Source organism: Schistocerca cancellata, chromosome 3 (assembly GCF_023864275.1).
Source record: "Schistocerca cancellata isolate TAMUIC-IGC-003103 chromosome 3, iqSchCanc2.1, whole genome shotgun sequence".
Classification (NCBI taxonomy): Eukaryota; Metazoa; Arthropoda; class Insecta; order Orthoptera; family Acrididae; genus Schistocerca; species Schistocerca cancellata.
This window is the reverse complement of record NC_064628.1, coordinates 628841024-629878971: the sequence shown is the minus strand read 5'-3', so window position 1 is coordinate 629878971 and position 1037948 is coordinate 628841024. Positions and strand designations below refer to the sequence as shown.

The window sequence follows — 1037948 nt, the reverse complement described above, 5'->3', positions numbered from 1 at the left end:
CTACCCCGGCAAAACGAAACTACCTGTGCACACATACTCTGGCGTTTATAAAATTAATTTTAATGACTGTAGAACATTCTGTATAGGCGAAATTTCATAATTCCAATACAAGAACACACCAGAAACAGTGAGCCAAACCCATCCACAGTCTCCAGCCACATCCAAACAGCAAATCATATTGTAACCAGATCAAAAATGTGGTGAAAATTCTGCGCATAGCACCAAAGGGCCCAATAGTGAACTTTTTAGAAGAAATGGAAATATATGTATACACGAAAATACCCTGACAAGATTCTCAGCAAGTAGCCGATTTAAAATATAAAAATTATGTTGCCAGTTTTATTGAAATTGTATGAGTAGATCATAATAACGGATAAAACAAATTTACAGACAAAGACATCAGCGAACATTAACAAAGAATTTACTACTACCATGCACAACTCCACAGATTAATCGGCCAATTTTTTAGCCATGTAAAGTCGTCGACTTAGCTGTCAACTGAAGCTGTCAAACTAACGGAAATTATTAAGTAAGTGCTAGCGAATATTCCTCAGCAACAAATTCCACTGCTGTCTATAGTGTCGTCTCTGCTACACCAACGATACGCAGCAGTATACGATATTAGACAGCACCTCAAAACCAAGTCTACTCTACTATACCAAGATCTCAAAAGAAAAGTTGCAAAGTCATGAAATAAGATAACTACTGTACTACATTTCAATCAGTTACTTCACCAGTAAACTCAGAATAATACCAGCTGAATAAAAATCGTTCACGCATGGCTTACCATTCCCTATTGCCATAGTGCAAATATAGATACAAAAAAAAAGTCTACTTTCACTGTATTATCACCTTGTCAGACAATGCTTTGCAAATTCAAAGTACTTTTCTTCAGACAACACAAATCACAGATGGTCACTATTTATCAGAATTCCCTGTTAAGTAGATTGACAGTAAATTACACATTAATAGATACACAGATTAAGCGAAGAGTATAAAACAGTGCAGAAAGCTAAAGTAAGAAAATGCACTGCAACAGCTGGGGCATCTATACTCGCCTCTGCATACTTTTACCAAAGAACAATAAACCCCCTAGGGTACTATTCTTTGTACACTTTGATGTGTGATATGCGATGAAGACCTCGTGATTTATGTGTGCGTGTGGTTTCAAGATCCACAGTATTTGCATTTGCATGTAACTTCGCAGTCTTTGCATGTGCGATTCGAGTTTTGCTGATAGGGCATTCTTACACCAAGAAAAACTTGCTGCTTAAAGAATTTCCTTTATGAGATAAAAGATGCGATTTAAGCAACACTTCCTGACTTACCTGTAAGTTATCGGTGTTCACTCGAGGGTTCTGTAGCTTCTTCTTCTTCTCTGCGGCTTTCTTGGTGTTTCCTAATGCTAAATTCATTACTTCACCGTGTCTTAAACGTCTTTGTCTGGGGAAGGCTATTAACTGGAAATTGGAAATTTGTGGTAAGGTCTTATGGGACCAAACTGCAGAGATCATTTTTCCCTAAGCTTATGCTCTACTTAAACTATCTTACTCTAAGGACGACACACACACCCATGCCCAAGGGAGGACTCGAACCTCCGACGGGGGAAGCCACGCGAACCGTGACAAGGCGCTTCAGACCATTCGGCTATCCGCGCTGCCCTATTAACTGGTTTATACGATCTGACGATGGTTGTAAAACTAGAAGACATTACCTTCACACCATGAAATTTCTGTAGTAATTCATCTAGTTTTTGTGGTAGATCTGTTTCTGATTGTATTATATTGTTGATCTGTCTGGAATCGAGAACACCTCTAATAGAATAATCCTTTTTGACAACGTTTATCGGGTTGTTATATGAGCTCCGAGCATGGTCGATTATTTTATGGTCTAGCATTTATTGTATCTCATGTTTAACTTTCTCTCTATGTGTCAATGGAATAACATAAGGTGGTACAAAAAAAATTATTATGTTCCTTTACTCTGAATCCATAAAGTAAATTTCGCGAGAAAAACTTCAGAATGTGATTTTAAAATTTCGAATAGTTCATGTGTGTTTGCATCAGAATCTATTTCGTATCTGTGTACTTTCTTTTTAATTAACTGCACTGTACTAACAGATTGTTCAGATCCACAACTAAATGTTGTTATGTAGTTCATACAACCGTCAGACAAATTCAGTGAGTGTTGCGCCCCGAGCGGAAAGAGAAAATGCAAACAGTTCACGGCTTCATCTTCCTTTGCCAACCATGCTTGAAATTTTAACTTTACAGGTACATGATTTACTTGTAACATCACTTCAGCTTCGCAAAAATTCAACATCACTTTATGTTCACAAAGAAACTCTACACCCAAAATTGTTTCTGTTAACAAAAGAGGAACAATCTGAGAATTCACAGAAAACTTGTGTCCCTAATACTTGAAAACTAGCGAAGTCTGATTACGTGCATCTTAGACGCTTTCCTTGAATCACTCCTTTTAGTTTAGTTCTTCATGGTGGCAAAGTTGGACAAACGGATGACTGAACATATTTACTAAACACTGTACCACTAATCACATTAACGGGGCTACCAGAATCAAGTACAGCAGAAAGGGAAACGTTTCGTATGGAAATTTTTACAATAGGATGTACAAGTGTATTTTCACAGTCGTATTTTTTTTTGCAACAATGTGTCTCTAATGTCATCAAAACCTACAAAGTAAACACGGTTCGTATGCAGACTGTTCGTTGCTTGTCATTGTTGTGTCGGTTCGTTTTGACTGGAATTGTTGCGTGGATTGGGCGATCTGATTTCTATAGTTGCACCACGCTCAGAAATTGAATTCCTGCGATCAAGAAAAATTTGATTTGATGGCCGGCCGGTGTGGCCGTGCGGTTAAAGGCGCTTCAGTCTGGAACCGCGTGACCGCTACGGTCGCAGGTTCGAATCCTGCCTCGGGCATGGATGTGTGTGATGTCCTTAGGTTAGTTAGGTTTAATTAGTTCTAAGTTCTAGGTGACTGATGACCTCAGAAGTTAAGTCGCATAGTGCTCAGAGCCATTTCAACCATTTCATTTCATTTGATCTGTCATAATTATTTAGTCTTATATAACTGTTATTAGCGTTATTGCCACGTGGGCTATATGCTATGGTTTCTACAACCTGAGCACCACGTTCGGGATCAGAATTTGTGCGATAACGCCAATTTAGATTGACTCTGTCATTTTCATTACGTCTGAAATTGTCGTCGTTGCCATATTGTATATGTTCACCCGATCTGCGATTTCTGTTCCTGTGTTGGTACCTCCTAAAGTCACGTGAATCATTTCTCGAGCGTCTGTAAACTGTATTGTAGGGCTGATATGTTACATCATGCATGTCTTCGTAACGACCCTCACCATACCGTTCACGCGAATTCCATCTACGTTTTCGGTTACGCCGCGGATGGTAATTTTCACAGGACTGATAACTATTGTTTCTGTGAGTGTGACCACTACTGTCAAATTCAAGTTGTTGCAAAAGAGCTAGGAAGGCTTCCAAGTCATCCTTACAACGGCCTGCCAAAACTGTGTGGCCTAATCTGATAGGCCAAACTGATCTGATGGACAAACAAATACGGATTAATTAAATATCTGTTCAAGTGTATCATGTTTTCAAAGTACTACACAGGAGTTGAGAAATTAGAATGTTCTTAATACTGTATCATAATAATGTTATGTTTCACGCGATCTTGAGTTGTTTCAGACCAGTAACCGGACAAGAATGCGTGATGAAAATTACCGTACGTATAACATTCACGTGCTATCGCTCTCATTCTTGTCGCAGGTTCTCCTTCGAGATAACTGCTAATGAATTCAAATTTGTGGCCAACCGGCCACGTTGGTGGCGAAGAATAGTCAAATTGTTGAAACCACTCGCTTGGATGAATTTCATTGGTGGCATTGCGAAAATTTTTAAATTTCCTAGCTGTGAGAAAATGTTTGTAATCGAAACCATCGTTTTTCTATACGGTTGAGTTTTCTCTCAAACCGTAATTCGCATTCCAGTCATTGTGTCCTGTAAACATATCACGGTCACGAGAGAAGTGATCAGCTTTTCCAAAATTAGAGCGTTCATAGTGATTTCTAATGCTATAATTATTGAACCTTATTGTGACCGATCTTGTGTTCGATATTGGAAACCTGTTACTGTACCTTTACCACGTCACGTATATTTTGCTGAGTAATCGTTATCTCCCCTTGTTTAAAATGCTGCGGAGACTGAAAGTCTTCGGTATCAGCGACCTTTTATCTGAGTCATTGTTTGTTTACGTCACTCTCTCGGATAATTCTTCGACACGTTTGGCAACAGTTATCAACTGATTTTGCGCCTTTGAAACTTAAGTGTTAGTGTACAACTGTAATGACACGAACTTTTGTGCTAATTCCTGTATTTGTAATTTTTTTTGTGACATCTGTTGTCGAAACTCAACAACGTCAACAAGCTATACTTGGTCAAGTCTGCCGACCGCGGTGGCCACGCGGTTCTAGGCGCTGCAGTCCGGAACCGCGCGACTGCTACGGTCGCAGGTTCGAATCCTGCTTCGGGCATGGATGTGTGTGATGTTCTTAGGTTAGTTAGGTTTAAGTAGTTCTAAGTTCAAGGGGACTGATGACCTCAGATGTTAAGTCCCATAGTGCTCAGAGCCATTTGAGCCATGGTCAAGTCTGGACTCAAGATTATTAATATCAGATCTGAGATCCTCGCGTACTTGAGTATTCAGTCGCTCTCACATTCCCTCGAATATACGAATTAAAGTGTCATTAATCTCATCCCTTAATTCTTTGATTTCTCCGCGAAGTTCGTCATTGGATTTTTTAATCTTACCAAGTTGAGTTAGTATTAATTGTGTAATTGTTGCTGAAAGAGGGAAGACAAAATTACTTTTCTCAGTAGAAGTACAAGAATTCCTGAATCTCTCATAATAAAATCGGATTGTCAAAGTATTTTGCCCTTCCGAAATGCGTGTAATTCCCTCCAGTTCATCATACATGATTGGCAAATAACTGCCTACACTTTGATTATTGACCGTGTTGTTCGAAAGTTCCCTGATTTCATTGTCCTGAGAAGAATGTTCTACATTATGTCTCAAATTTTCCGAAATTTCCTTTAGAGTTACTTCTACGGAATTGTCCATTCCTGCCCATGTTCTAGATTTTATTGTTGTATCAATAAAGAAAATGACAAAAAAATACAAAACAAATATTTTAACAGAAAACTGTTAACCTTACTTTTGCAAAATAAATATACAAATTCTGAACCAGAAAACTGCTGAAATAAAATATTTTGAATTAATCTGGAGCATGAGCAAGGAACAAAAGTACTATGCAAAACTACGACCAACTACTATTGCATATAATTTTGCAAATGCAGTAGCAAGACGAAGTGAAATCATCCAACGAAACGAAATCATGGCAGACAGATCGACAGGTGACAGTTGTTTAGCAAAAATTGTATTAAAATTATTGTTAACCTGGTGAAAGATGTGCGGAAATGTGTAAAGCTCCATCTCTGACAATATTATCGTTTACTTTTCTCTAAAAATTTCAAACAAATCTAATGTAACTTTATTATCATTATCGTAAACTCTGATATGTAGGTGTACATTCTGAAAACCCTTATTCCGACATGTCAGTATTCAAACAGTTTCTGGAACCTCCTACTATCGGACGTGTCAGTATTGCGATGGAGAACGAAAATAGAAATTAATTTACTCTTTCTACAAATCATGAAAAATTAATTCTCTGGTATCTGATTGAGAATTTTAAAATATTCTCTAACGTATCCTGACAATTATACCGCAATGCTCCTGTACGCAACAGACAACTTAACTCGCCCTCCCACTGCAACTGCGTGACTAGCAACATGCTAAAATTATTCAAACGAAATACTGCGATACGCATAGAGTGCATTGCATGGTCACAACTACTGACGGAACTACTCCTTTGTTTTTTTTTATATGTGTATATAAATTGAAATATCAGGAGGCATTTGGTCAACAAGCCTTGAGCGGTGTAAAAATTAAAGAAATCAATAAAAATTTTTAATTTACTATATCCTTAAAATGAAGATTCATACATTGACAAGTTTCACTCAGACCTTTCTTTTCCTTGAACAGTTTGAAAACTTAAATTATTCCACAGTGTCTAAAATCAATAATCACCTATCTGGTCACGACAAAGGTACCATTGTTACTCTCAATGTACGTGTAGACAAATCTAACAAAATCCTCCCAGTGCTCAAGCAAGCAACAACTCCCGTAAGTGCAGCAAAAAAGAAAATTACCAAAATTTCTCAATTAATACCAAAATCTCCTCCGGCGCTACCAACACGGTCAGGGTAGGCGGCGACCTCCGCGCCAGGCTGCGTCCGACTACTCTCAACAACGGTTCACTCGCTACCTCTCGCGACAGTGATATCTCAGGTTCAGAGTTCATGTATGAACGCCACAGCAGAATCAGTGGCCAATTTGCCTTCGAACTGGCATTCTGTGAAGGACACCACTGAAAACTATAATTATTAATTTTTGTTTGAATTTTGTTTAATGTGGTTTTTAACTCTTGTATCACGACGGAGTTGACGCAGTTTTTAAAGACAGCCAGTTTAGACAATAGAGTAACTGGTGTTGACTCGCCTTATGAACCAGTCCTATATCTGTTATCGCTTCGGCTAGATTCTTTTTCATGAATTTTAGGTTGCGCGAACGTTTGCTGTGTTGCTTGTAAACTAGTGCGATGTTTGTTTGTTTGTTTTGTTTACAGATTACCACTACCAAGTCAAGTGGTTCCGTTCAAACTAATAAAGTTTTATCGTAACGAATCGGTGATTTTCAGATGGCGAATCCACAGATTCATAACCCTGTACCATGCAATCGACAATGTAAGAACAGGTATGTAGAATCTTTGTGCAGAATGACATACCTGCACAATTGTTGTCCGCCAGATATACAAGAGGGCGTACAAAAATATGGAAACACCAAAAGCACATTACCATGCCTGACACGTTGTAGAAAAACCGTTGGCATTCAGAACAGTATCAGTCGTCTAAGAAATGGATAAATACGAGTACAGGTCCTGTATAGTTATCAAGGAAATCTTATACAATTCTTACTGCAAACTAGTAGCAAGTTCAGGTAATGGTGATGGAGATGGATAGCGACCATGCACCCTTCTCTCCAAAGTAGACTACAAAGTCTCAATATGTTGTTGTTGTTGTGGTATTCAGTCCAGAGACTGGTTTGATGCAGCTCTCCATGCTACTCTATCCTGTGCAAGCTTCTTCATCTCCCGCTACTTACTGCAACCTACATCCTTCAGAATCTGCTTAGTGTATTCATCTCTTGGTCTCCCTCTACGATTTTTACCCTCCACGCTGTCCTCCAATGCTAAATTGGTGATCCCTCGATGCCTCAGAAAATATCCTACCAACCGGTTCCTTCTTCTTGTCAAGTTGTGCAACAAATTCCTCTTCTTCCCAATTCTATTCAATACCTCCTCATTAGTTATGTGATTTACCCATCTAATCTTCAGCATTCGTCTGTAACACCACATTTCGAAAGCTTCTATTCTCTTCATGTCCAAACTATTTAACGTCCATGTTTCACTTACATACATGGCTACACTCCATACAAATACTTTCAGAAACGATTTCCTGACACTTATATCTTTACTCGATGTTAACAAATTTCTCTTCTTCAGAAACGTTTTCCTTGCCATTGCCAGTCTACATTTTATAACCTCACTACTTCGACCATCATTAGTTATTTTGCTCCCCAAATAGCAAAACTCCTTTACTACTTTAAGTGTCTCATTCCCTAATCTAATTCCCTCAGCATCACCCGACTTAATTCGACTACGTTCCATTACCCTCGCCGGCCGCGGTGGTCTAGCGGTTCTGGCGCTGCAGTCCGGAACCGCGGGACTGCTACGGTCGCAGGTTCGAATCCTGCCTCGGGCATGGGTGTGTGTGACGTCCTTAGGTTAGTTAGGTTTAAGTAGTTCTAAGTTCTAGGGGACTTATGACCTAAGATGTTGAGTCCCATAGTGCTCAGAGCCATTTGAACCATCCATTACCCTCGTTTTGCTTTTGTTGATGTTCATCTTATATCCGCCTTTCAAGACACTGTCCATTCCATTCAACTGCCCTTCCAAGTCCTTTTCTGTCTCTGACGGAATTACAATGTCATCGGCGAACCTCAAAGTTTTTATTTCTTCTCCGTGAATTTTAATGCCTACTCCGAATTTTTCTTTTGTTTCGTTTACTGCTTGCTCAATATACAGATTGAATAAGATCGGGGACAGGCTACAACCCTGTCTCACTCCCTTCTCAACCACTGCTTCTCTTTCATGCCCCTCGACTCTTATAACTGCCATCTGGTTTCTGTACGAATTGTAAATAGCCTTTCGCTCCCTGTATTTTACCCCTGCCACCTTTAGAATTTCAAAGAGAGTATTCCAGTCAACATTGTCAAAAGCTTTCTCTAAGGCTACATATGCTAGAAACGTAGGTTTTCCTTTCCTTAATCTTTCTTCTGAGAAAAGTCGTAAGGTCAGTATGCCTCACATGTTCCAACATTTCTACGAAATCCAAACTGATCTTCCCCGAGGTCAGCTTCTACCAGTTTTTCCATTCGTCTGTGAAGAATTCGCGTTAGTATTTTGCAGCTATGAATTATTAAATTGATAGTTCGGTAATTTTCACATCTGTCAACACCTGATTTCTTTGGGATTGGAATTATTATATTCTTCTTGAAGTCCGAGGGTATTTCGCCTGTCTCATACATCTTGCTCACTAAATGGTAGAGTTTTGTTAGGACTGGCTCTCCCAAGGCTGTCAGTAGTTCTAATAGAATGTTGTATACTCCCAAGGCCTTGTTTCGACTTAGGTCTTTCAGTGCTCTGTCAAACTCTTCACACAGTATCATATCTCCTATTTCATCTTCGTGTGCATTCCCTTCCATTTCCATAAAATTGTCCTCAAGAACATCGCCCTTGTATAGACCCTCTATATACTCCTTTCACCTTTCACCTTTCTGCTTTCCCTTCTTTGCTTAGTATTGGGTTTCCACTGAGCTCTTGATATTCATACAAGTGGTTCTCTTTTCTCCAAAGGCCTCTTTAATTTTCCTGTAGGTAGTATCTACCATACCCCTACTGAGATAAGCCTCTACATCTTTGCATTTGTCCTCTAGCCATCCCTGCTTAGCCATTTTGCACTTCCTGTCGATCTCATTTTTGAGACGTTTGTATTCCTTTTTTCCTGCTTCATTTACTGCATTTTTATATTTTCTCCTTTCATCAATTAAATTCAATATTTCTTCTGTCACCCAAGATTTCTACTAGCCCTCGTCTTTTTACCTACTTGATCCTCTGCTGCCTTCACTACTTTATTCCTCAGAGCTACCCATTCTTCTTCTACTGTATTTCTTTCCCCCATTCCTGTCAATTGTTCCCTTATGCTCTCCCTGAAACTCAGTACAACCTCTTAGTCAGTTTATCCAGGTCCCATCTCCTTAAAGTCCCACATTTTGCAGTTTCTTCAGTTTTAATCTACTGTTCATAACCAATAGATAGTGGTCAGAGTTCACATCTGCCCCTGGAAATGTCTTACAATTTAAAACCTGGTTCCTAAATCTCTGTCTTACCATTATATAATCTATCTGATACCTTCTAGTATCTCCAGGATCCCTCCATGTATACAACCTTCTTTTATGATTCTTTAACCAAGTTTAGCTATGTTTAAGTTATGCTCTGTGCAAAATTCTACCAGGCGGCTTCCTCTTGCATTTCTTAGCCCCAATCCATATTCACCTACTACGTTTCCTTCTCTTCCTTTTCCTACTGTCGAATTCCAGTCACCCATGACTATTAAATTTTCGTCTCCCTTCACTACCGGAATTATTTCTTTTATCTCATCGCACATTTCATCAATTTCTTCGTCATCTGCACAGCTAGTTGGTATATAAACTTGTACTACTGTAGTAGGCGTGGGCTTCGTATCTATCTTGGCCACAATAATGCGTTCACTCTGCTGTTTGTAGTAGCTTACGCGCACTCCTATTTTTTTTATTCATTATTAAACCTACTCCTGCACTACCCCTACTTGATTTTGTATATATAATTCTGTATTCACCTGACCAAATGTCTTGCTCCTCCTGCCACCGAACTTCACTAATTCCCACTATATCTAACTTTAACCTATCCATTTCCCTTTTTAAATTTTCTAACCAACCTGCCCGATTAAGGGATCTGACATTCCACGCTCCGATCCGTGGAACACCAGTTTTCTTTCTCCTGATAACGACGTCCTCACGAGTAGTCCCCGCCCGGAGATCCGAATAGGGGACTATTTTACCTCCGGAATATTTTACCCAAGAGGACGCCATCATCATTCAACCATACAGTAAAGCTGCATGCCCTCGGTAAAATTTCCCTTGCTTTCAGTCGTTCGCAATACCAGCACAGCAAGGCCGTTTTGGTTAGTGTTACAGGGCCAGATCAGTCAATCATCCAGACTGTTGCCCCTGCAACTACTGAAAAGGCTGCTGCCCCTCTTCAGGAACCACACGTTTGTCTGGCCTCTCAACAGATACCCCTCCGTTGTGGTTGCACCTACGGTACGGCCATCTGTATCGCTGAGGCACGCAAGCCTCCCCGCCGACGGCGAGGTCCATGGTTCATGGGGGGAATTCTCAATAATATATTTAAAAAATGGAAATGATCGCTTGACATTGATACCCGGGAGACCCCTACCGGAAAAGTTCGGCCGGCGAGTAGCGAATGTTATTTCAGGTGACGCCACTTTGGGTGACTTGCATGTCGGTGATGATGGTTAGATGATGAAGACAACACAACACCCAGTCAATGAGAGGAAAAAATCTCCAACCCGACCGGGAATCTAACTGGCGCCGGCTGCATAGTAAGTAAACAAGTTACGATTCAGCTACGCAGGCTGACTCCATAATATAGAGATCTGGTGACTGTGTTAGGCAGGGCAGAAGCGAAAATTCATCCATGTGCTCACAAAAAGAACAATGCTGGACGATGCGATCTGTGTGAACTAGTGCCCTGTCGTCTTGGAGCACAGCATCACCATCGGGGAATAAACATTGTGCCACGGGATACACCTCATGAGTCAAAATGGTCACATAATTCTTGACAGTAGTGTGACCTTGCAGAGTAATCATGGGGCCCATGGAATATCACGATATGGTTGCCCAAATCATCACCGATCCCCCGCCATATTTCACTCTTGGGACGTAAGCGCGACCAGAAGTTGCAAACAAGACTCATCTGACGAAATGACATTCTTTCATTGATCCACAGTACAGTTTCTATGGCTTTGGTACCACGTTTACATATTACTTGTATTTGCATCACCACAAGGGAGCCTTGACACAGTTCCCCCGTCGCAGGTTCGAGTCCTCCCTCAGGCATGAGTGTGTGTGTGTGTGTGTGTGTGTGTTGCCATTAGCGTAAGTTACACTACTGGCCATTAAAATTGCTGCACCAAGAAGACATGCAGATGATAAACGGGTATTCATTGGACAAATACATTACACTATAACAGACATGTGATTACATTTTCACGCACTTTGGGTGAATAGATCCTGAGAAATCAGTACCCAGAACAACCATCACTAGCCGTAATAACGGCATTGACACGCCTGGGGCTTGAGCCACACAGAGCTTGGATGGCGTGTACAGGTACAGCTGCCCATGCAGCTTCAATACGATACCACAATTCATCAAGAGTAGTGACTGGCGTATTGTGACGAGCCAGTTGCTCAGCCACCATTGACCAGACGTTTTCAGTTGGCGAGAGATCCGGAGAATGTGCTGGTCAGGGCAGCAGTCGAACATTTTCTGTATCCAGAATGGCCCGTACAGGACCTGCAACATGCGGTCGTGCGTTATCCTGCTGAAACGTAGGGTTTCGCAGGGATCGAATGAAGGGTAGAGCCACGGGTCGTAACACATCTGAAATGTAACGTCCACTGTTCCAAGTGCCGTCAATGCGAACAAGAGGTGACCGAGACGTGTAACCAATGGCACCCCATACCATCACGCCGGGTAATACGCTAGTATGGCGATGACGAATACACGTTTCCAATGTGCTCTCACCGCGATGTCGCCAAACACGGATGCGACCATCACGATGCTGTAAACAGAACCGGGATTCATCCGAAAAAATGACGGTTTGGCATTCGTGCACCCAGGTTCATCGTTGAGTACACCATCGCATGCCCTCCTGTCTATGATGCAGCGTCAAGGGTAACCGCAGCCCCAGTCTCCGAGCTGATAGTCCATGCTGCTGCAAACGTCGTCGAACTGTTCGTGCAGATGGTTGTTGTCTTGCAAACGTCCCCATGTGCTTACTCAGGAATCGAGACGTGGCTGCACGATCCGTTACAGCCATGCGGATAAGATGCCTGTCATCTGGACTGCTAGTGATACGACGCCGTTGGAATCCAGCACGGCGTTCCGTATTACCCTCCTGAACCCACCGATTCCATATTCTGGTAACAGTCATTGGATGTCGACCAAAGCGAGCAGCAATGTCGCGATACGATAAACCGCAATCGCGATAGGCTACAATCCGACCTTTATCAAAGTCGGAAACGTGATGGTACGAATGTCTGCTCCTTACAGGAGGCATCACAACAACGTTTCACCAGGCAACGCCGGTCAACTGCTGTTTGTGTATGAGAAATCGGTTGGAAACTTCCCTCATGTCAGCACGTTGTAGGTGTCGCCACCGGCGCCAACCTTGTGTGAATGCTCTGAAAAGCTAATCATTTGCATATCACAGCATCTTCTTCCTGTCGGTTAAATTTCGCGTCTTTAGCACGTCATCTTCGTGGTGTAGCAATTTTAATGGCTAGTAGTGTAGTGTAAATTAGATTAAGTAGTGTGTAAGCCTAGGGACCGATGACCTCAGCAATTTTGACCCATAGGAACTAACCAAAAATTTCCACTTTTTCCATCACTGAATTGTTTTGGAATTTCAGCTCGATCTGCAATTTCCTTCGCACAGGAACTCCCTTCGTAATGTTTTGGTGTTGACTGTTCGCGAGTGCGACCTTCTAAGCTGTAGTCCTCTTATTTTTCGTCACAATCCTCTTCAACGACTGTCTGTCACGATCACTCAACATTCAATTTCGCCTGTATTATGACTCAGCGGATGATATTTTCGAGTTTTTCCTGTATGCGGTACAAATCTACGTAAGGGTGCCTCTTGAAACACAGAACACTTGGGCTTCCTTGGCTACGGAAGGACATACCAAACGAGCACCAACCATCTGCCCATATTAGAGTTCACTTAGCTCCCACCTATTGGACACATAGATACAAGGAGTACTGTTCTGACCACGACCGACACTTGCAACGTATTGAGGAAACTGCACAGCGCTGCTCGTGCTCAAATACAACAGCGGAACCAGCAGACTTCGCTACATCTGCATTTATGTTCAGCAAAGCATTTTTCATGATGTTTCTGTGGTGTCACCGCCAGACACCACACTTGCTAGGTGGTAGCCTTTAAATCGGCCGCGGTCCGTTAGTATAAATCGGACCCGCGTGTCGCCACTATCAGTGATTGCAGACCGAGCGCCACCACACGGCAGGTCTAGAGAGACTTCCTAGCACTCGCCCGTTGTACAACCGACTTTGCTAGCGATGGTTCACTGACAAAATTCACTCTCATTTGCCGAGACGATAGTTAGCATAGCCTTCAGCTACGTCATTTGCTACGACCTAGCAAGGCGCCATTACCAGTTACTATTGATGCTGTAAAACATGTACCGTCAAGAGCGACGTTCGTCATTAATGGATTAAAGTTAAGTATTCCACCAGCTACGTCCGTTTTTCTAAATTCTAATTTCCTTGTCCTGTTCCAGATCTCACGCCAGCCTGCGTGAGCTAAAACGCGTGCCTTTCGGCTTCCTCTAGTAACACGCTGTTGGCTCTCCTGCCAACCACAACAGTTTCCATATTTTTGTCCAACCTCTGTATTTCTAGATGTTTGTAAATACGTGCTCCAACTGGTCACAAACATCAGAGGGCGTCACAAGGTGTTCACTTGACACTTTATTGACCGATAAGAGCGTCAAGAAAGGTGAGTTTGTCTTATTTACGCCCTTCTTGGTTTAAAAAGTGGTTCAAATGGCTCTGAGCACTATGGGACTTAACATCTGAGGTCATCAGTCCCCTAGACTTTAGAACTACCTAAACCTAACTAACCTAAGGACGTCACACACATCCATGCCAGAGGCAGGATTCGAACCTGCGACCGTAGCGGTCGCGCGGTTCCAGACTGAAGCTGCTAGATTTCTTACTGGTAGGTTTGATCATCACGCGAGTGTTACGGAAATGCTTCAGCAACTCGGGTAGGAGTCTCTAGAGGAAAGGAGGGCTTCTTTTCGTGAATCGCTAGTGAGGAAATTCAGAGAACCAGCATTTGAGGCTGACTGCAATACAATTTTACTGCCGCCAACTTACATTTCGCGGAAAGACCAAAAAGATAAGATAAGAGAGATTAGGGCTCGTACAGAGGCATATAGGCAGTCATTTTTCCCTCGCTCTGTTTGGGAGTGGAACAGGGAGAGAAGATTCTACGCTACTGGCCATTAAAATTGCTACTCCAAGAAGAAATGCAGATGATAAACGGGTATACATTGGACAAATAAATTACACTAGAACTGACATTTGATTACATTTTCACGCAATTTGGGTGCATCGTTCTTGAGAAATAAGTACCCAGAACAACCACCTCTTGCCGTAATAACGGCCTTAATACGCCTGGGCATTGAGTCAAACAGAGCTTGGATGGCGTGTAAAGGTACAGCTGCCCATACAGCTTCAGCACGGTACCACAGTTCATCAAGAGTAGTGACTGGCGTATTGTGACGACCCAGTTGCTCAGCCACCATTGACCAGACGTTTTCAATTGGTGAGAGATCTGGAGAATGTGCTGCCCAGGGCAGCAGTCGAACATTTTCTGTATCCAGAAAGGCCCGTACAGGACCTGCAACATGCGGTAGTGCATTATCCTGCTGAAATGTAGGGTTTCGCAGGAATCGAATGAAGGGAGGAGCCACGGGCCGTAACACATCTGAACTGTAATGTCCACTGTTCAAAGTGCCGTCAATGCGAACAAGAGTGACCGAGACGTGTAATCAATGGCATCCCATACCATCACGCCGGGTGATACGCCAGTATGGCGATGACGAGTACACGCTTCCAATGTGTGTTCACGGCGATGTCGGCAAACACGGATGTGACCATCATGATGCTGTAAACAGGACCTGGATTCATCCGAAAAAATGACGGTTTGCCATTCGTGCACCCAGGTTCGTCGTTGAGTACACCATCGCATGCCCTCCTGTCTGTGATGCAGCGTCAGGGGTAACCGCAGCCATGGTGTCCGAGCTGATAGTCCATGCTGCTGCAAACGTCGTCGAACTGTTCGTGCAGATGATTGTTGTCTTGCAAACGTCCCCATGTGCTTACTCAGGAATCGAGACGTGGTTGCACGATCCGTTACAGCCATGCGGATAAGATGCCTGTCATCTCGACTGCTAGTGATACGACGCCGTTGGGATCCAGCACGGCGTTCCGTATTACCCTCCTGAACCCACCGGTTCCATATTCTGGTAACAGTCATTGGATCTCGACCAACGCGAGTAGCAATGTCGCGATACGATAAACCGCTACAATCCGACCTTTATCAAAGTCGGAAACGTGATGGTACGCATTTCTCCTCCTTACACGAGGCATCACAACAACGTTTCACGAGGCAACGCCGGTGACCTGCGGTTTGTGTATGAGAAATCGGTTGGAAACTTTCCTCATGTCAGCACGTTGTAGGCGTCGCCACCGGCGCCAACCTTGTGTGAATGCTCTGAAAAGCTAATCATTTGCATATCACAGCATTTTCTTCCTGTCGGTTAAATTTCGCGTCTGTAGCGCGTCATCTTCGTGGTGTAGCAATTTTAATGGCCAGTGGTGTAGTTGTGGTTCGAGGTACCCTCCGCCACGCACCGTATGGTCGATTGCGGAGTATGTATGTAGATGTAGATGTAGATGTAGATGTCGATGTAAATGGAGGGCCTAGAACCTCTCGGCCACCCCGGCCGTCTGACGCCCTTCTTCAGAATGTATATGGCTGAGTATAGAACTGACTCTGAGAAGTAAAGTGCATTCAGCTAGACAGTTAAGTTGTTTGTGGGTTAATGACGCCACGCCTACATGAAAAACTATTGTGCAACTACAACGAATGATACTGATGTCCGTAACAGACCAACAGAGGCATTGACAGCGATGTGTATTTCCCACAACTCGATTGCCCATAATGAAATTTTTCTTATGCAGATGTCAATTTGAGACGATCTCGACTCAAAATATATCGTGCATCCCTTATTACGATGCTAACTGTGCAATACGTGTTCGTAGCTGTATTTTTTTGGATTTGTAACGCAGAAAGGAAGATTAGGGTGCCATCGGCGACGAGATCATTAGAGACGATTCTGTGGAATGATAACGAGCCACGTGAAGGAGATGGGGAGATGTGACTGCACAAAGTGATACGAGAGCCTCAGCTGTAGACACTGCCTAGTGGAGCAGCCTACGTGCGTTCACTACAAACGGAAGTCTTTACGCCGGGATCTCAAAAATACACGTCCAACACAGATGTTTCAGCCTGAGAAACTTTCGTCCGTATAAAACTCTTTCACGTTACTAGTTATCGCAATTATCCATACGATGAATTTCACGTTGCAGTAGAATAACACGATGTAGAGCACACGCTGGTATCACTGAACAGCTGTCGGAAAAGAACGAGAAACTGGGAGCTGTCATCTCTTCTCTCGCCCTGGCCACACTCCGGCAGCAGGGTGCCACGTGCACCTTCAACCTTCCCGGGAGAAATTAATTCCGGGCTACTGTCTTAGGAAGGAAGATGATTAGGTCTGGGAATAAATGCTGCTCTCTGGGCCCTCTCGAGTTGGAAGGCACAAGATCGAGCTGCTACAGTGAGATTTTTCAAGACTGTGTCTCATTATATGAAATCCAAATAACTTACAGACTAGTGTCTCATCCAGAAAACTGTGTGTTTTCCTATCTTCCTTACGAACTAGCTTTGTTTCAGGAACTCCTTTTTGTCAAAGATAGAAATGATTATTCGTTGAAGCGTTCTTTTATCGTCCTCATTCACACGAACCTTAAGAAACGTTAAAATTAATTTTCTTACGAAAGAGATTCAAATTATATACAATGTCTACTCACATTAATGCGACCACCTGAGAAAAGTCTGAATAACCACCTACTGCAGCTCGTACCCCTGCGAGACGTGCAGAAAGAGAGTCAAGGAGGTTCTGAAAGATACCGAGAGGATGTGGAGCCACGCTGACTCCAGCGCAGCGGACAGCGCGCTAGGTTTCTCCGTTGAGGATCCATGACGCGAACACCCTGATCGAAGTGGTTCCTCAGATTCTCGACTGGGTTTAAATCAGGGAAGTTTGGTGGCCAGGGGAGTGCGCTAAACTCATCCTGGCGCTCTTATAACAACGAACGTACCCTGCAAGATGTGTGATGTGTTGCGTTGTCCTGCTGGTAGATGCCATTATGCCGAGGAAAAAAAACTGCATTAAGGGTGGACATGGTCCTCAAGAAGATATACATACTTGTGTTGATCTATCGTGCCTTTTAGAATGGCACATCACCCAGGGAACGCCACGAAAACTTTCCCCAGACCATTATGCTCCCTCCTATATCCTGGACCCTTCCGACTACTGTTCCATTGTGTTTGCTTTCAGACGTTTCACGACATACATTCCAAACGACATCTGTCCGTTGGAGCATAAAACGTAATTCATCTGAAACGGCCACATGTTGCCACTGAGTTGACATCCAGTTGCGACACTGGCGTACAAATTCCAGCCTTCGTCGCCGATGAACAGCAGTTTGCATGGGTGCATGAACCAGGAGCCTGCTGAGGAGGCACATACGCAGCAACGTTCGCTGAACGGGAGTTGAGGAGACGCTGTTGGTAGCCCTTTGATTCATCTGGGTGGTCGACTGCTCAATAGATGCACTTCTGTTCGCCCCTATACATCTCCACAGCCGTCGTTCACCCCATTCATCTACGATCGAGTTGATTCGACACCGGTTTTGGATATCTCGATTTTGCCATGCACGGTATACTACAACCATGGCGACACGCGAACGGTTTGCAAACTTAACCGTTTCGGAAATGCTTTCACCACTGGCCCGAAAGCAAATGGCGATGCCCTTTTGGACGTCAGGTAAATCGCTCCACTTCCGCATTACGACAAGGACGTCCCCCAGTCACGTTTGTATACTCTCCACTGCTAGTCTTGTCTCCTGCCGCCTGTTAGTGGTCATTGCATTGCACGTTGACATCGAACGTAGGTGATGGTCACATTAACCGATTGGCTTATACAGCCGGTTCACTACCGGTCGCAGGTTTCAGGTCGGTTATTGCATTACCAGCCGTGAGGTGGGACGAGCAGTAGCTATAGGTTCTTCTTAGTGTTTCTACTTCTCTGTTAATAGATGGCATGATATGTCATATAGCTTTGGAAAGTTGAGAAACTGTTCTATTTAGTGATGTACAACGCACTCGATTTCTTTCAATATTTTGCGAGTTGTAAGTAATCGTTTTCAGGTTTTGTTAGCTTTACCCCCAAATACCATCAAGAAAACACCCTCCACAATTTGTGTTGCGTGCAAAGTAAGGAAGAAGAAAAGTGATACACGATATGAGTGTGAGAAATGTCTAGCGATGTTCCACGTTTCTATGTTTTTACTGGTATACACTACGAACAAAAACTTCTAAAACAGTGTTATCTTCACTCCTCATCACTACAACACATAGTAAGGACACTTTTATAAATAATTCCTATCAAAAAATTATATAATTTTGAGATAAGTGTGTGAGACAAATATAATGATTTTCGTAAATTTAAGTAGTAAATATAGCGTCGACTCTGGGAAGAATATTAGTTAATCAATGGGTTAGTATGACTGGACCGTGTAAAAGCAAACAAGAACTTCCAAAGTCTCGCAGAAAAATTTACGCTCTCTCATATGTGAAGCTTGAAGCTGAATAGTCATTCCGTGCTTCACGACAATCACACTGGACAAAATATTAGTCTCACCCAGGAGATATTAAGCAAATATTGTGTTACACTGCCTCCAGAGTTGGTAATAGTGTCAGTTTGTAGAGGAAGAGAGTCCTCCAGTTTCTTCAAGTATGTAACATCCAGATCAAATTACCAGTGTATGACTAGATCCCCTAGAAGTATCACATTCCAGGGATACTGGGTGCTACGTGTGCCCCACTGTTCGGAATAGCCCCAGACATTTGCCTATGGGATTAAGATCAGGTGGTTTAGTGGACCAATTGAAATGGGTAGGGTGACTGAATGTTTGTCAAACCATTAACGTATGCGTGCAGCCCTGTGAAAACAGCTGTTGTCATCATCCAGGACAGTAGTGACTACAACTAGTTCATCACGAAGATGCAGAAAAAAGCGCAACACTTGGTCACCGAGACTGTTGAAATAAACACTGCGGATCATATTCACAGTAACCCGAATAGGAGGGCTCAAGTCATAGCACGAAACACACGGCAGAACCACATCTGGCCTACTACATCCTCAGCATACCGTGGGTTAAGCAACCCATTGAATCCTTGGTGAGCTCGACACCCTGCATTATTTCAAAAAAGGCAGCCGCAACTCGCCGAGGAAAACTATACAGCCCAGTCGCTGACTGTGCAGTTTCTGTGTCGTTTCGTCCTTTGAGGACGAAGGCTGAAAGCAGAGGTTGAGACGATTCTGTGACATTCTTGGGTGCGGGTTTCCCGACCTCCGCTATAGAGTGAAGAATTGTTCGACCCCCGCAAGACGCGTCTTCCAAGGTGCGGCCTCCATCTCCTCCCTGCGGCTTGGCTTGCCCGCCTTCTGTCGCTGCAGGTAGCCGACCGCCACCCGGCCGCAGGCGCCGCTGTTTCTCAAGGCGCCGCTCCAACCGCAACCGCAGCGGGCAGTAGGCAACGGGAGAAGCGAGGCCGAATTGGCTTTAACTCTAATCTGCTTAGATATTTTGGTGCAAGCGGCAGACGATGGCACGGTAATATTATTGTGGTTCTTAACAGCACGAAGAATAAGGAGATTAACAATACTGTTGTGGCACACGCTGGTGAAGGTCGTTATAAAATTTGATTCACATGAAGCTTCTAAATTACGCTACAAAATTCAGACGTTACTTTGATTAAATATCGATCAGCTTGCACATGTTTCGCAACGTGCTGAAAGTGATACATAGAAATAAACGTTCAACTGGTACAAGAAACCCATCAGCACAGCTGAAAAACTCGTGGCTAAAATTATTTAAAATAAAATTTTTCTTTTAGTCTTAGCTGTGGCGGTTTAACAACTCTATATTTTTACACATCATGCAACGTTAAATAATTCCTCATTTCTTATTAGGAGCGAATGTTTCCAGCTGATAATTGAGCGCTTTCGTGTTACATGCTGTTAAATTTCTCCTTTAAGGTAAGGACAGTGAAACATTTTGAAGATAGCTATTTCTTGACACCCCCGCTCCTTGTATGTTTTTCAGGTAATAACTTCTGCATAGTACTGAATCAGTGTGATGAAAGTCCTTATTTCCTCTCTACATAAATAGCTTTACAGCAAAAAAAAAAAAAAAAAAGAAAAGGAGAGAAAGAATTTCATAGTAACAGTATTCAATAAAATGCCAAGTCGTTTTTTTAAAAAAACTAACAAAATGGAGTAAAAACTAAAACAACACTTTAATTTATATTAAAACTAGAAACATCATGCCCTTACGATCATCAGTCTCAAATAATATCAGTCTGTTCTAACATATTCTTAAACTTCTCATCTTCGATTTATATATCCAAGACAAAATTACATATGCTTCTTTCTGTTTTGGCTGAACTGAAATAGAGGGGTGGGATGTCCTTATAGCCGTACTTGTCCTCGGTAAAAATAAATTTACATTCTCCTTGATTTCACAGTTGCCTCTAGGCATTTTATTTTGAATGCTGCGGATGTCTTCTCCCTTTCAAAAAATGGTTCAAATGGCTCTAAGAACTATGGGACTTAACATCTGAGGTCATTAGTCCCCTAGACTTAGAACTACTTAAACCTAACTAACCTAAGTACATCACACACATCCACGCCCGAGGCATGATTCGAACCTACGACCGTAGCAGGCACGCTGCTCTGGACTGAAGCGCCTAGAACCGCTCGGCCACAGTGGCCGGCTTATCTCCCTTTCAATCTTCAGTCTATAGCCGAGCGACCGCTAAGGTCACAGGTTCGAGTCCTGCCTCGGTCGTGGATGTGTGTGATGTCCTTAGGTTAGTTAGGTTTAATTAGTTCTAAGTTCTAGGCGACTGATGACCTCAGAAGTTAAGTCGTATAGTGCTCAGAGCCATTTGAACCATTTGAACCTCGCCCTCTTCCTCTTACGTAAATTTGAGCCGCTGGGTTCAACACCTTCGTTTATTCGCACAGGAGTTGTACGCTAAAACATTTGACGGAATATGCATCTCTCTCATCTCAGGCTCTTCCTGATTAAATGAATGGATTCATCTTCTGTACCTGCGGGAAAATGCGGCTTTCTGAGCACAAAGCGGGAGAATATGCTCTTGTTTAAAAGACTCTGACTCGAAAGTGGGGTGCCAGCTACATCATTCTGGCTTCCTCAGCACCTTTAAAATTTTTCCCAAAAATTTTGCGTTTCCTTCCATGAATTTACAGAAATTCATCATTAATTCGTTCATTTATTCATGGATATACCCGTCATCAATCAAATGGGTCAAATGGCTCTAAGCATTATGGAACTTAACATCTGAGGTCATCAGTCCCCTAGACTCAGAACTACTAAAACCTAACTAACCTAAGGACATCACACACATCCATGCCCAAGGCAGGATTCGAACCAGCGACCGTAGCAGCCGCGTGGGTCCGGACTGAAGCGCCTAGAACCGCTCGACTACAGCGGCCGGCTGTGTGATGGAATTCTTTCTCATCAAAATTACTTGTGCTGAGGAAATTGTCGTTGGCAGTCTTTTGTACTCCATTGCTAGTACGTATTATCCAGGATTGGGCCCCACTTACACCACGTCGTCTTGCTTAGCCGGCTGTTTATTTGGAGTGCATGCACTAAAGCTATCGATCTTTGGGTATACAAATGGTCCTTAACCCAAGGGCTAAAACATTGGACCATACCTTTTTGTCACCAATAAAACCAAGGAAACCCAGAAAATCCCGTTTTTATGCACAACGTTTTGGAACATACGGCAAGCGTGGTATCGCATGCATATCGATTATTCGCGAATCATTCACAGTGTTTAAAACAATATTGTGTTTTTTTCCGATTCAAAGGAATATTGGAAACAGAACTGGAACAAAATATTCCTTGTTGCAGTTCGCTACATGTATCAATAATAGGCCAAAATTATTATTCTGAATGGCAAAGAAGCGAAATATATTGGCAGATGAATGTAGTGTGCTCAACATCAACAAATTTGCGTATTTATTTTCGTGCTGAACTGTATTACGGAAAGTTAAGTGGTCATACAGAACTTATTAGTTTGATTTCGCTGAGAGAGTTTGTCCTTTTACAAGCTTCCCTGCTCTTCTGTTTAACCGAAATGTGTTCTTTCTTTTTGCCCATATAATCTTGAAAATTTCACTTACATTACATGAAATACAGGTTTGTTAAAAAGTATGTGAGAAACTAGGCGTTACCCAAGCATTTATTTATAGCTGTGTAGGAGATTTCGTACGCATGGAATTCTTTTTGACTTATAAAGCCTGTGATTCACAGCTGCTGATTGACAGTCACCAATAGAACCATTCTTTGTAAACGACGCTTCAAGTAGTGTTATTGGAACACGAATGAAAACCTTGTTTGCTTCACTAATACGGGAAAGAATCATTTAGAGCTGGCTGTGCGGAAAGCAAATAACACTAAGAGCCACACCCGCAGTAGTTAGCATCTGACCTTGTGCTTTGTTTGTAGTCATGGCATAATGTAAATTCGCCGAGGATTTTACACGTTTAAACCGAAATGATAAATTCTAAGGAATAAGCAGGATTTGGGTTATAAAAACTCGTTCGCCTGTGCCACTCGTTGTCAAAATTGCTTGTACGATATTATGTTGGAGAGTAGTAATATTAACCCTCTGTTAGCGAAGGTTTCTGAGGAGCGAGATAACGCATGGTACTCTTGATCGTAGTTACATCGCTCCTCCTTTTTGGGAGGAGTTTCCAAAGAATGAGTTAAAGCATGATGTTCTCGAGCTACTGCAAGTCCTGCCTGACGATCTTCTTTGGTTTCTTGCGACCGCATAGTTCTCTGTATTTTAGCCGTTGTGGTGTATTCAGAATAGAAAAGCGATGAGTGCCATCGTTTGATTCGACGGTGTATTACGAAATAAACAACGCCATCCATTGATTCTGTGGTGCACTACGGCGTGATGGTTAAATATTCGTTCTACTAAGCTGACCAAACGACTTTAGATAAAACTTTAAATCACGGTATGTTTTTCTCATTCTCCGATTTTGATGAAAAAACCAAGCTACGTTTAGGTTACCTGTGAATGTCGCGTGAAAATTCGTTTAGCCGTTTTGGAGATTAGGATCTTCAAACAGACAGACACAATCCTTTTAGATTAAACTTTAAATCAAGTTTTTTTTCGTGAGCCAATTTTGATAAAAGAAAGCCTATACGTTGCCCCAAGCTATGGTTCGAATGGCTCTGAGAAATATGGGACTTAACACCTGAGGTCATCAGTCCCCTAGAACTTAGAACTACTTCAACCTAACTAACCTAAGGACATCACACACATCCATGCCCGAGACAAGATTCGAACTTGCGACCGTAGCGGTCGCGCGGTTCCGGACTGAAGCGCCTAGAACCGTCCCAAGCTATGCTCGAGTCACTTGTGAAACCCCATGAAAACTCATCTCGTAGCTCTGAAGATTAGCATGTTCAAACAGACAAATGGCTAGAGACGACACTTTTAGGTAAAACTTTAAATCATGAAGTTTTTTTTTTTTTTGTCGTGATCTGATTTTGACATATACATTGTCCCAAGCTACGCTGAAGTTACGTGTGAAAACCCCATAAAAATTCGTTTAATTGTTTTGAAGATTAACGCCTTCAAACAGACAAACACGACGGTTTTACAGTTTTCTTATTAGTATACAGATAAAAGCATGATTTTTTTTCGCGTTCTTGGCAACAGGAGAATCTTACCCATCTCTAGAATTTTTCTTTCAAATCTGTATAGGGTACGTCAGTAGAATCGTGGAAGTTGTACTGTCCGCATTTGACTACAAATTTTCCATTTGTGAGTGAATTCCTTCAGCAGAAAAACTTCTGGAACAAGTAAGGAAATTTTATACCAGAAGGCAGTTTCGCAAGTGTAGCGGTGCTGGAACGAAATGGCCTCGTGCATATAGAGCTTTAAATCATACAGACACTGATGTTAAGAGACTAACTCGCAGAGTGGTACTCGCTGAGAATTTTCCATTTGAGTTTTCTTTGGATAGACGTTATGCGATATCACAACGTGGACGGCATAATATCACACGACTTCAGTCGCAGCACTGCTCATTGGTGCAGTACTGCGGTCCGCAGGTAGCACTGGACGCACGTGGCAGTGGAAACTCTAACTGTGCATTCATTACCAGGCAGCTCCTGTCGGTACAGGGTATTGAGTCGTAGCCGCAGGTCGCTATCGTACCTTGGACTACTCATCATTAATAGGTCAGGCGTGCACCACACGCCGGTAGCGATTGCTAGGGTAGCGGAGTTCGTGTGCCGTGCACATGTGGAATTTTTAGGATAGAGAAATCCCTCCACAGGCCCGACAAGATATAAACTGATTTCAGACACAGAAGAATTGCATCCCCTTTAATTAAAGAGAGCAGTATTGGGCGTGGCAGATCAAAATAAGAAAATGTTCTTATAGTGTTAGTTAACTGCAGAAGCATCGCATGGAAAGGTCCCAGAAGTAGTCTCATTTATAAAGGGTAACAACGCTACAGAAGTTTGGCTGAAACCAGATTTTAGTAGCAGTGAAATTCTAAATTGCAAATGGAATGTACACCGACTGACTTACAAAAAAATGGAGCACTAGAAGACACTAATGCCTGTCAACGAAACTTTGTAGACGTATACACCATCGGCGGGTATGTTAATGATTTAGAGTTGAAAATTCTCTGTGACAGGTAGACCAGCCATCGGAGTGTTGCAGTATTGTTCATATGTAATGTTGTTGCCAGGTCAGGTAGAGCATATATAGAGTGTTAACAGCGTCGGATGTCGAGTGATTATTGTGAGATGCCATGTAGTCGTGTGAGACGGAATAATCAGCACTCGACAGAATCTGAAATGGGCGTCATTGTGGGCTTCCATCTGGATGGCTAGTCGAATAGTGCAATATCCTGATTTTTGGGATATTCGACAGTGACGATGGCCCGATGTTATACTGCATGGGAACATGAGGACAGACATACTCATCGACAAGGTTTCGGTTGACCACGTCGGACCATCACAAGGGATGATCGCCATATTCTGTACCAAACACACAGTAAATCCTTCACATCTGCGCCTGACTTCGAGAACAGGTAATGGGCTCTCGCATAACTGATCGGAGGCTAGTAGTAGTGGGGTCCCGGGTTCAATTCCCGGCGGGATCAGTGAGTTTCATCTGCCTCGAGATGACTGGTTGTTTGTGTTGTCCTCATCATTTCATCATCACTCACGAATGTTGCGAGCTTGGACTGAACAAAGGTTGGGAAGTTGTACGGGCGCTGATAACCGAGCAGTTGAGCGCCCCACAAACCAAACAAAATCATCATCGTTATCATCATCACTAGCAGTAGCCGGAATTGAGAATTACTGCCCCCGAGTAGGCTGTCAGTACCGCGAAGCAAACAGCTGCGTTTTCAGTTCTGAGATTTCAACTTTCCAGTTATAGACTGGGCGGCTCAAGTGATTAAGATGGGTTGTAGTGACAGACAATCTGTGGATTTGTTCTAAATGTTTCACCAGAAAACTAATTTGAGCAGCTAAGAACCGACTCGTGAAGGCAACATGTTAGATTTCCTGGTAAAACAACAGGACCGAAATTTTCGAGTCAGGTAGCGTAGACCTGGGAATCAGTGATCATAAGGTCATCAAAGTATCACTGAATATGTATGTAAATGGGAATATCAAGAAAGGTAGAAAGATATTTCTGCTTAGCAAGAGCAACAAAAATAGATTTTAGGTTAGTTGTGCAGTCAACCAAGAAAATAATCCTCTTCTGCACAGAGACCGTTGAACATCATCGGTCAAATTTCAAGACTATTGTCGGATGCACATTAGACGGGTATGTGCTTAGTAAAGTTGTGAGAGTCGGGAAAAATACGCCGTGGCTCGACAGCCATGTTCCAAAGATAATACGAAAACAAAGACAGCTTCACCGCAAATTTACACGCAGCCAAAGCCTCACAGACAAAAAGTGAACGAAACCAAAATTAGTGTGAGGTAAGCCATGCGTGAAGCGTTCAACGAATTTAAAATTAAAATTCTGTCTACCGACTTGAGAGAAAATCCCAAGAAGTTTTGGTCTCATGGTAAATACGTAAACGGATGGAAGATATCTGTTAAAGCACCCTGTAGTCCTTTTTTTTTTTTTTTTGGTCATCAGTCTACTGACTGGTTTGATGCGGCCCGCCACGAATTCCTTTCCTGTGCTAACCTCTTCATCTCAGAGTAGCACTTGCAACCTACGTCCTCAATTATTTGCTTGACGTATTCCAATCTCTGTCTTCCTCTACAATTTTTGCCCTCTACAGTTTCCTCTAGTACCATGGAAGTCATTCCCATATGTCTTAGCAGATGTCCTATCATCCTGTCCCTTCTCCTTATCAGTGTTTTCCACATATTCCTTTCCTCTCCGATTCTGCGTAGAACCCATTCCTTACCTTATCAGTCCACCTAATTTTCAACATTCGTCTATAGCACCACATCTCAAATGCTTCGATTCTCTTCTGTTCCGGTTTTCCCACAGTCCATGTTTCACTACCATACAATGCTGTACTCCAGACGTACATCCTCAGAAATTTCTTCCTCAAATTAAGGCCGGTATTTGATATTAGTAGACTTCTCTTGGCCAGAAATGCCTTTTTTGCCATAGCGAGTCTGCTTTTGATGTCCTCTTTGCTCCGTCCGTCATTGGTTATTTTACTGCCTAGGTAGCAGAATACCTTAACTTCATTGACTTCGTGACCATCAATCCTGATGTTAAGTTTCTCGTTGTTCTCATTTCTACTACTTCTCATTACCTTCGTCTTTCTCTGATTTACTCTCAAACCATACTGTGTACTCATTAGACTGTTCATTCCGTTCAGCAGATCATTTAATTCTTCTTCACTTTCACTCAGGATAGCAATGTCATCAGCGAATCGTATCATTCATATCCTTTCACCTTGTATTTTAATTCCACTCCTGAACCTTTCTTTTATTTCCATCATTGCTTCCTCGATGTACAGATTGAAGAGTAGGAGCGAAAGTCTACAGCCTTGTCTTACACCCTTCTTAATACGAGCACTTCGTTCTTGATCGTCCACTCTTATTATTCCCTCTTGGTTGTTGTACATATTGTATATGACCCGTCTCTCCCTATAGCTTACTCCCACGTTTTTCAGAATCTCGAACAGCTTGCACCATTTTATATTGTCGAATGCTTTTTACAGGTCTTTATGGCATCGAAACGAAGTGTGACAGAGAGAAAACCGAAACACTACAAGTATTCCCAAAACTAGTTCACTGAGGAAGCTCGTACTGTGAATCTTTCTTTAAACAGTTGCATGAACGTCAGTATGGCAGACATCCAAATAAGTAAGAGGAAGGAAGATTAGTGCTTAATGTCTCGTCGACAACGAAATCATCAGAGACGTAGCACAGGTCTCATTGTTCTTTTTAAGGATGGGGAAGAAAATCGGCCGTACCCATTCAAAGGAATCATCCCAGAATATGCCTGGAGCGATTTAGGGAAATCACGGAAAACCTAAATCTGGATGGTCGGACGCGGATTTGAACGAAGTCCTCGCGAATGCGAGCCAGTGTCCTGACCTACTTACAGCCTCGTTCAGCTCGAAATAAGTGATCACGTGATAGAAAGCAAGTGAAATCGCTCAACAGGGGAAAGTTCACTGTACCTGGACGGTTCTGCAGGGGGCAGTCAAATAAAAACGAGACAAATGGAAAAAATTAAAAATCTTTACTATCTGAAAAGCAAGTGCCATAACTGTTAATAGATTTATCTCACTATCAGATAAGACAGTCAATGCGTTCATGGAAACATGTCTGCGGTTACATACGGAACAATGGTTGTACCCAGGCGTGCACCCCTTCGCCCAAAGTAAATCGACGGCCACGAATATTTTCCTTCAGCGCTCCAAAGTATTGTAAATCGCACGGGGAGAGATCGGGAATGTATGGAGAATGCGTAACGGTTTCCTAGTGAAATTTCTGCATCGTAATCGAAACAATCCTGACTACATGTGGGTGGGTCCCCAGGTGCTTCTTTTCTGGAGAGCATTCGGTCTTGAGTTTAGTATTATGGATGACAGTGTGTGACCTAAACAGCGCAGGTCGAGGAGCACTTGGAACGAAAAAGTATTCGGCTAAAGGATGGCCTATCCGTTCTCTCGACTTAAACCCAATCGAGCACATGTGGGCTGCGTTAGGGAGACGTACTGCAGAAAGTCCACATGCACCAAACCCCATCCAGCAGCTTTCAACGCCGCTGGTTGAGGAACAGAATGGCCTACCACAAAAACTCCTTACGAACCTTGTCGTCAGCATGATACCACGTTGCAAAACTTGCACAAGAACCATTTCCCGCCTTTGGTATTGTCCACGAGCTCATTATAAATCGCGACGACCGCGTTGAATTTCTGTTCGTCTCACTACATATTTCTTACCGTTACTTTATCAGGAGAAAGAAAACTGGCGTTCTACGGATCGGAGCGTGGAATGTCAGATCCCTTAATCGGGCACGTAGGTTAGAAAATTTAAAAAGGGAAATGGATAGGTTAAAGTTAGATATAGTGGGAATTAGCGAAGTTCGGTGGCAGGAGGAACAAGACTTTTGGTCAGGCGAATATAGGATTATAAATACAAAGTCGAATAGGAATAATGCAGGAGTAGGTTTAATAATGAATAAAAAAGTAGGAATGCGGGTAAGCTACTACAAACAGCATAGTGAACGCATTATTGTGGCCAAAATAGACACGAAGCCCACGCCTACTACAGTAATGCAAGTTTATATGCCAAATAGCTCTGCAGATGACGAAGAAATTGAAGAAATGTATGATGAAATAAAAGACGAAAATTTAATAGTCATGGGTGACTGGAATTCGGTAGTAGGAAAAGGGAGAGAAGGAAACGTAGTAGGTGTATATGGATTGCGGCTAAGAAATGAAAGAGGAAGCCGCCTGGTAGAATTTTGCACAGAGCACAACCTAATCATAGATAACACTTGGTTCAAGAATCATGAAAGAAGGTTGTATACATAGAAGAACCCTGGAGATACTAAAAGGTATCAGGTTATATAATGGTAAGACAGAGATTTAGAAATCAGGTTTTAAATTGTAAGACATTTCCAGGGGCAGATGTGGACTCTGACCACTATCTATTGGTTATGAACTGTAGATTAAAACTGAAGAAACTGCAAAAAGGTGGGAATTTAGGGGTATGGGACCTGGACAAACTGATTAAACCAGAGGTTGTACAGAGTTTTAGGGAGAACATAAGGGAACAATTGTCACAAATGGGGGAAAGAAATACAGTAGAAGAAGAATGGGTAGCTCTGAGGGATGAAGCAGTGAATGCAGCAGAGGATCAACTAGGTTAAAAGACGAGGGCTAGTAGAAATCCTTGAGTGACGGAAGAAATATTGAATTAAATTGATGAAAGGAGAAAATATAAAAATGCAGTAAATGAAGGAAGCAAAAAGGAATACAAACGTCTCAAAAATGAGATCGACAGTAAGTGCAAAATGGCTAAGCAGGGATAGCTAGAGGACAAATGTAAGGATGTAGAGGCTTATCTCACTAGGGGTAAGATAGATACTGCCTACAGGAAAATTAAAGAGACCTTTGGAGAAAAGAGAACCATTTGTATGAATATCAAGAGCTCAGATGGAAACCCAGTTCTAAGCAAGGAAGGGAAAGCAGAAAGGTGGAAGAAGTATATAGAGGGTCTATACAAGGGCGACGTACTTGAGGACAATATTCTGGAAATAGAAGAGAATGTAGATGAAGTCGAAATGGGAGATAGGATACTGCGTGAAGAGTTTGACAGAGCATTGAAAGACCTAAGACGAAACAAGGCCCCGGGAGTAGACAACATTCCATTAGAACAACTGACGGCCTTGGGAGAGCCAGTGTTGACAAAACTGTACCATCTGGTGAGCAAAATATATCAGACAGGCAAAATACCCTCAGACTTCAAAAAGAATATAATAATTCCAATCCCAAAAAAAGTAGGTGTTGACTGATCTGAAAATTTCCAACTATCAGTTTAATAAGTCACGGCTGCAAAATGCTAACCCGCATTCTTTACAGACGAATGGAAAAACTGGTAGAAGCTGACCTCGGGGAACATCAGTTTGGATTTCGTAGAAATGTTGGAACATGTGAGGCAATACTGACCTTACGACTTATCTTAGAAGAAAGATTAAGGAAAGGCAGATCTACGTTTCTAGCATATGTACGCTTAGAGAAAGCTTTTGACAATGTTGACTGGAATACTCTCTTTGAAATTCTAAAGGTGGCAGGGGTAAAATACAGGGAGCGAAAGGCTATTTACAATTTGTACAGAAACCAGATGGCTGTTATAAGAGTGGAGGGGCATGAAAGGGAAGCAGTGGTTGGGAAGGGAGTGAGACAGGGTTGTAGCCTCTCCCCGATGTTATTCAATCTGTATATTGAGCAAGCAGTAAAGGAAACAAAAGAATAATTCGGAGAAGGTATTAAAATCCATGGAGAAGAAATAAAAACTCTGAGGTTTGCCAATGACATTGTCATTCTGTCAGAGACAGCAAAGGACTTGGAAGAGCAGTTGAACGGAATGGATAGTGTCTAGAAGGGAGAATATAAGGTGAACATCAATAAAAGCAAAACGAGGATAATGGAATGTAGTCGAATTAAGTCGGGTGATATTGAGGGTATTAGATTAGGAAATGAGACACTTAAAGAAGTGAAGGAGTTTTGCTTTTTGGGGAGCAAAGTAACTGATGATGGTCGAAGTAGAGAGGATATAAAATGTAGTCTGGCAATGGGAAGTAAGCGTTTATGAAGAAGAGAAATTTGTTGACATCGAGTATAGATTTAAGTGTCAGGAAGTCGTTTCTGAAAGTATTTGTATGGAGTGTAGCCATGTGTGGAAGTGAAACATAGACGATGAATAGTTTAGACAAGAAGAGAATAGAAGCTTTCGAAATGTGGTGCTACAGAAGAATGCTGAAGATTAGATGGGTAGATCACATAACTAATGAGGAGGTGTTGAATAGAATTTGGGAGAAGAGAAGTTTGTGGTACAACTTGACTAGAAGAAGGGATCGGTTGTTAGGACGTGTGCTAAGGCATCAAGGGATCACCAATTTAGTATTGGAGGGCAGCGTGGAGGGTAAAAATCGTAGAGGGAGACCAAGAGATGAGTACACCAAGCAGATTCAGAAGGATGTAGGTTGCAGTAGGTACTGGGAGATGAAGAAGCTTCCGCAGGATAGAGTAGCATGGAGAGCTGCATCAAACCAGTCTCAGGACTGAAGACCGCAACAACAACTTTCTAAGTTTCATCGAGATATAGTAATTGTCGGTGACACATCATGCGAAAGTAATTTTGATCTTTAAGTTCTGGCACTACTATACTAGTGGTACAACTCGATTCTCTCTTAAATGTATTAGGCTGTCCCTTTGAACAGGTGAGTCTAGGTTGAATACACCTCCCGCTGAACGTACCTACTTGCCGGCCGGGGTGGCCGCGTGGTTCTAGGCGCTACAGTGTGGAACCGCGCGATCGCTACGGTACCTACTTAAGAATCACTTAATCACTATTTTTCATTTTCCAGCATACCGAATCAGAACGACAGTGTGACGTCTGCTGATATTTATATCTATCCATGCAAAAATTGAATCTACTAGAACTACACGTGCAGCAGCCGCTTCGCTTCTATTTATGCTTATAAACTCCTACACAGTTTGTAACACGCCTGTGGTATGTATTTCTACTAAAAAGGTAGTTGTTGCCTGGATCCCGCTTCAGATCCAGTTTTTTATTATGACAGTTAGCCCACAACGAAGACGTCACGTTATGAAGTCTTTATTGCTTATTTAGGCTTTCACAGTTTCTAGATACCATTTATCACGTAAGGTAGCTGTAGAGCCACTCTGATTAATGCAACATGCCGAGTGGATCGATAACATTGTGCATCGCGAGGGCACTTGTTAGATCCCCTGTCATGTTCGACCAAGCCCGAAATTCATGCTGAATTGTTCCTCTTCTTAATAGCCCCAGCACTGGACTAACGACAGGAAAAGACCAGAAATTTTCACGGGCTTATTACGAACTATTAATCGGGCATTGGATTCTATCTGATGGAACTGCCTGACCGAGTGCTGATGGACAGTAAAAGATATACATGCAAGAGCGGGTAACGGTCTACGAGATGCCTTCAAAGTTGTTAACCTCATGAAAGCATTTTGAGGTAATGAACGTTTCCTGTCAATAATCTGTAAAATAAAAAATAAACGTTAACATCTTCGGAAAACTCACACCACATACTGTTATTGAAAGAAGTAGTTGACGGATTTGAGAACTGCCTCATGATCCATTGCTTCGTACTATTAAGTCTTGAGTATAATACTATATAAAACAGGCGTAATAGTACACAGAATCATAGGAAAGATAAACTGTATCGTTATTGAACTTTTGTAACCTCGGTTTTAACAAAGTTTAAAGTATCCAGATCTTGGCAATAAAGGGAAAAATTAAGAGAAATAACGATACTTATACAGTATTAGTGGATGTAGTGGAAAAATCTGAAGGAGGAATGCCAATAAGACGGCAGGAATTGTAAGAAGGATGGTTACAGATGAGTAATTTTACAATATCTACAATAATAAAAGTAAACCAATTATGTTCTCTTTTCTTCCTTTGGATCATCTAAGGACTACGCACCAATTTCAATGCTTCCTTCTTTGTTGTTCTTCTTTTTCCTCCAGTATTCTTTCATCTTTTCATCATGTATCCTTTTTCTCTGTTCGAACCATTTTGATCCTGTCTTCTTCACCCTCCTGCCTTGGAATCCTCCAATTTTTAACACTGTCCTCTTGAAAATCGCTCTTTCTGTTGTATCTTTTTCACTTATATTGTTTCTTTCCAAATCTTTCCCATCTTCTTGAATCCAGGCTATTGTTGACTTCTTGTCCCAAAGATAATTAAAAATCTGTTTGGTTAACATGTTGCTGTTCAGTCTGTAAAAGTCTAAAAAAAAAAAGAAGTTCAAATGTGTGTAAATCTTATGGGATTTAACTGCTAAGGTCATCAGTCCTTAAGCTTACACACTACTTAACCTAAATTATCCTAAGGACAAACACACACACCCATGCCCAAGGTAGGAACCGAACCTCCGCCGGGACCAGCCACACAGTCCATGACTGCAGCACCTTAGACCGCTCGGTATAAGTCTCCTAAAAATAGCAGTCGCCTCTTTCGTAGTGTTTCATTTATGTTTTCTATGTTGTAATAAACTTCTTCATTGATTCTTAATTTCCATACATCGGTATTTTTTGGTGGCCTAAATAGTTTTCGAATGATTTTTCTTTCTAGGACTTCAAGTCTGTGTAATTTGTAGTTCAGTACTAAACATTCACTTACATAAAGACATTCTAGTTTTACTACTGTGTCGTAGTGCTGTATCTTCAAATTTTTAGACATACACCTTTTCTTGTGGACATTCCTAGTTATTCCATAAGATCTCTCCATTTTATGTAATCTTTCTTCTACATCGAATTTTTCTAAGCCCTTTTCTTGGATAATTTCTCCCAAACATTTAAATTCATTTACCCTTTTTACCTGGCCAATATCTGTTGCTAGGGATTCCGGAGAATTTTTTATATTTGCATAAATTTTGTTTTTCTAAGATATCCTTTCTTGGATATTTCTTCTAAGAGATTCATTTGTATTGCAGCATTTGTTAGGTTTTCAGAAAGAATGGCAAAATCATCCGCAAATGCTAAACAGAGAATTTCAATATCTTAGTTTTTAGTTCCCAGTCTGATTGGTGATAGCTTCTGTTCTTATAGTATTTGTTTCCATTCTCTTACTAATTTATCTAGTCCGCAGTTGAAGAGGAGTGGAGACAGGACATCACCTTGCGTTACACCTGTTTTCATGTTGAATGCCTTCGATATTTCACCCCGAAACTTACACTAGTTCAATGTCACACCATATTTTTAATACGTCTGTCGAAGACACAATCAGTGATTGAAAGAAAGTTCTATTGATAAAACGAAGACTTAGAACTATTAAAGCAATTCACAATACTTTACGTTGAAGTGAGATTAATCTATCCGAAAAGAAAACGCATATGATGGAGCTTTCAGTTGGGGGGAAAAACTACAAACCTAAAATAAAAACTGAGGAAAATGCAAAAGAAGGAATAAAATAGGCACACCATGGTTGGTGTATGATTCTAGTCCTCTCAAAAGCGATGGCGACCAGTGATCATGTGCTAATATGTTTCAGCACCCTGTAGACGTAGCACTAAAATTACGCCATTTCTCTTCAGATGTAAGCCGGAAGTCACAAAAATTATGCCATTTCTCTTCGAAAGAAAGCTGGTATGCAAATAAAACAGACGATAACATGTTTTATAGTGCTCTCTCCACGATAACCAGAAACTAGTGTAGAGTTCTGAAATGATTGTCAGCTGCACTACGACCAACTGAGAGAAGGAACGAAGCTGTCTGTTTTCGACTGGACGTGTCCTAATGCGAAATTATCTCTGCTGGCACTGAAGGTGCTATGTTGCTCACAGCGCCAGGTCAGTATTTTTATTGTGCGAACAACACAGTGAATTCTGTAGATGATGCCTAAAAAGGTTCTTTTACAGCAGTTCTTTGGAGTAAGTGAGAGTTAAAGGGTTAGGCAGACCTACTCCAAATTTAAATCTAAAAAGAGGCAGCATGTTGGACAGGAACTAGCGATTGTAGAATGAAGGCTTTCACGTCCGGGTGACGTGGCTGTTGATATACTTTCCGGGATGTGAGGTCGTGGTCCAAGAACTTTTCTGCTCCTTACGTTTCGTCCAGAACTGCGCTGGACTTCCTCAGAGGTGCTGCTCCGCTGAGTCTTGCCGACTGACTGGTCGGATGTCTGAGAGCGACTTATAAATTGTGAGAAAGGGGGGCGTGGTTCAGGTGACACGTGATGAGCAGTGATAATCCATAGCAAAGATAAGGTTGACTATCGATTACCACCTTGTCAAAGATAAAAATTGTTAGCAATTTTGTAGAGCCACTGTCCATATATCGCTAAGTTTCATAGACTCCTCTTTCCTATTAAAATTATCGTGATGTTTATAAATTTCGATAGCTTCTCTATATAGCCGTGGATAGTAATTTAACGTTGTAGATAAAACTTCGGTATCCGAAAACTTCACTTGGTGGTTGCCTGGTTGAAGAGCATGTTCCGCTACAGCTGACTTTTCTATTTTTCCAAGTCGACAAAGACTTTTATGCTTTTTCAGTCGCGTGTTTACGCTTCTTTTGATAGTACCAATGTAAACTTTACCACAGGTACATGGAATTTTATACACACCACATGTCGACAGGGGAGGGCGTTTATCCTTCACAGATCGTAGTACTTGACTTATTTTCTTTGTTGGTTTAAAGATCGGTTTTATGTCATGCTTTTCGTAAAATCTTACCGATCCGATCTGTTACTTTTTTAATAAAAGGGAGAACTACTGTATTTTTCTGCCGTTGTGGTTAATTCTTATCTTTTGGGTTTCTGTTCCTTGGACGCAAAATTCTATTTATCTCTTTTCTTGAGTAGCCGTTTTTTTTCAAAAGCCTGCTTCAGATGTTTCACTTCAGCATCCAAATGTTCAGGTGTACATATCCGTTCCGCTCGATCAACAAGATTTTTTATGACACCTCTTTTTTGTTAAGGATGATGATTAGAATTTTTATGTAAATATCTGTTAGTATGTGTTGCCTTCCGAAAAACTTTATATTCCAAGCTTCTATCGGACCGTCTCATAACTAAGACATCCAAGAAAGATATTCTGTTATCCTTTTCTATTTCCATGGTAAACTGTATTTTTGGGTGAATTTTACTTAGATAATCAAAGAAATGGTCCAAGGCCTTTCTGCCATGGGACCAAACCACAAATGTGTCATCTACATATCGATATCAACGAGATGGTTTGTTATTAGCTTTGTCTAGGGCTGATTGTTCAAATTTCTCCATATAAAGATTGGCAATCGCAGGGCCTAATGGATTACCCATTGCTACTCCATCAAGTTGTTCATAAAATTCATTATCCCACTGGAACTGACTTGATGTAAGACAATGTCTGAAAAGAACAGTCAAATCTTCTGGAAAAATATCCGCTATGAAAATCAAAACTTCGTTAACAGGAATCATTGTGAATAAGGACACAATGTCAAAACTTACAAGAATATCTTCAGGGGCCAGATGTCTGCGATAAATGGAACATCAGCTACCTTGGTTGGTTAATGTCTAGTGCGGCATCATGGGAGGAAGGATAATTGGCCCCCATTTTATCGATGGCAATCTAAATGGTGCAATGTATGCTGATTTCCTACGTAATGTTCTACCGATGTTACTACAAGATGTCTCACTGCGTGACAGAATGGCGATGTACTTCCAACATGATGGATGTCCGGCACATATATCACGTGCGGTTGAAGCGGTATTGAATAGCATATTTCGTGACAGGTGGATTGTTCGTCGAAGCACCATACCATGGCCCGAACGTTCACCAGATCTGACGTCCTCGGATTTTTTTCTGTGGGGAAAGCTGAAGGATATTTGCTACCGTGATCCACCGACAACGCCTGACAACATGCGTCAGCGCATTGTCAATGCATGTGCAAACATTACGGAAGGCGAACTCCTCGCTGTTGAGAGGAATGTCGTTACACGTATTGCCAAATGCATTGAGGTTGACGGACATCATTTTGAGAATTTATTGCATTAATGTGGTATTTACAGGTAATCACGCTGTAACAGCATGCGTTCTCAGAAATGATAAGTTCACAAAGGTACATGTATCACATTGGAACAACTGAAATAAAATGTCCAAACGTACCTACGTTCTGTATTTTAATTAAAAAAAACCTAGCTGTTACCAACTGTTCGTCTAAAATTGTGAGCCATTTGTTTGTGACTTTTACAGCGACATCTATGACAAAGCAAAAAAAGTGGTCCATTTAAAACATTTATATTTCTTTACGTACTACACGAATATGTAATAAAAATGGGGGTTCCTATTTAAAACAACGCAGTTGTATTCGTTTGACCTATGGCAGCGCTATCCAGCGAGCCAACCATAGCGCCATCTGGTTTCCTCCTTCAAGCTAGACAAATTTCGTTCTTTGTAGTTTTTTTCGTTTGACGCTTATTTCGTGAGATATTTGGCCGGTCACGAACAATGAACCACCCTGTATAGATATGGTGGACAATTGACATTAGAACTGAAGAGTGACTATCACACAGTCTGTCAAAAAGCACGCAATTTCTCATCCTGAGATAAGAGTTGGACTCATATAGTTAACTGGAGCGTGATACGCTGCATTCGGGTTGTCGTTTTCACTGCTTGCTGTCTATTGGTACCTCTAGCCACTAATCCAGCTGCGAGGTCAGGGCCATCATTCTCAGCTGACAAGGGGCCATAAAGCAATCGGATTTTTGCGATTTTTTAAATATTTATGAGACGTGAATCCAAGAGCTAAGATATTAATCCGACAAAGCAGTGTCCGCAGCTCGTGGTCGTGCGGTAGTGTTCTCGCCTCCCGCGCCCGGGTTCCCGGGTTCGATTCCCGGCGGGGTCAGGGATATTCTCTGCCTCGTGATGACTGGGTGTGGTGTGATGTCCTTAGGATAGTTAGGTTTAAGTAGTTCTAAGTTCTAGGGGACTGATGACCATAGATGTTAAGTCCTATAGTGCTCAGAGCCATTTGAACCAAACCATTTTGAACAAAGCAGTTCAATATGACTCTCAAAAATTCCCGAGAAAATCGAATTTGAAGTTCTGCTATCGACATTAATTCACTAAATATAGTGCAGTTTTCGGCAGGTCGTTGAACTCTATCGATAGAGTTCGAGAGTAGTAGAGAGTGGATAGTTTGCCTAAGTCTCGCTCTGGTCATTACTTTTTCTTATTTTTTTGTTCAATTCGAATACCGTAACAATTTAAAAACGAAACTCATAAAATATGTTTTAATTAGCGCATCACTAACTAACATTTTAATGAAAACATAATTAACGCTTGGTTTCTTACAGTTTTTTCGTGGAAAATTTTGTAGTATGTAATGGTATAAATCTCCTACGAGTAGCTTTGCTTCTTCGGTATTTACCACCAGTGGTGTTGATTTGATGAGATTATTTTCTGTGAGGGTTTGCTCGTAATACGCTAGGGCGTATTTCATGCATAATCTTGAAAACACATTGCGTCAGGAGTCTTCAACAATATCTTCTTGTGACGTCGAAGAGCCAGGCAAATCATCGTCTACATCCGATATAACAGGTTTATTTTCTTTTGTCGTATTAGATTTTCGCGCACAATGCCGCAAAACCCCATCTACTGCTTCGGCGATGAACGCTCAGTTGCTCCTATACAGCAACCTTGCAAAATACAGATATCAAAAAAACTTTTGGAACACCTCAATTCCGAGAGTTCCGGAACCTGCACAGGAAACTGGAATAGAGATCAACATAAACATCATTTCCGCCCTTTTTATTGTTCACGTACACCACACATTGCCTGTTGTAGAACCATACTGCAAGACTTTTAGAAGTGGTGGTCCAGATGTCTGTACACATCGGTACTTCTAATAACCAAGAGCACGTCCTCTTGCATTGATACATCCCTGGCATGCTATCCAAAAGTTCATCAAGGCGCAGTTGGTCCAGATTGTCCCACTCCTCAACGTCCTCTTGCGTTGATGCATCCCTGGCATACAATCCAAAAGTTCATAAAGGCACTGTTGGTGCAGATTGTCACACTACTCAACGGCGATTTGGCGTAGATACCTCGGAGTGGTTGGTGGGTTCAAATGGTTCAAATGGCTCTGAGCACTGTGGGACTTAACTTCTGAGTTCATCAGTCCCCTAGAACTTAGAACTACTTAAACCTAACTAACCTAAGGACATCACACAGATTCAAGCCCGAGGCAGGATTCGAACCTGCGACCGAAACGGTCGCGCGGTTTCAAACTGTAGCGCCTAGAACTGCTAGGGGTTGGTGGGTCACGTCGTCCATAAGCAGCCCTTTCCAGTCAATCCCAGGCATGTTCGATAGGGTTAATGTCTGGAGAAGCCACTCTAGTCGAGCGATGTCATTAATCTGAAGAAAGTTTTTCACAAGATGTGCACGATGGGGCCACGAATTGTCGTCATGAAGACGAATGCCTCACCAATATGCTGCCGATGTGGTTGCACTATCGGTTGGATGATGGCATTCACGTATCGCACAGCCGTTATGGCGCCTTCCATGACCGCCAGCGGCGTACTTCGGCCCCATATAATGCCACCCCAGGGAACCCTCACCTTGCTGCACTCGCTGGACAGTGTGTCTAAGACGTTCAGCCTGACCGGGTTGCCTCCAAACACGTCTCCAACGATTGTCTGGTTGAAGGCATATGCGACACTCATCGGTGAAGAGAATGTGATGCCATTCCTGAGCGGTCCATTCGGCGTGTTGCTGGACCCATCTGTACCGCGCTGCATGGTTTCTCGGTTGCAAAGATGTACCTCGCCAAGGACGTCGGGAGTGAAGTTGCGCTTCGTGCAGCCCATCGCGCACAGTTTGGGCCGTAACACGACATCCTGTGGCTGAACGAAAAGCATTATTCAACATGGAGGCGTTGCTGTCAGGGTTCCCCAGAGCCATAATCCGCAGGTAGCGGTCATCCACTGCAGTAGTAGCCCTTGGGCGGCCTGAGCGAGGCATGTCATCGACAATTCCTGTCTCTTTGTATCTCCTCCATGTCCGAACAACATCGCTTTGGTTCACTCGGCTGTACACTTACCTTGTTGAGAGGCCTTCCTGGTACAAAGTAACAAAGCGGACGCGACCGAGCCGCGGTAAAGACCGTCTAGGCATGGTTGAACTACAGACAACACTAGCCGTGCACCTCCTTCCTGGTGGAATGACTGGAACTGATCGGCTGTCGGACCCCCTCCGTCTAATAGGCGCTGCTCATGCAAAGTAGTTTACATCTTTGGGCGGGTTTAGTGACATCTCTGAACAGTCAAAGGCACTGCGTCTGTGGTACCATCAATATCCACAGTCAACGTCTATCTTCAGGAGTTCTGGGAACCCGGGTAATGCAAAACTTTTTTTGAAGTGTGTATGTCGTATCGCTTCAGAGCGTTGCGGAAACTGCTGAAATCTTTAGTCTTCAAGCAAGCGTGGCTTGATCCACAGGTAATTATATTATAGCGGCCATCATGAAAATAGGCACCTCAGGGTCGCCTCACTGTCTTACATCATTGCCAGTTAGTGGCAATTTCAAATGCTACTAAAAATTAAAAAAAACAGACGTCTCTATTTTTAGTCTAAGACAAGAAGAAGTTTTTACCAAACGTAAATTCTTGCCAGCTGCTAATGAAATAAATAAATAAGTATTTAAATAAAACCTTAAGTTGCAAGAAATTTTTAAGAGATATAATTTTTACTTCAAGCTGGTGATTAAACAGAACCACTTACCTATTCGGACAGAAAAATTAAATGAAGATTCTGACAGTTTATAGATTCATGATATACATATTGTATCATGAAAACATAAAAAAATAAAATACCGTAAAGTATGTGAAAATGTTCCACCTGTGCAACGAAAAATGTTGTCGCTGATGAATTTGCGTTGTGTTGAACCTTGTAGAAACTTCTAGCGACAAAGTTGTCAAGAAAATTATAAATTTAATTTTGCTGCCATCTGAGACGTATTTATTAAATCGTGTCACCTATGATTGCAGCTTATGTACGAGAAACTCCGTGCCGCCGCTATGATTTTTGTTCCGACGGCTCGCGTTAATACGACCGAGAATATTCCCTACCTCCCGAAAATTTATTTACTGCTCTTGGTGGCTCTTCGCCACTGCATCCATCACCCAGATCGTCGAAATACACTAGAAAAAAGTAAATGTAGATACTTTCAGGGCATTACTTCTGTAGAAGACAAGCAAATTATATTTGTGAGTATGGTTTTCTAAAACTCAAATTCTATCTAAGTCTATTACGAGAGAGCCCGCCCTCTTAGCTGTGCGGTCTAACGCACTGCTTTCCAGTCGGGAAGGCGTGCCGGTCCCCGGCACGAATCCGCCCGGAGGGTTAGTGTCGAGGTCCGGTGTGCCGGCCAGTCTGTGGGTGGTTTTTAAGGCGGTTTTCCATCTGCCTCGGCGAATGCGGGCTGGCTCCCCTTATTCCGCCTCAGTTACACTATGTAGGCAATTGCTGCGCACAGTCTCCACGTACGCGTATATCATAATTACTCTACCACGCAAACATTGGGATTACACTCGTCTGGTGTGAGACGTTCCCGGGGAAGTCCACTGTGGGCCAAACCGCACAATAACTTAGGATTCGGTGTGGGGCAGCGGTGGGGTGAGTGGATTGCTGTGGCCCGCTGTGGGGTTGTGAACCACTGAGGGGCACGGCGGGGACGAAGCCTTCCCGTAGTTTCTAGGTCCCTAGTTCCATACAATTACAAGAGTATTGTCATCAGCAGGCAATAAGTACATTATACACAATATTTCGTTCTTGATGCCGCATTGTCTCTGCATTCCATTAAAATTTTTTATCCTTGATAGCACTTAGGGAATTAAAAACCAAGTGAGCAGAGAAAACAAAGAATGGAGGTCTCTGAGCCAGAATAATTAATTGTTTCGCCGAGATCACCATATAATTTCTAGCCGTCGGAAACTCTCATTTGTCGTAGTATATAAGTACAGTACTACACACTAACTCTTTGTCAAAACTGTCAATTCTGTACATTCCTGTTTTCATGTTTATCTATTTCTTGGAGATTGAAAACAGACGCTCACATCTAGAGAGTCTGCTGATGTTACTGCACATGAACAGTAGATTCCGAAATACGCAAGGTAATGTAGTCATTTTATGAAGCTGCGCAAAATATGTATTATTCTTGGTTTCTTCGCTGTTAGCCAGATCAATAGAAACCTTCAGTACATTCGATACGAAACTTCTTACTGCTTTTCGCTCTTTACGCACGCGGACTGGAGAAGCACTACACGTAGGGTCTTGCTTCTGCATTTCGCTTACTTTTTTAATTACTATTTGCTGTTTTCTTTTAATCTTTTATCTATATAAAAGAACAGACCGAATGTTGCACACGAATTGGCATGAATGTGGTTCACAGTATTTCAACATAATTTCAAAAGCATTAGTAAAAACTGAGCATTATCTACATCTACATCCATACTCCACAAGCCAACTGACGGTGTGTGGTGGAGGGTGCTTTGAGTACCTCTATCGGTTCTCCCTTCTATTCCAGTCTCGTATTGTTCGTGGAAAGAAAGATTGTCGGTATGCCTCTGTGTGGGCTCTAATCGCTCTGATTTTATCCTCATGATCTCTTCGCGAGATATACGTAAGATGGAGCAATATACTGCTTGACTCCTCGGTGAAGGTGCGTTCTCGAAACTTCAACATAAGCCTGTACCGAGCTACTGAGCGTCTCTCCTGCAGAGTCTTCCACTGGAGTTTATCTATCATCTCCGTAACGCTTTCGCGATTACTAAATGATCCTGTAACGAAGCGCGCTGTTCTCCGTTGGATCTTCTCTATCTCTTCTATCAACCCTAACTGGTACGGATCCCACACTGGTGAGCAATATTCAAGCAGTGGGCGAACAAGTGTACTGTGACCTACTTCCGTTGTTTTCGGATTGCATTTCCTTAGGATTCTTCCAATGAATCTCATTCTGGCATGCGCTTTACCGACGATCAACTTTATATGATCATTATGCTACTTAACAGTGAAAAAAATAAAATTAGATTACCGCTTTTCGCTCACTACCAGGCACTCGTCACTGCATTGTTCCATGGAAGAACGAAACACCATGTGAACACACGATATTTGCACAGAAACATTGAACCTTCAGCTGGTGCTGCACTGTTAACAGTGTGGCAATAAAACTATGAGGCTGGCGAATCACAGCCTGTGAATTTCTGGCAGTGGATGTGACTTTGAGGTGTCTAAATCCTTGATGACCCCTTAGTGTAAGCGTCAGACCAGTGGCATTAGGTTTCGGTTTCGCCAACCAACGTCAACTAATAGTAACGCACTACTGCAAAATTTATGGAAACATGATAACAAGTACTGTTACCTCTGTACCTATAGAGGAGCTCTCTAGTACTGCGATTCTTCTCTTAAGAGCTAGATGTGAGACTCGATCATCAAAGAGGCAGTGGAGATACAGGTCCATGAGAATCTTTTCTTATGTGAAAGCAGCGAAGGCAGAGGATGTAATTGATAGGCAGGACCAGAATGCGACGCTAGGTCCCTCCAACAAGCCGGTAGTGCTCACCCCCCTCCCCCCCACTAACACGGGTCCCCTACAACCGACCACCCCCGACCACCCTCCCTACCGGCCACGACGTCCTTTATGGCGGCGCGCGATTGGCCAAACTGTTGCAGACGATGCAGAAAAGCTGGTAGTCCAGCATCTATAAAGAACTGGACATGAACCCTGACACTCTGCCTGAAGATGACGAACAGAAAAATTGTCGAAACTTTGCTGCAGAACGACGCTTGAGTCTGCTGAGAATCCGAGAATACTTCATCATCGAAACTCGCCGAGAAAGCCTACATTCCCGTGTAGATATGTGTTAATTATTGTATATTGGCTGATTACCCAGCGTTTCCTAGGTATGCATTTGTCACTAGCTTCTATTAGTCCATCTTCTCCTACCCCCCCCCCCCCTTTCTCTCTGTCCTCCTCCTGCCCTCTCTCTGCCTATCATCTCCTGCCCTTCCCTTCATACGTTTCCTCCTCCCCTCATGATGTGCATTTCCTCCTCCATCCTCCTGTCCCTCTCTCTGTCTTTCTCCTCTTCTCCTTCTTGTCCACTTGCTCCTCCCCCTTTGCCTGTCTATTTCCTCCTTCCTGTCCGTCGGTCCATCTCCTCTTCCCCATAGACGAAAGCAAAGGAGAGGGGGAGCGGTCAAGGGTCGTTAGCGCTCCTCCCCCCCCCCCCCCCAACTCCCTCCAGCAACAAAGGTTCCGACTTTGACCTGTTCAGTCTATTTGAACATAATGCTGACTTGACGAGCTGTTTCAGCCGAGACGATGAGTGAGAGGGAAGACTGGCATGGAAGAAGCATTCGACTAACTAAGCCTGGGCTACAACGGCGTACTCAGTATATAAGTTTTGCTGCCAGAAAATGGTTGGTTGGTTGTTTTTGGGGGGAGGAGACCAGACAGCGAGGTCATCGGTCTCATCGGATTAGGGAAGGAAGGGGAAGGAAGTCGGCCATGTCCTTTCGAAGGAACCATCCCGGAATTTGCCTGGAGCGATTTAGCGAAATCATGGAAAACCTAAATCAGGATGGCCGGACGCGGGATTTAACCGTCGTCCTCCCGAATGCGAGTCCAGTGTGCTAACCACTGCGCCACCTCGCTCAGTTCTAGAAAATGTGTTGTACTTCTAGGTTCCACTCGGCTGAACTCGGCCACAGTCGGCGAGGAATGCATTCGGTTACGTTCGGCAGTGATTTTACGTCATTCCCACAAGATTGAATTTTCTCACGTGCAGGTATAAAATGTGGATTCGTTATGACTAGGTAAAGAGACTCAGAGAGGTGAGATGGTTTTTACACCGGCATTAAGAAATGGATGCAATGGCTCGCTACAATGCATTTGGTCAGGAGTCGATAGCTGGGAAGAATATAACGTGTCGTTGTTGATTCATTGTGGACGTTGTGCAGCGCCTGGTCAAATACTTAGCAAAGAAATTCGCCAAACAGCCGTGCAGATTGATAAGTTATTTTATTTTGTTTCCGCTACCAGTTTTGGAAATTCAGTACGCCATCTTCAGGTTCATTTGCACCTCTAAAAATTATTGTACTGTGGCCATCTGTTTCTGCAAAGTCAAGTCTTCGAAGGAAGCACTTGCGAATTCACAACATACAGAAACAGATGGACACAGTACACCAATATCTATAATTTCTGAGAGGTGCAAATGGGCCTGAAAATGGCGTATTGAATTACCAGAACTGGTAGCGAAAACAAAATAAAATAATTTATCAATCTGCACGGCTGTTTAGCGAATTTCTTGGTTTGTATTAAATCGTGTGACACAGAACGCACTACGCGCGCGGCGCAAATGCGCGGCGCATCTCCGCGGGGTAAAGTTGACCAACTGGTTAGTTATGACGAGCCGTGTGGGGTCGCGCAGTTCTGTTGTCGCTCGTGGGGCGTAGCAAGTGTCGCGATACTGTACGTCATTCAAATCATAGCTCTTTCGTGGTGCGAAACCATTGTTTGTTTTCCAAACTGTTGTTAGAGGGGAAAAAAAGTTAATTGTATGTGTAAATGTATATCCAGAGTTATATGATATTCAAAATAAACATTACATACGAATAGTATCACAGAAAGCAACATTTGGAAAGAAATTGCAGAGGAAATGGGAGTAAACATAACGTACGAATACCAACAAATTCTATATTTTTTTAATTTTTTGGAACGGATTAGGTCTTCATTTTTATTGGCTACATGCTTATTATTACATTTTTTACTGATTATTTCTCTTCGACAGCATCCCCTCTCTACCACGTCGTTTCGATAGACCAAACTAGCTTGTGGGGAACTGAGATAATCCTTCGATCTATCCCGTTAATGGGCAGCATTATTTAGGAAATTGCTCCCCATATGAGGAAGGCCTCTTAATTATACATCTTCATTTTCAAACAACACTGTACCGTGCCAGAGAAAACCGTGGAAGACACAAATGGCAAGAATCACGTTCTCTACTAGGACTGTTGATATTTTTAAAAATATCGGGAATCCGACATATCGATATATAAGAAAGTATTTATATCGGCACTCTAAATATCGAATTAATTTTCCTAAAGTCGATGTATTGACGGAAGGAATGTACACGTTCCATTACACGTTCCGCGGTCCATTACTACATGTCGGACCCGCGTGTCGCCACTGTCAGTACTTGCAGACCTAGCGCCACCACATGGCAGGTCTAGAAAGACGGACTAGCACTCGCCCCAGTTGTACGACGACTTTGCTAGCGACTACACTGACGAAGCCTTTCTCTCTTTTGCCGAGAGACAGTTAGAATAGCCTTCAGCTAAGTCCATGTCTACGACCTAGCAAGGCGCCATTTGCCTTACAGTGATTGTAATTAACCGTATCTGGAGATAGTCTAATTTGTATCGTCAATAGCGATGTACCACAAGGATGCATTAAAGTTGAGTATTAACTTAGATACGTACTTTTCTTATTAGCATTCAATTACTTATCCTGTTCCAGAATTCACGCCCGTCTGCGTTAGATAGCGTGCATTTCGGCCTCCTGTATCTACAAGGTGTTGGCACATTTGCCAACACATCAAGTGGCACAATGAAAGGTGTCCGACGGGTTCAAAAAATGGCTCTGAGCACTATGGGACTTAACTTCTGAGGTCATCAGTCCCCTAGAACTTAGAACTACTTAAACCTAACCAACCTAAGGACATCACACAAATCCATGCCCGAGGCAGGATTCGAACCTGCGACCGTAGCGGTCGCGCGGTTCCAGAAAAAAATGGTTCAAATGGCTCTGAGCACTATGGGACTCAACATCTTAGGTCATAAGTCCCCTAGAACTGAGAACTACTTAAACCTAACTAACCTAAGGACATCACACACACCCATGCCCGAGGCAGGATTCGAACCTGCGACCGTAGCAGTCCCGCGGTTCCGGACTGCAGCGCCAGAACCGCTAGACCACCGCGGCCGGCTCGCGGTTCCAGACAGTAGCGCCTAGAGCCGCTCGGCCACTCCGGCCGGCTCCTTCCTCATTAGGTTTCATCACATATCGGATTTGTCTGAGACACTTCATGGCGACTTCCCTGTCTTTTTTCATTTCTGCAAACGCCAGCGACCTAGCAATTGTAGTGTCAAAATTGGGTGGTGAAGTTAAACACTGCAGTTCCCATAGCGCCGATTACGCTAGCATTTCCTTTAACAAGGCGCTACCCAATGCAAAGACCAATCTTGTCATTTAGATTTTTGTTCATCAGCTTCAGCAACAGTTTTTAAAGATGGCGATGTGAAGAAATAGCATACTAGTTGCGTTAAAAATTGCTTGTATGGATATGTTGTTATTCCATTTACACTGCGACCCCCCAGTACAATCGGTCTTCTTCTTTGTGGCATCTATACTTGCTTCACACAATCAAAGAGAAAGACTGGACGTGATGAAAGCTCAAAAAGTAGTACAATATTTTCTACATATTACATGTGCTGCTGCAGTTCAACTGTGGTATACTACAGGGTGTCCCACTCAAACCACCCTGATTTCAAGGATCCGGGAGAGAAAAACGACAGTAGATATTACTATGAAAAATGCACCACATTGTAGAGCATATCAAAGAATTTATAATTCCGCGTCAGAAGTGCTAAGCATTGTCGCCAGAGTGCAGCATGGTCGCATGAATTGAAAATGGCGACTCCATAGCAGCGCGCGCAAGCAGTAGTGTGGTTTACAGAAACAAATTCGCCGATTACTGTGCAAAGAAATTATCGTCGTCTGTATGACCGTGATCCACCTGATTTTAAAACAATTAAGGAATGGTATAGGATGTTTCTGGCAACAGGAAGTGTTCTGAAACATTCTGGTGGTGCACGTTACGGAGTTTCAGAAGAGACAGTGGGGGACATCAGACAAACGTTTCTCAGAAGCCCACGTAAGCCAATCCGTCAAGCATCTAGGCAACTTGGTGTACCTCGATCAACATTGCATCGTGTAGTTCACCAGCGTCATCGTATGTGTGCTTACAAAGTGCAATTTCTGCAATATCTACTGCTGAACGACTAACCACACCGACAAAAATTTGCTGCGGATATGGTGCAGCATATTGATATGGATGCCAGCTTCCTATAAGGATGTTTATTCTCAGATGAAGCAACCTTTCCTCTATCAGGAAGGGTTAATAGGCATAAAGTTCGGATTTGGGTTCGCAAAATCAGAACTTTGTCATTGAACATGTTTATGATAGCTCTAAAATAAACATTTGGTGCGGGCTAATGCACGACAGGATTGTTGGACCGTTCTTCTTTGCGGAACAAACAGTGAATGGGTCAGTGTATCTGGACATGTTGGAGCAGTTTGTGTACTCTCAGATACAAGACTTGCCACCCAACATCATTTTTCAACAATGTGGTGCTCTGCAGCATTGGTCAACGGTTGTTCGCAAGTTCCTGGATAGGAAATTTCCCCGTCGTTGGATCGGACGCGGAGGACCCATTGCCTGGCCACCACGTTCACCCGACATTACGCCGCTTGATTTCTTCGTGTGGGGATTCGTGAAGGACCGCGTGTATGCGACCAAAATGGACGATATTCCTACGTTGCTACATCATATCACTAATGTGATTGCAACGACAACAGAGGAAATGTTCCAAAGAATTTGGCAAGGAACTGAATATAGACTCGATATTCTTCGTGCTACAAATGGTTCACATGTAGAGGTGTATTGATGATAAATAAATAAATTCTTCGAGATACTCTAGAACGTGGCGCATTTTTCGTTGTCGTATTTACTGTGGGTTTTTCCCTGGGCCTTTGAAATCAGAGAGGTTTTGTAACGCTACCGCCCTGTCGGACGTGCGTTAGCTTTATAAAGCCTGTACTATAATAAGTTCACGGGCTTCACCTTGTAAACAAGGATTTTAGTACATAATTTGACCGCGTGTACCTAATGGAAGCAAGATCGAACCTATACTCAGTTAGTAACTACAGTGATGCGTCAAGCAAATGTAAAGTATAATTACGCGTTCGTATGGACAAGAAGTACACACAGTAGATACTACCAATGATTAATAATACGGTCGCCAGCCTAATTAGGCATTGAATGAGTTTTTCCTTGTACAAGTGTGTGCATGTACAAGCATAATAATACGTAGTAATGTTGCGTTTTATGGCAAAATTTGGAACCAGAAAGAATCTACTGAACTAAGGTTTTCTTCTTTTGTACTAATTTGTACGAGCTAAAATTACACAACAGCACACAGCAATGATTACTACGAGCTGCATTTTGTATATTGATCAGACTGAAATCGGGCATAGATTACCCTAGAATTAGCAATTTTGAAAGCACACATACAATGTCACTATTAAAATTGGAAAAAACACTAATACACTTAGGTTTGATATAGAAATTAACTTTACTGTTCAAATCTGATCAGTACACTTCAAGATGTGAAAGAATGGGCAAGAGAAGGGGGGGGGGGGTCCCTGAAACTGTTATGGTCGTTATACTGAAACTATTTAGTCCTGAAGGTAAATTAACACTCAAAATTATCAATCTATGGATAACTACTCTTTTCTCTTATTTCTGAATTATTTGACTGTCCCACATTAATTAAATAGCATTGCTAACTCATTTCAAAAAACTCTCTTTCAATATAGTCATACTTTTGTTCTTTATCAACATTTACAATAACACACATAAATTTTAACTTCTTTATAGCATAGCTTTGTCTACTGATAATTCTCGTTAATACTATCTTTAAACTTTCAGTTCGGGATACTCGGGTTGCACAATATGTGGTAAGGACCCTGTCTAGGTCAGTGATAAGGATAAGTAACGGCTAAGGCAATTCTGGTAAAAGTCACGTTATTATTGGACAGTTAGAAACAGTTCCGACACTGGTCCACACAGATACACTTCTAAAGAAGAAATAAATGTTTGACCTGTGCACGTCGGTGCGGCGGTTGGCGGGCAGCGAGGTAGCGGGCAGCACAGCACACATACAAGCACGGCTAAGGCTCTCACTGCATCGGCACTTTCCTTCTTCTTAGCGTCGTAATCTTTCCAATTTTGTGCCTAAGAATATAGCCATGCCAAGTAGTCGTCGGAATCGGCACATCCGAGGCTCAATGGAATTCACTTTTCCTGGATAGCCTCCTCGGTACGGCACATGTTCCTCTGACCGATGCCCAACTCCGACTGACTTACTGAGCCCGTTGTGCCGAACCGCGCCAGTGTGCGTTTACCCGCGCTCGCCTGCATCCACCTTTTCCCGCTCCCCTACAGGTAGGGTATTCACCACAGGTTTTCTACTACACATATCTTAATGCATTACCTACGTATGGACCAAGTGTATAAATTACAATTTTCACATCTTACAATAGTTTTAACATTAAATACACTCCCCTTTGATTATCAAATTGCTTGAAATCTAACCTAAATAATAACATTCATTTCAAAAGTTGCTCACAGTTTCTTTAACATGACACGAAAAGAAAAGAAATCCAAAACATTGCTTACATAAATTTACCTAAATTCAGAAAGAAAAAAATTATTATATATACAGTTGTCGTTACAGTTTGAATGGGACACCCTGTACATAGAGCCGCGTAGTGCCGCTCCGTTCTGCTGCAGTGCATTTCCGCTCTGCGCGGTCTCATCTTTAAACTACACCTGGTTTCTCGCTACTGACTTCAGCTGTTATTCCCACAGTATTTTGTAGTACAGCGCACTTTTTCTGACAGATCACGCAATGTTGTCGTAAAGTTAGATTGGGCGCCCTGTATACCTTGTGGCTACGAACTGCAATAATAAAAACTTTGTCGTCTTCTTAGAAAATACGTAACTAACTGTGATACTTTTAATGCGTCTTTATAAGGCACTTTCACGAAACCTCGTTATATCCGCGTGCCGATTTGAACAAATAGGTATGAAGCGGGAACCATGTATATGATGTTAGCTCGGAGAGAAGTGTGGGCAGCACTCTCTCAGTTCTCTCCTCACTGCGTGAGTCCGTGTGCTGCTTCCTCCGCTCCCCGAACTCCCGAGAGCAGAGGGTTAAACTAAGATACGACAAACTTTACCGGTTTCTGTACGGCAGCCGCGCGGCAGTGAGCGTTGTGAATGGCAGAATGTGCACAATGCTCAGTACTAAAATGTTCAACCCAAGAATGCGACGGTCATCATTAACGGACTGGAAGTTGTGAGAAAGGATCGTCACTAGGCCGACAGGTGTACTTGTCAGTCTGACAGGTAGTAACGGATATCGTCCCTGCGCCATTAACTGAACAAAGAGCTCGTAACAAGCCGCGCGGGATTAGCCGAGCGGTCTCAGGCGCTGCAGTCATGGACTGTGTGGCTGATCCCGGCGGAGGTTCGAGTCCTCCCTCGGGCATGGGTGTGTGTGTTTGTCCTTAGGATAATTTAGGTTAAGTAGTGTGTAAGCTTAGGGACTGATGATCTCAGCAGTTAAGTCCCATAACATTTCACACACATTTGAACTTTTCTTTTTCGAATCTTCTTCTTTAGTGCCCGATACCAACAGTGCAAAAAACAAGCACGCTCATGTAGTTTTTATTTCAGTCGAACATGCAAATGTGTTAGAATATTGTAGCTTCAGTGGATCAACACCTATGAACACCCAAGTTCGAGAGAAGTTGGTGAAATTTGAGCAGGTCAAGTCGCTTAATTCAAGTAGCAGTCTTAGTCTCAGTACAACAGACAGCCAAAGTTGTAACATAGCTCTTTTTATTACATGATGATCTGTAGTTTCGGGTTTTTATTCATCATCCATTCTCAACTCATCCTGTGCAACAGTAGGCTAAGTACATAAAGTGACAAACAGGCGATCCATGTCACAAAAGTGCAATGTCTAACGTATTAAAATACGTACCATACCGTCTGAATAAATGGTACTGTACATAGCAAAAATCATGACAAACATTATTCAAGTAGTACAGTGCAAGTGATCATGATACTGGATGTAAACAGAAACTGACGGCTTAACCTCTGACAGAATGAGGAAATTTTCCTCGCAAGTGGCGTCACTATCGGACGTTTAGGGAAGACTTTATTGTATACTATAATCATCATCAATACATCAAAATAATGGCTACAGGAGTGTGCAAATCATACTGCCAAGAAATTATACATAGACAGCTTCTTCAAGTGTTGCTTATATTATCAAGACTGTTCAGAATTATTTTATTTCAATTTGTGCACAGGAAATAGAGGAGAAGATTTTGAGAAGAATTAGCGAGAGCGACATCTACTCAATCGGGTCTGATGAAACTATAGACACCGCAGGAATTTCCCAACTCAGCCTAGTTTTATGCTGCCCTTATTGCTAAAAAGTGCTTGATGACTTTATAGAATTCGTCTGCGCATTTGACAGCCTTGAGGAACGTAAGAAAGACGACAACAGTTCTTACCCCTCCGATGAAGAGCAATATGAAGACGTTTGTTAAGAAGTTTCAAAAGAGAGGTCGGAGATAACTCATGATGGAGGCCAATCTAATCAGCTTGATTATGAGGTGAGCCTTACAGGAAAGGCTGTTGGTGGAATCGTCTTGAGGAAAATGTAGAAGACAGTGCTGCCAACAGATAAATGCATCGGCATCGCCACCGATAAATGCGCCGTCATGGTTTTAGAAGTACGAGGAGCAGTTAAGGAAATCCGTTTAGAGACCCCGAATGCAATGAGGCGTCGTGTTTCAATCGTAAGATGAACAATTCGCTGTCTTTTTCGAACAAGGCACCCCAAGTGAGAAATGCCGTTAGTACAATCAAAGATACAGGAGTCTGTTTTGGAAAACACCAAAAATACTGAATTTTACTGCTGTCAAAGTTTGGTGCTTCTCTGATGTGTTTGTGTAAACACATGTGGAGAGAGCGTCATGAAGCTGTGCAACAGTTTGCTGAAGACTTAAATGTTGTGTTGGAGTGTTAGATCAAACAGCGACGTGGGGAGACATAAAGACTGCTAGGAAAGCATTCTGTGCATCCTTAGCGTTAAAGGATATAATATTATTGTAAGCTCACTGTTCGTTATGGATGTAGTGTTATATTTGTCGCCCCCTCTAAGTACTTCGTTGCAAGGAATGTCAAAGGGCCGGCCGCGGTGGTCTAGTGGTTCTGGCGCTGCAGTCCGGAAACGCGGGATTGCTACGGTCGCAGGTTCGAATCCTGCCTCGGGCATGGGTGTGTGTGATGTCCTTAGGTTAGTTAGGTTTAAGTAGTTCTAAGTTCTAGGGGACTTATGACCTAACATGTTGAGTCCCAGCCAGAGCCATTTGAAGCAGCCTTCGAGTGCCGCGTCGTCTCTCAGCTCAGTTCTACCAACGTGAAAACATAGAAATGTCTTTCCAAAATGTCTGGAGTAGAGCAAATAGGGGGCCTCCTAGTCTCATAATTGTAATAACATCTGTAGAACATCTGTAGACATACCTGTCCCTGACAACATGCTGGCTCACACTGTGCACAGATTTCCACGTGTGGTTTTCCAAGTGTACAGCCTTCCGGCTCTTGTCCCAGATGCAGTCGTTGTATTATCGTAGAGCACCTACACCTCAACATTAAGGCACTCTGATTAAACTTTTCCAGTGATCTGGCACAGCGTTTCTTTCAGGCTGGAGCCACCATTTGGTGGCAGAAATGGACTGACTGGATGAAGAGTCACACCAGCAAGAAGCTTCCGTCTTCAGCAACTGATGAGCTGCCTTCTTCAGCGCTTCAGCTGAGTGGTCATTTTGTTCTCTTTGTAGGCTGAAGAGTTACATAAGGTCTAACGTGGGCCAAGATCAACTGATGGGCTTAGTTTTGCTCTAAAAAAAAAAAAAAAAAACCGGCGCATGCGGCATTAGCCTCTAAGACAATCTTTCAATCGCTGTCTAATTATTTAAGCCCGACGATAAATGTCCAGTGTTTGTATTCAATATTCCTTTATTCAAATTCTGAAGAATGACTTTATTTCTCAAATAAAAAAAATTATTACTAAAAATGATTTACTGTTCTACGATTTTGCCAACAGCCCTAAATGTCAAATCTAGTTTTTGGTAACGAAGAGCGCTATTAACAGTGTAATCGAGCTGACAAAAGTCATTGGATACCTCCTAATATCGTGTCGGACCTCCACTTGCCCGGCGTGGTGTAGCAACTCGAAGTGGCGTGGACTCCACAAGTCGTTGGAAGTCCCCAGGAGAAATATTGAGCCATGTTCCTCTAAAGTCGTCCATGATTGCGAAAGTGTTGTCGGTGCACAATTTTGTGTGCCAAATGACCTCTCGATTACGTCCCTTAATGTTGGATGGGATTCATGTTGAGCGCTCTGGGTGGCCAAATCATTCGATCGAACTGTCCAAACTCGGTCCTCAAATCAACCGCGAACAACTGCGGCCCGGTGACATGATGCATTGTAATCCGTAAAAATGAGGCCCATAAATGTCTGCAAACAGTCTCCTCCAAGTGGCCGGACGTAATCATTTCCACTCAATCATCGGATCAGTTGGACAAGAGGTCCCAGTCCACTCCATGTAAACACAGCTCACACCATTATGGAGCCGCCACCAGCTTGTACAGTGCGTTGTTGACAACTTGGGTCCATGGCTTCGAGTCGTCTGCGATACACTTAAACCCTAAGATTAGCTAATATCCAGTGAAATCGGGACTCATCTTCTACAGTCCAACCGATATGGTCACGACCCAGGACAGGCGCCGTCAAGCTGTTAGTTAACAAAGGCACTCACGTCGGTCGTCTGCAGGCATAGGTTATTAACGTCGTATTTCGTAGCACTATCCTAACGGTTAAGTTCGTCGTACGGCCCACACTGATCTCTGTTGTTATTTCACGTCGTGTTGTTTGTCTGTTAGCACAGACACCTCTAAGCAAACGCCGCTGCTCTTGTTCGTTCAGGCAAGGTCGTCGGTCACTATGTTATCCATGGTGAGAGGTAACACCTTAAATTTGGTATTCTCGGCACACTCTTGACACAGTGGATTTCGGAACATTGAATTCACTAATGATTTCTTAAATGAAATATCCCATTGCATAGCTCAAACTACCATTCCGAGTTCAAAGTCTGTTAATTCTCTGTATGTCCATCTTTTCATAGATGGTTACGGGACTCGGCTCTTCGTTACAGCACGTCAAATGAAACACCTTTCAGCCGTATAGTTTCCAAACTTATTTTATTTGGCTACCAGTTTCGGTGATTTACTACCAGTTTCGGTGATTTACTACACCATCTTCAGGCCCCTGATGGGTGTGTAGGAAGATTCCACGTCGGTTCTGGTCAAAACAGGGGCCATTAATACTGGTATTAGTAGATTTCTGCTTGCTGTAGCAATCACTTAAAAGTGGCGTAGCAAATCGCCGAAACGGGTAGCCAACTAAATAAGTTTGTAAACCAGACGACTGCCTGTTTATACCTTGTGTACGCGATACTACAACTATTTGTATATGTGCCATACCGTTATCCCATGACTTTCGTTACCTCTGTGTACAACAGCTTCAGATAATTGAAAAATTTTTTCACCTTCCCGTCCCCGCCGAAGCCCATCCCGGATCCACTTATGCTCTCCCTCCCCCCCCCCCCTCCACCTCCCTTCCCGTCTGACTGTACGATATCATCCCCACCTCAGTTGCTCAATAGAAGGTTGCTCGTTCTTACGCCCACAGTATTTCTCTTCGGATAATGAGTAATATGTGTGCCAAGTGTGCTATAAACCGGTCCAAGGGTTGAGGAGGAGCTTTTTACCCGCGCGTTTGCCCATGTAAGGAAATGTCACATATATTTAACATATTTCACACTTATTTGTACACATATTTTACCTGTATCTCTAGGGAATTTCGTTCTGCAATTTCGTTTTATCGCAGCTCAATGTTATGACGTCATATATCCTGACCAATGAATTGTTTAATGATGTAATTTTGCAGGTACATTCAGGGGATACGTGAATACTGTCTGCAAAATATGCTGCGAATAGAGTTAACAGTAAGAAAACAAGCTGAAGCATCATGGCTGATGTAGCAATTTTACTGCACGAACAGGGAAAAGGTAGTAAGCGATAAAATTTTTTCCTTTCATGATTCTGTGGTTGGTGTCAGTGCGAAAAAGTCTGAAATTATATGTAACGTTTGCCGCAGGTCACTAACTGCTCTCGTTCTCAAATACTGGACAAATATATTCCGGCAATTACGCTTCTATTTCAGCCCCACTCTCACCCTTTTGAAAGGTAGGTGGTTATTACCCACACAGTGGTTCTTTCCAGACAGTAAGTGATATGTCTACTAAGTTTGGTTGAAATTTTTGTGGCGGCGTTCGTAGCGACAAACACTTCGCTGTAGAAACGGCTTACGAAGTCACCGCCACACTTTTAATAGCGGGCCGACCGGTCCGCTGGAACAGTGAACAGAAAGATGAAAACCCAAACACTCTGATTAAATAAAAGTCGGTACTTATCTTTATTAACGAAGATACAGAAACACAGTAGTGAACTCCGTGTCTTCAGAAATCTGTCTAGTTCGAGTCGGAGCGGCTAGGTCAGCGTCGGCTGACGACAAACAACAACTCTGCTGCGATGAACACACAACTGACTAACAAGTACACAAATCGGTGGCGAGTATACAACTGAGCGGCGAATACAGAACTGTCTTAGCGCTCGCGACTCCAGCGCTTAAGAAGCCAGAAGCCAGCGGTGGCGCGCGCAGACTTGCGGCGATTTCCTGTCTCACTGGCGCTGCTTATGCGGACGGCGTCCGGACTTTGATGCTGCCAACCTTTTGGCAGCGGGCTCGGTTGGCATTACTGGCTAGGATATAACAGAAATCGATGCGGTGGTGTAGAAGGAGACACATATATACGCACGTACATACATACACTTTTATAACATGTATGGTTTTTGACGTATTCTACAATGGCGTGACGTAACTGAACAAAAAAAAATTATGATCGAAGTGACAGTCGAACCAGCAATCCAGCGATTATCACTGTCGAGCGCTAGGGAATTTTCTTCTGTTTTGGTTTCGTGGACCTCACATCTCCCCTTATAGCCCACACTGGCTCTCTCCAAAAATCCCCTCTAAGCTCAGCATCTCTCACTATAGTCTTCAATGCTTTTCTTCCTTTATTCTCATCTTCTTGTTATTTTTTTCCTTATTCTTGAGATTATATTATTTCATTTTTAAAATGGAAAAAAGAAAAAAATCCATTCTTTGTGATTAGGAAGTTCTTTCCGGACCAGTAACGACCATTATCACTCTAAATGTTTCGTCAGCCGTCGGTGAATTCAAAATTATATTCCTTGTCAAAGTACAGGAAGACAGATGATTATATACTTTTGGGACCGCTCAACGTATTTTCTGCATTTCAGACAGAGCCACGCGGCCCGTATAAAACGATCCTACCTAAAGGAAGCCGCTCGTATAAGTTCAAAGTGGATTTTCTCGAAGTTTTTAAGAACTGTATCGTATGCCAATTTTGTGGACTGCTGCACGACTTCAGTACTTTGCAGTTCGGTTGCCTTGTGGTCCCCTTGTACAGTCACACGGTGTCTTCTAAAAGTACTTTGTATCCGGTATCGGCAATCTTCTTACGAGGGGTGTAATTCAACACATTTTTTTCTCGGTCAATTGTGGCTGAAAAAATGCAAAATTTGTTGTAGGACATCGTGGAATATTCCTGCTTCAGCTCCTACAGCCTCATGAAGTGCCAATAGGTGGCGGAGCTTTACGTAGCCTGAAAATCGGCATCTGTGACGAAGGTGCGTTCCAGACAAAGAGCTGTCATTGAGCTTCTTTTGGCGGAAAATCGTTTCTTCGCAGATATTCGTAGGAGCTTACTTAGCTGTGAACAAAAGCGCGCCGAGTTGTTTGGCGAGACGTCTTGTATTATCGCAACAATGACGCGAAGAACTGTCCGATCTGCAGCGTGCTGGACGGCCAGACACATTGTGGCCTCGTACAGTGTAAAAGAAACCAACGTGTTCGCCACAAAAATGCAAACGGACTTTTTCTTCTCCATGACAACGCAAGGCATCATACAAATCCACGCATCCGAGACGAGTTCACAAAACTTCATTGGGCTGTTCTTCCCCACCCATTCTACAGCACTGGTTTTGTACCTTCCGACTTCTATCTGTTTGGCCCAATGAAGGATACACTCTGCTAGGAGCAGTACGTGGATAGTGGGAAGGTTACTGATCCAGCAAGACGTTGGCTCCGATGTCGACCAGTACAGTGGTACCATGCGGGCTTACAGGCCATCCCATTAATGTTTCTGGAAACATCCCCCAGGCTGTGGCTAAGCCGTGTCTCCGCTATATCCTTTCTTTCAGGAGTGCTAGTTCTGCAAGGTTCGCAGGAGAGCTTCTGTAAAGTTTGGAAGGTAGGAGACGAGATACTGGCAGAAGTAAATCTGTGAGACCGGGCGTGAGTCGTGCTTCGGTAGCTCAGATGGTAGAGCACTTGCCCGCGAAAGGCAAAGGTCCCGAGTTCGAGTCTCGGTCGGGCACACAGTTTTAATCTGCCAGGAAGTTTCAAATGTAAGCATATTTGTATGAGTTAAACAGATAATATATTGATTTAATCTTATTGTGCACTTTTAATTTGTAAGAGGTGATCGCGATTTCATGTCCGCCTTCCTTGAATTAACCTGCTTTCAAGTAATTTACAGTTCAACAATAGCAGCGGCCGATGCAGCGAACGACGCCATTACGCGGCGATATTAACTTATGAAAAATTAGCGGAAGCGAAATACTCGCCCGCTATTAACATAATATTAATTTTTCTTCACAGCCCCACGAAGTTGCAGAAATACGTAGCTTTAAGATTCTAATTTTCAGTACCATAGCCGACAGCCAGAGTCAGAACTCCGGCTACGTGGCAATGGTTAACGCAGATAAGAAAAAATACTCTCGCGCGTGTGTGGGCCGCAATTGTAATTAATAGCTAAAGATCTTTTGCTTTAAAGTGAGCTGACTAGCCGAGGAAATTAATATGAAAAGTTTATTACAGTCTTCAGCTTATGTGCTCATGTTTTAAGATTCAGCGAGTCTAACATTCATTAACGTAACAAATAATTTGAGATTAATATTGTTAAAAAGGAGAACTTCAGGAAAGCATTTAATCGTAAATCAAAATTAAATGAAATATCATTTTTAATTAAGGCCCACCACGTAAGTCGGCAACAATCAAAAAATAATAATAACAATAATAATATATTAAATTACGACGGCCGACGGACGCGAGAGCGTGTATCTATAAAACATCAAGTAAAATATCGTAATTCACCGAATAATGGTGCGAAATTAGATTTCGGTAAGAAGAAGGTAAGAATGACATCTCATCTTATTAGAAGAGAAATAACAGTTTGAAATGTGTGTTATAGCGGCTTAGTGTCTTACCTGGTCAATGTATCGAACAGAGAAGAGGAAAAATTCGGGAAGAGGATAAAGACGTACTACGGACTATAATCGATAATTTATCGATGATGATGGGTGGTACAGGTGTGTAATGATGAAGACAGTCTCAGTGTAGAACTTCTGTATGACACACTCATGCCACGGGAGTGACTAATGATCATAAAAAGTGTTTCGTACTGCCTCGTGTGGCACTGAATTTAATTATGTTTAGAGGCTGAAATTAATACTGTAAATTTGAACATCTGACGTAGCTTGGGGCAATTCCGTTAATATTTTATATTCTCATTTACGCACCACAACGGAAAAAATGTTAATTTCTCTCTCTGTCTCGCACTGCTTTTTTGTCTGTAGGAGCCAGACGAAATGGCTTTCGGAAATATATGTCATATTTGTAGCGGACCGTAATGTTACTACCATGCTTTATAACAACAAAATAAGAGTAATAATGCTTAATTAATGTGTTTATGATATTATTCAGTCCCTAATGTATTGGTAGAGGTTGTATAGTTTTATTTTGAAATTTATCGGTAGTTGCTGCAGTACATACTATATTGAAGTAGACCGTTGTCGTTTTCTCCTCGTAGAGTTTGTGACGTGATATGTGTGACCTACACACTCAAGCACAAGATGATAGCTCTTTTAGGTGTTGATCGGATGTAATTGCTGGTATGGCTGTGAAGTGAAATTTTTATGTTATGTAGAGTGAAATGTTTGAACTAGAGCTAATCTTTTTTAAAGTAGTGACACGCAATACATATCAAATGAACCATGATTTTTATGCAACTTGTGATACCACATTCTCCATGGGTGCTAACTATTATCACCACTACTGAGAGCTTTAATAATGGGTAACACAGGTCATTTTTCCCTCCAGTGTTGTAGGTATGCACAACACTGTTCGCTTCAATTTGAGATGCATTATTTATGACGAATTTCATTAGCGAAAATATGTACTGTGACGGCGCAGTCAAAATGCCTAGCTCCTTGAAGAGGTACCTACATGACGTCCGTGGGTAACATAACATATTATTTTTACTTCTCACTTTTGAGCAATCAGTACTTTCTTTCTAACTGATGAGCTACCCCAGAAACTTATTGTGTACGACGTTATTGAGTAGAAATGTGCAGAATACGTCAGAAGTTTGATACGTTTGCAAGATCAGCAATTACGCCAAGAGCAAAAGTAAATGATCTTAACTGTTTGAAAAACTCAGTAATATGCTTTTCCAGTTCAAGATTTCATCAATATATACACCCAAAAGTTTGGAGCAGTCTATCCTACTTAATGATTCCTGATCATGTGCTACATCAGTGTTAAACAGAACTGAATGTGGCAAGTTTTTTTCAAAATTTAGCAAGAGTCCATTTTCAGAGAACCATTTAAACATTCTTTGGAAAGTATCGTTTACTAACTTTTCTGTTGTTTTCTCTCTAACGGGACTTATTATAACACCAGAATCGTCTGCAAAAAGTATCAACATTGTTCGTTGAATGGTAAGTGGAAGTTCATTCTCATATATAATATGCTTTTCCAGTTCAAGATTTCATCAATATATACACCCAAAAGTTTGGAGCAGTCTATCCTACTTAATGATTCCTGCTCATGTGCTGCATCAGTGTTGAACAGAACTGAGTGTGGCATGTTTTTTTCAAAATTTAGTAAGAGTCCATTTTCAGAGAACCATTTAAACATTCTTTGGAAAGTATCGTTTACTAACTTTTCTGTTGTTTTCTCTCTAACGGGACTTATTATAACACCAGAATCGTGTGCAAAAAGTATCAACATTGTTCGTTGAACGGTAAGTGGAAGTTCATTCACATATATAAGGAATAGGAGTGGAGCCAAAATAACCCTGTGGGATTCCCTTACTAATTTTACAACAGTGACTCAAATTTTATACCTTTTCGGCCTCATCTGAATTATTCAGCACAACGTTTTCCACTCTGTTTGTCAAGTATGATTCAAGCCAGCTGTCTGTGAAGCCATAACTTGAGTTTTTCTACGGGAGTATTATTGTCGACACCATCAAAGGCCTTGGAGAGATCACGAAACATATCAACAGGCGATATATTGTCATTTAAGGCTTGTACTATTTAATGAGTAAATGTATAAATAGCATTCTCGGTCGAGCAACCTTTCTGGAATTCAAACTGTGATACACTAAGTATGTTGTTTCTTCTTAAATGTGTGACTACTCTTGTACACATTACTCTTTCGATTATTTTGGAAAATTAATTAGAGATTAACAAGCCTTTCAGGCTAGCGATTGTATTATTAATTAATCAAACTATAATTTGATTAGTGATTTTATGTGTATTGCAATGATGAACTATAGATACGAAATAGATAGTAATGAATGACCAGTTTAGCGGCACTGTCCATAACTTTTGCTGACCATAATTACAGTTAATTCAGGAATAAGTCATTTGCGCCAAGATGATTCTTTCCGTAAACCAAGATTGAACTGTCTCTCTCGGGTGAATACACCAGACAAACACCACAGAAACTATGGCAGCAGTCATTAGAAGAAGTCAGTGTCTGGCATCCTTACACAAGCAAGCGACGTGCCGATAACTGTACGTATGAGAACAGTTAGGATGGCTATGAAAAATAGTACCATCGATCATTCTCTTCGAAACCCAAGGTGCTAAACTACCCCCACAGCAAGTGCTCTGCCTCACTCGGTCCTGGTTTTGTCGTCTGCTCCAAGACGCGTTCCAGTGGCGACCAAATGGTTCTGTCTTTTGGGCGCTATGCTGAGACAGTGTAGCTGAGTGCTGTAGACACCAGAAAGGCCGATGATACACTGGGGTGACAATAAGTCATGAGATAGCGACATGTACACGTACAGATGGAGGTAGTATCGCATACACAAGGTATAAAAGGGCAATGCATTGACGGAGCTGTCATTTGTACTCAGGTGTTCATGTGACATGATGTCTGACGTGATTATGGCCGCACCACGGGAATTATCAGACTTCGGACGCGGAATGATAGATGGAACTAGAACTAAGGGATATTCCGTTTCGAAATCGTTAGGGAATTCAGTATTCCGAGCACCACAGTGACAAGGGTCTGCCGAAAATACAAAATTTCAGGCATTACCTCTCACCATGGACAATGCAGTGCTCGATCGTCTCCACTTGACGACCGAGAGCAGCAGCGTCTGCGTAGAGTTATCAGTGTTAACAGACAAGCATCACTGCATGAGATAACCGCAGAAATCATTGTGAGATGTACTACGAACAGTGCGGCGACATTTGGCACTAATGAGCTATGGCAGCAGACAACTGACAGAGTGCCTTTGCTAACAGCACATCACCCTGCAGTGCCTCTCCTGGTCTTGACGATATCGGTTGGATCCTAGACGACTGAAAAGTCGTGGCCTGGTCAGAGGAGTCCCGATTTGAGTTGGTAAGAACTGATGGAAGGGTTCGAACGTGAAGCAGACTCCTCACAGTTATGGATCCAAGTTGTCAACAAGGCACTGTGCAAGCTGGTGGTGGTTCCACAATGGTGTGGACTGTATTTACATGGAATGGGCTGGGATCTCTTGTCCACCTGAATCGATCGTTGACTAGAACAGGTTATGTTCAGCTAGTTGGAGACCATTTGTAACTATTTATGGACTCCTTGTTCCCAAACAAGGAAAGAATTTTATGGATGACAATATGCCATTTCACTGGGCCACAAATGTTCGCGATTGGTTTGAAGAATATTCTGGACAATTCGAGCAAATGACTTGGCCACACAGATCACCCGACGTGAATCCCATTGAACATTTATGGGATGGGACACAATCGAGAGGTCAGTTCGTGCACAAAATCCTGCATCGACAACACTTTCGCAATTGTGGACGGCTAAAGAGACAGCATGGCTCAATATTTCTGTAGGGGACTTCGAACAACTTGTTGAGTTCATGACACTTCCTGGTCATGCTGACAAAGTTTTATGAATTTATTTGTAAAAGTATAGACAGTGGAAAATAAAATGTCCTGTGGTGTCTCTCCCTCTCCAAGTCGGCCCGTTTGACTTCCTACCCTCCTTAATACATATGTCATTTCCGAAATATGGTAATCCAAAGACATTGCTCTCTGGGATTCGATGATAGCTCACAGTCAAATATTAGCTAAAATCTTAATACTCTGCCATCTCCGAAAAATGAAGTCATCCAAAGACATAAGACTGTCTCAGTAACCTGCAGAAATTAATACAGGGGGATGAAAAAAGAATACCGCAAATTTGAAAACCTTTAATCAAAGAAACATGATGAAACATTGGCTAATTAATCAATGTGAAGAGTAGGTAACAAAGTTTTTTTCCAGTAGGAAGCAAGTTCATAAATGTTCGATTTGACACCCTCCAGACACTCGAACGACATCAATCCGATACTCGAACTCGATCCGCAACCTCTGTAGCATCTCCGATGTAATAGTTTGGATAGCTACAGTTATTCCTTCTTTTAGTTGCTCAGTGCTAGCTGGTGGAGGTGGTCGAAGCACCATATCCTTAACATACCCCCATAGAAGAAAATCACAGGGGCTGACGTCAGGGTTTCTTGGTGGCCACTGATGAAGTGCTCTGTCATGAACTGCCTGGCGGCCGATCCTTTGCTGTGGGTACCTTTCTTTCAAATACGGGCGGACAAATAATTACCGGTGGGGTGGTGCCCCGTCCTGCTGGAATATGAATTAGCGTGCTTCTTCTTCAAGTTGAGGGAATAGCCAATTCTGCAGCATTTCCAGATAGTTTGCTAAGTTACAGTGCACCATAGAAGAAAAATGTACCAAAGACTTTTTATTACCTGTAGCTGAAATGTGAAAGCTTCTTGTTGATAGTTAAACTCGTGATTGTAAGGGTCTGGTTCGTCTCTGAAAGACTTGTAAAACTTACTTTGACACCGAAATATGTAAATCTTGTCGCAGGCCAACAGAACTGAGTTAAATTAAATTTTGAGTGGAAGTGTGTGAAGCTCACGCTACACCACGTGAAATCCAGTCCATCTGGTACATCAAACAATTCGTCTGCTTGAAAGTAATCCGTATCTAATGAGATTTACATAAGCCATCTGACTGCGAAACAAAATGATTCGGATTAAAAATGTTGACACCGAGTATGGCTAATCTTTATGTTAGTCTTTTAAACAATCACTGTACCAGAACTGTTATCGCAGTTACAGAGCAAATGAACATAAAAATTAATGCACCAGAAATTCTCATGGAACTGCTTGAAAATTCACAAAATAGCACTTTACTGAAATATTTTAGTGGTATTAAGAACGGGTACTGATATTTTCACAAATACTCTCTGACAATCACTGTGCTTTACAGTGGACATGAGCTTTGATGATTATTAAACGTATTGGCAGACATGTGCGCACAGAGCCCTCAGACGTTCAGCAAATAAGATAATGACAAGACTGTCAAAAATCAAATTTAATTTATTATACTTGGTATGTGCAATGCAAGACGGTAACTTTAATTTTCACAAAATGCTTCTGCAGCACACAGATCGAAATGAGCAATGCGTATATACACATTCATATAGGTAACGATTGTAAAATGAGAACTAAGCTTAACACCTGATAAATGGGAACAACGACTCCAATTATAACTACGCTTCATTAAGCCATAACAACGATACGCCCTTCTATAAAGTTCTCACTACGAGAAAAATATTTTTTAATTATTTTCCTGTGTACAATTACTTTATTTGTCTCTTGTTTCAATTGTAAGACAAAACCATACATTGTTTTATAATATTTTTACAGTAAACTTCAACTATACGCAAGGTTCCAGCAATAAGAAATTATACAAATATATATATAAAGTGAATTACCTTAAATTTCTGCTTTTAACGTTCTTATACCGGTACAATCTCGTTTTCTTTCCTCAAAATGTATTAACACAAAATCGTTCTCAAATAATGCTACCTCCACTACATGGCAGGCCAGCTTTCATCCTTTTTAAACCGAGTACATACCTAGATTGTCTAACACACACAGCCTGCTACTCTCTTCGAAAGAAGTAGCCTCTCTAATCAACATCTGTGGTCTAGGAGCAGACTTAGCAGACTTACAAATGATATGATTATATCGATACCATGGAGGCTGAGAATATTTCTAAAATTCACAACTTCATTCACATTTATGGCTTCACATTTATGGCTAAAACTTCTTGAAAAATGACATGGCAGATAAGATAGTACTCTTTCATCACGCCTCATCTATCAAACAAGAATTTTACATAGTGGTTTATGCTGATACAATAGCAGTAAGCACTCAAAAAAATTCTCTAAAAGAAAAAAATCTCAAATGCATGGAACAAAATGTGTGAATATAAATACCTGGAGTGGGTGACAATGAATACAAAATATCAGTGAACAGGTACAAAGTGATACAAATATGGAATATACGTAATTTGAAATACAAGTAACAGTTCATACATACAAACAAGTGTACAAAGCTTCCAGTAATAAGTCATTTTACATATTTTTCTTGATACAGTAGAAATGGCAAAACAAGATTCTTGCTGGGGTAGCTCAGTAATCTAGTTCAGCGGCATAAATACATACAGTTTTACAATAAGGTACACAGCATTATAAAGTCATTAAAATTAGCTGTACAAATGTTTAAGGGAAAGTAAGAATTCCTATCAATTCAAATGATGTAAAAATACACACATTTCATATGAAGTGGTACAAAACTATAGAATGCAGCTGCAACTGTTTGTACAAATGTTTAAGAATATCTTATGAAGACAAGTGAATATTCTTGTCAGTCCAAATAACGCACGAAGGATACCAACATTTACAGTATTGTACAAAAAGGCATAGAATTTTCTGTTCAAAATCACTGAGAAAACCTGTGAGGGCAACGTCATGCAATGGAAGGAAAAAAATATATCATGACAAAATGTCACATACATCACTGTTTTGGCACACACACACACCTATCACAGGTGCACCAACACGTTAGCATGAACACATTCCTGGGGCAGACTCAGGGGACATAGTACTTTGCCTTCAGTTTCTCTGCTGACATCTCTCAGGACTCAAAATAAACATTCTCTCCAGGCAGTCTCAGGGAAGATGTAGTGTCTTGTCACAACATCCAATGACAACCCAGAATTTGAAGAGAAACAGTCACTTCTAAGTGACATAATGAGCAGTGTTTTCTTTGGTCCATCTTTGATGAGTTGAGCTGTGGTGTGACACTCAACTTAGTACCACAGCAAAGTTTATTAAGTCGTCCAATATGATTACTACCATTAAGCTTAGTGTGTGCATATTAACCAAGATCATTTCCCATATGCATACAAACTACATGAAAGAAATTTACGAAGGAATTAGATAACTAATTACATCCATCTTAATACCATAACAAATTGTCCTGAGAAACATTTAATTCCTTGCACATGCGCCTCATTGAAAATCCATATATGATATATGCAACAGAAATGATTATCTTATAACCTGGGTGTCACATGAATTGTATATAAGTCCTGTCAGTAAAATTCTGATGGCATTTTAACTGCATTTCTTAAACAAGTATACAGTTGATCATCATTTTGATATCGATAGTCAATATTAGGTATTAATCTATGTTCTTAAAGTATATAACATAAATTGAAAGAGTCATATCCAGGTTCTTAAGTTACATAAATTTATCTATCTGGCCAGAACGGTAACTACCACACATCTCATGCTCACTAATGTCAGGAATAAATATGATGGCCATCAAAAATAGCTAATTATTGTATGCACACTATTAGAATAAAAAACCTTATTGCAGTACAATTAATGCATCATTCAACATCTTATACTATTGGGGCAAAATTCTTAGGTGTAACATCGTTTTATCTTTTGTCACATTCATTGGTATCACTGCAACTACAAAATGGTTGTCATTCCTGGCGACAAATCATTAACATATTAGTTAGATTTTCATTAACAAGTTGCAAGTTCCTGAAAATCGAAACATCAGACATCAACCACAAAATAGTTCTATTATCTGTTGAGTGAATTCTTATAAAGACATACACACAGAGCTCAGTTCTGAAAGAAAATATTCATGTTAACTGTATTTTGGTCCTTGCTTCCACTGCTACACAGTATATCTGTAGAGTCAATATTAAACCAGAAAAATATCATTATTGAGACAAAATTTTTCCTTTGGCTCTCGTTGTCTACTTGAAATAGTAATTCATAAAAAATCCACATACATTATCATTACTGAAATAACATCCTCTTCTACTCCTCATTGGCTCCCTGAAATACTTTTTTTTAATAAGCGTCTCTTTACCTAGATACACATCAAGATTCAGTATGTATTACTCGTTCGTTACTGCTCAGTGTAAGTACCATTTGCATTATTGAATAATAACAACATATTATTTCATCACACAAATACAGCTACATAATAAGCACATCAATTCTTATCTTTTTGTCTCAGTATTATTTAACATAAATGTAATATCTTATCCTTTCTCTATCACTCTCAACATTGTATCTAGTTTCTGACAACATATATATTCATCTGGAAGTAGCATTCATATCTCTGTATTGCCAGTAGTCATTAGCTGAGGATTGTTAGCGCCATGTAACTTTTTTCAAACATCTCAAATGTGACATCGATATAATAGGCTTCTGGAACATTATTCACATATGTCGAATAGTTCATAGCAAATTACGTTTTTCACCAGTTAGGAAAATAATTTCTCGTAGTGGAACGTCAACCACTCTCAAAACTTATCTCGCTATGCTTACACTAGGATAGTAGCAGAGTTATTTATACTTGTTACCGAAATAGAACAGTAGAAGAAATCGAGTGCACCATGAATTAAAAGGAGGAGCAGTAACACGCTGCTCGAAGAGACATCAGTCGCCAGCTGATGTACGCATTAGACGGATACTCTATCTACTCTGGGTCTCATTCTTTCCTCTTTCCCTGTGTACCAATTGAACAGCATAAGATGGAACAAGAAACCTCGTTTGTTACTTGACTTTAAATTCCCACTGGAAATTTTGTATGGTATCATGTGTGTTGACAAAGACATCAGAATATGAGTGTAAAATATCGAATAACTCTTGCCTACGTACTTCAGAAGCATCCTCTACACAATCTACTTTATCACTTATAATTTCAGAGATATCAGAAAACTGTTCCATCTCCTGACAAGTACTTGATTTATGACCAATAGCTTCAGTGGAAAACCGTGATTTTTGACGAACATTAAAATGTCAATCAGTTGATATCTTCTTTCTCCTAAGAAATCCAATCCTCGAATTGCAAATAGACTAACTTACCATCGACTCCAGCTTTCGCCTTAGCATCATTGAAGCTTACAATAGCCTTGTGTTCAGTGAAGACATCAATACCTATTATCATTTCTGTAGTAAGTTGGAGCACAACGGAGAAGTTGGCAGACCACTGATGACCTTGTCAAATAAAATCGAAACGTGTTTGGTTTCTGACCTCTGTAGTTTTACAATTAACAACACCCTTAATTTTGGTTTCTTGCAATGGAAATGTTGGAAAAACAGTAAATTCTGACATTTACTGAAATCTGCCTCACTGATAACCGAAATAGGAGTGCGTGAGGCCAGTACTCCTGATAAAGAAACTTTTCCAACAGAAACTGACACTACAGGGTGGATTAAAATGTTATGATTATCTACCTTGTCTTCCAACAAAGTATCCCTAATATCCTAGAGGACAAAATTTATTCGTCTGTCCTCCGGATCCAAGCCCAAAAATGTTTTTCCTAAGAAAGTGTTACCAAAATCCATTACTGTATCATCAGTTACGTTTCCTACTGCTTGTGGATGTACATCTGTTTCACATTCACTATCATCATCTGACGATGGTATATAATTAGTTACCCAGTCAAAAACATTGATTTCGCTTAATTTTAACGCCTGATCCTCAACAGTCTCTATATTGACAACATTTTGGTCGGTTTCACCTAACATCTGTTCCTCACTTTCATTTCTAATAGGCCCACACTGTTCATTTTGTTCATTAATGGATTCACAATGTATGATTTTTGTGGTATGAATGGATGAATTGTCTGCACCGACAAAGAAGTCCTTTGCTGCATGTGCCATCAGTCATCTCTTTGATGGCCCGTCGCGTCTAACATTGTCACTGAGGATGAAGTGTTCTAATCTCAACTACTTCACCACGTCGTTCAAGACTAAGATTTCCACGATCGCGTTTCTCCTGAGTGTTTCTTTAAAAATAACTGTTACGATCACGCGAACTACCTCGCATTTGGTTGTAATGGTGGCCATGTATCTGAAATCAGTGTTCTCAGTTTCTCAGTTTGAGTTAAAGTTTCGTCTTTCACTCCAATTACTGTTATTTCTTTCATTACACTGATTTCTGCTGGAATCACCGACATTGCTGTAATTTCCTTGATTCCTACGAGGATAATTCCAAAAGTAAGGTCTCCTATTTTTTTATAAGTACATAGACCTGTTTATTTCTACAATGGTTTACATCAGTTTACAGATTGAACATTTCGCTATTTTTCGACATACTCACCATTTCTCTCGATACTAGGTACCGACTTGACAGAAAATCCTAGGAAGTTCTGGTCTTACGTTAAATCAGTAAGTGGCTCGAAACAGCATGTCCAGACACTCCGGGATGATGATGGCATTGAAACAGAGGATGACAAGCGTAAAGCTGAAATACTAAACACCTTTTTCCAAAGCTGTTTCACAGAGGAAGACCGCACTGCAGTTCCTTCTCTAAATCCTCGCACAAACGAAAAAATGGCTGACATCGAAATAAGTGTCCAAGGAATAGAAAAGCAACTGGAATCACTCAACAGAGGAAAGTCCACTGGACCAGACGGGATACCAATTCGTTTCTACACAGAGTACGCGAAAGAACTTGCCCCCTTCTAACAGCCGTGTACCGCAAGTCTCTAGAGGAACGGAAGGTTCCAAATGATTGGAAAAGGGCACAGGTAGTCCCAGTCTTCAAGAAGGGTCGTCGAGCAGATGCGCAAAACTATAGACCTATATCTCTGACGTCGATCTGTTGTAGAATTTTAGAACATGTTTTTTGCTCGAGTATCATGTCGTTTTTGGAAACTCAGAATCTACTATGTAGGAATCAACATGGATTCCATAAACAGCGATCGTGTGAGACCCAACTCGCTCTATTTGTTCATGAGACCCAGAAAATATTAGATACAGGCTCCCAGGTAGATGCTATTTTTCTTGACTTCCGGAAGGCGTTCGATACAGTTCCGCACTGTCGCCTGATAAACAAAGTAAGAGCCTACGGAATATCAGACCAGCTGTGTGGCTGGATTGAAGAGTTTTTAGCAAACAGAACACAGCATGTTGTTATCAACGGAGAGACGTCTACAGACGTTAAAGTAACCTCTGGGGTGCCACAGGGGAGTGTTATGGGACCATTGCTTTTCACAATATATATAAATGACCTAGTAGATAGTGTCGGAAGTTCCATGCGGCTTTTCGCGGATGATGCTGTAGTATACAGAGAAGTTGCAGCATTAGAAAATTGTAGCGAAATGCAGGAAGATCTGCAGCGGATAGGCAATTGGTGCAGGGAGTGGCAACTGACCCTTAACATAGACAAATGTAATGTATTGAGAATACATAGAAAGAAGGATCCTTTATTGTATGATTATATGATAGCGGAATAAACACTGGTAGCAGTTACTTCTGTAAAATATCTGGGAGTATGCATGCGGAACGATTTGAAGTGGAATGATCATATAAAATTAATTGTTGGTAAGGCGGGTACCAGGTTGAAATTCATTGGGAGAGTCCTTAGAAAATGTAGTCCATCAACAAAGGAGGTGGCTTACAAAACACTCGTTCGACAGTATTGCTCATCAGTGTGGGATCTGCACCAGATCAGGTTGACGGAGGAGATAGAGAAGATCCAAAGAAGAGCGGCGCGTTTCGTCACAGGGTTATTTGGTAACCGTGATAGCGTTACGGAGATGTTTAACAAACTCAAGTGGCAGACTCTGCAAGAGAGGCGCTCTACATCGCGGTGTAGCTTGCTCGCCAGGTTTCGAGAGGGTGCGTTTCTGGATGAGGTATCGAATATATTGCTTCCCCCTACTTATACCTCCCGAGGAGATCACGAATGTAAAATTAGAGAGATTAGAGCGCGCACAGAGGCTTTCAGACAGTCGTTCTTCCCGCGAACCATACGCGACTGGAACAGGAAAGGGAGGTAATGACAGTGGCACGTAAAGTGCCCTCCGCCACACACCGGTGGGTGGCTTGCGGAGTATAAATGTAGATGTAGATGTAGATGCATTTTCGTAGTCGCTGTGGCAGTTTTTGTATGCCCATGTCATACCAGCTCGCCGCCACGCTGTTCAGAAAGTTATGAACCTCTTCTTTCACCTCGTCGTCGGAGCTGAATCGCTTTCCGGCCAAATGTTCTTTTAACCTAGGGAATAGGTGATAGTCACTGAGCGCTAAGTCAGGACTATAGGGTGGGTGGGTGATTATGCCCCTCTGAAACTGTTGCAGGAGAGCAACGGTTTACTGAGTGATGTGTGAGCGAGCGTTGTTATGGAGAATGTGTACGCCCTTGCTCACCATTCTTTTTTTACGGTTCTGAATTGCCCGTTTGAGTTTTTTCAGAGTCTCACAGTACCTGTCAGCGTTAATTGTGGTACCAGTGGGCATAAAGACGACCAACAATATCCGTTTCCGATCCCAAAAAGCGGTTGTCATGACTTTACCGGCAGACTGTGTTTGTTTGAATTTCCGCGCCTTTGGCGAAGAAGGATGCCACCACTGGCGTGATTGTTGCTTGGTCTCAGGTGTAAAGTGGTATGCCCAGGTTTCGTCACCCGTGACAATTGAGTCCAGAAAGTTGTCCTGATCGGCTGCAAGGCGGTGAAGAAATGCGCGGGGAAGCATCAACTCGTTGCCACATGTGGTCCTCAGTCAGCATGTGTGGTACCCATATTGCGCACACCTTCTGGTAGTTCAATGTTTCCGCTAAAATTCTGTGAGCGGTGCTTCGGCAAACCTCAGGAACCAACGTGCAGAGATCATCCAAGGTGATACGCCGATCTTCACGCATGCTTTGCTCAACCTTCAACACTCTCTCCTCAGAAATTGACGGTCTCCCGCTCCTTTGTTCGTCTTGTATTTCGATCCGACCAGCTGCAAACTCTCTACACAACTTACGAACATTTTTGACATCCACGCACGACTCACCATACACTTCCGTCAATTGGCGATGGTTTTCAATCGGCGCAGTGCCCTTTGCGTTCAAAAACAGAATAACTGCGCGCAATTCGCACTAGGCGGTAACATCCAACGGGATCCCCGTTCTCAACGGCTGCCTAGCCAAGACTGAGCGCCTCAGCGCGGCGTGCGCATGTTTACACACAGCGCGTGAAGCACTCTTTATAACAGTGTGACCAACTGTCACACAAACAGAGTTCTATACTTATAAAAAATAGGAGACCTCACTTTTGGGATTACCCTCGTTAAATCACTACCTCTGTTTCTACCTTTGAAATTGCCGCTATTCTTATACTGTTCTCTCGGATGCCAATGTATGAATAATTGTGATCACGGCTATTAGAAAATTAATTATGCTGCTCATAACTGTTGCTACGATTTGCAGAATGTTCTTCATCAGATCTGTTTCGTTGTGACTGGAAATTTTGTCTGTTGCCTTCTCTGTGTTTATTTTGCGAGTAAACTTCCTTGCAGGAAGTTTGGAAAAGCCTAAGTGTCGTCTTCCTAGCTTGAAAAAATAATATGTGGCAAACGTGTCGTTAGTTTAGTCAAACAAATTCTTATTAATTCAGAGGGACCTTACGGACTGGATAAGAAACGATTCTTGTTTATCATGTGCTGAAAATAGTCTGCCTGACTGGAAACGTCTGATTGTTCAAAATTCTTTAGCATAATAATATGGATTTTGACTCTGTCTTCTGTTGCTTCAGACCAGTATGCCGTCAAGAATGCGTGATAAAATTCAACTTCCGTTTAGCGTTCCTGTGCGATTCCTCTCATTCTTGTGTCTGGTTCAGATTCTAAACAGCCACCCATATATGCAAGTTTATGACCAATCAGCCTTGAAGACGGGAGACAATATTAAAGTTATTGCAGTCACTCTCTCGGGTGCGTGTCATCGGGAGAATTTCAAAAACCTTGAACTTTCGAACAGTGAGGAAATGTTTGCAATCAAATGACTCATTCTGGTGAAATCGTGAATTATTTTTCGTGCTATTTGAGGTCTGCGTAACGCTGGGCTTTCGCGTATCATTAGACATACGTGTCACGAATTAGAAATTTCGACAGAAGTATTTAAATACGAAGTATGACTGTTGGCATCATCATGCCCGTGACTGATTTTCCGTTCAACGCGCGATAATCGGTCATCAAATTTCTTTACATCAGATTTGTGCTTTTGGTTAGAGGTCATTTGTCCCCGCTTGAAGCGATGAAGAGAAAGATATTGTTCCGAATCTGCAAACGGAACAGGCTGTGTAACATCAGAACTGTTGTCTGTATTGCTAGACGGTTGGGTCACGGTTACAGAAAGATCGTATACGTGTCTGGTAACGTGTTAAACTGTTCTTGTTTAGCAAATTCTATCTCTTTAGCCTTGAGCGACGTACAGTGCTCTTCAAGACTTTGTATCTCGGTTTCAAACAGATTATTCTGTTGTTTTAACTGTGAAATTTCGGCCGTTTAAATGTGTTCATCTTCTCTCTTTATTTATTACAGGGTTGAACTCCTCAAGTAGGTCTTACTTAACTTGTTTAGTTTTCCCATTTAAATTGGCCAAAAGCTCCTCTTTAAATGTTTTTTTATTCTGTTCCAGATTGCTGATAATGCCTTCCGTCGCTTTCTTCAAATTTATAACCTGTTCTTCATTGTGCTCTGATAACACACCTTCTCAAATTTTCTATGTTGTTCTTTATTTTGCTCTAAGAATACTTTCAGAATACTTTGCAAAAATCATTGTTCTCATCTTTGGCATTACTACAGGGAGGGGTAGAGACTGGCTCAGCTTGGTCAACAGTTCTGGATGCAAAACCTCAATCGTTATCTGCAGAAAGTGACTGTTGTGACAAATTACATCGTACAGGCTCAGTTTCCGAAGCAGAATCCCTAACTGAACTGACTTGTTCCGTGTTTGATACCGAAAAATTACCGTTATCATACTGTCAACCATTGTCCTGTCTGTCTCACTTAAATCATTATTGTGAGAGGAGCCCAATTCAACTGTTCCTTTTCTGTCTACAGAATTACCAAAAGTTACATCAGCTGCGACTCTAGCATTTGACTTGGCTCTGGTAGCTTTTGACATTTTAATGCAAGTACAGTAATACAGAGAGCAAAAGGAGATATTGCATGCTGAAGACCAACACTACACAGTTAAATACTAAACATCGCTTTCTATAAATGTTAACGAAAACAGAAAAATATTTAAATTATCACTGACAGAATTCGCTGTATAAACGCAAATCTAAACTTCTGATAATATCAATGTGCAATATACAAAGTAGCATATACCACGGAAGAAATCACTGTCTAACCGCATAAAAGTCAAGGTTCAATAGACAAGAATAATTTTATCTGGGAGTATATAAATAGCAATAGCAAAGACCGACGGTAAAATCACTTGTTCTAAGCACAATGTAACACTGCACATGCATAAAACGTAAGTTCAGTTGCACCACATACTGTAAAATACTTGTCACAAATCGGTATTCAAAATTGCAGAAAATACACAAAAATCTATTCCTCCCCAAGCAAACGTTAATTATTCGCCAGAAAATTTCTCTTTGTTGTTCACTGGTAATAAATTATTGTTCACTGGTAATAAATATGCAAAACAAACTATGCTGTGTATAATCAGATCAATTATTGAGTCACAGATTGTGAAAGTAATTGCTAAGTCAAAGCCTATATTTGAAATTTCAGTTTGTGGTTGCAGAAAAATCTTTATCTGACTGAAAATATCAACACACTGCCATATAAATACGCATCCTGGTAGAAAAAGTCGACAGGTGAAAATTTCTTGTTAATACTTGTGTTTGTAAGTGTCCCGTTGGTATCTGAAGAATGTGACAACTTATTTTGACACAGAAATATGTAAATCTCAGTGCAGGACAACGGAACTGTGTTAAAATTAAATTTTGAACCGGAGTATGTGAAGCTTACGCTACTGTTGTCAGGACCAGTCCAGCCGGTATATCAAACAATACGTCTGCTGCAAAGTAATCCGTTTCCAATGAGATTTACATAAATCATCTGACTGCGAAACGAAATGATTCGGATTAAAACTGTGGAACCTGAATATGGTTAGTCTTTATCTTAGCCTTGTAAATAGTCACTGTACCAGAACATTTTATTGTAATTACAGAGCAAATGAACATAAAAATTAATGCATTTGACTTTCTGATCACACTGCTTGAAAATTGAGAAGATAGCACAATACTGAAATTTTTAAATGCTATTAAGACTCAAAACTGATACCGATATTTTCACAAATGCTCTCTGGCAGTCACTGTGTCTTACAATGAACGTGAGCTTTAAAGGTAAATAAATTTACTGGCGTACCTATGCACACAGAACGCTCTCTGTTCAGCAATCTTTTACTACTAAGATAATGATGAGACTGTCAGAAGTAAAATTTAATTTTCCGTACTTGCCAATGTGCCATACAAGACGGTATCTCAGCAACTTCCACAAAATGCTTCGGCAGCATACAGCTCACGATGTGCAATGCTAGTATACATCACTTTAATGTAGTTAAAGAATGAAAAATGAGGAACTAAACTTAACGACTGATAAATGAGAACAAAGACTCCAAGTATAACTATGCTTCATTAAGCCATAACAACAATACACCCTTACGTAAACTTCTCATAACTAGACTAGTTAGCAAAATGTTTCTTAATAATTTTTCTGTGAACAGTTACTTTCCTTGACACTTCCTTGACACTTGTATATATATATCAAATACGTAGCCAGACTGTCTAACACACACTGCCCCCTACTCTCCTCAAAAGCAGTAACCTCTCTGTCTGATACTATGGAGGTTGAGTACATTTATCAAATTCACAACTACATTCACATTTATGGCCAAAACTTCTTGAAGAACGACATGGCAAATAGGACAGTCCCCTTCCAAATGGCACACAAAACGTTCAGCTTAGGGCAATCACGTTCATGGTGAATTGTTTCCTGCAGATTCTCAGTCCCCCATGTACGGACTTTGTGCCAAATGGCTTTTCCTGTTGTGTGAAATGTTGTTCCATCGCTAAACACTAGCTTCGAAATGAACCGGTCATCTGTTTTCATTTCCTCAAGACAAACTCGCAGAACTCTATTTTTTTTCATGTTATCAGCTTCGGAAAGCGCTTGAACCAATTGCAGTCGGTTAGGCCATTTTCCTTAGGGCACTCCAAATGGTCGGCTGCGGAATTTGCAGTTGCTCGGCGGCTCGATTTTTCTGGACTGCGAGCAAATGCTTCCTGAATGTGGCCAATATTTTCTTCCCTCGTGCGCGGCCGTCCGGAACTTTTCTCTTTGCACAAACATCCTTTGTTTGTGAACTGCTTAAGGGAAGAAGGTGGCAGTCCTGCACTGATATTTTTGTAAATCCATATCTTTGCCATTTTTTGTTCAATCTCATTCAAATTTTGCACACTTATGTATAGAGAGCTAATACGATTTTTTTAAAAATTCATAATTTTTAATAACAATTTAATGCAGTGAGATAATTTTCAAGTTTTTATTGCATTATTATTTTAAGGTACAATTTTTCATAATTCGAGGCAAATTTGGCAAATTTTTTTAATGGTAAAATAATCTACACTAATAGGTGTACAATTAAGTGCAATAACTTTTTGGTAAATTAATGTTATTATTTTCTGTGATATTTTGGATTCGAACATTTTTTACAAGCAAACTTTTCAATATATTATCAACCACAAAACTGTATATAATATCTCGATTAAAATTTTGTTCCACTTAAATATTGCTTCAAAGTAAAAGAATAGGTGTGCCAAATTTCATTGCAATCCTTCCAGTAGTTTCTGATATATGTGTTCCTGAAAGCAGAAAATCTTAAGTTGCAGAAAAAGCATTTTAAAGTTTGTATGAAATGTAAAAGAAAAAATCTATCATACCTTAGCTAAAACTGCCCCTATCCATATTCCATTTCTTTCTCATCATCGTCTACAGCTCGTTTAGCTTCTCTGCTCCTTTGCCTAGCAATTTTTCGTATGTTCTGGACTGAAGTCTGCGCCTTCGCGATTCTTTGCTTATCAATGATCTGCAGTATCTGCTCAGTGAAGACTCCAGGTGTAAAGCCCAACTTGCTAAGGATGTGAAGTCTTGCCACATTCCCATCATTAAACACTGCTGCAGCTTTAAAAGCAGAAATCTTCACCACCAAATTGGAAACAAACAGTCTTTGGACATCTTTTCCAAATAAGAGAATTGAACCTTTCATTTGGGTTCTGTGTTTTCCCATGCAGACATTTTTCTAGCAGTTCTGATAAAGCCAGTGCTCTAAAAGTTGGTTTTATGGCCATTGAAACCTCATAAGGAAGATTATTTTTATGGGTACAAGCTTCCCCACTTTCCTTAATTTTCAAAAATTTGCGCCATTCATTAGAACAGAGGCCATGTTGAGGTGTAGTGTCTGTCGACTAGTAATGAAACCAAATGGCCCATACTGCTTTCCTCATACTGTCCAAGCTTGTGAGGTTACTTCTAATCGCAGCACCATAATAGACTTGTGGGCTGTCAATTCTCTTTTTTGTTAGTCTGATTTTACCTCCCAGTGGCTACCCATCCTCTAGTAGCTTGGCTTTATTGTATGCAACAAGTCTTCAGAGTCGTCCACCCATCCTCTTTTGAATATGGCCTAAGCTCTCCAGTTTCTCAATAGTGCAATCTTTTCGATAGGGCTGACTTTCAACTACATTCTTGAAAGTACTGGAGTCTCTATCTCCTAAATACTGTACGTATCTTACTCCATACTTTTGAAAAGATCTATGGAAAATGAATTTCATACCTGTAGCTTCCATCCCACCACTGGAGCCTGCTTAATTTCTGCTACAAACAGCTTTATGGGCTTCTTGCCATTGTGTTTCTTTACCTGCATCAATATGTTTCTTGTGCAAGGAACATGCAGAACAATATTTAGACATCACCTCTAAGTCTAATACTTTTCCAGTGTGCACACTAATGATCGTTGAAACTCCATGCTGTGAGGTATGCCCCCTCTTCATCCAGGAACTGTCACAGGAAACTGCTATATTGTTGCTATTAGTTGCTTCAATATTTTCTTGAATTGCCCCCAGGACTGCCATTTTCATGCTGTGTTCACTTACTTCTGCAAGTGCATTGAGGAGAGCAGTATTCATTGCAGAAAATTTTAGGGGAGGACCAGTTATGTTCATAATACCACATAAAGGTTTCCACCATGTCTTCCAATCCCTATATATCTTAGTCCATAAGCAAATCACATATTGGCTTCATAGATTCTATTACTGACCTTTGATGTCTTCAATGGTCTGTCAGCATCACAGTTTTGACACAAAATGTGCAATGTGCAAACCAAACCTTCTCTCTTTCCATCACCAACCAAATCCACATTTCCTCCACAAACAGATCACTTGCAGGCTTTTCTAAGTATTTCTGCCACCATTTTCAGATCCACAATTCTGAAACCTGTATCTCTGTAATGATTTGTTTTTTTCTGACACAATCCTTGTCCTAAGTTTTATTTTGATGCACTTGGAGATAAGCTAATGTTTTTATCTGCAGTCCCAACCGTAACCTCAATGTCAGTTTTTCGCTTTATATGGGAAATATGGGACTTACTATATTTTTTAAATACTTTACCAGGCCTAGGCATTGTAAAAAGGGATCAACAGATTGAACCTTGCACAAAGAATGGCACAATAAATCAAGCATCACTCGAATTCCACTGAACAGCACAAAACGTGTTTACAACACTCCACAGCCTTCTATACCACACTGATTGAACCAGAAAATGGCTCCACAGCCTTCTTTACAACACTGCTGTTATGTATACAAAATATCACATCCTTCTAAAGCTGTATTTTCTAGGTTCACAGGCCAAATTCTGCAATAAAATTTTTCCTCCATTTAGTACATTGAAAATCGGGCTTGGCACATTACACTGCTTAGGGTTTTAATTTTTTTATGCCGTTTGTAGTTCGAATTTCAAGAAAAAAATTTGAGATAATAAAAGAAAATAAATATAATTTGTAAATTTCTCATTATTTCTACCGCCGTCTCCGCTTAAACCAATGCACAATACACCACCTATCAGGAGGTTGAACACTATACTTGGTTGGAAATGTACGCTGAACATTTTTCATCGAACCACGTCTGCCCTACTTGATATCACGAAAAATTTTTTGTTGTGCAGTGGCCACCTTTGTACTGACAACATAAAAGAAGGTTACGTGGCCAACAACGCTCCTAGCGATCAAACGAGCAACCAAAGGAAATTTCGGAACTTCCTTTAATCGACGACAGAAAAAGCGTAGCCCTCGTTTTCTTCTCTGCAGAATTTTCGATTTTAGAAGTTGTATTCTTTTTGAATCACCCTCTATTTCACAGTAAATAAACATTTACACAGTGAAAGTCTGAATTAACAACTTTTAATCGCTTCCTGAGATTTCAGTGAACGTTATCTCAGGTGGTAGCATGGCACTATAGCTATCCCTGAAAGCTACGTACGTGTATCTACTTTATTTACTGATTTATGTCGTCTTATACATCTTTTTTAATATGCAAATGTTTGTTAGAATATCGTATTCTCCACATTTACACAGCAAATGTATGGAACATAAATACTTCATGAAACTTCCTGGCAGATTGAAACTGTGTGCCGGACCGAGACTCGAACTTGAGACCTCTGACTTTTGCGGGCAAGTGCTCTACCAAAGTGCGAAGTGAAAATTACATTCCGGAAACATAGTCAAGGCTGTGGCAAAGCCATGTCTCCGCAATATCCTTTCTTCCAGGAGTGCTAGTTCTGCTACGTTCGCAGGAGAGCTTGTCTGAAGTTCGGAAGGTAGGAGACGAGATACTGGCGGAGTTGGCGATGTGAGGGCAGGTCGTGAGTCGTGCTTGGGTAGCTCAGATAGTAGAGCACTTGTCCGCCAAAGGCAAAAGTCCCAAGTTCGAGTCTCGGTCCAGCACACAGTTTTAATCTGCCAGGAAGTTTCTTATCAGCGCACACTCCACTGCACAGTGAAAATTACATTCTAAAGACTTCATGTTTTCTCATACTTGTGTTTTTATTTGATGAACAGTTTACTATTGTGCCAGTAACTTTATTTAAATGTGATTGCAAGTGCTACTAAAAAACTGTGCTAATTTATATGTGGTCAGTCGCATGTATTAGCGGGCACCACAGCTGAAAAGAGAACCGAAAGACTCTTTTCTGAAGAAGACAGAAATAATCGTTTAAATAATATTTACGTTAATCTATAGTCATTTAACATGAACGCACTTGTGCAAGAATACTGGATTATTTATTTATGAACCAACTCTTACCTATGTATTTATTGTAAATGATCTGAATATTATAGAATGTTTATAAAATTCATTTTATGTAAATATTGTTGTAATATGTTTGGTGCGGAAAAATGGTCATGTTGAGTCAGATCATGTCTTTAGAGCTTTAAGAACGATGTAGTTTTCGTGGGGACCGCATTCAGCCAATGAGAGCTGGACAGTGGTGTAACGCATGTGGCCGAGCGGTTCTAGGCGCTACAGTTTGGAACCGCACGACCGCTACGGTCGCAGGTTCGAATCCTGCCTCGAGCATGGATGTGTGTGATGTCCTTAGGTTAGTTAGGTTTCAGTAGTTCTAAGTTCTAGGGGACTGATGACCATAGCAGTTATGTCCCATAGTGCACAGAGCCATTTGAACAATTTTTCTTAATATCTTGTGTACGCGGTAGTACCACCATCTGCATATGTGCCTATCACTATCCCATGACTTTTGTCACCTCAGAGTAATACTTTTTCTTCGAAACACGCTACACATTTATTTCAAAAACTTCCATTAAAAGAATACAACAATATTCAAATTTCATAATTTTAAGATAACATGGTTTGAAAGAATGAAATGAATATATCGACACATAATCCTCAGCGATTGCAAATTGTAATTACACTAATCTAAAAAAGGTACTGCAATAAACAAATTTAATTAAATAGATTTACAAATCCTCCATTATGCATGCATGGGAAATGCTGCCATGACATGAATGCGACTAACCCTCACTAAAGCAAAATATATTTTACATAGATAAACATTCATGAACAAAAATCGTTCAGTATTGCTCAGAGCTTCTCCTATGACTGAGCTCCGACGGCACACAGCAGTCAGCAAGACTGGAGCCACTACAAATGTTCGGCACAATGAATCTGTGGAACTCTGCTGCTTTCAGCTATTGTTTGTGGAACATTTCCACACATGCAGGCCAGGTTCTTGATGTTTGGATGCTACGAACGCATGTCAAGTTTGATGCGATGAGCAAGCAGCATTGCCTGAATGAACATCACCCAGGGAAGAAGTTCGGGTACATATTGTCGACAAGGGCCATTGAGAACCGTCTACTTGCAGCACGACTATGATCATGCGTGCCTCTGGCCAGTCAGCCACTGACACCACATCACAGCCAAATACGGCTACTCTCGTGTCTTGAAAGAGTTGACTAGAGAGTGGAATGGTGCTCTGTTCTCTTCAGTGATGAGAGAAGGTTCTGTTTCTATGAGAGTTATGGCACATACGTGTAAGTCACATATCTACTGAGTGACCGTCACAGATCTACTGAGTGACCAATTCCAGGGTGCATTCGCCCACTACACACTGTTCCCAGACCAGGCTTCATAGGGTAGGGAACCATCAGCTACAACTCGTGCTTTTGCACGGTAAAGTAATTGACTGGTATATAAACTTAAGATAGCCAACTTACCTTAAGACAGGCACACCAAGGATTTTCTTAATCACGACCAGAGCGTGGTGAGATAATAAATAAGCATGCAACGAGGTTCACTAGGGTTCACAACCCCGAACAGGCTACAACGGTTCACACCTCCGAACATGTGATCAGTGGCTCATTGGGTCACTTAATGGCAGACAAAGCCTTTCACAATGCAGAGCCTGAAAAACAATGATATCCAGGGCTCCAGGAAGGTGGACTCCGTCTATGGTTGTTACAAGCTCAAAGCTGATGGCGGAAGAGAACTCTGCTGTCTCTTCGCAGTTGTCGGCAGGCAGATTCTTTTAGTAACAGTAAGTGCTATCCCTTCAAAATATGGTTTAACCTGTGATATAGGATGAGTGCTATGAAAATTACACTCCTGGAAATTGAAATAAGAACACCGTGAATTCATTGTCCCAGGAAGGGGAAACTTTATTGACACATTCCTGGGGTCAGATACATCACAAGATCACACTGACAGAACCACAGGCACATAGACACAGGCAACAGAGCATGCACAATGTCGGCACTAGTACAGTGTATATCCACCTTTCGCAGCAATGCAGGCTGCTATTCTCCCATGGAGACGATCGTAGAGATGCTGGATGTAGTCCTGTGGAACGGCTTGCCATGCCATTTCCACCTGGCGCCTCAGTTGGACCAGCGTTCGTGCTGGACGTGCAGACCGCGTGAGACGACGCTTCATCCAGTCCCAAACATGCTCAATGGGGGACAGATCCGGAGATCTTGCTGGCCAGGGTAGTTGACTTACACCTTCTAGAGCACGTTGGGTGGCACGGGATACATGCGGACGTGCATTGTCCTGTTGGAACAGCAAGTTCCCTTGCCAGTCTAGGAATGGTAGAACGATGGGTTCGATGACGGTTTGGATGTACCGTGCACTATTCAGTGTCCCCTCGACGATCACCAGTGGTGTACGGCCAGTGTAGGAGATCGCTCCCCACACCATGATGCCGGGTGTTGGCCCTGTGTGCTTCGGTCGTATGCAGTCCTGATTGTGGCGCTCACCTGCACGGCGCCAAACACGCATACGACCATCATTGGCACCAAGGCAGAAGCGACTCTCATCGCTGAAGACGACACGTCTCCATTCGTCCCTCCATTCACGCCTGTCGCGACACCACTGGAGGCGGGCTGCACGATGTTGGGGCGTGAGCGGAAGACGGCCTAACGGTGTGCGGGACCGTAGCCCAGCTTCATGGAGACGGTTGCGAATGGTCCTCGCCGATACCCCAGGAGCAACAGTGTCCCTAATTTGCTGGGAAGTGGCGGTGCGGTCCCCTACGGCACTGCGAAGGATCCTACGGTCTTGGCGTGCATCCGTGCGTCGCTGCGGTCCGGTCCCAGGCCGACGGGCACGTGCACCTTCCGCCGACCACTGGCGACAACATCGATGTACTGTGGAGACCTCACGCCCCACGTGTTGAGCAATTCGGCGGTACGTCCACCCGGCCTCCCGCATGCCCACTATACGCCCTCGCTCAAAGTCCGTCAACTGCACATACGGTTCACGTCCACGCTGTCGCGGCATGCTACCAGTGTTAAAGACTGCGATGGAGCTCCGTATGCCACGGCAAACTGGCTGACACTGACGGCGGCGGTGCACAAATGCTGCGCAGCTAGCGCCATTCGACGGCCAACACCGCGGTTCCTGGTGTGTCCGCTGTGCCGTGCGTGTGATCATTGCTTGTACAGCCCTCTCGCAGTGTCCGGAGCAAGTATGGTGGGTCTGACACACCGGTGTCAATGTGTTCTTTTTTCCATTTCCAGGAGTGTATTTTAATTTGGGTGTTCCTTACCAACAACGTGACCAGGACTACAAAGCGTAGAATCTAAGCAGGTCCCAAAAATCTGGGCAAGAGCTTTCCCATGAAATTATCGGCACCGCGTCTAACCGCACCAAAACTGTTTCACCCAAGCCCGATCCCCTGGTTTTAGTGAGATTGGCCTATTCCCAGGAATATAATGCCATTCATTTGCTTCCAATTAGCGCAGATCGTTGCAGTGTCCATCTTATCCGGACCAGATCGTTTAGAGAAAGTAAATTGGCCAGCGGGGTTGCGTTTAAAGGCAGACATAAAACTATAAGGTATGGGAAATTAAAGCACGACAAGGTCCCAAAGTCCAAAAGATGCCTTTAAAACACTTGATTGACACTTGAGAGGTAACATTCCGAACAGGAATCAACCAGCAAAAGCATGCATATGTATCTCAGCAAACAAAGACATACCAGTTACCCTGAGGTCAAAGGTAGTGAAAAATATGGATCAACTCTTGTAAACTTAGGATGTTTTTCTGTTAGGATAGAAATGAGGCAAGCGAAAGGAAAATTCACAAATAGAATAAAACAATATGGGCAACGGGCGACGATGCTTCAGTTGACACATGTTGTCTCTGTACTTCCTGGATGCTGGACTCTGGTCTCTGAGTACTGAATTGTAGCGTGCCTGCATATTCCTCTCGTCTGCATCGTCCGACATGTTGCACGTAGGCATAAGGTTTCGGTTTAAGGCTACAAAAGTTACGGCATTCACTGTAACACTGAAACAGGTAATAGCAGAATGGTTCAAGACCAGTAAACCGTCGAATCTTTTTAAAGAATCGAACCCACATGTATGAGACAGCTTCTGATTTCAGATTACTTTACAAAGAAGTTAAAGTGTTAATGTTTGACGTTGAACGTGTAAGTGCGATAAAGTTAAGAGAAGGTCTGCAAATGTATTAAATGGGTTGGACATCGCTAAGTGTTCCCATGATGAAATGCTTGGTGAATATTATGTGGGTACGAAGTGCGCAGTCAGTTACACTGCTGACTAACACTTGCCTTATAGCGATAAACGTGTAACATACGATTGTACCTCTTAATGCGAGGATTGTGACAACATTTTAATTTTTGAAATTCGAACAGTTGTTATATGAAATACTGAACATCAAATCTTTGTTGCTCCTAGAAGCCGTCACACACGCAAACTGCTACTGGGGCGAGGCTACCGAGCTCCAGGTTATCGCTTAGATTGTGACACTGCATTAGAAGACACTCCTATAGCCATAACAATTCATTCCTTCACGTAAGTTACAAAATTTCGAATCGGTCTTGTGGATTTGTTCCTGCAGATGGTGTAACAGAAAATGCTCTCTTCCGTAAATATTTTGTGTGCATCGCCTCTTTTCTACATATGTCCTTCACGAATTGACAAGCAACACTATTTCCGAAATCCATTATCTGTCACTTTGACGCATACCTCGTCTGTCAAAAGAGATCACATGTGTAACCAATGGTTCGTGAATCTGTGCTGATAACTCGGTAATTAACGTTTTCTTGACAGAAATACATTCTGTCATTTGCTATACGTGCACTCAGGTTTGATAAGTCTGCTCAGTTTCCATAAAAGAATGCAACATTTTTGTTGTGCCTTCATGGCTGGTAAAATTGATTGTTCCAAGGATCGTATAGAGAATTTCAGCAATGTACAGCATGCAGTACATCATCGACAGCCGTCTGAATAGGTCAGTTTTTCGACCACGATTGAAAATGGAGAAAACAGAGTTTCGAAGTGTTGTTAAATATTTTAATTTTGAAGGGTTTGACTCCCACACAAATCAAAACAGAACTGAACGAAATTCTCGCGGACTCTACACCATCATTGAAAATCATTTATTTTTGGACTAATGAATTTAACCGTGGTCGGACAAGCACGGAAGATGAAGCGCGCTCGACCGCCTAGTTTGAGATCACCACAAAGGAAACCATTAACAGACGCCATGGTACGGTCATGCAAGACCGCCGAATAAAAGTTCATGAGATTTTTGAGACTGTAGGCATCTAATATGAGCGAGTGCATCATATCTTGCACGGGGAATAGGCTGTGAAGAAGCTGGAAGCGAGGCGGGTGCTACGATTGGTCACAGTTGAGCAAAAGTACATCCGGCACAACGTTTCAATACAATTTCTGGCGTTGTTTAATCGCAATCCGCACGAGTTTTTGCGCCGATTTGTGACTGTTGATGGAAACTAGATCCATCATTACACATCAGAATCAAAATGGCGGTCAAAACAATGGACAAGGACTGGTGAAATTGCACACAAGAAAATGATGATGGCCACTGTTTCTTGGGATTCCCAAGAAATGATCCTCATAGATTACTTGGGAAAAGGAAAAAATAATAAATGGACCCTATTAAGCTCAATTGTTGGATCGTTTGAAACTTGCGTTGGCTGAAAATTACCAGGGTAGGCACTCAAAGTAGTGGTCTTTGACCAGGATAATGCACCATTCCGTACATCAGCGATAACAGTGGCGAAAGTGCATGAATTGGACTTTAAATTGGTCCCTGATCCACCCTATTCACCAGACTTAGCCCCAGGGGACTTCTTCCTATTTCATAACTTAAAACTTTGGCTTAGCTGGGAAGAAATTTTCATTAAACGAGGAAACGATGGTTGCAGTCAGAGAGTATTTTGCAGAGTTTGACAAGATCTCTTTTTCCAATGGGATGAAATAGTTGAAGGATGGAGCAAGTGATATACTCGAAGGAGGCTATGTAGAGTGTGTTGCTTACGAAGCAAACATTTTTTCTTGCTTTTTACTCGACTTATCAAACCACCCTCGTATCTCTACGATACTGAGATGCAACATTAATGGTTGTAGATTGGGAAGCAGGTGCAAATTCTACAGTTTCCTCAAGCGGCATCTGTGTTGTTTACGATACTTCATTTTACGAATTACAGGAAGTGAAAGGTATGGGTAAAATAGTAACACATTTAATTCTTACTGCATTTCATTGTGCGAAAAGAGAATACGAGTAAACGGTAATCTAGATAAAGAAAATTAATATTCTTAACAGTCAGTCAATGTCCGATACACATAATACTTTTAGAGTAAGTGTCAGGTTTTTTAAACGGGTTCTTAAAAAAGTTCATTTTGTTCTTCACTAGAAATCTGAAACTTGCGATGAAATAGGCTCATGGGGCACAGAACCAGAAAGTATTTTCTTTCGCGTTATAGCACCACGTCGTGGACGCCCTGTTGTAGATAGATATTCGAGGATGTTTGACCGGCACGCTCTAACAGCTGCAGTTTGAAATACTGTTTAACACTCTCCTGACCGACTGGACTTGAAAGTCTCATTCGCTTACTACAGTCAGAAAACAAACAACAAAGAGCTGAAGTCATGCACTTGCGTCCTATCTACGCGCTTTGTTCTTCACTTATAGCACAGGACACTCTTTGGCTGTGATAGTTCAAATCTCTGACCACAGGGACATCAAACGACACTATCGTACTGCCCACTTTAGTGTGAGTGTTTTGATGTTTATAATCTGGTTTCGTATTATTTCAGATGATGTAAAATGATATTAATAAGTAAATAAACCAATCAAATACGACGGGAACCAGAAGTCCCACTAATTTTTGTACAATAATTTAAAAATGGAGAGTGATTCCGTAAAGATGTTACAAAGGTTAATGTACCAATATAAGGTAAGAGACACTTGTCCGGAAACGACCGGGTCGAAATGTATGTGCGAAAATCTTTCTGTTACCTCTGACCGCGGAATACATGTACCGCTACTGTTGTTGCTAAGGTCGTAGGATAGCCAAATTTCAGAGGTAGCAGTATGGCCAAAAACAAGAGGAAAATATCTATTAAACATGAGATCTAAAATGCATAAGTTAAAAACTATGGGCATTTGTTCATTATCGCTACTATGAAACACACCTCTTCTACTGAGCAATTGCCCAAGGCTTTTAAGGTGTGCATTTTAGAGTCCAGATCTACTGGAGATTTTGTTTGTTTTGGTCCATACGATCTCCTACAAAAGTATGGAGTGCTTGCAGTGGAAATGTGACTCACAGTATCGAAAATGAACAAGTGCTCATAATTCTTAAGGTACGCAGCTTAGAGCCAATGTTTACTAGATACTTTTTTCTTGTTTTGGTTTATACTACCATCTCAGAAAATTGCCTACCCCACAATCTTAGCAGCAACAGCACTGGTACATGTATTCCACCGTCAGTGGTATCAGAACGATTTTCGCTTATAACTTTTCGATTTGATCGTTTCAAGACCAGGGTCCCTTACCTCAGATTGATCCATTTACTCGTGTCCGTCATCCCTGAAAGTTTGTAACACCGCCAAAGAATCGCCCTGTTTCGGTGACCTCCCCTGTTTTTAGATGCTTTGGTAATATCGTTCCCAAATATTAAATCCTTTGGTACTGTTTTTCATAATTTGGTCAGGAAAAGGATCAGTAGAGGTCACTGGTTGGCGCGGCAGGAGGCGGCGTCTTCCAGAGGTTGTGTCCACCAGAGGCGGTGTGGCGCCGCCGTCAGCGAGGGACTGCTTGTGGTAGCAAAGAAATTTCCATCTCTTCCTGCACAACGTTCAAATTCTTTGATTTTGGCTGGAGCCCCAGATACATCTCACGTTTTTATCTACATATATACGTCGCAAGACTCTGAACACTGTATGACGTTGGGTATTTTGTTTCTGTATCGGTCATTCTCTGTCCCATTCACTCATGGAGTAGGAGGAGCCGTATGTTTCATTGCGTGCTATTTGCGTGATTCATACTCTAGGTATAAGATGAGGGCAGCAGGATTGTAGACGGCCTATGTCAAACATCGGTTCTCTAGATTTAACAATATGGTTTTGCGAGAACAAGGTTGCCACTCCTTCAAAAATTCCCACAGAAGAATCTTGTGTGTGTGTGTTAAAATTTTGTGTAAGTTGTACCGCACTTACAATCACCTCCAAAGTGTCACAGTAGTCTACGAATAGCTCCTGACGCCTAAGCAGATATGCTAGGTAAAAATAACTGGAAGTGGCACCTACGATGCTACTCACGACTCTGCAAAATTCTCGACCTCACACCACTGCCCTGTATGGGTATTGTTATAGAGTATTCAGGGTATATTAGTTGTGTTGTTGACAATGAAATACAAATTTCTTATATTCTTTCTTCTCATTGTTGGGCTCTGATGAGATGAGCAGAAAATATGACTTTTCGAAATAGAGGCGATTGATTATGTTATTTTGTGTGTATATTTTGAATGGTTTGCAACGCTTTTATCATAGATATCAAGCAAAGTAACTTGTGACATGAAAAATGCTTTTTTGAAGAAACAAAAGAACTTTTAAGACTTTTGCAGCTAAATATTTTGAGTAAATATGTCAAACACGACTTTTTTGCGTACCACAACTCAGCAAGAGTTTTTTTTATCGAATACCATTAGTTTCAAATGACCTTCATAAAAAAGAACCGCAATTCTCTTCTTGGCAGGGTGGAATTTGCAGTCTGTGACAGCAGTGCTGTAATGTTCAGGATGCCATTCACTTCTTGTTGGCCACCTGGAACAACGTTGTAACAAATTCAAATTTTATTACTTAACAGAATAAAAGAATGCTAATCACAATGCGAATTACACCCTTCGAAATCATTTCTTCCGTTTTCTTGCACCGTTCAAAACAAGTATTTCCTGCGTCAGGTCTTGAAGTGTCATTTTAAAACCTACCAATTTGTCATCTTTTTGTGTCTTCAGTCCTGTGACCGGTTTGATGAGGGCCGAAACAAATTCTTCCTTTGTGATAAGCTCGTCACCTCAGAGCAGCGCTTCCACACATAGCTCTGTTATTTATTGGATGTATTCCGCTCCCTGTCTTCCCTGACAGCTTTTAGCCTCTGCAGCTCACTACAGTACCATGGACGTTATTCGATGATGTCTTAACGCATGTGCTATCAACTTATCTCTATCACTTGTGTTTTTCATATGTTTATTTCCTTGCCGATATCGCGGAGCACCTCTTTATTTCTTATCTTATCTGTCCACCTGATTCTCAACGTTCCTCTGTTCTGTTTTTCCCACAGCCCATGATTCACTAGCATGCAGTGCTGTGCTTCAGTCGTAAATTATCGGAGATTTCTTCCTCAAGTCTTCTGTGTTAGCCTGTTTTTTATGACCTCCTTGCTTCGCCCGTCATGCGTTATTTTGCTTCCAAGGTGGCAGAATTCCTTAACTTCGTCTACTTCGTGGTCCCTAAATTTGATCTTAAGTTTCGCGATAAGCTCATTTGTACTATTCCTAGGTACTTTCATCTTTTTCCGATTTACTCTGAGTCGAAATTCTGTACGAATTAAACTTTTTTTATTCCATTCAACAGATCCTGTGTCTATTCTTCATTTTCACTGAGATTAATAATATGAACAGCAAATCTTATCAGTGTTATCCTTTCACCCCAGCTTTTAATCCCACTCTTGAATCTTTCTTTTATTTCCGTCATTGCACACAATGAACAATAGGGGTGAAAGGCAGCGTCCCTGTCTTACATCATTTCAATGATAGCACTTGTTTCCTGGTTGTCCATTCTCATTGTACGCTCTTGATTCTTGTGCATATTTTGTATCACACATCTTTCCCTATAGCTTACTCCCACTTTCTGAGAATTTCATACACGTTATACCGTTCTTCACTGTCGAGCTTTTTTCCACGTTAACAAATCCTACGAAAGTCTCTTGACTTTTCTTAAAGCTTGCTTCCTTTATAAATTGTACCGTGGGAATTGCCTTCCTGGTGTCTTTACCTTTCCGAAAGCCAGACTACCTCCGCGAAAGCCAAACTGATCGCCATCTAAAAGGTACTAAATTTTCTTTCCCATTTTTCTGTTTGTTGTTCCTGTGAGAAACTTTGTGTATGAGTCGTTAATGATTTTGGAAATTCCAAAGGAACCTTATCCATCCCTTATGTCGTTTTTGACGGCAAGTCTTTCAAACCTATCGAACTCTGACTCTAATTCTGTATCCTCTATGTCTTGAATATCGGCTCGCAGTTCTTTAATCACATCATCAGGCAGTTAATTCCCGTCGTAGAGGCCTTCAGTCTGCTCATCTTGTCCTTTCTCTAATCTAGCGATATTAGTGGAATTCGGCTGTATTCACCACATACGCTTGGTGTCAAACGTATCAAACGTAAACGTGATGCAGGATGAGAATCTCCCAGGACCGAAAGTAGTTGTTTTTATAAGGTCACTTGTTTGTACGCAGCAAGTATAGTTCCGCGTCAGAGGGCCAAATATGGTCTTGGCAGCATGTAAAACAAAATTATGGCAGCACAGATTAACAAGAGTTTTAAGTAATTTGTTTATGGAAAGTATACATCATGTAACTCGTGGATCAAGAGAATGTGTGGCAATGAGGCTCAAAATTCACTTGCACTGATCTAGTTATGAGCTCTGGTATATTCATGAATACAGCGAACGACAATTACGATCGCTTGTAGAACAGTTTGTCTGTTTTTGGCGGCGACTATTGACACGCAGATATTGACTGATGAATGTAGCCGCGTGCCAGCTTATATCTCCGTTCAGCGGATGGATATCCGCCTGGGAACTATTTTGGTGACCTAAGTTGGAAGCATAACGTAGACCACATTACGTGCGCCCTCTACACGTCTGCCCTGTGTTCCTCCTCTCTGGGCGCTGGCCTTACCGTGTGGAGCCCACTCTGTGTTTGACTGAGTACCGTATCTGAAACGTTATGGAGCTGGGTTCGTCAGTGATAAGGTGTTGGAACAAATAAAGTATTACAGTTTCAATTAATTTATTCAATAAAAAGACCAAACATCAAAAACAACAACAAGTTTTAGCTCTTTTGTGCCGGTGGACACTTTAGGAAACCAATTTACATTGTATTAACTTTTCCTATATGGCAAACACTAAGAACAATGAGGGCATAAGCAATAAAATATGAAAAATAATTGCAACTATTATCCGCCTTAAAATTCAAGAGAATAAAGAAACGCGTTAATTAACTAAGCCCTTTCACGTTGGCCAATGAGTTTGGATAAAACTTTAAAACAGTTATAATTAGTAGCTCGCCTTCGTTGGCAAACCAAGATATGCAAAATTTAAGAAATAGCTTTTGGCAATTAGCTGTGTCAGCAGTAAGGTGAAACTACGAAAACAAAGAACATAAAAAATTGACTATCTGCCTCGGGTGACCAATTACGTTTCAAATGAATTACCAGATCTTGAACAGAAACCTTCAGGAAAAATGTCCATTCACTGGGCTCTCTTTCAATATTTACAATTCCCAATAGCGTCAAGGCCCATAAACAGTAAGAGGCTGCCTCAACCACACCGAAAGTCTGTAAGCTTTTAAATATCACTTTAAGAATAACATATAATCAAACCAGAACATTAAATACACAAAGCAAATTAAATATTTGATCTACCAAAGAGAAATCTCTGAACGTCCACCATCGTGAGAGTCCACAAGAATCAAAATATACGAAGGCGGTTCAGAAAGTAACCTCCGATCGGTCACAGTGCGGGTTGTGGGGGGAGTAGCGACGCCATCTGTGCGTTCACGCACTCAACAGGTCAGTCGGCATCAAGCCGTGGTCGAGTGAACGTCGTACCTGCGCTAGTTTAGTTTTTGTGGCAGTTTGAAATGTGTGCTGCAATAGAAAACCCCGCCAAATGTGAAGTGCGTGCTGTCATAAGGTTTTTTTACAGCCAAAGGATATTCTGCAGCAGCTATTCATCGTGAGCTTGTGCCGTGTACGGACCGAGAGTTACGAGTGAAGGAGTTGTCCGTGAATGGGTACGTTTATTTAAAAGTGGACGAGAAAACGTTCGTGATGAAGAGAGGAGTGGTAGACCATCATTGGTGACTGACGAACTCGTTCAGACAGTTGATGCAAAAGTTCGTGAAAATCGACGTTTCTCAATGTCGGAGTTGTCTACTGGTTTTCCACAGATTTCTAAGACTCTCTTGTACGAGATAGTGACAGCAAGATTGGGTTACCGTAAGTTCTGTGCACGATCGGTGCCCAAAATTCTTACCGACCACCACAAAACTCAAAGAATGGCCTCTGCATTAGACTTTCTGTCACGTTATGAGGACGAAGGAGAACCATTGTTAAACAGAATCGTGACCGGTGACGAAACCTGGATTAAGTACGTGAACCCTGAGACAAAAGAACAATCAAAGATGTGGGCACATTCAAATTCGCCTACCAAACCAAGAAAAGCCTCGCAAGATTTTTCTGCCAGAAAACTGATGGCAACGGTGTTTTGGGATGCCAAAGGGGTGTTGTTGGTTGAATTCATGGAACGTGGTACGACCATTAATCAAGACGTGTACTGTGAAACAATAAAAAAGTTACGACGGGCTATACAGAACAAACGCCGTGGTATGCTGACTTCCGGTATCGTTTTTTTGCACGATAACGCCCGTCCTCACTCTGCTCGCAGAACAACGGCCCTTCTTGAGTCCTTCAAATGGGACGTTATCAACCATCCACCTTACAGCCCAGACCTGGCGCCAAGTGATTATCACCTCTTCATGCATTTGAAGAAATGGCTCGGGTCACAGCGGTTTGATGACGACGAAGAGCTCAAAGATGCGGTCACAGGCTGGCTCCAGGCACAAGCGGGTGATTTTTATGCAGAAGGAATTTCAAAGCTTGTGAAGAGATACGATAAGTGCCTCAATCGCTATGGAGACTATGTAGAAAAATAGTGCAAAGATGTAGTTGTAAGATGTATATATTAAAATATTTTTATTTAACTTGGTGTATTTTTTTAAAATCAACCGGAGGTTACTTTCTGAACGGCCCTCGTAAATATCGGTTAACATCGAAGTGGCACAAAGAACAAATCGAAAGCCAACGTCACGCTATTTTATAAACAGTTTAAACACAAACAGAAACGATTACAGTATCCGATCTCCAGCTACTGCTTCTACACTGGGGTGACGAACGTCGCGGGACACCTGCTAATATCGTGCCAGACCTTCTTTTGGCGACGTGGTGCAGCAACTTGACGTGGCATGGAGTCAACAAGTCTTTGAGAGTCCCTCTGCAGAAAAACTGAGCCATGCTGTCTCTACAGCCAACCATAATTGAAGAAAGTGTTGCCGGTGCAGGATGATGTAGGAGAACTGAGCTCTCGATTACGTCCCATAAACGTTTGACGGGATTCACGTCGGACTATCTGGATGGCCAAATCAATCGCTCGAATTGTCGAGAATGTTTTTCAAATCAATCGCTAACAATTGTGGCCCGAACCTAGAACTGGTCTCCAAGTAGCCGACAAGTCAATGACCAGTTCAGTTAAACCAAAAGACCGTGTCCATTACATGTTAACACAGCCCAAACTATTGTGGAGACACGACCAGCTTGCACAGTGCCTTGTTGACAACGGGTACATGGCGGCATGGAATCTGCGCCGTACAGGGAAACCTACCATCAGCTCTTACCAACTGAAATCGGGACTCGTCTGACCAGCCCACGGTTTTCAAGTTGTGTAGGATCCAACCGATATAGTCACGAGCGCAGGAGAGGGGCTGTTACCAAACGCACCCGCCCGTCTGCTGCCATAGCTCACTTCGCCGCACTGTCCTAACGAACACGTTCTTTGTACGCCCACACATTGATTTCTACGGTATTTTAAGACAGTCTTGCTTGTCTGTTAGCACTGACAACTCTACGCAAAGGCTGCTGCTCTCGGTCGCTAAGTGAAGGCCGTCGGCTACTGCGTTGTCCGTGGTAAGAGGTAATGCCTGAAATCTGGTATTCTCTGCACACTCTTGACACTGTGGATCTCGCAATATTGAATTCCCTAACTAAATCCGGAATGGAATGTCCCTTGCGTTTAGCTCCAACCACCATACGGCGTTCAAAGTCCGTTGAGCGGCTATAACCACGTCGGAAACCATTTCACATGAATCACCTGAGTACAAATGACAGTTCCGTCAACGCACTGCCCTTTTGTACCTTGTGTACGCTACACCAACGCCATCTGTATTTATGCATATCCCTTTCGCAACACTTGTCATCACGGTGTAAACTAAAAAGACAACCCCCCGCCAAATGTGAGGCCGAACAAATTTAACAAGAAGTAATACACCTGGTTTTTACAAGAACACAGCATAAGCAATGCGCCCACACAGGTCGGGGCCACACAATACTATAACACAGTCTGTTTTAATTACCAGGATGGTGGAACCTTAAGACAGAAGACAACGATTTTCCATAGTCCCCCCAACTCCTCCTCCCCCCCCCCCCCTGACGCCACCCCCCGCCCCGTCACCCGATGGCTGTAATGCAAATGCTTTATATGCATTCCACGTTGTTCCTGGATGAAATTAAAATCGCCGCAAGCCCTCTGTCCACCAGGGAAGGCAGCGTGTTCACCGATTCGAACTTCAACCCGCGACTTGCCGCTGCCCAAGCAGGAAGCAAACAGCCACTTCCAACAGCGCGGCAGCCCCTTCAACGGTCAACACGTCCGACTCGATATTCCAGGGAGACCCAAGTGCCGAAGCCAGTCCCTTGGATGTTTCATGAAGGCGTCAGTAAAGCGTCGCCCACAAGACGCTGCGCTGGAGCGGACGTTCAACCAACCACCTTACCGTAGCTCATGCACTAGCCTTTTTACCCGTGAAGCATTACTTCGCTGCCCTTTAGTGTGACATCTGAGCCACAGTTACCAGACAAGCGGCCAAAGATGTTACACTAGAGAGACAGGTATCGAAAAAGGCTATCGCATGGCTCAGTATTCTCTGGTTGACATAGCGAATTCATATTGTACTCTTAATGTTGACGCCCTTGCTTTTCATTCCACTGATGGTTATTTTTACTTTTATGTGTAGTACATCAGTCCTTCCAATGACCATTTCTTTTTCAATTTCTTCACATTTGTCAGTAACTGTTCAAATGTGTGTGAATTCATAAGGGACCAAACTGCTGACCCACGGGCCGGTGACTTACACACTAGGTAAACTAACTTATGCTACGAACAACACACATATCCATGCACGTGTCAGCAACAACTTCAAATATAGAGGAATTCTTTTGGAAACGTATGGTACAGAGGGATTCACACTTTTCTGAACTAGCTGTACTCACGGACGTACTCGAAGTAATACACAGCGTTAAGCAGGTGCCCCAGCGGATGTCGTTTCATGCAACCCCACTATATTACATCTGGCACTCAAAAACCACGTGCGATGTTTTCATATTCTCTCGTTCGGTACGCGAAAACTATTAGTTCTACAGTATAAAAAACAGCAGGGCTTTTTGTGGAAAATTTAATGAAGTTAAACTTTGTTCTAAAATACTTTTTTACTCGAGACCACGGTTTTCTATTCCAGAAAAACGTACAAAACTGACCATAAACGCACCTCGACCCCCACACTCATCCCTCAGAAGTCAGGATTTCTATTGAATTGTTCGTGGCACTCCTTCCTACCACTCTACGAAAATTTCCGACTACACCAGCTGTTCTACACACCCGACCTTCTTTGGTCTCTATTGAATGGGCTGTTAGGCCCGCAATATAGTCGGCTATTTCATTAACATTATCAATTGAAACGTCGCGCTGACGGTAATGGAAGAAAAAAGACTTTTGTGAATGTTACGCTAAAACTAATTACGTTGACAGTTCGATACAAAATTTACCCTTACAAGCACAGTAGTTTTGTAGTCGGAAGGCCAGAGGGATACAGCGACGTAATTGTTAATTTCATGCTGTTATAACTCACAAAATGGTTCAAATGGCTCTGAGCACTATGGGACTTAACTTCTGAGGTCATCAGTCCCCTAGAACTTAGAACTACTTAAACCTAACTAACCTAAGGACATCACATACACCCATGCCCGAGGCAGGATTCGAACCTGCGATCGTAGCGGACGCGCTGTTCCAGACTGTAGCGCCTAGAACCGCTCGGCCACGCCAGCCGGCTAACTCACAAAATTACTACGTAAAAATTTCGTGAAAGCCAGTTTTACAATTTGTAAGTGGTGTAATAAGGCCAGTCAGTGATGTCCAAAACATATGGGAAATAATTAATGCAGTCATAAATTTTTGTAGAGTGATAGGAGGGCATGCCATGAACAACATACCAGAAATACTGACGGATGGAGGCTTAGTAAGGGAGTGGGGATGAGTTCGAAGTTCACGTTTGTTCGCTTGTCTTGAATAACTCGAAAACTACGGCATCTAGCGAAAACGTATCACAGTACAAAATTTAACTACCTTCAATTTCGTACAAGAAGGTTGTGGGAACGCAGCTGGTAGCGTACTCACGGCGTATGTATGAGTGGTTTCCTAATGTACTGTCTGCAACGGAAATATCACACCTAGAAGTGAGTTAAGAACAGCCCTGCCATTTGCAACTTAGACCTATGTGAATATATCAGATGAGATATCTAGTCGTGATGATGTTCTACTCTACTTAATTAGGAGATCGATAAAGCTGAATAAATATCCTACTGGAATGAATACAACAAGATACCGTAAAATTATTTCTTTTCAGACAACAGAAAAATGTATAGAGACAGTGAAGGATGGCAAATCCTGTTTTTAAACTAGCTCTGAGATTGACAGAATATCTCCTACTTTCCTCAAATTCGCGTCCCCATTTATTAGTTGGCTGATTCTGATTAACGCCAAGAAACAGAAGACCTCCACCCTGACTGGCACTGACAATAAAGAGCTAAGAGAAGAGCCAAGAGAACAAGCAACTGGAGCTCAATACATTTACTGTGATTGTTACCCTATCTGCCGAGACGAGGTGTGTATACCGCCGATTACGATGCTTGGAGGAGTGGTACTGTAGCGACGATCCTCTCCGTGACGTTGGTCGCCGTGCAGGGGATGTACGTGGCGTACCTATAAATTTTGTCTACACATTGGACGCAATATACCGCCCACAAACTCCTAGAACTGAAACTACTTCATTACAACACAGATCAGTAGCCAAAATTTCTGTTTGCTCATAAACCATGAACAGAAGCTCAAGTACCCGTTTGTAAAGAAGCACTTCAGTATGCCTCAGACTCCATAGAGAAGCAAAGAAACGTTACTCGGGTTGCAGAGAAACTACTTAACTCGCTAATAGTGGTGCAATCGACACTTCACAAATTATAAGAGTAAGACTCTTACTGACATCCTCTCAGGAAAGTCTCTAAGTTGCTCTCCGTGCATTGCGTCCTTTTTCAGCAGCCACAGCAGAGCATCTTACACTCCATACTCCAGTTTCCAGCCAGGCTCACGGCATCTGTGTGTGTACTCTCTGCAATGAATCCCCACGCCCGTTACAAAAGCAATGGCTTCTACTACACGGGTCATGAAGCTGCCAGCCAATCACCTACAGTTCATACCCCATATAGAAACTTTTCTAGAATATTCAGATCTACCAATTAAATTCACCTCTCTGCGTTTTGGCGGGAAACGTGGCTCGCCATCAAGATCTGCGAAGTGTGAACTTGCGTCCGCTGCTTCTAACCCCGAGATTTCCTTTGTACTAAAATGATGCCTCATTCTCTTGTAAGATGGTACCAGACTACACCCCTTGCTTCCAGCACCTGGCTGTTTTCAATTATTTTTCAGTGGCAGGAGTGCGCCTAGCATCCGCTCACCAGCGTCACCACGGGGGGGAGACCGCCAAAGTGACTATAAGCCCGCTGCCTCCACTCTGTTCTCTTCAGGGCAGTAATAACATCCCTCCCAGTCGAACACAATTTAGTTTCTTTTCTGACCTCTCTTCTGGAGATGGCCGCTTTCACAGGAATGCGTAACCGTCACCACTCCCTGCTGTCATTGTCCAGCTCAAATTAATTTCCGGGCATGCAACACTACAGAAATCGTTAATACGTGGTACTACCCAGTATCAATCAAAGAACTGATCAATTATTCCGTGACCCACGGTCTCGTATCGAATAAAATATGCAAACGAACAGGTGTAATATAACATGTATGAAGGCAGGACATTGTTGTGTTAATTTTTTGTGTAGGGCTGATAATTTACACGTAGAGATCGAGTGAACATGAAAATCTCTCACGTGGTTTTTGAACGCCAGGTATTACATTACGGGTTGCATAAAATGACATTGGTAGGGGCAACTAGCTCTCCCTGTATATAAATATACGTTACAAATTTTCTTTACATGTTCAGTAAAATATGTCCAAAAATACTTAAGAGCACAAGGTAATAATTTTACACAGAAAATCTGTAATATATTTCTCGGGAAGAAGAACGCTCTGCTATGCTGATTTATCCCGCAATTCCTTACCTTCAGTTCTGGAAACACTCTGATATAATTTCGACTCAAGACGGAAGGGAAGTATTAGAAAAAAGGAAAAGGAATACAGCCATCAGTCAGAAACCCAATCTTTATTTTCATTGCAGATCTATATTTCAGCTATTGGACAGCTATCCTCAGTTTCTTTTAACCCGAATCATATACACCCGTCGCAAGTTTGACAGCACGTTACCATACGACTTTAACATGTAGGTAAACCGACTGAAATTGAGGATCTTGTTAATCTTGAACATGAGAAGTCTATATGACTCGGCTACGCTTAAAAGCACTGAGACAGCTAATCAATAGCTGAAATCTAGGTCTGCAGTAAAAATACAAAAATGGCTCCGAGCACTATGGGACTTAACTGCTGAGGTTATCAGTTCCCTATAACTTAGAAATACTTAAACCTAACTAATCTAAGGACATCACACACATCCATGTCCGAGGTAGGATTCGAACCTGCGACCGTAGCGGTTACGCGGTTCCAGACTAAAACGCCTAGAACCGCTCGGCCACACTGGCCGGCAATAAAAATATAGATTGTATTTGCGACTGACTACTGAATTGCTTTTAGTTTTCTGGAATATACCACAGTCACTGTGCACAACTGTTCCGATAGGAACAACCTTCGAATTACGAGAGCTGTCGAGTCGCCATAGAGGAGGCTCATCTGCGTGACACCAGTTGCTTTCTGTTCAACATGTACCCAACTCTAAATCTTTGAAAGTTTCTGTTTTCCTAGCAAAACTGATAGAAGTTTGATTTAAATTGATTTGTACATGATTTAAATGCATCAGTTACATGTCAGAAAAAATTGTCCGATAGAGAGCGTAAACGGCGAAAATTTGAGGGCGCAAGATCAAGTGAGTAAGATGAATAGGGAATGACTTCCCACACCAATCCCCGGACAGTGTTTTTCGTCAGTCTAGCAGAACGCGGGCTGACATTATCGTGGAGTAACATAGCTTCATGCAGTCTTCCTGGTCGTCCTATTTGGACCACGTGTGACAATAAATGCCAGCAGTGATGGTTACACCATGGAGAAGCAATTCGTAATACACCACATCGTCGTTGTACCACCAGATATATAGCATTATCTTTTGTGAACGATTTCTACAGGGGACTCCTACTTTGTTTGGGCTCAACCATTTTGTTTTTCTCTTATTAACACAACATACAGATATCATTTCTTGTCACCATTAACGATGTAGGATATTGTTCACGAGCCAACTGATGAAGAGGAAGCAGAGATGTACATATCGCCACCCGCTGATTTTTGTGATTTGGCTTAGAGCGTGCGGTACCTAAACACAAGCTTTTTTTAAGCTTCCCCATTGCATGCAAACGTCACACGATGATAGAATGGTCACATTACATCACATTAGCCAGTTCTCGAGTACACAGACGTGTATCACTGTGGTTAATGTCTTCAAACGATCTTCATCAAATCTCGAAGGTCTTCCTGGACGTAGAGAGTCACTATTGTCAAAACGATCGCCCTTAAAAACGAGGAAACCACTTTTTGCCGTGATCTGTCCAATGGCATTAACCTCACACACAGCCCAAATTTTTCTGACTGCCTTAACCGCTATCACCTCTCTGTTAAAATCAAACAGAAGAATATGTCGGATATGTTTCAACTTCTCCACTTCGCACTCCATTTTATAGCGGCCGTAGCTTGTGATGATTCAGTGTTTGGAGCGCTGTACCATCGATTTGTTCCCCCCACGTGACACATAGAATGAAACGTAGCTGTAGGTTTGTTATAATGTTCAGATATGGTAAAATGAATTTTATATTTTGTTGTTACAACTGTAATACTGGAAGAAATGTTTGTCTTTATTTCTGTTTCATGATACAAGCGGGGGTGTGAGAGTGGCGGAAGGAGAGATCTTCCTGTCGTCACACAGTCAGAGTGTTCGGCAATCAGAAACGTAACAATAACGGTCGAGTTCCAAAGAAGACGTCCCGAAGCGACTGGCCCAACCTCGCCGTTATAATGGAAAAAAGAAGGCTGTGAAAAACTGAAAAAGATTTTGTATGAAACTGATACTGTATAGATCGAGGGAGATCATGTTCAGCTGTAGTCACGAATTGGTGCAAACTTACTCACCCACGTTGTTAAGGTTTGATACGTGGCTATTTATAACTGTATGATTTCCCTGTAAAAAGTGGTTAAAAAGTGAAGTTATCAATTTTTAAGGGGTTAGGGAAAAAGTTTATAGCAACACAATTGTTACGAATTGGATCTGAGTGGAATAAATTGTGGATTAAGTGAAGCTGATTTTTAAAGTTGAAATGAGGCTGATGAAACCATAGAGTAAATGTCTTTGGAGTGAGCATTCACATGCGCAGAACAGATTTTGTGTTGTCAACATACATTGCCGGCCGGCGTGGTCACGTGTTCTCGGGACGTCGTGTGTTTGTCCGTATAGCGCCCTGTATATTTAGAATGCCACTACATCCCTAGTACAGACGGATTCTTTTCGAACGTGTCGTGGATTATTTATATATGCTGTGCATACATTTTAACAGTATCCATTTGATACCTGGAATAAACCAGCTACGTAACTTTTAAGGGCAAGTGATATTACATCCTGCTTCTTTGCGATAGGTGTCACAGTTCAGATGCACTCGATTTTTGGTAGTTTTCGGTATGATACGGCACTTTATAGTATTACAGAGCCTGACGTACATTTTTTCAGTGACAGTCTTGCAAAATGACTTGACAGTACGCTAGTACTTTTGCAAGTGTCCGAAAAACACCGAATTTGCCACACATTAGCGATTATATCCCTGCTAATTCGTCCTTTTCTTCTGCTATTTCTGCGTATTTATTTTCTCGTTTTTGCGACCTGAAGCACAATTTCTCTTGCTGGTGACACTTTGAAATATTTATTTAACGATTTTACGTACTTGCTCCCAGTTTATTAAATAAATAGTAGACTGCGTGATCTATGTACATAATCGACAAGTCACTGATAAATGCATGGAGGATAATATCTGCTGAAACAACTAACAATTCCCTTTCCTGTTCCACTAGCAAATTTACGAGAGGAAGCGATTGTTTGTAAGCTTTTGTACGAGCCGTAATATCTATTATATAGGGTGTCCAAGCTATCTTGTCCACCCAAAATATCTCTGGAACAATAACAGCTATTGGAAAACGACTTTCACCGGTATCAATGTAGGGCTGGGCCCCATGAATGTACATATTTGGAAACATTCTAAAACGAAAGCATATGTGTTTTTTAACACAAACTTATGTTATTTTAAATGGACCTCCTATATTTTTTCTTCGGCAATCCATAGCATGACAAAACACATACACAATAGCGTTGATTGCATCGCAATATTCCCATTACATCCCGAGATATTGAGACGCGAAGTTGACGCTTGAAACACCCGACATGCGCTGCTAGCGCACGTCCTGAGGCTCAGGCGTGAACCCCATGCTGCCCGTAATCGCGATGTGATTGACATGTGTAATCACACCTCCATACTTATCAAGAGGTCCGAAACGAATAATACGGTCTGCTGCCATCAACTCTCATAAGCACATAATGGTTTCCCTCTTGCACGTTTTATGTATCTACGTACACAATATGAACCAGTACCGATCGGTGTACACCGGTCAGGTTGTCTTATGTATCCTGCACACCCAAAATAAGGTTTATCTAATGCGTTATATGACCCATTGTGCCTGTCGCGCAGGGCCTGGCTCTATCTAGTCAAGTGTCCAACGTAGTTCCCACTACTGCCACAGTTACCACTTCGCCTTGTTTATGATTTGCGACCCATGCAAACTCCTGTACTCCACCACCCTCCGAGCATCCCATTTATTGTTGCTTTGGCGAGCAGTAAACCGCTTGCCAGTGTAGTCGTGCATCAGAGTAATCTAGTGACGGCAAGGAGGTAGTACACATTGTGAATAAACGTTGTGTTGTGGAACTTATACTGTACAGTATAATGTACACACATGAAGATATGGTAGAAATGCTGCTGATCTATGGAGAATGTACGTTGATGGGAAATACGTTATGAGATTGCTTGTTTGTTGATAGTACTGTTAGCGAACATTATGATTATTAAGTTAATATGTCTGTTTTCTACCCTACTCTCCATACCTGTACTGTACCCTGTTGTAGGTGGACGAAATGCTGTTCAGGCAGAACGACTGTACAGAAGACGATATCCTGACAAGCTATCGCCTTCGCGCCGGATGTTTGGTCGTCTCACATCTCGTCTATGTGAAACGGGAAGCTTAAATCCAAGACCTCGACATCGTCCTAGAACACGCACAGATGAACGTGCTGAAGTTGCTGTGCTCGCTACCATAGCTGTGAATCCTCAGATCAGCACACGTCAAATTGAACGTGAAGTTGGTGTGTCGAAATCAAGTGCACAACGTATTCTTAAACGTCATAAATTGCATCCTTACCATGTTCATTTACACCAGGATCTTCATGGAAATGACTTCCGCAATAGGGTAACATTTTGTCGGTGGGCTCTGCAAAAACTTCTAATCCAAATTTTTTTGCAGATATTCTCTTTACCGGCGAGACATCATTCTCCAACAAAGGAATTGTCAATATGAGGAATATACTTTATTGGTCCGCAGACAATCCAAAATGGCTCCGTCAGGTAGAGCATCAACGTCCGTGAAAAGTTAATGTTTGGTGTGGGATTATTGGAGATACCATTATCGGACCTTTCTTTATAAATGGAATCCAAAATGACAGACACTACTCCAGATTTATACGACACAATCTTCCTGTTCTCTTGGACACCGTACCTCTGAACCGGAGGTATCAGCATGACGGATGCCCTGCACATAACGCCTTACGAGCACGACGACTTCTGAACCGTAAGTTCCCTGGTAGGTGGATTGGACGAGCCCAGTTAGGTGGCCTGCCCGATCTCCGGACCTTACACCTCTGGATTATTTTCTTTGGGGAGCAGTGAAGGATGCTGTTTGCCAACATGAACCAACAACACCAGAGGACATGAAGCAACGCATTATTGATGCTTGTACAGCCATCAAAGAGGAAACAGTAGCACGAAGTAGGGCATCCTTCATCCGCAGAGTGACCTTATGTATGCAAGCCAATGGGCATCACTTCGAGCATGAGATGTGAACGCTATGTTTAGTATGTAGTGCTGGTATCACAGTGGAAGTTTCTACAAAGGGCCATATTACCCAGTGATGTTAAGAAACATTTGTTTGCAACAATTTGTCATTTAACGCATTAGATAAACATAACATTGATAATTATGTGATAATAAAACTAATTGGTTAAACATGTTTACATTCATCTTCTATGTCCTACCTGAAATCAAAACATTTTTACCTAAACAACGGTAAAACTTTTAGTCCACTTGCTCGTTTCACTAAAACCATCAACATAAATTTTACTATTACGAGTGAATGATTTACTGTCACTTGCGCTAGATCTACAGTAAAGTTTTGACGTTGAGCTGCATTACTTTTTTAGTAACGGATTAACGATAAGCGAAGTTAACTTTGTGACTAACGTTGCGGTACACAGAGATGTTACAGAACCGCATCACCCCTAGCCTATGGGATAAATACCTGCTGGAATGTACGACGTTAATGCAGGATGGCAGCAGAACGTATTATTCGTTTCGGACCTCTTGATAAGTATGGACGTGTGATTACGCATGTCAATCACATCGCGATTACGGGAAGCATGGGGTTCACGCCTGAGCCTCAGGACGTGCGCTAGCAGCGCATGTCGGGTGTTTCAAGCGTCAACTTCGCGTCTTAATATCTCGGGATGTAATGAGAATATTGCGATGCAATCAACGCCATTGTGTATGTGTTTTGTCATGCTATGGATTGCTGAAGAAAAAATATAGGAGGTCCATTTAAAATAACATAAGTTTGTGTTAAAAAACACATATACTTTCGTTTTAGAATGTTTCCAAATATGTACATTCATGGGCCCCAGCCCTACATTGATACCGGTGAAAGTCGTTTTCCAATAGCTGTTATTGTTCCAGAGATATTTTGGGTGGACAAGATAGCTGGGACACCCGGTATAGTTATGAAATCGTAGAAAAATAGGTCTACAGAATCAAGACTTAATTATAATGCGTCTCGAAATTTTTAAACATATACAGTGTCTCTTAATTATATGATAACTATAATTAGAGCTGCATGGTATGTACCCACGAAAAGTTTCTATCCCTCCTTTCACATATTTTTCTTTGCATCCATAGCTACAACAGTAATTCACCATCGCTATTACGCTATCAACCTACGGTGAAACACAACAAAAACTCTTGATATTATAAACTTCAAACGCTGCAGAAAGCACACACGCACAGCGAAGTCCGGAAAACACGTGACAATCCTGGTTTAATGTTGACAACATGCGCAGAACGCAGTGCTCATTCCAGAGATATTTACTCTATGGATGAAACGGGAGATCAAATTATACGGGATAATGTTATCTTTGGATTATTGAATGCACAGACGTGATATTTTATGGGCTATAACTCACGGCGATTAGTGCGCTGAGGTTCTCTTTAGCAGGCATACAAAAGTTAAACCTAAATTCATAACATTGCAGAAACGAAGGTTTATCAAATTACGGTCGAAATAAGTTTTCAAGTGACGGTCATAAATCAATAGACAAAGATCATGTTTGTACTTAAAGCGCATCTGCGGCCGACCACTATACTAAAGTGGCTGGATATTGTATGTTACGTTAGATGAAATTTTAAAGTGGAAAGTCATACTAATTATGGAAAAGTGTTTATTGGAACTAGTCCAAAAGCCAATTATTCTTTAAAAGCGGAACTTCGTGAGAGTGTGATTTTTTTTGTGAACAACATTAAATGTTATTAGGATCAAAGACCAACTGCTGTGGAAACTTGACAGAAAGTGAATATCTTTGGGGTTGATATGTCGAAAAAATAATAAACAAGACCGTGGTAAGGAAATTTTCTTAATCATTAATACTACTATAGGTCTGATACGGATGCGCTTACGCCATCGACAGTCGAGCGTTAAAACGAACCTGCACATTGATTATATCTTACGAACTGCTCAGTGTACGGCAGCTACAGTATGTGCTTTGCTTTATTGCAGTAGAATATCATAACTGACAGATCACCAAGCGAGAAAAGATTCCGTCCCATTGTAGGCTCCACTCACTATCTCCAAATGACGAAACGACAATTTGTAACCTCAAACAGCGATACTGAACTACATACAAAAACAACAGTCAATAAATAATTCCACAGCAACCGGAATACCTTCACGTAAAACAAAAACGCTACGAACTTATACACCAACCTAACACCTTTTTTTAAATCAACATGGATTTTAATGCTTTCCTATAGTCAAGAAAAGGGAGCGCAGAAAAAACCAAATTATAATGAAAACAACCACACTTCCAGACCCCAGCTAAGTCAGCCATTTGCAAGCAAAATTGAGATGAGAAGTCAGAATTATGTGTAAAAAAGCTGATTCGGTAGTACTGGTTGGCAGCGGGCTTTGTGTGTTTACCTATCTAAATAGACATTCTTTCATTTATTGTTACGTAAGATACAGAGAAAAACAATTTATGTGAATCTGCATGTATACCGTCTCTGCTGAAGGCAACCGTTGCAAAACAGAGGATAAGATTATGTTACTTTCTCCGTGTGCTTTTTGTGTCCCAGCAAATACTGTCGGTATTCGGTACTCTCGTTTTCACACATACTGTACACGGGCTACAGGTTGGAGGGAAGGCATGACCCGCGCTCGGCACACGGCCGTGGTCAGTGGCTGGAGTGCCAGCCGCAGTGGCCCCACGTTACTGGAGGCTCGTGCAACCAGTATCGACGGTAAAACGACCGCAGATGTGGATTGCAAACGAGGCCAGCGGGGAACACTCAATTTCCATACGTTGTTATTCACCGGGCCGGCGCCTCGGGGATTTTCCACTTGTCACCGTGCGCTTCAGTGACGGGCGGTCGAGGACATATTGATTTACTGTACTTGTTATTGCAACGAGTTGAGTTTCATAAAGGGCGCTTAACGATGCGATGCAAAATATATCTGACTCCACCGGCCAAATGGTGGATTACTTTGCAGTTATCCGTCTCGTAATACAATGCCAACACTCGTCCCGTTCTCACTGTGAACAGCTAAATGACGTCATCAGGATCAATTTGCATTCCCATGAATAACCTTTCGCACTGTGGTTACAGTCGTGAACAGCGTCTTGTAAATATCAGTTTCGAAAATCAGTTTATTTTTTCATCCTCCTTACTGAGTTTACATTGCTTCTTCATACCTTTGCCCGCTTTTAATAATCTGGCCGGCCGGTGTGACCGAGCGGTTCTAGGCGCTTCAATCTGGAACCGCACGACCGCTACGGTCGCAGGTTCGAATCCTGCCTCGGGCATGGATGTATGTGATGTCCTTAGGTTAGTTAGGTTTAAGTAGTTCTAAGTTCTAGGGGACTGATGACCCCAGATGTTAAGTCCCATAGTGCTCAGAGCCTTTAATAATCTGTTAATTATTGTAATATTTGTTCTCCTACAAACAGTGCCTCGTTTGGATATTCTGCCTCCCCAGGTGAATAATTTTCCCTCCCACGGCCTTCTTCAGTGGCTCATACAGTATTTTCTTCATTTTTTTGTATATTATACTTTATATATGGGTAACAAAGCATTTACGATGTGTTGTAATTTATTGTTGTCGGGCTAACTAGTAGAAGTATGAAGAAGAAGACGTGCAGAGTACTTACAAAATAACAAAATGCCTTAGTATATTTTTGTCAGGCGGCGTAGTTACGTAGAGCTTAGTGATTCGCAAACGGTAGATTGCTGCGGAGAGCTTCATGAGACCAGTTTTCCGACTGAGGGCTACAAGAACTGTATGAATCTCTCATTCTCAAACAGAAATTTGCATTGTTATTAAACATTCTGGTAGATTAAAAACGTGTACCGGACCGGTACTCAGAGACGAAACGTTTTCTTTGAGGTCCCGGCTTCGTGTGCTGGGTATGGCATACATTTTCAGTCCATCAGGGAGTTTCAGTATTCATTTGTTTTGATTTATGTCTCGAAAATCGTCCGGTTCCTATTATTAGTTGCTAGTTCAAGTTAACTTATTTAACAGTTACAATTATTATTTCTGTTATCATTGGGGAACGCCGATGGATAACTGACTTTTGCTTCTGCCTCTCCTTTACGAATTGATGAGCTCAAATCTCCTAGACGTCAAAGATTTTCCTGTCCACACTGAAAAATTCGCTACACCCGTGGTATGTTGCACCTCTAATTTACTTATTAGAAAGTTTATGTGCAATTTATGGTTCAAATTGATACTAGTGTCGTAGGAACGAAACTAAAAATGGGTAGGAATGTGACCACTGTCTCCTTAGTGTCTCTAAGCTGGTCGTAGGTTGTGTTCCAAAAATGAACAGCCTAGAGACAAAAGTGATGACACTTTCTGCAGGACCTGACCATCATTTTGCATGACAATGTTCAAGCACGTACAGTGCAAACTGTTATTTGTTTGACTGATGGGGCTGTTAAGTGCAATACCACCTACTGCACTTCCCTGACTTAAGCTGTCGTAAGTTCAGCTTGGTTTCTAAACTGAAGGAAACACTTCACGGCATTCGCTTCAGAACTGCTACAAATTTGTCAGGCAATAGACCACGCCGCTCCAACTATCAACACAACTGGCACTGTATCCTACGACTTCCACATCGCTGGCAACGGGTTATACACAATGCTGGTGACTACTTTGAAGGTCAGTAAAACTTTGAAACACGTATCTATTTTGTACGAGCTATAAATAAATAGTTGCCGCTATTAAAGTTCCAACCCTCGTACATGTGCGCTAAATAGAACAATACCTCGCAGTGGTGGCATGTAAGCACAAATTCGCAGTAACCTCACAAACGGCCTGTTAGCGGACCCGCATTTACTGGAAGTTTTCGCTTCTATTCCCGTATACTTTCACCAGTGTCAGTACAATTATGATGCACTCAGTGTAACTAATGTAGCTTTCCTCCTCCTCTTAGAAGCGCGATGTCGCTAAAGAACGTCCGTATCACCGTCTTTGCACCGTGGTCTCTCGTGAAACACGTGATCGCCCGCTCCGCCGTCTTTAGGGGAACAAAAACTAATTTCACCGACATATAATGAATGGAGGTAACGGGAATGAAATCTGGGAAGATGGAATGTCATGAAATGGTGTCACTGAAGTATCAGGAAGAAAAGCTGGACTCCAGTGCAGTGAACATTTGGTGACTAATGAAACTTTGTATCGGACTGCGAATCGAACCAGGCTTTGCTAGTTTCCTTTGTAGTCTCCTAAATTTATTTTTCGACCACTAGGCTATCTGAGCACACCTCTAGACGAACAAGACAGTTGGTTCTCATTTCAGAATGGAGCCACTGCAGAAACGGATATCATAGAAAAAGAGTTACTCTGCAACAAGGGATATAGTTCAATAGAAGGTGAATCTCACGGAAATGCGCATCTGGCTCAAATGGTCCTTAGTCACGACATGTTCGTTACATAGGTTCTGAAATTAATTTATATGATGAAATTAATTTATATGATTCGTACATGATGGACCAAAACTTTACGGTCCCTGCCCACTGAGGGACTGAATGCCGCCTGGAGTGTTGTGCTTAAGAACTCGGTAAATGAAGTAGATAAGAGGAGCTCAGACAAACGGTCTGTAATTCTAGCGAAGGATACGGTTCGCAAATGGGAAAATCCTACGATTTAAGAGATGTTGATTGTTACGTCACGAAATCTGGCAAAACGTCACAGAAAGAGCGAAGATTGTCGGCTGCTCATATCTTACTGTCGTGAGCATCTATGGAAATAGTTGAAAGGCGGTTCAAATGGCTCTGAGTACTATGGGACTTAACATCTGAGGTCATCAGTCCCCTAGAACTTAGAACTACTTAAACTTAACTAACCTAAGGACACCACACACATTCATGCCCGAGACAGGATTCGAACCTCTGACCGTAGCGATCGCGCGCTTCCAGGCTGAAGCGCCTAGAACCTCTCTGTCACAGCGGCCGCCTTGAAAGGCGGTGAAACCACGTGTAGACGACAAGTTGTTGGGTGTCTGCACCTCATCACAGAAAGCGGAGGACGGACACTTCCCCGCTCTGTAAATTCTGTAAAGCAAAGCAGACAGCTATCTGTGGCAGATGTGAGAACGACCTACAATACAGGTGCAGGGCCAACTGTTTCTGCACACACCGTTCAGCGCACGTTCTTGAACATGGGGCTACGAGTTCCCCATGTTGCCACAACGACATCGTCAATTACGACTGCAGTGCACACAGGATCATCGAGAGTGGATCATCCGTCAACGGAAAAATGTCGCTATGTGATGAATCACATTTATTGTTACACGCTGGCTATCCGCTACGTCTGTTATATTGGCAGTAGGCCGCCCTCTGAAAGTTAATCATTAAGCTATAATTCCTATATTGTGCAACATAATTAAGGAATCACTTTTTGAAAACCAAGTAACAGCCTTCCATTGCGACGCGTAAGTTTGAAATTTGGCTCAAAGGTGCGTACAACCTCCCTCTGTAACAGCGTAAAAGTGTGGCGTCCTTCGGTGTCACCCGTGGGGTCGACAGTGCTTCGAAAAAGATGTCAGCACATGCGAAAAAAGGTCACAGCTCAAGAGTTCATTTCACGTGTAAGGTGGGTTAATGATGTCACATTGGCATCTAATTTCACCATAATTCTGCCCAATGCCTGTGCGTCGGATGTCAGAATCGCGACGCCCAGCGTTGAAATCAGGCCGTTTTTCATTCCAGGCACACAGCCGCTCAGAATTGACACGAAGAGGACTCAGCGGCGGCATAAAGGGCGTCAGGGAAAGCACCCCTTTGCTTGGCGTTGAGTCTTACATATTTCGAAAACGCCATTTCACAGTTTGATGAGCACAAGGACGACATTTTTGACAACCTTGAACACTGCTGACACCCTCGGAAGTTTCAACCCTTTTCTATATACATTTTGGGGACCATTGAATGTGAACGCTCATCTTTGGAGGGCAGCACGACCGCAACGTTTGCTCTTGTGTACAGCTGGAAACGCTAGGGATCGTTCAAAATCATTCGACGAAATTTCAACATGATCCGAAGCAGCTAAAGATAATTATGCTTTTTACCCTATTTCATATCTTCCTGAGGCATGATCAGGGGGGAGGGGGGAGGAGGGGTGATGGGGGGCTGTGACATTGGCACATGCCTGAATGAAACGGCAAAGTCTCTCTCTAAGACGAGCAGTTCGGCAAAACGGTCGGTGGCAAGCGCTCATCTTTACTGAGAAAGAGTGGAAGCAATAATTTTCTCGCCCTATTGCCCACTCATAAACGTCGCATTTTAGTATTACGTGGTTGTTTTTAAGTTCATGTAGAAAAACCAGTTTGGCTTACATTCACAAAAATTTCTCTCTCATCGCACAATTTGGTATCAAACCACACGTAATGTATCAATTCAATATTTGCGAGAAGAGATGGAGGCCCTCAATGGAATATATTTTGTTGCATTCTTCCCGGGATGTGATTTCTTTTTCTCTCTCTTTCTAGATGGGAGCATTTTTGAATCTTTTTGACAAAATTCTTTATCTGACGATAAAAATAGTCATCGCACTAGCGGAGTGCATTTCGGAGGGGTTGTTGTTGTTGTGGTCTTCAGTCCTGAGACTGGTTTGATGCAGCTCTCCATGCTACTCTATCCTGTGCAAGCTTCTTCATCTCCCAGTACCTACTGCAACCTACATCCTTCTGAATCTGCTTAGTGTATTCATCTCTTGGTCTCCCTCTACGATTTTTACCCTCCACGCTGCCCTCCAATGCTAAATTTGTGATCCCTTGATGCCTCAAAACATGTCCTACCAGCCGATCCCTTCTTCTAGTCAAGTTGTGCCACAAACTCCTCTTCTCCCCAATCCTATTCAATACCTCCTCATTAGTTACGTGACCTACCCACCTTATCTTCAGCATTCTTCTGTAGCACCACATTTCGAAAGCTTCTATTCTCTTCTTGTCCATACTAGTTATCGTCCATATTTCACTTCCACACATGGCTACACTCCATACAAATACTTTCAGAAACGACTTCCTGACACTTAAATCTATACTCGATGTTAACAAATTTCTCTTCTTCAGAAACGATTTCCGTGCCATTGCCAGTTTACATTTTATATCCTCTCTACTTCGAGCATCATCAGTTATTTTACTCCCTAAATAGCAAAACTCCTTTACTACTTTAAGTGTCTCATTTCCTAATCTAATTCCCTCAGCATCACCCGACTTAATTCGACTACATTCCATTATCCTTGTTTTACTTTTGTTGATGTTCATCTTATATCCTCCTTTCAAGACACTGTCCATTCCATTCAACTGTTCTTCCAAGTCCTTTGCTGTCTCTGACAGAATTACAATGTCATCGGCGAACCTCAAAGTTTTTACTTCTTCTCCATGAATTTTAATACCGACTCCGAATTTTTCTTTTGTTTCCTTTACTGCTTGCTCAATATACAGATTGAATAACATCGGGGATAGGCTACAACCCTGTCTCACTCCTTTTCCAACCGCTGCTTCCCTTTCATGGCCCTCGACTCTTATAACTTCCATCTGGTTTCTGTACAAATTGTAAATAGTCTTTCGCTCCCTGTATTTTACCCTTGCCACCTTTAGAATGTGGAAGAGAGTATTCCAGTCAACATTGTCAAAAGCTTTCTCTAAGTCTACAAATGCTAGAAACGTAGGTTTGCCTTTTCTTAATCTTTCTTCTAAGATAAGTCGTAAGGTTAGTATTGCCTCACGTGTTCCAACATTTCTACGGAATCCAAACTGATCTTCCCCGAGGTCCGCTTCTACCAGTTTTTCCATTCGTCTGTAAAGAATTCGCGTTAGTATTTTGCAGCCGGGACTTATTAAACTGATAGTTCGGTAATTTTCATATCTGTCAACACCTGCTTTCTTTGGGATTGGAATTATTATATTCTTCTTGAAGTCTGAGGGTATTTCACCTGTCTCATACATCTTGCTCACCAGATGGTAGAGTTTTGTCAGGACTGGCTCTCCCAAGGCCGTCAGTAGTTCTAATGGAATGTTGTCTACTCCCGGGGCCTTGTTTCGACTCAGGTCTTTCAGTGCTCTGTCAAACTCTTCACGCAGTATCGTATCTCCCGTTTCATCTTCATCTACATCCTCTTCCATTTCCATAATATTGTCCTCAAGTACATCGCCCTTGTATAAACCCTCTATATACTCCTACCACCTTTCTGCCTTCCCTTCTTTGCGTAGAACTGGGTTGCCATCTGAGCTCTTGATATTCATACAAGTGGTTCACTTCTCTCCAAAGGTCTCTTTAATTTTCCTGTAGGCAGTATCTATCTTACCCCTAGTGAGACAAGCCTCTACATCCTTACATTTGTCCTCTAGCCATCCCTGCTTAGCCATTTTGCACTTCCTGTCGATCTCATTTTTGAGACGTTTGTATTCCTTTTTGCTTGCTTCATTTACTGCATTTTTATATTTTCTCCTTTCATCAATTAAATTCAATATTTCTTCTGTTACCCAAGGATTTCTATTAGCCCTCGTCTTTTTACCTACTTGATCGTCTGCTGCTTTCACTACTTCATCCCTCAGAGCTACCCATTCTTCTTCTACTGTATTTCTTCGGAGGGGGGCATAACTGTAATACTGCATCTGGCAATCTTTCTCCATCTTTAAAGTTCCAGGCTTTGAAGCGTACCCTTTGGAAAAATATGAATTACTGTGCTCGTAAACCTCTTACGTTATTTGATTTTTAAACAGCTGAGCAAAACTGAATGTACTCAGAGAGTTCTCTCTTTACTTATTCTGATCATCACTAAACTGACACACAATATTTTTAGAGCAACGCAATCTGACTTTCAATAATCCCCACAAAAAAAAAAAAAAAAAAAAAAAAGATCCTGACTAACAATAACCTATCCCTTTCATGAATCACTTATCTCACAAAAATCTTCGTTATTCGAACTACTGCAATACAGCGAGCGCCAATACTGCCAGCTAAATAAAAGATTCTAACTACTGAAGGCACCAACTACTGATAGGCATAGTTAGCAAATGAAAGATTTTGATAGAGAACAAACAACGTATTTACCTTAACAATGTTCAAAAGTCATCATATATATATATATATATATATATATATATATATATATATATATATATATATGACATCCATCCTTACAAATTTTCTTTTTCTGGCGGACACACGTCCAGGTCGTCCGCTTATAGTGACCTCTCAAAACTCTGGCATCTCTCTCTCCACATCCAGCATTGCTGGCGGCTCAGTTCCAACTGCCCAACGCTACGCGCTGTTCACATGTAACTGTCCAACATTACACAAGCGAGTATTCCAACAACGCCAACCAGCCACAGACTGCACACAGCACAGTCAGTGATTTTCATACAGAGCGCTACGTGGCGTTACCAACATAAGAACCTAAACAGCCTACGTACAGCTTAAAATTTTGGATTTCTTTGACCTCACCGCGAGTCAGTTAACTGAATAAATTCGTTCTCCAGCACGCAGTGCCTCACCACATCAGTAAAAATTCTTTGTATAAGACAGTCTTAGTTTGCCAGATTTTGATGAAGTAACGACAACATTCCCATATTCTACTGTGTACTCGCCCACCGTTTTTTGAATCCTCAGTCCAAATTTTGTCTCTGCCCTTCCTTCTCATGTCTTTTATGAAAATATTGATTTATGTAGTATAGTGAGAACTATTCAGATTTATCTGCAGTTAAGTAGCGTCAAATTTGAAAATAAAGCAAAACGTTTTCGTGTAGGGACTCGAACCCACGACCCTCCGATTGCCGTTCTGCACTCTTTCCACTACGCCAGGCATTGCTTGCAAACTACGATGATAAAAGTGAGTCACGCCTCGTCGAACCGCGCCAAAAATGCTTTTTTTTTCTAAACGTTTAGCAATCTGGATCTCCTACTTCCGTCACTTTCATTTCTGTCCAAGTCGTCAACATTACATGGATATGGAGGAAGTCGGTGACTAAGAATTGGCGCGGTACCCTTGTCTATCTACTTCCGGCAAGCGACGAAGCCGTTCCTACACGCTCATTGCTGAGGCAGGGCTTAATGCGATCCGCGGCCAGATACCTTAGTGTTAGGTTACAGACTGCGAGTACTGCAACCAGCAAATCAACTGTTAGCTCAATCATTAGGAACTGATAGTTGAACGATCAAAGTTTCGCAAGAGAGCATGATTTATCTGAAAACGACGTGGCTTACAAAATTAGAACCTGCATTTAAAAATAAAAGTAAAAATAAGAAAATAAAGAAAGTTGTGGGTTCAAAAATGGTTCAAATGGCTCTGAGCACTATGGGACTTAACATCTCAGGTCATCAGTCCCCTAGAACTTAGAACTACTTAAACCTAACTAACCTAAGGACATCACACACATCCATGCCCGAGGCAGGATTCGAACCTGCGACCGTAGCGGTCGCGCGGTTCCAGACTGAAGCGCCTAGAACCGCTCGGCCACCTGTGGCCGGCGAAAGTTGTGGGCTCCACGACCTTAGCGAGTTATGAGAATGGAAACATGGATCAAATAGAATGTAATATGTTTATTATCCACGCAATTAGCCAATTTCAAGCGTGGGTCATTTACAAGCATCCGTAATTGGTTCAAAAAGGGTGATGTTGGCTTACACATCAATTGCCTACGAGTTGTAGCTTATCCAGGTGCTTTATAACCCAATTCACTTACATATATTAAGCTGCATTTCACATTCTAATACATAGTTGGGATGTATGGAAAGGTATGCATCGTATTTCTGTGCATATGCGGCACAAAAACAATACAATAATGTACATGATTACGCCAATTAGCGGACACAAACAGTAAGCTTCCATACATAGGCGTAGCTGTTATGGTATGACCAAAGATATTTAGAATACTATCTGTGAGTGTCGTTAACATAAAGTAAGCTACTTGCGCAATATTAACTGGCATATTATGTCGTCAGTCTCACGTGTTCTAATTTTCTAAAAGTAGAGGATCGAAACTCATACATCATATGTCATATCAAAAATTACAGTGAAAAGTCCAAACTATAAAAGATCATGTCGGGCCTTTTAATGAGGTGTGCCAGTCAGTCTATAAAAAATAACACATTAGTGATTTAGTAGCAATACGTCACGTGGTACGTTAGGACCAGTAACAGATTACATACAGTGTGTAATTGCGTTCATACATTGTGTCCCAAAAAACATAGACAAAGCTTAGTATCTTGTGGGGCAAGCACACTGATCGGTTTTCCATGGAACTCATATCCGGAAACGTATGGCTTGGGCGCTGGAGAGCATCGAAGTCTGGGGTGAGTGAGAGCACGTCGCGCTGTCTATGTTACAAACGGACTTCGACTGCGTATCTCTTTAAAAAATGTTCAAATGTGTGTGAAATCTTATGGGACTTAACTGCTAAGGTCATTAGTCCCTAAGCTTACTCACTACTTAACCTAAATTATCCTAAGAACAAACACACACACACCAATGCCCTAGGGAGGACTCGAACCTCAGCCGGGACCAGCCGCACAGTCCATGACTGCAGCGCCTAAGACCGCTCGGCTAATCCCGCGAGGCGCGTATCTCTTACGTCAGTGCGGAACCTACATTGGCGGTGCTGAGCCTCACACATGAACCAATACGTGCTGTTGTCTTTGAAGTACTTCAATCGCACCGTGGATTCGCGAAGGTCCTCTTCTGACATTACGGCTGTGCTACACATCATACTCTTCGTACTCCCCCACAGAAAATAGTCGAGAGGTGTCAGATCTGGAGACCGTGCTGGCCATGTAGCTGGTCCACCCTTAACAATCCATCGATTGGGAAATGCGATGCTGAGGTGATTCTGCACATCAAAATCAAAGTGTTCTGGAGCTCCGTTGTGTAGCAAGCACATGTCCATCCGAACATGTAGTGCCACTACACCTGGTACGATAGGCAAAACATCTCTAAAAATGTGACGTAGATCAGTCCTATTAGTCTGTCTGGCAGTAGGTGTCGCCCAATGATGTGGTCACCAATTATCCGGGACCAGGTGTTATTACCGACCCTGTGTTGGTGTTTTTTAATCACCTGCGCACGCTGATTTTCGTCCGCCCAAACACACTTGTTTTGCAAGTTTAATTGACGTCTCTAACAAACGTGCATTCACCCGTGAGTAGCACCAAGCTCGGGAATTGTGGCTGAAGTATGCATTGTTGTAAATACCACGCTTGTTTTGCAAGTTTAATTGACGTCTCTAACAAACGTGCATTCACCCGTGAGTAGCACCAAGCTCGGGAATTGTGGCTGAAGTATGCATTGTTGTAAATACCACTGTGCTACCCACTACTGTACCCGTAGTGGGTAGCCCTCCTCTCGTAATGACTAGGCTTTCTGCAGATGCTGTGATCGGAGCCGGTGATGGACAACTCGCCACACGGCAGTTTTACCAGTGAGCAGCGCCTATGGCACCTGCCGAGTGCTGGTGGCTGAGTCATCTTCGAATACTGTCAGCATGTCCTCCTCCAAATTTAGTGTTCGAGCCATGCGTGGACGACCCACTTTAAGTTTCGGCACATACCAGAGGAGAAATAGTAGACTGAGATAGTATTCGCAAGTACCAACCACAAGGTACTACTGCTTTACTGTAGAGTGGCCACACCTCACAAGGGAACCTCCCCACCGCACCCCCCTCAGATTTAGTTATAAGTTGGCACAGTGGATAGGCCTCGAAAAACTGAACACAGATCAATCGAGAAAACAGGAAGAAGTTGTGTGGAACTATGAAAAAAATAAGCAAAATATACAAACTGAGTAGTCCATGAGCAACATAGGCAACATCAAAGATAGTCTGGGCTTAGTAGCGCAGTGGTCCCGTGGTTAGCGTGAGCAGCTGTGGGACGAGAGGTCTTCTGTCGAGTGAAAATTTTACTTTCTTTATTTTCGCAAAGTTAAGATCTGTCCGTTCGTATATTGACGTCTCTGTTCACTGTAATAAGTTTAGTGTCTGTGTTTTGCGACAGCACCGCAAAACCGTGCGATTAGTAGACGAAACGACGTGCCTCTCCAATGGGAACCGAAAACATTTGATCGCAAGGTCATAGGTCAACCGATTCCTCCACAGGAAAACACGTCTGATATATTCTATACGACACTGGTGACGGTATGTGCGTCACATGAGAGGAATATGTTGTCGACCCACCTAACTTGTACAATTGACGAATGGGTAAAAAGAATCTTCTACCTTGCCCGATTTAGTTTTTCTTGTAGATGTGATAATCACTCCCAAAAAAGTGATGAAAACATAAGAGTTTGTCACATAAACTGCAACAAATGAATGCAACAGTTTCACAGTCGCACAGTTTTCCCTGTGCTCTGTCAAAACATATGTTTTTAACGTTTTCAAATTTGTCCGTGTGTAGACCGTCAAATCCTGCATATGCCCAAGCAAATCTGAACATGTCCTGGAATTTTGGAGAGCGAAGTTGTTTATGTGTGAGCGCCTGAACTTTGATAATTGTCTGAAAAAAAAAATTAAAATCTTCACTCAACGGAAGACTTGAACCAAGGACCTCTCCTTCCGCAGCTGCTCACGCTAACCACGGAACCACGGCGCTTCTACGGTTAAACTCTCCTGGACGTTGCATATCTTGCCCATGGACTATTCAGTTTGTGTATTTTGCTAATTTTTTTCATAGTTTCACACAACTTCTTCTCGTTTTCTCGATTGATCTGAGTTCAGTTTTTCAAGGCCTATCCACTGTGCCAACTTATAACTAAATCTGAGGGGGGTGCGATGGGGAGGTTCCCTTGTCAGGTAGAAAGACCTACATGCAACTTTCCGGGTTGTCTGAGACGTCTGTCGATGGAGTTATGTGGGTTACTGTGTTTGAAAAACGTCCTGCACACGATCTTGCCGCCGCTCTACCACTCCAATCTGCTTGCCGTATGCAAGCACCAGGTAGGTCATTTCCGCAGCTGTGTACTGTTACATGCAGCACTGCAGTCAACAACATTACTGCACTGGCTGACCACACGAGGTCCGCGGTAGGATGCACCCAAGGGCTGTGTGAAGGAATGTAACGCACACGAGGTCCGCAGTAGGATGCACCCAAGGGCTGTGTGAAGGAATGTAACGCATTAGCAGGAATGTTACTAGGCTTAAGTCGTTCATCTGCAGTACACAGACTGCTAAAAGGTTTCACATATTCCGTATTCAGACACCAAACTGAATCGAAACAAACCATCACAATCGTTCGCTCTCAGACTTCGAAGCTCTCCAGCGTCCAATCTATGCGTTTCCGGATATGGATTGCTTCTTGAAAATCGAGCATTTGCTTTCCCGCTCAACATACTAAGCGTTGACGGGCTTATTTTGAACATCCTATATACACTAGGCCCAATTTCCCTTTGTCTTTTATACGGTGTTATAATAAAACCGAAAAACCAAACTTGCATTACGCCATGACAGTTCAGTTACTTCAACAATGTATTACAGCACAGATATTGGAACCTACATGTGTATAGTGAAGGAGAACGGACCAACTTTCGATTGTCTGTATAGGCCTTCTAAATTACTGTACAACTTCAAGTGAAATGGAAACAGTAGCTACAGTTTTGATGAAGTAACCTTCAAAATGGTTCAAATGGCTCTGAGCACTATGGGACTCAACATCTTAGGTCATAAGTCCCCTAGAACTTAGAACTACTTAAACCTAACTAACCTAAGGACATCACACACACCCATGCCCGAGGCAGGATTCGAACCTGCGACCGTAGCAGTCCCGCGGTGCCGGACTGCAGCGCCAGAACCGCTAGACCACCGCGGCCGGCTGATGAAGTAACCTCATTTCGAGGTCATTCATATGTCATAAGTCATGTGTCACGTTACACGTAAAAATTTAACATTCATTGTCATCTTAAAACCACTAAAAATGTGCCCGACTTACTCATGGGGCATGTTAGTCAGAGTAAACACTAAAATTTGCAGCCGCGCGGGATTAGCCGAGCGGTCTACGGCGCTGCAGTCATGGACTGTCCCGCTGATCCCGGCGGAGGTTCGATTCCTCCCTCGGGCATGGATGTGTGTGTGTGTGTGTGTGTGTGTTTCTCCTTAGGATAATTTAGTAGTGTGTGAGCTTAGGGACTGATGACCTTAGCAGTTAAGTCCCATAAGATTTCACACACATTTGAACATTATTTAAAAATTTCCATTAGTAAATTATTAACAGAACGAATAAAAAAATGGTTCAAATGGCTCTGAGCACTATGGGACTTAACATCTGAGGCCATCAGTCCCCTAGAACTTAGAATTAGTTAAACATAACTAACCTAAGAACATCACACACATCCATGCCCGAGGCAGGATTCGAACCTGCGACGCTGAAGTGCCTAGAAGTGCTCAGCCACTCCGGCCGGCTAGAACGAACAGAATATTTCAAATCAGCATAAACATTCACACATAATACACTAAGGCTGAAGCACTAATATACCGTAAATAACAAAATATCAAAATTCCGTTGGATTATGTATATGCGACAGCTTGTGGACAATTGATGTGTATACCGATATAAACATTTTTGATCGTATTACAGGTGCCCGAAAATGATCCGCGGTTGAAACTGGCCAAATGCAAGGATAATGAACAGATTACAGCCTACTGGGACGACGTTTTTATTCTTAGAACCAGGATATTTGTCTGTCAGCATAGACTGTTTAATGAGTTGGACTAGCAAAACAGGAAGACAAGATTCAGATACGCGTTTCGCTCTCTGTTACGTGTGTACTCCATTACCACAACAGTTCGCAAAATACGCAGTAAATTACACAAGAGAATCTTCAAGCTAAACATGACCCACGGAAAGTATTTAGACATAAAATTTCGAGAGCACACATTGCAAGACTTGCCTATAATCATATTGCTTCCTGCCACTTACATTCCGCTTAAGGCTGTACAATTACAGGATTTCCTCCTTGTTCAGACACATACCGCAGCCCTTATTTGCGCGCGTATACGCCAGAGAGCGAGTAAAATTATATTTCTTCACCACACACCTTACGGAGGCTTCTGAAGTGCAGAGGTACAGTACGTGCAGAGATTGTTCTGACCCCCGGTACAGCAGTATTGTTAACGGAGCTGAGATATTACCCGCGCGTTGCCGGCCTGTGTTACACTGTGGTGCACTGAATGCGCGCCCGTTATAAATTACGAAAACAGTAACCTGGAAACCACGCAGTATATTTTAGCCCTACCGCACAGATTTATGCTACCTTAGAGGAAACGAACAAAAGAGAGAGAAATAAACTTCCATTCTTGGCGCCTTGCTGTGCTTCCCAGAGATCGTTACACCGCTTTCTGGAAAACAATGCACCATATATGCTATCCATGTTTACAGACCTACTCTCGCTTCATGAGAACTCATACCTTTTTACAAATGTTAGAAATGTTTCGCCCTGATGGTAATGGCAGGAGAAGAATGGAAACGGTTACGGTTTCCCAAATAAATGTCGCCTGATTCCCTGAATGAAATTAGTAAATAATAGGGGGCATTTGACGGAATATTCGGTCTTAACCTTATTTTTTTCCCAAAGCTTGCCTCACCTGTAGAGGGGTCCACCAATGACGTGGTATTGTCTATTATTTTGTTTTATTTACTCTGCTTCCGGATGCGCCTATTGACACCAGAAACTTTAGCTACTGGAGGCAAAGAGAGTCGTATATGACATCTGTCTGTGATTCCTGTAAACTTCTTTCCATATTCGTATACTCAGGCTAACCAGTGGAAGGAATCATTGGTCACCATACACGTACGTGGATTCGGATCAGATGTGCTACAGCTCTCTCCTAGAACGCCAGGACGGTGCGCGCTAAGACGCACACTGAAGAGACAAAATCTCATGACTGAAAGGTGGTGAGAATAGCTGAGAGTGGAAGTGCCAGACGATAAAATAAACTCCATTTCAACAAAATAGCAAAATTTTATCCAATCAGGCCAGGACTGCATTAACTGAATTAAAGCACAAATAGCTGTCAAAAGGCGTAAATTGAAACAAAATGCGTTCAGAGGACCGGCAAAAGCTGTTACAATAAACCGGTAATGCACCCAAAGAGTAGTCGTCGCCGGCCACTAGCAGTGGATGTGCCGCCCTACACGATTCTAAGTTCCACTGGCAGTACTATAGAATTCAGAAAGGAATTCATCACACTAAATATAACAATCTTACATAACAGCAAGGGCAATTTCTTTAGCGGTTCTTAAATCCCAAACACTTATAAGAATTAATGTTGTTGTTGTTGTTTGGTCTTCAGTCTGAGACTCATTTGATGCAGCTCTCCGTGCTACTCTATCCTGTGCAAGCTTCCTCATCTCCCAGTACTTACTGCAACCTACATCCTTCTGAATCTGCTTAGTTTATCCATCTCTTGGTCTCCCTCTACGATTTTTACCCTCCACGCTGCCCTCCAATGCTAAATTTGTGATCCCTTTATGCCTCAGAACATGTCCTACCAACCGGTACCTTCTTCTTGTCAAGTTGTGCCACAAACTCCTCTTCTCCCCGATTCTATTCAATACTTCCTCATTAGTTATGTGATCTACCCATCTAATCTTCAGCATTCTTCTGTAGCACCACATTTCGAAAGCTTCTATTCTCTTCTTGTCTAAACTATTTATCGTCCATGTTTCACTTCCATACATTGCTACACTCCATACAAATACTTTCAGAAACGACTTCCTGACACTTAAATCTATACTCGATGTTAACAAATTTCTCTTCTTGAGAAACGCTTTCCATCCCATTGCCAGTCTACATTTTATACTCTCTCTCTACTTCGACCATCATCAGTTATTTTGCTCCCCAAATAGCAAAACTCCTTTACTACTTTAAGTATCTCATTTCCTAATCTAATTTCCGCAGCATCATCCGACTTCATTCTACTACATTACATTATCCTCGTTTTGCTTTTATTGATGTTCGTCTTATGTCCTCCTTTCAAGACACTGTCCATTGCGTTCAACTGCTCTTCCAAGTCCTTTGCTGTCTCTGACAGAATTACAATGTCATCGGCGAACCTCAAAGTTTCTATTTCTTCTCCATGGATTTTAATACCTACTCCGAATTTTTCTCTTTGTTTCCTTCACTGCTTGCTCAAAACAGATTGAATAACATTGGGGAGAGGCTACAACCCTGTCTCACTCTCTTCCCAACCACTGCTTCCCTTTCATACTCCTCGACTCTTATAACTGCCATCTGGTTTCTATAGAAAATTGTAAATAGCCTTTCGCTCCATGTATTTTACCCCTGCCACCTTCAGAATTTGAAAGAGAGTATTCCAGTCAACACTGTCAAAAACTTTCTCTACGTCTACAAATGCTAGAAATGTAGGTTTGCCTTTCCTTATTCTTTCTTCTAAGATAAGTCGTAAGGTCAGTATTGCCTCACGTGTTCCTATATTTCTACGGAATCCAAACTGATCTTCCCCAAGGTCGGCTTGTACCAGTTTTTCCATTCGTCTGTAAAGAACTCGTGTTAGTATTTTGCAGCTGTGGCTTATTAAACTGATTGTTCGGTAATTTTCACATCTGTTAACACCTGATTTCTTTGGGATTGTAATTATTATATTCTTCTTGAAGTCCGAGGGTATTTCGCCTGTCTCATACATCTTGCTCACTAAACGGTAGAGTTTTGTCAGGACTGGCTCTCCCAAGGCCGTCAGTAGTTCTAATGGAATGTTGTCTACTCCCGGGGCCTTGTTTCAGCTCAGGTCTTTCAACGCTCTGTCAAACTCTTCACGCAGTATCCTATCTCCCATTTCGACTTCATCTACATTCTCTTCTATTTCCAGAATATTGTCCTCAAGTACGTCGCTCTTGTATAGACCCTCTATATATTCCTCCCACCTTTCTGCTTTCACTTCTTTGCTTAGAACTGGGTTTCCATGTGAGCTCTTGATATTCGTACAAGTGGTTCTATTTTCTCCAAAGGTCTCTTTGATTTTCCTGTAGGCAGTATCTATCTTACCCCTAGTGAGATAAGCCTCTACATCCTTACATTTGTCCTCTAGCTATCCCTGCTTAGCCATTTTGCACTTCCTGTCGATCTCATTTTTGAGACGTTTGTATTCCTTTTTGCCTGCTTCATTTACTGCATTTTTATATTTTCTCCTTTTATCAATTAAATTCAATATTTCTTCTGTTATCCAAGGATTTCTACTAGCCCTCGTCTTTTTACCTATTTGATCCTCTGCTGCCTTCACTACTTCATCCCTCAGAGCTACCCATTCTTCTTCTACTGTATTTCTTTCCCCCATTTGTGACAATTGTTCCCTTATGCTCTCCCTGAAACTCTGTACAACCTCTGGTTTAATCAGTTTGTCCAGGTCCCATCCCCTTAAATTCCCACCTTTTTGCAGTTTCTTCATTTTTAATCTACAATTCATAACCAATAGATTGTGGTCAGAGTCCACATCTGCCCCTAGAAATGTCGTACAATTTAATACCTGGTTCGTATATCTCTCTCGTACCGTTATATAATCTATCTGTTACCTTCTAGTATTTCCAGGATTCTTCCATGTGTACAACCTTCTTTTATAATTCTTGAACCAAGTCTTAGCTATGATTAAGTTGTGCTCTGTGCAAAATTCTACCAGGCGGCTTCCTCTTTCATTTCTTAGCCCCAATCCATATTCACCTACTACGTTTCCTTCGCTCCCTTTTCCTACTCTCGAATTCCAGGCACCCATGGCTATTAAATTTTTGTCTCCCTTCACTACCTGAATAATTTCTTTTATCTCATCATACATTTCATCAATTTCTTCATCATCTGCAGAGCTAGTTGGCATATAAACTTGTACTACTGTAGTAGGTGTGGCCTTCGTGTCTATCTTAGCCACAATAATGCGTTCACTATGCTGTTTGTAGAAGCTTACCCGCACTCCTATTTTTTAATTCATTATTAAACCTATTCCTGCATTACCCCTATTTGATTTTGTATTTATAACCCTGTCTTCACCTGACCAAAACTTTTTTTCCTCCTGCCACCGAACTTCACTAATTCCCACCATGTATCTGACTTTAATCTATCCATTCCCCTTTTTAAGTTTTCTAACCTACCTGCCCTATTAAGGGATCTGACATTCCACGCTCCGATCCGTAGAACGCCAGTTTCTTTCTCCTGATAACGACGTCCTCCTCAGTAGTCCCCGCTCGGAGATCCGAATGGGGGACTATTTTACCTTAGGAATATTTTACCCAAGAGGACGCCATCATCATTTAACCATACAGTAAAGCTGCATGTCCTCGGGAAAAATTACGGCTGTAGTTTCCCCTTGCTTTCAGCCGTTCGCAGTACCAGCACAGCAAGGCCGTTTTGGTTAGTGTTACAAGGCCAGATCAGTCAATCATCCAGACTGTTGCCCCTGCAACTACTGAAAAGGCTGCTGCCCCTCTTCAGGAACCACACGTTTGTCTGGCCCCTCAACAGATACCCCTCCGTTGTGGTTGCACCTACGGTACGGCCATCTACATCGCTGAGGCACGCAAGCCTCCCCACCAACGGCAAGATCCATGGTTCATGGGGGGAGGAAGAATTAATAGACCGCCAGAAATACGGACAATACAAACGATTTTGCAGTATAATAAATGCACTAGTAGCAAAATAAATAACTCTCACTGATCACGTCAACGAAGAGGTAATCTGAAGTTTAAGTACCAGACAAACTAATTTCCTTGTAGGGGTCAAAGAATCCGGGCAACTCTCTTAAAGCCTTTAGGAAGCTCAAGTTAAAATTCGAATAAGTTAATTAAGTAGTAAGGACACACGAAACTCACGAATTTTATAACAACAACAAATTTATAGCTTTGGTAAACACCAGGCAATTTTTGATAATTAATTGAAACCCTCAGCTGCCGACAGGTGTTGTTGATATACCTCGATGGGGAGAGCTGAAAACGTGTGCTTCGACCGGATCTCGAACCCGGGATCTCCTGCTTAAATGGCAGACGCTCTAGCCATCTGAGCCACCGAGGATTCACCTGAATAGCGCGATTGCAGGGACTTATCCGTTGCACGCTTCCCCTTAGACCCACATTCCCAACTGTCCACAATGTACATACGGAATGTTCCTAATAGATATTTACCCATGCACTCATTACTCGCGCACACTAAGGTGACGACTCCCGTAAGAGTTCGGGAAACGAAGGTCAATGGCTGGGTAGCCATTTATCTATGTATGAAGATAGTAACTGGTGTATCAACAACACCTGTCGGCAGCTGAGGGTTTCAATTAATTATCATTTATTCTAGCGAAGCTGCACGGTCATCAGTGGTATCTGTTCTTTCGAGAACAGTTACTATCTTGATACATAGTTAAATGGCTACCCGACCACAGACCTTCGTCTGTGCGAATGCGCACAGGTTGCCCGAACTCTTACGGGAGTCGTCACCTTAGTGTACGCGAGTAATGAGTGGATGGGCAAATATCTATTAGGAACATTACGTATGTAGATTGTGGACAGTTGGGAATGTGGGTCTAAAGGGAAGCGTGCAACGGATAAGTCCCTGCAGTCGCGCTATTCAGGTGAATCCTCGGTGGCTCAGATGGCTAGAGCGTCTGCCATTTAAGCAGGAGATCCCGGGTTCCAGTCCCGGTTGGGGCAAACATGTTCTGCTGTCCCCATTGAGGTATATCAACAACACCTGTCGGCAGCTGAGGGTTTCAATTTATTATCACTTATTCTAGGGAAGCTGCACGGTCATCATAGTATATGTTCTTTCGAGAACAGTTACTATCTTCATACCGGGCAATTTAGTTACAATAATCTACAATAGAAAAGATAACAAACTGAAATGGATTTTAAATCCAAAGCACACATAAGTAAACTGACTCTTGGAGTCTAAAGCCACTAAACAGGCCTCAGTTAATCAAAGTTCTGAGACATGCACTATCATTCAAAGACAGGAACGCCAGATAGCTAAAACAATGTCCACAACGAGCGTTGCCTACTCATGCTGAAGCAAGGGACCAAATGAGCTCGCCAAGCCGGGTCTCCACAGATGCCCTTGCCAGAGTGCACAAATGTCCCAATAAAACGTTCAGAAACGTGCCCACCAAAAAACTGGGAGGAGCATGTTTCGACAACCAGTTCTCCAGTTCGTCCAACCACTGCTTGTTGCCGATGGTGCCACTTAACCCACTGCGTATTGCAGCCTAATAAGCTCCAGCCAACTTGCAGACCGGCCGCATGCTCTTGGGAGACGCTCCCAATGTGATTGTCGCGCAACGTAGTGTAGACAACTGTGGAGAGACACTATCGATACGAACTGGTATAGCTCTGTGACTACTGTCCACTCCGATATTGTATGTCGCCTGGTGGCGTTGTAGCGATATGATGTGGTAAGAAAAGTGTATGAGCGGAACAGAAACCAACGATGCATCACTCTAATGAAGATCCGGGCTGCAAATTGGAAAATTCCTGTGAAGCAAGCGACTTTGACAAAAGGGCAAGTAGTTACGACTGGAGGCTTGGAAGTGATGAAGCTCGTCTGACGTTCGCTTGCTACTGTCGTGGCCATCTGAGGAAAGTTGTTGAAGGACGGTGAAACCACAAGCAGACGACAAGATATTGGACGTACACGCATCACCTCAGAAAGTGAAGGTCGTAAGCTCGCCTGTTCTGTAAAGCACGAGAGTTGGCGATCTGCGGCATATCTTATGATAGATTATAACGCTGTTGCAGGCATAAGTTCAGTGCATGTTGTTAACCATGGAGCACCGCAGCAGATGACCACTAAATGTTTCCATGCTGAACTGAAGAATTCGTTAGTTACATTTCAGTGGGAGCAGTGAAAGACGTAAGTTGATTTTGGTGTCTCTTTAATTAACTGTGGAACTCGTTAACTTTACTAGGTAACGTATCAATTTATGCTTTTTACTGATTAATCTGCGTAATACTGTTACCTAGAGGATGTGTCCGTGTAACCTGCGGATTATTTCATGGTGTTTGCACTATGATTTGTCCACATTTGTTTAGATACGTGTTGATTACACCTACAATCATATGAATCATTCTGCTGTGCATTGTGTACCTTTTATAACAATCTACACATGTTTGGATCGTGCTGCGTCTCATTGTTTACAGTCTTTGTTAGTAATATTTGTTTCAACTTTGCGAATAATATGTTGTGATGACACTAATGGAGAGAAACCACTATTTTTATATATCCTTTCCTTATGTGGTAATGTTATCCATATTGCTGATCAGTCTTGTGGCAATGAGAATAAACTTCCTTTGGGTATACTTGCTTGAGTCACTGATGGGATACTTATGATTTTGTAATGCTTATTCTATGTGTCTGTTTACTTTTGTTGTTATTGCGTATGTTCTGCTGTAGTATACTTTTCAAGCATATTGTCTTTAACGACTTGTTCTGAGTTGTGTTGTCTCTCACTCTGTGGTCTTCATTTATTATATATGTCTATTTATTTTTGATTGTCATTTTTCCTCATATCTTAGGACTTACTTTGGTGTAAACATGTATGTACTGTTTTATGTCACTTTTCTCTCTTGCTTAAGTCTTGTCCTTGGTAATAGCGGTTTTATCATACGACCTTGCTGTATAGGATCTTCGTTGTGACAACCTGCACATATTCATTTTAACCCTATTTTTTTACTGTTTACTTTATTAGTTACTCTTATTTATTTCTATGTAACTTAACTCAGTACGTAATGTTACAGTCCTTGGGTACTGCACGTTTCTGTTTACGATAACTTGTGTGGTGATTTAATCTTTGCTTACACTGTTTACACTATAATTTACCACATTTGTTTCGAAGCATGTTGACTTCACATACAGTGATTCGAATCTGTGTAGTGTGCATTGTATAGCTGTTATAACGATTAAACTTGTTTGGATCACTCTGTGTCACACTGTTTACAGCCTTCGTTAGTAATATGTATTTCGACTGAGCCTTTACGAATGATGTGTTGAGACGGAGTTAATGGAAAAAATCCGTATTTTTTATGTATCCTTTACCTTATGTGATAGCAGCAGTGGGGAAACTTCCGAGCAGTCTAAGGCGCTGCAGTCATGGACTGTGCGGCTGGTCCCGGCGGAGGTTCGAGTTCTCTCTCGGGCATGGGTGTGTGTGTTTGTCCTTAGGATAATTTAGGTTAAGTAGTGTGTAAGCTCAGGGACTGATGACCTTAGCAGTTAAGTCGCATAAGATTTCACACACATTTGAACATTTGGGAAACTTCCTTAATTTTTAGTAAGTTTTGCCTATCGATGCTTACTTGAGAATCATATATTTGAATTCAGCAACTTTTTCGTCTTATCCCTTCTAGTTACCCCTTTGTGCTACAAGTATCTTAGTAGTCACTACATTTGTCATTGCAGTAACTGAGTTTATGTTATCCGTATTCCTGAGAAATCTTATGATAGTAGGGGACAAACGTATGCTCACAACTGTTTTATACAAAATTGTTAACAGGGTTAATTCTGGATGACTTACGATATTCAGCTTGTTTGACTTGGAGCTAGACTCCCCTCCCTTTCCATTATTTCTGTGGTCATGTTTCTATGTCTCTTGAGACTAAATTTCCTTATTTCTCGTCCTGTTACGCAGAGAATTCTCTGCAAAAATTTGCTCTGGGTAAGTGGGTTATGAAGGAGGTACATTAGCGTTATGAAAGACGTATCTCTTTTTTTAAATTGTGGAGTTCGTTAACTAGGTAATATATTAATTTTTGCTTGTTTTTAATTTAAATGTGTAATACCGATGCTTAGAGGAAATGACTGTGTAGCCTGCGTTTTATTTTATTTTTAAGTGCCCTTTCTGATCAGCAGTTTCTACTTTGTGCCTGTTTACTACATCAGTTAGCTGGATGTTGGGACATATTTCTGCCCTGCTTTGCGTGGCGGAGGAGGACGGAGAGTTTTGTAGCACAACGGCGGGATGGCTGCACTAAAAGAATGGTGGAACGAACAACGGCAAATTCCTGTATGACATTCATGAATCGCAGAGCGCCAAATTTTTAGGGAAGCGTTTCATTCGCGCTCTGCAGATTTCTCAACAGAAGCTTCTAGAAGCATCTTCTAGAAGAATCTGTCTTTTCAAGGGCGCCAGAAGGGCGTATTTCTATGTTCTCTGCTTGAGGTCTGACTGGACTAGAACGTCAGGAAGAAAAACGTGACAGGTAATTGATCAGCTAGGTCAGAGAAAAACATGGTCAGGGGGCCGTCTTTTCTTCGCTGGCGAGAGGCCAGACAGGTTTGGGTCTTGGAGAGCGCAGTACAGATAACCATGCGGTCTCAGAGTGTGTCCTTAGACAGTTGTGTTGTTGTATAAAGTTCGGTCAGTCTGTGGTGGGAGAATAACTTTCATGCAGAGAAGAAACAGATAACAGCCGGCCGATGTGGCCGAGCGGTTCTAGGTGCTTCAGTTTGGAACCGCGCGACCGCTACGGTCGCTGGTTCGAATCCTGCCTCTGGCATGAATGTATGTGATGTCCTTAGGTTAGGTAGGTTTAAGTAGTTCTAAGTTCTAGGAGACTGATGACCTCAGCTGTCAAGTCCCATAGTGCTCAGAGTCATTTGAACCATTTTTGACAGATAAGAGTGGGAATGAATAGGGAGTAAAATTTAGATGCTGAGAGTATCAGATATTGGTCGCTATATAGATCGGATCTTTGTCGGCTGCAGCAGGTTGCTGATAGCAGACAACAAAGGTTGCTGCCATGTAGTATTTTCTGCTAAAGTATCAGTGCCCTCTGTCAGTTTCCATAATTGATTTAAGGCAGCAGACCTCGTGCTTGCATGGCTGAGATTCCACTCACTTGTAATATTCATTTCCATATGGCACAGAGTCTGCCCCATGCTGATCGGTTTTCCCCTAAGCTTCCACTTTGAAATGAATTTGTATGGGACGATAATGCGTGGTAATTTTCCATAATTCTGTAGTCCCATCCAGTGTCAACCGTTCTAGAGAATGTCAACAAATATGGTAGTTTGTAATGCTCCTTTTTAAATTACAATTTTCCTAGTCCCAACATCATCATAGTCGGTGGTATAAATCAGTAAGATACAGCTTACACTCAGTGACCAAGTAGTCACCTCCATAAGGCTGTACCAAGTTAGCTTTAATGTGCGGAGGGCTAGACTTAGAATTATCTCTCTTAAATTCAGGACTCAAATGATTCCTTTTGGATAGAACCCGGTATGGACATTGCACGTATTGTTAATGACCAATGAAAACTGAAAAAGGTGTTCTATCTGCTGAGAGAAGTTGCTAATGTGTTGTAGTAGCACAGAAACAATCAACTGCTACTAATTCGCAAGTCTTTATGTGTTATAAGCCCCAGAAGTTAACAAAGATTAATACTAACAGTCGTCAGATTAAACCAACAACTACCTTTGTGGGATAATTGAAACCGGACCGTGGATAACTGGAAAAGAGTCGTCTAATTGATGAGTGACGTTTCTTGTTAAACTAGGTCAATGGTGAAGTCAGAGCACAACTTCGTAAGGGCTAACAGATGTACGAAACGTGTACTGCGCTATAAGTGCCACGGGGCAGTGTTAGTCTATGGGGTACATTCACCTGAGCTTCTATGGGGCCTGTAGTAGTAATCAGAGCCACCACGACAGCCGTGGAGTACGTGAACATTAGTGCCGACCACTTCGATCCCTTCGTGCTTATTTTCTGCTACGATGGCAATGGCGTCTTGGAGCAGGATGTCCGTACCACAATCGTTTGAAGAGTATGATGAACTCATGTTGATGTCTTGGCCGCTAAACATACCTGATCGAAACCCTGTGGAACACATCTTGGAGACGATTGGGCACCAGCTCCCTACCCAACAACCACCGGCCCATGATTGACTGACCTGTGGATGGACATCTGATGCCCCATACTTACGGAAACCCATGAAGACCTATCCGAATCCATGCTGTGATAAACTTCTGCTGAACTGTTTTCCAAATGTGGACCAACATAGCCCCATTATGTTTCCGCTCATCAGTATACAAATCTATTAATACATAGGGACATGCAAACAGGCAGTCTGATGCTCCACAAGAAACCACATAATAGATAAACAATTGCAACATTGTTTTACTTATCTTTTTACACTCGAAGGGAAACAAAGATCCGCCAAGAAGGAGTTAGCCGAATGGGGTTAAATCGATAGGTGTGATGTACATGTGTGGACAAACAAATGATTACAATTTCAGAAAAATAGGATGATTCGTTCAAAGCAACAAAGAGCTTCACAAATTGAGCAAGTCAATAACGCGTTGGTCAACCTCTGGCCCTTATGCAAGCATTTATTCGGCTTGGCACTGATTGATGGAGTTGTTGAATGTCCTTCTGAGGGATATCGTGCCAAATTCTGTCCAATTGGTGCGTTAGATCGACAAAATCCTGAGATGGTTGGAGGCTCCTGCCCATAAAGCACCAAGCATTCTCAGTTGGGAAGAGATGCGGCTATCCTTCTGGCCGAGGCAGAGCTTAGCAAGCATGAAGACAAGCAGCAGGAACTCTCACAGTGTGCGGGCGGCCATAATCTTGCTGAAGTATGAGCCAGGATGGCTTGCCATGAGGGATAACGGAACGGGGGGCAGAATATCGTCGACGAATCACTGTACTGTAAAGGTGCCGCAGACGACAACCACAGGGATCCTGCTATGAAAAGAAGTGACACCCCAGGCCAGCACACCTGGTATGGCGGGCGACAGTCACAGTGGTGTCCATCACAGTCCGGGGCGTCTCTAGCCAAGTTTTCGGCTGGAATGTCATTGACTGCAGTAGAATTGTCTTCAGTGGTGTGTCCCGCTTCAAAGTGATCCACGACGAAAAGCGAAACCGTGTCTGGACAAGCCCCAGACAGCTATGGGAAACCAACCATACTTCCCTCGCCATACGGTCTAACAACCAGGAGTGAAGGTCTGTGCTGCCATTTCTTTTCATAGCAAGACCCTTTCAGTTGTCATCCGTCGCCCCCTAACAGCACAGCGGTACCTCGACGATATTCTACACTCCGTTGTGTCGCTTTATATGCAAAGCCAAGTTAACGCCCGTCCGCTCACTTATTTGAGTTTCTATTGCTCGTCTTTGTGCTTGCCTAACCCTATCTTAGCGCTGCAGTCTGGAACAGAGCGACCGCTACGGTCGCAGGTTCGAATCCTGCCTCGGGCATGGATGTGTGTGATGTCCTTAGGTTAGTTAGGTTTAATTAGTTCTAAGTTCTAGGCGACTGATGACCTCAGAAGTTAAGTCGCGTAGTGCTCACAGTCATTTGAACCCTATCTTGGAAAGCAGGTTCGCCGGATCGCACCAAAATTGAGAATGGTTGGTTTACTATGGGCAGGGCCCTTCAACTATCTCGGGATTTAGGCGATCTAACACACCATTTGGACAGAATTCGGCATGACATCCTTCAGGAGCACATCCAACAACCCTTCAGTCAGTACCAAGCCCTATAACTGTTTTCATATGGGTCACAGATAGACCAACGCGTTGTTGATTTGCTCAATTTCCTGAAGCTCTTTCTCTTGAATAAATCATCCAATTTCTCCGAAATTGTAGTCACTTCTTTTTCGGTATGCGTATTTCACTTCCACCAACTTCCGTCCCATTCGGACAATTCCCTCGCCGGAGCGACGGATTTTTTTTGTCTTAGAATGTATGTTTCTTGAGACTTTCGCGTATATTATAAGAAAAATAGAGACAAACATCAACAAATCAGAGTCATATTCTGAAAGTAGTTTCAGAAATAAGGAAGTCGTCTTCTTTATCCGGGTCCTAATGAAATTATGTCTGGACAAGTAAGCAGATATTTTTGCCTTCTTTACAGGTTATGAGGAGGCATTTGAAATGTTAAACCTGACAACTTAATCGATCAGCTTAAGCGCGTAGAGTATGATATCGGTGATATAAGCATCACTGGAAAACTTTACTGTAGTAGTCCCTCCCAAGACTAGGTTGCAATCTACATTTCAGATGAGATGATATTCCTAACTAGTGTCAGATAAGGGTGTGTATTACCTTCGATGTCCTTTAACTTACATTCCGAAGCTGTTTTTCTAAAATCGTTGAATGACGTCGACAAAGTGAGATTAATTGTAAACGTTTAAACAACTTGCAATACACACGGGACATTGTGATAACATAACTTCAGTTCCTTCTAAACAGAATTATCATTATCATTAAAAAGATATTCAAAAGACAAAAGGCAAAAACTAAGATCACTGATAAGAGGAGAGTCTAATACATGACTATCAGCTTAGATAGGAATGTATTTTCGAGAGTTACCAAATTAAATCCTATTATTTTAACTGAAAAATGGGATCATGGTGACGAGATAAAAATCAGAATTCAGAAATCGAGAAGCATTCCAAAAACTCAAACAAATAACGTGTAATCGCGACCGTCAATACAACAAATGTTTGCGATTCCTAAAGTGATGTGTGTTATTGGTACTGCTGTCTGGAGTAGACGCTTGAACATTAATTGTAGCTTAAGTCACGATACCTCTCCCCCCATGAACCATGGACCTTGCCGTTGGTGGGGAGGCTTGCGTGCCTCAACGATACAGATAGCTGTACCGTAGGTGCAACCACAACGGAGGGATATCTGTTGAGAGGTCAGACAAACGTGTGGTTCCTGAAGAGGGGCAGCAGCTTTTTCAGTAGTTGCAGGGGCAACAGTCTGGATGATTGACTGATCTGGCCTTGTAACACTAACCAAAACGGCCTTGCTGTTCTGGTACTGCGAACGGCTGAAAGCAAGGGGAAACTACAGCCGTAATTTTTCCCGAGGGCATGCAGCTTTACTGTACCATTAAATGATAATGGCGTCCTCTTGGGTAAAATATTCCGGAAGTAAAATAGTCCCCCATTCGGATCTCCGGGCGGGGACTACTCAGGAGGACGTTGTTATGAGGAGAAAGAAACCTGGCGTTCTACGGATCGGAGCGTGGAATGTCAGATCCCTTAATCGGGCAGGTAGGTTAGAAAATTTAAAAGGGAAATGTATAGGTTAAAGTTAAATAAAGTGGGAATTAGTAAAGTTCGGTGGCAGGAGGAACAAGGCTTTTGGTCAGGTGAATACAGGGTTATAAATACAAAATCAAATAGGGGTAATGCAGGAGTAGGTTTAATAATGAATAAAAAAATAGGTGTACGGGTAAGCTACTACAAACAGCATAGTGAACGCATTATTGTGGCCAAGATAGACACGAAGCCCATGCCTACTACAGTAGTACAAGTTTATATGCCAAGTAGCTCTGCAGATGACGAAGAAATTGATAATATGTATGATGAGATAAAAGAAATTATTCAGGTAGTGAAGGGAGACGAAAATTTAATAGTCATGGGTGACTGGAATTCGTCAGTAGGAAAAGGGAGAGACGGAAACATTGTGGGTAAATATGGATTGGGGCTAAGAAATGAAAGAGGAAGCCGCCTGGTAGAATTTTGCGCACAGCATAACCTAATCATAGCTAGTACTTGGTTTAAGAATCATGAAAGAAGGTTGTATACATGGAAGAACCCTAGAGATACTAAAAGGTATCAGATAGATTATATAATGGTAAGACAGAGATTTAGGAACCAGGTTTTCAATTTTAAGACATTTCCAGGGGCAGATGTGGACTCTGACCACAATCTATTGTTTATGAAATGTAGGTTAAAACTGAAGAAACTGCAAAAAGGTGGGAATTTAAGGAGATGGGACCTGGATAAACTGATTAAACCAGAGGTTGTACAGAGTTTCAGGGAGAGCATAAGGGAACAATTGACAGGAATGGGGGGAAGAAATACAGTAGAAGAAGAATGGGTAGCTTTGAGGGATGAAATAGTGAAGGCAGCAGAGGATCAACTAGGTAAAAAGACGAGGGTTAGTAGAAACCCTTGGGTAACAGAAGAAATATTGAATTTAATTGATGAAAGGAGAAAATATAAAAGTGCAGTAAATGAAGCAGGCAAAAAGGAATACAAACGTCTCAAAAATGATATTGACAGGACGTGCAAAATGGCTAAGCAGGGATGGCTAGAGTACAAATGTAAGGATGTAGAGGCTTATCTCAGCAGGGGTAAGATAGATACAGCCTACAGGAAAATTAAAGAGACCTTTGGGGAAAGAAGAACCACTTGCATGAATATCAAGACCATTGATGGAAACCCTGTTCTAAGCAAAGAAGGGATAGCAGAAAGGTGGAAGGAGTACATAGAGGGCCTTTACAAGGGCGATGTACTTGAGGACAATATTATGGAAATGGAAGAGGATGTAGATGAAGATGAAATGGGAGATATGATATTGGGTGAAGAGTTTGACAGAACACTGAAAGACCTGAGTCGAAACAAGGCCCCCGAGGTAGACAACATTCCATTAGAACTACTGACAACCTTGGGAGAGCCAGTCCTGACAAAACTCTACCATCTGGTGAGCAAGATGTATGAGACAAGCGAAATACCCTCAGACTTCATGAAGAATATAATAATCCCAATCCCAAAGAAAGCAGGTGTTGACTGATGTGAAAATTACCGAACTATCAGTTTAATAAGTCCCGGCTGCAAAATACTAACGCGAATTCTTTACAGACGAATGGAAAAACTGATAGAAGCCGACCTCGGGGAAGATCAGTTTGGATTCCGTAGAAATGTTGGAACACGTGAGGCAATACTGACCCTACGACTTATCTTAGAAGAAAGATTAAGGAAAGGCAAACCTACATTTCTAGCATTTGTAGACTTAGAGAAAGCTTTTGACAATGTTGGTTGGAATAGTCTCTTTCAAATTCTGAAGGTGGCAGGGGTAAAATACGGAGAGCGAAAGGCTATTTACAATTTGTACAGAAAGCAGATGGCAGTTATAAGAGTCGAGGGGTATGAAAGGGAAGCAGTGGTTGGGAAGTGAGTGAGACAGGGTTGTAGCCTATCCCCGATGTTATTCAATCTGTATATTGAGCAAGCAATAAAGGAAACCAAAGAAAAGTTCGGAGTAGGTATTAAAATCCATGGAGAAGAAATAAAAACTTTGAGGTTCGCCGATGACATTGTAATTCTGTCAGAGACAGCAAAGGACTTGGAAGAGCAGTTGAACGGAATGGACAGTGTCTTGAAAGGAGGGTATAAGATGAACATCAACAAAATCAAAACGAGGATAACGGAATGTAGCCGAATTAAGTCGGGTGATTCTGAGGAAATTACATTAGGAAATGAGACACTTAAAGCAGTAAAGGAGTTTTGCTATTTTGGGAGCAAAATAACTGATGATGGTCGAAGTAGAGAGGATATAAAATGTAGATTGGTAATGGCAAGAAAAGCGTTTCTGAAGAAGAAAAATTTGTTAACATCGAGTATAGATTTAAATGTCAGGAAGTCGTTTCTGAAAGTATTTGTATGAAGTGTAGCCATGTATGGAAGTGAAACGTGGACGATAAATAGCTTAGACAAGAAGAGTTGATCACATAACTAATGAGGAGGTATTGATTAGAATTGGGGAGAAGAGGAGCTTGTGGCACAACTGGACTAGAAGAAGGGATCGGTTGGTAGGACGTATTCTGAGACATCGAGGGATCACCAATTTAGTATTGGAGGGCAGCGTGGAGGGTAAAAATCGTAGAGGGAGACCAAGAGATGAATACACTAAGCAGATTCAGAAGGATATAGGTTGCAGTAGGTACTGGGAGATGAAGAAGCTTGCACACTATAGAGTAGTATGGAGAGCTGCGTCAAACCAGTCTCAGGACTGAAGACCACAACAACAACAACAGATCACAATAAACCTGAAGGTATTTCAAATGTGGGTTTGCCGTCGTATGCTAAAAATCCCAGAGGTGCAGGTATATCATGTGGATAATGACAAGGTTCTTGGCCGTCTTGTTGAAAATGTAGAAGTCGTAACCACAATAAAACGCAGGAAAGCGATGTATTTTGGGTAGATCATCTAAAACGAGAAGGATAGCTTGACGCAACTCACCACTGAAAGTAAGATAGAAATGCGGATCTGGTTGGAGAACGGTTTCACGGCCGGCAAATTTCCACGATTGTCTCGACACCCCAGATACTGATGTTGTTGTTGTCGTTGTGGTCTTCAGTCCTGAGACTGGTTTGATGCAGCTCTCCATGCTACTCTATGCTGTGCAAGCTTCTTCATCTCCCAGTACGTACTGCAACCTACGTCCTTATGAATCTGCTTAGTGTATTCATCTCTTGGTGTCCCTCTATGATTTTTACCCTCCACACTGGCCTCCAATGCTAAATTTGTGATCCCTTGATGCCTCAGAAAATGTCCAACCAACCGGTCCCTTCTTCTTGTCAAGTTGTGCCACAAACTCCTCTTCTCCCCAGTTCTATTCAATACCTCCTCATTAGTTATGTGATCTACCCATCTAATCTTCAACATTCTTCTGTAGCACCACATTTCGAAAGCTTCTATTCTCTTCTTGTCCAAACTATTTATCGTCCATGTTTCACTTCCATAGATTGATACACTCCATACAAATACTTTCAGAAACGACTTCCTGACACTTAAATCTATACTTGATGTTAACAAATTTTTCTTCTTCAGAAACGCTTTTCTTGCAATTGCCTGTCTACATTTTATATTCTCTCTACTTCGACCATCATCAGTTATTTTCCTCCCCAAATAGCAAAACTCCTTTACTACTTTATGTGTCTCTTTTCCTAATCTAATTCCCTCAGCATCACCCGACTTAATTCGACTACATTCCATTATCCTCGTTTTGCTTTTGTTGATGTTCATCTTATATCCTCCTTTCAAGACACTGTCCATTCCATTCAACTGCTCTTCCAAGTCCTTTGCTGTCTCTGACAGAATTACAATGTTATCGGCGAACCTCAAAGTTTTTATTTCTTCTCCATGGATTTTAATACCTACTCCGAATTTTGCTTTTGTTTCCTTCACTGCTTGCTCAATATACAGATTGAATAACATCGGGGAAAGGCTACAACCCTGTCTCACTCCCTTCCCAACCACTGCTTCCCTTTCATGTCCCTCGACTCTTATAACTGCCTTCTGGTTTCTGTACAAATTGTAAATAGCCTTTCGCTCCCTGTATTTTACCCCTGCCACCTTTAGAATTTGAAAGAGAGTATTCCAGTCAACATTGTCAAAAGCTTTCTCTAAGTCTACAAATGCTAGAAACGTACACTGGACAAAACAGCTGAGAACAGAGAACAATACTCCATGATGGTCGCCAACCTTGTGTAATTGGATCACTTAGGGAGGAAGCAGCAGTATTGAAATGCGCATTTGAATTGATACACTACAGAAAAGTGACACTCAAAGTTTTTCATTCTCACGCCGATTCATTGAATAATTAGAGCACAATAAAACTTTGAGAAATTTCACATCCAGTTATCGCATTTAGTCGATGAAGTAATATTGCGTAACTATGGCGAATTTAACTAAGACAATCTATAGGCAATATAAAGCAAAACAATGCGCTTAGTTTGTTTTAAACGTGTAAAACCTTTTTCCAGAACATAACGAAGTACTGCAGGCATAAAATGGATAACTAGCACTCGTCTGTTTATTCCTAAGATACGATGAAGGCTCTTCTACGCAGTAATCTCCATTCTTGTTTAAGTTGTTCTATGGCATGAGTGTTATCTCGAGAAGGAAAGAACACATACTTCAGTTTACGTGACTACTACACGGTAAGTCGACAGACACTGCGATAAACGCCTCGCTTCCTGATAGCACAGCAAATAGCTTGTAGCGATTTCATCTGTGGGTCTATTAAGAGCATTGTGTGTCACGAAGAGTTTTATCTACATATTAACTTGCTTGTGCACATGATCTTATTGCCTCTCCCTGAAAACCTCGATGCTCACGTGAAATTAAACTATATCTTTTTTAATTTACACTCCAGGAAGTAGTCATTCCATAGAACTGCATCTAGACTGTTGAGGTCAGTTCACGTATTCCCTAAATTTATTTCCACGGAAAGACTTTGAGAATGCTATTTCACACTCTTGTGTCTCAAGAGTCTTTTCCTGGTATCTATTTTATAATGTAGGACAAAGTTCGAAACTATTTCTGTATTGGAGTAGAAGCAGCACAATACGTCTTCTGTTCCGTTAAAGATAAAATTGTCATCGAATAACTTGATTGTTATTAATATTAGTTTGCTTAGTGTCAAGCATTATATGCTATTATGTGCTTTAACCAGGAAATAAAGCAAACCATCCACGCAAACAGCCACCGAACTGCACACGTCTCATTGCAATTTAAAAAACTGTTTGGAACGAGACTGAACACAGGCATACCCTCACATTGGCATAACTTGCCCTGCATAAGAAAGAAACCCCCTGCCATCGATCAACAGCGCAGTACATGTCCAACGATTAACGGAATACTCACCAATCTTAGTAGAGGCGGAGACTCTCTTCATAAATGGGGTAAGGCTCCATCTCCAAAATGCAGCTCTCGAGCAGGTAAGCAAACCGTTCGTTAGATTGTTACAGAATGTTCCAGCAGGGCATATCGTTTAACTTTGGGCAATTTCCTGGTAATGGAAATGAGCGTTTGGCGTCTTTGGCCGGGAGGCCCCTTACGGGGCAGGTCCGTCCGTCTTATTATATTTGACGCCACATTGGGCGACCTGCGCGCCGGATGGGTATGAAATGATGATGAAGACAACACAGCACCCAGTCCCTGAGCGGAGAATATTCCCGACCCGGCTGAGAATCGAACCCGGGCCCCTTAGGACGGCAGTCCATCACACTGACCATTCAGCTATCGGGGCGGACAATTTCCTGGTAGGAGAGAACGACGAAGTTGATTGCATTAAACAATTAAATGACTGTTTTTAAGTCATGTATGTTATTGTTTGTATTATACTTAATACTGTGCTTAAAACGATATTATAAATATATAAATTAATTAATTAACCTCTATATTTAACTTGCATAGTCTACTGAAAATTTGAAATTCCTGCGAAGTCCCTATTTTGTATAGAAGAAAACTTTTCGGTTAGTAGAAAACACAGCTGAAATGATGGAGAAGCAAGGAAAAATACTTTTGTAGATTACCGACGCCCAGACACCGTTCCCGTAACGTTCTTCTGATGTTACCCACTTGTTAGCTTATTACATGATCCATTTCTGGCACGTTCAGTTACTTCTGAAAGACTATCAAGCGTTCTAATCTTCCTTTTCTCCTAAACGTAACTCATATGTCACTTGGACTTTCACCAACCAACCAACCCAAAAAAACTACGAATTTGATATTAATATCATAGCTTTTTATTATTTTTACCTAGGGATCCTTTCCTACCCTCACTCAGTTGTCAAGAAGGTAAACGTCATTAGGATTGTCACCGATCAGTCCGCTGAAGATGAAGACTGTGGGGTCGTCACAAGTGTCAGTGATTTTCGATTATATTTACGTGTCACCCCATTCCATCTCCTCATTATTGCCCGAATGAGTACTATGGATTTCTTACTAACGGTGTGTTTGTTTTCATTAGTTAAGTTATATTTGTACCAAGAATGGATGAAAATACACGCGATGTTCCAGCGTCACAGACATTTTTTATTTCATTCGCTTCTCTCGCCCATTTGTACCGTTTGAGTATCATGGGACTTTCAGATCCGCAGGAATTTTTCTCTGCAATTAGTATATCAAGTGTGTCTCAGGTGTATTCTAGCACAGGATTTCTACACTGTTGTTTGCAATGATGCGGCACAGAGTCATTCTTATTGGTTGAGCGATCTCGACGTTATGAATAATACTTGATTATGGTCAAGGAGAAGTTTACTGCTGTATCACAGCTAAAGCATAGTACCTCAGAACTAATGGTACTTGAATTCAAAAATTCCTTACTGGCACTTAGAATCAGTCAGTTCCCTGGAATGACAGTTTTGACGTTCTTAATAAATTATTTGCTTTCCTATTTGTCTCGTTATTTTTGGCAATGATGAACAGCATAATTCTGTGGTATCAGAATACCTTTTCAGTATCTGGGTACAAATAAGATATCTACGAAAAGAATTAATCTGGTTTTTGTTGTTCTCGACAAATTTGACATTTGACATTCCCGCTCTTCGCAGGGTGGTGCAGATCCTAAGCTGCGCAAAAATGGTCTCGTGCCTACTAAGAGCCTTCGGCGTGAAATCCGAGAGCATGCGGGGCAAGACGAGCTACACTATGTGATCAAAAGTACCCGGACACGTGGCTGAAAATGACTTACAAGTTCGTGGCACCCTTCATCGCTAATGCTGGAATTCAGTATCGTGTTGGCCCACCTTTAGCCTTTGATACAGCTTCTCTCGCAGGCATACGTTTAATCAGATGCTGGAAGGTTTCGTGGGGAATGGCAGCCCACTTTTCACGGAGTGCTGCACTGAGGAGAGGTATCGATGTCGGTCGGTGAGGTCTGGCACGAAGTCGGTGTTCCAAAACATCCCAAAAGTGTTCTATAAGATTCAGGTCAGGACTCTGTGCAAGCCAGTCCATTACAGGGATGATATTTTCATGTACCCACTCCGCCACAGGGCGTGCATTATGAACAGCTGTTCGATCGTGTTGAAAGATGCAATCGCCAACCCCGAATTGCTCTCCAACAGTGGGAAGCAAGAAGGTGCAAAAAACTCAATGTAGGCCTGTGCTGTGATAGTGTTACGCAAAACAACAAGGGGTGCAAGTCCCCTCCATGATAAACACGACCACACTATAACACCACCGCCTCCGAATTTTACTGTTGGCACTAGACACGCTGGCAGATGACGTTCACCGGGCATTCACCGTACCCACACCCTGCCTTCGGATCGCTACATTGTGTACCATGATTCGTCACTCCACACAACGTTTTTCCAATGTTCACTCGTCCAATGTTTACGCTCCTTATACCAAGCGAGGCGTCGTTTGGCATTTATCAGCGTGATGCTTGGCTTATGAGCAGCCGCTCGAAAATGAAATTCAAGTTTTCTCACCTCCCGCCTAGCTTTCATAGTACTTTCAGTGAATCCTGATGCAGTTTGGAAGTCCTGTGTGATGGTCTGGATAGGTGTCTGCCTATTACACATTACGATTCTCTTCATCTGTCGGCGGTCTCTGTCAGTCAACAAATGAGGGCGGCCTATACGCTTTTGTGCTGTACGTGTCCCTTCACGTTTCCACTTCACTATCACATCGGAAACAGTGGACTTAGGGATGTTTAGGAGCGTGTAAATGTCGCGTACAGACGTATGATACAGGTGAACCCAATCACCTGATCACGTTCGAAGTCCGCGAGTTCCGCGGAGCGCCCCATTCTGCTCTCTCACGATGTCTAATGACTACTGAGGTCGCTGATGTGGAGTACCTGGCAGTAGGTACCAACACAATGTACCTAATATGAAAAAAGTATGTTTTTCTGGGTGCCCGGACACTTTTGATCACATAGTGTATATCTAAGGTCTTGCTGGCCTTGGGCTACTTACGTGCCAACAACTCTAAGAAGTAGCATTTTTTCACTTGCTGCTTTATTTTTAATTATCCACCACTCGATTTCGTACGGTGGGTCTTCAATGGGCTACTTAGCTTCTGTGATCGATTTATGGTGTCTGACGGGTCTTGGATGCAGCTCCCTTCACCACCCACATCCGAGAAAATCACTGCCGGTGTCCCACCACGTGGAGGCGTGAATCTTCTATTATCTTTTTTTTATCTTTTTTTGTTTGCAGTATGTTTACGCTCCTTATACCAAGCGAGGCGTCGTTTGGCATTTATCAGCGTGATGCTTGGCTTATGAGCAGCCGCTCGAAAATGAAATTCAAGTTTTCTCACCTCCCGCCTAGCTTTCATAGTACTTTCAGTGAATCCTGATGCAGTTTGGAAGTCCTGTGTGATGGTCTGGATAGGTGTCTGCCTATTACACATTACGATTCTCTTCATCTGTCGGCGGTCTCTGTCAGTCAACAAATGAGGGCGGCCTATACGCTTTTGTGCTGTACGTGTCCCTTCACGTTTCCACTTCACTATCACATCGGAAACAGTGGACTTAGGGATGTTTAGGAGCGTGTAAATGTCGCGTACAGACGTATGATACAGGTGAACCCAATCACCTGATCACGTTCGAAGTCCGCGAGTTCCGCGGAGCGCCCCATTCTGCTCTCTCACGATGTCTAATGACTACTGAGTTCGCTGATGTGGAGTACCTGGCAGTAGGTGCCAACACAATGTACCTAATATGAAAAAAAGTATGTTTTCCTGGGTGCCCGGACACTTTTGATCACATAGTGTATATCTAAGGTCTAGCTGGCCTTGGGCTACTTACGTGCCAACAACTCTAAGAAGTAGCATTTTTTCACTTGCTGCTTTATTTTTAATTATCCACCACTTGATTTCGTACGGTGGGTCTTCAATGGGCTACTTAGCTTCTGTGATCGATTTATGGTGTCTGACGGGTCTTGGATGCAGCTCCCTTCACCACCCACATCTGAGCAAATCACTGCCTGTGTCCCACCACTTGGAGGCGTGAATCTTCTATTATCTTTTTCTTATCGTTTTTTGTTTGCAGCATTTTTAAAACTGAATAACTGAACATAAATGGCAAAAGGAAATGTAAACGAAATTTCATGATTTGAAGTAGAATAAAATAGATGATAGGATAGATGAATTAGTGTCATGAGCGATTGTAGCTAGGAGTGATTATATGGGAATAGTTGCTTCGAGCCGTTGACCGCCATCTACAATTCATAATATTGCGTCGGCAATAGGTTAATGGTAGTGTAAATAACGATTTTCCTTGTTATTCTAGTATATGTACATTCTTACGGTGCATTTTTGTGGCAATGTGGGCGCATTTTCTTATTTACCTTCAACTTATTTATAAGTCTAGTGTAAATATTGTATTATTTTGCCTGCACTTACGTATGCTGTAGTGTATTTTTTCCCATGTAATGTATCAATTATGTTGCGTAAAAGTCCCGTATGGTTGCGTTCGTTTGTAGTCTTCATAGGTGGCTTTTAGAGACTTCGTCTGTTGAAGAGTTCAGCTGAGTCCGTTATTCTTTGTGCACCATGAGTTTCTGCGGGAAATGGCCTCTGCCAGATTCAAATACCGCGGGAAACAACGAGCTGAAGGCAAAGGGATGGTTCTACTGTTGCGGATTCTAATAGGAGACAGACGAGGTGCAAATCTGGCTTTTTACTCTGTTTGTATGACTGTATGACATACACGCCGCCATTTGACAAACCATAACGTGAGTGAATAGTGTAGCGAAATTGTTTTATTTGTCTATCAGCAATTACAATGCGGTATTGAGAGAATATCTCGGACTGAAAAGTCTAAAGAGAGGCCCGATTTCATTAAATGGTTTAAAGGAGATGATAATGAACTTAAAAAACACGGGTGAGCTTCGTGTGGCACCTGGGAGAATAAGGCACCGTATCCTGGTGGAAGTTGCCGCTGCTCTAACTCACCAAGCGGCACGTGTACCGAGTAGTACTAGCGCTCGTGCAGTGTCATGAGAATTATTCATCCCATGATGAACAGTACGGAAGGTTTAGCGGTCTATTTTACATTGGTATCCACACAAGGTTCAGACAGTATAGCAACTGAAACTTCATGACCTGCAGCAACGTTCTGAGTTTGCTCCTCGGCTTCTGGCTCGGATCGAAGGTGATAACAAGTGGTCGGGCAGGATTTTATGGAGTGACCAGTCACGTTTTTCACTTCGTGGTGCAGTGAATACACAGTACTGCCGATAAATGGGTCAAATGGCTCTGAACACTATGAGACTTAAGATCTGAGGCCATCAGTGCCCTAGAACTTAGAACTACTTAAACCTAACTAATCTAATGACATCAAACACGTCCATGCCCGAGGCAGGATTCGAACCTGCGACCGTAGCAACTCCGGACTGAAGCGCCTAGAACCACTCGGCCACCGCGGCCGGCTACACAGTACTGCCAAATTTGAAGTATTGTTTAGCCGCATGTTGTGGACGAAGAGCCATTGCATTCGCCGTATGTGACTACGTGGTTTGGATTCACAAGGACCTTTGTTCTCGGTCCGCTGTTCTTTGAAGAGAATACACCCAGAGGGCCTATCACGTGTACCGTGGCGTCTACACGTCATTGAGACCTCCTTGTAAAGCTTTTGAAGAGCAAGAGCTCAGCAGTATGGAAACCACGGTTTTCCTACAAGGTGGGTCAACAACTCATGTCGCACGCCCAATGAAATACCTGCTTAATGTAACCTTCCACGAACGTGTTATCTACAGAGGTTTCCCTGATGCAAGGCCTGCAAGAACACCTGATCTGAACCCATGTGATGTTTGGCTCTGGGGATATCTCAGACAACACGTTCACCAATGATATTTTCGGTCTCTAGCTGATCTGAAGGCCAATATGCGGGTATACGTTACTCATATTCCACCGGAAGAGCTGTGAGCAATTGTTGATCACGTTGTTCTACGGATGCAGCGTCTCGTCGAAGTCTCCGGTGCTCATACTGAACAAACTGTGGAAGCGACGGTTAATAATAAAACAACGTTATGCGTTTCTCACTTGTTTGACCTTTCCTGCCCACAGCCCGTTCTTAATCCATCACATACTGAAACATTGCTATACGCCTTTCTAGTATTCACAGAGCTAGATTTGCACCTGGTGGACCAAACTGTAACTAACTTTTTCCAGTGTAAACTGGTTTCGCATTAATGCGTTGTAATATCTACCACGTTTCGCTGCCATAAGAACATTACAGCCCACGCTGGACGTTTGTGAGTAGCTGAACTTTAACTAGAACCACCAGGTTCATTAAAGACCACATTAGTCGATGCAGAGTACATGCCAACAGGACACCATTCGGGCAGGTGATAGAAGTATTCTAGTGTGGGAGCAGTATATACACTAATCAGACAAGACCTTGCGATCTCTCCCTGTTGTGGCTGTTGTGAGCATGTGGCACCATAAGAAATGTGTATAAATGGAGCAGATACAAATTGAGAATCATTATAACGATACTATGGGCTTCAGGAGGGAAAATTGTTATGGCACGGTGCCTGGGAAGCAGCATCTCGGATACAGCACAGCTAGTCGATTGGTCTCGTGCTACTGTCGTGAGCATATACAGAAATCGGTTGAAGATCAGCGAAACAATAAGATAGTGACTAGGAACTGGAAGTCCACTATTTCTCACAGGCATGGAGGTTGGAAGTTTACCCGCTCTGTGAAGAAGAATAGGCGGCAATCTAGGGTAGATCTGATGACAGAGTACTGCAACGCTGGTGCAGGCACAAGTGTTTCAGAGCACGACGTTCAGTACACACTGTCGAGCATGGGGCTCTGCAGGCAACGACCGCAACGTCTTTCCGTGTTGCTGCAACAACATCGTCAAATACTACTGCAGTGGACATGGGATCATCAAGAATGGACCGTGGATCAATGGAAACGTGTCATCTGATGGATGAATCATGTTTCTTGTTACACCACGTCGACACTTGTTTTCGCATATGACGTCATCCAGGTGAACGACTACGCGAAACATGCACTGTGCGACGGACGGACACCGGTGGGAGCAGCATTATGCTACGGGGGACATAAACCTGGGCTACTACGGGACCCGTGATAGTACCTGAAAGCATAACGGCAGCTGCGCATTATGTAACCATGATTGCAGACCTCCTGCATACCGCCTTACTTTATGTGTTACCTGATGGCTCTACCACCTAAAGGCTGGGTATCCCATTTCTGACACCAGTTTAGACTGGTCGGAGCAGGTTTCTCTACACTATCCCAACTTTAATTGCTAGGCCCCTACCTGGTGTTAATTGTATTATTTGTCAGAAATGATCTTAGAGTCCAAGAACATATATAGCTACATCAGTCTTTGCAGGCACATTTGTGGCCACATCGTCGATTACTGATTGTGTCGTTGTAGTCACCCTCGTCGCACTGTTAGTCAACAGGTAGGAGTGGAAAATATTTGTGAAAATGCTACACGTTTCCTTTGTGAAACACTTGTCACCATTAAATCCACAACTCAGAGGAAAATATCAAATAACAGAATTTCATTTATTTGCTCTGGGGATATCTCAAACAACACGTTCACCAGTGATATTTTTGGTCTCTAGCTGATCTGAAGGCCAATATAAGGGAATACGTTACTCATATTCCACCGGAAGAGCTGTGAGCAATTGTTGATCACGTATACTAGATAGAGCTTGGGATTAAATTAATATGTGATTTTAGAATTACTAAAGATGAGGAATTTAGTACATAGAGCTTCCACCTATGGCAGAAACTGTGAAAAGACAAAGCTCTAGGAGAAGGCTCACCAAACTAAAACACATGAAATATTAGTTCACTTTATTACATAAATGAATAGAAGATTTAATTAACTTTGACAGACTTCTTTGGCGTAGGATTGCATGATAATTTACAAGTGTCACTGACTATGAAAGCATCACTCGATGCACAGATTAACAAACTGTTACCTTGCAGTACAAAATGTAGCATTTGTGAAAGTACATTTCATCAGAAACTTTCTCACTCATTGTCCTACACGATGATTTTGACTGCTGCAGTTGAGGTCTCGAACTGCGCTGAGCTCTTGCATGCTCGACATTGTGAGGTGACAAAAGTCATGGCAAGACGGCAATGGTATCGCATACACAAGGTATAAAAGGGAAGTGCACTGGCGGAGCAGGTTCATTTGAAAAACTTTCCGAAGTGTTTATGGCTGCACGTCTGGAATTAACAGACTCTGAACGCGGAGTGGTAGTTAGAGTTAGACGAACCGGACATTCTATTTCGGAAGCCGTTAGGAAATTCAATATTCCGACATCCACAGTGGAAAGAGAATGCCAAGAATACTGAATTTCAAGTATTACCTCTTACCACTGACAACGCAACACCTAACGATCGAGAGCAGCGGCGTTTGCGTAGAGTTGTCAGCGCTCACAGACATTCAACACTGCGTGAAATAACTGCAGATATTAATGTGGGACGTACGACGAAAGTGTCTATTTGATAGCACGGCGAAATTTGGCGTCAATGGGCTATGGTAGCAGACTCCAGAGCCCCGACTAGGCTCGTGACCTTATCGGTTGGACCCTAGACGATTGGAAAACCGTGCTTGGTCACATAGGCCCCGATTTCAACTGGTAAGAGATGATAGTATTGTTCGGGTGTAGTGCAGACCCTACGAAACCATGGACCCAAGTTATTTACAAGCCATTGTGGAAGCTATTCGTGGCACCATAATGTGGGCTGTGTTTACATGGAATGGACTGGATCTTGTGGTCCAACTGACCCGATCATTGACTGGAAATGGTTATATCAGGCTACTCGGAGACCATTTTCAGCCATTCATGGACTGCAGGTTCACAAACAACGACGGAATTCTTATGGATGCCAATGCACCATGTCATCACGCCACAGTTGTTAGCAATTGATTTGAAGAACATTCTGGACAATTCGAGCGAATGATCTGACCATTCAGATCGCCGACATGAATCCCACCGAACATTTATGGGACATAATCGAGAGGTCAGTTGGTGCACAACATCCTTCACCGGCAACACTATCGTTATTATGGGCGGCAGTAGAGGCAGCATGGCTCAGTATCTCTGCAGGGGAGTACGAACGACGTGTTGAGTCCATGCCATGTTGAGCTGCTGCACTACGCCGGGCAGAAGGGGGTCCGTCAGGATATTCGGTGGTATCCCTGTACTGAGAGAGTGGGGCCGTGTCTTCTAGAGTGTCTCCCACTGGTTGTTGCGGATTGCAGGGAGATCTCTATGATGTCTGTGATATCGATTCGTGTTGCCCACTTTGGTGTGACTCCGTGATCTCTGGACGATACCACAGATTCTATCCCGACTGAGCACTGAGTCGAACTGAGCTTGAATTACTTATAAATGTATGTCTTGTCATACTATTTCAATTCTGTCCTACAGTCCATCAATAGTAGTGTCTGGCTTGTAGTGGTATGCTAGTGACTCAACAACCCATGGCCAGATGTTTTCAATGGGAGAGAGATTCGGAGAACTTGCATACCATGGCAGAAGTCGAACATCCACTGTATTGAGGTAGGTCAGTAGACTACGGGCAACATTCAGACTTGCGTTATCATGCTTAAAGATGAAGTCACGGAGACTGTGCTGATAGGGCACAGCCACCAATCCGATTTTAGTGAGTCAGAAATCTAACGACTGCTAGCCAAATCACTGGTTACGTGAACTAGAAGTGATTGTGTTGTGTACCTAGTGGCATCCTTAGCAGGTACTACTATTGTATGATGTTAACGAATGCTATCTGGCACCTCAACTCAGGAATACGTCCACCATGATGAACGCAGAACCGGAACACAAGATGAGGTGCATTACTCCTGCATCCCGTGTTATCGTTGGCCGTAACACTATCCCTCTAACTGCTGTCATGTCAAGGGAAGCTTCAGCAGTAGTCGTCAAGTTGACTTTCCATACGCCACACTTTTAGTGTAGATACTTGTCCTGCTCAAACAAGCACATTTTATGAATCAAGGTATGTGATGCCTCTGTATAATCTTGCACGACCGATCAAACAAAATTGTCCTCTTAAAAGCTAGTAGTGTAGAACCACTGAGATTCTGCATGGCGTTCATTTGACGCTCCTGAACTCTTCGATTCCTTATGCGTATGAGAGTCGTCGCATCCGGACCACAGCATGTAGTGACGTCACAGAATGATAAACTTGAAAGTTGCTCGTTAAACGGCAACGTGAGTTTCTCAGTTGTTCTGCTTTCCGTAACTTAAAAACTGGTCGTTCCTAACATTTGCAAAGACGTTCTGTAACAAGTAGCGATATGGAGAGTTGGTTCTTTGAACTTCCTCTGTCTGAGATGTTAACTTTAAGTCTTCCAAAGATCTTCTAAATTCTTATTCTAATCCTCTGTCATCTGATCGTTTCCACGTACTCCCACCGAATCAAACAACTGGCAGTTAGAATCAAGTGTTCGGGAATAATTCTGAAGGGCTCTCGTTCGGGAAGACGTGCTATGGGCAGACGCAGGTCAGAGGCGGCTGCAGCATGTAGGTAAATTTGATGAGAAGGTTCCATTTATTCAAAGTGGTTGCTAATAGGCAAGGTATTGCAGACACTTCAATCGTGTGGTATTCGTTTCGCACGGGTTACTTTTCGCTAGTTTCGCGTGTGATGCTTGTGATGAACTCTGAAGTCAATGTTTAGGTGCGAGGTGTCAGAAACATCTAGAGTATTTGTGTTTCTTGTGAACTTGAAAATGGTTAGAAGATTGTAAGATAACACGTGTTCGCGTATCTCATATACTTTCATGCGAATCTGGTTCACAAACAGTGTGTTTTTGTACCCCATGAAACTGGAATATAATTTAGATAGTTTTAAATTAGGTAGGTAAAGAGGAACTAGTAGTTAAAATGTGTTTTATTTCGGTTTTCACGCCACAGACGTTGGAGATACTAGAGAGATAATTTGGAAGAGACTAGAGTATTGCCATGTGCTAGAGTTATAGAGAATACAGGAGTAGTTGACGAAAGTGACATCTGTGAACGAGTATTAAAGACTAAACAGCACCAACGAAGTTTTTAAAATCAGCGGCATAGATGTAATTACAGAAAGCAATAATTATTCTCTGATATGGCGACGTATTAATTTCTTATTCTTAACAATGTTTTCGTTTTTTTTAGATGAATAAATGAAGTGTGCTGTCTCCTGTGAGATTATGGACACGAAAAAAGGTTTTGTGGTAACGTTATAAGAAGGAAAGAGCACTGAGCATCGAAGAAATTGCGAGAACATGTACATAATTAATGTATGCTAATGAACTGGGATGATTCAGTAGACTTTCGTATCATTTCATTAATCACATTGCAGACGGTTTCTTTTCTTGTAAAACTCGAATTACCGCCGTTTAGTTTTAAACACAAATCTGTGCTAGAGTTTTCTGCTTGTGACGGAAGAAAGCAGTCGTGAATCGGAACCTAAATGCTCTTATGTGGGACCGTTCATAACTTTATTTTCTGAAAGAAGTGCAGTCCGACATCTATTCACCAACTAGGTATGCTGAAAAGCCATTGCACAAGAGTATTTCACATTGTAGCAGTTGGAATAACGTTTTTCCTATGTGATTACGACAACGAGGGAGTGTTGTAGCTAGATGGTTTTTTAGTAGACGAATTAATTCACTGTTTGCACATGGGTAATAAATAGCCTTCCAGCGAATAACGTGGGAAGTCAAACTACATAGCTTCAAATAACTGATCAGATAGACATTAAGACCACCTACCTAATAGGCGGTATGTCCATCTTTTGCACTGATAACAGCAGCGACGCGTCGTGGCGTGGAATCAGCGAGACCTTGGTCAGACTTTGGTAGGTTGCTGGAGAGAGTTGACACCACATCTACACACACAAATCATCTGATTCCCGTAAATTCAGGGCAGAGGAGCGATGAGCCCTGACACCAGGTTCAGACACATGCCAGATGTGTTCGATTAGGTTCGGATTTGGCGATTTGGGAGGCCAGCACACCAACTGGAACTCGTCACTTATTTCTCGGACCACTCCATCACACTCCTGGCCTCGTGACATGGCCAATTATCTTGCTGAAAAATGCCACAGCCGTCGGGAAACATGATAGTCATGAAGGGGTGTATGTGGTGAGTCAGCCAGCGCACGATACTCCTTGGCCGTCATGGTGCCTTGCACGAGTTCCACTGGACCTATGTTTTCCCACGTGAATCTTCAACAAAGCGTAATGGAGCCTTTGCGAGCTTGTTTCTGTACCGCAGTAGCGGTGTCAAGGAGGTGCTCCCTTGGAAGACGATGGATTCGCGGCCTCTCATCGGAATGACGAAGGCGTCGTGATTCATCAGACCACGCAACTATCTGCCCTTGCATCAACGTCCAGTGCCGATGGTCACGTGCCCATTCCAGTCGTAGTTGCCGATGTCGTGGCCGTAACATTGGCACATGCATGGGTTGTCGGCTGCGAAGGCCTATCGTTAGGAGTACCGTGTGTTCAGACACACTTGTACTCTTCTAAGCATTAAAATCTGATGATAGTTCCGCTACAGTTCTCCGCCTGTCCAGTTTTACCAGTCTGCCCTGCCTACGACGTCCGACATCTGTAATGTGACGCGGCCGCCCAACCCCAAGACGTTCTGACGTGATTTCTCCTTCGATTCACCATGCATTGAAAACACTCATCACAGCACTCCTCCAACACCCGACAAGTCGTGCAGTTTCCGAAATGTTCGTGCAGAGCCTCCAGTGCATCACAATCTGCTTTCGGTCACGCCTTCCACATTTTATACACGAACAGTCGCTCACTTGTACAACATGTACCGCGCGTGTGTCTGACTAACAGTCATTCCTCGCCAGGTGACGCTGCTGTCGCATGGACTGTTTTACGTCGATAGTAGGTAGGTGGTCATAACGTACTGGCTGATCAGTGTATGCTACCTAAGAATTGCAGCTTAGCATGATTCAAAGCCGCCATTGGAAACGAAATACCGTATGGCTGAACTTTCTGTCACATTGGCCGGCTGCGGTGGCTGAGCGGTTCTAGGCGCTTCAATCCGGAACCGCGCGACTGCTACGGTCGCAGGTTCGAATCCTGTCTCGGGCATGGATGTGTGTGATGTCCTTAGGTTAGTTAGGTTTAAGTAGTTCTAAGTCTAGGGGACTGATGACCTCAGATGTTAAGTCCCATAGTGCTCAGAGCCATTTCAACCATTTTTGATCTGTCACATTACGTGAAAACAACAAAGACTCTTTACTTACTTTGGATACCGGACTTGGCTCAATGTCCTGGCGCCGGCGGGAGTGGACGAGCGGTTCTAGGCGCTGTAGTCTGTAACCGCGCGACCGCTACGGTCGCAGGTTCGAATCCTGCCTCGGGCATGGTTGTGTGTGATGTCCTTAGGTTAGTTAGGTTTAAGTAGTTTTAAGTTCTAGGGGACTGATGACCTCAGATGTTAAGTCCCATAGTGCTCAGAGCCATTTGAACCATTTTTGGTATGTCACATTACGTGAAAACAACAAACACTCTTTACTTACTTTGGATACCGGTCTTGGGTCAATGTCCTGGCGCCGGCCGGCGTGGCCGAGCGGTTCTAGGCGCTATAGTCTGTAACCGCGAGACCGCTACGGTCGCAGGTTCGAATCCTGCCTCGGGCATGGATGTGTGTGATGTCCTTGGGTTAGTTAGGTTTAAGTAGTTCTACGGTCTAGGGGACTGATGACATCAGAAGTTAAGTCCCATAGTGCTCAGAGCCATTTGAATTTTGAATCAATGTCCTGGCGATCTAAACTGAAAATACAGTATTCAAAATACGATTACATCCCGTTCACCTCACGGGTGAGGTCCGATGCACGCGGTAATTCTGTACTCTAGTAAGATGGTCACATGCCCATCATTCAGTCCGAAGGATTATGCATTCAATCTCTTCACTCTCTTCTGCAATTTAGGTCAGTACATGTTGTACTTGAGGTGGTGTATACAGATTTGAATCTGTGTGATTGCTGAAATGCTTGATTTACATTCCACTTGTATCTCGGAGGCCAAGTGGCAGATGACCATCGTTTATTTGCATTTGCTGTTCTATTTTCTGAAGTATCATATTGAATATTTGTGTATATTTCTGTGAATCCTTTGACTGACGCCATCTTTTACGCACACGTTGCAAAGAGTCCCTTTTGCGTACTTACGCATTGCTCTTGGTATAGACAATGAAATACTTTATTTTTCACATAGCTTCCCCCATTAATAGAGGTTGATCTGTGGAGGCTTTTTCCAATGTATCGATATCACTATTCTAATGATCTTTGACTAACATGTTGCCGCTGGAGCGCAGCGCCCTCTGATGTGGCAGCTCCGGGCCTGGTGGCCGGTTTTAGTAGGCAGTATGAGTTGAGGACCGCAGCTGTAACGAGCTTTCTATGTGGCCTCTTTGCCGTTATGTTAGCTGTTGGCGGGCGACCAATACTGGGGTCTTGTTACCACGTGTGAGTTATCTAGCACCGACGTTGCTTGTGCTGTGATCTATCAGAAGTGCGCCGAGCTTTCAGGGCGGTATTCACTGTCATTTTGGTCTGTCTTCCTTCTGATTGTTGAGTACAGTCTGTTTGTTGAGTACAGACGCTCGTGATGGCAATGTGATTTCAAGATCTGGTACATATTTTAAGCCTATTCATTGGCTGATAGCTCATTATAATTTGTTTTATGCGTTAACTTTATGTATACGTCGTGTCTGTGAACCTCTAGCCTGTATAAAGCGCCGAGTACCAGAAGAAAACCTATTTTGATGGTTAGCGGTGTGCATTTGTGTATGCGTTACCTGTTCTTCTCCGACTGTCAAAAATTAATTCTTCTGATTTTCAAAGTAAATGATTGGTTATGTAAGTTTCAATTGGAGGCGCAATGAAATGTTTAGTATCACCAGTTACCACGGATGTTTAATTGTTTATATCAGAACGTATGTGGGTTTGCTATTTTATTGGCCTATTTATAATTTACTTTTGTCGTTCTGGTTTCCTTGAAGCTTACGCTAAAGGCCTATGCTGTGTAACAAAAAATATAGTACGTCTGCTCTATTTAAGTTACTCAGATAAATTTTCGTCTGTTCTAGGACGCATTTGTTCTCTCCGAACCTCTATGGACTGTGTGTACAGATGAGCTTTGAATCTCATGCGAGTGTCCTTGTGACTGCTTTAATGGTTTGCATAAAAGGAAAATTCTTCTGATATTACTATTTTATTGGTGAAATTATATTTCTTAAATATTTGTAGCTGGTTTATTAATTCTTTTGGTTAACTTATTTAAAAAACTGTTAAGTTGTCATTGTTTTTGGTAAGGTCTCAGATTAATTAACTAAGAGTTATTTATTTAATGCACGGCCGTGTGATAGATGCTTTAAATGGCTCTCAGCACTGTGGGACTTAACATCTGAGGTCATCAGTCCCCTAGACTTAGAACTACTTAAACCTAAGTAAGCTAAGGACATTACAGACATCCATGCCCGAGGCAGGATTCGAACCTGCGACCGTAGCAACAGCGCGGTTCCGGACTGAAGCGCCTAGAGCCGCTCGGTCACCACGGCCGGCTGTGTGATGGAATTCTGCGTCATTAAAATTACTTATGCTGAGGAAATTGTCGTTGGCAGTCTTTTGTACTCCATTACTAGTACGCATTATCCAGGATCGGGCCCCTCTTACACCTCGTCGTCTTGCTTAGCCGGCTGTTTACGTCATTTGGAGCGCATACACTCTGCAGCTTTCGGTGCTTCGTCCAACCACAGCCGCACTGCTTAATGCTCCTGTTCAAGATAAGTTTATATCGTACTTGGAAAAATTCTGAATTTGAATCCCCTAACTTGCCATTAAGCAAATTTTGATGTGTTTTGGCATCACAACATATAACTTAATCTGGTGCTACGCTGTAAGAATCCGTTGGATAACAACCAAAGGGGTCTTGCTGTGAAACGAAATGGCACCCCAGACCATAACTCCTGTTTGTTGGGTTGTATGGCGGGCGACAGCCAGGTTGGTACCCCACCGCTGTCCAGTGCGTCTCCAGACTCGTCTTCGGCCTGGAATCTCATTGACTACAGTAGAATTGTCTTGAGAGATGAGTCCCACTTCGAACTGAGCCCCAAAGGACAGCGGTGGTCTAGCGGTTCTAGGCGCTCAGTCCGGAGCCGCGCGACTGCTACGGTCGCTGGTTCGTATCCTGCCTCGGGCATGGATGTGTGTGATGTCCTTAGTTAGGTTTAAGTAGTTCTACGTTCTAGGGGACTGATGACCATAGATGTTAAGTCCCATAGTGCTCAGAGCCATTTGAACCATTTTGACAGCGGAGACGTGTTTGGGGACGCCATAGACAGCGGTGGGAAACCTACCTGACTGTTGCCCGCCATACAACCCAACAAACAGGAGTTATGGTCTGGGGTGCCATTTCTTATCATAGCAAGGCAAAAGGGCTGTCATCCAAGGCACTCTTTTTCATCGATGATACTCCACTTCCCGTTTTGTTCCCCTTCATGGCGAGCCATCCTGGTCTTACATTTCAGTAAGATAATGCGCCTCCGTCCACGGCGAGAGTTTCTACTGCTAGCCTTTGTGCTTGCCATACCCTATCTTGGCCAGGGAGGTCGCCGGATCTGTCCCCAACTGAGAACATTTGGCGTATAATAGCCATGCACCTCCAACTACCTCGGAACTTCGACCATCAAACGCGCCAATTGGACAGACTTTGGCACGATGCTCCTCAGGAGGGCATCCAAAAACTGTCAACCAATACGGAGGCGAATGACTGCTTGCACAAAGGCCAGAAGTGGACCAACGCGTTATTAACTTGCTCTGTTTATGAAGCTCTTTTTGTTAAGTAAACCACCCAATTTTTCTGAAATTGTAAGCATTTGTTTGTCTGTAGATGTGGATCACACCTATCAATTTCCGTCCCATTCGGTTATTCCTTCGTGGTTCGTCGCTTTCTTTCGTCTTAGAGTGTATTACTCAAGGCGATTATCTCTCGCACAGGTGAAAATTCTGGTAAGATTTGTTTTAGAGTGCATGCATTTGGGATGTAGTGTTGAAAATATGGCCTCATGAAATCATGAAGTCAACCAATAATTGAGAGTGGCACAGTCCATAATGTTAGAAGGTGCTGTGAGAAGGCCGGCCACTGTAACCGAGCGGTTCTAGGCGCTTCAGTTTGGTACCGCGCGACCGCTACGGTCGCAGGTTCGAATCCTGCCTCGGGCATGGATGTGTGTGATGTCCTTAGGTTAGTTAGGTTTAAGTAGTTCTAAATTCTAGGGGACTGATGACTTCAGCAGTTAAGTCCCGTAGTGCTCAGAGCCATTTGAACAATTTGCTGCAAGAAGCCCCTGCGGCAGAAATGAATATGTATTATGTTGCATGGGGACATGAATTACTTCCAAATTAAGCATTCGATACTGAAGACTTATTACTAAAGTTAACTATTAATTTGTGCGTTGCAGTACCCGCTCGACCTCCTGAACTAAATTTAGTCTTACTACAATACACAACACCAATTCTCTAATAGTATACTCAGATATTGTAATTAACATACACAGATTTAGTAAATACTTTTTGAAATCTGCATCGCAATCCCTAATTATTATTATACAGACGAGGAGAATTGACACTGCTATAGGTTTTGAGACTCAGTATTATCCGGACTCCTATTAATGAATATTAGTCCGTGGCTCTTTCTCCCTTCGCCTTTGACACAGCCCTGCTGCAGACACTTTCAGTGATGTCTGATTATCTGCGGAAGGATGGCGGCCCAAGCTTCCTCAAGAGCCGACAGCAGAGAAAAAAAATGGTTCAAATGGCTCTAAGCACTATGGGACTCAACAGCTGAGGTCATCAGTCCCCTAAACTTAGAACTGCTTAAACCTAACTAACCTAAAGACATCACACACATCTATACCCAAGGCAGGATTAGAACCTGCGACTGTAGCAGCCGCGTGGTTCCGGACTGAAGCGCCTAGAACCGCTGAGCCACCGCGGCCGCCCCGAAAGCAGAGAAGATAGCGTTGTTGGTTGCTGGGACCTGGAACGAAGTCAACGTTCTTATTTGGCCTAAAAGTGTTCGGTTAGGCTCAAGTCGGGACTCTGGGCAGGCAAGTTCCATTTCAGGAGTGTTGTCGTCCACAAATTATTGCCTCCTACTAGTTGCTTTATGAGAAAGTGTACTGTCATGCTGGTACAGTCACAGTCCCCGAACTCTTCCTCCACCGTACGCAGTACGCAACACTGCAAAATGAGTTAATTTCCTTCCACATTTGGTGTTTTCATATGCGTATTAAGGGGCTACACCCTAACCACCAGACACTTACATTCCGTGATACCATCTGCACGCTACTTCACTGTTAACACAACACGTTACGGCAGTTAACTTTTTCCAGGAATTCGACGAAGCCGAATCTTTCCATCGGATTACCACCGGGTATAGCTTGATTCATCACCACAAAGCATTCGTTTCCAGCCACCCGTTGTCCAGTTGCGTCGCTCTTTATACCACCTCTGCGCCACTTAGCTCTGATTGCAGAAATGTTTGGTTTATCAGGGGGCGATCGACCCTTGTGCCTCATTTTTTTTAAACCACTGCGCACAGTCGTTGTGCTGGTTGTACTGCTAGTATCACTTTGGAGCTCAGGAGTGAATCCTTCTGCTGACTTAATGCGACTTTTACAACATCTTGCATGGTGTGCGACGGTCCCTTTCTGTCAGTACGTGAAGTCTGCCAGGTCTTGCTTTAACTGTGCTTGTCCCTTCGCGTTTACACTTGAGACTCACATGACCAACAGTAAACTTGTACCTCTTTAGAAGGGTTGATGTGCCTGATGGATTTGTTATGTAGGTGACATTCACTGGCAGTCACTGCTCTCCTGGCCGACCAGTTCCCCCGTTACTGCTTCTCTGTTGACAACACAAAACTCCCACCTCATATTATACTGGCGGGCGTGCGTCTTGTGACATCTAGTGGTCAGTTCCATATTACGTAGGGGTGCCCGAATATTTTAATCAGATAGTTTACATCAATTTGTTAGAATTCATGATTTGACCCCGTGGACGCCCTTACAGATATGGCGACAGGAAAAAAATTCTGCTCAGTGCTAGTCCTGACGTGACCAGTCAGACAGAAATACAGGTGGCCTACCGGTGTTACGTATATTTCTGGTTTAGTAATTCATCTTAGGCCTTATGAGTAACCAACTGACATCAGAGCAGTAAAATACTAGCGGTTCTGACACCGTTCGTATGCTCCAATCAGATGATACTGAGCTCTTTACCTGGATAGGTAAAACCTAGCACCAGCCTCAATTGGACTGAAAATCAGTGTGGGAAATGAGTTACTTATTAACTTGATTTATTTATTTAACATTCATACAAGGCTTTGTTGATCAGTCTATAATGTCAGCGTTACTCCAGACGTGATTTTGTTTTCAGGATTGTAATTCAGGTTCATTTCTAAACTGTTGCTTCTACTTTTCGCACATCGTTGATGTTGCCACAAACTTTTGCCGTAGCTAATGTTTCAGTAAATTAGGTAGGCTATCCGTGATTATTTGTATACATCCTGAGTAAGAGACTTCGGTAGACTTCGGCAAACTCACATCATCTAATACTGTCGTGTTACAGTTCGTCATTGTCGAACCTCCATCCGAAGCGTTGTCTGTTTATCTCCTGTTTATCTCTCGCTGTCGCAATAAACTGTCGTATTTCGCTATTTACCCTGTAAACACGTTTTTACGAATGACACCTATCGATTTGCGTGATTGTACATAGATGCCCTACGCAGATAAAAGATGAAATTGCATTTTACTTTGTCGGCATTTTTATGTCGTGACAAACATTATAGTTGGTAATTTCAGTCGCACTAAAAACTCCCAACATCCTACAACCTACAAACTTTCAGCATTCCATCACATGATCCACCGTCTCCTTTCCATCCCTATGTCTCAAGAAGACTTTGACCAGGAATTTAACACAATAAAAACAATAATCATAAATAATGAATTTGACCCTAACAACACTGATAAAATTTTAGGTAAAAAGATGAAGAAGCAAGCCAGGTCTCTACCATCGTAATGAAAAACTCAAACAGGAAAAGAAATGGTGCAGATTACCTATTATAGGGAAAACATCAAATAGTATAAGTAACATCTCGAAGACAAGGGGTTTCTCTGTGTGTTCTCAGACAATAGGTGGTTTTTTGTACAGCGCAAAAGACAAATAACCAGCTATCACAAAAAGTGGGGGTTTATAAAATCACATACTGGGAGTGTCACTCTTGCTGCATCAGACAGACGGAGAGGTCAATCTGTACCAGGCTTAAGGAACACCACAGAAGCTGGAGACTGAGGAAGCCTGATTCAGCCTTTGCAGAACATTGCCTGAACAATAATCACAAATACGCAATAGATGTACAAGTCCTACACACAGAGTGAAAGGGGGCCAAACTTTATTAATCAGAAATTTTAGAAATTATCCCCACACATATTATTAAACGAGCAAACCCAATTCAATTATTCACCTCTTAGATGAGGTCACAACCCCAGGATAGAAGCAAAACTTTGGGTCCCAGTCCATCGCAGCTAAAAAATCTCGCTGACGCATTGTAGTATAATTGGTGAATGTGTAATAATGGATGTAATTTGTTAAAAAATGGTAACTGATGCTAGTGTACATTAAGCTATGGATCGATACCTAAGAAGTTGAGATTATCTTTGTCTTGTCATCATGTTGATCTATGTATTATCATCTTTGGGAACCAGTAATGTACTTGAAAATGGACTTATAACCTGAAATCTAGGTTGTGCAGTGACATTAATAATAAACTGTGAAAAAGGCTAAAAACAGTGTTTTTTAGTTAGTATATCTAGCTTCCATTGCATGTTAGGTTCTACATCTATTCGATACGGAAAACCAAGCTTACTGGTATTTTCTTTTATTTAGTCGTAAGTCTCCTGACTGGTCTGATGCAGGCCGCCACGAATGCCTCTCCTGCGCCAACCTCTTCATCTCAGAGTAGCACTTGCAACCTACGTCCTCAATTATTCGCTGGATGTGTTCCAATCTCTGTTTTCATTTACTATTTTTACACTCTACAGCTCCTTCTAGTACCATGGAAGTTGTTCCTTGATGTTTTAACAAATGTCCTGTCATCCTGTCCCCTCTTCTCGTCAGCGTTTTCCGTATAATCCTTTCCTCAACGGTCCTGCAGAGATCCTCGTCATTTCTTACCCTATCGGGCCACTTAATTTTCAATATTCTTATGTAGCACTACATCTTAAATGGTTCTAATATCTTCTGATCCGGTTTCCCCACAGTCCGTGTCTCACTGACATGTAATACTGTGCTCCAAATGTAAATTCTCAAAAATTTCTTCGTCAGATTAAGACCTACGTTTGATACTAGTAGATTTCTCTTAGTCAGGAATGTTTTTTTTTCCAGTTGTAATCTACTTTTGATGTCCACTTTGCTTCGTCCGTCCTACGTTATTTTGCTTCCAAAGTAGCAGAATTCCTTAACTTCGTCTACTCTGTGATCCCTGACTCTGATGTTATCTCGAGATTCTCATTACTACTATTTCTCACTACCTTTGTCTTCTTCCTGTTTACTCTAGATCCATACTCTGTACTCATTAGACCGTTCATTCAATACAACAGCTTACTGCTACGGAATACAAAGAACAGTGCGATATAATTTTAGAATAAACTCTCTTTTTTTACGTAAATTGCAACGTAAAGTGTTACTTGAAAAGGTACATTATAAATCGTATGTATGAAAAAGTAATACTGCATCTAACTTCTCACCTCTAATGCGTTCTGGTACAAACACTCACATCAGATGTGTACTTCATGTGCAGTCACCGCTGATTTTCTGAATGTAACTGTCTCGACTGTCACTAGTTTTCTTACCCGCAATTATTCCTAAGCTACGTTATCTAATATTTTAATAACATTTGTTTATCTAATAATATAATAATCGTTATAAAACTGTCTTGTAATGAGAGTGGTTATTTTTAGCATTCTGCGGACCCGAGGTTGGAACGTTAGTTCCCTTAATCGGGCAGGTAGGTCAGAAAATTTACAAAAAAGTAAATGGATCAGTTGGAGTTGGGTATAGTGGGAATTCGCGAATTAGGGTGGCAGGAGGAACAGGACTTCCGGTCATGTGAATATAGGGTTATAAACACAAAGTGAAATTCCCGCCCCCCTCCCCCCCACCCCTACGTGAACCAAGGACTTTGCCATGAGTGGGTTGGCTTGCATGCCACAGCGATACAGATAGCCATACGTACCATAGGTGCAACAACAACGGAGAGGTATCTGTTGAGAAGCCAGACAAACCTCTGGTTACTGAAGAGGCGCATTAGTCGTTTTCAGTAGTTGCAGGGGCAACAATCTGGATTATTGACTGATCTGGTCTTGTAACATCAATCAAAATGACCTTGCTGTGCTGGTACTGCGAATGGCTGAAAACAAGGGGAAACTACAGCCGTAATTTTTCCTGAGGGCATGCAGTTCTACTTTATACTCAAGTGATGATGGCGTCCAGAGTTAAAATAGCACCCCATATGGATCTCCGGATGGGGACTACTCAGGAGGATATCGTCAGCAGGAGGAACAAAACTGGCATTCTACGGATCTGAAGGTGGAATGTTAGCTCCCTTAATCGGGCAGGTAGGTCAGAAAATTTATAAAAAAGTAAATGGATCAGTTGAAGCTGGGTATAGTGGGAATTCGCGAATTAGGGTGGCAGGAGGAGCAGGACTTCTGGTCATGTGAATACAGGATTATAAACACAAAGTGAAATTGGGGTAACGCAGGAGTGGATTTAATAATGGTTGGTTGGTTGATTTGGGGGAAGGGACCAAACAGCATGGTCATCGGTCCCATCGGATTATGGAAGGATGTAGAAAAAAGTCGGCCGTTCCTTTTCAAAGAAACGATCTCGGAATTTGCCTGAAGCGATTTAGGGAAATCACGGTAAACCTGAATCAGCTTGGCCGGTCGCGGGTTTGAACTGTCGTCCTCCCGAATGCGAATCTAGTGTGGTAACCACTGCGCCACCTCGCTTGGTGTTTAATAATGAATAATAAAATAGGAATGCGGGTAAGCTACTATAAACAGCATAGTAAACGTGTTATAGCAGCCAAGCAGACACAAAGACACTATCACAATAGTATAAGTTTATATGCCAACCAGCTCCTCAGATGATAAATGGAAATGTCGTGTGGCTAGGGCCTCCCGTCGGGTAGACCGTTCGCCTGGTGCAGGTCTTTTGATCTGACGCCACTTCGGCGACCTGCGTGTCAATGGGAATGAAATGATGATGATTAGGACAACACAACACCCAGTCCCTGAGCGGAGAAAATTTCCGACCCAGCCGGGAATCGAACCCGGGCCCTTAGGATTGACAGTCTGTCACGCTGACCACTCAGCTACCGGGGCGGACTCCGCAGATGATGAAGAGATTGATGAAATGTATGATGAGATAAAAGAAATTATTCAGATAATTATAGGAGACGAAATTTTAATTGTGATACTAGGAAAAGGAAAAGAAGGAAAAATAGCAGGTGAATGTGGACTGGGGGAGAGGAATGAAAGAGGAAACCGCCTGGTAGAATTTTGCACTAAGCATAATTTGATCATCGCTAACACCTAGTTTAAGAGTTATAAAAAAAGGTTGCATGCTTGGAAGAGGCAAGGAGATACTGGAAGGTTTCATAGTAATTATATAACGGAAAGACAGAGATTTAGAAATCTGATTTTAAATTGTAAGGCATTTCCAGGGGCAGATGTGGACTATGACTACAGTTTATTGGTTATGAACTGTAGACTAAAACAGAAGAAATGGGGAAAAGGTGGGTAATTAAAGAGATGGATCCCGATAAATTGGAAATACCAGAGGTTGTTGAGAGTTTCAGAGGGAGCATTAGGCAACTGCAGAAAGGAATACAACAGAAGACGAATGGGTAGCTTTAAGAGATGAAGTAGTGAAGGCAGCACGGGATCAAATAGATACAAAGACAAGATCTAATTGAAAATCTTGGATAACACAAGAGATACTGAATTTTACTGATAAAAGGAGAAAATTTAAAAATGCAGCAGGTGAAAGGAAATACAGACGACTGTATAATGAGATTGACAGGAAGTACAAATTGACTATGCAGGAATGGCTAGACGACAAATGTAAGGATTTAGAAGTATATTTCACGAGGGGAAAGACAGATACCCCCCACAGGAAAATAAGCGGCCTGCTGTGTAAATATCAAACGCTCAGATGGAAAAACAATCCTAAGCAATACAAGGAAGGCTGAAAGGTGGAAGGAGTATATAGAGAGTTTATATAAGGGAGATGAACTTGACGACAATATTATAAAAAAACGAAGTGAACGTAGATGAAGATGAGATGGGAGATATGAGAGAAGTATTTGATAGAGCTCTGAAAGATCTAAGTCGCAACATGACCCCGGCGGTAGACGATACTCCGTCAGAACTACTGATAGCATTGGGAGAGCCATCCATGACGAAACTCTTCCATTTGGTACGAAAGATGTATGAGATAGGCGAAATACCCTCAGATTTCAAGAAAAATACAGTAATTCCAATTCTAAAGAAAGCAGTTGATGACAGGTGTGAAAATTACCGAACTATCTGTTTAATAAGGCACAGCTGCAAAATACAAACACAAATTCTTTACAGAAGAATGGAAAAACTGGTAGAAGTCGACCTCGGGAAAGATCAGTTGAGAAATGAAGGAACGCGCGTGGCAATTCTGACGCTACGACTCCTCATAGAAGACTGGATAAGAAAAGGAAAACCTACGTTTATAGCATTTGTAGACTTAGAGAAGGTTTTCGACAATGTTGACTGGAATATTCTCTTTCAAATTATGAAGATCGCAGGGGTAAAACAGAGGGTGTGAAAGGCTATTAACAATTTGTACAGAAACCAGACAGCAGTTATGAGAGTTGTGGGACGAAAAAGGAAAGCAGTGGTTGGGAAGGACGTGAGACAGGATTGTAGCCTACCCCCAATGTTATTCAACACGTACATTGAGCAAGCAGCAAACGAAACAAAAGAAAAATTTGGAATAGGAATTAAATATCATGGAGAAGAAATAAAAGATTTGAGATTTGCTGGTGACATTCTAATTATGTCAGAGACAGCAAAGGACTTGGAAGAACAGTTGAACGGAATGGAGAGTGCGTTGAAAGGAGGGTATAAGATGAACATCACTAAAAACAAAACAAGGATAATGGAATGTAGTCGAATTAAATCAAGTGACGCAAAGGGAATTAAATTGGGAAACGACACACTTGAAGTAGTAGATGAGTTTTGCTATTTGGGCTCAATATAACTGATCATGGACGGAGTAGAGAACATATGAGAAGTAGACTGGCAAGGGCAAGGGCAAGAGAAATTTGTTAACATCGAGATTTGTTAGGAAGTCTCTTCTGAAGGAATTTGTCTGGAGTGTAGCCATTATGGAAGTGAAATATGGACGAGAAACACATTAGACAAAAAGAGAATAGAATTTTTTGAAATGTGGTGCTACAGAAGAATGTTGAACATTAGAGGGGCCGATGACGTAACTAATGAAAAGGTACTGGATAGAATTTGAATGGAATATTTGGGACAGGGGACTAAACAACGAGGTCATCGGTCATAGAATTTGGGGAGACAAGAAGTTTGTGGTACAATTTGAGCAAAAGAAGGGATTGGTTGATATGACACATTCTGAGACATCAAGGGATCACCAATTTAATGTTGGAGGTAAGTTTGGGGGCTAAAAATTGTAGAGAGAGACCAACGGATGAATACAGTAAGCAGATTCAGCAGGATGTGGGCTGCAGTAGTTATTCGGGGATGAAGAGACTCGCACAGGATGGAGTAGCATGGAGAGTTGCATCGAACCAGTCTTCAGACTGAAGACCACAACAATAGTTTATAAATTTAGTACTGCCCGGGACATCAGTTTTATATCTTGATCATTAAGACAAAAATTATTTCTCAACTGTTACATAGCTCAGCATATGTCATGGTAACAGCACAGGAGAGCTTAAAACTGGGCAACCTTGCAGGGGTATTTCTTATCCACATTTACTACACGCTACTCTTCAATGTGATAGTACCTCAAGGTACGTGCATTTCAAAAGACTTAACAATATGCAGCTCATAAGGCTGTTACGTCGGTTAGTTCCTTGAGACATGCATGAAGTGCTAGACCAAAGAAACACACTGTAGTTATCTACATCCCTAGCGCGTCTCAGCAGTCCTATTAATAGTGAAACCAGTTCGGAAAATAAATGTCCTAAAGACATTGGCCGCTTTGTGTTTAATTTACTTACAAATGATTATGTTCACAGAATGTCACTGCACATGTGAGTGGTATTAGGAGATTGAAGTTTTGAGATGGACTGCCAGTCGTGCATGAATAACACTGCTAGTAGGAAAGATGAGGATCCTTGATTAAAACATTGTCCAGAAAAGATTGTGACACACTTTAAAAAAGTAATATCAAAATCTGAACGAAACGTATAAAGGTTGCCGAAGCTGTCGAAACATTTGTGTAGCTGCCAGCTTAAAGGGAAGCTTTTGCTCCGTAATAGCTCATCACTGGCAAGTGCTGACATTATACAGTACTGTATTGAGAAGCCTGTCTTGGACCGTCATGTTAATTTATTTTATTTATTTTTGTTATTTGTATATTCATTCAGGGGTCATCTTACAATGATGTAGGATTTGTCATCTTAGTACAATAAAAATAAACAGTGCAAAAATATACCTAGGCTCTACAAAAAGAATAAAGAAGTATGTTTTTATGAAGATAGCACAGGTGGTCAGTCGTGGCCATGGTGAAGCAACCACCTCGTCCGTTTTTTAAAAATTCTTCAGAAACCAGGATGATTTAAATCAGGATTGCCAGAGAGAGCAAAATCTTTGTTCCTCAATTTGTGAGTATCTTAACAGCTTCACTTATTATTAGGTTGGTCAACGTTGTACAATGTTCTTTGATGTATACACAATTTGCTCCAGATAACTTATAAACATAGTTTGTTCTTCATCACCCCGCACATCAAGGACACCCTCTGACGACTTCCGAACTATGATCATGCTGCTGTACCTCTAACATTGGCTCCAGTCTGTTTGGAAAACGGACTTCAGGCCTGTAGGCGTGAGACTACGGCCCATGCATTCTTCATGTCCTCCCCAGAGTCTATTTGAAAAAAAAAAAAATGGTTCAGCATCCCCCCAGTGATGAGGGAGATGTTGAACTCAGGAGGATGACAAAAGATTACTATCGTGCACTATAGATATTTGCAGGTGATTTTTTAAAAAATCATCGTAATCACTGTAGTATGACGAGGTGATATAATTACCCCATTTCATTATTAAGTACTAATTTGAGTTTTTTAACTAATCTTTTATTGGATACTGAGAAATAATTAGGAAGAATGTTTTAGCTGCCTTTTTAAAAAGGTGCATTTTAGTAATATTTATCATCTCCTTAGGCGATTTACTGTAAAAATTTATTTCCTGGTATAAAGTACTGTTTTGAGATTGTATTTGTTTGTCCCTGACATAGTATAAGTTCAGGCTGGCTCTTGTTCCATGATAATGTATAGAACCTTTTTCCCTGATATGCAAGGTGTACTCAGTTGCTTACAATAAGTATACCCAGTTTTTTGAAGAGTACTTTATGATGAGCCAGATTATTACTTCTATTCTTGAGGAATTTTTCTGCAGTTTAAAAGGTGTGCCAGTATTTTCTGTTTTCGACTCCTAGAAAAGAATGTTCGAAGGAATTGCATGTCGTCACAAGACTGATGGCAGAACTTTAAATGCAAAACATGCTCATAATTTTCTTTTTCTCAACATCTTTGTTTATTCATTCCATGTTAACCGACAACGGACGTTTATCCATAAAAACATTTGAAAGTCGCGAGCTCTATATGTTCTTATCTCGTGTTTTCTACTAAAAATCTCATGCTTGTACTCTTGTTAACTTTACTATTACAGAGATAGCCTAAACTTTTTTTTTATTATTATTGGTCCTGTGCGCAACAGATAACTAACTTGGTCTTTCTGCTGCCACTGCTTGATCTGCTGCATTCCATTATTTAACAAAAACATAAAAAAACCTATTATTCATGCTGAGTGCAATGCATGTTCTGTATGGCGGCTTCTACTGTTGCTGCGGCTGCTTACAACTACTACATATAATTCAAGAGAAAGGGTTTGGTCAAATCTTAACTCGATAAATGATAACCCAAACAAAAAACTACATTCTGAAAGCGATTCTTTCTCATTCAATTAACAAAACGCTAGAAGCTCTTTGAACAATCGCTTCATTTGTAATTTGTGTCCAGTGGCAATATTACAAATCAATCAAACTCTTGAGACAGACTGAAATACACTCCTGGAAATTGAAATAAGAACACCGTGAATTCATTGTCCCAGGAAGGGGAAACTTTATTGACACATTCCCGGGGTCAGATACATCACATGATCACACTGACAGAACCACAGGCACATAGACACAGGCAACAGAGCATGCACAATGTCGGCACTAGTACAGTGTATATCCACCTTTCGCAGCAATGCAGGCTGCTATTCTCCCATGGAGACGATCGTAGAGATGCTGGATGTAGTCCTGTGGAACGGCTTGCCATGCCATTTCCACCTGGCGCCTCAGTTGGACCAGCGTTCGTGCTGGACGTGCAGACCGCGTGAGACGACGCTTCATCCAGTCCCAAACATGCTCAATGGGGGACAGATCCGGAGATCTTGCTGGCCAGGGTAGTTGACTTACACCTTCTAGAGCACGTTGGGTGGCACGGGATACATGCGGACGTGCATTGTCCTGTTGGAACAGCAAGTTCCCTTGCCGGTCTAGGAATGGTAGAACGATGGGTTCGATGACGGTTTGGATGTACCGTGCACTATTCAGTGTCCCCTCGACGATCACCAGTGGTGTACGGCCAGTGTAGGAGATCGCTCCCCACACCATGATGCCGGGTGTTGGCCCTGTGTGCCTCGGTCGTATGCAGTCCTGATTGTGGCGCTCACCTGCACGGCGCCAAACACGCATACGACCATCATTGGCACCAAGGCAGAAGCGACTCTCATCGCTGAAGACGACACGTCTCCATTCGTCCCTCCATTCACGCCTGTCGCGACACCACTGGAGGCGGGCTGCACGATGTTGGGGCGTGAGCGGAAGACGGCCTAACGGTGTGTGGGACCGTAGCCCAGCTTCATGGAGACGGTTGCGAATGGTCCTCGCCGATACCCCAGGAGCAACAGTGTCCCTAATTTGCTGGGAAGTGGCGGTGCGGTCCCCTACGGCACTGCGTAGGATCCTACGGTCTTGGCGTGCATCCGTGCGTCGCTGCGGTCCGGTCCCAGGTCGATGGGCACGTGCACCTTCCGCCGACCACTGGCGACAACAACGATGTACTGTGGAGACCTCACGTCCCACGTGTTGAGCAATTCGGCGGTACGTCCACCCGGCCTCCCGCATGCCCACTATACGCCCTCGCTCAAAGTCCGTCAATTGCACATACGATTCACGTCCACGCTGTCGCGGCATGCTACCAGTGTTAAAGACTGCGATGGAGCTCCGTATGCCACGGCAAACTGGCTGACACTGACGGCGGCGGTGCACAAGTGCTGCGCAGCTAGCGCCATTCGACGGCCAACACCACGGTTCCTGGTGTGTCCGCTGTGCCGTGCGTGTGATCATTGCTTGTACAGCCCTCTCGCAGTGTCCGGTGCAAGTATGGTGGGTCTGACACACCGGTGTCAATGTGTTCTTTTTTCCATTTCCAGGAGTGTACTTCTTAATTGATTACATAGTGAAACAATTCCCTGACAATTACAAAAGAAATCAATGACAAAAATCAATACTTAATCTAACAATGGTTTCCCTTAAGAATTCAACTCCTATCATTATCAAAATTACCGTCTGCTACTACGTACATACAGAAACCCTTTTCTTTAAATTAATAAGCGCGCTGCAAATTATAAAAAATATCAACAAAATACCAAATCCTGTGTCGCAGCTAGCAGACACGGCAGTACGGCAGCTCTGCGACGGCCCTCGCCCAACACACGTGCGTACCACAGCAGGCGGGCTCCTACACTGGCCTCCTAACTGCCACTAATTAATCCGTGCGCTGCGAAGCGCGACAACAATATCTTAGATTCCAAAGCTTGTGTAAGCGCTGTAGCCAACATTTACATCCTAAGAGAGTGTTGCAAACTCTCATAACCCCCAACCTCATTTTTGAAAATTTTGTGGGGTGATTCTTGCCTAACATATTGGCAATGAACAAAAGGTAAAATTTTTTACAAAACAAGGAAAAATTAGGCAAAGAGAGAAAATGTTACAATTTATATCCAGTGACTAAAAGTATTTCTTGCTTAGCATCTAAGTAATTTTTTTATATGAAAATGTTGCTATCCTAGTATATATGTAATAAAAAAACATCAAAGGAAATATAACAAATTTCTTACATAAGTAGATAAAAAAGATCATATAAGTTTTAACATATGTGTAACAGTAACTACTTAAGCATGGAATAGTCTTCAATAGGCTAATATAACCTAATAACCAGTAAAAAATAATATTTTATTTTGTGCATTTGGGCACTTACTTTTCCATGACATTAATCAGTAGTGGCCTGACTACATGATATTTTATGTTTTTATGCTCGGAGTTCCCTCTGGTGAAAAGAAACCAGGTCTACATGTTTTAAGTGCAGCAGTCTCAGGGACTTCATATCCATTGACAACCACACTAATATTCCCACATCCGTTAATTTATGGCGTAAGCAGACTCAGGGACTTCATATCCACTGACAAATACGCCTGAAGTCAAATTTTCCTCTGGTGAGACAGTTTGACAACGTAGACAGACTCAGGGACCTTGTGTCCACTGACAACCATACGTAACGTTCATTCTCCCAGGATGACACAGTTTGACAGTGTTGGCAGACTCAGGGACCTCATGTCCACTGACAACCACACGTCACTGCGTTATTGCGTTAAGTACCTCCTCAAACTTACATAGTACAAGTCTCGGTTGAGTATTTCTCTAAACTGAAAACGTCATATTTTATAGAAAATAGATTCTCCCTTTAAAATACGATATCTCTAACCTAATTACAGAAATGGAGAAGGAATAATATTATATCATATAAACAGGCATGTGAGCTCTGAGCTCATTTGAATGTTTTCTTTAACTCTATTGGCGCAGCAATTACAGATTTGTGGCATATATCTCAAGTCATGAATAATGTGAGGCTCACCACACGGTGGCAAATTCAATTTTCTTTAAATTTCTCGTCACAGCAATCACCGATTTGTGGCATGTATTTTTCAATTCAGTCATAATATGAGACTCACCACATGGTGGCAAGTTAATTTTCTTACGATTAGTTTGGCCAATAACAGTGGCAAAGTTTTGATTGTGACCACGAATCATTAAAAATGTGGCACCACTCAAAAAACACATCATTTTAATTTCAAGGCATAAATCCTGTGCCGTCGAACTCTAATTACCTACTATTTTTACATTACTAGTGATGCTGAAAAAGAATCTTACAACATTTGTTACAATAATTGTTATGTACGTTTTGGTTATAAAATATTTAAATAATCCTACAAATAGAAAAGTAATTCCATAGTGATGCTATTATATATAATAAAAGTTACAGAATTATTTAGAAAAAGTCTAGCCAATAGCTTGCCAAATCAGTTCATATATATGTACAAAATTTAGTGAATGATTACGTGACTTTGCGTCAAAATTTTTTACACTCTAATTACTAAGATATACCAAATTTATAATTATCGGTCTGTAATGACTGTCAATATTTCTGATGTCAAACTTCAATGTCTGTGGTATAGCGTCTCAATCGTTTTTATAGGGAGTCCTCATTGCCTCTGTTTGGAGACCTCCCTAGTCTTTGTATGAATCTGTGTGACAATACCTTGGACAGCCACAAAGAACAAGAATAAGAAACATCCTACAAAGAACATAATAAAAAAATAGATTATTTACAAAATACAACACACAAAACCCCTCCATCTGTTCAGCAGAAACTGAAAGAAATGGTTGATTCATCAACGTGACAAGAAATAAATTTATGACATGACAAGAGAAAAAATCATCACCTTCCAAGTGACCTCGTGCTGGAATCGGCGCTGCATCACTAAATGACAATCATAAAATAGAAAAACACAAGATAAATATTAAATTGACTTATTTTACACTACTATTTACACATTCATAAAATATGACAGACACTCTCGCCTCTTGGCCTAAGAGTCATTTCACTCTGGAAAGAGAAAAGAAATCGTTTAATGCACGACATAATTATCTAGGTCATAGCTCAGCGTTTTTGTCACGGCTGACTGTTTCTGGAACGTCTTTCTTCTCGCGACTCTTAACGGTAAGCTCCGATATGGAAATATCTTCTACTACACAAAATTACGTCACGTTAAGTGCTTTCGTTTCTGCAATGGAGAAAACTTCCGTTGCGATCATGTTTCCTGTAAGAAATGCAATAAAGTCAACCTTAACAATAATAAGAAGAGAAACAACAATATCATTCTTACCATTCCACAATTTCACAGAGCAAAAAAAAAAAAATATTCTTGGCACTCATTCATCACATATTCAATACTTTGCTGTGTATTTGTATCAGAACCCCATTCGTGACTCATAGCCATGTCTTAACTTTACTGTGACTTAGATTTTAAGTAAGTGTGTACTCTACCTTAACATTACTGTGACTTAAATTTTACGCAATGTGTATAAGCTATATCTTCCTCCATAGAATACCGTTGTGGGTTTCTTCGTTTAGAAGTGTATCTTTCTTACCTTCTCTTGTTCTATAAATGTCTGCAAAGTGCTTCCTCATTGTGTCAAACTATTCATGAGTGGTCCATAAATCCTAATACGCGTTGCCTGGCAAACTAATAAACACGAAAAATCCACATAAATCATCACTCCTCAAACTACCTCATAAATTAGAACAAGTGTCAGTTCGAAGGTTTCCTAATTATACTATTGCCCATCAAATACACCTTCTCAATTCAGAGCCACTTATACACTATATTTTACCTGAAGATAATGTCAACAGTTTCTGTTATTTCATGTTACTTCTCCCTAAAAACGTACATAGTTATTTCTTGCATTTTCCTTCCAATAAGTCACGAAAATTTCATTGTTTCAGTGAATAGTCGCAAGATGTCAACAGCTGGTATAATCCTCTCGTCAGAAATGTCCCTTTGCAAAGTTCTCATTCTCTCAAACAATACAAATCATTCATAATCATTCATTCTTGGTCTTTCATACAGGATAGATTGATAGTAAAAGATTAATAGATAAACAGGTTAGTCAAAGATTATGAATCAGTACTGAAAATTAAAATCGGAAGAATGTACTGTAACGACTGGGGCACCTATGCTCGCCAAACATATATTTAATAAAGATCAGTAAACCCCCTAGGGCCTTATTCCTTGAAAATTTTAATGTGTGATAAGTGATGAAGACCTCGTGATTTATGTATTCGTATTGTCTCAAGTTCCACAGCGTTTGTGCGTGCAATGCGTCGTATACGGAAGAGCCCTTCATACACCGAAAAAAGTTTCCTACTCAAATATTTTCCTTATGAGAAAGCCGATGTGATCTAAGCAATACTTTTTGACCTACCTGTAAATTTTTGACGTTGACCCGTGGATTATGCAGCTTCTTTCTTCTGTCTGCAGCTTTCTTGATGTTCTTTAATGCTATACTTACCACTTCATGGTGTCTTAAACGTCGCTGTGCAGGGAAGGCTACTAATTGTTTTATCTTATCTGGTGGTTGTTTAATTTTCAACACAAGCAGTGGGGGCAGGGTAGTGGAATCATTAGGTAGTTCATTAATAATGTTTCGGAAATCAGATAAATGTACGTCCCAGTTTCTATGTTGGCGATGGCAGTACAATTTGCAAAGTTTACCCAACTACTTCATGATACGTTCTGATGGGTTATATGATGCCATAAAACGTGATATAAGTACTGGTTTAGTTTTCCTGCGTCGCAAGGTTTTCAGCCAACTGTTGGAACGGAATTGTGGGCCATTGTCAGAAATCACCTTGTCAACGTGCCCTACTTCCTTCAAGAAATTCTTGACGAATGCTGTGGAAACTGATTTTGCTGTAGCTTTTCGTAAAGGTGTTAATGAGAAAAATTTCGAAGTAAGCTCAACAGCTACGAAAACATATGAAAGGCCTTGTCTAGATCTTATTACTGGTCCGAAGATGTCCACAGCAGCCATCTCTTTTAATTTGACTGGGATGATGGAAAATAGTGGTGTTCTGTGTGTCACTGTTGGTGGTTTTGCTTTCTGACATAACTTGCATATTGCCAGGACTTTACGGATTCTCTTTTCCATATTGTAAAAATAACATGTGTCTCGTAATTTTTGAAAACATTTCTTCGCACCAAAATGGGCATAACTGAGATGTGTGTACCAAATGAGTTTATTTACAATTTCGTCTGGTATGCATAAAACCCAAGGAGGACTGTCAGGACGTCTGCGTCTGAATAAGATGTTATCACGTATGATATGAAACTGTCTTATAGCAGGATGTGACTTACTCTCCCACTTCCTTTTTATATCCTTCCAAATCGAATGCTTTTCTTGTGCACGAGCAATGTCACTTAATGAGGATGAAATGGAGTTTTCAGAAGCAACCTTCTGCCTGTAGTGTAAGCTGTAATTATTTTCTAGGCAATCTTCCTCGTTACTTTGAGCTAAACCAACAGGTGCTCGTGAAAGTGCATCAGCAATGATGTTTTGTGAACCTGGAATATATACACTCCTGGAAATTGAAATAAGAACACCGTGAATTCATTGTCCCAGGAAGGGGAAACTTTATTGACACATTCCTGGGGTCAGATACATCACATGATCACACTGACAGAACCACAGGCACATAGACACAGGCAACAGAGCATGCACAATGTCGGCACTAGTACAGTGTATATCCACCTTTCGCAGCAATGCAGGCTGCTATTCTCCCATGGAGACGATCGTAGAGATGCTGGATGTAGTCCTGTGGAACGGCTTGCCATGCCATTTCCACCTGGCGCCTCAGTTGGACCAGCGTTCGTGCTGGACGTGCAGACCGCGTGAGACGACGCTTCATCCAGTCCCAAACATGCTCAATGGGGGACAGATCCGGAGATCTTGCTGGCCAGGGTAGTTGACTTACACCTTCTAGAGCACGTTGGGTGGCACGGGATACATGCGGACGTGCATTGTCCTGTTGGAACATCAAGTTCCCTTGCCGGTCTAGGAATGGTAGAACGATGGGTTCGATGACGTTTGGATGTACCGTGCACTATTCAGTGTCCCCTCGACGATCACCAGTGGTGTACGGCCAGTGTAGGAGATCGCTCCCCACACCATGATGCCGGGTGTTGGCCCTGTGTGCCTCGGTCGTATGCAGTCCTGATTGTGGCGCTCACCTGCACGGCGCCAAACACTCATACGACCATCATTGGCACCAAGGCAGAAGCGATTCTCATCGCTGAAGACGACACGTCTCCATTCGTCCCTCCATTCACGCCTGTCGCGACACCACTGGAGGCGGGCTGCACGATGTTGGGGCGTGAGCGGAAGACGGCCTAACGGTGTGCGGGACCGTAGCCCAGCTTCATGGAGACGGTTGCGAATGGTCCTCGCCGATACTCCAGGAGCAACAGTGTCCCTAATTTGCTGGGAAGTGGCGGTGCGGTCCCCTACGGCACTGCGTAGGATCCTACGGTCTTGGCGTGCATCCGTGCGTCGCTGCGGTCCGGTCCCAGGTCGATGGGCACGTGCACCTTCCGCCGACCACTGGCGACAACATCGATGTACTGTGGAGACCTCACGCCCCACGTGTTGAGCAATTCGGCGGTACGTCCACCCGGCCTCCCGCATGCCCACTATACGGCATGCTACCAGTGTTAAAGACTGCGATGGAGCTCCGTATGCCACGGCAAACTGGCTGACACTGACGGCGGCGGTGCACAAATGCTGCGCAGCTAGCGCCATTCGACGGCCAACACTGCGGTTCCTGGTGTGTCCGCTGTGCCGTGCGTGTGATCATTGCTTGTACAGCCCTCTCGCAGTGTCCGGAGCAAGTATGGTGGGTCTGACACACCGGTGTCAATGTGTTCTTTTTTCCATTTCCAGGAGTGTATATAACAGTGAAGTTAAATTCCTGAAGAAACAAAGCCCAACGTTTTAAACGGTCGTAATTTAATTTGGCTGACATGAGAAATTGTAACGCCCGGTGGTCGGTGTATACTTTTGTGTGCTTGCCTTGCAGGTAGTAACGAAATTTATCAAACGCCCATACTATGGCTAACGCTTCCAGCTCCGTGACTGAATAGTTGCGCTCTGATTTTGTTAATACTCGACTGGCAAAAGCTATACTTTTCTGAGTAAGAATTCCATTTTCAACAACTTCTTGGAACAAATGGACACCAAGCCCAGATCTTGAGCTATCTGTCGAAAGGCAAAAATCAAGGGATAAATCAGGATGTGACAATATACGTGCATTCAGTAGTGCAGTTTTCAAATCGTGGTACTCTGTTTGATCAACATGATCCCAGTCCCAAACTGTATTCTTACCTGTTAGTTGAAATAATCTAGGTGTTGACAAGCTTTGTAGGCTAATAAAACGACGATAAAAATTTATTAGTCCCAAAAATCCTCTTAATTGTCGCTTGTTTGTTGGTAGGGGCATTTCTTTGATTGCATTTAATTTTTCTGGATCAGGTAGAATGCCTTTTGTTGTAACAATGTGCCAAGAAATTTGATTTGTGTTCTACCGAAGTCCGATTTTTCCAAATTGACTGTAATGCCATGTTCCCAAAATGTTCGTAATAATTCACTTAATACGTGGTTGTGTTTTGTCCATGAATTTTCTGCGATCAAAATGTCGTCAACATAAGTGGTGATCCTGTCTTTTAAGTGTGTCGGTAATATTGTATTCAAACCACAGATAAATGCAGCTGACGAAACGTTGAGACCAAATGGCAATTTTCGAAATTGGTAACAGTTTCCAAAACAGAGGAAAGCTGTGTGTTTCCTACACCTCGGATTTAATTTGTCAAAAACTACTTCGTAAATCCAAAGATGACATCACCTTCACTCCATGGAATTTTTGCAATAGTTCATCTACTGTCTGTGGTCTATCGGTTTCAGGTTGGATTACTGTGTTAATTTGTCGGGAATCAAGAACCAGTCTAATGGAATTATCCCTTTTCTTAACCAAGTGTAATGGGCTGTTATATGAACTCACAGCAGGTTCGATGATTCCCTGCTCTAACATGGATTGTATTTCCTGTATGACTTTGTCCCTGTATGTCAATGGGATGGCGTATGGTGGTGCAAAAAATTTATTATGTTCCTTGACCCTGAATTCATAAAGAAAGTTACGTATCGTTCCTGTCTTGTGAGAAAAAATTTCACAATTTGTTTGTAATATTTCAAATAACTCATCAGTGCCTGCATTAGGATCTACTTCGTCTCGGTAAACTTTCCTTTTAATTAATTGTTCTGTACTAATGGGTCGTTCTGTTTCACAGTAGAATGTAGTGATGTTATCTGTGCAACTATTAGACAAATTCAGTGATTGTTGTGCCTCAAGTGGAAAGAGAAAACGCAGATAATTCACTTCCTCATCCTCCTTTATTAGCCATCCTTGAAATTTAAGCGTGACTAACATTTGATTTACTCGTAACATGACTTCAGCATTACAAAAGTTTAACATTGCTTTATATTCACGTAGGAATTCCACACCCAAAATCATTTCTGTTGATAAAAGAGGGACTACTAAGAAATTTGCAGAAAACTCGTGTCCTTGACACCTGAAAACTAAAGAAGTCTGATTGCGTACGTCTACACTCTTTCCTTGAATGACTCCCTTTAATTTGGTCTTTAATAATGGCAAGGTTGGACAAACAGATGCCTGTTCACACTTCTTAAACATTGTCTCGCTAATTACATTCACAGGGCTGCCAGAATCAAGTACAGCTGAAAGTAGAGTATTTCCTACAGAGATTTTTATAATTGGATGAGCATACATAATTTCGCTGTTATCATTTTCTTGTAATAATGTGTCTCTAATGTCCTCCAGTCCAACAAAGTTAACATAATTTGTGTGTCGGCTTTCCGCCGCTACAAACGGTTCGTTTATAGTCCTTGTTGCTAGTCATTGTTGTGCCGGCTCGTATTGCCGCGAATTATTGCTTGGGTTGGGTGGTCTGATTTCTACATTGTCGCCACGCTCTAAATTGGAATTTCTGGTTCAAATGGCTCTGAGCACTATGGGACTTAACTTCTAATGTCATCAGTCCCCTAGAACTTAGAACTACTTAAACCTAACTAACCTAAGGACATCACACACATCCATGCCCGAGGCAGGATTCGAACCTGCGACCGTAGTGGTCGCGCGGTTCCAGACTGTAGCGTCTTTAACCGCTTGGCCACCCCGGCCGGCGGAATTTCTGGGATCCTGCCAATTTTGATTTGTCCCCTCATCATAAATGTTTTGGTTCTCATAATTGATATGACCATAATTATCACGTGGGCTGGAGCACCGCGTTCCGAATTGTAATTTGTGTGTCCGCGCCAATTTCGGTTGGCCCTACCGCGACCATTCCTTCTAAAATAATTTTCATTTCCATAACGCTTTTGCTCTCGCGGTCCGCGATCTCTATTACTGTACTGAGAGTTCCTATGATCATAAAAATTATTTCTCTGGCGTCTATGATCTGTGTTATACGGTTGATGCCGCATATCGCGCCTATCTTCTTCCGTCCTGTATGCGTGAGGTTCGTCCGAGTTCCATACGCGTTTACGGTCACGCCGCGGATTATTATTTTCCCAATACTGATTACTATTATCTCTTTGTGTGTTTTCATATTTGTCAAATTCTAATTCTTGCAAAAGAGCTTGGAATGCCTCCAAGTCACCTCTGAACCTACCTGCCAAAATTATGTGGCGTAATCTGATCGGCAGTTTTGTCAAACAGATACGAATTAATTTCGACTGACTGTACGTATTCGTTAAATATCTGTTCATGCACATCATGTTTTCAAAATATTGCACTGGAGTTGAAAATTTCGACTGCTCATAACTTTGCATCATAACTGCAAATGAATTCCAGTTTGTGGCCAATTGGCCATGTTGGTGGTAAAGAATAGTCAAATTGTTGTAACCACTCTCGAGGGTGGATTTCGTGACTAGCATTCCGAAAAATTTGAAGTTTCCTAACTGTGAGAAAGTGCTTATAGTCAAACTCGTCATTTTTCTTAGCGGATGAGTTTTCTTTTACAGCATGACTCACGTTTCCTTCATTACGTCCCGCAAACGTGTCATATTCACGAGAAAAGTGGTCGGCATTTCCATAATTAACGCGCTCATTGTCGTTACCAATTTGGTAATTATTGGATCTACCAGTGTCATTGCTGCGATCGATCTTTTCTTCGATGCTGGCAAGCTGTTCCTGTATATTTTTTACGTCACGTTTGTTTTGCTGATTAATTGTCATCTGCCCTTGTTTAAAACGTTGCAGAGACTGAAATTCTTCGGTATCCGCGATCGGTACCAGCTGAGTGTCATCTGACCTCGTACTAACCCGCTACTCGATTCCGTCACTTTCATGGATAATTCATCTACCTGTTTAGCTACTGTCGTTAATTGAGTTTCTATCTTTGAAGCTTCATTGTTGGTCTGTAATTGCAATGACTCAACATTTTTCGCTAATTCCTCTACTTGCAGTTCTTGTTGTGACGTCTGTCTTTTCACTTCAACAATATCAACATTTTGTACGTGATCAAGTCGGGATACAAGATTGTTAATATCTGATTTGAATTCTTCACGTAGCTGACTTTTCAACTGACTGGTCATTTCTTCAAATTTACTATTTAAATTGTCATTCACCTCATCCTGAAACAATGTGACTCGTTAATTTCGTTCTGAAGCGATTTGAAGTTCTTTGCATTATTTTTGTTAAATTCAGTGAGTTTATTCTCCTGTCTGTCATTAAATTCAGTGAGTTTACTCTCCTGTCTGTCATTAAATTTAGTAAGTTTACTCAGTAATAATTGTAAAACATCATTACTGGGGGCAGGGAGTACAATGTTACTCTTCCCTGTTAAAGCAGAAGCAGTACCCGCATTTCCACTAACAGAAGGAAAGGCAAAATTACTCCGCTCTATCGGAGTAGCAACCAGACCTGAATTTCCACCGAAAGTGTGGAAAACAAAATTACTCTGCACTTTTGAGGCGGAATCAACGCTGGAATTTCTCATAATGAGTTCGGTTTGCGTCACTGTATTGTCATGTCCTAAGTTGCGTGTAGCACACAGTTGTTCATCACGCATTGTTGGCAAATGATCGCCTACATTCCGTTTCTCCGCAGTATTGTTCGAAAATTCCCGGATCTCAATATTCTCAAAAGAATTTCCTACTCTCCGTTCCGAATTTTCGGAAACTGCGTTTGAAACCGCTCCTATTAAAGGCGCTACGGTCGCAGGTTCGAATCCTGCCTCGGGCATGGATGTGTGTGATGTCCTTAGGTTAGTTAGGTTTAAGTAGTTCTAAGTTCTAGGGGACTGATGACCTTAGAAGTTAAGTCCCATAGTGCTCAGAGCCATTTGGACCATTTGAAACCGCTCCTACATTCGCAACCGTATCTACGTTCGCGTTTGCAGTAGCATCTGCATTATTTTCCATTTTCTTTTGTGCTCGCGTCCTGATTGTCGCAATACGAACGAAAACATGTCACTAAAATACACCGCTATCCTAAAAATTCCACTGTTCAATTAACTATTACACAATGCACCAACAAATTCAAAGACAAAACTGGTGAAATAAAATTTTGTGTTAATACAAAGCAGTGCGCAAGCAATAAAAATGCTGTGCCTCCACTAATGAATACTGTTGCGTAAGCTTGCAGTTGGCAGTAGAAAGACGATGAATATCTAACTACGATTCAACCAAAAAAAAAAAAAAAGTATCCTGGCAGGCATGTCGACAGGTGAAAGTCGCGAGCTCTATATGTTCTTATCTCGCGTTTTCTACTGAAAATCTCGTGCTTGTACTCTTGTTAACTTTACTATTACAGAGATAGCCTAAACTTTATTTTTTTATTATTGGTACTGTGCGCAACAAATAACTTACTTGGTCTTTCTGCTGCCACTGCTTGATTTGCTGCATTCCATTATTTAACAAAAACATAAAAAAACCTATTATTCATGCTGAGTGCAATGTATGTTCTGTATGGCGGCTCCTGCTGTTGCTGCGGCTGCTGCTGCTTACTACAACTACATATAATTCAAGAGAAAGGGTTTGGTCAAATCTTAACTCGATAAATGATAACCTAAACAAGAAACTATATTCTGAAGGCGATTCTTTCTCATTCAATTAACAAAACGCTAGAAGCTCTTTGAACAATCGCTTCGTTTGTAAATCTGCCTCCAGTGGCAATATTACAAATTAATCAAACTCTTGAGACAGACTGAAATACTTCTTAATTGAATACATAGTGAAACAATTCCCTGACAATTACAAAAGAAATCAATGACAAAAATCAATACTTAATCTAACAATGGTTTCCCTTAAGAATTCAACTCCTATCATTATCAAAATTACCGTCTGCTGCTACGCACATACAGAAACCCTTTTCTTTAAATTAATAAGCGCGCTGCAAATTATAAAAAATATCAACAAAATACCAAATCCTGTGTCGCTGCTGGCGGACACGGCAGTACGGCAGCTCGGCGACGACCCTCGCACAACACACGTGCGCACCACAGCAGGCGGGCTCCTACACTGGCCTCCTAACTGCCACTAGTTAATCCGTGCGCTGCGAAGCGCGACAACAATGTCTTAGATTCCAGAGCTTGTGTAAGCGCTGTAGCCAACATTTACATCCCAAGAGAGTGTTGCCAACACTCACTTTAGTTTTTTTACACAACCTATAACTTTATCATCTACGCTTAGTGCTGTAGAATTGTTTCCCCTCTTTACGCTGATGTGCATACTGTTTCTGTTTTTCATGTTCAGTGTTAATTTATTGCATACTACACTATCGTAAACATCCTTGAGAGTTTGCTTTTTGGATTTGTGGTCTTTTATCAGTGACTATGACGTTGTTGTTATCAGCATACATAGCTTTCTTCCTATGTCTTGAAATGTCTGGAAAACCAATGATGTATGTTAACAACAGAAATTGGCTTTATACGCTACTCTGAAGGACTCCTATGTTAACATGTTTTGGTCTGACTATCATTTTACAAAAAAAGTATTATCAATAGACGTATGAAATATCTCTGCCTCCTGCACACTATTTTCCACTTTTGTGCTTCTATCTTTAGTGGTATTTTATGTGGAACAGTTTCGAAAGCCGTAGACAAGGTTAATAATGTCAGTAAAAAACTGTCATATTTGTCTAAAGTTCTAAGTACCACTTTTATGAAATTTTGATATTGTACTTCTCCCACTTCAGAAACCAAACTGTGCTTCAATAAATAAGATGTATTCATTCATGTAACTTATACGCCTGTCGTTCAAGGTTGATTCAGTTATCCTTGGGGATTCAGACAGTAGTGGAACTAGTCTGCAATTTTCAATTGTCTCTGCAGAACCTTTCTGCTGTAAGTGTACAACTCATTCGTGCTATTGTGACTCGCATGTTGGGGTCGCGCTGTCATCAGGAGGTCGAGGGTAGAATGAGAGTGAGTGGTCCAGTGCACAGGCGGAGGCGTCAGTGATACACTGATATCTATAATAACATTTATTTATCTCGCAGACTTACAAAGGTGTAAGTGTCTTCAGAGCTGCAGTCGTCTGGTAGAACTTTAACAAAATTTTAAGTGTGCGCAGTGAAATTACGTTAAAGCAACAGTGCTTTAGGTACTCTGGGAAAGTACTTGAACAAAATTACTTATTTGTGATGTTCGTAAATGAGGCTTACTCCTGGAAGCATCTCCAGGATTGCAGCTGTGTTCTACCGAGACTCCGAAGTCTGCTTTACTGTCTAAAATTGAAGTACCAAACAAAGTGGTTGTTGATATCAGAACTGAGTACTTGAAACAAGTTGTTGTTGTTGTGGTCTTCAGTCCTGAGACTGATTTGATGCAGCTCTCCATGCTACCCTATCCTGTTCAAGTTTCTTCATCTCCCAGTACCTACTGCAACCTACATCCTTCTGAATCTGCTTAGTGTATTCATCTCTTGGTCTCCCTCTACGATTTTTACCCTCCACGCTACCCTCCAATGCTAAATTGGTGATCCCTTGATGCCTCAGATCATGTCCAACCAACCGGTCCCTTCTTCTCGTCAAGTTGTGCCACAAATTCCTCTTCTCCCCAAATTCTATTCAATACCTCCTCATTAGTTATGTGATCTACCCATCTAATCTTCAGCATTCTTGTGTAGCACCACATTTCGACAGCTTCTATTCTCTTCTTGTCCAAACTGTTTATCGTCCATGTTTCACTTCCATACATGGCTACACTCCATACAAATACTTTCAGAAACGACTTCCTGACACTTAAATCTATACTCGATGTTAACAAATTTCTCTTCTTCAGAAACGCTTTCCCTGCCATTGCCAGCCTACATTTTATATCTTCTCTACTTCGACCATCATCAGTTATTTTGCTCCCCAAATAGCAAAACTCCTTTACTACTTTAAGTGTCTCATTTCCTAATCTAATTCCCTCAGTATCACCCGATTTAATTCGACTACATTCTATTATCCTAGTTTTGCTTTTGTTGGTGTTCATCTTATATCCTCCTTTCAAGACACTGTCCATTCCGCTCAACTGTTCTTCCAAGTCCTTTGCTGTCTCTGACAGAATTACAATGTCATCGGCGAACCTCAAAGTTTTTATTTCTTCTCCATGGATTTTAATACCTACTCCGAATTTTTCTTTTGTTTCCTTTACTGCTTGCTCAATATACAGATTGAATAACATTGGGGAGAGGCTACAACCCTGTCTCACTCCCTTCCCAACCACTGCTTCCCTTTCATGTCCCTCGACTCTTATAACTGCCATCTGGTTTCTGTACAAATTGTAAATAGCCTTTCGCTCCCTGTATTTTACCCTTGCCACCTTTAGAATTTGGAAGAGAGTATTCCAGTCAAAATTGTCAAAAGCTTTCTCTAAGTCTACAAATGCTAGACACGTAGGTTTGCCTTTCCTTAATCTTTCTTCTAAGATAAGTCGTAAGGTCTGTATTACCTCACGTGTTCCAATATTTCTACGGAATCAAAACTGATCTTCCCCGAGGTCGGCTTCTACCAGTTTCTCCATTCGTCTGTAAAGAATTCGTGTTAGTATTTTGCAGCTGTAACTTATTAAACTGATAGTTCGGTAATTTTCACATCTGTCAACACCTGCTTTCTTTGGGATTGGAATTATTATATTCTTCTTGTAGTCTGAGGGTACTTCGCCTGTCTCATACATCTTCTTCACCAGATGGTAGAGTTTTGTCAGGACTATCTCTCCCAAGGTCGTCAGTAGTTCTAATGGAATGTTGTCTACTCCCGGGTGTATCACCGACGCCTCCGCTTGTGCACTGGACCACTCACTCTCACTCTACCCTCGACCTCCTAATGACAGCGCGACCCCAGCATGCGAGTCACAATAGCACGAATGAGTTGTACACTTACAGCAGAAAGGTTATACAGAGACAATTGAACCAAGTAGCGGGCTCAAACCAATGCCGTACGGAGTAAGCTGCAAATGATAAACTAGTGACAGACATTGTCGTGTATATGCGTTACTAATGATTCGGTTTTCTTTCCCTTGGAGAAACTCACAGTCTGCTATGTTTGGTGGTGGAATTGGTTACTCTCCAATAATGTTCGATGGTTTGATTCCTCCTTTCTCCAGTTGTCGTCGTTTGGACCAATTTCTACAGCTGCCCTCTGTCGAAGACCTTTGCGAAATCTCTACCCGCAAGCACGTATTGTAAGCTCACAGAACAAAATATTAGTGAGTACAGAAAAAGAAGCACTAGTTGTCCAAATGAGTCATATATTTAACACAACACGTTTCAGGACGATGTGCTCCCATTATGAAGTTCTGCCGGCCAGGTTGGCCGAGCGGTTCTAGGCGCTACAGTCTGGAACCACGCGACCGCTACGGTCGCAGGTTCGAATCCTGCCTCGGGCATGGATGTGTGTGATGTCCTTAGGTTAGTTAGGTTTAAGTAGTTCTAAGTTCTAGGGGACTGATGACCTCAGAAGTTAAGTCCCATAGTGCTCAGAACCATTTGAACCATTTGAAGTTCTACAAACCAAGGAAAACACAGATCACTGCTTTGCGTTATTACAACGTACTAACATACATGTGATGGAAATGTATCTATATTTCCATGTAGCATTACATGTGGTATTACATACTTCATCTTACAATCTTGAAATTTAAAATTAACTTCCACTAAGCAAAGTGAAAAATAATAAGCAAGCAACAAATTTGCACCGCCAGACATGTAAGATTCTTCATTATGCATGTAATGGTAAATTGTCCATAATTTCTGGTGGTGCTTAACACTCTCCCGAAGCTCCGTTTACCATAGAATACCAATCACATGTCAAACAGTGTATTATCTTATTACACGTACATCAGTACCACCAACGATACTGATGTCGATACGAAAACCTTTGAAAGTCTTTGTGTCATGGCATACCAAAACATGGAAACAATTTTCACTGGCGTTTCAGTGTTTGTGTCTGTTGAGATTTTACAGACCATAGAATCACTGACATATTTTCCCACACACGGAACCCTTGGTAAGAAATCCAATCCTCATGATTAACACACGATCCCGTTTCAAAATGTGGTCCCTGCTTACGTTACAAATTACAAGATGGAAACACTAAAATTTAATTACTAAGGAGGTTAGGTCGGTGGCTGCTTGTCACAAGAACATCGCTGGAGGAGACATAGAAAAGCACATTGGATACTTCTTTGTTTTAGTTTAACACGTTGTCAAGTTCATCTTCCAAAATTCAAAATATTTCTATATCTTCTAAACTGCACAGCCGCCAGTCTTTTACATCTCAGTACAATATATTGGGATAATTCTTGTTTTGTCTATTTTATATTTGACAAGAGCCGCTCTGCTTCATCTACTCTAATGTACCATCATGTGGTGTAATAAGACCCACTACTTCTGAGGGAGATATTTTCAGAAATATCGAAACCTAGGTCAAGGGCTAATAAACCTTTGTTTTGCAACTGGTTGGCTGATTTTTCAAACTCTTCAGATTTACATAGTTGCTGTTTCGCAGCCGTGTTTAAGATGTTGACAATGTATTCAAACTATTCTTGATGCATCCTAACAAATGGTGTTAATTCTTAAGGTGGCTCACCACTACCGATGAACCATTGTCTTCACTGTTATGTTCTTTGAACCTTATTTTAAAGTTTCTTCATGTCAGATGCACATACTTCATCTTACAATCTTGAAATTTTAATCCATATACTCCCACTTTACCCATACAATTTCCACTTATGTCCGTCTTACATTTCAGCCTTAGCTGCAGTTTCTCGTCCGTCCGAAATGCTATTTTAAATGTTATGTTGTGGGACAACCTCGCCAGTTTATGGGAGATGATTTCCCAAAATGGCATGATTCTATATTTCTGTGGGTTTACATGGTTTTGTTGGGTTCTTTTTGCTGCCACTGATTTAGACTTACCTATTAGACCAGCTTCATAATCATTTTCTACCGCTATTTGTCTAAGTAGTTTCATTTCTCCATCTTCGTTCTTGCGAATAAACGGCAAGGTATTAGCCCTGTGAACTTCATTTTTAATGAATGCATTTTTGTGTTCGTAGTAGTGTGAATTCTTATCAGTTAGTGCACCTGTGAACGTGGGTTTCCTGTAAATACCTATCAACAGGTTGGTATTCTTGTTTTGATGAGCAAATCGAGATACTTTATAATTCTTTGCTGTTCCTGGTCTACTGCTGTGGTATCTTGTTAAGGTCACTCGCCACGTTATTTATTTGATCCCCGTATTGTTGAAAGACTGTAGTTATGTTGTTAACATATCTTTTTTACTTATGTTGTCTATCCGTTCTCTTTTGCTTTTCTCTTAAAATCTGTTGAATGTGCTTCCAAAAAATGTCCACCATCTGCCCTGCCAATGCACATCCCATTGCAAACACTGAGATACGATTTTAGCTGTTCTGACGCAACCCATCGACTGCACCGACAACGCAACGAGGCTGTGATGTGTTGTGTGTGTCTTTCGTACCATGACCTGGACCCTCTCATTTACGTTTCCGTGAACGTGAACCAGGATGTTTATTCTCGGTGACCTAGTGTTGATATTTCTTCTCGTGTTCCAAGATGACAACGGCTGTGCTAACAGCGCTGTTTACCGAGTGGTTCAAATAGGGTATTTGATTATTTTCTGGAAATTGTTTTAAATGATAAATTATGCCATTTTCTGCACCTAACATATTTTTTCCTCTTAAGTTTCAGTACTGTGTTATGAAAACGGAAATGAAATTCAAATAATTTGGAAGCCTGCTAAAACGCTCCAATCGAGTCATGTGATGCCTGTGGCGTCACCGGCTAGCTCGCTGCTTCTACTGTTATAATGCTAATTCATAGTGATGTTTTGTTATGGAATTCACGTTTCGAAATATGGGTTGCAAACGGTGTGTAGTACCATACCGTGTAAATAGATCTATAAGAAATCCTGAAAAGTTTGTTTTAGAGTGTTGCAGAGAATGGGAAGAGCCGTAAAATGTGGTTGCACTGTACTGGAAAATTACCGCCACATCGACGCACAAGTTCAATAACTTAATTAAAAACGTGTTGCACTGTGAAGTTAACATTAATTTGGCTCCGAGATATGCTCTCCCACTGTTACAATGAAGGATAACGTCATTCGACGAAATTAAACATCTAATGAAAGTTGTCGTTTTAGTCGACCACACTGGAGTGGTAGACTGTTGGATTTATGAGATGTCCATACATCGCTTGTTCGAATCTAACCCGAAAGAATATTTTAACTTATTTGTAAAACGACTCGACCGTCTTCTCATATGAAAACCAAATCAAAATTACAAAAGTTCACCACACCGATTAGAAACAGAATATTATTGTGTTTTACTTGCTATTTACATGCGCTCAGATTTACAATCGCTGTTCACACACGTCACGTTCGCAAAGATATTTTCTACTTAATGTGACCACACGCTTTTTACTTTGTTAGAAACAATGTTTTTATCTTCATACTGTCCGTCTAGGATCCTTATTGTTTAAACTTCTGCAGTTTCATCAACTTACATAAAGATGAAGTATGTGTACTTCAGACACTGACGTTAGTTTACACTGACAGCCCTTACGTTTGTGTCACCTGCATGTTGTACACGCTTTGCATCTCTCCATATAACTTCAGAGTCCTACATCTTGTTGTACTGTACTACTGTAGTACTAGCAATACGTTCCCAAAAAGCGAATTGTTTGTTAGCAAAGTAAATGCATTTACCCTCTGTTCTCCATTTCTGAGATTAAGCTTAATGTGAAGCTGTATGTAATACATCCCACAATCGAAACAATCGCTTCAATGAGTTTTTGTTAACAGTATTATCGTTTTTCGTGTGAAAGTTTTCAAATGTTTGGCCCTTCTAGGATTCGAACCTGTGAAAACATTATCGGCAGCCAGATGCACTAATCGTTGCGCGACCAAAGGCCTGCTTAGCTTTGCTGAGTGTGTTCTATAAAGGGAATCATCACTTTTACCAAGAGTAATTTTATTGTGCCTTGGATCGTAGTTCTTGATGGTTCAAATGGCTCTGAGCACTATGGGACTTAACTTATGAGGTCATCAGTCCCCTAGAACTTAGAACTACTTAAACCTAACTAACCTAAGAACATCACACACATCCATGCCCGAGGCAGGATTCGAACCTGCGACCGTAGCGGTCCCGCGGTTCCAGACTGACGCGCCTAGAACCGCTCGGCCATACCGGCCGGCGTAGTTCTTGACTGATAGACGACAATCTAGTTATGATATCCAGACCCATTTGCAAAAGTTCTAAAATTTCTTAATTTTGAACGAATTTAATGATGTAGGGAAAAGAATTTCCGTCGTTGAACATATCATCGATGTAAATGGGTGGAGCATAAACGCATTAATTTTGGCAAGGCTTCCACTATCAGAGTTCACAAAATTCTTTTCTGTTGTTACTTAGAAGTTGTATCAGCGCTTCCCGTCGCTAAAGAACTAAACTGTTTGCAGAAAACTACGTAAGAGCCTCGTAACTTCGGCTAAGGCTACTATAACACACATAAGCATCGTCTTACTCCTAGTCTGTGACGTCACCAGAGGCTCAGCTTATAACACAGCGTTTTCGATCACGTGACCAAATCTTCGCATTTAATGATTTTTAAGCTTTAATTACATACAAATAACATATTTTGTGAGAATATTGACCTTAAATGCTATTTAAATGTATTAAAGTGAAGTCACTCAAGGAGGTCCAGTGTGGGCTGTAAATATTGTATGGCAGTGAGACTTCTTGGATATGCTAATCCGTAGTTGCAGAAGTCATTTATGCTGAAAAAAGAATCGTTTCGAGTTTGACCTCCAGTTGGAACTCGGGTGCTGTACACCGTTTGTATGAAGATATGACATCCACGCTGCCATTTGACAAGCCATAACGTGAGTGCATAGTATGGCGCTGATAGCGAAACTGTTTTATGTGTCCGGCAGCAATTACAATGCTGTATTGAGAGAATATGGGCGACTGAAAGGTTTAAGGTGAGGCCTGATGTCATTAAATGATTTAAAGGAGATGATGATGAACCTCAAAAACATGGGCGGGCTTGGTGTGGCATACTGGAGGAGAAGGCGTGGTGGAGGTTACTGACGAGGCTGCTGCTGCTCTAACTGTTCAAGCACCACGTGGTCCGGGTACAGCTTGTGCCCGTGCAGTGTCACAAGAATTGTCCGTCCCGTCATCAACAGTACGGAAAGTTTTGCGCTCTACGTTACCATACAAGATCCAGACAGCGTAGCAACGGAAATCTCATTATCTGCAGCAACGTAATGAATTTTCTCTTCGGTTTCCAGTACAGATCGAAGTTGATGAGCCGGCCGCGGTGGTCTAGCGGTTCTAGGCGCTCAGTCCGGAACTGCGCGACTGCTACGGTCGCAGGTTCGAATCCTGCCTCGGGCATGGATGTGTGTGATGTCCTTAGGTTAGTTAGGTTTAAGTAGTTCTAAGTTCTAGGAGACTGATGACCACAGATGTTAAGTCCCATAGTGCTCAGAGCCATTTGAACCATTTTTTTGAAGTTGATGATACGTGGCCGGGAAATATTCTATGGAGTGACAATGCACATTATACACTACAGCTGACGAACTTAGGGTACTGTTATACCACCGCTCCACTTTCCGGATGCTCAAATGGTTCAAATGGTTCTAAGCACTATGGGACTTAACATCTGAGGTCATCATCCCCTAGACTTACAAGGGGAGGCAACACGTTTGGAACGCGGATTTACTACCAACTTCGTACACTCGTAGTACTCCGTGATGACAGCAACATATGTAAGCAGTAACGCGTACTTCTGAAGCGTTACTGAGAAAATCGCTAGATAATTTCGGTCGTCAAATATATACCTGTGCGTGGCCATTTTTACCATGAAGCGGCGGCAGCCGAGTGGTTAGCGTTCAAGCCCCGTAATTACTGGATCGAGTCCCGTTCGTCTGGTTTTTTTTCCGACACAGTAATTTTCTTTACTGTTTATATTACAATTGATATAATGGGAAAAATACGTGTAATCGGGTGAACTTTTATTAAATTTACAATGTTATTTGACAGTCTACTAATTTTTATTATCACAAATAATATAATATTCATAACTATCGACTAGTAAACGACCTAACGCATAAAGTGATACTGAAAATGTATGCTCCGTGATTTGAGAAATCCCTTATACCTGGAAGGAGCCCGAAACGACATGTTACCTCCAAGTTTTGACCTGCACAGACGGCTTTCGAAAGATGTACGACATTACGAGTACAAGTTGCAGGATGGTATGTTTGGTAAAAACATGGAAAACATAAAGTTGACGGCACCAGCTCCATTGAATAAATGCTATGTTTCCGCATACGCAAGATCTTTTGAGGTTTTCCTTGGAAAAACAAACCTCGTTAACATTTTCAGAAACCTCTCTTTCAGACGATAATTTGGAAGCAAACCATGCATAACGCAGTATTTCCTTAAAAATCGGCTCTGATAAATGGTTATGCAGTGTATTTTAATAGCGTCTTCCGAGAAACAATTTCTCGATCTCTTTCGATTAAATACCAACAGTTTTGGAAACACGGACAAGCATACATATTCAGTATCACTTTATTCGTTAGATCGTTTACTAATCGATAGTTATGAATATTATATTATTTGTGATAATAAAAATTAGTAGACTGCCAAATAACATTGTAAATTTAATAAAAGTTCATCCGATTACACGTATTTTTCCCATTATATCAATTGTAATATAAATAGTAACGAAAATGACTGTTGAAAATAAAAAAAAAGAACTGACGAACGGAACTCGAGCCAGCGATTGCGGAGCTTGAACGCAACCACTTTTTCTTTTAATTTCATTTTGTTCTATATTGTTCGTTGAATTTGTTCAGGGCGGACGTCTGGTAACACCCGTTCAGTTTGTTCGTTGATCCGTTCGCTCAGTTTTTTTTTTAATTACAAGGAGTAGCTAACGCTCTGACCGAACACGCTGAGGTACTGTGCCGGCACCACTCGGCTGCCGCCGCTTCATGGTAAAAATGGCCACGCACAGATATATATTTGACGACCGAAATTATCTTGCGATTTTCTCAGTAACGCTTGAGAAGTACGCGCTACTGCTGACACATTTTGTTGTCCTCATGGAGTATTACGAGTGTACGAAGTGTACAGTAAATACGCGTTCCAAACGCTGTGGCCTCCTCTTGTTAGAACTATTTAAACCTAACTAACCTAAGGACATCACCCACATCCATGCCCGAGGCAGGATCCGAACCTTCGACCGTAGCAGCAGCGAAGTTCCGGACGGAAGCGCCTAGAGCCGCTCGGCCACAGCGGCCGGCTCGCTGGATGTGAATGTGAGATGTGAATTCACAAGTGCCTTTATCCTCGATCCGTTCTTCTTTGAAACGAATTCACTCAGAGGGCCTGTCAGGTGTACCGTGACGTCTGCATTATCGAGACCTCCTTGTACAGCGCGTGATTTCTGCTTTGGAAGTGGGCAACTGTGTGGAAACCACGGGTTTCATGCAAAATGGGGCAACACCTCATTTCGCTCGCCCATTGATAGATCCGCTTAATGCAACAATCCATGCAACGTATTATTTCCAGAGGTTTTCCAGATGCATGGCCTGCAAGATCAACTGATCTGAATCTGTGACTTTAGGGTTTCTTAAAGGACTCGTTGACCAGAAACACGTCCGGTCTTTATCTGATCTGAACGTCAGTACACAGAAACACGATTTCCGCTGGAAATGTTGCGGGAAACTGTTGATCACGTCGTTTTACGGATGTAGCATCTCGTAGACGTTATAGGAACTCATACTGGGCAAATCGTATGAGCGGCAGTTAACGTTGAAACAACGTTATGAGTTTCTCACTTGTTTGACCTTTTTTTCCCAGGTCCCGTTCCTAATCCATTACATATGGAAATATTTCAGTACGTCTTGCTTGCATTCACAGCGTCAGATTTGTATCTGGTGGCGAAAATTGTATCTCATTTTTTCCAGCTTAAATCGGTTTCGCATTAACTCATTAGCGCGTCTGCCAAGTTTCATTGTAATGCGATAATTACAGTTCACACAGGATCTCCGTGACTATCTGTACTTAATTACAGTCACCTGATGTATTTCTGATCTGATGGATGCGAAGGTACCACATTGCCGCTAAATTAGCCGATCTTAAACATATAGAAAATGTCTGGAACTATGTGGAACAATGGGTGGGACGTTGTACTCACCATCGCAGCAATACGATAGCTCTTTAGGATCTGATCGTCAATGCATAGCTTAAGCTGGATATGGTATACCTAAAAAATCTTGTGGACCTTCTTCCTCTCTGCATTCAGACCATTATCAATGCTGGAGACAGTTTTACACGCTGTTGGAGTGATGTCTATGGGGAGTGACCATGTTTCGTTCTCTGTGCTTTTATGTACCATAGGTCTACACCCAGCATGTTCTTCGCGGACAGGTAACCGTCTACGTAACAGTATCCAGCTGCCGTCTGGCAAACACAGGCTCTTCCTACCAACCAGAGCAGAACGTCCTATATATGATACGATATTCCAGTCACGAGCTAGGTTCCTGGTATCACTGCTGGCGGCTCCGTCATCCTGTGATAGTTGCTCGCTCAGTTCGTTAAAACGTTTACGAGTGAATATCCTCAAAGCACCGTTTGGGATCCAGATACACTTTCAGGCTTTCATACCGCCTGGTATTCAATGCACCAGAGATAAATGAGTTGAGGTTTCTTAGGTGCTCTCCATTGCTGATAAATATGTATACAAACCAGTAATGGAGGATGGACAGCGGTCAACTTCAAATAGTTCATTACCACTAACATCCGATCAAGCTTAAAAGATGATCATTAAAATATTCTGCATTCATTAAGGCCTAATCGTTATCAGCGGTAATGTCAAAACAGGATTCTCGTCTATTGTTTCTCTTCAACGCCGATGGGGAATTATGTTCACATTAGACTTACGCAAACACAGTGTGTTTTTCGTACCTTGCGTGGGAGTCTTACCAATTTCACCACACTGATTGGATTTTGATTCAAGTTAGGTTGACAAAAACAAAACTTTTAATTTACTTCAGTAACAGAAAATCTGTTTGTTATCCTGCTTACTTTATGTGACAAATTCGTCCACAGCACGTGTGAGGATCGTGCTGAATCTTAAATGAATGAGAAATTTTAATTCCTAGAATGTGGTGCTCACTGAATAAAAAGAAAAGGCAATGGGAACGGAATTTATCTGGCACGACCATGCACGGTCGAACAATCTTAGGGCTCTTCTGTTATTAATCTGTTTCCAAATCATGCCTCATACAATTGCAACAAGTGATTCGTCTTTTCTGGGAAAAATTCAAATGGGCAACTAAACTCTAAGGAAAAAGAATCATATGTTACAGAAAGCTTCATCCTGCACACAAGACAACTGGCCAGCGTTAGGCATGATATTCAAATTATGGCTCCTTAAACACACTGGCAGTGAAAGAAAGTCAAATGTAAAAACCAGCATCGATGCTTCTCAGAAGAACAATGATAATTACAATGGAAGAAAGAATAGCACAAGTCGAACATATTCATTAAAATTTAATTGTGTAACCAACAGTTATACAGAAAAAAGGAACGCTGTCCATGTACACTTAAGCACTGTCTCAGTAGGAGTAATCATTCATTTGAATTGGACAGTGTTAAAGGCTAACAGAGAATACATCACCACTCGGGGGCAAAGTACGTTACGTTTAGCGAAATTTGGAGACTACCAACATCGGCATTCGTCATACTCGAAAGATCGAGTTCCTTCTAATGAAATAGTTCGTAAATCGACTATCACAACTTGGTTCCAGGGGTTCGACATCACACAAAGGGAGCAACGTGATCGTAGTAAAAGTTATGTTACTGGCAAGAAGGCAACTTGTATCAATCCTATAATTACCGTGATAAGAATTCACTGAAGGCGATAAAACGAAGAGTAATGAACGGAAACCAAGACTGCAATGGACACACGAGGGGCTGGCAACCACGGAAGTTCAAAGTTTTCTCTACTGTTAAGTTTCGTCTTTAATCAAGAAATGAAACACTATTGAATGACTAATTGTTTGAATGACTGTGGTTTTGTCAGAATGGTTCATAAAGACCTCTAAAAACCGAAACTGTGCTACACAAGGGAATTCTCATCACACGATACTGCAGTACCTGCGAACACTTTGAATGTTTACCAGTCGAGATCATGTATTTCTTTATACACTCATCACAAAAAGTTTTGCACCACCTCGGTTCCGAGAATTCCGGAACCTGTACAAAAAATTGGACTAGAGATCAACATAAGCATCATTTTCGCCCTTTTCATTGCTCATGAGAACCACACATTGCATGTTGTACCACGACACAGCGAGACCTTCAGAGGTGGTGGTCCAGATTGCTCTATGCACCGGTACCTCTAATACCCAGTAGCACGTCCTCTCGCATTGATGCATGCCTGTATTCGTTGTGGCATACTATACATCATCAGTGCCATCAAGGCACAGTCGGTCCAGATTGTTCCAGTCCTCAACAGCGATTCGCCGTAGATCCTCAGAGTGGTTGGTGGGTCACGTCGTCCATAAACAGCCCTTTTCAATCTATCCTAGACGTGTTCGATAGGTTCATGTCTGAAGAACATGCTGGCCACTCTAGTCGATCGACGTCGTTATCCTGAAGCAACTCAACTACAAGATGTGCAGGAGGGGCTGCGAATTGCCGTTCATGAAGACGAATGCCTCGCCAATATGCTGCCGAAATGGTTGCGCTATTGGTCGGAGGATGGCATTCACGTATCGTACAGCCGTTACGGCGCCTTCCATGACCACCAGCGTCGTACGTCGGCTCCACCGTAATACCACCCCAAAACAACAGGGAACCCCCACGTTGCTGCACTCTCTGGACAATGTGTCTAAGGCGTTCAACCTGACCGGGTTGCCTCCAAACATGTCTCCAACGATTGTCTGCTTGAAGGCATATGCAACACTCATCGGTGAAGAGAACGTGATGCCAATCCTGAGCGGTCCATTCAGCATGTTGTTGGACCCGTCTGTACAGCACTGCATGATGTCGTAGTTCGACAGATGGACCTCGCCATGGACGTCGGGAGTGAAGTTGCGCATCATGCAGCCTATTACGCACAGTTTGTGTCGTAAAACGACGTCCTGTGGCTGCACGAAAAGTCAACATTGTGGCGTCGCTGTCAGGGTTCCTCCGAGCCATAACACTTAGGTAGCGGTCATCCACTGCAGTAGTAGCCCTTGTGCTGCCTGGGCGAGGCATGTCATCGACAGTTCCCGTCTCTCTGTATCTCCTCCATGTCCGAACAACATCACTTTGGTTCACTCCATGTCGCCTGGACACTTACTTTGTTGATAGCCCTTCCTGGCACAAAGTAACAATGCGATGGCGATCGAACTGCGCTATTGAAAGTCTAGGCATGGTTGAACTACAAAATGTTTAAATGTGTGCGAAATCTTATCGAACTTAACTGCTAAGTTCATCAGTCCCTAAGCTTACACACTACTTAACCTAAATTATCCTACGGACAAACACGCACACCCATGCCCGAGGGAGGACTCGAACCTCCGCCGGGACCAGCCGCACAGTCCAAGACTGCAGTCCCATAGACCGCTCGGCTAATCCCGCGCGGCGGTTGAACTACAGACAACACGAGCCGTGTAGCTCCTTCCCGGTGCAATGGCTGGAACTGATTGGCTATCGGACCCCTTCCGTCAAAGAGGAGCTGCTCATGCATGGTTGTTTACATCTTTGGGCTGGTTTAGTGACATCTCTGAACAGTCAAAGGGACTGTGTCTGTGATACAATATCCACTGTCAACGTGTATCTCCAGGAGTTCTGGGAACAGTGGTGATGCTGAACTTTTTTTGATGTGTGTAGTATTATTAAAACTAGGGCTTATCGAAATCCTCCAGTAATGTTTGATCACTCAGAATATGTATATAGATTACTGACCAATTTAAGTTAGAGTATTTTGATAAATTGTTGATTTTTGTGAAACATTACATTTATCTGTTATGTAGTTGAAAAGAAATTAACAGACTTACTAAATCATTACCTCTCTTTTATTTTTATTAAGTTCACAAACACAATCAGAAAGAAGATAACTGATGTGCAGTGCAACGTAACGTAAATATAGTGACCTTGTTCTGGTTTCCTTTCAGCTTATGAAAAACCAAGGAGAAATCAGAGAATACGGAGTAGGTACTTCCATGCCTTTCAGTTTACAAGTAACGGAACCACAGGTTGTTTACTTGTAGTCTCTAAGAATCGACACAGCGATTATACTAACCCACTCTCTGGCAGTAAGGTGAGCTGAGATAAATACCTTTCCAGGGCAGCTGACTCAGTTTTCAAGTACCGGTTGTAATTTCATGTAGCTGCTAGCGAAGGTTGAATGAGAAGAACTACTGTTTGTTTTGAGTGCAAATAATATAGTATTTAGATTTTCGTTATTTGTACAGCACGAAAGCGAGCTGTCCTTGCCGAACTTGGAGCGGCTGTGTGGGAGTGATGCTGGGTATTTGATATGAGGAGCCCAGGTTCCCTAGAGACTTATTACCGGATGACAGCACTCGCGTTGTTATGTAGACTGTAAGCCTGTGAAGTGTGTTTACTTGCCGCCGTATCACTTGACTAATGGGCGGTGCTCCCCTGGGAGAGGTTGCTTTACATTCCGGCACAGGTCGCATTTCACTTCCAGTCACGCTCTGTGAATACAGCATCAAGAAACCAGATGACACTGGTGTTTAGTCCTCACTGTTTCATTTCGATAAGTGCCTTCAGCTGCCGAACAGTAGTACGTTTCTGAAAGCGATGCTGCTTGTTTCGAATGTTTGGACACACCTTGCTTTAAAAGACAGGCTAATGTAGAAAAACACTTTGATTAAAAGATGGGGAAATGCAGACAGGTTTACTCCTGCAGACTTGATAACAATTTTGATTGATAAGGGGAGCAAGGGAGACACGAACTATTCATCGCTTCTATTACAGAAACTGAGTTGTCTCCGCTTTGCCCTTAACTTTATCAATTCTTCGCATCATACTGTTCCAAAGTAGGCGTTGACTTTGCAATATGTAGCTGCATGCTATTTCCACTCATGACAATCTACTCTTTTACAAGTAATTGATTAGAGAAGGCTTAGCAACAAACAAGGCATGCATTTGTTTATGTTTTACATTTGTTAAGTTTTTTAGTAACAAAATATATTTCAGTGTTGTTTGTGCCACAGTCATTGACAATTTGTATTTCAGTGTTTCCCAACCTTTTTGAGACCATTATCCCTGAACAAGATCATATCGAAACCAATACCCACAATGGAGTATAGTATCCAATTAAAGTTTAGATGAGGAGAAAAATGTCTGAATATTCTTATCTTTGAAATTACAGGTAAATAAAGGATGTCTCAAAATGAATATATCGGTTTTAAGGCTTTGTAGCGTTTATTACATTCAACTCGCAATTAGAAATAATATATCAAATGAACGAGCAACTCAAACAGTTTTGTTTGTATGCCTGTGCGCAAACGGAAAAGCGTGGAATGATCAAGATTGACTGAAGGACGCGTTAAACCAGCGAGAGTCTTTCAGGTGTAGGACCAAGAATTCAGTTCGGAAGGCTAGTCTTGAATTAGCCAGTCCAGTGACATCTGCGAAGAGACTTTTGAGGAGACGCTTACAACATTGTCTTTATAGTTTGCTGTTGTTATAAGCTCTAAGGCCAACAGACTACGGTTTACGTGCCAACTTTGCAAACGAAATGTTGCTGCAAGACGATGAAGATTTTCTGAATCTTCTCATCTTCAGCGATGAATCGACGTTTCACACGTGGAAATGTGAACACAAATCCCACGAGATGGTACAGCTGCAACGAGACTCCCCTAAATTGAATTAGTTTTGTGCCATATCCCGGCGGAAAGCTTATGGGCCTTTCTTTTTTGGTGAGGCAACTGTAACTAGCGTTTCCATTGTTGATACTCTAGAACTATGGCTCTTTCCTCAGTTGGAAGAAGCCGAACCACAGAACTTTATTTGGCAGCAAGATGGTGAGCCGCTCCACTGGCATAACTCAGTGCTCGATTGATGAAACGACGTTGTAACTGACCTCTGGATTGTCTGCAAGGAGCCAGATTTCACAGTTTGTTTTACCTGACGACCGCATTCACACACGATATGACACCATGCGATTTTTACCTTTGGAGGTTCATGAAGGATCATGTGTATGTGCCTCCGCCACCAGCTCATCTACTCGACTTCAGAAACAGCTTTGTTGCAACAATTATTCCAGACACACTGATCAAGATTTGGGAAGAACTCGCCTATCGACTCCAGCCGTGACGAGTGGTGCTGACACTGAACACTTGCAGGAAAATCTATTTGAGTTACCTTTCATTGATGTGCTAATTGTAAAAGTAAGTTGAATATAATAAAAGCTATAAAAGCTGAAAACCTGAATATTTATTTTGAAACACCCTGTATTTAATGTTTCTTTAACGTTCGACAAACAAAACCCACATTTTTTGTAAACCAATATACAATGAAAGTCAATAGGTAGCTGGTATTGCTGATTTCTAACAATTTTTTCTATATTCGGTTTGGTCTCATCCAATGCAAATCTTTAATCGTGCTCAAAGTACTGTCTGATCCTTGCTTTTGTTTTCACTGTCACCATAGTCGCAAAGACAGTTTCAGATCTATAACTTCTGGCAAATGGAATCGGTATGTTACTAGCTCTGTTCTAGAGAATGTGTTTTCAGTATGTTGTCTCACGTAGTCCAAGAAATTATAATTTGGCCTTGAGCTTCACTGTCTGAAAATGTTCATTCATTCACCGAAAATCGTATCAAAAGCTAGGCATTTGACTGTCGGTCCTCTGGTTCAGAAAAATACTTACTGCTATAATTTATCACTGATAAGTCCTAACTTATTTCATGTGCGAATGTGCGTTTTTCACTGCTGGAATAGAGCACGACATTAGTTTTCAGAACACAGAAATTTCTTGAACTTCAGCCTTGTTTTGGTAAAGCCACAATCTGCGAAGAAAACAACGAATTTTGTCTTTTGCTTTTATAGAATATATGTTTACTTGCAAACAGATGTTAAGGGTATTTGTTTCTACAAATAAATCAGCAAGATATGCCATTTTCGATATGAAAGTGGCATATCCGACCTTTCCGTCGTCGCACTTTTCAGAAACAAAGCAATTTATTGTCGAAACTCGAGAATACTATGCAACACATTTCCAAATCATAGCCATTGTACTTCTATGCGCAACAAGACCACATCGAATTTGGCTCCATATTCTTTGCGCAACTGTTTGTAGACACTAATACTTGTTGCAATACCTCGGATGTGGTTTCAAATCTTCACTATCTCAGTGAGTACATTCATCACGTCAGGAGGAAGTGTTTTCTCTGCCGAAGTATAATGATGTATAATGCAGAGGCTGAACATTGCCTTTGGAGGAACATATTTCACCAATGCATGGAATCCAGAGCAAATGCTCAATATGGATGGTGCTCCGTCTGTACATACACCTACCAGCTTCGACTAATGCATCTCATTTCCTCAAAAAAATTGTTCACTGATCGGAAACCATCTTTCTGCGTAGGTAGTGATTCCGAGAACAATTACAGTATTCTCCCTTTTGGTCGCCACGTTTTATGCGTCAAACACAGACAAGGAACTGGGAACAAGGACATCGGTCGATTCATCTAACGACAGTGCAATGAAATCTTATTTCTATGAGCACCGTGTCAGAATATCCGCACTCCTGTCCTTTGTACGACTTCCGATTGTGTTCTTAGAAAGGGATATCTTATCTTTTCTACATGTTACTCTTTTAGAAGTAGCTTCACAGCATCTAGTAAGCAAGATTCCTACGTATGAGGTTTCTTGTTTCCAGCGAGTCGGAGAGAGATTCAGTATGAAGCTTCAAGATTAGCTTCTGCAGACTGGAAAAAAGTAGCCTGATAAATCCTTGTGAGAAATTTTCAGTTCAGCTTCTATGTGTTTCAAGGATTCAATGCGTGACTTCTTTCAAAGCGTTCTTTTAATTTGGTGGTCTTCCTATCTCCTTCTGTTAGGACTTTAGTGCTGTGATCTACTCCCTCCTTCCTTCTTCCATCTAATGTCCACATTAAACAATGGCCATTCCAAGTAATTACTAAGCGAAGTCTTTTATAAAGATTTTAGAAGAGAAAGATTCAAGATCACTTAGCTTGTCATGTTGAGATGGCTCCAGATCTTCTTGTCCAGGTGTCTGAGTATTGAAGCAGAAAATATAACCTCAGATCCTCACGGTTGGTTTAGATTAAATAAATTGGAAGATTATTGTTGCAGAATTTTTTACGTAAATGTATTTTCCACTGATTTTCTTACATTTTAGTATATCGTGCAGTATTTTGATTTGTCACATTAACAACGCCGAAATTACATTGTTCGCACCATTATACAAAAATACATCCGATCACATAAGAGGCAAGCTTAAGACTCTCACACTCTGCAGAAATAACAATATTCCAAAGGATTTACAATTTTTCTTAACAAATGAATTACTAGTTTTCGTTACATTGTTAATTTCGATTATTATTTCATAAATGAATCCAGAAATAATCATAGTAAACAGTACAGGATTGCGTAATTAATAATAGAAATTTTAAGTGTTCAAATAATTCGTAATTTCAAATGTTTCCAAGAAAATAATTTTAACTGCACATTCACAAATGATACTTATCGATTATAGCATCGAAACTAAGATATTTGATAAAGTAATTCATTTTCATAAACTTTAGCTTGAAATATAGCATACTGTGTATAAAATTATATGGAAGTTTTCAGAAAAGCAACTAAAATAATATTAACCTGTCCAAAATTCGAAAAATAATACTGGTATCGAGGACTACTGTTGGGGAAAAATAATCCTAGAAGAGGATGTCCCGTTACAGTGCACAGAATACGCTGGGGTTTTTCATTAGCTTCACAAAATACCATGGTAAAATCCCACTGCAGTAAAACTTCTTCGTATGACCTTTTTTATGTACTGCACGGCTCCTAAAAGAAAGAAAAACTGTATAAAGTACGGGTGCTTGAGAGCAAGTATCACTCCACAATGCGTTTTTTCAAGTGTATCGAATATGTAACATTACAGTCAAGAATAGAGTGCAATGAGATTTATTGCATTGATAACTTCGGGGCTATATCTATTTGCAGCCACAGTAATGCAATTTATGATTTCCATAGGCATTACAGCTAAATTTGTTATGAAACATTTTGAGTAACCTGAAGTCTGTACGTATTTACGTGCTGTTCACACCATATATTTAGCTTCACTTGGACGTAATCTTGTACATCGTAAGTTTAACAAGAATTTCCTCATTGTGCTGTGGATTACCCGGCAGAGGAACGAAGACCTAGCCGACGTACAAATCAAATGGTTCAAATGGCTCTGAGCACTATGGGACTCAACATCTTAGGTCATAAGTCCCCTAGAACTTAGAACTACTTAAACCTAACTAACATAAGGACATCACACACACCCATGCCCGAGGCAGGATTCGAACCTGCGACCGTAGCAGTCCCGCGGTTCCGGACTGCAGCGCCAGAACCGCTAGACCACCGTAGCCGACGTACCAGCACCGTGTTTGCGTCCGAGAAAGAGAGAGACGAATATGACGAAGAACGTGTACGCTACACTAATGTTAGGCTTAGTACTCACTGGGACGCACAGCCAAGACACTGTCGCAGAGTTGCGTCTGAAGGAAGGAAGGAAAATGGAGTTTAACGTCCCGCCTGCCGCGTCTGCACAGTGACTCAAGTGAGTCGGAGACTTTGTACCTGATAGTGCTTGAGAGGCAGTGTTTCGCAGGGGTTTAGAATCCTATCCGAAGTGGGATTCTCAGACGTATTGTTGCGGATCATTGCCAGTGCCGATGTGACTCAGTGACAGGTGAGTATTGCTCTGCGCCACCATACAGAATACAGCCTGACAAGTCACATCCTACATATTTCATAAATGGCTTTCTGTTGGCAGGCGCGGAGACACGGCGACTGTGTGTATCGCGTTGCGGCAGTTTGTTCTCATGAAGTGTGGAGTGGAACTGCAAAGAAACTGAACAACTTTAGATCTTTACAGAGGAAAGCGAGAGTTATAGGACCCTAAAGACAATAATTATTAAGTAAAAGTAAAAGGAGAAATAATTTTCAGCAATGGGTCGCATGTTACCAGCTGCGATGAAGCGAAGTCAATATGCCAATCATTGATATATTTTGTATATTTTGAATAGATACGTCAAAAAACGTAAAGAACTCTACAACTGCTGGAATGCACAAAGTTGTTTAGACTCTCTTTGTGAGATACTGAATGTATACAATTTGTGTCCATTATTTTTGGTTCAAATACAACAGATAATCAAAGTCTTTGAACAACGTTCTGTAAAAGTTTTCGAAATGTCCATTCTTGCCTACAAACAGTTCATCCGTACTTTGACCTGTTATTTGATATTGCCATTGGCGACGAGTATTTCCTCTATTTTGAGTGACGTCAAAGCACAATAAATGTGACACTTCAATCTTGACTCACTCCAGCTGCGAGCCAGCATGCGGTCCAGCTGGAACCACTATGCGCGGCATAGCCCCGTCCACAATAAACGCACGAGCGCTCTGCTTCCTTTGATGTAGCGACAACAAGCGGGACGTTTTCGGCGCGGCACGCTCAAAGTAGAACCAGCTTAACGTATTCAGAAATTATATGTTCGGACACATCCACATTCTGTGAAGCAAATGTCTTCTACTGCAAGCTCGTTGCTTTCCATATTTTTGGAAGTGGTAGTGTGGACCAAAACAAGGAAAAAACGTCCTGTAAATACGTGCTCGAAAATGCATACAGTTATGAGCACCTGTTCATCAGAAGAGTTGTGTTTTAGAATAGCGAAGATGAAAAAGTGCTCATAGCTCTTAAGTTATGCGTTTTAGGGCACATGTTTTCTGGGCTTTTTTTCTTATTTTAGTCCATACCACCACTTCCCAAAATATGGAAAGCAATGAGCTTACAGTAGGAGAGATTTGTTTCACAGTATCGAAGATCAAGAATTGCTCATAGTTCTTAAGGTATGCGTTTTAGACCCCATGTTTACTTGACCTTTTTGTTTCGAATGAATATTCCTGTCATGTCCTTGAATACTGACACGTCTTGAAAAAAGACGAAAATTTCAGACTGCCAGTTTACTGCTTACCTGCACATCGCAACCGTAGTTCATCGCAAATTCTTCGGACAGCAGGCAATGAGCTACTTAATTTCTAAGTATCTTAATAGATATGGGCAACGTAACGCAGAAGTACGCACTTCATCATGAAGCTGCGATGTAACACTGACAGATGCGAAAGACTGAAATATTTTTATGTAATAGTTTTCCTGCAACCGTTTGAGAGCAATTGCATGGCGAAAACAAACGCGAATCCAAAACCTTTGGCTTTTAATTTTTCATGGGTTAAGGTAATCTTTACCATGAAACTATTTCAGAAATGGTTGCAGCTTTCTTTCGTTTACATAAAGAGTGCTTTTTTTCAGCCGTGTAGCAGATGACTCGACTTTCAGCTTTTTACTTTCGTTGACTAAAACCTAAATGCAAACATGATTCTTCGCGTGGCAGGGCGGAAACGTGTGTCACAAAGAGTTCGCGCAAAATAATTGCGGCAACGAGTCTAAACTACGAATTAGTGGGTACTAAGCATTAAAATAGGAGCGCTGTCACGGGCTTCAGGTCTAGATTAGTTGTGTTCGGGAGGCGATTCGACGAGCACGGACATCTTGATAAAGGTGGCCGTCAGACAGCGTTATGCGCTTTTCAAGGCATCAGCAGATTTTAAATTTGTAGTAGGCTCGTCACGACTAAAGAGACACAAAGCTCTGTGATTACAGTGAATATTTGCTCTTTTTATATTATGAAAATGTTGTTGTTGTTGTGTTGGTGGTCTTAATTCTGAAGACTGCTTTGCTCCAGCTGTCAGTGGTACTTTATCCTTCATCTCCGAGTAAATACTGCTACTTACAGCTTTCCGAATCTGCTTACTGTGTTCATCTGTTGGTCTGCCTCTTCAATTATCCCCCACAGTTCTCTCCAGTACTAAACTGGTGACCCCTTGATGTCCCAGCCTGTGTCGTGTCAATCAATAGCTTCTTCTAGCCAGGTTATGCACAAACGTTTCTCTTTCCAGTTCCCTTCAGTACCTCCTCATTAGTTACGTAATCTAGCCATGTAATCTTCAGCATTCTCCTCTAACACCACATTTTGGAAGCTTCTATTCTTTTCTTGTCTAAATTATTTATCGTCCATGTTTCACATCCATACATGGCTACATTCCATAGAAATACTTTCAGAAAAGACTTCCACACATTTAAATCTATACTCGATGTTAACTAATTTCTCTTCTTCAGAAACGCTTTTCTTACCGTAGCCAGTCTACATTTTCGATACACTCTACTTCGACCATCATCAGTTATTTTGTGTTATTGTAATCCACAAATAGCAAAACTCATGTACTACTTTAAGTGTCTCATTTCCTAGTCTAATTCCCTCTGCATCAGCTGATTTGATTCAACTACAGTCCATTATCCTCGATTTTCTTTTGTTGATGTTCATCTTATATCCTCCTTTCAGGACACTGTCCATTCCGTTCAGCTGCTCATCAGGTCCTTTACTGTCTCCGGCAGAATTACAATGTCGTTGGCAAACGTAAAAGTTTTTATTTCCTCTCCATGGATTTTAATTCCTACTCCAAATTTTTCTTTTGTTTCCTTTACTGCTTGCTCAATATACAGATTGAATAACATCGGGGATGGGCTACAACCATGTCTCACTCCCTTCTCAACCACTGATTCCCTTTCATACCCCTCAAATCTTATAACTGCCGACTGGTTTCTGTACAAATTGTAAATAGTCTTTCGCCCCCTGTGTTTTACCGCTGCCACCTTCAGAATTTGAAAGAGAGTATTCCAGTCAACATTGTCAAAAGCTTTCTCTAAGTCTACAAATGCTAGAGGCGCGTAGGTTTGCCTTCCCTTAATCTCGCTTCTAAGATAAGTCGTAGGGTCAGTATTGCCTCACGTGTTCGAATATTCCTACGGAATTCAAACTGATCTTCCCCGAGGTCGGCTTCTACCAGTTTTTCCATCCGTTTGTAAGGAATTCGTATTAGTATTTTTAACCATGACTTATTAAACTGATAGTTCGATAATTTTCACACCTGTCAACACCTGCTTTCTTTGGGACTGGAATTATTAAATTATTCTTGAAGTCTGAGGGTATTTCGCCTGTCTCTTACATCCTGCTTATCAGATGAAAGAGTTTTGTCATGACTGGTTCTTCCAAGCCTATCAATAGTTTTAATGGAATGTTGTCTATTCCCGGAGCCTTGTTTCGACTTAGGTCTTTCAGAGCTCTGTCAAAGTCTTCACGTTGTATCATATCTCTCATTTTATCTTCATCTACATCCTCTTCCATTCCATAATATTGCCTTGAAGTACATAGCCCTTTTAGAGACCCTCTATACACTCCTTTCACATTTTTGCTTTCCCTTCTTTGCTTCGGACTGGTTTTCCATCTTAGGTCTTGATATTCATTCAGGTGGTTCTCTTTTCTTCAAAGATTTCCTTAATTTCCTTGTAGGCAGTTAACTATCTTTTCGCCGGCCGGAGTGGCCGAGCGGTTAAAGGCGCTACAGTCTGGAACCACACGACCGCTACGGTCGCAGGTTCGAAGCCTGCCTCGGGCATGGATGTGTGTGATGTCCTTAGGTTAGTTAGGTTTAAGTAGTTCTAAGTTCTAGGGGACTTATGACCACAGTAGTTGAGTCCCATAGTGCTCAGAGCCATTTGAACCATTTGAACTATCTTTCCCGTAGTTAAATATACTTGTAAATCCTTACATCTTTCATCTAGCCTTTCCTGCTAAGCAATTTTGCTCTTCCTGTCAATATGATTTTTAAGACATTTGTATTCCCTTTTGCCTGCTTCATTTACTGGATTTTTATATTTTATTCCTTCATCAATTAAATTCAGTATCTCTTGTGTTATCCAAGGATTTGTACTAGGCCTTGTCTTTTTCCGTATTTGATTTTGTGGTGTCTTCACTATTTCATCTCTCAAACCTATCCATTCTCAAAATGTGTTCGCACGAATGATTTAGTTTTAAATTTCCCAAGTTTGATGCAATTGTTAGTCGGTTTATGGAGGAAGGTGTCAATCATATAGATCAAGACATAAACGTAAAAGACGACGATTTTACGTTAGCCAGTGATCACAGTTCTGCTATCGAACAAGAGTATCATTCAGAGGAAGAACTTCAGGAAAGTTGTGATGGGGATCTGTCGGTTTCTCCTGTGAAATACTTAGTGCCTGTTGAAATCGAATATGTTCTGAGTGGTGATAAGAAAAATGTAGTTTCCAGCAATGAATGTCAGACAGAATTTCGTTTTGTACCTATCGGGTGGAATTTTTATGCTCAAATTTAAACCCTGGAACTTTATTTGCTACAGAGATTGTATAATTTTTCAGAATGTAAAATTCAGTACTCTAACAGTCAATTTATGTGTACTATTTAAAAGAATCACACAAGATTATGTGTTTTTGTGTGACAGAGAATAAAATGCTGCAGGATTTGTTTAGTACAATAAAATAAACTAGGAGCATTTAAACAAAATTTAAATAATTGTAAAAATAGATATTATATAGCATAAATTAAAAATTTCAAATGATTTTAGCCTTAGATCTCGGTTTAAACACGGGGTCCCAGAGACCCCACCTCGTGGTATACGTTACAGAAAAGTCACCTCGCGAGTTATGATTAAGAAGCATGAGATATTTATGTTGGCGCTTCCCGTGCGCCCTACAACGGTGAGGATGACTATGATATGTGTCCTGGTTTCTCCTCGCTGTCAGCCCTGCTAGTGACTTCAGACATTCGCAACTTCACCTTTCAGAGGCTCTTTTCTTCTGGTTCGGCTTTTGAACACTTCTTGCTGCGTTGTACCTTGCTTTCCTTACGACACTCTACTTTGTCACTAGGGTGCCGGTCTCTCTTTGCTTCCATGAAGTCGTTATGCTTCGCTTGCGGACTTGGACGCTCGGCCGTTCCCCCGCGCTGCTATAGCTTGCGTGTCTACAGATTGTGTGTTTGCCACAACTCGCTTAGCAATTCCCCCTAGCTGACAGTCTACTGGTCATTCGCACAGGCAATTCGGCTTCCGACATCTGCCATGGTAGAACCTGGATGAACTTATAGTGTGCGCTGGGTATAATATACAGGGGTTTAATGACAATATTGTAACACCCAAAATTACTCGACTTTACAAGCTAGCAAAGACGAATTTCTCTGTATTTAAAATCGTAGAATCTGCTGTCAGAAAACTTGAAGCACGGCCGAAATTCAATTCTTTCCTAACTCTGAAGTAGTTCTTAGATTGTAACAGTGTATGTAATGCATGGTGATCTTTTTACGACTGTGGTTCAGTAGCAAAACAACAGATAAGAAGGGAACTTGCATACCTACTTATTTACATCTTATAGCATTCGAAAAACAGTGCTGTAAATTAATAGCTTGTGACCTATTAGTTGCCGTTTGAGAAGGAAAAAATTCACTTATCTTCTTCTGTTTGTCATCATGCAATCCGAAATTGGTTGAGAAGGAAGTAAAATCAGAGGCAACAAAATGCATTCAAGCCACGTATCCGTCGGTTTGGTTCGCGAGTGAGTGATTGGATAACAAAAGAAAAAGAATAAGCGAGCCGGTAACTCGGTGGGGCCAACAATAAACCCTCCGCCCCAAGCAGGTAGCCGGCCATTGTAGACTGCCCGCGAATTTCAAATAACATCGTTAATACATGCGCTGTGGCCTCCGCCGTGTCCCATTATGTGTTAATGTACATATTTTGCAATATTTGAATCAGTTAAGTATCTATAAAATTGTTTGTCTAACGAGGCAGTGATATAGATTTTGTAAAACAATTGGCTCAACGGTAATCGAGCACATCCTGTTTTTACCCTCCCTACCCCCACCCCCTTCCCCCACCAGAAAATTTCACATTTTACCCCCAGGCTGGGATCCACTGTTCTATTTACAGATGTGCAGGAAGTTCCTGGAGGAAAGAACAGTATTCTATAAAGTAAGAGAAAGTTTTGGAAGAAAAGTTCAAGTAAGATATTTGCTGCATGTAGGATAGCATAGGATATATATCGCATGAAATATGTTTTAATTTATTCATCGGTGGTCCCCGTTTTGTATCCTATTTGGTTCGAATATCTATGCTCTAATTACCTATGCTCCCATGCACCGCCAGGGAAAGTAAGCAGTTATTGGTTGTGAGTGTATGGGTGCGATCGATTGTGGACTCTTCCTTCGTAGGTGTGGAATGAGCAGTATTGTGTATCTACTCTCACTGACTGCTTAAATACTGTACAACATAAATCATTATACATGGATGAAGTGCATTTTGTAAACATGAAGTAAGTCTTCCTGCATGTTTTGTCGAAGTCTTCGCCGAGAGAAAATATGTTCTGTTGATTGCCTACAACTTTCGCATGATCTACAAAAACGCTGATAAAATGGTAAGATTTGAACTCTGATGTGTCAGAAAACGTCCAACTGTATTTTCCAGTATCAGCAAGAGCACAAAAGTCATAACTGTGCAATCGACATTAACGGAAAGGTAGTAATTTTAACGACCATTCCAACATTGAAACTGTATGTTGATGCTTCAGTGTGGTGCACTCGCAATCGATTGCACTTATGTAGCCACTGAAATCAACATTTAATTTCTAATTCAAGTAGTTTGACGGAGCATACAGAACAAGTTGTAAAGATAAAAACCATGCACAACTAGTCTGTAACACAATATATTCTGTATGTCTTATATCGGTGAAACGATTCATAATATAATGTCGGGAACTATGCGGGATTTTTCCATTAAAAGATGATTTTTGTTAGGTTCTGCACTACAGATTTTCTTGTTGAATAAAATGTGGTTATCTATGACAGTTAACTGTTTTATCTTTTCCACCATTTTCATGATTAGTGTACTCTTCTCACTCTGCAGCGGGCCAGCATTTGTAGATTGAAACTTTCGCTTTGGAAACAACCTCTGACTGTGGATAAACCACTTCTCAGGTATGTCCTTCCTACTAGGAATGTTTCTCCAGCAAAGTATGCAATAGAGAGCGACTGTGGAGCTGGGAACGTAGGGTAGAGAGGTAGGCGAGCGGGTGCAGCTACAATACGCACAAACTGACACATAGCTCGGTGGCTGGTGGCCGCGATTGCGAGGATATTTCTCATTTACCGTCGCTCCTATCAGCCACCGCAACTAATGTCAACTTAGTTCGAGCGTATAGCACCGACGGAGGTCTAGTGTGGGCTGTGAGTACTGTATGGCCGCGAAACTTAATAGATATACTAGTGCATTAATGCAGAACCGATTTACACTGGGAAAGAATTAGTTCCCATTTTGGCGACCAGGTGCAAATATGGCGCTGTATAACATCTCGTCGACATCTTTGGTTCTCATAATACACAAATTGTGAAAGTGGCAGTTAATAGTAATATCAACATTATATCTTTCTCATGGTGACCAAAATTGGAACTATTTGTTTTCCCAATGTAAAGTGGTTATAAATTAACGTATCAGAATATCTACAGAGATTCGCTGCAATATCATAATTACAGCCCACATTGAACCTCTGTGAATAGCTGCTCATTAATTATAACCACCCAGCACAGCCAAACGTGAAGTTGCGATGGTAAGTCTTGAATTGTCTGTGTATAACTTCGTCGGTAAGGGAAGGTCCCGGGTTAAAGTTCATGTGCGAAACACTGTTTAAACTTGTTAGAAGCATGGGGTTTGTGTGTTTTCGTCGCAGAGCTATTCTTCTCTTTTTCAGCGTAGTTGCTGTAGACTGTAACTGCTCCTTATAAACTCCACGTAAAAGAACTGTTTCCAAAACTTTTAACATAAATGAATCGGAGATGTAGTATTCTGATTCTTTTTGTGGGATGCAGTAACGATCATTTTACTAGAAGTAGGAAAATGTTATGCTAAGGAAGTTATCACAGTGTGCCAAATAATGGTTAGATAGTGAAAACTGTTGAATGATGACAGCCGCCTGGTGTGGACTCTAGATGCCACAAGTTTTCTCAGTAGCTTGCATTGTGGCACAGGAAGTTCAGACCATTACTAGCATGACCTTCCAGGAGGAACAGTATGAGGGACCTATTTGCGTAAACAGTGTCTGACAGTGACATTACTTGAGATTCGAAAAAAATGTTTTATATTATCTTACAATATAATGTTGATGCTGTATGAATGAAGCTCTTGGATACGTCACCCTACTGCAGTGTGAAAATTCCTTTCCTAGCCTGTTTCATACACAAAGCAAGCAACGAGGTCGTAAATCGATGTACTCAGAATGTCAGTGTCCCTCAAAAAAATGTTTTATGTTACCCTTTATGTAACTGTCGGTAGCAACAGCGTCCACTGTAAAAAACCTTGTATAATGTAATTTGTTTGCAAACACTTGACCGATTATTTACTCATCTTATAGCGTTTATGAAGTTTTTTGACAATGTCAGTTGGCATATAAAAGCCTCTGTTAGTGGAACAAAACCACAGCCAGTCGATGCTACCTTGGAAACTGTCTCTCTGCTAGCTTCAGTTGTTTGCATAATGTTTTCAGATCACACGTTTATCCACGTCTCTGCTTAACGAATCAGCACAGGGAGTTGATGGAGGTGGAATGAATGAGGCCACATTGACACAAAAGGTATAAGTAAAATCATTCATTCTTTTTATACTGGTTGTATAAGTGAAATACTTTAAATTGGTACCTTAATATGTACACACGTATGGTGTTTTTCCTCTCTCTTGTTTTCGAACTATCCACATGCAAACGCTTCACAAATTTTACAACATGATGTTTTCTCTATGGCTGTAGTGTACCACAATGTGGACTACGCCTATCAGTACAGAAAACCGTTGTGCATTCACAGGTCCACACTACAACAGCTGACTTGTGCCCACAGGAAAATAAACACTAATGGCTACATGTACTTGGAGGTACTAACTAACTAAAAAATATATGACTTGCAATGGCTATAATTATTTATTTCCAAGCAATGTAAATGTTGTTCAGTACACCGTCCTCACTCCCAACAGAAATATATGCTCTTATACCCGTTGCACCTTGTATATATGGCCTATAATCCTTCAGACACCTCATATATAAATATATATACGCCTTGACTGCCATTCAGGATCATTTTCGTGTGGATGTATTCCCTATCCCAAACTCTTACGGGAATCAGGATAACGCAGCGAACTATGAGTACGATGGACAGGGGGCGCTACGTAAGTAGTATGCGACAAGTTAGGAAATTGCGTTGGGCAGGAGCCATACCCGGTTAGTCGAAGAGGTGAAGGCGACTACTCACGTAATGAGGAAAATCCGAGTTCGAGTCACAATCTGGCACAAATTTTCAATTGTCGTCACTGAAATCATTTCAATGCTCGATTACGGCCGATGTGAGAGTTTGTATTTATTCATAACCCTTTCAGATATAGTGAAAGGTTTTTACTGCTTGGTGACAGGGACGTGACGAACAAACCCCATAGCCAGCCTTTGTGCAGAGCCGTAGTATTCACCATCAATCTATCGCCAAAAACTGCTCATGATGCGACACGTATAAAAGTTCTCAACTATTACACTGTGTCCAGCCGTATTTTGCTGCTCCACTATCAGTAGAACACACCTGGTCTTGTTGCAAATGAGCAACATATCAATTTGAAACCTGAAAAAAGAACAAACATCTGATCCTTGTTTGTGACATCCGAAGCTTTTAGCTTCTGGTAGGAGTTAGTATGGTCTGTGCTTCCTAGTATGGCCTAAACAGTTTTTATGGACATACGCTGCCTGACAGAAACTATTAAGGCATCCATAAGGAGAGGGGGGAACAAAATGCAGTTCACAGGTTGAGGGGTTATGCACTGTGATTTTAGTGATTACAAAATCGAGTGAAATTTACAAAGATCTCGCCAGTATGAGCCCACTTATCAGTACTACGTCACAAACACTCCGGCCTAAGTCAATGCAGTAATTTGGTTGGGCAGGGGCTCACAAAGCGGATGCATCCCCTCTTGAGGCAAGCTGGGCTACAACTGTTGTAAACCGTCCTTCATAACCTGGATGCTTCACTGGGACAGTGAAAGGTGTGGGGAGGTTGTTGGTACAGGAGTACCTCAGCATCACGCAAGTAGTTCATAGAGAAACGTGTCATCTGTGGACAAGCGTTGTCCTGTTGAAAAAAGAGACCACTTTGTTGGTGCAGGGAAGGTAACAAATGAGGACGCAGAATACTCATGACGAACCGTTGAGCCGCCAGAGTTCCCTGAATTACAACCAGCTATTACCTGAAGTGTAATGGCTATCTACACCATGATGTCAGGAGTAACACCATTGCGCCTATCCAAAACATTAGAGGAATAGAATATTTTCCTATGTCACCACAACATTCGGCATCGATGGTCATCTGGAATAATGCAGAACAACGATCCACTGCTTAACACTATGCGACGCCATTTATCAGTAGCACATCGGTCACGCCATGGAATCTGTCGCAGCCTGTTGTTTTGTGGTATTAACGGCAGCCTACGTGTGGGACGATAATTCCCTTTTTCGGCTGCTGCTAGTCTCTGATCTACAGTGTGGGATGAGACAGAATGTTGCAGGGAATGGAGTACTTGTTCTCGAATGGCTGTGCTTGGTGCATAGTACGGCGATCCTCCCACGTCCTGGCTGACGTGGTTGACCGGAACCGTGACTACGACCATGCCTGCCCTCACATTCCCATCTAGTCCAACATCGAACCACTGTCACATCTAAATGCCCTACAGATCTCGATATTGCACGATTCTAACAGTGGACCAAATGGAGATCCACAATGAGACATCTTCCAAATTGTGTCAGCTAATAATAACGCTGCTTCACGGAAGTACTTGTCATCTCCGTGTCCTTCACAGTGATCACTCAACATCTGATCGTATACACTACCCTTAGATTCCTTACCAGGCCTGGTAACAACAATAAACATGAACAACACTAGTGCAATCTGGTGGCAGTTATATCTGTCACAGATAATTGGAATTCTAATCATTTTCAAACCTGCCGATGATTAATACATGCACGAAGTTACATAGGCGTTCGACCACGTCTTCAGGTTGCTGCACGTTTTTGTCAGCCAGTGTACGAGATGTGGCTATAAAATAACGGGACTGATGCTGTCAGAGAGTAAGTACGCATGCACCTAAGATGAACGACCGTAGCTGTGATGCGTGAAGCCTTTTCAATCGAATGCAGCATCTCTGGTGTCTGTAGACAAATCAGTGTTGCCATGGCCTTCGTTTGTGTAAGAATAGTTATTTTGTTTTGCCAGAAGAATGAAAACTGTAATAACATAGCAAGGAACTGCCGTGGAGTTCCACTTGAAACTTGGAAAAACTACTACTGAAACCTATCTTTTACTAAAAGAACTGTATAGCGAAGACTGTCTATAACGAAGAGAAGCCTGATAACTGGTACAAATTCCGGGCTGAACTGAATAAAACATTTGGTGACAGTCAACAACATGTTCGTTTAGCGGAAGAACAATTGAAGAACAAGGTTCAACACTATGATGAAACGGGATACAATAGAATTGTTTCCCCTTTGAAATATTGTGAATCCGACTATGACAGAAACCGTCCGCCCGGTTAGCAGAGTGGTCTAACGCACGGCTTTCCGGAGTGAGAAGGCGCGCCTGGTCCCCAGCACGAATCCGCCCAGCGGGCTTGTGTCGTGGTACGGTGAGCCAGCCAGTCTGTGTATGGATTTTAGCCATTTTTCCATCTGCCTCGGCGAATGCGGGCTGGTTCCCCTTACTCCGCCTCAGCTACACTATGTCGGCGATTGCTGCACAAACAAGTTCTACACGCAAACATAGGGGCTACACTCGTCTGGTGTGAGCGTTCCCTGGGGGGTCCCCCGGGGGCCGAACCGCACAGTAACCCTGGGTTCGGTGTGGGGCGGCGGAGGGGTGAAATGGACTGCGGTAGTCGTCGTGGGGTTGTGGACCACTGCGGCTGCGGCGGGGACGGAGCCTCTCCGTCGTTCCTAGGTCCCCGGTTAACATACAATACAATACAATGACAGAAACCGACAAACTCTCACATTTGGCGAAAGATGTCGCAGAAAACTTCTGGTAAAGACTGTCACCATGACAGAAGAATTCGTCAAGTGGTGCCAGCGCATTGAGAAAAAGCAACAGAAAAAAGTTGGACGACAGCTGTATGATCGTCTCCCTAATGCCGTCCCTAAGGCAGATATAGAAGACCACCACGACCTCGCTTCTCTCATACGCCAGGCTGTAAGAGAATAGCTACAGCATGGCAGCCAGGACTGTTGGGCCGAGTATACAAGAGGTAGCGGAGGTATCGGCAATGAATGTTGACCCGTACGCCAGCGGGTAATACAGTGTGTTGAAGATGAGTTGTATCGATCTGTGGCACCAGTCTCTACGACCAGTCGCACACTCTGTGGAGAATGCGCTAGGCCAATTCGGACTTACGCCGTCGTCGTCAACCGACAACCCAGCGTCCGAACAATGCAGATACATCCATCTCCTCCACCAAATAAAACGCTCTGCAGAAAAACAGAAATTTAGAGCATGGAGGACAACACGCCAGTCTGTGATCAGTGTGGACACCTTGGACACGTTGAGCGCTGCTTCAAAGAAAGATGGCGAGTGTTCTACAAATATTACACCACAAGACGTCAACAATCACAGTAGACGTATTCACACCAGTCAACTGCAGACGATTATAGCTGCCTGTGGGAAGAAGCCAGTCACTGTACCCCAGACGAGGTCGCCTTAACCGTTCCCTGTCGACGTAGAAAGGCACCAGCCGCTCGCCTAGCCACTCAATTCAATAAAACTAAATGAGGCGACCATATATGGAGATGAGGCTGGCACAGATGAAAATCCCCATTGGCAGTTACCAAGATGATAGGAAATCTCATCGACGTCACCACAAACGGCGATCCAGTCCAGTTGCTAGTCGACTCAGGGATCCTTTTTCTGTAATGTCGAATGCTTTTAATCGCCATCTAATATGTTCCATTATACGAAAACATTTGTGCTGAAGGTCGGAAACGGGAAACACGTGCAGCCGACAGGAACATGTATTGTAAGAATAACAGCTATCAACGGCAGAGCGCAGCCCTTCAAAATTTATCTTTTTAAGAGATTGTAGTCTTAATGTTAGTCTTGGATGGGACTTCTTTCACGCGTCACAAGCAACCATACACTGGGAAGATCAGAGCTCCAGATTGTCAAAGCTGTTCCAACAAGAACACATAACAAAGATTGTTCTGGTTGGTCATTTGATTCTGAAGACGTTGTTATCCCGCCATCATCATCAACGAGAGGAGTTCCAGCCGTGAATCGACATGTATGGTTGACCTCTGACGCTGTTGTCGACTACAAAAGGCTTCTTAGCCACATAACAGAAATCTACATGCCAGTGACGATCATAAGCATTGTAGCTAGTCAAGGAAAACTTTGGAGGAGGTAAAACTCATTCTTAAACGTATGTGAACAGGCACTACCTTGCAGTACTAGCACTCCTGAAAGAAAGAATACTGCGGAGACATGGCTTAGCCACAGCCTGGGGGATGTTTCCAGAATGAAATTTTCACCCTGCAGCGGAGTTTGCGCTTCGCAGAAGAGCTTCTGTGAAGTTTGTAAGGTATGAGACGAGGTACTGGTGGAACTGAATCTTTGATGATGGGTCGTAGGTCGTGCTTGGATAGCTCAGTTGGTAGAGCACTTGCCCGCAAAAAGTAAATGTCCCGAGTTCGTGTCTCAGTCTGGCACACAGTTATAATCTGCCAGGAAGTTTCATTTCAGCGCATACTCCGATGCAGGGTGAGAATTTCATTCTGGAAACATCCCCCAGGCTGTGGCTAAGCCCTACTTCCGCAATATCCTTTCTTCCAGGAGTGCTAGTTCTGCAAGGTTCACAGAAGAGCTTCAGTGAAGTTTGGAAGGTAGGAGACGAGGTACTGGCAGAATTGAAGCTGTGATGACGGGTCGTGAGTCGTGCTTGGATAACTCAGCTGGAGGAGCACTTGTCTGCGAAAGGAAAGGTCCCGAGTTCGAGTCGCCGTCCGGCGCACAGTTTTAATCTGACAGGAACTTTCATTGATTTCGCTATCAACTGCGATGTGTATTACAGTACATCGTTCCAATTCAATGGCATCTTTCCAATTCCGACAGTTCACTGGATACGCTGTTGATTACCGCATAATGATTGACTGACACCACTCCGTAGGGAGATGTGGTTTGCAGCACACTTTTGATGTCAAATTGACATGCAAATTTATTGAACTGATCAATTAACCACCCCCATCCCCGCCCCCAAACGCATAGCAGCGGTGTTTCACATGTGAAATTACACGTCATTTCGCCACTAACTCCGTAAACAGGACATCTGTCAAGCAGATGTATACACGGAGATTGTATTACCTCACAAACATCTGTCGCTAAGTTAGAATTATCGTAGTTATGAAACTGAAGACTCGATTTTATGCCCAAGGTGCGGCAGGGGAAAGAAGTACGTCTGATAAATCTGCATTCGTCTAGAGGAATGTGTCGAAACAGGATGGAAGTCCTGTGGTGGCCGAGGGGTTTGCTGTTAACGATCGCAAGTTGAGAGTGCTCTATGTCACACACAGAACACGCAGTTGTATGCGCGTCGAACGCAGGTTATGTAGGCGCAAATCGGCGATGGGGGATTCCACGGAACTGCAGACCCATTCGACGACTGCGAAGTTGGGTGGGAGGCGCTCCCTTCATGCTCCTCACAGTGAAGAGGACAACGCGACCAGAATGCATGGACGTAGAAGGGCCGATGTACAGAGGACGATTCACAAGATTCAATTGCAGGTTGCTGTAATTGTCTCCAGTGAGAACTTACGAAACAGGAGAGGCAGCGGTACTGCAAGCTGTGGCACATGCTGGGTAGCTTAGAGGTTAGCGTCCGTGGCTGGTATGCTGGCACATCAAACCCTACTACCTGCAGTTGTTTGTTAGTATTTGTCATTTCTGGAAGGATTTTCAAATCTCCCAACATTGTAATGCTCGTATTTTCTGGAATATAAATGGGTGCACTCTCCATTAAAGAGGTCCGTTCTGTTTTGGCTGTACACTGGTGTTCCAATTCCAAGTGTTGTACTTCATTGACGACCTTACTTTCGGAGTTGGACTTGATGGTGGTCACAGTATCTTACAATGGAACGAGAGGAAAAGAAAGAGTAGTTAGCATTGTTGACTGAGAGAAATCTGGCATAGAAAGAACTGCTGCAGTTTAGTACAGAAGGTAACTGAAAGAAATATGCAATGAGACGAAAAGAAATGACAATCTTATTAAAAGGCAACAATTACACTAAGTAGCCATGATTCATGATGATCCCCTGGACATTACAGATGGTGGGACTTAGTTCTTAATAAGGCGTGTGATCACCACAGATGGCAATGATGCTCTTCAATGTGCTCCTATGCTTGCCACAAGGTTGGTACGGAGTTCTTGTGGAAGATCGTTCCTTCCTCCATCAGCGTGGTTGACAACTACTGGATGGTCGTTGGTGTGCGGCGGAAGCTCTCACCATCACACCGGCCGGCAAAGATGAAGAGCGAAGACCACTAGTAGGCGCTGGATCAGCGCGCCTGTCACAAGAGAGGCCTAAGATACACCGACGAGCAACACGCCCTGTCGACAGCACGTATTTAGACTGCCGCCGATGACTCTAGAGCCTCAGCCAATGACTCATCGACTTTGGCGTCTACCAGTACCGTTTCAGAGCAGGCTCAGTTCATATCAGAGCTTACGATAGTGCTGGACTATAGACGGATTACAGATATTGTATGCAAGAGGACTATTACTGATGAGCTTGTACTACACCACATGAACTCTATTCCAGTTAAGTAAATACTTCCAGTACTGGTAAATAAAGAGCCATATTAATCCACGAGTGGATTTGTGTTGATGAAAGAGGATACTGGCCGCCCAACAACATCCTCTCCCTTGCTTCCTTCCGGTACAAGACTCTACAGTTGGTACAAGTGGATGTGATGCAATCTGTCTCCCCAGCGCACCCTACATGTGCTGCATGGGAACGGGAAGGTCAGTCCATTCTCTGAACGTTCGTTATAAGACTTCCTACACCTGCTCTGTTCGATGCAGTCGCCCACTGTCGTCCATGAAAATCAAGTCAGGGACAAATTCGTCGCTGAAAAGTAGCGAGTATGGAAGGAGTACAGGTTTGCAATAACGTTGACTGGTGAATATGCCGTGTTCAAACATTCAGTGGTCAGTACGTCCATGCATCACTGCGTCGCTCGACACTACGACAGATGGGCCACCAAAACGATCATGTCAGACAAGACTGCACGTAGCCTCATTTCACAACAGGTGGGAACGTATAATGCATTGTCAAACAAAATCATTTTAGTAGCCCAAGAGCTATGGTGTGGGGAGACAAAATGTTGCATGGAGGTAATGTCCTCCAAATCTTTGAACTCAGTCCACCCAGTGGTCAACGTTACTGACACACTGTACTCCTTCATGTGTGTCTTTTGAGGGATGAATTCGGTCCTGACTTTGTTTTCATGGGTCTCACTAGCGTCTGCATGGAACTGTGCAAGTGGAAGATCTCTTGAAACGAAAGGATATCCGGCGAATGAGCTGGCCTTCCAGGCCCACCGACCTAAATCACGTCGAGCGCAAGTGGGTCGTGTTGGGGAGACGTACTGCAGCATGTTTACATGCAGCGACAACCATTCAGCTGTTGACAATCGCACTGGTGGGAGAATGCAACGCCCTATCACAAGAAATCCTTAGCAACTATGTGGCCAGCATGGGAGCACGTTCAGACCATGCATGGCCGTCTGTGGTGATCACCTGCCATATTAAGAACAGTGTCCATTATTTTGTAATGTCCAGAGGACTTTCATGAATCAGTGCTTCCGGTAATTCTTGTCTTTGAGTAAAGGCGTCGTTTCTGTTCGTCTTATTGTTTATTTCCTACAGTTATCTTCTGGGCTAAACTGTAGGAGTTCTTGTAATGTATTGTCTAGGATTCCTCGAGCCGTGTTAGTTGACTGTGACACATGATGCGTGGCTACTTCGATCCTTAAGTCTGCCCACCAGTGTATATCTTTCTTTTCTTTCTTTTACTTGTGCCTTTTCCCCACAATGACACAGGGTTGGCATGATTAATCGGATTTGGCAAGGTTAATTTAAGGGGTGGGCTGCCGCTACCCCCTACCCTCCCCCCCCCCCCCCCCGGGATGGAATTAGTGTACCCCAACTGTCTGTGTCTTGTGTAATCCAGGGAATAGTGCGAATGTGTTCAGATGTCTGCGAGCCATGTAACTGAGGCGGGACGTGGGGACCAGCCCAGTATTCATCTAGTGGGATGTGGAAAACCACCTAAAAGCCACATACAGGCTGGCTGGCACACTGTCCTCCGTCGTTAAGCCGCTGGGCGGATTCGATCTGGGGCTGGCGCGCCTACCCGGGTCCAGGAAGCAGCGCATTAGTGCTCTCGGCTAACCTCCCACCAATATATATCTATTGAGTGTAAATGACTGTAATGTGTTGTGTTCAGTGCTAGGTGCCATGTCTGGCTACACGATGATAAAACATGGAGGCTGAAATCTGGCACGTCACGTGATCTTCTCGAGTGTCACTAAGATGGCCGCCAAGTTTAACGTCCCTTTCCAATGTACGAATGACCGTAAATAATGTTCTCGCTTCATGAGAGACTGCAGAGGGGCTTGGAATTTCATCGATGGTATTCGTGCAAAGTCTGGTGATTGAGTACTTTACGCCTCTATCTTTTCGGTCAAATACTGAAATTTCGGAAGGCGGGGGCGGGAGCGGGGGGGGGGGGGGCAGATTTTTTACACCAACTGGGTTGTGAAGGTCTCCACCCATTTGAGCGCCAAGGCAAAGGAAAGTAAGTGGCACTCTGCTGGAACTTGGGATTTAGGGAAATGAGCGAGACGACGTGGCAGCCCCTCTGTGTGGGCGTGCCTTGCAACTGAGGAGAAACGTCGTGGGTCAGCGTGAGAATGAGTCGCCGGAGGTACAAAATAAAGAAATACGCCAGGTTAACACAATATTTCTTTCATGGTAGACAGACTTGCAATTATACAGAAATAGCCTTAACACAGTTACGGACAGGGAGCTGTCCCAAGACACATGACTGCATTCGCCGGCGGGAGGATCCCCCACGTTGAATTGCCCTCTATCATTTTATATTCTGACAAGAGAACAGGTTTTGGGCGACCTGCAGACCAGTCCCCTGTTTTAATCAGTGAAAAGATGAAAACAGAAAAGTTGAAAGTTCTGTGAAAGACATGGCAGTCTAATAGAATTGCTCTAGAGGCCATTACTATTCTAATTATGATTTTTTCCCATATTTCCTCACTGCTCTTGCGTGGTCCTTCTATTTCTTTAGTATTCAATTTACCGTTCATCGTACTTTTCATTTTACTGAAATGGTTTTGTAATTCAGTTTTTTGCTGTATCTTTTATTTACCCAAGCGAGAATATTATTGACCATGAGTCGTGTCCAACGAGCTTAATAGGAAGTGTAATTACTTCTGTTCTTCGATCATATTCGTTTGTGTTCGAAAGGGCGCTGTGTGGCGTCAGAAATATGTCGCGTTTAACTTCGTGTACTGAATTAATTATGTTGTCGAGTTAGCCTCGTGATGACTGGGTGTTGTGTGATGTCCTTAGGTTAGTTAGGTTTAAGTAGTTCTAAGTTCTAGGGAACTGATGACCATAGATGTTAAGTCCCATAGTGCTCAGAGCCATTTGAACCATTTTTTTGTTGTCGAGTTATTGCAACAGTGAAATGCTTATCGGCTTCTTCGACTGCGTCTGTTAATTTCTAATTATCTGACTATGTGGGCTATATTATCACACTGGTTCTCTTTTATGCTTGACATCACCTTTATGACAGCTGGACAGTCATTTATGAATTTTCTTTCTCTTTATTTCTCTGTCTATCTCTCTCTCTCTCTCTCTCTCTCTGTGTGTGTGTGTGTGTGTGTGTGTGTATGTGTGTGTGTGTGTGTCTGCGTCTGTGTCTGTGTCGCTCCTATGGAAGGTGAAAGGGTTGAGAGGTTATTTTCAGTGAGTGTTGTAGTGTGTGAGATTTTTTTGCAGTGTGAGATCTGATCACTTATACGGGTATAAGCGCAGGTATTTGTATTGGTGATTGAGGACGGTGCTCTGAACAACATTACATCAGCATTTAGTTCATTTTCAGACTAGTAGCTATACCTGTTAGGTGTAGAATGTTTCTGGGGATCAGATCGTGTGCTGAAGTGAGGACGTGTAGATACTGACAAGCATAGTCCATTTAGTGGTTTAGTTGCGGCCGTGCAGAAAAGTTTGTGACGTCTTTCTGGGAATACTGTTCAACGCAGAGAAAAAACAACCGACATATTAATGTCTCTACATACTAAGGAACCACATAGAAAAATATCTGCACTTAGACTCGTTACATTCTGTATACTACCTTTACTTCCTTCTGTTTATTCTAGTCTGATGGAATAATTCAGTAAAATTGTCAGTGACCCATAATAGTTTCTGCTGCGACCCAGAACCATTAGATTTTGTGGTAAATAGTGAGATTTTCTACAAAACTGAAATGTATGCTTCTTTTCAAAGTTCTCTTCGTGCACTATTTGAACTTCCTTAATGTTCGTTCCACTTTTACTCATTTTAACACACATAAAAACACTAAAATTACTGGATGGGTATCTTACTGAGCATGTCCACCGCCTTATAATAAATAAAATATATTTATAATAATTTACTTCAGAAATATTTTGTGTTAATTTAGAACAGTATTTAAACCATTAACTATTGTATCATTAAAGTGAATATTAATTCAGGTTATCCTGAACATGGAACAGAGATTTAGGATAGAAATACAATGCATTATGTACCTGTATATCTATCAGGCGAAGTAATCAGTCTGTGTAAGGCTCATTGTCTTTTGGCGTGTTTCCGAACTTGCAAACGAGTATTTGTGTTTTATTTTAAAGAGTACAGTAATGCAACGGACTTACGCGACAGGTGAATGTCGAATTCACGTAAATCTGGGTCCAGTATGCATATAAATATGCGCACATTAAGTTCACCTTGTATCAGAAGCTAAAGACAACAATGTAATGTAGAGCAAAAGTGTTTTAAAGAACGTTAAACAATACAACAAATTATATTAGAGTACAGTATTATGCACTGCAACAATGTAAACCCAGTTAAAGTGACGTAAGAGGCATTATAAAATGTAACAGCCTTCTCTGGCGAATCAGTTTTTTTCTTCTCAAGCAAATTTCCCTCGTAGCAAGCTGTTAAATTTTTTGTTCCCCGTTTTGTATCGGAAATGAGGATTTCATTGGAGTCTACGTTCTCTAATATTTTGTAATCCTTCTTCGATTGAACTGAGCCCTTCTGTTAAATTTGCAATCGTCATTTTATCTTCTGACTGCATAGGGTCTAAAGGGTTAGGTTGTTCAATATTTTGCTGCCGCTCACTCATTTCTATAGGTTCATCGTTTTCAGCTGCTGATTGTGTGAATCCAGCAGTTCTTGAACATCATTACGATCCACATCTAAATTTAATTGCCTGGCAAGATCGACCACTTCTTCAATCACGCTATTAATTTCATCAAGACCTGGTGCTGATTTCCTTTGGGTTTCAGTGGTGGGGAAAAAAATTGTACACAGTTTCTCCCAGACGCCGTTTAAGGGGAGGTTTACTATCTTTGGCCCGAAAAAAGCATGTTCTTTGAGAATTTTTTCTTGGGATGTGTTATAGATATCATTGTCAAATTTGGTCAAAATGTTTATTGACATTTCCTCTACAAACTGGAATTTTGTCGACCGGAAATGTCGAAGAGTAAAATCGGAAGTGCCGTCGGAACGAAACAAAATTTCGATGTAGACCACCACTCGCGGCATGTCACAGGTCAGCTGGCTCTTCTGAAATCAATACTGAGTTGTTGTTAGCAAAGTATATAAGATTCTTTAGGCGTTGTCCCTCGCATAAGTTATTTGGACCATAGGAAACAAAATGGCGGCCACTTGAAAAAAATAGTTTTTTTATCGATTTTTCGACTTCGTCGGCCAAGTAAATATATTTATGGTTGCTAGATCGGAATAAAAGTGGTACAAATCCTAGACAATTTAGTTAGCTTCGTCGGAAACAAAGCATCATGCCAATCGGTTCTGTAGATTTGAAGTTACGATACTGCGCGATTAAAAAAAAAGTCATTTCGAGAAAAACACATTTCAACTTTTGACTACATATAAATGCAATATTATGCAGCGTAAGTTCAATCTGCTATTCCGGGTCCATAAACTAGTCCTTGCTCCTCCTCGGAGAGGGCGTTCTACTCGATCTTGGCCATCCTGCGCTGCTCCAGAGCCGCTCGTACGGCCGGTGACAAGCGGTTTTCGGCCGCTTGAGTCCGGTGGTCGTCCGAATGCTTGGCGAATTACGTCGAATGGAGTCCCAGGGTGACGTCCATTTTTGTCAGCTTCGTTGAAGGTGCTCACGGCCCGGAAAGTCGCAATATCCAGTCTTCGCACCAGGATGTAAATGCTTGGGGGCCAGCTTCAAAACACACGCGTTCAAACTTGAATTTTTTGTGTTTTCTCACAAGCACCGGTACAATAACTCGTCCTCCGAAAGAAAAAAATAAAAACTGGTGCGTGAAAAAAGCCGCTTTCAGGCAGGTGCATTTTTTTGTTCAACCGCGAATAACAAACATTTCATTTCCGTATTCGAAAAAACCATTTCAGGGGTGGATTCTAAACACTTTCATGGATCCAAAAACGCAATTAAAAAAAATCGATTTTTGAACCAAAAGATAGTAAACCTTACCTCAAAGTTCTTTTGTGAAATAGCGTTCCAAGGTTGTACAATAATTCTCAAGATATCTAAAACATTGAATTGCTTCCACAACTATTCAACAGAGACCTCTTTGTTTTGTCTCATAACTTCATGTAGATGCGCAAGCGATCGTCTCGTGTAGTAAGCTTTGAGTGTTTTAATAACTCCCTGGGCCATCTCCCTGGGCCATTGGTTGAAGCAAACTGGATGTATTCATCGGCAAAAATATAATTTTCACACGTGTGTTGAAATAAGAATAACAGGAGGATGATCTAGTGATTGTCGATTAATAGAATCACTTTAACTGGGATTTGTTTTCATTGGTGTTAGGTATGAAGGGAAGTGATGAGCAAAAAGGGAGTCTGTCAGCTAAGCCTGAGAATTAGACTTTCAAATCTCACACAACAATCCTGCTTTAGACGCATTTTTTTAAAGCTGTTGGATTTTCTGAGCGATAGACTAAGAGGTTTTAAGTTACAATCACCACCTTCATTCACGGCAACCACAGCTATCAATATATGTTTGGAAACTTTAAAACCTGGAAAAATTTTTCTTCACGCGCGATAAAAGTTCTATCAGGCATTTTCTTCCAGGGCAGAGCAGTTTCATCTACGTTGAATGCGGTTTGGCTGGTACAGTCACCCTCTTTTAAAATTGCCTTCAGTTTCTCTGGGTAGTGCGACACAGACTCTTTACCAGCGCTTGTCGCCTCTGCGCTTTCTGCGATGCCATGCCAATTAAAACGACTTTTAAATCGGCTAAACCAAACGTTTCATGTTTGGCCTCCTCCTCAGCTGCTTCATTCAGTCTCTCAAAAATCAGCTAAGCTTGAGAGCACACCGTGTTCTGATTAACGGGCCAATTTTTCACTCTTACTTGATTAACACACCAAATTTTAACATTGTTTCCATCTGAGCGATAATACCATGACGTTTGGAAATGATACTTGAATTCAAAGATTGAGTGTTTTTCATAGCTTCGAGAATTTTTTCTTTACCTTTTACAATTATTTTAATTGTTGATTCCGGGATATCAAACTTCTTGCCAATTGTCATATTTTAATTTTTACAGCGAAGTGTTTGATAATATTAGGTTTACATTTCTAAGATAATGAGTCTCTTTTCTCGTTCAACGCAAGTGAATCAGTTCTGTTTCTTCTGGATGACACAGAATTTGTGAATCAAGTTAACTCTGTTGGTGAAACTATTCGGCACGAAACACGTCTGAACCTGTCGTAAGAAGAATGCTGTGTGGGCGAATTGGGGGAATAGATGTGCGCGGCGCTCAAATAGACGAATCGCAGAACTCCAGATTTGCGTAAAACGGTGTAGCGTCAGTCAGGGTATTACTGTAGATTCTTTTGTGTCTTACAACCAGACTGACTTACCTTGAAACGTCCTCTTTGAAAAATTGTGAATGACAGTGCTGGAAAAACTTTTATGTTATTTGATTTTCAAACAACTGTGAGCAAAACTGAACATTCTCAGACAGTTCACTCTTTACTTATTCTGATCATCACTAAACTGATACACAATACTGTAGTGCAACGCAATCTGACTTTCAATAATCCCTACAAAAGAATGGCCCTGACTAATAATAACCTATACCAGAATGAGATTTATTAATAACCTATACCTTTCATGAATCGCTTACCTCACAAAAATCTTCGTTACTCGAACTACTTCACTATAGCGAGCGCCAATACTACCAGCTAAATAAAAGATTCTAACTACTGAAGGTACTAACTACTGGTATGCATAGTTAGCAAATGAAAGTTTTTGATAGAGAACGAACATTGTATTTACCTTAATAGCATTCAAATGTCATATATATATATATATATATATATATATATATATATATATATATATATATATATATATATATATATATGGAGAAAAGAAGCAAGAGCTCTGCTACGAGTCGAGAACCAGGCTAAGGTCGTCTTATATTAAGCATTCACGTGATGAGCCACACCGACTGCATTCCTTCATTTCTGTGGCGCTACATCCAGAAAAAATGGGCAGGTTCCTGGAAGACGAAGTATAAGTCATATTTTCCGGCCTCCTAAGAAAATAATGGAGATGCTACACGCTGTTAAGGACGATCTCGGCGTCAGAATCCCTGGGATTTACAACAGCCCTTGTAAGTGCGGAAGCAATTACATCGGTCAGTCCATCCGTACCATTTCCTACCGGCGTGCAGAACTTCAGCGGAATATAAAAAATGGAGATCTGGAAAAATCCGCAGTTGTCGAGCACAAACCTACAAACACAAAATACTGATTGACGAAAAAAATGCTTCTGCGCCAGTCTCCTTCATATTGGGATTCTGTAATTAAGGAGGCTGTAGAAATAATAATATGCTGAAGAGCTTCAGCATGGAAGCGAGCTCTGGATGAAGAGAAGAGGCAAAGATATTCGTCGCAATGTTTACGCTAGTACGGGAGTGGCGGTGCCACCAGCACAGACGTTGACACCATCTGCTCCAGTATTATGCAATTACCGACGAATTACAAACTATCTATGTGGGCTGTATAAGGCCACCACAGCAAGAGCTTAGACAGTCAGTTGCTCCTGACGAAAGCGATGGAGTAAATCGTAGAATGCTCGATGTTCTACGCGTCAGTAAGTCCGAAAATGATTTATACAACAGTGCCGTCGCGAAATACTTCGTCCTCATATGGTCGTTTTCTACAGAAAGAAACCAGACCCGGTGCCACAAGTTATTTCTCGCGAGTAGGTAGCTGTTTAGGGACGGCTGAGGAGAAGTGACTCGTGTCAAATTTTCCGTCTACAGTATACCTTCGGCTGCGTATATTACAAACTTTACGGAAGATTAGGAGCAAAACTCATTTCATTCTTGCTTTGTTAGCTCTAGTCTGTATACTTACTGATCGGTGACCCGTAATTTCATTGTACCCAGCTTCAGCTGACCCCTCCTGAAACGCTTCCTGCGTTATTCACGAGCATTTCCTTATCTGAAGCAAGTGCTCCTGATTTCACGGGCTTTCAGAAATTCATCGAATAGATTACATTTTATATCAATGAAGTAGTTTAACACGATTGACAAACAGTATATGTGTTGTGCGAAATCTTTTTCTCCTTACAACTAATAGCTTTTTCGGTGTCTTTCTGTTCATCCATAAGTTCCTCACGTGAAAACATGGTTATGAAAACACTATCTCTCCCTTTCGTCTGTCAGTGCTGTCTTCCATACGTAATTATTTTCAATAATGAAATTTCATATTATTCGTCTACATGTTTCGCTTCTATTGCAGTCCACTGCCGGGGGAAAATGGCGTATTCATGGCATAGGATGTAGATTGATTTAAATATTATTAAACCCTTATCTACACTCCTGGAAAGTGAAATAAGAACACCGTGAATTCATTGTCCCAGGAAGGGGAAACTTTATTGACACATTCCTGGGGTCAGATACATCACATGATCACACTGACAGAACCACAGGCACATAGACACAGGCAACAGAGCATGCACAATGTCGGCACTAGTACAGTGTATATCCACCTTTCGCAGCAATGCAGGCAGCTATTCTCCCATGGAGACGATCGTAGAGATGCTGGATATAGTCCTGTGGAACGGCTTGCCATGCCATTTCCACCTGGCGCCTCAGTTGGACCAGCGTTTGTGCTGGACGTGCACACCGCGTGAGACGACGCTTCATCCAGTCCCAAACATGCTCAATGGGGGACAGATCCGGAGATCTTGCTGGCCCGGGTAGTTGACTTACACCTTCTAGAGCACGTTGGGTGGCACGGGATACATGCGGACGTGCATTGTCCTGTTGGAACAGCAAGTTTCCTTGCCGGTCTAGGAATGGTAGAACGATGGGTTCGATGACGGTTTGGATGTACCGTGCACTATTCAGTGTCCCCTCGATGATCACCAGTGGTGTACGGCCAGTGTAGGAGATCGCTCCCCACACCATGATCCCGGGTGTTGGCCCTGTGTGCCTCGGTCGTATGCAGTCCTGATTGTGGCGCTCACCTGCACGGCGCCAAACACGCATACGACCATCATTGGCACCAAGGCAGAAGCGACTCTCATCGCTGAAGACGACACGTCTCCATTCGTCCCTCCATTCACGCCTGTCGCGACACCACTGGAGGCGGGCTGCACGATGTTGGGGCGTGAGCGGAAGACGGCCTAACGGTGTGCGGGACCGTAGCCCAGCTTCATGGAGACGGTTGCGAATGGTCCTCGCCGATACCCCAGGAGCAACAGTGTCCCTAATTTGCTGGGAAGTGGCGGTGCGGTCCCCTACGGCACTGCGTAGGATCCTACGGTCTTGGCGTGCATCCGTGCGTCACTGCGGTCCGGTCCCAGGTCGACGGGCACGTGCACCTTCCGCCGACCACTGGCGACAACATCGATGTACTGTGGAGACCTCACGCCCCACGTGTTGAGCAATTCGGCGGTACGTCCACCCGGCCTCCCGCATGCCCACTATACGCCCTCGCTCAAAGTCCGTCAACTGCACATACGGTTCACGTCCACGCTGTCGTGGCACGCTACCAGTGTTAAAGACTGTGATGGAGCTCCATATGCCACGGCAAACTGGCTGACACTGACGGCGGCGGTGCACAAATGCTGCGCAGCTAGCGCCATTTGACGGCCAACACCGCGGTTCCTGGTGTGTCCGCTGTGCCGTGCGTGTGATCATTGCTTGTACAGCCCTCTCGCAGTGTCCGGAGCAAGTATGGTGGGTCTGACACACCGGTGTCAATGTGTTCTTTTTCCATTTCCAGGAGTGTACATTTGTCGTTTAATGGCTGTGAGATTCTCACTTGTATTCGAATTTAACTCACCTTGTTTCCCAAGTCGCACTGTCGTAGCACTCCGTCAAGGCACTTGCTGCACTTGTGCATCTGAACTCAAGTGCTGGAGAAGGTTTCGTGAATCGTCAGGCCTTCCTTGACATATCTCTACTTATTTTTTCTTTTTCTGATATGCAAATCCAATTAATATTACGACAGTAGTAACGTTCAGATTGGTAGAATCTTTCTCTGATTTAATGAGAGAGTAATAACAGTGACTGCAGGGTCAGATCACCTTCCTTTTTTTCTAATTAAGAACATTGGCTTACGTAAAGGTTCGATTCCGCTTGAAAAACACAGTTCTTGATGGAGCGGATGGCGGCCAGGCCAACCGCTGGCTTGTAGATGCCAAGGGGAGAACACGCAGATCCAGGATACTGCAGAGGGGTACGGCAAATGTATGCAGCGGTGGCGTCGCGGCTCGGCAAGGGCCAGCTTTTGTCGGCTACGAGACAGTAGTAGCAGACTCACTCTCTGTTAAGACGTCACCGCAGCGAATGTTCTCAGCACAGGAGTGGCCGTCTTTGCAGTTGGGCTTTCTTATGAAAACACAACCTTTTTTTTCAGCTTTGTTGGATGTTCCGAGAATTCGCAGAAGACGGGAGTAATGTAGTCAATTTTTACATAAGCTATCTTTTCCCCTTGTTTGGAAGCAAGTTAAACATTCTGACGGACGACTTGTGTGTCGTTTTTTTACCACCAAGTGCTGATGCGACTGGCTGCCGCCACGCCAGTGGAGTTGGGAGGACTTCGAGCAACCACAGGCAGAAATAAGCGTCCTGAGACCTCGTGAAAAAATAGAGTGCTATTTGACTATTTTCATGTCAAACGGCTTCTCAATGGCTGAGCAAAAAAACATGAGTTCATGATGTTCACGGCATCTGACGTCCTGCATATTTATTTACCATGCAACCACTATATTGGGTTGGGTTGATTTGGGGGAAGAGACCAAAGAGCTAGGTCATCGGTCTCATCGGATTAGGGAAGGAAGTCGGCCGAGCCCTGTCAAAGGAACCATCGCATCATTTCCCTGAAGCAAGTTAGGGAAATCACGGAAAACCTAAATCAGGATGGCCGGAAGCAGGATTGAACCGTCGTCCTCCCGAATGCGAGTCCAGTGTGATAACAACTGCGTGATAACAACTGCGCCACCTGGCTCGATCCACTACACTGGCTGCTAACGGCAATAGGGGGCGTGGCTGGAGGCATGCAATGATGAGCACAGCACAAGGCTTAGTCGACGAGTAACTCAAAACAGTGCTACCGTGCTGGTGGTGTTGATACAAAGCAGAACAATGGCAACGATAAATGAAGCAAACATTACATTATATCTACGGCAATAGTCTCATTATTTGATATTTCGTCAGGAACGACCCCAAGGAATTTCGCAGAGTGAGAAAGAAGTGGCAGGTGAAATATTAGTGTTTCTGCAAGATGAGTCGTTGGAATGTGTGGTGTCGAATACGCTCGACTGTGCAGACAATGTACATGAAGAGTACAACGATGACGATAACTGCTTAGCAAGTGAAAGTGATGTCGAAACACCTGCCGAGCTAAGTAGTTCATCATCCTTGTCGAACAGAGAACCGTAAATCCCGTTTCCAGAAAACGTATCAAAGGACAGTCGCTGTCTAAGGAGCGGGTACTAAACATAATTACGTACATGGAAGATCATCCGCAGTATAGTAAAAAAAAGAAACGATGATGAACACATTTCGTATATGTCAGCAGCAATATGTCCGTGTAGTACATAATAAAAGCTACGGATATTCAATGGAGAACAAAAGCTAATTGTAACAAAAGCTGGTGTTTGCGCGTTTCATGAATGTTTTTGAAACGAGCTTTAAGTGATGAGACTAGGAATGTAGTACGGTCCTCTACGGATCGCTCCGACAGGAATCGCGAAGACGAGATTAAAGTAATTACAGCGTGCACAGAGACATTTAAGGAATCAATCTACCTGCGATCCATACGTGAATGGAACGGAAGAGGTTCCTAATAATTGGTACAATGAGACGTGCCCTCTGCCATGCAATTCACCTTGATTTACAGAGTATAGATTTAAATGTAGATGAAGAAGATTTTACGGAGACACCTGGAAGTGGCTCTCACATTCTGTTGCCTTTCTTTGTTTTCCTTGCCGTAGAGAATGTAAAAAGTTAGTATTAACTAAGAAACATTTGCAGTATAATTTATTCACATTAAAATGATATTTTCTGCAAAGTAAAGTAAACTGTGTTGACTGGTATTTTGTCGCGTCCCGTTTATACAGAAAGCAGTCGAGCTATTCATCTACTTACGCAGAAATTTTACATTTTTTGTTTCTCTTGCTTCCAAAAACGGAGTATAAAAGAATAAATAAAGGCTCCCGGGTCTTACTTCACCTGAGGTTCGTGAAAATTGTGCTAGTGTCCTCCAGGTTACACACTTCAGTTTCTGAGTTATGTTGCTGTTGGAATATATAGACTGGTTGTGATGGCCACGTGTCTTGTCACCCAGCATCATTAGAGTGCACAGGAGTAGAGAGTAAGGAGCCGGATTTTTGTGAAATGGTTCAAAAAGCAAGAGAGAGCCTGAAGGAAGCTTTTTTGGTTGACAATTTTATCACGGCTCTTCGGGAAAGCTATATCACTATTATACTACGCCACTTCCTTCCCTGGTATAATCTGAGAAAGGCCTTAAATTTTGTTCACAATTTTCAACTCCAGCCCCTATTTCACTATCTATTTCACAAACATTATTGACATGAAGCTTTTTTGCAACATGCTGCTTATCTTCAGATGGCCATATATTTTTATTACTTTAAGTTAAATTATGTTGGACACATAACAGCGTTACAATCTTTGAACCACTCAAGCAGCTCAAGTGTAAACATCTTTGTACATGTAGTGAAGCGACGTTTCTATTTGTGTCTATGTGCTTAATGTATGTGGAATACTCCAAATATTTGTAAAATATGTAAGCCTTAATTTCTTCCAAAAAATTTATAAATCAGGTACTTCATAAATTTATATAAATAAATATGTATTAAACTTTAAAATCAGAGACGACGTTTCACCATCGGACTTAGCTGGTAAACCCAGTGGAAATATTATCTCTACAATTAATGTATACATACAAGGTACATAAATGTAATTATAACATCTATCCACCTGCAAGTGGTGGCAACAAGCTGCTGAAAAGCACCATGCCAAGTAATTTTATGAAATAAATGTAAAAAAGTGACAGAGGTAAAAATGAATGAATTAAAAGGGATTGTATGACATCCGTAGACCTCAAACAATTTCATTTCAGTATAGTTAAGTTTACGTCTGAGAAGTTTTGTCGATTTTCGGGTTTGCTACGTTATGTAATTGAAACTTCTACACAATGATTAATTACTATGAGAAGATTCGTATTTCGTGCAGTTTGTAGAATTTCGCGATTTAGAGCAGTTCTATTCACTTGGTGCAGAAGATGCACTGATCCTAGCGCAGTGAGTAAAGTCCTACAGCGACTGTCGTTAAAGAAACTGTTCTAATGAACATCTTTGAGCTACCTTTTGTTGAAAACAGTTGAACGTCCCCTTAGACTTACAAGCACTAGCGTTGCACACGTTCAAACCAAGAAAAACTGACTTATCTTGGGAATTAGCTTATGAATTTTTGTTAATATTGTGAGAGACTGTCACATATCGTATGCAAATTGTTTCACTTTCTGCCTCCACTTCGTGGTTATTTTATTGAGTGTACCGAGCAGTTGCGCAGTTTTCGCGGATGTTGGGCTGCAGCGTGCACCACGCTTTTGTTGGAAAAGCTCTCTTTCAGGGCAGAGGACGCTGTGCTGCCACTGCTGTCCCCAGAGAATAACTGAGAATGACTCGTTTGTCTTTTACAAGGCAAGAAAAGGACAACGTGGCGCCGCCCGACCAGCATAGCGGAGCCGGTTGCTCTCTCTCCAAAACTTTGATGTGCCCAATCAATGAGGCTGATCAGTCGAGGAGGCACTCCACCAGAGGAATGCAAGCATCATGTATGCTAATGTTCCAAGAGTGGGAAGTTTATGTTGTGTTTCCCTGCTTTTCTCGTAAAATAATCGATATTCTCGTTCCTCGTATTAGCAAACAACATTGAGTCGTCCCAACACCACGGAGTGTTGTAAGTGAACACTTAAGGGTTTTGAACGAAGGTTCTGGCCGATTCGTCTCCAGGCCGCCCGTCTGGTGCTGTTTGGTGCACGCTACATGATTTTTGGTGAATGTTGTTGTTGCGAGGTGCTATGGGCCCAGACTGCGTATCGCTGGATGAAAATGCTCAACATCATAGAGCACGGGTGTTTGATGTTTTCTTGAAACGGAAGATATTACACGCACAGCACGGCCTGCTCGCTCTCTTGATTTGAATCCCATAGAGCACTTCTGGGATGCACTAGCGAGACGGGTTGAATCCTGTCAGCTTCCACCAACCACTCTCCATGACTTGTGATCAGCGCTGCAGGAAGAGTGGGCGTTGTTTCCTCAACATGAGACTGATGACATCATCCACAGCATGCACCGTCCTTTGTTAGGCCTTATTGCTGCCAGAGGTGGTCACACTCCATACAGAGCGCATTAACCAGTTGTCGAAATGTGTGTGCAAATCCGTCAAATTACAATGAAATGAACACCCTTAGCTGCTTACAGGCGTTGACGTACGTCAACGGGGACAGATGAAAATGTGTGCCCCGACCGGGACTCGATAGAACAGATACCATCTTAGTAAATACAAATCCGTCAAGTTGTAAAAACAAAGAATATTTTTGTCTGCCGCTATGCATGTTCCGGTTGTTTACGTCCTGTATTCTTCTTATTGTTTCTACTTTACTATCACCTGATTATACTATTTTGTGGCAAAATAAACGCTACCTTCAAAAATTTCAGTTCGTTGCTTTAATTTTGGACACTGGTGTATAATCATGTGACTAAAACAGTTGCTTGAAATCAATGAGTATTTATTATTAAGCAGTGTATCAAGTAGAACTATTTTATGTAAAATGTGTACGTTCCTTAAGAAAAAGGACATTAAGATGAAATAATTTGTACTTGAAAAAGTCCATTAGATATTCACTTTATTTGACTAAAATTTACTTCACATACATAAATGCAACATCATAGCCTTTTACAATGAATAAAGTTAAACATTTTGTACCTTTTAGTGAGAGAGAAACATTTAAGCATATCATATGAATATAAAGATATTAATACGCACAAATAACATGTCTATATGAATGTGCTTACACATATATGTATATAATTCTATATATTATATTTTCGACAAAAATGTAAAAAATGTAATTTGTTTGTCTGAGAAGCCCTCCCCGTAGTCATTCTAGATAACGACCTGACACATGTAAGAATTCTTATAAAAATATGAGGGATGACTCCGGGAAGCTTAGGCGACTCAAAACAAAGGATATGTTTTCTTATGGTTCCATACCGCTACGTGCAGTAATTCTGTGTACGCTAGTACACAGTGAATAAAATATAAAACACAGCAAAGATATATATATAATATGTATGTATATATAACTCTTATTGCAACACCAAATATACGTGCGTAGTGAGTTCCCCGCTTTCAGGGTGCGAAGTAGCCCCTGCCTTTCAATACGACATTCTGTGCTAACAATGAACAGCAATGTCACATTTGCCTCTTCGAAAGACTGCGTGGATGTCCTGCCCGGCTACACGAACAATAAATATCACGACCAGCAAATGGTAAAAATGAAATCTTTGCTGCAAGAAAAATGGGTAAATGGCTTGCTAAAATTGTCAGTTCTACACGAGAAAAGCTATAGATCAAAAAACGTCGGGTCGAGAAACTTTTTTTTTCTTCAATTTCTGAGAGTTCACCGCGATTTGTAGATACGTCGCGGAGTGAATTTCTTGAATAGTAGACGTTCGCACTAGGCGAGTTCATGTAATATACAGAGAGCTTAAGCAGTCACCAAACACACGACTGCCTAAGTTCAGAGGGGATTGCGGTACATGTGTGCGTGGAGACTGTAAACAGACAGAGAGGTTAGGGATGGTAAGAAAAGTAGTGAAAAACTAAGAAAGAGTTGATGAGGACACTCATTAGTCACTCACTACTGATGATTTTTTAGGACGATGTGCGTAGGTAATTTCACATGGGAAGGCAGTTGACCGGGTTTCCAAAGACTACTGGGGCTATCAGAAGGTGGTCTATTTGCCATTGTCTTGGTGTACCGTCAGGCTCCCTCTCACGTTTATGCGTGATAGATAGCGCCTGGCACGATCACTGTAGCTGCTACGTTGCTTAGTTGCTTACAGCACAACCCTGAAATGAGCTTCGATTTAATTTTTTGTGTGGTCTCCTGAACTAACTATTAAAAGAACAATCAGTGTTGTTTCTTTCCTGCCGATAAGTTCCAGTAATTTCTATGATAAGCCAGTAACAGAAGTGACTGCAACGTTGTAGTCAAGTGGCGTCCCATATGGTAACAACAAGGGCGGGAAGTGAAAGCTATGAGCGCCAGGCAGGATACGGCTTCGGAACTCACTGTGATTCCTTACATTCTACACTCATCCTGATACATGTAACACTACAAATAATTATATGTGGCCATGGTAATGTTCCCTATGCTGTGGTAAATGTTAGTCTCTTCGTGACAACCTGTCACGTTACACAGTCACAATACTAATGACTACGTCCTGACGATTGCCTCTTCAATAAACAAACAAGAAATTAATTTGGTCACTGTCAAAGAGAAACGCAATTGCCATTTTCTTTTTAAAAGGTTGACATCACACATATCTCAGCCTGTTAGCTGACGGTGAAATAGTTTCAGTCCACATTAAGATACTCACAAAACAAAATTCTAAACTATTTAGTTAGAAAATATACGGTACCGTAGATGATATGCACGATTCATTCTTTTCTTTCCACATTTTTTGTTTGTTCAAAGAGCTTAAGAAAACGGTGTAGAACAGCAAATAGATTTGTAAACGGCTACGCATAACAGTGGTACACTAACCCAGCAATCATAGGAACAGTCTGATATGTATGACATTTCACAGATGGATCAGATCCTCGTGCATATAAGTAGCAAGCGTAGCCGCTGACCACCGCCGCGCGTCTCAGCTTCTGACGCGCACCGTTCGCCAGCGGATCAGCTAAGATATGTAAAGTAAAGAGCATTTCGTGTCAGCTAACGGTGCTCCGACGTGCGGAGACGCATGTTTCTCAGCTGCCGGAACACTTTCCCGCGCGAACCACGGTCCACGACCCTCTACGACGCTTGCTCGCGTCAGTTGAGCCAGAAAATTAGTCGTGGTTTATTTGAAGGTACGTCAAGATATAGCTGAACAACATCGTTTGGAGTAATCGTTTCCTGTCTTTCAATATTCAAAAGCCATCGTCGATGATCCAATACGATTAGTTTAACGAGTTTTCGCCAACATTTATACCTCGTTCGTTCAGCTGGCTACCTTAGATGTGTTAGAGCTGTATCATCTTTCGAAATACTTGTGCTCTTATATGCAAGTGTTTAGACGTTATTATGAAACGTACTGCCGCTCTTAAAAAAATTATCGCGTCGAACTCGTAACTGAAGTTCGTAAATAAGTGCGTGGCAACAATGAACGAATATTAAAGAAAGTTTACAGTTGAGTACAGAAACAATAAGCACACCTGAAAGTTTTACGGGTACGTCAGCTTATAAAATAAAAAGGTAGCTCCAAAGTCTCTTAGCGTCTCAAAAATAATTTAAAGTGTGATTACTGTCAGCTCATCAAAACTGAGAAATTGGATCTTTTATGCAAGTACCGCTATGAATAACGTAGAGAGAAGTTTAGAAGCGATAATTGATTTAGAAACAAATATTCTAGACGCTTGAAGACGCCTAAGAACAGAAGAAACTTAGATGGTTGATGAGGTCTTCTCGGGTTATCAACCGAGTGAAGGCATCGTTCTGCGGCTACATCTCGACAAGTTTCTTACTTGTAATCCTCAGGCCTGAAGATAAAAGAGCAGAAAACTTGTCGAAACCTAGCCGCACAAAGACGCCTTGACTGGGCTGATTACCCGAGAAGAGTTCACCATCGAAATTCGCCGAGAAATCCTGCATTCCCAGATAACATGTATGGTATTCTGAAAGAAACGTGTTGTTCTATTATATTTCGACGTACCTATAAACAACGAATGCCAGTGGAGAACATTCAACTGACGCTCAACTCCACTGAGGTAATAGTTGGTAACAGCTTTTTTTATTGCGTCATCGAATGATGGAATAAGACTTTCCGACGGCAATAACTGCAGACGGAAGTGGTTAGACTGTTGCTGAGGCGGTCGTGCGCCGGGTCCGTGCGGGTAAGCGGCCGTCATCTCTGGCCCTCCAGAGGGCGTCCGACCACAGCAGCGGCTGTGGTGACGTCACTGGAGAACACTAGACGCGCAGCGCCAGCTCCGCGGCGGCGAGCGCCGCCGCCAGGGCTGCCAACACTGGCGTCCGCTGCGCGTCCGCCCTGCGAGCGCCGCCCGTCATAGCGGTCTGGCCCATGTTCTTGCCGACGCAGCTCATCTTGTCGAGCGGCATGTTGCGGATGCTGTACTCGCGGTGCTCATGCGGCATCGTGCAGAGCGTGTGCTTGTTCTGCAGCGCCGCGTCGTCGCGGTCGCGCAGCTGCCGCAACCAGTCGTTGTACCAGCGGAGCTCGCAGTCGCATATCAGCGGGTTGTCTGCAACACAGAGGCGGCGGTCCGTCAGTCGCACAGCGGACGCACATTCGGCACACGTGTAGAAACATTAAAAAATTCTAATTTTTGTCTGGGAAGATGGAAAACTTTTCTCAATGGACAACAAAAGCTGGAAGCAATCACGTCTATAAAACGTCTACGAGTGTGCATACCCAGCGATTTAAAGTGAAACGACAACATAAGACTAACTGCAGGTAAGGCAGATGCCAGACTGAAAGTCAATGGACTAATCCGCCGTTTGAGTCTCGTACAGATTCCCGTATGGAGGACATAGTGATAGACATCCCTGGGGTTGTGAAGCAGCTGAATGGGTTGAAAATATATAAAACGCCAGGTCCTGATGGGATTCCAACTCGGTTTTACAGAGAGTACTCTACTGCATTGGCTCCTTACTTAGCTTGCAATTATCGCGAATCTCTTGCCCAACGTGAAGTCCCGAGCGACTGGAAAAAAGCCCAGGTGACGCCTGTATATAAGAAGGGTAGAAGGCGGATCCTCGAAATTACAGACCAATATCCTTAACATCGGTTTGTTGCAGGATTCTCGAACATATTCTCAGTTCGAATATAATGAATTTCCTTGAGACAGAGAAGTTGCTGTCCATGCATCAGCACGGCTTTAGAAAGCATCGCTCCTGCGAAACGCAACTCGCCCTTTTTTCACATGATATCTTGCGAACCATTAATGAAGGGTATCAGACGGATGCCATATTCCTTGACGTCCGGAAAGCGTTTGACTCGGTGCCCCACTGCAGACTCCTAACTAAGGTACGAGCATATGGGATTGGTTCCCAAGTACGTGTATGACTCGAAGACTTCTTAAGTAATAGAACCCAGTACGTTGTCCTCGATGGTGAGTGTTCACGGGAGATAAGGGTATCATCTGGAGTGCCCCAGAGAAGTGTGGTAGTCCACTGTTGTTTTCTATCTACATAAATGATCTTTTGGATAGGGTGGATAGCAATGTGCGGCTGTTTGCTGATGATGCTGTGGTGTCCGGGAAGGTGTCGTCGTTGAGTGACTGTAGGAGGATACAAGATGACTTGGACAGGATTTGCGATTGGTGTAAAGAATGGCAGCTAACTCTAAATATAGATAAATGTAAATTAATGCAGGTGAATAGGAAAAAGAATCCTGTAATGTTTGAATATTCCATTAGTAGTGTAGCGCTTGACACGGTCACGTGGATTAAATATTTGGGCGTAACACTGCAAAGCGATATGAAGTGGGACAAGCATGTAATGGCAGTTGTGGGGAAGGCGGATAGTCGTCTTCGGTTCATTGGTAGAATTTTGGGAAGATGTGGTTCATCTGTAAAGGAGACCGCTTAAAAACACTAATACGACCTATTCTTGAGGACTGCTCGAGCGTTTGGGATCCCTATCAGGTCGGATTGAGGGAGGACATGGAAGCAATTCAGAGGCGGGCTGCTAGATTTGTTACTGGTTGGTTTGATCATCACGCGAGTGTTACGGAAATGCTTCAGGAACTCGGGTGGGAGTCTCTAGAGGAAAGGAGGCGTTCTTTTCGTGAATCGCTACTGAGGAAATTTAGAGAACCAGCATTTGAAGCTGACCGCAGTACAGTTTTACTGCCACCAACTTACATTTCACGAAAAGACCACAAAGATAAGATATGAGAGATTAGGGCTCGTACAGAGGCATATAGGCAGTCATTTTTCCCTCGTTCTGTATGGGAATGGAACAGGGAGATAAGATGCTAGTTGTGGTACGAGGTACCCTCCGCCACGCACCGTATGGTGGATTGCGGAGTATGTATGTAGATGTAGAAATGTTGTTCACCTACAACCAGGTAGCTTACCAAACGTGGTTTGACCTATACCAGAATATTGCCCTTCCGTTTAGGATCAGTTTCAGATACGGTGATACAGAAAACGGATCAGAAACGTACAAAGTGGGGCAACGCGCTTTGGTACATGTTCATTGAGTAGACTTAAGCGCAAAAGAGTCAAGAGGTTGTGCGCACAACTCCAGTGGGCAAACGCTACAAGAGAGGCGCTCTGCTGCACGGCGTGGTTTACGTCAGTTCTTGGACGGCACTGACATCTGCGAGCACATTAGTCCAGGGAATCAGGATATCATGCCGACCATCGACACATTAACGACAAGGGCCCGAGTGCCGGCCAGCTTGGATATGGGTTTCAGGCGGTTTTCCACACGCTTCCACTGTTAGGTAACACTGGACGCAGACAGATACAAATTCTGTCGGAGGGCCGGGGAGGAAGTATCAGGCCACCACATACCACGGGAGATGTCATATGTCCTCCTAAGGGATGCTGGCGCTGTGAAGACAGGGGAAAATGTCAAGAAGAAGAAGAAGGGTGTCACATATCGCCGCAAGTATATTCTGTTAAACTATCCCAGCATCCCGTAGTTTGGAACCAAAACACTACCAAGCCTTATTGTTACCACAATAAAAGAAGGAAAAAAACGACGCACCATGAAGAAAAAATCCGAATACGACGGAAATCATTAGTTGTGATGTACATGTACAGACAAACAAATGATCACAATTTCAGAAAAAAATGGATTATTTATTCAAAAATTGAGCAATCAATTACGCGTCACTCCATCTGTGATCTTTATGAAAACAGTTATTGGCATTCATCGATAGTGTTGTCAGACGTTCTCCTAAGGGATGTCGTGCCAAATTCTGTCCAATTGGCGCGTTAGGTAGACAAAATACCGAACTCGTTGGAAGGCCCTGTCTTTTTTTTTCGGTCATCAGTCTACTGACTGGTTTGATGCGGCCCGCCACGAATTCCTTTCCTGTGCTCACCTCTTCATCTCAGAGTAGCACTTGCAACCTACGTCCTAATTATTTGCTTGACGTATTCCAATCTCTGTCTTCCTCTACAGTTTTTGCCCTCTACAGCTCCCTCTAGTACCATGGAAGTCATTCCCTCATGTCTTAGCAGATGTCCTATCATCCTGTCTCTTCTCCTTATCAGTGTTTTCCACATATTCCTTTCCTCTGCGATTCTGCGTAGAACCTCCTCATTCCTTACCTTATCAGTCCACCTAATTTTCAACATTCATCTATAGCACCACATCTCAAATGCTTCGATTCTCTTCTGTTCCGGTTTTCCCCACAGTCCATGTTTCACTACCATACAATGCTGTACTCCAGACGTACAACCTCAGAAATTTCTTCCTGAAATTAAGGCCGGTATTTGATATTAGTAGACTTCTCTTGGCCAGAAATGCCTTTTTTGCCATAGCGAGTCTGCTTTTGATGTCCTTGCTCCGACCGTCATTGGTTATTTTACTGCCAGTGGAAGACTCTGCAGGAGAGACGCTCAGTAGCTCGGTACGGGCTTTTGTCAAAGTTTCGAGAACATACCTTCACCGAAGAGTCAAGCAGTATATTGCTCCCTCCTACGTATATCTCGCGAAGAGACCATGAGGATAAAATCAGAGAGATTAGAGCCCACACAGAGGCATACCGACAATCCTTCTTTCCACGAACAATACGAGACTGGAATAGAAGGGAGAACCGATAGAGGTACTGAAGGTACCCTCCACCACACACCGTCAGGTGGCTTGCGGAGTATGGATGGAGATGTAGATGTAGATGCATAGGTAGCAGAATTCCTTAAATTCATTGACTTCGTGACCATCAATCCTGGTGTTAAGTTTCTCACTGTTCTCATTTCTACTACTTCTCCTTACCTTAGTCTTTCCCCGACTTACTCTCAAACCATACTGTGTACTCCTTAGACTGTTCATTCCGTTCAAAATGGTTCAAATGGTTCAAATGACTTTGAGCACTATGGGACTTAACATCTGAGGTCATCAGTCCCCTAGAACTTTGAACTACTTAAACCTAACTAACCTAAGGACATCACACACATCCATGCCCGAGACAGGATTCGAACCTGCGACCGTAGCGGTCGCTCGGCTACAGACTGTAGCGCCCAGAACCGCTCGGCCACCCTGGCCGGCATTCCGTTCGGCAGAACATTTAATTCTTCTTCACTTTCACTCAGGATAGCAATGTCATCAGCGAATCGTATCATTGATATCCTTTCACCTTGTATTTTAATTCCATTCCTGAACCTTTCTTTTATTTCCCTCATTGCTTCCTCGATGTACAGATTGAAGAGTAGGGGCGAAAGGCTACAGCCTTGTCTTACACCCTTCTTAATACGAGCACTTCGTTCTTGATCGTCCACTCTTATTATTCCGTTTTGGTTGTCGTACATATTGTATATGACCCGTCTCTCCCTATAGCTTATCCCTACTTTTTTCAGAATCTCGAACAGCTTGCACCATTTTATATTGTCGAACGCTTTTTCCAGGTCGACAAATCCTATGAAAGTGTCTTGATTTTTCTTTAGTCTTGCTTCCATTATTAGCCGTAACGTCGGAATTGCCTCTCTCGTCCCTTTACTTTTCCTAAAGCCAAACTGATCGTCACCTAGCGCATTCTCAATTTTCTTTTCCATTCTTCTGTATATTATTCTTGTAAGCAGCTTCGATGCATGAGCTGTTAAGCTGATTGTGCGATAATTCTGGTTGGAAGGCCCTGGCTATAATGTACCAAATGTTCTCAATCCGCGAGAGGTCAGGCGATCATGTTGGCCAAGGTAGGATTTGGCAAAAACGAAGACAAGAGAAGTCTTCGTTGGCCGTCGGATCACAGTTAGAATCGGGAATCTTTGCTGAAGACAATTCCAGACCGAAAACGTCTCGACCCAGGCAGCGGTGAGACACCAACTTGGCTCTCGCCCGCCTTACGGCCCAACTCGTATTGTGGTATGGGGTGCCATTTCTTTTCACAGCAGGATCCCTTTCGTTGTCATCCGCGACACCCTTACAGCAAAGCAGTTCGTTGACGATATTCTACGCCCCATTTTGTTCCCCTTCATGGCAAGCCACCTTGGGCTTACATTTCACCACGACAATGCCCGTCCGAACACGGCAAGAGTTTCTACCTCTTGTCTCCGTCCTTGCCAAATTCTACATTGGCCAGCGTAGTCGACGGATCTCACCCCAATTAAAAACGTGTGGATCATTAGGGGCAGGATCCTTCAACTAGCTCGGATTTTTGACGACCTAAAGCGCCAACTGGACAGAATTTGGAACGATATCCTTCAGGAGGGCGTGCAACGGCTCTGCCCATCAACGCCAAGCCGAATAACTGACTTGCTCAATTTGTGGAGATCTTCCTCTTGAAGAAATCATCCAATAATTCTGAAACTGTAATCATTCGTTAGTCTCATTACGTGCATCACATCTACCCATTTCCGTCCCATTCGAATAATTTCTTTGTGGTGCTTCCTTTTTCGTCTTGGCATGTTTACTTAATATAATTTCGGCACCACACCATAAAGCACATGTAGGGTCTACTATGGGTCCGTCGCTGTCAGGAACCCTGCAATACTCTCCATTATAATGTAGGAGGTATGGTGGTCAGCAGAACTAAATTGAAATTAATATTAAGTGCGCACCATTGTGCAGGATTCTTAAAATACCATAAATAATAGGTGACTGTGACAGAGCCGCCAGTTTTGAAGAATATATCGCGTCAATTTGACTTTATAGTACAACTTCCAAGAATCATAATTGGCACAAGATTTTTATTTACCTGTATGCTGTACATTACCACAAATGTGCACCATAATACTATCGAAAGACATCGTTTGCTGTACATTGTTACCAGAGCTTGTCCAAAAATCGCTTCGTGATATACCGCTGCACCAAACAACGTAGGCCCCTAAGCGAAACATTCCGTCAACAGAATACTCCCAAAGTCTGACTGCAGCTCGATTGAATCACAGGTAATGTCACGTATTGCATTTTCAGTTAATACCAATTATCACGCAAATGACGCGGAAGGTTGTGCAAGATGTGACTTCACGATTTTAATGATTAATTTCAGGAAGGGAGGTGGGAGAGCACAACAGATTATGGTACTGTATAGGAGAAGGGGCTAGTTCCTTATAGAAGTGCTGAGAAACACAGTGATACATAATCCGAAATACTCCTTTTTCAGTAGAAATATCATGTGGATTTTTTTTCTAAACGTGGCGACTACTGGTTAAATATACTTGTGATGTAGACCCCCATTTAATGCGGAATTGGCTACTGTATCTTACGTGGGGCAAACCGCCATTATAAAAGGGGACAGGAAGTATTATGTTGTCAGTAGAGAACCAATAGTAACAGAATGGGTCACTCAGCAGAGTTCAGTGTCTTCGAACTGGGACTAGTCATTGGATGTCACCCTACTAAAAAATCTAGCAGAGACCTTTCAACCCTTCCAAAGCTACCCAAGTCAACTGCTGGTGATGTAATCGTTAAGAGCAAACGCGAAGGAGCAACCCCAGCTAAAACAACACCAGGTAGGCTTCATGTACTGAAGAATCGCACTTTACACTATGGCAATCCTCTAGAGGATTTTGGGTTTAGTGAATGCCTAGAGAACGTTACTTGCCATAAAGTGTAGTGCGAACAGATAAATATGCAGGATGTGATGTTATCATACGCGGGTGTTTTTGGTAGTTAGGATGTGGTTCCCTTATTGCACTTAAGAGAACACCAAATGAAGAAGGAAATGGAGATACTTTACAACATTGTGTTCTACATACAGCAGAGGAAGAGCTCCGAACGATTATTGTTTGTATTAACATGACAATTCACCCGGTCATGAACCAGTATGTCTGAAACTGTATCCTTACGGACAAAAACATTCCTGAAATGGTCTGGTCTGTCCCGAGTTCCGAGTTGAGCCCGACGGGACACCTCTGGACTGAGTGAGAATGTCTGATTGACTCCAGACCACAGCGTCCAACATCACTACCTGCTCTGGTTTCGGCTCCTGGGCTGCCTTTCCTCCACAGACATTCAACAACTTCGTTGAAAGCGTCCCTAGCACAGCTCAAGCCGTAATTAATGCGAAGGGTGGACACACCTGATGTTAATGCCCACTAACTGATGTCTGGATACTTTTGATCAGATAGTACTGCACAAGAGTGTTGAAATTTTTCCGAGTATTAGTGTTCGAATATAGACGTGTTTTTTGTACTGTTCGTGTCTGCGTAAATCTTAACTGAGACGAAAAGGCTTATCCGACCAACCAGTGCATATATGAGTACCACCTCAGATCCACGTGAGGCCGTGACAACACCGCACTCTTTTCACGATCTGCCAGTCTTGACACGCTACTACATCGTCGTTTAGCGCGTTAACAGTTTTCTCATTATGGAAACGAAGCAGGGGTTGGTATTTAAGTATTTCACCGTTCTGTCGGCTGTTTTCTCTTGCCGTCTTAATGGACATAACAAAGTCAACCAAGACAAGTTGTTTCAGTGCCTCGACTAAATTTAATCAGGTAATGGTTTTTAAATTAAAGTGCGTTAGCACTACGGATCCCGCGCTAACCACTATGACCATATTAGGTTTATTTACACGTTGACCAGAAGAAGTCAACGGAAATCAAAGAATGGAATGCGTTCAGGAAACTGGAAAAGAAAAGCAAAGAAAATGAAAAATACGCGATCAAAGCCTTTCTGATCATTAGTCTGTCGCACACATTCAGCAACGTCCGCAGAAAGGAAAAACGTAAATTTAGATGTGGAACTACCTTCTGGTGCCGACGAGACGAATCGAAAACTGCACCTGAGTTCCAGTGCGTCCGACGCAGTAGACCGCAAAAGTTAGTATCAACGAAGACTTTGTGTGTGTGTGTGTGTGTGTGTGTGTGTGTCCTGAAAACAGGGTCAGAATGCAGTGGAGCTCAATAAGAGACAAAAGACTGTCACAGTCGTGTAAATACTAGCGACTTCTCGAAAAGTCTGAAACAATTTTAAATATGACAGATGCTACTGAAACGTTTATAATATCGAAAGAGCTATCTAGATCTCTACATCATCCAAATTTCAACGCATCCGAAATGATAAGATCTGAAAACCAAGCAATTGTGGCTAATCTTTGAACTGAGGACACATTTCACTCGCTGTTAAAGAAAGCCAAAGATTATTTTATGAATCTGAATCCAAAAAGACTCAAACATCTAACTTTTAAGAAGAAAGGGCTCAAATTGGCTGGAATTTTATGCTGCTCCACAAATAAGTTGCAACTTCTAACTAATTATTGTCCTTCTGGGGCTATCCTGTTGTGTCTGAAAAGGAAAGCTTGTTGTCTTTGTGTACCAACACTTATAGATAACGTGGGTATATAATGAGGAATTATTAAAACATCGAGGGTTGTTAAGCGAACAATACAGAGATGCATGAAGGGAATTAGTAGCAGAGCGAAAACCCAAACAGATTCGGAAAGAAACTAGAGTAGAGAGCATAATTATTGCTGTAATGGAAATGAAATGGAGGTAGACTGAACATACAGGTAGTTGAACGAATGCTAGATCGATTAACGGATTTTTTTTATTGGATTTAAGTGCTTAAGAAAATAACGAGAACGTAATGTGACAGAAGTTCGGTAGATTAAATCAGAAACCACGCGAGAGCAACTTGGACTTGCGCAGCTGAACGAAATGGGTGGAGATATCTGGAAGCAATATTTATCCAGTAGTCGATGTAAAATAAAAAAAGAAAAGCTCTGAGCACTATAGGACTCAACTGCTGAGGTCATAAGTCCCCTAGAACTTAGAACTACATAAACCTAACTAACCTAAGGACATCACACACATCCATGCCCGAGGTAGGATTCGAACCTGCGACCGTAGCGGTCGAGCGGTTCCAGACTGTAGGTCGATGTCAATTAGGAGAAGAATTGTTTCGCAATCTGGTGCTGTTTCTCTGCCAGTGGTACACCTTCACCCCTTTCCCATGAAGCATCGTGCGAGGGTTCAGTATTACCAGAATTTAACTATATAAATCACCAGAGTAGTACCGCAGTGAATAGAATTAGCGAAATAAAAAATATCGATTTCTTAAAATTTTTCTCGAAAATTATAACCACAGACTTATAATTTAATTTCGAACCAAGATATTATAATGCTATTCCCTATCAGTTCCCAGGCTCACAACTTAATGAAATGATGAATTATTACCGGCCAGGGTGGCCGAGCGGTTATAGGCGCTACAGTCTGGAACCGCGCGACCGCTACGGTCGCTGGTTCGAATCCTGCCTCGGGCATGGATGTGTGTGATGTCCTTAGGATAGTTAGGTTTAAGTAGTTCTAAGTTCTGGGGGACTGATGACCTTAGAAGTTAAGTCCCATATTGCTCAGAGCCATTTGAATCATTTTGTTGATAAATTATTTATCTGGATTGTGAATACAGACTTTGTAACGCGGGCGGAAGCAGAACTTCAGAGGTATATATTTAATGCACTTGGCCGGAAATAAAGGCAGGTTACAGCTTAGTGTCTCGTCGATACTGTGGTCACTTAGACAAAGGATTTCTTCTGCTGAAAAATGTATACTGAGGAAACAGGCATAGCGTGTTAAGATAACATCCAGGCTTTCTCCAGAAGCGATTTAGGTAAATCACGGAAGGCATAAATAAAAAAGAACAGGCGGTGTTTTGTGCCCCCTTCTTGACGAAAGCGATTCCACTGCATCACCTCGGTGTAGTCCGACAGACTAATGAGTGTCCATTGGTCACTGGAAATTTTTTCTTATTTGGATTTCCATTTTTTAACTATAAATATGTATTAAGATGGAATCTTTCAAAAGAAATTGATGGACTCATTAAACTGAACTATCTTTCCAAAGAAATTCTATTGTAAATCTTCTCTGTTCCAGCATACATAACGCATTACCTTTTCTCTGTAATAGTGAGTAGTACATTCCATTAGCATTTGAGATGAAAAAACTAGCCAAACTCCCCAAGATACTTGTGAATTAGCAGCAGTTGTGTATGTTTAATGTTATTTCATTATGATGATCCGAAGTAGGAATGTCAAGGAACAAATGTTACAGTTCAAGTGAGCTATTTTTCTCGCTGGAAAGACACGTTGTTGTGTGCTGTCCTTAGGTTAGTTAGGTTTAAGTAGTTCTGAGTTCAAGGGACTGATGACCATAGATGTTAAGTCCCATAGTGCTCAGAGCCATTTGAACCATTTGAAAGACACGTCAACAACTTAAAACGATCCTAAAATTTGTTGTGCCATCATTTTAGGAGAACCTGATAAACCTATTGCTGCTTTATTTTCTGTATAAAGCGTCATAGGAAGTCAGTTTTAGAGGTGCATGCAATTAGTACAGGGAATATCCTGCCTATTATTGTTGGCTTTCTAAATCAGATTAGCTACTTCATAGCAGTACCGCTGGCTAAGTAAAATTTTCTCCGTGTTAATGTGAATAAACCTCAAATATTCCCGCAGTGAATACTAGGGAAGTGAGAGTGCGAAACAGAAATAGACAACTAGATTAATGAGAGAGAAAGAAAGAAAGAAAGAAGAAATAGGACAACAGTGAGACAAATAGCGTCAGCTCGAATGAAAGCCGATGCCAATTAGAGTATATGATAACTGAAAAAATAGACATGTAAAGCAAATATTTTCCATGCCTCACTTATAGTGGGTACAGCACATACCCATAATGTCGACGACGCGCAGCGTATCCATGATAGGCTCCATGACCTCCTCCGGGATGTGGGTCAACTTGTTGTTCTGCAAGTTGAGAGTCTCGAGCGAGTTCAGGTTGTCGAAGACCATGGCAGGCAATATCTTGATGCTGAAACACAAAATCCCTCCATTAATTAATGCGCTGTGTTGTTATCAGCTGAGAGATTATACATTTTCACTTCTTCATCAGTTATTAAATTTACATTTCATACAATCTGCAGATTATTAATCATGTGGTACATCATACGATTATAAAAACGTATATTGTATAAGGAGACACAGAGCATGTAGTGGCCGGTAAAATATCATAACAAATAATAGGAACTGAAAACATAAAATTTTATTTGTGTTGCTTAGGGAAAAATACACTCATAAAAAAGAAACAGGCGCGCCACGAAGGAATTATCCGAATGGTACGGATATTAGTAAATTTGATGTAATGTACAGATAAACAAATGATTACATTTTCAGAAAAACTGGATGATTATTCAAGAGAAAGAGCTTCACTGTGTAAGCCAATAACGCTTTGGTCTAATTACGGTTCTTATTCAGGCAATTATTTTCGGCTTGGCATTGACTGACAGAGTTGTAGGATGTTTTGTTGAAGAGTCATCGTGCTAAATTTTGTCGAAGTGGTGCTTTAGATTGTCAAAACCCGAGACGGTTGGAGGCCCCTGCCTACAATACTACAAACGTTCTCAATTCGGGAGGGACCTGGTGGCGTTCCTGGCCAAGAAAGGGTGTGGCAAGCACGAAGACAAGCAGTACAAACACTCGCCATGTGCGGATGGGCACTATCTTGCTGAAATATAAGCCTATGATAGCTTGTTGTGAAGGGGAACGAAACGAGGCGAGGAATATCGTCGACGTCCTGCTGTGTTGTGAATGACCCGCTGATGACAATCAAAGTCATCCTGCTATGGAAAGAAATGGAATCCCAGACCATCACTCCTGGGGCCCTATTCTCTATCTTTCCGCCTTTTTTCCGATCGGTTCGGTATGTAAGCGCACCGAATGGTCTTGTTTTCGAAACAGGGTCACAACATTATTCAGTACGCATTTCGAAAGCGATGCCGAACGGTCCTAGCGAACCGAAACGCTATTGTCAGTTCTCCTCGCGCCAGCCAATGAGAAGCAATCTGCCTCAGATAAGCGCATGCGCACTGCAGAGCCACAGCAGCACGAAATCGAAGAGGCTAGCAGCCGACACAGGCATGCCATTCTTCACAGTACCGAAAAGTGTGATTAGAGTAAGTAATACTGTTCAAATTTCGCTGACCACGGACTTCCATGAATGCAGAATATTGACTGTGTTCTGGAAACTGTCGTAAATGTCACATTATGTCATTTTATTCTTATTCACATCGACGTCTTGTTTTGGATTTTACGCCTGGGAATATGAGTTAGGAATGGAGTATTGTACCACATTGTACACATATAGAAACACTCGAAAAATTCGTCATTTTTCCTGTTTTCCGTCGTTCCTTTGTTCCTTCAAAATTCATGGAGGTATGTTGCGTCTAAGCAACTAAATAAAGGCAGTTTGTTTATTGCCATACGCGTTTCGCTTCCTTTATTCTTGATTATGCACGCACATAAAATAGGCGGAACGCGTATGGGAATAAACTGCCTTCAATTCGTTGCATAGACGGAACACATCTCCAAGAGCCCGAAAAATTGTTTAAGAGAGTGTAAAAGAATAAGAAGATGCATAGCATGTGGCTGTGGTTGCTCCTTGAGATCCAAATGATGAAGTAGCCTACTTCCCTATTTGATACATCAACGATTTGGTTCATAAAAACAAAATTTATAAAATCGCCTTTTGGAGAGCTTGTGGCGAGTGCAGCTGTACAAGTTCGTAGTAGTTTGCAACACGCATCTGATGAATCAAAATGTTTCATATATGGTTGTATAGTCTGACATTGTCCGCAGCTCGTGGTCGTGCGGTAGCGTTCTCACTTCCCACGCCCGGGTTCCCGGGTTCGATTCCCGGCGGGGTCAGGGATTTTCTCTGCCTCGTGATGACTGGGTGTTGTGTGCTGTCCTTAGGTTAGTTGGGTTTAAGTAGTTCTAAGTTCTAGGGGACTGACGACCGGGGATGTTAAGTCCCATAGTGCTCAGAGCCATTTCAACCATTTAGTCTGAAATTATTGTGGCGGAAACCTTTCATCTCCGTCTGCTGTTATTAACGATTAGATCGCAGATAAATAATTTTGACAAGATAAAGTATAAAGACGATTGCTGCTAATCTCATTCGCAGTAATTTACGTTGTGCTCTTAGGTTCCTGTCTGACCACGCTCTCGCAAATCGCTACGTATTCCGAAAAAAATGGTGAATTATTTGTGACAAGAAGAAGTATAAATGTCACAGTCAGTTGTTTCATGTACAGTAATTTCATGTTTCATTTTTTGAACCTATGGAAGTAAAGAAATCGGAGATACTCGTTACTGAGAAAGCGTGCTCTTACATATAAATTACAACGAATATTTCAGAAAAATGCTTATCTTTGACGATTAACGAAGTCTCAGAATGCATTGCAAACACGAAGAGAGAGAGAAAAAAAAATTCGTATCCAGTAGTATAGGAATCTACATCCATTACCGCGGCAGTTCGGCGCCTTACCAACTTCTCTACTACAGCTTACATGCTGCCGCCGCTTTATTTTATGTAATTCCACTCCAGGGAGATGCAGGCTGACTTCGTTGCCGAATAATGCGGGTGTAAGCCGTAAATGCATAAAATTTTGGAAGGTTTCCTCTATCAGGCTTCACAAAATTCCTTTGCACTGTTACTTAAAAGTTTTGAACGCGTTTCGATAATTAAATAGTAAACCATCTGCGGAAAAAGTCTCGCAAAGTTACTAGAATTTCAGCTAACACTCATGTAATATACGTAAGCAGAACCGATGTCTTGATATTTAATGTTTAATCGCTTAAATTAACAGCTATTTTGGGAGAATATTGACAGATTTTTTTTGATGTTGTAACCATTCACAGTAACAATCTCGCCATATGTCTAACAATGGAAAATAGTCTATTATGAACTCACTTTGCAACCGTACATGTCCTGTGGTGATTCTTTAGTAACACAATCACAAAATCCAAAGCTAAAACCGCTGAATATGTTTAAAATAACACATTATAGGTGTAAATAAACGACAGATAATCGAACGACAGGGCCGCACCGAAATCCTAAACCTCTCGGTACAGTTGTCGAAAAATCGGCGGGAGGACCGTTCGGTAGCAGGTCTCAGAAGCTTACTGAATAGGAAGTTCAGATAAAGAACCGAAAATGACGTCAATACCGAGACTAACCTACTGCACCGATCGGTATGAACGATATAATATAGGGCCCCTGGTAGTTCGGTCGTATGGCGGGCGACAGTGAGGTTGGTATCCCTCCGCTGTCTGGGGCGCCTCAAGACTCGCCTTCGGCCGGGAATCTCATTGACTGCAGTACGATTGTCTTCAGTGATGAGTGTCGCTTCGAAATGAGGGTGAATCACCAGAGAAGACATGTCTAGAGACTCTCTGAACAACCGTGGAATTCCAACCTGTCTATCGCCCGCCATATGGCCCGACAACCCGAAGTGATGCTCTGTCGTACGCAGTATGTCGACGCTTTTCTACGCCCGGTTTTGTTACCCTTCATGACAAGCCATTCTGAGCATATACTTCGACAACAGAATCCTCGTCCGCAAACGGCGAGTGTTTCCTACTGAGTCTCTTCGTGCTTGCCAAACCCAACCTTGGCCAGCTAGGTCGTCGGATCTCTCCCTGATTGAGAACTTTTATAGCCCTAGGGCAGGGACCTCCAAACATCTCGCGATTCTGTCGATCTAATGCGACAATTGGACAGAATTAGGCACAATATCCCTCAGGAGGACATCTGACAACTCTGTCAACCAATGTCAAGCAGAGTTATTACATGAATAAGAGCCAAAAGTGAACCAACACGTTACAGACTTGCTCGATTTCTGAACCTCTTTCTCTCGAATAAGTCATCCAGTTCATACGAAATTGTAATCATTTGTCTGTACATGTACATTACATCTACCAATTTCTGTCACGTTTGGATAATTCCTTCGTAGTACGTCGTTTTTATTTATTTTTTGTCTCAGAATGTATAAAGAATAGTATTAATCAGTGTGTTCTAAAACTTAATTTCCAAGTAATCTTTTGGTAAAACCTTAGTGTTCATAAGGTAAAAATTAATTGAGACGTAGGATATGACCTATCGCTCAACAAACAGTTCGTTGGTGGTTGCAATATTACAAATACATCAAAACAGACACTGAATTATACGTGCAGGCTGCAACTTCTTGAAGACCCCAGCATGTATACGTAATTTTTTAATATTTACTGATGGAGTCTACTGTTGGGTGGCTCTAAGCACTATGGGACTTAACTTCTGAGGTCATCAGTCCCCTAGAACTTAGAACTACTTAAACCTAACTAAGGACATCACACACGTCCATGCCCATAGCAGGATTCGAAACTGCGACCGTAGCGGTCGCACGGTTCCAGACTGTAGAGCCTAGAACCGCTCGGTCACTCCAGCCGGCTTAACCGAAAGCAATTTCTGTTAAAACAGGTCCTGATTCTGGTGCAAATCTATATTAAGACGATAGTGAGTTTTTCAAGTGGCTCCGATGGGTCTGATATATCTTCAATGCACTCTCCATTTCATCAACAAAGAAATTCGCAACCATGCCTCGCCTCAGGCTCGTTTGTGTTAGTGCACTTTGGTTATTTATATTCATGAGAGTTCTATGTATTGGTTGTAGATCAGGGGCCATAGTTTACATTGATGTTATCTCTGGTGTGCCATGCCTGATTTTTTCATTCTGGTTATAGTGTTCCACCATCGTATATTGCAACGCTTTGAGAAAATAGTGACAACAGCAAATTCACAGTCATATTTTACGCGTTATTGAGATAAAGAAGCATTGGAAGAGTTGTGACATACAAAATACTCTTAAAAACAATATTTAGTACACTAAGGTTGTGTTACGTGTTTCTGCAGTGTAAGGACATCAATGTATGAATACGTGTAGAATCTAATAAGTAAAAAATGAGCAAGTACAGCTACCACGAACATTGAAGTGAAACCGTCGTAAACTTTCGTTCTTTCCTAGCAAAACGTTATCAAAATGGTGGTTCTGCGTCTACCATTACTTCAACAAAAACTGTGCTTGATTTTGGTGCGATTCTCTCCACACACTCGGCACCGAACTGAAAGATCTTTTTGGATCAAAAGGCGATCTCTTAGTTATGTAGTCTAAGTTTGATACTCTCTGGAAAAATGAACACTTGATGTCAGCGTGAGGTTCTGGAAGATGTTTATTTAGTTGCTGAAAAAGAATCGAACATAACAGTTTACAAAGTGTTAGATATCAAGTTCAAAGGCGAACATCTTTCTTACTGGTTTAGCTCATAGACCTAAAGCGGCTTTAGTCGATTTCAGCAACTCGAGTGGGAAGAATAACGAAATGGCCCTTAATGTTTTTGCGGCGGAATGGATTTGACCTACGACTGGAAGTTACAGCTACAGACACACGACTCGTCCTACGTTCTATGCAGAGTTTGCTGACTTTGTATCCTATTAGCAAATCATTGTGATCGATACAGGCGGTTGAGCTCTCGAATCATTGTCGTAGTTGCTTAGTGGAAAAGTCTTAGTGAAGAACAGCCCGCTGGCTTCCTTTAGCAGGAGAACACTTGAAACGTCCCCTTAGAACACTTATACACGACTGTGCTTAAACCAACACAATATTTTTTAGCGCAACGCAATTTGACTTTCAATGGGGAAAGGTATAGGTTAATGTTAGTCAGGGCCTTTCTTTTGTAGGGATTTTTGAAAGTCAGATTGCGTTGCGCTAAAAAATATTGTGTGTTAGTTTAAGCACAGTCGTGTATAAGTGTTCTAAGGGACGTTTCACACTCTGTCTGTAGGTGTGTTCAGAGATCCTTTCTGCATGTAACATTATACGATTACTACACTACTGACTATTAAAATTGCTACACCGAGAAGAAATGCAGATGATAAACGGGTATTCATTGGACAAATATATTATACTAGAAGTGACATGTGATTACATTTTCACGCAATTTGGGTGCATAGATACTGAGAAATCAGTACCCAGAACAACCACCTCTGGCCGTAATAACTGTCTTGATACACTTGGGCATTGAGTCAAACAGAGCATGGATGGCGTGTACAGGTACAGCTGCCCACGCAGCCTCAACACGGTACCACAGTTCATCAAGAGTAGTGACTGGCGTATTGTGACGAGCCAGTTGACCAGACGTTTTCAATTGGTGTGCTGCCCAGGGCAGCAGTCGAACATTTTCTGTATCCAGAAAGGCCCGTACAGGACCTGCAATATGCGATCGTGCATTATCCTGCTGAAATGTAGGGTTTCGCAGGGATCGAATGAAGGGTAGAGCCATGGGTCGTAACACATCTGAAATGAACGTAAACTGTTCAAAGTGCCGTCAATGCGAACAAGAGGTGACCGAGACTTGTAACCAATGGCACCCCATACCATCACGCCGGGTGATACGTCAGTATGGCGATGACGAATACACGCTTCCAATGTGCGTTCACCTCGATGTCGCCAAACACGGATGCGATCATGATGATGCTGTAAACAAAACCTGGATTCATCCGAAAAAATGACGTTTTGCCATTCGCGCACCCAGGTTCATCGTTGAGTACACCATCTCAGGCGCTCCTGTCTGTGATGCAGCTTCAAGGGTAACCGCAGCTATGGTCTCCGAGCTGATAGTCCATGCTGCTGCAAACGTCGTCGAACTGTTCGAGCAGATGGTTGTTGTCTTGCAAACGTCCCCGTCTGTTGACTCAGGGATCGAGACGTGGCTGCACGATCCGTTACAGGCATGCGGATAAGATGCCTGTCATCTCGACTGCTAGTGTTATGAGGCCGTTGGGATACAGCACGGCGTTCCGTATTACCCTCCTGAACTCACCGATTCCATATTCTGCTAACAGTCATGGGATCTCGACCAACGCGAGCAGGAATGTCGCGATACGAAAAACCGCAATCGCGATAGGCTACAATCCGACCTTTATCAAAGTCGGAAACGTGACGGTACGCATTTCTCCTCATTACACGAAGCATCAAAACAACGTTTCACCAGGCAACGCCGGTAAACTGCTATTTGTGTATGATAAATCGGTTGGAAACTTTCCTCATGTCAGCACGTTGTAGGTGTCGTCACCGGCGCCAACCTTGTGTGAATGCTCTGAAAAGCTAATCATTTGCATAGCACAGCATCTTCTTCGTGTCGGCTAAATTTCGCGTCTGTAGCACGTCATATTCGTGGTGTAGCAATTTTAATGGCCAGTAGTGTATTTGGGTAGTTACGCGCACCGACAGCCATGCAGTACCGACCTGCATTCCCATATACCTTAACGCGTCATTCGAGCCAAAGAAAGCAGGCGTGTGGCAGGTGGATATGCGTGTCGCAGTCTCTTGATCGCAAAATGCTACACAAAGAATGCATTCATGTAGATCTTTAACGCTTCGCACATGGCATGAGGATACAAACACTAATCTCAGGGGAGGTGTATTTGGTCTTTATGTGGTATATCACCGGGACAAGGACAGATCAGCTGTGATTACCAAAGCACAAAGACAGACCAATTAGAAACTCAGCTATTGCCAACTATCCGAGAAACGGAATGCTCCCACCATTACATTTATGAATTTCTATGCTCTAGCAGAAAACAGTATACTGAAATCGTTAATAACACGATCACGATAAGGAAAGGGCACTCCGTGCAGGGCTGTCGCATAAATCGATTGTAGGTAACCACGTAATAACTGCATCGACCACTTGATAAAACTTGGCGACTTCCGGAACCTCTCGATCTGTAATAACGTTCTTTGTGAACGTCTTCTGTATTTTGGACGTTGGGGACAAGCGCTGCTCTGAGATGAGGAGCTTGGCACGGACGAGGAAGTCGTAGCCGGCTACATCAAAGCAGTCAGGAAACTGGTGAGCAAAATGAAGAGAGGCGAGCTGAGGACGGAGCAGGTTGATGCAGTGGACTGCATTCAGGACCACAGCAGACCAAATTCCCGTCCGTCCACCCACCTTGGATTTTGTGTATCGCCTAAGGCGACTGCCGAAGTGGTTCCTTTGAAAGGGCGCGATAGATTTCCGTCCCTATAAGGGCCTTTCTTCCCTCTCTAATGACCTCCCCTTGACGACAAATGAAACCCTAATCTTTCCTCTTCCGTAAAGAAGCAGTGGAATGAAGAGAGTTAAAGTAGAAAAAGGAGTTTCGATTTAGGTGTCGCTTGGATTTCTGTTGTACATCGATCCTGGAGTGCAAGACCCATGTGGGAAACCGCTTAAAATCCGTCAGAGCGAGGTATTTACAAGGAATTCCTGTCCCATTAAATCTGATAGGCCAGATTCCAGTCTATTACAGGATCAGAGTGCGCCAACGTGTCAAGGTGCGAACCAGAAGTTCTAAACTTTACAAAATAAACTAAAAAAATCATCGAAAGAACCAAAAACTATTACCAGTGTAAAAAATATTCGAATGCTTTTAGCTTTTGTCTTTCTGAGTTATTCTGAACAGAATGGCTGTGATAACAATAATATAGACGGAATATTTCGTAAGTGCTGGTAGTTGTTTGTTAAGAATGTGATGTATAAAACGTAAAAATAGTTCACATATAATCCTCAAATCGTAGTACTAGAGAAAAAATCCCGACACATAGGCAGCAGAGTATATGTGGACAGTCGATGATTTTTTTTCTTTAATTTTTTTTTTTTTTTGAGTAGGCGATATTTCGAGGTCTTCTGCTTTCGTAAGAGGCAAGGATCAACAGCCACGATGGCTTTATAACCACGATGGTTAGTAAAGCCAATAAATCATGTAAAAATAGCTGTATGTGTGAAACCGTGGGTCAGTGTAAGGAAAGACGACAAGACCCTCGTTGGTTAGGTTAAATAAGTGCAAAATTAATCTGATAAATCCGCCATGAAGAAAAATCTTTCCAAGAACCCCAGCAAAATTTAATGCTATATAACTTCACTAAGTATATCGAAAGCTTCGATTTACTCACCGACCAGTCTAATGCGGGAAGAAGAGAAAGCGAAAACTATCTTAAATCTCCTATTTAAAAAAAAAAACATCTAGGAAGTTTCATACATAGTTAGCGTCGCTCAACTTTGAAACTGATGTCGTAGAAATAAACATTCCTGGTACTGAAAAGCAAGGGTCCAGTTGAAAAATGAATAAAACATCAGGCGCCGGTGTAACTCTGAAGTATTATACATAAAAGCGTCAAAATATCTGACGTGCAAAATTACGCACCAATATCGTTAAAATCTATCTGCCGTTGGAGCTTTCACTGTACTCTTGGTCTGAATATTTTTTGTTTCCTAGAGGGGTAAAATCTGTTCAGAAACCAGCGTGGGTTTAGAAAGCATCTCTCTTGCGTCACACACATCGCCCTTTACACACACACTTTCAGACGAGCTTTCTTGGGGTGAGGCGAACTTGAAGTTCTCCATTGCCTTGACTGTTGCTTTGATTCAGGATAGTAAGTATAGCACCAACATTCGTCACTTGTAACAATTTTTAAAAAATCTTAGGATCATTTCTGAATTCTTTCGAATTACAGTGTGCTTCCATTCGATCTTGATTTTGTTCAGCAGTCAGCAGTCTTTGTTCTAATTTGGGAGCCACCCTTTTCATTCCCAAATCTCCTGTCACAATTCGCTGCACTGCCGACAACACAATTTCTTCAACGGTCCGCCGTCGATATTCGTTGATGACTGCACGACCGCTTTAAACATTTGTACGTGTTTGGGTCGTGGAAGGACGATCAGAACGAGTTTTGTCATCGGTTGACATTTCACAATTTCTGAAACGGGTAAATCACTCAAACACTCGAGTTTTCCCCATAGCATCGCCCTTGTACGCCATTTTTAACATTGTAAGACTTCCTGTTCCACTTTTTACGGACAAAAAGGAGAATTTCACCACTGTACTCTGTTCATGAAAATCACGCATTGCAAAGACGACCATCACATAGAACAGTTATCTCTGTGAACGCTGATCTTCTTGAGCGACGACACTCGGCTTACTGACTGGAATGTTCGCTGTATGCGCTCCTAACGGCAAAAAGCGCTACTACGAAATCGATTTCTTTTCTGTATCTTCTCGTATACTTTGGATGTACTCACATTAGATATGACTACAGAAGTATGTACGATATTGAACGCCTGTGTTATTCCGACTTACGATGCAATATTCCTTTGGACACCCATGCACTACAGCCATTATGAAATACGTGAAATTTATTCGAAATTACGAATATGGATAATCATTAGCTGTATAAGTGGTATAACGACAATGGAAATTTGTTCCGGACAGAGATTCGAACCCGGGTTTCCCGCTTACAGCGAGCGATCGGCTTACCGTTACGCTGTCCCAGCACGACTCACGGTCAGATCCAAAACTTCCACTAAAATCTGTACTCGTACGACCATTACGTATATTCCTGTACAGGCGAGACATTTTACTTGAAAACCGCTTGCCCGGTGTCGGCGGATAAATTTCATATTCCAGTAATTCGGTATAACACAAGCACGGCAATATCGTATTTATCCGCCGACACCGGGCAAGCGACTTTCAAGTAAAACGTCTCGCCTGTACAGAAACATACGTAATGGTCGTACGAGTTCAGGTGGTATACATATGGTTGAGGAGATATGGATGTTTGGGTCGGATCGCCTAATGGCCAGTCGTGGACAAACACTGTACACACAGCGCGGAGACGGGGGGCCGCGCCGGCCAGCTTTCACATCGCCGTGCGGTGCTGAGGTGGGGAGCCGAGCAGCGTGTACGAGCGTGGTCTACGTGTTTGGTGTATCATTATCTGTAAGTACAATGTCGACTATTAAGAGACCCAACAGCGTTCAATGTGCTTTCGATCACGCTGCTTTGCGGCCGAGTCCGCAGCTCGTGGTCGTGCGGTAGCGTTCTCGCTTCCCACTCCCAGGTTCCCGGGTTCCATTCCAGGCGGGGTCAGGGATTTTCTCTGCCTCGTGATGACTGGGTGTTGTGTGATGTCCTTAGGTTAGTTATGTTTAAGTAGTTCTAGGGGACTGATGACCATAGATGTTAAGTCCCATAGTGCTCAGAGCCATTTGAACCATTTGAAGCTTTGCGGCCGACAACATTTGAGATTCACGAGAGGAATTTTGAGGATTTGAAATTGTCTGAAGACATAGTCGACAATTTCCAACTCGACTTTGTGCAGTACTCGTTATTTCTCAAATTTATTTCGATTGACGCTTTCGAGAAATTTTTAGAGGAACATGCTGGCGTGAGACAATTTCGGCATACTGATGGCAGCCTTAGTAATGTCTATATCGTGCCCTTGAGATACAGAGTGAAAACCGTCACGGTTTTTAATACACCACCTGAAAGAAACAATGAGCTCATTGCACGTAATCTGTCGCTGTACGGCGTTGTCTCGTCGGTCACCAACGAACAATTGTCGAATACGCATTGTTACTCCGTTAACAGAGGCGTGAGAAGTGTGCGTGTAGATTTAAGAAAAGCATGTACCTTCTATGTTTCCTGCCGCGCGGAGGTAACTTACGTTGGGCAACCTGCTACGTGATCTGCCATTCAGTGGAACATATGCAGATAAACTGCACACGTCGACGTCCATTTCAGCTTCCATGTGAACGGCCTGTAGACGGTAGCGAGGGACTTGTTTCATTTTTGGGTTAGTTAGTCGCCGGGACTGTAATCTAGCCCCGACACACTGATCAGGTTTACGAAGCGGAAATGCCAGCTCAGGTTGAAAACAGTGCCAAAGACATTCAGGGAAGGATGGGCGTCACTTCAGCCCCGTCATCCACGTTTGGAAAGTTGCCGCAGGATACCAAAGACTCGCCAATCACCCCTGGAAATATTTCGTGTAAGGTGGAGGAGCAGGTGCGGATCAGTTTGCCTGAACCACCCTTAGTGCAAGAGAATCCGATAGAAACGAAGAAAGGACATCGAAGGAGAAGCAAAGGGTACAGTGGTAAAGAGGAGAAGCTGGATAATTTGATAGACATGTCAGAAAGTGGAAGCGAAGCTGAACCTCCGTGTTCTTGCTCAGAGCGGTGCGAGAACGCATTGACGAACAAACCAAACGCCTGAAGGCATTGCTGAGCGCTGAGAAGGAACACGGGACAGCACTGGAGGCTGAGAGGAAGAGCGAGTAGGGCAGCGAGCAGTTGCTGCAGCGACCCGCAGGAACTCGCTGACGTCAGCCGCAGCCGCGCGTGTCGGCCAGGCGGACGCGTCCACGTCGATGGACTCCGCCGGCGGCGGCGGACAGGTCGGTGCGCGGTTAGCACGTCACACCGTCAGCCACGGGCCGTGGTAGCAGCAGGCTGAGGAGATGCAGCAGTGGCTGCCCTCTAGCACGTCTACCGCAAAACAACTGTCTACCCTTCCCCCACACGCAATGGTTTTGACATTTCGCTTCACACTCCAGGCGTTACAAACGAACTTTCTGTGAAGACGTCTGGAAGGATGAGCCCAACACTCAGATCTAATCGCTCTACGTAGCACCACGTGCGATATCAAAGCCCATAATGCACTGAAGCGACAAAGAAACCGCGATTAGGCATGCGTATTCAAATACAGAGATACGTAAACAGGCAGAATACGGCGCTGCGCTGCGCGACAACAAGTGTCAGGCGCAGTTGTTAGATCGGTTACTGCTGCTACGATGGCAGGTTATCAAGATTTAAGTGAGTTTGAAAGTGATGTTACAGTCGGCACACGAGCGATGGGACACAGCATCTCCGAGATAGCGATGAAGTCGGGATTTTCTCGTACGACCATTTCACGAGTTTATCACGAATGTCAGGAATCCGGTAAAACATCAAATCGTCGACATCGCTGCGGCCGGTAAAAGATCCTGCAAGGACGGGACCAACGACGGCTGAAGAGAATCGTTCAACGTGACGGAAGTGCGACCCTTCCGCAAATTTCTGCAGATTTCAGTGCCATGTTATCAACAAGTGTCAGCGTGCATGCCAACAGGGGACTGTTCAAGCTGGTGGAGGCTCTATAAGGGTGTGGGGCGTATGCAGTTGGATTGATATGGGACCCTTGATATGTCTAGATATGACTGACAGGTGACACGTACGTAAGCATCCTGTCTGATCACGTGCATCCATTCATGTTCATTGTGCATCCGGACAGACTTGGGCAATTCCAGCAGGACACTGTGACACTCCACACGTCCAGGATTGCTACAGAGTGGCTACAGGAAAACTCTTCTGAGTTTAAACACTTCCGCTGCCCACCAAATTCACCAGGCATGAACATTATTGAGCATATCTAAGTTGCCTTGCAACGTGCTGTTCGAAAGAGGTCTCCACCCCTTCATACTTTTACCGATTTCTGGACAGCACTGCAGGATTGATGGGGTCAGTTCCCTCCAGAACTACATCAGACATTAGTCGAGTCCATGCCACGGCGTGTATCGGCAGGTGTACCGCCAGAGGCCGGTGTACCGGTTTCTTTGGTTCTTCAGTGTATTACTACACTTAACGTCAACAGAATTCAAAGTGCGGCGAGGCACCGTTCGCTAGCAGATTTCTTATATGGCACCTGCGTTGACATTGGAAAGCTGCAGGAGGTAGTCACAGTCTTAGAAGTGCCCGGTTATGTACTTATTACACACATCAAAAAAAGTTTTGCATCACCTCAGTTCCGAGAGTTCCGGATCCTGTACAGAAAATTGGTATACACACATTGCATTTTGTACCACCATACAGCGAGATCTTCAGAGGTGGTGGTCCACACTGCTGTACACACCGGTACCTCTAATACCCAGTAACAGGTCCTCTTGCATTAATGCATGCCTGTACCTCTAATACCCAGTAACAGGTCCTCTTGCATTGATGCATGCCTGTATTCGTTGTGGCATACTATCCACAAGTTCATCAAGGCACTATTGGTACAGATTATCCCACTCCTCAAAGACGATTCGGCGTAGATCCCTCAGAGTGGTTGGTGGGTCACGTCGTCCATAAACAGCCCTATTCAATCCATCCCAGGAATGTTCTGTAGGGTTCATGTCTGCAGAACACGCTGGCCACCCAATCGAACGATGTCGTTATGCTGAAGAAAGTCCTTCACAAGATGTGCACGATGGAAGCGCTAATTGTTGTCCATGAAGACGAATGCCTCGCCAGTAGGCTGCTGATATGGTTGCACCCTCGGTCGGAGGATGGTTTTCACGTATCGTACAGCCGTTAAGGCTTCTTCCATGACCACCAGCGGCGTACGTCGGCCCCACGTAATTATACCCCAAAACAGCAGGGAACCTCCCCTTTCTGCACTCGCTGGAACGTGTGTCTAAGGCGTTCAGCCTGACCGGGTTGCCTCCAAACACGTCTCCGACGATTGTCTGGTTGAAGGCATATGCGACACTCATCAGTGAAGAGAATGTGGTGCCAATCCTGAGCGGTCCATTCGGCATGTTGTTGGGCCCATCCGTACCGCACGGCATGGTTTCGTGTTTGCAAAGGTGTACCCCGACATGGACGTCGGGAGTGAAGCTGCGCATCATGCAGCCTATTGCGCACAGTTTGAGTCGTAACAAGATGTCCTGTGGCTGCAGGAAAAGCATTATCAGCATGGTGGCGTTACTGTCAGGGTTCCTCCGAGCCATAATCCGTAGGTAGCGGTCATCCACTGCAGTAGTAGCTCTTGGGGGGCCTGTGCGAGGCATGTCATCGACAGTTCCTGTCTCTCTGTATCTCCTCCATGTCCGAACAACATCGCTTTGGTTCACTCAGAGACGCCTGGACACTTCTCTAGTTGAGAACCCTTTCTGGTACAAAGTAACAATGTGGACGCGATCTAACAGAGGTATTGACAGCCTAGGCATGGTGGAACTACAGACAACATGAGCCGTGTACCTCCTTCGTGGTGCCGGCCCGGGTGGCCGAGCGGTTCTAGGCGCTACAGTCTGGAACGGCGCGACCGCTACGGTCGCAGGTTCGAATCCTGCCTCGGGCATGGATGTGTGTGATGTCCTTAGGTTAGTTAGGTTTAAGTAGTTCTAAGTTCTAGGGGACTGATGACCTCAGAAGTTAAGTCCCATAGTGCTCAGAGCCATTTGAACCAATCCTTCGTGGTGAAATGACTGGAACTGAGCGACTGTCGGATCCTCTCCGTCTAATAGGCGCTACTCACGCATGTTTGTTTTCATCTTTTAGGGGGTTTAGTTACATCTCTGAACAGTCAAAGGGACTGTGTCTATGACACAATATCGACAGTCAACGTGTATCTTCAGGAATTCTGGGAAGATGGGTGGTGCAAAACCTTTTGTTATGTGTGTATAACATAAATATGCAAGATGCCATCCTTATACGCCACGGTATGCCCTTTACGGACGTGCAGCGGCTGCCTAGTGGTCGTGCCATTTCTCTTCTAGTGAATGGTATACAGATCGTAAACGTATACGGCCCTCAGGTAGCAGCCATAAGAGAGAACGTTCGAATTTTTATAAAAATGAGGTTACCATGCTTCTTAGAGGTTATCAACCACATCTTACTCTCGGTGGTTACTTCAATTGCGTGCTTGCGACAGAGAACAAACTCCTAACTCTAACAGAAGTGTAGAACCTGAACACTTAATTCACGGCATTCGTCTTCACAACACGGGGGAAAAACTGCACGGTGATCGAGTAGCGTACACCTTCGTAACAAGTGACTCTGCCAGTCGTGTGGATAGGATCTGGGCGTCTCATACAGCTCGGTGATACACTGTGGACTGTCACACAGCTCCTGCCAACATCTCCGTGCACAGCGTCAGCAAATTTACAGCTGCGAGGTTACTGGAAACTCAATGTCAGTCTTCTGCGGGATGCGCAACTTAATGAGGAGGTGAAACTAGTGTGGTAACGACTCCAGCGCCACCGACGTCGTTACGCTAGCGTTCTACAGTGACAGCTTCAGTGTGCCAAGCCTAAATTACGCCTCACCATCATGACGACAGAAAGTTTTTGACAGAAACAAACCATTAAACTTTATTACCGCTGTTCGAGAGAACTGTGTGGTCAAACTAACAATCTTTGTCGCGATATCGATGTACACATCAAACGATATAAGGCGAAAATAATGGCGATTAAACGCAAACGAATCTAAGGAATCATCGTGCGTGGCCTCCCAAAAGACGCTGCCGCAGAAGAACCAAACGTATCTGTACCATATTTTGAGAACGACAAAACGATATAAAGAGATGTTGATTGAAGCCGTCGTTGATAACGCTCAGAATGCCATAACGAAGAGACGTAACATCCTATCCGACGTTTACGACTATTATAGTCAACATTACAAGATGCAACCGGTTGACGGAGAGTCTTACGACAATTTTCTTATGACCTTGAGCTGCCGCTTTTCACACAAGGATACTGCAGATATGCCACGTGTTTTCACAGAGGACGAAATCAAACCAGCGGTCCACAGTGCAAAGAATCACAAGGACCCGACGGCTTCAGCGCTAAGTTTTACCAGGGCTACTGGAACCTCCTCGGCCCGACACTCCTCGAGATAGCGATGAAATCTGGCACCTGGAAGTCATACCCAAGGCATTCAAGGAAGGTATCATATAGCCCTTGCCGAAAAAGAGAAACAGCAGGGCAGTGAAAACATGCGGCCCATAATATTACTGAACGCCGATTTCAAAATGATTGCCAGGTCGATAAAGCTACGGACGTAAATCGTTATGCCAAAGGTTTTAGGCAGTTACTAACACAGTGCAGCGCAAGGCCGAAATGCAATCTCAGCTGCCTATGACTTGAGGGACACCATCTGTTCATATGCTGAAAATAAAGGACGTGGTGCCAAGATCTTTCTAGATTTTGAGAAGACGTATGATTGTGTACGTCATGACTCCTCTTTAAAAATGTGGCGAAATTAGGGTTTGGATCTCATTTCGTAGAATTAATTCGCAAACTCACTACACACGTCTATTCCGAAATTTTCGTTAGAGGCCATTTTACAAAAGAAGTTACCATTGGGCAGTCCATCCGATAAGCATGTCCACTAACAGTGATATTATACGCCATTGCAATGGAGCCGGTACTGAAGAACTTAGTGCACAATGAGATCAGGCTTAGCATAGATTCTGTTACCATCCCATGCACTGCGTATGCAGACAATATATGCGTAATGTGGCATCATCACAACATCGTATGTCAGCAGAAACGCTTTTAGAGGCGTTCACGTTTCTTTCAGGAGCAATATTAAACAATACCAAAATCACAGCCTTGTCAACAGGACGCGGTGTCGGAGACATATCCCAAGTTACCTGCAGCACAGAAAATGATTGTCACAAAACTCTCGATGTTACTTTTGAGGCCGTCCCATACAGATTATTCCTGACGAATAATTGGTGACAAATGCTTAATAAATTACGTGCTGCTTTGATACTTCACTCCGACCGTGATTTGAACTTACTACAGAAAGTTAAGACTACAGAGACTGCTATTACAAGTGAGATGAATGATATGACGCCAATTCTTCCAGCAAGCGATATGCTGGTTTCTTTTTAGAGATCACATTTTCAGAATTCAGTCTGATACATTAACTTTTCCCACGTCCAAATGCGGTCTTCAGTTCATTAAGATACACAAAAAATGTGTAACCCTGCTTCTAATTCGCGTTAGGAAGGAAGTTCGTAACCGGAGGAACCGTATCATTGCAAAGCACATCAAGCGATGGAGGACCCATAGCCTTCACTAACCAATTGAAGGGCTTATTTCAAAAGTGGTTCAAGTCCATTTTTGTTCATATTGAGATACAGACTCCTAAAGATAAATGAGCGCTGAAAAATCTGCAGTTGAGATACCAGAAATATTCAAGCATATGACTTCTTGCTAGAGATGAACCTTTCTTTCTGTTTGTTTGGCTCATTAATTTCGGAAGCATTATAGACAGAAAAGTGGAGGTAATGGACTTGTACCACTATTGAAATAAGCCCTTCAGTTGATATCACCGACATGTGCGACTTTACTACATGGGAATGAGCTACATTCGACACTGGAAGGGGACCAATAGGAAACTTTATGGCCTTCTCACGACAACAAACCACAAAAATCGTACCAAAGAGAAAGGTCAACATACCAAATGGAGTATAGTTTGGCGAAATGTGCACAGCAAAATGTTACCATCACACGTCATAGCCGATTGCTACCTAACAGTAGTTGATAAAGTAGTAACGAATGACAACTACATAAGATGAAACTTCATCCGACGCCCAACTGTGACGCATGCGGGAGAGCAGACACACTATTTCATAGGCTAATGTGTGGACATGCAGAGGAAACTGCAGCATTTTTTCGTCACAGATTGCCGGTGATAGACAGTACGACGCTCAATAGTGTAGACCTTTTGGAGATCCTTCAACAACAAAAACAGATATCCAAGAGCAAAAAACAACGCTGCAACGTGGCCAGACAGCATCGGATATCATGCAGAGCAGGCATGCTACTTGCATAGATTGTTACCCATATCTCGGAAATGAACACCTTAAAATCAGCCAACATCATGACTGCAGGAGATCATTCAGAAATATGCTGAACATCATAATCAACGATTAACTAATTAAAGTCAAGTAATTCCGATAGTAGATCGTGACGCTACTCTGAATGTACGAACCCTAGTTGCTTCCAGAGACTTCAGTTCCATTCGAATCTTTAAGAAATTATTGCACGCGTTCAGCAATGCAGGAGGCAGTTTTGGTTCAAATGGCTCTGAGTACTATGGGACTTAACATCTGAGGTCATCATTCCCCTAGAACTTAGAACTACTTAAACCTAACTAACCTAAGGACATCACACACATCCATGCCCGAGGCAGGATTCGAACCTGCAACCGTAGCGGTCGCGCGGTTCCAGACTGAAGCGCCTAGAACCGCTCGGCCACACCGGCCGGCGAGGCAGTTTTATTTCCAATTTTGTGTTCTAACATTTCTTTTACCTCAAGGAACAGGAGAGACAACTTTTCTTCAACAATGAAGTGATAATTATGTGTGTATCGTCTCGTGTTGCTGATACTAATTTGAAAAGACCAAAGATCAAAAAAATGTTCAAATGTGTGTGAAATTATGGGACTTAAATGCTAAGGTCATCAGTCCCCAATCTTACACACTACTCAACCTAAATTATCCCAAGGACAAACACACACACCCATGCCCGAGGGAGGACTCGAACCTCCGCCGGGACCAGCCGTACAGTCCATGACTGCAACGCCCTAGACCGCTCGGCTAATCCCACGCGGCACCAAATATCAAAAAGAAATTTCCTTTCATAAATTGCTTAACAGAAGACTGCAAGTAATACATACTTTGTTAATCTACTCACAACACAAATATGGAGAAAATGTTTATTTTCCTTTCTTTATAATGAACTTCCTCCCTTTTGTCCATTTACAACGTAATGATTTACTTTTAAATGGAGCTTAGAAGCTAGCTGATGAAGGCAACACAGGTGAGACAATGGCTGGGCTGTAAGGGGAGGAGGGAGGCCCCCCCCCAAAACAAAATGGTAAGATGACTTCTCACAATAAGCGGGAAATCCAGGTTCAAGTCCCGGTCCGGCACAAATTTCCCTTGTCGTCATTCCATTATACAGATGATGGTTGTCCATGTTCGCAACTGCGAATACATTTCATGTACAAAAATATGTGGTATTTCATTTATTGTTCATATTATGTTATCTCAGGACTGTGATCGGTGTGAGGTTGTATAAGTAAGCTAGGGAAGTTTCTTAGAAACATAGTGGTTGGTAACTCTGGTCATAAATATGTCATTTGGGGATGCACATTTTTGAGAATAGATTTCAGTTTCTTAAAGTAGGTGATTCTTCTACCTTTGTTGGCTAAATGAAGTATTTGCAGGATATGTGGTATGACTGCCACTTGAATAAATACATAAAAATGTGGTGCTTGCTGTATTCATTAAAGTCAGGTTAGTTTATATCGGGAACAATTGCTACTGGGGTAGCAGGAAATTCGTTGAAATGGTACCCACGACATTCTTGTCGATAGGAACCTAGGTTACCAATTTATTTCGGCATGAATCTTGCGTTACCGCCGATGCTATGAGAGGGCGCCTAGCATTCAAGGCGAATGTGGAATGCCCATGCAGATGTTCGAGCGCAGCGTCCGTCCCGCCCACCAAACCTCCACTGTGTCCGCAGCCTTTAGCCTCCCCGCTTGCAACCATGTGGAAGGGGCGCACTGCGAAAATAAATAACGGGACATTCGCAGTATATCTAAATAGTCAGAAGATGAAGAGTATGACACGTCGGTTTGTAAAGCTGTCACCCGACTGAAAAGCCTAGAGCCTTTCGCCCAGGCTAGCTTACGTTCAGTTTTCCCATCACCAATCTTCTAGCAGGCCGACCATTCCTGCTGATGGGCGTTCATTGCGTGCTTGTAGTCTCCAATGAAATCATTTCTGATTTAAGATGCTAATACACCTACTCACAAATTTTGGGTTACATTTGAGCAAGTAGACTGTGACGTCTTTAAAACTATTGTGGAATTTCTCAGCAACTGCGGATACATTTATCTTCACTATGTGCGCACATCTGGCAGTACTCTTTCCGTCAGAGGATGTTTCCAATTCCAGTTTACGGTAATGATCTCTTGTCATGTACTGACACATCACCATTATTTACTTTTGGAATTGAATATGTAGCTATAATTCAGTATTCTCTTTCTACTCGACTGTACACCTCTGCTTAATTTTAAAGGTATTAAATATGCTCCCATATCGAAGATTACAACCTATTATTTCTAACCTCAGTTAGTACTCCAAGAGAGAGTGTGAAGTCCGTTTTGAATCACTTCACAAAACTAATTCATCTTCACTGTCCCCCATTTCATAATTCTTTGTCATTTAAATTAACCGAAAACGAGTAAATGTGTTCACTGTTCAGACAAAAGCGCAATTAATGCGCTGTACGATAGCTGAAAGATCTGTCACCTACAAACTGCGCGGCTTCATTAAATAGTAAATATTTTGCATCGTTACGAACACATTTGAATGGTTCTGTATTTGCATCTCGTTTATTTGAACTGCACTCACGTCTCTTTATTATTCACAGCAATAAATGCCAAAGCAACAGGTCCATCGATCGTTTAAGGAATAAAATAACACAGCAGTTACAGCATTAGAATTCGGTAAACATAGTATTGTCGACTATCTGGCCAGCAGTTTAGCATCACTAAAATTTGTTGCGAATAATTAGTGAATATTATCTACTATAAAAATATTTGTGTGTTGTAGAGCTAACCAATGCATTTTACTTCCTCTCATTCAATATCCCCGAGGTGCACACTGTAGGAGATTAACAGACGATTTTTTTGTTTAGGACTGGGCATAAACAAAGTGTATGGAGGAGTGGAAGTGTCATTCCTTTTTGTAAAAAGAAAAACGGAATAATTGTATCAATTACAGAGTGATAATTTCGATAGACACACCCTATAAAGTATATTTTAGAATGATTTGGAAGCGACTGCAAGCTATAAGTAAAAATACTAGTTCCAGAACATCACAATGGTTTCAGGAAAGGAAGCGTAATTATTCTAAACACATCACAAAAGCTGTGGAATTTATGTACCCAGGTACTTAAATAATGATTGAAACAGCTGCAAGAACGTCACACATAAATCAGGTGTGGTGTGGTTTGAGGTTTTCGGGCGCTAAACAGCGTGGTCATCAGCGCCCAAACGCATAGAAACAGGAACACATGCAGTGAAGGGGCGAAGACGGACACCGAAAAAGGAGAACGGCTAAAAGACACAGACCTGACGCAGTTCCAAATCCTCACATACAGAGGCAAAACAAGAGGAGAAATCGTCCAGAATGTTCTTCAAACTAATGAAAATAATTGTGGCCCAGTGTAATGGCGCATTGTGATCCATAAAAATTCCATCGTTGTTTGGGAGCATAAAGGCCATGAATGGCTGCAAATGGTTTCCAAGTAGCCGAACATAACCATTTGCAGCCAATGATTTGTTCAGTTTGACCAGAGGACCCAGTCCATTGCATGTAAACACAGCTCTCACCATTATGAAGTCACCACCATCTCGCCCAGTGCCTTGTTGATAACCTGGGTCAGTGGCTTGAATGGGGGTCTTTGCCACACTTGAAACCTAGCATCAGTTCTTACCAACAAAAAACGGTTTTCCAGTTTTCTAGGGTCCAACCGATATTGTCACAAATCCAGGAGCGGTGATGCAGGCGATATCGTACTGTTAGCAAAAGAACTCGTGTCGGTCGTCTGCAAATTTCTTCGCACTGTACTAATGGACACGTTCGTCGTACGTCCAAAATTGAGTTCTGTGGCTGTTTCTCGCAGTCTTGGTTGTCTGCTAGCACTGACAACTGTGCGCGAACGCCGCTGCTCTCGGTCGTTAAGTGAAGATCGCCGGTCTCTGCGTTGTCCGTAGTGAGAGGCAATGCCTGAAATTTGGTATTATCGGCGCACTCTTGACACTGTGGAATTCGGAATATCGAATTCATTAACGACGTTCGGAACAGAATGTCTCATGCGTCTAGTTCTAACTACCTGTCCGTATTCAAAGTCTGTTAACTCCTGTCGTGCGCCATATTCACGTCGGGAACCTTTTCAAATGGATCACCTGAGTACAAATGACAGCTTCGTCAATGCACTCCTCTTTTATACCTCGTGTACGCTATACTACCGCCATCTGTATATGTGCATATCGCTATCCCAAGACTTTTGTCACATCAGTATATTTTATCGGTCGTTTCAGCTACACGTTTACACGGAAGAAATCTGCTGCTATCACTGCTAAGCCCACTAAAGCAACCTACAGCAGCCTTTCTTTACAAAGTTGTGTATTATAACCTTTTAGATACCAATGCAGTGAGAGTTAGCAGACAGTAAAACACTCTGCGGAGGTACGTGACGGGGGCCTGACAAGAGTACGTCGTAACTACGTCAACACGCGAGATATGTAGTGTTTATCTCGGAAGTTCTGGAGTATAACACTACTAAGCCCTGTTGTTCAGGGATTTGCAACTTCCTAGGTACACAGTTGCGCCGGAGTTTACTGCGCTCTAAGCCGGTGGCTCTGTAGAATATATTTGCACTAATTAACCCGCTGTTCAGGGGCCTAACGTAACGGTCATCATCATCACCAGCAGCAAATTTGTGTCTTACGCGATTAGTAGTGATATTGGTGCTGCATGCGCGTTTCCAGGCTCACGGGCGTTCTTGTGTTATTCAGATGGTGCATATAACCAGATAATACTTTAGATACCAAACGTAATTGATTTTTTTCACCGTGCTGTTTCCCCCTATAAACTATTTTGTTGTGAAGTCACTTAATAATAATAGAGATAAAATGTTAGTAACATTACTAACAGTATTTTTGAGAAAAAAAATAGGTCTAGATCTTGCAGAGACTTTGTCAAAAAGCTTGTTATTCTGACAACTAATTTACATGTATTTTTTCTCAAAAATAGGGGAAAGCATGAACGTAAACCGGCATTAAGAACAAGTTCCATAAAGACGTAAAGCAGTTAACATTGGTACAGAAATGTGCCAGATACACGGTTACACAAGTGCCGGATCATATTAAATGTATTGTGGAGTTGAAAAACGCGTTAAAGAACTTCCTCTTGGTAAATTCCTTCGATTCTGATGAGGACTGTTTCCACACAAATTCTCAAAATTAGTGGTTTATGTTACATTGCAAGTCGGCCGCGGTGGCCGTGCGGTTATAGGCGCTACAGTCCGGAACCGCGGGGCCGCTACGGTCGCAGGTTCGAATCCTGCCTCGGGTATGGATGTGTGTGATGTCCTTAGGTTCGTTAGGTTTAAGTAGTTCTTAGTTCTAGGGGACTGATGACCTCAGATGTTAAGTCCCATAGTGCTCAGAGCTATTTGAACCATTTGTTACATTGCAAACAATAGTAATGGAAGAAGACAATATTTTGTAACGTTAAGTCATTTCATTGCATTCCAAATGAATAAATTGTACATCCTTTATTTGCTTCGACACTCCAGAGACGGCTCACTACAAAATTCAAGGGATGCGGCTAGCTTAATGTAGTGCTCCGATGTATTAGAGAGGGAAGGTGAGTGGGAAAGGAGGGAGGCGACGGATAATTTCCACTGAACAAAAATGGTGTATAGTGTGAAAATCTTACGCCTCGAAAAACTTAAAACAGAAAAAGAAGGTCGTCCACCAATGAAATTTTTCAAATCAGATACTGTTTTCTCGTTATTGTGGTTAATGAACTCAACAACTGACCTTCATGATTTAGGCACTGTTTTGAAGTGTAGAATATACAGGGTAAAGAAAAAAATCCCGCACGTGTAGGTCGGTAACCTCATCCAGATTCAAGGCAAAAGTTTAGCTAGCAAAATAAGATGGGGTGGATTTTGAAAACACATGTATGAAAACGAGGAGACTGCGACACTGTCACATCATGCAGCGCATTGGAATCTCACCCGGAAGTACCGTAGCAGCCGCCGTAGCTCACTGAGTAGACAGTCTGCTTTCGGAAGTGCTGAGGGGAGCACACCTTGCTTGCGTGTCGCCTGTTGTACTGCTTGCGAGCAAGCATGGGTTTATATACTTCCGCGTAGCCGCTTGTTTTCGTGTCCAAATTCACCGCCCATCATGGAGTTTTCCTATCGCCAAGCCACAATTAAATTAACGTTTCCTTTGGATCATGAACTAATAATAATAATAATGTGTGACGAGGGCCTCCCGTCGGGTAGACCGCTCGCCTGGTGCAAGTCTTTCGATTTGACGCCACTTCGGCGACTTGCGCGTCGATGGGGATGAAATGATGATGATTAGGACAACACTACACACAGTCGCTGAGCGGAGAAAATCTCCGACCCAGCCGGGAATCGAACCCGGGCCCTTAGGATTGACAGTTTGTCGCGCTGACCACTCAGCTACCGGGGACGGACTGACCAAAGCGTATGAAGTTAAACGGTATATACGGGACGAGAAACATATCCCGCCACAAGATGTCCTCGGAATTCATTTTTCCTTAGTGCTACTGTGTACATAAAGCTGGCGGCTGGAGAACTATGGACCAACCTTGTGAGGCACCATGGTAACAATCGCAAGTTCGGTTATTCTCACGGTCATATAGGAGCTGTCGTGGTTGATCACGCTGGTCTTGGCCTCCGAACGTTGTGCATTTTCCAACTTCCGTTTGAGGTGACGTCGGCCGTTGTGGTGGCCGCCTTTAAACCTTACGGAAGCGTCGTCAATCACATTATTGAAACGTGAAAGACGTTCGAAACATACCAAGCTCTAAGTGAAAAAAAAAAGAACTGAACTGATGAAACACGTGCCTTTCTACTTGGCAGTTGCTGGAGGCAGAGCTGTCGTCATTTACGATGGCCAGCCGCGTACTTGCTCAGGTTGTCGCCAAGGTAGGCCACGTCCGTTATGAATGTCTCCGACGTAGACTGGTTTAGACGCCCATCGGAGACGTTTTGCCTGTCACAGTTATACTGCCGCCGAAGACAGCACCAATGAACGATGCCCGTCAGTAGACGCAAGCCGTCCGTCCCGCCCCCATGGTTGTTGATCATGGAGCTGTACCGACGTCCACTTTCCTACCGTCTGGGCGTCTCGGAAAAACAGGAAACAACGGTCGCCGAGGAAACGGAAGAGACAACGCTGTACCACTTCTAATCACTGCCTCCACCGGATATGTGCACAGGATGACCCCCTCCTACTGACGATGCGCTGTCCTGGACGCTCTGGTACCTAAAGACGTGACGTCTTTCGCCACCTACGGACAACGACCTGCCCCCATATGCGTCTGATGCGGTTGGCTCCCTTTCTGTGTCTGACGATACTTGGGGCACATCTCTGTCTGGTGAGACGTCTGTCTCCTGGGCTGACGACCTTGATGCTGAGTTTGGACGTTCTTGATGTGCACAGTGTGATGGATCTCCGTTGGTGCGGTGGGATCCCTACCCTTCACAATGACGTGCCCTCCACTTCACAACGACGTAACCTTCCGCGAGGGCCTTACTGGGAGCTCTTTGTGCTCCCCCCCCCCCCCCGCCCCCCCGCCCGTGTTTGAACAGCCCATCTTCCCGGTGATGGCAGCTTTTCAGAATTACCGTATAGCCATGGTCCATGTCAATACCGTTCACGTACGCCACAAACTGACATGACATGCTGTATGTTGTGAACGTTAACATTTTCCTTCTTCAGGAGGTGCATGTCGCAACCTTTTGTGCTCCCCATTGTTTTACAGCACATGTCTCCCATGCAATTAGGAAACGTCGTTATTTGTATTGACTATTTATTACACACGCGTCATTCAGACATGCATGACAATGTACTATCTTAAAACAGTGTTATTAACCATTAGCTGCGTGAAGAACACTTTAACTTTGTATATAAACCTTGGAGATTATTGAAATGGCAATTGAAGCTGGAGGTTGACCAGCACTTACGTTTGGAACTGTAATTTGTGTAGTTTGAGATTCCTGAGCTAATAGTTTGTTCAATCATTTAAAGACATGAATTTGAGAGAGCTGCAGCTGTAGCTTGGCTATCCTGAGTCTGTCATACTTGAGGTATGAAAATAGTACACTATTGGCCATTAAAATTGCTACACCAAGGAGAGATGCAGATGATAAACGGGTATTCATTGGACAGATATATTATACTAGAACTGACATGTGGTTACATTTTCACGCAATTTGGGTGCATGGATACTGAGAAATCAGTACCCAGAACAATCGCCTCTGGCCGTAATAACGGCCTTGCTACGCCTGGGCAGAGCTTGGATGGCGTGTACAGGTACAGCTGCCCAAGCAGCTTCAGCAAGATACCACAGTTCATCAAGAGTAGTGACTGGCGTATTGTGACGAGCCAGCTGCTCGGCCACCATTGACCAGACGTTTTCAATTGGTGTGAGACTTGGAGAATGTGCTGGCCAGGGCAGCAGTCGAACATTTCCTGTATTCAGAAAGGCCCGTACAGGACCTGCAACATGCGGTCGTACATTATCCTGCTGAAATGTAGGGTTTCGCAGGGATCGAATTAAGGGTAGAGCCACGGGTCGTAACATATCTGAAATGTAGCGTCCAGTGTTCAAAGTGCTGTCAATGCCAACAAGAGGTGACCGAGACGTGTAACCAATGGCACCCCATACCATCACGCCGGGTGATATGCCAGTATGGCGATGACGAATACATGCTTACAATGTGCGTTCACTGCGATGTCGCTAAACACGGATGCGACCATCATGATGATGTAAACAGAACATGGATTCATCCGAAAAAATGACGTTTTGCCATTCGTTTACCCAGGTTCGTCGTCGAGTACACCATCGCATGCGCTCCTGTCTGTGATGCAGCGTCAAGGGTAACCACAGCCGCGGTCTCCGAGCTGATAGTCCATGCTGCCGCAAACGTCGTCGAACTGTTCTTGCAGATGGTTGTTGTCTTGCAAACATCCCCATCTGTTGACTCAGGTATCGAGACGTGGCTGCACGATCCGTCACAGCCATGCAGGTAAGATGCCTGTCATCTCGACTGCTAGTGATACCAGGCTGTTGGGATCCAGCACGGCGTTCCGTATTACCCTCCTAAACCCACCGATTCCATATTCTGCTAACAGTCATTGGATCTCGACCAACGCGAGTAGCAATGTCGCGATACTATAAACCGCAATCGTGATAGGTTACAATCCGACCTTTATCAAAGTCAGACACGTGACGGTACGTATTTCTCCTCCTTACACGAGGCATCACAACAACGTTTCACCAGACAACGCCGGTCAAGTGCTGTTTGTGTATGAGAAATCGGTTGGAAACTTTCCTCATGTCAGCACGTTGTAGGTGTCGCCACCGGCGCCAACCTTGAGTGAATGCTCTGAAAAGCTAATCATTTGCATATCACAGCATCGTCTTCCTGTCGCTTGAATTTCCCGTCTGTAGTACGTCATCTTCGCGGTGTAGCGATTTTAATGGCCAGTAGTGTAAGTTTGTAAGAACAATATCCTAATTTGCATTTGAGCTTTTACGAACAGTGCTAAAGTTTAATTTCGTTCAGAGGGCGTTTCGATAATTTGACGATGGTATGAGGACACAATCCGATGGAATTAAGAACCATTTATGATGAGCTCTTGGCGGTGAACTGTGACTTTTTTTTACAAAAAATTCTATTCCCCCTGCGACATAAAAGCCTCCACTATATCTTTCTACGCGTTAAGGTCTGCAGGCATTCCTAGCAATATTGACCATTCTCGTTATCTAATGCCATCTCCCCTCTTCTATCAGACGTCGTATCGACCTTCACTTCTCTCTTTGACTCGTTGTTCCGTATATCATAGAGTCAATTCCATTGCTTCTCCATCTCTTTTAGCAACTCGCAACCTGAGTCTCTCCATTGCAGCTGTGAGTTGCTCAAAGATTTGGAATATTACGCACTTTATGAGTACATATCTCACTGCCGTAAGTCAACACTAATTGTGTAATCTTTCAATTACAAACATATTGAAACTTTGGGCTTTAAGAACCACATCTAGTTCAACAAAAGCACTCCAGGCTAACTTTACTGCTCTGTTTATTCGTTTTCCAATCAATCCTATCATATTCTTCAGCTGCTCTAAATACACTTTCGGTAATATTAATGTGACACCCCTTCAGCCGGCCGTTGGTGACCAAGCGGTTCTAGGCGCTTTAATCTGGAACCGCGCGACCGCTACGGTCGCTTGTTCGAATCCTGCCTCGGGCATGTGTGTGTGTGATGTCCTTAGGTTAGTTAGGTTTAAGTAGTTCTAAGTTCTAAGGGACTGATGAGCTCAGATGTTAAGTCCCATAGTGCTCAGAGCCATTTGAACAACCCTTCAGTAGCCTGAATATCCACCCTTCGCAGCGCGGACCGCTGCGAGAAGTGCAGGAAGAGAGTCAGTGAGGTTCGTCAGGTTCTGGCACGGACGTGGAGCCATTCAGACTCAAGTGCTGGGGCCGGCTTCGCTAGGTTTCTCATTTAAGGGGCGATGGCGCGATCAACCCGATCGAGATGGTCCCACAGATTCCCGATTGGATTTAAATCTGGGGAGTCAGGTGGCCTGCGAAGTGCGGTAAACGCATCCTCGTGCTCTTAGAATCACGCATGTACTCTACGAGCTGTGTGACAGGTTGCTTTATCCCGTCCGTAGAGGTCATCGTGCCGAAGTAAAACAAATTGCATGTAGTGGTCCCCAAGGATAGACGCATACTTGTGTTGATCCATTGCGCGTTCCAGAATGACTAAATCACACAGAGAATTCCCTCCGGCCTGGATCCGTCCGAAAATTGTTGCGAGGTGTTTGCTTTCAGACTTTTCTCACCGTTCATGCCAGCCGCCATCTGTCCGATGGAGCACAAAACGTGATTCATCTGAAAAGGACAACTGTCGCCACTCAGAGGACGTCCATGTCCACTACTGGTGTCCAAATTCCAGCTTTCATTGCCGATGGGCAGCAGTAATCATGGGTGCATCAACCATGCGCCTTCAGCGGAGGCTCGGACGCAGCTGAACGATCGTTGCGGAGATTGTTGGTAGCCGGTTGGACCATCGGGGCGGTCAGTTACTCAACAGTTCTACATCTACATCTACATTTATACTCCGCAAGCCACCCAAAGGTGTGTGGCGGAGGGCACTTTACGGGCCACTGTCATTACCTTCCTTTCCTGTTCCAGTCGCGTTGGGTTCGCGGGAAGAACGACTGCCGGAAAGCCTCCGTGCGCGCTCGAATCTCTCTAATTTTACATTCGTGATCTCTACATCTACATCTACATCCATACTCCGCAAGCCACCTGACGGTGTGTGGCGGAGGGTACCTTCAGTACCTCTATCGGTTCTCCCTTCTATTCCAGTCTCGTATTGTTCGTGGAAAGAAGGATTGTCGGTATGCCTCTGTGTGGGCTCTAATCTCTCTGATTTTATCCTCATGGTCTCTTCGCGAGATATACGTAGAAGGGAGCAATATACTGCTTGACTCTTCGGTGAAGGTATGTTCTCGAAACTTTGACAAAAGCCCGTACCGAGCTACTGAGCGTCTCTCCTGCAGAGTCTTCCACTGGAGTTTATCTATCATCTCCGTAACGCTTTCGCGATTACTAAATGATCCTGTAACGAAGCGCGCTGCTCTCCGTTGGATCTTCTCTATGTCTTGTATCAACCCTATCTGGTACGGATCCCACACTGCTGAGCAGTATTCAAGCAGTGGGCGAACAAGCGTACTGTAACCGACTTCCTTTGTTTTCGGATTGCATTTCCTTAGGATTCTTCCAATGAATCTCAGTCTGGCATCTGCTTTACAATCAACATTATATGATCATTCCATTTTAAATCACTCCTAATGCGTACTCCCAGATAAGTTATGGTATTAACTGCTTCCAGTTGCTGACCTGCTATTTTGTAGCTAAATGATAAAGGATCTATCTTTCTGTGTATTCGCAGCACATTACACTTGTCTACATTGAGATTCAGTTGCCATTCCCTGCACCATGCGTCAATGCGCTGCAGATCCTCCTGCATTTCAGTACAATTTTCCATTGTTACAACCTCTCGATACACCACAGCATCATCTGCAAAAAGCCTCAGTGAACTTCCGATGTCATCCACCAGGTCATTAATGTATATTGTGAATAGCAACGGTCCTATGACACTCCCCTGCGGCACACCTGAAATTACTCTTACTTCGGAAGACTTCTCTCCATTGAGAATAACATGCTGCGTCCTGTTATCTAGGAACTCCTCAATCCAATCACACAATTGGTCTGATAGTCCACATGCTCTTACTTTGTTCATTAAACGACTGTGGGGAACTGTATCGAACGCCTTGCGGAAGTCAAGAAACACGGCATCTCCTCGGGAGGTATAAGTAGGGGGAAGCAATATATTCGATACCTCATCCATAAACGCACCCTCTCGAAACCTGGACAGCAAGCTACACCGCGATGCAGAGCGCATCTCTTGCAGAGTCTGCCACTTGAGTTTGCTAAACATCTCCGTAACACTATCACGCTTACCAAATAACCCTGTGACGAAACGCGCCGCTCTTCTTTGGATCTTCTCTATCTCCTCTGCCAACCCGACTTGGTACGGATACCACACTGATGAGCAATACTCAAATATAGGCCGAACGAGTGTTTTGTAAGCCACCTCCTTTGTTGATGGACTACATTTTCTAAGGACTCTCCCAATGAATCTAAACCTGGCAGCCGCCTTACCAACAATTAATTTTATATGATCATTCCACTTCAAATCGTTCCGTACGCATACTCCCAGATATTTTACAGAAGTAACTGCTACCAGTGTTTGTTCCGCTATCATATAATCATTCATTAAAGGATCCTTCTTTGTATGTATTCGCAATACATTACAATTGCCTATGTTAATGGTCAGTTGCCACTCCCTGCACCAAGTGCCTATCCGCTGCAGATCTTCCTGCATTTCGCTGCAATTTTCTAATGCTGCAACTTCTCTGTATACTACAGCTTCATCCGCGAAATGCCGCATGGAACTTCCGACACTATCTACTAGGTCATTTATATATATTGTGAAAAGCAGTGGTCCCATAACACTCCCCTGTGGCACGCCAGAGGTTATTTTAACTTCTGTAGACGTCTCTCCGTTGAGAACAACATGCTTTGTTCTGTTTGCTAAAAGCTCTTCAATCCAGTCACACAGCTGGTCTGATATACCGTATGCTCTTTGTTTATCAGGTGACAGTGCGGAACTGTATCGAACGCCTTCCGGAAGTCAAGGAAAATAGCATCTACCTGGGAGCTTGTATCTAATATTTTCTGCGTCTCATGAACAAATAAATCGAGTTGGGTCTCACACGATCGCTGTTTTCGGAATCCATGTTGTTTCCTAGAGAGTAGATTTTGAGTTTCCAGAAATGACATGATACGCGAGCAAAAAACATGTTCTAAAATTCTACAACAGATCGATGTCATAGATATAGGCCTATAGTTTTGCGCATCTGATCGACGACCCTTCTTGAAAACTGGGACTACCTGTGCTCTTTTCCAATCATTTGGAACCTTCCGTTCCTCTAGAGACTTGCGGTACACGGCTGTTACAAGGGAGGCAAGTTCTTTCGCGTACTCTGTGTAGAATCGAACTGATATCCCGTCAGGTCCAGTGGGCTTTCCTCTGTTGAGTGATTCCAATTGCTTTTCTATTCCTTGGACACATATTTCGATGTCAGCCATTTTATCGTTTGTGCGAGGATTTAGAGAAGGAACTGCAGTGCGGTCTTCCTCTGTGAAACAGCTTTGGAAAAAAGTGTTCAGTATTTCAGCTTTACGCGTGTCATCCTCTGTTTCAATGCCATCATCATCCCAGAGTGTCTGGATATGCTGTTTCGAGCCACTTACTGATTTAACATAAGACCAGAACTTCCTACGATGTTCTTTAAAGTCGGTACATAGAATTTTGCTCGTCGATTCACCCCTACGCACCGACATAATCGTCAATCATCCCTGTCACCCATGGTTCACGGTGCATCACAGGTGCCTTGGCGCCAGTTTTGGATGGCGCCAGTTTGCAATGCACGATGTGCATGAACCACGGAGGCATGCGAACGGTTTCGAAACATAGCCGTTTCGCAAATGCTTCCACCTTGGTCCGAAAACTAATGATCATGCACTTTTAGTCGTTAGATATATCACTCAGTTTATGACAACGACTGCACTGATTTCAGCTTTTCCCAACACGTTTGATGTATCTCCACTGCTAATACTACCACCTTCCGTCTGTGAGTGATATTACACATCGAGGTCGAATGTAGGCGGTGGTCACATCAGTGTGACTCGACCGTGTAGAAGAAGTCATCAACTAACCTGTGGCTTTATTATCAGTTACATATGTTATCATCTCGATATGCTGGTTACACATTATTTCAGTCTTATTACGAGATATCTGAATGGATCGAAAATTGGCAGTTGAGCCTAAATAACGAAAAGTGTGAGGTCATACACATGAGTGCTAAAAGGAATTCGTTAAACATCGGTTACACCATAAGTCAGTCAAATCTAAAGGTCGTAAATTCAACAAAATACCTAGGAATTCTAATTACTTACAACTTAAGTTGGAAGGAACACACAGAAAGTGGCAGGACACTGAGAAAATGTATCAGAACTACTAAGGAGACTGCCTACAGTACGCTTGTCGGTCCTCTCTTAGAATCCTGCTGCGCGATGTGGGATCCTTACCAGATAGGGCTGACGGAGTACATCGAAAAAGTTCAAAGAAGGGCAGCACGTTTTGTATTATCACGCAATATGGGAGAGTGTCACTCAAATGATACAGAATTTGGGCTGGACATCATTAAAAGAAAGGCGTCTTTCGTTGTGACGGAATTTTCTCACGAAATTCCAATCACCAACTTTCTCCTCCGAATGCGAAAATATTTTTTTTGACACCGACCTACATGGGGAGAAACGATCACCACGATAAAATATGGGAAATCAGAGCTCGTACGGAAATATATAGGTGTTCGTTCTTTCCGCGCGCCATACGAGATTGGAATAATAGAGAATTGTGAAGGTGGTTCGATAAACCCTCTGCCAGACACTTAAATGGGATTCACAGAGTATCCATTTACATGTAGATGTGTGAGTGATTTTCGGTTTACTACGACGATTTCTCTATTAAGTTCTGGGAGTTTATTTGCACAGGAGACAAAGAGCGTAGTACCATCAGCAGAACGAAGGCTATTCAAATACGTTCAGTCAACATGCATACCTCCGTTGTGCTCCCAGTTTTATCTGAAAACTTGCTCCACGAATGTCAAGAACAGTTTTGGTGACGTAGAATCCGCTTGCCTGAATCCTCTTTCAATAGTGAATTTTGTGCTATCCTGCCGGAGTCTGGTCGAAACTGTGGACTGGTGTTTATACTCTTCACTCTACTGACATAGAGCCTAATTTCACGACGTGCAAATTGTTCATTTCCACATAGGTCTATCATGCGGAATGTTTACGGACTTTTTTTCTCGCTCGCTTCACATGCTGTCGTTTTTTAGCTCTGGCGAGCTTGTTTATAAGAATGTGTGGTCGCTGCTGCGTGTCATACGAAAGGAAGAATGGCTGTTTACTCTAATACGATGGCAACCACAATAAAGCGAATTGTTTACAGAGCGCGTTATGAGGTAAGCTGCGACCGCTTCGTGTTTGTATACATTATTGATGTTTAATTATGCGGTTACTACGTTTTTTCCGGCCCTTTCGCCGACGTTTTATGTGTTTTACGTGTACAAACTTAACCGTGAAACGGACGTATTATTATCTACCTATTTAAAGTTAAACAGATTATTTATACACGTAATTAACACTGCTTGTCTGTCTCTCGTCATATTATACTATTTGCTTAATTTTTCAGTTTTATCAAAATGGAAACACACAAAGCGAAATAAAACATAGCAGCTGTAAAATTAGCCACAGGTGGTAAACTCAACAACTGAGTGATTAAATTAATCATAACACAACGTGTAAACAACATTTCTGTAAATAAGCCTATTCTGTTTCAAAGCAGCCACAGGAATCATAATAGTAATAAACGTTATGAAATGTGGGCCTACTGAACAGCATGGAAAGGAATTTATTACTTCTTACAATTACAGTAGTAACAAAGTAAGTATTCGGTGTAAGATGGTAACAATGTTGCAGACATTCCAGTACACACTAATCACTTAAAAAAACTAGAAGATACTCCAAGTGGAGGTACTTTATTGCTAAAATATATGAGGTAAAGAAATGGAGTAAAAAGTGCTTCAGTTTTATATACTGAGCAAACTAAGAAAACAAGAAATAAACGAAAGACCTTAAGAAACTCTAATGTAGCAAATACATTTCTCTTCAGTGACAGTTGCTGTGAAACACAACAAAGAAAATAAAGAATTGTGTGAAGTGTCTATGTGCTGCAGTTCATGTGATATATACACGCAGAGCCGCCTAAACATGCACGAGGGATCGGGATGAAGTGACGTTTATTAGGACAAATGTACGTGCGTATAACTTATTCGCTTTGTATGTTACAAGCCCGCATCTCGTGGTCGTGCGGTAGCGTTCTCGCTTCCCACGCCCGGGTTCCCGGGTTCGATTCCCGGCGGGGTCAGGGATTTTCTCTGCCTCGTGATGGCTGGGTGTTGTGTGCTGTCCTTAGGTTAGTTAGGTTTAAGTAGTTCTAAGTTCTAGGGGACTTATGACCACAGTAGTTGAGTCCCATAGTGCTCAGAGCCATTTTTTTTTTGTATGTTACAAACTGTAACACATTAGCACATTTTTCTCCCTTATTGAAGTCATCCACACAGCATATAAAGTGGCGCTAATTACGCAAATGTTGTTATGCAGTGCTGGAGAGCGGACTGCATGTTTCTGAAGAAATACTACCATAGTAAAATACGTATAGACACGAAGATGGCAGTGGTACTTCTAAACTGATCACGGCAATAAAACGAGGCTTTTTAAAAAATATGTGTGGCTGGTTGCGTTCTCCATCAACAATCCTTAATTAAATAACAGCTATGGAGTTATTCAAGATACAACACGGATAAAACAATACACAGTAAATCTATTACTGAATACCGACGAGTCATAATGTACACTGATGTAAACCATACGTATATTATGTGATCAAAAGTATCCGGACACTTGGTTGCAAATTACTTACAATTTCGTGGCGCCCTCCATAGGTAATACTGGAATTCGATATGGTGTTGGCTCACCCATAGCCTTGATGACAGCTTCCACTCTCGCAGGCATATGTTCAATCAGATGCTGGAAGGTTTCTTGGGGAATGGCAGTCCATTCTTCAAGGAGTGCTGCACTGAGGAGAGGTATCGATGTCAGTCTGTGAGGTCTGGAACGAAGTCGGCGTTCCAAAACATCCTAAAGCTGTTCTACAGGATTCAGGACAGAACTCTGCGCAGGTCAGTTCATTACATGGATGTTATTGTCGTGTAACCACTCCGCCACAGGCCGTGCGTTATGAAGAGGTGCTCGATAGTGTAGAAAGATGCAATCACCATCCCCGAATTTCTCTTCAACAGTGGGTAGCAATAAAGTGCTCAAGACGTCAATGTAGGCCTGTGCTGTGATAGTGCCATGCAAAACAACAAGGTGTGCTAACCCGCTCCATGAAAAACAAGACCACACCATAACACCACCGCCTCCGAATTTTACTGTTGGCACTACACACGCTAGCAGATGACGTTCCCCGGGCATTCTCCATACCCAAACCCTGCCATCGGATCGCCACATTGTGTACTGTTATTCGTCACTCCACACAACGTTTTTCCACTGTTCAATCGTCCAATGTTTACGTTCCTTACACCAAGCGAGGCGTCGTTTGGCATTTACCGGCGTGATGTGTGACTTACGAGCAGTTGCTCGACCATGAAATTCAAGTTTTCTCACCTCCCGCGTAGCTTTCAGAGTACTTGCAGTGGATCCTGATGCAGTTTGGATTTCCTGTGTGATGGTCTGGATAGATGTATGCCTATTACACATTACGACCATCTTCAACTGTCGGCGGTCTCTGTCAGTCAACAGATGAGGTCGGCTTGTACGCTTTTGTGCTGTACGTGTCCCTTCACGTTTCCACTTTACTATCACATCGGATACAGTGGACATAGGGATGTTTAAGAGTATGGAAATCTCGTGGACACAAGTGACACCTAATCACCTGACCACGCTGGAAGACCGTGAGTTCCGCGGAGCGCCCCATTCTGCTCTCTCACGATGTCTAATGACTACTGAGGTCGCTGATATGGAATACCTGGCATAGGTGGCAGCACAATGCACGTAATATGAGTAACGTATGTTTTTGGGGGTGTCCGGATACTTTTGATCACGTAGTATTGATAGTTATACCCAGATACAGGATAATTTGAAGTAGCGCATCCTTTGTTCGGGTATGTACGTGTTTTTAACTCTTAGGTGATTTTTTAATGAGTTTAGGTGCAAGATTTATCCAAAAATATGTACCCGTTTTCAAAATATACTTTCTGCAATGCGTTCTTTATATGGATTAATATAACTAAGTTTGAAACATTTGCTGTTAAATAAAATGATCATTCACTAATTGCCATGCAAAATAACAATAATGATATTCAGGTATACGGTGTAATATAACTAACCGACTGCTTTCGTGGATTGTGGCAGTCACAAGCTGCTGCGCATTGTTACATTAACTTGTCAATATTTTTTGTAGTGATACTCAACAGTTGGCATGGGTCAACATTGACAAATGTGTAACGAGGTTTCCGTTGGGGACAAATATTTCTGTTGCAGATGAGACATAGTGTATGTTAATGTAAACGATTGTAGCCAGTGGATCTAAAAGGGTTAAGCAAGTCAGTTTACGTAGGCTGTTGTAACGACAAGCATTTTCCGCAAAAGACGAGGCTATAGAAGTCTACTCATTCTATTGCGACTGTCTGTCCTCTGCTCGAAGCACCACTCATAGACTTCCTTTCCATTTCAAAAATCGAAAACTAAATACAAGCTGTTCGCATCTGAAGTGATACCGCATGAGTATGTTACATGAGTAGCTTGAATGCCTATCATCATTGCCATAAAAGTAAAAGTATTACATAATGTTTAGCCACTCCGTATGTATGTTTTTGCATCCGTCGGTGGGGAGCATTCGATGAAGCATTTCATTAGGCATCATCACGTGTATCTTATGTAGGAAAACATAGCGCAGGACGTCTGGAAACGATGGAATCTAATACAAAAAATTTGCCGGAACTGTCACATTCTTTCGTGTAGTTTAAGAAGAGTCATATTATCGAATAAAAGCGTATAATGTGTAATTTCTCGTATGGCAAGATAACCGAGAAAAATTGAGAATCCTATATAAATCTATATCGTATTGTATGATGCTTTGGATCTTTATCCACTGATACTCCACATATTCGCCCCCTGAGACGAATGTCTGGTGTTGACTGCTGATATGATCAACAATCGGTATCCAGTACCCAATTACACTTGCTAAGCAAAGATATTGAATAACCTGCTCAGCCGGCAAGACGAGTCATTTTCAAGTACACTCCTGGAAATGGAAAAAAGAACACATTGACACCGGTGTGTCAGACCCACCATACTTGCTCCGGACACTGCGAGAGGGCTGTACAAGCAATGATCACACGCACGGCACAGCGGACACACCAGGAACCGCGGTGTTGGCCGTCGAATGGCACTAGCTGCGCAGCATTTGTGCACCGCCGCCGTCAGTGTCAGTCAGTTTGCCGTGGCATACGGAGCTCCATCGCAGTCTTTAACACTGGTAGCATGCCGCGACAGCGTGGACGTGAACCGTATGTGCAGTTGACGGACTTTGAGCGAGGGCGTATAGTGGGCATGCGGGAGGCCGGGTGGACGTACCGCCGAATTGCTCAACACGTGGGGCGTGAGGTCTCCACAGTACATCGATGTTGTCGCCAGTGGTCGGCGGAAGGTGCACGTGCCCGTCGACCTGGGACCGGACCGCAGCGACGCACGGATGCACGCCAAGACCGTAGGATCCTACGCAGTGCCGTAGGGGACCGCACCGCCACTTCCCAGCAAATTAGGGACACTGTTGCTCCTGGGGTATAGGCGAGGACCATTCGCAACCGTCTCCATGAAGCTGGGCTACGGTCCCGCACACCGTTAGGCCGTCTTCCGCTCACGCCCCAATATCGTGCAGCCCGCCTCCAGTGGTGTCGCGACAGGCGTGAATGGAGGGACGAATGGAGACGTGTCGTCTTCAGCGATGAGAGTCGCTTCTGCCTTGGTGCCAATGATGGTCGTATGCGTGTTTGGCGCCGTGCAGGTGAGCGCCACAATCAGGACTGCATACGACCGAGGCACACAGGGCCAACACCCGGCATCATGGTGTGGGGAGCGATCTCCTACACTGGCCGTACACCACTGGTGATCGTCGAGGGGACACTGAATAGTGCACGGTACATCCAAACCGTCATCGAACCCATCGTTCTACCATTCCTAGACCGGCAAGGGAACTTGCTGTTCCAACAGGACAATGCACGTCCGCATGTATCCCGTGCCACCCAACGTGCTCTAGATGGTGTAAGTCAACTACCCTGGCCAGCAAGATCTCCGGATCTGTCCCCCATTGAGCATGTTTGGGACTGGATGAAGCGTCGTCTCACGCGGTCTGCACGTCCAGCACGAACGCTGGTCCAACTGAGGCGCCAGGTGGAAATGGCATGGCAAGCCGTTCCACAGGACTACATCCAGCATCTCTACGATCGTCTCCATGGGAGAATAGCAGCCTGCATTGCTGCGAAAGGTGGATATACACTGTACTAGTGCCGACATTGTGCATGCTCTGTTGCCTGTGTCTATGTGCCTGTGGTTCTGTCAGTGTGATCATGTGATGTATCTGACCCCAGGAATGTGTCAATAAAGTTTCCCCTTCCTGGGACAATGAATTCACGGTGTTCTTATTTCAGTTTCCAGGAGTGTATTTTTAACACAGGGTACTCTCCTTAAAGGACCAGACTGGAGATTTCATGGAAACAGACGCCGTTTTTCAATTATATTGCCTCAAACAGCTGCAGATAACTTTGTAATATCACGAAAGAAAACACTGAACATTGTATTACGTCGGTTACTAGTAGATTAAAAGCTTTTACACATATGAACCACCTAGCGGCAGTTCTAAACTGTACTTGCGAGTACATTACATTCATAAACGTAAAACAGGTGAGTGTACCGTCTCATGTCATTATAATTAGATGGAAAAGCTGTCTGACATGCGTAGCCGAATGGAAGACGTCGAAGTGTTAGAGAGCATGTTGGCAAACTGCGCTCTGTCTGTTAGGAGTATAACTATTTTTTCACAAGAAAGACTAGTGCAAGCTATTCAGGACAAGTTGTCCAGCGTCATCGTTACTAAGAAGGCACGAAAAAATTCAGAGCCGCACTGTGAGCACCGTTTCTGCTCTGTGTAGCTGAGAGGATGTGCCATGGAAATGCAGCCGGCCGTTGTGGCCGAGCGGTTCTAGGCGCTTCAGTCCGGAACGACGCTGCTGCTACGGACGCAGGTTCGAATCCTGCCTCGGGCATGGATGTGTGTGATGGCCTTAGGTTAGTTAGGTTTAAGTAGTTCTAAGTCTAGGGGACTGATGACCTTAGATGTTAAGTCCCATAGTGCTTTTAGCCATTTGAACCATTTTTTTGCCATGGAAATGCTTTGAAGTCTGAAACGAGAAGAAAGGCGGTGCTGTGTTTATTAAACACATGCAGTATTCAAGGAAACTTCCGTCTCAGGGAGACTGTGTGTCACCTACGGGTCACAGGAGTAAAGTTGGTTAGGGTTGCTTCGAGTGTCATGAACTGTCACTTTTTCCTCTCTTGTAGTGCGAATGGAACAGGAAAGGATGTTTCTATATTTATGCATTGTACCTTCCGCTCTTGTGGGATATTTGGGATATAGATAAGATCACCAGCCTCACATGTCCAAGTTCGTTGTACTTTTCCCCATACTGACTATACAACTTTTTAGAATATTATGTAAATTGTAGGTGGTAGGGGGAGAAAGGAAAGGAAAAGGAAGGAACCAATGATATCAGCTGCATCGGGTCTATATACAACTTTTTAGAATATTATGTAAATTGTAGGTGGTAAGTGGAGAAAGGAAATGAAAAGGAAGGAACCAATGATATCAGCTGCATCGGGTCTCGAACCTGTGATCTGCTCCTTACCAGGCAGTTGCGTTAATCACTGCGCCACCCGGACACTATCACAAATGTGCGTACTATCCCGGCACGCTGCTCGACCGACCCACCCCCGTCCACGCCCTACGTGCTCACTAATTATAGATTCCCGCAGGAGATCGAACACAGATATGCATCTGTACTGACGATCGTGGACTCATAGCCCAATTATGAGAGTACCGGCATACGCCAAGCCGTGCGTATACGCAAACAGTTGTAGCAGCAACAGCATTTGCCTGACAGACAGCAGTACAGTAATTTGGTTTAGTTTCTGTTTTTTTTCGTTTTTTTTACATGCTTCTGCAAAGGAACGAACTGTATATGTGTATTTTACTGTGTAGACTAGTGATCAGAGCCGCGCGGGATTAGCCGAGCGGTCTATGGTGCTGCAGTCATGGACTGTGCGGCTGGTCCCGGCGGATGTTGGAGTCCTCCCTCGGGCATGGGTGTGTGTGTTTGTCCTTAGGATAATTTAGGTTAAGTAGTGTGTAAGCTTAGGGACTGATGACCTAAGCAGTTAAGTCCCACAAGATTTCACACACATTTGAACATTTGAACTAGTGATCAGCAAACTGTAATTTATTTATTTATTTATTTATTTATTTATTTACATGCATATCCTTGTATAAGAAGGCTTTCTAGTGTATTTTTCCCACCGTCAGACCGCCACGTCACGCCACTAAGTTTAAATCTCTTGCTGGCATATAGCATGTAGTTTAGATCAGTGTTTTCTGGTTTGCATACTTAGCTTTCGGGTAAGCAGAGTTTCTAGTAACAGGCAACTGTAGATACGAGGCGTGTTTTTTAAGTAAGTACCGTTTTGAAATTAAAAAAAAGACGTTCTAAGATATCTCAATAATTTTATTTTTACATGAAAGCCTGTACCTTAATCTACTTTTCTACATAATTTCCGTCAATATTGAGGCACTTGTCATAACGTTGTACCAGTTTTTGAATACCCTCGTCATAGAAGCCTGCCGCTTGACTTGTTAACCACTGCATCACCACTGTTTTGACTTCGTCATCGTCTTGAAGACGTTGACCGCCCAGGTGTTTCTTCAAGTGCAGGAACAGATAGTAGTCACTGGGCGCAAGATCGGGGCTGTACGGAGGATGATCTATAGTTTCCCATCGAAAAGATCTGATAAGATCTTTGGTCTGATTCGCCACATGCCGACGGGCATTGTCTTGCAGGAAAACGATGCCCTTGCTCAACTTGCCACGTCTTTTGTTCTGAATTGAACGGCGCAGATTGTGCAATGTCTTACAGTAAGCTGCTGCACTGATTGTCTCATTACGAGACAGAAGACGATGACGAAGTCAAAACAGTGGTGATGCAGTGGTTAACAAGCCAGGCGGCAGACTTCTATGAGGAGGGTATTCAAAAACCGGTACAACGTTATGACAAAGGCCTCAATATTGACGGAAATTATGTAGAAAAGTAGATTAAGGTACAGGCTTTCATGTAAAAACAAAATTATTGAGATACCTTAGCACATATTTTTTTAATTTCAAAATGGTACTTTCTTAAAAAACACGCCTCGTACATCCATCTCAGTAGAGAAATTTATTTCTGTTAAAGAGTTTGCCATCTCAGGGCACAGTGAGAAATCTGCAGAGCAGTTTTTAGTATTTCTTTATTCTTCTCGCTATATTCTGCGTACTTTCCAAATTAAGTAGCTCCATTTGAAATCTTATATCTATCTTTACACGCTACGATATGGCTAGGAACTGTGCTTGTTGGGAGTGGACACAAGGAGAACATGCTTCTGGCTAATGTTCAAAATTTCGGCAGCATCGGGGCGCTGGGGATGAGACCTGCGACACCTTTTGTGCCTTAGGAATCCACTGGTGACCCGGATGTCACTGCTTCTTCTGACTCGCAACATCTGCCCGGTCCGTCCTCACTCGAGAGTGGGTGGCAGACAGTGGTGGGTTGGCGTGTCACTGGGCGGAAGGCGAAAGAGGGAGCAGGCCGTGCGGCTGGCTCCCTACGCCCTAGCAGGAGGTACGACGTGCTACCTAGTGTCGATGATAACTCTAAGCCAGCATGCGACTCCTCTCCTATTGGGCTAGCGGCCGATTTTTCTGCCCAGTCCGGACAAGTGCAGAGAGTGGGTATGCTTGTTATCCCGTGGAATCAAAGACGATTTTCCTGATAAATTAGCCACAATGTCCTCAGAGAACATTCCTTGTCGCAGGTCAGAGGTAGAAAAGTTTAATATGATTTTAATAATCTGCAGGAGCATCAAAGGAAAGACCCCAGAATTAATATCGCTTACTGAACGTTATAAGCCACAGATAGTACTAGTAACAGGAAGTTGGTTGACACCGGACGTTAATGGCAACGAAATCATAAGTTCAGATTGGAATATTTATAGTAAGGACAGGTTAGTAGCTAGTGACGACGGCGTGTTTATTTCAGTAAAGAATTTGAAAAAATCTTACGAGGTTATCACGAATTCCGATTGTGAATTACTCTGGGTGAAGTTAAGTATCAAAGATCGGTCAAAACCGGTAATCGGATGCTTTTATAGACCGCCTGGGTCAGTAGCTCTAGTGGCAGAGCGCTTCAGACAGAACTTGCAGAATATCGCTAGTAATTTTCCTGATCATGCCGTTGTAACAGGAGGTGACTTACGAGTGTCATGCTGTCAAAACTGGTGCCAGAGACAGGGATTCGTGAGACATTGTTCTGGATGTCTTGTCCGAAAATTACTTTGAGCAGGTAGTTAGAGAACTAACTTGTGAGGGCAACGTCTTAGACCTCGTGGCAACAAACAGACCTGAACTTATCAAATCAGTTAACGTAGAGGAAGGTATCAGTGATCATAAGGCTGTGATAGCATCTATGACAACAGGTCTGACAAATAATGTTAAGAAAGGTAGGAAGATATTTTTGCGTAGCAAGAGTGACCGAATATAAATTTTAGAGTATGTGAGCAGTAAACATAAAATATTCGGTGATGAGGACGAAGATGTGGAAAGCAAATGGAAAAATTCAAAGGAATCGTTCAATATGCCCTAGACAAAAATGTTCCGAGTAAGGTCCTAAAAGACGGGAAAGTAGCACCATGGTACAATAGCCGTGTTAGAAAACTGCTACGTAAACAAAGAAAACTTCACCTAAGATTCAACAGAGTAAAAACCTAGCTGAGAAACAAAAGCTGAACGAAACGATAATGAGCTGTTTCGCACTCGACTTAATTATAAATCCAGTACATGTCGTTGCAGAAAAGGTAGTATGATAATAATGTCAAAGGAATGTTACATTGTCAAGTCCCAAACCTAAACTACTGGAGCTTAGTACTTCGGCGACCTCTAGGTGTATCGTACACGGTAAAACACGGTAATAAGCTGTAAGGAAACTTAGAACTGCTGTAAAGTAAATCCACCTAGCTGGGTGTAGTGAAGTAATAAGCTACACTAGGTGAAGCTGTAATAATGAACCAGGCACCTTAAATGAGGACGGCATAATGAGTTGTGTGGGAGCGGCGCTCTGTTTCACAAGCTCCACCTAATTAACCGCGCAGAAATTTTCACCTGGGCGAAATGAGGTAGGCATAATAAAGGCTACCAGGGTTATAAAGTATGTGAAATTAGGCTAGCTTCATTAGGTATGCCAAAAGGTGAGTGGTTATTACTAACTGTTATTATGCTGTTCATCTGTTCAATCATGTACAGGTAGGCCGCTGGAAACGCAATTCTGTTAAGAGAATGGCTAAGATCATGATTTTCATTTTTTTTTTCGAAAAGACGCATTACCTCACAAAGCATCGGTATAGGAACCCACCGACGGATCCTGTACACAAATCAGTCTCTGTGATGGAATTTCACCACTGAAAAAGTAGTCATCTTACTAAGTATTAGCTATAATATTCTTAAGGACTGTGACATTAACAAAAGTGATTTTATAACTGGGGATATTGACAATAGATGCTTGGTATTGTGGCTAATGGGGAGCTCAGTTCAAATGCACTAAGAGGCGTAAAATGGCACTGAGCACTATGGGACTTAACTGCTGAGGTCATCAGTCGCCTAGAACTTAGAACTACTTAAACCTAACTAACCTAAGGACATCACACACATCCATGCCCGAGGCAGGATTCGTTGGGTTGGGTTAGGTTGTTTGGGGAAGTAGACCAGACAGCAAGGTCATCGGTCTCATCGGATTAGGGAAGGATGGGGAAGGAAGTCGGCCGTGCCCTTTCAAAGGAACCATCCCGGCATTTGCCTGGAGCGATTTAGGGAAATCACGGAAAACCTAAATCAGCATGGCCGGACGCGGGATTGAACCGTCGTCCTCCCGAATGCGAGTCCAGTGTCTAACCACTGCGCCACCTCGCTCGGTGGCAGGATTCGAACCTGCGACCGTAGCACTAAGAGGAGTACATTACGTACTCTGACCGCTTATATCACCGAGGTTGCAGTAGGACATCTGGCATTATCATGGCCACAAGACACAGCATTCACTATAGTGTTAGGTGTGCTATCTCCCTAACATCTTACCTATCTTCAAACTATCTAATAAGTCGTTAGATAAGAATGAGACAATAACAGCAGTGCATGCAACACATGTACTGGAAACATAGAATTAAAGATATTTAAACACCTAAAAATCATTTCTCCACATAAAATTGTTAAGCACTTCGTGGTCAATTGTTGACAAATTGCCTCCTGGTTTCTGTTTCGGATTATTGGGTCGACGTTTGTTTGACGGTTTTCCCGACGTTCCGCCAGCGCGAGTGGGTGACGTCAGATCACTTTCCACTCTGGGTAATGTACTGGAGTCGATCTCATAGTCACAGATTTTTGTAATCACCTGGTGTGTATATGTATAATAACATAGATCGAATACTTAAAAAAAAAAAAAGTACGTGATACGTCAACGTCCGAGCCTTTACCGTGCTCATTACCGCTTCGTTTTTCTCCTTGCTACCTGCAACGGTAGTTCGTCGCAAGACAGGAAACTAGGATCCGTTCACCTTGAGGCTTTCCTCCATCGTGTTGAAGCTATTGTCATGTTTGTGTATTTCTATAGCTCCTCTGAACAAGCGGGTGTTGTAGCTCTTCTCTACAGCCAGAACTTCCGTGTCTACGAAATTTGCTTTGTGGTCGGTCTCACTCAGCGCGTGCTCCGCCACAGCCCATTTCTCCACCTGCACCAACCTCCAATGCCTCTTATTTTCGGTGATCCTGGTGCTGATTGATCGTACAGTGATTACAACGCAGACTTTTCCACATGTACATTGTTGGTTGGTTGTGTTAAGTTCCTATGGGACCAAACTGCTGAGGTCATCGGTCCCTGGGCTTACAATCTACTTAATGTAACTTAAACTAACTTACGCTAAGGACAACACACACACACATGCCCGTGGGAGGGCTCGAACCTCAGACCGAGGGAGCCGCGCGAACCGTGACTAGGCCGTACAGACCGTGCGGCTACCCGGCGCGGCCATGTACATGGTATGCGGTGTATTTCTGACATTGCAAGTCGGCCCTTTTTTGTCCTTTGTCGACCTGAGACAATCTTTGATCTTCTTTGTCGATTTATAAGTAGTATTTATACCGTGTTCATACAGTATACTGCCGATTCTCTCCGTCAGCCTGAAAATATATGGCAGAAATGCCGCTTTCGACATTTCTTCTTCCGAGGTGTTATTTTTCAGAACGCTTTCCAGTTGCTGCACCTCTGAGGTGCAGCATCTCACGTATTCGTCTTTCGTGCGTTACGAGCGTGTTAATGAGCCCTCTTCTATGCTTGACACTTTATTGAAAAACGCTTTAGTGGACAAAGAAACAGCAACAAAACTGACCAGCATGTCGTCTGGTCCAACTTGTAGCTTCTTCAGCTACTCATTGAAATGTCCCGAGTCTTTTATGTACGTGTCGGTCTTTCCCATGTGCGGCTGAAGCAGAGAGGCCAAATGTTTCGCCAGTTTAATCGTCGCTGAGCCAGGAGCGGTTATAATCGGTCTTAATGGAATATTGTCCTTTGGGATCTCTGATAATCCATACAGCCGAGGTGGTAAGGATTTTAAGTCGCTCAGATTCCTCTGTACATCCGCAGAAAGAGATGACGCCTTGATTAATCGATTCGTATTACGTGCGACCCGCTGTGTCGGCTCCACGCTTAGTTAACGGCACGTCATCAGATCTAATGTCCTGAATCTTCTCCTCATAGTCTTCGGTCTTCATTACAGCGGTCGCATTTCCCTTGTCGTCAGGCAGTATCAGTACACTCTTATCGGCGTAAATGCTCTTGATAGCTTGTAAATCTTCTTTCTTCATGCTGAAAGCTGGTGGTTTTGCTCGGCGCTGTATCCTGGCTTAACAGTATTCTGTATATTGCTGAATGTCAGTTTATCTGTTTTTCCTCCCTTCCGCTATAACGAAACGAATATTTTGGCTGTACAGGACGGTTTAATAATTAGCCCTGTGTAATGTACAGTAAATACATATAACTTCTTCACAGTACCGTCAACAACACATGTCGTTTAATTTCTAGATCCATTAGTTGCCACGCAGTAGTAGGTTGAAAATAATTTTGTAACGAGGGAGAAATTCCGGCACAGGCTGGTCCTGACAGTCGAGTAGGAGTTTTACACGCGTGTTTATGACATTTCCATATATTCACTTCGCTCGTCGTTCGGCGGGAATGCTTTCTCCCCCGTACCATTACTGTGAGTGGATGTTCCAACACTTGCGAGAGCGTTTATCGACTACGGAAGAAGCTCAGGTTACAAGTTTTATTTTAGTATCAGACATCAAGACTCTGTACAATATGCGAGAAATGGCAGAAGTATTTCATATACGAAATGTATCGATAACTTCGTCTACATACCACAAGGAAATAGAGTAGCTTGTTTATCATACCTTCAACCGTTTGATGTTACGTAATGTAATGGCCCGAAATATTTTTTCACGCATCGGGTTACATCTCCTGTGAGAATTTTTGTGTGTTTTGGAAATTTAATGGGGTGTTCCTCTCATGCTCACCTTTCTTAAACGTTGTAAGGCGACTAGCTTATTTTTTGGTACTCAATAAAAGTGATGTGAGTTCTATTTTTACACAATGCGTCATACTTCATATTTTCAACTGGATGGTTTTCAAATATAAGTCTTCAACAGTCAATATGTTAGGCCACTGAGGTTCTGGTTACAAACAATATGTTATTTGGTTGCCTGTAGCATTGTTGAAGAAAGGCGAAAGTAATGAGAAGTAGCAGAAATGAGAACAGCGAGAAACTTAACATCAAGATTGATGGTCACGAAGTAGATGAAGTTAAGCAGTTCAGCTACCTAGGTAGTAAAATAACCAATGACGGACGGAGCAAGGAGGACATCAAAAGCAGACTCGCACTGGCAGAAAGGGCATTTCTGGCCAAGAGAAGTCTACTAGTATCAAACATAGGCCTTAATCTGAGGAAAAAATTTCTGAGAACGCACGTCTGGAGTACAGCATTGTATGGTAGTGGAACATTGACTGTGGGAAAACCGAAAAAAAGAGAATCGAAGCATTTGAGATGTGGTGCTGCAGACGAATATTGAAAATTAGGTGGACTGATAAGGTAAGGAATGAGGAGGTTCTGCGCAGAATCGGAGAGGAAAGGAATATATGGAAAACACTGATGAGGAGAAAGGGATAGGACGATAGGACACCTCTATTTTTCAGAATGTGGCGCAGCATTTGAAGGTTGCTGTGTGTGAACGGGTTACTCCTGTAACCGAAATTGCAGAGCAGAAGATGGTTCTAGAGGAACCGAAACCGGTCATGTGAATAAACATGTGCTTGTAACGCACATCCGTTACAGACGCCATTTGGAGGCTACTACAGCGCTGCCACCTGTTAAGAGTTCATGAAATTATAGCAATTAAGCGACAATATTCCACCGTGTCTCACAGCAAGTTCCGTATTTTTTCAACCAAAACTGACCGAGAGAAAAAAGGTGTTGCATTACTTATTTAACGCCCCCGTACAACACAGGCTTAATGATAGTTTAAGAACAGGAAATTAGTATGACATTCAGCAGCAGCATACAAAATCAACATAACACATAACAACTACAACGTCCACATGGGGAAGAAGAAGGGCGTAAAGGCATAAAATTTGGGATGGTGAGTAGCAGAGCACGCTACGAAGAATTTTAAAAGTGCACAAGTTAAGTTATTGAATGGTAAGGATCAATTGAATTAGAATTAAGGTCTATTCTCGCTTGACCGAACGGAGCGGAATCATCAAAGCATTCGATAATGCATTTCAAATGATGTGATTCATACAGGCCGTCAACGGGTCGCAACGGTATGGGACAAGACACAACGGAAGTGATCGTAGAGACCTTGGACGTCGGAAGTGAACCTATTCTAGTCGCGCTCTCTCATGGTAATAGTCGAACATATCGTAGTTTTGTGTCTCGTAGACGTTATGTTATTGTTTGCTTTCCTTTCATGGCCTTTTGCGAATGTCTCATGACGACTTGTATATTTTGCCGTTGAACGTTCTTCCAAAAACGAAACCAAATATCTGAAATCGAGAAATTATTTAGGTTTTACAATATCTGAACAAAGAAAAAGCCTACGCTGTGCATAAATAAGAACATAAATTGATTATACAGTTTCCATTGAGTAACCTTTTTTTACAGCATGTAAGCAGCTCTGTTAAAGGAGAAAACTACGTTTATTTGTGGCGTTGTTTGGTAGTTCAACGAAAAAAAAATGGATAATGTAGAAAGGGTCTATGTATTGTCATCTAAATATTATTTGATGCGTTTTCTCTAGAAAATAAGTATCGAAGTTTTGAAGTGTTTCGACGGCACTTTTCCTGTTGTTTCACTTTTCAGCAGTTTTCGATAAAAACTGTATCAAAAACATCCATTATGAAATTTGCTTCTGGCCATTAATAAACATTATCATTTCTAGTTCCTTGACTCCTATACCGTATTCCGACTTTTTGTGTAACGGGTGATACACCATAACTCCAATTTTCCCGTTAGGCACTGGGCTAAGCGAAGTGAGGTTCGACTCTCTGGGCAATGTGGACACTCCATCATTTGAAGGCGACGTCGCCTACCATTGTGCTGAAGTCCAGTACAAACGGGGGTCTCACAATTTATTATTTCCTCCTACTTCTTTTTTTTCTCCTGCCTCCCCAAATGTAATATCTTGTGACTATCACTTTTAACGTACCGAAATTGCTGTATACTTTTTTATTTCGTTTTAGGCCAACTAAGAACCACGTCAAGATAACTATTTATTTTCCTTTTCCTTCACACTACCACAAAACTCTGTCTTTCTCTGAGAATGCGCTCTTTTCCTGTCATCGGACAGTTTGACTCCAATTGGTTTTCTTTTTATCTTCCTGAAAACCTTCGAACTTCTCGACTTCTAATATGGATGTCTCTTTGCTTTTGCATTTTATTTGTCTGTTTTCCTGGTTTGGAAGAATGTATGAATCTTCTTTATTAACCTACCTTCCTTCATTCTTTCAAGCTATCCATAGTGTTCTACACATTTTTTGCTGATATCACCTACTATTTTAGGGGAGAATGAGTATATTTTTTATTTCGTCTTGAAGTTCCATTGACATCTTTCTTCTTGACTGGATGTAACATTTTTCGCAAGACCCTTCTTTCTTTCTTTTCCGAATCTTCTAATGCCATTTTTCAGCCATATGAAAGTAGTGTTTCCAAACCATAGAGGGCTCCTGGTTTTACAATTCTATTATAAAGCGTTCATTTAATATTTTTACTAAAACGTTTCTTACTATACAGATTTCACCCTTTCATATGTGCTTTTTTTCATTTTGCTAATTATGATTTTAATTGGTTATTTTCCACGTTTCCTATATTTCCCTATTATTTGAGCCAATTATATAAAGTTATGTTTACTTGACGTTGCCATTCTTGATTTTTCAATTTCTTGGGACAGAAACTTTCATAGGTCATATGCTGTGTCTATTCATAACACATTTGTAGGCCTGCCATTCAATAACTCTAGAGTTTCTTTTCACTGTATAACATTCCACCTATTATTACGAGAACGACTGCAAAGGTCTAAGAATTTTTTCGTTCTTTCAGTTTACCTAACTAACCCTCACACCCAGCACCCACCATTCCACCGCCCTCCCTTTTGTTATACCACTTAATAATGTATCATACGATACGTATAACTGCAGTAGATGTTTCATTATACATTTATTTTTAATCTTTAAGAACTAGCTCGGATTGCTTGGAATTGAAAAATTTGTGACATATGAAACGTAAACCAATTACGACAGGTTACATAAATATGATGTGCCATTATTGTTATTTGTTAATTTCAAACGAGTTTTACATAAAGTAATCTGGTTTGTTGTTATTTTACTGTTGGTTAAACAAATGCATTCAAAATCTGCGTCTGGGGAGCTATTTTGGCTTGAGCTCATGTATAATGCTTATTCATTTGTTCTCTGTTTTCCCAAATTTTATTCTTAATAAAAGACATAAAAATACATAAGAGCCACCTGTTCTTCAGTATAATTAAAGCATTATGCAACAATTATTGAAAATCACGTTTTGTAAAATTATATTAAATTGTATGTACGCATCACTGACGCAATTATTTGTGCGATGAAACTGGTTAAATCACTTACTTTGTTAACGATCAATTGCCACATTACGACGATACTAGCACCACTTAGATATTGGTTGCACTTGATACCTCCTCGATTTTTGAAGGCAGTTTACACTTGCCTGTGGTTATGAAATGTTGAGTAGATACCATGTGCCCATTTAGACAAGTTTCTAATGTTAACTACACTCCTGGAAATGGAAAAAAGAACACATTGACACCGGTGTGTCAGACCCACCATACTTGCTCCGGACACTGCGAGAGGGCTGTACAAGCAATGATCACACGCACGGCACAGCGGACACACCAGGAACCGCGGTGTTGGCCGTCGAATGGCGCTAGCTGCGCAGCATTTGTGCACCGCCGCCGTCAGTGTCAGCCAGTTTGCCGTGGCATACGGAGCTCCATCGCAGTCTTTAACACTGGTAGCATGCCGCGACAGCGTGGACGTGAACCGTATGTGCAGTTGACGGACTTTGAGCGAGGGCGTATAGTGGGCATGCGGGAGGCCGGGTGGACGTACCGCCGAATTGCTCAACACGTGGGGCGTGAGGTCCCCACAGTACATCGATGTTGTCGCCAGTGGTCGGCGGAAGGTGCACGTTCCCGTCGACCTGGGACCGGACCGCAGCGACGCACGGATGCACGCCAAGACCGTAGGATCCTACGCAGTGCCGTAGGGGACCGCACCGCCACTTCCCAGCAAATTAGGAACACTGTTGCTCCTGGGGTATCGGCGAGGACCATTCGCAACCGTCTCCATGAAGCTGGGCTACGGTCCCGCACACCGTTAGGCCGTCTTCCGCTCACGCCCCAACATCGTGCAGCCCGCCTCCAGTGGTGTCGCGACAGGCGTGAATGGAGGGACGAATGGAGACGTGTCGTCTTCAGAGATGAGAGTCGCTTCTGCCTTGGTGCCAATGATGGTCGTATGCGTGTTTGGCGCCGTGCAGGTGAGCGCCACAATCAGGACTGCATACGACCGAGGCACACAGGGCCAACACCCGGAATCATGGTGTGGGGAGCGATCTCCTACACTGGCCGTACACCACTGGTGATCGTCGAGGGGACACTGAATAGTGCACGGTACATCCAAACCGTCATCGAACCCATCGTTCTACCATTCCTAGACCGGCAAGGGAACTTGCTGTTCCAACAGGACAATGCACGTCCGCATGTATCCCGTGCCACCCAACGTGCTCTAGAAGGTGTAAGTCAACTACCCTGGCCAGCAAGATCTCCGGATCTGTCCCCCATTGAGCATGTTTGGGACTGGATGAAGCGTCGTCTCACGCGGTCTGCACGTCCAGCACGAACGCTGGTCCAACTGAGGCGCCAGGTGGAAATGGCATGGCAAGCCGTTCCACAGGACTACATCCAGCATCTCTACGATCGTCTCCATGGGAGAATAGCAGCCTGCATTGCTGCGAAAGGTGGATATACACTGTACTAGTGCCGACATTGTGCATGCTCTGTTGCCTGTGTCTATGTGCCTGTGGTTCTGTCAGTGTGATCATGTGATGTATCTGACCCCAGGAATGTGTCAATAAAGTTTCCCCTTCCTGGGACAATGAATTCACGGTGTTCTTATTTCAATTTCCAGGAGTGTATTTGGTAAACTTTAAACAATATTTAACTCTGAACAGGGGAAAGAAGGGTAAAGCGGACACTGCTTATTTAATGTCTTCAGCAGTGCTGCTCTCTACCGAGAAGTGGCAAAACTGGGTGTAATCGACACCATTAGCGGTGTCATTGACGTTGACAAAGGAAGCTTTCTCCGTTATCCTTGTGTGAAAACATTTAGTTTTTATCGATCGTTTGATGTAAGGTAAGGCATTCATGTTACTTCAGTTGGTTCACTTTCATGTAGAGCAGAGTCCGCCCCGATAGCTAAGCGGTCAGCTTGACGAACTGCCGTCCTCCGGGCCCAGGTTCGATGCCCAGCTGGGTAGGGAATTTTCTCCGCTCAAGGACTGGGTGTTATGCTGTATTCATCATCATTTCAGCCGCATCCGGCGCGCAGGTCGCCCAATGTGGCGTCGAATGTAATAAGACCTGCACCACGGCGACCGCACCTGCCCTGCAAAGGGCCTCCCGGCCAATGACGCCAAACACTCATTTCCATTTTCCACGTAGATCAATAGGTTCTTACAATATCACGGTTCATGTAATGCCTTTTGGCTTACAAATATGTCACTGTCGTTTCCTTCGGTTGTATTGTTTCGCGTGTGAACCACTGATACAGACATGGCGTCAGATCGGGAAAATTAGCCACTTTTCCAGACGATTCGCCGCTATTACCGACTTTCATTTGCAGTCTATTTATCCCAATATGAATTGGCAGATTCCATGTATTATGCATAGTATAACAATTGAAATTAAATCATTGAAAATCATTACATACACAAAATTAATATCCGTTATTCTGCTCTTCTGGAAGGGTTTACAAGAGCTTCAAGATGCCTAGAAAATACATCCACAAAACAGAGCAACAAACATGGGACCCTGCTGCGAGGCAAAAGGCAACTGAAGCAGTTTGCTTTTTTCAGTAGTAGCAAAATAATTCAATTTTCCACGTAATACGCTAAAACGAAGAATTCTAGGGAAAAATAGAGGTGTAGTTGGAGGTAAGAATGTTATATGCAGCGTAAGGGCAGCGTTCAGTAACGAATTGGAGCAAGAAATCCTTAATTACATTTTTGAAATGAAAAAGCGATTTTATGGAAATACGGTGAATGACCTGTAGCGATTAGCATTCGAATTGGTACAGCGTAACAAAATATAACATCTTTGCAACGAAAGCCGGCCGCTGTGGCCGAGCGGTTCTAGGCGCTTCAGTCTGGAACCGCGCCTCGGGCATGGATGTGTGTGATGTCCTTAGGTTAGTTAGGTTTAACTAGTTCTAAGTTCTAGGGAACTGATGACCTCAGAAGTTAAGTCCCATAGTGCTCAGAGCCATCTGAACCTCTTCAACAAAATGTCTAAAATGGCAGGCTAAAACGGAGTGGCGTGTTTTAAAGAATGGCATCCTAATATTAGTCTTAGCAAGCCACAATCTACCTCTATACCTAGAGCCCAAGCGTTTAACAATGTGAACATAGACAAAGTTTTTGATATTCTTAAAACATTGCAAGACATACGGTTTCATCCTCTTCATCGTATTTATAATGTAGATGAAACCGGTCTTCTGACAGTTCAGTACAAGAACAGCAAAGTGTTTGCTGGCAAAGCAAGACGACAAGTCGGAGTCGCTACTTCAGCTGATAGAGATTTGCTGTCGACTTTTGTAGTGTGCATGTCTGCATGAGCAAATTTGATTTCCCCTTTTGCAATCTTCCTTAGGCGAAGAACAAAGGTTGAACTGAAAAATGGAGCCCCTTCAGGAACCGAATTTGCTTGACAACTGTTGTGTGATTGCTCCCACACTGTAGACACAAACTCCAGCTTTTGGATGTGGAATTCATGTTTCCTTTTAAAACCTTCTAAACAAAAGCTTGAGAAAAATTTCTTCGCAATAATCCAGGAAGAACTCTTACACAGTTTCAAATAAGTGCACTCTTTGGTGGAGCATTTCTTCTTGCAGGTGTTTCAGTGTGTGTGTGTGTGTGTGTGTGTGTGTGTGTGTGTGTGCGTGCGTGTGTGAATTCCTAAGGGACTAAACGACTGAGGTTATAGGTCCCTAGACTTACACACTGCTTAAACTAATTTATGCTAAGACCAACAGACAAACCCATGCCCGAGGGCGGATTCGAACCTCCGGCGGGAGGGGGCGTGCATTCCGTGACATGGTGCCTCTAACCGCGCGGTCAATTCGCGCGGCCCGTTCCAATAACAGCAGTATATGGCCTTAGAAGGTGTGGAATTTTTTCTCTAGATCTTAACGTGCTTACTGTTAAACACTATACTGCAGCTGAGGTTACTGATAGTCTTTTGGATAAGGACACTAAAAGTGTTCTTTATTTAAACATTTGTTCTTCTTATTGCGAAACTACTGAGTCCCTCTGGATGCCAAACTGCTGTATCCTCTTCAAATAGGCCTACTGGTTCATTTCCGGAACCAACCTACGAGCTGTCTTTAAGTGCAGGCTGCCGTCAGATTATAGACGTTAAGCCTTCTGCGAGGAAGGTTCCCCTCAGCGTCTGAACACTGAAGAATAGCTGTAAGTATCCAACAGGTGGGTTTCACATAAGCACAACGTGTAAAATCTTTGCCTAAGAAACAAAGACGAAATAGGAGTAAAAAAGGAAAGACTGCCCTAATCACTTCAAACCCTTATAAAAATGTGTTGCCTGAAGCTAAAAAGAGATGAGATTTTCACGAAAAATAGGAACAAGTAGAATAAAAACGGACATATAAGGCCAATATCGTGCGATCTAAGGCAACGGAAAATAAAGATAGGACTAAGACGATAAAAGTAAGACCAAACGCTAGGAGAGTTTCTGCTAAAAAGAAACTTCTTCAAAAAGAAATGGAAGAAGAAACTAAATTCCACTGATGAGGATAGTGACACAGACTGATTTAACTACAAGGAAGCTTTTTGCGGATGTCGGAGCTGTGAACGCTGGGCTCAAGAGCTGTAAGCTGGATGTGCCTTCGTGCATGAATTAATATTGTTTCTGAGTGGATGAATTTTGAATGAATTGGATTGAAACAGTAATCCACAGCTAGTGTTGGATTTCTCCATTTATATCATTACGAACAATTAACACTTCTCATTGGCTGCAAAACCTTTCTTTCTCATTTGTATTATTGTTGTCCTAATAATAATGGTGAAATAAAAACAATAAACCTACCCAATTTTGTAAGCTAATCAGTCTGTTTGGGAATGGTGCACAGGACTGGCCAATTTACCCCACTAGGTAATTAAAAGTGGCCTCGATGTAAGGATCCAAAATGACGTTTGTGTATCTCATATACTTTTATCTTAGCTATAAATATTTGGTGTGCTATCTTACAGGATGTAAATGCCACAAGCTTCTGTTAACTTCACCCCACCTTCCCCAATCATTATTCGACTTATCTGCGAAAATGTAATATGTCCTGTTTTCTACTGATAGCATTTTTGTCTCAATTTTTTATAGCCTGAAGTCTCTCGTAATGAGAAATGAGGAGGAGGGATCTGTACGCACTTTAAAGAATTTTTTTGTAGCTAAGATCCGTTCAGAACTATTTTTTCTTGACCGGTTTCGACAAGTAAGATTGTCATCTTCAGATCTTTAAAAACCTTTTTGCTTGTACGTCATGTTCCGTTATGCGGTCATTACTCAGAACGGTTACCATTTTAATGCAGAGTATTGCACATTCCACACAAGTTTGTGAAAACTAATATTACAAACAGGTTTGTCACAATTAAAAATATATACACAGTTGAAATGCAATTTGTGGAACTTTGCATGCTTGCATATTTAGCACTTCTTTGATGCTTCTCTCTCGTTAAAAACCGCAGTATACAGTAAAAATGCACATTTATGCCAATGTTTACATTTACATGACGAATGAGAACCTTCTCATTCGAAATACGCAGTGCAACTAAATGTCCATTATCAGTATTACACTTAGTACTGGGACTGAGAACACTGATCTGGACACTGTGGGTTTGCCAGGCCCAGATCTACTGAGGTGGGGGGTGGGGGTCGGGGGAAGAGGGCGATTCGGTGACCTGCCCCGGGCGACAATTTCAGGGGACATCAAATTCATACTATTGAAGAAAAAAACTTGTTTGACAAAGCACCTTCCGTCCAGCGCTCAATGTTTATCGATTATGCATTTGATTTTGTAACGCATCCCAGTTTGGTTTTTGAATACATCCTAAGTTGATTTCTGAACATATCTTAAGTTGATTTTTGAACGTATACATAGTGTACGTGCATTTGTGCTAGGGGAATCCCCGTCGCATTTAAAAAAATCTCTTTCCTGTAGACAAAATGGGATAGGGCAATATGAGCTGAGCCTAAGAGACCCGAACGGTGCAAAGTCAAACAACGATCGCTGTTTATGTGGTTGATTGACTTTGCGAATAATGAACCTTATTTTAATTATTAGCGAAATCCATAGATTTAAATTAGCATATTGAAAATAAACAATTACCAGGAATAACAGGTAAGAAACATTGCATCTCGTCGGTGTAATAATCCACTCAAACAGCCGCAAAATGACATGAACTGTACCAAGAAAAATGAAATTTTGACAGAAAGCTACAATACTAAATAGGCCAAAAGAGAAAGTGCGTGTCTGATACTAATATAAAAGACATAAGAAGGGCGTTCAATAAATAATTCCACAAATTTTTCCTCGGCCACTTTCGGTTAAACATTCGGAATCTGTTGTGGGACATGGAGGAATATTCCCGCTTCAGCCCCAATAATTTCATGAAATTTCGATAAATTGTAGGGGCTATACGGAGCCTTGAAAATGGCGTATGTAAAGAAGAGATCTGTCATTGATCAGTGCTTCTCATATATTCACAGACGCTTGCAGAATGTCTGCGGAGACCTGGCAGTGAACAAAAGCACGGTGAGTCGATGGACGAAACGTCTGTCATGATCCCAGCGAGGTCAGCCAAACCAGTGCGATCTCCCACGTGCCGACCGGCCGACTGGCTGTACGCACCTGGGACGTCCGGACTCTCTCATTCATGGGGATCGACAAATCACATTCAAACACATCGCGGCTCTCCGTAGGTAGTGCTGACATACTTGTCAACCAGTTGGGGTACTCAAGGGAGTGCGCCTGCCGTATTCCCCGCCGCCTAACAGAAGACCATAAAGAGCAACGAGGCTGATAGTGACAATTTTTTGTTTCTCTGCTTCTCACTGTGCTCATTCTCGTTCTTTGGGAACTGAAACGAGCTTAGCTCCCTCTGTCTCTTCCTTTTTTCCGCTGTTCTTTTCGTTTTGGCTGTTTTGTTTCAGAACTGGCAAGATCTCCTCCTCTTTTACATTTGGGCCTTGTCTAAAATATAACTTTTTACTAACAAATACACAAAGTACACTTCACACACTTTTCACACTTCATTCTCTATTTATATTCAGTCACTCTATCACTTTGACTACTCACACTTCACTGTTTGTTTTTAGTCACTCACTGCACTACCTTTTCGGTTCCTCCATTCGTCACTAATAACAAACTGACGTTCGAACCCACGACGGGTCTTGCTTTATATATCCCTACCAATGGGTAGCCCCACCAATGGCGAATTCCAGAACACACCAAAAAGGCTTCGAATTGTTCACAATGTTCCAGAACATTCCGCACTATTCGAGAGTGTTCTGGAATGTTCTACAATGATCTGGGATATTCCGGGATGTTCCTGAATATTGCAGACTATTCCCGAACATTCCAGAACTTCCCGGATCATTTTGGAACATTTAGGAACATTCTGGAATGTTGTGGAATGCTCTAGAATACTCTCAAATGTTCTAGAACGTTCTAGAATGTTCTGGAATGCTCTAGAAGGCGAAACTTCTAGCCCTTATGTCTTCAAAAGTAGGCCCTGCTGGTAAAAACGGAAACCTTCTTCATCTCTGGTGGATAGAGGGCTACCATACCGTATGACTGCCTTGATCGTACCGGCACTCGTTTCTGAACTTTAGTTGCAAACACATCGTACACTTGCTTTTATAATTTATTGTCAAATGGGGTGATTGCGGACGGTTTTGTCGTCATTTGGATTGTAACTTTCGTATATATTGTTAGATTAAATTGATTGTTATGGAAGTTGTGGGGTATATGTGTAACGAATAAAATATCCCAGAACCAGAAAGTGTATGTGGAGGTATATTTATCTGAGGGAGTTAAATGAAGTGTCCGAAGTCACCCCATGGATTGGGGTGATTTCGGACACATGTGGTTTTTAAATCTCTGTCAGAAGTTACAGTATATAGAGGGCGAATTCGGACAGTTACTGGCTCTGGCTCTGAGCACTATGGGACTTAACATCTGTGGTCATCAGTCCCCTAGAACTTAGAACTAATTAAACCTAACTAACCTAAGGACATCACAAACATCCATGCCCGAGGCAGGATTCGAACCTGCGACCGTAGCAGTCGGACAGTTACTGCCTTTTTAAAAATTCTACATGATTTTTATTTGATTTTGGTGACATTTTACACATTTTAAGGTAGTCCTTTGTTACGAATAAGTGATATGGAATGATAGGTGGGAGATTTTCAAGCTTTGCCTCGATATTGGAGAAAAACGTCTTAACAGTCTCTTTGTTCACTTCTGCACGAGCTCGTTTAATATTTTCGCTTAAGCGAACGGAAAGATCTTCTGACTGTCGTTTGAGGAATAGATGTACCCATTCTTCTCCTCGCAAATTATTACGAAATTTCTTCTCTTTTCGGCCAGATTTATCAAGGTAGCCTTTAACTAAATACCTAATATCCAATTTAGTGATGGGAAATCCCCAATGTGCAGCCCTCATGATACCTTGCTTCAATATTTCTTCTTCTTCTTTATTTAGCACTGGCTGTCCTCCCATTTTTTTCGGATGTGCTTCCTGCACTTTATTTTGTAGGGTTGATTTAGGTATACCATACAAATCACACACTTTTCTGTAGGATAATTTACCACTCTGAATATCATGAACAGCTTTATCTAAAAGTTCCGGGTCATAATTACACCATACTGTAGCACCTCTCCTGCTCTTATACGCCCTTGCCATTGTCCGAAATCACGCCACACAGTACACATTTTCACAAAAACCGTCCTTATTTTATAACCTTGCACGAGAAACTCGAAAAATTTCTACAGAAATTGTCTCAATGCTGTTAGCCGCTTAGCACGTTGACAATTACGGTTACAATAACTTCCCACTCGGTGCAACAATAGAAAGTTTCCACTTTACGATAATGCATGAATTTTTAACTCTGAGAGTGTTCGTCAATTATTCACCAAGGGAAACAATTGACGCAAAATAAAAGTTTATTGCAATCTTGTATATTGATTAAGCAGAAATCGTGATCGTGGAAGTGGCAAGTGGTACGACCTAAAATTATTGTTCGATATCTTGTGGGCTTATGTTTTAGAGGTGCTGATTACGCAAGGAGGTAACGAAATTGTCAGCTGATGTGTGACGTCGCCCTAACTACTCCATTTCTCCTACTAATTTCGTGAGTAGCATAAAGACACCGCCGTACTCGAGCTTAGGAGAAATGTGTGATCTCGTAAAGCCGGCTTCGCGTAGGGCTGTTGCCAACAGCTGGCTGGACGGCAGTTCGCACATGCGAGTCTGCAACAAGTGCCCTCGTCCGTCCCCCGTCTGTGCGCCACAAGTGGCTGCTTGCCTGGGATTGCCGCTGCAGCAGCCGAGCCGCAGGGGCACAGCCAGCCATAAAGGATATCTTGGCGGCCGACAGGTTCCCATCATTCTGTCGGCTGCACGGCGAGCCACTTCGCGAAGCACGTCCAATATAGAAACAAGGCCCGACGGCTTTCTCTGTGGCCCGCTGGGAGAAAACAGCCGTCAAGAGAGAGCCAGTCTATATGATAAACAATGTGGCTAAAATACCCATTCCCTTCTTTCACCGGCTTCCCTGGTGGAGTGGATCACCGAACACACGTAAGGGGCATAATTCCAAATTTCATAAAAGACATCGGGTAATCAATAACTGATAGCATGCAGTACGGGAGTACTCTTGTTACGTTAAACTTTGTACGTACTGAAATAACTTCATACCCTTAAACAGGGCTAAACGAATTAGGAATTTACAGGGAGTGAAAAAGAAGACTTCCATGTTTTGTAAGGTGGCGGTATGGATTAAAAGAAGAAAAAATGACCAATAAGTATGGGCTCCGAAATGCATACGTTAGGAGCTAAGAACACTTGTTCATCTTTACTTCTGTATAACATTTCTCTTCTAGCGCAAGCTCATTGCCATTACAAACGACCTACAGAATGCAATAAACAAATGAGAACGTTCTGTTATGTTAATGTGAAACAGCAGAGATTCTAATGTAATACAGGACACGGGCTCGGTAGTTGCTTCAGTTTTTGAGACCATAACATGAACTGCCATTTCTTCTGCGGAGTAATAAGCTTGCATGAAACTGGTTAGAACAAAAATAAAAGTACAGTGTACGACAGCGTGCTGAAAAGTAAAGTTTCCAAATTTTTACGTAATGGCTCTTAAAGCTCATTAATTAAAACAAACGCTATTAAGATTCTATATCTTTATATCCTTATTCGCCACCCGGAGTGGCCGAGCGGTTCTAGGCGCTACAATCTGGAACCGCGTGACCGCTACGGTCGCAGGTTCGAATCCTGCCTCGGGCATGGATGTGTGTGATGTCCTTAGGTTAGTTGGGTTTAAGTAGTTCTACGTTCTAGGGGACTGATGACCTCAGAAGTTAAGTCCCATAGTGCTCAGAGCCATTTGAACCATTTTATCCTTATTCTTCATGTCTACATATTTACTTCTTAACATAGTAACCCTGGCAACGAAAAACATGTCTCTCAACAAGAGACCGGTTCGTTGATACCATCACTGAAGAATGCTTGACTATGTTTACGGAGCCAGAGTCTCTCCGCTGCCTGCAACGTTTCATTACTATCAACGTGAAGTCCTCGAAGGTGCTCTTCATGTATTGAAAACAGCTGAAAATCGAATGGGGTCAAGTCGAGTCTGTATGGAGAATATTTCAAATGGCTCTGAGCACTATGGGACTTAACTTCTGAGGTCATCAGTCCCCTAGAACGTAGAACTACTTAAACCTAACTAACCTAAGGACATCACAAACATCCATGCCCGAGGCAGGAATCGAACCTGCGACCGTAGCGGTCGCGCGGGTCCAGATTGTAGCGCCTAGAACCGCTCGCCTACCCCGGCCGGCTGTATGGAGGATGATCAGTGACAGTGAACCCAAACCGTCGGACAGTTGCAGATGTCTCAGCGATCGTGTGTAGTCTGGCATTGTCATGCTCAGGGAAAGGGTGCTTCATGTGTGGACGAGCTCTTCGAATGAGAAACTCGATTACAGCAAGCTGTTTCTCACGCACAGATACAATTACGCTACACTCCGCCATGTTACACACTACAATTTGGAGCCCTCTAGCGGCAGAGGGCTACAAATATGTAGTCATGAATGGAGATGTGGGTAGTTAACAACGTTTGTTTTATTTAAAAAGGTTTAAGAGTTTTCCCATACGAAATGTGCATGATTTTCTTTTCACACGCCCTCATAAAAGCATTTCACAAACTTATCAAACCAACAACTGGTTTCATTGAAACTAATGTATGCACTGCACTTTCGCAGAACTAACGACACAGTTTTACAGAAACAGTACCAGAAGTTGATTACTACATTCTGCAGCCGCGGACAATAACAGATGCATGTGTCCTCAATTATTCATTACATTCCGAGTAGTTTGTAATGGCAAAAAGCTTGTAGCACAAAAGATGTATGTCATTCTAGCGAAGATAAGCAAGTGCTTCTAGCTCTTGAGGTATAATTTTTAGAGCTCATGTCTACTGAACGTTTTTTTCTTGTTTTGGTCCATACTACCACCCCTCAAAATGTGGAACACTTGTTTTAACACGCTGTATATTAATGGAATCTGAGCGCAAAATTTACTCATCCACAGGAGAAATGACGCTAACACAGTTTAACACTGCACCTAACCTCAATAACGGTCCCAGTTTGACAAGGAAGAGAGCCCACAAAGTTTTTCAGGTATACCGTGCACAGATGAAGTCACTCATGGATGATCAGATCCCACATATCTATCAAATTACGGGGAAACTATTTAATACTTTCATCCTCTGTTTCTGACAGTTCAAACGTTTTCAACGAGATAAATTTTGGATGATTTAGCGGGACAATCGAAGTGCAATATGGCGCCTGACCGTTCGTCGCACCAGGAACGTATGTGGGCAGACATGTTGCCTTCTCGGAAATGTTTACAAATATTCGTCACAAAGATGTGAAAGACAGGGCACTACTTCGTCACAGAATGCTGAAATAAAAATGCTGTTTCATCCAGAATGCGATTTTCACTCTGAAGCGGGGTGTGCACTGATATGAAGCTTCCTGGCAGATTAAAACTGTGTCCCGGACCGAGACTCGAACTCGGGACCTTTGCCTTTCCCGGTCAAGTGCTCTACCAACATTTTTTTTGTCGATCTCTTTTTGTTCGGTATTGCTCGTTCTATTTGTTCGGGCCGGACGTCCCATGGCGTTTTTTTCAAGTTCATCGTTGATCCATTAACTCAGTTTTGTTTTTTCGTTACGGAGGACAGCTAACCATCTGACCGAACACACTGAGCTACCTGCCGGCACCAACTGAGCTACCCAAGCACTACTCGCGACCCGTCCTCACAGCTTTACTTCCGACAGTACCTCGTCTCCTACCTTCCAAACTTCACAGGCTGTGGCAAAGCCATGTGTCCGTAATATCCTTTCTTCCAGGAGCGCTAGTTCTGCAAGTTTCGAAGAAGAGCTTCTGTGAAGTTTGGAAGGTAGGAGAAGAGGTACTGGTGGAAGTAAAGCTGCGAAGGTCGTGAGTCGTGTTTGGCTAGTTCAATTGGTAGAGCACTTGCCCGCGAAAGGCAAAGGTCCCGAGTTCGAGTCTCAGTCCACCACACAGTTTTAATCTGTCAGCAAGTTTCATGCTGGTACATGTTCACTGTAAATTGAGTGAGTGCTCCTAAGTCTAGTATGAAAAATAGCCCCCAAACATCAGAGAACAGTCTGTAGTCTGCACTAAATCCTCAGCACAACGCGGGTCAAACGCTCATTGACTCGTCTGTGTACTCGACCACATCATCATTTGAAAAGAAGTAAAATAGCGACTCGTCAGGCCATAACAAATGCTTCGGGTCATTAGTTTTCTATTTCCTGTGTTGTTTGACGCACTGAATGCTTCAAGCTTCACGTGTCGCCGTGGGAAAGGGTTCACATGTCCGTTGCATGCAGTTTCCTTCACAGCATTTTCTCGGAACTGGTCGAAGTTGACCTGCAATCACTGACGGCGGCAATTTCTGTCGGATTTGAAACCGACTGTTGTTCGATAAGCACGACTCTCGTATCCAGTCGCTTTATTTTAGAATCTACTGCGCAAAATAATTAAAGCGCTTCTGTTTTGAAACACAGTCATTTTCCCCCATTGCGGCGCAGAAGTTTGAAATTTGGCTCGAAGGTCCATACAACCTTGCTCTGTAACTGTATGTCTTCTTTTTAGACACGGTTGCGGGACCCGGCTGTTCGATAGAGGATGTGAAATTAAACACCTTTCAGCCGTTAAATTTCCAACCTTATTTTATTTGGCAACCAGTTTCAGCGCTTTACTACGCCATCTTCAGGCCCCTGACCGACTTGTAGGAAGAATCTACCTCGGTTGTGATCAACAGTCGACAGGCGATGGTTGAAGTGATTACTGTAAGAAGTAGAAATCTATTAATACCAGTATTGCTTGGCACTGTTTTGATCACAATCTTGCTACAAGTCGGTCATGGGCGTGAAGATGGCGTAGTAAAGCGCTGAAACGGATTGCCAAATAAAATAAGGTTGGAAATTTGACGGTTGATGGGCGTTTAATTTGACATCCCTCCTCTGCCACTGTGAAAGATTGTGGCACCTTGCGACATCACCCTCGGGCACGACAGTGATTCGAACTGCAAGGTTTCGACATACGTGACAAAAGGCAAGCGCTGAAAAATTCATGTGAGGTGTAATGTGTGTTAATGGCGTTACATTATTGCATTTCAGTATCATCGCAGCCGCAAATACGCTATCCATTTTAGTCTACGTATAGTGATCTGTTTTTCTTTCCCTGCCCTCCTAGGGCTTCCCATCATGTATCTCTCCAGTACTCGCTGGCAAACTAGTTTTTTTTGTTCAAGGTTTTTAGAGTCTATTAGTCACTAAGTTGTGGGCAAGGACGATTTGACTATCATCCCATCGTGTGACAGGCAATGGTTTGTGGAAAATAAAATTCTTGAATTGGAGTAGGCTTCCCAGTGTCCCAAACTGAACCCAATGGATAACATGTTGGATGAGTTAGAATGTCTACTTCCCTCTGGATTCCCTCGAGCAACATCACTGCTCTCTCTGGTTTCAGCTGTTCAGGAATAATGGGCTGCCATTCCTCCTAGACGCTCAGACACATCATTGAAAGTCGAAAAAAAGTGAGGGTTGCCAGCGAGTACTGGAGAGATACATGATGGGAAACCTAGATACAGGGAAAGAAAAGTTCAAGCCGCCATAAAGGCGAAGGATGGACGCAACCTATATTAATGTACGCTAACAGCCGTCAGGATACTTGCGATCAGATATGTAGTTGCGTCGAAAAGCCTTGAGTTGGCCTTTATCCATCTATATACACTGAAGCGCCATAGAAACTGGTATAGGCATGCGTATTCAAAGATATGTAAACAGGCAGAATACGGCGCTGCGGTCGGCAACGCTGTGTAACACAGCAAGTGTCTGGCGCAGTTGTTACATCGGTTACTGCTACTCCAATGGCAGGTTATCAAGATTTAAGTGGGTTTGAACGTGGTGTTTATGTCGGCACACGAGCGAAGGGACACAACATCTCCGATGCAGCGATGAAGTGGGGATTTTCCTGGATGATCAATTCACGAGTGTACCGTGAATATCAGGAATCCGGTAAAACATCGAATCTCCGACATCGCTGCGGCCGGTAAAAGATCCTGAAGAACGGGACCAAAGACGACTATAGAGAATCGTTCAACGTGACAGAAGTGCAATCCTCCTTCACATTGCTGCAGATTTCAATTCTGGGCCATTAACAAGTGTCAGCGTGCGAACCATTCAACGAAACATCATCAATAGGGGATTTAGAAGCCGAAGGTCCACTCGTACACCCGGGCCTGTCAACACCGACATTGGACTGTTTATGACGGGTAACATGTTGCCTGGTCGGACAAGTCTCGTTTCTAATTGTATCGAGCGGATGGACGTGTACGGCTATGGAGACAACCTGATGAATACATGGCCCCTGCATGTTAGCAGGGGACTGTTAAAGCTGATGGAGTCTATGTAATGGTGTGGGACGAGTGCAGTTGGAGTGATATGGGACACCTGATACGTCTACATACGACTCTGACAGGTGACACGTACGTAAGCATTCTGTCTGGTCACCTGCATCCATTCATGTCCATTGTGCATTCCGACGGACGTGGTAAATTCCAGCAGAACAATGCGACACCCCACACGTCCAGAATTACTACAGAGTGCCTCCAGAAACACTCTTCTGAGTTTAAACTCTTCTGCTCGCCACCAAACTCGCCATACTTGATCATTATTAAGCATATTTAGGATGCACTGCAACGTGCTGTTCAGAAGAGATCTCCACCCCCTCGTACTCTTACGGATTTATGAACAGCCCTACAGGTTTCGTGGTGTCAGTTCCCTCCAACGCTACTTCAGACGTTAGTCGAGACCATACCACGTCGCTTTGCGGCACTTCCGCCCGCTCCCGGGGGCCCTACACGATATTAGACTGGTGGATCAATTTCTTTGGCTCTTCAGGTTATGTCAAATGTCACTTCGACCTATCCATGTGTTATACATCGAGAAGATATAAAATAAAGTCTAGAACAATTGCATGTAGAACCTTCGGGTAGACTTGGCAGTAAAAGTGGACAGTGGGCTTCCAACGCGATTTAAAAAGGAGGAGGTATTGAATATGTGAGGAATTTCCTGCAGCGCTTCCACAGAAAAGAAGCGGTTACGAACAGGAGTTTTCTGCATATGACGATCTACACGGGCTTTCTGCTCCCACTCGTAAAGCGAATGTTCGTTTTACGAACCTTTCCGAGAGTCGTAACTGCTGCCATTTTAACAGAGCCTTAAAGAGAGCTGATGTGAAATCGTAAACAACGTTTCACTTTGCGCGTTTTTCACCTGCTCCCTAATGGTTATTTGTTGGGAGGTCATGATCCCGAATTATGCGGAGAATGTGTGTGACTACTATCGTATAAATTTCTGCTGTAACAAGGAAAGTTTTGTTTTCTTAATTCGGTGAGTTAATTCATATGGGCTGCAACTTACGTCTTTGAGGGCATATGGTATTTCAGACCTACTATGAAGGAATTTTTTTCTGAGAAACCGTGTGTCCTATTGTTTACAGGTGAAATCTGTTTAGGTAAAACGATTAGGGAGAATGGAACTGTCGGGAAGTTGCAAGAAAATGGAGGAAAGTAACTCAGTTTCAGAATTTCAAATATAGATTAGTACAGTTGAAAAGAGCTCTCCAAACTGAACAGTCCCCCAAAATTTTTTTGTATTTTGTGTCGTTTCGGCGATGTAACAAAAAAATTCTGGTTATCAGCGCTACACGCCACGCTATCCCACTCACCCAAAGGGTTTGTGCACTGTTTACACTAGATAGCGTTAACCTGCATGATCTTACTGCTAACTTCTTTAATAGCGCTCGACATACAGCGTTTATAGCGAACAGAGGCAGTGCATGCAGGGGAACAGCGGCCGTTAAAAATTAAAATTGTAGAGCAGTCACAAACAGCATGTAACTGTTATTTTGTTCCAGCGGGCTATGGTTAGCGCCGCCGTTATACGTTTGGGAACAGCCAGCTTACTCCACTTTATGTATCACCTTACAGCGGAGGCGCTATACACAGCCCGATAGTTGTAACGTGTAGCCTCGGCTATGTAATTTCTGAAGATGTTAGCGGTGGTCAACGGAAACAATTCAAAATAAAGAAAAGTTACATGTGACTTGGGACTGCTCGAAAATTCTAATAAGACGTTTTTGTGGCACATAGGCAACGTTTTCTACTGTGGACTTCCGTTTGTTTATATTAGTCGTCCAGTAATGGCTCAAAAATGGCTCTGAGCACTATGGGACTTAACATCTGTGGTCATCAGTCCCCTAGAACTTAGAACTACTTAAACCTAACTAACCTAAGGACATCACACACATCCATGCCCGAGGCAGGATTCGAACCTGCGACCGAAGCGGTCACGCGGTTCCAGACTGAAGCGCCTAGAACCGCACGGCCACACCGGCCGGCCCAGTAATGGCATATGGTAACAAAGAGGCCATTGATAAGTTGATATTGAGCCTACTTGGAGAATGTCACCGAAATGTCCTGCAAATACAAGAGCGTCGAGAAAAGAGATATCAGGATCGTCCACGGTGGTGACGAAATGTTTTGCATAGACTGGAAGGTCGAATTTGCTATAGTGTCCAGTTGAAACCGACCCACGAGCTAAAAGTCGTGTTAGAGACGATATAACTGCAGATATTCTTTCTTCAATAAATCTCGATCACATTTTTCTTCTCCAAGAACAGGACATGATTCTGAGCTGAATAAGAATACCGTCTGGAGAATTGTACACCAAAGTTGTTTACAGTAGATTAAAACTGACGAAATTAGAAAAAGATAGGTAATCAAGGGAATGGAACCTGTATAAGTTGAAAGAACCACAGGTTGTTGAAAGCTGCAGAGGGAGCGTTAGGCAACGATTAAATAGAGTAGAAAATACAGCAGAAAACGAGTGGGTTGCTTTGAGAGAAAAAATAATGAAGGCAGCGGAGAAGCAAATAAATAAAAAGACATGACCTAGCAGAAAGTCTTGGATAAAATGGATGAAACGAAATAATATAAAAATGCAGCAATGTCTAAAAAATGAGATTGGCAGAAACTATAAAATGGCTAAGCAAGAATGGCTAGAGGACAGACTTAAATATTTAGAAGCATATTTCACTAGGGGAAAATTAAAGAGGCCTTTGGAGGAATGAGAAGCAGCTGTATGCATATCAAGGGCTCAGATGGAAAGCCAACCTTAACCAAAGAAGGGAAACCTGAAAGATGGAAGAAGTATGTAGAGGATTTATACAAGGGAGGTGAAATTACAAACAATATAATAGAAACGGAAGATGACCTATATGAAGATCAGAAGGAGGATATGATATTGCGAGAAGAATCTGGCAAAGACCTAAGTCGAAACAGAGTCCCAGGAACAGACGACTTTCCGTTAGAATTAGTTATAGCCTTGGGGGAGCCAGCCATAACAAAATTCTTCCATCTGATGTGGAAGACGTATCAGATAAGCGACAGACTTCGAGAAGAGTGTAATGATTCCAATTCCAAACATCAGGCACTGGCAGGCGTGAACATTACCCATCTAACAATTTAATACGTCAATGGGTGCAAAATACTAATACAGACTCCTTACAGAAAAATGGAAAAACTATCAGAAGCAGACTTCGGGGAAGGAAGATTAGGATTCCGGAGAAATGAACGAACACACGAGGCAATACTAACCCTACTACTTCCCTTTGAAGGCAGTTCAAGGAAAGGCAAATCTACGTGTATAACACTTGTAGACTTAGGGAAAGATTTTGACAATGTTGACTGAAATATTCTCTTTGAAATACTGAAGGTAGCAGGGCAAAGTACACGGAGCGAAAGTCTATTTATAACTTGTTCAGAAACCAGAGCGCCGTTAGAGGAGTCTATGGGCATGAAAATGAAGCGGTTCGGAAGGGAGTGAGACACGTTTGTAGCCTATCGCCGATGTTATTCAATCTGTACTTTGAGCAAGCAGTAAGGCAAATAAAAGAAAATTTTGTGGTAGGAATTAAAGTTCAGGAAGAAGAAAAAAAGTTTTCAGGCTTCCCGATGACCTCGTAATTCTGTCACAGGCAGCAAAGGACTTGGAAGAACAATTGAACGGAACGGACAGTATCTTGAAAACAGGATATAAGGTGGACATCAACAAAAGCAATACAGTTGGAATGCAGTCGAATTGAATCAGGAAATGCTGAGGGAATTAGATTAGGAAACGAGACAATTAATGTAGTAGATGAGTTTTGTTATTTGAGCAGCAAAGTAACTGATGATGGCCAAAGTAGAGAGGATATAAAATGTAAACTGGCAATGGCAAGAAAAGCATTTCCGAAGAAGAGGGATTTGTTATATCGGATATAGTTTTAGGTGCTAGGAAGTCTTTTCTGAAAGTATTTGTGTGTAGTGTAGCCTTATATGGAACTGAAACATGGAAGATAAACAGATTAGAAGAGAACAGAAGCTTTTGATATGTGGTGCTACAGAAGAATGCTGAAAGTTAGGTGGGTAGATCACATAACTAATGGGGAAGTACTGAGTAAAACTGGTGAGAAAGAAATTAATGGCACAACCTAACTAGTAGAAGGGATCGACTGATAGGACACATTGGAGGGAAGTGTGGGGGCTAGAAATTATAGAATGAGATCAGGTTATGAATACAGCTTCATAAGGATGTAAACTGAAATAGTCATTTGGCTTGCACAGGTTTGCACAGGACAGAGTACCATGGAGATCTGCATGAATCAGTCTTTGGAATAAAGATCACAAGAATAGTAGTTTACCTCTGTATCGTATCTACGTTCATCAGACATTAAATGAAGATGATTCACAGATAGGAATCACCTTTTGCACCTGCTTTCTAACTTATTTCTGTAGAGACGACTGGCATGCTATGTACTTATGAAGGGGGTTTCAGACGTAATGATGAGGAAAATATCGACATTGCTCACTGTTGGTTAAAAGAAAACCTTCATGCTTATACCAGCATCATAAACAGCGCATCTGAAGCAGAAATAGCTGGTGTAATCCGACCTGCGATAACATTATCGGACCCTTTCTTTACGAACAATGAAATGGTAACAGGTAAACCGAAATTTCTCCAGCACGCCTTGATGGATTTGATTTTTGTGCTCTTACAGAGGCTGTTTCCTTGTCCCTCCTCCCTGACGTTTATGCCTATACATCCACATGATGATGATGATGATGATGATGATGATGATGATGAGGTCCCATACTCCAAGGAGCGTAGGGGACGATGCGGGAAACCCGCACCGCCGTACTAGGCAAGGTCTTAGCGGAGGTGGTTTGCCATTGCCTTCCTCCGACATATCCACATAGGGAATCGATATGTAATGTTTACGCGACTATCTACGGAGATGATATGTCATTTGTATCAGTATTTATAGGTTTTGGACGAACTGTGATGTCATTCAACTGATTTATTTCTCATATCCTAGTCCTTCGCGCGTACAAATGAAGTTTTTCCCTTGGAATTTTGTAGAGATGGTTTGCTTTCAACTGGTTACCATAAGACTCCTGAAACTTAGAAGCATCTCCTATTCTCGTGTCTAAAATTCACTCAGGATTATGCGCTCTTGGCCCAATTTTTAATTTCGCTTTACGCTTTCTGGCGTTTGTGTTGGGTCATGTTAACCAGTATAGTAGTACAATCTTCTTGTAATTTGGTTTCTAAGTACAGTTGCTCTCTTTCTGCATTGCCTGCTGCAGCTCAGTCTGTACCTCCGTTAATTTGTTCATAACGATTTCAAAAATTGTCTTCTCACTGCTTCTAATTCATGTTCACCTGAACAGGATTAACTGTTATCAACATTTATAATACTGTGTTCACTGGTTGATCAGACTGTAGCCTTAATTAGGGTCTTTCTGTTTTGCCCCTCTGCTGATTTTATACTTTCCTTCAACATTTAACATTCCAATTTTTCCACACTTCATGCCACGCTTCGCTACTGTTAATGTTTCTCCTCCTGATAGCGTTCTAGCAAAAAGGTTCCTTTTGAAAACAGAGAGTTTAAAATTATAAGTAGACTGTATGTTCTATGAACGCTAGTTTAGTTTGCTGATTTCTTCGTTTTCTGTTCTGATAAGTGCCCAGCTACAGCTCGCGCAGGATACAGTGTCTGATGCACCGTGACCAGTTTTCGCCCAAAGCGCTGGGCGAGTTCATTCGTTTGTTCGGAAGGGGAGGCTGAATAAGCGTTTTCCACCTTTCGGCCAGTCAGCGATGACAGAATAGAGGCGCGCATTCTGCAGTCTTTCTCAAATGGTTTTAAGAAAACTATGTGGTTAAACAATTCATTTTTGCTTTACTGATAGCGTTATAAGTAGGTTAATCATGATGTGCCCATCATTTCGTTAATAGTCATAGTTATTGTGATATTTACGCGAAAAGTAAGACACTGCGCGAATTTCGGAAAAGTGTGCAGTGAAAAACAGAGGTTGCTATACTTTTGCATTATGTGCATATTACATAACATGTTGTTTCGTATGAAATTTAGCTAACATATCGAATTTCTATGTATACTTGGATAGAGTTATCGATCTGTCAGAAATCTCGAGAAAACTGATGTGATGTAGCACACTCACTTGCGGTCTCGCCACGCCAGCGATAAAGAAAGAGTGAAATATACATTAACATTCCTCATATTTCATAAACGGTCTCAAGATGTGAGATTTTGGAAAATGATTTTGGAAAATGATAGCATGCGAAGAGGAGAGAATTTTACCATATCCTTATTATTTAAAACTTAATTACACTCCTGGAAATTGAAATAAGAACACCGTGAATTCATTGTCCCAGGAAGGGGAAACTTTATTGACACATTCCTGGGGTCAGATACATCACATGATCACACTGACAGAACCACAGGCACATAGACACAGGCAACAGAGCATGCACAATGTCGGCACTAGTACAGTGTATATCCACCTTTCGCAGCAATGCAGGCTGCTATTCTCCCATGGAGACGATCGTAGAGATGCTGGATGTAGTCCTGTGGAACGGCTTGCCATGCCATTTCCACCTGGCGCCTCAGTTGGACCAGCGTTCGTGCTGGACGTGCAGACCTCGTGAGACGACGCTTCATCCAGTCCCAAACATGCTCAATGGGGGACAGATCCGGAGATCTTGCTGGCCAGGGTAGTTGACTTACACCTTCTAGAGCACGTTGGGTGGCACGGGATACATGCGGACGTGCATTGTCCTGTTGGAACAGCAAGTTCCCTTGCCAGTCTAGGAATGGTAGAACGATGGGTTCGATGACGGTTTGGATGTACCGTGCACTATTCAGTGTCCCCTCGACGATCACCAGTGGTGTACGGCCAGTGTAGGAGATCGCTCCCCACACCATGATGCCGGGTGTTGGCCCTGTGTGCCTCGGTCGTATGCAGTCCTGATTGTGGCGCTCACCTGCACGGCGCCAAACACGCATACGACCATCATTGGCACCAAGGCAGAAGCGACTCTCACCGCTGAAGACGACACGTCTCCATTCGTCCCTCCATTCACGCCTGTCGCGACACCACTGGAGGCGGGCTGCACGATGTTGGGGCGTGAGCGGAAGACGGCCTAACGGTGTGCGGGACCGTAGCCCAGCTTCATGGAGACGGTTGCGAATGGTCCTCGCCGATACCCCAGGAGCAACAGTGTCCCTAATTTGCTGGGAAGTGGCGGTGCGGTCCCCTACGGCACTGCGTAGGATCCTACGGTCTTGGCGAGCATCCGTGCGTCGCTGCGGTCCTGTCCCAGGTCGACGGGCACGTGCACCTTCCGCCGACCACTGGCGACAACATCGATGTACTGTGGAGACCTCACGCCCCACGTGTTGAGCAATTCGGCGGTACGTCCACCCAGCCTCCCGCATGCCCACTATACGCCCTCGCTCAAAGTCCGTCAACTGCACATACGGTTCACGTCCACGCTGTCGCGGCATGCTACCAGTGTTAAAGACTGCGATGGAGCTCCGTATGCCACGGCAAACTGGCTGACACTGACGGCGGCGGTGCACAAATGCTGCGCAGCTAGCGCCATTCGACGGCCAACACCGCGGTTCCTGGTGTGTCCGCTGTGCCGTGCGTGTGATCATTGTTTGTACAGCCCTCTCGCAGTGTCCGGAGTAAGTATGGTGGGTCTGACACACCGGTGTCAATGTGTTCTTTTTTCCATTTCCAGGAGTGTATGTACTGTGTTATTCCAGTAACTACAGACTTTTTCGATGAAAGAAGGTAATTTTTAAAGGCCTTCGATAGCTGGTAAAACGAGAAATCCTGTGGGTTTTGGAACAACATATGCGGAAAAAGTACACGTTTTCGCTTTCGCATAAACTACTGACTTTACTTTTCCTCAGTTCCTCACTTAATAGACGTAATAAATCACTGCTTCAGAATTCTCATGCGATTGTGTCGGCACAGCATGTTAGTGAGGTGAAACTGTATAAATACTGCAGTGTTTTGGCAGAGCCAAGAAAATTTTGACATAGCAGACAGAGAAATGTGTAGGTTTTACTCAAAATTCGCCACTCTTGACGCTTCTCTGGCAGTTGCAGTTACAAGTTACAAAGTTACATATAAAATCACTTGTCTGATATCAACTGCACATCGTAAAAATCACCATACGATTAAATAAATAAATAAATAAATAGATTAACAAGCCAGGCGCTGCATTTTCGGAGGAATTCCTTTTAGATACTAATGAAAGCAGACATGACAGTAGATCTTTTTGAGTGGTCACCATGCAAAGGTGGGTGTGGAGGGGCCCCACTTAGTATTTACAAAAATTGTGAGCGTAGGCTTCAGTTTAGAGTAGCGTTTCCGCCTGAGCACTCGGCATTTCCCCTGCAGCGCTCTGAGCGACCCCCCACCCCTGCCGCTCACCCCATGCTTCCCCATCGGACCGCGCGCATCTAGCGGCCACGGCATTTTGCGCGCGCTATAGTAATAGGTGCCGATATTTCCTTTTTAGAGAAAGCTTTTTTTCCAACGTGCTCTACTTCTGAAGGAGCTGTAGGAAAATCAGGCATTCAGACGCCAGGGCATGCAAATATTCAAAACTTAAAAAGTGTGGAGGATTTAACATTGGCAGTTTAATCCAAACTTTAGTGACGTTAAGTCCTGGTGACGGAGCAAGTGCGTGTACAGTTAAAAATTTATTCCGTTCAACTTTATGGCGCACCTAGTTGTCTTGTCCATTACTCGTCTCACAAAAAGAGTTGCGCCTATTCACCAATTCCGTGATATGTGGAACGAGAGGCGTATGCCACGTCTACTACGGCTATCAGAGTCGCGCGAGAGCCAAAGCAAAAGTTCACGTTAAGGAGTTTGTTGCGTGACAAATGTGAGATCAGTGTGTGAGATATATTCCACCCAGCAGCCCGGCAATAAGGCGAGCTGCGGCGTTCCCGACAGCTGCAGCGGACAGCGTGCTGCAAGAGTGAGCGTACGGCTCAGCTTGATGTGGACTGCTGGCTGTTGGCGAGAAAGCTGCGCTGATTTGTTCCTGAGAGCATTCACTTATCATTTTACTGTTACAAATCTTCCGTTCACTTGCAACACTGAACATATTTGGATCATGGCGCAACTGAGGTAATATGTCCATTACAATGCTTTCTGATGGCAAAAATTAGACACCGAAGAAAAAACTAGTCACATTCCTCTATCTTGGCTGTCTGCTCTCAGCAACATCTACATCTACATTTATACTCCGCAAGCCACCCAACGGTGTGTAGCGGAGGGCACTTTACGTGCCACTGTCATTACCTCCCTTTCCTGTTCCAGTCGCGTATGGTTCGCGGGAAGAACGACTGCCGAAAAGCCTCCGTGTGCGCTCGAATCTCTCTAATTTTACATTCGTGATCTCCTCGGGAGGTATAAGTAGGGGGAAGCAATATATTCGATACCTCATCCAGAAACGCACCCTCTCGAAACCTGGACAGCAAGCTACACCGCGATGCAGAGCGCCTCTCTTGCAGAGTCTGCCACTTGAGTTTGCTAAACATCTCCGTTTCGCTATCACGCTTACCAAATAACCCTGTGACGAAACGCGCCGCTCTTTTTTGGATCTTCTCTATCTCCTCTGTCAACCCGACTTGGTACGGATCACACACTGATGAGCAATACTCGACTGTAGGTCGAACGAGTGTTTTGTAAGCCACCTCCTTTGTTGATGGACTACATTTTCTAAGGACTCTACCAATGAATCTCAACCTGACACCCGCCTTACCAACAATTAATTTTATATGATCATTCCACCTCAAATCGTTCCGTACGCATACTCCCAATTATTTTATAGAAGTAACTGCTACCAGTGTTTGTTCCGCTATCACATAATCATACAGTAAAGGATCCTTCTTTGTATGTATTCGCAATACATTACATTTGCCTATGTTAATGGTCAGTTGCCACTCCCTGCATCAAGTGCCTATACGCTGCAGATCTTCCTGCATTTCGCTGCAATTTTCTAATGCTGCAACTTCTTTGTATACTACAGCATCATCCGCGAAATGCTTTCGACACTATTCTACTAGGTCATATATACAGGGTGTTTCAAAAATGACCGGTATGTTTGAAACGGCAATAAAAACTAAACGAGCAGCGATAGAAATACACCGTTTGTTGCAATATGCTTGGGACAACAGTACATTTTCAGGCAGACAAACTTTCTAAATTACAGTAGTTACAATTTTCAACAACAGATGGCGCTGCGGTCTGGGAAACTCTATAGTACGATATTTTGCACATATCCACCATGCGTAGCAATTATATGGCGTAGTCTCTGAATGAAATTACCCGAAACCTTTGACAACGTGGCTGGCGGAATGGCTTCACATGCAGATGAGATGTACTGCTTCAGCTGTTCAATTGTTTCTGGATTCCGGCGGTACACCTGGTCTTTCAAGTGTCCCCACAGAAAGAAGTCACAGGGGTTCATGTCTGGCGAATAGGGAGGCCAATCCACGCCGCCTCCTGTATGTTTCGGATAGCCCAAAGCAATCACACGATCATCGAAATATTCATTCAGGAAATTAAAGACGTCGGCCGTGCGATGTGGCCGGGCACCATCTTGCATAAACCACGAGGTGTTCGCAGTGTCGTCTAAGGCAGTTTGTACCGCCACAAATTCACGAAGAATGTCCAGATAGTGTGATGCAGTAATCGTTTCGGATCTGAAAAATGGGCCAATGATTCCTTTGGAAGAAATGGCGGCCCAGACCAGTTCTTTTTGAGGATGCAGGGACGATGGGACTGCAACATGGGGCTTTTCGGTTCCCCATATGCGCCAGTTCTGTTTATTGACGAAGCCGTCCAGGTAAAAATAAGCTTCGTCAGTAAACCAAATGCTGCTCTCATGCATATCGCCGTCATCAATCCTGTGCACTATATCGTTAGCGAATGTCTCTCGTGCAGCAATGGTAGCGGCGCTGAGGGGTTGCCGCGTTTGAATTTTGTATGGATAGAGGTGTAAACTCTGGCGCATGAGACGATACGTGGACGTTGGCGTCATTTGGACCGCAGCTGCAACACGGCGAACGGAAACCCGAGGCCGCTGTTGGATCACCTGCTGCACTAGCTGCGCGTTGCCCTCTGTGGTTGCCGTACGCGGTCGCCCTACCTTTCCAGCACGTTCATCCGTCACGTTCCCAATCCGTTGAAATTTTTCAAACAGATACTTTATTGTATCGCTTTTCGGTCCTTTGGTTACATTAAACCTCCGTTGAAAACTTCGTCTTGTTGCAACAACACTGTGTTCTAGGCGGTGGAATTCCAACACCAGAAAAATCCTCTGTTCTAAGGAATAAACCATGTTGTCTACAGCACACTTGCACGTTGTGAACAGCACACGCTTACAGCAGAAAGACGACGTACAGAATGGCGCACCCACAGACTGCGTTGTCTTCTATATCTTTCACATCACTTGCAGCGCCATCTGTTGTTGAAAATTGTAACTACTGTAATTTCGAAAGTTTGTCCGCCTGAAAATGTACTGTTGTCCCAAGCATATTGCAACAAACGGTTTATTTCTATCGCTGCTCGTTTAGTTTGTATTGCCGTTTCAAATATACCGGTCATTTTCGAAACACCCTGTATATATATTGTGAAAAGCAATGGTCCCATAACACTCCCCTGTGGCACGCCAGAGGTTACTTTAACCTCTGTAGACGTCTCTCTTTTGAGAACTACATACTGTTCTGTTTGCTAAGACCTCTTCAATCCAGCCACACAGCTGGTCTGATATTTCGTAGGCTCCTACTTTGTATATCAGGCGACAGTGCAGAACTGTATCGAACGCCTTCCGGAAGTCAAGGTAAATAGCATCTACCTGGCAGCCCGTATCTAATATTTTTTGGGTCTCATGAACAAATAAAGCGAGTTGGGTCTCACACGACCGTTGTTTCTGTAATCCATGTTGATTCTTACAGAGTAGATTCTGGGTTTCCAGAAATGACATGATACGCGAGAAGAAAAAACATGTTCTAAAATTCTACAACAGATCGACGTTAGAGATATAGCCCTATAGATTTGTGCATCAGCTCGACGACCCTTCTTGAAAACTGTAACTACATGTGCTCTTCTCCAATAATTTGGAACCTTCTGTTCCTCTAGAGACTTGAGGTACACGGCTGTTAGAAGAGGGGCAAGTTCTTTCGCGCAATCTGTGTAGAATCGAATTGGTATCCCGTCAGGTCCACCCCTCCACACATTTGAGAAAATTAGAAGCAGTGAGCCTTGAATGGGAAATGATTAATAACTTAGATTTTTCCCGAAAGCTACCTGCCCAAGAAATTGTGCTCAGTCCACCCAACATGCGTCTCAAGTCAAGGGAACCATTCTGGACAGCTCGTGAGATCCAGCCACTGAAGACTGGAGATGTGTGGAAGAAAACATGGAAAAACAACACCAGCATACGTTCTCATGGCGTAGAAGACCCTACACATACATAAGGAATGCAGCTACCTAGAAGAACCTAGTGACGACTGAACAGAATCTGATGTGGACACGGAATAACTAAATCCTTCATTTTCTGAGGTTTTTTTGTTTCATAGTTACCACTACAGGAAACGAATACACTTAGAAGTATACAAATAAACAGGGAACAGTGATGTACGAAATAGACCACACCTAACAGTGCCTAACGAAGAAAGAAACCAAACACGAGCTTGCAGATGGCATCCTCCCCCCCCCCCCCCCCCACCCAAAAAGAGAAACATACATTTTCTTGTAGTTGTAACGGTGGAACAAAAATACAGTCATAAATTTTAAAGTATTCTGACTGTATGATCACACAAATGAAGAATTTACATCCTTCACTTCATGTTCAAATGGGAACTCTTAGACTCCTGATTGTGTGACAGTGAAGCTCCAGAGCAGAGCATTTGCCACACCATATTGTCCCAAGAGATGTTTCAGTGGAGACTGAAAGGATACCATCAGTGACTCTCCAACAACAATAGAATGGGTAGACTCTCTTGAAATCACTCTGTAAGATCAACTGAGACTGATCTTGTACTCTGTTGCGTAAATATTGCTGCGTATTGTATTTATTTACCCGTTCGATAAATCAATAGTGTAAGACATCACGCTAACACGGCTTAACGCCGCTAGTGCTCTTGATGATGAGTCAATTCGGTACATAAGCTAGTCTGAAAGTTTCTTCTCAAACGTCAAATCCACGCATTGATTATTAGATCCCGATTGGCTACCAAATGGCAGAGCTGTTGGTTGCTACGTTTCATCTGCTGTTCCAAATAGTTCCAGACATTTTATCTAGGATTAAGGTCGGATGGCTTAGCGTGCCTGAGGGCTCCGATAGGCGCCTGTGTATTCGAGATGCTACGGACGTATGCGTGCAGCCCTGTGTGCACGGCTGTTGTCATCTTGGAAGACGGGAGTGTCCGGAGCAAACTTTTTGTGGTGTCGAACGGTGTCTCCGTCGACCACACACGGCGCTTCGCACGGCGATCACATTTCCGCAGACTCTTCTGCGGCTGTCAAAGCCCCTGCTGTAAAGTTCTCGCCATTCGTCGATGCACAAGCAACCAGAGGACGCCGAATTCCCATCACCTCACTGCCTGCTGTTGTGATTGAACCTTGCGAATTTTTAAGACGCCGCACTCACAGTTCCGTCTCAGATTATCCTCAAATTATTCTCAGATCACTCCAGGTTATGCGGAAGGCTGCAGCTGGGTACATACAATTAAGGTAAGATGACCAATGATCTCTCCACTGTACATGCACATCAGGCTCGAACTCTTACGGGGATCATCGCAATGCCTCAAGTAATTAAGATAACGGGCAAGGGGCGCTACATTAGTAGTATGTGGACCAGTTGAGAATTAGGGTCTGACGGGAGGCGTGATATGGTAGTTCGTGCAGCCGCAATGACCACTGTGTCTGGATGACCCAGTGGTCGAAGCATCCGTTTAATAACCAGGAGAAAAGGGTTCCAATCCCGGTCCGGCACTAATTTTCAAATTTTCCCACTGATTTTAGACAGTGTCTGAAATTCCTTTGCGTATAAATACATTTATGTTTTAATCCTTCCGTAGTGTTTGATGTATCCCAGAGTCTTCATTCACCTCATTATATCGAACTACACAACACCTAGCATGAAGATGACGAAGAAAGAGCAAAACTTGTCACCGATACCATTAAAATAAACATCCTGGTTCATAATAACGATAACTAGAATGAATATGCCCAAGTCATGGCCCCAAAACATCAGAGAACTTTCCCATGTCTGAACTATACCCTCCACACACCTCAGGATATACGCGTCATCAGTCCGCCTGAGCACTCGAAGCCTTGCATCATTTGAAAAGAGCAGAATCTCAACTCGTCAGACAACACTACGTGACTCCAGTCAGCTGCTGTCGTTTCAGTGCTGTTAGGAACACTGTGCCCAACTCGGCCTGAAATGTCATTGAAGTAGAACTGTCTTCAGTGATGAGTCCCGCCTCGATGAACAGCGAAGACCTTGTCTGGAGACTCTCAGGATAGCGGTGGGCTGGTCCTGTCTGTCTCCCGCTATACGCCTCGACAACCAGGACTTACGGTCTGGGATTTCATTTCTTTTTGACAGCAGGGCCCCTTTGGTTGTCATCCGCGTACCCTTCCCGCACAGCGCTACATCGACGATGTACTATGCCGTATTACGTTTCGTTTCATGGAAAGCCATCCTGGGATTACCTTTTACCAGGAAAATGATCGCCTGCAGAAGGCGAGAGTTCCTACTGATTTTCTTCGTGTTTGATAAACCCAGGAAGGTCTCTGGAGCTCTCGCCAGTTGAGAACGGTTGGAGAATTATGGAGAGCGCTCTCTAATCACCTCGCGATTTTGCCGGTCTAGCGCACCAGTAGCACAGAATCTGGCACGATATCCTTCAGGAGAACGCCCGCCAGCTCTGTCAATCAATGCCAAACTGAATAAATGCTTGCATAAAGGCCAGAAGTGGACCAAAGCGTTATTGACTTGCTCAATTTCTGCCACTGTTTTGCTTGAATAAATCACCCAATTTTTCTGAAACTGTACTGATTTATTTGTCTGTACATGTACACTGATCAGCCATAATATTATGACCACTACCCACTGCGGCACTGGATGCCGCCCGGGGTGTTGCGGGCACGTGACAGGGTAAGAAAGTATGTAAACGGAGCAGACACGGACATGGGATCACCCTAATGAAGATACGTGCTGCAAATGGGAAAATACTTTGAGATAAGGGACGCTGACGAAGGGGAGATTATTATTACGGAGAGCCTGTGAACGAGTATCTCCAAAACGGCGAAGCTGGTCGAATGTTGACGTGTTACTGTGATGAGCATCTATGGAGAGATGCAGAAGGACAATGAAAACACCGCTAGGCGCTAAATAGTTGGACGTCCAAGACTCTTTTCAGAACGTGTGGTTTGGAGGCTTGTCTGTTCTGTGAAGTAGGATAGATGGTGATCTGTGGTATCTCTGCCGAAACAGCACAATGCTGGTGCACGCATAAGTATTCAGAACACACTGTTCATTGTACATTGTTGAGCATGGAGCTCCGCAGTAGACCGCCTCTTCGTGGTCGCATGTTGACCCAACGACATTGTCAGTTACGACTGCAGTGGGCACGGACCATCAAGATTCGATCGTTGATCAGTGGAAACGTGTCAGCTCTTCGGGTGAATTTTTTCTACGGTAGGTCGATGATCCGATCCAAAAACGCCGTTACCGATGTGTACGGCGGCTGGAAACGTGCAGCGTGCCACGGACACAGGCTGGTGGGAGCAGCATTATGCTATGGGAGACATTCTCCGGTACTCGCATGGGACCTGTGGTAGTAATCGAAGACACGCTGGCAGCTACAAACCACCTACATCTCTTCATGCTTGATGTCTTCCCCGACGGCAGTATATCTGTCCTTGTCTCGGAGCCAGAATCGTGCTACAGTAGTTTGAGGGGGATTATAGTAATCTCACGTTGATGTCTCGGCTATCATAGTCGCCTGGTGTAAATCCTTTGCAACCAGTCTGGGTCGCTATCGGGCGTACGAAGGCCAGCGGCTCATTATTTACGATTATTACTTAGAATTATTTATTTCGTTCCGAAGACGGACAAACAGGATATTAAGCAAGTGATCAATGTTTTGGGTCCTCAGTATATATCATAGCTACCGATTTCCGAGCCATTAGGATAATTCCTTCACGTTTTTTTATATATTTTTTATCTTAGAATATTTTTATTAAGGCCTTCATCAATTGCTGTTAAGAACTATTATCCACGCGGCCTAGTGGTGCTTTATAGAAATGATCTCCTTCTAATTTCTATACAGCATATCGCATCATGCTTATTTACTATTTTAATATGTTAGTTCTTTATAATGTCTTTAATTTCTATTACACGCTTTTACTTAAATTTTATTTTGAAATTAATCACGCGTGCCATCTCTGCGAGCTTCTGCCACTAAACTCCACGAGGTGCCTAGTTCAGTGCTCAACTGTTTAGGTCCTTGACACCTTCACATGTGTTTGTAAGCCGCGCGGGATTAGCCGAGCGAAATGCCGGCACGGTAGCTCAGCGTGTTCGGTTAGAGGGTTAGCAGCCCTCTGTAATAAAAAAGAAACTGAGCTAATCGATCAACAACGAACTTAAACGGATGTTTTACGACGTCCCCCTGAGCAGATGCAACGAACAAAAGCGAACAAAATGAGATTAAAACAAAAAAAAAAAAAAAAAGCGTTCTAAGGCGCTGCAGTGACGGACTGTGCGGCTGGGCCCGGCGGAGGTTCGAGTCCTCCCTCTGGCATGGGTGTGTGGGTTTGTCCTTAGGATAATTTAAGTTAAGTAGTGTATAAGCTTAGGGACTGATGATCTTAGCAGTTAAGTCCCATAAGATTTCACACACATTTGAACATTTTTTGTGTTTGTAATTCTTTGCTTACTGTATTTAAGTGAGGTCACGTATCTGCAATTCTGTATGTGTGGTCCTGTCGCTGCACCGACGTGGCTGCCGTTGTTTATCGAAGGTAAGTTTTACAGTTTTCATTTTGTTACTGACATTGCATATCTTTCTCGTCCTTTAAATGTTTCATTATTACTTCATATTTATTGCATACGTACACACCCTGTTTAGCGCGATCTTGACGTATGCATTTTTTACAGCACAATAAGCGTAAGATTTATTTATAATGGTTCGCAGACGCTCCGTTGATATTTTTATTTATAGCTGTGCATGATAGGACCATATGTCTGACTACTTCTTTTTTCCTTTAATTATTGTAGCCAAGACTGCTTTTCTTCAAAATAATTTTTACATCATTGTTCAACCAGCCAGCTAGGTGGAGTAGTAAGGATGTTAATTACGTTTTACTTCAAAGTGCGTGAATACGAGTGATGCATACTGCTCGGCATTAGTTCTCGTGGTAAGTAAACAGTGTGCTGGCATCAGTAAAAAAGTTTGAATTCTCATTGCCAATAGCCAAGCAGTCTATTAATCATTTGCAGCGATCGTCATTACAGGCAAGGTGAGTACTATCAACGGACCTACGACTATGCGATGTAGAAGACGCAAGTTCAATGGGAAGAACATTCGCGATGGGTACCTCAGGTACACATGTTCACCAGCCACCCCTGTCTGAAATGTCTGGCTATTACTACCAGCGTACGTCATTACGTTTTCGGCAGAGATGAAGAGTGGAAGTACAGGCATTGGACAAAAATATGGAAACGCTAAAAACAGAACACAATACCATGCCCAGTACGGTGGTGGAGACATACGGGCATTAGAAACAGTTTCCATTCGTTTGGGATTGGATCACTACATGTCCCGCATGGTTTTAAAATGAATCTTATACCATTCCTGAAAAACAGTGACAAGTTCAGGCAACGATTGGAGAGGTGGGTATGAACACGCAACCTACTCTACGAGTAGACGATAAAAGCTCGATAATATTGAGATCTCGAGACTGTGATAGCCGCGGGAGATACATTTCGTCCTCGGATTCACAAAATGTGTCCTGGTCGATTCGAGTTCTGTGAACAGCATGATCATTGGGGACAAACACTGTGCCATGGGATGGACCTGATTAGCGAAAATAATCACTTACTTCTTTGGCAGCAATACGACCTTGCAGTGTACCCATGGAGCCCATGGAATAGCATAATACACTCCTGGAAATTGAAATAAGAACACCGTGAATTCATTGTCCCAGGAAGGGGAAACTTTATTGACACATTCCTGGGGTCAGATACATCACATGATCACACTGACAGAACCACAGGCACATAGACACAGGCAACAGAGCATGCACAATGTCGGCACTAGTACAGTGTATATCCACCTTTCGCAGCAATGCAGGCTGCTATTCTCCCATGGAGACGATCGTAGAGATGCTGGATGTAGTCCTGTGGAACGGCTTGCCATGCCATTTCCACCTGGCGCCTCAGTTGGACCAGCGTTCGTGCTGGACGTGCAGACCTCGTGAGACGACGCTTCATCCAGTCCCAAACATGCTCAATGGGGGACAGATCCGGAGATCTTGCTGGCCAGGGTAGTTGACTTACACCTTCTAGAGCACGTTGGGTGGCACGGGATACATGCGGACGTGCATTGTCCTGTTGGAACAGCAAGTTCCCTTGCCGATTTAGGAATGGTAGAACGATGGGTTCGATGACGGTTTGGATGTACCGTGCACTATTCAGTGTCCCCTCGACGATCACCAGTGGTGTACGGCCAGTGTAGGAGATCGCTCCCCACACCATGATGCCGGGTGTTGGCCCTGTGTGCCTCGGTCGTATGCAGTCCTGATTGTGGCGCTCACCTGCACGGCGCCAAACACGCATACGACCATCATTGGCACCAAGGCAGAAGCGACTCTCATCGCTGAAGACGACACGTCTCCATTCGTCCCTCCATTCACGCCTGTCGCGACACCACTGGAGGCGGGCTGCACGATGTTGGAGCGTGAGCGGAAGACGGCCTAACGGTGTGCGGGACCGTAGCCCAGCTTCATGGAGACGGTTGAGAATGGTCCTCGCCGATACCCCAGGAGCAACAGTGTCCCTAATTTGCTGGGAAGTGGCGGTGCGGTCCCCTACGGCACTGCGTAGGATCCTACGGTCTTGGCGTGCATCCGTGCGTCGCTGCGGTCCGGTCCCAGGTCGACGGGCACGTGCACCTTCCGCCGACCACTGGCGACAACATCGATGTACTGTGGAGACCTCACGCCCCACGTGTTGAGTAATTCGGCGGTACGTCCACCCGGCCTCCCGCATGCCCACTATACGCCCTCGCTCAAAGTCCGTCAACTGCACATACGGTTCACGTCCACGCTGTCGCGGCATGCTACCAGTGTTAAAGACTGCGATGGAGCTCCGTATGCCACGGCAAACTGGCTGACACTGACGGCGGCGGTGCACAAATGCTGCGCAGCTAGCGCCATTCGACGGCCAACACCGCGGTTCCTGGTGTGTCCGCTGTGCCGTGCGTGTGATCATTGCTTGTACAGCCCTCTCGCAGTGTCCGGAGCAAGTATGGTGGGTCTGACACACCGGTGTCAATGTGTTCTTTTTTCCATTTCCAGGAGTGTATGACGGCCCAAATCATCACCGAACGCGTGCCATGTTTCGCTCTTGGGACGTAAATTTGAATTAAAGTTGGAAACAGTGTGGAAAAAGCATCAGACTAAATGACATTCTTCCATTGTTCCATAGTGCAGGTTTTATGCTTCAGGGACTACGTTTTCCTGTTAAGGGCATTTGCGTCACTGGTGATTTGTTTTGGAAGTCGAGTTCGCCCTGAAACGCGCGGCTTATGGAGCTCCCTGCATGTTGTATGGGTGCTGACACGGTTCGTGAGTGCGACATTTAGTTCTTCATTGAGTTTTGCAGCTGTCGTCCTCTTGTTTTTTTTTGTCACAATCATCTTCAGTGACTATCTATGACTATCATTCAGCACACACTTTCGTCCATGTTGAGACTTAGCGGATAATGTTTTACCACTTTCCCTGTTCGCGGCATGAGTCTTCGATACGGTGCCTCTTGAAACACCAAACATATCGGCTCTCTCGGATACTTATGTATCCACCATACGAGCACCAAAAATATGCCAACTTTCGAATTCGCTTAGTTCCGACATGCTGTACAACAACTACACACAACTCAGTTCTGACCATGACTGACACTTGCAACATATTGAGGTAACCGCACTCGTGTAGTTCGTGATAAAATACAGGGTGATCAAAAAGTCAGTATAAATTTGAAAACTGAATAAATTACGGAATAATCTAGATAGAGAAGTAGAAATTGACACACATGCTTGGAATGACATGGGGTTTTATTAGAACCAAAAAAATACAAACGTTCAAAAAATGCCCGACAGATGGCTCTTCATCTGATCACAATAGCAATAATTAGCATAACATAGTAAGACAAAGCAGGAAATGCTCAATATGTCCACCATCATTCCTCAACAATAGCTGGAGTCGAGGAATAATGTTGTGAACAGCACTGTAAACCATGTCCGGAGCTATGGTCAGGCATTGGCGTCGGATGGGTTCTTTCAGCATCCCTAGAGATGTCGGTCGATCACGATATATTTGCGACTTCGGGTAACACTAAAGCCAATAATCGCACGGACTGAGGTCTGGGGACCTGGCAGGCCAAGCATGACGAAAGTGGCGGCTGAGCACACGATCATCACCAAACGACGCGCACAAGAGATCTTTTACGCGTCTAGCAATACTTTTTTTGTTCTAATAAAACCTCATGTCATTCCAAGCATGTGTCTCAATTTTTACCTCTCTATCTACATTGTTCCGTGGTTTATTAAGTTTTCAAATTTATACTGACATTTTGATCACCCGGTACAACAGCGCAACATGCAGGATTGGCCGGCACCTGCATTTACGTTCACGATTGCATTTCTCACTGTGTTCCGTATTTTTATTTTATCTCTGCATTATTTTCATAATTCTAACTTTGGATTCGTGTTATTACAACTGGATGAAACTTATTTTTCCTGTTTTGTGCCATAACCATTTCGCTTTATTATTTGAAAGGCATCTTCGGTGCAAATTTCATAGATGTGCTGTTCAGATTGTGTAGCTGTTCTCCTGCATATTTCCATCTGAACTTACGTACAAAACATAGAATCGTAAAAATGAGTGTTCGTTTCTCACTGCTGTGCAAATGAAATTTACATGCAACTGAGCACAGGTGGACGACAAAAGTTAAAGAGGAGTGCAGGTGAACGTTCTTCACACTGATGCATAGGGCGCGCTAATTTTTAATATGCAAGTAGTGGACATGTTGCGTGGTGTAGTGATGGTGATGGTGGTCGTGTCTGGGGTGGCGGTGGCGGCGGCGATGTTGGTGGTAGTGGTGGTGCTGGTAGTGTGTATCTGTGCGCTTCCTCGGCCGCATCTAACTGCCAATCCGAAATTTAGCGGTTAGATTCGTGCGGTTTCATACGAATTTTTTGTGTAACTTTTGGCTCATTGTGACTGTGACGTGGTACTGGTAATTTTTTAAAGAAAGTATGAGAGTGTACAACAAGAAGGCAAGTGGGTCACGCTTCCAACTGAACAAATACCAGAACATGTTGCGGTGTGTAAGCTAACATTCGGGTTGGTGGCCACTTTTTTCATACCAAAATGCATGTGTACAGGGTGAGGGTCGGGGGTGGATGAATGTAGTTTCACAGCCCAGCATATCTTCGTTTACACCAAAATGTTAAGCGACATTTCCAAGACTCATTTGCTGAATCACTGCTTCTGAATTTAAAAGTGTCTTAAAAGAGTTCAGACCTGTATCTGCGGACGCGCCATTCGAGTTTGCATGTTCAGAATCTCGGTGTGGAATTGCTCTCGCGAGCACTCAGATGGATGCCAGAGGCGTTGAACCCTTTCGTGACGCCCGAGTGCCATAAAGCGTCATTCGCTGGTAATAACAGGTAACGCTTTAGGAAGCGGCCATCGTAAGCACAATGGCTTGCAGGTCGTAAATGTAAAGGCAGTGAAGATAGTATGCAGAAACTCAGGTGTCTCCAGGTGCCGGTTGAATCTAGACTCATTGCACATTGTGCCGATCGATTTGACTCTTTCAAGTACAGAGTTACAAGAAATATTAAGTTCAAGTCTTAGGTTTGTTTTGAATTAATCGTTGCAAATTGATATGTGAGAGGTCTTTTGTCATTAAGATGCCGCTGTTTTTCTTTTCACTGATAATTTTACCTTATTGGACTGGTATGGATGTACAGTTCTGCGTCTGCCTTACCACAGTGGGCCGTTCTGTTGTACAGAGATGTAGGATGAAATTTTGCCGGAAATTGCTTTATGTAAGGAGCAGTGAAATGAAAAAGTATTATTAGTTCAAAAGTAAGCGCCGTAATTGTTCACACATTTATCGCACTGTGGGACAATGCCTTCATTGGTAAAATGTTTGTACCCAGGCATGCACCTCTTCGTCCGAAGCAAATCACCGGTCACGATTGCAAAAATATGTAAATCGCATGTGAAGAGATAGGGACTGTAAGGAGGATGTGTGAGGCTTCCCTGCTGCACTTCCCCAACGAAGTCGAAATAACACGCACGCCAGCTCCGATAAAGCAATGGTGCCATTCTTGTTTGATTGCAAGGGTCCGCTACTCATTGACGTTCTGGAATATGGCGCCAGAAGTAACGCACATCGGTACGTGAACACTTTGCAAAAATTTAGTGCACCATTAAGTCCAAACGCCCAGGAGTCTTAATGGAAAATGGTTCAAATGGCTCTGAGCACTATGCGACTTAACTTCTGAGGTCATCAGTCGCCTAGAACTTAGAACTAATTAAACCTAACTAACCTAATGACATCACACACATCCATGCCCGAGGCAGGATTCGAACCTGCGACCGTAGCGGTAGCCCGGTTCCAGACTGTAGCGCCTAGAACGGCACGGCCACTCCGCCTGGCAATGTTGATGGACTGTATCGTTCTGTTGCAGAATAAAACCCGTCTACATGGTGCCAACGTTTCTTCTAATACACTCCAGAAGTTTCGCTGGGAAGACCTTACACATCCCCCATACAGTTCCGATCCCTCCCCAAGCGATTTCCGTATTTTTGAAGCCATGATGAATGACATTCGTGCCCATCAACTGTCTTTGGACGAAGAGGTGTACGCCTGGGTACAGCCATAGTTCCGTAGACGACCGCAAACATTTTTACATGAAGGCATTGACCGACTTGTCTGACAGTGGGATGAAAATATTAACAGTTATGGCGATTACTTCTGCAATAATGAAGAGTTTACCTACATTTTCCCATCTGTCTCATTTACGTTTGACTGTCCATTATACACAAGGGGCGTTCAACAAGTAATGCAATTTCGATTGAAAAATGCGCAATTTGTTGTAGGACATCATGGAATATTCTCGCTTCAAGCCAGTTGTTTCACGAAGTTCCGATATGTGGCCGCGCTATACCTGGCCTTCAAAACGGCGTCTGTAACGTGGTTGTGCTTCAACCAAAGCGCTGTCATTTTCTTTTGGTGGAAAATCAGAATATTGCAGATATTCATAGGCGCTTGCAAATGTGCACGGCATCAGACAAAATCACGGTGAGTCTTTGGGCGAGGCGTCTGTCATCATCGCAACAAGGTAGCGGAAACCTATCCGATCTCCCGTACGACGGTCGGCCGTGTACAGCTGTGACTCCTACTATGTTCGAACGTGCGGACACTCTCATTCAAGGTGATCGACGGTAATGACTTACGAGTGTTATAAATTGCCTAAGATGGCATACTGTCGTATTAAAATACACTATTAGACAAATTGTCTAAGAGTCCATATATCTGGCAGAGCCTACTTCTTTGTTTCCCCTTCGTTCCGCAAATTGATTTGCGTTCTGTAACATCATAGCTTATCGATACGCCGCTCCCTCGAAAATTCCTGCGGGCGCCGCAGTTTTCGCTTTGAACATCGTCAGCAATGCAGACTCTCTAGGCCGCTGACCAATGGAGTCCGCCAGGACGATGCTATAAGTGGCAGGCAGCTGGACATCAGTATTCTAATCTACATTACTTCCGTGTCGCTAGTCGGTGCCAAACGTTACACCAAGTTGTTGATATTTACGTCTACCGACGAACACTCAGAGTGCTTAGACGCATGTCTGTGCCGGGCCTCTGCTTACAGGTAGCCGCGTCTGCAACAAGTTGTCGACAGTGTAACAGTTTATGAACTTCCAATGTGCTGGAATAATGTAGCAGTTCCTTCGTACAAGTTTGAATAAACTATATTTGTTTAAAGTGCACTTGTATCAACTAATGTTTTTCTTGCCTGTCCCTATTCCGCGAAACGTAACGGTTACCGATTCATATGTTAACACGTCCTGACTCTAAAGACCAAATCTTCGAGAGAACGTAAAACAACAGTCAAAAATGGTTCAAATGGCTCTGAGCACTATGGGACTCAACCGCTGAGGTCATTAGTCCCCTAGAACTTAGAACTAGTTAAACCTAACTAACCTAAGGACATCACAAACATCCATGCCCGAGGCAGAATTCGAGCCTGCGACCGTAGCGGCCTTGCGGTTCCAGACTGCAGCGCCTTTAACCGCACGGCCACTTCGGCCGGCAAACAACAGTCTCCCGTACTACCTTTCTCTGAGTAATGTGACGTAGTTGTCAATTTTTGTTGCTCCTTTTTCATAATTCATAATATAAAAGTTTCAGTTGTTTAGAACGGTAACCACATAGCTCTCCTTGCACTCGTTTTGAATTCCTTCTCTGTTTGTTTTCTGGCATGACATCGTCTTCGCTCAAATCTGAAATGTAACTGCCTCCTCTTTTGTAATCGCTTCCTAATATTGCTCCTGAATGACCTGTCGATGGCCGTCCGTTGTGACCGAGCGGTTCTAGGCGCTCCAGTCTGTAACCGCGCGACTGCTACTGTCGCAGGTTCTAATCCTGCCTCGGGAATGGATGTGTGTGATGTCCTTAGGTTAGTTAGGTTTAAGTATTTCTAAGTTCTACGGGACTGATGACCTCAGACGTTAAGTCCCATAGTGCTCAGAGCCATTTTTGACCTGTTGATGAATGAATCGCGCTTTCTACTGTCAGTACCTATAGATTCAGTTTGATGCTGTTTTTATCTCTATTTCTGCTTTATTTGCTACAATACCGAAAGCTAGTCTCTTAATGCAAGCGTGTGATTACAAAAACGATGGACATTGGATTTCCCTTGCAGGAAAATGCACTCGAGATAAAGCTTGTCTACGGAGTAGCTGATACAGTTGATAATGGCAGAAACCTAAAATACGAAACACATATCGTGCTCTTACAGCATCCAGCCGCATCACTTACGTGGAGCTCGTACTGGGATTATGCCCATAGTCTATTAAATACACTCATTCAGACTGACGTCAAACACCACGTGTTCTCCTTAGGTCTCATACAGAAACACGGAAACAAGGTAATTATACAGGGTGTTTCACAAATCATGTTACACATTTCCAGATGTTGTCGTGCGGACTTGGTACATCAAGTTTTACGTAGGTACGCATGTCCGGAAACGTCATCCGACGACGCTACAGGGCGTCAAAGTCGTAGGCGCCGCCGCCTGTAAATGCAGGGGGATCACCTGAAGATGTTACAACTTTCAACGATGATAGAGATGGATAAACGTACCAATTTAAGGTAAGGATCCCTGGTTCCGAAAGGAACGTACTGTAAGTTACAAGCAAAAATCATTCTGGTACCTCTGACTGTGGAATACATGTACCTTTACTGTTGTTGCTAACAATTTAGAATAGGCAATTTTCAGATGTGGTAGTAAGGATTACGACAAGGGAAACTGTCAAGTAAACATGGGATCTAAAATGCATACCTGAGGAGCTATGAGATCATCTTCGCTAGTATGCGATACATCTCTTCTACTGAACAGGTACTTGTAGTCCGTAAAGTATGCCTTATACAGCGCATATTTAATGGACATCTTTTCTTGTCTTGGTCCATACCACCACCACAGAACGTTGCCTGCTCTACATTCTTAGCAACAACAGTAACGGTAAATGCATTCCAGTGTAAGAGCTACCAGAATGATTTTTGCTTACAACTTTCGATTCGTTCAAGTTCCCTTTCATTAGGAACGTGGGTGATTATGATATGACTTTCAAATGATAGAGCACAGCAGTCAGTCTTTCTTTTCTTTCAGGAATTATTAGGCAAATCTAGATTTTGGCTAGTGCCTAGCGCTTATCACTGCACTATTTGATGATATCACTGCATTTACTAGTATGCCAGTGTCCTATTGTTCGGGCTCTGTCACAGTTCGTTCAAGGCAACAGAGGGCTGATGTACTAGGACATCCACTGACACCACGAAATAGTGCACTGACAATGGCTAGGCACTAGCCGAAATCTAGATTTGCGTAATAAAACCTGAAAGGTAATGACGAATGATTGCTATATTTTAGCATTTGAAAGGAATTTTGACTCCTTCGTTTCTCGTACAGGGGACATTACCCAAAATCGATACATTTCTCCTTCTCCACCATCCTTGAAAATCTGTAATATCATCACGGAATCCTCCTGTTTATACATGCATTTACAGGTGCCGAGCACCTATAGCTTTGACGCTCTGTAGCGTCGTTGGATTACGTTTCCGGACTTGAGGTCCTATGTAAAACTTGATGTGCTAAATCCCTCTGTACAATCACTAGTAGTGTGTAACAAGAATTGTGAAACACCCTGTATGTGGCATTATAGAAAGTGGTTCGGTGCAGCAGAGGGTAAGTGCCAGACTATGGCTTCAATCGCCGGTCGCTTCTAGAAGTTCTTCTTCAGTTATCGCTTTTTTCACCTCTATTATTTTTAATAGGAAAGTCCCAGATGCAGTGGTCAGCTTGTATGGCTGCCACGAGAAGGATTCGAGTCTAATTTTCGGTCCTGCCAGAGATTTTCCCTTGGAGGGAGGACTGAAGCGTCATGCTCTCAATACAGTGATGATAATTAAGGGTCTACTTGAATTAGAAGTAGCAGACCACGATCAGGAAAGCATTGTGCTGAGGCCGTACCCCTCACTGTCATGTCGAAATGGCACCATTGCCAGAGAACGAGGTGGCGGCCGGTCGGTCCCGATTGATCCGTCTGAGCCAAAACGCGGAACAGAGAGAGAGACAGAGGTGAAAATGCTAGGTGCGCTCGTGTTCAACTTTAGATCCGCAGTTAATTGACTGTTTGTCATTTCAAAGACTGAACATCTACATCTACATGGATACTCTGCAAATTACATTTAAGTGCCTGGCAGAAGGTTCATCAAACCACCTTCACAATTTTCTATTTTTCTAATTTCGTATAGCGCGCGTAAGGAATGAACACCTATATCTTTATCTTTCCGTAAGAACTCTGATTTCTCTTATTTCAGCGTGGTGATCGTTCCTCCCTACGTAGTCGGTGACAACAAAATATTTTCGCATTCGGAGGAGAAAGTTGGTGATTGGAATTTCGTGAGAAGATTCCGTCGCAACGAAAAACGCCTTTCTTTTAATGATGTCCAGCCCAAATCCTGTATCATTTCAGTGACACTCTCTCCCAAATTTCGCGATAATACAAAACGTGCTGCCTTTCTTTGAACTTTTTCGATGTACTCCGTCAGTCCTACCTGGTGGGGATCCCACACCGCGCAGCAATATTCTAAAAGAGGACGGACAAGAGTAGTGTAGAAGGTCTACTACATTTTCTAAGTGTCCTGCCAATAAAACGCAGTCTTTGGTTAGCCTTCCCCACAACATTTTCTATGTGTTCCTTCCAATTTAAGTTGTTCGTAATTGTAATACCTAGGTATTTAATTGAATTTACGGCTTTTAGATTAGATTGATTTATCGCGTAACCGAAGTTTAACGAGTTCCTTTTAGCACTTGTGGGGAGCACCCCACACTTTTCGTTATTTAAGGTCAACTACCACTTTTCGCACCACTCAGATACAGAAAATTTCAGGGTTTGAGTCCGTGGGGTGAAGGCTGACAGAAAAAGCAATCACTTGCAGCGATGTAAAGTACGAACTTTGAGAGTAGCACTCCAAGTGAGGAAAAGAGACATGTCGGAGCTTACCCGAGGCAGACGATGAGCGACAAGGAGTTGGCGTCCCAACGTTCTGACTGACAACTGGGTCTGAATATAAGAGACATGGGTTTTTAAACAATGGTGGCAGCTCGCTATTTCTCCCTTCCTGTAATCGGCCCACCAATCTGGAGGCACTTTACAGGTTTGGCCAATCTGATGCGTGGCTCTGCAGCTCCAGGGAGCCTGTGGCCAACCATATTCAGATTCCTTCTTTTTGCCATTTCGGTTGGTGGGACTTTTTCTGGCCTTTGCGTTAACAAACTCCAAGTTTAGTAGCAACAGCATTTAAACGGAATCTAAACGTCACTGCTCTTCCTGTTATGGCTATAAACAAAAGTGTTTTACTTCACTTGGCCCAACCGGTGGGCCTCTCGTGAGTGGAGACCGCTGGTGTAGCACTGTAACCTGTGTAAACCCACTGAAGATTGCGGTTCTCAGGGCACGCATCAAGCTCGCTCCGTACTAAGACGAGCCTTTTTGTGACCATCTTCTACTGGGACGCCTTACAACAAGGTCTAGGCGGCAGATGGAGTTACCAGTTAATTCTCTGACAGCTGCTCAGAGCGTCTGCAATTCGCACGGCTCTAGTGTTACTGTTTATGTCTTGTAACCTAAACACTAACATGTTTGCCTGCACTATGCATTTTGTCTCTGATTTACTGCGTTAGCGTGCCCTCGCTGGGTTCCATCAGCCTTAAGCTTAGCAATGTACAAGTCAGTATATCGTCAATATACGACAACAAGAACTCCACAGTTCATATTTTCTTTAGAGCAAAATGGAATTTATTATCTTCCAATAGCACTTGCCCAATCCGCTGCGTTCGTTAGACAACTCCTCTAGCAAGGCGGTGTTCCCTCGTTCTGTTAGGCGGCCTTTTCCTACGAAACTCACTAAACAGCAACAACCGCCTTGAAAACGGGCAATTGACTAAGTTGGTGACGATGTCTGATCACGGGAACGCCCTTGCAAACGCTTTCTGAGTTTTCCGCACAGAGACGATAACTCTATTGATCGCTGATCACCGCTTCCGAAATACCCAATGCCGCATCATCTGCACCTCACATGGCAGACGACTTCTCGCTTCTACAAGGGCTGCTGGTCAATTCGTCCACCGTTCCACGTTCCACGAGACTGTTTTAACATTCAGGCCTTTCAGCCAATCAGAATCAGGAGCAGAACGAAGACATCCTCACTGGTTATTGCGTGCTTCTACTTGCAGCGCTTGTGTAAGGTGCTGTCCCTGGCAGCATGTGGAAAACCTTTTCTATAGTGGATGTTGGAAACACTGGCCGTCGTGAGGAAGTCACCCTCCCAGTAAGCTCGCAATGTAGGCTATGGCCACAACCCGTTTAGGGGGATTTGGGAGACTGGACCATCAGCTCCAGCTGAAGAAGAACTCCCTCCACCCCTCCCCCCCGCCCCCCCCCTCCACACCTTTAGCTGGATACCTGCCCAGGCGGTTACTCTAGCGAACAGGGTTAACACGCAACAACGGCTGAGAAATGATATGTTAAATGGTGTCATTTTCCATGGTCACATCGTTAATCAAAAGATAACTCCTGAAGCTAGCAAGTTTTCTTTCTTTGGTGTGTGCCTATCCACGAGTCAACACTTCTGCTTTTCAGTGCGTGGTCTCCTTTAATACAAAAGTTATTATATTTTACAAGGGTAATTGGAGGCAGCATAAATGTTTCTGCAGTAATGCTAGTGTGACGAAATACAAGTATAACTCAAATGCCTTCAACAAAGAGAAAAGTGATTATTTCATTTCTTATTGTAAATTGCTATTTTTGATTGTGGAAATTGGCTAAAAGAGTCACAGTTCAAAGAAAAACAAAAGTATTAGTCCTTCATTGGAATGGTCGCATTGCCATAGTTCGTGATTAATTAAAGTTTTGGGATCTTGCGAGATTTACAGAATAAAGCAGAAAAACAAAATTCTGCTTGCTTCTTTAATTTTTTAGTAAAGTCAAGTAGAGAAATTTCAAGAAATACCCTGTTAATGACCTTGAGGGACTGTATAAAACCAACTCTCAAATTTTGTCCCTTCAGTAGTGGCGACCTTGTTTTCTTAGCAAATAATGCGGTTTTTTTAAGATGATCAGATCGAAAGGTAAGGCTGAACTATTTCTTGTTCCACTGTTAAATACAAGCATTATCGTTTAGTGGATGTCTGGAAGCCTTTAAAGTAATGGCTGAGGTAAGACGTGCTGCACATGTTAAAAGTGTTTAGGATAAAACAATTTTAATGCCCACTAAACACTTCCCATGCCTTAATAATATTACACACAATTGAGGTCATGATTAAACGTACTGTAAATTTCAAATCACTAAAACTTTATCAGAAACCAAATATTTCAATTAAATTATAGATTCAGAAATCCAAATCGCTGCTATGTTTAAAGTATTTATGTTTTATTATCTGGTTTGTGGTAGACCTATTTCGGCCAAGTGCCATTTTCTAGCTGCCTGTGTATAGTATATGATTTAGTTAACCTTTGTTTCTATGCTTATGTATAACAACTAACAATATGGGGTGGGTATACAATAATAATTACTTCTAGCTGTTTTGAAGTCCTTAAAATATCGATTGGGCCTGTCACTGTCTAATGATTTGATTGTTATGTCTTATAGGTGGCGTGATTATATGACTGTGGCAGCTATACTGCCATATCTCGATCGTTAATGTTGTTGTAGATAGATTTTTGTTGGATATGACCTTTTTTCTGTTTACTGGTTTTTGTCCTTTTGACAGCTTTATTTGATTTGTCACCAGTGCACTTATATGGTTAGAGTTTTGTTTCAATTTCTAAATCTATGAGTTTCTATGTATTAGTGGTTTGACCTTTGCTGTTAATTTTATATTTGCTTGTAAAATCTGTATTAAGGATATGAATATAATTTTCAGCATAGTATTTGTGTATAAGATCAGTTTCTTCATTTAATATGGTCTTTGGGTAGTTATACGGGAGCTTTTAAATTTCTATTTTTTCAAAGATTTTCATAGGTAGTCCCTTCGCTTTTAAGTGTAAAACGAACATCGGTGGATCTATCTGGTATGTTTTCATTTTACTGAAAAAAGTGGACGGATTTGTATCGCTATTTGTGGTGTGTTCTGGATATCTCATTCCAAATTTTCTTCTTGTTTGTTCCAAATAAAAGGTATCAAAGTCTTGACATTTTATTTTGTAAATGCCTGAATTTCTGTGCACTGGTAATTTTATTTTTCCTGAATGAATTTGCGTTTTTAAATTAGGCTTTGGTAGGCTAATCTTACTCCTGTACTTTTCAGTAATGCGTTTAATTTGTCGGGTTATTTCCCATGTGTTTCGGTGTGCAGTTCTGGTGTGTTTTTTATAGAGCTGAGTGATTATGTTTGGGTTATAGTCGTTTTGTTGTATTGTACGGTCACTGGTTCCTTCTGTATCACAGTTTGTTCTAGTGGTAGGTTGGTTAATCTGTTGATCATTGTGAGGAAATATGCATGTTGATGTGGTTTAATGTGACATGATGGTGCATTGATAAAGTCGTCTGTCGTTGCGGATTTTCTGAAAATTTCGAAGCTGTGTGTGTTGTTAATATTTTTGATTGCTACATCTAGAAAATACACTCCTGAAAATTGAAATAAGAACACCGTGAATTCATTGTCCCAGGAAGGGGAAACTTTATTGACACATTCCTGGGGTCAGATACATCACATGATCACACTGACAGAACCACAGGCACATAGACACAGGCAACAGAGCATGCACAATGTCGGCACTAGTACAGTGTATATCCACCTTTCGCAGCAATGCAGGCTGCTATTCTCCCATGGAGACGATCGTAGAGATGCTGGATGTAGTCCTGTGGAACGGCTTGCCATGCCATTTCCACCTGGCGCCTCAGTTGGACCAGCGTTCGTGCTGGACGTGCAGACCGCGTGAGACGACGCTTCATCCAGTCCCAAACATGCTCAATGGGGGACAGATCCGGAGATCTTGCTGGCCAGGGTAGTTGACTTACACCTTCTAGAGCACGTTGGGTGGCACGGGATACATGCGGACGTGCATTGTCCTGTTGGAACAGCAAGTTCCCTTGCCGGTCTAGGAATGGTAGTACGATGGGTTCGATGACGGTTTGGATGTACCGTGCACTATTCAGTGTCCCCTCGACGATCACCAGTGGTGTACGGCCAGTGTAGGAGATCGCTCCTGATGCCGGGTGTTGGCCCTGTGTGCCTCGGTCGTATGCAGTCCTGATTGTGGCGCTCACCTGCACGGCGCCAAACACGCATACGACCATCATTGGCACCAAGGCAGAAGCGACTCTCATCGCTGAAGACGACACGTCTCCATTCGTCCCTCCATTCACGCCTGTCGCGACACCACTGGAGGCGGGCTGCACGATGTTGGGGCGTGAGCGGAAGACGGCCTAACGGTGTGCGGGACCGTAGCCCAGCTTCATGGAGACGGTTGCGAATGGTCCTCGCCGATACCCCAGGAGCAACAGTGTCCCTAATTTGCTGGGAAGTGGCGGTGCGGTCCCCTACGGCACTGCGTAGGATCCTACGGTCTTGGCGTGCATCCGTGCGTCGCTGCGGTCCGGTTCCAGGTCGACGGGCACGTGCACCTTCCGCCGACCACTGGCGACAACATCGATGTACTGTGGAGACCTCACGCCCCACGTGTTGAGCAATTCGGCGGTACGTCCACCCGGCCTCCCGCATGCCCACTATACGCCCTCGCTCAAAGTCCGTCAACTGCACATACGGTTCACGTCCACGCTGTCGCGGCATGCTACCAGTGTTAAAGACTGCGATGGAGCTCCGTATGCCACTGAAAACTGACTGACACTGACGGCGGCGGTGCACAAATGCTGCGCAGCTAGCGCCATTCGACGGCCAACACCGCGGTTCCTGGTGTGTCCGCTGTGCCGTGCGTGTGATCATTGCTTGTACAGCCCTCTCGCAGTGTCCGGAGCAAGTATGGTGGGTCTGACACACCGGTATCAATGTGTTCTTTTTTCCATTTCCAGGAGTGTATATTGCTTTATTAGTGTTTGACGTCACTAGGAACTTCATTTTTGGCTATAGTTCGTTCAATGGTATGTATTGTTCAACTTCTGTGTTGGTTCCGTCTATTAAAGGCAAAGTCCAACAACAAATCTAAAGAAGTATGCAGCTCTTTTGACTAGTGGAATAGCGATCTGAAAAACTTTTCTTCTAATGTGTTTATGAAGTTTGGTGCTTGCAATTCTGCAGTCCTTGGTAACAAAATCCTCTCCTGTATAGATTTCGTTACTGCATTGGGGGGTGGGGGTAATTTTGTGTTAATATTAATTTTAGCATTCCAAGAACGTCATATATGCCGATGATAAATGTTCTTCTCTATTGGAGTAGGTTATGCTCTATGGTTCTTATGGTTCTCTGAACTGGTGTATTCATGTAGAGATTGATGACGACAAATAATAAAAATTTCCCATTTGCTGGAATTTTCATATCTTATTATTTTTTGCCAGCGTTCGTTGAAATTTTGAGTGTGAATTATTTGTTATATGTGTAACATTTTGTAAGCAAGTTGTTCTGTTTTTAATTGTATGCAGTTGACTACAGGACGTATAGCTAGTAGAAAATTGTTTTTTGATCTTTGATTAGCCATGTAATTTAGGTGTGTTTGGGGTCATAGCTATATTTGTCCTTTTCTCATAATGTGTACTTGCAAGATTTGATGATCTTGTTAGTCTGCGCTGCAAATTTATTAGTAGGGTCCCTATTGATTTTTGTGATATTGTTAGGTGTAAAGAAGTCATTTATTTTGGTCTTTTGGTTTCTTATGCAGTTGTAATGAGCGTGTAGTATTATATGAATGCAACTAGTTCACGCGAATGAAAAAGACGCGACACGGTACTCGGGAGCTAAGGCCTCGCTCACAAAATAGCAAAAGAAGTCGCGTTAGTTTGATTTTATGGTGAAAAATGGAAGTTGAAACAAAAACTTAAAATACAGCTTAAATATGCGAAACGAAATTTTATTTTACGTCATGTTGATACGTTATCCACAAAACAATACGTTAAAAATGACCGCATTTTGCTGAAAAAGGGTCCTGTAGTTCATCAGTATTACATACCCTGCGCGACCTTAAATACTCTAAGTGAGATCACCCACTCCGTGACTTTTGGCATCTCAGTTTATATTTGCTCGGGCAGTTGGAGTTAGCATCGAGTTTATACTCAACTGGACCACTTTTGAACAGTTCGATGTGTCGACCGGCGAAAATGTGACGTGGGTCAGCAGGTCGCTTCGACCTAACAAGTGGTCGGCAACTGTCTCGCCGCTCACTGATGGATTTGCGGGAACCGGATTTAGAGTATCGATTATTAACCTGTGGCGGCGAGGTACGTCACGTGGCGGGGTCGGGGCAGCTGGTCGATAGTGGCACGGCGCGCCGCGGCGCTCCAGGTCGCAGCAGGTAGCGAGCGGCGGGCCGGCGTCGCGACCGGCGCGCCATCCATTATTCAGGCGTGCGGCCATTCAGGCTCTGGCCTGGGACGGGACGGCGGAATGCACAGCGCCAGCAGCGGCCACCAGAGCCGCCGGCCGGAGAGCGCCGGCCACACCACACCGGGCTCTGGAGGCCCATTGTGCTCGCAGCAGCATCCATTCGGCCACACCGCCGCCACGACCGCTGTCTCGCCGTGTTTCCGCCCGCAGTGGCTCTCGGGCCAGCTGGTGGTCACGTGGTACGGCGGCAACGCGTCCCGCGGGTGAATGGAAATGGTACGGTTCTCGGCGGGGTGTCGAGGCGGTTGGCTTTCCCCGAGCCTTGCAAAGACGTACGATGTACGCAAAGACCACATAGTATCTACACTGCACAACATAGAGGCTCACTTCCTTGAAATCCAGTGATTGTCGGCCATTACGGCGCAGAAGAACCCAGTACGTTGTCCTCGATGATGAGTGTTCATCGGGGGTGAGGGAATCATCTGGAGTGCCCCAGGGAAGTATCTACATAAATGATATTTTGGATAGGGTGGATAACAATGTGCGGCTGTTTGATGATGATGCTGTGGTGTACGGGAAGGTGTCGTCGTTGAGTGACTGTCGGAGGATACATGATGACTTGGACAGGATTTGTGATTGGTGTACAGAATGGCAGCTAACTCTAAATATAGATAAATGTAAATTAATGCAGATGAATAGGAAAAAGAATCCCGTAATGTTTGAATACTCCATTAGTAGTGTAGCACTTGACACAGTCACGTCGATTAAATATTTGGGCGTAACATTGCAGAGCGATATGATGTGGGACAAACATGTAATGGCAGTTCTGGGGAAGGCGGATAGTCGTCTTCGGTTCATTAATAGAATTTTGGGAAGATGTGGTTCATCTGTAAAGGAGACTGCTTATAAAACACTAATATGACCTATTCTTGAGTACTGCTCGAGCGTTTGGGATCCCTATCATGTCGGATTGAGGGAGGACATGGAAGCAATTCAGAGACGGGCTGCTAGATTTGTTACTGGTTGGTTTGATCATCACGCGAGTGTTACGGAAATGCTTCAGGAACCCGGGTGTAAGTCTCTGGAGGAAAGGAGGCGTTCTTTTCGTGAATCGCTACTGAGGAAATTTAGAGAACCAGCATTTGAGGCTGACTACAGTACAATTTTACTGCCGCCAATTTATATTTCGCGGAAAGACCACAAAGATAAGATAAGAGAGATTAGGGCTCATACAGAGGCACATAGGCAGTCATTTTTCCCTCGTTTTGTTTGGGAGTGGAACAGGGAGCGAAGATGCTAGTTGTGGTACGAGGTACCCTACGCCACGCACCGTATGGTGGATTGTGGAGTATATATGTATATGTAGATGTAGATAAAGTTTGAAATTTAGCTCATTAGTGCCTACAAGTGCCCTTTGTAGTGATGCAGAAGCGTGCTGACATGTGACACCACCCTCGAGTTCGGCGGTGCTATAAAAAGCAAGATGTTGACAAAATCGAATAAGAGGCCAGACCTCAGGGGTTCATGTGGGTTAATAATATCAAATTGGCACCAAATTTTATCCACACTTCTGCCCAACGCAACTTTGGAAGTCTTCCACGATGGGAAGGTCGTCACGCTCCCGCTTATCGTTTCATCCCTTCGTTTGACACCTGTGCTATAGGGGTCGGAGACGTGGCTCCCAGCGTTGAAATCACTGGTTTTCCTATGAGTGGCCGAGGTAAACATTTTAAATATACCGCCTCTCAGAATCGAAACTCAAACACCCAAGCCACCTCTTCCATAAAGACGTTGATTTTCACATCGCTGTCGGAAATGATCGTTTGTGGTGTGATGTATAACAGGACCACTTTCTGGACAAATTTTGACTCTGTTGGCACTCCCCTTCCCGGACGATTTATCCCATTTCTGAGAAAGTTGTGAGGCATCAACCCCACTGAAAGTGTTCTGAAGTGTTTGGAGTGCTGCATGAACGAGGGTTCTGCTTCGGTATACAGGGTCGAATCACTAGGGACAGTTCAAAACCATTCGAACGTCATACGAAGCAGAAAAGGATGTTTATCTTGTTTCAGCGCACCTTGTTCGAGCCCTCTTCTCGCGTGTGCGCGTAGAAGTGCGACACTGACACGCACATGAATGAAATGGCAAAAAAAGTTTAAATGTGTGAGAATTCCCAAGGGACCAAACTGCTGAGGTCATCGGTCCCTTGACTTACACACTACTTAAACTAACTTTTGCTGGGAACGACACGCACACCCATGCGCGAGGGAGGACTCGAACCACCGCCGTGAGGGACCACGCAATCAGTGACATGGCACCTCTAAGACCAGCCCCAGTTACGCGACACCCCTGATGCCAATCAGCCACTATTCTTGGGCACTTCAAAAATACCCCTCCACAGAGATACTCATTCACCGATCTTCATCCGCAGGCGGGATAGGCATCCCGCGCCACAGTAGAGCCTGCTGGACGCATGGGAAATCAGAGGGCTGGTGAAAGGGTTGGCCATATGGCCGGCGGGGAGAGATCGACAGATGGACGTCTCTGCACAGAGATATTCCTAAAGTGCTCAACTAAGATGCTTAAATGGCACAGTGGGTGTCACCAAACTAGAGTTCTCAGAGGGACATTCTGTCGTTACATTCAAGTGCGTTGCAATGTTGCATCTCCACATGTACATAGCGCAGGAGAGCGCGAAAGAGGACGTATGAAAGAGGACGTATGAACACCCTACTGTGCTTCAGATCACGTTCAGATTTCGTGGAATGGTTTTGAACGGTCTATGTGTACAAAATCAAAACACTCTCAAGGGTGTAAATCAAATTCACTGAGGTTGGAGCCCCCAGATATCTTTACGGAAGTGTTGAATCGTCCGGAAGGGGGTGTCATCTGTGGAAAAATTTGTTAAGAACACCGTCGTCCTGTTGTAGATCGCACTGTAGACTGACATTTTCGAGCGCGAAATGTGTGACAAGGATGGCCCTAGGGAAGGGGTAGCTTCATTGACGCATTTTACGTCACCTCCTCAAGCTTTTTCGTGTCAGTTCTGAGTGCAGAGGTGTCAAACGAGGGGACGAGCTGTGGGTAAAGGGAGGGGGACGATGAGGCTTCGCGTCGTGTGACACATCCATAGTGGCGTTGGGCAGAACTGTGATGAAATTTAGTGCTAATGTGACATCATTAACGCACCTTGCAGCTGACGGTTTTACGAGCTCTGGCCTTTTAATCGCATGTGTCGACTCTTCGTGTTTGAAGTGCTGAAAAGCTTGAGGATAGCATCGCTCGCCGCCACGCTCTTGTACCATTACAGAGAAAGGTAGTAGGGACCTCTGAGACACATTTAAAATTTTTGCGTCGGTATGGGAGACAATTATGGTGTTTCAAAAAATCGATCCTTTAAGTTTGTTGTGCAGTCTTTATTACTGAACGGCTAACATTAGGTACAGTATCGTTTGCAGGCTGCCTGTCTAACGGCTTACAGGGTAACAGACATTTCATTTTCAATATTTCATTCAGTTATTGACCGAAATTAACAATTCAAAAACTGTTATAATCTACTTATTAACAGCTATAATGTTTCGTTAAAGGTTTCACGCAGCAGGTCAAGTATTACAATTAGAAACTGCATACGTCTCTACAGGCGGCATAACTCACGGCGCGCATATTACGCGGACTTTATTCATCCAGTACTTGAGAATGAAAGCACTTAGCGATTTCTAACGAATTTGACACACAGTTACAATCTCTTACGAAACTTTTTGTCACCGACACCCTCCGAGAAACTGATGAATGGAGAAAGTTTATCGCTTATTTCATTTTCGCTGTTCATGCAGTAAAACCTCAGCTTCAGGCATGATGTTTAAATTTATTACTTCTTTACTAAAACTCTATTCGCAACACATTTTGCGGACACTATTCACGCCTAACGCTGAATGTACCGGAAAAATTATATCATTGTACGACACACAGTTCGGCGGACATGGCTTTTTAGACATGGGAGTTCGATTATTTAAGGAGTCTGGGCTTGACTGATATGGTTCTAAATCTGCATCTGTGTTTCGCAAGGCACTTTACGGTGTGTGACGGAGGATAATTTCTCCTCTTTCCTGTTACATCTACGAATGGTACGTGGGAAGAACGACTGCCGATAAACATCGGTATGACCTCAAATTTCTTTGACTTTCCTGTCGTTGTAATTTCACAAGAAACACGAGGTAAAAAATGATATGCTGCCTGACACTTTTCCAATGTACTCTCTCAGAACTTCGATGATAAACCTCACCTTAATACAAAAAACTTCTCTTGTTGCCTTGCCATAGCCGAAAACTCTCTCGCAATAACTAAAGAATCCCGTGACGAAACACGTGTTTCTTAGATGGATATTCCCTGTCTGTTTTATTAACCCAGCATCATAAGTGCCCCATATTGACTGAAACTCTAAATAATCGGTCTTACAAGTGATTTGCAAGCCACTCTATTTGCGAGTGAAGTACGTTTCCTTTCTTCCAGTGAGCATCAGATAGGCATTTGCTTTCCTACCATTAATTTTATGTAATAATTTCACTTCAGGTCGCTCTTGGATGGCTACTCATAAGAATTTAACGTAATTAGTGCTTCCAATGATTTTTCGCCAATAGCGTAATCGAAGTTATGCATCAGTTCACCTATTTAAGAGCAATAACCTACATTTATTTACGTTCAAAGTGAAGAGTCAATACCTACACCAATGACAATCCCCTGTAGATCTTCCTACCTTTTGCTGCAGCCATCTGGCGCTGGATCTTGCCGACAGACAGGAGCATTGTCTGCAAACAGCCTCATGGAGTTTCTGACATTATCTGCTAGATAACCTATACACTGTAAGCTGTAACCGCACTATAACACGTCGTTGTGGTATTCACGAGATTACTTTTGCACGTGTGGAATTCGTTTCATTAAGAACATATTGAGTACTATCCGCTGGGAAGTGCCGAATACAGTCACAAATCTAGTAGCACAATGTGACTGCACACTTATTACAGCTCTCGGTTTGCATGCGGTAGATGAATAATTTGTGACAGTTGGAATAAAAACTAGCTTCGTAACACACTATTTCCCAGCCGTTCCCGTCTGCTCTTCCCGTGGCCACTGTATCCGCCGAGGTCGGTATTTTGGGGGAGCAGATCGCCTCCAGCTGTTCGTAATCTTCCGAAGCTGTTATGATCGAAGTTCTCATGGCTGGCATAAAGACTTGTGGTTCTGCATGATAGCCATTGCTTCCAAAGACTCATGGGAAAGAAATTTCGGAAATGCCTTGGAGGATACAGCAGTTTACAGGCAAGTGTTATTTGCGTTAGCAAGAAAAGGCCAATTGAAATGCCAGCCAGCAGCGTAGGACATCGTCGACGTACCACTGTGCTGTAAGGGTGCTACGGATGAAATGAAATGATACCCCAGACTATCGCTACTGGCAGTCAGGATGGTATCCCACCACTCTCCTGGGCGTCGCCAGATACGTCTTCGGCCTGGGATCTCATCAACTGGTGTAGAAATGCCTTCAGTGATGAGGTGCGCTTCCGACTGAGTGCGACGACCAGCGAAAATGTGTCAGGGAACGCCTCGAACAGCGGTGGGATACTAACCAAATTTTCGCCCGGGATACGGCCCGACATCCAGGAGTAATGGTCTGGGGTGCCATTTCTTTTCAGAGCTGGACCCCATTGGTTGCATTCCGTGGCACCCTTATAGCACGATATGCTACGCCCCGTATTGTTTCCCCACATAGGAAGTTACCCTAGGTTTACATTTCAGCAAGATATTGCTCCCCTGGACACGGCGGGAGTTCCTATTGCTTGTTTTCGTGCCTACCAAACACTACCTTGGCCAGGATGGTCACGGAGCTCTCCTCAACTGAGCACGCTTGGAGCATTACGGGCAGGGCCCTCCAAAGAGCTCGTGATTTGGATCATCTAATGTGCGAGGAGGACAGAATTTCGCACGATATCCCTCAGGAGGCCATATAACAATTGTATCAACCAGTACTAAGCCGAATAACTGCCACAAGTGGACCAATGTGTTATTGACTTGCTCGGTTTGTGAAGCACTTTTTCTTGAATCATCCAAATTAATTAAAATTGTACTCATTTGTTTGTCTGTATATCTACATCACATCTACTGATTTCCGTTCCATTCACGTAATTTCTTAGTGGCGTGTGCTTTGTTCCTTTCTTAGAGTATATTTCTTCTAAATGTTTGTTAACCAGTTTGCTTAAGGTTATTACTGACTACTTTTAACAGTGTCAGAGACATATATAGAATGAGTGTGAATAGATTAATCGAACACTTATTCAGAGAAGTCTAAAGAAGATAAACTTCCATTTTATTGTAACTTCTAATACTCTCTGGATATTCAGATATGTTTGGTTACTATTTATAATTTTCCAATAATATTTTATTTGTGTTGCTTCCATTACTTTTCTTATAATTCTTCTATCTATTGCGAACTATCTATGCAGCTCAATCAATCATACCCATAAGAATGCTCTCTTCCAACCACTGTATTAAACTTCGTTTCGTGTTCCTAGCGACACTTTCCTTATTTCAGTTTTTTAAAGCCATATTGAAAATGGTTCATTAGAATCGATTCATAAACCTCGCGTTCTTGATGAATCTCGGGTACTTTCAGTGCCGATTTTCATTATGCACGTTATTCTATTCACTTTACCAGCAGCCTCTGCAGGATGAATGAGCCATTCTGTTGATTTATTTCTTTTGCATATATCCATTCCAGTTATCATTTATCCTGTACCAGATCATGAGTAAGTGAATGCGTGTGTATCTGGAATTCAAATGTTTCCACGAGCAGCCCGAATTAGCATGCTTAGCGTGTAACTATTGCCATCCTAAACTTGTTGCGACGTTTAGTACAGAACGAAGGTTGAGAGCAGAGTAAGAGATAAACGTTAGATTCAAACTTCGTCTGCTGGTAGTTGGTCTAATATTAAGGGACCTCGCTGCCTTCCACCTGTTCGAAAGAGGAGTCGTTTATGGCGAGGCGCCGTGTTTGTCACTTCGATGACGTCCTGCTAAGTAAACAAATACAATGTCTTGTTTAGTTTTGAATATTCGTGTTTGAATGCAACAGTTTATTTCAGTCTTATTTACATCAGGGAAACGTTTCCGAGAGCCCATATTTCGAGCTTCACATTTAATTTTGTGTGTGGGAGTAATGTGATGATCACTGCCGTGTTTGAACTTGAGCAATGAACCCGGGCATCCCTATTTCAGTGCCGTAAGCACTGTGAACTCACCTTTTGGTAGCTTAGTTTATTTAATAACCTGTGTATGGTCTGGAGAAATTTGTGTGCAGTTAAGGAACATTTTAATGCGTGATCACCGAGCGAGGTGGCGTAGTGGTTAACACACTGGATTCACATACTGGAGGACAACGGTTCAATTCCGCGCCCGGCAATCCTGGTTTAAGTTTTCGGTGATTTCCCTGAATCACTTCAGGCAAGTACTGGGATGGTTGCTTTGATAGGGCACGGCCGGTTTCCTTCCCTAATCCGATGGAATCGATGACCTCGCTGTTTGGTCAGCACTCCCAAATCAACCAACCACCCAACCAATATGTGATCGTTTGTGTCTAGAATCAGTATCTTTGTCCATTAGAATATCACATATTCGTGATCATCTAACTTTTGGACAACAGTGCTATGCAATGTATAGTGTGTGAATTTCTGTCCCGAACGAAGACCTACATCCATGGAGAATTATTTTCCGTTAAACATTTCTCTGATTTTTAACAAAATGTTTGTAACATCGTGTCTTCGATGTAACGACGCCCAGTGGTCTTTTCATTCGTTGTCTGGTTCAAATGGTTCTGAGCACTATGGGACTTAACTGCTGTGGTCATCAGTCCCCTAGAACTTAGAACTACTTAAACCTAACTAACCTAAGGACATCACACACATCCATGCCCGAGGCAGGATTCGAACCTGCGACCGCAGCGGTCACGCAGTTCCAGACTGTAGCGCCTAGAACCGCACGGCCACTCCGGCCGGCCTTCGTTGTCTGCTTGTCCTGCCAGCAGCAGAGGGTACAGTAATTCGTTGCCCGCTTTTTCATTCTACGAATGTGCTTGAGTTGCGTTATTTTTACACCCCAATCTGGGACTTCCATATTTCTGATGTGGGCCTGAATCTAATCCCTATGATCCCCGCATACATGGAGCTCTACCGTATTTTGTTAAGGGACCCGTATTCAATAATCAGTTATGATCATGTGATCCTCCTTGCGCACGAATTTTGTTTCATAAATGTACTTCAAAGTGTGGTAAGCGACAATCCTTTGTCTTTGTCTAAATAAATCGTCACCATTCATAATGAAAGAAAATGTCACCGACTTCATAAATAATTTTGCTGCCACCCATACCTTTTTCCATCAACCCACATACAGCAACTACCGAAACACCATTGCACATACAGTATGGGAACATATTTAAAGAATGCAGTGGACAGAATGAGAGATGTACGGTACCATTAGCTTAGTGCGATTTCCGTTGCGTTATGTACCTTCTCTGACACGCTTGTTCGGATTTGGATTATCCGTTGTGCAAAATCGTAAATTATCTTATTGGTTGGGCCATATTCGCTGTACAAAACATTAATTATCTTATTTGTTGAGTCATATGCGCTGTGCTATTAATCATTCAGTAAAACAAGCATGCTGGACAGATAATATGACGTAACTGGAGACGCACGCTCTCATCAACATTTGCACATAAATCAACCTCTCTTGTTTTTCAGCGTACGTGTTCAGACGGTTTTGTTGCCATGGTACCCTTATCAAAACATAACACACCCCCTTTCATGTGGCGTCCTTGCTGAGTACAGTATTTTCAGACACTTTTCATGTGACGATCCTGCTCAGAATCTTTTATGACCAACAGCTGACGCTAGTGTTTATAAACTATAACCAGGGACGGTTTAAGGCCCAAGTGACAAAAGGCGCTGCTTAGAGCGCCAAACGCACCACCGCCGCCAAAACTGTAAGACATCTATTCAGAAAGGGTCACTATGGTTAGCAGCTGCTTTGGGCGCCTAGCTGTGACGGGCGCCAGGGGCGCCTAAATAGAGGATTAGCGTACTGTGTATATTACAATAGCAGCGAAAACTGACACGAAAATGTACGAGAAAAGGAGGTGAGTGTCAAATGATAAATCTTTTGTGCAGAAAAAAAATGTTCTTCAATCAGCCAGTCTGTTCTCTCCGTTTTCAAGGTTCATTCTTTTTTGCATATCTTTGTAACCCGGTTTCTTTTATTATTTCTCGAAGATATACGTATCTCATAGGACTTCTGATTTTAATTACCTTTACTATATGTATGTAGATGGACATTTTACAATTACCATAAAATTTGTTTTCTCAGAGAGTCAGTGATTGCATTTTGTAGATTCTCTGAACGATTAGCAAAATCACCCTTAAAAGTCAGACAGTTTACTTTCGTCCCGCTAGATTACCTTTCCATACTTACTGGTTTAATTGTATCATTTTCGAGCTTTAAGTTCCTGATTCTTAATGCATTTCATAGTACTCAGTTAAAGGCTTTTGGTGATAAAGTATTACTGTATATTACATCAGTTTTAATTTAAAACTGTCGAGATATTTCTGCCATAGGTCTAACTTTTTCATTCGATATTGTATTGCTTCCAATAATGACGTCGAGCCCTCTTGACGTTGGTTGCTACCAAAATCTTGTATTAAGGCACAGGATGACAATAATAATAATAATAATAATAATAATAATAATCATATGACTGCTCGTCAAACTGGAAAAGGAAACAGAAAACAGTCACGAAACGTCATTCATTAAGAAATCTAACAAATAAATTTACAGCAAAATAGGAAAACTAGCGAAAACGATTCGAAAATGACGGACACGACTTTTTGGACAACTAAAGAGAAGATACATAAATTGTATGACTAAAAAGGCTTTTCACTTTTTCGGTAGAAAACCAAAAATCGGCATTCCCGTGTTTGCAAGAACCAAATAAGATACCCAGTCAACAGAAATCAATGCTGAAATGCCTATGATAGAGATCTCTGAGCCGTGTTGGCTCGTTCTATGTTTTTACATCCTTGCCTATTGGCACGATCCGCCTCTGTCTAGCCACTAGGTGGCGCCTTCGTAGCCCCTTAGTAGAGTCTTTGGTTGTAGTTCCTTGGGCAGCTTGTTAAAGACATCAGCAGTCAGTCGGTCGCAGTCAGAGCGAGAGAGAGATAAGAGGCACATGTGACGTACGAGAGCTCTGCACGGAGATTACTGGCGCACGATTGTCTAAGCGGCCGGGCGTCGCGAAAGTCATGTTGGTGGGCAATTCTTGGGCCTAATGTCGACGCCGTTGATTTACCCTGCATTAAGGAGGCAAAGTTGCTGATATAGGTGTTAGAGTTTTGTTCATTTTCTAATACCGTCTGTTCTGCCCTTGCGGGTAAGGTACTCGCTAATTGATTTGCCGTATGTGCACCCGTTTTGAAATTGCTCCTGCTGCGTTGGATGACCTGTGATTGTCCATCATTCTGTTTCAAAAAGTGAGTTTACATTTTGCTGCCTCTGTTTGATATTATTTGAGTGCTACATTTGTGCGTTTTAAAATTTATTTTAAGTTAAAACTTGTTCAATGTCTGCTTGTCACCTGCACCTAAAATTAATTGTCATATGTTCTAGGACGCCACGTGTGTTTGTGACCTCTGAGGTCGAAATTGAATCTGACTTGTATTGGAAGTTGTTGCTTCCCTGACTGATATAGCGACTACAAAATCGTCTCCAGCCGTGATAAGCAAACGCTAGCGACCCAGTGAATCTCGTCGGTTTTGCGTAGTTGACTTCCATAACTGAGGTGAGATTTTGCTCTTTCAGGAAAATTAATATGTATTGTTTCAAATAAGATTACGATGGTAGTTGTTTGAGTGGTAGCCCTCAAGATTTGCCTTTTAACTTCTAAGCCACTTAAGTTATTGTGTCTGAGAGTTATGTGTGATTGTTACATTAAATTGTTATATTTTGTTGTTAGATTAACAGGTTACTGCTTAGTAATTCATATTGTAAAATTCTGTTTGTTACAAGTAAGGTTTGGTTGGGGCCACGCTCAATTTGGGCTTCTTGTCTCGGTCTGAGCGTTTTCCTATGTTCTCTGATCACTATGTGTGATTTATATGTTTGCTTGTTTTCTCTCGACCTTCCGAGCTGTTCGTAGCGCTTGGAGGCGCTGCGCCGGTGTTTTATTTGTTACTCGTCGGTCCACCGGGAGTAGCCTATCCGCGTTAGCTGTGTAAGTGCAGGCGGGCAGCACGCAGCTTCCCCTCTCACCACAGCCACTGGGACGTTACGACCTCCTGGTTTGCTACGGCATCCTTCACAAGTTGAGTTTCTATCTCGTAGCAATCGGGCGTCAATTTATCCAGTATTGCCCGTTATCCTTCCATCTTATTCAAACCTGGCCTGCCAATCTGCTCCTTCTGTGGTTTCCGTACCTGGAGTTTGTTTTTTAACGTAATAGGTTTAATGTTGATGTAATGCTCAATTGTTAAATGGTATTTTAATGTTTTTCCACGCCAGTATCTTGAATATGCCCAAGAGCCTTCCCTGATTGAGCAAATATATTTTCAAAACTATATGATTCACTTTGTCCAGCTTTACTGGAAATTTATCTTTTTTATTTACTTATATCGAACTTATTTGTGTGTGTTGATACATTTTATTGTATGTTTGAGAAATGCACTATATTTATGGTGGTAAGATGGTGTGAAAGAATTCAGAAGAAACGTGTTTTGGCAGTCAGCCTTTTTTGATTTGATTGACATCGAAATAAGTGTCCAAGGAATAGAAAAGCAACTGGAACCACTCAACAGAGGAAAGTCCACTGGACCTGACGGGATACCAATTCGATTCTACACAGAGTACGCGAAAGAACTTGCCCCCCTTCTAAAAGCCGTGTACCGCAAGTCTCTAGAGGAACGGAAGGTTCCAAATGATTGGAAAAGAGCACAGGTAGTCCCAGTCTTCAAGAAGGGTCGTCGAGCAGATGCGCAAAACTATAGACCTATATCTCTGACGTCGATCTGTTGTAGAATTTTAGAACATGTTTTTTGCTCGAATATCATGTCGTTTTTGGAAACTCAGAATCTACTATGTAGGAATCAACATGGATTCCGGAAACAGCGATCGTGTGAGACCCAACTCGCTTTATTTGTTCATGAGACCCAGAAAATATTAGATACAGGCTCCCAGGTAGATGCTATTTTCCTTGACTTCCGGAAGGCGTTCGATACAGTTCCGCACTGTCGCCTGATAAACAAAGTAAGAGCCTACGGAATATCAGACCAGCTGTGTGGCTGGATTGAAGAGTTTTTAGCAAACAGAACGCAGCATGTTGTTATCAACGGAGAGACGTCTACAGACGTTAAAGTAACCTCTGGTGTGCCACAGGGGAGTGTTATGGGACCATTGCTTTTCACAATATATATAAATGACCTAGTAGATAGTGTCGGAAGTTCCATGCGGCTTTTTGCGGATGATGCTGTAGTATACAGAGAAGTTGCAGCATTAGAAAATTGTAGCGAAATGCAGGAAGATCTGCAGCGGATAGGCACTTGGTGCAGGGAGTGGCAACTGACCCTTAACATAGACAAATGTAATGTATTGCTAATACATAGAAAGAAGGATCCTTTATTGTATGATTATATGATAGCGGAACAAACACTGGTAGCAGTTACTTCTGTAAAATATCTGGGAGTATGCGTGCGGAACGATTTGAAGTGGAATGATCATATAAAATTAATTGTTGGTAAGGCGGGTACCAGGTTGAGATTCATTGGGAGAGTCCTTAGAAAATGTAGTCCATCAACAAAGGAGGTGGCTTACAAAACACTCGTTCGACCTATACTTGAGTATTGCTCATCAGTGTGGGATCCGTACCAGATCGGGTTGATGGAGGAGATAGAGAAGATTCAAAGAAGAGCGGCGCGTTTCGTCACAGGGTTATTTGGTAACCGTGATAGCGTTACGGAGATGTTTAACAAACTCAAGTGGCGGACTCTGCAAGAGAGGCGCTCTGCTTCGCGGTGTAGCTTGCTCGCCAGGTTTCGAGAGGGTGCGTTTCTGGATGAGGTATCGAATATATTGCTTCCCCCTACTTATACCTCCCGAGGAGATCACGAATGTAAAATTAGAGAGATTAGAGCGCGCACAGAGGCTTTCAGACAGTCGTTCTTCCCGCGAACCATACGCGACTGGAACAGGAATGGGAGGTAATGACAGTGGCATGTAAAGTGCCCTCCGCCACACACCGTTGGGTGGCTTGCGGAGTATAAATGTAGATGTAGATGTAGATGTAGAAATATGTTTTCAGGATTGTGAGTTAGCTTTGGCCAGTCTTATAAACAAGATTTTTTTTTTTTTTTTTTGTAGTGAACCTGTTGGTGTTCTGTTTACCTGTAAATCTATACTGAAAAGTTTCCATTTTTAATGTATGTATTAACAATGCTCTATATTTATGGTGGTAAGGTGGAGTAACAGAATTCAGTGGAAACGTTTGTCAGGCAGTTGAATTATAAGATTTATCCGTGCAATAAAATATTGTTGAACTTTTGTGAAGTAATCAATGACTTGTGATAAACAGCCTGCACTTTTCCATGCCAGTTTAGTTATTCCTTTATCCTGAGGCGTCCACTGACATTTCATATTTTCAACAGACTATATATCGAGACAAACTTACAAAAATTATGTTTCACCTTGGACAGAGGTGCACAAACAAACACATTTAATGAGAATGAGGATTTTTGGACACGGAAGCAAAGCTCATTGCTATACGCAGCAACGCTAACAAAGGTGCAAATAGGCTGAAAGAAATGAAAATAATCATAATTAATACAGTATCGCGTTACATTTACCTCAAAACGAAAATTGTTTCCTTGAAAATCATAATTTAATTGAGAGGAAAACTGATATTTCTAGAAAAAACCCCATATTTTCCTTTAAACTCTTCCGACCCAGATAAACGTAACGGGATAAGGCTGCCACATCACTGACTTTAGGTTTTGAGTCTTGAGAAGAAGGAAAAAAATCTGGTGTTTTCAGTGGCATCCGTACACGTGCGTGCGACACAGCTAGTTTTGCATACGGCAGGACGCGCAGCAGCGGCGCGAGATAAGCACGTGGATACCAGGAGAGAACAACAGCCAATCTGCACGCCAGTGTAAAAACCAGAGGGAAGGCCTCCGCTATCTGATGACGTGACGTGGACTGCCCACGTCACGCATGACACGCGCCGGCTGTTCAGCTGCGCAGCCTACGCCGAGCTGCTACAGGAGTAGCAGCCTTCACGAACCTAGCTCCACGTAGCGTCTATTTAACACACCTCCTCTTCCCCTCTCTGTACCCACCTGTTTCCACTTCATCTTCCCACCACTGTCTGTCAATCTACTCCTCCCCACTCACTCTGTTTTTTCACCTCCTCCTTCCCCTTTCTTTGCCCATTTCCTCGACCTCCGTCTATCAGTGTATCTTCACTCCCTCTGTCCATATCTTCCCTCTCGTTCTCTCTTTCCATCTCAGTTTCCCCCTCTTCCTTTTCCACCTGCCCACTACCCCTCTTCTCCTTTCTCTGCAATTTCCACCTCCCCTCACTCTTCCATAGCCTCCTCCATCCATCTCAATCTGTCCTCAGCCATGCTCATCACCACATGTATCTCCTGCAATACAGCCAATAAAGCAAGCCGAGATTACTCTCACAACACACCTTCCATTTAGGCAGGCTATATGTCTGGTCTTGAAAACTGTTTATTGCACCTGACGAGTAGGCTGCCCTGCAGGTTCATTTGGCCAGCAAATACTGTTCCTATACAACATGCTATCGTGGAGGGCCGTCACTACCCTAGGGGATGGAAAAAAAACATGTTTCTGCCCATATCTTTGCTCCTATTGGATGTGGGAGGTTATAAACCCCACACTGTTCATATTCATGAGGTGTGCTGTTTCTGTACCAAATCTGACTGAATTCGAACTAAGGGTTTGGGGGGGGGGGGGGATTCCATACGTACACACACATACACTCTGCTTTACGTATATATAACAGAAACAAATATCTCATGGTGTTTTATACTCACGTATATGTCGAGAACGAAAGTCTCTACAGAAAAATCAAGTCACATTCTGTAAATAGAGAGCTTGTGAAACTCTGCAGAGGCCGGCCGCGGTGGTCTAGCGGTTCTGGCGCTGCAGTCCGGAACCGCGGGACTGCTACGGTCGCAGGTTCGAATCCTGCCTCGGGCATGGGTGTGTGTGATGTCCTTAGGTTAGTTAGGTTTAAGTAGTTCTAAGTTCTAGGGGACTTATGACCTAAGATGTTGAGTCCCATAGTGCTCAGAGCCAAACTCTGCAGAATTCATCCAAGAGATTTAGAGTGCCATAGACAAATGGTTCATGTTGTCTACTTGACTTCTAAAAGGCATTTGATACAGCTGGTAGCGTCATTTAGTGAACATAATGCAATCTCACTGAGTTTCAGATCGGGTTTCTGACTGCATTCAGGACGTCCCCTAGCAGATAAAACTCCAGAGTGAACCCAACTATATAGACAGATTTCCAGAGGTTGTTAGAGGATTGATTCCGTGTATTTTGGTGTAAGGAACCCATGGTCTTTGGCGGCCCATTTCAAAGTTACCGCATTTCGTTTGGGCAATGTTAGATTGCTCGTGGTGGTCCTATTCAGTTCACAGGTCGGTCACCAGACGTGATCCTAATTAACTTATTCTTCTAGGGGCAGGTGACGAGCCTGGTTTACGAAACTCTGATCAATACTCACATGGATCTGGTTGCTGCGAATGTTTAGAGGAGCCTGGCTTATGAAACTCTGATCATTACTCACATGGATCTCGTTGCTGCGAATGTTTAGCCTCAGAAGTAGCAAACCAAACTCCTGTGATCCTTGGGCTGGTAAAACAGATAGTGGAGCGTCACTGCTCAGTACGCTATGATCATGGTGGTTGAAATTTTGGACAACTGTAAGGGAACAGTTCAACATTTGTTATATGCTACATTGCACTCTGCCGGAACATATTGAACGAACTGTGAACCATATGTGTTTCTTCGTAGGATTGTTGCATTAGTCCGTGTTGTGTTTTGTTTCTTATCCTTTTTTGTTATTACATATTACATATTTGCTTTTGTAGAGATACTTCCACAGAAATAAGGGTGGTGCAATAACAAACCGCAATAATGATAACATTATTATTACTGTGTAACGAGCCGCCGGAGACCGTGAGTCTCTTACACAAAAATACTCAGAAGGATAACTGACCAACCATTTATAGTCTCTCACGGCAGCTCTGGTTCACTCCATAATGTCCTCCTCCATGAACCCATTCGCAGCCGATGCTGTTGTTTATGAGAAGGTTGCAATGACAGAAACTACAGCGAAATGCAGGAAGAAAAAATGGTTCACATGGCTCTGAGCACTATGGGACTTAAACTTCTGAGGTCATCAGTCCCCTAGAACTTATAACTACGTAAACCTAACCTAAGGACATCACCCACATCCATGTCCGAGGCAGGATTCGAACCTGCGACCGTAGCGGTCGGGCGGTTCCAGACTGTAGCGCCTAGAACCGCTCGGCCACTCCGGCCGGCGAAATGCAGGAAGGCCTGCTGATGATCAATTATTGATGCAGTGGTTGGCAGGCGATCCTGGACAAAAATAAATGTAATGCCTTGCGTATTAATAGAGATAAAAGTGTTCGATTACGCTATTGGTGATAAACCAGAAAAACCGTGAAACACGGAGCGGTAGCCGTCCTAAGCGACGTATAGCGAAGTCATCATATGAAAGTAATTGTAGGAAAGCCAAATTCCAGGTTGAGATTCAGTGGAAGAATCTTAAGGAAAGGTAATTTATCAACGAATGAAGAGCTTACAAAACACTTGCAAGAGCAATATATGAGTATTAGTCGTTAGTCTGGGAACCTTAGCATGTTAGAATAATAGAATAAATAGAGAAGATCGACCGATGTGTGGCCTATTTCGTTCAGTCAGTACGACAGCGTTGTTATGGACATGCTCAGTAAATTCCAGTGGCAGACGCTACAAAAGAGGCGTTGTTTATCACGTAGAGGCTTACCGTCGAAATTTCGAGAGTGCACGCTCCAAAACGTTATCAGAAACACACTGCTGTCTCCAACACGTCTAGCGAAATTACTACGATGAGAAAATGTGAGAAACTTGGGCTCATACGGAGTTTTATTAACCTCCACGCACCATTCGCGAATAGAGCAAGGAAGAGGTGAAATGATATTGGTGCCAGAAGTGTCCTCTGCCACAAACTTTTAGGTGAATTGCTCAGTATGTATGTAGATGTATTGTTACATTTAGTGTTATAAAATAAATGTCAAATTCTAAGGCGCAGTAAAAGAAAAAAAAACTCGAGAATGAGTCTATTTAAATCAAGTAAGAGTAAATTTGGATTGAATATTCCCTGAAAGAGACTAGACCGTTAGATCAACATTCTGTACAATCGTCCTGAAATGAAAAAAGAACATAAATAGATCATGAGAGCTAATCAGCTACTGTGAAAGATACCTCTCCTACTGCAAGCCATTTACTATTAGCAGAATGCAGTAAACAAACGAGTAAACGGGCGAGAACACATAATTTTGTTTGAAACAGCGGAGCTACTAATGCAGTCTGCTTACTATTACATGAGATCTGTATCTGTAAGCCATTGCTAAAAAAAGTGCTCAATATGGTGCTCGTTCGTAGTAAGGCACTCTCCTGCCCAACGTCGTGCTATTAGTCTATCGCCAATAACTCCTGTACATACATTAACTGAAAATCAGCTCACATGCCTTGCTTCTTCAGCGGCGTGCTGCAACCTACACACAAGTTATCATGATATTTCAGAGTAAAAAGAGCCTCGTCTGTGAACAGTATCTTGTTGTAAAAAGTGGCTCTTCAGCACATCTTTGCAACAACCACTGGCAGAGTTGCATTCTGGCAGGCTGATCTTGTGGCCGAGTGGCTCGGACGCGGTGCAAATGACAAGGCCGTAGTATTTTTTCGTCCAGTCTAGAGGATCACTGATCCCGATAGATGCTGAAATTCTACGTACACTAGTGCCAGGATCTTCTTCCACTGATTGCAATACTCGCTCCTCCACAACAGGAGTACTAATGGTAAGAGGTTTGCCACCATCCGTCGCTATTGTAGCTATGGAGACAGTGTCTGCCAGTCGCTGGAAAAACCGGCTGAGTAATTATGCAGACGGTAACCTGCGTTCTGGACATTTTTCAGCAAACGGGACACGTGCTCTGACGTTGCTTCCATTTGCCAGATCATAACAGAAGATCACGTGCTGTGTGGAGTGATAGGCTTTCATCAAGCTAGTTAGAGCAAAAATAAAAGCAAAAGGTAAAACCATTCCAACTTATCAAAACCTAAACTGTTACCATTAGAACGCTGCACTTACCCCGAACTGTGAATACGATTTACAGTACCAGCCCTAACCGATGTTTACTGACTGCTGTATTGATGGACAATAACAGAGGATTGTGTTCTCATTTACTGCGTATTGTAAGTTGTTCATAGCTGCACCGAGCTTGATGCAGAAGAAACGTGTCTCGCAACAACGCAGATAAAGTTCCCATTGCTCTTAAGACAGAGGTAGTCAATCTTTTTTACATATTTTGTAGGGAGCACATTGTGCTCATGTGCGAGCGATCTAGATGGTTGTAAAAGAATAAACTGGTAGCCAAGATAGCAGGAATTCTTTTTATTCCATGATTGCCGGTTTCGGCGAAACTAAAGCCGCCATCATTGGATCTTACGACACATACAGGTTAAAACAGACATTTTGTCTGCCTTGATGTTGTAACCTGTATGTGTCCTAAGATCCGATGATGGCGGCTTTAGTTTCGCCGAAACCGATAATCATGGAATAAAAAGAATTCCTGCGATCTTGGCTACCAGTTTATTGTTTTACTTTTTTACATAACACCAATTTTTGTTATCTCTGTTAGTAGCAAAATTTTCTAATCGCCCATCAGTCGCGTAGTAACGGTGATTTATAAAGTAGAAAGTAACCTTACTTTATAAAAATTTATGAAGTAGAATTGTAGCAAGTTCAAGCATATAACAGTAAATACTTACCAAATATTTTATGTCAGAATTTTACGAAAAAGTAATGAGAATATCTCTAACCCCCAAACACCCACCGTCAACCATGAAAGCTGGAATGCCCACTAGTGGGCGGTACGGAACAGGCTGACTACCACTGTCTTAAGATATTCATTTTAGAGCCCATGGTTAATGTCTTGTTTTGGTCTATACTAGCACCTCTCTTTTTTGAACATACTTTATAACATTCCATATGATTAGTCGATTTTGGAGAGGCATTGTCTTGCTGTATTATCGCCATCTCGACTCGACGCACGACGGATAACGTGCGAACGAGCACGTAGCCTAGGAGGTCCTCAATGGCATGAACGGCCACTTACAACTGGTGCCAAGCCAAACCTCTGCTATAGCTGAAAAAGCTAAGTTTTGTCCGAAGCAGGTATTCATCTCTGGTACAAAGAAAGAATAGTTCCAATTTCGTGACAGCCGGAGTCAAGCCAAGCGTCGAGTGAGCCGTGGTAAAAATCACTGTTTTGAAGAGCGCGCCGCAGCGCGTAGTGTGAAGCAGTCGTCCTCCGTTTTTGGCGGTGGCGCCGCTGCGGCAATCGCAGCTTTGGTGTGTCCCTCTGGTGGGAAAGGTGAAAGGTTGCCTGTTCACATACATTTAAGGGGGCTATGAGCTCGCTAGGCGGCGAGTCTGGGGTCAGTTGGTCAGCCGGGTTAGTGTGGGGCAGTCAGTGTCTGTCTGTCGTCCGGAGTGCTACTATGTGTTAGGTCGCCAGTTTGTACGAGTTTGTTCAGGCAACGGTCATTGGCGGTTGAATCGATCGGTTGGTCGGTCGCGCACTGGGACACAAGATGACTTGTCCGTCTTGAGCTTAGGCGCATGTGAGGTCGCCACGTCAGTCCAGTGGGAAGCGCCGTATAGCAAGGGGTAGTTGCTTCACGGCCGACACGAGAGCAACGGGAGTCAACCCACGACGTCGGTCTGGCCGGTGCGAGCTGCGACGCCGTGAGACGGGAGATCAGCGCGCCTTCCTGCGTATGTTGAAGCGGCTGGCAGCGGACGGTTCGGGAGAGCGTTTTGGGGGTGCTGCGCCAGGTCTTCGCCAGAAATCGCAGTTAACTAGAAGTTAAGTAACTGGAGATATGTTGTTTCATTTACTTGTTAAATTCTACTTGTTTTCTTGGTCAGTCTCTCGTCGCCAGCTTGCTCGTCAGTCTCCCGTCCGCATTTGTTAGGCAATTAGTGTCTGTCTGTCTGTCTGTCTGTCGGTGTGCCGTACGTTAATAGCTACCTCTCTCATGTTTGTCGGATTCGCTGTTAACGAATTTATTGCTTGAAGTGTAACGGCCGATTCCTGAAATATGTTTCTATCTTGCCTATCATCTTGAGAGGCGGTATATGTGTAATGTAGAGCATGTTTGACCAACCTTGTATATTTTATGTAAGACTGCATTTCGTGGGTTTTTATTTAAATGGTCATTTTAGTATATAAAGTTGCCATCCTTCCACCGCAAGAGTTTCTTTTTATGTTGCACTTTCGGTGGCAATTTAATCTTTTAATGTTAGTGTTTTGTAACATTTCCATCCCTCCTATGGGGTGTATAGTTTATGTACCTGTGTGAGTCGTTAAAATTTTTAGTTTATAGTAATCTGGTGTGTTGCACATTTGCACCAGTGTATTCTTTCAGAGGTTGTTGTGAGCGGTTGTAACTACGGCCGTGTCAAAAGGGAGCGGCAAGGTTCTCAGCCCGAAAGCTCATATAGTCAAAAATTGTTCTTTCTGCCTCTGAATAAACTGTAACTTGATATTTAGAGGGTGCTTTCTGAGTATAATTTTAAATCTGTTAAAAAAAGGCCTTTAGGAATAAAATTACTATTTATTGAAAGAAAATTGATTTGTGTCGATCAGTTATCCACTAGCACCTACTTCCACGCTCACATAGTGCGATTAAATGTGTTAATGTTCTTTATGAATCTAGTAATAAAAATAAATTCTTAAGAAAAAGTTTTGAAAGTAAATTCATGGTTCACCGAGGAAAATCAAAAGAGTATCAGAAGGTTCTTGCACGGAGGCCCCTTCTTTCAGCGGACAGCCACTCTGCGAAGCGGCCACGAGTTTTCTGCCAAGCACTGATTCGTCTCTGGTACAAGGAAAAGGACCAGGCGCCACGGGAAGCCATTAGAGTTCCAGAAGGTTCTTAGGTGCCAGGTGCGTCGTTTAGCGAGCACGGTGTTTTCGCGGCGCCCACCGCTGCAGCCTTCACGTGAGGAAGTGTGGCGGCTATCGACCGGAAACGGTGGTTGCCACCTCGCCTTACAGCCGCCTACCCACTGCCGCAGCCGCAGCCGCAGCCGTAAACAAGCTGTGGCGGGCCCCAGCTGGCGGCGCTGTCGGCAGCTCCTTTACGCGCCGACATGCGCTGCGTAAATCCTCTCCGGACACTCCGCCGACTTCCTTTTTGTATCTCACAGCCGGATAAGAGTGTACACTTTACGGGACGTGATGTACCGTTTACGAGCGTCGAGGGAACGATCTTTCGTGGTAGTGAATCATACACTCCTCTTTCTTCTTTTTTTGTTCAGAGGCACCACCCTCTGGGCGCCGTCATTCGCATAGAAGAGGATGGATCTCTTTAATATGAGAGGTAGACTTTTGGCTGGCTTTCTGAAGAATATCTCGTGAGCTTGCCGAAGTTCCTGAGCTCTTCTCAGTGCCAGAGGACCCTTAAAGAAAATGGAAACTCTGCGGAACGTTATTAGGTACACTACTGGCCATTAAAATTGCTACAATGCAGATGATAAACGGGTATTCATTGGACGAATATATTATACTACAACTGACATGTGATTACATTTTCACCTAACGCCATGCAATTTTTTCCTTTGGGGCTTCATCAAGGATCGTGTGTACGTGCCTCCGCTACCAGCAGACCTCCCTGAATTAAGAAACCGGATTGAAGCAGCTGTTGCTACAATCACTGAAGACACACTTATCAACTTTTGGGAAGATCTCGGCTGTAGACTTGATGTGCACCGTGTGACAAAATGGTGCTCACATTGAACATTTATAAGGTTCTCGGTAAAACTCTTTGAGTTGCTCTTTCATTTGACATATCATTTATAACTGTAAGTATAATATAATAAATATTGTAAAGCGTTAAAACCCCGATATTCATTTATAACACCCTGTGTAATCCATAAGATAGACTATAACCAAGAGGGAACATGGTCGATATGTGGTGTCATAAAAGCGTTGGGGTGTGGTAGGCAGGCACGATGTGGGGTCGTCCTCTTCGCTTTTACGCACAAATGAGTCGACGTCCTGCATCTGGTGGAACTGAGATCGTCCGTCCAGGAGCTGATGATTTGGTGTATTCATAATCTCCTTAAAGCGGTTGTGGTTGGAGCCTAGGAGGTTTTGTAGCCTAAAAGCCTGGCATAAGGACTATCGAGCTTCTCATGACGCTAGATGTTTTCCACTAGCTGTTGGACATAAACATGAGCAAAAATCCCGGCAGGAGGCAGCTGTTTCCAGAAGGGTGCTCTCAGCCCGTGATGACAATTACGGATATTAATACTCACATTCTTATTCTGAAGCTGATTGGCTTACAGGGCAGAATGTTTTAAACAATTTCAGGAGTTGTTCGGAACCGGCAGAGGCGAAGAATTGGGTGGCAACCCTCCCAGGTCTAGAGGCACATGATGGGCCCTCTGCGGTGGAGGCCATGTTTGAAAGTGTTCCATATTTCTGCATTTTGTAGTTAAGAGTTTCGTAGTGATCGATAACGTTATTCAGCCAGTACGAAAAAGTAGTAGAAAAATGCATTCATTTGTGCAGATGTAGAATTCAGATAACACCTTTTCCAAACTTTCGGGAGAATGTTGTGGCTTCGTGAGTGTTCGCATGATCTTTAGACAGAAATGTTATAAGGAATCGCAGAGACTTCATCTTGCTGGAGGTTGTGTTTCGTGGAACTGACCGATTTGGAGAGGTCTGTTTGAAGCCAGTAAACTGCATTTATTTCCATGGAAACTTGAAGGGTGTTTTGTGTGTCTTTTGATCTTTTGGCTTACTCTTTGTGTAGATCATCGGCAGAAGTTGCAAGGGATCAGTTCGAGGCACTGTACTCAACGTTGTCAGTGTACGTCTTCCAGCAATGTGGGCGGATCTCGAGTGCTTTCTCAGTGCAGCTATATTTTTACAGCTGCATTTATCTTTGATATTGAAGTAGTGACCAATTTAACGCTGCCCCATGGATCAAAGCGAGGCTGATATGTTACTGAGACTTGTTGTCGTTGCTGCAGCTCTCCACACTAGTCTTTGCTTGACGTATTCCAACCTCTGTCTTCCTCTACTGTTTTTACCCTCTGGAGCTCCCTCTAATCCATGGAAATTATTCCATGATGCCTCAACAGATTTCCTACCATCCTGTCTCTTTTCCTTGTCAGAGTTTCCCACATATGCCTTTCCTCGTCGAGTCTGCGGAGAACCTCGTCATTCCTTACCTCACCAGTCCATCAAATTTACAACATTCTTCTGTAGCATCACGTCTCAGATGCTTCGTTTTTCTTCTTTTCCGGTTTTCCCACAGTCGATATTTCACTATCATACAAAGGTGTGCTCCAAACGTACATTCTCAGTAATTTCTTTCTCAAATTGAGGCCTAGGTTTCATAACAGTAGACTTCTTACGTTCCAGGAATTCCCTTTTTGCCATTGCTAGTCTACTTTTGATGTCCTCTTTGCTCCATCCGTATGGATTATTTTGCTGCCTAGGTAGCATAATTCCTTAGTTTTATCTACTTCGTGGTCACCAGTCCTGATATTAAGTTTCTCAGTGTTCTTATATCTGCTGCTTCTCATTACTTTCGTCTTTCTTCGATTTACTCTCAGTCCATGTTCTGTACTGATTAGCAGTTCATTCCATTCAGCAGATTCTGTAGTTCTGCTTCACTTTCACTGAGGGTAGCAATGTCATCAGCACATCTTATCTCAACTACTCCTTGGATTTTAATTCCACTTTTGAACCTTTCTTTTATTTCTGTCATTGCTTCTTCGATGTACAGATTGAACCGTAGGGCAAAAGAGTGCATCCCTGTCTTACACTATATTTAATCCGAACGTTTCGTTCTTGGTCTTCCACTCGTAGTGTTGCCCCTTGGCTCTTGTACATATAGTACTCGTATATTATCTCTCTTACCCCTATTTTTCTGAGACCGTATAAAGCTTTTCTCAGCTCTACAAAGCCTATCGAACATATCTTGATTTTTTTTTCAGTCTTGCTTCGGTTTTTAACCACAATGTCCGAACTGCCTGGTCTACTTTGTGCAAATCTCTTCATTTATGCATACCTACTGAAACCTACACCATGTGATCAAAAGCATCCGGACATCTGGCTGAAAATGACTTACAAGTTCGTGGTGTCCTCTATCTCTAATGTTGGAATTCAGTATGGTGTTGGGCCACCCTAGACCCGATGACAGCTTCCACTCTCGCAGGCATATGTTCAATCAGATGGTGGAAGGTTTCTTGGGGAATGGCAGCCCATTCTTCACGGAGTGCTGCACTGCGGAGAGATATCGATGTCGGACGGTGAGGCCTGGCACGAAGTCGGCGTTCCAAAAGATCCCAAAGGTGTTCTATAGGATTCAGGTCAGGACTCTGTGCAGGCCAGTCCATTACAGGGATGTTATTGTCGAGTAACCACTACGACACAAGCCGTGCATTATGAACAGGTGCTCGATCAGTGGGAAGCAAGAAGGTGCTTATAACATCAATGTAGGCCTGTGCTGTGATAGTGCCACGCAAAACAACAAGGGGTGCAAGCCCCCTCCACGAAAAACACGACCACACCATAACACCACCACCTCCGAATTTTACTGTTGGCCCTACACACGCTGACAGATGAAGTTCACCGGGGATTCGCCATACCCACACCCTGCCATCGGATCGCCACATTGTGTACCATGATTCGTCACTCCACACAACGTTTTTCCACTGTTCAATCGTCCAATGTTTGCGCACCTTACACCAAGTGAGGCGGCGTTAGGCATTTACCGGTGCGATCTGTGGCTTATGAGCAGCCGCTCGACCATTGGCTTTTCTCATCTTCCGCCTAACTGTCATTGTACTTGCAGTGGATCCTGAGGCAGTTTCGAACTCCTGTGTGATGGCCTGAATATATGTCTGCCTGTTACACATTACGACCCTCTTCAACTGTCGGCGCGCTCTGTGAGTCAACAGACGAGGTCGGGCTGTACGCTTTTGTGCTGTACGTGTCCCTTCACGTTTCCACTTCACTATCGCATCGGAAAAAAGGAGACAGAGAGATGTTTAGGAATGTGAAAATCTCGCATACAGACGTATGACACAAGTGACACCCAATCACCTGACCAAGTCCTTGAGTCCCGCGGAGCGCCTCATTCTGCTTTCTCACGCTGTCTAGTTACTGCTGAGATCGCTGATAAGGAGTACCTGGCAGAAGGTTGCAGCACAATACACCTAAGATGAAAGAAGTATATTTTTGGGGGTGTCCGGATTCTTTTGACCACATAGTGCATATAAATTTGAACATGCTTGCTGTACTTAAGTCTTAGTCTGCCACTACAATTTTTATCCTTCACTCTTAGGTGACGCTTGAGAATGTGTCCTATCAACACACCCTTCTTTCGTCCAAGATGTGCCATAACTTTCTTTCTCCGCCAAATCGATTCAGTGGCTCTTCATCATTTATTCACTCTACGTATCTGTATCTCAACGATCTTCTGTAGCAGGACATTACGAACGGTCGGATTATTTTCTTGTCTGAACTGCTTCTCGGTCACATTGCACTTTCGTAAAATGCTACACTCCATGTCAAGCCGGCCGCGGTGGTCGTGCGGTTCTAGGCGCTCCAGTCCGGAGCCGCGCTGCTGCTACGGTCGCAGGTTCGAATCCTGCCTCGGGCATGGGTGTGTGTGATGTCCTTAGGTTAGTTAGGTTTAAGTAGTTCTAAGTTCTAGGGGACTGATGACCACAGCAGTTGAGTCCCATAGTGCTCGGAGCCATTTGAACTCCATGTCAAAATTGTCTGTAAATATTTTCTAATTCCTAAATTTATATTCGACGATTTACAAGAGCTTTTCATTGCTGTCCCTAGTCTGCAGTTTATATTCTCTCTACTTCGCACATCGTCAGTTATTTTTCTGTTCAAACAGTAAAACGCATCTACTACTTTTACTCCAGCATTTCTTAAACTAACTCACTCAGCATTTCCCTGCTTTTATCTTACTACATCCCATTCCTCTTATGTTTTGTTGATACTCTTGCCATAAGCTCTTTCGAAGACACTATCCATTCCGTTCAACTGTTTTTGCAAGTCGTTTTTCGTCATTGACAGAATTACAATGTCATCGCCTAACTCAGTTTTAATTTCTTCTCCCAGAACTTTAACCCCGTTTACAAATTTCCACTTTGTTTCCTTTGTGCTTGCTGAAAGTACAGATTGAATAACATTGAAAAGGGGCTACAAGCCTGCCTCACTCCGTTCTCGACTACTCCATCCCTTTCATATTCTCAACTTATCCTTCGACTCTTACAAATGTAATGAGGTTTATATACAGATTTTAGACAACTTTTGTTTCCCTGTATTATACGCCTGCTGTATAGCGTTTAGCGTATTCCAGTGGCAACCATCAGTGTTAGGAACATTATTCAAACCCTTTTTGGTTACAATTGGGTATAGACAGAATACTAGATAATGCAAATATTTTTATTACGGTTATTAAGAGATGGTGTAGCTTGGTGGGTTCACTGCGTAAGTGCCAGACTGAGAATCGGCCACCAATCATCATCGGTTTTCCGCGGTCGCGTACTGCTTCTTTGAGCTCCGGAAATGATTTGCTCTTGTTAGAAAAGAAACATGCTTTGCAGATAGGAATTCCCGTTCGGTTGTAGGTTCTTTTAGAATTAACTGGCCCACTCAGATCAGAGGGCAGCGAGGGCACACCACTTCCAATAGCATTAAGCTTAGTAAAGCTCTACTGCGCTCAGCCCAACCTCCGAGCTTAGAACAACTTTTCCTTACTTTTTTATATCCACTTTAAACTGTAGGTTCCTCCATAAACAGGTCGGCTAAGCGGTTCAAAGGTCAGAGGACTCTTTTTATAAAGATATGCGGAGCATCTGATACTTGAAGCGAGGTGCGGTGGGGCATGAACGCTGAATAACTGATGAAGCAGTAGGAGGAGAAACGATGTTTTAACGTCCTGGCAACGACGAACTTGTTAGAGACAGTGGAACTTCTCAGAGAGGGAAGGAAATCAGTATTGTCAACTTGCAACGAACCATCCGATTAGGGAAACCACACCAAATGTAATTCAGGGTGGCTGGACGGAGGAGTAAGCTCTGCTCTTTCTAAATGAGATCCCATTTTTGCAATATTTTATCACTTCGTTCGGTTATAAAGTAGACTCATCGAATGTTGATCCTCTAATTTGTCTGGTCACAAACATTACCGCTGTGTGCACGAGTCACTGATATCATCAAACAGGCGAAAATTATAGGCATTAAGTACAACGGCATCCGTAGTTAGCTCTAGGCATCCAATTGCTGGATGTGTCCGTGATTGATAACTTATAGAAATACACTCGTAGGAAGAAAAGCGACACCAAGTAATTATTCGAATGGGACGTTGGTCGGTAGATGTTACGTCAAATACAAACAAACAAATGAATACAATTTCAGAGAAATTTTTGATCATTTATTCAAGAAAAAGAGGTTCGCAAATTGAGCAAATAAATAACACGTTGGTCCACCTCCGGCCCTTATGCAAGCAGTTATTCCGCTTAGCATTGATTGACGGGAGTTGTTGGATGTTCTCCCGAGGTACACCGTGTCAAATTATGTCCGATTGGCGAGTTAGATTGTCAATATATCGCGCTGGGTGGAGGGTCTTCCCATAATGCTTCAAATGCTCTCAACTGGGGAGGGATCCGGCGACCTTTCTGACCAACGTAGGATTTGGAAAGCACGAGGACAAACACCGGAAAGTATCGCCGTGTGCAGACAGGCATTATCTTGCTGAAATGTGAACCTAGGGTGGCTTGCCATGGAGGTCAACGGGGAGTATAGTACACTACTGGCCATTAAAATTGCTACACCAAGAAGAAATGCAGATGATAAACGAGTATTTATTGGACAAATATATTATACTAGAACTGACATGTGATTACATTTTCACGCAATTTGGGTGCATACATCCTGAGAAATCAGTACCCAGAACAACCACCTTTGGCCGTAATAACGGCCTTCATACACCTGGGAATTGAGTCAAACAGAGCCTGGATGGCGAGTACAGGTACAGCTGCCCATGCAGCTTCAACACGATACCACAGTTCATCAAGAGTAGTGACTAGCGTATTGTGACGAGCGAGTTGCTCGGCCACCATTGACCAGACGTTTTCAATTGGTCAGAGATCTGGAGAATGTGCTGGCCAGGGCAGAAGTCGAACATTTTCTGTATCCAGAGGGCCCATACAGGACCTGCAACATGCGGTCGTGCATTATCCTGCTGAAATGTAGGGTTTCGCGGGGATCGAATGAAGGATACATTCACGGGTCATAACACATCTAAAATGTAACGTCCACTGTTCAAAGTGTCGTCAATGCAAACAAGAATTGACCGAGACGTGTAACCAATGGCACCCCATACCATCACGCCGGGTGATACACCAGTATGGCGATGACGAACACACGCTTCCAATGTGCGTTCACCGCGATGTCGCCAAACACGGATGCGACTATCATGATGCTGTAAACAGACCTCGATTCATCCGAAAAAATGACGTTTTGCCTTTCGTGTACCCAGGTTCGTCGTCGAGTACACCATCCCAGGCGCTCCTGTCTGTGATGCAGCGTCTAGGGTAACCGGAGCCATGGTCTCTGAGCTGATAGTCCATGCTTTTGCAAACGTCGTTTAACTGTTTGTGCAGATGGTTGTTGTCTTGCAAACGTCCTCATTTGTTGACTCAGGGATCGAGACGTGGCTGCACGATCCGTTACAGCCCTGCTGATATGATGCCTGTCATCTTGACTGCTAGTGATACGAGGCCGTTGGGATCGAGCACGGCGTCCCGTATTACCCTCCTGAACCCACCGATTCCATATTCTGATAACAGTCACTGGATTTCAACCAGCGCGGGCAGCAATGTCGCGATACGATAAACCGTAATCGCGATAGGCTACAATCCGACCTTTATCAAAGTCGGAAACGTGATGATACGCATTTCACCTCCTTACACGAGGCATCACAACAACGTTTCACCAGACAACGCCGGTCAAGTGCTGTTTGTGTATGAGAAATCGGTTGGAAACTTTCCTCATGTCAGCACGTTGTAGGTGTCGCCACCGGCGCCAACCTTTTGAGAATGCTCTGAAAAGCTAATCATTGGCATATCACAGCATCTTCTTCCTGTTGGTTAAATTTCGTGTCTGTAGCACGTCATTTTCGTAGTGTAGCAATTTTAATGGTCAGTAGTGTATTATCGAGGTACCGCTATGTTGCAAGTGTGCCGCAGATTACAAACGAAGGGGTCTTGCTATGAAATGAAATGGCACCCCAGACCATACACCTGGTTGTCAGGCCGTATGGCGGGCGACAGTTGGGTTGGTATCCCACCACAGTCCGGGATGTCTCCACATACGTCTTCGCTGGTCATCGGATCTCAGTTCGAAGCCGGAGATTCCAGGCCGAATGTGCCCAACACGACTGCAGACGGGCTTGTTGCTGTTAAGAGGTCAATGATAGTCGACACAAGGGACGCTGTGAATTCTGCCTCCACCTGTGATGCCCCTCTTAATGGTCCTTGTTGCCACTGGAGCACCAGTTGCACGTCGGATCGATGATAATAATGAATACGGGACTCTGAGTGCCTCTCTGATGTTTCTTAGGTCCTCACGTTCTGTCATCTCTCTAGGTCGACTGCTTCCTTCTTGAAGCTGTGTTCAGCCATCGTTGACCCATCCCTGCCAGCATCTTAGAATACAAACATCGCTCTTACTCATCCATAGGCCCCGAAAGTTTTCAGTTTTGTTCTTTCCGTCTATACCTGTGCGAATATAAAGCTGTGACGATCTTGCATAATGACTGCTTTGTGGTGCGACATTCTTTTTTTTTTCTTAGACTGTATGTTTGGATGGGTTTTTGTCAAGTGGAGACAGCAGTCAAGTGGAAACAGTCATGGAAGTGGTTACAATGTTTACGGAGCTCACCTAAATAAATCGCCGTTGTTTAAACGTTGGTGAGTTGTCATCAAGAAGAAAAAGAGGCTAGCGTTCGCAATATTCAGCACTGGTTACCTTCGAATAAGGTAATAGGAGGATATGCTGAAAAGTAATGCCTCTGAATTTTTTATTCCATTTTCAATATCGGTCGAAGTATCACTTGTCATGCATATCACTCGGTGGACTTTTGCGCTTCGCCGATGCAAGATGCAACCCTCTGTCGCTAAAGGGCTCCGTATTATTGAGTGTAACATGGCTATGCCTAGAAAATAATGTCTCCCGCCAAGTGTGAAGACGTGCTGAGGGGTTTAGCCTGATTTCGTGCATTCCATATGACGTAATTATTACGCGTTTCCTTCTACGTAACAATTCTCGGCCACGTACTGCAGGCGCGACGAAGACGCTCCTGCATCGGTTTTGATGGAACTTGTTCGATCACCCGCCATACAGCCAAGACTTGGCTGGCTTTGACTTAATCTCTTCGCCAACATTACCTGCTGGCTACGAAGACAGCATTTTCTCACTGACAACGAGCTACAGACCAGCGTAGAGAATTGGCGAAGCACAGGCGGTCGCCTTCTTTGACGGACATATTGCAAAGTTGGTATTATGCTACGACAAATGTCTAAGTAAAAGCGGCCACTATGTAGAGAAAGCTGGAAGGTGTGTCTAACGTTCGAACTCAAACATTTTTGAGTTTAAAATCGGGCCTTACACGCGCCTCATTCCATAAGTCATGGCCACTATGGAACTGAACATCGTGCGAACACGTGGCATCACCGTAATCACACTAAATACGTTCGCAATCCCACGGCAGACAGTACCGAAATGAACTGACTGAGTGCGACCGCATGCGAGGATGGCTCAATACCAGCACCTGAAATATTCAATATGAGCTACACCGAGCTACAATACGGATGTCAATAGAGAGGAACGTGCGTGAAAATTGCCTTTTTCGCTGACAGAAATGCTACTGTATGACATTCGGAGCTACACGTAGCTGTCAGGACACTGCCCTACCAAGCAGTTGCACGCTGTGTGGAGGCTTTCCAATATGGACGCGCAGCAAAGACACACTCACCGCGAAGTGGGCAGCCCACGTACGCCCGTACTGAGCTGTCCGTGGCTATTAGTGAGCAGCGTTTAACAGAGGACCGATGTTGCGTTGTACAGAAATTAATGGCATGGGCGAGTAAGCCGACATCAGCAGCATTCAGTAATTTACGACAGGTCTCGGAGACGCGCGGGAGGTATCAAAGTCAATGACATTCTCTATCGCATTATTACGATTGGAGAAAACTGGTAGCGACCGTATGAGCCAGAGTTAAAGACCCGCCGGCGGTTGTGACCGAGTGGTTCTAGGCGCTTCAGTCGGGAACCGCACTGCTGCTAAGTCGCAGGTTCGAATCCTGCCTCTGGCATGGCTGTGTGTGATGTCCATTGGTTAGTTTGTTTTAAGTAGTTCTAAGTCTAGGGGACTGATGACCTCAATGTTAAGTCCCATAGTACTTAGAGCCATTTTTTTAAAGACCCAGTCTGCAGAACGGCGTTATACATGTTCGCCGCGACGAACACAAGGTGCAACAAAAGGCATCGCCCACGAATGTCATGCTCATTCTGGCGTATGACCATTCTGGAGTGTCACATTGTCACATTGTTAGGGAATACCACTTCGTCAGTGCCAAATACTACCACAATTTCCTGCTGTACTCTCTGGAATCATACCCCATGATAACGCTACAACCCACACCGCAGACGTGTTCCCACACCTCACCCCCCCCCCCTCTCCCCTCTCTCCTACTCGCCAAACCTCAATCCATGCAACTTCAACCTCACTCCATTACTGAAGAAACCGTTGCGTGGGATGCACCTTGCAAACAGGGCGGAATGCTAATGCATTCAGCGCCTTCACCACCATCGGCAACACTATAGGGATTCACTGCGGGACTATTCTCAAAGACGGTAGTTGATTTTGGTTTATTTTTTTGTTCCATTTGTACTCCTAGACAATAAATTCCATTGCATGTGTTTCATACCACTCTTTGCCCTGATCTCCTGTCCAGGAACCTTATTTTATGTTGGTGTTTAGAGATCAACTGCCTTACCAGTTTAGTGAACATTGTGGACTTCCCATGTTGTCACTTATCGCACGATATGCCATGGTTGCCATGATTTATGGAATGACGCTCGTATGACAGGCTACAAAAAGCTAGGAAGACATTGTACTCGTAGCGTATGTAAGATTTGAAGGAAAGAAGAAGAGGTGATAAGCATTTAACGTCGCGTGGGGGACGAGCTTACTAGCAAAAGCTATGACTGGGCAAGTTTGTTGTAACTGTCGCTTTGTGTTACGATTCCTATGGCTGTCGGGATGACGTTCATCTCTCCCATTCCGGAGTTTGTATTTCGATGGCAACTAAAGGAATGCGTCGGAGGTGAAGTTGGCCTCAGTAAGAGACTGATTTCAAGAAAACCCGTTACTATCTGTCGAGCTAGACCGGATATACAGGGTGGTCCATCTGAAGTTTCGAATGAGATTATCTCGAAAACTATACAACGGGTAAAAATAGTGGGTTAGACAAGTTTGTAAGCTCAAAGGGGGACATCAAATGATACTACACGTGACCTTCCCCCCCCCTCCCCCCGCCCCCATCTGTGGGGCGTTTCCTTGCCTCTCACAATTTGGGGTGTTTATTAATGAAATTAGCCTCGAAGAAATTGTTCAAAATTATCCCCATTTGCTTCAATGCATAAAGACAACCGTCTGCGAAAGATGTCCACAGTTTTGCAGCACATCTCGTGGTATGGCTGCAAACACTCTTCGAATGCGTTGCTTCATATCGTTTCTGTTGTGGGCTGTCTTTCATAAACAATTTTTTTAAAATAATCCCACAAGAAAAAATCGGGAGATGTTAGGTCTGGTGAATGTGGAGGCTACTGAATTGGTCCGCCGCGTCCTATCCACCGACCAGGGTACCATAAATTTAAAACGTTCCGCACATTTTTAGCATAATGGGGAGCTGCTCCGTCTTGTTGGAACCACATTCGTCGCCTAGTTTCAAAATCAACATCTTCCATTAGCCCCAACAAGTCATCGCGGAGAAATTGTAAATAAGACTCACCAGTAAAATTTTGGTCAAAAAAAAATTCGATCCTATCAAGTAACCGTTTAAAATTCCACACCAGACCATTAACGATCATCTGCGTTGATTGCCAACGGGTCTGTGCCAGTGTGGATTGACAGGGGACCAATAATGACAATCATGACGATTTAATTCGCCATTGTTTTTGAATATGGGTTCATCGGTGAACATAAAGCATCTAAAAAATCATTGTCACCTCTTATCATTTCCAAGGCCCATTGGCAGAAATGCACGAGTATCGATTTGATGTGTCCTTCTCAAATCATTCTAAATAAATCAGAATTCTTCCCCAATTTTAATTCTTTTCGATTTCAGCGCCATCTGTCAATGGTTTAAAAAATGTTTCAGACAAAACTTGATTACTTTTTTTATGGAGAATTCGAATCTGCAATAAAAAATGGGGGTTTCTATTTAAGATTTGAACGTTGAGCCCCGCCCCACACAAGGGCGCGGGGGCTGGGGGTCACGTGTAGTATCATTTGATGTCCCCCTTTGAGCTTACAAACTTGTCTTACCACTATTTTTACCCGATGTATAGTTTTCGAGATAATCCCATTCGAAACTTCAGATGGACCACCCTGAAGGTGCTCGCTCCTGTCCGGTGCGCGCTGCCTGATGTCCACCCACGGCGTCATCGTACCAGTGTAGCGCTGGCAGTCGCCCCTGAATGAGACACGACGCTTTAACACCACGTATTACGCTGTGATAGTTCTTTGTTAGATCTTTTATAAAAGCTAGGACCACGCTCTAATCTCTTCAAAAGATATGATCAAGTAACCCAGTAGACCGACGAATATTTTGTGAAATGTGTCTATCGAAAAGATATTTGACAAAAATCTTTTACAGTGTAATACTGACATTACACAGTGCTGAGTAGCACCGGTGGCAGAGTCGGCGCGGCCAGCTGAAGTTAGCGTAGCACTAGCTTCGTTCGAGATACGGTTGCAACCGTTGGAATGACACGAATCCATTAGAAGCATGCATTCTCCCACTTGCCGTGGTTTCTGACTTGGCGAAAGCTATTCGAGTGGTCCTCGATGGACAGCTGCAACTAGTTTCCACTGACCAGAGAAAATTATTCTCACTGACTCCAAAGCGTTTAGTAACCCTGCTCAAAAGTGATTAGCTCATGCAGGCGCATAACGTTCTGTGTTCAGTCTCGTAACCTTCACGTTGAAGAAAATGAGTATTAGCTTCCTGCCAGCCTCTTAAGGGAATGGTACATTTCAACCTTATGAAAATTCAATAAATTCCAGTGTAATTTTATTCTATTGAGGGATTTCTCTGAAGAAATATGTTGCATATATGAATCCTTGGCTATAAAAAACAAAAGGATCTCACTACCCTTTGTTAACTTCACTTTCAAAATGAATAAATGTTCCCTTTTTCATACAAGGATCGGATCACGAGAGCCGATAATTGTTGGCCATGGGCTATATTCACTGATATAAAATAGCAGATTCATAACCATTGTACACATCGCAGCCACTCCTTAACATCTAAATCAGCGATAAATTTTCTTCAAATTACATAATTTCCAGCAGTTGTAATGTTTTGGTGTTTATTGCATTGTAGTTTATTAACAATGGTACTAATTATCTGCAATACATAGTGAATCAGCAACAAAATTTGTATTACCAAAATCAATGGGACAAGCTTTCCAATTTCGTCATCATAAGCATACAATCAAAATATGTAGAAGAAAACAGGATGCTGATAAGGGAAATGGTAAGCGCCAGGAACAATTCAGAAGTTATTCAGTTAACATCTTGTCTTACCGCTTTTCGAAGAAGTGCCAATCGCAAGGGGGAATCAAAAATGTTTTAATCAATTTTATTCCTCATAATCGATGTTTTTGGAAAACCTGCAACTGTCATTCATTATTTAAATAACGAAACACTGCACCACTTGCGTACTGATTAACACTTAGCACGGAGCGTTTCGAGAATTTCTAGTTGCCATCATTAACTATTTACATTAGTATTTTGTGTGCTGCACTACCTTTCGCGCACTGTAGTAGTCTTTTTGAAGTTACAAGGTACCGTTCGTCCTCCATTATGCGAAAAACCACATACATGGAAACAGTCGCTTACATCGTTCGTGAAATTTCACACTGTGTGTGGTTTTCTGCATTATGGAGGAGACACAGTACCTCATAACCTAAACAAGACGCCACAGCTCAGAGCAAGAGAGGCACAACGCGTATACAAAAATTACACAAAATACTCACTTGACAGTGAGAACAAATTCTCGAAACGCATAGTGCTAAGCGTGAAGAAATTCATAGACCTTTGAGCAACGCGAAGACAGCAGAGGTGTCAATTGGCGCTACACATAGCCAATCAAAGATACATGCAAAATATGCGTTGAAACAAATGCAAATGTTTCTAACGGTCGGAACTATCCGAATGCCGCGCATGTGCAGTAGAGACGGTTTGAAGACTGTTTCACTGATATGTGATACCATCACTCTAACGGAATTGTTTTTAAAAACCGGAGTGAAAGTTGTTACAGTAGCCGGCGGCGACGTGGTGTAGGCTTGTTGGATTCCATGGACAACCCAGTGGCATCGAACCTCGGAGCTCGTGGACCGTGGCGGAGGCTTTGTGACCCGACACACAGATTAGCTGTACCTTGTTTTCCAGTCCTTAACTGACCTGTTCACTGTTGGCAGGCCATAGAGGTTGCCTGTCTGTAACGTTCTGGGGCCGAGTACTTTAGCCGTGTGGCGGCGTTGTCATGTACTGCCATTTGACGCACTGGTACGCTGACGAGTCTAAACCGGAGCCTTGTCACACTTTGACGGAATGGGTGGGGCGATTTCCACGTCGGTTGCCTTCGGGACGGCAAGTGGATCACTGTGTACCGAAATTCATTGGCGCAGTGGAATTCCGTCTGCACCGCAACAGTGTGGAAGGAAACGTGGCGTGGAGAACCATCACTGCATTCGCCTTAAGAGGCTTCCGATGTTCCGGAAAATGTAAATCTGCATTTAGGGACAGAGATTTGAACTGTGTCCAGTGTTGCACCACTGCACCACCTCGTTTGGTTTCGAGATTTGAATGGGGCTGATAACGATGCTCTTGGAATCCATTGGGTAAGAATATGGATGGTGAGAAAAAGCGTTTCCGATGGATTTTCTGTAGTAACACCCGTACTGAGTGACAGGTCACAGTACAAGAACCGTAGCAGAGAGACTGAAACGTCGAGCTAGACGAGATGTGACTATTAAAAATTGTTACATACAGTATTAATATTCCACAGTATTTTGTATTTAACTGTGAACCGGCTTTCAGCTTTCTAGGCCAGCCTCAGACAACTTGAGACTGAACAGACAGTCTAAACAATATCGCATATAGCTTTTATCGGTAATAAATCGTTATTTCCGAAGATATGTGAACAATTTACGAATATATATACGAGAAATACAAATACTGTTCCAGTTTTATGTGTTACAAAACAATAAATATTATGTAATAACATAGTGAATGCTTTAAACACTGAAGATATCAGTATAAATCCCTAAGCCCACTGACTGATTGACGTAAACGTCTTGTACAAGTTATACACATATTAGTTAAGGTTTGTCAACTACAAACAAATTGATAAACTGTCGTTCAGCATGTTGATGTGAATAACGTGGTGAAACGAAAGAGCTGTTCTTGTGTTACGCATCAACTTTCCTTATTGAAAGTTGAAGGTGTCAGACTGTAATAGCGTTTACGATACAATACTGCAGTGCGTCTCTTATTCAGAAAAACGATGCGCACTGCAGCGACTACAGCCGTTATAAAATACGTTAAACATATTTACAGTTGCGAATACGGACATCCATGAGCTGTGTAATGGAATGAAAAAAACGAAAATTTGTGCCAGGCCGGCACTCGAACCCGGATTTCATGCTTATCGCGAGCGGTGGCCTTACAATTAGGCTAACCGAGCAAGACCTACGGCCAGAACAATAAATGTCCGAAGGAACATTGCATCGTATTTATGAATAACACAGGCACTGATATCATAATCCACCAACACCGGGCAAGTGACTTTCAGTTAAATGCCTCCCCTGTACGTGAATATACATATTAACGTACGAGTGCAGCTTGTAAACACACGGTTGATAACACACGAAAATTTGGGTGTGACCGTGAGTCGTGCTCGGATAGCCTAAAGGTAAGGTGAGCGCTCGCGATTTACTTTTCAATTATTCGTATTCTCACATTCCCTTGGTTCAGATTATGGAATGTGTTGTGCTTCTTCTGTAGTAAAAGAATTTCGGAGTACCTGTGCAGTAACATGGTGGCACTGTGGTCCATAACACTAACATTGCCATTATGCAGCGAATGTATTAATTTTCTCTTGCCATACAATCAGATCTTCTTCGGATTTCGCGACAGTGATTCTTTGTGAAAATCTTTAAAAGGGTCTCACAATTGAAGTCCACACCAAATTTATTGCTTCACTAAGCCGTTACAATTCTTGGAGCTTTGCATTCTTTTAATCTGTTATGTTTGTTTCGCTGCCTCTTCGTCGGTATTCTAAACTCTTTTTTACCTTGGGGCATCTGTTCCGTCTCTTGCAAAAACAGTTGGTATAAAACGCTCAGTCAGGGTCGCCACTCCTTTAAAGAACCCGTCCCTCACTCGGTGAAAACGGAACATTTATAAGATCACTTCGTTGTTCATCTGTCTGCCTGGTCGTTAAAAATGTATAGACGTATCAAATTGAACTTTATGTCGCATACTAAGGCATATGATCCCTTGGCGTTGTAAAAAAAAGTCCATGAAGTCAAAAGTTACTGCCGTTTATGTCACATACTTTGATACTCGCAAACTCACGCATCAATACCTATTGGAGGTTGTTTGTTGTTGTGGTCTTCAGTCCTGAGATTGGTTTGATGCAGCTCTCCATGCTACTCTATCCTGTGCAAGCTTCTTAATCTCCCAGTACCTACTGCAACCTACATCCTTCTGAATCTGTTTAGTGTATTCATCTCTTGGTCTCCCTCTACGATTTTTACCCTCTACGCTGCCCTCCAATACTAATTTGGTGATCCCTTGATGCCTCAGGACATGTCCTACCAACCGATCCCTTCTCTTAGTCAAATTGTGCCACAAACTTCTCTTCTCCCCAATCCTATTCAATACCTCCTCATTAGTTATAGGATCTACCTATCTAATCTTCAGCATTCTTCTGTAGCACCATATTTCTAAAGCTTCTATTCTCTTCTTGTACAAACTAGTTATTGTCCATGTTTCACTTCCATACATGGCTACGCTCCATACAAATACTTTCAGATACGACTTCCTGACACTTAAATCTATACTCGATGTTAACAAATTTCTCTTCTTCAGAAACGCTTTCCTTGCCATTGCCAGTCTACATTTTATATCCTCTCTACTTCGACCATCATCAGTTATTTTGCTCCCCAAATAGCAAAACTCCTTTACTACTTTAAGTGTCTCATTTCCTAATCTAATTCCCTCAGCATCACCCGACTTAGTTCGACTACATTCCATTATCCTTGTTTTACTTTTGTTGATGTTCATCTTATATCCTCCTTTCAAGACACTGTCCATTCCATTCAACTGTTCTTCCAAGTCCTTTGCTGTCTCTGACAGAATTACAATGTCATCGGCGAACCTCAAAGTTTTTATTTTCTCCTCCATGGATTTTAATACCTACTCCGAATTTTTCTTTTGTTTCCTTCACTGCTTGCTCAATATACAGATTGAATAGCATCGGGGATAGGCTACAACCCCGTCTCACTCCCTTCCCAAGCACTGCTTCCCTTTCATGCCCCTCGACTCTTATAACTGCCGTCTGGTTTCTGTACAAATTGTAAATAGCCTTTCGCTCCCTGTATTTTACCCCTGCCACCTTCAGAATTTGAAAGAGAGTATTCCAGTCAACATTGTCAAAAGCTTTCTCTAAGTCTACAAATGCTAGAAACGTAGGTTGCCTTTCCTTAATCCAGCTTCTAAGATAAGTCGTAGGGTCAGTGTTGCCTCACGTGTTCCAACATTTCTAAGGAATCCAAACTGATCTTCCACAAGGTCGGCTTCTAACAGTTTTTCCATTCGTCTGTAAAGAATTCGCGTTAGTATTTTGCATCCGTGACTTATTAAACTGATAGTTCGGTAATTTTCACATCTGTCAACACCTGCTTTCTTTGGGATTGGAATTATTATATTCTTCTTGAAGTCCGAGGGTATTTCGCCTGTTTCATACATCTTGCTCACCAGATGGTAGAGTTTTGTCAGGACTGGCTCTCCCAAGGCTGTCAGTAGTTCTAATGGAATGTTGTCTACGCCCGGGGCCTTGTTTCGACTCAGGTCTTTCAGTACTCTGTCAAACTCTTCACGCAGTATCCTATCTCCCATTTCATCTTTGTCTACATCCTCTTCCATTTTCATAATATTGTCCTCAAGTACATTGTCCTTGTATAGGCCCTCTACATACTCCTTCCACCTTTCTGCTTTCCCTTCTTTGCTTAGAACTGGGTTTCCATCTGAGCTCTTGATATTCGTACAAGTGGTTCTCTTTTCTATCTTCTCTCTTTAATTTTCCTGTAGGCAGTATCTATCTTACCCCTAGTGAGATAAGCCGCTACATCCTTACATTTGTCCTCTAGCCATCCCTGCTTAGCCATTTTGCACTTCCTGTCGATCTCATGTTTGAGACGTTTGTATTCCTTTTTGCATGCTTCATTTACTGAATTTTTATATTTTCTGCTTTCATCAATTAAATTCAATATTTCTTCTGTTACCCAAGGATTTCTACTAGTCCTCGTCTTTTTACCTACTTGATCCTCTGCTGCCTTCACTACTTCATCCTTCAGAGCTACCCATTCTTGTTCTACTGTATTTCTTTCCCCCATTTCTGTCTATTGTTCCCTTATGCTCTTCCTGAAACTTTGTACAACCTCTAGTTTAGTCAGTTTATCCTGGTCTCATCTCCTTAAATTCCCACCTTTTTGCAGTTTCTTCAGTTTTAATCTACAGTTCATAACCAATAGATTGTGGTCAGAGTCCACATCTGCCCCTGGAAATGTGTTACAATTTAAAACCTGGTTCCTAAATCTCTGTCTTACCATTATATAATCAATCTGAAACCTGTCAGTGTCTCCAGGGTTCTTCCATGTATACAACCTTCTTTTATGATTAAGTTGTGCTCTGTGCAAAATTCTGCCAGGCGGCTTCCTCTTTAATTTCTTAGCCCCAACCCATATTCACCTACTATGTTTCCTTCTCTCCCTTTTCCTACACTCGAATTCCAGTCACCCATGACTATTCAATTTTCATCTCCCTTCACTATCTGAATAATTTATTTTATTTCATCATACATTTCTTCAATTTCTTCGTCATCTGCAGAGCCAGTTGGCATATAAACTTGTACTAGTGTAGTAGGTGTGGGCTTCGTGTCTTGGCCACAATAATGCGTTCACTATGCTGTTTGTAGTAGCTTACCTGCACTCCTATTTTTTTATTCATTATTAAACCGACTCCTGCTTTACCCCTATTTGATTTTGTATTTATAACCCTGTATTCGCCTGACCAAAAGTCTTGTTCCTCCTGACAGCGAACTTAACTAATTCCCACCATATCTAACTTTAACCTACCCATTTCCTTTTTTTAATTTTCTAACCTACCCGCCCGATTAAGGGATCTGATATTCCACGCTCCGATCTGTAGAACGCCAGTTTTCTTTCTCCTGATAACGACGTCCTCTTGCGTAGTCCCCGCCCGGAGATCCGAATGGGGGACTATTTTACCTCCGGAATATTTTACCAAAGAGGACGGCATCATCATTTAACCATACAGTAAAGCTGCATGCCCTCGGGAAAAATTACGGCTGTAGTTTCCCCTTGTTTTCAGCCGTTCGCAGTACCAGCACAGCAAGGCCGTTTTGGTTAGTGTTACAAGGCCAGATCAGTCAATCATCCAAGCTGCTGACCCTGCAACTACTGAAAATGCTGGTGCCCCTCTTCAGGAACCACACGTTAGTCTGGCCTCTCAACAGATACCCCTCCGTTGTGGTTGCACCTACGGCTATCTGTATCGCTGAGGCACGCAAGCCTCCCCACCAACGGCAAGGTCCATGGTTCTTTGGGGGGACCTATTGGATAGACTCATGAAATTCAGTGAAAAGCAAGGTTTCAGAGTAAAATCAAAGGAAAAAAATCCCGAAAATTGTAAATTCGTAAGTACATCCTACTTTTTTTTTTTTTTTTTTTTTGTAATTTCTTATTTGACTGTTTGCCCGTCTGTTAAGACTACTCTTTCTGAGGAACGGGTGGACGTATCAAGTTGAAATTTATGTAAAATACTAACGAATATGGCTCCTGGGCGGTGTAAAATACTGAAGTTTATAAGTTAATGCAGTTAAAACTTACGTCCATTTATGTCATATTTTGATATTTGCAAAGTCACTCATCAAAATTTGTAGGGGGTTCCTTTCGGTCTAGAATCAAAACATTTCGCGAGAAGCTAGGTTCGACAGTACAACAAAAGCAAAAAATGCGAAAACTGACGACATTTCTTTTGTTATTTTTTATCGGACGTCAAACTTGAAATTAAAATACTCTCGAAAATTTTGTAATCCCTGGGAACGATATCTTGACAGTATCTGTGACGATATGAGGCAAAAATGATCAAGATTCTCGATTCCAGGAGTGGATGAAGTGTTTGTATACATAATTAATTTTGTATGGAACCCTCAGTTTTTTTTCACTTTGAAGCGCAGTTAATATGAAGTACAGTAACTACCGACCGTTTCTTAGATGGTCGTATAGTGATTTTCATTTGCCTTTGTTAGACCAAAGTCAAGATTTATGCATCCAAGACTGTCGCACAATCGAGGGAGCCACTAGTGTAAGCACGCCGTCCGACTGCAAACTAGGGTACCGTAGTCGGTCCTGGAGCTGATGCCACTAATGCTACAGATTCTTGCCGTGAACGAGGATTTTGGTCTTAACAACTTTTAGTAAACTGGGGTAAATGGAAATGAGCGTTTGGCGTCATTGGCCGGGAGGCCCCTTACGGGGCAGGTCCGGCAGCCTTGTACAGGTCTTGTTACATTCGACGCCACATTGGGCGACCTGCGCACCGGATGGGGATGAAATGATGATGAAGACAACACAACACCCAGTCAGTGAGCGGAGAACATCCCCGACCCAGCCGGGAATCGAACCCGGGCCACTGAGGACGGCAGTCCGTCACGCTGACCATTCAGCTATCTGGGCGGACAGTAAACTGGGGTCAGTCTCGGGGACTGAAATCAAGCGATACGCTCTGTTGGTGTCGACATGATATACGATTTACAGCTGACTGCACACAATATATTAAATAGGTGGCAGCAGAATGATCGCATCTCAGGTGAGCCGAATTCACACCGTAGCTATTATTTTCCTGAAGGTATCTGTCACTGGAGCTCGCATAATAAGTGAAATTTCTCCATGCGTAAGTTCTGACCTTACAAAAAGATCGGCTCCAAGCAGGCGCGTTTGTTGGAGCTATTTCAGTTGCATTTACAGCTATAGACAGCACCTAACGTCTTCTGATAAAGGCTCATGGGAGGGCCACGGGACCGGTCGCAATATTCGCTCATGGCATAGAGACACGCCATCAGGGAACTGGGTGCCGTTCATCCCAGGAGAGTAGATCACTAGCCACGTCAAGAGCAGTGGAAGCTGTAGCGGCGCCGGGGATCCCAGGCGACGGCACGAGGAGTCGGACAGCCCTAGTCCCAGAGGCCCCATCGCAGTCACAGTCCAGGGAAGCAACAGAGAGTCGGACTAACGCCGCCGCCTCTAGTTATCTGGCAGCCGCGGTCAATTCCTGCTGCATCCTCATACGACAGTAACATTTTCTACTCACATTTCGAAATCACACTGACGGGGAAAGAAAGCACAACACTAAGAAGAAGTTGTGACGTAAACGAAATTTGGTAGGCGTCTTTCTACATCTGGAAAATGTCTGCTCAAATTTCGCGTCTTTCCCATGAGAGGGGCGCTGATAACGCCACTAGGAGGCTGAAAATCAGTTTTCCTCTAAATACACACTGTAATGGTCATGAGTGTTAGTTACCTGTGAGATTGGACTGGACGTGGCGGTAATGGCACAAACACGCCATTACCAACACTCCGCTGAGTTTGAAGGAGGTTGTGTAACAGAGCTACGAAAAGCCAAATTTCCTTCTGCGATATTGCAAAAAGACTTGTCAGGAATATGGCCACTGCACACGATTGTTGGCAGTGGTGATCACGAGTATGTACGGTCACAAGAAGACTGGACATTGGATGGCAACTAGGCATTACCGACAGGGAAGGCCATCGTGTTCGGCGTATGGCTCTGGCGCATCGTACTGCATCTGAAGCAGCAATCTGAGCTGCGGTTGGCAGCACAGTGTTGCAAATCGTTTACTTCAAGGACACCTTCGAGCCAGACGCCCTGAAGCGTGCATTCCACTGTCCCCCAAGCACCACTGTTTGGGACTTCAGTGGTGTCAAGTGAGAACTCATTGGACGGCAGGGTGGAGGCCTGTCGTGCTTTCTGATGAAACTGATTCTGCCTTGGTGCCAATGATAGCTGTGTGTTGGTTAGAAGTAGACCAGTTGAGGTCCTACTACCACCCTGTCTGCGCGCCAGACACACTGGATTAACACCTGGAGTTATGGTCTGGGAAGCGATTTCGTGTGACAGCAGCAGCACTGTCGTGGTTCTCCCACGCACCATGACTGCAAATTTGTTGGTCATTCTGGTGATTCGACCTGCCGTGCTACCATTAATGAACGTCATTACAAGGGATGTTTTCCAACAGGATAACGCCCGTCCGCATACCGGTGTTTTAACCCAACATGCTCTTCAGAGTGGCGACGTGTTGCCTTGGCCTGCTCGATCACAAGATGTGTCTCCAGTCGAGCACATACGGGACATCATTGGACGACAACTCGCATGTTTGCACTCAACATTCTTTTGGTTACACCCGTTATTAACGTATTACAATGGCTTATCTCGTACTTACATTAACCTGTGGTCTTGCAATGGTAATCGCTTAACTATTTTACCTATACAATTGCATACCTGAAATTTCATTACTTTACATTAATTATTTTTTGATGCTGCATTTTATTTCGTCACTACATACAGTACTAATAGAGCACGAGAGAGAATTATAAAGTATAAAGTTATTTGGCCTGACAGAAAAAAGACTTGTCAGGTCTGTAGTGCGCCGCTCAGTTCTGACATTCGGAACAGCCCCTCGTAAAGCCCAATGAAGTGAAAGTCTGCCGACTGCAAGATGTTACGAGATGCGCTGTTTTTAATCCCCGCCCGTGCCTCACCCTGCAGCGCGGTGCTGGGAGCAGGGAGACAGTGGCTCCGCCTAGTCGCAGATGCGGCTTACTGCGAAATTCGATGGAGCGTCCTTAAGCGTTCAGCCTTTGTCCTGGAAGTACAGAGAGGTTACCTCGCTCTCCACGCAGGACGCTGCTCGACGTACCGTTGTGAAGTGGTTACTTCGTCTTTACCTGTGACAGTAGCGGTTACTATCAAACATTAATGTTATTTTGGGTACGATACTGGAGAAAGCTTGCTGCTAGACTTCCAATTTGGCGGGCGACGCTGCATGGATGGGCTGATGTTTTTGTGTGGCTGCTGTGGCGGGTTACTGCGCGTGAACAGGACCCAATGGTATCCTTGTGTAGGCGACCCTGACTGTATTGTAGTTTCGTGACATTTATAGTGAGTGACCCGTTTTGGAGAAAAAGAAGGTGCCAAGTTGTGTTATATAGTCAAGAAATGATCTTTGTCGCTATTAGAACTAGTCGATGGACGTGCATAAAATCATGTTGTTCGTTGTTTGCAATATATCAATTACTCACACAAAATCTTTAAATGAGTCTGCGATCATGTTATGACATTTTATTTGTAAAGGCCCGTTTCGATCACATAAATTGTACATTTCACAATTACCGGTTTCATCCATTGCAGTCTTCGGATCATAAAATATTCTGATGTTGGTATCAACGTCAAAATCTATGTATCTAGCTGCATAGTGAGTGCTCATTTTGTACCTAGACAGCCGGCCGCTGTGACCGAGCGGTTCTAGGCGCTTCAGTCCGGAACCGCGCTGCTGCTACGGCCGCAGGTTCGAATTCTGCCTCTGGCATAGATGTGTGTTATGTCCTTAGGTTAGTTAGGTTTAAGTAGTTCAAGGTCTAGAGTACTGATGACCTCCGATGTTACGTCCCATAGTGCTTAGAGCCATCTGAACCATTTTTTGTACCTAGACATACATATTTTGACACTGATTCCTACATCAGAATATTTTATGACCGAAGATGGCAATGGCCGAAACCGATAATTGTGGAACGTGCAGTTTATGTAATCAAAACAGACCTTTAAAAATAAATTGCAGTATATCGTTCAGTCAAAATATTTCGTGATTGAGAGGGGTGTATTTTCTAAGATCGTGATGTCGCTTCCAGCTAGACGACCAAGCCATTAAATTACTTCCAACTGTTGACTGAAGGGAAGAGAATAGGGTCTGTTTTATTATACTTGTGCGAGAGGTCATTTGTATTCCGTTTTATTATAATAGTGTGAGAGGCCATTTACATCGTTTTATGATCATTGTGTGTAAGCTCTTCTGTAACATTTTTGCGATTCGAAACCTTGTAATAAAAAAGTATTGGTTGGAATTTTAGCATTATTTTTTATAGTAATGATTGTTGGATGTTGAAATTGCAGTAATATAATGCGATCCAAAATAACGTGTCATACCCGCTTCAGTCTAGATCTTCCACTCACTACAACTGTTACAAAATGAAATTGGAACCTAATATTGAACGAAGACACTAAGAAACGTTTGTCATAATTAGACATACGTAGAACTGTGGCTGCGGTACAGTTATAAAGAGACATTTACTGTTTATTTACACAAGCAAACACGTAATTAAAGAAATAAATCAAATGGATTCTGAAAACTAAGTATCAGTTTGCTATTTACTGCTCACTGATAGTGAACATCCGACCTAGAATATCGACGTCGGATAGGTTGATATCTCTGTATATGTTTTTTCGCCACTGGATGATGCAGAGCAAACAAATTACATATTTTCACCATAATATCTTAGAGTTTCTGTAGGAAACCAGAAAAAAGGTGTAATAATTTTACTTTGTGCTGGTAGGAGTTGTGCAATACCGTAACTCAAATGTGTACTTAATCTGCGAAATAAGTCAAATAGGTGTTTTTTAAGCCATTTCTTTCGTAGATCAATTACACTTGCTTAAGATTTTTCCAACGCTTCTCAAGTTGGAATCTGCTGTTGTTTTATGTGGTCACTCCCCTTCAGACTGATATTGATGGCATTTTCCGGTAATTACCGTTTCCTATGAGTGATCACCAATAGTGTAATCTAACAGTAGTGGATTTCTTCCCCTATTAATGTGCAATACACTACATTTACTTACGTCTAGGTTCAACTGCCAATCCTAGCGGTAATCGTCGAACCTCTGCTGGTCTTCCTGCAATCCTCTAGACTCATATAGCGTTGCTATTTTTTTATAGACAACTGCGATGTCTGCGAACATACTCATGGACCTCCGATCTATCGGATCATGGGGCCTGTAAGACTCCCTTGCGGTAGTCGATAAGTTTCCTTTAATCTATCGATATCGTCCCGTTAAGGTTAATGTACTGAGTTCTGCCTGTAAGGAAGTCCTCAGACTCAATCCCTAATACCTTCGACGAAGATGGAACGTTTAATTTCAACCTTTCTTTTTCCCGTCATTTTTCTTTTATAGGAAACAAAACACGGTACGAATGTCGGACGTAATTGGGTTTAGAATTGGTACAGTACTTCTAAAACACTTCACGAGTGTCTTTCAAAGAGTTCATTTAACTGTTACGTATCATGAGACAATAGAGAAAACTAAGATGCTGCTAACTTTCGCACAATGATGTAACTTCCCAACTGTATTAAACCGCTATAGGTATTGTGCCATGTAAGCCATTTTTCATACCTCCGAATGCCAGAGTTGCTGAGATTTCATCAGTTAGTGAAGGACCAATAGGAAATTATTTGGGCATTCCACTACCTGAATCTTTTCAATGTAGTTTCGCAGAACACCTCTTGTCTCTAAGGCTCTCCCATTTTATAGTAAATTGATATAAGAAGGATGTCTTCTCCAGGACAAGGAGATGAAAACTACATTAGAGACACACTGCAAGCAAATGTAGATGGTACTGAAGCTACGGAAATGAGTGTCATCTGTTGCGCCACGGTTCTCCGTGTTCCCTTATATCTCCAGCTTGCGAGATGAGTTTGTCGATAATGCCTGCTGAACACGTCTATGGACAACATTATCCCGATAAAGCAACGAATATGTTTTAGGGAAGTGTTTGCCGATGACATATGAGGAAAAGATCCGACACACATGTGCACCGCTGATAACTGACAGATTAGATAAGATCCAGAATGGAATGATATCGTGACGGACATAATCTGCCAGGAATTTCAAGAACGCTGCACGTCCATATCTGTTATTCATAAAACTTTTATTTTTGAAAGTCTTGCCTCTAATGACCGAATCACTATTGTGCTCAATGGCTTCGCAAATGCAAATTCTCCTGCTTTCACCAAATTGTCGGCAGGAGGTGCTAGTTGCCTGCATGTAAGTTCTAAACGAGCACTGTCAGCTTGTAGCATCGTTCCCATACCGGTGCTTGAAGTAATGGAAGCGTTTGGAAAAAATAAGTACGACAACCTTTGAAAATTTGTTCTAGTTTTCAGCACATGAGAATGACAATAAGTTCTCAAAAGGCTTCGTAGACACCTGCATTGAACAACATATATAAAGTGACTGGTAACAAAATTCACTTATTAATGGGATACAATGTTACATTTGAAAAGCTATAGGCTTTGTCACAACCACTGAACGATGGATAAAGGGAAAGGCTTACGTTTTAGCAGCTCTTCAATTAATACCAGTCAATGAAATTTATAAACAGGAGTTGGTGTAATATTTTCAGAACTGTCTATAGTAGCGCAAAGAATGTGCCTAATTTCCTATGCATCCTGTGTCAGGTAACAGCCTCTATTTTGTCTACAAGTCAAGCGATGTTGCTCGTTAGAATTTTACACACCCTGGCAACTCGCTACAATAAATTGTTGCACTAAAGTGGAAAACTATCAAAGCGAGAGTGCCCTTAGCTAATGATCAGCAATAACGGACTTCAATTGGTGGCTACGCATTATCACAGAGTTGATCAGATATACCCAGTGTAGGGTGCAGGTCACCATACGTTATTGACCTGTTCTGGAAGCATAGTGTGACATACACGCACACGTGTGTCCAAGCCAGGCATATCTCGTTACATAGGATTTTCTGTTTTGCAAGAACGTAATTTTTGCTGCACCGCACTGAATTATGTTAAAACTTCTTAGCTATTGTGTGTAGGAGGAGGGCCTGTGACATCTCTCCGATTTTATATTTCACTCTCCTTCTTCCTAAAAGCTGGACACTTATCAGCCAAGAAAACAGACGACGGAATTGAACATCTCTGTCGCCCTTGGAGGCCAATTTATCTACGGAGATATTCGAGGAAGAGACGCTGGAATCTGCTATCTTCAAGCTTTCAGGTATGTTCACGACGCGTTTGTAGGGTGGCCCAGTGGTGAAGATGAATTACGAGAATTTTTGAACCGTTTGAATTTCATCAGTTCAATCCATGGACAGATCCAGTTTACAATGGAAATTGAACAGCAGGGATGCCTTCCGTTTTCGGGCGTTTTGGTTCGTCGCAAAGATTTATGTTCCTTTCGACATACAGCATATCGGAGACCGTTCCATACGGATTTATATTTACGTGCAAATAGCTAGCACCATGGTTCACAGAAGATGAGTGTTCTCATAATTTTAGTTCACAGAGCACGCATCATTGATGACGAGGGCAGTCTGCAGGACTAGCTCCTACACTTGAAGAGAGCTTTTGAATCCAACAAGTATTCTCCATAGGACATACGAAAGCTGGCTATAAGCAATGCATTATAAAACACAGAGAGATTTAAATCCATGGCTTTCCTGCCATATGTGGGAAGCCTGTCATGAGAAATAAGAAGGATCCTCTGCAAGCACAAAGTAAACGTGATTTTTTGTCCTCCCCCGAAGACAGCAGCACTCTTGGGTCCCGTTAAAGATCATTTCATTCGTCTACGCTCTATGAAAACGTAGAAATTTGAGCGTCTAGTTCGTATTTCCGGCACTCGGAGGTGAAAGAGGCAACTGCAATTGCTTGGCTATGAATTTAATTAATAGAGATAGAAACTTCAGCATGAATGTCATGGAATCCAGCGCTTTCTGTAATAAACTATCAAAGACACAGTGATAGTGCAGCTCACAGCGACACATTGACATCCCAGTGTGGAGCGACAGATGTATGTCATGCACGTTCTACTTCTTTGCAGCAGATCAACATCTCTGGCGCCTGTCTATTTGTGGGCGCATGTGCAATGGTGCAGTCCACGAGTTTAAAAGGACGGAGCGAGTGTTGGAGCATCAGTCTTTCGGCTGTCTGAAAATGGCTGAACGACATACAGCCGAAATATTAGAACAAGGAGCTGAATTTATACGGTTGCACATCCGACATTTAATGGAGCGCCTCTGTCAAACCCATACAGAGGGTATAGGACAGGTGTGCATCAGACCAGACCTCCAACCATGTCTGGGGATCACTGTAGGAACGGTTATTTGGACTTCGCAACCCTTATTTCTTGATTCTGTCCCTCAATGAGAGGGCCTCACTGTATCCACCAGCCTCGGACCTACCTGACAGCAATGCCGGGTATAGGGGCTCAGATGCATGGACTTATTTTGTTACCACAAGCCAAGGCAAACTCTGGAATGGACCAAAGGTGGTGTAACATACGCCTAATACATCTTATCAGCTACTGAACGTCACCATCTAGTGCATAACACTGTAATCATCAGTTCTCTCTTCATATTCACGAAGAAAATAGTGTTTCAAAAATATTAATCCAGTATAAAAGACTAAATTTTCCACATGAATGAAAAGAGAAACTAATGTTGAATTGACTTACGCATCGAAACTAAAGGTTTACCTTGGCACCTGTTGTTAATTGTCGATTCATGTGATTTCTAGTAGGGTCTCCCTGATGAAATTAGTTCTTTTGCTCACTCTTTCATTAGGCAGTGGGCTTTGAGTGGAGATGTCGATAATACAGCGTTAGAAAGCGTTTTTCGATCTCCGTGCAACAGGTGCAATGCAGTTACGATTGTGCGGTGTGATTTGCGTCAAGGTTGAAACACTGCAAATTCAATAACGTAATAACTCACAGTGCACCATGGCCTCTGAGGTCACCTGATCTCATGGTGGGGTTATGTGAAAGATTACCTCTGTGTGCCTCCCTTTACAACAACTTTGAATAACTGTGACGCCATATAGTAACAGTGGTGAATACAGTAACTTCAGGCAAACTTGCAAAACAATCGCCTGCATTTTTGTCGTACGCCCAGTGGAGCGTACACTTAACATTTGTGAAAGAGAACTGGAAACTAATCCCAAACGTGACTGTAGAAAGAACCTTAAGGTTATATAAGTGTGTATGAAAAAGATATACCCTCGTAAATTCCGATACTTCTCTTGAAAATTCAAACGTGGTAGTCCTGTGCATGAGTTAAAATTAACCCCAAATTTTTACTTTCAGTCATACGGAAAATATAGTTGTGTGAAACCAGATGAATCTCTTTAACACAGCTGCTATTTTTACATGATTTTTTTCCATACGTTTCATTTATTTACTTAATTGGATCAAAGTTAAAAAAAATGGTTCAAATAGCTCTGAGCACTATGGGTCTTAACTTCTGCGGTCATCAGTCCCCTAGAACTTAGAACTACTTAAACCTAACTAACCTAAATACATCGCACACATCCATGCCCGAGGCAGGATTCGAACCTGTGACCGTAGCGGTCGCGCGGTTCCAGACTGTAGCGCATAGAACCGCTCGGCTGCCCCGGCCGGCATCAAAGTTCAAACTTAGCTTTCAGCTCCACGCACAAAAGGTTTTTTCCCCTTTCTTCCAGTTGCAGTGTAACATTTCTTAGAGAATAGGTATCTGGAACAGCATACGTTTGTGTAATACCACGTAAACCCTACTGTCTGCGTGGAAGAACAATATGGAGTCGCAACGACGTGGAGTTTCCAGCGTAGCACCTGGGTGGCGTGGCCTCGTGTCACGGCGTCACCCACGTCAGAAACTTGCGACCCACTGAGTTAGGCTCCAATATATGCAAGGTGTAATGGCTATAAGGGCAGGCATTTTTATTACTGACCAAGGACAGCTTACTGAACATCATTACGTCTGTACTTACTTCAGCTGTAGACTAATAATTATTGCTGTTAGGAGTAGTATGTTTTTAGGTTGGTTAGTACCTCAAAGTACATGTGACAAAAACAGAAAAGCAAACCATTAATGCACATTTACCTCTGTGCAACAGGTGAGGTGTTGAAATGTGGATATGTGGTCGCAAAGTGGTTAGTACACTACTGGCCATTAAAATTGCTACACTACGAAGATGACGTGCTACAGACGCGAAATTTAACCGACAGGAAGAAGATGCTGTGATATGCAAACGATTAGCTTTTCAGAGCATTCACAAAAGGCTGGCGCCGGTGGCGACATCTACAACGTGCTGACATGTGGAAAGCTTCCAACCGATTTCGCATACACAAACACCAGTTGACCGGCGTTGCCTGGTGAAACGTTGGTAGTGATGCCTCGTGTGAGGAGGAGAAATGCGTATCATCACGTTTCCGACTTTGATAAAGGTCAGACTGTAGCCTATCGTGATTGCGGTTTATCGTATGGCGACATTGCTGCTCGCGTTGGTCAAGATCCAATGACTGTTAACAGAATATGGAATCGGTGGGTTCAGGAGGGTAATACGGAACGCCGTGCTGGATCCCAAAGGCCTTGTAACACTAGAAGTCGAGATGACAGGCATCTTATCCGCATGGCTGTAACGGATCGTGCAGCCACGTCTGGATCCCTGAGTTAAAAGATGGGGACGTTTGCAAGACAACAACCATCTGCACGAACAGTTCAATGACGTTTGCAGGATCATGGACTATCAGCTCGGAGACCACGGCTGCGGTTACCCTTGACGCTGAATCACAGACAGGAGCGTCTGCGATGGTGTACTCAACGACGATCCTGGGTACACGAATGGCAAAACGTAATTTTTTCGGATGAATCCAGGTTCAGTTTACAGCATCATGATGGTCGCATCCGTGTTTGGCGACTTCGCGGTGAACGCACATTGGAAGCGTGTATTCGGCATCGCCATACTGGCGTATCACCCGGCATGATCTTATGGGGTGCCATTGGTTACACGTCTCGGTCACCTCTAGTTCGCACTGACGGCACTTTGAATAGTGGACGTTCAGATGTGTTACGACCCGTGGCTCTACCCTTCATTCGATCCCTGCGAAACCATACATTTCCGCAGGATAATGCACGACCGCATGTTGCACGTCCTGTACGGGCCTTTCTGGTTACAGAAAATGTTCGACTGCTGCCCTGGCCAGCACATTCTCCAGATCTCTCACCAACTGAAAACGTCTGGTCAATGGTGGCCGAGCAACTGGCTCGTCACAATACGCTAGTCACTACTCTTGATGTAGTGTTGTATCGTGTTGACGCTGCATGGGCAGCTGTACCTGCACACGCCCTCCAAGGTCTGTTTGACTCAATGCCCAGGGGTATCAAGGGCGTTATTATGGCCAGAGGTGGTTGTTCGGGGTACTGATTTCTCAGGATCTACGCACGCAAATTGCGTGTAAATGTAATCACATGTCAGTCCTAGTATAATATATTTGTCCAATGAATTCCCGTTTATCACCTGCATTTGTTCTTGGTGTAGCAATTTTAATGGCCAATAGTGTATATATTGACAGGCGTAGTCCACTTAGTTGTGCAGTTACGACGGTGCAGGAAACATCAGGTCTTGAAGTTTGTGATGTGTTTCTGGGAAGACTGTTTAGAGCAGAAGAAAACAACTAACACACTGATATGTAAACATAGTAAGACATTTCATATAAAAATATCTGGACTTATACCCATTACACTCGGAGGCCCAGACCAGCGTGGGTAATTGGTGGAAAGCACCTTCTATGACGAAGGTGTCGGGAAATTGGTATCACGCTACGACAAATGAGTAAGTCGGTGCAACGACTGTATGGAGAAGTAGCTAGAGGGCACAACTAAATGTTGCAAATAAATCATTTTTGTTTATTAAATTAGAATATTTAAAAGTAAAAATCTTTTAAGGCCTAGATCGCAATTTTCCTATCACGAAGTAAGATAATACATTGCTACGTGGATCCATCTGAAGATCTATCCAAAACAAACGTAGCCTAAGGAAATTATGTGCACTCGAGTAGAATGCAAAAACACTTCACAAAAGTTGAACAAAAGTAATGGAGAGCCATTTCTAAAAATGCAAGTGAACATTTGACAAATCCTTTTTATAGGTGTAGTAACAAACTTTGTTAATGCTTCTAAGATAACATACGTTTCTAAGTGTGAAAATGCGGTGAATAAGTACTGGAAGGATTATTCATATGTTTATCTCTGCGCTGTACTTTGGAGTTTTGAATGTTTGACTCTGACGTGTGATCTCTCTTTTATTCCGTTACATTTTTCAGCGGTACTCTGTACTTTGATGTTTTCATCATCTGACTCTAATGTATGATTTCTCTTTTACACATGGCACGTTGCCAGTTAGCCGTATACGGCAACATCCCTATTTTGTAGTTTTCAACTCGATTCCCTATTATTTTTATGGTTTTAAAATTAGTTGGACTTAGGCACAATCTTCTTGTATTTCATTTCTGAATTGCTTCCAATTACGTAGAATGTGCCTCCTGCAAACGGCAGTTAAGGACGTAATACAAATCTCCCTTTCATAATTTTAGCTTTATGTCATTATAATTTTAAATTAATTTGGATGCAGAGTTAAGCTTTTTGAGATTTGTGGTCTAAAATTCTTTCGACAGGTCAACAACCTTGCTTGATCTCGGCAATGTTTTTAAGCTATTTACAGTTATTGCTTTGAAATTTACGAATGCATGTTATTGCATGACTACGGCTAATGATGCTTTCCAGCAATTATTCACCATCTTTTCATATTTTGGACGGTATGTTATGTTATAAGCATTAATATATTTTGTTACTACACTCTTAAATGTTTTTCTCGAATGTTAACTTCCACTTTTAAAACTGAGTCCCCATTATTTTTTCTCAGATTTTGTACAGTGTTTTTGTATTCTACTTAACTGCATATAATTTTCTTAGGCTTCGTTTCCTACATGAGTTACATATTTGAATATTGTTGCAGTTGGCAACCGAAACTAGTTATCGTGTTTTAACTGTGACAGGAAAATTGCGATCTAGGCATTAAAAGATTTTTTTCATTAAAAATTCTTTTGTTTAACAAACCGCATTGAGACCGTCGTCTCCTCCCTGACAAGGTCAGGCTTCACTAAAACATTTTTGATTTCATTGTCGTTTCCATTTCGGTACCCATCGGAAATAGAAAAAAGCTCACATAGTATCTGATCAAAAGTATTTCAATACAGTTATGTAATGCGAAACTGACTACTAACAGGTCCGGAAACTTTTGATCAGATAGTGCATTCCTTTCCCCCACACACATCTTGTGAAATGACCACGACGGGGAAAATCAGAGAAATTGGAACTCATACTGAGATTCATCGTCATCCGTTCTTCCCACGTGCCATTCGTGAATGGAACAGGGAAGGGAGAAAACGACAGTGATAAGTACCGTCTGCCTCAGATCGTAAGGTAGCTTGCAGAATATGGATGCAGAGGTATATGTAATGCGAACCACTGGTCTAGTAACAGATGGCAGCGTACTTCTTTGGATTTCATTCTCATAATAGTTAACACAGTTTTGAACCCCTGTCATTTATATGAAATTATGGCTTTCACTGTATATATATCTATCCTGCGAGAGACGTCACACAAACACAAAAACCATCTATTGTAATTTGAGATACGCAATAGGTTAACAAGGAACAGTAAAGTACTGCAGCAATTTTGGGCGACCCCTGTAGTCAGGGAGGTGGGCGGAATTCCTGCACATGAGAGGGAAGTGCGTTCAGTTGAATGCAGCTACTAATGAGCGCCCAAAGTTCGCAGGTTTTCCCATTACAGAGAATTTTACCGCAGGGAACAATGAGGTAAATAACAAAAAGCGTTCCCCACGCGCTCCGGGACAAGTGCTGCTGAACAGTGAGGAGGCGTTTTCCCGAACGGACAAAACCTGCGCGAACAAAGGCTTCGCACACTGCGCTGCTGCGTGCACGCCGCGGCCGCTCAACACCCGCCACAATGGCCGCGTACGCCTGTCCTGTTCTCGCGTTCAGCCACCGAGCTGGCGCGCTGACAACGTAGTCTTCCCCACCCGCGACGTAGAGGATAACATTACGTTCGTCTTTCACAGATAATTTGAATAACATCCTAGCGTATATATCATCAGAACAAAAGTATCAGAAAACATGCTAGTGGAAACTAATATGGAGCGTGCGAACCCTTCGGCTTTATGACTGACTGAACTCTGTTGGGCATACTTCGAGCGAGGCGTTTGAGTCTATATAGAGGAATGAAAGCGCATTCTTTCTCAAGAGCTGATGTATTTTCGGATGTAAACAACGATGTCACTCGGCAACAAGGTGGATACTGGAGAGTTTTTGTGCAAAACGAAAGTAAAATGTGTTCGTGCCACATACATATGGGCGAAAACCTGAATAATCACAAGCAGAGTAAAAAGGCAGCTGCAGCATTCAACTTGCTGTCGATGCTGTAACTATGTATTTACTAAAACCACAAATATGTATTAGGCCAACTAAAGATGGGTGAAAGCACGAAAAAAAAAGAACCACACACGTAACAAAGCGGCTGAGTGCTGTATTTATTAACATACTGAGGTGACTAATGTTTTGTCCTGTGTGCCATAGCAAGCTTAGATTTACTTCAGGAGGTGGTCGAGTGGTTACTACACCACACATACAACATAAGTTCATATTCCTATAACTCTGTAATATGGAATATTGTAACCTGAGATCTCACTCTTCAGACTGTAAGTAGGCTGTTTCACTAATTACTGAAATGGGACTGCCAGAGTCAAGTACTGCCGTAAATTTTACATCATTTACTGTAATGTGAATCACAGGATGTGGAATGTTGTTATGCTTTTCGTCATGTTCCTGGAGTAAGATGTCCCTAATGTCTTCCATTTTTATGTAATTACTAGCTACGGCAGCTGCGTCGTCAGTTTCAGAAGTACGTTTTGTGGCTGCCAACGGTATGAGTCATTGCCTATTGTCTCTTTGTTGGCGCGCGTCGTTATTGGGATTTGGAAACCTAACTTCTACAAATTCACCTTGTCGAGAGGGCCCCGCCCTGTTTGAATCCCGCCAGTTCTGATGCAATTCAGGTCTGTCGTTACGATCATATCGTCTGTCGTCATGTCGGTAGATTCCATAGTTTCTTTCTTGTCGGTCACGTGGTGGAGAATTTCTCCCTGAATCGTAACTGCACGCTGGATCGTTGCGTCTAAAGTTATTCTGTCTCCCTTGATAATAATTATTTTGGTTCCCATATTGTCTGTTTCTCTAATTGTCTCTGTGATAGTCACTACCGCAGAGAGGTGATCTTTCCCTGTAATTATTACTACTCTGCCAACAGTTTTCATACGGGTGGTATCTGTTTTGGTCACGATTTGTGTTGTCAGAATAGCCCTGTCGTGTCCAGTTATTATTTCTTTTATCGCGGAATTGTGACGGATGTGACCTGTAATTGTTGTGTTCCTGTTTTCGCGTTCCGCGATTGTCAGTGTCAATTTCCAATTCTTGCAACAGTCCCTGAAAAGCTTCAATGTCATCTTTGCAATGACCTGCCAAAATAATATGTCGTAAATGTTCAGGTAGTTTGATTAAGCAAATGCGGATGAGTTCTGAGGGGCTGTATGGGTTGACAGGTACTGATTATTGTGCAACATGTCTTCAAAATATTTCACAAGACTGGAAAATTGAGATTGTTCGAAATGTTTCATCATTATGATGCTGTTTTACTCGGTCTTGTGTAGCTTGAGACCAATATGCTGAGAGGAAGGCATGATAAAATTCTCCTTCACTGTGACAATCGTGAATGACAGATCGCAATCTTACAGCTGGTTCATTCTCTAAATAGGCACACATAAATTCTAATCTGTGCTCTAATGACCAGTTGGGAGGAAAACAATGAGAGAATTGATGGAGCCACGCTTGTGGATGAATGTCGTTGCCAGAATTCTTAAATGTTTTGAATTTACGTGTAGTAATGAACAGCTTATAGTCAAAATCATCGTGTTGGCGAGTCGCATATCGGTCATTGTTACGTCGTGTCGGCGGTTCCATCTCAAAATTCAGTGCACCTTGCCAATTTCTTTCATAATTTCCGAAATGCCCTGTGTTATTATTTTGTGGCTTTTCCATATTTCTAAGTCCCTCTTCCCGTGCTGGAGCGCGAGTGTCCTCTGAAATATGTAATTTTTGTATTACTTGTGCCAACTGATCTTGTACTTCCCGGATTTCTCTTTTGTGTTGCGTATTAATTTGATTCTGATTTTCTTTGAATTTCTTAATTTGTTCATACTCTTCTGTGTCAGTGATGGCTACAGGTCTAGTGTCATTCAGATCATCATCTACCTTTGCAGATAAGTTAGTGAACTGATCCGTTCGGCTACTTTCTCCGATAGTGTACTTATTTCTTCAGTGTGTTTTTCTGAACCAAGTTTCAGAGTGTCCATTTGTGTTGAAATCGTATCTCCTGTGTCCTTTAAGTTTTCCTGAGTTTTTGCAACTAGCGTAACCAAATCGGTAGATGCTACTGAGTCACTTTTAGCCCACAAGGTCTCATGATTTTCATGAACAATGGTTTGCAGTTCTTTTATGGCTGCTTCGTGATTCTGTAATGCATTTTCATGCCGCGAAAAAATAGGTTTAAAATGTTCACAAATTTGTGTTTTTAGGTCATTACAGAATTTTTGACATTTCGATTCAATGTTATGTAACTCCGTGGTTAAATCTTCACGTGTTTGTTCAAGTTTGGTGTCTAACTTTTGAAGCTTTTGCTGTGTTTGTCTCTGATTTTGTTCCATTGTGTCTAACTTTTGAAGCTTTTGCTGTGTTAGTCTCTGATTTTGTTCCATTGTGTCTAACTGTTGCTGTGTTTGTCTCTGGTGTTGTTCCATTGTGTCTAACTTTTGAAGATTTTGTTCCATTGTGTATAACTTTTGAAGCTTTTGTTCCATTTGTTGCATTAATTGTAATAACAATGCACTGGTGTCTGAAACATGTTCCTCAGTGCTATTCGGCAATGCATTTGAACCGGCAATATTCGCATTTTGAAAAGCAGAAACTGTGTCTTGACTTATTTGAGAAAACGGCGAGGACGCAAAACCTGAATCTACAGTATTTGCAAGATTGTGTCCTGTCATTTCGGATTCCTGAGGCAACCTGTTGCCGACCGATCGATCGATAATACTTCCCTGTTCACTAATTGTTTCACTGTCTACACCGTTATTTCTACAAGGACTACAGTGGGTCTACACCTTTGATGACTCACCAACACCATTATTTCTACAAGGACTGCAGTGGGTCTGCACCTCTGGTGGCCCACCCTTACCGTAATCTCTAACAAGACTACAGTAGTCTGTTCTGTGATGACCTACCTACCAATATTCTTCAAAACTTCGACTGACTCTGCAGTGGGTTTGCTCTGGTGTGGCCCGTTACCTGTCTGCATGTCAAGAGTCAGCACTGTCTTTCCGATGGAAGGACAACACTACTTCTTCAAGACTGCATGGAAATCCACTACTTCCGTGTGCATTTTCTTTTACTGCTCAGACTGTGAGAAAAACACTGCAATTTTACTATGATGAATGATCGGACTGTCTTTATGGACTGTGAGAAAATTTTAGCTTTTGACCAACATTGTATCAATAAGTGTGTGCATTTGATTTCTTTTTTATTGTAATTATGAAAATTTTTTTCAAATCTGTATTGGCCACTGCCTAAAACAATTTGTAAAATTTTTTGTGGGGAGCATGGTGTCTATGTAAGTAGGCTGTTTAGGTTTTTATATTGATAACGCCACGTAGCGCTCTGTATGAAAATCACTGGCTGTGCTGTGTGCAGTCTGTGGCTGGTTTGCATTGTTGTTGGCCATTGTCGTGTTGGGCAGTTGGCTGTTAACAGCGCGTAGCGTTGCGCAGTTGGAGGTGAGCCGCCAGCAGTGGTGGATGTGGGGGGAGAAATGGCGAAGTTTTGAAATTTGTAAACTGGATGTCATGAACAGCTATGTATATTATGACTTTTGAACACTATTAAAGTAAATACATTGTTTGTTCTCTATCAAAATCTTTCATTTGCTAACTATGCCTATCAATAGTTAGTGCCTTCAGTAGTTTGAATCTTTTATTTAGCTGGCAGTAGTGGCGCTCGCTGTATTGCAGTAGTTCGAGTAACGAAGATTTTTGGTGAGGTAAGTGATTTGTGAAAGGTATAGTTTAATGTTAGTCAGTGCCATTCTTTTGTAGGGATTATTAAAAGTCAGATTGCGTTGCGCTAAAAATATTGTGTGTCAGTTTAAGCGCAGTCATGTATAATTTTTCTAAGGGGACGTTTCCGGACGACACCACACTTTGTCCAGCAAGTTTCTAATTGTTCTTTCCTAATTGTACGTCTTTGGTACGACAACAGTCGATGTTGGAAGACCATCACTGCATGCAACTGCTCCAGTCACAGTTTCTTCGAGAAACGAAGCATTTGCACACCATCGACAGTAATTCATTTCCAATGTATTGACAGATTACTACTTATATCTTCAAAAGTTAAGTAAAATGGTGTGTGTGTGTGTGTGTGTGTGTGTGTGTGTGTGTGTGTGTGTGTGTGTGTGTATATACAATTGCTCTTTTCGGAGATAGGATATAACATATGTGTCCCCTATGGACCTCAGTATTTCTTTCTAATCGTAGAATGACTTGGATGGTTCAAATGGTTCAGATAGCTCTGAGCACTATAGGACTTAACATTTGAGGTCATCAGTCCCCTAGAAATTAGAACTACTTAAACCTAACTAACCTAAGAAGATCACACACATCCACGCCTGAGGCAGGATTCGAACCTGCGACCGTAGCGGTCGCGCGGTTCAAGACTGAAGCACCTAGAACCGCTCGTCCACAATGACCGGAAGAAATTCTAAATTGTTTATTTGATTGTACTGTTTTATATTATTAATCACCAACGTAAAAGCACTTGCAGTAAGTGAGCTAAGAATAAAAACAAAAGAAAGGTGTTGAAAATGTATGTGCAAAAATCTGCGATAATTTTCGCAACAACATAAATATTTGAATCATAGAAAGTATTAAATCTACCGTGATCTCTTCTCCCAGATAACTATATTCATTTTAATATTCAGTTGTTGCTTGAGAACTAGTAGAACTGTAGTATAGAAGAAAAGATGCATAGTTCTGTTGTTACCTTTTATATTTCATCAGTAACGTGAGTAACGTAAAAAATAACATATTAATTTTAATTAAATGTGATATTTAGTGATCTGTAAATGAGCAGCATTTAGCCATCCATGTGAAGTAAACATATAACTGAACACTTTATAAGTTTTACTACTACTTGGTGCTGCTGACACGTGAGTTGTGACATTAGTGTTGTTTCAAAATTTGTCGTTTGTTATTGTTAAAACAATAGCAGCGCCTATTCTGGCCTAGTACAGTGTTCATTATGAATGTTCAAAGAAACAACGCTGTTAAACAATGGAAAATACACCAGAATGTTTCGGCGTATAATTTTTAACGATATTCATAAAGCTTTAACTGAGCAACAATGTATTAGATGTTTCCATTCAACGTTTGGTGATCGAACACCTTCTTGAAAAACTGTTTACTATTGCTTTTCCGGATTTCATCGCTGTCGTTTTGTTGCACGATGGGTTTGGTAACAGAGGACTATCATTGACGGGTTCTACACAGTCTGATCGACTCTCAGAAACAGGCTCGTCTCAGTCGGTATAAGAAAACACTCAGAAAAATTGAAAGAGGACGTGCTAATTCTGTGACTAGTGTCGAAACTCCGATATATTCGTAAGAGCCCCAAACTAAGCAACAATGAACTTTTTGTGTGTTCCAACAAGTTAGTAAGTTAGTTAGTGAGTTACAGGTTCCAAAATCATTTGTATGATCCTTCTAAGGAAATCATTTAACGGCTCAGTCTACAGGATATGTATACATGATTAATGGTAATATTAATGAACACATTATTTTTTTAAGTCTCACTTATGCAACTATATTATTTTTAAGTCTACCAGATTTTAAATTAAAAGTTAGTTCATGGAACAGAAAGAGTTGCCCAGGATAAATAATATTAGGTTAGATTTAACACTTGTTCTACTACCTGTGAGGCAGTTCATGTTACTGGTTAGATGATGTAAATTTTTTGTTCCTGCGTATTGAACACTTTTATGAGCCACTGAATGCTTTAGTAATGGGTAATAAAAGTAATTTTTCATTTAATATTGTAGTTATGACCGTCTCTGTTCCTATCGAATTTTGATGGATTGTTTAATTACCAATTTCACTAGCGAATATTTACAGGTTATTAAAAAAAGTATCGAATATTTGTAGAGATAGTAGTACCTATCAAAACAAGGAAAAAAGTTTACTAAGCATGAAATCTAAAATCCGTACCGTTAGAGTTATGAACACCTGTTCATCTTCGCCACTATGAAGCACATCTCTTCTGCTGCAACCTCTTTGCTTTCCATATGTGGAAGGAAGTGGTATGGACCAAAAAAAGAAAGTTCACTAAACATAGGCTCTAAAATGCATATCTTAAGAACTATGAGTATTTATTCAATAGAAGAGATGTGTTGTACAGTAGAGAAACTGAACTTATGCTCATAATTCTTAAGGTATGCATTTTAGAGTCCATGGTTACTGGAAATTTTTCTTTCTTTGGCCCGTACTACCTCCTTCTAATATAAAGAGCTCGTAGCAGGAAGAGGTGTGTTTCACAGTATCAGAGTTGAGTAAGTGCTCGTAACTCGTAAGGTATGTATTTTAGAATCCATGTTTACTGGCAGTTTTTTCTTTCTTTTGTCTATACTACCTCCTTCAAAAATAATGAAAGCAAGGAGCTCGCAGTAGAAAGAGGTGTGTTTCACAACACCAGAGATAAATAAGTGCTCGTAACTCATCCATTTTAGAGCCCATGTTTACTGGAATTTTTTTTGTTTTGATGGTTATTACCACTTCCTATAATATTCGCTACCTTTTTTTAACACCTCGTTTATTGTGATGGCGCAGTTAAGATGCGTAACCCCTTGAAGCGACACCTACATGAAGACCGTGGGTGAGCACCACATATTATTATTATTGCCCACTTTTCGGCAGTCAGTGTTTTCTCTCAGAGTGAAAAGCTGTCATATAAACTTATTCTTTAAGATCTTAATGAGTGTAAATATGCAAAATATATCAGAAGGTTGATCCTTTTGTCTCCGATACTAGCAACTATATGACAACCAAAAACAGATGAACTTAATTGTTTGAGCAGCTCGACAATTTGCTTCTTCCTGTTAAAGTTTCCATCCATATGTACAGCTAAAAATTTGGAGCATTCTACCCTGTTTACTGACTCCTTTTCATGTGCTACATCAATTGTTAGTACGACTGTTTCCTGTAGAGTAATGAATGTAGTGTGATTTCTCAAAATTTAGGAGGAGTTCACTTCCAGAGAACGACTCAATAGTTCATTGAAAACCATCAATAACAATCCCTTCTGTTGACTTCTCTCTAGTAAGATTTTTTGTAACGCTGGTTTCAACTGCAAAAAGTAGAATTCTCCTTGATCAATGTGAAGTCGAAGGTCATTCACGTGTTTAAGGAATAGGAGTGGACCCAAAATTGAACCCTGTCAGACTCCCTTCGTAATTTCTCACCATTCACAAAAATTTTTTCTCCTTCCAATTCTGTTTCTATCATTCAGCACCAAAGCGAATCTTAAGCACTTCCAAGGAATTGAACATTTGTTTCTTCAGTTACAATGGGCGTATCATTGCCATTGTTTTAGAGTATCGAAGAAATTTGAGACTGAATAACAAACAAAACGTTGGGATAGTGAATCTGATCTCAACAGCCTGTTGAATCCGTGAATAAAACTCTTCTCGGACTGAGACCGCATTGTCAGTGTGAAAGACTTCGACGTTTCGGCCACTATTGAAAGTGGCCTTCATAAGAGTGTACTTTTTCGCTCACAGACCCAGTCCGCAATAGCCTACGATTACAAGTTCCGGAATCCTTCAAAAACCAAGTTTTTGAGATTCCACAATCAATGTTTGAGCTCATACAAATGCTCATTAAATTGAAGTCTGTTTATGTTGAGGTATGGAATGGAAATGAAGTCCCATACTTCTTTACAGAGCATAGGGGAACGATGCGGGAGACCCGCACCGCCTTACTAGGCAAGGTCCTAATGGAGGTGGTTTGCCGTTGCCTTCCTCCGACCGTAATGGGGATGAATGATGATGATGAAGACGACACAACAACACCCAGTCATCTCGAGACAGGAAAAATCCCTGACCCCGCCGGGAATCGAACCCGGGACCCCATGCTCGGGAAGCGAGAACGCTACCGCGAGACCACGAGGGGCGGACTGTTGAGGTATAATCAAATGATTTTAAAAAATATTTTTTTGGTGCAGTAAACAGATTCCGTCAGTATTATTGGAATAGAAATGATAGAAAATAAACACGGTTCGTGGTATTACATAAATAATTTTATTTGCTTTATGACTAAATATTTAATTATTTTCGATACAGTCACAATTATCTTTACAGACGGCAGTTTTTGTCTGTCTCAGGGGGGACCACCTTCAGATCAAAAACAGAAATTTAATGTTCACTATAATTTGAGATATAACATGTAAGATACGTTTAATGTCAGAAGATAAGGAAATAATAAAATTCTCTCACCCAGTTTTTGCACAGGAAGGCCATGCCTTCTCAACAACATACAACGTGTTCTGCCACATTTTATGCAGCAGAAATAGAATAATAATCCATCTGCTATAAACATCAAGTGGTAGTTCCAAAAGCGGCAAAGGTACATTACGTGTGTTGACGCAACAGTGTAAAACAAATGTAAATGTTAGGTATAAAAGTCATTACTTAGTTATTAAACTGACACACAGCTGGTTAGGTTTACAAGCGAAAAGGAACCGTCCTGTGGTGTATCTTGGCAAATTCTGCGTCAGTAATTTACTATTTTTTTGATAATATCGTAACAAGAAAAAAAATATTTCTGTCTATATGTTAACTAGAAATTTTGGATAGAATGTTTACTTTCTACATTTTGACGAAATAGTTTAACTCACGTAAAGAATTTTTATTGTTTTTGTAACCACTACCAGATGTAGATCGTGGCTAGTGTTTCTTTTATTTTATTATCGATACTAGTATACCTTTTATTTTAATGAGAACGCATAGTGCTCCTGTGCAGCAACTGAATAGAGAATTTCCTTATCTACTTGTTTCATAATACTAAATGTATTTTTCTTGCGACTCACTAATTATATAGTTTTAATTTTAATTTTTAAATCCGAAGATGGCCTTTTGAAATGGCCAAAAGCAGCCATCAGTAAAAATAATTGTGACTGTGTCGGAAAATAATAATAATTTAATTATGTCAGTAATCGTGGTCTCTTTCAGACTATGAATTAAAACCACCTTTCCAGTACGTATTCGGCAGTCAGGTATCACCATATCTTGATCTCATTTAATTACGTTGCTGTCTTGCTACCGTGTTTACATCCGCCTGTTGTCACACGAAGCCCAGCCATTGAGCTGTCATAAACAATAGCGGACATTTTTCACAGCCACAACAGCATTACTGCTGGCAACAACATTCTATGGGCGTTACTCTTCTCAGCGGGATAAACAGTTCATTATACACTAGCTCTCTACATCGACCATCGCGTTGTTAAAGATTATAAAAGCGCTTAATTTTTCACCAGTGGATTTTAATACTCTCTGCTCCGTATAGAAAGTTGCTCTCACGTTTGACCAAAAAATGTGATTATTTTAAACCCACTCGTCCTTACGTCTGCATTTTGATTCTAGAAAAAACAACATTAGGTAAGAAAATTTGTGTCGAAAGTGCTTACTAGCTTTTCTAATGGCCGTCGCTCCTATGGGGCTGCAACATCAAAACCTTAAGATTTGGGGTTAGGTGAAGGACTATTTTCTGCGCGGCCGTGTGGATAATTTGGACCGTCTTAAATCTCTGAAGGCAATGGAAAATTTACTACCTCACTTCTTACGACTTTTGAGATCTTACAAATTTTTGTAGAAATATTGTCAACTGTATGTTACGTCTACAAGTATACTCCCGCATAAATCTATTCATCTAACCTTGGTCGTCCTACACTCCTTTTTGTTTGTGCCTTATAATAGTAATATTTTTTTGGAAATGTGTTATTCATTATGATTATATATTCTTTTCTGTTATGTTTATCATTGGCTATTTTGTCAGACATTTTAGAAGTTCTTAATTTTCCGTTACATCATCACATCTTTCCTGGTCGCGTCTTATAATTCCGTTATGTGTCACAGAAAGCACAATATGGATGTGTTCCTGCGCCTTTGATTTTGTTAGTACAGCTATTCATTCACAAACACTAAAGTTGCTATCGGCACTTGTAGCATATTTCTCAAAGATCGTTTCAAATGTTCTCTTCGTTGTGTCATTTATAGTGATTTTTTCCGTTTTACGAGTATGTTATTCGTCTGTTTCATGTAGTTGAATGACGTTACAACACAGTTTAAACTGGTAACATGTACGAAAGTTTTAACAATTATAATTTTGAGTTACTGATGTCCTTTCATGCAGAATCTACTTCTTTCAGTTAGAAATTTCTAGGACATATCTCGATAGTTTCTAGTTATGAAACACTGCATGCTGCAAACTGCGTGTCTTCAAAATGTTCAAATGCGTGTGAAATCTTATGGGACTTAACTGCTAAGATCATCAGTTCCTAAGCTTGCACACTACTTAACCTAAATTATCCTAAGGACAAACACACACACCCATGCCCGAGGGAGGACTCGAACCTCCGCCGGGACCAGCCGCACAGTCCATGACTGCAGCGTCTAGACCGCTCGGCTAATCCCGCGTGGCTGCGTGTCTTCAGCCTCATCAGATGCACATAATGTTTGAATGCTGAAGCAGGAAACTGTGAACTGTTACTGTTGTAAAAGTACAAGAATCAATAATGAATGAAATACGGCATTAAGATACCGTCAAATGATCTTTAAAAAGCCCAAATAAATTCTAGCGGTATGAAAACGATGTTCGTGGCACCATATTTAATGTCCAGTCCCGGGTGAGACAGAAACTGAAATTGACGGTAGCAAAATAAAAGTATAAATGCTTAACTATGTTTTCAAATGTTCCTTTAAAAAGGAAAACGTAGGAGAAAAGCCCCAATTTAATCCTCGTCCCACTAAAAAGGTGAGTGAAATAAGTGTTAGTGTCAGTGGTGATGAGAAGCAATTGATATTGTTAAATCTGAAAAAGCTCCAGGGCCTATCAGAGTCTACACTGAATTTGGGACTGAGTTATCCCCTCCCACCAGCCATAGACTGCACACAGCGGTCAGTGATTTTCAAACAGAGCGCTTCGTGGTGTTACAAACATAAAATCTAAACAGCCTACTTACATAAAATATATCAAATGCACACGCTTATTGATACACTGTTGGTCAAAAGCAAGAATTGTCCTCACAGTGCATAAAGACAGTCCTGATCATTCGTCATAGTAGTACAAAGGCTGAGCACTAACAGAAAATGCACATGGAAGTAGTGGATTTCCATGCAGTCTTGAACCAGTAGTGTTGTCCTTCCAACGGAAAGACAGTGCTAATTCTTGACTTGAAGACAGGTTAACAGAGCAAACCCACAGCAGATGGAGTCACTGCGCTGTGTGCAGTCTGTGGCTAGTTGACATTGTTGGAATATTCAGTAGTGTAGTGCTGGGCAGTTGGATGTGAACAGCGCGTAGCGTTGTGCAGTTGGAGGTGAGCCGCCAGCAGTGGTGGATGTGGAGAGAGAGTTGCCAGAGTTTTGAGGGGTTGCTATAAGCGGACGATCTGGACGTGTGTCCGCCAGAAAAAGGAAATTTGTAAAGATGGTTGTCATGCATTGATAGATATATATGATGACTTTTGAACATTATTAAGGTAAATACATTGTTTGTTCTCTATCAAAATCTTTCATTTGCTAACTATGCCTATCAGTAGTTAGTGCCTTCAGTAGTTAAAATATTTTATTTGGTTGGCATTATTGGCGCTCGCTGTATTGCAGTAGTTCGAGTAACGAAGGTTTTTGTTTGGTAAGTGGTTCATGAAAGGTATAGGTTATTAATCAGGGCCATTCTTTTGTAGGGATTATTGAAAGTCACATTGCGTTGCGCTAAAAATACTGTGTGACAGTTTAGTGATGATCAGAATAAGTAAAGAGAAAACTGTGTGAGTACCGTACGTTGAGTTTTTCTCAGCTGTTTGAAAATGAAATAACGTAGAAGTTTGTCAGCACAGTCATTCATAATTTTTTAAGGGGATGTTTCGGTATGTGAAATTTATCTATTTTCAGATTTTTTTTTTGCTTTACTTGTACTCTGAAATCTTGCTTCTTGCCAAATTTTATGATTCTATGTTAACAGGCAGTACCCTACAGGGTTTCATGAGTGAGTTTGCGAGTATCAAAATATGAGAGATCAATGACCGAGTCTTTTGGTTGCGTTGACTTAGAAACTTAAAACCTTTGCACCACCAAGGGGCGGTAGACCTTAGCATGTGACATAAATGTGAACTTAAGACGGGTACCCGTCCTGGAGAAAAATGATTCTTAATAGTCGGACAGACAACAAAGCGGTCGCATAAGGGTTCCTTTTTGACAGACTGAAGCACGGAACTCTAAAAATGAGCAAGGGTTTTTGAGAATTCGGAAAAGAATACGAAGAGCGATCTGTCCAATGGATAGGTATCGACCCTAGCTTATCGAATAAGTAGTGTAATTCATGGCAGATTAGTAGAAGAAATAGCAAAACTATTATTGGATCATATGAAACGTCTGCTGACTGATACACAATTAAAATTCGACAATGTTGTTCTAGCAAGATTGCGCTCCAACCAACACAGCAACAGTCACTGTGATGCAAATGAGTCACTGTTGAAGCTTCCTGACACACTAAAACTGTGTGTCGGTTCGAGATTCGAACCCGGAATATCGCATTTCGCAGGCAGCAACAGAGTTTTCCAGGTACGACTCACGACCCGAAATCACTGCTTCTGTTGTTCCAGTGGCTCTCTCTTACTTTTCAAAACTCCACCGAAGCTCTCCTGCAGACTCTGCTGGACTGACTCTCCTTGGTTGAAAGACACTTGTAGAAATGGCTTAGCCATCGCTCAGGGGTCGTTTACGGAACAAATTTTTCACTCTGCCATAGAGTGGATGCTGTATAGAAACTACATTTTTTATTATTGTTACACTGGAGAGTTTAGTTGGTTCTGAGTGGCTGGTTCATCCTTTTTACTCCAACGATGAAGCAGCCACAGCTATCTGCTGTACTATTTCAATCCATTCTACTGCTTCTTTCCTTTTTATTGTAATTTTAGGACAAAAGTGTGATTTTCGTATCTCTCTCTCTCTCTCTCTCTCTCTCTCTCTCTCTCTCTCTCTTTTTCTCTCTAAGTTTAATGAAATTTCTCTTGTTGAAAAATGACAACGAGCGATCTGTTCTATCTGACTGGAAACAAAAAATGGTTCAAATGGCTCTAAGCGCTATGGGTCTTAACATCTGAGGTCATCAGTCCCCCAGACTTAGAACTACTTAAACCTAACTAACCTAAGGACATCACGCACATCCATGTCCGAGGCAGGATTAGAACCTGCGACCGTAGCAGCAGCGCGGTTCCGGACTGAAGCGCTTAGAACCGCTCGGCCACAGCGGTCGGCTACTGGAAACATTCCAGAGCGAAGATCAAATAAATACTTACTTATTTTCGACAGTGGGTTTCGTTGTGATTTGCTGTCATCTTCTGGCTTTCGAAAATTATTGTTACAAAAGTATTGATTTTTAGTTGGAACGCCATGCCAAGTTGTCATGTTGGACAAAATTTTGCACATTATGCAAAGGTTTGTCAGAAATAAAACGGTTCAAATAAAAAAAACACCTTGTGTCCCTGGTCATGTCCATATATGTAGCGCACACGCATGATTGTAAGGTCTTAAAAAACACTGTACACAGTAAAATGTACAACAGCACATCTGTTAAACAATATGCTGTTGTACAGTTTACTGTGTATTTTTTAAGACTTGATAATCATATGTTAAATACATGTGCTGTACACTTTACTGTGTAATGGTTTTTTTAAGACTTCATAATAATTTGTTTGAAAGAGAGAGAGAGTTTGAAAGAGAAGGTGGCAGGGGTAAAATACAGGGAGCGAAAGGCTATTTACAGTTTGTACAGAAACCAGATGGCAGTTATAAGAATCGAGGGTCATGAAAGGGAAGCAGTGGTTGGGAAAGGAGTAAGACAGGGTTGTAGCCTCTCTCCGATGTTATTCAATCTGTATATTGAGCAAGCAGTAAAGGAAACAAAAGAAAAATTCGGAGTAGGTATTAAAATTCATGGAGAAGAAGTAAAAACTTTGAGGTTCGCCGATGACATTGTAATTCTGTCAGAGACAGCAAAGGACTTGGAAGAGCAGTTGAACGGAATGGACAGTGTCTTGAAAGGAGGATATAAGATGAACATCAACAAAAGCAAAACAAGGATAATGGAATGTAGTCAAATTAAGTCGGGTGATGCTGAGGGAATTAGATTAGGAAATGAGACACTTAAAGTAGTAAAGGAGTTTTGCTATTTAGGGAGTAAAATAACCGATGATGGTCGAAGTAGAGAGGATATAAAATGTAGACTGGCAATGGCAAGGAAAGCGTTTCTCAAGAAGAGGAATTTGTTAATATCGAGTATAGATTTAAGTGTCAGGAAGTCGTTTCTGAAAGTATTTGTATGGAGTGTAGCCATGTATGGAAGTGAAACATGGACGATAACTAGTTTGGACAAGAAGAGAATAGAAGCTTTCGAAATGTGGTGCTACAGAAGAATGCTGAAGATAAGGTGGGTAGATCACGTAACTAATGAGGAGGTATTGAATAGGATTGGGGAGAAGAGAAGTTTGTGGCACAACTTGACTAGAAGAAGGGATCGGTTGGTAGGACATGTTTTGAGGCATCAAAGGATCACAAATTTAGCATTGGAGGGCAGTGTGGAGGGTAAAAATCGTAGAGGGAGACCAAGAGATGAATACACTAAGCAGATTCAGAAGGATGTAGGTTGCAGTAGATACTGGGAGACGAAGAAGCTTGCACAGGATAGAGTATCATGGAGAGCTGCATCAAACCAGTCTCAGGACTGAAGACCACAACAACAACAACAATAATTTGTTAAATACATGTGCTATTGTACATATTACTGTGTATTGTATTTTATAAGCCTTGATAATCAACTGTTAAATACATGTGCTACTATAGTACATTTTACAGTGCATTCTTTTTTTCAAGACTTGTCAGTCATGTGTGAGCGCTGTATATATGGACGTGGCCACGTGCACAAGGTATTTTTGATTGCAAAAGTTTGACTGGCGTACTCTTTTCAAACTCTAAAGGTGGCAGGGGTAAAATACAGGGAGCGAAAGGCCATTTACAATTTGTAAAGAAATCAGAAGGCAGTTATAAGAGTCGAGGGGCATGAAAGGGAAGCAGTGGTTGGGAAGGGAGTGAGACAGGGTTGTAGCCTATACCGGATGTTATTCAATCTGTATATTGAGTAAGGAGTAAAGGAAAAAAAAAGATAAATATGAAGTAGGAATTAAAGTCCAGGGAGAAGAAATAAAAACTCTGCGGTTTGTCGATGATATTGTAATTCTGTCAGAGACAGCAAAGGACTTGGAAGAGCAGTTGAACGGAATGGACAGTGCCTTGAAAGGAGGATATGAGGCGAACATCGACAAAAGCAAAACGAAGATAATGGAATGTAGTCGAATTAAATCGGGTGATGCTGAGGGACTTAGATTAGGAAATGAGACTCTTAAAGTAGTAAATGAGTTTTGCTATTTGGGGAGCAAAATAACTGATGATGGCCGAAGTAGGGAGGATATAAAATGTAGACTGGCAATGGTAAGAAAAGTGTTTCTGAAGAAGAGAAATCTGTTCACATCGAGTATAGATTTAAGTGTCAGGAAGTCGTTTCTGAAAGTATTTGTATGGAGTGTTGCCTTGTATGGAAGTGAAACAAGGACGATAAACAGATTAGACAAGAAAAGAACAGGAAGCTTTTGAAATGTGATGCTACAGAACAATGCTGAAGATTAGATGGGTAGATCACATAACTAATGACGAGGTACTGAACAGAATTGGTAGGAAGAGAAATTTGTAGTACAATCTGACTAGAAGAAGGGATCGGTTGGTAGGACACATTCTAAAGCATCAAGGGATCACCAGTTTGGCACTAGAGGGAAACGTGCGGAGTAGAAATCGTAGAGAGAGACCAAGAGATGAATACAGTAAGCAGATTCAGAATGATGTAATTTGCAGTTGTTACTCGGAGAAGATGAGGCTTGCACGGGATAGAGTAGCATGGAGTGCTGCATCAAACTAGTCTTTGGACTGAAGACCACAACAACAACAACAACAACAACAACAACAAAAACGGAAGTTTTATTTCTGACAAACCTTTGCATAAAGTGCTACATTTTGTCCATTAATATGTCAACTTGGCATGAGTTTCCAACTCAAAATCAACACGTTTCTTAACAATAATTTTTGAAGACTAGACGATGACAGCAAAGCATCTCGAAACCGACTTACTCCGTAGGTTGTGTGTGGGTTTGTCTGTCTGTGTGTGTGTGTGTGTGTGTGTTAGGGCATTTTTACTTTTCAGTCGCAGTTGAATTTTTATTATTCTATCATTTTTATCTACACTCGTTTCACAAAGCTTTAATACAAACGCTAAGACCTTGACGTCATTGGGACCAAATTAACACACTATAATCATCATCATCATTTTGCTGAACATTTCTGCATTTCCTTCTTCCATAGATCAGTTGAAGTTGCACTTCGATTACCAACCAATACTTCGCATTTACCTTTATTATACGGTTATTTGCGACTCCAATTTCTGTAAATATCCAACTTAGTGATGTCTATCATTCCATACATGAACTACCGACTGTCATAGCCTTTGTTGCAATATCTAATGACTCACAGAACTTTGAACACACAAGATAATTTCGCACAATGTTCGATTCTATGGGAAAGATTGTGCCTCACGAACGTCATGTAATGCAGGACTGGAAGAGGATCAGCTCGGTAGTAATACCATCGATGTTCATTGTTGTAGATCTAGATTTCAGAAAATATTGAAGGTATGTAAAACATTCTCGGTTTCCTTGCCGCGTCAATGCGGGATAAAATCTCGAGCTTTCGACGATAGCCTCCATCGTCATCGTCAGGAGCAATTTGACTGTCAGTTGCTCCTGTCGATGACGATGAGGATCTTATCCGGAATTGACGTGGCAAGAAAACCGAGAATGTTTTGCATATCAGTGCCGTCGCGAAAGACTTCGTTCTCAAATATTGTAGGTACCATCAGTGCGTTATAGTTAGTCACGTAGTCTCAACATAATCATAAAGACACATGTTCCAGTCTAACTTAAGCAAGTACAAGCATTAGTTGGACAATATGTGTCGTAGTAATTACGTTGGATCTATACGACTACCTATAACGCAATGATGATGGTTGCACTTTTAAATGAAATCTAGATCTGCAATAAAAAAGACACATTATATTACCGACGATGCTGACCTGTCTGTCCTGAATTCCTCAATACTTCAATCGGGATGCTGAGAGTAGTAGTTCGGTTGGTTTTCTTGAAGTTCCGGAAATTGTTAATGAATTGAATGTTCCATCACGAAGGACGTATTCAATATACACAAAAGTTTAAACAGAGCGAAAAAGCAATTCATTTCATTCGAATCAATAAAACATATTATTGGTTTTCATTTTTGTTTCATAAATTTCCTGTGACGACTGATTTCCATGAAACTTGTGGAGCCAAAAACAAATATTGTAACATGGTCAGTAATGAGAGCGTAAAGAAGAAAACAAACACTATAACTTAGGCACAGAAAAGTACGCAACGTCCCTGCATTTAGTTTGCTAGGGTGAGAGATACCTCATTCTCCCACAGTGGACAGACTGCAGTAAACCGCGAAACGGTTGTTTGCCGTATCAATTCACTGCACGTGTACTGCCATTTGCCCGCTTTAGGATTAATGGAACAGTATTTCCTTCGGCGGCACTGAAAATGGAAATACCGGAGTATTTTGGACTACACTGAAAGACTATCTCGGTAAATGTGTCTGACTGAGCCCAAAAATAGCTGCCACAACAGTCTGCCACTGCGCTGCTTCTGTAAATAGTTCCCCGGCGAAGGAATGTCGGAGTTGCTTCCATTATGCAGTCTTCACAAGACAGACCTAAGACGTTGGCCATACGTTTGATAAAAGGAAGCAGCATATTTCATATTTCTGTTTTTAAGTGAACTCGACGTTGGGGTAACTGTGTTAGCTAAACAGCCACTTAAATTTCATAATTATAAATATTTCTCATACCTGAACCGATCTTAAATGTATTGTATTGCAGCGATATAGTCTTTCTGTTTACAGTGTCCACGTTCCTAAATGTGCTAAAACTAAAGACCCGAAAAACAACACACTTGGCTAAAATCTAATTCTCGAAGGAAGTCCAATGGGTGTACCTGTTTATCGTATACTGCATATCATCGTAATCATCGCGAGATCATAAACATGTGGATACCACGCACTGCCTAATAGATTCACTACATTGTGCAGCCTTCTCTAGCTAAATTGCAGAGCAGGGACAGGGCGCAATATTATGTGGAGGGGGGGGGGGGGTTGCAGGAAGGAAAAGAAAGGGAAAGGAACTTAGGCGGAATAACTGGCGACGAGTGAAAATGTGTGCCGCGTCGGGACTCGAACGCAGGATCTCCTGCTTAATAGTCAATTGCGTTAACCACTGCACCACCCGGACACAGCGCTTATCGCAATTTCGCAGACTATCTCGGCATTCTCCCTGTCCGACTCACACTCCCATCTAGCTCTACCTATCCGTAGTCCCCTCCATGCCTCCATGCTAGCTAATTTTAGATTCCCGCTGGAGGTGGAACGTAGATGTGCATGCACGCTGAAGGTCGTGGATTCATTGCCCATCGAGGCGAATCGGTTACATATGAATGTGTGGAGTCTTTTCATTTGGACATGTCCGGAAGAATAGATATCACGCATTCACATACACTGAACCGCCAAAGAAACAGGTATATGCGTGTGTATTCACATACAGAGATATGCAAACAGGCAGATTACGGCGCAGCGGTCGGCAACGCCTATCTAAGACACGTGGCTGGCGCAGTCGTTAGGTCGGTTACTGCTGCTGCAGTGGCAGGTTATCGAGATTTAAGAGAGTTTGAACATGGTGTTATAGTCGGCGCACGAGCGATGGAACACGCCGTCTCCGAGGTAGTCATGAAGTGGGGGTTATCCCGTACGACCATTTCACGAGTGTACCGTGAATATTACGAAACTGGTAAAACATCAAATCTCCTACATCGCAGCAGCCGGAAAAAAAGACCCTACAAGAAAGGGACCAACGAAGACTGAAGTGGATCTTTCAACGTGCCAGAGTTTGAACCATTCAACGAAGCGACATGGGCTTTCGGAGCCGAAGGCCCACTCGTGTACCCTTGATGACTATACGACACAAAGCTTTACGCCTTGCCTGGGCCCGTCAACACCGATATTCGACTGTTGAAGACTGGAAATATGTTGCCTGGTCGGACGACTCGCTTCAAATTGTATCGAGCGGATGGACGTGAACGGCATGAGGCAACCTCATGAACCAATGGACCCTGCTGGTGCAAGCTCTGTCTGTAATGGTGTGCGGCGTGTGGAGTCGGAGTGATACGGGACTCACGTCTAGATACGACTCTGAATTGGTGAAACCTACGTATGCATCCTGTCTAATCACCTGCATCCATTCATGTCCACTGTGCATTCCGACGGACTTGGGCAACTCCAGCAGGACAATGTCACACCTAACACGTCCACTATTGCTACAGAGTAGCTCCAGGAACACTCTTCTGAATTTAAGCACATCCGCTAACCACCAAACTCCCCATACATGAACATTATCCAGCATATCTGGGATGCCTTGCAACGTTCTGTTCAGAAGAGATCTCCACCCCCTCGTACTCTTACGGATTTATGGACAACCCTGCAGGATCCATGGAGTCAATCCCATCCATCACTACTTCAGACATTAATCTAGTCCATGCCACGTCGTGTTGCTGCACATCTGCGTGCTCGGGGGGTCCTACACGATATTAGGTAGGTGTACCAATTTCTTTGTCTCTTCAGTGTATAACAGTGCACAGTGATGATAACAGAGGTGTCAGTTTTCCTCAGATGTGAAGTTTCACACTACTATGACCCATTGTCAAAAGTGCTGAAAGTAATACAGACCATACCTCCATACTAGCTCAATAAGGGCCAGGCAGCAACCACATGAAGCTAGCGAAAATCTTACCGAGTTGGTTGTGAGCGTGAGAAGTGTGAGCACGGGAACTGTCCAGTTGAAATAACATGTCTCCCTGACGTCTCAAGGCATCATCAGAATAGGGTGGATAAATTCTGTGGATCTTGACTGTTAACGTTCCGTCAACAAAAATCAGTCATTAATGGTCACTGTAGCTTGAGGCACCCCAAACCATCATACTTGAAAATAGTTCTGCCTATAGCACTTAGGTAACTGAAATTCCGCTGTTCCACACTGCATCCCAAAAAGTCATCACTGACGCTGTGACATAACCTGATATCATCAAAAGTAAATTTTGTGCTACTTTTTCATCGATTATTGTCTTTCACTGCACAAATGAAGGCAACCCGCAATGATGGGATACGAGAGGAAAGACTGCTGAGTGACACAGTTGCCCGTACCTTGTCTTTCAGTAAACGCATTGTGGCAATGCGGGTGCAACTTTGGCTGCCTGAGTCACCGCACAGTCACCAACGGCGCCTTTTCTGGGCGTTCCCCGAACGATAAAGTTTTTAATAACGCCACGAAGTACTTAGTTCTCCATTACATCTACATACATACTCCGCAAGCCAGCTTTAGGTGCTTGGTAGAGGGTACCCTGTACCACTACTAGTCATTTTCTTTCCTATTCCGCTCGCAAACAGAGAGCGAGGAAAAATGACTGTGTCTATGCCTCCGTATAGTCCCTAATTCCTCGTATCTTCGTGGTCCTTGCGAAAATGTATGTTAGCGGCAATAGAACCACTCTGCAGTCAGTTTCAAAAGCCGGTTCTCTAAATTTTCTTAATAATGTTCCTCGAAAAGAACGTCGCCTTCCCTTCAGGTATTCGAATTGCGTTCCCGAAGCATCTCTGTAATACTCCCGTGTTGTTCGAACCTACCTGTGGTAGATCTGGCAGCCAGCCTTGAATTGGTTCGATGTCTTCCTTTAATCCGAACCTAGTCATCCACGTCAACCCAAGTTTTTGTGCGTTTAGAGCTAGCTGCCATTCATCACACCACCGAGGAATCTTGTCTAATTCATCTTTTATCCACCTACAGTCGCTCAGCCTCGACACCTTCCCCTGCACCCTAGCGTCATTAGCAAACAACTGCTTATTGCTGCCCATATATATATATCACTCTTCCTTGCGGCACCTCTCACGATATCCTTGTCTCTGATGAACACTCGCTTTCGAGGACAATGTTCTCGCTTCTACTGCTTAAGAAGCCTTCGAACCATCCGTATATCGGGAACCTATTCTGTATTCTTGTACTTTCGTTACCAGACTGCAGTGGGGCAACGTGTGAAATGCCTTTTCATGTCTATCGCTGTATTGTAGACGCTTGTCTTTCAGTGTTCGGCTCAAACACATAAACTGCTTTCGATAACGACATCCTGTGATTGTTTCCGTCGGTTTCAGTATCTTCTAAAACCGTCTTTCGTCTACTGCCACGCCGGTCTTCGACGTCAAAATCATCGTTCTTGAAGCGTTGAAACCATTCTCTGGTCGTTCTTCTACTAATAGGTGCCACACCATGGGCCTCAGCCGAAGATTTCTTCATGTTAAAGCAGATAATTAAAACTTTTCGCAGATGATGAGAACTGGGCCCGTTCATTCGAGAATAACTTTTGATTCATTCACAAATCGACTAAAAGTTTTGACTGCTTTATCTTAAAAAATACCTAAGCTTGTAGTACGACATTCAAATGGTTCAACTGGCTCTGAGCACCATGGGACTTAACATCCGAGATCATCAGTCCCCTAGACTTACAACTACTTTAACCTAACCAACCTAAGGACATCACACACATCCATGCCCGAGGCAGGATTCGAACCTGTGGCCGTAGCAGCAGCGCGGTTCCGGACTGAAGCGCCTACAATCGTTCGGCCGCAGCGGTCAGCAGTACGACATTACCACCTGCACAACCACTTAACGCTAATTTTTTTCTATGTGTTTTTCCAGTAGATTTGTTAATTTTTACTGTAGAGAAGAGTTGATAGAGAAAAGTTAAAATTTAATGGCACTGGTACTTGTATTTTGTTTCATACTGAATGTTACTTATCAAACGAGGGGCGTTCAATAATTAATGCAACACTTGTTTCCTGAAAGCAGGTCGGTTTTATTCAGGATTCCAATACGCCATGTTATTCTCCACTCCTCTGGCTGCAAAACGCTATTTTTCAATATAATCTCCGTTCAATGCGACGGGCTTGTGCACCCTGCGTCTTGGTGCATCAGTCACCTCCCCATCATCCACGTGCTGCTTCCTGCTGTGTGCATCCTTCATTGGGCCAAACAAATGGAAGTCGGAAGGTGCGAGATCCGGGATATTGGGTGCATGAGGAAGGACAGTCCAAGGAAGTTTTGCGAGCTCCTGTCGGGTGCTTAGAGTCATGTGAGGCCTTGCTTGTCATGGAGAGGGAGAAGTTCGTCTCAATTCTTATGGCGTCCAACAAGGTGAAATCGTTTCTACAATTTCCTGGGAGCTGATTGTTGTACCATGAGGCAGGACATCAAACGAAACAACCTCTTCAGAGTCCCAGAAGACCGTCCTCATTACTTTACCAGCTGAGGGTTGAGGGAAGTTTTTTTTTCGGAGTGGTGATGGTGTGGCGCTAATCCGTGGATTTCCATTTTGTTTCCTGTTCGAAGTGGTAAACCCATATTTTATCATCTGTGACGATGTTCGACCAAGAATGGTCGCCGTCACCATCGTGACGCACAAGGAACCCCACACAGATAATCCTTCGTTGCTCTTTATGGTCTTCTGCTAAGGGGCGAGGAATCCAGCGAGCAACCTTTGAGTACCCCAACTGGTGGACGAGTGTGTCAGCACTACCAAAAAAGACATCCACTTGTGTAGAGGGGTGTTCGATGTTGATGGTTCAAATGGCTCTGAGCACTATGGGACTCAACTGCTGAGGTCATTAGTCCCCTAGAACTTAGAACTAGTTAAACCTAACTAACCTAAGGACATCACAAACATCCATGCCCGAGGCAGGATTCGAACCTGCGACCGTAGCGGTCTTGCGGTTCCAGACTGCAGCGCCTTTAACCGCACGGCCACTTCGGCCGGCGTTCGATGTTGATCCGTTGATCACTTCAAATGAGAGTTCCCGCACATTATAACGTTACTTTGCGGACAGGCGTGTCAATTAGCATCATATTAATTAAAATGGGGGATAAATAGACTTTATTTTGGAAGAATTAAAAAGGGGAAAGTAATACGAAACTTCAATAACTGTACAGTATTACTAAGAAGCAATATAATGAAAAGTAATAAAAAGCAAAGTAGCAAAGACCAAGCGGGACAGAGAGATATAGGGGCGCGTTTGTTTTTTAATACATACAATATAACATGTAACACATTATTGAGCTCTCTACCTTCAGTTATCGCGATCGGGCTAGTCGATGAAAAAGTGGTACGTGACTGCGAAATTCGTTAAGGAGATTATTTAAAGACTCTTCAAGCACGTTTAAAATACATTACGTGTGACGATTCTGACAACATAATTCGAACTTTGTGTTAGCTGGGAAAAATACTCTTAGGAAACTACTATGGTTGTGGAACCCACGAAAGTTGTACGCAACGGAAAGCTATAGTTTACGTAATTCTGCATTTTATAAAATTGTGAAACGCGTGTGCGCGGAACATTAAGAGAATCTTATCCTTGGACGGTTGCGGGAGTAACTGATACAAACAACGCGCCAGCACAAAAATAGTTCGCTTACTAACTACCAGATATTGATTAACGGGGACCTAAAATACTAAAAACAGTGCATACACCGTTAAATTGAACCCTGCGTGTGGAAGAGAATCACATCTAACATTTCGAGAGCGAAGAATAGACATTTAAGTGCCGAATTGATAGCCTGGGTCGTGTCGATATTTGGACATTATTTAACACGCGTTATTCAGAACACGATATCGACCATTTTAATACTGAAAAGAAGGATGGGATCATCACCCCCAATCCCCATTCATATTTCATATTTAGTAAGTGAAAAGAAATGTGTTAATAAACAAACTAGATTTCAATTTTATCCACGATTTTGGCTTCATTACGTAGTCTTGACTACATGATAAACAGTATCTGTGGAAGTTGTATACAACGTATCGTCATAATATTTAGCCAACCAATATTGTGGGACACAAAAAAATGTAAATGCAAGAAATTGTTCTTACAGCGGATATATAGTGTGAGTGCGACGAACTATATTGAGAAACTGAATATCCATTACGTACTTGCATGTTTATCTGCGAAAATGGTCCTTGTCGCTACAGCAGCATAGAGTTCGAATAGAATCGCTGGAACATTGCAAACCATTCAGATTAATCGAACATCTAAATACGCATAATGCTGGTACCAACAGGATGTGTTCTTTCTCCTCACTCCCGTGGCAGTAATTGAATTAAGAGTCAGCCGGGAATAACATTTAAATCAATTGACGACCATTGAGCTAGCGTCAAGAATTTTCAAACATCCACTGCTATGTATGAAGGTGAGTGACATCACGAATGCTGACGTCGATCGAGGGGTGTCGTCGTGATCGTATTGAATGGCACTGAGCGGTCACAACATTCCAGTATTGCAGTAGTCGCAGCTGTGTATGGCAGACCAGCATGCCGGAGATCAGACAGGTGTGCATGGTCTTGTTGCAGTGATGACTTACAGCGGTTCTGCCAGCTGCCATTGTGGGTGGTCTTGCAGTTACGATCACGAAACATGTGCGGAACGCATATAGCACGGTAAAAAACAGTGCTATGTGAGCAGACGATCTGTCTTCAACGTCTCACCTGAAGACCAGGTGAAATATCGCGCTTGCTAGTAAACGACTATCGGTTGCACTCCATAAACATCATTGTGTAGCCAGTACGATGAAGAAAACTGATGATTCGCACCTTATAGTTCTCAAACGTGCCTGCCATAAAACCAGCACGAGGTTCCAGGCTCATTTCAGTGGCGCCACACGCAGACGGGCCAGATGGCAGCATCGCACTGTACTCGGGTGATCTATTAGCAGAGAGAGAAGTTACGGAGGGGAGAGGGGTGCCGACGACGCAGACGCCTTCCGGGAATTAGGGCGAAAATATTTCCGCTCGTCTCGTCTGGCGGGGCTCCGTAATTCACCGCCCCTGGGGAGTTAATCCGGCGGCTTTATCGCCGCTGCTTGGCGACGTGACGACCGTAAACGCGGGCCACCCCTCTCCTTTCCGTGCCTCGGCTCACGGCTTTACGGCCGCTTCCTCGGCAATGGCTCCCCACCACACACACTGCTGAGACAGCCCGCTAATCCACATGGCGCACTCTTCGCACCTGCTCTCACTACCGACTCAGCAGCCAGCCGTCGGAAGCAGTGGTCTGGCGCTGGAGCGAGGGAAGGCGATTCAGTTCCTTGTGGCGAAGGACGCTTTTCTGTTCGGGATCTGACAGGCATAGGGAATGGTAATTCTCTATTCCCGTCTACGTCTACACCATCAACACTGATATGTGGTGTCTGTTCTGTTGGATAGGTTCGACAGAACAACAGATACTACACACACACACACACACACACACACACACACACGTTATGTATATATAGATACCTACACTGAAGCGCCAAAGAAACTGGTATAGACACTCGTATTCGAATAAAGAGATATACAAACAGACAGAATACGGCACGGCGGTCGGCAACTTCTATATAAGACAACAGGTCTCTGCCACAGTTGTGTTATGGGTAACTGCTGCTAGCAATGAAGAGGAGATATTCCCGTACGACCATTTCAGGAGTGTACCGTAAATATCAATAATCTGGTAATAGATCAAATCTCCGACATCGCTGCGGCTGGAAAAAGATCCTGCATAAACGGGACCAACGACGGCTGAAGGGAATAAACTTGATAGAAGTGCAACCCTTCCGCAAATTGCTGCAGATTTCAACTCTGGGCCATCAACAAATGCCAGCGTGCAAACCATTCAATGAAACATCATCTAATTGGGTTTTCGGAGCTGAAGGCTCACTCGCGTACTTTTGATAATTGCACTACACAAAGCCTTACACCTCACCTGGGCCTGTCAACACTGACATTGGACTGTAGATGACTGGAAACATGTTGCCTGATCAGACGAATCTCGTGTACAGGTATGGGGACAGCCTCATGAACCCATGGACCCTGCATATATATATATATATATAGACTGTTCAATCTGGTGGAGGCTCTGTAATGGTGCGGGGCGTGTGTGGTTGGAGTAAGATGGGGCCCCTGATACGTCTAGATACCACTATGTCAGGTGAAACGTACGTGAGCATTCTGTCTGATCCATTCATGTCCATTGTTCATTCTGTCGGACTTGCGCAATTCCAGCAGGACACTGCGACACATGTCTAGAATGGCTACAGATTGGCGCCAGGAACACTCTTCTGAGTTTAAACACTTCCGTTGGCCACTAAACTCCCTACATGAACATAATTGAGCCTGTCTGGGATGTCTTGCAATGTGATATTCAGAAGAAATCTGCATCTCCTCGTACTCTTACGGATTTATGGATTTATGGACAGCCCTGAAGGATTCATGGTGTCAATTCCCTATAGCATTACTTCAGACATCAGTCGAGTCCATGCCATATCGTGTTGTGGCACTTTTGCGAGTGCGTGCTCGCGGGGGTCCTACACAATATTAGGCAGGCGTACCATTTTCTCTGGCTCTTCTATAAGTGTGTATGACAGAACTGATCTCCCCCCCCCCCCCCACACACACACATGCACACGCACACATTATATAGATGGGCTGTATCTCAAATGAATGTTGAAAATGAGGGGTCTGATAGAGTGGGTCATAACATGCATATTTCACATAGCAACACATGTCCATATCCCTTAGTGTACGGCGGTCGGTGTCGTTGAACAGCATCCGACTCAACCAACAGGGTGGGAACTTAGCATGCCAACTGTGAAATCTTATCAAGACTGAATGAATATTTGTGTACATTTTCTCATATATTACTTAATTACAGCTTATTGTCAATATTCTTTACCATGTCATTAGCATACGAGGGCTACATTTTTTCAAGGTCTGCTGTGTCACGAAATTAAAATCACAGCGAAAACCTGATGAACGTTTCTCGAGATCTGCTGTGCAGTGTCTCTAGTATGCCTGTGGATCGCGTCTAGTCGCGCTTTTCAGTTCTGAGCGCACACTGATCACATAAAGGTGCCAATAACAAGTGTGAAGTGCATGCTGTTATTCGATTTCTTCATACTGAGGGGTTCTGCCTGATGTCATGCAGCCCACATAACGGAACTGTAATGCGTTACAACAGTATGGGGAAATCGTGCAGGAACTTCGTAGCACGATGTACAGATGTCCGTTAAACACGTGGTAAGGAAAGGAAGCGAGTGTCAACCGATGATCTTGTTCAGCGAGTAGATCAGGCGATTGGAGGAAATGAGGCATTGCCTTCTTCGTGTCAATGCTGCAGATGTTGCAAATAAAACATTTTTGATTTTTTCCCATAGGATCTTTAAAGAAAGAGAAGTAGCCCTCATACATTATGGATAGCAAGGTTCAACACACTTCGCTAGGGCACGCCAAGACTAATGAATGGTAAAGGCTCTAGCATTTGACGCTGTACGTGAATAACTGCAACGTATTGCGCATACGTAGAAAAAGAAAGATACTACTGAACAATTACGCAATTGATCAGAAACTGCTAGAAAGAGTTATCTACAGTGAAATATCTAGAAGTAACTACCCAGGGCGACCTTAAGTAGAATGACCACATAAAATTAACAGTACGAAAAGCAGATGCCAGACTGGGATTCTTAAGCAGAAACTTGAGGTAATGTAACAAATCCACGAAAGAAGTGGCTTATAAGGCGCTTGTTCACTGGTTCTTAAATATTGTTCATCAGTCTGGGGATACTTGCCCTGTAGGACTGATAGAAGAGGTAGAGAAGGTCCAACGAAGAGCGACGCATTTCGGCACCGGCTCCTTTAGTCGTCGCGAGAGCGTTGAAGAGGTGTTTAACAAATTCCATTGGCATGTGTTACAAGAGTGGCGTTGCGCTTCACGAAGAGATTTACTACGGTACCGTATCGAAATTTCAAGAGAGCATTTTGCGGGATAACGTATTACTTATGGTCTTTCCTTCGTGTGGTGTCATATTTTTTGAAAGAAATTCGGGCCGTTTCATTGTTAGTTGTTCATTTATTTTACACGATCATGATTTCGGCATTTGCACCCATTCATAAGAGCCTGTTGAAGTGGCCTGTCCGTGACATGTCATCGTCGGAATACATATTTCTGGTCTTATAGATTAGTTGTCGCATTACAAGATACGAGTACATATGGAAAATACATAATATGGCTGCACACAGTGAGAAACCATTAACACAAAGTATGGCGTATTTCACAGTTAATACATCACTGTGACAATTCATCACTTATGTTCATCAACTGACGGCACGAGGATGCACAAGTCAATGGAAACCAAAGGCAAAGGAAACCACTACGTTAAAGGCACGTAACGTGTATCCACAGGACATGTGGCCTGTAACCGGGGAAGTGCCATGATGATCCCTCCACTGGCAAAAAATTCCAGACGAATCCCCCCTTCGGATCTCCGGGAGGGGACTGCCGAGGGGGAGGTGACTATGAGAAAAAGATTGAATAACTAACGAAAGGATAACGTACTACGAATTTGGACGTGAAATGTCAGAAGTTTGAACGAAGTAGGGAAGCTTAAAAATCTAAAAAAGGAAATTCAAAGGCCCGATCTAGATATAGTGGGAGTTAGTGAGGTGAAATGGAAAGAAGGCAAGGATTTCTGGTCAGCTGAGTATAGGGTGATACCAACATTAGCAAAATATGGTATAACTGGAGTAGGATTCGTTTTTAATAGGAATGTAAGGAAGAGAGTGAGTTACTGTGAGCGATTGAGCGATATGACTTTTCTTAGCAGAATCGACAGGAAACCAACACCGACAACAATAGTTCACGTATACATGCTGACGTGAAAAGAAGATGAAGGAATAGAGAAAACATCTGTGGATGTTCAACGGCTAATTCAGTACATAAAGAGAGATGAAAACCTAATGGTCATGGGGGTCTGGGATGCAATTGTAGGGGAAGTAGTAGAAGAAAGGGTTACGAGAGACTATGGACTTGGTGGTAGGAATGAGAGAGGAGGAAGACTAATAGAGTTCTGCAATACATTTCAGACAGTAATAGTGAATACTCTGTTCAAAAATCAGAAGAGGGATGTGTACAGCTGGAAAAGGCCTGAGATACGGTAAAATTTTAGATAGATTACTTCATGGTCAATTAGAGAACGGGATTCATATTTTGGATTGTAAGGCATATCCAGGAGCAAATACAGACTCAGAACACACTTTTGCAATGAGGAAGAGGAGGCTGAAAATTAAAGAAACTAGACAGGAAGAAACAATGTGTAAGAAGTGAGATACAGAAACACTTAGGAAAGAACAGATACGCTTGATGTTCTGTGAGGATATAGATACAGCGATTAAGAATAGCCCACCAGCCAGTTCAGATGAAGAGGAATGGACATCTACAAAACTGGCAATCACAGAACTTGGAAAGAAAACTATAGGTGCAAGGAAGATACCGAGGAAACTATGAGTAACAGAAGTTATACTTCAGCTGATCGACGAAAGAAGGAAGTGCTGAAGTTTTCAAGGAATTTCAGGAAAACAGGAATATAAGTAATTTAGGAACAAAATAGTAAGTTCAAGGAAGCTAAGGCAAAATTGCGTCATAAAAAATGTGAATAAAGTGAAGAGGAAACAAGTGTCGGAAGGACGGACTCAGCATTTACAGAAGTCAAACCAATCTTCGGCGTAATTAAAAGCAAGGGCAGTAACATTAAGAACGCTAAGGGAGTTCAACTGTTAAATGCACAAGAGAGAGCAGGTAAGTGGAAAGTGTGCACTGAAGGTCTCTACTACTGGGAAGATTGTCTGATGGCGTAAAAGAAGATGAAACAGGAGTCGATAGTAAGAGATATGGGATCCAGTATTAGCGTCAGAATTTAAAAGTGGTTTTGAAGACTTAAGGTGAAATAAGGCAGAAGGGACAGATGACATTCCACTGGAATTTCTAAAATCATTGGAGAAAGTAGCAATAAAATTTCTCTTCACGTTCGTGTATAATACGTATGAGCCTGGCGGTATACCCTAAGACTTTCGGAAAAATATCATCGATACAATTCCGAATACAGCAAGAGCCAACAAATGTTGGAATTATCGCACAATCAGCTTAACAGCTCATCCATCCAAGTTGCTGACGCAGATAATATACAGAATGGAAAACACAATCTATTAGTTGACGGTCACTTTGGCTTTAGGAAACGTAAAGGCACCAAAGAGGTGTTCCGACGTTGCTGTTGATAATGTAAGCGAGACTGAAGACAAATCGAGACACTTTCACTTCATTTGTCGCCATGGTAAAAGCGTTCGATTCAAATGGCTCTAAGTACTACGGGACTTAACATCTGAGGTCATCAGTCCCCTAGGCTTAGAACTACTTAAACTAAAGTAACCTAAGGACATCACACACATCCATGCCCGAGGCAGGATTCGAACCTGCGACCGTATCAGCAGCACGGTTCCGGACTGAAGCGCCTAGAACCGCTCGGCCACAGGGGCCGGCTGGAGCGTTCGACAATGTAAAATAGTGAAAGATGTTCGAAACTGTGAGAAAAGTAGGGATACCCTATAGGGAAAGATGAGTAATATACAACACGCAGGAGAACCAAGAGGGAACAATGAGACTGGAAGACCCTGACAGGAGTGCTCGGATGTAAGGCAGAGAAGCAATGACGGAAATAAAAGAAAGGTTCAAAAGAGGAATTAAAAATGAGAGTGAAAGAATATCAACGATAAGATCCGCCGGTGACATTGCTAATCCTCAGTGAAAGTGAAGTAGAATTACAGGATGTGTTGAACAGTGTGAACAGTTTAATGATTCAGAATATGGATAGAGCGAAGAAAGACGAAAGTAATGAGAAGTAGCAAAAACTTAGATCCGAATTGGGAATCACGAAGTAGACGAAGTTAAGGAATTCTGCTACCTAGGCAGCAAAATAACCCACAACGAACGGAGCAAGGAGGACATAAAACGCAGACTAATAATGGCAAAAAGGGCATTCCTGGCCAACGGATGTCTGCTAGTGTCAAACATAGGCCTCAGTTTGAGGAAGAAATTCCAGAGAATGTACGTTTGGAGCACAGCATTGTATGGTAGTGATAAAAGGATCGTGGGAAAACTGGAACAGAAGAGAATAGAAGCCTATGAGATATGGTGCAACAGAGGAATGTTGAAGATTGGGTGGTTCGATAAGCAACGAATGAGGAGGTTCTGCGCAATATCGGCGAGGAAAGGAAGGCGTGAAAAACACTGACAAGAAGAAGGGGCATGATGGTAGAGCATGTGTTACGACATCACCAAATAACTTCCATGTCATTAGAGGGAGCTGTAGAGAGTACAAAGTGCAGAGGCAGAGGGAATTGCAAATAAATGAGGACGTAGTTGTAATTGCTGTTCTGAAATGGAATGTTTGGCACAGGAGGGGAATTCGTGGCGGGCCGCATCTAACCAGTGTACATCAAATTGTGCACACTCTAGTACTGCGACGCCGCGATATCAAGTTCCCGACGGCAGCTGCGATTTTACAGGCGTCTTACTGCAGGGAACAAATAGATAATCGATAAGAAGACATTATTTTCAACGCAGAGTCATCAGACACCAGCACGGTGCGGCATCGTCGCCAAATTATCTTGGAAACCTGCAACCACGTGACGTGCAGCCAAAGCAGATGTTTTTTCAAACGGACTGTTGCGTAGGATCTGTCTCTGAATTGCGACACTTGTGCTTATGTGGTTTCTGCTTAAAATATAACGTTGCTCCACATGTGATATATCCTAGATAGACAATGCTCTTTTGAATTGTAGCGACAGTAACAATATACATATCTGGTTTTTGCTCCGTATCCATCCTGCAGTTTTTCTTTTAATTTGTAAAATAATAATCACACATCCTTCCATTTATTCAATGAATTTGACGCGTGTCACAGATTCACGTAGGAAGTAGTTTAAATTGTGAATTGGATAGATTTGCAAAGTACCATTATACGGCGTGTACGGTAATTTATGATAAATGTGCTTTGCTCTGATTGATCGAGAAATACAGCAAGTGCTGCGTTCAAATCTGACAACTGTTCTACATGTGTTTGTTTACAGTATTATGCTAGTTATATGGGTTGGACGCGTCAGTGTATTTCGGGTGACTGAGTGTATTTCTGGGTTATGCATATTTATCATTCGACAACATTCGTTGCATATTGGTGCTCCTATATACTTACGTGCACTGTACGTAACGTCAGGAAGTGATGGTTATATAATTTTCTGGATTCTGAGATTATCGGCTTGGGTGCAGATACTGGACGAGTATAAGAGTACAGCTTTATTGATTTTGATTATGATAGAAAATTTAATTTTATTCTTTTAACCTCAGAATCTCACACGTGCAATTAATCATTCTTGATTAACAAACTCAAGTTCATTCAGTGTTACATAACGACACTCGCCCTTCATGCCACCATGTGACTAAGCGGTCATATTTTAAATCTAGATCAGCCGTCCCGTTGTTTTATATGCTCCCTTCAGCACGATGATAACTATTCCGCGATGCTCCAACAGATTATTCACTGACTTGCCCTTTTCTAGTAACGGTTTCATTAACTATTTTCTTCGCTTATCCTTTATAGGATCTCTTAATTTCGATCATTATGCGGCCACCTTATTATTTAAATTTTTTAAAATAACAATACATTTTGATTCCTTCTTGTTTATCGCTTCCTGTGTTTTCGTGGTCCATACTTTGCTTCCATTCAGTGCTGTGCTCAAGACGATCAGATTAAATCTAGAAAAGAACCAGAACTACGTAGCTATATCAGTATTTTGTGAAGCCTTCACGCAACATAGAATCAAATGTTACTTGATCGTGTCACTAAAAAGGGTCAATTCATATAGATATAGCTGACATCAAAGGTATTGTGTATTAAGAAATGGACGAGCTTCACGAGTAAGTCGTAGGGCGAAGAACTATCAGACATGCACAACGAGTCTGATTTAGGATACAATGGTAGGTCAATGACGATACGGTATCCGATATAACTAAGAGCATGTCTTGAAGTTTCATGAAAATGATAAAACTATGGTACCGCCAGGGCTGTAAGCTGTTAATGAGAATGCAGAGTTATTGGTACATCATGACTGGCACATTTTGGCGTTTTTCAGGTGATACGAGGATCCCGCCAAATATACCAGCTGGCGTTATCTTCGGAAACACGGCACATCGCGTGTCTACAACGCATATCAGTTCGCACTCGGTCTGTAATCTGACTGGATTGCCACTTTTCAGTGACACATTCAAGGTATTATTTGATTCTGAGCTGTGTGGAAGCTTCCAAAAGTGCTGATTTAGGCACGTAATTCTGTTTTTCTCCATATTTACCTTTAATCTTTTCAGGTTAAATTCAGAGTTTTTATGATTCTTTTGTGCTGTTTCTCACATAAAATACCTACAGTGCATAAAGCGGCACGTTGGCCAAAAGTTTCAATCTAAATAAATCATGACTCCCCACAAATTTTTGTCCCAATTTTCATAGCCAAATGAAGAATGGTAAATGAGCAAATGTACCGTCGTGAAGTGCAGTTTTGAAAAAAAAAAAGAGTTTTAATTTGCTGGAATATGTCAGGAAAATTAAGCAAAACTTCATTTGTGATTTAGAGGAAAATTGAAATATTTTTCGAACAGCTGCTGTTACCTTAGTAAATGAAGTGTCAAAAGGTTCATCTCTTCAAGGCTCAGCTGTTTCACGCATAGAAAGTTTCACTGGTATTATAATTGACGGTCAAAATGGGTTAGTTCGAATCAGGTACTAAATTCAGGATATTTCGAGAACATAAGGCTCTAGGGAAGAGAGTCTGTAAACTTCTTTATGGTAATGCCTCACTGTTGTTGCAGCTCTTTTGATGACTATCATTTATTCTGCAGCCGTTAACATTTCATAGTCGAAGGGTGCCAACAGGGACCTTCTTATGCTGCCTCGACTACAGAATACCTCAAGCATCAAACGAGGTGCATAAAAGGGAGCCGACCACCAAAGAAGCTTGATAAACTTGGAAGATCCTTCAGGAACATTGAAGGCAGAGACGTCTGATTCTGATGAAGACAGAACCATGATTGAAAACCCCGTTCTGTAAGTGAATAAAGAATTCCAACCACCAGTCAATGATGACGTATTCGAAGAACAAAACTTGAAAATAAAAAGAAATTTATAAAAGTCATATGTTTACTGAAACGATATTCCTAAAACTAAGAAATAAAACAGATTAGAGTCATATTTGACCTGCCTTTGAACGATTTTCGAAATCATGCACACCAAATTAAATGCCAAGATAACGTAAAGTCCGTTGTTTAACTTAGAATCTGTTAAATTTAAATGTCGTGTGACTAGGGCCTCCCGGCGGGTAGACCGTTGACCGGGTGCAAGTCTTTCAATTTGACGCCACTTCGGTGACTTGCGCGCCGATGGGGATGAAATGATGATGATTAGGGCAACACAGCACCTACTCCCTGAGCGGACAAAATCTCCTACCCACCCGGGGATCGAACCCGGGCTCTTAGGATTGACATTCTGTCGCGCTGACCACTTTTTTTTTTTTTTTAATTCCGTTTTGTTCGTTTTCGTTCGTTTCATCTGCTCGGGGCGGACGTCGCAAGACACCCGTTTTAGTTCGTCGTTGATCCGTTAACTCAGTTTTTTTTTTATTACAGAGGGCAACTAACCCTCTGACCGAACACGCTGAGCTACCATGCCGGCTCCACTCGGCTACCGGGGGCGGACATAGAATCTGTTAATTTTGAAGAATGATAGCTTCCGTTCCGACCACATACGAGTTAATCAGGGCCTGCCGGCGCGATTTCATCTTCACGAGTGACGTCATCTGGATGCTGTACCTAAGAGTGGAGGTCAGCACACCGCTCTCCCAGCCAATGTCCGTTTAGCATATCGTGTGCTACTACGTACCTCCCATTCACGTAACTCCTCAGCTGGTATCACCCCGTTCCAGTCCTCTCATCATAAAAATATCTCTGACAGTACCGGGGATCGAACCCAGGTTCTGCATGGCAGCCAGCCAGTCTGAACAGACAACTACGGACATAGACAACTTTATTGAGTGCTACAGTAAAAAGAGTGAACGTTAATAAAAGCGACAAACGCAGGGACGGATCCTGACTGGAAATGGAGGAAAAAATGTCCTACGTACACGTATCCGGAAATGAACTGACGAATGACAGTTCCTCTGACCACGGGCCTTGTGTTCCCAGTGTGTGGCAGACTGTGTGACTGACGCAGCGTACTGTAAGCAGCAAAATGGTCCCGTATTCATTTCGAGAACAAGTCGAGATGGTGTTTGTATACAGCCAGACAGATGGAAACGGTCGAGAAGCAGCACCGATATAAGTACTCTCACAGACGCCACCCACATAACACTATATTTCAAGCCCTTTTCGGGCGTTTGTGTGATGATGGTTCCTTTCAGACAGTCGAACGTGCTGGGAAGTGCGGACTGCGTGTACAACAGATTTGGAGAACCGGTTGTACAGGATATTGAGATGACCTGTAGTACAATTCCCATATTTAGTGTAAGGGCAGTCCGCCACCTCCTTGCACTTTCGTCTGTCTGAATGGGCCCATCATCACACAAACTCCCGAAAAGGGCTTGAAATGTAGTGTTATGTGGTTGGTGTCTGTGAGAATACGTATTTTGATATAGCCGTGCTGCCGCTCACCGTTTCGTCGGCTTGATCGTACACAGACACCTTTTCGGCTTGTCCCCGACATGAATACGAGACCATTCTGCTGCTTACAGTACCCTGCGTCAGTCACATAGCCTACAACACACAAGGAACACACGGCACGTGGTCAGAGGAACTATCATTCGTCAGCGCCAACCACAGTGGCAACGATCCATTTCCGGGCACGCGTTCATAGGATCTTTCTTCCTTCATTTCCAGTCGGTAATATGTCCCTTCAGTTTGTCGGTTTTATAAATGTTCCTCCTGTATTTGTGTGATGGACAATGTAAACCGTGCCGTCTACTGTTGGGTGATCTTGGCATATTTCTATCATTTCCGCCTGGAGGTGTAAAAAGCTCCTACAATCTTTCACCCTAATTTTTTTTTAACAGATAATCCTTCAAACATCAGGAAAGAGAATGTGCATTCTCGGTCGATACCTCATACATACAGGATGCATTAAGTATCATACTAAGGCGCCTCAAATGTTTCTCCTAACCCACTTTAGTTTCCTGTAGGCAAATAATTTCACCAAACATTTGAGTGGTTTCTAAATTGTTTCAAATTGTCATCGCAAGTGCTGTAAATAACATAGTTCTTCTGTTTCACCATTCTTTAACACTATTCAATAGTAGTTTGAAAAAAATATTAAAATTTTTTCCATTTTTAATGACAATCATAATTTATCAGCACTATGCAGAGAGGAATATTGAGCAACACGATATCACATACAATAGCACACGAGACTTCACGACTTATATTCATGTACTATATAAGACTAAATTGGTGTGGCAGATATTGAGAGGCATTAAACACGTGGTTGCCGAAATTGCAGGTGATCCGAATGCTTCTCATGTCGCAAGATGAAAACGTGAAAAAGAGGAGAATGGAAATTCGAAATTTGCTTTCGTACTCCTTCTACGTTCGTATCTGCTACGACAATCTGCTGCAGATAAAATATTTTCTGATAAATAGCAGGACTGTCTTCAGTATAATCTTCTTTTGTTGGAGAACTCTGAAAATTTGTCAGTTTGACACAAAGCTCTGAATTGTGTACTCACTCGTTCTTCTGCAGGTTCAGGAATGTGATGGTGTCACCAAAGCCCAAGAAAGCGTCGTCAGAGATGGAGCTGATGTTGTTGGCGCGGAGGTCCAAGTGGCGGAGGCGGTGCAAGCGACGCAGAGCTTCGCTGGGCACCGTGTGAATGTTGTTGTCTCCCAGGCGCAGGTACTGCAGGTTCTCTGCAACAGAAAACGGACAATCACATCACGTGGAGATTGTTTACCTCCCAGGGGCGTGTGGTGAAAGTTTCTCGGAAATAAAAGGGCGATGTATGTATGTTGTTGCCTCTCACACAAAGGTAGTCTACGGTCTCTGTGAAACGGAGCATAACGCACAGAAATATTCATGTCTAAGATGGAAGTACTAGACGCACTCTGCAGAACAACATGAATAATGTCGATATCGTTGGATCCCAAGCACAAGTAGTACAGTGTCTATGCAAAAGGAAAGTGTGAATATTGTTGTCTTCCAGGTACAAGAAGAGGTAGCCAGCGGACACGATATGATATACTTCTTGCTCCATAGATTCATACTGAAGACACACCCAGTCAAGTAGGAGATATCCACGCTTTGAGGGTTGCATACAAACTTAATTGTGTGTGTAGGTAATTCACCTATAGGTTTTGATGAGTGAATTTGCGAGAATCAAAATATGTGCCACGAAAGATCTTTCCTTTTGACTGGATTGACTTAGAAGGTTGAGTGTTTTACACCACGAACGGACCGTACACCTTAATATGTGATATATATTTCAACTTCCTGAGGAAAAGGTGTCTCTTTATTACATTGACTTATTGACTTACACTGAAGCTCCAAAGAAACTGATATAAGCATGGCTATTCAAATACAGACATCTGTAAATAGGCAGAATACGACGCTGTGGTCGGCAAGGCCTGTATAAGACAACAAGATCAATTACTGCTACTACAATCTTGATGATTTCAGTGACTTTGAACGTGATGTTACAGTCGGCGCACGAGTCATGAGACACAGCATTTCCGAGATAGCGATTAAGAGGGGACTTTCCCGTAAGACCATTTCACGAATGTACCGTGAATACTAGGAATCCGGTAAACATCAAATCTCCGACATTGATGCGGCTGGAAAAAGATCCTGCAAGAACGGGAACAACGACGACTGAAGTGAATCGTTCATCCCGACAGAAGTATAACCCTTCCGCAAATTGTAGCAGATTTCAGTGCTGGTCTATCAGCAAGTGTCAGCGTGCGAACCATTCAACGAAACGTTTACGATATGGCCTTTCGGAGCTGAAGGCTCACTCGTGTACCCACGATGACTGCACGACGCAAAGCTTTACGCCTCGCCTGGGCCCATCAACACCAACATTGGACTGTCGATGACTGGAAACCAGTTGTCTGGTCGGACGAGTATCGTTTCAAATTGTATCGATCGGATGGACGTGTTCGGGTATTGGAGACAACCTCATGAATCCATGAAACCTGCATGTCAGCAGGGGACTGTTCAAGATGGTGGAGGCTCTGTGGATTGCACGGCCCCTTCCGCCGGCGATTCGAGTCCTCCCCGGGCATGGGTGTGTGTGCTGTTCTTAGCATAAGTTAGTTTAACTAGTGTGTAAGTCTAAGGACCGATGACCTGAGTAGTTTTGTCCCTTAGGAACTCACACACATTTGAACATTTTTTGGAGGCTCTTACGGACTTATGGCCAGCCCTGCAGGATTCATGGTGTTAGTACCCTCCAACACTGTTTCAGACATTAGTCGAGTCCACGCCAAGTCGTGTTGCGGCTATTCTGTATGCTTGCAGGGGCCCTACACGATATTAGATAGGTGTACCACTTTCTTTGGCTCTTCAGTGTAGAAGCTTGAATTTTATATGGCACCTAGGGACCGTAGAGGTTATTAACTGATATATATTTCAACTTGATACCTCTGCCAATTCCTGAGGGAAGGGTGTTTTCACAGACGGCCATATCTTTTCAATGCACTGAGTTAGAAGCTAGAATTGTTTCCGCTACCAAGAGACCGTAGACAGTATTTGAAGTATCTGTCTCTGTTCCTGAGAAACTTACAACCAAGTGCTCCTATAAGGTCTCCGTTTTTACCGATTGAGGTACAGAACCCTAAAACGACATGTCCTATTGTCCCTTCCACATATCCTATGTTAAATGGTCGTCATGGATGTAGAATGTGTCAATTTTCATTCTATAGGTAATAACAAACTTAAGTCAAAAGTGTTAACGGATAATATACTAGGGTGCAAATGCTACGTTTTAGTCTCTTGTAGCCACACAACATCAAACAGAAAGCAGTTCGCAGTATTTATTTACACTGATCACATTACTGTACTGACGATGTGCAGGAGTCAGATTTTATGTGATACTGACATTATTTTATATTAATAATAATATGTACATCACTCTGCTCCGCTAATAAATTCGTCAGTGCAGTAGAAGGAGTTGGCCATCAATAAATCGCTTACATCTCTCTTAAAATTTTTATGTATGGATGCAAGTTATTGAAAACGTGTATTCCTGAATAATGGAACCCTGTTGAACCACAACAAATGACTAAATATTTGTGAAGATTATTCTTATTTGTAGTATTGGTTCCATGGTCTGAGCTGGCGGTTAGAAAAGAAACATCGTATTATTTATAACAAATATGTTAAGGAATAGATGTATTGCGAAGCTGGATCTAGTATCCTCACTTCCTCGAACATGCCACTACAATAGTTCTTGTTCACGGTATGACCGTGGGTCGTAACCCCTGCAAACTAGACTTCCGTCACAGTACTCAAGCTACACAGGATGGCCGATGCGCCAGGCGAAGCAAGTACACCAGCAAATTCTAGTGGCCTATTGCAGAGGTCGCTAGCACGTGGAACAAATAGCGCGGAGTTTAGTATCACTAACCATCAGGATAAAAGCCGCACTCCGCGGCTTAACCAAAGGAGTGTGTTTGGGAGTTCCGGCCGCCGTCGCCGCTATCACTCCAGTTCACTGCGGCTCATCTGTCCTAAGAAGGACCCGATGTTCTTCGACTAGCTACGACACCGCTGTGGCATTGCGTACGCCGGGTAGAAGGCTGCAATGTGCGTTAATTGGACTTTGCGCGTCACATTCCAGAAACATTATATAACGATCTCTGGAAGGGGCACCAGATGTCTACAGACAGACTGCGTAATTCCCATAAATTACAGGCGTGAAACAGGTGTGATTCATTATGTTCACATCAGGCGAATATGATGACCACGACCGTGCGGTTATAGGCGCTACAGTCCGGAACCGCGTGACCGCTACGGTCGCAGGTTCGAATCCTGCCTCGGGCATGGATGTGTGTGATGTCCTTAGGTTAGTTAGGTTTAAGTAGTTCTAAGTTCTAGGGGACTGATGACCACAGTAGTTAAGTTCCATAGTGCTCAGAGCCATTTGAACCATTTTGATGACCACGACATCAACATGATGTGCTTCTCAAACCCCTCTGGGACATTTGTGGCCTTGTGGCGCGAACAGTGATCTTGCCGAACTTGCCGGATGACGTCATACTTGTCAGAGACGGCATCAGCTACGAAGGGATGCAGATGGTCCGCAATAATGTCCATTTAGCCCACAGCTGTCATAGTGACTTCGATTACTACTACAGGGCCTTTGGAGGCCAAGACCTCTACCGGCCAGCGTGTAGCGTCGTGTAGATACCGAGCAGCCATCCGGCTGGAAAACGGCGGAAAATCTGGACGCTACCATCGACGTGGTGTAACAAGACATCCGATCCAAGGTCCACTCTCGATGAAACGGTGGCAACTGACGATGCCGTTCGGTCAACATGGAAACACCAAAGGATCGTATCATGCATACCGCTATGTTGAACAACGGGCACTGAACAATGTGCTCCGAAACACTTGTGGCTGCTCCAGCGCTGTACTCTGTCGTCAGATCCGCCACGGATCGCCGCATATCCTGCGTTATGCAGTACAGTAGGTAAGCTTCCGACGTCTACATTCTGTGACAAGGTGTCGCTACTCAGCGTTTCACCGTCCGTGAGCCGCTTTCCGTAAATGCTTACGATAGCAGCAGGCGCGAAAAGCCCACCAACTTCACCGCTTCCGAGATAGTTGTTCCCAGGTGCCGCGTCATAGCTATCTGAAATCGGCTTTTGGCAGTGCATTTCCCCATTTGTGGCATGCATCGCCACCAGAAATACTGCCCATCCGGCTCTGCCCCGTATATATACGAAATGTTTGTTCCGGGAAAAACACAGCTCTTCAAAAAGGTTTTAAACTTTTGTACTTGTTACTTCGAAACTATTACTTTTGGGAAACTATATAGCTTTCTAAAATATTAGGTCGTGCTGAAGTAATGCCTCCGATTTTTTTATGTTCAAAATGATTCAAATGGCTCTAAGCACTATGGGACTTAACATCTGAGGTCATCAGTCCCCTAGACTTAGAACTACTTAAACCTACCTAACCTAAGGACATCGCAAAGATCCATGCCCGAAGCAGGATTCGAACGTGTGACCATAGCAGTCGCATGGCTCCAGACTGATGCGCTTAGAACCGCTCAGCCAGAGCGGCCAGCTTTTGTATGTGAAAATTAACGGGCTTTTTAAATAGAACAAACATTACAAACAGTCTACATCTTGATTCTTCATGTCTACTACTTCATAGTCACCTATGAGTCGAACACATTCCTCCCAATAAGAGGCCGGTTTGTTGATTCCGTCACTGTACAATGTTTGACTTCGTTGATAGAGCCACAACCTTAACTCTGCTTGCAACGTTTCATCACTATCAAAGTGAAGTCCTCGAAGGTGCTTTTTAAGTTTTGGAAACAGATGGAGCCAAGTCGGGACGATATGGGAGAGTGATCGATGGCAGTGAACCCAAGTCGCGGGATTGTTGCAGATGTCGCAGCACTCGTGTGTGGTCCGGCATTGTCATGCTGAAGGAGAGATTGCTCCATGTGTGACCTCTTCGCATTTGAAACTCGATTACGGCACGCTGTTTCTCACGCACCAACATGGTTACATTACACACCGCCATGTTACTTGTTACAGTTCGCAGCCTTCTAGTGGCAGAAGATGCAAGTATGTATATATGAAGAATGAGGTTGAAGACTGTTAATAACATTTGTTTTACTTAAAACGCCTTAAGATTTTTCACATAATAATTCTTAGGCATTACTTTTCAGCACGCAGCCCTAGAAAGTGCTTGAAACATTTTCAGCGTCAACGGTAAACAATATAAATTATTGCGCAGAAGAAAGTAACAGACTGGCATATGGATGATTTAACATCCATTGTTTCTGTACATAGCTAGCACGTGAACGTGATAACAGTGTCTCTTGCATGAAAGTATTTACTGCGAACATCGAAGCAGGAGAGATAACGGATTGTGGTTCCCCATTACAGTGCCCACGTTACCACTATAGTAAAGAGAAGATTCTCATTCCTCTAGCAGCAAGTCTTAAAAGCTTATTTAGTTTCACTTATAAAAACAATTTAGGAAAGGTGTCATGAAAATACCACAGCCAGATAGCCAACGTTTTGGATTTTATCGACTGCCTAGCCCTAACTGTCAGGAGCAGAAGTAGATGAAATGGGGGACCAAGTGTAGGTCACCATGACAGATTAGATGGTTATGCGAGGTAAAGTCTATCAAAAGCTACTCGTTTATACAATGTTCAGCGCTCAGGTTCGTTGAAAACTCTTCGATGCGGAACGAGACAAACTCAGAAAAATCTTGAGCTTTCAGTTCAGTTGTTCTACACTGCTCCAAGTGTCTACAGTGATTTGTCGGCTGGGACGATTCCGGTAGTGAAGTGAAATGAACCTTACGACGACCTTCACGTTCGCTTCCCCGTTGCTCAGGCTATTTTCATTCCTCACAGATTGCTGTAATCGTTTGTCAGTCAGGTCTTAGTAGACGATATCTTTGTCTTCGATTACTTCGAAAAGTCACTGCCCTTTGAATAGGACCATTCCTCAACTCTCTTTCCTGGGAGTGGGTTTCTTGCTGGGAGATCGCTGAGATGGAGGGCGTGTCCCGGATCGGAAATCTGTTATTTATAGCCCCATTACGTCGAAGGCGGGGTGCCAAAGTGTTTCCGGACAGCCACTCCTCAATCAGTCGCCGATATGCGCTGGTTTCAGGAGCCGAGTGGAACATGCAGCGCTTGCTCCGACCTGTCGCGTAATTAGTCTGCCGGAGAGTGGTGGAGCTACGGATTAGGGCCTCAGATTAATTCAAGTTAGTGGGGAGCCTGGCGGCAAGCCGTGAGGATTAAGATCTCCGCAGGGACACACACGCCTCCGTCTTCGTATGTCACTCGGCGCGGGCTGCGAGCTAATACCTGGGTCTCTCTTGTTCCGCTGGAGACAGAGTATCTCGTTATAAAGCTATAAAAAAGCGTAACAGTAAGGAATGAGGTGTCTGTGACAACGCGTAGTAACGCCAGGACAAACAGGTCATATTTTAAAATATAAATTAAAGGGCGAGGTATCAACACACGAACAGAAAAATTTTGCTAATATCATCGAATTTTTGGACATTAAACATAATGGTCGATAAGCCTGGAAATTATTGATAAACCTCAACGGTGACCCTGCAGATTTTATACTCAGGAGTGAGAAGGTTCATCTTTGGCCAAATAATGTACCATCTGTTGTTTTACAGTAAAACCATGGAAAGATGAAATGTTTAGAAATTTGAACGATGTGCAGAGGAGAATGATCATGTTAGCACTGCAATTAGAAATGAAGAACTGAATAATGCTGTTCATTAGATGAAAAGTAAGAAATCTGCAGGCTTAGATGACATGAGATCGGAGCAAATAAGACCTCTTACCACGAATCCTGAAAATGATGAACACTTATATTGCTAGACTGATAATCACAAAGAACTGGCGCAAGGCAACAGAAAAACTCGTGGCAACGCTTCAGTCAGGCAAATAACCGTAAGAACTGCAGACCTGTATCACTTCTCTGACATTCTTTATAACTCTGGACAGAATGATCTTGAATCAAATTTTTTTGTGCGTGAACAGTCACGTTCCGGATCAGGAAGTCATGTACTAGTTAGACCCTAATTTAACCCAGCACATCGAGGAAGGATAGGGAAGATCAGCCTCCCAGGAAATGCAAACATAGATGGTGGAATGCAACTTGTGATCAGGCAGTTGAAAGTTGAGTTAAGGCATGGAAGAAGTTTAACAGCAACAGAACAACAGAAACATGGCAGGATTTTCACAACGTCCAAAAACTTCCTCGAAAGATATTAGAGAAGTTAAAAGGACATACGACAAAAACATACTAAATGGAATCGAGGAACACTTCATAAAAAAAATAATACGAGAAATTTCTGTAGAATATTCAGGGAAAATTTATTGGTTATTAGCCTACAAATATCTACTTCAGAAGAACAAATGGATCTCTAGAAACAAAAACTAAAAAAGATTGCAATATCCGTAAAGAATCCTTTGATAAACTCCTCAACTGTGAGAAGCCCATAGAAAAATTACACTTCACAAAAATACTACCAAACCCAGACTCGAAGCCGCCTACAATCACAGAGGTAGAGGAGTTATGAAGCAACTAAAGACCAACAGAGCCCCAGAGGAAGACGGAATTATTGCCAAGACCTGGAAACACACAGACCAAGATATTGCAAAAAAAAGTCATAAAGTTCTCTTGGAAATATGGAGTACAGAGAAAATCACACGGGAATGGAAATGTGCACTGATTCACCCACTCCACAAAAAGGAAGACAGGACAGACCCTAATAATCACAGATGGACCTCATTATTAGCGGTCACTTACAAAATTCTGTCCAAGGTGTTACTGAACAGACTGGAATCACAAGTGGATTCAAAGATAGGTGAATACCAGGCAGGGTTCAGAACGGTAAGATTCTGTGTTGAACAAATTTGGAACCTGTGAACATTTTTGAAGGTCAGACAGGCGAATAACAGTGTAGCTACGTTTGAGGACTTCAAGAAGGCCTATGACTCCACTGACAGGCAGATTCTCTTTGACACACAGAGAGAATATGGAATAGACAGAATAACTGGGGCACTGATAGAACAGACGCTCACACACAGCACATCCAAAATAAAATTTATGGTAGATATCTCAGATCTATTTGAGATACATACAGGAGTCAGACAAGGAGACGGTCTCTCACCACTCCTATTCAACATAGTCCTGGACAAAATTATCAAGCAATGGGAAGAAAAAGTTCAAAATGTTCAAATGTGTGTGAATTCTTATGGGACTTAACTTCTAAGGACATCAGTCCCTAAGCTTACACGCTACTTAACCTAAATTATACTAAGGACAAACACACACACCCATGCCCGAGGGAGGACTCGAACCTCCGCCGGGACCAGCCGCACAGTCCATGACTGCAGCGCCCTAGACCGCTCGGCTAATCTCGCGTGGCGAAGGAAAAGTAAAAGGAATTCAGAGACATCATAAAATGCCTAGCATTTGCAAATGACTTGGCAATACTCGGCAACAAAAGAGAAGAAGCGCAAGAATCCCTGGAATATTTACATGAAGTCTCTACTAAACCGGGGTTAGAGATATCTTACGAGAAAATACAGTACTCGTATATGGAAACAAGGAACAATACACAAGTCATGCACACAAAATACGGATTTCCCCAACAGAGTGGAAAAATCCAAGTATCTTGGACAATACATACAAATAGGAGGATCAAACAAGTCATCCAATACAGAACGAACAGGAAATCCTCAGAAAGTGTACAAAGTCACATGGGCGCACTACAATAAAAGAAGCATCTGAAGACAGGCGAGACTCAGGAACTGCAATACAGCTGTACTGCTAGAAGCCCTCTATGCAACAGAAACGACCACAATCGGGGCATCAGGCATCACAGAAACAGAAAAGATAGAACTTAAAACCCTTCCTAAAATTTTTGGGGCCGTACAGAGAGATGGTACTCTACTGGCCATTAAAATTGCTACACTAAGAAGAAATGCAGATGATAAACGGGTATTCATTGGACAAATATATTGTACTCGAACTGACATGTGATTACATTTTCATGCAATTTGGGTGCATAGATCCTGAGAAATCAGTACTCAGAACAACCACCTCTGGCCGTAATAATGGCCTTGATACGCCTGGGCATTGAGTCAAACAGAGCTTGGATGGCGTGTACAGGTACAGCTGACCATGCAGCTTCAACACGATACCACAGTTCATCAAGAGTAGTGACTGGCGTATTGTGACGAGCCAGTTGCTCGGCCACCATTGATCAGATATTTTCAATTGGTGAGAGATCTGGAGAATGTGCTGGCCAGGGCAGCAGTCGAAAATTTTCTGTATCCAGAGAGGCCCGTACAGGCATGCAACATGCGGTCGTGCATTATCCTGCTGAAATGAAGGGTTTCGCAGGGAGCGAATGAAGGGTAGAGCCACGGGTCGTAACACATCTGAAATGTAGCGTCTGTAACGTCCACTGTTCAAAGTGCCGTCAATGCGAACAAGAGGTGACCGAGACGTGTAACCAATGGCTCCCCATACCATCACGCCGGGTGATACGCCAGTATAGCGCTGACGAATATACGCTTCCAAGGTGCGTTCACCGCGATGTCGCCAAACACCGATGCGACCATCATGATGCTTTAAACAGAACCTGGATTCATCCGAAAAAAATGGCCTTTTGCCATTCGTGCACCCAGGTTCGTCGTTGAGTACACCATCGCAGGCGCTCCTGTCTGTGATGCAGCGAACATACAGACAGGCTCACAGACATAATCGGAAAACGTCGATTAACATTCTTTGTGCATGTACACAGAATGAACAACACGAGATTCACAAAGAGTATTTTTGATGTAATCAGCAGCTCAGTCAAAACAACCAACTGGTTTCATGAAATAGAAGAAGACTTTAAAAAAAGCAGGAATCAATAAAGAAATGATAGATGAGTGAGAAAAATTCGGAAACAAAATTATGAACACGAAATTTGAAGTAAAAGAATGGAAGAGATCAGGGAAAATATGGACAGAACAAAGGAAACACGAAGATAGTCAAAGGATGAAGAGGTTTTGGGAAGAGAAAAAGAAGAAGAAAACATGAAAACAGGGGAAAATTGAATACTCATGGAACACTCAAGTTCAATCACTGTCTTAAGGACAGAATGTATAATAATAATAAATAAATTATATTCGGTTGTCTGCAGGCTGGAGCTACCGCCCGACAGCGTCCCCGATGTAGTCTGTCTGGTTCAGATCAGACGCATTTGGTGGCCAATATATCAACGTGAGTTCACTAGCATACTCCTCAAATCACTGCAGCACCGTTATGGCCTCGTGACACCGTTAGTTGTCTTTCTCTAATATTCTATTACTATCGGGGAAAACATCAAGAATGACGGGGATGCAGGTGGTCTGCAAGGATATTAGGATGTTCACGTAGTCCAGATCTGTTTATGATGCCTTGTATTACTGCAATACTTACGGGAGAGGGGGGAGCGGGGAGGTGTCAAGTGGAAATCAAAAGGTGTAATTAAAAATCGAGATTTCGTGCCATTCTTCTGTAAGATTGCGGTACTCTTTCCGATGATGCAAGGAACGACATAAAGGCGGTAGTATGCTGCGGATAAGTGAAACGCGGCAACAGTAACACTTGAAAATGGCTTGCACGCTTGCGTCATGTACAAGGAAGAACAACGTTCTATCATACGTTTTATGAGCAGTTAAGGTACTAAAACTACTGAAATGCATCGGTAACTGAAGGTCTGATATGGTAATGCATATCTGTTACTGCAGTAAGTGAGTGAGTGGAGTAGAAAGTTCGGAGATGGCGTGACTTCCGTGACAGATACTCGGTGACCGGGTCAGGCATATCGCTTTATGATACCAAAGTCTACTGCACTGGCTGAAACCATTATGATGGAAATAAAATAGCCACAAAAAAATGTGTGTGAAATCTTATGGGACTTCACTGCTAAGGTCGTCAGTCCCTAAGCTTACACACTACTTAACCTAAATTATCCTAAGGACAAACACACACACCCATGCCCGAGGGAGGACTCGAACCTCCGCCGGGACCAGCCGAATAGCCTCAAGTATGAGCATTAACCACGGCTCAGCACATCACATCATTCATGAAGTGCTTAAGTTTCGGAAAGTGTTTGCAGGATGGTTGGATGTCAGCTCACTCCAGAACTGAAAGAGCGACGCTTTGACATCTATGAAGAACTTTTGCGGCGCTTTGACGCAGAAGGTGATAGCTTCTTCATGAGAACTGTTATAAGAGACGAAACTGGGAACACTACCATCAGCTCAAAACAAAGAGAACAAACGAGGAATGCCACCATTCCTCATCACCACAACCCAAGAGATTCCGGACGCAGCCATCTGCAGGGAGGGCTTCGCTGACTGTCTTTTGGGATGAACAAGGCGCTGTCTTGGAACACTACGCGACTGAGGGAAACAGAATCACAAGTGCGCCATATTCAAATACGTTAAAAAAATTGACTTCGGCCTCCAGCAAGATCAAAGCAACGTAGACTTCTGAGTACTGGTGTCATTTTACAACATGACAACGCTCGGTCTCAGAGTATTGTGGAACACTTGCAACCATTCCATTTGACTCCGCCTCGCATAACGAATACCCGGGTGGACGACCCCACAGCAGTACTGTTCCCATTCACCTGCATGTTTCGAGCAGCCTTTCACATTGGACGACGGCGTATTCGAGTACAAAACGTTCTAGCATCCTATTTCTATAGCTATTGAAGGAGTTAACAGTAACAACAGGATTATTTCATTGCTTATATCGTGAAATTTCCCATGTGCTGATCTCTTTTATATTCATTTATTAATTAAGAAAAATATTATTTCTCTATCATAGCTCTAAGTGTCAGGTTTAACTCTATGAAACTAAAATAGTTCCACTAATTTAGTAATTTACGTAACCTCACCACCGATTTACGACTGTACAAGCCTCTGGCACCTCCTATGGGTAATGACAATCAAAATCTTATTGTCATGTTACCTGATAGGAATTTAACCACATAGTTCCGCGTTAATTTAATGTCATAGAGTTCTGACATCTTTGACTGCGATGCATTATTAAGTGGGCTGATGCTTGCTGCCGTCATGGCTGCCGTAGAAAGAGACAAATGAACAAATGATCAGAGGATATACAGGGTGGTCCATTGATCGTGACCGGGCCAAATTTCTCACGAAATAAACATCAAACGAAATAACTGCAAAGAAGGAAATTTGTCTAGCTTGAAGGGGGAAACCAGATGGCGCTATGGTTGGCCCGCTATATGGCGCTGCCATAGGTCAAACGTGTATCGACTGCGGTTTTTTAAATAGGAAGTCCCATTTTTTATTACATATTCGTGTAGTGAGTAAAGAATTATGAGTGGTTTAGTTTGACCAATTTTTTCGCTTTTTGATTGATGGCACTGTAATAGTCACAAACATAAGGCTCACAATTTTAGACGAACAGTTGGTAACATATAGTTTTTTAAAATTAAAATACAGAACGTATGTACGTTTGAACATTTTATTTCGGTTGTTCCAATTGATACATGTACCTTTGTGAACTTATCATTTCTGAGAATGCATGCTGTAACAACGTGATTACCTGTAAATACCACATTAATGCAATAAATACTCAAAATGATGTCCGTCAACCTCAATGCGTTTGGCAATACGTGTCACGACATTCCTCTCAATAGTTAGTAGTTCGCCTTCCGTTGTGTTCGCACAGGCATTAACAATGCGCTGACGCATGTTGTCAGGCGTTATGCTTCAACTTTCCCCACAGAAAGAAATCCGGGGACGTCACATCCGATGAACGTGCGGGACATGGTATGGTTCTTCGACGACCAATCCACCTGTCATGAAATATGCTATTCCATACCGCTTCAACCGCACGCGAGCTATGTGCCGGACATCCATCATGTTGGAAGTACACCGCCATTCTGTCATGCAGTGAAACATCTTGTAGTGACATCGGTAGAGCATTACGTAGGATATCAGCATACATTGCACCATTTAGATTGCCATCGATAAAATGGGGGCCAATTATCCTCCCTCCCATAATGCCGTACCATACATTAACCCGCCCAGGTCGGTGATGTTCCACTTGTCGCAGACATCGTGGATTTTCCGTTGCCCAATAGTGCATATTATGCCGGTTTACGTTACCCCTGTTGGTGAATGACGCTTCGCCGTTAAACAGAACGCGTGCAAAAAATCTGTCATCGTCCCGTAATTTCTCTTCCGCCCAGAGGCAGAACTGTACACGACGTTCAAAGTCGTCGCCATACAAATCCTGGTGCATAGAAATATGGTAGAAGTGCAGTCGATGTTGATGTGGCATTTTCAACACCGACGTTTTAAAGATTCCCGATTCTCGCGCAGTTTGTCTGCTACTGATGTGCGGATTAGCCGCAACAGCAGCTAAAACACCTACTTGGGCATCATCATTTGTTGCAGGTCTTGGATGACGTTTCACATGTGGCTGAACACTTTCTGTTTCCTTAAATAACGTAACTATCCAGCGAACGGTCCGGACACTTGGATGATGTCGTCCAGGATACCGAGCAGCATACATAGCACACGCCCGTTGGGCATTTTGATCACAATAGCCATACATCAACACGATATCGACCTTTTCCGCAATTGGTAAACGGTCCATTTTAACACGGGTAATGTATCACGGAGCAAATACCGTCTGCACTGGAGGAATGTTACGTGATATCACGTACTTTTACGTTTGTGACTATTACAGCGCCATCTATCACAAAACGAAAAAATTGGTCCAACTAAACCATTCATAATTCTTTACGTACTACACGAATATGTAATAAAAATGGGGATTCCTATTTAAACAAACGCAGCTGATATCCTTCTGACATATGGCAGCGCCATCTAGAGGGCCAATCATAGCACCATCTGGTTTCCTCCTTCAAGCTAGAGGAGTTCCATTCTTTGTAGTTTTTTCGTTTGATGCTTATTTCGTGAGATATTTGGCCCGGTCACTATCAATGGACCACCTTGTATAATAACGGCTGTACAAAGAAATATGTTGATTTGCTCATAGTCTTTGCCGTTATTACGCCACACAGCACTGTACTAAATAAATCAATGTTTTTGCTCTTAAGTTACTAATAATTGAAGATTATTTCTTAACATTAAATCCGCTCTTTAATGCTATGTTTTCTATAGTTATTAAATGTCTTTAGAAGGGAACGTACGTGAGATATTTCAATTACTACACGTGAAATTCGTATAATGAATGACAATGGCGGTACTTAAACAAGTTCTTTGTTCACTTATGTCACAACAGGACTCGAATACTAAACGATGATCCAGCGCGGTACTAAGTAAAAACTGAGTAACCAAAGGAACAAATGCTGGCGCACTAAGTGGCGTGTAAAATTGTATTACTCTGCCGGAGAGATTCTACTAGCGAGAACTGGGAAGTATGTATTTCAGCGAGTGCTGAGGATAAGCTGATTTGGCATACGTATTATGCGCGGGATTTTTTCGTATATACAGGAGGTAACAAAGCCGCGGAAAACCGTCCTCTGTTGTTTACTGTAGAACACACATCATGACTATTGATATGTTTTCCAATGCAGCTTGCGTTCGTGACCGTCAGGTACGTCTATTGTGAGACCCCATTACTCTGCAATTTGACTTCAAACGATGGGCCTGTCACGTAGCGCACTCTGACGTAATAACGTCGCTTTGAGTTCAGCGAACAGTGGAGATGAATGGAGAGGCAATGAGTGATTATGGCTTTCGAAACGTGCAGTGTGTATTTATCTCGCGAGAAAAAAAAGTGACTCTAAAAAATTACGAATGTATTCACTACACTTTAAATTTTATTCTGACAGTCTGTCTGTAACAGTTTTCCAGGTAGTCTCTTACACTTCCGCTCAAACTGTTCAGCGAACAGTGGAGATGAATGGAGAGGCAATGAGTGATTATGGCTTTCGAAACGTGCAGTGTGTATTTATCTCGCGAGAAAAAAAAGTGACTCTAAAAAATTACGAATGTATTCACTCCACTTTAAATTTTATTCTGACAGTCTGTCTGTAACAGTTTTCCAGGTAGTCTCTTACACTTCCGCTCAAACTTTTCTTCGGTAATGATATATTTCCAGCTGTCTTGTTTGGTTAGTTCATGTAATTTTCTTCTAAATGCTATAGATGACACAAAAGAAACGAATTTAACGAAACTTAACTGTCTTTATTCTACTGGTCATTCTCATCTTCTAACAACAAAATCTTCAGTGTCTTGATTTTTTTTTTTTTTTAGCTTTAAATCCTTAACAACGCCCTAGTTCAAGACTTTTCTCAGAATTCGGCTAAATTCTTCCTGCATCGATAACAACAAGTTCTGTGTAGTATTTAATGGATCACTGTCTCAGAATTAATATATTTCTCATTTTCACTTAGCGAGAAAAAAATACCATACAGGTATTTCAACCCCAGTCTTTTCAGGTCTGCGTGTATCGCCATTAACATTTTGGCTACTCAGTGAGCGTCGTATGCGAGTCTGCAGCTGTGCTCATCGTTATTTGGACAGTATGGATACCTATAAAACTCCAAATCATTGATGATAATTGACCAGGAAACCAATTTAGCTTCTTTTCGAAAGGTATGTTCAGCGTGAAAATAATATGTATGTGAGCCTTGGCGTCAGTGAACAATAATCTTGCACGAAAATAAAGTAGAATAATTATCTGTTATCGTCTAAAATAACTGATGTAGCACATTTACAGCCCCCTGTGGCTTTTTATGAGCATTAATGTTTGCTGATTCTATTGTGGATTTTTTTTCAGGACACAATCAATTTAAAAAATACTTACAGTACGTACTGCGATAGTTAATCCTGCACTAGTGACTTTCTGAGCCACATCAAATATATTTTCGTTCCTTGTTTGACCGCTAGAACACGAAAGGGGGGAAATTTTATATGCTACTCAGCCATTTTATAGTTTACTCCTCCACGTTTTACTCAGTGATTTGTAGATTACTTATTGGTTAATTATCATTATTAAATCTACAGTAGGATGTTACACACCAAACGAAGTACAAAATTTTCTGTTATATACCCTACTGCTATCATAAATTTTACAAAGGTTTAATAGTCTAGGGATAATAATGGTAATCACGAAAACAAAACACAAGTAGGCCGAAGGAAAGTGCTCAATGATAGTAATGTCCACGGTAGCAGAGGACAAACAGCTAATGCACTGACGTTGTTTAAGTGGTTTATGGACGTGAAACTTAATCACACAGTAATTTTATATCAAGAACTACAATGGCACAGTTTTATGTACGGGCAAATAAGAAGGGCTAGGAGTCTAGCTGAAATTTAGGAAAATAGTTTCCAATAAGTGCCACAGCTTAAAAGACGATACGAAGTATCACAGGACACTCGAATATGGAATTAGTTACGTACCCCTCTAATAGTGAATGTAAGGCACAATAATATCTATTAACAATAAGCAAATGACCTCGTAAACCAGTGAATGACCTTAAAAGAGAAAGTTTATAACTAGGCCCTAGAATCAGTTAGTAATGTCTACATCCCATCTGCGTGACTTCTCTGCAATTCACATCCAAAATTTTGGCAGAGGGTTCACAGAACCGTTTTCAGACCATTTCTCCAACGTTCCACTCTCGTATAGCAAGTGGGAAAAGCAACAGTCTAAGCCTTTCCGTGCGAGCTCTGATTTCTCTCCCTCTTTTTTAAAAAATATAACAACGCTCTTTTGTTCCTGTGTAGGTGGGAGTGAACAAAATACTTTCACATACTTATTGGAAAGTTGGTAATTTAAATTTTGTGAAAAGATCTCACCGCAGCAAAAAGCGCCTCTGTTTTAACGATTGCACTCCAGCTCGCATATCATATCCCTGACACTTTCTCCCGTATTTCGCGATAATACCAAACGAGCTGTCATTTTTTTAACTTTTTCAGTGTCCCCCCCCCCCCCCCCAGTCATATATGGAAAAGTTCCCATAGCGTGCAGTATTGCTCTAACAGAGTACGGACAAGCGTAGTGTAAGCAGTCTGTCTATTACATTTCTTGTCCTTCTATTTGTTCTGCCAATAAATCGCAGTCTTGGTTCACCTTTCGCACGACATATTCTACGTGATGGTTCGAATTTAAGTAGTGGTATTGGTAATCTATAAGTATTTAGTTGAATGGACAGTCTTTAAATATATATTATTTATCGTGTAATCGAAATATAACCGATTTTTGTGGTACTCATGTGGAGGACCTCCTACTTCTCTTGTTCAGGGACAAATGCCTCTTTTCGCACCATACAGGTATTTTGTCTAAAGCATTTAAAATTTTGTATTGATCCTCTGATGCATTTACTAGACGGTAAACAGCAGCATTATCGGAAAAAAATCTAAGACGGCTGTTCACATTGTCTCCCTTATCGTCTGTACAGACTAGAAACTGCAGAGGGTCTGTAACACTTCCTTGGGGAACACCGGCTATCACTTCTGTTTCATTGGATGGATTCCTGTCAATTACTATGAACTGTGACCTTTCTGACAGGAAATCACGAACCGAGGCGCACAACTGAGACGGTACTTCATACGCAAGAAGTTTGATTAGAAGCCACTTGTGAGGAACGATGTCAAAAGCCTTGTGGAAGTCTAGACATACAAAATCAACTTGAAACCCCTGTCGATAGCACCCATTAATTCGTGGTAATAAAAGGTCAATTGTGTTTCACAAGAACGATATTTTCAGAGTCCATACTGACTCTGGGGCAATAGATGTTTCGCTTCTACCGAATACATCAATACGAAAATAAAACAAATTAACATTATAGTTATAGAATCAGTTGGTGCCTATTCAGGGCAGTCGAAGATGACATCTGAATAGAAGATAGAGAAAATAAACAGATGAGTATAAATGGTCAATTAATTTTTGTGATGTCTGAAACGAAAATATATCAGCACTTCCGATTTACACGAATTTTACATTACCATTTAAAGTGAAAATTGTTGAAACGTTAATGGATGCTCAGCGTAAAATGAATAGATGCGTGTCAGGAATTACAGGAATTATTGGGAGCTACAGAAAACAAACAAATGAAAATGAAAGCAAGCAAGTAAATCGCGACTTGCAGAGAGTTATTCTCTTACGTATTCATACTTTTGTAATGTACACATTTAGTCAAAACCTCAATATGTGTAACTCAGTCAATAGAATAAGCAAAATCTGTCTCTAAAAATGTAAATTATTTGTTCTGCAGGCATGTACAACTAACAAAAGAACTCGTAAATAATTTCTGTATAAATTTGTATTTCAGTCACATTATCCCACTATCGACCTCAATTGTATTTGAGTCAGCGCAGTTATAGTTGTGTAATACGACAAGTGAGTACTTTTACGTACCAAAAATGATGATGTAATGCTATTAAGGACCTGAAGAGGGGCTCTAAAAATATCATGTTTGTTAATAAAAACCACGATTTGTGACTGAAGTCGCATTTATTTCCTTTTATATTTTACAAATTCAATTCTGCCACAGTTCCAAGTACACCATTAAATATTAGTTTACAGTGTTCCGACACTGGTTTGAAAACTGTAGTTTCCAATCGTTAAAAATAATTACTGTAACGACAGAGAAGTTTTGAACGAACGAGAGGTTGTTGAAATCTGTATTCAGTGTTTGGAATGAGTTAGAGGTCTTTCCACCTTCTGTTAATGAGAGAGCAGAAAATCTGGAATTTGAATTAATAGATATGGTCTGAATAGTTGCCTGAGAGGCAAGTCCTTTTTAAAGAGAAACTGGCGGCATTCAGTCAAACGTTCGCTCTACAACATTTTCCTCGTAAAGTGGGGAAAGTTATGCCTGCACATATAAGGCTCATATCGTTTTCAGCAGCGAAATATAATAAATATATTGCGAAGAAACTGTAGATGAGAACTGTTACTGCGTTTCATTATCATAAGTTGCCCCACGTAAAGCTGTTATTGGTTTCAATGATATAAAACAAAGTAGCATGATGTGATTACATACTTTGTCATGTATCGAGTAAATGTTAAACACATTATAAGTAATTTTGAAAAGATATTTGAAAGAATCTGGCACAGAATATTTGCAATTAGACACATATGTAATAATGGAATGAATCTGTGACGTCATCACTGAGAGAAATTTTAGGGAGGCAATCTGAAAAGTTCAACTATCGTTGGCGCAGAATAGTTGTACCTATGTAAAAATTGTTTAACATCGGAAAAGGAACTTATTCAGCGCATATACCAGACTTCGCGCAGACTGAAGTGAACGGCAGATATTGTTTATTCCATAAGTGGACGATTTTTGGAACAGAAGGAAAGTGGAATTATTGCGGAAAAGAAATGGTACAGTACCACATGGTAAAACCAAAATATTGTTCACTTTAAATCATTTCACAACGTTATTGCATAGAACATGCAACCTCATAAATATCCAGTACAATGACAGTGTGAAAAATTAATAAAAAATCTCGATATTAATTTAGAAAGTTAGTTGATTAACCAGATAGGCTTAGATGTAGATGGGCTTTTCGCCAAGATGTAACTAACTAAGGCCGTAAATACCCGAACCTTCTGATTCAGCCTCAGCAGACGTGAAGTGGATTAAGACGCTGTGTCTGTTGGCAGAGATCTGTCACAGATTTAAGCCCTATGAAAACAGTCGAGTGTACGAGGTGCATTCAAGTTCTAGGGCCTCCGATTTTTTTTCTAATTAACTACTCACCCGAAATCGATGAAACTGGCGTTACTTCTCGACGTAATCGCCCTGCAGACGTACACATTTTTCACAACGCTGACGCCATGATTCCATGACAGCGGCGAAGGCTTCTTTAGGAGTCTGTTTTGACCACTGGAAAATCGCTGAGGCAATAGCAGCACAGCTGGTGAATGTGCGGCCACGGAGAGTGTCTTTCATTGTTGGAAAGAGCCAAAAGTCACTAGGAGCCAGGTCAGGTGAGTAGGGAGCATGAGGAATCACTTCAAAGTTGTTATCACGAAGAAACTGTTGCGTAACGTTTGCTCGATGTGCGAGTGCGTTGTCTTGGTGAAACAGCACACGCGCAGCCCTTCCCGGACGTTTTTGTTGCAGTGCAGGGAATTTGTTATTCAAAACATTTTCGTAGGATGCACCTGTTACCGTAGTGCCCTTTGGAATACAATGGGTAAGGATTACGCCCTCGCTGTCCCAGAACATGGACACTATCACTTTTTCAGCACTGGCGGTTACCCGAAATTTATTTGGTGGCGGTGAATCTGTGTGCTTCCATTGAGCTGACTGGCGCTTTGTTTCTGGATTGAAAAATGGCATCCACGTCTCATCCATTGTCACAACCGACGAAAAGAAAGTCCCATTAATGCTATCGTTGCGCGTCAACATTGCTTGGCAACATGCCACACGGGCAGCCATGTGGTCGTCCGTCAGCATTCGTGGCACCCACCTGGATGACACTTTTCGCATTTTCAGGTCGTCATGCAGGATTGTGTGCACAGAACCCACAGAAATGCCAACTCTGGAGGCGATCTATTCAACAGTCATTCGGCGATCCCCAAAAACAATTCTCTCCACTTTCTCGATCATGTCGTCAGACCGGCTTGTGCGAGCCCGAGGTTGTTTCGGTTTGTTGTCACACGATGTTCTGCCTTCATTAAACTGTCGCACCCACGAACGCACTTTCGACACATCCATAACTCCATCACCACATGTCTCCTTCAACTGTCGATGAATTTCAATTGGTTTCACACCACGCAGATTCAGAAAACGAATGATTGCACACTGTTCAAGTAAGGAAAACGTCGCAATTTTAAGTATTTAAAACAGTTCTCATTCCCGCCGCTGGTGGTAAAATTCCATCTGCCGTACGTTGCTACCATCTCTGGGATGTATTGACAATGAACGCAGCCTCATTTTAAAACAATTCGCATGTTTTTATCTCTTTCCAGTCGGGAGAAAAAAAATCGGAGGCCTTAAAACTTGAATGCACCTTGTATCTCAGCCCAAATATACTGTCTGGAAACGTGCGTAAGATTCCCCACCACTGCGTGAATTATATAACAGTACAGAGCTTTTTTTATGAAAGTTTTCACTAATTTAACTTCAGTCACTGTGACGTTAAAGTATTCAAAATCTGACAGATTTTATCTGTGGGCTTATTATCTCAATGATACACTGTTTGTTTTTCCATATGGGTGGACAAATGTAGAAGCTATTATTGACCAAAATTACACCTTATATTGAGTACAACTTGCAGAACAGCCAAATTTTTTATGTATGTGTTAGTCAGCTTGTTGTTATCGTTCTTGTACAGTAAACTGCTTCAGCTTTTGAAATCAAACATGTAACTTTAGGAGTTAGTTATAAAGTATTTCATTGCAGTCAGGACACCGTTACCCCTTTGCGTTGTCTTGCAATAATAATAAAAGTAGCGGTAATACGTTCAGTGTAGTGACTTAAAATAGAAGACAGAAACAAAACCTACTCTTCAAAATCGTCACATGCATTTTTGGAAATTATTATGCAGGTCATTATTTTATCAACTATGATTTGAGAACACCACCGTAGCTGTTTTAGTAAATATCACAGAAGAAAAAAATTATGACAACGGCACTAGGTAGCTGCAGATTTTGATTTGTGATGTTTATGTAGCGTTGGAAATTATCGGCGAACGCTTCTTTCACAGTAGGTCGAAGCACAGAAGTAAATGATATCAATTGAAATTTGATGCAGGCTGTTGCGGATTGCGATCGTGATCGTTGTCTATTCTACCCCAGGTCGCATACCCTGTGACGACGTGTAGGAAAGGTGGCTGCTAATCATAGGCGTTAATAAAATCTCCAGTAACTTCCAGCGGTGCTCTCTTATACCCATAAATCAACTGGGTCGGGCATATCACGAACAGAACAGCTTACCTTAATCTTTCTGATAGAGGCATGGAACAAAGTCCTCGCTAACGTCCCTTTCCTCTGTTATCAGTCTCTGAGGCCGTCGTTATTAAAGCACTCTCAACAAATAGTTATTTGCGCCACGAACAAACTGAGGCTTCTCATGAAAATTTAAGTTGACTTCTTTTATCGACAGTTGCTTCATGTACAACAGGATAAAACTGTGTTGCAAGAGCCTTTCCTGAACTAAAATAGTGCATCTTAACGTGGTTTCAATGCTGTATTAAAAATGATAATTGCTTAGAACTGACCCAACCCACACAGCATCGATTAATTTAATGATACCCATGGAAATGGAGCACCTAATCCGCAAATATACAGTAGAATAAGATAACGATAGAAGAACAGCACGAAAAATATAGAGACTGATTTTAATTATATTATTTGAATGTTTGATGTGTTAATATGTGTAACAAGTGGCACATTACTCTGTCTTTATACATTCAGAACTGCACTCGTCTGCACAACTACTAGGATAATTTAACATATAATGTAAAGATGGCACAATAGTGAGTATAGTAATATAATGAGCACACAATTCTAATGATTCTGAAGCAAAATAGTGTATGACGGATTAAGCATGGAGGACATCAGAAACAGGCTATCACAAGAAAAGCGGGCCTCCTGGTCTTAATTTGTGGAAGAAATCTTTGATAATTTACGAGAGATATTCGGAATCTAAGAAACCACAGTGAAAATCCGATGAAGCTTTGCACAGATGTATGCGACAGTGTCTCTTGTACGCCCGTCGACTGCGTCACGTCGTTGTACTTCGTTCTGCGTGCATAGTGAGCACAAAGATCCGTAGGAAATAGTGTATACCGTCAAATATTTGTGCCTGCCGAGAGATTTGGTCTGATTTCATGTACCCCACATTACGTAACTGTCCTACATTTCAGTCTTCATGACTATTCTCGGCAGCACACTGCAGGGGCAACGAAGGCGTTCCTGCAGCGTTAGCGATGTAAAGTCTTTGATCGCCCACTATACGGCCCGGACTTGGGTCTTTCTGATGTTTATCTATGCACACAAGAACCGTTGGTTATGAAGATAACATTTCGGCACTGACAACAAGCTACAGACTAGCGTAGAGAGTTGGTCGAGAGCACAGGCGGCTGTCGTCTATGACGAGGCTATTGGAAAGATGCTACAACGGTACGACAAGTGTCTAAGGCGGAGAGGTATTACGACGTCAAGGAGTAACTTCTATGGTAGTAGAGGGAGTTTTGGAGAGTAAAAGCTATAGGAGATGATAGAGACTGCAATACGTTCAATAAATAACTGAGGATACAGGATGCTACTCTAAGAGGAAAAAGTTGGTATAGGAGAGGAATCCGTTGGGGTGCCGAGTCAGATCAGTCTGATGGGAAAAAAAGAGGTTGAAAGTTACGCACATACCAAAAATCGATAGAAGTGAAGTCATATATTGAAAACATTAGTAACCACAATTTGATGGGCGTAGTTCATCAACTGAGGTCATGTGGGAACCAAATATTTGATTAAAAGCAAAAGAACTGCCTATGGCGTTAACGTACGGTGGGTCAAAAGGAAGTTTCAAGACGAAAAATAGCGCCCTGTATTACGTCACACTATATTAGCGACCTGGAGACAGGTGTACTCAGTACACATACTACTCCACATCTGTCGTGCTGTGGTGTACAATCCTCGTGAGGGTGATAAAAACTCTCAGGGGCTATGGAAAAAGCAGTTTATCAGCCTGAGGTGGAAGGTAGTCTGTAAATGACTGTTGAAAAAAATCAAAATGAAAACCAAGAACATTCAAATTTACTGTTGTACGCAGACGATAATAAAACTCTAAGTAACTACGTATTTGTAATAATTTTGACAATATTGACAGATAGCAGGAATGAAATATAGGGAGTGAAAAGTTATTTACAACGTGTGCAGAAACCAGACTGTAGTAATAAGAGTCTAATTTTGTTTACCCACACAATGTGGTAGAAGCATGCAGAAAACATCACGCGAAGGCGAAGTAGGGTGAGGTGAACAAGTTGCCCACGAAACAGGACTCGCGTCGTGTATAGAAACGGATCTCCCTACCCTAAAATGCTTCCAATCGCGTAAACAACAAATAAATTTGTTCAAATAACTGACGGGAATACGGTCAATGGAATTTAGAACTTCCGTTTTCAGAGCAATTCCGGAAACACACGCACACACACACACACACACACACACACACACACAGTAAACATTAGCACAGCTACACAAGCAAAGATGACCGATGTCAGAAGTTGCGGATAGTGAAAATAAATAACCAATGGTAGCATTATCTCTGTCCCTCTGTTTTTTGACATGGGAGAGAGTACGATTCCATGCAGAATTTAAGCAAAAACCTCCATCTCTATTTTGTAACCTGCTTTAATCTCAACTGCTTCCTCAATAACACTATCCCAATAGCTGGAAGTGCATGCCAGAATCTCCGTATTGTTATATTTTATAGGACACTGATGCCAACACAGTGTGCTACAATAGCAGATTTGCTAAGGTGTTGTAAGCATGTGCGTCGGTAATGCTCAGTACACCGTTCATCCACGGTTCTGATAGTTTGACCAACATACGACATGCCCCAACTGTAAGAAAGACGACAGACATTCGCCTTACGTAAACCAAGATCATCCATCGGAATCTAAAAAGACCCTAATCTCCGACGGCGGTCGAAAAACATATTTCACATCATATTTCCGCAAAATAGACCAATCCGGTTGGAAAAGCTCACCGCATAAGGCAGAAAGGCCGTAGACTTTGGTGCCACCTCGGTATTATTATCAACCTCTGGGTGTACGGTTGCTTAGTAGCGCAACGCACGTCTGATCGACAGATCAATCTGTCACCATAACCGTGCCAACGAAAGATGAGCTTAGGATGGGCTGTCTCAGCTGACAAACTCTCAGGGTCTGACAAGGGGAAGCCACAACGTTGAGATGGCGGATTTACTTCAAACTTTGTACACCTTTAGTAGGCCCCTAAAACAACATAACGTACACGTAGTAAGGTGCTTGGTTCAAATGGTTCAAATGGCTCTGAGCACTATGGGACTTAACTTTTGAGGTCATCAGCCCATAGAACTTAGAACTACTTAAACCTAACTAACCCAGACTGTAGCGCCTATAACCACTCGGCCAACCCGGCTGGCAAACTGGTACACCTACCTAATTCGTCTAGAGTCACCGCGAGCTCGCAGAAGTGCCGCAACACGACGTGGCATGCACTAGACTGATGTCTCAAGTGCTGCTGGAGAGAATTGACACCATGAATCCTGCTGGACTGTCCATAAATCCGGAAGAGTACTAGGAGGTGGAGATCTCTTCTGAACAGCACGTTGCAAGGCATCCAAGATACAAACAAGCGTAAGTGTTTAAACTCAGAAGAGTGTTCCCAGAGCCACTCTGTAGCAATTCTGGTCGGGTGGGGGGGGGGCGGTCGCATTGTCCTGTTGGAGTTGCCCAAATCCGTCGGAATGCACAATGGACATAAATGGATGCAAGGTGATCAGGTAAGATGCTTACGTACGTGTCACCTGTCAGAGTCCATCTAGATGTATCATGTGCCCCGTACAACTGCACACACCCTACGCCTTTATAGTGTCTCCACCACTTGAACAGTCCCCTGCTGACATGTAGGGTCCATGGATTCATGCAGTGGTCTCCACACCCGCACACATCCATCCGCTTGATACAATGTGAAACGAGAGTTGTCCGACTAGGCAACATGTTTCCAGTCATCAAGAGTCCAATTCAGCTAGTGATGGGCCTCGGCGAGTGTGTTTGAGTTTGTGCCGAGCAGTCATCAAGGGTATACGAGCGGGCCTTCGACTCCTAAAGCCCATATCGATGATGTTTCGTTGAATGGTTCGCACGCTGATACTTGTTGATGGCCCGGCACTGAAATCTGCCGCAATTTGCGGAAGGGTTGCACTTCTGTCACGTTAAACGATTCTCTTCAGTCGCCGATGGTCCCGTTCTTGCAGGATCGTTTTCCTGCAGCACCGATGTCGGTGATTTTATTTATTTATTTATTTATTATGGTTCAAATGGCTCTAAACATATGGCACTTAACATCAGAGGTCATCAGTTCCCTAGACTTAGAACTACATAAACATAACTAACCTAAGGACATCACACCATGCCCGAGGCAGGATTCGAACCTGCGACCGTAGCAGCAGCGCAGTTCCAGACTGAAGCGCCTAGAACCTCTCGGTCACAGCGGCCGGTATTGGATGTTTTACCAGATTCCTGATATTTACGGTACACTCGTGAAATGGTCGTACGGGAATATCTCCTCCTCAACGCTACATCGGAGATGCTGTGTCCCATCGCTCCTGTGCCGACTATAACACCACGTTCAATCTCACTTAAATCTTGATAACCTGTCATTGTAGCAGCAGTAACCGATCTATAACTGCGCCAGACACTTGCTATCTTATATAGGCGTTGCCGATCGCAGCGCCGTATTATGCCTTCTTACATTTCTTTGTATTTAAATACGCATGCGTACACCAGTTTCTTTGGCGCTTCAGTGTAACAGATGCGTAAAACTTCTCTTGCGAATTTCTCAGAATTGCCAGAGCAGTCCACCTTACTGCTTGCACATTATGCTGTTTTAATGGGCTGCTAAAAGTGCACAAACTTTGAAGTTAATCTGTGATTCCATCGTCGTGGCCTCCTGTTGTGAGATGACGTTGGCCCTGAGAACCAAGGTATGAAGTACACCTTCATGCTGAGCAGTGATAACCGTCAGCCTGTAGATACCGTTCACATTCTCCCTACCAGGAGACAGAACGACAGAAGTATCATAACTAAGAAGGCTTCCGCGAATGCTGTCGTGATGATTAAAGTTCCTCTGGGTGTTGCACCCTGTAATTGTATAAAATACTTTAATAATAAACTTATAAACTGCCCTTTGCCGGTAATACGTCGGTCTTCCTCAGGACAAGACAGGTTTAAGAGGAGGCAAGGTGACTTTATTGCAGACGAACACCTTCAAAACGTGGACACGCAAAAGAAAAATTCGAGAGGCGATTGAAGTCATTAAGCAGCCCGACAACATCAGCAGAGAGGAGGCTGTAAACTTCTGGCGTCCTGGCTGATGTCTCACCGGCCACGGACTCGACAGCCTAAACGAGCAGCTGCAGTGGAACTGTCAGTGTATTTTCGCGCATAGCAGGAGGAAAAAGTGCCTAGCCGAAGCCCTGCGCTGATTTGCAGACTGTCGCCAATCACTGACTAGCTGGCTGGCCTACCATCCCTCGTCCGTCATAACTAGTCTATTATATTCTACGGCCAATAAAGTTTCAAAAATAAGACATATTGTCATCGTTCGTTTACGGTAAATAAAGTCAACTTTCCTCCACCAAAAACCAGTCTTGCCCTGAGAAAGGCCGTTGTAATACAGTCGAGCCGCTGATTTTAGATTGATAGTTAAAGTGTTTTATACAATGACGCGGTGCGCCATCTAGAAGAATTTTAATCATTATAACATAAGTGTCGTCAACGAACGTGAAAAAACACACCGATTTAAAAGACCACAAACTTTAAGGCACGTTCCTCAAAGTGTGTGTGTGTTTTTACTATTACCTTTCCGGAATTGCTCTGAAAACCGAGGTTTTAAATTCCCTTGCAAAATGCTGTGCGCTTGTTGACATATTGTCGGTTGCCAATGGCGTCACACGGTTGCATTCCTGTAAGTTATTTAAACGTTGTAGTCGGCTGGAGACACGTTTTACAACAGGTGTGTTTACTGCGTCATGCAAACTAGAGGTGAATTGATGTTCTGTGTCTGTTTCTTCTGGCACGTTGCCTGCAATCGATATTTTACGAATAATACCTCGATAACGACATGTTTTGTGACTTCAATATACGTTTATTCCGATAAAAGGTGTCTCATTTTGTTACATTACATTTTCGGTGGTGGATTTGTCTGCTCCTCGTGCCGCTCTACGGAACAACTAAATTTATGCGCAAAATAGTTATACGTACGCTTAGTGCAGTCGCGATAGTGATGATTAACTGATGTCACTGCTTTGGACAATACGCTGAGAAGACAAACGTCATGTGATAGCGATGTGCACATATACAGATGGCTACGGTATCGCGTATACAAGGTATGAAGTAGCAGTGATTGGCGGAGTTGTCATTTGCACTTAGGTCAGTCATGTGAAAGGTTCAGACATGTTTATGTCCGCACGACGCGAATTAAGATACTTTGAACGCGCAGCGGAGCGTTGTAGCTACACGCATAGGGCATTCAATTTCGGAAGTACATTGAAGCGCCAAAGAAACTGGTATAGGCATGCGTATTCAAATACAGAGATATGCAAACAGGCAAAAGATGACGCTGCGGTCGGCAACGCCTATATAACACAATAAGTGCCTGGCGCAGTTGTTAGATCGGTTACTGCTGTCATAATGGCAGGTTATCAAGATTTAAGTGAGTTTGATCGTGGTGTTACTGTCGCCGCACGAGCGATGGGACACAGCGTCCGAGGCAGTGATAAAGCGGGGATTTTCCCGTACGACCATTTCACAAGTGTACAGAGAATATCAGTAATCCGGTAAAACATAAAAAAATATAAATGATATGCCTTCTAGTATTACGGGTAACTGTAAAATATTTCTGTTTGGTGATGACACTAGCTTGGTAGTAAAGGATGTTGTGTGTAACGTTGGCTCGGTTTCAAATAGTGGAGTACATGACCTAAGTTCATGGCTTGTAGAATTTAAACTAACGCTAAATCACAGTAAGACTCAGTTTTTACAATTTCTAACACGCAATTAAACAAAACCTGACGTTTTAATTTCACAGAAGGAGAATATGATTAGTGAAACTGGAAAGTTCAAATTAAAGGTATTCAGATGGATAGTGAGCTGTCGTGGAAAGCTCACGTTCAGGATGTTGTTCAAAGACTTAATACTGCCATTTTTACTATTCGAACTGTGTCAGTAGTGGGTGATTGTTCGTCACGAAAATTAGTCTACTTTGCTTATTTTCATTCGCTTATCTCGTATGGTATTACATTTTGGGGTAACTCTTCCAATTCATTTTTGGCTCAGAAACGGGCGGTTCGGGCAATAAGTGGTGTAAGTTCACGAACCTCTTGTCGCCCCCTGTTCACGAGTCTGGGTATTTTGACATTGACCTCTCAATATATATATTCCTTACTGTCATTTCCTTTTAACAATATTAGCTTATTCGCAAGAATAAGCAGCTTTCACTCGGTTAATACTCGGCAGAAATCAAACCTGCATTTGGATCGGACTTCCTTTAACTCTTGTGCAAAAAGGTGTGCAGTATATTGCTACATCCATTTGCAATAAGCTACCACTCGAATTCAAAAATCTTAGCAGTAATCCACGCGCTTTCAAATCTAAACTGAAGAGTTTCCTCATAGGTCACTCCTTCTATTCTGTCGAGGAGTTCCTTGAAATATTAGGCTGATTCTTATTGTATTGTTGACTGCCTTTATTTAGACTTATGGACTGACTTTTTTCGGGTTCATAAAAATTTATTTTTAGCTGTTATTACTTCAATGTTGTAATTTCATGTACTGACACGTTCCATGACCTTGGAGATTTTCTCCTCAATTTGGTCCTGCGGAACGTGTAAATAATAAATAAATATAAAACTCTGAACATAGCTGTTGCAACCCTAGTTCACACTACGAGCAGCCCTTAGCGGCTCGCCATCTCACAAATGTTCATGACGTCGCCTTTCTGGCTTAGATCTTTTTTAATATGTGACATGTAAGTACTGCATCTTTTCGAGTCAGTACAAACTTTAATTTTATTAATGCACTATATACCTAATTTTTAGTACAGTTAGTCTAATTCTGAAGACGACGTTCATAGTAGCGTCGAAACCAGGTCAATTTTAACTGAATATTTGTGACCGAGGGCTTATTTGTTACAATATAATAAATAAATAAATAAAATCTCCGACATCGCTGTGGCCGGAAAAAGATCCTGCAAGAACGGGACCATCGACGACTGAAGAGAATCGTTCAGCGTGACAGAAGTGGAATCCTTCCGCAAATTGCCGTAGATTTCAATGCTGGGCCATCAACAAGTGTCAGCGTGCGAACCATTCAACGAAACATCATCGACATGGGCTTTCGAAGCTGGAGGCCCACTCGTGTACCCTTGATGACTGCGCGACACAAGTTTTTCTCCTCACCTGGGCTCGTCCACACCATTAGACTATTGATGACTGGAAGCATGTTGCCTAGTCGGACGAGTTTCGTTTCAAATTGTATCGAGCGGATGGACATCAGCAGGGGACCCTGCATGTCAGCACGGGACTGTTCAAGCTGTAGAGGCTCTGTAATTGTGGGGCTTGTGCAGCTGGAGTGATATTGGACCCCTGGTACGTCTAGATACGAATCTGACAGGTCACACGCACGTAAGAATCCTGTATGATCACCTGAAATCATTCATATCCATTGTGTATTGCGACAGACTTGGACAATTCCAGCAGGATATTGCGATACCCCACATGTCCAGAATTGCTACAGAGTGGGGACAGGAACACTCTTCTGAGTTTAAACAGTTCCGCTAGCCACCAAACTCCCCAGACATGATCATTATTGAGCATATCTGGGATGCCTTGCAACCTGCTGTTCAGAAGAGATCTCCACACCCTCGTACTCTTAAGGATTTTTGGACTTCTCTGCAAGATTCATGGTTTCAATTCCGTTCTGTACTGCTTCAGACATTAGTCGAGTCCATGGCACGTCGTATTGCGGGGGCCATACATGATATTAGGCAGGTGTGTCAGTTTCTGTGGCTCTTCAGTGTAATTAGCGAATTCAGTATTTCGCAATCCACAGAAACAAGTGTACGCCGAGAATACCAAATTTCAGGTATTACAGCTCACCACGGGCAATGCAGAGGACGAAGACCTTCGATTAACGACCGAGAGCAGCGGCTTTTGCGTAGATTTGTACGTGCTAACAGAAAAGGAACATTGCGTGAAACAGCCGCAAAGATCAATGTGACACGTTCGACGAACGTATACTTTAGGACACTGCAGCGAAATTTGGCGTTAATGGGTTATGACAGCAGACGACCGACGTGAGTACCTTTTCTACCAGCTCGACATCGCCTACAGCTCCTCTTCTGGGATCGCGACTATAACGGTTGGACACTGGGCGACTGCAAAACCGTGGCCAGGTTAGATGAGTCTCGATTGCAGTTGGTAAGAGCTGCAGGTGGGGTTCGAGTGTGGCGCAGATCCTCGAAGCCATGGACCCAAGATGTCAACATGTCACTGTGCAAGCGTGTGGTTGCTCCATAATGGTGTGGGTTGTGTTTAGATGGAACGGACTGGGTCCTCTGGTGCAGCTGAGGGTATGGTTATGTTAGGCTTCTGGGGACCATTTGCAGACATTTATGGACTTCATGTTCCCAAACAACGCTTTCGAAGCAACCGTCCGGGATTCGCCTTATCGATGTAGAGGAAGCACAGAAAACGTTAATCTGTATGGATGGACTAGTATTTGAACACACCGAACACGAAATTAGCGTCCTAGCACTCTGACATCTTGTGTGGTGATTGTACTGTGTGCGCAAAATAAAACTGTTCCAGAAAATACTTCATGCGCCTAAGACAGGCAACCCAATTTACAGCATCTGCGCTTGTGAGCGGATGATGTAAGTTCGGATGCCTGCCATAAGGTGCATGAAGTATTTTCTGGGCCAATTCTGTTTTGCTCATACTGTAAAACGTATCACATGGGGAAAACTCACAAGCGCATGATATTTGATAACACATTCCTCCAATACTGCGTTCATGACATTAACTTAAATGAAATACAACCTTAACCAGTTTTAGTGAAGTCTATGTAATCACATGTTCAGGACATACTGATTATATAACTAAAAGGTACTAAAACTAAAATGATAAGGAGGTGAGGTTCTTTATTACTAAGGAGAATGCCTGATTGAACTCATTTGATGTTACCGATAAACCTGAAAGCTAAGCCAACTAAGGAATTCTCCACTGAAAGGAATGAACCCAATTTAATTGTTTTGAAGTTGCCGATAAAGGATAAACTATTAAGATGCGTATGACAGTCAACTCATTTGGTGACAGATACGGAGAATTCGAGTACAATACCAGTCTATAGATATTAGCAAGAATAATGGTCGAATGGTCGAATTGGTTCACAACAAGTATTTAAAGCGTTGAAATTCTGGCTTCTCTTTATCAGATTGCTGTAGAGGAAAGAGACCGCTTCGCAGAGCTGTCACTCCGTTGCATAGGAGTGCAAGTCTTCGCGTTTTACGACCTGCTCTGCAGTGGTCAGACGCACGCAGTGGTCGATGTTTCCCTGGTCAGAACGGCGGCGGCGGTGGCGTGTTCAGCAGGGCGTCTCGCCACGACTCGGCCCTAAACTCCTCAGGAGATACCAATCTGCGACCACCTGCCGTGACAGCAGGTCGATGCGAGGGTCGCTTAAAGCGAATTACAGTCAGCGGAAATCCTTAGCCGTGACTAGTGTGTTCGCTGATCTAAAGAAGAGCCCTGGTTGTCTTAGCTACTTGCTCGTTTCCTACAACAGCACGCTTAGTTACGATGCAGTTCATTAGAAAGGCAAGGGAGGCAATGTTCTAAATAGAACTAACAAAATATGATAGGGTATAATACGCATTGATTAAATACTTATAGTAGGGAGATTTGTTTATTTAACTTATGGCTTAAGGAAGTTTATTTTATTTTAGAAGTACATACTTTCGATAAAAATAATATATATATATTCCCATCATATCTCCATGTCGAAGCCAGTTAATTGCTGCACGTGATGTGCCTGCAGAGTCTTTTCAGGCACCCACGAATTTCCTTTTAGGGCAGTCGTGCAAAAGGTGGTCCACTGTTTGTTCCCATGTTATGCTGTCGCATTGGTCGTCATCGATCATTCCCCACTCATGTAGTGGTCACAACGTGGCCACTTCTGACGCTGTTGAGGGGGCCCCATATTTTTCTCGGTTGGTCATATTTTATATATGTTCTCATTACCATAGAAGGAGGTCCACTGATTTCTCCATTCTTCTGTTTGATTATAGCCTTTTGGGGCAAGCTACCCATTGTTTATTCAGACTGGTTCTCTACATTTTCCTCGGGTGAATACGACATTGTTTGCCTATATTCTTCAGAAGTGCCTTGACACGTTCCTCCGGACATGAATGGATGTCCAAAGGAATAGCCCTTATGAAATACATGAAATGTTTTCGCAATTGTGAATTATGTAGGCAACAATCAGCTGTCTAATAGAATGACGACACTAAAAATTTGTGCCGCACCGGGGCTCGAACCCAGCTTTCCCACCACGTACGGGAATATACACAATGAACGTACGAGTGGAGATCGAAGACATATGTTTGACTACATATGGAAGTTTGGGTCTGGTCGTGAGTCGTGCTTGGATCGCCTAACGGTAAAGAGACCTCTCGCTATAAGTGGGAAATCTGATTTCGAGCAACGGTGTGGCATAAATTTTCATTGTCACTCCATTTTACAGCCGATGGTAGTACATATACACAACTGCGAATCATTTTGTGTATTTAATCGGGTGCGTGGTAAATTGATCAATGTTTCATTAATTGGTAAGTATCTACATCTTTTGAGTTTCATCCATTCATGTACTCTCTAAGAGAAAAAAAGGGAAAAAGAAGCATCGGAATGGAACGAAAATCGCTAGGTGTGATGCATGATTACAATTTCATAAAAGTGGGATGATTTATTCAAGAGAAAGAGCTCCACAAATTGAACAATTCAATAACGAGTTGGTCCACTTCTGGCTCTTACGCACGGAGTTATTCAGCTTCGTATTGATTGTCAGAGTTGTTGGATGTGCCAAATTATGTCCAGTTGGGAGTTAGATCGTCAAAATCCCGAATTGGTTGGAGGGACCTGCTTTAAATGTTCTGATTTGAGAAGGGATCCGGTGACCTTGCTGGCCAATGTAGGGTTTGGAAACCACGAATATAAGCCATTGCAACACTTGCCGTACGTTGGTTGGCCTTACCCGTCCGTACGTTGGTCAAATGTAAGCCCAGGAGCGCTTGCCAAGAAGGGCAACAAAACATGACGTAGGATGTCGACGTACCGCTATGCTGTAAGGTGCCGCAGATAACAACCAAAGGGGTCCGCTCTGAAACGAATAGCACCCCAGCCCATCACTGCTGGTTGTCAAGCCGTATGGCGGGCGAAAGTCAGGTTGCTGTCCCAACTCTGTCTGGGGTCTCTTTAATGATCCTTGTGGTCTCTGAAGCACGAGTTACACGTCGGATCGATTATAATGATGAATCCGGGGCTCTGAATGTCTCTCAGACGATTGCCCAGTTCTCGCGTTCCGTTGTCTCCCTAGGTCGACAGCTTCCTCCTTGATGCTGTATTCTGCCATGGTTCACCCATTCGTGCGAACACCGTTGAATTGGTACCTATTAAAATGTCAAAAGATTTGCCAATTCCTCCAGCTGGCTTCACTGAGGCCAGCTACACGTCCTGTCTCAAATGTGGACAGTGTATTGTTCACGCGCCTAACTGAGTAAACGGAATGAAATTCGCAAATACTGTATGTCCTGATTTCGACGTGTCTAGTATTTACTATCTTTGCCGGCTGCGCTGTGAAATTGAGCTACAGCGTTACAGATTCATCTATCGGCCGCCAAAGTTAAAATTTTAGAATTTTTCGCTGATATCAACAAAACCAAAACGAGGATAATGGAATGTAATCGAATCAAGTTGGGTGATGCTGAGGGAATTAGATTAGGAAATGAGACATTTAAAGTAGTAAAGGAGTTTTGCTATTTGGGGAGCAAAATAACTGATGATGGTCGAAGTAGAGAGGATATAAAAGGAAAGCGTTTCTGAAGAGAGAAATTAGTTAACATCGAGTATAGATTTAAGTATCAGGAAGTCGTTTTTGAAAGTATTTGTATGGAGTGTAGCCATCTATGGAAGTGAAACATGGACGATAAACAGTTTGGACAAGAAGAGAGTAGAAGCTTAGGAAATGTGGTGCTACAGAAGAATGCTAAAGATTAGACGGGTAAATCACATAACTAATGAGGAGGTATTGAATAGAATTGGGAAGAAAAGGAGTTTGTGGCACAACTCGACTAGAAGAAGGGATTGGTTGGTGGGACAAGTTATGAGGCATCAAGGGATCACCAATTTAGTATTGGAGGGCAGCGTGGAGGGTAAAAATCGTAGAGAGAGACCAAGAGATGAATACACTAAGTAGATTCAGAAGGATGTAGGTTGCAGCAGGTACTGGGAGATGAAGAAGCTTGCACAGGCTAGAATAGCAAGGAGAGCTGCATCAAACCAATCTCAGGACTGAAGACCTCAACAACAACAAAAACAACAATCTGTACGAATAACGATTTCCCATCACGGTGCGTAGTTTACTTAGTGTTAAAGTCTATTATCACTTGTTGTCGTCGGAGATTTGGAGGGGAAATACTGGTGAGTACTGATAACCACGGAACTGGTGCAGATTTAGGAGTTCTTGTCACGATCCTCATTGCGTCATTTAGATGGATATTTAGACTATGAAACACAATTAAAGGATCACTTTTTCGAAATACCATAATTCCCACCCATTGCGACATTTAAGTTTGAAATTTGGGTCAAAGGTACCTACAACGTTCCTCCATAATGGTGAAAAAGCGTGGCGATCTGAGACGTCACGTACTGGCTTGACGAGGCTTCAAAGAACAAGGTGTTAACACATGTGAAAAAAGGACATAGTTCAGTTGGCTTGTAAGGTGAATTGATGGTGTCAAATTGGCACCAAATTTCACGACAAATCTGCTCAGTGCCACCGTGGTCTCTTCAGATAATCAGGAGGTCGTCACGATCTTCTGACGCCTCTGTAATTTTACGTCAGAATCGCGACGCCCAACCCTGAAATCGTGAAATTTTCATATGAGTGACCGAAGAGCTGCATACCCATCGAATTTGGTCGCACCCGTTTGGAGCGAGGTGCGACCATAATTTTTGCTCTCCTGTACAGACTGGAAGCACAGGGGACCATTTAGGATCATTCGACGAAATGCGAACATGATCCGCAGCAGCTCAGGGTGCAGTGCTCCCATTTTGTGCCCTACTGTGGCGTAATGCGACATTGACACATGTGTGAATACAGCGGCAAAGCGTCCATCTAGCACCCTGGTGTTTGGCAAAACTCCCGGTGGCACCTGCCCTCCTTTACTGCGAATTTTTAAAATGTGCCTGCAGTGACAGAATCTGTGACGAGAGTGCGGGGCGCCTGCAGGTAGGCTACTGTGCTGCTCTTCCGCTGCTTCCGTGCTGCTCTTGCGCCTGACAGTAGACCATCCGGAATCGTAGACTGACGAAGGTATTGCCGGTCTGCAAGCACCTAGGATTTCGTCATGGATTCTGTCCGTACAGGTATGTTTACGAAATTCGCAGTAAAGATGGGGGGATGGCATCGAGGGTTTTGTCCAAATGAGGAGTCTTAGAGGGTCCTTTGTCACTTTATCCACGTATGTGTCAATGTCGCACGACTCCTCCGAGAGGCCACAGGGGGATAAAATAGGAAATCAGAAAAAGCGTAAGCAGCCTTAGCTACTCCGGATCACGTTCAAATTTCGTAGAATAGTTTTGAACGGTCCCTAGTGGTTCCAACCTGTAGAGGAGATCAAAAACCGTGGTCAGGCTGCGATCCAAACGGATACGATCATGTTCGATGGGGATGCAGCCCTTAGGGAAAGATTAAAACGGCCGAGGATGCCAGGGGTGTTAAACGTTGAGGAGAAGGTCTTTCTGTTGCTAATCACACTGCGAACTGCCGTTTTCTTCTGTGAAATGTGTGGGGATCAACGCCTCATGGAAAGGGGTGGTTTCATTGACGCCGTTTAAGTCATCCCCTGCGACCTTTTGGTGTCGATTCTGAGCAGTGGTGTGTCTGGAATGTGGGTGTGGAATGTGGACAAAGGGAGGGAGGTGATGACCTTCTGATCATGTGATACGTCGAAGGTGGCATTGGGCAGAATTGTGGTGAAATCTGATGCCGCTGTGACATCATTAACCCACTTTACAAAACAACTGAACTGATCTATGGCCGTTTTTTTTCGCACGTGTCGACAACTAGCTGTTTAAAGCGTCGTCGAGCCCGATGGTGACGTCGCGGGCTGCCACGCTTTTGCACCATTACAGAGTAAGTTTGTACGCGTCTTTGAGCCAAATTTCAAACTTAAGCGTCGGATAGGTGTGTATTACGGTGTTTCGAAAAAGTGATCATTTAATTCTTGGGCGTAATGTATTGTGTTGATATAGCTACTTCTATGCCAAACGGAACAGTATTCGGTGACAGGATACAAAAGCGCTTGCACTGAAGTTCTGTTAAATACCTAGATAATCTAACCATATGAAATATTAGTCACCCCCTTAACAGGTCAGAGTGGTTGCTTTGGAGCGCAGTAATTAGTGCAGAATCGGTACCACCAGGTGATGTGGCCCTCCAACGTTGACGTTAGGCAGGGCAGTGAAATGATATGTAAGTGCCAGTGTGTTTTGCAGAATCGGCGCAGTAAGATGAGTCGATCGATATGACAGCCCTACCGAAATGAGTTCTGACGCGCCCTCACAGTGAATGAAGTAATCGGATTCGTTGGTTTACTATCGCGGACTGTCCAGCGTGTGTACAAGGAACGATCTACAGCTCATAGCTGTGTAAGGCAGCATACGATTCTGGCATTGAGACTCACCCCTCGTCAATGACAGTAATTACTGTTGTCAGTGAATGCCGATCCATCTCAATCAATTTCCAAGAGAGCATTTTTAAGGGAACTTGTGCAACGGATATTTGGAGTTGAGTATATCGCAAGAGGCTACTGTTCACAGAGGATTATATTGTACTGTGTTTTCAAAGGACGAAACAACACAGAAACTTGGCAGTAGCCGAGTGGAGGTGAGCACTGTGGTCGACTGGTCCCTTTTCAATTGATGCTGGTCCTCCGACGGCCAAAGGAGGCATTTAACTAGCAATGTAATCCGGTTCGGAAGTGGTCCTCTGATGTTTTCGGGATGCTTTTCGTACGATGACTGGAACTTACTGATTCACTTTAACTTAAACATGAACCGGGATACATTTCTGAACATTATCGGTGACCAAATGTTGCTCTTTCGTCTAAGCCTTCGTAATAAGCTATGGACACATTCGTCTGCGTAGATGCCAGCAGCCATGTTCAAAGGGCAGCAACCATACGTATCGCACCTTGGCTGGACCACTAAAGTACCTGATCCTGTGAAATATGTCTGGTACTATTTGGAACGGCGGATGAAGCATACAAACTAACATCCCTGCAATTTCGTAGCTCTACGGGACATTGGAGGGCAGCGTGGACGGTAAAAATCGTAGGGGGAGACCAAGAGATGAATACACTAAGGAGATTCAGAAGGATGTAGGTTGCAGTAGGTACTGGGAGATGAAGAAGCTTGCTCAGGATAGAGTAGCATGGAGAGCTGCATCAAACCAGTCTCAGGACTGAAGACCACAACAACAACAACGGGACATAATCATAAATGAATGGCTTTAACTGAATGCGGCACATCTGAAAAAATTTCTGGAATCTCTACATCGCCTTTGTCTAGGCTAGAGGTGGTGTTACGCGGTATTAGCGTCACGTCTCCTTGAGGTCACACACTTTTTGTCCGGTGTGCTTACCGTTTTTAGCTGTGGGGTAATTAATAGGATTAACTATGTTAACTATCGTATTAGATTTCTGTTAAAGAGGAATTGGATCTTTTCGCGCTAAGAGAAAATGAGGCCAGTAGCGTACACTTTACTCGAAGTGAATCTCATTTAATGCAGCGATGTGGCTCCGTGAGAAACAAAGCTGCAACTCTGATGTTGTCTATTATAAATTGTTTTCTGTAAACCTGTGACTGTGAAAACAATGGGCTTATTTATAAATAACTTTTCTGCTAACAGTCATGACTTTCATTTATTCTTATTTTACATGAAGCGTTTCGGGAAATGATTGCCATTTTCAAGTGCGTTTCCCTTCTCCATTATGTCACTTTTACGTAATGTTTTCGATGAGTGAGATTCTGCTTTGTTTTGTTGGCTTCATTGCAACATAAAAACGTGCAGTTTTTCGTTAGTTATCGATTTTTATGTATAGTTAGTGGTGAAATTTGAAGAACTTGCACTTACCGTTTCTTTATGATCCATTTGTGCAGAGTGACACGGATGTTAAACATGACACAAAACTTTCAGTGCACAGTATACATAGAGAATAACTTATATAAACGAACAGTTGCAAAGATGTATTTAGGTTAATAGTTGCAGTAACTGTTTTCTAAGTTATACTTGGTTTATACTGTGCACTGAGACTTGTGTGTGAGATTTATCATGTGTGAGACTCTGCACAAACGGACCATAAGAAAACTTTAAGTACAAGTTTTCTCAAATTTCGCCATTAACTACATCTGAAATAGATTATTAACTAACAACTGCGCGTTTTTTATGTATTTCAGTAAAGCTAACAAAACAATGGAGAACCCACATATCGAAAACATTACGTAAAAACGCGTAATACAAAGAGAAAACACACTTGAAACTCGGAATCATTTCACGAAACGCATCATATCAAATATGAATAACGAAAATCGTGACTCGTAGCAGAAAATAAAGAACTGTTGCTATTACTATAGCCGGAAAAGACTGTGCAGTCAAGATGTTGCTGGAAAACGTAACAAAGTCTTAAAAATCTAGGAAGTGTAAGTTTCCGAAACTCGTAACCATTTATTTCAGTATAATACTCCGGTATTTACATAAGAAAAATACTATTTTCATTTTACCACTTTGGTTGTCCTGTTACATTTTGCAAATTGTATGGAACTAGAACTAATGGATAATGATCTTTGCCATAATCGTTGTTTATTTTCCATCATTTCGTATGGCACTGTAATACTTACAAGGGGCATTCAAGAACTTTTCGCTTCAGGGTGTTGCTGCAGCGTACATGAAATGTAGGGCAACTCCGATGTGAGTATACAGGGTGGTCCATTGATGACGACCGGGCCAAATATTTCACGAAATAAGCGTCAAACGAAAAAACTACAAAAGAACGAAACTTGTCTAGATTGAAGGGGGAAACCAGATGGCGCTATGGTTGGCCCGCTAGATGGCGCTGCCATAGCTCAAACGGATATCAACTGCGTTTTTTTTTAAATGGGAATCCCCATTTCTTATTACATATTCGTGTAGTACGTAAAGAAATATGGTTGTTTCAGTTGGACCACTTTTTTCGCTTTGAGACAGATGGCGCTGTAATAGTCACAAAAATATGGCTCACAATTTTAGACAAACAGTTGCTAACAGGTAGGTTTTTTAAACTAAAATACAGAACGTAGGTACGTTTGAACATTTTATTTCGGTTGTTCCAATGTGATACATGTACGTTTGTGACCTTATCATTTCTGAGAACGCATGCTGTTACAGAGTGATTACCTGTAAATACCACATTAATGCAATAAATGCTCAAAATGATGTCCGTCAACCTCAATGCATTTGGCAATACGTGTAACGACATTCCTCTCAACAGCGAGTAGTTCGCCTTCCGTAATGTTCGCACATGCATTGACAATGCGCTGCCGCATGTTGTCAGGTGTTGTCGGTGGATCACGATAGCAAATATCCTTCAACTTTCCCCACAGAAAGAAATCCGGGGACGTCAGATCCGGTGAACGTGCGGGCCATGGTATGGTGCTCCGACGACCAACCCACCTGTCATGAAATATGCTATTCAATACCGGTTCGGTTGAAGGAGATATGTGCCGGACATCCATCATGTTGGAAGTACATCGCCATTCTGTCATTCAGTGAAACATCTTGTAGTAACATCGGTAGAACATTACGTAGGAAATCAGCATACATTGCACCATTTAGATTGCCATCGATAAAATGGGGGGCAATTATCCTTCATCCCATAATGCCGCACCATACATTAACCCGCCAAGGTCGCTGATGTTCCACTTGTCGCAGCCATCGTGGATTTTCCGTCGCCCAATAGTGCATATTATGCCGGCTTACGTTACCACTGTTGGTGAATGACGCTTCGTCGCTAAATAGAAAAGTGCAAAAAATCTGTCATCGTCCCGTAATTTCTCTTTTTCCGAGTGGCAGAACTGTACACGACGTTCAAAGTTGTCGCCATGCAATTCCTGGTGCATAGAAATATGGTACGGATGCAATCGATGTTGATGTAGCATTCTCAACACCGAAGTATTTGAGATTCCCGATTCTCACGCAATTTGTCTGCTACTGATGTGCGGATTAGCCACGACAGCAGCTTAAACACCTACTTGGGCATCATCTGTTGCAGGTCGTGGCTGATGTTTCACATGTGGCTGAACACTTCCTGTTTCCTTAAATAAAGTGACTATCCGCCGAACGGTCCGGACACTTGAATGGTGTCATCCAGGATATCGATCAGTATACATAACACACGCCCGTTGGGCATTTTGATCACAATAGCCATACATCAACACGATATCGACCTTTTCCGCAATTGGTAAACGGTCCATTTTAACACGGGTAATGTATCACGAAGCAAATACCGTCCACACTGGCGGAATGTTACGTGATACCACGTATTTACGCGTTTGTGACTATTACAGCGCCATCTATCGCAAAGCGAAAAAAGTGGTCCAACTAAAACATTCATATTTCTTTACGTACTAGACGAATATGTAATAAAAATGGGGGTTCCTATTTTTAAAAAAATGCAGTTGTTATCCGTTTGATCTATGGCAGCGCCATCTAGCGGGCCAACCATAGCGCCATCTGGTTTGCCCCTTCAAGATAGACGAGTTTCGTTCTTTGCAGATTTTTTGTTTGATGCTTATTTCGTGAGATATTTGGCCCGGTCACTATCAATGGACCACCCTGTATAAGCACCGAGAGTTGCAGCATTCGCTCTTTCCAAAGGGCATGCGGTAGATGAGCAAACGTGAACTACTACAACGTCATTACCAAATGTGACAAAACAGAACGAACGCGCTGTCATTCTTTTCTTAGTTGCCGAAGGACAAACACCAGCAGACATCCACTGTAGAATGAAGAATGTGTATGGATTATCATACCGTCGTGGAATGTGCTCGGCGAGGGTGCTGCTGCTCCATGTTAACTCACGTCCCCATATCGCTGTTATCGTAACGCAGAAGTTATTCCAACTCAAGTGGTAGATACTAGAGTACCCGCCCTGTTCTCCTGATCTCTCCCCACGCGATTATAACACCTTGACAGATCGACGATTCCCGTCGGACGAGGGTGTGCAGCAGTCAGTTACGGACTTCTTCACGCAGCAGGACACGCTGTTTTCCATATGGGTACCTTCAACCAGCTGCGTCAGTGGGATAACTACCTCAACGCTTACGGCCATTTTGCGTGATTGGCATAGCAGTTGTGGACTGTACGGCATTGGAACAAAACGTTTTCAAAATGGTTCAAATGGCTCTGAGCACTATGGGACTTAACTGCTGAAGTCATCAGTCCCCTAGAACTTAGAACTACTTAAACCTAACTAACCTAAGGACATCACACACATCCATGCCCGACGCATGATTCGAACCTGCGACCGTAGCGGTCGCTCGGTTCCAGACTGTAGCGCCTAGAACCGCTCGGCCACCCCGGCCGGCTACACAACGTTTTGATCAATTCTTGTATTTGTATTTTTGGGACACTTTTCCTCATACGCTTGGAACTTACAACATATACCACATTGCAGTCACTGAAATCCACATTTCTGTGTACGATAAATCTGTTCAGAGACCCCAATTTTAGAGGTTGCAGTCTTTTTTCTCTTAACCGTGGCTGGTGTAAACATCAAACCAATTTCAGTAGTTGGATAAGGTAATTTTTGGACGGATTTTCGCTACCATTCAGTGGCAAGACTGACAGAGTTGCCACTGCTGCTTTCTTATTTTGTTACACTTCACGAGAAGAATACAAAGAAAAATGTTCGCTGGAAAGTGTCATATTAATAAGAGATTTTCGCACCTCACAAGGGAATATAGCGGAACTTGATTCATAAACGCTACTAAATTTGCTGACAACAGTGTAGTTTAGATTAATAAACCTGTCGTAACCTGCAACGTGATTATACAGCGAAACAAAGAAATATGAGGGTGTAAAGTCTTGCTGGCATCGAATCATACAGACAGAACAATCTCGCTTAGGACAGATACAGAAGATCATAGACCGCGTGTTGTTCAGTGGAACCATCTCAGCCTTTGTCTTATTCAGTTTAGAGAAATCACAAAAACCTATATCTGTATGGTCGAATGTAGATGTAAATCACGATTTTTTTCTAATTCATGTCCAGCACCTTAGCTGCTGCGCCACGTTACCTTACACTCAATTATTTGCGTTAATATGAGCAGCTAGTGCTGAACTGGTAAGGCTGTTAACTAAAGTTATGTAGAGAAGATTTGTGTAGTACTACATCAGATTGGTATGGTGCTTCCTGTTCTGGTGAAAACAATGGAACGACCCTGGTCAATTCATTAACGTTAATTTTGGAGCTACGACTACAATAGCTTCAAGTTCTTCGAGGGGTCGGAGTTGTCATTTTGATATGTAGCGGAACTTCATAACTGACGTCAGAGGCAAGAGTTGCTGCCTTTCTTTGTGTAGCCTCAGTAATTATGCAGTCCTTTGTAACATCTCCACTCTACCACAATCCCGCTGCCGATTCCCACCGTGTGCAAATTCTAGTGAGGTAAAGAGATTTCCACCTGATTATGCAATATTTTGTATCGACAAGGGCAAAATCTTACGTCGAGAGGAAATTTATCTTATTCCTTTCTTCAAACGTGAAATTTTAAAATAAATCTTATCCTACTGGGCTTGGTGTATATTACTGTAATAAGTTATGTATTGACCGCATCATGTAGAAACATTCTGCTATGCGGTAAGCTGAGGTCTATATTTTTACTGAAACGAATTTTCAAATGTTAACGTGGCTCCAGATATTGAATTTTGTCGTAGGTAAGTCAGATGTTGTTGCGGCAGTTTGCTAATAATAGCAGCCGGCCGAAGTGGCCGTGCGGTTAAAGGCGCTGCAGTCTGGAACCGCAAGACCGCTACGGTCGCAGGTTCGAATCCTGCCTCGGGCATGGATGTTTGTGATGTCCTTAGGTTAGTTAGGTTTAACTAGTTCTAAGTTCTAGGGGACTAATGGCCTCAGAAGTCGAGTCCCATAGTGCTCTGAGCCATTTGAACCATTTTGAACTAATAATAGTAATAACAATGACAATTCAGTGTGCCTCAACGGGCTAGTGCAAGTTTTTCAATTGGATGCCGCTTAGACGCTACTAAAATTCCTCAGTAATCCTAATGCGTAGAGAGGAACCACAGTCTAACATGGAATCTGAACCACATGTCCTTCGCGCTGAGTCTACATGTTACTGAGCGCTGGGGGCTCCGATCGGGACTCGATGCCACTAACTTTCAATATCCATGCATGCGCTTTATCGCTAGACCATGAGACCCGTCGTTTTGCTATTACAAGAATAGATAAAGTATATTAAAAAGTTATTACCTGTAAAAAAATGCGTTTCCGTACGCAACTACACTCTTGATGCAGAAAGATTACAATTTCTTTATCCGAATCAAGATGTGTGTTTCGTCACATCAGGAAAATACTCCGTTATGGAAGCGACCACCTACCCGTTGTTTAAAAATTTTTAAGCTAGAGCATGATAAAAGAAAATCGTGTTGGAGGTATCTCAATAATGTGGACTCAGAAATGTGATGATGGATCCAAATTTCATAAAATTCTTGTACTAAACATGCTTGATTTTGTTCTGAAATGTCCTGAAGTATCTTTTAGCAGACATAAGTGAACAATTACAGCACTATGTAGACACTAGGGAGATTTTAATGTCCAGATTTTCTTTTAGTGTACCAGCCCTGTTAGGATGTTTAAAATACCGACCACCGCATTTATTACGAGTACGCGCCTGGTAGCTGAGTGGTCAACGCGACGGAATGTCATACGTAGCGGCCCGGGTTCGATTCCCGGCTGGGCCGGAGATTTTCTCTACTCAGGGGCTGGGTGTTGTGTTGGCTTTATCATCATCATTTCATCCCCATCGACACGCAAGTCGCCGAAGTGGTGTGAACTCGAAAGACTTGCACCAGGCGAACGGTCTACTCGACGTGAGGCCCTAGCCACACGGGTTTCAATTTGATTTATTACGACATTACTTACCGATCACGGTGCCTGTTTGATTATGTTTACTTCTTGGTCGGAACACGTTTCAACTTCCGTCCTTCTACACCACATTTCATTTCATTCGTACATTAATAAGAAGACTTAAAAATTGTCGCATAGTGTACGGGACCGTAACCCAGTTCGTTTTTATCCAGACCCGTAAATGAAAGACATGAGAGCAGGAAGACATCTGCTTCATGTGGCTACTAGTGGACAACTTGCACGCCCTAACTTACAACATTGTTCATCGTATTTATTTTGATTCGTTGAGTCCAACTCAATACTTCGTTTTTGGATAGACCTTATTTCCTTCTTTTCTTCTGGATATCTGCTTCACCATTCTCTATGTTTCTTCTTCCAGTCCTCTGCCCATCCTGTAGCTCATTGAAACGTATTCTCAATAACTCTGTAACTGCATATTAGGGTTTTAAATTTTTCGCTATCTTGAAATATTTCTCCATGAAGTTTAACTTCCTTCAGCTTTTAATTAATTTCTGTAAGGCGAGGGCTTCGATTCTTCATCAGTGAAGCTGAGTTCAAAATTTTCTTTGTAAGCCGCTAATTGTTCAGTGTACATAAATGACCATAAAATAGAAATTTCCATTCTACAACTGAATCGTTGATATCTTAACGTACTTCCCTTAATTTATTCTTCTTCCAAATTGCCTTTCATATCTTGGTCTTTGGATTTTCCTCAGAATTTTTATTCGTTGTTTCTCTTTGTATTTGACTTCTGATCTGCTACCAGCATTGAAACATCCAAATTTTCACGCTTTTTTCTTATAATGTCTGTGGTATCATTTGTGTAGCAGGGAGCTCTTGAGGCGCATCGCGACTTAGCGGATTATCGGATCTTTGGGCTATCTACAGCACAGGGTTTGTGCAGGGGAGCGGGGTTGGCGGGAGGGGGGAGGGGGAGGGAGAGTGTGCCTCCTGCGTGCCAGAGACCAAATATTTGCACAGCGCCCCACTGTTCGATCGGACGTTAATTACGATGTTAACCCTAATGAACGATATGTTTTCCATCAGCGGTAACTGATACAGCGCTATTAGCAGACATTAAATTATCGACTGCCGTCCATCTGCTGGAGATTTTTATGAGTATCCAACGAATTGACTGCATACAGAAATACCTGTAAGCATGCCCACGTCGTGAAGGAAAAATTTATACAAGTATATACATTTTCCCAGCATTAAAGCCAAAATGGGTACCGGGAATCGAATCCGGGACCTATACGGCTGCATCCGACTTACTTTACGCGATCAGGGTAAGAGGACCGCGGGTTGCTAGAAGGCTCCTCTTTCAATTGGATTCTATTTACTGCTTTCTGCTGCCAGTGATCCTCTTTGCCGATCTGCATCAAGTCCTCACGGATTCCGTCTCTCCGACTTTTGTTTGATTTACCTTGTGCTCTTCTTCCGTGGTGAGCAAACATCAGGGACTCCAAGGTCATCAATGTTTGTCTATCCCAGCGACATTATCTGCCCAAGCCATCCGGTTTTGACCAGGCCCATAATTTTTGTGCCGGTTATACAGGTTGTTCTGAAACTCTCTTTTGAAACTTATAGGGCCTTTAGAGGAGACTGAGTAGATAATTATTTGAACTGGAACCCACGTCTGGGAACGTACCGTTTCCATGCTACAACCGTTTGAAAACACGTTGGTAACGCGACAGCTTAATCAATTTAAGAAACACTCTTGTTTAGAGTTAAACTTAAGGCGTTTTTTCCTTTCCAAAGGATGGTTAGCATGCTGATCGACTAGAAGTAAGGTGCACACACTGTATCTGCGAATGATGTTGTGGTACACACGCCCTATCACACGTGGCGTCTCTGCAATCTGTTCTCCAGCGACCACAACTCGTGCCAACAGATCTTCTTCTGTCTCTACAGGAGCCTCATAAACCAAACTCTTCATTCGACTTCAGAGGAAAAAGTGCAGTGGAGTCAAATCCGATGATTAGCCAGCTGTCTCCGAATCGTTGGTCCAGATGTTCCCGAAGATGACGTGAAAAGTAAGCGGATGCGAAGTCATGCTGAAACCACAAGTCTTACGGTCGTTCAGTGGCACAGCATCCAACAACACTGCCAATTCTTGCTGTAGGAAGGTAAAGTAGACGGGTCCCATGAGCTTGGATGGAATCTTGTATGGTCCATTAACATCATTGATATCAAGTATGTGTTTTAATTCCTGGACATACGTCACAAGTATGCCTTCCCAGACATTGTTGTTTCCAGAACTGGGAATACAGCCACTAGTAAATAGTAAATTTACATTCATCAATGAAGAGAATGCACTGTGGAAATATTAGTGGCTCGTTGATGCAGCGGCGCAGAAACTGCATATAGAATTCATCGCGTGGTGCGAAATCGGCTAGTGTTAGTGACAATATCCTTTGAGGTGGTATGGATATAGTTATTGGTCATGCAGAACATACCAGATGGTTCGGGGGGTGGCATCCAATGCATACGCAATTGTTCGTGAACTCTTTGACGTGTTCTGTACAAAGTGATGCAGTATGACATCTTCCAATTCGGGTGCGCCGAATCTCCTGGGTGCACCAATACCTGCTGACGGTGAAGGCACCCCTTTCTCGAAGCGGCTGCGTAACGCCGGCCGGAGTGACCGAGCGGTTCTAGGCGCTACAGTCTGGAGCCGCGCGACCGCTACGGTCGCAGGTTCGAATCCTGCCTTGGGCATGGATGTGTGTGATGTCCTTAGGTTAGTTAGGTTTAAGTAGTTCTAAGTTCTAGGGGACTGATGACCTCAGCTGTTAAGTCCCATAGTGCTCAGAGCCATTTAAACCACTTTTTTTTTTTTTTTCTTTGAACCGCTGCGTAACAGTGGCGACAAGGGTATGCGTCGAGTCGGACATTGTGGATAACAATCTTGATAAAGGCGACGAGCAGCTCTTCCATTATCGTAAGCTTCATCAAATAGGAGGGCCATTTCGATGTATTCTGCAAACGTGTATTCAACAATGTTGCTCTAACACTACAAACATGAATGAGGCTCAAACCAAGTCAGATGGTTCAAATGGCTCTGAGCACTATGGGAGTTAACTTCTGAGGTCATCAGTCCCCTAGAACTTAGAACTACTTAAACCTAACTAACCTAAGGACATCACACACATCCATGCCTGAGGCAGGATTCGAACCTGCGACCGTAGCGGTCGCGCGGCTCCCGACTGTAGCGCCTAGAACCGTTCGGCCACTCCGGCCGGCACCAAGTCAGAGAGCCGATTCGACTTAAGTACCCCCCTTCCCACCAGACTCACTGCTGCATACCTACCTAGCAAGAGTATGTTTTCAAATGACTGTAGCACGGAAGCGGTTCGTTTCCGGATATGGGTTACAGTTCAAAATATTGTCTACTTAGTCTCCTCTACAAGTCCTTGAAGTCAGTAAAAGGAATTTTAGAACGCCCTGCTTATCTTCTGCAGTTAAGATTTACGTCGCTCCTCCATTAGCCATTGATCTCATCTTGAACTGGAGTAGAAATCTTCCTTAAGACTCGCCGTGGCAAAACGAGAAGATTATTTAAGTACTTTTTTAGGACACTATATGTTCCACAATCACACAGCCCTAAGACCTGGATCAATATTTTTTACAGGTGACTTTGGCATTCCTTGACAGAATGCAAGATTTAAAACGCTGACTCAGCCTGAATTACGATCGTTTTCCTGTTTGGATCTTCGCTTTGATCTCTGGCTCGTACCATAAAAAAAAGTTCAAATGGCTCTAAGCACTATGGGACTTAACATCTGAGGTCATCAGCCCCCTAGACTTAGATTAAACCTAACTAACCTAAGAACATCACACACATCCATGCCTGAGGCAGGATTCGAACCTGCCACCGTACAGCGAGGTTGCGGACTGAAGCGCCTAGAACCACTCGGCCACAGCGGCCGGCTGTGTAAAGTCACCCGCAGACGTTTAAATCATGGAATCTGATCCTATAAAAGAACCAGGTTCAGACTACCAATGGCTAGAATGAGTCTCTTGAACAGACAGGGATTCAGCTCATTACTATATACTTGGTTAACTGGTCTTCGCTTCGTTCACCAGGAGACCGACCTTGCACGTTACAGGGTCCCGTGCAGTCAATCATCAAACTCGATTTTCTCACCTTCGATATCGATCACTTCGATATCCTTACGAAAAGTCTCACTACTCATGAACAAGGGTGAGCAGTTTCGGTGACACATCATCTTGTCGTCTCACGCTGTGACCCGTAGACACTAATCACTAGGTCACGGAATAAGTGCAGGGGCGACTGGGTGGAATAAAAGGCTCCCCTACAACAGACTGACAGCTAACTGATAGTTACATTGTGCATATAGTTATAATGTACATGAATTAAGCTTGACACCTTAATTTATTCATGGAAGTAATACTATCTAGCTTCCTCCTTTAAACAAATTCACGCGTTCGTTGTTCTAACAGTGACTACTCTCTTTTAGTAGTTCCTCTACACTCCAATTAAACTTAAGACTGTGCAATAAGACGTCAATATGCAAGGTGTTCTTAGCATATAGGGATAAAACTATACGGACGGCAGATGTCTCTAAGTTGAGTATTTGCAGAAAAGAATCCAATGATGGAAAAATAATATTACAGTTAATACTGTAATGTCACAAAGTTGTTGACACTAGCTTTCGTGCTTCTGCCTTTGCCGCAGTCACAAGACTGTCAAGTTTGACTACGCTTTGTTTAATGGCCTGTTATTTAGTATATTTAATATTTTCTTTCACGAGAATTTGATTCTGATCGTTTGGTCGTTGTGCCCTGTTTTTTTATTATTTTGTGTGAGGCTAGCGAGCTCCACGGCTGTGGCCGACTAGGGTTCGTCCGCTGCGTAATACGGATACGGACTGGCGAGTGTTGCGGCGCCGTGGCACAAAGTACACGTTCTTTCTTTTCACAATTAATTTTTCTCTATTGTTTGTCTGAATAGATTGGAGAAAGGTATCACAAAAGGAACAGGGTTTCTTAATTACCTCTCTTGAGCAAAAATGTAACACCGGTTTTCCCAACATATTTATTAGGAGAAAGAAACTTGCCTATTTTATAGTCTGATGAAAAACAGTTCGCAACAATTTTTTTTAAATTTTCATTTAACTTCTTTTTCTGAGAACGGAGTGAACCAGCTACTGAAAAGATTCTCAACAGAGAGAACCACTGTAGTATGAGGTCTCGAATAAGCAAAGTGTCTGAGGCACGTGCTTCTGAAATGCATAACTGTGCCATAAAAAAAAATAACTGCCTGCTTCACCGAAGTTGCGGTGCTATGTTGGAAAACAAAACACAATAGCCGGTGTGCCCAATGCGGAGTTGGCCAGTGTTTACAATTCACGACTCGATGTTTTAGATGGAGTTGCCGGAACTCCCAGAAACTCACTTAATATACGGTGCAGCAGGATGTAGGGCCCGGAGAGCCGGACAGATGTACACAGCAGAGACAGGCGTCCCTCTAATTGGAGGAAATTTATAGTCGCGAATAGAAAATTAAGAGCAACTACGTCGTTTGTTCCAAAAACTGCCGTCCCAGATACTCAACAACTGTTCGTACGGTAGACTGCTGAGGCTCTGTTGGATCGCGAGGCAGAAGATTAACCACCCGTGGATTTCGCCTTTATATGAACATTCGGAAAGCATAGAGTGGGGAGTACTGCTGCCCGAAGATTTTAGTTCAGTGCCGTCGATGTATTGTCATTTTAAACAGTTAATAGTAGATTAAGTTTTTCTTATAATTTGTGAGTGGTCTGTGTTAACAGAAAACTGAATATTCACTTCCAACACTAAATCACATATTTCAGAGTACTCAATTAGAATCCTCTACGACTTATACAATTTAGACCATTACATTCTTCTTGAGTGGGTATGAATGGGTACGAAAAGGGGACCGAAAATAAGAGAGTGACTGTAATATTAGGTGAGATTATATTTTAATCAGTTTCATTTTAATTCTTTTAATCACGCTCTTCTCAGATTATTTTATCAAAAGCGCTTTAACCTCTGTTTTGACGGCCCTAAATCTACAAAGATGAAAACATCTTCTCAACCTGTAAACTTTTGGACGTAGTTACAAAGGAAAGAAAATTAAACCCAATAATTTCAAGGAAGCGCATCTAGACTGCATTCATTAAAACAATGGAAATAAAAATATAATGAAAACACAAAGAATTTAAATGTGGAGTATGTTGATCGAACTGTAAGTCAGAAACCATCAAAGTATACAAGATAATTATGGAACCGCAACGCCATGCGATGAGCTCACCTTACTGTGTTTAGAACGCAAGAAATCGATATGCCAGGATGATGTATCCCAAGTAGCTTCACTACTGTCTGTGATTAATCCCAGCAGTAATACAGCACATTCATTGGTGTGTGACGACATCAATGATAACCTCGTCTCTGTTATAGGCGGAAAAAGCGTGACACTCTTTTGTAAAACTACTCAGAACTCAGAAATTGTCTGAGCGAGAAGTGTGCCACCAGAATGGCTTCTCTCAAGAAAGTCCCTAGCTAACTCTTCGGAAACCTGGCCAGTAAAATTTGCAAGTTCTTTCTCACTGTGGTAGATTGGTACTCACTGATAGTGAAACAATTTTTCACTGGTTTCAGAAGATTTTCTCTCTTGTTTTTAAGTTCAGTTTTACTTTACTTTTTCCTCTTCCGTTTATTTATTTTGCTGATCATCCAGTCACTACAATCAGGTGCCCTATGCATATCTATGTCTTCATTACTAGTTTGTGCCACTTTATTTTCCATGTGTTGGTCACATATTATTGTAATCTGATTACAACTGAATAAGAGTCGAAGGTAATGAGGTGGTGCAGTGATCAGAACACTAGACTCGCTTTCTGGAGGACGACGGTTCCAGCCCTCTTCCGGTCATCCAGATTTGGGTTTTCCGTGATTACCCTAAATCGCTTCAGGCAAATGCAGGGATCATTCCTTTCAAAGGGCACGGACGATTTCCTTCCTTATCGTTGACACAATCCGAGCTTGTGCTCCGTCTCTAATGTCGACGGATGTTAAACCTAATCGTCCTTCCTTCGAAGGGAATGAAAGGGAAGCAGTAGTTGAGAAACTAGTGAGACAGAGTTGTACCCTATGCTCGAAGTAATTGAATCTATATCTTGACAAAGCCGTGGAAAAGCCAGGGATAAATCTGGAAAGGAAATTTTAGTTCAGGGAAAAGAAAGAAAAGCTTTGAAGTTTGCTGATGAAATTGTAATTGTCTCACGGACGGTAAAGATTTTGAAAGATGGTTTGAATGGAATGGATGGCGTCTTGAAAAGAGTTTATAAAGTTAATAGTAACCGAAGTAAAACAAGGGCAATGGGAAATAGTGGAGTTAAATCGGGTGATGGCGAGGGAATTAAATTAAGAGGTGAAGTACTAGAAGTTTTGTTACTTGGGCATAAGTACAGTTGCACTCTAGCAAAACTATGGTTCGGTAATTTTGGTACGCTGTAATAAATGATCTAGTAAATGATAGGATTACTGGTAGTACTGGTAGCAACTAGTACCAGAAACTAGAAGTAGATGACTTCTTTTTATTTGTTTGGTTGTTCGTCTTGCACATAATTAGAGCTACACGTCATTCAGTGTTAGTCCACAGTGTACCTTACATCATTACAGAATATAAATTGCATTTTATAAGTAACAAAAAATAGTTGATTACGGAAGTTTTGCGCTTTTATGTTATTAAAACAATTACCTTTGAAGCAAGTACTAAAATACAAAAAACATGTTTGATATAGGTTCAGCGGAGTACTGAAGAAATATTTATTATATTTCTGTTTTGGCATCTTTTTATTGTACCTTTTCTTATATGACAAATCAGTATTGTTGTCTTTATTTTTACTACAACGTCCCTACGTTTCACGTTAAAAATCACAAATTTTCGAATAAAACCTGAATTAAACAATGAGAGTTTCAATTTTGCTACAAATACTGTTTACCTTTACGTAATAGACAGGAGGCTAACTACGTAGAACAAAAGTGTTCTGTAGCTTACCTGCCTCTTTATATATCCTCACTAAGTTTCTGGACGGTTCACCTCTTCAGTCTTTAGGGGAATCCAGGAAGAAACTGATAGCACATGAAGAAAGCGATCTGTATTAGGTAACGCCCGCCACGCGGGATTATCCGAGCGGTCTCAGGCGCTGCAGTCATGGACTGTGCGGCTGATCCCGGCGGAGGTTCGAGTCCTCCTTCGGGCATGTGTGTGTCTGTTTGTTCTTAGGATAATTTACGTTAAGTAGTGTGTAAGCTTAGGGACTGATAACCTTAGAAGTTAAGTCCCATAAGATTTTACACACATTTGAACATTGAGGTAACGCCCGACAGGTATGCAACACGCCTAGTGAACGGGTGACTGACCAAAGCTGCTATAAAAACTACCATAGTCTACGCTTACCTATCATAGTCTACAGTAGCCAGTAGTGGTTTTACAACTCTGGGCATAAATGATGATTGCAGAAGAAGAGAGGGCGCAAAATGATGACTGGTAATATAAAAATAAGAAAAGTTTCTCAAGAAGAGAAACATAAATTTGAATGTTAGGAAGTCTCGTTTGAAGGTATTTGTCCTGGAACTTAGTATTGGATGGAAGCGGAACGTGGTCAGTAAACAGTTCAGATTAGGAGAGAATAGAAGTGTTTGATGTGTGGTGCTAAAGAAGAATGCTGAAGATTAGATGTGTGTATCACGTAACTACTGAAGAGGTGCTGAACCGAACTGGAGGATAAATTTTGATACAACCTGACTAAAAGAAAATATTGACTAATACTACACATACCGAGGCATCAAGGGATTATCTTCTTTAGTGATGAAGGGAAGTATGGTTGGTAAAAACTGCAGAGGGAACAGCTTCAGATGGATGTAGGTAGCAATAGCTGTGCAGTGACGAAGACGCTCGCACAGGACAGACTAGCCACGAGATCTGCATCAAATTAGTCTGCGTGTCGCAGACCACAACAAACAAACATCATAATTCAATTTCAGGCCTACTTTCAAATTTTTTAATTTGTTAACCTCTTTTATTACTCACAGAAGGCCGGCCGGAGTGGCCGTGCGGTTCTGGGCGCTACAGTCTGGAACCGAGCGACCGCTATGGTCGCAGGTTCGAATCCTGCCTCGGGCATGGATGTGTGTGGTGTCCTTAGTTTAGTTAGGTTTAATTAGTTCCAAGTTCTAGGCGATTGATGACCTCAGAAGTCGATAAGTGCTCAGAGCCATTTTACTCATAGAAGCAAACTATACAGTCACACAGGATAAACAAAGGTGATTCAGATATGTTCGATTACATTTTCCTTCTTATTTCACAGATTAAAGATCCTGAAACTTCCTTTAGAGACGTTGGGAACAACTTTGTTGATACAAAATCTTCTGCTTGACACCTCTTTTAGTTCTGTTTGCCAACATCGTGATGTAGTGAACTATAAATTTTATCTGCATACTAATGGAGACACGGAGCGTTGCCCAGACATTTCCGTATTTATAGCTGTGCATCCATGTCTGTAGCACACAGCGTGTGGTCTTATCGGTCTTAGGCGTCTTGTCACAGTCCGCGCGGCTTTCCCCGTCGGAGGTTCGAGTCCTCCCTCGGGCATGGGTGTGTGTGTCGTCCTTACCGTAAGTTAGTTTAAGTTAGATTAAGTAGTGTTTAAGCCTAGGGACAGATGACGTCAGCAGTTTGGTTCCATAAGACCTTACCACAAATTTCCTGGCCTTATATTTAATGTTTATGGCGTCATTATTCCTGAACAATGTGGCGTACAATAATATAATTTTGTAGGGACATTCAGCGGCATACGTGGATACTCTCTGCAAAATGTGTTGCGAATGGAATTAGTAGCAACTTAGAAATAAATTTAAACGCCTTATACGACGCAGCAGTTTTTCATGCATCTCGCTGTCTATGGCTGTCTATGACGTCATACCTCCTGAAGTATGTGTCATACAAGTATATAATTTTGTAGTTTCATTCAGCGATATATGTGCATAGTGTCTGTACAACATGTCGCGAATACAGTTAGCAGTAAGGTCTGAATAGGTATTTTACTGCATGAACAACGAAAAAGTAATCAGCGATAAACATTTTTCGTTTCGCCATTTTGTAGGGGCTGTCAACGAGAAAGAATTTCGTTAAGGTTTTAACTTGTGTATAAAGTTTGTTGCAAGTCGCTAATTGCTCTCATCCTCAAATAATGGATCAGTGAAGCCTTGGAATTCACGCGGCTCGGGATACGCTTTTTTCCTCCGCCTCCCGACTCCTTCGATAGGTAGGTGTTTTTTATCTCCCCACTACCTATCCTCTGACAGTAAGGTATATGTGTACCAATTTTGGTTGATATCGGTCTAGTGGTGTAGGAAAACATACACACACCTATAGCTATTATACAGTTCATCCAATCTGTACACTAATACACGTTGAATGAATTCCTTGTTTCCCAAGGGCTGCCAGCAAAAATTTCGTTGTATTTGATCCAACTACTCCTTTAAAATCTAGGAAACCCTCGCAGTGTGCTGATTTCTATAATTTCGTTCACGAGTTGTAAATCGTCATTGCTGCTACATATGGTCATGGAACCAACTAATTCCTTTGCTTGATGAAAATCTAGTCTTGCCTATTACGAACTGGAGGCTAATTCAACATGTTTATATTATTTATTTAGTTTTCTCTCATAGTTGCATGTAATTTTTAAAGGCGACTAGTTTCGAACACGTGTATTCATTTTCGAACCATTGCTTGTGTGCCAAATCTTTGATTGTAACACAATTCTAATGGAACATTGGAAAGACTTGTTCATACACTTGTTCATACGCCAGGTCAACGTAACAAATAAATTTGTTATGTTGACCTGGAGTATGAACAAGTCTTTTGAAACTAAAGGAAGGCAGATTATGCTTAACGGCTTGTCGACGTAGATGTCATTAGTGGGAGCACAAGCTCGGATTGGGTCAAGCATGAGGAAGGAAATTGGTTGTTTCCTGTCAAAGGAACCATCGCGGCATTTGCCTGGAACGGTTTGGGGAAATCAAGGAACACCTAAATCTGGATGGCTGGACCCGCATTTGGACCGTCGTCCTCCCGAATACTAGTCTAGTGTTCTAACCACTACGCCACGTCGGTCGATAAGTGTTTCGAGACTAGTGACCATTGAAGATTACGTACTACTGTGACAGAAAACTAAATAAATATTGAGCTGCTGATCCTTTACGCCAAAGGAATGTTGGGATTGTACAAATTGTTCTCGCCTGTCTCCTTTCTTGTGAAACAGAAAAATTCCATTTTGGCCAAGATTTTTCCATGGCAGTCATTATGTTAAAATTTTTGACAAGTTTCTTTTTCTCCAGCTTCTATTGACACCGGTAATGTTTAGCAACACTAACACCTGCAGGTGCCTTTTTCTCTGTCACATCTCCGATGGATTTATCAGTTATATCACATGCCTGCCACGATGTCTTTATTTTCATTATCCCCCACATTTATTTTAAAGAAATCATCCAATGCGCTTAAGCTTCTTTTTTAATACTGCTTAGCGCGTAATCTGTAATTTTAACTCATGAAATGCAACATATCCTATGACAAAAGCTTGATATTACTTCTCGCTGCTCAATGTGAAGTCCTGAAACGCTTCCGACAGAAAGCACATTCACTAGTTGACAATTAGCCTCCACGGCAACACGAATTCAGTTTGTACACGCCTGTGTTCGACCAGCGACATGAAACAAGCGGTGCCGCGGCTTATCACTTACAGCCTACGCATTTAATGGTCTCTACAGTCCAACTAGCGGCCGCGTCCATGCGAACGGCCGTCCCCAGCGAGGTGATGAGGTAATTATGACAAAACCACTTTCTTAAATCGCCTGTTTTCGCACAATATAGAAGTTAATAAACCCTTTAGTGTCATTTCGGTTGACGAATTAAATTGGTATATTAGCTTCACAATTATATCAACTGGTTTTTAGAACCCTAGTTATTCGTGGGATATGTACGGGTGACAGGTAATCGTGATGTACTTTCTAATGTTGGCAACCGATGTGGTCGAGTATAAAATTGGAGCTCACCCCCTTAGCGTCAATTAAGACCTGAAGATGGTGTATTGAGTCACTGAAACTGGTTGCTATATAATAAATGACATCGAAAGGACGGCTGCAGGTGTTTCATTTTATTAGGTAACTTTTTAATGAATTCACTGCAGTATTTCTTCTAGTGAGATTATGTTGTACGAGGATGAACAATCACGCACCACCAGAGATACAGTGTGCTATTCGTGAAGTACCTATTATTATAAAGTTAGTACCTACCTATTTGCAGCGGGTTACCATAAAACTTTTAGAGCGCGGAGGTGCGTTATCTATATGTACACGGATACGCTGCAAATTACACTTAAATCCCTGGCAAAGATTTCATGTAACCATCTTCACAACTCTATTATTCCAATCTCGAACAGCGCACCGAAAAAAAGAACACCTATAACTTTCCGTGCGAACTTTGATTTCTCTTAGTTTACCATGACTATCGTTGCTCATACTGAAAAATAATTATTTCTACTAGACCAGAAAATTTTTATCCTAACTTCTATTATGAGCCTTTTAAGCTACTTTTACATGGGCTGTCTGTTTAGTCTGCGGCATCCGTAATCTATAAATCGACCAAGACAATCTCAGATACACATCTCAAGATTTTTAAAGTGCTTCAGCCGGCTCTCTATACTACAAAAAGAGATGAAAAATATAATGCATTTCTTTCGATGGCCATCCTCTTTAGCAGCTGTTATATAAATACTGAAGAGCCAAAGAAACTGGTACACCTACATAATATCATGTACGGCCCCCGCGAGCAAGCAAAAATGCAGCAACACGACTAAGCATGGAGTCGGCTAATGTCTGACGTAATGCTGGACGGAACTGACACCATGAATCCTGCAGGACTGTCCATAAACCCGCAAGAGTACGAGGGAGTGAAGATCTCTTCTGAACAGCACGATACAAGGCATCCCAGATATGCTCAATAATGTTCATATCTAGAGAGTTTAGTAGACAGCGGAATTGTTTAAACTAAAGAGAGTTCCTGGTGCCACTCTGCAGCAATTCTGGACGTGTTGAGTGTTGTATTGTCCTACTGGAATCGCCCACGTCCGCCGGAATGCACAATGGACATGAATGGATGCAGGTGATCAGACAGGATTCTTACGTGCGTGTCACCTGTCAGAGTCGTATTAGACGTATTAGGAGTCCCATATCACTCCAACTACATCCGTCCCACACCATTACAGAGCCTCCACCAGCTTCTACAGTCCCCTGCTGGAATGCAGGTTCTATGGATTCATGAGGCTGTCTCCATACCCGTGCACGTCCATCCGCTCGATATAATTTGAAACGAGACTCATCCGACCAGGCAACATATTTCCAGTCATCAACAGTCCAATGTCGGTGTTGACGGGCTCAGGTGAGACCTAAAGCTTTGTGTTGTGCAGTCATAAAGGTACACGAGTGGGCTTTCGGCTCCGAAAGCCCACATCGATAATGTTTCGTTGAATGGTTCGCACGCTGACACTTGTTGATAACCCAGCATTGAAATCTGCAGCAGTTTGCGGAAACGTTGCACTTCTGTTATGTTCTACATCTACATCTATACTCCGCGAGCCACCTTACGGTGTGTGGCGGAGGGTACTTATTGTACCACTATCTGATCCCCCCTTCCCTGTTCCATACACGAATTGTGCGTGGGAAGAACGACTGCTTGTAAGTCTCCGTATTTGCTCTAATTTCTCGGATCTTTTCGTTGTGATCATTACGCGAGATATATGTGGGCGGTAGTAATATGTTGCCCATCTCTTCCAGGAATGTGCTCTCTCGTAATTTCGATAATAAACCTCTCCGTATTGCGTAACGCCTTTCTTGAAGTGTCCGCCACTGGAGCTTGTTCAGCATTTCCGTAACGCTCTCGCGCTGACTAAATGTCCCCATGACGAATCGCGCTGCTTTTCGCTGGATCATGTCTATCTCTTCTATTAATCCAACCTGGTAAGGGTCCCATACTGATGAGCAATACTCAAGAATCGGACGAACAAGCGTTTTGTAAGCTACTTCTTTCGTCGATGAGTCACATTTTCTTAGAATTCTTCCTATGAATCTCAACCTGGCGCCCGCTTTTCCCACTATTTGTTTTATGTGATCATTCCACTTCAGATCGCTCCGGATAGTAACTCCTAAGTATTTTACGGTCGTTACCGCTTCCAATGATTTACCACCTATGGCATAATCGTACTGGAATGGATTTCTGCCCCTATGTATGCGCATTATATTACATTTATCTACATTTAGGGAAAGCTGCCAGCTGTCGCACCATGCATTAATCCTCTGCAGGTCTTCCTGGAGTACGTACGAGTCTTCTGATGTTGCTACTTTCTTGTAGACAACCGTGTCATCTGCAAATAGCCTCACGGAGCTACCGATGTTGTCAACTAAGTCATTTATGTATATTGTAAACAATAAAGGTCCTATCACGCTTCCTTGCGGTACTCCCGAAATTACCTCTACATCTGCAGATTTTGAACCGTTAAGAATGACATGTTGTGTTCTTTCTTCTAGGAAATCCTGAATCCAATCACAAACCTGGTCCGATATTCCGTAAGCTCGTATTTTTTTCACTAAACGTAAGTGCGGAACCGTATCAAATGCCTTCCTGAAGTCCAGGAATACGGCATCAATCTTCTCGCCAGTGTCTACGGCACTGTGAATTTCTTGGGCAAATAGGGCGAGCTGAGTTTCACATGATCTCTGTTTGCGGAATCCATGTTGGTTATGATGAAGGAGATTTGTATTATCTAAGAACGTCATAATACGAGAACACAAAACATGTTCCATTATTCTACAACAGATTGACGTAAGCGAAATAGGCCTATAATTATTCGCATCTGATTTATGACCCTTCTTGAAAATGGGAACGACCTGCGCTTTCTTCCAGTCGCTAGGTACTTTACGTTCTTCCAGCGATCTACGATAAATTGCTGATAGAAAGGGGGCAAGTTCTTTAGCATAATCACTGTAGAATCTTAAGGGTATCTCGTCTGGTCCGGATGCTTTTCCGCTACTAAGTGATAGCAGTTGTTTTTCAATTCCGATATCGTTTATTTCAATATTTTCCGTTTTGGCGTCCGTGCGACGGCTGAAGTCAGGTACCGTGTTACGATTTTCCGCAGTGAAACAGTTTCGGAACACTGAATTCAGTATTTCTGCCTTTCTTCGGTCGTCCTCTGTTTCGGTGCCATCGTGGTCAACGAGTGACTGAATAGGGGATTTAGATCCGCTTACCGATTTTACATATGACCAAAACTTTTTAGGGTTCTTGTTTAGATTGTTTGCCAATGTTTTATGTTCGAATTCGTTGAATGCTTCTCTCATTGCTCTCTTTACGCTCTTTTTCGCTTCGTTCAGCTTTTCCTTATCAGCTATGATTCGACTACTCTTAAACCTATGATGAAGCTTTCTTTGTTTCCGTAGTACCTTTCGTACATGATTGTTATACCACGGTGGATCTTTCCCCTCGCTTTGGACCTTAGTCGGTACGAACTTATCTAAGGCGTACTGGACGATGTTTCTGAATTTTTTCCATTTTTGTTCCACATCCTCTTCCTCAGAAATGAACGTTTGATGGTGGTCACTCAGATATTCTGCGATTTGTGCCCTATCACTCTTGTTAAGCAAATATATTTTCCTTCCTTTCTTGGCATTTCTTATTACACTTGTAGTCATTGATGCAACCACTGACTTATGATCACTGATACCCTCTTCTACATTCACGGAGTCGAAAAGTTCCGGTCTATTTGTTGCTATGAGGTCTAAAACGTTAGCTTCACGAGTTGGTTCTCTAACTATCTGCTCGAAGTAATTCTCGGACAAGGCAGTCAGGATAATGTCACAAGAGTCTCTGTCCCTGGCTCCAGTTCTGATTGTGTGACTATCCCATTCTATACCTGGTAGATTGAAGTCTCCCCCTATTACAATAGTATGATCACGAAACTTCTTCACGACGTTCTGCAGGTTCTCTCTGAGGCGCTCAACTACTACGGTTGCTGATGCAGGTGGTCTATAGAAGCATCCGACTATCATATCTGACCCACCTTTGATACTTAGCTTAACCCAGATTATTTCACATTCGCATTCGCTAATAACTTCACTGGATATTATTGAATTCTTTACTGCTATAAATACTCCTCCACCATTGGCGTTTATCCTATCCTTGCGGTATATATTCCATTCTGTGTCTAGGATTTCGTTACTGTTCACTTCCGGTTTTAACCAACTTTCCGTTCCTAATACTATATGCGCACTATTTCCTTCAATAAGAGATACTAATTCAGGAACCTTGCCCTGGATACTCCTGCAGTTTACCAATATTACGTTAACTTTTCCTGTTTTTGGTCTCTGAGGACGGACGTTCTTTATCAACGATGATAATGTCCTCTCTGGTAAGCCGTCAGGTATTTTATCGTTTCGCCCAAGGGGGGGTCCCTCTAACCTAAAAAACCCCCGTGTGCACGCCACACGTACTCTGCTACCCTAGTAGCTGCTTCCGGTGTGTAGTGCCTGTTGAACGAATATCTTCAGTAGTCGTTGGTCCCGTTCTTGCAGGATCTTTTCCGGTCGCAGCCAAGTCGGAGATCTGATGTTTTACCCGATTCCTGATATTCACGGTACACTCGTGAAATGGTCGTAAGGGAAAATCCCCACTTTATTGCCACTTCGGAGATGCTGTGTCCCATAGCTCGTGCGTCAACTATAACACCACGTTCAAACTCATTTAAATCTTGACAACCTGCCATTATAGCAGCAGTAAGTGATCTAACAACTACGCCAGAGACATGTTGTCTTATATAGGCGTTGCCAACTGAAGCACCATATTCTGCCCGTTTAGATATCTCTGTATTTGAATACACATGGCTGTACCAGTTTTTTTGGCGCTTCACTGTATATAATAATAATAATAATAATAATAATAATAATAATACGACAGTGTCAGACTTGGTGGTCTAGCGGTTAAGCGCGTGCCTAAAAACGAAAGTTCACGGGCCTGAAACTCGGTCGTCCATGGGTTATTTTCAGTGTGCCTTTAACCTAGCTTTCACATCACAGTGATGTGAGGAGTCACCAGGAACGATATGTGGTTCGGAATCCACGCTAAACTATAGGTTCCATTTCGCTAGGACCTGTGCTGAAAAAGAAAAAAGGATCTCTAGAAGAGAAGTGTGTTAGGTAACGTTACAGGGTGTGGGTAAAATGTAGAGGCCCATTGTGTAGAATCTATGATAACGAAACTAGTGCTGGGGTGGATATTGGGAAGACAGAAAGACAGAGTGTGACGTCATGGTGTCAAGAAGAGAAGAAATGGGGAAAGATGGAGAGCGAAGAGGGGTGGGGGAGCTCAGATGCGGAGTGGGATAGCTGGTACGATGGATAAATATCGAAGCGTCTTTCATAGTTTAGGAGAGGCAGTCGGTTGCAGTTGCGTTGTGATAGGAGTGTATTGGTGTAGACACGATGGGCTATGTGGGTGTAGGCACAGCAGCAAGGGGAAACCAAGGGTTCATTGGAATCGAGTTTCTGGATGGTGAAGGTTATGTGAAGGAGTTCTGTGAGGGTGAAGAGGAGTGGTAGAGGATCCATGTGAGGGAAGGTAAACGGATGCAGAAAGCAAGGCGGAGAGCACGGCGGTCAAGTGTTTTCAGAGAGTATTAGAATTTGGGTAATGCAGATATCCAGCTAACACTGGCGTTAGGACGGATCAGCGTTTTGTAGGTGGAAAATAGTTGAGGGTCGCAATCCCTATGTTCAGCCATTTAGTAGTTCTAGTCTACTGTGGACTTTCTGTTGGATGTTTAGTAGATGAGATTTCCGTGGTAGTTTCCGGTCAAGGGTTAATCAAAGATATTTTAGTGTATTGGTTAACTGGATAGGGCAGTTGTAAATGGTGAGGTAGAATTAAGGAGGCGGAAGCTACACGTGGTTCGCCCTATAAGTACTGCTTGCGTCGAAGAGGAGTTTATCCTCAGGAGCCACTATTTACATCATGAGGGAAACTAGTTATGACGGAGTTGGATATTTAGTAACTAATATTGCAGGTTCCAATGGTTCAAATCGTTCTGAGCACTATGGGACTTAACATCTTAGGTCATCAGTCCCCCAGAACTTAGAACTAATTAAACCTAACTAACCTAAGGACATCACACACATCCATGCCCGAGGCAGGATTCGAACCTGCGACCGTAGCAGTCCCGCGGTTCCGGACTGCAGAGCCTAGAACCGCACGACCACCGCGACCGGCAATATTGCAGTTAATTATATTTGTGACGGTATTGTGAATTATTTAAGTGTTATAGAAAATAACGAATTTGAGAGACTAATTTTACGACTGGCGCAGTTTTTAATAAAACCTCTACATATTTTAAGCTGCAATAACGAGTATATCTGACTATACTAGTAACATTATTTTAAGCAATATAATTTATACTATCTGATGTTTTTTTCACCAAAAATAATGACATGGCCTGTATTGTGGCCAGATAACTGTAGTGCTCTCTCTGGTAGTGCATACTGACTCTTTGTAAAATGGTGGGCTAAACATATTCTTTGAGCGTTGCCTGTTCCCGCGTTTTTATAACGACTGTGTTTGTGTCTGTGGAAGCGAAAGGACATGTTGTGCTGTTAAATACATTTAACAAGGGCTTGAATGTCGCTTTCCAACAATAATTCAGGTACGTGACATGTTACAAAATGCGTTTCTGTCAGCAGTATCAGAAGTGCAAGAATAATTGCAGATTTTCGACGTGCAATAAGTTTTGTTCCCACGTAACACTGAATAGTTTGTAACTGTGACACACATTTCACCCTGTAGCTGTCAGTAGTGTAACGGGAATTATAATATGCGAAATGTGACGATTTCAAGAACCTGTTTTACTTTTTACTTTGTAGGTATTGTTACTACAGGAATCTGAAAATGGCCACAAACCTAAACTGACCCGTAATTAAATATAATACATAATAGAAGTCATCTCGTGTAAAGAACCTGACAGCCTGCGGTGGACATTTAAAATCGTTTTAATATTCGGAAATGATGTCGAGTTATAGACTTGTACAGGAGGAAGCTAATGAAACATCCTCATCTTTTATTAATTCATATATCACTATCGATAACGCCTGATGGGACGAGGTGCTGAGGTACTGGTGGAAGTATAGCTGCGAGGACGGGTCGTCATGTCCCGAGTTCGAGTCTCGGTCCTGCAGACAGTTTTAATCTGGCAGGAAGTTTCTTATTTATCTTTGTCTGTGTGATAGCGATAGTTGTTTGCAGTGTGTTGTCTCTCTGCATACGCCGCCATTTGCTTCCTCGTTGATGTTGCCCCATCTACCGGGTGTTTGTTGCGTTTGGACCTTGAAAATTACGGTGTGTCCACCTCTTGTAATATTGATGGTTGCCAAGGACGTCACCCGGCTGCGTTCCCACAATTTATTTGAATATTTTGTTACGTTGTGTATTCACTGTGATTTGCAAATTAGATTTCATTTTTAAACAGATATGATTGAGTCCATCAGGGTTAATCAAAACCCTCTAGAGTTTCAAGTGGGCGAAAGTACATTCAAAGTCTAAACGAACGCCGTTATTTCAGGATTGTTATTTATAGCTCTTCGTAAAACTTATTTTTCATAATAGCTCAAACAACCTTACGCTGTCAGCTTGGCTGTTTACTGATAAAACTATCAATAAAGGAAATGAATTTCCTGGATAAGTCAGCGATTATTGTGGTCATTTTATGAATAAAGCCGTCTACGTAACTTAATATATTTATTTGTTATAACGTTGTTTCCTCTACTGCCATCATCAGATTTTTACGTTTAAAAAGACATAAGAAATAGAGATGTTTGTCATACATTAAATTTTCATCTTCTGTAGCCTCATAATGTGTGACGAAAGCTCATCACTTTTATGTCCCTGAATTCTAATAACAGAACAGATAATGCCAGTAGTCAAAACGATGTTACAAATAAAGGCACATATTAATTTATCTTGGCTGCTTTATTCAGCAAATATGTACTGACCACAATTAAATATAGTGAAGGAAACTTTGATAACTGCATTACACTCTACTTTATTGTAGATGACGCCGCCTCTACGGATTAAATGGCTTGCGGTGTTTCAGCAGGAACTTAACAAAATCCTGCATGTCTGCGATACATCTGTAATGCACTGAGTTTGATGGAGATGAAGTCGAATATTTCTGAAAGTATTTCTGAATATGATTTCAATCGATTTCTGCATATCTGGATGAATGATATGAACATTGCTTTTCATATTCCTTTCGATAGGGATTTGACACAACTTAACATAATACCATTTCACAAAGCATATAAACTTGGCATTCGACAAAATTTATTGACTTCTAGCCATTTCTTGATGTTTAAGAGCAGTAGAATATACCATTCAGCCCAATTTGCGAAATGAGATGAGTACAGAGAGAATGAAGGAGTACAGCTCGTTACACTTAACTACCGTAGCTAATGGTTCTGTAGAAGCATTACTCTGGTGGTAAGTGGCTTTTTGTTAGCTAACCTTCTTCACTTTCTCGTTCAGTCTACTACACAAAAAATCCAGTGAGTGAAAGAAACACATTAACTTCCATTTCATGAAACAATTTTCCCCTACTTCAAGTGTGAAAAGAGAAATCCAAGGTAGGAAAAGATTATGTGTAACTTCAAAAATATTGTTTCCTTAACAAAAGGAAACATGCAAACACACTAAAAAACAAAAAACAAAAAAGCTGGGACCCGCAAAGGAATTATACGAATGGGGCGGAAAATGGTAGATGTATTCCACATGTACCGAAAAATAAATGATTACATTTTAAAAGAAACAGGATATAATTATTCAAGAGAAAGAGCTTCACAAATTGACTCCTCAAATCACGCGTTAGTCCACCTCTGACCCTCATGCAAGTAGTTACTCGGCTTGGCACTGATTTACAGAGATGTAGGCTGTCCTCTTTAGGGATAACGTCACAAATTCCGCCTAACTGGCGCGTTACATCGTCGAAATCCCGAGCTCGTTGGAGAGCTCTGTCCATAATGTTCCAAAAGTTCTCAATTGGGGAGATATCCAGAGACATGGCCGGCCAAGGTAGGGTTTGGCAAACACGATGACAATCAGTGGAATCTCTCGCCGTGTGCGCGCGGGCATTATTTTGCTGAAATTTAATCTCAGGATGGCGTGTCTTGAAGGCCAACAAAACGGGACGTAGAATATCGACGTATCGGTTTGCTGTAATGCCACGAATGACAACAAGAGGAGTACCGCTATGAAAAAAAAAATACCAGAAGCGGCACACCCAGACCATCTCTCCTGGTTCCCAAACTGTCGGCGACAGTCAGGTTGGTATCCCGCGTCCTGTCGGGGGCATCTTCATAGTCGAGACACGTCTTCGTTGGTCACCAGCCTCAATTCTTAGAGGGACACGTGACATAATACAACTGTACTCCAGTCAATGAGATTCCAGGACGAAGACATGTCTGGGGACATGTTACACAGCGATAGGATAACCAACCTGACTGCCGCTCGCTATACGGCATGGTAAACAGGAGTGATGGTGTGGAGTGCCATTTCTTTTCATAGAGAACCCCTTTGGTTGTCATCAGCGGCACCCTTACAGCACAGCAGTACGTCGCCGATATTCTATGCTCCTTTTTGCTGCCCTTCGTGGCAAGCCATCCTGGGCTTACATTTCAGCAACTTAATGACAACCCGCACAGGGCGAGAGTATCTACTGCTGGGCTTCGTGCTTGACAAACCCTGCCTTGGCCAGCAAGATCGCCGGATATCTCCCCAACTGAGAACGTTTGGGACATTATGGGCAGAATTTTCCAACCAGCTCGGGATTCGACCATCTAATGCGCCATTTAGGCAGAATTTGCCACGATGTCCCTTATGAGGACATCCAATAACTCTGTACATCAATGCCAAGCCGAATAACTGCTTGCACGAGTGGCAGAGGTGGACCAACGAGTTACTGACACGCTCAGTATGTGAAGCTCTCTTGAATAAAATATATAATCTTTCTGAAACTGTAATCATTTGCTGAGCTGTCCATGTACATCAGATCTCCCGATTTACGTCCCATTCGGGTAACACCTCCGTGTTGCGTCGTTTTCTTTTTTTTTTTCTCTTAGAGTGCAATACGATCATTGTAGTGGCCGTGTGTTAAAATGTTTGCATCAAGAATATGTATCACAGACGCATAGACCAACTACATCAAAGGCTATGGAGACTCAAGACCTACAGTTCCTTGTTCTTTAAGTACTGATAAAGGATCACCTAGAGAGACAACAAGCACTTGCTTTCGTAACATCGAGAAATGGAAGCATGCAACATACCGTAAACAGCTGATGGACGTCCTTCAGTAGTAAGTATCATTAGGCTAAGCTGTGGCAGCGTGGGTACGTCCATGTTTGGAATTTTATGGTACTAATATTGCATGTCGGCTCCCTTCAACAGGGGCTGCTAGAGAAGCAGTACTTTAGTAAATGGGACAGAGGTCGGCGCAGACCTTACGTAAGAGCCATCCGCGGCTCCACCGGCGGCGGAGCATGTTGAGAGCCACTACGACAGTGGGAGCTGACACGACTCACATGTGGACCATTAATCACGGGTAATGGCTGCGCCCAGCGAGCAACTGGAGCCGTGCTCAGCGCGGCGGCCGCTTGCGTGTCTGCCCGGCTGGAATTGGCCAGCCGCCCTAAAAATACTCGCAGCCGCGACAGTAAACATTTAATTAGCAATTAGAGGTCTCTGGAAAATTTCTTTAAGTCGACAGCGCGAAACGTGCGTTCACATCATGATTACCCCGTTGTTGAACACATACTTTATCAGTTACGACTGAATTAATTACAAGTTTCTGGGTTTAGACATGAAACGTATCGTAAAATGCAAGCTTTAGAGCCAGAAAGATTAAAATTGCGAAAATTGACAGATAACCCAAGATGGTAAACTGAGCCACTGCGCACAACGAAAATCTAGTCACACGGACCGTTATTTGGAATATAATTTAAGTCACCATGCACTGCAAAAACTTGGGTTTATGAAGACGTTAGCAGAAAGGACTAGGATAATCTGTTAGCACGGAATGGTTGCAAAGAAATGGAATATATCATTCTTCTCTATTGAAGAATGAGTATTCGTTCATCAACATAAGGAGGGTGCTAAGCGGTCGCGAAGAGGCTACAGTTACATTCAAGTATCTCCTAAATCAGAGGTCTTACTACAATGAAGAGCCAAAGAAACTGGTACACTTTCCTAATATCGAGTAGTGCTGTACCACGACGTGGCAGCCGGCGGTTCTAGGCGCATCAGTCCGGAATCACGCGACTGCTACGGTCGCAGGTTCGAATCCTGCCTCGGGCATGGATGTGTGTGATGTCCTTAGATTAGTTAGGTTTAAGTAGTTCTAAGTTCTAGGGTACTGATGACCTCACATGTTAAGTCTCATAGTGCTCAGAGGCATTTGAAACATATGAACGAGGTGGCATGGACTCTACAACAGTCTGAGGTAGTGCTGGAGGGAATTGATACCATGACTCCTAGAGGGATGTCCATAAATCCGTAAGAGTACGAGGGGGTGCAGATCTCTTTTGAACAGCTCGTTGCAAGGCATTTCAGATATGCTCTGGAGCCACTCCGCAGCAATTCTGGGCGTGTGGAGTGTTGCATTTCCTGCTGGAATTGCCCAAGCTCGTCTGAATGCAAAATGGACATGAATGGATGCAGGTGATCAGGCAGAATGGTTAAGTACGTGTCACCTATGAGACTCGCATCTAGACATCAGGAGACTCATATCACTCCAACTTCATGCGTCCCACTCCATTACAGAACCTTCACCAGCTTGAACAGTCCCCTGCTGACATGCAGGGTCCATGGATTCATGAGGTTGTCTCCATACCCGTAGACGTCCATCCGCTCGATACAATTTGAAACGAGAGTCGTTCGACTAGGCAACACGTTTCAACAGTCCAATGTCTGTGTTGTCAGGCCACGGTGCGGCGTAAAGGTTTGTGTAGTGCAGTCATTAACGGTACACGAGTGTACACGAGTGGGTCTTCGGATCCGAAAGCCCATATCGATGATGTCTCGTTGAATGGTTCGCCTCCTGACACTTGTAGATTGCCCAGAATTGAAATCTGCAGCAATCTGCGAAAGGATTTCACTTGTCTCTTGTTGAACCATTCTTTTCAGACGAATTTGTTTGCAGCATCTTTTTCCAGTCGCAGCGATGTCGGAGATTTGATGTTTTGCCGGATTTCTGATATTCACGGTACACCCGTGAAATGGTCGTACGGGAAAATCCCCACTTCATCATTATCTCGGAGGTGCTGTGTCCCATCTATTGTGCGCCGACCATAACACCACGTTCAAGCTTACATAAATCTTGGTAACCTGCAATTGTAGCAGCAGTAACCGATCTAACAACTGCGCCAGACATCAGTATGTAGGCGTTGCCAACCGCAGCGCCGCAATCTGCCTGTTTATACGGGGTGGTAGATTTATTGTGACCAGGCCAAATATATCATGAAATACGCATCAAACGAAAAAACTACAAAGAACGAAACTCGTCTAGCTTGAAGGGGGAAACCAGATGGCGCTATGGTTGGCCCTCTAGATGGCGCTGCCATAGATCAAACGGATATCGACTTCGTTTTCTTTTTTTGAATAGGAACCTCCATTTTTATTACATATTTGTGTAGTACGTAAAGAAATATGAATGTTTTAGTTGGACCACTTTTTTCGCTTTGTGATAGGTGGCGCTCTAATAGTCACAAACGTATAAGAACATGGTATCACGAACATTCTGCCAGTGCGGACGGTATTTGCTTCGTGATACATTACCCGTGTTAAAATGGTCCGTTTACCAATTGAGGAAAAGGTCGATATCGTGTTGATGTATGGCTATTGTGATCAAAATACCCAACGGGCGCGTGGTATGTATGCTGCTCGGTATCCTGGACCGCATCATCCAAGTGTCCGGCCCGTTGCCGGATAGTTACGTTATTTAAGGAAACAGGAAGTATTCAGCCACATGTGAAACGTCAACCACGACCTGCAATAAATGATGGTCCCCAAGTAGGTGTTTTAGCTGCTGTCGCGGATAATCCGCACATCAGTAGCAGACAAATTGCGCGAGAATCGTAAATCTCAAAAACGTCGGTGTTGAGAATGCTACATCAACATCGATTGCACTCATACCATATTTCTATGCACCAAGAACTGCATGGCGACAACTTTGAACGTCGTGTACAGTTCTGCCACTGGGCACAAGGGAAATTACGGGACGATGACAGATTTTTTGCACGCGTTCTATTTAGCGACGCAGCGTCATTCACTAACAACGGTAAAGTAAACCGGCATAATATGCACTACTGAGCAACGGAAAATCCACGATGGCTGCGACAAGTGGAACATCACCGACCTTGGGAGCTTAATGTATGGCGCGGCATTATGGGAAGAATGATAATTGGCCCCCATTTTATCGATGGCAGTCTAAATGGTACAATGTATGCTAATTTCCTACGTAATGTTCTACCGATGTTACTACAAGATGTTTCACTGAATGACAGAATGGCGATGTATATCCAACATGATGGATGTCCGGCACATAGCTTGCGTGCGGTTGAAGCGGTACTGAGTAGCATATTTCCTGACAAGTGGATTGGTCGTCGAAGCACCATACCATGGCCAGTACGTTCACCGGATCTGACGTCCCCGGATTTCTTTCTGTGGGGAAAGTTGAAGGATATTTGCTATCGTGATCCACCGACAACGCCTGACAACATCCGTCAGCGCATTGTCAATGCATGTGCGAACATTACGGAAGGCGAACTACTTGCTGTTGAGAGGAATGTCGTTACACGTATTTCCAAATGGATTGAGGCTGACGGACATCATTTTGAGCATTTATTGCATTAATGTCGTATTTACAGGTAATCACGCTGTAACAGCATGCGTTCTCAGTAATGATAAGTTCACAAAGGTACATGCATCACAATGGAACAACCGAAATAAAATGTTCAAAGGTACCTACGTTCTGTATTTTAATTTAAAAAACCTATTTGTTACCAACTGTTCGTCTAAAATTGTGAGCCATATGTTTGTGACTATTATAGCGCCATCTGTCACAAAGCGAAAAGAATGGTACAGCTGAAACATTCATATTTCTTTACGTACTACAGGGATATGTAATAAAAAATGAAGGTTCCTATTTAAAAAAAAAACAGTTGATATCCGTTTGACCTATGGCAGCGCCATCTAGCGGGCTAACCATAGCGCCATCTGGTTTCCCCCTTTCCCCCTTCAAGCTAGACAAGTTTCGTTCTTTGTAGTTTTTTCGATTGACGCTTATTTCGTGAGATATTTATCACTACGATCCTTTTTTTTTTAAGAAACACAGTGAGCTAAAAAATTCCACAGAAATTGTGACAGAAGTGGAGATTCATTTCCGTCTGATGATTTAACATTTCCTTTCCTCAGTGGAGCATCATGAGTGGCGAGTACAGAATAGCTCCTAAATTTCTCTTGCTGGCATATAAAATTTGCTTCTTTAACATAGAGAAGGTGATACTACTTCAACTCACTAACATTCTCATGCTTTTGAAATTTCAAGAGAATTCTGACTGTAGTTAAAATTATCTTGAAAAAAGATCATTGCCAGTTTAAGGAAACATCTACTTTGATCACTTAGGTTGTTACATATCCACAAAAGTTTTCCTTTCATCGGGTATCAACGGCCTTAAAAAGAATTTTGTTCCATTGAAAAACCTGTAGCTACGTCTATCATGATAGTAAAAAACGTTTTACATATCATCCAGATGTCAAAATAATTTTCATGTGCTATCATTTGCCTAAAACCTTTACGAAATTTAATAGATATTGTGAATGAATTATCCTTGCTGTAATGCAGTGCAAGCGAGCGGCAGAGATAGTGCCACATAAAATGGAGTTTCTCGAGGTTGGAGACAGATATAGTCTTCCCCCCAAATGTAAAGAAAAATTCGATATTAGCTACATTTCATACACGGCAATGTATAACCTAATGTGCACCAAACATAAACTCATGACTACAACTATTTTTTACTGCAAATCATCCGAATTTTGTGCAGTGATTATACAATTTCCAAATATCATAGTAACTGAGCTGACCTATGAGGATATACATAACAAAAGAATCAAAAATTTTTAGCAAATGATTTCTGCATGATCGTTTGAGAAAGATTAGAGCAGCCTCCGCTGCGCAGTTTAGCGAGTCGGCCATCTGCCATGCTGAAGTGGGCAAAAAATGTTTCTATCATTCTGGCTAGGCAGGTGGCGCCTGTCCGCCGCCGTTGGTGGAGCCACCCGGCTGCCACTGTGTGCTGACCCAGTATGACACTGGGATATTCTTCGTGCTGTTTCGTGTCACCCACGCTGGCAGCCACTGCACTTTCCTTGTGTGCGCAACCTTTAAGTTTAGTCAGAATGAAATTTTAACTCTGCAGCGGAGTGTGCGCTGATATTAAACTTTCTGGCAGATTAAAACCGTGTGCCGGACCGATACTCGAACTCGGGAACTTTGCCTTTCGCGGGCAAATGCTCTACCAACTGAGCTACCCAAGCACGACTCACGACACGTCCTCACAGCTTTAATTCCGCCAGTACCTCGTCTCCTACTTTCCGTACTTAACAGTTCTTCTGCGAATCAGGAAGAACTAGCACTCCTGAAAGAAAGGATATTGCGGAGATATGGCTTAGCCACAGCCTGGGGGATGTTTCCAGAATGAGATTTTCACTCTGCAGCGGAGTGTGCGCTGATAAGAAACTGTTCCATGAAGTTTCTTTAAGGTGAGTGTTGCGCTACAAAGTTTCTGAATGAAGAAAAGCTGCAAGTGGATGTATGCGAGAACTTTTGTGTTGCTTTCCAGAGGCCGGCATTCTTTTTTACAAGACTTGGTAGTGCACACAGCTTATGGCCTTGGCGCAGTGGTAACACCGGTTCCCGTCAGATAACCAAAGTTAAGCGCTGTTGGGCGTGGCTATGACTGGGATGGGTCACCGTCCGGGTTAGCTATGGCAAATGGAGGGCACTCAGCCTTTGTGACGCCAATTAAGGAACGACTTGACTGAGAAGTAGAGATACCAGATACGAAAACTGACAACGACTGGAAGAGTAGTGTACTGATCACATGCCCCTCTGTATCCGTATCCAGTACGCCTTAGGGCTGAAACTGACACGACAGGCGATCGGTACCTTTCGGCTTTTAAGGCGTGTTAGAATGGTGTTTGTTTTTGCTTTTGGTAGCACACACAGTTCGTGAATATACTACCTCAGGGAAGGAGTGAATGAGCGTCCAAAGAATTGTGATAACATGCGGTCATTTTTGTACTGACTATCTCTTTCTAGCAAAATGTTATTAGTCAATATCGAATCTTGAGTAGTTCTCGAGAAGGCGTTTGGATTAACTGTAGGCACAGATGCCGAAACGCTAATGCGCGTGGAAACCTACCTTCAAGTCCAGCGAAAGCTTCAGGATCGATGTGAGTGATTTGGTTGCCATCCAGTTCCAGTGAGTTCAGCAGCGTCAGGTGGGAGAAGACGCGACCCGGCACCTCCTTCAGCATGTTGTGCGCCAAGCCCAGAGAGTCCAGGCTCCTCAGCCCTGCAGGCAGAATGGAGAAACTAAGATGAGCATATCTTCCGGCCTCATCAATGTGGTGCGTCAGTACCGGCGGACAACTCACCATTGCCAGCTAAATTTAGAGGACACTGTTTACAACGAGTAGCTATCCAGCGCAGTTCTATTTTCATTAGAGCAAAGACCAGTTATACGCTATACGGTAATATACCTCAACAGTCCAAAAAAGTTTCTAGACTGCATTAATAAAAAAAGGAGAAACGTTAAGATAGTTATAATGTTTCGGGTGTTCTACATAGTGTCACTTGCCCCCCTCCCCCCCCTCCACCCCCCCCCCCCCCCACACACACAGAATTTTCATACAACCATGTGAAACTGTCAGAAAAGTCTTTCTTTGCAATTTGTGCAATTCGCTCAACACACTGATTTAAATATCGTCTATGTCGTCAAAATGTTCTCCTTTCATATGAATTTCTGCACACCAAGATCACTCGTGAAGACTTTTTTCAGAAAAGAACTGTCCGCGTTTTGCATCACAATCAAGTCACAGGAAAAATCCACTCGTCGTCGTTTGATCAGAAGGCAAGTGTGCGGGCCAAACATGGCACACGTTTTTCTCTTCTTCAAAACGTTCTGGAGAATTTCTTGAACATTTTTGCCTCATTCCGATTTTTGATACCATAACTTTGACAAAATAGAGCCACATGTTCACACTTCTCACTCCCAACTGACTGCTCGTACACACAACTTTTGTTTTATTAAAGTTTAAGCTGCCACAGTACTTATTACGCTGACATGATTTATGCACTAGAAATAAACTCAGTCTACCAGCTTTTCGCACAGACCACTATTACAACCTACATCTATTTGAAACTGCTTACTGTAGCCAAACTCGGTCTTCTCTGCAATTCTTATCCCCCCAGAACTTCCCTCCATTACCAAATTGAAGATTCCTTGAAGCTTCAAGATGTGTTATATCAACCAATCCCTTCTTTTAGTCAAGTTGTACGAGGGCTATTTTTGTTCTCAATCTCCGATCACTTTTGAAAAGAAAACCACAGGGAAAATCAGAAATATTTTATTTGAAACGTTCAGCTACACCTTGCAGCTGCTTCTTTACATTGTCGTCATTTCTACAGACATATGTCGTAGTATCGTACCAGCTGTCCAACACCTTCGTCATAGCTGGCAGCAGCCTGTGCTCTCCGCCAATTAACTAGCTGGTCTACAGCTCGTTGTCTGTGCCAAAATGCTGTCCTCAAAGTCAGCGGCTCGTGTCAGCAAAGAGATGAGAATCAAAGGGAGTCAACTGCGGTGGGTTATCAAAAACTTCCCATCGAAAACGGTGCAGCAGCGTCGTTGGTGCTTGCAACAGTTGTGTGCGAAGCGGCATTGTCGTGAAGAAGGAAACACGTGACGGTCATGTTATATGGGCTGCATGAAATTAGGCGGAATCCCTCAGCAGACACTTCATACTTGATGGAAGGCTCTATTGTTCTTAGCATCTCTACATGTTCACTGTGCACTCAGAACTGAAAACTGCCATGTTACGCGATCGATGGGCATACTGGAGACACTGTACAACATATCTGCACAAAGCTTCACAACATTTTCACTATGGTTTTAATTCTGCGACCGAACTGAGGTTAACAAGAAATAGTCTCTATAAGCGAAATTCTTTTATTCGCAATTATATTTAGTACCTGCTAAATAGTTATCTGATCTATCTGTCTCATCTTCGATGTTTTTCAGAACTTCAACATTTCAAAAGCTTCAATTCTCTTCTGTTCAGGCCGGCCGGTGTTGCCGAGCGGTTCTAGGCGCTACAGTCTGGAACCGCGCGACCGATACAGCCGCAGGTTCGAATCCTGCTTTCGGCTTGGATGTGTGTCTTGTCCTTAGGTTAGTTAGGTTTAAGTAGTTCTAAGTTCTAGGAGTGGTGACCTCACATGTGAACTCCCGTACTGCTCAGAGCCATTTGAACCATTCTTCTGTTCTGAGCCGTTCATCATTCACATTTCACTTCTTTTCGAGGGTACAGTATACACAAATACGTTGAGAAATGACTTACTAACAGTTAAACTTATGTTATAGTCGTAAGTTCATATATTTACATTTCTCAAAAATGTTTGTCTTATTGTCTATCTTTTATACACTGTCCACCTCGGCCTTCGTCAGTAATTTTGCTGTCCAAACAGCAAAACCCCTTAGGGGACTCATTTTATGTGCGTGCGTGTTTTGACGTTTCTTTGATCTCTTATCTGCCTGCCTGTGCATTTTCAAAGGCCAGTTCACATTGAAACGTCCCCTTAGAAAAAATATTGAATTACTGTGCTGATAAACCTCTTACATTATTTGATTTTCAAACAGCGGAGCAGAACTGAACGTACTCAGACATTTCGCTCTTTACTTATTCTGATTAACGCTAAACTGACACAATATTTTTAGCGCAACGCAATCTGACTTTCAAAAATCCCTACAAAAGAATGGCCCTGACTAACATTACCCTATACGTTTCACAAATCACTTACCTCACACAAATCTTCGTTACTCGAACTACTGCAATACAGCGAGCGCCACTACTGCCAGCTAAATAAAAGATTCAAACTACTGAAGGCACTAACTACTGATAGGCATAGTTAGCAAATGAAAGATTTTGATAGAGAAAAAACAATGTATTTACCTTAATAGTGTTCAAAGTTCATAATATATAGCAGTTCATGACATCCAGTCTTACAAATTTACTGTCTCTGATGGACACACGTCCAGATCATCCGCTCTCAAAACTCCGCCATCTCTCTCCCCACATCCACTACTGCTGGCGGCTCACCGCCAACTGCGCAACGCTACGCGTTGTTAACAGCCAACTGCCCAACGCTACAATGGCGAGTATTACAACAATGCCAACCAGCCACAGACTGCACACAGCACAGCCAGTGATTTTCATACAGAGCGCTACGTGGCGTTGCCAATGTAAAAACCTAAACAACCTACTTACAACATGTCTGTTCCGTAAAGAGTGATTGCCAGCAGTTTGGTCAACAGTCAAGGCATGAATGTATACCCTGATAACAACAAGGCAAAGGAAAGGATGACTGATGGATATGCCACTTTCCCGTTCGCCAATAGGCCCTTAGGCCCTTCTGTCTGGAGTTTGAGAGGAGTGACCTGAGGTGTCAACAGTCTCTTAAATCGAATTACTATTCCAGTCTGAGGAACTTCCAGAGGAAATGATCGCATCATCGGCAATAGGAGGGGATCGAATCACAATGACCACCAACCAATTCTCTCAATCTTGTCTAACAAACGGAAAGAAAAAAACAAATAATATGTTTTCGATCAGCACCTTGCTACTCATTAGTGTTACCCGTGGAAGAAGGTAAGAGTTCTGTTGAGGTAAGTCCGTTCATCATCCAGTAAAATGTGGACGCAATTCCAAGTTCAGTGAAGTCATTCTCTCGCCCATGCAATGGAACTTTGCTAACCGGGACAGTATGTGCGCTTCAGGCTCAAAATCTTTGGAAGCTATACTCCCCTACGGACATCCAATTCGAATAGAAGCCCCTTGCATACTGTAATACTCACTCTGTTTTGTTACCACTTGGTTGCTTGATGGGCGGACCAAAGGATGAATCTTAGGATATCTATATGATTAGAGCGTAACAGCAATCAATAAAGTTACGAAGGGCATAGACAACAATTTACATACTCTATTTCTCACATTCGATCGAGTGGGGCAGCGGAATGTGTAAATTGCGGTAGACAGCGAGACTGCACGTCCATTTCCCCAGTTGCATTATCTCCACAGGAGACCACGACACTTCGTCGTGAGAATGCCCTGTGTATCTCGATAAGCAGTATATTCAGGAGATCTGAGTCAGAACGGGGGTTTCACTTACTGTTGCTGAGCAAATATTTGCCATACGGAAGCATTCCATGACACCGTCCGTCAATTGGGCACTGTCTTGGCCGCATCACGACTATAACAGGATATGGCCAAACAGTTCTTCGATCACCAGCTCAACGTCACAATGTTAAAATCCCTGAACACGTATTGGAACGTAATCCATCTGAATTTGAATCGTGTATTCAAACGTATACAAAACCAGACGTTCCAAAGCTGCCAAGGAAGTCGCCAAAAACGAAACTACTATTTGATATTCCTAAATATAGCCATTATTCGATGGAATGTATGCAGTATCAGGTTACGGAGGGAAAAACTGCAGCTGCTAGTAAGTTCAGAATCCCCCACACTTCTTCCCAATGCATCACGACCTTCCTCCCGAAGAGAGAACTCTGCCTGACGGGGGCGTAACGAGGCTCATCTGAGACAACGTCCATAGTAACATCATTCCTTTGAAATACTCGGCTGTAAGCTCTTGCTGTCCATATTTTCCTTCCAAGAATTATATTTCCTCCTTACAATAAACCACAGACCCCCGTCGGTCGTCCTTACGTGGGCGGATATACTAGAGCTTATCGCCCAGGTCACAACATCTGTTTTTGGTGGTCGGTCTTTCAAATGACCACCACTCCATCTCGGGGTCTCCCAGAACGTGTGTAGGGCGCCTGACCCTATCAGGTATTCTGGACCAGCTTAATATCGCTTCCAACAACACAAGCGAGTCCACATTTCTTTCAGATTCTGCACATTTGCTGTCACATTTGCAGCTCACAGCTTGTTCACCTTCTAGAGTTGTCTATCATGCAGACACATACCGTCGAGAAACCATGTCCGATGCGTAATTCACGTGGTGAAGCACATACAATCCATGCGTAAAATGACTTGGCAGCCGTGTAAAGCTGACTGGGAGCTTTACTCTGTATTGGTGACCTTTGACAAAAAACGATTACGCAGCAGTGACGTCCAGGTAGAATACATTACGGAAGTGATCCTCTCAGCCACTGAACGTTCCACTTCTAGAACGTTTTCCCTCCTGTGAGAAACCCCAGACCCAACGGTGGAGACCCGTGTAAAATAACAACAGATGGGCGCAAAGAGCCGTGGAATTATTAGATTACTAGAGATAGCAAAAGAGCCTCTTGGATTTCATTCGTCAATCCTCTTAAGTGTTTTACTTTCTTCTTTCTCAGGAACAATGTTCGTCGTCTATCTGGCAAAATGTCTATCTTACAATACCCGGTAATGAGCGGAACGTTAAGACCTCTGTGAAGTGCAACCCCATGGTGCTGGAGATTTCTTCATGATTCACTATAACATTGTTTGCAGAACGAAGTGTAGGTGTCAGCTTCACGTCGATGATGAAGTTATCAGTGGCTGATCATAGATCGTATTGCGGGGACAAAGGAGCGGAATTTTCAAAGCAACCATTGAGGCATTTACTTTCATCGAAATCGAGAAACCACAGGAAACGTAAATGTGATGACCAAACGAAAATCTGGAGTATCATCCTCCAGATTGCGAGTCCAGTATACTAACAACTACGACGCTTAGCTCGTTACATCTTGGTTGGTTGGTTGTTTGGGGAAGGAGACCAGACAGCGTGGTCATCGGTCTCATCGGATTAGGGAAGGATGGGGAAGGAAGTCGGCCGTGCCCTTTCAGAGAAACCATCCCGGCATTTGCCTGGAGTGATTTAGGGAAATCACGGAAAACCTAAATCAGGATGGCCGGACGCGGGATTGAACCGTTGTCCTCCCGAATGCGAGTCCAGTGTCTAACCACTGCGCCACCTCGCTCGGTCGTTACATCTTCGCTGAATATTTGTGTAATGTAGATGACTACAAGGAGTGTTGTATTTGAAATGTTGGGGATACGTATGGAACTGAAAGGAATTGAATTGATCTGTATTACCGTTAATCACAGACAGGATCTCAAAATGCTAGTATTGCCACCCTAGGGACTATGAACAATACTGTCCTGCACCTAGCTCCATGTAAGACAGCAGAGAGGTTTGGAATTGAGCTCAGCACGTTAGAACACAATGAAAGACGTGCACTTCATTCACCATTGAGTGCTCGCATTTCATATTTCTAATCCCAGCATTCTGGTATTCGGTAAAATAATAATTCTGGCAATATTAATAATTTCTGATTTATTTGACGATTTTTACAGCTTGTCTCACACTGATCTGCGAGAGGATCTTGGCGCTAGAAATTTTCTTTATTTACGGGCGAGGGCAGCAGTCTTCCTAGCAGCTATGATGGCTTCCCTTTTCCCATCCCTTTTCCGATCGCTATGGTAGCACGTGGTGTCGTTTGAACATTCAGTAGTGGCTAATGTTTCTCCTGTTCTAAGTTCCCCAACCTGCCTTACCAACCTTGTAACTGCTATTTCTGCTCGATTTTAACGCCGCGAGGTCGCCTCCCTGTGAAATTCCGGCCCTATGATTGGCCAGTTCAGGTGTGCGCCCATTTTTCGCGGGTGGGCGCCAACCGCCCTCCGCGGATGGGTAGTGGACAAAGGGGCAGGAGTCCAGTTCTAGTGTGACCGTGCCGGAAACCGGAGGTGCTGCTTCCTAGGAGATGAAGTTCGGTAAGCATGAGGGCAGACGTGCACTGTAGATTCGTGCCCTGCGGCCCAGAGGAAACCTTATAGGTCATTGTGAATAGTTTCACGTCTCGTGGGTTTCATTCCTATAGTACGGGAGGCTACCTAGCAATTCACGCACAGTAGCATCGTTCTTAATCTTTGCTGATTCATGGTGGTGGTCGTTGCGTGCCCGCAACCCCCTTCCTTTAGTGTGTTGGATTCCATTTCATAATACGGCGATCGTTACTAAAATTCCTTTCCTCCTGCTATCGTGGCATGTTATGAACGTGCGTTGGGGCAGGTTGCTGAACTCGAATCTTTCTTCCCCCCACCCCATTTGGTTGTATTATTGTTCCATTTTCAACTGTTTAATAAATGAGTCCTTTAGCCTTACATTCTCCCTTTCATTACGTGATATCACCCCTAGTGTCACAGAATAATGTGGAACTATAACGTTTTCTATAAGGTCGTGCAGGTCTCGCACCATTGACGATAGGATAATGATTCAATATCACGCGCCTGGCACGACCATTGCACGCATGCCACCGATAACAGTGGTAATCATGTTCAATTATTCCCCATTGATAAACTGGGAAGTCTTCACGGCTCAGTGTGAGTACGTGAGCACTAAATCCACTTGATGTGGTGGAAGTTCAAAAATGGTTCAAATGGCTCTGAGCACTATGCGACTTAACTTCTGAGGTCATCAGTCGCCTAGAACTTAGAACTAATTAAACCTAACTAACCTAAGAACATCACACACATCCATGCCCGAGGCAGGATGCGAACCTGCGACCGTAGCGGTCGCTCGGCTCCAGACTGCAGAGCCTAGAACCGCACGGCCGCTCCGGCCGGCTGTGGTGGAAGTAGTGGCTTCTGTTTTACCTTGCTGGTTTAGACAAAAATAACAAAAATCACAGACGTTATAGCAAGGAATAGTAACCTGAAATTAACGAGCCACCGCTTTCAACAATCTAACGACCAGAAATCTTCCTCAAATATTTTTTCAACGTTTGTTAAATTGAGGCTCTCAGCGGATTTAGTATCACTTGATTTGTGGATAAGCAATACAGCACCTTGATCATTTAGCGGTATGTACACGTGGTAAGTGTAATTCAAACATTGTCAACAATAAGTTATCTCGCTACATTTACGCAAAATATCTTCGACCAGTATCAAAATCTTCCTAACGGCTACGAACAAGGAGTAGCATTTATATTCTTACAATGTGTTTTCCCCTCTCAGCTTATACACTTTCCTCGCAGCATTTCCAATTCAGCGAACAGACCTGGAGCGAGCCTGTGCGATCGGTCTTAAGTCCGCCAGGGAATTTAATCTTACCTGCTTGTGCCGAATCTCCGTCCTCTGAAATTGCATTCAACTTCGGAAAGAAGACGAAGTCCACAGAGACCAGGCCCCTAGAATTGGTAGGCTGATGAGATACTTTCTGCCTCGTGACGGCCACGAAAGCTGTGGATCGGGAAAACCCGAAAATAGTGTTTTGAAAATTTAGTTGCAGTTGTGACGAAGAGAATAGTATGTGTATTTATACTGTTTCCTACTTCAATATACGAGTCATTATTGTAAACTCATGTATTTTATATACAGATTAATATCGCTCCTGTCTGACTTGCTAAGGTCAATTTACCGCTACTTGCAGGAATCAACCATCAAAGCAACGTTGTGGGAAATTGTTCGCTTTTATTTTAAAATCTTTGTTGTTGATCGATCGTGCGTAACGTAGCTCTTGGGACTATCAATCACATAATATAAACCTGATTCCCATATTCTTATTAGATGCAAATCATATCAGGATTATCTGTGTGGGGCTTTCATATCAAGATGTTGTTGTTGTTGTCGTGCTCTTCAGTCCAGAGACTGGTTTGATGCAACTCTCCATGCTACTCTATCCTGTGCAAGCTTCTTCATCTCCCAGTACCTACTACAACATACATCCTTCTGAATCTGCTTAGTGTATTCATATCTTGGTCTCCCTTTACGAGTTTTACCCTCCACGCTGCCCTCCAGTACTAAATTGGTGATCCCTTGATGCCTCAGAACATGTAATACCAACCGATCCCTTCTTCTAGTCAAGTTGTGCCACAACTCCTCTTCTCCCCAACGCTATTCAATACCTCCTCATTAGTTATGTGATCTACCCATCAAATCTTCAACGTTCTTCTGTAGCTCCACATTTCGAAAGCTTCTATTCTCCTCTTGTCCAAACTATTTATCGTCCATGTTTCACTTCCATACATGGCTACACTCCATACAAATATTTTCAGAAAGGACTTCCTGACACTTAAATCTATACTCGATGTTAACAAATTTCTCTTCTTCAGAAATACTTTTCTTGCCATTGCCAGTCTACATTTTATATCCTCTCTATTTCGACCATCATCAGTTATTTTTCTCCCAAAATAGCAAAACTCCTTTACTATTTTAAGCGTCTCATTTCCTAATCTAATTCCCTCAGCATCATCCGACTTAATTCGAATACATTCCATTATCCTCGTTTTGCTTCTGTTCATGTTCATCTTATATCCTCCTTTCAAGCCACTGTCTATTCCGTTCAACTGCTCTTCCAAGTCCTTTGCTGTGTCTGACAGAATTACAATGTCATCGGTGAACCTCAAAGTTTTTATTTCTTCTCCGTGGATTTTAATACCTACTCCGAATTTTTATTTTGTTTCCTTTACTGCTTGCTCAATATACAGATTGATAACATTGGAAAGAGGCTACAACTCTGTCTCACTCCCTTCCCAACCACTGCTTCCCTTTCATGTCCCTCGACTGTTATAACTGCCATCTGGTTTCTGTACAAATTGTAAATAGTCTGTCGCTCCCTGCCTTTTACCCCTGCCACTTTCAGAATTTGAAAGAGAGTATTCCAGTCAACATTGTCAAAAGCTTCCTCTAAGTCTACAAATGCCTTTCCTTAATCTGTTTTCTAAGATAAGTCGTAGGGTCAGTATTGACTCACGTGTTCCAGTATTTCTACGAAATCCAAACTGATCTTCCCCGAGGTCGGATTCTACTAGTTTTTCCATTCGTTTGTAAAGAATTCGCATTAATATTTTGCAGCTGTGAATTATTAAACTGATAGTTCGGTAATTTTCAAATCTGTCAACAGCTGCTTTCTTTGGGATTGTAATTAGTATATTCGCCTTGAAGTCAGAGGGTATTTCGCCTGTCTCATACATCTTGCTCACCAGATGGTAGCGTTCTGTCAGGACTGGCTCTCGCAAGGCTGTCAGTAGTTCTTATGGAATGTTATCTACTCCCGGGGCCCTGTTTCGACTTAGGTCTTTCAGTGCTCTGTCAAACTCTTCACGTAGTATCATATCTTCCATATCTCTTCATCTACATCATCTTTTTGCAAATTGTCCGCATACCTCTATGTGTTAATTGTGGTGCTGCGTTCCGGAAAGTCGATGAGCAGCGGGCCCTTGCAGTCAAGTAAAAATGTCAACATGACTTTCCCGGAGTTGCTGTGCCTGTTGTTTCGACTATGCGGCAGAAGTATCACTGTGAAGCACTTACACATCCCCCACACAGTCTCCATCTCTCGTCATGAGATTTCCATACTTCTGGAGCCCGGAAGAAAGATATTCGTGCCCGTCGTTTTCCTTCGGCCAAAGAGGTATAGGCCTGCAGACAACTGCAATAATTTTCCCTGAAGAAATTCACGATTTCCTCTCATTGTGGGATAAGGGTATTAACAGTTAAGGCGATTACGTTTGAAATAAGAAAATGTCGTGCGACTAGGGCCTCCCGTCGGGTAGACCGTTCCCAGGGTGCAAGTATTTCGATTTGATGCCACTTCGGCGACTTGCGCGTCGTTGGGGATGAAATGATGATGATTAGGACAACACAACAACCAGTCCCTGAGAGGAGAAAATCTCCTACCCATCCGGGTATCGAACCCAAGCAGTTAGAATTGACATTCTGTCGCGCTGACCACTCAGCTACCGGGGGCGGACACTTTTGAAATGATACACAGTTTACTTACTGTTTTTTCCTCTGCCTTATTTTCATTTGAGTGATCCTTATAAAAAGAAGGGAATGTGTAAAGAGACGGTTCGATGCAAGAGTGTGTCTAAACATCCTAAATAAGTAAAAAAAAAAAGTAAAAAATATTTTTACCTCATGGAAAGCAAAATGTTTCTTTGATACTGTGGTATTTTCACGAAAATACGCATATATTGAACAATAATGTGTACCACTTCTTTCTGAACCTTTTTAAAAATCGCTAACGGGGACAGACAGTCGAATATTATCCTTCACATTCACAATGTAGCGGTTTATAACCTGACAATAAACAATGTCTGCAGTTCGTCTTCACTAAATTAGATTTGTAATACCAAGTGAGGTGGCGACTCGCATGCAGAACTGATTTTCAGATCCATGCCATCCATCCAGACCTACGTTTTCCGGATGCCGCAAGGGTTCCTTTGGAGAGAGGTGACAACCGATTTCGACGGTCATTTATGGTCCGCTTATAATGAACTTTGCGTAGACAGTAGGTTAAACTCCAGTCTACTTTCCTTGCTTTTGAGGTTAGTATTTCCTTTGACTTCAATCATAGAAATAGCTAAATGCAATAATTTAATCTGAATTGAGTCTGTTGTTGAAGCTGATACGAATGTGACATTTAATATAAATATTTTGTAACATAAATTCAAATTTTTAGATAGAATTGGAGTTCATCGCTGCCAATAATGTCATAGTTTCCATTGTGTTACAAGAGCGAGTAAACACCAACGCTGGGATGCACATAATATCTTTGACTGCCAAAACAGAGTATGCTAGTATTATTTTACTTGTTGCTTTTCCTATGTCACTTTTTGCATGCCTCTCACCACGTCCAGGTGGAAGAGGAAGTCCATTGTCGTATCTAAGATCATACTTTCAAGTAAAAGGACATGAAACCGGAGGAATGCTGCACGTTGCGCTAGCAATATCGCTACTTCATCAACTAACATTAAGCTAAGCCGTGCCCAATGGTTTCTTTGCCGGCGCCCGCTTATCGGACGCTGTCGGTGTACCGGTGTTATTGCCAACGTGCCCACTTGCGGTGCTCCGGCTGCTTGTTCCTCATATTGCCGCTTAGGGGCCATAAGCCCGCTCATTTGCGCCGCAGCCGCTTATTGCTGTTCCCCTGTTTGTTGGTGCGGTGACTGTTATTACGTACTGCCCTTTACAGTATTTGCCCCTTCGCCCGTAGTTTCTTCGGATTAGGGTTGGCTCGCTGTGTAACATGGTACATTAACGCCGAACTATGTGAGACATGACACTGCGTAATATGCGGCGATCTTAAAATGGTCGTAAGGTATGAGTGATGGAAACGAAGATGACTGCAAACCCGATACCTAATGTTTCAGCCGGTGTACCGGAAAAAGACGACGACTCCCATCGCGGCACTGTATTTAAACCTCTATCAAGGAAGTTTGAATGTCAGAAATCACATCCAGACTCTAGCACATTACGTGAGCTGCAGTTTGCCCAGCCCTCTCTGACGAAAGACTTCCTCAGTTCTTGGAGGAGTTCAACGCGTATAGTGAGTTATATAGCTTGGATCTTTTATCAGGAATGTATGGAGCGAGACAACAGACGTGGTCTATTTGTCGACCGTCTGCCATATGTAAAAGAAGAGCGATTGAGAAACTGTAGTTTATTTCGTATTTTACAAATAGATGTCTTGCACGAGCTAAGATGTATTGGCGTGTAGTCTCCAATTTCTTTATGCACAGATTATGAACCAAAAGCCTCACAGATAGAGGGGCGTCTTGTGTCGAAACGCGGCCAACACGGAACTTAGTGCACCATTCCATAACGGTGGCTTCCGACAGACACACTGCCCTATACACATTCTTCATTCTCCGATAGATGTCTATCGCTTTTTTTCTTTAGGAACCTAAAGAAATAACAACAGCACGCTGGTCCTGTTTGGACGCATTTGGTAATAACGTCGCCACAGTCCACGTTTCCGCACGCACGTGGGAAAGACACGAATGCTACCCTAGACCCAGCCTACATGTTGTTGGTTATGTACCAGCTTGGGAACTGCACTACTTTGCTTATGCACTGCAGCAACGCTCTGAAACAGAAGGATTCTGATCCTCCCTTATATATTTAAAAATCGATTGCTATTCTGTTATTATTAAGAGTATATATGCCAAGAGAAAGCATAAAAGCTTTAGTTCGTGCGATAATTTAATTTTTTATCTTTGCAACATGAAAAAAAGAGCTCCACAATTTATACACGAATGTAACTTTTTATGAGTAAAATAACTACGACGTGAAGTGTTAAACTTCTCGGTACCTCATTTCCATAGATAGCAGCAAGCTGTTCGTGAAATATTTCAGTTTTTTCTCAGAGCACTAAGTTTTTCTTAATTGTCATGATCACTGTGAAGTAATTAAATATTTCTTTACAAAACGATACCCTTTATCTTTTTGTTGATGTCATTGTAGGTCATCCATAGGTAACCTGTTTAATTACGGTTGTGAACCGAAATACATTGTGAAACGCGAATGAGAAGTTTGTTATGGAAAATGTTTCACTAAAATATACTAAATCGTCGTCAACGCTTTCCCTGAACGAGCATTATTTTCACTGCTTTATGATTTGTGGCCGGCCGGAGTGGCCGAGCGGTTCTAGGCGCTACAGTCTGGAACCGCACGACCGCTACGGTCGCAGGTTCGAATCCTGCCACGGGCATGGATGTGTGTGATGTCCTGAGGTTAGTTAGGTTTAAGTAGTTCTGAGTTCTAGGGGACTGATGACCTCAGAAGTTAAGTCCCATAGTGCTCATAGCCATTTCAACCATTTCTTATAATTTGTGGCATGCATCCATTTTCCACACCCGCCTATGTAAATAGTGGGATTGTACCCATGTCCCGCCTGAGATACACGATACTCTAATACAGCGGTCTAAGACGCTGCAGTCATGGGCTGTGCGGCTGGTCCCGGCGGAGGTTCGAGTCCTCCCTCGGGCATGGGTGTGTGTGTTTGTCATTAGGATAATTTAGGTTAAGTAGTGTGTAAGCTTAGGGACTGATGACCTTCGCAGTTAAGTCCCATAAGATTTCACACACATCTGAACATTTTTGAACAGGGTGTACATAATTGCATTATTTCACAAGAACCAAACGTTGTACAGATATCATACTATGTCATTTTGAAGAGAAACGCTGGAAGTATGATTTTTTTCATGTATAGAGCCACAGCGTAGTTCGGTAATTTGCCGATAGTCACCGCTAGTCGCAAAGATGGAGAGTTCAGGTGCGGAGCGAGCTTTCTGTGCGTTGGAGTTCCCCGAACACTCGGTCTCACTCCGTGTGACTTTTTCTGTGGGGACACATTAAAGATCTGGCGTACGTACCGCCTCTACCACGTGATGTAGCAGAGTTCCGGGAGAGAATACGGGTAGCGACTGCCACAGTCGACAATGCCGTGGTGGTACGGGCATGGCAAGAATTAGATTACCGTACAGACGTCTGCCGGTTCACTCATGGTTCGCATATCGAATGTTTGGAAAAAAAACTTTCAGAGTATCTCTTCAAAATGCAATCTGTATGACATCTGTACAATAAATAATTGAAAGTTTTCATGGACTTCATGTACACCCTGTATTTAGCAAACTTTTTATTACTAGTACATAATATATCACTACACGCAGGCGTGTGAGGCACTCGTAACCCGTGGAAGTGGTTGCATCGGTAAGGGCATCCGGCTAACTACAACTGTGTCTGTATACTTATTCTGCAAGCCAGCGCATGGTGCGTGGTGGAGGGTACCCTTTACCACCATTAGTCACTTACTTCCCTATTCCACTCGTAAACAGAGCGAAGGCAAACGACAGTCTATATTCCTCTGTTCAAGTCCTAGTTTCTCTTATATTCTTGGTTCTTACGAAAAATGTACGTTGGTGGGAATGGAATCGTTCTGGAGTCAATTTCAAACGCCGATTCTCTAAATTTCTCAATAGTGTTCATCGAACAGAACGTCGCCTTCCCTGCAGGGGTTCCCGCTGGAGATCCTGGAGCATCTTTGTAATACATGCGTGTTGTTCGAATATACCGGTAGCAAATCTGGCAGCCCTCACTGAAAAGCTTCGATGTCTTCATTTCATCCGACCTGGTGCGGATCGATAACACTCGAGAGCAGTACCCAAAAATGAGTCGATCTAGTGTTCTTTACAAATGAATCACACTTTCCTAAAACTGTCCCAATAAACCTAGTCGTCCATCAGTCTTCGCTACTAAATTCCTTACATGCTCGTTCCAATGTATATCGCTTCGCAACTTTACGTCTAGATATTCAGTCGACGTGACTGCATCAAGTAGCCCACTACTAACACACTACTCGAACATTACGGGTCTGTTCTCCCTACTCATCTGCATTGAATTACATTTTCCACATTTTGAGCTAGCTGCCATGCATCATACCAACTAGAAATTCTGTCTAAGTCATCTTGTATCCTCCTGCAGTCATCCAATGACGATACCTTCCATACATCAGAGCTTCATCAGTAAACAGCCGCAAATTGCTGCTCACCCTGTCAGTCAGATTATGTATGTATACAGAGAACAATAGTGATCCTATCACGCTTTACTGGAGCACTCCTAACGATAGTCTTGTCTCTGAAGAACACACGCTGTCCAAGACTTAAATTTTCGGAACTTCTGGGAACCAATTCCGAATGCTCGGACCTTCTTACAATCTGCAATTGGGCATCGGGCCAAACGCTTTTCGGAAATCTAGCAATAAAGAATTTACCTGTTGCCCTTAATCCGAAGTTCATAGGAAATCATGTGAGTAAAGTGCAAGCCGAGTTGTGCACGAGCGAAGCTTTCTAAAGCCGTTCTGATTAGTGGACAGAAGATTGTCCTTCTCGAGGAAACCTGTTGCACTCGAACCGAAAATATATTCAAGAATTCTGCAACACAGTAATGTTAAGGATATTGGTCTGTAATTTTGAGGGTCCGTTCTTCTGCGCTTCATATATACGGGAGTCAACTGTGCCTTTACCAGTCGCTTGGAACTTTGTGCTGGGCGAGAGATTCGCGATAAATAAGGGACCAATGCCGTGAAGTATTGCTTGTGAAACCGAATTGAGATTCCTTGCGGACCAGGCACGTAATCTGTTTTCGACTCAGTCAACTGTTTCTCTATGCCAGGATTGTGATTATAATGAAAGACAAACAGGGTTGAGTGATATATGTTGCAACGCGAATATTTGATGAATGCACCAAGAGAGATCTGTACAGCCTTCCAAGAGGTCGGGAAAGACCGAGATTATGACCTTATAGAATATAAATATATGACAATGGAAAACATTCAGGAGAAAAACTATAAGGCGTGAAAAAATTTGGAGGAGGTCTTTCCCCAACAATAGATGTTAAATGGATAATGGTGGTGATGATTATATGATGACGGTGATGATACGCTATGGAGTGTTTGCAGGTCGACGAAAATAAATACCGCAGGAGACCATTGAAGGTAAATAGTAGAGCATGATATTGCCGTGTATGGTAACAACGGGTGACTCAAAAAGAAGGAACATACTTCGAAGTCTTCCACCAGGAATATTACCAATGTCAACAGGCCAGTACCGTACAGCACTGTTTTGAGAAGCATGATAGCGTACTAACTCTGGTGTCTTGGCCACGAAATTCGCCTGACCTGAACTCTACGGAATAGCTATCGGGCACTAGCACGATAGTTAGGTAGATACTTAGTAAGTTAGTTAATTAGTTACAGGTTCCGTAGACCATTTGAACGATTCTTGTATCGGAATAATGTGGAACGAGTCAGCTTACAGGATATGTATGTATGACTAGTGTTATCATTAATGAGCACATCATTATTTTTAGTCCTACTCATGTAAGTAAACTTTATTTTTTATTTTTTGCTGGCTACTAGTTTCTAAACAGAAAATCGTCCAGGAGAAATGGTTTTAAATTAGATTTTAAAACTTGCTTCACTCGCTGTCAGACATATGCACTACTGGCCATTAAAATTCCTACACCAAGAAGAAATGCAGATGATAAATGAGTATGCATTGGACAAATATATTATACTGAAACTGACATGTATTACATTTTCACACATTTTGGGTGCATTTATCCTGAGAAATCAGTACCTAGAACAACCACCTCTGGCCGCAATAACGGCGTTGATACGCCTGGGCATTGAGTCAAACAGAGCTTGGATGGCGTGTACAGGTACAGCTGCCCATGCGGCTTCAACACGATACCACAGTTCATCAAGAGTAGTGACTGGCGTATTGTGTCGAGCCAGTTGCTTGACCACCATTCACCAGACGTTTTCAGTTGGTGAGAGATATGGAGAATGTGCTGACCAGGGCAGCAGTCGAAATTTTCTGTATCCAGAAAGGCCCATACAGGACCTGCAACATGCGGTCGTGCATTATCCTGCTGAAATGTAGGCTTTTGAAGGGATCGAATGAAGGGTAGAGCCACGGGTCGTAACGCATCTGAAATGTAGCATCCACTGTTCAAAATGCCGTCAACGCGAACAAGAGATGAGCGAGACGTGTAACCAATGGCACCCCATACCATCACGTCGGGTGATACGCCAGTATGGCGATGACGAATACACACTTCTAATGTGCGTTCACCGCGATGTCGCCAAACACGGATGCGACCATCATGACGCTGTAAACAGAACCTGGATTCGTCCGAAAAAATGACGTTTTGCCATTCGTGCATCCAGGTTCGTCGTTGAGTACACCATCGCAGGCGCTCCTGTCTGTGATGCAGCGTCAAGGGTAACCGCAGCCATGGTCTCCGAGCTGATAGTCCATGCTGCTGCAAACGTCGTCGAACTGTTCGTGCAGATGGCTGTTGTCTTGCAAACGTCTCCATCTGTTGACTCAGGGATCGAGACGTGGCTGCACGATCCATTGGATAAGATGCCTGTCATCTCGACTGCTAGTGATACGAGGCCGTTGGGGTCCAGCACGGCGTTCCGTATTACCCTTCTGAACCCACCGATTCCATATTCTGCTAACAGTCATTGGATCTCGACCTACGCGAGCAGCAATGTCGCGATACGATAAACCGCAATCGCGATAGGCTACAATCCGAACTTTATCAAAGTCGGAAACGTGATGGTACGTATTTCTCCTCCTTACACGAGTCATCACCACAACGTTTCACCAGGCAACGCTGGTCAACTGCTGGTTGTGTATGAGAAATCGGTTCGAATTTTTCGTTATGTCAGCACGTTGTAGATGTCGCCACCGGCACCAACCTTGTGTGAAAGCTCTGAAAAGCTAATCATTTGCATATCACAGCATCATCTTCCTGTCGGTTAAAGTTCCCGTCTGTAGCACATCATCTTCATGGTGTAGCAATTTTAATGGCCAGTAGTATAATGTTATTGGGAAAATGATAAAAAAAATTTTGTTGTTGTATTTTCAGCTCTTTTCTTAGTCACTGACAGCCTTAACAATGGGTAATGCAGGTTATTTTTCCGTCTAGTGTTGTAAGAGTGGATATCACAGTTCTTCTCAAGTTGTAATGGGTTATTTATGATGAATTTCATTACCGAGTATATGTACTACGACGCCGCAGTTAAAATGACTTGCTCCGTCAAAACATTACGTCCGTGGGTGAACACCACATATTATTCTCTGGTTGGTTCATTATGTAGGGGACCAAACAGCGAGGTCATCGAGCCCTTCGGATTAGGGAAAGATGGGGGAGGAAATCGGCCTTGCCCTTCAAATGAACCATCTCGGCATTTGCCTGAAGCGATTTAGGGAAATCACGGAAAACCTAAATCAGAATGGTCGGACTCGTGTTTGAACCGTCATCCTCCCGAACACGAGTCCAGTGTGCTAATCACTGCGCCATGTCGTTCGATTATTATTCTTACTGCTCGCTTTTGTGCGATCAGTATCTCCTTTCTAAAAGATGGACTACCCCAGAAAATTATTCCGTAAGACGTTATTGAGTGTAAATATGCAAAATGTCTCAGGAGTAATTTGGAGATAGTGAGTGCAATTGTGGACGCCAGAAAATGGAGTGTAAAGTGGAAAAATCGGCACATTTTGACATATTCTACTATTTGAGGTCAGTAGTTGGATAACAGCAGCGGAGGCAGCCATCTTTGGGGATAATGTCATTGGACAGAGCACGGCAAGAAAATTGTTTTCTCGTTTGAAGGAGGATCGTTTGGATATTAGTGAATTTCAACGTTCAGGAGGGCCTTCACGGTATGATGAAGATCGTTTAAAGGCATTAATCCACAATGGTCGAGTCTGTGTACTCGAGAACTGGCAAGTATGATGAACTGTGATCATTCTACCATCGTGTGACTTTTGCATGCAGTGCGGAAGGTCAGAAAATCGAGTGTATTGGTAACTCATGCATTAAGCTAACATCACAAAAATCAGCGGGTGGCCGTATGTGAATCTCTGCTTGGTCGTCACCAATCGGGTCGTAAACAACACCTAACATTCGTATCCTGTATCATTACTGGTGGCGAGAAATGATGTATATATTCTAAAATAAGTAAAAAAAGGATTGGTTGAGCCAAAAGCAAGCAGCAACTCCCCGTACAAAGACATACGCGCGTCCACAAAAGATAACGTTATGCACCATGTGAAACATTGTCGGTATGGTAAGCTATGAATTGCTTCTCCGACGTGTAACCATCACTGCTGACATTCATTCCCACCAACGGAGTTGTCTTGTACACGCAATCCAAGAACAACGGCCAGGAAGACTGTGTGAAATGATGCTACACCACGACAATGCCCGTCCGTATTCAGCTAGACTGACAAAAAACACTACACAGGAGCAGAGTTGGGAAGTAAATCAGACCCCACCCTTTCACCTGATATTGCGCCGTCAGATCTTCATCTTTTCCGCTCTCTATCGAACAACCATCAAGTAGCTTCCTTTCCGGATGAAAATGTGCTCCGAACATGGTTCGACGAGTTTTTTGCTTCAAAAGAACGAGCTTTCTGTAGTTGCGGTATCGAAGAGTTACCCCAGGTTTGGTAGACTGTTGTAAATAGTGAAGGAGAATACGTTACTGATGACTGAAGTCTGTCTTAAGTGCAACTGTTGTGTTTATTAAACTTATGGCAAAACGCTACGAAGTTAAGCACCAACTCAATGCAAGGAAAGGGAGTGTACCCAAAATTGTTATTTTTTTCCCTCAGTCACTAAAATTTTCCATCTTTCCGACATTGTCTGAATTATTCAGCACGCTCTTTTGCATTCTGCTTCTCCGCTACCACAGGCCAACCGTCAGAAATTTTCGGATCCTGCGTGAGTTCTGCGCAGACATCTGGTGTCGGTTTCGTGTGGGAACCTACCAAGGGCAGAATCGCTGTTGTATTGTGTTCCAAAGATGCATAAACAAGCTATTAACCAGGTGGTCGCAATGTTTTGGCTCATTAGTGTGGAATATGTCTGCCAGAGGGAACTGATTGTGTGAATTATAATATCAGAGGTCGCTGCTGTGTGATGTAGAGCCCGTATTTTAAAACAAAGCTGTCCTCGTGCTGCCAAGCCGTAGCGGTTATTTAGTAGCTTGCTCGCAGAAGGGAGTCTGTTATTAAATTCAGTTTTGTTTAAAAATCCAAATTTATTGCTACCTAAGCCAGTTTTCCGATGTAATAACTTTCATTTAAGGTATTTTTGTAAATTATTTTATGTAATATAAAAGCCGAAGACTAAATACAGGGTATTTATGAAGTCCATGAAATATTGAAATAACTGATAAACGGCTTAAATCTCAAAAAGTTTCCGATGTTTATAGATGTTCTGCGAGTCTACCCTTCTTCAGATGATGTACATCAAGTAGGTGGTCCGTCTCTGCTCACACATCACCCAGCATATCAGGAGTGATAGTAAGAACAGCTTCTGAGAAGCTGTTTCTCAAGTCTTCGAGATTCTATTAAAAAAAGAAGGAATGTTAACCTTGATGTAACCCCAAAAGAAAAAAAATCGCAAGACATCAAATATGGCGACAGTGGTACCAATTGAGTAGCGGCAGGTCTGATGCCTCAACATAACCTATCCAGTGACCTGGCAGTGTCTTGTTCTCTTTCATGCAATCTCGTACACAGCTGTAAGAATAGGGAGGGGCACCATTTTTTGGAAGATGCAGTCCCTCTATCAGTTTCTAGTTATGGCATGAGCCACCGTTACAGCACTTTGAGGCAAGTAATACCATTTATGTTTCTCTCAGGAAAGAAGTTGGGTCAAAGGACAAAGGACAAAGAAGTTTATGACACAAATTCATTTAAGGAAGGGGTTAACGGATAAAACACATTTTGAGGCATCAACGAATAGTAGGTTTGACAAGGGAAGACGTTTGGATCGACACGGCTGAGCAGAGACAGGAAAGAGGAGAAGATGGATAGTGAAAAGAGGGAGGGTGAGATGGATAAAGAATGAAGAGGAAATGGACTGTAGAAGTGGGAGAAGGAGATGGGCGTAAAGAGAGGGAAAGGAGGACATGAACAGACAGAGTGGGGTGAAGGAGAGGGAGAAAAGGAGATGGATACAGAGATGGGGAGGAGGGCATGGTGGAGAGGAGGAGGAAGGAATGGGCATAAACAAGGAGAAAGAGAAGATGGAAATGGAAAGAGGGGGAGAAGGAGAGAGAGTTGGAGGAAAAGAAAGAGAGAGAGAGAGGGGAAAGATGGATGGAGAGGGGTGAGGATTAGACAAGCATAAGGAGGGGGGATGAGATGGGCAGAAATAGGAGAGATGGGGGGTGTAGATTGTTAGTTAGTTGAAGTGTGCTCTGTCTAGAAAACCAGGATCTAGTAAACACAGTGAAAAACAGCTGCGCGCCTCAGCACGCCATTTCCGAGATTCGAGGAACTCGCGCTGGCCCTGGATAAATCCGAACGGCGAATTAATGACTTGGGCCAGCCTGGATGTGGTTTTTAGCCGGTTTTTCGCATCAGACTAGGCGAATGCCAGGCTTGTACATATGTCCTGCCTCAGTTACACGACTCAAAAACATTTAGAAAACGTTCACAGTTTTTCTCATTACGTAACAGCGTGAAATGTGATCCACAAATTCCGTTTCAGGGGTGAAGGGTTGATTACGGGTAGGACATCCGCCCTCCTCTGCCAGTAACGTTTCCAAATCCAGATCAACATGCCGATCCTGTGAAGACGCGGGATAAAGCCATAAAAATGAAGGAGGAGTGCAGCAGAAAATACTCTACCGTTCGGAATCGCCCGTACGTTGCGTAAACTGAATTATATTGCCGAGACTACCCCCGATGCAGTTGGAAGTAATATGGAGTAAACGTGGCCTCATCCTGCAATGTAATCTATGTTGTGAAATATAAAGATGAGATTAATAATAATACTGAGAATAACAGGTACGAAGATACATCAAACAGCAGAAAGTGATAGGAAAAACGCAGCTCGCAGTACTGTCCGCTTACCTGCAAAGTCGCCCTCGGAGATCTCGGTGATGCGGTTCTCCTGCATCTCGAGCTTCTTCAGGGTGTCCAAGATGTTGAGAGCGTGCACCGGCACCGCCGTCAGTTCGTTGCCACCCAGATTCAACCGCTTCAGTTTCCTGCAACAGGCGAACCACGAACGTCACTCAAGAGGAAGTTCCACCCACACTGTCAGTTCCGTTGACTGTAATCTCGTTGACTGTAATCTCCTAAACTGTCAGTAAGCCATAACTATCCTGAAATCCTTGGGTGCTTATGACTGAAGGAAATAAAATCGTACCACCAAGAAGGAGCCGTGCGACTTAAACGGAAGTTGGTAGGCGTGTTTTTGCATCTGAAAGATGGCTACTCAGATTATGCTCTAACGATCGTGAACGTTGGTTATCCTTGCGGTTGGGCGTGGTGAGTTTATATTAATCAAGAATGCCTTTAAAGTGAGAAAGATGCCATTATGAACACCTCACCGAGTTTGAACTAGGTCGTGTAATAGGGCTAAGAGAAGCAGGGTGTTTCTTCTGCGATGCTGCAGCAATGCTGCAGAAAGACGTGGTAGGAACGTAAGCACTCTAAGTGATTGCTGGTACGGGAGGTCACACGAAGACTGGGCTGCAGACGGCCACGTGGCACTAATGAGACAGAAGACGATCGTGTTTGACGTATGGCTCTGGCGCATCTGCAGCAGCAATTTGAGCAGCAGTTGGCACCACAGTGACGCAACGAACTTTTGCAAATCGATTACTTCAAGGACCGCTCCGAGATAGACGCCCTCTAGCGTGCATTCCACTGACTCCAAACCACCGCCATTTGCGACTTCAGTGGTGTCAAGCGAAAGCTAATTGGAGGACAGGATGGAGGTCTGTTGTGTTTTCTGATGAAATCTGGTTCTGCCTCATTGTCAGTGATGGCCGTGAGTTGCTTAGAAGGAGGCTTACAACCAACCCGTCTGCGTGCTAGCTGCACTGGACTTACATCTGAAGTTACGGTCGGGAGTGCGATTTCATACGGCAGCGAGAGCACTGTCCTGGTTATCCCACGCGCACTGACTGCAAATTTATTCGTCAGTCCCGTTATTCGACCTGTTGTTCTACCGTTCGTGAGCAGTATTCCAGGGGGTGTTTTACAACAGGAGAAAGCTCGCCCAGATACTGTTGTTGCAACCCTACATGCTCTACAGAATGTCGACATGTTGCCTTGGCTTGCTCGATCACCAGATCTGTTTCCAATCGAGCACATATGGGATATCATCGGACGACAACTCCAACGTCATCCAAAAATCACCATTAAGCGTCACTGTATAAACCGGCCAACTGCAACAGGCATGGAACACAAACTAACATCCGGCACATTTACAACACAGTGCATTCACGTTTGCATGCTTGCATGCAATATTCTGGCGGTTACACTTGTTATTATTATACCTACATTTCACATTCTCAATGGCATATCTCGCGCTTACACTGACCTGTGATATTGGAATGTCAGTCACTTAAATATGTTACCTAGACGAAGGTATTCCCGGAATTCATTACTGTACATTAATAATTCTTTGATGTTGCGATTTTCTTCCGTCAGTGCATGTAGCTCGCTGTATGAACAGCTTCAAAGTGAGTAGCCCTTGCGATCTGGAACACTGAATCAGTTGCAGAGCTGTAGAGGAGAGATTTGTTAATATGACCATTCAAACTTGTAAACGAACAGCTTGGTATATACGAAATTGATAAAAGGTTTAACCAGCAAATGTCCTCCGCACAGAAACGATTCAAAAACTTGAAGAGACTCAAGTTTTATTACGCCTATGCCATTTTAATTATTTTTTGGTAAAAAGCAGGATATTCGAGAAGCACTACGCCCGTCAAAAAAGTTCAGAGATTTAATTCATTTCCGGAGTGTAAGCGACGTCACCGCATTACTGCAGTGGCAACTTGAACTGACAACTGTAAACAACAGATGTCCATTCGACCAGTCAGTTGACAGCAGGCAGTATTAAATAGTGACAATAAGACCGCGATGTGTCAGAGTTGTATCACAACGACTCTACATCAATTTTTCGCACGTTTTTCATAATATAATGAACAACAGACAAGGGTGTGGAAAAATTTGCCCCGCACACATTGACTCCCGAACAAAAACAACGACCGTGGACTCCTGCCGCAACTTCTTTGAAATTGCAAAACGTGGACATTTATTTTCTGGAAAAAACTCATCAGAGGTGTCGATTCTTGGCGTTAGCAGTACAAAACGACAAGGTGCAAAAATTCATCAGAAGTGTCAACGCTTTGACGACATAACCGACAGTCAAGCCAGTTTGATGCACGAATTGAGCAACATCCAAATAAGGACGTTTCACATGGTTTTATAAGTGGAAGGGGGGGGGGGAGCTGTGTAGAGCACCTGAAGCATTAAAACGACCACGTTCACTTTTCTCTAGTTATCATTAATCCAGTTAAACTTCTTGGACTGACGAGTTGTAACGCATTATTCAGTGTTAATGAAATGTTGCCACTTGCCAGTAACACGCCGTAAACACCTTCATAATATTTCTAACTTAATATATACGGTCTGTTACAATTTTTTCTTTCTTGTTATTTTATCCTACTCGCCTCAGATGGGCACAGGTGTGTTGTTAGCGTTTATAATCCACCGATCTTCAGCGAAGCGATTTAAAAAATTTAAAACATTTTAAAGTTTTTTACATGGCATTAAAAACTTAAATGTTAAAAAAATACAGATGGTGAGTTGTATTGGTTAAAAGACAAAAGAATGATACTGACTGTTTAAAATAGTACACAGAGAAGAATGAGGTGATGAGTTCCTGTAGACTGTCAGGGCTGAGGGTGTTATTGGATTTGTAGGATTTTGTGCGGTATTTGTTATGAGCGTACTGTGGGTGGATGTTTTGTAGGGTAATGAGGGATAAAATTCCCAACTAAGGCCTAGATTTTGGTGGAGGGGAGTGATGAGGATGGCAGCTCTAACAAGAGATATTTTGTAGGGCGGGGTGGATTTCATGGTCGTCTAAGGGGAGATGATTGACGTTTAATGGGAAAGTATGTGGAGGGTACAGTGGGAGCAATGTATTGGTGCATGTGCAGCAAAGTACTAGCATTGAAGAGAAGGGGGAAAGTATAAAGTGCTTAATGCAAAAGTTTTGAGTAACATGGACATGTGGACATGGGGTCTGCATCCTTCCACCATCCTTCACACCTACAAATCCTTGATCCACGCCATCCTCTGTTATGCCAGCATGGCTTGGATTTCCACCCCTCAGGTTCTATAAATCCCTCCAAATCCTCGAACGCCATGCGCTCCACCTCGCCTTCCACATCCGTCTTCTGTCCGCCATGCACATCCTCCACGATCTCATCCCTTTCCCCCACCTTCTCCTTTTCCTTGAACACATCCGCACACTATATATTGTCCGCAGCATTGATCCCCCTCACACCCTGGTGTCTCCCTTCCTCTCCACCCCCAGCCTGTTGCTGCACTTTTACTGTTGTGTCCCACCTTCTCTCCATCTCCACACCCTCCACCTCCTTTTACAATGCAACTTCCACCATCTACCCCTCCCGGATCATGAGCTTCGCCCTGACATCTACCTTTCCTACCAACTCTAACCTTATCTTCCTCCTGCCTCCTCCTCAGGGCTCCCTCACCTCCCCCTCCCTTCTCCTGAGTGGCTTTCCCCTCATACTCCCCCTCCCTTCAGTGTCTCTGCACTCCCTCCTGCCTTGTCTTCTCTTTTCATCTCCTGCCCCACCAGTCTCCTGCCTCCTGGTGTACCCGCTGATGCCCCTACTCTTTTCTTCCTGCCCCCTCCGATGCTGCACTTTGCTCTCCCTCCTTTTCCATTCTCTCCGGCCTCTACCTCAGCAGGCCCGACCTGGCAGTTTTATTCTTCATCGTGTGTGCTCCAAGTTGGTTTAAAGTGTGTTGTTCTGGAGTGTTTTTAATACTGTGGCCGACTTTTAACCTGTGTGTTTGCCTTCAGTGTCTTCTTTGTGTTTTAAAAATCGCCAACTGTATTATTCAACTTTATGTCACCTTTTTTAATTGTCCCCCCATGAACGTCTCCGTGTCAATGTTTTTTTACCTCTGTTATCTCCCCTTAATCTGTTTTATGTCCCCCTTTTTTATCGACTTACATGTAACATTTTATTCTCGTATTAGTTGTCATGTCACTCAGCTGAAGAGTGGCGTATTGTGCCGCTGACAGCCCTCCCCTACCTCATATAGGGCAGGGGAATGAAATTACAATAAAGAAAAAAATGTGGAGGATGCCCCAAGATCAGTGTAGGCTCACCAAATAGAAACGAATGATAACATTGTGTTAGTGGAGGAGCTTGTAAAGGAGAACAGATGCGTAACTCTGAGCGAAATAGCTACAAGTCTGCATTTCAGTACTGGCTCAGTGCAGAATATTGTTCACAATATACTGCCCTTCAAAAGGTGTCTGGAAGATGGGTGCCACATCAGTTGACAGCTGAGTTGAAACAAAGTTGCATCGAAGCCTGTGAAAACATTTGCCTTGTTTCCACGTCCAAGATGGTACATTTTTGCGATAAACTGTCATAGGCAATGAGACTTGGGTCCACCGTCAACAACCAGAAAAGAAAAGGTCAAGCAAGGAATGGCGCTACAGCTCATCGCTGAAACCAAAAATTCCACACTCAACCATCTGCTTGAAAAGTGATCCTCACTCTATTATTGGCTGCGACAGTAACCAGTACTTTTTATTCAGACATGTTAAAAAAGCAACTTCACCCTGCAATGAGAAGAACGAGGACGTCTGACTTCAGGAGTATTGCAACAGCATGACAACGCCCGACAGTATACAATGCGTAAGACATTTGAGACTACTCACAAAATTAAATATGAATGTCTGATACATCCCTATTATTTACCAGATCTCGATTCGCATGACTTTCATGTGTTTGGTGCACTCAAAGAAGCAATGGAAGGCAGACATTTCAGAAGTAAATAATAGGTGAAAACGGCGGTGCATGACTGGGTACACACATGACCAAAAGAATTCTTTCATTGTAATGTCTAAGCACTTCCGAAGTGGTGAACATGTGCATTCAATCTCAGGGAGATTATGTCCAAAATTACATATAAGTATTGTTACAATCAAAAATATTATAGCATTTTTGAAGCTTTAATTTGAATTACATTTGTACATTTATGTTCATGATATTAAATGCAGGAACCATTTTGTAAGTCAGTTGTGTTAACGATGACATGTAACTGTTTATTATATCAATGGTTGTACACCATATTTCACCGTCACATGGCTTTTTTACAGTAGGGTAGCACAAAGGTTGATTTGTAATCGGAAAAAATATATTTTGGAGAACAAAACAAATATTATCTTTACTGAAAATTTAATCAGAAACTTTGCCTATTATTTAAATGAGTATGACGATTGGGGATTTAGCAAAGAGCCCGAGATATGCGAGCTACGTGTTCAACGATTGACTACAGTGAACTAATGTCAGCAACAAGATAAAACAGGTAAGTGAAAATGAAGTTGTACTGCATGTTCTCAATTATCCATTGAATGTGCTGAACACTCGTCTGCAACACATTTATTACTATGGAAATATTATTTCTCTCTTATTTCACATGTTATTGTGATTATTATACATTTTGACTTGCGGTATAGAGTGCTGTATAAGTGTTATGAAACATATGAAAACTTTGTTATTATTTGTAACTGCAATATTATGCAAAATGTGAAAACAGTTTTCTGCAAAACTATGTTAGTAAACGGAGCGGAAGTATCAGGAACTTAGCACAATGTTAACTCTGAAGTAGTTATTAGCAGTCAGAGCAAAATCTTCTCCTACACTACAAAGGAAGTCTTTGGAGGAGCCGAATACCAAAAAATTCATGATCCGGAAGCAATGTATCATGTTAGAATGAATAGAACATTGTCATTATCGTTCTAATTCTTCTCGCCTACAGCAGTAAAACTTGAGAGTCAGCCACTACAGACTGTTGGCTCTGTAAGAAGCTTGCCATTTTTTGCATTATATGTACAAAGAATATAATTTTGTATGAAATATAACTGTAGAGACTGATAACCATTTTCTCATGTTAGTATTACTTGGAGAGGGATCTAGTCCTTTTTTTTTTGTATTCCGAGTGCCACGCTTGATTGGCTATTAAAATGAGAAATGTTATGTTACCTGGAAAAAATTAAATTTATGTGATTATAAATGTTCAGATTATTTCAATGTAATTAATTCATTTTGAATAACAATATTAGTATACTATTAATAACATAAGTTTTCAGTTCGTGTTTGCCATTATAGAGAATTAAATCTGGCAATTCCAGTAATATCCTTTTGATGTAGTTTATTTTGTGCTCATTGTAACTATGTGTATCGACGCCGAGGCTGTCGTGTACTAGAGTTGCATCAGATTTTCTTGCTACTCTGAAAGTACTAATATCTCCACGAACGAATAATGAAAATAATATTTTGATACCTGCAATGTTGTATTGAAAATAATCTGTGGCTGTATGGGTTACAATGAGGTCAAAAAAATGGTTCAAATGGCTCTGAGCACTATGGGACTCAACATCTTAGGTCATAAGTCCCCTAGAACTTAGAACTACTTAAGCCTAACTAACCTAAGGACATCACACACACCCATGCCCGAGGCAGGATTCGAACCTGCGACCGTAGCAGTCCCGCGGTTCCGGACTGCAGCGCCAGAACCGCTAGACCACCGCGGCCGGCACAATGAGGTCATGCAGTATCATTATTAACATACGGCATACTTGATTTTCTGATTTTTTTAACATTATGTTTATCACATTACACTGTAAATTTATAATTATGTATCCTATCGTACATGCGTTTTACGATTCTCCGAGGACAGGCTGACGTCATTACCTCATTATTACGAGTATAACAGACTGTTACGTGAATCCAAATGCAATCATGGCTAATGGGTTCATGTGCGTGTTGTCCGCTGGTCTGTCGACCATATTGTTTTGTAACTTAATTAGTATCTCACTGAAATGCGAATACTGACATCGCATAGTTCCAGCTATGCTGTTTCACTGCAACTGCAGTATATTTACGATTTATTTAATTCATTATGGGCTAAGATATTGGAGTACCTTACCATTCTAGTAGTTAGAAGTGCATTTTCCCGTATAATTTATGATGCACTACTTCGGAATCTACAAATTATTCGATATTTTTGAGACAGATAATAACAATCTAATTAATTAAGACGAACGAAGTGGGAGGGAGGTGGGGCTACGAAAGCTGTCAGTGTTGCGCATTATTCAGTGTTAATGAAGTGTTGCCACTTGCCAGTAACACGCCGTAAACACCTTCATAATATTTCTAACTGAATATATAAGGACTGTTACAATTTTTTCTTTCTTGTTATTTTATCCTACTCGCCTCACGACGTGGCGACGCCTTGATCAAGACGCAGACATACTGTACGCGCAAACTAAGTTGACACTCGGTGCAGTGCCTGATGGGAGCAACTGTAAATGAGAATTGCCATTACGGTCGCTCCCATCAGCCGCCGCGCCGAATGTCAAAGTTCAAATTTTTATGCATTCATTGTGAAAACCACATGTTACACGCCAAACATCAAATCCATAGCCCATTTCCTCTCTTGTTATCGAATTCTCAGCTTCAACAAGGCGATGTCACAGACTTTCAAGAGTTTCAGTAGTAGGGGGATAAAACGCGTCTTTTACATAACCACACTGACAAAAGTCACAAGGTGAGATCTGGAGACCAGCGAGGTCACCGCCGATGAGCTTCATCTTCTGCTACTCCTCTTCCAATCCTGAAATCTTTCTTAATTTAACTGTGTTACTATGATGTCTGTATTTGTTGTTGTTTACATTAAGTTAATAGGTGCCTTTAGTTTCTGATGACTGTCGTACATTAGTCTCTTATATTAACTGATAATTTTGCGTGACTCTCTTCTCAATGACTCAATCGACTGTTCAGTTAACAGCAATGAATATTACAAAAAATGTAAAAACTGCATCTTCCGGTCAGTATTTCGTTCCTTTAGAAAGGTTTTTGCTGAAAGTCGATATTCAATTGGTATTCAGGCTGAATGCACATGGACTGAGATGGCAAAAGTCATAGGAGAGCGGTATCCACATATACACATGGCGCTAGTATCGTGTACACAAGATGTAAAAGGTAACTGCAATCGTGCAGCTGTCATTTATACTCAGTTGATTGCTGTGAACAGGTTTCCAACGTGATTATGGCCACACAATGGATGTTAACAGACGAAACGCTGAGACATTTCATTTCGGAAATTGTCAGAGAATTCAGTACTCTGACATGCACAGAGTCAAGAGAATACTAGATTTCAGGCATTGCTTCTCACCACGGAGAGCGCAGTGGCCGACGGCCTTCACTTAACGACCGGGAGCACCGAGAGCAGCGTCGTTTGCGTAGAGTGGTCGGTGCTAACAGACAAGCAACACTGCCTGAAATAGCAACAGAGATCAGTGTGTAATGTACGATGAACGTATCCGCTAGGGCGGTGCGGCTAAATCTGGCGATAATGGCTATCGCAGCAGACGACCGACGAGTGTGTCGTCAACAGCACGACATCGCCTGCAGAGCCTCTCCTATGCTCGTGACCACATCGATTGGACCCTAGACGACTGGAAAACCGTGGCCTGGTCAGATTATTCACGATTTCAGTCGGTGGTAGGCTTCAAATGTGGCGCAGACCCTATGAAGCCATGGACTGAAGTCGTCAACAGTGATCTGTGCAAGCTTGTGGTGGCTGCATAATGCTCTGTGTTTACACGGAATTGACTGGGTCCTTTGGTTCAGCTGAACCAGTCATTGACTGGAAATAGTTACGTTCGGCTGCTTGGAGACTATTGGCAGCCATTTATGGATGTCATGTTCCCAAACAAAGATGGTATTTTTATGGCTGACAGTGTGCCATGTACCAGGCCGCAATTGTTCGCGATTGGTTTCAAAAACATTCTGCACAATTCGAGTGAGTGATCTGACCATTGAGTTCGCCCAACATGAATTCCATCGAACATTTATGGTGCATAATTGAGAGGTCAGTTCGTGGACCGGCGACATTTACGCAATTATGGACGGCTATAATGGCAAGAAGGTTCAATATTTCTGCAGGCGACTTACAACGATTTGTTGAGTCCATGCCACATCGAGTTGCTGCACTTTGCCGTGAAAAAGGAGGGACGACACGATATTAAGAGATATCCCATTACTTTTGTCGCCTCAGTGTATACCACCTTAAGAGAGTAGATCTCTTAATGGGAGACGTGCGGCATTCAGTAGTTACTAAAGAATTTATTTAACAAAATAAATTTTGAATGTGACTAACATAGCCGGAAAGAGACAGTGTTCCAACAATTCTAATCTTACTATCCTCCGAAACTTGATAACAGATGAGTGGACAGGTGCAAGAATGTAACTTAAACAAATTATTATCTCGTACTCCTCTGTCGTTTCTTTGGGATCCCAGCAAGTAAGAGGTAAGTGTGAAGCATACTGTCCGGGAAGAGTACGTAGCGACGCCACTGCGAGGGAAGTCCGTTGCGTACGGGTGTAAAGGGACGGGTCACGGACCGCGGTGCTAACAGCGAGCGATGGCGACAGGGGAAACCTCTCCGCTAAGCCAACAGAGCCGGCGCCGCCGGACTCGCGCCGCAGACGTGACGGCGATGGGCGGCGCAACAGATTTGTGGCGGCTGTCTCAGCTTCCTGCCACGCAGGGCGTCAGCTCCACGCCTCGGATGCTGTCGTCGGATTAGTCACCACAGTCGCACTGCTGTGAACAGCACTGTCCTTGTCGAATACTGAGCCACGTTGCACATTGAATCTTTGTACATCAATATTAACTGGAAGAGCCTGATTATTCAGTGTAATCGTTTTCTTCTTATTTCACATATGGATGCCGAGAACGTTGTTCAAATGTGTGTGAATTTCTAAGGGACCAAACTGCTCAGGTCATCGGTCCCTAGACTTACACCCTACGTAAACTAACTTATGCTAAGAACAACGCTCACACCCATGCCCGAGTAAGGACTGGAACCTCCGACGGGAGGGGCCTCGCAGTCCGCGACATGGCACCTCAAACCGCGTGGCCACTTCGCTCGGCGATGCCGAGAATACATTTTGTTTAACAAAAGATTCATCCGATTTTATAAGAATACATCTTGTACATGAATGGAGATAGGAACTTACTACTACATCTACAAAAGTTTTTATCTAAAAGTACAATGACATTTCACTAGGATATGCATTTTACATGCTTGGGCATACAACGTTGAAGTACCTTCTTGCCGCGCGGAGTGGCCGGCTATTAGAGGCATCATGTCACTGACTGCGCGGCGTCTCCCACCGGAGGTTCGAGTCCTGCCTCGGGCATGGGGGAGTGTGTTGTTGTTAGCATAGGTTAGTTTAAGTAGTGTGTAAGTCTAGGGACCGATGACCTTTGCAGTTTGCCGGCCGCGGTGGTCTAGCGGCTCTAGGCGCTCAGTCCGGAACCGCGCGACTGCTACGGTCGCAGGTTCGAATCCTGCCTCGGGCATGGATGTGTGTGATGTCGTTCGGTTAGTTAGGTTTAAGTAGTTCTAAGTTCTAGGGGACTGATGACCACAGATGTTAAGTCCTATAGTGCTCAGAGCCATTTTGAACCTCTGCAGTTTGGTCCCTTAGGAACGCACACACATTTGAAAATTTTGAGTACCTTCTTGGGTATTAATAAACTGCTTCAGCAGTGTTTAGTCCTTTATGTCTTAGGTCACTACCAGTTTCATGGTACTAAAACCCAGATCTTGAGGTGAACATATAACTAAAAAAAAAAAAAAAACGCCGTCGGAACAGTCCATGAAGACCCAATGGTACCGACCTGCCGCTGTGTCAACCTCAACCCTTAGGCGTCACCAGATGCAGACATTGAGGGTCATGTGGTCAGCACACTGCTCATCACGGCCGTTGTCAGTTTCGTAACTACTACTCAGTCAAGTAGCTCCTCAATTCGCCTCACAAGGGCTGAACGCACCCCGCTTGTCTACAACACTCGCCAGACCCAGATGGCGACCCATCCAAGTGCTAACCAAGCCCGACACAGCTTACCTTCGGTTATTTGATGGGAACAGGTGTTACCACTGCGGCAAGGCCGTTGGCGTATAACTAAAACGTTAGCACTAAAAACCTCGTAACTTTGTACCCAACATTCGTTGTCCGTCAGAACAAAACACCGCTGAAAGGTGATACGTCATTGAAAAAAACTGCCGGATTCCAGTAGAATGTGGTGGCTGGGTCTGCTTCTCCGGTTTATACGCAACTGCGAACAGGGGACGCGGCTACCTACAAGACTATCTCGTAGTATGTTTTACAAATACTTTTAAGACCGAGGGTTTAATTCACCGTTCACATATTTTGAATATTTCCTCCACTGGACAGACAGCAAATATCAATTTCTAGACAAATTAGTGGCATAGTATTGTAAGCAAGTCTCAAATTACTTTATTTACTGCCATTGCAATGCGGTGTCGCCATTCACCCACAGCTGCTGGAATGGGAGGCACATAGATGGTGTCTTTCAAAAACCTCCGCGTACACTGGGGTGGCAAAGGTCACTGGATACCTCCTAATGTCGTACCGGACCACACTTCGCCCGGCGTAGTACAGCAACTCAAGATGGCACGGACTCAACAAGTTGTTGGAAGTCTCCTGCAGGGAAATATTGAACCATTTTGCCTTTGTAGCCAAATCATTCGCTCGAACTGCCCATAAAGTTCTTCAAACGAATCGCGAACAAGTGTGGCCCGGTAGTGTAGCAAATTGTCATGGGAGCATGAAGTCCATCAATAGCTCCAAATGATCTCCAAGGAGCCGAATATAACTATTTCCAGTCAGCTGGACCAGAAGACACAATTCATTCCACGTAAACACAGCCCACACCACTATGGAGCCACCAGCACCTTGCACTGTGTTTTGTTAATATCTTCGGTCCATGGGTTCGTGGGGTTTGCGCCATAATAGAACCCTACAATCAACTCTTACAAACTAAAATCAAGGTTCATATGACCAGGTCACGGTTTTGCAGTTGTTTAGGGTCCAACCGACATGGCAAGGAGAGCAGCAGAGGCGCTGCAGGCGATGTCGCGCTGATACGAAAGGCACTCGTGTCGGCCGTCTGTTGCTATAACCTGCTAACGACGCATTTTGCCACACTGTCCAAACGGATACGCTTGTCGTGCATCCCATATTGGTTTCTGCATTCACGCACTGTTGCTCGTCTGTTAGCACCAACAGCTCTGTGCAAACGCTGCTGCTCTCGGTCGTTGAGTGAACGCCGTCGGCCACTGCATTGTCCGTGGTGAGTGGCAGTACTTTAAATGTGGTATTATCGGCACCGTCTTGACACTGTGGTTCTCAGAATATTGAGTTCCATAATTTCCGAAACAGACTGTCTCAGGGATCTAGTCCTAACTACCATTCCGCGTTCAAAGTTGGAGAGCCCTGTCCATAATGCTCCAAATGTTCTCAATTGGATAGATGTCCGACGACCTTTTTGGCCAAGAAAGGAACTCGTAAGCAAGAAGACAATCAGTAGAAACTTTCGGAGCGTGTGGGTGGGTGTTATCTGGCTGAAATGTACGCCTAGAATGGTTTGTGAAGGGCAACGAAACAGGGCGTAGAATATCGTCGACAAACTACTGAGCTGTGATGGTTCCGTGGATGATGACCAAAGGGGTCCTGCTGCGAAAGGAAATGGCACCCCAGACCATCATGTCTGTTTGTCGGGCCGTGTGACAGGCCACAATGAGTGTGGTACTCAAGTGCTATATGCGGCGTCTCTAGACACATCTCCGCTGGTCATCGGAACTCAGTTCGAAACGGGACTCATCACTGAAGATAATTCTACTCCGGTCGCTGAGATTCCAGACCAACGCCAGTCTGGAGATTTTCCTGACAGTTATGACACACCAACCTGCGTGTTGCTCGCCATGTGGCTCGAGAATCAGAACTGATGGTCTGGGGTGCCGTCTCATTCCGTCGAAGCACCCATTTGGTTCTCATTCGTCACACTCTTCCAGCACAGCGGAACGCCGACTATGCTCTACGCCCCATTTTGTTGCTTATCATGGCATCCTGGGCTTACATTTCAACAAGAGAAGGCACGCCCGTACACGGCGAGAGCATCTACTTCTCGCCATCGTTCTTGCCAAACCCTATCTTGGCAAGCAAGGTCACCGGATCTCTCCTGAATTGAGAACTTTTGGAGCATTATGGGCAGGGCCCCCCAACGAGCTAGTGATTTTTACGATCTAACTCGTCCGTTAGGCATGATATAGCACGATATCCCTCAGGAGGACATCCAATTACTCTGTCAATGAATGGCAAGACAAATAACTGCTTGCATAACTACGAGAGGTTGACCAACACGTTACTGACTTGCTCAGTTTGTGAAGTTCTTTCTCTTGAAGAACACATCCAATTTTTCTGAATTTTTTATCATTTGTTTGTCTGTACATGTACATTACACCTACCGATTTCCATGCCTTTCGAATAATTCCTTAGTGATGCTTCGTTTTATTAGTCTTAGAAACTATCTAAAAAGAAATGAAAGAACGGCCATGTTCAAGAATGTTGGCAGAGCCCAGTGGTCTTATCTGTATTTGAAAAAGGAGAGCTTAATGACTGCAGTAACCAGATGTATACGTCTAATAAGCTGTGAAACAAGAGACTCGTATCTGCCAAGATACTTTCCGAAAGCTTAAATGCTGTAACAGAGACTTTTCTGATGGAAGACCAAATTGCTTTTAAGCCAGGAAGATTATGCAGATATCGTGTTTTCTCCATAATCCACACAATAGGAAAACGGAAAACATAGAGAATACAACCACCCGACGTGTGTGAATTATGAAGAGGCCTTGGACACATTGGTGAGTTCAAAACATGGGAAATTTTAGGAGAGTATGGAGTCCCTCCACATTTAATAAGGTAATTTCAGAGTTTGTATGCTGACAGAAGTATTAAGATACACAACTGATCGGCCATTAGCACAGTAATGAGAAGAAAACACACACACACACACACACACACACACACATTTACAAGGTGAGTCATTTGAGTCCTTACAATCGTGGACGAGCAATTGGACTGCCCGAAGCCAGTTAAAGTGTCACTACAGCGGCTACAGTAGTGTATGTGACAAAAAGTGTCATCTCGTTGTTAAAAAAGGCCGCTGAGGGCGGAAATGCTATGCGAAAGCATACTGGTAGTCGTAGACAGAACACCGCACTGCAAGAGGAGGATCGACACACAGTCCTAGTGGCGAAAAGGAACAGACACCTCACTCCTAGGCAGAACGCTGCATACCTTGCAAACCTATACTAGTGGACGCGTTTCTGCCGGAACCATTTCGTGACGATTGAGTCAGGGTGGCTTGCATGCTCAGAAGCCTGCTAAAAGCAGCCCGCTTCAACCACACCATCGTCGAGAAAGAGTTCTATGGTGTAGGGAACACGTTGGTTGGGACAGCGATAGTGATCCAGAGTGATATTCTCCGCGAATCCCGCTTCATTGCGGTAAGTGATTCTGGCCACCAGTTACTGTGAAGACAGACACATCATAGAATGCTCATGAAGGCCATCAATATGGCCTGGGTGTATAGTGTGGGCGGGAATTATGCACAATGGCCGAGCACCGCTGCATGTCTTTGGGTGAGGTACCGTTACAGCACAGTGGAATTGCAGGGAGATTATTCTGGATGACATCCGTCTATTTAGAGGTGCGGTAGGTCCCGACGTTCTGTTTATGAGTGACACTCCAGACTACACAGGACCGTCGAAGTGTCAGACACAATGGAAAGTGAAGATATCGAATATACGGAATGACCTGAGTACTCCCAAGACCTAAACTCTATACACTGAAAACGCTGTGAGAGAGGAGTGCGACAATAACCCTCAAAGACTCCTCAACAGTTTGATAGTCAGCATGAGTGACAGGTGCAGAGTGTGCATTCGCGCCCGAGGAGGGCACATTCCTTACTGAGAGTCCGACATCGACCTTTATGTTGAGAGTCTGACATCCGTCAAACATGAACGTTATTTATGTTTGTTATCGTGATTTCCTATGTGGTGAAATCTTTACCATTTTTAGTTATAAATTTACTCCTCCACCTCCGCTATGTAATCTTCCATCATCCTATGTCATCGTCCATCATTTCCTGTGATTATTCTCGTACAACAATGTCTCTATTTCTCAGCAGTTAGCAAGCAGTGTATATTGGAATCGTATTCAGAACTAGCAGAGTGTACGTATTTTAAGACGAATGACTGGATGGCAACTTCACTATTTGTTTGGAACATGAGTTCACATTATTAACGTTTAGCATGTTAGTACTCCAGTTGCTGTGATTTTCTCTGGCTATTGTCATTTTTTATTTGTAGTTCACTATTGCTATTGAAGTTTACGTATTCTAATTTTTTTTTCATTTTTATATAGTGAGTGGAGTTGTGGGCGCTATAAAATGGAATGCCAAGTGGAGAAATCGGAAGATTTCCGACGTATTCTTCTGTTTAGTTCATAGTCTTCTGTTGAGCAGAGGGGTGACAGCATTGGAAGCAGCCAAAACAATTGCACCGTGTATGAGCATGATTCCATTGGACAGGGCACGGCAAGAAAATGGTTCTTTCGTTTCAAAGAGGATCGTTTGACATTAGTGACTCTCCAGGTTCAGAAAGAGCTTCAGGGTTTGAATAGATCGTTTCAACGGGTTAATCCATAATGATCCACCTCGTTACTGGTGATGACAAATACTGTCTTTGTGCTAAGACAAAAAAAGAACCGAATTGTTGAGCTTGCACAAAGCAGCAACTGCCCGTAAAAAGATCAGCGGGCATCCGCGAAAGATAATGTTATCCATCTGGTGGAACAGTGACGGTGTGGTGTACTACGAATTGCTTCCTCGTAGTGTAACCAACGCTGCTGACATTTTGCTGTCAACAACTGAGACGTCTTGCGGACGCAGTTCAAGAAATATGACTAGGAAGACTGCGTGATGTGATGCTGATCCACGATAGCACCCGTTAGAATGACAGAAAACACTATACATGAATTGGGTTTGAAAGTCATTTCGCACACATCTTATTCACCTGACCCTGCGTCCTCAAATTTTCACGTTTTCCGTTCTCTATCGAACAACCTTCAAGGAACCCGCTTTCCGGATGAAAATGCGCTCCAAACATGGCTCCACGAGTTCTTCGCCTCAAAACGAAGAGATTTCTACAGTCGCGAAATCGAAAAGTTACCCCTGCGTTGTTAGGCTGTTGTAAATAATGAAGGAGAATGTATTATTGATGGTTAAAGCGTCTTGTGTATGTGTTGCGTTTATTTTAAGTTACGGAAAAACGCTACGAACTTATACACCAACTCAATAAGCGACACAGCGACAGTTCAATCCTTGCCGTCACGAAAGAAATTTTGTGTTCTTTGTCTAAGGGCCTCGCTAAGCGAGATGGAGGTTGTGTTCTCATATTAGATTAAAATTTACGTTGATTTGCTGAAGTTATTGTACACGAATGGCTAAATAATTGTTAGATAATGCCATGATCGATTCTTTCCTCGTCTTTCCTCAATATTACACAGTACAACAGCCCTATTTATATCCTCGTTCTAGGAAATGTTTAACCTTTCTTTCTGCCTTGTAACGGTCTCAGCTCCAAGGCGACAATAAACTCTGACATTCCACCCGTACGTCACCATCGTTAAAGGACATGCGAGACCAAAGCTCATATTCCTGGTAATTAGCGGTGAAAAGATGCTGTTTCAGAATGACCTGCTGATAGAGGAGAAGGTCAGGGCGACTCTCTTTACTAATTATCTAAGAATATGAATTATGTGCAGCCTCCTACCTTCAGAGGGTTTACCGTAACGTACGAATTATTATAACATTTACTGCTTTAATTTTTTATAAATGTTCGTTAAAAGCGGTGCAATTAAATCTACAGATTACTATTGATACCGTAGTGTAATGAACTAAGAAGAGACCGGCTACCTCTGTTTCAGAACGATCTTGTGTTGTGGTCACTTAGATGAGAGCAGCTCCTTATAGCGCTGTCTTGGATGTTGTTGGCGGTACCGGGAATGGAACCAGAGTCCTTTGCGTAGCGCTCACAATTTAACCGTCGGATACGATGGCGGGCACTGCTGCTATTGTTTGTGGCACATGGAAAGTATATTACAGAATGGATTTAAAACAGGATCCCTGCTTACAGCGGACTACCTTGTGTTACAGCAAATACTGAGCTCCCAGTATGATTTTACATCATCTCTATTTCACCCATATCGATATCATGTCCACATAAACTGTTGCCGTTTATTTTCAGTTGCGTAAAAAATCTTATTTGCAGTTAATTATAAGTCACTTCATTAACGGAAAAAAGAACACACTTAGAAACGGATGCTGTAATTTGTTACCTGTAAATGGCGTATCGTATGTGTGCCCTGGACCACTACTCTGTTCTTGGGCTGCATTGTGATTCAGCGGTAAACTGAGCTGAAACATGTATGTATGTAATACATAAAGCGGAAAGATTGTTACCAAAAATCTCTAAAAGTTCTTTGGCGATTTACTTTAAATATCTACACGGTCCCCTAACGAACACACCGAGCGAGGTGGCGCAGTTGTTAGCACACTGGACTCGCATTCGGGAGGACGACGGTTCAATCCCGTCTCCGGCCATCCTGATTTAGTTTTTCCGTGATTTCCTTAAATCGTTTCAGGCAAATGCCGGGATGGTTCCTTTGAAAGGGCACGGCCGATTTCCTTCCCAATCCTTCCCTAACCCGAGCTTGCGCTCCGTCTCTAATGACCTCGTTGTCGACGGGACGTTAAACACTAATCACCACCACCACCCTAATGAACATATCGGCGAACACAGGTTTGAGAAACGTCATTCCCGAACATACCGGGTGCTCAAAAAGTCAGTATAAATTTGAAAACTGAATAAATCACGGAATAATGTAGATAGAGAGGTACAAATTGACACACATGCTTGGAATAACATGGGGTTTTATTAGAACCAAAAAATACAAACGTTCAAAAAAGTCCGACAGATGGCGCTTCATCTGATCAGAATAGCAATAATTAGCATAACAAAGTAAGACAAAGCAAAGATGACGTTCTTTACAGTAAATGATCAATATGTCGACCATCATTCCTCAACAATAGCTGTAGTCGAGGAACAATGTTGTGAACAGCACTGTAAAGCATGTCTGGAGTTATGGTGAGGCACGGACGTCGGATGATGTCTTTCAGCATCCCAGCATCGGTCGATCACGATACACTGGCGACGTCAGGTAACCCTAAAGCCAATAATCGCACGGACTGAGGTCTGGGGACCTGGTAGGCCAAGCATGACGAAAGTTTCGGCTGAGCACATGATCATCACCAAACGACGCGCGCAAGAGGTCTTTCACGCATCTAGCAATATGGGGTGTTTTTTTTTGGTTCTAATAAGACCCCATGTAATTCCAAGCATGTGTGTCAATTTTTACCTGTCTATCTACATTATTCCGTGGTTTAAGTTTTCAAATTTGTGCTGACTATTTGATCACCCGGTACATCTCGAAAATTACTTGACCGATTTACTTCAAATTTCTACATTCAGATTAAACATTGCAGAAATTAATGAAGAATTAAATGGCGGACAAACGAAATATATGAGGTAAAATGACTGTAATTCATAACGAACGGCAATATCCGTGTTGGAGATTACTATGAGCCGTCACCAGATCGCGTGACGAGCGACAGCTCGAGAATTTGACCAAAAGGTGGTTGAAAACTCATATTTGTTGATTAGTTGCCTTTGTTACATGTGACATATCCCTTGTAAATATTTTAGCTCGTTTTTACAACTATTTTTTTATTAAAATCCACACTGCCACACAAATGCTAAGGCAGGTAATCGATATAGTACCATCAAAAGCCAGTAGATCGAGGGTGGATCAAATGATCGAACAGAACCAGAGATTTCCAGACTTGCGAAGCGAACTGTTCGAACAGCTCGAGTCGTGCTCAAACACAGCCCTACTTGAAACAGTGAAAACTGAACTGAAACAAAAAAAAAAAAAAAAAAAAAAAAACACGAATTCTCCAAAATCTCAAGAAGATACGTGTCGCAAAATATAACGACGGCACAACTGACGATCCCTTCATGCAGATGAAGACGTATTCATTCGTCGCTTTCCGTTGACGCCCAGTGATTCAAACATGCTCTTCGACTAAAAGCGACTGCAGTTTCCCATGCTACTTGCATTCGCTATGAGTATCAACAGTCACTTGGTGTGGCAGATATTAAACATCCCGGGCAACGCTGGGCACAGCTTCTAGTTATTCATACGTTGGGCACACGGAATTAACTGCTATCCACATGAACGCTTTTCAGTATTTATGACAGCATGTCTTTCATACTTCACATATTTTGAGCAGAGCCGTTAATCAGTAGTACCAGAGACTATTGACCTCCCGTTAAGTTGCCGCATATGGAGGCCAGATATTTTTGTCGGAAAATGTTTGGTTTAAAGGAGGAACCCAGGAGATGTTTTAGTCTTACCTTCCTTCCGTCTTATCAAAGGTAGTAACATGTTTGACAGCGTCAGTTGCTTCTGTGAATAAGCAGGCCTGCCTATTGTAGACCTTAGTCAGTACTTTGTTATTTCAGTAGACACGCGACATCATTAGCAGGCTTCTTTATCTTCATACCAGTCCACACTTTCACTGACCTACCTTTCTATTTGCAGGCACAATATCAGAACTGACTGATTACTGCGAGGACACAGGCATTTGGCAGTCATTCTTTCGCGCTGCGCTCGAGAATCGAACACAAAGACATCCTAATATGTGATACAATAAGAAGTACCTTCTGCCATACACCTCACTGTTTCGCGAAGTTGAAATGTTGAAGTTGTTACAAACACCAGCATATAATATGCTGGGAACAAAACCGCATCATTGTTTAGTGGGGCGCAATGGCTTCGCTTATGGGGATTAAGAGTGGGCACCGGAGTATAGCGTCCCGCCTGCTATCACGCTACGGCCAGGAGCCAATACAAGCGACCCTCGTACTCGCTATTATGAGAGACAAACTGCCGAACTGCTGTCAAGGGCTCCGCGATAAAAGTCTGAGGAAACGAACGACCACTCCATAAACCTGTACAGCGTGGCCCACGCCTGCTTTACGGCACTCCCACCTCTCTTACTCTTGGCTCTTCAGCCTTCGAACTACACTGTAGCGATCTGAAACACCAGTTAGCATTAATATGAGTTATCCTGTAGTAATCAGACGGGTATTCAACAGGGCGGAGGGATCGATCTTCGCAGCAGGAGCTGACAGCTGAAAATTTGGCCAGCAATCGTTATGAATAGGGTTCCAGGCGTCGTAAGTCCAGGGATCTGTCAAGGAATATTGTTCAATCAGTACATTTGTACCCCTGTGTCCGACACAAATGATGGCCGACGCATTACATCGTCTCCGATGGGCCATCCGCCAAGCTTCCGTTGTATGTACATTTTGGAATATCGGCAGCCTCACTACACACCGCTATATTGATGCAATGACTTTTGTGCTAAACGCAGTTTATGAGACTAGTCTGGGGTTACTCAAATGAATCGTGCTGCCCATCGTGAAATATTACACTAACGTGTAGGACCTACACCAGATAGGTCTATCAGGAGATACAGGGGATACACACGAATGGTAACAGAATTCTTTGACCCACAGGAGGGTGTCACGGAAAGGCTGAGGCACATGAGATGGCAGATTCATGAAGATCTTACGAAAGCTTATTTAAAATGGTTCAGTAACGTGTACAGAGTGGTACACTGAGGTTATAAAGACATGGCATAGTGATATGATCACATACAGACACCGATGGCATCGCGTACACGAGGTATAAAATGGCAGCGGAACGGCGCAACTGTCGTTTGTATTCATGTGATTCATGTGAAAAGGCTTCCGACGTGATTATGGCCGTACGACGGGAATTAACAGACTTTGAAAGTGGAATGGCAGCTGGAGTTAGACGCATGGGACATTCCGTTTTGGAAATCGTTACGGATTTCAGTATTCCGAGATACGCAGTATCACGAGTGTGTCTAGAGAACTAAATTCCAGGCATTATCTTATACCATGGACAACGCAGTGGCCAACGGCCTTCACCTAAGGACCGAGAGCAGCTGCGTTTTCGTAGAGTTGTCAGCGTTAACAGACAAAGAACAGTGAAAGAAATAATCGCAGAAATCAGTCTTGGACGTACGACGAACATTTCTGTTAGGACAGTGCGGCGTAGTTTGTCGTTAATGGGCTATGGCAGCAGACAACCGCCGTGATTACCTTTGCTAGCAACACGACATATACTGTAGCCCCTGTCTTGAGCTCGTCATCATTTCTGTTGGACTCTAGACGATTGGAAATCCGTGGCCTGGTAAAATGAGTCCCGGTTTCAGTTGGTAAGGGCTGATTGTAGAGTTCGGGTGTGACGCAGACCCCACGAAGCCATGGACCCAAGTTGTCAACAAGGCACTGTGGAAGCTGGTGATTGCTCCATAACGGAGTGAGCCATATTTACATGGAAAGACTGGGTTCTTTGGTCCAACTGAACCGATCATGGACTGGAAATATTTATGTTAGGCTACTTGGAGACCATTTGCAGCCATTCATGGACTTCATACTCCTGCGCCACGTCACCAGAATACAGTTCTTCGAGATTCGTTTGAAGAACATTCTGGACCATTCGGGCGAATGGTATAGAGACCCAAATCATCCGATATGAATCCCATCGATTATTTATAGGACACAATCGAGAGATCAGTTCGTGCGCGAAGTCCTGCACCGGAAACACTTTGGCAGTTATGGACAGCTATAGAGGCAGCGTGGCTCAATATTTCTGCAGAGGGCTCCCAACGACTCGTTGAATCCATGCCAGTCGGAGTTGCTGCATTATATCGGGCAAAAGGATGTTCGAAACGTTATTAGGAGATATCCCATGACTCTTGTCATCTCAGTGTAAATCTAAGACTATACTAGTGCTTCCTACGTATCGCTCCTGGAGGGATCGAGACGAAAATATTACAGTGAATACCACGAGGAGAGAGGCATTCAAGCAGTTATTCCTTCCGCGCTCCAAACGAGCAAAGAACACAGATATATCCTAATACATGGTACAATCGGATGTTCCTTCTGCCATGCGCTTCACTATGGGTTGCAAAGCAGGGATGTTGAAATAAATACAGATGAATCACTCTTTAAAACTTGAGACCAGCCGTTTCGGAAGCTATTGCCACCATCTCATCGCCACAGTCGCCGCTGGACCTCTTGTGTAAGAATGCCCATGTCTGGAGTCCCTAACCAAACATATCAGCGTCCATCACCAGGGCTAAAGTAGATCGACCATCCGTGGCACATAAGCCGAAACTTTAACAGGTGCAAACATCTGCGAACATTGCAGCTCCCTGTGAGTGAAATTAACTACATGCTCAAAATTAGTTACGCGCCAGTTCGTATACATTATGGTTATAAGCTATGCAACATAGTTAAAGTATTTTTTCGAAACCCCGTAATTCCACCCATTACGACGCTTAAGTTTGAAATTTGGCTCAAACGTGCCTACGAACTTCCTCTGTAATGGTTGTAATGGTGAAGAAGCATGGCGCCCCGCACGTCAGTCTCGGGCTCGTCGATGCATCAGACAGCAAGGTGCTGACACATACGAAAAAAAGGCCGCAATTAAGAAGTTCACGTGACATGTAAAGTGAGTTAATGAGGTCACATTCGCTTAAAATTCACCAAAATTGTACGCAACGGCACCATGGATGTGTCATACGATCGGAATGTCTCTAAAACCCCTCTCTCCAACATTTCATCTCTTCTTTTGGCCACTCTACCGTGGAGATGAGATACGTAACACCTTTCTAAAATTCTCAGTAGGGGTGGACAGGTGCCACTGAAGGTTTTTCTGAAATGGGTGACCTTATCGATGCATATGTCAATGTCGCATTCCCTACTGATCACGCCGCAGGAGGACACAACTGCTTTGGACCATGTTTAGATTTCGTCGAATGGTTTTGAACGGTCCCTAATAGTTCCAACCTGTACAGGAGAGCTAAAATTGCAGGTCCACATTGTCCTTACCGAAGGCTTCATGCGCTCGAGGGTGTCAGAGATTGTGGAGAACGTCTTCCTGTTGCTGACCGCACTGCGAACTGTCGTTTTCGACATCTTGATTTCAACGGTGGGCGTCGTGGTACTGATCTCCTTCGTAGAGGCGTCAAAAGCAGGAGTGAAAGGTGAGTAAGAGGGGTTGTGACGACATTACGATCATGTGACACGTCCACGGCGGCATTGGGCAGATTTGTGGTGAAATTTGCTGGCAATGTGACGTCATTAATCTGTCTTACACGTCACATGAACTTCTGAGCTGTGACATTTTCTTCGCATGTGTCGACACCTTGCTTTTTGAAGCTTCGCCGAGCCGGAGCGTCACCTTGCAGGGTTCCACGCTTTTGCACCATTACGGACGAAGGCTGTAGGATATTTTGAGCCAAATTTAAAACGGAAGCATCGCAATGGGTAGGAATTAAAAGGTTTCAAAACAGTGATTCTTTAAGACTGTTGCGCGCTGTAGTACTCTACACGACCTCTGATTATGACAATCCAGTGTGACACAAAGTACTACACGTATTTTAATCGTGGCTAAACATCGTGTCAGAAAATTAATGGAAGTCGGGGAATTTCGCTGAGGAGTGTCACTCCGCGTAAGTCCACAGAGCATTGATGTTGATTACTGGAGCCGTGCGGTTAGAGGCGCGATGTCACTGATTGCGCGGCCCCTCCCGCCGGAGGTTCGAGTCCTCCCTCGGGCATGGATGTGTGTGTTCTTCTTAGTGTTAAGTTAGTTTAAGTAGTGTGTAAGTCTAGGGACCGAGGACCTCAACAGTTTGGTCCCTTAGTATTTCACTTACATTGATTACTGGAGAACTCTGACAAACGACTTGCTACGCTGTTACACGCCAGATACGTTCCATGCGTGACATATCAAGGGAACGCTCTGAATTTTTCGTCAGACAGTGATTCGGATTCGCCGATATGTTCGAGTCACTATACTAGTGACCTCTATACCACTTTAACTTCATGCAAAGCTCTGGCCTCTGAGCACAAAACTTCGCCGTGTGTTCTGTTTGATGTCATGCGCATCTTCCGCCCTATTGCGATTAAGCAAAAATATTTCCAAGGAGCTTCACACGATAAGGAATTAAATAGAGAAAATGGTAGAAATAACTCATGAATCTTAAACGTAAACAACGCAACATGAAAATAACATTCAGAAATTTAGTGATTTTTTGAGAGAGTGGTGTCTGCATTTGAATCACATTCACGTAAGTTCTGTAAATGATATAGGCTAATCCAAATGAAGACCTTCTGTACATATCTGTATTGTTAAACGGTTATCCCTGAACCTCGAATTCTATATCAGTTTTCTGGCTGCCTCTCTATCGCCTTCCGAATTCAAAAACTTAAAATGCTGCCGTAATATACTCATTAAGTGGTATAATGTTATTACGGCAAGGAACAGAGTGTTTGCCTTGAGGCAGCCTAACGGACTGCACGAAAATACCCTGACTTAATTGATGCAGTATTTGAGATTGATCGCATTTAGCGACTTCCAAACAACTTCACAGGTAATCTTTACGAAACATTTCTTGCTAACACCTCTCACAAAAATTAAAAGTAAAAGGTTTATCTCTTACTATTTTTTCGCTGATCATGTGGCAAAATTTCAGCATCAGTGATTATGTTTTAATTTACATTTCTTTACTATCGTATTTATTCGCAGCACAATTTGCATATAGCATCCATATATAACACTGAATGTATCTGCAAAATTAGATCATTGTTCGCCACATAATTCAGAAGACACGGCATCATAAACATTGAGATGCATGAGAAACTTGCTTTTGGTTAAAATAGAGGGAAAATTACCCAGACTATTTTCATACATTGTTTCGTAATGATGACACTTAGCGACTTCCAATAAACTTAAAGCGTACCTTAAACATTTCCTAACCTTTATGTCGCCTACGTGCGCAAAGTCAAATATTCAAGCACTGACCCATTTTTGAAGTAATCAGATGTGTGAAACTGTTTTATACATGCCAATTCTATTCTTTATGGAACTGGATGTTTACTGGAATACACTACGTTTTGAAAATGATCTAATCCAAATGACGACCTTGCTTTTCTATGCACATGTAATGACGCCCCCCCTGGTCCTGTCTTGCGGTATTGTGTGTATTTCGTGATGGATGGCAGCTTGCAGGTCATGTAGTGTTCGCGGCCAGCGTGGTTCAAATGGCTCTAAGCACTATGGAACTTAACATCTGAGGTCATAAGTCCCCTAGAACTTAGAACAACTTAAACCTAACTAACCTAAGGACATCACACACATCCATGCCCGAGGCAGGATTCGAACCTGCGACAGTAGCAGCAGCGCGGTTCCGGACTGCAACACCAATGAAGGAAGACTCATGTTGTGAGGTATCCCCAGGGAAAAAAATCGCAGCGGCTGGCCACGGAGCACCGCCCCCGTAAGGAGGTCAGGCGCCATGCAAACATTTCTCTGCCGAGGATCATCGATGCCCTGGCTGCGTGTGCAGTCGCACCATCACACAGCAGGATGTCGGCTGCAGGACGTTCCGTAGCAACTCACGTGACGATCAGATGATACTGACACAACTGTGTCCTCTTCTTCAGAAACGTATGAGCCCACGATTTTAAATCAGCGACAGCATGCCAAATAGTAACAAGTCGCTGTGAAGAGAGCACTCAAGGATCTGTCCAGAATTGAGTTGCGGACCAGTGACCAACTTTGTGTTTATTGACGAAGCCTGCCAGATGAAAGTGCTGTTCCCATCTGCTACATCTTCCATGAGAGGGTGAAAACATTATCTGCGACGGACTCAATCAAGTTCACTGAGCTCCTGCACACTCATCATTTTGGGCGGATGGTACTTCCCCTCTGCGTGTAAATCCTCCCTACGGTGCGGTTCGAGAGTGAGATAGCAATTACATGCCCGCAGACTGAACGTTGACATTAGGTAAAGATAAGTTTGACTGCATGTACGTTCTTTCGTGTTCGAACACTACGCGGCCTTCCAGGCGGCTTTGTTTTAAAAATCGAATCCGTCCTTCTTAAATTACTGAACCACAACATAATGGTTTTCCTATCTGCAACTTTCAAATGGCGACGTAGCCTAAAGTGTCTACGAAATAAATGGTGTGTTGCACTATCAGACACGGCAGTTCTGAATTAGGTCTCAATCACGAAACCTCGATGTTGTCCACTCCTCGCCATGCTAGCGACTGACTAGTACTGAAGAGACGGTGCACCGGTTCTTCAAGGCCACCAGTGGTGCAGTGGTTAACACAAAGCACTCGTATTCGGGACGGTGACTTTTCAACCTGCGTCCGACCATCCACATTTATATTTCCCGTGATATCCCTAAATCACTCCAGGGAAGTGGCAGGACGGTTCCTTTGACAGGACACGGCCATTTCCTTCTCTATCCTTGGCACAATCCGTGCTTGTGCTACGTCTATAATGATCTGAATGTTGACGTGAATTTAAACCCTAATCTTCCTTCCTTCCTTGCATCGGCGTCCTCCTTGCTGCGCGCTGGCTTGGCACAGCAATATATGTGGCATAATGGCCAACACTACTCTTACCAACGGTGCATTAAATTAGTGAATGTCATTGGGCACCGACGTGTTAATGACGTTTAAAGTGCGGGAGTTATTTCTGGGGCACTCAGTATTTACTTCTGGTCATGAATCTTAGTCAACAAGTCATATAATAGGTTGATGTGAGAGCACAATCGAAAGGTATTTTCTTTTGGTGTTCCAGTGACATTTCGTGACAGCCATGTTCTTGTTAGCCAATAAACGAAACACGAACATCTCTGTCTGTTACGCTCAAACAGTTGCACGGTCAGAGATCCTTTGGGTGTGTGGCACAGTCTTATGAAGGACGCTGCCCCCGCGTGAGGTGGGCGTGGTCACTGCGCGATACCGCTGATAAATACCCCATAGCCCACCACTTCTCAGTCACTCTCGTGTTTTGTGTCTTAAGCTTTTGTGTACACGCCACACGGTTATTCTGAGCTCTGCCTCTGAGCCTGTTCAGGCTCATCTGTTTGTATTACTCAGTAAACGGATTTAAAGTATAAAACTTTATCACACCATCAGTTATATTGTGGCCATTGCTTCTCGTCAGCCGGTCACGATGTGAACTTTCTCGTTATCGATCTCACCGAACTGCTCTTTTGTTTCACCTCCCACGAAATCCCGCCTGTGTGACCATGGGCTTTGTTTCTGGTGATTATCAGTGCAACGGCTGTCTGTGTAGAGTTAAAACTAACGGCGTACAATGAACGAACTGTTCCTCATAAGCCACAAATTTCTGTAGCCAATGGCAAGCGACGCTTTAGTTGGTGTAAAGAACGAGACCACTGGACTGTGGATGACTAGAGCCCCTGTGGCATACCGGTGGAAGGGTTTGGTTTTAGCGAATGCCTGAGGAACGTTCCCTGCCATCATGTGTGAGGTACTGAGGAGGTGCTGTTACGGTACGGAGGTAGCTTTCGTGATTAGGGTGTGGTTCCAATATTGATCTTAACAAAAGAAGAAATAAGGAAGGATAGGAGCAAAATTCACTGCATACACCAGACGAACAGTTCGAAGACGATGATTGCTCGTATCAGCATGACAGTCACAAAGCGGCACGTGTAGGAGAATAGTTTGTGCACCATAACATTCCTGAAACATACTGGCTTGCACAGAGTCCCGCCTTGACCCAGTGTAACACCTTGACGATGTGAGAGAACGTCGACTTCGCTCCCGACCCCAGCATCCACCGTAACCACCTTCTCTGGTTTCAGCTCTTCAGGAAGAATGGGCTGCCATTCCTCCACAGACATACAGACACCTAATTAAAAGTGTGCCCAACAGAAGATAGGAAGGATGGGGAAGAAAATTACCCGTGCTCTTTCAAAGGAACCATCTCGGTATTTTCTTGGAGAGGTTTAGGGAAATCACGGAAAATCTAAATCTGGATGGCCGGACATGCAGTTGCACCGTCCTCCTCCCGAATGCGAGCCCAGTATACTAACCACTGCTCCACCTCGCTCGATGTTCTATCCCTCAGAAAGGTGAACGGTGGACACGTGCCATATTAATGTCCACTAGCGGATGTCTGGCCACTTTTGTTCAGTGTTTGTGGCTACCACGCTTTCCAGTACAGCCTAAAAATAAAAAATAAATGTTCAAATGGCTCTAAACACTATGGGATTTAACATCTGAGGTCATCGGCCCCATAGACTTATAACTACTTAAACCTAACTAACCTGAGGACATTACACATCCATGCCCGAGGCAGGATACGAATTTGCGACCGTAGCAGCAGCGTGGTTCCGGACTGAAGCGCCTAGAACCGCTCGGCCACCCCGGCCGGCCCTAAAAACCACAAAGCGCATATACCAGTGATACCAATCATTGGCGCAGTTGCCTGTTCCGCTCACAGTCTGACGAAATATTTAACTAAGTTGTTGCCGTGTACTGTTCATGTCTGTGTACACCATATTCATCATCATCATCATCATCATCAGTTATCTGCTATATTAGCAGGTCCTTTGCCTCTCCATTTTCTGCGATCCATTGCTTCCTTCTTAAGGCTGCTGTATGTTGTACCGTCCATCATGTCATCCAGTATCTGGAATCTCTTCCTTCATCGCTTCCTCTTCCCTTCTACATAACCTTCTAAAACTGTTTTTATCAGTCCGTCATTCTTTCTTAATATATGCCCAATCCAATTTCTTTTTCTTCTCTTTATTACACCTAGTAACAGTCTTTTCTCTTCCACTCTTCTCAGTACCTCTTCATTTTTTACTCTGTCCATCCAACTTATTCTTTCCATCTTCCGCCATGTCCAGATCTCAAAAGCCTCCAGCCTTTCTCTGTCTTTTTTCCTCACAGTCCATGTTTCAGCGCCATATAGAAGAAGACTCCATACAAGACACTTTATGAGTCTCTTTCTGAGTTCTCTGTCCAGATCGCTGCAGAAGATTCTCCTTTTCTTATAAAACGCCTCTTTTGCCATTGCTATCCTTGTTTTAATTTCTGTGGTGCACTTTCAGTCGGTGTCTATCCTGCTTCCAAGATACATAAAATTTTGCACCTGTTCTAGTGTTTCTCCATTCAGCACAATTTTTATTTCCTTATTTCCTCCTATTGAGAATAATTTTGTTTTATTTGTGTTAATTTTCATTCCATATTTTTTCCCGTTAGTTGCAATGGTGTCCACCAAATCCTGTAATTCTTTTTCCCCTGTGGCTAGAAGGACCATGTCATCAGCAAATCTCAAGCACCCTACTCTTCTTCCTCCAATTTCTACTCCATTGTCATCTAATGATCATTGGTCAATCATATTTTCCAAGTACAGGTTGAAAAGAGTAGGTGATAAACAGCATCCTTGTCTTACTCCTTTCCCTAGTCTTATCCAGTTTGTACTTTCTCCTCTCAGTTTAACTGAAACTTTTTGATTAAGGTATAATGAGTTTATAAGTCTTCTGGTTTTCCAGTCCACTCTCTTTTCCCTCATAATAGTCGCCAGCTTGTCCCAAACCACATTGTCAAATGCCTTTTCTAAATCGATGAAGCACATATATAGGTCTCTTCCTTTTTCAATAAACCATATTAGGAAATCTTAAATGTTTATTAATATTATCAAATCAGAGAGGATGGGCCCAGAAGAAGTTCGTTAGTCTAGATTGTGCCACATTATTGCAAAAAGAGAATCATCTGAAAGACCACTTCTCTTCTAAAATCCTGTTAATTCCTCATCGGACCATCCTTTACTTTTCATGACGTCTAAAATAAGTTTATTGATACTAGCAGAAAAAGGGACATATGTTTTGTTGATTGTTTCACAGAGTTAACTACAGTACTTTCCTAAAGACTCTGAAAGGTGTTGGTGTAGACTGGAAGAACTGTACACAAGTCAAAATGAGGTAGTAAAAATGAGAGAGGACGAAACAGTTGAGATGAATATTGCAAGAGGTGTTAGACGAAGGTGCTGCTCGTCACCAACGCTTCAAATCTTTAAGCTGAGAAATTAACAGCTTAATCGCCAAAAATAGTGGCCTGACAGTAACTAGATAAAGGATAAAAAATATGTATGCAGTGTTGGCAGAATCTGGAACAGAAGTACAATTTATGATGAAGAAGGCTCTAAAGGTTGGATAAATTATGGAATGAAGGTATATGCATGAAAAAATGGTGAGATTTAGAAAATGCGAATTTTTTGTCAGATATGTTTGGAATGAAAAACCTGGGAACAAATAAAATGTTTAAGATACTTTGGAAATTTGATGATAACTCAGAAGTTGATTGAAGGAAAAAAGAAATAACCTATGATGAGAGAAACCTTTAAAAAAGTTCTAGCAATGATTGACATGAAAAAGAATTTTAATAGCACTGATAAAGAGATTCTCAAGGTGCTTCGCGTGGATCGTTCTTTTGCAGGTATTACAGTGAATTAAGGAGAGTACAAAACAAAACTAAATATTTGAAATATTTTGAAAGGACGGAAGATCACTAGTGTTTAACGCCCCTTCGATAACGAGGTCATTAGAAACGGAGCACAAGCTCGGATAGGTAAAGTTGGAGAACCGTACCCCAAACCAGCATAGCATATACCTTAAGTGGTTTAGTGAAATCAAGGGAAACCTAAATGTGGATGCCTGTACGGGAATTTAAACCGTCGTCCTCCCAAATGCGAGTCCAGTGGGCTAACCACTACGCCACTGCGCTCGATGGAATATTTTGAAATGTGGTGGTGAACAATAATAGTGAAAGTAAAATGTACAAATATAATGAGGAGCGAAAAAATACTTTTAGGACAAGCAGAGAAAATAGGGACAATGGAAACGACAAGATTGAGGGAAACGTCTTACTCTGGTCATGCAGTGCAACCTCGTTTATCTGGACAAGTCGGGTCCGTAGGCCACCGTATTATCAAAAATCCGGGTAATCTGAAAATTCAGAAAAACATTAGATGGCACTGGCTAAAGCCACAAACACGGTTTATTAATTTTCCCGTAAACACACAAATTATACGTTATACTGATAAATTTTGATCAGATGTTCAATAAAACATAGTGTTTGTACATTCAGGTAATCAGTATTTCTTTTGAGCTAGATTCGTATCTCGTTGTGCAATAAGATCCCGCTCATCCGAATTGAGTCCACATGGCGTATCAAAAAATTCAGTTTCGTAGAGCTTCGATGTTGCCTCTGTAGTGTCAAAATATCCTCATTTTTATCAACAACTTCGTCAGACAATCCACTATCACTATCGTCATTGTCTGCAGCAGAATATACGGCGATACCTGTGTCATCAGAATAACAGCGTAGCGTCATTTGCAGCCACTAATTTACGTTATTGTAACACCTCTGCCTGAGCATTCTGGAATGTTTGCAAATGCTTCGACCAACTCTGACGGTTTGTCATTTTCATCAGTTTCTTTATTCAATGTGTAAACTGCATCACTGGGCTCACAGGTAGCTGATCATTGATTTTTCCAGAACTTCATGATTGTTGCCTCGGAGAATCGTCCTTTGCCATCATATGGCAATAATCCTTTCCGGTTATTCATTCCATTCATTCAGTACGACACACTTCAAGTTCCAGTACCAGACTGTTTTTCGACATTTCTCCTTCGTCCAACCTAAATAATGGTTCAAATGGTTCAAAAGGCTCTGAGCGCTATGGGACTCAACTGCTGTGGTCATAAGTCCCCTAGAACTTAGAACTACTTAAACCTAACTAATCTAAGGACATCACACACATCCATGCCCGAGGCAGGATTCGAACCTGAGACCGTAGCGGCCGTGCGGTTCCAGGCTGTAGCGCCTTTAACCGCTCGGCCAATCCGGCCGGCAACAATCTAAATAATGAATCTAAATTTTTGTCCATGGACGCTACCACTATGTCACTCTTCAACGTCATTTTACATTCGCAACAACTGGGCTCAGTCTAGTACTTCACAGCAAACTTGTTGACGGAGACCGTCACCGGATCCCTGTGTGGGCGGGTGACAACTGAAATTTAATATCTGTCGTCCTCGATTGTTGCCTTTGGTACGATTGGAGTACCAAAAAATGATCAGGATTGACCGGAGATCTCGATTAATAAGAGCAAGATCTACTGAGGAGCAAAGAAGTATTATGAAATGAGCGATGACATGAGGTTCTCCCCCGTCACCAGCCATATGAATTCCTTTTAATTTTAAGAAGACTGTTGAAGATCGTGACAGATTCCTTTTTTCTTCTTTACATGGATGAGTTTTATATTTGTACTGACGGTAAGGAAGCTTTAGAGACGTTCGTTCACTGCCTGAGAGGCAGACATTCCAACATAACTTTTTCGGAGGAAGTGGAGAATAACAGCTTCTAGTTTTGGTCGTCGCAGGTGATGGTAAACTTTAGCTAGACCACTACATCCTCAGTGTTCTCAGTTTACATATTTCTGCCAGAAAAAGAGCTGTACTAAACACAATGATATGAAAAGCGTATCGAACTACAGTTAAACACGTCTAATCTTAAACAGGTGACGCTTAAGAACACATGAGACTTAAGCAAATGAAAGATTTGTTGCATCCTCTGAAAGATAATGAGAACCTACTGTCCAATGTGAATACGACATGTGTTGCATGAGACGGATTGTTCTTACTGCATCATACAGCTGTACAAATCACTATCGGCATTTTACGGACAGTAATTCGGGAATAATTAGCTGTGGCTTAACGATACGTTATACATAAGCACAATACGTTGATTGACAGGAAGCTGTGATCCACACTTCCAATTACGCGACTCAATCATAAAAAAGGCAGCAGAAATTATAATACGCATAAACAAACTTTAATGGAGAAACCAGGACAGTGCCGAGGAGTATCTCTGACATTTTACACTACGAAGAGAACAATGTCGCTGATGTACACGGATGAGCCAAAACCTTATGACCACCTGCACAATAACTTGTTAGTTCGTCTTTGGAACGAAATACATAACTGGTTCTGCGTATCAGGGATCCGACAATTTGTTGGTAGGTTTGCGGAGATATATGACATTAGATCGCACAGGTCATGTAGTCCGCGTAAATAAGGGGCCGCTGATTTGCGTACGCCATTATGGAGTCCAATAGCCACCCAGATGGGTTCCATAGGATTTACATCAGGCGAATTTGGTGTCCGAGACATCAACGTGAGTTCACTCTAATGCTCCTCAAACCACTGTAGCACTGTTCTGGCTCCGAGACACACACAATTATACTGTTGAAATATGACATCGCGGTCGGCAAGTATAATGGGATGCAGGTGGTTCGCAGCTGTCAGTGCGTCCTCGAGTACTACTACACGCCCCACGCAAGCGCAGGAGAATGTCTCCCGTAGCCGTCATTCACTTCAGTGTCGGCGTTTGTAGAGGCGACCATCGACCTATGGTAGCAGAAATTTGATTTACCCGAAAAGCCACCATGTTTCTATTAATCATTGGTCGAACCCGACGGTACCGTGTCCACTGCAATCGTAATTGACGATGTCGTTGGTTCAACATGTGAACACGTAGGGATGGTCTGCTGCGGAGTTCCATTTTCAACTATGTGCGATGAACGCTGTGCTCTGAACCACTTGTTCTTGTACCAGCGTTGTGCTCTTTCGGAAGAGATGCGACACATCACCGTCTATCCTACTTTACCGATCAGACAATCCCCCAAACCCCACGTCCTGTGAAGAGTGGTGGACGTCCAACCATTTAACGTCTAGTGATAGTTTCACTGTCGTACCACTTTCTGTAGACGCTCACTACAATAGCACGTGAACAGTTGACGAACTTATCCGTTTCCGAGATACTCGTTCCCAGATATCGGCCCAGGCGGGTTCCATAGGATTTGCACTAGGCGAATTTGGCATCGGAGACAAGAACACGAGTTCACTATAAGACCTCCTCAAACCACTGTAGCACCGTTCTGGCTCCGAACCACACTGCTGGAAAATGCCATCGCGTAACAATAATCTTCCCTTAGTCAATGTCGCTTGTCTCAATGCATTTCCCCACCTGCAACCCATATCTTCGATAGGGTGATCCACCGCCCATGTCTACTTCGCCAACGTACTTTTGTTCCGTGTGAAGTGCCCGAAAAGCCACCAGGCGGCATCCAACGTTGCGGTGAGCAGTGGTCATAGTGTTTTGGCTCGTCGGTGTAATCATTGATCGAGGGGATGTCTCCTTCACCCTTTTTTTCCCTCCATAAATGGAGTTCACTTTCGTAAATGTCGTGCTGATACTGCAAAGAGAGCATTCCTGGCCGAAGAAAGTGCAATAGTATCAAACACAGGCCTTCTTTTCAATTAGAAACTTCTGGGGGTGTACGTCAATAACACAGCATTGTTTTGGAGCGAATCATGGCCTGTGGGAAAAGAAACCGGAAGAGTTTTAGAGGCGGTGCTATAGAAGTGTGTTGAAACTTAAGTGATCTAGTAAGATAAGAACTAAGGAGACTCTACTAATCATCGGCGAGGAGTGGAACACGTTGAAGAAGTTGACAACAAGAAGGGACAAGTAGACAAGATATGTGTTAAGGTATCAAGGAATAATGTCCATACTTTTTAAGCAACTGTATAAGGTAAAAAGTGTAGGGGAGATAGAGATTGGAATATCTCCAGTAATAATAATTTTGAGTACGTTGATTGGAAACCTGAGATGAAGAGGTTGTTACAGGGAAGGTAGTCGTACCGGGTCGCATCAGACAATCAGGAAAATGGTGACGCAAAATGAATAACTAAATAAGTAATAAATAAATATCTAAAAGCAGTGCCGTGATATACATAGAGCATGAATATTTTTCGAACTACTGAAGTGTGACAACTGAATCACAGATCTTTCTCACCTATCAACCAGAAATATGGTATCGTTAAAGAACTCAGAGAAAAATTGTAGGCCACGAGCAAAATTGTACAAAGATAGAATAGCTTGTGAACGTTTATACAGTGGGATCAATAGCAAAGACTTCCAAATGAAGGGCGAATGAGAGTAACATGAAATAAAATCCATTGCATCGGGCACAGACCAGGGTGTATTGCGCCTGTGGTACTGTCTATTTGGGAGAGATGAGACTTTCGAATCCAAGAAAAATAGATAACAACGAATGGAGGCCGCTTCTAGTGCAGGCCATAAAACGAAACATCGCGAAACATGCAAATTAAATCGTGCTGGACTCCGGCTTTACCGGAAGTAGTAAAAGAAAGAAAGAACAACAGAGAAAAAAAAAAGACACGTCTCCACAGGAGAAAAGTAAGGATATGGAAGATTTGCTCGCAGCGAGATAATTACAGTACGTCCCGTAAATCGTTTTACTGTGGTCATGAGGAATGTAGGGCCTTAGAGCAGAATTACGAAAAATGCACTTTCTATAAAACATGCCAACGACACGTAGCAAATGAATCCACGCAGAAGTTTGTGAATAGACGAACTGTTTTTGCAGTAAATTGGAGAACAGCTTCTCCCTGCAACATACAATTCGGTCTTCTTTCAAATAGCAGTTCGTCTTTCCAGATGAAATTCACAACATGGAGTCGCAAAAGTCGGTGGAAATTATTTCACTTCATTACGGTTCATGAAACAATTTCGCAGCGTTATGTTTATCGATTATCACGAAAGTTTACAGTATTAGAACCGTGGAACCACCGACCACCAGATTCATCCTAGTGAGGAACTAGTTAGTGCTTTGAATCATATCCCAGTGTTCTTTCGTAACAAGTGCAACTAATACCTGAGCTGTTAGCATTAAAAAAAAAACAGTATGATGCTGTGGAGTAGTTGGCAGAATAGTCTGATTACGTGCATCAGTATAAAAAAAATGTTCTTAGAGGAAGCAAACAGTATTTAGGTAACAACAAAATATTTTTTTTTACATCCGAAAACAAACAAGCCAAAGAAAGGAACTACTCAACACTAAGTAACTGAATGTTATTTGCCACACATGATAAGTGCTATAAAGACTCTTTCATTAAGAAATAGAATATCCCAAACTCTTCTCCCATTCACAATAGCAATCTCCTTTCCACACTCTTCGCTCCTCACATATTCGTCTCTCGCTCTCTCTCTCTCGTCTATATCTACATATGGTAACTACCCTGTACTAGTTGTAGTCATTGCTTTTCCTGTTCCATTCGAAAACGGTGGGAGGGAAAACAAATGTCTAGGAAAGTTCATAGAAGCCCTAATTTCTCTTATTTTGTCTTCGTGGTCCTTACGCGAAACGTACGTAGGCGATCATAGAACCGTTTCGCATTCAGCCACTAAAGCTAATTTTCTAAATTTCCGCAATATTGGTTCGCAAAAATAACGTGTATTCCCTCCAGGGAGTCCGAGCTGAGTTGACGAAGCATCCCCGTAATACTCGTGTGCTGATTTCACCTAATGACCACAACTCTGGCAGCACGCCACTAAATTCTTTCGATGTCTTCGTTTAATCTGGCCTGGTGAGGATCCAAGACACGCGAGAAGTACTCAAAAATGGCCCGAAATAGCGTCCTACACGCGATGGTCTTTATAGATGAGGTCAATTTCTCAGGATTCTCCGAGTAAGATCCCTTCTACCGACCTTTCGTTCGTTCCACTTCATATCGCTTTGCAACGTTACGCCTAGATGTTTAATTAAGGTGACTAAATCACACAGCACGATTAATACTGTATCTTAACATTACAGGGTTGTTTTTCCCACTCATTTGCATTAAATGACGTTTTCAACATTTAGAGGAAGCTACCATTCGTGGCACCAAAAAGAAGTACTAGTTATCTTGTACCCTTCTATAGTCATTCAATGACGACACTTACCGGTACTCTATAGCGGAATTATCAAACAGTCGCAGATTTCTGCTCCACCTATCCAGCAGTTCGTTTATGTATATAGTGAACAACAACGTCCTATCACATACCTAGGGCACTACTGACGACACCGTTGTCTGTCTGCCTCTCTCTCTCTCTGTCTGTCTCTCTCTCTCTCTCTCTCTGTCTCTCTCTCTCTCTCTCTCTCTCTCTCTCTCTCTCTCTCTCTCTCTCTCTCACACTCACACACACACACACACACATACAAGTAACACAAGCAAACACGCAAGCCACGTATATGATTGTCTCAGTTCCTCACTAGGTTCACCTTGAGAAAATATTCAAGAGTAGCTTTCAAATGGACAAAATAAACACTCTGAACAATTAATCAACAATAAATAGTACATCATTTCTCATTGAATGAGCCACCTACTATCTTGCTTCATTTTCTTTTCTGCGAATTACGAAACAACGTAACAGTGCAACGGAAAATAAAGACAGATCAGGTTTAGTGGCTTGTCACACCCAGGTAGAGACCACAGGCTCATATATAATAAAACTGGGGAAGGAAATAGGGCTTTTCCTTTCCGAAAGAAATTATTCCGAATTTATCTGAAAAAAAAAAGCATCCTCAAGGACGGTTTTCAGTGGCACCAGGGTATAATATTCTCAGGTGGAAAAGAAATTGGTACAGGCATGCGTGTTCAGATACAGAGATATGTAAACAGGCAGAATGCGGCGCTACGGTCGGCAAGGCCTGTGTAAGACAACATGTGTCTGGAGCAGTTGTTGGATCGGTTACTGCTGCTACGATGGCATGTTATCAAGATTAAAGTGAGTTTGAACGTGGTGTTATAATCGGCGCACGAGCGATGGTTCACAATATTTCCGAGGTAGCGATGAAGTGGGGATTCTCTGGTACGGCCATTTCAAGAGTGTAACGCGAAATTCAGGAATCCGATAAAACATCAAATCTCCGTCATCGCTGCGACCGGAAAAAGATCCTGCAAGAAAGGGACCAACGACGACTGAAGAGTGTCGTTCAACGTGACAGAAGTGCAACCCTTCCGCAAATTGCTGTAGATTTCAATGCTGGGCCATTAGCAAGTGTCAACGCGCAAACCATTCAACGAAACATTATCTTTATGGGATTTCGGAGCCGAAGACCCACTCGTATACGTTTAATGACTGCACGACACAATCATTTACGCCTTACCTGGGCCAGTCAACACCGAAATTGAACTGTTGATCACTGGAAACATGATGCCTGGTCGGGCGAGGCTCATTTCAAACTGTATCGACCGGATGGACGTGTACGCGTATGGAGTTGTCCTCATGAATCCATGGACCCTGCATGTCAGCAGGGGACGATGTAAGGTGGTAGCCCTGTAATGGTGCGACGCGTGTGCAGTTGGAGTGATAAGGGACCCCTGATAAGTCTAGATACGACTCTAACACGTGACACATACGTAAGCATTTTATCTGATCACCTGCATCCATTCATGTCCATTGTGCATTCCGACGGACTTGGGCAATTCCCGAAGGACAATGCAGCACCCCACACGTCCGTAATTGCTACAGTGACTCCACGAACACTCTTCTGAGTTCAAACACTTCCGCTGCGGACAGCCCTGGAGGATTCATAGTGTTAGTTACCTCCAGCACTACTTCATACATTAGTCGAGTCCATGTCACGTTGTGTTGCGGCACCTCTGCGTGTTCGCGGGGGCCCTACACGATATTACGCAGGTGTACCAGTTTTTTTGGCCCTACAGTGAACATATTGAGGGTTTGTAGCCAAGGTCATCGGCAGTTAGATGATGTTCAGGAGGCATTAATATCCACCTTTTTTTTACTGTAGTAAATGTGCTGAGTTTAGAGGTAAATAGTGTTTGCAACTTTCGTTCTACGGTACAACCATGCGGCAACGACGACAGTTTTAGCCATTTGCGCAGCTGGGTGAAGCCGGATTGAAGTTTCGACGGATTTCCGCACATGTTGGGTACAATGTGTTGGTGGTTTGTCGCTGCCTTCTACAATGCTCTGTGGGACATTCCCACCCTTGTGGACTATGTTCTGGACGTCCACGCAGTACAGACGCACGTCAGGATCGACGCATAGTGCAAGCAGCGGTGGCCGTCAGAACCTCATCCTCGGACAAAATGCAGGCGTATGTTGCATCTGACTTGTCATCAAGGATCTCTGAGAACCGTTTGTTTGCAGCAGGATTAAGATCACGCGTTCCTCTAGGCTACCACACACACCGCGACACCGTCAAACATGGCTACTATGGTATTGTGAGAATCTTCACAGAGGAGTGGAATGGCACTCTGTTATATTCGACGACGAGAGCCGGTTCTGCCTGTATGCGAATTATGGATGTACACACGTGTGGCGTAGATATGGTAAGACGTCTATTCCAGTGCGTAATCGCCTACGACATACGGGTCTCATGCTCAGCTTTATGGTGTGTTTGTGGAGGGCGGGGGGTGGGGGTGGGGTGGGGGGGTGTCCGTTCCCGGTGGCAATCGTTTATTCAGCACAAAATAACCAGTGCCTTCTACATTTCTCAGGCCGTTATCCCTGTGCTACTGCCATTTTCGACAGCGAGGTGATGTGTCTTTTCAGAAGGACAATGCACGTCCGCATGCGATTGCTGCGACGCGACGTGCTCTTCGTGGCGTACAGCAGTTGCCCTCTCCAGCCAGATCACCAGTTCTCTAGCCAGATGAAAGCGCATCGGACTGTGTATATAGCAAACACGTTGTTTACTTTCTGTAGAGACATATTTTGGTTTAGAATAATTTACTATTATTCCAGTTTTCTTGTATGTTTCTCAAATTTTCTTCATCGTGTACTCATTGTCAAAGTCATCTGTAGCCAATATTATCTGATCATCGGAGAATACTAAACTCGACAGGTAATCTCCAAATATGCCTAGGCCCATTCTTCCACACTTTTTTCATCCATTCTTTGAGAACTTCTTTCAAATAATATTCATGCAGCATTCATCTCTAAGGCCTCTGGTAGGTCGAATTAGTCGGGAGATTCCTTTTTTTGTTTCAATTCTTGTCTCCAATCCCTAGTAAATTTCTTTATCTGCAGCAACTTACGTATTATTTATTGTACTCTAGTAAAAACATCGAATTGTCTCTGTTTGGTATGGTGTCATATACTTTTTGTAAAGCTATGAAAATCACATTTGTATCTCTACCCTGACTCTTTCTTTTTCCAATTGTTTCTTTTGTAGTAAATAGGATCGGACTGTTATTCTCCTATGATACTCCTGTTACACATTCTTTCTCCAAACGTTCTTTTATAGTTCGACCATAGCGCCTTCCCACTGATGCAATAATGCTAGTGCCCTCATAGTAGTTGCAGTCTTTATGTGATCTTTCGCCTGAAATGGGATCAAGTATGCTTTTTTTGATTCCTTCGAAAGGATCTTGTTTCATCAAACACCTGTTAAAAATACGTTGAATTATTTTTAGTGTGTCTTCTATTATATTTTTTATCAGCTCAATGTGAATTCCTCCTGCACCCCGATACTTTACATTTTTTATGATTTTTGTAATTATTTCAGGGACACACAAAGCACTATCCTCTCCTTGATAGTACCAGATTTATTAGTAAAGACTCTTCTCGATCCTCTGTTAACATTTGATAGTATGACAGACGAAAAACTATTGAGGTATGTCAAAAGCACAAATATCTAGGAGCTATAAACCTGGATAAAGGTAACAGTAAACAAGAAATAAGGTAGAGGATAACACTAGATAGACAAGAATTCTATCCTTTGGCCAGATAAAATTAAGAAAAAGACAAAAGAAGTTTATATGAATGAATGATACGAAGCATTCGTTTATATGGTGCGTAATACTGGAAAATGACAAAATAGAAGACCTGGAGCCGTGCAACTGTTGACTAAAAACCCCCACTTACATCACCGAAGACGTGGAAAAATGACGGTTAAAATGTTATGGGCATTGACGGGATTAGGGGATGAACGATGGCCGAAAGCTTTCATACGAGAGAAATGACGAATATGCAGAATGTAAAAACCAAAAGGATGAAGATACGCAGTGAAGAAACTAGAAAGAAGGTTTATACAAGAATCGAGAATCCTGGATACGAGGTAGCAAGAAACGGCCTAAAGAGCTGTACACAGCTCGCAAAAATATAATGATTGTAAAAAAAGTAGTTGCTTGTGGTTGGGATTAAGAATAAAGTGGTTTTATAATAAGTAAAAATCGTTAATATCCGTCACAAAATAACTAATTTAAACTGAGTGTTTAACGATGCGGTGAAAAGTGTAAAAATTCAAAATCATAATAAAGCAAAAACGTCAGTGTAGCTCATCCAAAGGATCGATTCTGCAAAGGGGCTTTCGAACATAAAAACAGGCTATTTTCTCGATTTTTTGAGGATAACTTTCTGTCATCCCATTGATGACGAACCGAAGGATCGTCAAACACAACAAAGGCAGACACTCTAGACCTAAGGCAATAACATGAAGACAGTAAAATCTATACTACACTTTTACAGGCAGAAAGCGAGATCGATGAATGATGGGGCTTAGACATCAAACATGTCTGCATTCCGAAAAAGAAGTATAAAAATATTTAAAAAGACAGACTCATAAGAGAAATAGTTTCGAAAACACAGGTGAAATTGATAACAAGAGCTTCGTGAACGCGCAAGAAAGTTGCTACGCAGTCTGACAAACAAAAGCTGAATGAGGCCCAAATGAGCATAAGGAAGTAATGGAAGGAGCATTCAAAAGTAAAATTTAGCCAACCGATCTGACGGATAACCGATGATGTTTTAGTGGTACATAAGGGCAGTAAGCGGATCGAACTCATGTACACAGTCGCTCACTGACCATACTGGCACCAAAACGGTTAATTGTTTCACCGCAGAATATCGTAATGTGGCTCCTTCTTTCAATAACCGTATGAACACCAAAACTGCAAATAGTGAGATCAGTGATCGCGGAACAGTTAAGGTAAAATCGCTCATATGTGGAAAAGTATCTGGGCCGGATGTGCTACCTGCGAGAATCTACAGAGATTTCGCGAGAGGGTTTGCTGCCCTCCTAGCATCTGTTTAATATAGGTCGTTGGAGCAATGAAACGTAGTTAGCGATTGGGATGCACATACTTACAGGCCTATATCGCTGACATTAATATGTAGTAGAATTATCCTAGATGTTCTACGCTCATTTATTGTGAAGTTTCTGAGAACGAAAATCTCGTCCATGAAAACCAGCATTGATTCCTTGAGTAGAGAAACACGAAACCCATAGCGCCATAGAAAAGGCGCTCAGGTTGATGCCATTTTCGTTGGCCTTGTAAAGCCATTCGACACAGAATGAATTTTCACTCTGCAGCACAGGGTGCGCTGGTTTAAAATTCGCTGGCAGATTGAAACTGTCTACCGGTCCTGGACTAGAACGAGGGGCCCCTAGCGTTTCGTGGTGATTAGATGAAGTGAGGTAAGGCAGTCGCGGAAGTAAAGCTGTGAAGGCTGAATGTAAGTCGTGCTCGGATAGCTCAGTCGGTAGAGCACTTGTTCGCGAAAGGCGAAGATCCCACGATCGAGCCCCGGTCCAGCACACAGATTTAATCTGTCAGAAAGTTTCAGTAGATACAGATCCGCACCGTTATTTAGTGAACAAACTACCGGTGTAACGATGGTCGATGCAGATTTGTTACTAGATACAGGACTTTCTGCTACACAGAATTTAACTCTTTGCTCTTACATCTACCTACATACTTCGCAAGTCACCACTTGGTGCTACCTTGTATCACTACTAGTGATTTCTTTTCCTGTTCCATTTTCTAATAAAGCAAGGAAGAAACGACTGTCTATTTCTTTTATTTTGTCTTATCTTCGTGTCCTTACGCGAAACGTACATTGGTACAAGTAGAATCTTTAGACAGTGAGCTTCATAATGACGGTTCTCTACATTTTCTCAATAGGGTTCCGTGAAAAGAACGTCGGCTTCCCTCCAGGGGTTCCCATTTGAGTTCGCGAAGCATCTCCGTAATATCCACATGTTGATCGTACCTACCGGCAACGAACCCAGCAGCCCATCTCTGAACTGCTCGATCAGTACTCAAGAATTGTCTATATGCAGTCTCCTTTATAGATGAACCACAGTAACCGAAAATTCTCCGAATAAACCGAAGTCAACCATTCGCCCTGCCTACTACAGTCCGTACCCATTCGTTCCATCTCATATCGCTTTGCATCGTTACATCCAGATGTTTAAACGACGTCACTGTATCAAGCAGCGCAATACTGATGCTATTTTTAGCGACACGACCGAGGAAGGTGGCACAGTGTTTAGTACATCGAACACGCATTCTGAAAAACGACGGTTCAAACCCTCGGCCGGCCATCCTGATTTATGTGTACATGTTTTCCCTAAAGCGCACCAGGCAAATGCAAAGATTTATAAATGGTAGGCTCCATGTGGTTCCCAAGTGGTGCAGCGACCGTAAACCATAAAATTACCAAATATGCAGCAACCAGTCGCAAAATCATGTTTTATTTATTCACTTTTGCAAATCGATTTCAACTGATTAACAGCCATCATCGGTGCTTTCAACCAATATGTGCCCTGAGTAGTAATACTGTCGTATGCAGAGGTCAAACATACAGTCATGTTTGACCTCTGCTTAAGACAGTATTACTACTCAGGGCACATATTGGTTGAAAGCACCGATGATGGCTGTTAATCAGTTGAAATCGATTTGCAAAAGTGAATAAATAAAACATGATTTTGCGACTGATTGCAGAATATTTGGTAATTAAATGCAAGGATTGTTCCCGTGAAATGGTACGACCGATTTCCTTCCAATCCTTGCAATATTCAGAGCTTGTGGAACATCTCTAATGACCTCGACGTCGACAGTACGTTATCCTTGATCTTCCTTCTTTCCTTAGTGGGATGAAATTAATATAATTTGCAGAGCACGCCCAGGGAGTGCTGTAGGAAAGCTACGGTAGAATAAGCTTGCGAGGGCTATGCGGAAAGTAAGGTCCGACCGGACGTGCTATGTAAACCACAGAGAACATTCAGTGAAATTTTGCACAGATGTGTTAGGTAGTGTTTCCAGTATACCCGTCGACCGTGTCACGTCACTATTTTCAGTTATGAGTGCACAATAAGCACGTAAATATTTTTAAAAAAGTAGTGTTCCCGCCAGCTATGAGTACCTGGTGACAGATTTCGCCTGAAGTAATGCAGCCCACATAACATAACTATCATACATTTCCTTTCTCATGATAGTTCTCGGCCGCACTTTGCAGGGGCAGTGAATGTGGTCCTGAAGCGTTATCGATGAGAAATATTTGATCACACGCAATACAGCCCCTAATTTGTTCCCCCTGACTTTCATGTCTGCCCACATGAATGGCTGGCTGTGAAGGTAGCATTTTGGCACAGATGATCCTAGAGAATTTGCGGAAAGCAGAAGTGGCTGCTTTGTATTACGAGGGCATTGGAAAGCTGGTACAAAGCGACAAAAAATAATTAAGTCGGAGCGGAGACTACACAGATAAGTAGCTGGAAGGTGTAGCTAACAATTGCATATAAAATATTTTTGGTTTTCACTGGTGTTTTCGCTTAGTGATCGTTCGGACCTTACTTTCCGAATAGCCCACGTTAATAATGTAGTGGCAACATTCGAAACTCTGATGACTGTTTTGTTCTCTATTGGAAGATTGCAACAGCAGAAAACTGTAGCGGATCGCAGGAGAAGCCGAAGAGGATCAATCACTGGTACGGGGAATGACAGTTGCTCCTCAACGTACGTAAATGTGACGTACTATGCATAAATAGGCGCTGAGACCTATTCCTGTTCAATTACACGATCGCTGATAAAGAAATGGATACAGGAACAGCCGTAACATATCTAGGGGTAAAAGACCGGATCGATGTAAAGTGGAACTGTAGGAAAAGGAGATGACAAGCTGAGATACTTATGAAGAAGATGGATGAAATTATAGTTTTATACAAGAAAAAGTAGCTTATAAAGACTCACCCGATAGATTCGTGAGTAATAATAATCGGTTCTGGGACCCTTATCAAGTGGGATTAATAGATTCATAGAGAACTTCCAACGAAGAGCAGCGCGTTTCGCAACGTGATCTTACATCGAGCTGACAAAAGTCAGTGACCGCGATATGCACACATACTAGTGGCAGTAGTATAGCGTACACAACGTATACAAGGTAAGTGTATTGGCGGAATTGTCGTATTTTCTCAGGTGAATCATATGGAAAGGTTTCCGCCGTGATTATGGCCGCCATACAGGAATTTACAGACTTTGAACGCGGAATGGCAGTTGGAGCTGCACGCATGAGACAATCCATTTCGGAAATCGTTAGGGAATCCAATATTTCGATATCCACAGCGCCAAGAATGTGCCGAGAGTATCACATTTCAGACGTTGACTCTCACCATGGATAATGCTGTCGCTGACGGCTTTCACTTAAGGACCGAGAGCAGCGCCGTTTGCGTAGAAATGTCAGTGCTAACAGACAAGCAACTTTGCTTGAAAAACCACAAAAATCAATGTGGCAAGTACGACGAACGTATCAGTTAAGACAATGCAGCGAAACGTGGCATTAATAGGCTACGGCAGCAGACGATCGATGCGAGTGGCTTTGGTAACAGGACGACATCAACTGCAACGTCTCTCCTGGACTCGTGACCACTGGAAAACCGTGTCCTGGTCATATGAGTCCCGATTTCGTTTGTTCATAACTGATGGTAGGTAGGGTTCGAGTGTGGCGCAGACCTGCGAAGCCATTCACTCAAGGCATTGTGAAAGCTGGTGGTGGCTCCAAAAGGGTGTAGGCTGCGTTTACCTGGAATGGACTGAGTCGTATGGTCCAACTGAACCAATAATTTGCTGGAAATGACTATGTTCGACTACCTGGAGACCATTTGTCACCATTCATGGGCTTCGTGACAATGCACCATCAGCAAACTACAACTGATTGCAATTGGTTTGAAGAGCATTCGGGAGAATTCGAGCCAACGAGGTGGCCGCCCATATTGCCTGACAGGAACATTTAGGGAGGTCAATTCTTGCACAAAATCTTCTGCACCGGCAACACTTCGCTATTATGGACAGCAATATTTCTGCAGGAGGCTTCCAACAACTTGTTGAGTCCAAGCCATATCGAGTTGCTGCTCTACTGCAGGCAAAATTAGGTCCGACCTGATATTAGGAGTTATTCCATCAGTTTTGTCACCTCTGTGTATGGTAAACGCGAGACTTCGGTGTACAGCAAACGCGAGAGCGTTGTGGCGACCCTCAAGATACACCTCTGGCAGATCCTGCAAGAGAGGCCTTGTGTACGAGGGTCGTTCAATAAGTAATGCCCTACATTGTTTTAAAAAGCCATTAATATGCATAGACAAACGTCCTTGTTGGTGCTTCACATTTTATGTTTGTTCTGTGCGCCGGTGAAATTTCGAACCGTTCTGGCAGATGACAGAGCCGTAGTACAGCGTCAAAATGGCACCTACATACGACTCACGTTACAAGCAGCATGCTATTATTGAATTTTCGTGTGCAGAAAAAGAGACCGTGGTGAACACTCATATATGTTTGTGTGCAGTGTATGGCGATGCTACAGTTGATAGGAGTATAGTTGCGCTATGGGTAAAGAGAAGTACAGCCTCAGGAAATGCAGAAACTGAGCTGCATGATCAGCTACGTTCGGGACATCGTGTCACGGCCACTGTTCCTCATCCACCCTACAGTCCAGATTTGGCACCCTCGGACTTCCAAGTCTTTGGGCCTCTTAAATATTCTCTACGGGGAACACACTTTAAAGATGACGAGAGTGTCAGCCATGCCGTGAAAACATGGCTACGCCTACAGGACAAGAGTTTTACCAGCAGGGAAAGCATGTCGGCGTACGGCCATAGAACGTGATGGAGACTACTCAGTAAAATGGGACATGGACAAGACATGTTGATGTACCGGGTGATCAAAAAGTCAGTATAAATTTGAAAACTGAATAAATCACGGAATAATGTAAACAGAGAGGTACAAATTGACACACGTGCTTGGAATGACATGGGGTTTTATTAGAATCAAAAAAATACAAATGTTCAAAAAATGTCCGACAGACGCCGCTTCATCTGATCAGAATAGCAATAATTAGCATAACAAAGTAAGACAAAGCAAAGATGATGATCTTTACAGGGAATGCTCAATATGTCCACCATCGTTCCTCAACAATAGTTGTAGACGAGGAATAATGTTGTGAAAGCACTGTAAAGCATGTCCAGAGTTATGGTGAGGCATTGGCGTCGGATGTTGTCTTTCAGCATCCCTAGAGATGTCGGTCGATCACGATACACTTGCGACTTCAGGTAACCCCAAGGCCAATAATCGCACGGACTGAGGTCTGGGGACCTGGGAGGCCTAGCATGACGAAAGTGGCGGCTCAGCACAGGATCATCACCAAACGACGCACGCAAGGGATCTTTCACGCGTCTAGCAATATGAAGTGGAGCGCCTGGTTCTAATAAAACTCCATGTCATTCCAAGCATGTCTGTCAATTTTCACCTCTCTATCTACATTATTCCGTGGTTTATTAAGTTTTCAAATTTATACTGACTTTTTGATCACCCGGTATATTGTCAGAAAATTCTGACTCTTAACAATAAATATGTTCTGAAAAATACGTGGGGCATTACTTATTGAACGACACTCGTATTATGGAAGATTGCTGTCCAAAACTCCTAGAAAGTACATTGCTAGAAGAGCCGAGTAACATACAGTTTCCTCCCACATAGTTATAAGCCCTTCAGTCCGGAACTGCACTCCTGCTATGGTCACAGGTTCGAATCCTGCCTCGGGCATGGATGTGTGTGATGTCCTTAGGTTAGTTAGGTTTAAGTAGTTCTATGTCTAGGGGACTGATGTCCTCAGATGTCAAGTCCCATAGAGCTAAGAGCCATTTGAACCTCCCACATACACTTAAAAAGCAAAATGACGAGGAAAATCATAGAAACTAAATCTCACTTCGAGACTCATCGTCAGTAGTTCTCTCCACATATCGTACGCCAACGGGACAGGGAAGCGAGAGAAAACGAAAACCGTGGTAGAAGTACCCTCGGCCACATACCGTAAGATGGCCTGCGGAGTATATAACGTTGGTGCATAAGCTGGTAGCGATTTTCCGTAAGTTTAACAAACACAAGAGACACTTAATTCGTCAATAATATATTCTCTTCCACTGTTCAAAACAGTCTGCTGGCGCTGCGGTAACCTTTCGATTCCGCGCCCTTAGAAATGACGTGATTTCAGGTGAATAACTTGCCGAGACACGCTCGGGGCGCATTTTCATCCCGAAAGGAAGTTACTTTGAAGGTTGTCCGATAGAGAGTGGAAGAGGTGAATGACGTGGGTGCGGAATGACCTCTCAACCCAATTCCTGTATAATGTTTTTTGTCAGTCTAGCAGAATGTAGCATCATGGAGTAGCGTCACTTCACGCAGTCTTCGTCGTCGTTGCTCTTAGATTGTATCTGCAAGACAACTCAATTATTGACAATAAATATCAGCAGTAGTGGTCACAGCTCAGGGAAGCAGTTCGTAGTACACCTCACCGTCGCTGTTCCACGATATGCATAACATTATCTTTCGTGGATACGCGCAGGTCTTTTTTCTGGGAGTTGCTGCTCTGTTTCGGCTCAACCATTCCTTGTTTTCTCATAAAGACACCGTTTCTCGTCACCATTAGCGGTACATGATAGGAATGGTCGATGTTGTTCACTAGCCAAGTGATGACGAGCAGAGATGCACATACGGCCACCTACTGAATTTTATGAGTTTGGTTTAGAGGATGCAGTACCCGTACACCCAATTTTGAAGCTTCCCTACTGCATGCAAACGTCACACGACGAGGGAATAATCACGGTTCATTACATTTGCCAGTTCTCCAGTACACTAAGTGGATCGTTGTGGATTAATGCATTTAAACGATCTTCATTAAACCCCTGAAGCTTTGCTCAACGTGGTAAGTCAATAATACCAAAACAACCTTCGTTAAAACAAGAAAACGATTTTCTTGCCGTTCTCTGTCCAATGTCATTATTCCCATACATGGCGCAAATGTTTCTGGCTACCTCGACCGCTGTCTCCCGTTTACTGAAATGAAACAGAAGAAAATGTCAAAAAAGTTCCGATTCCTCCACTTGGCACTGCATTTTTTAGCGCCCACAGCTTCAGTTGTAACGGGACATCCTCCCCTAGCATTACCTTTCCTCAACAGCGGTTGCCGATACCAGTATTATTTTTCGAATTCTGAATATTTCAGTATTATCACAGTGACTTTTCTGAAAACATTCATGTCATTTTATACACAGTATGTAATATTTCGAGCTAAAATTTATGAAAACGAATTAATTTATGAAATACTTCAGCTTCGATGTTATAATCAAGAAGTACTAGTTCTGAATGTACAGTTTCAACTTTTTTTTAGTAACATTTGAAATTACGAATTATTGGCGCACTTTTAATTTATATTACTAATTACGCATCGTGTACTGTTTACTATATTTATTTCTGGATTCATTTATGAAATAATAATCGAAATTAATAATGTAACGGAAACTACTAGGAATTCATTTGTTAAGATAAATTGTGAACCCTTCGGAATATTGTTATTTCCGCAGAATTTGAGAGTCGTAAGCCTACCTCTGATGTAATCGGACGTATTTTTGAGGGAACAACGTAATTTCGGCTTTGTTACTATGAAAAATCAAAATAATTTATGACATACTAAAATGTGAGAAAAATATATTTACCTAAACAAAAATGCTGTAACAATAATCTTGAGATTTATTTAGTTCAAACCAACCGTTGGAAACTGATGTGAAATTTTGAGCTTGAAGAACCAGGTCCCTAGGCAAGAAGAACTGGAACCATCTCAACATGACAAACTAAGTAATACAGAAAGTTTATAGTAATCTTCGCTCCTCTCAGGTCTTCATGCACTACGGGCCATTAAAACTGCTACACCAAGAAGAAATTCAGATGATAAACGGGTATTCATTGGACAAATATACTAAAACTAACATGTGATTACATTTTCACGCAATTTGGGTGCATACATACTGAGAAATCAGTACCCAGAACAACCACCTCTGGCCGCAATAAGGGCCTTGATACGCCTGGGCATTCAGTCAAACAGAGCTTGGATGGCGTGTAAGGTACAGCTGCCCATGCAGCTTCAACACGATACCACAGTTCATCAAGTCGAGTGACTGGCGAATTGTGACGAGCCAGTTGCTCAGCCACCATTGACCAGACGTTTTCAATTGGTGACAGATCTGGAGAATGTGCTGACCAGGGCAGCAGTCGAACATTTTCTGTATCCAGAAAGGCTCGTACAGGACCTGAAACATGCGGTCGTGCATTTTCCTGCTGAAATGTGGGGTTTCTCAGGGATCGAATGAAGGGTCGTAATACATTTGACATGTAACGTCCACTGTTCAAAGTGCCGTCAATGCGAACAAGAGGTGACCGAGACGTGTAACCAATGGCGCCCCATAGCATCACGTCGGGTGATAGGCCAGTATGGCGATGACGAATACACGCTGCCAATGAGTGTTCATCGCGATGTCGCCAAACACGGATGCGACCATCACGACGCTGTAAACAGAACCTGGATCCATCCGAAAAAATGACGTTCTGCCGTTCGTGCACCCAGGTTCGTCGTTAAGTACACGATCGCAGGCGCTCCAGTCTGTGACGCAGCGTGGAGGGTAACCGCAGTCATGGTCTCCGAGCTGATAGTCCATGCTGCTGCAAACGTCGTCGAACTGTTCGTGCAGATGGTTGTTGTCCTTCAAACGTCCCCATCTGTTGACTCTGGGATCGAGACGTGGCTACACGATCCGTTACTGCCATGCGGATAAGATGCCTGTCATCTCGACTGCTAGTGATACGAGGCCTTTGGGATCCAGCACGGTGTTACGTATTACCCTCCTGAGCCCAAAGATTCCATATTTTGCTAACAGTCATTGGATCTCGAGCTACGCGAGCAGCAATGTCGCGATACGACAATCCGCGATAGGCTACAATCCGACTTTTATCAATGTCGGAAACGTGATGGCACGTATTTCTTGTCCTTACACGAGGCATCACAACAACATTTCACCAGGAAACGCCGGTCAACTGCTGTTTGTGTATGAGAAATCGGTTGGAAACTTTCTTCATGTCAGGACGTTGTAGGTGTCGCCACTGGCGGCAACCTTGTGTGAATGCTCTGAAAAGCTAGTCATTTGCATATCACAGCATCTTCTTCCTGTCGGTTAAATTTCGCGTCTGTAGCACGTCATATTCGTGGTGTAGCAACTCTGATGGCCAGTAGTGTAAAAGACTTTGCTTATTAATTACTTGGACTGGATGTTGTTTAATGTGGAATATTGAAGGAAGTAGCCAGGAGGGCGGAGATTATACATTCATTATCCCCAAATCACAAAATGCAGCATGTAAACTCAATTAGAAACAATGATCTACAAATGAAAAATGATAATCGATAAATAAACCGACCGTAACCGGAATACCAAGATGCAAAACATAAACACTATGAACCTATGCAGCAGTGTAGTAATCGTAAATGTAGGTGATGGTGGTGGAGTACCCTTCTGAGTCGGGTATTAGGTCTCGGGAGAGCGACTGCTTGTCTCGGTCCTGGGTGTGGGTTCTGACGTTCTTGTGTCAGCCTGTCGTCGTCCCTAATGTGTCCCGCAGCGTATTGGCAGCTGCGGGCAGGGCAGTACGGACTGCCGACCACCTCAGAGCGTTACGCCCTTCGTGTCAACCGGCGCGTAGCCGCACAGGGGTCTACCGCGGGGCAGAACGCTCCCCTATTGTAGTTTGTGCTGCACAAACCGGGCGGCATTCTGTACGGCGGGCTTTGAGCCTCGCGGGCGCCTGCCTTGGTGCGGTAAGCAGCCGCAGTACAGTAGGGGCGGTATCACTCGCCGCGTCTCACCGATGCTTCAGTGGCGCCGCTTTGTTATGGCCGCTACTCAGAAGCGGGACCGGCGCTCAGCAGCTGACCCGGGGAGGATGCACGAACACTAGCCTGAACTCGCAACACTTCTCGCTGTGGGAGAGAGTTAAGGGGGGGGGGGGGGGAAGGGGCATTGGCGTATACGTGCCGCACGGACTAGCTTTGTTCCGTATCTTGCTGCTGCATCTCGTCCATTCCATCCCCTTCCTCCACAACAAGCAGTCCTGCTCCAACTTCGTAGTAGCAGCAGCGGACAATGTCTCCAAAACACACTACTGTTGTCTGACCTTGGTCATCTCGGCGTGAGGGCACCCCATTAGTCTCCTCTCATATCATTTCTATTTTTAGTGTTTTTCACAAAGGTCGCTTAAGAAGGAAAACGGAAGGGCAGTAGCTTTAGCATGTTTCTCTTTTTTGGCCACTCCAAAAATCTGTGGGTGCATTACCGATAATAAGACACTGATACAGGATACACAGGTCTCTGCCTAACGAAACATTAACTAGACATCATCGGAGTAAAACTGTATAAACACAATACGGGCGATACAGGTACGTGGCCGGAGCTCGTTCTATTAAAATCTTTCTAGTTGTACTACCACGTCATTGTACATAATACTGGGGTACTAAAATAATCGACTATTCCCCCCACTGGCTTTTCTGAGGGCTCAAATATTGGCAACACATTGGTTACTGCAATGTTCTTGTTTTCCAACTATTTCATATGTTGAGACGGCTGTAAACACAGAATGATTTTAATGAGACAATAGGAAGAAGTCTGCCGGTATTAGCGTATTGACAAAATATTTCTTGTGTCACATCATAGCGCGACTACATTAGCGCAAAAAAAGTGACTCCGTCACTCTTTGGCAGAGTTTTCAGTGGTAGACAGAAAAGGTCGCTGTCTACAATGTCAACGCCCAAGAAAACAACTGAAATGTCTTAAATCTAATATGTAACTTTACTCTACGTACCGTTTCAGGCGATAAGATTCACTCCATACATGTTGCTCGCGTGAGTGTGAGAGCTGTTGACCCATCTGTGATTTTATTTTAGCAACAAAATACAGAAGAGTTCTTTCAAAAGAAGATATGTCATTTAGTAGCGAGCTGACGTAATTGTGAGCTTTCTTACAGTCCTCGATCCTCTGAAGACGGAGAAGAAGTCCGCAACGTATAATTAGAAGAACTGCGTGCCAGGTTCACAGCTTCAAGGAAATAGAGCAAGGCGACCGTCAAAATTGAATAAGGTAACTTTTATTACGAACAGCATCGGCGTAAGTGATCAATCGAGAACTGAGAATTTACTTAGAACGCAGAATAAGGGAATCGCACATACTAGTCACAACCCAGATTATGGGAATCCCACATTATTCTACTTCAGTACATATTATAAAAATGGATGTTCAGCCGTGTCATATTATCGATTACGCTAAGATGGAGCCGTCATTCAGCAGTTGTCAAAGACATAAACTATGCAGTACGTACATACAATTGCTGGACAGGTTAAAAGGTGAAGTACAGTTACTGTGTCAGATAGAGATTTGTAATTAGAACAGCTAGTAAGAACTGAAGCTCTGGAAGTAACTGTGGTCACTGACATGACCATGCCGCTGTGAGAACAGCTGCCCCTCTGAACACACGGAGGGCGGTGTGCAGATTCTGCGACTGAATGCGAGGCGGCAAGTACTCTGACGGGAGGCGTATCCGTTGGTAGCTGCACCACAGGTCTAGAGTACGGTAGACGGATTTGGATGCTTCAACCATGAATGATGAACACTGGAGATGGTCATCGTCTACCTTGCATTGCGGACGGTACATTAACCTTGGGAATCTTCAAAAGACGTTGTGGAGATTTAAAGCTAAGGTACCGATGTCACATCACACCAGAAGAAAGTCTTTATCTTCGAGAACATAACTGAATTTTATAACGGACGAGTTTATGTATAAATGTAAGCAATCCGCCAAAGAAATAGTGCCCTCGTTCTAGTAATAACTTAAATAGCTATTAAGACAATCTGCTCCAAACTTTGGGTCACGTTCACTAATACACCTATTAACTATGATGACTAAAGAGAGACAATACTAGAAGTGTCTGGAAAATGACTGGTCAAAACGGAGGATAGATGTTCAGAAGTCAGCTTAATTTTTTATTGTGTAGATTAAAGCAAAAGGCAGAACGTATACGTATATGAAAATTATCGTTGGAAGAAAGCCCATTAATAGTAAAAGTGGTTATTGAACATCCTGCTGTATAGTAATAGTAAATGTTTTGTTTTAAGCTCATTTGTTTCAAGATGATTTTAACCCATCCGGGTAGCCGATAGCGCTGGACTCGGGTAGGCGCGCTGGCCCCGGATTGGATCCGCCCAGCGGGTTAACGACGAGGGCCGGTATGCCAGCCAGTCTGGATGTGGTTTTTAGTCGGTTTTCCACATCCCGCTAGGTGAATACTGGGCAGGTCCCCACGTTCCGCCTCTAGTTACACGCCTCGCAGACATTTGAAAACTTTCGCACTATTCCATGGCTTACACTAGATGCAGACAGCTGGGGAGCACTAATTCTGTCCTTCGGGGGGGGGGGGGGGGGAGGGGTGGTGGCAGGAAGGGCATCCAGCCACCCTCTGCAACTAACACTCCCAAGTCAATAGTAACGCGGCCGACCCCGCGCTGATCCGGGACAAAGGCCCCAAGACGGAAAGAAAATTTAAAAATGGCTTTAACCAGGATTTTATAAAGAAGCGGATAAATCAGTCTAATACATTTTTAGTTATGAAACTGTTTTTCTGAAGATTGCTAGCTTAAGGTGATTGCATTTGTGTAGACACAACTTGAAGTTGAGCTTTAGTAGATTCTAATGCAGTCTGAAGAGTCAAATGTTAGTGTTTGTATGGTATCGAATTAAACTCGTTTAAAGTTATGAATAACAGCAGTACCTCATATCCTGCCTTCCAAACTTCGCAGAAATTCTCCTGCAAAGATCGCAGTCTCGCACTCAGTTTTAATCCGACAGGAAATTTCATAAGACTTGTTGTCTGGTAAGAAGTACTGCAGGGATAAGAGTCATCTACCTCCCATTCGGGTGAGGAAGATGGTTCAAATGGCTCTGAGCACTATGGGACTTAACTTCTGAGGTCATCAGTCCCCTAGAACTTAGAACTATTTAAACCTAACTAACCTAAGGACATCACACACATCCATGCCCGAGGCAGGATTCGAACCTGCGACCGTAGCGGTCGCGTGGTTCCAGACTGTAGCGCCTAAAACCGCTCGGCCACCCGCCCGGCAGGTGAGGGAGACAAAGGAGATAGAGATACAGAGAGGGCGAGGAGGAGCTGCACTGAGAGAGTGGGAAAGGATGGACATATTGAGGGAAGAGGAAGAGACGGACAGGATAGAGCGAATGGACAGAAAGAGGGGGCTTCGGAGATGAACCCTAGGAGAAGAAGGGTCAGATAGAGAGAGGAGAGAGGAGGTGATGGACAGAGAGGGGGGGGGGAGGAGAGGAGGTGAGGGCAATACCGTGACAGCTGAAGCTGCGGGTAAAAGGCTAGTATATGTACGCTCACTAGAAAAAAAATTAAGTCATACCGTTCGCCTAGTGCAAGTCTTTCGAGTTGAAGCCACTTCGGGGACTTGAGTGTCGATGTGGATTAAATGATGATGATAAGGACAACACCCAGTCCCTGAGCGGAGAAAATCTCCGACCAATCTGTGAATCGAACCCGGGCCTTTAAGTATTACATTCCGTCGCGCTGACCACTCAGCTACCAGATGGCACAATGACTGAGTCACGTGCTCAACCGCGCACGTTCTGCCTCTACGTGAGCTTAAGCCGGTAGCGACCAGTGAGACATTAATGTTTCACGTGAACATTGTAGGTAAATATGGATAAAAGTAAGGACATGACAGAGTGGCAAAAATGGGTAATCGTGTTAGACCGTGCCCATGGCCATACTGTGTGTGAAGTTGCTGGACGGCATTTCGCGGCGGACCGTTCATCGTGGATACAAGCAGTGGTGTAACACACGTGACTATGGAAATGAAATGAGCGTTTGGTGTCATTGGCCGGGAGGCTCCTTGCGGGGCAGGTCCAGTCGCCTTGGTGTAGGTCTTATTGCATTCGATCTGCACGCGGGATGGGGATGAAACGATGATGAAGACAGCACAACACCCAGTCCCTGACCCAGCCGGGAATCGAATCCGGGCCCGTAGGACGGCAATCTGTTACGCTAACCACTCAGCTATCGAAGCGGACACATGTGACAACGAAACATGACGTCAAAACTGTGGCCGGAAAAAGAGCCTGACTGAGAGGAACCGAAGGCGCGTTTCACGGCTTGTGAATCAAAATCGCTTCAAAATCCGACAGGAATTGCTGCAGGCAGTGATTGAAGGCCCTTCCAAACCTGTTAGCGAGAGAACACTGCGACCGGGGGAATGCATGCAATGAACATTTGGAAGCGGTCACCTCACAATGGGCCACTGCTCACACAGGTACATAAATACGACAGTAACAAAGTTCATGGGGCTGGAAGAATATGTGACTGGTTTTATGAACACTCCTCTACCCTTTTACATCTCTACGGGGCCTGAAAATTCACCAATCTTGAACCCCATAGAAAAACTGTGGGACATGTCGGAAAAGCAGGTAAAGCGTCGAAATCAACATTGCCGCAATTTGGTGGAACTGCGCAATCAAATCCCCAAATTGCTTAAAGTACATATACAAAATTTCGCGATTTTAGTCTGCTGCCCATTTGGCTGAAGCTGCATCCAAGATTCGTTGTTATGAACGTGTCAGACAATCATTAGCACGTAGACGCCAGTTCTGCATTCATGTAAACGTAGGACATTTTCAGCAACATTTCTAAAACCATATTCATCGTACGGCAGTTTGAACACCGTCTCTGAGCATTGATAGCGTCAAAACGTTCATGGGACTATAGCAGGGAAATGATGTATCAATGACTTTTTGTCAGATAAGAATGTATTTTTTATCACCCTATATTTTACAGCATATGAAGCATCGAGACAGTCTATCCTGAATGAATTACTTGAACCTCTGTGGAACATGTGTGGTTGAATTCTGGACGATGTGCAACGTCCAGCTTCTAGGGTATTCCTTCAGTCTGGTGCGAATGGATGTCTTTGTTTCCTACGTAATGCAAGTCAGCTGCCTTGGAGTTCATCTTACACATACTACTTTTATTCGTACGGGACTTTCCTTTTTTTCCTTTGGTCTGTCAGTCAGATAGATAGCCACTGAATAACTTACTGAAATTAAAATGTTTCCTGTTCCAGTAGACAGTTTGGAATCTAGTGGCATCACCATTTTTTTATGAGTGGCATTAGGGACACATACACTGTATAAAGTAGTGGTGTAGCTTGCTTTATTTGCTATTCAGGAGTAAGTTGTTTCAAATGCTATGTAAATAACAAGTCATGTTTAGTGAGCAGTTCTGTTTTGGCCTTGGTTAGACAAACGAACGTTCCCTGTGGGCAAGCAAGGGGAATCGGATATCTAGCGACGGTGTTTAGTTAGAATGGGAGAGAGACTTCCCTGCTCTTCCACCCAGTCCGATGGTCAAGCCAACTGTTCAACTCTGATTTTTCTTGTGGCTGACACAGAGTTATGCAACTGCGTAGCATAAAATTTAAATATTTTTACATGTATGTAATTTTTAGTAGAATGCTGTAGAAATATGAAGAGGTAAAATTTATTAAATCTGAGCATCATCAGGTAAATAGTTACCCCGAAAAATCTCTATTTTATGAAGTTTTACATCTGACAGAGTTTAAAGATACAGAGCAGAATTTTTTTAAAAACGTGTAATTTGATGTAAAAGTATGATGTGGAAGTGTTTCATTAAGCTACCTTGAATAATTTTCGAGTTCTTAAAGGAAATGTAAATTTTGGACTAAAAAATCAGAAAAATATAGTAGACTCTCCACTGTTTAGGTGTGTGGTAGAATAGGCTACAGAGGGTACAGCAAGGTATTCTGTTTAGGACATGATTATGATGCACCAAGTTTCAGAAAAAATGTAGAATACATCATCATATTCTGTGTAGGATGTGATTATGAGGTACGAAATTTCAGAAAAATTAAGTGTTGTAGCAACAGTACAACGATGGAAGAATGGACAGTTTAGAGGGTAAAGACTACTTAAAACTATCATTTAAGAGTAGCACTATCTATATTTATTAAGATATAAAAATGATATTGAAATGAAAAGTTGGTTAAACAGGGATCTAAGGCAGGAATAATTAGACAGTTGATAAAGTCCCAAGCAATTTAGTATGCCGAGAGGCGCCTTTTAGAACGATGAGCCAGGACTTTGAGCATTTTAGAGGAAGCAGTTCCGTTTCGCGTTTCGCGGCCCGCTTCCGATCGCACCGAAGGTATATAGGCAACTTCGGAGCCGCATCGTGAATTCATTCGCTCTAATCTTTCGTCAATAATGTGTGTCTGCTTCGGACAGCATGTCAGTGCCGAGCTTCGCGAAGGGCTGCCTCGTGCTGTCAGCCGCAACCGACAATGCGAGCCCCAGATGGCTGCGGACGTCCGTTGGATGACAGCAAGTAACTTTAGAAACGCACTTTTATATAATTATTAGAAACTGAACTTTCGCATTAACTGCAAATAATTAAATATCTATAACGTTTCGACCTAGCATGTTTTGTGTGCCATCCACATTCTACACTTAAGCCCCAAAGAAACTGGTATAGGCATGCGTATTTAAATACAGAGATATGAAAACAGGCAGAATACGACGCTGCGGTCGCCAACGCCTATGTAAGACAAGTGTCTGGCGCAATTGTTAGATCGGTTACTGCTGCTACAATGGCAAGTTATCAAGATTAAATGAGTTTAAACGTGGTGTTATAGTCGGCGCACGAGCAATGGGAGATAGCATCTCCGTGGCAGCGATGAAGTGGAGATTTTCCCGTACGACCATTTCACGAGTGTACCGCGAATTTCAGGAAACCGGTGAACATCAAATCTCCGACACAGCTGCGCCCGGAAAAAGATTCTGGATATGGGCTTTCTGAGCCGAAGGCCCTCTCGTGTACCCTTGATGACTGCACGACACAAAGCTTTACGTCTCGCCTGGAACCGCCAACACCGACATTGGACTGTTGATGAAACATGTTGCCTGGTCGGACGAGTCTCATTTCAAACTGTATCAAGCGGGTGGACGTCTACGGGTATGGAAACAACCTTATGTATCAATGGACCCTGCATGTCAGGAACGGACTGTTCAAGCTGATGGAGGCTCTATAATCGTGTATAATCGTGTAGGGCGTTGGCAGTTGGAGTGATATGGGAACGCTGGTACATCTAGACACGAATCTGACAGGGGACACGTACATAAGCATCCTGTCTGATCACCTGCATCCATTCATATCCATTGTGTATTCCGACGAACTTGGGCAAGTACAGCAGGACACTGCGACACCCCACACGTCCAGAATTGCTACAAGAGTGGCTGCAGGAACATTCTTCTGAGTTTACACACTTCCGCTTCCAGCTGACTCCACAGACACAAACATTATTGAGCATATCTGAGATGCTTTGCAACGTGCTGTCCAGAGGAGATTTCCACTTTCGCATATTCTTCCCTCCAGCATTACTTCAGACATTAGTCGGCACATCAACGTACTAGTGGGGGAGTTACACGATATTAGAGAGATGTACCAGTTTCTTTGGCTGTTCAGTGTAAATCCGCGTGGCGAGTGGAGTATTAAGACCTTCTACCTTTAGGCGAGTTAAACCGTATTTGTCGCAGAAAAGGAATCTGTAGATAACGGAGCTTCGAAGCACTGTGCCAAGTGCTGAAGTGAGAACAACAATTTATGTGCTTTATGAAAAGTTCTGTTTGCAGAAACATAGGCATACCAGAATGAGAAATGTTCCACCATAACACTATAAAAAATACGAATATGTACAGGCCAGAGTTTGAGATGTCAGAGAAGGGAAATAGCTCTTTGTCTTATCTGGAAGCTTCAAAGACATTTAAATCAAAACATCTTTCCATATTCGCAGTTTTTCACTATTTAATATTACAACTCATGTCACGTAATCTAATGCATCATGTGAAGTAAAACAACGTGTACATTTACATGGTGTCATCCCCAAGGAACAAATCTACCCCCAGAAATTTTATGCCTCAAAAAAATTTATTTACGTTATTACAAAAAAATGGCTCTGAGCACTATGGGACATAACTTCTGAGGTCATCAGTCCCCTAGAACTTAGAACTACTTAAACCTAACTAACCTAAGGACATCACACACATCCATGCCCGAGGCAGGGTTCGAACGTGCGACCGTAGCGGTCGCGCGGTTCCAGACTGTAGCGCCTAGAATCGCTCGGCCACCTCGGCCGGCTACGTTATTACATGTACACTCTTCAGTCATATAATATATATTGTTTACTACAACTGGCAAATCTTCTAGGTTTTGGACAAATGATTAGGGACTTTATCGCATAAACTGCGAAACGCTGGTGTGTCAACACTGCAGCTAGCAGATCTCACTGCACGGGGAATGTAAAGTCTTAAAAAATCGCGAAGATATCAAGATGTGTTAATTTAAATGTCTTTGAAGCTGCCAAAGAAAGCTAGTTCCCTACTTTTAAATCCCTAACTCTGCCCGAGATATTCGCCTTCTTTGTGCTAAGACAGGACATTTTTCATTCTAGTTCCCAACATTTCTCTGCCATAATTTGCATTCGACCTCCATATTCTGGCAACCAATGTACATTTTTAGTGACTCGGGCGACCATTGATACGGTATAAATCTTTCGCAAAATAACAGGACGACCATTAATTAATTGTATTTGTCTACCTTCTTACAAAATTTGGACTGATTCGCACAAGTCTGAAACACGGAAGTGGCGCGCTTTAAAATCCTCTCAGAAAAACGCGTATTTTGCACTTAAAATCCGAACGGTGCATATACAGATGGTGTAATTAGCTGATCATTAATTTCAGCTCAGTTAATATATTTTGCAAAACGAATTAATCGACTGGCACAATCTACGTGGCTCCCAACTCCAGTTCGTCTTTCAAACCTTGCTTAATTTACTGTATCATAGCTACAGTCAGACAGATGTTCGAATGGTTATACAAATCCTCGTTGGTCCGGGCTAAACGGAAGCCTTTTAACCCATGTTCATAGCTCAAATAGGAACCGAGGACAGAGGACTCAACCCCCCCCCCCACACCCGCTCCCTCCCGCACCAAACCGCGATTCTGCGTGCTGCCAACAATTGAGCAGAACTGGTAATCTCTCATCGTTACTTCCTTACTCCCTTCGGAGTAGTGAGTAATAATGTTTTTTTCAGCCTCTGCGAGGTGGAACATGGGCTAGCGGTCTGCAGATTGCGCGGAAACGTTTATAATTATTTTCTGTTTGCTCATTTAAGTATTTTACAAGTTTTTGTGTCGTTACGAACTTCCATTTAGAAAACCGATTGCGTGAAATCAATGCGGACTGCGCCATGATAAACCGGTTTTCCTCAAATATTAGACGTTCTGACAGCAGTACAGTATGAGGTGGTACCTTTTATAATACGCAACCATTGTGGATTTTCGTCACGATCGCATTGGGCTTAACGTCCCATGGGCTACGAGGTCACTACAGACAGTGCGCGTCCTATGGTGTGGCATGGATGGGAAAGGAAATGGATAGTGTCCGAAGTAACTATCAGTGCATTTGCGTTAAGAGACACAGGGAAATCAGAAAAATTCCAAATATGAATGGGCAGATGAAGATTTGAACGCAACTACTCATCGGTACTGAGACACTGACTTCAATTATTTGCCACCTTACTCGGTGCTTTATGTGAAAAGGAGTCGAATATATGGATTTTACTAGGTGTGCTACAGAAGTCGGCTCCTCCCAAGATATATGATGCATCGTCACAAGGATTCAAGCTGTAGTTGTGGATGAAGAAAAAATGGCTCTGAGCACTATGGGACTCAACTTCTGAGGTCATTAGTCCCCTAGAACTTAGAACTAGTTAAACCTAACTAACCTAAGGACATCACACACATCCATGCCCGAGGCAGGATTCGAACCTGCGACCGTAGCGGTCTCACAGTTCCAGACTGCAGCGCCTAGAACCGCACGGCCACTTCGGCCGGCTGTGGATGAAGACGCAGTGTAATAAACTTATGGTGTCCAACATAGAAACGACTCTATAATTAACTGCACTATGTTTGTCTCTTGAGCGTTTAGAAAGTGATAAGATCCTTGTTGATCATTATTCTCCCAGCAAATAGTATGACAATATGTCTCATACTGGTGAATACAACTATTTTCAAACATTCCGTGGTTGGTAGGTTTACATGCTATGGATAGCTAACGAAGACCTGGTATCAAGACATCTACACTCCTGGAAATTGAAATAAGAACACCGTGAATTCATTGTCCCAGGAATGGGAAACTTTATTGACACATTCCTGGGGTCAGATACATCACATGATCACACTGACAGAACCACAGGCACATAGAAACAGGCAACAGAGCATGCACAATGTCGGCTCTAGTACAGTGTATATCCACCTTCCGCAGCAATGCAGGCTGCTATTCTCCCATGGAGACGATCGTAGAGATGCTGGATGTAGTCCTGTGGAACGGCTTGCCATGCCATTTCCACCTGGCGCCTCAGTTGGACCAGCGTTCGTGCTGGACGTGCAGACCGCGTGAGACGACGCTTCATCCAGTCCCAAACGTGCTCAATGGGGGACAGATCCGGAGATCTTGCTGGCCAGGGTAGTTGACTTACACCTTCTAGAGCACGTTGTGTGGCACGGGATACATGCGGACGTGCATTGTCCTGTTGGAACAGCAAGTTCCCTTGCCGGTCTAGGAATGGTAGAACGATGGGTTCGATGACGGTTTGGATGTACCGTGCACTATTCAGTATCCCCTCGACGATCACCAGTGGTGTACGGCCAGTGTAGGAGATCGCTCCCCACACCATGATGCCGGGTGTTGGCCCTGTGTGCCTCGGTCGTATGCAGTCCTGATTGTGGCGCTCACCTGCACGGCGCCAAACACGCATACGACCATCATTGGCACCAAGGCAGAAGCGACTCTCATCGCTGAAGACGACACGTCTCCATTCGTCCCTCCATTCACGCCTGTCGCGACACCACTGGAGGCGGGCTGCACGATGTTGGGGCGTGAGCGGAAGACGGCCTAACGGTGTGCGGGACCGTAGCCCAGCTTCATGGAGACGGTTGCGAATGGTCCTCGCCGATACCCCAGGAGCAACAGTGTCCCTAATTTGCTGGGAAGTGGCGGTGCGGTCCCCTACGGCACTGCGTAGGATCCTACGGTCTTGGCGTGCATCCGTGCGTCGCTGCGGTCCGGTCCCAGGTCGACGGGCACGTGCACCTTCCGCCGACCACTGGCGACAACATCGATGTACTGTGGAGACCTCACGCCCCACGTGTTGAGCAATTCGGCGGTACGTCCACCCGGCCTCCCGTATGCCCACTATACGCCCTCGCTCAAAGTCCGTCAACTGCACATACTGTTCACGTCCACGCTGTCGCGGCATGCTACCAGTATTAAAGACTGCGATGGAGCTCCGTATGCCACGGCAAACTGGCTGACACTGACGGCGGCGGTGCACAAATGCTGCGCAGCTAGCGCCATTCGACGGCCAACACCGCGGTTCCTGGTGTGTCCGCTGTGCCGTGCGTGTGATCATTGCTTGTACAGCCCTCTCGCAGTGTCCGGAGCAAGTATGGTGGGTCTGACACACCGGTGTCAATGTGTTCTTTTTTCCATTTCCAGGAGTGTATTAATATACTTATATGGATATAGTTCTGGCAACACCGGCCATGACCTTCTTCTCCTGTGCGGATGCACACATATTCCCCGAACTCTTACGGGTCTCGGTAAGAATGTCTTCCACGAGTAATGAGTGTGTTGGGGTGGGACACTACAAATGTAGTGTGTGGACATACAACGTGAGACTGTGGGTCTCGCGGGAGGCGTGTGCGAGATAGTCCCTGCAGTCGCGCTATCCTCTGTGCCCTCGGTGGCTCAGATGGCTGCCGGCACGTAGGTCATGTTCGGTCAGAGGGTTTAGCTACTCTCTGTAATAAGAAAATTGAGTGAACGGATCAACGAACAATGTGAACGAGCGTCATCGGACGAACCAAATCAACGAACAGTATAGGACAAAATGAGACAAAAAGAAAGATGGATAGAGCGTCTGCCATGTAAGCAGGAGATCCCGGGTTCGAGTCCCGGTCGGAGCACACATTTTCCACCTGTCCTCGTTGATATATATGAACGCCCGTTAGCAGCTGAAGGTATTAATATAATTCTAATTTTCTATTAATGTAGGATGTTTTTGGATCATATACTGCAAAATGTTGTACTTCAACTGCTAGCAAAGAGCAAGACAATGTGTAATTCTCGTGATGAACGCCATGGATACAAACTGAAAACACATTTGGCTGCGATGTTGTATAGAGGCACGAGAACCTCACGAATGCAATAATTGAGAAAACTCGATTTAAAGGATTAATTCTACAAAACGTGTACTGAACAAGTGCCAGCTTTCTTTACACACCAAGTGTGTTATACTGGCAGTAAATTCTAGTACATTTTTTTGTGAACTTTGGTGCACCTCACACGTGTTTTCCACTAAGACTAACAAAATATGCCGTTTTTTCGACTTGCGTCACTTTTCTTGCCAGGATGGGGTGTTATTCACTGAATATCTGTATCAGATAGTAAAATTTAGCTTCAGAGTCAACGAATATGCCTCCTGGGAACTTCTGCTCTTGTAAAAGGAAGAATTTATATGTTCAAGGTAAAGTCGAAGATAAAAGAGCCAGAGACGGTAATTCTGATACGGATACCTCCCGAAGCCATGTCACTCGGTATAAGAGAGAGCTCTATTGTGAATTACGACCTGTACACCTTAAGGAGGCTACAAAAGCGTCAGATCCCAAATCAGGATAAAATGTTCGCAACAGAGAAATAGCGCACGAGTTTCTAAATGGAATTCTGAAATTATAACCTCATTACCGTTGGGGAGAGATGAAAAAACCGCACAGAACCGAGAGCAGGAGTGGAAATGCATGGGTGAGCGGTACCGAAAAATACTGCTCGGAAAAAGCTGAACACAGTGCATCGCGGTGAGTTCTTAATGAGGTTTACAGAGCGCAAAATAAAGGTATTTTCCACCAGGAAGGAATACATGCGAGGTTGGCAGCTATTTAAAAGTACAGGACACTGATGAAAATGAATGACATCCACTACTATGAAAACAAGAGACGAGACGGCTAAAAGAACCAGGAAAAACAGCAGCTTCGTCAGAAGTAGGAGTCCTCACACTATATATGCAAGCAGTCATGTCAACATAAACAGTGGATGTTTCAGCATTATACCAGCTGATGAAATTAAAAGACGATAGTCTCACAATATGTAATTTAAAGACAGACAATGAGTGCGGGTTTCTGTGAAGCAAGAGCAAAGGACGACTGAACAGAAATGAATTTGCCGTAATAATCTACAATTTTGTAATCCCTGAAGTTTCAGAGAAATTCAATGATGGATGTTTTAATATGAGGCGATTAGAAAGTTTCCGTCTGAGGGCGTTGGTATAGCGCATACGCAACGATTCGGGTGTTTAAGCATAGACATGTAGACAAGGGATCAGCGTGACGTTTGTGACTTTCCGACGTGCGTGCGGTAAATGCGGAAACGTGAACTACGGCGACGTTATTATGAAATGCATGCAAACAGGACCAACATGCTGTTATTCTTCTCTTGGCTGCTGAAGGAAAAAATACCGGTTGACGTCAATCGGGGAAGAAGAATGTGTATGAAACAGCATTTCTGTCGAAAACCACCGTTGTGGAATGGTGCGCCAAGGGGTGCTGCTGCTTCATGATAATTCATGCTCCATATCACAAATGTCGTAAGTGCATCCTCCCTACAGTGGTGATCTGTCCCCATGCGATTATCACGCTTTCAGTACCTTAAAAAAGGCCTCGAAGGGTAGAAGATTCCTGTTGGACGAAGATGTGCAGCAGGCAATTACGGATTTCTTCACGTAGCAGGACACGGGTGATTTATCAAGCGGGTGTCTTCAACCTGGGCCGGTCGCGGTGGCCGAGCGGCTCTAGACGCTTCAGTCCGGAACCGCGTGACTGCTACGGTCGCAGGTTCGAATCCTGCCTCGGGCATGGATGTGTGTGATGTCTTTAGGTTAGTTACGTTTAAGTAGTTCTGAGTTCTAGGGGACTGATGACCTAAGTTGTTAAGTCAACTTAGTGCTCAGAGCCATTTGAACCATTTTCTTCAACCTGGTGCATCGATGGGATGATTGTCTCAGGCACAGGGCGATTATGTCTGATTGGCACACCGATCTTGGAGTGTACGGCCTTCGAAAGGAAACTTCTTGATCGCCCCTTGTACCAAAACAGGAATGTCGTACTTGACAACGCCATTCATTTGCGTCGGCGAGACTATGAGTCAAACTTTTTCACAGAGAGGCCTCCAACAAATAACATATGACACCATACATTCACTACTGAGCGGAAATCTTGTGATCAGGAAATTTAGGCAAGGTTAAGATAACGCGTATAACTTCCATAGTGATGTGACACGAATGACGGATTTAGAAACAGTGTTAGAAACCGAGTGGTCAGCGCGCCTGACTCTCATGCGGGGGAACTGGGTTCAGTTCCCGGTACCGCCAGGAATTTTTTCTTGGTGGGAGGCCGGGAACAGGGTGCACTCTGACTTGTGATCCGACTGAGATGTCTGAATGAGAATTAGCGGCCCCTTAGATCCGGAAAGCCGACAACCGCCACGAGGGCGGTGTGCTATACCATGCCCCTCACCACATCCGCATGACGTCACATGACAGAGAACGGCATGGCCGGCGGTCGAGATGGCGTGACCATCAGGTCACGATAGCGGAGTTAGAAGACACACCGATCAAGCGAAACACTGCCAAGGGCGAAACTCAATGCAATCCAGTGGTGTTTCTGGCACGTCAGATCGTAAGGAAAGTATATAAGTGGAGCAGAGGCGAATGGGGAATCATTCTAGCGACGGTATGGGCCGAACAGTGAATGCCACTGACGCAATAGAGGACAGATTGTTATAGCTCAGGTCCTGGGAATGTGCGTTTTGGAAATGGCGAAGCAGGTCGTTTGTTCACATGATTCTGTCTTGAGCATCTATGGAAAGAGTTGCAAGGTGACCACATCCACACCTAACCACAGAATGTGTAGGTTGGAGGCATGCCGTCTGTACAATAGTATAAGCGTTGATATTGACATATCTGACGATAGAGTACGATATTGGTGGAGGAACAAGTGTTTTGGAGCGCACCACTCACTGCTCATTGCTAACGTGGGGCTCCACAGCAGAGAAACCTTGTTGACCCAATGGTATAGTTAACTGCAACTCCAAAGGGCATGAGTTCATCAAGAAACTTGTCACCTAGTCGAAAGAATCACGTTTAACGGTCGATGTTTGTGTGTGGATAGCCCGTCATCCAGACGAACGGTTGTTCAGAAGATGCACTGGGCCATGGACGGTTAGGTAGTGATATGCTACAGGGGAGGTTCATCCGAGAATCCATGGGATCTTTGGTAGTAATCGAAGGCACCATAACAGCTGTGGACTACGTGCACAGTACTATAGACCACATGCGTTCCTTCATACTTCATGTCTTCTCTGACGACGGTGGCATATTCTTACCGTGTCACGAGGCCAGAATTGTACTACAGTGGTTTCATGAGCATGATAGTCAACTAAAGTTCTTATCTTGGCAACCAATTTCGCCTGATCTGAAACCGATCGAGTACATCTGAGACACTATTGGGCATTATCTCCACTCCTCACAAACGACCGGCCCGTAGTTTAGGGGAATTGCGTAAGCTGTGCATAGACATCAGGTAAGTCATAGCTAGCTCCTGAAACCTTCCAAGACAGATTCATGCCTGACGGAACTGCTGCTGTTCTGCATTTCAATGGTGGAAGAAACCTGCTTTTAATCTGGTGGTTTTAAAGACATCTTTGAGGTGCTGGGTATTCTGCTGCATATCAGTGTCGTTCTTGTACGATATTTCGATAACGTAACTCGTTATCTTCATCAGGTACTACTTGAGACTGATCTTCGAATGGAATGCGTCCAGTATGTATATCTGTGGCCTTCACGCACTATGGTCGGTTCCAGGCGTTCCGTCAGCAGTCTATGCTCATTGGATGCCTCCAGTGGCTCCGGAACACAGAGGGAAAACTTGGAACTGACCGTGGAAGGGGAGGGCCATAGGAATGAATAATAGACCCGTTCCACTTGAGGAATAGTCTCAGGTAGCACCTGATGAAGGTAACGAGTTATATTACCGGAATATCGTGAAAGAACGACGCCGATATCCGGAAAAATACCTGACACCTCAAAGACGTCAATGGATCACTGGGAAAATCTGAAGAATAGCTAGTGGTCGTAATTTTTTGGCTCATCAGTGTACTTCGAGAAGTAATGCATTGGTAGTTCTGAAATCCTTGAGGCGTGGAAGATAACAGTCACGCTATAAAATATTGTCCTTTTTATAACACCAAGTACAAGTACTTACGCATTGACGGCCGTGGTGGCCGTGCGGTTCTGGCGCTGCAATCCGGAACCGCGGGACTGCTGCGGTCGCAGGTTCGAATCCTGCCTCGGGCATGGGTGTGTGTGATGTCCTTAGGTTAGTTAGGTTTAAGTAGTTCTAAGTTCTAGGGGTCTTATGACCTAAGATGTTGAGTCCCATAGTGCTCAGAGCCATTTTTGAACTTACGCATTCCGCAAGTGACTTTGGAATAACTTTGCTGATGGGTAGGGAAACACATTAGAGATACAGACGTGTCAGCTCTCTAAACTTAGTTCGAAATAAAACATCTTTAAGCATTAAAATTAGTCATTGCACAAGAAGATTACAAGTTTTATTGTGTTTTATGATAACATTGTCGGTTTGCAACATCTGTTACTGTGTAGCGTTTACAAAACTATGATTTTATTGTTTTGAGTATTTTCTTCATTGATTAACGTATGTTCCCCAAACGTAACTTCTCTACAGGTTCATCTGTTTTGACACGTTCTTCAGTCTAGTAGAGCTGTTTTATTGGTTTTTAAAATGTTGTAAATGGAAAAGGTCTCTTTTGGTTCGTGAGCTTCGACGCCTGCTTCAATCCAGCACTGAGATGTTTTATGATTTTGAATATGTTGTAAAAGGAAAATTTTAAGATAATCTGAAGATTCCCCACGAAAGTGAAGTGTCGTTAACCCTTTCGCTGCTATGGGCGTGGTACACGTCCTGATACATCGTTCTCCACGTGCTGTGGATGTGTGTAAACGCGCCGTTTTGGTTTTCCTACAGTGCTTTGAACGTGTGTATGCGTTCTGAGCTGCCGACCTCTCACTGCTGCAGACGAGCTTCTTCCGTTTCACGGTGAAAAAAAAAGTTTCGAGTATTTATCGTACAATATATGCGCCTTATTGCGTGCTATCATTTGCAACAAACTCGTTTCGATATCTTCAATCGCTTACTACATATGACAATTGTTATGACCACACGATCTGCGATGCGCAAGGATGTGAATGGGCACGTCGCGATCAACTGCCTTTCGGATGTAACACCCAATAACTCGAGAACGAAATTAGATATCGTACTGCCCTCAATCTTAAATTAATTCTCTTCATCTTCTCTACATTTCATTCTCTGCAATGTACGAATTGAAATTAACCATATGCAGAATCTACGTAATGCATTTTCATCTCTGCAAAAGTTTTAAAGTTTCGCGCAATCTTTTATTTAATTTGATGTATCGCAGTAAGCGCAGAAGCTCTCCTGCGAGCCAGGAGAGCTTCTGTAAAGTTTGGAAGGTAGGAGACGAGATACTAGCAGAAGTAAAGCTGTGAGTACCGGGCGTGAGTCGTGCTTCGGTAGCTCAGATGGTAGAGCACTTGCCCGCGAAAGGCAAATGTCCCGAGTTCGAGTCTCGTTCGGGCACACAGTTTTAATCTGCCAGGAAGTTTTATATCAGCGCATACATCGCTGCAGGGTGAAAATCTCATTCTGGAACTGTATTGTAAAAAATACAACCACTAATGTATTAGGTGGTGGGTTAATGTAGTACTGATAATTGTGGTAGGGTCTTATGGGACCAAACTGCTGAGGTCATCGGTCCCTTAGCTTGCAAACTACTTAATCTAACTTACATTAAGTTACACTATGGACAATACACACACCCATACCCGAGGAAGGACTCGAACCTCCGACGGGGGGAGCCGCGCGAACCGTGTCAAGGCGCCCAAGACCGCTCGGCGACCCGTGCGGCTAGTATTGATAATGTTGTTGTTGAAACAAAGAATTAAAAAAAAAAACTCCTCATAGTGTGGCAGGACGGAGACTGCAACCCTGCTCCTCCGCATTAAGCAAATGGTTCAAATAGCTCTAAGTACTATGGGACTTAACATCTGAGGTCATCAGTCCCCTAGACTTAGAACTACTTAAACCTGCGACCGTAGCAGCAGCGCGGTTCCGGACTGAAGCGCCTAGAACCGCTCGGCCACAGCGGCCGGCCTGCGTTAAGCCTCGAGCTCTTTACCCACCGCGTCTTCCCACTCGATGTGTTTGTTAAGTAACGCAGACAGGAGAAAACAACCCCTGGGACAGAAAGACCTGTTATTGTATGATTAGACAATTGCAGAAGAATCAGTGTGTGCAGATACTTCCATAAAATACCAAGAAGTAAACGTGCCGAGCGGCTCGAAATGGAACGACCACATAAAATTAATTGTGGGTAAGGCAGCTGCTAGACTGAGTTTCATTGGAGGAATTCTCAGGAAATATAGTCTACCAACAAAGGGAGTATTTTACAAAACATTCGGTCCTCCGATACTTGAGAACGGTTCGCCAGTATGGGATCCGTACAGAAGAAATGGAGAAGATCCAAAGAAGGGCGGCGTTGTTTCGTTACAGCTTCCTTTACCAAGCACGAAAGCGTCGCAGATGTGATCAACCATCTCCAGTGGCACGCGCAGAAAGAGAAGCGTTATGCATCGTGGTCTGGTTTATTCTTAAAGTTCCGAGAGCCCACAAATGTATTGCATCCCCCTACGGAAATATCGGGAAAAGAAAACGAAGATAAAATTAGAGAGATTAGATCCCACACGCAGGCTTATTGTCAGTCGTTCTTCGAAGAACTATTCGCGAACGAAACGGAAAGGGGAAGGTGACAGTGGGACACAACTTACCCTCCGCCACACACCGCAGTATAGGTTGCGAAAGTATAGATGCAGATGTAGGGGGCATGCATTTCGACATGGAAAAACGGATCGTTACTCGGAGATGAATATGAACAAAACATGAACAGTAATATCAGGTGCATCTATATGGAAGGAGACACAGAAATTTTAAATTAAAGATCCTTGAGCAAAAGACACAGCGAAGTTGTAATAGGAGCTTGAAATGAGTGGAGTGATAAATGTTTTAAAAGACCTTGCATCGAAGTTGCAAAGATTATCCATTAAGATACAAACTAACTTTGCTTTAATCCTCTAAGATTCGTTAATACCGAGTTCATTGCCGTCTGCCTGCAAAAACGCGACGCATAGAGATAAGTTCCTTAATACAGTTCTACCATGATTATAAGAGCGAGTAATAAAAGTCGAGCTGGTCTCTTGTAAGGTCAACGGTCGCCCGAGCTCTGTCCTATCCGTAAGAGAATCGATGGGGGTAAGAACAAGACAAGACGAAGCCGCTTCGTTCCACCACTAAACGCAAAGTACGCTGTGATTCTGTACTTTTCATTTTCACTTTTATATTTTACACGGTCGTATAGACTGTATTTAGCACAATTCTTGTATTGCTGTTTCGCAATTCTGACGCGGAAACGCTTTTATACATATTGACCTACTACGATTATCAGATTCAAAATAATCAACGACAGATTTCTAATTAAATTGATAACATAATATAACAATTATTAATTTCCCATGCTAAAAATCAAATACCACTTTTGTACTGAAATGGTTACAATGTCGACTCTCATTAATAGTAAATACCAATCTTATAATTAATGCTGATGCAGGGACTGAATACTTTTCAGAGTTTTTTTCCGCTTGGAAAATGTGTGCATTAGGACATGAGAGTCTCATTGAAACGTCCACCACAAAAGCGGGAGTGTTTAAGGCTTCTGGTACAGCTGCCCGACCTTAGTTTTAACACTGTGATTGTAGTTACATTGTGGTACGGGAGGTTTCCTCAAATTTCCGCCACTAAAGCGATCCTGTGTTGTAGCTGCGCAACAGCTTCCGCAAGTTCTTGACTGTTTTATGCTTTTTTTCGGTTACGTTGCTCATCTAAAGTTGTATTAAGGGCGTTTTCTACACCCCCAAAAGACAAAAAGCAACTACGACCTGCTCGTGTAGCTTAGTGCATAAAGTACGGACATCACTAATACGAATCTTGAGCACCCGAAAAACAACCACTTGTTTCGTACACCGGACGCTTTCCTGTGGTTTGTAAACTGCTTCCCACTGTCCAATACGCAAATGTCGGGATGGTCTTCTTCCGTCATCACATAAAATATGATAGGTCTGGTGAAACAGATAGACCACCGTTATACAGAACAAATTTCGTGAGATTCACAAGATAGCACACACAACATAAAGGTCGCTGCCATTGTTTTGTGGTTAGCGTTGCTGGGAGATCATGGCTTCGATTCCCGATGACCACACGACATTTATCTGTGGTGAAAAGGTCTGAAACGAGAACAGAGAGTATCTTGAGACCAAGTGGGAAGCTCCTTGATGAAATGAGTAGCGACATTGACAAGCAGTTCACCGAAGTTGTGTCAAGTCAAAATATCTGGGCCAGTCCGTGAGCCATGGGGCATTATTAGGAGAAAATGTACAGCTGAACGATTCGTATTTTTTACATATAAAAGACGACGCACCACGAAGGAATTATTCGAATGCGACGGGAAAGGGTAGATGTGATGTACATGTGGAGACAAGCAAAGGTTTATAATTTCAGAAAAATTGAATGACTTTTTTCAAGACAGCTTCACAAATTGAGCAAGTCAGTAATACGTTGGCTCAACTCTGGCCCTTATGCAAGCATCTATTCGTGTTGGAATTGATTGACAGCATTGTGGGATGTCCTCCAGACGGATATCGTGCCGTATTCTATTCAATTTGCGTTTGATCATCAAAATTCCAAGTTGGTTGGAAGGCCTTGCGCATAATGCTTCAAACATTCTCAATTGGCGAGGGATCCGGCGATGTTGTTGGGCGAGGTAGAGTGTGACAAGCGCGAAGGCAAGCAGTAGGCACTCCCACCATGTGCAGGCGGGCCCTACCTTGCCGAAGTGTATGACCACGTTGGCTAGCCATGAAGGGCAACAAAACGGGTAGTAGAATATCGTCGACGTACCGCTGTGCTGTGACGGTGTCGCGGATGAAATCAAAGAGGCGACTCGCCGTGAGCACTAGGCGCATTACGTCACTGCACGAAGAGGCAAGAAGGCGCATGCACCGATGCAAAGTCACCCACGCCTCTGAACTGTGAACACGGTTGTGTACCCGTCTCCCCATACCAGACAGGGAAACGCGTGTATCTACTCACGTGTGCAGTAATCACAGCAATACGGCGATTATCCGCAGAGTGCACAGATGTAAACACATCTTTAAGGGCGTCGTGGACGACAATCAAAGTGCGATGAAAATAAATGCCACATTAGACCATCACTCCTGATTGTCGGGCCGTATGCGAGGCGACAATGAGGCTCGTATTCCACCACTGTCTACGGGCTCTCCAAAACGTCTTCGACCTGGAACCTCATTGACTGGAGTAGAAGTGCCGTCTGTGATGAGTCTTGCTTCGAAGTTAGCCTGATGACCAGCGAAGACGTGTCTGGCAACGCCTGAAGGGCGGTGGGATACCAACCTTGACTGTCACCCGCCATACAGCCCGACAACCATGTGTGATGTTCTGGGGTGGCATTTCTTTTCACAGCAAGACCATTGTGACTGCCATGAACGACGCACTTTGTTGTTACTGACAATTCGTAAATTTTCACAAACACAACTTTTAATTATGTAAGTTTACGAGGTTGATGACTGAACAACAAACAATAATAACGATGCCAGTAAGAGTTTACTAATTGAGGTAAACTAAAGTTCACTTTTAATTTTCCACAAAGGTTCGTGGTAACACACACGCACTAGTAAAAGTCCAGTTCAGAGACGAAGACGTAATCTCCAGCGGCCGAAGTCCACGAGGTCGGCATCCGGAGTGAACTGACGTTGGGATTGGTTCTAGCCCCTAAATAGCTGTCTCCAGCCAATCAGGTTTGGGCGCAGTGATACTTCCTGCAGGCCCTGGTTCGGGCTCCCCCTGCAGGAAGTAGTGCTCAGAATGTATATTTACATTATCTCGTATGTAAATAGCCAATGTTTACCATGGTGCTTTTGGTACGCATTGGACATTGACAACGACGTCCTCTGTAGTGTAATACAGGTTACCGGCCCTCAGGAGCTATCTTGGCTCCGGCATAACACCCTTAAAGATATGTTTACACCTGTGCACTTTGCGAATAGTCGTCGTGCGGCTGTGATAACTGCACACATGAGTAGATGCACGCGTCTCCCCGTCTGGTATGGGGAGACCCCTGTATACCTTTGCGCACAGTTCAGAGGCAAGCATTACTTTGCATCGGTGCATGCGCCTCCTTGCGTCTTCGTGTAACGACTGCATGTGGCCGGCCTGAGTGACCGAGCGGTTCTAGGCGTTACAGTCTGGGACCGCGCGACCGCTACGGTCGCAGGTTCGAATCCTGCCTCTGGCATGGATGTGTGTGATGTCCTTAGGTAAGTTAGGTTTAAGTAGTTCTAAGTTCTAGGGGACTGATGACCTCAGAAGTTAAGTCCCATAGTGCTCAGAGCCATTTGAACCATTTTTGACTGCATGTGCTTAGTGTGCACCGCAAGTCGCTCAGGTGTAAACAAACCTTCAGAACACAACGGTACATCGATGGTATTCTACGCCCTGTTTTGTCGCCCTTTATTGGAAACCATCATGGGCTCACATTTCAGCTAGATAAAGCCCGCCCGCACACGGCGAGAATTTCTACTGCTTTTCTTCGTGGTTGCCGAACTCTACCTCGGCCAGCGAGGTCGCCGGACCGCTTTCCGATCGAGAATGTTTAGAGCATTCCGAGGAGAGCCATCCAACCAACTCGGGATTTTGACGATCTAATGGGCCAATTGGACAGAAATCGGTACGATATCCATCATCAGGGCATCCAACAACTCTGTCGATGAGTGCCTAACAGAATAACTACTTGCACGTTGGCCAGAGGTCGACGAAGGCTTTATTGACTTGCTCAATTTGTAAAGCTATTCCATAAAATGTATGCAGTATTGACCATACCTCAAGTGATTGGATGCAGTAGAATCGTTCTTCAGTTAGTCGCAAAGCAATTTCTTTAATTTTTCTCAATTGTGTCTTGCGAAACGAACATCGTTTTCCGTCCAGGGATTCCCATTCAAGTTCATGAAGCGTCTCCGTAATACTTTCCTTCTGACTGAACTACCAGTAAGGAATCTAGTGGTACCCCTCTGAAGTGCTTCACCTCTGAATTACTTCAATGTATTTCTTTAATCCGATCTGGTGGAGGTCACGAACAGTCGAGCAATACTCAAGAAAGGGTTGTACCAGTGTCTGGTATTCGGGCTGCTTTATAGATAAGTGATATTTTCCTAGAATTCTCACAATAAACCGAAGTCGACTGTTCGCCTTCTCTGCCACGAACCTTACATTGATCAGCCAGAACATGTGACCACTGACCTACTATCGATACAAGACCGTCCAGACAATAGCAGCGAGGAATGACTGCTAGTCAGATACCCACGGTGCATCCAATATTAGTGGGCGTGCTCTTAGTGAATAGAACGGCAAAGGCGCGCTTTCTATCTGAGTTTGACCGAGGGCAGGTAGTGATGGTCCGGAGACTCAGCACAAGCATTTCGGAAACTGCACGACTTGCCGTGTGTTCGAGAACTGCTGAGTTGAGTGTCTTCAACACGTGAAACCACGTCGTTAGGTTCGGCGGCCACCCTCATTACAAATGACTGGGAAGACATGTAAAACAGGAAAGGTGGCGAACTGTGGCGGAACTAACATCAGACTTCAGTACTGGCCACAGTACAAATATGTCTGAACACACAATGCACGAGTCCTAACTTTGAGCTTCCGCAGCCGACGACCCATGCATGTGCCAATGTTAACACCACGACACAGGCAGCTACGACTGAAATGAACTCGTGGCCATCGGCACTGGATGTTGTCGCACTGGCAAAGCGTTGCATGGTCTGATGAATCCCGATGTCTTCTTCACCATGCTGATGGGAGGGCGTGAATCCGTCGTCTTCTAGAGGAACAGCCCTTTGGCACCTGTACTGCGGGGTGGAGACAACCTGACAGCAGCTCCATTATGCTCTGGGCTGGGTCCAGTGGAGCTCGTGCAAGGCACCATGACGGCCAAGGAGTATTGTACACTGGTTGCAGATCACGTACACCCCTTCATGACGATCATGTTTCCCGATGGCTGTAACATTTTTCAACAAGATAGTGCACAATTGGAGTGATGGAATGGTTCGCGGAACCCGTGGCGAGTTTCAAATGATGTTCTGGCCATTCAATTCGTCAGATCTCAACCCACTCGAATTTGGGATGTGACTGAACGTGGCGAAAGCGCTCATCGCCCCCCCCCCTGAATTTATGGGAATTAAGTGACTTATGTGCGCAGACGTGGTGCCAACTCCTTTCAGCGACCTAGCGAGGCCTCATTGCTTCCGTGCCACGGCGCGTCGCCCCTGTTATCCGTGCCAAACGTGGGCATACCGGCTATTAGGTGGTTGGTCACAATGTCCTGGCTGATCAGTGTATGCCTTAGTTCTATTTCATATCGCCTTGCAGCGTTGGACCTAGATATTTACCTACATGACTGTTCCAAGCAGCGCAACATTATCACTGTATTCAAACATTACAGAACTAATTTTTATTACTCACGCACATTAACTTACATTTTTCTACATCTAAAGCAAGTCGCCATTCATCACGCCAAATACACATTGTGGCCAAGTCATCAGTACCCTCCTACAGTCGATTAACGATGACACTTCCCGTACTCTACAGCGCCGTCAGCAAACAGTCGGAGGTTGCTGCTCACACTAGCCATCACACCACTTATGTATATAGAGGAGAACAGCGGCCCTATCACGCTTCCCTGGGGCACCTGTGTTGAGAACACGCGTTGTCCAGGAAATGTGCTGGTTTCTAGCATTTTCTTCAGACAGCTATTACCAGCATCAGTGTGTGATGAACACAGTGATGTCCTATAAATTATTTATTCACAACCAGTTTCGGTCATAGACCATTTCCACAGTTGAAAAAAGTCTTTTACAAGGACAATAGCACATGACTTTCAACGTTTAAACATGAAATTAAAAAAAAACTGATGACCTGAAAAACAAAAGAAAACACGTTCTCAGCGTTATTCTACTATTCCAGACAGCCACAAGTATACCTAACAAGGGAACCTCCCCATCGCATCCCCCTCAGATTTAGTTATAAGTTGGCACAGTGGATAGGCCTTGAAAAACTGAACACAGATCAATCGAGAAAACAGGAAGAAGTTGTGTGGAACTATGAAAAAAAATAGCAAAATATACAAACTGAGTAGTCCATGTGCAAGATAGGCAACATCAAGGATGAAGTGAGCACAGGAGCGTCGTGGTCCCGTGGTTAGCGTGAGCAGCTGCGGTTCAATCAGTCTGCTTTCGGCTGCGGTGGGGGAGGACGTCCGCTGCGCCCCGCCGTGCGCGACCGTGAGCGCTTGCTTGTGTTTACCTTCTCGCGGCGCGAGTTGTATTTGTTCCAAGTTCAGTGCGACTATGGCACACACATGGCGCCACGATACGATCAAAATTACTTTCCAACCAGATCACGCGCGTCCTCGAGCCTATGAAATAGAACAGTTCATACGCGACGATCTACGTTTAGATCCGGCGACTGTCGTCGGAATACATTTTTCTATAACGGCGAGCGTGGTTTATGTTAAAATGACCAATGCAGAGGTCTGCGCGACTGTGGTGTCTAAATACTCGAACTCACTCAGATTCAAACATTCTGATGGGAATATCGGTGCAGTGACGGTGGATCATGCAGGCATGGGCCTAAGGACTGTAAGGGTTTTTGAGCTCCCCTTCGAGGTCCCAGAGGAAGTTGTCAAGGACGCCTTCCGACCATATGGCAATGTTATCAGCCACGTTGCAGAAAAGTGGCAAACTTTCTCGACGTATAAGGTCTATAATGGTGTGCGCCAAATTAAACTTGAGCTCAAGAAACATGTGCCGTCCTATTTGAACATCAGTGGCTGTCGTGCAATCATCATGTACGACGGTCAACCGCGTACCTGTTCCGGATGTGGGCAGGAAGGCCATGTTCGATCGAGCTGCTTACAACGTAGAATTACGCAGATACCAGTGGGAGACTCCGTTTCCCCGACGGGGACGACAATCCTGCCCCTGACGTACGCACAGACGACGATGCGCACCGTAGTTGAGGACGAAACGGGCGAGCAGACACATCCATCGACGCCACAAGTAACAAGGGAGGAAGAGGAAGGACCCTTGGTGCCAACCCATATGTCGCCCCCTCCACAGCAACAACAGCTGCAACAGTCTCACGAACTCCAGACGCAACATAACATTCAGAACGCGATGGACGTGGACGCGAACATTGTCCCGACCGCGGCTTTCCTAGCGGAAGGTGATACGACGCAGGATTGCCTCCCACATTCGGATACGGATGTCCACGTTCGAAAGCAACGTTCGCCTCGACGACGCAAGCGACGTCGGCGAACCCCTTCTGACGGTTGCCTCCTACACACGGCCGGTCAAGAAGGTGACATCTCATCAGACGGCATGGATGCTGCGCCTGCTGAGGATCTAAGTGGTGTAGACGGTTCACTTGCCCATACTACGAGTGCCCAGTTACTTCTTGCACCACAAACGCGGCAGGTCGCGTCGATGGATGGCGGTCAGTCTACCTCTAACACAGACGACGTACGTGAGAGCGATTTAGGTGCCGATCAGCTACACAGCGTCGTGTTGCACCCACTGTGGTCGGACGATGTTGAGGAACTTCCTGACGAGGGCACGGGTGACAAGGGAGGGGGCGGCATTGCGGATGCCACTCCTAGCGTGAAAGACTCATAATTTGTGACGGGTTTGGTGGGTCCGGCATCTCTTGCGGTTAGCTTTGATTGCCATGGCGTCTACCCTAGGTGAAGAGGCTAGGCAGCACACCTTTCGCCTTGCCACAATCAATATCAACGCGATAAGGGCACCACACAAACTGACAATGCTACAACGCATGCTTGATGCGGCGGACATCGACGTGGCCCTCTTACAGGAAGTATGTGTCGCTAGTTTCCTTGACTTCTACGGATATACCGCCCACATCTCCCACGCCTCTTCTACCGATTGTGGTGTGGCTGTTCTGCTACGGGACGGTTTAGCGGCTACGGACGTACTGTACTTACCGAGTGCAAGAGCCATGGCAATAACTGTCAACGGTGTACGACTCATCAATGTATATGCCCCTTCAGGATCAGGGAGACGGAGAGATCGGGCCCGCTTTTTTTCGGAAGATATTACGCGTCTATTTATGGGTCGCATAGACGATATGGTGATCGGAGGAGATTTTAACTGTACATTATCTCCGTCTGATCAGCAGCCACATCACGTCCCGTGTGCGGAATTGGAAATGCTAGTGCGTGACCTCCACCTGATTGACACGTGGCGCCACATCCATGGCCCAGCTCCTGGTTACACGCATTATACAAGCCATTCATCAAGTCGGTTGGACAGGATTTACGTCACAAGCACCCTTTCGTCGGCGACGAGAGGAGCAGAGCTCTGGCCCACTGCATTCACCGACCACACAGCCTATATTTGCACCATTGCCCTCCAACCTGCACGTGTGTGGCGCAGTAGGCCCCCCTGGAAACTGAACGTCGCCCATCTGGACGAGCCGGCATGTAAAGGTGCTGTCGAAGAGTCGTGGAACAGGTCCTTACAGCGTCGTGGTCGTTACCGATCGACCCTCAGTTGGTGGATTGAATGTGCGAAGCCTGCTCTTAGGCGCACCTTCATGGCTTACGGCCGGGAAGCAGCGGCATGGAGGAGGAGCACGGAAAACTTTTATTACACCGTCCTACGGGAATGTCTTGCTATGGAGCCCTCACCTGACAGGCAGATCATAGTCAATCGCGCGAAAGCGCAGCTCGTCTCCTTAGCACGCCATCATTTACAAGGCGCTGTTATACGGTCGCGTGCTCCAGACAGGATACAATAAGAAAGGCCATCTATGCACCATGTGCTCCTAGAACGCAGGAGGCGCCGTAGGGCACTGGTAACCGACATGATAACCGACGACGGTCGACACGTGGTGGAACAAGCAGATATAGCAGAAGCCTTCTATGGGCATTACGCTCAACTTTATTCAGCAGTGCTCCCTGATATGGCAACGGTAGACACCGTTTCATCACATGTCCACAGTACAGTTCCATCAGACATGGTACCGACTTTACTGGGAGAAGTGACAGAAGAGGAAGTGCTCGACGCCATTGGTAAAGGTGCTCCCCATAAATCACCGGGAATCGATGGATTACCATTAGAGTTCTATCGAACCTTTAAACACCTGCTGCTACCGTGTTTGATTGAAATTTGCCAGGAATTGATGTCCCCGGGTATAACATTGCCTGCGCCATTCTTGGAAGGTCTGATTGTCCCCATCCACAAGCCGAAGGGACGGAATCATGTCCGTGATTATCGTCCCTTAACGTTATTGAACAGCGACTTCAAGATCTTTTCGAGGCTGCTATCGGAACGTATTCGCGGCACACTATTGCACGTCTTGTCCGGTGATCAGACGTCCTTGGGGGGACCCAACAACATCAGAACTGCGTTATGTCGTTACAGAGATCTCATCTCCCTTGCACGGGTGAGACGTTTGCCGGCAGCCCTCGCGTCTATCGACTTTAGCCAGGCTTTTGACCGTGTGGGCCACGCTTTCCTCACGGCCGTTCTACGGCGCATGGAATACCCCGACCCCTTTATCACAGTGTTGACACGCCTACTACATGGTGCAACTTCTCGAGTTCTTGTCAATGGAAGACTGACGGCACCCATGCCGATCCGCCGATCAGTACGACAGGGATGTCCATTATCAACATTGTTATTTGCATTGGCCTTAGAACCTTTGTTGTGTGGTCTCCGAGACAGACTCACTGGGATACAGTTCGGCGGCTCCATCTATCGTTGCACCGCATATGCGGATGATTTGATGATCGTCATACGTGGAGCTGACGACATGGCCGCGGCATTGGACTGGATTGCAACCTACGGTACAGCTTCTGGTAGCCAAATCAACGTTGACAAGTCCGTCGCCTTGAGCATCGGAATTGGGCTACCGCAGGAACACATTGCCCCATTACGCTTCAGTGATACTGTACGCTGCTTGGGCTTAGATTTCACGAACGACATGCGACGCGCGACGACGCTCAATTATCGACGCCTTCTTAACCAAATTAGGGCCGGAATTGCAAATCAGCGCTTGCGATCCCTCAACATCGTTCAGCGGGCGTATTATGCCAATGTATACCTTGCGTCCCGCATACCGCATGTCGCCCAAACGCTACCCATTCCGAAGCCCTTGGCTCGTAGCATTATGGCAGCGCTGGGATACTTCGTCACAGCTGGGATGTTACTGAAGATCAGATACGTATCTCTTACCCTCCCCAAGGAAAAAGGTGGTCTCGGCCTAGTACACGTCCATGATAGGGCCATTGCCCTCTATGTTAGCTCACATTTATGTCTGCTGCGCCGTTGTCCTACGAGCCTCACGAGTCTGCTTCTGACGGCGCTACGACCTGCTTCACTAAGAGCGCCGGTGCCACTGCAGGATATCCCAGCGCCCCTCTTTTATATAGGACGTTTCTATTTAGAACAAAGTTATTGCAGTGTCGCGCTCACGACACCACAAATGGCCACGACTCGACGCCTCTATTATGACATGCTGCAACGCCGCCCCCTTAATGTGGTCGAACTAAAATATCCTGACGTACGATGGCGCGTGGTGTGGAAGACTGTCCACGACGCCATGCTTGATTCCGATGTTGTTTCCCAATGGTACGTAGTCGTTAATGGGAAGCTGGTGACGCAAGAACGTCTCTACAATATCCACATGGCAGAATCTCCCAATTGTGTGGGTTGTAATACAGTAGATTCTGACGAGCACCGCCTCAGCTGTGGAGAGGCGGAAGCGGTTTGGCACCTAGTGCGGCAGATGCTGGCTTATCTCTTGCGAGTTCGGCCGGAGCATATATCTGCACGCACGTTATTGTTTCCGGATGAGACATTTTACCCCAAGACTCGAACCAACTCTGTCAACTGGATACGTGGCCATGCAGTCCATTACCTCTATCGTGACGGACACAAGAATTTCCTTGACTTCTGGCTCTATTTGCAAGAAAGACATCATGCTATTTCCGGGCATACCAGATATCGACAGTGCTTCGCGAACTACCTATGGAGTGCCTTTCACAGCCCGCCGTGCAGCTGGAATGTTCCCGGCAGTGGCAGATGAGGTCAGAACGAACCGCAAACGAGCATATCTTGAACAATCTTTATCAGTGGGCGCAGTCGCTGGGAAGCCTCACTACGACGTGGTAGCTTCACATCTTCGATGGCGTCTTCATTCTGTTTCAGTTTTCCAGGCTTGATTAACTATGACTGTTCGCACATTGATATCTATATAAATAAACAAAAAGATTAAAAAAAAAGTGGACAGGAGACCTGCGTTCGTATCCAAATAAATACACAAGAACAAAATAAGAACAAAATGAACAAAAAATAAAAAATAAAATAATAAAATATTATACCCTTAAAAAAAAAGAGGTCCTTGGTTCAAGTCTACCCTCGAGTGAAGAGTTTATTTTTCTTTATTTTTAGACAATTATTATCTTTCCGTCCGTCCGTCCGATGCGAGGTAACTGCGCCGTAGCATGAGGATGCTACACCTAAACAAACATCGAAACACACGACGTCAGTCGACAACAGCGTACGGAAGAGGAGTATTCCTGCTAACGAGGCTCCCTGGATGGCAGTTGACTGTTCGCTACTTTGGACGAGAGTGCATTAAATACGTGAGATGTATTCCGTGGGCAATATGAATCCAGCAAATATAGCTCGCGACTTCAATAACAAGGTCAATGAATATTTTCCGAACTGTAAGTTTGCGGTGCGGTCGCAAAACATAGACACTAAACTTATTACAGTGAACAGAGACGTCAATGAACGAGCGGACAGATCATAACTTTGCGAAAATAAAGGAAGAAAAATTTTCACACGAGGAAAGATTTGAACCAAGGACCTCTCGCTCCGCCGTTGCTCACGCTAACCACGGGACCACGGCGCTGCTACGCTCGCATATCCTTGATGTTGCATATCTTGCACATGGACTACTCAGTTTGTATATTTTGCTTATTTTTTCATAGTTCCACACAACTTCTTCCTGTTTTCTCGAATGATCTGTGTTCGGTTTTTCAAGGCCTATCCACTGTGCCAACTTATAATTAAATCTGAGGGGGGTGCGATGTGGAGGTTCCCTTGTAAGTTTCCGAACTACTCGCACATCTGGGAACATTATCGTACGATCGAACCTTCGTTGACAGTCTTCATTGGGGTACTGCGTCAAACAATTTCCATAAATATAGGAATATGGAATTTGCTTGTTGCCCTTCGTTCGTGGTTCACAGGACGTCATGTGAGAAACGAGTAAGCTGACTTTCGCACTAGTGATGCTTTCTGAATCCTTGCTGATTAGAGCACAGAAGCCTTTGTACCTGAAGCAAATTTTCGCTTGAGTTATCCGGATATACATTGGTGCCCAAAGCATATGGAGGAAAGTAACAGTCGCATATTTAGTCACTGCCAAGTTACATAATTCGATGATACTGAGACCATACCTAGAAGGAACTGCTATAGTGTAGTACAGAATATAACTGAAATAAACAGGCAAAGAGACGAACAGAAATGACACTTTCATTCAGAGACAATTACCACACTGAAGTCACCACCATGCGTGTTGGTGCCCCGGACATTACGAAAGGCGAAACGCACATGTGGAAGCCGTACAGTGTCATAATAATGTTGATCGTTGAGTGTACCACGTTCAAAGATTCAGCTGTCAGAACACCCGTAGAACATTATGCCTGCCTACACCATAAACTTGAACCACCAAAACGATCACGTTCAACAATACTTGACGTACCCCGTATAGGAAGTGGTGGGAACACGTAATGCACCCTGGGCCATTGTCGAACACCGTGATTTTGGTGGTCTATGTGTTTCTTCGTGGTAGCAAGACGTTGCAAAGGCATACAGATATCCAAATCTTTGAATACGGTAAACTCACTGGCCAACGTCATTGCGATACTGTACTCCTTCCGCACGTGCGTCTTTTCATGGGTAGGTTTGGCCCTGACTTCATTTTAATGGATGGCACTGCGCGACGGCATCGATTTGAGCAGGTGTAGTTCTTAGAACGAAAGGATATTCGGCAAATGGACTAGCTTGTGCGTTCCCCGACTTCAACCCCTTCAAGCAGGTATGGGATGCTTATGGGAGACATATTACACCACGTCCACAAGCACCAATGGCCAGTCAGCAGCCATCAACCACGCTGCTGGTGGAATGGAACGTCCTACCGTAAGAACTTCTTACCATCTGTGTGGCCACAATTGGAGCATGTTGCAGAGCACGCAGTGCCATCCATTTGTGATCACACATCCTATTTGGAACTACGTCACACCTTTTGTAACGTCCAAGGAGCCACCATATAAATCACGGTGACTGCAGTTAATTATTGTGGAGCATCATGGGAAAGTAGCCTTCGTTTTTAAGCTCTGCACACCAGTGTAGTTTCCAATGCGCCTATATGCTTCTTCAGGGACCCTCTACGATAAATAACTTTTTTCCGTTATCATTTTGAAATTACCTATACATCGATGTCACTATTTCAGTTCCGGCGTCCGTGATGGAATTGTTAGATTTTGTCCTTTCGAGAAGTTGTGGAGATCGGGGTAGACAAGCTGTTAGAGGCACGGAGCGCCCTCCAGCAGCTGGGAAACGCACACATGTTAGCAAGTGCCCGGGCAGTCTGCCCGCTCCTCTGAATAATTCACAGCACCTTACGTATCGCTTTATTATTCCAGCAATTTAGCACATTACGCATGCATGCAGATGCAGATCGTACGAACCAGATAGCATCTTCCGCCGAGTGTTTGCATTATTTATGGCTCCCATAATAGCGGAGTTGCTTCTCGCCGAGAAGCAGATGCTGTACGGCGTATACCGGAGTGGGCGTGCAAATTACCTGTGGAAGAAACTGTCACACGGTAACCTGAGGGGTGTACTGTACAGTATGTCGCTCTATGCGCCTGTACAGGGAGTATTTTTTTCCATCGTGTTCAAACTCTAGGGATTGCTCCATGGGAGGATACGAAACAAGAAAGGTATAAAGAACTTACGTCGGGAAAGCATGGCTTCCATGCTAAAGACCATTTATTCAGTCATACTTCCTTACAGAGGCTGCGGTCTAATATGCGCTGTACGATGCAGCCACAATTACAGTATGTGTGGTATCCTCCTAGAGGGTGGTACTGTTCCTCATACGTCATGCCCTAGCGCCCGCTCCTGCCATAGTAACTGGTAATGTTGTGCCCGATTCACTTCTCTTGCTTACTCACCTTGTAGTGGATGTGATACAGCGGTGTACACAATGGTTCCGTATTCGAACCGAGAGTTTGCCGTCATGGTGTTTACTTAGGAAAGGGAAATGGCAACAGGTGGCGGACAGAAAGGTTGTAACGGGAGACTTATTCCCGTCGACAACAACCACAGCATTCAATGTTGGCAACAGTGTTTCGCTGTTTGTCTGAGTCAGGGTCATTTCAGAAAGCAGAAAATCATAAAGGACGTATTAGAATGTTCGGACACAAGACTTCGAGGAAAATGAGATTAACACTGTGGAAGGCGAACGCCGTGTACCAGGCAGTGGGTATGCCCTTACTGGGTAAGCCAGACGACCGTTCTCCAAGACAATTGTTACTACCCTTATCACTCACAGCGAGTGCACGGCTTACTAGCGACAGACAGATTGGTTTCTTCACCAAGCAACCACGATTCCAGTATTTGTGTCGTCGATCCTATTCACAGATGAGGCCATCTTTACGCGAAGAAATACATTCAACTTTCATAACAGTCATCTGTGGGATAGTATGCAGAAACCCATGGTATGGTAACAGCGAATCATCAGCATCGGTGCAACCGCAATGTGTGGACTGGGATAATTGGCGATCGTACTTTTGGACCAGTCTTCCTTCCACATCGCCTAATAGTCTGGAACTATGGGCGTCTCTTGCGGATGACTTTGCCTCCTCTACTGGAAAAAATGCCATTGATGATTCGAAGGGTTATGTGGCTACCACATAATGGTGCTCCAGCCCAATTCACCGTTAATTTCCGGACGCATCTCAATCGTGTCTTCTCTGGTCAATGAATTGGACGTGGGGGTCCAGTTGCATGGCCTGCTCGTTCACCGGGTATCAACCCGTGCAATTTCTGGTTAAAGGGCCATCTCAAATGTATCGTTTACTGAGAGCCCATTCCTAACGTGGAGACACTGGAGCAGCGGATTCATGCTACCTTTGACACTTTTCGGATGCAGCTTGGCCGAGGAGAACGTATGTGTCAGACTATGCTACGGCGCGCACACACATGCGTTGAGGCACATGGAAGCCATTTTCAGCACATACTGTAACTGTGGCTGCGTGGGATACAGCGCACTTTAGACTGCAGTCTCTGTAACAATGTATTACTGAATAAATGGCCTCTGTCATGGAAACCATGCGTTTTCGGGCATAAGTTCATTAGACATTTTTTGTTCCGTATCCTCTCATGGATCAATCCCTAGAGTTTGTACACGATGGAAAAAATCACAATGTATTACCGTTCGCGTTTCATCTCTGCTGTGTCCACAGGGACATAACTATACTTACAGAGAGTGCCATCCGCCAGGCAGTTCCCAACGTGACGCCTTATAGTTCCGATCAGTCACCACATAGACGGCGCGCATAATAGGAACCTTTCGATGACTCAGCAATAGGACGCGCAAACCTCGCGCTACATCCGCGGATGGTTACGAGACATGCTCAGAAATTAAAGGTACTGTGGCCACAACAGGCTGTGGTTTCCTGCTCCTGGAAGGCTGACAACACCGAATGGTAGAGGGCAATCCTCTGACCAGAGCGAGCACGCAGGAACACGGTAGTACGTGAATTACGTTCTAGTGACCAGCTGCGTGAAAGATGTCGATAAGAAATCCCACCAAGTGTGAACCACGTGCTGTGATCCACTTCCTGCTCGCGGGAGGAATAACACATACTGAAATCTGTTCGCTAAGGTGTTATGACCAGAACGAGTGTGTTTAAGCGGTGTAGGGAGTTTAGTAGTGGCAGACGATATGTTCATGATGAACAGAGGAGAGGAGTACCTTCCATTTTGACTGATGAGTTGGTGCGAAAAACGGAGTAAACCATTAGTGAAAACCGCCGACTGACAGTGCATGTACACTCCTGGAAATGGAAAAAAGAACACATTGACACCGGTGTGTCAGACCCACCATACTTGCTCCGGACACTGCGAGAGGGCTGTACAAGTAATGATCACACGCACGGCACAGCGGACACACCAGGAACCGCGGTGTTGGCCGTCGAATGGCGCTAGCTGCGCAGCATTTGTGCACCGCCACCGTCAGTGTCAGCCAGTTTGCCGTGGCATACGGAGCTCCATCGCAGTCTTTAACACTGGTAGCATGCCGCGACAGCGTGGACGTGAACCGTATGTGCAGTTGACGGACTTTGAGCGAGGGCGTATAGTGGGCATGCGGGAGGCCGGGTGGACGTACCGCCGAATTGCTCAACACGTGGGGCGTGAGGTGTCCACAGTACATCGATGTTGTCGCCAGTGGTCGGCGGAAGGTGCACGTGCCCGTCGACCTGGGACCGGACCGCAGCGACGCACGGATGCACGCCAAGACCGTAGGATCCTACGCAGTGCCGTAGGGGACCGCACCGCCACTTCCCAGCAAATTAGGGACACTGTTGCTCCTGGGGTATCGGCGAGGACCATTCGCAACCGTCTCCATGAAGCTGGGCTACGGTCCCGCACACCGTTAGGCCGTCTTCCGCTCACGCCCCAACATCGTGCAGCCCGCCTCCAGTGGTGTCGCGACAGGCGTGAATGGAGGGACGAATGGAGACGTGTCGTCTTCAGCGATGAGAGTCGCTTCTGCCTTGGTGCCAATGATGGTCGTATGCGTGTTTGGCGCCGTGCAGGTGAGCGCCACAATCAGGACTGCATACGACCGAGGCACACAGGGCCAACACCCGGCATCATGGTGTGGGGAGCGATCTCCTACACTGGCCGTACACCACTGGTGATCGTCGAGGGGACACTGAATAGTGCACGGTACATCCAAACCGTCATCGAACCCATCGTTCTACCATTCCTAGACCGGCAAGGGAACTTGCTGTTCCAACAGGACAATGCACGTCCGCATGTATCCCGTGCCACCCAACGTGCTCTAGAAGGTGTAAGTCAACTACCCTGGCCAGCAAGATCTCCGGATCTGTCCCCCATTGAGCATGTTTGGGACTGGATGAAGCGTCGTCTCACGCGGTCTGCACGTCCAGCACGAACGCTGGTCCAACTGAGGCGCCAGGTGGAAATGGCATGACAAGCCGTTCCACAGGACTACATCCAGCATCTCTACGATCGTCTCCATGGGAGAATAGCAGCCTGCATTGCTGCGAAAGGTGGATATACACTGTACTAGTGCCGACATTGTGCATGCTCTGTTGGCTGTGTCTATGTGCCTGTGGTTCTGTCAGTGTGATCATGTGATGTATCTGACCCCAGGAATGTGTCAATAAAGTTTCCCCTTCCTTGGACAATGAATTCACGGTGTTCTTATTTCAATTTCCAGGAGTGTAATTTGTGTGATTTTTCCACAACTCTCCAAAACTCTCTAATACGAGACGCTCACAGAAACGCTGGGATACCGGAAACCGTGCCCAAGATGTGTCCCAAAGCAAGTGACAGAGCTTGCAAGAAAAATCGTATCAATAGCGCCCGCAATTTCGTGAGCGATTTCAATTAGAAGGTGAGGATTTTCCGAGCTCTGCTATCATTGGAGATGAAACGTGGGTTTCTCATTACACACCTCAGATAAAAGACACTTATCACAATGGCGTTCCAACAATTCCCCATTTGCCAAAAATTCAGAACCTCAATTTTGGCAAGAAAAAAATCATGACCGGTGTTGTCGGATCGAAAAGGCACCATTTTGGTCGAATTTCTGCCTTAGGGGTAGTCCATCAACGCACGAAGATATTATGTGACCATAAAAAAGGCTCAAAAGGAACATTCAAAACAAAAGGAGGGGAATGCTAATTAGAGGAGTGTGTTTGTCACACGACAACACCCATTCTCACACAGCCTTAGCCACGAAGGGGCCCTTAGACTCATTTCGTCAGGAAGTTTGGAACTACTCCCCTACCCCCATCCAACCCACGTAATCCCATGACTTCGCTCTTCCAGATTATCATCTTTTCGCCTTCCTGCAAGCACACCTGAGTGATATTAAATTTTCAACCGACGAGCAGGTGCAGAAAGAGGTTCTGGAGTGGGGCAAGGAACTAGCGAAAGGGTTCTTCGAGGAGGGAAGAAAGAAGCTTGTGCCACGGCTCACCATATGCACTGGACGGGATGGCGATTTTGTGGAAAAATTGTCAGACACTGTGTCAACAACGTCCTGTATTTTTTCAAATGCACTTTTTCCTACTTGCTTTCTTAACAAGCCGCCACACATTGTGTTCACACTGGTGGCTACTCGCTGCAGGAGCCAATTAGTTCGCTGATGAAACTATCTTCCGCCGTTCATGGATAAAAGGGCATATAGATTCACTGGTCCGTTGTCGCACATTAGAGGTTGCCGAATAGTTTCAGTTACCCATGGTTGCTTCATACGCAGTCCAAGGGCTACTGACCAGAGATAGCCGAACATTCTACGCCGAGTGTCAAGCTGTTTACGATTGTTCGACCCTAGGATATAGACTATCTAACAGCAGTCCAGACTGAACAACTATTAGATGGTTCAAATGGGTCTGAGCACTATGCGACTTAACATCTGAGTTCATCAATCCCCTAGACTTAGAACTACTTAAGCCTAACTAACCTAAGGACAGCACACACATCCATGCCCGAGGCAGGATTCGAACCTGCGACCGTAGCAGCAGCGTGGTTCCGGACTGAAGCGACTAGAACCACTCGGCCACAATGGCCTGCAACGATTAGATTATTTGGACAACGTTCACTATGTTAGGCTATGTTCAGAACTCTTACTACAGTGCTACACAGGGCGTGAACAAAACTATGGAAACATCGAAAGCACGTTACCATGTCTAATACGCTGTAGGAGAACAGTTGGTATTCAGAATAGCTTCCAGTCGTCTCCGAATGGATAAATAGAGTTCCAGTATGGTTATACACTACTGTTCATGAAAAATAGTGCCACATTGTAGGTAACGATAATGTAGGCGGTCAGCGATCACGCACCCTCTCTCCAACTTGACCACACAGGCTACGGTGCGACAGTTCAACCTCAGGCTCACAAAACCAGTGCTGGACGCTGCAGGCTCTGCGAACAAGGGTCCTGTCGACTTGGAGCACAGCATTACCATTTGGGAACAAACTTTGTACCATGCGATGAATTTAATCAACCAAAACCCGACGTTCCAGGGTAACCAAGTGGCCAATGGAATACCACAATATGGGTGTCCAAATCATCACCAAACTGCAGCCATATTTCACTCTCCGGACGTGAATCCCGCCAGAAGTTTGAAATAATGTGAAAACTACCAAATAACGTTCTTCTATTGTTCCGTGGTTCACGTATTATAGTTTTGGCACCACTTTCACTTGTTACAGGCATTTGCATCACTGATCAGTGGTTTTGTAATACCCAGTTTGTGCAGCTCCCTTCGTGTTGTTTTGGTGCTAACTGGCTTCTCGAATACGACATTCAATTCTACAGTGACTTTTGCATCTATAGTTCTCTTATTTTTCGCTACAATCATCTTCAATGGTCGTGTGTGTGGATCACTCAACACACACTTTCGTCCGTGTTGTGACTTAGCGGATGATATTTTTCCTCTTCCCATGAAAGTGGTATAAATCTGCGATATGATCCCCCTTGAAACACCAAACAAAAGCTATTTTGGCTATGGAAGTACGTTCCATACGAGCGCCAACAATTTGCTCAGGCGATAATTCCTTTAGCTCCGACAGAATGCAGTCACGATTACAAAGAAAATCGTTCTGATCACGACTGACACATCTAGAGTATTGTTTAAGTTCTTAGTATCTGTCTGGTTACTCTATTGGCGTTACTAAACGTGAGTCGAGTGTGTTTCTTGTTCTGTATGTTATTTTTAATCCTTCTTTCTTGCGTATATTTCCTATTACCTGTGTTAATTTGTATTTGTATGTTAATATGCACCGTTTATTGTTCTTAATCATACTGTGAGTATTCTTGCTCTGTATATTGGCGTTTATTGTAGTCTCTGTATTCGCTGTGGAGATTTTTGGTGCTCGTTTTTTATTTTCTTTTGGTTTTGTAGTTGAGCCTTATCATTTTGTGGGTGTTATAAACATTGTTTTTGGCTGTGAGCCACAGTGTCTCTAATTCTTTTTCATAGTAGTCTCTGTTGAGTGAGATTTCATTCAGTGTGTCATTTGTTGGGCAGGTTTGTGGTTTTGTGAGTGATGTTATGAGGCACGTGTACATGTGTCTGTCGTTGTTGATTTTCTGTAAACTGCAATTCTCTGCTTATTGATGTCTCTCTTTATTGATGTGTCCGAGGAATAGATTTCTTTTTGTGTTTCTATTTGGTGAATTGGATATCCTTATGAGTACGGTTTATGTCTTCATGAAGTTTATTTATTTTCTCTGTTGCTGCATCTGCCTTACATATTTCTCTTCTAGTAAATAATTTTGTGTAATTTCCTTGTGATATGTCAAATGTTTAATTTTCTACATTATATGGTTGATGAATATGTTTGCCAAAGTTCTTGTTACTGGGGATCTGCAGTTGACATTGAGGTGTAAATGTTCTCTACTTCATAAGAATACAGTGAAGCTGTTAGTGGAACGTGTAATTTTTTCGTGGTGAATTGGATATTTTTTGAGTATGGTTTATGTCAGCATAAAGTATTTAATTTGTGTTATAAGTTAATTTGTGTTTTATAGCGTTGTACTTCATCTGATAGCGTTGTGTTATGATTTGGTTTGCGTCACATAGTATGCCACATAGTACGATGCAGCATTCATTATATTTATGACAGGTCGTACGGAATTGTTTGGTTTTTATAATTCTGAGTTGACTTCTCAGTGATGGTGCTCTTGGGCTAGTTAGTCTCATGTGTTTTTTCTGCTTGTCTGTGAATATATGTTTCACATCACCGAGATTGTTTCATGTGTGTCTGGAAGCCTGCTGTTTGACTGGATAGTAGTTTTGTGATGTTGTTAGAAGAGATGAGTTATTTTTTTCTGTATATTTTGCATCATTGATCATCAACATTGTATTGTATTTATCAGCTCTGGTGACTATGATGTTACTGTAATGCAGTTTTATTTATTTGTGGTATTTTCTTCTGATAGCAGTTTTCTGTATCCTTGTAATAGTGATTATGTTATTTCACCAGTTCTCGTGTTAGCCACACATTTACAGAGCTAGTTTCTTGTTTCTCTTTCTCTCTGAAGATGATTTCTGTTTCTGAAGTCAGATTTTCCATGTAGTGACTTTCTGTCTTGGTGCTGATGTTGTGTTTGATTCCCTTTTTAAATAGCTGTGTTTCGTTCCTTGTTTATTCTGTATCTTTGAGTTTAGCTATTTTTGGGTGGAATGTGTGGAGATACATATGCTGTACCTTGTTGTGTCTACCTCTCAGGTTATGTTTACTAGAAACAGTTTTAATTTTTCCTACTTTTTGCAGTATGTATTTTTCAGCGTTTCTTTGTGTCACGTTCAATTTCTGTATTGTTGAGTGGTACTTAAGATAGGTAAATAAATTAGTAAAATCAATGTGAAGTGAAGTAGAAATTAGAAAATAAATGAAAAACTTAGTTTAGTTTAGAAGAATTACGCACTGGCAAACAGCGGTCAGAGCAGCAGTGGCAACGGCCGGCGCTTGCGAGTCAGCACGTTGAGGAGAAGCCATCGCCCACCCCACATAAGCGGAAGCTGTCGATTCAGCTGTCAGGACATCGACCTATCAGCTCACGTGTTTCTCAATTGCCACATATGATCAAAGGCCCTTGCCTACATTACAAGAGCCAATCACCGACGTTAAGAAGATTCTTCGAGAAGTTTTTCAACGTGACAGAAGAGGCAATGCCCGTGAAGTCGTTCACCTCCAGTGAACTGAAGTGAATAAATACGCGAGACGCAGTAGGCCCAAGAAGAGCAGTTTTCAATTCAGTTTCGGTGCTGAAGACCGTCATGCAGGAAGAGACTACATCGTACACAGAAGCACCAAGTCCGCCGCTGTAATGGAATAGCAAGCAGCAGCCTCGCCGCCAGAAGACAGAAGTTAGAAGGTATTCCAGACTGATTTTTACGTACCCGGGTGACTTGTGAGGACGGGAAGCTGACGGCCTCACATCAGCAGTCACCTGTGAGCTGGGATAAAGATCTGACAGCCGAAGACTGGAAGGCTGAAGTCCGTTGTTCGAGTCCGGGACACTGACCTTCCCCCGCCGCGCCGCTCCGCTGGCCGACGCACAACACTGACATACGCGGCCGCTTAGAGAAGAGAAACACTGGGACGCCGCATCCAAGGTATCACCATCCGATTCACGACTTCGTTCTCAATAATTAAATGGGCCACAGCAAGATGCGCGTCTCCAGTCAACTGGGCGAAACGGCGAGACGAGAAACACACCACCAGGCGTAATCAGACGCCGCCGCTCACGCAGCATGAAGGCTTCGCAGCTGCCGCTCTCCCAGCCAGAACAATCCAGTAAGAAAACCGTTGTTCAAATCATCAATAAAAGTTATCTTATGTAAAAATGCTGTTTCATTCTACCTCATACCCGAGCCAAGGAAGAACCCACCCTGCCCACATGTTGTTAAGACAATTTTTCTTAATACTGTCTAAATTTTACTGCGCACAGGTAAAAGTGATCAGCGTTCACAACTAAGAGTGTTGGCGACACTTACTTGGCCCTCGTTGTAGACAGATTTTTCTCACAAAATATAAGTTTTTTTAATTTTTTAATTTTTTTAAGAAATTAGGACGTGAAAAAGTGACAAAAGATATTACGCAGCTATTTCCGAAATCTCTCCCCTCGCTCCCTCCATTCCTCCCTCCCTCTTGCTCTCTCTCTCTGCTTCTGTTTATCGAAGGCCTGCTTATTATTCTCCTGCAGTGATAAGCCTTACAGTGCGTAATATGTGTAGGTAAAGCAGACAAATCTCCTGCACCGAGTGCAGAAGATGGCTACCCTATTCCTGTATACACGTTTTTTCAGTCAATTACGCGAAGAAAGGCAAAGTATTTTACGTTTAGCAGACACTTGTGTTAAAGGTGTGAGGTGGCCATATGTTCGGAGATCTCAACTCTTATTTTACTAATAGCTAAATAAATAAAACTACTGTATCGGCTCATTTAACCCCATCTTTACGTGAAAGTTCCATGAGAAAAAACATAGTAAAAAAAGGAAATGTTACAGAATAGTACTATACTCATTGGCAAAAAATATGAAGTGATACGGTACAATCGGCGCAAAGGAGAACTTGCAATGTAAGGAAGGTAAAACGTCACTGGGACAACGCCATAGCACTGTCGGTATCGTCAGAGCGGAACAATAGACAAGCCTCGGGTATCGGAAATGTTGAACATAGGAGTGAAGAAGGCGAATGAAATGGCGGTACTGTAGAAATATTGAGATACTCGTTTAGTCAGAATGCTGAGGGCGTAAGTCAGGAATGACTACTGAATAAGAAAGTAATAAACAGGTTTTATTTTTACAAAATGCTGAACACAGTGAACTAATGGGCACAATCAGTGGTGAGGGTTGATAGCTAAACAAAAATTTGGATGTAATAAGTGATGACTCAAAAGAAAGAATTATAAGTCCATGATTTCGTTTAATCGCTTATATACGAAATAAGTTTAAGAAAAAGTCAACACAGTCCAGCTGAGCTCACCATTATCTAAAAAATAATCCAGAGCAGCTTGTGTAACAGAGTAATTTTTTCCAAGATAAAGATTCGGGATTTGCAGTGATGGGAATTAAAGGTTTGCATGTAGCAGATTCTTTCAGTAACATTTCGTAACAGTCAGATAACCGCACAGTGAAAGATATAAAAATCCGTTGCCCAGACAAAAATTTTAAAAGTGAACATTTAAAAATTCATAAACAGTTTATTAAAGTAACGTCAGTTTCATCTGGCTTCACCTGCCAGGAGTTTAGCAGAGAGAAACAGTAAAACCGGTTATTAATGAAAGGTCCTATTTCAGCTGTTATTTTTGATACATACTACGCCTACAATAACATATTGTGAAATATAATGGCTGGCAACTTACTGTCGATGAGTCTTTGGCTCTTCGTTTCAAAATTGTGAAAGTGAAAGTTAGCGACAATCTGAACAGCGGCCACGTGTCCCTTGAGAACTGCCTCGCTCAGCTAGGTCTTTCCACCACAAGTACCTCTAGGACACGGCCTCCTCCAGGCTTATCGAATGTTCACCTTAAGTTATTTGATCTAGAACTGAGTGAAATCGCTAACACTTCGATTTCTCAGAAGCAATTCAGTTGTGAGCGTGATACTTCTCAATAAAATTTCCTGATATTTGACAGTTCTAAGATTTTACCTGGTGCAAAATGAATATGCACTATCGTCTTTGATCTTGATATTTTTGGAAACGAAAGAGTAGAGCCCTCATTCCTTTTCCAGAAATTACTTTATGCTGACCCGTGGCTGCTACGCCGAAGCACCTCGTAATCGGTAAGTTGTAAGACTGTATAACTAACAAGTATTTCACAACGATTACAAGGAAAAAAGAAGGTAAAGGCAGCAGCGAAAGGAAATTGGGAATGTGAAATTTATCTGGAATCGTCAAAGTCAAGACAATGCCCCTGGTGTGGCACACTTATGATGGAATTTCGTTCAAATTGGAGTCATATTCAAACACACGTGCTACCATCAAGATTAGGGTTTTTTCTGGTTTCCCTAAATCGAGTAAGGCAATGGTCGGGGTGGTTCCTTTGAAAAAAAATCTGGCTTCCCTATTTTTCCCTTGATAGTATATCTGATGAGTTTCTTATTTTGAATGTGATACGACTCTTGAAATTTTGTGAAATGACCGAATTTTTTGGCAGAGGTTTTTTAATGTATTTTCAGGGTGGCTGGCTCATTCCTATTTTTAGTAAGTGAGGAGCTAAGTACATGTTCCTGTGAAGCTATATTAGTTTTCCTCTTGTCTTACTTAGTTTTAGAACATCTGAACACTTTTAACGCTATCTTCCATGTTGTGAGTAGTATGTACGGGCAGATTAACGGTGGTGAGACCGAATAGGAGTGAGTGTGATTTTATCTCAGACTGATTTTTTATTCCTTTTTTCGTATTTTCTCAGTTTTAATCATATTCGTTTCTACTAATTTCCTAAGGGCGCTGATAATCTCGTCGTTGAGGCCCCCTCATGCCCCAGCCCAGAAATACAGACACAAAAATACGCACGCCCACACACACACACACACACACACACGCGCGCGCGCGCGCGCGAGCGAAGGCGCGTGCGAACGCTAGTATTTTTATATGAACTAAATCATTCCGACAGTCATTGTAACTATACTTTCTATATGTCCTCTCCTTGTCGGAGATTCAAGTTCTCCCTCGGTCATGTGTGTGTGTGTTATTCTTAGTGTAAGTTTGTTTAATTTAGATTCAGTAATGTGTAAGCTTAGGGACCGATGACCTCTGCACTTTGGTCCCATAGGAACTTACCACAAATTTCCAATTTCCTATATGTCCATTCGGTGTCTGTCTCATATAGTTAATGAAATTTCTCCCAAATTTTTCCATGTCTGTAATAAAAACCAGTTGTATGGCTGCAGAACATGGGGAATACTATAAAAAACTGTGAATATGTGTGACGAACACAGACGTTTCCATCATCGGCTTTTACAATTGAAATTCCACACGTAATTTTATGTGATGAGACTTTCAAATCTAAAACCTGTTTGAGAGGAGTCGTAAACTTCAGAAAAAGTTTTTAAACTCACTTCAGATTACAAATATTATCTTTAACTTACGTTAAACTTATTGCGGAACACCGTTACCAGTTTTTTCCTTATACAACTTCGCCCACAATACAATAACTTCCCCTGTATAGTAGCTGCAGACTTATTTCTCATGTCTCTGTATAATGCTTAACATTCTTGCTGACATACCTTCTTCACAATTTCTGGTGCACACATTTTTCTACCTCAAATACGTATGCGCCGTTAAATTACAACGTAAAACTTATTTTTTTTAGCATTTAGCGAGAGTTTATCATGAGCAATGTTGGCTAATGAACATATCAGTAAAGTCTATTATCTCTTCGAAGACGTACTATCTAACTAGTAACCGTTATATAGCATATTATCAAAATAATAATGTCTGCTTTCATCTCTCTATGGTACCAAAGGCATTTAGGAAGTCATTCCATGAAGACATACTTGCACTTGTACTCGCGTATTCGCAAGTGAGACCAGCTTCATCGTTGAATAACACGACCTCCTTTAGCGAAAGTTCCTCGTCGTGGATAATATTAAGTCGAAATAAATGGCCGTCGCTTCTCGGCCTACGCTCAGCAAGATATTGGCTATGGATGGAGGAATAGGATCACTTTTCTTGCCCAAGGGAGTAGGGCGACGAAATTGCAAGCACTCACTATTGACCTTTAACCTTTTCACGGGAAACTAATCTCCTGCTTCGGAACTGAATGGCTCATTCAGCCACCTTGCGACAAACATGGAAAGAATTTCGTTCGACGGAGAGCACGCCAGATTCTTTCTTCCGATCGCTGCTGTTCTTTTTTCACCCCGGCAGTACAAAGCTTATGATACTTAAAATGATGTCATGCTGCTTTCACAACTGCTATTTGACTGATTATTTATTGTAAAAAAGCGTGCAGTGTAATGAATTACAGAATTCCTCAAGAAAATAATTATTTACATGCGGTTTCACTGAAGAGCATGGGAAATTTTCACTGCATTATGCGATACGAACCGGAGGCAGTAACTGAGAAGAGAGCTGTTCAGTCTGTACATTGACCAAGGAGTAAAGGAAAAGAAGAAGGAATCTGTGAAGAGAATTTTAGTTTGGGCTGCAGAAATAAGCCCTCTGAGGTGCGGCAATACACTGCAATTCTGTCAGTTGTTGGAAGACCTGTTGAGCACAAGGGATAGCGTCTTTAAAATACGAATATCAACAAAAGAAAACTACGGTAACGTAATGTAGTCGACTAAAATCAGGGGATGCTGAGGGAATTTAATGACGCGATGAGGCACTGAATACTCCTAATTGAGTTTTCTTATTTGGGTAAAAAAACCTCAGGAATGGCCAACGTATAGGCGATGCAAAAGAATGACTGAAACAGCAAGAAAAGTGTTTCTGAAAGAGAGACTATAAATGTAGACTATAAATTTAAGCGTTCCGATTTCCGTTGGAATGTACCCTAATACGGAAGTGGAACGTGGACGATAAACAGGCCGTACAAGAAGAGAATAGAAGCTTTGGAACTATCGAACTCTGGAAAAATACTGAAGATCAGATGGGTAGATCGAATGAGTAATGAACAGATGCTCAACCAAGGTGAGGAGAAAAGAAATTTTATCACAACCTGAGTGAAAGGATGTGTCGGTAAACGGGACGCTTATAAAGCTTCACGGAAATGTCAGAAGGAAGAAATGGTTCAAATGGCTCTGAGCGCTATGGGACTTAACTTCTGAGGTCATCAGTCCCCTAGAACTTAGAACTACTTAAACCTAACTAACCTAAGGACATCACACACATCCATGCCCGAGGCAGGATTCGAACCTGCGACCGTAGCGGCCGCTCAGAAGGAACAGCGAGGTGAGAAATTGTAGAATGTGTAAGCAGGTCCAAATGGATGTGGGTTGCAGTAGTTATTCTGAGACGAAGAGGCTTGTGTAGGACTGACTAGCGTGGACCTCTGTATCACACCTGTCTCCGGACCGAAGATGGGAACAACAAAATCCTGATATGGACAGTATTTTAGAATCAGAATTTGGGGGAAGACGATTGGCAGAAGTAATAGAGAATCATTCCTTTAGCAAACATGGAAAATAAAGGTTAATTTCCGACGATATCGGGATTCTGCACTGCGTGAACAATATACACAGATGCAGCAAAGCAACCGGTATAGCCATGCGTATTCAAATACAGAGATCTGTAAACAGGAGAATACGGTGCTGCGGTCGGCAACGCTTGTATGAGACAACAAGTACCTGGCGCAGTTGTTAGATCGGTTACTGTTGCTACAATGTCAGGTTATCAAGATTTAAGTGAGTTTGAACATGGTGTTATAGTCGGCACACGAACCATGGGACACAGCATCTGCTAGGCAGCGATGAAGTGGGGATTTTTCCGTACGACCGTTTCACGAATGTACCGTGAATATCAGGAATCCGGTAAGGCATCAAATCTCCGACATAACTGCGGCCGGAAATGTATTCTACATGAACGGGACCAACGACGACTGAAGAGAATCGTTCGACGTGACAGAAATGGTTCAAATGGCTCTGAACACTATGGGACTTAACTGCTGAGGTCATCAGTCCCCTAGAACTTAGAACTACTTAAACCTAACTAACCTAAGGACATCACACACATCCATGTCAGAGGCTGGATTCGAACCTGCGACCAAGGTGACAGAAGTGCAACCCTTCCGCAAATTTCTACAGATTTCAGTGTCAGAGTGTGAGCCATTCAACGAAACATCATCGATACGTGCTTTCGGAGCCGAAGGCCCATTCGGGTATCCTTGAAGACTGCATGACGCAAAGCTTTACGCCTCGCCTGGGACTGTTCAATCTGGTGGAGGCTCTATAATGGTGTGTAGCGTGTGCAGCTGGAGTGATATGGTACCCCTGACACGTCTAGATGCTACTCTGACAGGTGACACGTAAATAAGCATCCTGCCTGATCACCTGCATCCAGTCATGTCCATTGTGCATTCCGACGGACGTGGGCAATTCCAGCAGGACAATGCGACTCCTCACACGTCCACAGTTGCTACAGAGTGGCTCCAGGAACACACGTCTGAGTTTAAACACTTCAGCTGGTCATCAGACTCCTCAGACATGAACATTATTGAGCATATCAGGGATGTCTTGCAACGTGCTGTTCAAAAGAGAACTCCAACCCCTCCTACTCTTACGGATTTATGTACAGTGCTGGAGGATTCATGGTGTCAGCTCCCTCCAGTACTACTTCAGACATTAGTCGAGTCATTTCCACGCCATGTTGCGGCAATTCTGCGTGCTCGCGGGGGCCCTACACAATATTACTCAGGTGTATCAGTTTCTTTCGGCTCTTCAGAGTAATAATTTCTATTCATCCTATAACTCTACCGTGAAATATACCGGCTCCATTTATAATTCATCTGGAAGAACTACATTCTCTAACAATAGTAACGAACGTGGGATCGAGATTCCTTTGTACACTAGAAATGAAAAGAACCTTTACAACACATTCTGCCTGTTTCGTGTACAGCCCATACGTCTTCATGGCACTGTCAGCAACACAAGCTGCCCGTCTCTACTCCCTGTATTACAAGGAGAGATTTGTTTATATATTTCTTATAGGAGAGTGAACCACATGTATGAAATGCCTTGCTAAAAGAACTTGGCAAACATTGGGAAATTTTGTAGAAGCTTAGATTTTAACCATACTTGTCTTCGTGGTCCTGTTTCGTCAGCAGTAATGACTGCATATGTTTACCGAACGTTCACTTCATAATAGAAAGCAACTCTTGCAGATAGAAACGACCAGACTGTAAAGCTTAATTTAAGTTGTGATTTTGTTTCATTTTTTCGCAGTATACTACTTTGTCTATTCCAAACGGTCATGGAACACGTCTCTACGTTTCCAAAACTATTTTAAAGGCAAACCTATATTTGTGTTGGAATTTGCGAGAGCGTCTTTCGAAAGAGCAAGAGATAGAGACCTACACTTCATCATTCAATAGAGTCGTTTATCTGCGTGCACATTCAGCTTCATTTGCAGGGGAGCAGCAGAGAAATAATCCAAAACCAGAGTTTCTCGCCTTCCAGATTACCCTTTCATTCAGTATGTGGGGAACAACGTGTACGTAATTTAAAATATCGTTATTTCACATTAGTAAAATTGTCAGAAAATGACATGTCAGAGCTGAGACATGGAAACGGTAATACGTTTAGTGGATGAACACTTGTGATTGTATTACGTAAGAGTTTTTAATGTTCTGGTAACATTTGAAGAAGTGAAAACGTTTTTATCAATAAGCCATCGTAAGCGATAGCGATGTCGCAACCTGAAAAAATTCTTAATAGCCAACGCCGAAAGAAATGAAATTTTTATTTTAATTATTTGAAAGTGTCACTGTGCGGACTGGATCATAAAGCGTTCAAAATTTTCCGTGATTGTATTGAGATGAAATGTACAATTAAGAAGTAAGAATGAGAGCCGAAAGCGCAATGTTATCTTCTTTGTTAAAAGATGGAACTGTATAATTGAATGACCCATTATAAATTTCCAACAAGAAAATTAAAACTGAGGCGCTGAAAATATATTACACTGTTTTTTCCTGTTTGTATGAGGTCCACGAATCCTCATTAACCGAACGGTTGTGGCTCGAGGGCTATGGCAATTACTAAAACCATTTTTGGACAAATGAATGATAAAAAGAGGCACTTTTAATAAATTTGAAACGTAGCTCATCATTCTGAATTTTAAAACGGTTCGTTACGACTTCGAAAGTTGGAGACAACGAAGGTACAAATACCCTGAGGTCGCGTAATGGTCTGCTACATGGTAGGAAAGGGTATTCAAAAGATCTCTTGAGTGAGTTCCTGACGTAGCTCCCAGTCTAGAGTCATTAATGCTCAAACATTTTCAATTGGATTTAAATCTCGATATTTTGCGAGGCACTACAGCGCCGATAGTTGTGGGTAGCCCGTCAATTACGTCCGTCTACACCTATACTCACCAAACGAAATTACATTGGGTGGTCAAGGGTATTTTCTGTACAACTGTCACTTACTCCTTTCCTGTTACTAACCGCCGGCCGGAGTGGCCGTGCGGTTCTAGGCGCTAGAGTCTGGAACCGTGCAACCGCTACGGTCGCAGGTTCGAATCCTACCTCGGGCATGGATTTGTGTGATGTCCTTAGGTTAGCTAGGTTTAATTAGTTCTAAGTCTAGGTGACTGATGACCTCAGAAGTTAAGTCGCATAGTGCTCAGAGCCATTTGAACCATTTTTGGTACTATCCTGAATGGTCCACAGGAAGGACGGCTGTTCTTCTTTGTGTGTGCTCCAATCTCTCTGAACTTACCTTTATGAGCTTTTCGCGAGGTATACGTGGGGAATGGGGGATGTGATACACAAGTGGGCTCTTCTAGGAACGTACGCTTTCGGCATTTTAACAGTAAGCCACACCCTGATGCGCAACACCTCTCTTGTAGCGTCTGCCATTGGAGTTGGGTGACGTCAGCTCTGCCCACTAAATTAATCCGTGGAACACGCTGCTGCTCTTAGGCCTGTAAAAGGAAATAGAGGAGCTCCAGTACGGTAAGGATCCCAGCCTGACGAGCAGTATTCAAGTATTGGTCGAATAAGGGCATTTGCTATTTCTGATGTGTACTGTGTATGCGCTGCTGCAATTGTCCGCGCGAACGCTACGGTTGCAGGTTCGAATCCTGCCTCGGGCATGGATGTGTGTGATGTCCTTAGGTTAGTTAGGTTTAAGTAGTTCTACGTTCTAGGGGACTGATGACCATAGAAGTTAAGTCACATAGTGCTCAGAGCCATTTGGACTTTTTTTTTTTTTTTTTTTTTGCTGCTATTGTGTAAAAGGCTAGGAAACGTTCCGTGATATGGTCCACAGCTCTGTCGCCTGTGGCTCTTTTCTTTCGAGATAGGTATAAGTAATAACAGTTAATGTTCAAGCACGATGGGCTAAAATTATGTAAAGGCAAGGAGAATCTAAATCGTAGCTACATCATACAAACTACGTCTAAACGTGACGTGAATGTTTCTTTCTTTCTTTCTATCTTTTTTTTTTTTTTTTTTTTTTTTGACAGTGACGTATATTTGACGAAACAATGTGGACTTTAGAATTAATATTCGCACTCTCGTCCGGTTCACATCGAATTTCTTTGATGATTTGATTCAGATTGCTGTTCATTGCTGAATTACTGTAAGTATATGTTGAAAATATAATTTGAGAGCTAAGTTTTATTCAGGGTTCTGTGGATTATTCATGCAATCCAAGTCAGAATTTAATTTCAAAAATATTGTGAGACAAGTGGAATGTGTTAAAGACGAGGTTTTAGTGGCAGAATTTTGAGTCGGCTTCATCGACATTCAACAGTACTGTATATACAAGAAAGCAATCTGCAATTTTCGACACTATGTTGAAGAAGTTCAATGATTTTTCTGAGAGGCGACAAGGTCGAGGCGTCGACGTGGGGATACCGTCAATCGTACCTAGCCACCAACAAGGTTGAACCACCTGAAGATGTCAGACAGTTCGTCCAAGGAAACATTGTGGAATTTGCACAACGTGATCTGGTGGGGGACCCGTGAAGACTATGCATTTCAGATGCAGTGAAACCACATACTCGCCGCATAGTAGAGGTAAACCCAAAACAATACAGTTTACTTCAGAATACTCAGCAACTGAATTAATAGAGTGCTCATTCATATTTTAGTATCAAATTTATGAAAAAGATGAAGATGGAATCACAGGTTCTCCGTGAACCCACTTTTTTCAGTCCAGCTTTCCAGCACTCTCTCCATAAGATTACAGTGCAAATAGTCACAACAGATTTTTGAAATTTTTCCATCCTTTTCGTGTTATAAACAAAGACACCACGGACATTTAATCCAGAACGCCGTGGCAGGGCGCTGCACCATTATTTTACGGAATGGGTTAACCAAAGTCTCATACTTTCGTCTTCTGGTTGTAAATTATTGGTTGAAGCTAAATTAACAGGATGTTATCTGAATGAGATTGATTCACAGTACTGCCTTAAATAAATCGAATAGAGACGATGTGATAAACACGCAAAATAATATATTAATTTTGCATTATATCGTATCTCAAAGGTCCGAAAACTCAGTTTACTGAGTTTCACGGAGTAGTAACTGAATAATTGTGAGCTTTGAACTGTTGTAGTCTTCAAACATTAGTTTCACGAAACGCCACGCTAGTCTGTCTTGTGCGAGCATCTTCACTTCTACGTAATTATTGCACATTACTTTCATTTGAATCTGGTTATTGTATTGAAGCCTGTGTCTCCCTTTAGAGTTTTTTCTCTCACACAAGAACAATTGCATTCGAACACTCGACCTACCAATAAAGATGTAGAGTTGCTATATGACTTTTACGGAACTATTAATGTAATCTGAGGGTTGTTTGGATCGTATTACCACTGGTACAACAAGTGGTTGCATTACAATATTGCAAATCGTAAAAATAAATAACCACGTAAATAAAATAAAAGTATATTTTTATATATAAAAATAAATGTGGCTTGCGATTAATACTAAGTGACGATTGACCCACCTGGCAGCAAAACGAATATCTGGTCCTCGAAAGAAAAAAAAAAGGAGAAATAGAATTTAATATGACGTCGAAGTAAGGTTAGTATAGACGGGAAATTTTCTTTGTGTACTTAAATATATTCCTTTCGTTTTGTATGTACCAAAATTTAAACTTATCATTTATGCTGCCGTCAAAATTTTCGATTTTTTAACTTTTCGCTGAGATGCTAAACTATTAATTGTGTGATAACTGATAAGTGTCAGTTTTCTCAATAAATTTAATACTAGTACTGTTATTGCCAGTGTTACATTTTACAGTTTTGATCGACTAAAGCGGTGATGAAATTGATTTCAGTACTGTGCAAATATTTATTACCAGATAGAGCCGCTTTTAGTTTTATTAAAATGATTTTTTACAATACAGTACATGACATATGCGACAATGTCATACCAGAAAATGAACTAAGCATTAATCGAAGCCCTTTTTCAAAATCGGGAATTTGATGGATTGTAGTGAACTCCTATTTTAGAAGTAGCGGATCGCTACGTTTGAGCGGAACCTTGATACAGAGTTAAGGTTAGGCAACTGGGTTCGACTTATTTTTGTTTCAGTGAAGTCTTCAGACATGAGGGGTGAAGATGAATCTCCTCTTCACTGAGAGACAGCATTTTACTAGGTACAGTAATTAGAGGAAACATTATGATGGAACAGTTTTTCTGCTGTTACAGACGTTGATTATTACATTTCTATCCAAGGAAGTGATTACACTGATAAATATCTCTTTCTATCTTCAGATTAGCACTAACATCACTAACTCATGGAGAGGAGCTATAATCTCTTAATTCTCTATCATTCTTTCCTCGAATGCTCAAAATAACAGTTACTAAATTGCAGATGTATTGCTGATGGGTACGATATACACACATTTAAAAAACGTTTTGCATCACCCTAGTTCCCAGAACTCCTGCAGATAGACGTTCACAGTGTGTATTCTATCACAGACACAGTCCCTTTGGCTGTTCAGAGATGTCACTAAAACCGCCCAAAGATGTAAACAACCATCCGTGAGCAGCACCTATTAGACGAAGGGGGTCCGACAGTTGATAAGTTGCAGTCATTCGACCAGGAAGGAGGTACACGCATCGTGTTTCCTGTAGTTCAACCATGCATAGACGGCCAGTACCGCGTTTCGATCGCGTCCGCATTGTTACTTTGTGCCAGGAAGGGCTCTCAAGAAGGGAAGTGAACCAAAGCGATGTTGTTCGGACATGGAGGTGATACAGAGAGAGACAGGAAATGTTGATGACATGCCTCGCTCAGGCCGCCTAAGGGCTACTTACGGATTATGGCTCGGAGTAACCCTGACAGCAACGCCACCATGTTGAATAATGCTTTTCGTGCAGCAGCCACGATATCATACAGCGCGGTACAGATGGGCCCAACAACATGCCGTTTATGATTGGCATCACGTTCTCTTCACCAATGAGTGTCGCATATGCCTTCAGACAATTGTTGGAGACATGTTCGGAGGCAACCCGGTCAGGCTGAACGCATTAGACACACTGTCCAGCGAGTGCAGCAAGGTTCCCTGCTGTTTTACGGTGGTATTAGTGTATGTGGGGCCGCCGTACGCCGCTGGTGGTCATGGAAGGCGCCGTAACGGCTGTATGATACGTGAATGCCAATCTCCGACCAATAGCACAACCATATCGGCAGCATACTGGCGAGGCATTCGTCTTGATGGATCACAATTTTCGCCCCCATTGTGAATGACTTCCTCGACTAGAGTAGCCAGCATGTTCTCCTGACATGAATCCTATCTAACGTGTCTGGGATAGATTGCAAAGAGCTGTTTAAGGACGACGTGACCCACCAACCACTGAGAGATCTGCACCGAATTGCCGTTGTGGAGTGGGACAATCTGGACCAACGGTGGCTTGATGAACTTGTGGATAGAATGCCACGACGAATACAGGCATGCATCAATGCAAGAGGACGTGCTACTGGGTATTAGAGGTGTGTACAGCAATCTGGAGCACCACCTCTGAAGGTATCGCTGTGTGGTGACACAACATGGAATGTGTGGATTTCATGAGCAATAAAAAGGGCGGAAATGATGTTTATGTTGATTTCTATTCCAATTTTCTGTACAGGTTCCGGAACTCTCTAAACCGAGATGATGCAAAACTTTTTTTGATGTGTGTAGATAGCACAACTGGTTCTGTTCCATATGAAATGAAAGTCTAACTGGGATCTCCTGAATAGAAAGACCGATAATTCTCACTGATCGAAAGTTAAACTCTTCGAATTCGATCCAGACTGTCAATGGAACTGCTAATCGAATGGTGGCATAAGACTCGTTTCTTTCGGTGACGATTTGGATGTCGCTCTAATGGTGTCTTGCACTGTTAATGAGTGGCCACCTTTTTAGCATTCATCCAGTTTAGTGGTGGGAGTACTCTCAAGTAATGACGCTAGTGTCTACGTCGGTACGGTGTGATCATCCGGTGACACTCTCGTCACAGAGCTTTCCTGTTTTGCGGGAAACCGCATTGGGCTCATTTCGGACAGTATGCTACTATTTAGAGTTGGGTGCATTAAATTTAACTTGATTTTGTCAATCCTTCCATTTCCCGTTTTATATAGACTCCAGTTTGTCTCATTTATCAGGTTAATGAAGCTGGCCTTTCTAAATGCTTGGAAGTTAGAGTAACATATTACAACCGAAAGCATTTCTTCTACCTTTAAACTGTCATTACAGTACAAAGTTTCTTCATTATTTGTACCTCGCTGTAAACTATATGCACTGTGTCTATCATCAGATACGCTACACAACTATGTGTCCCAGAAATGTTGTGTCAAACTTCTAGGGGAGGTGGGGGTACTTCATAGGGATTGAAAATTGCATAGCAAAACCTGGCCGCAAACGTCGTCGCTCGTGTGGATGGTGTTGTATACGAGAATACTGGAGGAAAATGTGAGGATTTCCTCTTACGGGTGCAAGACAGCATACGAGGAGCATGGAACGTTATACGAACGGTAAGCTTGCAGATATGCGTTCAATGTATGGAATAGCTGAGTGCAATGGGTGAGCCCCTGGATACATTTATCGAGAATGCTTCCCAGCCGTACACCAAACGGACCGCAGTTTGTGTGCACGTGTACATCGAATTTATTAAGAAGTGGCAAGGTTAGTGAGGCAGGCTACGATAGGCGTCAAATAAAATGGTTCAAATGGCTCGGAGCACTATGGGACATAACTTCTGAGGTCATCAGTGCCCTAGAACTTAGAACTACTTAAACCTAACTAACCTAAGGACATCACAAACATCCATTCCCGAGGCAGGATTCGAACCTGCGACCGTAGCGATCGCGCGGTTCCACGATAGGCGTCGTTACTCGCCTTTCGCCTCCAAAGAGTGCAGATATTGCACTCTGACGACCATGTTGCATGCGTGCGTTTCGTAGAGCGGTTTCTCCAACAAAGTGGCCGAGATGTGCATTTCCCGGGTTATGTGTTGTTCACTGATAAGGCTACATTCACTAGGAATGGTGTATTCAATCACCATAACGACCATTATTTTGTGGGCACCAGGGAACCCCCAGGGCGTGCGGCATCATGTGGCATAACTTCGCTTCACAGTTAATGTGTCGGCGGGTTCAGTCGGCGACTATTATTCGGACCCTCATGTTACCATCCCGTTTTAACACTGCGACATTTCGGTCATTTCTGGAACAATTTTATCTTGGCTTGATTGAAGATATTTCAGCAAATGTGAGGCGCAGCATGTGGTTCCAACACTGTGCGAGGTGGGCCGGATCCCTGCTTCCCCCCTCCCCTCGCCCATCGGATTTACAGCACCCTGATTCTTTTCTGGGGTGAGTCATGAAATTCCTCATATATCGCGATCCTGTGGAGTTTTAAACCGCAAGAACAGTCTGCGCAGCTGTTAGAATCAAATAAACTCCCGGTGTGTTCGAGCGTATTCGGCACTCAATGCTCCGTCGGTCCCAGGCATGCGTAGCGTGTGACAGTGCAAACTTGTAGCATCTGTTGTAATATTAGAGCTGTATTCTTGTTGTCCACCATGTGTACTCATTATGTCCAATAAATGTTTCAACGAATCACTCTCTTGTTTCCTTTCGTATCTTCGACCTCTGTTACCTCTTACTCTTGACGTTCGCGGCCATGGGTTGCTATGTAATCCTCACTCAATCCTTACGTGCCCACTTCCTCTAGACGTCTGTTGCATAATTTCTGGAACACCCTGTGTACTTCACTCCACATTAACTAATTCGTAGTCAAATGTTGTACCAAATGTAAGGTAGTGTGATATGGAACAATGGTATGGAATTGCAAACGTAAAAAGATTGTTTACTCAGGGTTGTCATGAGTAGAACATGGAACTTTTTGCGTGGCATGAACTTCCAGGTTGGTTAATTGATTTGGGGAAAGGGGCCAAAGAGCGAGGTCATCGGTCCAGTCTGATTAGAGAAGCATGGAGAAGAAAGTCGGCCGTGCCCTTTCAAAGGAACAATCCCGGCATTTTCCTGAAGTGATTTAGGGAAATCACGGAAAACCTAAATCAAAATGGCCTGACGCTGGTATGAACTGTTGTCCTCCAGAACGTGAGCCCAGTTTGCTAACCACAGCGCCACCTCTCTCGGTAAAGAATTTTCAGATATGCACTTGACCTTTGGTGCTGCAGTAACTATGGAAGGAGGACGAAGTTTGTACGCAGAACATTATCCAAACAGATGAATACCAAATCAGAGAACATCTGCTGCTGTAGATAGTCGTCTACGGAAACTGGCACATTAGAGGGAGATTTCCACGCTCTAGGTAGACTACGGAGTGTGTACAATCCTGGTTTCGAGGAAGGAGACTCCAAATGCTCGACAACAATCCTCCAAATAGCGTGCGCTCCGTTGCTCATGTTGTAAACGGTAGTTGTATAAGTGTTTGGAGAACACTTAGTGATGATAATTGTCATCCCTACAAGTTGTGTTAGGTACAGGGCCTTCTAGTCACTGATTTTTCAATTCGGAACGATTTTGCTGTATCGTTTTTGCAAAAAAGAATGCAAAGATCGCGACATGAAGAACATTGTTCTGTGGACTGATGACTTTCACCCCCGAAGAAATGTTCAACAGTCGCAACTGCCATGTACGGTCTCGTGCAAATCATCGAGGTACGGCAGTCCATCATTTTCAGGAACGATTTTCAGTTACTGTTTGGGTCGGAATTATTAACAGCCAAGTGGTGGGGCCTTAAATCCTCCGTCGCCATCTATCTGATCGTGTTTACCGTGTGTTTCTCGAACACCTACTTCCCGGTCTTCTCGAAAACTTGCCGCTTCAAAATAGAATGCTCTTCCAGCTCTTCCAGCACGCTAGGGCACCTCTCATTTCACAAATCGAGTGACAAGATTCTTGGATAAACAGTACCCTGGACGCTGGATTGGACGTAATGGGCCTGTTCAGTGGTCGGCATGATCCCCAGATCTCATTCCACTTGTTTTTTTATTATTATTTATTTTTGGAGCCACGTGAAGGCTCTTGTGCATCAAACTCCTGTAATCACTGTGGAAGAAGTCGTAGTTCGAATCGCTGTTGCTGCAGGAGAGATTCAGGATCAGGCCAGTGAAGCACTTCCAGATGTCCACCGCTCCGTGGTTCAGCAGTCTGAGTAATTCCATCAAGTCAATGGCACAAACTTCGAGTATTTACTGCAGTAATCACAATGTAAAGCTTTTGACAACGTTGACTGGAATACTCTCTTTCAAATTCTAAAGCTGGCAGGGGTACAATACAGAGAGCGAAAGACTATTTACAATTTGTAAAGGAACCAGATGGCAGTTATAAGAGTCGAGGACATGAAAGGGAAGCAGTGGTTGGGTAGGGAGTGAGACAGGGTTGTAGCCTCTCCCCGATATTATTCAATCTGTATACTGAGCAATCAGTAAAGGAAACAGAAGAAAAATTCGGAGTAGGTATTAAAATCCATGGAGAAGAAATAAAAACGTTGAGGTTCGCCGATGACATTGTAATTTTGTCAGAGACAGCAAAGGACTTGGAAGAACAGTTGAACGGAATGAAGAGTGTCTTGAAAGGAGGATATAAGATGAACATTAACAAAAGCAAAACGAGGATAATGAAATGTAGTAGAATGCTGAGGGAATTAGATTAGGAAATGAGACACTTAAAGTAGTAAAGGAGTTTTGCTATTTGGGGAGCAAAATAACTGATGATGGTCGAAGTAGAGAAGATATAAAATGTAGACTGGCAATGGCAAGGAAAGCGTTTCTGAAGAAGAGAAATTTGTTAACATCGAGTATAGATTTAAGTGTCAGGAAGTCGTTTCTGAAAGTATTTGTATGGAGTGTAGCCATGTATGGAAGAGAAACATGGGCGGTAAATAGTTTGGACAAGAAGAAAGTAGAAGTTTTCGAAATGTGGTGATACAGAAGAATGCTGAAGATTAGATGGGTAGATCACATAACTAATGATGAAGTATTGAATAGACTTGGGGAGAAGAGGAGTTTGTGGCACAACTTGACAAAAAGAAGGGAGCTATTAGTAGGACATGCTCTGAGGCATCAACGGATCACAAATTTAGTATTGGAGGGAAGCGTGGAGGGTAAACATCATATAGGGAGACCAAGAGATGAATACACTATGCAGATTCAGAAGGATATAGGTTGCAGTAAGTACTGGGAGATGAAGAAGCTTGCACAGGATAGGGTAGCATGGAGAGCTACATCAAACCAGTCTCGGGACTGAAGACCACAACAACAACAAAATCACAATGTATAGTGATGTTTTCTCCAGGCAAAATGAATGAGTCAAAGATCCTACGTTCGTATACTTAAAATGATTGCCTATATCCAGTCAATCATCCCACAAAAATTGTGCACTTATTTCTGGAGCACCCAATACATAAAATGGATTATGCAGGGTGTTTCCGCAAGAGTGTGCAAAAATTTAACAGGACATTGGGTATGATCCACTGAAGATGCTGCAGTCTGAGGTGGTGGGAACAAAATCACATTATTGTGTACTTTTTTATTTACATTAGTTACAATTATCTTTAAGTACCATCACCGACTCAACTGACATACCACTTGTACTGTATCTTACAAAATGCACTGAAACTCAATGCAAGCATGGCATCGGCGAAGATAATTCTGACGTATCCTGACAAATATCATCGGCGTGTTTCGAATCACATGATAGGCAGCTACAATTGTGGCAACTAATTACGTCTCAGTATCCACTGAGGTCTCAAACACATGTGACTTCTGATATCCCCACAGGAAATAGCCAAGGGGATGCAGGCCAAGTGACCTGGCAGGTCATGGAATGGGACCTATCCTTCCAGTCCAGAAACCAGGAAATACTGGTAAGTCGAGTGGGTCTGTCGTTGATTCATAGCACGTTCTGTCACGATCTAATGTAAATACGATACAATACAGCCACCTTATGGACAAGTAAAGTACACAAAACCTCCAACATGACTTCCTGGTAATCAGGCTCGTCCTCCTTGTTTCCTTGCTGTAAATAAAGAATGTACATGTAAACATGTACGTATGTTGGTTGTTAATAATCTGGAAAACAGGAATGCTTGACAAAGCGGTAGGCAAGTTTACTTCCGTATCTCCTTAAGCTGGCTTCTCCGACCCCATATTCCCTACCTCAAATTGTTCAGTGAAGCGTTCTCTATGTCCTGTTACATTTTTGCACGCTCTTACGGAAACACCGATATTACGTAACAAAAAGGACATTTTTGATGAAACACTGATAATAGAAAGTAGCATCTTGATTGTTCATTAACACTGTAACAGCAAACTCGACTTAAAATAGTGCTTTGTTCGGCTTATGGAGGAAGTCCGATTTACACGGTAATCTTGCACTGTTACTACAGCCGACGCAGTAACATTTTGCTTTTGTTGATGTTCATCTTATATCCTCCTTTCAAGACACTGTTCATTCCGTTCAACTGTTCTTCCAAGTCCTTTGCTGTCTCTGACAAAATTAGAATGTCATCGGCGAACCTCAACGCTTTTATTTCTTCTCCATGGATTTTAATACCTACTCCGAATTTTTCTTCTGTTTCCTTTACTGATTGCTCAGAATACAGATTCAATAACATCTGGGAGAGGCTACAACCCTGTCTCACTCCCTACCCAACCACTGCTTCCCTTTCATGCCCTCGACTCTTATAACTGCCATCTGGTTTCTTTACAAATTGTAAATAGTCTTTCGCTCTCTGTATTGTACCCCTGCCAGCTTTAGAATTTGAAAGAGAGTATTCCAGTCAACATTGTCAAAAGCTTTACATTGTGATTACTGCAGTAAATACTCGAAGTGTAGAAATTCTGCTGCAGACCTTGCTGTGACAGCACTTCTACAACGTACAAATATTGCGGACAAACGACTTAGCCAGAGTTTTGGGAGTTGTTTCCATAACGAAGCTTTCGTTGTTACGAAACTCCAATGCGTTGCGTTTTGAAAATCTGGCAATCTGCATCTGTCAGAAAGCTTGATACCAGCGTACACTCCACTGCAAAATGAAAGATTGGTTCTGGATTGTTACATTACATCAGCTTTACCACGTGCGACGGAGTTGATTAGTGCCGCATGCTTAGCAAGCCGCCTTATTAACAGCAACAACTTTTTGCGGTAGGATTTCTCTTCTTGCCACCTTCATGCTCAACGCAAAGCTTATTTGGTGAACACAACACAAAAATAATTGTGCTTCGAGCTAGGTAATTATTATTCTATTCACTGTGTGGTCTAGTAAGAATAGCATTCTTATTCCTGGCAGTATTTTCATTCCATCGTTACAACTACAAGAAATCCGCGTTTTTCTCACCGGATGCGTTTCGTTTTATTTGGGTAAGGAATGTGCCGGCTGTAATTAAAGATATTTACAGTTTTATTTGTTTCTGACATGCTAAAAACAAATCAAATTGTAAGTATCTTTAATTACAGGTAACTGATGATGCTGTTGAGAAAAACATGCATTTCTTGTAGTTGTAACGACGGAATGAAAATACCCTCAGGAGTTGTAAAGCAACTACGGACAATATGGCCACCCTAATGAAAAATGTAATAGCATTCTTATACTAGAAACAACACAGTTCGCATTAACAAATGTTGACCCCTCTAACTGCTGAAGACTTCTAAAAACAGATCTATTTAACGAAGTGCAGTGGTAAAATTTATTCCGGTATTACTGTTCACCTCAAACGACGGAAACCGTTAACGAGGTGACTGTACATTGAGCCTCTTTACGGAATGTATCCCCTCTGTATTTATTACTTCTGTATCTACCTACATAGAAAGGATAATGCACTGAACTCACTAACATTCTGAAGGGCCATGGTAAAAGGCACTTTCATATGAGTAGTAGTTCAAAAGACAGTTACAAATATGAAGGCTTTCAGTTTGGGCTGGAAAAAAGTGAAACGTAGTTATCCACCGACATACCTGCGTCCTTACGCTACCTGGACATTAGCATACTAGGACTCTCGATGCGCTTCCGGGAAAGGTTCACTTTGTATTCGCCGAAGGACGCCATCTGTGGCATGTGGCATATTTTCACCATCATTTCACAGGAACTTTGTATAAAGTTAAATATCGTAATAAAACCGGAATGGTTGAATACGAGAAAGTCAAAAGTTACTTTTACTACATTAATGTCACGGATATCAGCGTAAATGCCTGTCAACATTTTTAGCGACTGCCAACGGTTTGGACGTTTAAGCTGTGGAAGAGGAATGGCGCTGGAGATGGGGAGACGGAGACTATCGATAAAGCAATAAAACAGCCGCTGGAAGTTAGATAAGTTTGCACACAGTAAATACTTCAACAGACTTATAAAACTGGCATAAATCACGTAGATGTCGTGTTTTCGGAAGTTCTTTGGTAGTTAAATGCAAGCAGATATCAATCTGAGATTTACGTTGTTGTTTTGAGGCCGCTATCGCCTTTCTGGCGGCGTTGTGAAACAGACCAACGGTCGTAGATGGAAGCTAAAACTCCATTTACTGAAACAGCGTCAGATAAAGAAACTGCGAAGCTCCGGTTTACGTCTACGTTACGCCATCTTCTGGTAGGAAAAGGAAGACTTCTTCTGCGATCATATTCCCATGACTATAATGATAAACATTCTTCATGAAACTGTTCTTGGTGCTCATTCTTGAGCTTCACGGTTTCACATATGAGTAGTTATGACGAATGCAACGCATTGACTCCATCTTTATTGAATACGGTGGTATGTATGTGTATATTTACCATCAGCAAAACTACGGACGACACAATGTGTATTTCTCGTCTACTTCTTCTTCAGCAATACATGTAATTCGTATGAAGCCTGTATAGTGTTCCTCGGTCTCTCGATATGTCTTCTAGTTAGGTTAATTCTGTAAGTCATGGCCATTCTTTGGGTATGTTAATTTCGTATTCTTCATTTAGGTGTCTCTGCTTACAGCTCTTAGTGCATTGTTTCGCTATTCGTCTGGTCTACTTCTGAGTAACAACTTGTTCGTCTGTGAAATTGCAGTTTTGCACTTCGTATTTTTTTGACACTCTATTTATAGATACTGACCATTCACCCCGATGATAAATATCTTCGAGAGTCACAGTTTTACAAAATTTTTACTGTCGTATCCTCTTTTACAATGCGTTATGGATGAGGTCACATGCATTTTGAAACTCATCCGCGTTTAAATCTAGATTTTTGATACTGCAAACTGGTAGAAGACGACGTGGGAGAACATTAGTTTGAGTTCCGGGGAAATGTAGGAACACACCCTACGACGTAATAATAAATGATAAACTAAAGAAAGGCAAACTATGTTTATGGCATTTGCAGATATAGAAATAGCTTTCAGAAACATTGAAAGGAATACGCTCTGAAATTCTGAAGATAGTAGTGGTAAAAAACAGGAAGCAAAAGGCTATTCGCAGCTTGTACAGAAAACAGACTTCAGTTATAAGAGTCGAAGGGCATGAAACGATGGCAGTAGTCGAGAACGGATTGAGTCGGGGTTGTAGCCTCTCTCCGATAGTATTCCATGTGTGCACTGAGCAAGCAGTAAAGGAAACCAAGAACAGACATTTCACAAAGTAACTGAAATTCTGGGAAAATAAGTAAAACGTGTCCGGTTTGTTGATGATGTAATTCTGGTTCAGACGGCAAAGACTTGGAACAGCAGTTGAACGGAATGGATAGGTATAAAATGAGTGCAGTGAGAATGTAAAATGCATACTGGGAACAGTAAGAAAATCGTTTGACAAAAAAGATACGTTTTATTAACATTGAATATAAATTTCAGGACTGAGTTGTAATTGCTGAAGGTACACTATGTGATTAAAAGTATCCGGAAACCCACAAAAACATACGTTCTTCATATTAGGTGCATGGTCCTGCCGCCTAATTCCAGGTTCTCCATATCAGCGACCTCAGTAGTCATTAGACATCGTGAGAGAGCAGAATAGGGCGCTAAGTGGAACTCAGGGACTTCGAACGTCCTCAGGTGATTGGGTGTCACTTGTGTCAAACGTCTGTACGCGATATTTCCAGTCTTCTAAACATCCCTGGGTCCACTGTTTCAGATGTGATAGTGAAGTGGAAATGTGAAGGGACATGTGCAGCACAAAAGCGTACGGGCCGACCTCTGATTAATATACAATATATTTGGGATGTTTTGGAACGCCGACTTCGTGCCAGGCCTCATCGACCGACATCGATAACTCTCCTCAGTGCAGCACTCCGTGAAGAATGGGCTGCCATTCCCCAAGAAATCTTCCAGCACCTGATCGAACGTATGACTGCGAGAGTGGAAGCTGTCATCAAGGCTACGGGTGGGTCAGCATCGTATTGAATTGCAGCATTACCGATGGAGGGCGCCACGAACTTGTAAGTCATTTTCACTTTTGATCACATAGTATATTTTCATGGAGTGTAGCCTCATACGAAAGTGAAACACGAACAGTCCAGACAAGAAGAGAACAGAAGATTCTAAAATGTGGTGTTACAGAAGGTTGATGAAGTTGATATGGGTATATCGAATAACTAATGAAGATCTTCTGAATCGAATCGCGGATACAAGAGGTTTATACCACTAGATAATAACAAGAACGGAACAATTTATAAGGCACATTCTGAAGCTTTAAGGAATCGTCAGTTTGATAATGGAGGGATGAGTGAGGGTAAATATTGTAGAGGGAGACCAAATGGATGTAGGTGGCAGTATTTCTGCACAGATGAGGAGGCTTGCATGGGATGGTCTGGCTGGAGGGCTGGAAAAAACCATTCTTCGCACTGGAGACCATAATAACATACTGAAATCCACACAGCCACCTTGGCTCCATGCCCTTGCTGATATCGATCCATCAAACCTGAGACTAAGAGCTAACTGCCCACGTTTACAGATTGGTATCCCGGTGTAAGGGAGTGCGCTTACTGAAGCGAAATGATAGGTCACGCTGCGTAGTGAGCAACGCAGGACAATGCGAGCACTGGCCGGCTGGCATTAGGCACCGGGCATGTGTGTACCAGAATGCCACGTCACTGCCAAATGAACGTGCCAAGCTGCAATTCTACCACGTGACACGTCCGATGCTGTGATAGTCGACAAATGTTTTATATTTGACGTTACGATTGCCTCTTGAGCATTGAAAATGAAAAATGGTCTTCATCATCTGTTGCATTAGTCTTGTATAGAAATACGTGCGTATTTACGGTCGCAGCAGTGTCCGATTCGTCAACAGAAGTGATAAAGATAAATCATGAGATCGGTACTTAAAATTCGGCGGAGCAGACTTATTGAAGGGAAATGTTTGCTGTTGCTGTCCCATAATCACCACGAGCGACGCCTTCACCGACATTCTGATCGCTGACAAATAGATAAGCTGATAAGCTGATATTTTCGGCTGTCAAACGATGCAGACATTTCGACACTGTCACAGACAGTAAGATTCGGCGGCCTGAATGCTACTGTACGAAAGATCCCCGAATGAATTCAATTTACACGGTTCAACCATCCTGTTACTTGAACGGAAATTTTAGTGCCTTGAAAGGAGATTATGGAACGGATATCAACAAAATCAAAAGAAGAGAAATGAAATGTGGTTAAACTGAATAAAGCTATCCTATTTGAATAGGAAATTACTGATGATGGCCGAAGTATAGAGAGGATACAAACTGCATACTAGCCACTGAAAAATATGAATTTTTAAAATAGAATTTAAATTTAACTGTGAGGAAGAGTTTCTGGGCGTATTTGTCTCGGGTGTATCATTGTCGGAGAGTAAATCGTGGACAATAAGCGGTTTAGACGAGAATAGAATAGAAGCTCTTAAAATCTGGTACTATAGATGAATGGTGAAGACTAGATGAGCAGATCAGGTAATTAATGATGAGGTACTAAATCGAACAGAAAAAAAAGAAAAAAAAATTCGTGTCACAACTTGACTAAAGTATGGGACCAATTGATAGGACACATCCTGTGGAATCAAAGAATAGTTGTTTTCGTTACAGAGGGAAGTTTAGGGGGTAGAAATTGTAGAGGGAGACATAGGAATGAATAGAGTAAGCAGGTGGAAACGGATGTATGTAACAAGAATTGTATACAGGTGGATAGGGTTGCACAGGATACATTAGCATGGAGAGTTACATCAAGCCAATCTTCAGTCGGAGGATCACAATAACAATAACAACTATATTCTGCTAATAATAATACGTAGATTAACAACTAGAAATAATCATGATATATCCATCGCTGTGGCTCAGTGGGCTGCGTATCTTACTGCCCTGCGAAATGCGATGATTCATTTCCCTGTACTGTCAAGGATTTGCATGGGAGGAACGGAACGGTGTCTGAACTGCTCGTGATGCCAGTTGGGGAGATGCTTGAATGAGAAGTAGCGGCCACAAGGTCTAGGAAACTGACGTTGGCCTGGAGAGGAATGATGGCGGCCGGCACTGCCGGAGTGCGGAGCCCATCAGTTAAAAAAATTAATTTTTAGATATGTATTGTTTATCGAAAACCTGTTAACGGGAACATATATTCAAGCGTAAAGTGAGTATTAAGTGAAAAATAACAGAAGCCAACTGGGGAAAATGTAAGGAAACAGGTCGAAGAAACCTCGAAACTGCAGAGAGCAATTTACCAGAGAAAGAAGCACACCAAATTTCAATAAATGCTATGGAAGCTGCAGCAGATACCAGCACTGAAAAGAAAAAAGTCCCTTCCGTAGTGGAATCCCGAAAGCTTTAGAGAAGTTGAAAAACGCCGACATACTCTGGAAACCTTATGCCAGAATCCTAACTTGGAAAATTATTCGGAATAGAGAAAAGTACATAAGCGTGTAAGCAAATTAAAGGAAAAGAAACGGAAAACTGGATTAATTTTGTTCTTCACTCAACAGAATGACCAGGATGATCAATATTTGGTATAAAACAGAGGATTTTAGAAAGAGCCGACTGCCATACACTTTTTCTACAAAAACTTGATGGATTTATCGATAAGCTTGCTCCTCCAGCGGTCCCATTCCAACACTATGCACCTCCAGCTGAAGATAACTATCGTCATATGTCGCTTTTTCCATTCTCTAAAGAATGATACTAAGTCATTGTATGAAGTTTTACTGGTATTGACTACATAAATTATTCAATGTTTGAGAATGTGCCCGTAGAAGCAAAAGATTTGCTCTTGTTCATTGTTAATCAGTGCTGGATGAAACAGGACCTATTGGAAACTTGGAAGACGCAGGTTATAAACCAGTACTGAAAAATGAAAAACATCCTAATATCTCTTCTACCTATCGACCGATCGCGTTGTCGTCTTATGTAGCAAAAACGCTGGAGCTAACGGGTAAAATGACGTTGGAATGGTGGCTCGAAAAATGTAATTTAGTGTCTCGCCGGCCGGCCGGTGTGGACGAGTGGTTCTAGGTGCTACAGTCTGGAACCATGCGACCGCTACGGTCGCAGGTTCGAATCCTGCCTCGGGCATGGATGTGTGTGACGTCCTTAGGTTAGTTAGGTTCAAGTAGTTCTAAGTTCTAGGGGACTGATGACCTCAGAAGTTAAGTCCCATAGTGCTCAGAGCCATTTGAACCATTTGAATGTCTCGCCACTTTTATTGACCTTAAGCAGTTTATGATCATATGTAAATACCGATTCTCTTGAGCAAGCTGACCAATTTTAGAATACCTTCGAGGATGACATATGTCATCAGTTACCTGGTCTCTCAAAGAACAAGCTATATCAGAAAGGAAACATGCTCCGTCCGTTTCTTGTCTCTCACAGTGTACGCCATGTGCGCCATGTGCGATTTTAAGCCCCCTATTGTATAATCTGTATACTTATGATTTAAAGCGAATAATCACTCTCGCGACGAAAATTTTACAACATACAGACGATGTTTGTGTTTATTCAACAGCAGACTCATATCTTCCGGTTAAAACGGAATAACTTACAGCTACAGAACACATGGATGAATGTCTGTCCAACAATGGGCTGGAGATCTCTGCTAAGAAATCCTTGATAGTATCTTTTTACAAAGCGAACACTGTTCGCATTTTTGATCACGTCACATGGGGAAAGCATACTTCACGGCTAAAATCTCATGCTAGATTCCTCGGAATGATATTTCTCTTTCAGCTCAGCTGGGCCCCTAACATACAGTCTATTGTTAATAAACGCGAGAAAGGATTAAATGTAATTCGCTCTCCCAGCCGTGTACGGTCGGGAGTGCATCAAGTATTCTGCTCATAATGTACTGAGCGATTAATCGATCTAAACTGGACTAAGGTTGCATGCTGTATCAGAATGTGCCTAAGATTTACCTCTCCACATTATTCTTAAGTTTATGACCATTCGTACCTGTATTGGAGCCATGCGTTCGACACCTACAAATGCTGTGTGGAGTAATGAGAGATGCCCTTCAGCATTTCACGTAAAGTATTCTGTTATACATTCTATGCGATGTTCTTCGCATTTCCATTTATTTGAATATGATCTTGACACACTCAGCTGCCAGATTCCAGTCTATTATTATAATATGATAACCTTGATGAATGTTAAAGTAAATAGCAGAATTAATTGTCTCGGTGAAGCTCAGTTGCCTGGTTACATTTGCATATATACTGACGGATCCGAAATTCCTCGGAAGTAATATACTGGTAGTGCTTTTATATACTTCAGATCCAAATCATTAAAGCTTCAGCTTCTCCTCGGAGATTGTGGCAGTTTTACAAGCAATTAAATATGTATCTTCAACTTCCTTGTTAAAAATATCGAACGTGTCCGACTACCAGAGTGTTGTTAAAGTATCCAGTACCGAAGATGGAATAATACAACCAACAGTTATAGTTTGGATGTGTCACTAGAATATGTTCGCTCTAAACGGAGGGAGCAGACTGTCCTTCTCCTGTGGTTGCAGTCACACACATTCGCTACGATGAGGAAGTTGACGTCTTAGCGAAGCAAGTTACATCTATAGGAACGTTCTCAATTTGAAATTATCCTATACAGACTACTTACGTGAAGTCAAGAGCCACGGAAAACAGCAATGGCGAGACATATGGAATGTATCTCAACAAAAGAAAGGTGGATATAATGTGGCACTTATGAGACCGCATTTGAACCGATCTATGATTTCCACCATCATTCGACTTCGCTTTACCCATGCCTTCTGTATATCTGTACAGAAACAACATTTACGAACCTCCTGCATGTGAGTGTGATTCCCGTTCAGAAGCTGATGTGAACCACATCTTGTTTTCGTTTTCCAAATTTGACAATGAACGATCAGAATTTCTGAAGACTGATCAGTACGGGTTACCTCTTCATGGAAAATTTGTAGGACTCATGTGTCTAGTTTACTTATCATTCTGAAACTTCCTGGCAGATTAAAACTGTGTGCCCGACCGAGACTCGAACTCGGGACCTTTGCCTTTAGCGGGCAAGTACTCTACCACCTGAGCTACCGAAGCACGACTCACGCCCAGTACCCACAGCTTTACTTCTGCAAGTAGTTAACGGAAACATAAGTTCAGCTTTAAAGTTGGTATTAACGCCAAAAATTATCATTAGTCCGAAAGAACAGATACCACGCATTCATATAATTGATTCGCCTCGGACATGTTCGAAAGAACAGGCACCACGCATTTATATAACTGATTCGCCTCGGTGGGGAATGAATCGGCAACCTTCAGTGCGGATACAGGTTTACATTCTACCGCCAGGGGGACTCTAAAGTTAGCGAGTATAGAGGACATCGACGGCGACTACGGATAAGTGGCGCTACGTGAGAATGTGAGTCGGCCTGAGAGTGTACCGAGATAGTCCGCTCATTTGCGATAAGCACTGCGTCGGTGTGGCGCAGTGTCTAACGCAGCTGCCTAGCAAGCTGCAGATCCCGGATTCGAGTCACAGTCTGGCACAGATTTTCAGTCGTCGCCGCGGATTTCCATAACGTCGCCATGTAACTGATATCATTACTTCACTTTCATTTCCTTTATCCCCATCTACCTTCAGTTTACATTATGGTTAGATTAGATGATGACGTGAATGAAAGTGAAGATGAGTGCAGGATCCGTTGAACGGCATGAACAGCGTAATGAGCACATAAATGGATCAGTAGTAAACTGAAGAGAGCCCAAAGTAGTAAGGATTAACAGAAAAGAGATTAGCAATGAACTTAACACATCAAAACGGAGGTGGGAAAGGGGGGGGGGGGGACGGCACGAAGCAGACCACGTGAAAGGATTCTGCTACAACAGTTAACAGGCGAAACAAGGTGGACATAAAGAAACAGATTAGCTTGGAGGAAGATGACATTCATGGAAAAAGTATATGTTAATACAAAAGATAGGTCTCAATTTGAAGAAGAAATTTCTGGGAAAGTACGTCTGGAGCACAGCGTGCTATAGTAGTGAATCGTCGACTGTGGGAAACAGAACGGAAAAGAATCGAAACGTTAAAGATATGGTGCTATGAAAGGATATTGTAAATTAGGTGCACTGATAGGAAGAGAAATGAGGAGTTGCTCGGTAGAATGAGCGAGGAAAGCTAAAGGAGGAATACATTGATAAGAAGAAGAACACTGAAGCAAGAAAGATTAACGTCCCGTCGGCAGCGTGGTCATTAAAGGATTACGAAAATATGGGTAAGGTAATCAGACACGCCCTTTTCAAAGGAACCATCCAGTCATTTGCTGGAACGATTTAGAGAAATCATGAAAAACCTAAATCTCGATGGCCGGACGCGAATTTAGTCTGTCGTCCTATAATGCGAGTCCCGCTGGGCCACCTCGCTCGGTTACTTGCGTTGAGACAGCAAAGAATTACTTGCATGGTCAGTGGTACCAGAGGGAGCTGTACAGAGTAAAAACTGTAGAGGAAGAAGGAGAATGGACTATATTCAACAAGTAACTGAGGGCACCGGATGCAAGTTACACACTCGGATGGAGAGATTATCACATGAGAAGAATTTTTGGCGGGCCGCATAAAACCAGTCAGAAGATAATGACTTCAAACCCTCTAAAAAAAGTTAATTTACCATGTTTACCTCTGACGATTATGATGGTTGGCATTAGTCAAGTATAATGAAGAAAGGCACCATCTGACTCACGTGGTACCTTTTCTAAGAGTAACCTCTTTCACACTTTCTTACAGGTCACCCTCAGATCTAGACATCCAGTTACTAAGTAGTGTAGCTTGCCATCAGAACGAAGAGTCACTTAATCTGTGATGACATGATGTCTCCTTAAGAGATTGCTCTCAGTTCCGAATTTCCCACCGTCTTAACAATGGAAGGTGCAACACTGATTCTTCAGTTTATTAAAACAAGCTGGGACGATGTCTTATTTTTCAGGGACAGTCACTTCGCAAATTGAGTCGGAAGGTTTCTTAAAACCTATGACTTCGAGGTTATTCATACTCAGTTCTCCGCCCACTGTATCGTTCAAGATTTTTACTGGACCACTGTACCGTATCAACTACCAAAACTAGTTCGTATGAAAAAAGTTTGGTCTTACCTATTGAATACATATATTTGTATAACAATATCTGTTCAGATAATGTTGGAAGGTATGCCGCAAGTACATGAAAAATTTATCAGAAAACTGCAACACAGGAGCGTCTTAAGTAAAACAGTTTGCTGGTAATCGGTACTCTTTTTCAGTCAATAGACTTTAGTGAAAAAGAGATCTGATGTACCGACTAGCTACAAAGAGCACAACGTAAGACATAGCACAAGTGTAATTAGTGACTGGTGGCTTCTTCAAAAATGGCTCTGAGCACTATGGGACTTAATATCTGAGGTCATCAGTCCCCTAGAACTTGGAACTACTTAAACCTAACTAACCTAAGAACATCACACACATCCGTGCCCGAGGCAGGATTCGAACCTGCGACCGCAGCGGTTACGCGGTTCCGGACTGAAGCTCCTAGAACCGCTCGGCCACCGCAGCCAGTGGTTGCTTCTTCGTTTCTTAAAGGAAGCTGACATTTTATTTCTCTCTCTCACGAGATCTCTGTGGTTATCGTTTATTTGCGTGTGGTAGGTAAAAGAAACTGATAACTCTCTATATCCAGGGGTGCTGTCATTCCTTGCCTCTTCCACCTGCAGTTTCCTGAGACGGCAGGAAGCGATCATCAGCAGGGCTGAAAGCGACACCGGGGACAACACCGCCTGCCACCTCTCGGGGCGCGCCTCTTCCCAGATGAAGCAATTATTTAGAAGAGACCAGTAATGGAGAAGCGATGAGATGCTGTAGCGCCGCCGTCTTTGGCGAATGATTCGTTCTGGGCGGGGGAAAATCTCAATTTGTTTGCTCCGATGAGGGTACGGGCATCGATTTCACGATAAGGTCGGAATGAAATTATTTCCGCGCAAGAGGGACAGGAGTGGCGACGTAACAACCTCACCGGCGACAGCGTTTGGCAAGTTCATCCGACGAAAAGCGTGAGTTTCCTCGTTAGTCGACGTCGCAATAGCAAAAGAATTGCACTTAAATGGAGCACGGTGCTAGGAAGTAGGAAAATAATGGCTTCATCTTAAAGGATTAAGGGGGGATTTCCTTAACCGTTCCTTTCCTACATCTGCAGGGGGTGGACAAAAATGTGGAGAGGCCGGAAACAAGACACACTGCCAAGTCAAATACGGTGTAGGAAAACCGTTGGCATTCAAAACAGCTTTCGGTCGTCTTACAATAGATAAACAGAGATCCTACACAATTGTTACAAAAGACTGGCAAATTCAGGCACCGATGATGGATGCTAATAGCGATCACGAAAACTTCTCTCCAAAGTAGACTACAAACGCTCAATAATATTGTGATTACGTGACTGTCGTGGGTAGGGGTTACTTGTTGACGGCTAATCGTGTAACCAGACAATAATGTGACATTCCAAGAAATGAAATGATAATTAAATCAAGACCGTAAACTGTCGACAAGCGTTGATATACATAACGGGGACAGCTGAAAATGTGTGCCCCGACCGAGACTCGAACCCGGGATCTCCTGCTTACATGGCAGACGCTCTAGCCATCTGAGCCACCGAGGGCACAGAGGATAGTGCGACAGTAGGTATTTGTTCCTTGCACGCTCCCCGTGAGACCCACATTCCCGACTTAATGTCCGCACACTACATTCGTAGTGCCCCTACCCGTTACACTCATTACTCGCGGCAGACAACCTTACCGAGTCCCGTAAGAGTTCGGGCAATGCGTGTGCATCCGCACAGAAGGAGGTCAATGGCCGGTTAGCCTTAACTATATGAAGATGGTATCTGTTCTGTGCCTTCGGTGGCTCAGATGGATAGAGCGTCTGCCATGTAAGCCAGAGATGCCGGGTTCGACTCCCGGTCGGGGCAGACATTTTCAACTGTCTTTGTTGATGTATATCAACGCCTGTTGACAGTTTAGGGTCTTGATTTACTTATCATTTCATTCAAAGAGAGCTGCATGGTCACCGGTGGTATCTGTTCTTTCGGACATGTCAGAAATAACAGATATCATCTTCATACATGAATGTAGTATGTGGACATTAAGTCGGGAATGTAGATCTCACGGGGAGCGTGCAAGGGTTAAATCCCTGTAGTGGCAGAACAGATACCATTTTCATATATTCTACGGAAAGTTTCGTAGTACCTTACATTTCTACATGTTTGGGGTTAATTCAGTACCTACACCAACTGTAGAGATCAGAAATGAGCTCCGTACACTCGCCAGCGCGTCCTGGGACGTCATGTTCGAACTCGCCGTCTCTGTGTGCCCACAGAGTCGATTCGTGAGCCTCCACCGCAGACCACTCGCCAATGACTCGCTCAGAAAGGGAGCGAGCACATGAGTTCGCAACCGTAACCGTGGACTCGCGACTCTCCCGCTACATACGCATCCGCTTTTGAAGAAACTTCCGCCATTAAACTTTAAATTACTAACCATTTATCTCACCCAATCGTGATCTCGGCAATATAGCCATTCACAGGGGCAAGTTGAAATGTCACAAAATGTCTGGCCTGCCTAAATGCCAGAAGCATGTTAACAGGGCTTGGCAAATAAAAAAGGCCCCGACGAATGGTTACCATTGGACGTCCGCCACAGAATCCACACTGGTTCAGAGCATACTGTGGGCAATGTAGTGTGAATGGAGCAGTGCAAAGGGTACGATGGTACTCTCAGTGGAGCAGCGGGTGTTTGTTGTGGAAATTTACGTGAAAACGTGCTCGTGGAAACTGTGTACTCAGTTGTTTACTGAGAAATTTTGTCGTGTCAAAGTGACAGAAAAGATTGGCTATTAAACACTTATTCTGAGCCCGCATCTCGTGGTCGTGCGGTAGCGTTCTCGCTTCCCACGCCCGGGTTCCCGGGTTCGATTCCCGGCGGGGTCAGGGATTTTCTCTGCCTCGTGATGGCTGGGTGTTGTGTGCTGTCCTTAGGTTAGTTAGGTTTAAGTAGTTCTAATTCTAGGGGACTGATGACAGTAGCAGTTAAGTCCCATAGTGCTCAGAGCCATTTTTGAACTTATTCTGAAAATGGCGACAGGATCCCTTCTGAACAAGTCAAAAAACATCCCGAAACGTCTAAACCTGCCCGCACACCAGAAAATGCGGCTGCAGTTTTTCAGAAATGATTCAGAGTGATACCGAGTCAAATCGATGCTGTCACACGAGACTGCAATATCACGTCGATGATGCGGACGAATACTCCACACCGACCTGCACATGCATCCCTAATGAATGTCTTGTTTTTCATGCATTAAAACCAGCAGGTGCTCCTCAGCGTTTCCAGTTTTGTGAGCGGCTGCTCACAGAGATTGCAATGAATGGCTTGGACACAGATCTGTTCTTTATGTCTGATGAAGCCTGGTTTCACTTCTATGGTTATGTCATCTCACAGAATCACAGGTTCTGGGCAGTGGAGAATCCGCATCACTTCCACGAAACACCATTGCATGATCAGAAGGTTGGGATTTGGTGTGCAGTGTCTGCATGCCGCATTATTGGTCCCGTCCGCATTACATTGGCATCATTTTGGAAGCAACTGCTCATACAGCCGACCGAACTTTGGAGCACATTTACACAGTCTTCACGCCTGACAGAGTTGTTGGCAGAGATAAGTCTGGTCACAGCCCTAGCTGGCCACCCAGGTCATCTGACTGTCAACATGCGATTAATTTGTGTGGGGAGCCCTCAGTCTAAGGTGTATCGCAACAACCCTCATAGTCTTCAAAAACTGCAGCAGAACGTTTCGGATGAGATGGCAGCAATTCCAGCATCCAGCTTCGATCCGCCTTTAACAACTTGCTGAGCAGGGGCCAAGAGTGCCAAGAGATGAATGGTTGTCACTTCCAACGTCTACTATAGTCAGGTTATTACTGTATTTCCTCACCTCTGCTGTGTTTCTTTGTGTCCTGGAGCTCTGTTCTTCGGGCCACTTTTGATTGCCACACCTTGTATAACAACATAACGACTGATCGCTTAGCAGTGAATATTGTTCTGTTTGTACACACATTTATACACATAAAATATTTTCGAAGGCTGCTGTAAATTTATCTCAATATTTGATATCTATTGACAGCATGTTTAGCAATGACGTTAATGTATACATTCTTTCTGGGCGTTACCGAGTCTGTAACGACAGTACCAGACATCAGGATGAAGTTCAATCTCTAGATGGTAATTAATTATTAATATAAAATCCAAAAATTAATTATAAGTACGCAATTTGCTGTTAGCACATAAACGCAATCTGCCACTGCCAAATAATATAGAAATAGAGCACTTTTCTGTCTCAGGAATATAACAGTGATATTTCTCAGTGCCCAGTTTTCGTTTTATGCAGCGTATGCGTTTTCTCAGGGACGACGTGGAATAAACAAGAATACAGCCATTTTGATTAACTGGATGAAATCTATGTTTTTCGTATGAATGGTGGATGAGACACATTACAGATATCACTCCTCCTGTTATGAAACACATTTGCAATTGTGTACTTTGCATTAATTAATCATTGTCTTACACCCTCCACAGCCTTACAAAACAGAGCTTCGTTAAAGGCCATCTGATTCGAACAATCGGTCATTTTACCTGGTCATTGCTTCTTTACAGCAGTACGATCATGTACTCATCTTCTATACTAACAATACGTCACACTCGTGCATGCTTCAGTAAGGGTGAACGAATCGACAAGTATGAAGCGACTTCAACGCCGCAGTTCTATGACTAGTCCTACTCGCGCAATTGCAGCAGGAGAGAACGAAGCCATTTAGCACCGATGTCGCACCAAGGTCGCCTTGATTTGGGAGTATGCAACCCGCAACGTTGGACTCATCCTCGCTCCGCTTCTAATATCTAACCAGCTGTCGATCTTTATCAAGTCTTCAAGTATTCTGGAAGCGCTACGTCACACAATAGTTTCCTCCACTAACAGCTTTATGGATCTCCCGACGTCATCCACATCTACGTCTATACATACACTCCATAAGCCACTGTGCGGTGCCTGGCGGAGGGTACATGTCATAAATATTATCGATTTTCTGTCCTATGCGATTCTCGTATTCAGCAAGGCGAAAATATCTATATGCCTCTGTAAGCGCCCTAATCCCTTTTATCTTTTCCTCATGGTCCCTACGCGAGATGTAAGATCATAGCAGCATAACTGTCGTAGAACCTACTTCGAATAAAGATTTTATAAACTTACTCAATATGTTTTCGAAGGGACTTCGTCGTCTTTCTTTTAAGGACTTCCATTACAGATCCACGAATATTTCTGTTGCGCGTTCGTATGGGCTACACCGAGCTGTTACGATTCTGGTAACGCGTCTCTGGTTTAATTCTATGTTTATTGCCATGACTTCTTGAACTTCTTGATAAGACCCCAAATAATCTAACATCGAACCTAATCAGCATTAGTAATGGTCTGACCTCTGAAATAAAAACCTGTTAGCGCTATCCAACCTTCAGGACAATAAACAGCATTGCATGTTACGCAACATTCCATTAATAATTTGGCCAATGTGCTCAACGGAAACACCATTGCATAGAAACAACACTTCAGTGTGTTCCCGTTTATATTGGTAAATAAGGTTGGAACAAGTTATAGGAATTAGAGCTCATAAATGGAAGTCGATATTAAAACACTAATCGTTTACTGAAATTCAAAATCAATCTTATTAGAATATGACTCCTGGAAAACAAAAACCCAGAAAGCTGATAAGAAATACTGAAGTTACTGACATTGGAAAATGATTGACATCGTTAGGAGGACTGAAAGAAGAACAAATCAGATTTCCTCGTCGGTACAATTCGCATTTTCAAATAAACAATAGAGATAATCAAATGAACTCCGCATCCAAGATGCGCGAACAACCAGGTAAATGCGAGCTGCTCAGAGTACGGGCTCTGAGATGTGAAACTGGTAAGTCACGCTACAGCAAAATTCGACAGTTCTACATCTGCATACATACTACGCAAGTCACCGAACGGTGCATGGCGGAGGGTACCGTTCACAATTACTAGTCGTGCTCTTTCCTGTTTCACTCGCAAGGAAAGCGAGTCAAAAACGACTATCTATATGTCTCCGTATGAATCCTAATTTCTCGTGTCTTCGTGGTCCCTAAGCGATATGTATGTTTGTGGCAGTAGAATCGTTATGCAACCAGCTTCAAATGCCGGTTCTCTAAATTTTCTCAATAGTGTTCCTCGAATAGAACGTCGCCTTCCCTCCAATGATTCCCGTTTGAGTTCCCGAAACATCTCCGTAACACTTGCGCATTGTTCGAACGTACCTTTAATGAATCTAGCAGCCCGCCTCTGAATTACTTCGATGTCTTCCTTTAATCCGATCTGATGCGGATCCCAGGCACACGAGATGTACTCAAGAATAGGTCGCACTAAAGTAATGTATGCAGTCTCCTTTACAGATGAACCACAGTTTCCTAAAATTCTCCCAATGAACCGAAGTCGAGCATTCGTCTTTCCTATCACAGTGCTCACATGCTCGTTTCACGGACATTTTGCAGACAATATCCGCATATGCCACTGAATGAACCTGCAAATTATGTCATTGTATGACCCATAGCGCAGGAGATGCGTGAAAAAATGCCGCATCATGCATGAAGTTTCAATACATTTATTCTTCATTGCTAAGACACTTCTGCGAAACGCAAACGGTTGTAGGCGAAAACAATACCTGTCAATATAGCAATGAAGAGGCCTTTCCATACAGATGTTTACAAAATCGCGTTGTAGAGAAGCGAAGAAGCTGCGCATAGTATACAGAAACTGTACACTGCAAACATAGTTCATTTTTTCTTTTCGTTTCTAATAGATAATTGGCAAAATGAATACACGGGCAACGCAAAAACTTTATGACCACTGCTCGCCGCGAGATTGAATGCCGCCTGGTGGAGTTGCAGTCACGTGACGCGATGACGAAGGTATACAAGCGGAGCAGAGACGACACGGGTCGCAAATGGGGAAACCCACTGGCATAAACGACTTTCAGAAAGGCTAGATTGTTATGGCTCAGTTCCAGATAACAAACATCTCGGAAGGGGCGCATCTGGTCGGCTTTTCGCTTCTTACTGTCTCGAGCATCTACGGAAAGTTGATGAAGGACGGTGAAACCAACGCGAAGATAAGGTGACGTCCACGCCTCATCACAGAGGCTTATTCGCTCCCTCGAAGCATCTCAGGCAGCTACTGTGGCAAATTAAGAGGACACTGCTGCTGCAGGAACAAGTGTTTCGAAGCATACCGAGGCTCTGTAGCACATAACTTGTAGGTATCCCCATTCCAACCCAACGACATCGTCAATTATGATCGCAGTGGGCACGGTATCATCGAGATTGGACCATGAAATAGTTAAAATGTGTCCACTTATTGCATAACTCGTTTACTTCTTACCCGCAGGTCGATGGTTGTGTCCGAACACACCATCATACAGACGAACAGCTACTCGAAAGTTCCACCGCACAATGGACACTGGTCAATGGGGCCAGTATTATGCTGTGAGGGGCTATCACCTAGGTTTCTATGGGACCTCTGATGGTAGTCCCTAGGTACCATGATAGCTGTAACCTACGTGGACTGTATTGTTGACCACGTGCATCCATTCATGCAATGTTGATGATGTTTGGTTTGTGGGGCGCTCAACTACGCGGTCTTCAATGCCCATACAAAGTCCCAATTTTACACAGCCCAATTGTTGTACACAGTCCAGCCTAGACACAGTAACGAATGATGAATAAATATGAGGACAACACAAACACCCAGTTCCCGGGCAGTGAAAATCCCCAACCCAATCGGGAATCGAATGCAGGACCCCGTGATCCAGAGGCAGCAACGCTAGCAACAAGACCACGAGCTGCGGACCCCTACAGCGATGACAACATTCAGCAGGGTAACAACGTATGTCATAAGGCCAAATCCCTGTTACAATGGTTTGAGGGCAGGATGGTGAAGTCACATGAGTATCTCGGTAACCAGATTTGCTGATGTGAGTCCAATGGAATACAAACGGGACGTTATGGGGCGCCCTGAAAGCCCGCAAACTAACGGCCCGTAATTTACGGGAATTGCGTGACCTGTGCATAGACATCTGGTACCATATACCTTTAGAAATCTACCAACGACTTGCCGAATCCCTGCTACATAGTACCTCTCCTGCATCGAATCCCAAAGGTGGACCAATAGGCAATTAAAGACACGGTCATATTGTTTTGGTTCGTCAGTGTACTTGTGAATACAGATTGCTACCCAGAACTTAATATAAGCAAGTAACACACACACATATTGTACATACTGTGTAAGCCCTTAAACAGCGCATGGCGGAGGATACCTACGGAGATTTTAGTCACTCTCTTTACGTGTCTATTAACTTATTCAGATGATGCTGTTCCTTCTGATAAACAGTTATTTGATATAAATTATAGCTATTATCATTCGTAGTATGCAAAATAACAAGTTATTGCAAAGGAAGTTCTGCATTTCATATCTCATAAATACGTGACACAATTTCACAACAGGATTAACGGGTCCTTATGAGTATCATTTAACGCAAATACCTGGAAGTAGTGTAAGTGGCAATGCTTACTGATATCAACAGTGACGTATTCTTAATTGCAGGTGAAGCAAACAGCTGACTTCGATTTATTGACAGGGTGAGTTACCGTATTGGACTCGCATTTAGGAGGAATGGGATTCAAATCTTATCTGACCATCCAGATTAAGATTATCCTCTACATCTCTGAACCGCTGGAGGGAAATACCTGGATGGTTTATTGAATGGGACACAGTTGATTTCTTCCCCTCTCCTTGACTGCTCTATTTCTAAAGACCTCGTTATCGACGGCACGATAAACCCGTAAAATGCTTTTCTTTTGTGATTTGTTGGTAGTTATCTAGAAATGCGGTTTATAATATTCAAATGCAGGCTTAGGTAATATTAATCGTAACGTTCCTGCTGCAGTTTGTTCTGGTACTAGCTATCTATATATAAAGTGAATAAAAGGAAGACCATACATTGTAACGAAAATTCAGTGCCGTACACATTAAAAATAATGCTCCGAGATGGAATGGTTTCGCCACGTTTTAGAATTATGTTGTGCTCTCGTAATGTGTTGTGACACGCTAAACTAACGATCCTCGCTGGCTTTGAAGCCATTATCACGACATGGGTAGTACAATAGCGGATAATCTAGCAGCTTCAGGAAGCTACAAGTGTGTCACACCGGATGGACAACGTGAATACAGTAACATCCGCCTACAGTAACGTTACGTGGTGACAGGGTCATACTACTGCGCTGTTATTCACGGCTGCAAAACAGGCCTCCGCCTAAGCTACAAGCAAGAACGTAGGCAAAAAAAGACAGTTCAGGAGTTAACTGGAAGAGGTACGTGAACTCTCCTACTCTCGCGCTTTTATCTTGTATCCTTTCTCTTGGCCAGCAACACACGCTGTTATTAGTGTCAGTTCATAGTGTCTCTCGATCAAGTAGCATCATAAGGAACAGAGAGGAATTAGTCAGCAAACTTTCTGATCTAAGTGTCCCCTCAGGTTCATCCATGGTCCCACTAGATGCCAAAAGCATATATTCCAGTATCCTCACAGATAGGGCTGAAAATATTGTTAGGGACAGTCTTAGGCATTATAGTGCTAGGCCGTTACAGAAGATGAAGGATATCTTGAAGCTTCTGCATTTAGTTTTAAATATCAACTAGTTCAACTATGGTGATGACGTCTACGTTCAAAACCATGACCTGGCTATGGTTTCCACTTTGTCGTTCCGTTTCGCAAACATTTTTATAACTGATTTAGAACATCAGATTTCCAGTGACATACCTGTGCACTACAGTAAGCTGCTGCCATGGTCACGGTATGTAGATGACATCTTTCTAATGTATAAATGTTCTGACGATATTCTACACGGTCTTAATGGTTTCAATGAGCACATACAACTCACAGTCAAACATAGAGTAAATGGGGTTTTACCATTTTTAGAGATATTGGTCATTAATTCAGGAAATTCCTTTCAGTATGGCGTTTATAGGAAACCAAGAATCAGGGATTTGGCCATTCACAGTTCTTTCTCCTATCTTCTACAGCATAAAAAATGGAGCTTTCCAGTCAGTGCTTTATAGATAACGTAATACCCCATAATCTTTAGTGGCTTATAAACGCGAATATAGGGTCATCCAGTTCACAGCACGTTTAATGGGCACCACGCTGGTTTGTCCCGGGTATTAATAAAGGTCTTTTTACAAAAAGTAAAAGGAAACAGCCGTAGGACTGCTCCGAACCAGGGTCAAATGGATATTATTCATCTACATTACTCCTCGTGCAGCGGAATGACCTTAGGGTCAATTCTTATCATTAGATTTCGTGCTATGGAAGGTTTCAAATATACAAAAGATATGGTCGCGGCATATTTCATTCCTAGGAGTAATGGGCCTATGCTTAAACACAGAGAGAGTACGAAAAGGATCCACCTGACTCTTCAGGTGTTTATAACTTTACCTGTAAAGAATTCCAGTCCAAGTATGTAAACCAAAGTGGAAGGTCCTTTGAAGTTAGGTTTAAAAAATGGTTCAAATGGCTCTAAGCACTATGGGACTTAACTTCTGAGGTCATCAGTCCCCTAGAACTTAGAACTACTTAAACCTAACTAACCTAAGGACATCACACACATTTATGCCCGAGGCAGGATTCGAACCTGCGAGAAGTTAGGTTTAAGAAACGTATTTCTGGTTCTGGTTCCAATTCTTCCTTGATTTCACATTTATCCGGAACGGGACACTCAGTTTCTGGTATTACGTCTTACAATTTCGCACACAGAACGATAGTGTAAGGTTCTTAATGTCCTGGAAGAGCTTTTCGTGCGTTAAGAAAACTTTCAAACCAAACAATTTCCGAACTTAATTAGGTCATAAGACCATTTTGGCTAACTTTGACTACGTAAACGAATAGCTCGTTTCATTCAGCCTCTTCCCTTAACCTTCTCCTCTTTGGTGCCTTTACTGGGGTCATTCTCCTTTTTTTATTTTTTTTTTAATTGTAAGAATTTAAGATTTTTTAAAATTCCAAATGTTATATTCATAAATGGCCCGCAACAGGTGCTAGGCTTTTATCCATATGTCTGCTATTCACTTGACATTTGCTGTCTCTATTAAAATGTTTATTTTTGTACCCATATTTCTCAACCTTTTCCTTACAGTGAATTTGAAGTTATTCAAGAGCAATCACATTATTCAGGCACATTCGCCAATTCCTTTGGAGCCTATGTTTTGATATCCTGTCAGTTCTTTGTATGGCAGTTGGCAGTTGCAGCGTTCCGTTTCGTCGCGGCTAGAGCTGAGGTACTGTTTAGCGTTTACTCTATACTCGTCATGCATCCCCCTCCCCATCCCCCCGTTAGTATCGCTTTTTGGGACTTTCCCACATTTTAAAGGAAGATTCGGAATCGGATTGTAAAAGTGGCTTGACAACTGTAATGTAAGTATTCAGTCTTGCGGACACTTTTAATCACTGTGATACGGTCGTTGCGTAATTATGTTTAAGGTTTCTTTCTTCTTTTTATTAAGATTTGCACATGATGATGCAATTTCAATTACTAAATGGTCGTACCTTTAATGCTTCAGTGGTTTTTATTCAAAATGCGAAAGTTTGTCTGTAGATGCTGTATGTTCGGTACAAATTCCATAACTGATTTTAAACTAACTTCTCAGTGATTTAGACGCTTGAAATGTTAAAAATAGCTCAGAACTGGTCACCAATACAATTGTGTATGGATATATGCATGTACTGAAACTGTGGCTACGCAGTCGATGCACGATGCCGATCAACGCCTTTGGTGCATGTGTATTTGTGGCCCAATGCGCAGAGACGCTCTCTGTGGGTTTAAAAGGGCGGAGCGAGTGCTATCTTTCGGCTCGCCCTGAAGATGGCCCGATCGGTATACGGCCGAAATGTTAGAAGAAGGCGTGGAATTTAAGCGGCTGAACACCAGAAACTTAATTTTGCAGTCATTGCGTTGCAAAGATGAAGATGCATAATCAATTATATCTGTTCTTGCAAGTTATCTGGCAATTAGACAACACTGGGCGTGTACCAGGTCTTTGATCTCCCGCACGCAGCGTCACTACTTTAGGCCGAAGGCCTTCCTGGTCGAAAGTTTTGTTCATTTATTGACTGACGACCACTTTGGGATCAGAAGTGACGTTGGTAACACTGCATTCGACGTAGAACATCATCATCTTATGTTAGTCTAAACATTTTCGTGAGACTTTCATGCAAAAATTTTACGTTGGATCGTTGCTTCCGCAAATCACACATTGCATATATCACCACCAACAGCGGTGAAACAGTGAAGCTATTCAGGGGCTTATGATGGATACAGTTTTGCCAAAGGCACATCACTAGGACGTTTCTATACAAGGAAACAAGTAAATTTCATTAATCTTTGGAACATACATTGTAATTTTACGTGAAATTCAGTGATGTGCAATGCGACGTCATTTGATACCATTGTTCACGAGAAAAGTGTTCCAAAGACTGTAGAATGCCAGATTTTCATGTATTATTAGGATGATCCTGAAACCTCACGAAGAATTTGTTGATAGCTGTAGCAGAACAGAAAGGAGGTACTCACTTCTCGAGGCCTTTGAACGCTTCCGGGTCGACGGCGTGCAGCTTGTTCTCGTACAGCGTGAGGATCTCCAGGGTGTCCAGGCCTTCGAACGCCCGCGCCCGCAGCGCGCTGATGCGGTTGTGGTTGAGGTTGAGCAGGATGAGGTGGTGCAGGTTGTGGAAAGCAGCCGATGGGATGAGGCTCAGGTGGTTCTGCGACAGGTCCAGCTGCGTCAGCCCCTTGCCTGCAAATCACAAAGCAGCGTGTGGGTGAGGCACGTGGAAAGAGCGAAACGAGACGAGTGCAGAGGGTGACTCGAAACATTGTATTACTATTTCGCCTTGGTATGCAAGGCGGACCAGCACTCCAACGACAGAATTTCGGTGGTTGTTCATAGATGAATTCCGAGTATTTTTCTGTAACAGACCGGGGGTCTTGTTATAGGGTGAATGAATTTCGTTTGATTGGTTCAAAATGGCTCTGAGCACTATGCGACTTAACATCTGAGGTCATCAGTCGCCTAGAACTTAGAACTACTTAAACCTAACTAACTTAAGGACATCACACACATCCATGCCCGAGGCAGGATTCGAACCTGCGACCGGAGCGGTCGCTCGGCTCCAGACTGTAGCGCCTAGAACCGCACGGCCACTCCGGACGGCCTTCGTTTGATTTGTATTTATGTTTTAATACAAGTATCTGTACAACTGTTTAAAATGCGACAGTATGAACTGTGTGTCTTGCTGGGAAACAAACTTTTTTTGCTTACTCAGAGCACTTGCTGTTGAGAACAGTAATAACCAAGCTTGCATTCCGTAGTGCTTGCAGTATGTTTCGGATTTGATTTTCGATTGTATTAGTTGTGCGTTAAAGGTTATACATAGCAATGTGGAGAGGTTTACTGACGAAGAGCTGGCGAATAAGCACCTCTAGAATGGATTCGCAAAACGCAATCGCAGAGTTGGAACAAACTGTGATAAAACTGCATGTGTTTCGTACGAAGGTTTATGCGTTAACCAGCATTTTGCGTGTTATTACAGGATGTTTCACTGTAGTAGATTTATTATCACGAATAGAGAGGTAACTGGGGTAAGAAGAAAAATAAATCATAATTAAATTATTAATCTGTAACGAACCACCGGATACATAGATACTTTATACCAAAATACTCAGAGAAAATATCCCCGTGCGATCTCCAAAAGTTTGTTGGTAGAGCTCGAGATCACCCTTCACAAATTCATTGTGACATCTTCTCATGATGCTCCTGATGTCATTCAGTATAAAAGTGCATCATTTATTGAGTCAAGTAATGACGTAGTATCGATCATGCGACCACTAGCAATTCCGTTAATTCTGAAAAAATATACTGCACAACACAATAATTAACGATGTAATTGTCTCGCATCGTGATTAAAGAGCTTAAAATTTAACTCAAAGGTGCCTACAACTTTCCTTTAATAGTGCAAAACCTTGGTCTCCTGCGACGTCTCCTTTAAGCTCGACGTCGTTTCGAATAGCAAGATGTCGACTCACGTGAAAACCGAGCCTCAGGAAAGGTGTAAGATGGGTTAATGACGTCACACCGGCACCAAATGTCGTGACAATTCTGCCCGACGCCCACATGTCTACTAGCAGGTCCACGAACAGCAGCGTAGCCTAGGTACATTTTTAAAGTTCTCGACAAAGGTGGGGCAGTGGTACCAACGGTTTTGCCGAAATGGTGCTCTTGCAGGTACTCTTTGCCGGTTTATTCACCCATGTGTCAGTGTCGCACGCCTCCGTGATCACGTTACCTCGAAACACGAGGACTGAAAATCATAATCACCCTTTGCTACTTCGGATCACGTTCAGATTTCGTCGACTGGTTTTGAGCGGACCCCTAGTCGCTCTACGCTGTACACGAGAATAAAATCTGCAGTCGCACTGCACACCAAAGGGTCTGAACACGTTCAGTGGGGTTGCTTTCGCACGATGTTCTTAGAGAAGGGTTGAGCCGTCCAGGGGTTGTCAGCACTGTTTATCAAGAACGTCGTCGTCCTGTTCGCTGTAATGCGAATTGTCGTTTTAGACTCCAAAATGTGTGTGAATCAAAGCCCCAAGAAAGTAGGTTGTTTCATTGACGCCCTTTATTCCACTTCTTGAGGCCTTTTCTTCTCGAATCTGATATCGGCAGTGTGTCAGAAATGTTTACCTCGGCCACCCGTAAGAAATGGTAGCAGCGCGCCAAGCTTTTGCACCGTTACAGAGGAAGGTTGTAGACACATTTGAGCCAGATTTTAAACTTCTTGGTCGCAATGGGTGACAATTATGGCGTTTCGGGGAAGTGATCCTTTAGCTGTGTGATATTAACGTCGCGCGTCGGGGCTCTGACCTCATCGCACAGGCGTCAGAAAAGGGAGTAAAATGTTGGTAAAAGGGGGAGTGACGACCTTCCCATTGGGTGACACGTCCACTGTGGCTGTGAGTAAAATTGTGGTGAAATTTGGTGCTAATGTGACATTTATTCGTTTGTTATGTTCTTTTTGTCTGTTACCTATATACAAGAACAGACCAAATGTTGCATTTGAATTGGCATGAACATAGCACTTAATATTTCAGCATAATTTCAAATGTGTTAGTGTAACTAAGCATTATGGCGTTTAACTAAACTTACAGTTCACATGGAATGCCAAGCTTATGCACCATTACGGAGGAAGGTTGTAGACACGTTTGAGTCATGTTTTAAACTTATTGGTCGCAGTGGGAGATAATTAGGGCGTTTCGAGAAAGTGATCCCTTAACTGCGGTGTGCTGCGTAGTTACTCTCATTGGTCTCTACTGTGTTCACAGAGTGTTTCGCCGAAGACTAGAGGTATGCGACTGTCCTACAATGAAACTGACGTACCGCGTAGGTCAGAGATCCTCCTAGTAGGTCTATCACCAATGAGTTATGGTTTGTCCAGTGAATATACAATCCGGTAACATCAGACAGAAAACAACAACAACGATCAACAGCCGGCCGGTGTGGCCGAGCGGTTCTAGGCGCTTCAGTCTGGAACCGCCCGACTGCTACGGTCGCAGTTCGAATCCTGCCTCGGGCATGTATGTGTGTGATGTCTCTCGGTTAGTTAGGATTAAGTAGTTCTAAGTTCTAGGGGACTGATGACCTCAGATGTTAGGTCCCATAGTGCTTAGAGCCATTTGAACTATCGACATGGGAAAATATTTCTATTCATGGTCCTCGCGGGGTAAGGAAACTTCAAAAACGTTGTAGTAAGAACAAAATTTAATTTTATATTGTGAAGTATTGGGGTAATACTGAATCTCATACTATATTACGCATCTCATTTCAAAAATCTCCCTGACTAAAAGGACGTATTTTAGACCATATTCGAGTACGTTTACTGCTGAAAACATTCTATAGGAATGGGCTTAGCACCGCACAGTGATTAAAGATTTTGGTACAAATAATTTGAGGAATGACAACTCTTACAGAAGGTATCGTCTCACATCGCTCAAACTTCTTTGCCGAAACTACAGACATCCATTTCTAATCACAACCTACACTGCATACGCTGCGATTAAATGTGCATTTCGTAAATATAATTTCATATGCGCTATATTTTGATGGTGCAAAACAAATTGAAAATATAGTATGAGAGGTTTACCATTTTTGAGTACAACAATACGTAGCTAATATCAACAATTCGTTCATTTCTTTTAGTACTGATAAAACTCGTGTGTGTGTGTGTGTGTGTGTGTGTTTGTGTGTGTGTGTGTGTGTGTGTGTGTATGCGTGCGTGCGCACGCGCACGTGAAACTGCCTCGTAACTTACTTTAGGTGTAAACTGAGAATGGTTCCTATGAATAGGAAGCGGTACATTTCCTTTGTACAGTGCTCGGTCTCTACATTTTGCCTCTTTTCATACCAAACACATACACGCACCCACACAGACACACACACATGTTTGTCTGTTCTATAAGAAAGGAATAAACTATACTTGTTAACAACACTTCGTTTCATTCTCGAAAAAAAATGAAAATGCCCGCATAATACATTTAAGTGACTTACCTGCTCATGGTGCACCGAAATATGATACATATGAAACTAAGTTTGCCAAATACACAGTTAATTACAGTTTGTGCAACGTAAGTACGCTAGTGATTATAAATGGCGGTCTGTGCTGCAGCAAAGAAGCTTCAGCATGTGAGAAATTGACTTCTTTAAGTTTTGTAAATCGTTAACTTACTTACAAAAAGTATTTTAAACACTTCATAGTGCAGCTTAATAAGTCATAGTAGCAAAATACTAACGAGAATTCTTTACAGACGAATGGAAAAACGTAAAAGTCGACCTCGGGGAAGATCAGTTTGGATTCCGTAGAAATGTTGGAACACGTGAGGCAATACTGACCCTACGAATTATCTTATAAGAAACATTAAGGAAAGGCAAACCTACGTTTCTAGCATTTTTAGACTTAGCTTTTGACAGTGTTGACTGGAATACTCTCTTTCAAATTCTGAAGGTGGCAGGGGTAAAATACAGGGAGCGAAAGACTATTTACAATTTGTACAGAAACCAGATGGCAGTTATAAGAGTCGAGGCACATGAAAGGGAAGCAGTGGTTGGGAAGGGAGTGAGACAGGGTTGTAGCCTCTCCCCGATGCTATTCAATCTGTATATTGAGCAAGCAGTAAAAGAAACGAAACAAAAGTTCGAAGTAGGTATTAAAATCCATGGAGAAAAAATAAAAACTTTGAGGTTCGCCGATGACATTGTAACTCTGTCAGAGACAGAAAAGGACTTGGAAGAGCAGTTGAACGGAATGGACAGTGTCTTGAAAGAAGGGTATAAGATGAACATCAACAAAAGCAAAACGAGGATAATGGAATGTAGTCGAATTAAGTCGAGTGATGGGGAGGGAATTAGAGTAGGAAATGAGGCACTTCAAGTAGTAAAGGAGTTTTGCTATTTGGGGAGCAAAATAACTGATGATGGTCGAAGTAGAGAGGATATAAAATGTAGACTGGAAAAGGCAAGGAAAGCGTTTCTGAAGAAGAGACATTTGTTAACATCGAGTATTGATTTAAGTGTCAGGAAGTCGTTTCTGAAAGTATTTGTATGGAGTGTAGCCATGTATGGAAGTGAAACATGGACGATAAATAGTTTGGACAAGAAGAGACTAGAAGCTATCGAAATGTGGTGCTACAGAAGAATGCTGAAGATTAGATCGGTAGATCACATTACTAATGATGAAGTATTGAGGAGAAGACGGGTTTGTGGCACAACTTGACAAAACGAAGGGACCGGTTGGCAGGACATGTTCTAAGGCATCAAGGGATCACAAATTTAGCATTGGAGGGCAGCGTGGAGGGTAAAAATCGTAGAGGGGGAGCAAGAGATGAATACACTAAGCAGATTCAGAAGGATGTAGGCTTCAGTAGGTACTGGGAGATGAAGAAGCTTGCACAGGATAGAGCAGCATGGAGAGGTGCATCAAACCAGTCTTAGGACTGAAGACCATAACAACAACAACAGTGCAAATACATAGTATAGACGGCAACAATGGTTTAGATTTCTGGTGTGAACAAGGAAAGTTCTTAAATACTTTGTAAAACAAATGCCGTTAGTGTAGAGCAGAAATTCTTGAAAGGTTAAGCGTACTGTAGTGTGATAATTCCGCCAGGGGCCACCAACTCATACCGCCAGTGGCCCATGAGAAAGTCGGCCGCATGCTACGCAGCGAGCGTCAGAGAAGCGGGAACTGTAGCTAACATACAACCACGCAGGGGGTAGCCGGGTGGACGACGTCAACTAGCATAAGGATGGACACGCTGTGAGGAGCCTGGTAGAAAACTAATTAACCCCTGCAGCCATTAGGATGGAACGTCAAGAACGCACATGTGAAAGCACGTGAATTCTTCTGGTCTGGCGACAGTCGTTTAACCTGCCTTAGAAACCGAGAACGTGTCGACAATTCCAGCACCCCACAGGCACTGGGAAGATCATTCAAGAAGCGCGAAGAATTTGCACATGGAAGTATGTGAAAGAAGATAGCCTTCTTAAAACGTTGTTTTATGGACAGCAAGCACATTCTGTATAAATCACGGACGGCGGAAGACTCTGAGATGAAGCAAGGACATGAATCTGTCCAGGCCTCACGCAGTGAGGGCGGTTGCAAAGAAGTGTTGTGTAGCTGATTTCAGAACTACTTCGGAAGGCAGATAAATATTGGCAGAACCTGCAACCAACGATGGTGAACTCATTGAGAAACAGCCAGTTCAAATGGTTCAAATAGCTCTGAGCACTGTGGGACTTAACTGCTGAGGTCATCAGTCCACTAGAACTTAGAACTACTTAAACCTAACTAACCTAAGGACATCACACACATCCATGCCCGAGGCAGGATCCGAATCTGCGACCATAGCGGTCGCGTGGTTCCAGGCTGTAGCGCCTAGAACCGCTCGGCCAACTCCGGCCGGCAAAGAGCCAGTTTCCAGGTCACACACCAGCCCACGTTAGACAGGAAATTTCCACCCTGCACGGAGAGGCGTGGTCATGAAACGAGGATCAGTTGCTGGGCGGCATTGGAAATTGAGTCCGCCAATGATAAGAGAGGAGACAATTTCGAGGAGCTATTGAGCTGAGAAATGGATGTCGAGTAGAGAGCTACAGTCAGTCGGTGAGACAGGGTGGAAGCAAGAGGACATGTAGGCTCTTCCTTGCATCGCCAACATCCGCCTCCCGACACCGCGATATAGCAGCTTTGGCGACGCTGCCCACAACGATCATACAACACGAAGATCGTACCTCGGCGTCGCCACTAAGCCGCGATTGCTGATGAGGGCAGCCGATTCGCGCCGCGCATCTCCTAGGCGACGCACGTACCGACGCAGCGCCTGCCGCCGACAGCTCTACGCGACTAATGATCACGAGTAATGGTGAGATGATCTGTCCCTCCCATCTACCCCTTAATAACTGAGTCGTATCTGTGGTATTAACGTTCGCTACCACACTTGTTAGGGGTTGCATTTATCGACCCCGGTCCGTATTAGTATCGTTGGACCCGCGAGTCGCCGCAAGCGCCGCTAGCGCCACTCCGCTGCTTGTATCAACTTTCTAGCGAGCTCTCGCCCACTCTTGCTCGGGACGTCAAGCATAGCCTTCACCTGATAGAAAGCAACCTATAAACAAGGCGCTTAGTAACATATGGCCTAAGTGAGGCCTCAATAGCTATCTGTTTATATGTATGCAGCCAAGAAGAATCCTGTAAAACCAGTTAAGTGCAATATATATTATTTTTTGCAATCGACTTCTAATTATTTTAGTCGTTGCAGACCCAGGCCATGCAGCTATCACCTTATCGACGTTACTCACAAACCTGCAGTCATTTATATGTTTCTATTTACCGTTGGCCATCAGTCAACATTGACTATGACTCGTTCGTCAACATCAAAACAGTATCCACGCCCAGTCAAATCAGCCTTTAGATTTGTAATTTTGTTTCGGTTTGTGTAGACAGCACTGAAATAAACACTTTTTTTCATGTTTCAACCATAGGAGAAATCTCTTCCATTAGTACATCACCTCCTTAATCTCATAACCTTTTGTGTTTGATTTTACACTACTAGCCACTAAAATAGCTACACCACGAACATGACGTGCTACAGACGCGAAATTTAACCGACAGGAAGAAGATGCTGTGGTATGCAAATGATTAGCTTTTCGGAGCATTCACACAAGTTAGGCGCCGGTGGCAACGCCTACAACGTGCTGACATGAGGAAGGTTTCCAACCGATTTCTCATAGACAAACAGCAGTTGACCGGCGTTGCCTGGTGAAACGTTGTTGTGATGCCTCGTGTAAGGAGGAGAAATGCGTACCATCACGTTTACAACTTTGATAGAGATCGGATTGTAGCCTATCGCGATTGCGGTAAATCGTATCGCGACATTGCTGCTCGCGTTGGTCGAGATCCACTGACTGTTGGCAGAACATGGAATCGGTGGGCTCAGGAGGGTAATACGGAACACCGTGCTGGATCCCAACGGCCTCGTATCACTTGCAGTCGACATGACAGGCGTCTTATCCGCATGGCTGTAACGGATTGTGCAGCCACGTCTCGATCCCTGAGTCAACAGATGGGGACGTTTGCAAGACAACAACCATCTGCACGAACAGTTGGACGACGTTTGCAGCAGCATGGACTATCAGCTCGAAGACCGTGGCTGCGGTTACCCTTGACGCTGCATCACAGACAGGAGCGCCTGCGTTGGTGTACACAACGACGAACCTGGGTGCACAAATGGCAAAACGTCATTTTTTCGGATGAATCCAGGTTCTGTTTACAGAATCATGATGGTCGCATCCGTGTTTGGTGACATCACGGTGAACGCACGTTGGAAGCGTGTATTCGTCATCGCCATACTGGCGTATCACCCGGCGTGATGGTACGGGGTGCCATTGGTTACACGTCTCGGTCGCCTGTTGTTCGCATTGACGGCACTTTGAACAGTGGACGTTACATTTCAGATGTGTTACGACCCGTGGCTCTACCATTCATTGGATCCCTTCGAAACCCTACATTTCAGCAGGATAATGCACGACCGCATGTTGCAGGTCCTGTACGGGACTTTCTGGATACATAAAATGTTCGACTGCTGCCCTGGCCAGCACATTCTCCAGTTCTCTCACCAACTGAATACTTCTGGTCAGCCAATGGTGGCAGAGCAACTGCTTCGTCACAATACTCCAGTCACTACTCTTGATGAACTGTGGTATCGTGTTGAAGCTGCATGGGTAGCTATACATGTACACGCCATCCAAGCTCTGTTTGACTCAATGCCCAGGCGTATCAAGGCCGTTATTATGGCCAGAGGTGGTTGTTCTGGGTACTGATTTCTCAGGATCTATGCACCCAAATTGCGTGAAAATGTAATCACATGTCAGTTCTAGTATAATACATTTGTCCAATGAATACCCGTTTATCAATTGCATTTCTACTGGGAGTAGCAATTTTAATGGCCAGTAGTGTATTTGATTACTGATGTCAATTACTTGTTGGTAATTTTCATGTTATGTGACGTCACAAATAATTTCTCTACTCACTACATTAGAGTAACCCATTTTAATTATTACCCAAAAGAAACGTTTGTTCTTACCATGCAAGAGGTGTATTAGGAGTGGTATTTTTCCATGTTCGTCATTTTACACCGTCCGTCGCAAAAAGTTCCGAGACTAATTTTTTCTCTTGCATATAGGTGGCGTCTGCGCAAAAATTACGGCTGCAGCTTGAACTAACAACTGTAAACAACAGATGTGCATTCGACGAGTCAGTTGCGTGTGCAGGCAATGGTAAGTAGTGGATGAGCGGCGGAAGTGTGTCAAAGTTGTGCCATAAAGCCCAATTGAGCAATATCTTCAAATCTAGTCTTCAAGATATTCTCCATAATATTTTGAAGAAGAGAGTGTGTGCAAATTTGTCCTCACACCTTGACCCCACACCAAAAACAGCGACGTGTCGGACGGCTACTGCGACCTGACTGAAAGAAGAAAAGCGGACATAATTTTCTAGGAAAAATCATAATGGGGGACGACTTTGTGTTATGGGTGCGAACCTACCATAAAACGACGAAGTGCAGAATGGGTTGAAAGGTCTCTGCTGGATTCCTTTCATGTTAATTTCTTAAATCTGTTGTCATTTACGGCATAAATTCCTCTTCTAAATTTACTGTGGCGTTTCTGACTATCTGGGAGGAGGCAGAGCAGTGAAACGTGTTACTTTTACACATAAACAAGAACGATCTGTCACACTACTACACTTTAAAACACAGTTTATATGTAATTCATGTCACACAGCCTCATACGGAATCTACATCCGCTTTCTTTTATATACTGTGTATGATAAGATACTGTCATCCCCTTCCATTCTGTATGAGAGGATGAATGAGCAAATGTATTTCTAGTTGCATGCTGGATGGTAGCAGACAAGCCTGTCTGCTAGAGAACAGTAGGACCAACGTCGGAATAGATAGCTACGCTTTCTAAAAGCAAAGAGGTTTCTATCCTTAGTATGGTCCTGTCCGTCCTTTGTCATGTTGGTATAGGAAGCTGCCTCTCTGGCCACTTCCGTTTGTATTTGTGAGCCACCCTCAGGAAGGGACCACGTCAGTCTGTCCGCGGCGAGCGTCTGAAGTGGTAAGATCTCCGGCTAAGTCCGTAGGACAATGGATTTCTTAAGATCAGCCTAACTGAAAATTTAATCACCTTTATTTCATGTTTAGCTCTAAAATATCTAATGTTATCTTAAATTGCAACGCAGTGTAATTCGAGTGTGAAGTTCAGAATATATTCCGGTAGTTGCTTTGTCACTACTTTGTGAGTAAAGTGGAACCACGTGTTGATCAGTAACTCTAACTAAGTTCATCAATCTTAAATGCGAATGTGTGTGAGATTATAACGTCTCGTTTTGACAATATTTTTCAATACAGCAACTTTTCTTTATGTTCAGCCCACGTGGGGTGTACTTTGTGAAACCAGTACCGTGCTTATACAATTGTTTGACCCTTCAGGTTAATAGTAAGACGATAGTAACCAGTTCGAGGTTATTCTTTTGAAAATTGCTTTTCGATCTAATTTATTTTAATTATCAAAATCATTGTGGAGTTACACTCTTTGTGTAAACCAAGTTGACCACGTGAAGCATGTGGTGTAATCATCAAAGTAGCCCTCAGCTATTCTTTTCGGGAAGATTTCACAAAGAGTTAATATGAATTTAGTATACCAGTGTGTGGTAATTACATGACGGACAGGATTGTGCTACGAACATAACTTCTTTGGGTGAAAATTCAATCGGTTGGTTGTGGTTAATTTCCTCTTGCATATGTTTCAATGTTCTTTGTGTGTTGTTTTATGAATGCAGTGTTGTATGCAGTCTCCCAATCTTGGCTCCATATTTGGTGTGTTCTGTAAGATTACAAACCCACATTTTCACAATCCTAAATAAGGCACCAGTTTAGTTATGAATCAAGTTTAATATGCTGAAATTTCAATGATCAATGTTAAAATAAATGTCCAAATATAAACTGATTTATTTCTTTTTATTTAAATTCTCTTAATATATATATATATATATATATATATATATATATATATATATATATATATATATATATATATATATATATATATATATATATCACCGGTTGTCGTATGACTATTAAAAGATTATAATTAATGTTAGTCTGGTTGGGAATTTGGTAAGCTAGACTGGATACCTGGTGAAACAGTTGCGCAGTAATGCAAGGTTAACTTCCCCAGACAGCTCACAGCTTTTAACCCGCTTTTATTGTCTATCAGTACCGCTTTCATAGCAAATTAAAGCAACTTCGTTACAGGGTCTCTGATTCTTCACCAAGACCGAAGAAAATGCGACTGTGATGTGTGAGTGGAACAACATCCCAAAGTAGGACTTTTCTGAAAGTTTCACGTGATTGTATGAACACTCTGTACGATGTACTAAAGAGGACGAATACTACGCACAACACTTGAAACATTAAAACCGTCACCTGAATTTTTCTCTTTTTTTTTTCTTTTAACCGAATCTCGAAACCGCACGAGGGAAACAATAGGTTATTATGTTGAAATTCAGTTTTGCACTTATGATAGTAAATTACTATGTTGAAATTCAGTTTTGCACTTATGATAGTAAACTGAAACAGAGTTTCACCGTCATAGCTCGAAATACTCCAGAGTATTTTATGGAACCCACAAATACTTGCTTCAAAGTACAGTCTGTTGGCTAATTCCGTTCCACTGGTTCGAACCCGCCAAATGTGTTCCATAAAACATTTTCATACGACATGCCTTTCACATCTTGTTAGTAATCTGTTTTCTTTTTTTTTCATTAATACATGTACTTCATCATAGATATTCTGCAAGCCAAGATACAGTGCATGTCGGAGGGTGGCTTGTACTACTGCTGGCCATTCCCTGTCCTGATCTACTTGCAAATGAAACGAGGAAAATTTGACTGTCTTATGCTTTCATAAGAGCCCTGGTTTATCTTGTCTTCACCAGCTTTACTTGGCGGCAGTAGGGTAGTTCCGCAGTCTGTTGCAGATGCCTATTCTCTAAACATTGTCAATAGTGTTTCACGAATAGAACATCTTCTTCCATTCAGGGATTCCCATTTGAGTTCACGCAGCATTTCCTTAACACCCTCGTGTTGATATAACCTACTGATAACGGCTGTAACAACATACCACCGGCTTGCACCGATTCCATAGAATATTTTTTGTTTGGAAACTTATAATTTATTTAGAGCAAAGTATTACATTCTCAACCCTGATATTAAATTTTCTTTTCAGTTATTAGACTTTATCATCAATGGTTAACCTGTAGCAATATGAAATAGGTATTGAATTTATAATCTACGAATTGACCTATTGAACACCATTATGATATATCGTGCAGTTGGCTCACGCAACATGGAGCAAACCATCTAGCTGTAAGTGAGTAACATCACAGCAAGATGATTTACATGTAGCCTGAGGAACATACTGACTTGTGCGAGATGTGAAGGTGTATGCTCTGTTTCCTTCTTTATTCCACAGTGAACATTCTTTACCATATAATATTTTTTCCTTTTCTTGTCAATCCTTTAACTGTTATAATTTTTAGCTCCTCCCCCCCCCCTCCGTCTGGTTTCGATATCTGCATTCACTACAATCACCTCTTGTACTTATTTTCGAGATTGATGTGTTCATTCTATTGCTGACGTACTGGGAAAAAATTTTTGAGTTAATATGTTTACCAGGTCCTTTGACATGTTCAAAAACATAGCACATTCCTGTTTGGAACTATAACGTTCCATGTTGCTTCTTAATATACAGCCACAATTTCAATTCTTTGGTCCAGAATTTTTGTCATGGTTTTTCTCTTTTTTTCTTCCATTCACTCTATTCTCTGTATATGAAGCGTCGTGAAGTATTTAGTTACATAAAGTGATTGGTGTTTCATTAATACATTACGATAGCTAATGTTTGTATTTACTGAATGAAGCTATTTTGTTACTGTGCTAGGAGAACAGAAAGGCCTCTGAATCTTTCTGATTCTGGCATCAATCCATCTTTTACGAAGCCATTTTGAATTTTGATATTGTTGTGGTTTTAGATCGTTGTATAAAGAAGTATTAAGATTTAAGTACATCTAAAACGTTGATTGTGGACAAAATTCAAGACATGTTTTCTTAGCAGCTGTTTTCGAAAAAAATATTTGAATAATGGACGAGGACGAGTTTAGATCTAAGAAAAATAGCTATACAAAAACCAGGCAATTAACCAGGACTATTTTATTTTTGTTTCTCAGTTTGATATGGCTGTTCGTTTCAATATTTTTGCCTTTTCGTCATTGAGTGTGCTAGAGAAGCAGGATGTCAGACTCCTAATCGAAATACTTGAGTTTGACTTTCATATCCACGAGGGAATTTGTATGTAATCTCCCACACTATTTTAAGAGTAAGACAGTTGTTCATACTTGATTTCGATAAATTGTGCGTTTCACTAGTAGAAGGAAAACAAGAAAATATTGCGAAAAATGGCGCTGTGGTATGTTACAGCAGTTTCAGACAGTACAAGAGTCGCAATCGAGACCCGTCTGGGTCCCTGTGCGCTTGAGGTACAAGACCATCAGCCAGAGCTCTCACTGACGGGCAGAGTGTTTGCCCAGCTGCTTAATGCGAGCTGCCGGCTCCCGCTCAGAGGAGAACGAGGGCCTCTTGGCTCACTGCCACCGGTTTACTCGCAGTCAGCACAAGTGGGTGTCGAGCAGACTGGAACACTGTTTGTGTTTCCACTGTCTATGGCCAAGCGTGGTAATGACACGACCGTATCAATTACTACTGGACGAATTTGGAGTGAACAATGGAGCGCGTAGAGCTCAATGAATTATTACGCAGTGTACATGGATCAATAAAGTTGCCCCCGAGCGCTAAACATAGCACTAGAAGACGACTATAACTGCCGTTATAAGGAAACGAGAGTTGTTGGGCGACATTCTTCTGGCTCCACAAAGCTACGTATTGCAACTCATTCTCCTTCCAGAGATGTAAAAAGCTAAAGATGTCTTATAGCCTTTCGTCGCAAAAGTAAGTTTAATCTTGTAGGCCTCATAATGTTTTGGAGCAATTTAATGATAACTTGATTGACTTGGCTTCTAACGACATTTCCAGTAGTCAAGCATATAAAATCGAGAATTATTATTTATGGAAAGAGAATGGAACAAGCAAAAATATTAATTGTATAGGAAGTGAAACCAGGCATGTACTGTGTTCCCGTATCATGGTTCATTGGTAAAATTTGAGCCCAGTTAGATGGTGACTTAATCTTAAAGTTTATACACTTCAAATATATTTATACTAAATAGGACAATACTTCGTACTGAATTCTTTGGCACTTGTAACCATACATTCACATTTACCTCGAAAGAGGCTCGATTTTTGATTTATGTTTCTTCTGTAGCACATCGACAAGAGCGATGCACGCTGATGTCTCTCTACCTACTCAGTTGACCGTCCCGTAGTAGACTCGATCTGACATCTTGTTGCCTGTCTTTTTTTTTACCTTTACATGTTTATTGGAACGTTTTTACTTGTGTTACGGTCTACTTTCATCCATGTCAATTTCCGCTCTGAATTTTGACACACCCTGCATTAGATAGTAGCTGTCGCTAAGTTTGACGATGGCAGTGCAGGTCCGACTGCTTTCGCATACCCGCACCAAACGTCCACGCTATGATGGCGATGATGATTGATTTCTGGGGCACTCAACTGCGCAGTCATCAGCGCCCGTACACACAATTTTTACAAGTCCATTTTTCGTGCTGTCTAATCTAGCCACTCTCACGAATGATGATGATGATGATGATCAAATGATGTCGACAACACAAACATCAATTCCCTGGACAGAGAAGTCCATGCTATCGACAGGCCTCTCAAGTCCGATCTTACTTCAGCCTTCTTCATTCCGTCTTTTTTCTCTCCCTCACTCTGTACCTATCTCGTTGTCAGCCTTGTCTCATTTCTGTGTTACTCAAACACACACACACACACACACACACACACACACACATACACACACATACAAATACTCACACACAAGCAAGTCCACACGTGATACGACATGCGATACGAAATCACGTTCATCAGGCACACGCTCTCAAAAAATGGTTGAAAGCACTATGCGACTCAACTTCTGAGGTCATCAGTCGTCTACAACTTAGATCTAATTAAACCTAACTAACCTAAGGACATCACACACATCCATGCCCGAGGCAGGAGTCGAACCTGCAACCGTAGCGGTCGCTCGGCTCCAGACTGTAGCGCCTAGAACCACACGGCCACTGCGGCCGGCAGGCACACGCTCACATTGTGTGTGCAGTGTAATTTGTGACTATAAATGGACGTCAGTGCCGTGCCTATGAGTGTTTCAGATCCTCAAGTTATTTATACCAAGCGTTCAAGACTTTTGTTTTTGTTCAAGATTTTTGTGCTTGTCGGACTGTAGCTGCACCATGCGTATGTCTTTCTATACAATATAAACTAAAAACTGAGTTAGAACCTTACATTTTAACCCAGAGACTGGGGAAATTCGAAATGGGGAGGTGGTAGGTGCAGTACAGGTTAATGATAAGAAGTGTAAAACAGAGAAGCTGCGGTAGCTGGATGACGGTACAGTAAAGTCACAGCCGCAGAATCACTAAGAGTGGCCAGCTACAACAAGAATAACAGGTATAGTTCTGGGTACGAATGACTAGTATTCATCGCTTAAGTGGCCAAGGAGCAATATTGTCAGATATAGCGTACTGTGCGCCTATCACTACGGCAAAAGTAAAATACACAACAACACGCAAGACATATCTCTATGTGTAAATTTATTTTCAGTCACTAGTTCTAACGAACTCGAAAAACTGGAAAGAACTATTGAGTATCAGGTTGGCTACAATTGCTTGAAGTTATTTGTTGACGCTTCCCAATGAGAAAATAAAGAATTATCGTAATTTTGTTTATTTAGCAGTTTTTGTTCCCATTGTTTAATCATTTCGTTGTTAACTACCTGTTAGCGAATATATCCGCATGTTAACAGTTATAATCTGACAAGAAATACTCGTCACGATCTGTCGAAAACACACTCTCCTTTTAAATTCCTTCTGTATTTAACTTATGATAATGGAAAAATTGCACTCACTTCGCTGCCAGCGTCTGGTTGCGAATCTTTTCGTTGACTCTCTTTGAACTATCACTGTCCCAACTTCGTCTTTCTAAAGTTATACAAAAAGTTTCGAAAGTGTCGAGTGTTCCTTTCTCTTATAGCAGCTATGTATATTTCGATGAGGGTGCCTTTCTGGAAATCAAACTAAGATTGTAAATGTGCCTTCTGGGCCTGATTTTTTCCCCGGAGTCAGTAGCTTAGTTATACCAGACTTGTCACGGTTCTCACTGAGCTGTTCTGCTCCTATGGTTATAGCAGTGTTTTCCTTTTCACAGCCTGATCGACGGGGAATAAGGGCTCTCCAGCCTTCTTTTCATTCTCAAGGGGCTGCCTTGCCACAAACACAAGGTCACTGGCCAGTCTGTGCAGCAAGCTTTTCTTCTGCTGTTTTACTTCACACGTTGTGCTTGCGCCACTCGTCATATTGGATTAGATAGCAGCCAAAAACTACTAAAAACATCAACTACGAAATAAAGGGCGAACTAGATAACAGTTTAAACAGAACGAAAATATGACGCCAGTTACACGCAGGAAACTCACTATTATGAATTACAGTAACAACACTTAACAATAACCATTCAAATTATCATAAAAATTATAACGATTAAAAGGTCAAGAGTAATGTATGAACGTGCTTTATTCGCAGCTACCGGTTTCACGTCAGTACAGACGCATCTTCAGGTTTATCTGTCAAGAACACTGATCACTGTGTGAAATTTTTGAAATGGTGGAAATACAGAACCACAGCATTGGCACTCATCCAAAAAAAAAAAAAAATCCCTAATGTGGAAGGACGATTGGAGAGTCCCAGCTTTCGGAAAGTTACCAACGTTAAGGCTCAAAACAAATTAATGGATGTCATAATAAAATTTGGTACACCCAATAGATGCCTGTCAAAATGTAGAAAGTACGATTGCTGAATTAGCCATGTCTAGAAAAAAGCGGCGGGAAAACGAATAATGAATGGGACGCTACTTGGAACGAGTATAAAATGCATAAAAATTAACAAACCTCTAGTTAAGTAATATAAATACAAGGGAATTAGCACAAAAATATACACTGAAGAACCAAAGAAACTGGTACAACTGCCTAATATCGTGTAGGGATCCGCCGAGCGCGCAGAATCCTGCAAGGATGTCCATAAAGCCGTAAGAGTACGAGGAAGTGGAGATCTCTTCTGAACAGCACATTGCAATGCATCCCAGATATGCTCAATAATGTTCATATCTAGGGAGTTTAGTGGCCAGCGGAAGTGTTAAAAACTCAGAAGAGTGTTCATGGAGCCACTCTGTAGCAATTATGGACGTGTGGGGTGTTGCATTGTCCTGATGGGATTTCCCAAGTCCGTCGGAATGCAAAATGGACATGCATGGATGCAGGTGATCAGGGATGATGCTTACGTACGTGTCAACTGTCTGAGCCGTATCTAGACGTATCAGGGGTCCCATATCACTCCAACTGCAGACGCCCACCAGCTTGGACAGTCCCCCGCTGATACGCAGGGTCCATGGCTTCATGAGGTTGTCTCCATGCCCGTCCGTACACGTCCATGTACTCGATAGAATTTTAATCGAGATGCGTCCGACCAGGCAGCATTTTTCGTCATCAACAGTCCAATGACGATGCTGACGGGCCCAGGCGAGCTGTATAGCTTTGTGTCGTGCAGTCACCAGGGGCTCCGAAAGCCCATATCGATAATGTTTCGTTGAATAGCTCGCACGCTGACACTTGTTGATGGCCCAGCATTGAAATCTGCAGCGATGTACGGAAGGGTTGCACTTGTGTCACATTGAAGGATTCTCTTCAATCGTCGTTGGTCCCGTTTTTGCAAGATCTTTTTCCTGCCGCCGCGATGTCGGAGATTTGATGTTTATAACGGCTTCCTGATATTCAAGTTACACTTGTGAAATGGTTGTACGGGAAAGTCCCCATCTCATGGCTACCTCTTGCCCCGACTATAACACCACGTTCAAACTCACTTAAATCTTGACAACCCGCCATTGTAGCCGCAGTAATCGATCTAGCAACTGTGCCAGACACTTGTTGTCTTATATAGGCGTTGCCGACCGCTGCGCCGTATTCTGCCTGCTTACATATCTTTGTACTGGAATACGCATGCTTATACTAGTTTCTTTGGCTCTTCCATGTATAATATCCTAATGAAATGTTGATAATGGAAGACATCTGAAAAATAGCTTACCAGGTAACACCCCGAAGGATGTATTATATCATCCGGTAAACAGTAATTGTATGAAACGGAAGTAAATAAAAGTCGAAATCTCGTGTGACGTGCTTACATTCGACGTTTTGCTAACCGACCGATGTGGTGCAAGATGCCCGTGGAGGCTAGCAATACAATGGAAGGCGGTCGGCCACGGTGCCCAAAGAGGAAAACATAGTAAACATACGAACAGCTACAAGGAAAAAATTTGTTAATGTCCAGCACTATGGTTCTGTATTTCTATCATCTCCAAAAATTCGCACAGTGATTTGTAGCCTGACAGATAAACCCCACAATGCGTCCATACTGAAGTGAAACCGGTATTTTAGAATAAAGCATTTCATACAGCTGTGCGGCTTTTAGAAACACCTCATCATTCTTGACCTTTCAATAGTTATAATTTTTATGGTATTTGAATGGTTATTAAGTGTTGGGTGTTGTGTTATTCTTATTAACAATGTTTCTGAGTTGGTTGCTCTCCCCAGAAAGGGGTTTGTACCCACTGTTATGTGTTAACAGAAGTGCGCGTTCGTTTTGCAGCCCGGCAGCGTGGCTCATGCTGCCTGCTCAACCGCTGTCAATTGCTGACTGGCTTTCTGCTGTCAATAGGCGACAAAAAGACCCACTAGCAAAGACTTGCTCCCAGAATATAGCTCCATTCCGATTCATAAGTTGAAGATAGCGAGGTATGTTGACGCTTACATTGACGAAAAAAATTTGAATATCATGTCACACACATGGCGCATTTCAGAACGTTGTGACATAGTAAACACACTAGAATAGCCGTTGGTATTACAAAAAAGCACATCTCGGATTTTCATGACTGAATATGGTCAGATGCTCCTACCTGAGTATCTAAATTCTGTGAAATGCAATGAAAAAGCAGCTGGATGTGTTCCTCGTTCTCGTAACTTAAGAGTTCACGAAGAATCGCGTTCCTGGACGGCCGTGACGAACAAAATGCCAACGATATCCCACATATTTTCGCGAGGCGATGCGTAGAGATAATGTCAAGACGCAGTCGTACCTATTGTACTTAGAAAATGCCTTCAAACGTTCACCGTATGCAGCCGGATTTTGTCTTCATGAAATATGTCGGATGATGTTGCTTGAGGAAGAGGCAGTACCTCAGTAAGTAAGACTTCTCGGATGTTCGGAGTACCCACAGTATGTGGGAGTTAGTACCAGCATGTTGCGACAATTGACTGAAGCGCCAAAGAACCTGGTATAGACATGCGTTTTCAAATACAGAGATATGTAAACAAGCAGAATACGGACACAACAAGTGTCTGGCGCAGTTCTTAGATTGGTTACTGCTGCTACAATGGCAGGCTAGCAAGCTTGATGTGAGTTTCAACGTGGAGTTACAGTCGGCGCTCGAGGGATGGGAAACAGCATCTCTGTGATAGCCATGAAGTTGGGATTTCCCCGTACAACCATTTCACGAGTACACCGTGGATATCAGGAATCCGGTAAAACAAAATCTCCGATATCGCTGCGGCCGGAAAAAGATCCCGCAAGAACGGGACCAACGACGATTGAAGAGAATTCTTCAGTGTGACACAAGAGCAACCCTTCCGTAAATTGCTGCAGATTTCAATGCTGGGCCATCAACAAGTGTCAGCGTGCGAACCGTTCAAAGAAACATCATCGATATGGGCTTTCGGAGCCGAAGGCCCACTCGTGTACCCTTGATGACTGCACAACACAAAGATTTACGTCTCGTTTGGACCCGTCAACACCGACAATGGACTGTTGTTGACTGGAAAAATGTTGCCTGGTCGGACGAGTCTCGTTTTAAATTCTATCGAGCAGATGGACGTGTACGGGTATGGAGACAACCTTATGAATCCGTGGTCCCTACATGTCAACAGAGGACTCTTCAAGCTGGTGGAGGCTGTGTAATGACGTGGAGCGTGTACAGTTGGAGTGATATGGGTCTCCTGATATGTCTAAACACGACTCTGACTGGTGATAAGTGCGTAAATATCCTGTCTGATCACCTGCATCCATACATGCTCAATGCACATTTCGACGGACTGGGGCAATGCCAGAAGCACAATGCGACATCCCACACATCCAGAATTGCTACAGAGTGGCTCCAGGAACACTCTTCTGAGTTTAAAAACTTCCGCTGGCCACCAAACACCCCAGATATGACCATAATTGAGCATATCTTGGATGCCTTGCAACGTGCTGTTCAGAAGAGATCTCCATCCGCTCGTACTCTTACGGATGTATGGGCAGCCTTACAGGATTCATGGTGTCAATTCCCTCCAGAATCATACCACGTAGAGATGCGGCAGTTCTGCTTGCTCGAGGGGCCCTGCACGATACTAGGCAGCTGTATCAGTTTCTTTGGCTCTTCAGTGCATTATGTTCTAGTTATTGATATTCCTTGCAGCCGTGCACGGCACAGAAGTTTCATTGCTGCTCTTGCGAAGATGTCAAGCACAGCGCTACACTACTTGTCTCGCAACCAAGTCTATACGGACTACCTCATGCACATAAATAGGGTAACCACGACAGAACGCGCTCCATAGTAAACCTTTATATGCAAAAGGTAGTTCGAACTCTCGAAATGACTTTCGTACGCACAACTATGTAAGCTTGTTCATTTATAATAGAGGTGATACGGGATTTTGAAATTTTTACCAATTAAATAGCAGGAAGTGTCTTACCCTCTCAACGTATCGCTGTAGGACACTAAAACGGGACTCGATCAGAAACACAACAGTTGCCACTTAACCCTACAGCGACGGAATTCATTGCCATTGCAGTGAGTGGTTTCTAGAATATCGCATCATTGGCAATAGCTGTAATCCGCAGTTGTCGGATTTAATTAATTGACGCAGACAGGCGCACAGCCGTTGCAGCACTCCATCGTACTGCCAACACTGCGAACTATGCGTTCCGTTAGGACCTTTAGGAATAAATAGCAGGTCTGGGGCCAGACTGCACTCTGAGCACCCACTTGTCACTGAATACGACCATCTTCTGTCATATGGTACCACACACAAACACACACACACACACACACACACACACACACACACGCACAAAGGAACAACAGAATGTCCTGTGCGAGTCTGTTTCGCGAAAATCAATCAGTACCGCCTCTCGAACTCGCTCTGCCGCCAGCTTTGACCCCTTTGATGTCGACAATGCACATTAGTGTCCGCTTTCAGGTTCCACTTCGTTTGATGGCTCTAAGGTAACTGGCAAGCAGAGCCGGACACTACTACCGTCAAAGGGCGGTCCTCAGCGTACGTGACAATTCTGGCCTTCCAGCGGTAATAACCTGGATATAGGTTAAAATTATTCGAATTCGGCTGAGTGGTCTTTGCGGCTGCCTGCCATGCAACGGGCCCTGTTTCAATACCCGGGTGATTCGCAGATTTTGCCCTCTCGGTGAACGCCTGTTGTATTGTCCTTACCGTCATCGACGAGCAAGTCGACGTAGTGATTTCGAATAAAACTACACTATAATTTTGCAATCCGGACATTCCTTTCACATATAGGTGGAAGACTGGCGAATGTACAGTAGTATCACTCCCTATGAAACATGTCCCAGTCGTCGCAATGATAACTCGCGGCTGTAGTATGACTGTTCACAGAACGGCTTTAGAAAGCAATACATCGGTACAACATGTTTCTGATTGTTGCACAATGTACTCCAGGAAGTTCTCTGTAACTTCAGCACCAGCAGTGTGAGATATCTTCATGTTCATTCCCCGTGTGTCCTCATCTTCATCACTTTCATCACAACATTTGTGTACGCTTTCGACTATCTCTTCGTGTTTAGAGTTTGGTCATAAATGGTTGCTCGTCCAACATTTTATTCAGCAGCAATGGCTTTTTTGCAAAGCGCCTCAGTTCAACTTATCTCTAATTTCGAATTTCTGCTTCACGTCTAGTGTAACGTGTTACCTTTCAGAAGCCACGGTATTGAACCATAAAGAGAGCCACAATTTCAAACATGTATAACATTGTTTAGCACTGAAATTAACAAACAACATTGTTGCGTCGTTTCTGCTTGGGCGGTTAGAGACTGTACGCGGGATTGAGTACTGACTGATTGGACTACTGACGGGCGGCTTTTTTTTTTTCTCCATCGGTCTACTGACTGGTTTGATGCGGCCCGACACGAATTCCTTTCCTGTGCTAACCTCTTCATCTCAGAGTAGCACTTGCAACCTACGTCCTCAATTATTTGCTTGACGTATTCCAATCTCTGTCTTCCTCTACAGTTTTTGCCCTCTACAGCTCCCTCTAGTACCATGGAAGTCATTCCCTCATGTCTTAGCAGATGACCTATCATCCTGTCCCTTCTCCTTATCAGTGTTTTCCACATATTCCTTTCATCTCCGATTCTGCGTAGAACCTCATCACTCCTTACGTTATCAGTCCACCTAATTTTCAACATTCGTCTATTAGCACCACATCTCAAATGCTTCGATTCTCTTCTGTTCCGGTTTTCCCACAGTCCATGTTTCACTATCATACAATGCTGTACTCCAGACGTACATCCTCAGAAATTTCTTCTTCAAATTAGCGGCTTAGCGAGTATTTAATGTACAAGCACTAGGCGGCCGAACAAGCCCACAAGGTATCTCCTGGCCAATGATGCCATACGATCATTTTATTTTTTCTGAGTATTAAAATTTCTACAAACGCTGCATACTTCAAACGAAGGGAAGGTCAAAACTTAACAGTTACCTTTCGGGAACGAGAAGGGAGAGGGGTACAGAAACTCGTAACCCGATAAGTTTCCGAAAATGTGGACACGTTGTTTTTAGCGGAGCGTCTACTTAATTTCATCTGTTTTAAAGTTAGTCGTAGATGTATTGTCCTTCGACATACGGGGGTCTGTGGAGATGGCACGCAGCAAAAAATTACATCAACAAGTTGCATAAAATTATCACGTTCCTATTAATTTCTCTGCACGCTAGCTCATCAAAGAGCGAAAAAAAAATAACGTAGTGAAAGAGAGATAAGAGAATCATTAATTCGTTCGAGTGCTCGCTATTTGAAAAGAATAGGAGAAAGAGACAGTCAACCAAACATTTGATTTAGTCTACTACAGAGCAATCGAATTACCACGTCGAGAGACACGGGTGCAGCAAAATTTGTCCTTTATAACTAATATAAAAGTACAGAGGATAATGTCGTCGTCGGTAAAATCTATGAGGGACCGTCATCGGACATCACTACAGGTCGCGGCTGGTAGAGATTAAGGGACTTGTGACAGGCAACAGTACGTCAGGGACATCCTGCGTCCCCACGCGTTACCTCATATGCGACAGTATCATGGCCCCATTTCTCAACAGGATGATGTTCATCCACGTTACGTGTCTCTATGAGCTTTCTGCATGTTGTTAAGGTACTCATAAGGCAAGACGAAAGAAAAATCAAGACGCGTTCATGCGACTTGTCGACCTGGAAAAAGTGTTCGACAATGTAAAATGGTGCAAGATGTTCGGAATTCGGAGAAAAATTGGAGTAAGCTATAGGAAAAGATGGCCAATATATAATATGTACAAGAGCTAAGAGGGAATAATAAAACTGGACGACCAAGAACGAAGTTCTCGGATTAAAAAGAGTGTAAGACAAGGATCAAGTCTTTCGCTCCTACTGTTCAATCTGCACATCGAAGAAGCAATTATGTAAATAAAAGGAAGGTTAAGGAGTGGAATTAAAATTCAAGGTGAAAAGATATAAGTGAACGATTCGCTGATTACATTGCTATCATGAGTGAAAGTGAAGAAGAATTACACGATCCGCTCAACGCAATGGACACTTAATGAGTACAGAATATGTATTGAGATTAAACTGAAGAAACAGGAAAGTAATGAGAAGGAGCAGAAATGAGAACAGCGAGAAACTTAACATTAGGATTAATGGTCACGAAGTAGATGAAGTTACGGAATTCTGCTACCTAGGCAGAATATAACCAGTGACGGGTGGAGAAAAGAGGACATCAAAAACAGACTAGCTCTGGCAAAAAGGGCATTCCTGGACAAGAGAAGTCTACTAGTATCAAACACAGGCCTTAATTTCAGGAAGAAATTTCTGAGAATGTAGGTTTGGAGTACAGCATTGAATGGTAGTGAAACATGGATTGTGGAAAAACCAGGACAGAAAAGAATCGAAGCATTTGACATGTGATGCTACAGATGAATGTTGAAAATTAGGTGGACTGATAAGGTAAGGAATAAGGAGGTTCTGTGCAGAATCGGAGAGTCTGTCAAGGAGAAGGAACAGGATGGTAGTACATCTGTTAAAACATCAGGGAATGACTTCCATGATACTAGAGGGAGCTGTAGAGGGCGAAAACTGTGCAGGAAGACAGACATTGGAATACATACAGCTGATAATTGAGGACGTAGGTTGCAAGTGCTACTCTGAGACGAAGAGGTTGGCACGGGAGAGGAATTCGTGGCGGACCGAATCAAACCAGTCAGAAGACTGATGATTCAAAATTGAAAATAGAAAAAGGCCAGCTGGGTGGTCAGATCTCTCCGCAATAGAACTTGCGTGGCAGGCAGCTCTTTCACAGTGCCGGCATCCAGGATATCGATGATCAGTTACAACAATTGTGGGCCAGCTTACCTCGGGAGAGGATAAAATGGGTTTGTGGCAGCCTTACCGACCGAATTAGTGCATCCAGAACAGAGAAGTTGCAACGTCATACTGATAATTGGATTCATACTGCCAAGTGCTTTGTATATTTGACTCCATTTTGTAGTCACTGATTTATCATCACATACCCTCTCAATCCATAAAGTTTCAGTTACTTTCCTCCTCCTCCTCCTCCTCATCTAGATGCTTCACTTTTTTGTCAAGCAGTGTACTTTACATACAATACTCTTAGCTACAGGAACATTACGTGGAACTAATCGAGTGCAGATTGAAAGCTCTTCCTACAAGACAGAAAGAACTGCCAAAGCACGCAAACAATTGTGACCCGGTGACATGTGCACTCTCATCCATAAAAACTCCATCGTTGTTTCGGAACATGTAGTGTGTGAAAGGCTGCAGTTGGTCTCCAGGTAGACGATTATAACCTTTTCCAGTCAGTGATAGGTTCAGTTGGACCAGAGGACCCAGTCCACTCCATGTAAACAAACACTGCCCATACTATTATGGAGCCACCACCATCTTGCACAGTGGCTTGCTGACGACGTGGGTCGATGTATTTGTGGAGTCTGCACCACACTTGAATCCTATGATCAGCCCTTACGAGCTGACATCGGAACTCACCTGACCAGGCCACGGTTTTCCATTCGTCTAGGGCCCAACCGATGTCACGAGCCGGGGAGAGTCGCTGCAGGCGATGTCGTGCTGTTAGCAGTGGTACTCGCGTCGGTTGTCTGTTGCCACTGCCGAATTTCTCCGCACTGTCGTAACGGATACGTTCTTCGTACATCCCACATTGATTTATGCGGTCATTTCGTGCAGTGTTTGTCTGTTATCACTGACAGCTCTACGCAAACCTCACTGCTCTCGGTCGTTAAGTGAAGGCCGTCGGCCTTTGCGTTGTTCGTGGTGAGAGGTATTGCCTGAAATTTGGTATTCTCGGCACACTCTTGACACTGTGGATCGCGGAATGTTGATTCCCAAACGATTTCCGAAATGGAATGTCCCATGCGTCTAGCTCCAACAAACATTCCATGTTCAGAGCATGTTAATTCCCGTCGTGCGCCATAGTCAAGTCGGAAACCTTTTCACATTAATCATTAATGACAGCTCCGTCAACGTAGTGCCCTTGTTCGCCTTGTGTACGCTATACTACCGCCATCCGTATATGTGCATATCGCTATCGCATGGCTTTTGTCACCTCTGTGTATTGTGGTAAAACTTCCCCTGCTTCTCCTAAGAACTAGAGCCATTTGGTAGAATGCGACGTGTTAGATGTCGCCTACGACGATACTTCGCCTGATACATCCTGTCAGCTTTCATAAGTATACGAAAATTAATTAATTCAGCGTAGGTCCGCCTACGAAATTCAATACAGCAGTGATATGGATACGACAAGTCCCTGGCAGGTTTCAGGAGGTATCTGGAACCAGATGTCTACGGACAGGTCACGCACTTCCCGTGAATTGCGGATCAGTGGCTTGCAGGTGCGGAGTCGGCGTCTGATAGCTTCCCAGATATATTCCGTCGGACTCACATTAGGCAAATTTGGTGGCCAAGACATTCAAATGACTTCACTATGCTCCTGCGTCCAGTGTAGCACGGTTCTGGTCACATGACACGTACAGTAACGATGTTAATAGATGACATCGCTCTCGGGGAAGATACGAAGCGTGATACAGGAGATCCGAACAATGTTTGTGGTGGAAAAGTTTCATGGTGCCTACGATTACTATCAATAACAGGATGCCTGTTTGTGTGGGCTAAGATTGTCTGCTCGGGGAGGATTTTGGGCAGCTGAAGAAGGCCATATAGTGTTCTCGCTTGATTACAGTCATTTGTGGGCAGCACTGAATACATGACTGCGTCTCCCCAGGGGCGACGGCCTCCGGTTGCTGACCGCACAGTCTGCTGCTGGGGGCTGTTGGTGCGTCGCTGGGTTTCCTTGTCTTCTGTCCGTAGTGAGTGTGGCTGGCGGCGGAGACCACAGGGGCGTGGGGCTGCGCCACGCTCAGTGGTTCGGAGCGTAGCGGTCTTGATACGCCGGTTGGGGCTGAGATGGAGGTAACCTGGCGAGGTTCTCTCGGGACGTCGGGAAAGCGCGGAGCTACCTCGTCTCGATAATCCCGTGTCTATTGCAACGTAAGTTGCAAAGTGAACGTGTAGGTGTCATCTGCTGCAGAGTCCCATTTTCAACAATGTGCACATAACAGTAAGCTTCGAAACACGTGCCTGAAGCAGTACTGTAGTCTGTCGTCAGATCTGCCCAGAGATCGTCGCCTACCGCGCTTCACATAGAGGACGGTCCTCCTACCTCCACGTTCTACGATGAGGCGTGGACGCCCAACACCTTGTCGGCCACGCTTGGATTCACCGTCCTTCAACCACTGTTCATGGATGCTCACTACGGCTACACGTGAACAGACAACTAGTTTCGCTCTTTCTGAGATTGTTGCTCCCAGACGCCGGACCACAATAATCCACCGTTTGATAAAGTCACTTATGCCAGCCGGTTTCCCCATTTACCGCCTTATCGTCACTAGAATGATGTACCTCGTTTGTCTCTGCTCCTCTTACATACTTTCAACGTTTCACGTCATCAGTGAATGTGCGCTAACTGGTCCCTGCTTACAAAACAGTTTCAGTAGTGCTGTCAGACTCTGCACTACACTTCGTAAACACAGACTACAGGCTTACAGACATTTACATCAGGGCTGACCACGTCAGCGTGCACATGACACCATCTGCAGTGCAGTGCACCGGAGGAACTTACTGCAACTGTACCGTCGTTGTGATAGCCAACCTTCAATGTTAGCAAGTACGTACACAATAAATCATTTTACTGCCTCGCAGAAACAACGATTAGGTGGTTGTATTCTACAGGCAGAGTTGTTGTTGCACAACCTTTCTGACTTCGTAAGTTTCAACTTTGTTGAACAGAGTTCTCAGTCTCAAACTCATCCGTTTGCCCCTCTCCTAACTCCAGAAAGTAAGTACCATAATTACGAGAACCATCTTATAAAGCTGAGCTCTTACCTGTTAAGTCCGCCTGCTGAAAGTTTACAGACTATAATATCGGTTTTAGTGTAAAATTTTGAGTTCATCTTTGTCGGAAAAATGTACTAGCCTGTGCAATGAAGGCTGCAAAAGCCTCCGTACGTAAAGTACGAATTGTGTGCGTTCGTTCGGCGATGACTCTCAGCTATAGAACACGCTGCAGGTAATCCTATACTGTATTAACACTGCTCTTTCAGAGGTTTCTACTGATAACTATATGTATGGAAGCAAGCAGAGCTTAAACAAGATGAAGGGAAGTTTTCGTTGTGAGAGGTAGTGACAGACCTATTAACATCATCAATTCCGACCAGGATGGTGCAATGATTACGCTAAATCGATTGAGACAAATTGCTGCGTCGATACCATTGTAAAGCCCAAAGTTGAATGTATTCCCAGTCCTTGCTTTCTTCGAGCCTGTGCTACATTTCTTATGCGCTCGACGTCGATGGAGGTCAAGATTTACTCCTCCTTTTACAGTATCACAGAGCATGCATAAAAACTGAAAATGCCCTTACTTGATTGAGACCTCTTTACAAGAATGCGTGCCTTAGACAGCTTTAACTTTTCTGTGGTTCAGGGAAGTGGACTTGAGAACATTATTCTATGGTTTCTAAGTAAGGTGTCTCCCTATGTTCTTCAAAATACGAAGTATTCCAATAACACCATTATCTAAATCAAATTTGAAAATTAGAAAACCATAACGTCACGACATCGCATACAGGTAGACTTTGGCAACTTCACTAGAAATTATACTTTACAAGAAAGTTTACTGGACAGATACCACGAGTTCGAAAATATTTCATCGAGCGGTGTATATCTAGAGCTTTTGCTTGTTGGATCACGCTTGCTCATGCACTGTGTCCGAAAGAATATAGCACTTCTCCCTCCTCTGAAACCAGAAGAGCTGTCTTACTCCGAGATTAACCCCTCACTGAATCTCAAAGTGACGCTGAAATTTGTGATGAAGCTGAATTTATTCACTCCAGGCTCAGACGCCGAATTAATTAAACTGGCGTTAATAAACGGTGGGTAGGCAATGAATAAGTCGAGCCAGAAAATGTTCGAGGACTCTTGCATGAAGGAAAAGCCGAATAGGTAGCACAGAAGTTAATTAATTTATCAGAACAATCCCAAGAACGAACTTTGGCCGTAGCTCTTAACCGCTTAGCGTTCTTCAGCAGTTTTCATCCTGGAAACACCGAATACGTCGAGGCCCTTAGTGACACATATAACGAACAATGGAATGTAATCCCAGTCGGTGCATCAGCTAATTAAATACATGATTTATCTTGATTGCGAGAAGGGATTGGAAAATTTGGTGTAGTTAATAAAATGTGCTGTAAACAATATCAGGCACACCCGCTTAAAAAAAAAATGCAGTAAACTGTGTAGGTCTCTTTATCACAGTGTTTATGAGGAAACCTCGCATTTGGTCACAAAAATAAGAACGTAGCGATAAATAACATATCTTATCCTTTACCTTCGGAGGACGTGCCTCCGTTTGTTGTATCAAAACTTCTCCCTGCGTTGTTCCAATCTGATTTGTATTTTCCTGGTAAATGTATGTCATTTTCTATTCCCATGGACCCATCCAAACGAATAGTGTGTTATAGTTTCGCGTGCAACATTCCTAGTTTTGCACAAAATATTCTGTAATTCCACAAGAACTAATAAAGGAATGAAAGGGGAAGTCATAATGTTAATATGTGAATATCGAAAATTGACGTACCGATTTTTAATATCAGTTATACAAGGAGACCAATGAAACGTATATAATTCGAAAGGTATTTTGCGATAGACATGCACAAAACAATCACGTGTGTACCTAACCGCTAAGAGGGGTAAAATGAGTCATAAATACACACAGGAGGTTCCTCTGTTTCTTACACTGACGAAGAGCTAGAGAGACACAACTTTTGCGCAGACAAAGTGATAGGAATAATTAGGTCCTTGATAATGGTAATTTTATTGTTGTTTCCAAAGATATATTTAAATGTGCACTGAAAGTAAATCCAAATAATTTTGGGAATAATAACTGCGATTTGATGAATTTACAGTGCAAATTTTATAACTTCAAACATTTTGCGTTTAAGGCTCCATTGCGTGATCACAAGGGAAATTAATTTGTCGCCAATGACACACGATCTAATTTTCAACGTACTATATCAAGGACTCACTTCAAATCCTGGAATTGTTAGAAGAAATCAAAGAATTATTTCAATAATATTCGTAACCTACAAAGCAATATTTGGTATGGTAAGTTCTCAGGCTAAAATTTCAGACACAGTTTTACGTGGAATGTTATTTGGATGCAATGTCCATTTTTCAAAATTCCGGAAAATCTTACTTATTTGTTACAAAGATGTGTAATCCTAATTGGCCAGAAATTCTTAACATTATTGGGGCAAATAAATCTGATAACTTCTGTCCAGAAATTAATATGCGAGCGTTCAAGACTAAGTTAAAGGAATTAGTTTATTCAATAGTAATGAAACATAGTTTTGGTAAAGTTGAGGCAATCATTTAAAAAAGTGAAACAAACAAAAAACAACAAAAAAAAACAGAGCTGCCTCATGTCCATATTTCAATCAATTCATGTGAAATAGATAATGTAGGTGAAATAAACGACTATGTTGCAAAATATATGACACGTGGACTATGTGGTGCACTTAATCAAAATTCTATTTGTATCAGAGATGGGAAGTGCACAAAAAGTGTTACTAAATTCAATGCCATCAAATAACAATGTGTTAATGGAATCCATTATCCAGGCGGTGAGATAATGATATTAGCGTTAATGTTCGAGGGAAGTTAGATGACAATCCTCACGTTGTACCATACAATACATATTTGCTTGCGAAATGTGCTTGCCATGTGAATGTTGAAGTACATGTATAAATACGTATATAATGGGTATAACAGTGCGACTATAGATTTAGGCAATGGAAGAATACACGAGAAAGAAAAAATTCAGACTGATGAAGTGCATAGTTTTGTGAATGGCCATTACATCAGATGAACTGAAACAGGATAGCGTATTTGTGAATTTCCAACGGATTTTAAGCCTCACACTGTCATTAACCTTGATATACATCTACCATAGGAATAAAATGTTTACTTTGGGGTATGACAAGAATGGGATGCAACTGAAAACATTAAGCAAACCAGATTACTACCATTCTTTGCATTAAATGAAACTGATCCATCGGCGAACGTTTATCACTAAACTGAAATTGGTTTTTGCTACGTTTCGGTAGATAGTGAAAACAAATGGAAAAAGAGAGTACGTGGTGGTACACGCTTGTGTGTAGTGTCTCCAAGGGATGTAGAACTTTTTCATTTACTTTTGTTCTTATACCTCGTTCGTGGTCCTAGATCATTTGAAGATATTAAAAGTTATAATGAAATTGATATATGTCACGCTCACAGCATTGTTTCAAATGACAATGAATGGTATGACTCATTACATGAAGCAAAGGAACTGAATTCACCAAAACAGTACCTCATTTATTTTCTGTACTTTGTGCATTGGACGTACCAGCAGATGCGTCAACATTGCAGCAGGAATTTGGAATTCTTTTTGAGGTACTATTTTGAATGGTCAAATATGACGTCACTAACTAGGATTACTTGTTGCAACATTAATGCCATAATTTAATGATTCAGTAATTTTCATTGGTTTATTGAACATATTATTGAAATATCATAGCAATTAGTCGATGATCAAAACGATATAATTCATTATATCTATGATAACATTTCAGAAACATTTTATCACAATGCATATCAAATTCCGTTATTTTAGCAGGGCTGTGCTACAATAAAATCTGAATCTGCTTAGTGTATTCATCTCTTGATCTCCATCTACGATTTTTATCCTCCACGCTGCCCTCCAATGCTAAATATGATCCCTTGACGGCTCAGAACATGTTCTACCAACCGGTCCCTTCTTCTTGTCAAGTTGTGCCACAAACCCCTCTTCTCCCCAATTCTTCATCTCCCAGTACTTACTGTAACCTACATCCTTCTGCATCTGCTTAGTGTATTCATCTCTTGGTCTCCCTCTACGATTTTTACCTCCACGCTGCCCTCCAATGCTACATTTGTGATCCCTTGATGCCTCAGAACATGTCCTACCAACCAGTCCCTTCTTCTTGCCAAGTTGTGCCACAAACTCCTCTTCTCCCCAATTCTATTCATGTAACGTGAAGCAAATATTTATCACAGCTATGATACAATAATTTGCGATAATTATTACGAAATTAATAATTCCTATTGAGTAGAGGTTTTGAGCTCTCTGTAAGTGGTTTACCACCACACAAGTTGTTTTTGTTGTTGTTGTCTTCAGTCCTGAGACTGGTTTGATGCAGCTCTCCATGCTACTCTATCCTGTGCAAGCTTCTTCATCTCCCAGTACTTACTGCAACCTACATCCTTCTGAATCTGCTTAGTGTATTCATCTCTTGGTCTCCCTCTACGATTTTTACCCTCCACGCTGCCCTCCAATGCTAAATTTGTGATCCCTTGATGCCTCAGAACATGTCCTACCAACCGGACCCTTCTTCTTGTCCAGTTGTGCCACAAACTCCTCTTCTCCCCATTTCTGTTCAATACCTCCTCATTAGTTACGTAATCTACCCATCTAATCTTCAGCATTCTTCTGTAGCACCACATTTCGAAAGCTTCTATTCTCTTCTTGTCAAAACTATTTATCCTCCATGTTTCACTACCATACATGGCTACAGTCCATACAAATACTTTCAGAAACCACTTCCTGACACTTAAATCAATACTCGATGTTAACAAATTTCTCTTCTTCAGAAACGCTTTCCTTTTATATCTTCTCTACTTCGACCATCATCAGTTATTTTGCTCCCCAAATAGCAAAACTCCTTTACTACTTTAAGTGTCTCATTTCCTAATCTAATTCCCTCATCATCACCCGACTTAATTCGACTACATTCCATTATCCTCGTTTTGCTTTTGTTGATGTTCATCTTATATCCTCCTTTCAAGACAATGTCCATTCCGTTCAACTGCTCTTCCAAGTCCTTTGCTGTCTCTGACAGCATTACAATGTCATCGGCGAACCTCAAAGTTTTTATTTCTTCTCCATGGACTTTAATACCTACTCCGAATTTTTCTTTTGTTTCCTTTACTGCTTGCTCAATATGCTGATTGAATAACATCAGGGACAGGCTACAACCCTGTCTCACTCCCTTCCCAACCACTGCTTCCCTTTCATGTCCCTCGACTCCTATAACTGCCATCCGGTTTCTGTACAAACTTTAAATAGCCTTTCGCTTCCTGTACTTTACCCCTGCCACCTTCAGAATTTGAAAGAGTATTCCAGTCAACATTGTCAAAAGCTTTCTATAAGTCTACAAATGCTAGAAACGTAGGTTTGCCTTTCCTTAATCTATTTTCTAAGATAAGTCGTAGGGTCAGTATTGCCTCACGTGTTCCAACATTTCTACGGAATCCAAACTTATCTTCGCCGAGGTCGGCATCTACCAGTTTTTCCATTCGTCTGTAAAGAATTCGCGTTAGAATTTTGCAACTGTGACTTATTAAACTGATAGTTCGGTAATTTTCACATCTGTCAACACCTGCTTTCTTTGGGATTGGAATTATTATACTCTTCTTGAAGTCTGAGGGTATTTTGCCTGTCTCATACATCTGGCTCACCAGATGGTAGAGTTTTGTCAGGATTGGCTCTCCCAAGGGTGTCAGTAGTTCTAATGGGATGTTGTCTACTCTTGGGGCCTTGTTTCGACTCAGGTCTTTCAATGCTCTGTCAAACTCTTCACGCAGTATCGTATCTCCCATTTCATCTTCATCTACATCCTCTTCCATTTCCATAATATTGTCCTTAAGTACATCACCCTTGTATAGACCCTCTATATACTCCTTCCACCTTTCTGCTTTCCCTTCTTTGCTTAGAACTGCGTTTCCATCTGAGCTCTTGATATTCATACAAGTGGCTCTCTTTTCTCCAAAGGTCTCTTTAATTTTCCTGTAGGCAGTATCCATCTTACCCCTAGTCAGATAAGCCTCTACATCCTTACATTTTTCCTCTAGCCATCCATGCTTAGCCATTTTGCACTTCCTGTCGATCTCATTTTTGAGACGTTTGTATTCCTTTTTGCCTGCTTCATTTACTGCGTTTTTATATTTTCTCCTTTCATCAATTAAATTCAATATTTCTTCTGTTACCCAAGGATTTCTACTAGCCCTCGTCTTTTTACCTACTTGATCCTCTGCTGCCTTCACTACTTCATCCTTCAGAGCTACCCATTCTTCTTCTGCTGTATTTCTTTCCCCCAGTCCTGTCAATTGTTCCCTTATGCTCTCCCTGAAACTCTGTACACCACATAAGTTAGAATTAAAAGTTAATTTCATTGTCTTCTTATAAAAAATATAAATAAACAAGAGGTATTAGTCAATGGAAACAGACAGTGTGTTAAATGTTTACATAATAATGCTGTTGAAAGTTTTAACTGGAACCGCACAGAATAAGCGAAATTTTAATTCCGTGCACAAATAAGACGTACTGTTTTATCTTTCAGTTTCAAAGAAAATAATTCCCAGTTATTTATGCATTTGCAATTACCATTAATAAGTCACGGAGGTAAACATCTGAAAATGGTGGGATTTTTTCAAGGCAATCAGTTTTTACCCGTGGTCTCCTGTGTGTTGCATCAAGTTATTTTCGCTTCTATATTTTGGAATATGGTGGACAGGGACATTCAGCGAATGATGAACGAATACTTGTGAAAAATATAGTTTATACAGGAATTTTGTACTGTTCAACTGTAAAATGAAAGTAAATTAAACTATTCCCTTAATTTGAGTTTAATTCTCTCAAGCTTCCTCTTCGCACTTTCGTACGCTTTTCGTCATAGCGTCCAGGTAGCCTGCTTAGTGGTCATGTAAGGACTAAGACTCTGTATACGAATACATTACAATTAATTGTATTACAATTTTTACTTTTGTTTTTGTATGAACACAATTGGTCGAATTTTGACCACAGGTAATGCTAGCACCTATAAAACTGTAATTCACTAACGATGACTTGGTGCCACAAATAGTGTGATGGTACCGAAGAAAGTCATAAATTCAATACGTATAGAGCTTTTTTTCCTCAGGGCCATCGCACGAGTCAGTAACAGCGAGAGAGGGCAAAAATACAAAGGCAACTAGTGCTTTTAGTTTCATTAGCAGGTGACAACAGGTGTGTCGCAAATGAAGCCCATAGTTTCGTTACAGTATGTTACAGAACATTCTGGAGCAATAAATGTATAAGCCTAGTCGAAAGGGGGGAAAATGCTCCAACAGAGTCGTTGTGCTTTGTGGCATACTAAAAGACATCATAGTGTACTAACGTCGTTTGTGGATACTTCGTGTCGATCTGCTAAATCATCGCCGAACGGGAATGCTTTCCTTGAACTGTATGTGACGTTTAGCGTTACGCGACTCGTGCTTAGTGTGCCTGCAGTGCTTTAGTTTCACTGAATTTTCTTAGGACGCAAATTAAGCAAGATGCTGCGGGTGAGAGATACAGGGTAGGTGTGGCATGTTTTTACATCATAATACCACGGAAATGTTTTGTAATGACTTTTATTCCTTCAGTAAACCGTTTTCAGGTACGTGGCCATCATCAAATGGAAACTGACATTCTCGACCGCAGATGACCTAGCCATGAAACAGACGTGTGTATTAGATGATGCAGAAATATGTGAATTTGAGCTAGGCACAGTTTTAGCCTAAAAAAGAAATGTGAAATGTTCATATTTTAAAAATAAGGTTTATTTACGGTCTCCGTTATCTAGCTTATTTTCTTAAGCGTAATTATGAAACTTTGTTCGATGTAAGGGCGAAAGAAAAATACGTATGTTCAATTTAAGCAAGAGGAATCATATATTCATTTATCTCTGGATTTCTAGTATCTTTATACATCTCAGAACTATACGAAAATAGAGCACTCTCATTTTTAAAGCGTCATAATATCTGTCACCTACATTTTATTTGTTCCAATGTTGTTTTATTTGTGACTGCGATAAACATTGTTCCAAACCACAAAGAGCAAAACTGCACATTTAGTAGAATATCTTGAACTGAGAAGTTTCAGATAATGAACTACTCGCAAGAACTTGATCTGTAACGTTCTAAAGGACAGAAACAGATTACACATTACATTAACAACTTAAGCTCATACTAGCTGCTCCAAATGACTATGTAACGCCACCTTCACCGTTATTTTCCACCCTTTAGACTTTAAGTGTACATTTCATAGGCTTACTGATGAATCGTCTCCCGTAAGACATTACGTCTACATCTACATCTAAATGTACATGCTTATACTGCAAATCACACGTAAGTGGCTGGCACAGGATTCATTGAACCATCTTCACAATAATTCTCTATTGAGAAACTCTCAAACAGCGCGCGGGAGAAACGAATACCTGTATCTTTCCGTGCGAACTTTGAGTTCGCGTATTTTATTATGATGAACGTTCTTCCCTATGTGGGTCGGCGTCAAGAAAATATTTTCGCATTCGCAAAAGGGAGATGGTGACTGAAATTTAATGAGAAACCCCTTTGTTAAAATGATGTGCACTTCATTTCCTGTATCTTGTCCGTGACACTCTCTAATATATTTCTGGATAACAGGAAAGGTGCTGTCCTTTATCTCGATGTACTCTGTTAATGCTACCTGGTAAAGATCCCAAACAGCGCAGCAGTATTCCAAAACTGGACGGACAAGCACAGTGCCGGCAATCTCTTTACCAGATCTATTGTATCTTCTAAGTGTTCGGCCAATAAAACACAGTCTTTGCTTCGCCTTCCCCACAACATTTCCTATGTCTTCTTCCCAATTTAAGTTCGTAATTGTAGTTTCTAGGTATTTACTTGAATTTGCGGCCTTAGGATTTGACTGATTTATCGTGTAAAGGAAGTTTAATGGATTCCTTTTAGCACATGTGGATGACCTCACACTTTACATTATTTAGAGCCAATTGCCAGTTTTCGCACCATATGCATATATTATCTAAATCGTTTATCTGGACCAAAAGGTTTGCTTTTATGAAATGATTTAAGCTGCTGCATTACTCAGATAATGTCTACTACAAAGCTACTTACGTTAACAGCTGTTCTTGATTTGAATTCTGGAATGTTTACTGCTTCTTCTTTTCTGAAGGAATTGAGGAAGGCTGAACTTAGTAACTCTACTTTAGTAGCACTTTCATCGATTGTATTTCCATTGATACTGCGCACAGAAGGCATTGATTGTGTCCTGCCGCTAACACTCTGCATACGACCCGAATCTCTTTGTATTTTCTGCCAGTTTTCGAGACAAAGTTTCGTTGTGGAAACTGTTATAAGCACCTCTTTTTCACACAATCGGACCTCCTCAGATTCGACTATGTCAAAAAAGTCTTTGTCGAGAAATGTGGCCACTTCGCTCTGTCTTGAATGTCCTAGTATCCCGTAAGTTTCTATGCATGGCGATAAATTTCTTTCAATAAAGATGACGCTTGTAGCGTAGTACTTACTAATCGTTCTTTCGGCTTTGTGAGAAACTTATCTTGGAGTACTCTTTAAAGGGCCCTTTGAGTAATTTCATGTTTGACCATCAGTTATGAATTATAAACAATGGAAACTGCACCGTGGATACATCACAGACAACTGTGTACTATTTTATAAGGTAGAGTCACCAGAGTCGATACAGCAGATATTTGTTTGTTATGAAACGTAAGCAGTCTTATGTACATGTGCTTCACAAAAACTATGTATTTAAGGATTTTTACCGTCTGAAATACTCATTTACGATTCTTTATTTATTTATTTATTTTTTAATGAACAGAATCAGTTTATTAACCTCCACGTTCTGTGGAATTTTGAACTTAATCCTTTGAGTAGTCTGAAACCACCATTTTATTAATTTTTATTTGAAGTATCAGGGCCTTTCGCATGAACCACCGGTCATATAGCAAGACAGAGATATCTAGTGGTGCACTGAGATACTTCTACGAATATAGTGAGTTGTAGAAGTCACTTAACAGTGTTCAGAGTAGTGGTCAGCGCGGCGATTGTGCTAGACGACTGTAGGAGATTGTTACACGTGTTTTTTTTTATAGTGATCGTACTGAGGTGGTCATTGGCAGTAAAAGGAAGTATATCTAAAGCTATTGTAATATAAATTTGAGTTTGTACCCCTGTTTTTATGAGTGATTTTGAAACGAAACCACTGGGGCAGAATGTATATTTGTTATAGTTTTATTACATTTCAGTCCCATTTTTGCTTGTTATGTTTTAAGCATTATGAGCTCATGGAAGTCTCGAGATATGGGCTGTGTCTATGTAAAATGTGAAATCGCTTTCAAATCTATCTCATGAAAAGACTGTTGGTTGAAAACTGTATGTCCTAGTGGTTCCAAGGTGAAACAACTTTAAAACGATTGACTGTTTACTGTTCAGCAATTTCTTGTTGTATTTGTTGTTTACTATGACAGTAAAAAAATGTAAATGTCGTGTGAATAGGGCCTCCCGTCCGGTAGACCGTTCGCCGGGTGCAAGTCTTTCGATCTGACGCCACTTCGACGACTTGCGCGTCGATGGGGATGAAATGATGATGATTAGGACGTCACAACTCCCAGTCCCGGAGCGGAGAAAACCTCCGACCCAGCCTGGAATCAAACCCGGGCCCTTAGGATTGAGATTCTGTTGCGCTGACCACTCAGCTACCGGGGGCGGACACTACGACAGTAAAAGTTAATTTTTGTGAACAATTTTAGAATTATATTACAAAGTGATACCACCTCCTCAAAATAATCGATTGTTCATTTTTTGCCGGTTTCTTCTTGTATTCCTAGCTTAATATGATTATAAAGGCTATGTCTGTGTAACTTTTTAAAAGTAAGTTTTTTTGTATGTCCAGACTCAGAGGGTTAAAGTTTTGTCGTGTAACCGTAAATTTAAATAATTGGTTGGGTGTGAGTAGGACTTACACACTGAGGGTTCCGTACAAACGTAATAATGCGTACAGACAGTTCTTCTATTCCGGAAATGGAGGATCTCGACGATTCTTTCCTTTTATCGACATTGATACTGGCAAGATATTGGTTCCATGGATTGCGATTTTCGAAAATGTTTTAATTTCGAGTTTGAAGTCGCGTAACAAATGACAAAAGGAATGTTTTTTGTGTGATATAAATTAACACTTTTCTGAAACTTCCTGCCAGATTAAAACTGTGTGCCGGACCGAGACTCGAACTCGGGACCTTTGCTTTTCGCGGGCAAGTGCTCTACCAACTGACCTACCCAGGAGAGCCATATAACTGGAGAGCTTCTCTGAAGTTTGGAATGTAGGAGGCGAGATACTGGCAGAATTGAAGCTGTGATGACGGGTCGTTAGTCGTGCTTGGATAGCTCAGTTGGTAGAGCACTTGCCCGCGAAAGGCAAAGGTCCCGAGTTGGAGTCTCGGTCCGGCACACAGTTTTAATACGCCAGGAAGTTTCATATCAGCACACACTCCGCTGCAGAGTGGAAATTTCATTCTGGAACAATTTTCTGATTTCCTTTCTTTACTTGTACGGACACCCCCCGGCCCTCAACGCTTGAGTAAATACACGTACTGACGCTACACTCTCCACTCAAATTCCTCAAACAACATCACTTGCGTCCGGCCTACTTTATAACCACTAAACCCAAGTTGGTCAGGTATTGGCATGTCCTAATAACCAAAGGCATGGTAGATATGTAATAAGATTTACCCATGTCTCTATTGTAGACTTCACAAATCTGAAATGTCCGATAGGCGATAACGTCACGGCTGTTAAATGGTTGAAGACCAGGTACTTTTTCTACTTTAGATCCAAGTACTAGTGCGACAGTAACCAAGCCATTGCCGTGCTGTGCGGCCTCATTATCTATAAGCGTAATATTCAAAACACCACCACAGAACACTGATGGGCCATGAAAAATCACTTTTCGGCCGACATAGTTTTCGGTAGTAATAGCATTATTATCAATTGCTTTTTAGACTGTATGGCGCGTACGTCTTCTCCTCCTATAATAACGCGGCGTCTCTGTAAGTCGTTCAATGCTGCTGCACGTGCGGCTACTCGACGAGTAGCGGCGTCTTTCCAGATACATTACTTACAAAACACTTCCTTATCTAACCGCAACATGAGCCGATGGCATCTTCTCAACTTCCCACCTGGCATTTTTAGCGCGCGCGATGCCTAGTAAACTTGTACTGTGAGACATTTCCTCTCGCCAAATTTCGTGATTCTATACCAACGTGAAGTACCCCATCGGTTTTGATGAGTGAGCTTGCGAGTATCAAAATATGTGACTTAAATGGCCGTATCCCTTCATCGTATTGACTTAGGAAATAATATTTATTATACCGCCAAGAGACCTCAGAGCTCAGTATGTGACATAAATTTCATTTGATGCGTCTACCTATTTCTGGGAAAAAGGGGTCTTAACAGCCGGACGGAAATACAATGCGTCTGACAGCAAACGACAAAAAAATTTTTTTCGTCTGATATGATTACAAATTAACAATTGTCGGATTTCTTTCCTTCAGTTACATTGTAAAACCTTACTTTTGGCAAATAAACGGGAAGTACCGTGTCGGTTTTCATGAGTAACTTAGTGAGTATCAAAATGTGTCACATTAATGGCCGTATCTTTGGTTGCACTGACTTGACTTATAACACTGTGAAGTGACTAAATACAGGGTGACAATTATTGAACTATAAGAGAAAAAAACGTAAATAAGTTACAAACTACGGCGTGCACACACTTTATTCAACATGTAAACGTCACTACGGACATTTGGATGTAGGTTATGACAGGCTCGATATTATTGCCATCATTGGCTATGATGTGGCGCAGACGAATAGAGAAACTCTGTATGACCCACTGAAGTGTCGGAACATCGATGCTGTCGATGACCTCCTGAATGGCTGTTTTCAGCTCAGAAATGGTTTCGGAGTTATCGATGTACACCTTGTCTATAATATAGCCCCACAAAAAGGAGTCGCATGAGTTCAGATCGGGAGAATATGGCGGCTAATCGAGTCCCATGACAGTCACCTCTCGGTACCACAGAGCCAGAATGCGGTACCCACAGTGCCCCTCCAGGGCATCAAACACTCTCCTGCTTCGATGGGGCCGAGCTCCGTTTTCCATTAACCACATCTCTTCGAAATCAGGGTCACTTTGGATAATGGGGATGAAATCATCTTCCAAAACCTTCACGTACCGTTCGGTAGTCACCGTGTCATCAAGGAATATTGGACCGATCATTCTGTGACTGGAAATTACACACCACACAGTCACACACTGAGGATGAAGAGATTTCTCGATCGCGAATTTCTGATTGTCAGTCCTTGAAATGCGCCAATTTTGCTTATTGACGAATCCATCCAAATGAAAATGAGCTTCGTCGGTAAACCAAACCAGGTTCACACAAAGTCCTGTTCGTCAGTTCTGTGGACAATAGTGTTGGCGAAACACAACCACTGTTCCGTGACCCTGGAGCTTAATAGCTGATGGGCTTGGATTTTGTATGGGAAGAGAAGCAGATCTTCAACAACAATTTTTCGCACTGTCTCCGTGTTGATTCCCACCTGTTGCGCAGCTCATCTGATCAATCCCTGGGGATGGTATGAAACACAGCGAGTGTCTATTCGACATTTTCAGGCGTTTTCACGCATTTCGGACGACCGAGATTGACAACACTGTCATCACGAACACTGCCCTTTCTCTCAAGCTTACGAATCAAATTCTTGATTTTTAGTAAACTTGGACCAGATGTCTTCAGATTGAATTCGGTCGCAAACTTCCTTTCAGTCGCAGGTGGGCTGTTGTTGCTCGGGTAGTAGGCCTTCACAAGCGCTATACGCTGGTGCTATTTTCACCTGCAAATGGACGACAACAGCAAGACGCGTGCGCATGGGCATACTGATTCCCATCATGCTCCTCGGCCAACAGTGCAGTTCGAAGGTCCTAACGCAAACTCTTCAGAAGTTATGAAGATATTGTTTCATATAGTTCAATAATTTCCACCCTGTACCTTAGTATGTGACATAAATGTCAGTCTGATACGTCTACCAGTTCCTGAGAAAAAGAGTTTCGAATAGTCGGACAGACAGGCAGGCAGACACAGAGACAGATGGCCAAAAAATTGATCCTGTAATGGTTCCGTTTTTACCAATTGAGGTTTGTGTCATTTTAAACCAATGTCTTTAATGTATTAGAATCGAAGTATAACGGGAAACTATTATTATCTAATTAATGGTGTGTTGCCGCGTGTTCACCCGAGTAGTTTCCATTGTCTGCACAGTATTTCGACGACCAACCCAGCCGTCTTCTTCAGGTGCTGCGAGTGTTGCTGTTATGTGTACTCGCTGCCTGGACTCCAGCCAGAATATCCACACTGTAAACTATTGCTGGATTCACGCCGCTTTTTATAGCAGAGTTCGATTCCCGACGCCAACAACACCCTTCGATGCCCTTTAATTCGCACTGATACGCCGTGAAACTCAAATTCTCTTCGAACTCTGCCGGATGTAACGGCCGGCGAGATTATAATAAACTGAGTGCCGGTCTCCAAAGCGTTATTTAAGTTGAAGTTTCTATCCCTGTTAATTAGGTTTTCTGCCATATTAGTTCCGATAGACTCCTTAATTATGCTGTTCCAGAAACGTTTCTGTTGCACCAAAGTACTGATCTCACCGTATTTCACTCCATGATTACATTCGAGGCAGATTTCTGCGACAGTTGATTTACTTGGTTGTTTTAATCCTCTGTGTCACTAATATTCGTTGCAGCTCTTCTTGACTGTTCTGATAGTCTGACCCACGTAAGACATGCTACATTCGCATAGAATTCGATGCACGCCAGATCTTCGGCGATATATGTTGTCTTATCATTAGAAAACATTACAAGCTGTTAACAGTTTTGCAGCTCATTAGATTACGACAAAAATTTAATTATCTGTGAAGAGTATAACGAAGTTGATATGCAAGATTTTTACTACGTACAGTGAGTAAAAGATGTTGAATATCAAGAAAAAGTCACCATATAAAAGGTTAGAATTCTAATAAGGAACATATATGGAGAAATGATTTTACGTTAACTGATTTGATCAGGAAAATCATTTTGCAGTGATTTAAGCAAATTTAACAAAAGATGGGAAGTGAATAGTACATGTTATATATTCTTAGCTTTTTTTGTGAAGATACAGTCAAATTTTACAATCCGTAACAGAATTTTTATCACCTAAATCAATCATAACAAGTCGTCTAATATACAAAATCTTTTGAAAAAGCAGAGGCACAGAGTCGCTGTACTTTGTCCCCATTTACAAAACTTAAGAAAAATGAAAAGAAAATTTTTAATGACACGAAATTTCCACCTCCCACTAGCTTAATTCTACGAAACACTTAAAAAAAAACAACCTATTATAGGGATGAAGACAATACGTCACAAATATAATTATGAAGGAAGGTTACGTAAAAGTATCAAACTAGAATGTTACCATTACAGTGGTGGGACAATAGGTATTAAGATTTAAGGCTAGTACATGCGACCAAAAGAGGATCATTAGGATAAGTTTAAGAAACAATATCTTAGAGAAAAAGCTGAAGAGTTTTGCTTTTTTTTTAATTTCTCCTTATTTAAATCATGTTCGAAATGGCCCTGTGTAGGAAAAAGACAGTTTATTCGTAAATATATTTGGTGAAACACGTTGCTTTTAGCGAACCATCGAACATCCTTACAATCGTTATGAAAATTTATTTTTAGCGAAGCTTACATGACTGTGGAAGATGGTGAAGTACTGTCTCTAAGGAAAAAATGCTAGAGACGTCTTCACTTGCCATCTGGCTATCGTTTTTATCATTCTATCTTGTGAGCTTTTACTGACAAAATGTAAGTTCGACTCATTTCTAATCTGCTGGATTAATAATTAGTTGTTTCACTTTACTTGATAGAGTTAAAAATTTAAATAAAACTAGCATCTTGTCTGCTCATCATACATATAAGTATGTTGAATTTTTTCAGCGCCAAGATAGGAGAGACTGGAGGCGGATTGTTTGAGGAAGAACGACCGAACACTACCCCTGTTCTTTCGTTGATTGCTTCTCTGTCGGAAGCGAGAACCCCCCTGAGATTTTCATCCGACCATTTCCGTTGCCGTACGTAACATTTTATCCTGATAGTTGTGTGGGTTTGATCAGTTACTGCCTTCGGACAGTGACGCTTACCAGCCTACTCACTGGCCTGATGCGGCCTCGCTTACAAGAACAATATTAAGATGATGGACCAATAAAGGTTCAAATGGTTCAAATGGCTCTAAGCACTATGGTACTTAACATCTGAGGTCATCAGTCCCCTAGACTTAGAACTACTTAAGGGGCTCCGGAAAGGCTCAAAATCATAAAAAGTTCAATTTTTACTTTTTTGCGTTTTCTGAATCTGCAGACTATTACCTTTTAATAGATATATAATTTATTCAATTCCGCAGACTACAACTATTTTTAAATTTTTTTTGAAATGTGTTCTACATGGGCGTGACCCACTGTGGCGCTGTTAAACTGCTGTCAAATGGTGTTATTATTAACGTCCGTGTTCTTCAGGTACATTTTAGTGATGTGAGATAAAGTATGTGTTGTGGCTAACCTGTGATGGTTCAATATATATCGCTGGTGTGATTGTCGATTGTTTCATGTTTATTTACTCTGTCGTTATCTCGAAAATATTCGTAATTAATTCTGTTTCTTGAGTCTCTGTTTTGTTCAAGTATAATAATGAGTAAAAGTAAAGTTGCTGTTGCGACTTTCAATGATGGCAACATTGTAAGGTGCAAGGTATTTAGAAATATGGGAATGAAGATAGGTTCTAACATGGTACGAGCGATGCTTCCTTTAGACAAGGAACGCCTTCGGGCTGCAGACAGGGCTGTAAAGAGTCTAGAAATACAAGCAAGAGTAAACAGGAGGAGGAACAAGAGGAAGCTGGAGGAGGAGTTTGCAGAGGATGAAGATAATCCATCCTATGGACCTGGAATGCACTAAAAAGTTAATCCAATCTTTGTCGCTCGATTCCGAAAACTTTTATTTTCTCATACTAATTACATGTTTCCTAAGGATCTTCCGAACATATTTGTTTCAAACTTTGAGTAAATGTTACACAGTACCTTCTGCATAATTTAACACAGCCTTTTTCCAAAAAAACTGTATATTTTTGAATATATAAATAAAAAATTGCAAAAAAATGTTGTGAATTTTCATTACAATTGAAAAAAAATCATCTTTAATAACTGAACTAAAATTTTGTAAAATCCCTGTGTTAAGTTGTAGCCCATATTCCAATAAATAATCTGTAAAAAGTTCAACTTCCTACCTCAAATACTTTGTGAGGAAAGATGTAATTTATAAGCGTTATTTTAACATTGCAAGTATTGGGCGTTCCGGAGCCCCTTAAACCTAACTAACCTAAGGACCTCACACATATCCATGCCCGAGGCAGGATTCGAACCTGCAACAGTAGCAGCAGCGCGGTTCCAGAATGAAGCGCCTAGAACCACTCGGCTACAGCGGCCGGCACCAATAAAGATGAAAATTCAGTAGGAGTTACAGAAAGTCCAGTGAGCTGCACCGTATGGTGCTCTTAAAAGAGATTACAGTTCGTCATTAATGTAACTTGTCTAAGCGTCGTGACGAACTTAAAAAAAAGTAATTTTATTTTGTGATCTACTATCTGATGTCGCCACTAAGTAACTTTCAATTGAAAGTCTCATTGCGAGACTGAAGGCAAAGCCACAGAGGGATGACTGACTTGAATGATGGTTTTGTTCTCTGAAAAGCTCGATGTGAAAGCCAACAACTGGGCACGTGAGAGAATACGAAATACAGAATACGTGGCAGCGGAGTGATGAGCTGTTTCTGTGGAGACGGAAAGTGCAACAGACCATCACCGGCAGCGGAACCTTTATTCAGGGTATCTGTCAGAGCGCGAGGGCATGAGCCATATTTCAACGAGAAGGCGGAGGAACGCTCAGCCGGTGTTTCCTGGAGCTACGTAAGAAGTGAAACATGTTGCGGAGAGTAGCTCTCTTTAGGGGAGAAGCTGTTTAGAAGAAAGGGATAGCCCAAATATCAACAAATAAGATTAGCGTCATTGTTGTGTGGGCACCAAGGTGGTGTTATGTTGATGAAGGTGATATAATGACACTGTAGTTTACAGTGTCTTAAACCTGTAGAGAACTAAACGTTTGTCGCAATGTTTTTCCTCTGTTTTATTTTCTGTTTAGATCTATTGATTATCATTAGATATGTCTGCCTCCTAAGCTACATTGCTTAAAAAAAGCAGCCAGAAGACATGGCCAGATCTCAGCTTCCATCGGGAGGTATGTAAACGATCAGAGTTGTCCTGCTATAGTAAACTACGTGAGATGTTGAGTGATCAGTACGAAGGACATGGAGATGCCACACACTCGTGTGAGACAGTATTATCAGCACCTGACAGAATTTGAAAGGGGTTTTCGATTTGACCGGCTGGTCAAATAGTGCAATACCAATATTCGTGAGACATTGGCAGTGGCCCAATGTTCGACTCCACGGCAACATGGGGACAGGCATACCCATCGTCAAGCTTCCAGCCGACCATGTCTGATCACGACATTAGGCTCTTAGAACGTCGGATCTTCGCCTGAGATTAAGAATAAGAAATTGAATCCCTGCAACAATTTGTGTCATCCCGTAGCATTGGTCGGCGACGAGCAGCAGCTCCACTTTGATATTGACGTCCCACGCGTAGGCTGCCATTAACAGCACAGCACAAACGGCTGAGTTTAGAGTGGTGCCTTGTTAGGAAAGCATGGGATGCTGGTGAATGGCATTGCATTGCGTTCAGTGATGAATAGCTGTTCTGCACCACACCGGATGAACATCTTTGGTAAATATGGCGGTGATGTGGAGAGAGGTATCTTCTTTCCAACGTTTCGCAGAGATTCAACTGTGCTACTCCTGAAGTCGTGGTGTAGCGATCCATCGGATACGAGTCCACGGCTGCTAGTGACTGAGACACCCTGAAAGCACAACGGTGTGTCACGGACATCCTGTGTCTCTATCGGGTACCTGTCACATGAAATTGTCGTAGTGCCAGTTTTCAGAAGGATAATGCTCGTTCACACATGACATGTGTTTGTGTGAACTGTCTCCCGTGGTCAGCAAGGTTCCCCGATCTGCCATGACAGAACATGCGTGCGAGTAGCTCGGACTTCACATTAGTCCCAGAACCAGTGTCTAGAATATCAGTCATGAGGTACATCAGTTGTAGGCCAACTTCCCTCAGGAGAGATATGTCATAATCAACTAAATCAGTGCATGTGTCCATGCCAGAGGGGATGCAACGTCATTCAAGGTAGGTGAGCTCATATTTCCAAGTTCTTAATGCAATGGACTCGATTTTGTAATCACTGAAGTTACCTCACATACCCTCCCGAAACGTGAAGTTTCATTTCGTTTTCACTTCCCCTTCTGCGTGATTCACTTTTAACTAAGATAACCAGCCTCAACATAATAAAACATAATAAATCCAGGACAAATGAAAATGACCTGTAGAATAGGCTTCCGAAGGTTGCAGCAAACACCATACATTTGTATTTATCGTAGTTCTAGTAAATTTTGCATAGCCTGCAGCTTTTTTATGTTTTGTGTTTAGGAAGACAGACGTATCTGAGGGCAACGTACACTGAGATGACAAAAATAATGGGATACCTTCTAATATCGTGTCTGACCTCGTTTTTGTAGGTGTAATGCAGAAAATCGACGTGGCAAGTACTCATCAAGTCGCTAGAAGTCCCCTGCAGAAATATTGAGGCATGCTGCCTTTAGAACCGTCCGTAATTGCGAAAGTGTTGAACGGTGCAGGATGTTTTGCATGAACTGAGCTCTCGAATATGTCCCACAAATTTTCAATGGACTTCATGTCGGGCGATATGGGTGGCCGTATCATTCGGTCGAATTATCGAGAATGTTTTTCAGACCAGTCGCGAACTATTGTAGCCCTTTGACATGATATCGTGGTATGGGAACATGATGTCCACGAGTGGCTGCATATTGTCTCCAAGTAGCTGAACATAACCATCTACAGTCAATTATCGGTTCAGTGGCATCAGAGGACCCAGACCATTCTATCAAATAACTTCCGGGAATTCAGTCAGGTAACACTTTGAACGACCGCTGATATTTCGGCGGGAGAACACTCCGCCATTTTCAAGGCAAACTGCAACGGACAGGGGGCGTACATACAAATTTAAAACCTCGGTTCTCGGACTGAAGCAGGAAAGGTAACACACACACTGAACACTAGTACCACCAAAGATGACCAAAGTCAGAGCTATCGATAGTGAGACTATGAATTCGCAGGTGAGGTAGCATTGACTCTGTCCCTCTGTTTTTTGACAAGGGAGAGAGCCGGATTCCAAACAGAGGTTTAAACAGAAACCTCCATCCCTGTTAACGAGGTTGCTCGCTAATTTAATCTCAACTGCCTCCCTAATAACACTGTCCCAGTAGCTGGACCTAAGACTGCTGCCTTTTTACCTTACGTAGGAAACACGTCCAACAAGATCGGTCGTATTTTTCGGAAATAGGATGTGAAATGTGTTTTCCGACCTCCATCTAAAAATAGAGCACTTTTGAGTTCCGTTAAGGATGACCTTGGACTGCGTAAGGCGGGTGTATATCATATTCCTTGTAGCTGCGGCATGGCATATGTTGGTCAAACTATCAGGACCATGGAGGACCGATGTACTGAGCGTAAACGGCACACACGATTACAGCAGCCAAGTATGTCTGCTACTGCCGAACATTGCTTGGATACTGGTCACCACATGTTATATAATAACACCGAGATATTGGCATGCACGTCCAGCTACTGGGACAGTGTTATTAGGGAGGCAGCTGAGATTAAATTAGCGAGCAACCTCGTTAACAGGGATGGAGGTTTCTGTTTAAACTCTGTTTGGAATCCGGCTCTCTCCCTTGTCAAAAAACAGAGGGACAGAGTCAATGCTGCCTCACCTGCGAATTCATAGTCTCACTATCGACAGCTCTGACTTTGGTCATCTTTGGTGGCACTTGTGTTCAGTGTGAGTGTTACCTTTCCTGCTTCAGTCCGAGAACCGAGGTTTTAAATTTGCATGTACGCACCCTGTCCGTTGCAGTTAGCCTTGAAAATGGCGGCGTGTTCTCCCGCCGAAATATCAGCGGTCGCTGAAAGTGTTACCTGGCTGAATTCCCGGAAGTTATTTGAAAGTTGTATACGCCAGGAGAAACTCAGGTCTCAGACCATTCTATTTAAACACAATCTATACCATTATGGAGCGCCGGCCGAAGTGGCCGAGCGGTTCTAGGCGCTACAGTCTGGAACCACGCGACCGCTACGATCGCAGGTTCGCATCCTACCTTGGGCATGGATGTGTGTGATGTCCTTAGTTAGGTTTAAGTAGTTCTAAGTTCTAGGGGACTGATGACCACAGAAGTTAAGTCCCATAGTGCTCAGAGCCATTTGAACCATTTGAACAATTATGGAGCCACTACCAGCTTTCACAGTGCCTAATTGACAGCTAGGGTCCATGACTGTGAGCCACAATCGAATCCTCTTACCTACTGAAATCGGGACTGGTCTGATACGGCCACAAATTTCCAGTCGTCTATGGTCCAAATGATAGGGTCACGAACCCATGAGAGGCTCTGCAGACGATGTAGTGTTGTTAGCAGAGGCGCTCGCGTCTGTTGTCTGCTGCCATAGCTCATTAACGCCACATTTCGCCGCACTATCCTAAGGAGCACGTTAGTCGTGCGTCCCACTTTGATGTCTGCGGTTATTTCAAGCAGTGTTGCTTGTCTGTCAGCACTGACAGCTATACGAAAACGCCGCTGTCCTCGGCCGTGAAGGCCGTCGGCCACGGCATTGTCCGTGGTGAGAGTTAATGCATAAAATTTATTATTCTCGGCTTTTATTGACACTGTGGATCTTGGAATATCGAATTCATTAACGATTTTCGAAATGGAATGTTCCATGCTCCTAGCTCCAACTGCCATTCCACGCTCAAAGTCTGTTAATTCCTGTCAGGCGGCCACAATCACGTCGCAAATCTTTTTACATGAGGCACCTGAGTACAAACAACAACTCCGCCAAAGCACTGCTGTCTTCTACCTTGTGCACGTAATACTACCATCATCTGTACACGTGTATATCGCTAACCAATTACTTTTATCACCTCAGTGTTCATCGAAACCGGTCATAAAATAACGAAAAAGTTGCTATCAAAAAATGTTTTTAATTATACAAAGGTATAATGCCTGTCATGTAGACAAATATTGCGACTTAATAAAATGTAAATGAGCCTTGAATGTTTAGAATAATTGATATGGATGGAATTAGTTAATGTTTAAAGCGTTCGGACCGCGACACAACAACGAGCAACTTAGTAATTCGTACGTAGTCTTTAGCTGGCAGAAAGATGCAGTACACACTTCGAGAACGGATTTTTATTGTGAAATCATACTGAAGACAATCTTAACAGTTTGCCGTCCGCACGTCTCGTAGAAATTTATTCGCTTGGCGCCGGCAGTGCTATTTCGGATTACTTGGCTTGTCGCCGGCCGCTTGTCACCTTTCCGTTGATGACAAACTTCAAACACATTGACTTTTGCGCGATTTAATTTTCCGGAAATCCTCTATTTTGCGGTGTCGTTCCACAAACTTGAATTTTCTTTCCAAGCAACTTCTCTGCGAGTTCTACACTGTTGTAATAATTATCCACGCAGAGCTGATGCCACTTTCCATCAGAAGGTGTCAACGCCGGAATATGTCTTGAATGAGGAAATGTATCCCGTACTCGAATCACACAGCTTCCGAATGAGTATGCCATATTTCGTAATTTTCGACGGATTGTAAACTGTAAAATTTAACCGTCCACGCCACGGTATCATTCCTTCATCAACTGATGTTTTGACTTAGATTAAACGTTTCTTTAAACTTTTTGAAAAAATAACCAATTACGAATTGCACTTCGTCAAGCCGGTCGGCATATCCGGTTTATTGTTACTGTCGGAAAAAAGTAATATTTGTCTGAATCGGTTGCGGGACATCGTTTTGCGAAATATCGGTGTGTTTATCAACGGATTCGTTGACTAATAATCACCAATCCTTGCTTTTTTTTACAGATTCCATGAGGATAGCAAGCCCAAACCATTTTCTAAGTTCGGGTCCCATAACGTCGACAAATTTGGTATTTTTTTAAATCCAGTTTCCTTTTATTGCATCTTTTACGTTAGTACTTGTTGGTTTCGTTGCTAATATATTCAAATAGATCGTTCCCAATCCTCGACGTACTGTGTATCTTGGGGAAATATGTTTGGACCCGGGATCCTTCAGATTTATTATTGGTCCTCGGTAAATCAAAGTCTGACCACTGTTCACTGTCTTCGTCTGATTGAGCCGAATCAGTTGGAAACCGTAGTGTTCGCCGAATTCTTCTTGGACATATTTTACTATTTTCCTACGATTCTGCTTCACTTTCAATTTTTTGGTATCCAATGTCTTCTTCCCAATCGACTAAGTCGTCCGGAACGTCAGACAAGATGTCCGCGCATTCATCGTAAATAATCCTATTATCTCTTCCGTCCGCCATGATGAAAGGGCACAAGTACTTATAAAAATGAAAAACTTGTTGACGTTTGTGACTTATTGTTACCTAAACAAAACACCAATAGAATGCAAAAGAAACTAAAGTGCGCGATACTATGGTCACGATACCAGTGTGGTGTCACCGGCCACTGAGCGATACCATGTACATGATGCCACTGTGGTGTCGCCGGCCGTTGACCGCTATTTCGCGCACGACACCACTGTGGTGTCGCCGGACGGCATAGTGTTAATGTTACAACACAACTGACATTTTGTAGAGAATTTTATGTGCGCGATGTTCCAATAAAGCCATTCTAAGGACGCCGGAGTCATCTGGTGTACTAAAAAGTGGCAGTGATAAACATAGAATGCCAATGAGTGCAGAAGTTATTGATAATGTTCGAAGGTTCTTGGATGATTCTCCAAAGAAATCCTTGCGTCGATTGATCTACATCTACATCTTTATTTATACTCCGCAAGCCACCCAACGGTGTGTGGCGGAAGGCACTTTACGTGCCACTGTCATTACCTCCCTTTCCTGTTCCAGTCGCGTATGGTTCGCGGGAAGAACGACTGTCTGAAAGCCTCCGTGCGCGCTCTAATCTCTCTAATTTTACATTCGTGATTTCCTCGGGAGGTATAAGTAGGGGGAAGCAATACATTCGATACCTCATCCAGAAACGCACCCACTCGAAACCTGGACAGCAAGCTACACCGCGATGCAGAGCGCCTCTCTTGCAGAGGCTGCCACTTCTGTTTGTTAAACATCTCCGTAACGCTATCACGCTTACCAAATAACCCTGTGACGAAACGCGCCGCTCTTCTTTGGATCTTCTCTATCTCCTCCGTCAACCCGATCTGGTACGGATCCCACACTGATGAGCAATACTCAAGTATAGGTCGACGAGTGTTTTGTAAGCCACCTCCTTTGTTGATTGACTACATTTTCTAAGGACTCTCCCAATGAATCTCAACCTGGTACCCGCCTTACCAACAATTAATTTTATATGATCATTCCACTTCAAATCGTTCCGCACGCATACTCCCAGATATTTTACAGAAGTAACTGCTACCAGTGTTTGTTCCGCTATCATATAATCATACAACAAAGGATCCTTCTTTCTATGTATTCGCAATACATTACATTTGTCTATGTTAAGGGTCAGTTGCCACTCCCTGCACCAAGTGCCTATCCGCTGCAGATCTTGCTGCATTTCGCTACAATTTTCTAATGCTGCAACTTCTCTGTATATTACAGCATCATCCGCCAAAAGCCGCATGGAACTTCCGACACTATCTACTAGGTCATTTAATTATATTGTGAAAAGCAATGGTCCCATAACACTCCTCTGTGGCACGCCAGATGTTACTTTAACGTCTGTAGACGTCTCTCCATTGATAACAACATGCTGTGTTCTGTTTGCTAAAAACTCTTCAATCCAGCCACACAGCTGGTCTGATATTCCGTAGGCTCTTACTTTGTTTATCAGGCGACAGTGCGGAACTGTATCGAACGCCTTCCGGAAGTCAAGAAAAATAGCATCTACCTGGGAGCCTGTATCTAATATTTTCTGGGTCTCATGAACAAATAAAGCGAGTTGTGTCTCACACGATCGCTGTTTCCGGAATCCATGTTGATTCCTACGTAGTAGATTCTGGGTTTCCAAAAACGACATGATACTCGAGCAAAAAACATGTTCTAAAATTCTACAACATATCGACGTCGGAGATATAGGTCTATAGTTTTGCGCATCTGCTCGACGGCCCTTCTTGAAGACTGGGACTACCTGTGCTCTTTTCCAATCATTTGGAACCTTCCGTTCCCCTAGAGACTTGCGGTACGCGGCTGTTAGAAGGAGGGCAAGTTCTTTCGCGTACTCTGTGTAGAATCGAATTGGTATCCCGTCAGGTCCAGTGGACTTTCCTCTGTTGAGTGATTCCAGTTGCTTTTCTATTCCTTGGACACTTATTTCGATGTCAGCCATTTTTTAGTTTGTGCGAGGTTTTAGAGAAGGAACTGCAGTGCGGTCCTCCTCTGTGAAACAGCTTTGGAAAAAGGTGTTTAGTATTTCAGCTTTACGCGTGTCATCCTCTGTTTCAATGCCTTCATCATCCCGGAGTGTCTGGATATGCTGTTTCGAGCCACTTACTGATTTACGGTAACGTAAGACCAGAACTTCCTAGGATTTTCTGTCAAGTCGGTACATAGAATTTTACTTTCGAATTCACTGAACGCTTCACGCATAGCCCTCCTTACGCTAACTTTGACATCGTTTAGCTTCTGTTTGTCTGAGAGGTTTTGGCTGCGTTTAAACTTGGAGTGAAGCTCTCTTTGCTTTCGCAGTAGTTTCCTAACTTTGTTGTTGTACCACGGTGGGTTTTTCCCGTCCCTCACAGTTTTACTCGGCACGTACCTGTCTAAAACGCATTTTAAGATTGCCTTGAACTTTTTCCATAAACACTCAACATTGTCAGTGTCCAGGAGACAGGCATTTCATGGGGCGCATGTCAGAGAGCTGTGAAGGAATTGGCATTGTGACCATACAGAATTCACATGATGCAAGCATCGCAAGAATCAGGTCATGAGAAAAGAACGTGTTACAATCGATGGTTCTAGGGGTTTCTTATTCAGCGTCCAAACGTTCTCTCGATATATTGGTTTACAGATGAGGCATGGTTTCATTTATTAGGTTGCGTCAGATAGCATCAACTCACAAAACACTAGATACTGGGCTGACGTAAACCTCCATATATTCCACGAGAAACCACTGCATGATGAAAAGGTTGTAGTGTGGTGCGCGGTGTCAACTTCCGGGATTTTTCGCCCCATTTTCTTTGAGACACTCCACTTTATACGGACACATTCAACAAATTTGTGGAGGAGATGGATGACGTCGATGACGTAGAACTTACAAAAGGTAACTCTCCACCTAAAAAAGTTTGTCCCCCCCCCACCCCCCCCCCCTTACACACACATCGTCTGAACAAACCCCCACCCCCTTCAGATGTTTTCTTGTGGCGGTATCTTAAAAGACGAGTGTACAAGAACAAACAACGTACAAGTGCAGAACTCTGTCAGGCCAATATACACGAAATAAGCAACTCTGGCGCAGATACACTCACAAAACATCGCGAAATTTGGTGAAACGAGTACAGTTGTACATCGACACTGGTGGAGGCCGCTTCCGACATATGCTGTGAAGACTCTCTATGGATGTGTGTGACATTCCAACTGTTCATTATTATACGATATTGCAGTGCCTGCGTTATTCTAAATTACGATGGGAAGTTCCTTTGGACACGAATGCATGTCCAAAGGAACTTTTCAACGTAAATCGGAAGAACATAGGCATTGCAATGTCGTTATTCAGCCACCGACACCACGCAATCGACTTTCAGGTAAAATGTCTTCTCTGTACGGAAATGTACGTAGTGGATGTACGAGTACAGGTTTCAGACACATGATTGACGACGCATGCAAGTTTGGGTCTGGCCGTGAGTCATGCACAGATAGCCAGATGGTAAGGCGACTGCTCGCGATAAGTGAGAGAATCAGATTGCAATCCCGGTCGGGCACAAATTTTCATTGTCTTAATTCCATAGTACAGCTGATGGTTGTCCGTATTTGCAACTGCGAATACATGCAACTGACATTATGAAGTACCTCGAAGAAAACGATTTATTGACACATAGTCAGCACGGTTTCAGAAAATATCGATCTTGTGAAACACAACTAGCTCTTTATACTCATGAAGTAATAAGTGCTATCGACAGGGGATGTCAAATTGATTCCATATTTTTAGATTTCCAGAAGGCTTTCGACACCTTTCCTCACAAGCGTCTTTTAATCAAACTGCGTGCCAATGCAATATCGCCTCAGTTGTGCGACTAGATTCGTGATTCCCTGTCAGAAAGGTCACAGTTCGTAGTAATAGACGGAAAGTCATCGAGTAAAACAGAAGTAATATCCGGCATTCCCCAAGGATGTGTTATAGGTTCTCTATTGTTCCTGATCTATATCAACGACATAGGAGACAATCTGAGTAACTGTCTTAGATTGTTTGCAGATGATGCTGTCATTTACCGTCTTAAGTCACCAGATGATCAAAACGACTTGCAAAATAATTTAGATAAGATATCTGTATCGTGCGAAAAGTGGCAATTGACCCTGAATAAGGAAAAGTGTGAAGTTATTCACATGAGCACTAAAAGAAATCAGCTAAATTTCTATTACGCGATAAGTCACACATATCTGAATGCTGTAAATTCACCTAAATACTTAGCGATTACAATTACAAATAACCTAAATTGGATCGATCACATAGATAATATTGTGGGTAGGACAGACCAAAGACTGCTATTCATTGGCAGAACACTTAGACAGTGCAACAGGTCTACTAAAGAGTCTGTTTACACCACGCTTGTCCGCCCTAGTCTGGAGTATTGATGTGCGGTGTGGGATCCGAATCAGGTGGGACTGACGGATGACAAAGAAAAAGTACAAAGAAGGGCAATTCGTTTTGTATTATCGCGAAATAGGGGAGATAGTGTCACAGACATGATACGTGATTTGGAGTGGCATTATTAAAACAAAGGCGTTTTTCGTTACGTCGGGATCTTCTCATGAAATTTCCACCACCACTTGCGAAACATTCTGTTGGCACCCACCTACAAAGGGAGAAGTGATCATCACGATAAAATAAGAGAAATCAGGGCTCGCACAGAAAAATTTAAGTGCTCGTTTTTCCCCCGCGTGCCTTTCGAAAGTGGAATGGTAGAGAGACAGCTTGAAGGTGGTTCATTGAACCCTCTGCCAGGCACTTTATTGTGAGTAGCAGAGTAATGACATAGATGTAGATGTGTATACTATCATTTCCCAGAATTGCTAATGTGTCCCACTATTGGTTGAAATGTTATGCCTCAGTAAAGTAGTTCTGGATTATATGGATTGCTCTGTAGTAGCCCTTATCAGTGTACCTGAAACCCAGATCGAAAGCGCCGTTTTCGAGAAAGTTCCTGTACATTTTAGCTGAAGCACCTCATATACAGGGTGTTACAAAAAGGTACGGCCAAACTTTCAGGTAACATTCATCACACACAAAGAAAGAAAATATGTTATGTGGACATGTGTCAGGAAACGCTTACTTTCCATGTTAGAGCTCATTTTATTACTTCTCTTTAAATCACATTAATCATGGAACTTCTTTTCAAATCACATTCAACATGGAATGGAAACACACAGCAACAGAACGTACCAGCGTGACTTCAAACACTTTGTTACAGGAAATGTTCAAAATGTCCTCCGTTGGCGAGGATAAATGCATCCACCCTCCGTCGCATCGAATCCCTGATGCGCTGATGCAGCCGTGGAGAATGGCGTATTGTATCACAGCCGTCCACAATACGAGCACGAAGAGTCTCTACATTTGGTACCAGGGTTGCGTAGGCAAGAGCTTTCAAATACCCCCATAAATGAAAGTCAAGAGGGTTGAGGTCAGGAGAGCGTGGAGGTCATGGAATTGGTCCGCCTCTACCAATCCATCAGTCACCGAATCTGTTGTTGAGAAGCGTACGAACACTTCGACTGAAATGTGCAGGAGCTCGATTGTGCATGAACCACATGTTGTGTCGTACTTGTAAAGGCACATGTTCTAGCAGCACAGGTAGAGTATCCCGTATGAAATCATGATAACGTGCTCCATTGAGCGTAGGTGGAAGAACATGGGGCCCAATCAAGACATCACCAACAATGCCTGCCCAAACGTTCACAGAAAATCTGTGTTGATGACGTGATTGCACAATTGCGTGCGGATTCTCGTCAGCCCACACATGTTGATTGTGAAAATTTACAATTTGATCACGTTGGAATCAAACTAAAATGAGCTCTAACATGGAAATTAAGCGTTTCCGGACACATGTCCACATAACATCTTTTCTTTATTTGTGTGCGAGGAATGTTTCCTGAAAGTTTGGCCGTACCTTTTTGTGACACCCTGTATTAATTAATACATCACGAAACAAAAAGGATAAATGAACTAAAATGCATCGCAGGCGTCACCAGAGAAATGCTGTGATATTGACTGAGGCTACACGAAGTTGCGCTGAGAGTCACATCGCTCACGTGACTCGGTTGTGGACGGGGTGTGTGGGAGAGTCCACAGCTGAAGCTGCAGCCGCGGCGTGCGTCTCGAGTGTTTGTAGACGTGCGAGCGCTGGGCCCTCGAAGCAACACGGTTTCTTCGAGAGGTCCGCCATTCCGCGGCGAGTGTTTCGTTAGGACTGCGGTACCTCTTCCCGCTTCGGAACTCTAAATAGAGCACCGAGTCATTCAAAGAGTTGGATCACTGGTCTCGAATTCAGTAGCAGACCTGAGTAATGAACGGAGTCTTCAAAATTACGGTTTCCGTCCATTACTCAACCAACGGTGCTGTACGACTAAAATGCTACAGTATCTTCACAGTTCCGTTTTGCACTCGCTGTTTCATTCAGTTGCAGTCTCTATAACGTATTGTTTTCTCACATTGCTATCATCATTCTAGAATTAGAAACACATTGAAGTGGGATTCACTTTACTGACAGATTTCTATTCGATATTAAACTTAGCATGCCTGAAGTGAAGAACTACATTACGCGAGTGTTTGAGGGACAGTAAAGTGAAAACACGTACTACAACTGGACTACATACTGCTTCTGTTCAAGAGCAATCACCACATCGTTAAGACGAGACGATCAATTCTTGTTTCCTAAAACGCGTTCGGCCACTGATGGATCCACAACCATCCCCATTTTTGCACTTCCTCGTCAGACTGAGGCTGACGACCAAGCATGTCTTTTTTCAGGTTGCCAAAGAGGTGAAAAGCACACTGTGAAAGTCCGGTCTGTACAGAACAGAGGATGTTGCAGTGTTTCCCAACGAAATCGCCTTCGCTTGATTGGCAATGTTGGTGTGGGCGTTACCACGCAACAAAACGTTTCCATCCGGCAGCATTCCGACAGACCAAGGGCAAACAGCGAAGTCAACAGTGGAAACATCCATTTCAAAGAAACGCAGACCTGTTCACACAACTTCTGGTATGGTCACCATGACCTTCTTCGACAGCCGGCCGCGGTGGTCTCGCGGTTCTAGGCGCTTAGACCGGAACTGCGCGACTGCTACGGTCGCAGGTTCGAATCCTGCCTCGGGCACGGATGTGTGTGATGTCATTAGGTTAGTTAGGTTTAAGTAGTTCTAAGTTCTAGGGGACTGATGACCACAGATGTTAAGTCCCATAGTGCTCAGAGCCATTTGAACCATTTGAAGCTTCTTCGACAGCAGGGGTTCTCTGGTCGTCCAACTCCTTCAGCATGCGCAGCGCATTGAGGACACTTTGCAGAAACTGCGACGCTCCATAAAGCCCGAACACCAAGGAATGTTGTCGGATGTTGCACGATAACACCCGCCCCAAAGTGTCAATCGAACGAAGTTATGCTTCAGCGATTTGGTTAGCAGACAGTGAAAAATCCTCCCTACAGACTGGATCGTCCACCGCGTGGTTTTCACACTTTCTGCGACCTCAAGAAAAACATGCATGGACGTCAGGTTCAGTCGGACGAAGAAGTGCACGAGCGGATGCTGTTATGGATCTGTCAGATGCCGATCGCGTTCTACGAAACAGAAACTGATAGTCTCGTCTTCTAGTGGAATAAATGTTTTAACGTGTGTGGGGATTAGGTTTTGAATTGAACCATTCCATGATTTTCATTTGACTGCCCCTTACCCAATGGAGGCCATTAATCCTTAATCTTTTGTACCCCTTCCTCGTATGGTAAAATTTAATCATGCTATAAGATTTGGCTCCCCACTTTCCTTTTCTCATAGGGTCGTCGACGCGATGCACAAACATCTTTTGTTCGTGGTGTAATGTGCTGGGAATGCTTCGTGTGCATTTCTTTTGAACTTTGAAGGTTGTAATTCGACCAGTGTCGTCTCTAAGAACAAGATAAATTATGCCCAATTACATTCTATTGTAAGTGATATCCAATATAATTACCAAATAGTGAGTAGTCTCACTGATAACAATACGGACTGACAAAAAGATATGCTAAAGACTGATACTGATTTATATGTCAGAGGACCCTTACCGATTATGTTTATATTAACGACGTTAAACGACGTTATAGACAGACCTCACACTTCTCCCAGATAATGAAATCATTATGATGAACCATTATCTGAAAAATCAGCACAAATATTCAATTAGGGCTTGATAAAATTTCAAAGTACTGCTTTAAATGTTCACAAATATGACACTGTGCAATTCATAAAACGAGAAATCGCGTTATCCCTGTGAGTACAACATCAATGAGTTACAATTAGAATCTGTCAACTGACACAAATACGTGAGTATAATAATTTCTAGGAACATGAAATGGAACCATCATAGGTAAAACGGATGACAGTCTTTATTTGATAGATATAATCGGTCTACAAAGGAAGCTGCTTGTAAAACGTATATACTTTATAAAGTGCTGCTCAGATCCACGAGGGCGTGATGAAAAGTAACGCCTCCATATTGTTTATTTGAAACCCTTAACGCTTTTTAAATGAAAAAACTATGTTAACATTCTACTATTTTGTTCTTAATATATACATATTTTTTCCCAACATAGTCGCCCTACAGACGAACACAACTCTCGCGACGAGAGACCAGTTTATTGATACTATCAATGTAGAATGTCTGATTTTATTGACGGAGCTACAGTCTCATCTCTTCTTTCGTCCCTTCATCACTATCAGAGTGAAGTCCTTTAAGCTCTGGAAAGAGACGAAAATCGGAATGAGGCCACGTCTGGACCGTATGGAGAATGGTCGGATTGTTGATATCGAAGCGCTCGTATGTGCTAGCACTGTCACCTGAAGGAGAGAACAGAAAACGTTTTGATCCACCAAAAATTATGAATTAAGACAAAAAGGAGTTACAGTCATTGGCTGAGAGTGGACATTGATTGAAATTAATGGGGAAAATTGAAAATTTGTGCTGAACTGGGATTCGAAGCCGGGAATCCCGCTTCCTAGGCAGACGCTCGAACCACTAAGCCATCCGGACCCAGTGATTACTGCAACTGCACGGGCTACCCTAGCACGCATCCTATCAGACCCAAATTCTCAACTTGTCCACATACTACTAATGTAGTGCCGATTGCCCATTATTCTCATTGCTCTCGGTATTTTGTCGATTCCGGTAAGATTTCCAGCCTGGAGTGATGAGCCAAAACATTACGATCACCTGCTTAATAGCTTGGTAGTCCGTTTTTCGAACGAAATACATCACTGATTCTGCGTATCAAGGATCCGACAGCTTGTTGGAAGGTTGTTGAGATAAGTGGCATTATATGTCTACGCAAGAATCATGTAATTCGCGTAAATAACGAGCCGCTGATTTGCGTACGCAGTGATAGCACCCGATAGCGACCAGATGGGTTCCATAGGATTTACATCAGGTGAATTTGGTTGTCGAGATATCAGCGTGAGTTCACTATAATGCTCCTCAAACGACTATAGCATGGTTCTGGCTCGGAGACATAACAGTTATACTGCTGAAAAATGACACCGCCTTTGGGGAAGACATCAAACATGAAGACATACAGGTAGTTTGGAGCTGTCAGTGTATCTACGATTACGACCACAGGTCCCGAGCAAGCACAGCTCGCTGCACGTTTCCAACCGCCGTTCACTTCGACGATGCCGTTTGTGGAGATGAACATCGACGTGGTGTAACAAAAATGTGATTCACCCAAAGAGTGGACATGTCTGCATTGATCGACGGTCGAGCCCTGATGATCCCGTGCCCACTACAATTGTAACTGACGATGTCGTTGGGTCAACATGTGAACACGTAGGTGTGGTCTGTTGCGGAGCTCCGTGTTCAACAATGTAAGATAAAGCGTGTGCTCCTAAACACTGCCGGCCGGAGTGGCCGAACGGATGCAGGCGCTTCAGTTTGGAACCGCGCGACTGCTAAGGTCGGAGGTTCGAATCCTGCCTCGGGCATGGACGTGTGTGATGTCCTTAGGTTAGTTAGGTTTAAGTAGTTCTAGGTTCTAGGGGACTGATGACCTCAGAAGTAAAGTCCCATAGTGCTCAGAGCCATTGAACCATTTTTTGAACCTAAACACTTATGCGTGCGTCAGCATTGTGCTCTTTCGGCAGAGCACAGAGCAGACAAGCCTCCGAACCCCATGTTCTGTGAAGAGTCGTGGACGTCCAACCACTTAGCGAATAGTGGGAATTTAAGTGTCCTACCACTTTCTGTAGATGCTCTCGACAGCAGCACCGGAACATTCGACCAGCTTCGGCGTTTTCGTCCCCTAGAAAAAAAATGGTTCAAATGGCTCTGAGCACTATGGGACTTCTGAGGTCATCAGTCCCCTAGAACGTAGAACTACTTAAACCTAACTAATCTAAGGACATCACACACATCCATTCCCGAGGCAGGATTCGAACCTGCGACCGTTGCGGTCTCGCGGTTCCAGACTGTAGCGCCTAGAACCGCTGGGCCACCCCGGCCGGCGCCGTTTTCGAGATACTCGTTCAGAGGCTCTGCGTAATAATAGTCTGTCCTTTGTGAACGTAGCTTATCTTAGTGGATTTCTCCATTTGCAGCCCATATCTTCCCAAGAGTGATCACCCCGTCCGTGTCTGCTCCACTTATATTTCTGTTACCGCGTCAGGTGCCTGCAACGCCGCCAGGTGGCACCCAACGTTGCAGTGCGCAGTGGTCATAATGTTTTGGCTTATCAGTTGTGTGTGTGTGTGTGTGTGTGTGTGTGTGTGTGTGTGTTTGTGTGGTATGACTTCTTTGAGACGTGTCCGAAAAAACAGACACCACTTATATATTCGTGACGGCCAATGATCTCTTCAGTGCAGATGTATACCAGGCTCAAAGTCTTATGGAACCCACCGAAACCCCGCAAGTAATGAGGATAGTGTGTGGATAAGTTCAGAATTTGGCTCTGACCGGAGGCATGCTAGGGGTAGACCGTACAGTTACATTAACCACTGTGTCCGGATAGCTTAATGGTAAGAGCATCAGCTTAGTAATAAGGAGATCCCGGTTGGGATCCCGGTCCAGCATAAATTTTCAATTTTACCCCATTGATTTCTTTCAATGTCCGCTCGCAGCAAAAGGCTGTAACTCCTTTGTGTCTTACAAGGGAAGGCGACACGTTTGGAACGCGGATTTTCTGCAAACTTCGTGCACTCTTAGTAATGCATGAGGACAACAAAATGTGTAAGCAGTAGCGCATACTTCTCAATCGTTATTGAGAAAATCGCAAGATAATTTCGGTCGTCAGATATATACCTGTGCGTGGCCATTTTTACCCCGAAGCGGCGGCAGCCGAGTGTTTAGCGTTCAAACCCCGTAATCACTGAATCGAGTCTCGTTAGTCTTTTTTTTTTTTTAACACAGTCATTTACTTTACTATTTATATTACAATTGCTATAATGGGGAAAATACGTGTAATCGGATGAACTTTTATTAAATTTACAATGTTATTTGGCAGTCTACTAATTTTTATTATCAAACGACCAAACGCATAAAGTGATACTGACAATGTATGTTTGTCCATGAACTGAGAAATCGCTTTTACCTGGAAGGAGGCCGAAACGACTTGCTACCTCAGAAGTTTTGCCCGGCACAGACGGCTTTCGAAACATGTACAATTAATCGTCGCTTTCGACATTACGAGTACAAGTTGCAGGTTGGTATTTTTCGTAAAAACATGGAAAACAAAAAGTTAAATGGCTCCAGCTGCATTGAATAAATGCTATGTTTCCGCATACGCAAGCTCTTTTGACATTTTCCGTGGAAAAACAAACCTCGTTAACATTTTCAAATACCTCTCTTTCAGACGATAATTTGGAAGCGAACCATGCGTAACGCAGTATTTTCTTAAAAATCAGCGCTGATAATTGATTATGGAGTATCGAGTGCATTTTAATAGCGTCTTCTGAGAAGCAATTTCTCGTTCTCTTTCGATTAAATACGAACAAATTTGAAGACACGGACAAGCATACATTTTCAGTATCACTTTATGTGTTTGGTCGTTTACTAGTCGATAGCTATGAATATTGTATTATTTGTGATAATAAAAATTAGTAGACTGCCAAATAACATTGTAAATTTAATAAAAGTTCATCCGATTACACGTATTTCCCCATTATATCAATTGTAATATAAATAATAAAAATTGACTGTGATAAAAAAAAACAAAAAAACTGACGAACGGAACTCGATCCAGCGGCTTGAACGCCAACCAATATTTTAAAACAAAAAATCTTTTGTTGTATATTATTCGTTGAATTTGTTTAGGGCGGACGTCCGATGGTACCCGTTCAGTTTGTTTGCTGTTGCTGATCCGTTCGCTCCGTTTTTTTTTTTTTTGTTATAAACGCTCTGACCGAACACGCTGAGCTACCGTGCCGGCACCACTCGGCTGCAACCGCTTCATGGTAAAAATGGCCACGCACAGACACATATTTGACGACCGAAATTATCTTGCGATTTTATCAGTAACGCTTGAGAAGTACGCGCTACTGCTTGCACATTTCGTTGTCCTCATGGAGTACTACGAGTGTACGAAGTTTGCTGTAAATCCGCGTTCCAAACGTTGTGGCCTCCCCTTGTTAGTTACGTTACACACCGCCGTGTTACACGCTGCAAATCGGAGCTCTCTAGCAGCAAATGGCTGCAAATATGTATACATGAAGAATAATGATACAAAATGTTTGTTTCATTAAAAAAGCTTGAAGTGTTTTCCCATAAAAGATTTGGAGGCGTTAATTTTCAGCACGCCCTCGTAGTACCACCTTCATGGGCAAGTACGCTGCTTAGTCCCGTGCGCTGCACCCCTAGGTACCACCGTGCTTCGTTGTGACGCCTGCGTTATTCCCTCTAAAGAGACCACAGACTCGGCGAGCAGGTGAGACGATTTGCCATCTGAAATGAGAATATGACACGGTGGCCAATAGCAGCCGCTGCGACAATTTGCGCCGGCTCCCTGATACGGCAATACCTTGTTCGCTACTCTCACAGATGGCGCCATTCCGAGGTATTGGATTCCGGCGCACGCAGGCAATCTCTTAAAGGTCATGCAATATAGACGGCGGGGCGGGAGGCCCAAAAAGCCATCAGGTCGCTCGAATCGTGGCGCCCCGCCGCCGCGACCGGAAAACGTCTGCCCTCAGCCCGTCTGCGCTACTCTTAGCGCTCTCACGTGCGGTGATCAACTCGACGAACTACACGACGCGTATAACAATCGTCGCTTATGCACTTGTCTAAGAAAGAGTTAAGCACATTGTCTGATTACAGTACTTCATTGCAGTTGAGTGAATGAAAGGACACTGCGGTCTTAATGGCAGGTAAACATTAAATAGTCCAAATGGATCTGAGCACGATAGGACTTAATATCTGCTGTCAGCAGTCCCCTAGAACGTAGAACTACTTAAACGTAACTCACCTAAGAACATCACAAACATCCATGTCCGTGGCAGGATTCGAACCTACGACCGTACCGGTCGCGCGGTTCCGGACTAGAACCGCTCTGCCACGCCGGCCAGCAAATAGTCCCTAGGATTATGAGGGCTATCATTAACACTACGGCATTCCCCATTCCGACCCAGTCGCCATACTCAAAACACAACAAAGACCCGGTAGCAGCTATAAGCTTCTGATTTCCTTAAGCTTCGTCCCGGTTTTACTCAGAAGTTGCAGACCCACAGAATATGTGTCTCTAACTGCCCTGCCGAAACAACCTGGAAAAATCTTGCTCTATGATCAACCCGTAAATACTTGTTTTCTCAGTCAGTTACACGAATATTAAGTTTCACTCAGCTTGTTTGTGCTTGTTAGCAATGCTTCAGAGCACTTACTTAACAAAGCTAATGTTTCATTACCTCATACCTCGCGTTTCCATAGCACATTCCTTCCCTCTCTCTTTCAGCATTGTACGACTTGTGGAAAGCAGCATGGCGGCCCGAACTACACACTTAGAGGTTTCACAAAAAGCGACCTATGAGTCTGCGAACGGCGGCCGTTGTGGCCGAGCGGTTCTAGGCGCTTCAGTCCGGAACAACGCTGCTGCTACGGTCGCAGGTTCGAATCCTGCCTCGGGCAGGGATGTGTGTGATGTCCTTATGTTAGTTAGGTTTAAGTAGGTCTACGTCTAGGGGACTGATGACCTCAGATGTCCCATAGTGCTTAGAGCCGTTTGAGTTTACGAAAGAAGTAACATGAGCCGAGCAAGCGCGATGTTACACTGGACAAAGGACCTCATCTGCAGAAAAAACTATCAACTTTTCAACAATTGGCGGTACTTCTGATACTCTGAGAGCTACTGAGATCATAAAACAGCTTTCCAGTTTCTATGAGCCTTCGGAGGGAAATTATCACCCACTGAGGTATTTCAGGTTTATACTTATATGTATCGCCCTGTAATCTTACTTTAGCTGCCAGAAAACAGAAAAACGAACTCAGCTTCAAAATTTTTGTACAAGAGAATCGGTTAAGGACTCCACTTTGCAGTGTGGCAGGGGTGTCGTTAATACTGGGCGATTCAAAATGAATGACACAAAAAGGAAGTAGTCCTATGAATAAAATAATGACTTTGTTTCAGAAATAGTCATGTAGACTGAGAGGTTAACTCTTACAGTTTATGTTGGCAACAACGAGACAATAGTTGCCGTTGTTGTCCATCGCTGGCGTAAGCATTCGAAATGGTGGCAAACGCGACAGAAAAGGCATATTGTGTCGTAGAATAAGCAAAAACATCACCATTAACCATTGTTCAAAGAAATTTTAGGTTTGATAAGTGGCGCAACCCCGTTACAACATTGCTAAATGGGCAAAGTAATTCGAGGATACAGGATGCTTGTGGAGAATGAAGTAGTGGAAAACATTTCCACGACCTACGAAAAAAGCTCCAGAAAATCCATTCGTCGTGCCAGTAGGGTAGTGATGTGTCTTCATCAACAGTGTGGCGTTCATTGCGCAAGCATCTGCAGTTCAAGACTCACAGAATTCAGATGTTGTAGTCACTAAAACCAGCCGATAAATCAAAACGGAGACAATTATGCATTGATTTTTGAGTACTGTTGTAGGTGAATGGTTTTGCACAGAGACTTAGGTTCACTGACGAAACCACATTTCACATGAGTGGCGAAGTTTGGAATGTGGGGTACACAAAACCCGTATGCGTATCTGGAACATGAACGCGACTGTCCGAAACTTAATGTTTTCTGCGCAGTAAGCAACCGCACAATCATTTTCGCAGGATCTGCCATTGCAGGTAGAACCTATCTCGATGCGGTTTCTCTGGTTTTTGCCTCAAATGACAGAAGATGTGCAAAACCTTCATTTTGCAGCACGACGGTGCCCACCCATGTTGCCATAACGTCACACGTAGTCACCTCAACGGACATCTTCTGCTCCGCAGGCTCAGAGCACTATGGGACTTAACATCTGAGGTCATCAGTCCCCTATATCTTAGAACTACTTAAACCTAACTAAACTAAGGACATCATACACATCCATGCCCGAGGCAGGATTCGAACCTGCGACCATAGCGGTCGCGCAGTTCCAGACTGAAGCGCCTAGAACCGCTCGGCCACTCCGGCCGGCCCGCTCCGCTGGTCACCTGGCCTTACACCAATAGATTTTTTAATGTTGGGGATTTGTGAAGGTTTACATAGCCCCATTTACGCTGCTAAGGCTCTGGATAGTCGACGCGGTTAACTCCATCGATCGGGTTCCGCTAGAACGGGTCTGGCAGGAAATGCGGAACCGGATACACGTATACCGTGTCGCTGATAGAACACTAATCGAACATCTGTGAATGTCCATAGAAACTGTGAGAATAACCTTCACCTCTAAATGTGTATTTCTGAAATAAAGTAGTTTCTACAGTCACGAGAATACTTTATTTTCGTTCCATTCATTTTAAATTACCCTGTGTATTATGAAATATTCACTCCACTTCGGCTGTTCAATGCTACTTCAAAGGACAACGTATTTCGGTCATCAAGACACTTTTCAAGTACATTTTCGTGTATTAGTTACAAATGAATCTATGAAAACCTCTATTAGAAGTATTATAAGATCAATTAGTACAGTACATAAACATAGCGCTTATCGTTTTTCGGTTTCTCAAATTAAATGGTGTGCACACCATCTTAGAAGCAGCGATCGTAGTTCAGGGGTAATCGTATTTCTTTTGACTGTGTGTATTCAGTATTTTGTGTCCGATTGTTGTTATCAATCAGCTGACAGCAGTATGTGATCTTCAGAATAGGAGCTTAGCAACAGCCAATGTCACATGAGGAGTTTTGTAGAACTGAGAAGCCTACAGTATTTTTGATTTCTTATACAGTTGGTCGTACCTTTTATCAGCAGTACTGCATCACAGGCAGCTGGCTGTGTAGCAAACTGACTTGGCTTCCTTTAGAGGTTGAAATTTGACAACTATATTAACGCAGACGGTAGATAATGTATCTTACCATAAACAGTAGATAATATACCAATAAAAATGTATGATGTTTACTTTTAGGAATAAGTGAGTTTTATATAGTTTTCACCTTAATTAGATGTATGTATTTTCCACAGCTTTGAAGTAAAAATACTAACTCTACGACATTAAGTTTTTGCGTAACTGGCGTACGCTGCAGGGAGATGTGGGTGACTGCCTTATGTATATGAAAAGGTATTTTATTGATAACTGACAGTACAAGAACCGGCTGTGACCGTCACTTTACAAACGTCCTTCTGTCCGGTACTTGTATTTTTTATAGTTTTTCCATATTAATTTATCTTTGTACCGTATAGCAGGTGGATTGTCGCATTTACGTATGAGAATTTGTTCCGTGTTTTATTGGTAAGGTATTACTGTTAAATTTGAGGAACCAAATAAAGGAGGAGTGTTATGTTTATGCGGGGTGACGCGGGAGGAAAGGTACATGCTTTGTGGGGTAACAGTACTAGCGATTCTCAGCAAAAAACTTCATATGGACATACGCCCTATTCGAATGGTTTCCAAGGTAGAACACATTTAATGTATATTGTTATTTATTTTCTGTGTTATTTAAACATTGTCAGTGGTTACGACGTACCACAGTAGTGTAGAGGACGTTGAGACGAACAGTTTGATACTGGACCCATATGCTCTACCAAGTCAGTAAACTATCTCAAATTTACCTCAAAAACTACTAAGCTGCAGCACATGCGAGTCGCTTGGAAATCTTCAGTATTCACGCGCTGTATTCGCGCCAATTATTAGTCCTAGAGAAAAAATGAATGGGTCTTTTCTTGTAGGAAATTGACGTAATTTAATTTTGTACTGTGGCACGTTTCCGCGGAGGGTTCTTTTTTTCGATGTTTTCGACAAAAACGTAAAAAAGAGACATTATATGTGTTTTGTCTCGGAAACCATTTGGAATAGGACTTATGTCCGTTGGACGATATCATTTTTCCTTTCTTTTCCAGAATCACTGACTGTATCACCTCCTAACCACTTACCTTTCCTCTTGACTCACCCTGTAGAGTGAATTGAGAGTATTGTCTTACTTTTTGTATATCATACTCCTCCTAAAGGTTTTCGGAGATTCATTTGTACCTTTACTGGCACAAGATAGAGGAATATTAAACAACCGAGGTAGAGTCATTGGTTCACACAGTACGACATACTTTCGAAAAGAACTACCTAAATTGTACATTATTTGTCTAAAAGTAATTTTTAATGCTTTGTGCCTTTTCGGTGATATCTCTAAAGTCTTCCTACCTACAGACTCTGCCAATCAAGGCCAGGTCATTGAACCGAAGCGAGTCAGAACGTCTGACGCTAGACACTTTGCGTCTAACAAGAGGTGTTTTGGTGGTACATTCTGCACGGTTTCTGTGGTAGCCAACACTTTGTTTATATCATTGGTTCAGTAATACACTATTGCCCATTAAAATTGCTACACTACTAAGATGACGTGCTACAGACGCGGAATTTAACCGACAGGAAGAAGATGCTGTGATATGCAAATGATTAGCTTTTCAGAGCATTCACACAAGGTTGGCGCCGGTGGCGACACCTACAACGTACTAAGATGGGGAAAGTTTCCAACTGATTTCTCATACACAAACAACAGTTGACCGGCGTTGCCTGGTGGAACGTTGTTGTGATGCCTCGTGTAAGGAGGAGAAATGCGTACCATCACGTTTCCGACTTTGATAAAGGTCGGATTGTAGCCTATCGCGACTGCGGTTTATCGTATCGCGACATTGCTGCTCGCGTTGGTCGAGATCCAATGACTGTTAGCAGAATATGGAATCGGTGCGTTCAGGAGGATAATACGGAATGCCGTGCTGGATACCAGCGGCCTCGTATCACTAGCAGTCGAGATGACAGGCATCTTATCCACATGGCTGTAACGGATAGTGCAGCCACGTCTCGATCCCTGACTTAACAGATGGGGACAACAGTTCGACGACGTTTGCAGCAGCATGGACTATCAGCTCGGAGACCATGGCTGAGGTTACCCTTGACGCTGCATCACAGACAGGAGCGCCTGCGATGGTGTACTCAACGACGAACCAGGGTGCACGAATGGCGAAACATTTTTTTCGGATGAATCCAGGTTCTTTTTACAGCATGATCATGGTCGCATCCGTGTTTGGCGACATCGTGGTGAACGCACATTGGAAGCGTGTAGTGGTCATCGCCATACTGGCGTATCAACCGGCGTGATGGTATGGGGTGCCATTGGCGACACGTCTCGGTCACCTTTTGTTCGCATTGGCGACACTTTTAACAGTGGACGTTACATTTCAGATGTGTTAAGACCGGTAGCTCTACCCTTCATTTGATCTCTGCGAAACACTACATTTCAGCAGGAGAATTCACGACCACATGTTGCAGGTCCTTTACGGGCCTTTCTGGATACAGAAAATGTTCGAGTGCTGCCCTGGCCAGCACATTTTCCAGATATCTCACCAATTGAAAAAGTCTGGTCAATGGTGGCCAGGCAACTGGTTCGTCACAATACGCCAGTCACTACTCTTGATGAACTGTGGTATCGTGTTGAAGCTGCATGGGCAGCTGCACCTGTACACGCCATCCAAGGTCTGTTTGACTCAATGCCCAGGCGTATCAAGGCCATTATTACGGCCAGAGATGGTTGTTCTGGGTACTGATTTCTCAGGATCTATGCACCCAAATTACGTGAAAATGTAATCACATGTCATTTCTAGTATAATATATTTGTCCAATGGATACCCGTTTATCATCTGCATTTCTTCTTGGTGTAGCAATTCTAATGGCCAGTAGTGTAGTTTATATTAAAGAACAGACTTTTGATATGCTTGTGATACTACAGATTGGCGCCAGAATTAGCCTACTTACAAGCAGAGTAGATTTACGCAGACAGATATCAAGATAGTCCTCTCCTGTCAGCGTAAGTTTTTCAGCGACTGGAGCCACGAACTCGCAGAAGTGGCCAGATGGAACCGATTCACAATCTAAACAAGCAGTTCAGAAGACAGAAACGATAGGAGAGCATGTATATAAGTAATGTCTGCAGCCACCAACAACAAGCTGGAAGTTGATGGTTGCAGGTTCAACATCGCTTTTACAGTATGCGATGGAAGTCAACACTGTTGGCCATTGACGGGATCGTTTATACAGCTTCAGCTGAGGTCTGAAGATGGTGTACTGAGTTGCCCGAAAATGGTTCCAGTATGAGAAAATAACATCAGAAAGACAGTTGCAGTTGTTTCATTTTATCATCATTGAACGTACACCACCGTGAACAGCTGAGATATCAACATCTCTATATGTTCTGAACTCATAGGTTGTAACAACAAAATATTCATGGGACGTTGTACTCATTAATAATCATAACCCTATATATCAAAATTTATAGCCACGCGGAGTGGCCACGCGGTTTAAGTCGCCATCTCACGGATTGCGGGGGCTCTCCCACGGGAGGTTCGAGTCCTCCCTCAGGCATGGATGCTTGTGTTGCTCTTAGCGTAAGTTAGTTTGAGTTAGTTTAAGTAGTGTGTAAGTCTAGGGAGCTATGACCTCAGCAGTTTGTGCCCTTAGGAATTCATACACACGTTCAGTGTTTATCACCCACAAAGACTTGTCTAAGAGACATGTGTAGACACCTTGAGTAGAAAAGGGAAAGTAAAAGTAAATATTTTTAATATGCGAGGAAACAATTTATCGATAAAAATATGCTCGCAGCTGCGGGCTACGATAGTCGATGTAACATACGTACATCCTTTTCCTGTATGCGCCAGACCCGATGGTAGACACGAAAACAAATTGTGGAAACAAATAAGGGCATGGTAGTAGTTCACGCCAATTGAGTACACAAGCCTACGTTCAGTTGTCGATAGACTTCGGAATTTACTCCCCCCCCCCCCCCTCAAAAAAAAAAACGTTACAACGAATGTTTTCTGGTTCGTCACTTGCGTCGAGAGAGGGATTTCTGTGAATAACGCTCTTCCAACAGGGATGTAGATTCAGGGCTTTGGCAAAAACGGAGCTACAGTACATTCTCTGCAGTACTTTCCGGTGAGTATAAATCTAATTTTTGGCAGCTCTTCCGAACCACATCGTTCTGAACGCAACAAAAGACTATGTACGATCGGTCTCTCGCCGATAGAAACCCTGTCAATGTTTTTATGTCTACGATGGAGAAATACAGCAAGAGATCAGAAACGGAGCCAGTACGAATATAATGTTGAGATGTTGAGGGGTGCATACATTGGAAATAAAAGCGCCGCTTTTACTTCAGTGGTATACTGCTTCCGTTTATTCCCAAGAATCCTTCAATTATGACGAGTCTGAAAACGGCGACCCTACAGTTACTTCCTACTCGACGATTCGTTCCCTCTGCGACCAAAAAGCGCTCTATTTCTGTACTCTTTTGCACATAGAACTTGAGTTCACTGAGTGATAGCGAGTTGTGTAGCTTTTCATCCATGTCTGTAACTTTTTCAGAAACTGCTGTAAATTTATTTCAATAATTAGTCACCCTATATAGAATACACTTCCTCTTTGTGCGCAGCTTTCTTGCACTGTTGCCACGGACTCTGCAGCGTGTCGACGGTGTGTGTGTATATCTAAATAATTGTTAGACTCACTCAAAACAGAAAATATACGAACAAAGTTACAGCTGTCTTACAAAAAGTTATGGACAAGGTTGTAGACAAAATATAAGATTTATTTCTCTACGAATATTGAGTTATCTATACGAGAGGGAGAGAGAGAGAGAGAGAGAGAGAGAGAGAGAGAGAGAGAGAATGAATTATCTAACCTTCTAACCTGGACGGACCGCAAATAAGCCGAAATGGACAGTGTTATTGATGTGCGGTTTTCCGAGAATGGATTGGTAGCCAGAGGCTCGTATTAATAGCCAATAAACGGATTGTAATAGTACTGAAAAGTGTATTATTTGTGCAAACAAACACTTTTTTAAATGGAACAATGCCTACTGACATTAACAAACTAAAATTAGTGTAAATTAGAATGTCAGTGGAGTTTGTTGCGGGATTCAAGTGCGAGTCGTTTACGACCACGTCAAATCTGCTAATAACCACGTCGACTTCGCGCCGCTGCGGAACAGAAGCACAGGAAAACAAGACAAAGACAAAGCGGTGGTGTACTGGTTGCCAAATGTAGAAAGATTTAGCTCGCTCGCTGGATTTAGGGAATCTTGCGCGTACATTCTACATTTATGACCGATTTCTAAAATGAAATGCTTTGTAAAAGAATTCTTTCATTAGAAGGTGAAAAACAAACAAAAGTCGGTGTGGATGGGTCACTGTCATCTACAGTATTTATTTCGCTTCAGGAATCGGTTGCAAGCTTTGCACTACGTGTAAAACGACCTATGTTCTGCACAGATTCATCAGAGTCTGGGAAAATGAGTAAGAGAAATTTTACATTTTTCACTTGTCACGCTTTTCTTCCATTGCGTGAAAAGAAATCCCTTTCCTCCTCGATTCTTGCTCACGTCATAAAAACTCCGAATCATTATCAGCCACGTTTCGAGATCATCCTGACAAATATGTACAAATACTTAAAATTTCATCCGTTGTTAGGAATGTACTTCAACTATTACATTGAAAATTTTTCTGTTAGCGTAATGCATTTTACGGAACATTAACACAGAATAATTGTTATGGATAGATCACTTCAGTTTTCAGTCTGCCATCATGACAAAAACCTTAAGGTGCAATTATCAGTAAACTACTTTTTCTTTTCCTTTTTTCAAAATCTGATTAAATACGCAGAACTGTTCGAAATATACCGTTATAAGGCAGGCTTCATTCACAAACGAGGTCCAGTTTTCTGTAACGTTGTTGAAGTCTATTTGCTACTCACAGAGTTGTCAATTGTTGTACTTAATTTATGTTTATGGAGTGCAAAAATTTGTTTAGTACGTTGTATCAATATATCACATTTTCACAATAGCTAGAAAAATAAAACTAATGTGGACGTTTCGAAAATTCGTAATTATGAGCACATAAACCACAACAATTTGAGAGAGAGTTGTAGACAGAATATAAGCTGTATTTCTCTGCGAATGTTGAGATATCTTTCGATCGCTTTCAGTTGGCTAATCACCGCTGACAAAAGAGAACCGCATAGTCATCGCCGCCTTGTCCCTGGTTGGCGTTGGGGTGGCGTACAATAGAATTCAATGCTGTGCAATAGGCAGTTTCAAGTGCAGAAGCCCTCGGCAGCTAAAATTTTAGTTATGGACTTTTTTCAAAGTTGACTGACGTTCCCACATGACAAGTCAGACTATTTGTACTGCGCCACCCTATAGGGGATATACTGTATGAACACGCTCTAACAGCGATGGAATATGTAGGTGAAAAGCAACGTCGGACAATGTAGCTCGCTCTCGTAATACTACAATAAGCTGCACTGACAAGACCCTGCCAGCATTCAACGAAGTAATCAGTGTAACTTGAAATAATCGCCTGTGCTAATACAACGACATGACGTAAGATTTGATATTCAGCTTCTCACTCTATAAAACACACTACAGCTCGCTACGACATCACTATATACGAAAGGATGGATACAACTAAAAACTTTCCCAACAGTGATGAATAATACATCACATAGATCCATTGCCGCTTGTAGTTGCTCCTCTTTTAAAGTTTCAACGAATAATTGTATGTACAAACAATCAGTGTGAACGTTATAAATTTTTGCGTAATATGGAGAATACGTTCACAAGGCAAAGATATAATTTAATATTGTTCATCTCTCGTTGTCAATCAACGACAACCTCTATAAGAAGCGCCTTGCAACATTCTACCAAAATCAGCAAAATAATCTTTTTCTATATAAGCCGATAATCTTCTCAAAATATCTTTTTAAATGATTTAGAACTGCTTTGAACTCACTTCTACCCCCGTGAAGATTAATTCACGTATCGTACGCTTGAGCCGATCTCATCACACTCTTGAGATAATCTCTCTCGAGGCTCACTACTCGAACTCTACTTGGATACTACTGAAATACTAAAAGGACAAGCGGAGAACCAGCCTCTGCGAACAAAGACATCACGCCAATTCACTTTTTATCGATACGTGTGTGTTCTTAGTAGTGGCCGGCAAACGTTCGTAGTGCCAGCTGCACCTTGGTTGTTGTATTTGCCTCACTCCGCAATTCAGCAGTCAGCTGGGCGTAGCAAACTCGGTGACTTGAGAGGACATAGCTTTTCTCGAACATTAGATATCACATATCCACAAAACTTTAACAGAAAAATACAAGAAACCTGTACAAGCAACTTAAAACACTCTTCATTCTCCCAGAACAAAAAAGTCGATAGTAAGTTGAGGCGATATCGACAACTGATGCGCTTTCTTCGGCCTGAAGACGGTCTGTCACATTACATATTCCGCTGTAAGCTTCGCTGGCTATGTACACTCTCATTACAGCTCTAGTGAATAAGCTGCAGCTTTTGAAACTTGATGTAATTGAAACAAATATACGTAAGTTGTCTATTAATGCCATAATATATCTTCATGAAATCACTCTGTCAAATTTTATCTTTTTAGCAAGAAGCAGAATCGATAGTCATTTTAAAGTACACACATCAAAAAATGTTTTGCATTACCCTGGTTCCCAGAACTCCTGAAGAGAGACGTTGACTGTGGATATAGTGTCACAGACACAGTCCCTTTGACTGTTCAGAGATGTCACTAAACCCGCCCAACGATGTAAACAACCAAGCATGAGCAGCGGCTATCAGACTGAAGGGGTCTGACAGTCGATCAGTTCCAGTCATTCCACCAGGAAGGAGGTACGCGACTCGTGTTGTCTGTGGTTCGACCATGCCTAGAGGGTCAATACCGCGGTTCGGAACCGTCCGCGTTGTTATTTTGTGACAAGAAGGACTCTCAACAAGGGAAGTGACCAGGCATCTCGGAGTAAACCAAAGCGATGTTGGTAGAACGTGGAGGAGATACAGAGAGTCAGGAACTGTCTATGACATGCATCACTCAGACCGTCCAAGGGCTGCTACTACTGCAGTGGATGATCGCGACCTACGGATTATGCTCGGAGGAACCCTGACAGCAACGCCACCATGTTGAATAATGCTTTTCGTGCAGCCACAGGACGTCGTGTTACGACTCAATCTGTACGCAATAGGCTGCATGATGTGCAACTTCGCTCCCAACGTCCATGGCGAGGTCCGTCTTTGCAACCACGTCGCCATGCAGCGTGGTACAGATGGGCCCAAAAACATGCCGAATGGACCGCGCAAGGTTGGCATCACGTTCTCTTCACCGATGAGTTTCGCATATGCCTTGAACCAGACAATCGTCGGAGACGTGTTTGGAGGCAACCCAGTCAGGCTGAATGACTTAGACACACTGTCCAGCGAGTGTAGCAAGGAGGAGGTTCCCTGCTGTTTTTGGGTGGTATTATGTGGGGCCGACGTACGCCGCTGGTGGTCATGAAAGGCGCCGTAACGGCTGTACGATACGTGAATGTCATCCTCCTACCGATTGTGCAACCATATCGGCAGCATATTGGTGAGGCATTCGTCTACATGGACGACCATTCGCGCCCTCATCGAGCACATCTTGTGAATGATTTCCTTCAAGATAACGACATTGTTTGACTAGAGTGGCCAGCATGTTCTCCAGACATGAACCCAATCGAACATGCCTGGAATAGATTGGAAAGCGCTGTTTATCGACGACGTGACCACCAACCAGTTTGAAGCATCTACGCCGACTCGCCATTGGGGTATGGGACAATCTGGACCAACAGTGCCTTGATGAACTTGTGGACAGTAAGCCACGACGAATATGGGCTTGCATCAATGGAAGAGAACGTGGTACTGAGTATTGGAGGTACCGTTGTGTACTGCAGTCTGGAGCTCCACCTCTGAAGTCCACGCTGTATGGTGGTACAATATGCAATGTATGGTTTTCAAAGCAATAAAAAGGGCGGAAATGATGTTTATATTGATCTCTATTCCAATTTTCAGTACAGGTTCAGGAAGTCTTGGAAACGAGGTGATGCAAAACGTTTGTGGTGTCAACCAGCGTCATAAGTCAAGTATCCTACTAATATCAGGCTACGTATAAACGGCACGTGCGCAATATCAAACACTGTCATTAGTCTGATACTTAGCAAAATTCGTTGTTTGCTGTGAGAAATGTGTACAAGGCTATTTCCAATAAGTGGACGGTTATGTTGCTATCGGGAGAAGCTAGTAACAAGATAGGCTTACTGGGAATTGACGTCAAAATGGGGTGTCACGCGATGCAGCAGATGACATATTAATTTCTTCGTATTTCGCTCATCTCAGCGTTTCTAACAGATTCTTCGGCTTTCTTATGAATGTAATATAAGTATGTTCTGCACTATTGTATGTTATTTATGCGCAAGAGCACACTCTCTCAGGAATGTGTTTCTTTGATTTTGTGACTTCTGTCTGATAAGGAAACGAAAGATGAACAGCTGCAAGTGAAACATCATCAGGGACATTTGTATTCTTGCTTGTTACAAATATTTAGCTTTTTCACCGAGTGTGTCGCGATATCTGAGTTTATGGTTAGGCACGAAGCTAGGAGGACAACTTATACTGCTGCGAGTGAAATGAGCAGCCGTAACATTCAGTTTCTACCTTGTCAAAAACTTTTGGCTTTTTATTTTCGAATATGTTGTGATTTCTGAGGATGTGGTTAGGAAGGAACCAAAGAGGACAGCTTAAGCTGCGGCGAGTAAAACACATTGCACAATAGAATTAAATGATCTCTTTTTCGAAATCCCGTAATTGCCTTCCATTGCATCGCATAGGTTTGAAATTGGCCTCAAAGGTGCCTATAACCTCCCTCTGTAATGGTACAAAAGCGTGCCATGGCACCCTGCTACTTCACGCCTGGCGGAGGCTCTGGCGCCTGGAAGTAGGCAAACCGTGTCAAAGGTGTGTCGAAGGGGTTGCCAAACTCACAGGCACTAGAGAACTCGCCAGGCTGATATGGTGTCGAGAATATTGAACGTACGTTTGTAGAGAGCTCCACAAAGTTGCGTTGGTGACACCGAGGATGTTGTCAAACTGTGGTGTGCGAGAGGAACTCTTTGCCATTCCACTTACGCACATGTTGATGTTGCACTCCCAAGCGATAACACCACAGGAGGACGGAAAACAGAAGGGTTGCAAAAGCGTAAGTACCCTGTGATGCTTCGGATCATGTTCAAATTTCGTCGAATGGTTTTGAACGCTCCACAGCGGTTCCATCCTGTACAAGAGAGCAAAAGTATTGGTCGTGTCGCACTCCAAAGGGGCGCGATCACGTTTAATGGGGATGGAGCCTCAAAACGTTCTTACATAAGTATTGAAACGTCCGAGAGTGTCATCAGTGTCAAAGGTAGTCAAGAGGCTCTTCCTGTTGCTCATCGCACTGCGAACAGTCGTTTTCAATCGGAAATGTGTGATAATCAACGCCCCAAAGGTACATCCTTTATGCCACATCCAGAGACCTTTTCTGAGCGGCGGTGTGCCAAATGTTTTCCTCGGCCGCCTTAAGAAAACCGAGTGACATCCATCGCAGAGACGTCAAAAGAAGACCTGAAATGTGGGTAGGAGGGTCTGTGATGGCCTTCTCATCGCATGACACTTCCACGGTGACATTGTGGAGAATTGTGGTGAAATTTTGATAGAGTGTGACATAATTAATTTACATATCTGCTAACATGAACTTCTGAGTTGTGGTCTTTTTTCTCACAAGTCGACACCTTGCTATTTAAAGCGTCACCGAGCCCTGGGGGTGACGTCGCAGGACGACACGCTTTTGCACCATTGCAGAGGAAGTTTGTAGGCACCTTTGAGCCACATTTCAAACTTACGCGTCGCAGTGGGAGACAATTACTGGCTTTCGAGGAAGTGACCATTCAGTTTTGTTGCGCAGTGTATTTAGCTGTTGTTTCAGCGATTTCCGAGGGTGCATTCAGCCACGAGATAAGCCGGTGTCAGTGTCACGTCCTGTTTACTCGAAATGTGCTGCTGGACACGTCACGTCATTTTGTCATCCCTACCGAGTAAGCAGAGCATGTGAACAGTTTTCGACTGCGACAGCTGTCGACAGCTTTCAACTGCGAAGCGCTAACGGCTGCAGGCGAAAACAATAGTCGTCCATGTAACTGCGGCAACACCGAAGCGTTGCCATAGCCACGTACAGAAAATCGCGTGGAGCAGCCGCGCCAAGTTCACTGCAGCTGTTATGGATCTTCTTTCGTCGACTCAACTATACCTCCATTCAGTAATATTACACCATTCCCTAACGTAGCTAATAATGTACTGAAACGTGACGTACTTTTGCCTTCAATCTGTGACTCGTTGGCGTGAGAAGCTCTGTAAAGTTTCCTCGGAATCTAATTAATAATGCAATTACGACGGTGAAGTCATGTCAACCTTTCCAACAGTTCAGCAAACCACCCACGTAGAACATTACATTCAGTCAATGAGCGAATAGCGTGTTGTGAGATCATAAAACCGGTCATTCCGTCTTCTGTTGATATCCGGATGTTAAACGTTTGTCTGCAAAGTTGGTCAGTGACAACATGCATGTTTGTACTTCGAGAACTACGTATTTGTCTAATGTCTTCCCTACCCCGTAAATGTGGCTTCCCACACGCCGTGAGTGCTGAAAGAGCTGAACCATATGTGAAAGATGAATCACTCCATCTAATACAATTGTGTGGGTCAAACACTTTTTTAAAAATGAAAAAATAAAAATTTCTTACACATTAATATACAATGTTACGAACATTTTTGTTACAAAACACTCAATTCTCAATTTCCATTCCAAGTATAACGGGGATTGTGGGGGGGGGGGGGGGTGCAGTTGAACGGATTACTAATCTTTTATGTTTCCCTAGTTTCAGCATACGTTAGCTGGCAAAAAGCTTCCTTGTTAGTTTGGCAATTTCTATATTTTTCTCATATTCGTGTTCAATTTACGTGTTTCGTAGTAAATTTATCAATTTATCTACATATTGCTAGAAAACTGCCTGCTGTTTATCTTATTGTTTGTCTGTTTCTATGTAAATCAGTGTATTTGCCTTTTAACTTCCGAAAATGTTTATTTTTGACGGAGCTCAACTCAGACGACGATATTTCGTAGGTTATTACTGTTTTATTTAATTATTCGAGTCACTAGAATACAGACAGAATTCTATAGATTTAAAATTTCAGGTAAGGAAACAGTAACAATTTATACATATACGCACATACTAAACTGACATCAAACTGTCTTTGTGAAACCCGATTATCATACTGTACAACAGTTACTTTAGTGCTACCAGCGTAGCGAAATTACTTGAAGTAGAAATACAATGTGCATACATTTCAGTGTTTTGGACGTGGTTCATTAATAGTAGCATTTTGACGAGAATAGCATACCTACACTTGAAGACTTTTTTATTTTCATTGTAGACCAGGAGTTCAGCAGTTTAAAAAGTTCAGAACGAATGATGCATTTGATGCAGAGTTTCTCTAAGGCTGCTCTCCTCAGCTGAAGCAGCAGGCGGTGAATTGGAGAGAATGTTTCATTGTCGTATAATACTTCACAGAAACCCACAAGCATACCGGATAATTTTCGTTTCATTGCGTATCTGGAGCACTAAGAATGGAACATTTGCCTTGTACTTGTTGCTATAACTTAGATCTTTATGTGCTTTACGATGGGCGCTCACTTATTAGTTAACATTCGTGTACTAGGCAGACACATTTATAAATGATGACTAAATGAAACCCTCAGCTGCCGACAGGTGTTGTGGATATACCTTGATGTGGACAGCTGAAAATGTGTGCCCCGACCGGGACTCGAACCCGGGATCTCCTGCTTACAGGCAGACGCTCTATCCATCTGAGCCACCGAGGACCCAGATGAATAGCGCGACTGCAGGGACTTACCCTTGCACACTTCCCGTGAGACTCACATTCCCAACTGTCCACAATTCTACATATGTAATGTACCTTATAGACATTTGCCCATTCACTCATTACTCGCGCACGCTTTGGCGATTCCCGTAAGCGTTTGGGCAACCTGTGCGCATTCGCACAGACGAAGGTCAGTGGCTGGGTAGCCTTTAACTATATATATATGAAGACAGTAACTGTTCTCGAAGGAACAGATTACTGTTGTTGACCGTGCTGCTTTTCCCTGAAATAAATGATGACTAACTGAAACCCTCGGCTGCCGACAGGTGTTGTCCCTGCACTCGCGCTATTCATCTATGTCCTCGGTGGTTCAGCGTCTGCCATGTAAGCAGGAGATCCCGGGTTCGAGGCCCGGTCGGGGGACCCATTTTCAGCTGTCCACATCAAGGTATATCAACAACACCTGTCGGCAGCTGAGGGTTTCAGTTAGTCATCATTTATTGCAGGGAAAAGCTGCACGGTCAACAACAGTAATCTGTTCCTTCGAGAACAGTTAATGTCTACATATAGACACATTTATGGCAAAATTTGCTTCAAAACTGAAGTAAATTTTCGTTTACATGAAGCAGTATGTAAGTTAACGGCCGTCAACATGTCAAATTATATACTAAAATGTTTCAAACTGACGATGGTGCAGCGTACACTGGGAGTTTTATTTACCTTTTTACACTTGCATGCTAAGTCATAGTAGACTACTTACAAATATGTATATTTTGTAATAATAGTGAAAATTATATTTAAAGCCGTATTATTATTTAAACAAAAAAATAGGGAAAGAATAGTACTTTCGGCCAATCTGTATTTTTCTGGTGTACTTTATAATAAGGTGGCGTAACTTTCGTCTCTGTGCTCAAGAAAATGTAAAGGTATCTCCGAAGCTAACTGTAGCATTCTGATGATGCTAGTTTCTAAATCACATGTAATTACTTTATTTGTCTGTGCACAACTGTTACGTGATATGAGCAGAAAATACGTTAGATAAATTACTAATTTTATTGTTTTTTGCCATAGTGAAATTTTTTTACTGATTTTTTTTTAAAAAATCAGCATTCTCTGTCACATGAGATGTTTTAAAATTAAATCATTATGTCATAAATATTTTAATTGGAATTGCAAAATCTAAAGAAAAAGAGATACACTGCCTGACAAAGAAAGTGAAGCACGGGGAAGGGGAGGACGAAAAGAAATGAACTTTCATGGGTCGAGAGGGTACGTGATGTTATTTCAAATATCACAAAATCGAATGAAATTTTCAAATAACTTGGTAGTATGAGCCAGTTGATCAGTATGACGCTCCACACCCTCTGGCCTGGAGGCATGCACTGATTCGGTTGGGAAGTGTAGTACAAACCAGTTGTATCCACTGCTCTTGCAAACTAGCCGACAACTGTTGTAGCTGATCCTTGCGCTGTCGTGGCACTGGGACAGAGAAGACGTCCTAGCTGGTCCCACATATATCCTGTCACGGGAAGATCTGGGAATTTTACTGACTATTGGAGCACCTTAATAGCAAGCAAACGTTTCACGGAGACACGACCCATGTATGGACGATCATTCTATTGGAAAAAGACATCACGATACTGTTACGTAAGAGGTAACACATGAGTGTGTACATTTACGTGACCGTTGTGCCTCCAGAGTTTCCTCAGTGACTACTAACCGTGACCTGAAGTCATACCCGATGGCTACCCAGATCATGACACCGGGAGAAAAAACCCATGTGCTAATGAGGAAGCGAATAACAATGTATTACCTGCACAGTAAAGCCCAACAGGCGGTGAAAATATCTGAAAACTGAAGCTGAAAATTCCTCCAGAATCGAAGTACTACAATTCCTATATCTATACTGGAAGTGTTCGCTGTGCGTGTCCTGTGATACTTATGTACCGATCATATCAGTTCACCTATAAATAAAGCTTTAATAAATTTAATATCTTAGCTCTAACTATTTTTGTACTGCTCTGCAGAGAAGACTAGTCAATGGCCTTGCGGCAGTGGTAACACCGGTTCCCGTCAGATCCCATATGTTAAGCGCCGTCGGGCTAGGCTAGCTCTTGGATGGGTGACCATCAAGTGTGCCGAGCGCTGTTGGCTAGCGGGGTGCACTCACCCCTTGTGAGGCAAACTGAGAAGCTACTTGATTGAGAAGTAGCGGTTCCGGTCTCGTTAACTGACATACGGCCGGGAGAGCGGTGTGCTCACCACATGTCCTTCCACGTCCGCATCCGCGTGTGGGCTGAGGATGACACGGCGGCCGGGCGGTACCGTTGGGTCTTCCAAGGCCTGTCCGGACGGAGTTCAGTTTAGTTTAGTGCAGAGAAGATTAACTTCTTAGAACCTTTCAATTATATATCACTCTTAAAAGAAAGGTGTATTAAATAACTTCAAAATCAGTTATATGGGTAGTAAAAGTAAATTAATTTCTAGAAAGTACTTTGATATGTAAAGTACAAAATTAGTATTCAGACTTTGAAGTGTTAGTTCCATGTTGTTCTTTTTTTAGCTGTGCACTGTGATGCAACCTATTGGCTTTCTGCGCTGGCTTGATGTAAACCAATTACACGACTGACCAGAGGTTACCGTGGTCCCAAAATACCATAATTCTGAGAACATATAAGAACGAGTTCCTTTCTGTACCATTTATGGAGAATGCAGTTAATGTACTTCCATTAATAAACATGCGATAAATATGTGAAATAGGAAAAATATGTGTTTTGGGAAATTAAGTACTAGAGAGACATGTTATAGCGGGGTTCTAGATATGTTGGCGGAGTCTTGTTCAGTGGCTCACAGTACGTACGCTAAGGCATGTTGGAATCTGTTAGAGTTCCGTTTGTGGCTACAGCACCGACCGAAAATAACTGAAGCAAGACTGCCTCAGGCGGCAAAGCATTTACTTCTTATAAATGACTGCCAAATAAAAGGCGCGCAACGCGCAAGGCAAAAATTACAATTAACACGCAAGTTTTAAAGAAAAAGGCTAATCCCCATACCCATTATTTGCAACACAAGATCACCACAGCAGTCGACAAAGAAGTTTGTGTGTATGTCCCATTGCCTCTCTGACAGTCACACACATACTTCCATATAAAAAAAGGCCGTGCTTCTTCTGTCCCACTCGGATGAAGATCGTACAGGTAACTTTCGAGACAAGCGGTAGTTATGATTGTTTGGCTACCTACTAGTTCTGATGTTATTTCGCCAAAAACATAGAATACTAATACATTCTTGTTTTTATTTTTGCGCCCTTCTGGTACAACAAATGGTAATTATTCACAGATCCACTTGTTTCCACTGTTATTGGCTATCACGTGTATAAATTTTCTGTCTGCAACTATGTGAGCGTGTGTTCGTGAAACGAGGTCGTGCCATCTGCGGAAAAAGAAGCAGGTCCCGTGCCGGATGGGATGCAAAATGCTGGAGGCTGATACAGTTTACTTTACCGTAGCTATGTGGGTGGAATACCGTACTTGAACTTCAGCGAAGAAGTTCCTTGCAACAAGCAGAGTTGCGCGGGTCGAAGTTATTGCTGTTGGCAGAACTCTAAACGTGGTAACGTTACAGTAGCCACCCCCGTCCCAACGAATACAGAATCGATAACGTGAACGGTCGCCGGTGCCACCAACTCGTCGCGGACAGCTTACTTCTCACAGACGTTTCCACGGCAGTGTCCGTCATTTTCAGTTGTAGTATCAGGTGAAACATCGAGACCAACAGAAAATATTTAGAAGAATGTCTTTCAATGTATTTTTACGTTTATAAAACTTCTCTGTAGTGCTAGCCATTATTTTCGGGATTCATTTAGTCACTGATATACTGGAAACCATCGAGGCATGGTTTTGATTTATTCACGAAAATAAATCATTAGTAGGAAGTCCGAGGTGTGGAATAGTTTGCAAACTGAAACTGGTAAATAGTTAAAAAATGGATATCTACACAAAGAACTTTCATCGAGACCAATGTATTAATAACAAATTGTCGACTGATTCATATCTGATATCCGTTATGCTGTAACATGACAAAAATAGCTATTTCTTATTATTATTTTTAACGCGTCAGTATCTTCCAGTCTTCCAGTATCGTCTTTTGTCACCGTATCTGCTGCACCCACAGTTCTCGATAAACTTTTTTATATAACGCATCTTTTGCTATCCTATAATTTGCTGTTCTTCCTATTCCTCTATTGCTATGTTATTTATTAGCGGATACGTTAACATACAATATACACTCCAACACAAAAAAATTAAGTATAACGAAGAAGTTACGAAAATTGGTATCAAACTGATATTCATACAGGTATTGACGGAAAAAGCAAAATTGTAAACTTTGGCGGCCGATGGATGAACGTGTGACGCTGCAGCGCAATTTCACAGCACGTCTGCAAGGACAGTAAACAGGGGACATGACACCAGGGCATAGGCAGGCCGGAGTGGCCAAGCGGTTCTAGGCACTTCAAAATGGTTCAAATGGCTCTGAGCACGATGCGACTTAACTTCCGAGGTCATCAGTCACCTAGAACTTAGAACTAATTAAACCTAAGTAACCTAAGGACACCACACACATCCATGCCCGAGGCAGGATTCGAACATACGACCGTAGCGGTCGCGCGGTTCTAGACTGAAGCGCCTAGCCGGCCGGAGTGGCCGTGCTGTTCTAGGCGCTCCAGTCTGGAGCCGAGCGACCGCTACGGTCGCAGGTTCGAATCCTGCCTCGGGCATGGATGTGTGTGATGTCCTTAGTTAGGTCTAAGTAGTTCTAAGTTCTAGGGGACTGATGACCTCAGCAGTTAAGTCCCATAGTGCTCTGAGCCATTTGAACCAGGGCATAAATGCTTTGCGAATTTAATTTCGTATACTCAATTGGACAGTAATTGCCTCCAGGACAGGTACCAGAACAATATATGCACATGTCAACATTTAAGACAGGACATGCAGCTCGGGTCGAAGAAGCCGGTTGAAGTAATCGTCGAATAGCTCGACATTTGAATAGGAGCGAGGCCAGTATTCGAGTATTCAACGACATTGGCCGGAACGGTTGAACCATTGCCAAATACGCCATGAATGAAGCGGTCGGCCTTGAGAGACGACAGAAGGTGAGGACCGAGCAATCGTCGGAACGGCACTCAACGCCCCGGATTGATCGTTCTCCTCGATCTGACGTGCAACTGGTGCTTCAGTGAGCAGAAGGACCATTAAAAGGCGACTCACAGAAAGGGGACTGAGCACGCGACACGGCGACCCTTGAGCCGATTACCATTGATCTCTGTACACCAAAATGCCTTTTTGCAGTGGTGTCGGTCACATTCAGTCTACATTGAGTGGAGCAGGTTTGTCTTCAGTGATGAGTCCCGTTTCGAAATGCGCAACGATGACTAGCGAAGACGTATCTGGAGATACCCCGGACAGCGGATGGATACCAACCTGAATGACGCCCGCCATAAGGCCTGACAACCGGGATTGATGGTGTCCGGTGCCTTTTTGTTTCATAGGTTGACCACTATGGTTGTCATCCGCGGCACCCTTACATGACAGAGCTGCGTCGATGACGTTGCCTTTCATGGCAAGCCATCCTGGGCTTACATTTTCGCAAGATAAGGCCCGTCGGCAAACGGCGACAGTTTCTACTGCTTGTCTTCGTGCTTTCCAACTCCTACCCTGGCCAGCAAGTTCGTCGAATCTCTCCCCAATTGAGAACGTTTGCAGAATATTGGTAGGGCTATCCAAGAAACCCGGGGTTTTGACTATCTAACGCGACAATTGGACGGAATTTGGCACGATATTCCTCAGGAGGATATCCAACAATACTATGAAACGATGCGAAACTGAACAAGTGCTTACGTAAGAGTCAGAGGTGAACCAACGTGTTATTGACTTGTTTATTTTGTAAAGCTCTTTCTGTTGAACAGACCATCCCGCTTTCCTGAAATTATTGCCATTCGTTGTTGTTTACATGTACACTCCATCTAACGATTACTGCGACATTTAAGGCGGCCTGTTTGGTTTATAGTGTGACCGTTCGTGGTTTAATAGCAATTTGAAGGCATTTTCCATCAAATTAGTATCTTTTTGGTATTTAATTTCTGCAGCTGGATACATTTGACTTCTAGATATGTTTATCTGTAAGATACCGTGTGACAGAAACACGTTTCCCAAGCTGAGCCGAAGGAACAGGTTTATGTCCTTTTTCTTGTCAGGGTCGTCTGTACCAACGGTCGATCACTTACGTTAAGAACAATTTTGCCGTGGCTATAAAACATTCAAACCACTAGATACCATGTTTCTAGCTAAGGAATCATTTACAAGTAGTTAACATTACTGTTACTGTATGCATTGATGTCTTGAATGTACTGCCCTCTCTCGACGCCCGTAATGTCAACGTGAAGGAGAGAATCTGGCTGCCACAGCGCCTACTTCCAGAAGACGAACGTTAAAATCTATCACGGTGCTTGTTGAAGAAGTATTGGTGTTTTTATTATATTATCTAAATCGACTGTGACAGTCTGAAGACGGCTGGTAGGAATTTGGTGATACTTCAACATTGACCGAAACAACGTTATATCACCAACGAAAGTGTATTAAAGTAATGATGCCTAACCCCTACTACCCCCTCCTCTTCCAAAAAAAAAAAAACCAAATCTACCCGCTACATTACACATATACGCTGTATTTTATCGATGCTTCAGAATCCAGGCTCCGTAGATTGCGCATTTCCTTAATTTACTTTTTAACCTAGACTACTGTTGGCAAGAGTAGATGAAGTATTTCCCAACTTTAATTTAGAAATCTGTTCCACTTAAGCTTTTATTTTTGATCCAAAATATTCGCTTATTTCTTTTTACGCAGCTTAAACATAAAACTTTTATAGCAGCAGTGACCAAATGTTACACAAAGAAACATATCGGCTTGCGTTTCTACTTCAGCTACTCTAATTCGTTTTTGTAGACTCCGCAGATTATTTATCTGTTTCTGCACTTCATACGCTTTATGTTCATGATATCGCTCACTCTTTTCCATCTCCGGTTGTGGGACTTTGTATGCTTTCATTGGTAGGAATATATCAGGATTCCTGCACCTACACATGTTACTTTTCTTAGACAAACTCATCTCCGTTCAGTATCTTTTCAGTTTAAGTTTACACATTGCATTTCACGTATAGCGCAGGGGAGATTCCTGGCATGAGGTGGAAACCAGTTCCCTGAGAGGGGAGCTCAGATCACGGCATGACGCTGCTGCCCGTTGCTAGGAGTGTGTGGCATGTGGCATACTGGTTAATATAAGAGTGTCTGCTTTGCCTCGTTTACTGTGCGATCGCGTTCCTTTCATCTTGCGTTTACTATGGTATATACGAACAACCAATTATTTTTTGCTGTGTTAAACTACAAAAGACCAGTTGAAAATTATCTCATCAGAATATCTGGACATCCCTGCGTAACGGGGAGTTCATTACTAGAAGACACGAGAGGTGGACCTGCCAATACAACAGGAGGCAGGGAGTCCTCAAAAAATGTTCAAAATGTGTGTGAAATCTTATGGGACTTAACTGCTAAGGTCATCAGTCCCTAAGCTTACACACTACTTAACCTAAATTATCCTAAGGACAAACACACAAACACCCATGCTCGAGGGAGGACTCGAACCTCCGCCGGGACCAGCCGCAGAGTCCATGACTGCAGCGCCTTAGAGCGCACGGCTAATCCCGCGCGGCACAGGGAGTACTGTGTTGTCAGTGGAGAAGCGGTAACAGTATAATGGGTCGGTCAAGACAGTTCACTGACTTCGTACGTGTAGTATTCATTGGATGTCACCTGTGTAACAAATCCATTAGTGACATTTCAACGCTTCTAAAGCTACCTGAGCCGACTGTTGGTGATGTGATGGTGACGTGGAAACTGGAAGGAATACCGCAGCTGAACCAGGGACAGACACACCGCATGTACTGACGGACAGTAACCGCCGATCATTGTGGAGGGTGGCTGTAACAATGGCATGAAGTCAACGGGAGGTGTCGCTCGTGGGTTCTGAAGTCCTACCAGCTGTCCAGTTAGCACTACTGCTGTGTGTAGGGAGTTAAAAAATGAGGTACAGTGGTCGAGCAGCTCCTCATAAGCCACACACATTTCTGTAGCCACTGATGGGGAACACTTGAGGTGGTGCAGACAGCGTCCAACTCTTCTCTGGATGACTCGAAACGAGGGATATGGAGTGATGAATCCTGTGTAAATCTGACGGAAGTAACTGTATTACCTGCCCTCATGCATAGTGCCAGTAGCAAATTACGTAGGAAATGGTTTTACCGTATGGGAGTGTTTTCCGTGCTTGGGGTACAGTGCCCTTATTGCCTTTGAGATAACGCTAAATGCGGAAGCATAGGAACGCATTTTAATGCATTGTATACTGCTTACAGTAAAATAACCGGAGATGATTATTATTTGTATTTGCATGACAATGCTCCCTGTCATAAACCAGCATGTGTGAGGCAATTTGAAATCTGTTTTCGCAGGATAGAGCGGATCAGGGTATGGTTGGGCAGGGGGCCGTAATCAGCTACTGTCAGTTACGCAAAACACAAACTTTAATTTTTCTGAGAACCACTTCATTACACATTTCCTTAAAAGGATCAAAATAAAACAATATGGCTTAAGGCCTAGTTAATGAAACTTGAGGTACCTCCTGGGCTGAAGGCCCAAAACCACACCAAAAACAAGAACGGCTCAAGGCCTGAACACAAGTTATAAAAAAAATTGCTTTAAAGAATACACGTGGCTGAAGGCCTTACTTAAAAAATACTTCATCTAAATACACTACTGGCCATGAAAACTGATACACCAAGAAGAAATGCAGATGATAAACGGGTATCCATTGGACAAATATATAATACTAGAACTGACATGTGATTACATTTTCACGCAATTTGGGTGCATAGATCCTGAGAAATCAGTACCCAGAACAACCACCTCTAGCCGTAATAACGGCCTTGATACGCCTGGGCATTCAGTCAAACGGAGCTTGGATGGCGTGTACAGGTACAGCTGCCCATGCAGCTTCAACACGATACCACAGTTGATCAAGAGTAGTGACTGGCGTATTGTGACGAGCCAGTTGTTCAGCCACCATTGACCAGAGGTTTTCAATTGGTGAGAGATCTGGAGAATGTGCTGGCCAGGGCAGCAGTCGAACATTTTCTGTATCCAGAAAAGCCCGTACAGGACCTGCATCATCCTGATGAAATGTAGGGTTTCGCAGGGTTCGAATGAAGGGTAGAGCCGCCGGTCGTAACACATCTGAAATGTAACGTCCACTGTTCAAAGTGCCGTCAGTTCGAACAAGAGGTGACCGAGACGTGTAACCAATGGTACCTCATACCATCACGCCGGGTGATACGCCAGTACGGTGATGACGAATACACGCTTCCAATGTGCGTTCACCGTGATGTCGCCAAACACGGATGCGACCATGATGATGCTGTAAACAGAACCTGGATTCATCCGAAAAAATGACGTTTTGCCATTCGTGTACCCAGGTTCGTCGTTGAGTACACCATCGCAGGCGCTCCTGTCTGTGATGCAGCGTCAAGGGTAACCGCAGCCATGCTCTCCGAGCTGATAGTCCATGCTGCTGCAAACGTCGTCGAACTGTTCGTGTAGACGGTTGTTGTCTTGCAAGTATCCCCATCTGTTGAGTCAGAGATCGAGACGTGGCGGTACGATCCGTTACAACCATGCGGATAAGATGCCTGTCATCTCGACTGCTAGTGATACGAGGCCGTTGTGCTCCAGCACGGCGTTCCGTATTACCCTCCTGAACCCACCGATTCCATATTCTGCTAACAGTCATTGGATCTCCACCGACGCCAGCAGCAATGTCGCGATACGATAAACCGCAATAGCGATAGGCAACAATCCGACCTTTATCAAAGTCGGAAACGTGATGGTACGCAATTCTCCTTCTTACACGAGGCATAACAACAACGTTTCACCAGGCAGTGCCGGTCAACTGCTGTTTGTGTATGAGAAATCGGTTGGAAACTTTGCTCATGTCAGCACGTTGTAGCTGTCGCCACCGGTGCTAATCTTTGTGAATGCTCTGCAAAGCTAATCATTTGCATATCACAGCATCTTCTTCCTGTCGGCTTAATTTCGCATCTGAAGCACGTCATCTTCATGGTGCAGCAATTTTAATGGCCAGTAGTGTACTTGGCTTAAGGCTGCACACAAGACACTGAACTACTCAGAGCTTAGGGCCTGGATAACAAGAATTTCAGATAAAACAAACTTTCAAAATTTAGTTTTTAAACAAATCAATCTTCAAATTTTAATTTAAGTCGCCTGAAGTCTTTATCTTAAAAATATTTCACGTAAGAGCTGGGCTGAAGGCCACACAATGGATATTGAACAACTCAGGGCTTAAGGCCTGGATAACAAGAATTTCAGATAGAGCAAACTTTCTAAATTTAATTTTTAAACAAATCAAATTGTAATTCAAGTCGGCTGAAGGCCTTATTTTAAAATTAAAACAAACTAAATTAATAGACGGCTGATGGCCTTGCAGAGTATTTCAGACTACAATGAAAATAACAATCTAAAACCAACGGAACAGTGGTACTCAGAAGTGGTCCATGGGTTGGCTTGAGGAGGTAGCTGTAACGTAAGGTGAGGTGAGACGGGCAGCCAAGAGAAAGGTTAAATAATCGGATGGCAACCCGACCCAGGAACGGCTGAAGGACCGACCAACAACCTAATCAGTTCCCTTCGGCCAGACCAAGGGCGCGACAAGAAAAAGTGTCAGCTGAGGACGAAGATACCAGCAGCAGTACACCTTCGAAATTGGCGTCTAAAAACAGCCAACGCACAATAACCACTCTAAGAAAAAATTATGAACAAACAATTAAAAGGCTGTCGAACTACACGCCGTGCCAGACAGCATCAACACGGCGAAGAAAAACACACTGCCGGAAAACTACGAAAACGACCGGGGCAGGTAACTGGGGCGTTAACGGCCACATGGCAGAAAATACTGCTGGTGCACTTCACTGATAAGTAACAACCAACTAAATAGTTAAGGACCATACAGGAAGATGGCTGCAAAATTTTGCCGTCTCCAACACACCGTATGTTGCTGCTAGCCAAAACGGACCAGGAAACGATAACCACCAATGAACTAAGAGATGTCTCAGCAGTTGAGGTTTCATAACAGTTTAACTGATCACTCAACTTCAGTGTACAGGTTCGGTGGGCAACGAATTTTGTAGCTCTTGCGGCTAGCGCCTCACAATCCAACCACGCGTGCATGCCGCCTGTGGTCTTGGCCTGACCACGCGCCGCGGAGACTTCCTCACTGCTCTGTCCCAACCGACAGACTGCCACACACACCACCACACGGAAATATAGCGGTCACACCAAAGATGGTACAGCAGTACTAGTATCGATAAGCGCTGCTGCTGCCACTGACGGAGGCAAGTCAGCAACTCGTTATGGTGGTAACTGAGGGAGAAATAAGATGTCACTCGATTGTGACAAAATACCAGAGAACAAACGGCATCAACGTGAACCGGCCATGGCACACATTTGTTGTGGACATTGATATTCCCGAAATGGACTGGTCTGCCCAGAATTCCAACCCGAACCCAAAGGACTGGATTTGGAATGAGGCAGAATGTCAACTTAGTTCCAGACTCCTGCGTCCAATGTCACTACCTTCTCCGGTTACGGCACATGAAAACAAATGTGCTGCCATTCCCTCACAGACATTCAGACACATAACTGAAGATATCCCCATCAGAGTTAAAGCCCATATAAAGGCGGAGAGTGGATATGGCCCATATTAATGCCGACTGGTAGGTGTCCGGATACTTTCGATGAGAAAATGTGCGAATATATAGAATGTCGGCTTGCCTTCATGCGAAAATTTCCCAAGGTATTCGCTCCCAACGATTGTACAATACCTAATTATAAAAGAAATATCTAGAGACGGGATCAGTGGAGACCGAAATGGACTTCTAAACCAGGTGTTTCGACTGGGAAGTAGAGGAATTAGGAGCAGCCTTGAAAAGAACTTAGAGAAATTTTCTGCGCCGTTTAGAACTTGAGAGCGGTGTGTACGTAGCTATCATCCACTCAGGGAGCTATGCACAAACTGAAATTGAAACTTTACGAAATAACGAAAGCGCATCGACTGACCAGTTGCTCGATGTCAGTGTGGCAAATGGATATTGCTGTCTGTGCATGATGGTGAGATTTATCTACATCTACATCTACATCTACATCAACATCTACGTGATTATGTTACGATTCACAATCAAATGCGTGGCAGGAGCTTCATCTAAGCGCATTCGAGCTACTTCCATACCGTTTCACTCCCGAACATAGTATGGGAGAAACGAACACTTAAATCTTTCCGTGCGAGCTCTGATTTCTCTTATTTTATCATGATGATAGTTTCTCTCTACGTAGATGGGCACCAACAAAATATTTTCAGACGTCGAGAAGAAAGCCGATGTTTGGAATTTCATGACAAGAACCTGCAGAAGGGAAAAAGTCTTTGACTTAATGACTGCCATCTCAATTCGCTTTTAATATCCGTGGTGCTCTCTCGCAAATTTGGCGATAATATTAAACGAGCTGTCCTACTTGGGATTTTTTCGATGTCCTCCGTTAATTCCATCAGAATGTCTCCTAAATTGTTTATATAGATCAGGAACAGCAGAGGGACTTTAATACTTCCTTGAGGAATGCCAGATACGAGAATGACTTCTGTTTCACTCGATGACTTCCAACAGCTATTACGAAGTGTGACCTTTCTGGCAGGAAATCGTGAATCCAATCACACAAATGAGACAATATTCCACAGACACGCAGTTTAATTACAAGTCGCTTGTCAGGAACGGTGCAAAAAGCCTTTTGGGAATCAATTTGACGTCCCCTGTCGAAAGCACGCTTTACTTCGTGAGAAGAAAGAAGTAGTTGTGTTTCACAAGAACGATATTTTCTGGATCCTCGTTGGCTGTTTGTGAGTAAATGGTTTTCTTCGAGGTAATTCATACTGTTAAAGCGCAGTATATGTTCCAAAATCATCCTGCAAATCGACGTTAGTGGTACAGGTCTGTTCTTCAGTGGATTACTCCTATTTCCTTTCTTGGGGATGGTGTAACTTGTGCAATTATCCAGTCTCCGAATATGGATCTTTCTACGAGCAAGCGGTTGTACATAATTGCTAAATATGGAGCTATTGTATCACCATACTCTGAAAGAGACGTCAGTGATATATAGTCTGAATCGGAGGCCTTGCCTTTATTAAGTGCTGTAAGCTGCTTCGCGACACCGTGGATATCTCCTTCTAAGCTACTCATGTTGGCAGTTCCTTCTTTCTGATTGCGGATGTGGCTGTTTTTATCGTGGTACGTCAAGTCGCACAAGAATCGGTGTTGGAGTTCTTAAAATCTTCATCTGTTACATTAAGAGCTCCTGCATGGGGTGAATAAAGGAGTCTGATGTGGAGTTACTGCACCTGGAAATACTAAACATTTGTTTTTACACAAACACACAGTGAACTCTTTTTTCAGAGAACTTACAACTAACGAAAAGACTTTCGGATATTTCGTGGGGGACAATGAAAGAGAGTGCTCCGCCAACGCCTCTGTGGTGGTATTACGGGGTGTTTTTGATGTTAAGATACATAGTGGCCTCTCCGTCCCCAAAATCTGAATTTATCTGTTTTTAACCTGTGGGGGATGACAAAAGATGCACCCTAGTAATTCCCTTACACTCGAAGTTTTTGATGACATTACTCGACGTGTTATTTCAAAAATTTCGACGAGTATACCACAATGTGATCTTAGGGTGTCACACCACCCACAGCGCAGAGTGACATCAGTCAGAGTACCGGCAGTAAACAGAGATAAGCATGAATGACAAACTACTGCGTCCGTTGTTCCTAGCTACTCTTTTAATTTGTCGGCAGTGTGATGTTTGTTCTTTTCTGGAAATCTTATGCTTATTCCCCTGTTTCATACATGCTAGCAACCACATCAACTGACACTGCCGTTACTATATCGCTGCCGGCCGGAGTGGCCAAGCGGTTCTAGGCGCTACAGTCTGGAACCGCGCGACCTCTACGGTCGCAGGTTCGAATCCTGCTTCGGGCATGGATGTTTGTGATGTCCTTAGGTTAGTTACGTTTAAGATGTTCTAAGTTCTACGGGACTGATGACATCAGAAGTTAAGTCCTATAGTGCTCAGAGCCATCTGAACCATTTTTTTACTATATCGCTGACTGATAATACTCAGTAAGAAGGTTAGCTTTTAGTAACTTTGCGAAACTAGTTAAAAAACTGACAAATGTGAAAAGTAATTGCGCTCTTAGGGTTCAGTACAAATTCAACTATATAGCAACGAAGGGAAAGCAGAAAAGTGGAAGAAGTATATAGACGATATGTACAAGAGCGACGTACTCGAGGGCAATATTACGGAAATGGAAGAGGACGTAAGTGAAGATGAAATGGGAGATATGATACTGCGTGAAGAATTTGACACAGCACTAAAAGACCTTAGCCGAAACAACGTTCAAAATGGTTCAAATAGCTCTGAGCACTATGGGACTTAACATCTGTGGTCATCAGTCCCCCAGAACTTAGAACTACTTAAACCTAACTAACCTAAGGACATCACACACATCCATGCCCGAGGCAGGATTCGAACCTGCGACCGTAGCAGTTGCGCGATTCCGGACTGAGCGCCTAGAACCGCGAGACCACCGTGGCCGGCCCGAAACAAGGACCCGGGAGTCGACAAAATTCCAGCAGAGCTACTGATAGCCTTGGGAGAGCCACAACTGACAAAACTCTACAATCTGGTGAGCAAGATGTATGAGACAGGCGAAATATCTTCAGACTTCAAGAAGAATATAATAATACCAATCCCAAAGAAAGCAGGTGTTAACAGATGTGAAAATTACCAAATTATCAGTTTAATAAGTCACAGCTGCAAAATATTGACACGAATTTTTTACTGACGAATGGAAAAATTGCTAGAAGCCGACCTTGGGGAAGATCAGTTCGGATTCCGTAAAAATGTTGGAACACGTGAGGTGATACTGACCCTACGACTTATCGTAGAAGATAGATTAAGGGAAGGAAAACCTACGTTTCTAGCATTTATAGACTTATAGAAAGCTTATGACAATGTTGACTGGAATACTCTCTTTCAAATTCTGGAGGTGGCAGGGGTAAAATACAGGGAGCGAAAGACTATTTACAATTTGTACAGAAACTACACTCCTGGAAATTGAAATAAGAACACCGTGAATTCATTGTCCCAGGAAGGGGAAACTTTATTGACACATTCCTGGGGTCAGATACATCACATGATCACACTGACAGAACCACAGGCACATTAGACACAGGCAACAGAGCATGCACAATGTCGGCACTAGTACAGTGTATATCCACCTTTCGCAGCAATGCAGGCTGCTATTCTCCCATGGAGACGATCGTAGAGATGCTGGATGTAGTCCTGTGGAACGGCTTGCCATGCCATTTCCACCTGGCGCCTCAGTTGAACCAGCGTTCGTGCTGGACGTGCAGACCGCGTGAGACGACGCTTCATCCAGTCCCAAACATGCTCAATGGGGGACAGATCCGGAGATCTTGCTGGCCAGGGTAGTTGACTTACACCTTCTAGAGCACGTTGGGTGGCACGGGATACATGCGGACGTGCATTGTCCTGTTGGAACAGCAAGTTCCCTTGCCGGTCTAGGAATGGTAGAACGATGGGTTCGATGACGGTTTGGATGTACCGTGCACTATTCAGTGTCCCCTCGACGATCACCAGTGGTGTACGGCCAGTGTAGGAGATCGCTCCCCACACCATGATGCCGGGTGTTGGCCCTGTGTGCCTCGGTCGTATGCAGTCCTGATTGTGGCGCTCACCTGCACGGCGCCAAACACGCATACGACCATCATTGGCACCAAGGCAGAAGCGACTCTCATCGCTGAAGTCGACACGCCTCCATTCGTCCCTCCATTCACGCCTGTCGCGACACCACTGGAGGTGGGCTGCACGATGTTGGGGCGTGAGCGGAAGACGGCCTAACGGTGTGCGGGACCGTAGCCCAGCTTCATGGAGACGGTTGCGAATGGTCCTCGCCGATACCCCAGGAGCAACAGTGTCCCTAATTTGCTGGGAAGTGGCGGTGCGGTCCCCTACGGCACTGCGTAGGATCCTACGGTCTTGGCGCGCATCCGTGCGTCGCTGCGGTCCGGTCCCAGGTCGACGGGCACGTGCACCTTCCGCCGACCACTGGCGACAACATCGATGTACTGTGGAGACCTCACGCCCCACGTGTTGAGCAATTCGGCGGTACGTCCACCCGGCCTCCCGCATGCCCACTATACGCCCTCGCTCAAAGTCCGTCAGCTGCACATACGGTTCACGTCCACGCTGTCGCGGCATGCTACCAGTGTTAAAGACTGCGATGGAGCTCCGTATGCCACGGCAAACTGGCTGACACTGACGGCGGCGGTGCACAAATGCTGCGCAGCTAGCGCCATTCGACGGCCAACACTGCGGTTCCTGGTGTGTCCGCTTTGCCATGCGTGTGATCATTGCTTGTACAGCCCTCTCGCAGTGTCCGGAGCAAGTATGGTGGGTCTGACACACCGGTGTCAATGTGTTCTTTTTTCCATTTCCAGGAGTGTAGATGGCAGTAATAAGAGTCGAGGAGCATGAAAGGGTAGCAGTGGTTGGGAAGGGAGTGAGACAGGGTTGTAGCCTATCCCTGATGTTATTCAATCTGTATATTTAGCAAGCAGTAAATGAAACAAAAGAAAAATTCGGAGTAGGAATTAAAATCCATGAAGAAGAAATAAAAACTTTGAGGTTCGCCGATGACATTGTAATTATGTCAGAGACAGCAAAGGACTTGGAAGAGCAGTTGAACGGAATGAACAGTGTCTTGAAAGGAGGATATAAGATGAACATCAACAAAAGCAAAATGAGGATAATGGAATCTAGTCGAATTAAGTCGGGTGATGCTGAGGGAATTAGATTAGTAAATGAGGCATTTAAAGTAGAATGAGACACTTAAAATAGTAGATTAGTTTTGCTATTTAGGGAGCAAAATAACTAATGATGGTCGAAGTAGAGAGGATATAAAATGTAGACTGCCAATGGCAAGAATGGCGTTTCTGAAGAAGAGAAATATGTTAACATGGAGTATAGATTTGTGTGTCAGGAAGTATTTGCTGGAAGTATTTGCATGGAGTGTAGCCATGTGTGGATGTGAAACACGGACGAAAAATAGTTTAGACAAGAAGAGAATAGAAGCCTTCGAAATGTGGTGGTACAGAAGATTGTTGAAGATTAGATGGGTAGATCACGTAACTAATGAGGAGGTACTGAACAGAATTGGGGAGAAGAGGAATTTGTGGCACAACAAGTATTTGCTGGAAGTATTTGCATGGAGTGTAGCCATGTGTGGATGTGAAACACGGACGAAAAATAGTTTAGACAAGAAGGGAATTGAAGCCTTCGAAATGTGGTGGTACAGATGATTGTTGAAGATTAGATGGGTAGATCACGTAATTAATGAGGAGGTACTGAACAGAATTGGGGAGAAGAGGAATTTGTGGCACAACTTGACTAGAAGAAGGGATCGGTTGGTAGGACATGTTCTGAGGTATCAAAGGATTATTGGAGTATTGGAAGGCAGCGTGGAGGGTAAAAATCGTAGATAGAAACCAAGAGATGAATACACAAAGGAGATTCAGAAGGATGTGGGGTGCAGTAGTTACTTGGAGATGAAGAAGTTTGAACAGGATAGAGAGTAGCATGGAGAGCTGCATCAAACCAGTCTCTGGACTGAAGACCACTATATATATTTATTCTGATGAGTGAGCTTGTGAGTATCAAAATAAGAGACATAAATGGCGTAATCTTTTGACTGCATTCACACAGAAACTAATTTTTTTGCACCGACAACGGACCTACACCTTAGAGTATGAAATAAATTTCAACGTAATATGTCTATCTTAGCGTTTGATATAAATTTCAACTTGACACCTCTACTCGTTAATGATGAAAAGGGGTTTTGACAGACGACATTAACGTTTGGCTGCAATGACTCAGAAGCTTACTTTTTTGTTCTGACAAGGGACCGTGGACCGTAGTACCTGCCATAAATTTCACTTTGATACCCCTACCCATTCCTGAAAAAGAAACTATCTTAACAGTCAAACAGAAAGACGGTCAACAAAGTCATCCTATAAGGGTTCTGTTTTTACCGACTGAGGTACGGAACACTAAAAAAGCACTAATACAAATAAAAGATAGATTGTTCATCATGTAAATAACAAAATTTTACAAAAAATTTAAATAATTATCTGAACAGAGAGTGAGCAGGGATCGGTGTAATATATTAAAATTCAATTAAACACACTGTTTCGTAAGAAATGTTTGTTTGGTTGGCCAGCAGGCGTCCGTGTTCTTACGGATCTAGCTCCGTCCACCGCCACCAGCCGCCATCATAGTGCCTGCAGCCTAAGATGGTCTAAATTATAAACCGAAACCGACTGCCAACCAAAGTAGACATCTGTTACTATCAAGACTGTTTAACTGAATTTTAATAAATAACAAAATGGTGTCTCGTGAATACAATTTATTTCATTTTTCGTTCATGTGCCCAACTGAACAATTTTATACACTGAGGTGACAAAAGTCATGGGACAGCGATGGCACTAGTACCCTGTGCACAGGGTATAAAACGGCAGGGCGTTGGCATAGCTGTCATTTGAAATCAGGTGATCCATGTAAAAAGATTTCCGACGCGACTATGGCTGCACGACGTGTATCAACAGGCTATAAACATGGAATGGTAGTTGGACCTAGTCGCATGGGACATTCCATTTCGGAAATCGTTAGGGAATTCAACATTCTGCGATCCACAGCGTGAAGAGTGTGCCGAGAATGCTATATTTCAGGCATTACCTCTCACCGCGGACAACGCAGTGGCCAATGGCTTTCACCTGAAAACCGAGAGCAGCGGCAATTGTATACAGTTGCCAGTGCTAACAGACAGTGCTAAAATAACCGCGGAAATCAATGTGGGGCGTACGAGGAACGTAGTATCCGTTAGGAGAGTGAGGTGAAATTTGGCTTTAGTGGGCTATGGTAGCAGACGGCCGACGCGAGTGCCTTTGCTAACGGCACGACGACGCCTGCAGTGCATCTCCTGGGCTCGTGACCTTGTCGGTTGGACCCTAGACGACTGGAAAACCATGGAATTGTTAGACGAGTCTCGTTTTCAATTGGTAACAGCGCAGTGTGGCGCAGATTCGACGAAGCCATGGACTCCTTCTCAATAAGACACTGTGCAAGCTGGTGGTGGCTCCATAATGGTGTGGGCTGTGTTTACATGAAATGGACTGGGACTTCTGGTCCAACTGGTACTCTTGAAGAGCACTTGGAGCCATTTATGGACTTCGTTTTCCCAAACAATGATGTAGTTTTTGTAGCTGACAGTGCGTCGTGTCAGCGGGTCTAAACTGTTCGAGATTGGTTTGAAGAACATTCTAGACAATTCAAGTGAATTGATCACCTAGGCTGCCCTACGTACATTTATGGGACATAATCAGGCGGTCAGTTCGTGCACAAAATCCTACTCGGGCAACACTTTCGCAATTATTGGCGGCCGTAGGGGCAGCATGGCTCAATATTTCTGCAGCGGACTGTCAACGAGTTGTTAGCGCATGCCACATAGAGGTGCAGAGTAAAAGGAGTTCCGACACGATCTTCGAAGGTATGCTGTCACTTTGTCACCTGAGTGTATGTTGAATGTAACACCTTTAAATTGTAATCAGATCATCCCATTCAGCCGGACGCGGTGGCCGTGCGGTTCTAGGCGCTGCACTCCGGAACCGCGGGACTGCTACGGTCGCAGGTTCGAATCCTGCCTCGGGCATGGATGTGTGTGATGTCCTTAGGTTAGTGAGGTTTAAGTAGGTCTAAGTTCTAGGAGACTGATGACCTAAGATGTTAAGTCCCATAGTGCTCAGAGAAATCCCATTCTCCGCTAAACACGTATAAACGAAAAATGTAAATATTTTCAATTCAAAATATTAGAAATTAATGGAATTGAATCCTAAGAGCATGCGTAAGCACGCGTTTATGTGTGTGTGTTTGTGTGTGTGTGTGTGTGTGTGTGTGTGTGTGTGTGTGAGAGAGAGAGAGAGAGAGAGAGAGGGAGAGAGGGGGGGAGGGAGAGAGTTGCTTCTGATCCCCGTTCCATCACATTGTTTCTTTACGTATTCCACTTAAAACTGCACACAATTATGTATTTTTATGATAACCTTGCGTACCGGAGATTTCATATAGTGTTGCTAAATTGAAAGGCGCCTGTATGATGAAAGGTGGCTGTACTCTTTATTATACACACCTCACAAAAGTTTTGCATCACCTCGGTTCCGAGAGTTCCGGAACTTGTACAGAAAATTGTAATAGAGATCAACGAAACATCATATCCGCCCTTTTTATTGCTCATGAAAACCACAAATTTCATGTTTTACCACCATACAGCGAGACCTTCAGAGGTGGTCCAGATTGCTGTACAAACCGGTGCGTCTAATACCCAGGAGCAAGTCCTCTTGCATTGATGCAGGCCCGTATTCGTCGTGGCTTGCTATCCACAAGTTCACGACACTGTTGGTCCAGATTGTCCCACTCGTCAACTGCGATTCGGCGTAGATCATTCAGTGTGGTCGGTGGGTCACGTCGTCCATAAACAGCCCTTTTCAATCCATCCCAAGCATGTTCGTTAGAGAACATGATGGTGACTCTAGTCGAGCGATATCGTTATCGTGAAGGAAGTCATTCACAAGATGTGCACAATGGGGCCGCGTTCGACCAACATCGCTTTGGTTCACTCCGAGATGCCTGGACACTTTCCGTGTTGAGAGCTCTTCCTGGCACAAAGTAATAATGCAGACGCGATCGAACCGCGGTATTGACTATCTAGGCATGATTGAACTACAGACAAAACGAGCCGTGTACCTCCTTCCTGGTGGAATGACTGGAACTGACCGGCTGTCAGACCCCCTCCGTTATCAGGCGCTGCTAATGCATGATTGTTTTCATCTCTGGGCGGGCTTACTGATATCTCTGAATAGTGAAAGGGACTGTGTGTGTGATACAATATCCACAGTCAACGTCTGTCTTAAGGAGTCTGGGAACCGAGTCGATGAAAATTTTTTTTGATGTGTGTAGTTACACGAGGTATTGTGGAACTGAGCACATCAGTGGAGTAAGTCTCTTTGGCATCCAGAGTTTATGTTTCTAGTAGATGACGTCACTTGCTTCTTACCGGCATAGATCGTTACATTCTGCTCTTGATGGATGTAGTGTGTGGAGACTGGTTTTCGTGACACTGTCTCTGAATTTCAAAATGCTGAATGAGGCAGGAGCACCAAGATTTTTACATTTGCTACGGTTGATAATGTTCGCTTCAAATGCTTAGGGCAAGTTCTTCATTTTATTCCGAGCCTCTATACTTAATTTTGACGATAAAAATCTTACTCAGCATGGCCATTCTCTCACGTTTCCCTCACAGGCTTCATTTGTGTCATTAGCATGCATACTCGCACCGCACTTCAGCGTGATTAATTTAATAGGAATTGCATAGCAACGGATTGCATGGCAGTGTGATTTATTTCAGTTTCACACGAGCCTGCAGCTCGTGGTCTAGGGGCTAGCGTAGCTACCTCTGTATCACGGGGTCCCGAGTTCGATTCTCGCCCGGGTTGGGGATTTTCTCTGCCGGGAACTGGGTGTTTCTGTTGTCCCCATCATTTCATCATCATCCTCATCATTAGTGACAGTGGCTACATTGGACTGTGAAAAAAATTGGACTGTGAAAAAATGGGGCTTTGTACGGGCGCTGATGACCGCCCCACAAGCCAGAGATCATCATCATCATCATCATCAGTTTCACATGAAGCTATGTGATTAATTTCAGGTAGTGTTGCAGAGCAGAGCAATTATTAGATGTGTTTAGGAAGCAGACGACTTTTATCCATTTCTGCATAATTCCGAGTAGTATCAGTAACGTCACGTGGTTTTCTCTTATGACACTTAACATTGTTGAAGGACAAGTCGTAGAGTAAAATGTTTCACAGATATTTTTCCTCTCAATTTTACGTCACTAATTATTAAAGCCAAGGAGGAGGTTGAAAGTTACCGTGTCCAGTTTAAGGGAATGAAGTTTTACATAATTAGCGAGCAGTCAGTATATTATGCCGTACTCGTTTCAGTATATGAATTTCACACATTATAGCAGCACAATAGCAATCATTAACGAGGTTTCGTATAAACAAGATACGGCTACTAAGTTTTTATTGAGATTTGTGTGTATTCTGTATTGAACCGGGGATCTAGAAACGACGGAGACGCTTTGTCCCGCCGTAGCCCTTAGTGGTTCACAACCCCACACGATCCACAGCAGTCCACCCGCCCCACACCGAACCCAGTCTTCCGGTGTTATTGTGCGGTTCGGCCCCCAGTGGGCGCACCTCCTCCCACGGGAAACGTCTCATACCAGACGAGTGTAACCCCAAATTTTTGCTCGTTAGAGTAATTATGGTGTACGCGTACGTGGAGACAGTGTTTGCGCAGCAATCGCCGACATAATGTAACTGAGGCAGATGGAAAACCGTCCTTAAAACCATTCACAGTCTGGCCGGCACACCGGACCTCGACACTAATCCGCCGGGTGGATTCGTGCTGGGGACTGGGAAGCCTTTTCGCTCGGGAAGCAGCGCGTTAGACCGCGCGGCTAACCGAGCGGGCTTTCATTGAGTTACTAAGCCTACATTATAAAGTTCAGTGCCTTTGGATTTATACAGCCGCAGCATAGTAAATTTCACATAATTTATAGCTTAAAGATTACATGACAATCACATTTAGAACATTACACTTAAACGTAACAAATTTAAAGTGAGCCTTGGCAGTTTCCGTCTTTCAAAACTCCTGCCGTGCGCACTCGAGAACCAGTGGTTCGTCGCCACAGGAGCGCCTTCCAACTAGAAGGCGCGACCGAGTCGCGGCGAGCGGCCCGGCGGTTGCAGTCAGCTGGTGTGTGTGTATTTCCGCATCACGTCTTATTCGGCTCGGCTGCGAGTGATGCGTTGTGTTGGGCCGGGTTTGGTCACTTTGGCCGTTATTGTACGAGGCCTGTTGACACGACGTTTCTCCAACGTTATTCCCGAGTGCACATTATTGTAGCGATCTTGACCTAGTATGCTGAGCACAACAAATTTATTTCATTTGTATGTTTAAGTCATTTTCCTCTCATTTGGGGATTCAGTCTGCATGAACCAATATACAAAGAGTTGGTATTTTGGATAATCTGATTCATTAGGTACTTTGACCTCTGATTATGAGTTCGCTGTGCTGTCCATTGTCCCGGTGAGCTATGAGCTGGTTAAGTACGTTAGACGTGGTAAGTCAGGAGAAGGCAATGTTGGTGGAGGCTGGTTTTGCTTCCTGTCCCAGTACCTTGCCTCCTGGCGCCGAGCAGAATCAAGGGACTGCAATGCCTGTGATGTGTTTCTATTAAGCTCATGCTCAGCAGTAAATCTGACTTGGTAAACATGTCTAAAATCTTATAAATAATTGGTGACTCTGTATGCTGAAAACTGTTGACTTTGGTGGAGGTCGGACCTGCTAAGGGAACCCTTACCTGACTGAACACCCTACGACGGAAGATTCTGAAGGGAGCTAGTGGTTCACAACTTACTTTGTTTCAGTCTCACAGCTTTTGTGACACACACAAAGGACATCGAATCTGTTAGCCCAATAGTTCTCTTGTGGACCTGTTGCCAACATCGTCTTCGCCGAGTCTGTGGCCTCCTGCATCACCTCATTCCACAAGGCTTTAAGTTATTTAACTTTGCTTCAGGCTTGTGCTACAGTAATTGTAATGTTTTGTTTTATTTTCCTTTTATTGAAAAAAAGGCGTCATTCTATCTCATGTTTAATTAATGTGACTCTGCTGTCACTCTGCTGGGTTAATGTTTTGCAAGGTGTGAATAGCCATTGTCCAGTTTATTAAATTTCCTTGAATTTTATCCTTTGGCGTACCCAAGATTTGAATTTTCGAAAAGCTGTAATTGCCTGCTACTGAATTTATTGATTGTTTCCTTAAGGCTTCGGTGCCTGGCACTGTCCAAGTTTTTAATTAAAAGGGCTTTTACACTGAGGCGCCAAAGAAACTGGTATAGACATGCGTATTGAAATACAGATATATGCAAAATGGCAGAATACGGCGCTGCCGTCGGCGACGCCTAGATAAGACAATTGCCTGGAGCAGTTGTTAGATCGGTTACTGCTGCTACTGTCAGGTTATCAAGATTTAAGTGAGTTTGAACGTGGTGTTACAGTCGGTGCTCGAGCGATGGGATACAGTGTCTCCGAGGTAACGATGAAGTGGGGATTTTGCAGTACGATCATTTCACGAGTGTACCGTGAATATCAGGAATCTCCGACGTTGCTGCGGCCAGAAAAAGACACTGCAAGAACGGGACCAGCGACGAGAGAAGAGAATCGTTCAACGTGACAGAAGTGCAACCCTTCCGCAAATAGCTGCAGATTTCTATGAAGGCCCATCAACAAGTGTCAGCGTGCGAACCTTCAACGAAACATCATCGATATGGGCTTTGGGAGCCAAAGGTCCATTCACGTCTATTGTGCATTCCGACGGACGTGGGCAAATCCAGCAGGACAATGCGACACCCCACACGTCCAGAATTGCTACAGAGTGGCTCCAGAAATAGTATTCAGAGTTTAAACACTTCGGCTGACCACCAAACTCCGCAGACGCGAACATTATTGATCACATCTGGGATGCCTTGCAACGTGCTTTTCAGAAGAGATTTCCACCTCCTAACATTCTTACGGATTTATAGACAGCAATGCAGGATTCTTGGCTCTTCAGTGTAGAAATAGACGCAGTATATTAATAGGGATGCATTTATAAGTAATTGTCTTTATTACCCATCATGTTCTGGTTTCATATTAGTCAGGATCCCATTTCTACATCTGAATTGTGATATAAGAGTCTAGAATGCCAGTTGGTCGTCTTTATCAGAATAATTGTGCCACTTGTTGGCATCGATAGTGTATTTCCTTTTCATAAATGTGTAAAAGTCAAAATTAGACTAAATTCTGTTGTCTCATGTTCAAATTTTATTGAAGGGACCTGTGGGCTTGTTTTTAAATTGTTAAAGAATGCTGCCTCGGACATGTCCTTACGTTCGTTAGGTTTAAGTAGTTCTAAGTTCTAGGGCACTGATGACCTCAGATGTTAAGTCCCGTACCGTTCAGAGCCTCTTGAACGATTTGGACGCGCAGTTCACTACTTGTTTGCTGAGGGTGAGAAAAGTATCCTTGATCTTTAGCACTTCTTTAATGAGCACCATTGTACAGTTGTACGCGAGTTGATCCCCGTCCTCTCCACTATTAGAACTCTTTATTCTCTGTTCCTCTGTTCATCGGAACGTTCTTCTCCTCAAGACTATGCGTCGTTAGTGTCATCGTATCTGAAACGTGTCGCTCACATCTCCTCGCTAGAACGATTTCTCGTTTGTCCTTGTATTAAGGGGGTAGGACGTCAAACGGGCCGACTTGGAGCAGGAGAGGCACCACACAAACCATACTTACAGGTGTATGAAACTCTAGAATTTATTAACATAATGAAAAAATGAATGAGCTGTTACATTTTAAACTTCTTCTGTAGAAAAAACTCAAATTTTATGGTTAATTATCTCAATTTTTACAACAGTTTTTAAATAGATTTGGAAAATTCTAGAGTTTCATACACCTGTAAGTATGGTTTGTATGCTGTGCAAAATTCATCGAAGTATCTCTCTGACTTACAAAGAAAAGTGTACCTATAGCAACAAATGCAGCCAATAGTAAGTGAAAAAATGATGAAATTTCACACGTAAAAAAATTATTTTGTTATATTTTCGAACTTACATTGCTAAGAGTGTGAATTCTGAATCCCTCCTGGTCATGTTGACAAAGTTTTATGAATTTATTTGTAAAAGTATAGACAGTGGAAATTAAAATGTGTGGTGCCTCTCCTGCTCCAAGTCGGCCCGTTTCATGTCCAACCCCCGTTAATAATAATTTTTAAAAAGGAGGAAGGAAAATAATAAATAAGTACATAAATAAATCATTGACGCTCTTTAAACCTCTACTCCACGTTCCGTATACTGTCCTTGATTACTGGGTGGAGGGAACGGGACATAGTGACCAGTCCTCGGGTTGCGACCCCTCTCCACTTTGCACCCAGCGCTCCCTTTGGCCGGGAGGAAAGTAAGATACCTTTTTAAAAAGTTGGTAGGAGTACTTGTCCGAGAAAGGCCAAGATCCCAAGTTCGAGTCTCGGTCCGGCACACAGTTTTACTCTGCCAGGAAGTTTTGGAGATCGTTTTGAAAAATAGTGTTTTGTAGCAAAGAGAATGGTGTTTTATTGTCCTGAATAAAACCAATATGCTTTCAGAATAAAATGTGTTGCATCAGTTACTGAACGCCTGTCGCACTACCCTCGTATCCTTTCATTCATTCCTCCAAGCGTGGAGCACTAGCTAAGCGACCACGGCCGTATTGCTTGAAGCGACTTAGCGAGCGCACGGATTACTGAAGTCACGGGTGACTGGCGAAGATTGTAACCGCCCCCTCCCCCTTCCACGTGAGAGCAAAGCCTTCACCGCCGCGGCGGTACGTACGGGATCTGCCGGCAGCGCAGCACGCGCCAGTCCGTGCCGCACGCTACGCCACGCCGAGCCGCGACTCGCGTGTGCCGGCGGGCAGCGCACCCGCCCTATTACGCTTTACTGCCTCGCCGCGGCTTGTCTTTTTACGTGGCGGCTGCCTCCCTCGCTTCCTCTTTGCCGCAAAGCTCTCGGCGGTGCTTATCGCACCTGCTGGCCGCATTGCCCCCTAAATCCGTCACACGCTCAGCCGACAGCACTTGGGCACGCCAGCACGGCGCACGTGCTACGCACGGCGCTCGTAACTGGATCGCAACACACACTACTTGGCGCTAAATTTGGACCGTCGTCTCCATGCGTGTCACTGTTCAATTTCTGTTGAGCCGTCGTGGATATGGCAACATGTGCGGTAAGATATCTGCCAAAGATAAATCACCAAACAGCCGTATGTTTTCTGAACTTTTACAGTTTAGAGCAGTGCTGTTATTCAGCAGCCTTATATTAGTTTCAGCATAGGAGAGAGTTGAACATTTCAAGTATCTGGGCTCGACAGTTACACATCTAAAAGATACCTCCTTTGAAATTAAGCACAGATTAATACTGGCCAACAGGGCCTATTTTGCCCTAACAAGACTTCTATTCTCAAGGCTCCTGACTCGTACCACGAAATTAACTATGTATAAATCACTTATACGACCAGTGCTTACATATGCCTCTGAAGCCTGGACATTAACAACTAAAGATATTGAAACAAAAATGGTTCAAATGGCTCTGAGCACTATGGGACTTAACATCTTAGGTCATAAGTCCCCTAGAACTTAGAACTACTTAAACCTAACGACATCACACACACCCATGCCCGAGGCAGGATTCGAACCTGCGACCGTAGCAGTCCCGCGGTTCCGGACTGCAGCGCCAGAACCGCTAGACCACCACGGCCGACGATATTGAAACACTGGATGCATTTGAAAGAAAGGTACTTAGACGAATTATCGGCCCAATCTGTGAAAGAGGAAGATGCAGGAGGAGATACAACCATGAGTTGTATACAATATACAAAGACCTACCCATCAGAGGAATAGTGAAATCATCCAGACTGAGGTGGGCGGGACATATGGCTCGCATGAATGATACAGAAGTACCAAAAAGAATATTACAAGGAAAGCCAGGAGGGCAGAGAGGACGTGGTCGACCAAGAGCCAGGAGGAGGAGGAGGTTAGTGTTTAACGTCCCGTCGACAACGAGGTCATTAGAGACGCAGCGCAAGCTCGGGTGAGGGAAGGATGGGGAAGGAAATCGGCCGTGCCCTTTCAAAGGAACCATCCCGGCATTTGCCTGAATTGATTTAGGGAAATCACGGAAAACATAAATCAGGATGGCCGGAGACGGGATTGAACCGTCGTCCTCCCGAATGCGAGTCCAGTGTGCTAACCACTGCGCCACCTCGCTCGGTCCTCCAAGAGCCAGATGGGAAGATGGAGTAATCGAAGATCTTAGGAAGATGGGCTATAGAAACTGGAGAGTATTGGCAAAGAAACAAGAGAGATGGAAGGAAATTGTAGAAGAGACCAAGGCTCATCATGAGCTGTAGAGCCAAGAAAGAAGAAGAATAGGATTAAACAGCCAAAAGGCTGCACTTAAACGGTAAGTGCACTGGCCTAGGTTTCGACACCTACTAGGGGTGTCTTCATCAGGATGAAAAGTTTTTAAATCTTAAAATTACATTGCTAAAAGGTAATAGTCAGAATTTGCAGCAGCTATACTCAAGTCAAAATAAAATAAAATGTTCAAGCTTTTGCCATGTGTGCTCATCTGGGAACAACCTCAGAAGTGGTTATTTTATTCACACGACCAGTTTCGGCATCTCATTAATGCCATCTTCGGGCCCCTATGCACTTCGTGCACGGAGAATCAGATACATCGATGCATGCATAACCGGAGCCGTCAATACCTGGATTCCTTGAATGTTTTGTGGAGCGTGTCAAGTCTTCGAAATAATACTCGACAAAAATTTCATACAATCGAGGTACTAATGACTGATTGTTTTGTGGAGCGTGTATATCGAAGACTTGGGAGATATTCGAAATACACACTCCACAAAAAACTCACGAAATCCAGGTATTGATAGCTCCGGATTTACATGCATCAGTGTATCTGATTCTCCGTGCATGTAGTTCATATGGGCCTGAAGATGGCATTAATGAGATGCTGAAACTTGTCGTGTAAATAAAATAACTTCAGAGAATATACGCCTGTTGGGTGACCTTTTTTATGGTAAATATCTGTTCTTTCCGACGTAATATACATATCTGTACAATGCAATAGCAACGCCATGAAATACTTGTGAGAATTTGAGAGCGAAGCCTACTTCAGCATAGAGGATTATTACTTTCTCTTTATGTTTCCTCTAAAGGACTCTGCTTAACAAAACTAAAAAGGGAAGCATCCAAAACATGTGAATATCCAAACTTCATACACTTACATAACATCGGCAGGTATGAAGACTATTAAAATTGTTATTCCCTGTGACAGGTGGACCGGCCACCAGCGCTTCAGTATTATTCACGTTTAGCACTGTTACTGGCAGGTAAGGCACAAACAGTGTCACATGCTGAATCATGACTGTGAAGGACGGTGAAGCTAAGTTACCACCAGCTGGGCTAGTGTCTCTGGGTGTAAAATCATCCAGACTGCCATTCAGACAGCCGTCAATAAGCAAAAGTTGTGCTAACAGGAATGGCCTCAGAAACAATCATAACCTAGCGTTCGTCCGCTAAGTTGCTTAACAATATTTTCTGCCACACTGGCACCACCACGGTAGCTTCCAGAACGTCTGGGACCATCACTGTGCGACAGGTTGGAGAAGGTACCGTCTGGAAACGCTAGACTATTTCACACAGTACGCCAGTGACGGCGTTCTCTTGCCGATTTGCAGTCTAAGATGTTCGTGGATTTGCGCCATAGAAGCCGACGCAGTGGCACGCGTGCCGCAAATCCAACCCACAGCAGACGGCGTCGATCTGTGGACGCAATCAGGACGACACCTGTTTGCAAAAGCACCAACGTAGAGCCAATTCCGTTAACGGAACTGTGCCGTGCAGCTAATATGGCGTTCATGGCGCTTTGTGGTCGCGTTACATCTGTGCGTAAAAACTTCATCCATCTACAAGTTTTCAGCTAACGTATCACTGGTGTAGATGCAGACTGCAAGAGCTGAAATGTTAGGATTTGACAATAACAATTTCGGAGATTGGTCTTATGGCTACGTCAGAACTCACATTCAAATATTACGTAGCTCTTCGTCGACGAGGTATACTTGCAAGGCTTTTGGGAGATTTTCTTTGATTATTAGGGTAATGCTGAAACTGAAAATCCCCTACCAAATATTCCCAATGGGGAATCTCTATCCTCTGTTACCTACTCGCCTGGTATTTGGTTGAAAAGTCCCTGACTCTTCTGTCAGTCGTCAAATGAACAACCCACTTTACTTCGTCCTATATACACTGACGGAAGAAAATTACAACACGAAGAAGGAGATGGGCAACGGAAACGAATGTTGGTGGCCGTGAGTTTACATCGGAAAGATGGAAAAGTCGCACAAGACAGACGTTAGTAGCGTCACCATGAAGACGCAAATCAGTTTTGCTTTAAATACACGCCGTAACGGTCGTGAGCGTTAGTTACCCTTGAGATTTGGCGTGGTGAGTTGATGTTAGTCAAGAAGGCGACAAAAACACCGTTATCAACACTTCACTGAGTTTGAACGAGGTCATGTTCCAAGGCTGCGAGAGGCTCGATGTTCCTTCTGCGACACTAGAGAAAGACCTGGCAGGAATGGAACCACTGTACATGATTGCTGGCAGCGGTGGTCACCAGATTATACAGTCCTGAGAAGACCGGGCTCCTGACGGTCACGTGGCACTACTGAGAGGGAAGAAAATCTTGGTCGGAGCGCGGCTCTGGCGCAACATACTGCATCTGCAGCAGCAATATGAGCAGCAGTCGGCACCTGAGTGAAACAACGAACTATGCCAGATGTCCTGTACCTTGCATTTCACTGACCTCATACCACCGCTATTTGCTGTTTCAGTGGTATCAAGCGAGAGCTCGTTGGGGGCCAGGGTGTTTTCTCATGAAAGCTGATTCTGCCTCAGTGCCAGCGATGGCGTACGTTGGTTAGGAGGAGACCAGTTCGTAGCCTGCAACCAACCTGACTGCGTGCTAGACATTCTGGACATGCTCCTGGAGTTTTCCTCTGGGTTGCGATTTCGTGTGACAGCAGGAGCACTCTAGTTGCTATCCCTCGCACCCGAATTGCAAATCTATACGTCAGTCAGCTGATTCGACCTGTTGTACTGACATTCATGAACAACATTCAGTGGGATGTTTTCCAACAGGATAACGCTTGCACACGTATCGCTGTTGTTACAAAACATGTTCTACAGAGTGTCTACTTGTTTGTTTGGCCTGCTTGATCGCCAGTCTGTCTCTATGAAGCAAATATGGGACATCATCGTACAACACCAGCGTCATCCACAACCAGCATTAACCGTCCTGTACCGAACCACTAAGTGCGACAGGTATGGAACTCCATCCCACAAATTGACATATGGCAATACGTGTACGTTTGCATGCTTGTGTTCAACAGTCTGGTGTCAATACCGGTTATTAATCTACCAGCATTTCACATTTGCAGTGGCTCATCTCGCTCTCGGATTAACGAATGATCTTGCAATATTAATCGTTGGTTACACGTCTCGGTCACCTCCTGTTCGCATTGACCATTAAAATTGCTACACCATGACGATGACGTGCTAGAGACGCGAAATTTAACCGACAGGAAGAAGATGCTGTGATATGCAAATGATTAGCTTTCCAGAGCATTCACACATGGTTGGCGCCGGTGGCAACACCTGCAACATGCTGACATGAGGGAAGGTTCCAACAGATTTCACATACACAAACAACAGTTGACCGGCGTTCCCTGGTGCAACGTTGTTGTGATGCCTCGTGTAAGGATGATAAATGCGCACCATCACCTTTCCGACTTTGATAAAGGTCGGATTGTAGCCTATCGCGATAGCGGTTTGTCGTATCGCGGCATTGCTGTCGCGTTGGTCGAGATCCAATGACTGTTAGCAGAATATGGAATCGGTGGGTTCAGGAGGGTAATACGGAACGCCGTGCTGGATCACAACGGCCTCGTATCAGTAGCAGTCGAGGTGACAGGCATCTTATCCGCATGGCTGTAACGGATCGTGCAACAACGTCTCGATCCCTGAATCAACAGATGGGGACGTTCGCAAGACAACAACCATCAGCTCTGAGACCATGGCTACGGTTACCCTTGACGCTGCATCACAGACAGAAGCGCCTGTGATGGTGTACTCAACGACGAACCTGGGTGCACGAATGGCAAAACGTCATTTTTTCGGATGAATCCAGGTTCTGTTTACAGCATCATGATGGTCGCAACCCTGTTTGGCGACATCGCAGTTAACGTACATTGGAAGCGTGTATTCGTCATCACCATACTGGCGTTATCACCCGGCGTGATGGTATGGGGTGCCACTGGTTACACGTCTCGGTCACCTTTTGTTCGCATTGACGGCACTTTGAACAGTGGACGTTACATTTCGGATGTGTTACGACCCGTGGTTCTGCCCTTCATTCGATCCTTGCGAAACCCCACATTGCAGCAGGATAATGCACGACCGCATGTTGCAGGTCCTGTACCGGCCTTTCTGGATACCGTGGCCTGGCCAGCACATTCTCCAGATATCTCACCAATTTACAATGTCTGGTCAATGGTGGCCGGGAAACTGGCTCGTCACAATACGCCAATCACTACTCTTGTTGAACTGTGGTATCGTGTTGAAGCTGCATGGGCTGCTGTACCTGTACACGCCATCCAAGCTCTGTTTGACCCAATGCCTAGGCATATCAGGGCCGTTATTACGGCCAGAGGTGGTTGTTCTGGGTACCGATTTCTCAGGATCTATGCACCCAAATTGCGTGAAAATGTAATCACATGTCAGTTCTAGTATAATATGTTTGTCCAATGAATACCCGTTTATCATCTGCATTTCTTCTTGGTGTAGCAATTGTAATGGCCAGTAGTGTACGGTATGTTACCTACACAGATCTAATTTAATTACTGTATATTAATTGTTTTCGGCGCTGCAAATTTTTTTCGCCATTGTATTTTGTTATCGGTAGACGAAGAGGGATCGACTGGAGGCAACACTGAAATTGAGGTTTAGTGTTTCCGCCATAAGCGGCTGTAACTACGCTGTGTGACTATCGGCCATGAAAAAGATAACAGAACTAACTGCAAAGTGGACAGCAGTCAGTTCTCTTTGGGTAACCACCTCAAGCAGATCATCACCAGCTATCCGAAGGCACTGACTTCTCATCGCCGCTGCCGTTGCACCCTGAGTGCGGCATCACCTCGCTCACCTCGACTCTGCCGAATTCGTCGCCTCGCCGTGCTGTACTGCGGCGCTACTTTGTCAGGAGATGGTAGACTACAAACATTTCATCTTGATACAGGGGAGACTGAAAATGTTTGGAATGCCATGGTTCCAAAAACAAATAAGATTTATTTATATTCGACAGTTACTTTCCTACTTACCAATGTTCTGAGAGTTGATTGCCGTGTTGTTCCTCGATTTGCTCTAATAGTTTAATTCCCATCACTTAACGGTTTTTTTGCGCACCAAATACGAGTCTGACTACACAACGTTTCTGGCTATGATTTTTACCATTTTAAATCGTCATAAGCGACTAAAACATGTGAAGATTGGCTTAGAAATACATTTGGCGAAGAAGTCCCTTTTAAGAGGAATAATTATTAATTGGTACAGAGATTGCGAAAAAGATCCTTTGTTTTTTGGGTGGTGAATTTTGTTCAAAAAATGGTTCAAATGGCTCTGAGCACTATGGGACTTAACATCTGAGGTCATCAGTCCCCCATAACTTAGAACTACTTAAAGCTAACTAACCTAAGGACATCACACACATCGATGCCCGAGGCAGGATTCGAACCTGCGACCGTAGCGGTATCGCGGTTCCAGACTGAAGCGGCGAATTTTGTGGTGGGCACCCAAGAGCTGCTGGTTCTGACGAAAATACTCCTGCTGTTCGAGTAATACTTAAGGAAATTTTAGAAATTTATTCGGTCGACATTCTCTATTGGTATGAGACAAATCCGACATCTTTTATATCAACAGTTAGATATGAGAACGCGCACCAGGGTAGCCGAGAGCACTAATGCGTTGCTTCCTGGACACGGATCGAATTCACCCTCTGGATTAAAGACGAGGGACGGTATGCCGGCCAGCCTGGATGTGGGTTTTAGGCGGTTTTCCACATCCTGCTAGGTGAATACCAGGCTGGTCCCCACGATACGCCTCAGTTACACGACTTACAGACATTTTCACTCTTTCGCACTCTGTCATGGCTTACACTACATCCAGACAGCTGCGGTACGCTACTTACGTCCTGGGTGTTCGGGGTGGCGGCAGGAAGGACATCTGGCCACCCTCTGCAACTAACACTGCCAGATCCGTAATAACAAGGCCGACCACGCGTTGGCGCGGGACGAGGCCCAAAGAAAGAAAGTAAGATAAGAGAACATTTTGTTGTCGATTATATATAAACTTAACACACTATCCAAAACAACAATGCACTGATTGGTGCAGAGAAACTGTGGTTAAATTCCAGAGCGTCTTTTCAAATTTCGTGTGGAATATCATAACTGCTGATGAATGTTACTACTCATTATTATGATACTGAAGAGAAAATTCAATCGGCTCAGTGGGTCTTTCGAACACAACGAAAGGCTACAGAAGTCCAACAAATCAGAAGTGCTGATAAGAAGCTAGTTACTATATTTTTTTTATAAAACGGATCAAAGGTGGAGAAAAAAATGGAAAGTGAAAATGAGTACAGGACTGGAACTCGAACCTGGGATCTCCTACTTATGAGGAGTTACGCTAGTCACTCCGCCACTCGGACACAGTATTTATCGCCAGTGTGTGGACTAAGTTGGTACGCTCCCCGGCCGACTCACATACACACCTAGCGCCACACATCCGCAGCCCTGTTCATGTCCTCCACGTTTAATTTGAGATTTCTGCTGGAGGTCGAACGTAAACGCGCATACGAAATGAAGGTTGTGGTTTCATTGCCCATCGAGACGAATCGATTATATGAATGTGTGGTGTCTGTTCTTTTGGAAATGTCCGAAAGAACAGACACTACGCATTCATATAACGCAAATGCCTGTTTATGGCAATTTCATTGAAAAAGTTCGTGAAATAATCTATCATAGCAACACATCAGTTTATACAGAAAAACTAGTAACCGGGTATCTGGATGCTCTGAAGATCAGCCCCATAGACTTCCCACCATACAGCCTTGACTTAACCCCTTGTGATTTCTTTTCTTCCAAAACATTAAAGAGAAAAAGCGTGGAATCATTTTTCGTCATCAGATAAATCAGTGGAACATTATGAAAAGGCTAGTTTCTAAAGTCCGTAGGAAGGGTAGAAACAGTGCTTTAAGCGGTGGTTTTAGCAAATGCGAACTTGTATTAATATTAAAGGAGACTGTTTCGAAAAACAATCAATAATTACTGATTTTTTTAAAAAATTTATACTTTTTCGATATTCTAAAAATTTTCAGTGATGATCCGTGTCTTCCAGAGTACAGATAGCAACGTATTAGATATTTGCATTTCAAGTCTCTAATTAGATGTCTTTAAGTACCTTTTTTGGTTAGTGTGACAGAAGAAATCATGTAATTCTTTTTTTATTTTAACCGTTCACGTGTTTTAGAATCATGTGAAATAACTATACTGTTTTCTGATGATTTGTTTGCAGAGGAAACTTTTTTCTGGAATCGATATTTAGCTCTACAGGCGCAAGAGTGCTTGTGAAATTTCCCTTCTCGTGACGAAGTAATCGACTCGTTTCGGTCGGTGGTGAACTTGTTGCTCTTTCCGCAGGTAAGACCGGGGCGAAGCAGTGGAAGGAAGGGAGAAAATAAATGGCTTCCTGTCTCCTAAAAACCTACACCAGCTTTCTCTTTGGCAGAACCCATCTGCGGTAGGAACGAAAATACTGTTTCGGTCCTCTCAGGCGCCAGTTGGCTCTCTCGGAGACTCGTATCTTGGTGAATTATGCTTCAGTTTATTCGATATCACCATCCACTTTAGGAGATATCGCCGTACAGAAATTCCCTAGAGAAATCGTGTTCGGTGTTCAGAGGCTCAGCGTTGTTCTAGAGAAAATGAAAGGGATTATTTACTACCTGCACGTGTTGCTATTACATATGAAGGATAAAATTAACCTAAGAATGATCTGCTCCATTATTTACACGTCCGTTGCAACTCATTTTGTTACTAAATCGCGACATTGTAACAGAATTACTCTCAAAGTATTACAGTCCAAAAACATACAACTACATGCAGTCATTATTGAAACTTCTAATGTCGAGTATAATGGCGGCATGGGAATAACGTATTCACTACGCTAGGAGGAAGATACTGTGATATTGAATCTATGACATTTCTTTCTTTCATGGTTTCTGTCTACCGTGAGCAATATTGCAAACTGACTCTGTGCATATAAAGCAAGTTGTCCAAATACTACCGCAGAGCGAAAAAGTTATCGGGAACATCAAACACCAAACAATATTTTATTCTCATTGGCTTTTGATGTACACAGTTCTTGGTGTAGGCAGATCTCTATTACAGGGTTATCACAACTAGTGATATGAAAAGGACATTCAGATCAAATAATAGCTGATATCAGATCACAATAACATGTCGTAGTAAGTAGCTGCAGATACTGTTCTTAAAAGTAACTCAGAGGAGAACCTAAATAAGTGTACAAATGCATTAATTTTTCTGAATTGAAATTTCTGTAGGTCCTAAAATTTCGTAATTAATCTGTGGATTTTATAAAACATTTTATAGTGGGAGAGTCTACGAGAGATGCACAAGCTTTTCATGGGAATAAACGCTGTTTTATATGCTCAGATTACAATCTCTTAAAGCGACGATGATGGTTCTTTTAGTGTTGTATTTTGTCATTCGAAAATTGTAGTGAAATAAATGGTAAACTTATGTTTGTTCTAGTTCAGTATCTTACAGAAAAAAATGGTTCAAATGGCTCTGAGCACTATGGGACTTAAGTTCTGAGGTCATCAGTCCCCTAGAACTTAGAAATACTTAAACCTAACTAACCTACGGACGTCACACACATCCATGGCCGAGGCAGGATTCGAACCTGCGACCGTAGCGGTCGCGCGGTTCCAGACTGTAGCGCCTAGAACCGCTCGGACACACCGGCCGGCATCTTACAGAAAGTAACATTATTGTCGTGATACCGCTGATACCAAAAAGTAACGGATCATTTAATCGCCTTATAATCTCGAGTCGTACGAACACACTGAGGAGTCTCTGACAGCTATCCTATGGATGTGACGGAGGAACTCGCTTTGTTGAAACCACATGCTTATGATGGACGTTACGTGCCCGTCTAAACTACGGGTTAGATAGGCCACAGTTTTACCATTGTTGAATTCCGACACATGCAAATAGACGTTACTCTTCCTTACAGGAGGCGTAAAACACTCCTCCCATAAATAAACATCCCTAAAGCGTTATATCTGAATGAGGGGGCCCACTGCGTACTCTTTCCTTACACATAGAACGTAGCAGACGTTACTCCTAGCTAGCTAGTGTGGTTGCGCTTAAATGCTATCATTTGCACATTCAAATACGTCGTACAACTGATGTCAGTTTTACGTTTGTGGTATCCCCTCTAGATGGTGTTACAATTTTAACGGGCAAAAGTGTAATTGATGCTGCACCAGCGATCGATGCAGGGCGTGCACTGTGAATTATGTGCACCCCAGTAGATACGAACCAACGTTACTGACGGAAAAAGAATCCCTGCACCGACAAGGAGTTGTGCGAGATAAACTAAAGTTTTACGTGTGTCTCTGCAATTGAAAGATATATTCAAATTTCGCGCCAGTCAGGTAAGAGAGGCGCTAGTGGCGCTACTATGAGGATGCAAAACAGGTTTGTTTTAAATACGCATTATCACCGTCTTGAGTGTTGGTTACCTATGAGACTGGATACAGTGAGTAGATGTCAGTCAAGAATACCTGGACGAAGACACCACTGTCAACAGCTCACTGAGTTTGAACGAATGTGTGTAATACAGCTACGAGAAGCTGGATGTTTCTACCGCGAAACTGCGGAAGGACTTGGCTGGAATGTAGCCTCTGTACCTGAGTGCTAGCAGCGGTAGTCATGGAAAAGTACGGCCGCAAGAAGACCGAACTCTGGACAGCGTCGTGGCACTACCGCTAGGGAACACCGTTGTTTTCGGCGTACGGCTGTGACGCATCGTACTGCGTCAGCAGCAGCAATTCTAGCAGCAATTGGCACCAGACAAGCGCACCTAAAGATTACAAATCGGTTACTGCTCCGAACCAGACACCCTGTAGCGTGCATTCCATTGACGCCAAGCCACTGCCGTTTGCAACTTCACTGATGTCAAGCGAGAGCTCATTGAAGGATGGAGGCAAGTCTGTTGTTTTCTGATGAAACCCGGTTCTTCCTCGATACCAGTGATGACCGCGTGTTGGTTAGGAGATTGCCAGACGACCGCCTGTAATCAGTCTTTCTGCGACATATTAACAGTTGACCCACACATCGAGTTACAGTGTGGCTGCGATTTCGTACGACAGCAATAGCACTGTTGTTGTTATCCCACGCACCCTGACTGCAAGTTTCTAAGCCGGTGTGGTGACTGGACCTGCCATTCATGAACAGCATTCCACGTGGTGTTTTCGGAAAGGATAACGCTCGCCCACATACCGCTGTTGTATCTGAACGTGCTCTACAGAGTCTCGACGTATCGCCTTGGCCTGCTCGGTCACCGACCTGTCTCCAATCGGGCCTATATGGGACGTCATCAGACGACAATTTCAGCGTCATCTACAACCAGCATTAACTGTCCATCTATGATCGCGCAAGTGCAACAGGCTTGGAATTGCATCCCACAAACTGGCATCCGGCACGTGCACGACACAATGCATTCACGTTTGCATGCTTGCAGTTAACATTCTGGCGGTTACAGGGTTATTAATGTACGAGCATTATACATTTGCAATGGCTTCTCTTACTCTTACATACACCAGTGACTTGGCAACGGTAATCACTTCAATGTGTTACCTATACAAATATATTCCCGAAATCACATTAAACTACATTAATTATTTCTTGGTGGTGGGATTTTTTTTTTTCTGTCGGTGTATGAGAAAAGTCTTTCGCGCGATGAAAATTTCGAAGATGATGTTGCATGTGGACATATCGTATCAGTGGCGGAGATAAGGCCGCTACGAGGGTACGTAGCGATGTCACGAGTGGAACCAGAGGCTCGCGGGGTCTTGTATCATGCAGCCAGCGGCCACGTTGAGCAGCTAGAGGCGAGACCTTGCCACTGTCTCGGCAACTTGGATCGACCCAAAATTCGTAACGGGGTATTGTAGTGAGTACAGTCTATTAGCCACGGGCTACTGATAGCGATCGATGTGTGTGTGCGCTACCCCGACACCTATTAGTGGACACGGGGGGTGTGTCCACTTTTCGCCTTGATGACGGCTCGAACTATTTTGGTTACACTTTCATTTAGGTGACTGCCTGTAGAGTAATGGCAGGCTATTATTCCTTAAATCCGGAAACCAGAGGATATAGCGACGTTGGACTCACGAGTTTGAAGCGAGGTTCCGTTTCTAAATGATCTCCAATGTCTTTCATTGGGTTCTGGTAGAGACTGTACCAGGTCAGTCCATCTCAGGAATGCTATTGTCCACAAACCATTGTCTCACAGAAATGGATCTGATCACTATGGGACTTAACATCTGAGGTCATCAGTCCCCTAGAACTTAGAACTACTTAAACCAAATTAACCTAAGGACATCATACAGATCCATGCCCGAGGCAGTATTCGAACCTGCAACCGTAGCGGTCATGCGGTTCCAACGCTGAAGCGCTTAACAGATGCTGCTTTTTGACAGGATAGATTGTCGTACGCGTTACACAATGCTGGTAAATGTGTTCATATCCAGCCTCAGTTGCCGGCCGGGGTGGCCGAGCGGTTCTAGGCGCTACAGTCTGGAACCGCGCGACAGCTACGGTCGCAGGTTCGAATCCTGCCTCGGGCATGGGTGTGTGTGATGTCCTTAGGTCAGTTAGGTTTTAGTTCTAAGTCTAGGGGACTGATGACCTCAGAAGTTAAGTCCCATAGTGCTCAGAGCTATTTGAGCCATCCTCAGTTACCGTTTTCTAATAGCAGTAAGGGAACTCCGCATTAACCACGAAAAACACCCCCGTACCGTAACACCACCTCCTCCACTTACCACTACGGACACTAAATATGATGGAAGGTAACGTTCTCTATGCATTTGCCAAATTTATATGCGTCCATGGGATTTCTACAGGGTACAGCGTGATGTATCACTCCAGATCATTAGTTTCCAGTCATCTAAAGTCCAATAGCGACCCACTTGACGTCACCTCAAGCGTTGCTTAGCATTCACGAGAGAAATTCGTCGTTTATGAGGAGCAGGTCAAGAATTGCACCTCTACGTACTGTTGTTGTGTTAGTTGAAATGCCGGCAACGCTTCGGAATTCATGAGTGATTCTTTCCGCTTGAGCAGATTTAGAAGAATTGAAATGTTCCTGACGGTTTTATTAGACAGGTGACATCCATTGACAAGTAAACGTTCGAGGTCAGAGAGCTCTGGCTCTGAGCACTATGGGACTTAACATCTGAGGTCATCAGTACCCTAGAACTTAGAACTACTTAAACCTATCTAACCTAAGGACATCACACACATCCATGCCCGAGGCAGGATTCGAACCTGAGACTGTAGCAGACGCGCGGTTCCGGATTGAAGCGCCTAGAACCGCTCGGCCACGACGGCCGGCCATAACAGAGCTCTCCTGACCGAGCCACTCTGCTGTTTTTGCTCCTCTTCTGACAACACAGTAGGCCTCGCTTCCTTTTATACTGGCGGGTCACCTCTGGTGGAGACGATCATATATCATAAATCGCTCTACTGTGTGCTCTCAGCCATAGACTCCTCAAATAGCTTGTCTGCTACCGTAGAGGATACGATTTTGCTAATTTTTCGGAAATATCAAACAATATTTGGTGTTTCAACGTATAAATACACACTGTTTCTTGATTCATAAATGAACTTGTTCAGTTACTTACTTTTTTGTTTATTTTTACTTCTCGTAATTACTACTACTTAACGCAGCTACTGGCCATTAATAAATGTTATAGATGTCGGATAAGATATGTTATGACAAATAAAATAACAGTTGTGTTAAAACTATCTTACCGCTTAATTTTCGTTATATTATCTATGTAGCCAAGCAACTCAAAAAATGGAGATTTTAACACTCGAAGATCGGAAAATTTATCATCGTCTGTCCTATCGTTATTCTGGTTATGTATTCGCATTATTCTAACGCTTCGGTTTTCTTTTCTTCATAAAAATACAAGAAGAAAACGTTCCTCGTAGTAAGCCATTTTCACAACCGGCTCATACCCGATAGGAACTGAGTAAATATTCTAAATATAATCGATTAGGCTTTCGCGACAGAGTCAGTTAACATGGAAGTTTGTTGGGTATGGTAGCACGTCATAGCCTTTTTTAAAAAACAGTCACTGATGTAGGTGTTCTGCTGGTACTAGACCCAGACGATAGCCACTGCAACCGTGGTCTAAACGTTGATTTCAACAGTGAGAGTTATTTACAGTGCATTTTCAATTTCCCGGTACTCTAAAAATTCTCAGTCGAAAAGTTTGAGACTAAGTATTTGTTGCAACTTTTTGACACTTTCGGGAAAATATGATAGAAAATGTCTAGTCCACATAGCAGTAGGTTGCGTGGCCTACAACATCCAGCGGAAAAATTTTCTCTAGTACTCTTTAAAATCCTATGATTCCAAGTTAAACATTAAACTTTAAATCGGCAAATATCGGGAAAGGTATTGTGTATTCTCGATCGGCATCTCATCTGCTACAAATCATATTTAGCAGTATTTAGAGGTACTAAATGTTCCTTAATCCATTTTATTCCTTACTTCTAGAAGAATCATGCCACAAAAGATTTAACAGCTATTTTTTCAAACTTTGTCATCTCATTTGCTTTCCTAGCGTCGTCTCTTCTCGGTATTTCTGAATTTAGTACCTGACTCAGAGGAAGCAATTTTGACGTTAAACATATCTCCAGTACCACTTCTTATGCGCAAAGCATCGCTGCCTTGAAGAGATGAATTTTTCGACATACCCTTTACCGGTGTAGCGTCCTCTGTTCTTGAAATTTAAGTTCAGTACTTGATTCGAAAAAAGCTTTTTTGAAAGTTAAATTTTACACCAACACAACTTTTTACACGCAAAATTGTTAGATCGTGAAGACATTAAATCTTGACACTTAATTTGCATATCTGGCAGCAGTTGATCTTGAAATATTTCGATTCTCTATCAAATAATTAATTTTTTATTTTGTTTTATTTATTTATTGCAAAATTAGACCTCACACTGATCAATTAGATACCCCACTGTTCTACTTCCCACACTTCGTTTTACCATGAAAATTCGGATAATTATTGATGGAATAATTTCTAGTGAGTGTTGTTTCCGCTAACGTAAAACATTTGACAGAAGATGGTCTGATGTGCAGTGTTTTACAATATTTCGAATAAAAGCGCTTCTTTTCATATAAGTTGCACAATACATTGAAAACAAGCGCCTCAGTAGGGTTGTGGAGGCAAAATTTCATATACAGTTGAAAGTGAGGCCATTGACGTGGAAGGGAAGACAGATAACTTTAACAAAGCAAATATCCCAGAATTGAGCTGGAGCGGTTAACCGAAATCATGGAAAATGCTACTCAGCGTAATCTGACAATTCAGTTGTGCTGATCTTTATTAGGAGAACAGAGTTCGAACCACTGCCTAACTCTTTTTCGGCGCTGGCCTTGATAAACTTCACATTTTGTTGGATTCCACGATAAATGGTCTATATCGTGGGATGGCAGTGTACGATACTCCGTAAGATCCAGTACCTATTGTTAAAGATTGAAACGTAGTCCGATACTGTGGTAACCCACTAGACAGAAAAGAATGTTACAACATGCAAGAAATGTCTATATTTCCTATCTGTCATTGAAACATCTAGGAAAATTTTTCTTTAAAGTAAAACAAAAATTAGGATTGTTATTAGCCCAGAAAATTTTTACTACACTGCCATGTCATGAATGTTGGCGTGTATAAAATTCGGATGTTACGTCATTATAGTCTACCCGATATTTAATTACCGAGATAAATGCAGTGCTTTTCCTACGGCCTGTGCTAATCAGTTTATTGATGACTGGACTTTCCAGAATCTCTCTTCAGACATCAAATACCTACAGTTTTTCATAAACGCAATGCGAAATGTAATATGTCAAGTAGATTTCTGCTCCCTATGAGCAACTCCAAATCATCCCTAACGTCCTTCTCCATGCGTTATTGTTGTGCCCTTCATTCCGAAGACAGATTTGACGTAGCTCTCTATGCTCCTCGAATCTGTGCGAGCCACTTCATCTTCGAATAACTATTGCAACATACATCATTCTCAGTCTGCTTACTGCCTTCATCTCATGGTTTCTCTCTATGATTTTTACCTCACCCCCAACCCCCCCCCCCACCTTGCACACCTCCCTCCAATACTAAATTGGTGACCCCTTGATGTCCCAGAATGTATCCTATCAACCGATTCCATCTTTTGGTCAAATTGTGCCACATATTTCTTATCTTCCCAATTCTTTTCAGTACCTCCTCATTAGTTACGTGATCTACTCATCTATTATTTAACATTCTTCTGTAGCATGATATTTCGAAAGCGTCTATTCTCTTTTTGTCTAACCTCTCTAATTCTCCATTTTTGTCGTATGTCTATGGGACGAAGTATCGAGTAACACACCTCTATTAGACAATCACGCTGCGTTCAGGAGAAGACTAATACGCCATATATTGTCCCCAGTGGAGGTTTTCTATCTAGGAACCCCAGTCACGTTATTTTTGTCCTACACTCCAGTATCTCTATCTCATTGTCGGCAGTTGTTCGTATTATTTCGCTTTCTCTACGTTTCTACTGACTTTCTTTCGTTATCTCTTGTGCTCACTTTCCCCTTTTGTTAACAGATATTCTCCAGAAAACAGTCATGCCTTTCTCCTGCAGCTGTTGCATGGGAAGATGACTAGTAGCAGTTGTGTGGAAATACTGCTGACCTTCTTCGACAACATCAAGTGGAATTACCGAGAACCTTTCAAACCTTTAAAAAAGAGGAAGACTCAAGTAGCACTTTTTATAGTTACTTTGTTCCCGAGGATTCGTCAATGGACGATTTATAGAAAACATTATGTTACACTGGGAGGTATCTAAATTCAGAGGGACACGAAGACATTTCATCAACCTCGTTTTATTTTCTCATTTAGAGGGACAAGATGCGTGAATGAAATGCAAATATCGTTTTGCAGTATACGAGATCAACTAGCATTCCTTTGAAATGAGAACATTCGTCAGTTCTCAGTTCTCGGTCGGAAACCGTACAAGCTAATCTAAATCAAAATAATTCTACAATTTCTGGTGCCCGAAAGATTCCGAGAAATAGGTTTTAGGATTTGCTTTTGATAAGCTTTCAAGAAATGTTGTACAACAATTTTCGTAGCTTCTTCTTCCGTAAATTCTATTCTAATATCTGTTGCGGAACGCCTGTGATGTAAGTATTCCTATCTTTGGAAAACTGACAACGGAAGAATTAAGTGAAAGAAACAAGAAGAGTATTTGTGGTAATCTGGAAATACAGTGCGAGGTAGGACTTCCTAATGTCAAGATATGGCCTTTTCCAAGATCAATGCTAAAGTATGTACACTGCACGACACACGAAAAGATGGAACCTGCTTTTGAGAATGTACCAAGATTGAAGAAATTGTTGACTGTGTAATGTGTTTTCCTATTGGTGGTGGTGACGCAGGATAGTTTTAATTTATTTTGTCGAACCTGAAGTTGATTAGATGATCGAAACTAGTAGTGAAGGAAAAATTATTTTCTGAGCACGTCTCGGCCGTTCCAAAATATGATTTTTTTTCCTTAAGACTTTTGAGGCACTGCCAGCACAAAGTTCAATGCTATATGGTCCTCTAATGATGATTCAACGGCATTAGTGCTCCATGCAGAGACGGTACGGGAATGTTATCAAGAAGAGAGTATACCACACAAAGAGAGGAGTAAATTCATATCTCCTTCCACTTCTTTACTAATTACCCCTGTGCAGAAAACCATGGAAAATTTGAATAAAATAGTATTTTGTAACACCATGAAGCACTAAAACAACTAGACGCCACAGTTCCGTCGACTTTGGAGCGGTCCCCCTCAGGTCGACTGTGCATGCGCATGCACATTTGATATGTTGTGGAAAACACACAGACAAGAGGCTGTAGAGCCGCATGTAACTCTTGGGCCGCGGTTTGCCGACCACTGTTCTGGTCGTTTAGGAGATGTGAGAAATTTACCATCTAACAGCAAATTTTTATCAACTACGAAATTGTGTCCAACGCATGTTTGGCAGCCAGATGAAATCTGCGAAACAAGTGCGTGCAGCAGACGGCCTACAGCTGTGAGCCTGTTGATTGTCCCACGGGGCATAATCGCGGCGTGACGTAACCGCGTCTGGCTAACTCAATTGTCGCCGCTTCTTTGTCTGCCATTCGGCAGCCGTCGCCTCCACCAGATAGGGCGCTCTTGAGCGAACAGCCACCGCCTGTTGCTCACGAATATTTTGCAGTGATAGTTGACATTTATTTCGGTAACCCACAGACCGCTGTGTCTATATTTGGCTCAGAAACGAACTTTATTGCACGAATTCAAGATACAACAATTGGCATTATAACGCTAGTATACACTTCCGAAATCGGTTCATAACTAGAAGTCGTCGGTAGCACAAGCACAAACAAATCAGAATCCATTACAGAAAACAAATTATCATTCCAGTATTGTCATCGGTGAGTCTGTGGGGTCGTTTACGAAGGTAAGCAACATGATTCTAGTACGATGACAATACTGATGCTGCCATGGTGGCCCCTCTCACCCTTCCATCTTTTTCTTTTTTTTTCATCTTCTTGGTCTGATGCTGCCCGCTACGAGTTCCTCATCTGCGTCAATCTCTTCGGCTCAGAGTAGCAGTCGCACCCCACGCTCTCAGCTATTTTTTGGACGTCTTCCCCTGCAGTTCTTACCCTCTACAGCTCCATCTTATTATTCTTAGCTATCTTAACATATGTCCTATCATCCTATCCCTTTTGTCACTGTTTTCGATACGTTTCTTTCTTCGTCATCTTGGTCCGAATCATTCTCTGCCATGACTTTGTGTCCCGGAGACAATGTAAAGTTATTGACGAAGTTAACAAATGTGTGAAACACTTCCAAATCAATAATACTTTCCTTGGAGAAATAAATTCACTACATTGCGAGGAATGAAGCAGCATGTAAGTGTAATATTTAAGGGAAAATTTAATGTATCCCACTGGGCTCACAAGGGCGTTCCTTTTCTGTATTCTACCGACAAAATACCGTAAGACGCACAGTTATAATTTACTCTCTTTCAAACCTATGTTGTTCTCCAATAGTCTCAGGGAATATTTCTACCTTTATGTGAGTGTTCAGCAAATCACGTTATTACCTGTACAGCTTTGGCAACAGTGCATGTCTCCTGTGTTTTCTTACTACATAAAATCTTATAAAGGTAGATTAAGGAACATAGACCCTTATCGTGCTAATCTTTAATTAATCATTAATCAGTCAGCAAAGATAGACCTTGTCAAGAATAAGAACTAAAAACTTAATTAAATTTACTGGAACGTACTATTATATGACAGAAAAGAAAGTAAGAAGTAAAACCAACAATAACGGAATTCAGATAGTTCTTAAAATACAGAAAGAATGCCACCACATACACAGATCGTAAACTCAAATGTTACATTCGTTTGCATTGTCACCTTCCTCAATAACTGTTACATATCAATTATTGTCGTTTCTCCCTTATTACGCTCTTGGGTGTGGAACAGGTGAAACAAAAGTAACGTAACTACGAAGAAATCTGTGAAATTTTACAAAATTGAAGTGATGTGCGAAAAACGCAGCTGCAGCAAAAGAAAAATCGAGTTGTCTTGAATGAAAAACAGCCAACAGTTACACTAAATTATGTTTATTTTAAACGTTGACCATGGTTTCTGCTATAATAATGTAGCCTTCTTCAGAAGTCCTAAAAATGATAAAAATTACATCTAAACCAGTGATACAATCTACACATAAACTTCAAAATTACGTATGTGATAACATGTCACTTACATACCTACTAATAAATGAAAAATGTCTTAGCCCAGCGGCTGCGTCAAGACCAATAAAATAACTTCAACAGACTTTGTCTAAGACATTTTTCATTTATTGGTGTGTATGTTAGTAATATGTTATCACTTACGTAATTTTGAAGTTTATGTGTAGATTGTATCACTGGTCTAGATGTATTTTGATCGTTTTTTAGGACTTCTGAAGAAGGCTACATTATTATAGCAGAAACCCTGGTCAGGATTTAGAATAAACATAATTTAGTGCAACTGTGGGCTGTTTTGTACGGCTGGTCCCGGCGGAGGTTCGAGTCCTCCCTCGGGCATGGGTGTGTGTGTTTGTCCTTAGGGTAATTTACGTTAAGTAGTGTGTAAGCTTAGGGACTGATGACCTTAGCAGTTAAGTCCCATAAGATTTCACAACCCATTTGTGGGCTGTTTTTCATTCGAGACAATTTCGTAAGAGTTGCTATTGTCGCTCCCATGATAAAAAATCGAGTTGTTAGAAACAGAAAAATCGCTTAAGGTGAAAGTGCAACCAAGCTTTTTTCAGCGTCCGCTAACCAGGAGGGGAACAGCTGTAGACTTCCGAACATGAAAAAAAAAGAATATCAATGACCACTGAATATGCTTCTAAAATGCAAGCTAAACATGTCTGATGAAAAGTATCTTGAATTTAATTATGTTTAAGACGGGAAAAAGCTATTGCAGATGATATAAAATGCTGTATTTGGAAATAACTTCGCCCTTCTGTCACATATTTTGTTATTATTATTTTATTTTAGTAGAACTATTTAAGTTTATAAGCACGGAGTTGGCTGTCACAGAAATCTTGTTATAACATTAACATTTCGGTGCTCTTTTATCGATAACGACTGTGTTAGCAGATTGAAGACTTTCCTACAGACGCATCAAGTATCCATTGAAAACCCTTTCATACAAATTACGTAACTAGATAGGCAGTCACATTCACCGACTTGCGACGCGTCATGGAGTTTGACATAAGTCGAGTGTGTGAGAGTGTGCGTGGGGATGGGAGAGAGAGAGGCAGACAGACAGACAGACATAGAAAGTCAGAGAATGTACCAGTGTCCACGACAAAGGGAACAGGATAGTGCATCACGTAGAAGAGATGCCGTCAGTCCCTGTATTGGTTGATGGTGTGAGTCCAGGATAGGATTGGCAAGACGTGATTTATCAGCATATTTGATCGCCGGCCACGTTGTAGGTGGCTGACGCAACTGACAGTTCATCTTTGAGGTCATGAGGACGTCGGGTTTTGTGTGTCATCGGATCAAGAGTGTACCGTGAATACCTCTGAAAATTACTACCAAGGTTATGATTAAAGATACTCTTGAAATTTGGTTTTTATATTGCAAGAATGGTACCTACACGTTACCCCAGATAAAGATCCCGCAAAGTAAATGGAGATCAGGGGTTTGTTCCTTCTTAATATCTACAACTTGTATACGAATTCATACGTCCTCGGCGAATCTCTATAATGAATGCTTTTCGGGTTATCAGCCGAGTCAAGGCGTCGTTCTGCGGCCGCAGAAAGACGGCTTGACTCAGCTGATAACCCGAGAAGACTTCATTATCTACAAGCTTTTCCAGTAATGGAACTAATATTGAGTTTATCTGCACATAATTCATTGTCAGGAAGTACATTTAGGATAGTATTCGCGTTCATTGTGGTCTTTTCGTATTTTTTTTTTCCGTGTCAGGTCTGCAGATAATAAGACTCTCATTCCTACGCCTTGCTTAGTCTTCCATATCTGCCGACTCAAGGGCAGGAATTTCATTTTCGGCACGTATATTGGATATTACTACGCTCTTTCGCCTCCTGGCTATTTCTGTCTTATGAAACCTGGAAAGCGCCTGAGCTCTTTCATCTGACGCAACCACCTCCAAGCTATTGTGGCACGTTTCTGCTGTAGCCTTTCGTTGCTAACATACTCTCTCATGCACTAAATAAAAGTCTGTGCTGTTTCCTTTTCCGCGGTTATTGTTTCTGTATATAGGTCACTCGGTACTAACCGAAAACATTCCACTTCATTGCTATGATAATCTGAGTTACTCATTTTCGGACAATATTGTGTTCACACTCACATTGCTCTGTTCATAAAAGATGTTGAATTCGATTTAGACTGGTGGCTATTTAGGATATAGCGACACTTCAAGTACAGACTTGCTAATCGCAGATTACAGGCCACATTAGTTAGATTTAGTACACGAGGGTGAACAGAGCAAGGGGAGTGGGAAGGAGGGACTGAGGTGCCAGGGAACACTATCCTTCTAGCAGAGGCAGCCGCAGAGTAGCAGGGCGTTATTCCTATCTCGATGGTGATCCTTGCAATAAAAGTAATGACGAATTACGAAAATCAAGTTTTATTTTCACCGAGCAATTATTATCGAAGTTCTTACAGAGGGTTATTTCCGTGAAGTTTATTACTTTTCACTTACCATAGCTACTTCTGAAATATTTGGCAATGAATTAAATTGATATTACAGCTTATAATACGAAATATTTAAAAACTCCTCTCCAGATCTCTGATCAGTTTAGCTATTTCTACAATCTGAAAACAACGCTCCTGAGTTTGAGCACATCTCAGCAAATTTATGCTTTGCGGAAATGGACTATATCTCAACAGTGAGATGAATATTACCAAATCATGCTGAAAAGTAACAACTCCGAATTTTTGTGTAAAAACTGTTAAAGTGTATTGAGTATAACAAACGTTATTACCGTTCTACATCTTTATGCTTCATGTCTGATTATTTATTTCTCAACATAGACAGCCATGCGACGAACACATTGCTCCCAACGAGAGGCCAGTTTGATGATACCGTCACTGTAGAGGGTTTGACTTTTTGACGGAACAACAACCTCACCTCTACTTTCATCGCTTCATCAATATCAAAGTGAATTCCTTCAAGGTATTCTTTAGGGTTTGGGAACAGATAAAAATCAGTTGAGGCAAGTCGGATCTGTACGGAAGGTAATTTATCCATTTTACTTGCTATCGAGCTCCATGGCTGTTGATTACACATTTTAATAAATACAGCAACCAGCCACTTTTTTAAGAATTATTATTTAAGATAATACGCATCTGGCTTTCACCCATCATGAATTAGCGTAATACATACTTCAGTCTTCCGTCAGCAGATAGTTACAACAACGACAGCACATTTGACGCTGCGGCTGCCCTGTGCAAAATAACAAGTCTACTGAGCTACTACACTTCGCGAGTAGCATATTTACGATGTACTGCTGTTTAGTTGTACTGCCGTACTTGTAAGCAATATGCAATCTTTGAACATAAATGTGTTTTCCAATGTAAACAAAGATGTCAGTCAGCAGCATGGTGGATACTAGGCTGTTTTTGTGCAAAATAGAAGTAAAAGAATGTTTATGCCACATCCACAAGCGCGAAAATTAAAACAATAACAAGCAGAGTAGGAAGCAAGTACACCTAAAGAGTTGTAATTCGTAAATATACAACTCACCAAGTGTAGAAAGTAAACAAAATTATTATTTTACACAGGGTATCTGTCTATGTTGTAGCTATGTTCTGACTAAATACTGAGATGTGTAAAAGCTTGAAACGCAAAATGGTTCAAATGGCTCTGAGCACTATGGGACTTAACATCTATGGTCATCAGTCCCCTAGAACTTAGAACTACTTAAACCTAACTAACCTAAGGACAGCACACAACACCCAGTCATCACGAGGCAGAGAAAATCCCTGACCCCGCCGGGAATCGAACCCGGGAACCCGGGCGTGGGAAGCGAGAACGCTACTGCGCCACCACGAGCTGCGGACGCTTGAAACGCATATTAGCTTAAATAAAAATACATAAAAAAAGCTTCCGGCTACCGTGTTTATTGAAATAATGTACGGTGGTTATTAGATGTCAGTGAACCCAAGGCATCGGATTGTTGCAGCTGTCGCAGCACCGGTGTGTGGTCTGGTATTGTCACACTGTAGGAGAGGATGCTCGATGTGTGGACGAACTCTTCAAGGTGCTGTTTTGTTTTCTAAGGGTCTCTCACGCACTGATGTAGTTACTTTATACACTACCAGGTTGCACGCTATTCGGACACTTCTAGAGGCGGAGGTGGCAACTTGCGTCAGCGAAGTGGGATAGACGACCGAGTAATACGCATGATATGTAATATCTTAAGCCATATTGAGAATAGAAAAAAAGACTCAGATATTACGCCCTCGAATTTAATCCGGGATACTGCCATGTCAGCTGTTTTTTAACGAGACATAAAATATGAAATACGAAAAGGGTTCAATTTGCGGGTATGCGATGTAGAATTTAATGAGAATTCCCTAATGGTCTGGAACATTGTTCTCTTTCAGTAGTCTGAATTTTTTTGTTCAGTATCGGGAGAACTTATTTCCACATACCCACTTGAGTGTCGATCAAACACTGTTCCGATTGTCCGACCCTCATGTGTGAACACCGTTTTAAATGCGGAATTCAAAAGTCAGGAATTGAGTCAATTATCTTCATTCAAAAACCTGACTATCTGTCATAAAATGATCGACATCCCCTCATCCACTGATCCCAAAATACAACTCGGACAGCAGAGGATTTACTGATAGATCGTCGACCAGCATCTGAATGTGGAAATTATTGCAGGATGCAAGCAATCCTTCAAGGAAAAATTTAACCGTAAAATGGTACAAAAACAACTACGATGGGCCAGAACACTCCATCGATTAGACAGCTCTTTCAAAGTGCAGCCATTTCCGAATGAATTTATCTTCGCCTCTGTGTTTTTTTCGACTTCGTTTTTAGATTAGATTAGAGATTAGATTAGATTAGTACTTGTTCCATAGATCATGAATACGACACGTCGTAATGATGTGGAACGTGTTGAAGGTTCAATCCATTTCTTTTCTACTTTGTCTGGAACCTGTTTATCACGCCCTTCAACTTTAGTGATTAATGTACTTCCATACTATGGTATTTCAAGTGCTTCTACCCATCACCATTTCATCTTCTCCTATTATACAGAGTGGTCAGTCTGTCCATTTAAGTTTCATCTTATCGAACCTGTAGTCCTCGTCAACAGTACAATCCGATTAACGATGCTGCGAAGTGCTGGTTAGGGACCATGTAACGACGCCTCTGAGTTTTTCAAGTTAGAACATAGCACGAAATATTGTCACTATTATTTATGTACTGAAAATTCCTCAGAACACATGACACGATCAAAGATACAGTATGAATAACGCGTTGCATCCAGGAGGAAGTAATGTATGCGCTATAAGCAGTCAGCTCATCCTGAGGGTTCTCTTTGCTCAATAGGTTGTTAATTTTTGTACCAAAAAGAAGGCGTAATATCTAGCTTTTTAGGAACGATAACACACTTGGCTATGCATAAATATCTCTGTGCCTTTCATTAGCCGAGATTGTAAGATGCAGTTTATTTTCTATCTCAGAATTAATTTCAGTGGTGAGTACTGGGATATGTTACTACAGTATGGGGAACTCAGATAAAACACTTAACAGGCGCAGCGCGTATGTTACACACACTTTCTGGACAGGCGATAGCCATCTAAAGCCGTTCTAAACTTTCGCACTGCAGCAATACGGGTATGGACTTACGGAGTGGAAGCGATGTATTTTAATGGCTTATACTTTCAGCCTTCAGGATATCACTGACATACAACAATAGAGGGCTCAGAATTGACTCCTGTGGAACTCCTGAGTGACTAGGTTTCCAGGATGATCTGTTATTCCAGTAACAACACCCTGCTGTTTGGTTCTCAAGTAGCTTTCAAAGTACTTCAACACACTGTCTGTAAACTTCAGATGTAGCATATCTGAGCAGTTTGTCAGTTGACAATATTAAACAGGGATCAGTGAGGTGATCGCTCACAATTCCACGCAATATATTTATACTCCATTAAATGAAACGCTGCTTGACGAACGCATTTTGTATTATTCACATCTTAATAGGCATCTTGTGGTTATAAAATATTCCACTGGCATGAAACCAAGATTCGTCTAAACCTGGTATATCTTACGAAGACAGCGTCATACCCCTTAATATGTAACGATGACTACCGCAGTTCGTGACATGCGTTTCCTCGAATGAGGTTTCTTCGTCGGGACAGTGGAAACTTTCCCAGACTTCGCCGAAGCTGTTGATCTCGGGTACCCGAAGAATTTAACTATTTCAGTGGGCGAACGCCCAAGGCGAAGATTTCGAATAATCGCGGCTCTTCGGTTGTACTTTGCACTTGTCCGTAACGTCACGGATATTTTGAGGTTCTCACTGTTTACTATATGCCTATAGCTTTCAAGAAGGACAATAGCGGCCTCCTGTGGGAAATTCAAATTGAAATTTGTCCGTATCTAAGCGCCGTACCCTGTATTCATACCCTGTATTCATAAGGTGACTATATATATAAGGCTATTGCAGGAACAGGTGTGCCACTATGCAATAATTAATATAACAAGAGTTTAAAAGAACGAGGAAAGGCATGGAAATTATTCATCTTCCACTAAACAGCGACAGCACAGCAACTATATAGCTAGGTGATATTTGCTAGGTGATATTTGCTTGTAAGGTGCAGTTTCACACTAACGATTCCGCGTCTACCTGCTGAACTCAAACAATTAAACAGAGTAAAAATAACTTATTTTTATTAACTATTTTCGCAAGCCTCCATCACTAGATATTGTGGCAGTCGAATATAAAGCTTTACTACGAAGGTAACGTTTCAGCCATTGCAGTAAATTATTCAGTTAAGTAACTGCGCTACATTATGTACATATATGAGTAGTTGTATTGCTGACACCATGAATAGTATTTTAATGTGAGTGCATGATAGTGTGACTGATTGTAGTTATTGCGTTAGTAGACACTCCCTGTCAACCTTCCTCCTGTCGTAGCAGTTTTGCTTCATTCTAATTACTAGTTGTGAATACGTGTGTGTAAAAGGGGGTAATATTATACCGCGTACAGAAATTTAGTTATAGCTCGGCATTGTTATGTCATCATGTCTTCACGGTCACATTCACGATAAATTAATGTCTTTTGTAGTAAATCCCTACCGCACCTTTACCGTACCCGAAGTTTTCGCTCACTGGGGTTCGTCTCAATTCTTTTTATTAAGATTCACAATGAGGAGGATCCCTCTTCTTGGAGAAATTTTTGAGTAATACGAGGGAAAATACGCGAATGGTGAGGCTAGAAGCTGCAATTTTTTTCTTAAATGACTATCTCTAAAGTTCTCACAAGGGATTAGATACTGAACTCTAATGACAAAACACCGTCGGCGCTCGCCCATTAAGGACGTTCGCCCCGAGCTCTTGGCTAGGGCAGCGCGGGCTACGCAGTCTGCAGGCCGAAGCGGGCAGTAACCAACTGCTGGTGGCAGGTGCTTCCTGCTTCCTCTTTGCCGACACTTAGCGCCATGAATATGGATCGCGGAGTTCGAGCTCGCCACAAAGGCAGAGGCAGGAATTCTTTTGAGGCAGCGCTGCTTCCTTTTCATAGCGCCGCCCTCCCAGCTTGAATGCGTGCCGGTCTCTTTCACTGCGCCGTCCTCACCAGATGCAAAGCCGTACTGCACCGAGAGCGCCCGCATTTTCTGCGCATACCATCGTCTGCGGCAATCCTAGTCCACGCAAGAGGAAATCGGCACTACAGCGGGATCTAACTGGTATCACGAATCAGCACAGTGCAATGATTGTCACAGATCGAATAAGCACAGTGCCATGATTGTTACAGATCGGCGTAGTCTGAAAAAGATAATTAATCCTTTCGCAATTTTTCAGCGTCACTTGCGATGTTAGTGCACCAGGGAGGACGCAAAGGTATCAAGAAATACGAGGGGTGTTCAGTAAGTAACGCAGCACATTCTTCGTTTATTCAGGATTACGATGTACTTTCGGCTATAAAACCCTATTTTTCAACATAAACTCTGTTCAATGCGACGACCTTATGCCACCTTACTGGAAGGTCCTGTATGACGGCATGGTACCACTGTACTGGTCGACGTTGGAGCCAATGTCGAGCTGCATCAACAACCTCCCCACCATCTAATTCCTGCTTCCCCTGCTCCGGCAAAAGAGACTGAAGTTAGAAGGTGCGATATTGGGGCTGTAGTGTGGATGAGGAAGAAAAGTCCAGTGGAGTTTTCTGACTTCCTCTAGGCTGCACAGACTTGGGTGAGGCCTTGCGTTGTCATGGACAAAGAAGAAGAAGGATCACCTCGAACGAGAGTGTCTGCACGTTCCGACATTTCAGCAGCCACAGCTTCGTGCGGCCGGCTAGCATGTGGGAGATCGGCCTGTTTGTGAAGGCAGACGTCTCGCCCAAAGACTCACACTGCTTTGGTACACTGCTAGGTCTCCGAAGACTTTCTGCAAGGGCCTACAAATATCTGGGACGCTCTGGTTTTCCACCAAAAGAAACTCAATGGCAGCTGGCTGCTTGGAATCCATCTCTATTACATAAGTCATTTTGAAGACTACACACAGCGTCGGCACCTATCGGAACTTCATGAAACTATGAGTGGAAATACTCCACGATGTTTCAGAATGCATTCCGCATTTTTTTAACCGAAACTGGCCGAGAAAAATAAGTATTGCTTACTTATTGAATGCCTCTCGTATTTTTCTGCGTTTGGGAGGTCTGTAATGACGCTTACGCACTTTTCGGTCAAACACTGCCAGATATCAACGCTGTGTAATCGAGATCGCTCTTATGGTGGAAGAGCCTATCCTCTGTTAGACAGGATGTAGACTGCTAGTTCCGCGGCGCCGTATGTAATAGTTTTAGCACGTCAGCGGAGTAATATTGGGTAATTATGGTGCCCCACTGAACAATTTCAAGGTGGGCAATCTCTGAAACGACTAACAATCATTGTTTTTTGCTGTGGTGCTAAGGAAAGCCAGCCCGTCCGCTATCAGCACGACCGCCGTACAACACGCGTTATTCCGAATGAAAAGGTATCAGTAATAAGGTTCGCTGATGACATTGCTGTTATCAGTGAAAATGAAGTACAGTCTAAGGAGCACAGAATATAGATTGCAAGTAAACTGAAAATAAGAGGAAAGTAATGAGTGACAGAAATGAGATTCAAGCTTAGTTGAACATCAAAATTGGGGATCACGAAGTAGACGAAGATAAGGAAATTGTCCTACCTCGGAGCCGGCCAGAGTGGCCGTACGGTTCTAGGCGTTACAGTCTGGAACCGAGCGACCGCTGGGGTCGCAGGTTCGAATCCTGCCTCGGGCATGGATGTGTGTGATGTCTTTAGGTTAGTTAGGTTTAATTAGTTCTAAGTTCTAGGCGACTGATGACCTCAGAAGTTAAGTCGCATACTGCTCAGAGCCATTTGAACCATTTTTCCTACCTCGGAAGTAAAGTGAGACATGACAGACGAAGCGAGGAATATACAAAAAACAGACCAGCACGGGGAAGTCTACTATTATCAAAAAATGGCCTTAAGTTTAGGAATGAATTTATGAGAATTAAAGTATGCTTGCAGCACAGCGGCCTGTGGAAATGAAACATAGGCTGTAGGAAAACTGAAAAACAAGTTAATAGAAAAGTTTGAGATGTGGTGTTGTAGATGGATGCTCACAGTTAGATAGCCTGATAATATTAGAAATGTGGAGGCGCACCGCAAAGAGGAAAGGAATATGAGGAAAACACTCAGAAGAAAAAGAGCAGGGTGACAGGGCATGTATTATGGGATCAGGAAATAACTTCTACGTATTATAGAAAGCTAAATGGGATAAAAACTGTAGTTAGACAGACACAGTAGAGACTGCAGTACATCAAACAGGTTTGATATATTACTCTGAGATGACATTGGCACAGGAGCGAAAGTCATAGTAGGCCGGAACACTAGCATCTAGTACCTGTTTTCCTTTACAGATAAACTGCACTTCTAAATTACCTACCAGCCGGTCAGAGTGGCCGAGCGGTTCTAGGCGCTACAGTCTGGAACCCCGTGACTGCTACGGCCGAAGGTTCGAATCCTGCCTCGGGCATGGATGTGCGTGATTTCCTTAGGGTAGTTAGGTTTAGGTAGTTCTAAGTTCTAGGGGACTTATTACCTCAGCAGTTGAGTCCCATAGCGCTCAGAGCTATTTAAATTACCTACCACCCTTTTTCCCGAAAGATTTCCAGTCACCTTCACTATTATGGAACACATATGTCCGTCTCAGTTTAAAATCAATTACGTGTTTAAATTCTATGATGTGCTCACGAAATTTATCCTCAATCTTTATTACTGAGTTCTTCCTCACTGTAATTGTCAACTTTTACAGAGAGCTTCGATGTGGGCTACCAAGTGTAAGAAACGTCTATGTAACGGGTACGACATTTGCCTAAAGTGATTTGGGATATCCAAAAACCTAATCTGCATTGCGGACGTGAATTTTAATCCTTCTACTTATGAACAGTGCATTAACAGCTGCACTATCTCTCTCGGTGACACTTTATCTGGAGGAGAGAACTGAAGACTGACACTCTATTTCTGATACGGGTCTTATTCTAAACGGCCACTCGAGAACAGGTACATGATGACCTACGTGTTAACTGCAGGAACAATTGTATGGATTCAGAACAATATTAGGAACAGTCGTAACACTACAGCATTTCTATTAGAAACACTTTTTCTCAAACACATTTTTGCAAAATGGATTTCGTCGACGAAAAAAAAGAAAACTCATTGGTGAATTTGTATGCTCAGGATATGTATGGGCAGAGTTTCTGAGCAGTACTCTAATCTTACACGGAACTTATACACTATGTGATGTACACTATGTGATCAAAAGTATCTGGACACGTTTTTTATATTAGGTGCATTGTGCTACCACCTACTGTCAGGTACTCCATATCAGCGACCTCAGTAGTCATTAGACATGATGAAAGAGCAGAATGGGGCGCTCTGCGGAACTGAACGGACTTCGAACGTGGTCAAGAGATTGGATGTCACTTGTGTCATACGTCTGTACGCGAGATTTCTAACAGTACGTAATTCTCTCAAGCGTCTGTCTAGTGAGTAAGATGTTATTGCTAATGAGAGGCATGAGCTGGAAAATTTTTCTCGACAAAATTTTTCTCGACAAATGTTCTCTTGTTACACCTTTGGGTATCTCTTAAACAGCACAAAGAGCACCATCGAGCTTCAAGTCGACAATCGTTCGACGTTCCATCATCACCAATATAATATGTACTCACTCCATCAGACATAAGGAAGAATTTTTGTTCAAATATTCGATACTGTCGTACTGTGGTAGCAAATAACCGTAAGTTTTCTTCTTTTACAACCAAAAACTGATGACATAAATTATCTAAATAGCAGCATGGAATAAAGTTATATCAGGTTCGGGCGTCCCTGAATTAGTGAGTAATAGTAACTTTTCTATGAAAGCGTGTACCGCCAACATCGGATAGCAGTACTGTATAAGTAACCTGTTTGTTTGTCATAGAAAATGGGTCCTATTCGTCTCGATAATTTAGATTTAGCACTTGGAGTTCGAGGTGTCACAAAGAGCAAATGATCGCAGTCAGTCTACATACCCTTAATCTTATCTATATAAACACCTGAGAGGCATAGACAATCCGATAGTAATGCAAATTTTTTTTTATCTGCAGACACTTATTGGCATAGTCGCACGCCGCACCAGTATCCAACAGCTTCGGAGTTCCTGTAATGTTGGTCATGTAAGACATTTCCTCGATAACTACATTTTTTCTATGATATTTAACGACTCTGACAAGGTCGGAAATGTAAGGTACACATTGAGGTGACAAGATTCACGGGATAGCGATATGCACATACACAAATGGCGGTAATATCGCGTAAACAAGCCATAAAATGGCAGTGCATAGGCGGAGCTATCACTTGTACTCATGTGGTTCATGTGAAAAAGTTTTCAGAAATGATTGTGGTCGCACGACGGGGCTAGACGTATGGGGCATTCCATTTCGAAACTCGTTGGGAAATTCAACAGTCCGAGATCCACAGTGTCAAGAGAATGCCGAGAATGCCAAGTTTCGGGCATTATCTCTGACCACGGACAATTCTGTGGATGACGATCTTCATTTAACGACCGAGAGCAGTGTCTTTTGCATAGAGTTGTCAGTGTTAACAGACAAGCAACACTGCGTGATATAACAGCAAAAATAAATGTGCGACGTACGACTAACGTATCCATTAGGGCAGTGTGGTGACATTTGTCGTTAATGTGCTCTGGCAGCAGATGACCCGAAGCGAGTGTCTTTGCTAACAGCACGACATGGTTTACATCGCCTGTCCTGAGCTCGTGGCCATACTGGTAGGACGCCGTGGCCAGGTCAGATGAGTCCCGATTTCAGTTGCTAATAGTTGACGATCGGGTTCGAGTCTGTCACAGGCCCCACAATGCCATGGAGCGGACTGGGTCCTCTGGTCTAACTGACCCGGTCATTGACTGGCAATTGTTATGTTCGGTTACTTCAAAAATGGTTCAAATGGCTTTGAGCACTATGGGACTTAGCTTCTGAGGTCATCAGTCCCCTAGAACTTAGAACTACTTAAATCTAACTAACCTAAGGACATCACACAGCCGGCCGAAATGGCCGAGCGGTTCTAGGCGCTACAGTCTGGCACCGCGCGACCGCAACGGTCGCAGGTTCGAATCCTGCCTCGGGCATGGATGTGTGTGATGTTCTTAGGTTAGTTAGGTTTAAGTAGTTCTAAGTTCTAGGGGACTGATGACCTCAGAAGTTAAGTCCCATAGTGCTCAAAGCCATTTTGACATCACACACATCTATGCCCGAGGCAGGATTCGAACCTGCGACCGTAGCGGTCGCGTGGCTCCCGACTGTAGCGCCTAGAACCGCTCGGCCACTCCGGCCGGCTTCGGTTACTTGCAGGTCATTTGCAGCCATTAATGGACTTCACGTTCCCAAAAAACAGTGGAATTTTTGTGGATGACTATGCACCATGTCATCAGGCCACATTTGTTCGCGATTGGTTTGCAGAACATTTTGGACAATTCAGGGGAATGATATGGTCACATTCATGGGACATAATCGAGAGGTCATTTCGTGCACAAATCCTGCAATGGCAACACTTTCGCAGTTATGGACGGCTATGGAGCCGGTATGGCTTAATATTTCTGCAGGGGACTATCAGCGACTTGTTGAGTTCATGCCATGTCGAGTTGCTACATTACTCCGAGCAAAAGAAGGTCCGACACGTTATTAGGAGGTTTCCCAACCAGCCGCTGTGGCCGAGCGGTTCTAGGCGCTTCAGTCCGGAACCGCGTTGCTGCTATGGTCTTAGGTTCGAATCCTGCCTCGGGCGTGGATGTTTGTGATGTCCTTAGGTTAGTTAGGTTCACGTAGTACTAAGTGTAGGGGCTGATGACTTCAGATGTTAAGTTGGTTGGTTGGTTTGGGGGAAGAGACCAAACAGCGAGGTCATCGGTCTCATCGGATTAGGGAAGGACGGAGAAGGAAGTCGGCCGTGCCCTTTCAAAGGAACCACCCTGGCATTTGCCTGGAGTGATTTAGGGAAATCACGGAAAACCTAAATCAGGATGGCCGGACGCGGGATTGAACCGTCGTCCTCCCGAATGCGAGTCCAGTGTGCTAGCTACTGCGCAGATGTTAAGTCCCATACTGGTTAAAGCCATTTGATCCATTTGAGGTATCCCATGACTTCTCTCACGTCAGTGTAAGATGTACCGTTAACTTTATTGACTTGTTCAGGTGACTCACCTATCGAACTGAGCGAAGACTCTTCGATGACGGCGAGGCTGCTGTTATGGATGGTGAGGTGGCGGATGTCAAGCCCGAGGAAGACGAAGCGCGGCAGCTTGGGGAGGCTGTTGTGGCGGAGCTTTAGGTAGAAGATGACGGTGGAGGGCCGCTCTTTGAGCAGCGTCATGGCCTTGGTGATGTGCTGGCTGTCGGTGAACTCGCAGAGGATGTCAAGCCCGTTCTTCTTAACGCCGCAGGCGCACGGCGAGATGTCGTATGGCGGCGGGCACTGCATGGGCGCTGCCTGGCCCGCCACAGCGCCCGCACACGCCAGCACCAGCAGCAGCGAGGCCCCGCTCATCGCCGGGCCATTGCGCACTCTGCAACAGCAACACACACCTCTGCGTCACCACCCGCCTCAGCAACAGCACCAGCAGCAGCAGGAGAGGCAACGAGGCCCAGCTCGTCACCAGGCCATTGCACACTCTACAATGGCACACACCTCTGTGTCAACTTACGCCTCTGCAACAGCACCAGCATTTTTCACCAGCATATATTTCTGTATATTGAGCAAGCACTAATGGAAACAAAAGAAAAATTCGGAGTAGGAATTAAAATCCATGGAGAAGAAATAAAAATTTTGAGGTTCGCGGATGCGAAAGCGTTAATCAAGGCTAGTGAAGATGTAGGTCTAAGGATACGTGAAGACAAAACTAAATACCTGGTTACTACTAGAATGCCAACAACAGTAGATCAGGAAATGTTAAGAATTGGAGACATGCAGTCTGAAAAAGTGAACACATTTAAGTATCTAGGCGTGGACATCACTTCGAGAAATGAGATTGAATCCGAACTGAAGAAGAGATTACAGGCGGGAAATGCGTGCTACTTCTCACTGAATCGATTACTTTCATCACGGATATTGTCTAGGAATTTAAAGATTAGAATATACAAAACTATTATTCTACCAGTTACGCTCTATGGGCGTGAGACTTGTTCTCTCACTGTGCAAAATGTAAAGCCGTTTCGAGTATTTGAAAACAAAATTTTGAGTAAAATTTTCGGAGCAAAACCGGATGACATTAGCGGAGAGTGGCGAAAACTGCATAACGAAGAGCCCTGACATAATCAGTATTATTAAATCACGTAGGCTGCGATGGGCGGGTCACGTAGCTCGAATGGATGAGGGCAGGGCAGCGCGCAGAGTACTGGTAGGGCACCTAGAAGGAAAACGTCCTGTGGGGAGACCGAGGCGTAGATGGGAGGACAATGTGAAGGCTGATTTGAGGAGCCTAGGTATTGAAGGTGAATGGAAGGAAATAGCCCAAGACAGGGACATGTGGCGAAAATACGCGTTGCTGCGGTAATGGACTCTCGAGTCCGGTACGACCAGTGAGTAAATAAGTAAGAGGTTCGCCGATGACATTGTAATTCTGTCAGAGACAGAAAAGGACTTGGGAGAGCAGCTGAACGGAACGGACAGTGTCTTGAAAGGAGGATATGAGATGAATATCAACAAAAGCAAAACGAGGATAATGGAATGTAGTCGAATTAAATCGGGTGATGCTCCCGGAATTAGATTAGGAAATGAGACGCTTAAAGTAGTAAATGAGTTTTCATATTTGGGGAGTAAAATAGCTGATGATAGTCGAAGTAGAAAGGATATAAAATGTAGACTGGCAATGGCAAGGAAAGCGTTTCTGAAGAAGAGAAATTTGTTAACATCAAGTATAGATTTAAGTGTGAGGAAGTCGTTCTGAAAGTATTTGTATGGAGTGTAGCCATGTATGGAAGTGAAACGCGGACGATAAATAATTTAGACAAGAAGATAATAGAAGCTTTCGGAAATGTGGTGCTACAGAAGAATGCTGAAGATTAGATGTGTAGATCACATAACTAATGAGGAGGTATTGAATGGAATTGAAGAGAAGAGAAATTTGTGGCACAACTTGACTAGAAGAAGAGATCGGTTGTTAGGGCATATTCTGAGGCATCAAGGGCTCACCAATTCAGTACTGGAGGGCAGCGTGGAGGGTAAAAATCATAAATGGAGACCAAGAGAAGAATACACTAAACAGATTCAAAAGGATGTAGGTTGCAGTAGGTACAGGGAGATGAAGAAGCTTGCGCAGGATAGAGTAGCATGGAGAGCTGCATCAAACCAGTCTCTGGGACGAAGACCGCAACAACAACAGCAGCTCTATATTAGAGTTGTATTTCAAAGTTCCTCACTCATGGCCACTTTTGACAAGTCGCAAAACTACTGGACAGGTCTCGTTATGAGATACTTTCACAAAATGTTCCGTTTAAATGACAAAAAATTAGTTCTTTTCCCATTAGAGGTTGATACTTTGGTGTTAATGTAGTTGTTACGATGTACCATGAGCACCATTAGTAATATTAGCAATATTAAAACTTCTAACATCGAAATTTTCTAAATGTAATTGATAATGGAAAATCCCAGTTCTGAAGACTGTAGTCCAAGCATGTAAACTGCATTCGGGTGCAACCGGTGACTCGAATCTCAAGGCTTAACGAGGTAATCACTGATCCGGGGGTGCCGCGTCCTCTTCTGCAGCCCATGTTTTATTACTGCTCTCTAAACTCCTGGCGGCTTCATGTATGGACTTTCTTCGCTCCAGGCGAGCTGCCGCTTCATCACTTACGAGTCTCCCCCTTAACTCACCTAGTATGCAAATGTGTTTCAACGCCATATCGCGGAAATCTCAAAGGACGCTGCCTGAAAAGACGCTTTCGTCGTTAAAAGGAAGATAAAGGGCTAGATGCTCGTCAGAGATAACAGACGCTTTGAGGCCAGCAGACGCGATACTGAGTCAGCAGTGTGTGAGCAACGCTTCCCGAGCGATGCATTTGCCGTCTTCACCACCCGCGCGCCAGGTTGTAAGTGGGAGCCGTCAAGCGCTTCATTGAAATCAGCTACTGGCTGTCTCCCTTGTGTTTTTTTCTTCTTCTTCTTCTATTGTCAGATGTTTGAACGGAACGAAAACAAGACGCCATAGAAATTATACAGTGAACTTTTGTCCCAATTTTTATAGCCAAGCGACTGATGGGAAAAGAACGAAAGTGATATCAAATAGATCAGCGTGAGGTTTAGTTTTGTAAAACAATGTTTAATTGTTTGCAATTAATCATGGTAATTAAAAAACGCAATTAGTGATTCGAGGGGAAAATTTTCGTCCGAATTTTCATAACCAAATGAGGAGGGGAAAACGGACAAATGGGTTATCAAATTTAGCAGCGAGAGGTCTATTAAAAAAAAAAGATTTAATTGTTCGAAATTAATCATAGTAATTAAGGGAAACTTTATTAGTAATATGAGGGAGAATTTAAATATTTCAAGAACAGCTGATGTAAACTACGTAGGCAAATGAAACGTTAGGAAGTATCATAGCGTAAATTTATACCTCTCTCCATGCTCTTGGTATGTTTACTGTTAATGATAACAGAATACCGATAGATATTTAAATGTATTATATCTGATGCTTTCTGAGCAAAAGTTGAAAATAAAAGAAGAAAAATAAACAAATGGAAAAAGGAAACAGTCCTACATTTTGCGAAATGGTTTGTCTAAAAGTAAGAAATGAAACAAATTAGATAAATCAAGACATTAAAAGATTAAAGGCATTAGCTGCCAGTGTTGATCGACAGTGGTTTATGTCAATGGGGCAAGGTCAAAATTTGTGCCAGACCGGAATTCGAACACGGGTCTCCTGCTTCCTAGGCAGGTGTATTGACCACTGTGCCATCGTGACACAGTGGTCAGCACAACCGCGCAGACTACCCTAGCACCCCTCCTGTCACACTCAAATTCTCAACTTATACCACACTCTACTGATGTAGTGATCTTGCTCCTTAGCCTCATTCGTCGCAGCAGCTTGCCGACTCCCGTAAGAGTTCGAGCCTAGTATGCATCTGAGCTGAAGGCATCAACGACTGTCATCGCCCTGATGCATTTGATGCCTTTTCTTCCCGACATGGTTTATCCTGCAGCTACTATGAAAGAGGACACAAAGGAATTAAAGACATTTGCTGGCAGTGGGCATTGATTTACATCAAGGGCCCGAGCAGGAGAACTGGCTTCGAATCCCGGTCCAGTACAGATTTTCTGTTTGCTCCAGTGAAACGCCCACCGGCAGTTATTGTCTCTAATTCCTTTGTGTCTTGATTCATAGTGCCTGCAGAACCAAACTGGTGTCTGTTCTTTCGTACATGTCCGAGAAAAGACACCGCAAAAATAACAGTAGAGAAATATTTTACGTGGCTCAAAATCACGTACACCGAATGACGTAGACTGAGAATTGAAAGTTCAATGTTTAACGTACAATTTTAAAGAGTACTAGAGAATATTTGTCTGGCGGAATTTCTCTCGTTGGTCTCCTTATGTCATTAACGTATGAGCACCCGAGCTGCTGTGCATTATTTCGGGCATCATTCAAAACCGCACTAAATGTTTCATTTCAGACAAATCATTTCACAAAGTATTTGACCGTTACTTTTTTCATTTTTTTTTCACTTGCAGTGCGCTTCCGAAAGGTGTTCAGCACAATGTGTTCTAATAAATTTACAGAACACTTTTCTACAGCACGCGTAGCATGCACACACGCCGTCATTCGTACCATTACTTTCAATCATTACTTTCAAAGTTCGTGAGGAGACGCTAAGTATCTGTTTAATTAGTACGCCATCCAGTTCACAAGCGGGGTTTGCATAAGTGAGCTTCGCTTTACCAAGAAATTCCTGTATATTGAAGATGTTCAAGTCTACATCTACATCTGCACTCCGCAAGCCACCTTACGGTGTGTAAGATCCTACGTTTTGTGAAACGATTAATGTAAAACAAGAAATCGAACAGTTTAAAGAAAACAAGAGACGAAGGAATCAAAGACCGCAGCTACCTGTGGGCACTGATGTTGATTTATGTCAATTGGGAAGGTTGAAAATTTTTGCCAGACTGGGATTCAAACCCGGGTCTCCTACTTCCTCGGCAAATGCATTGACCACTGCGCCATCCTGACACAGTGGTCACCACAACCACACAGACTACCCTAGCACGCCTCCTGTCGGACCCAATTTCTCACACAAGGTGCTCTGTCTGACGCTCTATCCGACATTGGCTTGTAGTTTCATTGAACTAGCTGCGTAATTTGAAGGTCACTTAAACGTCAACTACAAAAAATAATCTTGTGTGTAGTGTGAAGCAAGTCGTGATTTTTCTCCACACTTGGCGTTTGTGGCCCAGCATTTTCTTTGGTTTCACTTACCTACCGAAACGCGGTACAGAATGCACACAACGATTTTTAGGAGTGATAACCTGTATAACAAAAGTTAACAAATGGCAAACAAAATTTCTGAAATCCGTGCCGAAGTCGAACATTGGAAACAGCAATAACAGATGAATCACACGTCATCAGGAAACAGTCCCAATATTGGTCAGGTAATTTATGTATATATAGAACAAGACCGGTCCTGTCACACGTCCATGAGGTACGTTTGACAATATCCTTCTCTCTGATTGTCCGATTAACATCCACCGTCCAGCACAAAGTACTGGTGTGTGTTACTAAAGAAGTCTTCGGGACACTAACGTATCTGGGAACCTATTCCATCTGCTTGCACCTTCGTGAAGTCTACAGTGGCGCACTATCTCAAACTTTTTTGGGAAATCTAGGAATATAAATCTGCTTGTTGCCTTTCATCAATGGTTTGCAGGAAGTCTTGTGTGAAAGAACAAGATGAATTTCCATCGAGTAACCCTTTCTAAATCCACGATGATTTGCGGACAGAGGCTTTTCCGTCCCAAGGAAACTTATTACATTCGAACTTTAAACACTCCTAAGAATTCTGCAGCAAATCGATGTTAAAGAAACTGGACTGTAATTTTGTGGGTCCGTTCTTTAACCTTTATGTATACAGGAGTCACATGCGGTACTTTTCCAATAACTTGGGAATTTTCGCTGACTGAGAGGTCCGCATTAAATGCAAACTAAGTAAGGGGCCTGTAAAACAGAATTGGGTTTCCATCTCGAAATGGTGATTTATTTATTTTCTAGTCTTTCAGATTCTTTTTCTACGCCCGGTATAGCTATTAGCATGTACTCCGTTCGGGCGTCTGTGTGACGGTCAAACGACTGTATATATCTACGATTGTTCTGCGTGAATAATTTCTCTTAAGACGGGTCAAATCACATAGTGAGCCGGCCGGTGTGGCCGTGCGGTTGTAGGCGCTTCCGTCTGGAACCGCGTGACCGCTACGGTCGCAGGTTCGAATCCTACCTCGGGCATGGATGTGTGTGATGTCCTTAGGTTAGTTAGCTTTAAGTAGTTCTAAGGTCTAGGGGACTGATGACCACAGATGTTAAGTCCCATAGTGCTCAGAGCCATTTGAACCATTTTGAAATCACATAGTGAAACTACCGTAAACATTTATTATTCTCCTTATTATTTCGTTATATTGTAAGGGGAAAAAATGTAAGTGCGCGATCAGACCCTGAATAAACGTGTTCCTCACCAGCGGCCGTGTAACCTTCTGCCGAGGCAGGCGGCGGCGCGTCCGTCACGAAGTTAGGGCTGCGCTCGTTCGCTCGCCCAACTCAACAGACAAACCTGTTAACTCGTAACTAGGTATGTACGTACAATCGAGAATTGCATCTTCTACTGGTACCCGCTGTTATGGTGTATTCCCGTAATTAGTTTTACAATGACCGGAAGTCCATAGTCTACTTGAAATTTGTTACGGCTGTACTGGGGTACAATAAAATTAAAATGAAGCGAAAATGATTATCAGCTGCATAAGGCACCATTTCCTGTTTGAAATGAGGACTGTTCAGCAGAAGAGACTAAAAGCCATTATACCGTTTTCATTGATGATAAATTAAATTTAGTTGCAGTACTGTTAATCATTAGGACTTCATGATAGCAGATTCCGGTAGAAGATGCAATTCTCGTTAGTATGTACACTCCCAACTGCGAGTCAACAGGCTTAGAAGCGCGTTTTGTCTGCTGAGCTGAGCGAGCGAGCGAGTTCAGGCCTACTTTCGTGACGTACGCGCCGCCGCCAGTCTTTCTTGTGGGCCTCGTTCTCTACCATATGGTGTCATTTGGATACGGTATGCATGGGCACATAGAAACTATACCGATTTCCGGGGCGTTCTCAACTTTCAAACCTTAGAACCGCAACTTACCATTCAACCTAACTGGCTTCACAAGGCAGAATACTTCCAGTCACAAACCTGTGGCATATACAGGGTGTTACAAAAAGGCACCGCCAAAATTTCAGGAAACATTCCTCACACAAAAATAAAGAAAAGATGTTATGTGGACATATGTCCGTAAACGCTTAATTTCCATGTTAGAGCTCATTTTAGTTTCGTCAGTATGTACTGTACTTCCTCGATTCACCACCAGTTGGCCCAATTGAAGGAAGGTAATGTTGACTTCGGTACTTGTGTTGACATGCGACTCATTGCTCTACAGTACGTTTGGGCAGGCATAGTTGGTGATGTCTTGATTGGGCACCATGTTCTTCCAACTGCGCTCAATGGAGCAAATTATCATGATTTCATACGGGATACTCTACCTGTGCTGCTAGAACATGTGCCTTTACAAGTACGACACAACATGTGGTTCATGCACGATGGAGCTCCTGCACATGTCAGTCGAAGTGTTCGTACGCTTCTCAACAACAGATTCGGTGACAGATTGGTAGATGCGGACCAATTCCATGGCCTCCACGCTCTCCTGGCCTCAACCCTCTTGACTTTCATTTATGGGGGCATTTGAAAGCTCTTGTCTACGCAACCCCTGTACCAAATGTAGATACTCTTCGTGCTCGTATTGTGGACGGCTGTGATACAATACGCCATTCTCCAGGGCTGCATCAGCGAATCAGGGATTCCGTGCGACGGAGGGTGGATGCATGTATCCAAGCTAACGGAGGACATTTTGAACATTTCCTGTAACACAGTGTTTGAAGTCATGCTGGTACGTTCTGTTGCTGTGTGTTTCCATTCCACGATGAATGTGATTTGAAGAGAAGTAATAAAATGAGCTCTAACATGGAAAGTAAGCGTTTCCGGACACATGTCCACATAAGATATTTTCTTTCTTAGTGTGTGAGGAATGTTTCCTGAAAGTTTGGCCGTACCTTTTTGTAATACCCTGTATATACAAACAATATTAACAGAATTACTGAATATTGTTCTCTGATCATTTCCCTTGAAATTTAACGGTTAACTCACGAAAATGATATGCACAGTTCATATTTTGATCCATCCGTCACAGTGAGCACTACTAATGACAAACACAGTTCATGAAATTAATTACAAGTTCACCATCAGTCATTGAGAACAGTCACTGAATAAACTCTCGCAAGTGAAATATAGACAAAACTTCGCAAATTTTATGGCTTATGATTTATGCTATACCGTCTGCGGTATGGTTCCTTGTTTTGGCGCACACATATGTTTCTCCTTTTAAACTCACCGCAGACTGATCTCAATTGGTTCTGCAGAGCGTCTTTTATAACATCAAAATATTTAGAATTAAAGTTAACTATTACTATTTGTTGTACTTTCATAAGTTACAACTAAAAGATTTACATTACTAATTAACTCAATAGTGGAAAAATATTTGTTTGAATGTGGGCTTTTAGGTACAGAAATAATTTCTGTTGAATTACGCTGCCTATTTTGCCTCTGTATTGGAGTCCGTTTCAAAATCAATGTTTAAAGTAAGAATACTAATTACTCTGAAAGTAAATGAGTGTAATTAGCTGTTTGCACAGGGACTGTGGTAACGAAATCTAATATAAATGGTGTTGATAATTAGCACGTTTTTCAGGCAGGCAAACTAGTTGCCTTATTAACACCTGATAGCTAAGGGAATGTAATAGTTAATAAAGTTATGTTAGGAAAGACCTGTGTCAACAATTGAGATTTTTAGATTATGTGACATGTCATAAAAATAACACTATTGAAGATAATTGCAAAAGATAGGAAGTTTTTGGGGGAAGAAAAACATAATAGGAGGAAGGAAACCACCTGCTTCGTACATCCGAATTGGGCGGAGCGTCTGTGGTAACAAATACGCTCCTGTCAATTCAGCATAAGAATCGCCTCACTGTCGTGACAGTAGCGATATAGCCATACCCGTGATTCATAGATCCTGCCTTATGGCAAACAGATACACTTGCCGATGATTAATACTGCGATTGTCGTATAATGTGCCTGATGATGGAGACTTTTACCCTTCAAATCAAATGAAATTAACAGAAAAGAATAAATACAATTTTTCTAATATAACATATAGGTAGGAAAGAAATAAATAGTTTTTATAGTCCACATGAACTATAAATTATTACTTTGGTGCGTAAGTAAGTAGCGTTTTTGTTTTGTATGTTGATATTCCAGTTGCTATGGATTTATTTATCTATTATCAATTTTAATCTGTAGTTCGCTGTTGCTATTTGAATTTACGTATTGTCATTTTGTCATTTGAATTAGTGAGTGGAGCATCGGAAGCTAAAAAATGGAGTGCCAAGTGGAGAAATAGAAACATTTTCGACATATTCCTCTTTTGCGTGCAACAGAGGGGTGACAGCAGCGCAGGCACCCAGAAACATTTGTGCCTTGTGTGGTCGTAATGTCATAGGACGGATACGGCAAGAAAATAGTTTTCTCATGCTACGAATGATCGTTTTCATAGTAGTGACTCTCCACGTTCAGGAAGACCTTTGGGGGTTTGATGAAGATCGTTTAAAACGCATTAATCCACAATGATCCACGACATTGTACTCCAGAAATGGCAAATGTGACGAACATAGGTCATTCCACCATCGCGGGACCTTTGCATGCAATGGGGAAGGTTCAAAAATCGGGGGTATGGGTATCACACGCACCAAGTCAAAATCACGTAAAATCTGCGGCTGGGCATATACAAGGTGGTCCATTGATAGTGGCCGGGCCACATATCTCACGAAATAAGCATAAACGAGAAAACTACAAAGAACGAAACTCGTCTAGCTTGAAGGGGGAAACCAGATGGCGCTATGGTTGGCTCGCTAGATGGCGCTGCCATAGGTCAAACGGATATCAACTGCGTTTTTTTAAATAGGAACCCCCATTTTTAATTACATATTCGCATAGTACGTAAAGAAATATGAATGTTTTAGTTGGACCACTTTTTTCGATTTGTGATAGATGGCGCTGTAATAATCACAAACGTATAAGTACGCGCTATGACATAACATTCCGCCAGTGCGGACAGTATTTGCTTCGTGATACATTACCCGTGTTTAAATGGACCATTTACCAATTGCGGAAGAGGTCGATATCGTGTTGATGTATGCTTATTGTGATCAAAATGCCCAACGAGCCTGTGCTATGTACGCTGCTCCGTATCCTGGACGACATCATCCAAGTGTCCGGACCGTTCGCCGGATAATTACATTATTTAAGGAAACAGGAAGCGTTCAGCCACATGTGAAACGTCAACCACGACCTGCAACAAATGATGATGATCAAGTAGGTGTTTTAGCTGCTGTCGCGGCTAATCCGCACATCAGTAGCAGACAAATTGCGCGAGAATGGGGAATCTCAAAAATGTCGGTGTTGAGAATGCTACGTCAACATCGATTGCACCCGAACCATATTTCTATGCACCAGGAATTGCATGGCGACGACTTTGAACGTCGTGTACGTTTCTGCCACTGGGCACAAGAGAAATTACGGGACGGTGACAGATTTTTTGGACGCGTTCTATTTAGCGCCGCAGCGTCATTCACCAACAGCGCTAACGTAAACCTGGCAATATGCACTATTGGGCAACGAAAAATCCACGATGACTGCGACAAGTGGAACACCAGCGAGATTGGCGGGTTAATGTATGGTGCGGCATTATGGGAGGAAGGATAATTGGCCCCCATTTTATCTATGGCAATCTAAATGGTGCAATGTATACTGATTTCCAACGTAATGTTCTACCGAAGTTATTACAAGATGGTTCACTGCATGGCAGAATGGCGAAGTACTTCCAACATGATGGATGTCCGGCACACAGCACGTGTGCGGTTGAAGCGGTATTGAATAGCATATTTCATGACAGGTGGATTGGTCGTCGAAGCATGGCCCGCACGTTCACCGGATCTGACGTCCCCGGATTTCTTTCTGTGGGGAAAGGTGAAGGATATTTGCTATCGTGATCCACCGACAACACCTGACAACATGCGTCAGCACATTGTCAATGCATGTGCGAACATTACGGAAGGCGAAGTATTCGATGTTGAGAGGAATGTCGTTACACGTATTGCCAAATGCTTTGAGGATGCCGGACATCATTTTGAGCATTTATTGCATTAATGTGGTATTTACAGATAATCATGCTGTAACAGCATGCGTTTTCAGAAATGATAAGTTCAAAAAGGTACATGTATCACATTGGAGCAACCGAAATAAAATGTTCAAACGTACCTACGTTCTGTGTTTTAATTTAAAGAACCTACCTGTTACCAACTGCTCGTCTAAAATTGTGAGCCATATGTTTGTGACTATTACGGTACCGTCTATCACAAAGCGTAAAAAGTGGTCCAACTAAAACATTCATATTTCTTTACCTACTACACGAATATGTAATAAAAATGGGGGTTCCTATTTAAAAAAACGCAGTTGATATCCGTTTGACCTATGACAGCGCCATCTAGCGGGCCAACCATCTGGTTTCCCCCTTCAAGGTAGACAAGTTTTGTTCGTTGTAGTTTTTTCGTTTGACGCTTATTTCGTCAGATATTTGGACCGGTCACGATCAATGGACCACCCTGTGTACATCTCTGCTTTCATTCATCAACTGGCTTGTGAACAAGGCCGACCATTCCTACCCCGTATCGCTACCGATGACGAGAAGTGGGAAAGAAATGAATGATTGAGCCCAAACAAAGCAGCCACTCCTTGTACAAGGACCTACGGCATCCACAAAAGATGATGTCATGCATCTGGTGGAACGGCGACGGTGTGGTGTACTACGAACTGCTTCCCAGACGAGGAACCGTGACTGCTGACATTTTTTGCCAGCAACAACTGAGACGTCTTGCAGACGTAGTCCAAGAACAACGACCAGGTGGACAGGGCGAAGTGATACTACTCCACGATAACGCCAGTCCGCATTCTGCTAGACTGACAAAAAACACTACACAGGAGCTGGGTTGGGAAGTCATTCCGCAGTCAACTTATTCACATAATGTTGCGCCCTCAGATTTTCACCTTTTTCGCTCTCTCTCAATCTCCCTTCAAGGAACTTGCATTCTGGATGAAAATGTGCTCCGAATATAGCTCGAGGAGTTCTTCGCCTCCGAACCACGAGATTTCTACAGTCGTGGAATCGAGAACTACCCAGCGTTCGCAGACCGTTATAAATAGTGAAGGAGAATATATAATTGACGATTTGTGTCCCTTTGTGTATATCTATTTTGTTTATTAAAGTTATGGAAAGACGCTAAGAAATGGAGAAGCAAGCCAATAGTTTTATCACATGTATCACAAGAACTGCTCGTCTTAGTGTTCAGTCAGCTGTTTGTAATACTCGCTGTCTGCGGCGTTGCAGTCTGTCTTTCAAGTTACGGGGTTATCGCACGAAGTTATTTGTTTTCGTTGGACTGTACGGCAGCAAAACCGTTGTATACCCCAACGCTGACAGCTAAGAAATTGCTTTTCCACGAGCACTTGCGCTTACACGTTATTAACGTAATCGCGTGGAGAGCTCTGTGTAACATTTCTACGATGGGCCTTAAAATATTGCTCGTTGTAAGAGCTTAGCAGCCTTCACGCGACCGTTTATTCATTGGACAGTAAAAAAGTAAAGCGATCATCAATTCGAAGATTGGTTTGAATACCTAGAGTGCTTTATTAGGAATGATCCTATCAGAGATGGTATGCCGTTACCTGCATCCTATCTTCGACCTGACTAACTAAACCACTTGAATGGGGAGCTACGGTTAAACTAAAATTCAGAACCACAGTAGGAGTCGGCAGTTTTCATATTAATACACATTTCCAGAAAAGGAAGAAGAGAAAATGGAAGTTAAATTAACGCTGAGCAGTCAGGGAAACATACTTGGAGGAAACGGAGTAGGTAAACAGACAGAATACGGCGCTCCGGTCGGCAACGCCTATCTAAGACAACAAGGAGAAGGAGGAGGAGATTAGTGTTTAACGTCCCGTCGACAACGAGGTCATTAGAGACGCAGCGCAAGCTCGGGTGAGGGAAGGATGGGGAAGGAAATCGGCCGTGCCCTTTCAAAGAACCATCCCGGCATTTGCCGGAAGCGATTTATGGAAATGACGGAAAACCTAAATCAGGATGGCCGGAGACGGGATTGAACCGTCGTCCTTCCAAATGCGAGTCCAGTGTGCTAACAGACAACAAGGGTCTGGCGCACTTGTTAGAGCGGTTTCTACTGCTACAATGGCAGCTTATCGATATTTAGGCGAGTTTGAACGCGGTATTATAGTCGGCGCACGAGCGATTGGACACAGCATCTCCGAGCTAGCGATGAAGTGGGGATTTTCCAGTATGAACATTCCACTAATGTTATCCGGTAAAACATCAAATCTCTGACATCGCTGCGGCCGGAAAAAAAGTCGTTCGAGAACGGTACCAACTATGACTGCAGAGAATCATCGCAAGTGACATAAGTGCAACCCTTCCGCAAACTGCTGCAGATTTCAATGCTGGGGCATCAAGAAGTGTGAGCATGCGAAGCATTCAACGAAACATTATCGATATTGGCTGTCTGAGCAGAAGGTCCACTCGTGTACCCTTGATGACTGCACGACACAGAGCTTTACGCTTCGCCTGGGCCCGTCAAAACCGACATTGGACTGTTGATGACTGAAAACATGTTGCCTGCTATGACGAATCTCGTTGCAAATTGTATCTAGCGGATGGACGTATACGGGTATGGAGACAATCTTATGAATCCATGGACCCTGAATATCCGCAGGGGACGGTTCTATCTGGTTGAGGCTCTGTAATGATGTTGGTTCAATTGGCTCTGAGCACTATGGGACTTAACATCTGAGGACATCAGTCCCCTATAACTTAGAACTACTTAAACCTAACTAACCTTAGGTTAGTTAGGTTTAAGTAGTGGTCGCGCTGTTCCAGACTGAAGCAACTAGAACCGCTCAGGCACACCGGCTAGCAATGGTGTTGGGCATGTGCACTTGGAGTGATATGGGACCCTTGATACGTCTAGATACTACTCTGACAGGTGACACGTACGTAAGCATCCTGTCTGATGGCCTGCATCCATTCATGTCCATTGTGCATTCCGAAGGACTTGGACAATTCCAACAGGACAATGCAAGACCCCACGCGTCCCGAATTGCTACAGAATGCCTCCAGGAGCGCTCTTCTGAGTTCAAACACTTCCGCTGGCCATCAGACTCCCCAGACACGAACATTATTGAGCATATCTGGGATGCCTTGCAACGTGCTGTTCAGAAGAGATCTCCAACCCTCGTACTCTTACGGATTTATGGACAGCCCTGCAGGACATGGTGTCAATCGCTCCAGCACTATTTTAGATGTTAGTCGAGTCCACACCACGTCGTTTTCCGGCATTTCTGCGTGCTCGCGGGGGCCCTACACGACGTAAGGCATGTGTACCGGTTTCTTTGGCTCTTCAGTGTGGCTCTGGTAAGTGAAGTGAATACTGTCAGTGCCAACAGAATGGGCTTATCATTGTAACTTCATCATTCAGCTGAAGGTGTCAGGCGCTAGTGTAAACGGTGATAGTGACCCCAATGGAAACTGGAAGCTTGACGACTCCTTAGCAAATGCTGTATTCCTTCCCTTTCCACAGGACTTTGCGGTCGACAAAGGTCCCAATATTTTCAGACTTTTCTAGGGTTTACTTCTTTTGATTTCCATCATGATAGGATTTAAGCATAAATTATTAATTATCATTAGTATAAAAATATAAAAACTGCCAATTTCTTGGAAAGTACAGCCATATGCATAACAAATATTTTGTTGAAAAGGGGGAAAAGAGAAAACACAAATGTGACGATTTAGCCGTTGCTGGAGATGATGTACAGCGTCCTTTGTTTTACACACGGCCGGCCGCTGTGGCCGAGCGGCTCTAGGCGCTTCAGCCCGGAACCGCGCTGCTGCTACGGTCGCAGGTTCGAACCCTGCCTCGGCCATCGACGTGTGTGGTGTCCTTAGGTTAGTTAGGTTTAAGTAGTTCTAAGTCTAGGGGACTGATGACCTCAGCAGTTAAGTCCCATAGTGCTTGGAAGCATTTGAATTTCACACTCGACGTAGTAGTCAGTTACGAGGTTGGTTAGACAGAAAGCGTACCTCAGTGTAATAATACTGAGTACAGACTGGGACATGTATTAGGGAGTACCGAAATGGAATTCCAATTCCCTTTGAAGAGGTACTCAGAAAATAATACGGAAGCAAGAAGGAAATTCTAGGTATACCTAGAAGATGTCAATACATCAGAACATGATTGCGTTATGCTAGATCATGCTCTGATTTCTCAGCCCATACTTTCGGCCCTAACATGTTATGTCTACAATTCTGATTCAATTAATTGCAAAATGAGACATTAAGTTTTAGAACAATTTGTATGGGGTAAGTTTGTGCTTAAAATGTTCAATTGATTAATTGAGCTGATTGCCAATCCGGTTACACAAACCGATTAAAACATGCAATATTGTGCAAACAAGTATCAAAAAGATATGACAGAACTGTGATACGGGACTATAGGGCATCAGGTAATGATGCACTGATGTTGGTGAGCACTGTATTTAACCTACGCAACGTAAGATAGACAACACAACAAAATCTTTACCACCGACTGAGAAATATTTGGCAGTTGCTAGTAGAGCACGGTACTATCCTAAGACGTCTCTAGCGAGACATGTAATATCGGATTACACACTCTGAATGATACATTCGAGGCTTAGGGAAAGGAAAGGATTACCTCCTCCCGATCGGACGTCGGCGACGATCTGAAAGATGCTGGTATAGTCTGGCTAAAGAACGAGGAGCGAGCCTTGCTTGGCTGAAGAAGGGATGTAGACACGTGCCGAATAGTCCGGTTCGCAAGCAGACCGAAACACACTCACAAACACAAAAATTGCAAACAAAAAACATATCCAATACGATTCCGTGCTAAAGTAAGGTATCTCATAGCCTCGCTGGATCCGAAATCGACTTGGGGTGTCCGCATAAATACATCGCCAACATGACACGCGAGAGGCTCAAGCAACTGTAGGCAATGTTTAGCAGGCAAAGCGCTCTAAACAGGACGGTGTCGAGGTCCAAGTACGCTACATGATCAGAAGTATTTGGACACCTATTAGCGGACTTCAATATGGGGTATGTCCTTCCTCGCTTTCACAACGGTTTTAACTCTACAATAATGATGGAAGTTGAAGAAATGAATTAAATTTTGTGCCCCAGACGGGCAGAAATGTTGGCAATTACACCACCGCAGCACTACGGTCAACATAAGTGCACGAACTACGAAAGACCATTGCCCTACCCCAACGGAAACTTCCATTCATACCTTCAGCTAATTTTTCCCCCTTTGGTAGTTCGTGCAGCAATGTTAAACATAGTGCAGCGATGATGTAATAGTCAGCATTTCTGCCTTAGTAAGCAAAAAGACCTGCATTCGAGTCCCCACCGTAGGACAAATTTTAATTCATTTCTTCAGCTTCCATCATTATCGTAGATAAAGATGAGACTTAAATGTCTCGGGGAAAATTTAGTTACAAGGCTTTAACTCTGTTGGGGACACTTTCACTGAGGTTTCTGACTGCCTGTGAAGAAATCGCAGTCTATTCTTCCACATGAACCGAAACCAAAAGAAGCTAGTGGTGAGGTTGGATGCTAGTGTCTTGAGCGAAGATGACGTTCTTACTAATTTTAAAGGTGTTCTGTTGGATTCAGGTCGGTACCCAGGGCAGGTCAGTCCACTTCAGGAATGTTGGCCACAAACCATTACCTCACAGATGATGCTGTTTGATAGGGTGCATTATAATGCTGATATAAATAATCTTCTTTTCCTAACAGTTCCTAAACTGTAGATACTTCAAAATGCTCAAAATGCTGTGAATTTTATTCATATCCTCCAAAATTTAGCGTTTTCATAAGCGAAATAAGGGGACCACAAACTAGCCAAGAAAACACCCCCGTATCATGACACTAACGTCTTTGTACTTCACTGTTGGCATTACAAATGGTGGCAGGTAAACTTGTCCAGGCATTCGCCAAACCCAAAACCTTTCATCGGATTGCCACAGGATATAGCGTGATTAATCACTCCAAATCACTCGTTTCCAGTCATCCACTGTAAAGTGGCGTCACTATTTACTCCAATCAACCGTCGATTAGCGCGGATTGTAGGAATGTATGGCTTATGAGGAGTTGTTCGACCATCGTACCCCGCGCGAATGACTACTTCCGTTGATTCTATGCGATTTTTTATGACCATCCTCCGGAATCGCGACGGTCCCTGTACATAAAGCCTATCTGTTCTTCGTTTAGCTGTGATTGTTCCTTCGCGTTTCTGTTTCACAGTCATTTCACCAACACTCAGTTTTACAGCTTTACAACACAAAGGCTATTCGGAAAGTAACCGAAAATCAAAACTATTTGAGTTGCAGTAGTTAGCTACACCTTACAGCTACTTATTTACATAGTCACCGCTCCGACTTAGACATGTATCGTAGTGTTGCATCAGTTTTCCAGTACCCTCTTCATAGAAGGCAGCCACGAGTGCTTTCCTCCAATTCTCTGCCATGGTCTACAGCTCATTATCTGTGCCAAAATGTTGTTTTTATAGCCACCGGATCATCTGAAACTCAGGACGATACATTTACAAGGTGTGTTGTGGGTGATCAAAAACGCACGAGCAGCTTCAGTGCCCCTGCTGAGTGTCATGAGGAACGAAACGCATGACAGTTATGTTATGTGGACTGTAAGACATCCGGCGAAAAATCTCACCAGGCCCTCATACATGGCGGGAGACACTATTTTCTAACCATCTTTACGTGCTCACTGTGATCTCTTAATTGAAGAGAGCAACATGGGGCTATCGACGGGCATACGAGGGACACTACCCAAAATACTGTGCAAAATTTCATTGGATTTCCAAAGTGGTTTCCACTTCGCTAACAGTCGGAATTTAATTTCCGAACAGCCCTCGTACTTGTAATGCCCCTGAAGGGTTTGTTATTTGGGTGAGATCCAATGGCTAGTGTACGTTAGAACTTATTGACCTATGTTACCCGACACATTGTGCTGCTACTACTTTTTCATTTACAATATGGCAAAAAATGTCTCCTTCTATTATGGTGGTTCTGCCTCTTGCTACATGTAGTCATCAGTTCGGCATTACGTAAGGGAGTTCGGATACTTTCAATCAGAATCACATTTACCTGCTGGAATTGTCCAAGTCGGTCTGAATGCACAATGGACATGAATCGATGCAGGAAATTGGGCGGGATGCTTACGAATGTGTCACCTGTCAGAGTCGTATCGAGATGTATCAGGAGTCCCGTATTACTCCAACTGCACACGCCCTACACCTTTACAGAGTCTCGATCAGTTTGAACAGTCCCCTGCTGACATTCAGGGTAAATGTATTCATGACGTTGTCTCCATACCCGTAGACCTCCATCCGCTCGGCCGGCCGGTGTGGCCGAGCGGTTCTAAGCGCTTCAGTCTGGAACCGCGCGACCGCTACGGTCGCAGGTTTGCATCCTGCCTCGGGCATGGATGTGTGTGATGTCCTTCGGTTCGTTAGGTTTAAGTAGTTCTAAGTTCTAGGGGACTGATGACCTCAGATGTTAAGTCCCATAGTGCTCAGAGCCATTTGAACCATTTGAACCATCCATCCGCTCGATACAATTTGAAGCGAGGCTCGTACGACCATGCATGTTTCCAGGCATTAACAGTACAATGTCGGTGTTGACGGACCCAGGCAAGGAGTAAAAGTTTGTGTTGTGCAGTCATTAAGGGTACACGAGTGGGCCTTCGGCTCCGGAAGCCCATATCGATGGTGTTTCAATGAATGTTTTTCACGATGACACTTGTTGAGAGCCCAGCATTGAAGTCTTCAGCAATTTGCGGAAGGGTTGCACTTCCGTCACATTCGACGATTCTCTTCAGTCGTCGTTGGTCCCGTTCTCGCAGGATCTTTTTCGGCCGCAGCATTGTCGGTGATTTGATGTTTTACTGGATTCCTGATATTCACGGTACACTCGTGAAATGGTCGTATGGGAAAATCCCCACTTCATCGCTATCTCGGAGATTCTGCGTCTCATCGCTCTTGCGCCGACTATAACACCACGTTCAAAATCACTTAAATCTTGATAACCTGCCACTGTAGCAGCAGTAACCGATCTAAAAAGTGCGCCAGACACTTGTTGTCTTATATAGGCGTTGCCGACCGCAGTTCCGTATTCTGCCTGTTTCCATATCTCTGTACTTGAATACGAATGTCTATAACAGGTTTTTTGGCGCTTCAGTGTAGTAACTGCTTCGTTCTAGCCCTGGGAAATTTCGATCACAACCATAGATGGAAGATTAACAGACCAAAGATACTCTTCAGCTGATAAAACTAGCCACATGTGAATAGTCGAAACAGAAAGGTACACAAAACAAAAGCTCGCGAACGCCTGTATCACAGAAAGTCTGACTGGTTCTGCCAGCTACACAGTCACAACAGCCAAATAGCCGGCAACCACAGGCAAGCTGGCAAATCAAGAATGACACACACATCGCACAAAACAATTTACATTGGGCGGCTGATCTTATAATCAAATTGCCGTCTCCGGTGACTACCTTGCCGTGTTGCAGGATGGAGATCGCTGCTTTCAACACAGAAACCAACTTTGGTACCCAGCAAAAACTTCCCTACTACTGACAACATCTACACCCTTCACGAGCTGTCGCTGTTAGCAGTACAAATCCGCCAACAGCTCTACCATCCGCTCAGACTGTCACAGAGGTGATTTTTACCACAGCTCGCAGATGTAGCGTTGGATTTAGGTGGAGTGGAGCTCGGGCTGTGGGTTATCTAGACGTGACTCAATTTAACAAATATTTTACTCACCCTCAACGAAACAGAAACACACTTCCACCAGACCAAAGTACACTACTGGCCGTTAAAATTGCTACACCACGAAGATGACGTGCTACAGACGCGAAATTTAACTCACAGGAAGAAGATGCTGTGATATGCAAATGATTAGCTTTTCAGAGCACTCACACAATGTTGGCGCCGGTGGCGACACCTACAACGTGCTGACATGAGGAAAGTTTCCAACCGATTTCACATACACAAACAGCATTTGACCGGCGTTACCTGGTGATACGTTTTTGTGGCCTCGTATCACTAGCAGTCAAGATGACAGGCATCTTATCCGCATGGCTGTAACGGATCGTGCAGCCACGTATCGAACCCTGAGTCAACATATGGGGACGGTTTCAAGACAACAACCATCTGCACGAACAGTTCGACGACGTTTGCAGCAGCATGGACTATCAGCTCGGAGACCAGGGCTGCGGTTACCGTTGACGCTACATCACAGACAGGAGCACCTGCGATGGTGTACTCAACGACGAACCTGTGTGCACGAATGTCAAAACGTCATTTTTTCGGATGAATCCAGGTTCTGTTTACAGCATCATGATGGTCGCATCCGTGTTTGGCGACATCGCGGTGAACGCACATTGGTAGCGTGTATTAGTCATCGCCATACTGGTGTATCACCCGGCGTGATGGTATGGGTTGCCATAGGTTACACGTCTCGGTCACCTCTTGTTCGCATTGACGGCACTTTGAACAGTGGTCGTTACATTTCAGATGTGTTACGACCCGCGGCTCTACCCTTCATTCGATCACTGTGAAACCCTACATTTCTCAGGATAATGTACGACCGCATGTTGCAGGTCCTGTAGGGGCCTTTCTGGATACAGAAAATGTTCGACATCTGCCCTGGCGAGCACATTCTCCAGATCTCTCACCAATTGAAAACGTCTGGTCAATGGTGGCCGAGCAACTGGCTCGTCACAATCCGCCAGACACTACTCTTGATGAACTGTGGTATCGTGTTGAAGCTGCATAGGCAGCTGTACCTGTACACGCGATCCAAGCTCTGTTTGACTCAATGCCCAGGCGTATCAAGGCCGTTATTACCACCAGACGTGGTTGGTTCAAATAGCTCTGAGCACTATGGGACTTAACATCTGTGGTCATCAGTCCCCTAGAACTTAGAACTACTTAAACCTAACTAACCTAAGGACATCACACACATCCATGCCCGAGGCAGGATTCGAACCTGCGACCGTAGCAGTCGCGCGGTTCTGGACTGAGCGCCTAGAACCGCTAGACCACCGCGGCCGGCCCAGACGTGGTTGTTCTGGGTACTGATTTCTTAGGATCTATGCACCCAAATTGCGTGAAAATGTAATCACATGTCAGTTCTAGTATAATATATTTGTCCGATGAATGCGCGTTTATCATGTGCATTTCTTCTTGGTGTAGCAACTTTAATGGCCAGTAGTGTATTTTTCTATACCGTTAAGTTCCTTAAGTGGGTCTGCACTTAACGGTGTTCGTATACTTTCAATCAGATAGTGTACATGAGTCTTAATAGACCACTGATGAAATACGCTCCTCCAGTGGGGGGATATACAGCTCCAATACTTCTGCGCTGCCGCAGGAGCCATGGACAACTCTATTCGTTTTGCAGCTCAAAATGCACTCGACACGAGACTGTATAGGCTACGTTGTCAGTGTCGCGAGGACACATTTCAGTTCGTACACTTGCTTTTAGTGCGCTTCCTGTTTTTATGTACATATTCCACGGTGGACTTAAAGCTATGTGTATTTGTGATTAGTTACCTTTCGTAGGTGTTCGTTGGATGGAGTGAAGCAACATCTCTCTCCTTTCATAACCAAAGATGCTAAACTACATTTTTACAAATTACACACCGGAACGTATGACCTATACTGTTGAAGCTGGTTGTTATATGAAAAGACAGCTATTAAAAAATAAAGATTTGTGACTGGTTACGCAATATTGTTAATTAAGAACGCCTAACCTAGTAGTTACAGTCACTGAATGCCCACCACTTAATGTCTATTAATAACGTAGCAGAACTATAACCAAAACCTTACGAGAACAAAATAACTACCAGAGTTCACGGTACTTACAACTCTGAACTACTAAATATCAACGTCATCTACCAACAAATCATAAAAGAAAACTACTCCAACATAAATTTCGATGCCCACATCTCAAAGAAATTTACGAACAAAGAGAAACACGTTACACTTATTAAGATAAAGACCAAACTTACATAAAAACATACCTACCACCAAAAGTTAGCTGACAAATAAGCCTACACACACGCGCACACACACACAAACACACACACACCCACACACACACACACACACACAAACAAACAAATTAATTATTTCAGAAACTGACTGCAAACACCGTCACAAACACTAGCACCTGGTTTTACAAACATAGAATTTGCTCAATTTCAGAAATTCCTCTCGGTGCTGACGCTTCGCACATACCGCCAAGAGGCTATATAATTGTGGACATATAACTATAAATGCCACATAGTCGCCCATAGCACAACCAACGAACGATTAGCAAATTCCGTTGTAAAATCCTTCCATAGTACCAAACGCAGCTCCCAAAAATAACTTTTAAACCATTAACAACACAATGAAGCAACAAATTCAACACCGAAAACAGTCCTGCAGCCTAAAAGTAACGACGCTAAAGTAACTCACTGTCAAGCCGACAAAAACTGACTCTCAAAACATCTAGTAACACACAACACTAAGTCGAGTGCCGCACTAACAAGGGAACATCCCCATCGCACCCCCCTCAGATTTAGTTTTAAGTTGGCACAGTGGATAGGCCTTGAAAAACTGAACACAGATCGATCGAGAAAACAGGAAGAAGTTGTGTGGAACTATGAAAAAATACGCAAAATATACAAACTGGGTCGTCCATGCGTGAGATAGGCAATATTAAGGGCAATATGAGGCGAGGAGCTCCGTGGTCCCGTGGTTAGCATGAACAGCTGCCGAACGAGAGGTCCTTGGTTCAAATCTTCCCTCTACCGAAAATTTTAACTTTTTGTTTTCAGTTTATGTGAAAAACTCTTATGTTTTCATCACTTTTTTTGGAGTGATTATTACATCCATAAGAAAACCTAAATCGGGCAAGGTAGAAGAAACTTTTCACCCATTCGCCAAGTGTACTAGTTAGGTGGGTCGACAACATATTCCTCTCATGTGACGCACATGCTGTCACCAGTGTCGTATACAAAATATCAGACGTGTTTTCCTGTGGAGGAATCGGTTGACCTATGACCTTGCGATCAAATGTTTTCGGTTCCCATTGGAGAGGCACGTCCTTTCGTGAACTAATCACACAGTTTTGCGGTGTGGTCGCAAAACACAGACACTAAACTTATTACAGTGAACAGAGACGTCAATGAACGAACGCACAGATCATAACTTTGCAAAAATGAAGAAAGCAAAATTTTCAGTGGAGGGCAGATTTGAACCAAGGACCTCTCGTTCCGCAGCTGTTCACGCTAACCACGGGACCACGGCGCTCCTCGCCCCACATTGCCCTTAATATTGCCTATCTTACACATGGACGACCCAGTTTGTATATTTTGCTTATTTTTTCATAGTTCCACACAACTTCTTCCTGTTTTCGCGATTGATCTGTGTTCAGTTTTTCAAGACCTATCCATTGTGCCAACTTATAACTAAATCTGAGGGGGGTGCGATGGGGAGGTTCCCTTGTAAGTAACATCACTCACAGTTAATTAGACACACTAGAGGGCGCCACCGCATACTCCACCACGTCTGCAAAAACAATCCACTTCAAACACGCTGCGCCTCAATGTTGTCACAGAATTACGTCACGGGTCAAAGGAGATGGGTGGAACCTGACACTTCCATTTTCTGGAAATTTGCAAATTTGTGGTAAGGTCTTATGAGATCAAACTGCTGTGCTCATCGGTCCTTGAGCTTACACACTATTTAATCTAACTTTCTGTACTTATCCTAATTTTATGTATAGATGTCTTGGCCATCTTATCCCAGAGTTGCTCTGGGTTTTACTGTTGCTTTTTAGTGATTAATGTTTACCTGAAGTAATACTGAATGTGAAATTTTCAATATTTGGAAAAGGTTTTCTATCAAAATCCTACCAATAAAGATTATAATGAGGGTATGCTACGTCATTACTATCGCATCGTGCACTATTCCAACCCATTCAGATATCACTTTCTTTATTGCTACATTAAGAATTCTAAAGTTCTGAGTATGAATATGACTTACGTAAATATTTTGTAATCCCTTTAATTTGAAAATTTACTCCCGCGCAAGTAATGATCAACGTCAGCAATACACGTGTTACTGATTCTTATATGAAGTCTTGCTATGACCAGTTGATTTCAGAAATAAAACTGGCGCTCGGATCATTTCATTTTAATGATATATTCGAATAAGCATTATAAATTAATCTTTGTATTTACATTATTTCGCAGTAATATTGTATACTTAACTGCAGTGTTGGTGATTAGTCATATAGCTTTCCACATCGTTCCTCTAAAGTTGGCTTGGAATCGATACCTTTCCAAAAAATTCGTTACACATAATCATGGCCAATGTATCGTATTCCAGGGAAAGTGGAGAGGCTACATACTATCCACTAATGAACAAACACTCTGACGATCCTAAAGCGAATGTACCATGTTTCTTAGTTTAGGTTCCATACTCTACTCCAATAACTGCTAATAAGGAAATGTAAGTTGCAACATTACATCACCGACCAGGTCATTCGACACAGAATTTGGAAAGAGCTCTGTACTTTTCACAGATAAGTATCTTCGGCAAGTGGTTGCTGGAAAAAGATGCACCTATACCAAAGACATGTGGATATTTGCTAACTTAATGCTACACATTTCTGCACACGTTCATGTTACTGACATTTCTAAACGAAAATATCTCCTTGCTAAAAATATATTTAGGACGTTGTGAGTAGACCATGGGCCCGTTATGATATTCTAATAAAAACATTTCACTTAAAGACTTAGTGTACGAATACTTCTCTCACCAACAGTTGAAACAATGTTGTCCAAGTCACCTGCTGACTTGAGAATCTCCGACTGCACTGGTATCACAAGATATGAGCACGGCAGTTTTTGCTTGAAATTGCACAACTATCCTACAGTGCACACCTGAAAATGGTTAGAAGCTGTCTCTTTGGAATTTTATGCAGTTTGCACATCACCATCGGACCGAGTGACAGAGGACATTACAAGCACTGACAACACCTGGAAATTCTCAGGCATCACATTCGACAGTTTTTGATTGCAGACAGATGTTTCTTACTTTGAAGCTGTCAAGTGGTGGAAAAAAATAACTGGAAACGTAAAGAAAAACACAGAACCGGCCGTGAGCGAGATAAATGAGAGCCTTCGGATCGTTGTTGAAGTACAGGAAACTTGCTGCTCGCCTGCGAAAGACTGTTACAAGAGGCTTGCAGGTTCTGTGTCAGAATATCGCTGGAGCATGCGAGATCCCTATCTAGGGGCTTTAACAAGGGACGAAACGTGTGCAGAGAAGGACTGGACGGGGGCAATCGATCTCTAAGCCTCGCGTGTAACATAGCATTTTTCTTTTCTTAAAAAACAAGGAATAAAACTACCATTTGATTTAGTTGACAATTGCCAGATCGCTCAAAGAAAATTATTCGCAGAATTTAAAGAAGCAATCTTTAGGGGTGAGCTAGAACTATTCTACACTCCTGGAAATTGAAATAAGAACACCGTGAATTCATTGTCCCAGGAAGGGGAAACTTTATTGACACATTCCTGGGGTCAGATACATCACATGATCACACTGACAGAACCACAGGCACATACACACAGGCAACAGAGCATGCACAATGTCGGCACTAGTACAGTGTATATCCACCTTTCGCAGCAATGCAGGCTGCTATTCTCCCATGGAGACGATCGTAGAGATGCTGGATGTAGTCCTGTGGAACGGCTTGCCATGCCATTTCCACCTGGCGCCTCAGTTGGACCAGCGTTCGTGCTGGACGTGCAGACCGCGTGAGACGACGCTTCATCCAGTCCCAAACATGCTCAATGGGGGACAGATCCGGAGATCTTGCTGGCCAGGGTAGTTGACTTACACCTTCTAGAGCACGTTGGGTGGCACGGGATACATGCTGACGTGCATTGTCCTGTTGGAACAGCAAGTTCCCTTGCCGGTCTAGGAGTGGTAGAACGATGGGTTCGATGACGGTTTGGATGTACCGTGCACTATTCAGTGTCCCCTCGACGATCACCAGTGGTGTACGGCCAGTGTAGGAGATCGCTCCCCACACCATGATGCCGGGTGTTGGCCCTGTGTGCCTCGGTCGTATGCAGTCCTGATTGTGGCGCTCACCTGCACGGCGCCAAACACGCATACGACCATCATTGGCACCAAGGCAGAAACGACTCTCATCGCTGAAGACGACACGTCTCCATTCGTCCCTCCATTCACGCCTGTCGCGACACCACTGGAGGCGGGCTGCACGATGTTGGGGCGTGAGCGGAAGACGGCCTAACGGTGTGCGGGACCGTAGCCCAGGTTCATGGAGACGGTTGCGAATGGTCCTCGCCGATACCCCAGGAGCAACAGTGTCCCTAATTTGCTGGGAAGTGGCGGTGCGGTCCCCTACGGCACTGCGTAGGATCCTACGGTCTTGGCGTGCATCCGTGCGTCGCTGCGGTCCGGTCCCAGGTCGACGGGCACGTGCACCTTCCGCCGACCACTGGCGACAACATCGATGTACTGTGGAGACCTCACGCCCCACGTATTGAGCAATTCGGCGGTACGTCCACCCGGCCTCCCGCATGCCCATTATACGCCCTCGCTCAAAGTCCGTCAACTGCACATACGGTTCACGTCCACGCTGTCGCGGCATGCTACCAGTGTTAAAGACTGCGATGGAGCTCCGTATGCCACGGCAAACTGGCTGACACTGACGGCGGCGGTGCACAAATGCTGCGCAGCTAGCGCCATTCGACAGCCAACACCGCGGTTCCTGGTGTGTCCGCTGTGCCGTGCGTGTGATCATTGCTTGTACAGCCCTCTCGCAGTGTCCGGAGCAAGTATGGTGGGTCTGACACACCGGTGTCAATGTGTTCTTTTTTCCATTTCCAGGAGTGTATGTGCTTACAGCTGCGTAGGAAATCGCACAAGATAAAGAAAGAATTTGAAGACTATTAGTATTAGAAACAATCATGTAAGTTCCCATTCCTAATTCTATTATTTGCACGATTTGTTGACAAAACTAATTACCCACTGCCCTTGAAAGGGAAGGGTCTGCGTTCGAATCCACTTCTCCAAACAAGTATAATAAAAAAAATAAAGAAAAATTGAACAAAAGTTCAAATACCCCAGTGGTGGATTCTGCTGCAGTGCACGGCACATTGGGTGTGGTCAGACACTATCTGTAAGGCTCCTAAGGGTGTTGCAGTATTGCAGCGTACGTTGTTCTAAGAAATAACTGTTCAGAAAAAGATCCGATTCATTTAGCCATTTCCGAGGTAAACTGCATTGAAGTTAGCCAATCAGGTCGGTGCATGCGCAAATTCAAACGTGTTTTCGTATGGTTTCCTAAAACCGAACAAGAGCGATACAAAAATTTGACATGGCAGAGCATACTCGTACGCTATCGTCTACGCTATGAGAACAAAAAATGGTTCAAATGGCTCTGAGCACTATGGGACTTAACATCTGAGGTCATCAATCCCCTAGAACTTAGAGCTACTTAAACCTAACCAACCTAAGGACATCACACACGGCCATGCCCGAGGCAGGATTCCAACCTGTGATCGTATCAGGCGCGCGGTTCCTGTCTGAAACGCCTAGAACTGCTATGAGAACAACTGATACCAATCGTTCCTCGAAGGCCGCATGAATTTTTGCTCCTGACGGCCTGATTGGCTAACTACAATGCTAATTAACTTTGAAACGGTGCAACATATCGAATTTGTTTCTTAACATCATTTCTCAACACGCCCTATCCTGCGACACCTTTACATGCTTTCTGAACTGTGTCTTTCCACCCTGTACATGAACATGGCGACCAATCTAGATCAACAACAAGGACACTAACATCCAATATTCATCTCGAGGCGGTATTTCTTTAATGAAGCTCACGATTTCCGACGGTGTTTAGTTGGACTGTGGATATATTTTGAAGATTCTGTCTTGAACAAAATACAATTTCATGTTTTTGTCTCTTCAGGAATTCGTACCTCTGTGATGTTACGTCATCTATGATTTTCATTTACCTCATTTAACATCACACTTACTTGTTCGTATCAGTGTCTGCCATACAGCTGATGTTTTAGGGCAGTTTGTCTTCAGAAATTCATTCCAGCGGCTCAGTAAGGATGTACAGGCAGACACAAAATTTGTTTCAATCAACTTCGCTCATAAATAAAAACGAGAAAAAATGCGCTTACTGTTTCGACATGTACAAAATACTATTGAAGTAGAAGGAAGCTTCTCGAACTATCAGCTGTCCTTCACAGTTTCCTGGATCATTTTAATTATTTTCTTCCCAGCATCAAGTTCACAATGAAAGTACAAAGGGACTGAAAGCTTCCGTTCCTGGATATATTGCTGTATGGATGGCACGTTTACATCAAAGATAGGAAAGATTCTAAAAAGAAGATATAATGCCGAAAGTTTATTTCGTCCGCGAGTTACGAATAGAAAGCTCTTCGTCTCGGTAGTGGGTGATCTAGGATTGAGGAAGTCCGGCGATTACAAAATCCTGCCATTGTGGGTTAACATACATTGGCCAGACAAGTCAAACCATTCCAACAGATGTGCTCAGCATCGTCGCCATACGACTACGATAACCTGAGAAACCCGCAATGGCGGAGTACCGTCTAACCAAGGGTCACAGATTGATTTTTATGAAACACAAGTAGATGCCGCAGCATCTCGCTACTGTGACTGAAATACTTAAGGAATCATCGAAGTTAGATGGTTCAAATGGCTCTGAGCACTATGGGACTAACTAACCTAAGGACGCCACACATATCCATGCCCGTAGAGGTCGCGCGGTTCCAGACTGTAGCGCCTAGAACCGCTCGGCCACCGCGGCCGGCCTCGAAGTTAGACTGACAGACAACGTAATAAAGCGAGAAAAGGTTCACCCCTTAAGCAAAATTGGAATTCTGTTTCATCTGACAAAAAACAACGGACGTCGATTCAGCCAGCAGAATGTGTTGACAGAGGTACTCGATATTCGATTCATCGTTCTTGCAGGCTGGGCGCTGGGTGCTCACATGCGCTACGGGGCAACAGCGACACAGGCGCTGTTAAGCTTCAGTGGCGCATAAATATTTCATAATGTGAATCAGTTTCGGCTTCATGTGAAGAAGGTGACCAGATGGACCGATTAAATGTTGTTCTAGATGACTGCACACTCATGTTCGGAAAAAAAAAACTGAACACCTCGAACGACTGGGGAAAGGACGTTCAAATTCACAGTGCATGTACATTAGTACATTCTGCAGAAATGATTAGCAGTTCAGTCACATCGATTCAGCATATGTCCTGTTGCCTAGTAGGCACAGGGTCCGCCTTTATCCCTGATAACCTGTTCCATGCGTGAAGGCATCGACACGTATAAGGCGCTAATGGCTTCCTCTGGTAAAGCCATCCATACTGCATTCACCTGCTTCCAAAGTTCATCTGTAGTAGTTGGCGTTGGGTCACAGTACTGCACCTGTCGTTTCACCACATCGCACACATTTTCAATTGGCGACAAGCCTGGCGGGCCGGGGCAAAAGGTAACATCCTGTTATACCAAGAAGGCAAGTGTTCGTGCAGCAACATGTGGTCCTGTAATGTCTTGCTGAAAAATCGCGTCTCGGGTGTTGTGCAGAAATGGTCGCAGGATGTCAGTCACGTAGGTGACGCTGGTCACAGACTCTGGAAACGCACTGATTGTGATTTTTGGTTGTACTCAATAGCACATCACACCATATGGCCTTGAGTTGGCGCTGTATGTCTTGTGAAAATGCAGTCGCTATGACGCCGCTCCCCCCCCCCCCCCCCCCGCCGGCCGGAGTGACCGAGCGGTTCTAGGCGCTACAATCCGGAGCCGCGTGACCGCTACGGTCGCAGGTTCGAATCCTGCCTCGGGCATGTATGTGTGTGATGTCCATAGGTTAGTTAGGTTTAAGTAGTTCTAAGTTCTAGGGGACTGATGACCATAGCAGTTAAGTCCCATAGTGCTCAGAGCCATTTGAACCATTTGAACCCCCCCCCCCCCCCCCGGTCTGTGGAAAACCAAAATGCAGCGATCATTTTCAGACAAATAGATCCTGTATTCGTCCAGAATCACTATCTGATGTCATTCCTGACCACAGTGACGCCGTTACGTACACCATTGCCATCTAGCATGTTTCTGCACATTTTTCAAAGGTAGATGAAGAAGTGAACGATGCGCACGTAACTTGTGCTGCAATCAACAGCGACGGACTTTCACCCCACACAGCGTACCGTGTGTTACGCTGTTCCACTGTTGCGCCAGAACCGAGAAGGACGCAGATGTGTCCCGCAGCGCCATTTGGATGAGGTGTCGATTTTCTTGAGAAGTGGTCTGGGTGGCCTTCCGTGAACCATTCTGCACACACCCATTGCACTGCCGAAACACTTCGTCTCACACGAGCAACAATTTCCCGAAATCTGATGAAGTCACACTGGTCCAGTACCTTCAGTTTATACGGCAACAGGAGTCGCTGGCACATTTTACCGGCAGGTGGTGTTGCACTGTGATATCGATGTTGGTCTCGAACCAGCGGGCTGATATGGCTCAAATGCTAAATCATTTCTGCAGAACATACTAATGTACATGTTCTGTGAATATGAACGTCCTATTTCTAGTCATTCAAAGTTTTCCGTTTTTTTCTCGACATGAGTGTATTATTCTACTGTAGACCCAACAAGAATGTTATCGAATATATTATGACTACCTTTTACCCACATTACACTCACGTATCAGTAGTTTTCTTCAAATGGTTCAAATGGCTCTAAGCACTATGGAACATAACATCTGAGGTCACCAGTCCCCTAGACTTAGAACTACTTAAACCTAACTAACCTAACAACACAGCGGCCGGCGCAGTTTTCTTATGATGAGTTATAGTGAGAAGACCGCCCGGTTGGCCGTGCGGTCTAACGCACAGCTTTCCGAGCGGGTAGGAGCGCCGGTCCCCGGCACGAATCTGCCCGGCGGATTTGTGTCGAGGTCCGGTGAACCGGCCAGTCTGTGGATGGTTTTTAGGCGGTTTTCCATCTGCCTTGGCGAATGCCGGGTGGTTCCCCTTATTCCGCCTCAATTACACTATGTCGGCGACTGCTGCGCAAACAAGTTCCCCACATACGCGTACACCACCATTACTCTCCCATGCAAACATAGGGGTTACACTCGTCTGGTGTGAGACGTTCCCTGGGGAAAGGGGGGGGGGGGGAGAAACGCACAATAACCCTGGGTTCGGTGTGGGACGGCGGAGGTGTGAAGTGGACTGCGGTAGTCGTCGTGGGGTTGTGGACCACTGCGGCTGCGGCGGGGACGGAGCCTCTCCGTCGCTTCTAGGTCCCCGGTTAACATACAATACAATACAATATAGTGAGAAAGTAAACCGTTGTGCCTGCAACAACGCCATCTGCCCTCGCAAGTCTGCTTGTTCAGGTAAGCAAAGGCGGCAATGTGCGCCAGCCTCTCCCCCCTCCTTCCCTCTCCCTCCCCCATCAACCTGACTGCCACAATGCACGACGCAGTGGCGCACGCAAGCATCACTGCCGAGCAGCGCGCATGCGAAGGAGCGTGGGAGGGAGCGCTTATCTATGGATCGTGCTATTGAAGTAGCTATACATTATACAACATGCACATTGCGTAACAAATTTAATAATTTTTAACGTGATTTATGTTCACTAAAGTAAAACAACCAAGTTTCATTCCCTAATTCACCCTTTTAGGGGTAGTATTCTTTTTATTTCTAAAGAAGCTAACGTTTTTTTCTGAAGATTCAATCTATCTCTATACGAAATTTCATCGAACACAGTTGAGTGGTTTAGTCGGGAAAACGGAACAGGCAGAGATACTTTCACATTTAATAATATTGGTATGGAAGTACTGATTAAACACGCTGAGGATTGTATAAGTGTTGTATTCATTACGTTGAACTGTACTGTGTAGAACATCTGAACCAATAAAGAAATTTTCTCAAAATATGATAAAAGTCAAAGAGTAAACAGCTTTTTCAAAGGGTTGTATTTTTCCCTAATTTACGTAATATTCTTCAAATCAACAAGTATCTTGTGCTACACACTTTCTATGGTAGCCAACATTCTTCGTCAGAGTTCAAGCTATCTCCACCTCAAATTTCTTCGAAATCAGTTCAGCGGCTTAGTCGTGAAAATGTAAGAGTTAGGACTACTTTCGGTATGAGTAATATGTCGATTAGCTGTAATTTCCCCAGAAAAGCTGTGGACACAACATTTACTCGGAGTGTTATTTTTACTGCAGACTGACTAACTCTTAACAAACAACGAAATACCGAGAATATTTAACTAAACTCTCTATCGAAAATAAAGACTGTCTGCTAAGATTGCAATTCATCTATCTATTGCGTCAGGAACTTGCACACAAACCGATGCCGCCACACGCATTTATTATACACTGAGAGAAAAAAATCGCAGCACCAAAAACTAATCAACACAGAATAATGAAATTTGGGGTATACATTTGTCTAGGTATCATGTTTAAGTTGTTAACATCGCAATATCACTGGCCAATGTAAGCACGAGAAAAAAAATTGCAAATATGAAATACTGGTACATTAATAACCATTGTAACCGCCAGAGTGTTGCACAGATACCGAAAGTCCGTTTGTGGGATGGAGTTCCACGCCTGTTACACTTGACTGGTCGATTCATGGACAGTCAACACCGTTTCTGGATGACGCTGGAGTTATCGTCTGCCGATGTCCCATATTTGTTCGTTCGATCCGGCTAAAGGACATGTCGACGCTCAGTAGAGCATGTTGGTTTACAACTGTGGTACTTGGGCGAGCGATATCCTGTTGGAAAACACCCCCTGGGATGCTGTTTTCTCTTCATAAATGGCAGCACAACAGGCCGAATCACCAGACTGGCGTACAAATTTGCAGTCAGGGTGCGTGGGATAACCACAAGAGTGCTCCTGCTGTCATACGAAATCGCAGCCCAGACCGTAACTCCAGTTGTAGGCCCAGTGTTTCTAGCACCCTGACAGGCTGGTTGCAGGCCCTCGATGGCCTCCTCCTAACCAACACACGGCCACCACTGGCACCGAAGCAAAACCAGCTCTCATCAGAAAACACAACTGACCTCTGCGCTGTGTTCCAATGAACTCTCGCTTGACACTACTGAAGTCGCAAATGGCGGTGGTATGGGATCAGTGGAATGCACGATACAGTGCGTATGCTTCGGACCTGTTCTTGAAGTAACTGATCTGTAACAGATCGATGCAGCATTGTGGTGCTCGAATTGCTGCTGATGATGTACAGCAGTACGATGCGCCAAAGCCATACGCCGAACATGATAGTCCCTATTGGTAGTGCCACGTAGCCGTCCAAAGCCCCGTCTTCTTGCGACCGCACATTCTCGTGGCTACTGCTGCCAGCAATCACGTACATTCCCACATTCCTACATTCCTACCAAGTCTCTCTGCGGTATCGCAGAAGGAACATCTAGCTCATCGTAGTCCTATTACACGACATCGTTAATACTCGTGAGGTGTTGATAACGGCGTCTTTGTCGCCTTAAAGGCATTCTTGACTAACATCAAATCGCCGCATCCAATCTCAAAGGTATCTAACGCTCACGACAGTTACGGCTTGTACTTAACGGAAACTTATTTACATCCTCATAGCGTCACTGTTGAATGTCTAGCGTGAAATTACAATAGAAATCATCTTTCAGATGCAGCAAGAGGCCTACCAACTTTCGTTTATGCCGGAAACTCCTTCTTGGTGTTACATTCGTTTTCGTTAGCATATTACACTGAGAACGAAAGAAACTGGTTCACCTGCCTAATATCCTGTATGGACCCCGCAAGCAAGCGGAAGTGCTGCAACACGACATGGCATGGGCTCGGCTAATGTCTGAAGTAGCGCTGGAGGGAATTGACACCATTAATCTTGCAGGGTTGTCAATAAATCCGTAAGAGGGGGTGGAGATCTCTTCTGAACAGCACGTTGCAAGGAATCTCAGATATGCTCAATAGTTTCCGTGTCTGGGGAGTTTGGTGGCCAGCGGAAGTGTTTAAACGCAGTAGTGTGTTCCCATAGCCACTCTGTAGCAATTATAGATGTGTCGGGTGTCGCATTGTCCTGCTGCAATTGCCTGAGTCCGTCGGAATGCGCAACGGACATGGATGCAGATGATCAGACAGGATTTTGCGTACTTGTCGGAGTGGTATCTAGACGTATCAGGGGTCCCATTTCACTCCAACTGCACACGCTCTACTCCTTTACAGAGCCTCCATCAGCTTGTACAGTCCCGAGCTGACATGCAGGGGCCGGCCGAGGTGGCCGAGCAGTTCTAGGCGCTACAGTCTGGAACCGTGCGACGTCCTTAGGTTAGTTAAGTTTAAGTAGTTCTAAGTTCTAGGGGACTGATGACCTTAGAAGTTAAGTCCCATAGTACTCAGAGCCATTTTACATGCAGGGTCCATGGATTCGTGAGGTTGTCTCCATAGCCATAGACGTCCAATTGCTCGATACAATTTGAACCCAGACTCGTACGACCATGCGACATGCTTCCAGTCATTAACAGTACAATGTCGATGTTGATGGACCCAGGCAAGGCATAAAACTTTGCGTTGTGCAGTCATTAAGGGTACACGAGTTGGCCTTCGGCTCTGAAAGCCCATATACATGATGTTTCGCTGAATGGTTCGCACGCTGACACTTGTTGATGGCCCTGCTTTGAAATGTGCAGCGATTTGCTGAGGGGTTGCACTTCTGTCACGTGAACGATTCTTTTCAGTCCTCGTTGCTCCCCTTCTTGCAGGATCTTTTTCCGGCAGCAGGGATGTCGGAGATTTGATGTTTTACCGGATTCCTTATATTCACGGTTCACACGTGAAATAGTCGTATTGGAAATCCCCACTTCATCGCTACCTCGGAGATGCTGTGTCTCATTGCTCTTGCGCCAACTATAACACCAAGTTCATATGCACTTAAATCTTGACAGCCTGCCTTGTTGCAGCAGTAACCGATACGACAACTGTGCCAGACACTTGTTGTCTTATATAGGCGTTACCGACCGCAGCGCCGTATTCTGCCCGTTTACATATCTCTGTATTTGAATACGCTTGCATATACCAGTTTCTTTAGCGCTTCAGTGTAGAATGGATTATGCAACGAGCTGCTGGAGGTCACGCACCTCGTGCTCCGTAAAACACGTGGTGTAATGCAATCTCCTTGCGTGGGTAATTGTGTGTGTGCGTGTGTTTGTGGCTGTTTTATGTGCGTGTCAGGGTATGTTCTATCAAAGCACTTAAAAGTCTGTGAGAATACATCAAGTAGGTATGGGGTAATACATTATATGAGTGAAAACGGTTAAAAAGGACATCACCATCGGCAGCACCTACGAGTCTTCGTAAGAGAATCAGCACGCACGACGCGCCAAAGTGACAGCGTGCACGCGATGCCTCGGCTCCTTCAACCAGTGACCCTGGGAGGTCATCAGCGTCATTGCTGCGACCCTCACGGCTATATCAATGAGGCGTCTCAGACTACTCATTCTCCTCGTCCAGTGCGCATACAACACGCTCAGACTCATAGCATTATCACGGCTCCTTCCGAGGACGACAGTGGAGCAGAACACGAAACAACACTGGAGTTTCACCGACACGGGGTTACGTCTGTTCGCAATTACTTCGCCGTGTGTTCCCTGCAACATATTCTGCGCAGCGTACAGCCGCCGATACCTTTGAGATCAGTGCCACATTTTGCATTTTTCAAAATGATTCATCCGATTTGAGTACTACTTCTTCTACAGGCACGAAGATAGGAACTTGTGATCAATTTCAACGTAAGCATAGGACTAAAAGGCAGTTTACTTTCAAAACAAACATTTAGTTTAACGAGGGCTTACATACTGGTACGTACAACCTTGGTGTACCTTTTAAAATAAGTTTGTAATCAAAGTTTTCATTTACTCCATCATGTTCAATGTGACCTTCACCAGACGCTCGATAAACATCCAGAAGACAGCCAACCTCTTGCCATACTTTTGCAAGCATACCACGAGTTACTGCATTCTCTGGTGTTGCTCTGCGACGTCGCAGTTCCCCTAAAGGAAGGCGCAAAGACCCCCAAAAATAAAAGTTATATACCGTGAGCTGAGACGATCCTAGAGGCAAATGGTGCAGTGTGAGACCCGCACGTTCCTTATAGTCGATACATCGTTGCAGTTCTTGTTAAAAATACTATACAAGTAGACGCCAGGGCAGTGGTGTTCTGTGCCGTTCAAATATGACATCTTCAGCATGACTTACAACTGTGGAGAAAGCCAGATCTTCCCTTTACAGCTACTAGGAGTAACAAGATGTGTAGAACACTTTGTACAGTAGTGCATGGTTTCTGAACTTTCTTGTTTACTCCGTTTATCACGGGCGTACCACCTGGCTAGCCGCGCGATCTAACGCGCTGCTTCCCGACCAGGAAGTGTGCCGGACCCTGGCACGAATCTGCCCGGAGGGTTATCGCCAAGGTCTGGAGTGCCGGCCAGCATGTGGATGGTTTTTAAGGTGGTTTTCCATCTGCCTCGGCGAATGCGGGCTGGTTCCCCTTATTCCGCTTCAGTTATACTATGTCGGCAATTGCTGCGCAAACAGTCTCCACATAAGCATACACCACAGTTACCCTACCACGAAAACATCTGAGGATACACTCGTCTAGTATGAGACATTCCCTTGGGGAGAGGAGGGGTGAGGGGTGGGGGGGGGGGAAGTGTCCACTGGGGGCCGAACCGCACAATAACCCTGAGTTTGGTGTGGGGGCGGCAGTGGGATGAGTGGACTAATGTGGCCTGCTGTGGGGTTGTGAACCACTGAGAGCTACGGCGAGAGGAAGCCTTTCCATCGTTTCTAGGTCCCTGGTTCAATACACAATATACACAATCACCGTCTTAACAGCTGTTACTTGGAACTTCTTGTGGGCATTTTGTAGCAATTATTCGTTCATTGCCCAACGTGAGAAAGACAAAATGGTTCAAATGGCTCTAAGCGCTATGGGACTTAACATCTGAGGTCATCACTCCCCTAGACTTAGAACTAATTCAACCTAACTAACCTAAGGACTCACATACATCCATGCCCGAGGCAGGATTCGAAAATGCGACCGTAGCAGCAGCGCGGTTCCGGACTGAAGCGCCTAGAACCGCTCGGCCACAATGGCCGGCGTCAGAAAGACACGCAAAGCACAAATGTAAAAGTAGTTATTTATCTACAGCATGAAACATCTAACATCTTCATGTCGGACTAATTGATGAACCAACACGCCAAAAAATCCCGCATCTAAGACGAAGAATGTGTCACTGGATAAATACTACTTGCGAAACATACAGGACTTTCTTCCATCTTCTCTTTCATTTAACTAGTCAGAAAGGGAGTTGATTTGTTTGTTAACTACCTATAATTGGCCGGAAAACTCAGCAGTGGCTAAATCGAATGCAGTATGATTGTTCCTTTAGTTTCGTGATTACCGTCGACTTAATATCCCTTACAGAAGTTAAGTAAAGGCGCCCTCAATTAAAGACTTATATTTTACTCGCATGAACGAGGAATCACCAAAAGTTAGCGTTATCATTTGCAGCAGGGAAAACAGCCTGTATGAAGTCATTTTATTCTTCTTCTATTTTTCTTCACCCTTCATGGATTAGGTAGTAACAGCTCTTCCGGTCATAAAGATCCAGATATTTCTTCCGAGCTTTTCCCCTGTGTGTTGTCCCTCTAGGTTTGAATCAAGCATGTGCACTGAAAGTATATTTTCAAGAAATCTATCTACATGTTCTTGTTTAGATCTATTTGCTTTTGGATTCAGTGAACTTGTAATCCATTTCTAAAATCTTCATTTCTGGAGCGATATTCTCTGGTGCAATAACACTATGGAAAAATCTCCTTTCCTCAAACTCGGTCCTGCTTATATGCTTTTGCTCGGGAACCCGGCTTTCAGATGTATAAAGCGTAGGAGATACTGCCATAACTTTGTAAAACTTCATCTGTGTCCCTTTCGCGGCGTTTTGCGAATTTATACTTGTTCTACAGACTGCGTTATATTTTAGGATCTTGTTATAAATTTCAATGTCGAAATTTAGTCCTACATCACAGCAGAGATAATGCAAGTGGGTAGTGGGTTACCTGCTCCAGTGATACGAGGGGAGATCGTAAAGTAATGCACAACAGATTTATTACATAAATGTTTAATAGGTGACAAATAAGAAAAATCAGAAATGAACTTACATCTTTTATCTAGTTTTGTACATAGTCACCTCCGTTATCTACACATTTCTCCAAGCGTGGTACCAGTTTAAATATGCCCTTTCGGTGGAAGATTGTTTGGTTGGAGCATAGCCCTCTGTGGACTGCTGATTTCACTTACGCATATGTAGGAAAACGTTGGCCTGACAAGAATTTCTTCATGGGACCAAACAGGTGAAAGTCCGGCGGCGCAAGGTCCTGACTGTATGGTGGATGCTGGAGAATCTCTCGCCTAAATTTGGCGACTTTCTCTCGAGCAGGAGCAGCAAAAGTTGAGGGAGGCGTTGTCATGAAGAACTTTGACACCGTCAGCATTAATGTTGTGGCGTTTGTCACGAAGGACACGACGCAACCTAACCAGAATTTTAATGTAGGCTGCAACATAGACAGTGGTACAGTGTTCTGAAAAGTCCATCAGAAACATACCATGCGTATCCCAGAACACTGTAACAAGCACTTTCCTAGCATACTGAGTCACTCCGAATTTTTTTTCGTACTGGGGAAACAGCATGTTTCCATTCCATAGAGTACTTCTTGGTTTCGGGCGTGTAGTGGTACGCTCAAGACTCATCACCAGTGGCGATTCCTTTCAGGAAGTTATACCCATCTGCTTGTAATCAAACGCTGACTCTTGTGGTTGTCTGTCAAGTTCTTTGGCAGACAGCGAACACCAACTTTACGAAATTCCAACGTATCATGAGCAATATCGTACACCGCACCATAGAAAATATTGTACTGCTGTAATACGGATTTCAGCTGCACCCGCCGGTAGTTCAAAATTGCTGCGTCAAAGACTCCAACATTCTGCGGGGTGGCAACAGTTACCAGCCGCCCGCAGCATGACGAATTATCAAGGTTCACATGGCCCTGTTGGAAGAATGCACATCACTTGCAGCAACTGCTGCAGTCCATACAGTTGTTCCCATGCCCGCTACGCATGTTCCTGTGAATTTCACTCGGTTTATGCCCTTTGGACCACAAATATCCAGCTGCATTTCACTGCTATTCAGAAGTTGATGACAGTAACATGCGCACCATGCTTGTTTCACAGATCAGTCTTCTCTCGCTAGAGCTGCATATGAAAACAAATGCCCTCTATAGCGCAAACTTCAAACTACATCGTCGTGAAATTTCAAAATTCCAGCTGCATTAGCAGGCGAGACAAAAAATGTTGTGCGTTACTTTGCTATCCTCCCTCCTATATTGAAGTCGCATGCTCGCATCGGTCTGTATAGGCAGACTTATCTCAGGAACTGCTGTAGGGATTTTGATCCGGTTTCGACCTACACGGTTGATACACTGATTCCCGTGGAAGGTTTCTGCAATAACTAGAGAGAGAAGCAACGCCTCGAGAACGCAGCAAGTGGGAGCAAATTAGCGTGTGTTGTGGTTATCTATCGGTAGAGCGTGTGGCTGGAAACCGAAAGGTTGTGGTATTAAATGCCGGACGGATCAACTCTTCACTGCAAATTCTTCGAACAACGGGTAGTGAGTTACTCAACTTTGAAGTATCGTAATAAATATGACTAATAACGAAAAGACAAATACGTCAAAATCAGGCTGTGATGTGAAACTTACAATTTCAACTAATCATATATTTGAAAGTCTGAATACATTATTCAGGTAGCAGCAGACGCACTTGGCCACAATACTGAAGAGCTCTGTATTAACAAATCTTATCTTCATAGAGTCAGACAGTAAAAAAGAGAAGAGAACGGTCTGAAATAATAAAATCAGCTTTTAAGAATGACATCCTTGCAGTTCTTAATGTTCATTCGGATAGTAAAACTGTTAACAGCATTGAATGTCAGGAAGCCACAAGAAGAAAAGCTTCCAAGCGCTGTTATTGTTGGAGACAGTGAACAGCCCTTTGACATTCCAAACGTACAGAATGGTTCTGGTGAAGAGAAAACGAACACTGTTTAGAATTCATAAACGTATTGGGTTACTGAAGAAAATGAACAAATTCTCTGCAGCGATTCAAGTGCCTCAAACACTGGCCGATTTAAAGGGGAATGCGTCTTACTTGCACACAAATCGGAAAGGGAGTTGTATTTCCCACACCACCATCTCATATATGAACTTATCTTAAAAAAGTGTATTCAAATGTAAAGTTTATGGTATAACAAGCAGTCCTGACTGACCAGTTTTGAAACATTTGAGAGAAAGCTGGAGAAGTATCAGCGTCACTAATTTTCACACTGGCAAAAAGATTGTGGATTTGTTTCTTAATGAGTCACAAATTAAGCAGATGTTAGACTTTTGTGAAAATGAATTAAATAAATTCATAGTGAGAGGTGGTAACCGAGAACTCATAGAGATCTGTGCAATATCTTTGGCAAGAGACTTCGGAGAAAACCTGAAAATATAGCCTCCTGTAGCAATAAATCAAGCAAGAATAATGGCAAGAGCAATTTATTGCATAAACATATTTCTGCTAAGATCACAACTGGAATTATTAGTTGAAAATAAGAGTTCATTGAGAAGTATCATTTCATTGTAACTGTTTATGTCAAGCTATGGCTTCAGTACAGTGGCGCTGTAAAAGGTCCTAATCTGGATCTCTGCTTCTTAAACGATCTGAAATCATATGAAAGGATAGATTCCACGATTTCAAAAGCAGCTATAAGAAATTAAGAACCCATTTGTTGTATTTACCGGAACAGTTGCGCCTGTTATCGTTCTTTGATAATGAAGTAGACGAACAAACCAAAACAAAAATGTATAAGATTTGGACACAGAGAATTTACAAACTGAAAAAGAGATATATTCCTTTTTGTGAAGAACTGGACGGACAAATAAAAGGTAAGGTTATTATTTTTTGATTACCACTTATTACTGGTTTTAATTTGTTAATATGCATCTTCTAAATCACTCTCATCTTCATTACAGAGAAAAAATTGGCCGACTGCGTGTCAAACAAGAACGGATATCTATTCTCTTGCCTGAAGATTAGGGATATTAGTTTTATTTGAGAATGCACTTCGACGTGGACGAGCAGCACTTCATATTTAGACTCTAAAAGGATAATTAAGGAGTAAGAGTCTGTTAATGACCCTCCTGAAACGTATGCTAAATTAAAGCAAGAGTTTCACGGAATATTGATTGTAATGAGTGTAAGTAGGCTTGTAACACCACAGCTCTTAATGCTGTATGAATTTATTTTCCTTGTGCTTTATTTAAGATCACATTGTTGATCTTCTGTAAATGTGTTTAAATCGATAACATAAAATTGTGTATTCTTTTCTTTGTCAATTCTTTGATGTCGTGATTTGATTCTATGCAAAGTAGTGTATCTGCAATTTATATTCTTTGTCCCATTTGGAGGGAACAGAACTTATTGTAGGTAATTGTAATTTTGTGTGAATAATTTTTTGTTGAAGTGTTAATATGTGAAAATTTTCTGTTCTATTTAATGTATTTGTTTGCTGTTATGTAAATTGCTGATCCTCACTTAGGGCTCTTAGTTATTCTGTATGTAAAAGGTGTAGTGGTTCCCCTCGGGAACGGAAATGTGCAGAGCGCGCAAATTGTGGTTGGCATAGGTGGAAAAGGTGGAACTGATAGTCAGTCGGAGACGAGCCACCAGTCGGAGATGAGCCACCAGTCTGTGCACTGCTAGTATAAAGGTGCATATTGTGCTGATTCAGAGAGAGGCTTTTCCTGCTTCTTTCCAATGCCTCGGATGGGTGGATAAATGGCTGGAACTATTCTGGAATTTGTATGAATCATCGCCATGAAGATACGATAAAGTCCGGCAATTCTACCTGCAATTCCACCTACCAACATGCAGTTGCCACCACATTGCGCAATCACTGTAACGTAATACTATATTGATGTACAGTGAAGGATCAGCCTAATGGATTTGTTAATGTGCTGAAATACACTCCTGGAAATGGAAAAAAGAACACATTGACACCGGTGTGTCAGACCCACCATACTTGCTCCGGACACTGCGAGAGGGCTGTACAAGCAATGATCACACGCACGGCACAGCGGACACACCAGGAACCGCGGTGTTGGCCGTCGAATGGCGCTAGCTGCGCAGCATTTGTGCACCGCCGCCGTCAGTGTCAGCCAGTTTGCCGTGGCATACGGAGCTCCATCGCAGTCTTTAACACTGGTAGCATGCCGCGACAGCGTGGACGTGAACCGTATGTGCAGTTGACGGACTTTGAGCGAGGGCGTATAGTGGGCATGCGGGAGGCCGGGTGGACGTACCGCCGAATTGCTCAACACGTGGGGCGTGAGGTCTCCACAGTACATCGATGTTGTCGCCAGTGGTCGGCGGAAGGTGCACGTGCCCGTCGACCTGGGACCGGACCGCAGCGACGCACGGATGCACGCCAAGACCGTAGGATCCTACGCAGTGCCGTAGGGGACCGCACCGCCACTTCCCAGCAAATTAGGGACACTGTAGCTCCTGGGGTATCGGCGAGGACCATTCGCAACCGTCTCCATGAAGCTGGGCTACGGTCCCGCACACCGTTAGGCCGTCTTCCGCTCACGCCCCAACATCGTGCAGCCCGCCTCCAGTGGTGTCGCGACAGGCGTGAATGGGGGGACGAATGGAGACGTGTCGTCTTCAGCGATGAGAGTCGCTTCTGCCTTGGTGCCAATGATGGTCGTATGCGTGTTTGGCGCCGTGCAGGTGAGCGCCACAATCAGGACTGCATACGACCGAGGCACACAGGGCCAACACCCGGCATCACGGTGTGGGGAGCGATCTCCTACACTGGCCGTACACCACTGGTGATCGTCGAGGGGACACTGAATAGTGCACGGTACATCCAAACCGTCATCGAACCCATCGTTCTACCATTCCTAGACCGGCAAGGGAACTTGCTGTTCCAACAGGACAATGCACGTCCGCATGTATCCCATGCCACCCAACGTGCTCTAGAAGGTGTAAGTCAACTACCCTGGCCAGCAAGATCTCCGGATCTGTCCCCCATTGAGCATGTTTGGGACTGGATGAAGCGTCGTCTCACGCGGTCTGCACGTCCAGCACGAACGCTGGTCCAACTGAGGCGCCAGGTGGAAATGGCATGGCAAGCCGTTCCACAGGACTACATCCAGCATCTCTACGATCGTCTCCATGGGAGAATAGCAGCCTGCATTGCTGCGAAAGGTGGATATACACTGTACTAGTGCCGACATTGTGCATGCTCTGTTGCCTGTGTCTATGTGCCTGTGGTTCTGTCAGTGTGATCATGTGATGTATCTGACCCCAGGAATGTGTCAATAAAGTTTCCCCTTCCTGGGACAATGCATTCACGGTGTTCTTATTTCAATTTCCAGGAGTGTATAAGGTAATTCATATCGGAATTTATTTACCTAATACCTTGATTTTACTCCTCATCATAACACCTCTCAGGGTTCTCTCCGTTTGAAGAAAAGTGATTACCGAGTGTCCTTACTGAAAGTACGTTGAAGCCTAGAGCTTTGTTAAATAATGCCTCTTGAACTTATTAAAAAGATACTTAAAGCTAAAGTGGTAACAGAATGAGTTAAAGCAAATGTTATTTGTCCAATAATAATCTTTCTATTGAAACTGCTATTTAAAGTGCTGTTACTAACTTCAAACTTTAGGCTGAGTCTTATAAAGTAAATGATCACGTTGTTGTCGGTGGTAAATTCTAAAAGGTGAGTCAGTTTCTTGCAATTTTGTCAACATTGTGTTTCGTTGTAGTAAAAGTGAGAAAGCTGCAGTTGTGAAACTTTACATTCTCATGTATGCCAAGTGTTTGTCTCTCTTGTGTGCATATTAACAGTATAAAGACCACTCATTTTGTGTAAACCCTGAAAGTGATAGTGTTTTTCTGTACCTGTTATAATTTTGAAAATAGTTCCTGCTGCTCTAACTGTTAGCTTCAATCTTGAAACATTTGTGTGTCAGAGTTCATTGCACTCGTTTGTTACTAAGTCTAGGTTGTGTCTGTTGTGTTGTCCATTATAGTTACTTATACCTACTTTCATAAACGAGAATGTTAATCTTTCTCTTGCCTAATTAGGCTGGCGACCGTTTCCATTATTCTAGGAATAGTATAGCTAGGCAAAATTTTGTTTGTCATTATTCCAATATTAACGTAATTCTGACTTTCATTTCCGATAAGCCACTTCCATTAGGAACAATACGGTCAACTTAACAAAATTCCTCTCAGAGGGTAACACTGCTCTGTTGTTTTGTGCCATAGTTTCTTTTACAAAATTGTTTTCTGTTACAACCTGCTTCTGGCATTGAGGTTATGGTACAGTAGTAGCAGACGGGGAGTGTTATAGGCTGTTTAGAATTTTATATGGGTAATGCCACGTAGCGCTCTGTATGAAAATCACTGGCTGTGCTGTGTGCAGTATGTGGCTAGTTTGCATTGTTGCCTGCCATTGTTGTCATGAACTGCTATAGCTGGATGTGAACAGCGCGTAGCGTTGCGCAGTTGGAGGTGAGCCGCCAGCAGTGGTGGATGTGGGGAGAGAGATGGCGGAGTTTAAAAAATGTCATGAACTGCTGTATATATTATGAATATTGAGGTAAATACAGTGTTTGTTCTCTATTAATATCTTTCATTTGCTAACTATCCCTATCAGTAGTTAGTGCCTTCAGTAGTTTGAATCTTTTATTTAGCTGGCAGTAGTGGCGCTCGCTGTATTGCAGTAGTTCCAGTAACGAAGATTTTTGTGAGGTAAGTGATTTGTGAAAGGTATAGGTTAAAGTTAGTCAGGGCCATTGTTTTGTAGGGATTATTGAAAGTCAGATTGCGTTGCGCTGAAAACATTGTGTGTCAGGTTAAGCACAGTCGTGTATAAGTTGTTCTAAGGGGACGTTTCATGAGGAGCAAAAGGAATTTGTACTGCAGTGTGTTCAAGAACATCGTAGACAGTACCCAGATTGCAAGAACGAAATACTGAAAATAAAATATTCTAAAGAATACTAAAAGAATCCCAAAAAGCAAGAAAGTACTTAATTTTGATTTTATTAAGTCAACAGCAACTTTTAAAGTGATAAAAAACTACAAAACCTATAATTCCCAATATTAAAATTTATCGCTCGGTTGCCACGGATTAATGTGATCCTATTGATGACTTGTTTCCCAGAATACTACTAATTAAATAGAAAACATTTAAGACTTGAGCGTAAAATTTTTGGCCAAGGATTTTTAGTAATATATTTATCCTAAAATCCCCTAGAGGATGGATCTGGGAAGAGACAAATTTATTAACACTATTTCATTTGCGAACGACCATGTTTTGCGGACGACCAGGTTCTCCTAGCAGACAGTAAAAGTGCTTTGTAACGAAATGTGGTTAAAAGAAATAACGTTTTATAAGCTTATCGAGTGACTGTTCCTGTAAATGAAATAGATGTAATGGCGGTAGAAGAGAAGCATGTAAGAAGGGCAAAAATAGTGATAAATAAGAAGGTAATAGAAATTTGTTCAAATATTTCGTGACAGATATATCAATGTATAATACTAATTCAAGTGTGGTTTACAATATACAGAAACATAACGCTGGAAAAGCAGGTGCGTCGCCAGAACAAGGAGGAAAGAGGTAGCACTAAGGCAGCCCAACGAGGTGGCTAAGCCTGCTCTTACAGTGGTGAAAACTAAATTCTGAGGCAAGGAGAGGAACAAAGAATTGAAGTCGTTACGAGAGGATTCTGAGGTCTCTTCTTGGATTTAGGTTAAGAGGCAGATTTTGAAATGAAGAGATAAGACAGCAGCTACACATGACAGAAGATAAGAGGCATTATAGAAAATTGGTATGAGCACGTCAGAGGGTTGCAATCTTAGCGTATGCTGTAACAAGCATTACATTTTAACAAAAAACGAGACTGGATATAGGAAGGTTAATAAACAGAGGGAAACATCAGTCCTGATAATTTCCATTGGTTTCGCACTGGGCCAACATCCGCTCCTTGAAGTGGAATAAAATTATTTAGTTATTTGCATCATATAAATTATTTCTGAATTTTGTGCCTAAATAAAGGAATCAAGATCGCTTAATATATTTCTTTGTTTACAAAGCCGCTTCTGTTACTCCCATCATCAGACCAAACTTAGAACATGTGAAATGACGTTCAGTGTCGAAATCCACAAAACCAGTGCCTACGCAAGGCGTTGACTTGATGAAAGAAACACATTAAGGGGGGTAGGACGTGAAACGGGCCGACTTGGAGCAGGAGTGGCACCACAGAACATTTTAATTTACGCTGTCTATACCTTTACAAATAAATTCATAAAACTTTGCTAGCCTGACCAGGAAGGATTCAGGATTCACACTCATAGCAGAGGAAGTTCAAAAACATTAAAAAAAATTTTTTTACATGTGAAATTTCATCATTTTTTTCACTTGTTATTGGCTGCATTTGTTGCTGTAGGTACACTTTTCTTCATAAGTAAAAGAGATTCTTCGATGAATTTTGCACAGCATACAAACTATACTTACAGGTGTATGAAACTCTAGAATTTCCCAAATCTGTTAAAAACTGTGGCAAAAATTGAGATAATTAACTATAAAATTCGAGTTTTTCCTAAACACGAAGTTTAAAACGTACCAGCCCATTCATTTTTCCATAGATTAAATAAATTCTAGAGTTTCATACACCTGTAAGTATGGTTTGTAAGCTGTGCAAAATTCTTCGAAGAATCTCTCTTACTTATGAAGGAAAGTGTACCTATAGCAACAAATACAGCCAACACTAAGTGAAGAAAATCATGAAATTAAAAAAATATATATTATTTTTTCGTGTTTTTGAACTTCCACTGCTATGAGTGTGAATCCTTAACCCTTCCTGGTCATGCTGACGAAGTTTTATGAATTTATATGTAAAAGTATAGACAGTGCAAATTAAAATGTCCTGTGATGCCTCTCTTCTCGAAGTCGGCCCGTTTGACGTCCTACCCCCCTTAAGCAATCTAGACGGCTTTGTACACAAAACATACACAGTGATCGCACCTCCATTAAGGAACTATATTACTTTTATCGCTATTTCTGGACTGGAAGAAATCCTTCACTGTATGCGAAATAGGAATAAACAGCAAGCATGCTGTGATGTACTCGCCGTTTTGAGAGCGCCGTCGAGAAGCACCTGCGAGCGGACGACCAAACCTGAACCAGTGGCTCCCAGAGTGGGGCCTCCTGTGACACACAAACGATGGGCGCCGCCATTGGTTGTAGGATGCGGACGATTGGCTGCGAGTGCGGTGACGTCAACGCGTTTTTAAAACGACCAGCCAGAGTGACTCGCTGTTGTCCCATTCGACTCTCCTGGCACGTGGAGTAGTATACTGGACAAGTCACGAGCTCAGAAGGTGTGAGAGAACACTACACAAATCACCGACACTCAACTTTTTCACGAAATTGCAACAACACACACTGTCACCGAGTCAGCTGCAACAACGCGTACATCGTTGCAGGAGGATCCAGCGAGGTACGAGATGCCGACGAGGATGCCTTACGGTATGAGGGAGACTTGCAGGAATGCGCGTGTTAGCGGCGACTGGTGCCGTCGACGTCGGCGACTTGGGGGTTCGGGCAGCGTCTGCGGCGTCCGGAGCGGGGCGCGCGCGGCGAGCGACTGTGGCCCAGCAGGGCAGCGCCGGCCAGAGCAGGGCAGAGGCGGCGGGCCGCCACGTAACGAGCCCTTCCTGTGGCTGTGGCCTCGGCGCGCTCCCACAGTAAACAGCCGGCAGCCGGCGGTCGGCCCTCTGACGCGGTCACCACGCCTCGCCTCGCTGCCGAACCCGAGCGTCTATCAACCGCGTGACGTCACTCCCAGCCTAACGTCAGAGCTCAAGATATTCCTCGGAGCTTCGGCACTCACGCCCATTCGTGTACGGCCTCATTAAGATTATAGCTGGTAGATATATTTTTTTAAAAATTATTATCACCATCACCATCATCATCATCATTTAAGACTGATTATGCCTTTCAGCGTTCAGTATGGAGCATAGTCCCCCTTATAAAATTCCTCCATGATCCCCTATTCAGTGCTAACATTGGTACCTCTTCTGATGTTAAGCCTATTACTTCAAAATCATTCTTAACAGAATCCAGGTACCTTCTCCTTGGTCTATCCCGACTCCTCCAACCCTCTACTGGTGAACCCACGAGTCTCTTGGGTAACCTTGCTTCTGCCATGCGTGTAACATGACTCCACCATCTAAGCCTGTTCGCCCTGACTGCTACATCTATACAGGATGTTACAAGAAGGTACGGCCAAATTTTCAGGAAACATTCCTCACACACAAATAAAGAAAAGATTTTATGTGGACATGTGTCCGGAAATGCTTGATTTCCATGTTAGAGCTCATTTTAGTTTCGTCAGTATGCACTGAACTTCCTCGATTCACCGCCAGTTGGCCCAATTGAAGGAAGGTAATGTTAACTTCGGTGCTTGTGTTGAGATGCGGCTCATTACTCTACAGTACTAGCATCAAGCACATCAGTACGTAGCATCAACAGGTTAGTGTTCATCACGAACGTGGTTTTGCAGTCAGTGCAATGTTTACAAGTGCGGAGTTGACAGATGCCCACTTGCACGGGATTAGCATGGATTAGCACGGGGCAATAGCCGTGGCGCGGTACGTTTGTACCGAGACAGATTTCCAGAACGAAGGTATCCCGACAGGAAGACGTTCGAAGCAATTGATCGGCGTCTTAGGGAGCCTATGACTCGCGACTGAGGAAGACCTAGAACGACGAGGACACCTGCAATGGACGAGCCGATTCTTCGTGCAGTTGACGATAACCCTAATGTCAGCGTCAGAGAAGTTGCTGCTGTACAAGGTAACGTTGACCACGTCACTGTATGGAGAGTGCTACGGGAGAACCAGTTGTTTCCGTACCATGTACAGCGTGTGCAGGCACTATCAGCAGCTGATTGGCCTCCACGGGTACACTTCTGCGAACGGTTCATCCAACAATATGTCAATTCTCATTTCAGTGCAAATGTCCTCTTTACGGATGAGGCTTCATTCCAACGTGATCAAATTGTAAATTTTCACAATCAACATGTGTGGGCAGACGAGTATCCGCACGCAATTGTGCAATCACGTCATCAACACAGATTTTCTGTGAACGTTTGGGCAGGCATTGTTGGTGATGTCTTGATTGGGCCCCATGTTGTTCCACCTACGCTCAATGGAGCACGTTAACATGATTTCATACGGGATACTCTATCTGTGCTGCTAGAACATGTGCCTTTACAAGTACGACACAACATGTGGTTCATGCACGATGGAGCTCCTGCACATATCAGTCGAAGTGTTCGTACGCTTCTCAACAACAGATTCGGTGACCGATGGATTGGTAGAGGCGGACCAATTCCTTGGCCTCCACGCTTTCCTGACCTCAACCCTCTTGACTTTCACTTATGGGGGCATTTGAAAGCTCTTGTCTACGCAACCCCTGTACCAAATGTAGAGACTCTTCGTGCTCGTATTGTGGACGGCTGTGATACAATACGCCATTCTCCAGGGCTGCATCAGCGCATCAGGGATTCCATGCGACGGAGGGTGGACGCACGTATCCTCGCTAACGGAGGACATTTTGAACATTTCCTGTAACAAAGTGTTTGAAGTCACGCTGGTACTTTCTGTTGCTGTGTGTTTCCATTCCATGATTAATGTGATTTGAAGAGAAGAATTAAAATGAGCTCTAACATGGAAATTAATCGTTTCCGGACACATGTCCACATAAAATATTTTCTTTCTTTGTGTGTGAGGATTGTTTACTGAAATTTTGGACGTACCTTTTTGTAACACCCTGTAGAGTTCATTCCCAGTTTTTCTTTGATTTCCTCATTGTGGACACCCTCCTGCCCTTGTTCCCATCTACTAGTACCTGCAATCATCCTAGCTACTTTCATATCCGTAATCTCAACCTTATTGGTAGGGTAACCTGAATCCACCCAGCTTTCGCTCCCACACAACAAAGTTGGTCGAAAGATTGAACGGTGCACAGAAAAACTTAGTCTTGGTACTGACTTCCTTCTTGCAGAAGAGAGTAGATCGTAGTTGAGCGCTCACTGCATTAGCTTTGCGACACTTCGCTTGCTGTTCTTTCACTATGTTGCCATCCTGTGAGAATATGCATCCTAAGTTCTTGAAACCGTCCACCTGTTGTATCTTTGTTCCTCCTGTTTGGCACTCAATCCGTTTATATCTCTTTCCCACTGACATTACTTTCGTTTTCGAGATGCTAATCTTCATACCATAGTTCTTACATTTCTGCTCTAGCTCTGAAATATTAGTTTGCAAACTTTCAATAGAATCTGCCATCACAACTAAGTCATCCGCATATGCGAGACTGCTTATTTTGTGTTCACATATCCCCAAAATAATCGAGCTGCCACTACGAAACTCAATATCTAATTACAGACATAACTGGATTATCTATATCTAATACTGTGAAATCGTGCTATATAAAAATTAGTATTTGTTTGACTAATGGTGTTGCGTACGGTAGTGATGAAGCTCCATTGATAATACGTCGCTATAGCAGGTTCGTTTGTTATTTCAAGGAACAAGTGGAAAATGTTTTGTGTGTTCACTGTGTGGTGCAGAGACAACATTTTGCAGATAACCTCGAAGTATTAATAATTAAATATAACAATTCGAGCCGCAAAAATTATAGAATAATCTGTAAAATTTTCCAGGACTTTAATGAAGATTTTATTAGATTAATCATGCACACAGAAGTTCTATGTCTGTCAAAGGGTAGATTTTTGGCTCGTTTTGTAGCCTTGTATGATAGTGTTACACAATTTCATGAATGTATTAATGTGACCAATCTGCGTCAACAGTTAGAAACTTTCGAGAACTACCCTTTTATTTGGCAGATATTCTCAAGAGATATAATGAGTCGATTTTCAAGCTGAAGGAGCAAATGAAGCTCATATGTTGCCAAAGTACTGTCATTATTTGTTGACAAATTTGAAGTACTTCTTTATAATCTATGGAAGAGAGAATTTTATCACTTTCCTCAATTATCATCTGTAATAAATGATGCAACTGCAGAACGTATTGACAGATTCAGTCGTCATCTCAACGAATTTAAACTGGACATGCAAGTAAGATCTGAAGATATTTTGATATTGAATGTTTATGACCGAATGAAAAATTCCTTTACTACAGTACTGAAGAGACTGATACATCTTGCCAAAAAAATGTGTGACAAATTGGATATGATGAAGAAAGTAAACATAAATTCAGTAGTGGTGGATACGAAAACCTATGGCAAAATAAAAACATTTCTGTCTTTATTCAAATATATGGGAAATGATATTATATTTATTACTACCTATCTCTACCATATATTTCGTGGAGTTAGGTTTTAGTGCTGTTAATCATATTACAGCCAACGAAAGAAACAGCCTTAATATCTCTGAAAGACAAATCTTTAATCTTTACAAAAATTGATGGCGCTATTCATTATTTAGCTTCGCTGTATCAGCCTCAGGGATCTCATTAATAATTCAATTAGCTATATGTTATTTCATTAGACTTCATATTTCTATGTATACGAAGTATAAAGAAGATCGATGGATTTAACTATAGTAGAATGTTTTATAAAGATTTATTCTGCCAAACTTAGCGTAAGCTTGACATAAAGTATTCGGTAAGCCATTGTTATTATGTACGAGTTCATTAACTTGTCGTAACTCTGCTTTATAAATTTCACAGAGTAAAGTTAATTCCATACTTTATAAATCGCTATTACTGTGGAACCAGAGGTCTGGTTGAAAATTTTACTACTAACAGAGATAGAAATATGGGCGGTAGTTATAAGAGGAATGACTACTCCTGTCCTATAATATCTTTTCAAGGCACTGTTCATTCCGTTTAACTGCTATTTTACTTCATTTGCCATCTCTTAATGGATTATATTTAATTTTTGTATCTTGTCTCTGATATTTAATTCCTTTCCAAAATTCCGCCTTGGCTTCCATTAGTGACTGCTCCATGTTCACATTGAACAGCAGCGGGGACAGGCTGCAACCCTGTCTGCTTCCCTTTCATTTCCTTCGATTTTTGTAACTACAGTTTGGTTTTTGTTCAAAGAGGAAATGACTCTCGCTCCCTGTGCTTTATCTCTGCTTTCTTCAAACTTTCGAAGAGTGTTGTCCGGTCGACACTCTCAAAAGCTTTCTCTACTTGCACAAATGTAGTATAAATATAGGTCTGCCTTGCTTCAACCTATCTTCCAAGATAATTCTATGATCAGTAATGCTTCGCATGCTGCTACGTTTCTCCGGAACCCTAAATGTGCCTTAGTCGTGGCCGGTCGCTATCAGTTTTTACAAACCATAGCAGTGCCGAAAGAACCCACTATCACGTTTCCAGACGGTATTAAATGAATTCGCAATTGCGAATAAGGACAACCATCAGCTATAGAATGGAGTGACGACAATGAAAACTGATGCCGGACCGGGAGTCAAACTCACATGTGTAATTTTGAGTGGGATGGAGAAATTTGTGCAGACAGCTCAGCTGGTACCAAAGAAGGCGAAAATGGTAGGTGGAAGGTTGGAGGCCCTAAAAAAAGTTGATAAGAGAACTGGAAAATGTAGGCGTTCCGGTCCAGTTCCGTCGTACTGCGCAGATATTATTGTTGTGGCGTCTGAAAATACCTTCGTGCAGCTCAGCTGTCCTCTGAAAGCATTTTCATCCCTGTGTAATTACCGCAACCTACGTCCATTTCAGTCTGCTTAGTGTCGTCAAGCCTTGAACCCCCTCTGCAATTTTAACCGCCAACACTATTTTTCATTATCAAATTAGAAAACTGGAAATTCGTGCCTCAGAATGTGTTCAAATGGCTCTGAGCACTATGGGACTTAACATCTGAGGTCATCAGTCCCCTAGAACTTGAAACTACTTAAACCTAACTAACCTAAGGACACCACACACCTCCATGCCCGAGACAGGATTCGAACCTGCGTCAATAGTGGTCGCGCGGTTCCAGACTGAAGCGCCTAGAACCGCTCGGCCACTGCGGCCGGCCCTCAGAATGTATCCTATCAGCTGAACGCTCATCGGCAGACAAGAAAGGATCTATTGTGACAAAATAAAATACCTACAGCCTTCCTTATGATTTAATTTTATTTTCTTGCAACCAGTTTCAACGCTTCAATGCTTCATCTTAAGGCTGTTGAGGATGCGGTACGGGTGGATATGATTCCATATATATCACATCAGTTGCCAGCATTACTGGATACGCAGATAATGTAAGACGTACGTGTCAGCACTCCAACCATCAACTGGAGTGCTGACACGTAAGTTTCAGATTATCTGCGTATCCAGTAATGCTGCCAAGTGATGTGATATATATGGGATCATATCAACCCGTACCGCGTCAACAACAGCCTGAAGATGACGCATTGAAGCGTTGAAACTGGTTCAACAAAATAAAATAAAATCATTAGGACGGCTGTAGGTGTTTTATTTTGTCACAATAATAAATGGTCGTCGTCCTAGAGACCTCCTGCAAAAAGGATGGACATACAAGAGAGAGGACCTTTTCTTTTCCATAAATTTAATCAGTACTTTTAATGATTGTAGTGATGGTAAATGTAACATTTCTGCCGGAAACACGTCCAGGATACAATGGTCACGGATACCAGTGCCGTACTTATTGACGAAATTCGTGTCGAATATTCAGCCGTTGGAATATTCTAATTGTTACCCATGAGAGCCATTTGTCTCTCTTCAAAATGTTTTTAAAGTTGCTAGAACAGTATTTTTAACACTAGATGAAAACAAGTAATTGAGATTTGTAGGAACTATTTCCACTTCCTAATCGCCATCATCTACATCTACATCTACATTTATACTCCGCAAGCCACCCAACGGTGTGTGGCGGAGGGCACTTTACGTGCCACTGTCATTACCTCCCTTTCCTGTTCCAGTCGCGTATGGTTCGCGGGAAAAACGACTGTCTGAAAGCCTCCGTTCGCGCTCTAATCTCTCTAATTTTACATTCGTGATCTCCTCGGGAGGTATAAGTAGGGGGAAGCAATATATTCGATACCTCATCCAGAAACGCACCCTCTCGAAACCTGGACAGCAAGCTACACCGCGATGCAGAGCGCCTCTCTTGCAGAGGCTGCCACTTCAGTTTCTTAAACATCTCCGTAACGCTATCACGGTTACCAAATAACCCTGTGACGAAACGCGCCGCTCTTCTTTGGATCTTCTCTATCTCCTCCGTCAACCCGATCTGGTACGGATCCCACACTGATGAGCAATACTCAAGTATAGGTCGAACTAGTGTTTTGTAAGCCACCTCCTTTGTTGATTGACTACATTTTCTAAGGACTCTCCCAATGAATCTCAATCTGGTACCCGCCTTACCAACAATTAATTTTATATGATCATTCCACTTAAAAACGTTCCGCACGCATACTCCCAGATATTTTACAGAAGTAACTGCTACCAGTGTTTGTTCCGCTATCATATAATCATACAATAAAGAATCCTTCTTTCTATGTATTCGCAATACATTACATTTGTCTATGTTAAGGGTCAGTTGCCACTCCCTGCACCAAATGCCTATCCGCTGCAGATCTTCCTGCATTTCGCTACAATTTTCTAATGCTGCAACTTCTCTGTATATTACAGCATCATCCGCGAAAAGCCGCATGGAACTTCCGACACTATCTACTATGTTATTTATATATATTGTGAAAAGCAATGGTCCCATAACACTCCCCTATGGCACGCCAGAGGTTACTTTAACGTCTGTAGACGTCTCTCCATTGATAACAACATGCTGTGTTCTGTTTGCTAAAAACTCTTCAATTCAGCCACACAGCTGGTCTGATATTCCGTAGGCTCATACTTTGTTTATCAGGCGACAGTGCGGAACTGGTCGAACGCCTTCCGGAAGTCAAGAAAAATAGCATCTACCTGGGAGCCTGTATCTAATATTTTCTGGGTCTCATGAACAAATAAAGCGAGTTGGGTCTCACACGATCGCTGTTTCCGGAATCCATGTTGATTCCTACATAGTAGATTCTGGGTTTCCAAAACCGACATGGTACTCGAGCAAAAAACATGTTCTAAAATTCTACAACAGATCGACGTCAGAGATATAGGTCTATAGTTTTGCGCATCTGCTCGACGACCCTTCTTGAAGACTGGGACTACCTGTGCTCTTTTCCAATCATTTGGAACCTTCCGTTCCTCTAGAGACTTGCGGTACACGGCTGTTAGAAGGGGGGCAAGTTCTTTCGCGTACTCTGTGTAGAATCGAATTGGTATCCCGTCAGGTCCAGTGGACTTTCCTCTGTTGAGTGATTCCAGTTGCTTTTCTATTCCTTGGACACTTATTTCGATGTCAGCCATTTTTTCGTTTGTGCGAGGATTTAGAGAAGGAATTGCAGTGCGGTCCTCCACTGTGAAACAGCTTTGGAAAAAGGTGTTTAGTATTTCAGCTTAACGCGTGTCATCCTCTGTTTCAATGCCTTCATCATCCCGAAGTGTCTGGATATGCTGTTTCGAGCCACTTACTGATTTAACGTAAGATCAGAACTTACTAGGATTTTCTGTCAAGTCGGTACATAGAATTTTACTTTCGAATTCACTGAACGCTTCACGCATAGCCCTCCTTACGCTAACTTTGACATCGTTTACCTTCTGTTTGTCTGAGAGGTTTTGACTGCGTTTAAACTTGGAGTGAAGCTCTCTTTGCTTTCGCAGTAGTTTCCTAACTTTGTTGTTGTACCACGGTGGGTTTTTCCCGTCCCTCACAGTTTTACTCGGCACGTACCTGTCTAAAACGCATTTTACGATTGCCTTGAACTTTTTCCATAAACACTCAACATTGTCTGTGTCGGAACAGAAATTTTCGTTTTGATCTGTTAGGTAGTCTGAAATCTGCCTTCTATTACTCTTGCTAAACAGATAAACCTTCCTCCCTTTTTTTATATTCCTATTAACTTCCATATTCACGGATGCTGCAACGGCCTTATGATCACTGATTCCCTGTTCTGCACATACAGAGTCGAAAAGTTCGGGTCTGTTTGTTATCAGTAGGCCCAAGATGTTATCTCCACGAGTCGGTTCTCTTTTTAATTGCTCGAGGTAATTTTCGGATAGTGCACTCAGTATAATGCTCTGTCCCTACCACCCGTCCTAAACATCTGAGTGTCCCATTCTATATCTGGTAAATTGAAATCTCCACCTAAGACTATAACATGCTGAGAAAATTTATGTGAAATGTATTCCAAATTTTCTCTCAGTTGTTCTGCCACTAATGCTGCTGAGTCGGGAGGTCGGTAAAAGGAGCCAATTATTAACCTAGCTCGGTTGTTGAGTGTACCCTCCACCCATAATAATTCACAGGAACTACCCACTTCTACTTCACTACAGGATAAACTACTACTAACAGCGACGAACACTCCACCACCGGTTGCATGCAATCTATCCTTTCTTTAATCAATAGGTATATGAACGATGTTCCCACACCACATTCATCACTTTGGACGGTGAAAGCCACACTTTTGTCTGGAGTGCTAAGATTATTACAAACACTGGACTTCGAGGTCTCCCAACAACGTCTAACGCAACATCGTGCGGTTATCACGTGATACGACTGGGGTCACCGTTATCAGTGCACGGAAAGAGGCTTCTTCTGCGAAACAACGCAAAACGACCAAATATCCTGTTATGAAGTACAACTATTGAGTACCAACATAAATTTGCTTTGATTCGTAATAACAACACTTGATAAAGCATTCCAGAAAGTTATGCTGTTGTGCTTTTCTCAGATAAGAATATTTTCCTTGGAGATTAAAGTTATCCGTAGCAAAAGAAGACTGAATAAAATCTGCAAACAATTTCTTCTATCCTGCAAAAATATTGGTAGTGATTGTTCCTATATTAAAAAATTATTTTCGCCTTGTGCAAAGGAATGGTAATTTCACAACTGAATTATTTTTTTAGCGAAATTTTTGCTGAAGTTATCGGCATGATCGAAGACCGCAGGTAATGGCTGATACCGGAAGTGAACCAAAACGAATTACAGTCAGAATTAATGTCTTAGAAACATGTGGATGTAACGCTTACAGTGCATACATTAACTTCCCTGTGTTTTTGTTCAGTAACAAAGATATAAAATTCATGTAAATTTGTCAGTGCAGTTTAATGGCAGCAAACACGAAATTTTTCTCCGTTAGGACTCTTTCAGACGGACTCGTAATATTTATTGAACTAAAAAATATGTTAAATTTTTGTACAAATTCTATATTTTATCATTCATTTATCAATTTTAACACCGGAAATGTTCACAGTGGACATTTAGGCGTATAATTCGTATATAAACAGAATTCTGAAATTTGATTACTGTTTAAGCCATGAATATGAAAGATACAGGGAATTCCATAATGATATGATACATTTACTGTTAGTTTGCTACTTACATAAAAAGTTCGGGTTTCTAATTCCATAAAGTCATATGTTGGATTAACCTTCAGGCAGTTCTTTCTAATAGCAATGGTCAATGAATAAAACCAGACACAGCCTTCTTTCATTTTTTTCTTCTTAATCTTTTTTCGACTTCGATATTTCCTTTAAACAATACAGAAACCTGAAATACTGTTCCACGTAGATATTAAATGGAAATTGTGAACATGCAAAACTGTTTTTATATTTTGATTAAAGTACTGATACGTTGCTGGACCAGAATATCTGCAGCACTTGGAAATAGAGAGTGAAACAGATGCTACGAATACCTAATAAAAGCATAAATAAATGAAGTTTCAGATTTATACAACAATTAACTTCAAGAATTTAAGCAATTGTTTGAGTCTATAATGAGCTCTATAAGGACTTCCACACGTCTCTACACTTATGGAAGGGAGGAAAGAACGAACGAACAAACAAACGAACGACGGTTAGAGTTTAACTTCTCACCGGCCTTAAACAGAATCAGAGGACTCGAGTCTGGCTCATACGTCTTTTTTGTTGTGACTCCAATAAAACTTTGGCATTTATTTCAAATAAACATTAATTATTTAATTCATCAGAATCTATAATTATTCGAGTCGTTACATTTGTCTCTGCGAGAGAAATGTCTATGTGGTTAGGCATGGCGTTGTCGGAATGCATCTTAAATACTGTGCTGAAGAAAGAATATTTCCCACACTTTGGTGTCTTCAATCTCCTCCAGGTAACGGTTATTTTCTTTTTCGTTTCTTTCACAGTATTTTCGTAATATCTTGGTAATCTAAATAGGTACCTCTGAGAAACAGCCTTGTGCACTAGACCTTGAAAGTAGCTTACCAGGCAACATACAAAGTACTCCCATTTCTGCTGCCCCTTAAAGAGAAAACTGGTTAAAAATGCCTTGATAAAATACTCGTAAGACACAGGATGGAAATAGCCTGCAGCCAAGTAACAACAGATTCGCACACCGGGGAAATACAACAGATAACTCTCACACTTGATGGCTTATCATAGTTATGTCTAATAAAATGCATTTTTGTAGTAATTTAAATGCAGTTTCCGGAAAGTAAGACGTATATTTAAATTTCCATTGGCCATATGTGTCTAATTCTTTCCTGCATGATCTCGATCCTTCGGTCCAGTAGTCTGACATTAATAAAAATGTTTTTAGGTACAGAGTTGCTTGCGGTTTGAAGCTGAATGTCAATGGGGAATGAACAAAAAATCTACTAATTTATTTATCATATAATCATATTTGTAAGTGTGAGTACGTACGGAGCAGAAAAATTGCAAATCACAAGAAAGGACAAAAATAATTTGTAGGGAATGCAAATGGCTGTCACTGGTATCGACCGAAACTACAAGTTTACTGTTACCGGTCACAACATATTTCACTTTCACCACCTGTTTCAGATTTTTAAACTTCCATCATCAGTTGGATTTATATGAACTAATACTACTTGTAAATGTTGTGTTACGACTTTGTGATAATTTCTGACACTGACTAGCGCTCTAGTAGACGAAGACATAAACAAAAACTCTATCTTAGAACGTAGCTCATAATTTTCGGGAGGTCTTTGAGCACATGAACAAAAATACAGTAGTTAAAATAATTGTTGAACATTGCTTTATTGTAAGTACTGGACGTAACGGGAAACAAAATTAATTTTTTCTGTCAAGTACAGTCGTAATAAAACAAAAATATAGAAGATAAAACATGGTAATCACAAAAAGAAAAAAGCTTAGGAGATTCCGCTGTAAACTCTACAGTTTCTTCTTACTGTCATTCAGTATAAGACATTGTTCATAAACCACCGACTCTCTTCGCAATTGGAGACACTTTTGAATGCGGTTAGACAAACTCCATACCAAATTAACCAAACAAACCTGTGGGATATTGTCTTATTTCTTAACAGCGGTCTCCATGAGGCCATGCAAGGTCTTTGGTGAGACAGGACGATTGCAAAACGCTCGTTTCAGCATGACCTAGGTACTCTCAATGCAGCTGAGATCTAGGGAATATGGAGGCCACTGCATCTGATTGATAATATGCTCTACTAGGAAGGTGTTGACAAGATTGTGACGATAGGGTCGTGCATTGTCGTATATCAGCGTGAATCTCGGTCCAATATGTTCACCAAATGGAGCCACAATGCTACAAGGATGTCGTACCTTGCTGTCATCCTTCCATATATTAGCACAAGGCGTGTCATGTGTACATACGTGATTCCACTCCAAAATATGACTAAACCGACTCGTTATGGTTGGTGGTCTACGATACAGTTAGGGTGTGAACCTCGTTGTCGTTGTCTCTTCACACGAATATCAATATTGGCGGGAGACAGACACGGCCTCGTCGGGAAAGTGCGTTGTGACCCACTGGTGCCTAGTCCACAAAGAGTGGTTTCATGTCCACGCGACAGGAGCTCTTCTCCGAAACCAATTTAGTGGAGGAGCCTTGAGCGATCTTTTAACATGTACTCCTCGCTCATGGAGCCCATTTCGTACCGTTTTTGTTGGCACCTATCCTCCTGTAGGTGTTTAAAACTGTCGCCGTAGACGCGTAGCATTCTGCTGAGGGTTACTGCTTTCTGTTGTACGCACTATCGGTGCTGCAAACCTGTTAATTTTCTTCTCTGGCCCTTCTGTGACTATCCTCAGTTGATCCTTTCCCTAGAAGCTTGTTTCAGATTCTAGAGACACCACTTTGAATCACAGCGACATTCGCTGCGAAGCCCACCTGTCTCATTCCCTGCTCCATTAGAGCGAATGTGCAGAGCCTCTGATTGTGCGTTATTGTTGTCCGAACCATCCTGAAGCAACACATCTCTGGTTATGTCACATAGCAGAAGTACTGCAATGTTTTGCGGTTGCCATAGTCAGCACATATTGCCCCCTCACGGTGGAAACATGCACTGCTTCCTTTAGAATTACATTACAAACAAATCAATATATCGACATAACTTATTTCTGGATCACAATGTACAATACTAAAGTTTCACCAATGAGCAACATTTAAAGAATGATAAAAATATTAAACATAATCGTCATACCTTCTGAACGGTTTGCGTTAGGACGTTCAAACTGCAGAATTGGCCGCTGGGCTTGGTGGGAATTAGTATGCCCATACATGATTTGGTTTAGCGACTAAATCCACCTTCATTTGGATGGGTTCGTCAATAAGAAAAACTGGTGCGTTTGGTAGACTTAGAACTCTCATTTCGAGATCGAGAAGCCTCTTCACCCTCAAGGGTGACTGCGTGGTGTGCAATGTCCAGTCTCGAAGTGTTGTTGTTGTTGTTGTTGTTGTTGTTGTGGTCTTCAGTCCTGAGACTGGTTTGATGCAGCTCTCCATACAGTAAAGCTGCATGCCCTCGGGAAAAATTGCGGCTGTGGTTTCCCCTTGCTTTCAGCCGTTCGCAGTACCACGACGGCAAGGCCGTTTTGGTTAATGTTACAAAGACAGATCAGTCAATCATCCAGACTGTTGCCCCTGCAACTACTGAAACGGCTGCTGCGCCTCTTCAGGAACCACACGTTTGTCTGGCCTCTCAACAGATACCCCTCCGTTGTGGTTGCACCTACGGTACGGCTATCTGTGTCGTTGAGGCACGCAAGCCTCCCCACCAACGGCAAGGTCCATGGTTCATGGGGGGAGGAGTTTCGAAATAATCGGTGCAATATTCCTTGATTGTACAGTGACTATCCCTAAGGTACGTGAAGGTTTTGACAGATGATTTCATCCCCATTATCCAAACTGACCTTGATTTTGACAAGATGTGGTTCATGCAACACGAAGCTGGATACCATCAAAGCAGGAGAGTGTTCGATGTGCTGGAAGAGCATTTTGGGGACCGCATTCTGGCTCTGGGGCGCCGAGAGACCACTGCGAGGAGCCTCGATTGACCTCCATATTCTCTGAATCTGAACACTTGCGTCTGCTTTTTGTGGGACTATATTAAAGAAAAGATGTACAGCAATAACCCTGAAACCATTGCTAATCTGAAAATAGCCATTCAGGAGGTCATCGACAACGTCGATGTTCCGACACTTCAGCGGGTCATGCAGATTTTGGTTATTCATCTGCGCCACATCATCGCCAATCATGACACGCATATAGAACATGTCATAACCTAAATCCGAATATCTGTAGTGACGTGTACATGTTGAATGAAGTGCTTGCATGCCGTAGTTTGTAACTAATTACATTTTCTTTGTTTTTCATGTAGGTCAATGATTGTCAACCTCTATTTTGGCCACTGTACAAACGTAAAAGCGGGCACAGGCTTCTTTTTCTGTCGTATTATATCACATACACTGCCACAAGCATTTTAGACGGAACAAAGATGTTGTCTAGAGTCTAATATGTGCAAAGAACGTATAAAAGAACGATGTTGACACAGTGACAAAAGTAAAAACACAACACTACTTTGGATGAAGTGCGAAAGCATTTCGGAGGTCTCTAGTAACACAGATGAGGAGAAATATAAATGTGAATACGTATAGTGGTCACAGATTCTTCTTCTGTCGTGTTTATATAACTAAATACATTGCGCACATCTAAATAAGCATGGTTTCAAGAGACCGGAGAAGACACAGGAGAGAGAATGGGGATCGATATTCGAGCACAACTGAAACAGAATGGCTTAGGTCGTTCGGGCAGTATGACAGATTTCCTTTGGACGGATGGACCAAGAGAATAATTAAATGGGAAAAGACAAAGAGGCTCAGACTTTCACTAAGTCATGTGGACTTGTATCTGCGTGGCGGTAGAAGATAACGGACACATTCTATTATAAACTGGTCTGATGATGATATTTCTGAGAACTTAACTGCAAAATACTTATAAATTATTGTTCAACATCCGAAGTTATTACATCTGGGAGAGCCGTCTCCATTTTCATTTTATCGCTGAGGTATAGTTTCAAATAACACACTTCTTGCTAGCAACATTGTTCGATTGCTTTTTCGAAGAGAATACTCACAGCACAGTTTTCAGTTTTTTCGCATTTCCCGTCTCAATTTTTAAAGGAGTAGCGTCTTCCGAATTGATACTTCGACTTTAATTAGGAAATATTTATAAGCCATTACTATCCCGAGTTACATTCTGTTTAGTAGCATTTCTATAAACATAAAAGTGTCTGCTTTACTTGCGTTTCCCATTCTGTGCTTTGGTTACTTGGAGTTGCAGCGTTTTCGTGCAGAGCGAACTGTCTGCTAATGCAATGTTACGCGCTATAGAAAGAAGGCACCAAAGTACGTTTTCTGGCAACACTCTCGCTCCTGTCACACTTTTTATACGCAAGTGGAAAACTTTCTCGTTTACGGCGCGGAGAGTATTTCAGAAACGCTGCGCCACTGCTAAACGTAATCATACTTTTTTATATTTTCATCCGTCGTAGCTACGCTCGCAGTTTTCTCGCCTGAAATTTCACCGACGCAGTCTTTTCGAGGAAAGTTTGAAAGGAAATATCGCATGAATCCGGACCGTGAACGCCGCCGCTCGTAATTCAGTGCGTGGAAAAGAACCGACATTGCTACAGAGATGGTGGACAGGATTAGAGACATTAATGTTGAGAAACTTGCTCTGAAGATATAGTACATCTCTTAAAGGCCACGAGTCTTGTTATGTCATTTGACTCTGTATCCGTTTAACAAAACTTACTGTCTCTTCGCTGCACTATTACATGTAATGTAGCTCCTGTGAAGTTCTTGTTATATTGTTACAGGTAATGTAATTCCTGTGAAGTTTTTAGTATTTGCTTGTACAGGAAGGTAAAATCTTACAACACACAAAGGCGTAAGTATCGTTATCGATTGACCGGTACACATCGGTTGTGTGTTCCCTCTCTCTCTCTCTCTCTCTCTCTCTCTCTCTCTCTCTCTCCCTCCCCCCCTCTCTCTCCCACCCCCCTCTCTCTCTCGCTCTTTCTCTCTCTCTCTCTCTCCCTCCCTCTCTTCTCTCACTCACCACTCACCCACCCATCCACCCACCCAACCACGCACACACACACACACACACACACACACACACACACACACATTCAGTGGGCACAAGTAAAAATAAATACGGATGTAAAAGCTGTGCTAAAATCCGTAACGGTCCATGTATATCTTTAGTTGCAAAGCTATGAATATTGTTTGCACGGTGCTGATTACGGAAAATAAAGTAACCAAGCTCTACAAAATGAACGATTTACTATTTGACTTCTGTCGGACAGTATAGTCCGTTTTGTTCAAAAATGGTTCAAATGCCTCTGAGCAATATGGGACTTAACTTCTAAGGTCATCAGTCCCCTAGAACTCAGAACTACTTAAACCTAACCAACCTAAAAACCTCACACATATCCATGACCAAGGCAGGGTTCGAACCTGCGACCGTAGCGGTCGCGCGGTTCCAGACTGTAGCGCCTAGAACCGCTCGGCCACCCCGGCCGGCTCCGTTTTGTTGTTTCAGTGCTTTTTCACGCATAAGGAACAAATAAAACTGATCCCTCGTAATCTCCTTTGCCGTCTGGCTATCGAAAAATGGAGTTTTGGGTCTGGTGGAGTAATGCTGAGCCGTGTGCCTGGAAATCAAAAGGTGGGATTGTATTCCGCTCGGACCAGGAACGCCAAGGACGACACGTGGTTCTGATTCCACGTTAAACTGCAAGTCTCCATTCCCCGACAGGATTACTGGTTTGGCTCAGGGTATAAGGATATCACTGTTGCTAGTATTCCGTAGAAAATAGTACCCATTAAGCGTCGCTGGTTTTCTGAACTGAGGACGCCTTTTTCAAGCAGACGTATTACCTTGCTATTTTGTTCAACAATGCCAAGCGCTACTGGTCGCTCGCAGTTATGCGAAAGTCATTGTTCAGATTTCGTGCCGAACTGTCGCGTGTAGATGCGTCGCACCACAATTATATGAACATGGAACCTCCTGGCAGATTAAAACTGTGCCCCGTATCCAGTCTAGAACTCGAGACTCTTGCCTATCGCGGGCAACTGCTGTACCGACTGAGCTACCCAAGGACGACCCACGAGTCGACCTCACAGCTGTAGTACCGCCATACCTCTTCTCCCACCTTCCAGACTTCACAGAAGCAGCCCTGTGAAACTTGCAAGACTAGCACTCCTGTAAGAAAGGATATCATGGAGACATGGCTTAGTCACAGCCTGGCGGATATTTCCAGAATGAAATGTTCATGTGCAACATAATGTGCGCTCATGTGAAAGCGTCCCGTCTTCGAGACTCTGTCCAGCTCACAGTTTTAATCTACCAGAAAATTTCTTATCAATTTGGTTTGTTTTGTTTTGGGGGAAGAGACTAAACAGCGAGGTCATCGGTTTCATCGGAATACGGAAGGATGGGGAAGGAAGTCGCCTTTGCCCTTTCAAAGGAACCATCCCGGCATTTGCCTCGAGCGATTTAGGGAAATCACGGAAAACCTAAATCAGGATGGCCGGATGCGGGATTGAACTGTCGTCCTCCCGAATGCGAGTTCAGTGTGCTAACCACTGCGCCACCTCGCTCGGTTTTTCTTATCAGCCCACACTCCACTATAGAGAGAAAATTTCATTCTGGCATTATCTGAGTAGTTTGCTAAAACGCTGAGCTATGAGCTTGGAAGTATTACGCCAATAGGTAGAGTAATAGCGAGCAACGATACGGTTTACTTGCAGAAGGTGCGCGTAATAATAAATGAAATTAGTGGACGAAACAATATCGTCGCCTTTTTCAGTGGCTTCCTTTGGTTGAATATACTACCATTTGAACAGCTATAAAAAAAGCTACCGTGGACAGTTATAACCCGAAAGACTAATTCGGAAAAGCTATACAGCAATGGCAAACTTCAGTGTAAACGTGGAGTACATTTAACTGTTAACACAAGCATGGACCTAGGCATTGTTAGGAAGTGTGTTACGTGCAAAACCTTTCAGCAGCTGTATCATCTGAACTGGGAGGTCGGTAAAAGGATCCAATTATTATTTTATTCAGGTTGCCAACAATGACCTCTGCCCATACTAACTCACAGGAAGTATCTCCTTCAGTTTCGCGACAAGTTAAACCACTTCTAATAGCAACAAACACGCCACCGCCAACCGTGTTTAGCCTATCTTTTCGGAACACCATTAGGTTTTTCGCAAGAATTTCGGCTGAGCTTTAGCCAGCTTTCAGTGCCTATAACGATTTGAGCATCAGTGATTTCTATTAGCGCTTGGAGCTCTGGTACTTTCCCAACACAGCTACGACAATTTACAACTGTTATACCAATGGTTCCTGTATCTATGTTCTTCCTGTGTTCAGCCTGCACCCTTTGTGACTGAAGCCCATCTTGAGTTTTCCCGAGACCCTGTAACCTAAAAAAACGCCCAGTCCTCGCCACACAGCCCCCGCTACCCGTGTAGCTGCCTCATGCGTATAATGGACTCCTGACCTATTCAGCGGAACCGGAAACCCAACCACCCTTTTTGCGGAAGTCGAGGAATCTGCAGCCTACACTGTCGCAGAACCGTCTGAGCCACTGATTCAGACCCTCCACTCGGCTCTGCACCAGAGGTCCGCAATCGGTCCTGTCGACTACGCTGCAAATGGTCAGCGCTGCTTTCACCTTGCAAGCAAGACTGCCAGCCTTTATCACTTCTGTTAGCCGCTCGAAACCAGAGAGAATCTCTTCTGATCCAAAGCGAGCAACCACCTGCAGTTGGCTGCACCCTGTGCTCCTCATGGCATCCGGGAAGGCCCTTTTCACATGTGGAATGACTCCACCCGGTATGCACACGGAGTGCACATTGGTTTTCTTACCCTCTTTGTCAGCCAAGTCCGTATGGGGCTCCATAACGGGCCTAACGTTGGATCTCCCAACTACCGATAGTCCCACCCTCTGCGACTGCCCGGATCTTGCAGGCTGAGTGGTTTCCTCTGAAACAGGACAGGCGACAGCATCCGGCTCAGCGACAGTGTCAGCCACAGACAGCACCTGGAACCTGTTTGTCAGACACACCGGGGAGGCCTTACATGCGGTCCGCAGCTCGTGGTCGTGCGGTACGTTCTCGCTTCCCGCGCCCGGGTTAGGGATTTTCTCTGTCTCGTGATGACTGGGTGTTGTGTGACGTCCTTAGGTTAATTAGGTTTAAGTAGTTCTAAGTTCTAGGGGACTGATAACCATAGATGTTAAGTCCCATAGTGCTCAGAGCCATTTGAACCATTTTTGAACCCTACGTGCGGCCGCCTGGGAAGCCTTTCGCCGCCTGCTTCGCCCTGGGGCGACCTCCCACTCGACCACAGGTGAGGGGTCAGCCTCAGTGTGAGCAGTAACTATGTTGGTCACCAATGAGGACCGACCGGAGGACTCTGACGCGCTGGACGTCCGTTGGATCCCCACGGCCGGCCCACAACAGTGGTGCCCATCCACTGCAGTCTCAAGCTGATTAACAGAAGCCATCACAGCCTGAAGCTGAGAGCGAAGTGTCACCAACTCGGCTCGCATCCGCACACAACAACCGCAGTCCCTGACCATATCAAAGACCTTGGAAAACTAAACTATGCAGATAAACGGACTATCGGCAAGTGCTATGCAACACATATGTAGACCCTAACGAAAACGAACGAACTGTGTCTAGAAATACGCAGATATTTAAGAACCTAACTGCCGAAGCACTCAGGCGTCTCGGAGTGAACCAAAGCGATGTTGTTCGGACATGGAGGAGATACAGAGAGACAGGAAATGTCGATAACATGCCTCGCTCAGGCCATACAAGGACTAGTACAGCAGTGGATGACCGTTACCTACTGATTATGGCTCGGAGGAACCCTGACAGCAACGCCACCATGTTGAATAATGCTTTTCGTGCAGCCACAGGATGCCGTCTTACGACTCAAACTGTGCGCAATAGGCTGCATGATGAGCAACTTCACTCCCGACGTCCATGGCGAGGTCCATCTTTGCAACCACGACACCATGCAGTGCGGTACAGATGGGCCCAGCTCATGCCGAATGGACCACTCAGGATTGGCGTCACGTTCTCTTCGCCGATGAGTGTCGCATGTGCCTTCAACAATACAATCATCGGAGATGTGTTTGGAGGAAACCCGGTCCGGCTGAATGTCTTAGACACACTGTCCAGCGAGTGCAGCAAGGTGGAGGTTCCCTGATGTTTTGGGGTATCATTATGAGGGGCCGACGTGCGCCGCTGGTGGTCATGGAAGGCGCTGTAACGGCTGTACGATACTGGAATACCATCCTCCGACCGATAGTGTAACCATATCGGCAGCATATTGGTGAGGCATTCGTCTTCATGGACGACAGTTCGCGCCCCCATCGTGCACATCTTGTGAATGACTTCCTTCAGGATGACGGCATCGCTTGACTGTGTAGCCAGCATGTTCTCCAGACATGAACCCTATCGATCATACCTGGGATAGCTTGAAAAGGGCTGTTTTTGGACGACGTGACCCACCAAACACTCTGAGGGATCTACGCCGAATCGCCGTTGAGGAGTGGGATACCATCGGTGCCTTGATGTACTTGTGGATGATATGTCACGACTAATACAGGCACGCATCAATGCAAGAGGACGTGCTACTGGATATTAGAGATACCGGTGCGTACAGCTATCTGGACCACCACCTCTGAAGGTCTCGGTGTATGGTGGTACAACATGCGATGTGTGGTTTTCATGAACAATAAAAAGGGCAGACATGATGTTTATATTGATCTGTATTCTAATTTTCTGTACAGGTTCAGGAAATCTCGGAACCGCAGTGGTGTAAATTTTTTTTTTTTTTATGTGTGTATTTGAGAATGAGAGCACTTAGTGACTTTCAATAAATTTTACATATACACTGATGAGAAAAACATTATGACCAATAACTTGTTTCTCCGTCTTTGGAACGAAATACATCACTGATTCTGCGTATCTGGAATCCGAGAGTTCTTGCCTAGCTTTTTGGAGGTATGTGGTATTAAATGTCTACGTTCAGGTCATGTAATTCTCGTAAGTAAAGGGCCACTGATTTGTTTACTTGGTGATGGCTCCCGATATCGACGCAGATGGGTTCGATGGGATTTACAGCAGGTGAATTTGGACGCCGTGATCTCAAAGTAAGTTAACTATAATGCTCCGTAAACCACTGTAGTGCGGTTCTGACTCAGAGACAAGGACAAATATACTGCCTAATGTGACATCACCGTCTGGGAAGACATCAAGCTGAAGGGATGCAGGTGGTTCGTAGCTGTTAGTGTGTCTTAGATTAGTACCACAGGTCCATGCAAGCGCAGGAGGGTTTGTCTCATAGCAAAATACTGCTCCCAACAGCCTGTGTCCATAGCGCGTTGCACGTTTCGAGCCACCGTTCACCTCGATGACGGCGTTTGTGGAGACGACCATTGACCCAATGTAGTGTGATTCACCCGAAGAGCCGAGACGTTTCCACTGATCAGCAGTCGAATCCCGATGGTTCCGTGTCCACTGCAGTCGTAACTGACTGTGTCGTTGGGTCAGTATGTGAACATGTAGGGTGGTGTGCTGTGGAGCTCCATGTTCAACAATATGGTGTGCTCAGAAACACTTGTGCGTGCATCAGCGTTGTGCTCTTTCGACAGAGATGCCATAGATCACTATCTATGCTACTTTACAGAGTAGAAAAGCCTGAGAACCCACGTTCTATGGAGAGTATGGACATCAAACCATTTAGCTCCTAGTGGTAGTTTCAGTGTCCTTCTGCCTCTTTCTGCGCATGCTCATGCCAGTAGCACGGGAACATTTAACCGGCTTCACCGGTTTCGAGGTATTCGTTCATAGGTTCTGAGTAGTAATCATCTTCCCTTTCTCAGAGTTGCTTATCTCAATGAATTTCCCCATTTGCAGCCCATATCTTCATTAGGGTTATACCCTGTCCATGTCAGCTCCGCTGACATACTTTTGTTACCGCGTCACGTGCCCGAAGGGTGCATCCAGCGTTGCGTTGGGCAGGAATGATAATGTTTTGGCTCATTAGTGTATTACTTCTTTAATACTAAGTGTATTCATGACACATTTTGCAGACATTATTCACATATAGCACTGAATGTCAGTGTACGATGCCTAGTTCAGGAGATATGACACCTTAAACAGAGACGCGTGAAAAATTGCCGCATCGTGCGAGACGTTTAAATGTATTACTTCTCTGTTACTTTCTCTATTCGCAATACCTTTGGCATACACAAACGCCACTGAATGTATGTGCAAAATTACATCATGGTACGACCAATAATTCAGGCGCTATGACATAAATGTTGCGCTTCGTGAAAATGATACTGCAGGACGAAATCCGATAGAGACGCTGGTGAGGTATGTGTACAAATGCGTATGAAATACGTTAAATATATGTGTAATGTATGTGACAAGTGCTTATTGCGGCAAATATACTTCTTAAACCCTTGGATCGATTTGAAATAAATTTGGTACGTACATAACGTACTATCTGGAAAGAAATACTGTGAGGGTAAGAATAAGATGTTTCCTATTGTGGCGGGGGTTATATAACCTGGAGAAAGATGGGGGAGAAGAAAGCGAGCAGAGACGGGAGAAGAAAGCGAGCAGAGGCGGGAGAAGTAGGAGATGGAAGGCAGAGGGTGAGAAGTAGCTAGACAGAGAGATGGGTCTGGTTAACTGGACAGAGAAAGAGAAGAAGAAGAGACGGAAAGAGAGAGGGGAGAGGAGGAGGAGGTCGCAGAAAGGACAGAGGAGTAGGTGAACAGAGAATGAGGACAGGGGAGATGGACTGAGAGACAAGAGATGCTGAGATGAACAATGAGAGAAGGAGGAGGAGGAGGAGCAGCAGGAGTGGACAGAGAGGAGTTAGGAGGAGACAAGAGGAGGAGGAGGAGGAGGAGGAAATGGATGTAAATAGGGGGAGGAATAGTTGGACAGAATGGGAATGAGCAATGGACAGAGTTGGAGGAGCAAATGGGCAGAGAGAGGAGAAAGGAGCAGATGGACAGAGAGAGAGGCAGGAGGACATGGGCAGAGACTGGGGGATGGTGGAAGTAAACAGAGAGACGGAGGTGGAGGAGATGGACAGAGAGAGGGGAAGGAGGAGATGGACTAACAGAATATTGGAACAAATACATACCTGGGCAGCATTGGGTACTCAATTAATGCTTAATAATAAATAATGTTTATTTACTTTGGTAAATGAACAAATTTTGTTACTAGTGGCAGCATGTGAAAAACCTTTTTATATTCAGCGTTTATTTTCCGAAAGTCACATTTCATTTCTGACGGCATAATCACCCCGAGATGGGGAACCACATTGCCAGGGTCTGTCCAGACTTGCTGGTCACGACATGCACGGCTCCCCTTTGGCTGCTGTACGTGGTCCAGCTCTTCGCCAGGTGTCGCTATCGACGCTGCCCCACGCCAGCAGAGGCCGCGGTAATTCGGTGGCGAGGCCCATCAATATGGATGGCCCGGCGCGGAGGCCGGCAAACACGGCGAGCTGTGAGCGGGGGCGGCGCGCTGACCTCTGCGTGTCTGCTGGGCAACTGCATGCCTGCCGGCCGCACGAGAGCGGACGCTGCTCTCCTCTGTACATTGATCCGTCTAGTTACCTATGCCGCAGGTGTATCCTGCAAAGTTACACCATTACAGACCCTTACTTCGTCAATAGTCTGATTAAAGTTGCGTACTAGTTCACGTTTCGCGCCCATGAACGTAGTTCCTCCAATCACAGCCCCCAACGCCAGACGCGGACAGCTGTTCTGACAGCATTCGACTGCACTACATCCAGTAACGTGGTACCGGCCGCTGCCGGCAGCCCATTTGGCTATCGCCGGGCACAGGAAGAAAATCGAAAACCTCGTCATATTCTTCTTCAATTTATTCTTACACAATCGACCTTGCGACCCCTGTAGGAAGTTTTTGAGGATCTTCTGCCGTTCCCCTCTAGTTGAATACCGTCAAATACTAGTAACCCATTTACGTAGAACAGGGGTTTTTCTTGGTCTTTTTCTGAAGGAGTACGGTAATTTCCCCCAGTGAGAGATATTGAAATACGTAGAGCAAGAGAGGGAGAACCATGATAAAAATACAGTACCTGGAAAGGCGACGTCGATTTTGATCCGATGACCGCATATGCCACCTTAGGAATAACAGATGTACTGATATTAACGTCATGAGAGAACTGATAGCGTAGTGGCGTAGTTACCAGAGCGCCATCTGTGTCTACCCCTTAACAGGGAATGCTCACAGCCGGAAGGATCAGTATGATGCAAAAGTATGAAGCAACAAGGCAACCATGCAACGGAGCGAGTTCGAAAGGGGCGAACTATGGCCCTTCGAATGCCTAACAAGTTGGACATGCTGCGTCAGTTGTGTAACGGTGCTGGTATCAGTGGTCACGTGACCGTTCTCACAGCAGTAGATAAGGTACTTGACATCCACGCAGCACAGACGCCCGCCAGGATCGTCGCATTGTAAGGGCAACAGTGGTAGATTGTACAGCAACCACAGCACAGATAAGAGGACTTGCGAGCCCAGAAGTGTCAACACGAACTGTTGAGATCCAGTTATTAGCAGTGGGACTACGGGTATGCACGGCGTGCACTGCTCAGTTGGTGACGCCAGATGATCATTTGGAAGATGAAATTGAGCTCCATGGTCTTCAGTGATGAAAGCAGATTCTGCCTGCACGCAAGCGATGGTCGTGTGCGCATACGACGTAGACTTGGTGGGTGCTGTCTTCGCATAGCGCATTCGGCCAAGACGCAGAGGCCAAATCCCGCGCCTTATGGTCTGGGATGCAGTAAGTTACAACTCTCGTCCACCTTTTGTACTTCTGGATGGGACGCGCAGAATGTTGTTAGGTCCATTTCTTCCGTTCTTGCAACAGTAGGGTGATGTATTGTTCCTACAGCATAATGCTCCTCCACGCAAAAATTGTCGAAGTCAACGTGCTCTGCAAGACGTACACCAGCTTCCCTGGCCAGTACGCTCCCACGACTTTTCTCTAAACGAGAACGGGTGAGATATGATGGGACGAGAAGTGACTCACGCGACTCGTCAGTCAACAACTCTTACAGAAGTATGAGAGCGGATCAAACTGGCGTAGCATCTTCATCTACATCTGCATCTATACTCCGCAAGCCACCCAACGGTGTGTGGCGGAGGGCACTTTACCTGCCACTGTCATTGCCTCCCTTTCCTGTTCCAGTCGCGTATGGTTCGGGAGAAGAACGACTGCCGGAAAGCCCCCGTGCGCGCTCGAATCTCTCTAATTTTACATTCGTGATCTCCTCGGGAGGTATAAGTAGGGGGAAGCAATATATGCGATACCTCACCCAGAAACACACCCTCTCTAAACCTGGACAGCAAGCTACACCGCGATGCAGAGCGCCTCTCTTGCAGAGTCTACCACTTGAGTTTGCTAAACATCTCCGTAACGCTATCACGCTTACGAAATAACCCTGTGACGAAACGCGCCGCTCGTCTTTGGATCTTCTCTATCTCCTCTGTCAACCCGACCTGGTACGGATCCCACACTGATGAGCTATACTCAAGTATAGGTCGAACGAGTGTTCTGTAAGCATAACGTATTCCAGGACAGTATTCGCCATCTGTACATCGACTGGATGCCACAGTCAGCGCCTGCATTGCCGCCTATGGAAGCTACACCAGGTGCTAGTATAGGTGTTTCAGTATGACACCTATACCTGAGAATCGCTTCTGCTATTGATATGTAAATGTAATCATTTCATTTACTCCATATGCACGACTGCAACAATAAATTTTGTGTGAATTAGAATCTCTAAAAGGGTGTACTATTCTTTATCCTGCAGTGTATGAGAACGTGACTGGTACGGATCGCTTCTCGACCCTGCGTCAATTCATTTAAATTTATTTTTTTAAACTGAAGCGGGCAGTGTAGACAGTTGGGTGGTGGCTGGAAGCCCCTCATGAACTACGTATGGTCACTGACGTGCAAGACAGAAAGAAGCTTTGCGCAAGACCTGGGTTTCATCTTGAGGCTGTTCCCACTGCCTACTTGGCGAATTCTGAAGTTGCGCCTTCCTGTAGTAAATGCCTGACGCGCGGCAGCAACTGTGCTATAGCCCGTATGTGTCCACTTGAGATGTGGCTATTCAGCATGGATGCCAACAAGAATCCTGCCTTTCCGTTCTCTTGAAACGTGAGAAATTTAGCACCTTCTCAATAACATTTTCTATGTGGTCAATTCTGTGCATTTCCTGCTCTTATAGACACTGTGTACGCTTCGTCAGCCAATAGTAAACGTCATATCAAAGTCGGTAACGATCTTAAAAATCGTCTGTGCGTATTTGTATGGCATATTAGAGAACCTTTTGCAGTGTTTCTCTCTATTTTCACACTACGAATCACATTGACGTTCGTCAGTTTGGGCACTATCTTGCTGCCTTGTCTCCAAAGAGAGTTTGATCTGAGTGCAGAGAAGTTGGCATTCTTGTCACTGATTTCCTAGGAGTCGTCCCTCGGCGACTAGCATTCGCTTCCTGGACATCGTCCCGTGTTGATGTTGTGGTCTGAAGATGTAAGTGCTGCTATTGCTACTGCGTGAGGCGTTAGTTTCATACCTCAGTGTGTGCACTCTGAGCAACTCCAATTTATCGGATTATTTGTACACCTTGGATGCGGAGTTCACTAGGTATGCGAATTGTGCAGATGAAGGACTGAGATTTTGTTCTTCTTTCAGTCTTCCTGACGAAGCCAAAGTCCCACAACAGTGACGTTGAAATGAGATTCCGTATTGTTCTGAAACTGAACAAATGTTTAGCACTCTGATATCGGATTTGATTTATGAACCCTACTTCCTACAACTTCTCCTGTTGTTAGGCGAGCCTTATTTTTTAAAAACTAGAATCAGAAACACACTAACGTGTTGTTTCAGTGTGTTGGTCTTCCTGTTGTGTGCAGTAGCTAAATTATTAATGGAATGTTGTATAACGTACAAAGCTGTTTATTGTATTAACAGATGGGTGGATGTCCTAGTGCAGTATTATTTTCTCGTGCTGCAGTGATGCCTTCCTGGTTATTGTTTCTTTGTTTCTATTCCGTAGCTACTTATTTTCTTCCTCCGTTGGAGCGTGTGTGGTGGGGGGGGGGGGGGGGCTGGGAGGAATCAAAAACAGGAATCCTACAGTCTTCTTCTATAATGTAATTACATTTGTTATTAGTAGAATCTCAGCCACTTCTCGGACTTGCGTTATCTGCTGTTCTTGCGTTGTGTTCTTGCGCTCCTCGTAAAACAAGGTCCGGAAGCCCTGCGCCCCGCACCTAATCTGTACCTATGGTGTTCGCACATTGCGTTGCACAGAGATTGGCGTGATCACAGTAATACAACGATTGGATGTTCGTTGGATGCCCCATACACGGGGAAAGATAAGTCTGTGCACCACTACATTTTTCATCCCATATATAACATAAATGCGAAAGTTTGTGTTTGTTCGTTACTTCTTCACGCTCAAACGGCTGGACGTATTAGCAAGAAATATGAAATGCAGTTAGTGTATACCCTGAATTAACACACAGACGGCTTCTAAAAGTGTGTAGTACAAGATATTTATTGAGTTGAAGGATGTAATGCGAAATGGGCAACAGTAATCTCTTAGTAAAAGCTGTTTATTCTTTGACTTTTGAACCGTAAGGGATTTGATGAAAATGCTTTTGTTGTCTAATACGCCCTACATAATACGATTCAACGTAATGAATACGATTCTTATACAATCCTGAAAGTGTTTAATCCGTACTTCCATACAAGCCCGTTGCATTTTAGCCGTGGAACGTCTGGCGTATCTTACACAGGACCTTCCGAGACTCTTGAAGACCCACAACGACGGTGTCTTTTAAATGCTTTACGACAGAGAGACGTCGTGCCTTTACATGCAGAGCGTGATGGGCTTTTAGTGAGGCTGTATTTGGTTATGATAAGTGAGCGTATACACTGCTAAGAGGCAAACACGTGACGGCCTATGACGCTGTTGCACGCACAAATCTCATTACAACTTGCAGTGCACCAAACTGGAAATTGATTATTTTCTTTCTTCGTCGAGTTAGCATGTTTCTTACTCCTTAACGCTGAAGCGGCTGGACGGATTTTGAGGTACATTTGAATGGAGATATCCTATATCCTGGATTAACACATAGCCTGCCTTTTATCCCGGAAAAAGTAATTTTTCTCGTGATATGATCAATGCGACTACTGTTCTCGTGGTATGGGTAATGTGAATAAAAAGTCATCCAAAGTCAAATATCACATTAAGATTAATGCATTTTTAACTATTTTCACACATGAAAGAGATGTGTACACAAAACTTGGACAGTAGAAATGTTCCTGTAGGATAAAATTACCACTATACTCAGAAACAATGTAACGTATGCTCATGAAGTATATTGCAGAATTTAGGATATTTTGGGAGTGTATTGGTTTGTGACAGTGTAGGGATTCTTAAATAATGACGTGGCTTTTCAGTTTGGATTTGAATAGTTTGATTTTCTTTTTATTTTTTAGTCTACTGCTAGCGTCTCGGTAACTCGGAAAATATAATGTTGACAACTTGGATTGTGGTTGTGATAATTCACTATTATGTTACGTAATTTTTTTTTCCTTGAGTAAACGAGTGAGAAGTGAGCGACATGTATTCTGTCAGCTTTTCTCATCATCTCAGAATCTGGTGTTCTTTTGTTTCGATGTCTCACTGTTTGGTGGACTGCAGGTGGCTCATGCCTCAGTACCTCCAAGAATATCCTATTTGGCGGCGCAAACGCGTCCGTAGTAAGTTTTGAAATTAGCAGTTCTTTATAAATAGTCGTTTAACAGCGGGTAACACAGTGGCTCGCAGCTAATCAATTACATGAGAAGGTTTAAGGGATACCCCATAGACATAAATGGGTTCATGTGTCACCTTTCTCCCCCTTCGAGGTCCTTCGCCCACAATCCTATAGAGCACATCTGGGATGCTATCCAACGTGAAGAGATCCAGCTTCGAGCAATGTCTATGATTAGAGGGCAGCGACTGAGATTTCATGGACCAGGATGGAGAGCAAGGCGAAACTGGTTTGTAGACGTCATTAAACAAATGATTGTGATTGCACGTAGAGATTTATTATAAAACACATTTTTTTCGGACGTAACCGCTCTCAACTCGTTGTTAGCTGAAAAGTGTTCTCGAAAGGAAATTACGCACCTCACAGCATGGAAATACCCAACTGCGCAATCATGTAACATCGGTAATAATGTACAAGCATTCTCTCTTTTCTTGTTAGTGTATTTCTTTCTGAAGCTGATAAGGTCCACCGTGCCGTTGCCCATAGCTTCATACTGCTATATGATTACAGTCTTATAAAGTTACGAATTCAAACTGCGTTTACAGCGTGCATAGAAATACTAGTAATATCTCACAATCTCAACTTCTTGTCCGCCAAAGTTTATCGGTTACGACAAAAGAACACTGATGTAGAACAAGTGAAAGTATCAGTACACTCACAATATGGTTATTAATATTAAACAGATGAAGAGAATAATCATCACGTTTCATTTAGTACATCGCAAATTCATTATTCCGCGAATGTCAAGAAGGCGTAACGGCTATTAATATCAGCCAGCATTGCCAGATCCATAGCCGGCCCTCTCCCTGCATGGAGGGAAGTTTTTATAAACAAAGCAATAAAATGGACTGGAAGTTTCCAAGACACAGCATAATCTTGATGTGGTAATATTCGAGAGCTTTACGCAAGTCCTGTAATTTGTTATTACTGTAAAGGAAGAAACTGTTTTCTTCTGGTACAGTAGGTGATCAGCTGAACTTTGTCAGCGAAAGCAAATTATTGCGGACAATTTTGGAAAACTTTATCACCCACTTACAGTGCACATTTAAGTAAACTACTGAAGCTGTACATGAATGAAAACCATTTGTTGATAAAAGGGGTATCCGAACGCTGAGAAGTAATCTTGATGTTGCTATTGTGTAGAGTTTCTCTTACGTGTGATATGGACCGCTAATGACGCCCCATGAAAGATTTGGCAATTACTTTTATTCTGTGACAAGATGTGAGATATAGAGAAGGTAAAGAGTAACGTGCGCCATTCAACAATGAAACTTGGAATTTTTGTTTCACAAATGTCGGTATTTTTGACTGTTTTTGTGTTTTGAGACTGAGCAGAAGACTGGTAACCGTCCCGACATTTTCCTAGACAACTGTGAGGAATTTCCGGAAAACTACATTCACGCTGTCCGACTTACCAGGCCAAAGATTATATTCATCAGGTGCATTTAATACAAGTATAGCATACTGCGCAGCACGTTGGTATTGTAAAACGACTCTTTTTACTGAATTAAGAAGTTGGTTTTATTCTGGCGCCGAAAGCCAAGTGCAAATTAACTGCACCGCTGTTGGATGTTAAGCGTGTAGCGTAAACTTTCTTACTATTTTATAGGCATTTTATTGTCATTTAATCCTTTAGTTGCACAATGGATTTATTCTGCTGCAATTTGATGGCGTAATATTAAGTAAAACCCTGCGACATGCAATGTCTATTCTTGAATACTGAATAACATCGCCTTCTTGTGGAATGTATGTACTGGTATGTCATCTACGCCAGAAGTCAGAACCAGATGGATGTATACCTTCGTCTTTTTGCACTAAAAAAAGATATTGTTATGATGTATATTGCCCTGTTTTCAAGCTTTCCTTCTACTCTTTCAGTGTGACCCTAGGACAGGAAAATGCAATATTCTTTTCTTCGCCGTAGAAGACAGTTAGGGGAGACCGGGGCAGAAATAGAAAATAGTATAAAATAATATATTTTGTTTGTTATATCAATAAACATACAATGAAGGCTTTCACGATCGGATGTTTCAGCTGCCGAGCAGCTATGTCAATAAACTAAGAAAGTGTTTTTAGCTCTGTTCCGCCCCATACAAGGGGGCGGAATGGACGCTTCTTTTTTTTTTTCTTTTTCTCAATGACTCACAACTTACAAGTAAGCTGGTCCTTCATCGTCCACGCTACCTATTCCAGGAGTTATGAGTCCACTGTGTACACTTCTGACATAGAATCCAACCGTGACTTATAGTTGAATGTAAATCCTTGCAATATACACTCTGAAGTGTCAAAGAAACTGGTACATCTGCCTAATGTCGTGTAGGGCGCCCTCGAGCACGCAGAAGTGCAGCAACACGACGTCGCAGGGACTCGACTAGTCTCTGAAGTAGTGCTGGAGGGAACTGACACCATACACCATGAATTATGCATGGCTGTCCATAAATATGTATGAGTACGATGGGGTGGAAATCTCTTCTGAACAGAACGTTGCGAGGCATCCCACATATGCTTAATGTTCATGTCTGGTGAGTCTGGTGGCCAGCGGAAGTGTTTAAACTCAGAAGACTGTTCCTGCAGCCGCTCTATAGCGATTCTGGGCGTATGGGTTGTTGCATTGTCCTGCTGGAATTGCCCAAGTCCGTCGGAGTGCACAATGGACATGAATGGATGCAGGTGATCAGAAAGGATGTTTACGTACGTGTCACCTGTCAGAGTCGCATCTAGACGTATCAGCGGTCCCATATCACTCCAACTGGACGCGCCCCACGCCATTACAGAGCCTCCACCACTTGAACAGTCCCCTGCTGCCAAGCACGCTAGGGACTTAAGGTTAAATATTTTCAGAATGATTACATTCACTTCTTTCTTAGACCAGCACAGGGTGTCCCAACAGGAATGGTCAGTATTCAGTAAGACGACAGGAACGATCGTGCGAAGAAAAAATATCTAGTAAGCATTTGAGAGGCCATGTTTACTAGACAGTTTTGGTTCGAATGATCGTTCCTGTCACAAACCTGAATATTAACCATTCCTCCGGGGGGACACTCTATGCTCATATCAGTCCAACCCCACCCCCTCTCCTCTCTTTCTCTCTCCCTCTCTATTTCTCTATCAGAATGGAAATGCGAAGAAATTGTATATAATTAAAGGAGGGTGGAGAAAATAAAATACATCAGCAGCATTACTTAATTAAGACCATGCCAATAAATTTGTTAGTTTTAGGAGTGACTTGGAGGCTCCAAATGTGTGTGTAACTGCAGATTTATGATTCTAGACAAAATCACATCACCTATGAGAAACTGCTCTAGGTACTTCCCAAATGGAACAGAAGATAAATAAATGATTACTAGTTAATTATGCATTGTCTGTCTCTTTTAACCTAACAAATGTGAAAGTGCTCTCAGAATTCGCCAAGCGCGTCCAATTTTAATGGCCTGATCCAGCCATACATATTCACGAGACGCCTGCAGTTGTTACGTTAAGCCAGGCTCGATCCTCTCTCAAAATAGTCCTTAGTCCTGAATGAAAATCAACTGCAGATCACTGTTGACACTCCGAGCAAGCTTTCGAAAACATGGACGCTGTTTGTAAAAAGCGGCCGCATCTCAATTATTCATAATTTTTCAGTCGAGTGCTCTTCGAGTAATCATTTCTTCCATTCAGTTACTCACTCTGGTTTTAAACGAGAGTACTAGAGAAATATATGGTACTTGATGGTGGATTGTGCTATATCACCTAATCAAACGAATGGACCTAAAATTCAGTGGCTACTTCCGTCAAGATTCAATGACAAGACTCATTTATTTAGATTTAAGAATTTATGTCATGTCTAGGGAACAATATTGTAGTAGACACCTTTTTCTTGCTGTTAGTCTCACTGTGTACTTGGGATGGTGTTAGTATCTAATCCGCTTGAACTGGTCCACAGGTGACTGATGACTCTTCCGAATTTCCTCCGACGGTTAGTTCATGAGATCGGACAACCTTGTATTGTTAATATGATTCTTTGGATCACCTCTGATCGTTCCTCCTGCCTTCAGTATCAGTTATTTAGTTTAGCTCCCCCGTAACAAGTCCACAATAGCTTATGTAACAGTGGAACAGGGCACATGTGACTCCTGTGTAATCTCTATCAAGAAGCACCCATAAGATCATGTCAAATTCAAAATTACTTACATTCATTCCCCTACGTTGACTCGTTTATTTCGGGAAACGTATCGTGCTGACGCGTTGCAACATTGCATCACCACTGCAATTGTATTCCTTCCGATGCATAGCTTAGAACCATTCAGATCGCATTCACGGAAATCTCCAGAGACTTCTGGACACTCCTGTTTCTAGCAAATGATAATATCTCTTATACGTGATGGATCTGTAAAGCTTCTACCACGACACGTTACATCTGAAAGATTACCACTGAAATTATCAGATAATACTGAGTTTCAAAGTGACTCTTCCGATTAGGGTAGCGAACATAAGCGTGGTTCCTTCAGACTTCTCGTCAGTTTTGAATGACATGAATTTTCGGGAGACAGAAGCTAGTATACAGAATGAGATTTCCAGAATGAGTTTCAGAAGCTAGTATAATTTGAAGCTTGGTATCGGGTTCCCGTAACTGGTAGATTTTTACCTGTTTTTCTTGTTACAAAGCCTACCTTCTGTTTGCGTTCGGTATTATTTTTTTACTTGCAGATCAAATTAAATATATTTTAATAAATGTCCTTTTGTCTGAATATGTCAAGTTTCCAGTTTCTTTATACGCCATTGCGGTTTTAATGAAAATAGTCAACGCTGTAGAGTTTCCAACGACATCAAAGACTTTTCCTCTTTTTCCCCTTCATTGATGTCAAAGTTGAAACAATGGCGGCTATTTCAAAGAATAGCGGAACACAACATCTGCATGTGACTCAAACTTACCGACGACGCAGCACGCAGTCGATTCTGAGCAACACATTAAATTTTTTCTTATGCTTCCCACAGGCGCCAAGAAAACACGCATAACGTATCTTCAGTTGTCTTTGTCTTATGCTGACACTATTGAAAGAATAATTTTTAAATGATTTTCTTAAATGTACTAGATTTATTCTATTTAACGACTTTTTTGACTGCAGACGAATTTTTGTCTAGGAAGGTGTACTCTACAAATGTGTTTATTTACAGTGTATATTGTATCACAGATACTGTAACAAAGAAAGGCACAAAAACAATTAAAAACAGTTTCATTAGTCGTTGGCTCATGGCTTGATGTAAGTCTTCGAACTATTGCTAGACCTGCTTTAATGTTGTTTTGAATGTACGAGGTCGTGCTGAATCGTAAATGCCTCCGAATTTTTCGCGTGAAGACTCTTAAAGCTTTTTAAGCAGAACAACCGTTATTATCATTCTACAACTTAATTCTTCATGTGGACATATCTATTTCTCTATACAGGGTGGTCCATTGATAGTGACCGGGCCAAATATCTCACGAAATAAGCATCAATCGAAAAAACTACAAAGAACGAAACTCGTCTAGCTTGAAGGGGGAAACCAAATAGCGCTATGGTTGACACTCTAGATGGCGCTGCCATAGGAGAAACGGATATCAACTGCGTTTTTTAAATAGGAAAACCCATCTTTTATTACATATTCGTGTAGTACGTAAAGAAATATGAATGTTTTAGTTGGACCACTTTTTTCGCTTTGTGATATATGGCGCTATAATAGTCACAAACGTATAAGTACGTGGTATCCCATAACATTCCGCCAGTGCGGACGGTATTTGCTCCGTGATACATTACTCGTGTTGAGTTGGACCGTTGGACCGTTTACCAATTGCGGTAAATGTCGACATCGTGTTGATGTATGGCTATTGTGATCAAAATGCCCAAAGGGCGTGTGCTATGTAGGCTACTCGGTATCCTGGACGACATCATCCAAGTGTCCGGACCGTTCGCCGGATAGTTACGTTATTTAAGGAAACAGGAAGTGTTCAGCCACATGTGAAACCTCAAGCACAACCTGCATCAAATGATGATGCCCAAGCAGGTGCTTCAGCTGCTGTCGCGGCTAATCCGCACATCAGCAGCACACAAATTGCGCGCGAATCGGGAATCTCAAAAACGTCGGTGTTGAGAATGCTACATCAACATCGATTGCACCCGTACCATATTTCTATGCACCAAGAATTGCATGGCGACGACTTTGAACGTCGTGTACAGTTCTGCCACTGGGCACAAGAGAAATTACGAGACGATGACAGATTTTTTGCACGCGTTCCATTTAGCGACGAAGCGTGATTCACCAACAGCGGTAATCTAAACCGGCATAATATGCACTATTGGGCAACGGAAAATCCACGATGGCTGCGACAAGTGGAACATCAGCGACCTTCGCGGGTTAATGTATGGTGCGGCATTATGGGAGGAAGGATAATTGGCTCCATTTTATCGATGGCAATCTAAATGGTGCAATGTATGCTGATTTCCTACGTAATGTTCTACCGATGTTACTACAAGATGTTTCACTGCATGACAGAATTGTGATGTACTTCCAACCTGATGGATGTCCGGCACATAGCTCGCATGAAGTGGAATCGGTACTGAATAGCATATTTCATGACAGGTGGATTTTGGTCGTCGAATCACCATACCATGGCTCGCACGTTCGCCGGATCTGACGTCCCCGGATTTTTTTCTGTGGGGAAAGTTGAAGGATATTTGCTATCATGACCCACCGACAACGCCTGAAAACATGCGTCAGAGCATTGTCAATGCATGTGCGAACATTACGGAAGGTGAACTACGCGCTGTTGAGAAGAATGTCGTTACACGTATTGCCAAATGCATTGAGGTTGTCGGACATCATTTCGAGCATTTATTGCATTAATGTGGTACTTACAGGTAATCACGCTGTAACAGCATGCGTTCTCAGAAATGATAAGTGCACAAAGGTGCATGTATCACATTGTAACAACCGAAATAAAATGTCCAAACGTAGCTACGTTCTGTATTTTAATTTATGAAACTTACCTGTTACCAACTGTTCGTCTAAAATTGTGAGCTATATGCTTGTGACTATTACAGCGCCATCTATCACAAAGCTAAAAAAGTGGTCCAAATAAAACATTCATATTTCTCTACGTTCTACACGAATATGTAATTAAAATGGGGTTTCCTGTTTTAAAGAACGCAGTTGATATCCGTTTGACCTATGGCAGCGCCATCTAGCGGGCCAACCATAGCGCCATCTTGTTTCCCCCCTTCAAGCTAAACGAGTTTCGTTCTTTGTAGTTTTTTCGTTTGACGGTTATTTCGTGAGTTATTTGACCCGTTCACTATCAATGGACCACCCTGTATACTCACCATCGGGAAGAACACTTTTCTGCCTACGAGACATCAGTTTGTTGATACTGTCACTGTACAATGTTTGACTTCGTTAATGGAGCAGCAACCTCACCTCTTCTTGCGCCGCTTCATCACTATCGAATTCAAGTCCTCGAAGATGTTCCTTAAATTTTGGGATCGGATGAAAAACAGATGGGGGCCAAGTTGGGACTGTATGGAGAATGGTGGATGACAGTGAATCAAAGGTGTCGTATTGTCACACATGTCACAGCGCTCGTGTGTGGTCAGGCATTGTCATGCTGAAAGGGGGGAGGCTCCTTGTGTGGCCAAACTTTTCGGATTTGAAACTCGATTACAGCATGCTGATTCTCAATCACCGACAGTTACGTTAAACACTGCCGTCTTACACGATACAATTCAAAGCCCTCTACTATCAGAGGGCTGCAAATACGTTTCATGTAGTGTTATCAATGGCCAGTGACAATGAGAGAATATGTAAAATGGAGATTATATACATAAAATGGACACCGAACGTAATTTTATATACTGACAGACCAATCACAATAAAAACTGTCAAATGTCCTTATTCCATAGGACACTACGAGGATATTGAGGGTATGTAACCCAGCCACTGGCACACAGACTATCTATCAGGAACTGCAGACGAACACGTTTCTGCTTGATTGCTAAATACAAGGGCAAAATGTTTTCCCCAGCACCAGCATGCGAATAAATTGCTTCGATATTGAGCAACTGTTTACGACGTCAACTGCGAGGCAGGTTGTGAACTTATTGTAATTACCTTAATGATATAGTATGGTAAAATACTACAAAAATTTCCAAATGTGTATGAAATCTTATGGGACTTAACGGCTAAGGTCATCAGTCCCTAAGCTTACACACTACTTAACTTAAATTATCCTAAGGACAAACACACACACCCATGCCTGAAGGAGGACTCGAACCTCCGCCGGGACCAACCGCACCGTTCATGACTGCAGCGCCTTAGACCGCTCGGCTAATCCCTCACGGCTTAACATACTACATGGAAAGCTGAACCGTTTATAACAACTGGTCTCCTGTCAAAAGCATTACATCACGCTTACAGACAGTGGAAACTTCTTAATAAAGTTTTGTAGGAGTTTTAATTTCATTCATTTGTTAGTTCAGCTGTCTCTTATATGAGTCGCCCAATTATGCTTCGTGCCTTACGAACTCTCAATGCATAAACAGAATAGTGATGTTCCTTCCAGGTGTGATAAACAAGCTTAGATCCAACGACGGTAGAAAATGAGAGCTCCCTAAACCAAATATGTGAAGAGATCACTTAAAGCCGAAAGAAATTTTGTTCTGACAAAATTTATTGACGACTTCGTATAGCGCACAGAGCATAAATAGCGAAAAGAATAATGCTCTAAAATTTACAGAACGTTCAGTACACAAGCTGTCAAAACATCTTGCCAAATTTTATGGCTTTACCACGATTACTCACTACAGTTCAGCATTTCACATTCTGCAAAAATTTTTGAAATGTCACCGCAAAAAAATTTTTCATCTTCATTTAAGAGGCACCCTCTCATTAAATATTAATTTGGGTGCTAGATATTTTATATCTATCTTTTTTATTTAGAAAAGTTCTATAAAAATATGAACAAAGCTTGATATTGTTGAATGAGGACCGCTAAACCACACGACGCTCCAATGGCTACCAGCGTCCTATAACGCGTATACCAAGACAATTGTTTTCAAAAGGGTTACCCGTCACGTCATTGCTCATAGGGATCTGTGCTCCATAACCAGTCACCTTGACACTGACGTCTTGTTAAACTCTGACATCATATTGTTAGAGCTGCCAAACATATTTACTCTTGTGAAGGAACTAGACAACTATACAACCATATGAGAATCAATCAGGCAATACTCGTCTTGCTTGAACAATCGACACTAATGTTCCCAACACACTACTTAAGACCAGGTACCTCTGCAATGCTGACGTTCAACGAGGTCTTCAATTTCACATGAAATGATACTGTCTTCGAGTTTTGTATGATTAGTCTCGAGATTCAAAAGTATTTCCTACGGCGCCTTCAAGTTTTCTTCTGTGCGTCTAGCGTAAACGGGCAAAATTCTTAAGCAACTGATAGTCTTGGTTCAAATTTTATCGGCAGATCGAGACTGAAATTCGAAGCCTTTTTTTTTAAGTTCCACAAAGGAGATATCACTTAGAGCACTCTTAGCTTCTCTCACAAAGTGTGGCAATGTCTTCTTTTTAACGATTTCAAGAACTGACGAAGTTTCGAATGTGAAACATAGGCATAAACGATTGCCAACAGCTGGCACAGTACTGCTGTCAGAATGTATGGATGTCTGTCATAAATTTAAGCATAGGAAACTAATTCGGCAGCTATTTCGATTTATCAGTGGGGCCACATGCAGTAGTTTTGTAGATAATTTCTGTATTGCGCTGCTTCCTCTACTGAAAGACAGCAAAAGCCTACCACAGTGCCATCACCAGAAAATTCTCGGTTTGAACGCAAACGTTTTCCCTATAATATACAATCATGAAGAAGACAGAGAAAATTAGCATTTCGATACCTGTTACGTATTTGCCTATTTAGTTCTGTGTAACATCGAAGAGCCTCGTTAATATTATGTTAACGTGCTTGTCCAGAATGTCGTTTAAACAAAGAGCTACTGAATGACTTTATATGAAGCTGCTGAAACACTTCGGAAGTTAAACACGATTGTTAATTTCGTTGATGGTTTTCACATTAAGTGTCTTTATTGCATAGCACTGTGTAATGTTGGGCATCAAAGCAGACAACTAGGCAGCACATAATGGAATAATATTTGCATATTATCCTCGTAATGCTTCTATGTAAATTGCTTTTTAGAAAAGTGATGTTCAGCAGCGTAATTTGAGTATCGCTGTTACATTTCGACAACCTACGCATGACTTTCATCAGGTTTAAAGCTTGCATTTTGTGTTTGTATGATAAAGGTATTCTTGGAAATACAGTACGACGGAACTCTTATGCAAATACATAATAAGCGTCCTGTTATTTCCATTGCACAGCACTTAATTTGATTACTCCCATTGCATTTTTACGCCTTTATTGAAAATTTTTCTGCATGAGTGACTTTCAAATGTTCGATACCATCAGAACTTGTTTGTGTACTCCTTCATCTGTAGAAATCCAAGCGGATTTCTGTTTTTGCGTACAGAATATGCTTCCATGTTAGCTGTACAAAAAGATGCTAAGGAATAATACGTGCGTGTTCGGAGATAGGTACGGGAAATCGTGGGTTTTGGCTGAGTCGTTGATTCAAACCAATTACCTTCCCGCGTTAACATAATTTGGATGCTACTTTTTACTAGATTCTTATACTGTTTTCATAAAGTGATATATCAAAGTCCAATATGAGTTGTGATGTCTTGAGGATAACTTAGTAAATAAAAATTCTCGTTTAATGTGGTTTCACGTGATAATGTAAGATTTAACTAAATCACGATGGTGTTTTTCCTGGTTTAGCAAGTATCTAATAATCATGCATTCTGTTGAATGTTAAGTTGTACATCAATCATTTATGATTTTAGTTTGTTGAAGTTCTACTATCCTCAGTGAATGAGAGGAAGCATTGTGGTACGTTTTTGATGAAATGAGGAATGCAACGAACACAAAATATGGACTAATAGTAAACCGAAGAAAGATGAAGGTAATGAGTAATAACAGAAATGGGATTAGCTATAAAGTTATCAACGTTTGAGACCTTATAGGAGAGGAAGTGTAAAGATTCTGCTACCCTGGAAGCTAAACAGTGCATGAAAGACGAAGCGAGAGCAAGAAGAATATAAGAAGCATACAGGTACCGGCAAAGAGAACGTTCCTCGCTAAAAGAAGGCGACTGTAGACCTACGGTGTTCATTGTTACTTTAGGATTAACAGGCACTTAGAGCATAGAGGGTTAACTCCACGCACGATCCTACGAGACGTGTAACCACAAGAACCACGAACTGTTGCTAAACTTGCAGCAGAATCTTCTCACGAAATTTCAATCACCAAGTTTCTCCTTCGAATGCGAAAATATTTTGTTGACCTCGACCTACATAAGGAGAAATGATCATAATAATGAAATAAGGGAAATCAGAGCTTCCACGGAAAGATATAGGTGTTCGTTTCTTTCCACGCTCTGTGCGGTATTGGAATAATAAAGAATTATTGTGAAGGTGGTTCGATGGACCCTCTGCCAGGCACTTAAAAGTGATTAGCAGAGTATCCATGTAGACGTAGATGTAGATCTGTAAATATGTGGAAGTGGATTGCTTTGAAACACGAAAAGCGCAATTCTCCTGTAACTACAAAACCTCAGATCACGCGTAAACATAATGATAAATTTTGCAAAGCATTATACGTATCAGAAGATGACATGATACCTGAAAATAACAGATATTGGAACACAACAGTTTCTGTGAGACAGAGAAACTTTTTAACTGGGTATACTGATGCCAACTGTTCTGAAAGAAGAAGGCTTGATCATAATAAGCAAGAATGTTTAAGCGTAAAGAAAACTATAAGCTACAGGATACAAACTGCTCTTGAGAGGAAGGCTCCTGTTTGGAGATTTACATTCCTAAGAATCTTTAATGTTGGGAGAAGGAAGGTTAAGCATGTGGCTCATGAGAAAATGAATAGTTGGGCAACATTTTGTGGAACAGGAGGTGGTGCAAGGCTTGGTGGTGATATGCAGAAGCTACAGGCTGAAATTATAGCTCACGTAAGAAATTTTAAATGCAGAGAACAGTACTAGGGGAGAAAAAAGACAACATTAATAAAATATTTGCCTCTAGAATTAACTATACGTAGATACGGACTTAATTTTGTGAGAAGAGTGTTTTTGTTCATCAAGCACAATTTGCAGACTTTCAAAATATTTTTTATGACAGAAAGTACCAAAACCAAATTTAAATTCCTAATAATTATTCAATAATAAAGAAGAATACCCTAAATTTTTTCTAAAAGGCATTTCAGTGAGTCCCAGACAAACTATACGTCAACTATGGTTTGAATTCGAGAACTATTGTGACTACAAGCAATTTTTCTGCTCTCCTAAGAAATCTGCCCGGTTAGATTTGGTAACCCTTGGAAACAAGCTTCACAAATGTTCTTGTCCCACCAAAAAGGCATCCACACTGCCTATTACTTTTCAGCTTTGTTTTTTTTTTTTACATTTTACTTCTGCGTTACCCAATCCACTTCTGTCAATATACGCACATAAATTTTAAATTTTTCTACCTGTGTTATAACTGTTGTGTCATTGATACGTGCCGCAAATTTAGCATTACTATTCACAATCAAATATTCGTATTTTGTTAGAACAACCTTCAGACCACATTTGTCATAGTCCCGATATAAACGTCGTATCCTAAATTCAAGATAGTTTTCATCTTGTACCAGAACAGTTTGATCATCAGCAAAAAAGCTCTGCAGCATTAACAATGATTTTCATTTCTCCTCAGCTGTTTCCACTCTCACTCGCAACGTTGGCCACAGTTAATAATAAGGAGCATTATTCTATTCTTCAAATGGTGCCCTCCAGCTTTTGGTAATTACATAGAAATATTTCCAGGATCAGGTGATCAGCCACCTTTATTTCAGGTAGTGAGGTATTCACATCCTTTATCGCAATAGAGGCTAACACATAAAAAGCATTGCTTAAACACCAAACAGAAACTGGCAGCCAAAAATATTATAATGCGAAAATTGCCAGGTACGTCATGGGGTGCTAATCCATGCACTGTGCGTCAAGCGCGCTTGCTCTATGTTATTCCACTGCTGAATATTCATGTTCGGTATGGTACAAGTCCAGTAATGACAGTAACGTAGATGTGGCTCTAAATGAGCCTTGCCGGATTATCACGGGTTGCTTAAGCCCTACTCCTGTGGACAAACTACATCGCCACGCTGGCATAGCTCCTCCTGAAATCAGACGTGATGTAGCTGCGACATATATTGTCTATCCCAGTTTATCTTCATTCATCTGGCTAGCCGACTGTACAATTGTTGATGTTTACCTCTAAAAGGATATGCCACCTTTCATAAAACTAAGCAGTGATTACATCCACACATGGGTCACTGTACTATTCTACAGTCTTGGACTACTATTTCTGGTTTTTGCTTAGTAATGCGGTAAACTGTTAATCATTTCTACTGTAGTGACGGTTTTCCCCAAGTGCGTCTGTGGATATATTTATGTGAATAATGTGTGTTTCAAATTCTCAATTTATACTCGTTACGGAATTCTACATGCATATGCCCCTGTTGTAATCGTTTTAGTTCCACATAAATCGACGGTGACAGTTATATCATGAGAAAAGCCGTAGTGCTTGATGTAAGTGCTACGACTTTTTTTTAACTAAAATAGAATATCAGATTTTGTCTGTTTATGACTATTAACACCAGACCAAAATGGATAAAATTCAAAGATTTATAGTTTCCTTGTCTTTTTTTAGTTTCAGGCAAAATAATTATGTCCACGTTCAGGCGATTCATCTAATGCTATATTTCAGGGTATTTTTTATGCTCTGAAGGTTCCATGTATCAACTGCGTGTCCTTTTGCTTGCATATAATTGTCGTAATGAGTTTCCTTCCAAGTTCTGAGGGTTTTTTTACAATCTAGAGCCTTGAAAAGCATTAACGGATAATGAGGTGCTTACACAGTGGCCCAACACTAACCTGGAGAACCAGGATTTGACATCAGGGTTAACTCCGCTAGTAGGATAGGCTTCACGACGACTAAAGAGACCCACATTCTCTAGGTGCAACATACTTTGTCTTGCTTCTCTGTTGAGGCATGTCTGTTCAAGTGGTTCAAATGGCTCTGAGCACTATGGGACTTAACATCTGTGGTCATCAGTCCCCTAGAACTTAGAACTACTTAAACCTAACTAACCTAAGGACATCACACACATCCATGCCCGAGGCAGGATTCGAACCTGCAACCGTAGCAGTCGAGCGGTTCCGGATTGCGCGCCTAGAACCGCTAGACCACCGCGGCCGGCGAGGCGTGTTTGTCCTGGGTTGCCCGGCTAGTAGCTTCGCTACTGCCAATATAGCCCTGAACTATGAAACAAGTCAGCAAATTAGCCTGTCAGTTAACTGACCGACTGGTTTGATATACGCTTTTTACGCCACTCTGGTAGAGAAAGGAATAAGGGTAGTCATCAGAAATGACGGAAACAACTGCACAAGATCAATGAACCCCTTATAACTCGCCATTTTTCCGTGTCGTTTTGTTACTTCTCTGTGTATTAATGGCTGAGCAATTGTATTCGTTCATGAAGTAAATAGTTTCTTGCCCTCTTGTTAGATTTTCATATGGGTGCATCCCGAGTGCACAGAAATGCTTTCTTTTCAGCTTAGCCGCAAACGGTCGGGCCTTTTGTTCCCCGTTCAAAAAAGATTGGTTACACCTGCAGACTGGATGGGTTGATCCATTAGAAACATACCGACGTGTGTTGCGAGTCAACGCCCCGACAGCGTGAGACACTACAGCGACATAGGCCTTCCCATTTTGTCTGCCCGAGATCAAGTCAATCACAATCTATGAGCTGGTCTTCGCGTCTTGTCGATCAAAGGGCTCCCTGGTGGCGAGCAGACTGTAATCACGCCTTCTCCTGTAACGAACCTTTCGCGAGACAATGCTGGCGTCAGCAATCCTTTTTTCAAAAAGTACAATGGCGGAAGAAGGTAGTTCATCTGGAAAGTCAACGGCGATTTTGATATTACGACGGAACATGCCACCTGGGGGATAGCAGATGTACCAGTACCGGTTTCAACGTCGTTCGCCAACAGACTGCGTAGTGGCATAGCTACCAGAGCGCCATCTGTGACTATCCTTTAATTGGGAGAGCTCACAGCCAGAAGGCACAGTGTGGTGCAAACTGTGAAGCAAGCAGGCAACCATTTCACGGAGATCCATTCATGCTTCCTACAGCCAACTAGATGAGTTTGAAAGGGCTCAAATAGTGGACTTGCGAGGGGCGGGATGGCCCTTTCGGAGAACTACGACACAATTTGGACGTGGTGTGTCAGTTGTACAACGATGCTGGTATCGGTGGTCACGTGAATGGCCCGGACATCCACACAACACGGACGTCCACCAGCATTGTGGTACTGCAAGGGCATCACTAGCAGATCGTACAGATGCGACACTGCAAATAAGGTGGTTGTGAGCCCGTACGTGTCAACACCAACTGCTCTGAACTGCTTATTAGCAGTGGGACTGCTGGTACCCACACCACTAGCTACTCTTCCATTCACGCCATGGCATCGATGTGCATGGCTCGACTGATGCCGCCAGAAATCACTTGGGAGATGGAATGGCACGCTGCGGTCTTCAGCGATGAAAGCAGATCCTGAGCATTCGTCTAAAACACACTGGCCCTGCCCCAGGGCTTATGGTCCGGTGTGCGATAAGACAGAACCGTCGTTCTCCTTTGAGGTTTCTGGAGGGGACGCTAACCAGCAGTCGGTACGTGCAGAATGTTGTTAAATTCGTTCTCTTGCCGTTGCTGCAAGAGGAAGGCGATGTATTGCTCCAGCAGGATAATGCTCGTCCACACACTGCCCATGAAACTCAACGCGCTCTGTAAGACATGAAACAACTTCCCCTGTCATCACGATCTCCGAACTTGCCTCCAATGGAGCATGTATGGGATATAATGGGACGAGAAGTGACGCGTGTGACTAGTCAACCAACAATACTCACAGAACTACGTGAACGGGTCGAGTAGGTGTGGCATAACGTACCCCAGGACAGTATCCGCCATCTATACGATCAACTAGATTCCAGATTCAACGCCTGCGTTGCCGCTTGTGGAGGCTTCAACATGTACTGAGGGGGGTGTTTAAGCGTGGGTTGATACCTGGTATCTCAGAACAGCTTGTGCTATTGACCTGTAAATGTAATCTGTTTGGTGACTCGCCAAACTTTATGTGAAAGGAGAAAGCAATTTCTCATTTCCTTTGCCTCACTGCCGCAGCGGTGATTGCAAGATTTTGACTGGACAATTCACGCTACACGTTTTTCTTAGAAGAGGCTGAGTGGAACTGAGATGGAAAGTATGAAAAACGTTCGGGTGTGAAGCTGCGAGTAGAACTGGACATTCTTCGATGCTGGCGGCCGATAGGGTCTTTGGGCCCCTGAAAGCAGAGCCCGAAGGGTGTTGACGTTGTCTCCAGTCAACTATGGCGGGCGTTAAACTTCTTACGCGCAGCATCACTCTATTGGAAGCTAGGATTGAGCAGTTTTTCAAGCCTCATGGAACTCATTGAAGGGCAGGTTCCAGTTAGCTTCATTCCGATAGTTAAACTTCAGTTATCTGTTGTTTGTCACCAATTAACAGGATGAGTGTTCGTCTGTTCATAGTGTCGAAGTCTTGCTATGGTCGGTAAAGACTACAAAGCATTTTTCTCGTGGATGTCATAATGTGCCTTGCGATTGCAAGTAGGGCGCTTCTTCCCTTTCAGAAACCTAATTCTCTTTCTGGTATTTGGACATCTACTTCAGCAATAAGTCTGCTGGTTAAATTTTGAAAGATGGCTTTTTGGAGGACTATACTTCTGTATGAGTGCGGATTAATGCTCTCCATTGTTCTTTTATTTTTCTTGTGCTCACACAATTGTTGAACAGTTCCAACCAGTGATTTACCATCTGTCTGTTGATGATGCCGGAATTGGATTAGGAAATAAGAGACTTAAAGTAGTAAAGGAGTTTTGCTATTTGGAGAGCAAAATAACTGATGATGGTCGGAAGTAGAGAGGATATAAAATGTAGCAATGGCAAGGAAAGCGTTTCTGAAGAAGAGAAATTTGTTAACATCGAGTTTAGATTTAAATGTCAGGAAGTCGTTTCTGAAAGACTTTGTATGGAGTGTAGCCATGTATGGAAGTGAAACGTAGACGATAAATTGTTTAGACAAGAAGAGAACAAAAAGCTTTCGAAATCTGGTGCTACAGAAGAATGCTGAAGTTAGATGGGTAGATCACATAACTAATGAGAAGGTATTGAATAGAATTGGAGAGAAGAGAAATTTGTGGCACAACTTGACTAGAAGAAGGGATCGGTTGGTAGGGCGTATTATGATGCATCAGGTCACCAGTTTAGTATTGGAGGGCAGCGTGAAGGGTAAAAATCGTAGAGGGAGACCAAGGCATGAGAACACTACACAGATTCAGAAGGATGTAGATTGCAGCAGGTACTGTGAGATGAAGAAGCTTGCACCGGATAGAGTAGCATGGAGAGCTGCATCAAACCAGTCTCTGGACTGAATACCACAACAACAACATGTTGTATAAATGCTGTCTGGCCATGGTGTCTTTTTACTTCTTGCCTTTAGCCCTCGGCGTAGCTGATTTAGGGGAGGGCCTATAAATTAACTCTAGTTTCGCACACAGTATTTTAGGATATAATGTCAAAATATAAATTTTACTGAGGTTCTTCTCCTATTAAACCGACATAGCTAAGGTAAATTCGGCATTCAAACAGCAATCTTTTATATCTTCGACTTCCTTAAACTTAAATTAATATCGATTAGCATGGACACAGACATTCTCTAATAATAATGACAGCGGTTATTAGCACACGGGGATAATTTCCTCAAACTGGGCAGGAGATCTACGAACTGTAGGGACTACCTTAAGGGAATATAGCTGACGGGCGACAGTATTGTATGTAATACAGAAAGGCAGCAGGTGATTCATCTGATTTCCAGCTCGGGAATCATCTGTTCATTGCGCGCAACTGAATCAGCTTCCCAATTTATTCCCTTAATAATTCACCTGAAATTGGCTCTGCTGACGAATGACCATAGCCATAAATACCAATGACTTCAAAGGCCGCCACCACCATCTCTTTCCCTGGCATTAATCCACCATTAAAGCGACGCAGCGCGAATGGTGACTAATGCCGTCTATTGACACCTTGTCACTCTCGGGTCTCGTTTCAACGTAAACTCCCACCTTTTAATTGAGCACCATTTTAACAGCCGTCGCAATTATCGGACCCCCTTTCAAAGGTGCTGTCCGTACTCGTTAAATCTGCATAGATCCCCTACCCTGCGTGTGACCTGTGTCTCTCAATTGTGGATTCCATACAGAACGCCCCAGAGACACAAGTGCACCTTTGTCGAAAGTTTCTTTCTATGGTTCTTCAAAGAAGTCTTTATTACATTCTTTAAGGACAAAAAAAGGAGAAAGTGTAAGTATTTCAGCCTGTGTTAAAACAAAATACCCTCTTAGACCTGTGACCAGTCCAAAATTCTGCTTCAGGTATCTTCTACAACTACGAAATTCTACAGGTAATTCATAACGATCTTGTTATGGCTCTAGTTACAATTATGGATTTAAGAACTGTCGATCAATATCCAGAGCTTTCCTTAGTCGTGTGCTATCCTCAACAAACGACAAGCCTTGTCCTTTAAATGTCGACGCCTACACCCTATCCAGACACAACTAACGTATACCCTCGAGACACTATCGTCTCTATTCTTCTTCAGCTTGAGAAGTTGCTCATTACATGCATGTATCAGGTCCAACACACGCGTCTAAGAAGTACATTAGCATTGGGATTAACAATTTAATATGTCATCATCAATATGGATTTTAATCTTTCCCAAATTTTTTAGAACAGAATTTGGACGTACCCTCGTATGGTGAGAAGGTTGTCATTTTGGTTGTCCAGGTGTTATACTGTGGGCAGGCATAATGTTGCAAGGGCGTACTGTTTTATTCTTGTTATTATTTTTTATGGTCTTCAGTCTTCTGACTAGTTTGATGCGACCCCCCACCAATTCCTCTCTTCCGCTAACCTCTTCATCTCAGAGTAGCACTTGCAACCTACGTCCTCAATTATTTGCCGGATGTATTCGAGTCTCTGTCTTCTTCTATAGGTTTTGCCATCTACGAGTCCCTCTACTACCATGGAAGTCATTCCCTCATGTCTTAACAGATGTCCCATCATCCTGTCCCTTCTCCTTATCAGTGTTTTCCACATATCCATTTCCTCTCCGATTCTGCGCAGAACTTCCTCTTTCCTTATCTTATCAGACCACCTAATTTTCAGTATTCGTCTGTAGCACCACATCTCAAATGCTTCGATTCTCATCTGTTCCGGTTTCCCCGGATTCCATGTTTCCCTACCATACAATGCTGTACTCCAGACGTACATTCTCAGATATTTCTTCCTCAAATTAAGGCCGATATTTGACATTAGTATACTTCTCTTGGTCAGGAATGCCCTTTCTGCCATTGCTAGTCTGCTTTTGATGTCCTCCTTGCTCCTGTCAGTCATTGGTTTTTTTTAATGCAGAGGTAGCAGAATTCCTTAACTTTATCTACATCCTGACCAGCAATCCTGATGTTAAATTTCTCACTGTTCTCATTTCTACTACTTCTCATTACCTTTGTCTTCCTTCGATTTACTCTCAGTCCGTACTCTGTACTCATTAGACTGTTCATTCCGTTCAGTAGTTCATGTAATTCTTCTTCACTTTCACTCAGTATAGCAATGTCATCAACGAATCTTATCATTGATATCCTTTCAACTTGCGCCATTTTACATTTTCGAACGCTTTTTCCAGGTCGACAAATCCTATGAACATGTCTTGATTTTATTTAGTCTTACTTCCATTATAAACCGCAACGTCAGAATTGCCTCTCTCGTGCCTATACCTTTACTAAAGGCAAACTAATCGTCATCTACCGCATCCTCAATTTACTTTACCATTCTTCTGCATATTATTCTTGTAAGCAACTTCCATGCATGAGCTGTTAAGCTGATTCTGCGGTAATTCTGATTCTAATACTGGATCCCCTATTTCTTCTAAATCCACGCCTGTTTCTTCTTCTATCACATCAGACAAATCTTCTCCATCACAGAGGCTTTCAATGTATTCTTTCCACCTATCCGTGCTCTCCTCTGCATTTGACAGTGGAATTCCAGTTGCACTATTAATGTTATCACCCTTGCTTTTAATGTCACCGACGGTTGTTTTGACTTTCCTGTTTGCTGAGTCTGTCCATCCGACAATCATTTCTTTTCCTGCAGCCATTTCATCTAAGCTTCCCTGCACTTTCTATTTATTTCATTCGTCAGCGACTTCTATTTCTCTGTTCCTGAGTTTACCGAATCATTTCTGTACTTCTTCCTTTCATCGATCAATTGAATTATTTCTTCTGTTACCCATGGTTTCTTCGCAGTTACCTTCTTTGTACATATTTTTTTTCTTTCCAACTTCTATGATGGCCCTTTTTAGAAATGTCCATTCCTCTTCAACTGTACTGGCTACTGAGCTATTCCTTATCGCTGTATCTATAGCCTTAGAGAACTTCAACCGTATCTCGTCATTCCTTAGTACTTCCGTATCCCACGTCTTTGCGTATTGATTCTTCCTCACTAATGTCTTAAACTTCATCCTACTCTTCATCACTACTATATTGTGCTCCTGGGCACACCTTAAAATCCAGTATCTGATTTCGGAATCTCTGTCTGACCATGATGTAATCTAACTGAAATCTTCCTGTATCACCCGGCTCTTTCCAGATATACCTCCTCCACGTGTGATTCTTGAAGAGAGTATTCGCTATTACTAGCTGAAACTTGTTACAGAACTCAATTAGTCTTTCTCCTCTCCCATTCCTTGTCCCAAGCCCATATTCTCCTTTAACCTTTTCTTGTACTCCTTCGCCTACAACTGCATTCCAGACTCCCATGAGTATTATATGTTCGTCTTCCTTTACGTACTGTATTCGCCTCTCAGTATCGTCATATACGTTCTCTATCCCTTAATCTTCAGCTTGCGACGTCGTTATGTATACCTGAACTATCGCTGTCGGTGTTGGTTTGCTGTCGATTCTGATAAGAACACCCGCTTCACAGTAACACATTCTCTGCCCTACCTTCCAATTCATAAGCAATCCTAGTCCCTTTATACTATTTCCTGCTGCTTTTGATATTACCCTATACCCGTCTGACTAGAAATTCTTGTCTTCATTCCACTTCACTTCACTGACCCCTACTATATCTAGATTGAACATTTTCATATTCCTTTTTAGATTTTCTAGCTTGCCTACCACGTTCAAGCTTCTTACATTTCACGCCCCGACTCGTAGAACGTTATCTTTCCGCTGATTATTCAGTCTTTTTTTCATGGTACCTCCCCCTTGGCATTCCCCTCCCGGAGATCCCAATGGGGGACTATTCCGGAATCTTTTGCCAATGGAGAGATCATCAAGACCCTTCTTCAATTATATGCCATGTCCTGTGGATGCAAATTACGTGTCTTTAATGCAGTGGTTTCCATTGCCTTCTGCATTCTCATACCGTTGACCATTGCTGATTCTCCCGCCTTTTAGGGGAAGTTTCCCACCACTGGGACAAGAGATGCCTTTCATAGCATGCATTGCTGTCCTTGGTGATCACCTCAGATTAAAAATCATGTTTCGCCATTTTTAATTGTTGTAACGGTCGCGGGGTGGCCGAGAAAGCGCGGCGGGTCCAAACGGAGAGCGGCCCGCGAACAAACAAGCGAACGTAAAGGACGGACACGAAACAACGAGGGATGATGGAGAGAGACCTTACGACGACAACACGCAAGAAGCAATGGAGTGACAGAGAAAACCAAAAGAATCCAAGACGTCCACTAGTAATGAAAACAAAGAATGATAAACACGCTGTCTTTTGTCGAGGCGATGTGTTGAGACTCACGCAACGATTAGGCTCGCTGGTTGAGCGCTTAAATGCTCTATCGGGGGCGCCGCTATTGGCCGCTGGAACTACGTGTTCCACTGTGACGCCCTCGCGCTAAATGCGGGCCAGGACGTGCCAGCCACCACGGCTTACGGTGCGATGGTGCAGAGAGCTCTAGGGTACAGCCGGCACGGTAACTCAGCGTGTTTTGTCAGAGGGCTAGCTGCCCTCTGTAATAAAAAAAATCTGAGTTAATGGATCAACAACGAACTGAAATGGGTGTCTTTCGACGTCCGCCCCGAGCAGATACAACGAACGAAAACGAACAAAGTGAGATTTTCGCCGGCACGGTAACTCAGCGTGTTTGGTCAGAGGGTTAGCTGTCCCCTGTAATAAAAAAAAACTGAGTTAATGGAACAACGACGAACTGAAACGGGTGTCTTGCGACGTCCGCCCTGAGCAGATACAACGAACGATAACGAACAAAATGAGATTTTTTTTAAAAAAAAAAGGTCTTCGACGTCCATGACGTCTGGCGGGGATTCAAATTCCGCGGCGCGCGGTACCAGAATAATGTCCAAGAGACCATCGTGCATTCGGTATTTTATTGTTTCGGGATGAAAGTGACATTTCTGCTGGTTTCATTGGATGCTCGTGTTTCTTTCAGTTACCTTTTTTACTGTATTGTAGCAGTTCTTTCTATGTATATTCCATGATTCATCGAGCTATGTCACTTGACAGCGACACGTCATGCGGAAGATAGTCTTTCCTAAATTATTGCGCACCGTTGTGTACTGAACACGTTTATTGAACGGTTTTTTCGATTGTCGTATATTCCTGACATTATAGGCCTGGGGGCTATCTGCAGTAAGCCGTCCATGGTGGCCGAGCGGCTCTAGGCGCATCAGTCCGGAACCGTGCGACCGCTACGGTCGCAGGTTCGGATCCTGCCTCAGGCGTAGTTGTGTGTGATGTCCTTAGGTAAGTTAGGTTTAAGTAGTTCTAGGGGACTGATGATCTCAGATGGTAAGTCCCATAGCGCTCAAAGCCAGTGTATGATAACAGAAGAAAGCTTCACAATCCAAGATCACGATAAAGCACTTTATTGGATGACCTGTTTAGACAGAGCTATACTGACATCGTCGGATCTTATTCATTGAAATTTTTGCAATATTGTCCATCAATGTTGCAAGTCGCTTCAGTTTTAAAACATAAGATCCGAACGTTATCCGATCTTGTCTTGTGACGTTTTCTTCGACTATCGTAATTTCCATTGTCCTTTCATTTCATGTATTTTTGTTTGGTGTTGGAATTGTTATTCCTTCTCTGGTGGCTGTTAGTTGACTTCAGCGGTACGCTGTAAGTTGGGAGTAGTCAGGGCCAGCGATCAAGAGATACAAGCAGTCGATTGTGACGCCAAGGTAAGAGGGGCGCCGGTAATTAGTAACGAAAACACACAAAGGTCAAAGTATAGAGGCCGGAGGGAGGCGCTCAAATGATATGTTGCACGTATGGAAGAAGGTATGGAGTGATGGTTTTGCCATGAGCAAAGAGAAATTCTTCTTGCTCAACACCCAAACATGTTACGGCGAAGTTTCACCATCAACAATGGGTTGATTTATTTTCTTACTAAAAAAACAATGAAACCACTGACGACAGAGGTTGCATACTAAAATGACAGTAGACAGGTACACGGACTAGCTATCCACAGCTTCAGCATAGTGCATCAGGAAGAGCGCTTGTGCTACACCTATCGAAGCTGTGAACATCCTGGCTGCAGCGGGTAACTTGTTAGAACTGCGCTTAAAAGGGGTGGTGCGAATCTGAGCTCTTCATGTATTGTTCGTAGGCAGGAGCTGCTGTTTGTATTATTTTGTAATCACTATCAGGTCACTGAATATGTCACCTTCGGCAGTGAGGTAGACACTTTATTAATAAGAAATTAGCGAACACGGCAATACTTCGCAATTGCTAAATATGCATGGGAATTGCACATACTGTCCTAAATTGCTTGCCCACTCACTCTGTCCATCTTATCATCGCCCCTCTCCCATCGTACATATCCTCTACCCACCATCTCTCTCTGAATAACCTCCTCCCCCATCTCTCTATCTATACCCTCCCCCCGCCACTCTCTTTCCATTTCCGTCTGAATGTTCAATAGAGTATCGTGTAAGATTTTGAAGTGAATCCGTTCAAAATTTTTTGAGGTTTTTGGAAACAACTTTCCCTCTTTGTATATTACATATGTGTTTATATATGTAATATATTACAGAAATACATAGCCTATGCCCATCCGAATGTTCATTGGAGTATCGCGTAAAATTGGAAGTAGATCGGTCAATAAATTTTCGATATTTGTGGTGACAAAGCTTCCGACTTTACATATTACATACATATGTATATTAATAACTTGAATGTAAAGTATTAATGTTCCACAATAATATTTATTAGTTCGTTATGAACCGGCTTTAGGCTGCTTAGACCATCGTCAGTTAACTTAACGTTGAACAGATAGCCCTCACAAATTCAGCTGGAATTCATAGCTCCAGAGAAAATGCTGTATAATGATATGAACTAAGAAAAATTATTGTGGGAAATCAATACGTTGTATTATACTTGTTAATATGTATATGTTCCTTCAAGATACAACGGAATATTCCATAAATATTATGTATGTATGTATATATATATTACAAAAATAAGTAACCTATTTGCTTATGTCCGTCTGAATGTTAGGCTATTGTGTAAAAATATGAAGTAGATCGCTCAAAAATATTTCGAGATTTATGGTAACTATGCTTCACGTTTATACATTACACACACACACACACACACACACACACACACACACACACACACTGAATTTTTTGTTAAGAAGAGATGTGACAGCAGAACTGTCAAACTGAAGACATTTTTTTATTTTCCTTTTCATATCAAAAACACCTTTACAACAGACAATTACGAACGGAACAAGAAAAATCAACAAAATGAGTCGAGCCATTATGAAGTGTTGATTTTTCACAATTAATTTTAATTTCTCACTTTCCTGGTGGATTTTACAAAAAATTATCTTTCATGCAAACATTTTCCTGACAATAATGAACACACAAAAAAAGAGTCAACCGAGTCGATTTAGCCGTTCTCAAGTGATGATCTTTCATAAATGCGGCATCTGATTTTTACTTATATAGATTAACTAACAAACCTAGTATTTCCCGGGTGTTGATTTTGCCAGTTTTCTATTAGAAACAAAACCTTACATGCACTGCTGCAGCAGGTTCGGTGTGAGATGAGGGCGGACACTTTTCATACGTTGAGCGCAGCTAATTTTCGTGTCTACGAGATGAATTTGTGTGTAAATATCTCTAGACCAACGCCTCTTCATAGCTCTATAGACGGCTATTGTTTTCTCCTACAGCCGTTTGCTCGTCACGGTTGAAAGCTCTCAAAAGCGTGCCAGGTGTAAGAAGTTTCATTGAGATGACTTGACTGTGGAAGCGTCTTCTTAGTAAAGAGAAATTTTTCAAACTTCATGAATGATGCGGCATTCTTTCACGCATATCAGTGTTTGTGACGTCACATCTCCTCTTATACTTGCCATACAATGATATAATTTTGTAGCTACATTCAGCGGCATCTGCGGATACTGTCTGCAATGTGTGTTGTGAATAGAATTAGCAGCAAAGAAGTAATAAATGTAAACGTCGTGCAAAATGGGACAATTTTACATGAATCTCAATGTTTTTGACGTCATATCTCCTGAACTATGTTTGCACTATAATATAATTTTGTATTTACATTTAGTGACCCATGTTGATACTGCTTGCGAAATTTATTACGAACGGCGTTAGTTGCGCAGAAGTACTGAATTTAAACGTTCTGCATGATGCGGGAAGTTTTCCCGCTTCTCCCTGTAACTACTACTCAAAATTATTGTACTCCTAAAAATTAATTGTAATTTATTTTGTTATAGTTATAGGAATAGCGCAGTAGGAAGTACAGTTGAAGAGGAATGGACATCTCTAAAAAGGGCCATCACAGAAGTTGGGAAGGAAAACATAGGTACAAAGAAGGTAGCTGCGAAGAAACCATGGGTAACTGAAGAAATACTTCAGTTGATTGATGAAAGGAGGAAGTACAAACATGTTCCGGGAAAATCAGGAATACAGAAATACAAGTCGCTGAGGAATGAAATAAATAGGAAGTGCAGGGAAGCTAAGACGAAATGGCTGCAGGAAAAATGTGAAGACATCGGAAAAGATATGATTGTCGGAAGGACAGACTCAGCATACAGGAAAGTCAAAACAACCTTTGGTGACATTAAAAGCAACGGTGGTAACATTAAGAGTGCAACGGGAATTCCACTGTTAAATGCAGAGGAGAGACCAGATAGGTGGAAAGAATACATTGAAAGCCTCTATGAGGGTGAAGATCTGTCTGATGTCATAGAAGAAGAAACAGGAGTCGATTTAGAAGAGATAGGGGATCCAGTATTAGAATCGGAATTTAAAAGAGCTTTGGAGGACTTACGGTCAAATAAGGCAGAAGGGATAGATAACACTCCATCAGAATTTCTAAAATCATTGGGGGAAGTGGCAACAAAACGACTATTCACGTTGGTGTGTGGAACATATGAGTCTGGCGATATACCATCTGACTTTCGGAAAAGCATCATCCACACAATTCCGAAGACGGCAAGAGCTGACAAGTGCGAGAATTATCGCACAATCAGCTTAACAGCTAATGCACCGAAGCTGCTTACAAGAATAATATACAGAAGAATGGAAAAGAAAATTGAGAATGCGCTAGGTGACGATCAGTTTGGCTTTAGGAAAAGTAAAGGGACGAGAGGCAATTCTGACGTTACGGCTAATAATGGAAGCAAGGCTAAAGAAAAATCAAGACACTTTCATAGGATTTCTCGACCTGGAAAAAGCGTTCGACAATATAAAATGGTGCAAGCTGTTCGAGATTCTGAAAAAAGTAGGGGTAAGTTATAGGGAGAGACGGGTCATATACAATATGTACAACAACCAAGAGGGAATAATAAGAGTGGACGATCAAGAACGAAGTGCTCGTATTAAGAAGGGTGTAAGACAAGGCTGTAGCCTTTCGCCCCTACTCTTCAATCTGTACATCGAGGAAGCAATGATGGAAATAAAAGAAAGGTTCAGGAGTGGAATTAAAATACAAGGTGAAAGGATATCAATGATACGACTCGCTGATGACATTGCTATCCTGAGTGAAAGTGAAGAAGAATTAAATGATCTGCTGAACGGAATGAACAGTCTAATGAGTACACAGTATGGTTTGAGAGTAAACCGGAGAAAGACGAAGGCAATGAGAAGTAGTAGAAATGAGAACAGCGAGAAACTTAACATCAGGATTGATGGTCACGAAGTCAATGAAGTTAAGGAATTCTGCTACCTAGGCAATAAAATAACCAATGACGGACGGAGCAAGGAGGACATCAAAAGCAGACTCGCTATGGCAAAAAAGGCATTTCTGGCCAAGAGAAGTCTACTAATATCTAATACCGGCCTGAATTTGAGGAAGAAATTTCTGAGGATGTACGTCTGGAGTACAGCATTGTATGGTAGTGAAACATGGACTGTGGGAAAACCGGAACAGAAGAGAATCGAAGCATTTGAGATGTGGTTCTATAGGCGAATGTTGAAAATTAGGTGGACTGATAAGGTAAGGAATGAGGAGGTTCTACGCAGAATCGAAGAGGAAAGGAATATGTGGAAAACACTGATAAGGAGAAGGGACAGGATGATAGGACATCTGCTAAAACATGAGGAAATGACTTCCATGGTACTAGAGGGAGCTATAGAGGGCAAAAACTGTAGAGGAAGACAAGATTGGAATACGTCAAGCAAATAATTGAGGACGTAGGTTGCAAGTGCTACTCTGAGATGAAGAGGTTAGCACAGGAAAGGAATTCGTGGCGGGCCGCATCAAACCAGTCAGTAGACTGATGACAAAAAAAAAAGTTATATGCTGTCATAGGAGCAAAGATGCAAACGGCATAATGTAACATTAAAGAATAGTCCATAAAATAGTTGAAAGGTGTAAAGGCTAAAACTGCACAATTGTACATTAGATGAAGACAATGGAAGCTGAAGGTATCACGAAATCATTCAAAACAAGCTTTCAGTTCTGTTGTATTTCCAAGTTTCTATCTTCATTCATATTGTCTTGCAGGATATAGTCTTGCAGAATTGGACGAATCTTTCTGGTACATAATGAGTTTAAGTATAATTTCTACCTACGTGTTTACATTAGGCTGGGCCATTCACTGTGTGTTACGAATTACCTTTAATGGTTGTGTGTGACATAGCAATGCATAGTCGCTCGTTAGTCGAAAGTTTCGCGTGAAAAATATCGTCAGATTTGAATGGTTAATAACTATGAGACAAATACTGCGTAAGCAGTGGTTGAGCCCACAACCGGTAGACCATGTCTGTACGTGTTCTTCATCGTACAGTATTTGTTGTGCCTGTGACGTCATCATAAGCGTATACGCACATGCGCGGAACTGCTAAGAATTTGCTTTGTGTCAAGTTATAAACTGTTGTAGTGTGTAAATGCGTTTAGTTAGGAGACTGATTCGGATGCCATTGTGAAGAACCTGTGGAACAATACTCGCACCCAAAGTGAGACAGTAAAAATACTCGCCGCAATATGAGTGAACATCTGTATTGTATTGAAAATTACAGAGTAACGGAAGACGTCGTCTCATGTGACTCGTAAATATGCACGGCATTATAGGAAACCGCAAGTCAGAAGAAAAGAATACAAAAAGCTTAAAAAGTCCAGTGATGAGGGGATGCGAGAGCTACGGCAACGACGAAGAGTAACTGAAAAAACGGCGTAAAGCGATCCCGGAAACGGTCCTTCGGGGTACAGCGGACAGCGACAACCCAAAGCTGTGATTAATTTGCACTGTGACCTGGGCCATGCATCCGTTAGAATCGATATCCGTCACACATTAAAATGTCTTTGCACTTCGTATCGTAGTGACAGATTCACCTGCTTCCCGCCAAAGGCAGCATTACTGTACACCGAGCTGATGTGACCGCAAGACCGCTCTCTTCTGGTCTCAGTTTTGTTGTTCCAAAGCGTAACTAGGGTTGTCCGCCGAGGACTGAAATCCAGTTCGCTATGCTATGGATGGTAGACCAAAGCCGTGACATAAAGTCACTCAGAAGGAAAGCGACTATGGTAAACCATGTATGTAGTCTATAGAAAGCTGAGTAGGTCACAAGGTAATAGAACACTATCTGAATACAAAATGACTTTATTGACCCAAAATGACACATTTCGGCGTATTCCATCATCATATAACCTATCAAACCTAGTATATTACATGTAAGTATACACGAAATAAAAAAGTTACTGTCCAATACGTACAATCCTTCTAAACGTGTAGACGTAAGGCACATACCCTGGCACCGAATGCTATCAGTGGTCCTGATAGTTACTTGATATTAACGTAACCAAGGTGCACAGCTTCTGCACCAGTTGGTGACGTATTACAATTTGGAGGAAGTTATTGCTCTTTAAGGTATAAAATACGACTCTGTTAGTTACTTGGCCGTATTTCGGATAGCTTTGCGCCCACGTTTTCGTAGCTTTTCATACCTAAGGGGCCACCGTTGTAAGTAAATAAGATCAAACAGCAATCTGCTTTTCCTGAGAAAATGAGATTGCTTGGCACACAAACTTCCTTCAAACTGCACGTCCTGCTACAACAAAATTGGTCAGTAGATTTCAGCACCATACTAATGAACATAATCCAATTGCTGTAATTAAGAAATTATGAGAGGTTGTTACTTATTGAATGAAAACTATAGAGAATGCATTTCTTTTCCTTTATTTTAGTGAACTTTGAACACTTACAGTTCTGTCGATTGATAGACGGCGACGACAATGAAGTTCACCTCCTTTTCCAAAAACAAGATATTTCTATTCTTCACTTCCAGAAAATTTGTATACATAAATGTTTGGCAACTCTTACACATACTTTGCTCGGTTTTTATCACTAAAATATCAATTTTCACTAAATTTAACAATACGTTCTGAGCGATGGCCTAGTAACACGTCCTCTTTCCACAAGATACAGATTAACAGTCCTCTTCGTTTTTAATAAATCAATTGTCTTTTTTTAAAGAGTACTTACTCAAAGATTCACAACTACTATCGTTGTGTGGATTGCGCGTTGAAGAGTTTCTTGCTGTGCAGAGGAGCTTCACTTTACTTCAAGTACTTTTTCAATCACATTTGCATTTATGGTATTTACTTACATTACTGAGCTTCTCAGAATAAAATCAGGCACAAATTAGTTTTAAAGAAAATCTGTGACGCACACATAACATTACAAGAGTAAATAGATTTTACGACCAGATGGCCTTACGGGAATGGCTGTGGCGAGCTAGAGCACTTAATGTGTTGTGACGTTGGATTCTCTCAGCCCATACTTAGGATCTTGTAGTTTAGGTCACATGCATTACGTCTACCATTTTAGCAAATTATGATTTTGTTGTTATTTGCTGTTGGTACTTCGGTATTTTACATCTGATTTGAGCTTTATATATAAATTGTTACACCACAGAGGAATACTTTTCCGTATTCAAAGCTTATTCGATGCCTTTCTTACCGTAATGATATAGAATCTTGTAAGCAATCTGTATTTTTACAAAAAAATCTTTGCTGTGAATACTGTTCTCTCTTTGTAACATAAATTTGAAATATTGCACTGAATTGTTGTTATTCATAATAAAGTCTTCGCCAAGCTCGGTGGCGCTTTAATATCTCATAACCATTCACGTAATGCCATCTGCTGTTAAAATTTATTTACTTTGTACACAGCTCAGGTTTCTTGGTCAGTCTGTTCACGTTACTTACGTTAATTTCATTACAGGGCCACTGGCTATCTTCAGTGCCAGGATATGGGCCTTATATCTACACTTTTAGAAGAATTGTGCGTATTGGTTTTGTAACTATTTCTTATTTAATATGTAGTTGTATGTAGGTTTCCTAATTTTGACAGATTATCTGACGATGGTATAGGCCGAAACGCGTCATTTTGAAGCAATGAAGTCATTTGTATTCAGTCAGCGACTTATTACCTGGCGACCTACTCCGCTTTCTTCAGAATACATGTATGATTATGGATTGTGTTGTGGTCCTTAACTGCGGAAGAAGTGCCTACCGTTTCTGACGAATCATTGCAACCCTCTGAGTTTATGGTCATGGGTTTGCGTTATCAGAGTCAGCACGTTTCTTGTTGCTATTGCTTCAGGTTGTGGATGCTGAATTGACAGTATTTACTATGCAGAAACGACCAAATTAAAAAGAAAAAAAGTTAGCACCTCTTGGTTACGTGAGATTAAAGTATAGGTTGTCGTTCACGAAAAGCCTGGTTCCTTGAGCGAGTCATTGCTACAGGATTTAATTTGGCTTCTCACGTGTAATACTGTCTAGCTTTGATTAGCGAATATCGGATTGCCCTAAGTCCCCAATGTGAAACAGCATTCGAAGTTACCAGAGTTACCAGTACAGCCCGTGTTATTTGTGCCTACTATTAAAAAGCAAACAGAATATAAATTTTAATATTTTTTAAAGTCTTGTTTCTGTAGTCTTTTACACAAGAAATTGATCTTTGTTAAATCGAGTGCTTCCTTCTAAAGACACATATGGTAAGACTGTTAAAGAAATTTGTGTTTTTAAAGTATTTGCCCTCTTCTAAATAATGACGTGTTATATTGTTATAATTATTTTTAAGATTCGTGCCTCACAGTTATAGCTAGAATGGGCCTTACGAGATTTTTGGCTGTAGTGCATTTTGATTGTTGATTTCTTATGGCCATATTGTTTTAAATTTTAACCCGTGTGTGTTTCAGAATATCTAATCTAAGATGAATGAAGTGACCAAGCTTAGTCCAGGCTAAGCTCTACCTGGTCTCCTACGACTAATGAATAAGTGTGTTTGATGTGTGAACTGTGATATGTTATTAGTAGTATTTCATTATTTAAATTTTGTTATTGTTGAATGTCATTGTTTATCATATTCAAAAGCAATTTGTAAAAACTTTAAAAATTTTTTAATGTTGTGTCATTCACATTGGTGGATTCATTACTGATTTTATGATGGCTGTTTTAACGCCTGTTTTAGATTGTTAATGTTGTCAATGTTAAAATGTCGCTGAGGTGTGTAAGTGCTGTTTGAAGGCATTCCTTTTTGGGGTTCAGCACGTTACCAAGCTTCATTCTGCCTACCATTTCATACGCATTGTACTACTTCCTGCAACCACTGTCTTAAAAAGATTGGTAACTAAAGTTATTAGGGCGTACTGAAAAGTAATGCCTGCAAATTTCTTACATGAAACTTCATAAACCTTTTTAAATAAAACAAACGTTATTATCATTCTACAACTTTATTCTTCACGCTTACATACAAATCTGTCGACCTAGTCAACCTCACGGTGAATACATCTATGCAACGAGGGACCAGTTTGTTGATATCGTCATTGTAGGATGTTTGACTTGGTTGATGCTTCATCACTATCAAAGTGAAGCCATCTAAGGTGTTCTTTAAGTTTTGGAAACAGATAAAAACCCGATGGGCCTAGTATGGACTATATGGAGTACGATCGATGACGGCGAACGCAAGGCGTCGGAACGTTGCAGATGTTGCAGCGCTTGTGGTGTGCTCTGGCTTCAACATGCTGAAGGAGAGAATGCTGTAGGTTTTAGCGAAGTCGTTCGAATTCTCGAACATAGCAAGGTGTTTCTCACGCACGGACAAAGTTAACGTTACACACCAACATTTTACGCGCTACAGGTCAGATTCCTCTGACGGCAGACACCTGCAAGTATGTAGACGCGAGGAATAAAGCTGTAGAACGTTAATAATGTCTGTTTTATTTAGAAACCCTTATGAGTTTGAGATAACGAATTCGGAGGTATTACTTTTCAGGACACCATCATACGTATTAACATGAAGTATTTGTTATGATTTTATTCCGAAATCTCTATGAAAATTCTACGGCGCGGACACGACTGCGCACACGGAAACTTTTTTGCTGTTCCTTGCATTCAAGCGCGAGGTCGCAGGTGAGCTGGCGTCTCGCCTAGGGCTCTACTGCTGCCTGGTGAGGCGGCAGATGGCAGCCCGGCTGTGCGGAAGCCAGGCCGCGGGCTACGCAGCGCTTACCGGGCTGTTGTCGCGCTGGCGCCAGCCACTGGACACTGGCGCCAGCCGCGCAGCCGGCGGCCGCCTAATTAGCAGGGGGCGCGCCGCGTGCTGGCGCGCCACGCCGGCCTCGCTCTTTGAGGCGCGCTGGCGCCATTAGGCCCTGCAGCGCGAGCTGTCCTCAGCCCGGCCGCCTCTGCCCGGGTCGATACCGCGCCCCCCGCTGACAGTCTTTTGCGCTTTTACACCTGAGTCCACACTTTGCCAGGCGCCTCCCGCTGCGACCAAAGTACTGGTACACCGATACCTGTGGTACTGCGGCGCTCCGTTCGGGCTGACGAGTGTCTTGCAACAGTTCCCCTTACCTCGTCATGCTTAGAAAGTTCATGTACCGGTCACAGCTGTAATCGTGCTGCGTATAGCCGTTATCGCTGAAACAACAGATTTTTGGTTACGGTATATTGTTTATGCAATCTCTACTTCAACTCGACTATTAAAAGCGATCAGATTTACCGGTTTCTGAAATAACCGACTTTCGGTTTGTTATTACTGTTATTTACGACAAAAATCATCGACGTCGAACAAAGATTGAAAAATGCTATGACTCCCTCAGATTGTTTTCATTATACGTTTCAAAACACGTAGAAACACAATATCAAATGAAAGAGATAAACAAGAAAAACCATCTGTCAACTGTTCGCTGCTTTTCTCGAAAAATAATTTAGTTGAACACTACAAAAAATTCAACAGTGTTTTCCTACCGATTCAGTATGTTTTGATGTTTGCTCAAAAACCACGTTCTAAACGAGAATCATGCCACTATTTGGACGATTAGTCAGCGCTGGAGGGTGAAAACCGAGGTTGTACAACTCTATTTCCCCTGTTGAGTTGAACTTTTCTAAGGGTCGAAGTATATAAAGGCATATTTGTAGACAGGAGGAAAATCAGATGCTTTCTATTTTTATTTTAACAATGAGTGGATTGTTAAGTTTTCAGTTTATTACTTTTGCCATAGCTTTCTTTATCTTTTATTATTTTTACCATTCAAGTGACAGACAAATAACAAGTCTACGTGTAAAATTTGTTGTTTCATTATTTCGAATGAGAAAACTGATTTCAGTAAAGTAAATATCTTTATTTTTAATACGAATTTGAATACAATAGACTAATTACCTAAAAAACAAAAAAATCTCTTTCAAACCAATGAAAATGAACAATTTGGCCGGCCGCTGTGGCCGAGCGGTTCTAGGCACTTCTACCGGAATCGCACGACTGCTACGGTCGCAGGTTCGAATCCTGCCTCGGGCATGGATGTGTGTGTTGTCTTTAGTTTAGTTGGGTTTAAGTAGTTCTAAATTACAGGGGACTGATGACAGAAGTTAAGTCCTATAGTGCTCAGAGCCATTTGAACCATTTTTGAATTAATTCATTGACCAATATTTATTATCCAGTCTGTTGGGAATTATTCCTCCTGCAATACGTTGATCTGTAAATTGACTCTTTTCATCAGAAACAGTATCATTCCGATACCAATAGAAACCACAGAGCTTCCTCTGAAACCTTTTTTTTAGCAACATTTTGTAGCGCCACTGCTATCGCAAATTGATATATAAGCCTTATATCTGGTTGACAGTGACGAAATAAAAATACCAGTTATAACTGACATCAAACAGATACCGAAAAATACCAGTTATTCAGAACTGAAGTACCGATATCGATTTTAAACGGGAGGTTTTTCCAATCCCTAAATCATGCCAATCGGTACTTAAACGGCTGAGGACGACTACGCTAATTAAGGAGCTCGATACCGTGATGGTCCGACTTTGCAAAGCAAACACAGCAGCGATACTGCGTAGCCTGTATCTGAGAAGTCCCTGGCAGGTTTCCGTAGCTATGTAAGCATCAGATGTTTTGGCACTTATCATGTATTTCCTGTATATTACGCACAGGTGCATTGTAGTTGCCTAGCTCCCGACATCGCCTCATACATGTTCCATTGAGTTGAGAACACACTTATCTGAGGGCGAACCAGTACATCAAAGTGTTCGTTATCAAGCTCCTCAAACTATTGCAGTACGATTATGGCATTGCGATGGGCAGTTATTCTGCTGGGTGATGTCCTTGCAGTCGGAGGAAGGAAGATTAGCGTTTAACGTCTCGTCGACATCGAGGTCATTAGAGACGCAGCACAAGCTAGGACTGTTTCAAGGACGGGGAAGTAAATCGAGCCTGCGCTTTCAAAGGAATGATCCCGGCATTTGCCTGGAGTGATATATGGAAATCATGGAGAAACGAAATCTTGATGGTCGAACGCGGATTTTAACCGTCTTGCTACTGTATACGAGCACAGTATGTTAACTACTTCGCCACCTCGCTCGGTGGCAGTCGGAGGAGATGCAGGAGGTCCGCTATAACGTTCAGGTAGTCCGCAGCTGGCATAATGCCTTTGGTTACTACCAAAGGTACCGTGGAAGCCCAAACGAATGTTCCTCATAGCTTAACGCTGTCCCTACCGACCTACGTCATTACCAGTACCGTGATGTATGTTTCCAGCAGCTTTTGAGGTGAATGACAGCATATCAGGACGCGACCACCGTCCTCATGCAAAATGTTCCTATAATCACTCTCCATTCGTCCCTGCCCTGTTGATATACTTTTGATAATGAGTCACGTGCGCAGAAACCAGCAGTTTGCATATAGTCTCGCAGTGGCAGAACTTACAATGTGTTCGCTCAGCAATCTACATAATGATGAACAAGCCGTGGTTAAGAAAAGTAACTGAGACCTGGTACCAAGGAAGGCAGGATTGGGTTACGATTGTTGACAGGGCCGTAATCAATTGCTGTTGGTCAGTTTATTTTTCAATCACGTACACTTTATCCGTAAACAACAAATAAAAGGTGACAATAAATTAAGAAGTGTTACACGGCTGAAGGCCTTAATGACAAAAAATTCAAGACTATTTCTCGGCTGAAGGCCCCAATAGTGATAATTTAAAACTGTTTCACGGCTGAAGGCCTGACTAGCAATCCTTTAAGAACTAGTTAAACATCTTCAAACGTCAAAGCACAGTTATTAAAACTTTAAAAAAATCATCAAATCAAATCTGACCAGGAAAGGCGGGAGGGGGGGGGGGGGGGGTCGCAGACGTTGCTTGAAGGGTCGACCTGGGAAAGTCCTTCAAAACTTCGCAAGTGATGAGACAGGCAACCAAGAGTTGCATTTACTTCACGAGATGGTAACTCAGACTAGTGGCAGTTTAAATGCATGACCAATAATCATTTGCCGAATCTACCTAACGTCCGATGACCAATGCAACGATGGAATAACACATCCAAGCCAGAACAGGTGGTCAGCACTATGTCTTCAGACTGCAATGGTTAGAGCATCCGAAAACAGAAAGGAACCGCTACTATTAGAGTAGGAAAAAAAAACACACCACCCGGCCCACAAATCAAGGAAGCTGTCGAATAACACGTCTTACCGGACAGCAGAGGCAAGGTGAAGGAAAGTACACTGCCACCACATACATTAAGCTCCAGGACAGGTAACTGGGATGTTAGCGGTCACTAGGCGGGAAAAATAGCACTGGCTGGAATTCACAAATAATAACAGACAGAATGCATCAATTAATAAAAAGAAGTGGAGGAAGGTTAATTAGGTTCGCCTTCCCCAAACGCTCCACTTGCTGCTCTTCGTCTCGGTGACACTGTGAGCAGCAACACGCAAGCAAATGGCGAGATCTCACAGTGGTGGAGGTTTCACTACTTTAATTAAGGTCCACTCAACTTAAACTTCGTGGGTCTGGTTGACAACGAGGTTGTACCCCTCGCGACTACAGGCCTTCCATCTGGCAGTGCATGCGAGCCGCCAGTGATCCCGGCGTGTTCTCGCGCTTGCACGGACCTGGCTGCTCGTGCGTCCGCGACCGAACTGCCGACTCACACCACCCGGGAACACTACAACGTAACTCCAAAGATAGTACCACCGCTACTAGATATCGATAACAACCGCTGCTGCCACTGGTGGACAGACAACGCTTGCAAACGGAGTGGCGCCAATGAACGCAACAAGAAGACGCCAACCGTAATTATACCAACTAAACGATGCCAACCTAGCAACGGCACCAACGCGAGCCGCAGCACGGCTCAGTAACATTATGCCTGTTACCAATTCCATATCCCTGGCCCCTACCATATTTGGTATAATCTTCTCGTTACTTCTCAATGTTGCTTTCGGTGAAACAAATGTAGGTATCCGTCTACATACCAGACAAATTCGCTGCTGCATGCATCTCTTCTCCACATCTGTAAACATAAAGAAGACTGTGGCTATGGCGCAAGGATACACATGCATGCCGGGCGTAAGATTAGAAGGCTCCTTGTTGAATGTAGTCGACAAGTCATGCTACCTTGGTTCGCTGTGTCAAAGTATCTTTCCTAGACGACGATACAAACACAAGAATTGTCAAAGCGCCGCGCAAGAATGTGTGGCAACAAACTTCTTACAGCGGACACAAAAATGCTCATCTATAATGTTATGTATTACAGTCGCTCTCAAAGAACGTCGCCTGCTGTGGCTAGGACACTTACATCGTATGGACCACTCCCGACTTCTCCGACGCACACTGCTTAGTGAGACAGCACAAGACAAGAGACCCTCTCGAAGACCTGGTTTTGCGCTTTAAAGATTGTCTGAAGGGTGATATGAACGTATTTAATATTGGCTGCTACCAATGGGAGGAGCTTCCCGAAGACCGCTGTAGATGGAGCAAAATCATCAAGGATGGCAGCAAGTTCCTCGACGGCGCCTGGCTCAACAACTTAGCTGCAAAACGACCGTATAGACAAGTGCCTCCAATAAACTATTCTTTTGGTAAGGTATGCACTTGCTCCACCTGTGGGCGCCAAGTGTGATCTCGCTTTGGACTCCTGAGTCACCGAAGATACTACCTGTGTGACGCTACTTGAATCTTCCATTAGGAAGTATAGGCCACTGATAATTGATGATGATGATCCCTGTTTACATCTATTGATTAGTTGGCAACATTTTATATTGATTTTTTGTAGATACCTTATTATTATGTACGTGGTCTAAGTTAATAATTGATAGAAAGTACCAGCAATTAAAGTCACTATTTAGCAGACAATTTCAAGCTAGTAAATTCAGTTCCATCGTTTCGAGAAAATCTCATTTGTCATCAAGCACACGTGATTGTTAATCTTGAAGTGTTGAGCACTAAATTTCTGTCGACATTTATCTTTCAATAAGCACAGTATTCAATACAACTCCTTTAACTCAAGATTGTATCTTTCTCCCATTACGCCACGCTACCTCACTAGACTCGCGGCTCCTACCCTCTGGTTGTACTTTCCAGTTGAATACGCACGCGCTCTCACTTCGTAAAACCCGCGTTGTCAACACGATATCGTCCAGCCAAATTCAGTCTACAATTGAACTTGGCAATCCAGTTGATACGGTGCTCTTACACAAAGCGAGTATCTTTACGTGCCAAAAAATTCATAAGAGAAACACTGGACTTATATTCAGGAGGAGCTAACTTTATTGTGGTACTCCCTGTTTTCCAAACAGCACGCCACACGAATGACGGGGAAGTTACTTGTACAATTCGAATTTGTGCTACGTCTCTACCAACCACACTGAACGACTTGATGTGATGACCAAAGCTATGAACCAATGTTTTGGAGAAATAGGGGTTGTCTAACCTGGTTCTACTTTTCCATATTTTCCTGAGATATTTTGGGAAAATGCCAGGATGGTTCCTTCAAAAGGTCCGGGCCAGTCCCCCCCCTCTCCCCCCCCCCCCCATCATGCTTTGTCTCTAGTGACAGAACATAGAGCCGACATTAAAAGTTATACACTATCTTAAACCATCTTAAACCACATTTAATTTCTGAAGGAAGTCATTTTCCTACGTGAAGCCGCATACTTCATCACCTTCAGCACTAGGGAGACCATTTCTGTATGATCATGGTTAACAAAGCGCTACAGAAAGGATTAACTAATCGCCAATGAAATAGAGTGTTTGTTTCCAATAAAAAAAGTCTTCATTCAGAAAAATGAAATTTAACAAGTCGCTATTATTTATTTTTATTCCGTAAGACGCACTATTGCATTGTTTGGTGAAAAGCAGTCATGTCTATTTTTATTCTGTTTGTAACTTTACAAAATATTGTGAAACCAGGATAACGTAAATCTACGGTCCCAAGTACTCTTGCAACATGTGTTTATTAGTTAAAGGAACTATCGTTTCTTTTTCGTTATGTGAATCCAGGCATAATATATCGAAATAATTAACCGATGTTGATTGCGTGCGATCAGTCATGCAAAATAAAAGATTGCAGGATACACTAATAGGTACTAATTTAATAACATCTAGGTCATTTTCTATTTCACTCATTTTCGATGGAAACATGATTCTGGAAAACAGAGAACGTTTGTTACAAAGTAATGTACCTGGTCGACGTCACTGCTCGGTGCAAAGATGGAGGTCTAAAAATGTTCCACTCTGAGCGGGCTAGTGGCGGCGGAAATGCAATTGCACTGGACAAGTTAATGATTTCCTAGGTGTACTGACCAATAATTAAATCCTTCCAGTGCTCTCTCTAGTACCAGGTTTATATAGGCTACCAAATCCAGTTTCCTTAAACTGATTTCCCAATACCGCCTTTGGTAGCTCAAGTAAACACTCCAATATCAATACTGGAAATGAGGTTTAGCTGCCGGGTTTCATCTTCCAATATATGTTTTCGCTCCAGTAAACACGTTACCAAATTTATGTTGTAACCGGTTTGCCAGGTTGCTATTTGCTGTTTTCAAACAATGGTTAAAGTGAACAAAGCGAATCTGTGACGGATAAAGGGAAAACCTACTAAACAGACCAGGAAGATATCCTTTATTTAATTGTAGAACAGACCACTGCATTTTTATTATATGGGAAAGATACTTCAATGGTGATATATTTAGTGAATTAAAAAAAGAACTCATTGGTAACAACCCTACATTCAGCGTAGCTTAATACTTTGAAAACTACTATGCCCACTCCCGTGCGCATTAAATGGCTAATCACAAAATATTCGCTTATGCTGTGCACAGAATAAAGAGCGCGTCTTTTCTCGTTCGGGAGTCTTGTAACACTTACAGGCATTCAGAATCTGGTGAGTGTAATATTCTTCCATAGGGACCATTCCGCACTTCCATCCACAACGTTCTTGATATAGGCGTGAATAATAAACCTGTTTGAATGCTTCAAATGGTGTGGATAATACACTCCTGGAAATGGAAAAAAGAACACATTGACACCGGTGTGTCAGACCCACCATACTTGCTCCGGACACTGCGAGAGGGCTGTACAAGCAATGATCACACGCACGGCACAGCGGACACACCAGGAACCGCGGTGTTGGCCGTCGAATGGCGCTAGCTGCGCAGCATTTGTGCACCGCCGCCGTCAGTGTCAGCCAGTTTGCCGTGGCATACGGAGCTCCATCGCAGTCTTTAACACTGGTAGCATGCCGCGACAGCGTGGACGTGAACCGTATGTGCAGTTGACGGACTTTGAGCGAGGGCGTATAGTGGGCATGCGGGAGGCCGGGTGGACGTACCGCCGAATTGCTCAACACGTGGGGCGTGAGGTCTCCACAGTACATCGATGTTGTCGCCAGTGGTCGGCGGAAGGTGCACGTGCCCGTCGACCTGGGACCGGACCGCAGCGACGCACGGATGCACGCCAAGACCGTAGGATCCTACGCAGTGCCATAGGGGACCGCACCGCCACTTCCCAGCAAATTAGGGACACTGTTGCTCCTGGGGTATCGGCGAGGACCATTCGCAACCGTCTCCATGAAGCTGGGCTACGGTCCCGCACACCGTTAGGCCGTCTTCCGCTCACGCCCCAACATCGTGCAGCCCGCCTCCAGTGGTGTCGCGACAGGCGTGAATGGAGGGACGAATGGAGACGTGTCGTCTTCAGCGATGAGAGTCGCTTCTGCCTTGGTGCCAATGATGGTCGTATGCGTGTTTGGCGCCGTGCAGGTGAGCGCCACAATCAGGACTGCATACGACCGAGGCACACAGGGCCAACACCCGGCATCATGGTGTGGGGAGCGATCTCCTACACTGGCCGTACACCACTGGTGATCGTCGAGGGGACACTGAATAGTGCACGGTACATCCAAACCGTCATCGAACCCATCGTTCTACCATTCCTAGACCGGCAAGGGAACTTGCTGTTCCAACAGGACAATGCACGTCCGCATGTATCCCGTGCCACCCAACGTGCTCTAAAAGGTGTAAGTCAACTACCCTGGCCAGCAAGATCTCCGGATCTGTCCCCCATTGAGCATGTTTGGGACTGGATGAAGCGTCGTCTCACGCGGTCTGCACGTCCAGCACGAACGCTGGTCCAACTGAGGCGCCAGGTGGAAATGGCATGGCAAGCCGTTCCACAGGACTACATCCAGCATCTCTACGATGGTCTCCATGGGAGAATAGCAGCCTGCATTGCTGCGAAAGGTGGATATACACTGTACTAGTGCCGACATTGTGCATGCTCTGTTGCCTGTGTCTATGTGCCTGTGGTTCTGTCAGTGTGATCATGTGATGTATCTGACCCCAGGAATGTGTCAATAAAGTTTCCCCTTCCTGGGACAATGAATTCACGGTGTTCTTATTTCAATTTCCAGTAGTGTATATTCCTCCTTTTTTCTACAAGGATATCGCACTCATTCCCCATTAAAAATTTTTAAAAATTAGCACTAACCTCACATTATCGGGCTGTCGAGAACGTAGGAGATGATTTACAATTTGGAAATTTGTGTGGTTCCGATGGGACCAAACTGCTCAGGTCATCTGTCCCTAGGCTCACACACTACTTAACCTAACTTAAACTAACGTACTCAAAGGACAACACGCACACCCATGCCCGAGGGAGGATTCGAACCTCCGACGGGCTGAGCCACACTAACCGTGACAAGGCGCCACAAACCGCGCGGCTAATTGATTTACAGGCATCGTTCGTGCAAAACAACTGAGACCCAGAAACCAATTATTTGATAGTGCTTGGCAAATCGATTAAAGGCCAACACGTAAACTTGACATCGAAAAACGGTTTGCAGCACAACAGAACTAGCGCATAGTCAGCAATGACTAATCACACGAGGCAGTCTAGTCTGGCGCTTTTCTGTCGACGCATTCATCCAAATAAAACTGATAGACTGTTTAACACTTTTACGGTTCCATTAACCTGCAGCAATCCGTTTGATTCAATAAGTCTGGACAAAAGGAGAATGAGGGGAGAACAAATTCTGTAAAGATACGGGATGGACGTCCAAGCAACGTACGCATCGCTAAGGAAACGTAATAAGAATAGCTAAACTTCGCTCGTATTGGAATTGCAATAACTTGCACTTAATTTCATTAACGTAGAACTACTTAAAAATGAAAATTATTTTAAGTCTAGATATCGTTGCCTGGATTCAGCATCCCAGTCCAGTTGTTCGTTGTTACATGAACGATTCACAACTGTATTTTCTTTAATTTGTATTCTATAATCGGTCCTTGTGGCCGTAAGGAATAAATTGGCTCATTTGTCTATACCTACGGCATTTATTTTTATGAAGCTAAACTACTGAAATTAAAATAAAGGAAATGTCGCAAAGCATCTAACACGAAATCTGTTTCAGTGCAGTGAGAAACATTGAAATGACAAGCGATGTAGACCCTAATATCATTGTGTGGATGAATTTGTAGATACGGGTATTTACCTAACAGGAAGTTAATAATATCACTTGCTGTCATGTGTTAGTAAGAACTCATCACTTACGCTTATAAAATATCGCAACTCCAAGGAGTTTGATTATGTGGATCTTAGATGATAGGACATCTGTTAAGATATCCATGATACTAGAAGGAGCTGTAGAGGGCAAAAACTGTAGAGGAAGGTGCAGATTGGAACACATCCAGCAAATAATGCAGGACGTAAGTTGCAAGTGCTATTCTTAGATGAGAGGAATTCGTGACGGGCCGCCTCAAACCAGTCAGAAGATTGATGACTCAAAAAATCTATTAGAAAAACTTAAGTATAATGATAATACCAACAACTGGTTCGAAACATATTTGATAAAAAGGATATTGCGAAGGGAGTTCGACAAGGTCCAGTTTTGACCCCCATCCTATTCCTGATATACTTGAATGACTGTCCACTCAACGTAGAGATATGACTTTTGCGAACTACCCAAGCTTGATAATTCTGTCGAAGAGAAAGTAACAGACGCAATGGTTAACAATTTTTTCGAGGAATTATTAAGTACATCTCAGAAATCGGCTTTAATTTTGTAGAAATACAGTTCTGTACAACAAACAGAATGACAGCAACAACTATGTAGCGCATTAACAGCAGTCATTAAGTAAGTATGATATTCTAAAATTTTGGATGTAAAAGTTGTTGAAAACTTGTATTGGAAGAAACATTTTATTGGCATGCTCAAAGAACTGATGATGATGATGATGATGATGTTTGGTTTGTGGGGCGCTCAACTGCGTGGTTATCAGCGCCCGTACAATTACCCAATCTTTGCTCAGTCCAATGTCGCCACTTTTCTGGATGATGATGAAATGATGAGGACAACACAAACACCCAGTCATCTCGAGGCAGGTGAAAATCCCAGACCCCGCCGGGAATCGAACCCGGGACCCCGTGCTCGGGAAGCGAGAACGCTACCGCGAGACCACGAGCGGCGGACACTCAAAGAACTAAGTTCAGAAACTTTTCCGCATCATATATTTGCAGAGTTTTGAAACAAATAAATTAACATCTCAGTACAGTTTCCATATTTCCATTTGTTAATATAATATGGGATAATTTTCTGGCGTAACTCGTCACTTCGAAACAAATGGGAAAAAGGCAAAGTAAGTGGTACAGTACGAAGTACGCTCAGTCATGAACTTTATAGTGGTTTGTAGAGTAAAAATTTAGACGTACCATGTAAACTAATACAGTATTTTAGAGATATATTCCTGTAATTGGTGTTGTAATATGTGTCATACTTACGCATGTCACCAATTCTCAAGCACCGACGAAAACTTCAGTTAATGTTACATCTGTTACACATCCGCACAGTCTTCTTAGGTTGCAAATTGCCACAAAAGTTGGACGTGCTGCGTCAGTTCTACAATGATGCTGCTGTCAGTGGTCATGGGAATATTCCCACATGCCGTAGACGACGTTCTCGACGCCCTCGCAACACAGACGCTCGCTAGAACCGTCGTGTTATCAGTGCAGCAGTGGCAGATCACACAGCTACCACACCACAGATGGTGTATCAACATGAACTGGTGCCAACCGGTTGTTAGCAGTGCGATACGGGCCGCTCACTCCACAGCGTGGAGGTGCATGGCTCGATTAGTGACGTCAGAGCACCATATGGAAAATTGAATGGCGCGCCATGGTCTTCAGCCACGAAAGTACGAGGTGCATTCAAGTTCTAAGGCCTCCGATTTTTTTTCTAATTAACTACTCACGCGAAATCGATGAAACTGGCGTTACTTCTCGCCGTAATCGCTCTGCAGACGTACACATTTTTCACAACGCTGACGCCATGATTCCATGGCAGCGGCGAAGGCTTCTTTAGGAGTCTGTTTTGACCACTGGAAAATCGCTGAGGCAATAGCAGCACGGCTGGTGAATGTGCGGCCACGGAGAGTGTCTTTCATTGTTGGAAAAAGCCAAAAGTCACTAGGAGCCAGGTCAGGTGTGTAGGGAGCATGAGGAATCACTTCAAAGTTGTTATCACGAAGAAACTGTTGCGTAACGTTAGCTCGATGTGCGGGTGCGTTATCTTGGTGAAACAGCACACGCGCAGCCCTTCCCGGACGTTTTTGTTGCAGTGCAGGAAGGAATTTGTTCTTCAAAACATTTTCGTAGATGCACCTGTTACCGTAGTGCCCTTTGGAACGCAATGGGTAAGGATTACGCCCTCGCTGTCCCAGAACATGGACACCATCATTTTTTCAGCACTGGCGGTTACCCGAAATTTTTTTGGTGGCGGTGAATCTGTGTGCTTCCATTGAGCTGACTGGCGCTTTGTTTCTGGATTGAAAAATGGCATCCACGTCTCATCCATTGTCACAACCGACGAAAAGAAAGTCCCATTTATGCTGTCGTTGCGCGTCAACATTGCTTGGCAACATGCCACACGGGCAGCCATGTGGTCGTCCGTCAGCGTTCGTGGCACCCACCTGGATGACACTTTTCGCTTTTCAGGTCGTCATGCAGGATTGTGCGCACAGAACCCACAGAAATGCCAACTCTGGAGGCGATCTGTTCCACAGTCATTCGGCGATCCCCCAAAACAATTATCTCCACTTTCTCGATCATGTCGTCAGACCGGCTTGTGCGAGCCCGAGGTTGTTTCGGTTTGTAGTCACACGATGTTCTGCCTTCATTAAACTGTCGCACCCACGAACGCACTTTCGACACATCCATAACCTCATCACCACATGTCTCCTTCAACTGTCGATGAATTTCAATTGGTTTCACACCACGCAAATTCAGAAAACGAATGATTGCACGCTGTTCAAGTAAGGAAAACGTCGCCATTTTAAGTATTTAAAACAGCTCTCATTCTCACCGCTGGTGGTAAAATTCCATCTGCCGTACGGTGCTGCCATCTCTGGGACGTATTGACAATGAACGCGGCCTCATTTTAAAACAATGCTCATGTTTTTATCTCTTTCCAGTCCGGAGAAAAAAAATCGGAGGCCTTAGAACTTGAATGCACCTCGTAGACCACGCCTGCATGTAAGTGATGGTCGTTTCTGCGTACGACATAGAACTGGTGAGCGCTGTTCCGTAGAATGCATTCTTCCAAGATGTACTGGCCACACCCTAGTCCGTACGGTCTCCAATCGAGAACGTGTGGGATATGGAGAGAGCAGAAAGGTGGAAAGAATACATTGAAAGCCTCTATGAGAGTGAAGATTTGTCTGATGTGATAGAAGAAGAAACAGGAGTCGATTTAGAAGAGATAGGGGATCCAGTATTAGAATCGGAATTTAAAAGAGCTTTGGAGGACTTACGGTCAAATAAGGCAGAAGGGATAGATAACATTCCATCAGAATTTCTAAAATCATTGGGGGAAGTGGCAACAAAACGACTATTCACGTTGGTGTGTAGAATATATGAGTCTGGCGATATACCATCTGACTTTCGGAAAAGCATCATCCACACAATTCCGAAGACGGCAAGAGCTGACAAGTGCGAGAAATATCGCACAATCAGCTTAACAGCTCATGCATCGAAGCTGCTTACAAGAATAATATACAGAAGAATGGAAAAGAAAATTGAGAATGCGCTAGGTGACGATCAGTTTGGCTTTAGGAAAAGTAAAGGGACGAGAGAGGCAATTCTGACGTTACGGCTAATAATGGAAGCAAGGCTAAAGAAAAATCAAGACACTTTCATAGGATTTGTCGACCTGGAAAAAGCGTTCGACAATATAAAATGGTGCAAGCTGTTCGAGATTCTGAAAAAAGTAGGGGTAAGCTATAGGGAGAGACGGGTCATATACAATATGTACAACACCCAAGAGGGAATAATAAGAGTAGACGATCAAGAACGAAGTGCTCGTATTAAGAAGGTTGTAAGACAAGGCTGTAGCCTTTCGCCCCTACTCTTCAATCTGTACATCGAGGAAGCAATGATGGAAATAAAAGAAAGGTTCAGGAGTGGAATTAAAATACAAGGTGAAAGGATATCGGTGATACGATTCGCTGATGACATTGCTATCCTGAGTGAAAGTGAAGAAGTATTAAATGATCTGCTGAACGGAATGAACAGTCTAATGAGTACACAGTATGGTTTGAGAGTAAATCGGAGAAAGACGAAGGTAATGAGAAGTAGTAGAAATGAGAACAGCGAGAAACTTGTCAGGATTGACGGTCACGAAGTCAATGAAGTTAAGGAATTCTGCTTCCTAGGCAGTAAAATAACCAATGACGGACGGAGCAAAGAGGACATCAAAAGCAGACTCTCTATGGCAAAAAAAGGCATTTCTGGCCAAGAGATGTCTATCAATATCAAATACCGGCCTTAATTTGAGGAAGAAATTTCTGATGATGTACGTCTGGAGTACAGCATTGTATGGTAGTGAAACATGGACTGTGGGAAAACCGGAACAGAAGAGAATCGAAGCATTTGAGATGTGATGCTATAGACGAATGTTGAAAATTAGGTGGACTGATAAGGTAAGGAATGAGGAGGTTCTACGCAGAATCGGAGAGGAAAGGAATATGTGGAAAAAACTGATAAGGAGAAGGGACAGGATGATAGGACATCTGCTAAGACATGAGGGAATGACTTCCATGGTACTAGAGGGAGCGGTAGAGGGCAAAAACTGTAGAGGAAGACAGAGATTGGAATACGTCAAGCAAATAATTGAGGACGTAGGTTGCAAGTGCTACTCTGAGATGAAGAGGTTAGCACAGGAAAGGAATTCGTGGCGGGCCGCATCAAACCAGTCAGTAGACTGATGAAAAAAAAAAAAGATGGTGGGACGTGAACAGGTCGACCAAACGTGGCATAACGTATTCCAGGACAGTGTTTGCCATCTGTACGATCGACTGGATGTAATGATTAGAGCCTGCATTCCCGCCCATGGAGGCTAATAGGGGTATTTCAGCACGGGTTAGTACCTATTACATCAGAACCGCTTGAGCTATTGATCTGTAAATGTAATCATTTCACATATTCCATATGCACTGTTGCAACAAATAAATCTTGAGTAAATTGGAATCCTGTAAAAGGGTAAATTATTTTTTTCCATGTAATGTAGTTTAGATGCATGCCTCTCACACCGACAGAGGTGGCGCAGTGGCTAGCACACTGGACTCGCATACGGGAGGACGACGGTTCAAACCCGCGCCCGGCCACCCTGATGATTTAGGTTTGCAGTGATTTCCCTAAATCGCTTCAGATAAATTCCTGGATGGTTCCACTGAAAGGGACGGTCGACTTTCTTTCTCATCCTTTCCTTTCCGATGGGACCGATGACGTAGCTGTTTGGTCCCCTCCCCCGAATCAACCAACCAACCATGCCGGTCACAGCGATGCTTCCCTTACACAGACCCTTTAACTACACTTCTAAAATACAGCAAACGTCGTACTACGTATCCAGCTATTTTTTTTCTTCATTTTGTTATTCATATCGAAATGTAAGAGCACGCATTCTACCTGTAATATGGGTCTGCTATTTGCAAAACACCGTATGTGAAAGAAATCGAGCTGCATGTAACACGAATGGTGTCTTTCTCCCCCGATTATGTTAGAACTTGTATAATCCTGCAACAGACGGACTTTGGGCATTAGTTTGAGCTGCGTTTGCTGTTGTCTACTATAAAGGTTTTTGCCCTTCACAGTTTTATCCTTATCAATACTATCACAATTCTAAGCTTCTGCGTTTGGAACTGAACTTTCAAACATTACAGCAATTCAATGAACGATTACGCCGTTCAGTAACGGAAGGATAGCTTCGTGTCTAATTTAGCCACGGTACGGTGGTGCAGCATTTTGCAGTTTGCATGTTAGGTAGGCCTACCTTTTTTAAAGGATCAAAAGAAAGCGAGCAATGTAGCGGACAGAGCGATGTCAAAGGAAGGTTACGTGGCCTATAGAAAGGTTACAGTGTCCGGAGTGAAGGACAATGCGCGAAGCACGAGGCACCTGGGGTACCTGTTAATAGCCGTAATGGAAGCACGGCCACTCAGAGCAGGGGTCCAAATTAGCAGCGATACCTCGCAAAGGTGGCCAGCCTCAAAGAACCGGCTTAAAAGACAATATTGAGAGAGTCGGTAATACAATGAAGGGGATGGCGAGGGGATGGACGAGAGTGAAAAAAAGAAGGACGGGAAGGCGTAAGAGTTTAGAAGGCTGCCGATCGACATACCGGCGGCACGGGTGGCAGGTCACCGTTGAAAGTGAATGAAGGGATGTACTCCTAAACTTGCTCCGAAGTTGTTATCAGCTGTGTCATATGCGAATGCGAACGGAATATGACTTTTGATTTATGCACTGCTGATCGTTACAACTGCAACACCATGAAGGTGGACTGCAACAATCAGTAAATTAGCTTCAGTTTTACTGCAAGCCTGGATATGCAAATGACTAGCATTTCGGTACAACCGTGCATAGCAATTAGGAGTAACACCGTCTGCATTCTTTATGCCGGGTGCCTCTGGAGGAATGGACACTAGAATGAAATTTTCACTCTACAGCGGAGTGTACGCTGATACGAAACTTCCTGGCAGATTAAAACTGTGTGCCAGACCGAGACTCGAACTCGGGACCTTTGCCTTTCACGGGCAAGTGCTCTACCAACTGAGCTACCCAAGCACGATTCAAGCCCCGTCCTCACAGCTTCACTTCTGCCAGAACCTCGTCTCCTACCTTCCAAACTTCACAGAAGATCTCCTGCGAACCTTGCAGAACTAGCACTCTTGGAAGAAAAGGTATTGCGGAGACATGGCTTAGCCACAGCCTGCGGCTGACTGAATTAAAGCTGTGAGGACGGGGCGTGAGTCGTGCTTGGGTAGCTCAGTTGGTAGAGCACTTGCCCGCGAAAGGCGAAGGTCCCGCGTTCGAGTCTCGGTCCGGCACACGGTTTTAATCTGCCAGGAAGTTTCAGGAATAGACACTATTCAGGGATATGGCTGAAACAATGGTTTGAAGCAAAAAACTTCATATGGACGTATGCCCTGTTTCGAATAGTTTCCGAGACTGAACACATTTAAAGTACATCGTTATTTATTTTACATATCGTTCAGTAAAGTTTGAAATTTACGCATGTACACATGTACAATAAGTAGCAAGTTATCAACCAAAAAATATATATTTTTAACACATCCACTTCTAAGCATTTTCGCACACGTCGCACCACAGCTATTGTACAGTTCGCAATAAATGTTCGAATATCGTACCGTCAACTTCAGTGCATTCGTGCACTCCTGAGAGAAGATTTCATGTTGCTTCCTGAGTATCTCTGCACGTTCCCAAATGATGGCAGAAGTGTTCTGATAACACTAAGCAGTTTATCTGGCACGTTAATCTTCCGTTTACACACATCAGACGTCATTCAACGCCATAAACAAAAATGTGATATCGTAAGGTCTGGCGATTTTGGTGGTCTGTTAAGTGTAGTAGCACGACCAACCCGGCCTTTAGGGTAAGTGCGGAGATGTTCCCTCAAATGTCTGGTGCAAGAGGGAGGGCTCCGTAATACTTGAAGTACACTGCAATCCACGTGACCAAAGAAACTTTCCCGAGGTTTGAAACTAACGTATTTTCAAAAAAATGCAAATATTCCTGTCCCATCATTCGCTCTTTTAAATTACTGGACCTACCATGTTTCTGAAGCGACCCCACCTAGCAACAAAAAACCGACGTCATATTATGGCCCCCGTTGTCTCATGCAGCTTCTGTCCCACAAACGTTTCAGCTCCTATTATATTTTCGGAGTTATTCTTGGTGGCAATAGTTAGTGACTCACTCTGTATACGAGTATATACGTGAAATATATGTAACATATGCGTACGTGCGTGAAACGATGGACAGTAAGCTAGTACGAAAGTAAAAAACGATGTAAAAGATAATCGGCACTCTATCGTAGGTTACAGTCGTGTGACTAATTAAATTATTCGCACAAGGACGAATCAAGGTCGATCTCCAGTGAAATGGATGTTCTCTGCCACCAAAATACGTAAGAGAGAAGGTAGTTGATCACTATAACCAAATCAGATGGGTATTTAACTACTCACTCAGCCGAGGAAGGCAGACCGCACAATGCAATAAAATATGCAATATATGTGGTGAATGCGAATGTCACCAACAAAATTTCGAAAGTTGTTCAAGAATATTTTCTGAGTATCTTTGCTATAAGGGGCACGTTACAGAGAAATTACATTTCATCTGATTTTTCCCCATTTATCTTTGTATCCTTAATGGAATGAAAATGTCGACACAACACTGCAAATTTCGATCATATATGCAGTATGCTCTGTTTGAAAACAAAATTGTCCCTTGCAGTCGCGGTACTTGTTGTTGACAAACGTAACGTCCATCTTACTTTTGGCTTTCGAACTTGCATTTATGTCAGAGTTCGTCCGTCGCAGTGACTGGATAGTGGTGGCGTGTCGTTCTCTCCGCTACACGCGACCAAACGTTTCCATAGGATGTGATAGCTAGAGAATGTGCAGGAGAACTTAACAGTCAAACACCCGCAGTAGCGACGTAGGTCTGTACAGTAAGAGCAACTTGCGGTCTTGCGTTATTTCGTTGAAAGGTAACGCCAGGTAGACAACGTAGATGGGGCACAATCATAATGCGTCTGAAAAGTATTACTTGCCTTCTACGTTACCGGATCAGCGCATCATAGGTGACGGCGTTCGGAAACTCCCATCTCATCTGCCAGTTGCTGGTCCTTTATTACGATGACGCAATACGGCACCGTCTGTTCATCTAGGAATTCCACACAAAGATACACGCATCGTGAAGCTGTGCGCAGAAGCGGGACTTGTCAGAAAAGGCGACATTGTGTCACTCCTGTGTCAAATTTTGTCGTTGGGCGCACCGCTATCGGTTTATCTCTCCCTCTGCTGCCGCGTCAAGGGTATTCCCACGAGTGTGTCGCCGTGCTGGCCCTCCGTGGTGTTCCACACGATGTCCTACTGTCCATGGAGATACTTGTCTCCCAATAAGTAACTTTATTTCCTGAGTCAAAGTACGTGATGTGGCTGTACCATTTTCAGAGGGAAGTAACACGTGTGTTGTTGAATCCAATCCGTGTAAACACTGTTTCATCGGTGAACAGTATTACCGGAAGAAAATGATTATTGTGATTTACCCAGAGACAAAATTCAAGTTGTGTGGCATTATCGACAATGTGAAGGTCTGGAAACTTTATATGTGAAATCGATACAAGTTCTCCGCACGTAATGTTGGACGTACACGTGTTCGTGGTACACCGGTAAGTGCACGAAGTCGCCGAGTACTGGTAGTAGGACTACGCCGCACCATTTCAAGAATGTGTTGCTGTTCGTGCACAGATTGTTGAGCTAGACATTCAGAACAAAGATGGGAAAAAAGAAAAATTCTGTTTGACGCAATGTGCTAAAAATTTTTGTACACACTCTACGTTCAGGAATTCGACATGTCGAAAAGCGCCGGTGGCGTTCTTCGATAGCATTAGGAGCATTACATCAACATCTACATAGATACTCCGCAAGCCACCGTACGGTGCATGGCGGAGGGTACGCTGTACCAGTACTACTCGTTTCCTTTCCTGTTTCACTCGCAGACAGAGCGAGGGAAAAATGACTGTCTGTATGCCTACGTATGAGCCCTAATTTCTCGTATCTTATCTTCGTGATACCTGGGCGCAGTGTATGTGGGCAGCAGCAGAATCGCTCGGCAGTCGATTCAAAAAGCGGTTCTCTAAATGTTCTCAATAGTGTATCTCGGCAAGAACGTCGCCTTCTGTCCAGGAATTCCCATTTGAGCTCCCGAAGCATCTCCGTAACACATCTTGTTCGAACCTACTAGTAACAAATCTAGTTGCCTGCCTCTGAATTTCTTCGATGTCTTCCTTCAGTCCGACCTGGTAGGGACCCCAAACACGCGAGCAGTACTCAAGAACAGGTCGCACCAGCTCCTTTGTTCGGTCTCCTTCACAGGTGAACCACTCTTTCCTATAATTCTCCAGCAGAGCGAATTCTGCCATTCGCCTTCCCTCCCTCAGTTTTCATATGCTGGTTCCATTTCATATCGCTTTTCAACGTTACGTCTAGATATTTAAACGGCTTGACTCTGTCAAGCGGGATACCAGTAATACTGTAACAGAACATTACTGATTTATTCTTCCTGCTCATCCGCATTAACTTACATTGTTCCACATTTGGAGCTATCTGCTATTCATTACACCAACTACAAATTTTATATAAGTCGTCGTGTATTTTCCTACAGTCAGTCAACTGCGACCGCCAACCGTACACCACAGCATCATCAGCAAACAATTGCAGGTTGCTGCCACTCTGTCCGCCGAATCATCCATGTATACTACATTTCCCTTGTCTCTGACGAACATTCGCCGTCGAGGACAACACGCTGGGTCCTATTACTTAAGAAGTCTTCGAGCCATTCGCATATCTGTGAACTTATTCCATATGCTCGTGCCTTCGTTGACAGCCTGCAAGGGGGCACCGTGTCAAATGCTTACTGGAAATCTAGAAATATGGAATCTGTGTGTTACTATTCATCTATAATTTGCAGTATATCGTGTGAGAAAAGGGCAGGCTGAGTTTCGCACGAGCGATGCTTTTTAAACCCATGCGGATTCCTGGACATAAGTTTCTCAGTTTCGAGAAGGTTAATTATATTCGAACTGATAATATGGAGGAGGAGGAGATTAGTGTTTAACGTCCCGTCGACAACGAGGTCATTAGAGACGGAGCGCAAGCTCGGGTGAGGGAAGGATGGGGAAGGAAATCGGCCGTGCCCTTTCAAAGGAACCATCCCGGCATTTGCCTGAAGCTATTTAGGGAAATCACGGAAAACCTAAATCAGGATGGTCGGAGACGGGATTGAACCGTCGTCCTCCCGAATGCGAGTCCAGTGTGCTAACCACTGCGCCACCTCGCTCGGTGGTTTGATAATATGTTAAAAGATTCTGCAGTAAACCGAAGTTAGGGATATTGGCCTGTAATTTTGCATTTTTGTTTTTTCATCCTTCTTATATACAGGATTCACCTGCGCTTTTTTCCAGTTGCTTAGAACTTTGTGTTGGGCGAGAGATTCACGATAAATGCAAGGTAGATAAGGGGACAATGCCGTAGAGTACTCTTTGTGAAACCGAATTGGGATTCCTGGTGACTTCTTTCAAATCTTTCAGTTTTTTCTCTACGCCTGGGGTGCTTATTACTATGTCGTTCATGCGGGAGTCTGTCCGCTGGTTAAATGACTGTATGTTTGTAGGATTCTCCTGTGTGAACGATTTCTTAAACGTGAAATTTAAAACTTTGGCTTTCATTTTGCTGTCTTCAACTGCCTCAGCAGACTGGTCAGCAAGGGACTGAATCTAGGCCTTAGATCCGCTTAGTGATTCTATGTAGGACCAGAATTTTCTCGGGTTCTCTGCGAGATCTTTTGCTAAGGTGGTAGTTGGCGTTGGCTTCGTGGATAGATCTTTTCACAGACGTGCGAATCGCTACTAACGTTTGCTTATCGACATTTTTGCGTTCTCTTCTGAACCGGGAGTGCAACTACCTCTGCTAGACCACGATTTACAGTCTGCTTAAACTTTTCCTATAATTACGTCCATATTACTGGAATTAAGTTATGTCAGTTCACTGTCTCGGTGAAATACTAAAAACTGCTTATCTGCTTTATTTATCAGACGCATTCTCCTAGCCTTCTTGATTTATTTATTAACTTTCGTAGCCATAGTTGCTATAATGACATCATGATCGCTAATTCCCGTTTCTATACTGACATTGTCGATAAGGTCCGGCTTATTTGTAGCTACAAGATCAAAGATATTTCAGTTGCGTGTGGGTTGTCAAGCTAGCTGCTCAAGACGGTTTTCAGGAAACATGTTCAAAAGTATTTCGCATGACTGTCTGCCTGTACATCCGCAATGAATCCGTAGACATCATAGTCCATACTCGGTAGTTAAAACTAGTCTCCAACTGGGAATTTACGCACTACTGACCATAGACTCTAGAACTGTCAGAGAGGAGTCGGGTAGCCGGTAAAACATTCAACAATTACCTTGGTTTCGTCTACAGCTGTTATTTTCGACCAGATAACTTCACTGTCACACTCGGCTTCCACCTCAGTACAGATAATATTTTTGTCAACTGCAATGAACACTCCCTCTCCTATGACCTCTAATCTGTCTTTCCACTGTAAGTTCTACGACTCGCTAAATATCTCAGATTTATCCACTTCGGGTTTCAGTCAGATCGGTCCCAAGAAGAATTCGAGCGCGACAACTTTCCTGGAGCGCAGTAAATTTGAGAACTTTAATACGAATACTTCGACAGTTAACGTCGCAGAAGCCGTAAACATACACCACAGCTGAATATTCCTTGTTAGTATAGCGCTAGTACAAAACGATGCTTCTCCCTGATGCACTCTCAGTCCCTCGCAGTGCTTCATTCACAACACACCATGGACAACTGCGTGTTCAATCGGCTAGTTTAATGGCAAAAATACATCCCTATCAAAGAGCTTGAAAGCAGTGACGTAATTTGGGCTTGAATAAAACATCAAAGAAGTTGAGTAGATAAGACGCATACGCGAACGCCACTAGCCTAAAGACAAATCTACATTTAAAGTGCTCTAGCTCGGGAAGCATTTTGAATAGGGCATACGTCCATATGAAGATTTTAGCTCCAGATGAACGTTCCTCTCATACCCCAGGCTATTGACCATTCGTCCTGGAGCATTCTGTATGAGGAAAGATTTCGCAGTGCGTATCCCATTCAGAAATTGCATTTGAATGTTTGTTGTGTGTGAGAAGATCAGATGCCGCTCATAAGAAAGAAAATTTCCACCATCACAAGTTGGAGTTCGACTGCTGTACGACCGTCACTATCAAGACTACGATTCATCTTTCTACGATTATGTTGCTTGATTTGGTGAGAATCCCACAATTCTTAAGCGAATATGTAGTCAGAGGCGCCATAGTCAACGATATGCAGAATGCTAAATACACTCATGCCCATAAATTAAGGATAATTGCAGAATGTGGTGCCACACAACGTGGCGCTGCACAAAACTGGCGCTAATAGCATAGGCACATAGGGAACACACACGACACGTCCCGAAATACATGTGCTACAAAACGCCACTGTCTCCTGTGCATGTAGTCCGACATCAATATGGGATATGATCACTATGCACACGTATAGAGGGCGCACAACAGGTTGGCATACTGTGGATCAGGTGGTCGACCTGCAGCTGGTGTATAACCTCCCATTCTTGCATCAGTGCCTGTCGGAGCTCCTGAAGTGTCGTAATGCTTTGAAGACGTGCAGCGATACGTCGACAGAGAACATTCCAGACGTGCTCGATGGAGTTTAGGTCTGGAGAACAGGAAGGCAAATCCATTCGCCTGATATCTTCTGTTTCAAGGTACTCCTCCACGTGAACATAACCTGGGACCTCTGTTCCAATGACCATGTACTGTGTTCTTGACACCAGGCTTTACGTTCTCTCCTGTGACCAGGGGTCAGTGGAATGCACCTTGCAGGTTCCCGGGCGAATAAACCATGTCTGTTCAGTCGTCTGTAGACTGTGTGTCTGGAGACAAGTGTTCCAGTGGCTGCGGCAAGGTCCCGAGCAAGCCTACCTTCAGTACTCCGTGGCCGTCTGCGGGCGCTGATGGTGAGATATCGGTCTTGTTGTGGTGTTGTACACTGTGGACGTCCTGTACTGTAACGCCTGGGCACGTTTCCTGTCCGCTGGAATCGCTGCCATAATCTTGAGATCACACTTTGTGGCACACGGAGGGCCCATGCTACGACCTGCTGTGTTTGACCAGCCTCCAGTCGCCCTAGTATTCTACCCCTCATAACGTCATCAATACGTGTTCTTTGAGCCATTTTCAAGACACAGTCACCATTAGCATGTCTGAAAACGTCTGCACACTTACTCGCTGCACCGTACTCCGACATGCACCAATACAGCTCTGCTTATGTGGACTGCTGCCAGCGCCACTGTGCGACGACCGCAGGTCAAATGCACCGCATGGTTATACCCAGAGGTGATTTAAACCCGCAAACAGCCCACCAGAGCGTTGTTTCACCATGTATCAGCATTATCCTTAATTAGCTCCAGGCGACCAGCAATCGAGAAGAACGACATGTTGTTCGCCTGGTCTTGTAGTATCGCATATGCACGCCATGCACCTCGAGTCAGGACAGCAACAGGATCGCGCCCTACTGAGTTTGCTCTTTATCAAACCGCAAACGTTCCCACGATTGTCATGTGAATATGAAATCAATGGATTCAGGAGGGCCTTACTTTATCCATGCTGGGTCTCAACAGCCCCATGTTATTAATGTCATAGACAGTTGATTCTACGTCTACATCAACATACTCCGCAAGCCACCGTACTCTGTGTGGCGTAATGTGATATGATATACTTCTAGACATTTCCTATCCTGTTCCACGCACAAAAAGAGCGTGGGGAAAACAACCATCTACATGCCTCCCTACGAACCGTAATTTCTCTTATCATCGTGGTCCCCACGTGAAATGTATGTTGGCGGCAATATAATCGTTCTGCAATCAGCTGCAAATGCCTGTTTCAAAATTTTCCCAATAATCTTTCTCGAAAGGACGCCGCCTTCCCTACAGGGATTCCTGTTTGAGTTCCGGAAGCATCTCCGTAATATCTGTATGTTGTCCGAATCTATCTGTTCACTTCTCTCTTCAAAGTGATACAGCCACATCACCTACATTGAGTCAGCAACTGAAGCTGTCCGCTGGAAGACAAATATCCACACGGGCAGTGTGATGATGGAGGAACACCATGGACTGTCATCACGGTGAACCGCTGGTAGGGATCGCCTCGACGCGGCAGCAGAGAGAGATGCACCGACAATGGTGATTCCAACAATAAAACTAGACACAGGGATTGCACCACATCACCTTTTCAACGAGTGCCGGTTCTGCATACGGCATCACAATAGATGTTCCTTTGTGTGGAACTCCTAGGACAAAGAACGTTACCAGACTACGTCATTGTAATGCAAGTCCAGCATATATAGCTGGTATTCCTGAGCTATACCGTGTGCAGCCCTAAAGCATCGCTGCGCATCGACCAGCGCAGCGCCACGAAACGGCGTCAAGAAGGCGTTGCAACGAGCAGGGAGCGCCACACCTCCAGGAAGACAAGAGTTCAGCACCCCTTGTACACGCTGACTTAACCAACCGCCTATTGCTAGTCGGGCGCAGTTCTGTCGCAGACTTCGAGAGCATCAGTACTGGATAATAGGAAGACGTTACGTATCCCGCGTTCTGCGAATACTAATACACTGTCAATGTAATTGCGTGTAGGAGGCAGAAGAAGCACAAGAAGTTAACTTTTTAGAAATAAAGGTTTCAATTAATCTTGAAGTGTTTTGTACAGATGATTTTGGATTCTCGCCACCCGCCGTCGCAACTTCTCTCTTTCCTTGTTTGTGGCGGCATTGACTACCACAGTAGCCGACGCAACACATTAAGACTCACCTTATCTATGATACTGATGTAGGCTACAGCAATGAATTAAAATTTGTATCAGCACCTGAACCACAAGTCGCTCATTACTAAGGTGCTATTCCAATATTGGGGAGCCTTGACAATGCTGATGCCCGTTTAGAAGGGGAATAGCAATGAGCTGAGGCGTGAGTTGGAATTTGTATCTGAGAGTCCAGCTCTTTCACCCGTTGGGAAAGTTTGGTCACGTTTTGCCGAGAGAATGACGCGCCACCAGTAGCCAGTCAGTAAAGTTGACGAACTCTGGCTTAAATGCAAACTCGAAGGCGAAGAGTAAATGGGGCATTACATTTGTCAACACGTGGGAGAACGGGACAATTTTGTTTCCCAACGAAGAATACTGTGCATTGATCGCCATTTTCACTGTAGTGCAGACATTTATACCAAGATACACGTGGCTCGGAAATCAGACGAAAAGTAATTACACTATAACGAGCCACCGGAGGTCACGGGTCCTAAACCAAAGATACTTAGAAAGTACCCTTGAACAACTTACAAAATTTTGTCGGTGGCATTCGCTTTCACCCAGTATATTGCATATTTTATTGAACTGTGTGGTCTAGTGCCGCAGAGAATGAGTACTTAAATATTCATCTGCTTTGGTTAGAGCTGTAAACCTTACTTATTTTACTGACAGGCAATAGTCATTATTAGCACGACTGCAGCTTACGATGAAAGACTGATCGTCTTTTTATTTTTTATTTTCTTACAAACTTTTTGCCAACGTACGCATATGTCACATATATTTCACAAATACACTCGCATATAACATATTTCAGGCATATCTGTAGCAAAAGTTGTTCTGTATCTGTAGCGAATTTCTCCCTGTAGTTTCAAAGGTAAGGATACCAGAAAGACTTCATAATGGAAGGAAGGCTGAAGAAAAATCAAGATATGTTCCTTGGATTAGACGATCTAGAAAAAGTGTTCGACTATCTGAAATGGAGCAACATGTTAATACGTTAACAGATAGGAGTAAGCTACAGAGAAAGGCGGGTGATGCACAGTTTGTACAAGAACCAAGAGGAAACAATAAGAGTGAGAGACAAAGAATGGAGAGCTCGGATTAAAAAGATTTCAAGAGAGGGACGTAGTCTTTCACCGCTACTGTTCAATCTATAGATCGAAGAGCCAATGACAGAAATATAAGAATGGTTCAAGAGTGGAATCAAAATTCAAGGTGAAAGGATAACAACTATACGATTCGCTAATGACAGTGCTATCCTTATTGAAAGTGAAGAAGAATTACAGGATCTCTTGAATGGAATGGTCTAATGAGTACAAAATACGGACTGAGAGAGAGTAAATCACGGGGTGACGAAAGTAATGAGAAGCATCAGAAATAAGATCACCGGATCACCGACAAACTTAACATCACGATTGGTGATGACGAAGTAGATGACGCTATCTATTCAGCAAAATAACCCAAGATGGCCGGAGGAAGGAGGACATAAAAAGCAGAGTAACACTGGAATTCCTGGCCAACAGAATTCTATTAATATCAAACATAGGCCTTGATTTCTTCATCTACATGGATGCTCTGCAGATCACACTGATGTGCCTGGCAGAAGGTTCATATAACCACCTTCACAATAATTCTCTATTATTCCACTCTCTGAAGGCCTGCAGAAAAAAAAACGAACACGTATATATTTCCGCGGGAGCTCTAATTTCCTTTATTTTATTATGATGATCATTTCCCCCTATGTAGGTCGGCGTCAACAGGCAAAGTGGGCATTCCTGGCCAAGAGAAGTGTACTGGTGTCGTACATAGGCCTCAATTTGAAAGTAAATTACTGAGACAGTAAATTTGTGGAGGAACATTGTATGGCAGTGATTTACGGACTGTGGGTAAACCGGAACAGAAGAGAACCGAAGCGCCTGAAATGTGGTGTTACAGAAGAATGCTGGAAATCAGGTGGACAGAGAAGATAAGGAATGAGGAGGTTCTCCAGAAATGCAGCAAAGAAATGAAAAAATAGAAACCACTGACAATAGAAAGGGACGGCATGACAGGACATGTGTTAAGACGGCAGGAAATAACCTCCATTGACCTAGATGGAGCTGTACAGGGTAAAAAGTGTACTGGAAGACAGATATTGGAATACTCCCAGCAAATAATTGAAGATCTAGTGTATAAACGCTACTCTGAAATAAAGAGGCTCACGCAAGAGAGGAATTTGTGGCGGGCCGCATCAAACACATAAGTACACTGAAGAATGAATAAAACCATAAAAACAAATGTTTCAGCTGAATCTTGAGGTAATTCAGCCTGGGTTATGTATGGAAATGAAGTACACACTTTCTTTACATTTGTAATGGGCTGAGTTTTTGTCTCATTTCTTCACATTCATTTACATTCCTTCACTTCCTTTAATTTTGTTAGTCGCAGTATTCTGGATTTGAAAGAATAGTCCAGGAGTTTCGAAAGCAGCATTTAGGTCAACTTACAAACAGTAATCCCAAACCTACTGAACTCTTTGTATTCGTGAAACATTCTTTCAAGGTTCAGTAGTAAATAATACTGTTGGAGAGCCAACGATTGTGCCTCATACGTTTAAAGTAATTCAGTTCCCCTAAATACAGGAAACATTCAACCACAGGGGTGCTAGCCATATTAGTAATTTTTCCAGGTAACAAGTGTCATGTGTGGTACAGATGTTTTTCGGCGCTATAGAGATACGCTTGTTTGTTATTTTTCGGACGTAACAGAGACACGCTTTGCACCCGCGCCCCACTCCCGCCCGCCCCCAACCAATAAAGATGAAACAAAATCGAGATTGTCAGCAGTGAGACTAAAACTTTGGATTCGATCCTAATATCGACCGTTCTCGCAGCTTCTCACACCAACCTGCAGCCCTGATGGTGGTAGCGGTGTATTTCCTCTAGAGTATTTTCGTACGGATAACGGATATCGCATGCACAAAAACTGGCTACAATTTCTACAAACGCTCCAGAGTTATGCTTCTATGTCAACGCCTTTACAGTGATTCTTTCCGACTATGTTTGGTTGAAATGGTTCAAATGGCTCTGAGCGCTATGGGACTTAACTTCTGAGGTCATCAGTCCCCTAGAAATTAGAACTACTTAAACCTAACTAACCTAAGGACATCACACACATCCATGCCCGAGGCAGGATTCGAACCTGCGACCGTAGCGGTCGCGCGGTTCCAGACTGTAGCGCTAGTACCGCTCGGCCACCACGGCCGGCAGTTGAAATGGGTACAGTTGTTTAAGAGGAGGTGCGGGACGTACATACTAACGTAAGAGAACATACACATAATGATTTTTCTAGATTTAAGTAATAAATACATAGAAGATCGATAACAGTTGTTACCTGAGTGCCTCTGTGCTTAATAAGTAGATAGTTTTCTACTTCTACGGGGTAGTCCTCGGCCTACGCTCTGATGCTGACACGCCCACGTGCTGATAAATTGCGTAAGACTTGTCCAAAGCGCCAAGCCGGCTTAATCCGGACTGATAAGTTCGGCGCGGTCCTCCACCGGATTGTCGCACTGTCCCCTCTTATAAAGGAATCACGCTGACCAGCAGACTTGTGTGCGGCCGACGACATGACGTCAGAGGCGGAGTGACGTGTACAGCGGCGGCTGTCCGGTCCGCTTCAATAAGCAAAGGCAGGGGCAGGTAGGCAGCCCGGCCCTCGCGGATGCCGAGCGCGATGCCAGCAGCAGCTGTTCCGCTCCATACACTGGCGCCGCTCCCCAGTTGACTAGCCGTTCTCGGAGCAAGTTGGGCGGAAAATGTCTTCCATTTCGGAAGCTCTTACGGGGGAGGTTCGGAGAGCTAGGCAGTCACGTGCACTCTAGGGAACACGCCTGATGTCTTCACAAGAGCCCCGCTTGGAGCCGAATTCTCTGTGATGGCCGCGGCACTTGAAGTTGCTGATTGTGTTGGAGTGCAACCAGGACGTGTCACACGGGATATGGATATAATGCAGTATCGTTCAATGAAGTTCATCCGATTTCACGAGATTATATCCGCTACCAGAGCCATTCAGCAAGTAGTGCAGAACATTATTTCCTGAAAGCAGGTTACTTTTGTTCCGCATTCCAATTCATTATACTACACTCATGCTCATAAATTAAGGCGCTTCAGTGTGGAATTGCGCGACCGCTACGGTCGCAGGTTCGAATCCTGCCTCGGGCATGGATGTGTGTGTTGTCCTAAGGTTAGGTAGGTTTAAGTAGTTCTAAGTTCTAGGGGACTGATGACCTCAGATGTTAAGTCCCATAGTGCTCAGAGCCATTTGAACCATAAATTAAGGATAATGCTGATACATAGTGGAAAAACGCTCTGCTGGGCGGTTTGCGGGTATAAATCACCTCGGGGTATGACCATGCGGTGCATTTGACCTGCGGTCGTCGCACGGTGGCACTGGCAGCAGTCCACATACGCTGAGGTGTGTCGGTATATGTCACAGTACGGTGCAGCGAGTAAGTGTGCAGACGTTTTCAGACGTGCTAATGGTGACCGTGTGTTGAAAATGGCTCAAAGAACACATATTGATGACGTTATGAGGGGTAGAATACTAGGGCGACTGAAGGCTGGTCAAATACAGCAGGTCACAGCACGGGCCCTCCGTGTGTCACAACGTGTGATCTCAAGATTATTGCAACGATTCCAGCAGACAGGAAACGTGTCCAGGCGTTACAGTACGGGACGTCCACAGTGTACAACACCACTACAAGACCGCTATCTCTCCATCAGTGCCCGCAGACTGCCACGGAGTACTGCAGGTAGCCTTGCACGGGACCTTGCCGCAGCCACTCGAACAGTTGTCTCCAGACACACAGTCTACAGACGACTGAACAGACATGGTTTATTCGCCCGGAGACCTGCAAGGTGCATTCCACTGACCCCTGGTGACAGGAGAGCCCGTAAAGCCTGGTGTCAATAACACAGTACATGGTCATTGGAACAGTGGTCCATGGTTATGTTCACGGACTAGTCCAGGTGTAGTCTGCATAGTGATTCTCGCCGGGTTTTCATCTGGCGTGAACCAGGAACCAGATACAATAACAATGTTCAAATGTGTGTGAAATCTTATGGGACTTAACTGCTAAGGCCATCAGTCTCTAAGCCTACACACTACTTAACCTAAATTATCCTAAGGACAAAGACATACACCCATGGCCGAGGGAGGACTCGAACCTCCGCCGGGACCAGCCGCACAGTCCATAACTGCAGCGCCTAAGACCGCTCGGCTAATGCCGCGCGGCGAACCAGATACCGACCCCTTAATGTCCTCGAAAGGGACCTGTATGGAGGTCCTGATTTGATGGCATGGGGTGGGATTATGATTGGTGCACGTACACCCCTGCATGTCTTTGACAGAGGAACTGTAACAGGTCAGGTGTATCGGGACGTCATTTTTCACCAGTATGTCAGCGATTTTCAGCGATGCAGTGGGTCTCACCTTCCTCCTGAAGGATGATAATGCCCAGCCCCAAGGTGCTGCCATCGTGGAGGAGTAGCTTGAAACGGAAGATATCAGGCCAATGGAGTGACCTGTCTGTTCTCCAGACCTAAGCCCCATCGAGCACGTCTGGGATGCTCTCGGTCGACGTATCGCTGCACGTCTTCAAATCCCTACGACACTTCAGGAGCTCCAACAGCCACTGGTGCAGGAATGGGACGCTATAACCCAGCAGCTGCTCGACGACCTGATCCAGAGTATGCCAACCCGCTGTGCGGCCTGTGTACGTGTGCATTGTGGTCATATTCTATACTGATGTCGGGGTACATGCACAGGAAACAGTGGCGTTTTGTAGCAGACGTGTTTCGGGACGGTTTTATCAACTTATCACCAATACCGTGGATTTACAGATCTGTATCGTGTGTGTTCCCTTATGTGCTTATGCTATTAGCGCCAGTTTTGTGTAGTGCCACGTTGTGTGGCACCACATTCTGCAATAACCTTTAATTTATGAGCATGAGTGTAATACTCATTGGTTTGGCTACAAAATTCCATTTTTCAACACAACCTCATTTCAATAAGACCGCCTTACGCCACCTTACTGGGAGCGCCTGTATGCCCATATGTCACCACTCTACTTGTCGGCGTCGGAGCCAGATTCGTGCTGCAGCAGTAGCCTCCTCATCACCCACTTACTGCTTCCCGTGCAGTGCATCCTTCATTCAGCCAAACAGATGGTCCTTCGTTGCTCTGTACGGTCTTCTGTTAGGCAGCGAGAAACCCAATAGGCACACGCCTTCGAGTAGCGCAACTGGTGGACTAGTGTGGTAGCACCATCAACAGAGACGTCCAAATCAGCAGCGAGATGTTTCATTATAATCCCTCGATCACCTCGACTGTTCGCAAATTCCAACATTGCAGGAGTCAGTGCTGTGTGCGGCTGCCCGCACACAGGAGATCGGAGAGATTTGCGATACCTTGTAACGATGATGACAGACGCCTCGCCCAATGACACGCCGTACTTTTGTTCACTGCCAGGTCTCCATAGACATTCTACAAACGCCTGTGCATAACTGCGATTCTCTTGTTTTCCGTAAGAAGAAACACAGCACGACTCTCTGCTTGGAGGGCACCTCTGTCACAGACACCATTTTGGTGGTTACGTATAGCTTCGCCACATACTGAAACTTCATGAAATAGGCATTGAAGCGGGATTATTTTACAACGTCCCATAACAAATTCCGAATTCTTATTCCAACCAAAGTTGGTTGAGAAAAAATGAGTTGAATTATTTATTGGACGCCTCTCGTACGTGCTCTAAGATACAAACTTGTGATGATTTTTATCTATGCACCTCAACTAATAGTTTATCTTGACGTCAGTTATACGTTGGTAGATCAGACGGTGCTAAAAGGGGTCTTCGTGGTACAGTCGATTATTAGAGCGCACGATTGTTCATTACACACTTGCAAGAACAAGCCGAAAATTTCATTTCACAATTGCACCACTGGCCTTTAATGTTGCCCGATCTCATGCTATATGTACAGGATGAATCAAAATTCCAACGACAAACTTTCAGAGGTGGTAGTATGGACAAAAACATCAAAAAATATCTAACAAACATGAGTTCTAAAATATGTATTTTATGAGCTACAAGTACTTGGTAATCTACGCTGCTGTGAAACACATCTCTTCTGCTGAAAGCTGCTTCCTTTCCGTATTTTCAGGGGTGGTAGTATGGATCAAAACAAGAAGACATTTCCGGTAAACATGAACGCTACAGCGCATGCTTTTTAGGCTGTGGGATGTTTACAGTAACTACATTTCACGTAATCATAACGAATAACACAGTGACAGCATACTACAGGTACAAAATGAACGTCAAATCAAACTAGACGTAAGTTAAAATGTAGGTACCAATTGAATTATTTGAAAACGGCAAATAGCCGAATCAGTCGACGCAAAGAATATTGAAGATATTGTAGCTAATCTGTATCGCTCATTTTCAAAATGTCATACTATGATGTGTACTAGTCTCCAGGTCCAGTCTAATGTAAAATAATAACAAAAATATATCTTACTCAGATTGAAAATCACAATAATTTCTCAAATACTCTTCCAAAACTACGTGCTTGGTGACGACGAATGCCCCTACCGCCGGAGGTGCGAGTCATAGTGTGTAAGTCTAGGGACCGATGACCTTAGCAGTTTCGTCCCTTAGAAATACGCACACATTTGAACATTTTGACGGCGAATGAATCTTTTGGAACACCCTGTACGTCCATCATTTCTAATAGGTTCCTGCTATTTCAAACTAAATTTAGTAAAGTTTCCCGAGTTTGAGGAAAAGCAGAAGACTAGACCGCTATATCGCTATTTGTAGAGTCGCGATAGTATGCAACTATTCCTTGACGTTGTATAGTGTCCTTACGTTGTGACAAGTGTCACCTAAATTTGTCATCTCAGTGGCAGTGAATGAGCTGTATGTTTATCCTTTGCAAAGCCTGGAGGGCATAGTTCCTTTACAGTATCACGTAAACGATATATGAAAGCGTTTCGAGCAGTGTTAAAAATGTGTGCATAGGTGTGGAGACTCAAAGTGGCGATATTCTGCAGGTGACGTCAACTAACTGAATATAGTTGGTAAACACGCAAACTTGAGGCATCATTCTCACTTATTTTGTGTTAGACCCCATCCACGACCATTTTCGATTGAGCGTAACAATGCACCTGTATTAGGAACTAGACCGTTCGTTCATTACCCTGCGTTGATGGATTTCGATTAAATAAGTTCGAATAATTGTCGTGCACCAGTATGTCCCGTCAAATAGTTTCTTCTTCCCTTTTGTCAGTATTCATAAACAACGGTCGTTGCTAGTGTCCAAAAAATAGAGGGTAACAGTCCAATGCATGTTGTTTTCGACCAGATGCTAGTTTCCATAAACCAAAAGGTAACAGTCCAATGCATGTTGTTTCCGACCACAGGTAGATTTGGCGCATAGTTGGTCTCAAGAAAATGTCTTAGTGTAGTTGTTAGTCCGGTATTAACAGAACAGAAATCCCACATGCAACTCGTGGCGGCTGCTCTGGAATTATCTCAAGTAGAAATATCTGGGATTGCTACTCGTTGTTAGATTACAGTGAACGCAGTTTGAATAAGCAAGCAGCAACACTTAAACATAAGCGGAAATAAAATATTTAGAATATGTCTCGTATTAACGAAGATGCTGTGATTGATACCTCTGAATGATTAATTTCATTTTCAATCGCTAATTGTTATTGCCAGCTATGGCTTAGATGGACATCTAAAATCAAGTGTTATTTCACTTCAGATAACGATGTCATATGTATTAATCATACTACTCAATCTATTAATATTGTCTTACGGTAAAAAATTCCGTATTTATTATTAAAAGAATAATTACCTGCATTTTCGTTGACATCTCAAGAAGGCCTATTCTGCTGCTGTATGTATTTCTGTTCATATGAAGCGTCGTAATCCTTTCATAAATTGGATCTGTGCCATTTTCATCTTAATACTGTAGAGCTTCCCGAGTACTAAAATTTGCATTTCCTAAGTTGGAGATATTCGGTTCGAGAGCTGATTCAATTTTTTGTTCATCTTTGTTTTTCTCCCTTCTCTTCTCCATTACTTTTCCCTTTAGTAATTACGTTTTAGTTCATGAACTCCATTTCTTCTTCTCGCAGCGGCTGACTCTGCACGATTCGAATTTTCGACTGCTCCTTGAGCGGTAAGAATGACAATAACTTTGAGAATGTTGCTACTACTTTTCTCGTTGTATTAATATATTAATTAATTAACAACATAACAGAAGTGATTCCACTAAGGGACTGTCCATGTGTTATTCAGAACAATGGTATGTTGGAAGTATCATTATGATAAAACTCATTGCCGTTGCTAATAGATGCGAGGTTCTTTGAATACGATTGTCAAGTCGGCTCCACCAGTATCAATAACACTGCTAACAGAGATGTCACTCTGATACTAAAAAGCTTTCCGCAGAGGGGCGTAGTGAGATTAAAGCAGACCCATAATGGTGGCATTTATGTACACGGTGGGAAGGCAGGACAAAGTTGACAAAATCGTGAGCGAACGTCCTAGGATCGAAAAGGGGGACTCTAGTTGCCCACCTGCACCAGCGAGAATAAATGTGGTATACAAGTTGAAAATCGTATATCAGTTCCAACTATTCCACTGACTACACGCCTGTATGCTGGAAGTTTGTGATCCTAGTTGGTGAGGAGTAGCTCGACCAGAAATTTATCTTTTATTTGTGATCTCCAGATAGCGTTAATTCAGGGAGGTTTAAACACATGCATTCATAAAATTATAAAATGTACCCCACACACTCATCAGACAAAACCATATGATTGTAATTTCTTCAATTTTGAATTTACATCATTATTTGATTTCTACTGTGATAAAAAATTATATATGTACATAAATCATCAGAAATACTTTTATAATCATGAGGGGGAGGTGGTGAAACGTGTGGATTCCTGTTACAAAACGCAGATAAAAGCTCGTCTTAAAATATCTGTAATTACAATTAAATCGATACCATTAGCTGCTGACGGGCGTTGATATACATCAAAGGGGACAATTGAAAATGTTTGCCCCGACCGGGACTCGGACCCAGGATCTCCTGCTTACATGGTAGATGCTCTACCCTTTTTTTTCCCCTCGTGGTTGGTAGTTGTATTTGATCGTTGCGGACGTCACATGACATCCGTTGAAGTTCGTTGTTGGACCTTTTATTCAGTTTTTTATTACAGAGGCCAACCAGCTCTCTGACCGAACACGCTGAGCTACCGTACCGGCATGCATCTGACCCACCGAGGGCACAGAGGACAGTGCGACTGCCGGGATTTATCGCCGGCACGCTTCCGTGGGACCCACATTCTCAAATTATAGTCCACACACTACATTCGTAGTGCACCTGCCATTATAACTATTACTCGCGGCAAACAATCCACCGAGTCCCGTAAGAGTTCAGGCAATTCGTGTGCATCCGCACTCAAGAAGATCATCAGCCGGTTAGTCCGAAAGAACAGATGCCATCTTCATAAATGATCTTGGTTATACGCTGGCTCAGCCCGTGAACAGCCAGCACTACCCTTCAGCGAAGAAGCTGCAAACAAATGAAAACTTCGTAAACCAGTCTCACGCCAATCATGTGGGAGGTTATGTCAAATACAAGAATCTAAAAAATGACTCTTTTGCTTCTTTTAATTACGGAATGCATTTTCTAACTATAATTTGTTCTTATGCTCACTAATATAAACCTTCCCAGGCTTCTACACTGTTTCTTTGGACTTAGCCTTAAACGAAATGTTGTAACTATTCTGGAACGGATTCCCCAATTTCTAAAAAATAAACATATTGCAGACAGGAAGCAAGCGACCTTTGTAATGTTCGTATAATAGCTTATTACTCAACGATCGATTAGATGTCTGAAGACGGCAACTATTTGCCCAGACAGACAACGTGAATATATTTTTATATATCTAACCGACCGTTGGCGTAATAAATTGTGCGATGCATTATTTTTTGGCTGTAAACTGGATTCCAAGGTTTTTCATTGTTTGTAGGATGCATCACCCTGTTGCCTACTGTATCTATTGTAATTCTTATTACGCTAACATCACGTTTCTCTGAACCGATATCCAGCCACTAAGAGAAGGGACCAATCACCTTTATAGCCAGCAGCTTTGACGTACTGCTGTACAGCACGCTACCCGTCGCGCAGCCCCCAAGGTTTTCTGTTTAGCTTAGCCCCATGGCAGCTCACACTAGGCGTTCTTACCAGACCTGATCTTATGCATGAATGACCTGTTATGGAGTGCCTACATTCGAATCGAAGCGGTAAACCACTACATTAATACCTATCGCTGCATTGGTGCTCTCCGGTAACAGATTTATTTTCATTATTAACAATTTGTTTGTAATTCATATATTAAACCATACAAGTGACAACAAAAAACTTATACTCCTTGAGTTTTCTCTCGGTTGTCAATTAAGGGGATGTTTACGATCTTTGGCACGAAAAAGGCGTTTTCTTTGAGAATTTTTTTCTCGGGATGTATTATAGACATCAGTGTCAAATTTGGTCAAAACGTTGATTGATTCTACAAACTGGAATTTTTTCGACCGGAAATGTCGAAGAACAAAGGCAGAAATGCCGTCGGAACGAAACAAAATTTCGATGTAGACCTCCACGCGCGGTATGTCACAAATCAGCCGGCTCGTCTGAAATCAAATTGAGTTGACGTCAGCGAAGTATATAAAATTCTTTAGGAGTTGTACCTCGCTTAAGTTATTTGGACCACAGGAAACAAAATGGCGGCCATTTGACAAAATAGGGTTTTTTTTCATCGATTTTTCGACTTCGTCGGCCAAGTAAAAATATGTATGGTTGATGGCGTGGAATAAAAGTGGTACAACTCCTCGACAATTTAGTTAGCTTCGTCGGAATCAAAGAATCATGCCAATCGGTTCAGAAGATTTGAAGTTACCATACCGCGCGATTAAAATAGTGTTATTTCGAGAAAAACGCGTTCGGAGATTTGACTACATATAAATGCAATATTACGCAACTTTCGTTCAATCTGCTATTCCGGGTCCATAAACTAGTGCTTCCTCTTCCTCATAGAGGGCGTTCTGCTCGATCTTGGCCATCCTGCGCTGCTCCAGAGCCACTCGTACGGCCGGTGACAAGCGGTTATCGGCCGCTTGAATCCGGTGGTCGTCCGAATGCTTGGCGAACTGCGTCGAATAGAGTCCCAGGGTGACGTCTATCGTTTTCATGGTCTTCAGAATTGCTGAATATCCTTCGTTGAAGCTGCTCACTGCCAGGAAAGTCGCAGTCTCCACAGTCTTCGCACCAGAATGCTAATGTTTGGGGGCTAACTTCCAAACACACGCGTTCAAACTTTCATTTGAATTTTGTGTGTTTCCTCCAAAGCACAGGTACAATAACTTGTCCTCCGAAGGAAAAGAACTGGTGCACAAAAAAAAGTCAGATTTCAGTCAGGTGCATTTTTTTGTTCAACAGCAAATAATAAACATTTCCGTTCCGTATTCGGAAAAACCATTTCAGGGGTGGATTCTAAACAATTTTACGGATCCAAAAATGCAATTTTAAAAAAATCGATTTTTGAACCAATGTGTCATTTTAATTGATGACCATGTAATACCCGACGAAAATCAGTTTCTGTCTTGTTTCATTGACTGTGATACTATTTTCATTTGCTGCTCCTCTTATCAGTTGATTACTGTACATTTCATTTTTTGTTATTTCATCTTGTTATTCCATATTCATCTTACCGGTCTTACGGCAATGTGAATATGCGAAGCAATTGGATGAGAAATGTTTTGGAAATCCGTGGTAAGGTCTTATGGGACCAAACTTCTGAGGTCATCGGTCCCTATTTTTCAGCACAATCTCTGTTCAATGCGACGGGCTTACGCCACCTTATTGGGAAGGCTTGTGTACCCGCTTGGTACCACTATACTGGTTGAAGTCGGACCAACGTCTTATTTCACCAGTAACCTCCCCATTATCCACGTACTGACTCCCTCGTAGTACATCCTTCTTAGAGCGAAACAGATGGAAATCGGAAGGTGTGAGATCTGGGATTTGGGATGGATGAGGGAGAAGAGTCCAAAGAAATTTTGTGAGCTCCTCTCGAGTGCGCAGACTTGTTCAAAAAAGGTTCGAATGGCTCTGAGCAGTAAACGTCTGAGGTCTTCAGTGCCCTAGACTTAGAACTACTTAAACCTAACTGACCAAAGGGCATCACATACATCCGTGCCCGAGGCAGGATTCGAACCTGCGACCATAGCAGCAGCAGGGTTCCAGACCGAAGCGCCTAGAACCGCAGACTTGTCTGAGACCTTGCGTTGTCATGGGCTAGGAGACGTCAGTATGCATTTTTGTGGTGACGAACACGCTAACGCCGTTTCTTCAGTTTCCTAAGGGTAGCACAACACACTTCAGAGGTGTTAGTTGCACGATGAGGGAGAACATAAAAACCCATTTAAAGTCCTCGAAGACCGTCGCTGTGGCTTTACCGGCTGAGATGCGGGTTTGGACTTTTTATTCGTAGGAGAGTTAGTGTGGTGACACTGCATGGATTACAGTTTCGTTTTCGGTACGAAATGATGGACGCATCTTTCATCGTCTGTGACGATTTTCAACAATAGATTGACACGACCAGCCTCGTCAAGTACTAGCAATTCCGCTCAGATGGTTCTTTGTTGCTCATCGGACAGCGTTACGCGGCCTCGTTGCGATGACAGATGCGTCGCCCAACGACTCACCGAGCTTTTGTTGACTACGAGGTCTCCGTAGACATTCTGCAAGCGCCTATGAGCATTTGCCATAATGTATTTTTACAAAAAAAAAAAAAAACTTCAATGGCAGCACTCTGCTTGAAACGCAGCTCTGTGACAAAGGCCATTTTGAAGCCTACATATTGCGCCGCCACCAGTCGGAACATGGAACTACGGAGGGTGAAGCAGGAATATTCTACGATGTCCCACAAATAATTCCGCATTTTTCAAGCAAAACTGGCCAAGAATAAAAACGTCCTCGTAGTGTAAGTAGTACCCTGAACGTATCTTCACCTTGCGCCCCCCTCCTTTTTCAACCAGACAGTCCCACCCTCTTAAATACTAACATCCTCCAGCCACTTGCCCTTGTTTGCTACATCTGAATGCGCCAGTAAAGTAAAAAGCAATATATGTGCTCATCATTAGTTATTTAATGTTCCAGGGAAGAGTGATTTAATTTCTGCAACTCTTTAGTTACTTGTACTTGCCTCGACAAGAACCCACCAGACTTTCAGTTTCAAACAAACAAAGCCGTTATGCGTTTGAGTTGTTACGAGTTTGCAATGAGACATTGCCTAAATAATTAAGAACTGTTAAGCAAAAGCTACCTATTTAAGCTTTTTGCGTAGTACAGTTCAAAATATCGAACAGTAACGTCCAGAGTCGCATTGTTTGTAAGAACAATGTAATTTATTTTTCATTGTTTCATTTCCAATCAATACAAAACTGTACGAAATAAAACACTATTTATGTTAGACTCGCGGTAAAAGATTTCGCTACTGTGTTGAAATTTCTAATTTATTTTTTATCTCAGCTGGAACTTTCTTTGCGATGACTAGTTTCCACCAATATTTGATATCTTCAGGTCTATGTAACTGAGTAAACAACCCATAGTATCCATGTGGAATTATGCACCAGAATACAGTATTATGGTGTCCAGCACCATATGAAAATGATCAAATATTGATCGCAACCAGTCATTATAAAAAGAAATTTACAATTGAAATATTGAAGAATAAATTTTAGACACAAACAAAACAACTCTAATCTTCACCTTTCGGCTGCATTGGCTTTCTTATGTCTCCATCTAGTAGTAGAAAACAACAGTCAAGCGTTTCTTTATGTGGGAAAAGGAGGTCTTACGGAGCTGTCATTCAATTCGAATCTCCTCACGATTTCCTTTCATGCCTGACCACATCCCTCTTGAATTTCAGAGTGCTACAATCCTTTACCTTTCTATTCTTCTTCTTCTCCTTCTTCTTCTTCTTCTATGTCTTCCTCCTTTTCATTCTCACGTTCCATTTGCCTTAACTCGTGTTTTTCTCTTGCCCATTATAAAACTGCAACCCCAGCGGATACGACGCAAATGGCGGGAACCCCTTTGTAACTGCGCTCCTCAATGATAGATTTCCTTTTAGTAAATATGCCTTACTTAAGTAAGATACCATAAATGTAACGATATACTGTGATAAGAGAAGAACGTCTTTGGCTGAAGAGTCTGCAATCTCGTATCCCGCACGAAATTTACTGATCCGGTTGCTTCACGTCGTCCTGTCCGTCCGCAGAACGAGTGGTGGGACGCAGCCTGCAGATCGCCCGGCGGCCAAACGAGGTCTGAACATTCAATCTGTCGGCGTAACCCAATACTAGCCGGCCGAGCGCCGGGACAGACGGCTTGGCTGGATACGCCTCCGAAGCGGCCTCACGGAACGGCCCGGCTGTCTGCTGGCTGAGCGCCTGAACGGGCGGCAACCCGCACTCCCCCCAGCTCGCTTCTAGCATTGCGCGGCACTCTTCTGTCATGGTAACGCCAGGAGTCTCATTCGTACTTGTACAGACCACGCAACTAAAGAAAAAAGTGATGGAGTTAGTGTAGTAGAAGTTTGAAAAATTCGATTGTCTTGTAGAATCTGTCCTTTTAATTTTTCTCAGGAGTATTCATTTCTTGACGGTTTTGAATCGAAATCGCTCTTTTACACGTAGCTTCAGGAGTTGACGCAACTCAAGCCACATCTCCTACTCCCAACTCCTTTGTTCTACTTACATTTAACGATATGGCAGTTTACATAAATGTTGCTTACACCATCATTACTGTTGACGTAAGTGGTTTACGGTTGCAAATCAAAGCAGTTAGTGTTGTTTCTCGTTTACTCGCGAATCACTTTTCTCAGAAGGACCAATGATGTGATTCTAACTATCTCTCAATTTTTTCAACGACGTGAATATCAGTTTTATAAGTTCAGATGCCTTTTCCATGGTTTAATACAATACGCATTTACTTTCCAAACGCATTTCGACTTTTGCTTAAAAGACATCTGCAGCAGATTTTATTTACAGAATACTCAATGGTCGATATTACTTATTGTGCTCACAGCCTAGATATGTTTCACATCATAATTCCTACAGGGTCTAAATCGAAACAAACAATAAGTTTCCGGTTAGCAGTTATTTATTTCCACATTGTGTTTCATAATTTTAAAACCTCCACCATGAGGTGGATTTGTGGATTAATACAAGTATGTGTTGAATGACCGACTTCAGGGTAGATGTAGCACTGTCTCCAATTGCCAAATGCTCTTTTTCCAGTTGTGTTACAACAAATATGCTGTCACACTTTGCAAACACTAAAGGGAGCTCTCAGCTATACAATTTATTAAGAAACGCTGAACGACTGGAAATAACTATATAAATCAATAAATGTATGACGCAGAGTGCAAGCTTAGCATTAAATGACCAAACTGAGTTTCGTTTTTTGTCCTTTGTTAATTTCAGTTTAAATTTTAAAATATTAAACTGCAGTTGTAAATTCAAATATATTTTACACCTGTTGTTAAATTTAACTCCACATATAAAGTTTTAATTTTTAGTTACACGCAAATGTTTCTGCTTGACAGAATAATGGCCAGCCGTGGTGGCCAAGCGGTTCTAGGCGCTTCAGTCCGGAACCGCGCGACTGCTACGGTCACAGGTTCGAATCCTGCCTCGGGATTGGATGTCCTTAGGTTATTTAGGTTTGAGTAGTTCAATGTCTACGGGAGTGATGACCTCAGATGTTAAGTCCCATAGTCCTCAGAGCCATTTGAACCATTCTTGACAGAATAATGTATTACTTTCCTTTGTAGACACACTACATGTAATTTTTTTCTTCCATATAAATAGTATTTGTCAAAATAACATTTTGTTTTATCTGTGTCTGCGACATTCAGCTAGTTCTGAGGAAGAAGCCGAATGGGGTTTGTGATCAGGGAAATGTAATGTGTCAGAACGCAATAAAAGTATCTCCAGTTTAAGGTTATTCTCATCTTCTGCCAAACAGCAAAAGAAAGTTCAGTTAATGTTAACATATTATACAAGTAAATATTATGATGAATAATGTTCCATACCTGCTTCACATGTAAAGACAATACAGTATTACTAGAGAAAAGTCACCGAAGACAGCTTTACTATAAAAGACGAAATGCATATGGAACCTAAATTATTTTGAAAGTGTAATAGAAGTTTTAATTTGAAAAATAATTGTCTACATGGTTTTTGCAGAAAACGCCAACAACTTGATGTAAACATTATCTGTGACCAGCGAATGAGCATTAATTATTTTTCCAGTACCTCGTCAAATTCTTTCAGTAATAATGAGGGCGAATTCTATTCAGCACGCCGACAGCGCACAAACAAAGTAGGTTGTAAAAGTGAACTGGTAATTAATTTCAGTTTTAATATAAACTTTCTTATTAAACTGACAAAATCTGAAAATATTTTTGCAGAGAGAGATGCACAGCATCAGTATACGAGGGGCGTTCAATCGTAATGCCACACATCTTTTTCCTCGGCCAATATTCCCGCTTCAGCCCTTGTAGTTTGATGGAGTTCCGAAAGGTAGCGGTGCTACACGTAGCATTCAAAATGGCATCTGTAATGGAAGCTCTTTCCACCCAGAGAGCTGTCATTGACTCTCTTTCGGAGGGAATCATAGGTATTCATAGGCGCTTGCAGAATGTCTGTGTATACCGGTCAGTGAACAAAAGGACGGAGAGTCGTTGGGCAAGGCGCCTGTCATCACCGCAGAAAGGTCGCGCAAATCTATCAGATTTCCTGCGTGCTAGCTGGCCGCACACAGCTGAGAAACTAACAGGTCGTAAACATTTTTTTTTTTTTTTTGGTAGTAAGACGACTTCATCGTGTTCGTCGCCACAGCATTGCAAACAAAGTTCTCCTTCCCAAGTGCAACGCGAGGCCTCATATAATTCTGCGCATCCGAGAGGAGCTCACAAAACTTCATTGGACATTGCGACTTCCATCTGTCTGGCTCAGTGAAGGAGGAATGATTGGGAGGTTACTGATGCAGCAAGACGTTTGCTCCGACTTGCACTAGTAGAGTGTCACCATTCGGGCGTACAGACCCTCCTGATAAGGTGGCGTAATGGCATCACATTCAACGGAGATTATGTTGAAAAACGGGGTTTTGTAGTCAAAATAATGGTAATATACTTTATTGGAATCCTAAATAAAAGCCAATCTGCTTTCAGAAATAAATGTGTTTTATTACTGCTGAACACTTCTCATATTGATAAGAATTAATTTTGAAGTAAGATTTGCAGAAACAATATTTATTGTTGGTTAATTTTAGCGTTGCACGTATTCTCAAATAATGATGCATATCACTGGAATTTGGATGACAAGTGTATACAATATAAACTATAGAGACATTAATATATGGAATGAGTTTCAGTCCAGTGCAATAACAACAGAAAAAGTCATACGATTTTTTTATGATAATGATGTCTTTGTCGATTTGAGAACGATTTTCTCGACAGAAATTAATCGTAAACAAATATTGTGTTCATAAAGCAGTTTATTGGTATTTCAGAAATGGTTTCTCTTAATACGACAAGGTACTGCCAATTTCTGTTGTCACAGCTCCCATCTCAGTTCAGTGACGACAGTTTAAAGAAATTTTGATACAATCTACATGCACGACAACAGCAAAAATAGTAAAATAAACACAAAAAGCTAATTATTACAAAAATGAAGTAGTCACACTGAATGTCTGTCATGGAAGTATACTAAGAAATTGTTGCTTGTTGAAATATTGCGATGATGAAACTGTATGGTCTAAGCTTCTGTCACGCTAGATAGTATTATAAACAGCCAGTAGATGCTGTGAATATAGTGACAACTTCATTTTGAGACATATTAGCGAATGAAGTGGATCAATATTTACGAGGGCATGCTAAAAATATAACACCTTAGAATTTTTTATTCTGTTCTCAATATCGGTTGAGGCATTATATGTCACGTACATTACTCAGTCGACTTTCCCGTATCGTTGAGGCAATTTGCAGCCTCTGCTGATAGAGGGCTCCAACTTGTAGCCTGTAACATTGTGGTGTGTAACATATGTCCGTGAGTGAGGAACAGCTTGCTGTAGTCGAGTTTCTAACCGCAGAAAACATACCTTCAACTGAAATTCGTAGAAGAATGAAGACTGTGTACGGTGATGATTGTATCGGCATTAGTAAAATGCGACGTTGTGTTGTTCGTGCTCGTAATGAAGGAAACGGTGGTGCTAGCCTCAGCGTGTGTGACATTGCTCGGAGTGGACGACCGCGTACGGCAACCGACGAGACTCATCGGAATTCGGTTGACCAACTCATCAGAGAAAATCGTCGGATACAACGGATACAAGTCTCAGGTAAGTGTAGCTTATCATGAGGGATCGTACAGGGGATCATTGTGGAACTGCGGTAAGGGATACAGTGTGTATGGTGAGTAGCCCCTTCCTCACTCTTGATTTGAAATGGAGGAGATTGAAATCTGTCAATGTTATGTCAGAGCCAAGGTAGCCCCTGAAGGCCGGCAACCCATATTACGCCACAGAGGACGGCGTTGTCTATGTCCAAGGTGTACCAAAAGCATCATGGTAAACACCAGCTATTTACATACAAGATAATGGAAACAGACAATCCGAGCACTACTTCCTGCAGGGGGAGCTCGAGCCACGGCATGCAGGAGGTAAAGTATCACTACACCAATACCTGACTGCCTGCAGACAGCTATTTAGGGGCCAGAACCAGCCCAAAAGTTCAGTTCACTCCGGATGCTGACCTCGAGTACTTCGACCGCTGAAGATTACGTCTTCGTCTCTGATTTGGAATCTTCCTAGAGTGTGCGTGCGTGTGTGTGTGTGTGTGTGTGTGTGTGTGTGTGTGTGTGTGTGTGTGTGTGTGTGTGTGTTACCACGAAGCTCTGTGGAAAATTAGAAGTGAACTTTAGTTTGCCTCAATTAGGAGACTTTTACTGGCATCGTTATTGCTATCTCTTCGTTTGTTGTTCAGTCATCAACCTTGTGAACTTACATCAATAAAAGTTGTGTTTGTGAAAAATTGCGAATTGGCAGTCACAACAGTCAACACTTTGTTTTCTGTTTTGAGCGTGATGGTGATAGTTTCCTTAACAACATTATGACAGGTGATGTCAGCTGGGCTCACCGTTTTGACCTTGAAAACAAGATAGCATAAATGTAGTTCCGCCACATAGGTTCACCGATGCCAAAAAAGCTCAAGACCATGGCATCAGCAGGCATGGTCATGCTCGCAGTGCTCTGGGATGTTCCAGGTGTAGTGCCCTTGAAATTCGTGGCTAAAAGAACCACCATAAGCTCTGTAAGGTACTGCGAGAGCCCCAGAAAAACTGAAAGCACAAATTCGATGAATTCGTCCGCTCACGGTACTCCCTCCCCTTCAGCATGACAATGACAGACCACATACGAGCGCTACGACATCTACAACAATCCGACGCCTTCTATGCACTGTCATCGATCGTCCTCCATACATACTGGACTCGGCCCCATCTGGTTTTCACCTGCTCCTAAAACTTAAAGAATACCCTCCAGGACTTCTCTTTGACAATGATGAAGCGGTGCTAGCAGAACTGAGATGTTGTCTCCCTCAAAAACGTCAAGCATTCTACAGAGACGGTATCAACAACTGATCTCTCGTTGAGAGAAGTGGGTTCGTTGCGAGGGTGACTATGTGGGAGAAATAAATGCGTAGACATGAAGAATAAAGGTGTAAAATGTTAATGACGTCTGTTTTCTTAGCATTCAAAAACCAAGGTAGCATAAAATGTTTTTTGTTCAAGACAAGCGGTTTCAATAGTCTTAGCTGTCATTTTCACATTAAAACATATTCATTTTACGCTGACCTCATGCTCAAATGTCAAGTGGATAAACCTCAGCACATTATAAACGCTTTCCACCGAAAAATATTTAAAAACACACAGCATATTATCCAAAAGGCCATGTCCATATACATATTGCTGACAGATGCTTGTTACGTGATACAAGTATGTACACAACGTCACGTCTGTTTACGTTTGCTGGGAACACACTGTCTCTCATGTGTCTAGCATACGTAAACAGATGTGCTACTGTGTACGTATTTGTATCATGTAACAAGCAGCTATGAGCAATATGTATATGGAATGGTACATTAAACAAGACGCTGTGTGTATTTAAGTATTTTAGCTGTGACAGACGTATATAATGGGCTCAGTTTTATCCACTTGAGACCTCGTGCATGAGGTCAGCGTAAAATGAACATATTTTACTACAAAAATGTTTAAAACCTTAAGATAACAGCTAAGACTGTTGAAATAGGTTGCCTTGAATAAAAAATATTTTTGAGATCTTGGCTTTTGAATGTTTTTCAACAATTAAAACAGTCACCCTTCAGTCGACGTTTGTTTTACTGAAAAAGCTTTAAGAGTTTTCACATGAAAATATCTGGTATTTGTTTCACCAACCCTCGTATATTTAACTTTATGTGGGTACTAGTATTACTATCAGCTTATACTTACATTGTATCAGAAATTTATGATTGTTTTTTATTCATTCAGAGCCATGTTTCCTGTGCCCACTGAAAACTTGTATCACAAAAGAGTGACATTTTTGATTAAATGAACATTTTTAATAGTACTTTAATTACAGTAATCGTCTCTCTCCGAGATGTAGTCCTGCTTTACGCAGTCAGAGGAAGAGCGAACACTAATAGCATAAGAATAGGATATGATACGAAACGAAAATGCAGAAATATATACCAATGTTACAGAGACAGTGGTACGAGTGGACAAAAGCAGTGATATGTCCAGAGAGATGCTATTTCGATGATAACAAATAAAACTTTAATCTCTTCTTGATTGCAGAGTGGTTTTGTATAAGACGCAGATTGCAGAGTAATTAATTTCACAATCGTATGAATGAAATGGAGAATAAAATGCAGAGATATTTAGTGCTACGCAAAGAAAAACAATCAAGGTACTGTACACACCCCATCTCGTATGTCGGTGATGGGGTGATGACACATGTCGGATATATGTAGAGAGATGGAGGACTTTGGTGATTTAGAAACCGATGGAAAAAAAAATGCGTTTGGAAATCACGTCGCCTGTCCGGTATTTGTCTCTGATTGTTTAATGAGATCATAGAAATCACTGTGACTCCGCGAGGGTATGAATTCCAGTCTTCTAAAATACGAGTCAAGTGTCTTAAAACCCCTCAAGCCGCTCAGTGATAGTACGTACGATAACTTCATTAAATCTTAACATCCCGTCTGATACTAGATCTAATTTTCATAGAAAGCTTCAACACTTACAGGTCTTGGGTCGGATAAGACGCCTATTACAAAGGGAGGTTTGCATCACAGATTTTTCGTTCTTCTGCATGCATTTTGGTTCGTTGCTATTGACTGAGTGTGAGCGTAGTGTGCGTGAGTCAGCAGGTATTCCCTCTGGTCGATGAACTATTCCTGTGCCCTCTTCTTATCGACTAAGCACTTCAGGCTATCTAGGGTCAAAAGTGGACGCGTGATTGCGAGGTTCTGCACAACAGACAGTGTCGCAGTCCAACTCGTTTGATTTCAACAGCTGCCGGCAGTGGACACTGACGTACAACTGAAGCCAAGGCAGCTCGGTTCGACACTAACTGAAACCAGGAATTACTGTATCCAGCAACGTTTATTACATTTCCTGCGGCACTTTTCAAATGCTTCCGTGATCACGATTATTTATGTCAGTTAATAACGCATTGATGTATTGTATGTGAAACGTGAGGATAACACTATCTTGCAGCAGATGAGGTAAAAATTAATTTAGTACAAAGTTAAAAGCTATGTAGGTGTTCTGACCACAAGGAAGAAAATCCATTTCTTAGATAAAACATGTAACAGATATATGTTTCAATGCAAGCACTAATTTGTACATGAGTCACTATACGTCATTAACTTTGGCACATTACTAAATATATCCCTACATTAACATCTTTACAAACAGTATCCACTCTTTTGTTACACCCATATATAACCCTTAAAATTGTGCAATAAGCCTTTTCACAATAAAAGAAAATCCGTTTTGAGTCACATGCTTAGCAAACCACAGCTCTGTCGTAAAGAACATTCTCTCTCTCTCTCTCTCTCTCTCTCTCTCTCTCTCTCAGCTCTCGTCCGCACCTACTTACAGAAATACCCACCGAACAAGCTACACACCGACACAACCCCTCGCAATACAAACTTAATACATAATAATTAAAATATTACATAGAATATGCCACAGTCAGCAACACTATTATTCATACATTCATTCCTCATGGTAACTCCTCATACATCATCTTTGCTTAGTACAAAATGTTATGTAAATTCGAATGTATCAGTAGCCAGTGCTACTGCAAGGTAATTACATCTAGTTATATTGTTGTTCACCTATGCAGTCAAAATACCTTCTTAACCTTTAGCTTTGTCATATACACAATATAAGTATATACGACAAATGTCATATATACAATACATCCATGCCTTGCTAAATGACAAAAGTTGAGGTGTAATCATGACTAACGTGTTGTAGAAAGTATGACAAATGTCACAGCTCACGATAATTTCTTGATTCGAATCATATTCGTAACAGTGAAGGTTAAGTCTATCTGTAAATGATTCCGTTTATAGCGTGGACACCGTAATAAACTGTGGTGCATTGCTATTCAGATTATCCAGCGAAACTACAGCGAGCGACGTGGAATAGTAACTGGCGCTCTGGATTCGCATTACAGAATAGTGTCGCTCAAGTACAAGTCCAGCCGTTCTGATTTATGTTTACTAAACTGCTCTTGACTTTTGCGGCCCCCTCTACATCCTCTTTGTTTTTCTCTTACTGACGGGTCGCAATACTCTAACCACCTTTTTCTTAGTGTCGGTGGAAAAACAACAGAATTCGACAGATTATCATACTAATAGGAGTAGAAGTGGATTAGTACCTGTCAACATTCTAGTTCGTTTCATATCTATAAAAAGCCATATCATTCGGATGACGCGTCAAAGTGCACGGCAACCTTGAAATACTGTAAAGTGTTTTATGTATGGTGATGCGGCATCGCCAAGTGGCACACAACGCGTTCTGCAGTGGCAGAAAAGTGATGGTTGACCAAAGCATCTATGCTGTTTTAGGTAAGAATTTCTCCTTGACAATTCTACTTGGTCTACGGTAATTTCAAAATTTCGTGCTCATCTATAACCACTCGGCATTTCAGTTCTAATACATGGCAGAACTAAACAAGACAAAAATTTCAAAACATACGGAAACAACACATGAAGTGACGGAAAGATACATCTGCGGCCATTTTAATCACATACACACACGTAACACTCTTGCAGTTTTAGAACATGTGTTTAGAGAATTGCCGTTATCTTTCGTTGAAACGTTCTTCTCAACCGTAGATCGATTTGTCCTACAGGGGTTTGAATAAACCGTCGTAGCACGGTAACGATGAACTTTGCGACTTATAAGCGGCTGGATCTAATTCTTCCCAGGTTAGAAAAGTGGTTCAAATGGCTCTAAGCACTATGGGACTTAACATCTGGGGTCATCAGTCCCCCAGAACTTAGAACTACTTAAACCTAACTAACCTAAGAACATCACACACATTCATACCCAAGGCAGGATTCGAACCTGCGACCGTAGCAGCAGCGCGGTTCCAGACTGAAGCGCCTAGAACCGTTCGGCCACAGCGGCCGGCCTCCCCGCGTTCCTGGACCACTAACATAAGAAATATCTGTTGCGTTATATATTATTATTTATGTAGTTTTAAGCCCGTCTGAGACTTAAGTAACTAGCCTGCGCAAGAGAATGAAAGGATCACTTTTTCGAAACCACGTAATTATCTACTGTCCCAAAGCATAAGTTTGACATTGGGTTCAAAGGTATCCACAACCCTCCTCTATAACTAGGCAAAAGCGAAGGGCCCTGCGACGTCGCCCTCTGGTTCCGCTACTTTTCGAACAGCAAGGTTTCGACCTAGGCCAGAGCTTAGTTCATGTGACGTGTAAATTGGGCTCATCACATCACATTGGCACAAAATTTCACCACAATTCTTCTCGACGTCACGGTGATCGTGTCACGCGATAGGAAGGTCGTCACAATCCATCTTTCACACATTTCACCCTTCCTCTGTCGTCTCGTCTTGACGATGGAAGCAGAAACGCGATTCCTAGCGTTTAAATTATGCGAATTATTTAATTAGAGGCTGAAGAAAACACTTCAGACTCACCTCACTCAGTATCGACACGAAAAGGCCACACTGGGTGGCACAAATAGCGTCAGTGAAAACACCCTTTCTCTTGGGAAGTTGTTTCCCACATATTTCACGATCAAAGACAGTTTGCAGTGCAATAAACAAAAGAACGACTTTATTGGTAACCTCTGACACCGCAATTCAACCTTTCTTGACGGACATCATGAGGCTCGATTCCCGTTGAAGTGATCTCACCCCTATATAGCACAGTGCTCTGGTGTAGTTTCCCTCTAGGGATCGTTCAAAACCATTCGTAGAAATTTGAACGCGATCCGAAGCAGCAAAAGTTCCTTATGCCACCCCTTGAGGTATTTTCGTTTCCAGTCTGAGTGGCAGTGTGTCTCAAATATTTTCCTCGGCCCCGCATAAGAGAACCGCATGATTCTACGTTGTTCATTACGGGTCTGAGCTCCATCACAGAGGCGCAAATAGAACGGGTTAAATGCGGGTAAGATGGGCTGTAACGACCTCTTTATCGTGAGACACGTCCACGGTAGCGTTCGGCAGAGTTCTGGTGAAATTTGGTGCCAATGTGGCATCATTAACTCACTTTACACGTGACAGGAACTTCCGACTCTGGCCTTTTTGTCGCGTGTCGACACCTCGCTGTTTAAACCGTCGTGGAGCCCGAGGGTGACGTCGCAGGGCACTACTCTTTTCGACCTTTACAGGCGAAGGTTTTAGGCACCTTTGAGCCAAATGTCGAACATATGCTTTGGAAGGAGAAAATTACAGGGTCTCGAAGAAATCATCCTTTAATTATGTTTCGCAGTGTATTTCAAGCCACAGTTCCCCACTAGTCTTTTTTTGGGAATTACCATTTTTCTTAACGCTCCATCTATGGTGAAATAAGCAATTTTATATCATTAAGACACACTAACACCACGCATTTCTTGATTTAGTACAACTCACGTAGCGCTGTTCCCTGTCCATAAACAAATAAGAGGGACATCATCTTGTCTGTGTTGCAGACAGGAGGTACTTCTCGACAGGTCATAACATACTGATTTATTAAGGATACCAACTAACAAGAGATCGACATATACACGACCCCAGGTAGCATCCCACAATGTCAGTATTGGGTATTGAACAAAATAGTTTCACGACCACTGGGCGTGCAAGTCATAAAAAAAGTGAAAATACCAAGTTTTTGTCCACCACAACGTGATGAAAGAGCTTTACCTATTTTAGGGGCTCACCGCAGATAGTCAAAGATTCTTATGGCTGTACACCTCATGATTGCTTTCCGATCACACTAGGGTTGAGTGGTAGATAGCGTGAATCATTTCTCCTATTTCGAAATTGCAATTGGTTGTGGACAACAAACTTCATAAGCGGATATTGTGAGACTGCTGTCAGTATGTTCCATTGTTTGATAGTCTGTGCGATAGAGGTTCCAGAATGATGTGCCTATGCCAGAGAGTAACACGTAAGTCAAAAATCAAAGTACATCTACGTATATTTGTACATCACTAACATGTAGTTCGGTCTAAGAGCTTGGCAGAGGATTCACAGTGCCACTTTCAGACTGTTCCTCGACCGTTCCACTCCCGAATAGCATGTGGGAGAAATGAAGACCGGACGACTTCTCATTTCTCTTAATTTATTTCTGCAGTTATATCTCTTTATGTAGATGGGACTCAATTAAATGTTATACCGTTCGGAGGAGAAAGTCGATGATTCAGATTTCGTGTACAGATCTTGCAGCAACAGAAAACAACTTTGATTTAATGACTTCCACGTCACATCGGTTGTCATATGCGTGACACTCTCTCTCCTATTTCGCGATAATATACAATGTTCTGCCAATCCTTGACCTTTTTCGATGTTCTCCGTCAAATCTATGTGGTAAGGATCCCATACCGCAGAGCAATACTCCAGAAAATGGTGGACTAGCGTAGCGTGGGCATTCTCTTTTGTAGACTTTCCGCATCTTTCACCAGTAATAAGACGGAGTCTTTAGATCGCGTTCTGGACAACATTTTCTATATGATGGTTCCAATTTAAGTTGTTCGTAACTGGAATCTGTAGGTGTTTAGTTAAATCTACAACCTTTACATTCGTATTATTTATTGTGCATCCGAAATTTAGTGGATTCTTTTTAGAAGAGGAGAGTATTGTACCTAGAGAATAATGTTCCTAGGAACATATATTTTCTGAAACGTATTTCAGTCTAGTGACTGATTTTGAACCACATGAGGGAATGCCAACTAAAGACCGCCATCAGCAGTTTCCGCCATTTTCTACAACTTTTGTTGTTGTTAGAAAAGATACTATTTCGCGTTCTACACATTGAAGTTCTGTATAGCGTTTAAACGTATTTGGAATATGTTGTTAATTTTTCTGGTACAGAATTTTATGGCAAGTAAATTTCATATGCATACGAATATTATAAACGCGAAATTACACCTGTCTCTTAGGTTTTCACGACCAAACAGCTGAAGTGATTTCCAAGAAATTTTGTTTGGACGTAGGTTCAACCCTCAGGAAGAACATAAGCTACACATTGGGTGATATAGGGAGTGGAACACTAATTATCTTTTTTTTTTCTAACAGTGAACATAAACTGTGTTAAGCTTTATTAACTTTGTTGCATGATGTACACGCTCTATGATGTATAGCAACTTCAATAGCTCGGTGCATAGGTACGTGCTCCTGCTGATGCACCTCCGCACTGGGGAGGAGGGCAAACCATAAACTAAGCTTATCCAAATGGAGGGACATGTGAGGGCAGCTGAAGTTATTCCACACAAAAAAGCTTACTTAGTACCTATCGGCCATTATAACAAAACTACTGACATGCAAGCATAACTGTGGGTACATTTTTAAAACTAGTTATGTAACACTTCATCAGTCCTGCATCATCTTGCACCCTGAAACAGGAGAAGATCGTTTACTATAGAAATTTAGATATTTGCAAATTAAATAAGTTTCGTTAATGTCTTAAGAATTTGTGTTACTTTCCAAAACAGTCTCTTTCGATAATGTTTCTAACTTGTAATTGGTTTTTGAAAAACATATTTAACTTGCAACTAGATTTTGGTAATATGTTTGCTTAATTTGATTTCACCTACTGTTTCATGGTGTGTATCAGAGTAATAATGAAAGAGATAGAGAAATAATTAAATAATTATACAATTGACAAAATTTTATCGATTTGTAAAGCTTTTAAATTTCAATAGAATATTTTTTCCAAGGTACATGACCATGTTCTATCTTGAAATACGTTTTTACAGTGGGAAAAATATTAATTTTCCGGAGCAGTATTTGTAATTTCGGGAAAAGATTGCAGTAAATAAAAAGTCAGTACTATCGTTTAAAAATGGAATAAGAAAACATAGCATACATTAACTGCAAATCTGACTAAAGGTGAAAGAGAGAGAAGTGCCTCACGGCAGAATGCTCTCCCCCACTCAAGTGGAGCGCCTCACGCTTTTTATTGTTTAGGGTCGAGAAATGGAAGGACGACGAACAGCCTTCTCACTCTATTAATTTATGATTTGTTTGTGGGGCCACTGACCGAATAAGCAAAATTCCAGGGAAAAATAGTGTTCAGACCACCTACTTCAGTCAAAACAAAGTAAAAGACATTTTCCGACGGAAATCAGCGGGCGTCTATAAAATGAAGTGTGACTACGGCGAAGTGTATATAGGCGAAGCGGGAAGCACTGTTAAAGAATGTGTTAAGGAACACGAACGCCACACGCGGCTGATACAAAGTATAAAATCGGCGTCAGCGGAACGTCATGAGAACTGTAGGCTTGGCATCGATTTCACTAAAGTACGTGTGCTGGCGAAGGGAGCCTACATTTATAGAGGAGAAGTCCGAAAAGTGATTGAAATTTCTAAGAACGCATGTAAGTTCAATAGGGAGGACGGCTACAGGTTTCCATCATCGCGGCTCCCCGTCGTGAAGGAAGAGAATACGCAGCTATGGCGTGCGAGCAAACACAGACAACGCTCTGTATGTGTGTGAATTCTTAAGGGACCAAATTGTTGACGACATCGGGCCCCAGACTTACACCATACTTTAACTTAAACAAGAAGAACAACACACACACCCATGCTCGAGAGAGAACTCGAACTTCCGGATAAAAATTCCCCCCTTATGGTCTACCCTCTTCGCTTTTAGTCAACGACGTGGACCCACCAATAGCAGCAAGAGGAATTTTAACTAATATTTCTTCTCCAGTACAAGCGCGGGAAGAATCCCTTTACAAGAAACGATGTTAGCTCACCAGTGATTGCGACAGGAGTTTTAGCCAATACCCTTTCTTTGACATTAGCGAGGCAAAACTCTACTATCCAAAGATAATGGCGCACCAGTGGTCGCCAAAAATTTTTACCCAATAATCTGTTCGATCTATACATCGATGAAGCAATGACAGAAATAAAAGAAAGGTTCAAGAGTGGAGATAAAATTGAAGGTGAAAGGATATCAACGATAAGGCTCGTTGAGGACATTGCTATCCTTAGTGAAAGTGAAGAAGAATTACAGGATCTGCTGAATGGGATGAACAGTCTATGACTACAGAGTAAACAGAAGCAAGTCGAACTTAATGAGTAGTAGAAATGAGATCAGGGAGATACTTAGTATCACGATTGATGATCACCATATAGATAATATTAATGAATTATGCTACCTATGCAGCAAAATACCCCATCGTGGCCGAAGCAAGGAAGAGATAAAAAAGCAAACTAACACTGACGAAAAGGGTATCCTGGCCAAGAAAGGTCAACTAATATCAAATATAGGCCGTAATTTCTACTTCTACATGGATACTCTGCAAATCACACAAAAGTACCTGCCAAAGGGTTCTTCGAACAACCTTAACAGTAATTTTTTATTGCTCCACTCTCTAAAAGCACGGAGAAAAAACGAACCCTAGCTATTTCAATGTGACCTTTGATTCCTCCTACTTTATTGTGCTGATCATTTCTCCCGATGTAGGTCGGCATCAACAAAATATTTTCACATTCGAAAGAGAAATATGATGACTGAAATTTCGTGACGAGATTCCAACGCAACGAGAAACACCTTTGAAACTTCCTGGCAGATTAAAACTGTGTGCCCGACCGAGACTCGAACTCGGGACCTTCGCCTTTCGCGGGCAAGTGCTCTACCATCTGAGCTACCGAAGCACGACTCACGCCCGGTCCTCACAGCTTTACTTCTGCCAGTATCTCGTCTCCTACCTTCCAAACTTTACAGAAGCTCTCCTGCGAACCTTGCAGAACTAGCACTCCTGAAAGAAAGGATATTGCGGAGACATGGCTTGGCCACAGCCTGGGGGATGTTTCCAGAATGAGATTTTCACTCTGCAGCGGAGTGTGCGCTGATATGAACCTTCCTGGCAGATTAAAACTGTGTGCCCGACCGAGACTCGAACTCGGGACCTTTGCCTTTCGCGGGCAAGTGCTCTACCATCTGAGCTACCGAAGCACGACTCACGCCCGGTCCTCACAGCTTTACTTCTGCCAGTATCTCGTCTCCTACCTTCCAAACTTTACACCTTTGTTTTATGTCCACCCTAACTCCTGTATCATGTCCGTGACACTTTCTCCCCGATTTCTCGATAATACAAAGCGTTCTGACCTTCTTTGAACTTTCTCGACGTATTCCGTTAATCCTTTCTGGTAGGGATCCCTCGCCGCACAGCAGTATTCTAAAAGAGGACAGATAAGTGTAGTGTAGGCAGTCTCTTTAGTAGATCTGTTGCATCATCTAAACGTTTGGCCAATACATCGTTGTCTTTGGTTCGCCTCCCCCACAACATTTTCTGTGTTCGTAATTGAAATTCCTAGGTATTTAGTTGAATTTAAGGCCATTAAATTCGATTGACTTATCGTGTAACCGAAGTTTAACGTATTACTTTTAGCACTCTTGTGGATGACATCACGCTTTTCATTATTTAGGATCAACTGCCAGTTTTGCACCATACAGGAATTTTATATAAATCGTTTCGCAATCGGTTGTGATCTTGTGATGACTTAACAAGACGATAAACGATAGCATCATCTGAAAATAACCAAGACGGCTGCTGAGACTGACTCCTAAATTGTTTGTATAAATAAGCAAAACTAAAGGGTGTATAACACTATCTTGAGGAGCGCTGGAAATCACTTCTGTTTTACTCGATGACTTTTCGTCAGTTACTACGAACTGCGACCTCTCTGACAAGAAATCACGAATACAGTCACACATCCGAGACGATATTCCATAAACACCCAATTTGGTTACAAGCCGTTTGTGAGGTTCAGGCAAAAACCTTTTGGACATCTAAAAATACGGAATATATTTTAAATCCTTTGCCGATAGTACTCAACACTTCGTGTGCGTGAAGAGCTACTTGTGTTTCACAAGAACGATGTTTTCTATATCCGTGTTCAGTGTTTGTCAGTAGACCGTTCTCTTCCAAGTAATTCATAATATTCGAACACAAAATGTTCAAAATCCAACTACATATCGACGTTAATGATATGAGCCTTTAAAATAGTGAATTAATCCTATAGCCTTTCTTGGATATTGGTGTGGCCTGTGCAACTTTCCGGTCTTTGGGTACGGATCTTTCGTCGAGACAACCGTTGCATATGATTGTTAAGTATGACGCTATTGCATCAATAAACTCTAAAAATAACCTAACTGGTATGCCGTCTGGACCGGAATACTTGCTTTTATTAAGTGATTTAAGGTGCTTCACTACTCCGAGGATATTTACCTCTAAGTTACGTTGTTTCGTGTTCTTGATTTGAATTCTGGAATATTTACAGCGTGAATGAGTTTTTCACTCTGCAGCGGAGTGTGCGCTGATATGAAACTTCCTGGCAGATTAAAACTCTGTGCCGAACCGAGACTCGAACTCGGGACCTTTGCCTGTCGCGGGCAAGTGCTCTACCAACTGAGCTACCCAAGCACGAATCACGACCCGTCCGGCACACAGTTTTAATCTGCCAGGAAGGTTCATATCAGCGCACACTCCACTGCAGAGTGAAAATCTCATTCTGGAAACATCCCCCAGGCTGTAGCTAAGCCGTGTCTCCGCAATATCCTTTCTTTCAGGAGTGCTTGTTCTGCAAGGTTTGCAGGAGAGCTTCTGTAAAGTTTGGAAGGTAGGAGACGAGGTACTGGCAGAAGTAAAGCTGTGAGGACGGGTCGTGAGTCGTGCTTGGGTAGCTCAGTTGGTAGAGCACTTGCCCGCGAAAGGCAAAGGTCCCGACTGCAATTCTCGGTCCGACACACAGTTTCAATCTACCAGAAAGTTTCTTATTTACATCGTCTTCTTTGGTGACAGAACTGAGGAATGTTGTGTTTAGTAATTCTGCTGTAGTATTTTGATTGCTATTCCGCAGAGAAAGCATTGATTGTGTTTTCCCACTAGCATACTTTACGTAAGACCAGACTGTCTTTGGAAAGAAATTCTGGGAACGTATGTTTGGAGAATAGCAGTGAGACGTGAAAACCGGAAGAGAAGAGAATCGAAGCATTTGAGATGAGGCGCTAGAGAAGAATGTTGAAAGTTCTCTTTCCCCGAAGGACTGGCAAGGAAGATAATGCACAGAAACCACTGACAAGAACATTGGACAGAGTGATGGGACATATAGGGCATCTGTTAAGACATCACGGAATAACTTCCACGGTACTGGAAAGAACCTAATAGGGTCAAAGCTGTACAGGAAGACAGAGATTGAAATAGCTTCAGCAAATAATTTAGGACTTCGGTCGCCAGTGTTACTATGATATTGGAACCGCGCGACCGCTACGGCCGCAGGTTCGAATCCTGCCTCGAGCATGGATGTGTGTGACGTCCTTAGGTTAGTTAGGTTTAAGTAGTTCTAACTTCTAGAGGACTGATGACCTCAGATGTTAAGTTCCATAGTGCTCACAGCCATTTAAACCATTTTTTACTATGATATGAGGAGGTTTGCTGATGATGCTGTGGTGTACCGGAAGGTGTCGTCGTTGAGTGACTGTAGGAGGATACAAGATGTCTTGGACAGGATTTGTGATTGGTGTAAGGAATGGCAGCTAACTCAAAATATAGATAAATGTAAATTAATGCAGATGAAAAGGAAAAAGAATCCCGTAATGTTTGAATACTCCACTAGTAGTGTAGCGCTTGACACAGTCACGTCGATTAAATATTTGGGCGTAACATTGCAGAGTGATATGAAGTCGGACTAGCATGTAATGGCAGTTGTGGGGAAGGCGGATAGTTGTCTTCGGTTCATTGGTAGAATTTTGGGAAGATGTGGTTCATCTGTAAAGGAGACCGCTTATAAAACACTAATACGACCAAATTCTTGAGTATTGCTCGAGCGTTCGAGATCCCTACCAGGTCGGATTGAGGAGGACATAGAAGCAATTCAGAGGCGGGCTGCTAGATTTGTTACTGGTAGGTTTGATCATCACGCGAGTGTTACGGAAATGCTTCAGGAACTCGGGTGGGAGTCTCTGGAGGAAAGGAGGCGTTATTTTCGTGAATCGCTACTGAGGAAGTTTAGGGAACCAGCATTTGAGGCTGACTGCAGTACAATTTTACTGCCGCCAACTTATATTTCGCGGAGAGACCACAAAAATAAGATAAGAGAGATTAGGGCTCGTACAGAGGCATGTAGGCAGTCATTTTTCCCTCGTTCTGTTTGGGAGTGGAACAGGGAGAGAAGATGCTAGTTGTAGTACCAGGTACCCCCCGCCACGCACCGTATGGTGGATTGCGGAGTATGTATCTAGATGTAGATGTAGGTTGGCACAGGAGAGGAATTCGTGGCGGGCCGTATCAAACCAGTTGGAAGTCTGATGAGTGACACAGGATCCCAGCAGAGCAGAGGGTTCGAGACCGAAGAAATATGACACGTTCTAACAACCCAGAATATTTTAATTTCAGTGACAACGACCACAAATGCCTGTTGATGTTTAAATGTCTGATCCATCTTTGTGTGATGCAACAATAAGGTCGGCGGAAGGCGCTGCTTGTTGGTGTTTGGGGCTGGCAAGCAGCTCACGTGCGCCTCCCCCCCCCCACCCCCCCACAGGCGCCACAGGCATTGCGGCTACCCGCAGCACGGCGCCTGTCCTGTCCTGCCGCGAATACGGCCTGAGCGCGCGGCGCACTTGTGCGCATTCGGCGCGGTCCGTAATTAAACTTAGTCGGGAGCGGGCAGCGGGTAGCGGGTAGCTCGGGGAAGCCGCACGACAGAATAAGGGCCGCGCCTCGGGCTGCGCCTCGGATTGGCTGCCGCCGGGGTCGATAGCGGCCGGATTAACGAGCTGCCTCCGCGCCGAGCCGGCCGAGCCGGGTACCGCCGCCGCCCCCTGTCCCCTGCTCTGCCTTTGACATTTTCTCTAACAATTTCCCGTCCCCCGGCCGGGGCCGGAACCCAGGACCGGCGGAAACTGCTGCCGGGGCCATCCGGGCCCGATTTCCCCGCCAGGCCTCCCTGGCGCCCGCACGGCTCGGAGAAGCAAAGTGGCAGGCCGCCGACACTGCCGCGTTACACGATTGAGGAAGCGACGCAACTGTGTCTGCATTTGATTTGAAGATGTCCTCGAAGTTACATCATTACCCGACGCTTAATCAGTTGAAACGATTCATACGACCGTTAAAGAGACAATGGAACCCTCCTCTCCTCCCCTTCCCCTCCCCTATTAATGATGCGAAGTTCCGAGCATCAAATTCGAAGGAAATCAGATTAGAATTAAATATTCCGTCGACTACGAGATAGAGCTGTCATTGGACATAAGAAACGGAGCGTGTGCAAGTCTTATGTTAAGGTGGCACAAATTATAAATCAAGGGGCCTGTTAGCATTAGTGCTACATTGCTTTCAGACCTGAATTTTTTGTATACAATATTGCAGTGGCTCTGTTATTCTGATTACTACGGAAAGTTCCTTTGGAAATGCATGCACCACCGGATTTACCGCTAATCGCGAGCAGTCGCCTTACCATTTGGCTATTCGTGCACGACTCCCGGATGGACCTAAACTTCCACATGTCGTCAGCCCTGCGTCTACGACCTGCACTCGTGCATACATTATCTATATGGCTTGTGGATGACATCGGAAGTTCACTGAGGCTTTTTGCGGATGATGCTGTGGTCTATCGAGAGGTTGTAACAATGGAAAATTGTACTGAAATGCAGGAGGATCTGCAGCGAATTGACGCATGGTGCGGGGAATGGCAATTGAATCTCAATGTAGACAAGTGTAATGTGCTGCGAATATATAGCAAGAAAGATCCTTTATCATTTAGCTACAATATAGCAGGTCAGCAACTGGAAGCAGTTAATTCCATAAATTATTTGGGAGTAGGCATTAGAAGTGATTTAAAATGGAATGACCATATAAAATTAATCAGGAGATGCCACTCTGAGATTCATTGGAAGAATCCTAAGGAAATGCAGTCTGAAAACAAAGGAAGTAGTTTACAGTACACTTTTCGCCCACTGCTTGTATACTGCTCACCGGTGTGGTCCTTACCAGATGGGGCTGATAGAAGAGAGAGAGAAGATCCAACGGAGAGCAGCGTGCTTCGTTAAGGATCATTTAGTAATCGCGAAAGCGTTACGGAGATGACAGATAACTCCAGTGGAAGACTCTGCAAGAGAGACGTTCAGTAGCTCGGTACGGGCATTTGTTGAAGTTTGGAGAACATACCTTCACCGAGGAGTCAAGCAGTATATTGCTCTCTCCTACGTATATCTCGCGAAGAGACCATGAGGATAAAATCAGAGAGATTAGAGCCCACACAGAGGCATATCGACAATCCTTCTTTCCAAAACAATACGAGACTAGAATAGAAGGGAGAACCGATAGAGGTACTCAAGGTACCCTCCGCCACACACCGTCAGGTGCCTTGCGGAGTGTGGATGTAGATGCAGATGTAGATATATGCCCCTACAGGGGACATATTTTACTTGAAACACGATTGCCGGTATTGGCGGATAAATACGATATTGCAGTGTCAGTGTTATCCCGAATTACGATGGAATGTTCCTTACCCGCCAGGACAGCCGAGAGAACTAATGCGCTGCTTCCTAGACTCGAGTAGGCGCGCCGGCCCCGGATCGAATCCGCCAGGCGGATTAACAACGAGGGCCAGCCTGGATGTGGTTTTTAGGCGGTTTTCCACATCCCGCTAGGTGAATACCGGGCTGGTCCCCACGTTCCGCCTCAGTTACACGACTAGTCGACATCTGAACACATTGGCACTATTCCATGAATTACACTAGACGGAGACAGCTGGGGTACACTAATTCCGTCCCGGGGGGTATGGGGTGGCGGGAGGAAGGGCATCCGCCCACACCTTCATCCTAACCTTGCCAAATCCGTTCCTAACAATGCCGAACCTGCGTCAGTGCGGGACGTGGCACCAGTGAAAGAAAGAAAGACGATGGAATGTTCCTTCGGACATGTTTGCATATCCAAAGGAACAGGCATTGCGACTTTCAGCACATAGGTGACAATATATGACAGTTTGAGGCTGGCCGTCAGTCGTGCAAGGTTAACCAAATTGCAAGGCAACCGCTCGCGCTAACCGGGTTCGAATCCCGGTCCGGCACAGGTTTTGAGTGTCCTCATTCCATTCTACAGACGAGGCTTGTCCTTATTCGCAATTGCGAATTTATTTAATACATTTCATGTTTTTTTTCTGGAGGAAGGAAAATTTTTCTTTATTTGGTAATGCTCTTAGGTGATTTTTGAAATGATTTTAGGTGAAAGATTTATACAATGATATGTACCTCTTTATCAAATACATCCTTTGTATATTTGGCTTTAGTTTACGGGCTAAAATAACTAATCACGAATTATTCACTATTGTAATAAATGGTAAAATGATCATTCAATAACTACTATGCAAAAATCGATAACAATATTCAATTATACTGTGGAATATAGCGAATCAGCTGCGTCCGTATATCTTGGTCGTCATGAGGCACATTGCTACATTGACTTGTTGTATTTTCATAGTTATACCCAACAGCTGGAAGTACTCGCGCAAGATGAGTGAGTGGAATATTCACAAATGGCTACCTCAGGTTCCCATTGGGAAAAAATACTTTTGTTGCAGCTAAGACACAGTGGAACTCAATATACACATAGAATCAAAGCTTTCACGACCGGAAGACGTAGCTGCTGGTAAACCTTTCAGAATGTAAGGTGGTGATCCAAGAAACTCCTCTGTTCCTAACATTTCGTCCAGGATTGCGCTGGACATCCTCGGAGGCGCTCCTCCTTGAGTCTTGCCGACTGACAGGTCACAAATCCGAGAGCGACATATATACTGTAGAAAAGTGGGCTTGGTCGAAGTAACACGTGATGAACAGAGATAATCCTTGTCAAAGATGAAACGTAACTATCGAGTTTCGTATTGTCGAAGATAAAATGGTCTAGCGATTCAGCGGAGCTACTGTCCATATGTCGCTAAGTTTCAATGCCTCCTCTTTCCTATTAAAATTACCCTGATTATAAATTTCAGTGGCTTCTCTACACTGTCGTGGATAGTAATTTAACGTTGCAGATAAAATTTTTGTTTCAGAAAACTTCACTTCGTGGTTTCCTGGCTGAAGACCATGCTCTGTTACAGCTGATATATCTGTTTTTCCTAGTCGGCAAAGACGATTGTAGCCAGAGGGTCTGAAAGGGATATTGGCCTCCTCCGTTCCCATTGTAGTTCCGCGAGTTTGACGTGTTTGAGAACGGTGGCACTGAGAGTGGTGTAAGATTAGTCGTGACTTACTATTAAAGTCGAGAGCACAATCATGCTGTTGTAATGTGGGGCTGACAGGATTAATTGACAGATTGTTGGGATCTAACGAAGTTTTGATTTATGAGGCTATGGAGGACTTAACATCAAAATCAAGTGATGCAGTGTATGCAACTGTAAATGTGATCCATTAGTAAAATTCGAATGGTAAACCATCGAGGCCGGGAGGCCGATTCAGAGATCCTTTGGCCACAGCGCCGTGGACGACGTCGGTGGTCACTTCCGCAGTCAGGAGGGTTGCATCTGCGGCGTTTAGTGTGCAATTTATCTCCTGGGCAACCTCAGCAATGGCCTGTGCACCGGCAGGTACTTCTTGATAGAAAAGTCTATAGTGCGTTGTGAAGGCATCTGCAATGGTAGCTTGCGAAATCAGCCGTCGTTCATCAGGTAGGTCTCAAGTTGTCATTAAAGCCTCTCGGCGTCGACGAACATTTTAAACAATATGGTGCATAGAAGGTTCTTCACCGTTAATCCTATCATGGCTGCGTGCTCGTACAATGGTTCCCTCTAGACGGCATCTCGTCAAGGTTAAAATCTTTGCCTTGATGCGTTGAGCTTCTTTTCGACGATCCTGGGATGGAAGATGATCCACGAGCTCACGTAGAGCGCTATAGTAGAAATTAGTGGTGTGGTGATTCCAACTGGCTTTGGCTCTGCCATAGTGTGTCAAGGTGCGTCGGATGTCCAAAGATGGTTCAAATGGCTCGGAGCACTATGGGACTCAACATCTTAGGTCATAAGTCCCCTAGAACTTAGAACTACTTAAACCTAACTAACCTAAGGACGTCACACACACCCATCCCCGAGGCAGGATTCGAACCTGCGACCGTAGCAGTCCCGCGGTTCCGGACTGCAGCGCCAGAACCGCACGGCCATCGCGGCCGGCGTCGGATGTCCGGTTTGGCACACAGTAACCACCACTGCAGTGTGGTCTCGTAACTCATGATGCGTTGAACACAAGTGTGCCACATGTCGGTGACCTGTTGTCGACATTCAGGGCCCCGCATTAGCGTGACGTTGAGTTTCCAAGGTCCTGCACTGCGCCATATAGACTGCCTACGTAGGTTCATGGTACAGATGTAGATGTCATGATCCGAAAAGGCAAACGGCCAACGTTCCGCGTCGAGGAGAACGGGTTTTAGAGCGTCAGGGATGTATATTCTGTCAAGTCGGCGGCGGAGTGGCTCGTGATGTGTGTATACCCCTGGCGGTCGCCGTGTAGCACTCTCCTAGTGTCGAAGAGACGAAGGCGGCGGATTAGGAAGCGAAGTTCTGGACGTGTGGTGAAATGAGGTCTGTACGCTCGAGAACACAGTTGAAATCTCCACCTACGATGAGATGATCGTATCTGCCGAGGAATGAAGGCGTGATATCTTCTGCGTATAACTGGGAGAGCCGGCCGATGTGGCCGTGTGGTTCTAGGCGCTTCAGTCTGGAACCGCGTGACCGCTACGGTCGCAGGTTCGAATCCTGCCTCGGGCATGGATGTGTGTGATGTCCTTAGGTTAATTACGTTTAAGTAGTTCTAAGTTCTAGGGGACTGATGACCTCAGAAGTTGAGTCCCATAGTGCTCAGAGCCATTTGAACAATTTTTTATTACTGGGAGCGATCCCTCCGTTTATCAGTGTCCAATGAGGCGAAGACATTTTTGATTTTGATTCCTTCAACTGTTATGGCCACCCCTCACACCGTTGGGAGACAACGGACACTGCAATCCCTTCTCGTAGGAGGATGGCTGCACTTGTGTGTTCCGTAGCTGCAGGGGACGCGTACATCTCGTATCCATAACACCCGGACGAAGTTGCTCTCCTCACTTCTTGTAAAAGGGCAATGTCGACGTCCGCTGCTCTTAGCGTGTCACGGAGCAGTTGAAGTTTAACGTGGGAGCCTATATAATTAGTATTGATAGTAGCCATTCAGTACGCCTGATGGGGGATCCGTGCTGTCGATAGGTTCGTAGCTGGTGAAGATTGTCGTGGTGGATTCTGGAAGTCCATAGAAGACGCAGGAGTCGTCGTAGAAACATCCCCAATTTTAGTGTTGGTCTAACGGAAGAACAGATCTCATTTCCGCATCAGAGGAAAGTGGGAAATCCATGTCATCAGCCGATGAAAAATGACCGACAGGTTTGATATCGGTGAGAGGTGGCAGCGCTGGCCGAGTCGCCTCAATTGCGTCGGTGACGACGGGCATGCTATGTTCCATAGCTTCTGGGCGCGAGGCTTGATCAAGACCTCTGTTGGACGGCTCACCGTGTTGTGGATGACGCATCTATGTGGCAGAGGAGAAAGAGTTATCGTGTACTCAGTCAGAGTTATGTGCCATCTCTTCGTCCTGCGGAGGGGGCTCAGTGGTCGATTCTGATGTCTTTTTTTTTCGTCGTTTGGGCGACTTTTGCTTCTGGCAATGAGTTTCGGTGTCTGTGGAAGGAAGAGATTGACGTCGTTCCGGTGCAAAAGCCGTGGGTGGTATGATGCGGTCTTCATTCTCCATAACACTCTCGCTGGTATCCTTGTGATCTTCTAGCGTGGATGTGTCAGGCTGTAGGTCGTGTTCACGGGCGGCATTGTTGGTGTCAAAGTGCTGGGACGCCTCCGGATGTATCGGTCCAAAGAGACGCTCATGAACGGCTTCTTGTGAGGGCTGGACGTGCAGTGTCACCGCATAGGTGACTGGAAGGGTGGTTGTCGTTCTGTCGGTGTTCGTATAGTCGTGCCGTAGTTGTGTGATGCGGTGTTGTAGGCATTCATTACGGACGTGGCCTTCGGAACATGTTCGAGGTTGTCCGTCGTAAATGACCACCGCACGGAGGCCGCCGATAGAAATGTACGATGGGAAGTGTCGTTTGAGATCTATTCGGACTTGTCTCACACCATTAAGCACCGGATACGTCGCAAACTGTGCCCATGTCTCGGCTACGTGGCTCTGGACTTTTCCGAACGGGCTTAGCGTCGCGATGACTTCATCTTCATTCAGCTCGAAAGGCAGTGCAAATACACGGATCGTTCTAAGGCCAAGTTCTCCATGATCTACATCCACAGGCCTGACGTTTCCGTCGGAGTGTCTAAATTTTAGTCCATGTCGCGTCCGTTGAATAATCTCGTTGCAAGCAGCGTGGGAAGTCATCTTAACATAAACGACGTTGCTAATGATCGATAGGTGTATGCCGATGTTATCGTTACGGGGGATTTTCACATCTTCGTGTAGGAAGCGTTCGATGGACAGTGCTTTGGGTCGTGCATATTCATTTGAGAAGGTGAACTTAAAAGTGTTCTTCCTGTAAGAGTTGGCCATTATAGCTTGTCCGACTGAGAAGCGCGGTGACGGGGATGTAAACAAACACTCCGTGTGCGCAGCGGCGTGGACGGGCGAGCGCGGTGCGTGCTGCCCTGCCGAGGGCACACTGCCAACTGAGCTACCCAGGCACGACTCATGACCCGTCCTCACAATACAACTTTCATGTCAGCGCACACTCGGCTGCAGAGTCAAAATATCATTCTGGTCACTACAGATAATTCATATAATCTGCGCATTGTCAACTAATTAGCCTTAGTCACCTGTAGAGATAGCCGATTCCGTTAACTTTAGTAACTGACAGTATTTCATTTGCACTGTCTTCACGCACTGAATAACATTGCCAAACGTAACTACGTAATTTTTATTAGGACAACATCCGCTAGTACTACTCAAGCACCATCTCAGCTCACTCGGGCTTAATTTTTGTTCCAGCTTACCGAATCACTAGTAAATGCAGCATATAAGATAACGAATTTTTGTGCTTTAATTCATTGTCATCGTATCATACCCACTCAAACTTCGCGATACTATTCCCGCGCAGACTCCGAAATGCCGGATTCACGTTGAAGACAGCAGAACAAGACACTAAAACTGTACTTACGAAAACCCTGAATGTGAACGTACACACGTACACGTCGCGAAGCACTTCAGTATGCCAAGAACCGGGTCAATGGTGTCAAAGTTTCTGAAAGGTGGAACGTGGACCAGTCTGAAGCCAACTGATTTGTACGCTACAGGCAGGACCAAGTACTCGTCATGTAACATTACACTGTTCTCAAGCTTAAGTGTTGTGCCTGACGGCTTCTTGTTTTACAGTTTGTGCGTCTTAGTACCCGTAGTTTCTGTCCAATAATACTTTAACAATGTGGCGTTTGTAGTATGACGTGCTGAAAGAAAATTTCAGATTATACCTTGTTGATGATAGAAAGTGCCACCGCACCACTCCATGCAAAGATATATATAGTAATATCAACTTTTTCAGAAATGTTAATCAGTCTGTTGCGATATTCATCTCTGTCAGATAGGTGAAAGTGAAAACTTATCTAGTTCATACTGTTCATAGACCTTCATTCCAAATTTTGTAACTTTTGAGAAAAATCTCATAAAATTCGTTGTACGTAGTGATAAAAGTCTTATGTTACTTCCTGAGCCAAACTTTCACTAGACATTAGTGAAGATGATTTTCACTTTCTGCTGTAGATTATAAAAGTCAGTGTATTGGTTATATTAAATTTTATTACTTTTCTTGAAGTATTATGGAAAAAAGACAGTGGCTTTTAAAATATAATGCGATACAGAGGGCACTGATCTCCTCAGGAAGTACAAACGGCCTCATTCCACTTACAGGTGTAATTTGGTGAGTATATCTACTGTTGTAAACTCAAAAAGATTGTACGTAACAAATTTAATCAATAAAAAATATTTTGTGACGTCATGAATAATATTCCGAAGTGCCATCAGTGAGATGTACGTGACTGAACCATACCTTTTCCATAATCAGTATTGGGGGTATAAACCGAATGTCTCTCCAAAGAGTCGTCGGGCTAGTTTCCACAGGTGTTTCGGCAGATATTACGATTTAGTTTTTGAAATGTGTAGGTGGAGTAACCCCAAACCAATATTGCTCAACATGTCTTTCATTCAGCCCCCGGCGTTCACGGAAAACGTCTGTTTATTTCCTGTTACAAACAAAAGATTTTTGAAGTGCAATTTTACTTGCCGGTTCGATAGAGGCATCTCAGATTAGTCTAGTGCGATATTCGTAGTACGGGTAGTACGATATTCTGTAGTACGGATGGGCAGAGTCAAGGGGCTGTTATGTGGTAGACCTTCTCAGCAATTCCTTATGGAAGAATGTCTTCCGCTCGGAACTGGTATTATTCATTGCTTGTTATCACTGTGTTTTGCCACAAACTCATGGGCGGTACAGTTGGTCTTTGCTTTATGCCTCCTAAGCATTACGGAACTCACATAGCGGAACAGAAGCTATTGGTGATTGTGTGCCTGTCGGGTTAGTGTGCATACTGTGGTGTAGTGTAAAATCCACACTACGGTGATGTGGAGACTGAGTTATAGTGCATTTTTGGTACCGAGTCATTTTTCAAATCATTTCCACCTTACTGTGGAGTGCCAACTGTGTCATCGAACTTTACGTGGAAATATACCTTACTGGCCAGCAGGAGCTGTATCGTTTAGTATCACTGTTTCAGATGAACCTTAGATATAGTAAGTACCTCTTATCCGTGTGAACATTTAACAGGAACGGTTAGATGAGTGGAACTGTACGACGCTGTTGACAAAGATGCAACTGCTTGAGCCACTTCGCCCACGTTCCCAAACTATGTAAATGTTTGTTTTGTATTTTTACATTCTTAATTAATGTTCTTTTAAATTTATTAATGGGTGAATTTGATTGTATTTTGGGATTTTAGTACTGCTATTGTTGACTTCAGCTTTCAGTATGCTGTTCCTCGTACTGAGTGAAAATTTTCATGTAAGAGTGCATGGGTCCCTCTGGAAAATTATAATATAGAGATGTGAGATATGTGGACACAGAACTACTGGGAGTACATGAAAGGTTCGCATTAAAATCTGTGTTGGAATAATTCTGAGCTGGGCACGTTTTGGAGCCATATATGCCCTTTTAGTTTTAGGGGATTGTTACTGTCACTGTAAAATGTGGGATAACTCATTTGTTTGGAAATAAGTGTTGGAGAACGCGTGTAGTGTTACTTTCGAATTTAAGTGCACTTAAAGCATCATGGACTTAGATGTCTTTCTGTAACGAATTTTTGCACATAAAATGTTCCTGTTCCGTCAGCTAATTTTATTGTATTTTCTATCAAGGTTTTGTTATTATGAGTGTTTCGGTAACGTACAAAGGGCGTTCAAAATGCTTTGCACAGTCGTCTCTAATTTTTATATTTTTTACAGGAGGGGAATGAAATTTTTTGTGAACATTTTTGGAACATTTAGCTATAAGTTGGTATGTACGAGTATTTTCTTTTATTTACAGGTGAACCATAACGGACCGTGAAGTAGATGTCAGGTGGTGACAACGGTCGGCGATGGAGCTCCTCTTCAAGACAGGCGATGACTTTGCCACATAGATTCACAGGAAGTTGCTCCCTGTTTATGGGGAGAACACAGTGAATCGCAACGGTATCCGGCGGTGGTTGCAGAGGATTAAAGAAGGTGATTTCTCTCTACTGGACACTCCACGATGAAGTACACCATCGACGGCAGTGAGTGATGTGAATAAGGAGGCCATTGATCAAATCATTCAAAACGACAGACGTGTGACGACACGACGGCTTGCTGAAATGACTCGTTTGTCATTGGGTAGTATCGTATCACTGGGAGTCATTAGGGTACAGAAAAATATGTGCAGGTTGGGTGCCTAGATTATTGACAAGAGAAATGAAATATATGAGGAAGAATGAGTGCGAGGGTCTCATGAAGACATTTACTGAAGAGTGGAAACAGTGTTTTGACGGCGTCATTACCAAGGATGAAATATGGTTGTTTTTATCCGAACCTGAGAACAAACCGGGTTCCCTCAGAAGAAGAAACTAAGACTTTCACAAACAGCAGGCCGAAAGGTGATTGCCTCCTTCTTCTGGGATCAGTGTGGCGTCATTTTCATTGACTTTTTGGAACCTGCGTCCACAATTAACGGGGATTGTTGCAGTTTGTCGCTGGACAAGCTGCGCCGTGCCACCAAGACCACAGCTTCAGGGTCAGCCCATCCGACTACACATCACAATGCCAAACCCCATACAGCCCTCATGACTCAGGGGAAAATCACGAAAATGGGTTGGAAAATTGTTCCTCATCCTCCCTACAGTCCGGACTTGACTCCGTCTGATTTTTACCTCTTTCTTCGTCTGAAGGCCCACCTACGCGGTAAAACATTTGATAGTGAGAAAGACCTTATTTCCTGTGTCAAGCGATAGTGTAAAAGTCAATCCCCAGAATTTTACCAAAGTGCATTTACATCATGGAAAGAACGTTGGGCCAGATGCGTCACAGCTGACGGAGGCTACATTGAGTAGGCTCACTGTATAGCTAAATGTTCCAAGTATGTTCACAAAAAATTTCATTCTCCTCCTGCAAAAAATAAATAAATTAGAGACGATTGAGCAAAACTTTTTGAGCGCCCTTTGTACTAGATAAATGTAATAATTATGTTTTAATAAATGTCACTCTTTACTAATTTTCCGAGTTTAATTTGAGTAATTGAAGTTTCACGGAACGCAGTAAAGACAAAAAAATTATGATTGATTGCCACTTTGATAAGAATCAGTTAAAAGAATCATGTAACTGAGTTCAACCTTAACTTTAAAAAGTTTTGATTGATTTGTTCCTACACTGCTCGTATAGAGGAACATACGATGTATGGAGCAAGTGTAGCAATTTTAACTAAAAGTACCTGTGTCGAGCAAAAGACTACTTTCTGTGTCGGTGTAACTGCACCATAATCAAGAGATTTAAGTAGTATAATAAGAATAAAGTACTGGGAAGTGTTACGAGCCAAGCAACAAAAATTGTGAAAAAATTTGTAGGGAACTGTGAAAGTGCTGGAGGACAGTTGGGAAAATTGTGAAGTAACTGCGCCGCAGCGCACCTGCTGCTCTAAAAAAAGACCTCGTTAAGCACACCCCAGGGAGAGAAAGTTGAGGTTTCGCTGCCCACCAAGTGCTGCCTTTTGCAGATACTAGCGGGACACTGAGAGGGGGCAGACATTACTCTTCTCGTAAAGAGCGAGGGAAGCTGCCGGAGTGTTGGTGACACTGATAAGTATGCAGCGACGAATTTATCAGACGAGTCACTGTGCAACTCGTATGGGGTCCGTAATGGAGACACCAGGTAGGAAAGAAATGACTTGCTCTTCTGATATTTGTGAGTTACGTAAGTTGTGGAAATATATCTTGGCTCTGTAGCTTACCGTTGGCTGTAAATCACTCAATAGTGGAAAGGTCAGAGGCTACACAGTTTATATGAAAGAACTTGCTCTCCTTCACGAAGTAGTTTATTGAAGGTTCCCGGAGCAACGAAATTTGGAAAGCGATCTGGAAAAAGAGCGAGTCATTCCACTTTTCTGGAAAGTTCGTCGAATAGATGCAAGTAGTTACATGCACATATCGTTAATATCAGTCTGTTGTAAGTTACGGAGAACATTTCATGCCGAAGAATTACAGCCTTTATGGAGAACTAAAACCTCTCCACAAAAATGAACGTGGACTCCGCAGATACAGATCTTATGAAACTTGGTTCGTTCTGTTCATCTATGAGATCCAGGGGATCGTAAACAAAGACTCCTAGGTTGACTGCAGTGCCCCTTAATTTCCGCAAGGAATCCGATGCAGTTCTCACTATCTGTGCCACGCGGAGTGGCCGTGCGGTCAGAGGCGTCATGTCACGGATTACGCGGCCCCTCCCGGCGGAGATTCGAGTCTACCCTCAGGCATGGGTTTGTGTGTTGTTCTCAGCATAAGTTAGTTTAAGTAGTGTGTAAGTCTAGGGACCGATGACCTTGGCAGTTTGGTCCCTTAGGAATTCACACACATTAGAACATTTTTCACTATCTGTTAGTGAACAAAGTACGAGCTCACCGAGAATTAGAAAGTCTGTGAATGGGTTAAGGGCCTACTAGCGTATAGAACCTAACCCGTCGTTGTTAAAAGAATAACCTTGGTAGATAGAAACGTTATTTCGCGGTATATCAGGGAGCGTCATGAGACAGTCCTTGTTTGAAACATATACATGTACAGGGTGTTTCAAAAATGACCGGTATATTTGAAACGGCAATAAAAACTAAACGAGCAGCGATAGAAATACACCGTTTGTTGCAATATGCTTGGGACAACAGTACATTTTCAGGCGGACAAACTTTCGAAATTACAGTAGTTACAATTTTCAACAACAGATGGCGCTGCAAGTGATGTGAAAGATATAGAAGACAACGCAGTCTGTGGTTGCGCCATTCTGTACGTCGTCTTTCTGCTGTAAGCGTGTGCTGTTCACAACGTGCAAGTGTGCTGTAGACAACATGGTTTATTCCTTAGAACAGAGGATTTTTCTGGTGTTGGAATTCCACCGCCTAGAACACAGTGTTGTTGCAACAAGACGAAGTTTTCAACGGAGGTTTAATGTAACCAAAGGACCGAAAAGCGATACAATAAAGGATCTGTTTGAAAAATTTCAACGGACCGGGAACGTGACGGATGAAATGGTTCAAATGGCTCTGAGCACTATGGGATTCAACATCTTAGGTCATAAGTCCCCTAGAACTTAGAACTACTTAAACCTAACTAACCTAAGGACATCACACACACCCATGCCCGAGGCAGGATTCGAACCTGCGACCGTAGCAGTCCCGCGGTTCCGGACTGCAGCGCCAGAGCCGCTAGACCACCGCGGCCGGCCGTGACGGATAAAAGTGCTGGAAAGGTACGGCAACCACAGAGGGCAACACGCAGCTAGTGCAGCAGGTGATCCAACAGCGGCCTCGAGTTTCCGTTCGCCGTGTTGCAGCTGCGGTCCAAATGACGCCAACGTCCACGTATCGTCTCATGCGCCAGAGTTTACACCTCTATCCATACAAAATTCAAACGCGGCAACCCCTCAGCGCCGCTACCATTGCTGCACGAGAGACATTCGCTAACGATATAGTGCACAGGATTGATGACGGCGATATGCTTGTGGGCAGCATTTGGTTTACTGACGAAGCTTATTTTTACAGAACTGGCGCATATGGGGAACCGAAAAGCCCCATGTTGCAGTCCCATCGTCCCTGCATCCTCAAAAAGTACTGGTCTGGGCCGCCATTTCTTCCAAAGGAATCATTGGCCCATTTTTCAGATCCGAAACGATTACTGCATCACGCTATCTGGACATTCTTCGTGAATTTGTGGCGGTGCAAACTGCCTTAGACGACACTGCGAACACCTCGTGGTTTATGCAAGATGGTGCCCGGCCACATCGCACGGCCGACGTCTTTAATTTCCTGAATGAATATTTCGATGATCGTGTGATTGCTTTGGGCTATCCGAAACATACAGGAGGCGGCGTGGATTGGCCTCCCTATTCGCCAGACATGAACCCCTGTGACTTCTTTCTGTGGGGACACTTGAAAGACCAGGTGTACCGCCAGAATCCAGAAACAATTGAACAGCTGAAGCAGTACATCTCATCTGCATGTGAAGCCATTCCGCCAGACACGTTGTCAAAGGTTTCGGGTAATTTCATTCAGAGACTACGCTATATTATTGCTACGCATGGTGGATATGTGGAAAATATCGTACTATAGAGTTTCCCAGACCGCAGCGCCATCTGTTGTTGAAAATTGTAACTACTGTAATTTCGAAAGTTTGTCTGCCTGAAAATGTACTGTTGTCCCAAGCATATTGCAACAAACGGTGTATTTCTATCGCTGCTCGTTTTGTTTTTATTGCCGTTTCAAATATACCGGTCATAAACACTGAAGCACCAAAGCAACTGTTATAGGCATGCGTATTTAAATACAGAGATATGTAAATAGGCAGAATACGGCGTTGCGGTCGGCAACGCCTGTATAAGACAAGTGTCAGCGCAGTTGTTAGATTACTGCTGCTGCAATGGCAGGTTATCAAGATTTATGTGAGTTTAAACGTGGTGTTACAGTCGGCCCACGAGCGATGGGACACAGCATTTCCGAGGTAGCGATGAAGTGGGGATTTCGCCGTACGACTATTTCACGATTGTACCGTGAAATCAGCAATCTGAAAAAATATCACATTTCCGACATCGCTGCAGCCGGATAAAGATCCTGCAAGAACTGGACCAACGATGACTGAAGAGAATCGTTCAATGTAATAGAGTTGCTGCAGATTTCAGTGCTCGGCCATCAACAAGTGTCAGCGTGCGAACCGTTCAACGGAATATCATCGATATAGGCCTCCGGAGCCGAAGGCCCACCCGTATACCCTTGATGACTGCACGATGCAAATCTTTACGCCTCACTTGGGCCCGTCTAAACCGACATTGGACTGTTCATAACTGTAAACATGTCGCCTGGTCGGATGAGCCTATTTTCAAACTGTATCGTGCAGGTGGACGTGTACGGGTATGGAGACAACCTGAGGAATCCATGGATCCTGCATGTCGGAAGGGGACTGATCAAGCTGGTGGAGGCTCTGTAATGGTGTGGAGCATGTGAAGTTGGAGTGATATGGGATCCCTGATACGTCTAGATACGACTGTGACAGGTGACAAGTGCGTTAGCATCCTGTCTGATCACCTGCATCCATTCATGCCCATTGTGCATTCCGACGGGCTTGCGCAAATTCAGTAGGACAATGCGACACCCCACACGTCCAGAGCAGTTACAGAGTGGCTCCAGGAATACTCTTCTGAGTTTAAACACTTCCGCTGTGCACAAAACTCCCCAGACAAGAACATTATTGAGTATATCTGGAATCCCTAGCAACTTGCTCTTTAGAAGAGATCTTCACTCCCTCGTAGTCGTACGAATTTATGGACAGCCCTTCAGGGCTCATGGTGTCAGTCCCCTTCAGCACTACTTCAGACGTTAGTCTTGTCCATGCTACCTCGTGTTGCGGCACTTCTGCTTGCTCGCGGGGACCCTACACGATATTAGGTAGCTGTACCAGTTTCTTTGGCTCTTCAGTGTAGATGCCACTCATTCACGCCCTGAAGTAGAAGCTGTAACATCACTCATACAAAGACAGAAGCCACTGTGCCGTTGGTGAGCTGAATGCCACACGGCTTCGGCTCGCGGATGTGTTGTGCATCGCGTTATGGGAAACGATGCCTTGGCAAACAAAACAGCGACGAGCCAATGTCGTTAAGTACTTCCCGTTTGACACTCACAACCTGTAGCCAGCTACAAGAGGGAGGCTGCACCAGTGATCGTCCTGTAATGTGTCAGTTGGTTGCTACGGCTAAACACTGACTTCACCAAGCTTCGGATCTGCCCGTTGCCCTTAAATCTGTGTGCCGCTGGCAGTCGATTTGCTGTCTTTCAGGCGGGAAGCCCCCTCCTGGCTGGTTTCCACCAACTGTGGATCCGGATCCTAGTAAATATCTGGGCCTACCTAGCTGCAGAGCTGTCGCCGCCTGTCCAGGAATAATCTACTGCTGTTGCTACTGCCTGCCGCCTTGTGCGGACACTCGACCGCTGTTGCGGCTGCCGCTGCCACCGACATAAGGGACCGTAGTTCAACTCCGCATGCTTTGACTGAGACTTACGTCATCATCAGCCTGCGGGGGCGTCGTTCCCAGAGGCCGCCACACCTGCATATCGCCAGGGCGATTTTGACGCATGGTCCCTGTTATGACTATTCCCATGCCGCTAGGGCACGCTTACGCCGCGGGCTGGCCGCACCAGAGAAGACTTGGTGCTGAACTCACCACCCTCGACGCACACCTGGCCCAAAGTTAGTGCCTGATCACTTTCTGCGAGAACACAATACTTTATACTAATGAAGTAAAGTCACCTTGGCCTCTACACAATTTTTTGGAGAGACATACCGATATTAATCCTGAAGTTAAGGTGTGTGGAACCAACGCCTATGACTTCAGATCACGTCTGGTAGTGACTGGGGAAACTTCGACAAGCCGCACGGACATCCTGCGTTCCCAAGTGTTACCTTTCGTGCGACAGTATCGTGGTGTCATTTATCAACAGGACAATCCTCATTCACTCATGGCGCGTATCTCTACGAACTTTCTGCATGATGCAGAGGTAGTCTAATATGTATCTGATATAACATGTGTGGGACAAGATCGAACGCCAGCTTCGTCCGGTTACGCATTTTATGCACTGAAGAGCCAAAAAACTGGTACACTAGTCTAATACCGTGTAGGGCACCCGCGAGCTCGCAGACGTGCCACAACATGACGTGGCATGGACCCGACAAATGTCTGAAATAGTGCTGCGGGTAATTGACACCATAAGTCAGTAAGATTACGATGAGTTCTCTTCTGAACAGCACGTTACAAGGTATTCCAGATATCCTCAATAATCTACATGTCTGGGTAGTTTGGTGGCCAGCCGAAGTCTTTAAACTAAGAAGAGTATTCCTAGAGCCACTCTGTAGCAATTCCGCACGTGTGGGGTGTCGCAGCATTGTCATGCTGGAATTTTACAAGTCTGCCAGAATGCACAATGGACATGCATGCAGACAGCATGTTTATGTACTTGTCACCTGTCAGAGTAAAATCTAGTCGTACAGGGGTCCCATATCACTCCATCTGCACACGCCCCACACCATTATAAAGCCTCCACCAGTTTCACCAGTCCCCTTCTGACATGCAGGGTCCATGAATTCATGAAGTTGTCTCTATCCTCCGGATACAATTCGAAACAAGACTCTTCCGACTAGGCAACATGTTTACAGCCGTCAACAGTCCAATGTCGGTGTTGACGGGCCCAAGTGAGGTGTAAAGCTTTGTGTCGTGCAGTCATCAAGGGTACACGAGTGGGCCTTCGGTTCCGAAAGCCCATATCGATGATGTTTCGTTGAATGTTCACACGTTGACACCTGTTGATGGCCCAGCATTGAAATCGGAATCAATTTGGGGAAGGGTTGCACTTCCGTCACGTTGAACGATTCTTTTCAGTCGTCGTTGGTCCGGTTCTTGCAGTGTCCTTTTCCGGCCGCAGCGATGTCGGGGATTTAATGTTTTACCGGATTCCTGATATTCACGGTTCTCGTAAAATGGTCGTACGAGAAAATCTCCACTTCACCACTACCTCGGAGATGCTGTGTCCCATCGCGCCGACTATAACACCACGTTCAAACTACTCACTTAAATCTTGATAACCTGCCATTGCAACAGCACTAACCGATCTAACAACTACGCCAGACATTTGTTGTCTTATATAGGCGTTGCCGACCCCAGCGCCATATTCCTCCTGTTTACATATCTCTGTATTTGAATGCACAGGTCCATACCAGTTTCTTTGGTGCTTCAGTGTATATTAGTTGCATCAGTTGTTAGGCAATTTTCCTCTCGATAGGATACAACGTCTTTTTAACATCCTTCCCAATAAAATCAGTGCACGCTTCTAGTCCAGAGGAGTGAAATGTCATAATGACAAACTGGCTGAAACTGCCATGACTGTTGTAAATTAAAGTCGATTTTCTAGTCGCTGAAGTAACATTATCTACCCTTAACCAACTTTGTTTCCATCAGGAATCATCTACGCCCCCAAACTGTGAAGTTTCATTCCTTTTGCTCTTCCCCTTCTTCGTGTTCCACTTTATTTGTGTGAAAGTATATTATTTCTTACCACAAACATCTAACAAAATGAGTCGGCTGAAAGAATTAGAAAAAGACGTACGGGGTCAAGCACACGATCATTGAAAGTCGTTCTTTCCACGGCATCATTTGCTAATGGAACACGTGAATGGAGAAATGATTGGGACCCTCCGACACATGCTCTGACCCATCACGTAATAACAAGATGGAAAAAAAGCACGTTCAAAGTATTGGAGATTTCACTCTGTCAAGATGGAAAAGGAATTCTGTGACTTTTACAGGGGAAACGACGGCCGTTTCTCCAAGACGTGGGATGAGGACGGCAGTTTCTTTCACATCTGTAACGGCAGAGCCCGCCTGCTGCGAGCAATGGCAGCCATGACGGAACATGAAAGACGCTGCTGACCTCAGCGGCCTGTCACTGGCGACCGGCCACGATCAAACGAAGCATCACGAATAACTGAATGGAAAGGACGACGGAGGAGAGACGGGACACAGTTCTCACATGTTGAACTCAGAAGTTGCCTCATGCAGTTGATTCGTGAAAATACACTACTGGCCATTAAAATTGTTACACCACAAAGATGACGTGCTACAGACGCGAAATTTAACCGACAGCAACAAGACGCTGTGATATGCAAATGATTAGCTTTTCAGAGCATTCACACAAGGCTGGCGCCGTTGGCGACACCTGCAGCGTGCTGACATGAGGAAAGTTTCCAACCGATTTCTCATACACAAACAACAGTTGACCGGTGTTGCCTGGTGAAACGTTGTAGTGATGCCTCGTGTAAGGAGGGGAAATGCGTACCATCAAGTTTCCGACTTTGATAAGGGTCAGACTGTAGCCTATCGCGATTGCGGTTTATCGTATTGCGACATTGCTGCTCGCGTTGATCGAGATCCAATGACTATTAGCAGAATATGGAATCGGTGGGTTCAGGAGAGTAATACGGAACGCCGTGCTGGATCCCAATGGCCTCGTATCACTAGCAGTCGAGATGGCAGGCATCTTATACGCATGGCTGTAACGGATCGTGTATCCACGTCTCGATCCCTGAGTCAACAGATGGGGACGTTTGCAAGACAACATCCATCTCCACGTCGACGACGTTTGCAGCAGCATGGACTATCAGCTATGAGACCGTGGCTGCGGTTACCCTTGACGCTGCATCACAGGTAGGAGCGCCTGCGATGGTGCACTCAACGACGAACCTCTGTCCACGAATGGCAAAACGTCATTTTTTCGGATTAATCCGGGTTCTGTTTACAGCATCATGATAGTCGCATCCGTGTTTGACGACATCGCGGTGAACGCACATTGGAAGCGTTTATTCGTCATCGCCATACTGGCGTGTCATCCGGCGTGATGGTATGGGGTGCCATTGGTTACACGTCTAGGTCACCTCTTGTTCGCATCGACGGCACTTTTAACGGTGGACGTTACATTTCAGATTTGTTATGACCGTGGCTCTACCCTTCATTCTATCCCTGCCAAACCCTGCATTTCAGCAGGATAATGCATGACCGCATGTTGCAGGTCCAGTACTGGCCTATATGAATACAGAAAATGTTCGACTGCTGCCCTGGCCAGCACGTTCTCCAGATCTCTCACCAATTGAAAACGTCTGGTCAATGGTGGCCGAGCAACTGGCTCGTCACAATACTGTGGTATCATGTTGAAGCTGCATGGGCAGCTGTATCTGTACGCGCCATCCAAGCTCTGTTTGACTCAATGCCCAGGCGTATCAAGGCCGTTATTACGGCCAGAGGTGGTTGTTGTGGGTACTGATTTCTCAGGATCTATGCAGCCAAACTGCGTGAAAATGTAATCACATATCAGTTCTAGTATAATATATTTGTCTAATGAATACCCGTTGCCGGACGGAGTGGCCGTGCAGTTCTAGGCGATACAGTCTGGAACCGAGCGACTACTGCGGTCTCAAGTTGGAATCCTGCCCCGGGCATGGATGTGTGTGATGTCCTTAGGTTAGTTAGGTTTAATTAGTTCAGTTCTAGGCGACTGATAACCTCAGAATTAAGTCGCATAGTGCTCAGAGCCATTTGAACCATTTTAATGCCCGTTAATCATCTTCATTTTTTCTTGGTGTAGCTACTTTAATGGCCAGTAGTGTAACAATAACTGAGAAAGAGAAACCAGATAGATAGGTTGGTGGGTTAGGTAAAGTCTACTGATTGACTTTATAAGTCGTCCTTGGAATACGGAACACAACCGTTTCAAACGGGAGAAACGATCATTTAACTTGGTGATCTAAACATAGTAGGACTTACGCTATGGGGTACAAATGCGTGAAATGCACTGTCTTATTAACAGTCGCTGGACATCCCTAAGCAGAGTGGAGTTGACCCCCAGTATAAAAGGAGGCAGACAGTATTGTGTCGTCACTAGAGAAGAGGTAACAGCAGAGTGGATTGGTCAGGAGAGCTCAGTGAATAGTCACTGGAAGTGACGTGAGTAGAAATCCACCCTGGAGCACTGAAATCTCTCTACAGCCGCTCAAGTCGACTATTCGTGACGTGAAACGCGAAGGAACAACCACAGCTAAGTAACAACCAGGCAGGCCTCATCACAGACGGACGATAGAGTGCGACTATACTAAACAGTGGATGACTGATAACGTGTGATTTGAAGTGAGAAATAATGTTACAGTGACAGTCCGATGGAAGGGTTTGGGTGTGCCGAATGACTGGAGAAGTATTGTACTGCTAACAGGAAAGTAAGGAGCTGGCGGTGTTATGGAGTGGGCGTCTGTCTCATGGGCAGGGTTTGGTCCCCTTATGATGTTTAAGAAACCGCTTAAACGGAAGGACACGGACTTATTTTACAGCATTGTGTACTGTGTACAGTCGAGGAAGAGTTGGGAGAAAATGATTGTTCTTACGAGCATGACAAGGTATCCTGGCATAAAGCAACGTCTGTGAGGCAGTGCTTTGTCGAAAATACCACACCAGCAATAGACTGGCCCGCCCAGAGTCCCGACTACAACCCAGTGGAACACCTTTCGGATGACATAGAACGTCGACCTCGCTCTAGAGCCTCTTGAGGAAGGATGGACTGCTAGTCTTCCACAGACATTCGGAACCATAATTGTAAGTGTCCCCAGCACAGTTCAAGTCGCCATACACGCTCCATACTAATGTCCACGGATCCTTTTTATTTTCGGCAGATGAAAACTTTCTAAATTGGTACGTGTTACCATAAAAGTCGTGTGCATGATACAGCCACCGTACTTGAAGACAGAGAGAATCTCAGTAGTGTGTTCTCTGTCGCTATACCACAATAGCAGCAACTACAGCAATAACTGGCAACGCTGAGATTGTGGTAGCATTAGGCCTCTGTATCTGCTTCTGACACTCCTCCGGGCAATTTGTATGCTTGGAAAACTTTAACTGTTGCTTCTCAATGAAATGTGGGGTTTATTTCTTAGTGCCCAGAGTTTTCGAGATCTAGACCAGAAGAGAACAGTTCAAAATATACTGGTACACGGAGCAAAAACTGTTTCTGACGACGGTCACTTGGATTCAGAAATTAATCTGAATTACGTGTTCCGAAAGGACGGCTGTGGGTCACGTGACATGAAATCAGAGTTCTCCAAGAAAAGGAAACGCGAAAATGTGGAACATTCACGGGATGTGACACCAGCTGGATTCCTTCCTTTCTGCGGTGCTACATCCAGTGAAGTAGGCAGAGTCCTGGGAAAACAAGCTATAAGGCCTATTTTCCGACCTACTAAGAAGAGAAGGGAGGTGCTACGCCCTGTTAAGGACAGTCTCGGCCTCAGGAGCCCTGGGATTTATAACATTCGTTGTGAGTGCGGAATCAATTACATGAGTCAGTCCATCAGTACCGTTTCCGACCGCTGTGCGGAACATAAACGCCATATTAAAAATCAAGAACTGGAAAAATCTGAGCACAGCCTTACAAACAAACACAAAATATTGTTCGAGCAAACAAAAGTTCTGTCCCAGCAGCCTGCATACTGAAGTTCTGTAATTAAAGAGACTGCAGAAATAAGAATGTACGAGAAAAACTTCAGTAGTGACAACGAATATAATCTTGACGGTGCGTGGAAGCGAGTTCGCAAGCAAGAGAAGAGCCAGAGATATTCGTCCCAACGTTTACGCTACGAAGGGAGCCCTGGCAACACCAGCGCACTTTGACAACATCGGCGACAACAATACGTAAATACTGACCAATCAGAAGCCGTCTATCGGCTATATAGGTCCACGGCAGCAGCAGTTCTGAGTCAGTTGCTCCTGACGAAGATAATGGAGGTAATAGCCGGAAGCTTGAGGTTTTACCCTGAATTTGCGCGGCAAGAAGTCTTAGAATGTTTTACACACGTCACGTATTTACTCGAGGTATGTCTGTCCTTCGAGCGTTAAAAGTTATTTCGGGATATTACCTACATTTTGCTTGCAATGTTGTATGACCTAAAATAAACCAAGGGTAAAGCGGAGAGAAACTAATTTCTATACTGCAAAAGTTCCAAAATATGAACTTAGTTTTGCTTAATTTGGAAGTATCACATTAAAAATATTTTCTTACCGCATATTTTCCTCAAAATCGGATGAGGATGATTGCATAGGAGATGAGAAGCATGAATCCAAGAATACTGTTTTAATTTTGTGTGTAAAAAGTAAATTAACTGTAGATGTAGGAATGCTTCATTTACATAAAACAATTTTTATCGGTGTTACATCGCCGTCGTTACAGTGTTTGTTTTATACTTCCTATAACGTCATACACTACAGCGGCTAGGTATTCGTCACACTTAAACACACTTGAACATCAACGCAAAATGTGGAAGGTGGGCAAGTCATTTCGACTTTTTTTAAGTTATCAATATGCACGTCAGAGAGAGAAAAAGTTATGTTTCTGTTAAACACTCTTTGCTCTTGTCGTAGCACAGTGTTTGCCTCTGCGCAATCTGATACATTCTTAGTTGAAGTGTGGTAGGTGACGAACGTATTCAGTAGTGCTGTGTCGACTTATGATTGTATCTGGTAGATGAAGAAAGATTTAGTGTAAAGTACAGCAAAGATGAATGTAATGTAACGACTATAAATTTTGAGTAATGTTATTAATTTTGAAGAGAAGAAGTTTGAGGTCACACTGCAGCGCTGCGCAGCTAGTTTGTCCGAATGATTACTGTCCGCTTGTTAACTTTCTCAGATATGAGAGAAAGACCGCAGCACATCACTGCATCGTGCATTAACATCTCAACGCTGATTAAGCTGTTTTTTTTTGGGGGGGGGGGGGATTGTCTGTTAACTTTGTACCTTCTTCAAATCATTTTTCACTTCATTTAGCATAGTATTGTTCAAAACAATGTTACGTGTAAAGAGAGTGCGAAATTTTACTCTGACCTTTTGGATACACGCTGCATTTTACTCTGAAGAGCCAAAGAAACTGGTACACCTGCCTAATATCGTGTAGGGCCACCGCGAGCACGGACAAGTGCCGCAACACGCCGTGGTACACACTCGACTAATGTCTGAAGTAGTGATGGAGAGAACTGACACCATGAATCCTGCACGGCTGTCCATAAATCCGTAAGAGTAGTGGAGATCTCTTCTGAACAGCACGTTGCAAGGCATCCCAGATATGCTCAATAATGTTCATGTCTGTGGAGTCTGGTGGCCAGCGGAAGTGTTTAAACTCAGAAGAGTGTTAAAGGAGACACTCTGTAGCCATTCGGGATGTGTACGGTGTCGCAGTGTCCTGCTGGAATTGCCCAAGAATGTAGGAACCCACAATGGACACGAATAGATGAAAGTGATCAAACAGGATGCTTACGTACATGTCACCTGTCAGAGTCGTATCTAGACATATCAGGGGTCGCATATCATTCCAACAGCACGCGCCCCACACCATTACAGGGCCTCTACCAGCTTGTACAGTATCCTGCTGATATGCAGGGTCCACGGATTCATAACATAGTCTCCTTACCTTTACACAATTTTAAACGGGACCCGTCCGACCAGGCAGCATGTTTCCAGTCATCAACAGGGCAATGTCGGTGTTGATGGACCCAGGCGAGGCGTAAAGCTTTGTTTCATGTTGTCATTAAAAGTACAGGAATGGGCCTTTGGCTCCAAAATCCCATGTCGAGAATGTTTCGTTGAATGGTTCGCACGCTGACACTTGTTGGTGGCCTAGCATTGAAATCTGCAGCAATTTGGGGAAGGGTTGCACTTCTGTCACTTTGAACTGTTCTCTTCATTCGTAGTTTGTCTCGTTCTTGCAGGATCTTCTTCCAGACCCAGTGATGTCAGGGATTTGATGTTTTACCAGATTCTTGATATTCACGGTACACTCGCGAAATGGTCGTACGTGAAAATCCCCACTTCATCGCTACCTCGTAGATGCTTTGTCCCATCGCTTTGTGCCGACTAATAACACTAGGTTCAAACTCATTTAAATCTTGATAACCTGCCATTGTGACAGCAGTAACCGATCTCGCAACTGCACCGGACACTTGTTGTCTTATATAGATGTTGCCGACCGTAATGCCGTATTCTGCCCTTTTACATATCTCTGTATTTGAATACGCATGCCTATACCAGTTTCTTTGGGGCTTCAATGCAAAATCGTTGTCTTGGAATGTCATTTCATATGAATGGTTACTCTCCCCATCCCACTATTTAAAGAAGATTTATCACTACGCATTACCATATTGCACCACATAGTATGCAACAGTTTGAATGTGATTTGGAAATTTTTATTTAAAAAAATAGAAATCTAGCTAGGGCACTGCATGCTTGATGTTTGCTGTTGTGCTTTCGAGAAATCTGCTACAATGTTGTCGAGGCGAGGTAGGTAGAGTCTTGGGAAAACAAGCTATAAGGCCTATTTTCCGACCTACTAAGAAGAGAAGGGAGGTGCTACGCCCTGTTAAGGACAGTCTCGGCCTCAGGTGCCCTGGGATTTATAACACTCGTTGTGAGTGCGGAAGCAATAACTTAAAAAAGTCGAAATGACTTGCCCACCTTCCACATTTTGCGTTGATGTTCAAGTTAGTTTAAGTGTGATGAAGACCTAGTCACTATAGTGTATGACGTTATAGGAAGTATAAAACAAACACTGTAACGACGGCGATATAGCACCGATAAAAATTGTTTTATTTAAATGAAGCATTCCTACATCCGCCTCTACAGTTAATTTACTTTTTACGTACAAAATTAAAACAGTATTCTGGGATTCATGCTTCCAATCTGGAAGTTTTGATTACTGTGAAATATTTTTTTTTTAGTAAAGTAGCGCATATGATATAGAGAGAAGTTGTATTCAGACCAGTTGCAGTTCAGTTCAAATTAGGTTCTGCTTAGTCAAAGATCAGCGTAGGAGTTTAAGTTGGATAACAATTTGTAGGTTCATAGTTTTCGTAGCGCATATATTTTTTTATAGATTGAGAGGTAAAGTTGGGATAAATTTCATACAGAAACATATAGTTGGGAGCTTACAAATTTTCTACGTGCTCTCTGAAGCTCAGGCCGACCGGCGTCGGCATCTGCTGGGTCAACGCGACAGATCGCTAACCGGAGGGATCCATGTTCATTCCTGGCCGGGTAGGACTTTCTCGTCGCTCGGGAACTACGTGTTGTGTTATCCGTAGGTTCGTACCGTCATAAGTCACACGAAAAACGCCTGCATGGCGTCACAAGGCTAGTGTAAGTCTATCTGACTTCGTACCACGTTATGGCTTGGCATTAATGATAGGTTTGAATTATCGCACTTTTTTTAATAATTATAGTACAAAGTTACATCACCAGTTAGAGTTACATTTTCAGCAAGTACACCAAGTCCTTTCATCCATACATGTATTTTTTCATCATTACTAACTTTACGACAGGAGCGGGTATACAATGTAAAAGGCATATTACTATATACATAACTAGGTCTAGATTGGGACTTAGCATCTATTCCACAATGCCAGGTCTTGTAAGCGATGACATCTCGGTCGGCGAATGATTCCAATCCAGGTAGAGAGGCATTCTCACATCGGACAATAGCTAGAGTAAACCATCCACTTCCAGTACTCCCTGTCCCAGCATCAATACTAAAATTAACTCGGCATCCACGGAAAAAATGGGTCCATTTACTATGACACTTTGTGCAGTGCCATTAGTGGCTTACAAGACATGGCATTGTGGAATAGATGCTAAGTCCCAATCTAGACCTAGTTATGTATATAGTAATATGCCTTTTACATTGTATACCCGCTCCTGTCGTAAAGTTAGTAATGATGAAAAAATACATATATGGATGAAAGGACTTGGTGTACTTGCTGCTCCCCGGGATACACTTGAGACAGCTGTATGGGCACGTCCCGAAAACCAAGTTTGTTATAAAACAAAAGCTCACGCCGCAGACAGACACGACTGAATGATGCTGTTCGCTGCAGCGTCGTGTTGTAGACCACCCCTGTCACTGCACGTCGCCGCATCACCCGCCTTGTTAAGCGCACACAACTATAGCAGGGTTTCAAGTCTTCCGGCGCAGCTGCGACCACTTGTGAGGAAGGCGGGGTGACAGTGACAGACACGTAACATTCGGTCGCCGCCTCCCAGATGGCCGGAGCTTCGCTCTCCACGGCCCCACCAGGGGACGTGGGGCACGCCGCGCTAAAGTTGGCCTAGGCAGGCGGCGGATATTTATGCGGGAAGCTTTCTGTCGTGAAGTTGGCAATTGTGCGCGCCAAGTTGGCCGGAAGCCCGTCGCTCTCGTCCGGCGGTCTCCCGAGATTTGCCTCGGCGAACGCGCCGCCACTAAATTGTGTACTTTCCCCGCGGCGATGCTCCGGACACAATACCGCCCTTGTCTCCCAGAAAAACGACAGTCCTTACGGTGCTACGTGTTTGTATTATGTCAGCGGTGTACGTTACGCTCCAGTTCCTCCACTCAACTTCCAAACTCAAGGCAGAGGTAATGTAATTGCTCCTGAATGGCAAAAACGCTCACTCAATAAACGGAATACACAACTACAGCAGTGGAAATTCGAGCTATCGGGCTCACAATCATGCTGGAACACTTCGTTCACAATTTATCAAATTGAGTGACTTACCATTTAAGGAAATACATTGCCTATCAAAAAAGTGAAACTCCAGGGAGAGGGCATGAAACGAAACTAAACTTCATGAGCTGAGAGGGTGTGTGATGTTATTTCAGTAACTAAAAAAAAAATGGTTCAAATGGCTCTGAGCACTATGGGTGTAACGTCCCCTTAGAAAAATTAATGAATTATTGTGCTGATAAACCCCTACGTTATTTGATTTTCAAACAGCTGAACAAAACTGAACACACTCAGACATTCACTAAAGTGACACACAATATTTTTAGCGCAACGCAATCTGACTTTCAGTAATCCCTACAAAAGAATGGCCCTGGCTAACAATAACCTATACCTTTTCATGAAATCTTACCTCACAAAAATCTTCGTTACTCGAACTACTGCAATACAGCGAGCGCCAATACTGCCAGCTAAATAAAAGATTCTATCTACTGAAGGCACTAACTACTGCTAGGAATAGTTAGCAAATGAAAGATTTTGATAGAGAACAAACAATGTATTTACCTTAATAGTGTTCAAAAGTCATAATATGTATATAGCAGTTCATGACATCCAGTCTTACAAATTCACTGTCTCTGTCCAGATCATCCGCTCTCAAAACTCCGCCATCTCACTCCCAACATCCACCACTGCTGGTGGCTCACCACCAACTGCGCAACGCTACGCGCTGTTAACATCCGACTGCCCACTACAATAGCGAATGTTACAACAATGCTAACCAGCCACAGACTGCACACAGCACAGCCAGTGATTTTCATACAGAGCGCTACATGGCGTTACCAATATAAAAACCTAAACAGCCTACTTACATTGGACTTAACATCTGTGGTCATCAGTCCCCTAGAATTTAGAACTACTTAAACATAACTAATATAAGGACATGACACACATCCATGCCCGAGGCAGGATTCGAACCTGCGACCGTAGCGGTCACGCGGTTCCAGACTGAAGCGCCTAGAACCGCACGGCCACATCGGCCGGCTAGTAACTAAAAAGTTCAGTTAAATTTACACAGAACTTTCCAGATGAGCTCACGATTCAGCTGGACGTTATACCCACTCAGGCCTATATGTATGCGTTGGTTCTGTGGAGAAGGGTGTCACAATGCCATTGTCTCTTCACGTGTGGTAAGTTGGTCCACAGCTGTTGTAAGTCGTCCGTGACATCCCAAATACTGGCCATGGGATAAGGTCGAAGTCCGAGCTGGTCTCCATATGTTCTACTGGAGACAGATCTGGGGACGTCCACGAATTAGCATGGTTTTAAAAAGCATCGCCAGTGCGAAACTCAGCTTGCCCTTTTCTCACACGATACATTGAGAACTATGGATGAAGGGAAACAAGCAGATTCCATATTTCTAGATCTCCGGAAAGCGTTTTACACGGTGCCCCATTTCAGGCTGTTAACGAAGGTACGAACATATCGGATACGTTCACAGGTATGCGAGTGACTCGAAGGCTTCTTAAATAACCGAACCCAGTGTGTTGCCTCGACGGCGAATGTTCATCAGAGACAAGGTTATAATCAGGAGTTGACCTACCCCAAGGAAATATGATAGGACCGATGTTGTTCTCTGTACACATAAATAATTTGGTGGGCAGGGTCGGCAGCTACCTGCATTTGTATGCTGATTATGCCGAAATGTACCGTAAGCTGTCGAAATTGAGTGACTGTAGGAAGATACAGGACGACTTAGACAAAATTTCCAGTTGGTGTGATGAGTGTGGAACAATGTAAGGTAATGCTGATGGGTAGGATGAACAAATCTGTAATTTCCGGGTACAGTATTACTAGTGTCGTGCTTGACACAGTCAAGTCGTTTAAATATCTCGGCGTAACACTGCAAAGCAATATGAGGTGGAACGAGCATGTTAAAACTGTGGTAGGGAAGACAAACGGTCGACTTTTGTTGGGAGGATTTTAGGAAAGAGTGGTTCACTTGTAAAGGAGACTGCATATAGGACGATGGTGAGACCTATTCTTGGGTACTGCTAGAGTGTTTGGGATCCTTACCAGATAGGATTGAAGGAAGACTTTGAAGAAATGCAGAAGCGGGCTGCTAGATTTGTTACCAGTAGGTTAGAACAACACGTTAATGTTAGGGATATGGCCGCGTGGGATTAGCCGAGTGGTCTAAGGCGGTTCAAATGGTTCTGGGCACTATGGGACTTAACATCGGAGGTCATCAGTCCCCTAGAACTTAGAACTACTTAAACCTAACTAACCTAAGAACATCACACTCATCCATGCCCGAGGCAGGATTCGAACCTGCGACCGTAGCGGTCGCGCGGTTCCAAATTGGAACGCCTAGAACCGCTCGGCCACACTGGCCGGCCTAAGGCGCTCCAGTCATGGACTATGCTGCTGATCCCGGCGGGGATTCGAGTCCTCCCTCGGGCATGAGTGTGTGTGTGTTTGTCCTTAGGACAATTTAGGTTAAGTAGTGCGTAAGCTTAGGGACTGATGACCTTAGCAGTTAAGTCCCATAAGATTTCACACACATTTGAACATTTGTTACGGAGATGCTTCGGGAACTCAAATGAGAATCCCTGGAGGGAAAGCGACGTACTATTGTGAAAATTTAGAAAACCGGAATTTGAAGCTGACTGCTGAACGATTTTACTGCCGCCAACATACATCGCACGTAAGGACCACGAAGAAAAGATACGATAAATTATGGCTAATACGGAGGCCTATAGATAGTCGTTTATCCCTCACTCTGTTTGCGAATGGAACAGGAGGAGATATAACAAGTAGTGGTACAGGGTACCCTCTGCCACGCACCGTACGATGGCATGCGGAGTATGTATGTAGTTGTAGATGTAGAACATCTGAAACTGTTATTGCCTCTTGTATACCTCTGATGCCTGACAGCAACACTAAACACGAACACCGCTAATACACTCCCGTGGCCGTCCAACCACTCAGAGAGAATTGCAACTTTATTCATCTGCTGGTGGTTTGTACGTGTACGATGTTACATCCGACCCTATCTTCTGACCACTTCACTAGTGCGACCCACTCTTCGGTGCTGCTCGAGTCCTTGGGATGCCTACCATGTCGAGCTAAAGGAAGACATCGAAGCATATCAGATTCGAGGTGCTGGCTCTGTTAGTAATTCTTATAGCGGAACGTACCCTTCCCTTCCTTCCGCAAGCTGTTCATGTTTCATTTATGATTGCCTTTGCTTTATAAGCTAAATAATAAATTATTTAAATCCCGCTACATTCGTGCCATTCCTGCGGTGTCATAGTGCAAACGGTAGGAAACAAGAAAATTTTGACGATAATGTAAGTAATATGGGTAGAAAGAAAAGCTAGAACCAAAGTCTGTTACGTCCTTGCCGGCCGGAGTGGCCGTGCGGTTCTGGGCGCTACAGTCTGGAACCGAGCGACCGCTACGGTCGCAGGTTCGAATCCTGCCTCGGTCATGGAGGTGGGTGATGTCCTTAGGTTAGTTAGGTTTAATTAGTTCTAAGTTCTAGGCGACTGATGACCACAGAAGTTAAGTCGCATAGTGCTCAGAGCCATTTTGTTACGTTCTTTTGTTGCTCATAGTGTCGTCAGTCGAAATGTTTTAGTAATGAAGTATAGATTACCTTTTTGACCTATTGAACTACATTTGTAAACAATCGCTTAGGTTTTGTCACTATATTCATAGTAAATAATAATGAAACAAACCAGATTGTTGTTGCTGACATGCAGGATTTAAGCATTGACAAATTTCCAGTAGGCTCTTTGACATAATATCTTTACAAGCATACTACTGTAATTGCAATTCCAGAACCATAAAACAAAGGATGCAAAGCCTAGTAGCAACCCTTCCAACACATAAAACTCCTGATAATCATTTCCAGAACGGATGTTAACACAGCTCTCTATGAATCACGACTTTTCTAGCACTAAGATGCTCGCACAATGAATAGTAACAGTTTTAGCAGTACAATGAATACTTGTGAAATAGTGAAATCATTCCTATTAGCACAATTATTTGTAATAAATAAAAAGTAAAGATAACGCTAAGGTAGAGCCTGTGATGCAAGCCCGCGACCCAAATTCTGGCCTGATTGCAGGTAGAGTGCAGCCCGTCTTTCGACAGAAGCACTAGGAGGGAGAGGGTTGGCGGGTCCCTTGCCCTGTTCGCCTTTTACTGCCGGGAGAGATCTCCGTGCTCGTTTTGACAGCAGCTTAGTGGACATGGCGCCTTCCTGGAGAGACTGCAACGATGAAATATCCCTACATCTATCTGGGATTTGAACGCGAAATTTCCAGGACCGGAGTTCCAGTGCTCTAACCGGTAGACTACCACTGCTGCGTAATAAATAAAATATGGTCTAAAATTTCAAATGTCATAAATCCTTAAGGGATAATTTTACTTTCATTATGAGAAGTATTTATAAAATGACAACGAAAAGTGGGGCCTACTTTCTTCTAGGGACAAAATACTTGATAAAGCGAACATCCACAACTCACGAACATCTTTACAGAATAAAGATTCCAATTAAATTTCCAGTAATTTCTTAATTTATTGCACGATCGATTTATTCAGGTGGCACCAAATAATTACAAGAACATAAAAATGTGGCTGTCTGGCCAGTGAGTCATGGCGGGTCACACCCAGAGAAGGTCAAATAAGATCCACTGTAAGAAATCAGGTGGTGGGTCGTAAAATAAGGGCGGCAAACTAAAAAAAAAATTGTGGGGACGGATGATGTGGTTGCTGTTCCTACACTCCTATGCGTTTGCTTAGCTTGGGTGTGCCCCCGTGCCCCCCCCCCCCCCACCCCCCACACACACACACACACATACACACATGATTGCCCTCCACACATTTATGTTTTATAATTATTCCTTGGAGCCTGAAAATGAAATTTCACGTTTGGAAACCGGTGGTGCAATAAATTAAAAAATTATTTGCAAATGAACAGATATTTCTTATTTTATAAGCAATTTGCTATGGGGTTTTCATAAAGGCCTCCATATTAACTTCCATATCCTGAATGTTGGAAAATTTAATAGATCTGTGTAGTCTTATGACTTGCGTAAGCCGGCCGGAGTGGCCGTTCGGTTCTAGGCGCTACAGTCTGGAACTGGGCGACCGCTACGGTCGCAGGTTCGAATCCTGCCTCGGGCATGGATGTGTGTGATGTCCTTGGTTAGTTAGGTTTAACTAGTTCTAAATTCTAGGCGACTGATGACCTCAGAAGCTAAGTCGCATAGTGCTCAGAGATATTTGAACCATGTGACATACGTAAAAACAAAATAAACAATTGAATTCAGAAAAATTGAGGATGCAAAACTATCAGAATATGTAACATCTTAACTTTTGTGGCCCTGTTGTCCTCAGATACGTGCAACATTTGGGTGGTAATTATTACTTTGAACAACTGAGCAACAACTGAATAAAACATGTTTTTCGTGCCATATGCGTTTCGCGTTTAATACACACAAGGCATCTGCAGTGGCAAATTTCGCAGATGATTCTCTATGCGTGTTCTTTCTCCCATTTAAAGCTTTTCTTCTTCTGTGTTCTCAGTTACTTTTAGTGCTACGCAATGAACACTTATTTAAATGAGTGTTGATTTCCAAGCACTGTGCAAACGAAATTCCGTATATCAGTAAGCAGAGAAAGAACAACTGTGAAATGGGAAAAAGATAGACGTGAAGAATCATCTACAAAATTTACCTCTGAAGGTTCCTTGCAAGTAATAAAGGCCAAACGTGTACGGCGCAAAATTTTCTTTCATACAATTGTAATTAAAAGCACCAAAACAAATAATTATCAACATAATATCAGACTACATTGCCGCAATACTGAGTATCAGGTTCCAAAACTTATTCAGGATCGCATTAAAGAAGGAAAAGGAGTTTGAATCTACTAGTCCAGCCATTAGTGCTACATGCATGCTAAAGAAACAGACTGCTGCGTTTAAATAGACTATTTAACGTCAAAGTCCTAATCTGTTATGATCGCAGGAAATAACCTACTTTGTTTTTCGCACTACAATTTTAAGGAGATGGAGTTCAACGGATTTCACATCGAGAAATCTGACAAGAGTAAAGTGTGTCGTAAGGATTCATCCGTTTTCGCAATACTATACCGTGGAAATGAACTAAGATAGAAACTTGGGATGGACTTTAATTTACGCGTAGCATTGTTCGAGACAAAAGTTTCGAAATTTTTGAAGTGAAGATACATGTGGTCGAACGAGGGTTATGCAAGTGACATCCTTCGTGAGTGAACTGCACTAACTTAGGAGTCTACCGATGCATATCAGTGTAACATTTTCCTATTCCAGAGATAGATATTTGCGATGATTTGCTGTATATCGCTATTAAAATTGTTGATTTCACCTCGTTTTTCCAGTCCAACTGACTTGTACGTCCCGATAGCCTACACTATGTGGTCAAAAGTATCTGGACACCCCAAAAACATACGTTTCTCACATTATGTGCATTGTGCTGCCAGGTACTTGATATCAGCGACCTCAGTAGTCATTAGACATTGTGAGAGAGCAGAGTGGGGCGTTCTGCGGAACTCACGGACTTCGAACTTGCTCAAGTGATTGGGTGTCACTTGTGTCATACGCCTGTACGCGATATTTCCACACTCCTAAACATCCCTAGTCCATTGTTACCGATCTGATAGTGAAGTGGAAACGTGAAGGGACACGTACAGCACAAAAGCGTACGGGCCGACCTCGTCTGTTGACTGACAGAGACCGCCGACAGTTGAAGAGGTTCGTAATGTGTAATAGGCAGACATCTATCCAGACACTCACACAGGGATTCGAGACTGCATCAGGATCCACTGCAAGTACTATGATAGTGGGTACTATGAGATGAGAAAACTTGGATTTCATGGTCGAGCGGCTGCTCACATGCCACACTTCATCCCGGTAAATGCCAAACGACACCTCGCTTGGTGTAAAGAGCGTAAACATTGGACGATTGAACAGTGGAAAAACGTTGTATGGAGTGACGAATCACGGTACACAATGTGGCGATCCGATGGCAGGGTGTGGGTATGGCGAATGCCTGGTAACCACCATCTGCCAGCGAGTGCAGTGCCAACAGTAAAATTCGGAGGCGGTGGTGTTATGGAGTGGTCGTGTTTTTCATAGATGGGGCTTGCACCCCTTGTTGTTTTGCTTGGCACTATAACAGCTAGGCCTACCTACATTGATGTTTTAAGCACCTTTGTGCTTCCCACTGTTGAAGAACAATTCGGGGATAGCGATTGCATCTTTCAACACCTTTCAAGTACCTCTTCATAATGCACGGCCTGTGGCGGAATGGTTACACGACAGTAACATCCCTCCCTGTAATGGACTGGCCTGCACCTGAATCCTACAGAACACCGTTGGCACGTTTTTGAACGCTGACTTCGTGCCAGGCCCCACCGACCGACATCGATACCTCTCCTCCGTGTAGCACTCCGTGAAGAATCGGCTGCCATTCCCCAAGAAACCTTCCAGCACCTGACTGAACGTATGCCAGTGAGAGTGAAAGCAGTCATCAAGGCTAAGGGTGGGCCAACACCATATTGAATACCAGCATTACCGATGGAGAGCGAAACGAACTTGTAAGTCCTTTTCAGCCAGGTCTCCGGATTCTTTTGACCTCAAAGTGTAGTAGGACGTCTTTTGATTATCAGATAACGCTAGAGGTTTACGTTGATGGCTCTCCGAGTCGAGAAACTCGGCGCCAACACGAGGGCCGCCGTTTGCAGTTTTTGGATGTCAAGAATTAACAAAGAAATTCGCGTTTCAAACTGTCTGTACTTGCAGATTCCATGTTAACTTCTATAGAACAGCTTTACGGAATCCAAAGCACTTTGAAGATAATAGTGATCCAAAGTTTGACAATAAGTAAAAACTACAACAGTCTCTCATTGCAAGTATTTGTTTTATTCAAAGACTCATTTCAGTTGCAATGATCATATTCAGATAGATGTGGGTCCTTGATAGAGGCAAAGAAATGTGCGTTTGCTACCAACGGCATTACGTTACGGGCCATGAGTTTTTACCGAAATGTTGTCATGTTTTATTCCACTTAATGATGCCAATCATGCTCACGTGTTTTATTTGCTTCTTCTGTTGACTTCAAGGCCACAGATCAATCTAGGTATGATGATTACGACTGAAACAGGTCATGTAATAAAACGAACACCTGCAATCATAAATTGTTGTGGCTTTTACATATTGTCAAAAACTGTTGTTTTTACAAATTTAGAATGAGAGAGAAGTTAAATTCTTGGTGTTTAAATTTGATGAGCAGTGCATCTGATTCCTATATGAAAAAAGAACTGTGGTGTTAAATATTTGCAAACAAACATGATTTAAATCTGAAACTGAATACTTTCTAATTAGCCATAGCGGTCACGTGCTTTACAAATGCTAACCCATTACCGTTAAGTACAGGAAACAGCTACGGACCAAATTAATTGTGTAGCGTTCTTACAGTGGCAGACTAACGATAATGGATTTGTGAGGCAGAAATTACGATAAGTTGCAACTGCGGGATGCAACTCAGCGGACCGGTATGGAAAAAAGGCAACTAACAACGTTCATCGCTGTGCGCTTCACAGAGGAAACAATATTGATAAATGATAAAAACCAAAACGTGTGAATTAATATTTGCGAAACTCTGTGTAGCAATTTGATTATACGTTAGTGGAATACTGGCGATTGGACAAAAGCGGCGGGACCGAAATTCAATTTCAGAGATGAATTTCAGTTGTCAATTACCAAAAGAGCAAATACGAGTGACAACAGAGAATCGTCAGGCCTCGTTCTCACGTTTAAACTGGAACGCTGCATCCCAGCGCTGAGTGAAATGGAAACACTGTGACAACGTGTCACCGCAGCTTAAAAAAAGACAAAGACTTGCACTGTACACACAGGAGAGACGGTGAAGAGTATTTCTAATGGAAAAAACTGTCTGGCTGCGTATTGGCCAAAAATATAGACTGTGACATTTAAATCTGTGGTGGATATATGACGAACACAAATCTAAGATGAGAGATCTATTTTCACCTACTCTGTGTTCCATTGACTTATTACAAATGCGTTTTGAATTATGGGTCTGGGAAGTTCTTATCTACTACATCCTTGTCGTCACTAGATCAGCTGTCGTGTTTGTTTCTAGTCGATACTGTGGTATAAATTGGAAAGTCTCCAGTCCTTCTTCGAGTCCTGGTTTGCTATTGGTTTCTCTATAGCGACTGCTTTTTTGTGCCAAGCAGTGCTGCGCTGACGTCATTTCCCACCTAAGAGTTTTAATTAAGGTTTCAGTGCAGACACTAGGTGAGATTTAGTCTTCAGATTTGTATCTGGGAGGAATATTGTTCAAATCTCCAACCAGTTATCTGTTTTTAGGCTTTACGTCATTCCGGTAAAATGATTAAGGTGAAACCGGAAATGTTTCTTTTAGAAAAGAATACGGCCGTTTTCTTCTCCATCCTAGCTCGGTCTAATCCTGCGCTCTGTCTTAAATGACATTGAATATCATCCTCGTTAGTAAGTAGACAACTATTAGTCTGCTATTTTTAATTTGGTGAAAAATTTTGTGGCGTCTACAATTAGTTATTCGGCTTCCTCTTCTGTGTTCTGAATTTGCTACTCCCGAGGACCGAGTTTCGTAGTACAGTTGTGCTGTGTCGCCTTCATCCCTAGTCAACTTTGCAGCGTATGTGTTAACAGTTAGCAGTGTGAGGGTCCAACTATATTGGCTGTCCATACACCTTTTTGTCTCCCCTATGTAATTACGCTAGGGTGACGTGAAAAAAAAATGCAATTGGGCGACAGAGTTAAGCCACTACTGCGGGACGACCCTTGCATTAATTTGATCTGGAATGTTGCAGTTAGAATAACACGCCACCACGCAATAATTTGTCTCACTAGGGAATGCAGTACCTGCCCCTAGCAGCGTGCAGGGCGACTGCAGCATAATCAGAGGGTCTGCCTACAAGGAAGATCCGAAAGCTCTGCAAAACGCCAGTCTCAGCTTCGTCTAACAGATTGAAGCTATGACAGATGTTACTCTAGGCTAGATGTTTACCTGAATGATTTTAATAGATGGTGATTTATTTGAAGATAGTTAGGGATTCGGAGGCGCAACTCGTGTACACGAAAATGTTTCAGAATATGAGCACCGCTTTCGTACAATATACGACTCTTGTGACCTGATATTATGAAAAGGATAGTTACTACTCACCACACAGCGGAGATGCTCAGTCAAAGATACCCACAATCAACCAAACGCAATTCACACACACATGACTACAGTCTCTGCCTGCTGAAGTTACATTCCATCCTGGATTTTCCATTGTTGACTTTTATGTCCTGAATGCGTTTGAATGTTCAAGTGGAAGTGTGATGATTAACTTGATCATTTACTGGCAATGAACGACATTTACTGATTTTAAGAAAGTGCGAGAACTTGGACAGATTTCCTTATTCTGTGGACTTTCTATAAATTCTTCTTCTTCTTCCTTTCTTTCTATGTTAAAACCAGTTTCCATCGGTACCCCTCAGTCTACCCTGAGGTCGCCGCTCCATCTTTTCCTTGGACGGCCGACGTTTCTCTTACCAACTGGTGATTTATTTCTTACGATTTTCACGATCTTTCGCTCATCCATCCTGTGTATGTGTTCGTTCCATTCATGCCTTCTTTTATGTAGCCATCCATTAAAGGAAATACTTTGTCTCCGAAATTTTTACTTAGGGAAGAACTTTATTCAGAAAGCAGTCAGTTGTAGGTAATTTTGAATCTCACTTCCAAGCCTCCAGAGTTTGTACACTATTTAGCCATCGAGAACACATGTTTACACAGAATACATAATTGTACTAAGAAAATTCAAAAAATGTTTACTTACAGAATGGAAATCTCAATCTTTTACCACAACAACTATTTCACAGATAGACTGATAAGTAGACTAGACATACAGGTGTTTATGTATTCAATTCACACTACTTAAATTTAATAAATTCGGATACAGATGAATGAAAACACGAATCCTCGAGATTTCTCCCTATACTCTAAAGAAAACTGACAGTCACTTTAGAGAGACGAATATCTTTAGAAATCAGAAGAAAAGATGCTGACTGAGGGAGAAAGTAACCCATACTCATCAAAGTCCTCAAAATTTCGATCGGTCATTGTCAAATTTGGAGCACGAAATCGAAATATGGTTTACATCAGTTTCTGACTCGGAATGACACTCACATGCAGGTGAAGCGTAAATGTTGATTCTGTACAGATGTAAAGGAAACGACGAGGCATGGTTAAAGCGGAGTCGAATGATGGTGGATGATATGTGATTGTGACGATCTGTTCATATTTCAGAACGTGTGTTTTCACAACTGCGTTTCAGTATCTAAAAGATTACCTGAGAGACTCTCGCAGTTTTCCTGATACGTATAGATAGAAGTGTACACTTCCCAGGGTGAAGCAGGGTTGTTCCCGGCTGCGTACTCGACTCGCAGAATTGTCCATGATGAAGATGTGGATGATTAGTACAATAAGTTAAATTATTATCGTCTTCGTCGTTTCATGTTTTCAGCGGAATAAACAAAATCGGTATCTTCCGCCAAGACAGTGGCACTCTCGTTAAATATCGCTTGAAAGAAGGATTGCTAGTTCTCTCATATTTTACACAGTCTCCTGTCTTTCACACTATTTTCTCCTGTACCCCATATTTTCGGCAGGTCTCCTGTATTTTACCCTTTTTTGCGTATTCTACCCATCTCACGTGTTTGATAATGTTGTCCCTCGTGTTTCATAAAGTTTTTTTTTATTTATGCTATCATTTCCGTATCATTGAGAGGCTGTCACTCCCAAATCAAGAACAAATATTTCGAATTTATCATTTTTATTTCTCTCTTTTTCATGCTGACAAGCTTAAGGCATCCGTGACTAAACTTTCACCTTTTCTTCGGTGGCGTGTAGACGTGCATCTCGATCTCAGTTCAGTGTTCAATTTGTATTGTATTTAGTTCATCTGTTTAACTATCGTGTAGTAAGAGTGATGACGAGCATCACTCATCATTTATGTGCAGTTTTTTATAACAGCCTCATAAAGGTATAACAAGTCGATAATGCCACGGTGAGACAATATTGCCAGTCATTTCCAAACCTCTAGTATTTTTAATTTGAAGACCTGACAACTCTATTTGCAACTGACCTTGGAAATTACCCAGTTGTACATTTAGGGCCGCAAAGATACAGTTCAAACCATTATCCGTTGTGCAATTTAGGAAATTTGGTGTACTTGGCCCCAGCGGATGAGCATTTAATCTGGGCCAGAACTTAACTATTACTCAAGTGTCCAGGAACGGGAGTCTGGAACAGATAGAAGTTAGGCGCAAGTTTCCAGTTATATTCCACTCTCAAATAAGAAAACTCCACAGCTATTTCTCTATTGGTACTTCACCGAATAAATTGGTTAACTAAACGGCCACCCTCGTATCCGTAATCGCAGCTGGATACAGAGTTGTTTGTAAGAATATTTCTCCGGCCCTCTGTGTGTCTTTCTCTCAGTTTGGAGTTTTCTGGAATATTCTGCAAAGTTGATCAATAATTTTCAATAAGTATTTCATTTTCTCTAAAGCTTTAAGAGACTGTATTCCTCTCAAAATAGTTAATTTAAGCAGCTCTCTACTATTTCCGCGTCTCCAGGATAAATCATTCACATTCTGAGTACGACAATGAATGAGAGGCTGCTTGAAGCACAGAAATAACCTTAGTTTGGCTGAAGAATATCAGAGCAGCTCAGTTACATTTTATGAAGGTGAATTTATTTCAGTTTAACGCAGAAATATTAAAGCAGGGTGCTTACATTTTTATTTTCATTGGGTGCTAAGCGGACACGTGTGACATCTTCATAAGTACCTTGATTAATCTTTCCTTCAAATAATATTGGTGTTCGATAATATTTCACTTGATTCATAAAATACGTAAATAAGTAAAAAGCATCAAACATGTAATAAATTGAGCAGTCCAGAATGTCTTCTCCTCTCATTGTTTGTTAATGTACGGGGCCGTCTGCTACTCACTTTAGACATTTAAAGCGTAAAGAAATGTGATCACAGCGGCTTCCAGCATCTTCATTATCCTGAATAGAGAGAAAATGTTTACTTACAATAGACACTGAACTGGTGTGTTCGTTCATAAATGAAGAAACTAATGAGATATTTCACATGTAGTTCATAATTTGATCAGTTACTTAAATTTTCAATATTATACGTCGCTTGCGATGAGAAACTTTTCTGTGTGATAGATGAAGAGAACGGTTACCTATCTTAAAGGCTGAGAAATGCGTTAATCATCACCAACAACAAAGTCAGCGTCGTGGTATTTGAAGTCTTGATTTGAAATGGAAACTCATTTTACACCTCATGATTTGAAATTTTGTGTTTGAACACCGTATCTTTTACATTCGTAAAGCAAAACTTGTCTGCTGACTCCATTGTAACTATTCGGTGAACCACAAATGACCATGAGGAAGAAACGGACGTTTTTGCACTGTTTTGCTCATTCAGGAAAAGCTGACTATTGTCTAGCGGTACTGCCAAGGATTTTATTGAGAAAACCGGTCCACACTTGAACCAAGTAATCGCTTTACAATCATCAAGAAATTAACTGGCACGGAATATCTAAAATGACACAACGATTTTATATTTTTGGTGATTGTTTAATAAATGGTTCCCAACAATGCATCTATCCCTCTCTCTCTCTCTCTCTCTCTCTCTCCCTCCCTCCCTCTCTCTCTCTCTCTCTCTCTCTCTCTCTCTCTCTCTCTCTCTCTCTTCCTGCCTCCTCTCTCTTTGAATACCAGTTTACCTATTTTTTTCCTAGGGTAACTCCTGATCTAAGTAGCCTAACAAGGAACAAAAGTGAACAGATATTATGTAAAATAAGCTAACGCAGATTTCAAGAAACTGAGCGAAACTAAAGAAAAAATAAATAAAATAAAATAAACCACCACCTTCTACCTTAATTCCACGAATTTGTTTTGACGTACATTGAAGACTTATTCACGATTAGAGCGAGTGATGGTACTCTAAGGCTATGAACGTTAAAAAAAAATTAAACACGCAGGAACGTTATTACGTCAGCCTGACGTATTTCCCTCCCCGTAGATTAAGTTCTCACTGCAGAGGCGTGGCCCCTGAACTTTTGATCTTAGTCTTCTGCTCCTGGTGAGGCCGTGACAGCATCTTATCAGAGGTAATATATCATCGTTAGTACTGAATACAAACTAGTGCTGGGTTGTCATGCCGTAATTTGACGCTCAACCATGTTAAAAAGTTCACTCATAAACAACAATAAGCTTCCTTTTGCGAATTCACTTCCCTTGTCCGAAAATATAATAAATTTACGCAGACTAGGAGTTCATATGGAAAACGTTAGAGTTGTATGTGCCTTTTTCTAGTGTGGTGATTGTTATTCTTCATAAAACCCAGTGCAGCACGTCAGCTTGTTATGCGAACGAGGAGAGGGCTCAAGTCAGGAGCAGCTGCGACTGTTTTACAGAGCGAGAGTGGCATGAGACTAGAGGGAGCTTGGTAGGTCGAGGAATCATGTGTGATTGATAGGCAGTTATTTACTTTCAGGAGGCAAATACGGAAGGCGACCAACATAGCTGTGAGACCAGCAAACAGGAGCCATCACTATGGTTATAGGTCTCCATCGTCTTGACAGGCAATTTTTTCCCTTTCATTTTTGGAGTAATGTAACAAAACAATAATTACCTGCTTTTTCAAAATAGGTCCTACGTCTTTCAGTTTACATCCGGTAATGATACAAACAATTCAACGAGCTTTCTCTACCAACTCAGGCAATCCTGACATAACACATCAAGGATAATGATGTGGAGAATCCATATCAGTCCTTTGAAGCAATTACACATGGCTGACCTTCGCAGCTGTTGCGGAGAAAACAAAGTAGGGAAAAGATAGGAGGACTCCATCGTGGAATAAGGAAGTAGAGAACCTGCTGAGGATGAAAAAGTGGGCCTATAGTTAGTGGCTGAGCACTCAGCTTGAAGAAGAATGTAAAACATACGGATCTAAACGGAAAGAAGGACAAAGGGCCATTACTAAAGCTGAAAATGAGAGTGGTAGAAAGTCGGACAGCAATCAGAAGAAAACTTTGGTGGTACTAGAGCAAACAGAGCTTGGAAGATACTGAATGCGATGAGATATCGCTGGGATTACTCTAATAACCTTGAAGGACTGGGTAAATATTAGTAAGTCTTACTCATGGAGAAGATAAACTCATAAAACAGTATTAAATTTGACGAATGAGGACGAACATTCCTGCAGACGACAAATAACTTCGCAAGAAATTTGTAAAGTTGTGAAGCATCTGAAAAATGCGAACTCTCCAACTCCGGATGCAATAAACAGAGCTACGAAAGGCAGATCCTATGCGTATGGTTGTACGTGGTCAACTCGTGTAATAAGTGTTTGGAGGGGGATCATATACCCAAGGGACTGAAACAATCCTTTATTATTTCAATCTATGCGAAAGGAAACAGGCAGCATTGTAGAAATTACTGGGGAATAAGAGTGACCCATCATTGTAGGGTAGAATGTAAAAGAGATAATAGAGATGGTGGTTAAAATATCTTAAGAACAGAATGGTTTTAGACCATGGCACCCATGGTTGGTTGGTTGGTTGGTTTGGGGAAGGAGACCAGACAGCGTGGTCATCGGTCTCATCGGATTAGGGAAGGATTGGGAAGGAAGTAGGCCGTGCCCTTTCAGAGGAACCATCCCGGCATTTGCCTGGAGCGATGTAGGGAAATCACGGAAAACCTAAATCAGGATGGCCGGACGCGGGATTGAACCGTCGTCCTCCCGAATGCGAGTCCAGTGTCGAATCACTGCGCCACCCCGCTCGGTATGGCACCCATGTATTGATGGAATACTTACATTGCGGAATCTAGTAGAGGAGAGCGCTGCCAGTGGTACAGAGACCCGTTTAGTTTCGTGGATTTACGGAGTGTCTATGGTACACAATGACAAAATAATTTTTGGACAAGAGTGAAGAATAGTGGCGTGTCAGCTACCTACATCAGTTCTTTACGGACTGTATGAGTCTGTCAAAATGAGAAATTCAGTGGCTCCGGCTATTCCCGTTACGCCATTATCCTTTATGAAAGCTTGAACTCTGCTGAGGACCCTTTCCAGACGGTTTTTGGAAGTCTGTGGTGGAATGACAGCCCATTCTACCTCAAGAGCCTAAACCGGAGAACGTAACGTTGGACGACAGAGCATGGTACGAATTAGACGTTCTAATTCATTCCAAAGGCCAGCCGGTGTTACCGAGTAGTTCTAGGCGCTTCAGTCTGTAACCGCGCGATCCCTACGGTCGCAAGTACGAATCCTGCCTCGGACATGGATGTGTGTGATGTCCTTAGGTTAGTTAGGTTTAAGAAGCTCCAAGTTCTAGGGGACTGATGACCTCAGATGTTAAGATGCATAGTGCTCAGAGCCATTTGAGCCATCATTCCAAAGGTGTTCAGTCGAATTCAGGTAGGGACTCTGAGCAAACCAGTCCATTTCTGGAATGTTACTGTACGCAAACCGTTGCCTCAAGCATATTACTTTATGACAGGATGCATTGTCATGTTGATACAAACAGTCGCCGTCTTTGAACTGTTCACAGTACAGAATAGTCTTAAAACGCGTTGATAGCCTTCTGCATTTAACATGTTCTAAGGATGACGTCCTAACCATTACAAACACCCTCATACACATGGAGGTAAATCACAAGGAGTCGTCACGACGCGCAGTGAGCCAATTCGCAGCAAAACCTGGACAGAATAGAAAAATTAAAGGTGCGCACTACGACTTTAGTACCGCGAAATCTTGCGTAGATTACACTGGTACGTACTTGTTCAACGCTGCGGTGTCGTTCCAGTGTCAATCCGATACGATACATGTCGTGACAGTTGACAGTAAGTAGTGTATCGGACAACTACACATTTTTCAGATATTGTTTATGTGGCCTGTTTAATATGTGACTGTAATCGTGCCTAGTTGTCAGTATTAAATTAGGTGAGTAGCACTCCAGAAGGTATGTTTAGGACATTAACCGGTGTAATTTCGTATGTTGACTTAAAACTAAGCTAGTATCGATATTATTCGAAATCATTGGCTAGAAAATTTCTTCTGCGTGGCTTCACCTTCGTGAGTGGCTCTCTTACTATCTGAATAGTATAGTTAACGAGTTAAAATGCATTTGGGTGCACATACATTGGTGGCCAAACTTAAAGCAACAAACGGAAATGTTGCAAAGATGCGTCTATTTTGCCACAAAATAGTATAAAATGTGACGGTAAAGTAGAAATAATGTAAAGAATACAGAACGTAATCAGCTGAAACATGCATAATGGAAGACAAAAGTATTCTTCGTTTTCTTTCCAACTTAATGGATGTGCACACACATTCTCACAACTGGTTAATGTGCTCAGTATCAGGTGCGACCACCTCTAGCACCAATAGAGGCCTGACAACGACGGGACATGCTATGAATGATGTCATCAACCTCGTGTTGAGGTAATAATAGCCATTCTTCCTGCAGAGCAACCCCAAAGTCTTGGAGAGTGGCTGGTGGACGCTGACGTGATGCAATCCGTCCCCCTAGTGTACCCCAGACATACTCTATGGGATTCAGATCGGAAGAGCAAACAGGCCACGCAATGCGTGCCCTATCTTCCGTGTCCAAAAAAAAAAAAATAAATAAATAAATAAATAAAAAATCAACTACGCGTGCTTTCTGAGGTCGAGCATTATCGTCCATCAGTACTGACTCTGTGCCCATAGCACCTCGCAACAACTGCGCATGAGACTCCAAGATCTTGCAGAGTCACCCATACAACTTCATGAAGAGGTGTTCGAGTGGTCAAGATAATCCCTGCCCATACCATTAGGGATCTTCTTCGATATCGGTCTCTTTTCACAACGCTTGGCTTCCGAAATCATGTTCCACATGCACTACAGATGCGAATCCCTCGAGAGTTACTCTCCAGACCAAATCGGGACTCATTGTGAAATGAACATTGGCCCACCGTTCGACCGTCCAGGTAGCGTGTTGACGGTTCCACTCTTCATGTACCCCTGTGTGAAGACACGTCAGAGTTAGCAGGTCTCCAACAATAAAGCAATAAAGGTCACTCTGCTGTAGCCTTCTGTACGCTGTTTGCCGCGCTACCACATGTCCAGAGCATGCTCTGAGGTTAGATACTAGTTGCAGTGCATACACTTACACCCAAATAACGGTCCACTGTTTCCAATGTCACACGTTGTCGGCCCTATCCTGTTCTCCGGGATGCAGTTTCCGTCTCTATAAACTGTCGCCTCATCCAGGAAACAACAGAACGATTCTCATTAAGCGGTTGGGCAGCATCAGTTTGCGACTGTGGTGTGCGTACTGTAAGACCTTCAGTATACACACCATCAGATTATTTGACTTGTCGCTCTAACGAAGTTGGCGAGTGTCAGCAATATGTCTCGTGGTCTTATAGTGGCGTGTTTATCTTCTACCGTTAGGTCAGACGATAGGATTGACACTTGCACGCTTAGAGTAGCAGATTGACGGTGACCACTTTAAACAAAACTTGATTAATTTTCACACACATTTATTAAAATAATAACAACCATAAAAATTACTTAACTTGGTTCTGGATGCTATTTACAATTGACAATCTCAAGTTCCTTTGGTATTGGTACGTTAATCTTATTCTCACATATATCTCTGATACTTGCCAAAAGTGTCTATACATTTATCTTCATGGCTATGTACAGGAATATGGTAATCTTATTAGGTGCAGACTGAAACTTGACTATAGTGTGGTACAGACAAATGTAGAACTCATACAGACTAATACAGACCGCTACAGATGGGTGCAGACAAATGCAGACTGACTAATCGGAGGTCTGTACACTCGTTATAATACCTCACGCATACATTTATCACTGCGTGAGTGTGATCCGCGATGAGAAAAGGTTCTACGTTAGCAGCAATCTCACTGGCTGCGTTACATTTTAATACACAGATCGGCGGAAGCAGAATTTGGTCCGTCTCTGTGGCAGCGCCATCCCGTAGTGCTGAGACGAACGAGCGCTGCGCCTGTGCTGTTGTGCTTAGCGGGGCGCGCTCTAGTGGGAAAGTTGTGTACATGCTGACTACACGGAACTATGTACACAACAGCGACTCTCCTGCTTCCAGTCTTCCTATGGCCCTCCACAGCACAGAATCTATAGACGTCTTCTCTGTACCACACTGTGACTGTATACTCAGCGACTGTGTAAGTGAGACTCCCCTGTAAACACTATCTCGCTTGATAGGCGAGCTGACATCATTGCTGGCATGGTTGTCTGTTTATCGGAAGGCCATCTTACATACAGAACATGACCTAACGACATCTGTTGACAGTTTGTGTGATTACATCGTGAATTACACTTAGGATGGGAAATAGCAGTTTGTTGATTTATTTTTGGACATCAGTGTATTTGCAAGTTTTAAGTGGGCGGTAACTTTTCTACCTTGCGACAGTGGCTCGCGGTAAAGGTGGAGCCCTCATTATTGCAATTATCTCATAAACTATTATCTGCACGAAAAACGTCATTAGGAGTTTCTGTAGAATTCTTGGGGAGCTATTCGGAATTGAGATCATATTCTTTTTTCGGCAATAGGCAAATAATATTTTTACAGGATTAAAATTTCTCAAAGAAATAATTTTTTTTTCGCGAAATGCTACAGAACTATTTGAAATGTGTACAGAGAGCTCAAGAACTAAAAGAAATCTATCAAGAAAAAAATTTATATTTCTTGAAAGCCTGATGCCATCTTCACTGGACTCACAATAATCAGCATTGATACCCATGAACCATGGACCTTGGAGTTGGTGGGGAAGCTTGCGTGCCTCAACGATACAGATAGCCGTACCGTAGGTACAACCACCACGGAGCCGGCGCGGTGGCCGTGCGGTTCTGGCGCTGCAGTCCGGAACCGCGGGACTGCTACGGCCGCAGGTTCGAATCCTGCCTCGGGCATGGGTGTGTGTGATGTCTTTAGGTTAGTTAGGTTTAAGTAGTTCTAAGTTCTAGGGTACTTATGACCTAAGATGTTGAGTCCCATAGTGCTCAGAGCCATATGAACTAACCACCACGGAGGGGTATCTGTTGAGAGGCCAGACAAACGTGTGGTTCCTGAAAAGGGGCAGCAGCCTTTTCAGTAGTTGCAAGGGCAACAGTCTGGATGATTGACTGATCTGGCCTTGTAACAC

The 1037948-nt window shown here is 43.0% G+C and overlaps 1 protein-coding gene and 1 non-coding gene across 3 annotated transcripts; both read right to left on the bottom strand.

The window, feature by feature from the left end:
• Nucleotides 1–236415: 236415 nt before the first annotated feature.
• On the bottom strand, nucleotides 236416–868602 carry LOC126175555 (slit homolog 2 protein). 2 transcript variants are annotated; one of them, XM_049922402.1, is made up of 9 exons: nucleotides 868002–868602; nucleotides 820251–820612; nucleotides 761454–761534; nucleotides 677874–678096; nucleotides 541003–541139; nucleotides 518923–519075; nucleotides 445078–445258; nucleotides 250605–250744; nucleotides 236416–240062 (listed from the first exon to the last, which is right to left on the bottom strand). In XM_049922402.1, the coding sequence occupies exons 1-9, from the start codon at nucleotides 868196–868198 to the stop codon at nucleotides 239770–239772; spliced, it is 1767 nt and encodes a 588-aa protein (XP_049778359.1). In that variant the 5' UTR covers nucleotides 868199–868602; the 3' UTR covers nucleotides 236416–239769. The 2 variants fall into 2 exon arrangements, with proteins under 2 accessions (XP_049778359.1, XP_049778361.1); XM_049922404.1 differs by lacking the exon at nucleotides 761454–761534 and having other exon boundaries at nucleotides 868002–868598.
• Trnat-ugu (transfer RNA threonine (anticodon UGU)) lies at nucleotides 666713–666787 on the bottom strand. Its single transcript has one exon. It is a non-coding gene; the product is annotated as a tRNA-Thr (tRNA).
• Nucleotides 868603–1037948: the final 169346 nt, after the last annotated feature.

Bases quoted from the DNA above. Each gene is read 5' to 3' on its own strand.
- LOC126175555 (XM_049922402.1), bottom strand. From the start codon at position 868,198: ATGGGACAACAGCGAGTCACTCTGGCTGGTCGTTTTAAAAACGCGTTG. The intron at 541,140-677,873 runs GTGAGTACCTCC...CGCCTGTTGCAG, and splicing joins GCGTTCAAAGGCCTCGAGAA to GAAACTGAAGCGGTTGAATC. The intron at 519,076-541,002 runs GTAAGCGGACAG...TTCTGCCTGCAG, and splicing joins CTCCGAGGGCGACTTTGCAG to GGCTGAGGAGCCTGGACTCT.